The sequence below is a fragment of the Aricia agestis genome, chromosome 3 (genome assembly GCF_905147365.1).
Source record: "Aricia agestis chromosome 3, ilAriAges1.1, whole genome shotgun sequence".
NCBI lineage: Eukaryota > Metazoa > Arthropoda > Insecta > Lepidoptera > Lycaenidae > Aricia > Aricia agestis.
The window spans coordinates 12,550,201-13,693,800 of NC_056408.1; the positions used below are offsets into that span (position 1 = coordinate 12,550,201).

The 1,143,600-nt window shown below is 35.8% G+C and overlaps 18 protein-coding genes, 6 long non-coding RNA genes, 5 other non-coding genes and 1 pseudogene across 80 annotated transcripts; 10 read left to right on the top strand and 20 right to left on the bottom strand.

Moving 5' to 3' along the window:
• Positions 1-1,848: 1,848 nt before the first annotated feature.
• LOC121725406 (liver carboxylesterase 1F) lies at positions 1,849-33,046 on the bottom strand. The gene is made up of 11 exons (XM_042112371.1): positions 32,816-33,046; positions 10,991-11,184; positions 10,787-10,851; positions 10,553-10,690; positions 10,175-10,456; positions 8,396-8,468; positions 7,764-7,913; positions 7,414-7,638; positions 6,331-6,468; positions 5,859-6,168; positions 1,849-2,273 (listed from the first exon to the last, which is right to left on the bottom strand). Exons 1-11 carry the CDS (start codon positions 33,007-33,009, stop codon positions 1,916-1,918), a joined length of 2,127 nt encoding a protein of 708 aa, XP_041968305.1. The 5' UTR covers positions 33,010-33,046; the 3' UTR covers positions 1,849-1,915.
• A 5,017-nt stretch (positions 33,047-38,063) lies between these two features.
• LOC121725431 lies at positions 38,064-53,539 on the bottom strand. The gene is made up of 3 exons (XR_006035387.1): positions 53,529-53,539; positions 49,826-49,828; positions 38,064-38,400 (listed from the first exon to the last, which is right to left on the bottom strand). It is a non-coding gene; the product is annotated as an uncharacterized LOC121725431 (long non-coding RNA).
• On the top strand, positions 51,533-606,518 carry LOC121725403 (protein tramtrack, beta isoform-like). Of its 50 annotated transcripts, none has more exons than XM_042112322.1 (7): positions 51,533-51,682; positions 51,775-52,006; positions 52,085-52,642; positions 52,718-52,792; positions 403,188-403,759; positions 410,842-410,844; positions 411,918-412,007. In XM_042112322.1, exons 2-7 carry the CDS (start codon positions 51,796-51,798, stop codon positions 411,990-411,992), a joined length of 1,494 nt encoding a protein of 497 aa, XP_041968256.1. In that variant the 5' UTR covers positions 51,533-51,682; positions 51,775-51,795; the 3' UTR covers positions 411,993-412,007. The 50 variants fall into 50 exon arrangements, 47 of the variants coding, with proteins under 47 accessions (XP_041968256.1, XP_041968255.1, XP_041968254.1 ...); XR_006035379.1 differs by lacking the exons at positions 403,188-403,759; positions 410,842-410,844; positions 411,918-412,007 and adding exons at positions 123,768-124,021; positions 124,589-126,315; positions 126,352-126,444 and having other exon boundaries at positions 51,534-51,682; XM_042112351.1 differs by lacking the exons at positions 403,188-403,759; positions 410,842-410,844; positions 411,918-412,007 and adding exons at positions 461,903-462,191; positions 464,276-464,277; positions 477,940-477,950 and having other exon boundaries at positions 51,535-51,682.
• LOC121725428 lies at positions 95,223-96,221 on the bottom strand. The gene is made up of 2 exons (XR_006035384.1): positions 95,696-96,221; positions 95,223-95,619 (listed from the first exon to the last, which is right to left on the bottom strand). It is a non-coding gene; the product is annotated as an uncharacterized LOC121725428 (long non-coding RNA).
• Positions 157,727-158,579, top strand: LOC121725426. Its single transcript, XM_042112410.1, has 2 exons — positions 157,727-157,816; positions 158,264-158,579. Exons 1-2 carry the CDS (start codon positions 157,771-157,773, stop codon positions 158,497-158,499), a joined length of 282 nt encoding a protein of 93 aa, XP_041968344.1. The 5' UTR covers positions 157,727-157,770; the 3' UTR covers positions 158,500-158,579.
• LOC121725430 lies at positions 569,893-571,335 on the top strand. Its single transcript, XR_006035386.1, has 2 exons — positions 569,893-569,938; positions 571,064-571,335. It is a non-coding gene; the product is annotated as an uncharacterized LOC121725430 (long non-coding RNA).
• A 103,436-nt stretch (positions 606,519-709,954) lies between the features above and the next one.
• On the top strand, positions 709,955-745,909 carry LOC121740498. Its single transcript, XM_042133211.1, has 4 exons — positions 709,955-709,973; positions 710,057-710,083; positions 736,055-736,288; positions 745,500-745,909. Exons 1-4 carry the CDS (start codon positions 709,955-709,957, stop codon positions 745,718-745,720), a joined length of 501 nt encoding a protein of 166 aa, XP_041989145.1. The 3' UTR covers positions 745,721-745,909.
• Positions 745,910-745,963: 54 nt separating this feature from the next.
• LOC121740257 (PR domain zinc finger protein 10-like) lies at positions 745,964-762,191 on the top strand. 2 transcript variants are annotated; one of them, XM_042132907.1, is made up of 7 exons: positions 745,964-746,076; positions 746,940-747,140; positions 757,532-757,735; positions 757,832-757,996; positions 760,526-760,729; positions 761,180-761,338; positions 761,748-762,191. In XM_042132907.1, exons 1-7 carry the CDS (start codon positions 745,974-745,976, stop codon positions 761,981-761,983), a joined length of 1,272 nt encoding a protein of 423 aa, XP_041988841.1. In that variant the 5' UTR covers positions 745,964-745,973; the 3' UTR covers positions 761,984-762,191. The 2 variants fall into 2 exon arrangements, with proteins under 2 accessions (XP_041988841.1, XP_041988842.1); XM_042132908.1 differs by lacking the exon at positions 757,832-757,996.
• Positions 762,192-762,280: 89 nt separating this feature from the next.
• LOC121740258 lies at positions 762,281-765,405 on the top strand. 2 transcript variants are annotated; one of them, XM_042132909.1, is made up of 4 exons: positions 762,281-762,783; positions 763,432-763,641; positions 764,057-764,215; positions 765,033-765,405. In XM_042132909.1, the coding sequence occupies exons 1-4, from the start codon at positions 762,465-762,467 to the stop codon at positions 765,233-765,235; spliced, it is 891 nt and encodes a 296-aa protein (XP_041988843.1). In that variant the 5' UTR covers positions 762,281-762,464; the 3' UTR covers positions 765,236-765,405. The 2 variants fall into 2 exon arrangements, with proteins under 2 accessions (XP_041988843.1, XP_041988844.1); XM_042132910.1 differs by having other exon boundaries at positions 763,432-763,632.
• An 11,521-nt stretch (positions 765,406-776,926) lies between these two features.
• LOC121725458 lies at positions 776,927-778,200 on the bottom strand (annotated as a pseudogene).
• Positions 778,201-782,423: 4,223 nt separating this feature from the next.
• LOC121725641 (piggyBac transposable element-derived protein 4-like) lies at positions 782,424-785,200 on the bottom strand. Its single transcript, XM_042112669.1, has 2 exons — positions 783,632-785,200; positions 782,424-783,115 (listed from the first exon to the last, which is right to left on the bottom strand). Exons 1-2 carry the CDS (start codon positions 785,176-785,178, stop codon positions 783,106-783,108), a joined length of 1,557 nt encoding a protein of 518 aa, XP_041968603.1. The 5' UTR covers positions 785,179-785,200; the 3' UTR covers positions 782,424-783,105.
• Positions 785,201-785,572: 372 nt separating this feature from the next.
• On the bottom strand, positions 785,573-791,554 carry LOC121725541. The gene is made up of 2 exons (XM_042112548.1): positions 789,940-791,554; positions 785,573-785,625 (listed from the first exon to the last, which is right to left on the bottom strand). Exon 1 carries the CDS (start codon positions 791,503-791,505, stop codon positions 789,946-789,948), a length of 1,560 nt encoding a protein of 519 aa, XP_041968482.1. The 5' UTR covers positions 791,506-791,554; the 3' UTR covers positions 785,573-785,625; positions 789,940-789,945.
• Positions 791,555-794,357: 2,803 nt separating this feature from the next.
• On the bottom strand, positions 794,358-803,084 carry LOC121740500 (rhoGEF domain-containing protein gxcJ-like). The gene is made up of 3 exons (XM_042133213.1): positions 802,934-803,084; positions 795,032-795,809; positions 794,358-794,549 (listed from the first exon to the last, which is right to left on the bottom strand). The coding sequence occupies exons 1-3, from the start codon at positions 803,082-803,084 to the stop codon at positions 794,543-794,545; spliced, it is 936 nt and encodes a 311-aa protein (XP_041989147.1). The 3' UTR covers positions 794,358-794,542.
• Positions 803,085-807,955: 4,871 nt separating this feature from the next.
• LOC121740501 lies at positions 807,956-810,298 on the bottom strand. Its single transcript, XM_042133214.1, has 4 exons — positions 810,056-810,298; positions 809,447-809,543; positions 808,754-808,972; positions 807,956-808,487 (listed from the first exon to the last, which is right to left on the bottom strand). Exons 1-4 carry the CDS (start codon positions 810,296-810,298, stop codon positions 807,970-807,972), a joined length of 1,077 nt encoding a protein of 358 aa, XP_041989148.1. The 3' UTR covers positions 807,956-807,969.
• A 43,201-nt stretch (positions 810,299-853,499) lies between these two features.
• On the bottom strand, positions 853,500-864,762 carry LOC121740507. Its single transcript, XM_042133223.1, has 6 exons — positions 864,759-864,762; positions 863,802-863,969; positions 862,374-862,614; positions 862,076-862,089; positions 860,183-860,440; positions 853,500-853,837 (listed from the first exon to the last, which is right to left on the bottom strand). Exons 1-6 carry the CDS (start codon positions 864,760-864,762, stop codon positions 853,581-853,583), a joined length of 942 nt encoding a protein of 313 aa, XP_041989157.1. The 3' UTR covers positions 853,500-853,580.
• A 3,444-nt stretch (positions 864,763-868,206) lies between these two features.
• On the bottom strand, positions 868,207-870,769 carry LOC121740617 (piggyBac transposable element-derived protein 3-like). The gene is made up of 2 exons (XM_042133351.1): positions 870,482-870,769; positions 868,207-870,190 (listed from the first exon to the last, which is right to left on the bottom strand). The coding sequence occupies exons 1-2, from the start codon at positions 870,501-870,503 to the stop codon at positions 868,356-868,358; spliced, it is 1,857 nt and encodes a 618-aa protein (XP_041989285.1). The 5' UTR covers positions 870,504-870,769; the 3' UTR covers positions 868,207-868,355.
• A 429-nt stretch (positions 870,770-871,198) lies between these two features.
• Positions 871,199-876,396, bottom strand: LOC121740509. Its single transcript, XM_042133226.1, has 4 exons — positions 876,210-876,396; positions 873,163-873,411; positions 872,595-872,604; positions 871,199-872,252 (listed from the first exon to the last, which is right to left on the bottom strand). The coding sequence occupies exons 1-4, from the start codon at positions 876,394-876,396 to the stop codon at positions 871,907-871,909; spliced, it is 792 nt and encodes a 263-aa protein (XP_041989160.1). The 3' UTR covers positions 871,199-871,906.
• Positions 876,397-878,576: 2,180 nt separating this feature from the next.
• Positions 878,577-884,275, bottom strand: LOC121725566. The gene is made up of 4 exons (XR_006035402.1): positions 884,187-884,275; positions 883,118-883,318; positions 880,110-880,211; positions 878,577-879,727 (listed from the first exon to the last, which is right to left on the bottom strand). It is a non-coding gene; the product is annotated as an uncharacterized LOC121725566 (long non-coding RNA).
• Positions 884,276-889,613: 5,338 nt separating this feature from the next.
• LOC121725352 lies at positions 889,614-890,593 on the bottom strand. Its single transcript, XR_006035368.1, has 3 exons — positions 890,387-890,593; positions 890,110-890,111; positions 889,614-889,625 (listed from the first exon to the last, which is right to left on the bottom strand). It is a non-coding gene; the product is annotated as an uncharacterized LOC121725352 (long non-coding RNA).
• Positions 890,594-895,015: 4,422 nt separating this feature from the next.
• Positions 895,016-895,928, top strand: LOC121725385. Its single transcript, XR_006035377.1, has 3 exons — positions 895,016-895,074; positions 895,286-895,287; positions 895,915-895,928. It is a non-coding gene; the product is annotated as an uncharacterized LOC121725385 (long non-coding RNA).
• Positions 895,929-909,899: 13,971 nt separating this feature from the next.
• LOC121740510 lies at positions 909,900-912,324 on the bottom strand. Its single transcript, XM_042133227.1, has 3 exons — positions 912,316-912,324; positions 911,241-911,256; positions 909,900-910,767 (listed from the first exon to the last, which is right to left on the bottom strand). The coding sequence occupies exons 1-3, from the start codon at positions 912,322-912,324 to the stop codon at positions 910,391-910,393; spliced, it is 402 nt and encodes a 133-aa protein (XP_041989161.1). The 3' UTR covers positions 909,900-910,390.
• Positions 912,325-917,354: 5,030 nt separating this feature from the next.
• On the bottom strand, positions 917,355-918,592 carry LOC121740511. Its single transcript, XM_042133228.1, has 3 exons — positions 918,585-918,592; positions 918,337-918,523; positions 917,355-917,936 (listed from the first exon to the last, which is right to left on the bottom strand). Exons 1-3 carry the CDS (start codon positions 918,590-918,592, stop codon positions 917,709-917,711), a joined length of 423 nt encoding a protein of 140 aa, XP_041989162.1. The 3' UTR covers positions 917,355-917,708.
• A 6,623-nt stretch (positions 918,593-925,215) lies between these two features.
• On the bottom strand, positions 925,216-930,847 carry LOC121740612. Its single transcript, XM_042133344.1, has 4 exons — positions 930,744-930,847; positions 928,617-928,751; positions 926,220-926,433; positions 925,216-925,393 (listed from the first exon to the last, which is right to left on the bottom strand). The coding sequence occupies exons 1-4, from the start codon at positions 930,831-930,833 to the stop codon at positions 925,239-925,241; spliced, it is 594 nt and encodes a 197-aa protein (XP_041989278.1). The 5' UTR covers positions 930,834-930,847; the 3' UTR covers positions 925,216-925,238.
• A 14,526-nt stretch (positions 930,848-945,373) lies between these two features.
• LOC121740611 lies at positions 945,374-989,274 on the bottom strand. Its single transcript, XM_042133343.1, has 8 exons — positions 989,254-989,274; positions 985,094-985,229; positions 956,157-956,406; positions 954,401-954,551; positions 952,977-953,088; positions 948,571-948,705; positions 946,248-946,461; positions 945,374-945,577 (listed from the first exon to the last, which is right to left on the bottom strand). Exons 3-8 carry the CDS (start codon positions 956,311-956,313, stop codon positions 945,423-945,425), a joined length of 924 nt encoding a protein of 307 aa, XP_041989277.1. The 5' UTR covers positions 956,314-956,406; positions 985,094-985,229; positions 989,254-989,274; the 3' UTR covers positions 945,374-945,422.
• Trnag-gcc lies at positions 965,600-965,670 on the top strand. The gene has a single exon. It is a non-coding gene; the product is annotated as a tRNA-Gly (tRNA).
• Trnag-gcc lies at positions 987,665-987,735 on the bottom strand. The gene has a single exon. It is a non-coding gene; the product is annotated as a tRNA-Gly (tRNA).
• A 9,185-nt stretch (positions 989,275-998,459) lies between the features above and the next one.
• Positions 998,460-998,530, bottom strand: Trnag-gcc. Its single transcript has one exon. It is a non-coding gene; the product is annotated as a tRNA-Gly (tRNA).
• A 3,423-nt stretch (positions 998,531-1,001,953) lies between these two features.
• Positions 1,001,954-1,002,024, top strand: Trnag-gcc. Its single transcript has one exon. It is a non-coding gene; the product is annotated as a tRNA-Gly (tRNA).
• Positions 1,002,025-1,028,749: 26,725 nt separating this feature from the next.
• Positions 1,028,750-1,028,820, top strand: Trnag-gcc. The gene has a single exon. It is a non-coding gene; the product is annotated as a tRNA-Gly (tRNA).
• A 21,667-nt stretch (positions 1,028,821-1,050,487) lies between these two features.
• On the bottom strand, positions 1,050,488-1,102,317 carry LOC121725342 (calexcitin-2). Its single transcript, XM_042112235.1, has 7 exons — positions 1,102,300-1,102,317; positions 1,090,183-1,090,211; positions 1,055,790-1,055,853; positions 1,055,210-1,055,262; positions 1,054,567-1,054,686; positions 1,051,109-1,051,321; positions 1,050,488-1,050,691 (listed from the first exon to the last, which is right to left on the bottom strand). Exons 3-7 carry the CDS (start codon positions 1,055,845-1,055,847, stop codon positions 1,050,581-1,050,583), a joined length of 555 nt encoding a protein of 184 aa, XP_041968169.1. The 5' UTR covers positions 1,055,848-1,055,853; positions 1,090,183-1,090,211; positions 1,102,300-1,102,317; the 3' UTR covers positions 1,050,488-1,050,580.
• Positions 1,102,318-1,143,600: the final 41,283 nt, after the last annotated feature.

Here is a 1,143,600-nt window from a genome sequence, read left to right on the forward strand (position 1 = left end):
CTCTGCATCGTTGTATTTTTCAAATGCATTGAGCATTTTATTATTTCGGCGGCGACTCACGGTCGGCCCTTCATGATCGGCCCTTCATGGTCGGAAAGACTAGATAGCGACGATAAAGACATTATTTTAAGTTTATACACACACTTTTCACCGTAATTATAGATTTAGGAGACCTCTTGACCACTCTTAAACGTAAGCGACGCTTAAATCAGTTTGACAGATCATTTGACAGCTAAAAAAAGTTGAGTAACCATCGAGTATACGAATTTTTTGGTTAAGTGGTGCTCATGTGCAAACCGAGTACAACTTATTTGGAGGTCCACTTAAAACTAACTGCTACTTAAAATTTGCGTTGGAGAATATGAATTTTTCGTATAAGTGGTACTCAAAAATTTAAGCAGCATTTAAATATTTGAAAGACGTTCCAGTATTCGGGCATAAGAGAGTCAGCAGGTCTTTCTCTCCAAATCCTCGAACCCTAGCACCAAGCACAATTTCCCATACGCATATTTTACGCGGCCGGAGTGAAAATGGCAATGTAAAAATGCTTAATAGGATGAAATAAATTTTATCGCTTATTTTGTGTTGTTATTTATACAAGGCAATAGTCTATTGGGTGACGAAATTAGAACTAAAAATAGTCCGCGCTCAAAGCCCGCGATAAAAGCTATGCGCGATAATAGTTTAATAAAAACATCTCTACAGATTTAGATCATGGTCATTTCTTTTAAGGATTCCTCCTATCCATCCATCCCTGGCCATCAGTGAGGCCATCACTAACGGAAGAGGAAAGAAAGTAGAGAGTTCGCAAAAGTACGAAGATTGAGTACAGAAATAGTTGAGGTTTAGGCGAAGTCTGAAGACGGCACTAATAATAAGGAATAAGAATTATTTGATTCTTTTTAGATTATTTTTAAGAATATTACTTTTGTTTTTACCTTGGAAGTCGGTTTTAATTTTTGTTAAAAAATAATAATCTTAATTCTTATCTAATAGTGCCTTTTTCCGAATTTGGCTAAACCTCAACTATTTCTGTACTCAATCTTCATCATTTTGAAGTCGGTACCAGATAGCTGAATCTTCAGTTCTCTGACAAAATATTTGAAACTTTTGGAACTGGCACCGACTTCAAAATTATGAAGATTGAGTACAGAAATACTTAGTTGAGGTTTAGCCGAATTCGGAAAAAGGCACTATTAGATAAGAAAAAATATTTAATACTTTTTAGTTCATATTATAAGGATGTTATTATTGTTTAACTCTAACTCAACTCTCTTTTTAAGAATATTACTTTTGTTTTTACCTTGGAAGTCGGTTTTAATTTTTTGTTAAAAAATAATTACGTGATAAGATAGCCGGTTTTGCGACAAGAGTTTGCTAATTAATTATTATTATTTTTTAACAAAAAATTGAACCCTTCTTCTTCTTCTTCGACTTCCAAGGCCGCACTAGCTACTATTACTAGCACTAGCTATTTGACCGGGCTTTGCTCGGTATTCGATAAAATACGAATAAAATGACATTTTCTAAAAATGATTCCTAGCTAGATCGATTTATCGCCCCCGAAACTTCATGAATGACATGATGAATGAAATGACAACAGCAGACATCGAAGTCTTACGGCCGTTAGACATTAGAGACATATATTTTATGTCAATTGTGAGCTATTCCTATCTCTAGTAGGGCAAAACCAGAGATAGATCAAATATTGGGAACGGCCGTAAGACTTCGATGTCTGCTGTTGTCATTTCATTCATCATGTCATTAACCGCCGTTAGTAATAGGGTCCTGTTTTTTTTTTAAAAAATGGACATGTTGATTATTCACCTAGAAATGCGAAAAAAATAATAAAATTGCTAAATTAACTATTATAAGTTTATTTTGCGTTTGTAAAAACTATGTATCTGAAAAACAATTATTTTAATCCAAACGGATTACTAAAAGGCCTATTCCACATATTATTTGGAGATGGTTTTGTGGGCTTAGGTGACAGAACTTGAGTGAGACCAGCTCCTGGATTTAGTGCTTGGCCTAAGCCTTGTCCGAGCTGCTGCGCATTTCCTTGTCCAGTCACTTGGCCCAGCTGACCCAGCTGACCTAACTTTTGCAAGTCAGTGCTTTCGCCTAGATTAGGCAGTCCAGGTACAGATGGAACGGCATTGGGAAGGTTTGGAATAAGTTTTGGCAAGTTAATAAGCTCTCCAAGGAAGTTTTTGCAGAAAGCTCCTGTTACTCTATCAGCCATATCTCCCCATAATCCCATTTGACAAAACCTGAAAAAAAACTGAAATGGTTATGATTTTTTATTTATAAACGGTTATTTAATAACAAGGCATCAAACTGGGGTGTGCAAAAAACCCATTTAATTTTATTACTGATTTGTTGCGTCAGAAACATTACGTGGGGTCCGACCCGAGAGCCTTGCTTGTAGGCCTTGACCAGAATGCGCAAATTTACTCAGAAGTCACACGGAAAACTTATGAGTTATGCGGTCAGCGGTGTGACGCGAGCTCTGCGACAACAAACGGTAATTTCGGGCAAAATCTACGCGCAAAGTCGTGTATATGGCAAACCCGTTACTTATGGGGCAACTGGACCACACGTATACAGTGTTAGTATAAACACCGTTATCCTTGAAAGTTGAAATCATCAAATGAGCCCGTCAAAATGAACAACTTACTTGACGCCACTGAGGAACAGTTAACTAGACTCGAGCGTTTACAGAATCTTTGTATACGTTTTATGTTTGTTTTGAGAAAGTTTGATCATGACGCGGCCTACCGTTCTAAACTCGAGTGGCTACCAATCCGTCTCGTCTCCGCCGTAACTCCCACATCCTTTGCTTACTTTACAACACTTTACTGTACAATCCTCTCGCTCCTCTATATCTCCTTTACAGATTCAATTCTTCCCGTTCTCCTGATCTTCCATGTAGGTCCAACGTCCGGTCAAATCTTTCCCTCCCCTCACATTGTTCCAACTTTTACTCCTACTCATTTTCTGTTCATGCTGTCAGATTGTGGAACTCGCACTTTGTACGTGGGAGAGCCATGCTTCGGCACAAATGGGCCGGCTCGACCGGAGAAATACCACGTCCTCACCGAAAACCGGCGTGAAACAGCGCTTGCGCTGTGTTTCGCCGAGTGAGTGAGTTTATCGGAGGCCCAATCCCCAACCCTATTCCCTTCCATATCCTCCCCTATTCCCTTCCCTTCCCTTCCCTACTCTCCCCTATTACCCTATTCCCTATTAAAAGGCCGGCAACGCACCTGCAGCTCTTCTAATGCTGCGAGTGTCCATGGGCGACGGAAGTTGCTTTCCATCATGTGACCCGTTTGCTTGTTTGCCCCCTTATATCATAAAAAAAACTCGCTCGGCGCTCCCTCACAGTCACAGTTCACACCATTCGCGACAGTCCCACTATCGCTGTTTTTAAAAGACGCTTGAAAGAGCATTACTTACCTCGAATCTCAATTATATTTATTCATACTTATTTTATATATTTTTAGTAAGTATATAATAATTATAATATAAGGTCAGGTGGGGTAAGAGAAACATACTTTACTGGTTTTTGAACATTTTGGCCATCAGCTATCAAAATTATACATTTATTTCGATATTAATAGAAACAAATCTTAGCTTTTGAAATATACTTACATTTTTTTGACACAGAACTAGATTGTACGTATAATTACGGCACAATTTAGCAACAAAGCTAGGTCATAAAAAAGTTCCTCTTTCCCGAAATTTGGGGTAAGAGAAACACTCGATATTTTTAAGTAATAACTCATGTTTTTAAGTATTTATAAAACATGTATTAATTAATTTTGTTTGAGTTAAGGGAATGAAACCTTCCCTAGTTTAAAATAAAGCCTTATTTAGGCTGACAGCATACAAAAACGAAATTTGGGGTAACAGGAACATATAGGTAAGGTCAGAGGTGCTAAGCTTTTTCTGGTATTAAATGAATGTTTTAAAAACCAACTTTTCGCCCGCGACTTCGTCCGCGTTTTGGTTATATCGCGCTTGGCACAATTTTTCTAAACATGAAGTGTCCCGGTTAGATCGGTTAAAATGGAGCCTATGTCCCTAGCCCCGGGTATCAAGCTATCTTCCAAATTTATTAACATTGGTTCAGTGGTTTAGGCGTGAAAACGCAACAGACAAACAGACTAAAAGACAGACTTTCGCATTTCTACTTAATATTAGTTTGTATAAACCTGTTGGATAAACCTTAACCTTTTGTATGGGACCAACTTTCGTACTCGAAAGAAAAAATCTACTATTTCATACATTTTGGTCACAGCTGATCGATACTTCTGCATGGAAAGTTGGTCCCATAGAAAAGGTTGTTCATACACATAGGTAGGTTCATCTTACAAATCTTGGCCAGTACTTAAAAGTCAGCCGGTACTTTAGCGGATTTAAAAAATGTTTGTTACCCCTTGAAACGAGGAAAGAGGAATATAATAATAATGTTTCTCTTAACCTGGTATAACCGTTCCTCTTTCCCAGCTTGCCATTTTGAAGTTAGTGTTTTTATTGACATCGATAAAGCACTAAAAACGCACACTACAAACAATGCAATACGTAGAAAATAAAGATTAAACGTAATAATTACACTTTCCTTAGCTATCAACCGCAAAACTGATGTTTTTAATATTTTAATAACACAAACAAGGAACACTAGTAAGACTTGGCTTTTTTAGCTTGAGAACAGTTTTTTTTCTCTCTCTCTTTTACTCGCTTAGTTGCCGTGTTGTAGCTTCATCTATCCAAGAATATATGAACTACGCCTAATACTGTTTTGTTGACGTAGTCACCATGGAGCTCGGCGTTATAGTTTTCTTGTTATTCGTTACAGTCTCTCTTCCCGCCGCGTCCCTCTTACCCCACCTGACCTTAATATCATAATTTGAAAAATTTTTTTGATTTATTTACTTCATACAACAATATTATATTTTATTAAGTACGCTCATTTTGGGTAACTTTGAATTGCGATTTAACTTTGAACAATACAAAACAATGCATTATTGTATTGTTCACAGTTAAATCGCAATTCAAAGTTACCCAAAACGACTGTAAGTATATAAATATAACTACATAATATATTTAAAATAATTATATTATGTAGTTATATTTTAGTGTTTAATTAGCATAATATCAAAATCTGCTCGTATGCTCGAGAAACTCTAAAAATTTTAAGCAACCCAAAACTATAACCATGTTATATAACGCTCTCGTCCGTAGCCACCTTGAGTATGGTAGCATAGTCTGGAGTCCATATCACGTACCTACTATCACAATTCACAGAATAGATAATAGTACAAGTAATAGTATGCATTCTCAAAGGATCGAAAACATACAGCAGGCTTTTACTAGATACCTAGCTTACGGCAGTAGCGGATTTTCACATAAGCAACCATACGAGCAACGTTTGAATAAATTCGATATGGTCACCTTACGTAATAGAAGAATATTATTTGACTTGTGCTTTCTGTATAAAATTATCCACAGTAAGGTCATAATATGTAACAGTCTGCATGATCGTATAACCTTAAACGTACCATACAAATATCCTAGAAATAAAATAACTAAGACATTTTATATTCCTCCCTGCAAAACTAATCTTGGGTTACAAAATTTCTATGAGTTTTTTTTTGAGCTCTCAGCATTGTTCTTATAAGAAAAGTTGTTCATTTCGACGGGCTCATTTGATGGTTTCAACTTTCAAGGATAACGGTGTTTACACTAATACACTGTATGTGTAAAGTAATAGTGATTAATATGTGCCTTTTAGATTTTGTAAAGAAAAGAACATAATAATACAAAGGCCAAAGGGCATAACAAAAACCTACCGGAAGTCCTTATCTACTGTGATTTTTTCACCAATCTTTAAATATTGTTCGGTTTCAGACGAGAACGATGGAAATCCAAATATATTTTTTGACGCAGTTGAGTTCATGTTCTGTCGTATGTTATGGGCGAACTTAGCAAAAAGTCCAACAAAAGTTTCTCGAGTCTGCGCATCACTCGGAGACACGGCACCGCCAACGGGCTTGCCCTCATCATCCAAAGGCTCGAAAAGATATGCCAGTTCATCCCCATGGGCTGGTCCCTTTTTCTTTGGCTGCTCTTCTACGCCATTTGTTGGATCGTCTTGGCCCTCTAAAATGCAATTGTAAAGTTTTCAGTAGGACATGTTCAGGATATTATACGAGACGTAATCTGTACATAAATAATAAATAAATAATTATGACAGTTTATGGCTAAATTCAAAATAACTCTTTAGATGTCTTGTTGAAGCAGAAAATGCAAAAAAAAACTAACGTGTAAGGGCGAGGCCAGGTAGGAAATGTGACCCCTTGCTGAGGTTCCCCAGGTGCTCAAAGCTATACATAAGAGCAGGGGCTTTGTTACTCCACGCTCTAACGCTCTGGTAGGCTGGGAAGTTGAACAGCGCATCACCTGCAAATTGAAGCAATATTAGGTCCTTACATATGAAATTGGCGTTTTGTTGACTGCTGCGATACATTGCTCAACCGATACAATAATGAAGAGATTTTAAATCGGATCATTACTTGTGATGAAAAATTGATCTTTTACGATAATCGGAAGCGTTCGTCGCAATCGCTGTACCCTGGAGAATCAGCAAAATCCTGCCCTAAGCGAAAATTGATTCAGAAAAAGTTACTCGTGAGTGCTTGGTGGACTAGTGCCGGTGTCGTTCACTACAGCTTTCTTAAATCTGCCCAAACGGTTATGGCAGATATCTATTGTCAGCAACTGCAAGCCATGATGGAAGACCTAGCTGCTAAACAACCAAGGCTGGCCAATCGCTCTAGGCCACTGCTGCTTCAGGACAAGATAGACCGCTAGACCACACACTGCACTACAGACGGCCGCAAAACTGGAGGAGCTGCAATTGTAATGTCTGCGACATCCACCATACTCCCCGGACCTTGCTCCAACAGATTACCATTTTTTCGGAATTTGGATAACTTCCTACAAGGAAAAAAATTCAACTTTGATGTGGCAGTCCCAAACGCATTTAAAAATTTATTGACTCTCGTCCCTCCGTTTTTTAGTAAAGGGATCAACGAACCACCCCTAAACATGTCAAAAATGCATCGATAACAATGGTACATACTTTGATTAAATATAATATTATACAAGTTACAAAAAAAATCGACTTTATATTACTCCCATACAAAACGTCAATTTCATATGTAAGTAAGTACCTAATATTTATTAAATAAATGGGGAAAATAAAATATAAAAAAATAATTTATTTCCCCATTTCTAAAAAAGGTTTACACTGTATGGAATAGCAAGTTTATAAAGTGCTTAGTGAAAAATGATAAGCCCTTTTGAAAATAATATGTAGATAGCATAATGTTCAAAAATGTTTACCTGTGGCATCAACAATTTGCGAGAGGCCGTCAATGGCATTGAAAGTACTATCAAACAAAGCTTGATAATAATCTGGTAGAGGAATCACTTGTTGAATGCCGGCTATCTTGAGGGGATTGAGACCCTCCACACCTTTAACGACCCCCTTCAAGCCGCCGATCAAATCTTTCTTTATAAAATCTTTTACGGCCGTCAATTGCTCTGTCAGGAACTTGGCGTATTTACCTGCAAGCAATGTGTATTTTATAATATTATTATATTATGATATTCGTAAGTAGTGCTTAGTAAGTAGAACCATAGTTTGAATAAAAATTTAAGTACTTAGTAGAAAGATAACGTGATGCAATTACCAAACACAGCATTAGAAGTCTCTGCCGAGGTGACACCTGTGAGCATCGGGCTTCGTTGTTGCTTCAGCTGAAGAGATTCCGAAGGTGCTTCTGCCACCATAGGAGGAAGGCCGCGATTGTCGTATGCTCCTTCAATTCTAGCCCCAGTACCTGGAATTGTACAAATTTGGGTATTAAAATTTGCTCTTCTTCGAGTGCGTTCAAGTTTGAGGTAAATTAAGAGCCAACGTAGGCTTGAGTTGAGAAACTGTAATATCACATAAGTATTTAATTGCAAATTACAAATAATTGTATTTCATTAAGTAAATGTTTTAACTTTTTGATTAAGCACTACATTTCCATTATTATCGATTCTGCAACCTAGCGTAGAAGTAGATTTTTGAACTTTAAAATCACACTTAAGCTGATTCCCTTACTCTTCTTCTTGAAATAACCGACTTCAAAAAAGGATGAAGATAGTTGGCGGATAACTTCGCCTTTTTTATTCAATTTTGATGATTCTTTTTTTGTTAGAAAGAGGACACTTCACATGTGGCCCTATTATGAGGAAATACTGTTTGAAGTCGGATTTTGTTTTTGTTAAAATTATTCCTTTAGGAGAGAACCTTTATATATCTCCTGCTGTATCTTACCTGATCGTCCTGATATTTCGTTAAGGAAGGCTTGCGTTTCAATCATAGAATCAGAACTGATTTCCTTGTCTACCTGTTAAATAAGTTAAAATATATAAATTTCAAGGTTATTTATGTACTCAACTATTTTAATTCACTTACAATAAAGCCACTACTCCTAATAGAAATAAAAGACGTCTAACAGTATTGTTGTGAAAATACAAAAATAGTTACAAAAACTGGCCAAGTGCGAGTTGGACTCGCCCATGAAGGGTTCCGCAGCAGCAATAAGGTTTATTTTTATGAAATTAAAAGGTTGTTGATTTATTTTTATATCTCATTTGAATGTTGATATAATGAAAGTTAATTTAAGGTTTTCCATTTAAGACGTAGGTATAAAAAAACTACTTGTTAAATCTCGTTCAAACCAATTTCCGTTGGTATTTTTTAAAGTAATATACATCAAATTATATTTTTTTTAGACTTATCATGCCCCTATAGTCTAGGCGATAAGTTGAGAATGGCGAAATATAGAGATAAGGGTCATAAAAATACGTGCGATAGCTCATTAGATTCGGGATGACGTCTAGAAAAATGTATCGGAAGCGTGTATTAGCACACAAAAAATTGCAAAAGTTATAAGCAAATTAGGTTGCCAAAAAAAAAGGTATTACGTTTTTTGTTAAAAACTCCGAAACTATTAACGTTTAAGAAGAAAAAGATTCTTAAAGAGGAGGAAATTTCCATAACAAAACTCCCAACTCCCGGAATTCTATCTCTATTATTTACGAAAATTATTTAAGATTTTATTAAAAGTACAATGAGGACGGAAGTTCGAAAAAATTTCGTTAGTTAACATTTGTCTAATTTGTTGAAAAATTAACTTGAAGTTAAATTTCCAACGGGAGCAAATTCTTTGAAGTGTTCGGAATACACCATAAGTTTTTGAAATTTTAAAATTAATATTTAATACCTTTAAAAAAATAATCAGTGTGACGTGCTCGGTTTAAAAATGCCGCGCGGAGGCTTACTTTTAGCGTTAAATTAGAATTATAAATAATAGAGATAGAATTCCGGCAGTTGGGAGTTTTCTTATGGAAATTTCCTCCTCTTTAAGAATCTTTTTTTTTAACTTCTTAAATGTTAATAGTTTCTGAGTTTTTAACAAAAAACGTAATACCTTTTTTTTTGGCAACCTAATTTGCTGATAACTTTTGCAATTTTTTGTGTGCTAATACACGCTTCCGATACATTTTTCTAGACGTCTTCCCGAATCTAATGAGCTATCGCACGTATTTTTATGACCCTTATCTCTATATTTCGCCATTCTCAACTTATCGCTTAGACTACTGCTTTAGAAGTTAGAGGGGGGGCACACATTTTACCACTTTAGAAGAGTTTCTCTCGCAAACTATTCAGGTTAGAAAAAAATGATATAAGAAACCTCAATATGATTTTTGAAGACCTATCCATAGATACCCCACACGCATAGGTTAGATTAAAAAAAATGTTTCAGTTGTACCTATGGGGACCCCTAAAATTTTTAATAATTTTTCCATTTTTGTATCAAAATCTTAATGCGGTTTATAGACTACATCTACTTACTAAGTTTCAATAGTATAGCTCTTATAGTTTCGGAGAAAATTGGCTGTGACATACGGACGGACACTCAGACAGACAGATATGATGAATCTATAAGGGTTCCGTTTTTTGCCATTTGGCTAAGGAACCCTAAAAAGCAAGGCCTTTATATAAAATTTTAAAATTATTACAATATTAAAAAAATATTTTAAGATTTACCATTATTATTTTCTCTGCTGGTAATTTTCTCAGACACAAAAGCATTCTTTCTGATGGTTCTGTAGGACAGCCTGTGCCTTCAGCTACAGCTTTTGCATGTTGTTTGGGATCTGATCGTATTGCTCCCGGAGATAACGGAGTCCCTGATAGAGCTGCGACTCCTGTTGCTGCACGGCCTTCGTTTGACAACGCCATCAGGGACGCCGCACTACCACCAGACCCTTGACCCATCACAAGTATACGAGAGCTGTCGCCACCGAAAAATTCTATGTAATCCTTGATCTGCAACATTTTGACAATTAACTTTTAGATTTCACGATACACCAAAAATACTTACCAATACAATAATAATTGTTATGTTGGCTGTTCTGAATATACCCATGTCATTGCTGAATGTAGATCGAATAGTCCTGTGTTACCCGATGCGTCCTTAGTTCCCGTGCTTAGAAATCCCAGCGATCCAAGTCGATACTGTGCTGTTACTAGTATTGTATCTTTTTGTGTAAAATGCTGACCCTGTGGATTAACCGCAACCAACATTATTGACGAATGAGATGCGTAAGTATATAATAAGTTAAATGTACTGCGAAACAAAAGTCTGATAAAACATACCCCGTATGGCTGGGCAGAGCCCGTTTTGTAGTTGCCTCCATGAATGAAGAACACGACCGGACATCCTGCGAATGCACAGTGCACATATAGCAGCAATTTAACAAAATTTTACTTTTCACATGTGTATTACAATACTTACAAGAATTAAGTAGTAAGTAAGTATTATAGTCTCTACTGGTTATTTAGGATCAAAGTTATTCATACCTTCCTCGGTGCCTGGCATTTTTGGGGCAAATATATTCAGGCACAAACAGTCTTCGCTTCCAATGACTCGATTCGATCCTCTTGGGTCCACTTGTGGACATGGTGGACAATATCGTGTAGCGTTTATCTCACCGGCCAAGTATCGCCGCAGAGGCCTTTGGAACCTCCTTGGCCCGATGGGTGGTTCAGCATAACTGGAAGAATATTATTATTTCATAACAAGTAACTATTAATGACCTTAAAAATACTACGGTCACGGTGTTATAAAGTGTAGGGTTACTGAGGATTCCTCTTCCGCTTCCTCATAATGAGGAAGTTCCGCAATATTTTGGGTTCCTCAACCGCTACCGCATCCTCATAAATAAAAATTAAAAAATCCTCTTCCGCTATCGCTTCCTCAAAATTTAAGAGGAATTTATGAGGAATTTCACTGCGCATGCGCGTCGCGAATCCAATCACGGCAACGCACACGCCAGAGCCAGAGAATTGTATCATTCACTCATCTTTTTTTTTGTGTGCGTTGTTGTGTATGTTTAGCTTGGGAAAATTAAGGAATTCAGACCGAATAATTCGTGTAGTTTTGAAAGTTGGTACAGTTGTTCCTAAAGGTGTCTGAACCACAACCAAAGCAAATGTGAACCTGAATTGAAACGTTTAAAAATAACGCGATTGCCCTGCAGATGAATATACTAAAAGTCTCCGAGGGTGGGACAAGAGCAGCGGTGGAATTAGGGGACTACGTTACGCCGATTTGCTGTATCTGTCTCTAGGTACAGTTAATCGAGGTAACGTATTCCCGTGATTCCTCCTTCAAAGTTGATCCTATCTAAATTTATGCTTTTTAAATATCTTCAGGAAGAATGAGTCTATACCACTACGTTTTTATTTTATCGTAAACATCTTTCAAATTTATTTTATGGTCGATCGATTGGCGGGGTACGGGGCATTATTTTTTATTTATTAGTAAATTTAGAAAAAATCTACTGTAGCTTTAACAGATCATAGTACTTATTGTATAAAAATCATTTGTCTAAACGCATTGTCCAGGGAGTAAATTGGGGAATACGTTTGTATGGAAAAACAGTGCGAGCGTACCCTTTTAATACTCTGTATTTCCTAAAGTAATGATCGGTAATTTATAGTAATGTAGATAATTAAGGTAGAAGTCACTAAAGAGATATTTTAAATAATTTTCGAGTCACAAGCTAAAACCTTGAAAAAGAGACCTTTCCCCCCCTTCCCCACCGCCGGCTCTTGTCCCACCCTCGGGGACTTTTAGTATATTCATCTGGACACCTTTAGGAACAACTGTACCAACTTTCAAAACTAGACGAATTATTCGGGCTGATCGTCGATTTTGAAACTAATTTTCTTAGACTAGTTACTGAACTCCTCCTTAATTGTGGGACGGATTTTGATGATTCTTTAGTGTGTATGTTTTGAGAATGGTTTAGATTCATAGTTTGGTCCACTGGAAAATGCCCTTTTAATTAATTTTTGTGTAATGTACCTATGTACCTAGTTATGTACAGACAGGACAAAGACTTTTGGGTTGGGTCCGCTGGTATTTATAATTTCCTATCATCCTCTTCCTCATCCGCTTCCTCTTCCGCTTCCTCATCCGCATCCTCTTCCTCAAAAAATATCCTCTTCCTCATCCGCATCCTCTAAATTTGCGCGTGAAAATTCCTCTTCCTCCTCCTCTTCCTCATAATCACTTCCTCAACAACCCTAATAAAGTGTTTCGGCAGCACAGAACAATAAACTTTTGGAACTGGCACCGACTTCAAAATAATGAAGATTGGAGTAAGTAGAAATAGTTGAGGTTTAGCCGAATTCGGAAAAAGGCACTATTAGATAAGAACAATTATTTAATCCTTGTCTGTCTGTCTGTCTGTCTGTCTGTCTGTCTGTCTGTCTGTCTGTCTGTCTGTCTGTCTGTCTGTCTGTCTGTCTGTCTGTCTGTCTGTCTGTCTGTCTGTCTGTCTGTCTGTCTGTCTGTCTGTCTGTCTGTCTGTCTGTCTGTCTGTCTGTCTGTCTGTCTGTCTGTCTGTCTGTCTGTCTGTCTGTCTGTCTGTCTGTCTGTCTGTCTGTCTGTCTGTCTGTCTGTCTGTCTGTCTGTCTGTCTGTCTGTCTGTCTGTCTGTCTGTCTGTCTGTCTGTCTGTCTGTCTGTCTGTCTGTCTGTCTGTCTGTCTGTCTGTCTGTCTGTCTGTCTGTCTGTCTGTCTGTCTGTCTGTCTGTCTGTCTGTCTGTCTGTCTGTCTGTCTGTCTGTCTGTCTGTCTGTCTGTCTGTCTGTCTGTCTGTCTGTCTGTCTGTCTGTCTGTCTGTCTGTCTGTCTGTCTGTCTGTCTGTCTGTCTGTCTGTCTGTCTGTCTGTCTGTCTGTCTGTCTGTCTGTCTGTCTGTCTGTCTGTCTGTCTGTCTGTCTGTCTGTCTGTCTGTCTGTCTGTCTGTCTGTCTGTCTGTCTGTCTGTCTGTCTGTCTGTCTGTCTGTCTGTCTGTCTGTCTGTCTGTCTGTCTGTCTGTCTGTCTGTCTGTCTGTCTGTCTGTCTGTCTGTCTGTCTGTCTGTCTGTCTGTCTGTCTGTCTGTCTGTCTGTCTGTCTGTCTGTCTGTCTGTCTGTCTGTCTGTCTGTCTGTCTGTCTGTCTGTCTGTCTGTCTGTCTGTCTGTCTGTCTGTCTGTCTGTCTGTCTGTCTGTCTGTCTGTCTGTCTGTCTGTCTGTCTGTCTGTCTGTCTGTCTGTCTGTCTGTCTGTCTGTCTGTCTGTCTGTCTGTCTGTCTGTCTGTCTGTCTGTCTGTCTGTCTGTCTGTCTGTCTGTCTGTCTGTCTGTCTGTCTGTCTGTCTGTCTGTCTGTCTGTCTGTCTGTCTGTCTGTCTGTCTGTCTGTCTGTCTGTCTGTCTGTCTGTCTGTCTGTCTGTCTGTCTGTCTGTCTGTCTGTCTGTCTGTCTGTCTGTCTGTCTGTCTGTCTGTCTGTCTGTCTGTCTGTCTGTCTGTCTGTCTGTCTGTCTGTCTGTCTGTCTGTCTGTCTGTCTGTCTGTCTGTCTGTCTGTCTGTCTGTCTGTCTGTCTGTCTGTCTGTCTGTCTGTCTGTCTGTCTGTCTGTCTGTCTGTCTGTCTGTCTGTCTGTCTGTCTGTCTGTCTGTCTGTCTGTCTGTCTGTCTGTCTGTCTGTCTGTCTGTCTGTCTGTCTGTCTGTCTGTCTGTCTGTCTGTCTGTCTGTCTGTCTGTCTGTCTGTCTGTCTGTCTGTCTGTCTGTCTGTCTGTCTGTCTGTCTGTCTGTCTGTCTGTCTGTCTGTCTGTCTGTCTGTCTGTCTGTCTGTCTGTCTGTCTGTCTGTCTGTCTGTCTGTCTGTCTGTCTGTCTGTCTGTCTGTCTGTCTGTCTGTCTGTCTGTCTGTCTGTCTGTCTGTCTGTCTGTCTGTCTGTCTGTCTGTCTGTCTGTCTGTCTGTCTGTCTGTCTGTCTGTCTGTCTGTCTGTCTGTCTGTCTGTCTGTCTGTCTGTCTGTCTGTCTGTCTGTCTGTCTGTCTGTCTGTCTGTCTGTCTGTCTGTCTGTCTGTCTGTCTGTCTGTCTGTCTGTCTGTCTGTCTGTCTGTCTGTCTGTCTGTCTGTCTGTCTGTCTGTCTGTCTGTCTGTCTGTCTGTCTGTCTGTCTGTCTGTCTGTCTGTCTGTCTGTCTGTCTGTCTGTCTGTCTGTCTGTCTGTCTGTCTGTCTGTCTGTCTGTCTGTCTGTCTGTCTGTCTGTCTGTCTGTCTGTCTGTCTGTCTGTCTGTCTGTCTGTCTGTCTGTCTGTCTGTCTGTCTGTCTGTCTGTCTGTCTGTCTGTCTGTCTCAGCATCCAACGGGTGGACCGATTTTGATCTAGTTTTTTTTGTTTTAAAGCTGACTTAACTGAGAGTGTTCTTAGCTATAGTTCATCATCATCAGCCTGCTCCTCACTGAAAAATCGCGGTTCATCTGGTTCGTGAGGGATCGATTAGCAACTTGCAGTCGTTTGGTGGGCTTTATTGCATTCTAGTTCGTGACATCTTCTACACTACTATTATAAAGAGGAAAGATTTGATTTTTTGTTTGTTTGTTTGTTTGAGTCGAATAGGCTCCGAAACTACTGGACCGATTTGAAAAATTCTTTTACCATTGGAATCCTGCATTATTTCTGCTGAACATAGGCTAATTTTTATTTTGGAAAAATATAAGGTTCCGTAAGATATTTGGGATTTTCGGACGCAAGGTTTAAAAAATCAACCAGAAAAGTTACTTATTTTGCGTACGCTGCCTAAACTATAAAAGATAGAGGCATAAAATGTTCTAAGTAATTATAGATCTTTTAAATATCTACAAAAAAGTCCGCGACACACTATACCTATCTATGTTGAGTGAGGCACAATAACCATTTTTTTATTAAAAAATCTAGAATTTTTTTGGACTATATTTAAATGCGTTTATTTAAATCATGCTATTGACCCTTATCAAAATAAATTATTTCATCACTAAGTACAGTTAATGTAGATAATATTCGGTCTTTGAATGATTAAAATTGGACGTTTGGTTTTAATGTTATGGCGAAATTAAAATATTACGATTTCTGCTGCACGTTGCGAATTGGGCGTCAAGGCGCGATGCGCGGGTGTGCGTGCGGTAGGGGAGAGATTTAATTATCAGTGCCACAGACTCGCCCGGAGAGTCCAAGTAAATATTACCTCGATCGTGGGAATCGCAGACACAATAGATTTTCAATAGTTATGCGACAGCCGGGTGCTGCTTTATTGATTTGATATAGACTATCGTGCTTCATTATTATAATCCTAATTTCAAAAAAGCTTTAAAAGTTATGACTACGAAAGTAATATTTTTAGAACTTTTTAAAATAAGTTTTGAATGACTATTATTTTTGATTGCTATTATAATTAACTAGCTGTTGCCCGCGACTTCGTCCGCGTGGACTTCAGTTTATAGCGCGCGATGTCAACAAAATTGGTGTCAAAAGCTTTTATAAAAAAACCCTGGTACCCCTTAAATCAATACAGCTGTGCAGTGTGCACACAATAAGTATTTCATTTTTTTATATTAAACTTTATACTTTATGCCAAATTTTAAAGCTTATTTAGCCCTCCAATTACACAACTTTACCCATAAACTATTTATCATTGATAGATTTAAGGTTACGTCACTGCAGATAAAGTACTGAGTTATTTAATACCGTAGAATAGATATAACAATCGAAAAAAATCGAAACTTAAAAAGATGATACCACGTCTTATAGAAAGACTTTTGAGCAAGCGTCAGCGCGATGTAGAAGACGCACGGCGCCATGTTAACTATGGTCTGAGTAGTTATGGGAGATCGTTTGAAAGTCACTTACTTAATATACATTCATTAACGTTACGCATATTAAAAGTGATTGTACCTAAAACGGTTAAAAATAAATTTAAAACAAATGAGGAAGGCTTATATGAGTATTGTAATGTCATGCACATTTTTGATCTTGTTAAATTTGCAGTTTTAAATGAAGTTAATGACCCTACACTTTTAATAGAAAAAATAAGACCCAGCATTTTAAGACAAACCTGTAAAACAAAATTTGTTAAGCCAAACTGTAATAATTATTATGGAAGCAGAATGCTTAAGACATTAATACCTTCATTTGTAGAAGAGCTGCCAGAAGACCTACAAAAGTTGTATCGGGACAAGTGTAAATATAGACGGCAACTTAAAAAACATCTATTGAGTAAACTCAACTAATGCGACCACATCTTGTCCAGATAAACTCTTTGTAGTTTTTGAGGCAAGATTTCTTGTATTCTGTAGTATCATTGTATACAATATTGAACAAAATAAATAAATAAATAAATCTATTATGAATTGTTGGAACTAACTTAATTTGAACAAATTTACGCATTTTCACCCCCTTACAACCCTTTTTTCCAGTAAAAAAGTAGCCTATGTCCTTTCTCAGGCTTTAGACTATCTGTATACAAAATTTCATTACAATCGGTTCGGAAGTTTTGGCGTTTGGCGTGAAAGCGAGACTGACAGACAGACAGACAGACAGAGATACTTTTGGCGTTTGGCGTGAAAGCGAGACTGACAGACAGACAGACAGACAGAGATACTTTCGCATTTATAATATTAGTATAAATTATGTGCACACTGCATAGCTGTTTTTGGGTATTTTGATTAATTAAGGGCCGCGCTACACCGGAAGCACTTACCAGGGTATTAAAAAGTTTTTAAATTTGACACAAATTTTGTTGACACCGCGCGCTATAAACTAAAGTCCACGCGGACGAAGTCGCGGGCAACAGCTAGTTATATATAAAAATGGATTTTCAAATGTGTTAGTCGCGCTAAAACTCGCAAACACCTGAATGGTTTGGGCTGATTTTAGTCTTAAAATATTCGTAGAAGACGAGAACATTTTACATTTTTAATGTCAAAATTATAACAAATTCAACCTTTACTCTAGAGAGTAAAGGTTGAATTTGTTACTTATGTTCAATTTTGTGGTACTTGAAATATGTATTTTGAAACAACATTAAGTATATATTTTTTATTAAAATCGCTATGAAATGTATCAAATAAATAAGGACATAACGTGATGACTGATGATATAATTATGGTGTTGTGTGTATATTGTATCCATATACAACCATGTGAGTTCTGACATTGGTGACCCTGACGTGGTAGTGATGATGATGATGATGATGATGATGAATGTACTCGAGCAAAAAATACACTGTTTACGTCCTTGGCGATCAGCAAATGTCAAACCTATCTGTAGGCATTCATAATAAATTTTGTAACTCTAGGGACTTTAATGTAGAAATACAGGGATATATTAAGCCTCATGCTACAAGTGACCATGTATTAAATTACTGTGATTACTTATGTGACTCTAAAAAATTGACAAAAAATACCATTTTGATTATTGGCGTTGGCTGTAATGATAAAAATCCATATAAATTATTTACTTACACATATTTTTAATACACTCAACAAATTGAAATCAGCACAAGTGTTTTTAGTAGGTACAAAATATAATCCTTATTTAAATACAAATTTTTTAAATACAATTATTCATTCAATACATAAGAACTACAGTAACTGTCATTATATCCATCCCAACAAAAGCACTTTTAAAGCGAATAACACACTTTTTAATAGGATATGTTTTAACATTCAACATTTAATAAGTATGTAAAACTAAATCTATATATATAAAAATGGATTTTCAAATGTGTTAGTCGCGCTAAAACTCGAAAACGGCTGGACGGATTGGGCTGATTTTAGTATTAAAATATTTGTAGAAGTTCAGGGAAGGTTTTAAAGTGACATGAAGTTCACCGGGACAGCTAGTACTTAGATAATTGTGATGAGAAAACAAAACAAATACAATCAAATATAACAAAACCACAGATATATATTATTGGAGATCAATATGCACAAGGTCTTTGCAACATTATACAGAGATATAGGAATGATAAATGGAATAATAAATATACAATATTTGGGTTGATAAAACAAAATGCAACATATTCACAGTTATTGAATAATACGAATGAATCCTTGAGTAAACTTACTAAATCCGATTAAGTCGTTTTTGCAACAAAGGTAAATGAGAAAAGTTTTACATCCCTTATTTCTTCTCTTACTCTATTACTCCCAAAACTAGCAAAGACAAACGTAATAATTGTCCCTTATCTATACTTAATATTATAATTCTGCAGAGTTTGTTTGTTTGTTTGTTTGTTTGAACGCGCTAATCTAAGGAACTACTGGTCCGATTTGAAAAATTCTTTTACTGTTGGATAGCCTATTGATCGAGGAAGGCTATAGGCTATATTTTATCGCGCTAAGACTAATAGTAGCGAAGAAATAGAGGAAAATGTGGAAAAAACGGGGGAAATTATATGAAAGGGCTTATTTGAACGCGCTAATCTCGGGAACTACTGGTCCGATTTGAAAAATTCTTTCAGTGTTAGATAGCTCATTTATCGAGAAAGGCTATAGGCTATATTTTATTACGCTGAGACTAATAAAAGCAAAGAAATAGGGGAAAATAAATAAATTGCCAAGCCACTACAATAATTATAAAATAAAGAAAACTATTGATAAATTCACTTAATTTTGATTTAAATTACAAAATAAGTCGAAGGCTTGGCTTGAATGTGATCTGAAAACTTTTTACGATAGATATATTGCATGGCTATGCAATATTTTGCTTGGCTCCTTTTTACATTTAATGTTTTGGTGGGATTTAATTTCTTTTTTTAAGGTTTCTTTTCTTTTCAGGTCACGTTAAAACATTTCTGTACTTAGCTTAGCACCCATTCACTATCTCTAGGTATATATTTTAGGTCGTAAAATTGATAATAACAGGTAGGTACTTCTACAAAGTACAAATTCTATGACGATAGCCCAAAAACTTTTGAACTTTCAGGAGGTTATTCGTGCATCGATGTTACTTTCGATTAAGCATTACGACCTATTCCCGAATTTTTTAAACCATAATAATTATACTCCGCAAACAAGCGATACCGCGATATAAAGGGAGTGCTACACCATCTATCGAGCGAGTACGGAGTATTTTAATCGAATTTAATTATCATAGTTTCATTGTTAACTTTGTTAACACTATTTTTTCCTTTTATTCGTAAAATTATTATTATGAAGTCGAAACTCATTTTTAATGTTCTTGCAAAGCCACAAACATAAAAATATTTTCTTTTATTTAATAAAGTTATATTATACTTTTCAGTTTTTAGGTTTCCTTGCCTAAAGGATGAAAACGGTAGCCTATTCCTAATGAGTCTAGACTTCGCTGTCTGTCTGTCGTCCGTCCGTGTGTCACGAGGCTAGATCTCGAGAACGGCAAATAGCTTATTTATATATTTTAATATTTTACAAATGATGTACTTTTGTTTTCGCTATAAAATCTAATAGTCCAACTAAAATAAAAATAAATTATTAATGGGGGGTCTCATACAACAAACACGGGTTTTTGCCCTTTTTTGCTCTATATCCATAACGGTAAAAGTAAAGTTTTTGAAAATTTCAGAAAATACTTAATTGTACTTCAACTTTAATAATAAGTAATAAAAAGTACATAAACTGTTGTTGTGATTTAAGGGGGCTCCCATACAAATTTACGGTACGGAACCCTATGTACGCCAGTCCGACTCGCGCTTGGCCAGTTTCATAATTTTTCCTTTCATTGTGGACAACGACCTACCTTGTTGCCAAATTTCAAGGTTCTAAGTCTACTAGAAGTACCTTAGAATTTTGATGATCTGTCAGTCAGTGAGTGACAAAATGTAGTAACTTTGATCATCCGTAACTATTAAACTATTAATCAAAATGTTATGTAATTTGGAGGTTAAGCTAGTTTTAATACTTGCTCCTAGTCACCGAAATTCTAAATCTCTAGCTTTGTTAATATCAAAGATAAAGGGGGTATGAAAAAGCCGCGAACCGCTTCGAGAAAAGTATAGTACGGCCGTGCCTTTGCTAAAAAGCTTGGCTGGAGCACTGCCGTGCTCCCAGATATTTAAAGAAGTTTTTGATATTTATGGACCCACGTCCAAACGGGCAAGTACGGATACAAGTGTTATAGTTTGTAGGAATCGTCTCAAGTAGGACAACAATTCCTGTGAATCTCAAGGTGTCAGTTGTTATCAGTTACGAACAAAATAGATTTGATATTCTTTCATAAAAAATAAATATATATTTATTATGTACTCACCTCCAAACGGGCAAGTATGGGTAAAATTGTTATAACTTGTAGGGATAGTCTCAAATAGTACAACAATCCCTGAGAATACCAAGGTGTCATTTGTAATCAGTTTCAAACAAAATGGACGTGACTGCGCTCGATGCAGACTAAACAACAGACGGCCCAATTGGGCCGTATTTAAATCTTCACAACGCGCGCGGTAGTTACATATCAGCTTTGAGTTTTCTCCCATACAAAAAAAAAATCGCTTATATTACGCAAACAAATTGACTGAGGAGTTTTATATCATAATATTTATAACAATATATGCATACCCCACAATGTTCCTGGCCAAAAAAAAAAAAACAACGATTTTTAACAATCGAGTTCTATGAGTATGGAGCGATGAACTATAAAAATAAAAATTGTTTTATTTCTGAATAAAATTGAATCAAATATTTTCAGAATGTTGAACTACATGTTGCCTACCACCGGTTCGGGAACTAACCCGGCGAGAAGAACCGGCGTAAGAAACTCGCACGGGGCCACTTTTTAGTAAAAAAGTGGAAAATTTGTCTTTTAAAAAAATAAAATTTACAATGTAAATAACTTAATCTATACAATATGAATACACAATTGTAAGTCACATATAATAAATGTAGAAGCAGCCTTGCAAGCAGCCATCCTACTCCCAAGATGTGCTATCGTTTAGGAAATCTTTGACCGTATAGTAGGCTTTGGCATACAAACGTTCTTTAATTACTTTTTTAAATTTATTAATTGGTAGATTTTGAACGTTTTCCGGGATTTTATTGTAAAGGCGTATACATTGACCTTTAAAAGATTTACTTATTTTGCTAAGTCTGATCACTGGTATTTCCAGCTTGTGCCTATTTCTAGTGTTTCTGCCGTGACTATCACTTTTAGTTTTAAATTTAGTTAAATTCTTTCTAACATACAATACATTATCCAAAATGTATTGAGAAGCAACAGTTAGAAAGCCAATTTCTTTAAACTTTTCTCTCAGAGATTCAAAAGCTGACATTTTATAAATTGAGCGTATAGCTCGCTTCTGCAGCACAAAAATTGTATTGATGTCGGCAGCGTTTCCCCATAAAAGGATACCATAAGACATTCTACTGTGAAAATAACTAAAATAAACTAGTCTTGCCGTGTCTTCATCAGAAATTTCCCTAATTTTTCTGCCTGCATATGCTGCAGAACTGAGCTTACCTGCAAGATTAGCAATATGAGGACCCCACTGTAATTTACTATCTAATGTAATGCCTAAGAATATAGTGGAGTCCACCAAATTCATTTTCTCATCATTTAATAGTAAATTGGTTTGAACTTGCCTAACATTGGGCAAAGTAAATTTTAAACATTTGGTTTTCTTAGAGTTTAAAAGTAAGTTATTAACATTAAACCAATGTACTATTTTTGAGAGAGCACTATTTACCTCGTCGTAATTTGACTGCCGTCGCTTCACTTTAAAAATAAGTGAAGTGTCATCAGCAAAAAGTACTATCTCATTATCCTTAACTAGATAAGGTAAGTCATTAATCTAGATGAGAAAAAGAAATGGTCCTAAAATGGATCCCTGTGGTACACCTAATTCTATTTTGGTCCCATTGGATCTTTTACTATTAACTTCAACCCTTTGAGTCCTATTTTTGAGGTAAGAAGTCAAAAGGCTGAGTGCTGAGTCCCTTATGCAAGAGTGGTGTAATTTTTTGACTAAAGTAGCATGCTCGACACAGTCAAATGCCTTAGAGAGGTCACAAAATATACCTAAGGCATCCTGTGACTCCTCCCAGGCTTCAAATATGCTACAAACAAGACCTATACCAGCATCCGTTGTGGAACGACCCTTAGTAAAACCGTATTGGTTACCTATTGTGTAATAAATTATTTAAATTAAAATGTAACAGTAATTGCTGTAAAATTATTTTTTCAAATATTTTACTAAGAGTCGGTAAAATCGAAATAGGCCGGTAATTAGTCGGATCTGATTTAATTCCCGCTTTAAATAAAGGTACGACTAAAGGACGGTAAAAGCTATACTATTGAAACTCGGTAAGTAGATGTAGTTTGTGAACCGCTTTAGGATTTTTAATACAAAAATGGAAAAATTATTAAAAATTTTAGGCGTCTCCATTGATACAACTGAAACAAAAAAAAATTTTTTTCATCTAACCTATGCGTGTGGGGTATCTATAGATAGTTCTTCAAAAATCATATTGAGGTTTCTAATATAATTTTTTTCTAACCTGAATACTTTGCGAGAGAGACTCTTCCAAAGTGGTAAAATGTGTGTCCTCTCCCTTCTAACTGCTATAGTAGCATGATAAGTCTAAAAAATATATGATGTACTTACATTACTACAAAAACTACCAACGAAAATTGGTTCGAACGAGATCTAGCCAGTAGTTTCTTTTAAACATCATAAATGGTAAATCTTAATTTAACTTTCATTAAATCCTTATACAGCATACTTATTGCTGCTGCGCTTGGTCGGTTTTTTTTCTATTTTTGTGTAAAAATCTTAATGCGGTTTACCAAATACATCTCCTACAAAATTTCAACAGTATAGGTCTTATAGTTTCGGAGAAAAGTGTCTGCACGACATACGACAGATAAGACGAATCTATATAAGGGGTTCCGTTTTTTGCCACTTGGCTACCCTATAAATAATATTAAGTAAGTATAATATATTTTTATTCCATTTTGATAAGCTTAATAGGTGTTAGGACTTAGGATGTTAGATAACGCTACGCTCATTTTGCGGGGGTTGGCGCTTATCTATATCCGTTAAAATATTATAATTTTTTAGTGTCATGTATAGTGTTATTATCAAAGTCAGACGAACTTTTTATGTTCAAAGTCTTTTGAAATATCTAAAATTAATCAAAAACAAATGCTAAAGATTGATTTTTTTCTAATGAGAATCTAGTTTATGATCTCAGCGGAAGCCTGCTGACGTGAAAAGATGCTTTGGATAGTGTTATAAATTATAATAAGCTCGTAATATGAGCTAAAGGCGTTCTTAATTAAATGTAAGGCTTCCAGCTGTAGGGCTCTACAAAAGAGGTTCTGGAAGTTAGCACCTTCCAGTCCCTTCTAGAGCAAGGTTGGCCAACACGCGGCCCGCGGAGCCGAGCACATTTTTTAAAGTAAAAAAAGTTAATACTAAAATTACCTTATCATACCTACTTTTAAAAAGCAAACAAACACTTATTTTCTTTTACTTTTAAAATCAACACATGCTTTATCTACACACTAAAATGGGGCTGACTTTAAAATAGGGTGAAGCCAAACGAGTGTAATTTGTGAGTTGTGACTTGTGAGTCGCAGAATTTCGGCTGGCAGAAATTCTGCTGCATTCAGTTTCATACAAAAGTCCTGTTTGATTCACACGAGCGTAATTTTGTGAGTCATGATTTGCATGGAAAGATATTATTTATGCGACCGAAATTCTGCGACTCACGACTCACAAAATTACGCTTGTTTGGCTTTACCCATAACGTTCTGACATAGAGTAATAAGTCTAATAACCATGAAGCTAATACAAAGTTTGTTTTAGCTTCGTGGTAATAATATTACTTGTACTATTATCTATTCTGTGGTAATAACTACTAAGCGCCCGCTAGCCGCGCAAACTTTAGAAACGGGAACAAATATAATACAAAAATGCTCTGATACCCTAAACTTGTTTACCAAAAAAAGATACTTACCATTAAAAAAAGAAAGTCTAAAATTGCAATACTACCAGCTATTTTAGTCACGGCTAGGTACACTTTAAATTGTAATCGAACGCCAAATATAATAAATGATCACCAAATATAGTAAACTAGATGTCCCGCGTGGCTTCGCCCGCGTAAATTAGGAATTTCACAGAAACTGTACATTTTCGAATTAAAATAGCTATAAATATTCCTTTCGCGTGGTCTACTCTATATAAGTAACAAACAACTCTTTATTTCGCTTAAAGAAACTTACACGCTAATCTTACACAAATTCTGATCTCCACACTAGGATTCCCTGTGTCGTGGAGACCAGTCTCTTCCATCATGCACATAAATACTAGGAAACAATATTCAATTAAGTACTTATTTTAACCAGCTAATGACATACCTATTTGATATTACTACAGACAGACTACTACAAATATGTTCCAAGTCTTTTTAACAAAACAATGTAAGTATTTATAAGTAAAAAAAGAAAAAAAAACATTTTTTTTAAAAGTAGACGACTATATACTGTATACAATATAGGTACATATTATAATAGCATCACCAGAGCCACTAAAACCAGCTACAGTATGTGTAAGTTAGTGATGAGGTGAGTTACTTACACATGAGACCTGACTTTTATTGCAATATTATTAATTATATTATTGCGTGTGTGTATGATGGTAGTGAGTAGTGATCTTGCAGTGTTGTGGTATGTCGGAGCATCCTAGCCCTACGACGACGATAGCGTCTTGGATTCAGTGGTAGTGACTGCTAGGATGCTTGTGTGTGTGTGCGTGCGTGTGCGTGTGTGTGTGTGTGTGTGTGTGTGTGTGTGTGTGTGTGTGTGTGTGTGTGTGTGTGTGTGTGTGTTTCGCACTTTTGCACCTTAGCCCTACGACGTAGGTGTCTTGGGTTCAGTAGCAAGGTACTGCTAAGGTGCAATTGGTGTACGAGTTAATAATGTTTTCAGTGTCATAATAGTCTTTACTCAATAACCAGTCGTGAACAGCTTTTTTACAAGAGTACTTTGTCTTATAGACTATATTTAAGGATTTGTTTATTTTACAGTATAATGATGGTCCCATATATGCAAAGGATACCAAACTTTAGTTTACAGCTCTTTATGTTCCATTTGAGTGTCCTTCGAACTCGGTCATGAACTACTATCTGATCAATTGCCGTTTTGTGGAACTTTAAGATAACCCACAGAATATAAAGTTGGCGTACAGATAACATTTTTGTATCACAATATAGTTGAACAGTAGAAAAACGAATTCCTACTTCATATGCAACTTTTAACACGGCTCTCTGAGCACATTCTAGAGCTAAAATATATGTTTTACCAGCGTTACCCCATGATACTATACAATAGTTCAAAACAGACTGACATAGCGCATAGTATACCATCCGAATAGTATTGTTGTCAGCGACAGATCTTAGTGTTTTGAAAATGTATAAAAATTTCCTGATTCTACCACACACAGAATTTATTTGTGATTGCCACGTTATGTGTTTGTCAATATAGACACCTAAGTATTTAATGCAATCGACTTGTTCAAAAGTGGGACAACTACACACTGTAAGTTTACGGTCACATTGATGGAATTGTAAGGTACACTGCACCGGGGCTGTTGATTTAGAGTTTATGGAGAAGTTAATTATTTTAGTTTTATCAACATTTAGGGTAAGGAGATTGTGCTGAAGCCAATTGGATACAGTTGACATCCCCGCTTCTGCTGCTTTGTATGCTTTGTGCCATGTGTCGCCACTAAAAATTATAGCTGTATCGTCAGCATAGGCAAACATTCTAGCATTATCTAAGTTAAGGGAGCATAGTCCATTAACGTACAGAAGAAACAGAGTGGGTCCTAGGACACTGCCTTGTGGGACCCCATATGTCACTGCAGCAAAATTGCTTTGATAATAGGCGAGACATATTCGTTGTTCGCGATCCGTGAGATATGAGGTAAACCAGTGTAAGGCCGTTCCCCGAATACCAGCCAGCTCCAATTTTCTTAGAAGAGTTGGCCTTGAGACAGTGTCAAATGCTTTGGCAAGATCAAGGAAGATGCCTACACATTTTCGACCCTCGTCTAATTTATCAACAACATACGTGACTAAGTTAGTGACTGCATCCTCAGTTGACTTTCCATTACGAAAACCATACTGGTTAGAAGATAGCAGTTGCCTCTTTTCCAGGTATTTTAGGAGCCTTTTGTTTACTAGCTTTTCTAAAATCTTTGACAAAGATGTAAGAAGTGAAATGGGCCTGACTTATAAATGGGACAGATATTTGCTATTTTAAGTTGCTTAGGAACGGTTCCTGTTGACATACTTAAGTGCCAAATATTGCTATAAAAATTGCTCCAGTAGTTCGTGAGATAAACCCTTTCTAATATTTTCCCTGTTTTTACCACATTTTCCTGAGTTTCTTCGGTCGTATTAGTCTTAGCGTGATAATATAATATAATATATAATATAGCCTATAGCCTTACTCGATAAATGAGATATCTAACACTGAAATAAGTTTTTAAATCGGACCTGTAGTTCCTGAGATTAGCGCATTCAAGCAAACATACTCTTCAGGTTTATAATATTAAGTATAGACTTTTTTTAAATTATCGCTTGACAAACTCGAGCCTCGATCTAAAAGACTATGAAAAGGCTCATAATCATGGGACGATGCATGGTATAATATTATGTGGTAGTAGGTAGGTAGTGATGATGATGAATGTAATTTGCATAGTAGCATATGCTTTCCGTTCTTAAAACAACGCCGAAATTTCCAAACTTGTATCTATAAAGAATCAGGAGTTCTCTCAGCACCTTCCGAACCACGGTATACCAGGTATACCTCGGTGCAAAATCTTACTTGTTGGTAGCATATGCTTAGAATACTTCTCACGAAACCGAAGTCACCACATGTTTCCCCATACATTTTGAGGAGTTCCCTCAAAATTTTTGTAATAAACGGCGGAGTAATCGTTGAACATAAGAAAACGAACATAAAACCTCCCCCATTTTGAAAGTCGGTTAAAATTGTAGCCTATGTGTTATTCTGATGTATAAGCTATATTATTGTAAAGTTTCATAAAAATCCGTTCAGTAGTTTTTGCGTGAAAGAGTAACAAACATCCACACATCCACACATCCATACATCCAAACAAACTTTCGCCTTTATAATATTAGTAGGAAGTAGGATGATCACCAAGTATAGTATATGATCACCAAATTTAGTAAATGATCACCAAATATAGTAAATGTTCACCAAATATAGTATATGATCACCAAATATAGTAAATGATCACCAAAACGAGCAAATTAATGCGATATTTCTGTCCAAATAAATCACTACGATTGAAAAAATACGTAAGCATATTAATAAAAAAAGTATAATACATAAGTCATAACTAAATAATATTATGTTATATTCAGCAGTTTGGACCTGAAGAGATAACAGACGGACACCTACGTATGGATGATGAGAGTTTTACATACTTACTACATATTACATAATAATATTATAAATGCTAAAGTCTGTCTGTCTGTCTGTAACCTCTTCACGCCCAAACCACTGAACCGAATACGCTGAAATTTGGTATGGAGATACTTATACTTATATAAAATTAGGTCTACTAAACCCGGGATCACTCTGTAACAAACATGACGAGTTCATCGCTCTGCATTAGATCGCCACCATGTTGACATCCTCGCCATCAACGAGACCTGGCTTCGGGCGGGTGAGGAGCTCCGGGCGCCGGCTCCTGCGGGCTACACGCTCCGCCACAGGCCGAAGCCGGCCGGCACGGGACGCGCGCGGGGAGGCGGGGTGGGCTTTTACATTCGCCGCGGAATTACTATTAAAGTGCTCGATCACCCGCAAGATCAAATAGTAGAGCAAATGTGGCTTTCCACAAAACTAAATAATATTAAATTTATTATAGGTACCGCCTATCGTCCCCCGTGGCTTAACGTTGACAGTTTTCTACATGCTATTACCGATTCAGTAAGCTCATTTTCCGGATACGATCACTTGGTACTCCTTGGTGATCTGAATATCAACTTATTAGCGGTGCAAGATCTGAACACCAAAAAATTCACTGATTTCCTAAACTGCCTATCTCTTCATCAATTTGTTAACGTCCCGACCCATTTTACAGACCATTCAGAATCACTAATTGACACCATCTCCTCGGACTACAATTTGAACAACATACTCGTGAATCATATCCCTGCTTTAAGTAATCATGCACTAATTACTTGTGAACTAAATTGCAAAAGGAGTAAAATAGACAAGAAATGGATCTGTTACCGACCAATGAAAGATATTAATGAACAAAACTTTGATAAAGATGTGAAAGATATCAACTGGGAAGGATTAATAGAATTTAACACGGACATTGACAGTCTTGTCACTAGCTTTAACGCATATCTTACCATCCTATTCGACCGTCACGCGCCATATAAATATACTTACATTCATCAACGGAATTACCCGTGGATAACAAATACTATCAAAGAAATGATGAGGATTCGTGACAAAGCCAGGTCCACATATCAGAGAACTAAAAAGGAAGCCCACTTATCATTCTATAAAGAAATGAAATCCTTGGTATCCTCAGCACTATATAACGAAAAGGTAGCATACTTCGATAAATATATTAACAACAATTCTAACAAACCGCGTACACTGTGGAAACATATCAAAGAAAATATTGTAGACTTTAAAAATAAAAATCACACTCTACCAACCTGCTTAAATGACCCCATATCAATCAACAACCATTTCACAAACATACCACAGTTACAAAACAAAAACCTATCAACTCTCACATATTACGAGTTTCACAGGTTTAATGACAAGACATTTTCCTTACAGACAGTTAGTGAAAATGCCGTCCTTAATGCTATCCGCTCAATAAACAACAACGCAAAGGGTATAGATGATATTAGTTCAGAAATGATACTATTAACACTTCCACATACTCTGAAAACTATAACACATATGATCAATAAATCCATAGAATCCTCTACTTTCCCCGAATTATGGAAGACAGCAATCGTTAGACCTTTACCAAAAAAACCAGATCCAACTTCACTTTCCGACCTTAGACCGATTAGCATTCTCCCTTTTTTATCTAAGGTACTCGAGAGAATAGTCAGCAAGCAATTGGTAGAGTTCCTTGAATCCAATGACATACTTCCTAAAAAACAATCGGGGTTCCGCAGGCAACATAGCACTACCACTGCACTTTTTGATGTAATCGATGATATTCTGAAAGCATCGGATGAAGGAAAAGGAACTCTTTTAGTCCTGTTGGATTTCTCTCGTGCTTTCGACACCATAAACATCAATTTACTCCTCTCTAAATTAGCTTATTACGGTTTTGACCCTGATACAATTAAATGGTTTGAGAGTTATCTGGTCGGTAGGTTGCAGAAAGTACTCACTCAAAATTCCAACGGTTCCACTAACTTTTCAGATCCTATTGCGCTAGAATGTGGAGTTCCACAAGGCTCCATACTGGCCCCAATCCTCTTTATCCTATATGTTGCAGATATGACTGATAGTATTAAAAACTCAAAATTTCACATGTACGCTGATGATCTACAAGTATATATTAATTTTAAACCACAGAATACGCAAGAAGCTGTCCAATTGCTAAATGACGATCTTAAAAACCTGGTAAAAAAATCAAGAAACCACGGCCTCATCCTAAACCCTCTCAAATCCAAACTTCAAATTCTAGGTACAAAACAACAAATAAAGCTTACACAACAACACCAACCAGTAATAAAAATACAAAACAATATCCTGGAACATGTCACTATTACTCGAAACCTAGGACTCCTAGTAGATAGTGAATTAAATTTTGAAGAACATGCATTGCATATAGCCCGAAATTGTTTTTACAGACTAAAGGTGATTTACGAAATACGTCAATTCATTTCCACAGAAGTCAGGGTAAAGCTCTGTGAAGCATTGATTCTATCAAAATTAAATTATGCCGATACAGTCTCTGCAGGCTGCCTCTTGAACCGTAGCAAAAGAATACTACAACGAGTACAAAACGCTTGCATCCGCTTCTGCTTCCCTGTCCCACCTAGAGGTCACGTAACTCCCTTCATAAATAACGCCAATCTGTTAAAAATGGAAATACGTCGGCACTTTCATCTCGCTACACTAATGTTTGGCATCATTAAATCTCGCCATCCCTCATACCTATACGAAAAACTCGTATTCTCCAAGCGAGATGCTAGAAACCCCGACTTACTCATATTCCCTACTTACACGAAGTCAGCTTTTCGTGGCAGTTTCAGATACTCTGCTACAAAATGCTGGAATAATATCCCACCACCCCTTAAAACTTGCATCACCATTGGAGTTTTCAAACGTAAATTAAAGGAATATCTTTTAAATGAACAAAAAAATTCTGCGTAATTTGAAATAACCTCCCACAGCTTCCTGCCACTAACTTATATTTTTACTTACCAAAATAAGAAAAAAAATTATCACGATGTAGAAAACTTAAATAACCTAGCATTTAGTGTGTCGCACCTATTCTATATTATAATATTTTATCTATGTTGTTAGTTTGCTAATTATTAATAAATAACCAAAATATTATACCTAAGATGCTGTATACTGTACTTAGATAACTTTTATAATTATGTTAATGTCACCAATGCCTTCAAGAGTTGTTTTATTATAAACTTATATACATACTTATTTTTTAAAGTAGCTTTAAATACAATAATATTTTGTTACATTATGATTAGTAAGGATTTTTATAATTTTTATGTTTTTAAGTAAAAGTAAGGTGTCCATTGAAAATCAGCGTTGCGGATCCGTTCGCAACATTGCTGAATGGGAACCAATTTGGTATTATATAGGATAGTATTAGTAGTTAAGAATTATTTTTGTAAGATGCTAAATACCAAATAAATTTATTTTTCTTTCTTTCTTCTTTCTATACTGAGTCCCGTTATAATTTTTTTTAGGAGCCTATGCTGTCCCGCCGTTATAAGTAGTATTATTATTATTTATTTACGATAGTCAAGTCATATTGTAATTCTTTTGTTTCTCATTTTAAAATTAAAATGTAGTTCAAATTTGGTTGTCATTATTTATTACTAGCTGTTGCCCACGACTTCGTCCGCGTGGACTTCAGTTTATAGCGCGCGATGTCAACAAAATTAGTGTCAAAAGCTTTTTAAATAAAAAAACCCTGGTACGCCTTAAATCAAAACAGCTGTGCAGTAGGCACATAATATATATTTTTTTAAATTAAACTTTATATTTTATGCCAAATTTTAAAGCTTATTTAGCCCCCCAAGTACATAACTTTACCCATACCCATAAACTATTTATCATTGATAGGTTTAAGGCTACGTCACTGCATAGATAAAGTACTGAGTTATTTAATAACGTAAAGTAGAAATAACAATCGAAAAAAATCGAAACTCCAATGTATTATGATACCACCTCTTATAGAAAGACTTTTGAGCAAGCGTCAGCGCGATATAGGAGACGCACAGCGCCATCTATTATGAATTTTTGGAACCAATTTAATTTGAAGAAATTTACGCATTTTCACCCCCTCACAACCCTTTTTTTCAGTAAAAAAGTAGCCTATGTCCTTTTTCAGGCTTTAGACTATCTGTATACAAAATTTCATTACAATCGGTTCGGTGGTTTTGGCGTGAAAGCGAGACAGACAGACAGACAAACAGAGATACTTTCGCATTTATAATATAATATAGATTTTCCGGTTAGCAATATTTTTTTTGGTTCATTTTTCTTTATAGCAAAATGAACATACTTTGGTTATAATTTTACATTAAAATGGTGGTCTGTATTTTGGTGATTGTTTACTATTTTTGTCTGTCAAATGTTACTATTTCTGGTGATCAGTTAATTATAACTTATAGGCCTTTAAAAACACAAAAAATAGTATCCGATTTTGATTGTGCACAGACTTATCTGGCGCACACTACGAGTAATGCAGACTTCTCAATATCTCATGACTTTCGAAAATTGTTACCTACTTTCCTTAATGTTTGCTTAAGTCAGGCTCTTATTTAGAAATACCTAGGAGAAAGAGCTTTGCTCAAAGTTATGGAAGAAATACAAATAGAAATTAAAAAGGTTTTCCAGAGATAAGATTTAAGTACAGATAGAAGAATCAAGAAAAATCTCCCCAGAAATCTCCAACAACTGAATTACGGCAACAATTACGGTACATAAAAATTATTTGCATATGTTCCCAAGAAACAGATTTAGTATATTATGTACATACAGGATTATCGCGTTTAGGGTCTGAAACCCTTTGCTAGCCCTTTGCACAAACTACTTTAAGATATTGCAATTACAGGTACTTACATACCGTATGCCAGCAAATGTATAGTAGCCACGACGGTCATCCTTGAGACCTTCCAGACGGGCGCTGAATCCGTGTCTCTGCGTGAAGACCACGGCGGCGTCGGGCTCCGGTGGCGCCGCCGGGTTGCCGCCGACCACGGCCTGCGTGGGCTTAGCCCCCAGGGACAAGATCACCATACACAACCAAAGCCAGCACATGACTAAACCGCATCCTCGATTGGCTCACTGACATCCTCTCTGTATTCTGTAATCACTTAGGTGACCGCATATTTTTGCTGTAAAATATGTGTTATCTGGTCCGATTCGGCATTTTTAACCGACTTCCAAAAAGGAGGAGGTTATATGTTCGGCTGTGGAGTTTTTTTTTTGTATGTTCAACGATTACTCCGCCGTTTGTGAACCGATTTTCAAAATTTTTGTTTTGTTGTATTAGGTTTTACTCCAATTTGGTACCATGTTCACAAAAATGGTGACTTGATGATGGGATCCAGGAGTAATTGAGGGAACTCCTCAAAATTTATAAGGAAACATATGGTGATTTTGGTTTTTTGAGAAGTATCCTAAGCATATGCTACCAAAACGTAAGATTTGGCACCAAGGTATACTATGGTTCCGAAGATACTAAGATAACTCCAGATTCCTAATAGATACAAGTTTGGTGGTTTCGGCGTTGTTTTAAGAACTGAAAGCATATGCTACTATGCAAATTACGTTCATCATCATCATTACCACGTCAGGGTCACCATCACAAATGTCACCAAAATTGAACATAACAAATTCAACCTTAACTCCAGAGCGTAAGGCACACATTTGACATTTCTTCTGAGAAGTAAGTTGCTTCGATAAATACACTAATTGCACTAGTATAAATTGAAAGGAAACTGAAAAAACAATCTACATCGTAATAGGGATAAGAAACACAATCGCATTTATGAGTACTTTAAAAAATACTTCGTAATTGTATTTTTATTTATATTTACACGATTTTGCACCTTATTGCCATACATATACAAATCTAATTCCTATGTAAGTTTAATGTTTATGCAATTTTAATTTGTTAGTGTCTAAACACACAATAAGGACTAACCGGAATGGACGACACACTATACTTACCGAAATTCCGTCGCGAGCCGAACTTCCGTCGAGCCGAGTCGACGTAAAATTCGGCAGCGATTTGGCAGTAAGTAATGTTTTGTTAAAGTTTGATGTTTGGATGTATGTATGAATGTATGTAAGTATGTATGGATGTTTGTTACTCTTTCACGCAAAAACTACTGAACGGATTTTAATAAAACAATACAATAATATAGATTATAGATTAAACATCAGAATAACACATAGGCTACAATAATTTTAACCGACTTTCGAAATGGAGGAGGTGTTATGTTCGTTTTTTTTTGTTCTACGATTACGGGTCAATTTATATTAGCGCTGAAGCGAAGTATCCAAACCGAACATAGCAAATCCAACCTTAACTCTAAAGCGTTAACGCACACATTACATCTGAGAATGTCTCAGACGCCCCGATTCGGTCGGCCCAATTTGGTCGCCCCCGATAAATTGGAGCGTCTGTAGAGCGGTCGGCCCGACATAACTATTATTTGAATGTGTAATTGCGGCTCTTCACGATGGGCCAGCGCAGTGGGACATCACGATGGCCCGCGTGGGGAGGACGTAGTGGCGTAGGATGGTCGATGGCGCCAGCGCTGGCCGTGGAATGGCGGCGGTGTCGGTTTTTCGGCCGCACATCAAAGGATGATGGCCCAGCGATGGCGGTACGCCTCTACACGTTGGCGATGCGACAGTCGATGCCCGGCCGCGGCCGAGCGAGGACGTCGTATGCTTTCCGTTCTTAAAACAACGCCGAAACTCCCAAAATTATATCTTTAAGGCCGTATGTATACAACGAGGATTAGTGTTTCATGTTTTTATTTTCACTACAACTTTGACCAGAAGTAATTATAGGCATTTAAACATTTTTTGTAGCTTTGTTACGTTCCTTACCAAGGTTCCTGGCAGCTTAGAATTTTGATTTAAATCCATTTACTACTAAAAAAAAGAGTAATAAAGAATGATACTTTCAAAATTTTATTTCGACTAGAATTCAGTGAAAATAAATGTAGGAAAAAATATTTTTACACAAAAATGTTTAAATTATGATTTCGAAAGTCCTGGTCAGCTTCGTTTTTGATAAATAATAATAATAATAAAAATAAGTAGTTTAGATCACAAATTCGAACGATTTGTTATTTTACAAAAGCAACGATTTGATTTTGAATTTGCCACTTTAATTCCACAGGCGCTTTGATGGATAAAAATTGAATGACATAAGTCAAATCTGCGTGTCAGAGGCTGATTGTCTATCATAGAGTATGTTCACAAATATATCCCAGTATTCTGGCCGTACAATAGTATAGTATAGCCGTAATTTGACGTCTTGAGAAAAGGTCAGTAGACTGAGTTTTATTTCGGAACCTAGTCAACATTTTTGGTTTACAAATAGGGGAGAGGGGGGCACCTTTGAACACTTTTTAGTTATTAAATTATATTTCTCATATGGTGTTATAAATCAAGATGTATTATATTTTATAAATAATTATGGGGTTTATACTAAATAATAAAAATGATATTTATTTATTTTGATCCATCAAACTAACGTAATTTCCATTTTTTAAAAACCATATTTTGTTCAAATCCGCCCCATCTGCGGGGCACATTTGAAACCCCTAGGGGCAGTATTGAAAAACCAGGATAAAATAAAAACCACGTCACTTAGAATTTAATCAACACTATATTTATGTTATTTGCATCTTATATTATCATTGAACATAGCCATATATACCTACACTAGTTATTACTTAAATAAATTGTATAAAACTCTATACAGTCTGGGGCAGTCTTGATCAAGATTTAACTAACTTACAAGTTATAAAAGAGATCAAAATGAATATTGCAAAATATTCATTTTGATCTCTTTTATAACTTTGTGATTAAATACCTTTGTGATACCTATCTTAAAAATATGACTTATGAGTCTTAGGAACGTACTTTAAAAGCTTTAAATTATAAAATACACAATCAAAATAGCCTTAAAGGCCAGTAAGAAAATAAATACTGGGGGAATGGTATTCCCCACAGCATTAACAATGGCACACATAGTGATAAGTTGGCCTCGTTCGGCTGAAACTCCTTGTCCTACTTGTTTTTGTCCTGTTTTAGCTATTACATTAGGCGCTTGTACAACCGTCATTATGTTAGTTTCATCCAAGTTATAAATGCGAGCTGGAGTAAAATTTCCTCGTTGTAATACTTTTTCATAGTTATTATAAAACATCATAACGTTATGTCTGTTAAAACTAGTAGATCTAGAAAGGCTTGTATTTTCGGGTTTTCGTAATGATAAAATAGGATGCCTCTTCATGAACCCTTTCATCCATTCAATACCATCCACCATCCGCCATCTTATTGCATATCCACTTCTCAGGACACTTGTGTAATGCATTAGCATATTGGTATGCCAATTCTCTCCCTTGCACGTAGGTCAGGCCGTAGTTCATTTTAGACATTCTTAAGAAATACTTTTCGAGCATATATTCCTCATCGTTTGTAAAAACTTGACAAACTGTGTGTTTGCTACTATATTCTTTAGATTTGGGAGTAATATTCTCTTTAAAAATTTTAACTCTATAGTATAAGGTAGTTGGTTTTATGTTATATATAGCAGCAGCAGTTCTCAGCTTCATACCATTGTTGACAACACACAATACAGCTCTTTCCGCATCGTCTTCATTTACTTACAGAATTTTCTTTTTTCTTTTTGTAATTTCTTACCACGATGACTGAAACAAGAAACCAATAAAAAATTAAAAATCTTATGATGGATTCGTATTAACTTGGTTAGGTACCAATAGGGGCACTTTTGAACATTTTATTCAAAAGTGCCCCAACAATTTTGTTCAAATCTGCCCCAACACCATCTTGCTTAAATAAACATCTCGGGACGAAAAACTTACTTAAGTTCAAATTAATTTTCATTTGTAATACTCGGCATATACTTTAAACAACACAATAAAATAATAATAACTTGAAAATAATACTTACCTTGTAATTAATTTGATTACAAATAAAAAAATATTTATTTACTATGGCCTTCGTAAACAAACCGGCGAATGATTTTCAAAATGACATTGACATTGACGTTAGTTGGGAACTGACAGACGTTTAGGACGGTGTTACCAGTATTAAAATGGTTTCAGAGCTTAGGAATGGTAAAGGATTCGTTCATAAAACAAAGAATTCAAAACTGCCTCTGTTCTAAACTGCCCCCCTCTCCCCTACTACAATATTGCTTTGTAACCTAAATTATATGGCGAGAGACTATCTAATAAGATGCTATTTGATAATTTACATTCGCCAAACGATCATTTTTACGTTTTTGGTAGGTTTTAAAGTCATAAAATGTAAACATTACAGCTTAGTCAGAAAACAATGTACAGAGTACTGCAACAGAGAGTTATCTATGTGTCAAAACTTTGTAAAATGATATTATGTTATTTTATCGCACATGTCCAATCCATAGCAATAGAAATAATTATCACATCTTAGCACTGGAGTACTGAAATCTGCACAAGAAATCGCAAAAACATAGTGCTATTATCATGCGGATAGATCTAGATCTATAGATACCTACACCATGATTTTGGTGCACCTCGGGAGGAAATAACTAAGGATTCTTTACAGAAAATATATTGTGATCGAAATGAAATGCCCTAAAACCTTATTTGACTTTATCAAAAAATCGCGACGACATTTAAAAGTAAATAGTAAAAAGCATTTATACAATTATTAATTCTTTACTCGCAACAATTTGATGCAATATACAGGAACCGTAAATTTTTTCGGGACAAAAAGTATCCTTTCTAGTTTCTTCACCAAATTTCATAAAAAATGGTTCAGCATGAATCAAAATCAAAGATGACAGACAGACTATTCTAATATTAGTATAGATTATTATTAAAGTTGAAATATAATAAGGTACATATTTCCTAAATATTTCAAACACTTGCCATTATTGAATTATTGATGTCAAACAAAAAAGGTCTAAAATTTTGCTTTGAATATTCCAGCCCTCTTAAATATTCATTTTAGCTTGTTCCTATTTGTTGTAATGGTAACAACAAGAATACATATTCTTTAAAATTTCAGTTCTCTAGCTACCGCGTTACTTGATATTGTTACGTGCTATCGACTGACTCATCTACCAGTGGCTATTTATATGGGCCGAGACGAGTTCCAGAACGTACGAGAATTTCCTTCCATTCCTTTCTAGAATGTACCCGATTCCCGTAATATTTCTGAAAGCCTAACGCCATCTAGTATCGAGTAGGGGTTTTATGTTGTTTGAGAGTATAATATCCCCCGATAAGTTCCATTCGGTTTGACGCTAGATGGCATTATATGTCGTAAGTTCGTAACAATATACACCCTGGAGACAGACAGACGGATAGATAGCAAAGCGAAGACTTCCCGGGCCAAGGGTCTCTTTTGGGAACAGATTCCTGAAAATGACAAAGAAAATATGAATATGATCTGCATAACTATAATGAAAATTATAATCTAATTAAAAACTTGTCAAGCGGGTCAAAAACGTTACCTTGCTGCAAGTAGAGTTTTAGTTTTTGTACTTTTGGAGGGTGTTATATAGATTCCAGGTGATGCTGCAGCGTCAGATACAAGTGATTGTCATGGGGTAGACCTAGGGTTAAGGGCTATTTATTAAAGCTATTGCAATAAACCCAAACACAAAAAAATACTTGAACCCTTCTCATTGAGGTCATAAAATAAGCTCCATATTTTCCAGCAGAGAGGGAGCTGACGATGATGAAATTATTGTAGCTAAGAACTTTTAAATCTACTTTACCGAATTTTAAATCGACTTCAGTATTAATACTTTGGGGTACGTATATTATATTATAATTTTCACTGTGAAAGTAGCAGTGCTAAAAGAGTTACTTTTGAGTTCCATGTTTCTATGGAAAATACGCCAATATGATAAATAATATAGTATTTCTTTATAACTATTTTATGGCATATTCGTAATGTTGGCGTATTTTCCATGCACAAGTTTATATTTATGCAATGAACTATACAGGGTGTAACAAAACTAAGTGATAATAATTTAGGGTGTGTATATGTTCCTTGTAGAGAGTTCACTGTGAAAGTAGCAGCGCTGTAAGACCATTTTTTTTTTATTTTTGCATGGGCGAGCGCCCCAGCGTCACGAGTTTCTCCATACAAAAGTGAAAAAAATTGGTCTTTCAGCGCTGCTACTTTCACAGTGAACTCTCTACAAGGAATACAAACACACCCTAAAGTATTATTACTTAGTTTTGTTACACTTTGTATAGGTATGGGTAATACTTTAATTTGTTATAAGTACATTGTATATGTATTATTTAGAGGAAATACATTTTTTATGTTCGTGAGTACTGAGTACAGAACAAACATCATATTTAAATACCTAATACATCATTTGATTATAATACAAAATTCATTAAATATTTCGTTTATATCAAGTGGTGAACATGGCCTCTCTGCTAATCCTTACTCTGTATGTCGAGTTTACCTCGTGATCACACTATTTCTGAAAATATTAAAATCGACGATGGCTTGCTATGTAAATATTTACCTTTCGAGCGCCATCTATTGAGCTAGTTTGCCTCAAATTCTAAAACGTCAGTGGCCTATAATCCCGCCTTAAAGAGCCAGGAGTTATGTACATATATAATGTAAAAGCTATAATAATTATTGTAAAGTTTCATTAAAATTTGTTCAGTAGTTTTGAGTAAAAGAGTAACAAACATCCATATAAATTTTCGGCTTTATCATATTAATATAGTTTCATTCATTATGAGACCAAGTACTCGTCATTTTGAATGAAATTCGTAAATTGTAATACGAATTACGACGTCCTCACTCGACCGCGGTCAGGCACCGACTGTCGTATATAGATTATAGAACTATATATAGAACTACTGTACCTGAAAATGGACATATTAGACCTTGTACTGATCTAAAAATCGATTGCTTTAGTTTTTAGCAGTAAAAGGAGAGCTAAGAAAAGAAAGAAGAAAAAAGAAGAGGCAAGAGAAGCATGAAGACTAAAGACTGAAAATAAATTTACTAGAAAAAAAATATGAAAAATAAAAATAAGAGGAAAGATAGTTTCAGCATGGAAGAAGAATGGATAGAATCTGGAGACAACGTGGATAATATTTCATATGCATGTAGTTACTATGATGAAGTAAATGAAATCTTTAAAAAAACGGCAAATAAAGACCTAATAATAGGAAAAATGTAAAATGTAATGTAATGTTCTATGTCAACTATTAGTTCATATTGGTGTCTACTATTAGTGATGTTCGTTTATTGTGATGTCATATATTAGTACTTATGACAAAATTTACAAAAAGACCAATAATATATATTTTTGATTGATTTGTCAGACAATAATTATAATAGTTTTATTTTGTGAGTTACTGAGGACATGGAAGAAGTTATCAATCCTCTATTTTCATAAATATATATTTTATAACATTCAAATGTTTTATGTTTCCTTAAAGCGTCTGCCATTAGTGCTTTTACCTTACTTGGACATTCTCGAGCGCGTCAGATATTCATACTACGTATGCCCCAAGTGCCTCTGATAACATCGGTATACTAATCTGCCGGTTTGCGTAGTGGGGGTAGGCATAGAAAGTAGTCAAAAATGCAAAAAAAAAATTACTCGAGCGCGTCAGATTTTCGGAAGGAGTGTTAAGTAGGCCCCAAGGAAACTCCCTTTAAAAAAACTGACGATTTCGGCGTGACGATAAGTTACGATGAATTTTTGAAAATGCAAAAAAAAAATTTTTTTTGAAATACTCGAGCGCGTCAGATTTTCATAGGGAAGGTTCGGTCTTGGTATCCTGAAAGCATATTTTCTTAATCTGACAAAAATGTTGGTGGGTTCTCTTAATCTGACCGGAAGGTTTTTTGGTTTCTTTTTTTTCCTTCCTTTCTCCTTGATAAAACGGGAAATTTAAGAATGATAATAAAGCGACAGATACTTACAACCAACGTAAATGTAGATGAAATGTAGTATGAATTGTATTATTTATTGTATAAAAAAATGAAATGATATAAAAATTGTATTATAATTGTATTTTTATGTATGATCTTTACATTTTTGCTCAATACAATTCATCTTCTTCTTCTTCACTGGAACTTTCATATTGTGGCTCCTCATCCACAATTCTTTCCTGCTGAGTGCCTGCAACATCCGTAACAATTATTTCTATTCAGTAATTTTGTTGAGAGAATATTATAGAAGTACAAAAATTTACCTACATCAAGCGTCTCGTGACCGGGAGTTTGAGTTTTTATGATGCTTCAAGTCAAAAAGTTTTAACTTTGGACAAAAATGTAGGTACAGAGACCTTTTTTGTGTAAAATAAAATTACCTTTTTTGTTTATTTAAACTTTTTTTTGTAAAATGTATCGTTCGCGACTTATATGCCGCAACGCGTTTTTCGGAAGACGAAATGGCTCCTCCACACTTCCGGTCATGAGGAAACCAGATTTTGTATTTTTAGTAAGTTTTAGATTATATTCTTCAAAATAAAAAAATATAAGATCGCGCTCGAGAATGCCGGATTAACGTTTTTTTTTTACAAGTTTGCGACCCTATAACTCGGCGGCGTCAAAGACTTATCGTCAGATTAGTTAAATTTAGTCTTAAAACACTAAAATCAACCCCCAATATCTTAATCTGACGCGCTCGAGTATTTTAGACTATCGATTTTTTTTTACTAATCTGATCGTCTATCCCAGGTGCCCGTCACTAGTCACTACATATAGAGCTAAATACTTTACAAGGTTGTTCTATTAGGTCCAAGGTATCTCTCATATCTTAAACTGCCACGCTCGAGTATTACCGAAAATTCCCCTATTCGCCTCCCTAACTACAATATTGTTACGGTACATGGTATACGGACACGTGGTGCGCAAGTACATACTCGAACCTTCTAAAAAGGTCCAATGTTTGTTTACGTGCTTACCCTTTATTTGTTAGCGTGTTTGAATTTAGACCTTATGACTGAGTCCATAAGGTCTAAATTAAATTCAACTTACTGCACTTATCGCAAGGACGGCAGTTTTATTGTGGCACATGCCCGAGCCTACTAGAAATTTCCCACGGTTGTTTACTTGTTTACGTGAAATCGGGAAATTTCTGGAATTCGTCTCGCCATATAAAAAGAGCCGCAGGCAGGCCCGGCAATTCAGTTCAATCTGAGCGATCTTCGAGGCGACAACAAGTGATCAATAGTGAGTGCACCAGTGAAACCTGCGACTTGGATATGACCTAGGACAGTGATAGTGCTTAGTCATTGGACCTAGTGATTAGTGTTTGGACTTAGTGCTAAGTGTTGTGACCTAGTGTTTAGTGCAGTGTTAATAAAGTCTTCAAGAGAGTCACCAGGTCTTTCTCTCCGAATCCTCGAACCCTAGCACGTAACAACTGGTGTCAGAAGTGGGATGACGTAAAGCCAATCTGGAGTGAGGTTGCACCCACTGGCGCTGTCACTAAGGCGTACTGGGCGCAATGGGACAGTCTGATTCTTCAAAACGGAATACTTTACCGGAAATGGGAGAAGACCAACGGCAGAGAGTTCCATCTTCAGATAGTTGTCCCAAGAACGAGAGTACCGGATGTTCTCCGTGAAATGCATGATGGCGTATCAGGAGGTCATCTAGGAGTAAAGAGGACGTTAACGAAAGTGCGAGAACGATTCTACTGGTTGCATTGTCGAGATGATGTACAGGATTGGTGCCGCAAATGCACTACTTGCGCAGCAGTGAAGGGACCACAGACAAGGAGCCGTGGGAGCCTGCGCTTGTATAACGTTGGCGCACCGTGGGAACGAATCGCAGTTGACGTAGCTGGGCCATTTCCTGTAACGGAATCAGGAAACAAGTATTTCATGGTTGTCATGGATTACTTCACCAAATGGCCCGAAGTGTTCGCCATACCAAACCAGGAAGCTACAACAGTTGCTTCTAAGCTAGTCGAAGAAGTAATATCTCGCTTTGGTGTGCCTCTAGAAATCCATTCCGATCAGGGCAGGAATTTCGAATCGCAGGTCTTCCAGGAAGTGTGCAGAATTTTGGGAATGCATAAAACGAGGACCATCGCGTACCATCCACAGTCTGATGGAATGGTTGAGAGATTTAACCAGACCCTTGAGAGGCATTTGGCGAAATTGGTAGATGACAAACAAAAGGACTGGGACAAGTATATACCGCTCTTCCTTCTGTCGTACCGTACCGCCGAGCATGAGAGCATAAAAGCTACCCCGGCGTATGTCAATTACGGTAGAGAACTACGAGTACCAGTAGACCTTTTGACAGGAGGATCACCGGAAGAACCAAAGACCGTACCAGATTATGTCTGCGATTTAAGGGAAAAGATGCGTTATATACATGCCATGGTTCGGGAAAATGGGTTACAGTCAAGTGAGAACATGAAGACCAGATACGACCGGAAATCGAATACAAGCGGCTTCGAAGAAGGGTCACTGGTGTGGCTGCATAACCCAACTCGCCGAAAAGGCAAATCTCCAAAGTTGCAGACCAAGTGGGACGGCCCATACAAAGTGGTTACCCGATTGAATAACGTGACTTACAGGATTCAAAAGCAACCAAGAGGGACATTCAGAGTGGTACACATAGACCGTCTGGCGCGTTACCATGGCAGTAACAATGATGCTCGGGACGAGCATCTCTAAGAGGGGAGTAGTGTTACGGTACATGGTATACGGACACGTGGTGCGCAAGTACATACTCGAACCTTCTAAAAAGGTCCAATGTTTGTTTACGTGCTTACCCTTTATTTGTTAGCGTGTTTGAATTTAGACCTTATGACTGAGTCCATAAGGTCTAAATTAAATTCAACTTACTGCACTTATCGCAAGGACGGCAGTTTTATTGTGGCACATGCCCGAGCCTACTAGAAATTTCCCACGGTTGTTTACTTGTTTACGTGAAATCGGGAAATTTCTGGAATTCGTCTCGCCATATAAAAAGAGCCGCAGGCAGGCCCGGCAATTCAGTTCAATCTGAGCGATCTTCGAGGCGACAACAAGTGATCAATAGTGAGTGCACCAGTGAAACCTGCGACTTGGATACGACCTAGGACAGTGATAGTGCTTAGTCATTGGACCTAGTGATTAGTGTTTGGACTTAGTGCTAAGTGTTGTGACCTAGTGTTTAGTGCAGTGTTAATAAAGTCTTCAAGAGAGTCACCAGGTCTTTCTCTCCGAATCCTCGAACCCTAGCACGTAACAATATGACTTATAAATGATATAATGCCGCCTCCCCATATAGACGAACGCGTTGGCCGACGCGTTGGCAGACGCGTTGGCAGTGCGCTTGCAACGGCGTTTGTGAGTAATCCACACATAGGAAGATCGTTCAGTATGCTTTGGATCGCGCCAATGTGCGGACGGATTCAAAATTGATGTTGAGTCGCTAACAGCTGCAGCTGTATATTTATCACGGAGCTCATACCGAAAACTACCGAATGAGTACCGAAAACTAATCCACCTCAATTTTTTATGCGATCCTCTTCAAATTGCCCTCCTGATGATATAAATGCATGTTGCCAGGGCGCAACCCGGTGCCATATTGCACACAAACATTGTTTAAACAATTGCAAGGAATTGTTATTTTTCAACCGAACAATTTTTTTATATTCTTTATTGAAATACCAATAAAAAAGGTCCTATGACTTTCCACGATAAAGTAAATATTTTTAAAGATATGAATTTTTAAAGGTTCGAAAAATCTCAAATTTGGGTGCTTTCGACCCATGAAAAATATATTTAAAAAAATGTGTAAGTAATTCTCTTTACAAAAGTTAATAATATTGTTTAAAGAGATTTAAAAATTTTTCATTGTTTGTATCTTTTTTTATCTTAGCAAAAGTAGACAAAAAATATTTACTTTATTTTAATTTCATTATTAATTTTTAAAGTACAAAATAAAAGCTATACTAAAAAAAGAGATTGAATTATTTGCGTCTTTCTTTCTGGTATAGCACCGTCCCCTTCTGTTCGGCAAACACGGCCAACGTGTAGAGCGGCCTTAAAGGTCGGTCGTCCGTTGTCGAACAAAAGCCCCATCCACATGCTTGGCAAACAATGGCAAACAGCCAACAGCAAACACGGACGTGCGGATGAGTGTTTGTCGGTGTTTGCCTGATTGTGTCGGTGTCGGTTTTTCTTGCCAGATCAAAGGATGTTTGGCAAACAGTTTGCGACGTATCCATACGTTTGAGCAGCGATCAGTAATCTATACTAATATTATAAATGCGAAAGTATCTCTGTCTGTCTGTCTCGCTTTCACGCCAAAACTACCGAACCGATGGTAATGAAATTTTGTATACAGATAGTCTAAAGCCTGAGAAAGGACATAGGCTACTTTTTTACTGGAAAAAAGGGTTGTAAGGGGGTGAAAATACGAAAATTTGTTCAAATTGAGTTAGTTCCAAAAATTCATACTAGATGGCGCCGTGCGTCTCTTACATCGCGCTAACGCTTGCCCAACATCTTTCTATAAGATATGGTATCATCAAATATCTAAGTTTCGATTTTTTTCGATTGTTATTTATTATACGTTATTTAATAAGTCAGTACATTATATTATTTAAAGTGACGTAACCTTAAACCTATCAATGATAAATAGTTTATGGGTAAAGTTGTGTAATTGGGGGGCTAAATAAGCTTTAAAATTTGGCATATTATATAAAGTTTAATTATAAAAACTGAAATATTATGTGCACACTGCACAGCTGTTTTGATTTAAGGGGTACTAGTGTTTTTTTTTTTGAAGCTTTTGACACCAATTTTGTTGACATCGCGCGCTATAAACTGAAGTCCACACGGACGAAGAAGCGGGCAACAGCTAGTCTACAAATATATACTAGTAATCTGTGATCAGTAATGCTATACTTTTACGTTGGCGCGCAAAGCGTAAAAATTGAGTGATTGGTTAGCACCTACGATTCTGACATTTTTGGAGGCTTATCAAAATGAGCCTGTAAATTATGTCTCTGGAATTCCAAAGATGCCGATCACAAAAATCGGCAAAAGGTTAATAGTAAGTAAAGTAAAGTTTTTACTTTACTTTACTTTATAATAAAAATATTATGTCAACCCGAAAGTAATAGCTGCCACAAGCTCGTCGTCCGCCATGTTTGCCGATTCGGAATGTAATGAACGTTCGCCAAGCATGTGGTTGGCTGTTTGTGTTGGGTGATTGTGGTTGCTGTTTGGGACTTTGTTTGCTGTTTGCGGTGTTTGTGACAAACAGTCAGCGTGTGGAGGCCGCTTAAAAAAATGTTGTTTTGGTTTACTTTTTTCATATTTGTTAGCGGACTATCCATCTTTGTTATTATACTATGTTGACGCGGACGAAGTCGCGAGCAACAGCTAGTTTATACTAAGTATTTATTAGTGCTTTTACCTTCTTCGAAAGTTCGAAAGTCGAAACAGACAGCAGACTTAGAATTTCTTTTATATTTCAAATTTCAACATTATTTGGCACAACTTTTACCATAATAAATTACTTGGCAACACTATCGTGCAAATAAATACGATTAATTTTGTACCTTAACTCTGTGCAATAGAGTATATTATATTATAACTAATGATCAACTACAACACGACATCTTCCATCCCTTTTTTTGATGGAGTAATGATTTAGTTATGTATATTTATTTAGAATATTTTTAATCAAATGCTGATTTTTCGTAATATTTAATATTTTAATGTAAAACTAATATAAGTATGTTTATTATACCGTCTATTCTAGTATCGTTTTTAAAACTACATAATTTATTAACATTCTAAAGACGACACATAGTTCTTATCCTTTTTTCATCATATTAAAAAGATTTGATATTATTTCACGTCCACGTAAGACTTCAAGAGACAAATCTAACTACTTACCACCTAAAAAAGATAATAAATGTTGTTACTTATATTTGTAAGACCGCCAATTTTTGCTGATATGGCGCTGAAATATTACGTTGGAAGCGTATACACTTCTACGCGTATACACTACTCTTAGTACTGAGGTAATAGCACCAATGCTAGACTTGGAACTCATAGATGACACTTACGAAAAAATACCATAACATAAGAATTACTCTCAACACTTTAAATTTTATAAGCTTCTCAAGCTATCTGTTGATGTGAAAAAATATATTAGGGCCGAATTCGGGAACAAAATTTTAAAATGGGATCAGTTTTCACTTTTCGTAAACAATGTGACCGCGTCAACACGCGCTCGGCAATTTTTTTTTTGTTTTTTTTTAATATGAAATAAGGGGGCAAACGAGCAAACGGGTCACCTGATGGAAAGCAACTTCCGTCGCCCATGGATACTCGCAGCATCAGAAGAGCTGCGGGTGCGTTGCCGGCCTTTTAAGAGGGAATAGGGTAATTATAGATAATCCCCTATTCCCTCCCCTTCCCATCCCTACCCTCCGGTAGGGATGGGAAGGGGAGGGAATAGGGGAGGGTAGGGAAGGAAATAGGGTAGGGGATTGGGCCTCCGGTAAACTCACTCACTCGGCGAAACACAGCGCAAGCGCTGTTTCACGCCGGTTTTCTGTGAGAACGTGGTATTTCTCCGGTCGAGCCGGCCTATTCGTGCCGAAGCATGGCTCTCCCACTTGGAAAATAGGTTAAGGAAGGTGAAACGTATGTTTTGAATACGTTTATTTGTTTTTTTGTCATTTCTATTGATTTCATTAGTTTAATCTATGATATTCTATTATTAAAAAAGGTAGATATCGCACTAGTCTGATACGGCCAAATGAAGGTAAGTCCCTTCTTTTGAATTAGTTGCATGCTGGCAGCGAGTGAGCGACGAGGTGCCACGTTAGAATATCATTGTGTCACGTTTTTGACTTAAAATGAAAAGCTGCGTTTTTAGGAAATGCAAAAATTATAGTTAACTAGCTGTTGCCCGCGACTTCGTCCGCGCGGATGTCAACAAAATTGGTATCAAAAGCTTTTATAAAAAAACCCTGGTACCCCATAAATCAATACAGCTGTGCAGTGTGCACACAATAAGTACTTCATTTTTGTATATTAAACTTTATATTTTATGCCAAATTTTAAAGCTTATTTAGCCCCCCAATTACACAACTTTACCCATAAACTATTTATCATTGATAGGTTTAGCCCCAATTTCACCAACGTCTGTTAGTGTTAACAGCTTGTTAAAATGTCCTGTCTTCTCTTTCATTCATATGAAAAACGAAACAGCTAACGTGATACTAATTCGAGCATTAACTTTAACAGTCGTTGGTGAAATTTGGTCTTAAGGTTACTTCACTTCCTGCACAGATACAGTACTGAGTTATTTAATACCGTAGAATAGATATAACAACAAAAAAAAATCGAGATTTAAATGTAAGATGATACCACCTCTTATAGGAAGACTTTAGAGCAAGCGTCAGCGCGATGTAGAAGACGCACGGCGCCATCTATTATGAATTTTTTGAACAAATTTACGACCCTTACAACCCTTTTTTCCAGTAAAAAAGTAGCCTATGTCCTTTCTCAGGCTTTAGACTATCTGTGTACAAAATTTCATTACAATCGGTTCGGTAGTTTTGGCGTTTGGCGTGAAAGCGAGACTGACAGACAGACAGACAGACAGAGATACTTTCGCATTTATAATATTAGTATAGATTATGTGCACACTGCACAGCTGTTTTTGGGTATTTTGATTAATTAAGGGCCGCGCTACACCGGAACGGCAGCGGCGAGGCGAGTACTTTCAGTGCTGCCATTCCGGTGTAGCGCGGCCCTAAGAGGGGTACCACTTACCAGGGTTTTAAAAAGTTTCTAAATTTGACACAAATTTTGTTGACACCGCGCGCTATAAACTAAAGTCCACGCGGACGAAGTCGCGGGCAACAGCTAGTTATGAATAAAAACAATAATATATAATAAAGTAGGTATGATTAGTTCTGTTACAATAATGAAGTAAAAAATAAAACGCCATCTGTTTTCATATATTAGAATTAAAATGTTGTTTGCATTGATATATTTTCTGGATGGAATATAGGCCAACACGGTACACTCGAACTCCTTAGAAATGCTGTAGGAGTTCTATAAGATAAGATAGATTGATTATTATTATACCAAGTGATAATATTATTAAACATAATATTCTAACGTATTAAAAACTATAAACAAAAACATAATAACTAATAAGTATGATTAGTTCTATGTAACAATGAAGTAACAATGAATAAAACGCCATCTGTTGAGTCGTATTAGAACTAAAATGTTCATTGCATCAATATATTTCTGGATTTTTTATAATATTATTGATAAAATAAATTTAAGATTTTTTAAATATTATTTTAATACACATCCAAGACCCAGGAACATTGAAAACTTTTTGTTCCGCCTGCGGGACTCAAACCCAGGACCCCCGGGATGAGCGCTGGCCACGCGCAATGCGAATTAATTTTCATCGATATTTTCATGGAAATAAGATATTTTCCCACATCAAAATGTAGCCTATGTCCTTTCTCAGACTCTAGAATAACCGTGTACAAAATTTCATTGCAATCGGTTCAGTAGTTTTGGCGTGAAAGCGAGACAGACAGACAGACAGACAGAGATACTTTCGCATTTATAATATTAGTATAGATAAGGTAAAAAAGGATGAAGAAATTACGTACCACAAGTAAGTACATGAAAACATCTAGTAATTAATTTTTATTTGGATATTTTCCAACATTATCGACAAATTATTTAATGAAAAAACATTTTTATACAGATATAATAGGCTTGTAAGATCACAGTGTCGATTTGTAGTGTCGGTCACATAAAAGTCATTACTTTTGTCTATAACTACAGTAAAATTACTTTTACATCAACAAAATTACAAACTTTCCTACGTGACGGCGTTACTCAAAATATGTTACCGGCATTAAACATTTGTCACCTTTTTTATAACACCTAAACTCTAAAAAATATTTTTGTAGTGTCAGTCACGTTATAGAGTCGATCACGCCCAAAAGTTGCGTTTTGTTTGTTATTTTTGCTGATAGATGGCGAAAACAGCTATAGAAAGCAGAGAGAGAAGCAGAAAGCTAAATTATTATTTTAAGAACCTGCCAGACCACCTCAAAGTCAAATAAAATCCAAAATTTTGCGATGCCTGGAAATAGGAAGCAACTGTCACAAAAAACTGGCAGTAAGATATGAGATTATTACAGATATCGCAAGAAAATAAGATAAAATTATTGATTTTTAAACTTTATTGAACGTTAGATAGACCTGCAGAAGTGGAAACCTTCTAAAGTAATAGCGACCGAAACTCCATAGTGTCTGGTCGTTCTTACCTCTATAGGGCTCATATAAATGGAAAATTTTTAGCTTAAAAATGACGAAAGTCTGCCTATCGGTGCCTCTTGGGTTATTATGTTAATAGTTTTTGAGAAGATTTCGTGTTGAGTTATTTTTTGACTAATTATTAGTGATTTCATTTTTGTGACGTTTAAGTTCAAAAACAGCATTTTAATCAATTAACTCATTATTGATTAGCTTTTATATACTTTTAGAGTTCGTACTGTTCGTGCTGAGATACATAAATTTTGAAGTTTAATGTAAAACTACCGACTTTTACCTGCACAAAGTGAGTGTAGTGTCGGTCACGTTTTGGGCTGTAGTGTCGGTCACAATTTCTTTTGCTAATAAATATTTTTTTAAATAACTTACAGGTTATAGGTAACCATTTTATAATAGTTTGTTTATTGCACTTTAGATAAAAATACAAAGTAGAGTTATTAAGCACACAGAGACAAAGATTATTGGTGTTTACAAACACTCTCGGAAACGACTTCCATTTGTCGGTCACGTTTATGTTTGACTAAATAAATGCTATTTGAAAACAACAGTGTATACCATTTTTTCTACATAAGTTAACTTGTTTTATCTGCTACAAAGCCATCTTAAAATTGATACTAACAACATGATAGTAACCATAATACATGACAAAATAAAACGCAAGTCGTATCAAATGTAGAGTCAGTCACATATGGATTTGCCCTGCATGTACTTACTTGTGGTAAGTACCTACGTAACTTTTTCATCCTTTTTTACCTTATATTTAACTATAATTTTTGCATTTCCTAAAAACGCAGCTTGGCACTTTAAGTCAAAAACGTGTCACAATGATATTCTAACGTGACACCTCGTCGCTCACTCGCTGCCAACATGCAACTAATTCAAAAGAAGGCACTTAACTTTATTTGGCCGTATCAGACTGTATGCGCTAGTGCGATATCTACCTTTTTTATAATAGAATATCATAGGTTCAAACAATGAAGCTATGTCTGGCGCCGGCATGAGAAAAATTACATCGCTGTGTAGACTACGTCGCGTATTTAGAGCTGGTATGGATCAATAATTCCTTTTTGGAATATGAGTAGTATTTTTCAAAAAAATATATTTAATAAAGTGTGCAATTACAAAGTTAATAATTTGCAAATATTAGTTTCTTTTAAATAATCAAATATTAGTAGAAAATATTTTTTAAAATTTTCGTGCAGATTTCGTATAACCTTACCACACTGTGACGACACGCACTACGTCGCATTTGCGTCATCAGAACTCCAACAACGCTCAAACGGGGAGGACGTGGGATGAAAGAGTGAAGTGCTTTGTTAGAAACATTATAATTTATTTATTTTTCAAATGTTTCTAATATCGGAATCGTAAAGTACAAAGTATTAGGATAGGTAAATATTATTTGAATATTATTTTCTTCAACTATTCTATGGTTGATCATCATTTCAATTTGCATTCAACTTACATTTTTTTTTTGTTGCAGGATTAATATCCGAACGCCATCATGGCGTCGGACGAACAATTTTCGCTATGTTGGAACAATTTCCATGCGAATATGTCAGCAGGCTTTCATGGCCTGCTGTCACGTGGAGATCTAGTAGACGTAACATTGGCTGCCGAAGGCAGATTATTACAAGCACACAAATTAGTTTTATCAGTATGTTCTCCCTATTTTCAAGAAATGTTCAAAATGAACCCAACTCAACATCCCATAGGTACGTGGATTTTGATCTGACTTGTTATCGCATTACTGAAATGGCGTTCGTGTTTCTAATATTGTTTTATTGTTGCAGTATTTTTAAAAGATGTTAGTCATTCGGCGCTAAGAGACTTATTACAATTTATGTATCAAGGTGAAGTTAATGTTAAGCAAGAAGAATTAGCGTCATTTATTAGTACAGCGGAACAACTTCAAGTGAAAGGTTTAACCGGTAATTCAAATGAAGAAAGTTCCACGCCATCCAAACCAAAGCCGACCTCAAGGCCAGGCCCGAGGTCGTCACAACAAAGGCAATCTGTTATGACTAAGTTAGAGACTGATTTAGATTCTAAGCCCTCCTCAACTCCAGTAGCAATTAAGAGACCAAATAGGCCGTCAATAGCATCAAATAATTCATCGTCATCTCAAAGTGGACCTGCGAAACGGAAATGTGTGGACCCTTTAGAAGCTGGGCCGTCAGGGTCAGCTAAAGACGAATTTGTAACGATACCAGATGAAGATGAAAATAATGCCGTGGCACCGAAAATGGAACCCGAATTTGTTAATGAAAGTATGTGGGATGAAGATGACGATGGCACGAATAATGATGAAACAAATTTCGGCGAAGATGACTCTAATATGGAAATGACTGGTAAATATTGTCATTCTTTTCGTATAATTACCTACTTTTTTTTTGTCGTTTTTAACTTCTCTTTTTTTTCTACAGGCTTTGATAGTTCGGCAACGGGAGATGGTAATCTTACTGGGACTGGGGAAGGTGGAGCTGTAGGTGATGCACAAGGTAGGTTTATTCTTCAATTGCTGGGTTAGCTTCTATTATGATAATATAATAGAAGGTAGCTCTACTAAACTTCGCAAATTTTCGTGATCTAAATTTTTATTTCAATTTTCGGTATAAATTTAATAAATAGATCACGAGAGTTCTAGAATATAAGTGAGATTTGTAAGTTTAGTATTAGTCAAGGTAACTAGTACCTTGTTTTCTTGTAATTTATTGAAATGTTACAGGGTGTCGCGTAAGACATTGCTCTTATCGAGGCATAAGGTATTGTTTCAATGGTAATGGTAATGTAAAAATATAGAAGGTAATGTTGGTTCATACGTACATATCGGTAGGAAGGTACTCGTTATAAAGGTATTGTTTGGTATTCTGGTCAAAGGTAATTTGCCCAATTTAGTGAAAACAAATATACTCAAACAGGTCTTTGTTTTCATTCAATGGGCATAGGTAGCATTCGGTCGGTCAGGTCTGGTAATATGGCAGCGTATCGTATGAGTGATTGGAAACCGGTAAGTAAAGGTAAGTGAAATAGGTACGGTATTGTGGTGAAGCCACACGAAACATGCCGCCGGGTTTGTCACCGGCTTTCACAGTCCTTTGCCGCCGAAGCCGGGTATCACGTTTAGCCGGTGGCTAGACTGCTGGCCGTGCCATAGGTGCCGGCGGCATGTGGATACTCGGGGGGGGGGGGGGCCTATTATGAGCTCTTAAATCCATTCACTTTACGTCCTTATACTGACTAAGGACGTTAAGTGAATGGATTTAAGAGCTCATGATAGCCCCCAGGCTGCCTTTATGGTGTGTCCACATGCCGCCGGCCTAGCCCGGGTACGCGCTAGCGGTCAAGGGCGCGTCTGGCGGTTTCATACTGAAGTACCGTTTATGCCCGGGCTCGCACTATCGGCCATCCAGATCGATGGCTTAGTATGAAACGGCCATACACCACGCGCACCTGGCCGCACGCTGCCAAGCGGCCATAGGTACTTTCTATGGCCCCTAGTGCGCGCCCGGGCTAACGCGGTATCAGGCGGGTCCACATCGGGCGAGGCGCGACTCGCGCGCTGTACGCTCGCTTGGTGTGGACGTTGCTCGTCCGAGGTGGGCGTATGCTCACGCTTGGTCGAGCGCGCGCGCGGCCGAGCGTGGCGGGTTTTTGAAATGCTCAAACATTGTGGACGTCATATGTTTTGGTTTGTGCCGCGGTCAAAAATGAACAATCAGAGTCTACAACTAATGAGTTTACACCCCGCAAATGTATGGCTTTGGGAATTGGGATGCCAGAGATCCCAATTACACTAAGTGTCTACACAGACGGACCGCATTTCAACTGCAATCCAACCGCAAATTGCAGTTCATGTGCAGTTTCAATGCAGTTGACACGACTGCAATAGAACTGCAAACCAAACAGTTCACATGACTGCAACTGAACTGCAATCCGACTGCGAGTTTAGGTTTGCAGTTCTATTGCAGTCGTGTCAACTGTATTCAAACTGCACTTGAACTGCAATTTGCAGTTGGATTGCAGTTGAAATGCAGTTGAAATGCAGTTCGTCTGTGTAGACCCTAACAGAGGGATGAGGGAAGATTCTTAAAGAAAAATCAGCCGCAAAATGAAAAATCCTGTTAAGGATCTAATAAAATGGAGTCTGTTAGGATCATACAGACGAGATTCTCCTATTTTTTATAGTTGTGTATAGCAAAATAAAAGCATAAGCTGCCACAGCTGTGCGTACGTGCGGTGCCATCGTGTCTTTGTGAGCTCGGCTCGGGCTGTTCGAGCGAGGCAACCTTGCTGTGTACACTGTACGCCCATCAGCCTCGCCCACGGCGAGCATGCCTCGCCCGCGGCTGCTCGCTTGCCGCGCGCGGCGGGCCTCGCCCGAGGCGGCTCGCTTGGTGTGGACCCGTCTATCTGCATGCAATAGAAATTTAAACGCGCGTATGGACTTCGCGCGTAAAACGCCTCCTGGACAGGCACTCAGCCCGGGCGCGCACTAGCGGCCATCGAGATAGATACCTTAGTATGAAACCGCCATAGCCCGGGCGCGCACTAGCGGCCAGGACATCCGTTCACTGCGGATGACGTCATCGGCATAAATTCCGGTCTCAGGCGCAGAAATGCCGATCCAGTGCACGCTGTACCATACAAATCAATACAAAGCAACAAATCCGTACGCTTCGATTCCGATCCAGTGCATGCGCAGCTTTAGGTATGTATCTTGATGGCCGCTGCGGCCTGGCCGCTAGTGCGCGCCCGGGCATAGACCACGCGCACCTGGCCAGGTGCGCCAGCCAGTGCAGTGTCAGTGTCATGTGCAGTCCAGTGCTGCCAGGTGGCCCACACCATACTTTCAATGGCCGCCGCGACCTGGCCGCTAGTGCGCGCCCAAGCTCAGACTGCCTTGCCGCCGAAGCAGGCAGCATGTGGTTAGCCGGCGGCCGGACCGCCGGTCGTGCCGCCGGTATAAGGTTAGGCGCGCGCTTTTCTAACGCGCGTTTTGAGAACCCCGGATTCTATTGAAGCGTACACATGCAAGCGCGCGTTTAAGCCCGGGCACGCACTTGCGGCCAAGCCGCGGCGGCCATCGAGATAGATACCTTTGTATGAAACCGCCATAGACCACGCGCACCTGGCCGCAACGCGACCAGCGGCCACACCATACTTTCTATGGCCGCCGCGATACGTAGTGATTATATTCTCTTTGGCCGCGATCTGGCCACTGCGGCCTGGCCGCTAGTGCGCGCCCGGGCTTACAAGGCTGGGACATAACTAGGGTTGCCAGGCGTCCGGATAAAGCCGGACACAGTCAGGCTTTTTGTTTGCGTGTCCGGCCAAAATCTAAGGGAGTCCGGTCTTTGTAGAGCCTTAAAACACAAATTTTAGACGGTTTTACACCCAATGAGATGTCAAATTGTATAGCTATTAGATGTTAAAGTGTTTTAATAAAACAGAAAATTTGTACGGTGTACGCGAGTTGCCGAACGCATTTCTATTAAGTATATTAAAATTTTAGATTCTAAGTACTCGATAGCAACTTTTTTTTGTACTAATGTCCGGCCAAGCTGACTGCTTTGTCCGGCTTTTTGGTTTAGCGACCTGGCAACCCTAGACATAACACTATCTCGTACCACCATGTGGCGTCATTTCACGATGCGACGTCGCGTCAAGGGAATCACTAGCATCGTAAAATACGTCGCGACATCTAACGTGCCACGAAACACGGCACGACGTCGCGTCGTAGAAACTCGATGCGATATAACTTTCTTTTCTGTAAGTATTAATAATCAAATAATGTGCTTCGAAATTATCGACAAATAGAAATATTCAACTGAAGAGTTTGGACTTGTAGAGTTATTAAATAAAAACGACTTGTCTCCTCCGATGCATCTTTATTAATAATTAATCTCACTTAAAATTATTACTAAGCTTATTCTACTTGGGTGGTACAATAATTATTAAGAAGTTACGCCACAATATTCGGAACAACGTTGGACACATTGGGAAATAAGCATAAAGTTAATATCATACATTAAGCTATACCAATACTATACTATAATATATTATAGCATAGTATTAGAATATACTAAGATATAATTATCACACTTCACAAGAAAATAAACGCACACTACTTGTATGAAAATAGGCACAAAATGCAAACGCAATGACGGGCTAAGTGACACGGTGCCGCGGCGGCAGTGTTTTTCGCCGCCGCGGTAAAGAATAAAAGCGCCCGGGCGCGCACTACCGGCCAAGCCGTGGCGGCCTGACTAGCATACGCCAACGAGATATCTCACTCTCGAGATAATTAAAAACTACTCGTCTCATAATGTCAAAATCTCGACATTATCTCGACAAAACTCTATAAAAATGTGTGTTTCGATGATAGATCTACGCGAGAAAAAATGTTTATCATGCTAGGGTCAATAGAGATGAAGAGACAAACCATCAAACATCGAGAAAACATGTAGAGTGAGATATCTCGTTGGCGTATGCTAGACAGGGCGCCACGGCTTGGCCGCTAGTGCGCGCCCGGGCGCTTTTATTCTTTACCGCGGCGGCGTAAAACGCTGCCGCGGCCATCGAGATAGATAGCTTAGTATGAAACCGCCATAGACGACGCGCACCTGGCCGCAACGCGACCAGCGGCCACACCATACATTCGATGGCCGCCGCGGCCAGGCCCCAGAAATTTCTCCAATAGATAACAAACTCTATTGTTTGTAGATTAAATTTGAAGATTTTTTCGGGTTTGAATACCTACCATGATGTGCTCTGGCCCTAACATCCTAAACCCCAAAACCATTATTATCAAAACCATCATTATTAACCATTATATAATACTCATGTTAACATACTCGTATATATACAAATTTAATTAAATAACTATTTCCTTGCGAGCGGCGCTCGGCGCCCCTAGGGCTGCGGCGCCCGTGTGCAACCACACACTGTACCTAAGGGAAAGACGCCCCTGCCTACGACTATGTGTTGTTATGGGTATCCTATAGCATAATTAATTATTTAAAGACATACAATCGTATCTATTATGCAGGGGGGGTCTTTCCCTTAGGTGCAATGTGTGCGGTGCACACGGGCGCCGCGGTCCTAGGGGCGCCGAGTGCCGCTCGCACTCGGCGCGTGTCCGCGTTGGCCGGTCGCCACGGCCCACGCTTTATTGACCAACGTAAAAAGAACTCCAGTTTGCAAACATTTTTGTGTAACATCCGCAGCTCTTCTTATATTTGTAGAATTAGAGCAAGCAAGGAGCGCCATGAGCGGCTCGGCTTTTGCAATATAAATATTATAATCTTTATTTTTCAGGGTGATAAACCTTAACACACATAAAAGTGTCACTTGCAAGGGACTGTAGGTACCATATTCGCAAATGTGCCAGGGAACATGATCATGATCAGCTGCAAAATGGTCATGTCAGACATGCAAGGCACCCAACACGAGCACACCCGAAACGAATAATTCATCTGTTTATTCGGACACAGACGCGAACCTAGCTAATTCACCACCTAACCTGCTAGCTGATTGAATAAAACTCCTCAGGGAAGTCATCACATCAGTCCGTGTCGAGATGGAGTCCCTTCGGAAGGAGTTTACAAGATTAAACACCAGCGTATGCGAGTCAAATAAGCGTTTGGACGCTGTCGAGCTGCGCGTGGCCGCGGTTGAGGAGCGGCTAGATGCGCGCGCGTCTGATCCCGCGCCCGACCGAGCGGTCACTGAACTCGTCGATCACCTGAAATCACAACTCAATGAACGCGAGCAGGAGTGCCTGATAAATGATATTCAGATAACAGGCCTACCAGAAATTTCAGGGGAGAATACTGAGCATATTGTCGGTCTGGTCTTTAAGAAAGTAGGCATAGATGTGGATCACCGTGATATTGTAACTGTCGCGCGTAAAGGAGCTAAAAATCCTAACATTGTAGGCGAGCAACCGAGACCCAGACCTATCGTTGTTCGTCTGGCCCGCACGACGGTAAAAGACAGCATACTCAAGGCAGCGCGCGTGCGGCGTGGCCTAGACACTACAGGCATCCTAGAAGGTCCTTCGCAGCGCATATATCTGAATGAATACCTTACAAAGTTTAATCGCGTATTATTCTATAAGGCGCGGGAGGAGAGCCGCCGCCTTAACTGGCGGTACTTATGGACGCGAGGGGGGCGCATCTTTGCACGCCGTGACTCTGGTTCTACAGTATACCGCATCAAGTCAGACATGGACTTAAGCCGAATTTTTGGAGTTGGCACTGTTGGACAATAGTTTGCGTTTATACGTCTAATCTAGTCGTATATTTTATATGTGTAAGTTTAGGTTTTCCTGTAATATGTCTTAATACTCTTAATAATAAACTTGCGTGCAAAAAAATCGACCCACCTCTCTCCTTATGATTCAAACGGTAATAACTCAAGAAATATAATTAGTATTAAATAAATGTTGGAATCGTTTTAAAGGTAGTACAATAAGGATTTAATTACTGCTATAGTTATTGTAATTGTAAATTGTTTACTAATTCTACAGCCTTAAAACAAAAACCGGTCAGTTTGGCATACCATTTCAGTAGGCGATTAATGACATCTTTCTTGTAAAAAACACTAACAAATTGATTTCAATAGCTCATAGTGCCACCCATTACCCTAATTTAGGTTTCCATCCGGGATTTCCTTGACCTTATCAAAGTTATAATGAACTCCTGAGCGATACCATGCCGATCTTCTTGTACAGCCACCTGGAGGTCCTGAAGGGTATCTGCGGCAAGAGTCCGGGCCCTGACCCTCCTTTTGAGTTCTCCCCATAGGTGCTCAATAGGATTAAGGTTAGGACTCCTTGCTGGCCAGTCCAAACCCGAAATTTCGACGTCGGAGAGATATTGACGAACTTTCACAGCAACGTGCGGTCGAGCATTGTTCTACATCAATATGAAACCTTCATCAACAAAACCAGCACATGGCACCGCATGTTGTCCTAGTACGCCCTGAATGTATCGATAGGTACTCAAAGTGCCAAGGCGTGGCCCGGTTACGAACTCAAGATTGGTTTATGCATCAAAAGAAATCTCGCCCCATACATTCCCCGAACACCTACCAAATGGAAGCCTTTCGTCAATGCACGCCTGCGCAAATCATTCTCCTTATCAACGGTATGCTTTTCTGCGATCATCGTTACCATAAAGACTGATTTAGCTTTCATCAGAAAAGAGCACGACCCGCCATTGCTCCAATGAAAAATCAACATGAGAACGTGCGAAACTAAGCAGCGCTTGACTGTGTGCTGGGGCTAATTTTGGACCGTTAGCGAGTTTTTGTGAAGTCAAACAGCTGTCTGCAAGTATTCGTCGTACAGTCTACTCAATTACTGTAACTCATCCGACTTCTCTTGGCCGTCGTTGCACTTGAACTGAAATGAGATGTCGATTCCGCAAGGACGTTGACACCTTAAAACGGTCATCACGTTCAAATGTAGCCCAATATCTTCCTGAACACGGTCGCATGGTAAAGTTTAGAGTCTCTAGAATACTTCGGTATACTCTTGTAACCGAAGTTCGACTTAAATTAAGACTTCTAGCCACAACTCGTTGTCTAAATTCAGCTCTTAGCAAAGCCCTTGCTTGAGAGGCTTTATTTGGAGTAATATCCATTTCGAAACAAAGAAATTACGTTTCAAATGAAGTTAAATGAACAATAAATCAATAAAAATCGAGACAAAACAAAAACAATAAGATTTGGCCGATTTTTCATACAGAACAAAACCGTTCAATTAACGATTAAAAAACTGAGTGATGGGGGTGCTTAGTGATTTGTGCCGTTTGTAGTCAAGCATGTTGGAAATGAAAATGTAGAGTAAACGCACACATTCCCTATCATATTAACTCGCATTATTAATAAAAAGAAATAATAAATAACTATAACTTTTTAAGATATAGCGACTTGAATAGAAATGCGCGGGGTGAGTCGATTTTTTTGCTCGCAAGTGTAGTTTAATTGTAATTTATAACACTATATTGTGGTCTTACGTAAGTAAAAACATATGTCTGCTATGGACGATACTCTGTGTAATATATTTAAACTGTGCTAAAGACACTGGAATTCTATGTTACAAGATTATATTATTTTTCGTTATAGTTTACTTGTTTTTAGTAGGGCGGGGTAGTAGTGCATTGTTAAACACATACATTTTTTTTTGTTTTTTTCTGTTATATTGTTATCTTCAATGTACTAGGTATATGTATCGACAGTTACAACTTAGCACAATTAGTAACATAGAATATCACTGACTTAGCATCAGTGACAGAATTACGCACTTATTATTTCAACATTAACAAATTATACTGTATAATATTTTTAATTTTTCTTTTAAATCTATATTATATTATTATCAAATGTACAGTTAATTATCTTATGACATTATTTAAATTTTCACAAAATACTACAACATATTATATTTACATGTTTTAGTTTATAATATATTTTATACAGTTTTATGTTTTATAATTTACAAGATAAGTGTACAATTATTACAGTCTTCACCAAATAAAAATGAATAAAAATAAAAATTGGTCTAATAAATTCATGCTCTCTGGGTACCAAGCATGAGGAGTTAATAGTAGCTTTAGATAGACACAATTGTGACATCATTGCAATTAACGAAACCTGGCTGCGACCGGGAGAGGAAGGTCGGGCGCCCAGGGCCCCAGGTTATCGTTTTGTACATGTGCCCAGGCCGGATTGTGTGCGCTCACGCGGAGGTGGAGTAGGGTTTTATATAAAAAAAGGTTTAAGCGCACATATAGTCAAGCACGTCACTTCATCACCGAATGTGGAGCAGATGTGGCTACCCATTAAAGCCAACGGCAAGTTAATTTTAATCGGTACGGCCTATCGTCCCCCTTGGCTATCGCCTAAAATATTTATAGAAACTCTAACAGATACGATTAGTGCATTACCGAGCCATGACTACTTGTATCTCATTGGTGATTTTAATATTAATTATCTTAAAACGAACACAACAAACTATAAACTACTGGAGGAATTCTTGACTATACACCGGTTATGCCAAATCACCAAGGAAGCCACTCATTTCACAGCTGAAACAGAAACCCTACTCGACTTGGTCTGCACAAATGCTGACGTTGATCGAGTTTGGGTAGATCACATACCAGACCTTAGTAGCCATGCGTTCTTGACATTCGAAATTAACTTACCTAAAGTTAAAATACCGCCAAAGAAAACTACATACCGTCCTCTTAAAGATATTGCACCTGATGATTTTGAGTTTATCATGAACTTGGTCGACTGGCAATATATCAAAGAGCAGCCTAATATTGACGCGATGGTTCAAATGTTTAATAACAGCATTCTGTGGGTATTTGACGTATTATCTCCGGTTAAAATTATTCATATTAAAGAGTGTCAATATCCATGGATAACATACAATATTAGGCAGCTGATGAGACGTCGGGATGAAGCACAGAAACGTGCGCGTATTACAAAGCTTGAATCAAATATTCAGTTTTTTAAGATCTAAGGCAGGAGGTATTGAGTGCTATTACTAGGAAAAAGGTGGCTTACTTTGATAACTATATAAACTGTAACATTCAGTCTCCTCAAAGAATGTGGAAACACCTCAAAAATACAATTAATGTATCTAAAAAAAAATTAGATTTTACCCTTCCCGACAATCTCCTAGACCCAAATGTAATTAATCGCCACTTTTTGGATGTTCCTGGTTCAAATGTAATATCAGAGTCAATGATAAACTTTTATAAATCAAACACTCTTACTTCTTCGAAATTTAAATTTTCTGTGGTTAGTGATACTGAAGTGCATAAATTATTTTATAAAACTCTTAAATCAAACGCGATGGGTTCAGATCACATAAACTTAGATATGTTACTAATGGCTATTCGCATACCCCAGTGTCTAAGTGTTATAACGACAATTATAAATTTGTCCTTAACAACCCATAAATACACTAAGTTATGGCGTTCAGCGATAGTAAGACCATTACCAAAAAAAGACAAGGTGTCGGAGCTTGGGGATCTCAGACCCATTAGTGTACTGCCATGTGTATCTAAAATTATTGAAAAAGTGATATGTGGTCAAATGAATGTGTACATTGAGGAGAATAATGTGTTGCCCAGGACACAATCAGGCTTTCGTAAGAAACACAGTACAGTTACTACTTTGACTAATGTAGTGGATAATATACTCGCTGCACAAGATGTCGGTCAAGCCACTATTTTAGTTTTACTTGACTTATCTCGGGCTTTTGAAAATATAAATACAAAAAACCTGCTTTTGGCAAAGTTACACTATTACGGTTTCGATGAAGATGTTATATCCTGGTTCTCTGATTTTCTTAATGACAGATTACAAACAGTAGAAATTAATAATAATAACGGCGAAACTGTACGTTCAGATCCCCAAGAAGTTACAAGAGGCATACCTCAGGGTACGGTGGCTGGCCCAAAGCTGTTCTCAATCTACAGTGCTGATGTAACAAAATGTATAAAGTTCTGCAATTTTGATATCTTTGCGGACGACATCCAAATTTATATCACGTTTAAACTGTGTGATGTTAACGTAGCCGTAAAAAAACTAAATGAGGATCTGGCGCGTATACACGAATGGTCGAAAAGCAACGCATTGATTCTCAATCCTGCTAAGACTAAGTTTATGATATTAGGTACCAGACATCAAGTGCAAAATCTCACGACTATTTCACCTATTGTACGAATACATGATCAAGTAATTGAGCGAGTTACTGAAGTGAGAAATTTAGGGGTGTTGATGGATGAGGGTCTTAAATTTGAAAAACACGTGGCAAAGTCGGTTAGTAGATGTTTTTACCGATTAAAAATGTTATATAAAATAAGGAAATTTATCCCGGAACGTCTAAGCGTTATCCTGTGTGAATCTTTAGTACTTTCCAACCTTAACTATGCAGATGCTACCATAGGTCCCTGTTGTCAGAGAGTACAGAACGCATGTGCTAGATATTGTTGTAATATCCCACCACGAGAACATGTGACGCCATTTATAAATGACTTGCGTTGGCTTAAAATGGATGGCCGTAGGAAGTTGCACTTTGCTACACTATTATTCGGAGTAATAAAATCAAAAACACACCACACAAACTGCGCGTGCTCCCCGTACAACTTCGTTTCAGGCACTGAAGCGCGGGAAATAGGCACTTAAATCTTAATATCTCCTGAAGCTGGAATGTCGTTGCGTCACAGGTGCGGGTGTTATGCCGAGCCGTATCGTAAATAGCAGCTACCGTACTCTAAATGATGTTTTATTATTTTATTGTATTATTATATGTATATTATTATTATTTATGTTGAATCTGTCCTGCGTCAGGCGTAATATTATATAGGAACCACGGAAGATCAGGTACCGCGGTGCAGTGTTCTGCACCATGGTAATACACCTGAGTGGGTATCGTTTTCGGCATTATGCAATGCACTGCCTAATGATGCCATTTTTTTTGTTGTTTGTTTTATTTTAGTTAAGCAGTTTATTATATAATGGAGGTCAGTGAGTTTTTTTCTTTTGGTTCATTGTTTGTTTTTTTTGCTTAGTGTGTGCAGTGCATTGTGTTTATGTATGAATAAAACATTTTATTATTATTATTATTATTATTATTATTAAAAGAAGATTATATTATTTGGTGTAATAGTGAGTGGCCTATCGCTTTTTTTTTCAAAATAGGTAGTGGGAGGATTTGGATTTAGATACAAAAAAGCACAGTGTTCTAATTTAGAAAACAAACTGTGCCATGCTGCCTCTTCGGATGCAGAGAAGTTAGAGTTCTCCAATGAAATCGAATAATAAAATCGAATTAATACCGATATTGTGATGATGTGATGTTTAATAAGTATAGAATATTAAATTTAAAGTAAAATTAGGTACGTAAGTGATATAAAATTTACGTTTTGGGGTTAGGCTTGTTAGGGTCAGTCAAGACTCAAGAGCACATCATGGTCAAAACCGAAAAAAACTTCAATTTACAAACAAATAACAATAGAGTTTGTTATCTATTTTATATTGGAGAAATTTGACAGTACCTATATGGTAACTTGATGTGCTGTTATAGTTCGTCTGGTGGAACGAAAGAAGCCACCGCTTAGAGTCCTCACCCTTAAGCGGCTAGACAAACTGTACTTTTACTGTGTACCCATTTCATTTTGACCGCGCGCGCGCTTGTTAGGGGGCGCTAGGGTAATGTTTGCACACGGGCGCCACATGGGCTAGAGACGGCCCTGCTATTATGGCATAGGTCATAAAGTAGCATAATTTCTAGATGAGTACGTCTAGATTAAAGTGGAAGGAGATTATATACTTCAAGAAGTGTGCTATAAGTTTCTCGGGAATGACTACAATACGAGTATCTGTAATGAAAGAAAGAACTGCGAACGTATGAGGGATTTGTATTTTGTATACGTGCAGATATGTTGAAAATTGCACAAAGCTCTTACAGGACTTCATAACGAATCCGTACATTCTGTAAGCCTTACTTTGCATATTATCTATGTGTATATCCAAATGTAGTTTTTTATCTACAGTTACCCCAAGATCTCTAATAGAATCAACTTTTATTTTATTTTTATTTTGTTTTTATTTTATGATACATGGAAAACTTATAAACAGCTACAATGAAATTAAAAAACGGAATACATAATAAGGAGCCAATTAGAAGTTTTCACTAATAGTTTAATAGTTTACAAAATATTGACTGAAATATGTTATAACTTATGAATAATAATACCTAGTTCTTCTGCAACACAATTTACATTTAAACAAGAATATCAGTTATTTTTTAGTGTTATCTTATTTCAGTACTTATTTCATACAGAAGAGATAAATATCAACAATAAATTATTTTTGATCGACAAAATGCTTGTATAATGACCTTTTTAGAGCTCTGAAACATTACAATTGAAAATATCTAGATCCATATTAGAATTTAGAACAAACTGAGTTAAGTAGCTAGCTTGCTTGCACGATACATGAAGGAGTTCTGTCTGTAGTAGGTGTGGGTAGTGACTAGTGGGTAAGAAGATAGGGACATGACGACGGTAGGACTTAGTAGGAATTTTAACAGACAACTTGGATAATTAAATAGTTTGGGGCAGTCTAGATTATTCGAAGGAATTTTTACAAGAAAAGACACATCAGTAATAACACGATGGTCCTCTAGAGTAAGGAGGTGGTGTTTGGTACAGACAGACTTATAATTGGAACTACTAAACCGTTGGTTAGTCTTAAAATACAGGTAACATATAAATTTTCTTTGGATGTTCTCAATTCTATTAATGTGAATTTTTTACCTAGGGTTCCAAATTTGGGAGGCATACTCGAGGTGACTTCTAACTAGAGAGCAATATAGAACCTTGATGGTTTTAGCGCGAACAAATTATTTGACATGACCTGATCAATATGAGAGTTAAACGATAGCTTCGAGTCATGGATAACTCCAAGGTCTCTTATGGTGGTAGTTCTGGGCAACGGATGATTTTTGAGATTATATGTATATATATAATAGTAAGTAATATTATTTTTTTCCGCGTAAAGGTAACAAAGGAACATTTTAACGGGTTAAGGTCTAAACGGTTTGTGCTACAATAAACTTCCACTGCACGAAGATCTGCTGAAGACGATGAGCGTCATTGAGACTCGTTATGCGCTTGTAGATTTTCATGTCGTCGGCAAAGCACAATAATTGGGACGAGCTAAAAAATTAGTCAATATCATCTATACTAATATTATTAAGCGGAAGAATTTGTTAGTTAGTTAGTTTGTTTGTTTGTTTGTTTGAACGCGCTAATCTCAGAAAGAACTGGTCCGATTTGCAAAATTCTTTCAGTCTTAGATAGCCCATTTATCGAGGAAGGCTATAGGCTATATTTTTTCACGCTAATACTAATAGGAGCGAAGAAATAGAGGAAAGTGTGGAAAAAACGGGGGAAAATTATTTGAAAGGGCTTATTTAAACGCTCTAATCTCAGGAACTACTGGTCCGATTTGAAAAATTCTTTCAGTGTTAGATAGCCTATTTATCGAGGAAGGCTATAGGCTACATTTTATTGCGCTAAGGCTAATAGGAGAGAAGAAATAGAGGAAGGTGTGGAAAAAACGGGAGAAATTATTTAAAACTAGCTGTTGCCCGCGACTTCGTCCGCGTGGACTTCAGTTTATAGCGCGCGGTGTCAATAAAATTGGTGTCAAAAGCTTTTTAAAACCCTGGTACCCCTTAAATTGAAATACCCAAAACAGCCGTGTAGTGTGCACATAATATGATTTCTTTTTAATTAAACTTTTTTATACCTTTTAAAGCTTATTTAGCGGTACACAAGTTAGCTGCATAATGCATTACACAACTTTAGCTTTGCGCAATAGCCAATACCCATAGGCCATAAACTATTTAGTATTTATTATTGGTAGACTGTTGTTTCTGATTTCTATGTTGGTACATGAGTTATTTAATAACAATCGAAAGAATCCAAATATTAACTCAACATGGTACCACCTCTTATAGAAATACATATTATGAGCAAGTGATAGCGCGATCTAGGCGACTCTTGGCGCCATCTGTTCCAGTTTTTGGAACTAACTTAATTTGAACAAATTTACGCATAAACACCCCCTTACAACCCCTTTTTCCAGTAAGAAGTACCCTATGTCCTTTCTCAGGCTTTAGACTATCTGTGTACAAAATTTCATTACAATCGGTTCAGTAGTTTTGGCGCTGTTGTTTTTGAATTTGATATCTAATCTTAGTTGGTAGGTGAGTTCTTAGTGTACTTATAACAATCGAAATAATCGAAAAACGTAGCTAAACATGGTACCACCTCTTATAGAAATACGCATGAGCAAGCAATAGCGCGATCTAGGGGACTCTTGGTGCCATCTATTTTGGGTTTTTGGAACTAACTTAATTTGACCAAATTTACGCATTTTCACCCCCTTACCCTTTTCCAGTTAAAAAGTAGCCTATGTCCTTTCTCAGGCTTTAGACTATCTGTGTACAAAATTTCATTACAATCGGTTCAGTAGTTTTGGTGTGAAAGCGAGACAGACAGACAGACAGAGATACTTTCGCATTTATAATATATTAGTATTAGTATAGAACGTGTATGGGAGAGAGCCATGCTTCGGCACGAATGGGCCGGCTCGACCGGAGAAATACCACGTTCTCACAGAAAACCGGCGTGAAACAGCGCTTGCGCTGTGTTTCGCCGAGTGAGTGAGTTTACCGGAGGCCCAATCCCCTACCCTATTTCCTTCCCTACCCTCCCATATTCCCTTCCCTTCCCATCCCTACCCTCCCCTATTACCTTATTCCCTCTTAAAAGGCCGGCAACGCACCTGCGGCTCTTCTGGTGCTGCGAGTGTCCATGGGCGACGGAAGTTGCTTTCCATCAGGTGACCCGTTTGCTCGTTTGCCCCCTTATTTCGTTCGTTAAAAAAAAAAAAACAATCGAAAGAATCGAAAAAAATAACTTAACATGGTACCACCTGTTATAGAAATACGCATGAGCAAGCAATAGCGCGATCTAGGGGACTCTTGGCGCCATCTATTTTGAGTTTTTGGAACTAACTTAATTTGACCAAATTTACGCATTTTCACCCCCTTACAACCCCCTTTTCCCGTTAAAAAGTAGCCTATGTCCTTTCTCAGGCTTTAGACTATCTGTGTACAAAATTTCATTACAATCGGTTCAGTAGTTCGGCGTGAAAGCGAGACAGACAGACAGAGATACTTTCGCATTTATAATATTAGTATAGATTAGTATAGATGACTTATTTGAACGCGCTAATCTCAGGAACTACTGGTCTGATTTAAAAAATTCTTTCAGTGTTAGATATAGCCCGTTTATCGAGAAAGGCTATAGGCTATATTTTATCACGCTAAAGCTAATAAGAGCGAAAAGTACACCACTAGGGATCCGACTCCACCTAGAGGTACAGTTATTAATTGCTACTGCCTGACTGCGATTGGTAATATGTGACGCAAACCATCTGAGTAAATTACCATGAACACCGATCTCCTCTAATTTTTGTAAGAGTTTTTTATGGTCAATTCTGTCGAAACATTTACTGTAGTCGGAGTAGACGACGTCGACCTGGGCCCCTTGATCCATAGCGTCGGTCAAAAAGTTATTCAATTGGACCATATTATATTTAGATGTCGTGGATCTGCCAGGCAGAAATCCGTGTTGGTAATTCCCAAGTGAGTTTTTAACTGTTAAAAATAGTTGACTATAAATTAATTTTTCGAATAGCTTCGCAGCAATACATAGTTTAGATATGGGGCGGTAATTACACGCATCAGTTTAGACCCATCCATAAAAAGTTATGGACCGGAGTGATGTAAGCTCTTTTCCAAATTTCCGTACGATACATTCATTTAATGATTTTTGATAAATAAGTGTAAGTGGCACTATGACGGATTTGGCACATTTTATTAGAAATATAGCAGATACACCATCTGGTCCTGCTGATTTATGTGGATCGAGAATTGAGATCCTTTAAAAGTTTAACAACTGTTCATATTCGATAGTAATAGTAGATTATGTCGCTTACAGTCATGCCATAAACATCGCCAGGGTTAGGGATATCACTTGCGTTGGGTGCCAGAAAATTAGATTGAAAAAAGTCAGAAAGAACCTCACATATAGATACGGTTGAGGTAGCCTTTACATTGTCGTAATTAATTACATTTAAGGTAGTGAACTCGTACTTGATTTGCTTTTTATGTAACTCCAAAATTGTTTGGGATTACGCTCAGTTGAGTTTTTACAGTACCGAGATATTATATTTTATAGCAAGTAGATTCTAAACGTTTAGCGCGATCACTTAATAGTTTAAATATACTTATCATTAAAAAAAAACTGATAAGTTGTGGTACTTTTTATACCTTCTCAAATGTTTGTGTTTTTCTTTAAGGAGCTTTATTAATGCCGATGTAAACCAGATAGGGTAGGTATTATTGTACTTACATACTTTTAAAGGTATTCGGTCATTTATAATAGCATAAATAGAGACATAAAAGTAGTCAAGTGCATTCTCACACTATCGCCGCAGTATAGCAATATGACATATCCCTACAGTAGTGAAACGAATGTACTTGCGCAGAGCAACGGAGGGGTACCCGCGGGGAAGCGGGCGGCGCGGGCCCGCGTACACAAACTCGCGGCGTTTGTATACCTGCGCCCACAATTTCGTATAGTGTTAATAGAGGGCAGTAATCATCGAACGCACAGAAGAAATAATATCATTTTGAACTGCATTATCTTTTAGATACACTGCATAATTCGGGTATAAAATGTTAAATATATTGAAAAAAATAGATAAATTATTCATAACAAAGATTTTTATAAGAAACGAGGGTTCGTTTGCTTAACCAAACAATGGAAAAGAAGTCCGAAGTAAACAAATTGAGATTTCGAAAAAAACATTTTTACACACAACATAACCGTTTATCGAGACTGCTTGCTATAAAAAAGTTTTATATTATAAAGGAAATCTGATCGGAATGTTTTTTTACATGCATCTTTGAAATTTGCCGGTTATTCTATATGGTCAGTGTATTTTGGTCGGTCAAGGGTCAATCTTGGTATTTTTGCGTACAAGAACCTAGTAGTCTTGGTACATGGTACGTGGAACCAAAACCTGGTATGTGTACCAAGAAATTGGTATTTGGTACGTCTGACGTCCCTGGTTTTGAAGTGCTTCTCTTACACCTGACGTGTGATTAATTATTGGATATTTTATATATTCGAAATTTCGAATGCGTCTTCATTGTTAATCCTTCGATCGTGATTCGTGGATCCTTGGAAATCTATTGTTATTCTATTGTGTCTCCCTCACCGGTGAGCTTATGGGGCCTGATGGGTTAATTAAATTTTTAAATAGAGAACTAAAAATCATTTATAAATAAAGCTTCACGTAAATATCTGGCAGTACGACATGATATGTAAATAATAAATGTAACACGCTGATTAAACAGATTAAATGATAACATTTGCATTACAATTTACAAGCACAATATTTTATTTTTATTTCATTTCCCGTTCCGTGGCAACCCTGGCATCGGTGGCGGCATCGTGCGACATCGAAGGCGTTTCGTTACTGTAGGGACTAATATTGCTATACTGTGCTATCGCTTAGATACTTAGTTCAGTTTACCGACGAATAGAATTAATATTGACGTCGTCGTAGTTACAATTATGAAACATGCGCCTTTGAAACTGAGACGATTTTAAAGAGTAGCTATCAGAAAAAATCATGTCAATCCAGTGTGCGTTGTGGTCGAGCGGCACAAGAGGATCGTGACACTCCGACACGGTGACGTCATTCTCGTTGCACAATACTAGGTCTAATATTCGTCCGAAGCTATTCCTAATAATAAAGTTGAATTGCCTAAGCCAATGTACATTTATTTCATCAATATAAGAAATTTCGTCATGTGATAACGAGTCACTCGTAATAGGAGCATCGACGTCGACTGGCCAGGATATCGAGCTCATATTGAAATGCCCGGTGACAAGATACTTGTCCTCTCATGGGTTCAATAAAACTATTTCGTTGAGTTTATCTAGGTACCTAGTTGTTTAATTGCTGCGAGAACGTAAGGCCGCGATTTTGATTACACAAGTACAACACACACAAATGTATATTGGGTATTACTCCACGACGTCTGCTGGGAACTTAGGTGTTGTACTTGTACTATTATCTATTCTGTGGTTGTACCTAGTGGTGTTCCTAACGGCTATATTTTCATAACACGCTATATGGAATATGCTACATTTTTCAAGCGCGCTAGTTTTGACGCTACGTTATAACGAATGAAATCCCGATTCTTACAAGCGCGCTTGTTCATTCGTTATAACGTAGCGTCAAAACTCGCGCGCTCGAAATCTCGATTCTTCCAAGCGCGCTAGTTTTGACGCTACGTTATAACGATCATTCGTTTTAACGTAGCGTCAAAACTCGCGCGTTCAAAATCTAGTTTCTTTCAAGCCAAGTATATTTATTTATATTTATTTTTTTCAAACATGAGCGCTAGCTCTCTGGCGCTCTGTGTCGCTGTTTTTACTATGGCTGTAGCGTTTTAAAGACTTGGCTCTAGTGGCGTTGCAATCCATCACAATCGATTTCTTTGCTTTTCCAATACTTGGGAGAGTAATGTTTCTAAGCAGTCTGCGCTCTCGACTCACTAACAAATGAAAATAATATTTCTCATGTATTTATTTTTGTATTTTTCTTTCATTCATCATTTAGCAGTGAACTAATGCAGACGCTTTTCACTCTCTTCTCAATTTAATTCTTTTCATTAAAGTGAATTTTCCAATATCAAAATGTGTGTATTTATCAATCAAAATTTATCATGTTTAGGGGGGAGGCTATGATATTCTATTATAAAAAAAGGTAGATATCGCTCTAGCGCGTACATACTTAAATATGCACAGACTATAATTACAACAAAATTATTGTAATTATAGTCTGTGCATATTTAAGTATGTGTTTTCTATGAAATAAATTTATTATCTGTGGAACGACTCACTGCGTTTTACTATAAGTAATACGTTCGGCTGTATGTATCTTTTTTTTGTATGTTCAACGATTCCTCAGCCGTTTCTGGTCCGATTTTCAAAATTCTTGTGTTGTTGTTGTATATGTATATCTAAATTTGTATAACAATTACGAAAGTGGTGATCTGTTGATGGGATCCATGAGCAGTCGATATGAATCCTTGAAATTTATTAAAACACTGGATAAGAAGTTGTTTCTAGTAACACATAAGTTTAAAGTTACTAATAAGTGAAATTTCATACGAAGGTGTCCCTGGACTCCCTGGACCCAGAGACACCGAACAGAACTCCTGAACCTTTAATTATTATAGCATTAACAGACGCTCCGATTTGGTCGGTGCCGAGTGCCGACCATCCGACCAAATCGGAAAGTGAAGAGAGCGGTCGGCCCGCCATATATTTTTTGTTAATAATATCTATGGACGCTTCACACCACGTCAGTATGGCCCCGTGCTAAGTACCTGAGGGACTTGTGTTACAGGTACCAGACAACGGAAATATACTTAATACTTTTATACTATACATATATTTAAGATTTTTATTATATCATACACATATTAATACACATCCATACCAGGGAACATTGAAAACTTTTTGTTCCGTCAGCGGGATTCGAACCCGCGACCCCCGGCTTGAGCTGCCACACACTAACATTTCAAAATTTTTAAGCCTTAAAATAAAAAAATACCGTTTCTTTAGTTTCTTCTCCTGATATAAAAAAAATCATTTTTTTATATTGCTTATTTACTGAGAAAATAAAGAAAAACTGAAAAATACGCTGTGGAGAAATGATATTATTATATTTGACATTAGTTATTATTTATGATGTGCATTTTGACTTGAGAAATTTTATATAATTAGTCATTACCTATAAATTATTATTATGATGTGTTAAAATATATTACTTAAAATTATACAGTGTGTAACAAAAATAAGTGATAATACTTTAGGGTGTGTACGTGTTCCTTGTAGAGAGTTCACTGTGAAAGTAGCAGCTCTGAAAAACGAAAAAAAATTTTCACTTTTGTATGGGCAAGGGCCCGAGCGTCATGAGTTTCCCCATACAAAAGTGAAAAAAAATTTTGGTCTTTCAGCGCTGCTACTTTCACAGTGAACTCTCTACAAGGAACACGTACACACCCTAAAGTATTATCACTTATTTTTGTTACACCCTGTATATACCATTATCGTCTCGCTATTTAAATAATGTATTGGTTGTTAATTTCATATTGATAGATATTATTAATTAGAGGACTTAATTTTGCATTGCACACCATTTTAATATGGTAGAATGAAAGATTCAATTATATAATATATAGAATTGAGACCAACCTGTACTTCGTTCTGGCAATAAATGAATTATGAATTATGATATTCTACTTATACAAATCTGTTACGACTTACGCCCATACATATATTTTCCGGCTAAAATCTCTTCCGAACAATTTTCAAATTCAAAATTGCAAACATTGACCAGATAAGTGAAACAAAAGATACGAAAAACTATTTACATAAAAGAGACAATTCTATTTTTAAACGTTGAATCGTATCGCTGTCTCTTTCTTCGCCTGAGCTATGACGAAAATTCGATTTTTTCCAGATTGTTCGAAAAAATCATTGAAAATAAAAATAATCGAGGTATTTCTTGCAATCAAGACATGTGGTAAGAGATTCCATGTGTTTTGTTTTCTTTTGAGTCATAATTGGTACATTTTCGAAACACGCACGACGTCATTTTCAATTTATTTAGGTAAGACAAGACGCGGCACGTTCGTGACTGCGCTCGATGCAGACTAAACAACAGACGGCCCAATTGGGCCGTATTTGAAGCTTCACAACGCGCGCGGTAGTGACATATGATCTGCTTTGAGTTTTTCATCATTGCTGTGGAGTCATACGTACGGCATAATATCATACATTTTATTTGCCTGGTGTAAAATAGTTTAAAAAAAAACAACATGAAGCATTAAAAAAAACCGTCACTGTCAATCATCTGTCAACAATGACATTTCTAAAAAATAACGTTACCTCATGGCTCATTGGTTACCTATCCTTCAGGTTGACGATGACATTGACAGATGTCCTAATAAACGTAACAAACTTACATTGACAGATTTTTTCTTTTGTAAAGTGCAATGGAATTATCCGTTCAAACGTAAGTATGACGTCACTTGGCGCTTACGTCTCTTTAGAATACGAAGAATTAAAATCTATTTTTTAGGTATCATAAAAACATAATTTTGAAAAAGCAAGAAACACGTGTCGCCTTATTTTTTTTTTATTAAATAAGGGGGCAAACGAGCAAACGGATCACCTGATGGTAAGCAACTACCGTGGCCCATGGACACTCGCAACATCAGAAGAGCTGCAGGTGCGTTGCCAGCCTTTTAAGAGGGTATACGCTCTTTTCTTGAAGGTTTGCAGGTCGTATCGGTCCGGAAATACTGCTGGTGACAGTTCATTCCAGAGTTTTACAGTACGCGGCAGAAAGTTACGCGAAAAACGCACTGTGGAAGACTGCCACTCATCAAGGTGATGAGGATGGTATGTTTTTCGCGTGGGACGATAGCGAAAAGTTGCAGGTGGTATGATTCCGAACAATTCCTCAGAGCACTCCCCGTGATACAACCGATAGAGGATGCAGAGTGAAGCAACATCTCGGCGTAATTCCAGGGGGTTTCAAGTGCAAGTTCCATTCCAAGCTGTTTGAAACACTATGGCAGTCAACAATTCGAGCAGCCCTTCGTTGGATACGATCCAGAAGGAGCAGTTGGTATTTTGGCGCCCCTGCCCAGAGATGAGAACAATATTCCATATGAGGCCGAACCTGCGCCTTGTAGAGTTGTAGGCGTTGGTACGGACTGAAGTATCGTCTCGCTCTGTTAAGAACGCCAAGCTTCTTCGAGGTTAATTTGGCCTTACCCTCAAGATGATATCGGAACTGGACTTCGCTCGATATGTTGACGCCAAGTATCTCAATGCTAGAGGAGATGGTTAAAGATGTGCCCTCGAAACGAGGATAAACGACCATTGGTGACTTTTTAGTGGTGAACGCGCAGACTTGTGTCTTGGCGGGGTTGAATTGGACTAAGTTACGTCTACCCCATTCCTTCTTACCTTCTCCAATGAATTCTCCACCTTAGACACAAGTTCGTTTCGACTCTCAGTGACATTTTGCCGAGAAATATTAGGGGAGCCGGTATACACAGCATCACCTGTACTATCATCCGCATAGCAATGAATGCCTTTTGTTTGTAACATGTCATTGATATGCAGTATGAATAGAGTAGGCGATAGCACACAGCCCTGAGGGACACCAGCATTAACAGACTGAGTTTCCGAGCATTCGCCGTCAACTACGACCTTTATGCTTCTGTCTGCTAAGAAACTAGTGACCCACTTACATAATTTCTCGGGCAGCCCGTATGATGGAAGCTTTGATAGCAGCGCTTTATGCCAAACCCGATCGAAGGCCTTCGCAATGTCCAAACTAACAGCCAATGCCTCTCCCTTCGACTCAATTGCCTGAGCCCAACGATGAGTCAGGTATGCCAAGAGATCACCAGCCGAGCGACCCTTATGGAACCCGTATTGTTTGTCGCTTAGCAATCCCTGGCCGTCCAAGTATCGAAGAAGCTGGCTATTGATAATGGATTCCATTATCTTCGAGAAGAGAGAGGTTATAGCGATTGGTCTGTAGTTGGAAGGATTTGAGCGATCACCTTTTTTGGGGATCGGGTGCACCAAGGCTGTCTTCCAGGAAGCCGGGACGATGCCAGTGGAATAGGAGAGCCGAAAAAGACGCGTCAAGACTGGAGCCAACTCTGGAGAACTCTTTTTCAACACAATAGGCGGGATTCCGTCAGGCCCACTCGACTTTTGGATATCAAGGGAACAGAGGGCTTTTCGCACTGAGCGCTGATGAAACCGTATATCCGACATGATGCTCGTGCATCGCGGTATGGTCGGCGGTTTCTGCCCCCCGTCATCCAGGGTCGAGTTTGACGCAAAGAGCTTGCCCAGAAGATCGGCTTTGTCTTTTGCGTCCTGGGCCAACGATCCATTTCCTACGTGTAGGGATGGTAGGGTTGGCTTGCAGAAATTTCCTTCAATAGCTTTGGCCAGAGACCAGATTGCACGGGTTCCCGAGGGGAGGCGCTCAAGTCTCTTGCCAATTCTATTGACGTGCTGTTGCTTTGCCCGAGTAATCTCTTTCTTGAGGGACCTAGAGGCAAGGTTGTACTCCTTTTTATATGTGCTGGTATTTAAATCCCGAGCAGACACTGCGTTGGCCCAGGATTGGTAAGCCTCCTGCTTCCGGCGAGAAGCTTTTTTGGGGGATGAACCAAACCAGGGACGAAATCTGCCGCCAGTTGGCACTACAGAGGTCGGAATGAAAAGTTCCATCCCCTGCATCACCACATCGGCAACAGAGTTGGCAGTGTTGTCGAGATCATCCGGCGAGAAGCACACGTGCCCCCAAGGATAGGATGCAAAAAACGACCGCATCCCATCCCAGTCTGCTGACTTGTAGTGCCACACACGACGGTATTTAACAGCGCGCTGTCTTAACACCGTCGTAAGTGGCACAGAACTCCTAACAAGGCAATGATCCGATGAACCAAGTGGTGCGGTTACGGATATTTGGTAGCCGTCAGGATTTGAAGTCAGTAGGAGGTCCAACAAGGAAGGATTCTGACCATCCACATCTGGGATTCGCGTAGGCGTAGTAACCAGTTGTGTCAAGTCGTTCGCAAGGGCAAATTTGCAGACAGATCTCCCCGCGTGATCAGTTTTACTGGAATTGAGCCAGTCGGCGTGGTGGGCATTAAAGTCGCCAAGTATTATGATCTCTGCGGATGGGATCTGCTGCTGCACAAAATCTGAAGCAGCTTGTAGGTGCTCCAAGAGTCGGTCCGTCTCGGGGTCACCACTATGGGACCTATATAGGCACGCATAGACGCGAGGGTGTTCGTCGCAATCTATGCGGAGCTATAAGTTTGATAGGTCCATGACCTCAAGATTGCTGAGGCGGCGAGAGCTGATATCATCTCTGATATACACACACACTCCAGCTTTGGGTAGAAAGGAGTGCTCGAGGTAATACCCTGGGTGGAAAAGGTATGATGTGTCACTCGGAGATGATATCTGCGTCTCGGTTAAAAAGAGCAAAGCCGGCTTTGCCATCTCAAGGTGGTAATGGACGGCATTAAGGTTAGAGTGTAATCCCCTGATATTACAAAAGTCCATGTTTAATATCGAGGGGGGTGCCTTTGTGTGTTTGCTCTTGCCCCGAGCAGATTGGAGCGCAGTTTTGCCCTCCCCAGAATACGAGGGGCAGCCTGGACGTCCACGTTCAGTTCCAGGGATTCTCCAACGCAGTTGGTACCCTCCTGGGGTAAAAAATTGTTTTTCAACTGCGGCATTTCTAGGGGGGTAGGGGATTGGGCCTCCGGTAAACTCACTCACTCGGCGAAACACAGCGCAAGCGCTGTTTCACGCCGGTTTTCTGTGAGGCCGTGGTATTTCTCCGGTCGAGCCGGCCCATTCGTGCCGAAGCATGGCTCTCCCACGGACAAAGTATTTTATTTTAAGTCTACTTTCATATAAGACAATAAAAAAGCCATGTTAAAATTTTGAAATGTTGTGTCTGAGTCACAGAGGTCGTCAATTGAGCCACAGACAGAGGTCTTCATTATTATTAATATTAGTCGGACGTGGTTGGATCGCCGGCGCATCCCACAAGGCGACCGTACGACCAAATTGGAACGTCTGGAAGCTTTGTTCCGACCAAATCGGCTCAGTCGCATTCGTAACGCCGCCGTTGTTATACGTCATTATGAACGCCAAGGGAGTGACGGTCACAGAACGTGAAATAATAATAAAGATATTAGAACTTTATACTTAAAGACTTTCCCTGATTGTAGAACTTAGCTCACAGAGATTACGCAAATAGGGATGCCAGGCATCAAGCTTATCTAATTATGCTGGAGTAAAGGACTGTGAGACGGAGGACGGGACGAACGGGCGGCACATCTATACTTATATTATAAAGATGAAGAGTTTGTTTGTTTGAACGCGCTAATCTCATTAACTGCTGATCCAATAAAAAAAAATCTTAACCCATTTACCCAGGAAGGCTATATTCTAGTGTATTAGGAGTTTCCAATCTTTTTGAGGCAGAAGACGGGGCGAAAGCCTATTAATTAATCAAATGAGACTCGAAATCCGTATGTTTAGTTCAGGTTAGAATAAATTCACTTTTATAATTAATTACTTGGTTTGTTTCTAAAGAGGATAATTAAAACTCAGCAGTAACGACGCGATATCATTTCGTTAAAAGCAACAGTTCCAGGAGTTCAGGAGACAGGGCGAAAGCCTATTAATCAATTTAAAAAATGAACATAACACCTCCTCCGTTCCGGAAGTCGGTTAAAAATGTAGACCATGTGTTAATCCAGGAAATCAGCTAACTGCTTGTAAATTTTTGTCGAAATCGGCTGACAAACTGTGGAGTAAACGTCGAAGAAAAAAATCAAATAAAAACGAACATAACATCTCCTCCATTTCGAAAGTCGGTTCAAAATGTAGCCCATGTGTTAATCCAGGATGTCAGCTACCTCCTTGTAAAATTTTGTCAAAATCGGTCCAGCTGTTTAAGCGTGAAGAAGTAACAAACATACAAACTCACACACGCACATACTTTCGGCTTTATAATATTAGACTTAGGATTAGTAGGATACCGGCGGCATGATGTTTATGCACTGACGGTAGGAAGGCCGACAGTCGGAAAATCTGTAGCAATGTCGGAATGGTTGGTATGTCAGCTCCGATTTGATCGGCACCGACCAAATTGGAGCGTCTGTTCCTACTATTAGACGTCATTATGAACGTGAAATAATAATAAAGATATTAGAACTTTAAAAAGACTTTCCCTGTTTGTGAGACTTAGCTCACAGAGATTACGCAAATAGGGATACCACTTGCCAGGCATCAAGCTTATCTAATTAGGCTGGATGTTTTAAAAAAATGGACAGTACGGCAACTTTGAAAACTTTGAAAAATAATTTGGACAACATGCGTACATAATACCGGCGGCATGATGTTTATGCATCGACGGCAATTATAGGTGGCAAGACGTTCGTTCACTAGTCACTACTCACCAGTGATGCCAGATTGGGGGGAATCCCCCCAAATTTGGGGTTTTTTTTTGTGATGGGGGGAAAATTGGGGGGAACAATTTTTTGGGGGGATTGTTGGAGGAAAAAATCTGGGAACAGACGGCGAAATCTAAGTACTATGGGCCCGTTTTTACCCTTTGGTTACGACTTACGGAACCATAAAAATTATCAAGGAGCTCGCGAAGATGCTGATTCTATAAAGATTGGACGCTATTGCAGAAATAGTGTACATTCATCGTATCCATTTGTGAAATTCCCATTCATAATTAACAAAATTTTTCTTTTATAATTTGTGGGGGGATTTTTCTTGAAATCCCGAATTTTGGGGGGATTTCGGGGAACACTTGGGGAGAAACCGAGTTGGCCGTCTGGCAACACTGCTACTCACTACTTCATAACAAAGTCAACTGATGACTAGAAGGCCGACCGTCGGACAATCTGTAGCAATGTCGGAATGTTTGCTACGTCGGCTCCGATTTGGTTGCCGCCAGCCAAATCGGAGCGTCTGTTAGTACTATCACAGTGTAAATAAATAGATACAGTAGTCCTACGCCTTTGAAGTCGCGCGAAATGCCGCTTTTGTGTAGGTATTCCGCACGCCCCACACGATTGCTCTGTCTAGACGTGTTCTTTGGACCACTGTATCTATTTATCTATACTGTGGTACTATTATGAAATATTAAATTACCTATTTTATGATTTGAAAAAATATATTCTACATAAGTCTGTCAAAAAAGTGAAGAAATTAAAAAGTGGCAACATCGTAGTTTCAAGGAATGACACTACGATGTTGCCACTTTTTAATTTCTACACTTTCTTGACAGACTCTATGTAGCTAGCAATCAACAGGTATAACGGCCAATTAATAAAAACTGTTATTGCAGGGGACGATAAAAGTGCAATTACCAAACAGCAAAGTGTTTAAAATTTCACTTGGTAATTAATAATAATCCTAATTATTTTTACTTACGAGTTACGAATACTAACAATAACAACGTGGTCTGTGACAGTGTGATGTGCGTGAAACGGGACGGTTTCCGTTATTTGTGGTATCCCTAAAAACGCCGTAAGATCTATGGTCTTAATATTGTGTCATTATTAGATTGTTTACTATTTTGAGATTCTAAATAAAATATGATTTAATTGTAAATTAATAATTAAACTTTAACTTGTGTTATATAAAGTGACATAAATATTTAAAAATATAAAGTTTTGTATATTCAGTGAAACAAATAAATGTGTAAAAAGCGCTGAACGTGTTCATGTCAAAAGTTTTGATTTGATAATAATTTGTGTATCACTATCAGGTGTTTGAGTGATTGTTATAATTTGTGCTTCAAATTTTATGTGGATTATTGGTATGTACTCTCTCTGTTTTATTTTTAGTTAACGGGTTTTAAAAGTCGGTCAAATTACGATACTTGTTGACGACGATAAACGTCATTTTAGTAGAGGATTATTTTTAAACCTTTAATAATTTATATTCGTCAAATAGGAATATAAGTAGATCAAATTATATCATCAAGAAATCACATTTTTTTTATAAATATTTGAACAGTCTCACGTCGATTTCAATAAAATGAATGTATCAAAATATAGGCAGTATAGGCTTGTAAACATAACCTCCAATAACTTTTACATCTTTAATATTATTTGTATCTATCGTTCTTTACCATTTTACATTGTTTGAACATTGATTTTATAAATTACAGTTACAAAAATACATTATTATTCATTTATTTTATATGTAAGTAATTTATTAATGATTGTTTTCTGTAAATATATAACACTAACATTGACAATGCATTATGCATACAGTTTCGTATCAAAATATTTACATTTCTGTCCTTATAATTTGATTGAACTTGTCATTGATGAGATATTTAGTAAGTTACAAGAAAGGCCACCAAAGAGTCCATCTCGTTCGATGCCCTAGGATTTATACCCACGATGGAGGTATTAACCTAGGGCCTAGGTTAACACCTCCATTGTGGGTATCGCAGACACAATAGATTTTCAATTCTTATGCAGCCAGCTGCCGCTTGGGGATTGATGGGTTCAGTAGCAATGTTGACTGTGATTGCAAAATTATTATATTACTTAGTAAATCTTATTTTATTATCAAGTTTGGATATAATATTGTTTTGGTTCATGATAGCAGTCACCAATTTCTTAAAAATGATGGTTTTGATGATAAATTTTGGACAATGAAAAAGGTTTTGCATCCAATTTAATGTTTTACTATTTAAATGTTAAAAAAAATCTTTGTTTGTTCGGACTATAGTTAAATGCCACCATAGGCAACATGCAAATATAATATTTATGAAAATTTTGCTATTAAAACGTTAAAAAAATATAGAAGAAGGGCCACTGCAAGGTTAATACTTTATAAAATATTGTTTTTTTTTTTACGAGAAATACGAATTAAAAGTAACTTGAAACGGAACGGATTTCAAAATACCAATCAGCGTTCAGTGACGTCACACATGCTATACCCGCATTCCACTTAGTGTTATAAACTATCAAAATGTCCATCTTGTGTGTTTTCATTGTTTTGAGCACTAAATGGAACGCGGGGCATGACAACTTTTTGAGAGGTACGATCAGGTGGGGCCATTGATAATAATTGTCAAACGGTAGTGACATCATACAGACTACAGATCCTTTTGGCGCCAAAATTTAAATTTTAAACCACATTTTTTGCAGAAAATTCCTGTGTTTTAATTATTTTAACATACTTGTGTGTCTATAAATAAAAATATTGCATCTTCCCTATTGAATTTCTGTAGACATAAGCATTTGTGTATGATTTATAACCACTCCCTACTTATAAATTTAAAATTATACACCAGTGCCAATAAAAGGTTCAAAAAAATCATTCAGTTTGCTTTAGGAACTTACCATAAGTTTGTGAGTAAACTGTGACCTGTCATAATCCAGCTATCTGTATGTTTTTAAATCTGAATCAAATTAAAATTGAAAATGTGGATTACTCAACTTGTAATCCGCATTATCTTCAGCCAGATGCTTGATAAAAAAAAATGTTTGTGGCACTGGGGCCTGCTACGGTAAAGCTATAAATGCACCACATATTATGGAGTTTGTGGTTTCAGTGTTCATAAGGAACACTAGCAAAGTACTGAAATAAAATCGGCCAAGTGCGAGTTGGACTCGCGCACAAAGGGTTCCATACCATTATAGAGCAAAAATAGGTAAAAATGTGTCTTATGTATGGGAGCCCCCCTTAATTACTTATTTTATTAATAATTAAGATAAGAATTTGTTCACAACAAACATTTTACATTTACAAATCAAACTAAATTTTACTTCAATGTTGGTTGTCTTAATACATAGGCCTCCTCCAGATTATGCCACATCGTCTTGTCTCTGCAATCTCTTCTCCAATTCTTGGGTAGGTCATCTTCCCACCATTTACATCGCCTTCCTTGTTTTCTTTTTCCATTACTTGGGTACCATTCGGTTAGGTCTTTCCCTTGTTTGACTTCATCATATGTCCAGTCCAGTGCCATTTAAGGGTTTTGACTTTTTCCATTACATCTGTTACTTTTGTTGCCTTGCGTAGATTGGTTAGTTCCCATCTTTTAGTTTTACGCCTAACTAATTCTTTCCATACTTTATTGACGTACTTATAATTTATGGATGTTTCAATCTGTCATACTCCAAGTTTGGCATCCGTAAGTCAGCACTGGAAGGATACATTTATATAATATATTTTATTACCTTTTTATATAATATTATAATGTATGTATATATGTATGTATTTGTGTATGTACTGTACACTGTAGTTGTAAGTTGATAATTATTGATGTGTTTTTTCACTTCTTAGTGTGTGCACAATAAAGAATATTTATTATATTTATTACATATTGTGTCAAATATTTTTGCTTTTTGTCGTATTGGTATTTTATCGTTTTTCATTACCTCTTTTAGAGACCAATATCTTGACCACCTGTTTGTTACCCTCCTATCGATCTCTTTGTCATTAAATTAGTGGGTGATATAATGTGGCCGAGATACACATACTCATCAACATACTCAATTGATTGGTTTGCTACAGCTACTATTGCATCTTTATTTCTGTTGGTCATGACTTTTGTTTTACTTGCATTCATAGACAGCCCAGCTTTTAGGCTTTTAGTAGATAATTCACTGAGCATTTTTTGTAGGTATGCAGGTGTTTTTGCAAATAGTACTAAATCATCAGCAAACCTAAGGTGTGTTATGTTTTGTCCATTTTAAATGCTGATGCCATTGTTTTCCCAGTCTAATCGTCTAAAAATGTCTTCTAGAACAGCCGTGAACAGTTTTGGGGTCAAAGGGTCTCCTTGCCTAACTCCATTATGGATTTTAAACTCTTCGCCTGTTCATTCTAGTTGTATTCTTGCTGTGTTGTCGTTGTAATTTTTTTTAATTATGCTTATGAATTTTTGTTGTATTCCTTGCTTGTGTAGGGCTTTATAGATAGAAGTGTGAATTAGTCAAAGGCTTTATTATAGTCCATATTCTATATAGTTGTCCATGTTCATTTTGTTTTTCTATTAGTTGCTTTAAAGAATGAATATGATCAACCGTCGAGAAATCGTTACGGAATCCTGCCTGTTCTTTTGGTTGTTGTTCATCTAGGCCAGGGGTCACCAATTAGATTCGCTCGGGGTCCGTTTTAGGACATGAAATGACTTTCGCGGTCCACACATTTTATATAAAAGGTAATTACGGAAATTACAAAGGTATTTTTTAGATATATATCAATGAGAAAAGTAACCATTTTTTGTAGTAATTATCTCTCTGAAGTTTGGAGTGAAATATTGGTGCAAGCTATAGATATTGACATTAAATCCTGGAATAAGTGTTTGCCATTAGACTGGCCCTGTTTTTTTTTTCGAAAGGGTCTAAGCTACTGGTCTGGTTAAGACCATGGTAGTTTAATCGTGGCGAACTGGCCCTGTAGTTATCGATTATTTTTGTCCCCCTTTTTGTGAATGAGTATTATAGTTTATTTTGTCCATTGTTGATGTATTGTTTCTGTTGTAATAATCATGTTAAAGAGCTCTGTTAGTAGCTGCACTAAAACATCTTTAGAAGTTCATTTGTTACAATTATCATGTTCTCGCCGGGTGCTTTATTGTTTTTTTTGGGACATAATGGCTTTTTTAGTTTCTGCCGGGAGTATGTCTGGGACTTTTTCCTCGTTTATAGTGCAGTGGATTAAATCCTCGTTGTCTGTTCCTGCTTCAGGTAAGTTATATATGTCGCAGGGAAAAAGAAGATATCAGGGATATCCCGAAATCCCTAGGGTTATCACGAAATCGCGGTAGATACCGAATATTCTTGTTTCTTACGTCTTCTTACTAAACAAATCTAGTGATATGTCATTTCACTAAACTAAATCTAGTGAAATGTCAGAAAAGCGGATACCGCCGAATAAAAATCGAGCTACGCATTTCTCTCGCTCGCTCTAATACCCACACGAGCATTAGTGAGAGTGAAACAAATGCGTCGCTCGAGCTGGCGCGGCTCGTGTGATTTGAGTAGTTAAATTATTACGTGTACGTTAAGTTTGAATGCGATTTTCTAAATATCACCTTTTACGACTCTCGAGTTTCAACATTTTTTAATATTTTCCAGACTTACGCGCATGGGGATATTAATAACTCAATACCGATAATAAGATCCCTTCACGCTGATAATGCCCCATTCGCGTTAAGAGGGCGACTAACGCAAAAAATCGTCCTTCTCTCTTCACACTCACGCCCGTCTTTCATATGCCAGGTGAAAAAGGACGACGCGGATTCATTTAAATAAAAAGAAAATTATTTTTTTCCTAATAACTCGATAAATATGTAACATTTAAAAAATCCGCTAGGTCAGTTCCTCAATGATAGAATTTTATACAATGTGGTAAAATATTAACTTAGTTTAATGCACGGTTATGGCAATATATGAAAAATTCGTGAAAATTAGATGCATCTTTGTGATCGAGAACATTTTAAGATATCGTGTTTTTGCTAGGTCTGATTTTCGGAAATAAATATAATGTAGTATCTATGTCTACAAAATGAAACAATTCGGGACTTATTTTCAAGTAAAAAAATGAATTATAAAATCGTCAATTTAGGGTTAGTCGCCCCCATAAGATAGTGATAGGGTATTAGAGCGAGCGAGAGAAATGCGTAGCTCGATTTTTATTCGGCGGTATCCGCTTTTCTGACATTTCACTAGATTTAGTTCAGTGAAATGACATATCACTAGATTTGTTTAGTAAGAAGACGTAAGAAACAAGAATATTCGGTATCTACCGCGATTTCGTGATATCCCTAGGGATTTCGGGATATCCCTGATATCTTCTTTTCCCTGCGACATATATATATATATATATATATATATATATATATATATTTATATATATATATATATATATATATATATATATATATATATATATATATATATATATATATATATATATATATATATATATATATATATATATATATATATATATATATATATATATATATATATATAAGTTTCGATAAAAATCTGTAGTCCTTTTTTATTTATTGTTTCTATCTTTGTTTAGTTAAAATTTCAGCACCTTTTCTGTTTTTGTTTTGATTTCAGGAATCCATTCTTTGTATTCTTTTAGCGTTTTAAGTGCTTTCTTCATTCCTCCCGTTTTTTCTATTTCTTGTCTAATGAGTGTCAATCTTAATTATTTTTTTATCTCATATCTTTAACTGAGAAATTCTTGTATATCCATACTAATATTATAAATGCGAAAGTATCTCTGTCTGTCTGTCTGTCTGTCTGTCTGTCTGTCTCGCTTTCACGCCAAAACTACTGAACCGATTGCAATGAAATTTTGTACACAGTTATTCTAGAGTCTGAGAAAGGACATAGGCTACATTTTGATGTGGGAAAATACCTATCTTATTTCCATGAAAATATCGATGAAAATGAATTGCCAGCGCTCATCCCGGGAGTCCTGGGTTCGAGTCCCGCAGGCGGAACAAAAAGTTTTCAATGTTCCTGGGTCTTGGATGTGTATTAAAATAAAATTTCAAAAATCTTAAATATATTTTTATGTATAATATTATAAAAAATCCAGAAATATATCGATGCAATGAACATTTTAGTTCTAATACGATTCAACAGATGGCGTTTTATTTTTTACTTCATTGTAATATAGAACTAATCATACTTATTAGTTATTATGTTTTTGTTTATAGTTTTTAATACGGTAGAATATTATGTTTAATAATATTATCACTTGGTATAATAATAATCAATCTATCTTATCTTATAGAACTCCTACTGCATTTCTAATCCATATCCATACTAATATTATAAATGCGAAAGTATCTCTGTCTGTCTGTCTGTCTCGCTTTCACGCCAAAACTACTGAACCGATTGCTATGAAATTTTGTACACAGTTATTCTAGAGTCTGAGAAAGGACATAGGCTACATTTTGATGTGGGAAAATATCTTATTTCCGTGAAAATATCGATGAAAATTAATTCGCATTGCGCGTGGGCAGAGCTCATCCCGGGGGTCCTGGGTTCGAGTCCCGCAGGCGGAACAAAAAGTTTTCAATGTTCCTGGGTCTTGGATGTGTATTAAAATAATATTTCAAAAATCTTAAATGTATTAATTTATGTATAATATTATAAAAAATCCAGAAATATATCGATGCAATGAACATTTTAGTTCTAATACGATTCAACAGATGGCGTTTTATTTTTTACTTTATTGTAACATAGAACTAATCATACTTATTAGTTAGTATGTTTTTGTTTATAGTTTTTAATACGTTAGAATATTATGTTTAATAATATAATCACTTGGTATAATAATAATCAATCTATATTATCTTATAGAACTCCTACTGCATTTCTAATATATGTGACAAGTTGACAACAGAAGGCGTTCTAAAATAAAGGAGTTCGAGTGTACCGTGCTGGCCTATATTCCATCCAGAAAATATATCTATGCAATCAACATTTTAATTCTAATATATGAAAACAGATGGCGTTTTATTTTTTACTTTATTATTGTAACAGAACTAATCATACCTACTTTACTATATAATATTGTTTTTATACATAACTAGCTGTTGCCCGCGACTTCGTCCGCGTGGACTTTAGTTTATAGCGCGCGGTGTCAACACAATTTGTGTCAAATTTAAAAACTTTTTAAAACCCTGGTAAGTGGTACCCCTCTTAGGGCCGCGCTACACCGCAATGGCAGCGCTGAAAGTGCTCGCCTCGCCGCTGCCATTCCGGTGTAGCGCGGCCCTTAATTAATCAAAATACCCAAAAACAGCTGTGCAGTGTGCACATAATCTATACTAATATTATAAATGCGAAAGTATCTCTGTCTGTCTGTCTGTCTGTCAGTCTCGCTTTCACGCCAAACGCCAAAACTACCGAACCGATTGTAATGAAATTTTGTATACAGATAGTCTAAAGCCTGAGAAAGGACAAAGGCTACTTTTTTACTGGAAAAAAGGATTGTAAGGGGGTGGAAATGCGTAAATTTGTTCAAATTAAGTTAGTTCCAACAATTCATAATAGATGGCGCCGTGCGTCTTCTACATCGCGCTGACGCTTGCTCAAAAGTCTTTCTATAAGACGTGGTATCATCTTACATTTAAGTTTCGATTTTTTTCGATTGTTATATCTATTCTACGGTATTAAATAACTCAGTACTTTATCTGTGCAGTGACGTAACCTTAAATCTATCAATGATAAATAGTTTATGGGTAAAGTTGTGTAATTGGAGGGCTAAATAAGCTTTAAAATTTGGCATAAAATATAAAGTTTAATATAAAAAAATGAAATACTTATAGTATGCATACTGCACAGCTGTATTGATTTAAGGGGTACCAGGGTTTTTTTATAAAAGCTTTTGACACCAATTTTGTTGACATCGCGCGCTATAAACTGAAGTCCACACGGACGAAGTCGCGGGCAACAGCTAGTAATATATATAATTGGAATCTCGGAATCGGCTCCAACGACTTTCATGAAATTTAATACTAAATTACAAAATACCCCCCCTATACATGGGGGGTATTTAAATCGATCTAGCTAGGAATAATTTTTAGAAAATGTCTTTTTATTCGTGTTTTATCGATAATCGATAAACTTAAAAATATGACTGTTCCTGACTTCTATTGGCGAATAATAAAACTATTTCGTGAGCAACTAATTGCTTTAACGACACAACAATAGCTAAAGCTATTCCAGCAGATGGCGTTGTTAAGAAACACGAAGTCAATGAGTGTTTGCTATACCGAGCGAAGCTCGGTCATCCAGGTACTATTATTCTAAACTAAATCACTACACAGGAACATAAATTTACATAATATTACATAAAATATAATTACCGAGTCACAAAATATCCCACAGCGAACATTATCTTTCCTCTGTTTCATGTCAGTTTCGAAAATCGATTAATTAGAAACGAGAATATGTATTTGCTTCATTTGACAGAAAAATTAGAATATTGACTGTACCTCGAAACTAAGCGATGAGTGAAAGTATCGATTGTTTTATTTCCATTGCGCGCTCAATAGCGGACAAACAGAACGGGCTCTATAATTTTCTAACTAAAGGGGCAATGTATTATGAATCATGCGGTACACACGCAGTTACGTAGATTTCATGGTAAAAACTACAACCACCCACGATTAACATTTAATAATAATAATAATATCTATGGACGCTTCACACCACGTCAGTCTGGCCCCGTGCTAAGTACCTAAAGGACAGGAACATTAAATTTTTGGTTTTGTTACCATATTGAGGACGATCAATCATGATTTTTAAGAGGAATTTTTTTTCTAAACTAATAATTTAAACAATTGAAATATTAAAAAAACGATTATAAACAATAAAATATTGTTATTAAGAAAAAAATTGATTCTAAAAATCATAATATTTTCAAATGAATAAAGGAAAGAATTTTTTTTAAAAGCATCGAAATAGTCCATTGGTTTATAACTTTTTTATTAGCAAATGGCGGTTTTTTTTTTTAAATAATACATGTCCTTCATTGATATGAAAACAATTACGTGATAATAAATGAAACAATTTTTTTTGACAATATTACATGGATTTCTAGTTTTTTGTTCAAGAAAATTATTAAAAACAAAGTATTAAATTTTAGTTAGCTAACATTTGTCTAATTTGTTTAAAAATTAACTTGAAGTTAAATTTCCAACGGGAGCAAATTCTTTGAAGTGTTCGGAATACACCATGAGTTTTTTAAATTTTTCAATTAATATTTAATACCTTTAAAAAATAATCAGTGTGACGTGCTCGGTTTTGAAGCCGCGCGCGCTACCTAAAAATGCCGCGCGGAGGCTTACTTTCAGCGTTAAATTAGAATTATAAATAATAGAGATAGCATTTCGGGAGTTGGGAGTTTTCGTATGGAAATTTACTCCTCTTAAAGAATTTTTTTTTTAAAGCTTCTTAAATGTTAATAGTTTCGGAGTTTTTAACAAAAAACGTAATACCTTTTTTTTGGCAACCTAATTTGCTTATAACTTTTGCAATTTTTGTGTGCTAATACACGCTTCCGATACATTTTTCTAGACGTCTTCCCGAATCTAATGAGCTATCGCACGTATTTTTATGACCCTTATCTCTATATTTCGCCATTCTCAACTTATCGCTTAGACTTTTTTGTGGTATAGTTGGACAAAAGTTCATTTAATATTTTTTTTGAGAAATATTTTTTTTCTAAGTCAGCCTTTGGGGTAAGACGGGGTATTGGGTTTTCTGAAATCATCCGAAGGTTTGGTAGGCTGTCAGCTTTGTGGACGTTGGGCTCATGGTTGTGCTGGTGCGGATGATGAAAATACCCAAGGTATTCATATTTGTATTTATTGTGATTAGATTAGCTTACCTCATCTTGCCCCATTTTCATTACCCCATGGGAAGGGGCAACATGGTTTTTCGAATTTTTCTATTAAATCATTTATTTTAAAAAAAAGCTATAAGTTCATCTCCCAAAGACTATGCCAAATTCTTAGATAAATGATTGGTCTCGCGCGTGCGCTCGACTAGATACCGCGCTACCTATATAGAAAAAACAGATTTCTGAATGCGGCAAGTGCCGGCAACTCAATATTGTAGTGTGTGTAAAACAATGCGCAAATATTGTTGTGTGCGTAGATAATCGGGTTGCCAGATACGTGACTGGTGCCCAATCAATGAGGAAAAATTAGTTGCTGTGGTCTTGTAATTTATTATTATTGTATAGTAAGTGCTGATTTTTACAATACAAAACAATGGTCGGAAGTTTAACGAAAGTTAAGAATGAGTCATAAAAAAGCAAATGATAAAGGAGAACACCCAAACTTCATAGAAAATTACCCAAGGCCCGGGGCAGAATAGATGTATCTCAGTTATTTGGGTATTTTAAGTGTAGCATTTTTTGATAGGCGAGTTTTCCGCAGGATGTGGCTAAGATAAAAAAAAATGCTTTTAGATTTTTTCAGGCGCTAATTATTGAAAATTACATTTCGTTAAACATATCGACTCCAAAATGTTATAAAATGGTAATGAATTTTGTTTCTATAATACATAATTATAATTAAAATCACATACAATATGAGGCATCCCCATTAAGCAAAGGATTACTTGTGTTTTATTATTATATTATTATACCGATCTTTTTTATATAAGTACATAGGGAAAATAAACAGAATGACAAGATTTTGTGAATATAAATATATAAGAGTGTATCGTAACTTTCTGTTTAGACGCACATGTGACATGATTAAAAAAAAAACAATCGATATCCATCAATACTTCGTCTAAAAAGGCCGCAGGATGCTCTATTTCATTGTTATGAGTTATGACGGGCCCGGCCGGACGGTTACAAATAGGTACTATTTTTAATTTAATTGTAAATTACTTTCAGCCTACATGTTTTGTGACAGTTTAAAACATTTCATAAAAGTAATTTAAACTAAAATTGTTAGGTACGCCTGAAAATAATAAAATAGCATTTTTTTTACGTAAGCCACTTTTTGCGGCAATGACACATATAATATATTTATTTTACTAATAAAATATACAAAAAACTGAGATACCTTACTTTTGTGCCGGAGCTTGGGCTTTTTTGGGTGTTCGTCTTTGTTTTCTCATTTGTTACTGTATTGTGTACTTAAATAAAATATAAACTGTATTTAAGATTTTTATTATAATATGATACTCATAATTCATATTTATTAATACACATTCATGATCTTTTTGTTCCGTTGGCGGGATTCGAACCAGCTACCCTAGCTAGAGATTTTAATGCGCTCATTCACTCAGCCACTATGTATATATAAAAAAATAAGATATAATAAATAAATAAATAAAAATCACATCTCAGAAAAATTTGGGAATTTTTAGTTTATGGTAATTGGCAACACTGAACATCAAGCAGTACTCCGATCCGAATTTTCAGGTTTATATTATTTTTCTGTGTTTATGACGATTTATATAATATTTACTGATGGTATGTGATGCCAGTGCCTTTCTTGTTTCTAGTAGTGTTATTATTGCATAGTCTCACTACGCAAACTGGCATTTTGCTACGGACGTAACTTAAAATTTCGAAAATTATCGACACATCTACCTCACCCGAAGCTTCCGGCGCGACTGGCGCGGTTACGCCTTACCAGGCGTATGATTTGTTGCCGCATTTTTCAAGTACTCCGACGGTATCTAGTCGTGGCGCGAGCGCGAGACCAATCATTCATCTAAGGCCAAATTGTAGTTAGATTAATAAGATATTGTGCCATAAATAAGCATAATAAACATAACTAGAGATCGCCCAATGCTCGAAATTCGACCTTAGTTTCAACGAAATTAGGACTACTACCTATATTTTGTTTAAAATATTGACTTTATAATTTTTTTTTCAACTCTTATCTCTGGGAATTAGCTGATCTCAGACTGGCCGTGTAAGCATTGTCTAATAGTATCTTAGATTCAATAAAAAAAAAACTATTATCCATTTTTATTTTGTCAACTTGTTGTCAACAGACTTCAACCATAAATAAAAGAGTATAATTCGTATATATAGGCTTGTCACTCAAAAATCTGTAATTTCTCATGTGGGTGTGTTGTAGTGCGTGTAATGTTTTATTTGTTAAAAAATGTATGATAAAAGCATATTTTCAAAATAATATTAGTTCCATGCACTCCTTCACCATATAAACTATAACTGTGCAAAATTTCATGCACCTACGTTTCCCCATTTTTCGTAAAAAGGGTTACAAAGTTTTTCGTTCGCGTATTAATATTATGATGATTATACTGTATTTTTAGTTTGAGCCTTAGATACCCCATCATGCTCCCCCTTCCTCTAGTTAAATGCTTTATTATGAGTTAATTAAATACATAATTATATTTATATTATAATGATTAATGACAATATCACATTTCTTCAATATCTACTGTGGTTCGCCTATAATGAAGTTTTCTCATTTATGTGATGAGTATACTAAGCGGACGATATTTAATATTGTTAAATAAAAACATTTTTAACTATATCATTATCAGGGCGAGCGAAGCGAGCCTCCCAACGCACTTTTGTGGTACACTTTACGGAAAAACTATCACGTCTGTTGATTTGTGTTTTAACATTATTAAGTAGTAATTTTTATTCATATACCTATAGATGTGTTATCATCGGTCAGTCAAGGTTTGGTATTTCACACCCCCTTTATTTACGATGTTAACAGAGCTAGGGATTTAGAATTTCGGTCCCTAGGAGCAAGTATTAAAACTAGCTTAACCTCCAAATTACATGAAATTTCGGTAAATAGTTTAATAGTTACAGATGGTCAAAGTTACTACATTTTGCCACTTACTGACTGACAGATCATCAAAATTCTAAGGTACTTCTAGCAGACTTAGTACCTTGAAATTTGGTACCCGGATAGATCTTTATTCACAATGAAAGGAAAAATTATGAAAACGGCCAAGTGCGAGTCGGACTGGCGTACATAGGGTTCCGTACCGTAAATTTGTATGCCCCTTTTAAATAAAAAGTTTATTTAATTTTTATTATTAATTATTAAAGTTAAAAAACAGTTGAGTATTTTCAAAAACCTTACTGTTACCATTATGGATATAGAGCAAAAAACGGGAAAATGTATGTGTATGAGGCTATTAATAATTTTTATAATTTTTATAAAATAATTTATTTTATTTAAATTGGACTATGAGCTTTTATAATGACACCAGAAATACATATTGACAATTGACGATTGTCCAGATCTACTTGCTCAAATTATGTTTAATACCCCGGCTTACCGCACGAGAAACGCTAGCTGTACCGTCACATCGCACATCTTATGGACAAAATGCTGTACTAACAAAATTAACAAAAGACTATAATAAAAAATTTTCTGATGTTGACATTTTTATCGGTGACAAAAAGTCTTTTATAAATAAAATAAAAAGTGTGCTATTTGGAAAGTGCTGAACTGAAAATGTTATTTTAATGTTGCATTGTACCAATTTCATACCACAACGCAACATTCCAAGAAATTGTAATAAAGTTTCAGATATTTGTTTCTACCGTCCTTTAAATATAATAAATTAGATTGTTTTGTTAGTAATGAACTTAAAAATACAAATATTGTATATTCTTTTTTAATGTAATCATAAAAGTTATATAAAAATAGCTTGTATGACGTTTATGGTCTATTTGATGGTATTCGGTATTTTGTACGTTGGTAAGGTTAAGCGTTATCAATCATGTGGATAACTTTTATTGACCTATTAGTTATGTATACGTTGTTATTTATATATTTTAAACTATAAGGTTGTTGTTATCTCAATAAAAAAAAAATAAAAATAAAAAATGTGAAAATTGCAACTATCTAGCTATTGCGGTTCTCGAGATCCAGCCTGGTGACATACAAATACGGATGGCCGACGGACAGACAGCGAAGACTTATTAATAATAGGGTCCCGGTCCCGAAAAGAAAAAGAACCTTCAAAAAATAAATGAAATCCCACCAAAACATAAAATGTAAAAGAAGCCAAGCAAAATATTGCATAGCTTTAATACTTCTGTCGTAAAAAGTTTCCAGATCAAGCCAAGCCTTCAACTCATTTTGTAATTTAAATCAACATTCAGTAAATGTATCAATAGATTTCTTTATTTTATAATTATTATAGTGGCTTGGCAATGAGCACAAGAGAAATAAATATAAAACTGCATATTTAGAGGATTTCATACTTACAAGTTACACAGACGGCAAGCATAAATTGTTTTAGTATGTAACGACGCATGTGGCCGATGGTACCCAATAAATGCAATTAGTCGCTGATTATTATTTCTATTGCCAAGCCACTATGATAATTATAAAACAAAGAAATCTATTGATACATTTACTGAATGTTGATTTAAATTACAAAATAAGTTGAAGGCTTGGCTTGAATGTGATCTGAAAACTTTTTACGACAGAAGTATTAAAGCTATGCAATATTTTGCTTGGCACCTTTTATACATTTTATGTTTTGGTGGGATATAATAATAATCATTATTATACCTTTATTCTAGGTGACACTAGTCACTATTACACCCTTTGAAATTAAACTCACTTCTTGACTATTTTTGAAGTGAAAACTTCTTTAGCGGCGTTGAGCACTTTTGTGGGATGGGTAAAAACTGTGAAACTCGCGTCAGATGCTCGTGCTGATCGAAAAACCGTAAGACGGTTGGAGAGTAGTGTTGTAACATCGTAATCGAACAATCGATTGTTTTTTTCGATTGTCGATATTTTTTAATCGATTTCGATTTTAATCGTTTTTCGATTAATTAAAAAAATCGATTTTCATAAAAATGGGTTAAAAATTTAATCGATTGTAAGGATTAATTAAAAAAAATCGTTTTTTTAAAAATCGATTTTCATAAAAAATGGGTTAAAAATTTAATCGATTGTAAGGGTTGCGATTAAATAAAAAAATCGATTTTTTAAAAATCGATTTTCATAAAAAATGGGTTAAAAAAATGCACGTTTTTTTTTTGCGGGTAGGCGTAGCATAAACATACTAAAACCACTCGGGAGTTAAATATTAAAATTTAAATACATACAGTTCTTAGAAAAATATATGTACTCTATTAAATAATTTCTAAACCCCTCCTTTGCTCGCCACAATATTAACATCGCACAACTTCTGCACTTTTTTACCACTTTCTTCACTAAACATCGACGCTAAGAATGGACATTTCATCGCAACTTGCCAGCAACATGGAAGACCTGGCTAAGTTGTTCCAGTCACGAATGGATTCCTATGAGCAGCGCCTTCAGGACACAACATCTTTGTCTTCAGTTCCTGACCTTACTACGCTGAGCAGTGAGTTTCTCAACTTCAAAAATTTTATATGGCAAACTCTTTCTAAGCTGAAGGCACAGCTAGATCTTTTAACCATTGGCCTTGATAGACACGAAACTTACTTTCGCAACAAGATTTTGCTTTTTCATGGTATTCCTGAAAGTAATGATGAAAAGTTATTTGATATAATTACCAACACAATTAATGTTAAGATGGGGATTACCGAACTTACTAGCAATGAATTTGTATAATGCCACCGCCTAGGTTCTCCTAAAGGAAAAGCCCGTGCTGTCTTAGTCAGATTTAAAGACTTGGAGCAGCGACGCTTGGTCTGGGAAGCTAAGACTGCACTAAAGAGCACCGGCATAGTTGTCTCTGAGTTCCTGACCAAGTCAAGACATCGAGTCTTTATGACTGCACGGCAACATTTTGGCGTAACTGCTGGTCTGCGGAGGGTAAGATAGCCATTGTTTTGCCAGACAAGTCCCGGCAGAAGATAGAATGTATGCAGGAGCTCAAAACGCTGATGGCTAAATTCCCCGCCGCGAAAGATGCCAAGTCTACGCTTTCCGTGCCAGCTAAGCCCGCTGAAAATAAGCCGACCAGTAGAACAGCTTCTCCTACTCGTCGTACTAAAAAACCTTAGGCCAGGGCCATTTTATTCATTATATTGTGTCCTGTAATACCCTATTTATATGTATAGGTAGCACCTTTTGTAACTGTAAGGTAGTAACACTTTTTTTTGTTTTGGTAGTTAAATTAAGATAAATTGTTTACAGTCTGTCAAAAAAGTCATGAAATTAAAAAGTGGCAACATCGTAGTGTCATCCCTTTTTTCTTAGATTGATTTGAAAGGGATGACACTACGATGTTGCCACTTTTTAATTTCATGACTTTTTTGACAGACTGTACATTCAAATTTTAATTTTGTAAGACTGTGACTTTGACAGCGGATAAAGTTCTTCTTCTTTCAAAATCAAAGAGTGTCAAAAGGTCAAGCTGTCAGATGTCATATTTTTTTTTTCTCTGGTTATGCCTAACGGGTAAGGCAGGACGTTATTGTGACTTTGCTAATTAATAATTGTGTTTTTTTTTCTCTCTCTGTGTTTCGACTTTGTGTCGATTTCGGAAACGACCCACTGAAGAAAACTTAGCTCAGTACAAATATCTCCGGAATCTTTGCAGTCGTATGTGTAGAGATGCCAAAAGGCGCCACATACATTCTTCCATTGACCAATGTAACCCATCTCAACTTTGGAAATTTCTCTCATCACTTGGCATTGGTAAGTCCTCATCATGTACTGACAGCACCCTTGATTTAAATTCGCTTAATGCTCACTTCTCTAAGCCTCCCGTAATTGTTAACCAGGCTACAAAAGCGCGCACATTGTCCCATCTCTCTTCCTCTCCTCTTCCTTCCTGAACTCCTTTCTCGTTTGTACCAATTACGGAGGATGATGTCATTAAGCATATAGCGGCTATCAAATCTACTGCTCAAGGCAATGACAATCTCCCTTCCCGAACTCTTGCCAGTTCTCACACATATCTTTAATTATTCCTTGGCAACGAGTTCCTTCCCTTCAGCATGGAAACGTGCTGATGTCATTCCTCTACCTAAAACAACCAATCCCTCTTCCTTATCCCATTACAGGCCTATCTCCATTTTACCTTTCCTATCCAAAGTTCTCGAACATATAGTCCACAAGCAGCTGTCCCACTTTTTATCATCTAACCATTTACTCTCTCCTTTCCAATCCGGTTTCCGTTCTGGTCACAGTACTGTAACTGCATTGCTAAAGGTCACTGAGATCTACGCCTTGCATTAGAAAATAAATGTGTCTCCATACTGGTATTGCTCGACTTTAGCAGTGCGTTCAATTCTGTTGACTGACATCCTCCTCTCTATCCTGCGCTCCCTTAACTTATCACCTTCAGTGATTAATTGGATTGAGTCATATCTTCGGGGACGCTCACAGCGAGTCCGCGCCAGCGTGGGTACCTCGGACTGGTGCGATCTTGATGTGGGTGTACCTAGGGTGGCGTGCTTTCTCCCCTCCTCTTTTCTATTTTTATAAATAATATCACTTCAATAATCACATCCCACTTCCATCTCTACGCAGACGACTTGCAAATCTACCGTCATTCACACATTCTCGATATCATCTCTGCAGTCGAAGACCTAAACTCTGATCTCGAACGAATAGCTAACTGGGCTAAGTCTTTCGGTTTGTTGGTTAACCCCAGCAAATCGCAAGCTATGATTATAGGTAGCAGATACATGACTCAAAGGTTATGTAATGTGCCTAGTGTAATTTTCGATGGTACTGTAATCAATTACACAGATTCGGCCAAAAATCTGGGCATAATTCTAGACAGCAATCTGACATGGAATCCGCAAGTGACCGAAGTGAGCAGGAAAGTACATTTTTCGCCACACACGTTGAGGCGCCTCCAAAACTTCCTTCCTATACAAACCAAAATTTTCCTTGTCCAGTCTCTTATCCTTCCCATCCTTGACTACGCCGACACCTGTTACCTGGACGCCACTGAGGAACAGTTAACTAGACTCGAGCGTTTACAGAATCTTTGTAAACGTTTCGTGTTTGGTTTGAGAAAGTTTGATCATGTCTCGGCCTACCGTTCCAAACTCAAGTGGCTACCAATCCGTCTCCGCCGCAACTCCCACATCCTTTGCTTACTTTACAACATCCTGTACAATCCTCTCGCTCCTCCATATCTCCTTGACAGATTCAACTTTTCCCGTTCTCCCGATCTTCCATGTAGGTCCAACCTCCGGTCAAATCTTTCCTTCCCCTCACATCGTTCCAACTTTTACTCCTACTCATTTTCTGTTCATGCTGTCAGATTGTGGAACTCGCTCCCTCACACCATTTGTTTTTAAAAGTTTTTAAAAGACGCTTGAAAGAGCATTACCTCGTATCTCAATCCATTTAAATACTAGTATTATATTTATTTATATTTTAAGCATATATTTTTTTTTGTATATTATATAATACCGTAATTTAAAAATTTATTAGATTTATTTACTTCATACAACAATATTATATTTTATTATATAGATATAATATGTAATATTTATTTTAGGTAAGTATATAATTATATTATGTAGTTTTATTTTAGTGTTTAATTAGTATAATATCAAAATATCTATTTTTATCTGTTTAACTAGTACGAGTATTGTGTTGATATAATATATATTATAATAGTGCACGTTCTATCTGCCGTCTTAATCCTATCTCTCTCCGTAGGGCTGCTGGAAGAGATTTCTATTAGAAATAAGCAGATCCTTTGTGTCGTTTTACTGTGTATATTGTCTTATTGTAATTGTTTCTTGTGCACAATAAATTGTTAAATAAAATAAAAATAAAACGTTAATAATCAAGTTTTCACTTCTGCCGGCACTCCCGGAGTGCAGCCCGCCTTTTTATTACTGAGCGATGTAATATGTCTTATGTTTTCAAAATTTGTAAGCAAAAAATTTAACGCAATGTTGTAATTAATTAATAAAGTGTCATTTTCGGATGAAAAAAGTGTTTCGTTTAGACATTTTAAGTACAAAATATATAAATAATACTAGCTGTCCCGGCAAACGTTGTTTTGCCATATATATATTTTTTTGGTATGAAAAATAGATGTTGGCCGATTCTCAGACCTACTCAATATGCTCAAAAAATTTCATGAGAATCGGTCAAGCGGTTTCGGAGGAGTATGGCAACGAAAACTGTGACACGAGAATTTTATATATTAGATTCTCTAATACTGTGTAAGTTATTTTTTTCTAAAACAGACATTATGTCACGCAAACATAAATTATTAAGTGCAAGATTAACACTAAATTATATAAATAAATAAAAAGGATGGTTTACAACATGATTACAGACAGTTAGACAATGCCTCTACTAGAAATTAATTTATTGTTGAAAATCATCACACAGGTTCTGAAACTCGATCGCCTTCATCACCGGGTGCAGATTCACTAACAGGAGACTTTCCATCAGACAATGACGATACTAATTATTATGGACCTAAAACACCTATAAGTGTTGAGAAATCCTCTGACATTGATGATAAATCTGTTAACCGACAATCTCATCTAATATATTCATCTATAAATAAAAGGCGGAAGGGCGTCGTAAATTCTAAAAACATACTAGTGAAAAGGCTTCGAAATACAGGTGCAGAATACGTCTCACGTACAAATAGACTAGTACCTGCCAGGCAGATAAAACCTCCCTGTGGCATGAAGTGTCGCTTGCAATGTTCAATGAAAATAAAGGAAGAAGAGCGCCTAAAGATTTTTAATGATTATTGGGGTTTGGCATCACTGACGAGGCAACGTATTTTTATTGCCAGCAGTATGAACGTAATCTGCCCTAGATATCAATATAAAAAAATAGGTAGCAATCGCCAGTCGAAGCGTGCATTTTATTTTATCGTAAACGAAAATAAAATACGAGTATGTAAGATGTTTTTTAAAAATACTTTATCTATAAACGACAGGCCAATAAGAACGGTTATCGCGAAAATGTCTACGGGAATTGTTGAAGTAGAAAAACGTGGTAAGCATGGACGACAGAAAAAGGTTCCGGAGCATGTAGTACAAGGTATTAAAAATCATATTATAGGTTCCATACCCCGCCATATTCAGACAACTAGAGAACATGTAAAGGGTCGAAAAAATGTTGCTGAGTTGTACAGGGACTATAAAAAGCAATGCGATGAAAATGGAATGGAAGCAGGTGAAGAACATACATATAGAAAGGTTTTTAAAGAACATTATGATATAAGTTTCCGACCAGTAAATGATAGATATATGAGCTACGCTCTGTAATAAACTCAGAACAGGAAAATAAGGTAATAACCTAATTCCGTCAAAAGAAAAATACAGTATAAATACGAACTAGCTATTTGACCGAGCTTTGCTCGGTATTCGATAAAACATGAATAAAATGACATTTTCTAAAAATGATTCCTAGCTAGATCGATTTATCGCCTCCGAAACTCCCTATATAATACTAAATTTCATGAAAAATTTTTTCACTTTTGTATGGGGAAACTCGTGACGCTCGGGCCCTTGCCCATACAAAAGTGGAAAAAAATTTTCGTCTTTCAGCGCTGCTACTTTCACAGTAAACTCTCTACAAGGAACACGTACACACCATAAAGTATTATCACTTATTTTTGTTACACCCTGTTATATATATATATATATATATATATATATATATATATATATATATATATATATATATATATATATATATATATATATATATATATATATATATATATATATATATATATATATATATATATATATGTCGAAATGCCTGTCGAAAATAGTGTCTTTTGAATTTTGTATCGCCATGTCCCCCGACACACCTTGACAACAATATCACTTTACACTTAGGAATTATTTAAACTTAAAGTCAGTAAAATATATTATTTCATTACTTTTTAAAATTGTTTGGCAGGGGTTTTTTTAAATTTCTTTCATGCTTTAATTAATGCATTAATTTTATTTCATGCTTTTTAAACTTGTGTTGGTTATAGTGCAGAATAATTACTATCAACAGGATTATAATATTATATCCCAATAAATACCATCTAGGAGTGTCCTTTTGGATGAGGCCGTCCAATATATTGAGTCCAAAGTCCAAACATGAAACCTCCACTTTGGGTTCATAATATGGAGATCGGCTCCTATAGATCCAGGTGAAGCGCAGCAGCAACAAGCAAAAAATTGGTTATCTACGTCTTACTAGTTGTCGCAATTAAAATGAGCCCAAACACGAAACTATTGCTCTAGGTTGGTAAGGAGTTGGGTATCCTATTGATTACCAGGCATTGCTGCAGCACCAGGTCAATTTTCCATTAATGTGTAAATATTCATAAATGTCACGAACTAGAATGCAATAAAGCCCACCAAACGACTGCAAGTTGCTAATCGGCCCTTCACGAACGGAGCAGGCTGATGATGATGAACTATAGCTAAGAACACTCTCAGTTAAGTCAGCTTTAAAACAAAAAAAACTAGATCAAGATCGGTCCACCCGTTTGGATGGACAGACAGACAGACAGACAGACACGTCAAACTTATAACACCCCTCTTTTTTGTCGGGGGTTAAAAAAGTTGTTCATTTTGACGGGCTCGTTTGATGGTTTCAAGGTTAACGGTGGTTACACTAATTATCTTGTATAAAGTTAAAATTCCACTAATAGCGGGTTTACATTATTCCAATTGAGTAATCCAATTGAATCAATGGACTGGAAAGTCGTAAACCGGCTTTTATTGATTTATCGCAAAATCGCAGAAATTACAACATCTAAAAATTAAAATTGGGCAAGTATGTTCCTTGTATAAGGAGAAAAATGTAAACACCCGCTTAGGGGATGAAACGTGGGTTGAAATTTTGTACGAAAGCCCTACGTTTTTGAAGGGGCTTTAAATTTCAAAAGAGTTTGAACCTTTTTGTATGGAGCGTGGCATACCTAATTACCTAATAAGTTTCAAGTACTTGATATGTCGTATTTTGGTGTACACCTATGAAACATACGCCAATCGACAGATAAAATAATTACAAACAACAAATACTCTGACAAAAAAAATAAAATCTCCACAGCCGAACATATAACCTCCTCCTTTTTGGAAGTCGGTTAAAAATGTCGTAAATGTTATACTTTTTGAAATATTTCAGGTTGTATCTGTATCTAAAATGTTATTTACTTTACGTTTTCAAACTGAAATAACTCAGAAAGTATAATATTTACGATATTTTGTTAAAGAGTATTTGTTGTTTGTAAACATCTTCTCTTTCGATTGGCGTATGTTTCATAGGTGTACACTGTACACCAAAATACGAAGGTATGCCAATAAGGTTGGTGGTTCTTTGTACTCTATAGAGTAGGTGTTATATTGTGTCTTTAGATGGTGTAGAGTTGTAGATGGATTTCTAAAAACATAACAATAATAAATGTATTTTTTAGAAATCAATGTACTTTTGTTGTTATGAATGTTTCCGCCGCTGATCTTTGAGTTTTTGTATTTATTTTACAAATTTTAGTTGTTGCAGTTATTTTACAAATTTTAGCACCCAAAAGATTCAATTTACAATATTGTATGATTAAGTCCTGGTTTCTGAAGTTTTTGACTGTAGTTTATCTATTCAATAAAATTAAGTATATAAAATGTTTAATATTTCAGCACTTAGAAATCAAATCATTCAATTCAATTAATCACACAAAAGCACAGTCAAAAAACAAAAACTTGGCATATACAGGTTGTTTCAAAAGTAGTATAGTAAGCCGAAAGGGGATGACTTAGGGGTAGAGGATTCGATTCCGCCCGATTTTTCTAATCCTCCCGAATCTCGGGATCCTGGGATAGTCCAGGGATTATATTGGTGATAAAAAATGGCAACAAAAAGACAGTAAAACATATCAAAATCGATTTTTTATTTTATATATTTAGACAAAACAAAATTATACCTCCTTCTGATAAAATGAACAAATTAGGCAGTTCTGTAAATAATAATTTAAAAAATAGTTTCATAAGATATTTACAGATGTGCTTAGTTTTTTTTTTACAATAAACTTTCAACTTCTTAAGGCCCTGTATTCCCAAAAACGGACGATTTTCAAGATTTAAAAGTGACAGGAGTCACAAAAATATAGTTATTTAAATTCTGAAAAAAATATATGTGTTAGTTAAGGATCTATCACAGTGGAATTTATATTCCATTACACAATATCATGAACTTCACTCGATAGAAAAAAAAAAAAAAAAAAATAAAAAAAAAAAAAAAAAAAAAAAAAAAAAAATCCCAAACTTTGGAATTTTCAGATAATTTTTGCACTGAATTAAAGACAAAGAATATATCTAGGGCGATTCGTTTTTTTGACTCGATTTAATTTATGTATAAAAAAACGACGATCAAAAAACTATAAAATAGCAGGCGCATAGTGTGTGACTGAAAGCGTACCAGCCGAACCAAAAGAAGAGGTAAGTTTGGGATTTTTTTCTATCGAGTGAAGTTCATGATATTGTGTAATGGAATATAAATTCCACTGTGTTAGATCCTTAACTAACACATATATTTTTTCAGAATTTTAATTACTATATTTTTGTGTCTACTGTCACTTTTAAATCTTGAAAATCGTCCGTTTTTGGGAATACAGGGCCTTAAGACTTGTTTACATAAACTATAAAAATACAATAAAAAAAGTAAAAACTAAGTAGATCAATGTTTATATGAAACTAATGTTTTAAATTTAATAGACCAGGAACTTTATTAAATCTAAGGAATAACAACGCATCCAACAGAAACTAACACTCGTTGTTTGGATCTATATTTATTCCGACACATTAATTAGATTGTTGTTTTTCAATAAATTCATTGATTATTATCATTAATTAATACAAATATTAATACTTAGGTACACGACGTAAACGGGGTTCTTACACAAATTTTCACATAATAACACGATACCGGTCGTTAGCAAAAACAAATGAAATTGTTTAAACAATGTGGCCGTCATAACGTCAAATGAAAGTAAGTGCGTTTCGTTTCACGCACATTTTTATTGACTTAATTAAAAATATTTATCAGTCTCGAAAATCCCGGGATTTATTTAAATCCCGAGATTTTCGGGACTAAAATATGACCGGGATCCTGGGAGCTGGGATCCCGGGCGTCGGGATCACGGGATCGTATCCTCTACTCAGGGTGTCATTCTGAACAACTTTACTTCGACGTTTTTCGGAAATTCGCCAAAAAATATTCATTCTCCATAGAAACTTTGTTAATCACGTATCTACCTACTACGGAAAAGCAACATTTTTTTTGCGAATCTCCAAAAGTCGTAGAACGAAAGTTAACTTTTGTTCTACGAGCCACCCCCTATGAGTCACCCCCTTTCGGTTTACTATAGATACCACTTTTGAAATGACCTGTATTTAATATTATTGTAAGTGATCACTTTAATGACATAGTAATTATAATATAAATAATATTATAATGTAAAATGTTAAATTAGAAAAAGGTTTATTTTGTAAATTTTAAGGTACTTGTTTTTTTGTTGATATTTTATAATATATTTTAATAGTGATCTTTGGTTTAAATCTGCTGTAAATAACTTACTTATTTCCATTTATGTAATAATTTTTAGTTATGACTATTTTTATTTCTTTGACAATTAAAAAATAAAATATAAATTACTGTGTTTTTTTAACCTCATAATGTTATATTATCCACGAGACTTACACTATGTTCTATATATTTTTTTTCAAATAAAAATATTTTCGTTAATTGATCGTCACTCAACGTACCAATTCCGTGCGGATATCTTTTTTTATGGCGTGTCGGCTGGTAAAACTATGATAAAATTAAATTTTTCAGAGGTTTCCCCTCAATGAAAGTGGCTTTATTTGTCACGTATTTTAAGTACAGTTTAGTTTTAGGATATTGCATCAAAACTTACAATTTAGGAGTCTTAAACATTTTCAATTGGTCATGCATTATGATAAATATGGCCACCAAATTATTTTATAAATATATAACGCCAACACCAGCAAAATCTCACATCAACATAATTTAGAAGATTACGGTTAAGATTATGATTTATTTTTAAACTTATTTTAGAAGATTTACTGCCGCTACCAAATGTCACCGCACTGGCTAGGCCTTTATCTGAGGGGAAAATACATTTGCCAACGATTTTCCCAAAACGTAGCGGAAGGGTTATGCGAAAACACTGTAGAGTATGCTATAGTAGAACAAAAAAAAGAGTTCTGGTTCTATATGGCTGTCCTGATTGCCCACAATGCCCAGGTTTATGCATAACCCCTTGTTTCCGAGAATATCACAAATATTCAATTTTATAGTTTATTTGTAATGTCTATTGTATCATTTGTATCGCACCTCCCCCGCAAAATAAATAAAAGCGAAATTACCTAATTGATTTGCCTATGAATAAAACATTTGTCTTGTGACGTGATTTTTATTAATTAGTAATCATAATTCTTTATTTTGCCAGTATGGTTTTGCTGCAGCAGTGTCAATACAAGCCTCAAGCTATCAATAAATACAAAAATACCAAATTGATACAAATGTTTATTTTACTTACTTACCTTAGCAAGTAAATCACAAAATCAGTCTGTTTGATAATTTAAGAAATTTGTCTTACACATTGGTACTTTGGTACAATATTGTAATAAACGTTTTAATAAATATTTATAAAAAGCAGGTTTATTTATTATTTAGCAGTCCTATAATTTTTTGCATTATCACGTAGCAATTCGTTAGATACAAACTGCCCAAAATATTTACACCCGTGAATATCTAGGACTTGCGGTTCTTGCTCTTCGTATTTCATCACCTATAACCCTTATAGTCCGTGCAATCCACGAAGACGCGCCCCACTCCTCCTAATCGTTTATAGTATATGACGTGTGCAAGCTTTCGCCAATGTTTGAGTGTTATCGGTAAACACTAATTACCTATGAGTGCACGCGCACACTACAATAAATAGACCAATTAAGAAAAAGCGTCACGGTAAAAGGGAAAGATGCTCACCCAAAAAGTGGTGGGCGCGTCTTCGTGGATTGCACGGACTATAGTGTCTACAGTTTCTCGCAATGCATCATTAGCCTTATCATCTTGATTAAATTCCCAGACATCATAAGTCTGACTAACTGATCGTTTCGTCGTCGCACTGCGTTTCAATCTCAGACTCAGGTTTGCATTTTCTTCTTCGATCATAAAACTAACAGATTAATATTATTGAGGTATTAACATACATACAGTACAACCTCTATGAGTGATGAGTGTCCGTATTATTTACTTGAGATCATAAAATGCGTTTTCTAATGTGAGTCGTGACTCGTGACAGTCAACTTGACGAGTTGTCCTTTAGTAATTCATATAAATGATTTCATTCAATGAACGCGCTGGTTTAATCTGCTATTTATTTACTGACTACATTAAATCAAATAGCAGATTAAACCAGATGACTGCGAACTATTCATAAGTTCAAAATATCCGCTATTGATTTTGAATATTATAAATGCTTGGTATAACACATAAACTGTGACATTAATAGAAACACTGTCTGTGTTTCTATTATAAATGTTAAATCAAGGAACAAACTGACAGATTACCTTTGTAAATTTGTGATTTTGCCTTTTCTAAAAGGACCCTTTCTATGGCGGTCATGCTGAGTGTGCTGGCTTAACTCAACATCTTAAGAATACTGCGCGCAAGCCGAAAGTGGAAACTCAGCAACTGATAAAGTGATAACACAGACAGCGCCATAGGAAGTTTTAAGGCTCTATTCTATTGAGAAAGCCGACCAACCCCCTAATAAATCCTTCAGTTCTATTGTCCTCCTTTGTCTTTGTTTGCTTATAACACTAATTTAATTTTGTTAATTTATCAATTTTAGTTATGATCAACGTATCTCTTGTCAGTTACAGGCTTTTAACATAGTTTTTTGTACAGTTCTAGGTCATAACAATATCAAAGGCGATCTGCATTTCATTCAAACGAAAAGTGGGCACCTGCAGCTGATATACGAGCCGTACATCTTCGTGACAGACAGCGTGCGCAGCGGCCGGACGTTCTGGCGGTGCATGGAGTACGGCAAGCGGTGCCGCGCGCGCATCACCTCCAAGAACAACGTGCTGCGTATCACCAACCCCGTGCACAACCACGCCGACAATCACATGGACAAAATCAATCGGAAATATGATTTAGGCGAGGTCGTCACCTGTCCCTCCGTGTGAGACTTCTGTGTGTTTTTGCGTGTGTGATCATATCAAACCTGAGAGTATTCGACCCGACTAGAGCGCAGCCGACGTTGTGGACGCTCCCGGTGCTGGTTGTAATTGAACTTGTATATAATAAATAAATTATTATTGGGTAAGGCCGAGAATTTTCCCATTTAGTAACATAGAGTAACATAGATACTTAATACTTATATGTTACGGTAACGTAAAAGTAACGCGAAAGTGACGAGTAAAGTATGTAAGGCCGATTTCATAGTGCACAGCCCTTTTGATGTAAAACTTTATACCTCCTTAGGTATATTTTATATACCTAAGGAGGTATAAAGTATATAAGTTTGCAAGCCGCAAACTTATAGGGGTTGTCAGTCAATGAAACTGAACAACTAGCACGAAGAATTTTTTTCAGGAAATGAATAAAAATGATTTTTCATACAAAATGACCACCTCGATCAGACAATTTGTATGGAAAAACAATTTTTTATTTCATTTCCTGAAAAAAAAAACCTGGTGATAGTTGTTTAGTATCGTTGACTGAGCAACCCGTACCAGTTTGCGGGACGCTGTCCCCCCTTACACCCAGTAGGTATATGATGTACATGGATTATAAGAAAATAATATAAAACCAATTCTTTTATCAAATCATGTCTTTTATTTTGAGTGAGTACAAATTATACCAAATAATGAAATAAAATTGTTATTTAAAATCTTTAGTATTAAAATACTACAAAATTAGTATTTTATCAAAATTAAGTAAATAAAAACATAACATTGTTATTGTTCGACTAAATCTTCCAGTACACAGAAAATAATCAAATTTGTTTTTCATAAAAAACTAAGCAAACAAAAATCAATAGTGATTGCAATAGTAATAATGATAATTACAACACTTCAACGTTACGTAACATACAATAAACGTTACCGGTAACATAGAAGTAACGTAGAAGCGAGATTTTTTAGGTTTTAATTTACCATTAATCGATAATTTGATCTCAATTTGGACCAAAAACACAAGTCAAGCATTGCTTCTCCGCTTATTCATATTTCTATTCGAAACAGGTGTAATAAAAACTGTTATTTACGTTTGAAATCGTTTAAATTCACTTAAAAAAAAACTCCGACCAAACATGTGTTTGGTCGGAGTTTTTTTTTAAGTGAAGCGTGCACTTTTGCTCGACTCTACAGACAACAAACAAGCGTCTTTTAAAACGACGAATTAAACTCACTGTAGTTATTAAACCATAAAGAGTATTTTAACTTTGATATAAAATTGTATGATTAATGCCTGTTTTCACCAACCGCCTCCTAACGCTAAGTGGCCCCCTAGCGGCCATTAAGGGTACATAATATTATCCTTCAAGTTCGTCCTTAGGGCGTAAGAACATTACTTTTTTTTAAATGTGTTTGTTTTAAGAGATATTTGACCCGCAAAGATCGCTAGGGAGCACTTAGCGTCAGGAGACCGTTGGTGAAAACAGGCATTAGAGTCCTAAATAATAAAAATACAATAAGAGTTCTTTAATAAAAAAATACTGGTTAGTTTTTTTAATATGCAGTCAAAAAATGGGACAAATTTTACTTTCGAAAAGTGGGTAAATTCTCGGCCTTAGCTTACCCTATTATTGTGATAAGTTAATAATATGAAATGTAAATTCGTCTCTATAGGCTTATGTCGCATAAATAAACTCTTACCGTGTCATATTTTTGTATTATTAAGGTGAAATTAGCGTGAATAAATCGTGAGACAGAATATAGTCTTTTATTTTAACGCGTAATTTTAACCGAACAGGAGCCGCCCGAGGACGCTTAAAAGCGAAGTTGGCGTACACGATGACCCAGAGGGGCGCCCCGTGTCTCGTGATGGACGGTTTCGGGTTCGTGGCGCGCAAACGCCGCGGCGCGCGCATCTACTGGAGCTGCCGGTCGCGCACGCAGCGCCGCTGCCACGCGCGCGCTCTCACCGTGGACGGCCGCCTGGTCACGCACTGGCCCGCTCATACGCATCCGCCGCACAATCTCGCCTTAGAAAACGACCGGATCGAAAGTCTCATAGAAATCATAACGTCCGAAAAACTTGACCACGATTCTCTTGATCTCCAAAGTGTGGAGATGTAGCTCCCATCGTTTATCTGAAGTATTTACGTGAAGTACTCGTAACTGTTTGTGATAAATTTCTGTTTCGATCCCGAAATGGGATCTTATCACAGGTAGTTGCCTACGGGAATTTAGATTTCGGGTTCTAAAACTGAGCGAGGACCAGCAGAAAGAAATAAATCGATAATTACTATTGCATGGTCTTTTATTTCTCAGCCTCGTACCGTAAACTAACTTTTCCTTCGAGTAGTTCACGGAAGTACCCGTCGAAATCGATAGTCACATGGCAGTGTTTTGCAGTGGAGTTCGTGATATCCAACCGGGGCCGGCGGCACATGCGTCTCGGCGGGTTCTCGTTCTACGCCGAGAAGGTGTTCCCGGAGAAGAGCAAGGTGCGGTGGCGGTGCACGCGGCGCACGTGTCGCGCGTACGCCCACACCATACACGACCGCATCTTCGCGCTCAGCAATGTGCACTCGCACGAGCCGCCCGCGCCGCCGCCCGCCGCACCGCGCTCCTTCAGCCACGCGGCCATCGCCACGCAGGCGAAGGCTCTGCTGGAGGACTAACGATGCCGACGATACCCCTCTCGGTCGTTCGTTATCCCGCGTGTTTCGCGTGAGCATACTCGAGTACGTGTAGATACCCGGTATACTAAATAGGATTACTTTTTGCGTATATCATTCCTTGAATTGAAAGTCATTTTGATTTTGTATCGCTTTATATTTTTTAATTTTTACCTTCATTTTAGATTTTAAGAATTGGCACAAAGTCTAGTCTACGAAGTTAATTTGTAAATCAATTCTAGTCAATGAATTAGCAGTATTATATTATTATTATGACGAGGATCTCAATATATGTATTTAAATTATGTATTTGTTCGATTGTACAATTTATACTTTGATGTAAGTGAACAGCAATAAATAGAAATTATGCAGCGTATTGCATTTTAGCGAAACTAAGGAAGAGCTTTATTGATGAACATTAATGTACCTACTTGCAAAGATTTTAGATAATTGTAAAATAGCAACGCACCTAAACCGTTGAATAGAGATTTTGATCGTTCTCGTCCTCGACGTAGAGCTTCTTTTTCTATCCTAGTAAATAGTCGATTTTATTATGACCCTTCTACTATATTTTAAAAATAATTATGCATTTATTAAAACAGGAATCTAAAAAGCCAATTTGATGCTAATCAAAATCTCCGTTCCAACGTCGCGCGTCGACGCTCTTTACAGCCTGGAACTTTCGAGTTTCGAATACCACTTCCTGTTAATTTCCTACTTTAAGTAATATCACAGAATAGCTGATAATAGTCGGTAATATGGTAATAATGGCAAAGATGTACAGTCGCGGATTACAAACTAATAATAATTTATTTGAAATTATCAATTATTGTACGACAAATAAACGAGTTTTTGTAACCGGTGTTTTGGTACCCACGTGAACAGACGTGAGACGTCCCGATCGACGTGGTCTAAAGCGGGCGGGTGTTTCAGAGGAGAGCGTGCGGCTGTGCGTGGGGCCTGGCGGGCGGCCGCGGCTGTGGGTGCGCGGGCGCAGCTTCTACGCGGCGCACACGATGCGATCGGGCGTGGTGCGGTGGCGCTGCACGATGGGCGGCTGCGGCTGCAAGGCGTACACGCAGAAGGGCCGCCTGCACAAGCTGGTGGGCGAGCACAACCACCAGGGTCGCTGCGGCCGCCGCGCCAACCGCTCGCTCGCCGCGCTCGATCCGCCCGCGCCGCTGCTCGTGCCGAGGATCCCGCAGCTCGACTTCGACAACTTCGACCCCGGCGCCTGGGTCGCGAGGTTCTAATACAATGCCAAAGCTCATTCCGAATGTAAAGTGATCTCTATTAGATACTACATCGATATCTTTATAGCGAGTGTTAATGTTTTAATTGTAAATTAATAATTATGTAGAATGTAGAGTGTAGACGATCAATCGATTAAAGCCCGACTGTAGGTCTCTAGTATCTGCGGTGTGATCCGAAACGATTGTGTTTACGAATGTTTTAGGTCTTTTGACCATTTAAAATTGGATAATATTTTTTTTATTTTGCTGCAAGTGAAGTAGGACTTTCACAACTAGTCGTTTGTTTTAATGTTATTTCTATTAGTCTAATTACATGGTAGTTAGTTTGAACTTACATTCCAGGTTATTACTAAAATATGGGTAGAGCTAAAGCTCTGCTGTACCAAATTATTCGTCATATTATGGAATATGGTATCGAAGCCTAAGTCGTAGTAATATCTTAATAAAGAAACAAAATCCCAGTGCAATGTAAGTTAAGTATTTGAGTACTACATACTCTACATAATATGACTGGGCTTTGATTATTTTGTATTCCAACAGGCTATCACTAAATAATAATGTGATCTCAGATTGTTAAGTATTTATTAATTTTATTTATATCTACTTTATTAAATTGATGCCAAATTTTGTTACATGTGTGTGATAGAGATTAGTTTGTAATGTTTAATTTAAATATATATTATACACAATACCTCATAAGATATTATATAACATAGGTACGGTACATTCTGATGCTCATTTTAATAATTTAAGTATATAAGTTGTAGGTTAACAGTTCCAGCTGTGCTTCCTTGTCTCTGGTCGTTTGTATATCATTCGAGAGGTATCATGATGATGTAAATTTTTGTAAGATGCCAACTTTATCAACCTGTATGTTGTAAAATGTGATTTTATATTTTATTTTTTTGGTTAAAAAAACTACATGTTATAAAACTAGTGCCAAAATACTTGCTCACGAATACTGAATCTTAAAGATTATAACATGGTTTCTATTTCTACTAAACTTAAAGTAAAAATTGTTTTACGTACTTAATAGTAAAATTATTCTGTACATCCGTCATTAAAAGTACAAAACGAAAAGCCTTTTCTTTCACTCAAAAATAAAAATTACCCGATTTTTGTTTCATTTCGTGCGTGACAACTCGAGCTTTTAGTTGTAAGCCAGTATATTAGACTCGTCGGGATGACTCTCCGCCTGCGATCGTCAGCTAACCGATATTGTTTGTCGACAGCGCGCTTCATCCGCGCCGGCAAGGGGCGTCTTCTCCTTCACCGAGGTTACACGTTCCGCCTGAAGAACAATCTGGCGCACGGTCGCAAGCAGTGGTACTGCTCGTCGCGGCTGACGTCGCGCTGCCTGGCCGACGTGAACACGGAGGGGCCGGAGGGCTTCGAGCGCATCGTGCGCTCCCGCTACGCGCACAATCACGCGCCGCCCAACGTGCGGCGCTTCGCGGACGGGCGCTACGTGGTGCGCACGCCGCACCAGAGCGGCCACCGCGCGCCCGCGCCCATCGACCCGCACCACCAGCTGCTGCAGCTGCAACACGCGCTGGCGCTGTACGCCGCCACCGCGCACGCCACCGCCAACGCCAACGCCTCGGCCGCCGCCGCCGCCGCCACCGGCACCGGCTCCCAGCAGTCGCCCAACTCGCTGCCGCCGCCGACCACCAACTCGTACGACACCGCCAAGCCGCTGCTGGTGGACGGCGCTCCTCTCAAGGAGGAGGACATGATGTAGAGCGGCGGCCGAGGTGCTGCGGATGTTATGATCGTTTGACACGTTGCGTTGACGATTCGTTTAGATGTTGCATCACGTTGTAAGAAATCGATGAACGAATTGTTTAATATTGAACGGTTCGATGTTTTTAAGCCTTTTGCACACGCGTAGTAGTATAAATTATACTCTTAATTATATTATTATTATTAGATTAATTGGGAAGGTTGGCGTTTTCAATGGGACGGTATCGATGGATGTATAATGTCGGATATGTGAACGTATTTAAAACATTTGAATCGATATATTAGATGTTGTGATGTTTTGGATTTTGCGACCAAGGAAACGATATTTGCGTCACCTGTTAGCATCTATCTGTAGGTTAAGCGGTCTTTCGAGGTCTTTAATGTTATCCGTATAGGTGTGGGATATTATTGGATTGGGTAAGGAAATAAAAGTGTATGTACATATGCGATGAAACCTTCTATTTTCGCGGCCTTTACGCGTTGCTTACGTTGCTACTTTACTTACAATGTTACAAGTAACAGTTGATATTTATTTATCAAACCGAATTTTATTTACAAATATTATTGACATGAAAGAATCATTCTTTCATTATAATATACACCGAGTACGATCAATCATCAAAATAAATTCTCCTAAACCGTATTATATTTTTCATAATTATTACCATGGTATGTACTACTTTTTAGTTATTATCTATTAATTTGTAAAGTTAATCTTTCAAAAAATCGTAAACGTAAAGGTCGCGAATAAGCAACGCGCGTAACTTTGTCGAATTTAGATAGATGGTTATTATCAGGATATAGGCTCGAAAAGCGGACGACTAGTAGAATCAGCTGGATTCCTATGGGCAACATCATGGAGACGGGTAGCGCTAAATTGTATGTCAGCAGTGAGCGACGACACGCAGGTAGGATCTGATACATATTCGGAATATCGGGAAGGACCTTCGGAACACTGCGATCGAACGGGGTGCGTAGGACGGACTGCGGCCTGAGTGGCCGCCAGTAACGAGTCGGTGACTGATTGCGCGAACTCGCTTCGTAACGGCAGAGAATGGTTCCCTCGACTGCATTTATAATAACATATTTATTTTGAGATTTATATAACTTTACATGTTGCACGTTTGATATTTAGGCATTTAGGTGTCCGCCTCTTTACGATAAGAATTTACATAATTTATATTGCGATTTGCGACGACGTCGCTATCGACGTACCTACCTTCGAGTGTGAGGCTCGCGCCGCGCGCGGCCCTCGTCGGCCGCCGAGCGCGCGACCGCACTCAATGTTGTGCTCCTTAGGAATTACTAAGTACTTAAGATCAATGAAACTACCTCTTCACTTTTATACGGGTTTTTACATATTAGTTTAATTATACAATATTATACATATACATGAATGAATACTCAGAAGCTTTACTCGAGTAAGGAGTTGTAGTATAAGTTAGCGTGTAAACTAGGCTAGGCGCGCGCCGGGGCGGCGGGGCGGCTCGCCGCGCAGGGTCCGGCGCGCCACTTCACACTACCTCTATGCCGCGTGTCGCGTGCGCCGTGCCGCATCACGCATGTGGCTCTCGGCAGTCGGCTCGCAGTCAGATACACTGTACAAGTGTACAGTGTAACAGTGTACACACAACACATGTTACTCACTCGAGGTTTAGCTGTTGATGACTGTACTATACGTAGGCTATTTTGAGACTGTTGTCTGAATATATTTTATTGATTGTTTTTATAATTATTATAATAGTGATTTGTTGCCGATCGAATTATTATTTTCACGAGATGTTAACGACTTATCTCTTAGACTCCAACTTGAGTACAAATTTGACTAATTTTAATCGTTACTTAGATAACCTAGTTTTAAGGAGTCCGGCGGTTAGCGCAGTTCAGAGCGAAAGCGTCTCGTACCCCGGCCCCCGGGTACGGCGAGACGGTGCTGCCGGATGTCGTCGACCGGAGCGCTTCTATTAACACACACTATCGAACACGCTACATTTTATACTAAAAGTTTTTTGTTTTCTACGAACGGTTTCGAGTCAGGAATGAATAATATCTCTTATACTATACTACGAATAATAAACAGTTTTTATTATTCGTAGTATGGATACTACAGCGAAAACTTTTAGCATAAATTGTATCGGTGAATCGAGGAGAGGCCGGCGGCGGGGGAGTCGGCGGGATGGCCGGCCCCCGCGCCCGGCGCCGACTCCGCGCCGGTCGGCGTGTCCTCAGCATCCATGTCCACGGTAACCAAATAACAGGACTGCGCTCGCCGCGGCGACGCGTGGGCAGTGGGCACCCTTCGTATATTATATACTAATTATGTATCGTATTTATTAGGTAGGTTAAATATATTATGTAAGAATGTGACAATACGTGTCAATTATGAGAATACGAAACGAAATCGCAAAATAATATCGAGTACGGTATGGACTATGGTCTATCGGTGTGAGTGAATGTAGTCACTTTAACAATAATTTACTCGTATCCGTTGTGTATTTGTAATGTTGTTATATTGTGAATCTCATAGTGCATAATGATGCGTGTAAGCCGGTGGCCGGTGCCCCGCGGCGGTCGTCGCGGCCCAATCGCGGACTCCACTCTATTTTAACGAATTTTGAAACTATCTACCTCATTTACTCTCGTCTTTGAGTCTAGTGTAATTTTTGTATTTACCATTATATTATAAGATAAGTTGGGTTTATGTATGGGAACGTTTTGTGGTATATTAAATTGTACTTATAAACGACCGCTGGTTTTATTCGATCCCCGTCCCGTAGGTCGATATGAGGTGGTGGTCTGGTGGCGATCTCCCTCGCTTTCTAATGTTCTAACCGTCGTTTCTGTCACAGGAATCAAGTATTTAAAGTCGCGCCGCGGTAAAGTAATAATGGTTGTGAATACGTTTCCGTTTTGCGAGGAGTCGAAGCTGCGGGACAAGGTGATCTGGCGCTGCACGTCCAAGAAGACCAACTGCAAGGCGCGCATCCACATGATGGGCAGCAGCGTGGTGGCGGTGAAGGGCATGCACAACCACCCGCCGCGCGTGCAGCCCTCCTGAGCCGCGATTCTCATGATTATTTTCGATCTTGATCTCGACTGGCCCGCTTTCACGCTCGAGAGCGAGATAACATGTCGATCCAAAGTTTGGATTCCAAACGAGATTCACCGGAAATGATTACGCGAATCGCTCGTGCCGTAGTATTACCACGTTCGCGCGGTTACCGTGGGCGGCCGCGGATGCAGTAGTCTGGAGCTCTCTCACCGAAACCCGCCCTGTAGCCGCCTCGGCCGCGTTCGCTCACGGCGCCCGCCTTCATTGTTCTACATCATTCCATTTACTCGTTAATATTGGTACATTTTGTGAATGTGTTATACAGAAAATAGTACGAGAGTGTAAATCGAAAATCTTTTTACAAATTTGACTAGGATGTAAGTTGTTAGGTATTATTGGTAATTCCTGGATATTATCGATATTTTTGTACTTTTTTTGTCCAGGTGATGATCTATTTTTATGATAGAATTTACACAAGTTGCGTCCGCGTTTTACGGGCCAAGCGTGTTGAATGCGTATAACATGTTAAATTGATAACAGTAAGCTCAATCGGTAGACACTTCTTAGAGATCTTTGGGCTCATTTGCACCAGTCCTCATTATTTTTAATCCTTTGTTAAAATACACTGCCTACTCTTTTATAAACTTCCAGAGAGAACACGGTATATATATTTACTGGTTAGGAAACCATAAAATCTATTGATTTTATGGTTTCCTACCTACCTAGCGGACTAGAGCAACAATCTCGAGCTGTCATACGAAACCAAAATTGGTTTACATCTGTGTTTAAATATATGTTTACGTATACACTTACACAAGCATGATTGAACATGAATTCTATGAGATTAAATTGTCAACGTGCCGACAAGTGTCGACTGGATGTCAAAAAAAGAGTTAGTTAATTAACTTTATGGTCCTAACTCCCGATTAAATCCCAGACTGGTGTAAGTTGACTCGAGGGTAACCTCAGTTAGTTGTCGATATCAGATAGAGAATAAAGACAATAAAATAATGTTATTTTAAGTAGTGATTTAAAATGTAAGTATGTGTAATAAAATGTATTTAATGCTTTTATTATATCATTCCAGATTCGTAGGTAGAGCTAATAATTTGCTTATTCGACGTGTACATACTTAAATACTGAAAGTTTTGTATTTTCTATCATTTTTTTCTATTATATTATTATTATTAGATGACGTTTAGGATTGAACTAAAAAATTCAGTAGGTAGTTTATTTAACTTTACCTTATCGATATAAAAATATATATAAAACTGTATTTTAGAATATATTTGATCTAAACGTAAACACAACGACATTCGACCAAAATAATGTGTGTTGTACTTCTTCATGTTTTTGGGTAATCAACTAAACATTTAAATCGGTAGCATTGTGCTCTTTAATAACGGTTTGTTTACGTTTAGGCGTAGTCCGACCAATATCGATACATATTTTATAATGTTAAAATTATTGTGATAATCTAATAATTAATTGATATTCCAAGTATTAATCGTATTATATTATTACTATGATAATACCTATGTCTTTATGAATACGATAGGTATTGTCTTATCTAACGTTGAAATATTTATACCTAGGTAGAAACTTGATAAGTGAAGTGCCTTACTCACATTTGGGTCCATATTAATCGTTAAATCATAAAATTGGGTACTCGTATCGGTGAATTTTTAACGAAACATTCCGTAATTATATTTTTTCATTAACTTTGATAAAATTTTAAATTTTTTAATATAGATTTATGTTGAACTTGTTAAGAGTATTACTCACTAAGATAAAACAATTAAGAATGTTTATTTAAAATGGTTATTTTATTTCCCCTTAAGTACCGATTTTGTGCAGGTAAGTATTACAAAGTGAAAAAACTTGGTACATACATGTGGATTTTGTTCTACTAGTCTTTTCAAGGGAAATGACACATGGAGCTCCACGAAAATTTTTTTTATTAGTATTTGCTTAGATTTTCATCTAACACCTTTTGTTTCAAAGCTGGTTTATTGTAAGATCCGGTTTAGTGATGTGGTGTTAACAGTGTAGTTGTTAGCCGCAGCCCGGGGCACGCAGTTCAAGTTCGGCACGAGCGAGCTGAAGGCGCCCATCATCCACGCCGGGAAGTTCTCCTACGTCAAGGATATGGTGTTCCCTAACGGCAAGGTGCGCTGGTCGTGCGCGCACGCGGGCAACTGCGCCTCCCGCATATACACCATAGACAACAACGTCGTGCTCTTCTCCGACAAACATAGTCATTGACGTCATCCGGTGACCTTGACAATGTCAGAGAAATTGATTCATGGGCAGAAAGTGTACTTATGTAATTTGGTCGCGTTACGTCAAGCCCAGCCGAAAGCTTGTGACATATTGGCTTGACATATCCAGATACCAGACCAAATAACATAGGGCCGCCGTCGGCCTATGAACCGATTTCTCTGATGGTACATTGGTTTGGGCTTCGCAAATTTGTTTGAGCTCTCCTAAATTGTTTGCATTACCGTATTGTTTTACGAGGTAGAGACTAGAAAATTAGTCAGCCATGTAAAACCTGTGACAAATTACGTCGGTTGACTCATCAAAGTACTGTGTTATGTAAGTACCTGGTAGGTACTGGTACAATATTAGTAAGTACTGAAGTGAAATGGATTTATTTAGCACTTACGCGAATAAAAATTATTTTTATTATTTAAAAATATTTCAGCATTTACCACTATTAATCAATAATATTATATCAGCTTTCTCTAAATATTTTACGTTTGTTTACCTATTATTCTACATTCTTCTACATGTTGACAATCGAACCAGTCATTTTCTGGTATCTGTTGCGCACTTAAAATGCTGTTATACGTTGCAGACGCGTTCTTTTTACCTTCGAGGGCTGGCAAATCTGTGCTAATATTTCAAGGGAACAAGTTTTGGGTGAACAACCGGTACGGGCACAAGCTGAACTGGGCATGCCGGGACAAGGACTCTTACAAGTGTCTGTGCAGAGTCCAGACGACCATGGACGGGAAGTTCGTGCGTGTGAAAGGTACCCACAACCACGAACCCAACTTCACTCCGCACGACTTTGACGAGGACAACAAAATTGCTGATAACTTAAATTACGGATTTAAAGTTGTGATGTAATGGGCGTGGATAACGAAGTAGTCGACGCCTGATGCGGTTAATTTAGGGTTCGACCTAGAAATAACGGCCTGAGTCGGGTTAGGTTAGGTTATATCTTTATTTTACCATGCCATGCCAAGAAGGCTTACCTATAGGATAACCTACAATAAAAGTTTGTACAAAACTTCTGCTTCTAGCGCTAGGTGAATTAATGTTGACCAGCTTATAACTTATACTAATATTTTGGCTGTGACGTCTGCCTACATAATGCTAGTGGTTGCTAAGTAAGAAAATGATAAGTAATAAAATCCACATTCCACTTCACAGTATACTCTGCACGCGAGCTCCAAGGAATTTTCTAAAAAGTTGCGTTAGTGTACCCGTCCCCTTAGCCTCTGGATCCTTGAAGCTCACGCGCGGAGTCCATACTATGTGTTAGTGTAAACACCGTTATCCTTGAAACCATCAAATGAGCCCGTCAAAATGAACAACTTTTTCTATGAGAACAATGCTGGGAACTCGAAAAAAATGACGTCTTCATACCCATACAAATTGCCGATCCGGGCATCGAAAAAGTTGTTCATTTTGACGGGCTCATTTGATGGTTTCAAGGATAACGGTGTTTACACTAACATCTTGAGGATAATTTTTTCACCAGTACAATAAATTTTACCACATCATTGGTATCGATAATAATCTATACATATTATAAAACAAAGTCGCTTTTTAGAGTTCCGTAGTTTTTCCCTCATGCCCCTTTGTTCCTTTTAATCTTTAAAACTACGTAACGGATTTTGATGATTTTTTCAGTGTTAGATAACCCATTCATCGAGGAAGGCTATAGGCTATATTTTATCACGCTAAGACTAATAGGAGCGAAGAAATAGAGGAAAATGTGAAAATACGGGGAAAATTATTTGAAAGGGCTAACTTGAACGCGCTAATATCAGGAACTACTGGTCCAATTTGAAAAATTCTTTCAGTGTTAGATGGTCCATTTATTGAGGAAGGCTATAGTATAGGCTATATTTTATCACGCTAAGACAAATAGGAAAATGTGGAAGAAACGGGGGAAATTATTTGAAAGGGCTTATCTCGCGAACTACAGGAGCAATTTTTATGTTATTTGGCACAGATAAGAAGTAGACCACGTGAAGGATCATAGGCTATCGATTTTAATCATTTTTCAGTGGCTATATATTTTATACCCGTGCGACGCCGATGCGGGTCGATAGTAGAGTATGTTTTACAAATATTTTTTTTCATTTCAAATAATTTATCCTTTATCCAATCTAATACCGCTTGGGCGCACTAATTACAAGGCGACAACGGGTGCGGTATGAGGTGGGGGGCGGCGGGGTGAGGTAAGCGATCGGCGGGCGGCGCACGAGATTCCTCAAATGCGTAATGCATCCACATTTTTAGTAGTTTAGCGGATAAGTCCGGGGCTTGATATTTTTGTTTTTTGTTCCAAACAAAAATTGCTAGTATTTTTTATTTTTGACAACTATTACGTATGTTGATTGATTTATTGTACTGGTGAAAAATAATCCTGTATATTTGGTAGAATTTAAGTCAATTTTATTTTTTTGTGTCATATTAACTATTAATATTATTGCAATCTTCGACATACTTCTGTCTAATTCTGCATTTTAATTTAATATATTTTGAGCAGTGGCCTTAGTAAATTTAAAAATAAAATCCGATAAAATATATTTTACGAGAATTTAATAAATTTAATATTAGTAGGTACCTGATGTATACATATACTTTACTCTGTAGTGGTGTAGCGATGTTTACTCGGAAAATGAACTAGGGCCAGGGTTTGAGGATACATTTTATATTTAAAATTATGATAAATGTGAAATTTAACATGATTTTATGAACCGTTAATAAACACTATCGGTCTTACCACAAAATATTAAACATCCATTGAACGGTTGTTTTGAGACCATTATGTACTGATTTTTTCTCTAATCAACTGTTCAACAGGTGTTTAATCTTTTGTAGTAAGACCGTATATTTTTAACTATTTCTTGTTTTAACTCCTCAATCACCGTACAAATACTAGCAATAAACACTTGTTTATTGCTAGTTCACTAAACACTAGTTCACTGTGAAAACACATAGTAGCGCTGAAACAGTTACCTTGTAATTTGTATACAAGTTGCAACAAAACTAAGTGATAATATTTTAGAGTTCAGGGTGTGTATGTGTTCCTTGTAGAGAGTTCACTGTGAAGTGAAAGTAGCAGCGCTGAAAGACCTATTTTTTGACTTTTGTATGGTTTTGTATATATATATATATATATATATATATATCAACTTAACTGTCCCCATACAAAGAAATATATACCTACCTCACGTCCATCATGTTTTTTATTTTGTTAGGTTTAATTAATGTATATGTATTGTAAAACAAAGTATTTTAATAAAAATATATATGTTTTGTATTAATTACCTTCATTTTATTTTATGACTCACATATGATTCATGAGCGTGGAGGAAAAAAATTCTTTCCTACGTTCAATGAGTCATATATGCACATACGGACTATAGACAATAAATTGATTGATAGCAGTTTCATTTAGTCTGTCACGATTATTTTGATCAAAATTATCTGTTTTACAAGTTCAAGAAAATTTGGTTCGTCATTTTCTTGGGCCAGCAGCGACAACTATGGAATCTAACGTGCCTTCAAGACCTTCCTTCTCTCTGACTCCAAGATCTTCTATTACCTCCACTTATAGTCACAGTCTTCAAGAAATTCCGCGTAACATCAGAAACAATAAATTAATTAGAAAAAGATGCAGCGGCTGCTATGCCAATCTAAAAGCTCTAGGGCAGTTGGCTCATAAAGCTAAACAAGTGCACACAGAGTGCAAAGCTTGTAAAAAAGCATTTTGTTTGGCATGCTACAATGAAAAGCACAACGTATAATTTTTTTTAATACTTAAGTAATAATATTTTTCAAAATATAACCGTTTAATTTTTCTAATGTTTGTCTTATTTTATACAAATACTAAGCCTAATCCTAGAAATCCATGGCTTTACTTTTCTTATCTTTAGAATATGTACTCTGATATGTACATGTACAAACTTTTGCGATTTTTTTTTTCATTTTATTAGAGGTTAGGGTTTTTGCTACACGTTCACATAATTTTTGTTACTTCTTTATGCCACGTTCATTAAAAAAATATATCCCGAATTCTCATATAAATGTGAGTCACCTGTGACTCATGAACTTATTCTAAAAGTCCACCATGAGTCATATGTGACTCATTGGACAGTTAAGTTGATATATATATATATATATATATATATATATATATATATATATATATATATATATATATATATATATATATATATATATATATATATATATATATATATAATAGAAAGCCAATGTGAGGAACACTTCCGTTTATCGTAAAGGATCCATTTTTCATCACAAGTAATGATCCGATTTAAAATCCCTTCATTATTGTGTCGGTTGAGCAATGTAACGCAGCAGTCGACGCGTGTTTTCTGGTTTGCTTCACTCAATTCATGAGGTACCCTTTAAAGTTTTTTTATCTTCCCGATTTGCTTCAAGTGGATTAAAGCAGTTTATCACTTACACCGAAGCCTGCTGCTAACTCTGAAGTGGTTTGCGATGGATCTGCTTCCACAATAGCCTTTAATTCTTCATTATTCATTTTGGTCTCGGGTTGCTTTGAAGGTCGATATTTCCCGAACGAAAACGTTGGAACCAAAACCGTACCTTTTGCGTTCTTACGTTACGTTCTTTTGCGACACCAGTGTTATTCACATTGTTAATTCTTCGAGCTTTCTCTGCAGCACTCGTACCACGGTAGAACTCATATTATTCGTAAATAAAGCGATAAGTATTTCAATTTTTCCATTGTGCCATATAAACGACTCCAAAGAAAAGATAATCAAGAAAAAAACAAATGAATGACGGTTTTGGAAACTCAAATGTACCAAATAAATGAATTTGAATTTGGAATTCTTAACCAAATGAAAAAAATAATATTTGAGATCAAAGTGGCCTGTACAACAAAACGCCAATTTCATATGTAAGGACCTAATATTATGACTTAGTTTTATTACACCCTGTATATAAATAACGGTATACGGTATGCCTACTCTTTACCAAATAACACTTACGACTAAAATGAAAGGACTACATACTTATGGTTTTGCTTCCCATAAAAACTTAATTTCATGGAAATACTTGCAATCGTTGCCGAGTGCCGACTCACCGATTTTATATAAATTTTGTCGCTCAGAGTAAAAGAGTAAAAAGTACAATACAATAATTAGTATTATCATAATGATTAATAATATTTTCTATAAATTAGTTTTTGGTTATTTCGATTTCAAGAAGGTTACTACGGCGTAGCGCAGTGCTACGAACTACGGCGTAGAGCCGAGATGCTACAAACGCGCGTTGATGTTGGTAGTTAGGATGCTGATTTTCCTATCAGGCTGCTACTGGGTAGTGGCCAGTGGGTAACTACACTAAAGCGTTGAGCTGCTTCGAAATTAAATTGGTTCAAATGTTTTACACCACATACATAGGAATTTCGCAGCTATGCTGTTTATACTTTAACTGAGGTCTGGCTTTAAAGTTTGCGAGTCCGAATAGAAGGTATCGTCACAGTTTGATTGCAGTATACTGGTCGGTGTCGCGTTACGGCAACCCTGTGCTGGTGGTGGGCGGGGAGCGGTTCCGGCGAGTGGGGCCCGTCGGCCGCGGCCGGGCCACCTGGCGCTGCATCAAGTCCGACCACGGCTGCCGGGCCTACGTCATCACACACCACGGCCTCGTCGTCGCCCTCGGCTACGACCACCAGTTCCACACCAGAAAGATAAGACGACAGAGACGAAGGAAGGAGTTGGTGAACGGATTCTGTGAACAGATTTCGGTTGAAGCGAATTGATATTTTTGTTTTAATTAGTGTATTTTTTATTGGAAGAAAGAGAATGATGTATTGTGACGTAAGAAGAGGATAGAGAAATTTTACGTAGCCTTACATGGAAGTAGAAGAGAGATCGAAGATAAATTAAATAGTTTAGAAGTCATTTTTCGTTTGTCAGAATTTTTTTCTTAGTGCAATAGTGAAAATCAATAATAATATCATGGAAGACCTACTAAGTAGTCAAAGCTATCTAAATATTTTGTAATTGGTTTGTGATATTAGTGTAAGATAATATTATATAAAGATATATTATGTCAGAAAAAAGAAGTGTGTGACAAGAAAAATTACTTGTGAAAAATTTCCTTTCTTTAATCTTTGTCGTCGAAAATAAGAACTGCTTATCATAGAAATTCTATTTTTATGAAATGTTTACATTTTAATTTTTAAGGATAAATTGATATAAATCAATAAAAGTTTACCTAGTCTTATGTATTATTTTTATGAGTAAATTTATAAAACCAAGCGTAGAGTGTAGGCAGTACAGCGCGGTGACTAACAGTACAGCAGTTGCAGGTGGCAACCCGCCGGCGGAGGCGCCGCCCACGCTGGGGCTGCCGTTTCCCTTCCCGTGCTTCCCGGGCCAGTTCCGCTACTGCCTCAGTAAGCGCGGCAAGCCCGCCATCGAGGTGGGCGCGCACCGGTTCTGCTTCAACGGGCGCGCGGCCAGCGGCAAGGTGTGGTGGCGCTGCTCGAGGAACCCCCGCTGCCGCGCCGCAGTGCACACCTTCGGCCTGCGCGTCGTGCAGATGAACAGCGCGCACACGTGCGGGGTGCGCGCCACACCACTCAAACCAATGTTCTAAACGGCAGGCTGAGATTATTCGCTCGTTCTGGTGTCGGTTCGTCGGTCTGCGTATAATGACGAAAGATCCAGTAACCTGTTAATCCATACTAGTGGACCAGAGATATAATTTGTTCCGTGATTTGAGCCCATAATTCTGGTGATACTATTTGATGGATCTCATGTCAGAATGAGCGTGTAACTACTTACGACTTACGAGCCGCATTCGATGTAACTTAATCACCACAATTTCAATACATTGACCACCGGCAAAAATTAAGCGATGGCACAAAGAGCGTCCCAAACTAAATTGAACACGTATGAAATTTGAAATGCGCCTACGCGGGCTCGATGTTTTCGAAACGAACGACTAAAATTACTGTGATCGTGCCTTCTCGCCGGTGGTCAGCGGTACGCTTCCGACAGTTTTATATCGGTGACGTGATGTCGTCGAAGTACACGAATATACAGTTTTATAGTGTCTTAATATATAAAAAATGACAAATATTTTAGGACACAGATCTGGTTTAATATACTCGAAGAGATATCCTTATATTATTTAATAGACGGTAGCTCCTGTATTCTATTTGAAGTATACGACTAGTATTATGACTCGGGACCGTTCGCGCACCGTGGACCGATCCTCGGCGATTTATTTTGTTAGGGAAGCCTCTATAGAGGCGTTGTAAATATGTTGTTGCATAATAATCGACGACGGAAGAGTGACTGTGGCCAGTATTTTTTTACAGTATTTACAATGTTTACGCGACTAAAGCACTATTTACTCGGTTTAGGGCAGGCGCGAGTCTCCCGCCGGTCGGTCCCGATCTTCCCGCGGCGGTCCCGCTGTAGACTCTCGTACAAGGTGATAGTTCTCTTATGATATTTTTATATATTACTTTAATAAATATTTTTACAACATTATTCGCATTGTATATAGAACGGTTGTTGGGCGGGCTTCCACCCCCGCGCGGTCGGTTTCGGTTGTGTTTTCGGACGGAATGTTTTGTTGTCGAATCGTTGATGGATTTCAGAGTCGCGACTCGTATACGATAAGAGATTGTTCCAACAGATTTACACTGCGATGCATTTATTTAAATAATTTTAATCGATAAATACTCAATGTATACGTTTAGATGTAAGAATCGTTTTAGTGAGATCTTTATTTTATTATCGAGAGATTAATTTTTTGCATTTAGTACTTAAGGATACGTTAATTTAAAGATTTATATAGCCGAGGCTGTACTTACACAAAGACTTATTTTTCGATAACAATAGTTAACCGCTAAGTTAACCACGAGGAGTACCAGTATTTACCATTGGAGATGTATACGATAGTATTAAGGCAACCCGCAAAGTATTATATCGAAGTATTACTTTTTATTGTGATAAGTTTTTGTTATTTTAGAGGAAAGTATAATAGTACGGATAAAGGTAGGCGCTCCGACCTAGCTGGTAGGTGCGGTAGGTGCGGTAGGTGCGGTAGGTGCGGTAGGTGCGGATCACGCTCTAGCGCGTGCGATAGTGAGATCTGTTCTCTCTGTATAGTGTATAGGTACAAAGAAACGAATATATTATTGCGCTGATACCATTTGTGTTTTAATTATTATATTCCGAGTAACAGTTTCTCGCTAACATTACATTTTATATCGTTTAATGGCCTACTAATTTGAATAACCTTTGTATTAAACAAAATTATATTCAGTAATTTTTTTTAATAATTAGGCTACGTACATAGATGTTATAATTTAACGTAGACGTGATAGAATTTTTTTTGTAACTGTATTGTTTAGTATTTTACACCGATATTTTTGAGTTTTATATCACCGATATTTTCTAGCAACAGCCAACTCTATGCTAAAACGCACAAAGTACAGTTAAGCATTAAAAAGTAAAAAAAAACTATTGTGATAACTGATAAAGTGATAACATTATCCAATATCTTTTATACTAATTACTAACACATAGCTTACTTATTTAGTAACCTTACAAACCTAAACTAATAATTCTATGCAACCATTTAGAATTTAGATACGTTCCAAATGTAAAGCCACCTAGATTTTAGAAATCTAGGTGGTCTATGAACCATATATATATATAGTAGCATCAAGCGAGATTGTTAAAAGGTACGTTGATGTTTCTTTTTATTATATTAATTTTCTTAATTCAACAGATAGTTTAAATAGAGTTTCAAAGTTGTCCAAACTCGAGCGTCGAGCGAGTCGTACCTGAGACCATTTCATAACAAAGGTGTTGGGTTGTTTCAGGGTGGTTCTACATCCGGTCCGCGCGGGGCGGGCTGCACCTGGTGGCGGACGGGCACATCTTCTACGAGGACGGCGGGTCGCACCCGCGCCGCGTCACGTGGCGGTGTGCGCGCTCCTACCAGAAGGCCGAGCGCTGCCAGGTGGCGCTGTGCCTGCGCGACGGCCGCCTCGTCTACTTCCGCGGCTCGCACAACCACCCCGCCACCTACAACCCCGCCAAGCACGAGTCCCGCCGCTTCGAGGTCGACCCCATGGGGAAGTACAAGATCGTCAAGAGCTGCGCGCCCCGCACCGCGCTGGCGGCGCCCGCGCCCGTGCCCCCCGCGCCCCACGCCGCGCTCTTCCTCTAGGCCTGGCGCGACCTCCTAGTTCGCGGGATCATGGATGGAAGACATTGACCGCGTGCTAGGAGCGTCGCTATCGTGCCCGGGTCGCCCGAGGCCGTTAACTGTACACCCCCGACTCGATGGTAGGAAGTCAAAACTAGCGTTGAAATTTGAAATATAATTTGTGAGTACGTTTTTCTATTATACGTAGTCAAACGATTTGCCAAAGATTAAAAAAACATTGATTATTATTTATATTTTATACTTCGTTACTCGTAATTCGTGCAATTTGTTTGTTGTTTTCCTCGTCGAACGGTACGCTTACTTAGAATTCCTTATTGGACGGCTTCCTGGGGGTTTTATAAATCGATAAAATTGAACGTGTGGAGGCTCCCCGCGACCGCCTCGTACCACGATGCCTTAGGGGCTTTCGCTGGAGCCACCTGTGGCGCCGCCGGCCGACAGGGGCGGCGCGCCGGTGGCCGCGATCGTAGATGCGGCGACTTCCATGTCATACGATGTGCAATATTCTCTTACCGAATGTTTAGACGTTGCGTATACAAATATAGCTTTAACGGTAACGATAGTGTAGCCGTCTTGTTGAAGCTTTTTTATAAAATTCTATTTATTAACCGCGGCGTAGAGCGGACGACTGATAGATACGTTGAATACTCCAATATTTATTATTTGTACTCGTAGGTAGATCTAGTATAGCCTAGGAACGTATACCCGCTTATACCGAGGCATAGTTTTTTATATTAGAGAGTTATACGAGCGGAGGTAGTGTAACAGGTGTGTAGTGACGTCACAGTAGAGCCGCGGCTGTTGTACCGACTCTCGTGCTCGCCCGGCGCCCGGCGCCCGGCGCCCAGCGTCTGTTGAGAGTTTTATAACGGTTCTAGAATTGCCGACCAACGTTTTATATCCGTATAATTTCCTAAACGTATAATTTAGATGTGATACTATTTAAAATGTGCTATTGTATATCGTTTTCAGCTATTTATTTCATCCGATGTATTTAATACCAATAAACTATTTTGTTGTTGTTTATAAAGGATAAAAGTTTTTTTTTTACTGCATCCCGAATCTCTAAATAGAACAATTTTAGTGATGTTCACAATCCCAGTAGTAACAAGTAAAGAACTAATTATTAAAATCATAGCAAAGGTTTACATTATACAATTTACAATGTGAGTCACAATTTGGGAAACAATTTTCATTTTGTACTGTTTTTCTCATCCAAGAAATCAAAACGCAATAGCACCATCAATTTGATTGGTTAAGCAGAACATTTGGTGCAGGTTATCAGGATCAGCTGCTGAAGATGGGCGGGTTCTGGTACAAGCTAGACTCACGTTACCAGGACAAGCGGCGGTGGGTGTGCGCGCGGAGCTGCGGCGCGCGCCTCCACACTATCGGCAAGAGGGTCGTGTTCTCCGACCTCAGACATCGATGCCGTAACTATAACAACACCGTTTAGTGCTAAGCGTCTCGAGATATTGACTATCTCAGCTGAGGATATCCTTTCCAGAATTTTGCTTTCGTTATTTTCTTGGATATCAAGAATATTTAGTGCGTATCTGAAAATTTTTGATCGCAAAATTATTTTACAAGGGTGTGGTTGGTTCTTGTTACTCTACAATGTTTGCAACGGTCCATGATGGTTTCGTTAATTCAGTGTTCATCCCTTACATTTTAATGTCTTGTTTGTTGACGATGGTAGAAGGGATGAAATCTAACATGTCTGAAATCAAACCATGACTATAACACTGTGTTCATTGCTCATTGATTAAATCTACTCTTCTACATACTTACAAAATGAACAATCAAAATATTGTTCTGTTATTGACAATAATGTATTTTTATATAATGATATTGCACTATTAACACCAAGGAATGTCGAAGATATACGAGTATATAATTAATAATTATAATCTTGGATAGTCCTTAGTCTTGAGTCTCATGATAAATAAACATATACTTTACCCTAGAGTATTTTGTTATCAAGAAAAAGTTCAAGGCTTCAAGATAGGATGCCTAGTAATGGTATCGTATTGGTACGGTGTAAAAAAGGCTGTGACAATAGTTCTTATGTTTATAATAAGTACCCATTGAAATCGTAATTTACGTACATAGTTTGGCATGAAAAATTAAATATAATGCCTGCCTGCCTATAGTTTTAAGATATTTTTATAGTGTAACACGCAGAAACTATCTAGCATCTCGTTCTAAAAGAACTCTACGGAATTATTTACCAAGTATGAGTATGTTTCTTCGTGTTGTGATAAAGTATGTAGAGTAAGCCTGTTGCCTTATTAGTATTTATCGTCGTTATACTCGTAGTATTTTAGGAGCTTTTTGTTAAATATTTAAATTTATGTTAAGTTCAAGTTACTTTTAAAAGTTTTAACTATTATTTATGTAGTTTATACGTGGGAGAGCCATGCTTCGGCACGAATGGGCCGGCTCGACCGGATAAATACCACGTTCTCACAGAAAACCGGCGTGAAACAGCGCTTGCGCTGTGTTTCGCCGAGTGAGTGAGTTTACCGGAGGCCCAATCCCCTACCCTATTCCCTTTCCTACCCTCCCCTATTCCCTTCCCTTCCCTACCATCCCCTATTACCCTATTCCCTCTTAAAAGGCCGGCAACGCACATGCAGCTCTTCTGATGCTGCGAGTGTCCATGGGCGACGGAAGTTCCTTTCCATCAGGTGACCCGTTTGCTCGTTTGCCCCCTTATTTCATAAAAAAAAGTTCTTTTTGGTAGGTAACTGTGTAATGACAAGTGGCCCACCGGTGTTTAAATTTTTAATTTTATTGCGGAAAAGTTAAAAAATGCGTGAACATTTGGTTTTTATGACCATTACCAACAACCAAATTCCTATTTGAAATTTATGTTAAGGTAGCTACTTTTAGTAACTATCATTTTACCAACGAGCCATGTAACTTTTGTTAGATATAAATACTCTTAGGTAGTACAAAATAGAGTAGGTAGTTGTAGTATTTTTTTTAGTAAATGTTTTAATATTTTTTCTATTCTGTTCTTGAATCTTTTTATCTTTGTAAGTTGTATTATTTTTAATTAGCTTTAGCGATGACAAACATTATTTGTAGAAATAAAACTGGTTTTATAAGGTAGTAATTAATCTTTGTTTTATGCGTAATTTGTGGTTTTTGTTCCCTAAGTAAGCCCAAATATATGCGACTTGCGTTGATCTTTTTGTTCTTGCAGATGGAGTAAAATAACCTAGTAGTTCATAAAATAATTAGATTTTCAGTGAAAATAGGTGCATTTATTTAGTCTGATAGTATAATAATATTGTTAATTGTACTGAAAGTAGAGGAATTCGTATAGAGCAAGTTTTTTCAACAATTACATCCATTGGTGGTTGAACTTATAAAATATGTTCATTTCGAACATTTATAGTAATGATCTAGAAGTTATAAATCAGATTGTAGACTGGTGGTTTTGTAATATAGTTTAGTTCTGTAGGGTATCAGACATACATAGAGCTGATGATACTATAATTTCCAGTGCAAATCGTGTACAACGCGAAAGGTTATCCCAAGCTGGTGATGGACGGATACTACTATAGACCGCACAACGCGTACCGCAACCAGCCGCGCGTGCTGTGGTACTGCGCCAGCCGCACCAAGTTCCAGTGCCCGGCCACGCTGCGCACCTTCCGCCAGGCGGTGGTGGCGGCCAGCGGTGCGCACAACCACACCCGCGTCTCCCTCCGCAACGTCTGCAGCCTCCCCACGTAGGACAGACGCCGGGAGGACTTTATCGCTCGATTAAAGGGAATGGACGGTTGACAGGTTTGATTTTGTGTTTTTGTTAGAGCGTGTCAATTTTTGCCATTCTAGTCCTCCTGGTTTCTAGTATTTTTAAGATTAAATTATGGCAAATTCGATTTTCATTCGGATGATATTATGTTAGTTTTTGATCAAAAATCATATTATGATGTATGAAATTAAGTACGATATCTGGAGTGGAGCTACAATAAAATATTGTCTTATTTTGATAATACAATGTAAAGTTTATTAATATAATTATATGCATCTATGAAAGTTCAATAAACTAATGTATTGTTTTTTAAACTAGTGTTAGTGAGCATTACTTGTTACTTTATAAAATGGCCAAGCGAAATATTAGTCACGTTGTTAAATAATTTTTATAGCTATATTATGTAGATAAGTCGAAGTCCTCAATCATATTGTATTAATAAATCGCATATTACAGAGCTTCGTTTTAATCGCTCGTTTCGGTAGGTCCGGACTCCGGAGGCAGGAGTCGAGTGTGGCGGGGGAGCGCTGCGGGGAGTTCATGCTCGTCTGCAGCGCTCGCCTGTGCCTGGCTCCTTCAGCTGACTAGTCGTAGTAGTAGTGTTGTGTGGTAGCATGCTGACGCTAAGTGTGGGTTCAGAGCGGGCGCCGGCGGTGTACGTGCCGTCGCGGACGGGCAAGTCGCTGCTGCTGCACGCCGGCTACACCTTCTACCTGAAGAACCTGCAGGCGCACGGCCGCAAGCAGTGGTACTGCTCGTCCCGCGACATGGCAGGCTGCCGGGCCGACGTGATCACGGCGCCGGCGCGCCGCGGCCCCGGCGACGAGCTGTTCCTGGTGCGCGGGAGACACATCCACGCCCCGCCCAACTACTACTTCACCCCCGACGGCAAGTACGTCCGCTGCAAGGACGCCTACCACCGGTATAGGTAGCCGAATTCCAAATTCGCACTTTGATGAATTTTTAATTTGATTCATTTTTATCACCAACTGCCAACTCTACAGGAGAGTGTAGGGGGTAATAGAGGCGTATTGGACATGATATATTTCAATATTTTTATGAATGAAGAACTTTCATGATTTCTTTTAAAGATTTATCGAATTTATTAAGACTTATTTTATAGTAAGTAGTTAGTACCTGTTACGCCTCTGGCTATCTTTTCATGATAATTATGTTGATTTAAACATGCTGGCGAGAAGACAATATCTCTCATACTACTCGTACTCGTAGAAGCAAGCCGATAAGAAATTCAGCACTTAACAGTAAAGATAGAGACCATAGTAGAAATCTTTAATGAAAATCTATTTTGATACTTTTTCATTTCATGATATTGATTTTCATTTCTTATCTGTCTCGTATTCAGATAGGAGTGCCAATGTTGTAGAACGTACTGAACGTTTTCTTCCCGTTAACGTGATTTTATTTTCATTAAAATATTTTTGTATGATTTTTTTTTCGGGACTTATTTATTGACAAAAATGTTAAGACTTACAGAATTAAGTACCGTAATTTTTTTTTACACCTTTATTTTATATTTTATTAGTTTTATTTTTTTATGTGTAAGTACTTTACTTTTTTTATAAAAAAATCTGACAAAAACATTTTTTTATGTGTTGTGTTGTTTTTGTTTAAGTTTTTACTTGCGAGTACAGTGTTCTAACAACTTAGAATACTGAAGTTAATGTTTTGCTTTTACTCTACTTATATAAAGAATACAGTACTTAATACAATACTTAATTTTAAAGATGTGGTAATAATTATTAAGTTTGTACTTTCTACGTTGGGAAACTGTTAAAAATACATGTTAAAAATGAGATTAATACGACAGAATAAAATGAGTTTTTGAACATATCTTTGTATCCTTTGCTTTTATTATTTATAACTCAGTATTAGTTGTAGTAAATGTTATTCATGATTATTTATAATTAAACAATGTAAATAATTATTACACCCAAATTCGGTACATCTTCTCTGTTAAAAATGAAAAAAAATCAAATAAGTATGTACTTATATAAAATTCTAGTGTCACAGTTTTTGTGTGTGAAATTTTGTATATACATTCGTCAGGCCTGAGAATAGGTTTTATCTACTTTTTATATTGATACTACAAATAATTAATACGGCAAAACAGCTTTGCCGGTTCAGCTAGCTAAAATATTAACATAATATTGGAGACAAACTTGCGTCTTCGGTAATCGTGCTCGACGGGGTAGAAAACTCAAACAAGGTAAGCCGGTAAACAGGTGAAAACAAGATTCGATGGTTTTGATTTTATTGCAGAACTACCAAAACATGCTCAATTACAAATAGATTATGGATTCGGAACCACCCGATAGTGATTATTCTTTAGATCATTCAGAATACGATCCAACGCCTGCAAGAATTGAACAAAATAATCCCACAGCGACTCCTGCATATCGTTGCTGCGGTATTTAAAATAAGCAAGACAATGTAGACTGTAGAGTGTAGAGTCCTCCACTTTTAAAGATTTAAGATCACTGAGCAGAGAAGAAAATCGAGGTGAAAATTAAGTGCTCAAAGATTCAGAAAAAGAATAGATATGCATTACATGCACGTATTTTACAAAATAAGAATCGTACCGTTCTTGAGCGAAAAAATTGTGTATTTTGTATGGGAGCCCCCCTGAATTATTATTATAATATAGACAGACAGATACAGAGAATAAATATAGACATACAGACATCGAAGTCTCAGTAATAGGGTCCCGTTTTTACCCTTTGGGTACGGAACCCTAGTCACACACCCAGGTCACATGTTCACATGATATCAAAACATGTTGTAATTGGCAATATTAAGAAACGCAAGAAAGATATGCGACTGACATTAATTATATAAAAAATGTTTTCATGAATAAAAAAATAAACATACGCCGTAAAGGCAAAATTTGGGGTTTTAAATAACTTTACAAGAACATCACTAACCCATATAGTTAGGTCCTGTATTTTATAAACAAGTAGCCAAAAGTCAAAACTTTAAAATGCACACGCCCTTAATAAACCTCAATAATATAAAAATTTTAATTAATTTTGTTTTTATTATACTTTTAGTTCCTACTTCTCATCATTATTATACAAAATATAAACAACGTTCTACAAAAATATGTATTCAATGAATTGGAATATATACCACCGTCTTGTGGTTTTCCTGTAAAATATAAATTTTGCTTGTACTGAATTATTGCGGGAGTTCGTATAGGTGCAGTATTTATGCTTATTTTTTAAAACATATTCTACCAATAATGACAAAAACATTTTTAACTGAACGACGTCGAAATTGTATTCGCATTTCGCAAGGTAAACCTAACTGCCACAATATACGGCAGCGCGAACTCCGAATTAGTTTTTCCCGTGCAACATTAGTTGTATACGGGATATGAATTGCGCAGTTGAGATGGATCAATACGAGCTACAAAGTTATGAAAAAGAAAGTTCGGCAGGGCATGGGGATCGCACGGGCGTAGCTGTCTCCCGCGACTGCCTAGCTACGCCCTGTATGCCCTAATTTTGACGAGCGCGTCTCTGTGTGCGTGCGCTCGAGGAACGTTCGCGGATGCATGTACTCCGTCCTTATAATTTTTTAACGCCGTGACCTCGTTTCATGCATGAGATATTTATTATTTACTGCGACGTCCTATTTTAGATGCTCAACTATTTTTTATGAATACGTTGATTGGACTATTATAAATGTTTTTGTGTCGTTTTACTAAGGTTAGCAGGGTTTTCTATCTATCTGGGTCTACTTTTCCTGTTAAATTGAAAAGGCACCTTTAGGTACGAAAGTTCTTAAAACGTATATATAATTATTATTTTCGGTAATTGGTCAAATACTGATTTATTTCCTTTTGGAATTGTTTGAAGTCTGCTTTAACGTCATTTATTATTTTCAGATAAAGTACTTACTTCAAAAATTTAATTATATATATTGATCATAGAAAACTTAGAAAATTACCTAAAAAGATCAACTGATTTTGAACAGAATTTTGATACATAAAGAAATATTTTGGTTTTATTTTAAAATCTACTACTATTTTGCCAATCCTATTGAGTTCTTAAGACTTGTAAAACTTCAAAGCCTTAAAAACAATTACATTATTACAGAAGAGTATCCGGATGAAAAAAAAAACTCGCATCTGGAAATGCGTCTTACTAGGGCGAGGTATTGTTGTACAAGGGACTACTGGAGATGAGTCACTATACTCCTCTAAGTACTTAAATGCTACAAAAAATACAACATTATGATTTTTTTGTAGTTACTGGTTACTCACTAAAAAGGGTAGGTATGCTTATATTATAATCTGCGCTCTGCGCCTGAGTCGACCTTTTTTTGTTGTCATTAACAAAGACTGATTTAGGAGAGTTTAGACTCTATTTTTAAACACATATCATATTATAACATACCACACTACACGTAGTTCATAATAATTATTTTGGTTCAGCAATCAAATTCGTTTCTACAATTTAATACTTACTTCAATACTAGAGTGTCATACAATCATCTACCAGTTACCTGCAAGCTCTCTACACGTGGCACATATTTATTTCGGTTCTATCAAATTTGTTTCTACAATTTAATACTTGAATACAATAGCGGGAGGCTAATTGTTGTTGGGCCTCGCTGGGGATCCGGGCTGGTGACGGCAGTGGTGGTGGGGCGGGGGGCACTTCAGGCCCAGGCATGCGCCCCACCGCCTGCTGATGGGGCCCCTTAATCGATAACACCCAGCATCCCACGGGCCCGCGCTACAAAATACGCACTTACTGATATAATAACTGCGTCATTCCAAAATTATAAGCACGAGACTATCTACGAAGGAAGACGATTATACGCAGAAGTTAAGTAGGCACCTCGTTGGAATCTTACTCTACGGAAGCAGGTGCCATGTTAATTTGTGCGTCGTAGATCGTCTCGTGCGGTGTAGTGGCTCGGCTAGTTTGCTTTCAGTTGCACCGCGCTATTTAGCACGAGGATAACGAGGTGTTAATTGTAGAGGGACCGGAGGGCTGGCGGCGGCAGGTGGTGTGGGAGCGCCGCAGCGGCTGGCGCGTCCACTCCCCGACCTGCAGCATAAGTATCACCACCAAGCAGCGCTGTGACTGCCTGCTGAGGAGGCATTTCACGCTCTAAACGTTAATGGCGTAGCCATCTAGAAGGTCGAATTGGACGGATTTGCGCAATGTCCTTAAATAAGCGAATACTTAGATAAACAACTAATATCATTTAATTACTGTATCATATTATATCGTTATTGTGCTGTGATTTCAATTAATATTCAATATAAAACGTTATTTCCCTAATTAATAAATTTAAGTAAGTACATAGTAAAACTATATAGTACTGGTGCTCAGCAATAATCCTACAAAACATTACCATTTCCAAACAAAAACGAAGATTGTCGAGCACCATTAGATACACGTGTAAATGAACGCTTCGGATACTCGTCGGCAGTTTGCGGAAGTACAAACGTGACATATTTTGCTGTCGTAAATCGTAACGTCGGAACTCGAAGCGCAGCCGATAGTAGCCGAAGTTTCGTGAATGAATTGCGTTCCGTTTCACGCGAACGCCTTCAGTCGGCTCGCGTTGAGTCGACGCGGCGCGGGGACTTACGCAGGTTATTCGACTAGGCTGTGTTCACATCAATCGTATTGTCGGCCGAATGTATGCAAGCCCACTATGAAAATAATGTATTGTCGGTTAAGTCGATATGTATGGAAATTCTATAAACTGCGTAACCCTCGCTTAGTTTTGGCAGCTGACAGTCAGTTTGGTGAAAAGGCAGCCTTTAAATAATTTGTTACAGATATTTAGACCAACTAGAGATCGCCCAATGGTCGATATTCGACCTCAAATAAAAATTAAAGTTTCAAATTTTAACGCTTTTCTATTGATATTCTATTGTCAAAGATTGACTTTATTATTTTTTAGACATAATTCCTGCGACAGTCTCAGATTAATAAAGTCAAATGATGACAGACCTGCCGTATAATAATTGTCTCAGTATATTTTATGATTCAATAAAAAAAAACTAAATCTATTTTCAATTTGACAACAGACTTCAACCATAAATAAGTACAATTCGTGTGTATAGGCTTGTCAATCAAAATCTCCTAGTGTGTGTGTTGAAGTGTGTGTAATGTTGTATTTGTTAAAAAAATGTATAATAAAAGCATAATTTCAAAACAATATTAGCTCGATGCACTCCTTCACCATATAAACTATACTGTGCAAAATTTCAATCGCCTACGTTTCCGCATTTTTCGTCAAAAGGGATCCAAAGTTTTTCGCTCGCGTATTAATATAAAGATACATTTTATTCCGGTCGATATTATTGCTATAAATCTAGCTAAAAAATATATTGTATTATTTGCCACGGCTCATAGTAAGTACCTCCTCAATAACGAATATGTACCTATATCAAGAGGGGAATAGATCAATATATAATTTATATTACGTTCTACTTTTATGTCGTGAATGTCAGATGAAAACTTCATTTTAATTTGCATCATCAGTTAAAGAATTTACGCGTTTACTGTGTTTTATTTGCGTCATTTTAAGTTTGAATCCATAGGTTGAGCTCTACATTTTAAGACAATATTGTATTAAATAATAATTATGTATGTACAGATTAATTTCATCATGTCCATTTTTAACTTAACTTTACTGATTTACCTACAAGTTGCTTCACATGTTACTGCCTTATATTTTGCACTGCCCTTTAGAATATTATAATATTAGTAAGTATAATAATATAATATTATGTACTAAGTAGTATAATTTTTGTTGAGTATTATCACACTACCTACTGGTTCCTACGTAGCAACTGGTTACACCAGGTTTTAAAAGTTTCAATTATTCGTCCACGTGATAGTATATCTAAGTGTTACAGATAATGCCATTTATTATGTTTAATAAAATATCATAGTTATAGAATTTATTAGAATAAAATGTAATATAGGTAATTATAAATAATATTATTATAAATAATAATAATAATGCCACCGAGTGTTAACCAAAACAGTATTATACTTTAAAGTTATATGTCTCGATTGTATTGTTGTTGAGCCAATAAATTCGATGTTTATTATAGAAGGGGCCTCGTTTTTTATATTATTTTTCTTTTTAGACCTTTTCCTTAACTCTGTTGTTATATTTTGGTACCTACGGGCGTAGCTTGACCTAATTCTAAATATAGAAACGCCGAAGTAGGACTTGTTTACGGCAGTAGGAAGTTCAAACAGTACAAGTATCGGCTAAGTACTTTTCTAATGTTTTTATAAGTCAAGAATTTTCACATTTATTTTGATCTTGTTATGACTTCGCTGTGCTCATCATCCGCACTTTTTAATTGGAATGAAATTTTAGGAGCTAACATGATTTTTAATGAGAAAGTTGTCAAAAATTAATTTGTTTTAAAATGCTCCTGCACTTTATTGCCGGCCTGAAATCAAGATGCAAGAAGACCGCATTTAGTAGGTATAGCTGTCCTTTCCTTAACAGTTCAAATAAAGGGTTTTCTATAATAATATAATATTCTATCTCGTTATAATCTGTCTGTGCTCAGTGCCAGTGCAATGAGTGTCTAAGGCCCTTCACACTCGACAACTACTTTTAGGTGCAGCATTGTCCACTTTCTTTTAGTTCATTTACCGTAGTGTATCATGTATTAGGCCGGCCATATACGGACCGCATCTTGTAGTCTTACACCGACTGCAAAATGCGGTTGCCGCAAGGCGATCTGCAGTTTTCATACTAAATTCATATCCGCCATACACGGACCGCTCGAGCAGTTCTTGAGCGGTCGGTATAAATTCCAACGCGACCTACTTGAGCACTAGAGCAGTCGGTCCTGACTGCGACTTGCGGCCTGTCTATGGCTTTGAGTGCATATCTCGCAGCAGGTAGCTCGTAGGGCGGTGCTCGACTCCTCTAACGTCGCCCCTGCTTGTAGGTGAAGCGTGCTACCTGTACACGGCGCGCGGCGGCCGCCTGCTCTACTTCCAGGGCAACACGTACTTCGTCAACTCGCGCAAGAACAACGACCGCGCGCGCGTGCTGTGGTACTGCTCGTCGCGCAAGTCGCGCAGCTGCCCCGCCTCCGTGCTCACCATGTACGATCGCGTGCTGGGCCAGGCGCCCGTGCACACGCACCCGCCCAAGGTCTCCAGCACCTTCCCCGTGCAGCCCAAGGAGGCCAAGTTCGAAAGTATCTAGGGCAGCAGCGTCTATCGAGACAAGTTAGGGCGTGAAGTCTGAAGACTCAATTAGTGCATAGACCGATGACGTTTTCTTCGCTCGCGCACGAAAATATTGCGATGCTTGGTACCGATGAAGAAGGAATTGCGCGAGTGAAAAAGACAAGCAGCAATAGGTCCATGACCCATGGGCCATGTACAAGTTTCCACGTGATTTGCGACCGGGTTGTAGTTGTAGTACGGAGTACCTATCTCACTGGAAATGTCGTTATTACCCAGTAGAACAATGCGCCTAATTCATATGTTTTTACTCTAGGAAGCTGCAGTTTATAGACAACTCGAAACATTTGTCGGCAGAGTCGTGTGCGGTAAAGTTAGTGCCAAAAAACTGGAGTTTTGCCAGTAATAAATTGGTTAGCATAATATTTTGATAATTGTGTGTTATTTAGTCATTTTGTGATTCAGTCATTGTTGAGTATCTAGTATAATAACGTAATTCTTGTTATTTTACTAAAGTTAATAGCGTGCCACATTATAATAATTCTCCAGATTTGATTGTTAGTTTTTATAATACCAATAAATCTATGTAGATATAAATATTTTACTTATGTACATTTTATATCAATTGTTAATAAGTGTTTATAGGTTACGTATATTTACCTACTGTATAATTTTATTTACTTCTAGTCATAAGCTTGCTTTCATAGCTTAGTTCCAAAAAGATATATATCTCATTTATATTAGCATTTTCGTATAATTTTACATTATTGCTTTGAGGACTGTTATTTTGAACTTACGTGAATTTTTGAATACAAATTTAACGATAAAATCTGAATTAACAATTAAAATGTTGCTAGTCGACTCTAGGTGGAACTCTACCTTGATGTAATTATGCCAAATCTTAGTAGAATTTATTTATGTCATTAAGTATAGGGCTAGTTTTACAGGTATATAGAATATTTAAGAGCGGAAAAGAGAATGTCGTTTAACATGTTAATAATAATATTATTAATCGTGCGAGTAAAGTTACGATTGTGAAATATTTTAAGTACAAAATTATTGTAATAGTTGCGATTTAGAACTTAAGGTTTCGTCTTAGTTGTAAGGATAAGAAGCGGCCGTAACGTTACCTAAGTATTGTGCCAAATGTACCTACTCCCAATTAAATAACTTTTAAAAGTCTTTGTGTTCTCATTTTGCTATCTTTTGAAACGCCCTATCGTGTTTTTTCCACAGATTATCTACCTGCTATTCTGGGAATCGGAAAGGATGTCTAGACGTCCTGCCCTTTGACGTTATTATGCTTAGTTTTTTTGGGCCGCTCTCAATGCGCTAGGGGCAGCTGCAGGTAGACAATTCGAGGGTACTACATTCGAATACTATTTAAGGGCCAGGGTATCTCCTTTCTTCGTATTTCTTATACAGTTTTTTGTTAGCGCGCCTGGGCGAGACTCCAGAGCACGTTTGTATCACAGTAATTTTATATTATGTTAATGTATGCGGTAGGCAGTAGGCAGTAGGCTGTAGGTAAACGGAATGTGGCTTTACAAGGTGAAGTTTACTTCGCTAGCGAAGAAAGCTAACAACCTATGTAAGAATTTCATTTAAATATTTAACAACCAAGCAGCTACTATTTAAAGAGCAATTAACTCTAATATTAAAAGTGATCTTAACGACTTAAGCTCAATAAAGTTTAAAGTTGTATGTAGCAACGAGCTAGATAATACTATTGTATTTCAAAGACTACATAATTAGTTAGGTAGTTTATAATAATTTGGGAATATTATAATGACAACTATCTAGTACAATCTTTTATTACAGAACATTACTTTTACCGTTAACAAGTTTCTTATAGACTCTACCAGCTTTACAATATTATAATATTTTTTTTATTTCGTTCGCAGGCATTTCGTTAGGAGCTCAGATCGAGAATACTAATATAGGGAGAGCGGAGATACCTTTGTATCGCCACTAAATCGTTCATCAACCTTTTAGAATATTCTAACGGTCAGTGGGAACACGCGGTGCCTCAACCATAAATGTTTTTTACCTTATATGAATCACTTTTCTAGGCATTGAAGTATCATTGTTGCTAGCGCAATCGATACTTTCTAATTTAATGTTTCCTCTATAGGCAAAGTTTTTATGCCTACCGTGAGAGACTTGTTCACATTGATATTTTATGCTAATGAAATTCCTGTACTCGATTATCTTTTTGATTACTAAGGTTCAAAGTCAACGTTTTAAATTCAAATTACGGAGTTAGTTACATTTTTTGACTTTTAATATGAAATTTAGTGACTCGCTTTGTGGTTAGGAGTTTCGGACTATAGTTTGGTACTACATACCTACTAATATTCTTTGCTAAGTCAGTTCAATGGGAAGACGACTTTTAATATATGAAATTTGGTGACCGGCTTTGTGGTTTCGAGTTTCGGACGACATCGACAGTCAGTTCAATGGGAAGAAAGACATCATAAATCATCTTTATGATCTACACGAAGATGTACAACTAGAGCTAGGTATTGGTGTTATTAGAATATGTAACAGGTGTGTATCGTTCCGTGAGAGTGGCGACGAGTTATTAGCGCTGCTCTCGGCCGTTACCCGCTAGTCGCTACCCGTTCTCGGCGCCCCACATCACTATTAGGCCTAAACTACTGACAACTAATTACATCTTAACATTATACATTTATAATTATAATGATTGTTAACTTAACAAAGATAGATCTAGAACCGGAATAGTATGTAAGTACTGGTCGTTAAATGTTATGAGCTCGAAAACATAAATACTGACGCATAATTAAGTAGCCCAGTGACTTAGAGAGTTAGATCATCAATTCCAAAACTTGGAATCTCATTAGAGCAAAGTGCGTCATAATACGCGTAGGTAAGTTTCTAGCTCTTAGAAGGTGTTAACCCTAGTGGCGATTCTACGGGTTATTATTTGCATAATCTGCTAAATAGATAGAATTATATTGTTATTTGTTAAGTATTTAGCAGCTTATAAATATAAATTAACAACCGCTTTTAATAATTAATTTCTAACTGAGCAATTAATCTGTCAGCATTTTAAGATAACATCGTTTAAGAAATACGATATTAAATTATGATTTATTAAAATTATCTGGATACTGTATCAGGAGATTCATAGAACAGAAGATTGCTGCTACCCCATGCTAAAACAGCACCTTAGTGTCCTCTATATTGTGTGCTCGAGGATAGACCTGGAGCTAGTCTGCAGAAGTGGGTACTAGCGCCCTCTGAGGGCCCTCAGTGAGAACTCGTTGACTGTAACACCTCACCTGCCGGTACCGTTGTTCTACCAACAGATGGCGCTACGATGCACAATGTTGTGTTTCGTTCTATTAATAATTTCTAACATATACGGTTCTTACGTTTTACCCTACGTAGCTACGCTGCCATCCCTGCTCTTGATAGTCTTTTTTGTACAATAACATTATAATTAACTTACAACAAGCTGAAAAATACTAATTTAAAGATAATAAACGCTATGAGTAGGTTTTTGGATTGTTACCGGACTATTGCAAAGCTAAAACTGCTGACTCAATTTATAAATGAGGTGTCAGTGGATTGGTTATAGATCTGGATTCTGGAACAGTCTTTTTGTGGATGCGCTACGAGTATAGTATAGTTTTTAAATAGCTTTCCTATCTTTAGAGCGTTATCGCTTATCAGTTATCAGGTAAAATGTTAAAGAGAAAATGACACTGCCGATAAGCTATTGCTCCGCAATGAATGCTATATTATTCGAATTAAATAGCCTTCTGGGCGTAATTCACTCTCAGTATAAGAACGAATGAAACGTATAGTGTGAATATTCCAGGTGCTCGCTTTGCTCGGTCTCGACGGGGGAACCTCATGATCGTGTGTGACGGTATGAACTTCATCCGGGAGCGCTCCGGCCGGTTCAAGACGAGGTGGGTCTGCGGAAAGAAGAGGAGGCAGCATTGCACCGCCACCATCACCACCGTCAACAACCGGGTCGTCTCCAGCTATGGCCAACATAATCATAGCTAGCGTTTACTTTACATTTACAAGTGCCTTAAACGTGTACGATATGAGATTGTCTTTCCTGTGACTAGTCTGAAGATTAACGCAATTTGTTAACTCAGTAATGTTGCTTGAAGCTCATTGGCAACATATTATACAGATTCAAGTAACTATTACAATGGAATGGACAATCCACTCTTAAAGGTTGTGTGGTAACTTTATGTCCTATGCTAATCCAATTACTACCTATCTTTTTAGGGTTCCGTACCCAAAGCGTAAAAACGGGACCCTATTACTAATTTTTATTATGAAGTGGGAAGGTGCAATGCTTGTATTTAGAAATCAATAGTTATTCGTTGTTAATTTGTAGGGGCATAACTCTATAATATATTAAAGGTTTCCGTTTTCAAAAAAAGTATGATTGTAGTCTGCGTAAGTCGTACTTATAAGTAACTCTGATTGAAACGTGCAGGCTAAGCTGTATTGAAAAAATTAAGCCTTTTATAGATACTAGATAGATATTTTCCCAGACAACATTCCAAGAGTAAAATTACCTTTAAAGGTTGAAATTTATACTCATAATAACATTGTCATTTTTTTATGTTTGTATTATTATGTTTTATTGAATAGGAAGATTAATTATATTTGCTTACTATTAAGTGTACACATTGTATATTCCAGAAGTGCCTTTAATAAGTAATAATATTTGTTATTAAATATTGATAGTGTGTATACTTTGTTTACATGTTTTGTTTCGATTATTACTAATTGTTAAGTTACTGACTACTGTATATATAATTTTTTTACTAAACAAACATCTTTTAACAAAATATTGTTTAATTTTTTTAACTTCAAAACTATTTTTAATTCTGTTTCTTTTTTTAAATCTTATTACGACAGTTTTGGTTTAAACATGTTGCAATAATTCTTTCTTATTAATTTCTGACTAAATAGTCAAATATTTGTGATATTAAAGTGCTAATAATATGACATATATGACACGTTGTAGGTTAAGGCAGTTAATTAATTACTGTATTTAAACTTAATTATTTCTGATGTTAATGTCTTCGTAAATAAATACTATACATTTATGTTTAAAATTTTATTGAACTTCTTTTCACGCTGAAATTACTTTCAAATAATTTCATTATAATAATATTGATAATAATTAATAATAATAATCAATCCATACTAATATTATAAATGCGAAGGTGTGTCTGTCTGTCTGTTACCTCTTCACGCTCAAACCGCTAAACCGATTTTGCTGAAATTTGGCATGGAGATACTTTGAGTCCCGAGAAAGGATAGTTTTTATCCCGAAAAAATGTACGGTTCCCGCGCGATAAACGAATTTAGGCGCAACGGAATAGCGGGCACCATCTAGTTATCAATAATTTAATGTTAATTAATCAATAGTATCGTCATGAAAGGTATACAGTATAATAATTTCAATTTTCACTTTAACAACATAGGAACATTAAATGAAATACGAAGCATTTCCTCGCACCGTAGCATCAACTCGCACACTAGGAAGTAAAAGAGAATAAACTGAATAATTCCAGATGAACTCAAACACGATCAACACAAACTGACGAAGATCGACAAAGTGACAGCCAGGACGATAAAGGGGAGGAAAATTAACGCGACGGCGAGGAAAGACTGTCGGAATTGTTACAAGAACAAAGTCCGTACGAACGTCACTACAGAGTGTAGGGGCTGTGCGGGCTGCCCGCCCATGTGCGTTGACTGTTTCTTCGACTTACATACATACAGTTTAGATAGTTGATCAATTCATGTCAATTCAAGTGTTGAAGCAAAAATGCACATGTGAGGATTTTAATACAGATTGCACTTTGCCTACGATGAGAATGATAATATTATGTTGCTTTTTTTTTAATTGATGAATCTAGATGGTAGAATGGCAAGGAAATGGTCGTTCCATTTCCTTGCCATCCTACCATCTAGAATGCAGTGAATTGCATTAGTTAAGTACATACATACTAATATTATAAAGAAAGCCAAAAGACAAGCAGATTTCTTCTAATTTAGCATTTTCTACAGAAAATTTCTGGGCGTCTCATCAAAATCAGAACTTTTCTTTCAGCCATCAAAATTTTTTTGTAGCATGCAATAATAATAATTATTGCATGACTTACCGTATGTCGAATATAGCTTATAATAAAGTAATACATACTACACTTATAAGTCAAATTTGTACTATGGCAATTATTATACATGTATATTGTGTTTCGTATTGACAAATATAGATGGCGCTAGATGCTACGCTTTCACTTACGAATTACGATTGACGACAAAAGTGGACACTGTACTGGCTTTGTGTGGAAATTATTACTATTATTAAAACATTTCAATACCTTTTTTGAGTATTATCTCTTTTTAATTTCTAATCTAAGTCTAATTCTCTTCATAATCTACATCGACATCAACAACTTTATAAGTCAATTTTCTACAGTATTGTCAAGGTACTACTTTTGGTTTGGTAATGCGGTTATACAATAATAATAATATTATCATAAAAAGCTAACATGCTTAAATAAAAACAAAAAAAAATACAGCATACGAGAATCGTAAACATTTTAATGTAAGTTGTAACGATTCCTGCACTGTCTACATAATTTTTAAATTTTACTAAAATTTATATTATTACTTATATAAATATTCAATATTACATAAATATTCAATATTATGTTATTTTCAGTCAGCAAACAAGATGAACTCAAAGTCATACAGAATGGTCATTTCTCTTTCTTTGACATCGAGCTGGCCTTGCACCAGTGTTCGAACGACTGACCCAGGCCGACCGAACCAGGACTCTTCTAGAAGAAACTGGTGCTCCTTGCCATAAACTCTGTGCCATGCCATGCCATACAGACTGACATTAATTCAGAAGCTGTCCATCTGTCGTCGATTAAAGTCAATAAATTTACAAGTTTCAAGGATGAAAGGATACGCTACAATTCGGAATGGAGTCGCTACAATAATAATTCGCAAGTACAAAAAAGTTCATGGCTAAGACTACCTGTCCTTATAGTAACATTTTATTAGAATGTGCTATGGTCCCAAGGGCCATATGTATATTCTGAGTGTAAGAAAAAAAGTGATAATATTTTATTAGAATTATTCATAGAATTCACTGTAAAGGTAGCAGCGCTAAAAGAGTAACTTTTTTAAACTGTTATATTGCATAGCTAAATTCAAGACTCTGGGGCGCTTTTTCAGTGCTACTTCTCTTACACTGACCTCTATACATTATTCAAGGGTGACGGGACACATACTTACCCTAAAGTATTATTACCATGTATAATATTTTGGATGCCTCTTAAGTGCAATTTGAATAAGTTCAAATTACAATACTTATCTTCATAAATAATATAAAAAGGGAATATTTCCTGTTCTGTTTGCACACGAAGCCGCGAATTAAATTAGTTGAAAAATGTGCATCAGTGGATATTATAATATTTTGTAAGGCTTTTGCTAATTGCCGCCTTTTGCCATACCTCTAGCCTAGCCTGCATTTAGATTTTATATATTATGCTTGCTTTGTAGATTTAATTGTATTTTTATTACGATTATTATAAAATAATGTTTATTAGAATTTTAGGCATAATGTTGTTACAATGTAACCAAAAATTTTGGTTGTGTGTAGGTTGTGGAGAGTGCTATATAAGATGACAATAAATTTTGGCCATATAAGTAATTAATTATGTATAATAATAATTACATAAAATCATTTGAAATGTACTTAATTATAATACCTATATTATGTAGTAAAGTGTTCCTAATTTTGTTTGTTATAACTTCTTGCTTATAATATTGTAAGTATGATCAGTGCAATACTTAGTTTAAACATAGGTTGTCTTGCTTAAGAAATTATTTTGTTCAAAATATAAAAATCTACCTCAATTGAGTTTAAACACTTTATATTATTTATTTTTTATAATACAATTTAGACGTATGTTTATTAATGCCTTATTATGCTTTTATAATAGATGAATTTTGTTACTTAATAAACGATGTTTTATTTTACGAGAGTCCACGTATTTTACGTTCGGAGTCCACTAGAAACCACTTTTCGGACGTAAGATATTGCCATGCACTGTGGTGGATCTAGATTGTATACCAAGTGTTACTTTCAGAGAACGGAGTTTTGATACCGGGAAGGAAAAAACATCTGCTGTTGCTAGACCACTACACGTACAACCAGATCAACTACAGCAGGCACTGGGTCTGCTCCTCCAAGCACCAGGGCTGCCCCGCCAGGGTCCGCCGGGACGAGTACGGCCTCGTCAAGAGAATAAGCACCCAGCATACCCACCCACCACCTAGAGTCATATTCAGGAACGGCACCTATTTAAAAGTTAGCAATTAGTAAAAAACAGGCCCAATCCCCTACCCTATTCCCTTCTCTTCCCATCCCTACCCTCCCCTATTACCATGTTCCCTCTTAAAAAGCCGGCAACGCACCTGCACCTCTTCTTATGCTGCGAGTGTCCATGGGCGACGGAAGTTGCTTTCCATCAGGTGACCTGTTTGCTCGTTTGCCCCCTTATTTCACAAAAATAAAAAATAAACTTATACAGACGGACAGACAGCGAAGTCTTAGTAGTAGGGTCATTTTTGCCCTTTGGGTACGGAACCCCAAAAACTATGACCCGATTACGTAAAAATTTAACATTTGGAAAAATTTGCCTGTCATCCACCATTCGGAACATATTCTAGACTCTAGCCACATGGGCACATACAAAGAGTGCTAAATTCATTACCCTTCCTTTTCGACTTTCCCGTAGTCGGGTAAAAAATTAGTTCGCGACAACATCGAAGCTACCGTTCAACTAAAGAAATTAATAATTATGTAAGTGACTTAATAATAAGGAAACAAGAATAATAATATTATGAAATTATTATGAAATAATTTAATAAATCTTCGTACTTATTTTGTGTCATAAGAGTAATTGAATAAATGTTATATAAACCATATCAAATGTTACGATGGTCCCTAAGTTAAGTATCGAATCTACAAAATTGTATTTTTTAAAACTGTTTTGAGCTCTTTTTGAAGGATGTTTTAATGCAACTTAAAAATTAAGAAAAATCCTCAGTTTTCCAGGATTTAGAGACGTATATTATCGAAACGTTATGAAACGAAAGTTAATATTCGCGAGCTTATAGTATGAAAGTTGGTACGATTCTTTGTATAGAGAAAACATCCTTTTCGTATAAATTAAATTATTATCTAAGTACAACTAATACTTCTTCTTCTTCTCTTCATCTTACGTGTGTATACTTACCTACCCATGTACTATTTTTAGAGTCACCGCTAGCTGCGAGCTATGCCCTTAATAAATCCGATTGGAATAAATTAAATGAGCTGTCGGATGACGAACTTTCCTCGGATAGAAATTTAGCGCCAGGTGAACTCAAAAACATCGAAGAAAGTCCAGAGCAATCGGAATGTGATTCTCCATGTGGCAGTGTAGGAAACAAAAGGAAGCACACTACTAAAACTAATCCCGAAAAAAAAAGATCAAGTTGCCCCGAAAAGTGGATTGATATCAAAAGAAAGTACTTATTAAACTCTGGCCAACAATACAAAAGTCGAAATGGAATGATTCAAATTAAAAAAGAACTGCGCCCTGTTTGTTCATCATCATGCAAAATGAAATGTTCTGAAAAATTAGATACAGACACTCGACAAAACATTTTGAAGAAGTTTTGGGAAATTGCGGATCATTCCAGGCAATGGGAATTCATCAATAACTTTACAGAAAAAAATAATAAAAAACGAATAACGACAGAAGGACCATCTAGAAGACAATTCACGACCAAGTATTTTTTACCAGTACCTGCAGATAATAATACATTAATTTCTCGACAACAGGTTTGTCTGAAAACATTTTTAAATACCTTATGTATTACTGATCAATTTGTTCGCACTGCTTATAGTAAATTGAGCCCAGAAGGGATTACGTTAATGGATTAAAGGGGTAAACAGTCCAATCATCAAAAATACTGCAATGGTTAAGAGTGTTTGTGATCATATAGCTTGTTTCCAACCTGTAGAATCACATTACACACGAGAAGATACCACTAAGATCTAAGTTGTACTTAGATAATAATTTTAATAGGAATAATATGTTTTTTCTATACAAAGAATGGGATCAACTTTCAAACTATGGCAATCGATTGCAAACCCTTCGTCAGTACAGAGACATCATTATTGTTAACATGATTGTTGGGTTTTTATTCCTAAGGCCCACTTGCGCCAGACTGGGTTAACACGCTTAACTCTGAGTTAAAGTATACTTCGAATGGGCATTGTCCAAAAAAAATCACATGTACTTTTTATATTTTTTTTCGTTAAAATAGGGTATTTTAAGAATATAAATTAAATAATTTTGAAATTCATTGGCTAGTTTTTTCTCAATAAATTTTTAAAGTTTCGCTCTGACGTCATCATCGGCGGCTAATTGACCTCTGTAATGTTTTAAATTTCCTTTCAATCTTATTTATAATGGCTGGTTTGTCAAATGCAAGTTCTCATTATGTGAAAGCTAATACGAGAAGCTTACCAAAAGTTCGAAACATAATGTTGGTCGAATTTATTGCTAATTTAACGCCATTGAAGGTCAAACTAAGGTTAAACATATTTGTTGAAAAATATAAGTAACTAATGGGTATTTTTTTCTTTTATATACAGAAAAACGATCACTGACCTTATTCCTCGAAATGTTTTTGTAATGAGCAAAATTTAAAAAAAATGGACAATCCCCATTTAAATTGACATCATATCTTGCACCACCAAGAGTTAGGAGTTAACCTCGAGTTATTTTTTTAAATTTTTAACCCACCGATGTCGGAGGGTTGAATCAACTAACTCTGGGTTAGTAATATCAAAACTGAGATTTTTCGGTTATGACTTAATATGTACTTTGTTGTGTTCAGTAATAGGTACCGGTTTTATTTTGTGTTTAACCATGATATATGATCAGTGGTTGTTATCTGATGATGATGAAGAAATTATCGAACACATTAGTTCGGACTCGTATTACAGAAGGATTGTAGAACGGAACGATCTGTTAAGGGTCCCGTATGTACTCACGAAGAGACAAAGATTTCCATCGAAGATTTCGCCTAAAAAAAGAAACTGTTCTCTTTTTATTACTTAAATAAAATTGAAAATAATTGCAATATACAAATGAGCATAAAAAGTAAATCCCTACCAAAGTTTAATAATTAGTGCGTCTTTAGTGAACTCCTTTATAAATAGGCAGACTAGATAAACATTGGACACAAGTGTTTATTTCCAATTTTTATCATTTTCCGCTTAATTTATTTGCACAAAATATCACAATTCACAACATAATGCGCACGGACGTAAAAAAAATGCGACATAGAACCACGTGTCATTTCAAATCTGACATAAGGATATTTAAAGTACTGCGGAGCGAGAGAGAGCAGTACACTTAAATTATTCAGCATTCGCTCTATCATATTTGGCGGGATGTAAAAAGAATGAATGAACATGACATAAGCCCGGGTTAGTTGACTCTGGGATAAATTCTTCTGGTGCAATATGTAGTATGAGTTAAAAATTAAAAACGTTAACACTGAGTTATTAAGCCCTGAGTTATTTATTTAACTCAAAGTTTTGGGGCAAGTGGGCCTAAGATATATTATAAGCACTTACCACATAAAGTGTCATAGTTATTCTCACAATACGTCTCCGACAGCAGAGCAATAGTCACCAAGACTCAGAATAATACAATAGCTATAGAGATAAAAGATAATGACAAAGAGCAATCAATAAAATCACCTGACATTGTTATGTATTTGCTACATTTTACTTTAAAAAAAATTGTTTACATTGAGTCGTTGGTTTTATAAACGTAAACTGTCCGTGTTTAACTTCACCGTTTTAAAAGCTTTAAAAGAAGGTACACGCTACATTTGGACGGAATACACCGGTAAAAGGAGAGCTATTAAGTTGCTGTTTGACTCATTTTGTGACTGCAAAGATGCTAAGAAATTATTTTTTTGGTCCGATAATTGTGCGGGCCAAAATAGAAGTAGAGTCGTATATTCGTTTACCATTTGTAATCATATTTTTGTTAAAAAGGTAGTGATTTTGATTTATTATTTTTTTATTAAATAACAATATATAGATTTTAATTTCTTTTTATTGGATTGTAAATAGTATGTTTTATTTGTTATTTAAGCCATTTTCAAAAAAAAACTGTACAAACAAAAGGAGTACATGTCCGAATATCATCAATATTTTTACGGACTCAGTGTTACGTATTTTTCACTTTGTGCAATTTTTTCTATTTAAATATGAACTTTCACTTATGACTTAATTATGAAATTATAGTATTTTGCATACATTTTTTTGTTTTAACAATGTTACTAATTAAATAAATTTATTTTTTATTATTTATTCAGAACAGTAAGTATTATTCTACCCGGTCCTTTAGCAATAAAATAATATATTTTAAATTTGTCCGAGATTATTAACATGTAAGTCACTCAGAGTATATTATCACGGTCGATTTCGTAGCTATTTGTACCATTCCTACCACTCGAAGATAGTCTTTCATATCTGGCAACACTTTGCTCCATGCTGTTCCCATCAAATCTCCGCCATTTAATTTTAGTGTCAGTTTATTTGTTGTCACGAAACGTCGCTGCAATTTGTACGAAAACAAATACATTGAATCAAAACAGTGCATTTCCGGACAAAGTAAAATGAGTATTATTTTTAATTATTTTCATAGCGTTAGCCTTTTTATACAAGTTATTATATAAATATTATATATCTTATAATATAGATATTTAGATATGCATCATATCTATATTATAAGTTATTCTGATATTGTTGCTTATTGAAGTTATTTTTTAAATATAAAAAAATGCTAATAAACATGTGAGTTACATTTCGTGATGCATAATATGACGACGTGACATCCACCTGTAAAGTTAAGATAATTATGTTTACATGCCTGAAAATTTTAACAGCAGTTTTGATTTATAATCATTATTACTACCCGTGGCCCGCATTGGACGGTACCGCCGCAAAAGCTGTCTCGCAATTTTTAAATAATATGTAATACATATTTCTTTTTTTATTATTAATTTATATCATATGCTGTAAAGGGTCATATACTTAGATCTATATTAAATTAACAATGTATTTAAAGTGTTTAATTGAATAAGGATTAATGCCGTATTGGTTATCGCTTCGAAAATTAGCCATTATTTGTCGTTAAATGTAAATGACAAAAATCTGTTATTGTGGGATATCCATACGAGACAGACATATACCATCCCGGAGTTTCCTGTAGACCTTTTCATTGTGTACAATACTTAGTACATTATATTGATAAATCTCGTAGGGTTCAGCCTGCGTTTGCAATGTAAGCGAAAAAAGATGTAATTATTTACGACATCACATTAGAAACCCCAACAATAACATAACAGTATTTCTCTAATGTTATTATACTTAAAAACTCTATCTACTAAAGAAAACCGCTTCAAAATCCGTTGCGTAGTTTTAAGATTAAAGGGCACAAAGGGACATGAGGGAAAAAAGGGACTTTGTTTTATAATATTATGTATAGAATATAGATATAGATAGAAGCCGGCGGCGTCTGGTGTTATCTTCATACAAGACGTTTCACTAGTAAATAAATCCAACATTTACGGAAAAATATAATTTTGATATTTATTTAAAAAACAGTTTGATACCTTATTTCCTTTACGGTATAAACGTGTATTAGTCGAAAGTTTCGTATAAAAATGACACTGGACTGGACTGACCCCTTTATTATATTGGTAAGGATTGCTAAATAGCGCATTTAGCTACGTAATACTATGTCGATTATTGTAATATTTCTTTTTATTTCTTATAGCTGTCGATTTGGTTTACTTATCATTATAACTACATACATCCGACTATACTTTATGAGCACTAATTATTATTGTTAGTCAGGGAGCCCTAGAACACATTTTTTTATTACTAACAAGCAAATTTTTTGTGAGTAGCTTCATTTTGATAAGACAAACAACTTTTTTATTCGCGAAAAATCTTGAAAGTGGTAGGTAATAGAGATAGAAAGGATTTCATACTTTGATTTGATTGTCCTAAAATATGAATTGTTCTATTTGTAGGACAATATTACTCTTAAATTAAATAACTATTAACCTTTGTAGGTTAATAGTTATTTAATATACAAATATCAGCTGATTAGGGTTCCGTTTTAGGGTGCAGTAGTCAACCAAGTTTTGTTGATTACAGAACCCCAAAACGGAACCCTAAACAGCTGATTTTTGCTATGTGTTAATTTCAGGAAAAAAGGCGATGAGCGCAGCTGAACGTCAACGTAAGCACAGAGAAAAACTTAAAAGCCAAGAACCTGAAAAATACGAAGAGAAAAAAAGAAAAAATGCAGAATATATGAGAAATAAAAGAAAACTTATCGGTCAGTTATCGGCAACGGAAACAAATAAAAGAAGAAAGCAATGGCGGGAAGCAAAAGCAAAAAGAAAGAATAAAAATGTGAGAAGATAGAAAAAGAAACACGTAAAGCGCCACCGAAAACCGGTTTTGAAAGGAGATAATATAGGACAATGCAAAGTTAACAAAGATGAATGAAGTATTTAATAAATCGAATCGCGAAAATAGCACATTAAAAAAGAGTGTATCGACAAAAAATGAGATAGCCAGACTAAATCTAATTCAAGTTCCTCCAGTCCAATCTAAAGTTTCATCAGAGATGACTGGTATATCAATGTCAAACTTCTACTTCGCTCTGAATACTACAATTAACAACCCTAGAAAGGTGTAGGAGTTTGGACCAATAACTGACATTTTTTTTTATTTTGAATATACTTGGTTGCCATATTATTCACCTAATGCTACTGCTCCACCTGCGTTAGCGTTAACGTTAACTTGATGCCAAACTGCGTGTCGCATTGCGCGTTGTCTACATTAATTAGGCATTAACGTTCCAAAGGTATGGTTCCACAGAAATAAATTTTCTGTGTATGGTTCTAACTGAAGCAATTCTAAAAATTCCAACAAATGCAAATGAGCCATTTTTTTTAATGGCTCATTTGCATTTGTTTTTTATCGTAGTAGGTAAGATATATTAAATACTTTCTGAGTAATATTTTTTTCCACTTTAATTTAACTAACAAATTGTATTTGTTTACAATATATAGATAAAAAAACACGTGATTTCAGATTTTTGCAATAATTACAGTAGGTGACAGAGCCTGATTAAGTTATAGTTATATTTAGACATTTTTAAATTTTATATACTTTAATAAAGATGTTTTATATAATTTGTGTTGTAGTTATTGTTATTTTTACAAAATAATGGTGAGTACAAGCAATCTACGCGGTAATTAATCGCAACTGTCATTTTCAATAAAATATACCTAACGTAATCCAAAGTTCAATATCGAAATATGCCGATCCGATAATTTATTGTAATATGTGGTTCACTGTAAATAATCGAAAGTGCCAGTTTCGTCTATCAATTTCCTCGTAAAATAGTCATAATTTTATTTTTTTGCTTTCTCGTAATAATTTGTAAGGCCAACTGTTTATGCTAATTTTTATTTTAAATATTTAATCACCCGTGACAAAATTATGCAAACAATAAACTTTAAATCGCTCCTCTGTAAAGTGGCGCTTTTCACTTTCGATTCTTTAGAGCCCTTACAGAGTTACAGATGAACGGCACGTGTCGGCGGCACGCGGCGGCGACAGTCGACGGCAGACGACGGCACTTGTTGGCGGCAGTCGACGGCAGTTCGAATCAGCTGGTTAGGGTTCCGTTTTAGGGTGCAGTAGTCAACCAAGTTTTGTTTATTACAGAACCCTAAAACGGAACCCTAACCAGCTGATTTTTCGTATATTTGTAGGTTAACAGTTATTTAATTTAAGAGTAATATTGTCCTACAAATAGATATACAAATACAATCCATATTTTAGGACCATCAAATCAAAGTATGAAATCCTTTCTATCTCTGTTAGCTACCACTTTCAAGATTTTTCACAAATAAAAAAGTTGTTTGTCTTATCAAAATGAAACTCACAAAAAATTTGCTTGTAATAAAAAAAATGTTCTAGGGCTCCCTCACTATGTGTTAGTTATAGAAAAAAAGGCGATGAGCGCAGCTGAACGTCAACGTAAGCACAGAGAAAAACTTAAAAGCCAAGAACCCGAAAAATACGAAGAGAAAAAAAGAAAACATGCTGAATATATGAAAAATAAAAGAAAAGTTATCGGTCAGTTATCGGCAACGGAACAAAATAAAAGAAGAAAGCAATGGCGAGAATCAAAAGCAAAAGCAAGAAGAAAGAATAAAAAATGTGAGAAGATAGAAAATTAAGCACGTAAAGCGCCGCCAAAATTAACAAAGATGAATGAAGTTATTAATAAACTAGCTTTTGCCCGCGGCTTCGCTCGCGTGGAATTCGAAAATCGCGTAAAATACGAATATTCTTGCAAATCTTCTTTGGAAACATGATGTTTTTCCAAGACCAAAAGTAGCCTATGTTACTCTCCATCCTTTCAACTAAGTCTAAACCAAAAATCAAGTTGATTGGTTGCTTCGTTAGGTTGCAAAGAAAGGACAAACAAACACTTTCGCATCTATACATAATATAACAAAACTGTAGAAATGACAATTCTGTACAAAGAAGAAGAATTAAAACTCAATACTAACGACGCAACACGTTTTTGCTTGGCAACATTACCAGGAGGGTAGAGGGGGGGGGGGGGGGGTTTGGGGGCTCAAGTAGTAATCCAATGACACTCGAATAGAGAGGTGGGGGGAAAAAAATTTATACACCAGATGTTAAGTTGGAAGAAGACAAATATATCTGCGGAAACCGCATTCAAATCGGATCAGTAGTTTTCGTGTGATGCTGGAACAAACATACAGACAGACAGACAGACAAAAAACTAACCACAGTTTTGGCTTCTATAGCGATGTAGTGACAGTCCCTGCTTATTATTTTTTGAATCTTTATGCCAGTTTCGATACATAAACAAAGTTTAGTTACGAAGTATACTATCGTCTATCAATTTCCTCGTAAAATTGTCATAATTTTAATTTTTTGCTTCCTCGTAATAATTTGTAAGGCCAACTGTTTATGCTAATTTTTATAAATATTTAATCACCCGTGACAAAATTATGCAAACAATAAACTTTAAATCGCTCCCTTGTAAAGTAGCGCTTTTCACTTTCGATTCTAAACCTAGGCACCATCGATTTGTCATTTACGATTAATAATTATTGGAGTTTTTGATTATACATAATATATTATTTAAATTGTTACTACGTAAGTTACACATTTCAGATGACGGTATGTTGATACCGGGGAGGAAGAAGTATCTTCTGTTGCTAGACCAGTACACGTTCTATCAGATCAACTACAGCAACCACTGGGTCTGCTCCTCCAAGTCCCAGGGCTGCCCGGCTAGGGTGCGGCGTGATGGTTGTGGCCGCGTAAAGAGAATAAGCAACCAGCATACACATCCGCCTCCTAGACTGATGTTCGCTAACGGGACATACCTCAAATATCAAATAAAGAGATTGAATATATTACCATAGAAATATAGTCATAGGCGGACCTATTTGGTCGGATTATGATCTCAAGCTCAGCCGACGGATCACTAATAAATTTAACTTGATATAACTCGACCAAATAACGTAAGTCTCTTAATTGCCTATAAATCAATCTCTCTGATTGTATATCTTTTTTGGTTCATATAGTGTATGAAGATATAGGTTTTAACAAGTTTAAGGTCAAATTACATTGGAGTACATTTTGTTTGTGATATTATATGTTGCACTGTTTTAACTTAAAATATTAGATACGCTATTGTTTTTTAGTTTTAAATTTTATTATTATCATACTAAGCAATAAGCATTTGTCTTAAAGACAGCATTACCTCGCTAGTAATAAGATTAGATTATAGTGTTAGTAGATATAATTTATAGGCTTCGATAGATAGTTCTTTGCCATTTCGTGGTTTGAAGCCTTATTGTAAGTGTCATGTATTAGTAATAGGTACTTCAATTAGTGTAGCTAGTGAAAATTTTCTTAAAATAAGTATGTTAAGGTTTTTAATTTTTCTTTTGTTTTTAAATTTTAAGGTTGTGATGTGATGATAGTCGAACCAGTTTTAAGTAAAGTGATTTTGTTATTATAGCTGTGTTGTTTAATTTTGTTGGTTTATTTTTAGCACCTTTACGAATGTACCAAACATGTCTCGGGCGTCTCAACCGGTGAAAGAAAATAAGGTCTTAAAAGGTATTGCCATGAATTAATGTACTATACACTGTGTGACTATACAGAATTAAGTATGTATTTCAATTAAAGGTTATGTATAGTGTAATTGGCAAATAGATGAAAATGGCTTTTTGATAAAATATATCTTAACACAACTATTTTTCTACGTATCCAAGGTTTTCATAATGAATTCATTTAACTGTTAGCCCGGGTGCGCACTAGCAGCCAGGCCGCGGCGGCCATCAAAAGTATGGTGTGGCCGCTTGTCAGCGTGCGGCCAGGTGCGCGTGGTCTATGGCGGTTTCATACTAAGGTATCTATCTCGATGGCCGCCGCGACCTGGCCGCTGCGGCTTGGCCGCTAGTGCGCGCCCGGGCTTATTAGTAGTGCATTCGTTTTTCACCCATCGCCTTATAATATTGAGGGTCTTGTTGTTAACTGACTGCGACTAACTCGTTCGTCCTGTAGGTTCGGAGGCCATAATGATACCGACGAAGAGCGGAAAGAAGTTCCTGCTGATGCTGGACGGGTACACGTACTCCCAGATCAACTATAGCCCCCACTGGTTCTGCTCATCCAAGATGGCGGGGTGCGGCGCGCGCGTCCGCCGCGTCAGCGACGGTCAGGTCATGCGCGTCAACACCAACCACACCCATCCGCCACCCAAGTACGTGGTGAAGAATGGGATGTACATCAAGATATAAGCATCTTTAGGTATAAGTGCTTTCTGCAGTGGATGGTATAAACTGTGAGCGAGTGTTCGGCAGACTAACTTCCGCACTCAGAGTGGAACATTAATTACTTAAATGTAATTAATTCAAAATTTTGACATAAGCCCCATACATTATCTGTGAAACTCTTCATTAAATTGAAGGATGTCGAAATTAAATGTCTCTGAGTACGGCGCTTAGACTAGGGTATCAGTCTGGCATCATCAGTTTAGTCCATCAGTCTCAGACTGACGCCAAAATGATGGCCGGAAAGTACTATAATAAAAAAAGATCAGTCCGTCAATCTCACGGTTACACAATCATTCTTTCGTCAGTCTGGGTCAGACTGACGAAAGAATGTTAGACTCAACTGATGCCAGACTGAACGTGTAACCCTTGTCTTACGTTATCATATTTTGTTTCCACTGCCATTAATATGCAAAGGACATTCACTATTCCCAAGGTTTTATTGAATTTAACGAAGTCTGCCGAACATTTGCTCTACGACTATAATCAATCATATTTATTATTATATCAACTTCTCTGTTAATATTGATTTTATATCATGGATTTTAAGCCATAAGGAATCTACTAGAGACGTACTTTAAGCATTAAGATGTACAACATTAATTGTTTTGGAATGCTTTAGATATAAATACAATGGAATTGTATGGAATTTGAAGCTGTAAAGGATCTTACTTAGCGCGCACTGTAAATGATTATTAAATGTGTGTCTACTTTTTTATTGTGTTTTATGATACAATTAAATTGATATTGTGTTTTGATGTTAAACTGAGTTATGACCTAATAATAATATTTTATTATTAGGTCATAACTCAGTTATGAGAGCTTATGAGCATGTCAAATAAAAAATATGAAATAAGTTTTGTTTTATTTTAAAGCACCTGTAATTCAAATTCGCACTCATAGCAATGCCGTAGCGATTTCGTAGCATGAACGTAGCACTCTGAGTGTGTCATAGTTTACTCATAATAATTCTTGATTATCATTTATTACAATTATTGTGTTTACAAAATGATTTTATTCTCATCATCAGATACAGTACCTAAGCGATTATTTTTTTAATTAACAATTGTTAGCGTGTAGCACCACTGTAGTGGTGGCTACGGCGTTGCTACGTAGCATGAACTATGCACTAGACTCTAGAGCAGGGGTCACCAATGATTAGTTTCCCTCGGGGTCCATATTAAGAAATAAAGTGACCTTCGCGGTCCACACATTTAAAAAATAATTTTTAATACAAAGGTAATTACGGAATTTACAAAGGTTATTTACATATCAATGAGAAAAGTGTCAATTTCCGTAGCTAATTATCTCTCTGATGCTTGGAGTGAAATTGGTGCAAGCTATGGAAATGAAATCCTGGAGACATTTAAATCTCTTAGAAAGATGCTTGTGTAAGTGTATACGTAAACAAATTTTTACACACAGGCGTAAAACAATTTCGGTTCCGTTTGACAGCTCGAGATTGTTGCTCTATTCCGCTAGGTATATTAACTTTATGGTCCGAACACAATGGATCGGTGGTCCGGATGCGGACCGCGGTCCGCCATTACATTCCCCTTACTCTTGAATCTGGACTAGTTAATATTAAATCTAGATAAATGTTTTGAGTAAGGTATTATTTTTAGAATAATATTATGTTAAAGTAATTTATGCATGAACACGTAGCTAACAGAGCGTTATCTTCCAGACGTGCAGTTCATACCGACGGAGAAGGGGAAGTACATCCTGGTGCTGAAGGGGTTCACGTACTCGCAGGTGGGGGGGCGGTTTTTTTACTGCTCGTCGAAGCACACGGGGTGTAGGGCGCGGGTGCGGCTGATAGGGGGGAAGCTGGTCGCGTCGGAGGACGGACACAACCACGCGCCGCCGTCGCACGCGCGCTGCGGGAACGGCGCCTTCGTGCAGCTCCGGCCTCCGCACCCCCCGCTCCCCGCCCAGCTGCTGCCCATGCTGCCCTCCCCCCTCGCCTCCCCCCGCGCCGCCTCGCTCGCCCTCCACGCCCTCAACTTCGCCCGTGTCCTGCCCAAAACGGATCTGTGGCTGAGGCCGCCACTCGATGAGAAGAAGGAGTAGAGCCACAGTTTAGCGCTTCACACTCAGTTAGCTATAATGTGCTGAAAAAAAGTGGATAGCACATACATCTTACATCTTTTCATAGAAATCGTGATCCACACGCGGTAGCTCTAATGTATATTGTAATGTTTTCACGGAATGTAATGTATCAACGAAGAAATTGATTCATAGGCAGCTGACGGACCTACGTGATTCGGTCGAGTTATGTCAATTTAATGGTAGTTTTTATCTGTCGGCTGTGCTTGAGATAACGCGATCAAATCACGTAGGTACACTATCTGCAGAGTAGATAGAACTGAGGAGTACCTGGACTTCAAACAAGCGGGCGAATCTACGGGAGTTGGGCGCGAGTACCACTTTCGACATGTTTCATAATGCTGAGAACTCACGGCGCACGTACGGCGCGCACCGGCTGATATTATGACCTACTACGTCAAACGTATAAATTTCGAGATCTCTTCTGAGATGGCCTACTCGTTAGTTCTGTTTACTCTGCTATCTGTCTATGAATCAACTTCTCTGATAGTACATTTAAATTGTACATTAAAGCTGTTGTGCGTGATAATGAATTTAAATAATCGTGAAGTCTACGATTTCGAATGTGTCTTTGTCCGGAATACAGATGTGAATTTGATCCAATGAGTTGGCTGGTACCCATCAAAATTATAGCAGGCTTATATAGAACTGATTTATGTTTTTCCTACATTTTGTTAAGATATTTCGTTTTTAGTGTTATTTTGAATATATTATTTTATTTATTGCTTATCGTTGTCGGTGTAAGTTTTATGCTTCGAGGTGTGACGAGGAAACCTAAAAAGTGGACGTGCTAGTTTAAGTTCATAATTCATTCTTAACGTCTTTTAGAGGCGGTAATCGGTATTACTATAATCCCCGTTGGCTGCAAAATATAAGAGTGGATATTGGCACTTGTTTCACAACAAAATGGCATATCTATATCATACATATTATATTCAATTTCAGTTAATCAATTGAGAGTTCCTTACAATTATCTTGCATCTGAATAATTAAGTCTACCATCTTATTTTGTATTCTGCATCTAAAGATCAGGTCCTTTAGCCAAGACGTTTTCTTTATCGCTCTTTATAGAATCGCCTATCAAAATGTATGAAATTGACATAAGCGTTCGATACAATAAACTCGACTTTCGATTCATGTTATTTCAATTCTGTACATATTGATCAGCGATTCCATAATGATGCGATAAAGAAAACGTCTTGGATAGTGGCTCTGGTGTATTTTATTTCTGCAGATCAGACAAAAGTCTTATTCCTAGGAGATTATAGTTTTATGGAATAGTCCTATAATCAATTTTATCATAGAATTAAATAATTGTTTTATACTCACGAATATCGTAGTTTTAGATCTGAATTTTATTGTAGTGTGAAGCATGACTGTGAACTGCACTCTGCTCTGGTTGTAGTGGAGCTTTTGCTAACCATTAATTGTAAACGAATCAACGAACGCTGGTATATTTAAACCCCTTACTAATAATAATATGCACACTGTATACACAAACGTCATATAAGTAAAATGGTTTGTCCTTGCCTGTTAAGCAATTTTTCTAACTTCACAGACAAGGACAATAAAGTGCATATGGGTCTGTGTACATAGTAAATCTTTATATTAGTAAGGGAAACTAGTATAATGATCTCTAAAGTTTATGTAAATATACGAGAGTATATAGGTGTAGGCTAGACGTTGGTGATATCTAAATACGTAATACGGTGATATTTTTATTATGAGCCTTGTTAATGTTCGATACGGTGATCTATGTAAAGTGACTATATTATTTTTGACGATCGTTTTGTACATAATTATTTTATTGATTTATTATAGACTGCTACTTATATTAAATTTTGCTTAAAGTAAATCGCTGTTTTATTTATTACCCGACGAACCAACGTTTACCGCTGAAAGTATCTCAGGTAAACAATTTTTGTTTTATTCATAAACTTAGGAGGCAAATGAGCTAACGGGTTACCAGATAGAAATAAAAAAAAATCGTGCAGGTTCATTCACCTGACCCTGGTTCTTACTCAATACTCATCCTCATCCTTAGTCAAATTAATTCACTAAAAGACATACAATAATACAATATATTTCAAATATATAATATAACGAAAGATCCTCTAATCCAAATATCTCAAAACTTAGATACGTCAATGCTGCAATCTTTATGAACCTCTTAGTTCATACTGATCGCATTGTACTTAAATTTTAATGAAAATATTAACGCAATTTACATTCATACACGTATATTTGACTGACTATTTATTTGATTATACAAGAAAATTACGACATTACCTTCAATGTCATGTACATCAAATATCTAAATCATTATAATTTGAACATTGAGTAACATCCATCGTGTCTTACTTCCAGAACCGAGGTTCGTCCGCACCACGCAAGGGACCACGATGCTCATCTTCCAGGGTCAGCGCTTCTCCAAGAACTACCAGAACGGCCCCAAGATTTCGTGGAAGTGCAACAAGATGGGCTGCATCGCGCGCATCAGCACCATCGAAAACGAGATCATCTCCCTCAAGAACGCTCACAATCATGATTCACGTCCCAGCTTTTTAGCCGGTCAATAAAATTTCGGCCAAACCAGGGCGTCAGTAACGCGGGTTGCGAGCGGGACAGGAGCGCCTGCAACGCGAAACTGGCGTGCACACCAGCTGCGCGACTACGATGCCAACCCTAGATACATTCCCGCTCTGCCGACGCGAACGACCCGCATTGCGGTCGCGCATTGTACAGCGCCATAAGATTACATGGGCAGCGTTCGTAGACGCTCCCGCTTCGCAGTCGCTTTGGTCAAAGCTTAAGGCCGGCCATAGACGGACCGCATCTCGCAGTCGAGACCGACTGCATTATGCGGTTGCCGCACGGCGATCTGCAGTTTCTATACTAAATTCATATCCGCAATACACTGACCGCTCGAAAAGTTCTTGATCGGTCGGGGCAGTCGCTCTGCGGTCAAGTTTCGCCGTACGGTCGAACAACAAAGGTATATGTATGGTCGACTGCATGATGCGGTCGTATTGCAGTTGTGTGCAACTTTAAGAGGATACACCAGGGGAGAGAGAAATTGAAAATAGGTATTTGAAAATGTATTGCTGTCTCACCAATCTCAAGTCTCCCACCGCAGAGCGCGATAGAGACAACACGACAAAAGTTCTAATAAAAGAACAGAAAATCTTCGATTCGTTGTCCGCTGATTCCTTCTCCAAAACTTAACCGATTTAAGTAATTTTTTCATTAAGAATTAAAGCAAGGCTTGAGCTGTGTTCCTATGTTTTATTTTTTTTGTATATTTTAGTCAGCTTTGTTTTCTGGGTGTTTGAACACAGAGGAAAATCAGGCCATTTTTTTGGGTTTTTGGACGTTCTTATATTTTTTAATAATTAAATTATGAAAAAAAGAAAACATAGGGACATGCTAATAGTGGCCATAGATACTCAGGAAAAAAATCATAACTTTACCGGCATTATCCAGGGAGGAAACAGGGGACAGCGTTTGTATGGAAAAACGGCGCTGTGGAATCCTCTTAACGCGACCGCTCTAGAGCAGTCGCTTCGAACTGGAACATGCGTCTATGGTCTGAAACTGATATAGATGTTATTGGTAGTCTAAATTGTGGAAAGTAGTGTCTGTGCCATATAAAAAACTTAGTAGGTATAATAGGGAATATGACCCAAAGATAGTAAAGGTTGCTACTAGCACAGACAGTAGGTACTACGACCAAAATCCGTCATGTTGCACACGTAAGATAAGTATTTATTGTCCGTGCTGGTGCTGCCGTCTAGCGTGAAAACATTGCAGCAATTACTTTTAATAATTTATATTATGTTTACATTATATAAATTATTAAAAGTAATTTCTTAATAGTAAATCTTGAGCACTGCTTTCTTTGTGTAAATTTAATTTTGATTTCTAGTCAATGAGGGTTGTTGAAATTCTATTTGCCACCAGGTGCCGCGATGTAGCCGTCAGGTCTATTGTGTCAAATAGACATATTATCGTGACACATGACAGCTATATTGTGACACATGACAACTAGGTATATCGTGACATAATATTAAGTGATATGGCAGCAGTTTGACACGATAGACCTGACGCCTACATCGCGGCACCGGTGGCATATAATAGAATATTTTAACAACCCTCATTATAATTTTTGTATTAGTTATATTATTATAATTGTACTGCATTTAACTAAAAATCTCATTTTTAACCCCCGACGAAAAAGAGGGGTGTTATAATACAGTATTCATTTATTACTTCGTATTATCTAGATTCTTCACTAACTTTTTTTTCTTACAAAAAATATTCTTGCATATTTTTAGGGTTCCGTACCTCAAAAGGAAAAAACGGAACCCTTATAGGATCACTTTGTTGTCCGTCTGTCCGTCTGTCAAGACCCTTTTTCTCAGGAACGCGTGGAGGTATGAAGCTGAAATTTATATCAATTGCTCAGGTCTACTGTCCCTTGAAGCTGTGAAAAAATCAAACTTCTAAGCCAACGCAATCAAAAGATACAGCCGTTTATGCCGCAAATTTTCGACACTTGCAAGGGAATCAAAACCTACAGGGTGCTTCCCGTGAACTCAGAATCTTGAAATTTGGTACGAAGCAACGTCTTATAGCATAGATAAAGGAAAAATTACGAAAACCATAAATTTTTAGTTACATCACATAATATATTTTTTTTAAATAATTTTAAACTTACTACCCATTTCCTCATAAACGCGTAGAGGTAATTGAAATTCATACCAAATACTCAGGTCTATAATACCTTTAAGCTGTCGGAACCCTCGGTGCGCGAGTCCGACTCGCACTTGGCCGGTTTTTTTAATTCAAGTTACAGCCAGATCGAATTATTATATCCAGTAAAACATATAACAACGTAATATTATTGAACGTACATAGAAGTTTTGTATTATGGTAACTTAAATATTTTTATACACTTTACAACAAAATATTATTTTATTGAAGAGAATAAGCTGTAAGTACTTATATTTAGTGAACGAAGGAAATAGAACTGCTTAACTTAACTAAAGAGCCAAACTGCTAATATTTGCAATAGGTACACTGAAATTCACCTTACAAACAACTATTTTTTTCTCCGATAAAAAGTAGCCAATATGATACATTGAGACCTACTTCCTTGACTTTGTTGTCGTTAATTTTAAATACACCGATTATATATACATATAAAACGCTATTATACAGTAATTAATTTTAAGTTACACTTAGTGAGACGTCAGTATTATGGTTGTTGTAAGTTAGAAAAAAAAATGTAATTGTGTGGTCTAGTCTGAAAAGTAAAATATAAAGGTCTGCTAAATGTTGTTTTTTTATGAAATAAGGGGGCAAACGAGCAAACGGGTCACCTGATGGCGGCTGATGGACTTCCGTCGCCCATGGACACTCGCAGCATCAGAAGAGCTGCAGGTGCGTTGCCAGCCTTTTAAGAGGGAATAGGGTAATAGAGGAGCATAGGGATAGGAATGGAAGGGAAAAGGGGAGGGTAGGGAAGGGAATAGGGTAGGGGATTGGGCCTCCGGTAAACTCACTCACTCGGCGAAACACAGCGCAAGCGCTGTTTCACGCTGGTTTTCTGTGAGAACTTGGTATTTCTCTGGTCGAGCCGGCCCATTAGTGCCGAAGCATGGCTCTCCCACGTCTAAATTTTTCGTTGTTTTTTATATTTGAAAGAATTATAAATATAAAAGTTTGTTTGTTTGGATGTTTGTACGTCAATCGCGCTTAAACTACTGAATGGATTTTGACGGGTATACTTTTAAGCTGACTTGGGTGATAGGACACTTTTTATCGGAGTGCGGGAAATAGTTATTTCTAAATGCGGGTGCAACTGTGGGAAATAGCTGGTATATTACAACGAATAAATATTAATGGATAAAACATATAATGCTTGCGACCTATTAATTTATTTGGTTTCTGCTACGAAAAATAATCTTTCTCGCCTAGTATAGATTCGTTTTTCTAATAACGAGCTATTGCCCGCAATTGATAGCATATCTTCGTAGCTAATGTAGGAACTTTTGTTTTAGGATCAATGACAGAAGAATGTCTTTTCTTGGAAAAGCCCGAAGGTTCGTTTTCAAGGCCACCCCAAGACACTGACGTGGTTCCGGCTCCAACCGAAGTTATATATACCGTCAGTGATGCTACTGTCTATGACACAAGACCGTCAACATCTGCTTTGCTCACTGACTTTTCAAATAATCTCGTGCCATCAAATAGCTTTCATCGCATGGGAACTGAAGATGTGAGCTCTGAGGAAGATTTTTTACCATCAGATGAAGAGTATGTTCCAAAAAGTAATGAAGACTCTATTGATTGTGAATATGGAAAACGAAGACAGATATATATACCAGATTCAGATAGGTCGTCTATCGATGATCTGAAAAATGTTAGAAATAACGGAACGACACAATCACTGAACAATACTCCCTCAGATATTCGAACAGAGCTATCACATATTCAGCCACAGCTATCACCTCAAATTTCTGTAAAGAAGAGTCGTAAAAGAACTTTAAATAAATTAAAATGGAAATGCAATTTAAGAAAACAAGGCGCAATTACAGGCATATCTTATACTTCTAAGAAAGGAAAAGTTGTTCCAGAAAAGAAGATGAAACCAGCATGTGATTGCAGATTGAAATGTAATGAACGTATAAACGACTCTATTAGACAATTCATTTATCAGAAGTATTACGCGGAAGAGATGACATGGGAATTAAAAAGACAATTTATAATATCTAGAGTATCAGAAGTTAAAACTGCTAGATCCAGACGCTGTGACCCTGACCAACCACCTAAAAGAGAACACACATTAAATTACACATTTTTTATTGATGAAAAAGTTGAGAAGGTTTGCAAAAAATTTTTTTTGAATACCTTGGCTATTTCTGGAACTGTGGTGAGGAACGCAGTAAAAAAATCTACACAAGGATTTGTTCAAGCAGATAGACGAGGAAGACATCCACCGCCTAATAAAACAGCAGATATAGTTAAAGAAACAGTACGTAAACATATTGGCAAGGTACCCAAATATGAGAGCCATTATAGTCGAAACAGAACAGAAATACATTATCTTGGAGGCCACCTAAATATTGATAAATTATATTCTTTGTATTTAGAGTTCTGTGCTGAAGAGAGTATACCGAAAGAGAATATGGCAAAGGCGTGGCTATACAGACATATTTTTAATACAGAGTTTAATCTTGGTTTTAATCCTCCTGCTAATGATACTTATGATGATTGCGATACGTATGTTATCAAATACAAAAATGCCACAGATGAAACTGGAAAAAATAATATTAAAGCTCTACATAATGAACATCTTGAGGAAAGCAGTAGTATACACGTTGAAAGGATTTGATTTGATAGAAAGCCACGGTGCCAAAAAAATGTTGACAGTGGACCTCCAAAAATGTTTAACTACACCTTATTTAACTAATGGACAGTTTCTATTACATAAAGTTGGGGACTTTTAACTTCGCAATAATTATGGATTCAGTACCCAAAGAAAGTTGTTTTTTTATGTGGAATGAGACCATGGCAGGACGAGGCGGAAACGAAATGGCATCAGGAATAGTTATGTTTTTTGAGCAGCTAAACGATAGAGCGCATTACAAGTATGGAGCGACAACTGTGCGGGGAAAATTAAAAATATTTATTCAATGATGGCTTATTTGTGGATATTGTCTTACCACTATATTTTCTTTTTCAAGTTCTTTTTCTGCATTTTGCAAGAGTTTTCAATCGTGACTCTCTGGGACTGGCAACAGTTTGTAAAGAGCTATTCAAGGAACTGCAAAATTAAAGTGGTGAACATGGAAACTACGAATTTCATTGATTTTTCTGCCTTCTGCAATGGGTCATCAGTTCCTTTCGTGCATAGAAAAAATCTATTGTGGGAGAGTCTGTACCATATTCTGCTATTGTATGGATGCAATTCAGAAAAAATGAGATTGGCTCGATGTTCTTCAAGACTTTTCTTGACCAGGAAACATTCGAGGAAGCTAGTTTCATACAAAACATCCGAAGAAATTTTCCGCCAAAAATGCCGCGGCGGCAAATTTCTCCGCATATTAATCCAATGACACATGAAACTGTATGTTTAGTTTAGATTTCAATAAATTCACTCTTAATTAATAACGTAGTTTGTTCCTAAAAAAGAGAATTAAAACTCAATACTAACGACGCGAAACCATTTTGTTATAAGCAACAGAAGGGGGGGGGGGTTTGGGGGGGCCAGGGGCAAAGCCCCCCGCATATTAATCATTCAATTAACAATTCAATCAATTTGATAATAAACAAAATTATCAAATTGATTGAATTGTTCTACAAGATCTGAAAGTTACTTTGTCCACTGAACAAAATTGCTAACTTTCTTAAGATTTCTAAAAATTAAGAAGATACCATACCTTCATTATGGTTATTTAAAAAAACTAAAATTTCCCATGTCAAAAACCAGTAAACCGACTTTGATGAAACTTGCAGTATCCTAAGTTGAACAATACTTTTTTTTAGTAAAAAAACACCTAAATCGGACTTGTAGTTACGGAGATATTATGCGAACACAAATTTAAAACCATACATACACTTTACTACATACTGTGCCAAATTTCAAAAGTGTATACATACTGTATACACTTTTGAAATTTGGCACATTTGTTCAGACTTCAGACGCTGATATAGACTAACATATGAAAACTGGGAATTTCTGGAAAATATATTACACACATACGGGTCGAATTGATAACCTCCTTTTTTAAAATCGGATAAAAAATAAAATGGAACGAATGTTTATTTAAAATGGTTGCACCCGCGAATCGCGATATTTAATTTAAAAACAGGTGAAACTATTTCACTACAACCCGTTCCTTGTAAATAACTTTATTTTTTCGTGAAGCTTAAAAATAACTTATATTTTATAGGATTTATTATAGAACAAGCAATAAAAATAGAAAATATGCAACATGAAGAGACTCCCACGCAGAAGTATAGACGTAAGATTAAAGAAAATTCTCAGCTTTATGAAGAACATCTCCGACGGGAAAGAGCTCGAGATTTCAAACGAAGACAGGAATTAAAAAAGAAAATGGACGCTGATGAAGATTTTAAAATGCTCAATAGATTAAGATCCAAAGAAAGAGTGAGAGCAACTAGGCAGCGGCGTAAAGAAAAAAATCTTAAACAAACATTTAATAAATTAGACTCCTTACACAGTGAGGAAGACTAAGGCAGAAGTAAAACGTAATCTACCAGCTGACTGCTTAATACTTGCTGCTGTATTCTTTTTCATGCTTTGATATTTTACTAATTTGGGGTAACTACATCCGAAAACATGAACATAATTATAAATTTCACTTTTATTTTAAAAATATGTTAAGTATAGTGGGTTCGTAAGATAATATAACGGACAAATTTTATTTTTCCTTACTTTGTATAATCTTTTTCATAATCTTAGTTAAAAATTAAAATAACTGGATTTGTTGCATTGTTTTTAAAACATCAAAAAAACTTTAAGCATATAATATTTTGATGTTTTATTAATGTAAAATTCAATTCAGGTGAAGGTGAAGTTTGGTATTCAATTTCGCGGCACGGCAAGAAAATGCTGTGCTGCGGGGAATACCGGTTTTGTCAGCACATGCTTCGGGACAACGGCAGGCAGTATTGGAGGTGCATCAAGCAGACGAAGGGCTGTCGTGCCAGAGCCATCACGCTAGAGAACACTGTGCTTAAAATAGACAGTGATCACAATCATGAATGATGAAGTTGGCGTTTCAGAATAAAAGATGACATTAAAGCGGACCCTAGACGGCAATGCAGCATGACATTTATTTACGTGACAGCGCTCGTTGTTGCATGACATGTCGATCGCAAAACAATCATGCATGCATGTCTCCGGAAGCATTCACGTGTAATGTAACATTATAGATTCGTCTTTGAGCATTACATTACAATAATATCTCCCTGACATCGTAAGTCAGGGAGGTATTATTGTAACTAGAGATCGCCCAATGGTCGATTTTCGACCTTAGTTTCAACGATATTAGGACTACTACATTATATTTTGTAAAAAATATTGACTTTATCATATGTTTTTTTCGACTTTTGTCTCTGGGACTCAGCTGATCTCAGACTGGCCGTGTAGGCATCGTCTAATAGTATCAGATTCAATAAAAAAAAACTATAAATCCATTTTCAATTTGTCAACTTGCTGTCAACAGACTTCAACCATAAATAAAAGAGTATAATTCGTATGTATAGCCTTGTCACTCAAAAATCTGTCATTTTCTTGAGTGTGCGTATTGTAGTGTGTAATGTTTTATTTGTTAAAAAAATGTATGATTAAAGCATAATTTTAAAATAATATTTAAAGCTCGATGCACTCCTTCACCATATCATAATATTAATACGCGAGGGAAAAACTTTGTAACCCGTTTTACGAAAAATGGGGAAACGCACGTGCATGAAATTTCGCACAGTTATAGTTTATATGGTGAAGGAGTGCATCGAGCTAATATTATTTCGACATTATGCTTTTATCATTTTTTTTACAAATAAAACATTACACACACCACAACCCACACTACGGACAAGCTTATACATACGAATTGTCTCTTGGTTGAAGTCTGTTGTCAAATTGAAAATAGATTTAGTTTTTTTATTGAATCTTATAATATACTGAGACAATTATTACACGGCCAGTCTGTCATCATTTGACTTTATTAATCTGAGACTGTGGCAGGAATTATTTCTAAAAAATAATAAAGTCAATTTTTTGACAATAGAATATCAATAAGAAAGCGTTGGAAACTTATATTTTATTTCTTATCTGAGGTCGAATTTCGACCATTGGGCGATCTCTAGTAAACTATAACTGTGCAAAATGTCATTCACCTACGTTTCCGCATTTATCGTCAAAAGGGGTACAAAGTTTTTCGTTCGCGTACAGTACTACAGTAGTCAACCAAGTTTTGTTGATTACAGAACCCTAAAACGGAACCCTAACCAACAGATTTTTTGTATATTGGTAGTTTAATAGATATTTAATTGTCTTGTTTCCTTGTATTACAAATAAAACAATCCATATTTTAGGACCATCAAGTCAAAGTATGAAATCCTTTCTTTTTCGAAAATAAAAATTTTCTTCGTCTTATTAAAATGTAGCTACTCACAAAAATTTAGCTTGTTAGTCATCACAAAAAAAAATTGTTCTTGGGCTCCCTGACCATATAGATGTAACATTATAGATTCGACTTTGAGCAATCCATAGCAAGTTGACATCACTGTCACGTATTCATTTATGTTACAAGTTGTATCAAGATTTACATTGTATCATTACAAGGTGGTGCGCATTTTAATGATCGGTTCTCCTCCCACAATGTTGTAATGCTCGACTCTGTAACGTTACATTAGAAGCGAATGCTCCCGGTGACCTAAACCTAAACGAAGTGTTGATACTGATTAATCACTGATGAATATAATACTCCTGTTAGTCAAAATAAAAAATGTACATGCTTGCGGGGCAGGACACCCCTGAAAATTAGTAACTCTAACTTGAACTACAAAAATAGGTAATTTTATGGGATGCTCGAAAAGTGTGTACAAATATTATGTGTACTTTATATTGATGTAAATAAAATTGATTTAGTGAATAAACAGAAAATGACATTAAGTAACTTAAAAGTTGAAATTAATAGCTTTAATTACATTTTAATACATTTTTTAAAATTTATTTATACCAGAAAAAAAATATCAAATAAAAATGGTAACTGAATTAAACTTCTCCTTTAATGAACGGTGTAAAGTGCTTTTAGACATAAAGATGTTAAAAATTTACGTAATCAAGCTGATCGCACATTTGTCACAAAATTTGGCGCACGTACGAGGTTTCGTGCATTATTTCATACAGCGAATTCTAAAATGCGGCGCGCTCGGTGTGCCCGTGCTGCCAAATGTGTCATCACCTTTAAACTACATACTTCTCATCATCATCATCCTCATAGTCAAAGTATTCACTAGAAATTTATCGATTGGCTACTTATAATATCATCATTACCATTTTCATTGATCATTAGATTGTTTTCGTTTATTTTAGTGCAGAACAACCTTGTTGGGTCATTTTTGTGGTTATAATAATTATTGTTGTTTACATTATACATCTTTTGTGTACCATTGATGGTGGTAATAAACATGGCTTCGTTAATTGACGGTGAATACCAAATTAGTTTCGGTATCGGCCCAAAAATATATTATAAGATTTTATGTTTTAGATATATTGGTATATATGACTACTCTATTCAGATCGAGTTTGGATGGAAACATCTCGGCATGGCTGCTGCGCTGCGGGAAATACCGGTTCTACTTCCACATGAAGGGTCAGAGCAACGAGTACTGGAGGTGCATCAAGCTGAAGAAGGGCTGTCGCGCCAGAGCCATCACCCGTAACGATACAATCGTCAAAGTTGACGCTGAACATAATCATTAGTGATCAGACTTTTCGGCTCGTTGTCTCGTCGATGGTGTCAGAACAGTGCAAATACAGCTTCTATTATGGTTCGATCCAAATGCGTTACCTACATTTAATAATTATTAAAGTATACGTTTGTTAAAGTAATATAATTGAGGTATGAGATAACATAAATATAAACGCTACTCTACACAATCATGGGAGAGCCATGCTTCGGCACGAATGGGCCGGCTCGACCGGAGAAATACCACGTTCTCACAGAAAACCGGCGTGAAACAGCGCTAGCGCTGTGTTTCGCCGAGTGAGTGAGTTTACCGGAGGCCCGATCCCCTACTTTATTCCCTTCCCTACCCTCCCCTAATTCCTTCCCATCCCTACCCTCCCCTATTACCCTATTCCCTCTTAAAAGGCCGGCAACGCACCTGCAGCTCTTCTGATGCTGCGAGTGTCCATGGGCGACGGAAGTTGCTTACCATCAGGTGACCCGTTTGCTCGTTTGCCCCCTTATTTCATAAAAAAAATCACAAGCTTATAATGTGTAAATATTATACATTGCTCATTATTCCCTCCCTCCCTCCCATTGCGTGTGTCATTGAGTGGTAGAGAAGATTTTACGTTTAGTGGCCAGTTTCTGAACTTTTTTACGGGGTTTCTGACGCTAAAACATCAACTAATCGACAACGCTGTTTAATAGGTGGACTGCTGTTCAAAACTTTATTAACCGGATTTTAATATGCTGTTTTAAAATATATTGTAGGTAAGAGACTTTAACAGAGACAAAAATATTGATAGGTCCGTTTAGGACCTTATTTATTACAGTGATTTAGAACATGATAATAATATGTAAACAATGCCTTTATTGACATTGGGCCTAGGCCCTAGACAGTTTTTCGACGAACGGCAGCAAGTGAGCGAATAGTGAAAAAAGCCGTAAAAGGGTTAAAACCCAAAAGGGTGATCCTCGTAAAAGTAGGAAACTTTTACTTTAATTTTTGAGTTTTCAAACCTGTTTTCGAGTTTATGCCGTATTTATTATGAGTATATAAAGTCCTTCCAGAATAACCCTAGAATCCATGAGCATATAAATAAATTATACCAGCCCTTTTTATGGTAAGTAGTGCGTAACCACTAACCTGGGTGTGCAAGAAGGGAGAATATTTAAATAGTCTTATAACACTCTATTGTATTAGGTTTTTAACCTGTAGTGATAGTTATTGTATGTTGTTATAAATAAACTAGCTGTCCCGGCAAACGTTATTTTGCCGCATATATTATTAGATTTTCGCCCATATTATTTTATGAAAGTGACTAAATAAGTAACTAAGAGTAACAAAAATCCATCATTACATCCAAACTTTTATGCGTATAAAAATATGATGTGCATTTAGTGTGCATTGCTGATATTTTTTTATTCAACAGGCAGCGATGAATCTGGCGATTCCGACGGTGACGACGAGGAGCTGCAGCCATTAATACTGCCGAGGGTGTTGCGGCCTTATTACGAACCGGATGAGGACAGTGACAATGAGTATGCGGCGTCACTCGTGGTCGAATCCTCGTGGCCACCCACTCGCCGAATCACTGTCCCCACATCTATGGAGCCGCCTTCTGCAGTTCTGCCACCGGGCGCGTGTTTTTCACAGAAGTTCGATTTTCAGTGGAGACTATTCCCACAACCTCAAGTTCATCCTGAATTGAGGAGGGAAACGTTCTCCCAGAGGAATGGCCCTACTGGTTCATACGCCGATCCGTATGATGCATTTGTTGCCATATGGGATCGGCCAATTATGGAGTACATTGCCAGGGAGACCAATAAGTATGCTCAAAAGGTAGCAGAGGGGATGCTGATGCAGGGCATCACTCCCAACAGCAGAATTACCGAATGGAAGGACACGTCAGCGGACGAACTCTATGCGTATTTTGCCATAATCCAGGCCACCGGGATTGTGGTAAAATCACGTTTAGAGGAGTACTGGAATTCGTCGAAAGACATTTTTAGTACTCCTGAGTTCTCTGCTAACATGTCCTACGACCGCTTCAGCCTCTTGAGCAGGTGTTTGCATTTCAATAGCAATGCTTTATGTAGCCCAGAATCGATGGCAATTAATGAAGCGAAATTGTTTAAGGTGCTGCCTATTGTGCAGCATCTTAATAACAAATTCGCTTCATTGTATGTGTTAGGGCGCAATATTGCGTTGGATGAAAGCTTGACACAGTGGACCGGTCGTTTAAACATTAAGCAACACATCCCAAACAAGACAGCTGCTGTAGGCATCAAGACTTACGAAATATGTGAGTCCGAGACAGGCTATCTGTGGCGTTTCGAAGTGGAAGCACGGCGATCCTCTGCGGACACACAGAATATGAAACCCATATTAGGAAAAATTCCGTCCATAGTGCTCAAACTTCTCCGTGGACTTGAGCACAAAGGACACACTATCTGGATGGACAATAATTATAATTCTCCCGCCATTGCGCGAGAGTTGAAACTTCTGGGGTTAGACTGCGTAGGAACTCTCAGAACAAAATTGGTTCCCGCTGAGCTGACAAATATTTTGAAAGCCAATGACATGGCCGTTGGTGACGTATGTGGCTGCACGTCGGGTGATGTTGACATCATCGTATGGCATAATAAGAAGCGCATTGCCCTTATCACGACATACCATGGGTTAACAACAACCACGTGCAATAAAGTCACAAAGCCTGCTCTCATACACGATTACAACATCTGTATGGGCGGAGTCGACAAAAAGGACCAAATGTTAGCCATGGGTACATGATGGGTACAATCGAAAGAAAGCGGACAACATTTTGGTATAATAAATTTTTCCGACGACTCTTGAATGTTAGCGTATTAAACGCGTATATACTGCTCAAGACAAACCAACAAATTAACCATCGAAGCTTCCGCCGAACTTTGGTGGTTCAGTTGTTGGAGCGTCACAATACGTATAATCGCCGCATCGAACCAGTCAGACAGCAGTCACAAGATCATTTACCTAAATATTTCGACCATGAGCGTTCCGCCGCAGGATCGGCCCCTCGCCGTCTTCGCCGCAAGTGCGCGATTTGTTCAAAGAGAACAACTTCTTACTGTGCGGGGTGTGACGGCAAGCCTTTGTGCCTGCCGGAATGCTTCGCACACCAACATAGATAATAATTATTGTATTTAAGTATTTATGTTACACACAATAATAATATTTATGTATTTATTGATACATGTACACAAAATAAATACGGCTTAATATTAATTTAACATTCAATTGAAGTAGTCTCTTCTCGAAGATAATGGAATCCATTATCAATAGCCAGCTTGTTCGATACTTGGACGGCCAGTGCTTACTAAGTGACTCTTCCACTTTTTAAAAAAATGTTGTGTTTTTTGTTTGCTTTTCTGCAAGTTTTGCTCACATTTTTCTATTTAGTTTTCTTTTAATTCATGTTATTTGGAGGTTTTATTTTGTAGTTTGTTAATTATAATTATAAGAAAATCAAACTTCTGTTGACAAAAGTACTACTTATTTTGTAAATTACATTAGTACCAAGGTAGGGTTTTTCATGAACAAAACAGACATCTCTTTGTGTAACTCCTACTAAGATTTACTGAACCTGCAATATTGATACTCTTGTACCACCCAGATTAAGCCTTAATTAATTGTTTATGTAGTATTGTAATGCCTACAGTATGAAATGACTTTAAGATATCATGTAATACACAGCCTGCTTGAAGCTATTTGAAAGGCAGCCTCCATTTTTGTTCTGTATTTAAAACTTTGTGTAAAATAATTGTATGGGAGTCATAACTTATGTGATATTATTTTGTGAATCTGAATGTATATAACTCAAAGGTGACTGACTAGGACTGACTGACTGACTAGTGATCTATCAACGCACAGCCCAAACCACTGGACCGATCGGGCTGTTTGGCATGCAAGTAGATGTTATGAACTTATGACGTATGCATCCGCTTTTGATTAATTTCACCCCCAAGGGGATAAAATAGGGGACTGTAGTGTTTTGATGAATAAAGATATGCCCCGCCTACTTGGTTAGGTAGTGGGAGAGTGGGGAGTGGTCGCTCGACTTCGGTCTGACGATCACTTCTTCTATCAGCTACGAGCTCAAGTGGTGGTGTTGAGTTATATGACAGTATTCTGTGTTTTACTCTCCCTACAAGAATGTACAAATTGTACAGGGACGAAAGTTTGTATGAAACTTTATCCATTTTAAAGAGATCGGGCTGAAACTTTGATATATAAATATTAAGAATACTTCTTAACACGAGCGAAGCCGCGACCAAAAGCTAGTACATCGTCTTATAAGGTTATAAATAAATACTCTTAGCTCGCTAAATAGTGGTTTATTATTTTTTTGTATATTAAAATATGACACCAAATTCTACTGAACATTTAGGTACCCCTGTAATTATACCAACTGTATAACATTACTACCGACAAATATATCACAAAAGTACTATTTTCTAGGTAGAAAATTTAATTCAGATCCTTATATGAGCTTCCGCAAGACTAAGGAACAAGAAATGCTGGGCGTGCAGAAACCTCTGTCTGTGGCGAAACCCGCTCAGGGCGCCACAGACACGACAGATTGGCTATTTTGAATACCACAGCTGAGGGGTCAATATTATATAGTAGATGTTGTCCGATTCTCAACCCTAGCCGCTCGCTAAGATTCACGAAATTCGGTCGAGCCGTTTCAGAGGAGTTCAACTTGCGTGGTTGAACTCCTCTGTTTTTGAATTTTATATTCTTCTATCTATATATATAAAAGAAAGTCGTGTTTGTTACAACACTTATAACTCGAAAACGGCTTAACCGATTGCAGTGGTTTTTGATTTGTTGGATTTGTTTCCGTCCCGAATAGCAGAATACATCTTAAAAACAATGAAAACTCGATATGTGTAATGATTAATGAATACTTTATCATTTCAATAGATGCTGATTTGTTTATTACATGTCAAACATTTGTTGTCCAATCCTGTCAAATAGTGTAACAACTATTTTTTTTTGGAACTTATGGCCTGGTTGCTGAGACCTTTAGCCCGGCCGCACATTGTCCGAAATTTCTGATACGAAACATTTGAACGTCGGCCGGACCGCCACACCCCACACTACGTCGGAAGCTGGCTGAACCGGCAAGACTAGACGATAAAGTACGAGACGTCATCTTGCAGGAGTCAAAGGGCGAAGAAGGTCATGACAAATTTACCGGCGAAAATTACCAGCAGAGTCACCGGGAATTTTTATAATTTTGTAATTTAGAAGACAAGACTTATTTTATTACTTATTGATTATGTTTATTTATATGAAGCATTTTTAAAATAGGTTTTGATGATTATTGCGCACATGTTGCCTCCCCCGGGAGTGTATTTATTTTTTGTAAAATGTCTACAAAGTTCAGGTACTGTTATATTTGTTTGTTTTAGACATTAATTTTCGAATTTTTTTTATGAACCGAAAATAATACCTAAGATTGCCATTATTGGTTCCGCCACCAGAGCCATTGTGCTTCCTGCTTTATGGCGAAACACTAGAATCACGACATTTTCCTTCGGTTTTCCTTCCTGGCGCTATAACTCCAGAACGCACGAACCGATTTCCACGGTTTTGCATTCGTTGGAAAGGTCTCGGGCTCCATGAGGTAAATAAAATTTAGAAAAACCTTCAAGAGAAAAGCAGAAAAATTGCGAAAATAATTTTATGGCAAAACAACGTTTGCCGGGACAGCTAGTATTAGATAAACTAGACCTGTGAACTTCGTATCACTCATAAATTTTCTCACCGGATGAACCTTTCCTGGAGTTCCACAAATATTCCATGACTACAACTTGGCAAATCGGTTCTGCCGTTCTCGAGTTTTAGTGAGAGTGATGGTGAAATTCATGAGTTCGTACGTTAAAGAAACTTATATTACAGGTCTCTGGTTTACCCACACGAGGCTCGGTTACCCGGTTCTCTGTTTCGGAGAACATAAACTCTACAGGGAGAGGGGCAACGCTGATAAGAAGCAGTACTGGAGATGTCATCTGTACAAAAAGGGTTGCCGAGTAAGGGCCATCACGTTAGATGACAAGCTGTTGAAATTCAAAGGGGAGCACAATCATTAAATATATCCCGAGGAAGCATATATTTTATTAAATATAATATTATGCAAGGAGTAGGTATGGTGCCAATTTTTTTCTGTTTATTCAGTGTTAGCACCACTTGATGATAATCAGTTAAACTGCAATCATTAAAAATAATAACTTAGTTTAGGTATAACATTCCTGTGACAACGATATGAACTTACGAGTCGTTTTGATTCTGCAGGTATCTGGTTCACTCAAACGAGGCTCGGCAAACCGGTGCTTTGTCTCGGGGAGCAGAGGCTCTACAGGGAGAAAGAGAGAGATGACATGAGGCAGTACTGGAGGTGCACGCAGTACGCCAAAGGGTGCAGAGTAAGAGCCATCACACTCGAAAACCAGCTTCTGAGAATTACAGGCGACCACTACCACTAATGTTCGGAGGTAGCATACTTTTAAAAGCATGCTAAGGAGGAACATACTACGATGAATTACCATAATTTTTAATTTGAATGTATAAAGTTGATACCTTTGCGTAGATCATGAGTCATGAGTCATGACTCTCGGTTAAGTAGTTATAATGTAATATATCTACTGTCAGGACACATGCGTTATAATATACTTATTTTTTATATCAGCTACAAATTTAAATATAAATTTAGTAATGGCATTAGCGTTAGAGTATCATGGTTATAGCTGCTGCTTTCTTTTAGCTTTCGGTGACCCTGACGCTATCAAGTTCGAGACCACGAAGTTTGGGAACCCCACCATCACGTGGGGCCAGTACCGCTTCATCAAGAAGCTGTCGCGGCAGCTGAAGACCTGGTGGGAGTGCACCGCGAGGAAGACGCGCGGTTGCCGATGCGTCGCCGTAACGATTGAAAACCGACTCGTGAAACTCAACGGTTGGCATAACCACTAGGGCCCATAACCAATACAATTCATTGTTACCATTATGATGATATTAAAGTTTTTTATCGTTTTTGTCATAGTCAGTCATGGACTGGTAAAACTATTTATTTATATATTTTTTTGTTCTGAGCAATACTTTTTTCTGTTTCAACATAAAAAAAATGTCTTATAGGTTTTGAAATATCACAAAAACTATTCATTATTCTTACACAACATGTGGGTGAATGCGAAATTCCGTAGAGATAAAAGTTAATGGCCAGTAGCCTTAGCACGGCCACCAGTAGAAATGCGAAAGTATGGACGAACTGTGGAGATAAACCTAATGTAGCGTTCCGATCGTTTTTTGTTCTCAAAAATGCAATTAAAATTCCACTTTATGACAGACTATAGTCCTAAAAATTCAAATAATATCCTACTCTATGACATATACTATAGTCTGTCGTAAAGTGGCATTTTGATTGAATTTTTGTCGGTCGCGATTGGCCGCGGTAAAGATCGGAACGGCACCTTTAGTTTATGTCCACAGTTTGTCCATACTTTCGCATTTCTACTGGTGGCCGTGTTAAGGCTACAGGAGGACTAAACAAGCTGATAATAATATTACTGAGCATAATTCCACAGTATTGCAATATTGCCTATTATTTCTCACTTTGTCAGAATACGTACCAAAACGAAAGAGTAATAATTATAACGTTTATAGTAAAGAAATAATTTAAATTAATGGGCAATTTCTAACTGTAGATCTTTAGTATCTTATTGGATCGTGGTATTTACACAATCTAAGGATACTGGCAAGCTTAGAGCTTATTGACAAATCATTTATATAATAATAGGTACACCAATGTTTTTGTACAGATTATAGAGGTTATTTACATTGTTGTAAATATTAAATGAAATAGGGCTCGAATCGTAGTCGATATTGAAATCAACATCTTGTTTAAAATAATGTTTAGTAAGATCATAAGTATTTTTTTTCTAATTAGCATAATCGGCTAAAATTGAATTTTAATGTTCCGTTTACTCATTACCATTAGTATTTTCGCAAAACTTAAATCTGATTAAATACTTTGTTACATTATAAACATTTCTAAGAAAAAAAAGATCCCCAGTTTCTACTACAGTTTATCTATTTACTAATGTTTTGATTGGTTGACTCTGGCAGTGGATCAATCAACAAATATAAAGTTGTGTCAAAAAACCTAGGCAATGACTCAACAAAAGCGACATGATGTTACGTTTTCTGTTTTTGTTCAACACAAATCTACAAATTTTTCTATTCATGTACCTACGCATTATAGCTAAGCTACACAGATGTGTAGCTAATTATAATTTATCTTATATCTTTAAACGAGCAATTCTTGTTTAATTATATATAATTGGAATCTCGGAATCGGCTCCAATGATTTTTATGAAATTCAGTATATAGGGGGTTTCGGGGCGATGAATCGATCTAACTAGGAATTTTTAGAAAATGTAATTTTATTCGTGTTTTATCGAATACCGAGCAAAGCTCGGTTAAATAGGTAGTAATTTATTTTGAGAAGAGACTATTTGAATTTTTAATTCAAAATTCTTAATGAATCTTTACCGCTTAGGGTATAATGTGCAACTTCCCTAATGTGTGCATGTTCCTTTATAATGAATATCATATTCTGTTCAATAAGCTAAATTGTCATTTCACCCATATGTTACATTTTTTACTTGTTTCATTCTGTATTCAACATCAATAAAGTATGGTCACATAAGTATATATTTGGTTCTCTTCGACACAATAAATGACTGCAACGGGCACAGCACAATCACAAAGCGAATCTATCTCTGCCAACGAGCAACCAACGACCTGCCTGCTTCGAGTTGCTATTCTAGGTGGGTGAGCCGTTTGATAAGTTTCTTTTAAAAGAGAAAATTTGGGTAACCCAAAGTAAAGAGGAGGTCATCATTGCCCTGACCGCCTCGGATGGAAGCACTTTAATTCTTAGCCTCTGAGGTCCAATAACGTGGTGATGAGCGTCGTACTAGGCATCATTATATTCCGTTTTTTATTGCTCGGGTATATTTGTACCAAACTTCAAAAATGCCATCGTAACTGATTGCCGGAGAGGTTTTAGGAAGCAGACGTTCCGCCGGCCAGTACAAGGATCCTATCACCCTGTCTGCACAGCAGATTCATCGGTGCAGTCTACAGCTTCGAAAGTCAAGAGAGCGTTTAGTGTAGTGATGATGATGAATAATTATTAAAACTCTATAGTTAAAAGTGTTCATCATTTATGCGCATGACCTTGTCCGGAGCGTTATATGCGCATCAGTGAAATATGACTTTTCTATTCTAAGGAAACGCTGCAGGCATTAGGGTTCCGCAATGATATTATTTTATTTATTTAGATCATTTTTAGGGTTCCGTACCCAAAGGGTAAAAACGGGACCCTATTACTGAAACTTCGATGTCTGTCCGTCTGTCTTTCTGTCTGTCTGTCTGTCTGTCTCCAGGCTCTCTTCCTCAAGAACCGCTATAGGTATTTTTCACAGATTGTGTATTTCTGGTGCCACTATAATAAGTTAATATTTTATAGGGGCTCCCATACAAGAAATGTGACTTTTTTGGCCTGTTTGGCTCGTAATCCACATGTAGAGTGTAGACACTTGAAATTTTCACAAATTTTTTAATTGTGTAAGTACTTTAATATTTAATAAAAAAATAAAATACATAATCAAGAGGCTCCCACACAAGAAACACAATTTTCTCCTAACTTTGGCTCTACGGTACCCAACCCTTCGTGCGCGAGTCCGACTTGCACTTGGCCGATTTTTTTTGTAGTCAGGGAAATTATGATAAGAAGTAAGGATAAATGAATGTGTATTTCAATTCCAGCTCGCCACAAAGGTCCTCACTACTGAATCTTGATTTGTAGGCGAGATCATTACATCTCGCCTACATTGATGCAAGTCAAGTTGATAGACTACTACCTAATCCAGATTTCTAGACTATTAAGTCTACTTAGAAATCTGGATTAGGTAGTCGTCTATAGGTAAGAGTTTTTAAGTTTGTTTTGTTTTAGAATTTTAGAGAGGTGTCCTACTACATATCCCTATTTGAAGGACAGGTCAAACAACGTAATATATATTTCAGAGCCGAAGTATGGTCTGTCTCAACGCGGTAACCTGGTGGTACAGATCGGCGAATGGCGGTTCAATAAGCACGCCTGCTGGGGCTCCAAGGTCCGCTGGACTTGCATCAAGAAGAAGTCAGGCTGTTCCGCCTCCATCACCACCGTGGACAACGTGATCGTCAAGACTCTAGGGAAACATAACCATTGACCAGACCTTGGAGCCCTTGACCATGGAAAATGACAATGAAATTTTAGGCTGTAAAGATTTCTGCTAAGCATGAAAAAGTTATTCTCGTTGTAGGCGTTAAGAAATATTTTGACAGTTATGAATTCTTTATATCCATTATGTAGGTTTGTATTAAAATCTTGAAGTGTCCTGTTCTTTTATATTATTGTTACGTACTTGTGCTTAGATATATAGTGGGTTTGTCTGGCTTTAGTTTTGCTGGCTACGTTTAATAGTGTTAGGTTTTATATGGTAAGGTACAAATCTCGTAAGCATGTTTTTTTCCATTAAACGAATTCAAACATTTTGTATCGTTGTATCTTTTATGGTATTCCATTAACCCATTTTTCTTTTTAAAACATTTCTATATTAGATAAAACTAAAATAAAGTAGCTACTTTCTTTCAGTTTCCGATATCCGTGTTGTCCGCTTTATTGCGAATGCAGTGAATCGTGTTAGAATGACTACCTTAAACTAGCTACTTTAAAAGGTGCTCATTCGCTTGAGGCACTAACAATGATATTATTTTCAGATTTGAATCCGGTGTTTGCGCGGTCTCAGCGAGGAAATCCCGTGATCATGATCGGCCAATACCGTTTCAACCGAGTGAACAAGTACGGCAGCAGGACCAGATGGGTTTGCGTGAAGGCCAAGGCCGGCTGCAGGGCCTCGCTCCACACCATGGACAACGCCATCGTCAGGGTGTGGGGTTTCCACGACCCCTGGGCCCACACCAGCGCCAACCGCTTCTGAGCACTTCCGAAATCTGTCAATTTTCATTCGTATCATCCGAAAATTCTAAATTTTCTCGATCTTCATTGCTCGATACAAAAGGTGCTTCTTCGATTGCAATGCTATTGTTATAGTTAAGTCAAAATGAGTTGGGAACGTAACTTACGAAAGTTTAATTACTACGATTAGATTAGAATAAATTTTTATTGTATAGGTCGGGTAGAAGTTGGTAGTTGTAAGGATGCTGCGGTAACCGGTCCACCCATTGCGACGTCATATCATGCCGGTCTGTCCCGCTTTGCTGCACCGAAAAAGGAGGTTTATATAAATACTTGGACAGATATCCACCTCAGTGAGTTTCGAGCTAGAAATGACTTATAAAATATCTAGTACTATAATTTTAGGGCAACAGGATGGATGGACGGATAGGATCGAAAATTGTCAATTGTAAATGAATTAGATTTTTTTTATTTTTTTTGCACTAGAAAACATTTTTTCTTTACAAATTTTATGGTTTATCTAATTTTAAATATTTTTATATTATGTACGGTGAAAAACAATTAATGCACTCGTTAAACTAAACTTTATGTTAGATTATAATTATTGTTTATGTTATTTTAAAATCACTATTATGATTATGTAGTTACTAAACAATAATTTTTAGATTTTTATAATTTTTATAAAAATTTTAAATGTAAGGGTATATATGGTAGAGGTAATGGGTGAGCCTGTTATTGCATACTAGAATTATTTAAGCACTAAGTTAAGATGTAAACATCAGTAATATTAAGTGACACGGCGTTTCACACTATGTAGTTAAGGCTACTATACACGGGTACAGTTAAAAGTACGATTCAGTAGAGTTCAGAGTTTCTCTCTACTCTACTTCAGACTTCAGACTGAGGTTTACTCTATAAAGTAACCTTAAAGAAACCCAGGTAACATGAAGAAAATAAGTGGAAAATACTCTACCCATGTATATCAAGCCTTATAATAATAATATATCACGTTAGCGCGAAGTTTTTCAACTTAAATAGTTATTACATAAGTAACGGTGGTGGATAACGGTTAACGTGCTTTTATTTAATATTTAATCGATGATCATGACTATGAATAACTTTCATTATATATTTTTGCCAGTATGGGTTACATATAAACATGTATCTATGGTTTCATAATCAGTGTTTTAATTGACTCTATATTTTCAATGTTTTTTTTTAATGTTGGAGTGTATAAACACATTATTATTTAAGACTAATAATACTCGTCGATCGTGATAAGGATAGCTGTAATATTTTTATCTGGAATGATTCCTTTTCAGTGAAAAGAGTACCAACTAGCAGGGGAAATTTTACGCTAAGTGCGGGTGGTTTTACGTTCTACAAGGAGACTGAGAACAAAGCGAAGGTAAGCTGGCATTGCGAGTTCAAGCAGCGCACCAAGTGTAAAGCGGCCATCGTTACTGTACTGGGGAGAGTAGTACGGAAAATCTTGCCACACAACCATGGAATTTTTTTAAAAGATTAGAAATTTCGAAGAATGTTTTATGTAGAGAAGTGAAAGCTGAAGGAATACAGTGGTCATTGACAGTAAAGAGAAAAAATCACTTTCCTACAGCTACATAATATAAAGCTTTGTCTGATTGATGTACACTTCTACTAGAATTCAATGTGTACAAATACTGTACGGAGCGTATTTCACACTCTTTGGGTTCTACCGAGTACTGATTTTGTTTGTTGTTATTTAAATATTATATGGTAAACATTTCTTTCGTAATTAACATAGATAGTTGTGTATAAAGTACCAAATAATAAAATTTAATATTATAGTTGTTATTTTTCTTTTACATTAGACCTAAATTATTATACTAACTATATTCGAATAGACTTTGTCGAATATGAAAGACTATAATCTGTTAATCTGTGTCTTCTTCTAGAACTTACTTTTTCCTGTAGTTTTTGCGAAAGCCAATGCATTTTATGCGCCTTGTTCCAGAATATTTTGGAAAAATTATAACTTCAGGTCATATTTTTGAAAGGGGACCCAAAAGGCGAAATTGCGTTCGGTGTTACAAGAAATTAAGAAAGATGTTTGATCGTAAAACCGCTCAATCAAAAGTTAAGAAGGTCAAAACCGTGTGTTTTAAGTGCAACGAATCAGTGTGTCTAGTCTGCTACAAGGAGAGGCATATCAGTATATTTTAAATTTATATTTTCAAACGAAATTAAAACTTCAAAATATTGTTTAATATATTTTTGATAAATAAAAAAACAATCAATAAAATATTATATCATTTAAAATCAATTTCCAAAATCCGATATCTCGTCGACCCTTCTTCGATAAATTATGTTACAAATTATTTTGTTTGTAACTCAGTTGAGTATCGTGAAGATTTCGATGATGAACTTGTTACAAGTTGTCATCTAAACGACACTTTCACTATAGCAGCAACATAAGAGTACGTTAAAATTTCATCAGAAGAGCATGAACTTGATATAACTACAGACGAAATCAAAGTTAAAAGGGAACTTAAGCCTATGTCTTAGTGAAATGCTGTGTTTATTACTATAAATATTTCTCACCGTATTGGAACCATGACAGGAACTACATTCATCAACTTCGTTTATAAACAATGTTATTAGTTAGAAGCAACTTTGCACATATTATTATCATTAAGATACAAGACAGCCATGTTAACAGTTGAGAAAGTTTAGATTTTTATTTAAGAATTCTAATATTTTAGGCTTTGAACCAATATTTGGTCGGACTCATTACGGGAATCCGGTGATCATCGTGGGGCCGTACCGTTACAACCGTGTCCTAACGTGCAAGGGGCCCAGGGTGCGATGGACCTGCGTCAAGTACTCGAGCGGCTGTCGCGCCTCCATCCTCACCATGAATAACATTGTCATCAAGACCTTCAACGAGCATAGACATCGTCAGCTGAAAGATCATCCCGTGTGGAATGTGTCGGCACAACCGCGACAGCACCTGCAGGGGCCCTAAGGTCCATTTTATTAATACCTTCCAAGAAATTAGGGCAACAGCTGTTCTCACTAAAAAGTCCTCGATTTGAATTTGTGATATATTTGAAATAACAATTATTTACTAGGATGTAAAGTTAAAAACTCTTAGGATAAAAATAATTATCTATCTATATATTAATACGTGAGAGAAAAACTTTGTAACCCTTTTTACGAAAAATGGGGAAACGTAGGTGCATGAAATTTCGCACAGTTATAGTTTATATGGTAAAGGAGTGCATCGAGCTAATATTATTTTAAAATTATGCTTTAATCATATATATTTTTAACAAATAAAACGTTGCACACACTACGACACTACTACTAGGAAAAATGACAGATTTTTGAGTGACAAGCCTATACATACAAATTATACTCTTTTATTTATGGTTGAAGCTGTTGACAACAAGTTGACAAATTGAAAATGGATTATTGTTTTTTTTTATTTAATTTTAGATACTATTAGACAATGATTAAACGGCCAGTCTGAGATCAGCTGAGTCCCAGAGACAAGAATTGAAAAAAACTATGATGAAGTCAATATTTTTTAGAAAATATAGGTAGTAGTCCTAATGTCGTTGCAAGTAAGGTTGTATTTCGACCGTTGGGCGATCTCTAGTTTAAATAATAATAGCAAATAAATTGTATACAAGCTTTCCTTGCACATTCTGGTCCTGAGCATCCCGACTCAAACCTGCCGCGTTAAAATTAGTTCTGTCAAACAATTCAACGACAGAACACACTGCTACTATTTTTCTTTGGCTTAGTCGGTTTCAAACATTTGTAACAGGTATGTATTTGTTAGTAAAAATCTGTATTAACCTAATTTATTATTTCCAGTAAAATACGAGCAGACGTCCGGAAGCCCTGTCATAGTGTGTGGAAAACACCGGTTCAATCGCTTCAATGTCTGCAAGGGGCGCAAGGTGCGGTGGACGTGCGTCAAGTACCCCGGCTGTCGCGCTACCATTTACACTCGAGACAATGTCATCGTTGCCGCTTACAATGAGCACACACATTAATGTGTGTCTAGCGGGTCCCTAGACGATCAATTTTATTCTGCAATATCATTGGATAATAATGTTATTGAACAATTTATTTGACAAAGAGATTGAAAAATATCAACCCTAGACGGAAATATTGCACAATACGTGATATTGCACAATAAAATTGATCATCTAGGTGCGTGTTAATATGAGTGGACACTGATGTCGAAGTTAACATTTTCGCATAAAAGTTATTCATAAATTATTACAATACAAGATACTTTTAACAAGATAATTTACAATATAAATATAAAACTCGCACTTTGTTAGGTCGAGTTGGGTCGGTTCTTCTTGTCGCTGTTGTTATTCGCATATCTGTAGTAGTATTTTAACCAATTATAAAAATTTAATCCTTTTTCATTTTGTTTCATTGTATTTCATATTTATTTAGTAAGCATCACATGCGCAGCAGCCATGCCATGGTTCAATGCAGTCATTGCGCTCGTTTTGCAAATAAAAGGCTAAGCGTTACATCGCTGCACTGTGGACACAAATCCGGCAAACATAAGGCACACGTTATTCTTCAACAATGGAGAATTTATAATAGGTACTTATGGCCTGTTTCACCACTTCCTGATAAGTGAGGAATAAGCTATCCACCAATTAACTTGATAGATGAAGTATGGAGAATATATCAAAAACAAGCCTTTATTGTTTTTCAAAAAATTATTACATAATGTCTATGTAAGCATAGTCCATAAGTTTAGCTATCAACGTGATTTTTTATTTCAAGTGCGTTACGAGCAGACGCGGCTTGGAAACCCTGTGATGGTGTTTGGGAAGCACCGGTTCAACCGCGTCAACGCCTGCAAGGGGCGCAAGGTGCGATGGACCTGCGTCAAGTACCCCAAGGGCTGTCGCGCTACCATTTTCACTCTTGACAATGTCATCATTGCAACTAACAATAAGCATGTACATTAAATTGTGTGTCTTATTAGAATGGACACTAATGTCGAATTTAATATGTTCACATAAAAGTCATTCAAACTTTACAATATAACATACATCACAGTAAGAAACACGCACTAGTAATAACTAGTGTGAATTTATTAGGCCGGTTATTCTCGTCGTGTTAATTCGCAAACCAGTAGATACTTTGAGTAAGACATTCCGAAAGTGTCAGTAACTAACCAATTGTGGAATATAAAACAATTCTCATTTTGTTTCATTGCATTTCATTAGTAAACATCACACGTGCAGCAGCCATGCCATGGTGCAATGCATTCATTGCACTAGATTAGCGAAAGCTGCTACGTTACTCCCCTGCACACAAATCCGGGAAACATAAGACACGCATTATTCTTCAAGGAGAATTAATTATACTTATTGTTTTTTAATAATTTAGTAAAGCCGGTTTACGAATTGATTATAACTCTATAATTATGATTTCCAGTGCGTTTTGAGAAAACTCGTTTTGGAAACCAAGTCATGATCCTCGGAAAGCACCGGTTCAACTGCGTCAACTTTATCGCCAAGACTTCCCAGAAGAGGTGGACCTGCGTCAAGTACCCGAACGGCTGTCGCGCTACCATCTATACTCTTGATGACGTCATTGTGAAGACGTGTAACGACCATAAACATTAACGGTCTTACCACAAAAGATTTTTACCACAAAAGATCTGTTGAACAGTTGTTTAGTGACCATTTTGTACTGAATTTTTCTCTAATTTAAATCTTTTGTAGAAAGATCGTAAAATCTTAGAATTTAGATGTTTGGCTAAATGATTTAGAAATCTTGAGTTAAGTACATAATATTATAGGTAAAAATGTATGTATCCAAAAAGATTTGAATACATAACGCAGTAAGAATCGGTTTTTCTCTTGTTTTTGTTGACCTCATTTTGAAACCATTTTTAACACGCTATTTTATTTTATCTATCATATATTAAATCTTAAATGTATAATAGTACAGTATAAGAAGTATTAAATATATATCCGTTGTCTGGTACCCGTAACACAAGTCCTTCAGGTACTTAGCACGAGGCCAGACTGACGTGGTGTGAAGCGTCCATATAATTATATTATTATTATTAGCTTAGGCTCTACATAATAATTATGTAATCTTTGAGCACGATTTTTACCTATCTCCAGTAGTCTTATTAAAATTTTTTTCAGTTCGATTTGAGCAGACGTGCTATGGCAACCCGTTTTTTTTTTACGAAATAAGGGGGCAAATGAGCAAACGGGTCACCTGATGGAAAGCAACTTCCGTCGCCCATGGACACTCGCAGCATCAGAAGAGCTGCAGGTGCGTTGCCGGCCTTTTAAGAGGGAATAAGGTAATAGGGGAAGGTAGGGATGGGAAGGGAAGGGAATAGGGGAGGGTAGGGAAGGGAATAGGGGAGGGTAGGGGATTGGGCCTCCGGGAAACTCACTCACTCGGCGAAACACAGCGCAAGCGCTGTTTCACGCCGGTTTTCTGTGAGAACGTGGTATTTCTCTGGTCGAGCCGGCCCATTCGTACCGAAGCATGGCTCTCCCACGTATAAATGTAAATTAGCATAAAGTATAAATAAATAAATTATAAAAGCACTATATTGCGACGATGCCGTAATAAGATACAGATTCTAACGGCATGGATCCAGTATTTCTCCAAGTGGATGACTTCGAAATTTCTCGGCTGTCAATGCTTGTGTTCATTAAGAGTCTTGATGATGACGTCGTCGATGGTTATGATGGTGGCGCGATAACCGCTGGGACTCTTGACGCAGGTCCACCGCGCCTAAGGTCCCTGAACGTATTTGCGGTTGAACCGGTACTTCCGCACTACTAGAACCGGGTTGCCATAGCACAACTGCTCAAAATGAACTGAAAAATAATTTGCCTGATTTTAAAATAAAGTTTTGGATTTTAGAGGAACAATCTGGAGAAAACATTCGAATGTTGTCATTAGTAAGCATGACACGCGCAGCAGCCATGCCATGGTGCAATGCATTCATTGCACTAGATTAGCGAAAGCTGCTACGTTACTCCCCTGCACACAAATCCGGAAAACATAAGACACGCATTATTCTTTAACTATGGAGAATTTATTATACTTATTGATTTTCAATAATTTAGTAATACCGTTTACGAATTGATTGTAACGCTAAAATTATGATTTCCAGTGCGTTTTGAGAAAACGCGTTTTGGCAACCAAGTCATGATCCACGGAAAGCACCGGTTCAACTGCATCAAGTTTATCACCAAGACTTCCCAGACGAGGTGGAGGTGCGTCAAGTACCCGAACGGCTGTCGCGCTAACATCTATACTCTTGATGACACCATCGTCAAGACGTTTAACGACCATAAACATTAAAAATCTTAGATGATTGGTTAAATGATTTAAAAAAATTAAATTATACGTTATAGAAAAATTGATCTATCCAAAAAGATGTAAATACATATACTTAATACGATTAGATAAAGATTTTCTCTTATTTGTTATCCTCATTTCGAGAAGATATGGACCTGTGTCAAGTACCTGTATGGCTGTCGCTCCAACTTGTATACTCTTAATGACGTCATAGTCAATTTGTTAAAGACACACCTTGAAGTCCTGGCATGTGGTATACCAAGCAGCACTTAATAGTAATGAGTAAACGATACTGATTCAGAAACTATTCGCTATGGTGTTTTCTCTAGTTTGTTCCTCTAAAACTATAATTTTTAAATTAGGCACATTATTATTTTTTAGTTCGTTTTGAACAGACGTGCTATGGTAATCCAGTTCTAGTAGTAGGGAAGTACCGGTTCAACCGCATAAGAAGTCAGGGGTCCAATGCACGGTGGTGCTGCGTCAAATACCCTAGAGGCTGTCGCGCCACCATCGTCACCCTCTACGACGTCACTATCAAGACTCTTAATGAGCACACACATGATATCCGCGAGATTGTGAGGGCGTCGTCTTATAATTAATATTATTCTTACAATTCGCTTCAGTATTTTCTCTAATTTGTTCCTCCAAAACTGACATTTTTTATATTTACTACTACTTACATAAGACATGTATATTTTCAGTTCGTTTTGAGCAGACATGCTTTGGTAATCCGGTTTTAGTAGTGGGGAAATACCGGTTCAACCGCATAAGAAGTCAGGGGCCCAAAGCGCGGTGGACTTGCGTCAAGTACCCCAGCGGCTGTCGCGCCACCATCGTCACCTTCGACGACGTTATCATCAAGACTCTTAATGAACACAAACATTGACAGCCGAGATATTCTGAAGTCATCTGTGCAAAAGAGTTCATGGATATTATCCTTACATGTACTCCACGAACTTCTTTGTACTCTAGGATGCAATTCACTAGAGGTCAGGAGAGGACAGAGATGTGGACCTCTTTCTAATAATTTTAAAAAGTTTTCGTGGAATTATAGACTATCCACTGTCCAGGACTTCACACGCTCGTTTGCGGCCGTTTGTTCGTGCTCGACAATTACTGCAGGTACCGCTCTTATCTTCGCTCTAAGCTATTTGCGTTACCTGTTTGTAATTTTGTCGCGAAAGCCGAGTCCCCACTGTGTCGTGGGTTAGACGTGCTCAACGCTCTCCTGTCTACCAACCCCGAGTATGATATATTTGCTGACAAGTATATAATATAAGGAAAGTATGTGTGAAATTCTGCGAGGGAAATATGAAAGAGCTTCTACTGTTGTCTATTAGTTAAGTTGGTATTTTAATTACTATTGTATAATAAATATGTTAAGTTGTTACTTTAATTGTGTATTAATAATGTGGTTCTAGGTAAATTTATGTAATTGGGGTTACCCGTTTTAATTAGCTGTAAATAAATAAATAAATCCACTTGGAGAAATATTAAATCTATCGCATTAGAATTCGTTTCTTATTCCGGCATTGTCGCAACATAGTGCTGTAATTTTAGATTTCATCTGTGGAAAAATTCCTAGTGAGCTGAATTTTTGCATACGCCTTTATAATTATTTATTTACACTTTAAGCAAATTTACAAAGGCGGTCTTAATGCCTTGTGGCATTATTTTTCAGTTCGTTTTGAGCTGACGTGCTATGGCAACCCGGTTCTAGTAATGGGGAAGTACCGGTTCAACCGCAAATACGTTCAGGGGTCCAAGGTGCGGTGGAGCTGCGTCAAGTGCAACAACGGTTGTCGCGCCACCATCGTCACCCTCGATAACGTCATCATCAAGACTCTCAATGAGCACAAGCATTGACCGAGACATTCTGAAGTCATTCACTTGGAGAAATACTAAATCTATTGCGTTAGAATCTGTATCATATTCCGGCATTATCGCAATATAGTGCAGTAATTTTAGGTTTCATCAGTGGAAAAAAAATTGTGTACACCTTGTTAATGATGATGTAAAAAATTGACATTGATATCATGCTGGATAGAAATGTTACAGAGGTCAAAAGGTATTTCAAGCAAATATCTCTCGATCTATTCGTCAGAGGCCAATAAAATATGTGATTACAAAAATTCTATTATATAGGTATAGTTTGTGTTAATTTTTTTAAATAACACAAACTACGTTTAAACAATACTTATTCAGACAGCCATGGGCGTACCGAGGGGGGGGGGGGGGGAGCTGCCCCCCCTGGATCATGTTGATATCCCTACTAAGTATATTATCTAGTACTTTTATCTATAAAAATTTAAAATTAAGAATACGAATTTTTGCCATTTGTTTGCAATACAATATTTTTACAACTAAAAATTATTAATTTTTATTCTTTGTAACACCTAGCTTATGAAAAATCTGATTTGCCCCCCCCCTGGCCCAGAACCTGGGTACGCCCGTACAGACAGCCATTACAATAAATACTATAGGTACCAACAATTATTGGCCCCAGTACTTTGTCTAATTTGTTCCTCTAAAACTGTCATTTTTATTTTTATTATTACTATTACTTACATAACACATATTTTGAAGGTACTACTTAAGGCATTTTATTTTTTAGTTCGTTTTGAGCAAACATGGTTTGGCAACCCTGTTCTAGTAGTAGGGAAGCACCGTTTCAACGGCATAAGAAACCAGGGACTCGAGGCGCATTGGACCTGCGTCAAGAGTCCTAGCGGTTGTCGCGCCACCATCGTCACACTCGATGACGTCATCATCAAGACACTTAATGAGCACACACATTGACCGCCGAGAGAGTGTGAGGTCATCCACATACGGAAGTACTGGATACATCGCGATTCGCGCTAGAATCTGTATCTTATTACGGCATTGTCGCAATATAGTGCTGAAATTTTAGATTTCATCTGTGGAAAAAATCTTAGTGAGCTGAATTTTTTATACATCTTTATAACGAAGATGTAAAAAATCAAAATAAATATCGTGCTGACTAGAAATATTACGTCTAAACTCTAAAGGTTGAAAATCAGTATTCCGCAAATATCTCGTGATCTTTTGCTCAGCTGCCAATAAATGTTATTGCAAAAATTCTGTGCGAAGCGGTTATTTTAACTTGTATTGTACGCCTAATGGTTGTGGTTTCGGGACTCGGGTTACAATTCTTTTTTATTTAAATTAATGTATTAACAATACTCATATTCAGAGAGCCTGTTAGAATAAATACTATACTAATAATTCACTTCGGTATTTTTGTACTTTGTTCGTCTAAAACTGTCATTTTTATATTTACTACTTCTTATATAAGACATTTGTATGAACTACTTATTAGGTACATTATTTTCTAGTTCATTTTGAGCAGACATGGCATGGCAACCCGGTTCTAGTAGTGGGGAAGTACCGGTTCAACCGCAAATACGTTCAGGGGCCTAAAGCGCGGTGGAGCTGCATCAAGGGCTCCAGCGGTTGTCGCGCCACCATCATCACCTTCGATGACGTCATCATCAAGACACTCAATGAGCACACACATTGACAATAGATATTATATTATTATTATCTGGCCGTCCTCTTGGGGAAATACTGAATCAATCGCTTCAGAATTCGTATCTCATTTTATTTTGTCGTTTTATCTCACCATAAGTTATGTAACATTGAATAAATTGATTCATAAGCAGTGGACGAACCTACGACGTAGGTCGGTCTGTGATCTGTTGGCTGGGTTTGACTCAACGCGACCAAATTACCTTGGTCCGTCACCTGCCTATATACAACTTCTCTGATAGTACCATAAAGTTAATATATACCTAGCGGAATAGAGAAACAAAGGCCTGAGCAAGAGAGATGTCACTATCAGTAACACTGCATGGTAAAAAGAGACGTGTGATACATGACAGCAGCACTCTTTTTTGACGTCCAGTCGGCACGTGCCGCACGTTAACAATTTAATCTCATAGAATTCATGTTCAATCATGCTTGTGTAAGTGTATACGTACACATATTTTTCACACAGATGAAAACCAATTTTGGTTTCGTTTGACAGCTCGAGATTTTTGCTCTATTCCGCTAGGTATAATAACTTTATGGATAGTACATATGAATGCAACTTCGTATGTAACTCTGTATGATATTTTTAATAATTTTAATATAATTTTAAGTAAAATCTACGTGATGTTAATCTCCATATTCTATATTCGTTGCCTTAACAACTTAGCTCTCCCCTATGAGAGTGAAGCTTTTGCTTTTTTTTGTTTTTTTTTTTACTTGTTGCAAATGTTTTAGTTAGTAGCAAACTCCACCAATATTTTTGTGAAGCTATTTTTACTAAATAAAGGAAATTAATTAATTTATTATTTATCATTTTGATGTACTAACATCAACTTTATCATCAAGAGTATATCTTTCTATAATTCATGTGTTTCATATATCTTCAATGACTCAAAATACATAATCTACGCAACATGGCATTCCAGACACTTTTAGTAATTCGATGACTCGAGCGTTTATTATACAACATGACTGCGCAGATATGTACAATACTTAAGGAGAGTACTCTGTACTCGATTCTCATTATAATTATGTAATAAAATTAGGTACTTAATTTTTGTCCGAATTTCACTTTGAGTGAATCATGGAAACTGCGCTAGGCAAGTAGGCATACCTACTATGCGTCTCAGTATATATATGTATTATCTATGACTATGCGGATATGGGCAAGGGCCCGAGCGTCACGAGTTTCCCCATAAGTGAAAAAAAATTTTGATCTTTCAGCGCTGCTACTTTCACAGTGAACTCACTACAAGGAATACGTACACACCCTAAAGTATTATCACTTATTTTTGTTACACCCTGTGTATATATATATATATATATACACAGGGTGTAACAAAAATAATATATATATATATATATATATATATATATATATATATATATATATATATATATATATATATATATATATATATATATATATATATATATATATATATATATATATATATATATATATATTTTTTTTTTTTTTCACCTATGTAATAGCCAGTATAAAATATGATACTTATATAATATGAATTTATTTAATTCAATAAAAAAATGTCTAATAATAATAATTAAATGGTCAAACCAGTTTATAGCACAATTTAAATAAAATTTGCACGCATTAAAAAAGATTAAAATTCGCGCATACTTCCTACCTTCTAGACGTAATATGGCGAAGGTCGGCGACAGGGAGAGATATCCTGTGTATAGGGCAGCACAGGTACGGGATTCACTCCACTCGGGGTCACAAGACGCGCTGGATCTGTACGAAGAAGAACACCTCCAGATGCCGAGCGGTCGTCATCACTGCCGAGGATATCATCATCAAATGCATTAATGATCACACACATTAGATAAAGGCTTCATAACCTTGCTAGAGAAAGCTATTGAATTCGATTTAAAGCCAAAACTGCCTCTCTAGCTCTCAAGGTTTGTGGTGCTATAATAAACTCATCCTATTTCAACTGTTCTTGTTGACTGAATGTTTAAGAAACAAAAATTAATAAAATATGATGAGAAGTAAATTCTCATATAGACAAATGTCTTCTTTCACTTTCAAAAATCTGTTGTGAGAGCACTTCGTTTGTATGACTTAAATCTTAACACCGGGTTTGGAAAAAGGTTACTTGGTATAGTTCGTGCATAACTTTCAGATAGCCTGGCGATACTGGTGGTTGAAATTGGCTCATGTGTACACTATCAGCCAATTAAGTCATAGTAAAAGGAGGGGAAGTAAGTTATCTTCATACAAAGGCACCGCGCGCGGCGCGCACACATTGTATGTGCGCCATAGTATCAATGCGTCGTCGCCACGTACGGCACACAACAAAATGTCGGCGGTACCAGCCTCTAAAACTGGCCGAGATTTTGTTGTGTGCCATGTGGCGAGTGGCGACGCATTGATACTATGGCGCACACATACAAGCCGCGCGCGGTGCCTTTGTATGAAGATAACTTACTTCCCCTCCTTTTACTATGGTTAAGTGTATCCGAAAGATCACAAAATCTACGTGTAGTCTCCCTTGCCTTTGCACCCACCGCGATCGATCGCCAAAGACTAAAAAAAAATGTTTAATTTCAACATAGTTTAAACAATTGTGCGCTAAAGTTATTATTATTTTAACTGTGGTGTTCAATTTCTAGATAACAGGCCGATTTTCCTGCGGTCGAAAAAGGGGAACCTGATATTGAAGCTGGGACGATACCGCTACAACAGGGTTCAGAGTGCCGGGCCGCGGTACAGGTGGCGATGCTCCAGAAACCCGCTGGGATGTCGCGCCAAGCTCTACACCTTCCACAATAACATCATAGAGGTGGATATAGACCATAACCATTGAATGTTACTAGTTGAAATATATTGTTTATAAATTGTTGCTTGTAATTTTATTTATGGTAACTGTGGTGATGGATCAGAACTTTTGAAGGTTACTTTTTAGGGCGTTCATTGTGCAGAGTCTGTAGAAGGGGGAAAATGTATTCACCGGAAGCTAGGTAATCAATTTAAACACCAATTTTATTCGTCAACCAATAAAGAATAACAGTTATATTATTCCGTTCAAGGTCCAACTTATACGACCTCGCGATACGGGAAGCCGGTGCTTCTGATAGGAGGTTATAGGTACAACAAGGTTCCGTACAGCAACGGCCCCAAAGTGCGATGGTGCTGCAGCAAGCACGGCAAGCCCGGCTGCCGCGCCAGGCTCATCACACACACCAGCGGCGAGGTCATAGTCATTGGCAGTCACAACCACTGATTGCTGAAGGGAATGCTGCCTCGCAACATTGGGACTTAGGGCCTGATTACACCTACCGAGTAGAGTGACGAGACAGTGCTATAGGCCTATTTTAGAATTTGGACGAGAGCACTGTCTCGCCAATCTACTCAGTAGGTGTAGTTAGGTCCTGCAACGAACGAGACGTCGCGATGAATTTTTAAATGAGCCATTCTAAGTTGGAATAGGCAGACCAAGACCGCGCTGTCAATTCAATGTGTATCTTGTGTAGTAGTAAATGAAGTTCAATTTTGAATAGCTCATTATCGCCTCGTCGTTAGAATGAAGTGAAGTGACTCTTAGATGCAAGTTGGTAGCGGACGACTATAAAGCTTCAGTAAACGTCGTGTTGCAGAAACAACACTGTTCTCTATGAATATCTTTGTGATTCGTTAGCTTCAATTAGCTAAGAATGAAAAGAAAATCAACACATCAATGACGTGTTGCAATTGTGCAAAGGCTTTATGTCGTACACTGCTAACTTTTAGCTTTAGGCGAGATCTCGCGAGTTTATTAATTAGTAAAAGAAGCGCAAGATCGCTCACGATTGGCAGTTTTTGTATCATATGTATTAAATTATAAATGTATATATGTATTATTATAAATACAGTGTATATTATTATAATAATTTTTATGTATTGTGAAATAAATGTTAATTTTTAAGATTTCTTTTATTACACTTTTTTGTAAGTAAGTATGTAAATAATAATATTTTTTTTATGAAAACATAAGTGAATAATAAACTTTTAACGTGACAGGTAATAAAATAAATAGCATAGGACTAGCTTTCTCAAATAATTTTACACCTAAAAGCAACCTGTTGTAATAGCAAAAAAAGTTTTTAATAATAAATAATTTACTGTTCGAAAAGAGCTATCTTAGCAATAACATTTAATTCGTTTCTTACATGTAGTACGTTTCGAGCAAACGCGTTTCGGCAACCCGGTGATTGTGGTGGGGAAGTATCGCTACAACAGATGGAGCTACAGCAAGGGCCCCCACGTGCGGTGGACCTGCATCAAGAACCAGACGGGCTGCCGCGCAACCATCACCACCATCAACAACATCATAGTCCGCTCCAGGAATTACCATACGCATTTGTGATTTAGTCAACTAATGTATTTTACTGTTTACCACATTGGGTCCTAGGTTACCAATTTGGTGACTGATGTCGCCAATACAGCTTTTATGAGTAATTTTAAAATTGATAACCCTATGTGCTATAAGAGAAGGTAATTCCTAGGCAGATGGAGGACCTAAGTAATTTAGTCGCGTTACGTCAAACCCATCCGACTGAACACAGCTAAGATTGATAGACATATAAGTCGATCAAATGACGTAGGTCCATCAACTGCCTAGGAATCAATTTCCTCAATGGTACCATCAGAGGAATTAATAACTAATGATGACGGTGATCAAGTCTAAGTTAGTCGTGATTGGTTGGGCTTGACATAACTCGACCCAGTTAAGGAAATTTGTCATCTACCTTTGTATAGATTTCTCCAATAGTGCCTTTTGTACGGGCGGTGTTATTACACAGGGTTGTCAAATTTATTAAAGTAATAGTAGTGTGTTTATCGCTTGGTTAGGTGGAGTATTGAGTATTGACTCAATATGTATGCATAATATCGTGTCGTATATTGCTCTTACAGTTGTGCCTATATTGCTGGTCAGTAGGTGCCTACTAGGTAGTAATTAGTATTTTTTTACAAATATTTTATTGTTTACACGTAGTCTTAATTTGGTGTGTTTTTATATACTTTAGAAGCCAATAGTTACACTAGCTAGTCATTAATTTTATCAGAATTTTACATAGTTTTGTACATCAAACATACATTTTATAGTTTGCAATTTATTTTTAATCCAGCTGCTGCCCTTCTAGGTTACACGTGGAAGGAATCATCAGATAATTATATTCAAGACATAAGATGATCGCTTATCTTCGTTCTTATTCGTAATTAGTCGACTTATGCCATGACTCATGTCATTGTTATTCTTGATTTGTTTGGCTGGGCTTGACTCACTCCGATCAAATAACATAAATCCGCCCTCTGCCTATGAATAAAATTCTCTGGTATGGTACATTTTGTTCCGTACCGTACAAGTGAATGAAAATGTTATAAGGCTGTACCATCCCAGTATTTATTAACATGTTTTACGTTTAAGTACCTATGTATAATACTTTAAAGCTGGGGTTCCCAATCTTTGTCAGCCTGCGGCGCAGTTACAAGTACAATATTTTGTCACTGCGCCCTACTCTACCTAACTATTAGAAAAAGATACAGTTTTAATGATTGCAGTTACATTAAGCAGGTAAATATTTATAAACAAGTATTTAACCTGCTTCACCTAATTAATATAAATAATAATAAATAATTTGATTTTTTTAATATTTGTGCTTTTGGATAATGATCGAGTCACGGCGCCCCTCTTGCCTTTCCACGTCGCACAAGGGCACGCGGCGCACAGTTTGGGAACCCCTGCTTAAAGCATATTTTGAAGATTCTTAAGGTCATAGAAACTAATCAAATCAGATCTCAACAAAAGTTGCAAATATAGTCTTAATGAAAAAAGTTAGTGCTCGATAATTAACTTATATTGCATTTAGTATTCGTAGTCGGTAATAAACATTTTTTTAATTGGCATTTAATATACAGATGGACCAACGAAAGATAAAATATGTTGAATTTTTATTAGTTTATGAACCTACCCAAAACAGTAACAATTTTTTTAAAGATGTAGAGTGTATTAGTTCCGCGCGGCCTCGCCCGCGTAAATTAGATTTTTCACAGACAAATTAGTCCAAAAAAATAGCCTATGATCCTTCACTCCAAAAAATTGCTCCAGTAGTTCGTCAGATAAGCCCTTTCAAATAATTTCCCCCGTTTTTTCCACATTTTCCTCTATTTCTTCGCTCTTATAAGTCTTAGCGTGATAAAATATAGCCTAAAAGCCTTCCTTGATAAATGGGCTATCTAACACTGAAATAATTTTTTTAAATCGGTCTAGTAGTTCCTGAGATTGGCGCGTTGAAACAAACAAACAGACTCCCGCTTTATAACATTATAAAGTATAGATGATACATAAATTATGAACATAATATTATGTACTTTTACTAGCCACTTAAATTGTGGAAGAATAGCTATTACATGATTCAAACGTAGTCACTAAAATAACTGTATTGTATTTACTAGTAAAATGTAATACATGGAGATAATCTTGAATAAATAACATTTGACGCTTAAAACTTGTATGAGTTAGTTAAATAATTTTAGTCGCATTTTTAAATTAATATAGTTTATCAAAATTGTTTTCTTCTAATATTATCAGCTGGAGAGGACAGGTTTGGTTCACTGAATGATTAAGTTAATGATAAAAGTCACTACTTGGTTCATATAAAATTAAAAGTATTATAATATCATTATGTCTCTCGACAAAAATTCTAAAATTGATCATCACATTCTCTGTATGTTATGCATCAATCAAGGCCCATGTGTCGTTTCAGACGAGCCGGTGTTCAGTCAGTCCCGGTTCGGTAAGCCGGTGATAATAATCGGGCGGCACCGCTACAACAAGTGGTGCGGCAGTCACGGGCCGCGCGCGCGATGGATGTGCGTCAAGAAGAGCCAGGGCTGTCGCGCAGTTGTCCTCACATACTTCGACACCATCATCGCCGCTCACCACAAACATAATCACCAGTAAGGGCTCCCACACAAAACTGCGAAATCGCATCGCATCGCAAATATCTGCGACAAAACTCATACTAAAAATGACTTTGCGATGCGAATTCGAGTTATATGTGGGAGCCCTAAGGCGAAACTGCACTATGCTGCGGCGATGCTGACGACAAAACGTTAGGGCTATGAAGTTGCTTCTCTTTCCGTAGTGCCGACATTTTGTGTCGCGTAGCTCCTTCGATTTCATACGGAGAATATTCTTATATTAGATTAATATTTATACGTGGGAGAGCCATGCTTCAGCACGAATAGGCCGGCTCGACCGGAGAAATACCACGTTCTCACAGAAAACCGGCGTGAAACAGCGCTTGCGTTGTGTTTCGCCGAGTGAGTGAGTTTACCGGAGGCCAAATCCCCTACCCTATTCCCTTCCCTTCCCATCCCTACCCTCCCCTATTATCCTATTCCCTCTTAAAAGGCCGGCAACGCACCTGCAGCTCTTCTGATGCTGCGAGTGTCCATGGGCGACGGTAGTTGGTTTCCATCAGGTGACCCGTTTGCCCCCTTATTTCATAAAAAAAAAAAAAAAGTCGAGTGTCGCGTCGCTTTACTGCAGCGTAGTGTCGCCTAGTGTGATCTTACCGTAAAGGCTTATAAGCAAACACATTTTCGCATTCAGGTATAATTTTAAATATGAATGTGCAGTAACTTTTGTGTAGAATAAAATATTTAAATTATTGATTCTTATTTAAAACTGATTAATTAAAAGTAATAATAATATATTTAAATGTTATGTTTCTTATTTTCCTACTACTGGTTGCTACTAACAGATGAAAGAACAAACACCCATAGATCCTATTTAGGCCACTTCAATCCTGAACGGGCAATATTTTTGTATTTATTCTATTAGGTCCTAACCTTAGAGTATACATTAGCAAGCTATAGAGCGCGCGCATCGCTTGTTCCCCGTTGTGCCGATCGTAAGCAGAAGTTCTATAGATACTTGTCAAACGTATAACGCAAGTCTAGTGATGTTCCATGCGCCATCGTAAGACGCTTATAGGAAAATATGTTCACACTCGTGCTTACAGTTCATACCTTGTTAGAAGCACTCTATAGCTTGCTATAATGTATACTCTATGGTCCTAACGGTGAAAAAAATAGTAGCAACCCGATCATATGGGACCGCGTCGATACTGGCGGAGGCCGCGGAGCAAGCCGCATGCGCTGGCTGTGCGTCCAGATCGGATGCAAAGCTTCCGTTACCACCTTCGTCGATAAAGCCGTACATAATATCAACGATACTGTACAATATAATCATGCTTACCGACAAATAATTAGTTGGCTTAATTTTATGTACATCATTGTATAAAAAGCTGCATAATATTCACATTGTAACATTATTAAAGCAAAAGTTTTCTTCGCCTACTTTGGTCTTCCCCTGTTTTATTCTGTATATTTTTTATCTTTTCTAATAGGTCCATACTCCCAGAACATTGTTTTCGGTGAGTCCCGATTTGGCAATCCGGTGATAATAATCGGTGAGAACCGCTATGGCCAGGCGTCGGGGTGCCGGCCCCCTCGCGCGCGCTGGATCTGCATCAAGCGGAACCTCGGCTGCCGAGCCTTCATCATCACCTGTGACAACGAAATCGTCCGCATGTGTGAAACACATAACCATTGAGGTTCAGAACTATAGTTTATGAATAATTCTATTAAGGATTATATTTTTTTATTGATTGATATAGCTTTCTACATAAAACCACGCTTTGCTTAACTGTGTCTTCTATTTAAAACATAATTTGCTTAAAAACTTTTTTGTTTGTGAATAAACAGAATAATTGACATGCGACGTACCTAATATTGCTTGTAAAAAAACATTCTGTTATTGTATGTTTCAGGATTTCATACTAAACGTGCTTTGACAAACGCAGACAGGCAACGTCGTTACAGGCACAGATTGAAACTGGACCCCGTAAAACTTTCTGAATATAAAAGGAGAGATCTGGAAAGGTATCACAAGAAGAAACTACTTGTGAAAGATATGACGGTACGAGAACACATATCTAAGAAGAGAGCGTGGAACAAAGCAAATAAAAAACGTCGTGAACGGCAGACACGGGCTAAACAAATTATGGTCACTTCAAGTTCAAGTAGTTGTATAGACGAAAAACAATGTGAGGAGAAAGTTGATACTGTACACTTTCACATCCAGGTCGTGTATGTACTCACATACAAGACCTGGATGTGAAAGAAGAAGTAGAAAAATTACAAGAAATATTACAATAACAGTCAAAAAGCAAAAATACTGAGAAATGACATTCATCATATATTAATTAATATTCGATTTTACAACTGACATGCTTAAAATTGGTAAAAAAATCTTTTAATTATCGGTATAGGGTTGATTTTTCAATATTTAGATAAATGTTGCTTTAATAACGATAACATTGTCATTTGTCAGCCTGTGTAAGGAATAAAGGATTTTGTATAAAAAAGGTCACAAACACTGAGTTATAAGTATTACGGTACTTTAAATAACTCAGTGGTTACAAATTAATTTCTTAGGTAATAGTTATCTTACGATTGAAAAATCTGCCCTTAAAAAACTGTTATCCCACTTAATGTAAAATTATAGTCAGATGTAAATGTATCAGCAGATTAAAGTATATTATTTAAATAAAAAAAAAAAAAATGCTACTACTATGATTTAATTATTTTAAAATTGCATCGAAAAGGACTTCGGCCTGTCTAATAAATAAAACCTAACCCTCTTTAATAAATAAAGAATTAAAAAATAATAATATTGGTTTAAGATGGAAACGAGGGAGTGATATTCACCTACTCGCGGTTCGGCAGACCAGTGATACAGATGGGCAAGTACAGGTACAACAAGCGTAACAGCTTCACGGAGAAGGCGCGGTGGACGTGCGTGAAGGTGGGTGAGGGCTGCCGCGCTACTGTCATCACTGTCAACGATAAAATTGTCAGCCTCTGTAATTATCACAACCACTGAGGTGGTATATTATGTATCTTGTATGATCAACAAGTACGTTTTAAGAAAAATATTTTATTCTTTAGTTCAATTTAATAATTTTTAGATAAATATATAAATATAGATATTAGACATTTATTTCGGAATTCTAATCCAAGTGTTTTATAAGAAAAATATTTTTTTCTTCGGTTTCATTCAATAATTTTTATCTATAAATTATATTTATTTCGGGATTTCGATCCGAAGTTATGTCAGTCACATTGTACCCTTAACATTATTCGTCGGTTTTTCGGTAACGTAAACAAAATATATTTCGAGTGTGTTCTTTACTATGATCTCTACGATGTTTTGAGTGTAATGTGTTTAAATATAGATAAATAAATCTTATCTCTAGACATCTATTAAACTTTAATTTATCTTTATTTTGATATCGATACCTAGTTTAATTAACGTTGCTCTAGTCGCGTACATTATTTTGATTATTATTTTACAATTTGTTAAGAGTGTTTATTATTGTTAAGGTCTGGAAGGATTAGAGCCGATAATGACGACGTCGCGGAGTGGCAATCCAATAATACAGATAGGGAGCTACCGCTACTACAGGTGGAGCGGTTGCATGGGGCCCAGGGCGCGGTGGATCTGTACCAAGGTCAAGGCCGGCTGTCCCGCCGTACTCATCACAGTCGATGGTATCATCACTGTTATTAAAAATCAACACACGCATTAGACCTCTTATGAATATTGATTTTATTCACCTAATATCTTTGTCAGTATTAAAACATTGGTTCTTAATTATTATAAGAAATTATTAGTAAGTATATATTAATAAATACCGTTAAATGAAGAAATATATTAATACAATTGAAGATATTATGCTCATTTACAAGAATTTGCATAAAAAAAGATTAAATTAAATTAATGTTGTGAAGCTTATGACATACTTCATTGCCTGGATGTGATACAGCTGGGTAAGCATTGATACATGAAGACGGTGTTGGCGAAATAATAATGCTATACGTAACGTTAAAACAACGTGAAGTTAGCGAGCATGAAAGCAGTGCCGCTCTCCCCACCGTTCAACGTGCGCCCAACTTCAGTGCATACTGCATCCCCTCCCGTTACGTCGTCTCTCCATTGGAGAGCTCGTGGCAGTCTCTACTGCATCGCCTAAGCGCGCGTTCAGACGTGCGCGTTTTCTGCGCGTTTTTTGCTCGCGCGGATTCAGCACATGTGAAATTGCTATGAATGATGAATCCGCGCGAGTAGAAAACGCGCTCGTCTGAACTCGCGCTAAGTGTTAACTTGTGCTGTGCTCTAGAATTCCACTAGAATTTTAGACTCATAAGTCAATTATTTTAAAATTTAAAGTGACATTTAGTATTTAAAATATAAAAGTGCTGGTTATGCAATATTTAGTCGGTGAAGTTGTTTTGTGAGTGTCAATAATAAAATAAGTGATTGGTGTAAACTTGTTCTTTTATTAACACTATAATATAAGATTAGATAACCCGGTGAATTTGATACTAATATAAACTCTTCCTGAACTTACACGAATTTTATTCTAAGACTAAAATTAGCTCATTTGGCTTAGCCATTTTCAAGTTTTAGCGAGATTAAGAAAATTTAAATAAAAATTCAATTTATTTTTTTTGGATTGTTACTGGTATAATTATTATGTTTCTATTGGGTGTCATCGGTTGCCTGAAAAATAACATAACATGAGTTATCATTCAAAATTACTACGAATTGTGTTAGATAAAGACAATAAGTAATAAATAAATGAGATAATTATGATTTTATGGTAAGTCGCCCGGGAACCGTACATTTTTTCCGGGATAAAAAGTATCCTATGTCCTTTCCCGCGACCCAAAGTATCTCTATACTAAATTTTAGTAAAATCGGTTCAGTGGTTTGGGCTGAAGAGGTAGCAGGCAGACAGACATACAGACACACTTTCGCATTTATAATATTAGTATATTATTTAACAGATATATTAAACAAATTGCCGATCCGGGCATCCGCATGGGTCATACCCATACGGATGCCCGGATCGGCAATTTTTTTTAGTTCCCAGCATTGTTCTCATAGAAAAAGTTGTTCATTTTGACGGGCTCATTTGATGATTTCAAGGATAACGGTGTTTACACTAACACACTGTATATAATATGTAATTGTGTTCTTTAATTTTTAGGGTTCGGCAGCCAAATGGCAAAAATCGAAACTGTTATAGCTTCGTTATGTCCGTCTGTCTGTCTGTCCGTCCGTCCAAATGTCACCGCCACTTTTCTCTGAAACTATAAAAACTATACTTTTTAAACTTGGTAAGTATTCTTGGTGGTCTAAGGTGACTTGCATTAAGATTTTTTTCAGAAATATTTTGTTTTGGGAATTTTAAGTGACATATTAACGATATTTCAGAGGCCGTGTTTATGACGTCACGCCAAGGTAACCCCGTGATACAGCTGGGTAAGCATCGATACAGGAAGTGGGCGGGCAGCAAAGGGGCGAAGGTCCGATGGGTCTGCAACAAGGACAACTACGGATGTTCGGCCAAACTGATTACCTACGACAACGTCATTATATACTCAACTGGTGATCACAACCATTGAAAGAATAATATGATTGTTTGTAAAAACTGCTTGTTGAAAATTAGAACTGTGTTAGATGAAGTCAATAATAAATAAATGGGGTGATTATGGTTTTCCAATAATCGTTTGTGAATTATTTGGCAACGTTAAAATATATTGATTATAAATTATAATGCATAAAAATGGACTAGCTTTCTTACGGATATCACTTTTTAAGTTAGAATGCATAATATAGAATGAGCCTTCTAATGTTAGAGCAAATTTCAGATGTCCTATATGTGCAAAGCCAAATCGGGACGCACCGTGTCCTCACGTTAGGGGGCCATCGGTTCAGACGATGGTACACTCGAGGCCCGAATGTTACCTGGTACTGTAACAAGGACAGATTGGGCTGCCGTATGAGGGTGTACACTGTTGATGACCACGTCGTCAGGATTGCAGGGAAACACAAACATTAGTCATCATTGGGTGGTTCGGCGTACCACCCGGATTAGTTTCCGTAATGGTACGATGGTAGGCGTCGTAGACTTTAAAGAAAGCTCAGCTACTTTGTAAGCTATTCCGAAATAAAACTTTTTTGTTTGTTTGTTACAAATTACAATAATATGTAATTATAAAAGCGTTTGAATAACAATATCCGGAGAAGTATAATTCTACCTGTCTACGCAGTGTGGAAGTATTTTTAAGCTAGATTTTACCCGCAGTTTCATTGCTCCGACATTTGTTTTTCGCGCCTTACATTTTCCAGAGACTGTTTTAAAACTTTTGTATGAACTTTTCCAAAACATTTTTACTGCCTTGACGAGTCGATCAAAGTGTACTTATTATTTTAAGTACGTTTCGTTCGTATTATAGAGCGTTTCGTTGATTTTTTGAGCTATATTATTATGACTTTGTAGATCGTAAGGACCCTGAGCCATGTAAGGCCATGTTCCTTTGAAGGCCAACTGTTAAAAAGTCGTAGTTATCGTCATGGTAAGACATATTCTTTCTACTACATACTTAGATCCATCAAACTTAAGGCCACAAACGCGGCGGCGAGTCGATCGTGCCGCAATTGTGGCAGTGAGATCTCACTGTTTGTAGAGTTTGGTTGTCGAGGCTACAATTGTAATTTCCGCACCCTAAAAAACTATATTTTTTAGTTACATAACCTATATCTATCACAAATTTAATTACAGGGCATTGTCGTATAGGGATATATGTATAGTACTAATAAAAGAAAATCTACTTATGCCTCGATTTAAGTTAAAATATTGGTAATGTTCCTAACATTACCAGGCCGGTGGTTCCTTATAAGGCCCAACCAAAGACTTGATAGTTGGCCTTGCTAGGGAGCATGAACTTTACAAGGAACATCTAAAAATCATTAACATATAAACAATTATTTTTAGTTATAAATGCGTACTATAAGAATTAAAATAATATTGTTTTTTATAACATCTTTACTTATTAAGATTATTAAACTTATACGATGCATATTGAACATTTTGGCCTTATTAAGAACGGGCCCATAAGAAGGCCATTTAAGATAAAATTTTGATTGCATTATAAAACGCATAGGCATTTAGTTAAAAGATGTCAATGTCAAACTCATTACTACTATTTTTAAAGAATTTCCATTAATATACTCTTAGTTAAAAGATGATGTTCAAGCAATGCTCGTTATAGTTTTTTTAAATGATATAAATACAGTCGTGGTCAACTAATTAGGGACAGTTAAGGCACCAAGCAATATTAACTATTCAAGTCCTTTTATTATCACCTATATTCGATATCAGTGTCTGTTACTTTATAAACATATTAACTGATAGTGCTCTAGTTCTTCGTATAAAATAAATAAATACATACTACTCGTATATAACCTCACCAAAACACATCTTTACTACAACAAATATAAATATGATACAAAAGATCTTGCCACCTAATTAGGGACATCTAGTTTTTGCCTTGTAAACTAAAAAAAATAATAAAAAGTCATAGCTTTTCTTTCGCGTTTTCTTAATTCTGGCGCTAATTTAAAAAGCATGATCGTTATTGTGTGTCTTGTAAACTCAATAAAATAAATAAAAATTTGGGCCGAAAAAAGAGTTGTGACGCAACAATGTTCAATTTTACCAACGTGGGTGGCCGTACAAGAAAATAGCAGTAGATCATTTGGAATGTTCCAAAAACATGGTCTACGATGCCGTGGCATATTTCAAAACGCATAACACCACTGAAAGTGTGCATAGAAAGAAGAGACCAAGAAAAACCACCCCACAAGATGATCGCAGAATGATTGTTCTCGCGAAAAGAGACCCCTTTAAGGGTTCCGTTCATATCAAGAGCGAAGTTTTTGGGCCAGAATCGAATGCTGGAGTATCAGCGAGGACTGTCAGAAGGCGGCTAGTGGAGGTAAAACTTGTAAGAAGAGTTACACGGAACGTTACTGAAGAAAGAACACAAACAAGCAAAATTGGCGTTCGCAAGGAAATATGGAGATTGGACTGTTGCTCATTGGAAAAATGTGCTACTTCCGACGAGACCAAGATAAATTTGATTTCATCAGATGCCAGACAATATGTGCAACGGCCAAAAAAGTAGGCCATTAATCCAAAATATACAAAGAAGCAGGTGATAAAACATGGAGGAGGCAATATTAAAATCTGGGGATGTTTTTCAGGACATGGAGTAGGGCCTATAAAACAAATTGAAGGAAGACCAGTTTCAATAAAAACAAATATTAGCATACTGTATGCTGAAGAAGTGTTGCCAGGATTGTGGACGTTCGAACACGATAAAGACCCAAAACATAAGGCGCAGTCCGTCAAATCGTTCCTAGCGTAGCAGTCAGTGACGGTACTAGATTGGCCTGTACACGGACCAGACCTAAGCCCAATTGAACACTTATGGTACGAAGCCACGAAAAAAATTGCAACTCGACGTACTGCTACTAAAAATCAGCTTTACGAGCAATTCCAAGCTGTTTGTAATAATATTCCTTTAGAAACTTGCAATAATTTGATTGCATCGACGCCACGTCAAAATATGGTTTTAACCAACAAAGGAAACCATACCGGTTATTAGAATGTCAGTTTTTTATTTTGTTTTTTGTTAAATTTTATTAATTAACATTTTAATATAATAACCATTTAAATATTTCCCAGCATATTTAATTTTGTAGTCAAAATTTGACATGTCCCTAAACAGTCCACGTATCAGTCAATAATGAAAAATAGCAGTAAAGTATTTACCTAAAAAATAGCGATGGCAAGTATTTCCTTTTCTGACCACAAAATATTAAGAGTGCTAGTCAATTTACTTGCTGTCAATGGTAAAAACTTCAAAGCTAGTTTGAGAAATGGTTTCTCGGCCTTTTGACAAACACATGCGTTTTCGTGATATAGCGTCCCTAATTAGTTGGCCACGACTGTATATTGAGCGTTTAATGTGTTGCTTAATTGAAAGAAATTATAATGTCGTTTTACGGCGGTTTCCAATATTTGATCTATGTCTGGTTTTGCCCTACTAGAGATAGGAATAGCTCACATTAGACATTAGAGACATATATTTCATGTCAATTATGAGCTATTCCTATCTCTAGTAGGGCAAAACCAGAGATAGATCAAATATTGGGAACGGCCGTTAGTAAAAGCAAATAAATAAATACTTGTAACTCTATTTTAAGTTAAACGACTGATGTATAATATTTGCCTTGTTTGGAGCTGTGTTCCTTGCAAGGCCACTTGGAAGAGCTTAACAAAACTTTAGTTTATTAAATGGCTATTGAAGCTAGGTTAAAAAGAGATTTATAATATGATACCTTATAAAAATAGAGCATTACTTGATAATTTGTTTTCTTAATTTATTTAGTTAATAAACGAATAACAAGCATTTTCCCGTTAGAGTGGCCTTACATGGCATACCTTACATACGAGGGTCCTTAGATGACTTATTTCAATTCCTTTCAGGAGAGGTAGTTTTTGATAGATCTCGCAACGGCAATCCAGTGCTTCAGATAGGCGGTTACAGGTTTAGAAGAATAGCGAGCAATCTCGATTCAAGAATTAAGTGGAGGTGCAACGGCAGTAAGAGAGGTTGTACAGCGAGGGTCTGGACCTACGACAATTCCCTGTTGAAGAGTGCAGGAGTGCACAACCACTGACTCACCGGCGCATTGGTTGCGAGTTGTGACTGTCATCCGCGTGCCATTCTGCATACTGCTGCAAAACATTCCACGATAACGTCCAAGTGATAATTTTATGAAATAATGGTTGTTAGATAATAAAGTAGTTGATGTATATTCAAGTTACTCATTTATTTGTTTAGTTTTGGACTATTATTATTAACATCAAAAATAAATTTGTTGTTGTCTGTGGATACCTAGTAGCTAATCATGAAAAAGACCGATTTAAAATCAAATTTTTGTGTATGGTGCAGTTTTTTTCGAGATAGATTAATTATTATAACTGAACTTGATAAAAGAAATCTAACCAACTTATAAACCATTTTTCAGGGCTCGAATTAATTTTCGATACGTCCCGACGTGGGAATCCGGTGCTTCAACTGGGCAGGTACCGGTACCGGACCTCGTGCCGAGGGTTCAAGGGCGACAAAATGAGGTGGACCTGCAACCACAGCAACAACGGGTGTCTGGTCAAGGTGTGGACCATCGGCGCTGAAGTTATCAAGTACATCGGTGTACACAACCATTAGCATGGGGCGTGTTAGCTACACTTCAATTAATGCTAGGCCAGGTAGTAAGGTCCAAAGCAGAAGTTCTAAAAAAGCCTACACATACCCAATTGAACTCTTCCAAAGCCTTCGACTAAACTAGAAAAAAACTAAAGTAAACCTATGATGCTTTAACTATAGATACCTAGTAGACAGCGGCAACTTAGTGTTCCAAAATAGGTAAAGCTTTTACTGAATGAGCTTGATTTAGGCCGGTATAAATAGTCAGTAGGTACTTAAGATGCGACCCGGTCTCAAAACGCGGTTCGGCTCTGTGATTGGTCCAAATTTTGACAGCCAACCTATCACAGAGCCTGAACCGTGTCTTAAGACCGAGATGCATCTTGAGTAGTGACTATTTATACCGGCCTAAAAGTAATTTTTTGTCAGAATACTCAGCTTTATTTCAACAGACTAGACATATAAAGTATTTAACAAATATCATGTTAACTGTTTTGAAACGCCATCATTCCATCGTCAAGTTGCACCTCCTTTGGTCTTGCTTCGCTGTAAAATTGTACCAGTTTGTGTATTGGAAAAATTGGAAATTTGAAATCTGAATATTAGAAAATACAAAAATTACGTTGTATTAGGTATATTGTACGAGTATGTATTATTATATGTGTGGTGCTACATCTTTTACTGGGGTCTTGATTGTTGACGAGAATAATTGTTGTCGAGTTAGCGGAGCTTAAAAATAGTTAAAAAATTATAATATTATCATTTTAAGCTGGCCTATATTATTGTCTCTCATTAACCACTGAAAATTCATTACATTAAATTATTTTATTTTGTAATGTCTTTGTTATTATTGAGGTGTTTAATTTTGTCATAAAAATACTATGATTTTTTTAAATAAGTAGGTACATATTAGTAGGTATCTTGATGAAATTTAAATTAATTGAGTTTGTAACCGACGTATATTTTCGTTATCATTCCAGTATTTTATAAGTACTTTTAATAGTATAATTATGACACTTTATGCGATAAAACTGATTGGTCTGATATTTGCAATATAATAAAATAACTTTAGTATTATAAAATAAGGATCTTAAATATTATGGTTTTAAACTACAAATATTGTTTAAATTATGAATGAAGAATATTTTTATAATATATTAAGTACTAGGCTGTTTCTATAGGTCGTAGGAAATTAATAGTAATATTATAATATTATATTTAGTGTTGATTTACCTTACGTAAGCTACAATGGTGATTATGTAGATAGAAATAAATTTAATTGTATCGTGTCTATTCAATAATGTAACATAAAATATACTAAGTATAAGTATAATTTTATTTTCCATGATATCATACACTCCTGAGTTTAATTTTTTAAACCCAATCTAAAAAACAGTGGTCGTTAACACGAAAATAGAGATAAGTAGGTATACTCATAATATGCCATTATATTTCTGTTTAATAGGTATAAGCTGCATTTCCACCGGAGATGAGTTAAGCTGCGTTGCGAGGAATGCGTTTTACAAGAACCAATAAAATCGTTGCGCTGAACGTGGTCAGGCAAATGAAGCGTTTCTATTGGTTCTTAAAAACACATTCCTCGCAACGCAGCTTAGCTTAGCTCCGGTGAAAACGCAGCCTGGAGGTAAAATTTACGGAGCTATTTGAAATATTTGAAGAAATGTTTATCTATTAAGGAAAAAAAAATGTTGTCTATAATATATTGATATATAATAATATATCAATATCCTGTCGAAAGCTGTTTCAGAAATAAACTATTTTTTATCTTCTTGCTCTTTAATTTTGCCTGATGCAATATTCTTATATTATACAGTCTGTCAAGAAAGAGTAGACGCCGAAATAAATTTTCCATACTTACATAAAATCACGATCAAACGGTAGTTCACGAAAAACGTTTGTACACTATTAATACTAGCTATTTGACCGAGCTTTGCTCGGTATTCGATAAAACACGAATAAAATGACATTTTCTAAAAATGATTCCTAGCTAGATCTAGATAGCCCCTGAAACCCCCTATATACTAAATTTCATGAAAATCGTTGGAGCCGATTCCGAGATTCCAATTATATATATACATTTTATTTAATCATTTATTGTGCACAAGAAACATTTACAAATAATATTTACACACAGTAAGACGACACAAAGGATCTGCTTATTTATTATAGAAATCTCTTCCAGCAGCCCCACGGAGAGAGATTGGATTGCATTATACATATTATATACAAGAATTGCTCGTTTAAAAGATATAAGATTAACGCTCTGACACATTTTTTATTTGCAAGAATAAGGTTTCTGTACTTTTTATGTGATTTTAAAAATAACGTTCGGCGTCTATTCTTTTTTGACGAGCTATAACTCTTTTACTTAATTTGGAGATCACCTATTCTCTTCTACTTTCCAGAACTCATCTTCTCGACGTCGCGGTTCGGCAGGCCGGTGATCCAGATGGGCAAATATCGGTTCAACATGTGGAGCGGCAGCAAAGGCAGGATTCGCGTCAGGTGGATCTGCGTCAAGGTCCGCTCCGGCTGCCCCGCCACCCTGGTGACAGTTGACAACGTCATCATCAAACAGATACCTCATAATCACTGACAATGTATAACTAGATAGGATATTTTAAATTAACATAAGTATTATAATATAAGAATGAAACGTCACATTGCTAATGAGAAGAGGACTTGACCACTTTTAAGCGGGTGCTTTGCCATGCGTCTTTTTTTATTACAATAATATAACTAGAGTCGGCTATGGGCTTTTCGCCCATATCCTTTGTCGCTTTTTATATAATTTGTTCATGTGCCAAGTTTACAAATTCCTCCTAATTTCCTGTAAGTCCATCAACGTCTTAGGACTTTTTGAATACATTTTATAATATATTATACATATAGAATACTGCCTTACTCAACTGTAATAACTATAAATAAAGAAAAATACAATTATATAATATTATACTTTTTTAGGGTTTCGCACTTAAAGGGTATAAAAACGGGACCCTATTACTAAGGCTCTGTCCCCATCAGACACGGCACGACGCCGCCACCGTGATACGGTACGGCGCCGCACCGTGTCACGGACCACGGTGCCGCGTACGGTGCGTCCCTATTCAGTCGATATTTGCGCTCGAACGAGAGTGCTGGTCTGGATAATGTTGTTGTGTTGGTGCGAAAAATGGTGTTTTTGTTGCGATAAATTGAATAAATGATTCTTATTATTATTATAATGGATATGGATCGCGAAAAAATTATTCTCTTGTTGTTACTAAGACGAAGATTGAAAAAGAATCATTAAATATTTTATGAAGTCGGTTAAAAAGAAACCGAGGAAATTTTATCTATTATTTATTATAGATAAAATTTCCTCGGTATACATGACAATATTTGCATTACGCGACTTTGATATGTATTTTCATATTATGCCTCGTTTAAGTTTGGACACAAATTTTGTTCGGAAGTTTCACCAGAATAGGGGCGCGCGGTGCACTGTACACGGCACCGTGTCACGGTGCGGCGCCGTACCGTATCACGGTGGCGGCGTCGTGCCGTAACACGGTGGCGGCGCCGTGCCGTGTCTGATGGGGACGCAGCCTTAGACTTCGATGTCTGTCTGACCGTATGTCTGGTCTCCAAGCTGTATCTCAAGAACGGCTATAGTCAGACATTTGAAATTTTTACAGATTGTGTATATCTATTGCCGCTATAACAACAAATACTAAAAACAAAATAAAATTAATATTCAAGGGGGGCTCCCATACAAAACACACATTTTTTGGGCCAATTTTTGCTCTATAACGGTACGGAACCCTTCGTGCGCGAGTCCAACTCGCACTTGCCCGATTTTTAATGTACACGGTACACAGCAATATCTTTATTGTTATTTTTATATGCCATGCGTCTTTTGAAAAATATAGTTTTTAAATATTTGTTACCAAAATTTTTAATTTACTTATAATTAAAAACGTAATAGGTACGGGTATTATACTCTGATAAATGAAAAATGTTGACGTAAGAAATACCTTAGGGTGCATTTTCATTAGTCGGTAACTCGTACGGTATACACTATACAGCATACGGGCAGTCTATAACAACTTATGGCGCATTTTCATTGGTCATGGCATGCCTTTCAGAAATCTCCCGCACCGCGCATGCGGGCCCTATCGACCAGTGAAAATGCGTCATTATTAAGCTAAAATTCGCGGCCTGCGACACCATTCACAATCCTGCATAAGCCGGCGGACGGCATGGCGGACTGCAATGCAGGATAGTGAATGGGAAGCACGTGAGCAATTACGTGTCTCGGTCGTTAGAGCCTGTCCACACGTTATATACAAAGTACTTTGTGGTCCACACAGCGTTGCGTCGACGCAGCGCTGCCGTTGCAAAAATAGTTTAAAATATTCCACTAAGCTATTATCTTCACTATTTTAAAAGAGTTAATTGATAAATATCTGATTTGAATAAAAAATATATTTTAAAGCATGTAGCTACATTCAGTAGCTACAATCGCCTGATAAGATCAGATGATGTGCCCAGTTACTTCCTAGCAAAGGGGATTGTTTTTAAATATTATAGGGGACTTTAATATTTTTAGCTTTGTCAATTTTTACATTCCATATTGCACATGTTTTATTAACATTATTATATAACATCTCGTTGTAGCTAGTATCTCAAAATACCGCCCAAAAAGACGGCAGCGAAAAACAAGACAAGAAATGTTAGAACGAAAACGTATAACTCAACGTATAAGATATGCTCGCCTTAAAAATTACCCCCACAAAATAGAAGAAATGAGGGAAAAAGAAAGACAGAAATACCAAATGAAAATAGAAGAAGGTACAAGAAAACTAGTTAAGGATATGAGTCGTCGCGAGCATAAGGCAGCAAAAAAGAAATGGAAAGAATATTCTACTAAATATCGCGAAAAGAAAAAAAGCCTCGAAATGGATAATAAATACATTAATGAGAAAGAACATATTATATAATTCATTACGCGGTTGAACGTCTAGCTTTTAACACAAAAATAAAATCACAGGAAAAATATTATGCTAAACATAGATAGATGACGCCCGGTACCGGACGTTGCGGTAAAACTAATTGCGCGGGATTTTCCAGGATAAAAAGCATCTTAAAATGTTATGTTTCGGGACTCAAAATATCTCCATTAAAAAAACAAAATTAATTCAGCGGTTTGTGCATGGAGAGGTATAAGACAGACGGTTTCGCATTTTAATACTACTATAATGGAAGCAGACAAGAAACGAAAAATAAGAAGTCACTCAATATCTTAAAAATACCAATATTCTAATTAGTTGATTTTGTTGTTTAAGGCGAGGTGAAACCCCATTTTGTTATTTCTCGACACCCGATTTACCTAGTTCAAATATAATAGCGAAATTTAAAAAAATATGAGATATAGAGCACAATCCATACTATTCATACTAATATTATAAATGCGAAAGTGTGTCTGTCTGTCTGCCTGTCTGTTACCTCTTCACGCCCAAACCGCTGAACCAATTTTGCTGAAATTTGGCATGGAGATACTTTGAGTCCCGGGAAAGGACATAGGATACTTTTTGTCCCGAAAAAATGTACGGTTCCAGCGCAATAAATTATTTTTGGCGCAACGGAGTTGCGGGCGTCATCTAGTATTAATTAAAAGGATTGAAGCCATAAACATTTTAATAAAAAATAATACTTTTGCTGTAATTATTTTATAAACTCACCTCCGACAAAACTCTTTGTCATCGAAATATAAGTATTATTAACAAGAATAACTTACATTTTATTTTAAAAAATTGTTAATGAATCTATTAAAAAAAGGTTTGAACCGAACAATCCTTTTTCTTAATATTTATTTAGAAAGATATTTAAAAAACACATGAAAAATAGAGAGTATCTAGAAACTACAATTTTATGCTAAGCTAAAATGAATCAATCTTATTGCGTACACGCTTGGTATTTGGTTGTGTGGAAGGTTGTAGTTTTGGATTGAGATAAGACCTCGTCTTAAGGCGGGGATTAATCTCAATCCATAACGATAACCTTGTACACAACCAAAGATCAAGCGTATACGCATCGCAATAAGATTCATTTTAGCTTAGCATAAAACTGTAGTTACTAGGGGCGGATCTTATCTATTTTTTATGTTTTTTTTTTTAATATCTTTGGAAATAAATATTAAGACACAAAATTGTTCGGTTCAGGAGATTTTAATATAGATTTACTAACAATTTATTCAGATAAAATGTATTATTATCCTAGTTAATACTTATATTTCGATGAAATAGATTTTTGTCGGAGGTGAGTTTGTAAATTAATTACAGCCAAAGTATTACGTTTTATTAAAATGTTTATGGTTGAAGGTATTTTAGATATTGTGCTTTATATCTAGGTAAACCGGGAGTCACGGAATAACAAATTGGGGTTTATCCTCGCCTTAACGCGTATTAAGAACAGTATGTGTATTTTGTTTAATGTTATGTATTATAATGTGACTTGAAGTAATAAATAAGTAATGTTTATTAAAAAAAACAATTGTTCAAGAAATAATGTACAAGATGTACAAATATAGTTTTATGACATCAATATTGAGATACTTTTTTTATTTATAAAAAAAATCTTTCAGGCTTTTAGAACAGGCCCAGTCCCCTGTTTTGGGAATATAACATCTATAACTCAAAAAACAGGACGCAAAATAGGTTATTTTATTTATTTTCACAAAAACAAAAATATTTACCCTTCATTAACCACTAAGGTTTGTCCGGAGTGTAATGTTTACAGTTTAACAATACTATAGTTACATAATACATATATTTTAACAATATTAGCACTATTAGTTTGACAAATGTTAGCTTAAAAATGATTTATTTTTAAAACACATTGTGAAAGAAAAGTATAGACTTAATAAACTTAATATTACGAATAATAATAAACAATTGACAAAAACATCAACTTAATTACATTCATTTAGAACAGGCGTTCCCAAACTTATTTTGTCTACTGCCCACTTTGTGAACAAATTATGTTGCAGCGCCCCCCATTGTTTCAATTTAAATGCATTCAGATGAAATGAAATTACAAATCGCCCCCCCCCAAGCCTCTACACAACGCCCCCGTTTAAGCCTTCAGCGCCCACAAGGGGGCTTATCGCCCACTTTGGGAAAGGCTGACTTAGAACATTATTTAGAAAAGAATATGGTTTTAATTTATATTTAATATTTTTTTTACTAATTTCGCCTTTGTTCTTTCCCCATAGAATTTTGCTGCTCGTGATATATTCAAACTGTTTTTTGTTTTCGTATCAAGATTTATTTCGGATTTTATTCTCCAACAAGTGCAAGGTGAGAGTCACTACGCCCCGGAACCAAAAGGAATGCTGACACTTTCAATCACCAGTGACCAATTAAAAATATAAAGATTTTTAACCTTGCAGAGGCCGTGTTCAGTACGTCACGGTGTGGCAAACCCGTGATCATGATCGGCGGGTACAGGTACAACAAGTACTGCCGCAGTAGGGGACCCAAGGCGCTGTGGATCTGCACGAGGACCGGCGTTGGCTGTCGAGCCACCCTCTTGACCATCGACGACGTGATACTCAAGTTCAACAACACACACAATCATTGATACTGTTTGACTGTGATAACTGATATAATAAAAACAGAAATCTGATCATTATAGTACTTATCTAGTGTTTTTATAAGAATATACTCGACTCAGCCCCCCCCCCACCCTTCACTCACTAATTCACATTTAAAAAAGGCTTTGTCTTTTCAGTTAAATCACTCTACTTACTAAAAAACCGCATCAAAATCCGTTGTGTACTTTAAGAGATTAAAGCATACTAGAGATCGCCCAATGGTCGAAATTCGACCTCAAATAATAAATTAAATTAGTTACTAGATGTCACGCGTGGTTTCGCCCGCGTAAATTAGGAATTTTACGGAAACCGTAAATTTTCCCATCAAAAATAGCTCTTATGTCCCTACTCCCTTCACTTGGTCTACTCTATATCTGTGCCAAATATTGCCATAAAAATTGCTCCAGTAGTTCGTAATTTCTAATGTTTCCCCCGTTTTTCCCACATTTTCCTGAGTTTATTCGGTCTTATTAGTATTAGCCTATAGTCTTACTCGATAAATGAGCTATCTAACTCTGAAATAAGTTTTTAAATCAGACCTGTAGTTCCTAAGATTAACGCGTTCAAGCGAACATAAAAAACTATACCTACCTAATATTATAACTATTCAGGTTTATAATATTAGGTAGGTATAGTTTTTTTTAAATTATCGCTTGACAAACTCGAGTCTCGATCTAAAAGACTATGAAAAGTACCAATAACATGGTATAATATGGTAGTGATGATGATGATGATGTTGATGATGAATGTAATTTGCATAGTAGCATATGCTTTCCGTTCTTTAAACAACGCCGAAACTCCCAAACTTGTTTCTATAAAGAATCAGGAGTTCTCTCAGCACCTTCCGAACCACGGCATACCAGGTATACCTAGGTGCAAATTCTTTTGTGAATATAATACCAAATTGGGATGATACCCTATATACCAAAAGCAAAATTTTGAAAATCGGTTAACAAACGGCGGAGTAATCGTTAAACATAAGAAAACGAACATAACACCTCCCCCATTTTGAAAGTCTGTTAAAATTGTAGCCTATGTGTTATTCTGATGTATAAGCTATATTATTGTAAAGTTTCATTAAAATCCGTTCAGTAGTTTTTGCGTGAAAGAGTAACAAACATCCATACATCTATACATCCATACATCCAAACAAACTTTCGCCTTTATAATATTAGTAGGAAGTAGGATTTCAACGCTTTTCTATTGATGTTCTAATGTCAAATTATTGAGTTTATTATTTTTTAGACATAATTCCTGCGACAGGCTCAGATTAATCAAAGTCAAATAATGACAGACTGGCCGTGTAATAATTGTCTAATGGAGTATTTAAGATTCTTCTGTTTTGTTAAAGAGACTTCGACTATAAATAAAAGAGTACAATTCGTGTGTATAGGTTTGTCAATCAAAATCTTGTAGTGTGTGTGTTGTAGTGTGTGTAATGACAAATTAGCTATTTTTTTTCCCCAACGTTTGCTATTTTTATTTTTTCGGGCTCTAATGCTAATCTGACTAATACTTTATATCTGATTTATATAGACTGTATTGTTTAAATCATACTTGTTTTATAGTAATAATTATATCATACGTGTTTTCTTTTAGAGCCCGTGTTTAGTGTGTCGCGGTTCGGCAAACCGGTGATTACGGTGGGCGGGTACAGATACAACAAGTACTATCGGTGTACGGGGCCCAAGGCGACTTGGGCGTGCACCAGGAGCGCCAGCGGCTGTAGAGCTAGCCTCAAGACGATTGACGACGACATAGTCAAGTTCAACAACACACATAATCATTGATACAACTATGTAAGTGTACCTAATATGAAATTTTGATTTATAATATAAAAGTTTAAATCACTCACACAGTATTTTTTGTGCAATTTCACATAAGTTAGGTTTTTTTCTTAAGATCTCTACTTAGCAGCCGAGTTCTCAATTAGATCAGATGTAATAGAAATCTGATTTTATAATAATATATGTGATTTTTAGGAATGTACCGAACTATTTGTAACTTACCCACGCCTTGCACTCCTGATTGTCATCCCTTTTTCAGATAAGAAGCCTATGTCCTTTTAGTTAAATCACCACACCACAATCATCAAAATCCGTCTAAGGACAGACAAAAAGGCGACTTTGTTTTAAACTATGTTTATATATCAGTTTTATACTGATGATTATTATTTATTATACGTTTTTTTAGAGCCTGTGTTCAGTGTATCACGGTTTGGCAAACCTGTGATCACGGTCGGCGGGTACAGGTACAACAAATTCTGGCGGAGCAAGGGGCCTAAAGCGAAGTGGATCTGCACGAGGACCGGCGTTGGCTGTCGAGCCACCCTCTTGACCATCGATGACGTGATACTCAAGTTCAACAACACACACAATCATTGATACTGTTTGAGTGTGATAACTGATATAATAAAAACGGAAATCTGATTCTTATAGTATCTAGTGTTTTTATAAGAATACACTCGACTCAGCCCCCCCTTCACTCACTAATTCACAATTAAAAAGGCTATGTATTTCCGGTTAAATCACTCTACTTACTAAAGAAAATCACATCAAAATCCGTTGTTTACTTTTAGAGATTAAAGCATATACAATGTGTTTCGACACCTTTAACGTCATGATATATAGTATATTTTATCGACAAATTAGCTATCATTGATTTTTCTCCAACTCCACTTTGATATTTTTTATAACTTCTCTGTTAAAAAAGGCGACTGTTTCGTTTGTATACTTGTTTTATGGTAATGATTATATTCGTTATCCGTTTCTTTCCTTAGAGCCCGTGTTCAGCGTGTCGCGGTTCGGCAAACCCGTGATCACGATCGGCGGGTACAGGTACAACAAGTACTGGCGGAGCAAGGGGCCCAAGGCGCAGTGGGTGTGCAACAAGACCAGTTCCGGTTGTAGAGCTAGCCTCACAACGATTGACGACGACATAGTCAAGTTCAACAATACACATAATCATTGATAAAACTATACATGTAAATGTACCTAATAAGAAATTGAGATTTTTGTTATAAAAGTTTAAATCACAGTATTTTTTGTGCTTTATTCCATTTGTCTTTCAAGTAAGTAAGTTAAGTTTTCTGTAGCAGAGTCCCCTATTACATAAACTATGTTTGAATATTAGTTTTATAGTGATAATTATTATCCGTTTTTTGTTTTAGAGCCCGTGTTTAGTGTGTCGCGATACGGTAGACCCGTGATCACGGTCGGCGGGTACAGGTACAACAAGTACTGCCGCAGCAGGGGTCCGAAGGCGCAGTGGGTGTGCACCCACAAGACCTATGCCGGCTGTAAAGCGACTCTCATAACTTTCGAAGATGTCATAGTCAAGTTTAACAACACACATAATCATTGATACAACTATACATATAAGTGTACCTAATAAGAAATTGGGGATTTGTTATAAAAGTTTAAATCACAGTCTTTTTTGTGTTTTTTCCATTAATTTGTCTTTCAAGAAAGTTAAGTTTTTTCCTTGGGGCCCCTTCCCTGAAGCAGAGTCCCTTATTACATCGGGTATAACAGAAATCAGATTTTTATGAAATCTAGTGTTTCAGGAATATACCGAACTAGCTATAATCTGACCCACGCAGCATTGCCCGCGTGATTATCACCACCTTTTCAACCCCTGTTTAACATTAACTAGATGTTCCGCGCGGCTTCGCCCGCGTAAATTAGGAATTTCACAGAAACCGTACATTTTTCCGCAAAATAATTGTCTGTGTCCCTTCACGTGGTCTATCCTTCATGTGTGCCAAAAAACATAAAAATTACTCCAGTAGCTCTTAATATAATAAGCAATTTTATATATTTTTCCCGTTTTTTCCATATTTTTCTCTGTTTCTTCACTCCAATTGAGATAGCTTCCTCGATAAATGGGCTATCAAACATCTAGTAAGTACTTATAGTTAAGTAATTAATTAATGATGCGACCACATCTTGTCCAGATAAACTCATTGTAGTTTTTGCGGCAAGATTCTTGTAATTTTGTAATATATTTTTTATGTTAGGAACAATTAAAAAAAAACACTGAAATAATTTTAAAATTGGACCAGTAGTTCCTGAGATTAGCGCGTTCAAACAAACAAACTGTTCAGCTTTATAATATTATATAGTTTAAAAAAGATAAGAAGCCTATGTCCTTTCAGTTAAATCACTATATTTTTTAAACAAAATTGCATCAAAAACCGTCTAACGACAGACAAAAAGGCGACTTTCTTTTTAAATACTATGCTATATTAGTTTTATAGTGATAATTATTATCCGCTTTTTTGTTTTTGTTTTGTTCAGTGTTTCGCGCTTCGGCAAACCCGTGATCACGGTCGGCGGGTACAGGTACAACAAGCTCTGGCGGAGCAAGGGTCCCAAAGCGAAGTGGGTGTGCAACAAGACCAGTGCCGGCTGTAGAGCTAGCCTCATAACGATTGACGACGACATAGTCAAGTTCAACAACACACATAATCATTGATACAACTATACATATAAATGTACCTAATAAGACATTGGCATTTTTGTTATAAAAGTTTAAATCACAGTATTTTTTGTGCTTTATTCCATTTTTCTTTCAAATATGTTAAGTTTTTTTTCTTGGGACTCTGAAGCAGAGTCCCCTTTTACATAAACTATGTTTAAATATTAGTTTTATAGTGATAATTATTATCCGTTTTTTGTTTTAGAGCCCGTTTTCGGTGTGTCGCGGTACGGTAGACCCGTGATCACGGTTGGCGGGTACAGGTACAATAAGTACTGGCGGTACAAGGGGCCCAAGGCGCAGTGGGTGTGCACCCATAAGACCTGTGCCGGCTGTAAAGCTACTCTCATAACTTTCGAAGACGTCATAATCAAGTTTAACAACACACATAATCATTGATACAACTATGTAAGTACCTAATAAGTAATTTAGATTTTTGATATAAAAGTTTAAATCACACACATAGTATTTTTTGTGCCATTTCATATAAGTTAGTTTTTTGAAGACCCCAACTCAGCAGCAGATTCCTCAATAAGATCGGATGTAACAGAAATCTGATTTTTATAGTAGGTATATCTTGTGTTTTTTAGGAATGTACTGAATTACTTATAAACTGACCCGTGCAGCCTTGCACCAGGAGTGCATTGTCATCCCCTTTTCAATACATGTTTAGAATTAATAAGAAGCCTTTGTCGTTTCAGTTAAATCACAATATTTTAAAGAAAACCGCATCAAAATCCATATAAGGAATGACAAAAAGGGGACTTTGTTTTATACTTTATTAATATACAGTACTTGTTTTAAACGGATAATAATTATTATTTTCCGTTTTTTAGAGCCCGTGTTCAGCGTGTTCTAAAAAACGGAAAAGTGTCAAAAACTAGTGTCGCGGTTCGGCAGGAACAGGTACAACAAGTACTGGCGGAGCAAGGGGCCCAAGGCGCAGTGGGTGTGCACCAAGACCAGTGCCGGCTGTAAAGGTACTCTCATAAGTATCGACGACGTCATAGTCAAGTTCAACAACACACACAATCATTCATACAACCATAATATGTATATATTTCCGCCACACCAGTGTCCGATCCTTTAATGTTGTGAAATATGGCATTTTATCAACGAATTGGGAAAAACTCTTTTTTTTCTCTCTTACTTAGGACCTTTTTATATTAGGACTAGATGTCCCGCGCGGATTCGTAAATTAGGAATTTTACAGAAACCGTACATTTTCCCATGAAAAATAGCTATACTCTCTTCACGTGGTCTACTCTATATATTATATGTACATATTATGTGCCAAATATTGCCATAAAAATTGCTCCAGTAGTTCGTGAGATAAACCCTTTCTAATATTTCCCCCGTTTTCCCACATTTTCCTGAGTTTCTTCGGTCGTATTAGTCGTAGCGTGATTATAATATAGCCTATAGCCTTACTCGATAAATGAGCTATGTAACACTGAAATTAGAAATAAGTTTTTAAATCGGATCTGTAGTTCCTGAGATAAGCGCGTTCAAGCAAACATACTCTTCAGGTTTATAATATTATAAGTATAGATTTTTTTAAATTACGGTATCGCTTGACAAACTCGAGTCTCGATCTAAAAGACTATGAAAAGTACCAATAACAGGCTCATAATCATGGGACGATGCATGGTATAATATGGTAGTGATGATGATGATGATGAATGTAATTTGCATAGTAGCATATGCTTTCCGTTCTTAAAACAACGCCGAAACTCCCAAACTTGTATCTATAAAGAATCAGGAGTTCTCTCAGCACCTTCCGAACCACGGTATACCAGGTATACCTCGGTGCAAAATCTTACTTGTTGGTAGCATATGCTTAGAATACTTTTCACGAAACCGAAGTCACCACATGTTTCCCTATAAATTTTGAGGAGTTCCCTCGATACCTTATGGATCCTTCATCAGATCACCACTTTTGTGAATATAATACCAAATTGGGATGATACCCTATATACCAAAAGAAAAATTTTGAAAATCGGTTAACAAACGGCGGAGTAATCGTTGAACATAAGAGAACGAACATAAAAGTTAAAATTGTAGCCTATGTGTTATTCTGATGTATAAGCTATATTATTGTAAAGTTTCATTAAAATCCGTTCAGTAGTTTTTGCGTGAAAGAGTAACAAACATCCATACATCCACACATCCACACATCCATACATCCATACATCTGTACATCCAAACAAACTTTCGCCTTTATAATATTAGTAGGATATTTACCCGATAAGTATTAGTCAAATTATTATAAGAGCCCGAGAAAAAAAAATGGCTGCCATTTTACAACCGTGACAACGAGAAAAATTTGAGAACGAATTTGTCGATACAAAAATGCCAAAATATTTAGTCAGGGTTCTCTAGAATAATTTTTTTTTATTACTATCAAGCTAGTTTTTTGTGAGTAGCTTCATTTTGATAAGACGAACAACAATTTTATCTGCGAAAAATCTTGAAGGCAAGGAAGAGATAGAAAGGGTTTTATACTTTGATTTGATGGTTCTAAAATATGGATTGTTCTATTATAGGACAATGTTTCGAGACAATGATTATAGGCAAATAAAAATGTTGTTCGTCTTATCAAAATGAAGCTACTCACAAAAATTGCTTAATAGTAAGTAATAAAAGAAAAATGTTCTAGGGATCTCGGACTAATTATTATATCATAAGTCATAACATTAAAGGCTCAGACATTCGGACATTCAACGATAAACCTTGGTTTGGCGAGGTTTGAATGTATTAGTTTTTAAGTTTTTTGAAATTAAATATAAATATTTAATAAAAATTGGTAACGGACAAATAAGTGTTTTATTATAAATTAGTAATTAAAAATGTTTTTTAGTATAAAAGTTTAAGTCATAGTCTTTATTGTGTTTTATTCCATTTGACTTTCACACAAGTTAGGTTCTTTATTGGGACTCCTTCTCAGCAGCCGAATCCCTAATTAAATGGGGTATAATTACTTATAACAGAAGTATGATTTACATAAGATCTAGGTTTTTTAATAAAATAAACCGAACTAGCTGACCCGCGTCCAGCACTATTTCTTACCACTTCTTTTCTTACCACTATTCCGCATTAAAAAGTAAGCTATGTCTTTCCGGTTAAATCACTCTATTTACTAAAGGAAACAGCATAAAAATCAGTAGTTTTAAAACTCAAGCATACATAGACAAAAACGACTTCGAATACTGTGCTGCGATTATTATTATTATTATTTTCTTTTTAGAGCCCGTATTCAGTGTATCGAGATACGGTAGACCTGTGATCATGGTCGGCGGGTACAGGTACAACAAGTACTGCCGCAGCACGGGACCCAGGGCGCAGTGGGTGTGCAGCAAGGCGAGCAATCACAAGTGTAGAGCGTCTCTCATAACGGTTGATGATGTTATCATCAAGTTCACCAACGTACATAATCATTGAAGTATTATTTTTTGTATTGAAGTATGTTTTTGTTGACTGACTTTACTAACGTTATAGAATAGTGTATTCACAACAACATTTTATGATAATAAATCCTTTGAACGATTTTGTTGACATTCCTTGTGTTCAGATGTACTTCGCGTCGGAGCTATTCAATTCCATCGACACCATCAACATATTTATTGGAAATCCATACAAGTAAAATAGGATTAGACGTAACGCTAAGTGACTTGGCGTTTTTTACCTCAGCTATAAATGAAAATCACAATTGGTACCCACCAATTGCACAAGCATAAGGGGCGGTAGACAAATATAAAAAAATAAAGAGATATTTAACCTTGCAGACGCCGTGTTCAGTACGTCACGGTGTGGCAAACCCGTGATCACGATCGGCGGGTATAGGTACAACAAGTACTGCCGCAGCAGGGGACCCAAGGCGCTGTGGGTGTGCAGCAAGGCCAGCAGTAACAAGTGTAGAGCGTCTCTCATGACGGTTGATGATGTTATCATTAAGTTCACCAACGTACATAATCATTGAAGTGTTATTTTTATATTTTTAGTACAGTTTCGGAGGTATACATTTTTTATTATACGCTGACTGACTTTACTAACGTTATCAAATGGTGTATTCATAACAAAATTTAATGACAGTAAATACTTTGAACGATTCTGTTCACATTTATTACGGAGCTATTGAATTCCATCGTCACCATCAACTATGTAGGGAATCTATAAAAGTAAAATTTTAACAATAGGATTTGACGTAAGGCAAGGCTAAGTGACTTGGCATTTTTTACCTCAGCTATAAATGAAAATCACAATTGGTACCCACCAATTGCACAAGCATAAGGGGCGGTAGACAAATATAAAAAAATAAAGAGATATTTAACCTTGCAGACGCCGTGTTCGGTACGTCACGGTGTGGCAAGCCCGTGATCATGATCGGTGGATACAGGTACAATAAATACTGCCGCAGCAGGGGACCCAGGGCGCTGTGGGTGTGCAACAAGGCTCGAAGTTTCAACTGCAAAGCCAAGATGACGACGATAGACGATGTCATAATACATTGCAAGAATACACACAATCATTGAAAGATTATAAAGAGGAATTCTGAATGCAAAATATAATAAACCGATTTATGATTAGGTATTGATTACTTTTTTACCAGCAAAGTGTTTAAGACGCTTATCTAAAGTGAACACGAGGATTAAGACAATTCCGATAAGCAAACATAGAAAGTTGGTTTTCTGAAAATAATCAGCACTACGAGTTTTTATTTTGTTAAAAATTGTGTAGTTAAAGATCGTGACAAGATTTTTAAGGAACTAGACGATCCACGCGGCTTCGCCCGCGTAAATTAGATATTTCACAGACAAAATATGAATCCACAAAAAATAGCAAATATGCTATTTTTTGTGGATTCATATTTTGTCTGTGTTATTCATGTTGTTTGAATGTTTTGTTATTTGATACAGATAGACCACGCGAAGGATAATAATCCTTCGCGTGGTCTATCTGTATCAAATAACAAAACATTGCTCCAATAGTTGGTGAGAAGTCCCCTTTCAAATAATTTTCCCCGTTTTTTCCACATTTTCCTCTATTTCTTCGCTCCTATTAGTATTACGATTAGCGTGATAAAATATAGCCTACAGCCTTCCTCGATAAATTAATGGGCAATCTAACGCTGAAATAGTTTTTCAAATCGGACCAGTAGCACAAAATAGTACAAGCCAGTAGTTCCTGAGATTACCGCGTTCAAACAAACAAACAATCAAAAACAAAATCTTCCGCTTTATATTATTAGTACTTATAGATGAGATTGTTAATTCATGTTAGATAATTCATAAACATTATTTTTCAATTTAAGGATCTTAATAACTTAATTTTTTTTTTCACATTAGTACAAACGCAAAGTGATTTACATATTTTTAATAAAATAAATTATTACTATTTATTTATTTCTTTTAAGTTCGATGCTCGTACGATTTTGACGCTTGGGGATCTCCACGATCTTTGTTGGTGTGATTTGGCGTAACTCATCGCAAAATAACTTGGCGCTTGTTTCCTCAGTTATTTAAATGAAAATACGCGGCTTTCGTTCTATAAAAAATTATTCAGGTATGATAAAAGTATATTTTGTTACAAGCCCAAGTACCGTACGGTATTAGCCTTCTCCGCATATATAATATTATGGTAAATTTAGTATAACTTTTCTTCTAACCTTTCCTGGTCTTCCACAAATATTTCAAGACTAAAATTAGCTAAATTGGTTCAGACGTTCTCGAATTTTAGCGAGCAACACATTTTAAAATTCATGATTATTTATGTAGATTTTTTACTTTTTAGAGCCCGTGTTTAGTGTATCGCAGTGCGGCAAACCTGTGATCATCATCGGCGGGTACAGGTACAACAAGTACTATCGAAGCTGGGGAGCTAAGGCGCTGTGGGTGTGCAACAAGGCTCGACGTTTCAACTGCAAAGCCACGCTGAATACGATCGACGACGTCATAATACGATTCAAGAATACACACAATCATTGAATATACTAAGATTGTAAAGAGGAATTCTTAATGTCTTACTGCATTACGCAAAATGTAATAAACCTATTTTTGTTACTTTTACCAACACTTTTACTTTTTTTGTTAAAGACGCTTATCTAATGAGAACATGAGGATTTTTTTGTTAGACAATTCCGGTGAGCAAACAAAGTCAGATGCTTTTCTGAATTTTTTTATTAAAGATCGTGTACAAGATTCTTGTTTAAGGAATGAGATTGTTTATGTTCGGAAATTCATAAAAATATGTTTAAATTTAAGGATCTTAATAAAAGAAATTATATTTTTTACATTATTACAAACGCAAAGTGATACTCCTTACATATTAATTGTAATAATACCAATTATATTTATTTTTTTCAAGTTCCAAGTTCGTACATTTTTTACGCTTCGGGATCTCCACGATTTGATCTTTTTCTAACAAAATTAATAAATCAGTTTTGCTAGAAAAGCTATTACGAATTTAGCGATAAACATTATAAATAAATAGACACGGTGGCCAAAAAAACTTAAGTCAATTTTTGGTCAAAATCTACAAAAGTCACAGGCATCATGTTTTTGTTCGACACACCGCGACCGGCTGAAATAAGCACGAAAGTCAACGATGCTTAAATCTTATATTCAAATATAAAAAATGCCTGTACCATACTTATATTTGAGTTGTACAGCGAGTGGCAATAAAAAGAACTTAACTTGACTTAAGTGGTTATTATCTCTGCATTATGTTCTTTTTCAGCGGCTAACGTAAATCGGACATAAGTGGTTAGTTGATATTATTTTTGTTGCGAGTGACATTTTGATATATGAAGTACGGTACCCCCTTTTTATATTTTTTTTAAGACGACAAGTAACAATATTTTCGAGTGACATTTAATGAAATTTCTTCATTAGTCGTGATTTGTAATTTTGTGTGACGGTTGTGTTGTATTTAAGTTTGACGAAATGAATACCAGAGGGAGGAAATTAGTGAATCTAGCCCAAAATACTGAAAATGAAGGGATGTTCTCTCGTTCTATGTTATATGCCTGTATAATCAACCATATCATAACATTATGTACCTACTTACTAGCCGTCATAGTGCCATTAGTAAACAATTTTATAACTTTTTTTCCATTTTATTCAGGTGATGAAAATCCACAGAAAAGTACATCTGGCACTCAAAAACCGGCCATTGATAAAACTTTAGGTGACTTATCAAGCGACGATTCTGTTACTGATCCCACCTACTCTCCAGGCAGTCCGAGCTTACTCACACAGCTAGGTGATGCTGTTCTTGAGTCATCAATAGAAAATATTATCGAAGATGCAACAACAAGTTCAATCAGTGCACAGCAGAAAAAGAAAGCAGGAAAATAAACAAAAAAGAAATCTTGGTCAAGCTTACGTCACGGTTTCGGGGAAAAAAATTGAAAAGCGCCAAATTCAAGAATTACCTGCCTGTCGAAATAAGTGTCGAGACAAAATAAGTGACGAACAGCGTGCAATTATTCATAAAGAGGTTTGGGATCTCGGTTCGTATAATTTAAGGGCTGCATTTATTTCATCATTGATGACCATGCAAGAAAAAAAAACTGTGCGACGTCGAACTGAAGATGTAGAAAAGCAAAAATATAGACAATATACATACAAGTATCATTTTAATATAAATAATGAAAAGATATCCGTATGTCAAGGTTGTTTCACAAAAACCCTATCAGTAAGTGATAATTTTATAACATTAATTGGTTTAAAAAAACGTGCAGGGACATTGTGAAAACTGATGAACGTGAAAAAGCTACACCTTCAAACAAACATTCTGAAGAAAAAATTCAGGAGGTTGTTAATCGTATCAACTCTTTTCCATTGTATGAAAGCCATTATACTAGACGCAAAAGCTACTGAAAGTATTTACCTGATCGCACTCGACTATTTCGAAAATGTATTCACTGTATACAGCATCTCATCAAAACCCTGTTAGTGACAAAATATACCGCAAAGAATCTATTGAATTTAAGTTTTAGAAAACAACTACGACGTTTTTAAAATGAAGCTCAACATTGCCACTGACGAAGCAACTAAATTAAAAATTCAAACGGAACGCGACTCACATCTCCTGGCTGCTGATATGGCGTATAAAGAGAAGCAAGTCGATAAACAAAATGCAAACGATAGAGTTAAGTGTCTGTCTTTTGACCTACAACAATGTTAGCCAACCCCGGCATTACAATCGTCTTTTTACCTTTTTACAAAAGACAGCTATGGACATTTAACTTAACTGTACACGACAATGCAACTGGAAACTCAACGCACCACATGTGACATGAGGCCATTTCAGCTCTAGGTGCTAATCAAATAGCATCTTGTTTATTTGCATATTTACGAAATATATTTTGTATATATTTTGTTGATATTTACAAAGTAATATCGGTAATGTGGTCAGGTTAAAATATTTTTTGTAATATCTGTGCACTTCCTAATTATACACAAAATAATAAGAAAAAACAATATCCTTAGTATATTTTTTAACAATAAAAAGGCGCTGACTGACTTTTCTGTGGTGTGGTTATAAAATGGCCTTTTTATAACAAAATTAAATGGTAGAATCAGCTATAAATGAGTCTGTTGTTCATTTCTTGAAGTCAAATAACTTCGGAGCTATAACGAATTTTCATCATCACCGGTGATGTCGATGGAATCTCCCATTCAGTTAATTTTTCAACACATAGTTAATTTTTGCACTATATCCCGATCTATATTCCATTGTCTCCTGTAAGTATAAGGTTTTGAGTTAGAAACATTTGCTTCTCATGGCGAAAGATATTATGACTAAGTTTTAAGCTTTCTCCTAAGTTCAGTTACAGAGTTATATAATAATAACGTTAAAAAGAAATAACAATCGAAAAAATCGAAACTCGAGTATAATGATGATACCACCTCCTTTAGAAAGACGTTAGAGCAAGCGTCAGCGCGAAATAGGAGACGCACGGCGCCATCTATTATGAATTTTGGAACTAACTTAATTTAAACAAATTTACGCATTTTCACCCCCTTACAACCCCTTTGTCCAGTTAAAAAGTAGCCTATGTCCTTTCTCAGGCTTTAGACTGTATACAAAATTTCATTACAATCGGTTCAGTAGTTTTGGCGTGAAAGCGAGACAGACAGACAGAGATATTTTCGCATTTATAATATTAGTATAGATAGTATAGAGTATAGATCACAAGCCAAACTACTGTACGGTATTAAGGCCTCACTCGCGTAATACCTCGATCGTGGGAATCGCAGACACAATATATTTTCAATTGTTTTGCGGCAGCCGGGTGCCGCTTGAGGTTTTATGGGTGGGAGGTATATACCAACTTATTTTAAATTTTTAGCCGTTGTCCAAATAGAAGGATTCTTCAATTCGACTGTAAATAATATTATACTCGTATTCTTTTTTTTCTACCTTTTAGAGCCCGTATTTAGTGTATCGCGGTGCGGCAAAGCTGTGATCATATACGGAGGGTACAGGTACAACAAATACTATCGAAACAAGGGGCCCAAGGTGCTGTGGGTGTGCGACAAGGCTCGACGTTTCACCTGCAAAGCCACGATTACGACGATCAACGACGTCATAATATACTGTAAAAATATACACAATCATTGACTATCTTTTTTATAATATACTTATATTAATTTTGTTACCAATGTTACCGCATCACACGAAATGTAATAAACCAATTTTGATAACTTTTTACCAGCATAGTGGCAAATAATGTTTTATTTATTTATTCAATGAAACTTAAAAACGAATAAAATATTATTCACAGTTTTAATTTTACCAAATTATTTACTTTTTTTTAGAGCCCGTGTTCAGTTTATCGCGGTACGGTAGACCCGTGATCACAGTCGGCGGATACAGGTACAACAAGTACTATCGGTGCACGGGCCCTAGAGCCCTGTGGGTGTGCAGCAATACTCGCGGTTGTGCCTGCAAAGCCACGCTGACGACGATCGACGACGTCATAGTGAGTTTTAAAAATAAACACAATCATTGACTATGTATTAAGGTTTTTTTTTATAAAATAAGGGGACAAACGAGCAAACGGGTCACTTGATGGAAAGCAACTTCCGTCGCCCATGGACACTCGCAACATCCGAAGAGCTGCAGGTGCGTTGCCGGCCTTTTAAGAGGGAACAGAGGGTAGGGAAGGGAATAGGGTAGGGGATTGCGCCTCCGGTGAACTCACTCACTCGGCGAAACACAGCGCAAGCGCTGTTTCACGCCGGTTTTCTGTGAGCCCGTGGTATTTCTCCGGTCGAGCCGGCCCATAAGTGCCGAAGCATGACTCTCCCACGTGTAAAGTCTGAATTTTCGCAACACTGAAACTGTAGTAAACCGATTTTGATAAAATGCTAACCGTCAGAGTGCTAAAATCTCTGATGTAAGTATAGTGAATCATTGAACATGGGGATTAGAGGAAGTATTATTGTTTTTGACTATTCACTTTTCAGGCGAGCAAGCTAAGTACTTAGATGTTCTTCTGAAAATATTCAGCATCCGGAGTTTTTTTTATTCAAAATGTGTTTATGATTATGTAAGAATCGAAATTGTTGATTCAAATATATTAAAAAACTAGCTGTTGCCCGCGACTTCGTCCGTGTCAACAAAATATTGTGATAACAAAGATAATAAGTAAAATATATCCTCCTCCTTTTCGGAAGTCGGTTAAAAAGTAGCCTAAATTATTCCTTACTACATCAGCTATGTGCCTATAATAGTCCCGTCAAAATCGCTCCAGCCATTTCAGAGATTAGCCGGAACAAACAGACAGACAGACAGACAGACATACAGACAAAAATTTTAAAAATTTTTGTTTTGGTGTATATAGCGTACGCATGTAGTAAAAAACGTTTCTTTCAATATTACAAACAGACACTCCAATTTTATTTATATGTATAGATGTATAGATGTATAGATGAATGTTTAAATATATTCATAAAATTATGTTCAAAGTTAGAATTCTAAAAAAAGGAGATGTACTTATACAATATATTTTTAAACATTAGTACAAACGCAATGTGATATTTCTTAGATCTAGAATTATTTTAATAATAAAAATAATTTCCTAATATTTTTGAGACATTCAGTAATATACGTTTCTATTATATTAATAAGGTTTTAATAGGGTTTTAAAGACTTGATGTTTGTGTTCATACAAAAGACATAAACGACGCTCAATATCTAGAGAGTGAAGAAACTCGTACAATAATTTAAGTATATTGTGCCATCTTCAAGATGCATCTTTCAAAGTATTTAATGGATTTTAATGTTATTTCCCTAGTAGAGCTATCATTAAATAACATTAAATATTCTGTCCTACTAGTACGTAGTAATTATGACTAAAGCTTGGCCACTGTATAGTAGATCCTCGTTGCATACATTTAGTATGCTACGAAGGTCGACTATACAGCGGTCAAGCTATAGATAACGTCCGCAACTCCGTTGCGCCAAAATTCGTTTAAGAGGAGTCCACACCGCCCTTTTTTCCATACAAACGTTGCCCCCTGTTTCCTCCCTGGATAATGCTAGTAGAGTTATATTTTTTTTCCTGAATGTCTACGGCCACTAATACAATGTCCCTATGTTTTCTTTTTTTTCATAATTTAATTATTAAATAAGATATGAACGTTCAAAAACCCAAAAAATGGCCAGATTTTCCACTGTGTTCAAACGTCCAGAAAACAGATTTGGCTAGATTATACAAAAAAAGCAAAACATAGGAACACAGCTCAAGCCTTTTTTTAATCTTTAATGAAAAAAGTACTTAAATCGGTTAAGTTTTGGAGATGGAATCAGGGGACAACGAATCGTTGATTTTCTGGATTTTCTGCAGTTGTCTCTATCGCGTTCTGCGGTATAGGCTTGAGGTAAGGGAGACAGCTATAGATATTACACGTACTTTTTTTTCATTTCTCTAGCTGCTGTTGTATCCTCTTAACGCGCGAGAATTGTACATTTTTCAGGGACAAAAAGTATCCTATATCCTCTCCCGGGACTCAAAGTATCTCCATACCAAATTTCAGCAAATGGGTTAAGTGGTTTGGGCGTGAAGAGGTAACAGACAGACAGACATACTTTTGCGTTTATAAAATTAAGTACGGATGTAAAATAGCGCTATACGATAGTGTGTAGTCCAGGGGTGGTGTTCACGACGTCGCGTTTCGGCAAGCCGGTGGTGGTGGTGGGCGGGAAGTGGGTACAGGTACAACAGATGCAGCCACAGCCGCGGGCTGCGGGGGCTGTGGAAGTGCCTCCGCATCAGCAGCGCCCGCTGCTGCGCTACCATCAGCGCCGTCGGCGAAAGGATCATCAGGGTCAATAACTCCCATAACCACTAGGAGGAAAGAAATAGTCTCATTTCCTTACTAGAAGGTGCTCCGCGGTAATCATACATTTTTCCGCATTAAAATGTTTCAGATGTCCTTCATCGTGGTCAAAGTATCCTATGTCCTTGCCCATCTGCTCTGGACGAGCAAGGACATAGGATACGCTCGTCCAGAGCAGACGGGCAACGACATATAAGACAGCGAGTCTGCTGAATTTCATCAAACTTTTACACTGTGATACGCACGACTCTGTTGAGAATGTTGCATACGCAGAAGTAAATTTAGGTATATCTGCGTACACTTAAATTTCAATTTAAGTGTACGCAGATATACCTAAACTTCAAGCCTACCTACGTACTTCAAATGCCTGAGCCTAACTAAACTGTTTTAAGACAGTTATTAGTATATTAAATAGTGTATGTCATTTACATGTTTAGATATAACCCGAAACTTGCATTTACCGTAATAAAACCCTTTCGGTCTTCTTACTACTACTCGATTATTACATTCTTTATTATTATTCTTATCTAGATTTTTTCATTAATATTCTTTATGTAGAGCTAATATTCTGTGAAATTTCAGAAATGTTCCTAACGAAGTCCCGCTTTGGGAACCCAGTTCTGCTAATGGGAAAGTACCGCTTTAACAAGTACTACAAGCAAAGCGGACCGAACACGCTATGGAAGTGTACCCACAAGTCACAGAGGTGCCTGGCGCATATATGGACCCACGGCAAGGAAATCGTCAGACAGAACTTGGAACATAACCATTAATACAATGACATAATAGGAAATGCACAGGCTGTAACAAAACAAAATGATAATATCTAAGAGTGTGTATGGGTCCCCGGTATAGAGTTCATTGTGAAAATTGCAGTTCTTTAAGAGTAACTTTTTTGTAACATTTGTATGGGAAAATTCATAACGCTCGGGCGCTTGCTCAATGCTCATGCAAATAACAGTTTGCTCTTGCAGCGCTATTCACATTCTAAAGTATTATTTACTTTGTTTTGTTACACCATGTATAGACAGTGTAAATATCACACAGGAGACTTACTCGGTCTGTCCTTCAAATCGGACTATCTAGCACTGAGAGTGTAATGTATGCCACGTGATATTGCATTGTTGCTTTGCGCAATTATGGTGGTTGGTAATGAATGAACGTAAAGGGTCTTTAGATAAAAAGTGTATTGTTTCATATTATAAACTTGTTATTAATTTCATTAATGTAATTTTGAATATAATTTATGACATTTATCTTGTGTTTATTGTATACTAGTTTGCAGCTCTCTAGTTTTAGTGAGACTAACAATATTGTAATAACATATATATCGACTTCTTCAAATTCAAATTACTAATTTATACCAAAATTTCCAATACAATATATATACATATATATATATATATATATATATATATATATATATATATATATATATATATATATATATATATATATATATATATATATATATATATATATATATATATGGACTTATCGACTTCTTCAAATTCAAATTACTAATTTATAACTTAACTTGCTAAGCAGTTACGTTGTTTTTTATGCATTTCAGAGCCATACTTCACAATATCTCGCTATGGTAAGCCAGTGATCATATTGGGACAGTATCGCTACAACAAAATGTACTGTTATAAGAAGTCGGGAGCTAAAACCCTGTGGGTGTGCTCTCGGAAGTCCATGGGGTGCCTGGCCAGGCTGTGGACAGTCGACGACGTCGGCAACGCCATCATCAGCATAAATGATGTACATAACCATGAATGCTAAATATTACGTGAGGCCAAAACTGATGCCGGTTTCTGGGGTTCTTCTAAAGAGTTCATCAATTTACCAGCACTTTTGATTGACTAACAACTACCTTATTAACGTTCTCGAAACGGATGCTATAAAATTTCAGAAACTGTTAAGTACTTCGGATCCGATAGTATTACTTACCTAACGTAACTTTAGATCAGCTGTGAAAATTCCAATGATCAAGATGAACTCTAATGAAATGCCTTCTATCATTCAAAATTGGAGCTATAAAATGTGTAGGTACCAAATTTTTCAATTAAGATATTTTAGTGTGTATGGCTATGTGATGAAACAGATTAATTTATACTTACAAATAAAGGTTGCAAACTTTATAATGTTTTCTTAAGTTTTATAATTATTATTTACTCCATTTTTGCATGGTTACCGGTCTTTCTTTTATTCTTAGTGAATTATTCTGCAGTTTATTGCACGATAATTTACTAGCTGAAGCTAAAGAATAGTTTTTTCTTTAGATCATTTCGATTATTTTGAATTACGGATTTCAGATGTATGCTATACAACGTCTCGGTTTGGAAAGCCTGTAATACTGATCGGCAAATATCGCTACAACAAATATTACAGGCAAAGTGGCGCTAAAAGTATGTGGCTGTGTTCACTGAAGTCGAGGAAGTGTCCGGCCACTCTGTGGACCATCGACGACGTCATTGTCAGGATGAATAAACCACATAACCATTGAGGGTCAGGTCATATCGGGACGCAACTAGTCAATTTAAATACCGTGAATTTTCGATGGGGGAATTGAACCTACAAATTGAAAGATATTAGCAGATTAAGGTAACAGCGTCAGAAAAAAAGTATTTGAAGAAAAGGTGGCTCTTATTTTATGATTGGCCCCATAAGTCATAACTCAGAAGTGATAATGTCGCTCCCAGAGCAAAAATTAGTTCATAACAGAATATAAATTATGTATAGAGAATCAATACAATTTTAATATTTTTCTAAAACAAATTATTCACTCAAGTAAAAAAACCAGTCCTTAGTCTAGAATAAAATTGAAACTTATCGGATGCTTTTGAAATAATTGTATAATGTTTCAGACATCTATTTCACGACGTCTCGCTGCGGGAAACCTGTCATTGTAATGGGGGAATTTCGCTACAACAAGTATTACAAGAGCTACGGACCTAAGACTCTGTGGGTATGCTCGAAGAAGGTCAGCCGAAGATGCTTGGCTACTCTGTGGACCCTCGACAATGCAATTATTAAGAACAATTTTGTACATAATCATTAGTCCATCCTGTGGCGACACCCAATTTTTCCTTTTAAATGTTTCCCCTATTGGAATTATTTCTTTCTATTTCAATTGAATGAAGATGGTAGAGATAATTAAGTTTTTTAAGCTTATGTAAAAAACTTTTTTAATCAAGCAGTGTTTAATTTTTTATTGCAAGTTCCTAATATCCGCCTCCACATCAGTAAGTGCCGATTTAGTAGTAAAGATTGCTTTCAGCAACCTTTACCACTTCCCGATATTGTTGTGGGGAGAGCACAGGTACAACAGACACAACAGCTACAACGGTCATCGAGTATTGTGGAGGTGCACCAGGCGCAGCAGCAACTCCTGCAAGTGTCGAGTGGCCACCATTCATAATATATATGGTCATCGCGGTAAAGAATGAGCATAATCATAAATAATCTAAGGTGGCTGAAAAGTACGTACTCCAATTTTCTATGTAGTCTATTACACATAATAAAAGTTTTGATTTATGATCGTTATTTCCTTTATAAATCAAATTCAAGTAGCATTTAGGATACTACACTAATATCTACTTGTTTTAGTGACGTATACATTTTCCCGGCACGGGCAGCCGGTGTTGTTTAGGAACCATCGATTCAACAGACACAGCGGTTACAACGGAATGAGGGTGCAGTGGCTGTGCAGCAAACGTCACCCCCGCTCCTAGAGATGCAAGTGTACAGTAACAACGCTTAACAATCGAATTGTCGCGGTGAAGAATGTCCATAATCATGTGTAAATGTACTTTGGCAATCTGCCAAGCAGAGCGATTTACGATTTTCGTTCGACTGGGATTCGTAAAATTTACCGTACGGTCATTGGTCAAACCTAGGCAAAACAATTTTATTGTCCCATCTCTATAATTATATTTTTGTAGCGCATTACCAGGTTCAAATAACACGGCATACCTTTTTATAGGTGCTTTAACAGGTCTGGTAAACATGGTACCTCTTTTTTCTAAAAAAGCATCAATTTCTGCCCAATTCCTGGGCGAAGTTAGTTTCAAATAGGTCCATCAATGAACTTTATACACGCGAAATTTAATTCATTCAACCATTTAATTAATTCAACTTAAAATTGTGTGATTCCTGATTATTTCACTGTTTACACAAGTTCTTGACCCTGCGCAAAAGAACACTTGTAAAAGCAAAATGTGTGCTTGTCACGCGGAATGTTAATGAGTTTCCTTCTAAATAATTTAATCTATTTCACTTTTTAGGAGGTATGGAGTTTGTGACAAGTCGGTTTGGCAATCCCATATTGATCATGGGGGGATACCGCTACAATTTGTATCACAGGAACAGAGGACTTAAAAAAATGTGGGTGTGTACGAGAGCTAAGACTTGTAAGGCAAGAATCTGGACAATCGAAAAAGAAGTTATTAAGATAATTAGTTTTCATAATCACTGATTCTGCTCCTATGCTTTTCGACCTTAAATAATAATTTTAAATTATAAGTTTGAAAGCTATTAAGATTATATGTATTGTTAAAATATTGACTATACTAAATACTACTAATCATGATGTAGGTAGTCATAATACATTCGTAAGGATGATATATAATATTCATTGAAGTGACATAATTAAAAACAGTAGAGAGAAGTATAAATCGTCGTGGCTTGTCATGACGTCAAAAGTCAAAACATGGTAGTGTGCAGATTGTAGTGTGTGTAATGCTTTATTTATTAAAATAATTTATGATAAACGCGTTATTTTTTAACAATATTGGCTCCATGCACTCCTTCTCCATATAAACTATAACTGTACGAAATTGCATGCGCATGTTTTTTTTTTTACACGGGGAAATGCTTTACGCTTCCCCGGCATCGAGGATACGGCCGGGGTATGTGGGACTCCTGAATCTACCCACTAAAACCCCATGGTGCTCCACTCCTCGCTTAAGGCAGAGTTGCGGGTACAATAGAACCTACCGCAACTAAATTTCATGCACCTACGTTTCCTCATTTTTCCTAAAAAAGCGGTCCGAAGTTTTTTGCTGGCGTATTAATTTAAAGATAATAATATAATAAATTAATATGTTATCGAATAAACGAAAAATCTGATATAATATGTTCAATTAGAATAGAATACGCTATTAGGGAGGGAGGGGGAGGGAGTTTCGTTTTTTTGACTCTACAAATATAAAAGTCTTTATTCACCATGATAATTTTAAACATTTTAACGAATAACGACAGGCCTCGCCTAGTTTGGGGGACCCCAAACTAGGCGAGGCCTGTCCTATGGGGGAGTTTAATTGAGTAATTAATATAAAGTTCTTTAATTTTAGAAAAATATATTCTTTTATGCTCCATTGAAAATGTAAAATGTACGTAACTATTGTATATATTATATACAATAGGGGTAAGACTTCCGATCCTTGCGGTACGCAGCACGTAACTGCAAGCCGAAACCGACCGTAATAAACAAAATTCATTTTCTTGATTTTGTTTTTGTAGAAGATCCCCAATACATTATCAACTCCCGCGGCAATAAGATGATTCAGATCGGTCGCTATAAGTATGGTCTGCACAAAAAGAGTGGAGGGGAAAGAAAGCGGTGGTTTTGCACAAGTTGGAGCGCGCGCGGCTGTCGGAGCTACGTGCTCACCGTAAATGACGAAATTGTACATCACGGCTCTCACCATAACCATTAACTCTTCTTTCAACGTATATTGGTATTTAGGTGATGGAATGTTAATTGATTGTTTTAATGTTTTTTAGTTTTCAAAATATTCTGATTACGATTTAGTTACGATCTGATTACGATTAAATTAACTTCACAAATAATTTAGTGCATTTGTGTGTGTATTGCTTCTGAGATTGCAAACGAATAATAAAGTTAGTTTTGTTAAATTTATCTTTCGTCTTATGTAAAAATGTTATTTTAAGAACATAAAGGGAGTATGATTTTATGAAGCAGTCATTTTATATATTTTCAGAGACAGCGCAGTTCATAACAACATCACGCGGCAACCAGATGCTACAAATCGGTGCATACAAGTACAGTCAGCAGAAGCAGGGTCGGTTGGGACCAAAGAGGAGATGGTTATGTACAAGTTGGTCCCGCGGTTGTCGCAGCTCCGTCGTCACTATTGATGATGTCATTTTTAAGCAACATTTGGAACATAACCATTGACGGATTAAGTATTTATGTAACGCCGCGATACTTAAGGTACCTACCGTTCCGGTCAACGCGGCAAGCGACCGCGATTGACAAAAATTCAAATAAAATGCCACTGTAAAATATGGGCGAAATGCTTTGCAGGACTGCCGTAATAATTTGTAAATTATTAGTAGTGATTGTTTCAGAAGAAGCGCATTTCATTATAAACTCTCGCGGTAACCAGATGATACAGATCGGCGGCTACAACTACAGTCTACACAGAAGGCGTCAGCCGGGACCAAAGAGGCGATGGGTTTGCTCAAAATGTGCGCGCGGTTGTCGCAGCTTCGTGCTCACCGTCGACAACATGATCGTGCAGCATCTTCGTGATCATAACCATTGACTATTCTCATATTTCATGGATTGGAATGACAATTAAGTATTTTTTTATGTTTCTATTAAGATATTATAAGCTCTTAACATAATATATTATGATTATTTAATAGAAAAAAGTGATTGTTTTAATATTTTTAATATGATTAAGATTTAAATACTTTGCCTTAGAATAAGCTTCATAAATAAATTAGTGGAAAATTATTGACATGGTACTGAGTTTCGCTCTATCGTCTGTTCGGTTTATTTACCTTTCTAGGAAGGATTGACCTTTTCTGCCCTACTATAGGTTGGTTAAGATATAGGCCTTGTATAGATATAATTGCATATTATTTTACTGCCGTGGTATTTTGTAAATTTGGATAATTTCAGAGGAACCACATTTCATTATAAACTCTCGCGGCAACCAGATGATACAGATCGGTACCAACAACTACAGCCTGCACAAAAGGGGTAAGGGGGGACCAAAGAGGCGATGGGTTTGTTCGCAATGGGGCGCCCGCGGTTGTCGCAGCTACGTGCTCACCGTCGACGACGTGATTGTGCATCATACTTGTGATCATAACCATTGATGGTCTTACTACAAAAGATTTAAACGCCTGTTGAACAGTTGATTAGAGAAAAATTCAGTACAAAATGGTCTCAAAGCAACTGTTCAATAGAATATGTTTAGTTTTTTGTGGCAAGACCGTTTGTGTTTTAATACTTTGTAGATTGGATTGACAATTATGTATTTTTCCTGTATTTGTATTAAGATATTAAGTATAATGAATTTACCATTGAATTAACTCTTTTCTTAATAATATATTATTATGATTTATGAAAAATAATTGATTGTTTTAGTATTTTTAATTTGATAAAGATCTTATTACTTTGTCTTAAAATTAACTTCATAGATAATAATTTAATGGAGAATTTTATTATAATCCAAACTTACAAAATACTACGCAGTAAATACGTAGTATTTTGTAAATTTGGATTATTTCAGAGGAAGCTCAATTCATTATTAATTCTCGCAGTAACCAGAATATGATACAGATCGGTAGCTACAACTACAGCGTGCACAGAAGGAATAAACCGGGACCAAGAAGGCGATGGGTTTGCTCGCGATGGGGCGCCCGCGGTTGTCGCAGTTTTGTTCTTACCGTCGACAACGTGATTGTTAAACATGGTTGTGATCATAATCATTGACTAGTCACACATTTTTTTTTAGATTTAAATTTTTTGTATTTTAGTACGATATTATAATGTATTATTACGATGATTTTATTTATGTGCACAAATAACATTAACATTTTTGTTAAGCGGATTGGTCTTTCTTGTCAAAAACTTTTTTTCTATTCGTAGATAGAGCGCTATTCTTAATGAGCGATAGTAATGAGATGCTACAAGTCGGTTGCTACAACTACAGTCAGCAGAAGCTGCAGGCTCGGTCGGGACCAAAGAAGCGGTGGTTACGAGTATGTACAAACTGGGTGCGCGGTTGTCGCAGTTCCGCCGTGACTATCGACGATGTTATCGTAAAACATACTAGTAACCATAACCACTGAATTTGTTATAATATTATCTTTGCTTTAATGTAAGTATGTGTGCAATTTAAGTCTGTGCAACTAATTTCTACTTTTCTTTGACACTTTACACACGACACTTAAAGTATATGTTTGAATGTAGGTAATATTTATGTCAATCGTGATTGTGTGTTAGTCAACTACGACAACGGTGGGTCCAATGCCGCAAATGTTATATTTTCAGATGTCAAGTTCTTTACGTCTAGAGGTGGTAATGTCATGTTGGAATATGACAGTTTTAGGGTGAATCAGAAGTGGATTTGGTCCGGCGTGAATCGAGGTGGAGCATACGCCCATACTTCGGGCGGAGGAGTAGTCAGCGAAAATAAAACAACCTTCAAACGTGAACCGTTGTAGATTTACCATTTAAACTAAAGTAAGGTTAGAATTCAATATTAGGGTCATTTGTATTTACACTAATTGCAAAAGTGTGATAGCATGATTTTTTTTATAATTGAATGTCAAAAAATATTATTATATTACAAAATTATTAGTATTCGATGAAAACCCCAGCAAGCATGTTTTAAAGTATTATATGTATTTTAATCAGCACATTTTTAAGGCCTATGTAACCAAATGTCACGCAACGTGGTGTGTGCAAAACCCAGATTTATGCATTTTTGACCATGTATCTTTATAATAGATCTGTATAATATGTATCTTTATAAAGATATTTATTTTGTCTAAGAAAATATCATATTATTATATATTTCAAAAGAAATAAATCTTGCTGTGATTGATTTAGGGGGTTTCGAACGTGGCCATTTTTGTGTGTTTCCCACATAACAAGTAGATTTTAATTTTTTTCCATTAACAACACTTCTTTCTCACCGGGTTAGTTCCCGAACCGGTGATAGTGGGGAAATGTAGGACATTCTGAAAAAAATATTTTAAATTTATTCAGAAATAAAACAGATATAAAATAAAGATTTAAAAGAAACGGAAATAAAAAAGATTCAGATCAAAAACCAAAATTAATATCCAAGGATATTAATTTTAATTTTTCTCGGAATGTCACTTGACAGCTATTTGTAAAATTGGTCTTTTTCGTTGGAGCTAACGTTTTTGCATAAATAAATGATTAATTTATTTCAATTTCTGCTTCAATTTTTAAAGCATAATGCGTCAACGAGGTGTTTCATGAAGTGATGGTGTACGATATCGATTTCGAATTTTAATATAGTTTGGTATAATAAGAATCAATATGCCTTTTTATAGATATCAACATTTATGGATGTATTTTAGGTTATGTTTTGCTAGACATTTTCAAATAATGTCATAGACGTGGTGTTACTTAACGTGACAGGTTGTACACAAATGTGACTTTGTAAATTGCTTATGTTTGTCCTAGATGGTACGCGTAGGCAAGAAATTGACTATAGAAGAAAAGAAAAAAATAAAAGAGATGCAGAACGTAGACGAAGAGAACGAATAAAGGCAGATCCTGAGAAATATGAATTATACAAGTTAAAAGAAAAGGAACGTCGGCGGAAGAGAAAAGAAGATAAGAAGACCCTTAGTATAACTGAATTAACACCTAGACAGCAACTCATACGTAGAAAAGAATGGCGTGAGCGGAAAAATATAAGCAGAGAAAATAAAAAGAAACAAGAAATATTATTGGAACGTCTAAGAGAAGGAGCACCTCCTTCTGTTGATTCTTACTGTGTCAGGATAGTTCCAGAGCCGGAATGCAAATAGCTTCTTGAACAATCAGCTTCAGATCAAGCAGTAGTACAGTCAGTAGACAAAAAATTACAGGACAAAAGATAATAATAATAATAATAATAAATTATTTGCACACTCAAAAGAAAAAAGAACATACAATAGACAAAAAACAAAAGAAATAACAACAACAAAACAAAAAATTACAAAATTACAAAATTGTGCAAAAAGGCGGTCTTACTGCTTTAAGCTATTTCTTCCAGACAACCGGTACTAAAATTAAGAATACTTGACATAAAAAAAATATAAATATTACATACAATATTAATAACTATAATAAACTAAATAAACTATACACATATATAATACAAAAATAAAAAGTATAAATAAAAGAACCTACACACCAACAGTTTTATATAGAGAGGTCTAAGTAATATTGTTTTACACGTTTTTTGAATATATTGATAGATTCAGATTTTTTAATAAAATCGGGTAAGGAGTTCCAGAGTCGAATAGCAGAGATGGTGAAGGAAGAATCATAGAATGAAGTTTTATGAGATGGAAAAGCAAGAGTAAGTTTGTTTGCAGAGCGAAGAATAGGATTGTTATGACCGAGGAAATTGAATTTTTCTTTTAGGTAGTCAGGAGTTGAAGGATTAAAGAGAATATTGTATAGTAAATGCAGGACGTGAGAGTTTCGTCGCATCTTTATCGGAAGCCACTTCAGCTGAGACCGATAATCAGACACATGATCGAATTTGCGAAGGCCAAAAATAAAACGGATGCACAAATTTTGGAGTCGTTGAAGGGAAGAGAGAAGATTTTCATTTATATCACAGTAACAAACATCAGCATAGTCTAGAATAGGGAAGAGTAAGGTCGTGGCTAGATTAATTTTAGTTGCGACTGGCAGGAAATTGCTTAATCGTCTAAGGGAAGCAGTGGCAGCGTTCATCTTTTTGCGAAGCTCCTGGATCTAGATGTCCCATGAGAAAGTGCGGTCGAAGTAAACTCCAAGGTTACGCACGGAGGAGCTGTAGGGAATAACATTCCCGTCAAGGACAATATCAGGTAAGGAGTTCCAGTCCAATTTCGCAATTAGATGTCTGCTGCCAATAATAATAGATTGTGTTTTATTTGGATTAAGAACTAAACCATAGTCATTGCTCCACTTCGATATTTCATCTAAATCAGCATTAGTTTGAGCAATACCGTAGGATAGTAGGGGGAGCAGGACCTGGATATATATTTGTAGGTCATCGGCATACATATGATAGGAAGATTTATGAGAAATGGAGTTTATGAAAAGAGAAAATAAGAGAGGTGATAACACACTGCCTTGAGGCACACCGGCAAAAATATCGCACCAAGATGACGATGTGTTGTCGATTTTGATGCGCTGTCGGCGCCCCTGAAGGAAGCTGCGGAACCATTCTACTACTATAGGAGATAGATTAAGTGAGCTAAGAAGAAGTAAAAGAATATCACGGTCTACTGAATTGAAGGCATTGCTAAAGTCTAAGAGAGTAAGTATAGTTAATAATTGATTATCCATCCCAAGACGAATATCATCGATAATCCATCCCAAGACGAATATCATCGGTAATTTTCACCAAGGCCGTGGAAGTGCTATGCCCAAAATGAAAGCCAGATTGAAGGGGATTTAGTAAATTATGAGAATTGAGAAAAGACTGAAGTTGATGATGTACAGAACGTTCTAAAATTTTTGAGAGGAATGGAAGGATAGAGATTGGACGGTAATCACTGAAAGATTTAGGACTCCGTTTTTTCGGGAGAGGAATTATATTCGCATATTTCCAGGAGGAAGGGAAGACGCCGGTTGAAAGTGAGAAGTTGAGGATGTGTACAAGAATCGGAGCTATAATATCTAATAAAGGTACTATCATATTTCGAACTATGCAGTCACTGCCCACGATAGCTAGGAAAAAGCGAAATACTTATTATAAAGAACTTATAATAAATAAACAGAAACTAGTTATAGAAAAACTAAAAATCAAACATTTGTGTGCTTTTATTTACATTCACTATAACAGTTTCATAGAAAATGTCACAAACATGCAGCATAGTCACACACATGACATCCATAATGTCACAAACTTAGATAAGTGTCCCAGACGTGGGTACCACATTTTTTTAAATTAAGTTTTTTAGTAAAGTATCTACTATAAGCTTACCTTTTTTTCATACCAGCGTTTCCAGATTTTTTTTTGTGTCAAGTCGGGACTTTGGAACTTTTTGAGTGAAAATAACGGGATTCTTTCGTCAAAAGTGGCACATACTAAAAAATAGGGTTGTTGAGGAAGTGATTATGAGGAAGAGGAGGAGGAAGAGGAATTGTCACGCGCAAATTTAGAGGATGCGGATGAGGAAGAGGATATTTTTTTGAGGAAGAGGATGTAGATGAGGAAGCGGAAGAGGAAGTACGTTCATATAGTACAGCGTTTCCCAATGTGGGCGATTACGCCTCCTTGTGGGCGCTGAAGGTCTAAAGGGGGGCAGTGTGGGACTCAGAAAAAATGGCGGCATTATAATTATAGAATTATATCTTGTTTTGTGAACCAAATAAAAAAAAAAATAGCACTACACTTCGGTCTCATTTCGATTTTCGATAAAAGAAATCAAATTATTAGTGCTGCGTGCGTTTCTGCGTAGTGCGTACACGCGTAAACAAAACAACGCTTGCTATATTATGTCAATAAAATTAAAACAAACAAGCAAGGAACATCACGGGTTGGCGAGAGGGTAGGTCTCGCTCGCCCGTTCGGTCCGGCATCGCGCTCTGGCGTGTGCGTTGCCATGATTAGATACGCGACGCGCATGCGCAGTGAAATTCCTCATAAATTCCTCCTAAATTTTAAGGAAGCGATAGCGGAAGAGGATTTTTGTATTTTTATTTATGAGGATGCGGTAACGGTTGAGGAACCCAAATTATTGCGGAACTTCCTCATTATGAGGAAGAGGAAGAGGAATCCTCAGCAACCCTACTAAAAAGCGTAATTAAAATCAAAAGTTTTCGGATTTTATCTTTTTATTTGATTAAAAATTATTTTACGTAACAATAGATAGCAAAAGTAGCCATAGAAAGTACACCCATCTATCTCCCACACTCTTATCACCTTTCTTTCTCAGCACGCTGCACGTACGTTCGAGCAGTCACCGAAAAGGGTGTCTGAGCCTGTCCCGAGCGGGACATTTAATTTTGATAAAAAAATCGGGACGTCTGGCAACGCTGCCTCATACCTAAATACTTCAAATTAACCCTTTAACACATTTTAAACAATAATACAAATAACATTTAAAATCAGTCATTTTAACACTAAAAATCAAAATGACCCATTATAATGATTGCCATTAAAATGATTGTGAATAGCCTCTTGTGTAGAATATTACACTAATTAATTGTACAGTTGGTGTCGTACGAATCGGACACGATTTTTTTGCTTCTAATTTAAGTTTAAAATAAAATGTACGTCTTGATATGATACGAGAAATAAAATATTAATTAAATGAATACTTTACTTAAATATTATACTTCTTGATAAAATAACAATATGTATAGCTGTCTATATAAAAGTTATAGTTTTGATTTGAATTTGAACGAAATTTTTAGATGATCAGCCAAGGTTTTCTTTGTCGGTATATGGCAACCCAGTGATCTGGTTAAAGGGATACGGCTACAACATGTGTAAGAGGTACAAAGGGGAACGGAAGCGGTGGTTCTGCAACCACTGGTCCCGCGGCTGCCGCGCCTCCATACTCACCATCAACCAAGAGGTCGTCACACAGAACAACGAACACACACATTAATAAAGAAATATATTGTGACTGAAGAACTACTAAGAGCGTCGGTGTATACTATAATATGCAGCAGCTAAAAATCAATATAGTGGGCCTCGGCCTTACCGAGCATACCACCTCGCTGGCTGGGTCGGAAGATAATCCTATGTGACCGTCCCTCATATCATCACTACATATTATTATAAAACAAAGTCGCTTTTTTTTTCCTCATGTCCCTTTGTTCCCTTTAATCTTTTCTATTTTTCGTCAAAAGGGATACAAAGTTTATTGCTCACGTATTAATATATAGATAATAACATTCATTAAATAGTGGAGAATGATTGAGTTATTGATGGGGTTTCTAATGTGATGTCGTAAATAATTAAATATTTGCCGCGCATGCTGAACCCTACGAGATTTATCAAAATAATGTATCAAGTATTATACACGTTGAAAAGGTCTATAGAAAACTCGGCGATGGTGTATGTCTATCTCTTATGGATACCCCACAATAACATTTTTTGTCATTTACTTTTTACGACAAATAATGGCTGATTTTTCAAAGCGATCTTAACGAATACTGCATTAATCCTTATTCAATTAAACACTTTAAATACATTGTTGATTTAATATAGATCTATATGGCCATTTACAGCATATGATTTAAATGAATATTTTCGAAGATATTACATATTTAAAAATTGCGAGACGTAGCTTTTGCGGCGGTACCGACCAATGCGGGCCACGGGTAGTAATAATGAATATAAATCAAACCTGCTGAATCAATTTTAATATTTTTTTCAGAGGCTATATAATATATTTTATACCCGTGCGAAGCCGGGGCGGGTCGCTAGTTCCACAATATTTTAAACCAGCTGACCGCCACGGCATCGCCTATGTAAAATTTTACATTATGATCCCTGAAATTAATGTTAAAAACTGTCTTCTTGAGTCTTTCTATTAAAAAAAAACAGCATCAAAATCTGTTACGTAGTTTTTGAGATCTAAGCATAAAATTTACAGATATCGGCAAGCAACTTTGTAATACTATGTGAAATTTTATGTACATTAATATTTGGAATAAATGAACGTAGATAGTTTTCATTTATTTTTTAAAGAGGTCCAGTAAATGAGCAGGTGGGTAAATTATACATCACCCACAGATACTCGCAAGTCCAGAAAAGTTAAAAGGCTAGCGCAAACAGCTGTTTAATAAATAGTATCCAAAAGATAATTTATAATAATAAATATTATCTTATATATAAAAATGGATTTACAAATGTGTTAGTCGCGCTAAAACTCGAAAACGGCTGAACGGATTGGGCTGATTTTAGTCTTAAAATATTCGTAGAAGTCCAGGGAAGGTTTTAAAGTGACACGAAGTTCACCGGGACAGCTAGTAAATAGTATAAAAACAAAATGAATATACCAAGAGAAATACTCTTGATATCTTACTGTCATTATTTTTTCAGAAAAACCAAAGTGGATAATGTCTCCACGCGGCAACCTGATGATCCGACTGCAGGGCTGCAACTACAGCATGCGGAGGGACTACAAGTGCAAGAGGAAGAAATGGGTCTGCGGCATGTGGTCTAAGGGCTGCCGTTCTTTCGTCATCACAATTAATAACGAAGTTATCAAACACCATAAGGAACACAGTCATGAAATCCACGATGATGATGATTCGAACTAAAGATTAAGTAAATAAGATTGAATTATTTAATGTGGTTTTGTACAATATATTTGCATTTGTATGTTGTTAAAAATTAAATAAAATTCACTTTTATGTACATATCGGATTAAATTTGTCCATGCACAAAAACACATTTTAAAGTTATATAAATTTAATAAGTATAATAATTCTCCATCATGTCAGCGCAAATTTATACTTATCCGAAAAAAAAAAAAAACAATCAAATAAAATATTTGACCGCACCAATGATTTCGTTCGTTTCATACGAATTTCAATTTACAGGACCTACGTTCGTAATGTCTCGGCAAGGTAACCAGATGATTCATATAAACGGTTGCAACTACAGCCTCCATTATACCTCTAAGGTGTCTAAGGGCCCCAGAAAGAGATGGGTGTGTGGTCGGTGGAGCTTCGGCTGCAGGTCCATCATCATTACGGTTCACGACGAGATCATTGTACAAACTCCTCACAACCACTGAATAACATATATTGAAGAACAATCTAAACACAAAGGTATATTTTTTACTAACGTTTTTACTATATTGAGTGCCACTCACTGAATGATATTATGGCGACGTTGCTTTGCACAGCTGCAGTGTTTACGCGGTTGATACTAAAATACACCAATAGTGGCTGTGACGACCTTGTATTACGGCCCTAAATATTGTACAGCTTAAGGCGTACACTGGTATGAACTGTGTTTGTAAGAGACCAATATAAGCAATCAGTAAGTGGCTATCCTAAGATGTTTGATATGTTTTCGTTTCAGCTTGTGAATTTAATTCTGTGCAAGACTTAACAAACGCTGTAGTGTATATAACAAAAGAGGACGATGCCAATGATACCAGTACTATGATTCTCAGGACGCGCAAACTTAATAAGAAACGTGTAAACAAAGATGGCACAGTCTACTGGCACTGTATCAAAAGAAAAACGTGCAGGGGAACCGTGACAATGAAATACGCTTCTACAATAATAAATGAAACGCCACATAACTGTAAAGGCAAATACATCGTCTCTTCGCATAATATAAATTACCGAAAATAGATGTGTTTTATGTTAGATGCTTTTTTCAGTTAAAATAAATAACATAATATTTTGACGATTATTTTGAGTAAACTCTAAAATATTAATAAAACTTTAAATTGCTCTACATTCTTATTAATATTATTAACTGATTATAAATAAACTAAGACTTTAATTATACTAACCCATCAATCCCCAAGCGGCACCCGGCTGTCGCATAACAATTGACAATCTATTGTTTCTGCGATCCCCACGACCGAGGTACACAAAATTAGTTTACGTTTATAGTACAATTTTTGCAATTTTAGTTAAAGAAAGTGCTCCGAAAACATTATTGCTGATACAGGTCCGGAGTTCCTGCTGTCTACACGTGGCAGACCGATACTGATGTACAAGGGCCACAAGTATAATCTGTATGCTGGTCCGACCGCGATTAAGGACAAGCGGCGCTGGATCTGCTACAAGTGGTCGAGCCGCTTCCAGTGTCGGGGCTCCATCACCACCTTCGGGAACGATATCGTTAAGGAATTCAATGAGCACACTCATGATTAAAGAAAGTCACGGTGTAATATTATGGCTTGATTAGCTTTATTCATTTCAAGATTTCCAGTAGTTATTAAATAGCTCATCTTTACTAATGTAAATGATCGAGCTCTAATCAGATTTTTTTGTATCAAAAGTATTATTATTACAATCTGTGTGTAAAAAGGTTGTGTTTAATGCGTACCTCGAGTAACGTGTATTTTAATTATGCATTTTAGTTTATAATTTAACACAGTATTATATAGTTATTTTATTGATCACTTACGAGTTCTATTTCATGTTGTTGATTTTAAACGTAAACATCAATTATGTCGAAGAAAAATGGCGCTACCAATAGAAATTCTGAAACAGAAAAAAAAAAACAAAGAGTATGATAGGACGATGCGAGAAAAGATGAAAAATAATGGAGACTCTTTAGAAAAACTGCGGGAAAAGGAAATATTAAAATATTTAATAAAATCAAATCAAATCAAAGACTTTATTAGCATCCAAGTATAGTTACAATATACAAACTCAGCACGTTGTACAGGCGGTTGCTTATAAAATAGTACTTAACAAGATATATTTTGGATTGTAATTTGTTAACTACTTAAAAAGAGAAGGGTTGGGTAAAATCGGTTATTGAAAAGAATACTAAGGAACTCGGACAAAAACGAAAACAATGGAAAGAAAATGCTAAAGTGTACAGGAATAAAAGAGCTATAGTCACAACACCAACTAAGATTGGAATAATGTAAACCCGTATTTAGTTTGTAAAACAAAAGTAATATAAACAATACTTACATGAAACATTGAAATTTTATTAAAAATGACCTAATCATACAACTAATGTTAAATATTTTAGTACTGCTTTGTTTTAAGCACATCTGCAAACATTTGATTTTTGCAGCCGTGCTTACACCTTTTAGTAAATTTGGCAATTGAGCTTAAAATATACATTCACGACCTCTCCTTTCAGCATCTTCAGTTTCCTTCGGTCATTTTCCGTATAAAATCAAGAAACAACTTCGATGCGTTATCTGCCACTTAAAAAGCCGTTGGAGATGTAAAAAATGTGACAAAACTCTCTGCATTCAAAGAAAGTGCTTTGAAACATTTCACAACAAATTGTTTAAAAACATATTATTTGAAATTACCTGATTTTTTAAACTGATATAATATAATTTCCTATTACCATTAAATATCAATTCTTGAATGAAAAACAAATTATAATTTCAGAAAGATCACGAAAACCATAAAAATAATGCATGGTAATAAAAATAATTATATTTATATGTAAAATGAGTTTTAAAAATATATATTAATTTTATCCATTATTCATTTTTGGAACTTTTTAGTTCTCAAGTATGGTGAATCTAAGCATGGGCATACGTTTTTGTTGCACGGCGGTTTTCGGTACAACAAAAAATACATTTCAATGAGAAAAGCTAGGACTTCTTGGATGTGTGTGAAGAAGAACTACGGGTGTAGGGCCACTGTCTTCGTCGATAACAACAGAATAGTGGGCAACGCCAACGAACACTCGTGCGTAAAAGCAAAGGCAAAATTATGAGTTAAATGACTGAAATAAAAATGCATTATGTACCTACATCGTTTTTAAATGAATTAAAATATAATGCATTGATTTGATTAACTGAGAGTAATTGTTAATCGCTTCTACATTATTACATTCATCAGTTTAATACTAATTGCAAATACATTTAAATAATATCCAAAGGTTATGTAACCATAACCTTACTTATGTAAGTTACAACATTTTTGTAATTAGTTATATTTTTTACCTATTTACTGTCATCATAATATTTTGTAAATGAGGATACTGATGAAGAATATCTACGAAACCTAAAAAATAATTGTCCCTTCACCAGCGTTTTATGTTTAGAAAATGATAATGGTGAAAGTGAACATGATCTCTACAAGGATAATAAATTAACCTGTACGGAGAACGAAAAACAAAGTACTACTGCCGTAAGAAGTAAAGTATTTCCTATTAAAGAAGAATTCAGGGAGAAATAATCAATTGAAAGGAATTAGGAACAATTGGATGAAAGCAGGAAAGAAAACGCGAGTTTGCAAAGTTAGCAGATACGATTCAGCAATTTGTTAAAAAAAAAAACGGAAATATTAGATTACGTCATTACTTAAACTAAAGATCGCCCAATGGTCGAAATTCGACCTTAGTTTCAACGACATTAGGACTACTACCTATATTTTGTAAAAAAATATTGAGTTTATCATATTTTTTTCAACTCTTGTCTTTGGGCCTCAGCTGATCACAGACTGGCCGTGTAAGCATTGTCTAATAGTATCTAAGATTCAATAATAATAATAAAAAAACTATAATCCATTTTCAATTTGTTACCTTGATGTCAAGTGTCAACAGAATTCAACCATAAATAAGAGTATAATTCGAATGTATAGGCTTGTCACTCAAAAATCTGTCATTTTTCCAAGTGTGTGTGTTGTAGTGTGTGTAATGTTTCATTTGTTAAAAATATGTATGATAAAAGCATAATTTCAAAATAATATTAGCTCGATGCACTCCTTCACCATATTATAAACTATAACTGTGCAAAATTTCATTCACCTACGTTTCCCCATTTTTCGTCAAAAGGGATACAAAGTTTTTGGCTCACGTATTAATATAGATATTTAAAGGCAACATCACCAAAACCTCGATCCCAAAGCCAGATTGTTGAGGGTAATTCCAAAATCGACCTAATAAAAATTATAAAGACATTATAAATCTTGTCCAGACACATAGGTCTAACAGTTTTTCCAGCAAAGCCTCAAGCTTGATTCTTGAGTGTAATGTCGATGTATAAAATGTGTTTGGAAAATCTGAGGCCAAAATAATTTAAGTATAAAAGGAAAAATATTTATATAACTCAATGATTTAGATGTTTGGAATATTATTCAAAACATCTAAATCATTTGGTTGCCTAATTTAAGAAGCATAAGGTGAGGTAGTTTTGTAAAGGCTACAGTTACTTTACAATAACATTACACTACCTCACCTCAGTCATCTTGTAATCCTATTTAATATTTCTATATTATTATTTTTATTCTTATACGATGCATTTTGTTTTATTTCTGTATGTTTTTACTATATGTTTTATGACGACCGCTGTAGCTCAGTGTTTGAGCGTGTTGTCAGTGTTCAAGCCGGGGGTCGCAGGTTTGAATCCCGCCGACGGAACAAAAAGTTTTCAATATTCCTGGGTTATGGTTGTGTATTAAATATATAATGTGTTGTATGATAAAAATCTTAAATATATGTATAGTATAAAATTAGTATTAAATATACATATTTCCGTCGTCTGGTACCCGTAACACAATTCCAACAGGTACTTAGCACGGGGCCAGACCGACGTGGTGTAATGCGTCCATAGATATTATTGTTATAACAAGAAATAACCCGTCGTCTAAATCAAGAGGCTAGTTAATAAGTTTCTTAAAAATGTTGACATACATATTACATACAATCTTTTGTGACTTTTTTTATAATTTCACAGAATCTTGTTCGCAGTCATCACACTTTGTCAACTGCAGCGAAGCTGGTGATGAAAAAGAAGAAAGTTTTTCACGGACCTTGAAATTTTTCTCTCCGTCGACTATTAATTTACGTCTAGAAAGTTTAACATGCCAGGATACTGACAGGATTAATGAATTAACATGTACAAAGAATAAAAATCAAAGACTAGTAACTGAAAAAAGTGAAACATTTCCAACAGACAACTTAAGGATGAAACGATCAAAAAATGAAAACAATAGGAAGAAGGCTGTAGCGCTTGCTAGACAGAGACGACTAGAATATATAACATCCAGTAATAAGGTCATTCCAAAGAAAGAAGTTGAAAAAGGGATTTTATGTCGTGAAAAGTGTAGATTAGAGTGCTCCACCAACTTCCCTATAGACATAAGGCAGACTCTTTTAGATCATTTCTATTCTTTGGATAAAAACGGTAAAAATGCTTTACTTCTTAATTGCATTGTTACAATGCCTGTATCAAGACGAAGACAACGTGATTGTATCATTAACAGAAAAATGTCATGTCAATATTTTATTGAATTAGCAGGAAAGAAAACGCGAGTTTGCAAATTAGCTTTTAGCAATTTGTTTCAAGTAACCCAAAGAAAGATCGATTACTTTATTAAAATTAATAAACCCATTGTTACGTTTCTAAAGATGGATCGTAGGGGAAAACGACGAATACTAAAATAAATAAATAAATAAAAATAAAATATGTTTATTTCAGGCATTTTTATGGGTTAAACCCATAAAAATATTAGTTAATGTGTTAGTAACAATCAATAACTTAACCTATGTTAGTATTGTTACAATATAATGTTTATTTTAGGCCCAGTGCTACCTCCACCTAATGCCTCTGAATAGGGCAATCTGGTCTACAAGAAATCATTTTTAGGATGCTGTTCCGAGAGTTGCGAACACGTTGCAGCAGAGTAACGGCTTTTTTGCGCATGATAGCGTGAAAGCCATCAGTACGGGCCTCCGCAAACACGCCCGATGCGCTACAGCGCCACGGCAATCGCAACAGCATCCTTAAAGCGTTGTTATACTGTACGCGCAGAACGTTGTAGGCTCGACTGGTGTATGTCACCCACATGCCGCTCGTATAAAAATACTGACTGAACGCCTTACATACTTAGAGTTATTTTGACGTCTGCAGTAGAGCGAGCAAACCTGCGGGCGAGCATATTGTTGCTTCTCACCGCCAATGCTCTGCAGTCCCGCTCTGTCACAGTCATCTCGTAGGTCACTGGTCACAATAAGACCGAGATACTTAAGCTGCGCGTCCACTGCATCGGAATCGGAGCGTACGGAGCGTCGTCATTTACGAAATGCCGGTACTTACTCACGATGAATGACGATATTTTAATTACTTTAGTTGAAAAATATGAAGAACTTTACAATCTATAACATCAGCATTATGATGACCAACTGAGGAGAGACAATATTTGGGATGAAATTAGGCAAATAATGAATTTCGTTTCCTCTTGTTTCTCTTTTCCTCTTCTGATAAAATACAGCTAATTATAACAATATCCTCGTCACTATTCTCCATAATGAAAATGCACGTTAACAGACTATAACGGACTAAAAATAACTAACTTGCCAATGCTGAATACGAATGCAGTGGACGCACCCCATCGGCATTTCGTAAATGACGACGCTCCGTACGCTGCGTACGCTCCTATTCCGATCCAGTGGACGCGCAGCTTAAGCCGCATTTTCATTATGGAGAATAGTGACGAAGGTATTGTTGTAATTAGCTGTATTTTATCAGACCCGAGCTCCTCAACTTGTTCCACAGGATATCATAGGCAACCAGGTCAAAAGCCCTCGACAAGTCGAGGAAGCACGTGTATACCGGCGTCCTCCTCGCGGCGTAATTATTGACAGTGTGTTTAAGGCAAAAAATGGCACTGTCAGTCGATACTCCTGTCCTAAAGCCGAACTGTGCATCGCTGACCTTGATATAATCCGTAAGAAAACCATTCAACACACTGTCAAGCACCTTCGCCGCGGTAGTAGCGAGAGAGATGGGCCGGTAGTTTTTCATATCGGATTTGTCACCCGTTTTGTTCTTCACTACAGGCACTACTAGTGTACGCATAGGTGGTTCGGGCAGGTAGGTGTGGCCTATGCACAGAGTGAAGAACGAAGACAGCACTCGCGGCAGATGAACCCCCGCATACATAAATTGTTCAATACTGCGGCCGGTATAAATAGTCAGTACTCAAGATGCATCACAGTCTCAAGACGCGCTTCGGCTCTATGAGTGGTCCAAATGTTGACAACCAACCAATCACAGAGCCTGAACCGTGTCTTGAGACCGAGATGCATCTTGAGTATTTACTATTTATACCGGCCTGAGACCATCATGACCCCAACGATATCAAAATACTACGTTCTAATTCTATGCATGATCCGGGGATTTTCCCCGTTACATTTTGGAGATGATCCTGGACACTAATTTTGCTGGTATTTTAGTGTTCTGATTATTCATCATGGTCTCAGTATTGCTTATTCTCGGATCGAACGAAGTCAGAGGCGAGCGCACAGAGAAGTGCACCCTGAAAGCGTCCGCTACCTGCTTGTGGTTAGACTAGTCAGTAACACCGCTAACGCACACAGGGAACTAAAGTAGATACGGAGTTTTTAAATTTAGCCCGGTGACATAATATTTGCTTGTCAACGGAGCTAGTGCATTGTTCTTGTGCTGTAAAATATTTTTTTTTATTTAACTAAGAAAAATACATAAAGATACAATTAACACGGAAAGACGATACAAAGGAACTGCTTATTTCTAAAAGAAATCTTTTACAGCAGCCCTACGGAGAGATGCAATGTAAAAGACAGCAGATAGGACGTGCACAATCAATTATATTTTATAAGTTATTAATTATATTTTATAAGTTACTTTTTGCGCCTGATTTGAATTAAACAAAGACACATATAAAATGTTTTTAAATATGTGCTGCCAAAGTAATTTGATATACAATAATAATAAATAAAATAAAATGTCTTTATTTCAGGCATCAAAGACCCATATCATGTGAAAATTTCATTAATAGCATCACATAAAAATTCAAAAATACACAATTAAATTAAAAATAATCTAGTTCATGCATAATAATTATGATACAATAAACTTAAATTAAATTGATTAAAAGTTATAAATAAAATTTAACTTTTTTTTTTATGAAATAAGGGGGCAAACGAGCAAACGGGTCACCTGATGGAAAGCAACTTCCGTCGCCCATGGACACTCGCATCATCAGAAGAGCTGCAAGCGCGTTGCCGGCCTTTTAAGAGGGAATAGGATAATATGGGAGGGTAGGGAAGGGAAGGGAATAGTTGAGGGTAGGGAAGAGAATAGGGTAGGGGTGAGGGGATTGGGCCTCCGGTAAACTCACTCACTCGGCAAAACACAGCGCAAGCGCTGTTTCACGCCGGTTTTCTGTGAGAACGTGGTATTTATCCGGTATTAAACTCAATAAATTAAACCAAATTAATAAATAGATTAAATTAAAATTAATAAATAATAATATCTTTTGTGACTTTCTTTATTATTTTACAGAAACCTGTTCGCACTTTGTTAACTGCAGCGAGGCTGCTGATGAAAAAAGTTTTTCACGAATCTTTAAATTGTTCTCTCCATCGACTAGTGATTTATGTCTAGAAAATTTTACATGCCAGGATTCTGACAGTACTGCTAATCGACATAACCTCGACGTGGTTAATGAATTAACATGTACGAAGAATGAAAATCAAATACCAATAACTGAAAAAAGTGAATCGTTTCCAACAGAAAACTCAAGGATAAAACGATCAAAAAATGGATACAATAGGAGGAAGGCTGTAGCGCTTGCTAGACAGAGAGGACTAGAATATATAACATCCAGTGATAAGGTCATTCCAAAGAAAGAAGTTGAAAAAGGGATTTTATGTCGTGAAAAGTGTAGATTAGAGTGCTCCACCAACTTCCCTATAGACATAAGGCAGACTCTTTTAGATCATTTCTATTCTTTGGATAAAAACGGTAAAAATGCTTTACTTCTTAATTGCATTGTTACAATGCCTGTGTCAAGACGAAGACAACGTGATGGTACCATTAACAGAAAAATATCATGTCAATATTTTATAGAATTAGCAGGAAAGAAAACGCGTGTTTGCAAATTAGCATTCAGTAATTTGTTTCAAATAACCCAAACAAAGATTGATTACGTTATTCAAACTAACAAACTCAGTGCCACGTTTCTAAAGTAGGTGAAAACGCCGAATACTAAAGTAGATAAGGACTAGTTCGGTGACATATATTGAGCTTGTCAAAGGAGTTAGCTAGTGCATTGTTCTTGTGCTGTAAATCTTATATATAAAATTATCGTGTCACAATGTTAGTTACCGTACTCCACCGAAACGGCTTTACTGATTTTTATATGCATATTCAGTAGCTCTGAGAATCGGCTACTGGGTACTTTTTATATTGATAAGTGCATTTGTTGAATAAATAATAGTAAATTATTACAACTCGAGTTTTACGGCGACCATTGGTTGTGCGACGGGATAGCGATGGACGTTGCCATGGTGACATACTTATTTAGTCATTTCAATAAAATAATATGGGCGAAATACTTTATATTATGGCAAAACAGCGTTTGCCGGGACAGCTAGTATATTTTATAAGTTACTTCTTACGCTAAGATATAATATAAAAAGAAAAGATATATAATAATAATATGACTATTTTAGGAGGTCGAAATCGGAATGTTACGAATAATAAAGCTTACGAAAGTATATTTTTTTCTAATTGTATGTACGTAGTTACCATAACGTTGCAATCTAATACAATTCTATCAATAAGAAGTAATTTACCAGTAAGTGATCTTTATCAGTAAGAAATTACCAAAGTGGTCAAAGTTCCACGCAAACCTTGGCATATAAATTATAAAGAGTCGCATCGCCATGTGGTCTGTTACACAATCATGACGGTTTGCATTTCAGAGAAAACGACATTTAGTCTATCTCGGGCCGGCAAGCCCGTGATCCAGCTGGGCGATTTCCGCTTCTACCGGCACAGCAACAGCAAGGGACCTAACGGCTACTACGTGTGCAACAAGTCCAAGCAGGGCTGCCGGGCGTCCGTCAAAACTAACTACAACAGGATCGTTTCAATGAAAAACGAACACAATCACTAGTTTCATATAGATAGTCCAATTTAATAATGTTATTTAGTTTATATTTCTCACGAATCTTAATAACTCAAGTATCATTTTCTTGTTAAGTACTATTAAAACAACCTCTAATGACAAAATATAATAATTACGTAGAATGTTCACTACATTGACAATCACACAGACTAGATTATGTGATTGCATGTAAACTAAAAATTTCGAGACTAAGTACCTACTTATCTAATATTTTTAAAATTATGATCTATTTTATTAAATTTAGAAAGCTATAAATATTATTGTGTTCGTTTTCGACAAACTTAAATTATTAATTGTTATTGTTGATTTATTTTTTGTATAAAATAATAAAAATGATTTTCACCTTATAGAGCTGTGGTTTTTATATCAAAAACATTAATTGATATCAAACAAAAGTTTTATAATGTGTAAAAAAATAATGATGATCACTAATGTTATAATATGTGTTATATTATGTACTATGTACTTGTAATTTTAGTTGAGATAATTTTTTTTGTATTCAATGATAATACATTACTTATATTGTAATGGGCACATCTCGGACCGGCCGGCCTTTAAGAGGATACACCAGGGGCGAGAGAAATTGAAAATAGGTATTTGAAAATGTATTGCTGTCTCACCAATCTCAAGTCTCCGTCCGCAGAGCGCGATAGAGACAATACGACAAAAGTTCTAATAAAAGAACAGAAAATCTTCGATTCGTTGTCCGCTGATTCCTTCTCCAAAATTTAACCGATTTAAGTACTTTTTCATTAAGAATTAAAGCAAGGCTTGAGCTGTGTTCCTGTTTTTTTTTTTTTTGTATATTTTAGCCACTTTTGTTTTCTGGGTGTTTGAACACAGAAGAAAATATGGCCATTTTTTTTTGGGTTTTTGGACGTTCTTATCTTTTTTAATAATAAAATTATGAAAAAAAAGAAAACATAGGGACATGCTAATGGTGGCCATAGATATTCAGGAAAATAATCAAAACTCTACTATCATTATCCAGGGAGGAAACAGGGGACAACGTTTGTATGGAAAAACGGCGGTGTGGACTCCTGTGGGTCCGTTCAGGTACTACCGCCACAGCAGCTGCAGAGAAGGGAACCTCAAGTGCCTTTGGGTCTGTATGAAGCAAAATACGAAATGTCGATCATCCATCACCACTATTGGAAATGAGATAGTTAAAATGAATAAAGATCATAATAATTGAACACAATATTTAAAAATGAAATAAAATTCAGTCGATTTTGAGAATTTATTTTTTATGTTTGTCCAAATTAGGTGCTTTTAGTCAGTATCCAATTTTATTCAAGACCCATAGAGTCATAATATAATTGTGACTCAACTAAGGGTAAGGCACAATTTGCGTGATCATAAGATTTTGATTGTATGATATTACAATGCTCTATGTTTTATTTTTCCAAAAATAGCTAAATACGACTATGCCGATTAAAAGCTTGGATTAAAGGGTAAATCTTACTATAGTACTATTATTTTTAATTTTGATTTCACGATTATCGCTATTATAATAATGGTAATTCTAATTATTTTACAGAGATTATAATGGGTACTTCTCGGACTGGTCGGCCGTTGTTACTCATGGGTCCGTACAGGTACTACCGCCACAGCAACTACAGAGAGGGAAACCTCAAGTGCCTTTGGGTCTGCATAAAGCAAAATATGAAATGTCGATCATCCATCACCACTATTGAAAATGAGATTATCAAAATAAATAAAGATCATAATCATTGAACAGTAAGTAAAAATTGAATCGATTTTGAGAATTTATTTTTCATGTTTGTCCAAATTGGGTGCAGTAATCTGAATTGAGATTTGTCTTGGTTTATTTTTTTTCTTGTGTCAGTATCTATTCAAGACCCATAAGCTATGTCCACACTATGCGCTTTCGTCTTCAATTTTCGTCATCTTCTTTCATTTAACTTTTCTTTTGGCGCATTTTATAATTAAATGCGTCAACGAACGCAACGCCAACATTGTCATTTTTGTTTTTTGGATACGGTCAGAGGGCATGCGTCGCGGGCATGCCTCACGTTCGCTGTTGACTGCGCTATAACGCATGCCCTTGACGAACATAAAAAGGTACAGTGTGGACAAAGCTGAGTCATATTATAATTGTGCCTTAACAAAGGGTAAGGCACAATTTTCGTGATCATAAGATTTTGATTGTATGAGATTACAATGCTCTATGTTTTATTTTTCCAAAATAGCTAAATAGTAAATCCTACTATGCCGATCAAATTAAGCTTGGATGGATTAAGGGTAAATCTTACTATAGTACCATTACTTTTAATGAGTTCTTAAAAATACTTTGATTTCACGATTATCGCTATTATAATAATGGTAATTCTAATTATTTTACAGAGATTATAATGGGTACATCTCGGACTGGTCGGCCGTTGCTACTCATGGGTCCGTACAGGTACTACCGCCACAGCAACTACAGAGAGGGGAAACTCAAGTGCCTTTGGGTCTGCATAAAGCAATATACGAAATGTCGATCGTCCATCACGACTATTGGAAATGAGATTGTCAAAGTATATAAAGATCATAATCATTGAACAGTAAGAAATAAACCTTGATTCGATTTTGAGAATTTATTTGTCTCGGCATTTGATTTTTCTCGTGTCAGTATCAAATTTTATTCAAAACCCTGTGTTAAAGCACAATTTGCATAATCATAGGATTTTGACTATATAAAATTACGGTGCTCTCCAAAAATAGCTAAAAAAATACTAAATGCCGACCGAACGCTTGCATTAAAGGGTAAATCTCACTACAGTACCGTTATTTTTAATGAATAAAAATAATTTCATTTCTCAATAATCGCTATTACAATAGGGATGATGACAAGGTCAAAGATTAGCAAATTTTGTTAATAAAATAAAGAAATCACGGTAAAAAATAAGTGCTCCCAAAATTTCAGTTCGATAGCATTTGTATTTTTTTCTTATACGCCTTCAAAGTTGGATAATCAAGTCGATTTTTTTTTCGATTAAATTTCTTAATATTTGTATACCGTTCGTTAACTTATGCAATTAAAAGCTACTTTTGTTAAGAAACCACTTTCATAAACGCAATATTTAATATACCTATCGAACAAAGTTCTCTCCCGATGCGTACAAACTACGAAAGAGTGACGTCAGTCTTTCGTAGCACTTTGTATGGAGCGTTTCGGACCGGTCTATTTTATGAGATGTTTGAATTGTCATATCTTGGTGAATTTTTAAGCTATCAGAGTAATTCTTTCAGCGATGTTTCTATTTTTTAAGGGTCTTTTAATTACCAATAAGAAAAAAATTTAGTCATCATGCCTATTATAATGGTAATTCTAAAATTTATTTTACAGAGATTATAATGGGTACATCTCGGACTGGTCGGCCTTTATTACAAATTGGTCCGTACAGGTACTACCGCCACAGTAGCTACAAAGAGGGGAACGTCAAGTGCTTTTGGGTCTGCATAAAGAAAAATGCAAAATGTCGCTCATCCATCACCACTATTGAGAATGAGATAGTCAAAATAAATGGAAATCATAATCACTAAGCAGTAAGCATAAAATTTAAATAAATAATTGTAAAAATACTTTTTTATTATGTTTATTCAATTTGAAGCTAGGTATTCAGTCTTTTTAAAATGTTTTTATAAAGTTATGTGGCATGACATAGTGTTATAATTGTTTATATTTGCAATGTACCAAGTTTTTTATATTTGTTTTTTTTTTTGTATTTAGGATTTCCAATGAATTTTTAATTAATTGTATAGTGGCTCTTAAGTCGTCTATAGTAATTTTAATTATTTTGCAGAAATCGTAATTGGTACATCTCGGAGTGGTCGGCCATTACTACTCATAGGCCCGTACAGATATTACCGCCACAGCAACTACAGAGAAGGCCATGCAAGGTGCCTCTGGGTCTGTGCGAAGTGGTGCTCTGGGTGTCGCTCATCCATCACCACTATTGAGGAAGAGATTGTCAAAATGAACGAGAACCATAACCACAAATAAATAGAGTATGAACGAAAAAACTTTAGTTTTTTTAAATTATTGCTTTGACATTTAATGATTACCATAATATTAATTACTTACTGAATGAAATGTTTGGATTGTATGCCAAATCATTCACGGAGTATTTTTTTTAAGTAATTGCTTAATGTCTTTGGTTGTGACTACTAAGCCCTTTATAATATTTATGTATATAAAATCTTCAAGCTAATTTATCTATCTTTAATTCTCTTCGTTTATTTTATACTAGATAACGCCCGCAACTTCGTTGCGCCAAAACGTTAATCGCAGCGGAACCGTACATTTTTTCGAGATAAAAAGTATCCTATGTCCTTTTTCGGGACTCAAAGTATCTCCACGCCAAATTTCAGCAAAATCGGTCCAGCGGTTTGGACGTGAAGAGGTAACAGACAGACAGACACACTTTCTCATTTATAATATTAGTTTGGATTATATTCAGTTCTGTTTTATGTTGTTATTAAAGTTATTATTATATTTAAACATAATTTAACTTGGTTGTATTCGTATTTTTATTTTGTTTTCAATTATTTTCGCAGACATTATAATGGGTAAATCTCGGACCGGCCGACCCCTCATTCACGTGGGTCCGTACAGGTACTACCGCCACAGTAGCTACAGAGAAGGCAATCCAAGGTGCCTCTGGGTTTGTGTGAAGTGGGGCGGTGGATGTCGATCATCCATCTCCACTGTTGGGGAGGAGATCGTCCGAATGAACGAAAACCATAACCACTAACTAATGAAGTATAACCAAAGAAATTGTTTTTTTCTTTTATGATTGCATTCAAGACATTTAATGATTACCGAAGTTATTGACAAAAACAACAATATTTAATGATTAAATATTTCTGAATGTACCTTTAAGTTCTTTATCGTTTAAATAATTATGTTCTTAACATCTATTAGGTAACTGAATGATCTTTTCTTTTTGTTTATAAAATAATATTTCGCTTATATTTAAATCTATTCTATTGTATATGCTAATGTAATTTTAATTTTTATTTGTTGTATTTGTATATTATTATTTTAATAATTTTCGCAGACATTACAATAGGTACTACTTGGACCGGCCGACCCCTCATTCACGTGGGTCCGTACAGGTACTACCGCCACAGTAGCTACAGAGAAGACAATCCAAGGTGCCTCTGGGTTTGTGTGAAGTGGTGCCGTGGATGTCGATCATCCATCTCCACTGTTGGGGGGGAGATCGTCCGAATGAACGAGAACCATAACCACTAACTAAAAAGTATAACCAAAAAACTAAATGATCTTTTCTTTTTGTTCATAAAATAATATTTTTTAAATAATATTCAAATCTATTATTTTTTATGTGATAATGTAATTCAAATTATTATTTGTTGTATTTGTATATTTTATATTGTTGTATTTAATAATTTTCGCAGACATTACAATGGGTACTACTCGGACCGGCCGACCCACTATGCACGTGGGGTCGAATAAGTACTACCGCCACAGTAGCTACAGGAAGGGTAACGCCAAGTGCCTCTGGATCTGTGTGAAGTGGTACGCTGGATGTCGCTCATCCATTACCACTGTCGCTGATGAAATCGTCAAAATGAATGACTACCATAAACACTAATTTAAAAATGTTTTATAATTATTGTGTATTCGTTTCTAATCGCAGTATTTTTAATAAATAATAAGTAAAAAGGATTTTAAAAGTACAAATTCAGGATTTTATTTCTTATTTTTCAATTGCATTTGTTATTAGTTCTTGGTAAGATTTGATTACATACTTTAATAATTACAGTCAGATATTAAGGTATTAATTTTTAAACAGAACAACACCTAAACCTTCATTCAGTCATCAGACAAAATTACGTGAACGTGTAATACCGGTTTTCTGACTGGTGAAGCTGCTAACAAAAATTCAGGAAACGTGTCAGGCTTTTGATTATTATAAATTATAATATTTTTGGTAACTAATGATTTTTGTCCTTAAGCTTACTTTTAATATTATTATTTTTGTGATTCTTTGACCTTGTACAAAATCTAGCATACCTCTATCGTTGCAATACCACCTTTTATTGCATCATTTGTTTCACAACATGCCAATAATGTCTAATACTATTGATAATGAAGACCTGACCTAATTGATAATGAGAGTATATGATGTAATAATATGTAGCATAAACTTCTAAAGTTCCATTACGGAGTGTTTTACCTGATTTTTATCTTCAATGAATTACCAATTTCTACAGCTATATACACCACTTCAAGGAACGGTAGGCCGGTGATAGCGATTGGTGGGTACCGCTACAACCGCCGCAGCGCGTACATGGGGGACAGGGCGCAGTGGGTCTGCAGCAAGTGGTCGACCGGCTGCAGGGCGTCGATCATCACCGTTCACGAGACTATTGTCAAAGTCTCCGACTCCCATTACCATTGACTAAGAAACCTGCTACAATTTGAAAAATTCACAAAATATATTAAGTGGTGTGTAATGTTTGCTTTTATTTTAAATTAAATTTCTTGCAAGTTTAGAACGTCAATGTCTGTAATTAGTTATTGGCTAGTACCTATTAAACCTTCTTGAGTCTTGACAATATAATATTAAGAAGAATTTGAGAAGATTGTGTTAAGATCTTCTCAAAATTTGACAAGAAGGTTCAACGGCTGTAGGGCCTCGATTTAAGAAAAATTATGATAGCTTGAGTATCCAACTTCTATAGGCTTGCAGAAATTCATTGACACTCAAATAAATGATTCTGTTTTAAGATGCTTGATCTTTTAATGATTTTGATCAAGGTTCAATTTAGTAACGGCTATTTGGCAGTGCCATATTTAATACAGATAACTAATTGTAAACAAAATATCTTTGATTATATACTACACTAGATAGAACCTAAGTCGCGCGATTCCGTCCAAAAAAAAATCAACTGTTGGACACAACGCCGCGATTTGCCCGTCAGTGCTACACATAGTCGTACACACGAATCAATCCCGATCGATTTATCCTATTTATCGGGAGGTATGTTAATAGGTGGCAACATTTTGCACACACACATAGACATATTGAATGACATAACGTGAGTGTAAAACAAAGCGGTCACGCACACAAGCACAGAAAAGCTGGCCTGTTTTTGCGACGCTCTATCTAGTGTAGTATATAATCAAAGCAAAATATGTTGAATGACTTTCCCTTTTTAGGGTTCCGTACCGAAGGGGTAAAAACGGGACCCTATTACTAAGACTTCGTTGTCTGTCTGTCCGTCTGTCTGTCAGCAGGCTGTATCTCAAAAACCGCTACAGCTAGACTTCTGAAATTTTCACAGAATGTGTATTTCTGTTGCCGCTATAACAAGAAATACTAAAAAAAATTAATAATGAAGGGGGGCTTCCAAACAAGAAACGTGATTTTTTTGGCCTTCTTTGATCGATTTCAATAATGGTAACAACTAGACACTTGAAATTTTTATAAAATTATTTATTATATGTTTACTTTAATAATTACTAAAAATATTAAACTAAAATACAAAAATGAGGGGGGCTCCCATACATAAAACTCAATTTGTGGCTTACTTTTGCTCTTTAACGGTACGGACCGATTTTTTTATTTCTCATAAAACGTACTATTTTTTTTCATTAGCTCGGATCACGACTTCGAGATTCGGTAAGCCCGTGATAGAGATGGGCAAATACCGTTACAACCGGCGTGGCTGCTACACCGGGGAGAGAGTGCAGTGGACCTGCAGCAAAAGGACCAGCCTCGGCTGCAGAGCATCCATCATCACCCTAAGCGAGACTATAATCAAAGTATCGAACTCTCATAACCATTAAAGTAATTACAGAGAAATATCGTTACTTATTTATAAAACACTAGAATATCGCTCGCAATTCCGTTGTGCCAAAATTCGTTAATCGCGTGGGAACCGTACATTTTTCCGGGATAAAAAATATCCTATGTCCTTTCCCCCAACTCAAGTATCTCCATACCTCAGCAAAGTCGGTTCAGCGATTTGGATGGCTGATAAACAGACAGACAGAAATCGCGTATGGGTTCGCTCACGCATGCTACAACTACTTTATTGAGTGAACTGAAACTACTAACATTGACATTTTGAAATTAAAATATAATTTTTATTATGACACAGCGGGGTTAAAATATTGTCTGTTTGGTAGGTTTGGACTGAATTTTTCTACGGTTAAAGTAAGTTAGCATAAAATATTTAGTTCACCATAAACCATGTCTACGATTCTGTATGCTTTTCAGGTGCATGCTTTAAGGATCTGTTGGAGCCGGTGTTCACGGTGACCAGTCGTGGCTATCCGGCGCTCCTGGTCGGCGGCTACCGGTACAACAGGAACTACTTGAATGACACCAAGGCTCTATGGGTGTGCAGCACGCGCCGGTCCACGGGCTGCAAGGCGACCGTCACGACACTCGATGACGTCATCGTCAGAACCAACAATAGACACTGTCACTGATAAACGACAGTGTCTATTGTTGGGTCTGTAATAAGAAAAATATGATTTTATTTAATGTAAAAACAAGCTGTGGTGATTTTATTGTAAGTTTATACAATAAGGTTAATATACCTAGCGGAATAGAGCAACAATCTCGAGCTGTCAAACGAAACCGAACTTGGTTTTCATCTGTGTGAAAAATATGTGTATGTCTACACTTACACAAGCATGATTGAACATGAAACCTATGAGATTAAATTGTCAACGCACGTGCCGACTGGACGTCAAAAAAAGAGTGCTGCTGTCATGTATCACACGTCTCTTTTTACCACGCATTGTTACTGATAGTGACATCTCTCTTGCTCAGGCCTTTGTTTCTCTATTCCGCTAGGTATATTAACTTTATGGTTTATATTTGGTAAAAAGTACATTGTTTTTGACGCGTAATTTGTGTTAATTCTTCTTCACAAAGCTCCTGCAAGAATTTTGAATTCTCCTTAATTATTGTTTTCATCTGAACATTTAATTCATGTTACTGTTGTATTTCAGTATCGAATGAAGAAGTGAGTATTTCGATTTCGAAACTTGGCAACCAAGTCCTGACGATAGGCCGACATCGATTTAGTCACGTCAAGAGACACACAAATTCTATGAGACAACAGTACCGCTGCAACTATTGGTACAGGGGCTGCAGAGCTTCTGTAATAGCCCTCAGAGAAGAGTGCCGAATTAATATCATTGCCCTAAAAAATCAACATAACCACTTTTAAATATAATTATTTTAATTGAAGTGAAATGGATCATTCATGTCACTTCAATTAAAATAATTATTTTGGCGTTTAAGCGATTCATTGCTGATGACGCGGCAGCCGTGTTTTAATTTAGATAATTATAGCGTATGACATGGGAGGCGTGCCATTTTTAAATCTATCTATATATATAAAACTCAAGGGTGACTGACTGATTGACATAGTGATCTATCAACGCACAGCCCAAACAAAGATGTTATGACGTAGGCATCCGCTAAGAAAGGATTTTGATAAATTCCAACCCCAAGGGGTTCAAATAGGGGATGAAAGTTTGTATATAATAATCCTTCTTAACGCGAGCGAAGCCACGGGCAAAAACTCGTCGTTTATATTTCCTTCAAATTGCATTTTAGAAGGTCTACAAAACCTTCCTAATTTTCCAAGAAAATTAAGCCTGAAGGCTTCATTTCCGAATATTCTGTAAAATAAAAAAAAATGGGCTTGTCAGCCTTTTTTAAGCTGCATCAATGTTATCAAACAAAACAGAAACCAATATTAAAAAAACTAACATCGTCTGTTTATTCATATTAACTCAGATTATTTTTTTATTAAGTAAACATTATGAATTCTAATTTATAAATGAAACGCTTACAAAGCAAAGAATCATCAAATGCTATGTACTGTAGCGAGTGTGGTTTTATTATAATGAAATCACCACCACTTACTTCATAATAATTATTTGAAACTAATAATAATTATTATAACTCCCACACCGGTTTCGGTGACGGTGGCCGGTTTCATTGAAAACCAGGCCAGTTACGCAGGAGTAATTTTATAGTGCAAAAGTATGTGCGCAGTACACAAGAGCACTCTCTTTTTATAGTGCAAAAGTATGTGCGCACTCTCTATACTCTCATAACCCAGTGCGACGGAGACGACACGACTGGCGAGAGGTCAGGCGCAGGACCGACTTTTTTTACATGGCCATCCGAAGCATGGATCATCAGCTTACTTGTCAGACAATCAGGTGATCAGCCTGCATTGTCCTAACCAAACTTGGAAATAACATGTTTCCAACGCGGGATTCGAACCCACGACCTCCGAGTCAAGAGCCACGCTCTTAACCACTGGACCACGGAGGCGTCATTCTAAATTATTTGAAACTATGTAAATAGTAAGCAATTGAATGTGTGTAATAAACTTTTTAGATATTATAATAATAAAGAAGTAATATTCGGAGTTCATCCATATTATTATAAAGGGGTGACAGACGTGCGAGTCAGTACGCGGACTTATGTCTCGACGATCTTAATCGCCTGTGTGTCAGCAAAGAGCGAGCCGCGAGCCTGGGGGCATGGTAATCCAGTGTGAGCGATTCTCGTGTGTCACCGACGCGAGCCGAGTAAGTTCGCAAAATCAAAATCCGCGTGCTTTATGTTCGTACGTCTATCAGGCCTTTAAGGCTTTCAAGTTCATGAGTATTAAGAGGAGTCCACACCGCCCTTTTTTCCATATAAACGTTGTCCCCTGTTTCCTCCCTGGATAATGCTAGTAGAGTTATAATTTTTTTTTTGAATATCTACGGCCACTAATACAATGTCCCTATGTTTTCTTTTTTTCATAATTCAATTATTAAATAAGATATGAACGTTTAAAAACCCTAAAAAATGGCCAGATTTTCCGTTGTGTTCAAACATCCAGAAAACAGATTTGGCTAGATTATACAAAAAAAAAAGATAGGAACACAGCTCAAGTCTTTCTTTCTTTAATAAAAAAGTACTTAAATCGGCTTTTAAATTAAATTAAAGTTTAGGAGAAGGAATCAGGGGACAACGAATCGTCGATTTTCTGCAGTTCTCTCTATCGCGTTCTGCGTTATATGCTTGAGGTAAGGGAGACAGCTATAGATATTACACGTACTTTTTTTCGTTTCTCTAGCCCCTGGTGTATCCTCTTAAAAGACAATGTGGAAAAATTCTTGTTGTGTCATCACTCATCGAAGTATTTCTAATCCGCTAACGATTTTCGTACATTTTTTTTTCCAAATAATGTTTACCTAGCTGATATCATGAACTTCGTTATCCATGGGAATAAACAATTGACCGGAAATATTTCCTTTTACCTTCAAAACATAATATATATGTCGCAGGCGGATTGTATATTTAGCCGTATTACATTACGGCTAGCCGTTTTAAAAAACGGCGCGGTTTTGTAATGCGGCGTGTCGACGTTTAGCCGGATTGAATGCGGCTGAATAAAAAACAGCCGGAATGCATTCGGCTCTATACGTTATTCAATACGACTAGCCGTAATGTAATAAGGCTGTAGTCTTGTTACATTACGGCTGTAGACAATGACATAAGAAGTGTTTCTTATGTCATTGGTTAGAGACTAGTCGCCTTTTTGACAGTTTTAGTTTCGTAATTCGTTTCTTAACACTCGTGGCGCTGCTCGTGTCACAGATTAATATATGAGAAGTAATTAAATTTTGTGTATGCCATTTAAAAATTTGGTTTGCATGCAATAAAAGCTAATAAATCATTTTGTCAGCATACGAAGATTTTGTTAGCAATATTAAAAATTAGGCTGCAATTCGTGTTCTGTTAATAATCATGACAATGGTCAGCAATTTAAACACATAACTGGCAGCAGTTTTATTATGTATCTGCAAAATAAACAGTCACTCGGCAGAATAATTACTTGATCGGCAAGATTATACATTCGGTCAGCAGAGAAAACATTTCAGTATTATTAATTAATAAAGACTTAACAGAAGGCCTACTTACCACGGATACCGAAGCGGGGGGCTCGGGGGCAAAACAAAAACAAACACAATCCAGAAAGTCCAAAAGTAGGTTAGGTTAGGTTAGAACTTAGACCACAACACAGAGGGAGCCGAGCGAGCGAAGCGAGCGTGCTGTGGCAGCAGCCGGCGACCGTCATAAAACAAAAGATAAATCCAGAATTTTTTGCTTATTCTCTGAGTGCTTACCAAAATTTAATAAAGGCCACTCATTGCAGCATTGTTTTATTTTGCAATCATGGTCACCCTATAACTTACATAGGACTACGATGCGGCTAAACGTGGGCCGCCTTTTTGAAGAACGTATCGCAATTACAATCCGGCTAAACGTCGACACGCCGCATTACAAAACGGCGCCGTTTTTTAAAACGGCTAGCCGTAATGTAATACGGCTAATTATACAATGTGCCTGCGACATATACGTATAATTAAAAAATCAATTTAAATAAGAACTTTAACTTCTAAACAAGAATCAAGATATCTGCCTATCAGGTTTCACAGATAATAATAATATTATTATTATGTTTATCTCCTACGAGGTGCAAGATTCCTATAATTATTAATTGTCACATTTTGGGTAACACTTACTTTTAAAAATTATTTAAATTTATTTATCTAGAAACGCTTTATTATATTTATAATATTAACACCCCATAGTTATTTTATTTCATTTTCTAACACGCACAATAGATAACCACGATCAACTGCTTAGCTATTATTGTTGCGAACATAGGACTCTGCGCTGGTACAAAAAGGTTAAGTCATGCTTAAATTGCAAATATTATGTTTATTGAATAGTTGCTTATTCAACATTTCAACAATTCAACATTAAAAATGAAAATAACAAAACTACTTTGTATCAGTGCAGAAAAAGTGTAATTGAGAGTTATACTGCCTTTGCTAACACAACTGAACTTCCAGGATGGATACCGAAAGGAAAATGTCATCTCCCGGCTAATTTACCAAAAAAACTGAATGGACACACATTGAGGAAAAGATGCAGAGTATGCTATAATGAAGGAAAAAAAAGGGTAAATGTGACGTATGGCTGTCCCGATTGTCCAGGATTCCCAGGACTTTGTTTACAAACATGTTTTAGGGTATTTCATAAATACTGAAATTGTGAAATTCTATAAAATTTTACAATCACATTTTAATAATTGTTATAAGTCTTGTACTGAAGATTAAGAAAAAGCTCCACAAATTATAATATTATAATTTAAGGTCTCACTTAACAAAAGTTATAATTTTATTGAAACAATTTTGTAAGTTTGTATTGAAACATATTAATTAAAATCTGCTGATATAATATTCTGTAGACAACTGACACTAAAGCGACGGACTTTTTACTTTTATCTTTCCGCTGATAATGATGAATGAAAATAAAGTGAGCGACCTAAATTTTAAAATTTGTTTTTTTTTATTATGTAATTTGGTTTATGGGCTATTCGCCCATATCCTTTTTTTTGCTATCTTTGTTTGGGGAATTCTAATTCCCTGCACACGTTTTGATTCTAAAAGTCAAGAGATCGTCAAGTCATGGTGGTAGTAATATTATGTTGTACAACTTCTGGTATCAAAATGTTGGTTCCAGATAACTTCTTCATACCATCCAATACAAGAAGTGGTGTACCCGGTGTTGGTCGTGTACTCTATTACGATGGTTATAAGTACTTCAAGAATAACCGTTCTCGCGGTATATAATCAGTATGGTACTGCTGTAGAAGCAGGTGGAGGGAGAGAATTTGTCACGGCTCTGTTGTTGTAATAGAAGACGTCCCTGTCTGCGTCAAGACTCATCATAACCATGATCGTATTTGTAGCTCTTAACTTTGTAGCAGTATATTGAGGTTATACCTTAATAGACATTTCAATGAGAAATTTATTTTCTTCTTTTAAGAGTGTTTAAATAAAAGCTTTTTTTCAAAAAGTTTTTTGAATATAATTTATTATATTACCCATCGATCGTGGAATAACGAGACACAATAGCTTTTCCATTGTTATCGCGGCCGGATGCGGCCGCTTAGGTCTTCATGAATTAATATGTATGTTAGATTCAAGGTATTCTGATTTGATTTAACGCCCCTCTTTTTTGCGCTGGTTTGAACATATTTTTGTTTTAAGTATTTATTCAAATATTTTACATTATTTCCTTATTCTAAAAACCGCCAAACTGCATTTCAGTTTGTTGGCGATATTTATATATCTAAATAACTATAATATTTAATATTAAAATGTACGTTTAACGTGGGAGAGTCATGCTTCGGCACGAATGGGCCGGCTCGACCGGAGAAATATCAAGGGCTCACAGAAAACCGGCGTGAAACAGCGCTTGCGCTGTGTTTCGCCGAGTGAGTGTGTTTACCGGGGGCCCAATCAAATCAAATCATTTAATTCGGGCATCAGAGGCCCATATAACAAATACGTTAAATCTAACATACATATAAAATTATATAATAAATACTTTAAAACTAAGATACATATCTATATATATAAAATTCAAAGGTGACTGACTGATTGACATAGTGATCTATCAACGCACAGCCCAAACCACTGGACGGATCGGGCTGAAATTTGGCATGCAGGTAGATGTTATGACGTAGGCATCCGCTAAGAAGGGATTTTGATAAATTCCACCTCCAAGGGGTTAAAATAGGGGATGAAAGTTTGTATATAATAATACTTCTTAACGCGAGCGAAGCCGCGGGCAAAAGCTCGTTTTATATATACTTAAAAACTAACACTGTCACATTTTGCCTACTATCGCTTAGTCACGTCGCCGGCAAATCCGGAGTCTCCCCCGGAACCTCCGATAGACTACATCCATCGGCCAGAACTCCGGCGCCTCGAAAGTCGACAGAAGATTCGTCGGTACTCTCACTACAAAGGAGCTAAAGTTAACCTTGTGGCGAGACTGCAGACGCTCGACCCTCAGGCGCAGTGTCGTCTTCTTCTGGATGTAGTCCACGACGTCCTGGACCTCCATGGACCAGTGCAGGCGGGATATGTACAGGGGCGTCGCGGGGACTTCGCTCCGCAGACGCAACTCAGGTACATATGGTGCGGTGTTGCGATGGTTGCGGGCGGTGGGCTTCTTCCTCCTCTCCACCAGTATGAAGCCCTCCTCATCGCACCTCCTGCCCTCGTCCTTGCCAAGCCGAGAAGACTCCACCTTGCGGCTCTTCGTAGCCTTGCGGCTCTCAGTCTCGCGACTCTTCGGAGCATTGAGGCTCTCATTCGCCTAGGGCATCTAAACCCGGACCCAATTTTCAAAACCCGGGTTTTCGGTTTTTTTTTAACGAAAACCCGGTTACCCGCTTTTCGGGTTTTTTCGGGTTTTCTTAAAATTCAAAGATTACCGCAGCGAAAATACTTTAAATATGATTTTCAGTGATTGCCAACACCTTTCCAGTAAAATACTATTTAAATACCATAGTGTTCGGTCACATACTTTTAAAAAAGCGACTATTTACCTCTCATTACTACAAGATCTCCAACCCGTAGAGGAGTTTGTCTACCTGGGATCGTTGATTAGCAACAATGGTAACTGCCAGAGGGAGGTTGTCCGACGGGCTCAGATGGCTAAATCTGCGGTTGGGCGCTTAGAAAAGATATGGAAGAATAAGAACATCTATCGTAGCACAAAAATAACACTAATGCGTTCCCTAATCTTTTCAATATTTTTATATGCCTCCGAGACATGGACACTAAAAGCACGTACTCGAGCTAAGATTGACGCTTTTGAAATGTGGTGCTGGCGTAAAATGCTCGGCATCCCTTGGACCGCACACCGGACCAACACGTCTATACTTCAGCAACTCAAAATTACCACCCGCCTGTCCACGCTTTGTCTACAACGATCACTTGCCTTTTTTGGCCACATAGCCCGCCGGGAGCCTAATAATCTTGAGAGTCTCATACTAGCTGGGCAATTAGAGGGGAAAAGAGGCAGAGGCAGAGTGGCTACACGATGGACAGACGCGATTGTCAAGGCTGCTGACTGCACGTTCCAGGAGGCATTTCATCAGGCCAAAAATAGAGACAAGTGGAGAGCCCTATCCCAGAAAGCAAATTTTGGTGGTCACGTCGCTCAGCCATGAGGATACGACTAGGAAGGAAGGAAGGTATAACACTTTAGCAGCTGAAATGTGCGTCAAGCGGGGGCGTTCAGCATTGAAATATAGGGAAAGATACATTACATTACCTGTTGTGAGTGTGATAGATTAATATAATGTAAAGATATTATACATCCCGGGATGTAATGTACATTAATATACATTACCTGCTCTGTCTGTGACGCGCTTGACAATGAAGTGACAGATAGATTTTGTTTCATTTCCTAACACGCACAATAGATAACCACGATCAACTGCTTAGCTATTATTGTTGCGAACATAGGACTCTGCGCTGGTAGTTGGTACAAAAAGGTTAAGTCATACTTCTATTGCAAATATGTTTAGTACTTAAATACATATAATGAAAATAACAAAACTATTTTGTATTAATGCAGAAAAGGTGTAATTGAGAGTTACTGCCATTGCTAACACAACTGAACTTTCAGGATGGATGATGAAGGGGAAATGTCATCTCCCTGCTAATTTACCAAAAAAACCGAATGGACTCACAATGAGGAAAAGATGCAGAGTATGCTATAATAAAAGAAAAAAAAGGGTAGTTGTGACGTTTGGCTGTCCCGATTGTCCAGGATTCCCAGGACTTTGTTTACAAACATGTTTTAGGGAATTTCATAAATATTGAAATTGTGAAATTCTATAAAATTTTACAATCACGTTTTAATAATTGTTATAAGTCTTGAACTGAAGATCAAGAAAAAGCTCCACAAATTATAATATCATAATTCAAGGTCTCAATTAACTAAAGTTATAATAAACAATACCGTGAGTTAAGATATTAATTAAAATCTGCTGAAGTTAATAATATAATCTGTAGAGAACTGACAATAAAGCAACGGTCTTTTTATTTTTACCTTTCCGCTGATAATCATGAATGAAAATAAAGTGAGCGACTTAAAATTTGTAGGAGATTTTAAAATTTGGGCCTTAATCATATTATATTATAGGGGAATTCTAATTCCCTGCATCACATTTTTAATTCTAAAAATTGTCAAGTCATGGTGGTAGTAACATTATGTTGTACTGGACTCAGCAAATTTTAATGTATCAAAATGTTGATTCCAGTAGATTACTTCTTCATTCCATCCAAATCAAGAACTGGTGTACCGGGTGTTGGTCGTGTACTATATTACGATGGTTATAAGTACTTCAAGAATAACCGTTCTCGCGGTATAAAATCAGTATGGTACTGCTGTAGAAGCAGGTGGAGGGAGAGGATTTGTCACGGCTCTGTTGTTGTAATAGAAGACGTTCCTGTCTGCGTCAAGACTCAGCATAACCATGATCGTATTTGTAGCTCTTAACGACCTTCTTTTTGCGCTGGTTGAAAGTATATTTTTAAGTATTTAATCAAATACTGTAAAGAACAGCCTGTATAACACTTTAGCAGCTGAAATGTGCGTCAAGCGGGGGCGTTTAGCATTGAAATATAAGGAAAGATACATTACCTGTGGTGAGTGTGATGGATAAATATAATGTAAAGATATTATACATCCCGGGATGTTAAATATTTAATCAAATACTGTACATTATGTCCTTATCCTAAAAACCGCCAAGCTACATTTCAGTTTGTTGGCGATATTTGTATATCTAAATAACTATGATATTTAATATTAAAATGTACAACTAAATAAAACAGAATTTTATTTCCTTATTTTTTTCTGGTAACTGTCTTTTCTTTTCCTATTAATATAATCTATATTAATGGTAATGAAAATTGTTTTTCAGAGCCAGTATTCCGAGTCACGAGCAAAGGTGCGCAAGCTCTCTATATCGGGCCGTACAAGTATTACAGAAACAACCGAATCAAGGGAGCAAAGGCTACCTGGTTCTGTTCCGTGACCCATCCCCCGCGGTGCCGGGCTTCTGTGGTGGTGGTAGACAACGTCGTCATGGGCAGCAAAGGCTCACACTCTCATTAGTAGTGAAGTTGTGTACAGACTTGTTTGTAGACTAAACTCGGAAATTGCTTAGAAAGGGCACGCTTTATGTATATATGTCTGTATTAGTATTATTCTCAAATGGCTAAATTCTGTCCGTAGCGGTCATTGATCCTCTGTCAAAAAATGTGTCAAATATTTCATATTTTTCTATACAAACCGTGATTGACAATCTAACACGCACAATAGATAACCACGATCAACTGCTTAGCTATTATTGTTGCTAACATAGGACTCTGCGCTGGTACAAAAAGTGTAATTGAGAGTTATTCTGCCTTTGCTAACACAACTGAACTTTCAGGATGGATATCGAAGGGGAAATGTCATCTCCCTGCTAATTTACCAAAAAAACCGAATGGACACACAATGAGAAAAAGATGCAGAGTATGCTATAATGAAAGAAAAAAAAGAGTAGTTGTGACGTATGGCTGTCCCGATTGTCCAGGATTCCCAGGACTTTGTTTACAAACATGTTTTAGGGAATTTCATAAATATTGAAATTGTGAAATTTTATAAAATTTTACAATCACGTTTTAATAATAATTGTTATAAGTCTTGAACTGAAGATCAAGAAAAAGCTCCACAAATTATAATATTATAATTCAAGGTTGAGAAAAAGGTAGAGATTAACAAAAAAAAAACGTGTCATATTTCATATTTTTCTATACAAACCGTGATTGACAATGAAGTGACAGATGTTTCTAGTCTAAAGGCGTATGACGTATCGTATTTTGCATACTCAATGTCAACTGAGTGTGAACTATATCACTTCGAACTACTAAATAGTTGAAGATTATCATTCTGAGAGTTACCAAGAAGATTTCCGATAAATCTATAATAGTCTGTGTCTTTATAAGAGTTTAATTTTTTCATAAGTTATCAGAATACAGTCATTGCGAGCATTTTTAGACTAAAAAATCAATGACCGCTGGTGTCACCTTAAAATATTTTAACTATAGTACTGTACATTAAGTGACAGACCTTTTTGATAAGGATTTAAGAATAATAATCTTTATTGATGTTCTGTGATTGTCTGAGTGTGTGTGTGTGTGTGTGTGCATAATACGTACGACTTCAATGCTGGTTGCTTTGTTCCTAGAGCGCTTGAAAAGTTAAGACTGCAAGGTAATTTCTATTGAAACATTGAATTTTGTTTATTAGTTTAGGGTGTGAATAACATAAAATATTAGGTATTATATGATATTTAACGGCTTTATCTTCTGGACAGTATATTTCAATTATATGATTATATAATTGAACATGTACAAAAATAAAATAAAACAATTTCTGATCACCAAAATATTTTCTTGGACAATACTAACCGCTAAACAAATAACAATATACTGCAAAAAGAACCCTGGAAAACTACGTTATATCACATCGTAGAAAAATGTTCCGTTAATCCAGCCGCACCTTAATACACGACTTAATACAAGAGAACAACTTTTTCAGTACCCATATTCACCACTACGCGGTTCGGTAAGCCGGCGATCCAGATGGGCATATACCGGTTCAACCGCAACAACCGCAGCGTCGGCGCCCGCGCGCTGTGGACGTGCTGCCGCGTGGCGTCGGGCTGCAGAGCCGCTATAACCACTATCGATGACGTCATCGTCAAGGAGAAGACCATTCATAACCACTAAGACTGGCCATAGACGGACCGCAAGTTGCTATCGGGACCGACTGCTCTTGAGCGGTCGTGACTCGTGACTGCTGCGACCGCTCAAGAACTGCTCGAGCGGTCCGTGTATTGCGGATATAAATTTAGTATGGAAACTGCAGATCGCCGTGCGGCAACCGCATCTTGCAGTCGGTCTCGACTGCAAGATGCGCTCTGTCTTTTTCCAGCCTAAGCAGCGACGAGGCTAGTTCTTAATAAAATATATGCTAAGATGTTTTTCCCGCATATCGGCATGACGTGGTGTGAAGCGTCCATACATATTATTATTATTATTATTATATAATAGTAGTGCTTTCTATTTCTAATTATTATTATCAGGAGGTGTAACTTTAGAATGCAACGATGAAACTTTACGTTTACTCACTTTAATTACTAAAAGTTTGTGTTTGTGTAAGTATTGTGCAACAAAACACACGTCATGACGTGGAAAAAATGCCATTGCCATTTCATTAAATTTTATGTTTAGTAGATTAAATAGTGTGTTAGTTGTACAACGTTTTTTAGTTTCTATGCGTATTGAAAGTTACTAAGTTTGCTTTTGGCAAACAGTTAAAAAAATGTAGCGGGTAAGTACTTATTATAAGTATATTGTAGTATGTAAACTAAATATTATAGTACATCTTATACAAAGGAGAAATTATATTCATATAACATGTTATTTTTTTAATAATTTAGATAAGAAAGATAGTTTTTTTTAATAAAGAAAAACAATAGCGAAGTGTTTTTGTTTGTTGAAAAGCCCAGAAAGATTCATAATTTCGAAAAAATATAACTATAGAGTCAAAATAAGTAAATCTGGAGGCACGGGAGTGCCCCCGCCAAGATGAGCAAAGCGAAGCGCGCGTTCTCGAAACGTTTCGTCGTATTTTTGCACCCTCGTAGCTTTGGTTTGTCGTGTTTTCCGTTAGGCAAATATCAGATAAATATATTACAATGATTCACCACCACTTCCTTATAAGGCTATCTACCACTTAACTTGACAGATAGAGAGTGGAGAATCTGTCAAATAAGCCTATCCGGAACCTTAACTGGTGAAACAGGCCCTAAATAAATCATAATTTCATTTAAATCAATCGTCTTCCGGGATCGTAATACTTATTAGAAAACACAGCAAAATTTGGCAGCCCGCTCTTAAGGAAATAAATCACAATGATGACATAGAGGGTAAAATAATTCGTTTTGCATCTTTAGAGTGAGTAGCTTATATATGTATATTTTTAATGCATGAATGCATACGTGGGAGAGCCATGCTGTACGTGGGAGAGCCATGCTATACGTGGGAGAGCCATGCTATACGTGGGAGAGCCATGCTTCGGCACGTATGGGCCGGCTCGACCGGATAAATACCACGTTCTCACAGAAAACCGGCGTGAAACAGCGCTTGCGCTGTGTTTCGCCGAGTGAGTGAGTTTACCGGAGGCCCAATCCCCAACCCTATTCCCTTTCCTACCCTCCCCTATTCCCTTCCCTTCCCTACCCTCCCCTATTACCCTATTCCCTCTTAAAAGGCCGGCAACGCACATACAGCTCTTCTGATGCTGCGAGTGTCCATGGGCGACGGAAGTTGCTTTCCGGTGACCCGTTTGCTCGTTTGCCCACAAAATTAGTATGGTTATTGGTTACTCTTATGGCTTATAATGCTTAGGCAGAGCCTTCAAACTTACAGGAAATTATAAAAATACGTGAGCTGGTGTTTGAACATTATTGAAGCATTACATTTTTGGGCCACCTGGTAATGATAGATATGTTTTTCAGAGCCTGTATTCGGACTCACGAGCAACGGAAAGCCTGTTCTCTACATCGGGCCATACAAGTATTACAAGAACAACCGAAGCAGCGGTGCAAAGGCTACCTGGTTTTGTTCTGTCCATCGTCATCCGCGGTGCCGAGCTTCTGTGGTGGTGATAGACAACGTCGTCTTACTCAGCAAAGGCGTACACTCTCATCTATAAAGAAATTCTTTACCTCTGTTGGGGACAGAGCGTCCGTGGCCTAACGGGTAGACCTTTGGTTCGCACTCCCAGAGGGTGCAATTCAATCCCGGATGGAGGCGTGAACAAAAGAGACATTTTCTGATCTCAAGTAGGTACACAATACGGACGCTCATGCGGTGAAGGAAAACATCATGAGGAAACCCTGCACATGGTTGGTACCAGACGTGACCTGTTCTTTTCTCTGGACTAGGCTGACTATGTTGCGAGAATGCCCTATGCGCTTGGGCAACCATACGGACATTTAAAATCTTGTCCCAGGCACTATAGTATTTGAAGAGTGGTTACTTCGCTCTGAAAATACTGTATAAATTATCCACAATGGACGCAAATGCCTAGTTTTTTTACCTCTGTTGCTAGTAGACCAAATATGAAAATTGAAAAAAAATAAAAAGTTATAAAAATATCTGTATTTTGTATTTTTTTCGCGAAACATCACAATGATGAAAAATAATACAAGTTTCTGTTTATTATATTATATACTTTGAAAAATAAAATGGGTAAAATTTACCTGCTTAAAGAAAAATGTGCTGTTGATGTATTTTAATATGGAAGCTACCTAATATCATAGAAGTGACATAGTCTCTATACTTTACTATAAATATAATAATTAAGGTTTATTACAACAATAGGAATCTCCAATTACAATTAACATAAATCAATCTTCCACAGTAAGATTCGGGGTGTCCCAACGCGGCAACCCGGTGATAATGGTGGGGCCCCACAGGTTCAAACGCACATCCTCGTACGGGGAGAAGACCTGGTGGCACTGCGTCAAGAGATCCCGCTCCGGCTGCTCTGCCAGCATCAGCATGGTCAACCATAGCATCTGCAAGTACAACATCCTTCACAACCATGCTTAGATACGACTGACTGTTGGGTGATAGCCGCAAAGAGCATCCGACCGAGATAGATGGCATGCTCGGTCAGGCCGAAGCTCACTGACGTAATTTCTGACGTTTTATTTGTCTTACTGATCTCAAAAACTTCAATAGCGTGATGCAGGATTGTTCGTTGCATGGTCCGCTACGGGCTCATGAGCAAGGTTAGTAGTGCTCATGGCCTACTGTCTAAGCCCGTCAAAATTGGCAATTACATTTTTGTAATATGGCACTAGAACTATGATTACATGTTATTTTTAAATAGTCATGGACTTCACTACGACTTCGAATATATTGTAATGAATATTTTTTTCTGATAGTGATCTCACAATTTTTGAAATTTTCATGTATTATTTAATTCTATTTAGAGTAATTTGTAGATAAGATTATGATACCTATTTGTAGCTAATATTATGATATTATACCTATCACAATTTATGAGATATGAATAAAAATAATTATGTTATACCCTATGTGATTGTATTAATTGATATTAAATTTATGATAAGTTTTAAACTTATCAGAATCATGTTGTTAATGTTGTGTATAATAAAAAAGTAAAACACTTGATAATTAAAATATTTTTTTATTCCGGTTAGTTAACAATAAATAACTTAATCATTTGTACTTGAAATCTACTTAAAAACAAGACAATCCCCTACCCTATTCCCTTACCTACCCTCCCCTATTCCCTTCCCTTCCCATCCCTACCCTCAGGGGATTACCCTATTCCCTCTTAAAAGGCCGGCAACACACCTGCAGCTCTTCTGATGATGCAAGTGTCCATGGGCGACGGAAGTTGCTTTCCATCAGGTGACCCGTTTGCTCGTTTGCCCCCTTATTTCATAAAAAAAGACAATCTCCTTTTTAACACACACGTTTCTTGGCAACGACTGCAAGTATTATCTTGAGTTTTTGTTTGTCGCTGGTTAAAGGGTAAAAAACTATACCTCTCTTCAGGGTGTAACAAATTCTAAATAATCGGTCAAGTGCGAGTCGGACTCGCGCACGAAGGATTCCGTACTGTCATAGAGCAAAAATAGGCCAAAAATTGTGTTTTTGGTATGGGAGCCCCCCTTAATTTTTATTTTATTTTATTATTATTATTAATTATTGAAGTAGACATAATATATTTAAGACCTTTGTGAAAATATCAAGTGCCTACCTGCTGCCATTATTGATATAGAGCTAAAATTCCAAAAAAAAAAACAAGTTTGTTGTATGGGAGCCCCCCTGAATATTAGATTTATTTTGTTCTTAGTATTTGTTATTATAGCGGCAACAGAAATACGTAATCTGTGAAAATTTCAACTCTCTAGCTATCACCGTTCTTGAGATAAAGCCTGGACAGACAGACGGAGTGACAGACATCGAAGTCTTAGTAGTCGGGCCCCGTTTTTACCCTTTGGGTACGGAACCCTAAAAAGGTTTCTTATATTACCTTTTTTTTTCTAAAACTAGCTAATGCCACAAATTATTTTAAACAACTGTGTAGAGCTTTCGGTAAAATAAGTTGGCCAATTTAATTATTGTATGCTTTTTTTTAAGATGTGGAGCCAATATTTACAACGACTCGGTACGGGAATCCTTGTATGATTATCGACAACTACCGTTTCTACAGAAGGAGTGATAGCAATTCGTATAGGCACAGTTGGGTCTGCATAAAGAAAGATCGCTTCTGTCGGGCCACCGCTATCACTATTGAGGGCAAGCTGATCCGACTCAATAATGTACATAATCACTAAATAGGCCTTTGACGACCCCTCATCTAGATACAAGCAACAAATAAAAATTTTCGTAACTTAATATAGATTTTTAATTGATTGATAACATAATTTAATAATATTATTATCGAAATAATTGGTAGCAAATCAATTAATTTTTAAGATCAATTTTTCACATTTGCATTTTCTAGATTTGAAGAGAGACGTCAAAAGTGAACCTCTTTCGACTGTAGGAAGCATTATTGCGAAAAGACTAAGATGTTTGAGTTCAGAAGAACAAACAGAAATCTTTAATTGCAACACTGACGTTTCTTCTAGTAACACCACAGAACGGAGCAAGAAAAGAAAACAGTGCTACGTAAAAAAGTGCAAGAACAAAACATACAATGTATGTTCCACTTGCAAGCAGCCTTTGTGTGGCTCCTGCAGTAAATATGTCATCAAGGTATTCAGATGTCAACTGTGTACATAAAATTCTAATAACCGCCCTAAGAATATTTTATTACGTATCTTTTCATCTGACAAATATTATATCTACTATTGTTACGACCGTCCTTTAGTTTTATTTGTATTTTCCAACCTCCTCCTTTTTTTAATTCGGTAAAATAGCTAAGAAACTTTTTGTGTTCGATAAAATGAATCCTTTCGTTTGCTCTACTTTAATGAAAAACATCTCAAGTAATATAAAAAATATCAATTTTACAATTACAAAAACTGCATCTTTATTTCATTCCCATAACCAGTTTTTTTAATTCATATAGTTTTTTTAACACAATTAAAAATATTATACTTAATAAAAATAATTGGTAGCAAATCAATTAATTTTTAAGATCAAACAATTTTTCACATTTGCATTTTCTAGATTTGAAGAGAGACGTCAAAAGTGAACCTCTTTCGACTGTAGGAAGCACTATTGCGAATAGACTAAGATGTTCGAGTTCAGAAAAACAAACAGAAAACTTTAATTGTAACGCGGACGTGTCATCTAGTAACACCACAGAGCGGAGTAACAAAAGAAAACAGTGCTACGTAAAAAAGTGCAGGAACAAAACATACAATGTGTGTTGCACTTGCAAGCAGCCTTTGTGTGGCTCCTGTAATGTCATCAAGGTATTCAGATGTCAACTGTGTACATAAAATTCTAATAACCGCCCTAATAATATTTTATTACGTATCTTTTCACCTGACAAATATTATACTCGTATTGTTACGACCGTTCTTTACTTCTATTTGCATTTTTCAACCTCATCCTTTTTAAAGTCATTAAAATAGCTAAGAAAGTTATTACTTTTTGTTTTCGATAAAATGAATCCTTTTGTTTGCTCTGTTTTAATGCATAACATCTCAAGTAATATTAAAAATATCAATTTTACAATTACAAATACTGCATCTTTCTTTCATTCCCTTAACCAGTCAAGACATAAATCAAACTTTCTTTTATTGTGCATGAGGCAGAACCGATTTCTTATATAAACACACCGGCAAAATTAGATGAACATAACACAATTTTCAATTTTTTTTAAATTTTTCACTGATTTTTATATATTTATTTATTTATTTACTAATTGATTATTAAAAAATAAATTTTATATAAATTTTGGGCATAAAAACGTGAAAAATAGAAAAAAATCAGCAAAAATCAAAAAATTAAGAAAATCTTTGAAATTTCAGTAGTAAGTTTTTAAGATAAATTCTCCATTTTTATTAAAGAAATGCCATGATAAAAGCGTGTAATACCTTCTATGGATCTCAAGAGGGCCTGGATACGCCATTCCATGCTTGCATTTTAATTGTCAATCATTTCCTGTGGGATATTCTCCTACTCCTCCAGTAGCGCCAACTCGAGCTCCTGGACACATTTTGGAGCTGGAGTTTTAACTCGTACCGTTCACCCATTGATATGCCACACGTCTTCAATCGGATCCACATCCATAGACCACGCTGGCCTCTCCACCTGGGCTACGCCAGCATCGTTTAGGTAATAATGCCCGATTTTCTTACTCTATGGACGCACATAAAATTGAAATTACTACCTAAAACTGTGTACAAGGCACACCATGCAGTTCCAGGATGTCGGTGCTAAAGCCCTGTACTGTCAAAGTACCACCATCTATAATCATCAGCTCCATGCGGGCTCCAAATCATATGCAACTCCAAACCATTACGAAGCCTGCATCATAGGCCACTGTTTCCGGTAAGTTTGATGGCCTGTAGCTTTCCTTATGATTTATCCACATTCTTTATCGCCTGTCAATACAATGTACACAGAATTTGCTCCCATCACTGTACAGCACAAGATTTCACTCACTTGTCTAATTTTGATGTTCACGCGCAAATCTTTGCCTGGCTCTTCGGTGTCCTGTCTCAAGTTTTGGTGCCCTTGCTGGCACTTTTGAGTTTAATTTAACTTCTTTGAGTCTTCTTCTTACTGTACAATCACTTACACGTTCATCTTGGACCTGTTCCGACAGGTTTCGTGTCTGCATAGCAGTTTGAGGTCGATTTCTTAAGTTTTGTTTCCTTACAAAATGGTCATCCTGAACCATTGTCACCCGATATCTGCCTTGTTCTCGTCTCCGAACGTAAGATCCAGTCTCTCTGAAGCGTTGAAAGTTACGATGAACCACGGAAGCCGACACACCTAAGGCCTGATTGACCGAACGGTAGGTGTGACCTTTCTCTATCGTGGTTACAGCTCTAGCTGTCGCAGATGCTGGGAAATCACTAATTTTGTATCTAAGCAATGTGTTCTTCCAAAAACCAAACAATCAAATGAGCTGAGCATACCTTGCACCCCGCTAAAACGCCATTCTTATCAGGAACACTTACAACGTCAATAATCGAAAAACACTTATTAGGGCATAATTGCTATAAAAACCTGCCAACTTGCCAGTTTTGTTCAATATTTTATTTCTTGAATGAGCTTAGAAGCTATAAAAAAGGCTTTCAGACAGCCCGACCCACTTGAGTTCAAGTTTTGGCCCTTTTTACCTATGTTCCGCTAATTTTGCCAGTGTGTGTAGTTCAAAGTCCCCGAAAAGACCTCACACGCACCGTCTGAAAGTCCAGTGTCCCAAAAATTTACTCTGTAGCATAGTAACGCATTACAGAAAAAAATAATTAAGACCGCATGTCATGATTATCTATGCACTAGATGACAGACATCTACATCTACATCATTTGGTTGAGTTATGCCAATTCAATATTAGTCGTGGTAGTATCCCTAAGTAGTCTGTGGTCGTGGTCTGCCGACTGGGTTTGACTGGGATTACGTTGGTTCGCCATCTGCCTATGAATCAACTCATCTGAAAGTACATATACTTACGTCATACAGTGTCCCGAAATCAGTTCCTGCATTACTGACACATTATTGTTTTTTTAGCATTTTTTGGCTACACTTTATCCGGGAAGAGGTGTTTGGACATCGGGAGCCAAAGGTTCACGGTCCACCAGAACGAGGGTGCGAAGATCAGGTGGAGATGCGTCAAGAAGACTTCCGGCTGTAGCGCCTTCGTCACCACCATAGATAATATTATTATAAGAGTTCGACCGATACATAATCATTGAGATGAATAACTTTTGTTAATTTTTAGTTCTCCTTGTTAAAGAATTACTATATTTTTAGTATTGTCGACGCTATACTCAAGGCAGCACTGAAATCGCAAAGTATTGTCAAAATATTTGATACCTGAAGAGGTTCTACTGCTACTATTTTATTCATAAGAAGACTAAGCGGGTGTTAGGTAGAAAAAATATTTTGTCCATATCACTCTGGTTTATATTATATGGGTCGTGAAAAAATTTAAAAATTTTGATATTATTATGTACCTTTAAATTTTTGTTATAAGTACATAGTTTCATTAATAGTGAGAAGGATTTTGAAGCATAAAATTATAAAATATTTTGTTACATCTATAGAAAAAAATGAACAATTGCTGTATAACGAAGATTTTTCATCTTTATTAAATCTTATACTGTAAAAATTTTAGATATTATTTTTAAGTATTTAAAAATTTTTACGTTTTCGTATTAAGTTTATAAAATATGTTATGAAGAGATTTTATTTGGTTTTCTTATTAAAGTTTACATTTTATGTTACGTTTCTAAACTTATACATTGTTCCATTTGTTTTTTTTTTACATTTTATTTGATTTCTTAAGAATATTAATATTTAGCTTATATTAATAATTCATAAAAGTAGTTCAATTGTGTCAGGCCTAGGTATATACCTATATTCTTTTTTGATGAATATTAAAACGTTTTTATTGTACCGCGGCCGGTGTCGTCATGCGATCATTAGCTCTAAACACTTTTTCTGGAGTTTACAAATTATTATAGATAGTAAAATATTTACGTGTACATTCCTCTACTGTTAATATTCGAAACATTTGTATTTTTAACAATAGATATTTCATAGTATTGAATATTTTATAAAAGTTTACATTTCACTGTAAATAAATCAGAAAACTAAAAGATATTGTTGTTGTAAATAAATGTGTAAAAATTGAAAACTTTGTTCTTTGTCCCAGGATTAGGTACGATGACCGTATGGCTGTTAAAAGTAATTAAAATTTATCTTTCGCTGTAAGTAAATGTTTTAACTTGAAAAAAAAAAAAACTCGTCTGCGTCCGTTCCATATAATATACCACCGAGAAAATAGCCTTTTGGCTAATGGTGGACCTACGTTGTTCGGTTGGGTTATAGTTTTTGTTGGGTGTTGGGTCAAGTTATTGTAAGTTGTAATGACTGAGCTTGTCATTATAATATAAGCAACTTACGTAGGTCTATGAATCAATTTCTTTGATAGCAGAGTCAAAAGTACCATCTGACAGTGCACATGACTTCAATTTGAAAATCTGGTCGCAATAATCAAATCCTAAGTATTATGATTATTCAGATTGCTCTCAGTGTGTAACATGAATTAAAACAAAATTTTCTACGTAGGTGCCTGCATATTGACGTCGAAGCGCGGTAACGGTATTCTAGTGATAAAGGGCTGGAGGTTCCACAAGGACGCGTACAGAACCCAGCGGGGGACGTCCATCTGGCGCTGCTCCCGGAGGATGAGAGGGTGCAAGGCCATCGCCATTACCGACTCCCACCAAAACGTCATACGAGTGAACAATGAACACAACCACGAAATGTTATCGTAGATCACAACTTCTATATAATTTTTACTTTCACTACATTCATGATATCTTTTCGGTGTAAGTTTTGCTAAACGGTAATTGTAAGTATATTCATTAAGTATATAAAAATACATAAATCTATTCTACTTATGGTTACTTTAAGTCTTCATCCTACCAATATGTAGAAATCATAAAACTCTACTGGTAATAGTAAAATGTATAGTAACTGTTGGGTTGATTTTACAGATCTGTGGTGGCGATTGGGGCAGGTAGAATTCTGGCCATCCAGTCACGGCAAGCAAGTGCTCATGGTCATGGGGAACAAGTTCCATAGAGACTCGCATATCAATAAGAATGGGACCATGCTGTGGCGCTGCTTCCGACGAAGATTGGGAGGCTGCAAGGCAAAGATATACACATTAAACAATAGAATAATAAGGCACCAAGATTATCATAATCATTATTGATATCATTAGTATGTTAAGCCAATTTATAGTGATTCTCTAAGGGTAAATTTAGAAATAATGGTATTTGGATTATGAATTATTGGTAAGTAAAGATATTAGATAAATTGTATATTTAACACAAGACCCAACTATAAGTAGGTACTAAATGTTGAACATTTTTAAAATCTTTACATAGTGTAAAGTAAAGTTAGTAAAGCAAAGAAACTAGGATATGAGTGTTATAATATTATAATGTCTACTAATTTTTAATTTTGAACTTGATTTCTGTTGAAATTCCTCAGAAAATTACTTAAAGTAAATCTGGGATCATAATGTGCAAATTTTATTGTATCAAAGTACTTTCATAAGTTAATTGTATTATTGTTCAGACAATGGCAAAAAAAACAGGTATGGCAGATCGAAGATATGTATATTATTAACGCATGAAGATAAAGTTTAAGTTTTAAATACATACGTCAAACAAGCATAATTAGCTCAAATTTTTAATTAAGATGTGTCGCCTAGAATTTAAGTATTATGAATAGAAAACAAGGTACTCTACATTTTTTCTATCAATGTATATTGTGATTATTTCAAAGTGATATTGTTAAGTATTATGAAATTTTTAGACTGGATATTTATTGTTATTTTTAGCTTTATTCCTAAAGGTATTGTGTATTTTTGTTATGTTACATTCTATTTTTAGAGTTTAGTAATTTAGAAATGTTATTCTATGTATTAAATTGTACTGATAGATATATTATATGCCTAATATTGTATATCTCTATAAATTAACATTTTAACTATCTTTTATTTACTGAAAGGAATTAGTTAAATTTTTTTTAAATGTCGTAGTAAGTAAGTAATACGATAATTACATTTCTGTAAAAACTAATCTAAAAGATAACTCCGAATAAAAAATAACTTTGCATCTTCTACGTGAGACAAATATATCTACGTAACAGTGTCATGTGACATTTGAGTTTTGACAATTCATTTTCTGAATTGATTTGATAGACATTGCTCTTTGTAACCTTTTTAGATCTGCTGCGGGGCTAAAATGGTCACATTTATACGTGGGAGAGCCATGCTTCGGCACGAATGGGCCGGCTCGACCGGATAAATACCACGTTCTCACAGAAAACCGGCGTGAAACAGCGCTTGCGCTGTGTTTCGCCGAGTGAGTGAGTTTACCGGAGGCCCTATTCCCTTTCCTACCCTCCCCTATTCCCTTCCCTTCCCTACCCTCCCCTATTCCCTTCCCTTCCCTACCCTCCCCTATTCCCTTCCCTTCCCTACCCTCCCCTATTACCCTATTCCCTCTTAAAAGGCCGGCAACGCACATGCAGCTCTTCTGATGCTGCGAGTGTCCATGGGCGACGGAAGTTGCTTTCCATCAGGTGACCCGTTTGCTCGTTTGCCCCCTTATTTCATAAAAAAATAATACAAAAATACAGAAATGAATTGCAAGCAGAGTTGCATTTTGCGATTTTAGAAAAATGAATCATATTGTGATTCATATCATAATTCTTCAAAGCGATCATTTTAGCCCTGCTGGTCTCTTGGCAGTTGGGCCGTTATGTTTTGTAATATGTACTTACATTTCATTTTGAAAATATTTTCTTTTTCTTTTAGATAATACATCTGATTCGGAGCATATTCAATGTCATGTGCGAAAATATGAAAGCCCACTAGTAAGTATAAGTAAACCCAAAAAAAATCCCAGACAAGAAAAACATTTGAGAAAAAGAGCAAGAAATGAAAATACTTGGAAAAGATATGCTGCAGCGATCGCCAGAGAGAAAGGTCAAGAATACAATATATCGTATGATAATAAGATTATACCAAAGAAAAAAATCAAACAAGGAATATTATGCCGTACGACTTGTAGATTACAATGCTCCACTAACTTTCCCGTTGACACCCGGCAGGCTATTCTAGACAACTATTACTCTTTGAATGTAAATTCTAAATGCTTTACTTTTCAACTGTTTCGTTACAAAGCCAATCTTAAGAGCACGATGTAATGCTGTCAAAATCAGGTCGTTGTCATCTCTCATATTATTGAAAGTAAGAAGGCCGGAGCTTTGTCTCCGAAGCTGAATCGTAGAGGAAAATACAAAACTCGACGCAAAATAGATCAAGACGTATTAAGTCTTGTTCAGTCTTATATATTAAGCTTCCTAGCGGAGCCATCGCATGACTCTCGTGATAAAAATAATGAAGAATATATTTCTCAAACTATATGACACCCGCAACTCCGTTGCGCCAAAATTCCTTTATCGCGCGGGAACCGTACATTTTTCCGGGATAAAAACTATCCTATGTCCTTTCTCGGGACTCAAAGTATCTCCATGCCAAATTTCAGCAACATCGGTTCAGCGGTTCGAGCGTGAAGAGGTAACAGACAGACAGACACACTTTCGCATTTATAATATTAGTATGGATGTTAAATGTAACGCAGATGCATAAAAAGCACTTAGAGATGTGTTGTAATAATAGTCTAAATGAAAAATATAAAAGAAAAATGCGTACTCATAAATACATATTTGACCCGAAAACTCGGTTATTGGAAAAGTGACACATAATAGCGCACTACCTTGATTTACCTGAATCATATTATATTCAGGTAAATCAAATACCAAGCAATAAGCATAGTATAGAAAAATACGATGTCCTGAAAGCCATGAAACTTAACTGATCGAAACCTAAAGTTCAATGTGGTGTTACTGACCATTGTGGAAAGCTTGGGCCTTGGGCCGCCAGTGCGAGCGCTATGGCCTATGACCATCATTTTCCTTTTTGCCTTGACGTAATTAGACCCCTGAAGAACCATACCGGTACAAATGACCAAGAATTTTGTGTCACCATCTCCCGGTCTATATTACTCAAAAGCTTGATTTTACGTCATTTACTCGAAATTTGAAACTACAAGTTTCAAATTTATTCACTTATGTATTTAATTGGTCAATTTTAACTATACATATTATTTAAGATATTGTAAATATAGATTGCTGGAAAAGTTATAATTGTTTTTAAATTACAAAAATATGAGATATAAGTACGTCAATTTTAAATTTGAATTTTATTTACTAACCTGATTTTACTTATACTTTTTACTTGCGTTCTGCAGCTTGACTAAGTAATGATTTCAGGGATGCTGAATATAATTTTCGAAGATCGGGTTGCGATATACGACGGTTACAAGTACCATAAGGACAAGCGCGGGAGGATGGACGGGAGCGCGGTGTGGCGGTGCTCGCGGCGCCGCAGCCTCTTCTGCAGGGGCAAGCTGCTTGCCGACAGCAAGGGTTACGTGCTAACCGTCAACGAACATTACCCGGACTGTCCTTCGAATTGCTAAAGGGATATAAGATAGCGCTGTTAACGGGCTTTTCCACTTCCCCAGTCAAATACAGTCTCTTCTGATCAAACTTTGCTAATTTAATGCTGCTCGGAAAATAATTGTGTTTTCAATGTAAAAATCTAGCTATTCTACAGTAAAAATAATGTTGTATTGTATACATAGAATTAACTATGCATTGTACCTACAATCTATATCTTAATATTTTTACTAATGTGATTTTGCAAAATTATTATTATTAAAGTCAATAATTGAAAATCTGATAATATTTTAAAATTAATTATTTAATATGTTTTGAGTAATTGTAATAATACCAGTAATGATTAAAGTTTTATTAGGGTGGGTTGCACCAGAGGCCTGGTTAAAGTTAAAGTTACTTTTATAGTTAAGGCTAACTTTAACTTTAACCTTAACTTTGATCACAGGATTTGAGAGATGACAGCTAGTCCGACAAGGCTTGAAATGAATGTGGGCGGGGGCGCTGCTGGTAAAGGAGAACTGTCAAAAATGGCGTTTTTGTATGATGACAGCGTTAGTTCCTTTTTTCGCCACGTTCACATAATATGGCGTCCATTTTTGACTTTAACCAAAAATTTGACATTTTGCATTGTAGTTATAGTTAAAGTTACAGTTATAGCTAAAGTAAGTTGGTGCAACCCACCCTTAATGTGGGATACCAATTTAATAATATTATGTAATTTCTATTCTAAATGTATGGTGGTAGAATAAAGGCTATTTTTATTTTATTTTATTTGATTTTGTAATAATGTTAATTGGAAGTCTATCATTTTATCTCCAGAATCTAGTGTAGCTATATATCAACGTATAACAAAAAACAACTACAAGCTGATTTCCGTAATTATTATTATTAATTACTTAACTTATTTGTGTATTAAACCTCTGTCTCTGAAATAAACGCGATTTACTAGGAATGTATTCTCGTGCATCCGCCCCTCAGATTCTCGACTTAACAAAAGGCTCTTGAAAAGCAAACACTGCTCACCTTCGCTAAGCATTCGTTTACACTTTCTTCTTATTTACAGAAGCTCCGGTCAAATGCCGGAGGTCTTTGATCTACGACGGTTGGAAGTACTTCAGGGACCATCACGTCAATAAAGACGGCACGGTGATCTGGCGGTGTTCCCGGCGCCGGTTCAACGGCTGCCGGGGCAGGATGATCATACACGACAGGTCCACTTATATAGTGCAAACGTACGTCCACCAACCGGACTGCATTCCGAAATTCTTAAACAAAGCATACAAATAAAGACTGTCCACCGGATTGACTGTCTAGATGGAGCGGATCTTGAGACACAGCCTGGAAACATCCTGGATACGGATGGACATACAGACGAATAGACATTAAAATTTAAATAAAATGCTACTTTATGACGTAGGCTACCAATGATAAGGTCAGTGGTGGATGGTGGCTCGTTTTAAGATAGTGAGTCATGAAAACACTTCATTAAACCGTAATTTATCTTAGTCCGTAAGTTATTTTAAGCGTGTTATATATACCTACCTAAAATAAAACCTTTGATGTGAAAATGATTTTTAATACAATTTTATTATTATGAATTATTATGGTGTTTATTATTTACTACAATTGATTTGATGTTGTCGATGCTAAGGCATTTTTTTCGAGACACCAGAATCAATCTCTCGAACTCAAGAACAGCAAGCATTTCCTCGAATGTTTTAACCACGGCAATGCTTCGGCACAACCAAACATGACCAAACACCCTCAAACAAGAGTACACTTCAGCATTACGCGCCACTTAGTCGTATTATGAGCTGCATTTGAAAAACACATTGGATGCTACTTGCTAACACGTAAACATATTCGTTTGTCAATTGATCCTCTTACTTACAGATACTTCGCTAGTTATATGCCAGAAGGCTTTGTTCTACGAAGGTCGGAAGTACTTCAGGGACCAGCACATCAGAAAAGACGGCACGGTGATCTGGCGGTGTTCCCGGCGCCAGGTGCTCAGCTGCAAGGGCAAGCTCATCGCACACGGGAGCACGGTTTTACTCCACGTCTTCGAACACCACCCGGACTGCCTTCCGAATTTCTTTGAGTAATCCGAGTGCTTGAGACCGCCTTAAATCCTTTGATTAAAAGCAGTAATGAAAACAAATAAATACCAATAAAAATCTATACACTAAGATGTACTCTAGGAATCGAGATAGCAGCGGTCATTGACTCCCTGTCAAAAAACTTATCATTTTCTTATGAAACAGCGATTGACAATGAAGTGTCAGATGTTCCTAGTAGTAGGGCGATGTCGTATTTTGCATACTCGATGTGAACTGAATATAACCAAAAACTTCTATTTAATAGAAGTCTTTGAATATAACCTGTGTTACCTCTTGGTAACTCAGGTATTTTTAGGGTTCCGTACCCAAAGGGTAAAAACGGGTCCCTATTACTGAGACTTTGATTTCTGTCTGTCTGTCCGTCTGTCTGTCTCCAGGCTGTAACTCAATAACTGCTATAGCTAGACTTCTGAAATTTTCACAGATTGTATATTTCTGTTGCCGCCATAACAACAAATACTAAAAACAAAATAAAATTAATATTTAAGGGGGGCTCTCACACAACAAACGTTTTTTTTTGGCCCTTTTTGCTCGTAATCAATAATGGCAACAGCTAGGCACTTAAAATTTACATAAAGGCCATAGTTATATGTCTACTTTAATAATTAATAATAATATTTTAATAAAACAAAAAATTAAGGGGGGCTCTTATTTTTCATTTAGCGCCTAGACTAAAAAGGTCAATGACCGCTACCGCCTCGTTTCGCCGAGTACAGTATAAATATTAATATCTGTCAATTCTCTTTATAATATTATATTATGACCTTGAAATTTGTTCCTCCTTCTCCTCCTTCCTTGAAAGAATTGTAAGAGGAATAATAAGATTTAATGGAAATTATACTTGATACACCACATAACCTATTCATTTTAAAACAGTGACTCGTGAAAACAGTAATTGTTATTTTAGCCGTAGTTTCTTTCTCGTCGTATAAGTATGTATAATAAGTAATTTTTGGTTTGTGTGATAAATTCAAAGTCAAAAAAAATTATTCAGATTTTTTTTTCAAATGTTTTCTGAATGTCGGTACTACTGGTGTCTACCACTTTTAAATAATTGAATTTGAAAGGAATAATTTAATAAGGAATAATAACCATTTAAAATTAATAATATTTATATTGATAAATATTATTAATTTTATATGGTTTATTATTTACTAGATGTTGCCAATTATGCTACAGTGCGCTGAAATTCTTTTATTTTAAGATTCACACTTTTCCGTGACAAAAACTATAATTTGCCTGTCTTGTCTAATTAAGAGGGCGATTAACCCAAAACATTAAACATCGTCCTTCGCTTCACACTCACGCCCGTCTTTCATATGCCAGGTGAAAAGCGAAGGACGAAGCAGATTCATCGCCAAATTAATTTTTTCTTAATAACTCGATAAATACACAACATTTCAAAAATCCGCCAGGTCGGTTTCTCAATGATAGAATTTTGAATAATGTGTTAAAATATTAACTTAGTTCAATGCACGGTTATGGCAATAAATGAAAAATTCGTGAAAATTATATGCATCTTTGTGATTTTCTTCTGTCGAGAAAATTTTAAGATATCGTGTTTTTGCTCAGATCGGATTTTTGGAAATATAATGTAATATATTTGTTTAGAAAATGAAACAATTTGGGGCTTATTTTATATAAAAATGAATTATAAAATCTAAAATTTTGGGTTAGTCGCCCCCTTAAGTGAGACAAGAAAATTTTGTTTAGAGATCTAAATAAAATTTTATAAGAACCAGTTTAACGATTTAAGCCAGAAGGTGTAATAAAACATACAGACAAACACAATATAAAGACACTTTAATTTTACATATTTTGTGGTATGATGGTCAAGTACTTACGAGTATCTGTAATTTATGAAATTGTATAACGTAAGTTTTTCATTCTCAGCAGCTTCATACACTGTGAGCAAGTTCGGAACCCGAGCCTTAGTAGTGGACGGTCACAGGTTCAACATGCAGAACCGGGTGGGTGAAAAGTCCCTCTGGCGGTGCACCCAGAGGAACCACGGCTGCCGGAGCAGAATCTGGATCTGCCGAGACGTCATCGTCTCTTATCAGAATCAACATAACCATTCCTAGTTCTAACGACCCAATATTCCTACTGAATGCTATATTCAATTATTGTAGGTATTGCGTGAAGATACAATATCCAGTTTGTGAACCAAATTTTATTTTGGTAGTTTGTCACTTCTCAGAAATTAATAATAACAATATAATACTGAACAAGTAATGTTAAATATATTGTATATAAAAATGGTAGACATCTAGCTTGAGTTTCTATTACTATTAGAGTTACCGCTAGTTGTTCACTTGAAAATGTGGTTCAAATTCCTATTAAATAACATTTGTTGATTTTATTGTCAATGACCACTACCGCCTCGTTTCGCCGAGTACAGTATAAATATTATTATCTGTCAAGTCTCTTTAAAATATTATATTATGATCTTGAAATTTGTAATATTATGTGTAAGAGTCAAGTCCTTGAAAGAATTGTAAGAGGAATAATAAGATTGAATGGAAATTATACTTGACTAGATGTCCCGCGCGGCTTCGCCCGCGTAAATTAGGAATTTAGGAAAGTTATAATTTTAAGCAATATAAATATTATTGATTTTATGTGGTTTATTATTTACTAGATGTTGAAAATGCTACAGTGACTGAAATTCTTTTATCTTAAGAATCGCACTTTTCCGTGACAAAAACTGTCATTTGTCTTTCTTGTCTCATTCAGTGAGACAAGAAAGACAAATGATAAAAACCAGTTTAACGATTTAGGCCGAAATATGTATTAAAACATACAGACAAACACATAAAGACACTTTAATTTTATAATAATTGTGGTATGATGGTCAAGTACTTATCTGTAATTTATGAAATTATATAACGTAAGTTTTTCATTTTCACCAGCTTCATTCACTGTGAGCAAGTTCGGAACCCGAGCCTTGGTAGTGGATGGTCACAGGTTTAATATGCAGAACCAGGTGGGCGAAAAATCCCTCTGGCGGTGCACCCAGAAGAACCACGGCTGCCGGAGCAGAATCTGGATCTGCCGAGACGTCATCGTCTCTTATCAGCATCAACATAACCATACCTAGTTCTGACGACCCAATATTCCTACTGAATGCTATATTCAATTATTGTAGGTATTACGTGAAGATACAATATCCAGTTTGTGAACTAAATTTTATTTTGGTAGTTTGTCACTTCTCAGAAATTAATAATAATATAATACTGAACCAGTAATGTTAAATATATTGTATATAAAAATGGTAGACATCTAGCTTGAGTTTCTATTACTATTACAGTTATCGCCAGTTGTTCACTTGAAAATGTGATTGAAATTCCTATTAACCAGCATTTGTTAATTTTATTTTTTCAGAATATTTCTTTGTCACGAACAAAGGGGGCGGCAAAGTGCTAATATTGGGAGGAGAGAGGTTCAACAAGCAGGGAATGAGAGGATCAAAAATAAACTGGCGATGCACAAAGAGGAATGTTGGTTGCAGGTGTAGAGTCATTACGTTCGATAACAAAGTTGTACGGCTCCTGAATTCTCATACGCATTTTTAATTTAACTGGTTAAGTTGGGCTAGGCAACCGTGTTTTGGATCATTTGTACCTCTTTAATAGATTTTTATCTCGTTATTGCAGAATTTACCTAATGTGCACTAACCTGTAAATTTCAAAAGTGCAATTCTATCATAAATATTAAATTGGCTTCTAGCCGATTTGTACTTAGGATATTGTCAATCATATCCCTGAATCACTTGTAAATAATAAAATAATATGGAATATTTTCATTTTTATTCAAAAAAATTGTTTTAGTCATAGCCAGAATTACGTTTAGAGGTTCACAGTATTTGAAAGTACATAAATACTCGTATAAGCAAAGGAGAAGTAAGCCAAAGTTATAAAAATATTTATTATATTCAAATAATTTTATTATAAAATAGATCACCAGCGTGCTAAGCGATCGTCTTTACATTTTATTACTTCCTTATCATATTTGTATAATTCTATTAATTAATACGTTTTTTCCGAAAGATCTAAAAGTTTTGATACACCGGCTCTGGCTTTGTACCTGATTTGTGTACAACACTTTTTCCGATACCATTAACTGTGTTTGATAAATTTAATCTTATTTAGATACTTAATTATTTATAAGTTATCAATTTTGTAATTTTAGAGTTCTTTTGTATTAAATTATTGTCTAAATCATAAAAACGGTCAGTCATTTCATTGTTACATCTTTTCAGTAAATTTCCACGTAGCGACTACAGTACACGGTAACCGAGTTCTAATTATAGGCAACAATCGGTATAATCTGCAGAAATCTTATGGGACCAGGGAGAACTGGAGGTGCACCAGGCGCAACCAGGGGTGCAAGAGTCGGGTGTGGACAATGAGAGGTCGAATAGTCCGCTTCTCCAACTGCCACTATCATGGTGAACCTAAAACATAGAATTGAATCACCACGAGAGGTAAATTATCCGTCCAAAAGAGCATAGGACTGGATTAGGATTAAATTAAGATTTATATTTTTTGCAGACATTAAATGCTAAATCGTTTTCTTTAAATACTTGTGTTGTTAACTGTTTCTCTATTTTTGGTGAATGTGTACGAATTTGATTAACACAATGTTTTATTGCAATAAACTTTATTCGAGTTTCTGATAGGGGTAAGATTTTTTATTTAGTCATATATTATGTTACATTTTCTTTATTTATCCAAACCCATAAAATCTTGTCCAATTCAAACGAGTATGTGGTAAGGATTGTCACTAATTCGTAACTTTATTTCAGGTATAAAATTTATTTCTAGCATGTTTCGGGTCAAGTTGACCGACGAGGAGAAGAAAAAGAGGCGACGAGAACAAAAGAAGTTGAGTATTCGTCGAGCTCGAGCAAAGCTAGATGCAGCAGCTAGAGAAGAGAGGCGTAGACAGGACAGAGAGCGGTATCAGCGGAGAAAACAAGCTTGGCTAATTAAAGCGTTACTGACCAAGACTCAATCACCCGTTACGTCCGAAAAACCCTGATCTTGCAGAGTGCAAACCCATGCGGTGCCATAGAATATCTCAGTCAGTGATAAGCACGTAGGCATCCATTACACGGTAGTTTTTGCTGTTAGTTTTACCACAGTCATGGCTGTAACTGATGGATAACCGCCTAATACCATTCGTCAGTACATCAGTCACCATCAGTCAAACATAATTATTCATGATTGACGGAATCGACTGTCGCTTGCATGAACGTGTAATGGATGCCTTAGAAGCAAGTTTTTAATTTCTGAGTTTTGAATCGTCCAATTGACTAAATAAAAGACGTGGAACAAACATTTCCTAAAATTTTATTTCATTGTTTACTCGAATACCAGATAGGAGTTTCCTAACTTCCATAAACCTCTTCGATGAAATATTTTTTGTCACAGGAATGGATTAAAATTTAAAACACGTTTATATATTGATTTATAGATAGTTTGTAGATATTTTTTACATATTAACATAATATAGATTGCTGATTCAATATAACACCGAAAACATAAATAGCTGGAATAGCTAGAACAAAAAAGGCACAGTGTGGATATCCACACTGTGCCTTTTTTGTTCATCAAGGACATGCGTTATAACGCAGTCAACAGCGCACGTGAGGCATGCCCGTGACGCATGTGCTCTGACCGTATCCAAAACATTCGATTTGTTCTTTTTTTCTGGAATTTCTTATGACCAAATGAGCCGCACATATTCCACCCAGTAAAATGTTCTCGTCACACATGTTACAATAAGCTGACAGACGCTACAACTGAACAAAAATTACAAATGTTGGCGTTGCGTTCGTTGACGCATTCAATTATTGAATGCGCCAAAACATACGTTGAATGAAAGATGATGACGAAAATTGAAGATGAAAGTGCATAGTGTGGATGTCCACAGTTAGAGCCGATTAGCTATGTATATATATATGTGTCAAACATTGATTTCAGTTGAACGTATACCGACCAAATTTAAGAGTATGCTCAAGATTAACGGGTAACCGTTAATCTTGAGCATACTCTTAAATTTGGTCACTCCGAGAACGTGTAAACGTTCTCGGAGTACAAACCAATGTTTTGGTACTGTACGAAGAAGAAAAGTTTTAGGTGCAAGGCCCGTACGAATAAGAAGGGGATGCTCCGATTCCTGGAGGAAAACCACAACCTCGACCCACCTAATTTAAATTATTTCAGAACGAGTAAACAGCATCAAAAAACGCACCAATTGTAAATCGATAACCCATAGGTATATACGTGTACCCTCAAGTATATTTTGTTAATTATTCTCGAAGTGTTTCTTAAGTGATGTTTTTAATCGTAAACAGTGCTATGTATACTGAAGCACAACTGAAAATTTTCATGCCAATACACATATTGTGTCATGTGATACGTTAGTAGTTAGTCCGCATTACGCAGTAATCAGTATCACATCATTAGGTAGTTATGAAACTTATCTTTTTAATTGCTAAAGTTATAAAATTCCAAAATGCTCTAACATTTGATTAAAATATTAAAAAAAAAACAATTTTTATTTATTCCCTTATTAACATAATTATTATGTACTGTATTTTCAAAAAGTTAATAGACTTCAATTCACAGGTGCGGTTGAAAGCATTTTACATGATGGTCTCGTTGGCCCTATTTTACCTACTATTATTAATTTGTTGCAGTTTTACAGTTTTTAATTTCCTTCCAGAACTGGTCCACGCTCTGATGCGTGCTCGCTTCTACAAGGAGTCGACGAATATTTTCATAGGCGGTCACAAGTTCTTCCGGCACTCGCGCTCGCTTGCCGGCAACCGCATCAGGTGGACCTGCGCCAAGAAGCACAAGCTCAAGTGTAAGGCCGCCGCTGTCACCATCGACGGCATGGTCGTGTCCACCAGCGGCATACACTCGCATGCGTAGTGTGACATCACTGGGAAGAGTTGTATTTACAATGTTTTTACTATACTCCGTTTTGTTTTGTTTTGATTCACAAAAGAAAATATGGGCCACTATAATTGTAATTTCAACGCCACACATTCACCTCGTTTTTTGGTAGACTGTTGGATGGACGACTGGGCTTACGTTGTAGATCTAAATTGGTCAAACGAAGTATTGCATATTTCATGAGCAAATATATTCCATTAAGAAACTGTAGTTGTATACAAGTTACTTGTTTATTACCATGTCGTTAGATGAAAATTATTTGATCATTTAGTGCATTTTTTATATAATTGATAATATTATTAAGTTACACAAAATTCTAATTATTATATGTGACACCGGAGTGAATTGTTGGATTATTTATTGGCTCTCTGGTTATTTAGTCGGTCCCGACACAAAAGTCATACCTACTGCAGTAAGTCTCAAGGTGAAGTGAATTCTTAAATCGGTAAGTGAGAACAACAAGAACTATTCAGGTACTGTTTGGAACCCGACCGCACACGACAGCAGCAGACGACGTGTTGCAGCGACACGTCTGGTTTCTATCACTATGAGAACTTCATGTCGCTACCTACGGAGAAAATTTCGTACACACTGATAGAAACTACTTAGTAATGCTACTGCGACACATGGGCTGCTTATGTTTCATGTCGTCTGCTTCCAACCGGTACCCTTACTCATCAAATCATTACTTCTTACCTCGATCGTGGGAATCGCAGACAAAATAGATTTCCAATTGTTATGCGACAGCCGGGTGCCGCTTAGGGATTGATAAGTTAATGTATGCCAAAAAATATTTTGAGGCACTGTTAAACAATGCTTTTAGATATGACTTACAATTTATTTGCTGCAATATTATTTTCTCAACAATCACGACTGTAATTTTTTATTTCGTAGCGTTCTTCGTAATTTACTTTACGTACTTCATAAAACTATATTGTGGCCTTATCGTAAGTGATACTAAGAATTTTTTTATAATAATATTTATAAGTTTAAGAATAATATAATTATGTAGCATTATGTAGCATATTAGAATTGCTTGAAGTAGATTTTTCTTTGTTCTAGACGTTAAGGTTAGTCTTTTCTCTCGCTTGTTATAATAATACGATTCATATTAGTATAATGGTTATGCATAAAAGGATTGGTTGTTGAAATGAAAATAACAGCAAAATGTGACATACTGAAGTTACTATTTCGTTAACGAAATCAGTTATTTTCTAGCTCATGATAACAATATTCCAATAGTTTAACACTACAACTAAGTAATATTAACTAGAATAAGTAATAATATAATAATAATCTGTTTTAGTGTTTGTGAATTGAATTCTTTATAATAACATAATATCTATGTTTGTAGTGGACTAGTAATTACATTCCAGATAGTAAGGGCCTGTTTAAGGTATGATGTCGGAAAAATTTACCAAAAAATTGATCGTTACTTCATCATCATCCTACATCGACATAATGCGAAAGACAAAACTGGCAAAATAGCTACCTAAAGGTAGTCTTTCCAAGCATCTATAGCGTCAGTGACGCCACAGACGGTGCGTAGGTGCATTTCTAAATTTGTATTGAATTGACAGACTTCAATGGCGTGAGACGTCAATTCAATATAGATTTAGAAATACATCGCCTGAATTGACCCTTACGCGGCGTCTGTGACGTCACTGACGCTATAGACTTGGATGACGTTCCCTAGAATTATGTATGTAACATCTACACAGAAGTTAGAACATCTATCAGTTGAGGGCCGGGACATAATATAAACACGATACGACGTCGTGTCGTACCACGATGCGACGTCGCGTCGTGGGAATCTACGACGAGCATTGTAAAAAACTACGTCGCCACATCGTAACGTGCCACGATACACGGCACGACGCCGTCGATACAATGCAGGGTGAATTGTCGCAGTTAATTTCTTTGAATTTTGAATAACACGCATCGTGAGTTTCTACGACGCGACGTCGTGCCGTCTTGAAATGACGCCGTATCGTGGTACGACACAGCGTCGTATCGTGTTTATGTGTCCCGGCCACAGAAATAAGTCAAGATAGAATGGCTAAGCGGGTGGAGTACGCGTGTTTCAATCTTGCTCTGTCGTGCAAGATTCATTGAACGTTGATTCAGTCAGCGCGTACGTCTCGACTTGATTACACCGGAGCGGTTGTGCAAAAATGCCTCATTATGCAGTGTCTAATTGTAAAAATAGAAGTACGAAAGTGAATCGGTCAAAAGGAGGTATTTCTTGACATGGGTAAGTTATTTGTTTTTAACTAAAAGCAAAGCAAAAATTGACACGAGCGATTCCTTAGCAACGGACGCGCGTCGCCGTTCTATCTTGATTTATTTCTGTGGTCCCGACCCTCACTCCGATGCGGCGGCACAGTCGCCGGTCACTGACGCAATGGACGCTCGCTTCGAAAGGCTACCTTTACACTTATCGAGGATTGTGAGACAGGCCCAAAGAGTTATATTTTTGTAATTAATGTGGCTACTAACACTGACACACCTTTTATCTCTCTTTTAGAATTACCTGTTAATGTGTGTTTAATGTTTAGATGTTCTTTTTGAAGCGTTACCAAAAATCACTTTTGAATCAAAGCTTTTTGAAGAAGTTATTATGGTTTACCTTGGATAATTGTAAGAGTGTTATATGACTTAGTAATTTATTCATGTTAAATATTGTATAATCAAATACACGATTACATTATTATTTACAATGAGATACACTTTATTTATTTTTAAGCACAATTAATAAATATTGTTTGACACAATTGGTTTTTCGATAACCTTGTCTGAGTTAAAAATGTTTTAAATTATATGCATAAAGTAGTGACCACAGGTCACCACAAAACGCGTGTGGCCCGTGTGTGCAATCCTCAATATACTATATTGCTTTTCTCCTCGTCTAGTTCCTAGTTTTAACTTATTTTTGTATTTAATTACAAAACGTATGAGCTAGTGCAACCACGATCTGGGCATTCTATGTTTGTTCCATTGTAGCTCCTCAACTGATGGGTAATAATCCGACTTTGGAGAATGATCTGTTTCATATGGTTTCCTTTAGTTAGAGTTACCGCTTTTAAATTTTAAAAATCTTATTTCACAGGAGTCAAATACATAACCGTAGGAAATGGTAGGATTGCAATCGTAAACAAATACGCATTCGCCCAGTTCTACAAGACCAAAGTCGGGGTTTGCTACCGCTGTTCCAGCTACAAAAGGGGCTGCAAGGCCACAGTTTTAATCCAGGACCAACGCGTGCTGCGTATGAGGGGCCAACACAGTCATGAACCGCAAAAGTTTCAACGGGATAGTTTCGGCCGTTATCACAGACTTTAGCAAACAGATATGAGATAACCAATGGAATTCTTTATTATGGTAATTAATTAAATTGGTTTATTCTTTGGTGAACTTCGTGTTACTGTATATTTCTCGTACAAAGCTTCCCTAAAACCTTCGCTAAAGCCGTTGTCGAGCTTTAGTGAAACTAACAAAATATAAAATTTATTTTTATTTACTTTTAATTTTTTTGGTTATTTGATTTCAGATGCTAATATTATTTTCTTGGGAAAGAAGAAGGTGGCCCTGGTGAATAAGTATACGTACAGCTTCCATCATGCCACGTCTGCGGGCAGCATGTGGCACTGCTCCCTCTACTACCGGGGCTGCAAGACCACGGTTCTGCTGGACAAGGACAGAGTGATATACGCGAAAGGGACCCACAATCACGCTCCACCAGAGGTGTACCGGGATGAAAACGGCAAGTATCATAAGTATAGAACTTGTGCGAAGCAATAACCTTGTGGTTTTTCTCACAATGTTTTCCTCCGCCGCGCGCCGTATACAAGCTAAAAGGACGACAGTACACGGACTACACGCTTCTACCTTGGATCGATCCAGCCTGCACCCTTTATATTACAGTGTAACTAAAAGAAAAGATTAAGCTAAACGGTTCAGAAAGAAAAAATCGGTAGGCTATAGGTAATTGCAGAATATGTACTTGTATTGAGTAAAGTTCAAAGTTATTTAATATATACTTAACCTTTTTAAATAAATATAGGTTATATTACGACAGTTTTATGAATGTTTGTTACTGTTAGCAGAAAATCTGTTAGCAATAAAATTAATTTTGGAAATTGAGAATTTATACAATACGTCCAGTAGTAAGTAGATAAAAATTGTATTATGATGTTAATAAAAATTAAATATATTTAAAAGTTTTTTAATTTTCCTGTCATTAAATTGTTGAAGATCCTACCATTCGTTTATAGTTTCTAACGTGTGACAAAAAATGTTTTTAATTACAAAGCATTATTCATTCCCACATATAGGACCGAAACATAGAGCCAGCTTATTGGGCCAACGTTTAGACGTTACAACAGTACGGTATGTCGCTCCCAAATAATAGATTTATAGGCCACTACATGTTGGCCCTATGCACTGGCTCCATACGTTGGCCCAATGCGTATAGGCTTAACGATTGAACAAAACAAATTATTTCAAAATTAGTTATAACACAGATCGCGAAAAGGCAAGTTGCCACAATAAACAACTACACTTACTACTATCACCACCCCTCCTTGCAAGCAGGCTCAGCCGGTATTGCTCAGATGAGAAGAAGGGGAGCAAGGCCAGATCCCTTATCAAGGACGATGACCTCTTGTGTGACACATATCTCACGCCCCTACTCCGTTGTACCGTGACTTTGACGGTGAATATTACGTCAAGGACGCATAATCACCACGTCTAAAAGTTCGTCGATTTTATGAAAATTTTAATGATTTATATAATATAATATTTGAATCGATCTACACGACTAAAATTCTATGTCTACAATAGATGTAATTTATGAAAGAAAAATATTTTTATTATTTTTCTGTTTCATTTTTTATATTGTAACCCAGTCTGTCAGTGGCCTCTTTCTCAAGAAAATTAAGACCTACACACAAGCAATTCGAATTATTTAATTAACAAAATAAAGTGAAAAAAAAAATGTTTGTTAATATACCGAACTGGTACGAAAAGAACATACGGTACTTAGCTGCTTTAATATGAAATCTTGATATTATACTTAATTACATAATATTTTAATTTTAAGGAATATCAAGTATCTTTGTTTTTGATTTCAAATATCAAATTCTATTTCGTAATTATAAAATCAAGCATTACTTATCTGTGTTTTATGATGCTTTAATTCAAATAGAATTTAATCTAAGTTAGCTTTAAGAATTTGTTTTAAATTTTAGTTGCAACGTTTTCAACGTCTCTTCGTGGTCAGCCGGTTATTGAGTTCGGTGGGAACAGGTATTTGAAGGACTACGAGGTAGGATTGAAAACAAGATGGCGGTGCTCCAGGCGGACCTACGGGTGTAAAGTCTCCATTACTACGATGGATGACCTCATTGTAAAGGAAATGGGGTACCACAATCACATGTAAATTATGAAAAAATCTGTTATAAAAAAATGTGATAAAAAAACTGGTTTATTAAAATTTTTGATATGTTTATTAAAAAAACATAACCTTATTTATTTTTAACAAATTCCTTGCTAAAAAACGGAAAATATAATATAACTTTTAATCTATCCATAAAAAAAGTCTGCCAAGTATCAAATTTTCTGTTTCTTTTAGAGAAACATAGGAAGAGTAAAAATTACACAGAAGTTCGGAAGAGCAAATGCTTAAATATTTTTTTATTATTCCAGGAGAATTAATCACTACACGGTGCGGGGGTCAGGCGTTTTTGTTCCAAGGGTACGTGTACAACAGAGCCAAGCCGCTGAAGAGTCTGAGGGACCAGGTGGCTTGGTACTGCTGCAATTACGCCAAGGGCTGCAAGATCAGGATCCGCACAACGGAGGAGACTCGAGTCATCAGCTGCAGTGGGGTGCACGACCATCCTCCACCGACGCTACACAAATCCTCGAAAGGACGGTTTTTCATCACATGTAGAACGGAATATCCAAAAGATGTCGACTTTATAAGTACACTTTAAGATTACATAAGAATCGTCTGAACCGGCTCATTCGCTTAAGTTCATTCTGAATTGTAAATAGTTTGAATAGCTATAATGCTACAGATTAAAATGTTTGTACAGTTTCTACATTATAATAAATATACTCGTACGTATGTTAAGATTAACTGCGATTAAAAGAAATGCAATGGCATGTATTACTTTTGTTGACTGTCGATTGTTTTTCATAAATTAAAATTGTGTTTAGAAAATAGAGTGTTGAAATTATACATTTATAAACTAAATAAAACCCAGATGAACCCTGCAAGGTTTTTCGGACAAAATCATGTACTATTATAATATGTTAATCGTTATTTTAAGTTTTTTTTATATAACTGATATTAGGATCTTTTGCAACATAAAATTACATGCAAATATTTACGAATAAAAATGAATTGATTTATATTTTACGACTTTTTAAATTCATATTAAAATCTAATCGAACCTTTATACCTACATAGAGGTACGTAGGTATGTACACTAACCTATGTAATAACTTATTACTAATAAGTAGTTATTTATTATAACTTATAATAAACGAGTTTCTGAGCAACGTAGTTGTGACTTGTGGGCAACATTTAGTAGAAATATGAAGCTCGTACCTTCACAGACTTTCCATTTTACAGGTGTACTGATCCAGTTCCACAACGGTCAGCGGGCTCTGTTGCTCGACGGTTTCCTGTTCAACCGTCAAAGTTGCACGAAGAAGGGTCACCGTTGGTACTGCTCGCAGTACCACGCCGGCTGCAAGGTCTCCGTACACACCAACCTCGGGCTGATGCTGCTGGAGATGCACGGGGAGCATACGCATCCCAAACCACATATCAAGCGTTTGCCTAACGGACAATATATTAGATCTTCTTTTCGACCTTCTTCATTTGGGCCATGATATTGTAATTGCCAACATAATTGCGAAACTGTCAGCATGGCCGTCTCTTTGGCTCTCATCTCATGGCGTCTATTTATTATTATAGTTATCAAAAAAACGTCAAGCGACTGATTTTGTAGAATCAGATTGCGTGTAATGTTGGCTTTATATTACGTGAGATATCATTAATGCTAAGTACTGACATACGGTTTTGCTCGATAGTTTTACTGCGAATCGAGCAATACCCACCGTGTGGGCCGCCAAAACTGACAGCTCGAAGGCTCGCTTCGAGCCGGCTCGATGGAATTAAATATGTCAAATATGTCATTTCCCTCGATTCGGAGTAAAACTATCGAGCAAAACCGTATGTGAGTACTTAGCATTATATCTAACTACAAAATGATATCTCACGTAATATAAAGCCAACATTAGCAACTTTGCGTTAATTTAGCACCAACTTACTTTAAATACGTCATATAACTGTAACTTTAACTATAACTACAGCGCAAAATATCAAATCTTCCGACGCCATATTTAACCATAACCGCTCATACTTATATCTACATTTTTTCGTAAAAATTTACTAAGTTTCACAGTGTTATATTTTTCCTGTCGATTTTTACGGATCATTCAATTTTTAGGGTCCCGTACCCAAAGGATAAAAACGGGACCCTATTACTAAGACTTCGTTGTCTGTCCGTCTGTCCGTCTGTCTGTCTGTCTCCAGGTTGTAACTCAAGAACAAAGATTATGTATATCTATTGCCGCTTTAACAACAAATACTAAAAACGAAATAAAATTAATATTTAAGGGGGGCTCCCATACAACAAATGTGATTTTTTTGGCTTTTTTGCTCTATTTTAATATTGGCAACAGGTAGGTACTTGATTTTTTCTCAAAGTCCTTAGTTAAGTACCTATATGTGTACTTTAATTTTTAATAATAATATTAAAATAAAATAAATTAAATTAAATTAAGAAATTAAAAAAAAACCCGCCAAACAACTTTAAATACTAATGAAATAATATTTACTGCCTTCAAGTTCAAATAATTCCTAACTTGTGTAAAGTAATATTTTAGTCCATAATTGTTGTCACGGTGTGTCGGGGGACCGCCAAGTAAACTACAACCTACAACCGCCAAGTCCCTGATTATCTCGATTCTTTCGCTCGCTGATTCGGTTCGCTGTGAACTGCGGGGCTAAAATGGTCGCTTTGAAGAATCATGACATGAATCATAATATGATTCATTTTTCTAAAATCGCATAATGCAACTCTGCTTGCAATTCATTTCTGTATTTTTGTACTGATTTGACATTTGTCAGTTTGACAGTTTTGACAATTCATTTGCTGAATTGATTGAGAGGAATTACTAAATATGACCATTTTAGCCCCGCTGATCCTTAAACTATAATGTTATGTATGTGAAATCAAACATCTACATTAGCGGTCTCCCGACACACCTTGACTACAATTATGGACTAAAATATTACTTTACACAAGTTAGGAATTATTTGAACTTAAAGGCAGTAAATATTATTTCATTAGTTTTTAAAGTTGTTTGGCGGGGGGTATTTTTAATTTCTTAATTTAATTTTATTTCATACTTTTTAAACTTGTATTGGTTATACAATAGAATAATGCCTATCAAGAGAATCATATTCTCATGATTACCATCGATTCCTATAGAATCCAAGTGATGCTGCAGCAGCAGCATATAAATATTTACTGCCTATCTACTTCTTACTAGTTGTCGCAATTAAAATGAGCCCAAACACGAAACCTCTGCTCTAAGTTGGCGAGCAGTTGGATATGATTGTCCAGCACTGAGCAGGCTGATGATGATGAATTATAGCTAAGAACACTCTCGATCATATCAGCTGTCAAACAAAAAAAAACTAGATCAAAATCGGTCCACCCGTTTGGATGCTACGAGGCCACGGACAGATACACACACAGACAAACAGACAGACACATCAAACTTATAACACCCCTCTTTTTTTTCGGGGGTTAAAAATTAAGGGGGGGCTCCCATACAAAAACACAATTTTTGGCCTGATTTTGCTCTATAATGGTACGGAACCCTTCGCGCGCGAGTCCGACCCGCACTTGGCCGATTTTTTATACTCTCAATCCCATTACCTGTAGCCTTAAAATAAGCACAACAGACATCTGTCAATTTCTGTGGTCAAAGTTAAGGTTAAAGTTAAAGTTAAAGCTAAGTTAGCCTTAACTATAACCATAACTTTAACTTTAACCACGCCTCTGATGCAACCCACCCTTAAATTTGTAAAATTGGGGTATACAATTATACATTTTACAAAGCATTGATAGTAAGTAGAGCTTAAAGTGAGTAATATGTACCTAATAACTAATAAGTAATAACAGTATGTCTTCTTGGATCTACGTTTTGCATTACCTTTTGCATTAAAAAAATATTTTCAACCTAAACTTATTATTTCTTATACTTATTTAATATTATTTACAATACCTCAAATCTTATTTCGAGTAGAAATAACAGTATTTTCCTAATAGGCCTGGAGATACTGACACAAAATTCTTGGTCATTTGTACCAGTATGGCGGTTCTACAGGGGTATAATTAGGTAAAGGCAAAAAGGAAAATGATGGTCATAGCGCTCGCACCGACAGCCCAAACGCGTGGGCGTTAATCGAACGTATCGGATAAATAACGAGTGTCGAACGATTTGTTCCATAAAAATGCTTGTATTTTCAGATAGTCACAAAAAAATAAGTAGGCAAAAGCGTAATGCAGTATGGCATTATGCTTTTGCTTACTTATTTATTTTTACGTATTTTTAAAACGTGTCAAATAAATAAGTACTTCATGTATGGCAGCACTTTTTCCCCCTACTATGTGTGGGAAAAATAATAACGGTCATATTTTGTCAAATACTTTCCAAAAATTTAAATGCCATACTGTTACAAATCGTTTGGCGAAAAAAAAAATTACACCTTTGCAGTGGTATGACGGCCATTGGGACCTGTCGAAAAAATTAGTTATGCAAAAATGAGCCTGGTACAAATGGTTCAATTTTTTTTATTAAAATTAACGTATTCGCGTCGGTTTGGCGGGCTATAAGCCGCACCCGACAAGTATGGCATTACGCTTTCGCCTATTTTTTTTTCTCGACTATCTGAAAATACAAGCATTTTTATGGAACAAATCGTTCGACACTCGTTATTTATCCGACACGTTCGATTAACGCACACGCGTTTGGGCTGTCGGTGCGAGCGCTATGACCATCATTCTCCTTTTTGCCTTGACGTAATTATACCCCTGTAGAACCGCCATACTGGCACAAAGGACCAAGAATTTTGTGTCAGTATCTCCAGGCCTATGAGCAGTTGATTGAAAATATATTGAGATTATTTTATAGTACAGGCATAGTGACATACATTTCAATTTACAGGGGTGATGATACAGTTCTACCAAGGTCAGCAGGCTCTGATGCTGGACGGGTTCACGTACAACCGCGAGATGCGGTCCCGGCATGGGTGCCGCAGGTGGTACTGCTCGCGGTACCACGCCGGCTGCAAGGTCACGCTGGTCACCAACCCTGACCTGCTGTTGCTGGAGATTAGGGGGGAGCACAATCACACCAGACCCATGCTCTACCAAACTGCTGACGGATCTTACACCAAGACGTGAAGCGTGCTACTGCCGAGAATGACTTTTTCTTAATCGAGGAAACTAGAGCATATTGGGCTTAAAATAGAGGATAGAGTTGTGTAAGATTGGGCCACTTATATGTACATATTATATTAGTACAGTCCCCAATACCAAAAAAGTAAACTTCTGTTCAACTCATCTCCGTCATACGAATTATTAGTGTGTATTTATTTGGCATATTTTCCTGAACACGAAAAGTGCATTAGTCACTTCCTATGTGTGTGGAGGGGGTAGCTATGACGTCACAAAGATGGCCGCCGGGCCGATTCTATTGTGCGGATTATTTAAATATCTACTGAACCGATTTACTTACATAAGGTGTCAAACGAAAGGTTATTAAATAAGCATCATTTTATTTCTCTAAACTATCAATGTGAATCAAGTACCATGGGAAATATTTTTTCACTTTTTTCACTTTTGTATGGGTAAGGGCCCGAGCGTCACGAGTTTCCCCATACAAAAGTGAAAAAAAAATTTGGTCTTTCAGCGCTTTCTCTACTTTCTCAGTGAACTCTCTATAAGGAACACATACCCACCCTAAAGTATTATCACTTATTTTTGTTACACCTTGTATAAATATGCTATGCTAGCCAAGTAGCCAGCATAGCATATTTATATAATGGCATAGCTATGCCAGAAAGCATAATTTGTTTGGGAATATAAGTCTTTATTCTTATAGAAAATAATGGGTCCGCTTAATATTGGCTAAATGATATAATATCTGGACGTCACATGACGTGATGGTTGCATACGACCACCATTTACGACAAACATCTAAAATCGGCACAGAATTTTGTTTTTTTTGTGTAGGTACCCTTTTACAAGTTAAAGACTCAAATCCTTTATTTTATCCGAAGACCGAAACATACTTCAGTTTTTGTTTAGCCATGTCAGCAACAGGACCTTTAGCATCTGAAACTTTATTTTCAATTTTTTTCTATTTCTTCAATAATCTTCTTTGTAAACAAAATACGATGATAAAACGCGAGAGGAACGAAATACGTAGCCCTATGGTGGCGGGAACGTATTTTTTTTGCATTTTTATAAGAATATGGATGATTGTGACATTTTCTTGCTAAATATGGACTTATCTTTGTAAAACCCTAAAATATGGAAAAATATGGAAATTTAACGTAGTTCGTGGCGGCCGAAAAGGAAGATCTTCCGACCGAGAGAGATAGCATGCTCGGTCAGGCCGAAGCCCACTGACGTTATTTCAGACGTGGTATATATCTTGCCGTTCTCCGAAAGTTCGATAGCGCGATGCAGGATTGTTAGGCGAATTGTAGGTACCGCCACAGAAAATAAAACTTGGTTTTTCACAGTCTAAACATAATAAAAAACACATTCTAGGCCGAAAATAGCGTAAAATAAAAATATGTATATACATATAAATAACTAATAAGAAATAATACCTTTTGCATTAAAAATATATTTTCAACCTAAACTTATTATTTCTTATACTTATTTAATATTATTTACAATACCTCAAATCTTATTTCGAGTAGAAATAACAGTATTTTCCTAAGCAGTTGAGTGAAAATATATTGAGATTATTTTATAGTACAGGAATAGTGACATACATTTCAATTCACAGGGGTGATGATACAGTTCTACCAAGGTCAGCAGGCTCTGATGCTGGACGGGTTCACGTACAACCGCGAGAAGCGGTCCCGGCACGGGTGCCGCCGGTGGTACTGCTCGCGGTACCACGCCGGCTGCAAGGTCACGCTGGTCACCGACCCTGACCTGCTGCTGCTGGAGATGAGGGGGGAGCATGACCACACCAGACCCACGCTCTACCAAACTTCTGACGGATCTTACACCAGGTGAAGGTCCCGGCGTGATGCCGCAGGTGGTACTACTCGGGGTACCACGCCGGCTGCAAGGTCACGCACCACGCTGGTCACCGACCCTGACCTTCTGCTGCTGGAGATGAATGGGGAGCACAACTATACCAGACCCACGCTCTAACAAACTGCCGACGGATCTTATACCAAGTGAAGCCTGGTACTGCGAAGAACGACTTTTATTTAATGAGGAATTTAGTAAAATAGAGGATAGAGTTGTGTAAGATTAAGCCACTTATGGATATAGTAAACTGGTATTCTTTTGCAGTATTTTTGTATAATTTATTTTATATTATGTGCCATGTATGTGCTAATTAATGTACATAATAAATTATTTTAATATATAATTAAATAAATAATATAATTTTAAGTTACAGCATTGTAAATTTTATTTTAAAAGATTAATTTTCTGTCTCGCTTTTTTTTCGTAAAAAGTGGGCCCCCTGCGAGTTTCTTACGCCAGTTCTTCTCGCCGGTGGTCCCGAACCCGTGGTAGGCACCGTAGTATCACCATTCTACAAGCATTTTCTTAAAATCTATTCAGAAATAAAAAAAATAACATATTAATATATTATGGTTATTGATTATTTTTCCTTAAAGCATAATTAAACAACGTAAATAGTAATCTGATAATAATATATTATTATATCTGGTGTGGTAAAAGGGAAACCTTTTATAATACCTACTAAGGTTTAATAAAAACTGTGCATGTCCTTTTAGCTGCTTTCGTGAAAACTTGCCGCGGGAACGATGCTATAGCTATTGGAGGTTACAGGTTCATTAAGGCCTACACGAATAACTCGTTAACAAAATGGCGCTGTATCAAAAAAAATTGGAAATGTCTAGCTACACTCACCACTTTAGACAATGAAATTGTTAAAAGTGATAACTGCCATAACCATTAAATAGTACTATAAGTGAAGATAAAACGTAGTCACCGGATAGAGTAAGATTTTTGGAAAATTTTGAAAGGGATTCTAATTCTTATTTGTCTGTACAGTGTACACGGGTAAGACCTGTATTGGATAGTTATATAACAGCCCTAGTAGACAAGTGGCAAGCGCAAACGCTAACAAAATGTATGCGATTTTACATAAGTCATCGCTACGCTAGCTAATACTAATGTCAAATCCCATACATTTTGTGGCGTTGGCCTTGGCGTTTTCGATAATCGCTTGCCGCTTGTCTAGGCCGTCTGTCGTTTTTCCATCTATTTTATTGTTAGTGCCATTTGGGCATAATATTATGTACTTATATGAATTGTTTGTCCATCTCTTACCTTGTCTTTCTCAGGCGTGCACGAAAACACGGCGCCGCAGCGGCAGAGGCATCGCCGCACGCTGCCGCGCGTGTGTCAACACCCTTATGTGGTGTTAAGGGCCCCAAACATTAACAGTTCGCCGGCAGGCCGTCTCCTGGCAGTTAATCGGAAAAGACCACAGACTCACAGTTTCCCTGACGATATAGATTTTGTATCGACTGTCAATGACTGTCAGGCAGCCTGGTGACCAAAGCCTGCAGGCGGACTGTTAATGTCTATTTACGATTGTTGACTTATGAAAACAAAATATCGTTAAAATCGTGCACGAATGAAATATTATCTATTTTAATAATTTCTCCCTATTCGGTGACTTGTGTATTGACTGGCAAGGAGTAAACAAAATAAATAATTATACATGTCTTCTATATTTTCCTACAAAAATATTACTCTATATGTCTATTTTCTACTTAATGAAATTATTGTTTTGACTTTTCTTAATAAGTAAGATACTAAGTTGTTATTTCTTTAGAGACACGAAACAAATTTTGTAAGGTTTTGACTAATTATGTTAATAAAAATATAAAAGTATTGCGATTTTATTATTTTGTGAATCTGTCAGTAATTCAGTATTTTAAAATGAAACGTGAGACAATTCTTTAAAAAATTACCGATGTTCATTATATAAGCTTTTGGGTCTATGTATGTAATTCGAATTGATATCGATTAATTTTGTGATTCATATTACATTTCATGTCGGCATTAATATTGTTTTACAAGAAAACAACATTGAACATTGAACCGTCACTCGTCAGTAAGTTCTGTTATAGACATAATATTATTAATTTTCTTAAGTGCCCTCGTGGCGGCTGAACAGTGTTCGATTGTAACAAAAATGTGGTGTCAATAGATAAGTCATAATGCCGAGGTTAACATCTAAGGCTATATATTTTTTTAATTTGCGTTCACTAAGTGGTAGATATACAGTTTTCCAAACTTGTTTCAGTGCGCTTCGTCCGCAACAGATTCGGCAAGGACCTAGCTTTGCTCGGCGGGTTCACGTACTATTGCGCGTCCCTCAACATAAAGACCTCGATCTGGCGATGCACGCGCTGGGGCTCGTGCAAGGCCAGGTTCATCCTGAACGAGGCCGGGAGCTTCAATACTGCCAACCTGAACCACGGCCACGTGAAGCCATCGTATGTCATCAAAAATGGCATTTACATCAAAATTTAATCAGACAAGTCTCTGACGATATTATACAGAGTGTCTCTTAACGCCGCTGTAAGTACCGAGTACTTAAAAAACAAATAAATAACTAAATTTCGACAAAAATCAAAATTACGAATAATGTACCTGAATTTAAATTAACCCTCTAGTCCCGCTGCCTGATATGTTAGATTTGTGTAAAATTTATTATGTGTGAATTGGTTTATATAAATAGAATATCAAATTACGAATTGAGTTTCGTTATTTTCTTTACAAAATCTGGATTAAATGTAAAAAGCATATAATGTTGTAAAATGACACATCTTGAGGTTTTTTACCGTAAATGGTGTTGATTTTTAGCTACGTTGTGACCGGCAGGCGGGCTGCAGTCATTGACCGTCGATACAAATTGTCAGGCGAACTGTGAGTCTGTGATCTTTTCCGATAACTCATAGGCGGTGGCCTGCCGGCAAACTGTTAGTGTATAATATTATAAATAACCTTTTTGCGTATAACCTAGTGAGCCACCTGACACAGCGGATAGCAATTGCCATCCAACGTGACAATGCCTTCAGTTTACTGGGTGCTCACTGCTCAGCCTGTATTTAAATATCAGAACTGCCATTGAATACCTACTGTTTCATTATGTTTGTAGTGACTTTCACTCATTGTGTGAATGGAAAGAGGATGATTATTCTAAACGGGTTTTCCTACAAGCTAATGAGGGAGCAGAGTACAAACGACTACTACTGGTGCTCAGCCGGGTCCAACAAGTGCCAGGCCAGGATCGGCATCACCAAAAGCAACGAGATCACTAGAGCCAATTTCAACCACAATCATCCACCACCAAGATATATAATAAGAGACGGAGTCTACTATAAAATATAATTACTGTAGCAAAGTTTGGGAATAATCAGCGTAAACTCTGCGCAGGTTGTAGACTGTAGTTTTCGTTATTCGATTTTATGATAACCAGCTATTTGACCGAGCTTTGCTCGGTATTAGATAAAACACGAATAAAATGACATTTTCTAAAAATGATTCCTAGCTAGATCGATTTATCGCCCCCGAAACCCCCTATATACTAAATTTCATGAAAATCATTCCAAGATTCCAATTATATATGTCGCAGGGAAAAGAAGATATCAGGGATATCCCGAAATCCCTAGGGATATCACGAAATCGCGGTAGATACCGAATATTCTTGTTTCTTACGTCTTCTTACTAAACAAATCTAGTGATATGTTATTTCACTAAACTAAATCTAGTGAAATGTCAGAAAAGCGGATATCGCCGAAAAAAAATCGAGCTACGCATTTCTCTCGCTCGCTCTAATACCTACACGGGCACTAGTCGTAGTGAAACAAATGCGTCGCTCGAGCTGGCGCGGCTCGTGTGATTTTAGTCGTTAAATTATTACGTGTACGTTAAGTTTGAATGCGATTTTCTAAATATCACCTTTTACGACTCTCGAGTTTCAACATTTTTTAATATTTTTCAGACTTACGCGCATGTTACTTGCATGGTTCGATAGCCTATTAAATGTATATTATGAGGATATTAATAACTCAATACCGATAATAAGATCCCTTCACGCTGATAATGCCCCATTCGCGTTAAGAGGGCGACTAACGCAAAAAATCGTCCTTCTCTCTTCACACTCACGCCCGTCTTTCATATGCCAGGTGAAAAAGGACGACGCGGATTCATTTAAATAGAAAGAAAATTATTTTTTCCTAATAACTCGATAAATATGTAACATTTAAAAAATCCGCTAGGTCAGTTCTTCAATGATAGAATTTTATACAATGTGTTAAAATATTAACTTAGTTTAATGCACGGTTATGGCAATATATGAAAAATTCGTGAAAATTACATGCATCTTTGTGATCGAGAAAATTTTAAGATATCGTGTTTTTGCTAGGTCTGATTCTCAGAAATATAATGTAGTATCTATGTCTACAAAATGAAACAATTCGGGGCTTACTTTCAAATATAAAAATGAATTATAAAATCGTCAATTTAGGGTTAGTCGCCCCCATAAGATAGTGATAGGGTATTAGAGCGAGCGAGAGAAATGCGTAGCTCGATTTTTATTCGGCGGTGTCCGCTTTTCTGACATTTCACTAGATTTAGTTTAGTGAAATGACATATCACTAGATTTGTTTAGTAAGAAGACGTAAGAAACAAGAATATTCGGTATCTACCGCGATTTCGTGATATCCCTAGGGATTTCGGGATATCCCTGATATCTTCTTTTCCCTGCGACATATATATACAAGAATTGCTCGTTTAAAGATATAAGGTATTAATAATATATGAAGACTTAATATACTTAATATAATATTTAGTCATTCGGTTCGGCCGTTCTCACGTTTTAGAGAAATCTAAAATTCTTTTTATTTATATAAATAGATTTAACATACATTGTATCATATAATATTTCTCGTATGCTGTAATTGTATAGGCCTTTCCTTTAATATAATATTTTACTTATGTCAGAAGAAACTCTGCGGAGGCTTTTATTTCTGAATAGTAAGTACGAGTATCTATATTTTTTATAAACGAACGTTACTAATTTTATGTGACATACAATAGGCATGACGAAATTTTTTTTTCGTGTTGGTAAATGAAGAGCCATTCAAAAATAGGAATATCGCGTAAAAAAAATTACTTTGATAGCTTAAAAACTCTCCAAGATATCCATACAAAATGTTACCTAATTGTGACGGCACGCTTAGGTAGCTATGTTAAATATTGCGTTTATGAAAGTGGTTTCATAAGATTTTTTTTTTATAAATTGCATAACTTATCGAATGGTATACAAAAATTAAGGCGTTTTATTAAAAAAACGAGCTTTTGCCCGCGGCTTCGCTCGCGTTAAGAAGTATTATTATATACAAACTTTCATCCCCTATTTGAACCCCTTGGGGTTGGAATTTATCAAAATCCTTTCTTAGCGGATGCCTACGTCATAATATCTACCTGCATGCCAAATTTCAGCCCGATCCGACCAGTGGTTTGGGCTGTGCGTTGATAGATCACTATATCAATCAGTCAGTCACCTTTGAGTTTTATATGTATATATAGATTCAACTTGACTATCCAACTTTGAAGGCTCATAACAAAAAAAAATACATAAGGAAGCTGAAATTTTGGAAATACTAATATTTTATCGCTATGTCTTTATTTTATTTAAAAAATCAGCTAATCTTTGACCTTGTCGTCATCCCTATTAAGTAACTTTTGGTTTTGAATAAAATCGGTTAAAGCTGATTGTAATTGTGTAATTGCTGTAAATTGATTGTACTTTTTTAAATGCAGAAATTGATTCACCAATCCGCATCCAGAATTTACGAGGAACGAAATAATATTATATTGTTTTAATTTCAGTCGAATGGGTAAAAAATTGTAAAGGAAGGCAGTTAGCACTGATCAACGGATTTACATATTTCAACTACAAGAAAACTTCTCGAAGTTTAATATGGTATTGTACTAAAAGTGGCGCATGTAAGGCGCGATTCGCACAGGATAAAGACTCGATAATCATTCGTCAAAATTTGAACCACAACCACAGTTCGCCTGCCCACGTCGTTCATGACGGAGTTTATTACAAAAAGTGAAACATTAAAAAATAACAAAAATATTATTATTATACTAGCTATGTATTATATTATTATTATACTTACTAGGTTACGGATGAAACAGCAAAATAATATTTATCTGTAACATTTATCTTGAGTGCATTTTTATTTGGGATTCGGGACTTATAGTTGATCAAAAATTGTATGACATAGGTAAATTTTTGTATCCTGACGGTTTTTCGTCTTGTTTCTTGGCGTTATCTTAATAATAACGGTAATAAACTACACTTTTTCTTCATCAGTGGCATCAAACAATAAATAGGTTATTATAAACTCTTGCTTTATAAAAAAGATATTTTATTTATTGGCTATTGACTTATAAAAACTTAAAATAAATTATTTATATTTCAGTGCAGTGGATTAAAAATCGTAAAGGAAAAACGTTGGCGCTATATAAAGGGTTTACATATTATCATAAGCAAGGTGCATATTGGTACTGTACCAAAAGTGGCACATGTAAGGCGCGTTTCGTACTAGATGACAGCACCGAGGCCGTTCGTGGTGTGTGTTTAGAGCATGACCACAAACCGACTGGCGTTATACGCAACGGAATGTACTTTACAAGGGACCAATTTCGTATTCGCCTAACGAAGGGGTCGGATGAGAGCGATTAGGTATTTAGGAATCCGGCGTATATTCTGATTCATAAACACATGAAGAAAGTTAAAAATTTTCGAGAGAAACAACAATTTAATAATTGTTCATTTCCGTTCATTTCCAAAAAAAAAAATGGAAATATAATTTAGTTTATTTATTTTTTCTTAAATTTATTTTCACGTTAGGCATTTAAAAAAATGAAACGAGAAAATATACCAAATAAATATATTTTGCTTAACGCCTGCTATTTTAATTATAATATTGTATATTAGGTATACTAAACTCACACTGACGGATTTTAAGCCGTAATACGAAAGCGAGTGGCTTCTTTGATGAGCCGTGTTTGCACAAGCACCAACACTATTCTTGGGTAATAAACAAAAAAGTAGAGTGTTCAATTATGCGCCGTTGGGCACACATTCATGTTTACGTGCCCAGTGCTGCTGGTAGGCCCCGTAGATATTTTTATTAATCATACTGCATTTCGGAGTACTAACATAGTTTATAAAAAAATGTAAGTACTAATAAGTAATTACTAACATATTATAGACTGAATTCAGCCTGAAATAAACGTTTTAATTTTTTATTTATTCATAAACGTAAAATTTCTGACTGAACGACCGATCCAATTTATTCGGAATTTATTTCAAAAGTAGTACTGGACTTTGAATCGGTTATAATATTATTTTTTAACACATTCATTGTTCACTATGCTGGCTATACTGCACGATTTTGGACATCTATGCTTTACTTTTTTATTTTTTTTTCATTTTTTAATATAATGTTATGTTTTAGTGGTATGGGCTAAAAATAACAAAGGCAAGCTACTGGCCATAATAAATGGATATACATATTAGTGCCACAGTACATGCCTTAATGTTCAGAGCTCAACATGGTTCTGTACCAAAAAGGACATGTAAGGCGCGATTATTTCATTATTTTATGTCACAAAAAATTATTAACTTTTGGTTTTAAATAAAATCGGGTGAAAGCATTGATTGATTGTACTTTTTTGAATGCAGAAATGGATTCACCAATCCGCATCCAGATAGTCCAATCAGTATAGTAAGTTCACCTCGGAATTCGAGATACCCAGCTGTAAGTCTGTAAATATTTGTATATTGGCACCCTAAATGTTGTCCCAAAACCTACATATGGTAGGGTTTGCGCAACTGTTAAATTTCAAGGTCAAAAGGTCACAAAAATCGTTTTTTTTGCACTTTTTTTGTAAATATTTCATTTCCTATGGGTTTTTGCCATATGTATTTATTATAAAATACAAAATTCTCTACAACTTTTGTTAAAAAAAATTTTTCATACGGTGAACCGTTTCCGATAAAGAGGGCGGAGAGCGCGCGGTCACAGTATCACTTCAGGGTAACCGGTGCCTCCGGTCGAAATCGCGCCATATTCAATGTGTCGTAACGCCGGTGTCCGATCCTTTAAGATCGGGATGTATGGCATATTTCATCAATAAATTGGCTCTCAAATTTTTTCTATCTCTCAGTTTTTGGTTGTAAAATGGCAGCCATTTTAGTTTTTCTCGGGTTTTCACACTAATCTGACCAATAGTCCTCATGTAAATATCCTATGAATATAAAAAGGGTCTTATTTAATAGCTTTACTTATGACTCGATAATCATCCGTCAGAATTTGAATCACAATCACAGTCCGCCTGCCTACGTTGTTCATAACAGAGTTTATTACAAGAAGTGAAAAATTAGAAAATAACAAAAATATTATTATTATTTATTACCTTAGATGTATATTGTTATTATACTTACTACAGTTACGAATGACATAGCAAAATAATATTTACCTGTAAAATTTAATTTGAGTGCTTTTTTATTTGGGATTCCGAACTTAAAGTTAATTAAAAAATTGTAAGGTATGTAGGAAAAATATAATGTTTGTATCCTTACGAATTTTCGTCTTATTTTTGTCTCAAAAAAATGTTTTGAAGTGAACGACCGATCCAATTTCTTAAGAATTTATTTCAAAAGTATTACTGGACGTTAAATGGGTTAAAAATATTATTATTAATCGTTAACACATTCATTATTGACTATGCTGGCTATACTGCACGTATTTTGTACAGCTATACTGGTTTACTTTTTTCACAATTTTTAAAATAAAGTCTTGTTTTAGTGTTATGGACTAAAAACAACAAAGGCAAGTCATTGGCCATAATAAATGGGTATACATATTACTGCCACAGTACATGCTTCAATGCTCAGAGCTCAACATGGTACTGTACCAAAAGAAGGACATGTAAGGCGCGTTTCACACTGATGCATGAGAGGAATGAAGTCTGTCGCATGAAATTGGAACACGATCATAAAGCAAATTCTTATGTCATCCATAACGGAGTTTACTGTAGGATCGGACAGAACAGCAGATTAAGCAAATAATGTAGTGAAATAAATAAAAAGTATTTTAGAACAAAATAATAAAAATAATATGTATTTTTTTTAATCAAGACACTTTTTAATGCAATATGTGTTTGGTTAAAGCTTAGCTTAAGAATGAAAAAGATAGCTTCAGGTTTTAAGTGTTTACTATTTCAGAAATGTAATTCCGATTTTAATATTTCAGTAAAATGGACCAAAAATCATAAAGGCACGACGCTGGCATTAATCAATGGATTTACATATCACTGCCGTAATACCGGCCCTAATTCAATATGGCGCTGTACCAGAGGACGATCATGTAAGGCGCGTTTCACACTGACTGAAGATTCGCAGTTAACTCGTATCTATTTGGAGCATGATCACAAACCTACTGCCTTCGTAATAAAAGATGGATTGTACTTTAGAATATAGATTGACAATAATTAATAAACATATTATAACAAACAATTAATTAATTTTTGATGTAATGTATGTAACAAGTTATTTTTTTTTAATAAAAGCAATGTTTCTCAGACTATGACAAATTATTTTTATAATACAAACCTCATTGCTTTGGCTTTTAATTTTATTTTGCTTTTAGATAAAAACCAAAATAAAATTCTCATAAAATACAGTACAATCAAACATAATATCTGTAATAGCTAGAATTATAATTACTGTAGATAATAATTATATCATTACTTTTTTTCAGTTGAATGGATTAAAAGTAGTAGAGGAAAACCATTAGCCCTCATCGGCGAATTTACATTTTATCTCTACAATCAAAATGACATTGCTCAAACTTCTGTATGGCGCTGTACCAAGGGATATCCTTGCAGAGCGCGTTTTACGATGAAAAAAAAGTTGGAGTTCATCCGTTCGAATTTAGAACATTGCCACGAAGCTCCTTCATTCGTGATACATAACGGTGTTTACATAAAACTTGGTGATAAAAACGTAAAATAAGATCATACTTTTAAGTTACTGTGGCGAAGCTAAAGAAAAGAAAACTTTTACTGATCTACTGCGACATTTAAACTCAGCTCTGTTGGACAGGAAAGTGTACTAGTACGGGAGCCCTAGAACATTTTATTTTTGTTATTATCAAGATAATTTTTTGTGAGTAGCTTCATTTTGTTTAGACGAACAACATTTTTATCTGCGAAAACTCTAGAAAGTGGTAGCTAACAAAAATAGAAAGGATTTCATACTTTGAATTGATGGTCCTAAAATATGGTATATATTTTATCGCAGCCGACTGGTTTAAAACAGATCAATCAAACAGACCCCTTTGACTCAACAACGGCATTCAATCACACGTCTAGCTTTTAGATTAAATATTTTAGTCGCTCAAAACGTTCAACACTACAGCTGATTCAAAAGCCGCCGTCTAATTGAAGTAGTTCAGCGCGCACCGCTGCGGTGCTAGGTGCGTTTTATTTACAATATGGCGTCAACTAGCAGGTGTTTGTTGGTGTTTGTGGTTGTTTTTCGGAAAGAAAGTAGTTAATAAAAGTTACAAGTGTTATTAAAGAGACAAAAATTGTGGAGGCACATACCTACGAGTGAATTAAAATTTCAACAAATTACGGATTATGAAATGGATGGACGCAGCCTTCCCCGAAAGGGGGGTTCGGGGGGCACAGCCACCCGTCAAAACAAAAACAAACACAATCCAGAAAGTCTAAAATTTGGTTGGGTTAGGTTAGAACTTAGACCACAACACAGAGGGAGCCGAGCGAGCGCAGCGAGAGTGCTGCGGCAGCAGCCGGCGACCGCCGCCAAATAAAAGGGGCGCAGCCCCCCGCCAAAACAAAAACAAACCTGTTGGCTAAGCGTCGTCTAGCTGTAGTGTTGAACGTTGTAGTCAACAAGTCGGCTAAACGACGTATAGCCGTGTGATTGAATGGCGTTGTTCAGTCAAAGGGCTAGCTGTTTGATTGAACGGCTATTTAAACCAGTCGGCTGCGACATATATACAGTGTGTAACAAAAACTAGTGATAATACTTTAGGGTGTGTACATGTTCCTTGTAGAGAGTTCACTGTGAAAGTAGCAGCTCTGAAAGACGAACATTTTTTTTCACTTTTGTATGGGCAAGGGCCCGAGCATCACGAGTTTCCCCATACAAAAGTGAAAAAAAATTTTGGTCTTTCAGCGCTGCTACTTTCACAGTGAACTCTCTACAATGAACATGTACACACCCTAAAGTATTATGACTTGTTTTTGTTACACCCTGTATAAGGTATGGTCCATAAAGTTAATATACCTAGCGTATATTAACTTTATGGTATGGTCCTAAAATATGGATTGTTCTTTTTGTAGGACAATGTTACCCTTAAATTACATAACTATTAACCTATCAATACAAAAAAATCTGCTCGTTAGGATTCCGTTTTAGGGTTCAGTAGTCAACCAAGTTTTGTTGATTACAGTACCCTATAACGGAACCCTAACGAGCTGATTTTTTGTATATTGATAGATTAATAGTCATATAATTGAAGTATAACATTGTCCTACAAATAAAATAGTCCATATTTAATATTTAGGACCATCAATTATTATTATCCAAAGTATGAAATCCTTTCTATCTCCGTTAGCTACCACTTTCGAGATTTTTCGTAAACAAAAATGTTATTCGTCTTATGAAAATGAAGCTACTCACAAAAATTTGCTTGATAGTAATAAAGAAAATTGTTCTAGGGCTCCCGTATTATACAGACCGTAAGAATGTAAGAAACTAAATCTATAATATTATTGCAGTTAATAATTTTTTATATTGTTACAACAATCTTACAAATAATTTAAAAATTTATAAATAAAAGTAATGATTCTGATATTGTGTTAAGTTTTTTTATAATTTTAGATCGATCTTTTGGCTTGATGTTATTATAAAATAACATTTTAAACTTTCGCGTTGCATTATAATGAAACTTTTTAATCGGGACTTAACGCGACTTATTTAAGTAGTAATGCTACTACGAGTACATATTTTTTCTCGACGTTTCGGCCGTGTTGCAACGGCCGTGGTCACGAGGGAAGGGAGGAGTCCCCTCGTTCTCCCCGATTAAAAAGTTTAATTGATGTTATTATAAAGTTGGCGAAATCATAAAATACATGCAATCAAAATCAAATCAAAATACTTACATATTTGTAGTCTAGTTGATATTTATATATATAATTATTTTGGTTTATTTCAGTTGAATGGATTCAAAGCAGCAAAGGAAAGCAATTGGCCCTCATCGGCGATTTTACATTTTCCCTCTACAGTCAAAATGACATTGCTCAAACTTCTGTATGGCGCTGTACCAAGGGACATCCTTGCAGAGCACGTTTTACGATGAACAAAAAGTTGGAGTTCATCCGTTCGAATTTTGAACATTGTCATGAAGCTGCTTCATTCGTGATACATAACGGTGTTTACATAAAACTTGGTGATAAAATCGTAAAATAATTTCAAATTTTATGTATTCTTAAAGTTATTATTTGCAAGTATTATTTTTGTATTTAGGGCGTATAAAACTTTAAGTTGGCGAAGATAGAGACAGGAAAAATTTTACTGATCTACTGCGTCGTTTAAATTCAGTTCTGTTGGGCAGGGAATAATGAAAAAAAAAGTAAATCTATAATATTATAGCAATTAATATTTTTTATATTGTTACAACAATCTCACAAATAAAATCAATAATTCTAAAATTGTGTTAAGTTTTTTTTATAATTGTAGATCGATACTTTGGCTTGATGTTATTTTAATTATACTGCATGCAGTATAATTAAAATAACAAGTCATGACTTGTGATTTGTGAGACATGTGTAATACTTAAGGAGAGTACTCGGTACTCGATTCATCTACTTAATAAAATTAGGTACTTAATTTTTTACCAAATTTCCCTTTAAATAAATGAATTATGGACCCTAAGTGAATTACGCGGCTAGGCAAGCAGGCATACCTACTATGCCGTTGACGCGGCGCGGCGGCGCGGCGTGCGCCATCTTCCCGCGCGCGGTGTCCATGCGTTGGGTAATTAAATTTAAGCTACATTTACTCGGTAATCAATTGATATTATTTTTATATACATTCTTTCATCTAATATAGTAGCCAAATATCACGTCGTCGAGTATTGGACATGTCTTGGTGAGACATGTTCAATACTCTTGTTGTGTAAAGATGGCGAAATCATAAAATACATGCAATCAAAATCAATTCAAAATACATGCATCTTTGTAGAGCAGTAGATAATTATATATAATTATTTTGGTTTATTTCAGTTGAATGGATTCAAAGTAGCAAAGGAAAGCAATTGGCCCTCATCGGCAAATTTACATTTTCCCTCTACGGTCAAAATGACATTGCTCAAACTTCTGTATGGCGCTGTACCAAGGGATATCCTTGCAGAGCGCGTTTTACGATGAACAAAAAGTTGGAGTTCATCCGTTCGAATTTAGAACATTGCCACGAAGCTCCTTCATTCGTTATACATGATGGTGTTTACATAAAACTTGGTGATAAAAACGTAAAATAACGTAAAACTTTTTTGTATTCTTAAAGTTATTATTTGTAAGTAATAATTTTGTTGGCATTTTACTTTAAGTTGGCGAAAATAGAACTACAGGAAAAATTTTACTAATCTACAGCATCATTCAAACTCAGCTCTGTTGGGCAGGAAAGTGTACAGCCTACAAGAAAGAATGTAAAAGAATAAATCTATTATAGCAATTAACATTTGTTTATCTTACAATAAATAAGTTAAAAATTCATAAACAAAAGCAATGATTCTAAATTTATAGTAAGTTTTTATAATAATTTTTGTTCGATCTTTTAGCTTGATGTTATTTTAATTATATAAAGTTGGCGAAATCGTAAAATACATACAATCAAACACATTTGTAGTCTAGTAGATAATTATATGAATTATGATTAGTTTGGTTTATTTCAGTTGAGTGGATTCAAAGTAGCAAAGGAAAGCAATTGGCCATCATCCGTGGATTTACATTTTACAATCAAAGAACGACTGCTCTGTCTTCTGTTTGGTGCTGTACGAGGGGACGCCCGTGTAAAGCGCGTTTTGCAGTGAACAAAAAGTTGGAGATCCTCCGTGTGAATTTGGAACATTGTCATGAAGCTCCTTCTTACGTGATACATAATGGTGTTTACGTAAAACTTGGTGATAAAAACGTGAAATAAGACTAACTTTTATATGTGCTGTCATGTCAGTGTTATTGTTTGACTGACTGAATTTTTTATTTTAAGATCGCTTGTCAACTAGAGGGAGGGAAACTTTCCCTGAACTACTGAAAACGACCCGAATGACGTCTTATTACTGCTCTATAAAGTTATCGGCAATTTTTTTTTATACAGGGTGTTAAACCTACCGGCCAAAATTTTTTACGGCTTAGGTATCATTAGGAGAGTTAATTTGTGTACAATACTTAGTACATTATTTTGATAAATCTCTGCGTTTGCAATGTAAGCGGAAAAAAATGAAATTATTTACGACATCACAATATTAGAAACCCCAAAATTAACAGTATTTCTCCACTATTTAATGTATGTTATTATAGTTATACATCCTCCTCTTTAATCATTCTATCTATTAAAGAAACCGCATCAAAATCCATTACGTAGTTTTAAAGATTAAAGGGAACAAAGGGACATGAGGGGAAAAAAAAAAGGATTTGTTTTATAATATGTAGTGGGGCATTTTCAAAAAAACGTGTACCCTTGCAAAAATATGTCTATATTTTTTAAGGTCATTTATTTACCTTTTTTTTAATGTCATATACAAGGAAAAATATTGAACTAATGGAATAAGTTAAAAAGAACGCTGAAAACGTTATATTATTCTGATATTATTGAAACAAAATCGAATTTTCGACGAAACAGATTCCGTTGTGCGACTAAATGTAAAATATAATTTAATACAAAAAAATACAGCAATAAATGGATTTCTTCGTTAATTTAATCTAGTGAAATGCATATTTAATTGTTTATTAAAAAAAATTTAGATAATTTCAAGGATCAACAAGAGTAGCAATTATTTTTAATCCATAGTGTGACTATGTGACCCAACCACTAGGTTATTTTTCATTTTTTTACATGAGTAAGTAATATTTAACATATTTAAAGGAGTTTTTATAACACAAAAACCTTTTATTTAAACATTTTTATTGTTGCACTACTTATAAAAGTAAAAAATTCTTTGATTTCATAGATTTAACTTCAATAATTAGAGGGACGAACATCTCATAATCATAAAGATGTGTTCACATATCTACGAATTCCTAAGTTATTAATGACATCGGATTATATGCACGATCAAAGTGCCGAAATATCCATGCAAATATGCACGAAAAATGGTCGAAATATGCACAAAATATGCACAATCAAAAGTCACTTAATATTAAAATTTATTATTTTTTTGAAGACTTTTCCGGTAGTTACATTAATAAAAGCGCCAATTTTTATAATTTCATAAAATCCAGGATTTTTAATTTCTTGAAATAAAGACTTTTTATTTATTTATTATACGCCAATAATAATTTTCTACCAACATTTTCCGATTGCAATCTTAATGCCCATGGAAGTTAAACTACCGAAATATGCACTATCAACGAAAAATTGCCAAAATATGCACTATCGCCTAAAAAGTGACATTATATGCATTTGCATATGCAAGTATGCGAATGCATATAATCTGATGTCTAGTTATTATAAATCTGCAAATATCAACGACACAAAATGATTTTCAACTTTACTGATAGAAAAGTAGTGGAAATAAAATCAAAATTAAAAAAAAAAAACTTTTAGGTACTTAAATTTTAAATATTTGTTATTGTTAAGTAAAGGCGACGCCTTGATAATTTGGCTGTAGCGATATCAATTTTTCAATGACTAAAGCTAAGAAATTAAAGTTCATTGTCAGTATTTATCATGTCTTTGTCTTTGATTTACCCATAGCATAACACGATTGGTCAACTTTTATAACACAGAATAATCAATCAAATAGACCTGTGTAAAAAAAAAGGATTCCTATTTTTCCAACAGAGGAGAGTGATTTAAGCTTCCAAATTTGTACATGGCTTGGTTCAAGCATACACTTTAATTTGCCCATAGCTTATATGAAATGTATTTATGGTTTTTAAATTACGCGACAAAACTATTTTGTCGCTTACGCCCTTTCCATTTTTTGCTGTTTTCTGTGAAAGGCCGGGCCGGGCTTTCATAGAAAACTAGCAATCTAAAACATATCCAAAACGGTTTTTTACTTTAACGCGGCGTCACCTTAACACATAAGTAATAAAAAATATATTTGTACGTTAATCGTACCAGTTTAAAAATCTCCAATTTTCTTAATAAAATCTGTGAATAAAAAAATAATTTATTTAAAATGTGAACTAAGCCTTATGCTTTCCGCCTGTTGTGACTTGTCCGTTCCATTATATGTGACCATACGAAAAGTCACAAGTCGGAAGTCACGTAATATTACTTTCTTTTACTTTTAAAGTGTTTGTATATAACCGATAATAGTTATCACAATTTCATTTTTTATACTAAATACTAAGCTAATTTTGCAACGTGTCAACAGTAGAAACAGTTGGAGAAAGTATAATAATGCTTACAAAATATGGTCACTTATCTGAACAAATAAACCGTTCCTGAAGAACCATCCAACCTGCGTCCGCGTCTTGTAGCAGATTTTTAACTACTAAATTCAAATTGAAGTTTCTCGATGTACAATGAAATATAGTGCTATCATTTAGTGCCGAAAATATTTTTGTAGTATGTTTATAAAACTAAAAAAAACGGTCACTAAACCGAACATTCCGGTCGGGTTGCTTTTTCATGATTATAATTTTAATTAATTTGTAGTTAAATTATGTTAGATTTTTCAATAACAAGACATTCAATTGATACATTAAGTATTTAGGAATCTAACATATGTTTTTTAAGTAACTTACTTTAAGAAAAAAAATAGTTATTAAAGATTTTGTTACAACTTCTGGGAAGGGGACAGGTGAATTTAATAGGTTTCGGTACTTAAAAACCCTTATAAATCTCATACTAAATAAAATTTTATACAAACGTGAATGTATTTTAATAAAAGAAAACTTGTTTATCCTCCTACATTAAAATTACAAAATGTTAGTATGTAATTTTTTACAAATAATCTGTAGCGAAGTCAAGGGACAAGGTAAAAACCAGGGGTACACATTTTTTTGAAAATGCCCAGTGATGATATTATGCACCTTCTCATTTGCTAAAGCACCCTCATAGTCTGTTCTTACAAGACACCTTATTCTTTAGTGTTTTTTTTTTAATTTCTACACTTAATTTTTATTTATTTCATTTGATACATTCTAGTACAATGGATTAAGAAAATTATTTGATCTAGATTCGATGGATGGCATTGACTAGTTAAATACTACTTACTACTACTACGAGTACAAATATTTTTTTTAAATAAATGTGTTGAGTTTTGAACAAATATTTGAGCTTTGTTACGAGTTTGTACTTTTTGAAGTCATGATTAGTGGAGGTATGCAATAAGTAGTACTATTATAATATATTCTGTGGTGGAGGTTTTCAAAAAATACAAAATTTGATTTTTTTTATTATACTTAATTAAAGTGTTTATTTTTATAATAATTTCACTCCCATTAAAGATATCTTGTCATTCATACTGTATATTTACTTACTAGATGTTTTGCGCGGCTTCGCCCGCGTAAATTAGGAATTTCACGGAGACATTTTCCCACAAAAATTAGCCTATGTTCCTTGGTCACGTGGTCTACTCTACATCTGTGCCAAATAACATAAAAATTGTTCCAGTATTTCAAATGAAAGTGGCAAAGGAGAACATAATATTGAGCAGCGAATTGGATCCATTGGCCTATATTGACGGATTTACATTTTACAAGCGAAGTACGAGTACTCGGAGTGCGATATGGCGTTGCACCAGACGAGGATCATGTAAGGCGAGCTTCTCAGTGAACGAACAATTGAGGATCATTCGAAAGAATTTGAAGCATGATCACACACCCGCACACATTTCTCACACACTTCAGAATGGAGTTTTCGCAATCGTTGGCGTCTTAAAATGAAATGAAGAAAAGGGTTGACAAAAAATACTGGCAGAGCAACCCGACCACTGTTTCTGTTCGTCAAGGGCATGCGTTATAGCGCAGTCAACAGCGAACATGAGGCATGCCCGCGACGCATGCCCACTGACCGTATCCAAAACTTCAAAAATGACAATGTTGGCGTTGCGTTCGTTGACGCATTCAATTATTGAATGCGCCAAAACGAAAGTTGAATGAAAGAAGACGACGAAAATTGAAGACGAAAGCGCATAGTGTGGACATAGCTATTTCGCTTTCGATTTAATGCCAAAAATCAACAGTACCTTTATCACAATCTGTAAAGTTATTATGCATTAGTGTCTTTTGTTCTTTGTGTTTTTATTTAGTATTATGTATGTGTTGTGTGTATTAAAAATAATAATAAGTGTCTTTTTATTATTATTGAAGCCAAAAGCTCGATTGTCATATGTATTGTTGATTCAATTGTAAACGGTTTAGTCGCGCGCTCATAATATAGTACGTACTCATTCAAATTAAATTACAACTGACTGATGATTTATCATTATTCATTACAATGATAAAATATCATTTACATCTTATCTTGTTTTAGACTTATAAAGAATTTTGTATTTTAGTAGAATGGATTAAAAATAGCAAAGGAAAACAACTGGCAATAATCAACGGATATACATATTGCTACTACAAAAAACATGGACTCAAGGCGATGACATGGTACTGCACTAAAGGGGGAACGTGTAAGGCGCGTTTCGCGCTGGGCGAAGATTTGAAACTCTATCGTATGAATTTACAACATAATCACAAGGCATCCTCATATGTCATTCATAATGGAGTTTATATTAAAATTAATTAAAATAATAACTAACCCTAAATGTACTGACATCACAAAAAAAACATGATAAATATAATAAATAATTTAATATTTGCTTATTATTTTTAAATTTACATACTTAATTTACATCTGTATTGTGGGCAGCCAAAGAAAGCCTTTATAATTTAAGTGTTAACTTTCTATTAATATAATACCATAAATATTTAAGTGGCCACTGCTTTATACGGAACTCTTCTAAGAGTAGAGAAGAGAACAAACATGTATAGCGATTAGCGCGTTTCAGGAACGAAGAAAAGAAGAATTTGAAACACGGTAACAAAGCACCACAATAATTTATTATGTATACTCAAAGTTAGCAGGAACAATTCAAAAGAAAAGTGTTTGATTTTATTTTATTTTCAGTGCAATGGACTAAAAACAGCAGAGGAAAGCCGTTGGCACTAATTGATGGATTTTCATTTTACTACCACCATACTACCAAAGACTCTCAGCACTCAACGTGGCGCTGTACCAAAAGTGGAACGTGTAAAGCGCGTTTCACACTCAATAAAGATTCGATATTTATTCACAAGGATTTGGAACACGATCACAAAGCACCCCCCTATATTATACGTAACGGGTTTTACATTAAATTTTAGAGTGTGGTTGAGCCTTATACCTGCTATTTTTGAAGTGAAAACTTCTTTAGCGGCGTTGAGCACTTTTGTGGGATGGGTAAAAACTGTGAAATTCGCGTCAGATTCTCGTGCTGATCGAAAAACCGTAAAACGGTTGGAGAGTCGTGTTGTAACATCGAAATCGATTAATCGAACAATCGATTGTTTTTTTTCGATTGTCGATATTTTTTAATCGGTTCTAAGGGTTTCGATTAATTAAAAAAATCGATTTTTTAAAAATCGTTTTTCATAAAAAATGGGTTAAAAATTGAATCGATTGCAATTTGTAAGGGTTTCGATAAATTAAAAAAAAACGTTTTTTTTTTAAAAACGATTTTCATAAAAAATGGGTTAAAAAAATTGTAAGAGTTTCGATTAATTAAAAAAATCGATTGTCATAAAAATGGGTTAAAAATTTAATCGAAAGTAAGGGTTTCGATTAATTTAAAAAATCGATTTTCATAAAAATGGGTTAAAAAAATAATGCACAACGTTAATAATCAAGCTTTCACTTCTGCCGGCACTCCCGGAGTGCTACCTGTCTTTTTTTTTTAATAGTAAGTAATTTAAAATTTCTCATTTTTTTCAAATTAAGTTAATATTTATTTCCATATTACAATCCAATGTGACTATTAAAGTCTTTATGAATAAATATTTTTAATTTACATTAGAATTTGCAATAAGATTTAAGCTTAGGACAAACCTACGCGACCAAAGCGGCTGCGAAGCGGTGGCGTCTACCGCGCGGCGGACGCTGCCCATGTATCTTATGGCGCCGTGCACACCTACGCGACCGCGACGCGAAATGTTCGCGTCGGCAAAGCGAAACATGCGCGTCAAGTTGTCAGACGCGTGTTTTGAAGTGTACATAACTAGACTTCTTTTTTAAAACCTTTTTTATATTATTTTGTACAACTCTTTAGTTTATGATTTTTTGATTTGTTTACGTTTTGATAGATTGTGTCATGATATTAAGGCACCTACCACATGTGCATGCTTGAACACAGTTTTGCTAGCGCTTGCTTCTCGCATGAAAAGATGTAAGACTGACTTATCTACCACATGCATGCGCAAGCCACATTCTTGCCGAGGTCGTCGGCGTATAAACAATGTTTCTCAATGAAGAGCTATTTCTTCTGCTTTAATTTTTCCAGTGTTTGCTAGTGACAAAATTGATAATGCATAAATAAAATATTAGTTTTCATATGCGTATTTTTTTTATTCCTGTTAGAATTATCTTTCGATTTGATCTTCCACAGAGCGAGCAGAGATTTTTATAATTCAATGAATGAATGAACACTGAACTTTCAACCACACGCGCAGACAAGTCTACACGAAGGCATGCCTGAATTTCAAGAAAGTTTAAAAAACAACAAGACAAACTTCGGGGCTTGCGCGTACTACAGTTTTACCAACTACGCGCACAACGTTCAATGTTCAAGCCGGCATGCGCAAGCAAATCTGTAGTCAAGCATGCACGTGTGGTAGGCGCCTAAATTAATTCAACTTGACCATTGTGGACGTGTTTTATTCCTCTGCACCTTCCAAATTAAAAGCAAGCTTAGCATCTCGCAATCCTCATGTCCGTCCGTCCGACGCATCGGACTCTGATATTAAGTATGAGGATGTCATTACCACAACAGTTAGCATACACCAGAGTCCAGATAAAGTCGCGCGTCTTCAGTGACTGTTCATTAACAAATGAAGTTCGCGCCGTAGTCGCGCAGGTGTGCACGGCCAGTTTCGCGTTGCAGACGCTCCCGTCTCGCGTACCGCGTCCCCTGTCACTGACGCGTAGGTTTGTTCTAAGCTTTAGAGTATGTATTATGAGGATACACCAGGGCCTAGAGAAATGAAAAAAAAAGTACGTGTAATATCTATAGCTGTCTCCCTTACCTCAAGCCTATACCGCAGAACGCGATAGAGACAACTGCAGAAAATACAGAAAATCAACGATTCGTTGTCCCCTGATTCCTTCTCCAAAACTTAACCGATTTAAGTACTTTTTTCATTAAAGATTTAAAAAAGGCTTGAGCTGTGTTCCTATGTTATATTTTTTTTGTATAATCTAGCCAAATCTGTTTTCTAGATGTTTGAACACAGCGGAAAATCTGGCCATTTTCATATCTTATTTAATAATTAAATTATGAAAAAAAAAACATAGAGACATTGTATTAGTGGCCGTAAATATTCAGGACAAAAATTATAACTCTACGAGCATTATCCAGGGAGGAAACAGGGGACAACGTTTGTATGGAAAATAGGGCGGTGTGGGAGTCCACACCGCCCTTTTTTCCATACATCTTAAGTAGGGGCTTTCTACAAGGTGTAACAAAACTAAGTGATAATACTTTAGAGTGTGTACGTGTTCCTAGTAGAGAGTTCACTTTGAAAGTAGCAGCGCTGAAATTTTTTCTCACTTTTGTTTGGGGAAACTCGTGACGCCGCGCTGGGGCGCTTGCGCATACAAAAGTGAAAAAACATTTGGTCTTTCAGCGCTGCTACTTTTACAGTGAACTCTCTACAAGGAACACATGCACACCCTAAGGTATTATCACTTAGTTTTGTTACACCCTGTATATTGAAGTAATAAAAACAGGTAATTAATGTAATGTGTAAGTAACTAAAATAAAATTTATCCTTTTGATACTTAAACTTCAGTGATATAATAAAATTATTTTAACTCACCATTTCTTTAAACTTGGTTAAAATTTATAAATAAATGATGATCCAGTGTGTCTATCAAAGTATTTTGAAATTAAAACATCGTTTCATTTATTGCAATTAACAGCAACGTCCCTCAAATTAATGTAACAAAATATAAATTAACAATATTCTCTTATAGCTATAGTTTGTAGGATAGGAAAAATTTTAAAGGGTTCGATTTTTAAATATATATTTTTAACCGACTTCCAAAAAACGAGGAGGTTATATATTCGGCTGTGGATATTTTTATTTTTTTATTTTTAGTGCAATGGACTAAAAATAGCAAGGGAAAACGACTGGCGGTAATAAATGGATTCACATATTATTATAGTCATACTTCAAAACATCAAAGCTCAATGTGGCGCTGTACCAAAAGTGGATCGTGTAAAGCGCGTTTCATACTGAATAAAAATTTGAAGATCATTCATAAGGATTTTGTACACGATCACAAAGCACCCCCCTATATTATACGTAACGGGATTTACATTAAGATTTAGAGTGTGTTTAGGCTTCTGTCCGCTATTTTTTTATACCATTAATTTAATTCGTAAGGATTTTGTACACATTCACAAACCATTCCCATATGCAATAAGAAACGGAACACACATTGAGTTTTAAGATGTGAATGTAAACATCTAATTAAAGTAAATAAATTTGAAGATAAATTTGAAAAGTAATTCTAGCCTTTTGATCTCAATAGCACCGTTACATGTTTTTGCAAAATCCTTACACCAAATTTGTCCAGTGTATTGTATTATAGTCTTACCATTAAAATTTATCGATGAATCATACATTATTTTTTTAACAATCCATTTTTTTATCCCACCGTCGCGTCGCGTACTTGAGTGCGAGAACGCAAGAAGCATATTTTGTTAAAGGTTGGTACTAATAATATATATTCTGTGTTAAAGGTTCGATTACATGCACTCGCGGCAGCTGGCATCGAGTGCCTCAGCCACTCGTGGCGTAGAGACCGGGCCGCTCGGTAGCGCCGGGACACAAAAACAGGATACGACGTCGTGTCGTGGGAATCTACGACGCGCGTTGTAAAAAACTAGGACACGACATCGTACGACGTCGCGTCGTAGAAAATCACGTAGAAATTCAATTATGAGTTTATACGACGCGCGTCGTAGATTCCCACGACACGACGTCGCATCGTGAAACGATGTTGCGTCATAGTACGTTTTTAGTAGTTTTTATGTCCCGGCCCGTAGCGCGGACGCATATAAATTGAGCCTGAGCTCTGACTTAATTAAACGCACTTCTAAGGATACATACCTACATGTGTATTTCCTATTTCAGTGGAGTGGGTTAGAAATAAAAAAGGCAAGCTGTGGGCAATAATAAACGGCTATGCGTTCTATAACCATCGAACAAACGGTAAAGGTTCATCGTGGGTTTGCACCAAGAGTGGAACGTGCAGGGCGCGTCTCATCCTCAACAAGGAGTCCATGATCATTCGTCAGAATTTGGAACACGATCACGCAGCTCCCGCCCATGTCGTAAGAAACGGTGTTTACATTAGGATTTGTTAGGGATAACTTGAGAACCTCTTCCGGTTTTTGTCGCTTAACGTGTTGTATCCACCGAAATAATATTTTATTCAATTTTTCTTTTATTTATTTTAGACAATTAACTAAGTCACAATAAAACGTCTAGTTATAATATGTGTGATACCAATACTATCCGCAGATTAATAAAATCGCAATGCAACTCGGACTTGGCCGTTATTATTTAAAAGTACGGCACGGCTTCTCAGATCCTTATAATTATTACAATTTCCTTCTACTTTTAGTGCAATGGCTGACTAGTGGTAGGGGTAAACCGCTGGCGTTAATCGACGGTTTCACGTTTTACATCAACTGCAAAAGCGCCACGACTACACAGTGGCGATGTTCTAAGGGGGCGGTGTGTAAGGCGCGTTTCATACTCGACACCAACAACACCATCAGCCGCATGTACTTGGTGCACACTCACCCACCTCATCGCTACTTCATTAGAAACGGAACCTATATTAAAATTGACTAAAAGTCTTTGATTTTCATGACTTCATGGCTATATGCAATGACTTTTTTGTGTTATGTCTGTTTTTTAGGGTTCCGGACCCAAAGGGTAAAAACGGGACCCTATTACTGAGACTTCGATGTTTGTCCGTCTGTCTGTATGTCTCTAGGCTGTATCTCAGTAACCGCTATAGCTAGACTTCTGAAATTTTCAAAGATTGTGTATTTCAGTTGGCGCTATAACAACAAATACTAAAAACGAAATAAAATTATTATTTAAGGGGGGCTCCCAACAAACCTTACAACAAACGTGATTTTTTCGGCCTTTTCTGCTCTATGTCAATAATGGAAACAGGTAGGCACTTGAATTTTTTGTTATATGTGTTCTTTAATATTTAGTTATTATATTAAAATAAAATAAAAATTTAAAGGGGGCTCCCATACAAAAAAAACTCAATTTTTGGCCTATTCTTGCTCTATAACGGTACGGAACCCTTCGTGCGCAAGTCCGGCTCGCTCTTAGCTGATTATTGTCGTTTCGCCTCTATATCGGAAGGTTTGTTATTATTTTATCCCTGTTTCATTTAGCAATAATTACAAATATATTGTTACTGCTACTAGTCATTTGAACAGTTTAAATTTTTTAGTGTCGCTTTTGTAGTAGGTTGTAGTTTGACAAAAACCCAACCCCACCTCATAATAAAACGAGTATTTGAAGGGACAATAATTGTGTTTTGTGTTTTTTGAGGGGTAACAGTTTGGGGTCGGCAATCGTCTGGTGTTGTCGGCAGCTGTGTCAGCTTGCGAATAAAATGCTAAGAATAAATGCTACGTAAACTAGTAAGTGTTAATAAATGCTATGTTATCTATTTTATTTTTAAATAGGTATTTTTCTTGCTGTAGTAGTTCGTTTCAGTTTATTATTTGTTCCGCTTAAGAACATCGGTAATTTGATAATAAATTGGTAATAATGAATGTATAAGAACTTCATCAGGTACATGTTATTTTATTATTAAGATTTATATTTTGTGTTTTTGAAATAAAACAGTTTGAGAAACCCAGAGGTACGTATGAGTGTACAAATATATTGTTATTTATTAACTTAATTATTTTATTTTATTTATCGAGTATGTGCAAGAATTTTATGTGTTCCATTTTTATTCCTGGGCTGCGACAAATTTTGCGCGTGCGGCGTGTAACGTGTTACGCAAGTTGCAAGTTGCAACATAGGAATGACGCTCGCCCTAGAGTGCATGCAGCAATTAGGGCATATGAAGTATGTTGTATAAAATGTATGTCATGCCAGTACTTTAAATAAATTGAGTTTTAAGATACAAGTCAGATTTCATGTTTTAAAAACAGATTCTGCTAGGTACCGTTGTAGTCTAGTCACATCAAAAAGATAGGAGATGCGTCGGGACTCGGGGATCGACCTTTATGCGTATCTTGCATATACATTGGGCTATCTACTTCTAATAATAAAATTAATGATTTTACATTGATTGTTTTATTTTAAACCTTTTTGTGTATGACATCATGAGACAATGCTTAGTAAATGATTATTTTCTACTCTGCGCTGCGGCTATCTGCAATTTGGTGCAGCACGATCATTCTGCTAAATATTATAAGACGGTTTTCTTGGAAATAGCGGATGGTCGCTACCAACGTCATGGCCGCGCTATACGTGGACTTTGACAAGTTTTACAAGTCATTAAAGCACGACATCAGCACACTTTCTCTTGCTAGTCTTTGACGAAGATATCTTCATCTATTCTATACTTATTATAAAACAAAGTCGCTTTTTTCCCTCTTGTCCCTTTGTTCTTTTTAATCTTTAAAACTACGCAACCGATTTTGATGATTCTTTCAGTGTTAGATAGCCCATTTATCGAGGAAGGCTATAGGCTATATTTTATCACGCTAACACTAATAGGAGCGAAGAAATAGAGGAAAATGTGGAAAAAAATATTTGAAAGGGCTAACTTGAACGCGCTAATCTCAGGAACTACTGGTCCGATTTGAAAAATTCTTTCAGTGTTAGATAGCCCATTTATTGAGGAAGGCTATAGGCCATATTTTATCACGCTAAGACTAATAGAAGAATGTGAAAAAAACGGGGGAAATTATTGGAAAGGGCTTATCTCGCGAACTACTGGAGTAATTTGGAGCAATTTTTATGTTATTTGGCACAGATAAGAAGTAGGTAGAACACGTGAAGGATCATAGGCTGTCGATTTTAATAATTTTTTCAGTGGCTATATATTTTATACCCGTGCAACGCCGGGGCGGGTCGCTAGTATATTATAATATACTAGCGACCCGCCCCGGACCCTATAATGATCCTTCACGGATCCTATGTTTTTTAGCAAACGGGTAACTGATGGAAAGTAATACACTGTAATTTTGCTGTAAGACGTTGTTTTCTGACACTTCTTGCCTGTTCCATCGAAGAAATTGATTCAGAGTCAGTTGATGAACCTACGACATTTGGTCGGATTAGTCAATTTAAAAAAAAATAGATTATACTGGTCCGCCATCGGCCTACAAATTAACTTCTCTGAAAGTGTCTTTAATTATCTTGGTCGATATTCAATAATAATAACACTCTATGTATTGCTACAGTGCTATTGGCAAGAAATTCTCACGGCAAGGAAACAGCTATCCTGGGCGGCTATAGCTACTACTGCTCCTGCATCAGCAAAAGGACCCGCAGTTGGCGGTGCACGAGGGGCAAGACCTGCAAGGCCAGGTTCATCACGGCCAAGGACAGCATGGATATAGTCAAACAATATCTCTACCACGACCACCAGCCTAAGGTTTTTGCTATAAAGAATGGAATCTACATGACGTATAAACAGTAATGTATAAATTGGCCGGAGTGGCTCGTCGCAGGCTAAATTATAGCCCGGCATACCCCTGAAGCTCTACCCCAGGGATGGGGGGAATAACTAACGTGATTTTTTGTCATTTTGGTCGTAATCAATAATGGCACTTGAAGAATTCAAAGAATCCGCAATTATATTATACAGAAGCCCGCAATTCCGTTGCGCCATAATTCGTTTATCACACGGGAACCGTACATTTTTCCGGGATAAAATTATCCTATGTCCTTTCTCGGGACTCAAAGTATCTCCATGCCAAATTCCAGCAAAATCGGTTCAGCGGTCTGCGATCTGATGTAACAGACAGACAGACAGACACACTTTCGCATTTTTAATATTAGTAAAGTGTATAGATAGTATGGATATGGATTTCGTACTTTAATATAATACCTTCTCCCATACAAAAATCCAAATTTTTGCAAACTTTCGGTCTATAACGGTACGGAACCCTTCGTTAGCGAGTCCGACTCGCACTTGGACTTGCATATTTCATTAAACAACGAGTTTTTTTTTGTATGACGAAAAGGAGAGATAATAAGTTAATAACATACTAGCGGCCCGTCCCGGCTTCGCACGGGTGGATGTACGTCGGATTGCGGATTATGTAAGTTTTAGTCTTTTCTGGCAATAATTATTATTAATATAGCGTATGTTACTCAGGGAGAATGTAGCTTTCCAACTTGGTGAAGGTCAATGTAGCTTAGTGAAAAAACTGTTGAAATCGACAAAGTAGCTTTTAAATTTATTCATTAAAAACATACAAAAATACTTATCTTTTCTCTTTAGTGTAATAACCATATCATAACCATATCCAGACTGGCGCAAATGGGCAGCAGAAAATGTTTTGTTAAATAAAATTATGGGGCAAACGATCAAACGAGTCATCTGATTCAAATTGGAAAGTAATAACCTGTAGCCCTAGCATGACCACAGAAGAATAACGAAAGTATAGATAAACTGTAAAGATAAACTGAAGGTGCCGTTCCGATCTTTACGGCGGCTAACCGCGATCGACAAAAAACAAATATAATGCCACTTTTATGTCGGTCGCGTCTAGCCGTGGTAAATTTCGTATTTCTACTGTGACCATGCTAGGGCTACCAGTACTTAATGTTGCTGGGAAACGTCGTATTCTGACGCTTCTTGCATGTACCATCGAAGTTTTATATCGTGATAACATGGACTTATCGTGATAATAATTACCTCATAATGAATTATTGACATTATCCGACGAATACGTCATTTGGTCTGATTCTTTCAATTCAATGTGAGCTACGGTGAGTCGGCTCTATAATAACGCGAAACGCAATTAATTACACTGGTCCGACTAAAGAATTCTATTTAAAAATAGAAGGCTTTGGGTCCGCCATCTGCTTATGAATAAACTTCTCTGATAGTACCTTTAATTATCTTGGTCAATAATAATCACACTCGTCTCATTATAATTTGTATTATAAACTAGCTGACCCGGTGAACTTCGTGTTACTTTAAAACCTTCCCTGGACTTCTACGAATATTTTAAGACTATAATCAGCACAATCCGTTCAGCAGTTTTCGAGTTTTAGCGCGACTAACACATTTGAAAATCCATTTTTATATATAAGATAAACAAAGCCTTTATTTCCAGAGCAGCTACAAGTTTCGTAATTTTTTATTATTTAAAAACTATTTATAATATATCGCGACGGTCGGTGTGTCTTACGACAAAGGCTTCGTCCAGCCCCCCTAGACAAGTGGCAAAACGCTAACGCTAACGCAACAAAATGTATGGATTTGACATTAGTATTCGCTAGGGAAGCGATGACTTATGTCAAATCGCATACATTTTGTAGCGTTAGCGCTAGCGTTAGCGTTAGCGTTTTGCCACTTGTCTAGGGGGGCTGATCCTTCCACTGCTTTCTACCGGTGCAATTCTGAGCCAAAGCGGGCACAAGGTTAGCTTTAGGTCATCCTCCCATCTAAGTACTTTACGGCCTCGGCTCCTGAAACCGTCTCTCGGGATCCAGGTTGTTACCTGTTTACTCTATTTTTCGTTTTTACATCGAAGCATATTTTTTTTTTTATTTATTTATTTAACTCAGGCATCTTGGCCCATATTATAAATACCTTATACCTAGGTAACACTGAAAATGTTTAGAAAATGAAAAACGGCTTAATGTAGAAAGTTGACAATACTTTTATTGTTTTTAGAAGTAATCTCCGTTCCTCTCTACAAATCGTCACATTCGATGGAACCACCGAAAAAGCAGTGGGTCCAGTCTTCCTTAAGGGTGGCATTTTCGTACTATTTCATCCCATCTTCAGGGCTCGTAAAGCGAGTACCTCGAATTTTATCTTTATTTCTTGGGAATAAATTAAAGCCGCAGGGCGCCAGGCCAGGACTATATGGCGTATGACTCAATATCTCAACACGTGCCATAGTCAAATATTCAACAGTCCATCTCGCGGAGTGCGCTGAAGCATTGTTGTGGTGAAGGAGTGTCCTGCTTCGAGGGCGCTGCTGTCAAAATATTTCCAAGACGACAGGCACACAGCGATTGACATACCATTCTGCAGTAACTGTCCTTTCGTCTTTTAGCACAACTGTCGCAAAATTACATTTCTGACCAAATAATCAGGCAATCATCTTTTTGCCTTGACTTCTTCCTTTCTTTACCTTAGTTTGCCAAACCTCGAAAGGAAACACCCCTTGAGCTGATTGTTTTTTGGTTTCGGGTTCGTAGCAATATACCCAGCTTTCATCACCTGTGAGGTTGTCAAATACAGCATTTGAGTCACCGCCGTTAAACTTATCTAACATTTGACGACACCAGTCCATGCGAAGGCGTTTCTGGTCGTCGATTGAAGTATGGGGAATGCATCTGGTACAAAGCTTCCTGACGCCTAAATGTTCATATAATATTTGTTGAACTTGACTCATAGCAATGCCTAGGCTTGCCCGTATCTGCTGGTAGGTCACTCTTTTATCTCCCTCTATCATGCGTCGCACAACACTAATGTTAACTTCAGTAGTCGCTGTTAAAGGGCGTCCCGCACACGGATCATAAGTGAGATTGCTACGTCCACGTTTAAACTCGTTAAACCAATAATTGTAAATAGTGACACGAGATGGGGCTTCATTATGAAGTGGTAATAGCAGCCTATCAAAGCTTTGTTATTGAGTAAGCCCACAACTAAAGTCATAAAAAATCATTAACTGAAAATTTTCTCGCGTTAAGTTAATTTTCACGTGTAACAAGAGTTTTAGATTTGCTGCCAATTCACCAAAACAAATGACAAATAAATGTAATATACCAGATTATGTTACCAAAGAGTTCTAAAATTGTAATTTAAAAAAAGTTTTCATTAGTAATGTTTCTAACTAGCTAGTTCTAAACACTTTCAGTGTGACCCACGTAGACTAACATACATACAATTATACTAAAAACTAACACTAACACTAAAACACTAAACACGTATTGTCTGCGACGTGGAGCGCGACGTGTTCGGAAGTCGTCCTCGGAACCTCTTGTAGACGACTCCAATCGGCCAGAACTCCTCCTTCTCGAAGGTTGGTAGATGGTGCGTCGAGACTCTCACCACAAAGGAGCTAATATGCTCGGTCCACGGTCTTATGTTAACATTACTAATTTTATCCTTTAATAACTTGTATTGTTACAGTGCAATTAGCGAGGAATTCCCACGGCAAGGAAACAGCTATCCTGGGCGGCTACAGCTACTACTGCTGCTACATCAGCAAAAAGTCAAAAAAGAATTGGCGGTGCACGTTTGGCAAAACCTGCAAGGCCAGGTTCGTCACGGCCAAGGACAGCCTGGATATAGTCAAACAATACCTCCACCACGACCACCCGCCTAAGGTTTTTGTTATAAATAATGGAATCTACATGAAGTGTAACTCGTAAGCAGTAAATGTATAAATTGGCCTGAAACTAGCCTCTCCGGCACAGAAATAAATCAAGATAGAACGGCTAAGCGGGTGGAGTACGCGTGATTCAATATTGCAGTATATTGCAAGATTCGATGAACGTTCATTCAGTCAGCGCGCACGTCTCGAGTTGATTACACCGGAGTGGTTGTGCAAAAATGCCCCATTGTGCAGTGTCTAATTGTAAAAAAATGAGGTATTTCTTTCCACGGGTAAGTTATTTGTTTTAACTATAAGCAAAGCTAAAATTGACACGAGCGATTCCTTAGCAACGCACGCGCGTCGCCGTTCTATCTTCATTTATTTACCCCTGCAGACCTCCCCCGTGGACGTTGGGGAATGCCTAATGCATTTCCTCTCCTGAACAAAAAGGTACTGCTGCAATTCCCATGTCATAAAAATTATATTATTCTTATATAATTTTTATGACATGGGATTTGCAGCAGTACCTTTTTGTTTCTCTTTTTAGGGTTCCGTAGTCAACAAGGAACCCTTATATATTCGGTCTGTGATCTGTCCGTCCGTCTGTCTGTCTGTCCGCGGTTTTGCTCTGAGACGATTAGGCCTACGAAGCGGTAATTCGGCATGAATGCGTACCTTTGCGGGCAAAGGAATCGTGTATACCATTTTGATCGGGATCTACTCCAAAATTTATATGAACATTATTTGATATATTTTATGGCAGATGTAATTCATAGATTGTTGAAATTAATCCTTAAAAGTGGTAAAAAAGAATTAAAAGTTGTTGTGTGACAAATATAGTTTTAATTTGATTAAATACTCTTTACTGCTGAATACAACTTAATGTAACATGTACTGCTGTCTTGAATGGGATACTTAAAAGGGCCCATTCAATGCAATACTGCCGTGCAGTCCTGCCGTGAATGGGCCCTTTTACATTATGTTTTGACAGAGGCGATGTCACCATGTTGAAAAAATAATAGCGTTCGAAATTCAAAAGTCTTATGCCTGCACGATAATTTCTGTCGAAAAACTAATCAACCAAAGATACTTAGGTAAAATTACTTGACAAGAGTCCTGGACATGGAACAAATAAAAGTGAAATAAATGTGTTTTTTATGTACAACCATTTCTCCGGCGTTTTTGAGCCGATTATTATCAAAATTTCAAATCACTAAAAAGGGTATGAAATTTGAAATTTGGTACCTTGTTCACAAAACTGGTGACCTGATGAAGGAATCCATGAGTAATCGAGGGAACTTCTCATATTTCGGTTTCATGAAAAGTATTTGGAATACTACCAAAAAGTAAGATTTTGCACCAAGATAGACCATGGTTCGAAAGGTACTGAGAGAACTTCTGACATATAGAAGTTTGGGAATTTCGGCGTTGTTTTAAAAACGTAAAACAATTATGCTACTATGCAAATTACGTTCATCGTCATTATCATTACCATGAATCAACACAGTATGATCCTATTTTTGGTACTGTTCATAGTCTATTATTACAGTGTGTTAGTGTAAACACCGTTATCCTTGAAACCCTTAAATGAGCCCGTCAAAATGAACAACATTTTCTATGAGAACAATGCTGGGAACTCAAAAAAAATGCCGTCTTCATACCCATACGGATTCCCGGATCGACAATTCGTATGGGTATGAAGACGGATTTTTTTTAGTTCCCAGCATTGTTTTCATAGAAAAAGTTGTTCATTTTGACGGGTTCATTTGATTGAAGTCATAATTTAAAAAAAAAAACCTATTTTTGAAAATTATGACTTCAGTAGGTACTTTTTTATGTTTTTACATTTAAAATTCTCTTGCAGTGCAGTGGGTTCGCAACTCGGCGGGCAAGTTATTGGGTCTGCTTGACGGCTTCACCTTTTACAAGAACGGTGAAACTCAGAAGTCTACGACCTGGCGGTGCACCAAGGGCCGATCCTGTAAGTGCCGGTTCACGATCGACAAGCGAGACGGCACCGTTCGAGTTAACGGGTTCGAACACGATCATCCCGCGCAGAAGTACCTCATACGCGATGGACAAATTATTCGAATATAATAGGCAATTTGACCCATATTTAATTTCATTAAAGAAATGCATATTTCTAGTAGAACTTGGCATAAGAACGAACGATTACCATGAAGAAAAAAATGAGATCAAGAAGCCTATTGTAAAAGATAATTTACGTTAAATATTATTTACCTTTTGACCTTTTAACTCAAAACATAAATGTTTGTCAAAAGTGGCACCAAGTGGTTCGTGTAATGATAGTACACTCAGCGCTGGCTGGCCAGTTCCTTTGCTTGATCTTGGCTTTGACATGCTGCCGTGTGTCTAGATGGTGTTGTTGTTAATTTTTTTGAGAGGTTGTATTGTTATTTATTTTTCTGGTCAAGTCAAAAATGACAAAGACTCGTGTATAATAAAAATAAATAAAAAATATTATTTTTATTATATATATATATATATATATATATATATATATATATATATATATATATATATATATATATATATATATGTATATATATAAGCATTTTTATGATCAATAAAAGACAGAAGTATTCTAAATGTGATCGATTTTATTGTAGGTTAATTATTATAGGAAAAAATGGCATAAGAAAGAAGTAAACTGATAGTTGCAACATTTTAACAACTTATTGTATCATGTTCTAATTTTACAATATAAGATGGAACGGTTGTTCATACTAGTTTTTTAGTTCTACAAAAGAGATCGAATAAATTGCATTAAAAATAATATGAGTTTTCATTTTTAAAATTACAGTCCTCTACATAGTACGGGAGCCCTAGAACATTTTTTATTATTATTATTAAGCAAATTTTTGTGAGTAGCTTCATTTTGATAAGACGAATAACATTTTTATTTGCGAAAAATCTCGAAAGTGGTAGCTAACAGAGATAGAAAGGATTTCATACTTTGAATTGATGGTCCTAATATATGGTCTGTTTTATTTGTAGGCTACTGACTACTGAACCCTAAAATGGAACCCTAATAAGCTGATTTTTGTATATTGATAAGTTGATAGTTATATAATTTAAGAGTAATATTGTCTGACAAATAGAACAATCCATATTTCAGGACCATCAAGTCAAAGTATCAAATCCTTTCTATTTCTGTTAGCTACCACTTTCAAGACTTTTCGCAAATAAAAATGTTGTTCGTCTTATCAAAATGAAGCTTCTCACAAAAAAATTAGCTTGTTAGTAATAGTAATCAAAAAAAAATATTCTAGGGCTCCCGTACTACCTCCATTCCATTTAGAAATTCCTTGTACAATTTCTCCATAGGTGTGTTGTAGAATTCATAACTGTACAGCCTTTTATCAATTTAATGGTTCAAAGCACGAGATGAGCTAGTTCATAAAAAACTTTTATTATTAAGGACGCTATCACTAAAATTATTACAAAAATTAGCAGGTCAGTACGAATATAACATTCAATATCAGCGCACCTTCTACAGTGGCGGTTACGACGCACGCCGCGTTTTTGATCTTGATTCTTGAAAATGTATGAATAAATTTGAGAACGTTTCTTATTTTCTTATAAATGGAAATGTTATTTATTTTTATATAAAATATTTAGCTATACGGACTAAATAAGCAACAATTTTTTTGTATATTTATTTTCCGTAGTTCAGTGTATAGCTATTATGGTACCTAATCAAACCCCATTTTTTTAATCTTTTGCGATTATTGTGATGGTTAAAACGTATTTATGTGAAAATTTTGTATGCGGCTTTAAAAATTTTATGGTGTAGAAGTAAAAATGAATATATTATTTTTCATTTGAAACCAAAATATCCTCGTAGTGTGACTCCTAATTCTTTAAAATTGTACCTGAAAATCGCTGATATTTGTGAAAAAATGTGATAGCGTCCTTAAGTTTTGAAATTCTAGATTTGTACCATAATATCCTTTGGACAACGTTTTTTTATCGTAAGATTCTTCTTTGATTGGATTTTATTTTGAACTTAATTCAACTAGACCTAATTTAAGGCTCTTAAAACTGCGTGCAATATTATATTAAACGTTACATGCTTTCAGTGATTTGGGCGAGGAAAGCCAGCGGGGCGATGATCGCCGTAGTGAACGGGTACACCTTCTCCAAGAGCGGGTCGACGATGTTCACCACTATATTCCGCTGCACCAGAAGGATCTCGTGTCGAAGTCGATTCACCGTCAACAACAACACGAACGCGGTTCACCTGCGAACGCTACTTCATAATCACCCCCCACCAAAGTTTATTATACGCGATGGGGTTATATTTAAAATATAATGTTGTATTATATATTTTAAAATATAACGTTGATCGCGGTGAAATGTTTGAAAGAGATCTCATAAGAGGCATTAATTCTTACGTCAAATAAGAGAAGAAAAGTTAAAAATGTAATAAGTATATTAAAAAAAACAACAATATAATTAAAATTACAAATAAAAATTACCAGAGTTTTATGCGGTATCGGGTTATAAAATATTGTGTTAATATAATTAAGTGTACTACCTAAATATGTATATGTGTGTATGTGTAATAAAATCAATTTGTCTCTATTGTTATTATTATCAATTTGTCTCTATTGTTATTATTATTATGCTTCATTCTTTTGATATTTCGTTGTTGTCTTGAATAAAATAATATTATCACACCTAAATAATATTTTTTCAGTACCTACCATAGAACTACCAAGAACTGAGCCACTTTTATAGATTTTTGTTGTTTGTCCTTAGATCCTCATAAAAATTAAAATATTAAATCATTTGATACTTTTCAGGTCCAGAATTTTTAAGTAATATAATAAATAAAGTTAGTTTTCGGTTTTTTATTTTAATTTTGATATTAAACCCCGAATAACTATTTTTAAAATCGATTTGTAGGAACTTTAAAAGCTATTTTTCTGATTTAATTGAAGATTTGGCTGTGTCTTTTGTTTGGCCACAAAAATAAGTCAATTAAAAATCAGTCATTAACTGATGAATTGTTAAATTTAATCAGATAACTACGTTTTTCTAGTGCAGTGGGTCCACAATCCTACTGGTAGAATGTTCGCAGTTATAAACGGCTACACCTACTTCAAGAAGAGGCAAACGAATCTGACGACAACTTGGCGATGCACCAACGGAAACTCCTGCAACTGTCGCTTTTCGTCGACAAAGAGATGAAAGTGGTCAAAATGAAAATTGAACCCCACACCCATCTGCCGCCAGTTTTTGTCATCCACAATGGAGTGATTGTAAAAATTAAGTAAATTTTTTGTACATTTAAAAGTCAAATTTATAATAAGTATTTAAATAGATACAAATATTGAACATAAACGATGTTGTTTTATTATCATCATTCTAAAATTTAAGATTATAAGATTGAACACGAAGAGATCATTCGAAGATTTTCAACCCTCTTTATATGGATTTTAGTGCGGTGGGTAAAAAACACTCAAGGCAAAGTGGTTGCGGTAGTAGATGGGTATACATACTGCTTAACGAACGTCCGGATGAAGACCAGCGGCTGGCGGTGCACGACGGGTAACTCGTGTAAAAGTCGTTTCGTAACGGACAAGAACCTTAAGATAGTTTCCGCGCGTATTGTTCCACATAATCACCCGCCCCCGAATTTTATCATCGACGATGGAGTGTTGGTGCGGTTCAAAAGCTGTCATTAGATCTTGTTAATGTCAGGGTCCATGTTTTAAGTTATAATTTAGTTTTAAAGTGTTGAGTATGGTTAAGTTTAATATAATATTATGATCTATTATTTTCATTTTCGTATATTATTTGGTGCCTACTTTATTTTTAGTTTGAAATGAAATGGATTTGATGGATGCTTTATTATTAACATAAATAAAAGTAAAACCCTTTGCCACGGTTATCTGTACAAATTACTTTTTAATTTTCAGTACAGTGGTATAGAAACGACAGTGGGAAGCTGGTGCCAGTTATAAACGGATTCACTTATACGGTAGTATTTCAAGGAAAAAACACGACGAACTGGCGCTGCACGTCCGGTAGTAAGTGTAAATGCCGTTTCGTAACGGACAAGAAGCAAAACGTTAGGTCCATACAAATTACTCAACATCATCACCCCCCGCCGCATTTTATAATTCACAATGGAATATTAGTTAAGATTAAAAGAAGGTAAATAATCAATCAAACTTGCTGATGTTAAGTTCAAAATTTGGTTTATGAAGCAAATATAATGTGAGTTAAGTACATAATAATAAATATTTTTTCAATTATGTATTTCAATTATTATTGATAGTGACACACAAGTCAAAGAAATGAACTTGTCTATTCTTCGGTGGTAACCCAAACTGTATGATGGATTTGATTTCGTGTGCCTTGTGTGTGTTATTGTTTTCTATTATTTATTAAGATCAACCCTTTCATCGTCTTTATTTGTTATTCGATAACATTTTTAGAAATATTTTACAAATCATATTTTACAATTTTGAAATTTTAGTTCATTGGGTGAGGAAAAGAAACGGAAAGCTAATTGCAATAGTCGAGGGTTATACATACTTCATGGAGAAGGAATATATAAGTTCTACAGCCTGGCGTTGCACAATGGGTAACGCGTGTAAATGTCGCTTCGTAACGGATAAGACATATAACGTTAAGTCCACGCAGTTCACGCCGCATCATCACGCGCCTCCAAAGTTCGTCATCCATAATGGAGTGTATATGAGGATCTGAAACAGTTAAAATCTAACAAAGTAGTGGTTGGTAGTACTTTATCAATGTTTGACGCTATGTAGCCGTAGGGTCTTTCGTGTCAAATGTCGTATGAATATGTGGTAGCTATTTCGTGACATATGACAGCTGTTTGATACATCAATTGACACGATAGAGCCTACGACTACATAGCGCCAAACATGAGGGATGTTTGGCGCTATGTAGTCGTAGGCTCTTTTAACAATTTTTATAATTATTATGAATTCTCAGAACCTGCTGCCTCATGCCCGCTGTGTTGACTCGGTGAACTTCGTATCATTTTGGAAAATAAAATATTTTCAAGTACCATTATTATTAGTGGTAGTATTATTTTACAGTGTCCGTCATCACACTCTGAGATTGGCGATTCATGAAGGTATTTTTTTATTATTTTACATATATTCTTGAAAATACGTAAGTTTTAATAATCGCTGACCCGTTAGAAAATGTAAGTATTTATTTAATTAAACATACAATTATAATGAATTTTACATGTTTTACATCCAAATACGCGGCTATTATGGATATAATTGTTTATTCAAAACCCACAATTGAGTGGATAAAACGAATTTCATCAGATGGTAATGGAGCAAAGACAATGCTCAAACTTTTACATATTATTATCATCACCCACAACCAAAGTTTGTCGAATGCAATGAAAATAATTAATCTTATATATCAAGATTTAAGTGAGTAATGGTTGCCAGTACATTAAGTTTTAAGTCAGAGTCAGTGTTTTGTGTCATAAATCCACATAACAATTTGATACAATAATAATTTTAAGTTATGTTTGTTACGATATTATTACATTTCTTTAAATCACAAACACCGTGAAATTTCCAGTGCAGTGGATAAAAAAACCTAACGGGAAGCTGATGGCTATAGTTGAGGGCTATACATACTTCATGGAGAAGGAAAATAAAAGTTCTACATCCTGGCGTTGCACAACGGGTAACGCGTGTAAATGTCGCTTCGTAACGGACAAGACACGTAACGTTATTAAGTCCTCGCAGTTCACGCCGCATCATCACGCGCCTCCGAAGTTCGTCATACACGATGGAATATATATGAGGATCTGAAACAGTGATAATAATTATTGCTATAGTTCCTTTTCAACAGAATATAATGTTTCCACATTATCACCCGCATGCAATGAAAATTTTATATTACAAGATCTAACAAAGTAGTGGTTGGTCTGGATCTAGCAAAATAATATTTTAACAATGTTTGGCGCTATGTAGCCTAGGGTATTTCGTGTCAAATGTCTTATGAATATGTGGAAGCTGTAAATTTTATTTTTTTAAAAGACAAATTTTCCACTTTTTTACTAAAAAGTGGCCCCGTGCGAGTTTCTTACGCCGGTTCTTCTCGCCGGGTTAGTTCCCGAACCGGTGGTAAGCAACATGTAGTTCAACGTTCTGAAAATATTTGATTCAAATTTATTCAGAAATAAAACAATTTTTATTTTATTTATTTTATCAACTATTATCAATGATATTGTACTTATACAGATATGTTACGTCCGTACTATTTTCCGGCTTAAATCTCTTCCGAACAATTTTCAAATTCAAAATTGCAGACATTGACAGATTTGACAGATGAGTGAAACAAAATATACGAAAAACCATTTACGTAAAAGAGACAGTTCTATTTTTAAACGTCGAATCGTATCGCTGTCTCTTTCTTCGCCTGAGCTATGACGAAAATTCGATTTTTTCCAGATTGTTCGAAAAAATAATTGAAAATGTAAATAATCGAGATATTTATTGCAATCAAGACATGTGGTAAGAGATTCCATGTGTTTTGTTTACTTTCGAGTCATAATTGGTACATTTTCGATACACGCACGACGTCATTTTCAATTTATTTAGGTAAGACAAGACGCGGCACATTCGTGACTGCGCTCGATGCAGACTAAACAACAGACGGCCCAATTGGGCCGTATTTGAAGCTTCACAACGCGCGCGGTAGTAACATATCTGGTTTAAGTATTTCATCATTGATTATTATTTTAAATATTCTTCGTATTACGCGACTTTCAATAATCGTAAACCCGTTACAAAATGTAAGTATTTTAATAAAAAATATAAAAAAATGAATTTTATATGTTTTATATCGATTCAAAACTCCACAATGGAGGGGACAAAATGAAGTTCATCATCCACAATTGAGTGTACTTGAAGATCTAAAACAGCGATAATTTTTATAGTGCCTTATATTATGTTATTATGATGTTCCATGTGGTATGTGATATTGTGATTTGTGTGGTATGATGGTAATGTAGCAAAGACAATGCCCGAACTTTTACACATCATCACCCACAAGTTATGGGTGATTGTGGGCCACAACCAAAGTTTTTCGAATGCAATGAAAATATTAATTTATCAAGATCTAACTAGGTAATGGTAGGCAGTACATTAAGCTAAAACTTTAGAAAAAAAAATCTATTGTCAGAGCCAGTGTTTTAATGTTGTGTCATAAATACACATAACAATAATTTTATGTTTGTTATGATATTACATTTTATGAAATCACAGAAACTGTAAAATTTCCAGTGCAGTGGGTAAAAAAACACAACGGAAAGCTGATCGCTATAGTTGAGGGCTATACGTACTGTATGGAGAAGGTGTACAAAAGTTCTACGTACTGGCGTTGCACGATCGGCAACGCGTGTAGGTGTCGCTTCATAACGGACAAGACACGTAAAGTTACGTCCATGCCGTTCACGACACATCATCACGCGCCTCCAAAGTTCATCATCCACAATGGAGTGTATTTGAAGATCTGAAACAGCGATAATTTTATAGTGCCTTTTCAACATATTATGTTCCATGTGGTATGATGGTAGTGTAGCAAAGACAGTGTGCAAATTTTTACACATCATCACCCATAACCAAAGTTTGTCAAAATGCACAATGTTATTTAATTTCATATAAATATCTAACAAAATAATGGTTGGCAAATGGCAGTACATTAAGTTAAAATTTTTGAACAATTTTTATATTTAATTTTGAATTGTCACAGCCAGTGTTTTAATTTTGTGTCATAAATTAACATAACTATTTGATGTAATAATAATTTCAAGTTAATATGTTTGTATACTACATTTAATAAAATCACAAAAAATGTAAAATTTCCAGTGCAGTGGATAGAAAAAACTAACGGGAAGCTAATGGCTATAGTTGAGGGCTATACGTACTGTATGGAGAAGGTGTATAAGAGCTCTACGTACTGGCGTTGCACAAACGGCAACGGGTGTGAATGCTGCTTCATAACGGATCACACACGTAACGTTAAATCCGCGCAGTTCACGCCGCATCATCACGCCCCTCCAAAGATCATCATCCACAATGCAGTGTATTTGAAGATCTGAAACAGTGATAATTTTATAGTGCCTTTTCAACATATTATGTTCCATGTGGTATGATGGTAGTGTAGTAAAGACAGTGCGCACAACCAAACGTCATATTATGCAATGAAAATGTTATACCTACCCTCTCCTATTTCCTTCCCTACACTCCCCTATTCCCTTCCATACCCTCCCCTGTTTCCTTCCCTACCCTCCCCTATTACCCTATTCTCATATTAGTCCATGGGCGACGGAAGTTGCTTTCCATCAGGTGACCTGTTTGCTCGTTTGCCCCCTTATTTCGTAAAAAAAAACCTATTTCGCCCATATCATTTTATTGAAGTGACTAAAGAAGTATGTTACCATAGCAACATCCATCGCTATCCCATCGCACAAACAATGGTCGCCGCCAGTTGTAATAATTTACTATTATTTAACATTTATTCAACAAATGCACTTATCAATATAAAAAGTACCCAGTAGCCGATTCTCAGACCTACTGAATATGAATATAAAATTTGGTAAATATCAGTAAAGCCGTTTCGGAGGAGTACAGTGACTAACATTGTGACACGAGAATTTTATATATAAGATTTAACTAAGTATTGGTTGGCACGTTAACAATAAAGAACAATTTATAGAATTCTGAATTGTCAGAGCGTTGTGTTTTAATTTTTCTGTCATAATCAACATTAAAATTTGATATGTCTATACTTTAAGTTATTTTATTATAATATGGTTTATATTACTACACACAACATAACATGAACCGTACAATTTTCAGTGCGGTGGTTAAAAAAGCCTAACGGAAAGCTGGTGGCTATAGTAGATGGGTTCACATATTGCTTGGCGCAGGATCGGAAGAACACGACATGCTGGCGCTGCACCTTCGGCAACGCGTGCAAATGCCGTTTCGTTGTGGACAAAGAACAGAACCTCCAGTCTGCATCCTTTTCCCCCCATACCCACCCACCACCACAGTTCATCATCTACAACGGAATCTACATGAAGATTTGAAGGAGCACCTATTAAACCATTTTTTAATTGCAATTTTTATTTGTTTTTTTTTTAATTACTATTTATGTTTAAATTACCAATAAAGTTATAAATTAATCCCCGTATGCATATTTTTTGGCACGCTGAGGGACCTAAACTTGAGAGATCAATCGCTAATTAAAATCATCACATTTTTCAGAGTTATATTAATATAATATTGTAATAGACGTTATTACTGCAGTAATGACACTATGTCTGCAGTAATTTTTATTAATAATAGCTTACGTCAAATAAGCGAGTGGGCGAAATCATTTGGTATTCTTGTTAATCCCGAGAAATCTAAGGCGCTCATCATAGGTAGTAGACGAATGCGTCCGATTCTTGACATACAATCACTACCACCTATCACACTAAATGGTGTACGTATTCCTTTCTCCGAGTCCGCTAAATACTTGGGTGTTACAGTAGATTCGACACTATCCTGGAATGTCAACATTAATGACATCAGTCGTAAGGTCAACTGTGTTATTCATCCTCTTAAAGCTATGCAAAACTTTTTACCCATCTCCACCAAAATCACACTCATGCAGAGCATTGTAATGCCTATTATTGACTATGCCGACGTCTGTTATCCTGATGCTACTAAGGAAAATTTAAATAAATTAGAACGCTTACATAACCTTTACATTCGGTTTATATTTGGGCTAAAGAAATTTGATCACATCTCGGACTATCGTAATAAATTACAGTGGCTTCCTATTCGCCAGCGTCGAAACTATAGGACTCTTAGTCTGCTGTTCAAAGTACTTTTCTGTCCTTCTTCCCCTTCCTATCTGCACGACCTTTTTTCTTTTCCTCATCTCCAGGACGAGTCTTGTCGAACTTTTAGACGAACTCTTCTCCAAATTCCTTCTCACTATACTGACTTCCTATTCTTTCACAGTTCATTCCGCCAGGCTTTGGAACTCCCTACCACCAGAGATTCCTGAAAGTAAAACTTTGGCACTATTTAAAAAGAGAGTCAGGTTACATTACGAGTATCTGCGACAAAACACGTAAAATATATTATAATACTACTGTTATTCCATGTTAAGTTCATCTATAAGTTATTTTTATTGTAAGTAAGTATATAAATATTTATTATATTCAATATATGTATACATAATACATGTATGTATATAATATATACATCAATATATTTATATAAATATATTATTATATGTTGTATATGTATATACTTTACTATATTACTAAATAGCTGTACTAAGTTTATCTTTACTATTAATAATAATTTACACGTGCACACTAATTTTTGCATATTATATTTTTACAATCACGCATTCCTATTTTCACTCAGGTTTTTGGAATAAGATGTACCTTTGTACAAAGCATATTTTTAGTTTTAAGCTGGTTTGTTAACTTCTATTTGTGTGTATATAAATTGTAAATAAATAAATAAATTATATTATGTGCCCAACATTGCAATTTGCAGTAGAGCATTTTTTTAAAGATTTTTGGCAGGTTATGCTTTTCATTTTATGTTTATTAAACAAATACTGCATTTTCAGTGCAGTGGGTGAGGAACGCTAGTGGAAAGCTGGTAGCGATAATAGACGGGTACACCTACAATGTATCGTTGCAAAATAAAACCACGACGAACTGGCGTTGTTCATTTCGCAGCAAGTGTACATGTCGTTTTGTAACAGACAAGGACCATAATGTGAGGTCTGCTCATATTTCTCAACACAATCATCCGCCTCCTACTTTCGTCATTCGCAACGGCATTTTCTTTAAGATTTAATACTTTTTTTTGCGTTTATACAACTTCTTTTGTTGGACTTTAATCTTAATATTCCGGGTTCCCTAGAACAATTTTTTTTTTATTATTATCAAGCTGATTTTTCGTGAGAAGCTTCATTTTGATAAAACGAACAAACATTTCCTCTGCGAAAATTCTCTATAGTGGTAGCTCTAACAGAAATAGAAAGGATTTAATATTTTGATTGAATGATCCTAAAAATATATGTATATGTAGTATAAATATAGATATAGATTGTAGGACAATGCTAAGTGTTAAATTATATAACTATTACTATACAAAAAATCTGCTGGTTAGGGTTAAGTTTTAGGGTTCTGTTATTAACAAAACTTCGTTGACTACGGAAACCTCACGAAAAATTAGTTTACTCACGAAAAATCAGCTTGAAAGTAATTAAAAAAAATATATATCCACAGCCGAATATATAACCTCCTCGTTTTTTGGAAGTCGGTTAAAAATGTGCTAGGGAACCTGTACTATAAGAAATTAGTGCAAAATATAATTTTGAAGCTTTTTTTTACCATTTGTTTAATTCACTTTTGGTGCCACAATATTATAGCCATGGAAAGTAAACGAAGAAACGGCTTTATTGTCGCCCGACTGTTATGTTTCGTCTTTTTTGCTTTTGTTTTGTTTGGTCTTTTTTTGTACAATAAAAGCAATATACTTACCATTACTAGGATTATTTCTTAGTGATATTCCCTTCAAAAGCGTTTTGCACTTTTTTAGGGTTCCGTACCCAAAGGGTAACAACGGGACCCTATTACTGAGACTTCGATGTCTGTCTGTCTGTCTCCAGGCTGTAACTCAAGAACCGCTATAGCTAGACTTCTGAAATTTTCACAGATTATGTATTTCTGGTGCCGCTATAACAACAAATACTAAAAACAAAATAAATTTATTATTTAAGGGGGGCTCCCATACAACAAACGTTATTTATTTCGTCTTTTTGGCTTTCCATAATCATCATCATATTATCAGCCTATAGTCGTCCACTGCTGCACTGCACACATAGGCCTCTCTCAATGAACGCCAAGATAACCGATCTCCTGCTACTCGCATCCAACATGGGCCTGCAACTAAGCGGAGATCGTCGTCCCACCTAGTTGGAGGTCGACCTACACCCCGATTTCCCAGCCTTGGTCTCCATTCCAGAGTAAGTTTACTCCAGCGATCGTCTGTTCTTCGAGCTACGTGACCAACCCAGTTCCACTTCAGCGTACTGATTCTCTGCACTATGTCGGTGACTTTAGTTCTTTGACGAATTGTTTCATTTCGAAGCTTATCCGCCAAAGAAACTCCGAGCATAGCGCGTTCCATAGTACGCTGAGCGACGGAAAACTTACGAGCTAGCCCTGCTGTACACATAATATATTTCCACATAAAATTTTCACAAAATCTTCAATTATATTATGTGTACTTTAATATTAAATAATAAAATTAAAATAAAATAAATAAATAATGAATATAAATATTTCCCATACAAAAACACATTTTTTATTATTTTCGCTCTATAACGGTACGGAACCCTTCGTGCGCGAGTCCGACTGGCACTTGGCCTTTTTTTATTATAATAATGTGAAGTTTTTAATAAAATCTGTAATATTTGCAGTGCAGTGGGTTAAAAAGAATGACGGAAAGCTGTTGGCTATAGTCGACGGGTTTACATACTGTTCAGCGCAGGGACGAAAGAGCACCGCTTTCTGGCGTTGCTCGGCCGGGAACTCGTGTAAATGTCGGTTCGTAATGGACAAGGACCGGAATGTAAAGTCTGCGCACACTTCCCAACATAATCACCCGCCACCGAAGTTTGTCATCTACAATGGAATTTACGTTAAAATCTAATTAGAAATAATTCGGTGCATTTCATTTTCTATTGTATTTTAAGTTAAATAAATCTTTCATATAGAAAGCATTCAGTTATTTTAATTTTTATATTATTAAGTAACACATAAAGTTTTGTTATTGTTAAGGTTTTTATTTTTGAAAACTATCCGTAATGCTCAATATTAATTTCATAATGCAACAAAGTTTGTGGTTTTTCAGTCAGGTGGTTGAAGAATTCTAACGGTAGGCTGATAGCGATAATAGACGGGTTCACGTTCTGCGTGGGCAAGGAATGGAAGTCTACGATAAACTGGCGTTGTACTGCCGGATATAGCACATGTAATCGTCGCTTTACTACGGACAAAGAGCTGAATATAAAGACAGCTTTGACTTCCCCTCACCGTCACCTGCCCCCGAGGTTCGTCATCCTCAACGGAATATACACGAAGATCTGAATCATGTGTGTTGTAATATTAAATGTCTTTTTTATAATATACGAGTACAATAAAAATAGTTCTTTTATAATTTATTACATCATGTTTGGCAACGCACAATTAGTCATATTTTAACGAACTTGAAAGAGGTAAAATTCAAAATAATAAATGTTATAATATAATGATGCAATGCAAATTTTTTTTACAATAATAATAATTGTGGTTTTCAGTGCGGTATACAAAAAAAGCTTGCGGAAAGACGATCGCAATAGTAAATGGATTTACTTACTCTGTGTCTAGGGTGTGGAAGACAACGATGAATTGGCGTTGTACAATCAGGGCCAAATGTAAATGTCATTTCATAACGGACAAGGAGCTGAATATAAGGTCCGCACAGATTCACCCCCATAATCACCCGCCCCCGAGATTTATCATCCACAACGGAATATACATGAAGATCTAGAATATAAGCATATAAATACCTAATATGCAATATCTATGTTGCAGTCATAATATGGTTGAATCTGCTATTTGATTGCGATAACTATAGCGCGTTCAATATGACGACATTTAATTAATTGAATGACTAAAGGATAACTCGTGAAGTCGTTGAATGTAACGTTGAACGTATTGACTGATCGTCATTTAGTGAAGTCGTTGAATGGGATATACAGCATGGATTATAGCTTAAAATAGTTACACCAGAATAAATTGTTATTGAAAAAAAAGTAAAGACTGGGACATCTATTATTTTTGTATTCCGTAAGAAAATATGACATTATAATTCCGTTTTAGGGTTCAGCAGTCAACCAAGTTTTGTTGATTACAGAATCCTATAACGGAAACCTAACGAGCTAATTTTTAGTATATTGATAGGTTAATAGTTATATAATTTAAGAGTAACATTGTCCTACAAATAGAACAATCCATAATTTAGACCATCAATTCAAAGTATGAAATCCTTTCTATCTCTGTCAGCTACCGCTTTCGAGATTTTTCGCAAACAAAAATGTTGTTCGTCTTATCAAAATGAAGCTACTAACAAAAAATTTGCTTGATAGTAATAAAAAAAACCGGCCAAGTGCGAGTTGGAATCGCACGTAGCAGCAATAAGGTTTATTTTTATGAAATTAAGAGGTTTTTGATTTATTTTCATATTTCAGTTGATTTAATGAAAGTTAAATTAAGGTTTACCATTTATGACGTATAAAAAAAAACTACTGGCTAGATCTCGTTCGGAATAATTTTCGTTGGTAGTTTTTGTAGTAATGTACTTAGTCATATATTAGTTGTCATATATTGTTTTTAGACTTATCATGCCCCTATTTTAGAAGTTAGAGGGGACACACATTTTACCACTTTGCTCTGGAAGAGTGTTTCTCGCAAACTATTCAGGTTAGAAAAAATGATATTAGAAACCTCAATATGATTTTTAAAGACCTATCCAGAAATACCCCACACGCATAAGTTAGATCAAAAAAACATTTTTTTTGTTTCACTTGTATCTATGAGGACCCCTAAAATTTTTAATAATTTTTCGATTTTTGTATCAAAATCTTAAAGCGGACACGAGTCACAGACTACATCTACTTACCAAGTTTCAATAGTAAAGACAGACATACAGACAGACAGACAGACATGACGAATCTATAAGGGAGATCGCAGACGACAGACTTTTTGTGCGATCGAGTCTGCGGCGCCCATACAGTCGGCATGGCGCGGCCATATTATATGGGCGCCGCAGGCTCGATCGCACAAAAAGTCTGTCGTCTGCGATCTCCCTAAGGTAGCCCGCAGACTACCGACTTTTAGTCGGCCGATAGTTTGACCAAATTGGGGTTTCAGTCTTCGATCAAAATATTCAGAAATATTTGATCGAAGGTTTCACAAGTTACATTATTATCGGCCGATACAAATCGTTTAACCTTCATAAATCTTCGTACTCATTAAGCTTTCGATCAATCATCAAACAATCACCCGACTAAAAGTCTGCAGTCTGCGGGGGCTCTAAGAGTTCCGTTTTTTGCCATTTGGCTACGGAACCCTAAAAATGTTCTAGGGCTCCCGTACTAGTCACTTTTGTTAAGTGAAAAACTTTTTAGTCACGCAGAAATAAAGAACGGAATATAACAACTTAATCAAAACAAAAATATCAAGAACGATTTCTTAAAGACTTAAAGTGAAATTAAGATTTAAACAAATTCTTGAAACAAAACAAACAATCAGTCAAACAGACTAGACTAGATCTAGCCAGAGAATAACTAAAAAACAAAAAATAAATTATTATCATCAAAAAACTTTTTGAAAAAAAGCTTATTTAAATACTCTAAAAAGAAAAAATAAATTTCTTCTTAAAAATGTTAACTATTAAGTTTTAACCTCAATATTGGAATTTGTTGTGTTAGACTGTTGCCAATAATAATTGTGACAAAAACGCTTGAAGGCACGGATTAATTTCCTATAGCGCTGTCCAAGATATCACCGTAGTATGTCGCATCAGATTTACTGACTTTAAAATTTCCATGGCCGGTAACGAATTGAGATACACAGTGGTCAATATCCATCCAGGGTTTGGATAATCGTTTACGAATATTAGGAAAAGTTTTAAAGATCGACCTTTGTTAGAATTGGTACTCGTAATCACTTTGGTTGTCGTTGTTTTCGAGGAGTACCTTCAATTCCATTACTTATCAAGTCACCGTTTTTAGGGTTCCGTACCCAAAGGGTAAAAACGGGACCCTATTAAGGAGTGAGCACACTGAGACGGGCCGTGCCGGAAATCCGCTGCGCCCCGACACAGTGTGCGATACGCGCAACAGCTTTCATACAAATTGTATGGAGACGAATTTTTGCGATGAGCCCCGGCACGCTGAGCCTCGGCACGGCCCGTCTCAGTGTGCTCACTCCTTTAATAAGACTTCGTTGTCTGTCCGTCTGTCTTCTCCAGGCTGTATCTCAAGAACCTTTGTAGCTAGAGTTCTGAAATTTTGACAGATTGTGTATATCTGTGGCCGCTAAACAACAAATACTGAAAACAAAATAAAATTAATATTTATGGAGCGTTCCCATACAACAAACATGATTTTTTGGCCTTTTTTGCTCGATATCAATAATGACAACAGGCAGGCAGTTGAAATTTTCACAGAATCCTTAATTATATTTGTACTTTAATCTATACTAATTACTAATTACTAATATTACTAATTACTAATTTACTAATTACTAATTACTATTACTAATTACTAATTACTAATTTACTAATATTTACTAATATACTAATTACTAATTACTAATTACTAATATTACTAATAATATTATAAATGCGAAAGTATCTCTGTCTGTCTGTCTGTCTGTCTGTCTGTCTGTCTCGCTTTCACGCCAAAACTACTGAACCGATTGCAATGAAATTTTGTACACAGTTATTATAGAGTCTGAGAAAGGACATAGGCTACATTTTGATGTGGGAAAATATCTTATTTCCATGAAAATATCGATGAAAATTAATTCGCATTGCGCGTGGCCAGCGCTCATTCCGGGGGGTCCTGGGTTCGAGTCCCGCAGGCGGAACAAAAGTTTTCAATGTTCCTGGGTCTTGGATGTGTATTAAAATAATATTTCAAAAATCTTAAATATACTTTATGTATAATATTATAAAAATCCAGAAATATATCGATGCAATGAACATTTTAGTTCTAATACGATTCAACAGATGGCGTTTTAATTTTTACTTCATTGTAACATAGAACTAATCATACTTATTAGTTATTATGTTTTTGTTTATAGTTTTTAATACGTTAGAATATTATGTTTAATAATATTATCACTTGGTATAATAATAATCAATCTATCTTATCTTATAAAACTCCTACTGCATTTCTAAGGAGTTCGAGTGTACCGTGTTGGCCTATATTCCATCCAGAAATATATCAATGCAATCAACATTTTAATTCTAATATATGAAAACAGATGGCGTTTTATTTTTTACTTCATTATTGTAACAGAACTAATCATACCTACTTTATTATAATATATTATTGTTTTTATTCATTACTAGCTGTTGCCCGCGACTACGTCCGCGTGGGCTTTAGTTTATAGCGCGCGGTGTCAACAAAATTTGTGTCAAATTTAAAAACTTTTTAAAACCCTGGTAAGTGGTACCCCTCTTAGGGCCGCGCTACACCGGAATGGCAGCGCTGAAAGTGCTCGCCTCGCCGCTGCCATTCCGGTGTAGCGCGGCCCTTAATTAATCAAAATACCCAAAAACAGCTGTGCAGTGTGCACATAATCTATACTAATATTATAAATGCGAAAGATCTCTGTCTGTCTGTCAGTCTCGCTTTCACGCCAAACGCCAAAACTACCGAACCGATTGTAATGAAATTTTGTATACAGATAGTCTGAAGCCTGAGAAAGGATACAGGCTACTTTTTACTGGAAAAAAGGGTTGTAAGGCTCGTAAATTTGTTCAAAAAATTCATAATAGATGGCGCCGTGCGTCTTCTACATCGCGCTGATGCTTGCTCAAAAGTATTTCTATAAGAGGTGGTATCATCTTACATTTAAGTCTCGATTTTTTTCGATTGTTATATCTATTCTACGGTATTAAATAACTCAGTACTTTATCTGTGCAGGCAGTGACGTAACCTTAAGACCAAATTTCACCAACGACTGTTAAACTTGATGCTCGAATTAGTATCACGTTAGCTGTTTCGTTTTTCATATGAATGAAAGATAAGACAGGACATTTTAACAAGCTGTTAACACTAACAGACGTTGGTGAAATTGGGGCTAAACCTATCAATGATAAATAGTTTATGGGTAAAGTTGTGTAATTGGGGGGGCTAAATAAGCTTTAAAATTTGGCATAAAATATAAAGTTTAATATACAAAAATGAAGTACTTATTGTGTGCACACTGCACAGCTGTATTGATTGAAGGGGTACCAGGGTTTTTTATAAAAGCTTTTGACACCAATTTTGTTGACATCGCGCGCTATAAACTGAAGTCCACGCGGACGAAGTCGCGGGCAACAGCTAGTAATTAATAATACAATAAGAATATAATTAAAATTTATTTCCCATACAAAAACACAATTTTTGGCCTATTTTTTCTCTATAACGGTACGGAACCCTTCGTGCGCGAGTCCGACTCGTACTTGGCCGATTTTATTGTAAACATGGTATCAAATTCGGTCAATCTATACAACAAAAAATAATTTTGAAAATCTGACCACAAACAGCAAAGTAAACATTAACTCCTCCTTTTTTGAAAGTCGGTTAAATAAGTATCTAAGATGTTGACCAGGGATGTAAGGTATCATCATGCCAAATTTCATTGATATCGGTCCAGCGGATTCAAAGATTAGCCTGTACAAACAGACAAACAGACAGAGAAACAAAAATTTCAAAAACAGTTAAAATGTGTTCTATTACTCTTCTAACATGCCCCTGACTCGTTTTTTCAAGTTTATTTTCAACGTACAAAAATTTTACCTCAACGATTTTATTATTTATTTATATTTAATTCTACGATTTTATTATTGATTAACTTTGTGTTAATCTATATATAGATAGATAGATAGATTAACACAAAGTTTTTTATGGTTATGGTTATTATTTTAGAAAACTTAATTATGGTGACATAATAAAAAATAAAAAAAATGCTCAATATTAATTTCATAATGCGACAAAGTTTGTGGTTTTTCAGTCAGGTGGTTGAAGAATTCTAACGGTAGGCTGATAGCGATAATAGATGGGTTCACGTATTGCGTGTGCATGGAATGGAAGTCCACGATAAACTGGCGTTGTACTTCCGGATATAAGAAGTGTAATCGTCGCTTTACTACGGACAAAGAGCTGAATATAAAGACAGCTTTGACTTCCCCTCACCGTCACCGGCCCCCGAGGTTCGTCATCCACAACGGAATATACAAGAAGATCTGAATCATATTGTGTGTTGTAATAAAATATATTATAATATGCAATGTCTTTTTTATAATAACTATGTACTCAAATACAATAAAAATAATTCTATTACTTATAATTTATTACGTCATATTTGGCAACGCACACTTAGTCATATTTTAACGAACTTGAAAGAGCTAAAATTATTATTTGACTAGCTGCTGCGCGCAACTTCGTCCGCGTGAATGTATGTTATTAAAATCGATATTTAGAAAATTGAACACCCATCTACGACTATTTTATTTGGATCTAATATTACACACGAAATTTTTAATTTACATCAAAGACCCAGGAAACTTGAACCTCAAATACTTATCGTTTTGAAAAATCCTTTCTTCGAAGACCGCTTGGCGTGGACAGGGAATGGGGGCCACAGGACAGGGGAAAGGAACATGTGACGGAGATAGAGGATAGACTACAGAAAACGGGATTCAATGTAGGCATCTATCCCTCTTTAACCTACCTCTTATTCTCAGATTCATAACCTACAATTAAACCAGAACAAAATAACGCTTGAAGTTGTTTACTTACTTACCCACAATGTCATTTCTTTATGGGCGTTGGCCCACTGGCCACCACACATTCCCACCACTGTATCTACTGTGTCACCAGGATCGATAGCGGTATCAACTACGAAAGCCCTTCGATTTGATCTCAGGGCGCCCGAGGGACAGGCAAGAATAAACACGCCGAACAGCGGCGGCAGTGGCGGCGGCGCCTTATTTACCCAAAGGATAATTTCTTTATGGGCGTTGACCCACCGGCCACAACACATTCCCACCACTGTATCTCCTGTGTCACTGGGATCGACAGCGGTATCCAACCACGAAAACCCTTTGATATGATCTCAGGGAGCCCGGGGGACATGCTCAAACTGGCTGCTGCTGCCTCAAGTCACCGTTTTTAGGGTTCCGTACCCAAAGGGTAAAAACGGGACCCTATTACTAAGACTTCGTTGTCTGTTCGTCTGTCTGTTTCCAGGCTGTATCTCAAGAACCGTTATAGCTAGAGTTCTGAATTTTTTACATATTGTGTAAAAAATTCAGAACTCTAGCTGTTGCCGCTATAACAACAAATACTGAAAACAAAATAAAATTAATATTTAAGGGGGGCTCCCATACAACAAACATAATGTTTTTGCCCGTTGTTGAAATTTTCACAGAATCCTTAATTATATGTATACTTTAGTAATTAATAATACAATTAGAATACAATAAAAATGTAAGGGGGGCTCCCATAAAAAAACACAACTTTTGGCCTATTTTTTTCTCTATAACGGAACGGAACCCTTCGTGCGCGAGTCCGACTCGCACTTGACCGATTTTATTGTAAAAATGGTATCGGATTCGGGCAATCTATACAACAAAAAAATAATTTTGAAAATCTGACCACAAACAGCAAAGTAAACATTAATTCCTCCTTTTTTGAAAGTCGGTTAAAAAAGTATCTAAGATGTTGACCAGCGATGTAAGGTATCATCCAGGTCCAGCGGATTCAGAGATTAGCCTGTACAAATAGACAAACAGACAGAGAAACAAAACTCTATTACTCTTCCGAAATCCCCCTGACTCGTTTTTTCAAGTTTATTTTCAATGTACAAATATTTTACCTCTACGATTTTATAATAAGTATAGATGACGTATAGATGAGTCTAATTCTTTCGTATTCAATTGAATACGAAAGAATACAATAATTGAAATAATAGATTTTAAAATCAAATTAAATTCAAAATATGTTATAATATACATACAATAATGATAATTGTGGTTTTAGTGCGGTATACAAAAAAAGCTTGCGGAAAGACGATCGCAATAGTAAATGGATTTACTTACTCTGTGTCAATGGTGCGCAAGACAACGATGAATTGGCGTTGTACGATCAGGGCCAAATGTAAATGTCATTTCATAACGGACAAGGAGCTGAATTTAAGGTCCGCACAGATTCACCCCCATAATCACCCGCCCCCGAGATTTATCATCCACAACGGAATATACATGAAGATCTAGAATATAAGCATATAAATACCTAATATGCAATATCTATGTTGCAGTCATATGGTAGAATCTGCTATTTTATTGCGATAACTATAGCGCGTTCAATATGTCGACATTTAATTGAAGGACTGAAGGACAACTCGTGAAGTCGTTGAATATAACGTTCAACGTATTAACTGATCGTCATTTAGTGAAGTCGTTCAATGGGATATAGCAGGGATTATAGAACAGTTACAACAGAATAAATTGTTATTGTGTCCACAATACTATTAATAATTGTGTCAATATGAATACTATTAGGTTACCAAACCCTTATTCTTGCAAGCAAACTTAATTAAAATAATAAACTTGCCATGATTTTGTTTATTTTTTTATTATTTTTTAATTTTTTCCTTTAAATATGTGGCCGACAGTTAATTAAATGCCGTCATTCAAAAACGGGCTAGTAATTCAATCAAACAGCAGGCTCAACCAGATGACTGCGACATCTATACATTTTTGCATTAAGTATGTTAGAAAATATGACATGAACAGAATATATAATAATATTATGTAACCACATTTAAAACCGTAAAATATAATTTCGATATAATAGTTTATTTTATTTTTACAATATATTATATGAAAATACATACTCTTCGGGTACGACTCCGAAACTATGCGATTACAAGCTACTGAATGTTCGTAAACGTAATATTTTTTACTTTTTTCATATTATAATTTGCAGTTCAATTTGTCAGAAACGTTGGCGGAAAGCCGATTGCTATAATTGACGGATTTTCATACTACGTCTCCAGGGAATGGAAGACAACGACGAACTGGCGTTGTACGTTTCGTCCGTACGGCAACAACTGTCATTGTCGTTTCGTCACAGACAAAGACATGAATGTGAAGTCCGCACTGATCTCCCCACACAATCATCCGCCCCCGAAGTTTATCATCCACAACGGAAAATACATGAAGGTTTAAACATGAAGGCTTATGCGGGGAATTGACTATCGGGCCGCCCGCTACGGCCCGTCACGGGCAGGTCTGTCGCATGTCTGCTCGTCAATTCCTAGGTACGGGCACAGACTCTGTCCGTGACGGGCGGCCCGTAGCGGGCGGCCCGATAGTCAATTACCCGCTTTAGACAGTAAGGCTTAAGCCTGAAGATGTTTTAAAATTATAAGAAGAGATTGTTAGGAATAATTGACGATTTTTATAATACGTGTCCATGCAGTGGAAGACCAGAACGAATTGTCGTTGAGCGTAAAAGAGAATTGTAGATTTTGTTCTGTTACGGACAAAAAACTGAAAGTGATGTCCACACATACCTACCACCAAGTAGTTTCAAGATTTAAGTTTTGTTTTATAATATTGTTATTGACTTTTGATGTAGAGGAGAAAATCGTTCTCTGTATTTAGAGTAATTAAATTATGAAAAACTAGCGTCCCGCCCCGGCGTCGCACGGGTATAAAATATACGGCCACTGGAAAATGATTAGATAAAATCAATAGCCTATGATCCTTCACGTGGTCTACTTCTTATCTGTGCCAAATAACATAAAAATTGCTCCAGTAGTTCGCGAGATAAGCCCTTTCAAATTATTTCCCCCGTTTTTTCCACATTCTCCTATTAGTCTTAGCGTGATAAAATATAGCCTATAGCCTTCCTCAATAAATGGGCTATCTAACACTGAAAGATTTTTTTAAATCGGACCAGCAGTTCCTGAGATTAGCGCGGTCAAGTTAGCCCTTTCAAATAATTTTCCCGTTTTTTCCAATTTTCCTCTATTTCTTCGCTCTTATTTTATGACGCTAAGATTATAGCGTGATAAAATATAGCCTATAGCCTTCCTCGATAAATGGGCTATCTAACACTGAATCAACAAAATCCGTTGCGTAGTTTTAAAGATTAAGAACAAAAAGACATGAGGGAAAAAAGCGACTTTGTTTTATAATATGTATAGATATAAATATGCATTTAATACAGGCTTTCCTAAAGTGGGTAATAACACCTCCTTGTGGGCGCTGAAGGTCTGGTGTGGGACCCAGAAAAAAATGGGGGCGTTGTGTAGAGGCTTGGGGGTGATTTATTTCATCTAGAAATGGCTTTAAATTGAAACAATGGGGGCGCTAAAATATAATATTTTGTTCTCGAAGTGGGCAGTAGACAAAATAAGTTTGGGAACCATAAAGTATTGTTATAGATATTATAAAGTATTGTTAACTGTATTTTGTATAGTTTAACTTACCTTATTTCTACCTTATATTACAATATTTTGTAGAAACTGCTTTTGACGTTATCGGTCATGTTAGGTCAGCAATAGTTTGATGAGTACAAAAAGTGCTTGCTATCCCAAAAAACGATCGAATAATATTGTATCCTAATAATCAATTTTATTGTGCACTTTCAGTACAGTTGACCAAAAATGCTAATGGAAAACAGATAGCCATATTAGATGGATTTACATATTATGCGTCTATGCAATGGAAATATACGACAAACTGGAGATGTACAACTGGGAACTCGTGTAAATGTCGTTTCACCACCGACAAAAATTTGAATGTGAAGTCTGCAAATGTTGCTTCACACACCCATCCGGCCCCGAAATTTATCATCTACAAAGGAACGTTAATGAAGATCTGAACCAACGAACAAAATATATTACTTAAATATCTAATAGGATATAAATGTCACTACAACGTGTTTCACACTAGAGGCACCACCTGCATAGATAGTAAATAAAACTAGTAAATAGTAAACAAAAAAGGTTTTGATCGATTTGATCGTAACATATTTGGATTTTGGTCGGATTATTACTTAAAAAAATACGCTACTAGCACATACATTAACAACGCGTTCAGGGTGTTGTTGGGTCTGCCTTGGCGCTGCAGCGCGTCAGGGATGTTCGCTGAGGCACGTGTAGACTGCTTTTATGCAATCATGCGAAAAAGATGCGCGTCCTTGGTGCGACGGGTGAGGGGCAGTACCAACAGCATACTTTTATACGTGGGAGAGCCATGCTTCGGCACGAATGGGCCGGCTCGACCGGATAAATACCACGTTCTCACAGAACACCGGCGTGAAACAGCGTTTGCGCTGTGTTTCGCCGAGTGAGTGAGTTTACCGGAGGCCCAATCCCCTACCCTATTCCCTTTCCTACCCTCCCTATTCCCTTCCCTTCCCTACCCTCCCCTATTACCCTATTCCCTCTTAAAAGGCCGGCAACGCACATGCAGCTCTTCTGATGCTGCGAGTGTCCATGGGCGACGGAAGTTGCTTTCCATCAGGTGACCCGTTTGCTCGTTTGCCCCCTTATTTCATAAAAAAAATAAATACTGAAGATGTTTTTGCAGAACGGTTGGACTGTCCTTATGTTAATCGATGTGGAGCTGTGTGACATGGATTAGCAAAATAGTTGACAAATTCTTAATATTATACTAGGTTAGCGACTATTTTGTTAAATTACTTAAATTAAATCTTTATTTATGTTTTTTTTAAATACTAACATTAGCTTTTAAGAATAAAGTGTTACTAAAAATTTGGCCAAATGCATCTGAAAAAAAAATTTCATGAAATTTAGTATATAGGGGGTTTCGGGGGCGATAAATCGAACTAGTTAGGAATCATTTTTAGAAAATGTCATTTTATTCGTGTTTTATCCAATACCGAACAAAGCTCGGTGAAATAGTTAGTTATTATTAAAATGTGCTAGAAGCGTATAGTTTCCTATTTCATCATCAAGTTTTGTTCACGATTATGCTCGTAAGATTTAAATGGAATCCCATACGAGATACGACTTTTTAACTGTCAAATAATAAAATTATCAAAATATACATAACATCTTTTAAAATCTACATATTTATAACGCATTATAATTTGCACAAAATACTTTGATATGATGGGTCATGTGATGTTAGCAATACTACAAAATACTGTGTTATAAAATTGTGTCATAATTAATTATTAATCTGCAATTTCAGTACAGTGGGTTAAAAATGTTGGTGGAAAACTGGTAGCCATAGTAAATGGATTTACATACTACATGTCCAAGCGAAGTAACAGTACAAGGAATTGGCGATGTACAATTAGAAGCAAGTGCAAATGTCGTTTCACAACGGATAAAAATATGAAGATGAAGTTGGCGCATATTGCCCCGCACCACCACCCGCCACCGAAGTTTGTCATCCACAATGGGATATACATGAAGGTTTAAATAGAATAAGCTGGATGGTGCTAAGTTTGCAAAATTGTGCATTACAAAAGAAATATGCGATAAATGGACCAATAAGACTCCTGCCCTATTAGACAAGTGGTAAGCGATTATCGTAAACGCTAATAAAATGTATGCGATTTGACATAAGTCATCGCTTCGCTAGCGAATACTAATGTCAAATCCCGTACATTTTGTGGCGTTGGCGTTTACGATAATCGCTTGCCGCTTGTCTAGGCCCTCTGGCAATATTCAGAATCATAATGTAGATACATGCTTTTCTGAGTTCAATCTCATACACAGAAGAAGTCCTCATATTTTGATGATGATCAGAATGCGGTCTTCATTTTTGCATACTTAACCCTACCCCGCTCTAAACTGAAGTATACTTTTTTAGATCTTCAGTCTTGCAACGTATCATCATAGGATGGTAAAATATCTAAATCTTTTTTATGGTAAATTACAAACCTAAATGATGTATATTAGAAAATAGTTTTTAACAAGCTTCTGTTATGCTTGGGTTTGGGCAGTATGTATGTGACGGAATCTTTTGAGTACGATTTTTATCCGTCTCAAGTAAATAGTCTAATTAATTCGAAACTTTGCATGTATGTATTAAGAGCCAATGATAATGCAACAATTTGTTAAAATAAAAAAAAGAATAGAAAAGTAATAAAAAATGTGGTTTCTTAATAATTTCTTTAACTAATATTTATTTACCTAATATACCTATTGTATGTTGTAATAAGTATTTAAAAAAATAAATCACTCAATATCTAACATACATATATTTTGTAACATTCATATCTAATTATCATAAAATTATTTACATAATAAATACTTGACTTGAGTTCAATAAGTTGCTTAACGGACAAAAAATATTATAGTAAAAATCTATGCCACTTTTCGTTGTAATTTTGCTCAAGAACGGGCTCACCCATCCAAACCAAAATATGTTTAGGCTTAGGTCGTACTATAAATTAGTATATTTATTATAGTATATAATATGTCGCAGGCGAATTGTATAATTCGCCGTATTACATTACGGCTAGCTGTTTTAAAAAACAGGGCCGTTTTGTATGCGGCGTTTTAACGATTAGCCAGATTGTCATTGCGATACGTTCTTCAATAAGGCGGCCCACGTTTAGCCGCATTGTACTTTCCTCGTACCAGTACTTTCTTTACTGTTTACATCGAAAATAATATTTTTTTTTTAATTGCACCTGGAAATTGTTTTATTTTCTTTGTTTAATTCACTCAAATCTTCGCAATTTAGCAACACACTTTCGGTATCCAACGCAATTGTTGGTGTTATGTCACAGGCAGCGCCAAGAGTATTAAGAATCGGAACTAAAAACTGTCAAAGAGGCGACATATCTTTCGCTTTATTACATTATGGCTAGCCGTTTTGAATAACGTATGACGCCGAATACATTCCGGCGATTTTTTATTCAGCCGCATTCAATCCGACTAATCGATAAATCGCCGCTTTACACAACGGCCCTGGTTTTTAAAACAGCTAGCCGTAATGTAAAACGGCGGATTATACAATTCGCCTGCGACATATAATTATATTTAGTAGATGGTTTAAGGTAATCGCACATTAATTATTACGTACGTACCGCATTTTGTAATCCGTTGTATTGAAATGATGTGAAACCTCGCACATTCGTTCGCATCGTACTATGACAACTATGCGGTGCATTTGACGTAGATATACATAATGGTATAAGGCAATCGAAGTGTTTTCTCTCTCTACTCGGCGAAACATGGCGGTAGCGGTCATTGAAACCGCTATTGTCAGTGAAGTGTCAGAATATGTTGTCAATCGTGGCTTTGTATAGAAAATGACAAGTTTTTAACAGGGAGTAAATGACCGCTACCGCCATGTTTCGCCGAGTACAATATATAAAATAAAATTGTGTCATAATTAATTAATTTATCTGCAATTTCAGTGCAGTGGGTTCAAAATTCTAGTGGGAAACTAATAGGCATATTAGATGGATTCACATACTACGCGTCCAAGCAAAGGAAAAGTACAACGAATTGGCGATGTACAGTTGGAAACTCGTGCAAATGTCGTTTCACAACATACAAAAGCTTGAAGGTGAAGTTCGCACATATTGTCCCGCACCACCACCCCCCACCGAAGTTTGTCATCCACAACGGAATATTCATGAAGGTTTAATTCTATGACTGTATGAAGGACTGTATTCAGCTTTGAAAGTTGAAATGTCAAGCTTTTGTAAAATATCAGACCTAAATGATGTAATGACAAAAAAGTTTTTTTTTACTTCTATTTTGTATAGATAAAATTAAAATATAACAATTAATGTCTTAAAATCTACATCTTTGTAATATTTATACCGTTTATCATAAAAATATGTACACAATGAATACGCTATAATATAATGTTATGTATTTGTCTGATAATTTAAATAAGTTACTTGACAGACAAAAACAAAACATAATTTATAATGCTGATGTCAATGCATGCGCGCTGACGATTAAGCTTATTAATTATAGACGTCAGAAATTCTAAGGGCAAAAGGTTCTCCTTATAGCTCAAGAAAGTGCTCATCGTCAAGCTGGACAGCCCTCTTCTGGGGCACTGGATCCATACCTTCTGGCGCTCCGGGCACATGCATATGTGATGCATGTGCCCGGAGCGCCAGAAGGTGGCAAATACTTAAACTAAATTATTTTTGTAACTATTAAAAACATAGTTTTTAGATTTATTGTTTACTAACAAAATATGGGTTAGGGAGATCGCAGACGGCACACTTTTAATTGTGTGATCGAGTCTGTGGCGCAAATACAGTTTGCATGGCCGCGCCATACCGACTGTAATAATAATATTATAATATTATATGACACAGGTAAATCAATTTCGCATCCAAAGCACAACAGATTGACTGTTCAGACTTATTTTAACTCGTGTGATACGAAAATAGTCCTTATGACGTTGCCATTAATGTTCTTTTAAACGTAAAATATTTCTGAACAAGCAACACACATAATATGTGCGCCGCAAACTCGATCACACAAAAAGTGTGCCGTCTGCGATCTCCCATAAAAGGCCTGAAATAAACGTGTTTTATTTTTTATAGCTAATGAAATAAAACTGAGTCGTAATTATTTTATTCATTTGTATTTCAGTACAATTTGTTAAAAATAGTAGCGGAAAGGAGATAGCTATATTAGAAGGGTTTACATATTATCAGTCCATGCGATGGAAAGCTACAACGAACTGGCGATGCACAGGTGGAAAAGCATGCAGATGTCGTTTCACGACGGACAACAGTATGAAAATAAAGTCTGGACAGACTTTCCCGCACCCACACCCGCCACCGAAATTTATCATCTACAAAGGAACATTTATGAAGATCTGATTTAACGCGTTTTCTTATAATCGTGAGATTTTAATGGAAATTATACGAGTTTTTAACATTCGTTATAGTTAAATTGTCAAATATGCATAATACCTCAATAAAGTTAGACCAAAATACGTTTGTAAGGTTGTATAAATTCGCACCAAGCTGAACGTCTGTTTAGAATGTGATAACGAAAGTTGCCCATAATAAATTCTCTAGTATGATTTTTTTTTTATTCAAGGTCAACGGTCAAAAAAAATGTTTTTCATGGTTAGTTTCATAAAAATACCTCAGATTAAAAAATGTGGGCCAAAAAATTTTGACGACCTCTGTGGCTCAGTGGTTGGGCGCGTGGTGAGCGCTCAAGCCAGGGGTATCGGATTCGAATCCCGCCGATGGAACAAAACGTGTTCAATGTTCCTGGGTCATGGATATATGTAAAATATGTGTATCATATAATAAAAATCTTAAATATATGTATTAAATTATATTTCCGTTGTCTGGTACCTGAAAGTGTAACACAAGTCCTTCAGGTACTTGGCACGGGGCCAGACTGACGTGGTGTGAATCGTCCATAGATATTATATTATTATAAAATTGTCTAATTAGTATTAATATTATTAATACTATTTTCATACAAGTCACCGTTTTTTGAAATGACTCGTAAAATGTATTTCTCACAATATGCACCTACACCAGTGTCAGATCCTTTAATATTATGAAATATAGTATTATTTATTTGCGAATTGCATCTTTTTTTTCAGTCTCTCATGGTTTTCAGTCTCTCGTCATGGGGAAACTCGTGACGCACGTGCCCTTGCCCATACAAAAGTGAAAAAAATTTTTCGTTTTTCAGCGCTGCTACTTTCACAGTGAACTCTCTACAAGGAACACATACACACAAAGTATTATCACTTATTTTTGTTACACACTATATACAAGAATTGCTCGTTTAAAGATATAAGATACTATAAATAACTTAATTGTCAAAACAACATTTGCCAGGTCAGCTAGTAACTTGTGCTTTGTTTAATTTCAGTGCAATGGATAAAGAATAATAATGGAAACCTGATAGGTATAATAAATGGGTTTACATACTGCGTGTCCATGCGGAATAAGAGCACGATCAACTGGCGCTGCACGTTCGGGAGCTCGTGTAGATGTCGCATCATCACGGACAAGGAGATGAACGTGAAGTCCGCGCTCGTCACCCCGCACCACCACGCCCCGCCGAGATACATCATCCACGAAGGAATATACATGAAGATCTGAATGTATACCCGAGGAGATTGATGCCTATGCAGTTGACGGACCTACGACGTTTGGTCGGCTGTCATTTCAATGTTAGCTGTTGTCGGTCGGATGAGTTTGACTTAACGCGACCAAATTACTTGGGTCCACCATCTGCTTAGGAATCAACTTCTCTAATAGTACGTTTATCAATTGTTTTATATTTTGGGTTTTGCCCCAATTTGTCATAAAATGTACAAATTATGCCTTTTTCTATAAAATGATCTTTAATGTAAGTTACAAAATATATGCCCTTTTATATTTTAATCAAGTGTATTTTTTAAAACTTATCTATATATTAATACGTGAGAGAAAAACTTTGTAACCCTTTTTACGAAAAATGGGGAAACGTAGGTGCATGAAATTTCGCACAGTTATAGTTTATATGGTGAGGGAGTGCATCGAGCTAATATTATTTTAAAATTATGCTTTTATCATATATATTTTTAACAAATAAAACGTTACACACACTACGACACTACTACTAGGAAAAATGACAGATTTTTGAGTGACAAGCCTATACATACGAATTATACTCTTTTATTTATGGTTGAAGTCTGTTGACAACAAGTTAACAAATTGAAAATGGATTATTGTTTTTTTTATTTAATTTTAGTTACTATTAGACAATGCTTAAACGGCCAGTCTGAGATCAGCTGAGTCCCAGAGACAAGAATTGAAAAAAACTATGATGAAGTCAATATTTTTTACAAAATATAGGTAGTAGTCCTAATGTCGTTGCAAGTAAGGCGATCTCTAGTACTAATTAATAATAATGAAAGACTTTGTTGTAAATAATATTTATTTTTAAGAAATGGGAAATGTTTTTATTTTACCCTCTCGTTTAAGAAACAGTTTTTGTTGTATTTTTAAAATAAATAACTCTCCTTTTTGCTTCACCGTAGACGGGTAAAAATAGCAAGGTTAGGAAAACTACCGTGTTGTGCAGTTTGTGAGAAAAAATTTGAATTATACAACGCCAAAACTCGTTTATCGCGCGGGATACGTACTTTCTTGGGATAAAAAGTATCCTATATCCTTTCCCGGGACTTAAAGTATATATATATATATATAAAACTCAAAGATGACCGACTGACATGGTGATCTATCAACGCACAGCCCAAACCACTGGACCGATCGGGCTGAAATTTGGCATGCAGGTAGATATTATGACGTAGGCATCCGCTAAGAAAGGATTTTGATCAATTCCACCTCCAAGGGGTTAAAATAGGGGATGAAAGTTTGTATATAATAATACTTCTTAACACGAGCGAAGCCGCGGGCAAAAGCTCGTCTCTATACCAAATTTCAGCCAAATTAGTTCAGTGGTTTGAGCGTGAAGAGGTGACAGACACACTTGGGGGGGGGGCCATGCTTCGGCACGAATGGGCCGGCTCGACCGGAGAAATACCATGTTCTCACAGAAAGCCGGCGTGAAACAGCGCTTGCGCTGTGTTTCGCCGAGTGAGTGAGTTTACCGGAGGCCCAATCCCCTACCCTATTCCTTTCCCTACCCTCCCCTATTCCCTTCCCTTCCCTTCCCTACCCTCCCCTATTACCCTATTCCATCTTAAAAGGCCGGCAACGCACTTGCAACTCTTCTGATGCTGCGAGTGTCCATGGGCGACGGAAGTTGCTTTCTATCAGGTGACCCGTTTGCTCGTTTGCCCCCTTATTTCATTAAAAAAAAAAAACTTTCGCATTTATAATATTAATATACTATGGAAGTCTGGATTATGTCCTAGTTTATTTCCCATCGGTAACTATCATAATATTTTATGAATATGTAATGTATAATTTAACTCTTCTATATTTGATAACAATGTATAAGAACGTAAGTACACCAATATTTGTTTATTAATGTTATCAGTAATTTTCAGTTCAATTCGTCAAAAATACATCCGGTAAAGTCGTAGCCATCATTAACGGGTTCACATACTGCGTGACGAAACTGGGGAGGAGAACTACGAACTGGCGCTGCACCTTCGGCAGCAGGTGCAAGTGTCGTTTCACAACGGACAAGGCGTTGAACGTGAACTTCGGGAGGATAGCTCCACATGGTCACCCCCCGCCCAGCTTCGTCATTCACGAAGGAGTGTACATGAAAGTCTCGAGGAGCATGGAATGTACCGAACAGTCAGGTGGAAGGGGGATCCTCGGCATTTGATCGGATTATGTAAGTAATTCAATGATAGTTTAATTGTATACTCTAGTTTCTGTTACCTATGTTTGACATGACACGATCAAAATATTGTGTCTTGTCTCTTGTCTTGGTTACTTAATATATTCTAATGTTGATTATTATCAGCTAATAAACAAAACTAAATGCTAAATGAGTTTTTTTACGTAATGACATATGCAATTATTTAGGCCTGCTACAATTTTTTTCAGTAAGTTCATTTTTCATGATTTTAAATATAAAGACAGGCCCGTATCATTATCTTAAACCTGGGTTAATCCACGCAGGTCAGTAAACAGTTGTAAAGTGAATGGTTCTGTTTCGGTATCATTACCACTTTTACTTCTGAATGGTTTTAACCTGTAATATTTGTCTCTGAACTGGATTAAGAAATGTCAAAAACGAACGTCAAATTTGACTAACGGAATTGTTTTTTTTTTTTTTAGGAATTGAAATGGCTTAGCCATAATGAAAAAATGTTTTATTTCTGAGTAGATTTTAGGAAATACTTTCAGAATGTTAATATTAGCTACGGTGCCTACCACCGGTTCGGGAACTATCCCATCGGGAATCGTGCAACTGTCGTTTCACGACGGACGGCAAGCAGAACGTGACGTCCGCATGCGTCACCAAGCATCATCACCCACCACCGAAGTTCGTCATCCAAAAAGGGATATACATGACTCCGGAGTAATGAGGACATGAAGCACACAAAGAAGGTTGTGTTGTCATAGGACATTTGATTTTAGGCTTAGGAGTACTGTGCAGTTACTGCTAATTTTATACCAGAAGGAATAAGGATTTTTTGATGCTTTCGTAGACTTAACGTAACGTAATATTATTCCGAAAAAGTCCGAGATTTGACTCCATATTGTGCCACTGTGGTGGACAATTATTAGTGTGATATATTATAGACATCTCAACAAAGTCTTAATATATTTAAATTGAATGAAGTGGCGTTTTTTAAATAAATAAACAAAATGGCGTCAATTCTACACATCATGAGCACCAGTATGCTAGGTTAAATTTCGAAGCTTACCTTAAGTTATTTTGACATTTTAATGGACACCGATTTCCGATAGGCATCATTATTATAGAATATATTATAAATGGTTAGTGGACTCGAACCTAGGAATAAGAATCTGGTAATATTAGGAACTTACATTCTAATACTTAAGAATTTTTTTGTTGCAGTAAATTTCGTGATGACTAATTTGGGTACTGTGGCATTACAAAAAGACAAACATAAATTCTTTAAACACTACACGGGCGGGGGCAAAGTCAGATGGCGATGCGGAAAAAAACGTTCTGGATGCTTGGCAGCCATCACCACTTTCGAAAATACTGTTTTAAAAATTAAAGGAGAGCATAATCATGACTAATGCATGTTGTAAAGTAGGGCTCGATAAAAACGTAAAATCCTCCAAAAAATAACAAGATTTTTTCATAGTCATTATATTGAATACGAATTAAAATCTCTTTAGGGTCAATTTATCATAGTGCTGAGTCGAAGCGAAGCGAATTCCCAAAAATTGAACACAGAAAATTCAGCCTTACCTCCAGTGGAGCGTAATGCATACATTACCTCTGTGAGGTCCAGCGGTGGTCGGGCGCATTCACGCGAATTCGCGGGGATGCGTGCGCCTTTTTAAATTCTCAGAAGTAATAAAGTGCGTTAACGGTTTGGAGTTTGTAATGTTCAATTTCAATAATTCGCTTCGATGCGCTTCGAATCTGCAGTCTGCACTAGTGTAAATTGACCCAAGACGTAACCCACTCAAACACTAAAATTCAAACATTTTTAATGCGAAATGATGACTGTCTTAAATAAATATTGTGACAAAAACTAAGAAAACGGCGTTTAAGAACTTCGCTTTGTTTGTAAAGAAGCTAATATTAAAATAATTTGATTAATCGATGTATATTTGTTATTGTGTTAAAAAATAAGTAAGGTTTATTTGCATTAAATACTGAAAAATATATCAAGCCCCAGTTTAGGAGGTTATACATATTTTTCAGATTTTACATGCGATAAACGTGATGTATTGTTAGTTTTGAGCCGAAGTCTGATTCCGATTTTTATTTCAAGTGCAATGGATCAAGAATACTTCTGGTAAACTGGTTGCGGTCGCCAATGGCTACACATTCTTCAGACAGCGCGAGAAAAAAAAGACCAATCAAATTGTTTGGGTGTGTACGTTTGGACACAAATGCAAATGTCAATTTGTCGTTGATGAGAGAAACAACGTTATAGATGCAAGACTAGAGCCTCACCCACACGCCGCACCTAAGTTCGTTATTCACAACGGACTGTATCTTAAAATATAGGATAAGAGGGTTTAAATTCTTAATAGGGGTTAGTTCAGTATCACTTATAATTGAAGACGTGAAATGAAGAACACGATAACTAACATTTTGTAACATACGGACTTATTTTTTCCTTTATAATTTGTACAAATCTTGTAACTTATCTACTTCATCACCTGCCTAATTTATCTGGCTCTGCATAAAATGCACAGTTTCTTTTTTACAAATAATTTTTTTCGGCCTTAAAGAATCCATTTAAAATGCAAAAAAACGGCAAATTTTTTACTGTTTTTTATCGTGTTCTTCCACTCACGTCTTCAATTAAGATTCCTAATAACTAAATATAATCTAGCCTAACTACTAACACTACGCAATGTGGTAAATTATATAATGAATCTAGAATAATATTTTCAAGTTAAATGGTTCTTTCTCATCCATTTATTTATTTAAAAAGAAGAAAATACAATAAAAAAATTTAAGGGTTTTATCGACAGTTTATTGTAAAATAGTTTTAGCTACGTAGATGCTCTTCTCAAATCGCGGAATCCTGTCTATAGCGGTCATTGACTTCCTGTCAAAAAACTTGTTATTTTCTATACTTACAAACCGCGATTGACAATGCAGTGACAGATGTTTCTAGTATAAGGGTGATATCGTTTTTTGCATGCACTATGTGAAAACAGTATGAGCTATATCACTTCAAACTCATTAATAGTAGGAGACTTCTGTGACTCAGTTGCTGAGCGAGATGGTAGCTTAAGCGGGGCTCGCGGGTTCATATCCTGCAGACGGAACAAAAAGTATTTAATGTTCCTGAGTCTTGGATGTGTTGTATTAAATATAATATGTATATTGTATACTATAATAATAAAAATCTTAAATATCTATAGTTTAAAATAATTAAATATATTTCCGTTGTGTGGTACCCGTAACACAAGTCATTCAGGTGCTTAGTACGGGGCCGGACTGACGTGGTGTGAACCGTCAATAGATATATGAAGAGGTAGCCAAGACGTTTTCCGATTATACTGTAGTCTGTTTCTTTACAAGAATTCAATTTTATTTTTACGTTAACAGAATGCAGTACGAGTATTTTTCACAAAGCTCCTAGACTAGAAAGGTCAATGACCGCTGGTGTCACTTTAAATTGTCCTGACTATAGGTAGTAGGTTTTATTTAGAGTTACGTCATTAAAAGTAATGTATTTTTTGGATTTGTTTCAATTACACCATTCAAGATATTAAATTTTCTATCACTTAAATCACAATGTATAATTTATATTGTGATGTGAAAGTAAATATAATTTAGTATTTAACTACTAAGGTCAGGTTCACACGGCACAATCCTGCACGTTTCCTGCACGTTTTTTGCAGTACCTATACGTTTTAACGAATAAATAGTGGCAATGTGTATAGAACCATTCAAGCGTCGATTGTACTGCACAATTTGTTGCAGTACAATCGAAGTGTGAATGCAAAAAAAAAAGTGCAGCATTGGTGTGAATCAAGCTTAAAACTACAAAATATGCTAAAGCAATCTAGATTGGCATTTTATGTAATTGTAACTTTCAAGTGCAATGGATCAGGAACACTTCTGGTAAACTAGTTGCTGTCATCAATGGCTACACTTTCTTCAGGAAAAGAGAGAATAAGAAAACAAGTCAAACTGTTTGGGGATGTACGTTTGGAAACAAGTGCCGGTGTCAATTTGTCGTCGATGAGACAAATAACATTATAGACGCAAGACTAGAGCCTCACCCACACGCCGCGCCTAAGTTTGTTATTCACAATGGAATGTATTTAAAGGTTTAAAGCTACGAACAATAAAAACTAAGGAAAAGTAACTCCGTCAAAAACATGCTCCACAATACTTGCCAAAAAAGTGTACCTTAGGTACACATTTCAATAGATTTGCAATATTTAGGTGACCTTGAGCGGTACTAGGCTGACGTTACATGACAGATCAAAAGGAACCAAAACGGTAATAGTATGGGAGTTACCTACGATTGCTGAGTTTTTATTATTCGTAGGCTTAAAGGTTAAAGGTTTAACGACACTTTCTTTTAAAAATAGTAATCATTTTGAGCTACGCATAATTATATTAGTGGGTTATATTAAAGGTTTCCTCGTTAAAAGATAACAATGTTTTTTTTTGCTTTGTTTCAATTACTGCCATTCAAGGGGTTTATTGGCTATCACTTATAATCCAGGATTTTGTATTGTAATTTGTAAATAAATATAATTTAGCCTAACTGCTAAGACTTCAATAGGGTTTAATGTAATTTTAATTTTCTAGTGCAATGGGTCACGAACACTTCTGGTAAACTAGTCGCTGTCATCAATGGCTATACATTTTTCAAGAAAAGAAAGAATAAGAAAACAAGTCGAACTATTTGGGGGTGTACGTTTGGAAACAGTTGCAGGTGTCAATTCGTTGTTAATAAAATAAATAACATTATAGACGCAAGACTGGAGCATGCACACGACGCACCCAAGTTTATTATTCACAACGGATTTTATATTAAACCTGTAGCGTACAAGAGAAGACTTGGAGATTGCTTATTTAAACAACTCAGTACAAAATAATGAATTTATTCTGCACTACTAAGCAACTACGATACAGGAGATCACAAAGGACGATGGAACGATGTTAGCGATTGTAGGACTAATAGAAGTCGGGCAAATCAAGCTTGTTCAATCAATCCCTCCTGCAGTCTTCGATGACGTAGCTGATGACGTAAATATTCAAAATTCAAAGCCTTTTATTCAAACAATTTATTTTCCTCAATTTATAAGATTCTAAACACTTGTAAGATATTTTGCTAAAGAACATTCATGATTCAAAGTCTGATTGTCATTTTTGTTTCAAGTGCATTGGGTTAAGAACACTGCTGGTAAACTTGTCGGTATCTTCAAAGGCTACACATTCTACAGGAAACGAGAGAATAAAAAAACAAGTCATTTTGTTTGGTTATGCACGTATGGGAGCAGATGCAAGTGTAAATTCGTTGTTGATGGGAAAAACAACATAATAGACGGAATACTGGAGCATGCACACGCCGCACCTAATTTTGTTATACACAACGGAGTGTATATTAAAACATAAGTCATAAAGTCTAAAGTTTTATATAATAGTGTAATGATTTCTTAAGTTTACGCGAGTATCACTCATGATATTATAAGGTTGAAACAGCAGCTGATACGTCGGGATTAATAAAAGTGCTCCGCGACAAAATCCTTAAGTGTTTCAACCTTATAAAGGCCCTTAGTATTTATTTATTTATTGATTCACTAACAGAATCATATATAATAAAATGCAAAATAATACAGCTGAGTTTTTTTAATGGATGAATGTGTCCGAATGAAAGGTGAAATACGGTACAATATGAACAGTACTATGATCTTTGTAATTTTTAATGGTCCCATTTGTTTGTAAATATTGATGGATTTATTTAACGACAGACTACATATTATTTTCAAGTATTTTATTCAAACAATTAATTTGCCGCAATTTGTTATTAAGATTCTAGTAACGTCTTGTAAGATATTTTGCTAACGAATGGTGCAATTCAATGTCTGATTGTGTTTTTTATTTTAAGTGCAATGGGTTAAAAAAACTTCTGGTAAACTTATCGGTATCATCAATGGCTACACGTTCTTCCGGAAACGACATCATATAAGAACAGGCCATTCCGTTTGGATATGCACTTATGGGTACAGTTGCAAGTGTCAATTCACTATTGATGAGAGAAACAACGTCATCAACGTAAGGTCGGGTCCTCACCATCATCCCCCGCCGCAGTTTGTTGTTCACAATGGCGTGTACCATAAAGTCAGAGGCTGGGCTGAAGAGCACTAACAGACTAAGTGACAGAAACACGACATAGAAAATGTTTAAATCGATACTACTACTACGACAAGCATGCGTGTGAATAATATACGTCATCTTCTATCAGTTGCATAGCGCTATGAGCAGTAGCCTCGTAAAGTTTGTGTAAATGTGTAAGTAAAATCGAAAGTATTGTATTCATTTATTCTATGATGCAATTCATTTTGTTATTAAACTGATTCAAAATTAAATCTATGGTTTTTAACAATACTGTGTGATGTGTCTATATTGCACGTTGTGCGCTTATAAACTAGAATTATACAATGCTATTTATTAAGAATATAGTAATAAAACATAACATTACTGACTTTTATATTTAGTTTATTAACGTACTCAAAAGCTAAATCACTACTCAGTCATTCATAATCGCAACACACAAGATATAATTTTTACAACCCACGACTCTAGCTAACTTTTTTATAGTCAAGTGGGTGAGGACGAAGTCAGGCAAAACCATGGCTGTGCTGGGTGAGCATACGTTCTACGAGCTGAACCGCCACGGCGCGCAGACGACCTGGTGCTGCTCCACCTTCTCCTGTACCTGCAGCTTCACCGTCAACAGGGACACCATCGTGCGCATGCCCGCTGTCCACCAACACCCGCCACCGAAGTTCCTCATCAAAGATGGTGTCATCCTCAACATATTCAAGAACTTGTGACATTTGCTACGATGAATGTTTCCCGTACAAAATATAATGGAAAACGCACATTTTGCTACAAGAAACCCACGTCTTCTTCGTGGTATATGTTTTTATAAAATTGAATATTCACATCCCCTTTAAAATGTACTAGACGTTCTGCGCGGCTTCGTCCGCGTATATTAGATATTTCACAGACAAATTAGTCCACAAAAATAGCCTATTTACGTGGTCTAATTCTTATCTGTGCCAAATAACAGAAAAATTGCTCCAATAGTTCGTGAGAGAAGACCTTTTAAATAATTTCCCCCGTTTTTCCACATTTTCTTCTATTTCTTCGCTTATATTAGTCTTAGCGTGATAAAATATAGCCAATAGCCTTCCTCGATTAATAACGCTGAAAGTTTTTTTTTTAAATCGGAACAATTATAGTTCCTGAGATTAGCGCGTTCAAATAAGCCCTTCCAAATAATTTCCCCCCGTTTTTTTATATTTTTCTCTATTTTTTCGCTCCTATTAGTCTTTAGCGTGATAAAATATAGCCTATAGCTTTCCTCGATAAATGAGCTATCTAACACTGAAAGAATTTTTCAAATCGGACCAGTAGTTCCTGAGATTAGCACGTTCAAATAAACAAACAAACTCCTCCGCTTTATAATATTATAAAGTATAGATTAATGAATATGATGATTGAAATTTCTCAATCTTACATTATGAGCTATATATACATCGCTTTTGGATAGCCCTTATTCGCATGAATATGATCTAGTCAACGCCAATTAAATCTGAGAAAATTAATGAAGTATTGCTGGATGCATATTATTATTTTAATATTTTTTTAAATGAGGTTTGAGAAGGATTTATTTGGCGTAACATTATTATACTACTGTGAATATTCTCTACGCTCTATGTAAGACTATAGGGGGGACGGATAAGGAGGACATTGGTAAGCTGAAAAAGCTGTCTCTCAAGTAAAAGTGTACAAGCTATTTATAAATAAAAAGGAGAAGAAACTTTCTCCCGTTCTCATTTTAGCCAAGCACCAAGACATCATTGTGAATTAAGTATTACATTAATTACTGTCAAATTATATATATATATATATATATATATATATATATATATATATATATATATATATATATATATATATATATATATATATATATATATATATATATATATATATATTACGTTATCATAAAAACTGAAAAATTGTAAAAAAATGTGGCGTAAAAGGTTTTTAATTAATATTGTGGCTTTAAATTGATTTTGAAGGTAGGTATTCCTTACCGAAATAGCATTTTGGTTACCATTTAATAATTAATACTTATTTTTGTCGTGATTTTATTGATATTTAAGTACATTATTAGATTAGAGTATTTTGTGTTCTTGTAGATGTGCCAAACTATTATATTTCTCGTCATTAATATTATGTAAGTGTGCCGTCATATAAAGAAGTAAAATTTTTAACAAGCCATATATTGAGTAAATATAACTATTACTATAAATTTATGTAGAAATAAATAATACATTACATAAATATTTGTAATTATCTTTTTACCTTATACGTCTCTTTAATGGCATTGTGCAATAGTCGTAAGCATTTCAAATCGAACAGTATCATCAACAAACATTCCATTCCAGTTGAATGGGTGACGAACAAAGTGGGGAAGCTGATGGCTATAGTCGACGGTTTCACGTACTACCAGAATAAGGAAACCCTCAGCACCACTGTGTGGCGGTGCACTAAAGGCAGCTCCTGCAAAAGCCGTTTCACCACAGACAAGAACAGAAAGATCGTGAGAATGAGCAAGTCACCCCACTTCCACCCGGCGCCACATTTCATCATATACAATGGTATGCTTATCAAGGTTTAGAACATCGCAAGTGACGGTGGAGATAATATACTCACAGTTCAGAGTATAATAAGGTCTTAAGGTCTAATAGACAAGAAGAAGCTCTGAACAGAGGGCCTCTAGACAAGCGGCAAGCGATTATCGTAAACCCTAACGCCAACGCCACAAAATGTATGGGATTTGACATTAGTATTCGCTGGCGAAGCGATGACTCATGTCAAATCGCATACATTTTGTTAGCGTTTACGATAATCGCTTGCCACTTGTCTACTAGGACAGTTGCCCCAAATGTTAGCTCACCGTCCCCTGGTATAGATTAGATAGATGGTATAGGAATGCTCTTAAAAGGGGGGAATTAGTATCTTCGAAGAAAGGGAATCTGTCTCCTCTTACGTAGTGTAAAGTTGCGTTATTAAAAGATTTCATGTTATGTCACCAATTAATTGATATAAAAGTTAAATTAGACTATATTACTATCTAAACAGCGCTTGCTTCGTTTTCTATATAAAACATAACGCTTATTTGACATTCCAATTAAAAAAACGCAATGAAAAAAAAGAAATTTATATGTATAAAATATGTTACTGTACTTTTTTTTCACAAAACTTGTTAGATCTTTCGTTGGTGAAAATATTGTCACGCATTTTCTATACAATGAGTACATAAATGAGATATGAGATTTAACTAAGGGGGCGTCCACAAATTACGTGTGGTGTTTAAGGGGGGACGGGGTCGAGTCAAATCTCATTATCAAAAAATTACCACAACATGTTCAGGTTGTTCAATATACTAGGGCTTGCTTCGTTCGCCCTGATAATTAAGGGTTGCTTCTTCGTGCCGTTGGTGCGCTAGTCCTACTCACTTTTGGCTGACTTTTTTTATTCTATGTACAATTCCACCGATATCCTGCTCTGACAAAAAAAAATAGTCACGTTAGTTATACATCTACTGACTGTCAAACAATCCAACGCGTTTACGTAAGAAACCCACATTGTGAAAAATCTCACGTGAGATTGGGGGTGGGTTACCTCCGGGTTGAATAAAATCTCACGAAATCTTACCAGGGGATCAGGGGGTCAGAAAGTCTAAATAAAACACCTCACGTAATTTGTGGACGCAACCTTAGGCTCGATTTATATGCGTATAATTGTATGTAAATGACAGCACCGCGCCTCTTTTTACATAAATCATTACATAAGTACGATAAAACTAGCCTTACATACTATTGCTTGTGATTTCGCGGTGTGCCAAGCCGATCATTTGCGCGGGCGCATATAAATCCAGCCTTAACCGGGTCTTGAAGGTTAAGGTGAAGTTAGCACTAAAGACTCGAGTATGTATTATAATCGACTTGAATACTTTACCAAAGAACATTGTGTGTAAACACACGTCATAGTGGTCATATATTTTTATATTTGCAAAACAAATTTGTTTTACGCGACCATTTTTTTCATGATTATGATATTTATTTGTTTACACAATTTTTGTGAGTTCAAATCATACGAGGAAAAATACTTAAATGAAACTAGTCAAGAAGTTTTAAAGTATTTAAGTTAACATTCAGCTTTGTTTGAAGTACCAAAAAAGTCATTTAAACATAATGTATTAATTAAGTGTTAGTAATAGTGATTAATTAAATAGGAACATTATTGTACATTGTAAAATAAAATTATTTACTGAGTGATATTCACGAATTTTTATTTAAGTTTTTATGAAACTTATTTTGAATTTTTCCTTTCTGCCCTCCCCACTACGAATATTATTATTCGTTGCCTCCCCTATACAAAAAAATAAATATTTAGTTTTTCAATTTAATAATTTTTTGTATGTTTTATCATTGCCAGTATCTTCCATGAAATTGAAGGTGGTGAAGACCTTAAAGGGGAACGCGGCAGCTGTGTGGGACGGTCAAACCTACTACAGGTTTCGAGAGTATTCTTCAACTATGGAATGGCGCTGCTCCTCCGGAAAGCGCTGCAGTGCTCGCTTCATAACCAACAAGAACCTTTCAGTGACCAAAACGAATCTCGTACATAACCACGAACCCCCTAAGTTCGCTGTTTATGACGGAATCCTTATGAAGTTTAGAACTAATTAACTCTAGAAAGATAGGACAAAGAGCAGTCACATACATCGTGCTATGTTGATCTATTTTCCTTTGTTCTAAACCTGGTCAGGATAAATTATTTGAAGTAACCAGTGGACATAATATCCAAATGCGTGATCTGTCGTGCGTGGTCTCTTCGGGTTATTTGAGGAAATTTTGACATTTGAATTAATATGACATTAATGTTGCCCTTATTTTTGTCAACAAATTGTAATGAAAGATGTTTTAACCTGACAGGGCTAATTTGAATGCCTTTAACCACAGACATAGATCATGATGGATACCGCATGTGTATGTACTTAGCGTGGCATATCGCGCTCCCAAACGACGAGCAATGCTCGTCTTTCGAAAGTCTGTTCTTTAGTCTGCTATCAGAATCGGACGTCAATTGGAATTTTAAAAATGCCTAAATGCCTAAAATAGCCGTATTGGGCTGTAGAAATTAAAATTGAAACGTTTTAACTTAGCATATTAAACCATTTCACATTATAATATGTTCTTTAGTTTTATTTACAATAACTAATAAAATATTTCATTTTTCATATTATTGTATCAATCTTTAATAACATATATTTCATTCTACAGTTACCTGGGTGAAAAACACTAAGGGGAAGATAATTGCTTTACTAAATGAATACATCTTCTGTAACAATAAGGAGACGCACGCAAATATTTACTGGCGCTGCTCATCAAAGATGTGTAAAAGTCGCTTTAGAACCAACATGCAGTCTACACTATCTCACCTAGTCATAGAACACAACCATGATCCTCCAAAATACTTCATCCATGATGGAATCCTAATAAGGTTGTAAATAAAACGTTTTAATATTTTCTACTAGCTTTTACCCGCAATTCTGTCCACGTTAACACATAATGACGAAAATGAATAATTTTTCCTGTTTTCATCATTTTCCACTGATTCTTCGCTCCTGTCGCAGCGTGATGTTACAGTCATAACCTTAGGCCTTTCTCATATGGAGTTTACATATTATATGATGCACAAAAACCCGGAATTTGGGTTTTTGTGACCACTGTTCCTGAGAAAAAAGCGCCCAAACAAGCAAACAGATGTTATTTTTCTTACATCGTGCTGTTCTTCAAAACGTTTTAGAACAGCCCCCTTAGACAAAGTATCTTTCTAGTATGCGGTTTGTCATAAGTCATCGCTAAATGACATTTCGCTTTCGAAGACTAATGTCAAATCCCATACATTTTGATAACGAATTTCGTCATCGTTTTTAACAAAAGGTACTTTGGCTACGGCCTCAGGCTTTGTTTCTAGTGTGTGATTTTTTTACAACAACGTACCTTTATCATTTAATATAGGTTATCTTGTTCCACAGTTAAACTAGTCAAGAACACTAAAGGGAATGTGCTGGCTGTGCTAAACGGCCACACTTTTTTTAAATATAGATCGACGCACACAACAACGGAGTGGCGCTGCTCTTCCGGAAGAAATTGCAAAAGTCGTTTCATAGTCGAGGAGGACTCTACGGTGCAACGCGTAACTCATAACCACAACCACAAACATCCAAGGTTTATTATTAATGACGATGACATACTTGTACGACTTAAGTATTAGGGGAAAACTACCCAACCGTTGGCAGTTGTACTATTCTTGGCAGCTAAGATTCATGGAAAACTAGGAATGCTAATAATATTATTTTCTGTAATGTGAACTCTTGAAGTGTAAATAATAAATTTGATGCTTGATATATTTCAATATCAGCTGCGCAGGTTCCTGTAACTTATTCTTATCGGATAATCTAAACTATGACAGTTGTAGAATGCTACTTGCAGTCCAATCAAGTCCCTACTATGAAACTGGCAAGGGGCTACCTATGCAGCAGAATCAGTTACTTAGGGCCTGTTTCACCACTTTCTAATAAAGTGCCTAATAGGCTATTCAAAACTTTTTTGACAGATTATTATTACTTCTATCTATCTGTCTGTCAAGTTAATTGGTGGATAGCCTTATCAGGAAGTGGTGAAATAGGCCCTTAATGTTGTAATATTTCATGACACAATAAAGACACGATTCTGAACATTTTTTTATAACGTAAATTACATTATTTCTAGTTTTATTCCTATTTTAAATTATCAATTTTGCTTCACAGTAACGTGGGTAAAGAACAATAAAGGTGGCGTAACTGCTGTATTAAACGGTAATACATTCTATAGTAATAAAAAAACCCATAAAAATACTTACTGGCGCTGCTCGGCAAGAAACTGTAGAGGACGTATAGTCACGGACAGGAACAATAGAGTAACACGCCTATTTGAGCAACACAACCACATTCCTCCTGAATATGTCATTCGTGAAGGAGCCCTAATAAGGTTTTGAGCGTCCATTGATATCAATACTAGAGCTTATTTAATTATTATATTTTTTGGTATACTTCTAATTTTTTTTAACTAATAAAATGTTAAAAATAAAAAATATCCTTTTTATGTTTTTTTTTCTTTAACCCCCGACTAAAAGAGGGGTTTTATAAGTTTGACGTGTCTCGTTGTCCAAATGTATGTGCGTGTGTGTGGATGATCGAGAGTATTCCTAGCAATAACTAGTTTATCACCATCAGCCTGCTCGGTGCTGGAAATTTTAGGTTTATCTATTTAAAGAAAGGTTGTAAGCATCTTCTAGTGATTTGATCTACTCAATATCACAGTATAGCAATATATTAGTCCCTACAGTAACGAAACGCCTTTGATGTCGCACGATGCCGCCACCGTTATAGGCACCGTTCCGTGGCAACCCTGGCATATCTGCATGCCAGGGTTGCCACGGAACGGGAAATAAAATAAAAGTAAAATATTGTGCTCGTAATGCAAATGTTATCATTTAATCTGTTTAAGCAGCGTGTTATATTTACATATTATATCGTACTGCCAGATATTTACGTGAAACTTTATCTTTAGATGATTTTAGTTCTCTATTTAAAAATTTTACTAACCCATCAAGCCCCATACGCTCACTGGTGAGCGAGACACAATAGAATAACAATAGATTTCCAAGGATCCACGAATCACCACGAATCGAAGGATTAATTTCGGAAATTTCTAATAAGTATATACTCGTAAAATATCCAATAATTAATCACACGTCAGGTGTAACAGAAGCACTTCAAAACTCTTATTACGTGCGCGGTAAGAGCGGTCCAAAGGACAAAATGTTACACTTGGTGTGTGTACCTAGCTAGGTAAGCTACTAATTACTAATTAGTATGTACTTAACAGGGTATTTGACAGATTTTTAAATTATTCTATATTGTTTCTCTCCTTGTTACACTTCTTACAACGTAAACAATAAAACAGAGATGCAAATAAATGCCGCCAAGGCCAACACAATAATATTAGTTTAAACTGTGAGCTAATATTTATGAAAATTTAAATCCTTTTTGTTTTTTAATCAGATTTACATCCGTACACTGAACATTTATTATAATATCCCATTGTTTATAGGATAAATTATCGTTTTACAACATAAAATTCGTAGACAATGCGCCAACGTCACCCCTGTGCGCGCAGGTATACAAACTCCGCGAGTTTGTATACGCGGGCCCGCGCCGCCCGCTTCCCCGCGGGTACCCCTCCGTTGCTCTGCGCAAGTACATTCGTTTCACTACTGTAGGGACATGTCATATTGCTATACTGTGTCAATATTTTGTATTCTGACAGGTCCACTTGCGCAGATCCAGGTTAAAGTTAATACCGGGTTAACTTGGGTGACGAACGTTAAAGGGAAGGTGACGGCTTTATTGAAAGGTCACACCTTCTACAACAACAAGGAGACACGTTCGACTATAGAATGGCGCTGCTCCTATGGCAGAAGCTGTAAAGGCCGGTTCATCACTGACAAGGACTACACAGTGACTCGCATAGTCGACGAACATAACCACAATCCTCCGAAATATATTATACGTGACGGAGTCCTGATAAAAATTTGATTCCATATTCATTTTGCATTTGTTGTATTCTCGTTAATAAAAATAAATAAATAGCTAGTATAATTTACAGAAAACACATAATTAAACCTTTTTTAATGAATATAGTGCTGTTAGTAGAAACAAATTCTTCTATTAATTCGTACGTGCAAAGTTTCTTATTAAAATGTTTGTAAATTGTTTTAATTTTACTCCTATGTTCTGCACTTTAAAATATAATATTAATAATAAGCTGTTTAGATTTTGTGATTTATTCAAATTTTAACAACTTTGTTTTGTTCCGCAGTCACCTGGGTGAGGAATAACAAGGGGTATCTCGTAGCCGTGTTGGACGGTTATATTTTCAACAAGAAAGAAACAACACAGAAGTCAATAATATGGCGATGCTCGCGAAGGGGGGACTGTAGGGGGCGCTTCATCACGAACAGGAACATGGAAGTGACGCGTATCATCAATGAACACAACCACCTGTCCCCTGTGTTCGTTATACACAACGGAATTCTTATACGCAGTAAGAGGAGAGTAGGGAAAACCCGAAGGCTATATTAAGCCTCATTCGTTTTTGACGTGAATGGCAGTGCTAGTTCTAATTTCGTTGACGCACCAAAATATTATAGTTGTTCGATTTTAAGTTGTCTCCTTGCTTTTTAAGGTTTCGTACCCAAAGGGTAAAAACGGGACCATATTATTGAGACTTCGATGTCTGTCCGTCTGTCTGTGTGTCTCCAGGCTGTATCTCAATAACCACTATACGTCACAAAATCTGTGAAAATTTCAGAAGTCTTCTGAAATTTTCACAGATATTGTATTTCTGTTGCCGCTATAACAACAAATACTAAAAATAAAATAAATATTTAGGGGGATACAAGAAACGTGATTTTTTGGCCTTTGTTGCTCGATATCGATAATGGTAAATAAAAATTGTTGGTCTATTTTTGCTCTATAGCGGTACGGAATCCTTTATGCGCGAGTCCGACTCGCACTTGGCGGATTATTTGTCATCGTGTGTGGGGTATTTTTTAAATTAATCATAATGTTTTCAATTGGATTTTTTATCAACTACTATTTTGTGATTCCTTTCCATATCTATTATACTATATTTGGGTTTGGCAAATAATTGCTTAAATATTTTTTTTAAATATTTTCGAAGTGAGACAGCACAAAGCGTTACTTCCATAGTATTGGAGTACCGTGTGGATGGTTCTGCTGCCGCGTAGTATTTGACGTTACTTTTCTCGTGCTGCAGCTTCACCTAGTGCGGTCTTACCTTATTTTTAACTTTGGAATTGTATCATTCAATTAAGTTAGGCATCATAATATTATAATACGTTTCACTTAAATAGAAATAAATGCTAGTTTTTGAGTTCCAAATCCTTTGTTTTCTCCGTCAAACATTCATCTCGCCCAATCAATTTCTGAGTTAGAATCTCCTTTTTAAACAGTGAAGTTACTCTCTTATCATAATATCTCTCTTACTGTTACTGTTGTGCAATTCGTGTTGTTTGCTGGCTAAACTTATTTTAATAAACGTATATACAAAATACATGCACCGATTTAGGCCGTCAAATATGGTAGTAGTTAATTATTTGAACACCTCCTTCGTGGGTATCGCAGACACAATAGATTTTCAATTATTGTTATGCGACAGCCGGCTGCCGCTTGGGGATTGATGGGTTAATACTATTTTTGAAACATTTGTGGACAGTTTATTAAACCAATATTTTTATTTCAGTTAAAATTGTAATGAACAGGGCGGGCAAGGAAATAGCTCTGCTGAACGGTTACACGTACTACTTGGCCAAGATAAGCTCGCACACTCTAGCTTGGAGGTGCACTAGGGGGAAGGTCTGCAAGTCCCGGTTCATATCGACTAAGGATTTGGCTATTGTGAGGTCACAAATAGCACACGAACACTATCCGTCAGCTTATTACTTAGATAATAGCAAAAGATATTATAAATTATAAAAAATATTGTGTTCATAAAATATGTACTAAGTACGTCGTACTTACTTCATATTTGTTCCCGTTTTCGGGACGCATTAAACCCCACCGCTTACTGAGTTCGTACTGTTGGGAAAATAGGGGGAGAATAGTTACATAAAAAGTGCTTAGTTTTTTAAATTATTTATTTCATGCAAATGTTCCAAAACTTACGCGCCCTTTGCACTAAACCGTTCATTTTGATGGCAAAATGAAACTAAATGTTCTATAACCTTTACCCCTATTTTGCCAGATATTATGAAATTGCTCGCAACAAAGTATTTTTATGAGAAGATATTTGTAAAAAATATAGGCTATACTATCGAAACTACTAGTATGTATTAATAATTAATATGTATATAAATATGTATGTATATATGTATATATGTGTTGAAATTACCTCAATTTTTTGGAAACCTGCCCAGTTATTTTTTATTCAACTACAATAATTGTACCTACCTGAGTGAGTCTTATAGAAACGAGATAATAAATTTATAATCTTATTTGTTTGTTTTTCTATCTTCTTTGCATTTTTGAGAAAATAAAATGAATATATTTTTGATAATTTCTTCATAGGGAGGTGATTTTGCAGATACGAGGTAAATATTATAGTACAATGTGTCCCGACACCAGTGAGAGAAAGAAAAAGTTTGAGAGCCAATTTGTCAATAAAATATGCCAAACATTAAAGGTTAAGACACTGGTGTGTCACACATTATATTATATATAATACGCCTTGTCCTATTAATGTAGGGCCTGTACCTTAAACAAAGTGAATGTTTCAGATATTGTCAACGAAGACGAATTCAACACAAAGTTACAAAACTACTACAGTAAGATAAATAAAAAAAGCAAAAAATTGGAGTGGACGAGTGATAGAATACAAAATGTTATTCGATTGTTGGAAGAATACAGTAGCAGAAAAGCTCAAGGCAGACGAGCGTCGAGCAGCCACTACCATCACGCGAGAAAATACGATGTTATGAATATCGGGAGCCAACAAATTTTAATTGTTAAGAAAAAGCATATGTCAGGACCAATACAGATCGTACCCACGGAGGAATATTACAAGACGATATTCGACGCACATGTTGCAACCGGACATGGGGGTCGAGACAAAATTATTCGCAATCTGAAAGATAAATACTTGGTACCGATAGTTGCGGTTAATATATTCCTAAGTTTGTGTAAGACATGTTTGTCAAAGAGGAGTTTACCAAAAACTGGAATAGCCTAACCGTTTTGATCACTTGATGCCTTAAAAGGGCCCAATCGCTAAGATATTTTTAAAGCATTGTAAAATATAAGCAAAGTGACAATGTGTAGTGTTATAGCTCTTATAAAATATCTTTCTGTACGTTACAAGAATAAAAATTCAGAAATTGTTCTTTAAATTAATATGTTTTTATTTTGAACAGTACATTTTATACTTTACTAACAATAAGTGGAGTACACTTGTTTCTGTCGTTTTTTATGTCACCACTAAATTCAGAGTCAGCGAACATCATACAAAGTGCTTTAAAACAGTCGTGTCTTACAGTGGGTTACCTAGGTTCTAATATTCAATGGGTGACCAACCTCGCGGGCAAGAAGCTCGCCGTGCTCGACGGGTTCTCGTTCTACAACGACGGCAACTCGCTGAATAACTCCAAGTGGCGCTGCACCAGGGGCGGCACTTGCCGGGCGAGATTCCACGTAGACCTGCCCACGCAGAAGATCCGCCGGTACCAGCCCGTGCACGACCACCCTGCGCCCTCCTTCTATATACATAACGGTCTCTACATGAAAACGAACAAATAGACTTACCTTCTGATGAGTGATGATAATTTTATTGCTTAATTACCACTACATATAGAAGAGATAACATTGTCAATATGGTGCTCCTTACAAATCGATGCGATCACTTAGCAGTGCGAAATGGGACAGAAATCATGTCTCCCCCGATACTGCTGTTTTATTCCAAGTGTAATGCAAGTTCTTCGTTTGCAATTATAAATACATAGTAGTAAAGGGAGTTTTGCGGGTAATACGAATTGCATGTTTTAAGAGTTAAACAAAATTCTTTGCTGAATCAGAGGGTGTTTTTGAATAGTTTTTGGCAAAGATCTACGTCATTAACAGATAATATCTGTGAGTGATGTAGATCTTTGCTAATATATTATATTGACAGAGAAGAGAGAATTACGACCAATGGGTCATTGGTATAATAATTAATACTAGAGATCGCCTAATGGTCTAAATTCGACCTTACTTGCAACGACATTAGGACTACTACCTATATTTTGTAAAAAAATTTAAGCATTGTCTAAATTATCTAAAATTAAATAAAAAAAAACAATAATCCATTTTCAATTTGTCAACTTGTTGTCAACAGACTTCATAAATAAAATAGTATAATTCGTATGTATAGGCTTGTCACTCAAAAATCTGACATTTTTCGTAGCAGTAGTAGTGTCGTTGTGTGTGTAACGTTTTATTTGTTAAAAATATATATGATAAAAGCATAATTTTAAAATAATATTAGCTCGATGCACTCCTTCACCATATAAACTATAACTGTGCGAAATTTCATGCATCTACGTTTTTTCCCCATTTTTCGTAAAAAGGGTTACAAAATTTTTCTCTCACGTATTAATATATATATAGATTATTACTTAAATCTATTAGTATTTACTCTAAAGTGCCATATCGAGATCTTTAGAGAACACTATAAGATTTATATTTTTAATTTATCAAATCTTACTCTTTGTTCTTTGATAATAAAAAAAAAATGTTTTGTTTGATTGGTTAAGTTATACTTATTGACATATTAGGTAAGATAGACGTAGAGATTAGATTAGACAAGCTAAAAAAATACTCTATATATTATGATCTCGAGAGTTCTATGTCAATGTTGTAAAGAAATACTTCAGAAAATATTAAATCCCACCAAAAACATTTTCATGTAAAAATGTTGCCAAGATGAGAACATAATATTATAGTTCGTCGTGTCAAAAAGTAGTGAGATCTGATGTAGAGCCAAGTTTCTAACCTTACATACTCAACCCTAAATCTAAAAACCTTAATTTTACCCTAAAGCACGGCAAAATATTTGATAATAATATTATAATGTGTCAGCCGCACAAGGAGAATCTATAAACTCTACACATTAGTCAAAATCGGTGGCCTGGCCATTTATCATTACTGTGTATTTTAGTTTAGTTTAGTATTAAGTTCAAAGCCCTGGCGAATAACAAAATGGCCAAGCCACCGATTTTCAACTATCTGGCATTATTCAAACCAAAGTTACGAGGGTTCAAAAATACGACGAAACGTTTCGAGAAAAGGTAGGTAGTGCCCTTGCGCGCTTCGCTTGGCTCATCTTGGCGGCGGCACTCCCGTGCCCCCAGATACCGGTACCAAGGAAAAACGTTTACTTTAATTTTATTTCTAAGTTTCAATTATAATAATATTATCTATAGTAAAATTGATACTAGCATGTTGATTTCATTATTTAATGCAGCACTGTGTAATATCCATAAAGTTAATATACCGAGCAGGTATATTAACTTTATGGTAATATCCCGCTTCTTCCAAATTATCAAAGCGTCGCCTTAATATTCCACTAATATCGATTTTTCAGAATCAGCGATATCGATTTTTCAGAATCCCTTTTTTTACAGATGTATTTTTGATTGATTATTCTGTGTTATAAAAGTTGACCAATCGTGTTATGCTATGGGTAATTTAAAGACAAAGACATGATGAATACTGACAATGAACTTTAATTTCTTAGCTTTAGTGATTGCTGAGAAAAATCGAAATCGCTACAGCCAAATCATCAAGGCGCCGCCTTAAAAGACTTAAGTTTGCATTGCATGCTCAGCAAATTTTTACAAAAAACTACAAACAATAACTGTATTGTTTGTAGTTTTTTGTAAAAATTTGCTGAGCTGCTTTCACTAACATTTGTTATTTTTTCAGGCCAATGTCATTCATTTGAATGGTTAAATTGTGATCGTAGCTCTGTTTTACAAGACAACGAGGAGCCGGTTGCATCACTAGATCTGGACTCTATCGTCGTGGCAACACCTCAAGCAAGTAGCTCACTCTCTACTTCAACAAAATCTTCGTTTTGTAAAAGAAAATATAATGGTAAAAGGAGGAGGCGCGAAAGTGAATGGCTGGATAACAAAAGAAAAATTAATAGAAGTTTAGGAAAAGATTACATAAGTCGAAACGGTACACTTGTAAAAGCTAAAAAAATTGGTGCTAAATGCCCAGAAACTTGTCGATTGAAATGTCACACAAAAGTTTCTGAAGAACAAAGGAAACGTATCTTCGACAGTTTTTGGTTAATAGGCGATAGAGCAAAGCAATGGGAATATTTAGCTCAACTTGCTTTAAGGAAGACTGCACGAAGGATGCAAACGGACAGAAAATGTAATCGCAAATATACCATTAAGTATCATTTACCATCAAACACGGAAGAGCAAGACATTTTGCAGCCAATTGAAGTTTGCAAAACAATGTTTCTTAATACTTTTTCTGTGGGCGTGCAAACGGTCTATACAGCACTAGATAAAAATAGTGAAGCTACAATGAATATTAGAAGCCGAAGGCTGCCGCAGAATGTTTGACTGATGAAGACGTCAAAGAATTCAGCATAAGGCTGCGTTTCCACAGGAGATGAGCTAATCTATAGGTTCTTAAAAACACATTTCTCACAACGTAGCTTAGCTCAGCTCCGGTGGATACGCAGCCTAATAGATAGAATGCGTTAGGGCAATACTAGGCAACTGACACTTAGGTTTTGCGGCAAACTAGCCCGATTGATGGCATTAGATAGGTATACCCGAGGAAATTGATTCCTATGCAGTTGACAGACCTACGTCGTTTGGTCGGCTTCTGTCAATTCAATGTTAGCTGTCGGTCGGATTGGTTTGACTCGCGACCAAATTACGAGTACTTCGTCCGCCATCTGCTTAGGAATCAACTACTCTGATAGTACATAACAAGCCTTTGTCGATTCTATAATTTTCAAAAATAATGTGATTGAAGAATGAAGTGTTAAACTCGATATAAAGAGTAATGATTAACAGAGAGACCATTGGTCACTTCATTAATATAAATCATTATTCAATTTTGTATTATTTTAGTGATAAATTTTGTTCTGTACTCACGAACATAATTAATAATACTATTATTTTCTCATAATAAAAAAAACTATTCTACAAAGTAGAACAAAATATAGTATTATTCCCCGTAAAGAGTTCATTGTGTAATATCATGATGTTAGCGCATCTCTCATAGAAACCTAGTAGTCAAAAGTAACTCTTTCAGCACTTTTACCTTTATAGGGAACTTTGTATTATATGTACATATTATTTAGTATTTCTTATAGTATATTTTAATTATCTCGATACGGCACTTTAACATCATGTTAAAGTGCCGTATCGAGATAATTAAAATATTATGCTATGAGAAATACTAACTAATGCTTATTTTAATTTACTAAATACACCTTGAAAAATAATTAAAAATTAATTATCTCCACTCACTATAATTACTCACCATAATCTCAAGTACTCTATGGTAATACAAATGTTATAAAAAATTACTTTACCAAGAAATAAATATTTTATTTTGTTTTTGAGTCTAAATCATATATATCTACTTAATAAAAATGTCAATAGTAGCATGTTCGTTTCATTATTTAATGCAGTGCCATGTAGTATTCCACTTTTTTCCACTTAATTTAAGAGTTGAGACCACCAACCTTAAATTAGCAATAAGTCTATACTAATTATAGTAGTAATCATTGTACAATGTGTCCCGACACCGGTGTCCGAGTCTTTAATGTCATGATATTGTATAGCATATTTTATCGACAAATTGGCTCTTAAACTTTTCTGTCTCTCACAGTTCTAAAATGGCAGCCATTTTAGTTTTTCTCAGGCTTTCACACTAATCTGACTAATACTTCATAAGAAAATCGTTATAACTTCTAAACTATCTGACGTAGAGACAAACTTGTCGATTGAGGTATAAATGTATTTACTTAAATTCTTTAGATATTTTTGAACATTATATGATTTTGAACTAGACAACATCTTAAAAAATTATAAAAAAAATTATAGGTTAGAACACAAAATATGCTTAACGGCTACCAATTTTAACTTTTTTTGGATTAGCTGATTTTTTATATTATTATATAATAATATATTATTACATCTTTAGAACCACTTACATTTATTTTTTATTTTTAGGCCCAGGTTATTCATTTGAACTTTAGATCTACTTACATTTTTTTTTTCATTTTTAGGCCCAGGTGATTCATTTGAATGGTTAAATTGTGATCGTAGCTCGGTTTTACAAGATAACGAGGAGACGGTTGCATCACCAGATTCTATCGTCGTGGCAACACCTCAAGCAATTAGCTCATTCCCTACTTCAACAAATCAGTCATTTTCTGAAAGAAAATGTAAAGGTAAAAGGAGGAGGCGCGAAAGTGAATGGCTGGATAACAAAAGAAAATTAAATAGAAATTTAGGAAAAGATTACATAAGTCGAAACGGCACACTAGTAAAAGCTAAAAAAATGGGTGCTAAATGCCCATCAACTTGTCGAATGAAATGTCATACAAAACTTTCTGAAGAACAAAGAAAACATATTTTTGACAGTTTTTGGTCACTAGGCGACAGAAAAAAGCAGTGGGAATATTTAGCTCGACTCGCTTTAAGGAAGATTAAACGAAGGATATTTACTGACAGGCAATCGAATCGCAAATATACCATTAAATATCATTTACCATCAAACACGGAAGAGCAAGACATTTTGCAGCCAATTGAAGTTTGCAAAACAATGTTTCTTAATACTTTTTCTGTTAGCGAGCAAACGGTCTATACAGCACTAGATAAAAATAGTGAAGCTACAAGGAACATTAGAAGCCAATGGCCGTCGTAAGCATAAAACTTAGCGCAGAATGTTTCACTGATGAAGACGTCAAAGTTTTCAGCATAGTAGATAGAACGCGTTAAGGCAATAGTAGCCAACTGACATTTTAGGTTTACCGGGAAACTAGCCCGATAAATGGAGCTAGATGGGTATACCTGAGGAAATTGATTCAATTGATTCCTTTGTAGTTGACAGACCTTCGTTGTTTGGTCGGTTTCTGTCAATTCAATGTTAGCTGTTGTCATTCGAATGAGTTTGACTTAACGCGACCAAATTACTTAGGTCCGCCATCTGCCTAGGAATCAAATTCTCTGATAGTACATAACAAGCCATTGTTGATTCTATAATTTTCAGAAATAATGTGATTAAGAATGACGTATTAGCCCAGCCGCAAATTGTCCGAATTCTGATCAGAAACAGTTGAATTTCGCCGGGCCGCCACCCCGCACACTATCCGAAATATCCTGCCGGCGAGTTCAAGCTAACTCGGCTCAGTACAAAATGTAAGAGACAGCGTAGACGTTCAACTGTTTCTGATCAGAAATTTCGGACAATATGCGGCCGGGCTTAAACTCGACATACAGAGTAATGAATTAATCATTAACAGAGAGGCCATGTTCACAACCTTATAAACGAAATGTTTATTTAATTTTGTATTATTTATACGATATTAATTGTTCGGTACTCACAAACATAAAAAATACAATTATTTCCTCGTAATAATACATATGATTCTACAAAGTATAACAATATAAAGTATTACCCAAAAAGAGTTAATTTTGTAAGTAAAGTTTACGGTCAAAATCATGATGTTGGCGCATTTTTCAAAGAACCATAGTAGTCAAAAGTTACTATTTCAGCACTTTTACCTTTATAGGGAACTTTATACAGGGTGCAATGAATTCTATCGGCAAATTTTTTTAGGGCTTAGGTTAGGTAGTACTGAGTGATTATAAAATAAAAAAAAGTACGTGTATTTTTTTTTACAAGGATAAATATTGTATCTAAATTCGGCCAGAATGATTAATTGCACCCTGTAATATAAGTTGCTGTTGTTACCATGTTAAAGTGCCATTATTGGTGTGTGTTTCAAACAAACGTAGTTTGTAACTAGGGAGATACTGAATGTATGCTTAAATTTAAATAAATTGGTATTACTTTGGAAGCTGATATCATGAGTATATTAAACAAAATAGGAAATTTTCATATACTGAATTTTATTGCTGTATTTTTATTATAATTTTGTAGCTTTCAAATTATGAGTTAATAAGGCTCTAAATACGATAAATTGCGGCATCTCCATAGGGGCAGCGCCTTAAATACTTTTTAAATATTTCCATCATTAAAAACCTTAACATCCTCAGAAAGACAATCTGTGCAGTCTGTGGATAATGACTGCGTTGTCGATGTTAGTGTCAGTGTCTGTGAATTGACCTGGAAGTAATTTTGCTGACCGTGTCTTTCCCGGGTAGGCTTTTTGCAGCGGTAATCGACATCCACGCGGGCGGAGCCACGGGCGACCACTAGTTAGGTATATTATATTGTGATATTAATTTATGAACTACTAACATTTTATTTTTATTTTTAGGCCAATGTGATTCATTTGAATGGTTAAATTGTGACCATAGCTCTGTTTTACAAGACAACAAGGAGCCGGTAGCATCACCAGATTTGGACTCTATCGTCGTGGCAACACCTCAAGCTAGTAACTCATTATCTACTTCAACAAATCCTTCGTTTTCTAAAAGAAAATGTAAAGGTAAAAGGAGGAGGCGCGAAAGTGAATGGCTGGATAACAAAAGAAAATTAAATAGAAGTTTAGGAAGAGATTATATAAGTCGAAACGGTAAAGTAGTAAAAGCTAAAAAAATGGGTGCTAATTGCCCATCAACTTGTCGAATGAAATGTCATACAAAAATTTCTGAAGAACAAAGAAAACATATCTTCGACAGTTTTTGGTCACTAGGCGATAGAGCAAAACAGCGGGAATATTTAGCTCAACTCGCTTTAAGGAAAATGAAGCGAAGGATACTTACGGACAGACAATCGAATCGCAAATATACTATTAAGTATCATTTGCCATCAAACACGGAAGAGCAAGATATTTTGCAGCCAATTGAAGTTTGCAAAACAATGTTTCTTAATACTTTTTCAGTAGGAAAGCAAACGGTTTATACAGCAATAGATAAAAATTGTAAAACTACAAGGAATATGAGAAGCCGATGGCCGTCGTAAGCATAAAAATCAGCGCCGAATGTTCCTCTGATGGAGACGTCAAAGTATTCAGCATAGTAGATATAACGCGTTAAGGCAATTTTAGCCAACTGAAATTTATTTTAGGTTTTGCGGCAAATTATCCTGATAGGCGCTAGGTAGGTACATAACAAGCCTTTGTCGAATCTATAATTTTCAGAAATAATGTGATTGAAGAATGACAAGATAAACTCGATATAGCCTCCTGACACCTGGCGTCCTTTATAAAGTGCTAAATAAACCATACTCTAAAGGCCGAGTATTTCTTGACATCTTAGTTCGACAACGGACGACCGACCTTTATGTAGTATCAATTCCCGGGTAGTTGTATTTTCCCGCTAAAAAAGTATTAGACCCGCCAATGCTAGCAACCAATGAAATTTAACCAATGGCAATAGTTTGTCCTTGGATTTCGATAGAGATCGCATGATAAGTGCCCTTCATTTGCGCGAAATTTGCTCAGGAGTTTACAACAGTGGCGGCGCGTGGCCGACGCAGTAAGTAAAATTTACTTTTTTTTTGTTTTATTCACTTGTCATATTGTAGATATTTTATAGAATTCTAAATTATAAAATATTCTTACAAAACTACATCATTTTGTCAAGAAATAAAGCATAATTAAGTAAATAAACTGTCGTAAAGAAATTAGTCCTTTAGAAAGGCACTTCGTACGCAATTTCAAATTAAAGTATGTGCAATTGATCCTTTGTATATCCATGTCGGCCGTAGTACTTAACATAGTATATTTATGTTATATTGTTATATAATTCTATTTATATATAATTATTATTTTCAGCGTTAGAAGACCGCAATATAACTGAATTATTAAATAACTCGAGTTTGAAGACTTAAGTGAGTATGAAGATTTAATTGAGAGACACGCTTCATAAACGAATCCCTATCTTCAGCAGACGACGGCTCGAAGGCAGTTCCAACAGCGCTGATAGCAATTCACCAAGAGGCTGGGGTAGTGCTCGTAGTCCAGGCAGGGATATTGGTCGTCGAGGCCGGGGCAGACGACGTGCTGGGTGTCGGGTTCGTACATGTGGTGGCACTCGCAGTCGAGGGCTGGCTCAGCCACAAGACGCTCCTTTGTGGTAGTCTTGTGACTATTTATTAATATCTTGGTAGAAATAAATAAATATGTGTATGTTTGGTACCCAATTTGTGACACTTAACTTACTACTTATATATATAACGTACTTAAGATTATATTAAAAAATAAAAATATTTGTATTACTTAAACACCTAACCTACTTATGCCATAATGACCTAAAGTCCTTTTCAAAGGACAAAAAATACCTAAACTTCAATATGATCAAATAATACCAAAAAACATTTGTTTTAGTGAAATTCCCGAAAACCCCTGGTTTATGTTTTATTTAACTTGCAAAGCCTCAGCCTTTGCACCATAAACATTTTAATGCTTTATAAAGGACATTCGGCCATATTGGCAAGTGATTTCAGTTATAGCTCGGGTATCAGGAGGATAGGTACAGAGTAATGATGAACAGAGAGACCATTTACATCTTAATAAACGAAATCTTTATTCAATTTTGTATTATTTAAAGGATATTTGTTATGAATTAATGAACTTTAAAAAATTATTTCCTCATAATAACACAATATATGATTCTACAACGTAAAGAGTTCATTGAGTAAGTAAAGAAGCAAGAATATATTTTTTAACTATTTTACGGTCAAACTCATGATGTTGGCGCATTTCTCATAGAAATATAGTAGTCATTATTTTTAACAAAAAATGAAAACCGACTTCCAAGATAAAAACAATAATAACATCCTTATAATATGAACTAAAAAGTATTAAATAATTTTTCTTATCTAATATTGCCTTTTTCCGAATTCGGCTAAACCTGAACTAGGTATTTCTGTACTCAATCTTCGTCATTTTGGAGTCGGTACCAGATATAGCTGAATCTTTAGTTCTCTGACAGAATATTTGAAACTTTTAGAACTGGCAGCCTGGCAGTAGAACATAATGCATATAACCTCCTCCTTTTTGGAAGTCGGTTAAAAAGTAACTCTTTTAGCGTTACCTTTATAGGGAACTCTATATTATAAGGGACACGTACTTATTACTACGTTAAAGTGTCATATCGAGATATTTAAAGTATTCTTTAAGACTTTAAATGTATTTTAATTTATCGAATACACCTTGAAACTAAATTAAAAATAAATTCTCTCAACTCACTATAACTCACCAATGACCTCGAGTGTTCTATGATTTTATATAAATGTTGTAAAAAAATACTGAAAAAATATAATTCAGTTACCAACAAAAAATTAATATTTTATTTTGTTTTTAAGTCTAAGGGCCTGTTTCACCACTTTCTGATAAAGTGCCGAATAGGCTGGTGTATTCAAAACTAAGTGATAATACTTTAGGGTGTGTATGTGTTCCTTGTAGATAGTTCACTGTGAAAGTAGCAGCGCTGAAAAACCAACATTTTACTTCTGTATGACGAAACTCGAGACGCTGAGACGCACGGCCTTACAAAAGTGAAAAAAAGTCTTTCAGTGTTGCTAATGAAACAATGAACTCTCTATAAGGAACATATACATACCCTAAAGTAATATTACTTAGTTTTGTTACACTCTGTATATAAAATTGACAAACTCAGTGAGATGGTCGCTAAAATAATTTATAATTGGATGCTCTTAAGCATTTGTGTACTAAGTACTAACCCACAAAAAATACATACCTATCAACGTTTGAATTGCAGTCATGTTCTTTAGATGATTTTGAACAAGACTGCTTTCAAAATGTACCTACAAAAAATGTGGGTTAGGACACAAATGTTTAACAGCGACCAATTCTTGTTTATAGTTTTTGTACAAATAAGCTAAGTTTTATTATTATTTAATATGATGTAAATATAAGAACCACTAACATTTTTTTTATTTTCAGGGCCAGACCATTCATTTGAATGGTTAAATTGTGATCGTAGGACTGTTTTACAAGATAACGAGGAGCCGGTTGCATCACCAGATTTGGACTCTATCGTCGTGGCGACACCTCAAGCAAGTAGCTCATTCTCTACTTCGACAAATCCGTCATTTTCTGAAAGAAAATGTAAAGGAAAAAGGAGGAAGCGCGAAAGTGAATGGCTGGATAACAAAAGAAAATTAAATAGAAGTTTAGGAAAAGGTTATATAAGCCGAAGCGGTACAAAAGTAGAAGCTAAAAAAATGGGTGCTCGATGCCCAGAAAGTTGTCGATTGAAATGTCACACAAAATTTTCTGAAGAACAAAGAAAACATATCTTTGACAGTTTTTGGTCACTAGGCGACAGAAAAAAGCAGTGGAAATATTTAGCTCAACTCGCTTTGAGGAAGACTGCGCGAAGGATACTTACGGACAGAAAATTTAATCGCAATTATACCATTAAATATCATTTACCATCAAACACGGAAGATCAAGACATTTTGCAGCCAATTGAAGTTTGCAAAAGAATGTTTCTTAATACTTTTTCTGTGGGCGAGCGGTCGGTCTATACAGCAATACATAAAAATAGTGAAACTTCTGATCGTAACTATAGAAACCAGCGCATTATTTAACTGATGAAAACGTCAAAGTGTTCAGCACAATAAACCATAAAGTTAATATACCTAGCGGAATAGAGCAACAATCTCGAGCTGTCAAACGTAACCGAAATTGGTTTTCATCTGTGTGAAAAATAATAATATGTGTACGTATACACTTACACAAGCATGATTGAACATGAATTCTATGAGATTAAATTGTCAACGTGCGGCACGTGCCGACTGGACGTCAAAAAAAGAGTGCTGCTGTCATGTATCACACGTCTTTTTTGCCACGCAATGTTAGGGTGTACACAGACGGACCGCATTTCAATTGCAATCCAATCGCAAATTGCAGTTCAAGTGCAGTTTGAATGCAGTTGACACGACTGCAATAGAACTGCAAACCAAACAGTTCACACGACTGCACGCCGATTGCAACTGAACTGCAATCTGACTGCGCGTTTGGTTTGCAGTTCTATTGCAGTCGTGTCAACTGCATTCAAACTGCACTTGAACTGCAATTTGCAGTTAGATTGCAGTTGAAATGCGGTCCGTCTGTATAGATCCTTAGGGTCTACACAGACGGACCGCATTTCAACTGCAATCTTACTGATAGTGACATCTCGCTTGTTCAGGCCTTTGTTTCTCTATTCCGCTAGGTATATTAACTTTATGCAATAAACAGAACGCGTTTTGTGATATTATATTTTCTTTAAGTACTAGAACTCCTAGATAACGCTCTCAATTATCGAGCGAAAATCGTTCATTTTCCGAGATAAAAAGTATCCTTTGTTTTTTCCCGGGACTCGGAGTATATCCTGCTGTAGCTGGGTATGACCAGCAAAATCGGTTCATCGGTTTGGGCGTGAAATAGTAACTGACATACTTTCGCAGTTATAATATTATTAGTGTGGATGTTCGTTTTTTCTGGCGTTTTTATAATGAATAATCGTTTCGTATTAGTTATTACTAAATTGTTAGTTATTAATATTAATAAAGAAACATAATAACCAAATTATTTTGTTTTATTAACTCCACGCTGAACTAACACTAAAATATGGATGTAGTCGGAAATAAATAATTTGGATTTTCAACACAATGACATCTTTTAGTAAGAAAATGAAAGGTTGCTAAAATTTTGGAACCCTGCATTTTCGAAGGACTTGTAGTTCCGAGGTATGTGTAAATAAATTCAATTTTTTATTACTTGGATATCGATTTATTTAGAATTCACCTTACTAATTCCATGTTAAGTCAGTACCGGCTAACTATATTCAGAAGTTTTCGGGGCCGAGATATCTACCTTGCATCTCTTCAGCTCTGGCCTGTTGATGTTGAACTTTGTTAAGCAGGATGGAACCGTTGCATTCACATTAACTGTAGTCGTTTGATTGAGCAAGTAGATGGTCCTAACAAGCTTCGTTTTCCTCTTCTTTTGCCCCTTCAGGTATCTTAGCTGGTGGAGGTGGGTTTGAGAAGCTGCGCGTTCCTTTCTTCGTTCATGATGTTAACGACGTATTGCATGAAGCGCCATAGTGACGGTTTAGCGAGTTTGAGCTGTACGTCTGAGTAAATATTACTTAATTTCATATTATGTAGGTACTACGTCTGTATCCTTAACGTTACGCAACCATCCGCTGCGTGCAATATGCTATTCCAATAAACCTTCTTCTTCTTCTTCTTTAATGGCAGTTTCATGGATTGCCAATGTCAGAGTGTATCAGATAGACTTGGCTCTATTAACGGCCGTTCCCAATATTTGATCTATCTCTGGTTTTGCCCTACTAGAGATAGGAATAGCTCACATTAGACATTAGAGACATATATTTTATGTCAATTTTGAGCTATTCCTAATTCCTACCTTTAGTAGGGCAAAACCAGAGATAGATCAAATATTGGGAATGGCCGTAAGTCAATAAACCTTTCTGGTCACTGTCAATAAACGTCACCACTCATCATATATTTTGTTTGGCAGTTCAATGGGCGACAGATATTGATGGCCGTCTCGTGGCCATTCTTGGCGGGTTCTCATATTACAACTACGCCAACACGTCGACTTCGAAGTGGCGCTGTACGAAACCGGACTGCGGGGGGAAGTTCACCACCAACCCTCTCTTCCAGGTCATTCAGTATCAACCCACACACGACCATCCAGCTCCATCATTCGTCATACACGAGGGTGTTTACGTTGAAACTGACAAGACTATACCTAATATATGACAGGAGATATAGACGCACAGTTTAGTTTTTTTTTTACCCAACTCTTCTCAGTCTCAGTCTCTTCTCAGTCTCAGTTCTCAGTCCTTCACCTGGCATCCCAGATTTTAATATGCCGCAGTAAAAGTGTTATCAATTTTAAAACTGTTAGGTACCGTTATATGTTATGATACTTTGTACGAATAAAGAGCTTATACGTCAAGCAAGATTGTGATATGCTTTTTGTTGAGGCTTCTTTTTAAAAGGTTCATTCAATTATTGATTTTCAGTACAATGGGTCAAGAACAAAGCAAACAAAACCCTGGGTTTGATTGACGGGTACACCTTCTACTTTGCCAGGAGTACTCTATCGACGACATCTTGGCGATGTACCCGAGGGACGAGCTGCAAGGCGCGGTTCGTCTGCGCCCGCGCACCCGACTTACCCATACTTAAGAAGAACCTATGTCATACGCACAGGGCTCCTAATTATACCATGAAAAATGGTTACTACCATAAAAGTGAGGGAGCTCATAAATATTGACTATCTTCAACAAATAACACAGGTTTTTCATTATGTCTTCCACGATTACTAGAATAATGTATGTTATTTTGTCAATAATTAAGTAATTTAATATTGACGATATTTTTTATTTCACATGCACATTGCACGCCATTCGTTGCCTCGCTAGTAAAATATGCGTTAAAGTTTTGTACCAAGATATTTGTACCAAGACATTCTGGGATAATTTTTTTTAGTTGTTGTGGTGCCGAAATCAAACGGGAGTCAGGTTGCTCTGGTCGACGGATACTCTTTTTCCCGGGACAGTCAGCAGACGAACTTCGTGAACGGCTCAAGGTGGCGGTGCACAATGTACCGCTTTTGCCGATCCTACTTCTCCATGACAGACAACCGTGTCATCATCTCATCCAGAATATCACACAACCACCCACGGCCGCAGTTTACGATCAAACGTGGATTGTATTATAAGTTGTAATATTGTCTAATGTAGTGTTTATCAAATAAATTGATAAGCAAATGGGCCTGCGAGATTTTGTCAGGATATGTCAAGCTGACAGTGACGAACTTGATTTGACCTAACCAGACCAAAAGACGTAGTTCCGCCATCTGTATTTGAATCAATTGCTGTGATGGAAGTAAGTCCTACCAAATATTTCATAAGACTGATTTGCCTTTGAAGGCTTGATTCATTAAATGACAAGAGGTTTTTTGTTTTTTTTTTTCGTTAACGAGATTTTAAACCTCTAAAGAGAACTAAAAAGAGGTTAAGTTAGGTTGAAAGAACGAGGTTTAAATACAGTATTTGACGTTAAATATATTTCAGGAGCAATTCAACTGGTCGAGAAGGTGAATGGTAAGAAGTTGGCCATCTACCACGGGTACACATTCTACTTGGTGTACAGGAGGTCGGACACGAGTATGTGGAGGTGCACCTTCACACACCAATGCAAGTCCCGATTCACCATCGACGATAACCTCCAGATCGTCAGGCAGAAAATCTATCATAACCACAACCCCACCCCTCACACCATATACAATGGGATCTACTTCAAAGTGTAAAGTCGTTGAGTTGTGTTGACTTTAGTTGTTGTGGATGTGTGAATTTGATAGCGAAGGAGGGAAAAGGAATCTTGGCGTGCGGTTGTTGTTTGTAGCTTAATTATGAAAAACGTTAACAAAACGCTAGTGCGTTTCGGAATGTAAGTCATCACTCATCATTGACTCACATTCCGAAACGCACTAGCGTTATAGTTTTTAATTAGCGCCCTGAATATTCAATAAAACAAATTTTTAATAAGGCTAATCTTTCTTAACTTGGAGACATCTCATTTACATTGTAATTTTAAAATAAATTTTAAACTTAGATAAAATATAATGTGAGAAATCAAATAATAATGTAAAATTTAGAATAACATACTGGTTGATTGAATTTATGAATCTAATTTATCTATTTATTACAAAGTCGTGTAAGTACAAAGAACATTCAAATAGCTTAATAGATTTCCGAAAGTAATTATTTTTTTGTTAACTGGCTTGACTTTACATTTCTTTATTGTAGCTTTTATTTTTTAATATATAATACACAATACTAAATGTTTATTTAATTGCGGAACCCCTTCATACAATTCTAAGTGCCTGTTTCACTACTGATAAAGTGCCTAATATTTTTATTCACAACTTTTTTGACAGATTCTCCATACTTGATCTGTCAAGTTAATTGGTGGATAGCCTTATCAGGAAGTGGTGAAATAGGCCCTAAATAAGCTAGCAGTGTCTGCAACATTGTTCCGGGTTTAATTTTTCTGTCTATACAATACTTGAAGTTTTTGTATGTCCTATCAGCAGATCCTCCCCGTAACAGCTCAAATCCACCAATGATTCCCTTGTCGCCCAAAAATAAAGATCAACAGAGAACCATGGGTCCCCCTTGGGCCTTGCGACTGTAAATTAGGATGCAGTGAAAAATTTCCGGAAGAAGCACGGCCGGCTCGACCACTCGACAGAAATACCACGTTCTCACAGAAAACCGGCGTGAAACAGTGCCTGCGCTGTGTTTCGCCGAGTGAGTGAGTTTACCGGAGGCTCAATTCCCTTCCCTATCCTCCCCTATTGCCTTCCCTTCCCAGTTTTATTTTATATACATTGTAAAAAGTTAGTTGGGACTTATATTTAACAATATGGTCCCCTATTTTCTTTTCAATAAAAAAATTTATTTTCAATAATTACTTTATTTTATTTTCAGATAGTAGGTACGTTTATAGTTTAAGCATTTCATTTGACACAGCTTATTCTTTCAGTTGGTATACGCTGGGTGAAGACCAAAAATGGCAAAGACTTGGCTGTTATCGACGACTACTCCTACTACTGTGGGGTGAAGTGCATGAGCTCCAGCATATGGAGGTGCACCAGAGGTACCAACATCTGCAAGGCGAGGTTCATCCTGTCCAACATCAATGGAAAAATAAAGAAAGCTGATCTCCTACACTACCACCCTCCGTCTACTTTTGTTATTAAAAACGGATTGTATATGAAAATTTAAATGTAAATGTGATGTTAGGTATAAAGCTTAATAGCATGTCTATAAATTCTGTTATAGCCTAGTTATAGCACTTATAGCAAATCAAGGCTAGTAATGATTTGTCGGCTGGTAATCCGACAAAATTACGTCGGTCCACAATCTGTTTTTTATTCAAACCTAATTCTATCAAAGGATAGTAATATTTAAGGTAGACGCATATTATATACGTAGTGCAATATAGATATAAAAAAGTATACTATAATATATAGGTCCCTCGAATTTTGCTCGTATCTACCTTGTGTATATCTTATCTTATATCTTTAAACGAGCAATTCTTGTATATATATATATATATATATATATATATATATATATATATATATATATATATATATATATATATATATATATATATATATATATATATATATATATATATATATATAATTGGAATCTCGGAATCGGCTCCAACGATTTTCATGAAACTTAGTATATAAGGGGTTTCGGGGGCGATAAATCGATCTAGCCAGGAATCATTTTTAGAAAATGTCATTTAATTCGTGTTTTATCAAATACCGAGCAAAGCTCGGTCAAACAGCTAGTTATAATTATGTACACTTATTATGAAAAATGTAAATACTAAAATTATTATATCTTATATCTTTAAACGAGCAATTCTTGTATAATATAATAATATACAAGGTGTAACAAAAATAAGTGATCATACTTTAGGGTGTGTACGTGTTCCTTGTAGAGAGTTCACTGTAAAAGTAGCAGCGCTGAAAGACAAAACTTTTTTTCAATTTTGTATGGGGAAACTCGTGACGCTCGGGCCCTTGCCCATACAAAAGTGAAAAAAAATTTCGTCTTTCAGCGCTGCTACTTTCACAGTGAACTCTCTACAAGGAACAAGTACACACCCTAAAGTATTATCACTTATTTTTGTTACACACTGTATAATTGGAATCTCGGAATCGGCTCCAACGATTTTCATGAAATTTAGTAGATTATGTAATATCTTTTAATTTTAAACGAGCAATTCTTGTATATATATATATACAAGAATTGCTCGTTTAAAATTAAAAGATATTACATAATATATATATTATATATATATATATATATATTTCAATTCCAATTATATATATATATATATATATATATATATATATATATATATATATATATATATATATATATATAATTGGAATCGGCTCCAACGATTTTCATGAAATTTAGTATAGGGGGTTTCGGGGGCGATAAATCGATCTAGCTAGGAATCATTTTTAGAAAATGTCATTTAATTCGTGTTTTATCGAATACCGAGCAAAGCTCGGTCAAGTTAGCTAGTTAGTGTTAAATCATAAAATTACATCATTTAACATTTAACCTTACTTATATTATTAGTGTTAGATCTGTGTATCTGATCTCTAATTCGTAGATTACAATATATAGTAGATTATAATACTTAATGTAATATAGTTTTATTTATATTATATTTAGTTTAGTAAAGCTTTTACTGTTTTGTAAATAAATTTCTTATTATTAACTTATATTTCTTCATTCCACTCCTGTCTTCATAATCTTAAATTAATATTGAATGGGTTATAGGATTACAAAAGGTTAATATTTTGTAATTCTTAGTCAAATTTTAAGTCAACACTTTTAGATAGATCCCTTTAATGTAAAATATACTAAACATACTTTTTTATTTCAGTAATTCTGAATTGGGCGACCAAACCATGTGGCAAAATGCTGGCGATCGTCAACGGGTACACGTTTTATCACCACAAACGGCTCAGCAAAACTGACGTTTGGAGTTGTACCTTCGGATCCCAGTGTAAGGGCAGGCTCACACTCACCAACGACAGTCGGAAGGAGGTCACTAGAGCCCATCTCAACCACAATCACGGACCACCGAAATTCTTCATCCAAGATGGCATTTTCTACCGCCTTTGAAATAAGAACGCGTTGCTTATATTTTAAAAAGATTATTCTTTGTATAAATGGTCGCTGTTAAGCATTAGTGTCCTAACCCACAATTTTTTTTGTTGATAAATTTTGAATGCAGTCTTGTTCTAAATCATCTAAAGAACATAACTGCATTTATAACTCAATACGCAATTTTTATGTGGGTTAGTACACGAATGCTTAACAGCGTCCAAATATAATGATTACGTTATAAGTTTGTTAACTGCCGCACTCAGAGACGAATATGAAGATTTTGATATAAGCCCCCCATAAGCATTTTCTGTACAACTTCTATGAAAGTTAAAAATTAAATGTCTCTAAATGCGGCCGTAAATTGCAAACGTTAATTTCGAGAATCGATTGCAATTTGTCTAAGTACTTACCTAATAATTAGAAGAATAGGAAAGACTTCCCTTTTCCGTAATAGAAGTCGTGCATACCAAAATATAATTGAATCTACTTACGCATTTAACAAGCTTTAAGCTATTAACTTTAAGCTTTACAAAGCTTTTTATTAGTAAGTATAATATTTTTAATTTATAACATTATTTAAATTTATACAATGTGTCCCGGCACCCGATTTTAAAAAGATAGAGGAAATCTTCATCTTAAATAAATTCCTTTAAGTACATACTTCTATCATTTTTTTTCCGAAAGGGTCTACGGTCCGGTTAAGACCATGGCAGTTTAATCGTGGCTATAACTAGTCTGTTGCTAGTTGGTTTGGAGATAAACAATGAGGGGGCCTGGCCCCCTCCTCTAAAGTCACACTTGTGACATTCTAATCGGGCAATAACTTCTATGCTATAAGTATAGTTTAGAAGTTATAACGATTTTCTTATGAAGTATTGGTCAGATTAGTATTTGTTTTCAAAAATTGGAGAACAATTTTTTTTGAAAGCCAATTTGTTAATAATTATAATAAAATATGCCATACATTAAAGGATCGGACACCGGTGTCGGGACACATTGTATAATATACTTATCCTATGGATGATAATAATAAATCTTATTCGTAGCACTTATCAGTGATGTACGATGACATATTATTTTGAATGTAGTTTTTTTTTTGATTATTTTTCCGACCCAAATATCGACCAATAGAATTGCACCATTCGACGTCACGTGGTACAACCTACATGGTATTATACTGATAATTTTTTGAAAATTTTCTCTGGTAGTTGCTATATATAAAAGACAAACACGTCAAACTGACAGGTTGAATTCAATTGTGTCTCATGGTGCAATTATATTGGCCGACATTTGGGACGGAAAAATAATCCCCCGAATACCACACGAGCTTCAAAATTATCTGGCATTTCCCTCAAGGTTCCCTGCAAACAAATAAAGTCGTCAAGTTTTTCAGGAAAAATCACTCGCGCTTCTTTTCAAAAATTCAAAACTTGAATCCTTCATTTGTTTGCAACGAACCTATCGGGAAATATCCGATAATTTTGAAGCTCTTGTGGTATTATAAGTGATAATTCATATTATGCTATAGTCATCAACTTCTACTAGTCGAGATTAATTTTATATTACCTTGACCCAAAGGCCTATTATTACAATAATCTGTATTACTGTTTTGATATTGTCTCTACTTGTATTTAGAATAAAATACATAATATGTGTAAAACATATATAAAGCCGATACCTTATAATCTGGCTTTCAAAATGTTTAAAATAAGTAAGTACTTATTTAATCTACTATTAGTTGGGGAGGGGAAGAGGGGATTTCGGGAGTAGCTCCAGCGTGTCAGATTAAGCTTGTATAGGCTTCCGACATGTGTCTAGTTATCATGGTATAGAAATCAGATTTCTCATGTTATAAAAAAGTAAAGCTTCATATTTTCCTAACTAACGGTATGCAATTGCATGCATTTTTGTATAATTATTATTAAGATATAATAATTTTATGAACAGCTATTATTAGCGTCGTCATTTAAATATAAAAAGAAATTAGGCGTTGTAGTGTGTGTATTTGAATGTCGAATAAAAATATAGATTGAATTGTGTTTAAAATTTTCTTAATCTCTCTGTGGCTCAGTTGGTGGGCTGTTGGTAGCTCAAGCCGGGGGTTGAATCCCGCCGACGGAACAAAAAGTTTTCATAGTTCCTGGATCATGGATGTGTAATAAATATGTGTATCATATAATAAAAATCTTAAATATATGTATACTTAGTATAAAAGTATGAAATATATTTCCGTTGTCTGGTACCCGTAACACACGTCCTTCAGGTACTTAGCACGGGGCCAGACTGACGTGGTGTGAAGCGTCCATAGACACGTCCTTCAGGTACTTAGCACGGGGCCAGACTGACGTGGTGTGAAGCGTCCATAGATATTATTATTATTATTTATGATTTGATTCTTCAATAAACTAATTGCTTCAATCTATGCTAATATTATAAAGCGGAAGAGTTTGTTGATTGAACGCGCTAATCTCAGGAACTACTGGTCCGATTTCAAAAATTATTTTAGTGTTTGATAACCCATTTATCGAGGAAGGCTATAGGCTATAATTATATTATCACGCTAAGACCAATAGGAGCGAAGATAAAGAGGAAAAAGTAAAAAAAAGCGGGGAAAAATATTTGTAAGTGCTTATCTCACGAACTGCTGGAGCAATTTTTATGTTATTTGGCTTACAGATATAGAGTAGACCACGTGAGACCATAGGCTATTTATTTGCGGGAAATGTACGGTTTCCGTGAAATTCCTTATTTACGTATTATAATGTATAGTGGGCTCTGGGTGGAGTGGAGTATGCAAAATGTGAGGACCGTATTCTGTGAATGGGGTTGAAATGAGAAGCATGCAGATTATGATTCTGAATGTCGCCTGGAGTCGTAGCGTTAGGTCACAAGTTGTTCAGAGGCTCATCTTTTAACAGGTTTGACCTAAACGTATAGATATAAAATGTTTGGCTCACGCACATAATGTTAAATCCGACCAATTTCACCCTAGTCAAGCATTGTGAATCAGGCCTTCTTTATTATGTTAAACTTATTATGTTTTTAATACACGCGGGTATATTCACAGATGTATCACTAATACCTCTACGCACCGGTCGGTTTCTGCTGGAAATTGGCGACAACACCTTCTCCACGAACTGCAGGCGTCTGGAAGGCTGCACCACGTGGTACTGCTCCAAACGAGTCAGCAAAAAGTGCCCGGTCCGAGTCAAGATGAAGGACAAAGTTGTCATCGCCATGCTTGGAGTGCATACTCATGAGGGTCCAAACCCAATATTATAAGTGTATAATTGCAGCGATAGATTAAAATCCTAATAGTTTGAAAGTCTATCATATCAACCTTACCAAAAAAAAAATTATACTTATTTTCTACAGTGTTTGATTATTCACAGTTTACATACCAGCATAGTAATTGACCTCCGTGGCTCAATGGTTAGAGTGTGTGGCAACTCAAGCCGGGGGTTGAGGGTTCGAATCCCGCCGACGGAACAAAAAGTTTTTCAATGTTCCTGGGTCATGGATGTGTATTAAATATGTGTATGATATAATAAAAATCTTAAATATATGTATAGTATAAAAGAATTAAATATATTTCCGTTGTCTGATACCTGTAACACAAGTCCTTCAGGTACTTACCATTATATATAGATATTATTATTATTATTATAGTAATCAGTTGACTGATTACAATATTACCTTATGCCCGGATTATCGCGTATTTTGATATGGCATGAGTTAGATGTTGATTGCCAATTTTAATTAAAGGCAAAGAAAGGCGCTAGTCAATAGATAGAATTATGTTAAAAACTGAACAATCTAAATCTTATCTAAACAAAACTATCAAGGTCACGGTTACGAGGTAAGGTTATACTGTATAAAAGCCTCTCTTCACGTTATTATGATGAATGACCATGATTACGTGCCTTTGTGGGATGTTAAACACGCGTCATGTCACGAGACCTGTATGTATGCTGCTGTTTCGTTTTCACTTCTGCCGCTACTACCATAATACGTGCAATAGTTTTTTTATTCAACCTTTCTATGCGGAGGTGGTCCTTAATTTGTATTTTTTTTAGATTACGAGCTGATACCGATATCGAACAACAATTTTCTACTGAAGATCGGGAGCTACACGTTTTCGAGCAACTACAAGGGGAGCTGCGGTAGGAGTGTGTGGTACTGCTCCAAGAGGAAACGGAAGAGGTGCAAAGCTTCCGTGAAGATGGTGGACGGAGTCATCGTCTACATGCAGACGTTTCATACACATTGAAGATTGAAACATTTTTGCCAATGGATCTCATACTAGTTAGGAAATCGCAGGCCGATCGTGCCCCTACATGGGAATGCCCAAAACGGTCAGGTCGACCTGCCATCAGTTAGATCGGGATCAGCCTCCCTGTAACATGGTATAACAAAACAAAGTAATAAAAGGTACTTAATACTTTATGGTATGTGTCTATAGAGTTCACTGTGAAAGTAGCTGCAAGAGCAATTTTTTTTGTAATTTAAGTGGGCAAGCGCCCCAGTGTCATGGTTTTACCCATCCCAATGTTAAAAAATTGCTTTATCGGCGCTGCTACTTTGACAGTGAACACATGCTAAAGTATCACCACCTTGTTTTGTTACATTCTGTATATGTATATGTCGCAGGCGGATTGTATAATCCGCCGTATTACATTACAGCTAGCCGTTTTAAAAAACAGGGCCGTTTTGTAATGCGGTGGTTCAATAAGGCGGCCCACATTTAACCGCATCTTACTTTCCTCGTACCAGTACTTTCTTTACTGTTTTACACCGAGAATAATGGAAATTCTTTAATTGCACCTGAACATCGTTCTGTTTTCTATGTTCAATTCACTCAAAACTTCGCAATTTAGCAACGCACTCTCGGTATCCAACGCCATTGTTGTTGTTATGTTACAGGCAGCGCCATGAGTATTAAGAATCGGAACTAAAACTGTCAAAGAGGCGACTCATCTTTCACTCTATTACATTATGGCTAGCCGTTTTGAATAACGTTTGGCGCCGAATACATTTCGGCGATTTCAATTTCATTCAGCCGCATTCAATCCGGCTAATCGATAAATCGCCGCATTACGAAACGGCCCCGTTTTTTAAAACAGCTAGCCGTAATGTAAAACGGTGGATTATACAATGCGCCTGCGACATATATACGGGAAGGCCTATTGAACCCTTTACGCTTTATTATTTTCCACAAACACTGCCTATTGTAAATAAATTGTGAGAAAAATTAGGATACATTTGAATGCACTTGTCACTTAGTTGAAAATATTTTTAGCAGAAATCAAATAGTTTGTAAAAAAATGCGCATCGAATAGCTTTATTTTTACGTGTCTGACGCGCAAACTAAGTTTGCTTAGTTATTGTAAACTTTTAGCTTAATAACCATTGCAAAAGGGAAAAGAAACGTAATAATAGTATTTTAAAAAGATAAAACTGACTGCAAGTTACGGTATACGTAATTAAGAATTAAAATTCCCTATCTCAAAAACTCAGTAGTTCAGTAACCGATTTTGATGAAACTTGCAGTATTCCCTAAGTTAACAATACTTAGTAGTTAGTACAACAAAAAAAAGAATCACTTAAATCGGACTTTTAGTTCCGGAGATGTCCGTGCACAAACATAAAAACAAACATACATACATACAATATATAATATACACTTTTGAAATTTGGCACATTTGTTCAGACGCTCTTATAGATTAACATAATATACAAAAACTGGACAGTTCTGGAAATATTACATACATACGCGTCGAATTTATTACTAACCGACTTAAAAATAAAACTTGGGCTACTTATAATTTAAAATAACTAAAAACTGTGCCAAAAATTAATGTTTAAGTTCTAGATTATAATAGATATAGAGTTTCTAAAGTCCAAACGGCGAATAGAGGCACAAAACTTTAAATGAAATGCCAAAATTTGTATGAAATTTGTGCTTCGTTATTTTGGTTCTAGTAATATATTATAATATAAAGCATTGTCAAAGATCATAGAAATAGTCTGGCTAGTTACATTATTATTTTATCAATCAATCGAAGACATATTATTTAGATGTAAATATCTATAAGCTTAGGTAGGCACCTTGAAGATTTTTAAATCTAAAGGTTGTTTAGGTTGATTTTTAAAGGCTTTTGTTCTGACTTTGACATTAAAATAAGAACTAATTCAAGCATGCGGCCTAAAGGAAAACTAACGAGTTATTGTTATAATAATATTACTTATTGATCATATAACATGCTACATATGGGGCTTACCATTACAATGACATAATATACGAGCCAAACCATCCTTGTTGGTCCGTAAAATGTTATATAAGCGCTTAAGCGCGGTCAATAAACAATCTTCCCCGATGGTAAATGCTATTATATTGTAACAATCTTCCCCAATGGTAAAATATACTAAATGCTAATATATTGTAATAGATAAATAGTATACTGTATACGTTTAGAGTAATTCTAGTCGTACTGACATGTAACAATAAAATGTTTCAAGATCAGTTAATATTAGATAATCATAATAATTTATGGCACTAAATCTAGTCTACATAATTTATGACTAATGCAATAAATTGATCTCAAAAATGATTTTTGATTATATTCCCTCTGCCTCTCTTGGATTGGTATGTACGTCTACTTTAGAATAAAACATTCATTTCTTTGATTCTATTCCAGCGTGAGTAATTTTAGAAAACCAGCCAATGAGTTAGGTAAGGTAAACATAAAAATCTTGTTTAAAAGGCAGGGGATTATTAAGGTATCGTTCCGATCCAAATCCAAACGACCGCGTCCAACAAAAAATTAAATAAAATGCCAAAAATAAGGAAATACTGCTGGTTCCAGTTTTACTGTACGTCGCAGGAAGTGAAATTATATATTTAAATGTTAAATTATATTTTCAGATAATGGTATCTTTGTCGACAACGGCCGACTCTACGTCAACGGTCACTCCTTCTCGAGATACTACAGCAGCGCGTCGGGCAGAAGCATCTGGTACTGCTCGAAACGGAAGACTTTGGCATGCAAAGTGGCTGTCAAGATGCAGGACGACGCCATCATCAAAATCATCGGCCAACACTCACATAAGCTATGCACTTAATATATGACTATGCTCATAAGGGCACGCACAACTTTAATGTCGCTTGGCTAAAATTGAAAAGAAAGTTGCTCAACTTCCTTTCCAATTTCTCCTGGTGATCTTTATGCTAGGTGTGGTTTTTATCTAGAGATGTTGCCCGATACTTTGTACTGCGCAAAATTGTAGGCAACATCTAGTTTGAAATGAGTGGACAGACTTTGATGTGTGAAACCTACTGTGTGCGACAGATATAATTAGAGTCCTTAATAAATAATAAATAGTGTGTAAAGTTTTATATGAGAATAGTAACAGGCTAACGTCGTTGATTTTTATTTATTTATTTAATATTGGAAAACCAACAGCTTACAATTTTAGTTAAATAGTTTTTATTAGGGTCCTTTATTTTTATGTGGTTTATATAATACTATATTTTTTTAAAAGTGTTATCTTTATCCTTCGAAATAAACTACGACTCTTTTTTTGGGTATATTTCTTACTTCCTTATAATAAGTAGATCAAATAATACAGCCTTATGGCATGGAAATAATAACAGTAATTTTATACGTACATTAACACAAATTAATATTCATTTTTATTTCAGATTATGAAATAATAAAAACAAGATGTCAGAGTAGACTCCGCGTAGGCTTCTCTATGTTCACGCTGGTCTCCGTTAACGAGGCCACCGAGGAAAGCACGTGGCATTGTACGGAACGGAAGTCAGAGAACTGTAAAGTTGTTGCCAAAATGACTGGCAACCGACTTACCAGCGTCACTGGCAAGCATACTCATTGATTGAAGATGAAAACAACGGCTTGTAAGAACAGCGGGGCTAAAATGGTCACATTTAGCAATTCCTCTTTTTTTATGAAATAAGGGGGCAAACGAGCAAACGGGTCACCTGATGTAAAGCAACTTCCGTCGCCCATGGACACTCGCAGCATAAGAAGAGCTGCATGTGCGTTGCCGGCCTTTTAAAAGGGGATATAGGGTAATAGGGGAGGATAGGGAAGGGAAAGGAATAGGGGAGGGTAGGAAAGGAAATAGGGTAGGGGATTAGGCCTCCGGTAAACTCACTCACTCGGCGAAACACAGCGCAAGCGCTGTTTCACGCCGGTTTTTTGTGAGAACGTGGTATTTATCCGGTCGAGCCGGCCCATTTATGCCGAAGCATGGCTCTCCCACGTATAAAATCCTCTCAATCAATTCAGCAAATCAATTGTCAAAACTGTCAAACTGACGAATGTCAATTTAATGAATTGCAAGCAGAGTGACCATTTTGCGATCAAAAAAGTGAATCATATTATGATTCATAATATGATTATACAAAGCGACCATTTTAGCCCTGCAGGGCCTGGAGTAGGTTAGCTTAGTTATTTAGGATTCCTATCGAAATACAATTAAATTTAGAACTCTCCTACATTTGACCACTACAATATCAATATGATTCTAGGTATAAGTATGTAGCTAAAACTGTATTCCTATTGGTCGCACCAGGTTCAAAATGACACGACCAATCGCAGTACACGAAGTTTCATTGGCATTTAATAATTTTAAGCACTATCAGTATGACAGTTTTGTATTTTCAATTTAAATAAATAATAAGATTTTATAAATATCTTTTGAGTATAATTTGTGAAACCTAAGCATAATAGGAAGAAAATTAACGTAATTCTGTAAATTTTAAGTTTGTATTGCCGTTACAGATCCAGTGTATATACCCAATAATAACGGCAACTACACCCTCCTGCTGGGCTCGTTCAAGTACTGGAGTAACTGGGCGAGGCACTCATCGTTGAGAAGTTGGTACTGTTCCCAGCGACGGCACAAGAAGTGCAAAGTGGTCGTGAAGACTGCTCATGAAAGAGTGGTGCGCGTCCATGGGTACCATAATCATCTGTAACATGTAACTACAAACAGTAAAGGTCAATCGAAATCAATTATATATTACGTTTTGCTTGAGTTAGGTACTGACTACTGATGTTCGCAAAATGTTCACTAGGACATCTGAATTTCAGAAAAGTAGGTATAGAAAACAAAAGTTGCCTGTAATTCGTCTGCATAGTTCAATTGTGTATGTACATACTACATAGTGTATACCATTCTAATTCACTAAAATATACAATCAATTGGAAACAGAAGGGAATTCTAAGGTTACCAAAGATACTAAAGTACTTTAATATAGGATTAAAATCTGAACAATACCTTTATTTTGTAGAAATCTAACCATTGGTTTCGTTTAAGTTTATAAAGTTTTTTTGTTAATTTGAAAACAGTGAAACTTGGTTTTGTATGTTCATTCATACGTTAGTATTAACGCTAGAGAAACGAAATCAAAATAAAAGTATTATTATTGTTCCATTACAGGTAAGTTAACATGTTTAAGAGGATACCACAGCGGCTAGAGAAATGAAAAAAAAGTACGTGTTATATCTATAGCTGTCTCCCTTACCTCAAGCCTATACCGCAGAACGCGATAGAGACAACTGCAGAAAATCCAGAAAATCATAGATTCGTTGTCCCCTGATTCCTTGTCCAAAACTTAACCGATTTAAGTACTTTTTTCATTAAAGATTAAAAAAAGGCTTGAGCTGTGTTCTTATGTTTTGCTTTTTTTGTATAATCTAGCCAAATCTGTTTTCTGGACGTTTGAACACAGTGGAAAATCTGGCCATTTTTTTGGGTTTTTGAACGTTCATATCTTATTTAATAATTAAATTATGAAAAAAAAGAAAACATAGGGACATTGTATTAGTGGCCGTAGATATTCAGGAAAAAAATTATAACTCTACTAGCATTATCCAGGGAGGAAACAGGGGACAACGTTTGTATGGAAAAAATGGCGGTGTGGAATCCTCTTAACATAATTTAATACAATTATACTTTCAATATACACATATACATATACACATAGACACATGAATTTTTTGCCACAAGCAAAAAATTCATGTGTCGTCCCATTACACTGCGAACTGACCCTATAATTTCCGACTTACAGTTACGGGAGCAGTTTTTCTTCCGAATAGAAACGGCAACTTCATCCTTCAGATCGGCGGTTACACGTACTGGAGCAACTGGCAGAGACAGTCGCGTCTCCGAACCTGGTACTGCTCCAAGCAGAGCGGCACCAGGTGTAAGGCCCTCGTCAAAACTCTCTATGAGAGAGTCATTTCGCTGCGAGGATGTCATAACCATGCTTAAAGTGGCCCATTCACTATACTGCATTGCAGTCCGCCGTGCCGTCCGCCGGCTTATGCAGGATTGTGAATGGTGTCGCAGGCCGGCCGCAATGTAGTCCTGCGACACGATTCACTATCCTGCATAAGCCGGCGGAGGCAAGGCGGCCTGCCGTGAATTGACCCTTTTAGGCACACCTTGCTAATTGACTAAAAAGGTTTTATATTTGGCTGTGGCTTTACTTTTTACCCACTTCTAAAAAGGAGGAAGTTCTGTTAACATAGAATAGCTGTTGATATATTTTTTAATGAAAATAAATACATAAATGGTTAATCTATGTTTGTGGGTTAGTTGATTGACTAATTTTTAGTCGATTAAGTTTTAATATTTTCCAAATAATATTATGTCTCAGACCTTAATTATATTATTTGGTACAGTATTATATTATATTATATTATATTATATTATATTATATTATATTATATTATATTATATTATATTATATTATATTATATTATATTATATTATATTATATTATATTATATTTACTTACGTGTTGAAGAATCGAAAATGTTTTATTTTGATTATAAAACTTATGTAAACCAAAAATGTCATTGATCTCAAATAATGTAGATACGAGTTAAATTTGTCAAATAAAAGTTAAGTCATTAATGTAAAAAAAAATTAAAATTACTACTAATTACTTATCATTATCAATTTAATAATTTATTTTTTTATAAATTTTATTATTATTATGAAAAAATGTGTGACAAAAGTTATGGATTCTTAGTGAGACATAATTAAGGGTAGCCACTCATTTGCAATGGAAAATTTAGATCTTAGTTACTAGTATTAACTGGTTTCTTAGAAATCAATTACTGTATATTAATGATATATAAGAAACCGCCGAATATAAGTTGACAATGGCTGCCCTTAAACTTATTTAGTAGACACTAGAGACATAAAATGTAGCGTGTAAATGGAAATGCCAAATAATATCAAAGTACACTCTTGTGACTTGAATGTAATGTAAATAAATAGTTTAAATATCTGACTTTAGTGTTAATAATTTATTCAATTAGAGTTTTCTTCCGTGACATATGACAGCTGTTTGACGGCTACAAAGTACATCCATTTTTTTAAATTCATCTCTCATGAAAGAAAATGTATCATCAAGGTACAAGTTGGAAGCCGGCTACATGAAGCGGCAGCAGACGACGTGTCGTCGCGACACTACTGATCTCTATGTATTTCCAGAGTACTATTATAATATATTCTGTGGTATTTCTATAAATAAGTGTCGCTAGCTGCGTACAGTTCGACAAGGCTTTATTTGAACGTGGCGAGAAAAGGAACTAAACGCTTCTATCATACAAAAACGTCATTTTTGACATGTGTTTGACAATTCTCCTTTACCAGCAGCGCTGACATTGACTGACGTTAACACATTAAATTAAAGCCTTGTCGAACTGTAGGGTGTTTCATAGAAATACATAGAAACTAGTAGTGTCGCGAAGACACGTGAAGTTATCGCGTGTCGCTCGGTTCCAACTTGTACCTTTACAATACTTTAACCACGTTACTATCATTGCACCTATTACAATTATACATTTTTCCATTTTCGTCTTTCCAGTGATATTCGTGCCGACGGTTCGCGGTAATGCGAAGTTAGTGTACGACGGTTACTCGTTCTGGTGCGGGATGAAGGGCCAACCCTATCAATCCAGGTGGTACTGCTCGCAGAAGAAGAGCAAGAACTGCCGGGCCTCCCTCCTGACCATAAACCAGAAGGTGGTCGCGTTTTACAACGAACACAACCATACGCGAAACGTGCAGTACGATAATAATTGGTACAAAATGAAGTGAGCATAGACTACAACTGTTTTTTTTGTGGGTCCCGACACCCTGGTGGATCGCAAAGCTTCTGTAGGGGGTTTGCAAGAGGTTGAAATTAAAAAAAAACAATCAAGAAGCAAAGGGCGGGGTCGTGATTTTTTTTTCATAATAAGATAATATGCCTTTTTTATCCTGTAATTACTAATTTTAATTGATATCTACGCAGCGTATAATTATTATTAAAGATTCGCTGTTTTGTCCGTCATGTGACTTTTCTACTTTTTAAAGTTTAAGAAATTTAGACAAACGCAAGCTGACTTTGTACAGTTTATTCGCTTAGTAAAGATTTTAATAGTAATATAATAAAGAAATATTAGCGCATGAAAAATGTTTTGAAAATATTATGCGGCTTAGGAAAACGAACATGTTTGGTGGAGAATTATACCTTTTGATTGTTATGTTAATTATCTGCAGATTTTGGTGACAAAAAATGTACATAGTTTACTATTCAATATTATATTATATTATTATTATTATTATAGTAAATTTTTGAGGTGCGTAGTTTTTGTTTCCGTCACATTGAATTTTTTTTCGAATCATTTTATTACTCTTGTAATTACTGTTTTATTTAATTGAATATAAAAATAGTTTTAATAAAATATTATATATTTTACACATTTATTGTTTTTAATAGGAAATATAATGCTGGCATAAAGTAATTTAGAACCCTTTTTAATTGTAAATTTCTTTTTAATTGTAAATTGCTGGCATAAAGTAATTTAGAACCCTTTTTAATTGTAAAATGTTAGATCAAAGATATAAAAAAATAAAATAGCGTCCGTTGATATTACTGCAGACACGAAACTCAACATAAAGCTGTATTCTACGCGTGCACACGCACACACATGCATTCAACTACGCTACCTTAAGTTATCATTCTTACTTGAGTGTTGGCTGTGTAAGGCAAGTTTGGCTCACAAATAAATGAAAAAAACCTACCTCAATTAGTCGCTTGCAGAAGTCAACGCTTTTGTTCGATCTGAAGTATAACTTTGTAAATATTTCAGCATTTTTCTTTACAAAGGCAAACGGGAAAACTCAAATGATATATAAAAACCAAAAGTTTTACCAACAGTACGAAGGGCGCGACAAGGTGAGATGGCGGTGCACGAAGCGCGGATGTAAGGCTTACTACTACTACGTCGGACAGATGATGGTGCGAGCTAAAGAGGAACATAACCATTGCTGAAGAGATAAATATTTATAAATAAGATCAGAGATGAGATGAAATAGCCATAAATGTACTTTCAGAGAAGTTGATTGCGAACCTACATAATTTGTTCGCGACATGTCAAACCCGGCTGATAGATCACGGGTAATATTGAATGGGCATAACATGACCAATTGAAGATTATATTTATACGTGGGAGAGCCATGCTTCGGCACGAATGGGCCGGCCTGACCGGAGAAATACCACGTTCTCACAGAAAACCGGCGTGAAACAGCGCTTGCGCTATGTTTCGCCGAGTGAGTAAGTTTACCGGAGGCCCAATCCCCTATCCTATTTCCTTCCCTACCCTCCCCTATTCCCTTCGCTACCCTCCCCTATTACCCTATTCCCTCTTAAAGGGCCGGCAACGCACCTGCAGCTCTTCTGATGCTGCGAGTGTCCATGGGCAACGGAAGTTGCTTTCCATCAGGTGACCCGTTTGCTCGTTTGCCCCTTAATTTCATTAAAAAAAAGTGGGTCCGTGTTGACTCCTGCCTATGGATCAATTTCTTCGATTGTACATAAGGCATAGCGGACATTCTCTCGTCTTTATGGATGGTTAAATGACTATAAGATCTAGTGGCCGAATAGATTTATTTGCAATTCAACTTGTAATGCATTACGATAAAATTCATTGAGTGGACACATTTTTAGGCTCAAGGCAAGTTTTAGGATGGAGCGAGATCTGATTATAGCGCCCTTTTGCTTGCTTGAGTAGGTCTTTGAACGCCTTACACAGGTACTCACCGGGCACGCATGCTTCGGTGAGTACCTGTGTAAAGTTGGCAGGAGCGAACCAACGCCAGCCTGCCATGAATGTGGCGCTGCGGAGGACACGGCCCAGCATACCCTGGAGGTGTGCGATCGTTGGGCCGTGCAGCGCCACGATCTCGTGGCAGTGCTAGACGGGGACCTCTCGCGATCTCCTGAGCATGTTCCCCTAACATTGGTGGAAGTCCGGTCCCTTCTGAGGTAGACCGGCCGGTCGTCTTAAATCCAGGACATCTCTCCCTATACGGCTGAAGGCGAACAGCAGGTGGTTTTAGTGGGTAAGCCCGGCGCCGGCAGTCCCACGTTCCCTCGGGATGCTTAAGCTTAACTGAGGCACATCTCCGACCCGGGGCACCAATAAAGTGTTTCCCCTGCGGAAAAAAGGTCAAATTTGAACACTGTCGCATGGTCATCCACCGGATCGGAATCGGAGCGTACGGACTACGGACCGGACGGATTTGTTGCTTTGTATTGATTTCTATGGTACTGCGCGCGCTGGTACGTCATATTTTCTGCGCCTGACAAATTATAAATGACGACGCTCTATCCGCACCGTTCGCTGCGATTCCGACCCGGTGGACGCGCAGCTTTAGAGCGGCTGCTCAGTCGGCCCTGCTCTTATTATTTCATCTTCCACTAGTTCTTTGTAGCATAGGTACCTCTTGTAGGCGTCAATTCAATTTTACTAACTAGCATTGAAAGTTGTTTAACAATGTACAAACGCTTAAAAATAAGCAATGAATAACTTATTCATGTCTTAAAGTAATTCATTTTATCCTAAGCTATATTGGGGGCTTCTTTGTTTAGAGAATTTAATTGTTTTCTTTGATCTCATGATAATTAAGAAAAATGTTAAAAAGACGTTATTAAAGAATATCCTATTTGTTAAGTACGTATTTGGATCTTATTTTCTTTTCTTTACATTAGCCTATACTCTATAGTCTATAGTCTATACCTACTCTAAACATTTTGTTTGAAATGTGTGTGTATTTTTGTGGAAATCTTTTATTGGTATTGCATTTTATTTCAGACGATAGTGAGATCGAAGACAATCATGTCAAAGTTAAACCCGACCCAGAGACTAAACAAAATAATGCAGACGAAAAACCTAATATACCAAAAAAAAGAAGAACATGTTCTGTTTGTCCGGCCGCAAAGCGAAGGATGACTAAAAGTACTTGTACCGAGTGCAATAAGGCGTTGTGTGGAGAGCACAAAATTACCGTTTGTCAGAAATGTTATATCTAGATTTTCCTTAGAATTCTAGTTTTTTAAAGTTTACATTTTGAATGTTTTAATTGTATTAAAGTATGATCTCATTATTTATAGCTGTGTGGCTATTTGATTAATAATAATTAATATATAATTTATTCAATAAATAAAAAAAGCTGTATCTATTCTTTTTTAACAACACCTTAAATAATTTATCGAATTTCGCATTCAAAAAGACGAAGGTTTGTGATAACTGATAAAATATGACAGTATAATTTTTAAAAAATAAATTGATCTTCTTCGACTTACCTCTGGGCTCTGCAAAAAGTTCAAAAACAGCCAATATAGTAGCTCTTATAAAATGTTCCTTTTTTTATTAAAAATTAACTGTGGTATTTTCAGACGTATCGTTCGTTACATCTAGGAGAGGAAAAACGATGATTAAAATCGGCGATTACTCCTTCTACCATCAGTCCAAAGTCAATATTAAAAGCCGCTGGTCCTGTTCCACGCATAACGCCAAAGGCTGTAAAGCGTATCTGTACACGATAGAAAATGAAATCGTTAAACTGAACAATGACCACAATCATTAAACACTAATAAAACACAATTTTTCGTGCACTTTTTCCACTATATTAAAAATTCATTCACATCATCAGGTGGTGTAAATTTTAGGATAAAAAAGAGAAAAGGATTAAGTAATCCTATTCTCTTTTTTATCCTAAAATTTATAATATTGTTTTAATAAAGTGGAAAAGTTGAAAAGTGGGAGTTTTATTAATGTTCATGAATTTTCACTAAGAACCGACAGTATAATCACTTACATAATATACAAATTATGAAACAAAATTACTGGCCTTTTTATGTATGAAATGTTAGGAAAAGATTATTGTATCAATAAAGCAGGAACGAGAATGTTTATTTATTGCACAAAATCCTGAATTCTTTATTTTTAGTAATAACTAATAAACATAATAGAAAACAGTGTATTTTATTTGAATATATTTTTTAAAAACATTGGATTTAACAATCATGAATGCTTAAAATCTAATTAGTAGTTTTTGAGGCAAATAAAAAATACCCATTTATTTATCCATTCGTCTTCACAAATTAACATTTTTAAAAGAATAAGTCGAATCTCATTTTTACTTTGGTACCTTCAAATAATAATTGAATTACTATTTTTTTAGGTCATGCCACTTTCATTACGTCTAGAAGAGGAAAAACATTGATCAAAATAGGTACTTACACCTTCTGCTACCAAGCCACAGGTAATTTGAAAACCCGCTGGGTTTGTTCGACGCACGTGAATAAGGGATGTAAAGCCTGCCTCCATACGGTACAGGAAGAGATTGTTAAAATTAACAATGACCACAATCATTAAATCAATACATTACTATAAACCACCCTAAAATCTTGATAATTTAAAAAAATATATTCACAAAGTATAAATACAAAGTGCTATTTTATTTTGAGGTATTTTTGAAAAACATTGGATTTGACATTCATTCATGAATAAGACAAATAAATAGCATCCATTAATTTATTCGTCTTCACTTTAACATTTTTGAAGGAAAGTCTTTAGTAATTTTTACTTTGGTACCATACTATCAAATAATTATTGTAATAGTATTTTTTTAGATCATGCCAGTTTCACTACATCTAGAAGAGGAAAAAAAATGATCAAAATAGGTAGCTACACCTTCTGCTACAAAGCCACAAGTAAAGTGAGAGCCCGCTGGGTTTGTTCGACGCACGTGAATAAGGGATGTAAAGCCCGCCTCCATACGATACAGGAAAAGATTGTTAAAATTAACAATAACCACAATCATTAAATTGATACTTAATGGATTGATTCGTTACAATAAATATCTTAAAATATTGATAAGTGGAAAAATATATTTATAAGTTAGAAAACAGTGTATTTTATTTGAATATATTTCTGAAAAACATTGGATTTAACATTCATGAATATTTAAAATCCAATTAGTAGATTTTTGATATTCATTCATGAATAAGACAAATAAATAGCATTCATTAATTTATTCGTCTTCACTTTAACATTTTTGAAGTCTTTATTCATTTTTACTTTGGTACCTTCAAATAATAATTGAATTAGTATTTTTTTAGATCATGCCACTTTCATTAGGTCTAGAAGAGGAAAAATAATGATTAAATTAGGTGGCTACACTTTCTGCCACCAAGCCACAATGAATGTAAAAACCCGCTGGGCTTGTTCGACACACGTGAACAAGGGCTGTAGGGCCTACCTCTATACGATACAGGAAGAGATTGTTAAAATTAACAATGACCACAATCATCAAATCAATACATTATGGAGATAAACCACCTGAAAATGTTGAAATATGGGAGTATATAATATATAGAGCATGACTGGTGAGACATGTTCAATACTCGAAGACGTGATATTTGGCTATTTTATTAGTTGAAAAAAATAATATCAATTGATCACTGAGTAAATGTAGCTTAAGGCGGGGATTAATCTCAATCCAAAACGATAACCTTGCACACAACCAAAGACCAGGCGTATACGCATCGCAATAAGATTCATTTTAGCTTAGCATAAAACTGTAGTTACTCGGGCGGATCTTCTCTATTTTTCATGTTTTTTTTAAATATCTTTGGAAATAAAGATTAAGGAACAAAATTGTTCGGTTAAGGACATTTTAATATAGATTTATTCATTTATTTAAAGGGCGTCAAAATTAAGTACCTAGTAATAAATTACATAATTATAATGAGAATCGAGTACCAAATACTCTCCGTCAGTATTAATCATGTCTCACCAGTCATGCTGTATATATAAAGAAAATAGAAAATAAAGCGTTTATTTTTATAAGATATTTTTGGAAAACATTGGATTTGACATACAAGGACTGTTTGAGTTCTCGGCTTTACGATTTTTTTCTTTGATACGATTTAAGTTTCTTTTTCAGTTTTAAATTCAGTCTTAAACTAGAGGATATAATGGCTTTCAAAATTCTTATTACATTTATTTTTTATGACTAAAAAGTTGATTATAAAAAGTCTTGCAAAATTATCAAAATGATCAACTATGTCTCATTAAAATGTATATATCTTCGTCCCTGGTAACCTGAAAACTAAGTCAAAATTTTCTGATAGTGACATTTATTTTACACAATTATTTATTTTAATAAATAATTTTAGCTTTGAGACGCGGGCGGTTTTGCCCTTATTAACACCAATCTGATCATTGTGTTCATAGGACTCTACTGCACATTTTTTTATGGCAAAAGGCCTAGAAAAATACTATTTACCTTTATAAATGTTCTATTCTTTTTGAAAAAAAAAATTAGTAGAGTTTAGTCCCCAACTAAAAAATTGTGGCCTTAGTCTGTAACACTTTTTCAAGAAGATATTTTCTCTGTGACCCAATTTTCCACCATCATCGAAAGAGTAGGCAATTATTTAGCTTGATGTTTATAAAATTGTAATAATGAATAACTTATGATAATAAAATAATAAATTTTGAATCTCTTTGATACAAAATATTTTCAAAAAATTAATTTAACTTTGGAGCTGTCCGCGGATACTTAGATTTTTGTCGGCAAACGCGGCACCGGTTTTGCAGAGACATTTTTTTTAAATCTTTATGATATTATAAAATAAATATTAATCTATTTTTAAATGAGTGTTTATCAATCTCTCTTTTATCATTTAATTTATTCGGATATTACAGCATTTTTTTTTTAATTTTGGTCATTTTTCTAGAAAATGGATGATTTTTAGCAATTGGGGTAGATTCGTTTTTAAATACCTATATTATACATTGAAACTGTTGAGTCATTTTTGTTTAATTGTTTCACATATCTGCTAAGAAAACTTATTTAAAATGACAAAGACTGATTTCGTGTTTACAATTTCATTTTATAAGACTTTGCAAAAACTGCGCAACTGTTCGAATACGCCTTCAAGTTTCTGCTGACTTGCCCTAGATGGTTGTTCAAAAATTTTTTTTCTGATGAAGCAATTTACAAACGGCGTGAGTTTTAATCTATTTTAAAATAGTCCTATACGTGGTAGAAGTTATACGCGTGTAAGTCACGCAGAAGTATGTTAGGCCGAGAACTTTTCAAACAGCCCTCGTACATCAATAAGACAAATAAATAGCATTCATCGTCTTCGCAAATTTAACATTTAAAAAAAAAAAAACATATCGAGTCTTATTTTTATTTTGGTAACTTCAAATAAGTGTTGTTGTATTTTTTAGGTTACAAGAGAATTAGACCTCAAAAAATTAAGTTATAAGTTTCAAATTTCAACGCTTTTCAATTGATATTCTATTGTCAAAATATTGACTTTATTATTTTTTATGCGGGCTCTACACTCGCGGCGCGAAAGCCCGCGAAGGCCGCGAACCGCGAGTGTGGAGGTTTCGCAGCTTCGTGTTTGCGATTCGCGACTTCGTATTTGTACGCATCGTGTTCACGGCGCGTAGCATCCGTGAGTCGCGGCCGCAATTTGCGCCGCGAGTGTAGAGCCCGCAATAGACATAATTACTGCGACAGTTATAGTCAAATGATGAAAGACTGGCCGTATAGTAATTGTCTAACACTGTATTTAAGATTCAATAAAAAAACTAAATCTTTTTTCAATTTGACAACAGACTTCAACCATAAATAAAAGAGTACAATTCGTGTGTCAATCAAAATCTCCTAGTGTGTGTGTTGTAGTGTGTATAATGTTTTATTTGTTAAAAAATGTATGACAAAAGCATAATTTCAAAATAATATTAGCTCTCCTTCACAACTACGTATCCGCATTATTCGTCTAAAGGAATCTAAAGTTTTTCACTCGCGTATATAGATGCCACATTTATTACATCTGGAAAAGGAATAAAAAGGATGATCAAAATAGGTAGCCACACTTTTTGCTACCAAGTCACAATTAATGTAAAAACTAAAAACCCGCTGGGCTTGTTCGACGCACGTAAACAAGTGCTGTAGAGCCTACCTGGTGCCTTACTCCCGAAAGTGATATCAACTTGATACGAGTCTGATTTCGATTTCGTTTTTGATGTCATTGTAACGCGTAGGAATTCCGGAACAAAATCGTATAAAAATCTAGATGTTGACATGGCGTCTTGTCAACGTCGTTATGGCAACGTTGTATTGTTATTTAAAATTATTAGAAGGTTACGAAAAATATGAAATAAACACACCGGCAAAATTAGAGGAACATAACAAAATTTTCAATTTTTTTTAAATTGTTCACTGATTTTTATATATTTATTTATTTATTTACTAATTGATTATTAAAAAGAAATTTTATATAAATTTAGGGCATAAAAACGTTAAAAATAGAAAAAAATCAGCAAAAATAAAAAAATTAAGAATATCTTTGAAATTTCAGTAGTAAGTTTTTAAGATAAATTCTCCATTTTTATTAAAGAAATGCCATGTTAAAAGCGTGTAATGCCTTCTATGGATCTCAAGAGGGCCTGGATACGCCATTCCATGCTTGCATTTTAATTGTCAATCATTTCCTGTGGGATATTCTCCTACTCCTCCACTAGCGTTAACTCGAGCTCCTGGACACATTTTGGAGCTGGAGTTTTAACTCGTACCGTTCACCCATTGATGTGCCACACGTTTTCAATCGGATCCATATCCGTAGACCACGCTGGCCTCTCCACCTGGGCTACGCCAGCATCGTTTAGGTAATAATGCCCGATTTTCTTACTCCATGGACGCACATAAAATTGAAATTACTACCTAAAACTGTGTAAAAGGCACACCATGCAGTTCCAGGATGTCGGTGCTATAGCCCTGTACTGTCAAAGTACCATCATCTATTATCATCAGCTCCATGCGGGCTCCAAATCATATGCAACTCCAAACCATTACGAAGCCTGCATCATAGGCCACTGTTTCCGGTAAGTTTGATGGCCTGTAGCTTTCCTTATGATTTATCCACATTCTTTATCGCCTGTCAATACAATGTACACAGAATTTGCTCCCATCACTGTACAGCACAAGATTTCACTCGCTTGTCTAATTTTGATGTTCACGCGCAAATCTTAGCCTGGCTCTTCGGTGTCCTGTCTCAAGTTTTGGTGCCCTTGCTGGCACTTTTGAGTTTAATTTAACTTCTTTGAATCTTCTTCTTACTGTACAATCACTTACACGTTCATCTTGGACCTGTTCCGACAGGTTTCGTGTCTGCATAGCAGTTTGAGGTCGATTTCTTAAGTTTTGTTTCCTTACAAAATGGTCATCCTGAACCATTGTCACCCGATATCTGCCTTATTCTCGTCTCCGAACGTAAGATCTCAGTCTCTCTGAAGCGTTGAAAGTTACGATGAACCACGGAAGCCGACACACGTAAGGCCTGACTGACCGAACGGTAGGTGTGACCTTTCTCTATCGTGGTTACAACTCTAGTTGTCGCAGATGCTGGGAAATCACTAGTTTTGTATCTAAGCAATGTGTTCTTCCAAAAACCAAACAATCAAATGAGCTGAGCACACCTTGCACCCCGCTAAAACGCCATTCTTATCAGGAACACTTACAACGTCAATAATCGAAAAACACTTATTAGGGCATAATTGCTATAAAAACCTGTCAACTTGCCAGTTTTGTTCAATATTTTATTTCTTGAATGAGTTTAGAAGCTATAAAAAAGGCTTTCAGACAGCCCGACCCACTTGAGTTCAAGTTTTGGCCCTTTTTACCTATGTTCCGCTAATTTTGCCAGTGTGTATTATGTAATGTTTGTGTTTTTTCGTCATACCATAAAAATACATTTCTTTAGAAACATTAGATGGATGTGCTCGTTTTCTACTTTAGTGGGTTTAAAATGGTTATTTTCGTTAAGGAACATCTTGACATTAAACAAATATGTAAATTCTCTTTTGTAGTTACACTTAACATTGTCATAAGTACCTATACATATTCTAATATATTTTGTAGACATCAAGAGTTAGTTTTTATTTGGACAATAATGGTCCGTCCGACGCACCTTACTTATTTATACGTGGGAGAGTCATGCTTCGCCACGATTGGGCCGGCTCGACCGGAGAAATACCACGTTCTCACAGAAAACCGGCGTGAAACAGCGCTTGCGCTGTGTTTCGCCGAGTGAGTGAGTTTACCGGAGGCCCAATTCCCTTCCCTATCCTCCCCTTTTCCCTTCCCTTCCCATCCCTACCCTCCCCTATTACCAGATCCGCAGCACGATCGTGCGCTATTTTAGATGTCTAAAGCATGTCTATAGTGTCAAAAACCGTTGAAATCGAAAATCGAAATCGATATCAGTTTCGGGAGTAAGCCCCCTGTATACAGTACAAGAAGAGATTGTTAAACTAAACAACGACCACAATCAATAAATTTTTACATTGTGTGTTTGACTTGAAAATAATAGTGAAAAGTATAAGATACGCGCTAAAAACATAACCCTTCCTGGCATTTGGGTAAAAATATATTAATAGAGTAGAAAACAAAGCATTTTTATCAATAAAATTTTTGAGAAATATCTAATTGTACATCATAAAAATGTTTAATACCTATCCAACTAGTAATTTTCGACGTTTTCGTGACAAATAACAAACATCGATTCTGGATGGATGAATCGATGATTGTTATTTATTCACTCAAAAGTTTTTTCATCTTTGAGAGGAGCAGAATGAATAAAATTTGTACTTTAGAAAGTTTTAAATAAATGGGATAGTATTTTTCAGACGTAGCGTTCATTACATCCAGAAGAGGAAGACCAATGATTAAAATAGGTGCCTACACTTTCTGCCACCAATGCAAAATTAATATAAAAAGTCGCTGGGGTTGTTCGACACATATGAACAAGGGATGCAAAGCCTCCGTGCATACAATAGGTACAAGAATTGTAAGGTTAAATAATAATCACAACCACTTACCATTGATTCGTTAAGTTGTATACTGTATATATATAGTTTAAATGTTTCCATACCGAGGCGGAAAATAAATTACTTTGTGTAGTGTTTTGATAATAAACAAACGCCCTCTGGCTGTAGTGTAGGAGTGGGGTTGTTGATATATAAGGAGATGTCGCTCGACATTCCCTTCTTCTATCAGCTACGAGCCCGAGTGGTAGTGTTGAGTGATAACAGTGTTTGATTTACTCTCCCTACAAGATTGTACAAATTGTACACTTTGGAAAAAATTACTGCTACTACGACTTACCTCGTAGCTGGACCACAACAACATTAGGTAAAAAAATGCATGTCTCGCCAATCCTGAATAGACGTTACAACTCTGTATAATAGTCAGGACCAGCTTAATTTTCATATATAAGTGCATGTATTCCGATATTTTCTATTTTTTCGATAAGGTTCCCAAAAATGTTTATTATAATTTATGACCTTAAAATTTTGCGATAAAAATTCGGTTGTAAGGACTTCATCTTAATTTTTACATTTTAATGGCTCTGCATTGTGGCGGTACCCACAATTCGCCTAACATTCCTGCATCGCACTATCGAAGTTTTCTGAGCGCGTCGATATATATACGACAGCTGAAATGTATCACGTGGGCTCCGGCCTGATCGAGCATAACACCTCGCTCGGTCGGAAGATCTTGCTTTGGCCGCCACGCATATCCCACATTGGTGACCCTCGACAGAACACGCCTCCTTTCATCATCATCACTCCCCGCCCCTCCGCACCGCGCCAGCCAGCATTGCCTCATCGGGTACCTCGTCCACTAGCCGCAATGTACCGCGGCCTGGGCGACTCCGCATCGGCATCATCGGGCTTTCTCACTACACCGACCGGTCAGCAAGCAGAGCACATCAGACCTCTCCTGGTCAGCACGTAGCATCGGCCCCGCACGGCAGCTATCCGACTCACTGGATCCCGTGCAGCAGTTTACAGTTCCGACTCACTGGGACTCACTGCAACAGTTCCGACTCACTGGAACTCTCTGGCACTGGCGACTCAAGCGTCAACAACAAGACTTCAAGATTTGACCTCCGGGGGGGAGTGATGTGGCGGTACCCACAATTCGCCGAACATTCCTGCATCGCATTATCGAAGTTTTCGGAGCGCGTCGGTATAAATACGACAGCTGAAATGTATCACGTGGGCTCCGGCCTGACCGAGCATAACACCTCGCTCGGTCGGAAGATCTTCCTTTGGCCGCCACGTATATGCCACATCTGCTTTCCTTTCATCCCTCAGAGAGTTCTGTGCTGAAACGCATATTAAAAATGTACAGGCTTACTCATAATATAGAGAAATATTTCAGAGAATCGGAAACCTAGGAACGATGATCATATCCTTGAGATGACCGACAAACGGAGAAATTGTGCTGGATGCTATGAGAGACTGCGAAAAACGTTTACTAGCATACAAGCAAAGAAAAAAGTAAAGAAAATTAAAAAATATTGTAGAAAATGCAACCAAAATCTCTGCATTAAATGTTTTAAGGCCAGGCATATTTAGTAAAATAAAATCGGTTTTAATTTTTAATTATTACTCTATTTTATTTTCGATATCTACAGTTGATAAAATTTATCAACTGTAGATATCGAATTATATAAGACCTATTTTTGTTTGTTTCCTTTTCTTGATCAAATCATTTTAAGTGGTAATAGAACTTAATATTATAATTTCATTTTATCAGACTAATAAAATTATTACTACCATTTTTACTACTATTATTACTCTCGCTTGTGAATTTTATGAGGATGTGTATCTAGTATTAAAAACTTCAAACGAATTATAAACTATTTTTCAGAGATATCGTTGATTAAATCTAGAAAAGGAAAAACGATGATCAAAGTCGGTGATTACACTTTCTACTGCCACGCCACTGGTGCTATCAAGAGTCGCTGGTTTTGCTCGACGCACATGAAGAAGGGATGTAAAGCCAGTCTGTACACGATAGAAGGTGAGATTGTCAAGATAAACAATGACCACAATCATTAAGATCTACATACGAATACTCTTAATGATGCACTCTGCGTTGTGCTGCCATGGACCCCTCATAGTTAGTGCCCAAGTCCCAGTATCCGAGAAACCCCTACTTAGCTTTAAGGAGATGGTCCCCTATAAGGCAATACGAGAACGGGCTGAAGTGGACAAAATAAGCAGGTTATTGATAAATTCGCCGGAATAAAAAAAGTGAATTAATATGAAATAAAATATGTTTAAAACAAAAGTATTAACGAAAAACTAAAGGTTTAAGAATTTTAATGTATTTTTAATTTCTAAATATCAAACAGATTTTTTTTTTGTTGTCTAGGACAAATCCCTCAATTACTTTAACACATAAAGGGTGAACAATACATGAAGTCCAATTACGGTTATTATACATATAATATATACTTTTTGTGAGCTAATAATTGGGTGGGTTGTTCTAGAGACAAACTATTTAAATAGTGTTTTTATTTTATACAAATAATACCCCCTTACTAATAAACGTTGTATAAGCTTTGAATAGTTATACAGTAATTTGTTACTGTCACACAAGTGACATTTTTAATTGGATTGAAGAAGACAAAACACTGTATAACTATTCAAAGCTTATACAGCTTTATTAGTAAGGGGGATAGAATATTACTAGGAATATGAATGAATTGGCAGTGTCGTGCTCTCACGACACTGTTGATTCCTTATTATAGTTAATAAAAACGTCGTTCCTCTGGACGAAAACGATTTTTAATAAGGTAAATGAGGATGTCTAGCTATTTAACATTAATTAAATATTTGCAGACAATATGTGGTACATTAAATCTAGAAAAGGAAAAACACTGATCAAGGTCGGTGATTACACTTTCTGCCACCATTCTTCTGGCATTGTCAAGAGTCGCTGGTTATGCTCGACGCATATGAAGAAAGGATGTAAAGCCAGTGTGCACACCATAGATGATGAGATTGTCAAGTTAAACAATGAACACAATCATTAAGATGGTATACATATTACACATTTTGAACGCTCATAATGATATTATACAAAAGCGTTTAGTATCTTATGTACTTTTTACAAAATTTGTAAATAAAGACGAAAGTATCATATCAGCCTATAGTCGTCCACTGCTGGACATAGGCCTCTCTCAATGAACGCCAAGATGACCGATCTCCTGCTACTCGCATCCAACATGGGCCTGCAACTAAGGCCCATGGCCCAGGTATAAAGACGAAAGTATAAGGTTTTAATTTATGAAGGTTCAGAATTATTATCTATTAATTTCTAAATATGGAAGATAATTTTGAATTCAGGCTTGAGGTAAATGATTCTACTATTATATTTTTCGACATCGAGGGCAAACGTCTCAGTAACTGATACTTTTGTGAATACTGAAGTTCAATCTTTCGTAATCCTTTTTTTTTGTTACCAGGTGGCAAAAATCAAAGGAGTATCAAGGATTGGTAGGCTTGTTCTAGAAACTAATAATAATTATTATTATAGTAGAATTTTTAGAACGAAGTTCCTTATCGCGCGTTGCAGAGGGGGCTGGACGGAAAAAGTTGTAACGACACTTTTTTATTCTATACAATTTAAAACTTATTTTATTAATAGTGTTTTATTCATTACACATTATGCACAGGATATATGAGGATGTCCAGCTATTTACCGTGAAGTAAATGTTCGCAGATATTGATATGTGCTTTGTGACGTCTCAAAAAGGAAAAAAGTTGATCAAGGTCGGTGATTACACTTTCTACTACCGCGACTGCTCCACAGGGAATATGAAAAGTCGTTGGGTTTGTTCGACGCATAACAAGAAGGGATGTAGAGCCAGATTGTACACGATAGATGATGAAATTATCAAGCTGAACAATCATCACAACCATTAAGAATATTATATACATTTAAATACTTTTAATGATATACACTGAGTGTTGTACAACCATGGATCCGTCATAGATGGCGCAGCAGTGTTAGCGCAACGGAGTTGTGGGCTTCATCTAGTATGAAAAATAATTGTTTTATACAAAAGTGTTAAGTGTGTTAGCACTTTAATAAAAGTAAATAAAGACTGAAAGTTTATGCATTCCTATGTGTTTTGACACTGTTAATACCTTGTTATAATTAAAAAGTCGTTCCTCTGAACGAAAAGGGTTTTAATAAGGTATCGTGAATGAGAATGTCTAGCTATTTAACGTGAAGTAATTTTTTTTATTTGCAGACAATATGTCGTACATTAAATCTAAAAAAGGGAAAACACTGATCAAGGTCGGTGATTACACTTTCTTCCTCCATTCTACTGGTACTGTCAAGAGTCGCTGGTTTTGCTCGACGCATATGAAGAAGGGATGTAAAGCCAGTCTGCACACCATAGATGATGAGATTGTTAAGTTAAACAATGACCACAACCATTAAGATATTCATTTAAATGGTCATAATGATACACCGTGCGTTGTGCAGCCATGGATCCGTCAACTTGTATGAAATATAATTGTTTTACACAAAAGCGTTAAGTATCTTAGGACTTTTAACAAAATTTGTAAATAAAGACTATAAGTACTTATAAGGTTTTAATTTATGAATGTTAAGAATTATTATTTAGTAATTTCTAAATATTAAGAGTATTTTTTTTCAGGCAGTTATGTAGCTGACTTTATTAATATATTTTTCGACATTAAGGGCAAACGTCTCAATAACTGCTACTTTAAGTGTGAATACTGAAGTTCAATCTTTGGTAATCCTTTTTTATTGTTACTAAGGTCTATACTACTAGGCCTTTACATCCGTTGTGGATGATTTATGCAGTATTTTTCAGAGCGAAGTAACCACTCCTCAAATACTGTAGTGCCTGGGACAAGATTTTTAAATGTCCGTATGGTTGCCCAAGCGCATACGGCATTCTCGCATCATAGTCGGCCTAGTCCAGAGGAAAGAACTAGTCAATACGTCTGGGACCAACTATGTGCGGGTTTCCTCACGATGTTTTCCTTCACCGTACGAGCGTCCGTATTATGTACTTGAGATCTGAAAATGTCTCATAGGTACACGCCTCCACCCGGGTTCGAACCTGCACCCTCTATGAGTGCGAACCGAAGGTCTACCCATTAGGCCACGGACGCTCTACTCTACTAAGGTCTAAGGTGGTAAAAATCAAAGGTTTGTCAAAGATTGGGTGGCTTGTTCTGGATACGAATATAATTATAGTAGATTTTGTGATTCTATACGAGTAATAACTTATTTTATTATCAGTGTTTTTATCTATTATTCATTATGAATAAGGTAAATGAGGATGTCCAGCTATTTAACTTGAAGTGAATGTTTCCAGATAATGATAAATCTCAAAAAGGAAAAAGGTTGATCAAGGTCGGTGATTACACTTTCTACTACCGCGACTGCTCCACAGGGAATATGAAAAGTCGTTGGGTTTGTTCGACGCATAACAAGAAGGGATGTAGAGCCAGATTGTACACGATAGATGATGAGATTATCATGTTAAACAATCATCACAACCACTAAGAATATATTATACACTAGCCGTCCCGGTGAACTTCGTGTCACTTTAAAACCTTCCCTGGACTTCTACGAATATTTTAAGACTAAAATCAGCCCAATCCCTTCAGGCGTTTTATGTATATATATATATATATATATATATATATATATATATATATATATATATATATATATAAAAATCTCTGATGCTCTCTGATGCTCTGGGGAAACTCGTGATGCTCGGGCCCTTGCCCATACAAAAGTGAAAAATAAATTTCGTCTTTCAGCGCTGCTACTTTCACAGTGAACTCTCTACAAGGAACACGTACACACCTTAAAGTATTATCACTTATTTTTGTTACACACTGTATAATATTCTTAATGGTTGTGATGATTGTTCAGCTTGATAATTTCATCATCTATCGTGTACAATCTGGCTCTACATCCCTTCTTGTTATGCGTCGAACAAACCCAACGACTTTTCATATTCCCTGTGGAGCAGTCGCGGTAGTAGAAAGTGTAATCACCGACCTTGATCAACTTTTTTCCTTTTTGAGACGTCACGAAGCACATATCAATATCTGCGAACATTTACTTCACGGTAAATAGCTTGACATCCTCATATATCCTGTGCATAATGTGTAATAGATAAAACACTATTAATAAAATAAGTTTTAAATTGTATAGAATAAAAAAGTGTCGTTACAACTTTATATATATATATATATATATATATATATATATATATATATATATATATATATATATATATATATATATATATATATATATATATATATATATATATATATATATATATATATATATATATATATAGAGATTTAAATACTTTTAATGATACACCGAGTGTCGTACAGCCATGGATCCGTCATTGAGTTGCGGGCTTCATCTAGTATGAAAAATAATTGTTTTATACAAAAGTGTTAAAACACTTTAACGAAAGTAAATAAAGACTGAAAGTTTATGGATTTCTATGTGTTTTGACACAGTTAATTCCTTGTTATAATTTAAACGTCGTTCCTCTAAACGAAAAGAGTTTTCAATAAGGTAAATGGGGATGTCTAGCTATTTAACGTGAAGTAAATGTTTGCAGACAATATGTGGTACATTAAATCTAGAAAAGGAAAAACACTGATCAAGGTCGGTGATTACACTTTCTGCCTCCATTCTACTGGTACTGTCAAGAGTCGCTGGTTTTGCTCGACGCATATGAAGAGGGGATGTAAAGCCAGTCTACACACCATAAATGATGAGATTGTCAAGTTAAACAATGAACACAATCATTAAGATATACATTTAAATGGTCACTAGCTATTTGACCGAGCTTTGCTCGGTAGTCGATAAAACACGAATTAAATGACATTTTCTAAAAATGATTCCTAGCTAGATCGATTTATCGCCCCCGAAACCCCCTAATATACTAAATTTCATGAAAATTGTTGGAGCCGATTCCGAGATTCCAATTATAAATATACAAGAATTGCTCGTTTAAAGCTATAGGATAATAATGATTTACTGTGACTAACTAGCGAAATATAATTATTGTTTGATACAAAAGCGTTAAGTATCTTAGGACTTTCAACAGAAGGTTTTAATTTATGAATGCTAAGTATTATTATATTTCATTAATTTCTAAATATTATTGAAAAAAGAATTAGTTTATTAATATTTTTAGCAATATTCCGCGAAATAATATTTCAAATTAAAAATAAAATATTAAAAGGGGCTCCCATAAAAAATATATTTTTTTTGTCTATTTTTGCTCTTAAATGGTAAGGAACCCTACGTGCACGAGTCCGACTCGCACTTGGCCGATGTTTTTTGTTACTCCTTAGTTACAAAAAAATTGCCAAGTGCGTTCGATTTTTCTGGCAAAAAATCGAAGGAGTGTGAGAGGATTGTGTGGCTTGTTTTAGAGATTTTTCTTCGGTTCGATTTATTAGAATGATAAATAATTAATTAACAGTGATGTAAGATAAAAATTATGTTTTTATTTTAATTTGTTTTATGTAGCTATTTAACTTGAAATAAATCTTTGCAGACAATGGTATGTTCTTCGTTAAATCTCAAAAGGGAAGAATGCTGATACAAGTCGGTGGTTACACTTTCTACAACCACTCTACAGGGAATATGAAAAAACGTTGGATTTGTTCGACGCATAGGAGATGTAAAGCCAGTTTGTACACCATAGATGATGAGATCGTCACGTTAAACAATAAGCACAATCATTAGGCATTTTAATGTATTTAGGTAGTAAAAATTTTAGTAGGGATTTATGGTGCCTTTTTTAGAAATTGTGTAAAAATCAACTATTTCACTACTGGATCTTCATACTTTTGAACCAGTAATAATATTAAGGGCCTGTTTCACCACTTTCTGATAAAGTGCCTAATAGGCTATTCACAACTTTTTTGACAGATTCTCCATTCTTGATCTGTCAATTTAATTGGTGGATAGCCTTATTAGGAAGTGGTGAAACAGGCCCTTATTATGTTAATAGTGTCTATTACGAGTATCGCAGATTTTCAGCAATATCTAAAGTAGGTGCTGACTCTGACGTGACCGATTTTGTAAAACCATTTGGTAAAATAAAATAAACATTTTCTTTGTGTAAGGTTATTTTATTGGGTTTCATTCCATAAGTAATAGTTATTTAGTTAGTTTAAAATTGAAGTTTTTTTTTAAAAACTACATAGTAAGTACTTAAAATACATTTATTATATCGCTATTAGTTAACTTAAAATTAATCGTTTTTCAGGCATAATGTACGTTAAATCCTTAAGAGGAAACAAGCTGATCAAAATAGGCGAGTACACTTTCTACCACAAGGTCACGGTCAATAAGAGGAGCCGCTGGTGTTGTTCGACGCATAAGGCATGTAAAGCCTCCCTGTACACGGTAGGGAAGACCATTGTTAAGATGAAGAATCACCACAATCATTAAGGACAGCTGCATGGAATACAACAGGATATAATTACTCCAATGTTTTCACGCTAGATGGCAGAAGCAGCACAGACAGTAAACAAAAAGTTTTGTTTGTCGTTTGACAACGTTTCTGTCAATATTCTGATATGACGTGTGCAACACGTCGGATTATGGTCGGATCACTGATTGTGCTAGTATCGCCCTCTGCTCCGTCCTTTGTGTTATATTCCCCACTGTATAAGTGTTTAAACACACTATGCCGAAGTTCCGCGGCGGAAATTCCGTATGACTACGTCAGGAATGTCAAACGCATAAAATATAACGCGACGGAATTTCGGCATGGTGTGGCATCCATAATTTAAAATACATTGCAGGCGGAATCAAGCCGAACTTCCGCCGCGGAATTTCGGCATAGTGTGTTTAGACACTAAGTCTCTACTAAAGGGCTCCAAAGGATGCCACAGGAAGTAGAGATTATAAGTAGAGAAGATATCAAATTATAAAAATTGACGATTTTTATGATGTGTGAAATAAATATGTCAGTTTCTTACTGTGAGAGTGGTTATTTTTTTATCTATTACCTGTATTGTCGAAAAAGTTATTTAATTCAATGTTAAAAAATATTTAACGAAAAAAATATTTTATATTACATCTTAGCAATGGGTTTTGTCCAAATCACAGACATAGATAATGATAGATACCGCATGTGTATGTACTTCGCGTGCCATATCGCGCTCCCAACGACGAGCAATGCTCGTCTTTCGAAAGTCTGTTCTTTAGTCTGCTATCGGAATCGGACGTCAATCCGAATTTTAAAAATGCCTAATTGCCTAAAAGTGCCGTATTGAGCTGTAGAAATTCAAACAGAAACGTTGGCATTGACCCGGGGCGGGTCACTAGTTATAAATAATTCAATCCTCTTTTTCCCAGGCGTGCGCGAGGTGTTTTTCGTGACGTTGAAAGACAAGCCGTTCCTGTTCGTTGACGGCAACAAGTTCAGAGTGAACGGGATCACCGGCGCCAAGACCAGATGGCGGTGCGCCCAGCACGAGCGGTTTAAATGCCGGGCCGTCGTCCATACAGTTCACAATCAAATAGTTTATATGGGCGGAGGCCACTCGTACGCATAGTTTTTTACTATACATTTTTTTTCCAACTAATCATGATTTTGTAAGTTTGTTTATCATTATAAATAATTTAAACAATGTTTTTACAATATTTTAATCAATCTTTAGAATTATGGCATGTATTATGTGTTGGCTATAGATTGATTTTGTGTTTATTTTAATGGCTCGATTACTCACACTAGATAATATTATAATTAAGAAATTGCTTTCGTTTCATAAATTTAAATTGTGTGATAGGGGATTTTTAAGACGAGTAACCAAATGCGAACCTATAGGACGTAGGTAAAATATTAGAAGAAATTGAGATTCACTGAATCAAAATAAGAAAATTTTATAAAAAAATGAAGAAACTATGTATGACAATACTTTACATCTACATATTTTTATAGTATATCAAGTTTTATTGTTACAATGTTACAATAAATCTGATGAAAAGTTATCGCAGAATGTTATAAAACATTGTTATAAGAGGCCGGGTACCATCGAAATTCTCATACATACGTAATACCAAAATCATTTTCTCATACGAAAATATCTAACATGTTTGAGTTATTTTTCAGTTTAAAATAGTAACTACCTAGGTTCCTGCGTAAAAAATTACTACAAAATATTTAAACACTTAAAATATTTTCGTATGAGAAAAATATGATATTGGTATTACGTATGTATGAGAATTTCAATGGCACCCGGCCCCTTAAAGCTATATAATTGTTTTCTGCTTTGTGTGCTGACTTCTGTACATTTTAGGCTTAATTATATAATTTTTTAAATAATTTTGTTTGTAATAATATGAAAGTTAATAAAGTTACTATTTTTATAAGGTTAATGTGTCTTTATATTTATCTAAGCGACTGACAAAAACGGAATAAGCAAACTGGAAAGCAAGCATTATATTATCGTTGTCACATTTAGGCACATGCACAGTGCACACGGTATGCACAATGGTACAATCCCAGTTGACTATTAATTTTCTTTTTTTATTATCAGTAAAGTTAGAAGAACTCATATTATGAAGAGGAGGAAAATGTACATACATTTTTTTTCTTGTGCTCAAAGTTTCCATGACTTGTTGAAATGTACACAATATTTGACCTTTTAGGAGAATATTTAGACAGAGCGTTTGTTTCAGGTTGTGTTGAAGTTTTTTGGTCGAAAAAGGGGAACATGATCCTCTGCGTAGACGGGTACAAGTTCTGTAAGAAGAGAGTGAACTGCTCCGGGAAGACCCTGTGGTTCTGTTCCACTCACCATTCCAGAGGTTGTAGAGCGTTACTGCACACAGTTCAGGCCAGTGAGGAGGATTTGCCTATTATAGTCAAAATTTGCCAGAATCATAACCACGGCTTTCCTAGAAAGATTTGGTAATGCCAAATTAGCATTAAAATAATGAATTACAAGCCACGTCACAATCGATAAAATTATTCATGTGTTTTATCATGGTTTTATCATTATTAATCCATAGAATATAATATAATATGTACCTTTCTTGTCAAACTTTTTTTTTAATTCTCTTTTGTATTTAAATTGGCAATAATCTTAGTTCTAGGTAAATATTATGATGTTTGTACACGTCTTGTCTTTATATAATATATAGTACATAATTATACCTATTATAATTAACTAGCGACCCGCCCCGGCTTCGCACGGGTATAAAATATCTATGTCACTCTATGTCTATGTCACTCACTGAAGAAATTATTAAAATCGATTCAGTAGTTTTTAATTATATTCATTTACTACCCGTGGAGCGCATTGGTCGGTACCGCCGCAAAAGCTACGTCCTGCAATTTTTAAATCTGTAATATTTTCGAAAATATTCATTTAAATCATATGCTGTAAAGGGCCATAGCTCTATATTAAATCAATAATGTATTTAAAGTATTTAATTGAATAAGGATTATTGACGTATTGGTTAAAATCGCTTCGAAAATTAGCCATTATTTGAAGTTAAAAGTAAATGACAAAAAAATGTTATTGTGGGATATCCATAAGATATAGACAATTATATAGACATCGCAAAGTTTTCTGTAGACCTTTTCATAGTGTACAATACTTAGTACATTATTTTGGTAAATGTCGTAGGGTTCAGCCTGCATTTGCAATGTAAGCGGAAAAAATGTAATTATTTACGACATCACATTAGGAACCCCAAAATTAACAGTATTTCTCCACTAAGTAATGAAAGTTATTATACTTGTAAACCTTTTTCTTTAATCATTCTATCTATTAAAGAAAACCGCATCAAAATCCGTTGCGTAGTTTTAAAGATTAAAGGGAACAAAGGGACATAAGAGAAAAAAGCGACTTTGTTTTATAATATTTTGTAGTGATATAACATTATGTCCTTTTTATTTTTTATTTTTTTAATTTTCTGTTTTGTGTATGTTGTGTGTTAACAAAATAAACGTATTCTTATTCTTAAATACAGATGAAAACATGCGTGGATGAAGTGGGAAACTAACATTTTGCAACAAAAGAGCAATGCCACATTTTTAACTTATAATTTTAACAAACTTAGTATCTTTAAGATCTAGCTATTTGATCTAGCTATACATTTAAACATATTTGTATTACTCCTTAAGCTTTAATTTATACGACAAAACGTCAGTTTTTCAATTTTTGGTTAGCCACATAAATTTAAAATTAAAAATTTTAGACAAATTATGGCCATCCCCTGAGCAAACGACCTTGACCATACATTTGCCGCGTTGCCGAGATCGCGCCAAAACCCTTTTTTTTACTTTATCTTAGTTCAAAATTAATAATAAAAAACAAAAATAGAAAATTAATAACTATGAAAGGAACGTTGATACACTTACTGAAAATTATTGCTGTATTTTTATTATAATTTTGTAGCTTTCAAATTATGAGCTTATAAGGCTCTAAAAACGGTAAATTACGGCATCTCCGTAGGGGGAGCGTCTTAAGGCCGACTTGAAGGTTGTTTGTGAGGATTTGGTTTTACTTCCCCTCATACAATGATTTGTTTTTTAGTCGTGTCATATCTAGAGTTTTAAAAAAATTGTGCCAAAGAATATTTTTATTTTTATTTGTAATATTTTTTTGATGTTAACAATGTTTAAAAGCTGTAAAGAGTAAATGTCTGAAGATTGTTAAAATTAAAATGCTTGAAGTATTTTTCTACATTTTTATTTTTACCTTCAAGAATTAATAATCAAGATCATTTTTTATTCTAAATAACAAAAAAAAAATGCATTTCCAAAGTTAAATGCGCAATAAGCACATACCATGCATAATTAATAATTGTGGATATATAATTTATATTATTTTCCCCTATCATTAAAAGCGTTTTCTTTGAATAGACAACACGATTAAAATAGTTGACAATTTTTCTTTATTATTTTAGAAGTTGCCTTCATAACATCTAGACGAGGACACAAATTAATTAAAGTGGGTGACTACACTTTTTACCGGAAGGCTGAAGCCCACGGCAAAGTCCGCTGGGTCTGTTCGACGCACCACGCCAGGGGATGCAAAGCTAACCTTCACACGGTGGACGATGAAATTATTATGTTGAACAATCGACACATTCACTGACACATTATTTACTAACATAGGTGTCATGCATTGTTACTAACACATTTACTAATATTTTTATGGGTTGATGAAGCCTGAAATAAACATATTTTATTTTATTTATTTATTATCATATCATTATCATTTCGACGTGGAGAAAGCCTTTTTGCGAGGGGTTAATCCAACGCAAAAAGGCTTATCCCCTTTTTTGCGAAGTTTGAAAATTCGTACCAATTCCTATTTGGGGATAAGATACCGATATGGAGAAACTTTTATAAGACCCCTAGGACGTGGTACACTTCCAAACTTTTGGACAGGTCTAAGACCATGATGTAAGAACCATCTTAAATATATGTAATAAGTAAGTATATAATCCTTTAGTATAAGAGTTTATTTGACTTTTTTTATTTTTATTCAGTTTATAATTTTTGTATACAAAATATTATAATACATAAAAAATGTAATTTTCTTACCACTGTCTTAATCCTTGGATCGTGAATTCTTGGAAATCTATTGTTATTCTATTGTGTCTCGCTCACCAGTGAGCTTATGGGGCTCGATGGGTTAACTATGTTTTAGCAAAATATGGAAGAGGTATTTAATTTTATCGGATTGAGTCCATCCCAATCCACTGATCACGAAAAAATACATTTAAATTATCAGAAACAAAAGCTCATTAACGGCTTTAATTAGTATAAAAAAACACAAACGTTTTTGTTAGTAATCTGTTACTACCTTTTCATTTCCGATGTCCTGGGATCAGAATTCGACTATACTTTTAACTTTTTTCATTTAAATTTCAGATGTAAAATTTATCATATCCAGGAGAGGAAAAACGATGATCAAAGTCGGTGAATACACTTTCTTTTGTAAGGCGGAATTTAACTCGAAAAAACGCTGGAGCTGCTCGACGCATCATGCCAAGGGGTGCAAGGCCCGACTTCACACGATAGGAGAGGATGTCGTCATGATCATGAATCACCACTCGCACTGATCGGCCCATAAAAACAAATTGAGGAATAATTTATTCTTTATTGTATATTATTACTTTTACCAATTTACAACCAAAATCCATACTAATATTATGAATGCGAAAGTGTGTCTGTGTGTCTGTTACCTCTTCCCGCCCAAACCGCTGACCCGATTTTGCTGTTTGATATGGAGGTACTTTGAGTCCCGGGTAAGGGAATAGGATACTTTTTACCAGTATTTTTGTAATTAGCTACTCAATTTAACTTGTAAGTACATAATATAATATTTCAAATTGATATTATAGTTATTTTCATTCACTGGACTCGTTTTGTGCATACTCATGTGTCAGATCAGCCGGACGCGGATTCAAGCGGCCTCCCTTGTCCCTTTACATGGGGACTTTAACTAACGCACTCAGAGACATTTAATGATTATTAAACTTCAATTTAATGAAGAGAGAATGGGCCGGCTCGACCGGAGAAATACCACATTCTCACAGAAAACCGGCGTGAAACAGCGATTGCGCTGTGTTTCGCCGAGTGAGTGAGTTTACCGGAGGCCCAATCCCCTACCCTATTCCCTTCCCTACCCTCCCCTATTCCCTTCCCTTCCCATCCCTACCCTCCCCTATTACCCTACTCCTCTTAAGAGGCCGGCAACGCACCTGCAGCTCTTCTGATGCTGCGAGTGTCATGGGCGACGGAAGTTGCTTTCCATCAGGTGACCCGTTTGCTCGTTTGCCACTTTATTTTATTAAAAAAAAAAGAGTTTGACAGATAATGTATGGGGCTTATGTCAAAATGTTCATTAATACAGTTAGGTAATTTATTTTCGTCTCTGAGTGCGGCAGTGACTTAAAAATAAATAAGTCTGGGTTAGGTCAAGTCCAGCTGACAAATCACGACAAATATCCACTCGACGTTATCTGACCAAAATACGTTCATTTGTAGCAATTTATCTGAAGGTACCTTTTTAACCGATTTTTCTCTCTCTAAATAATAACGATGATTTTTGATGTTTTCAGACGCATCGTTTACAACATCAAGGAGAGGAAAAGCAATGATCAAAGTCGGCGGTTACACTTTCTTTTGCAAGGCCAAGTTTAACATGAAAAGCCACTGGGTTTGCTCGTCACATCACGCCAAAGGGTGCAAGGCCAATCTTCACACCATAGAGGAACAGATCGTCATGTTCAACAATAAACACTCTCACTCACCACGCTATAGATATGAATTTCATTAATAGAAATAAATAACAAGTAGAAAAGTTTTTCATTAAATAAGTTAAACTTATTTTACATACAAAATTTAAAATATTATAAACTACGAATAATAAAACTAAGGAAAAGTAACTCCGTCAAAAAACATGCTCCACAATACTTGTCAAAAAAGTGTACCTTAGGTACACATTTCAATACATTTGCAATATTTAGGTGGCCTTGAGCGGTATAAAGGCTGACGTTACATGACAGTTCGAAAGGAATTAAATTTAAAACGGTATGGGCGTTACATTTCCTTAGTTTTTATTATTCGTAGATTATAAACAATCAATTTGTCATTTTTGACTGAAGAAACAGTTAAACAGAAAGCCTGTTTTGTTTTTTAACTCGTAATTTGCACATTTAATAAATCACTCGTATAATTATAAAGTAGTTAAGCCAGGGTTAGCCCGGTTTTCCTCATTTTATGAAAAATAAAATTTATTACATACACGCATTGATATACAAAAAATACACGTCACGTTAGAGGTAAGAACTAAGAACGACCTCTGACTATATCATGGAGTTTCGGTTGCAGTTACTTTAGGAAGTATCAAGTAGTACTTAAAGGTACTTTCGTTAAAAAACTTCGCCAGTAAAGTACTAATTCTTACAATAATTTTGGGTAATTTCAGACACATCTAGAAGCGGAAAAAGGATGATCAAAGTGGGCGACTACACTTTCAGTCATGAAAATAAATTTGATGTGAAGAGCCGTTGGATTTGCTCGACGCATTATGCCAAGGGGTGCAGGGCTCAACTTTACACAATAGAAGAGCGTGTCGTCATGATCATGAATTACCACTCTCATTAACCACGGAATTAAAGTAATTTAAATATTAATAAAAATATATAATATTTTTATTTTACTTATAAATTTTTTACACTACAATTTTCCAAGCAATAATTTTTAAGCTAGTACTAGAAAACTGTTTTTTTTACGGGCTCTGGCCCACCACACATTTATCACCACTGAATCTCCAGTGTCGATCGATAGTATTTAAAACAATAGTTGTAAATTATTATTAGAAGTCGCATTCGATCAGCCTCTTCTAAAGGTAAAGGTAACGAAAAGGTCTACCCATTAGGACATGGACGCTCCGCGAAATAAATATTGCTCTTTTTATGTACCTGGAATAAACGATTATTCATTGATTTCTTTTAGCAATTACTTTTTTCCACAGTCATCAAGAGTAGAGCTTTCTAACGAGATACCTCTTACAGTTATTGGTGTGTTACACTTCCCATACATTTTTGCTGTCCTCCATTATTTTAAACCAGTTCCTTTAGAAAGTATCAAGTGGTAAAGGTTACCTTCGTTAAAATACTAGTAAAGTGCTAATTCATACATTAGTTTTGGATATTTTCAGAAGTATCATTCATTACATCTAGAAGAGGAAAAACTATGATCAAAGTGGGCGACTACACTTTCTGTCATAAAGCTAAATTTCATTTGAAGAGCCGTTGGGTATGCTCGACACATAACGCTAAGGGCTGTAGGGCCTACCTCAGTACGGTTGGAGAAGAGATTGTCAAGATAGTCAATGAGCATAATCATTAGGAGGGAAGAGAATACACGCTTGAAACTAGCTTCTTGTATTCTTCGATTCTCACACACTCCTGTTGCCCATACCAGCTTGCTTAGCACGTGGATTGAAATTTGTTTCCGATCTTCGTAGACAAAATATAACTATAGTTTTTTTGATAAAAGATCCTATGTTTAAGTAAATAAGGTCGTAGATTCATTGTCAATGTTATTTTATTTTGAAGTGCATTTTGTGAACTGTTTTTATTACCCATTGTTTAGCGTGGGAAAATTGATAATTCCACCCTCAAAGAATCTACATCGCCAAAGTGCTAGACAAATTGTGTAACATTTTATAAAATGTTTATAAATCCGAGCTCGCAAAACAATAGGTCGTAAAAGTTGCTCGAAAAACTTACATAAAAAATGATTATTGTTGCCGATGAATCTACGACCTTATTTACTTTAAATCAGGAACTATTTTCCAAGAAACTATAGTTATTTCTTGTTTTTATCTATTTCTTCTAGATCGACCATCCCCGTGCTAGGACAGCAGGAATCTAAAAAAAAAATTAAGCCGCTGGGACAGTCCTTTACTAATATAAAATATTATATAAATGGATGATTATTTTATACAATGTTTATTATTGAATTAATTGGCCACACTGGGTGTATTATAGAAATAAGCTTTATGTAAATAGATAATTTTTACCGACTTCCATTACGGTGGACATAATAAAATCTATTTTCCTATGGAAAATGACTTATTTTTTTCTGGATCAGACAAGGAAGCTTTTGCAGTATTTTCGCAGAAACATTGCAATTGTAGTAGTATGGTCTTAGTTCCCTAAGCATCAGTTCAAAACCAAAATTATGCAATTCATAACATCAGTATCTACATATTATTTAAAATATTATGATATTTATTTTGGGCTGCAGTAAAATTTATTAAATTAACTAGCTGTGCCCCGCGGTGTTACCCGCGATTTATTAGGTAAACTAAATTATTAGGTAAATAGTTACTGGTGTAAGAGACAGAACGAATTGAGTTTGATAGTCGGAAACATCAATTTGGATGACTGAGAGATGGAAGTTGATTATTCTGTCTTATACTATTGTTTTTAACTGATTTCCAAAACGAACGAGATAAAAATATATATTTTATGTTCAGATGTGATTTTTTATGATAAATGAATACTTTCGCGCTTGTGTCACGAAAAGGAACTGGGGTCGGGGGGCCGCAGCCCCCCAATTAGGCGACGGGACGAAAGACTATTAATCAAATGACACTCGAAATCTGTATGCTTAGTTTAGGTTAGAATAAATTTACATTTATGATAAATAACTTAGTTTCATCCTAAAAATGATAATTTAAACTCAGCACTAACGACGTGACACCATTTCGTAAAAAGCAACAGTACCAGGAGGGGGGGGGGGGGGGGGTTGGGGGGGCGCAGGCCCCCCCAAGCAGATGGGCCGGGGCAAAGTCCCTGTTCACAAACATAACCTCCATTTTTAAAGTCGGTAAAAAATGTAGTCAATGTGTTAATCTAGTATGTCAGCTACCTTCTTGTAAAATTTTGTCGCAATCGGTCCAGCCGCTTAGGCGTCAAGAAGTAACAAACACACAAACTCACATACCTTCGGCTTTATAATATTAGTAGGATAAGTTTTGTATAGGCTCCTTTAGTAGAACTCTTTAATTCATTGTGGTTTTTGTTCTTTATTTCATAATGTCCTTATCTTTCAGACATATCGTTCACTAAATCTCAGAAAGGCAAAACTTTGATTAAAATAGATGATTATACCTTCTGCCACAAAGTCGAGGTGAACGAGAAAAGCCGCTGGGTCTGTTCCACACATAACAACAAGGGGTGCAAAGCGACATTGTACACGGAGGGCAGAGGTATTATTAATATCATCAAGATAAAAAATGATCATAACCACGAGCCGCTAATTAAAAAGAAATTCCATATGATCCTAGGATAACCAATATTAAAATAGGACATGTGGTTTTTAACACTATACTAGGTACTCACAAAATAGCTGGCCTAACCATGCGTGGATTTCTTCATATATCTCTTTTTTCTGCACGAGCGTTCATTATTATATGATGTACCTACGTATCTAAAAAATGTCATTGCATAGGCTGTGTAAAATTTTAAGATCGCAAATTTGCAAAATGGCGCATGTGTGCAATATCTACCAATAACGTTTAAATGCTAAAAGTTTTACCGTCTGATCAATAGGATTTTGTATCTTGCAACAGTAATGCGAAAATTGTATAAAATCTGCTGTCAGTCATTGCAGTCCTGTCACAAGTTCACCCTGCCATCTGAAGATTGTTCCCGTGCACACACACTGCGTATATATTTTACTTTTGCCTAGCGATTTTAAAATATTGCGCGATTTTGTTGAGGCTGACTTTCTCTACTACTATTGATACAGATACTGTAATAATTTATAATAAATTGTCAAACACATAAATTGTGTTTATAATTACGTAACAAAATAATTCCTAGACATTTACAACTATAACAAATTATGAGTAAGTAGCTACATTACAAATAGAGTTTCAGTTCAAAGTATTTCATAATTGATTTATCTTTCAGGCATATCGTTAATAATGTCTAGAAGGGGGAAGACGATGATCAAAGTCGGCTACTACACTTTCTACCAGCAAACCAGCGTCAACATGAAGAGCCGATGGCTGTGTTCGACGCACATGAATAAAGGGTGCAAAGCCACCGTGTGCACGGTTGGGGACAAAATTGTCAAGCTTAACAATTACCACAATCATTACCCGATTACGAATCAGAAAAAAGTGATAAAACGTTACGACATGGCAAACATCTGTCGTAAGACCACAATTTAAATGGCATACAGTAAGACCAACGCATCGTAAATATTGGTAGCAGAAACATTCCAATTTCCAATCTCAAAAAATTCGAAAATATTTAAATTGCAACGAAGTCTCAGTTCGGATTCGTCACTGGTTCGGATCGTGCGTTGGAAAAATGTAGTTTCTAACTTTTGTTAGGCCTATACCTATACTAATCAACTAGAAACTATTAAGTAATATGCTAATAGTATCTGACAGAAAAATAAGACTATAAAGTAATATACTAAACTTATCTGACAGAAAAAATTGATCCATACGTCAGATTCACTAGGTTGAAAAGGAAGAGTGAAGAAAGAAGGTGTATTGCGCGCATACATGGATTTTATGAAAATCTGTGCAGTTAGCTTAGTTTTGGCTTGGCTTGGTAGCTATTACTTATGATATTTTATATTTATATCATAGACATTCTCTTTTTATGGGATCTCTCGAAACAAGTGCATCATAATTCATACATCACGATTTCAATAAAGTTATAGTAGCAAATCTCAAAGTCTTTGTCTCAGTATTGAACTAGTTATACTTATAGCTACTTATAGTTAATAATACGACTGAGTATTCCTACTGTATGCTATAAAATTACGTAGTGTAGTAAGGCATCTAAATATTATGTATATCGTGAAAATAATAAATAATGTTTAAGAGTTTACAATGGGTAATGCATTTCTTAAGTTATGTATATTTTAAAGTGTGTATTTTCAAAATTAATAAGTTAAATAAATTTTACGTACTAATAATAAATTTTAATTTTGAATTTTATGGATAGTGAAAAGAAAATGTTTTCTTAATTGCAAACTCATATTATAACATAAAAAAATTATTTAGTTCTTATTTAATCCATACTTTTTAGTTTCAGAAATATCGTTCATAACATCAATCAAAGGAAGGACAATGATCAAGATCGGTGAGTACAAGTTCTGTCATCAGATCAAAAGGAACATGAAGAGCCGCTGGGTGTGTTCTACGCACAAGAACAAGGGATGCAGGGCCTATCTGCACACTATAGATGAAGCGATTGTGAAGGTGATGAATGACCATAATCATTAAAGGGTTTTTCCCGACTGTGGAGGGGAACATGTTTGATCCTCATACTTTTTAAAACATTTTCACCCTACCTTTATCTTGGATTTTACTTTGTCTTAGTTGGAAAAACAGCTATACATACTAAATAAACAAAAGTGTAAAGTAAATATTTTTAAGGCCTACAGGGCCTTGAAAAACTATTTACTTTAATAATCGCAGACGGTTTACTTTAAAAATCGCAGACGGTTTACTTTAATAATCGCAGACGGTTTACTTTTATAATCGCAGACGGTGCGGTGCTACTTTGTATTCACCTGTATTCCCAGAAACGGACCATTCCAATATATATAAGCATCTAAAATCTAAACCGAAACAACGGTAAAATGGGAGATCACAGACTCTCACATATTTTATGAGTATTTGATATGCAACAATCGCAGACGGTGCGGTGCCACTTTGTATTCACTTGTATTCCCAGATACGGACGATTTTCAAGATTTAAAAGTAACAGGAGACATAAAAATATAGTAATTTAAATTCTGAAAAAAATATATTATGTGTTAGTTAAGGATATATGTTATAGTTAACGATATAGGTGAAGTTCACGATATTGTGTAATGGAATATAAATTTCACTGTGTTAGATCCCTAACTAACACATATATATTTTTTTCAGAATTTAAATTACTATATTTTTATGTCTCTTGTCACTTTCAAATCTTGAAAATCGTCCGTATCTGGGAATACAGGTGAATACAAAGTAGCACCGCACCGTCTGCGATTGTTGCATATCAAATACTCATAAAATATGTGAGAGTCTGTGATCTCCTTTTTTACCGTTGTTTCGGTTTAGATTTTAGATGCTTATATATATTAGGGGTCCCGGGAAATAATGTTATAAAGACCTCCAAACTACCTATTGTGACTTTTATGCCGTTTTAAGCTACGCAACCACTTGTCACTAGCCGCCATGCTTTACCATGTCCCTCGGGCTCCATGAGATCATATCAAAGGGTTTTCGTGGTTGGATACCGCTGTCGATCTTGGCGACACAGGAGATACAGTGGTGGGAATGTGTGGTGGGCCAAAGCCCGTTTAAAAAAAATAGCCGCCATGCCCTGCAAAACCCACGCAATGCTAGAACTAAATAAGTACGATTTACGAACAGCGCATATTATGCTGTGCAGCTAGATCTGCGTTCACCTTTACTGAAACGATAGGTAAAATTCTAGCCGAATTGAGACTTTAATAATGACCAAGTTATATGTTAGTTAAACTTTAAGCCATTTTTTGTATTCCAATGTTTGTATTCCTTTTTTTAATTCTTTATGTGTGTGTATTATTAATTATGTTGTATTAAGTTGTCAAAGGGCCGCAATCATTTAGGACCCGTTTCACCACTTCCTGATACTTAAAGTTGTGGATAGTCTATCCGGCACTTTATCAGGAAGTGTTGAAACTGGCCCTTAATTACATAACTATAATGAAGAGCGCTATACATTGTCTGTCAAAGTGTTCGATTTTGAGTTATGATTATAAATTTTAATTATGTCTGTGAGCTATGGAGTGTAGATGGAGGAGAACTATCTCTGTATGTAAAAAGTGTCCGCTGAAATGCGTTAAATTAGGGTGGCGCTACAGTAGCAACAGTTATCCTGTTGCTACTGTAGCATTTTAAATCATTAAGCAGCTTTTACTTCAGCTATTTTAGGTTATATTTTTCAAAATATATTGGTATTAACCCAGTAATTCTGTGACTCCGCTATTCGGCTAACTTCAATTTATATTTTGTCACCAACGGCTACATTCATTCCATACCCTTTGCTGAAGCTAGCGCTACTCTTGGAGGATTTTTCAACTGTTATTTACTGCGTACAGCTGGACACTTTTTCAAATATCCCCCACATAAGATAGTTCACCTTCATCTACCCTTCATACTCTGAGCGCTACCGAAAAATTACATTGTGTTAATAATTATAAGTCTAATGGGTATTGTGTGATTTCAATAAATGATTTGATAAAAGTATGGGTTCACAATTTTTTACAAAAAACCTCATAAACGTCCGATATACACGATGCCTAGACCACCGAACATTTTTAATTTTTCTTTTTTTGTACTTTATTATTTTCAGTATCCTTTATGATGTCGCAGCGTAAGAAACCCCTTTTATGTCTAGGAGGCTATCGGTTTAACCTCGTCTACCAGAGCGGCTCGATAAAGCGGTGGATTTGCTCCAAAAGGAACTCCAGAAATTGCAGAGCAGCTGTGAAAACTGTCAACGACAATGTTATTGATATCACTAACAGTCATAGTCATTAAGAACGCTGAAAGTGACGAGAGGAGGTATCATATTAGCAGAAGCCACAGGGATATTCTGTGTTATTTTCCTTCCATAACCTAGTGGAACAATCAGGCGAGTTGCCCATTCGTTGTTACCAAACTTGAAAATATTAAATAACATTTTAGTTGTTCCAACGTAGAAATCGAACACATAACTTCTGTTGAGTCGAGAACCTTTAAGCCACTGGATCACCAAATTGTGAATTATTATTTGTCCATTTAGTGGTGTTTTATTCGATTTTGAATGTCTAATTTATTTGTGGTTGTTTAAAAATGTCCTAGCCCCAATTTCACCAACGACTGTTAAAATTAACGCTCGAATTAGATACCGCTCTATCTAATTCGAGCGTTATAACCTTATTCGTTTTTCTTATGAATGAAAGAGAAGACATGACATTACTAAACTGTTAACACTAACTTTCTAACACTAACAAAAATATAATTTTGCCTTAAAGGTTTGGTTTAATTGCATTTGCTATTTTTTTTTTGTTGCTTACCTTCCGTAGTTTTTAATGTAAGTACCTATGTTTTAGCTGTAGAATACGTTAAACAGTTTTTTTTGCTAGTTGATATCAGTTTTGTATACATGTGTAACATATAAAAGTGCCAGAATAAACGTTTATTTCTTTATTTAAAATTGAAAACACACGACCGACACTCGTGTGTCAATGACAATAAAGAAAATAAAATTTATTATTTTTGTCCCCGATGTTTGTAAAAGAAAATAAATATGTCGAGTTTTGTGTATAATACTTATGTTACGCTCAAAGATCAAAAACGATCATAGGAAAAATATCTCACATCGCGTTGTGGTCACAGTAAAACAGTCACAATGTGAAATTCGCGTTGTGGGTCTAATGAAAACGGCCACGACGCGTTATGACAATCACAGAACGACCAAATAGCGAAATTCATGTCGTGACTGACATGCTGTTCGATCTCAACGCGTTGTGGCTTTGATAAAAAGCCATGACGCGAATAGAACATTATAATTTTATAACGACTATTTTATAACGATTCTCAAAATAATAGAAAGGCTGTCATTTTTTGCGGACAATGAACTTCTCTGAAATACATCTTCCACAATTGTAGTCTTGTGACACACAAACTATATTAGTACGAACGTATATTAGTAGCTAACACCAGCGTTGGTTTTCATTTTGGCCTCAAGTAAAATCGTGGTGTAAGCACAGAATATATAGTTGGCGTAAGGTAAAACAGCTACCAAACGACACTTTACAAAATTATGTCAACGTTAGTTCCAATTTTTTACCCTCGCTGTAACAGTGTTGTAAGGCTTTGTCCACAACTGTATCATGATCGCGTATCAGATCTCCGTCGCGTAGCATCGAAGCGTATTATGATCGCTAGTGTGGACGTAAAATGATCGCGATCATGATACACTTCGCATCATGATACACCCCGATCGCTATTAATGGCGTATCTGATACGTGTCGTATTAAATACGCGTATCATGATCGACAGAATGATCTAGTGTGGACGCATTTTGATACAGTGTCTGAATGAATCACTAGATCGATACGAGGATCCGTGATCAAGATACGTGTGTGGATGTGGTTTTTGGCCGATCTGTGGCCTTTGGCTCATCTGGTGGATGATACTCATAATATAATATTATAGTTAAACTTACATAGATATATAATATATCTATGTCAGTTTAACTATAATATTATTATAATATAATAGTTGGTATTACTAATAATTCGTATTTAATAGAACTAGAGACTAAGAATTCTACTTAATAAAAAGTGATAATCATCAATTTCCCTTTTCAGTGTCAATTATAAAGAACAAGAAGGGCAAGACCAATATAAAAGTAGGAGAATATACGTACTATTGTAAGCCTACGAAATATGCTTCACCCAAGCAGAGATGGAGCTGCACCAAGAACAAGTACTGCAAAGCCATGCTGTACACCGTGGAGAATAAAATTGTTGCTATAAACGATGAACATAATCATGAAAAGAAAAAATGAATAAGTATATATTTTTCTTTTTTTTTTTTTCTTTTTCGTACTTAATTATTTTTTTCCAAATATTATGTTTTGATTTGTATGAAATACGCTTATACATCAACAAGGAAATATATTCATAAGTTTAGTTAGGATGGTGGTACATTATTTGGTCGGGTTGTATAATCATGAAAAGAAATGAATACATATTTTTCTTTTTTTTTCCTTTTTTACTTAATTTAATTTTTTTAATCATAAGTCTAGTGGGGATGGTGGTACATTATTTGGTCGCGTGGTGTCAAGTAAACGTTAATCGTGATCCCAGAAAACGTCCAAAATCTTTTAATTAATAAATTTTAAAAAGTTGTTAAAGAACTTTTGTGTGCTATTATAAGATAACTCATTTTCTCAATCATAGCACACCCTGGGAAAAATAAGCTGACTACAAAGTGGCACCAGCGTTAGTCATCATGGTGGTGAGAGGTAATTTAGAAAATATTGCATATAATATAAGATCGCATAATATATTGTATAATATAATATACATGTAATGTTACTTGATCACTACTACTCATTTAAAAAAGGTAATAAACATAATTTTCTTTCTTCAGTGTCAATTGTAAAGACCAAGAAGGGCAATACTAATATATAGTCCGTCAAGAAAGTCATGACATCCCTATTCGCTTTAGAGAGTGCACCCACTTCCAGCTGTTAATGTGTGTATGTTTATAAATTATTTTAAAAATTACCCTACTTTTTTCAAGATTAATTTGATGTGTAACTTTAAAATCGTTATTCGTATATCGTATTATGCCGTATTTGGTAACTTTTTGTTTTATTAATTTTAAGATTTTTTACTTATGTGAATAATTGTAATTCTTATGAGAAATAAAGATAAGTAGTAAATATATCTCAAACTCAAAAATATTTATTTTTCTTTGTACTTATTCCTTTTTTTACTTCATAATTGTAATGTCGGAATAATGCTCACGGACGCATAGACGCATGGTAATGGAAATAGCATTCCATATCCTGTATCCAACTGTAAATATAAGAGGAATCAATTTTTTTTAATACTTTATTTTTATTTCTTACAGGAAAGTTTCTAATCAGCATGCGGGGAAGTATTCTACTGAGTTATGAAGGCTTTTTGTATCGCAACAAAAAACTATACGGTCCTGCAAAAGATTTCAAAAAGAGATGGGTGTGTTCAACTAACTTCGGGAAAGGGTGCAAAGCTGTGATATACACCGTAGGTGATACTATAGTGAATGTCAGGAACTCACACGATCATACTCCGCGACCTGTCCCTTCTATGAAATATAAATTTTACAAAAAAGTAACTCAAATTGAAATAGAATAATAAAATACTTACCATAAATCTTACTATTATATTTTCTATTATATTATTTGGTAGCTCACGATTGAATTTGAAACTTTATAATATTACAAAATATATAAATTACAAAAAAATGTTGTTTATTTATTCATTCATGGTTTAGATTTACTACTTTTTGGCTCGCAATACATTCATAAATCCTTTTGGTCCGCTTCACGTGTTTACATTACAATTTACAAGTAATCTTATTTTGTCATCTAAAAGAAGTTTAGGTACTTATTACTAATTTTAACTATAAATATATATCTTATATCTTTAAACGAGCAATCCTTGTATATATATATATATATATACAAGAATTGCTCGTTTAAAGATATATATATATATATATATATATATATATATATATATATATATATATATATATATATATATATATATATATATATATATATTTGGAATCTCGGAATCGGCTCCAACGATTTTCATGAAATTTAGTATACAGGGGGTTTCGGAGGCGATAAATCGATCTAGCTATAAAGTCTTTTTATTCGTGTTTTATCGATAATCGATAAATTGAAAAATATGACTCTTCCTGACATCTATTGGCAATTAATAATACTATTTTGTCAACAACTAATTTCTTTAATGACACAACAATACCTAAAGCTATTCCAGCAGATGGCGTTGTTAAGTAACACGAAGTCAATGAGTGTTTGCTATACCGAGCAAAGCTCGGTCATCCAGGTACTCTTATATATTTAAACGAGCAATTCTTGTATATAAATATATAATTGGAATCTCGGAATCGGCTCCAACGATTTTCATGAAATTTAGTATATAAGGGGGTTTCGGGGGCGATAAATCGATCTAGCTAGGAATCATTTTTAGAAAATGTCCTTTTCATCGAATACCTAGCAAAGCTCGGTCAAATAGCTAGTCTTATATCTTTAAACGAGCAATTCTTGTATATATAAAATTGGAATCTCGGAATCGGCTCCAACGATTTTCATGAAATTTAGTATATAGGGGGCTTCGGGGGCGATAAATCGATCTAGCTAGGAATCATTTTTATAAAATGTGATTTTATTCGTGTTTTAGCGAATACCGAGCAAAGCTCGGTCAAATAGCTAGTAATTAATTATAACTACTTTTTAGTAAGACGTTTTTCTAATATATCTTGAAAAAAAAACCTTAACTTCCAGCAAAGCTCGGTCTCCTAGAGTCTTACTTGATCTTGATGGAATAAACTCGCTTCAAAAGTGTAAATCAGCCACGATAAAGTATTTTTATGGTGTGAACGTTTCAGATGACAACAACAAAAATGTGCATAGATGTATTCGGCTGGACAAACGAATACGATGTCGGGTATGTGCGATGCACGGGAAGAGACAAGCCACATACCATGGCTGTGACACGTGCAAAACGATGTCCATGAAACCCATCGGACTGTGCAAATATTGTTTCGATGAATATCATTTATACCTTACACTACCAAAATAGTATCTATATATATATAAAATGGATTTTTAATTGTGTTAGTAACGCTAAAACTCGAAAACGGCTGAATGGATTGGGCTAATTTTAGTCTTAAAATATTCGTAGAAGTCCAGGGAAGGTTTTAAAGTAACACGAAGTTCACCGGGACTGTTGCGCTGATTTTGCAAAATATTCGATCCTGATATCCGAAAACTGGTAAATAGGCAGACATCGTGTATCCGACGCCATATTGTAATTTTGATACGAGTGTGACTCTGTGTCATGACAAGTATTTTTGTATCTATGTGAGGTAAGTATATTATAATGATATGCCAACAGTATACGTCAATACACTGTCATATATTTCCGAAAGAATCAACAATACGGCGGTAATTCTAAAGACCATGAGCTCTGGATATTGTACTGGCATTATGGACCATTAGTACTCTTGATGTATCGATTTAAAGTGTCATAGTAATCGTCATATATCATTTCAGATTCGAGGTGCAAATTTGTGATGTCGAAACGTGGAAGGCCTATCATCGCCGTCAACGGGTACAAATTCTACAAGGAGAGCCCTCCGAAGGGCAAAAAGGACGTGAAACGACAAAGATGGCGGTGCTGCTCCCGCAACGCGTTGAACTGCAACGCCCGGTTGTACACCGTCAACAACCGCATTGTCGTCGCCAACAACCGCCATTCACACCTTCCGATAGCGGAAAACTAAGAAAAATTGTACTTTTAGTCTAGTTACGTGACTCTAAGGGTGACGAATGTAGGGAATAACAAGCATGTGTGTCTGTTTATAATTGGTCGTGATTCGTGGCCGGCTTCAATTGAGAATATTGCAGAACGTGGTCTTATGTGGTAGAGCCATGCTTCGGCACGAATTGGCCGGCTCGACCGGAGAAATACCACGGGCTCACAGAAAGCCGGCGTGAAACATCGCTTGCGCTGTGTTTCGCCGAGTGAGTGAGTTTACCGGAGGCCCAATCCCCTACCCTATTCCCTTCCCTACCCTTCCCTATATTCCCTTCCTTACCCTCCCCTATTCCCTCTTAAAAGGCCGGCAACGCACCTGCAGCTCTTCTGATGTTGCGAGTGTCCATGGGCGAGGGAAATTGCTTTCCATCAGGTGACCCGTTTGCTCGTTTGCCCCCTTATTTCATAAAAAAAGAACGTTGTGTAATTACGATAGTAAACATGGAGATACATCATGATTCATGCCCCAACGCAAAGAGGGCCTCATCATCATCATCGAAATCGTTAAAGTTATCATCGCAATCACCAATGATGCTTAGGCCGCGTTTTTCAAATGTTGGAGGCCTATTAATATATTTCGCCGATGTTGGTGTTTTTATTGCACTTTTTATGACATGAAAAGGGTTTGACCACTTCCTGATAAGTGCCGGATAGGGCGGATAGGCTATCCACCACTTAACTTGACAGAAAAGAGTATGGGGAATCTGTCAAATAAGTTGTGGATGGCTTCCTGTACTTTATATATTTAATGGATCTCAGGATATACGGGCTAGGTACAAAATATTATACCAAAATAATCAAGATATTATTAAATTTTGATTGTTCTTATTTATTTTAATTTAGAGTAACTCATTGTGTCTGAAGAAATAATCTACGAGTGGGTTGCACCAGAGACGTGCTTACAGTTATAGTCAAAGTTATGGTTATAGCACAATAGACATAAGGACCAGTAGTTCGACTGCAAAGAGACGGACAGGTTTCAATATCTGTCAAATTCGTCGGGTTTCACTAGGATTATAAGCGGAATGTGCCTCGCGCTGGCTGATATAATTTATTTTTAAATATTTAAAATAAAGATTTCAAAATTGGATTCTGACAATTTTAATCGCATGTGCCAAAACACAAACAACAATACGACCAAAGAGGAACACGTCCAGCGAATATGTCATAGTTTTAAATTCGTAGGCAACAGTTAACAACCCTAGCGACGATTTTAGTCATAATACGTCAAATTTAAAAATTTCAACGTCAGTTCTAAGTCGGCATACTCTATCATTCTGTCTACTCTGGTTATAGTTAAGGCTAACTTTACTTTAACCTTAACTTTGACACAGAATTTGACAGATGTCTGTTGCGTTTATTTTTTTATTAAAGCTATAGTTAATGGGATTAAGAGTATAAAAAATTGAATCATCTGTAAAAATCGACAGGAAAAATATTTGTAATAACATCGAAACTTTGAGCCATAGTAAATTTTCACGAAAAAAAATCGATATAAGTATGAATAGAATATGGTTGAAAGATTTGACATTTTGCACTGTAGTTATAGTAATTATAGTTACAGTTATAGTTAAAGTAAGTTGGTGCAACCCACCCTAAATAGTACTTAAAGTAGGGGAGAGGGGTTAGTTGTAACAGATTTTAAATATTGTCAATTTTATCTTCTTAATTTGAAAACTTTATGTTATTATTTTTATACCTGAGTAACGGAAATTTATATGGTTTGCATATACTTAGCTAAAAATTTATCTAAATTACTTGGATTCGAAGGGAGACGTATTTTTTTTTAAAGTCAGCGGTTAAAACTTGCCCCGTTTCGGGGGCAAATATTAACAGTGACGGGGTAAGTATTAACGCTAGCAAAACTTTTCATTTAACAATAGAAGTAAAAACCAAAACAATATTAAAATGGTAATTTATTTATTTTTTGACATACAAATGTTAAATAACAATAAAAAGTTCTCTCAAATAACATACATTTCCTTTTCGTTCATCCACCCTGAGCTGCTATGGATTCTAGTGGACCGTTTGCAACAAAAATTGAACCTGGTTCTCGGAAATATGAATATTGTTGGTGTGGTGTTGCCGATAGCGTGTACCGCTGCCGCCAGAGTAATCCACGCACCTCTTTCGGCAGATGTGGCAGCCAACTGGCTTGTAATACAAATATTAACCGATTAATACTTACCCCGTTCCTTTTGTTAAAACTAGCCCCCGAGGACATTTTTGGATATAACTAATTATTTAAAAAAAAACTATAGGTATATTTAATCAAATAACACGGAAATGTAATTAACAACTAAATAACCATTAATTATATAAAAATCTGCAATCACAAAACCAATTACATAAAGCATGAATCAAAAAATTCGAGACGTAAAAATGTTCGCTAACCTGTATTTTTGCACCGACGTACAATAACTTCATTACGCGGCGGCCGGTGGGCAACTCAATTGTCGCAAATCGTTCACCGACGTCGCCCGAACTTATAACATTGAACGTCTTACCGAATCGTCATTTAATTTATTAGTTATAGACTTGTTAATACTTACCCCTGTTAAATCTAGCCCCCCTCTCCCCTACTTTTACTATTATCTATTCTGTGCTTAAAGTTATTATTAGAAAGAATAAAACTTTTATTTAATTACATGTGTCCTTATTCTCTCGTCTGTCAAGACGTCTAAATGGACTTTTTTTCTTAAGGCGTGTCTGCAGTCTGTCAAACGCCCAATATGGGCGTCGTAATACGACCATATTGGGCGTTTAACAAGCGTTTAATAATAAATAAACATTATATGCCAGCTTATATTGTTTCTCTCCTTGTTACACTTCTCACAACGTAAACAATAAAACGGAGATGCAAATGAAACATGGTGTTATATTGGTTCATTTCATTAAGGGCCTGTTTCACCACTTTCTTTTTCTGATAAAGTACCGAATAGGCTATTCACAGTTTTTTTGACATATTCTCCATACTTCATCTGTCAAGTTAAGTGGTGGATAGCCTATTCGGCACCTATCAGAAAGTGGTGAAACAGGCCCTAAAAACCATATAAGTATACCGTCAAACATACATCGTAGTCTATCCAGATAAAAAAATAAAAAATAAAATTTACTACCAAATATTTCAAACTTTTGATTTTAATATATTTTTTTTATGATAAACACTTTATAATTATTTTTTCAGATGGTATTCATTACATATATTTTACTTCGGTAAAGGGTAAGCGACTCATAATAGTCAACGGTTACAAGTTCTACAGAGACCTAAGAAAAGATCAGACGCCACCGTTGAAAGTGAGATGGCGCTGCTGCACCAGAAGCGCCTCGGGTTGCAAGGCGAACCTGTATACGACATCCGAGGAAATTGTTGCCATAAACGACAATCACAACCATCCACCCAAAGAATTAATTTTACGAGGAATATTGGAACACCGTATCTTTATGGGAACGACTACGAATAATAAAAATTAAGGAAACGTAACTCCCATACTTCAACCGTTTTGAATTTGGTTCCTTTTCGCACATTAAAATATGACAATAGCTACGAATTACTAATATCGTTTTCGGCATCTGCACTGCCCCGGGGCAGGGTGGGCCGACAGGATACGGCAGTGTTTTTCAAACTTATTTATGACGCGACCCCCCGACATGACAAAATATTTCACACATTGGCTTGTTTTATCATGTATGTATTTTTGAAGATTTCCTTCTGTTAAATTGCATCCTTAACCTTTATTTTTTTAAAATAAAATAGTCCTTTTAACCTTTGGCGACCTACAGAAGCTTCGCGACACAGTTTGAAGAACACTGGGATACGGAAACAGCCGAACACAAACTACGTATTGCACTAGGTAGTTTATGTTCTTTATTTAAACTTCGGTTGTTTCCGTATCCTGTCAGCCCACCCTGCCCCGGGGCAGCGCAGATGCCGAAAACGCTATAACACTCAAATTTACGAAATAAAGCCGTTGACAATAATTGTCACTTCTATGATTACACAAAATTGTGTACCGAATACATGCATAAGGACTAAAGTATGCATGTATTCGGGTCTCATTTTGTAGACACGCGGAACAAATTTTTGACACAATTTTTGCCCGTTTTCTTTTTTTTTACTCTTCCTTACTCTTCCTTAGTTTTTATTATTCGTAGGCGAACGATGAAAAACCTTATTGATAAAGTATTTTAATAATGTGTTTTTTAATCGCGCCGCATTTGCATTTTTTTATGAATGATTTCACTACTTAAACTAATACCTGTCAGATTTTAATGTTAGATGAAAGAAATAAATTACTTACATCCTTCATAGCCGGTTTATATGATTTGATTCCAGTGCTGGTCGCTGGATTACCACTGTTATAAACGAGCACTGGAATGCACGAACTGAATTGAATTACAGATTTGGAACACAATGTAAGCCCGCTATAAAATATGACTGTAGCAATACAAAAATACTATAAAATGTAAAATATGGATGATGACATTCGTGTACTAAGCCACAAAAATATTTTTAGTTATGAATCCAGATATGTTCAGATCGTTTAGAACAAGACTGCATTCAAAAAAAAAAAAAAAGTGGATTAAGACAAACGCTTAAGGAAACTATCACATTTTATCACAAATATCAGCGATTAGGTACCATTTTAAAGAATTAGGAGTCACACTGCGAGGATATTTTGGTTTCAAATGAAAGATTCGTCTCCACGACTACACCAAAAAAATTTATAGCCGCATACAAAATTTTCACATAAATACGTTTAAACCATCACAATAATCGCAAAAGATTAAAAAAAACGGGTTTTGATTAGGTACCATTATAGCTAAATACACTGAACTAAGGAAAATAAATATACAACAAAATTGTTGCTTTTTTAGTCCCCTGTACGAATAGCTAAATATTTTATATCAAAATAAATAACATTTCCATTTATAAGAAAAATAAGAAACGCTCTCAAATTTCTTCATACATTTTCGCCCTATCAAGAACGCGGCGTGCGTCGTACCCGCCACTGTACGAGGCGCGCTGATATTTAATGTTATTTTAATGTCCATAACGTCGATATTCGCACTGACCTGCTAATTTTTGTAATAATATATGCGATAGCGTCCTTAACAGCGACCACTAATTGACTTAAGTAGGTACCTATCGTATAATATTTGCAGCTATTTATCTGCTAGTTTAAAGTTACATAATGATTATATTTCTTCGTTCCAAAAACAAAAAAAAAAGGGGTTGGGGACCACTAGCTTAATATATTATACATCTTGACATGAATAAATTATTAGAATTTAAAACTATATCTTCGTGTACCCTCACCGAAGGTTACCTTATTTCAAAGATTTTCTTTTCCCCAAACAAAGCGGCGGAAAATATTGTATTATATTTTAAATTTACAATTTTTGAATTATTTTAAATTTGAAACCACTTCGTTAGTTTATTTCGAAATAACATGGCAAAGTCCATGATTGCTATCCCGTCGCACAAACAATGGTCGCCGGCAGTTTCGAGTTGTAATAATTTACTATTATTTATTCAACAAATGAATACACTTATAAAGATAAAAGAGTAGATGTTGTCTGATTCTCAACCCTAGCTCGCTAAGATTCACGAAAATCGGTCGAGCCGTTTCAGAGGAGTTCAAACACGCACACCGTGACACGAGAATTTTATATATTAGATATACTAGCTGTTGCCCGCGACTTCGTCCGCGTGGACTTTAGTTTATAGCGCGCGGTGTCAACAAAATTTGTGTCAAATTTCATAACTTTTTAAAACCCTGGTAAGTGGTACCCCTCTTAGGGCCGCGCTACACCGGAATGGCAGCGCTGAAAGTGCTCGCCTCGCAGCTGCCATGCCGGTGTAGCGCGGCCCTTAATTAATCAAAATACCCAAAAACAGCTGTGCAGTGTGCACATAATCTATACTAATATTATAAATGCGAAAGTATATCTGTCTGTCTGTCTGTCTGTCAGTCTCGCTTTCACGCCAAACGCCAAAACTACCGAACCGATTGTAATGAAATTTTGTATAAAGATAGTCTAAAGCCTGAGAAAGGACATAGGCTACTTTTTTACTGAAAAAAAGGGTTGTCAGGGGGTGAAAATGCGTAAATTTGTTCAAAATAAGTTAGTTCCAAAAATTCATAATAGATGGCGCCGTGCGTCTTCTACATCGCGCTGACGCTTGCTCAAAAGTCTTACTATAAGAGGTGGTATCATCTTACATTTAAGAGGATTCCACACCGCCGTTTTTCCATACAAACGCTGTCCCCTGTTTCCTCCCTGGATAATGCCGGTAGAGTTATAATTTTTTTCCTGAATATCTATGGCCACTATTAGCATGTCCCTATGTTTTCTTTTTTTTCATAATATTATTATTCAAAAAGATAAGAACGTCCAAAAACCCAGAAAAATGGCAAGATTTTCCTCTGTGTTTAAATACCCAGAAAATAAAACTGGCTTAAATATACAAAAAAAATAAAACATAGGAACACAGCTCAAGCCTTGCTTTAATTATGAATGAAAAAAGTACTAAAATCGGTTAAGTTTTGGAGAAGGAATCAGCGGACAACGAATCAAAGATTTTCTCTTTTTTATTAGAACTTTTGTCGTATTGTCTCTATCGCGCTCTGCGGTGGGAGACTTGAGATTGGTGAGACAGCAATACATTTTGAAATACCTATTTTCAATTTCTCTCGCCCCTGGTGTATCCTCTTAAGTTTCGATTTTTTTCGATTGTTATATCTATTCTACGGTATTAAATAACTCAGTACTTTATCTGTGCAGTGACGTAACCTTAAACCTATCAATGATAAATAGTTTATGGGTAAAGTTGTGTAATTGGGGGGCTAAATAAGCTTTAAAATTTGGCATAAAATATAAAGTTTAATATAAAAAAATGAAATACTTATTGTGTGCACACTGCACAGCTGTATTGATTTAAGGGGTACCAGGGTTTTTTTATAAAAGCTTTTGACACCAATTTTGTTGACATCGCGCTTTATAAACTGAAGTCCACGCGGACAAAGTCGCGGGCAACAGCTAGTATTATACATAAATTAATACATTTAAGATTTTTGAAATATAATTTTAATACACATCCAAGACCCAGGAACATTGAAAACTTTTTGTTCCGCCTGCGGGACTCGAACCCAGGACCCCCGGGATGAGCGCTGGCCACGCGCAATGCGAATTCATTTTCATCGATATTTTCATGGAAATAAGATATTTTCCCACATCAAAATGTAGCCTATGTCCTTTCTCAGACTCTAGAATCACTGTGTACAAAATTTCATTGCAATCGGTTCAGTAGTTTTGGCATGAAAGCGAGACAGACAGACAGACAGACAGACACAGACAGAGATACTTTCGCATTTATAATATTAGTATAGATTATATAATAGTATACGCCTATTAAAAACGGAATAATATAGAACAGTTAAATCAGTGTACTATTCGTGAGCTAACTCAACTGATAGGTGTTTTGACACCTTCATATCCTGATTCCTGACTCCCGCCGCGGAATGCAACTGGTTTTCAGCGATTAAAATATTTAATACTAAATAAAATATGCAATGATAAATACGATAACAGAATCACACTTATTCTTGAATAATTGTTAAAACATTTAGCCTGGTGGACCGAGAACACAATATTCTCGACTTTCAATCATATTAATATGCATTACATTATATGCATACATTATCGACGACCTCAGAGCCGGACCCAGTTAAAGCAGTAACCTTAAAATTTATTCTAAAATACTTTACTTCGAATAAGATTTTAGATATTTATACTCTGTTCAATCTTATTAGTTAATAGACTTATTACAGAGATCTTCGTCCGCTCCATCGGAACCTTAGCCAAACAATTTGACAATGGCTATAATATATTCTACAGCCTGTGCACTGTCATTGTTTATGAACAATGTTGACATTATTGGTTGGTTACATTGGCTCAGATGAAAGTGTTAAGACTGAAGCGTCTTTCGAAATAAGCTTTCCGGTAAAAATACTTGTATAATAAATACTTGAGGCGTATAGTACCCGCGATCCACTTATAAATTATTGGTTTTTTCTTGCACTCTGTACCTACTGAATACGGGTCATTACTCATTGACTTAAAACTTTCTGACTAATAAAACTCGGCATAATAAAAAATTACGGTTTTAAATATCGGTATCGAAAATTATATTACAAAGACATCAACTCCCGGGCGTGATCGGATCGGTGAGGTTATTAAATTATGTAATTCCTTTTTATTAAAAAAGTTTCAAGTTATATTTAAGTTATTACGCCGTGCGATGGTTATTCAAGATTATATTAAATAGGATAATGCTACAGTACGGGTTATTATTGCTAACGTTTAACGATCCGCATAGAACAGCCAACTCCCAGTCGGTTAGTCGCTGGATAAAGCAGATTCTGTGCGAGAGCGGCGCGGCGTTGACACGAGCATCGACACGAGCATCGACATGAGCGTCGACACGAGCGTCGACACGGGGACTGAAACTGGACACGATTAGTAAGACGACAGTCGACAGGCAGGACTAGCGACTACAATATTTTCGATATTTTCCTTAGCCATCATTTTATCGACGAACAAAGTTTCGCTGAATCAGTTATATTATAATATTATGTATAATCACCATGATCCCAGTGTGTTATCATTTGAATCACAACCATCAACCAACCATCACCTTCGAATGAAGCGACTCATATAATAATGATCGAACTTCACTTGGTAAGTTCGTTTGATCATTTATAATATGTGTTTTGCTTTTCAGTCTCTTATGGCATATCTCGGAAAGGGTTTCCTGTCATATACATGAACGGCTTCAAGTTTATTCAGACTAGTGACACAAAACATAGCTATAAGAAGAGATGGGTTTGCGCCTCCGTCTACGTGACTAAATGCAAAGCAAAATTGTACACATGCAATGATGAAATAGTGAGCTGTTATGATGTACATAACTGTCGTGGTCACAAAGCAACGTAAAGAAAAAAAAACGAGTAAAGGAACAAAATCAATAACACTGTAATTTTATATTATAATGATACTGTTCAAGAGTAGTTTTGTTACCTGAAAATTAAAAGCTGTTTCTGTAAGAAATTTGCGCTCTGATCAATTTATGTTTCTAAGAAATTTTATTTTTATCAGCTCAGGTTTTTAAAATATTTCATTCCAAAGTTTTAAGAATTTCGAAGTTGAGTCTATTTCGGAATCATTTTACAACTGTTGGATTAATAATTTATTTTCATGACTTTTGATCTATTATTTACATCTCAATTTAAATCGCATATTACATATTATTAAGTATATTTTTTATTAAAATATTATGAGAGTTCAAAACTATACTTTCTTTTTTCATACAAAAATTATAACATTATTACTCCATGTAGGATGAGCTAGGTACTTTTAAAAACCGTCATAACAACCGTCACAAAGATTGAGACGGTTGCTGTGACGGTCATGAAGAAGATTTTTCTTCTTGACGAGGCCGACAATGTTGGAAGAGTAACATATTTTGTTCTTGGAAACCATGAGGACATTTCTAATAAGCTGGCCAGCAACTACTGTATTTGAAGAACTTTGCTCGAAGAACATACCACTAATTATCTAAAAAGGAAAAAAAAAAATTCTTAAAGATGTGGGAAATTATATATTGAGAAAGAAGTTGTATATTTTATTAATATAACATTTTGTGTCAAGTAGAACCCAAACCGAAATAGTAAAGGAGAATAAAATATTGTAGAATGTACCTAAGTATAAAGTAAAACTATTTTTTCAGTTACCTGGGGCTTATCCAAGAGGGGCAAACCGGTCATAATCGTGGACGGCTTCAGATTCATTCAACATAGCGACACAAAACATAGCATGAAAAAGAGATGGATTTGTGCAACCAACTACATAAGCAAATGTAAAGCTAAACTTTACACATACAATGATGACCTAGTGAAATGTTTTAATGTTCACAACGGTCATTAGCCGAAGAACAACATTTTCATTATTTCCATTTTTGAAGGACCAGAATTGAATGAGAATAAATCAAATGATACAGACTGAGCTGAAGGCTTTATAATATTATGAACGTGGACGCGGGCGCCGCGCTGCCGGTAAAGGAGAACAGCTGTCAAAAGCATATCAAAAATGTGTTGTTACTTTTATGTATGATGGCGGCGTTAGTTTCTTTTTTCGTCACGTTAATTTAAAGCCTTGTCGGTCCCTATGACTGAAAATAAAATGATTTTAATTTGTCATTTCATAATCAGTCATTTTCATTAACAATAGATAAATCTCTGCTAGAATCTGATGACAAATTTTGACGGCAGATTTTCAAAAAATATCCTTGATCATTGGATAAATTTATATATTTGCATGTTTCACACATTTAATCAGCCGCTATAAAGATAAAAAAGGATCAAAATATTTTATTCCAATTCCGGTATTGCTAGAGTTAATTTACTTTTTCACTTTTTGCCATCAGATTCTGGTAGACCTATACTTAGTATGTAACATTGAAAAAAATATATTTGTAAAAATATGGTGCTTAGTTGTTTTCAAAAAATATAATTATAGTTTTTTAGAATGTGTTTTTTTTCTTATCTGTTTAGTATGGAAATGAAATAGCGTTTTCGGCATCTGAACGGCATAGTACCCACTCTAGTGCAATACGTCTAGTTTATGTTCTTAATTTAAACTTCGGCTGTTTCTGTGTCCTGTCGGCCCACCCTGCCCCGGGGCAGTTCAGATGCTGAAAAGCATAAAAATCTTTTACAGTATTTCATAGACAATGTTTTTTTTTTTAGTTTTCCTCGGCAAATCTCAGAGAGGTCATCCGGTCATCTACTTGGACGGATACAGGTTTATTCAGCACAGTTACACAAAAAACCACATCAAAAAGAGATGGATATGCGCATCCGCCTATGTAGCCAAATGCAAAGCAAAACTCTATACAGTTAATGGTGAAATTGTGAATTGTTACAATGTGCATAGCGGTCATGATGTGCCTACATAGTGAGAAGGTCTGATCTTTGCGGCAAGTGACCGCCACGGAGAGAATTTCAAAAAAAATAACATTGTTTTTGTTTGATTTATTTTAATGTTCACTTTTTTTGTATGTACCTAACGTATGTATTGTATTTTATTGTTATAAGTTGATCATTAGTAGTTAACTACGAGTTTTTACGTAAATCGTTTAACCGAGGTACGGTTGTGACAAATCTTATGGGCACGATTGTGACATACATATTTTATTCCACTTTATTGGCAAGGTCATGTCAATGAAGCGATTCTATTGGTTCTCAAAAACACATTCCTCGCAACACATCTCTGGTGGAAACACATTTGGCCGCTATACCGCAAGATGACAAATTGTATGTAATATCTAATATTATGTAAACTAGCTGTTTGACCGAGCTTTGCTCGGTATCCGATGAAAATGACATATTTTAGAAATGATTCCTAGCTAGATCGATTTATCGCCCCCGAAACCCACTATATACTAAATTTCATGAAAATCGTTGGAGCCGATTCCGAGATTCCAATTATATATACAAGGTGTAACAAAAATAAGTGATAATACTTTAGGGTGTGTATGTGTTCCTTATAGAGAGTACACTGTATAGGAGCAGCGCTGAAAGACCAATTTTTATTTTCACTTTTGTATGGGAAAACTCGTGACGTTCGGGCGCTTGCCCATACAAAAGTGAAAAAAAAAATTCGTCTTTCAGAGCTGCTACTTTCACAGTGAACTCTTTACAAGGAACACGTACACACCCTAAAGTATTATCACTTATTTTTGTTACACCCGGTATATATACAAGAATTGCTCGTTTAAAGATATAAGATAAGATATATAAGATTATCTAAATGACAGCACGACCGCGCGGCCACCTAAATAAATCGATACATACCATTGCTTGTGATTTCTCGATTTAGATCCACTCGTTCGCACGGACGCATAATATTATCCATACTTAATGGCTCAGACAACAAAGTAGTTGTAGAATGAGCAATTTCTGCAGGAACTTATTCAGGGTAGTTAAGGACAAAACATACTAAAAGTCCTGATGTCTAGGAGGTGAGCCGAAGGGAGATAGGGGAGGGGGGCGACAAAGGTCAAAATTTTTTGTTTTTCGTCAATAACTAAAAAAATATGCGTTGTAGCATAAAATATTCTATGACGACATTAAAGCTTATTAAATTCTCTAAAATTTAGACTCTATGCAGTGTTTCCAAATTCTTATCCGTTTTCGAACTACACGCTCAGAAAAAGTAAAAATTAACATAAGTTTTATTTTAAGCTAGACGTACCGCCCAGCTTCGCCCGCGTAAATTAGATATTTCACAGACAAATTAGTCCACAAAAATATAGCCCATAGCCTTCCTTGATAAATGGGCTATCTAAAACTAAAATAATTTTTAAAATCGGACCAGTAGTTCCTGAGATTAACGCGTTCAAAAAAGCTATTTCAAATAATTTCCCCCGTTTTTTCCACATTTTCCTCTATTTCTTCTCTCCTAGCCTACATGGAAACGGGAACTACCGCGCGCTATAAGCTGAAATCCACGCGGACGGAGTCGCAGGCAACAGCTTGTAGTACATATTTTGAGAACTCTACGACCGTAGCACTTGCTACGAATTCGTAGACGTTCGTAGCGGCGCGGCACGTAGCTAGCGTAGCGGCCTCTTCGTAGACCAAGGAGAAATAGTTTGAAGTATTGCTTTTTGGCAGTGACTTTCTTTATTATATAAAGCGAAAGAGTTTGTTTGTTTAAACGCCCTAATCTCAAGAACTACTGGTACGATTTGAAAAATTATTTCAGTGTAAGATAGCCCATTTATCGAGAAAGGATATAGGCTATATTTCATCACACTAAGACTAATAGGAGCGAAGAAATAGAGGAAAATGTGAAAAAAACGGGGGAAATTATTTGAAAGGGCTTATCGCACAAACTACTGGAGTAATTATTCTGGCAAAGATAAGAAGTAGACCACGTGAAAGACCATAGGCTATTTTTGTGGACTAATTTGTCTGTGAAATATCTAATTTACGCGGGCGAAGCCGCGCGGAACGTCTAGTTATGTATAAATCCAGCCTGAATTAGGAAAATGATGGCAGTAAAAACCGGGCACAACAATCAACCACTTTGCTGTTTTCAGTATTCTTTGGGACGACAATGCAAGGAGCCCCAGCAGTATTTGTGAACGGGTACAAGTATACTTGCCACAGCGGATACAAACTGTCCACGGGCAAGAAGAGATGGGTGTGCGCCAAGAGCTATTATAATAAATGCAAATCGATCATATACACTGTCAGCGACAAGCTGATTGCTATCAAAAACGAACACAACCATCTCGATTAAAAGCAACGCTGGATGGTTTCTTAAAATAAGTTTATATTCTATAGTTTGTACGTGCGAGAGCCATGCTTCGGCACGAATGGGTCGGCTCGATCGGAGAAATACCACGTTCTCACAGAAAACCGGCGTGAAACAGCGCTTGCGCTGTGTTTCGCCGAGTGAGTGAGTTTACCGGAGGCCCATGAATCCCCTACCCAATCCCTTCCTTACCCTCCCCCATTCCCTTCCCTTCCCATCCCTCCCCTATTACCCTATTCCCTCTTAAAAGGCCGGAAACGCACCTGCAGCTCAGGTGGTCAGAAAAAGGTTCAATGTATTCATAGGATACCTAATCATAAAACACATTTTTATAAAGTCGTGCATTTCTTTATTTTACTACCTTGCATGATTCAGATGTATTTTTTGTTGTAAAAAATTATTATAAGTAATGTAAATGTAATTAAAAATATGATGCTTTTGTTGTTATGTAAAACGTATTTTATATTATTAATGGCTACGAATAATAATAAAAACTATGGAAACGTAACTCCCATACTTGAAACCGTTTTGAATTTGGTTCTTTTTTGCACACTAAGGGTGGGTTGCACTTACTTTAACTATAACTTTAACCATAACAAAATGTCAAATGAACTGTCAAATCCCTTGTAAAAGTCCATAATGGACGCCATATTTAACGATAACTTTAACCTTAGCTATAACTACGCCTCTAGTGCAACCCACCCTAAAATATGACAATAGCTACGAAACACATTCAAATTTTAGGAAATAAAGCCGTTCACAATAATTGTCACTTGTATAAATACAACGAAATTGTGTACCGAATACATGCATAAAGTATGCATGTATTTGGGTCACACTCGCGGACAAAATTTTTGACACGGTTACTCTTCCTTAGTTCTTATTATTCGGAGATTAATGGCATAATATAATTATTTTCTCATACTATTTACTCTTTTTTAGAACGTGTTTTATTTATTCTACTACATATTATATTTTGAATGAAAACATAGCTCTTTTACAGAATTTCTCTGTGGAAATACTGTAAAAGGTTTTGAGATTGTCTATACAATGTTTTTTTTTAGTTTCCATTGGCACTTCCCGGAGAGGCTACCCTGTTATCTACGTAGATGGTTACAGGTTCCTTCAACACAGTAGCACAAAACACAACATCAAAAAGAGATGGATCTGTGCATCCGCCTACTTGACTAAATGCAAAGCAACACTCTATACATTTAATGATGAAATAGTGAAATGTTACAATGTGCACGACGGCCACGATATGCCTACAGAGTGAGAGTCCGATCTTTGCCGTGACATACATTAAAATAAAATTCCATTTTATGACATTGGTGACGACGAGAGACTGCTTTAACGACATTGGTTTTGACGCTGCTCTTCTGTAGCGTAGAACAAAATGAAACGTATAGCCAAGGACCTAGGTCATAAAAAGGCATTTTTTTTCGGTTGTCGTCGACTCTCGTCGGTACCTACTCAGTATTATATATTTTTGTAGTAAAATTATTCTTTTACAATTAAGTAATCTGTTTTAATAAAAAATAATCTAATGCTATAGAACGTATTTTTGATACCCCATATTTTGAACGAGTAATTTAGGAATGTACTCGCATTGGAGAGGGGCGAAGCGTGGACGGTCACATTTTTCATTGCAGTTTAATGGCCCATTTTGCTATACATCATAAAACTTGTGTGAAAAATGCGACTCGCCTCGCTGCCCACGTCACAATGTGGGCGTACTTTAATTTTAAACTCTCAACGAAGTGATGGGCAGTTGGAGCCTAGTAGCAAAATTTTAATTTAACAACACGCTTTTAAATATTATTATTATTATCTATATATATAAAAATCAATTGCTGTTCGTTAGTCTCGCTAAAACTCGAGAACGGCTGAACGGATTTATCTTATCTTGGTCTTGAATTATTCGTGGAGGTCTAGGGAAGGTTTAAAAGGTGAGAAAAATTCGAATAATTGCCGGGAAAATCCTCAAAACAGCATTTTTCTATTTCCCATACAAACGTTTTCTAAATAAAATGGAGAGTCAATTTGTAATTTATTACCGCTGCATAAAGTTCAAATTCGCGTGCGCGTTGGAGGACCTAATATCGCGTTCTGAAACTCAACAAAAGTGAAAGTGAATCGCGAACGCGACAAAATTGCATAGTCTCAAAATACATAGTACATAAATAAACACAATTTTAGCTAACTTCAGTTGTTACTCTGTCCGATTATTTTTTATTTTAGCTAACTTAAGTTGTTACTCTGTCCGATTATTTTTTTAATAAGACTATATAGAAATCGAAAGATAAATCTATATATATAAAAATCAATTGCTGTTCGTTAGTCTCGCTAAAACTCGAGAACGGCTGAACGGATTTATCTTATCTTGGCCAATTTTGATGAAATTTTTTGTGTGTGTTCGTGGAGATTCGAGAATGGTTTAGATTTACAGTTTGGTCTACTGGAAAATGTTTTTTCAATTAATTTCTTATTTATAAGGAGTTGTTGATTTTGGAATGTTTTACATTAGATCCGGCGGACGGCGTTATCATCGCATTCAATATTATTCTATTTCAATTTTAGTTTGTCCTGACAGATGGTGCTACGATTAATTTGAAAAAAAATTTGTTATTCAATTCATGTGCTGATTAAAATATTAAATAAATAACACATAGGCTACAATTTTAACCGACTTTCAAAATGGGGGAGGTGTTATGTTCGTTTTCTTATATTCAACGATTACTCCGCCGTTGGTTAACCGATTTTCAAAATTTTTCTTTTGGTATATAGGGTATCATCCCAATTTGGTATTATATTCAGAAAAGTGATGATCTGATGAAGGATCCATAAGTAATCGAGGGAACTCCTCAAAACTTATAGGGAAACATATGGTGACTTCGGTTTCGTGAGAAGTATTCTAAGCATATGCTACCAACAAGTAAGATTTTGCACCGAGATATACCTGGTATACTGTGGTTCGGAAGGTGCTGAGAGAATTCCTGATTCTTTATAGATACAAGTTTGGGAGTTTCGGCGTTGTTTTAAGAACAGAAAGCATATGCTACTATGCAAATTACATTCTTCATCATCATCATCATCACTACCATATCATAGTCTTTTAGATCGAGACTCGAGTTTGTCAAGCGATAATTAAAAAAAATCTATATCTACCTAATATTATAAACCTGAAGAGTATGTTTGCTTGAACGCGTCAATCTCAGAAACTACAGGTCCGATTTAAAAACTTATCTCAGTGTTAGATAGATCATTTATCGAGTAAGACTCATCATTTATCGAGAAGGTTATATTATATTATTACTCTAAGACTAATACGACAGAAGAAACTCAGGAAAATGTGGGAAAAACGGGGGAAATATTTTTTATGGGAAAATGTACCTACGGATTCTGTAAAATTTCTAATTTACGCGGGCGAAGCCGCGCGGGACATCTAGTAATTAATAAAAAAAACATTAAAAAACAATTAAAACTCGACAGGAATAATCTTATCGAGTTTCAATCGGTGGTTTCAGGTTTCAATACAATTTTAAGGTATTTCATGCTACATTTATGAATTTTCTCTTCAGTCCCTAAAAATACGAAGCGCTACGTGGTTTTACCCCCCCAGCCGGCTGCAAACATTTGGCCCAATGCGATACTCTTAGGGTGGGTTGCACCAACTTACTATAACTATAACTGTAACTATTAACTATAATGAAAAATGTCAAATCTTCGGTTGAAGTCAATATTGGACGCCATATTTAACGATAACCATAGAGCTCGACAAGGCTCTAAATGAACGTGGCGAAAAAAGGAACTAACGCTGTCATCATACAAAACGCCATTTTTGACAGTTCTCCTTTACCAGCAGCGCCCCCGCCCACGTTCATTTAAAGCCTTGTCAGATCAGAAACAGACATCTGGCAAATTCTGTGGTCAATGTTGAGGTTAAAGTTAAGTTAGCCTTAACTATAACTATAACTTTGACCATAACTATAACTTCTGGTGCAACCCACACTTAGTGTCTGAACTCTAAACACACCGTGCCGAATCGAAGCACACGCGTCCAAAGTTCGGCAATATTACCCCTGCAATGTATTTTAAATTACCGATGACACACCATGCCGAAATTACGTCGCGTTATAGCATACAGCCGAATTTCGGTCGAGCGTAAGTTCGGCAGCGATTCGGCGGTAATGTTTTTTTTCGGTGTTAATTCGGCGGCGTTCGAGACACTGAATACTCGGACAAAGTTACGCATCCGAATTTCCGCCGCGTAATTTCTGCTCTTGTGTACAGCGGGCTTTATGCGTAATGCGACTAATGTGGAATAGTAGAAACCCAGTAAAACAATCACTTTGCCATTTTCAGTCTGCTTCGGGACGACAAACAAGGGAGCCCTAGCAATATTTGTGAACGGACACAAGTATATTTGCCACAGCAAAATGTCCACGGGCAAGAAGAGATGGGTGTGCGCCAAGCGCTATTACAACAAATGCAGATCCGTCATATATACTGTTAACGAAGAGCTGATTGCTATGAAAAACGAACACAATCATCTAGATTAAAAACATCGCTGGCTGGTTTCTTAAAATAGGTCTATAGTCAAAATGAGGAGACAAGACATCAGCGGTCATTGACTTTCGTAGTTTAGGATCGATGTGCAAAATCCTACCAATTGTAATTATAGTAAATAAGGCTGCTTTTTGTGTGTTCAAAACAATTAATTGCATACTAACTTCTTATCTAGTATTATACTAAATATAATCTGCCACTTCAAAACTATGAAATGACCTCCTTACCTGTCAAAAAGCAACAAACAAAAAATTAAGTTTTGTAAACCAATGCATTCAAATTGCGGTGAAAAGTGTAAATGTAAAGATTTTCATAAGCAGTAAACAAATTTTTAAACATAAAATGCACGATTTTCGATATTCTAATATCTTACATAGATGACCCGGTGAACTTCGTGTCACTTCCCTCCTTATTTATGAACTTGTCCTGGACTTACACGAAAAAGATATGGTATAGACTGCATTATTTGATTTAAAAGACCTTGTTATGAACCACTGTAAAGTTAATAAGTGTTCGTAAGAGCTATGGAGGAGGAGTAAGAGGTATTTATTCATTTATAAAGTGAAAATATATTTTAATTTGATTATGTTTTGTGTCTTATTAAAGAAAACATTCGTGGGTATGTCGGTAATAAAGAAAAACAAGCTAAGATTTTTCAGTTTTGCAAAGAATTGCTTTACAATCCGATGCGCCTTTAAAGCGTATGAGTAGTTCGAACGTAGCTCCCAAGAAAAGTAGTTCACTAGGGTTAAAAATACTACGCTAGGTCACAAGACGGGGTAGGGGGCTTAGATAAATTTATTAGATTATTATATAGTCGATTTCGTCGAGAGAAACGTCATGCATTTTGACTATCTTCGAATCTGGTGTGCAATGTTGGGTGCTTCATCACAGTTGGTGGAGCTGACGCACGTATATTAAAACGTTGACAACTTAGTTTTCAGTTTGGTGAAATACCACCTGACAACTTGAAGGGGGGGGGGGGCTTGGCATAATACCATTTGTGGTTGCCTAGGGGGTAGTAAAAAAAAACTTAAAAAATAGGTCACGTAGTCTATACTACGTGACCACACACACAATTAGGGAACATACATAGGTATCTATGTATGTTCCCTATGTTGTGAGTGACATTACGTACTCCTTCGCGTTGGCCCAATTACATTACTCTTAGACTGGCCCTAGATCCACCGCAAGTTGCAGTCGGGACCTGCTCTGGAGAGGTCGCGTTGACACCGTGACCACTCAAGAACTGTTCAAGCGGTCCGTGTATTGCGAATATAGTATGAAAACTGCAGAATGCCGTGCGGCAATCGCATTTTGCAGTCGGTTTCAACTTCAAGATGCGGGCTTAAAGCGACTAATGTGAAATAGTAGAAATCCAGTACAACAATCACTTTGCCATTTTCAGTCTCCTTCGGTACGACGAAGACGGGAGCCCCAGCAGTATTTGTGAACGGGTACAAGTATACTTGCCACAGCGGTTACAAAATGTCCACAGGCAAGAAGAGATGGGTGTGCGCCAAGCGCTATTACAACAAATGCAATTCCGTCATATATACTGTTAACGACGAGCTGATTGCTATCAAAAACGAACACAACCATCTCGATTAAAAACAACGCTGGCCGGTTTCGTAAAACAGGTATATAGGCAAGATGAGGCCAAGGCATCAGCGGTCACGTCTACATCATCATCACGTCGTCACACGACTACGAACAACGTCCGTCAAGACGGGCTTAACGGACGTTGTTCGTAGAGTCCACATCCAGCAGGGCAATCGCGATAATTTTTTTCAACTGAAGCGCAAATGAAATTCGGACGTTGATAGACTTTTGGAACGATTCTACGTTTTTAAGACTTTTGGACGTTAAAATACTTATGTCCCGCAGTAAAAATTTAACAGCGGATTAGTAAATGCAATGTTAAGTGAACAACGAGTGAACAACTATAAATTCGTTCATTCTTGTTATAAGGCGACGAAATTGCAATGTATAAGATTAATACGACATGTTTGCTGCAATGTGTCACTTTCTTCTCACCAAATTAAAATATCACTGATCGCATACATTTGTTACGCTATAATAGTTCTTCTTAATTTACCAGGTTAATAATTATTATCTGTCAAAGCTGAAAACATGAATCATAATACAAACTTTTATTTACATATTTCGGTTTGGAAATTTTGATACAAGTTAGTATATTTGCAATGTCAAGGAAAATCCGAAGGCTGAATTTTTGGCAAAGTGAAAATAAATATTCATAACTATGAAAATAATTAATAATAAGGACGTAGCGGAAACATGGCGGAAAGACTCAAAAGTCAAAACAGATTCTTTTATTGATATTGCATATTATTGTCTTTGAAAGTTGTTATTTTGACTCATATAACAGCCTGTTAAATATTTAACGGACCTCCGTAGCAGGAATTAAATTTAACACCGTGTTAGGTGATTTAACATGACATTAGGGCATGGTGGAACGCTCGATAGCTCTAACAGGCCATTAACTGATTTAACAAGCCATTATTTATTTAACATTGCTTGATGAAACTGGGTCTAAACCTCAGCCCAAGCGCAAACGCTGTCAAAACGAAAAGTTGATACAATGCTACTACTACTCGCACGTTTATGAAACGTTTCTTATTTTGGTGTGTTAAATTGACAAAAATCAATGGAAAAATATAACATAAGCTTTAATCAAAATATTATAATATAGGCTTATATTTTACTTCAAAGCTGTAAAATAACACTACGGACTATTTGAGTTTGTTCAAAAGTGAATTGAATTTTGACATTACTTCTTTACGTAAATGTTTTCCACGCAACAAAAAACTTTAGGCACAAGTCACAACTCACAAGTCACTATTGAACACTTAAGTATGGCGTTTATAAAATATAGTAAAACAATATTATGAATTCACCGACGTAAATTAAAAACTCCAAGTAACATTCATATTTTATAACTAGGTACCAAAACCACTTCACTCGTGTCATGTTCATCCATATGTAATAAACAATTTGTCAATTGACCAATTAAGGCATCGGAAAAAATTTGTTCATATTTAAGCCAGTCAAAATTAAATCAGAAGGGCGCTGATTGGTCGGCTGCAATGTCTGTCTAAAGGTCAAACGTTGTGCTTCGTCCGAGTTCCATCTAAGGTTGAGTTACGGTTGGAACGTTAGCACGTTAAAAAAAGGTCACGGTTGGAACTTTATCACGTTAAAAATAACGCGATTGCCCTCCGGTGTTTGAGCGAAACGCGCGTCGAGGTTCTCAACCTGCATGATGGTGAGGGGCCTTGCACGGATTTGCCAACATTATTGCTTGTGTGGTGGTGTTGTTTGTAGGTTCTTGCATGCGAGTGTACGCATAGGCAGTATGGGAGGAGGGTGGTGCTGTACGCATGCCCATGGTAAAAAGCAACAAACAAATGATATGGGTGACTGGCCCATAGACGACCCTAATTATTATTGTAACAAAAAAACATCCATACATCCACACATCCATTATCCGTACATTACAAACGTACGGCTTTATAATATTAGTAGGATGCACGAAAGTACTTTAGAGGTATTTTTATTTTAAAAAAATGTTTTAGGGAAAATAAAATACGAGTACATCAAGTCCTGCCGTGGCAACTATATTATATCCATTAACGGGTACCGTTTCACCAAGAAGCCCCATCAGAAAACGGAACTGGATGGTACCGTCAGGTGGAGGTGCACCTCAGTGTCGACTTACAAGTGCAAGGCGTCTGCTGTCACCTACCGTGGAGCCGTGGTGTGGTTAAACGAGAGTCACAACCATCAATCACCCCACCAGCCGAAGAACTGTGACTAACCCGAAGATTGAACTCGAACCGCATATGTGCGTTAGAGAAATACCAACGTGCGCCACACTAATGTGCATCCCAAATTCCCAACTAGCAAATTAGTCCTTTAACAAATAGCCTAAATGACATTTAGTCGTATAGAAATCGTATAGTTGTAATTAAAGTTTCCAACATCGTGTAACAATATTATGTCGTATAAGAGTTTAGTCATTTTATTTAGTCCTGTAATCGTTAACACGACCAAATTATATGACTATCCTATAAATATCGCAGCTATGACCTTTGAAATACATATTTGATGTTGTATTAAATTAATTTATATAACAATCATAATCTGGTTGTAATGCCGACCATAACACTACTTTTTATCAGTAATAAGATTTCTACATGGCTATCATGTAAAGTCCATAATATATTTAACCGTTATAAAATACATCTTTAAATACGAGTATGTATATTGTATACGTTTCTTACATGATTTTCGACTCTCTTTATACGACTATTCTAGAATGTTTTTAAGCCTAATATTCATATTTTGAGAACTTAAATAACTAACTTAAGTCATGACTTTAAAATACTTCTGATACTTACTGTTATAAAACTTTTTAGTTATTTAATTATATTTTCATGTTTCTCTTTTACGACTTCGGCCAAGAAATAATCGGCCAAGTGCGATTCGGACTTGCGCACGAATGATTCTATACCGTTGTAGAGCAAAAGTTGGTCAAAAATAGTTTTTCTTATGGGAGCACCCTTTAATATTTATTTAATTTTAATAGAAAATGTTGGGTACATCTTGGGTACATCCTATAATTCCGGAAATATTACTGAAGGGACGGTTCCATATTATTCCGTAATTTAAATTAATAAAAAAAAATCCGTATTTTAATTTTTCTTTAGACGTCAACGATGTCCAAACAGGAGCTGAATATACATTACAGCACACTTCTTTCCACAATTTTCTTTTTAAATGTCTATTATGATATTCTGCCTTAGTATCATAAATTGCTGGTATGTTTTGTATTTCTTGAATTAACATCGTTACATCGATCTCTGGCACCATGGTAAGGGAGATCGCAGACGACAGACTTTTTGTGTGATCGAGTCTGCGGCGCCAATACAGTCGGCATGGCGCGGCGCTCCCTAATACATCACTACAAAATACAAATGCAGATTGCAGACTCAAAGTGTGCGCCGTCTGCGTTAGCGCGTGTTGAAGCAAACGTTCAATTTTTTTCGCACACTAATTTTTGTGCGGCGCGGCGCTATCCGGCGCGGTGCGGTGTGCCCGAATTACACGGATTTTTGTGCGCCGGACTTTTTGCGTGTCGTGTGTCTATTTCCACAGACTAAAAAGTGCGTCACGGATAGTCTGTCGTCTGCGCAGCACCTTACACAGAGTAAATCGCTTCCTACCCACCCTAAGTTTTGGTCACCACATTGCTGATTGCATGCGTCCGCAGAGATGCATGTATAATAAATATACATATTTTATTACAGGTGAAAAAGCCATTGAAATAAACGGCGGTCATCAATTTGTTAAAACAATTTCGAGGAAAAATTGTGTTGGTTGCTATAAAAAATTAAGAAAAACATTAACTAGTAAGCAAGCAGACAAGAAAATTAAGAAAATAAAATCGGGATGCAATATGTGTCAGAAATCGTATTGTTTGCCATGTTTTAATGAAACCCACTTTAAGTATTAATCATTCTTATTATTCTTTTTAATAAATTTGTCGATATTATGTATTTGTTTTATTGTCTCATCCCTATTATTATATTTTTGTAGTGCTGTAACGGGTCTGGTAGACCTGGTATCTCTTTTTTTTAAAAGGCATCAAGTTTCTGTCCAATTCACGGGCGAAGGTAGTTTCAAATAGGTCCACTAATGAACTTTATACACGCGAAATTTCATTCATTTAATCCTAACATTGTTGATCCTGGGTTCATATTTCTATAGACGGCTTTCACCAGGCCATTTAAACATAGTTTTAATAGCCTGGTAATTCTTTCAGCGCTGCTACTTTTAGCAGCGCTGAAAGAGCAATTTTTATTTTCTTTTATAGGGGACCTAACTATACACACTCTAACGTATTATCACTTAGTTTTGTTACACCTTGTATAAAAAAATAGGATAGACCAAGCGAGAAATGGGTCACCTGATAGATAGCAACTAGCGTCACCCATGGACACTTTTAACATTGAAGAGTTGAAGGTGTGTTGCCGGCCTTTAGGACGCTCTTTTTTAGAAGGTTTGCAGGTCGTTTGGTCCGGAAAATTTTCAGAGCCTGTAGCCAAGAACTAATCTTTATAGCTTTTCTATAGAATCGCCGATCAAAATGTATCGAATTAACATTAGACGAGTCAAACGTTAACTTCATATTAAGGAACGGTTATGTTACTTTTATACATTTTGATCGGCGATTCTATTAAGAAGCGATAAAGAAAAGGTATTGGCTAAAAGGCATGTGTACCGAACCGCTATTAAATTAAATAACTGCTAAATATTTTTTTCAACTGATCATAATAACATCTCGAATATTTAAATAACAGCTCATAAAATTTGTTCCCAAAAGGCATTTTGGTTTACCCCTTCTACCCCAAAAATTTTTGGGGAATGGGGGGCATGGAAAGTACTTTAGAGGTATTTTTTAATTTAAAAATATACTTGTTTCAGGGGAAATAAAGTATAAATACATCAAGTCCTGCCGTGGCAACTGTAATATATCCATAAACGGGTACCGTTTCACCAAGAGGACCCATCAGAGAACGGGACGGGATGGTACCATAAGGTGGAGGTGCACCTCGGAGTCGGCTTACAAGTTCAAGGCGTCTGCTGTCACCTACCGTGGAGCCGTGGTGTGGTTGAACGGGAGCCACAACCATCAATCACCCCACCAGCCTCAGAACTGCGATCAACCCGGAGACTGAACTCGAACTATCTAAAATAAGTACTAGATACATCCTAAATCGTAAAAGTCTGGGAGAACGTGGAAATTTGTACAATGGTCCGTGTCTTTTTCACTCTCGCACGAAAGTGTGAGGGTTTTTTTAGTTTTGTGAGCTACGAATAATAAAAACTAATGAAAAGTAACTCCGTCAAAAAATATGCTCCACAATACTTATCAAAAAAGTGTACCTTAGGTACACATTAAACTTTATTAATAATAATAAAATCCAAGTATTTACAAACATAATATTATCTAAACACTAAATCATACAATCTAAAATATACAAATATATACAAACTTAAAGTATAAACTATAAAGCTATAAATAGAAAAACTTACCCAGGTCGTCCCCACCTGGCAGAGTGCCCAGCAAGCTGCCCATTGCCACGTTGGATGGCAATTGCTATCCGCTGTGCCAGGTAGCTCCCGGCTCTGGGGACTCGGGTGGCTTCAATAAGCTTCTTAGATATCTGTCTAAAAAGCTTATGTGCCCCCGGACCCCATGCGCCTAGGGTTTCCACCCCAAACGGTTCAAATATGAGATCTCCGCTGAGGTTCTCATAGCCTTTGGGAAGATGTGTTCTCGGGGACCTTACTGCCGGCACTAGCAATGTCCCAGGCATCCTTGGCCTCGTCAGCAAAGGGAATAACTAAAGGGCAAGACGAGGGTTCTAAAATTCTGGCTATAATTGCGCGATTTGCGTGGACTGAGGACAAGTACACCGGTAATGCTGTGTCTGATGTTTTTCGTATTCCCAGGCCACCGAACCTTACGGGGAGTGTAGCTTGGGTCCAGGAACGTTCATCAAATTTTATGTTTAAAATTGTGGAAAGCGTATGTCTTAGGGTGTCATCTAAACTATGGAGAAGTTGTGGAAACTTCCAGAGCTGACAACACCGCAAGACATACGTAAATTTGGGGACGAATAAACAAAAATGAATCAAAGTAAATGCCATGTGACTGTTAATTTGGAGAAGACGGTCTAAATTTTCACTAAAATTTTGTAATTTTCCATTTATATAATCCGAAAAGGAATCGGCTAGAATGGGTGAGCCAAGAGAAAAAGTGAATCCTTTTCAATCACTGATAATTCTGGGGCGACGGACTTGAAGCTGGATATTATTCCGTCTCTGTCCTCACAATCATCAGGGATGAAAAGCTCACACTTCGCCAGGTTCAGACCGAGACCTATATTTTGGAATTCGCGAATTAGGGTCTGAAAATCGGAAAGAACTGTAGATGCGTCGCTGGCAAGTGTTCCGTCATCTAGATACCACACGTTGAATTTGGAATTTAGGAGCTCGATGACCGGGTGAATAGCTAGACTGAAGATTGCTGGACCTAGAGGGTCGCCCTGTTGACAGCCAACTTCCGATTGGATTAGATGTTCCCTGTAAATAAGTTTTGTGGGCTCTTGGTAGCACTGCAGCATGAAGGGCAAAATGGTGGGGGCTTTAGCCTTTATTTGTTTCAACAGATCAAAAGGAACCTTTAGAACGGTAATAGTATGGGAGTTACGATTCCTTAGTTTTTATTATTCGTAGTTTGTGAGGCATCGTTTCTTGGCATTGCGATAACCTTGCATTTTGTAAATCGAAACCCTTACATTTTGTATTTCAAATTTTAAGAGTGATACCTATGAGAAAAGCCATCTTGGCCCAGTAGACCTACAAAAGTATCGATTAAGCAAAGTATGAATATCTGTGATTCTCTTGACTGGACTTTTGCATTTATTAGGCAAAAACAAGAAACTGTAATAGGCATAAAGATATTTAAGTAAATTTAAGGCTGTGTATACTATTGTAAATTGGAATATTATAATTCCATAATATAAGAATGAAGTAAGCCTAGCAAGTATTAATTTACTTTTGAGCATTGGTAATGGCACCATGAATTTTTTTTGTAGAAATGTTTATTTTTCTAAATTTGTATTCCTTTGAAGGTATACATTTGTATTAATGTTTTTTTTCTTACAGGTATGGCTAGTGACGAATCTAGGAGTTGGTATGTGCTAGGTTAACAAAATATATTATATTAAAAAGTATCTTCCTTATTTCGATACTATAGAACATGAATCATAACACATGTTTTATCGTAAAGGTGTAAAAGTAAACAATTAATTTTAATTTGGTACAAACTTAATAACGACTCAAGTTTTTGTTTTTTAGGACCACTGGCCACACGTCAAAAGATACGCCTATGGAAACTGCATGACTGCATGTAGTTTTGATTTTTTCTTGTCTAACGAGATAATAAACTGTGATACGTTTTGTTATTTAACAACCATACCCCTCATTACTGGTATACGAATATAGATTAACAATGTGCAGTCGCCGGCAAAATCTGTGTACCATTCCCATCTCATTTGCATGGCAATAAATTTTTAAACGGCCACCGCAAAATATCTCCATGACTGTGGGTGTAACCTCTGCGTCTAGGGCAAAATATTATATTATTAGAAAAAAATGAAGACAAAAATCTTATCAACAAAGAGTAATAAAATTTTAATTTTCAGAAGCGCCAATTTATACCAAATCGAGAAACGGAAATCCAATGATCATACTCGCAGGGTACAGATTCTCCATGAAGATATGTAAGCAGATGGGTAGCTCGTACAAGCGTCGCTGGCAATGTTCCACCCACGCCAACAGGTACTGCTCGGCGTTCATCAACACCTTCGATGATGAGATCATCTCTATCAAGAACAAGCACAACCACGAGCCCGTACAGGACAAATTCGCGAAGAAGTTGAAAAGTTTCCAAGATTTCGGCACTCATTACTTGAGCTTGTTTTGAAAGAAGTAAAAAATTACTCACTCGATTCGTTTTGAGTCAGTGATGAGGTTTTTTGACTGAAGTTTATCTCTTCCAGAGCGTTGTTGATTGGTCAGCTGTACAATGCTAGCAAATCAACAGCGATATTGAAAAGTTAAAATTCTGTCACAATTTTAGACATTGCAGCTGTCGTGAAAGGAGTCAATTTATAATAGCGCAGAGTCGAAGCGCAGCGAAGCGCGTCGAAGCGTCAAATTCGCAACAAGTCGAACGAATGCGCGCGGATTCGCCAGAGTGCCTACAGTGATGACGCGTAGATTCGCTTGTGTGCGCTTGGATGCGCAAGAATGCGCGCGCACCAAAAAGCGGTGGTCAAACGCATTCGCGAAAGTGCGCGCGGGCGCGCGCACCTTTTTAAATTCTCAGAAGTAATAATATGTACGTTAACGCTTTGGAGTTTAGGTTGAATTTGTTATGCTCAGTTTTAATAATTCGCTTCGATGCGCTTCGACTCTGCGCTAGTATAAATTGACCCTAAAGCTGGGTACTTAAAGTAGTCGAGATTTTCTAATCATAGATGGTTAGGTTTTAGCGGTTTCTGTAGGTTTTTTCGGTATTTATTTTAAATATTTAGGTAATTCTATAACAGCATTAGATATTAGTTTTAGGTGCAACTGCAAATTTTACATACTTATTATAAATTCTACAATAAAATTAAATTATTAAATTATTGTTCATAATATTAATTCTAAATGTCTTGCCAAATCTTAATTACATGTCTTAAATTTTTATAGGTGCAAATGAAATTTGATCGGTTTATTTATTTTAATTACACATTATAGTATTGTGATATATCATAAAACAACTATTTTAATTGAATATCTATTTCATTAATATGTATTAAAATAATATTTAACTTCTAATTATGTAGTAAAATTAAAAATAAACTGGCCTGTAAAACTGCATACAATTTACCAATATAATATATACATAAAGTTAAAAAAACAAATAAAACGACAAACGGCGGTACGGTATGTACGGTATCGACAAAATTGCCAATCGACTACAATATGACAAAAATAGCTTAGCAGCACCGATAAGGCGACGCCTTGATAAATTGGGCTCTAGCGATATCGATTTTTTTCTGCAATGACTAAAGCTAAGAATTTAAAGTTCATTGTCAGTATTCATTATCTCTTTGTCTTTGAATTAATCATAGCATAACACGATTGGTCAACTTTTATAACACAGAATAATCAATCAAAAAGACCTCTGTAAAAAAGGGATTCTAATTTTGCCAACAGATGAGAGTGATTTAAGCTTCCAAAATTTGTACATAGATTGGTTCAAGCATAAGGTTTAATTTGCCCATAACTTATATGAAATATATTTATGGTTTTTAAATTACCCGACAAAAACTATTTTGTCGCTTACGCCCTTTCCATTTCTTGCTGTTCCATTGCTTGTTTTCTATGAGAGGCCGGGCTGGCATCTCATAGAAAACAAGCAATCTAAAACATATCCAACCCAGTGGCACCTTAAATCGTGTGCACGCACATAATATACTTTCTTGCGCTATAATACGTACGTACATTGAGGTAATTTTTAATTAAATGAATATTTTGAGACATCCTAGTGTATAGGCTGTGCTCTAATTGGTCCAGCTGGACCATTGTGGATATTGTTCTTAGTTTTCAGGCCAGTGTTAGTGTTTGATCTCTTATTATAGATAATTTTCTCTCTTTTTAATATTTCGCATAATTTATTATGTAAGTATCTACTTATAAAATTAGCGTATTAATTATGTGTGTTAATAATTTACTTACTAAATTATACTTTTATAAACAACCAAAACAAACCAAAAGTTTTGTCCGGTTTTGTTAAAACCAGTGGCGATTAGGTTTCGCATAAAATGCGATGGTATTAACTGAAGTCAAAATGATACAAACAGTCGAGAGCGGTCATTGACTTTTTTAGTCTAGGACCTGTATGAAAAATGCTTGCACAGTTAACTTAAAAAAATGAACTGTTGTAAAGATACAGACTATTATAGATACGTTGGGAAACCTCTTGGTGACTTTTTGAATGATAATCTGAAATCTCCAACGTTTGAAGTAAACTTTATAATATACTTACAAAATACGATATCGCCCTTAAACTTGAAACATTTATTCTTCATTTTCAATCGAGGTTTGTACGGAAAACGATGTATATTATGTAATACAAGTTTTTCACGGGGGGTCAATGACCGCTACTGACAGATTACAGCATTACGAGAGTAGGTGTTTTATCATTTTAAAATTATGTAGTATGCACGGTAGAAAATAATATTCAGTATAATAAATGATATTTAAGTACCTACGAATCTAGTGAATCTTATGTGTTAAAGCTTAATATATTATTTTAGTCTGAGAATAGAAAACCTTATAAAATAAGGTACAATTTAATATATTTATCACTTTTCTTACCATTATACAATAAAATCAAATTATCAAATTATGTGTAGTAATCCTTTTTAATTAGTCTTAGGGCCTGTTTCACCACTTCCTGATAAGTCTATCCACCAATTAACTTGACAGATCAAGTATGGAGAATCTGTCAAAAAAGTTGTGAATAGCCTATTAGGCACTTTATCAGAAAGTGGTGAAACAGGCCCTTAATATATTTAATATGTTTAAGAAGATGTGTCAAACTCTTTACTGTTGTCGTCGTATTTAAATATTCGAAAAATACTTTTTCTTTCTTCTAGTTATTACAAGACTTACAGCATAACCCACGACATAAGCGTAGACAACAGTCATGTTTTTTGGTAGGCAGCCCCTGAAATAAGAACTTGGCTAAGCCCGTGGCCACATCTATGTAATTGTATGCGTGCGATGCTAATATTTGCTCGCTCTACACACCTCTAGCAATTGTTATTTTTTTTACGAAAATAGCAGTAATATCTCATAAGTCAGCAGTTCAAATATACACACTAATATAGTATGGCATAATCAAAATAATAAGGCACAAAATTTCATACAAACGACATTTTATATCAAGTTTTGTGCCTTGACTCGCCATTTGAACTTTTAATCTTATTTTGGTTTAGGGTACAATTTTATTGTAAATGTATACTGAGTAATGTTTTCTGTTACAGTGTTATCGAGGAAAGCAGGTATAATATACGTACACTCAAGCAGGGGAATGCATGTTATAGTGGAAGGCTACAAGTACTTTAAGAGGAAAGAATACAAGAACGGTGCATCTGTTTGGCGTTGCTCTATGTACAGAAAGGAGAAGTGTTTTGGATCTGTTACCTTAAAGGTACCTACGTCTTTATAATTTTGTTCATCTGTCTATAAACTTCTTAATAACGTAATGCTTTTGTACATCTTTATCGCGTGTTTATATATTGTGAAATTTGGCAGCATTTTATCCATACATGCAATGTTGTTTACATATAAGTCGAAAGTAATCGAAAAACTTCACTTTTATTTATTTCACTTTTATTTATTTAACTTTGGGCTCTAATAATTTTATATTTTTCAGAATGATGCAGTACGAGCTAGAAAAAATCACTCATGCAACGTGATTTACAAACATACACTTAAAATGTATTAAGATAGAGAAATAAAGGGCCTCTCTTTACCTTGATCAATGGCCTTGGATAGCCAAGAGTCCTACAAGCCAAGCCAAGTATTGTCCTCAATCTTTATATTAATACGTAAGCCTAAAACTTTATAACCCTTTTTACGAAAAATGGGGAAACGCAAGTGCATGAAATTTTGCACAGTTATAGTTTATATGGTGAAGGAGTGCATCGAGCTAATATTGTTTTGAAATTAGGCTTTTATCATAAATTTTATTAACACATAAAACATTACACACACTACAATACGCACACTCAAGAAAATGACAGATTTTTGAGTGACAAACCTATACATACGAATTATACTCTTTTATTTATGGTTGAAGTCTGTTGACAACAAGGTGACAAATTGAAAATGGATTGTAGTTTTTTTTATTGAATCTTAGATACTATTAGACAATGCTTACACGGCCAGTCTGAGATCAGCCGAGTCCCAGAGACAAGAATTGAAAAAAATATGATAAAGTCAATATTATTTTACAAAATATAGGTATTAGTCCTAATGTCGTTGAAACTAAGGTCGAATTTCGACCATTGGGCGATCTCTAGTACTTAGTATTAATTTTTCATAGCACTTTTACATTAAGACTTTATTGTATAAGTTATATAGACGTAAGTTACTTTAATTTTTTCAATTATGTTTTTATCGTCAATAAATCTCGTATATAATCGGTATTTTTAAGATTCCTAGTGTAGTTACCTTCATTAGCCATTTAAACGATTCCAGTAGGTAAATATTCCTTAGTAAATAAATTAATTAATATCAAATTTTGTTTCAATGTGTTTTTTATACTCTCAAAAAAAGTAAATAAATACATATTATTATTTTGTGAGTGTTCCCCTTTTCTTCCTGTTCCCTACTATCATGTTTTCGATTATTATACAGTGGGTCACTTGTAACTAATAAATAATAAAATGTTTATTCAAATTAAATCAGTTTTACATGAGTTTTACATTTTATATGGAAACACAATCAATACATCACTCAGTAAATAGCGTTGGGAGCTGTACTAGTATAAACTGTGACACAGCTCCCAGCGACTTCCACTCTGGAACCAAACAATATTAATATAATTATACAAGTTTGAGTTATTACAATGCAAAATGTAACAAAGTATTAATAGTAATAGACACAATTTTGGTAGAAGAGTTTTACAAGTATTGGTGTGACTAACCATCCAAGTTCTAGGTACATAGATCCTCCCTAACCCTACCTCTTACTTGCTGACTTCTTCTGTAATTTCCCATCTTTAGTTACTTTTTAGAATCTAGATCGCATATTGTCAAAGGTAGTTGAATAAATTGATTCATGGGCAGTTGACGGGCCTACGTCATTTGGTGGGGTTATGTCAATTCAATATTAGTCGTGATCTAACGACTGGGCTTAACGTAACGCGACCAAACTACGTAGCTTAGGTCCGCCACCTGCCTACGAATCAACTTCTCTGATATTACATACTTTGCAATGTAACAATATATACTAGCTTTTAAACTATGCTTTATTATGTCTTGTATGCTTAATAAGGAATTTGAATTTGAAGTAGTGAAATCAAAATAATTACTTGAAATGTACACTGTACATGTAAATAAATTTCATAGAAAAGATCTCAACGGGCTTGAAGCTCGACACAAAAGTTAGCTTAACACAATTCGAAAGCATGCGTTATTTATAAAGTTATTATTTATAAATAACGCATGCTTTCGAATTGTGTGTGTGTTTTAAAGTAAGATGTTTTCTTAAAATGTTCAATAAAACATCCTACTTTAGAAATAATATCGGTTAGTACCGGAAATTTAAATTGTCGTAAATGACATTTTGGCGAAAATGAGTACTTAATGTCAAAATAGGAGTAAATACTTCATAAAATCACAAAATTTTATACAAATTTTATAAAGATTTCTTGCCTATGGGTTATCTAGCGTTAATTGTCAACGTTTATACGTGGGAGAGCCATGCTTCGGCACGAATGGGCCGGCTCGACCGGAGAAATACCACGTTCTCACAGAAAACCGGTGTGAAACAGCGCTTGCGCTGTGTTTCGCCGAGTGAGTGAGTTTACCGGAGGCCCAATCCCCTACCCTATTCCCTTCCCTACTATCCCCTATTCCCTTTCCTACCCTCCCCTATTACCCTATTCCCTCTTAAAAGGCCGGCAACGCACTTGTAGCTCTACTGATGCTGCGAGTGTCCATGGGCGACGGAAGTTGCTTTCCATCAGGTGACCCGTTTGCTCGTTTGCCCCCTTATTTCATAAAAAAAAAATCTGCTATTTTATGTTACAGGCTGGGAATTACGTAGAAAATCTCACCACATTGATATACCCAGTGACCACATCAGATATGACAACGTTGGTCATTGCCAGACCGGCACCACCTACGGCCGCTGCAGATACTGCAGGAAGGGACAAACTGCCGTTTTCTGTATTAAATGCCAAATAAGACTGTGTTTCCTTCCCAATAGACGAAACTGTTTTTATGAGTTCCATAATAAAGAGTAAGAAACGGCATCCCTTTTTATGTTCACCAGTTGTCCCCCCCGATTTTATTATGAACTATCCTAAACAGTCCTAGTTTAGTTCGTGTCCCATCAAACAATAACAAAACTTATTTATACATATTCCTACAAACGTAGAACGACTGACTTTTGACCAATCACAACCCGATTAAAGTTGTTTTACGTTGACCTATATAACAACGTGGTTACATTAAAATTTTATCTAAGCTATATTAACACTGGATTAGGGTATTTTAGACAGACTTGATAATTTCGATAGCCAAGCAATCAAATGGAAAACTGTATGGGGTCTGACTTAAGGCATCTCAAGCGCCATGACACTTAATGCGTTATAGCAAACTGTATATCTAATTATGCTGTTAAAATGATTGACGTTGAACCAGTTGTTACGTGCTAGGTTTCGAAGGATTTGGAGAGAAAGACCTACTGACTCTCTTGAAGACTTTATTCACGAGCACTAGGTCTATACAAAGCACTATGTCCAATACACTAAGCACTATCACTGTCCTAGGTCATAGCCAGTCGTAGGTTCACTGGTTCACTCACTATTGATCACTTGTTTTCACTCCGAAGTCGCCTTGATGAACGATTGCAATTTTATTAAGTGCCGAGAATAGAAAGAAGTACAAGACATCTTTTATTTCAGGTAACAGAATATGCTACATACAATCTCGACGCGGGAACTCGATGATAGTGTGGAAGGGGCACACGTATTCTCTTAAGTATAAGTATAAGTCAACTAAAAAAAACACAGGAAGAAAACACTCAAAAAAGCAAGTGTGGCGATGTTCCAGGCACGCTAGCCGGGAGTGCCGCAGAATCCTGATTTCCATGGAAGGTCAGGTCGTTCATGTGAGAGGAGAGCACAACCATGAATAAAGAATAAGGATTAAGCATTGGGGTTAAGGCTATATTTTAGTTTAAGCGACTGTGTATTAATTTCTTTGGCAAGATCGAGCTTTAAGAGAGGATTGAGCCTTACCAGAGAAATCAAAACTAATATAAACCTCTTTATTAATAATAATAAATATATTTTATAAAAGAGAAAAATATTTTTACCGTTTAAATATTGTTATGTTATGTTTTTAATAAAAAGTAACGTATCAGTGAGCTTTATTACAATAAATCCTGGATCCATTTTAATATAACGTGACACAGATAAAGTGGACCACGGGGAAGTTCAGGGTCTACTTGTTATCCTGTGATAATTGCCAATAGACACCAGAGGAATGGTTCATTTTCCTGTCAAATTCCCCATTCCCCTGGTGTCTATTGGCCTCGCTCAAAAGATTTATTAATTACTTAACTTGAATTTTGATTTAAAACTTCACACAATTGCCGTCAAACTAAAATCAAAGTTAAGTAATACATAATTATAAGGCTCCGAGTGCAACGGTGTTAGCGAAATCAGTTTTACAATTCTGTTACACTCAAACCATATACCTCAATTTTTCATAGTTACACTCAAATCCTCAATTTCTTCTCACCTGTAACTTTATATTCTTACAGTGACTTTCCTGAAGAACGAAAAAGGCCACAGGATATTCTATCTGGACGGCTACAAGTTCTCCAACAGGAAGAACAGAAGGAACCCATCATCAGCGCGTCAGGTGTGGCGCTGCTCGAGACACAACAGCCAGAAGTGTCCATACATCATCGTCACCCTCAACGATGCTATCATCGAAAGAAAAGGATTTCATACCCATATCCCTTAATTTCTAAGCCTCTTGTACAAAATTAAGTTTTATATCAAAATAATTTTTGGGACTTGTTTTTCATTTCATTTTGCTATATTTATCGTTACTAAGCAGCAAACAAACCTGAAGTTATTAAAGTCGACGCAATATAGCAACGCGCTTTGAAAATTTGTTTATTGGTGCAGTAGCGGCGTTAGGGGAGGGGCGACTGCCCAGGGCGCCGGATAAAACGGGTCGCTCAAGAACAACAAAAGGGGCGCCAAATTTTTCAGCACTACCAGCACCCTGGGAGCCGCAAAAGTCTCGTTCAGGGCGCCGGTAGTACTAAAACCGGCACTGATTTGGTGCTTAGCCTTCGATCACTAATATACAAGATACACAGTCCGCGGCAAAAAACGACCTCACTAAAAGAGCACCAAACGCAACATTCTGGTGGACTTTCGATTTAGTAGTGCTCGAACGCTCCGCTGGGAAGCATGTCCCAGTGCTCGTTCAACAATTGTAAAAATCATACGTTTAAAACGCAAAAAAAGGATGGAATTTCATATTTCCGGTAAGTATTAATTTTATAATAAAAATATATTTCATACAATTGTATTATAAATATTGGTATTTCGTTAAGAAATAAACAAAAAACAGTTTTAAAATTAAGTTGTAAATAAATCAACACGAGGTATAAACCACCTCAATTGCGAATACTCATACTAAAGGTACTTATCGTAGTTTATCATGCCCACATGAAATGTTCGGGTTATACACTGCGTTTCTGTTCCATTTGGTGGAGTCGCTATTAATTATTATTTATTTTATTGAGGAATATAATATTTTTTTTAGTTTTCCTCGAGATCCAGTTAGATGTGGAGATTGGATATCAGTTATAGCACGGCAAAGATGCGAACAATTTTTCAAGCCGACTTTAGCGAGCGTTGTATGTTCTAAGCATTTATATTCATGTATACACATATATTTTAGTTAACTATAAGATTAAACATATGAGAACAATATAATATTACAAGTAAAAATAATTACTCCACACTTTATACATTAAACTTTGGAAAAATTAAAAAATGGACTATTAAAATTATTACAATCAACAAAAAAATGTTGAACAGTTCGACTCCGCTCATACTTCACTTCACCTTGTTCTAGCGACGAAGTGCGGCCATAAAATTATTGAAGTGCTTTTTTGGAATTGTAATAATTTAAACTTTAAGACATATACGCGGATGGTTGAATTTAGTTTGAAGCGTGCGTCGTTCGAAAAAATTTATTGCTTTGTAAACACACATTGTACATTGTTTTATAAAAAAGATCTTTAATAACTACTATTAATTTAAGTGTGAAAACTCTATAGGTACCAACCCCAAATTTTTCTGGTCCTTCATTAAAAATAGTAAAAATGTTCATTCATTGCCTTCCTCGCTAACATGTGAAGGCCGCACTTGAAGCTTGTTCCATGTTCGCTTCTTATTTTAATAGTATTTTTCTCTCGCCGACCAGTGACACTAATGATAATAATATATCGGATAGCTTATACAAAACCAACAAATTTCCAGTTAATGGTGTTGAGGTCCTGCCGGAGCGTGTTAATTATCTTTTAAAATCCGTTGATCTCACTAAAGGTGCGGGTCCAGACAATATTTCTCCTATATTTATATCACGATGTTCAAGTTCTCTAACAAAGCCTGTCACTATTCTTTTCCAACGCTCTATTAAGGAAGGCATTGTACCGAAAGTTTGGAAGTCTGCCTACGTATCTCCTATTTATAAAAGTGGAAGTGAAAATGAAATAAAGAATTACAGGCCTATTTCCAAATTGTGTATATTTGATAAACTTCTAGAAAAAATTGTTTATGAACAAGTGTACAGCTCACTTTCAACATATTTCATCACCGAACAGCACGGATTTCTACAAAAACGCTCAACCTCAACTAATATCATAACATTTTTAGCTTATGTCACAGAGAGTATGGAATCTGGTGGTCAAGTAGATGCCATCTTCACTGACTACAGTAAAGCCTTTGACCGTCTAGACCACTCTTTGCTACTTAAGAAGCTTTATAACTCAGGGATACACGGGAACCTATATAGATGGTTCACCTCCTACATTAAAAATAGATCCCAAGCAGTAGTTGTCAATGGCTTTACATCTTCATGGTATGAGGTGCCATCCGGCGTCCCTCAGGGGTCGCTGTTGGGACCGTTGTTGTTCAACATATTTGTTAATGACATTTACACTTGCTTTCGTCATTCGAGGTTCCTCCTGTATGCTGATGACATGAAAGTGTTCAGAAAAAATTGTAACCTGCATGATTGTCACCTGCTGCAGGAGGACCTTCGAAGACTTGAGGCATACTGTAATATCTACTAACTCGACCTAAACGTAGCTAAATGTTATTCAATGACTTTCAGCCGATCTTCGAAAGCCATTGATAATCCATACTTATTAAAAAAACCAATACATAAAAAAGGTTAATGAGGTACGGGATTTGGGCATAATTTATGACTCAATGCTAACATATAACAAACACTTTCACCACATAATCACCAGAGCTAATAGATCCCTTGGCTTTATTATGAGAATGAGCTCCCAATTCCAAAGTATAAAAACAACAAAAATTCTCTACTGTTCGTTCGTTCGCAGTGTTCTAGAGTATGTTTCTGAAATTTGGAATCCCCAATATAGCATCCACATTAATCGGTTGGAATCAATCCAAAGACGGTTCACGAGATTTCTGCAATTTAAATGCCACACATTCGATCTTAATCGAGAGGTTTGTATGGGACTGTGTATCTTGTATATTAGTGATACTTATTACTAGAATTAGTCCTACTATTACTATAGTATTCCCATATTTTAATTTTATGTTGAATTCATTTTTATGTTTTTCCTGATTTTAGGAATTATCGTCCGTGAAAGGAGGCTGAAAGTTGGCAACCACTGGTTCAGATTTCACATTGAGAAAAAAATTACCGAAGAGTTTACAAAAAAACGATGGCGCTGCACATTCTGCCACAGAGGATGTAAAGCGACCGTTTATACTTTGAATGGAGATATTATTTCAGCGAAAAACGACCATAATCATTTATCTTAAAAAAAATTAAAACTATTACTATATTGACAGAAAATTTTTCTACGTGGGGAGCCATGCTTCGGCACGAATGGGCCGGCTCGACCGGAGAAATACCTCGTTCTCAGAGAACCGGCGTGAAACAGCGCTTGCGCTGTGTTTCGCCGAGTGAGTGAGTTTACCGGAGGCCCAATCCCCTACCCTATTCCCTTCCCTACCCTCCCCTATTCCCTTCCCTTCCCATCTCTACCCTCCCCTGTTACCCTATTCCCTTTTAAAAGGCCGGCAACGCACCTACAGCTCTTCTGATGCTGCGAGTGTCCATGGGCGACGGAAGTTGCTTTCCATCAGGTGACCCGTTTGCTCGTTTGCCCCCTTATTTCATAAATATATATATATATAGAAGTTAATTCGTAGGCAGACGGCGAACGTAAGTAATTTGGTCGCGTAGTCAACTGTCAAACTTATCCGACCGATCACAGCTAACATTGAATCGACATAGGCCGAACAAACGACGTTGATCTGTCAAGTGTCAACTGCCTAGGAATCAATTTCCTCGGGTATACTTATTATCTCTTTATACACCCTAGCCTACTACTGTATTTACAAAAACTGTTTTTAGTGTACGAAACATAATATTATTGTAATACCTATACGACCTGCAAACCTTCAAGAAAAGAGCGTATTCCCTCTTAAAAGGCCGGCAACGCACCTGCAGCTCTTCTGATGTTGCGAGTGTCCATGGGCGACGGTAGTTGCTTTCCATCAGGCGACCCGTTTGCTCGTTTGCCCCCTTATGTCATTTAAAAAAAAGCCCTATTGACTTAGAATGTGAGGGCGTGGATAGATTGAATAAAAGAATTTTAGTTTTATATTGCGCTTTATTTTGGTAAAGCGCATTCGGTACGCCTTTGTATAACAATTGTGAACCTGACCATTCACATTGAGAGTACATATGTTTTATGGATTTGGTAACATTGAGTACCCTTGTTGAAACCCTTGTAAAAACTAATATTGTGTTTTAAGAACAACTTACTTACAATACTTAACACAATATAAAAATCTGTTCACTTATAAGTATAACCGATAACAACAGACAGGAAATTTTGTATTTGAATTTAGGTAAATTCGACATTTATAATTTAAGGTTGGGTTGCACCAACTAACTTTAACTATAACTTTAACTACAGTGCAAAATGTCAGATCTTTGGTTAAAGTTAGATATGGCGTCCACGGACGCCATATTTAAACATACCCGCTCATACGTATCTCTACATTTTTCGTGAAAATTTACTATGTTTCAGAGTGTTATATTTTTCCTGACGATTTTTACGGATAATATTTTTTTTATACTTACGGTCAATCCCGTTACCTGTAGCTTGAATAAACGAAACAGACTTCTGTGAATTTCTCCAGTTAAAGTTAAGGTTAAAGTTAAAGGACGCCATATTTAACTATTACCATAACTTTAACCACACCTCTGGTGCAACCCACCCTTAAAATTACTTATCATAGAAAATGTTACATTATAATTTAGTCAATCATAAGTTTTTTATTTTGCACTCATGTAAGAAACCCATGTCTGAATATTAATAATTAATATTTTTTTTTATGTGCTTTAATTTAATTTTTTCATAAACTACTACTACCACTAATAAATACCAATTATGGAAATTACTACTAGAATACCATAATATGGTATTCATGTTCATGTTATTGTTTCAGGAATAGATAACACCGACACAAGAAAAAGAGTAAAAATAGGCAAGATGTGGTTCAGTCTTATGAATTTATATGAAAGCTGACGCCCGCCACTTCGTCCGCGTCAACACGTCATCATGATCACAAAGATTTGTTGTCTGCTCTTAGCTTATCTCATTTTGCTCGATATCAATAATGGCAACAGGTAGGTACTAAAAATGTTCACAAAATACTCATTGGTCATTTGTTTTTATCAATAATTAATAATAAAATTAAAATTAAATAAATAATTTTCAATCCAATTTCATTTTATGAACATTTTTATTTATTCCTCGCTCCAATGGTTTAATGTTATGTCTTAAAAATAATAATAATCCTATTTAAATTTAAAAAAACTCATTTCAAAACATTTATTTCCCCAACTGTGCAATATGCAAAATGTCTATTAGATTAGTTGCCTATTAAATTAGTCGGGGAAATAATGTTAATAAAAATCACGGCCAAACATTCATTTCCCCGATTTTAGAATGTGGTCTGAAGATATTATCATAGAGCTCTTTAGCTTTAATTTATCGTCATTGGCTCGCTGGCTTTTTGTATTTGAATTATTCTCTAATATGACAATTCGGAGGTTTAGCCCGGCCGCACATTGTCTGAATTCGGATCACACTATCCGAAATATCCTTCCGGCGAGTTCGAGCTCACTCGGCTCATACAAAATGTAAGAGACAGCGCGGACATTTAACTGTTTCTAATCAGAAATGTCGTACACTGTGCGGCCGGGCTAAAACAAACTCCTAGATGAAATCTAGGAATATACTAGAAATATACTCGTCAAAATAACATTTTGAGTACCTACTTCAAAGTTTTCACGCTAGTCGTCAGCATTAGCAAGACAGTAAACAAAAAGTCTTGTTCGACGTTTGACAAACTGTCAATATTCTCATAATTATAACGAGTGCAGCATGAGGGATTTTGATTGGACTATATATAATCAATTGATCGGACTATAGAGGTATACTGTATATTATGCTAGTACTTAGTTGCTCAGAGCGTAATATTCCCTACTAGCGACCCGCCCCGGCGCCACATGGGTATAAAATATATGGCCAATGATCCTTCACGTGGTCTACTTCTTATCTGTGCCAAATCACATAAAAATTGCTCCAGTAGTTCGGGAGATAAGCCCTTTCAAATAATTTTCCCGTTCTTTTTCTACATTCTCCGTCAGTCTTAGCGTGATAAAATATAGCCTATAACCTTCCTCAATAAATAGGCTACCTAAAAATGAAATATTTTTTCAAATCGGACCAGTCGTTCCTGAGTTTAGCGCGTTCAAGTTAGCCCTTTCAAATAATTTCCCCCGTTTTTTCCACATTTTCCTCTATTTCTTCGCTCTTATTAGTCTTAGCGTGATTTAATATAGCCTATAGCCTTCCTCGATAAATGAGCTATCTAACACTGAAAGATTCATCAAAATCCGTTGCGTAGTTTTAAAGATTAAAGGGAACAAAGGGACATGAGGGAAAAAAGCGACTTTGTTTTATAATATTACTAGCTGTCTCGGTGAACTTCGTGTCACTTTAAAACTTTCCCTGGACTTCTACGAATATTTTAAGACTTAAATCAGCCCAATCCGTTCAGCCGTTTTCGAGTTTTAGCGCGACTAACACATTTGAAAATCCATTTTTATATATAAGATATGTATAGATTACGCGCCGCATAGTTCACGTAATGCAGCGCGTACGGTGCTGACAAATGTGCGATCACCTTTACCGGAGTTTTATCTGAGGGATGTCGTGAAAGCATTAATTTTGATAATTTTGTAGGTTTCTCGTTCATTCGCAGTAGAGTCGGTACGCGGCTGCTGTCAGTTGGAGGGTATACATTCTCGCACCACTACAAGACAGTCATCGGCGACGACAACGCAACCACAAAAATAAGATGGCGTTGCTCGCACCACAGTACCTACAACTGCAGAGCCGTCATTTACACCATCAACAACAGAATATTCACAGCCAAACTGCAGCATAATCATAGCCACTTGCTTTAGTTGTGTACAGGGGTCCAAAACAGCCACTTTCGGCAAAATAGACTGTTCGATGTTTATAATAGATATTAGATAGGTACGTATTGTATTATGAAAAATCATTTTTTTTTTTAGTTTTTTAAGTAAGAGATTCTTTCCCAAGATGGTTTTTGTTGATATTATTATGAATAGGAAATAATATTTCTGAAATGTCTTAAAGATGGAGGCAGCTCCAGTAAAGACAGTAAACAACAATTCAATATTCATGATGATGCCACATGGGTTTGGTTGGATTATTTACTGTATGTGCTATAGTGCCGTCCCCTTTTCCAACCTTTACCTAATATTCTCCATTTAACGAGTATTGCGAAAGTGGCCATTTTAGACATGACGAGAAAAATTTATGCAGAATGCGAGTTTCTTGTTAACATTTACGTTGAAGTAGATGCAAATCTCGCACGAAGCTCATGACCAATAAATAATTATTGTGTCATGGCTCAAATAAATTATACATTACTAGCGACCCGCCCCGGCGTCGCACGGTTATAAAATATATAGCCACTGAAAAAAATATTAGAATCGATAGCCTATGATCCTTCACGTGGTCTCCTTCTTATCTGTGCCAAATAACATAAAAATTGCTACAGTAGTTCGCGAGATAAGCCCTTTCAAATAATTTCCCCCGTTTTTTCCACATTCTCCTATTAGTCTTAACGTGATTAAATATAGCCTATAGCCTTCGTTAATAAATAGGCTATCTTACACTGAAAGAATTTTTTAAATCGGACCAGTAGTTCCTGAGATTAGCGCGTTCAAGTTAGCCCCTTCAAATAATTTTCCACATTTTCCTCTATTTCTTCGCTTCTATTAGTCTTAGCGTAATAAAATATAGCCTATAACTTTTCTCAATACATGGGCTATCTAACACTGAAAGAATCATCAAAATCCGTTGCGTAGTTTTAAAGATTTAAGGGAACAAAGGGACATAAGGGAAAAAAAGCGACTTTGTTTTATAATAATTAATTAGTAAGTAAGTATAGATATAGATTATGACCTGCTTATGATTGTGATTCTCTGAAAATAAAAAAATCTTAGAAAATTGTTATAAATATAATATTTTCTTTTATGTTAACATTGTATTAGAATGTTATTTAGGAGAGGTATTTAATTGTTGATTTAATTACAATGAGAAGATAATTTTATACTATTTTATTGTAAAGTAACAAAAATTCTGCGTTTTTTTTCCAGATCTCATTAAAATGTACTCTAAAGTGAATTTTAATACTCGCTTACATAAAAATAATTTTCTGTTCTCTTTTTTATTTTCGAAATGTAATTGGATAAGTATAGAATACAACATATATATATATATATATATATATATATATATATATATATATATATATATATATATATATATATATATATATATATATATATATATATATATATATATATATATATATATATATATAGAAAAAGTGAAAGAGGAGTGTTTTTGGATATACAAGTTAAGTGTTGATAAGAGTAATATAAGTTTTAAAGAAAACCAGTGATAGCACTAGTTTTTACAATTCTAGAACCTAGATAATCAAGCTATTTTAAAAATTAGTAATGCTAAAAATTATATGCACTCTTTCCTGGACCGCAGCGTGTTAGGCCACAGCGGATCACACACACAAAATGTAGGTACTCAAAATCTGTCATGCACATTACTTCGCCCCGGCAGGCTGCGGCCCAGCCCGTCACTAAAGCACAAGACATTTTGCGCTGCGCTGTGGCTTGGTGGAATCTTTGCACAAGTACACGAATGTTTTAACACAGTTACTAATAGATATTTATTTTACAGTTGAGATCAAAAGTGAGTACAACATAGGCCGGAATGTTTACACGAGAATTTTGAGGATCAACGATCATTCTTTCACTGTACATTCCTCTAAAGAGATTTCCGGAAATAAGAAGACCAGATGGCACTGCAGGAAGCGGACCAACGGCTGCAAAGCGTCAGTGTACACTATAAATGACGCTGTATTCAGATATAATATGAATCATAATCATTAATGTCCTGTCTCATGTCTCATATAACGTAGAGTCTATGGTAGTATAAGTAATGCTAAGTACTCACATACCATTTTACTCGATAGTTTATACTCCAAATCGAGCAAAAACCCCAGTGTGGACCGCAAAACTCACAGCTCGAAGGCTCGCATCGAGCCGGCTCAATGGAATTAAATATATATCTAATGTCCTTTGATTTGGAGTAAAACTCATCATACGTGGGAGAGCCATGCTTCGGCACTGAATGTGTGGGAAGCCCAAGCCGTGGGATTTACTGTACGTGAGTCGTGACTGCTCGATCGAGCAAAACCGTATGTGAGTACTTCTAGCATAAGATAGTATGGTAGTAGTAGTAAGAGTAGAGAAGTAGGTCTATGCCATTAGACCTACCCATAAAAATAACACACCGAATAACTTTAACAAGGCCTGTTTTCATTGTTTAGCATATGGAAAACGTCACTTGACACACAAATATAGCGAGAGGGAAAGCGATCTTATAGCCCATACTTATCTAATATTGTTAGTGTTAGTTTAAGTATAATTGTATGCATGTTAGTCTATAAGGTATTCCGTATTTATAATATGGGCCAAGATGCCTGACTTAAATTTAAAAAAAATGTAGTAAGTATCTATGTTTAGAAAACAATTCGGGGCTTATTTTCAAGACGTATAAAAATGAATAATTATAAAATCGAAAATTTTGGGGTCCGGTCGCCTCTTTAGGTACCACGCGCGCAATGACAGGCGCAGCGAGCGAGCATAAAAGGTTTATGATCAAGTGCGTGATGGATCATAAAACTAGTATGAAAAATGTGAGCCGCTCCGTGGCGACCCTTACAATGTTTGCGCATCTTTATAGGTTTAAAGATGAAACGTTTTTAACTCTTCTACTCATTCCCTGCCCGTATTTACTTTACACTTGAATAGAGAACGCTATATTAAAAAAAAAACATACAGCCGAACGTATTACCTCCTCCTTTTTGGAAGTCGGTCAGAAGAAGAAAAGAAGGAAAAACATTAAAATGTCTCTAGATGTTTCACATCATGAATTAGTGTGAAGACATTGCAGTCACAAATCATAATGTGTGCTTATTAGTGCAATGTGTTCAGTAAACAAGAAGCCTAACTGGGCACTGCAAGCTCAACAAACACCTAAACAGAATGAGTATTTGTAGCATAACGACTTGCAGATTCTGTGAGGAGGAGTGTGAAACACCTATTCACCTTCTCCTCGACTGCCCTGCTCTACTACAGAGCAGGAACAGGCACCTTGGTCGCCACGAATACTCATCCACAGAGGAAATTCTTGGCACCAACCCCAACCATATTATCGTTCAATTTATGAGCAGTAATGGGGTTGGGGATGATACTCTAGTGCGAAGGAGTCACAATAGATCCTCATGGATCGCAGTGACGTCAGATCTACAGCGACCTGCCTTCTTTAAAAAAAAATCAGTAAACAAAAATTCAATATTCTGATATGACGTATGCCACAAGTCGGGTTGGTTGGGTTATTTACTGTATATGCCATGCTATAGTATTATCTTTTCCGACCTTTGCGTAACCTTTTTAATAATGAGTATAATTGTAAAAGTGGCCATTTTTATTAATACCGAGATTATAGCACAAATTATGACATGATTATTATGACATGCTAGTGAATGAGATTCTCAAAGTCTTAGACAGTTTTTTTTTATAATTAAGTAGATATACTTATTAATATATTTGATGTTAACATTGTGTTGTGATGTTAACATAGGATTGTCATGATATTTTAAGCAAGGTTAATGGTTTCTTTTATTATTATAAATTAGAAGATCATTTTATACTATTTCATTGTAAAATTTGCGTTTTTTTAAGGTCTCATTAAAATATTTATTATGTCTATTCTCTGAGGTGAATCTTAATACTCACGCACATTAAACTAATTTTCTGTTCTCTTTTTTTTATTTACGGCCTCATAGGTTTCGAAATTTAATTAGATAATTATAGACTTCTGAATATAAGCTACTCGAGAAAAGGGAGAGGGTTTTTGGATATGCAAGTTAAGTGTTAAGAAGGCACTAGCTTTAGCAAATCTAGAATCTAGATAATCAAATTATTTTGATAATTAGTAATGATAAAAATTATAAGCACTCTTTCCTGGACCGCAGCGTGTTAGGCCACAGCGGATCACACACACAAAATGTACTCAAAACCTGTCATGCACATTACTTCGCCCCGGCAGGCTGCGGCCCAGCCCGTCACTAAAGCACAAGACATTTTGCGCTGCGCTGTGGCTTGGTGGAATCTTTGCACAAGTACACGAATGTTTTAACACAGTTACTAATAGATATTTATTTTACAGTTGAGATCAAAAGTGAGTACAACATAGGCCGGAATGTTTACACGAGAATTTTGAGGATCAACGATCATTCTTTCACTGTACATTCCTCTAAAGAGATTTCCGGAAATAAGAAGACCAGATGGCACTGCAGGAAGCGGACCAACGGCTGCAAAGCGTCAGTGTACACTATAAATGACGCTGTATTCAGATATAATATGAATCATAATCATTAATGTCCTATCTCATGTCTCATGTAACGTAGAGTCTATGGTAGTATAAGTAATGCTAAGTACTCACATACCATTTTACTCGATAGTTTATACTCCAAATCGAGCAAAAACCACAGTGTGGACCGCAAAACTCACAGCTCGAAGGCTCGCATCGAGCCGGCTCGATGGAATTAAATATATATCTAATGTCCTTCGATTTGAAGTAAACTATCGAACAATGCTGAATGTGTGGAAAGCCCAAGCCGTGGGATTTACTGTACGTGACTGCTCGATCGAGCAAAACCGTATGTGAGTACTTCTAGCATAAGATAGTATGGTAGTAGTAGTAAGAGTAGAGAAGTAGGTCTATGCCATTAGACCTACCCATAAAAATAACACACCGACTAACTTTAACCCGGCGAGAGTGTGGCAGGGTATGTCATACCCACCATGTTACTAATTTGCGTGCATTTTCCTTTTGTGACCTTGAAACATATTGTTGCTTTGAGTAGCTGGAGGTAAAGGAGTGCGGGATGGGATAGACGCATGATCGTAGTGTCGCGGCACCCTGCTCTTGAGTTATACGCCTCTGCAAACTGCGTTCGGGCATGTCATACCCTGCCACATAGTTGGTGTACATATTAAAATGACGCAGATGTTTTATTTCCAATATGTTAAAATATAGTCTTATTATAATATTAAATAATGAATTTAGCGCTCTTTCTTAAAAATCCGGTTTCACAGCAAATATTGTAAGCGGGTATGTCATACCCTGCCACATACTCCTTGTTACATTTTTTTTCACCATACTCTCGCCGGGTAACAAGGCCTGTTTTCATTGTTTAGCATATGGAAAACGTCACTTGACACACAAATATAGCGAGAGGAAAAGCGATCGTATAGCCCATACTTATCTAATATTGTTAGTGTTAGTTTAAGTATAATTGTATGCATGTTAGTCTATAAGGTATTCCGTATTTATAATATGGGCTAAGATGCCTGACTTTAATTTAAAAAAATGTAGTAAGTATCTATGTTTAGAAAACAATTCGGGGCTTATTTTCAAGACGTATAAAAATGAATAATTATAAAATCGAAAATTTTGGGGTCCGGTCGCCTCTTAAGGTACCACGCGCGCAATGACAGGCGCAGCGAGCGAGCATAAAAGGTTTATGATCAAGTGCGTGATGGATCATAAAACTAATATGAAAAATGCGAGCCGCTCAATGTGTGCATATCTTTATAGGTTTAAAGATGAAACGTTTTTAACTCTTCTACTCTTTCCCTGTTCGTATTTACTTTACAGTTGGATAGAGAACGCTAATCTATATCTCTTAATCAATGCTAGGTTACGTGCAAGAAACTTTTATTTATGTAAGTACTAATCATTGTGCTAATATTGTTTTTTTTTAATATATTTATCCTTTTTGATATAAATTTGTGTTTTATTTTTTTGGAAATTACTTTACTTAAAAGTAAATTAGGTGTAAACCTACTGTTTGTGTATAATTTGTGCAAAAGTCACCTGACTTAGGTTACTTACAATACCTGTAATAAACTTATAGAAAGTTTAATAAATGATTGATATATTGAATTCGGACTATTGTAACGTTATTTCGTGACTTTAAAAAAATCCTGTTCCAAAATTGTTATATTTATAATTTTCGAATTCCTTCCAGTTTTGCAAGTGGAGTTCTCAAAGGGACATCGCAACGGGCGGATTTTGTTCATCAACAACTACGGCTACACGATTCAATATCAGCGGAAAGTCGACGGCGGCGTGAAGACTCGCTGGTTCTGCCGCGGTCGCCACAAAGGCTGCACGGCGTACGCCTATACAATCAACGACGTCATTTCCTCTTTAAAAATTGACCATAATCACTGATGCTGCATTGCTATTTCGCTTGTGTAGTTTCATACTAAAATCTGGCTGTAATCAACAGCCTTAAGAGGATACACCAGGGGCTAGACAAATGAAAAAAAGTACGTGTAATATCTATAGCTGTCTCCCTTACCTCAAGCCTATACCGCAGAACGCGATAGACAACTGCAGAAAATCAACGATTCGTTGTCCCCTGATTCCTTCTCCAAAACTTAACCAATTTAAGTACTTTTTTCATTAAAGATTAAAGAAAGGCTTGAGCTGTGTTCCTATGTTTTATTTTATTTTGTATAATCTAGCCAAATCTTTTTTCTGGATGTTTGAACACAGCGGAAAATCTGGCCATTTTTTTTTTGGGTTTTTGAACGTTCATATCTTATTTAATAATTAAATTATGAAAAAAGAAAACATAGGGACATTGTATTAAATATTCAGGAAAAGAATTATAACTCTACTAGCATTATCCAGGGAGGAAACAGGGGACAACGCTTGTAAGGAAAAAGGGCGGTGTGGATGGAAACTCGGTTGAAACTCGGCAAAAGACATAGTACCGGTTGGCAGCGGGCGTCATGAAGCAACCGCAGACGACGTGTCGTCGCGACACTACTAGTTTCTATGTATTTCTATGAAATACCCTGCGCAGCCAGCGACACGAAGCTAGCGACACTTATCCATAGAAATACATAGAAACCAGTAGTGTCATGACGACACGTCGTCTGCTGCAACTTCATGTAGTCAGCTTCCAACTTGTTTTAATTTTGACGTATATACAAGATGTTAGTGTGAACACCGTTAACCTTGAAACCATCAAATGAGCCCGTCAAAATGAACAACTTTTTCTATGAGAACAATGGTGGGAACTCAAAAAAATCCGTCTTCATACCTATACAAATTGCCGATCCGGGCATGCGTATGGGTATGAAAAAGGCATTTTTTTTGAGTTCCCAGCATTTTGTTCTCATAGAGAACGCTACATTATTATCTATATCTCTTAATCAATGCTAGGTTACGTGCAAACTTTTATTTATATAAGTACTAATCATTGTGTTAATATTGTTTTTTGTATATTTATCCTTTTTATATAAATTTGTGTTTTCTTTTTTTGGAAATTACTTTACTTAAAAGTAAATTAGGTGTATACCTACTGTTTGTGTATATTTTGTGCGAAAGTCACCTGACTTAGGTCACTTACAATACCTGTACTTATAGAAAGTTTAATAAATGATTGATTCATTGAATTCGGATTATTGTAACGTTATTTCGTGACTATAAAAAAATCTGTTCGAAAAATGTTATATTTTTAAATTCTCGGATTCCTTCCAGCCTTGAAAGTGGAGTTCTCAAAGGGATATCGCAACGGGCGGATTATGTTCATAAACAACTACGGCTACACGATTCAATTTCAGCGGAAAGTCGACGGCGGCATGAAGACTCGCTGGTTCTGCCGCGGTCGCACCAAAGGCTGCAGGGCGTACGCCTATACAATCAACGACGTCATTTCCACTTTCAGAATTGTCCATAATCACTGATGCTGCATGCTATTTCGCTTGTGCAGTTTCATGCTAAAATCTGGCTGTAATAAACAGCCTTAAATTCGGTTGAAACTTGGCAAAACACATAGAGATTAGAGAGGATATACTCTGAGAAGTATCAAATCCTAGGTGCCGGTTGGCAGCGGGCGTCATGAAGCAACCGCAGACGACGTGTCGTCGCGCCACTACTAGTTTCTATGTATTTCTATGAAATACCCTGTGCAGCCAGCGACACGAAGCTAGCGACACTTATCCATAGAAATACATAAAAACCAGTAGTGTCATGACGACACGTCGTCTGCTGCAACTTCATGTAGTCAGCTTCCGACTTGTTTTAATTTTGACGTATAAACAAGATGTTAGTGTGAACACCGTTAACCTTCAAACCATCAAATGAGCCCGTCAAAATTAACAACTTTTTCTATGAGAACAATGGTGGGAGCTCAAAAAAATCCGTCTTCATACCCATACAAATAGCCGATCCGGGCATGCGTATGGGTATGAAAACGGCATTTTTTTTGAGTTCCCAGCATTTTGTTCTCATAGAGAACGCTACATTATTATCTATATCTCTTAATCAATGCTAGGTTACGTGCTAACTTTTATTTATATAAGTACTAATCATTGTGTTAATATTGTTTTTTGTATATTTATCCTTTTTATATAAATTTGTGTTTTCTTTTTTTGGAAATTACTTTACTTAAAAGTAAATTAGGTGTATACCTACTGTTTGTGTATAATTTGTGCGAAAGTCACCTGACTTAGGTCACTTACAATACCTGTACTTATAGAAAGTTTAATAAATGATTGATTCATTGAATTCGGATTATTGTAACGTTATTTCGTGACTATAAAAAAAATCTGTTCGAAAATTGTTATATTTTTAAATTCTCGAATTCCTTCCAGCCTTGAAAGTGGAGTTCTCAAAGGGATATCGCAACGGGCGGATTATGTTCATAAACAACTACGGCTACACGATTCAATTTCAGCGGAAAGTCGACGGCGGCATGAAGACTCGCTGGTTCTGCCGCGGTCGCACCAAAGGCTGCAGGGCGTACGCCTATACAATCAACGACGTCATTTCCACTTTCAGAATTGTCCATAATCACTGATGCTGCATGCTATTTCGCTTGTGCAGTTTCATGCTAAAATCTGGCTGTAATAAACAGCCTTAAGAGGATTCCACACCGCCGTTTTTCCATACAAACGCTGTCCCCTGTTTCCTCCCTGGATAATGCCGATAGGGTTATGATTTTTTTCCTGAATATCTATGGCCACTATTAGCATGTCCCTATGTTTTCTTTTTTTCATAATTTTATTATTAAAAAAGATAAGAACGTCCAAAAACCCAAACAAATGGCAAGATTTTCCTCTGTGTTCAAACACCCAGAAAACAAAACTGGCTAAAATATACAAAAAAAGTAAAACATAGGAAAACAGCTCAAGCCTTGCTTTAATTCTTAATGAAAAAAGTACTTAAATCGGTTAAGTTTAGAAGGAATCAGCGGACAACGAATCGAAGATTTTCTGTTCTTTTATTAGAACTTTTGTCGTATTATCTCTATCGCGCTCTGCGGTGGGAGACTTGAGATTGGTGAGACAGCAATACATTTTCAAATACCTATTTTCAATTTCTCTCGCCCCTGGTGTATCCTCTTAAATTCGGTTGAAACTTGGCAAAACACATAGAGATTAGAGAGGATATACTCTGAGAAGTATCAAATCCTAGGTGCCGGTTGGCAGCGGGCGTCATGAAGCAACCGCAGACGACGTGTCGTCGCGACACTACTAGTTTCTATGTATTTCTATGAAATACCCTGCGCAGCCAGCGACACGAAGCTAGCGACACTTATCCATAGAACTACATAAAAACCAGTAGTATCGCGACGACACGTCGTCTGCTGCAACTTCATGTAGTCAGCTTCCAACTTGTTTTAATTTTGACGTATATACAAGATGTTAGTGTAAACACCGTTAACCTTGAAACCATCAAATGAGCCCGTCAAAATGAACAACTTTTTCTATGAGAACAATGGTGGGAACTCAAAAAAATCCGTCTTCATACCCATACAAATAGCCGATCCGGGCATGCGTATGGGTATGAAAACGGCATTTTTTTATTTAGTTCCCAGCATTTTGTTCTCATAGAGAACACTATATTATCTATATCTCTTAATCAATGCTAGGTTACGTGCAAACTTTTATTTATATAAGTACTAATCATTGTGTTTATATTGTTTTTTGTATATTTATCCTTTTTTATATAAATTTGTCTTTTCTTTTTTTTTGGAAATTACTTTACTTAAAAGTAAATTCGAATTGTGCGAAAGTCACCTGACTCGGGTCACTTACAATACCTGTACTTATAGAAAGTTTAATAAATGATTGATTCATTGAATTCGGATTATTGTAACGTTATTTCGTGACTATAAAAAAATCTGTTCCAAAATTGTTATATTTTTAAATTTTCGAATTCCTTCCAGCCTTGAAAGTGGAGTTCTCAAAGGGATATCGCAACGGGCGGATTATGTTCATAAACAACTACGGCTACACGATTCAATTTCAGCGGAAAGTCGACGGCGGCATGAAGACTCGCTGGTTCTGCCGCGGTCGCACCAAAGGTTGCAGGGCGTACGCCTATACAATCAACGACGTCATTTCCACTTTCAGAATTGTTCATAATCACTGATGCTACATGCTGTTTCGCTTGTGCAGTTTTATGCTAAAATCTGGCTGTAATAAACAGCCTTAAATTCGGTTGAAACTTGGCAAAAGACATAGAGATTAGAGAGGATATACTCTGAGAAGTATCAAATCCTAGGTGCCGGTTGGCAGCGGGCGTCATGAAGCAACCGCAGACGACGTGTCGTCGCGACACTACTAGTTTCTATGTATTTCTATGAAATACCCTGCGCAGCCAGCGACACGAAGCTAGCGACACTTATCCATAGAAATACATAGAAACCAGTAGTGTCATGACGACACGTCGTCTGCTGCAACTTCATGTAGTCAGCTTCCGACTTGTTTTAATTTTGACGTATATACAAGATGTTAGTGTGAATACCTTTAACCTTGAAACCATCAAATGAGCCCGTCAAAATGAATAACTTTTTCTATGAGAACAATGGTGGGAACTCAAAAAAATCCGTCTTCATACCCATACAAATAGCCGATCCGGGCATGCATACGGGTATGAAAACGGCATTTTTTTCTTTAGTTCCCAGCATTTTGTTCTCATAGAGAACGCTATATTATCTATATATCTTAATCAATGCTAGGTTACGTGCAAACTTTTATTTATATAAGTACTAATCATTGTGTTAATATTGTTTTTTGTATATTTATCCTTTTTTATATAAATTTGTCTTTTCTTTTTTTTGGAAATTATATACAAGATGTTAGTGTGAATACCTTTAACCTTGAAACCATCAAATGAGCCCGTCAAAATGAATAACTTTTTCTATGAGAACAATGGTGGGAACTCAAAAAAATCCGTCTTCATACCTATACAAATTGCCGATCCGGGCATGCGTATGGGTATGAAGACGGCATTTTTTTGAGTTCCCAGCATTGTTCTAATAGAAAAAGTTGTTCATTTTGACGGGCTCATTTGATAGTTTCAAGGATAACGATGTTTACACAAACACACTGTATTATTATTTATTACATACACGTATATTCTTAATACGTCAAAATTAAAAGAATTTATGTCTTTTCTTTGCGAATTATACCAGCCTGCTCAATTAGAAAGTACCTACTAAACTTACATAATATTGTAGCTACTATTATTATGTTCCCCCCAAATGCACCCTGTTCATATTATGTAATGGCCATAAATATTATTTTAGTACAATTCGACTAGATTCTTTGAGAATCCTATGCTTTTTACCTTCGATGGATAAAATAATATGATCACTACGAACTTAATCGCTTCCCGTTGTCTATCCTTATAATAGACTTAGATCTGAGATCTTTTCATGATAAAATGTGGGCATCTTTCATGCGGACGGCGGACCAGATCCAGCCACGGGTGATGACAATCATGACAGGAAAATTGCCCTTATAATATGGGGCACCCAAACAATCTGACTGCGATCGCCGTCAGTCTTGCCGATTTCAAGTATAATATGGCTAAATTTGCGTCATAAAAAATGGCAAGCGATAACTGATTTAATTGCACTAACTGATTTTAATTATGTCGACGATTTACTGAACGCTGATTATAATGACCTGTACTAACGTAATATTATGTCGATACTGAACAAATAAATATTTTTTCAAATGTTTGGAAGTTTAATTAATTTAACTCGTGTTTAAAAACCGTGTTTTTCTAATTACCGTAGCGTGTCATCACAGCATCTTGATCTTGAAAGTTGCTTGTAATTTTTAATACCGTAAACTGTAACGCATGCTGTTCACTAGTGCACGCTCCAAAATAACAAGATTTAGCAAACAACTGGCACACGTGTCGCATCTCCTCCGCGTCAGTGGCGGCCCATCAGCGGTCTCACACCGTCAAAATTAGTGTGCCGACAGTGCATCATTTCGCATCTTAATTTTTAAAGTAGATCGTATGTTGATCATGTCAATCTAGACAGCCATAAGCTAAATTTGCAAACTGTGTCGGTTTACGACATTTTCAAGAAAAACTAACTTACCGTATACTAATCTTACCTACTTCCCGCCGGGCTAGTTCCCGAACCGGTGGTAGGCCTCATGTAGACGTTCTTTGTTAACCTATTTAGAAATAAATATTTTGATTTTTGATTTTTAATTTTTAATTACCCTATGTTTCTAATTACCTTTGTTTGAAAAAAGAATACATCTTTATTATCAATTAAAGTTTTCTCGCGGTTTTCACAGATCCTTAAGTAAGTCCCCATAAATAAGTATATAATATTATATTATTATATGCAAAGCATTCATATAATTATTTTTTCAGGAAAAAAATTTTTGGGAAAGACTAGGGAAGAAATTAGAGAAAGGAGGCGGCTTGCCGCTCGGCAACGTCGAGAAAAAATAAAAAATGATCCAGTTTTATATCAGAAATTCAAGGAAAAAGAGAAAGAAAGGTATGATAGAAGAAAAAAAGATAAAAAAATAGTGCCTATCAACGAAATGTCTACTTTAATTCGTAAGAAAACTCAAAAAAGAAATAGGGAAAACTTTAGAGCTTTTTATGAAAGACAAAAGAAAAAGAAAAAATTGGAAATGATCAAACAAGAACTGTTCATAGATAACGATGTAACTCGAAAAAATAATATAGATTAACAAATTAAATTTTAAGTTGTTAATCTATACAAAATATTTAGAATATTATTGTTTTTACTTTCATAGTACTTGGCTTTTAATGTTTGTTTTAATTAGCTAGTTTTTCCCAATTTCAATTAAAAGTGCTTAATTTTTACAAATGGCAGGTTATAGTTGTATAGGACTTTGTTAATTATTTCCTTTTAGTTATAAATATATAATATGTTCATTGTTCAACTTATAAATAAATGTTTTTAGATGTTATGATATAATACTTTCTAATTACCTTCACATTAATTAATATAACATTTGTCTAATTACCGTACCCATACAATTTTTAAGTCTTATTATCTAAAAATTATAATTCAAATTCAAATTCATTTTTCGAATTTGAATTATTTTAAGATAATATATTACGTAGATAATATAGTTAGTTAATAAATATTAATATATTAACTTTAGTTAATATACTTTAGTTAATATATAACGTTAGATAATATATTAATATAAATTAACTGTTACATGTCTTAATAATTATTGTATTCGTATCTTTCATTAGTTTCATATTTTAGTGTGTTTAAGTTAGATCGGTGAAAAAAAAGTTACGGTAATTGAGCAAAAATTGGAGAATGATCGATATATAATATTAAGGCGATGCCTTGATAAATTTTTCTCAGCAATGACTAAAGCTAAGAAATTAAAGTTCATTGTCAGTATTCATCATGTCTTTATCTTTAAATTACCCATGCCATAACACGAGTACTAAACAAGCAGTCTAAAACTAATCCAACACGGTATTTTACTTTAACGCGACGTCACCTTAATTTACGGTCTACCTTCAGCTATATTTGTACGGTCTAAAAGGGGCAAAGTTCAAATGATTTATGAAGGGTATAAATATTACACGAGATCAGACGACTCAATCGGGAAGACGCGATGGTACTGCTCCTCACACAACTCAAGAGGCTGCTTGGCCGCCCTTTACACTTTTAATACAGATGTTCTCTTTAAGAAAACCGAACATAATCACGACCCCGCATAGTAGATGAGAATGATTATGTTTAGAAGCCTTAGAACCATTGTTTTTACGTATATTATAAATAATAATATTAATTATAGTAAACGTGTGTACAGCCAGGCCCTTCAGCCGAAACTTTTTCTTTATCGCTCCTTTTTAGAATCGCCTATCAAAATGTATGGAATTAACATTAGCGTTCGATAAAATAAAGTCGACATTCGACTCATGTCACGTCAGTTCAATACATTTTTATCGACGATTCTATAAAGAAGCGATAAAGAAAACGTATCGGCTACAGGCCCAGTTTCTTTAGCCAAAATTTTTCTATATTAGGTATAACTTCTACATAGAATCGCCAATCAAAATGTAATAAATGACGACCTCTGTGGCTCAGTGGTGAGCGCGTTGGTAGCTCAAGCCGGGGGTCGCGGGTTCGAATCCCGCCGACGGAACAAAAAAAAGTTTTCAATGTTCCCGGGTCTGGATGTGTATTAAATATGTGTATGATATAATAAAAATCTTAAATATATGTATAGTATAAAAGTATTAAATATATTTCCGTTGTCTGGTACCTGTAACACAAGTCCTTTAGGTACTTAGCACGGGGCCAGACTGACGTGGTGAAAAAAAAAAAAAAAAAAAAAAAAAAAAAAAAAAAAAAATTGACATAAGCGTTATAAAACACGGTGTTTAATATCGTTGTAAGCGTTCGATAAAATAAAGTCGAAATTTGACTCATGTTACGTCAGTTCCATACCTTTTGATCAGCGATACTATAAAGAAGTCTCATAGAAAACGTCGTGGCTAGATATATAGGCATAGATAATATGGCTTATCCATATTGATATGGATTTTATTTAACTTCTTAGCTACTAACATTGTATTGCTAATGTTAATTAGGTATATTTTTATGTGACTTAATAGTCAATAGTCATTATAATACTAAGAAAATTAAAAGGTTTTTATTATTAAGATGAAATATGTATAGTAAGTACACTGTTTTATGAACTTGTATTTTATTACTTTAAAGTATAATTTTTCTCAAACTATAACTTAATAAACATCATTCATCATCATCATCATTTTTAAATCATCTTACATTTTATTAAAATGTAAGATGATTTAAAAATGATGTCTTAAAATGATTTTAAGATCGATTTAAATAAACAGTAACAATTCTCTATTTCTGAGCTGACAGCTTGTTCTGTGAGGACAATGAACTAAATTTACTGTTTTGGATTTATACGTGGGATGTATGGTAATTGGTAATATTATCTGAGTCCCTAGATAACAAATTTTCTTTGTACCATCTTTATTGAATCACCGATCAAAATGTATACAATAGGGAAGACGATATTTTTATTTTTGTGTATGTAGCCGTCTTCAGGCATGGTTATTAACAGTTAAGACGTAAACGTGTTAGCCAAATTTTCTTAACGTGTTAACCACGAATTATAAGTAATGAAGAAACAGAAAATTTGGCTAACACGTTTACTTTATCGCTTCTTCGCAGATCCAAAATGTCTGGAATTGACATAAGCGTTCGATAATTTGAAGTCGAAATTCGAATCATGACATACCAATTTCGATAGAGAAGCGACAAAAGTATACATTTAGTAAATCTATACTGTTCTCGGCGATACAAGGCAGTAGCGGTCATTGACTCCCCGTCAAAACCTTGTCATTTTCTATACAAAGCCACGATTGACAACATCTGACACTCCATTGTCAATCACGGTTTATATATAGAAAATGACAAGTTTTTGACAGGGAGTCAATGACCGCTACCACCATGTTTCGCCGAGTACCTACAGTGTAGCTTGGGTTAGGTTAGGTTCGGATTTATAATTGTCTAAGCGTTCCCTAACTTTGGTGGAAGTCCGTCCACGTCCGTCCACGACCGGCCTGCCTCAAAAGGGACCGGCCCTTTTGAGGCAGGCCGGTCGTGGACGGAGAGAGAGAGAGGGAGTTAGACAGATCCAGGATATCCCTCCGTATACGGCAGAAGGCAAACCGCAGGTGGTTTTAGTGGGTAAGAGTCCCACATACCCCCGGGGTGCTTCAGCTAACTGAGGCACATCCCCAACCCGGACCTTTTTTTTATGCGCAGGGGAAGCCTCCCCTGCGCATAAAAAAAAAGGTTCGGATTTATAATACACACATAATGTATTGTTTCAGCAACTTTTACACTGTCAAGACGAGGTAGAGCTCAACTTACATTCGAGGGATTCAGATATTCGACAAGAGTTAATATGGAATGTATTCGTAATCGGAAAGCGAGATGGTACTGTTCTACCCACCACTCTCGAGGATGCTTGGCCAGTATTCACACAATTGACGGTGAACTTCTCTACAAGAAAAAAGGACACAATCATGAGCCTGTGCCGTTAGATAATAATGTAATTCCGTGTAACATTCTCGGTGAGATAATACAGATTTAGATAATATACTTGTTCATTATCATCAAATACATACTTAATAATCGGTCAAGTGCGAGTCGGACTCGCGCACGAAGGGTTCCGTACCGTTATAAAGCGAAAATCGTCCAAAATTGTGTTTTTGTATGGGATGATTAAATTTTTATTTTATTTAAATATTATTAACAATTATTAAATTAGACATAATTATGGCCTTTGTGAAAATTTCAAGTGCCTACTTGTTGTCATCATTGATATCGAGCAAAAAATGTTTGAAAAATCATGTTTGTTGTATGGGGCCCCCCTTAAATATTTAATTTGTTTTGTTTTTAGTAAGTATTTGTTGTTATAGCGGTAACAGAAATACATAATTTGTTAAAAATTCAACTCTCTAGCTATTACCGTTCTTGAGTTACAGCCTGGAGACAGACGGACAGACGGACATACTATGATAGGACATATTTATGATAATAAAGATGATCCTAATCAAGGAATGAAAAAAATTAGAAAAAAAAATAGATTGTTAGGTACTAAATTGTTTTTTATTTCAAAATTACGCATTTGAACAAAAAAACTATTGTAATGGTTTGTTAATTACTTCTTCCAAACGAATATCATTAACCAAGTTTTGTTGATTACAGAACCCTAAGGCTGCGTTTCCACCAGAGCTGAGCGGAGCTGTGTTGTGAGGAATGTGTTTTTGAGAACCAATAGCATCGCCGCGCTAAGCGGTAAAATCATGTCAATAAAGCGATTCTATTGGTTTTCAAAAACACATTCCTCGCAATACAGCTCCTCTCAGCTCTGGTGGAAAGGCAGCCTAAAACGGAACCCTGACCAGCTGATTTTTTGCATATTGATAGGTTAATAGTAATATAATTGAAGAGTAACATTGTCCTACAAATAGAACAATCCATATTTTAGTACTAGTATTAAATCCTTTCTATTTCTGTTAGCTACCACTTTTAAAAGTTTTCACAGACAGTTGTTAGTCTTATCAAAATGAAGCTACTCACAAAAAATTAGCTTGATAGTAATAAAAAAATGATTTAGGGAACCTGTACTATCTGAAACCTTCTTCAGTCAAACAGGGGGCCTATTATGAGCTCTTAAATCCATTAACTTTACGTCCTTATACAGTCAGTATAAGGACGTAAAGTGAATGGATTTAAGAGCTCATAATAGGCCCCCAGGGCCTCTATCATGAGCTCTTAAAGCCAGCCAGAATACTGACTGGCTCGCATTTTGGTACCAGGGCATTTTCAAAAAAACGTGTACCCTTGCAAAAATATGTCTATATTTTTTAAGGTCATTTATTTACCTTTTTTTGAATGTCATATACAAGGAAAAATATTGAACTAATGGAATAAGTTAAAAAGAACGCTGAAAACGTTATATTATTCTGATATTATTGAAACAAAATCGAATTTTCGACGAAACAGATTCCGTTGTGCGACTAAATGTAAAATATAATTTAATACAAAAAAATACAGCAATAAATGGATTTCTTCGTTAATTTAATCTAGTGAAATGCATATTTAATTGTTTATTAAAAAAAAATTTGATAATTTCAAGGATCAACAAGAGTAGCAATTATTTTTAATCCATAGTGTGACTATGTGACCCAACCACTAGGTTATTTTTAATTTTTTTACATGAGTAAGTAATATTTAACATATTTAAAGGAGTTTTTATAACACAAAAACCTTTTATTTAAACATTTTTATTGTTGCACTACTTATAAAAGTAAAAAATTCTTTGATTTCATAGATTTAACTTCAATAATTAGAGGGACGAACATCTCATAATCATAAAGATGTGTTCACATGTCTACGAATTCCTAAGTTATTAATGACATCGGATTATATGCACGATCAAAGTGCCGAAATATCCATGCAAATATGCACGAAAAATGGTCGAAATATGCACAAAATATGCACAATCAAAAGTCACTTAATATTAAAATTTATTATTTTTTTGAAGACTTTTCCGGTAGTGACATTAATAAAAGCGCCAATTTTTATAATTTCATAAAATACAGGATTTTTAATTTCTTGAAATAAAGACTTTTTATTTATTTATTATACGCCAATAATAATTTTCTACCAACATTTTCCGATTGCAATCTTAATGCCCATGGAAGTTAAACTACCGAAATATGCACTATCAACGAAAAATTGCCAAAATATGCACTATCGCCTAAAAAGTGATTATATGCATTTGCATATGCAAGTATGCATCTGATGTCTAGTTATTATAAATCTGCAAATATCAACGACACAAAATGATTTTCAACTTTACTGATAGAAAAGTAGTGGAAATAAAATCAAAATTTTTAAAAAACATAAAACTTTTAGGTACTTAAATTTTAAATAGTATATTTGTTATTGTTAAGTAAAGTCGACGCCTTTATGATTTGGCTGTAGCGATATCGATTTTTCTCAGCAATAACTAAAGCTAAGAAATTAAAGTTCATTGTCAGTATTTATCATGTCTTTGTCTTTGATTTACCCATAGCATAACACGATTGGTCAACTTTTATAAAACAGAATAATCAATCAAATAGACCTGTGTAAAAAAAAAGGATTCCTATTTTTCCCTACAGAGGAGAGTGATTTAAGCTTCCAAAAATGTACATGGATTGGTTCAAGCATACACTTTAATTTGCCCATAGCTTATATGAAATGTATTTATGGTTTTTAAATTACGCGACAAAACTATTTTGTCGCTTACGCCCTTTCCATTTTTTGCTGTTCCATTGCTTGTTTTCTGTGAGAGGCCGGGCCGGCCTTTCATAGAAAACTAGCAATCTAAAACATATCCAAAACGGTTTTTTACTTTAACGCGGCGTCACCTTAACACATAAGTAATAAAAAATATATTTGTACGTTAATCGTACCAGTTTAAAAATCTCCAATTTTCTTAATAAAATCTGTGAATAAAAAAATAATTTATTTAAAATGTGAACTAAGCCTTATGCTTTCCGCCTGTTGTGACTTGTCCGTTCCATTATATGTGACCATACGAAAAGTCACAAGTCGGAAGTCACGTAATATTACTTTCTTTTACTTTTAAAGTGTTTGTAAATAACCGATAATAGTTATCACAATTTCATTTTTTATACTAAATACTAAACTAATTTTGCAACGTGTCAACAGTAAAAACAGTTGGAGAAAGTATAATAATGCTTACAAAATATGGTCACTTATCTGAACAAATAAACCGTTCCTGAAGAACCATCCAACCTGCGTCCGCGTCTTGTAGCAGATTTTTAACTACTAAATTTAAATTGAAGTTTCTCGATGTACAATGAAATATAGTGCTATCATTTAGTGCCGAAAATATTTTTGTAGTATGTTTATAAAACTAAAAAAAACGGTCACTAAACCGAACATTCCGGCCGGGTTGTTTTTTCATGATTATAATTTTAATTAATTTGTAGTTAAATTATGTTAGATTTTTCAATAACAAGACATTCAATTGATACATTAAGTATTTAAGAATCTAACATATGTTTTTTAAGTAACTTACTTTAAGAAAAAAAATAGTTATTAAAGATTTTGTTACAACTTCTGGGAAGGGGACAGGTGAATTTAATAGGTTTCGGTACTTAAAAACCCTTATAAATCTCATACTAAATAAAATTATATACAAACGTGAATGTATTTTAATAAAAGAAAACTTGTTTATGCTCCTACATTAAAATTACAAAATGTTAGTATGTAATTTTTTACAAATAATCTGTAGCGAAGTCAAGGGACAAGGTAAAAACCAGGGGTACACATTTTTTTGAAAATGCCCACCATGACCTCTATTTTCCAGCCAGTCAGTGGTCACGTGACACAAAACTCACTTCTCCATTGTTAACTGAGTAATAATTTCGTATCATTTGGTATCATGACAACACTTCTGACATAAGCTCGCTTGCTTTTACGTCAAATACAGCAATTCAATAAACACCAACCAACGAGTAGCTTTTACTGAATAGTTTACATTTTAGTAATTTTATTTATTAATATTACATACTTTTTAGTCTTAAATTATATTGCTATTTAGTTGGTTAGTTACTTAATAAGTTATATTTTAGTCTGTAGCATATATTTTAGTGAAAATAATTCGTTATTAAAACCAAAAAACTTAACATTCGAAGTGTCCAAATTTTTGGAAAACGATTAAGTATTCTCAAGTTAATCACGAACTGATACATAAGTAAAGACGTAGAGACCTTAGTAATCCATTTAGTGTTAGTGAGGTTTCAGAATAATAACATAAGTGAGGTGTAGTATACCTATATGTCTAGTCAACAATAAGGTTTGCATTTGTGCGATGAGCTAAGACTGCATTGATTTAGTACACAAGAAACACATACAAGGTATAAGGAACACAAGTGTTGTGTATAATTACTGTAAAACAAGTATGAATTTTCACCAAAAACCTACAGGTACAATCTTATAGTTGCATTGTAGGTTTTTGTGTTATTTCACAAACTATTTCCTTGTAAACCTGAAGTATTTTGGTATATGCATGATAAACACTGCACCAAAGAGGTAAATAATTCAATATTACTTACTTTTAACAAGAATTTTCAGAACACAACCTTTTAACCTTTAGATGTATGTATAACATGCTCCGGATAAACATTGACACACCTAAACTACTAGAAAAGTTAAATAATTGATATGATATTATCAATCCCAATTAGAAACCCAATTAGCTAAATTCTCATATGAGCACTTTTTCATTTATAACTTCTTCTCTTGACGACAATATGGTATTATATGATGGGAATAGTGTAAATCACTAAATTTTACTCAAAAACAAAAACCTACATTATAGTACTTTTCCAAAAAAGACTTAGGAACATATATTATTATGTATTACCAAAAATACTTTTGTACTTACCTCAATAATAATATTAAGTATTAGTTTTATATTAAATTAAAACTTACTATGTACTTCTTAGGAACCTATCTTAGGAGCATTTCGTACAATCTTTTGATTGCAGTAGGTCTTTGTGTTATTTCACAAACTATTTCCTTGTAAACCATGCATGATAAACGCTGCACCAAAGAGGTAAATTCAAAGGTATTACTTTCTCAATAACAAGAATTTTGAGAACACAACCTTTGAAACTTTAGATTCAAGTATATTCACGAATAAATATTGACACACACACATACACCTAAACTACTAGAAAAGTTAAATCATTGATAATATAAAATCCAAATTAGCTAAATTCTCATATGCACTTTTTCATTTATAACTTCTCTTGACTACAATATGATATAATATACAATGGGAATAGTCACTAAAACTCAAAAATATAATCCTACATTACTTATAGTACTTTTTCCAAAAAGACATAACAAAAATTGCATAACAAACATACTTATTGTTCATAAAACATAATATTTTCATTGGAACTTATATTATTATTACCAAAAATTCTTTTGTACCTCAATAATAATAATATTAGTTTTATATTACTTATTACATTAAAATTTAAAATACATGAGGACTTTAGTAAGTCCTCATGTATTATACATTTTAAAAAGATGTGGTCGTTTTAGGGACCTATCAGACAGAGTGGTCACGCGTTGAAGCATTTGCGTTGGAGCAGTCAGTGTGTGACTGAGGAGCAATTCTAACACATTCAGAACTCCTCCTGTGTGAGTATATAGAGATACTCACACGGGAGGCATTCTACAACATAATACAACACAAAGAACACAAAACCCTTGACCGCTCTCTGTCTGAGATATCCCAGGCAATTTCCCATAGTTGCAACTTGCAATGCAGTTTCTAATTGTTATTGGTTTGCCAAATAAAAGTCTGAAATTATAATATTGTTTTTATCTTTCATCAAAAGTTGGTATTTGAACTCCTTTAATAATAATAAATTAATATTTACACAAGGGATATTTGATTCATCTTCTTTGATTTTAAGTGACAAGACCTTGTTTAAGATTTCCGCTGTATAAATATTTTTAGAAGTATAATATAAAAGAGATTTAACACTTGCCTATCTGATACTAGGTTGATAATAAGGTGTAAGACAAATGTAGTACCTATTGATGAAAGCTGTGTATGAATATGTATCTAAGGTAGGTATATTTAAGTGAGAAAATAAATGAAAAAACATTTAAAAACGAGTATTTATTAAATTTCTTTTAATTAAAGCTTTTGAGTGAATATATATTATCTTCCTAGGACTTCGTCATCATTACACTTGCTATTCTTTATTATAAAATGTAGTACTTATAGTATCTCAGTGTTAGCAATCATCCTTTATCCTGAAAAATATTTGGTTCAGCGTACACAGTACTAATAATGTAAAATGCCTTACAAGGCACAAAAAGGGGATTATTAAACTTATAAATTGCCTGTTTATGTTACAATAATACCTATTTGAAAGCTCAAAAAAACGTAGGTGTTCAAGAATGAGTTCAAGTTCAACAAACTATGTTCAACTCATGACATCAACTCTGTTGTAATGCATGTAATTGTAATCCACAAGTTTGATGCATTTCTAAGACTTTTTCATGGTAGATTATTTAGCGTAGGTATCAAGTAGGTATAGGATATAATAAACTTATCAATTTCTTGCTTAAAACATAATCTCTATAAACTTAATAACAATATCCAATTATCTTTTTTTTTTGTCTCCTTCTTCTTCTCTTTTTTAATTGCCGACTCAGTTAGTTGCCAATGTCAGAGAATTCTTTCTCCTCTAGATCGCCATGCTTGTGATAATATAAACATGAAGGAGTGTTATTTTCTCAGTGTTTTCATAAAGGGCTTATAAAATACCAAAAAATATAAATAAAACCATTTACACATTTATAATAATTACCTTTAAATACAATAAATCGGTGCAAAAGTAACTATTCCTACATTGACCACGTTTTATATTAGAAAATAGTATATTTTATAATAAAAAATATTAATCTTTTTTTAAACTATATTTTCATCTTGATTTACAATTTTTCCGTTAGTCGTTATGGCTAAGCCATTTCAATTCCTAAAAAAAAAAACAATTCCGTTAGTCAAATTTGACGTTCGTGTTTGACATTTCTTAATCCAGTTCAGAGACAAATATTACAGGTTATAACCATTGAGAAGTAAAAGTGCACATGATACGGAAACATAACCATTCACTTTACAACTGTTTACATACCTGCACGGATTAGCTCAGGTTTTGACAAAGTTAATGATAGGGGGGCAGAGCCATTTACTTAATTGTTTTATACATTTCAGTGGAATATGTCATTTCAAAGAAGGGTAAAACTTTAATAAAAATAGAAGGATACACGTTTTATCGCAGTAAGGACTGCGGGACTAAGCAACACTGGCGCTGTTCGACACACAACCACTTCGGATGTCGAGCCAGACTGAAGACGGCCGGGGAGCTGGTGTATGATGTCAGCAACCAGCACAACCACTTCCCGTTAGAAGACCCACGTTAAAAATATTATAATAACCCCTTCATAACCTACCGGTTAGCATATTATTCTTAGAATCACTCAAATCAATCAAATAAAGATGATCCAAGGTACTAATCCTTAAGTATCATCTGGTGTTTTCTTCGTTTCATGTTTGGTATTTCCATTGTCATATTCTAAAATTAAAGCAGTAGAATGTAAACAAGAATAGTAATTTTGTAAATACGAATACTTTTTTTTAAATTTAATGAACATAAATTCCTGAAAAGTCGAATCAAAAAAGATGTTTACCTTTACGTGAAGATATTTAAAATGTCCTCATACAAATCGCTTTGTACCTTAAAACCTGGCTCTTGACTCGAAGTTCGTTGGTTCGATTCCCGATTTGAATCGCTATATCGTCTGATAAATAAAATGATCAATGCGTTGGATGGCCATGTAAAATGTCGGTCCTGCGCTTAATCTCTCGCCAGTCGGGTCTGTCATCAGTCCCATCGGGTTATGCTAATAGAGGAAGAGAGAGCGCCCTTATGTGCTGGTCACACGCTTGTGTGCTATAAAACTACTCTTGCGTCTCTGGGAAGGTTTCTATAAAAATGCCACCGTCACCGAAACCGGTGTGGGAGTCATCATTATACAAACTCCTGTATTTTTTAATATTATGAAGTTGACGGTAATGATGGATGAGAGTGTAATAAGCAAAAATACAAACGAAATAATATTTTACAGCGGTTGAATACGTCATATCTAGAAAGGGGAAGAAGCTGATACTAAATGACGGTTACACGTACTACGAGGCAGCAGGGTCAAGTAACGGCTTGAAGACCATTTGGCGCTGTTCTACAGTGACCGGCTGCACCGGCCGAGTACACGTCATCGATGGTACCATCGTCAAAGTTCAGAACACACATGGCCACCCGCCATCTTATCAATTATCATAATATGTGAATAAAATGACTCCACGGGTGATGATGGATTACCATTGTAAAGTTTTAAGCACGGCATTCGGGTCATCTAATAAGTTGATAGTCGCTTATGCTTGTGACCTGTCCATCATTGGCCAACGTGAAGTAATGGTGTAGGTACAATGCTACCTGTAATCATGTACAAAACGTGTTTTCACAAATTAAATACTTAAAAACTTGTTTCCATATAATATTCTTGTAGATAGTGCAGTGCTCTTATGCGAGCTCTACACTCGCGGCGCGGCGCGAATTGCGGCAGCGATTCGCGGATGCTACGCGCCGTAAACACAATGCGTCACAAATACGAAGCCGCGAAGCGCAAACACGAAGCTGCGAAACCCTCCACACTCGCGGTTCGCGGCCTTCGCGGGGTTTCGCGCCGCGAGTGTAGAGCCCATATTACCTTTGTTATAATATGAAAACAGTAACAAAAATGATTGTTAGTGTCCATGGTGCTCACAAGCATTCACTGATGTAAAAACCTAGTAAATTACTTTAACATAATCTTTGTTGTTTGTATCCCCGATTTCCGATGTTTAACCAGTTAAACTCCAGAGTTTTATGTATTCTCTAGAGCTTTTTATCTTTAGGGCCGATTTTCAATCGTCAGATAACTTTTACCTAAAGAATAAATATTCAGACATTTTTTCAAATAAAATCTGTCAAAACGCCAAATTTATGGCTGGTTTACACGTATTAAGTAGATAAGTAGTAACTAAATTTTAACTTAATTTGAAGTGCCTGCCCGAAATGTGTCAAGTGACAAGCCCCGCCTGCCAACATAATAGAAAATAGTCAAATTTCTAATTTCCTTGTACTTAACTAAATTTAAACTTGCTACTAAATTTTGTGTTTACATGCAATAAATAACTTAAAATTAAGTTAAAATTTAGTTAACTACTTATCAACTTAATACGTGTAAGCCAGCCTTTATTCCAGTGATAAAATTTATCTGACGATTGAAAAATCAGCCCTGTCAAATATAAATCAACCAATAACGCTAATTCATATCATCTCCTGTCAAGAAGCCTCTGGAAAATCCAAAGAGTTTATGGAAATTATTCATTACAACTAAAATTTATTTTAATCCATGGTGATAACGCAGATGTTTATCTGTCCGCATGTCTGTCTATTCCCTCCTCAAGCTTTTAGACGCTGCATCAATTTACAAGAGTATGCACACTTAATGATTTTAAGAGTCCGGGTGCCATCGCAATTCTCATACAAACGTAATACCAATATCATTTCCTATAATATATAACCAAAAATTTGAACGATTACAATATATTTACATACTAAATTATATTCATTCATATTTTTTGGCATGTAAATATTTTGCAGTGAATCTTTGTACAGGAACCTATGTAATTACTATCTCAAGCTGAATAATAACTCAAATATGGTAAAATATTCTCGTATGGGAAATGATCTTGGCATTACGTTTGTATGAGAATTGCGATGGCACCCGGACTCTTAAGCGCTCACGAAGTGCAACATCTAGTAAAAACTAATCATTGACTATAAATCTTTTGTTTTTTCAGTTAAATACGTTATATCATACAAGGGGCATAAAATGATACTCAGAGATGGTTACACTTACAGCAAGGTCGCTACAAACACCAGAGACAGTAAAATCCGATGGCGGTGCTCCACTCACATGCGACAGGGATGCAAAGCTGTCATCCACACCCTCCATCACAGCATCACGAAACTAAATGATAACCACAACCATGAACCACCAGAAAGGAAACATTTACACAGAATATATAGAAACAAGATTAAAGAGGCTAACTGCTAAAACCTAGTCTTATGCTAAGTACTCACATGCGGTTTTGCTCGATAGTTTTACTCCAAATCGAGTAATAATTACTGTGTGACCGCAAAACTGACAGCTCGAAGGCTCGCATCGAGCCGCTCGAAGGATCGATGGAACCAGATCGAGCTGGATTGATGGAATGAAATATATCGATTTAGAATAAATATCGAGCAATGCTGAATTTGTGGACGAAAGCCCGAGCCGCGGGTTTTGCTCAACGTTATTGCTCGATTGAGCAAAACCGTATGTGAGTACTTAGCATTTAGCATTTTAGGTTGGCCTGATCAAACAAAGGCGACAAATTAGGTTAGTTACAAATAATATATACCTAATAGTATTTGAGTTTAAAAATATATGGGATTTGACAAAACGCAACCTGAACTAGCACTTGATGCCATATGTAAAATTCCATACTTTTAAAATTTCTAATTATACCACAGGTTACTAAATAGTCATAATGTTACATTGTCTAAATTATCGAATGCAACTCATAAGATCATGGTTGATCCGTCAACGTGGAGAGATTAAAATTTGCAAAATCTCTTTTGTACCTATTTACTGAATATATTATGATAATAAAATGATTATGTGCTTGTTTTTATTAAAATGGATTAAAAATTGATCTAGGTGGAATGAAAGGATTTTAAAAGCTATGTTGTCAACGAATTAATTTTACACTGCATGTGGCAGCTATTGTTCATTATTTTGTTAATTTTTATGACTAATTCACTCGGCGTAGGCAAAGCAGCGATTGACAACATCTGACACGTTAGTGTCAATCGCGGTTTATATAGAGAATGACAAGTTTTTGACAGGGAGTCAATGACCGCTACCGCCCAGTTACGCCGAGTGTACCTTAGTACTCGTAAGCGTAAGATAATTATTTATGTTTTAAGCTGTTTTATTCATGAAGTACTTAGTAGTATGAAGTCCTACTACTACGAAAAACGTTTAAGAGCTCACCTGACTCTAAAAATCAAACATCGTCCTTCTCTCTTCACACTCACGCCCGTCTTTCATATGCCAGGTGAAAAAGGACGGCGCGGAATCATCGCCGAGTTAGTTTTACTTGAATAAAAGACGAACTATAATGATTATGAAAAAAGTGTTTTGAGCAAATTTAGGTTTTATCAATACCTTTTTAGATATTAAAAAATATTAAAGAAAAGACAGCAAACTTCGAAGATCCAAGCAAAAATGCGTCTAAAACAAGGTTTTTTGTAAAAAAGAAACTATCGAGCATTTTTTGAGTAATCGTGTTTTCGTCTTGAGCATTTAATCTTTATGAACTGAAGTTACTTGTGTCAAAAAATCAGTTTTCTAGACCTTACAGATTTTGAGATCTACGTTAAAGTATGTAGTCAAGTTAGGGTCATATGGGCTCTTAATCGTAAAACTTTATATTACTCTAGATGACGCCCGCAACTTGCGCCAAAAGTCGTTTATCGCGCGGGAACCGTACATTTTTACGGGATAAAAAGTATCATATGTCCTTTCCGGGACTCTAAGTATGCCATGCCAAATTTCAGCAAAATCGGTTCAGCGATTTGGGCGTGAAGAGGTAACAGACGGACAGAGAGACAGAATCACTTTCGCATTTATAATATTAGTATGGAAGTATAATATAAGTATAGTATGGATGATATGGAATGTATTTAGAATGGAAGTATATAAGTATGGATATTATACACATTATAATGTCATCAATAGACCTTTTAATCAGCCATAGACTTAAAATCGTTCATGTATTTTCAGCTAGATACATAACATCAAACAAAGGGAAGCAAATGATAATGAAAGATGGATACACTTACGGTAGATTTTTTGCCTGCAAGAATAATAGGAAAATCCGGTGGCGATGCTCCACTCACAAGGGGCGGAGGTGCCGTGCCATGATCCACACCCTCGATGGCATGATTGTGAAACTCAATGACTATCACAATCATGGACCGCTAGGAAAAACACAACGTAAAGGAGCATAATATGGAGTTTGAGAGTTTTTTTTAGTTTAAATTTTCAGTAGCGCTTTTGATTGGCTATTGTCAAAACGTTAACCAGCCAATAACGCTTTCGAATAGATAAACCTTTGGTAAAAAACAGTGCATAGCGAAATAGGTACAGGCGACATTGGACCAAGAGGATAAGAGGATGTCAGTCATCCAACACAATCTTGCATTGAACGAAAAAATAACTGTTATTTAAGTTCGTGGATTTTGAATTAATAGAGTTTTATCCGATATCTATATAAATATGAATTTTAAAAGAGAAACTGTCTTTTCTCAGTAGTTAAAGTCATAAGAGACCTTATTCACAATTCTGGGGTACCACAAAACTGTTTTGAGACTCAAACAATTATTTGAGTCTCAAAACAGTTTCGTGGTACGGCCCCTGTTCGCCTTGGATTCGGACGCTTGGCGCGGGATGTTATTGGTCGACGCTTGACTCGGCAAGCGTTTATTGGCTGTCGCGCAAGGAAGTTATCGAATCCAAGTAAAATCTTACATTGTGAATTAGGTCCCTAAAATAAAAATTCTTTAAATATTTATTTTTTACAAAAAATATTATATTTTTCTTTAAATTATTTTTTATGCAATAAAATAAAAACTACAATATATACTATTACCGATGTGGTTGTTTTTTTTGACCCATTAATTTCCATTTTTAAGATATTCCTAAAATTATAATTTTATACCGTGGCAAAGTGGTTTTTTATTTTCTAATTATTCATACTAATTAAAAAAAATCTCTCCTTATAATAACCATCCTCGTATTTCAAAGAATATTCTTAAACAAGAATTTATAAAAATAAATCGCTTCAGCCGTTCTCTAGATAAGCTTTTACCAATACATTTAGCGATACATTTTTATCTTACTTAAGTATATATTATTATTATTATAGCAGTGGAATTCATCCGGTCGAAGAAAGGTAATATTTTAATGAAGAGGAAAGGATACAAGTACTACTGTATAAGCAAAACGGAATTCAAAAGCAGATGGAGGTGTGCCACGCACTTGCAGTCAAAATGTCGAGGCATGCTCATCACTTTTAATGAATTTGTCGTCAAAGAAACCACACACAATCATCCTCCAGTATGCAATGAAGGCTTATGTCTCCTCTCGCCTTCCGCTCATCAGCCCCAATTTCTAAACTTGTAACGTTTGGCCATCTATTAATATTATTAAATTGGAATTCATCTGGTCGAAGAAAGGCAATGTTTTAATGAAGATTAAAATATGATACAAGTACAAATGTATAAGAAAAATAGAACTCAAATACAGATGGAACAATCGCTTAAAAGGTCGAAGCATGTTCGTCTGTCTCACTGTCTTCAAAATGACCATACGCAATCATCCTGCAGTATACAAAGAAGACTAATGACTCTCCTCGCCTTCCGTTTATCAGGGGGGTGAGCCAAAATCTTTTCGTTTTCGCTTCGTTATAGAATCGCCGACGAAAATGTATGGAATTGACATAAAGGATGGAAGCGTTCGTTAATATGACATTGACGTTCGACTCGTCTAATGTCAATTCCATACATTTTGATCGGCGATTCTATAACGAAGCGAAAACGAAAAGATTTTGGCTCACCCCCTGCTCTAATTTCTTAGCTTGTAATGTTTGGTCATCTAGGTTCATATTATTGCAGTGGAATATATATATTCGAAGAAAGGCAACATTTTGATAAAGAGGAAAGGATACACGTACTACTGCACAAGCAAGACGGAATTCAGGAGCAGATGGAGGTGTTCCACGCACAATCGCTTAAAATGTCGAGGCATGCTCATGACTGTCAACGAATATGTCGTCAAAATGATCACGCACAATCATCCTCCAGTATACGAAGAAGTGTTTATCAGTCCCAATTTCTGAATTTTCTTTTTGTATGAGACACTTTGCAGAAAGAATGACTCTCCTGAATTTATATTCTCTCTCTCTTCTATTACGACAACTTTTCTACTAAAGGTGCTGATTTTTGTATAATAGGTAGGTACTTAGTGGGAAAGTTGCTGCCACAGAATTTTTTTTTTGTAATCTCTAACCCCTATAGCGCTAATACTAAAATACGGTAGTAGTCATAGGTCATGCAAAACAAAAGCTCAGGGCCTCTATCATGAGCTCTTAAATCCATTCTTTTTACGTCCTTATCTGACTGTATAAGGACGTAAAGTGAATGGATTTAAGAGCTCATAATAGGGCCCCTGAAATATCAAGCTTATAAAGATAGGCAACGCGTAAGTACGACGTGTTTTCATTGCTGTAATGAGTTTTACACCTCTGGTCGCTAGTATAACAGAAGCGTAGAATCAGTAAATATTACGATTTTCTAAAATGGCAGATGAGATAAAATTCTGTTACTATCATTACATCTTTTATTTTGTAAATTACTTTCATAACACCAGAACAGTTCGTTCTCGTGTTAAAATGTTTCAAATAAGATTCACGGGTAGAAAATAAGTGTTTCGAATACAAGCTTTCTCAAATTATACGTGGGAGAGCCATGCTTCGGCACGAATGGGCCAGCTCGACCGGAGAAATACCACGTTCTCACAGAAAACCGGCGTGAAACAGCGCTTGCGCTGTGTTTCGCCGAGTGAGTGAGTTTACCGGAGGCCCAATCCCCTACCCTATTCCCTTCCCTACCCTCCCCTATTCCCTTCCCATTCCTACCCTCCCCTATTACCCTATTCCCTCTTAAAAGGTCGGCAACACACCTGCAGCTCTTCTGATGCTGCGAGTGTCCATGGGCAACGGAAGTTGCTTTCCATCAGGTGACCCGTTTGCTCGTTTAATTTCATTAAAAAAAAATTCAAATAATATAATCTACTTTCTTTTGGAGGCTAGAAATTTCAATTTTTTTTTTTTTTATATTGAATTATGAGGTATTTTGTCATTTTTAATTAGATATTATTATTATTTCAGTGGAATTCATCCGGTCGTGTAAAGGCAACGATTTGATAAAGTGGAGAGGGTATACTTACTACTGTATAAGCAAAACGGACTTCAAATCCAGATGGCGGTGTACCACGCACCGACGGTCGAACTGCCGCGGCCTGCTGATGACTATTAACGAGCAAGTCGTCAAAGAGTCCCCACACAACCATCCTCCCCGCGTATACCTGTAATGATTAGGATCCACGATAGACACTAAACACTCGGTGTATATGTCACCGTAAGATTGTATATACCGTTAGATTATAATCTTTCTCGCGAGATTATGAAGCCCCCCCCCCCCCCCCCTGGAAATGTTGCTTATAACGAAATAGTGTCTCGCGTCGTTAGTATCACGGGCAACAGCTAATAATACTAATATTATTATTCAGTGTGTTTGTGTAAACACCGTTATCCTTGAAACCATCAAATGAGCCCGTCAAAATGAACAACTTTTTCTATGAGAACAATGCTGGGAACTCAAAAAAATCCGTCTTCATACCCATACAAATTGCCGATCCGGGCTACCGTATGGGTATGAAGACGGCATTTTTTTTTTGAGTTCCCAGCATTGTCCTCATAGAAAAAGTTGTTCATTTTGACGGTCTCATTTGATGGTTTCAAGGATAACGGTGTTTACACAAACACACTGTATATGCGAAAGTGTGTTTGTTTGTTTGTCCTTTCTTCACGGCCTAACGAAGCAACCAATCGACTTGGCATATATTTAGTTGAAAGGATATTAACATAGGCTACTTTTGGTCTTGGAAAAACATCATGTTTCCAAAGGAGATTTACAAGAATATTCGTATTTCACGCGATTTTCGAATTCCACGCGAGCGAAGCCGCGGGCAAAAGCTAGTATATAATAACAAAATAAAAGTGTAATGCCCAAAATTAATCTTCTAACCAATACAATTTGTAGTAGTTTAATAAGCAATTTAAATGAACGTCAAAACAAGGTTTTAATTGTGTTTTTTGTTTAGTAACCATTTGTGCTTCCTTCGGTGATTCAAATCTACTGAAGTATGTAAAGTTTGAAACTATGTTTAATCCCTAGTTTTTGTAAGGAAAAAATTAAATCATTGCAGTGGAATTTGTAAAATCTCAGCGAGGTGGGGTAATGGTAAAGAGGAAAGGATACACGTACTACCGTGTGGGAAAAACGAAGTTGAAAAGTAGATGGAGGTGTTCTACAGCTAACAACAACTCAGGGTGTCGAGGCGCGCTGACTACTATCAACGACTGCGTCGTCAAAGTGTCCGCACATAATCATCCTCCAGTATATAGCGGAGACTGACAAGTCATCATGTTTTCAAGATGTGAAATACTTGCTTTTTGCACCCTATAAAGACGTAATGACTTGAGTTTAAGAGTAAAGTTTTGTTTATGTATGTGAAGTTACTTGGACTAATTTGTGTACTTATACAATATTATAATTTTTAATATATTTATTTTTGTTTTTATTTCTTCTTTACGTTATAAACAATTTTATTTATAAATGTACTTAATTTATAAATTTAAATGTTTTTTAATTTATTTATTTTTGTAATTCTTCTTTAAGTTATAGCTTAAGGGGGCGAGTAAAGCAAAATAAATAATCTTATAATTCACTGTTGTTCCATTTTTTAAACATAGATACCTACTATAATATTTTATTTACGAGGGTCCATACTAGCGAAAACACGATATTATATCTTTAAATTTTCTCGATAGAAAAAGAATGACAAAGATGCATTAAAATTTTACGAATATTTCATTTCTTTTTAAAACTGAGCTAATATTTTAATAAATAATATAAAATACTATTACAGACGGACTGTACGATTAAGATATACAATATACATACTAACTTGGCGCTGATTCCGCGTCGTTCTTTTTCACCTGGCATATGAGAGACGGGCTTAATGACGGGATGAAAAGAGAAGGACGATGTTTGATTTTATGTTTATTCGCCCTCTTTAGCGTACACGAAGACCATTTGACGGTTTCTAAAATATCTAACCCAATTATTCGCATTCTAGTGGAATATATAGTATCCCGGAGAGGCAAAGTAATGTCTAAAATGGACGGCTACACGTACTATGCCATAACAAAGATGGGTCACAGCACCAGATGGAGGTGCACTACCCACAACAGAGGCTGCCGAGGTCTCATGATCATCGTAGACGGCACTCCTTTTCTAAAGAAAGAACACAATCATCCACCAAAAGCCCGTTAATTTACAATACGAATGAATCAAAATCATTGTTATTTTCCTGATTATATTTTGGTTACTTTTGTCGGAATTCCAAGGAGTTTTTTTTTTACCAGACTAGAAAATTTCACTTTGTTTTCCTGAGTTGATGAGTGGGAACTTGCTTGCTATTTTAATTTTTTTTATCTTCTTTTCATAAAACAATTATAAAAAAATAATGATAATAATTGACTATACACAATCATCATTAAATTTTATTTCTTTGATGAGCATTATTTATTTACTTCCATGATATGCGTAAATCATGCAGTTATTTAATCATAGCATAAAACATTATTTCATCTAATCGCCACGGTTCACCGTAAATTAACTGGTTTTAGTGGAATTCATCATGTCGAAGAGAGGAAGGCAATTGATATTGCTCAATGGCTACACGTACTCTGCCGTTCATTCTAAGACAGCTGTCATCAGATGGAAGTGTTCCACGCATCAGAACCGTGGATGCCCAGCAGCAGTGTACACCATGAGGGACGAGATCATCAAGGTCAAAGAGAATCACACGCACCCACCTACGGAAAGATCGAACAGAGAAGTCCAGAATAATACTAGCCTTTGATACATGCCAAAATTATAGGATGTTTTTCTGTTATTTCTTGTACCTTGAAGCTTGAAGCTTACTATAGAGTACTAGATGACGCCCGCAACTCCGTTGCGCCAAAACTCGTTTATCGCGCGGGAACCGTACATTTTTAGGGACAAAAAGTATTCTATGTCCATTCCCGGGACTTAAAGTATCTCCGTTCCAAATTTCAACAAAATCGGTTCAGCGGTTTGGGCGCGAGGAGGTAACCGACAGACAGACAGACGGACAGAAAGACAGACACACTTTTAATATTAGTATGGATAATGATTACTGATTAGTGTACTATGTAGATTATACAACTGGATAGAAAATATTATAATCCCACCAAAAACATTTTTACTATTTTTGGTGGGATTTCATTTCTTTTTGTAAGCTGGTTTACGTTGTTTTTTCTTTTAGTTTATTCTTTAGGGTTTCGTACCCATAGGGTAAAAACGGAAGCCTATTACTGAGACTTCGATGTCGTCTGTCTGTCTCCAGGCTGTATCTCAAGAACCGCTATAGCTAGACTTCTGAAATTTTCACAGATTGTGTATTTCTGGTGCCGCTATAACAAAAAATACTAAAAACAAAATAAAATATAAAAGGGGGGCTCCCATACAACAAACGTGATTTTTTGGCCTTTTTTCCTCTATATCAATAATGGCAACAGGTAGGTACTTGACTTTTTCTCAAAGTCCTTAGTTATATGTCTTCTTTAATATTTAATAATAATATGAAGCGTCCATAGATATTATTATTATTATTATTATTATATTAAAATAAAATAAAAAATTAAGAGGGGCTCCCATACAAAAAACACAAAAATTTGCCTAATTTTCTTTATAATGGTACGGATATAGGTTGAGTTGGTTTTGATAATTTTTTTGTTGTTTTAGTACTAATATAATGTTACATACCAAATTTCAGCTTTCTAAGACTTCAGAAAGTACCCTAACAGTTTTGATGATCGGTGAGTCATTGACCAAATTGTGGGTTTTTGGACTCCTATAAAATCTAAAGTATAATAGCTACGATATTCAAACTTTGCGCATTTAATAACTATACGCATTTCACTTTATCTTAAAAATTTCAACTATCTGGCATTATTCAAACCAAAGTTACGAGGGTTCAAAAATACGACGAAACGTTTGGAGAAAAGGTAGGTAGTGCCCTTGCGCGCTTCGCTTGGCTCATCTTGGCGGGGGCACTCCCGTGCCTCCAGATGTCGATGTTCGATCCCATTTCAAAAGTGAAAGATTGTACCAAAAAAGCTTATCTGGCATCGCAGGAGATTTGAAAGATAATTATGGATTAAAATATTTAATACACCCACTTTATTAAAGTCTTATAATGGTCCTTTTTATTTCCTTTTGAACGATCCTGATACTAACGTTGGTATGAATACTGAATTGTACGCGTAATTTTTTCCAGTTCAATTCGTCGTGTCCCAAAGAGGGAAAAGGATGATACTGCTCAACGGCTACACGTATTCTTTAATAATAACATCTACCGCCAATCCAAAGAGGAGATGGAAATGTTCCACCCATCAGCACCGAGGCTGCCACGCCATCATACACACGCTGGAGGATCAAGTCGTCAAAATAAAAGACGAACACACGCATCAACCTATGCAAAAGTCTAGGCTATTTAATCTTCAACTGAACCGGCAAATGTACTTACCTGTGAATATCCAGTAGAGAGGAACAAAGATTGTTATATATGTTACGCTCAAAGACCGAAATCGCTCAATGAGCGAAAAAATGGCTCACAACGCGTTGTGGTCACAGTGAAACGCGAAATTCGCGTCGTGGCTCTAATGAAAACGGCCACGATGCGTTCTGGCAATGACAAAAAGACCATAACGCGAAATTCGTGTCGTGACTGATATGCTGTTCATTTTTCTTGATTTGTTCTTGATTGATTAATCGTCCATAGGTATAGAAGATTATATTTCAATGGGATATTATTAAATGCACATCAGAATAATTTTTCAGCACACTACCGCTCCGCTAATTAACTGAATGCATACCAGAAAAACTAATGCTGATCAAAAAAAAATCAATTGACCAACTGAACATGTCCTTCAAAAAAAACTTAAACGTCATACAAAACGAGACGACCTTTATAACCGAATTCACACCAAAAATATGGTTCATACATCAAATATATTTGTAATACTAAAATTTAAATTGTTTATCAAAAATACTAACTTGCACTCTAAATTGGACAATCTTACAACGGAATTTTTAAAAAGTATATCGAAAGCTGCACCACAATAAAATCAATTTCTATTATCAAAACAAGTCTACAAATTGACTAACTTTATTTTCTTTTTGTTTCTCTGTTTTACTGAAAAACATGTTGGAGCATCCTCATCTAACGCCGCACTCACTCCTTTGCGCTCGCTCTTTACTCTTTTGCGACCTCAGATATATCTTGATCTATTTCTGTGTTAGCGACAAAGATTTTCGGTAATTACGATGAGATATGGTGAAAGATTTTATCATTCCAAAACTCTATAATTCAAGGTTTCTTGATAAAAATTAAGAAAAATTATCAAAATTCACTACTGTGTTCTATACGCGTACTACAACATATTTTTTCTTTTACTAAATCACTGCGTATCGTGTTTTTGTTTTCGCGAATTTCGCGTCGTGGCTGTTTCACTGTGACCACAACGCGTTGTGAGCTATTTTTTCGCTCATTGAGCGATTTCGGTCTTTGAGCGTAAAACATATATGCGTGGGTTCTAGGCAATGGTTGCAATGGTATAAAATTATGTAAGCGTGTTTAGGATAAGAAGAAACTGAAAGAATGTAGTTTTGGGCCTTTTATTTTTTATTCATTTATGTTACGTTATTGATAAGGTACAGTGTACAAATGACCGTAATTTTATTGTGCTGCCAATTTAACAATGAACTCTATATATAAAATCGTTTTGTTTTGTTACAACCTGTATATGTACGGTAACTGTTAGTATTTTCAGGCCAGTACACATACGTTCTGTCGAAAAGGAATAAGAAAATGATACTACTCAATGGTTACACTTATTCCTCTCAGAGGGTAAAAAATATGGGGATCAAGTCGAGATGGAAGTGTTCGACCCACAACCACTGCGGGTGCAGGGCGGTGCTCCACACCATAGGAGACCAGATTGTACTCGCAAGAGAAAACCACTCACACCTACCTTCGTATAGATTCAAAGTACGGGATTGTATGTTGTAATAATATAAGCCCGGAACTGTAATCCTCAATAATATAAAACGGAATTGTATCTAATAATATAAGTACAGAATTTTATTATCCCTACTAATATTATAAATGCGAAATTACGTCTATCTGTGTGTCTGTTACCTCTTGACTCTTCACTTCCCAACCGCTAAACCGATTTTGATGAAATTTAATATGGAGATATTTTGTGTCCCGGAAAAGGTCATTGAATACTTTTTATTCCAGAAAAATGTACGGTTCCAGCGCAATGAATGAATTTAGGCGCAACGGAGTTGCGGGCATCATGTAGGATAATAATATAAGTATGGAATTGTAACTTGTAATATTATAAGTACGGGATTGTATCTTGTAATATGAGTACGGGATTGTATCTTGTAATATGATTGCGGAATTGTATATTGTAATATAAGTAGGAAAGTATCTTGTTATATGAGTACGGAATTGTATCTTGTAAAGTGGGGAATTGAAAAGTGTGAATAAATATCTAAAGTCATGAAACTTCTTTTTCAAATAAGGATAAATCTCAAAAGTTAGTTCAATGTTAATAGTACCGGTAACCGTGTAGAGTAATTCGGCCATTTAGTTTGTCTCTTAATTAATTATTTGATTTACATTCCCAATTAATAAGTAATAAGTATTTTCACCTTTTCTGTTTTGTTTTTCTATGTGTCCTATATTTAAATGCTAGCTTTGAGAAGGAAGTCAAATTGTCAATTATTTGCTGAGCTTGCTGGTTGTACGGCTAAAGAGTTAGCTCAAAGGACAGTCTCTATTGATAACCGGTTTTATTCCAGACTAGTACAGATAGTGCAATCTATGAAGACGCGCCCCACTATTACTCCTAATCGTTTATAGTATTATATGTGTGCAAGCTTTCGCCAATGTTTGAGTGTTATCAGAACACACTAATTACCTATGAGTGCACGCGCACACTACAATAAATAGACCAATTAAGAGAAAGAGTCACGGTCAAAGGGAAAGATGGAAAATAAAAATTAGTGGGGCAATTCTTCGTGGATTGCACTATCTCTATGTAGAGCGATTCGTGCCATTGTCATATAAATAACGGTAATTTTATTTATAGCAAAATGCACGTACGTGTTATCGAGACAGAACAAGAAGATGCTACTGTTGAACGGCTACACATATCACGCGCAGAAGAGAATGGGACTGAAGATGAGGTGGAAGTGTTCAACTCACGCGCGAGAAGCGGGCTGCACCGCGGCGGTCCACACCGTGGATGACGTCATCGTTAAGACTAGAGAGAATCATTGCCATCCACCCACCTTTAAGTTCAATCATAATTGGATTTGGAAATGAATAATATCCATACTAATAATATAAATGCTAAAGTTTTTATACGTGGTAGAGCCATGCTTCGGCACGAATGGACCGGCTCGACCGGAGAAATACCACGTTCTCAGTCTCACAGAAAACCGGCGTGAAACAGCGCTTGTGCTGTGTTTCGCCGAGTGAGTGAGTTTACCGGAGGCCCAATCCCCTACTCTATTCCCTTCCCTTCCCTTCCGTACCCTCCCCTATTACCCTATTCCTTCTTAAAAGGCCGGCAACGCACCTGCAGCTCTTCTGATGCTGCGAGTGTCCATGGGCGACGGAAGTTGCTTTCCATCAGGTGACCCGTTTGCTCGTTTGCCCCCTTATTTCATAAAAAAAGTGTGTTTGTCTGTCTGTTATCTCTTCACGCCCAAACCGCTCAATCGATTTTGCTATAATTTGTAATGGAGATACTTTGATTCCCGCGAAAGGATACGTTTTATGTGGGAAAAACGTAAAATTTCCGCTCCATAAACTAATTTTGGCGCAACGGAGTTGTGGGCGTTATCTAGTATATTATACTATAATAGTTTATATTACAAATATAAATGTGTGTCTGTCAGTCTGTTACCTCTTCAAGTCCAAACTGCTGAACTGGTTTGGCTGTAATTTGGTATGGAGAATGGAGATGCTTTAAGTGCCGGCAAAGGAAGGATAAGTACTATTTATCAAAAAATGTACGGTTCCGCGCGATAAACGGAAGTTGCGGGCGGGTAGTAGGATATAAATGAAGAGTTTTACACGAACACTGCGAAGGCAAAAGTATTTTAATACGAGTAAGGGTAATTTAATTTAACGAGCGTAATTTTGTGAGTAGTGACTCGCAGAATTTTGGTCGCGTAAATATCTTTTTATACAAATCATGACTCATAAAATTACGCTCGTGTAATGATAAACAGGACTTTTGTACTCGTATGAAACTGAATGCAGTAGAATTTCTGCCAGCCGAAATTCTGCGACTCACAACTCACAAATTACGTTCGTTTGGCTTCACCCTAAGTGCGCCTAAAGTACTGTGGGGCTAAAATGGTCACATTTAGCAATTCCTCTCAATCAATTCAGCAAATGAATTGTCAAAACTGTCTGTGGGATAATATGCGTGGTGGCCACAAAGGAAGATCTTCCGACCGAGCGAGGTGTTGTGCTCGGTCAGGCCGAAGCCCACTGACGGCATCTCAGACGTTGTATATATCTTGCCGTTCTCCGAAACTTCGATAGCGCGATGCAGGATTGTTAGGCGAATTGTGGGTACCGCCACAGTCAAACTGACAAATGTCAAATCAGTACAAAAATATAGAAATGAATTGCAAGCAGTTGCAAAATGCAACTCTGCTGGCAATTCATGTTTAGTAATTAATACTGATTTGACATTTGTCAGTGTGACAGTTTCACAATACATTTACTGAATTGATTGAGAGGAATTGCTAAATGTTACCATTTTAGCCCCGCTGATCTCATTTTTAATTTATTTTTTACCATGACCTATGACTAAACAATATACATTATACATGTTTTGTCGAGTCTTATTAAATTATAATCAATGTATTAAAATTTAAATTATGATCTCAAAAAATGTATTTTTCAATACCTACCCCTTGTAGTCAATAATGTAGTTTTAGATCTGTTGTAATCTATTTTCTTATTTTTGGTACAAAAAAAATAATATTATTGAGAAATATTAAAGTGAAAAAAATGAAACTGTTTTCGATATGAATACCACTTAATACTATGAAAACGCCTGTGGCCAAAATCCGGTCCCCATTAAAATGTTTATATATCAACATAATGTATTAGTGTTACAAATGCGTTAAAAAGTGATACACAATTAATTTAATTTTCAGCAACGGCAAAGTTTACATTATCGAGAAGAGGGAAAAGGAAGATAATTTTAAAAGGCTACAGCTACTCGAAATCTTGCATTCTGGGCCACAAAGAGGGGACAAGGGTTAGGTGGAAATGTTCCACGCACCAAAACAGAGGATGTCGTGCTGTACTGCACACCTTGGAAGATACCATTTATAAAGCAATAGAAGATCATACACATCCACCGGTTTACGAGACCGGAGCGGATTCAAATTCAAATTAAAATTCTTGAATATGCTCATTGCTCATACAATAACATACAATAGATTATACAGTGTGTAACAAAAATAAGTGATAATACTTTAGGGTGTGTACTTGTTCCTTGTAGAGAGTTCACTGTGAAAGTAGCAGCGCTGAAAGACCAAATTTTTTTTTCACTTTTGTATGGGCAAAGGCCCGAGCATCACGAATTTCCCCATACAAAAGTGAAAAAAATAATTGGTCTTTTAGCGCTGCTACTTTCACAGTGAACTCTCTACAAGGAACACGGAAAGTATTATCACTTATTTTTGTTACACACTGTAAAACAAACTAGACAGTGTACATCCCCGAAACCTCCGGTAAACTGCACCAGCGGGCCAGAACTCCTTCACTTCGAGAGTGGACAAAAGTCACAAGTTAACTTTGAGACGAGAGTACAGACGTTCCACCCTCAAGGTGAAGGTGGTCTTCTCGCGGATGTGGTTTACGACGTCCACGACTTCCATAGAACAGTGCAGGAGCGACACGTAGAACGGCGTCGCGGCGATCTCGGTGCCGCGGTGATTGCGGACTGTGGGCTTCCTCTTCTTTCTTCTCTCTACTAATGTGAAGCCCTCCTCATCACACCTTCTGCTGCCAGATTTGCAGATTGACCGCATGCTGAGCTGTTCGCACTTGTGCACACACACGAGAATGTACAAAACGAATCCGTCAGATCAGATCAGATCAGTCCGATCGATACATGCATGTGAAAGAGTTTCAATAAAAGAAAGTAATAAATAGAGTTTTTTTATTTATAATGTAAATTCTAAAACATAGGTCGCCTTTACATGCGGTTATATAAGTATTGAAATAAATTGTTTCTGAGGTTAATATTCCAAGTTCGATCAATATTTTATAATTATATTAATTAGACACCAATTGGCCCTTGCCAGCCAAAGATTTGGCAACGGCTAAAGTGAAATATAATAAATGACTTGAAAATAAAAAGCTCAGTACTACTTATAGCTTTTCTTAAAAAACAATGAACATTGTGGAACAAGAAAAATTTTCAGCGCTCAGCCGGCGGTTTAAGACTTTTAAGTCGTCCAAAAACACTAAAATTTTATGGAAATACAGCCGTTGCCGGGAAATCTCAATTTGAATCAACCCACCAAGCCCAGGACCAAAAGTGTTTTAATATATTATACAACCTAGTCCAATTAAATAATTATACACTTTCCTTTCACTTATTCCACTTTATTATAATATACACGACCGGTTACGAACAAATTTCGAAATCGATAGTGTATATTATAATTCTGTAATAAATCTTTAAAATAAGGGAAGGGAAAGGGAAGGGAAGGAAAGAAGAAGCGGGAACTCTCTGTCTTTTCCCGAGACATAACGTATATCTGCATAGGTACCAAATATCATCAAAATTAATTGTAGCGGTATAAGCAGAAATCATTTTATTTAACGCCTGGGAACCGTACATTTTTTCGAGATAAAAAGAATCCTATATCCTTTTCAGGGACTCAAAGTATCTCCATACCAAATTTCGGAAAAATTATAGGAGAGGTAATTATATATAATAGGACATTAATGTTATATTATGTATCAAGCCCTATAGCAATATAGTATTAACCATTTTTATACTTTTTCTCTTAAAAACGAATGAAAAATTAATTTCTTTTTTCATAATCATAATCTATGCATTTCAACAAAAATATCATACCCCACAATAACATTTTTTTGCTTAAATTATTTTAAGCAAAAAAATGTTATTTATTTCTTATGCAGAAAATAAAGATTATTCCAAAAAAACTTAAAACGCCGATTACTCAAAACTAGTCCGATGTGGGATGTCACACCAATGCTTAACAGCATCCAATTATTTATTTATTAATTATATATACAACTTAGGTTTGCTTTCATTAATCTTTTTCTAGAAATAAAAAAATATATATTTTCGATCAGTTGCACTAACTGTAAATTGATCTTATTTTGATGCAAACGCTACTATTTCTTTTAATAATATCGTTTTAAAACCAAAACATTTTTCAGTCGAGTACATGATATTGCCAATTTGTCGATAAAATATGCCATAAATTATCACATTATAAAAATAAAGTAAAATATATACAGACGAACATAGAACCTCTCTCTTTTTTGGAAGTCAGATAAAAATAGCTTATAATACCAATTCCTAACAAAATCCCTAATAACGCAGTCATTTTTTTTTTATCTATATACTAATTATATAAATGCTATCTAAGTAAATTTAAACTAAATCATTTAGTTTATTTAGTGCAAAATAAAATATCTGCGAAGCTTAGTTAGGAAAATATGAAGCTTTATTTTTTATATTTTAAAAAGTCCCTACAGGCTTACCTAACCTTTGAATCGTCAGTGCTTTATATGGAAGCTTCTTTGGGGTATACTAAACATCCCCTATCTTAATCTGACAGATCCGATGACATTTCAAAATTTTAAAAAAATTTAACCCACCACATGAGAAATCCGATTTCTATACCATGATAACTAGACACATGTTGGAAGCCTATAAAAGCTTAATCTGACACGCTCGAGCTTATCCCGAAATCCCCTCTTCCTCTCCCCAACTATTGAGAATAATGCCTTGTTCAAACCTACGCGACCACGCGACTACGAAGCGGGAGTGTCAATACAAAACACACATTTGACAAGTTGTCAAATGTGTGTTTTGTATTGATGCCCCCGCTTTGCAGTCGCGTGGTCGCGTAGGTTTGGCCTAAGCCTTAAGCTTATCTTATAATTATGTCAACAATGTGCGAGTGATACACAAAAATTAATGTAATTTTCAGCAGCGGCAACGTTTACAGTATCGCAAAGAGGGAGAAGGAAGATAATTTTAAACGGCTACAGCTACTCCTTCAGTCCGGGCTACAAAGAGGGGCCAAAGATTAGATGGAAATGTTCCACGTACCAGCACAGAGGATGTCGTGCTGTGCTGCACACCTTGAAAGACACCATTTTTAAAGCATTAGAAGATCATACACACCCACCGATCTACGAGGCCGGAGCGGATTCAAATTCAAATTCATAAAACATACAATAGAACAATGTAGACAGTATACATCACGTCGTCTGAACCCATGCTAAGTTGAACTTGTGTTATGGCAATCAGACAACGGATACACACCGAACAGTCTACTGCAGCATATTATTATGCTCACAACACTCTTACATACACACTACATACACTATTAATGTGATTGGACCGCGCTTCATTGGCGAGCCTTCCCCGAAACCTCCGGTAAACTACACCTGTGGGCCAGAACTCCTCCACCTGGAGAGTGGACAAAAATTACAAAGGAACCAAAGTTAACTTTGAGGCGAGAGTACAGACGCTCCACCCTCAAGGTGAAGGTGGTCTTCTCGTGGATGTAGTTTACGACGTCCACGACTTCCATGGAACAGTGCAGGCTCGACACGTAGAGCGGCGTCGCGGCGACCTCGGTGCCGCGGTGATTGCGGACTGTGGGCTTCCCCTTCTTTCTTCTCTCTACTAGTGTGAAGCCCTCCTCATCACACCTTTTGCTGCCAGCATTTGCAGATTGATCGCATGCTGACCTTGTGTTGTACACATACACGAGAATGCACAAAACAAATCCATCAGATCAGCGGGGCTAAAATGGTCGGTTTGGAGAATCTTATTGTGAATCATAATAATATGTATCATTTTTTAGAATCGCAAAATTGACACTCGATTTGCAATTCAGATGTAATAAATTCGTACTAATTTGACATTTGTGAGTTTGACAGTTTTGACAATTCATTTTGTGAATTTATTGAGAGGAATTGCTAAAATATGTGACCATTTTAGCCCCGCAGATCAGTCCGATCGATACATGCATGCTTACGAGTTTCATGCCAGGATGAATAGAAGGCTACATAGAAAAATGTAGAAGAAGAAAGTGGACTACAAAATGCAGTCGGAGGCATATTTTATGATTTATGGATTAATGTTAAACTAACTGGGGTGACATGCCTCGACCTTACGTATGCAAATCATAATTAAGTACAGTAAACTGGAATTATAATAAAATACGTATGGCACTCAGGGACTGCCGCGGTAAAGTTATTGTATAGCAATTGACTGCATTTTGTAGTCCAGTTTCTTCTTGTTTTGTTTTAATACTTTACGAGTATCATTGAATTTTCATCTTGTTTCGGTATTTTCAGCTGATTTTTAATCTAGTTATCCATGCAAGCGGGTTTTTTTATTATTATTTATCGTTTCACTTAATATTAAAACTGCAAGTTATATAGATAATTTAGAATCAGTGTTTAAAATCCTTTATTTTGATACCCCACTCGATATTCTTGGTACACTAATTATTGTAAATTGATCTTATTTTGGTACAAACGCTACTATTCTAGATACTAGTCGAGTACATTATATTGCCAATACGTCGAAAAAATATGCCATACATATTATTAAAATAAAATAAAAATATATACAGATGAACATAGAACCTCTCTTCTTTTATGGAAGCCGGCTAAAAAACAGCTAATAATTCCAATTCCTAACAGAAATTTAATACCTAATAACGGCAGTCATTATTTCAAGCAGAGCCATCGCCGTTGCTGCCTGGGCCCTCTGTACCACCTGCATCGCCAGCCGTTCATAAAAGTCGTGTTCCGTTGAGAGATTTTCATTACTTAGAAAAGCTCCCACCTACTAAGAAGGCTGTTCCAGCGAAGCCTTGTCGGGTCTGCACCAAAAATAAAAAACGAAAGGAGTCATCTTTCGTATGTGCCTCTTGTCCGGAAAAGCCTGCCTTGTGTGTTGTAAACTGTTTCTACACCTACCACACTGATCCTCGTTTTGCATAATTTCATATTAAAATTCTATTGACGTTCTTAGATGTTAATGTTTTTTTATATAATATAGTTATCGATCTCTTTAATTATAAAATAATTTTTTTATCTCATTATGTACTTTGGGCCTTCAAGGTGCCTTATAAATTTTGTGCCTTAAAAGTAGTTTTAAAATAATAAAGTTACTTTTTTTTCATGTCATATCCTATTTGAGATTCCAACGAACCTAAAAACGTCCTTTCCACGAGGCCTAATAATGCAAATACTCATTTAAATTGTAAGAAAGTGCTACGTTGTATTACGTATTTGGCCCCTAGCATTACTATATAGTGCCTACGCAATATTGCGTAGTTCGCATTCAATGTGTTTATCTATCTATACTAATTATATAAAATAAATACCTGTGGCGTGGTGGGGGGGGGGGGGGGGGGGATTATAACGGTGTCTGGCAACATCTGTCACATCAATGTTGTGGATCGCAACAACGCATGTCAGAAGTCAGATTGCGGTCTGCAAACGAAAGTCCAAGAAGAATCCGGTCTATTTGTAGCTCTACATTATTATATATATAATGTAGAGCTACAATTTTTTTGCCATATAAAGTATTTTGCCGGTATTATTTTATTGAAGTGACTAAATAAGTATGTCACCAAGGCAACGTCCATCGCTATCCCGTCGCACAAACAATGGCCAGTCTCGAGTTGTAATAATTTACTACTATTTATTCAACAAATGCACTTATCAATATAAAAAGTAACTAGTAGCCGATTCTCAGAGCCACTGAATTTGCATATAAAATTTGGTTAAAATCAGTAAAGCCGTTTCGGAAGAGTACGCGGCCTAAATTGTGACATGAGCATTTAATATAAAAGAAGATGTCAACAGTGTGTCAAAGGGTGATACACAAAAACTTAATTTAATTTTCAGCAACGGCAACGTTTACAGTATCGCAAAGAGGAAGAAGGAAGATAATTTTAAACGGCTACAGCTACTCGAAATCTTTCTGTCGGACCTACAAAGAGGGGCCAAGGGTTAGGTGGAAATGTTCCACACACCAAAACAGAGGATGTCGTGCTTCACTGCACACCTTGGAAGACACCATTTATAAAGCAATAGAAGATCATACACACCCACCGGTCTACGAGACCGGACCGGATTGATCGCATGCTGACGGCTGACCTGTGCGCACTTGTGTACACACACGGGAATGTACAAAACGAATCCGTCAGATCAGATCAGTCAGATCGATTCATGTATGTGAAAGAGTTCCTATAAAGAAAATAAGAAATAAAGATTTTTATTTATAACTAGCTGTGCCGGCAAACGTTTCTTTGCCATATAAAGTATTTCGCCCATATTATTTTATTGAAGTGACTAAATAAGTATGTCACCATGGCAACGACCATCGCTATCCCGTCGCACAAACAATGGTCGCCGTCAGTCTCGAGTTGTAATAATTTACTATTATTTATTCAACAAATGCACTTATCAATATAAAAAGTACCCAGTAGCCGATTCTCAGACCCACTGAATATGCATATATGTTAAAATCAGTAAAGCCGTTTCGGAGGAGTACGCGGCCTAACATTGTGACACGAGAATTTTATATTATATAAGATGTAAGACAAAGATAGCCTTAACTTACGGCCCGTGAATTTTTGCAACTACTTAAGTTATAAACTGTATTGAAGTAAATTGTTTCTGCGGTTAATATTATAACATGTGGGCCAAGTGTATGTATGTTAAGTGTGACCCACCTTTATTTTATAATTAGACACGTATTGGCCCTTGCCAGCCAAAAGTTTGACGACGGCTCAAGTAAAGTATATAATCGGCCAAGTGTGAGTCGGACTCGCACATGAAGGGTTCCGTAATATCATTATAGAGCAAAATTAGGCCAAAAATTGTGTTGTTTTTTTAATGGGAGCCCTTAATTTTTCATTTTGTTTTAATATTATTATTAAATATTAAGGTACAAAAAATATAACTAAGGACTTTTAAAATTTTAAATTAAAGTATTGCCGTTATTGATATAGAGCAAAAAAGGCCAAAAAAATCACGTTTGTTGTAAGGGAGCACGTTAGATTATTAATTTTGTTTTGTTTTTAGTATTTGTTGTAATAGCGGCAACAGATATACATTATCTGTGAAAATCTATACTATATATATATAGCTATTACCGTTCTTGAGTTACAGCCTGGTCAATGAAGTCTTAGTAATCGGGTCCCGTTTTTACCCTTTGGGTACGGAACCCTAATAAATGACAGGAAAATTAAATTTTGCTCGGTGCTTAATGTAAGAAAAAACATTGTGGAACACAAGAAAAACATGAACAGTGCTACATGATACATCGTTTTTACTCGTCCAAAACACATTTATTCTAAATTTTATGGAAATGCAGCCGTTGCCGGGAAATCTCAATATGAATCAACCCACCAAGGTGGGTCTGATAGACCTCCATCAGACCCAGGACTAAAAGCGTTTTGATATAACATAGGTTTGTTTTCATTACTTTAATATTTTTCTAGAAATTAAAAAATGTGTCTTTGCACTTACTGTAAATTCATGTAATTTCAATATAAACACTACTACGCTAATTTTGGGTAACTTTGACTTGCGGTTTAACTTTGAACAATACATTATTGTATTGTTCAAAGTTAAACCGTGGTTCAAAGATACGCAAAATGACTGTATTTCTTTTAACAATGTCGTTTTAAAACCAATACATTTTTCAGTCGAGTACATGATATCACAACGCGGGAAGAGGTTGCTGAAAGTTAATGGCTATAGATATTACAGCTCATACAACTGTAACGGCAAAGTCCGTTGGCGATGCTGCACCCACGGCCGTCGGGGGTGCACAGCCTATTTATACACGGTAGACGACACCATCGTATTTGCCAAGGACATCCATATTCACCCACCTAACGTACCTACCCTGATATAGAATGAAATATGCAATTAAAGACATTCCTTAACAGAAGTATTTGGAGCTCATACAACTGTAACGGCAAAGTCCGTTGGCGATGCTGCACCCACGGCCGTCGGGGGTGCACAGCCTATTTATACACGGTAGACGACACCATCGTATTTGCCAAGGACATCCATATTCACCCACCTAACGTACCTACCCTGATATAGAATGAAATATGCAATTAAAGACATTCCTTAACAGAAGTTTTTTTTTTTTTTTTTTTTTTTTTTTTTTTTTTTTTTTTTATTATTATTATAAAATTGGGGCCGTCTATAGACTGTTCGTCCATATCCTTTTTTTGTTATTTTATTATTTAGATTTTTCGCACCAAGGATAATTGAAATTGAATTTTAATTAATTGTGGTCCATCACGCCATGGACACTTTTTTTTTTTTTTTTTTTTTTTTTTTTTTTTTTATATATGTGTGTATATGTATATTTAATAGAATAGAGTATAATATGTTATACATATAATAAATAAATATATACATTTATTGTTTTATAAATTGCATAATAATAATATTAATGTTTTGAACGGTGAGGTCCCAGTCGGTGTGGCGGCCAGTAGATCCGACATTTTCCGATTTCCTTAGATTTTATGCTGCTCCACCCTTTGCCTTTAGATGTTGTGACATTGGCTTGGTGGAGAGGGGTCACTCAAGCTGGGTGGAGTTTCTAGGTTGTTAAAAAGACATCGTTCTGTGTCGAATCTACCCGCCAACAGAATAACAGAAGTATTTGGAGCTCATACAACTGTAACGGCAAAGTCCGTTGGCGATGCTGCACCCACGGCCGTCGGGGGTGCACAGCCTATTTATACACGGTAGACGACACCATCGTATTTGCCAAGGACATCCATATTCACCCACCTAACGTACCTACCCTGATATAGAATGAAATATGCAATTAAAGACATTCCTTAACAGAAGTATTTGGAGCTCATACAACTGTAACGGCAAAGTCCGTTGGCGATGCTGCACCCACGGCCGTCGGGGGTGCACAGCCTATTTATACACGGTAGACGACACCATCGTATTTGCCAAGGACATCCATATTCACCCACCTAACGTACCTACCCTGATATAGAATGAAATATGCAATTAAAGACATTCCTTAACAGAAGTATTTGGAACTCAATACTCAATTTATTTAATGTAGTTGTGAATTGTGATATAAATGTAATATATTATTAACATTGTTGTTGTACTCAAGATGTATATTAATATTATTATATGTGAGTATCATTATAATAAAATTTATTACACTACTAAGTAATTTGTTGTACTATAACTTAACTACATCCCTCGATTCTTAGATTGAATTTAGTACATACGGCATACCCCATTAAAACCTTCGCTGCGTTACAACTTATAAGGTTTATACACCCGATGCATGTGCTCGCCCTCCGTGCGGGGTCGCAATATGCTGCACTCACTCTAGTGCGGAGGCTGTAATTTGAGTATTTCTGTTTGTATGACAAAGAAAAATATAGATTTCATTTTACGTCATTATGGGAGACTGATTCAGGCCTGAAAAATTGTATGAGGTCGTTCGGCCCGATATCGCACTGATTGATCATAATTTCGATTCCTTGCGGGTATCAGGTCTATCAGCCTATCATAGGAGATAAGGTCATTCCCTTTTCGCACTGATTTAAATTATTGTTTTATTTACTTCCGATTAGTGATGTGACGTCAATTAGCGGTGACGAAAGTGCGTTACGATAGTGCATTTACGTGTGTTAGTGCTTGTATTTACATGTCATATACATAGATACTACAGTTTACAAACACAGTTTACAGTCATAAAATAATTATTATGCCTAAAACAAATGGGAGATGTCGAAAAATGTTGGAGTTATCAATACTAAAATACGATTCAACTGGAAATTCCAGTGAAAAAATATATTGACTTTTGTAATACTCAACAACCTGAACCAAGTAATGGCGTCAGTCGCTATTTGGAATCCGTTCGAGTACAGGAAAAGTACCAAGTAAGTAGAGGAACAGCAAGTTCGATTATTATTGGTGGTAGAACTAAAATTAATCCTGATTCTCTCCTCGGTAATTTGGAAACCGCTCCTAAGAGATGTAAAGTGCAGAAATCCAATAAAGTAGATGAAAACCCAACATTCATTATTCCACCTACTCCAACACATACAGAAAATCTGCAAAGTGAGTTAGAAACAACCCCTAAAAATAGAAAAGTACAACACTTAAATCAACAGACAGAAGAGTCAACCAAGTTTCGTTGATTACAGAACCCTAAAACGGAACCCAGAGCAAGCATATTTTTGTACATTGGTAGGTTAATAGTTACATAATTTAAGAGAAACATTGTCCTACAAATAGAACAATCCATATTTAAGGACCATCAAATCAATGTTTTTTTTTATTTGATGGTCCTTTCTATCTCTGTTAGCTACCACTTTCAAGGTTTCTTGCAAATAAAATTGTTGTTTGTCTCATCAGAATGACTACTCACAAAAAATTTGCTTGATACTAATTAAAAAAAAAACTTGGTTTACGGAACCCGGACTAATAGGTTTTTTTAATAACAGATGCTCTACGTGTCGTTATCCTGAAGAAGAAACACACTTTCCAAAAAAAAAGCGACAAAAGGAGAATTTGCACGGGATGCTACCAAAAGCTACGTTCTACGCTCATCAGCAAGGAAGCAAATAAAAAAGTAAAAAAAATCATTTCCTACTGCGTAGAATGTAAGAAAGGCTTTTGTCTTAAATGTTTTTATGATGCCCATATGTAATATAAAAAATAAAGGAAAGTATAATATACAGCATATCAATCTTTTGTTTCCCATCACTACAAAGGCTGTGATTTAACCAATCATTCAGTGCGGTACCAGGTCAGACCTCTAATTTATTTTTACATATTATATCTTCTCAGTATAATTAACGGAACCTGAGCGGGGCCAAACTATAATAATAGTTAACTCTTCTACTATGTATAGTTATAGGCAAGTATACAAATTTCGGCGTTTTCACGAAGATAATAGGTTATTATTTCATCAATACCTTACTGGGTTTATGAGCCTTATAGCATAAGTAGAGAGTTTACATATCGGGCATATTGGCCTTCTAACGCACCATATGAAAAAACTACAGTTTTGGTTTCGCAGCGAAGGTGTTAAATTTTTGTTCACAAAAAATGTTGACCTTACTTTAGACGTGGGACAGTGCGTAGATGTTAAATTGCCGCTTTATTTGGTAGCATTAATAGACTGATTTTTCATAAATTAAAATTTATTTCTGCTCTAAAATTTAACATTGGATATAAATAATAAACTAGAAATAGACTAGAAAAGAAGCAGGGACAGGTTTTATTTTTATCAAAAAGATATACGAATTGCACGAATCATCAAACAACTTCTCAACGTAGATGTTAATAATTTATTTTTACATTTTAGTAACTCCTGTCATCAATTTGAAAATCGAGCCTTTGCGACCAAAAGTGGAGAAGACCACTACTCTCAAATTCTTGGGCTTGAGGGTTAAAAATGACATCCAAATCAAATGCGAACCATCGTTGCCGAAGAGCCTTGCTGGAATGTTAAATACAATTGCATCCGATTCTGAAGCAGACAAACCAAGAAAAAAGCGGCGATGCGTAGTGTGTCCCCGTTCTAAAGACAAAAAAGTATTAACCTACTGCAGGTGTTGCGAAAAACCGATGTGCCAGAAACACATGAAAACTATTTGCCTTTCTTGTTTAGAAAAATAAAAATACTGCTTTTATATAAGGTGCATTGGGGCAATATCGTAAAGTTTTTGGAAGAGTGAGTATATTGTGTCATTGTTTCAAGTTTAGAAGACGAATTTGTATATATTGTTACCTATAACTGTAACATTTTAGTTATTATAAACATATTTCCATGTGAATTGTATATTTTTTAGTTCAAAAGTATTTACGGATTCTGATATAACTACCCCTTTAAAATATAACCCTATTTCTACTTTTCATGGGTAATTTCGAATACTCAAGGGGTAATTTCGAATATCAGCCGAAACACGACCTAATGTAATAATACATTTAAGGCACATATTTATTTTTATTCTATTTTACCCCATACAAAAACATTGTGCATACAAGCCATAGAAGACACCAAACTAAGTTTTGTACCGAAAAATTTTCGAAATTACCCCATCGGGGATGCAGATGTCCTCAACATTTGGAGATAAGAAATAAATAGAATAAGAACAATAAAAAAGCCAACGAAAGTGGTAGCTAACAGAGATAGAACTATTAACCTATCAATATACAGAAAATCAGCTGGTTAGGGGTGCGTTTTAGGGTTCCGTAGTCAACTAAGTTTTGTTGATTAGTGAACTAAAACGACTAAAACGGTCCCCAAATAAGCTGTTTTTTTGTATAATGATAGGTTATTATAGTTATATAATTCAAGAGTAACCTTGTCCTACAAATAGAACAATCCATATTTTAGGACCATCAAATCGGAATATTATATTATGTTGCGCACCCCTGCAAAAGACTATGAAAAATTTTTTGGGGAAATTTCGTTAACAAATTTACCCCACTGGGGTTATTTCGAATGTTTATTAAAAATCATAGCTAGAGCAACATAACCTATTCTTAGGAAAGCAAAAAACGTCAAAGCTTCTTTAAAACAAACAAAATATTACGTAACTTACCTAATTTCTGTGTAAAACAATACGGGGTAATTTCGATAATTTCGATAATCCCAAAAAAATCATAAAATTGCACTTGGCGCGAAAAAATGAACTTAGCGCACATACACTGCCGGCTGACAGCTCGAGGGAAAGGAAGTGGGGGAGGTGATTAAATTGGCGTCTCGGTTAATGTAGCCAGAGCTCAAAATTACTTTCTGTTTGGTAATTATTTGCCATTTTCGGAATATCCCCATTTTTTTTTTCTTCCGAAGTTACCCCAATGCACCTTATATAATTTACTCAATAGATTTATTTTTTAACCACTATCAATTATTAGTACAAAATTGTCCGCTGTTTTCATTGGTAACATGAATTGACAGATTTTTTGTGAATCGCAATTTATTTTTATGAGCTATGTAATATTGTTCTAGAAATAGATAGATTAGAAAAGAGGCAGGGACCGGTTATATTTTTATCAACAACATATACTAATTGCACGAATCATCAAACAGCTTCTCGTAGATGTTAAGGGGGCGACCAACCCAAAAAACCTTCTCTCTTCACACTCACGCCCGTCTTTCATATGCCAGGTGAAAAAGGACGACGCGGAATCATCGCCAAGTTAGCGGGCAGTTATAGGTATTCTTTTTTTTTTTAAAGGATATCTATTAAGTTATTAAAAAAATATGTAACATAATCCCTGTCTTATCTATAACTAGATGACGCCCGCAACTCCGTTGCGCTGAAACTCGTTTATCGCGCGGGAACCGGACATTCTTCCGGAACAAAAACTATCCTATGTCCTTTCCCGGTACTCAAAGTATCTCCATGCCAAATTTCAGCAAAATCGGTTCAGCGGTTTGGGCGTGAAGAGGTAACAGACAGACAGACACACTTTCGCATTTATAATATTTGTATGAATAGTATGGACGTAATTATACTAAAAAGTTTCAAGCTTTATTTTAATGTATTACTCGAATACTAGCAGTTTAACGTGTTAATTATAGGTGATTTGGAAGCAACTTCGCAATTTTTTCTATCGAGAAAATTGTAGGTATGCTATCGTATTTTGAGTCCTGAAGTTTGCTGCATCTTGATTTAACTTTCAGTTTTTCATTAATATTGATATAACAGACTATCCTGTAAAGCAATTTGATATAATACGCGTCCTTAATTATTCATTTTAACATTTTAGAAACTTCTGTCATCAATTTGAAGCCTTTGCGACCAAAAGTGGAGAAGACCACTACTCTCAAATTCTTGGGCTTGAGGGTTAAAAATGACATCCAAATCAAATGCGAACCATCGTTGCCGAAGAGCCTTGCTGGAATGTTAAATACAATTGCATCCGATTCTGAAGCAGACAAACCAACAAAACAGCGGCGATGCGTAGTGTGTCCCCGTTCTAAAGACAAAAAAAGTATTAGCCTACTGCAGGTGTTGCAAAAAACCGATGTGCCAGAGACACAATATGAAAACTATTTGCCTTTCTTGTTTAGAAAAATAAAAATACTGCGTTTATATATGTATCTATTTACTCATTAGATTCATTTTTAAACTACTGTCAACTATTAGTCATTTTAATTGCTCAGCTCCAGCTGAAGAAATAAATAGATACCGATAATTGATTAAAAAATTAACCTTATTTACTACAAGATTGTAAAAGTTGAAAACAAGAGGTCGAATTTCGAGCTGTACGGGGGGGCGTCACTTTTGTGAGTCGCAACTCGCATCTACGGTGTACGCTTTGATCAATTTTAAAAGTAGGGGTAGCCCATAAAGTTAATATACCTAGCTAGAGAAACAAAGGCCAGAGCAAGAGAGATGTCACTATCAGTAACACTGCGTGGTAAAAAGAGACGTGTGATACATGACAGCGGCACTCTTTTTTTGACGTCCAGTCGGCACGTGCCGCACGGAGACAATTTAATCTCATAGAAATCATGTTCAATCATGCTTGTGTAAGTGTATACGTACACATATTTTTACACACAGATGAAACCAATTTCGGTTTCGTTTGACAGCTCGAGATTGTTGCTCTATTCCGCTAGGTATATTAACTACATGGGATAGCCAGAGCACCCTACTTGTAAGTAGAAAACATATAAACTTATATTGTGAAATAAATTTGATACAATGTTGACGAGTTCTCTCTCTTTCATTTCAGTTGAATTTGTGGCGTCCAGGCGGGGAAATCGATTATTAAAGCGTAATGAATACACATACTATGCCACGAAACGCACCGGTGGAAAAATCTGTTGGAGGTGTTCTACCAACGCATATATAGGATGCAAAGCTGTTTTATACACAGTAGACGACGAAATAGTTCATGTCAGAGACACCCACAATCATCCTCCCAAGTTAGATGACAAACATTCAAAACGTTGACTATTGAGATATTCGGCTAAGAGTAAATTACTGATGCAGATGGTTGTAAAAACTTTAGGCTACAAGGAACTACTTGTAATTCCTATACGAATCGATTTTTATGAACAAGGGTTGTTTCATTTTAACAATAGCTACTGCTAGAAAAAAACTCTAATTTGTTATACCACAACTACACTTGATCGCAAGAGGTCGAATTTCAAGCTGCACCGAGCCACATGTAATACTGTGACCGAGCGTAACTTTTGAAAGTCCCACGGTATACGCTCTGATAACCCTTAATCGGGCATAGGGAACTATTTTCCCTCCCTCTCAATCTAGTTTTTCCGAATATTTTTGAAATGGCAACCTTTTATGTTTTTTTTTACACAAATAGAATCTAAGATAACAACAACACTTACTAGTAACCCAGCCCTTTCAAGTGTCAAGTGTCAATGTCAGAATCAAGTAAAATATGTCAGTTTAAAAAAAATTGCATATTTCACATGGTAGAGACATAAATCTACAAAGTTTCTTCAAAAAAGATTCTGGTAAGTAGATATTTGATTTGTTATGTACTAAATACTAATCACTATGTAGTGATTAGTATTTAGTACATACATACAGTATAAAACAAAGTTGCTTTTTTCCCCATGTCCCTTTGTTCCCTTTAATCTTTAAAACTACGCAACGGATTATGATGCGGCTTTCTTTAATAGATAGAGTGATTAAAGAGGAAGGTTTATAAGTATAATAACATTAATTAAATAGTGGAGAAATACTGTTATTTTTGGGGTTTCTAATGTGATGTCGTAAATAATTACATTTTTTTCCGCTTACATTGCAAACGCAGGCTGAACCCTACGAGATTTATCGTAATAAATAATAATGTACCAAGTATTGTACACTATGAAAAGGTCTACAGAATACTCCGCGATGGTATATATCTCTTATGGATATCCCACAAAAACATTTTATTGACATTTTCTTTAAATAATGTCTAATTTTCGAATTGCCGTATTGGTCAAAATACCAATACGGCAATAATCCATATTCAATTAAATACTTTAAATACATAATAGATCTTTTTTCGAAGATATTACAGATTCTAAAATTGCGGGACGTAGCTATTGCGGCGGTACCGACCAATGCGGCCCACGGGTATTGATGAATAATAAATATAATTAAAAACCACTGTGAGTAACTTAGGCTATATATTTTATACCCGTGTGAGGCCGGGGCGGGTCGCTAGTTTATTATATTCTGTGCAGCTTTATTATGATTTTCAGTGCAAAAACGTAGTGTTTATGTGGGGTTGATTCATTTGAAATACATATTTGCAAGTGGGAAAATAGATCCCATTGTCCATTAGCAACACCATTTTGCGTCACTTTATACAGGTTGTTCGGGTGAACACCGTTATCCTTAAAACCATCGAATGAGCCCGTCAAAACGAACAACTTTTTCTATGAGAACCATGCTGGGAATTTCAAAAAAATGGTTTTAAGGATAACGGTGTTCACCCGAACAACCTGTAAAAAAATGTTTTTTTTTTGTCAACTTTTTAGATTTGTCAATTATTTAAGTTTATTTTCAATTGTTTTAGATAATTACATAAAACCAATTACAAGAGACTCGGATAAGGAGTTGGTGCGAGGCCTAATCAATAATTACAGAGACACCAAAAGGAGCTCTATAGTATTTAAAAATAAGAAAGGGGGCAATTTTGGTGTTCCACGTGAAATTCGACTCCAAAACGTTGGCGTGCATCTCCCCGAAAAAGGCGCTACCTATAAGAGGTGCCGATTGTGCAGCACAAAAAAAAAAGAAAAACGCACCAATATCTTGTGCTCCACATGCAAAGTGGCATTATGTGCGCAGGGGTGTTTCAAACAGTTTCATTTGTCTGATTAATGTTTTTTTTTAATAAACAACTTTAAAAGATTAATGTTTATTAGATCCTTTATTTATAAATTCAAAAGAAGCAGAGCAACTAACTAGTCTATATATTTATATAGACGTTATCGGGCAAAGGGGAATAATTTCCCACCTTGGTTGGTCATGAACAGGCAAAGGGAAATAATTTCCTACCCGTAAAAACATAATTATTTTCAGTTTCAGTACTTTATCGTATGTACACAGATATGCTAATTGACCTAAGAACATCTTTATGCCATGCAAAACTGTTCTTTTCGTTATGCCCGATTAAGGGATAATTTAAAAGTGGGGCTAGCCAGAGGACGCCACTTGGAAGTAGGAAAACACTAATATTGAGAAGTAAACTGTTTTTTTTTTAAATAAAATAAGGGGGCAAACGAGCAAACGGGTCACCTGATGGAAAGCAACTACCGTCGCCCATGGACACAATCAACATCAGAAGAGCTGCAGGTGCGTTGCCGGAAACTTTACTGTATTAACGTGTTTCCTGTATTAATATGTTCTTTCAATCATTTCAGATGGATTTGTCGTGTCTAATCGGGGAAACCGATTATTAAAACGTAATGAATACACATACTACTCCACGAAGACTAGTGACTCTGGTGGAAAAATCAGATGGAGGTGTTCTACTCACACAAATTATGGATGCAAAGCTGTTGTATATACAGTGGACGACGAAATAGTGTGTGTCAGAAATACCCACAATCATCCGCCCAAGAAACATTTTAAACCGTGGCTAAGCGTAAATTACTGATTGTTGTAAAAACTTAACACCACAAAGAACTACTTGTGTTTCCTTAATGCTGCGGCCGCACATGCGTAGTGCATCGTGCATGAGACGATACCATCTCATAGCACGAAGCTTCGTGACGATAGATGATTAGATTGTTAATAAGGATTGTTTCGTTTTATTAGCAGAGCCTACTACTGAAAAAAAAATCAAATTTACTATACCACAAGATATTCTGATTTACTTTACCACTTGATCGCAAAAGGTCGAATTTCAAGTTATGCCGAACGTTACTTACATAAATTTAAAAGTTGGAGTACGTAAGTAGAAAAACCTAATTTCAATTTATGCCGAACGCTACTTACAAAAATTTAAAAGTTCGAGTATGTAAGTAGAATAAATTATAAGCAAAAAACTTTTTGAAAAAGCTTTTATTTAAATAATCTAAAAACAAGAAAATAAACCCCTTAAAAATTCTAACTATTAAGTTATAACCTCAATATATTATACAATTTGCATGATAATAAAAGCTTGTCGCGTGATTTGTTAATAATAAACTAGTAGGTAAGTGCCAATTTAACTGAGTAAACTGATATTATATATTTTTTTTAAAGTACTTAATTAAATATTGACAGATTGTTATGTCTCGCGACAAGCTTTTATTATAATGCAAATTGTATAATATATTGAGGTTATAACTTAATAGTTAGAATTTTTAAGGGGTTTATTTTCTTGTTTTTAGATTATTTAAATAAAAGCTTTTTTCAAAAAGTTTTTTGCTTATAATTTATTTTTTGTTTTTTAGTTAGAGGTTTAACTAAAAAACAAAAAATAAATTATTTAACAAAACAAACTACAATCAAGCAGACTTAAGAAATCTAGTTAGAACTAGATTTCTTAAGTCTGCTTGATTGTAGTTTGTTTTGTTCTTAACTTAATTTAAATCTTTAAGAAATCGTACTTAATTTTACGACAAAAAAATTAAATAAGTATCACTTTAAAAAAATGACCGGATTCAACCCAGTATTTTCTAATGCCCGGCTGGTTTTGACTTGACATAACAAGACACCACACGACACGTCATGTCACGGCACGTCACGACACGACACAACACGACCCGGCCCGACCCGATCCGACACGACACGACACGACGTGACACGACACAACACGATACGACACAACAGGGCACGACATGACTTTTCAATTCACTCTCAATGAGCCTTTTTGTTTGATACCCATATTGCAGAATATTCCCCTATCTTGGGTGAGCCGCCATATTGGATGTAGAATGACATTACATTCGTTTCCGAGTTACTCTCAATGAGCCCTTTCATTTGATACCCATATTGCAGAAGTGCATTAAAAATAACTATATCCCCCTATCTTGAATGAGACGCCATATTGGATGTAGAATGACATTACATTCGTTTCCGAGTTACTCTCAATGAGCCCTTTCATTTGATACCCATATTGCAGAAGTGCACTAAAAATAACTATATCTTGAATGAGACGCCATATTGGATGTAGAATGACATTACATTCGTTTCCGAGTTACTCTCAATGAGCCCTTTCATTTGATACCCATATTGCAGAAGTGCACTAAAAATAACTATATCCCCCTATCTTGAATGAGACGCCATATTGGATGTAGAATGACATTACATTCGTTTCCGAGTTACTCTCAATGAGCCCTTTCATTTGATACCCATATTGCAGAAGTGCATTAAAAATAACTATATCCCCCTATCTTGAATGAGACGCCATATTGGATGTAGAATGACATTACATTCGTTTCCGAGTTACTCTCAATGAGCCCTTTCATTTGATACCCATATTGCAGAAGTGCTTTAAAAATAACTATACGTGTATCTTGGATGAGCCGCCATATTGGATGTAGTATGACATTACTAGGGTATGTTATTCGAATATTCGAATAGTCGTTTTATTCGAATATTCGACGATTTTATTATTCGAATATTCGCCAAATAATTTTTCGAATAATTCGAATAATAAGAATATTTTTATTTTTCTTTAAAATGCTATTAACACATAAAATTAATATGAACTAAGAACATAATTAAGTTTATTTTAGAAAAATAATATTATTTATGAATATTCTAGATCTTTTATGATATAAAAATCTGTTTTTAGTCTAACAAATTAATATATACGACCATTCATCGTCGCCGTTGACCATGTTTTAGTCGTTAGGATTCAACTTGGACTCAAGGACTTATTGACTACAGAACCCTAATACGGAACCCCGAACCAGCAGATTTTTTGTATGGTGATAGGTTATTTTATTTAATTTAACAGTAGCATTGTCGTTACAGATAGAACAATCCATATTTTAGGACCATCAAATCGAAATATTTAATCCTTTCTATCTCTGTTAGCTACATCTTTCGAGAATTTTCGCGGAGGAAATTGATGTTTTTCTTACACCTATTTTCTAACATACCCATTAAAGAATGTATAAATATTATTGACGAAAATTTTTGCACTTCAAATTTATTTTGAAACCGGTCGTGTAATTTGTTAAAATTTATAATTATTTCTGAATATAGTGGAAAAAGTGCACGAAAAATAGTGTTTTAGTGTTCAACATGAATTTCGGTGCCAGATCTCGGTCTTGGCCGAGAACGGAAACCCCGTCTCGGTCGGTGGCTCCCTAATATCATGTTATTAATGGCATTAGCAAACTTCAAGTTACTAAAGTCACCAGCTCCATGATTATTTCACCCTCCCCAGAGCTTCGTTGCAATTTTTTTCTTTGTTTGGTGTTTGTTTTCTAGCGGGCCTTTTTTATAGTTTCGAGCCACGTTGACACAGGCGAAGCCACCTACGTGAATCAGAATGTGGCTCGAAAATATCAAATAGACGGGTGAGCTGGCTCAGTATTATCCTATCAATTCCTAAGCGGCAGCCGGCTGCCGCATAACAATTGAAAATCTATTGTGTCTGCGATACCCACGATGGAGGTGTTAAGGAACAGATACCATAACGTCGTTAGACTAAGCATAATCACATTAGAAAGTAAAAGGTGTTACGATCGAAAACGGTTTACAATTTACAGCAGTTCCTTTGCCCAGCTGTAACCTTATATTATAAAGTTTTAAAGTGTTTAACAATGAACATTAACTGTTGATAAAAGTAAAAACAAGAATTATTTACTTTATACTATTAACAAAAAGGTTGTACAAAGCTTCGTTTTACTTTTAATCAGAGTTTTCAGCATTTTTCAGAATTTTCCAATTATTCGAATAATATTCGAATTATTCGAAAATTTTTGTAGAATATTCGAATTATTCGAATAGTAAATTTGTCGAATAATAACATTCCCTAGACATTACATTCGTTTTCGAGTTACTTTTAAAAAGCCCGTTCATTTAATATATATATTGTAGAAATGCATAGAAAATAACTGTTTCGCCATCTTGGATGGTCGGCCATATTGCATTTAAAGTGATGTCACATACAATATCATGCATTGTCATCCAAACTAGACGTGCATGCAAAATTTCAGCTCGATCGGTTAAATATATCTACTTCAAAATTGAGTTCCAAAATTTCACCCGAACATACATACTTACATACATACAGAGCAAGTTAAATAAAAGCTTTTAAAAACACTTATAATAATATGGTAAAATAAACAGTATTCTGTATAAAGGAGTTCTCTCTCTCTCTTTTCAGTTGTATTTGTTATGTCGAGGCGGGGAAACCGATTAATAAAGCGTAATGAATACACATACTATGCCACGAAAACTTATAATGCCAGTGGAAAAATTAGATGGAGGTGTTCTACTCATGCATATTTAGGATGCAAAGCCATTTTATATACAATGGACGACGAAATAGTTCATGTCAGAAAAACCCACAATCATCCTCCCAAGTTAGATGACAAGCATTCAAAGCCGTAGTCACGGTTTTGAATGCTTGTCATGATGATGGCGATGAGAGAACTAAAGGCGCTCCCTCACCAGGAGAATTCGCGTGTAATGTAACGTTGCAGAGTCAAGCATTACATCAGTGAGGGAGGAGAACCGAGCGTTACAATGCGCACCTTCTAATGATACATAATAATTTGATATAACTTATGTCACCTATAATAATTTAACATCACACGAGAATGCTCGTCGGTTAGGGAGGTAGTATTGTAATGTAAAGCTCAAAGTTGAATCGATAATGTTATATTACACGCGAATGCTCCTGGTGAGGTAGCACCATAATATAAGTAAATTGTAAAAACTTCATGTCACAAAAAGCTTCTTAATTATATTTCCTGTAGGAATAGATTTTTTTTTTTAATTTTAATAAGAGTTATTTAATTTTAACAATACCTACTACTACAAAAACTTTTGTTTACTACACTAAAACATACACTTGATCGCAAGCTGCACCGAGCGTTACTTTTGTAAGTCCTACGGTAGACGCCCTGATAAAATTGAAAGTTGGGCTTGGGGTAGCCAGGGCACCCCACTTATAATTAAGTAGAATAACAATAATATTGTGAAATAAACTGTATACTGTATTAATAACGAGTTCTCTCTCATTTCAGTTGAATTTGTCGTGTCTAGGCGGGGAAAACGGTTAATAAAACTTAATGAATACAGATACTATGCCGCAAAACATCACTCTGGTGGGAAAGTCAGATGGAGGTGTTCCACTCATGCATATGTAGGATGCAAAGCTATTTTATACACGGTGGATGATGAAATAGTTCATGTCAGAGATACCCACAGTCATCCTCCTAAGTCAGATGCAACCAACTTTTACTAAGTATTAATATTGAATTGTAGTCTGAAGTGTTTGGTTTTAAAACTATCAGCTTGCAAAGAACCACTTATATTTTTTTTACGAATGGATTTTTATGAATTAGTGTTATTTTATTTTAATACATAATAGAATTTAAAGGTAATGTTTTTCTTTAGATGTCACCTGACAGGTTATTTTTAACCGTCTTCCAAAAAGGAAGATGTCATATATTTTTTTTTTGTATTGTATTGTAGTCGTCTGTATATATTTTTTGTATGTTCAACAACAACTTCGCCGTTTGTGGACCGATTTTCATAATTATTTTGTTGTTGTATAGGGTTTAATCCGAATTTGGTACCATGATTACAAAAGTGGTGATCTGATAATGGGATCCATGAGGAATCGAGGGGACTCCTTGAAATTTGTATGTAAACATATAGTGATTTTAATTTTTTCTGAAGTATTCGAGGCAAATGCTACCAAAAAGTAAGATTTTGCACCAGTTTATACCCTGGTTCCGAAAGTACCGAACAGAACTTTTGAATCCTTATAGAATATTATACAGGTTCGGGGATTTTGGCGTTGTTTAAACAACTGAAAGCATAAGCCAAATATATTATATTTATATTACTTATAAATTATTTGCCTGGCATTCTCTATCAGCCAACCTAAGAGGGATAATAAGAAGGTAGAATAGGTGCATTCTAAAATATAATTGTTTTAATCATTAATTGTTAAATGAGCATCAGCGCAAGTTATCAAGATTTCAGACAATGGAAGCAGGAAAACAATGCAGTCTCAGCTATATTCGGCAAATTTAATTTCAAGGTCACAGCTGAGTTATACTGTACATAATAATATGTGGCATTTGAGTTCACGCATGATTAGGTGATGTTTGTTCGTATGTTAAATTATCAGATGTTCCAGATTTCTTCAGTTCCACGGTGAAGTACATCAGGAACCGAACCGGCAAACCTCTGCTACTGCACCAAGGGTACACTTACCATTTGAAGATGGGCTCCACTGCCGGGGTGAAGCGACTGTGGCGATGCTCCCAACACTGTTCAGCCCAATGCCGCGCCACCTTGACCACGCTTTACGACGAGATCATCAAAAGACGCAATACACATAATCATCTACCTAAACTACACTTTTAAATCTTTTTTTTTTGTGTTGTTCATCATCGAAATGTTTTGTTAATCGTAAATGGTTTTCAATAATATTTTAAATGTGAGTTTGGAAGCTCAACAAAGTGGAAATTCCCTGCACGTACTTAACATAATTAACTAGCCTCTTATCTATCATCTGAGGTTTTGGTTTTATTGTCATATTCATGGGACCAATAGATAATAATATTATATTCTGCTTTCTAAAATCCTTAAATTAATATATAATCATTACGGTAATTCTATTAAATTTTATTACCGTATAAAATTTTAGAGTTTTCATACATTTTTATACATTTTTTCTATGAAAATAGTTTTTGTACGGAGAGTGGTAATAAGTGTAACTTACACTTAAAACTTGTGCTTTATATTGCTGCATGTACCCTTTTAAACTAAACGTGGTTTTAATTTTTTTTTTTTTAATATTATAAATGTATCTGAAATTCTCTTGCGTGTTTACTGTTTACACCAAAACAATATCGTTACGATATTAATTTTATTACTTCCTTACTTATTAAAAACTATGTACTTAACATAATTAATATATTAGTACTTAAATTATTATTATTATAAGAAACATGTTATATCCAGTATTTTGTTAAAAATATTCGTCCAAATGAGTCTAGGTGTTTGTAACAATATAACTTTTTAATAATCTTATTGTAAGGAAGATTAATATATTGTTGCTTTAATAAACATATTTTTCAAATACTTGCACAACTTTATTTCTTGTCTCCTAATATGTGTCCTATATCTAGATATTATGCGTTAGTCAACGCTTTTAGTCTGCAGTGGGGTTCTCATATCTTGGGGTTAAAAGACTATTAAAGAATTATATTTATCTTTGATGGTGTTTGAACATTAAAAACAGCAGCTCGGTTGAATTATGCTACGAATGTTCTAGTTAAAGCTCCAACAGATAATCCTCGTTATAAAATTAGACTTATTGGTGTTCGCCAGTAGGGAGCTAATTCTTCGTTAAAGTTCATGATATCTCTCTCGTTATTATAAACTAGTTATTTGACCGAGATTTTCTCGGTATTCGATAAAACACGAATAAAATGACATTTTCCTTTTCACTTTTGTATGGGCAAGAGCCTGAGCGTCACGATTTTCTCCATACAAAAGTGAAAAAAAATTTTGGTCTTTCAGCGCTGCTACTTTCACAGTGAACTCTCTACAAGGAACACGTACACACCCTAAAGTATTATCACTTGTTTTTGTTACACCCTGTATATATATCACGTAACCTAGATTAGCGCACCATCTTTGACTCTTTTCTGATAAGTTAGTAATAATATATATTTTGGTCCGGTTTTAACTGGTATACCTTTAGTTCCAGTATTCACGACGTCATCTCGGGGTGCTCGCATGATCTGTATCGGCGGCTACAAGTTTCTGCGGCAGTGCGAGCTGGGCTGCAAGACGAGGTGGTGGTGCGGCACCCACTACAACCGCGGCTGCAGCGCCGTCATATACACCATCGGAGCTGACATCGTCAAATGCAAGAACGTCCACACGCACCCGCCGAAGCCGATGTTATGAAGAGGATCGAAAAAATGGGCAGACAAAGGAGAGAATGATCGCAATGGTCAATGAATTTCATTATTCTATTTTGCATTTGCCATAAGGCTGCACGAACGCGAGGTTTGGCGGCTACACCGCAAGATGACGAGCAAATGTATGTAAATGACAGTGTAGTGACACTAGTCACTCACTATCATTTACATACATTTGCTCGTCATCTAGGCCTCTAGGCCAAACCACGCGTTCGCGCCGCCCTATGTAAAACCAGCCTGATCATTATTTATTTTTGTCATTTCGTTGGTGACATCTCCTCTAACTCAAAAGTGTTATTTTTACGCTTAAACAGCTTCTTATATTTTCTATCTAAAAGCAATAAAGTTTGATTTGGGCATTGATAATAATATATTATGACAAAGTTGAACTTGACAGCTATAGCAATCAAATCACCGTTGTTTTGCGCCAATTCGAACAATTCGTATCATTCCATTTCCACCGAACAGTCCATTTGGTGCGACATTATTCCTCCACAAATTTTGACATGACCTGGGATGACCAAGAACCATAAGAAAGCCTTTATAGTATTTTTTATCATAATATATTAATGCGAAAATCGAGGAAGAAAATACTCAACCAAAAAAATAACTTCAGCTGGCGCAAATGAGTCTAAATTACAGATTTCCACAAAGTTATTTTGATTAACTTTATAACTGTATTTGTAACGTTCTAATTTTTATATACCTTAGAGGTAGACTGCCTTACGTAACTTTTTAGGTAAACGCCATAACAAATAACCTTTACAATTATTGTAATTTTAGTTTTATTTTTATTTACGTAATTTGTTTTAAATTATTTTAATTAATTTAGCTACTATTAAGTTTACCAAAGACGAATCTATCACACATCAATGCAAAAGTATGGCGAGTCGCCAATCGCCATGTCATGCAGTATTAAAGGTTTTTTTTTATTTATACCACAGCAATATTATTGAAACTGGTATACCACTTTCCGATCACATTATAGATGTATTTGATCTGACGTATATACAGGGTGTAACAAAAATAAGTGATAATACTTTAGGGTGGGTACGTGTTCCTTGTAGAGAGTTCATTGTGAAAGTAGCAGCGCTGAAAGACGAAAAATATTTTTCACTTTTGTATGGGCAAGGGCCCGAGCGTCACGAGTTTCCCCATACAAAAGTGAAAAAAAATTTAGGTCTTTCAGCGCTGCTACTTTCACAGTGAGCTCTCTACAAGGAACACGTACCCACCCTAAAGTATTATCACTTATTTTTGTTACACCCTGTATAAGGGGCCTTAACAGCCCAATAATAATGGGATGTTTAAAGGGCCTTGAACGCGGCGACTTTTGTAGAGTAGTAAATCGCGTTTCTATTGCGATTTGTGACAGAATGGGCACACAACTAGCGATCGCTTCGCTACTTAACTGTTTCGATGCAAGGGTTGATTCAGACCGCAAAGCAACGTATCCAGGATTTGACAGATTCCCAAGACGTCTCACGCAATTGAAATCTGTTTACAATTGGGAGAGTCATGCTTCGGCATAAATGGGCCGGCTCGACCGGAGAAATACCACGTTCTCACAGAAAACCGGCGTGAAAGAGCGCTTGCACTGTGTTTCGTCGAGTAAGTGAGTTTACCGGAGGCCCAATCCCCTACTATATTCCCTTCCCGGTTCGATTTCACCGGTTTTTGACACTTTAAACATGCTTTAGACATCTGAAATGGCGCTATTTTAGATGTCTAAAGTGTCAAAAACCGTTGAAATCTAAAATTGAAATCGATATCAGTTTCGGGAGTAAGGCCCCTGAATTGACCCTACGGGCTAGTCACAAAAGATCTACCCTTACTAATCAAAATATTTGCAATAACTGTTCAAGGTTTGCTTGCCTTTGTCTGATAATATTGGAAACTTGAGCAGATCTTAGCTATATTACGTAATACGTACTATTACTGTAGACCTAAGCTCTAGATTGATCCAACTAGTATTTTAGTTATAAGTTTACTTTATTATACAACAATTATTTGTTAGAATTAGGTTGGGTTGCACCAGATGTGTGGTTAAAGTTAAAGTTAAGGTTAAAGTTATGGTTATAGTTAAGGTTAAATTTAACTTTAACCTTAACTTTGACCGGAGAAATTGACAGATGACAGCTGGTCCAACAAGGTTATAAATGAACGTGGGCGGGGGCGCTGCTGGATAAGGAGAACTGTCAAAAATCACGTTTTTGTATGATGACAGCGTTAGTTCCTTTTTTCGCCACGTGCATTTAAAATCTTGTCGAGTTCTATGGTTGTGGTTAAATATGGCGTCTTGATGGCGTCCATTTTTAACTTTAACCAAACATTTGACATTTTGCATTGTAGTTAAAGTTAAAATTATAGTTCAAGTTAGTTGGTGCAACCCAACCTTAGAAGTTCACACATCCTCGTACAATGCAGACTATGTTTTTTTTTTGTTTTAGAACGCTATTAATGTATTGTAAGTTGTAACATTTGACATGTTAATAACTTACACTAAGATAAAAAATGTGTGTAGAACATAGGTGTAGAGTATATTTTAAGTTCATTAATAAACGTTTACAACATAGATATTATAGTAAAAATTATAATTTTTATAGCTTAAACATTTTTTTTTTTTATTTTCAAAATTATTTAAACATTTTCACCCTTACTAAGAAGTTCAGGGGGGCCTATTATGAGCTCTTAAATCTATTCACTTAACGTCCTTATACTGACTGTACAAGGACGTAAAGTGAATGGATTTAAGAGCTCATAATAGGCCCCCAGGTGGTATTAGATTACTTATGGTATTGTACCTGTTTGATATGTTACATTGGAAAAGTTTTAGAAATCTTGTGTAGGTTGTAAATTGAAGTCTATCCAGTCTTTTTAAAAAGAGCATAGGTTTTTTTTTATTATAAAATTGTGGCCGTCTATGGACTGCTCGTCCATATCCTTTTTTGTTATTTTATTATTTAGATTTTTCGCACCAAGGATAATTGAAATAAAATATATATATATATATATATAAATAATTATTATATATGTATTTATTTGCTGATAAATACCATCAACGGTTCTCTGGTGGCTTTTTCCTCCATGATGGTAGGGAGGGTTGCCTGACTTAGCTCCATTTCCAGTTGTCTTTTCATTGACGTATTTCTAAGTCAGACCTGTTACTACCAAACCTTGGGCATTCAATGAGCAGGTGGAATATTGTCTCGTCCTTTGCGGGGTCACAAATGCAGGAGGAGGTCTTTAAGGTGGAAACGATACAAGTATGCTGCGAATCCTCCATGACCGGTCATGGCTTGCACGTGTGTAGGCGTTATTGTAACGTGCCTTAGTATTTCCCACGCCTTTTTAACAGTGGGGAAAAAAACTTTTGTGACCGATCCGGTTGAGGAGGATTGGTATCTTTCCTGCCACTTAACTGTTGTCCCCTCCCTTATTTTCCTCCGTATATAGGACATTGTCACTCTGTTGTAATCTGAGGCCGTGTTTATGGTAAGTGCAGCCTTTTTTGCCAGTTCATCCGCTCTTTCGTTTCCTGGAGTACCCACGTGCGCTTTTAGCCAGAATAGCCGCACTTTTCAGCCTTCCTCTGTTATAGCTCTTAGGTCTTTCTTCATTTCGATCGCAAGTGGGTGAGTCACCAAAGGATTTCTCAGCATGTTTAGTAACGATCTGGAGTCACTCATGATGTTAATTAAGCTTTCCTTTGATGTTCTTGCCAATTGGATCGCTTTATAGAGTGCATAGATCTCAGATTGGAAGACTGTATTGTGCGGTTCTAGGTGGAAAGTGGAGCGTCTGGTTTCCCGGCCGTTATTCCACCACGTTAGAGCAGCTCCAGTTTTCCCCTCTATTTTACTTCCATCCGTGTATATTTGGGGGCCGGTTATTTGGTGTTCCTCGGTGGGGCTTTGGCTTACGTCTTCCAGGCATTCGTACTCAGTTATGATGAGTTGCGATGGATGTGGGTTTTGAAGTGGTCCCACTTTAGCTTTCACTTCCCTGTTTGGTGGTAGGTATTCTTGTGAGTACCCTTTTTTTATTTTAAATAAAGAGCGTAGGTTAGACAAGCACTTGTGAGTCTGGTGACTTATCAGTTATCAGCAATTAACTTTATCTACTTTTTTACTATTATAATATTTTACTCTTACTATTTTGACATTTTTAATGTCTCGCTCTATTTTCATGAAAAACATCGACATCTCTTTCACTCCTATAAAACCCGTGAAACCACGGCCTACGCGATTTTGTGACATCATCTGCACCAACTTGATTTGCGGAATGATAAAGAACAAAACAAAGGAATGCGAGGAACATTTGATCAAGACTCGTCATAATATGAAAACTCGATTAAACGGAATTTACTTATTATTGTAAATAAAAGGGCTAAGTCAATAGCTTTCCATCCCATTGCTATTCTGTCTCGCATTAAATAATATAATATATACTTAGCCTGATTTGGATGCGATTTACAATAAAAATAATAATAATTTCTAAAAACGGTTGTCCAATACCAGGTGTGGTGTACGCGACGTCTCGTCGTGGGGCGCGCGTCATCTACGCTTATGGCTACAAGTTCTTCCACCATTACAAAAGAGGCATCAAGAGCAGATGGTTCTGCGCCACCCACCAGCCCACCGGCTGCAGGGCCAGTCTGTTCACCGTCGATGACAGAATCATCAGAATCAATAACAACCATACTCATGATCCCACGGATGGTGATGGTTACGAATAGACCTATTTCTGTAATTTCTAGGTTCTGTAATGAACAAAACTTGGTTGAAGACGGTACGGATTTTTTGTATATTGGAAGATTAATAGTTATATAATTTCCCGAAAAATGTACGATTTCGGCGCGATAAACAAATTTTGGCGCAACGGAGTTGCGGGCGTCCTCTAGTAGATTGTACCTTAGATTTTGAACCGACTTCAAAAAAGGAAGCGGTTCTATTCGGTTTTATATACATTTTTTGACATACAAAATGAAATTATTTTTGGAGTACAAGTCTGATAAATCGATTCTTCCATATACCCAAAATTTTAACCAGAATACTTGTCATAAGATATATTTGTAGTTTTCTAGTAAAAATATAGTAATATTTAGATAAATTACGATATATTTTTTAAATATACATAATATTGTATTTTTATTTTATTTACATGGTAGACTGAGTGGCATTGCAATAAATAATTTTATTAAAACAGAAAACTTTATTTTAATGAAAAAAAAAATGTTTTAAAAAGATTAATTGCAAATTTTCAAAACCTTCTTTTTAAAATGTTTTTTTAAAGATCGGCTACGTACCTAACTTTTTGCAGCCTTACCTGTCAAACGCTGACCACTGGTCTCTAGAGGCTAAACGGTACGCTGACCCTCAAAATTCAGTAGTGACAGACATTTTCCTTGTAGGTGCGATGTTTCGGACGACGTCACGTGGGGCGAGAGTGATAACGATCGGCGGGTTCGTGTTCAGGAAGCATCGGACCACGGCGCTGAAGACGCGGTGGTACTGCGCCACGCATTACAACAAGTGCTGCCGAGCCAGCATATTCACGTTACAAAACGAAATCATCAGATGCAACAACATCCATACGCACGAACCTATGTTGACTTTGGACTGAGTTTAATGGCTCCCTAAGATTTCAAAACAGCCAGGGAAAGACTACAACGTCTTGGCGCAAGGAAAAGTCACATTATGTGACTTTCAAATCTGAAAGTTACAATTAGCTTATATCAACCCCGAATTTTGATCCACAGCATTGAGTAGATATTTTATATAATTGAATATAAACTCGTGAAAACAATATGAGCCATAATGATGGACATAATTTTGTTACTTTTAGAAAAATAAACTAAAATGTATATTTCGAACGTTTTATTTTAAGTATGAGGTTACCACAGTTATAGACATGACACGACACGACACGTCACGTCACGACACGACACGATACGTCACGTCACGTCATGTTACGATACGACACGACACGGCACGACAGGACACGACATGACTTTTCAATTTACTCTCAATGAGCCTTTTTGTTTGATACCCATAATTATTGCAGAAGTGCATTAAAAATATTCCCCTATCTTGGATGAGACGCCATATTGGATGTAGAATGACACTACATTCGTTTCCGAGTTACTCTCAATGAGCCCTTTCATTTGATACCCATATTGCAGAAGTGCATTAAAAATAACTATATCTCTATCTTGGATGAGCCGCCATATTGGATGTAGTATGACATTACATTCGTTTTCGAGTTACTCTCAAAAAGCCCTTTCATTAAATATCCATATTGTAGACCTGCATAGAAAATAACTATTTCGCCATGTTGGATGGTCGGCCATATTGGATTTAGAGTGATGTCACATACAATATCACGCATTGTCATCCAAACTAAACGTGCATGCAATTTCAGCTCGATCGGTTAAATATATCTACTTCAAAATTGAGTTTTAAAATTTCACCCGAACATACATAATATACTTACATACATACAGAGCAAGTTAAAAAAAAGCTTTTAAAAATATATGTATGATGTGAAAAACTGAGAATAAAGTACACTCACGACGAAAATAAAGTTTTTATTTTGTCTAATCTCTGGAATGATTTGGTACCTCATACAATTATAATCTTGTTCCAGGGACTGGGTACATAACGTCAATTCGCGGGGCGCGAATTTTGATCTATCAGGGGTTCAAGTTTCGTCGCCACCTGTCCTGGGGTGGCAAAACCCGATGGTACTGCGCCACCCATATGAAAAGGCGCTGCCGAGCCTCCATATTTACGTTCGATGATGTCATTGTTAAGACCAAAAACGAGCACACCCACCCACCGACTTGGGACTGGACATGACACTATGCCAGACTGTCGTGACACAGCCTGGATATGATTTTGCCAGACTGTCATGATATGGGCTGACTCATTTCACAGCATTATCTACAACATATCATATCAGATGATCAGAGGGCCTAGACAAGCGGTTATCATAAACGCTAACGCCAATGCCACAAAATGTATGGGATTTGACATTAGTATTCGCTAGCGAAGCGATGACTTATGTCACATCGCATACATAATATTTTTGTTAGCGTTTACGATAATCGCTTGCCACTTGTCTACTAGGGCTGGACAGTAAACTCCTTTTTCTAGTGGTTTTGATGGTAATACCATTGCGGTATATACCAATACCAACGGCCTAGTAATAGATTTAGCAAGCATTAGTAGGAACATGACAACACGTTTATACGTGGGAGAGCCATGCTTCGGCACGAATGGGCCGGCTCGACCGGATAAATACCACGTTCTCACAGCAAACCGGCGTGAAACAGCGCTTGCGCTGTGTTTCGCCGAGTGAGTGAGTTTACCGGAGGCCCAATCCCCTAACCCCTACCCTATTCCCTTCCCTACCCTCAACTATTCCCTTCCCTTCCCTTCCCTTCCCTTCCCTTCCCTACCCTCCCCTTTTACCCTATTCCCTCTTAAAAGGCCGGCAACGCACTTGCAGCTCTTCTGATGCTGCGAGTGTCCATGGGCGACGGAAGTTGCTTTCCATCAGGTGACCCGTTTGCTCGTTTGCCCCCTTATTTCATTAAAAAAAAAAAAAACACATCTGTACAATAGGCAATTAAGTATAGTAATCCATTTACACAATAGATTACTATAATCTATTCACTATTGTAGATATTATGTTTCTGGTCCGTATGAGTATCACACGTGCCTGGTAAGCCCGGAATCTCATCGGGATCTCATCAGGAGCCTATTTGAAATGCTTTGTATTGTCATGAAGCACAAAAATATACTAACAATAAAACAATTAAAATGTGCTCATGGTAAATTTACTTTTTTTTATCTCTACATGGCGAGTGAGTCGAAGAAATAGTTTTTGTCATTCTCTTCAACATAGTCGTGTATTTCAGGTCCGAGGTTCTATATCGGGGAGCGTGGTGCGCGTATCCTGGTGATGGGAGGCTACAAGTTCCACCGGCACTTCGGCGTGGCGCAGAAGACGCGCTGGTACTGCGCCACGGACAAGCACCGGGGCTGCCGAGCCGCGATATTCACCTGTAACGACTACACCATACTGAAATACCATAACAACCACAACCACTCGCCCAATTGGTCCTACTATTAATGCTTATAAGCTATCTCTAGACTCCTTTATCGAAACCATACGTCTAGAAGGGAATGTCAATATTAAGGTTTTTTTGTGACACGTTTTGTGGTTTGGATCATAGTTAAGATAACTTAGGGCCGCTTGCGCTTTAGATATACAGGTAAAGAAATAAAAATCAGGGCTTGGCTTCGGCCATAATCGTGTACCTATTATAGAGACGATGAGCTGATTTGCAGCAGCTTTGTTGCGTGAATTATATTCAGGATAAAGGATACTTTTTTACCGGTAGTATTTTCAGTCTACAGAGTTTTTTATGTAGATACGTCTAGGTAGAAATATTTCGTTTCTTTTGGTTGTGTCATAAGTACTGTCTTGATTTGTGTGTCGCTGTGGTATCAGAATATTATTAGTTCCTTTAAAGACTTTTTTACATACTGTAGACTCTACACTATGTAAATCATTGTACATACTTTACAGTGTAGCGTATGTACAATGATTTGTCATTACATATTACCGATCTAATATAACATAATTATATGCTTTTGTCGACTGAAATAAATATTAATTATTTGGTAAGTGATTTAGAGCGTGAATTAAAACATAATCTTGAGTTTTATTAAGCATCATTCAAAAGGCTAATAAAATGTATTCACCTACGAGTAGGTGTACAATATACAGTATTTATATATTTTATCTTTTAGGTGTTATATTTCTGAAAACTTCACGAGGTGCCAGGGTGATGATAATCGGAGGATACAAGTTCCATCGCCACAGATTTGACGTAAGAACCCATAAAACCAGCTGGTTGTGCGGGACCCACAACACCAAGGGTTGCCACGCCAGAGTCCAAACCATCAACGACAAGGTCATCTCGTGGCGAAATCACCATATACATGGTCCGATATTCGCACATGATTCAGGTAGAAAGCATAAAGTACAATATTTTTTGTGAGTATAAATATTCTAGATGGAACATTGTTGAACTAATTAAAATAAATTTTCAAAAGTATATATGTATGTTAAGTAATTTTTTCACCTACATTATTTGTAAGAAATTGTAAGTATTTAAGAGCTCTCCTGACTCTAAAAATCAAACATCGTCCTTCTCTCTTCACACTCACGCCCGTCTTTCATATGCCAGGTGAAAAAGGACGGCGCGGAATCATCGCCGAGTGAGTTTTACTTGAATAAAAGACGAACTATAATGATTATGAAAAAAGTGTTTTGAGCAAATTTAGGTTTTATCAATACCTTTTTAGATATTAAAGAATGTTAAAGAAAAGACAGCAAACTTCGAAGATCCAAGCAAAAATGTGTCTAAAACAAGGTTTTTTGTAAAAAAGAAACTATCGAGCATTTTTTGAGTAAACGTCTTTTCGTCTAGAGCATTTAATATTTATGAACTGAAGTTACTTGTATCAAAAAATCAGTTTTCTAGACCTTACAGATTTTGAGATCTAGGTTAAAGTATGTAGTCAAGTTAGGGTTATATGCGCTCTTAAGGGTTTTTTGCGCGTCGTCAATAAGACTCAAGAAGTAAGCCAGTCTCTCAAGTAATATTTTACAATATGGGGCGTCAAACCTAAATTTTACCACACCAAAAGTGATTATGCTTAGCTGATGAGAGATCGTAATAAAATAACCCAATAGCATGGATGTTCACAGTACCTTATGCCGAAAAAGAAAGCACATGCTATAAGAAAGATTGTTAACTTGTGTTATAATATTATGCTTTCTTAAAGCACTGCTAGTGTACTTTGCAACAATCTGGCGCTCTTTTTTCAATCGAATAAGTCAATAAAAGATAAAAGGCAAAGCTGATTTACTTATACCTACACATTCCATATCTATAATATCAATTCAAATCAAATTCTTTATTAAGCATACAATAATATAAAATAGTATAAAAGTTAGGTAGCGTACATCACGTCATCTATTATGGCAATCAGACAACAGATGCACGCCGAACAATTTTATCCTAATTGTATATTATTTACACATTCACACACACAATCACACTACACTTTATCACGTAAAGTCTCTTTCGGCGACGTGATGCGCGCTTCGTTCGGGAGCCTCCCCCGGAACCTCCGGTAAACTACACCGGCGGGCCAGAACTCCTTCACCTCGAAGATGGATAAAACTTGAGTCGGCACTCTCACCACAAAGGAATTGAAATTCACTTTGTGACGAGAGTGCAGACGCTCCACCCTCAAGGTGTAGGTGGTCTTCTCGCGGATGTAGTTTACGACGTCTTCGATCGTCATGGACCAGTGCAGCTAGAAACTTCAAATTCTGCACACGCATTCTGTTTTGATTTAGGAATCCACTAAAAAGGTATAAATTGGGGGATCAATCAGCAATTGATAATTCAAGCGGGCGAAAATGTGCTAGTATGTTAATGAAATTTAAAAGCAATACCACAGAATATATATTAGTAGTACCAAGCAATACTAATGAAACTTTATTTCCAGAAGCACAATTTATGATGGGGCCCCGCGGTTCTCGTCACCTGGAGGTGGGAGGTTACAGATTCCGGCGCCATCTTGACTCCGGAATCAAGACAAGGTGGTGGTGCATCAGACACAAGTCTGGCTGCAAAGCTTGTGCCTTCACGTGCGATAACCAAGTTATCAAAGTGAACAATGTTCATAATCATGAATTTTACTAATTAATTGTGTAAAATCAGAACCCGTTGTAAGGACTGATGTTAAATATTATGAAACATCACATTTTATTGTTTCTTATTTAATTTTAGAACATGTGTTTAATCGCAGTGTTATAAATATAAGATTAAATAGTATTTATTGTTACAGATACTATTTAATCTTATGCTTATAACACTTAAGGACAAATTCTGAGATGTTTCTCAGAATTTATCCTTAAGACGATTGTGGACCCTCGCTTTTTTTAAATGACTTATGACAAGTACCTACTCGTGATCTGTCGGTCGGGTTTGTCCAAATTACCACCACAAAATTATGTCTGTCTGCCTAATACTTTCTCCGATGTACCCACCTGTACGAAAAACGTAGTTATTGAATTTTCTTATACTTATCAGTTTCTTTTCTAATTGTCTTCTCATAGTAATGGAAGTATTCGTTTTCAGTTTAAACAATCTGTATAATAATGTTAATGTTTCTAGAGATATTTTAATGTGCATTTTAAATACCTTTAAGAACTTAGCGGTAAAAGTTTCCTAGTAGGTTAGGTTAATTTTTGATGTTAATATATATAAACAAACACTAGCTGTTTGACCGAGCTTTGCTCGGTATCGGATGAAAATGACATTTTCTATAAATAATTCCTAGCTAGATCGATTTATCGCCCCCGAAACCCCCTATATACTAAATTTCATGAAAATCGTTGGAGCCGATTCCGAGATTCCAATTATATATATATACAAGAATTGCTCGTTTAAAGATATAAGATAAACATTGTTTTGATCTTTTATTACCTACTATGTTTTTAAAAAAACCTAAACCAGAAGTCAAATTGTAACCCTAGAGGAGTTACACGTTAACTCTTCTGATGTTGCAAGGGTCAGAGGTTCGAGTTTTTAACCACTCGACAATGGAGGTGTTAACCAACTTCGCACAATTTGCCAGAGCCTAAGAGATATCCTTCATTAGATACCTATATAACAGATAAGATAAAACAAGAAATTAACTGATTTTTTGCTTTTTTAAGGAGTGTTATTAAATGCTCATTATGTACTTTCAGCATTCTTCATGACAACAGATAGAGGTGCTCGCTGCCTTTACGTCGACAACTACAAATTCTTTCGTCACCGCACCGCTGGTCCCAGGACCCGATGGTTTTGCAGCTCTCATCACCACAGAGGCTGCAAGGCCAAGGTCTTCACAGTTGACGACACGATCGTCGAATGTTATAATACTCATACGCATGAGCCAAAGATTTTTCGACCTGTAACTTCTTAGTTGAGAAGATGGACAAAATAAATTTGCTAAGAGTCCTATCAGAATTATTATGTTCCTGTAAATTTATGCCTATGCGAGGTTACTGGCTGGTATTGTCAAATATATCTTATGAAAGTCGTGGCTCTGACACTACATATTCTAACATATATATAGTAACTACATAAACTCTGCACTCAACACTCTATACCGTTGTTTACATAATAGTGATATGTGTGCAACAACCTTTTCAGTTGAGAGCAGAGAAAAAGTAAATCGGCTAAAAAGAGTATGGATTTATCTAATAATTGAACATTGAAATTAAAATTTAAAAAGAGAGTTTGGGTAATGTGTTTTTACTGGTTTTTATCGGCAATCGTGCAGTAATATCCAACCTACACTAAAGTAAGTTACGGCTTGTCCCAGAGTCCAAAGCATTCACTTGATCCTTCAACTTACAACTAAGTACTCTAGTCGGCTATACATAACGATATAACGAATATTAACACACTACATATTTCAGGGTACAAGTTCCTGATGACGACCCGGGGGGCGTGTATCCTGGTGGTGGGGGGTTACAAGTTCCACCGGCACCGAGCCTCGGGGGTGAAGACTAGGTGGTACTGCGGCCGCAGCGTGCAGGGCTGCAGAGCATCCGCCTTTACCGTCGGCGCCTCCGTCGTCAAGTGCAACAACACACACAACCATCATTACACATATATAGATGAAGCTATGGCCACAATGTTCTAGAATCTAGATAGTAGATTGAGTATTGTCGTATGCGTAAGATTTTGTTTAGATCGACCTAAACAAAATCTTACGCATACGACCGGATTCGATCGGACTTCTCGTATATAAGAGCCCTAAAACTTAAGGGTGTCACAGACAGTATATGTGTATGATAGACAGATATGATAGAGATAGAACACACAGGGTTGCCACTTGCCACCTTAGCACAGCACTTCACAGCAGATACTGCAGGCAGTCTGTTCCCCAGAGCCTATATTTTCAATCAAATATCTTCAATCCACATCGTTCTGTTTTTGGCACAATATGTAACAATGCGCGCATCAAAATTACAATCCGAATCATCTTCTGATAAACTATATAAGTAGTGAATCTAATAGCAAGTAACTCGAAAGGCCATAGTATTACAACATTAAAAATAAGAACAGCCTGTATAACACTTTAGCAGCTGAAATGTGCGTCAAGCGGGGCATTTAGCATTGAAATGTAGGGAAAGATACATTACATTACCTGTTGTGTGTGTGATACATTAATCTATATATATCAGCTACTATAATGTAAAGATATACATCCCGGGATGTAATGTACATTAATATACATTACCTGCTCTGTCTGTGACAGCCTTTAAGCAAATGTCACAAAGATCCATGAAAAAGGATATTTTCAAATGCATTTATTAGATAAGTTTGAAAAAAAAATACTTCAATTTAAGTATTGTCGACGGATCTCTTAGGAACGATGTATTTTTAATATGGCGAGTAGATATAATGATGATGATCTATTATTTAATTTAAGTAGAACTTTATTTTTAAGTGGTATGTAAATATTGTAATAACTTATTTTTGGTTAAAAATACTTTAAGTTTCAATAACTAAGTACCAACGGAAATATCAATAAATCAAAATAATAAAAACCTTTAAATTCTGTTAATAATCAGTATTTAAACTACATTACTTAAACGTTAAGGTTGCTTTCCGATCCACGCGGCACGCGACTGCGACGGACAAAAATTCAAACAAAATGCCACTTTATGGCTATAATATGTACATTATTTTAACAATGTTTAAATTGTTAAAATAATGTACATATTATATTTCAGCAGGGATGTAGCAAAGGTTTTTATTATTTTTTGCAAACTATTATAAGTTTGTGTTGCAATATTGGTAAAATGTTACACAATTATTGTAAAATGGCACCATGGTTGTTATAATTTGCATGTGTTTCTGACTATCATTTTATGTAGCCTCCACTGTTGTTTTTTCAGGTAACTTCGATGCTGGAACCGCAACAAGAAGATAATATCTACAATGCAGAAATTGACCAGGATGTAGTAGAGCTTTCCCAACATAAATTGACGCTCCTCTCTGTCGTATCTACAGTATAAAATTTCCCATTTACATTTACGACATTAACGCGTAGTCATAGGGCGCGTCATTTCGAATTGAACAAGCTCTAACTGCCTAAATAAGCATACTATGTAGAGTTTTAATAATAATTGTTAATGTAATAAACATAATATTCCCTACCCCGAAAGCGTAAACCGATAAAATTTTAATTTCCCCCTACCTAAAATCCCACCCACGGGGTGGGAAATTAAAATTTTACCGCGTCGGTACAGGTACATTTACATAAATAGACAAAAATGTTTGTCTGAATCATTCGTCAACATAATCAAGATACAATTTTTAAAGTACTGGTAAACTAAGCTAATTAATTTCTGTAGAGAGCATAAGCATAATTGTCAAAAAGAGACATCTAACATGCCGTCTCTTTCAGATCGACCCCTGTTCTTTACGTCCAAAATCGGGGCCAGGATCATGAAGCTGCGGGGCTACTGGTACACCAGGCACTCCGTCTGCTCCTCCAGGGTGAAGTGGTTGTGCACGGAAAGCCGCCACAACCAGTGCCACGCCATCGTCGTCACCATCGGTTGCATGATGGTCGACAAGCAGAACAAACATACCCACCCTCCTTTAAACGCGAGACAAACCGACTTCGACTTCCTCCAACTGTTAGACAGCAAAGATCGCTTACAATAGTGTAAATATGTAATAAATGTTGAAATTGTTAGTAATTTTGTTACTGCTGACCTGCACGGTCCGCAAATGACGTTTTTACGTCCGCGTAAAAACGTCATTTTTTAAGCCCCGCAAAGACAAGATAGACGATTTGGCCCCAAAATTATTGCAAAATTTTTACTTTTTTTGAAAATAAAAAGTAGCCTTTCCATATTCCCCAAGTAGCCACAATCATGGTACCTAGCAATAATGGCTATCCGCTATGGTATTAAATATGAAAATATGCTTTTCAAATTTCGAAAATTGTAAATAAAATGGTTCAAGTAGTGGTTATATTTTCAGATATTTTACTTATTCATCGGCAAGACTACTACATTCAGGATACACTGCGAGGGCGGATGCTGGTCCTGGATGGCAGAAGGTACGGTTTTCGAAGACGAAGTGGGACCAAATCCTGGTGGCGATGTGTTAAACACTCTAGAGGCTGCAAATCCATGACACTGATGATCCATAACTCCGTTGTATATGTTAAACCACATAATCATTGAATAATAATATAATACCCCCCACACCGGTTTCGGTGACGGTGGCCGGTTTCATTGAAACTAGGCCAGGTACGCAGGAGTAATTTTATAGTGCCCAAGTGTGTGCGCAGTACACAAGAGAACTCTCTATTCCTTTACTCTCATAACCCAGTGAGACGGAACACCGACACGACTGGTGAGAGATCAAGCGCAGGACCGACTTTTTACATGCCCATCTGACGCATGGATCATCTTACTTGTCAGACAATCAGGTGATCAGCCTGCATTCTCCTAACCAAACTTGGCAGTAACATAATTTAAAACGCGGGAATCGAACCCACGACCTCCGAGTCAAGAGCCACGCTCTTAACCACTGGACCACGGAGGCGTTCCAGTGGTTAAGAGCGTGGCTCTTAATATATCATTGAATACATTGGCGGATTACCCTAAAATCCTCCTCACCTTTATCACCGGCTGAAATCAAAACGTATGCTGTGATTGCTATTCAACCGACCGGCGTTTGACGACAGAATATATTGCACAGTATCTGCTCTCTTTCGTATACAACATTTTTAAAGATAGCAGATATACAATATCTGCTGTCAAATACCTGTTTTCTGGAATTCTTCCTACTCCTACTATTTTCTTCTGATTAATTTCGTTGCAGGTCCCAAGACCGCTTTAGCATATCCCTCGGGCTCCCTGAGATCATATCAAAGGGTTTTCGTTGTTGGATACCGCTGTCGATCCTGGCGACACAGGAGATACAGTGGTGGAAATGTAAGGTGGGCCAAAGCCCGTTAAAAAGATGTACAAATACCTGTTGCTTATCTGTTGAAATATACGTAATCAACTCATCACCCTGCTAGTTAGACCAACCGCAGGCTTGGGGCACACGGGGATGCACAAAACGGGTGCGGTATATTATAATAATATGTAATAGTGTATGTCTGTCTGCTATCTCTACATGTCAGCAGCTGAATCAATTTTGAGAATTTTTTGTATGAAATGATTAAAGTATCAGTTATTGAGTATTTTTTATCATGAAATTTTCCGTAGAATAAACGAACTGCATCTGCTGCTGGGCAACATCACATATTCAAAAATACAGGTTTTTTAACTCTTTACGTATCTGCAATTACTGAGTATTGACATTTTACTGTTTAATACGTAGGTCACACAGAAAGTTTTGCGTAACTTAAAAAAACGACTTGTTTTAATCAAAATATTTTGTTTATTGCTTTTCAAAATACTCTGTTTTACATTCTAAACATTTCTTTATGCGATCCAACCCTTTTTTTAAAACAGGAGGACCACAGATCTGAAGGCATGTTTTCTACGTGCTGATTGAACGCTATCACTGACTCTTCGAAGTTGGTTAAAGTGAAACCTCTCATTAAATCTTTAATTTTGGGAAAAAATACAGAAATCACAGGTTACTAGGTCGGAGCTATGTGCAGGATGGGTGACGAGTTGTGATTTTTCGGAACCTAAAAATGACTTTTTTTTGTTGGCCGTGTGTGAAGAGGCGTTGTCGTGATGTAGGAGAATGCGGCTTTTTGGTCGTCTTTCGCTAACCTTTTCTAATATCCTGGGTAAACAAATGGTAGAATACCACTCAGCATTAACACTCTTTTGATCTCCAAGTGGAATTGTACAGATGGGATCCGTAGGTCAGAAAAAAAACGCGATCATTTTCTTACCAACGTTTCTCGCCTGCCTCACTTTTGTTGGCTTGTTCTCATTTTCAAACACCTACTCACAAGATTTCTGTTCTTTTTCGGGTTCAAGACAACAAATCCACGTTTCGTCTCCTGTGAATTGTCACAGGAGACGAAACGTGGAATGTCATAAACAGCATTAGAATGTCCGTGGGCGTGCTTCAGTAGCATCAGTGAACACCATTCCACGCGAGCCCGCTTCTGCTCCGCTGTCAGTTCATGAGGGGTCCAACGACAACAAAGTCTCCGAAGTCACAATTCTTCGTGTAATTTTTTTTTATTTGGCTCATACCAATCCCCAATAGTCCTCAAATTGTATCATAGGTAATCTACGGGTTTTCTTCAATTAGCCGCTTAACAGTAGCCACATTAATTTCGTTGACGGCAGTTGAAGGCCGCCCTTCACGAAATTCGTCATGTAAAGAAACTGGACCTCTCTCAAATTCAGTATACCATCTCCTCACGGTGCTCAAACAAGGTACTTACTTCCCAAAAGCATTTTGAAGACAAGCAGCATAGTCTTGCGGAGAGAGAGAACTTTTAAAATCATAAAAAAATCATCGCTCTTAAATCTTTTCGACCTTAATCCAATTTCGTTGCGTACGTAGAACTTTGATGCGTGATAATAAATAATTGACAAATGATTTCCCGCCAATTTTTTTTATGTTGCTAGGAAGGTTGCAAGATTTAAAAAAATATAACATTCAAAACTCAAATAGTTCCGATTAGCTATAAGTGCAAAACTTTTAGTGTGCCCCATGTATAATGAGGAAAATGAGCAGCACAAAAACCTGATGGTAGACTAATATTATCTGTTTGGGCGCTGCAGCTGGGCCAACTCACTTTTTACTGTTATCGTAGATAGATAGATAGATAGATTCTTTATTGCTCACATTAACTAAATAATACAATAATGTTTCTAAAACTAAACATAACAAAAAACATAAATGTGTGCAAGGGCGGCCTTATCGCTATGAGCGATCTCTTCCAGGCAACCCTACGAGAGAGGAAAATTTAAACTAAAAGTAGTAGGTATGCGGGGTAAAGAATACGTCAGCTAAATTAATAAAAAATAAATAATAATAAAATAAAAATGACAAGAATATTAAATAAATATAGTTTACAATTGGATATCAAACTGAGCAAAAACGCTATAAGTAATGTAATGATTGTTAAAATAAATATATTTCATAGACTTACATTCTACTTGTAATACATACTTACTTATTATATAATATTCTAAATAAATAAAGACATTTATACCCATTATAAAATTAAACAAACAGTTAATATCAGCAATTACCGGCAAGAGACCTTACTCCTCAGATGGATATGTAGCTTTGATTTAAAAGAAGCTAGTGACTGCGACTCGCGAATCTCTAGTGGCAGATCATTCCACAAGTAAGTGGCCTTCACGGCGAAAGAATCCGCAAAATACCTATTATCGTATTATCGTACCTAGTTGACTAACAAATAAAATTATTTAATTTAGTTTTATTATGAATTGTTGGGTTATTGTTTCTTTAATTTTTATACAATGTTAAAATTGACCAAAATATAGTTTAATAAACATTTTCTACATTTTTAAAATTTTATTTTTTATTTTTGGAGGGTGACCCAAAATTATAATTATAAATGTGCTTAAAATTGTCATAAACAAATAACGTATATTATTATGATTCAAGATTGTTGCGTATGCTATAAAAACCAGCCAGTCAACAATCCTTTTGAATATTATGCGTTTTCCGGTATACGATTGAATTAAAAATAAGCTCGTAGACCCGATGAATATAACCCTTTAACTGTTGACCGCGCTCTCCAAAATATATTGAGGGTCGCAACATCTACCCGTTAATATTTTTTCTGATTTCATGTAATATTATATTATTAAATTGAAAAAACTCATTGTTAATCCTGTCTTTACATCAATTGGGAAGTGATTGCTGATTAGATACGTTTTACGTTTCAGTAATCATAATTTGTTGATAAAACATAGAAATTCACATAATAATTAAATTTTCAGTTTTATTCCATTGAGTATGTTGTTGATTTATCAAGGAGAGCTTTTCTTAGTCCCATAGCCCATAACTCACCAGGACGCCATCGCGACGTAGCCAGTGACGTTACCATGTCACCTCTACGTCGCCGCAAAGCGCTGTTTTTAAACTTAACTTTAAGAAAAACAGCGCTTTGCGGCGACGTAGAGACGCTAGACGTTGCTTGGACGTTGACATGATAACGTCACTGGCGTCGGCACGGCGACGTCGCGATGGCGTCCCGGTGAGTTGTAGCTTTAAATTTAAAATGACTCGCTCCTCCCTCGTATTCACAGTACAAAATTTTTCATCATATTTTATCAACTAGTGACGTGGTGGCCCACCACTTCACTAGTTGATAAATGATGAAAAATTGTGATGAACCGGGCACGTCATTTCAAATTAGACAAGCAACAGTGTGTCATTAGGATAACAGTTGACCTTTTGACAACTGTTATCCTAATGACACACTAGGGATTTTGCTGTGATGGGAATGTGTGGTGTGCCAGTTGCCCGTATTAAAAAATCTAATCAGTCAAATGATTAACAAATATTTGATTATTTTGTGCAACTCCCTTAAATATGTTAATTTGATGTTTTAGGTCCAGTATATATAACCACGCAGCGCGGTAGAAGAGCAATAGAATATAAACACAACAGATTTTACCTCACAAACAATTGCAAAAACAAGAGCATATGGCGATGCATGAGAAATTCTTATGAAAAAAAATGCCCAGCGAAGATAGTCACACTTGATGGGAACATAATCTTTGAGTTCACAGACCACAACCATGCAGACATAATAGTGAAAAATGGAGATAATTGTCGGACCCCATTGAGAATTCCCGCTAAAACACTGAAAATTAGACAAATTGATTAATAGGCATATAATGCAGTTACCATCTATATATGGATCAATTTTTTGACGGTTCAATAACTTTGGTCATATTATCTTATGTACCATCGAGGATGTTGATTCCTATGCAATTGACAGACCGACGTTATTTGGTCGAATATATCAATTCAATGTTAATTGTGATCTGTCAGCTGGGTTTGACGTAACGCAACCAAACTACTTAGGTCCCCGATTTGCATAGGAATCAACTTCTCTGATAGTACATAATATATTATCTCTGTACCTAATTAATACATACTTATGACAAAACATTAGATTGACGGTACTTTTTCATTAGATATACTTGAAATAAATACCGAAATTTAAATGCAAATCTCCTCTCCTCCATGATTGTGGGCGTACATTAGGTGCTGAAATATAGCTGTGATTAACCAGATATCGTCAGATTTGGAGCCGATGGGTTTGGGAGCATCCACCGTACTTCCCGACATTCTTAAACCTGGGCATTTGTCAGATGACAGTTGTCACCTATCAAAATGTCCATCGTCAGATAGACAGCGTCACTCAAAACCCCATCCGGTACTGGCCGCTCCAACAGATAACATACATTATGAAACTTATCTCAAAATAAGTTGCCAATAGACAAATTAATCGCGCACGCCGTTATATATATTACTGGCAAGGCGCTATATTATAGGCTAAAGTAGATCTTCAAAACAAAATGTTTGTAGCACCAATAAAATATTGCATTGAAAAAATACTGTTTTCATATTTTTTATTGATTTTTTTTAGTTTTTTTATCCCATACTTCTTGAATTACATATTGAAAGTCCAGTGTATATCCAATTGAATGTTGTCTGTGAAATTCCATTGAATTCAATCAAATCATAATGAATGATTTTATTGAACTCTACATTTCGTAGACAACATTTTAATATTAGTTTTATACCTTTTCGCCGCCGATTGCAAGATAGCAGTATCTAGTTTTAAATAATATGCATTTTATTTCGCATGTCTTACAGAAATATTAACACAAAAAATTTTATATTACAGGTCTAGTATACATAACGACTCAGAGCGGTAAGAGGGCAATTGTTTTTAAGAACAACAAATTTAGTCTGGCGCATGACGGCATTGAGAGGAAAACTTGGCGGTGCATCAAACGGTGCCGCCGAAAATGCCCAGCGAAAATCGTCACAATTGACGACGAGATAGAGTCCATGTACATCGAACACAACCATGCAGATATAATGTGCGCAATAAAGAACGCATGTAAATTAAAATCGCAAAATATCGTATTTGTAAAAATTTAAATGCAAATCTCAGACAAATTCATTATTTAAATGTAACATCTATTCGTACTAGCTGTTGCCTGCGTTCCCATACAAAAGAGCAAAATTTTTTTTCACTTTTGTATGGGAAAACTCGTGACGCTCGGGCCCTTGCTAAAAAAATGTTTCGTCTTTCAGCGCTGCTACTTTTACAGTAAACTCTCTACAAGGAACACATACACACCCTAAAATATTATCACTTATTTTTGTTACACACTGTATACGCTAAAGGTAGATCTTCAAAACAAAATATTTGTAGCACCAATAAAATATTGCATTGTAAAAAATACTGTTTTCATATGTTTATTTAATTTTTTGTTTTGTTTTTATCCCATACTAATTAAATAACACATTGCAGGTCCAGCGTATATTCAATTGAATGTTGTCTACGATATTCCATAGAATTCAATATTATCATAATGAATTATTTTATTGAACTCTATTGAATTTCGTAGACAACATTTTAAGTGTTTCTTTTATACCTTTATTCGCCGATTGTAAGATAGCAGTATCTAGTAATTAAATATTTTATTTTGCAAGTCCAACAGATATATTAACACAAAAAAAATAATATTACAGGTCTAGTATACATAACGACTCAGCGCGGTAAGAGGGCAATTGTTTTTAAGAACAACAGATTTAGTATGGCGCACGACGGTATTCAGAAGAAAATTTGGCGGTGCATCAAACGGTCCTCTCGAAAATGCCCAGCGAAAATCGTCACAATTGACGACAAGATAGAGTCCATGTACATCGAACACAACCATGCGGACACAATGTGGGCGAGCAAAATGACAAACGCTTGTAAATTAAAATCAGAAAATATCGTATTTGTTAAAATTTAAAATATGCAAATCAACCTGTATCCCAAATCCCATAAAATCATTCATTATTTACACTCGCTTGTGTCATATTTCATATTATGTCTAATAAGCTGTTATAACTTATAAGTTATAACCTACATAAGGCTAAAGTAGAATGTTTTGTAGTACGTACCTTATGATATTATATTTCATTGTACGTACCAATAAAATATTGCATTAGAAAAAATACTGTTTTCATATTTTTAATTCAGGTAACGCCGCGTTAATGTAAAAAACCGTGTTGGATATGTTTTAGATTGCTTGTTTTGTATGAGAGGCCGGCCCGGCTTCTCATAGAAAATAAGCAATGGAACAGCAAAAATTGGAAAGGGCGTAAGCGACAAAATGGTTTTTGTCGCGTAATTTAAAAACCATAAATACATTTCAGCTATGGGCAAATTAAAGTGTATGCTTAAACCAATTTATGTACAAATTTTGGAAGCTTACATCACTCTCCTCTGTTGGCAAAATATGAATCCCTTTTTTTACAGAGGTCTTTTTGATTGAATATTCTGTGTTATAAAAGTTGACCAATCGTGTTATGCTATGGGTAATTCAAAGACAAAGACATGATGAATACTGACAATGAACTTTAATTTCCTAGCTTTAGTCATTGCTGAGAAAAATCGATATCGCTACAGCAAAATCATCAAGACGTCGCCTTAACTTTTTGGTTTTGTTCTAACCCCATACTAATTAAATTACACATTTAAGGGCCAGTGTTTATCCACATGCAACGCGGTAAGAAAGGAATGTTGTATGGGAACAACAGATTTTACTTGACACACGATGGCGTGGATAAAAAATTATGGCGATGCACCAGACAGCCCTCCCAAAAATGTCCAGCGAAGATCGTAACTACAAAATGTGACAAGATAATATTATACAAGATGTGCGACCATAACCACGAAGACATTATGTCGAGGTGCAAAGTTAAACAAATATTGGGAAGCTAGGAGTAAGCCAGTTATGACTACTAACTAAATAAAATAAAATATGTTTAATTCAGATAACTCAGAACCATAAAATAGTATATAAACTTATTGCTATGCTAGTATTCTATTAATATCAATAAATATCAAGTAGTATTTGCGGGGAAGCGTAACAAACATCCACGTTTTCATATTAATTATAACTAGCTATTTGACCGAGCTTTGCTCGGTATTCGATGAAACACGAATAAAATTACATTTTCTAAAAATGATTCCTAGCTAGATCGATTTATCGCCCCTGAAACCCCCTATATACTAAATTTCATGAAAATCGTTGGAGCCGATTCCGAGATTCCAATTATATATGTAGATAGATGCGAGTCCTACAGAAATATTTACACAAAAAATTAAATATTACAGGTCTAGTATACATAACGACTCAGCGCGGTAAGAGGGCAATTGTTTTTAAGAACAACAAATTTAGTCTGGCGCATGACGGCATTGAGAGGAAAACTTGGCGGTGCATCAAACGGTGCCGCCGAAAATGCCCAGCGAAAATCGTCACAATTGACGACAAGATAGAGTCCATGTACATCGAACACAACCATGCAGATATAATGTGCGCAATAAAGAACGCATGTAAATTAAAATCGCAAAATATCGTATTTGTAAAAATTTAAATGCAAATCTCAGACAAAATAAATCATTTTATTATTTAAATGTTACATCTCTAGGTTGGGTAATATATTTTTTTATATTATATCTTATAAGTTATAAGTTATAACTTATAACCCGTGAGTCGTGACAAGGCACTATAAAGGCTAAAGTAGATCTTCAAAAGAAAATGTTTGTAATACTTACCAATAAATTATTGCATTGAAAAAAATATTGTTTTCATATATTTAATTTACTTTTTGGTTTTGTTCTAACCCCGTACTAATTAAATTACACATTTAAGGTCCAGTGTACATCCACATGCATCGCGGTAAGAAAGGAATGTTGTATGGGAACAACAGATTTTACTTGACACACGATGGCGTGGATAAAAAACTATGGCGGTGCACCAGACAGTCCTCCCGAGGATGTCCAGCGAAGATCGTCACTACAAAATGTGACAAGATAATATTATACAAGATGTGCGACCATAACCACGAAGATCGAGCGTCGAGGGGCAAAGTTAAACAAAGACTGGGAAACTACGAGTAAGCCAGTTATGGCTACTAACTAAATAAAATAAAATATGTTTCATTCTGATAACTCACATCCATAAAATTGTTAGTATAGAAACTTATCGCTATGCTAGGTATTCTATTAATATGAATTAATATCAAGTATTATTTACGTGAAAGCGTGACAAATATCTACGCTTTCATATTAATTATTATTTAAATATTAACAAGGATGGGTAATATTTCATGACTTATAATACGTGGCAAGCCTCTATATAGGCTGAAGTAGATTTTCAAAACAAAATGTTTGTAGTAATACCAATAAAATATTGCATTATAAAAAATATTGTTTTCATATTTTTATTTACTTTTTGGTTTTGTTTTTATATCCAATTGAATGTTTTCCATAGAATTCCATCAAATCATAATGAGTGATTTTATTGAACTCTGTTGAATTTCGTAGACAACATTTTAAATGGTTAGTTAGTTAGTTTTATACCTTTTTTCGCCAATTGCAAGATAGCAGTATCTAATCCTACAGAAATATTTACACAAAAAAATAAATATTACAGGTCCAGTATACATAACGAGCGCGACTCAGCGCGGTAAGAGGGCAATCTTTTTTAAGAACAACAGATTTAGTCTGGCGCATGACGGCATTCAGAGGAAAATTTGGCGGTGCATCAAACGGTGCTCTCGAAAATGCCCAGCGAAAATCGTCACAATTGACGACAAGATAGAGTCCATGTTCATCGAACACAACCATGCAGACACAATGTGGGCGAGTAAAATAACAAACGCATATGTAAATTAAATTCTACTTTTATAATATTATAAAGCGTAAGAGTTTGTTTGTTTGTTTGTTTGTATTCAGCACGCGCTAATCTCTGCAACTACTGGTCAGATTTAAACAATTATTTCAGTGTTAGATAACCCATTTATCGAGAAAGGCTATTAACACGCTAAGATCTGTCTGTCTGTAGGCAATATAAAGGTTTAAAAAGATCTTCAAAACAAATCTTTGTGATAACTTATTATTAATAAAGATTATTATTATATTGTTGAATTTTATTTCTAAGCGACAAACGCAAGTTTATTTAATCTTAGATACATATACTTAATATAATAAAATCGTAGAAAAGTCAATTCTATACATTGAATATTTTTGAAAAATAATACTTGCGACGTGATCTACAATCGATATGGAAGCCAAAAATATAGTTTTTATATTTTTTTCTGTTTGTCTGTATGTATGTCCGAGATAATCTCAGAAAGTACTGGATGGATTTACTTCAAATTTTGCACGGATATTACTTAGAGGTCGGGTCAACACATAGGCTATATATTATAACGATATCGCTAAAACGGTGCGTTGTAGAGAAAAAAAGTGCCGTACACAATGAAAGCTCATAAAATTTCCCACAAATTTATCATTTACACTTTGTATCTATCACCACTCCTTGCCTTGCTATGAGCTTTTATCTCTCTTTTATCCTTAAAATTTTCCTCTAAACAAAACGATGTCACGTAACTACGTGACATCGTTTTGTTATTTCTATAACAAAGTTGAAAACTACACTAAACATGCGGTTTTCGAGTGTAATTTGATTTGGGGGGGCTGCGCCCCCCAAAACCCCTCCCCCCACCAAGGATCTGTTACTTACAACTAATTGGTGTCGTGGCCGTTTGTATTGCGTCTTATTTCTCCTTTTTAGGAACAAACTAAGTCATCTATACATATAATAAAATCGTAGGAAAGTCAATCCTGTACATTGAATATTTTTGAAAAATAATACTTGCGACGTGATCTACTATGCTGACGCGGACGAAGTCGCGGGCACCAGCTAGTATACTTAATAATATGATGTAACTGTTGGTGAATCACGTGCTATGAATTATGACTTATGACATATTCTTAAAGTGCGATAATGCTTTAAATGAAAGTGGGCGGGGGCGCTGCTGGTATAGGAGAACTGTCAAAAATAGCGTTTTTGTATGATGATGGCAGCGTTAGTTCCTTTTTTCGCCACATTCATTTAAAGCCTTGTCGAGCTCTATTTTAATATTAATGTTTCCCAAACAAACGGTTAAGACTTAAGTAAATGCTATGATAAATTGATTATACTCTGTGTGAACTTTATTTACTTAATAATTTTGTTTCACTATCAGATATATATAATAGGAGGATATATAGCTTGCGTGACGGCTGCCGTCGACTGCCGTCGACTGCCGCCGACGCGTGCCGCCGACACGTGCCGTTCGTCTGTAAGAGCGCTTAGTAAACGCAGCAATAAAATCATAATGAATGATTTTATTAAATTCTATGGAATTTCATAGACAACATTTTAAATGATAGTTGTATACCTTAATTCGCCGATAATAAGATAGCAGTATCTAGTATTAAATATTTTAATTTGCAAGTCCTATAGAAATATTATTTACACAATAAATTTATATATTCAAGGTCCAGTATACATAACGACTCAGCGCGGTAAGAGGGCAATTTTTTTTAAGAACAATAGATTTAGTATGGCGCACGACGGCCTTCAGAGGAAAATTTGGCGGTGCATCAAACAGTCCTCTCGAAAATGTCCAGCGAAAATCGTCACAATTGACGACAAGATAGAGTCCATGTTCATCGAACACAACCATGCGGACGCAATGTGGGGGAGCGAAATAAAAAAGGCATGTAAATTAAAATCACAAAAAATCGTATTTATTAAAATTTAAATGCAAATCCCCCTGTATCCCAAATCCCATAAAAATCATTTATTATTTAAATGTTACATCTCTAGCTTGGATAATATTTCATATTATGTCTTATAAAGTTATAATAACTTACAACCCGTGACAAGGCACTATAAAGGCTAAAGTAGATCTTCAAAACAAAATGTTTGTAGTACTTACCTACCAATAAAATAATTGCATTGAATAAAATACTGTTTTCATATTTTTAATTTACTTTTTGGTTTTGTTCTTACCCTATACTAATTAAATTACACATTGAAGGTCCAGTGTATATCCACATGCAACGCGGTAAGATAGGAATGTTGTATGGGAACAACAGATTTTACTTGACACACGATGGCGTGGATAAAAAACTATGGCGGTGCACCAGACAGTCCTCCCGAGGATGTCCAGCGAGGATCGTCACTACAAAATGTGACAAGATAATATTATACATGATGTGCGACCATAACCACGAAGACATAATGCCGAGGAGCCAAGTTGAACATATATTGGGAAACTACCAGTAAGCCAGTTATGGCTAATAACTAAGAACGCTAAAGATCTCAACAGTTTCCAAACACAAAATAATGCCAAAAATTAAGCCTTTATTGAGACATCCTTAAAATATACAATTCAGTTTACATCCATAAGAATCATTAAGGGTGGATGGACGGTGGGACAAAATTAAATACGTGGGAGAGCCATGCTTCGGCACGAATGGGCCGGCTCGACCGGAGAAATACCACGTTCTCACAGAAAACCGGAGTGAAACAGCGCTTGCGCTGTGTTTCGCCGAGTGAGTGAGTTTACCGGAGGCCCAATCCCCTACCCTAATCCCTTTCCTACCCTCCCCTATTCCCTTCCCTTCCCATCCCTAACCTCCCCTATTACCCTATTCCCTCTTAAAAGGCCGGCAACGCACCTGCAGCTCTTCTGATGCTGCGCGTGTCCATGGGCGACGGAAGTTGCTTTCCATCAGGTGACCCGTTTGCTCGTTTGCCCCCTTATTTTATAAAAAAAAAATTATAAGGCCTTATGGTTGTGTATTAAAAACTATCAACTCCGGATTTTCCTTTTGAGGACAAGAATACCACGGATTGAAAACAAGACGAAGGCTTGTCGAATTCAGAAAACCCTCTAAGCTTTTAAAGAATAATGCAAGGATTCATTGAAATCTCTTCTTATCTTCACGCTGCACGGGCTATAACTAATGACACCGTATCATTTAAAGAAAATATTATAGTTTAGAAAGCTTATTACTACTACTCTTAAGCTTATCTACGTCCAAGAATTAATGTCCCCTAAAAGGCTCAAATTTTAACTCTGCAGAATATGAATTATTTCATCCAATCTCTAAGATTTTCATAGTACATAATATTGTATGTACATATTTACTGGTTTAACAAAACTGTCTAAACCAAAATATTATTTTTTAAATTTAAATAAAATGTTATTTTTTTAATGTTGAGGTTTCAATACTGTGCAATGAGCATTGCAGTAATTAATCTGAAGAAGACCAAATTTAAAAACTAGGCATTAATGGACGACCAACTTTACAGATACACCCCCTTACACGATCACGAAGCGAGGGAACGTCAGACATTTGGACATGGAGGGCCACCGGTATACCCTACAAATGGTGTGTGGCGGGAAGGGGCGTTGGCGGTGCACGAAGCAGAGGCACGGCTGCAGGTCGGTGGTCTTCACGGTGAAGGGCCGTTTGATCTGCATCAAGAACGAACACAACCACGAACCGAGGTGGCAGTGAATTTTACCAATTTACCCAGGCGTTTATCAAAATCATATTATCATCTCTTTTATGCATGAAGAAAAGGAGCGACAAGTAAACAAAGTGATATGTGAGTCAGTATTACGGACTAGCCCAAGGTTGTCTGTTTGCTTGATACGTTGGAAAGTCAGGGACGAGGATTATACTGACGAATCGTGACAACATTTTGACGTGCAGTATATTAATAAGACCTATTAATTTTACTGCTGTTACAGAATTATAATTTTAATGTGAAAAATACTTTTTTTTATTAAAATTATAATCCTAAAACAAGATTAATATTAATTTTAAATGAATGGTTATCTCCTTCCCGCCACGTAATTAGTTATTGAGGGTGTTTTTTATTCCATTTAAATTACGTACTGCTTTTAAATCTTATAATAATAAAAAATATATCTTGGAATCTTTAGTTTACTTTTTTCTTCTTTTAAGTTGAGTAAATAGTTAAAATCTACTTATTGATGAACGGGCAATAGCGATAAGCCAATAGGCGAATTTCCAGTGACTGGTCTGGTAAGTCTGATTATGTAGCGCAGCCAATCTCAGAGTGTTCTCTGCGGAAGTGCGGAACCCTGGGGCTGAGCGAGTGATACTCGTAAAAATTTTTTTTTAAACTTCATCAAACACCAGCATGGGCTTCTTGCCGCAGTGGCTCAATTTTTTTTTATAAGGATTAATCTTATTTGACTAATGACATGTCATAGGTTTTAAATTTTTATTTCGTAATATCCTCACAACGGCGGAATCCTTTTGAAGAGCAAAATTTTGACAGAGCCTGTGGGGCATCATAAGATTATACCTTTATAATCTTATAAAGCCTCACAATTTTTTCAGTTTACATCCATAAGAACCCTTTTTCCCACAATTTTTTTTCATTCACACAAATTTTGACAGATTTGACAGAGCCTGTGGGGCTTTATAAGATTATAAAGGTATAATCTTAAAATCAATGACGTATAGTCCATCAAGAAAGTGAAGAAATTAAAAAGTGGTAACATCGTTGTGTCATCCCTTTTCTTCTTAAATTGATTTGAAAGGGATGACACTACGATGTTGGCACTTTTTAATTTCTTCACTTTCTGACAGACTGTAGCTATCATTTAAGGGTGGGCCGCACGTAGAGGTTAAGGTTATCGTCAAATATGGCATCCATTATTGACTTTTACTTGAGATTTGACATTTCATTTGACATTTTAGTTAAAGTTATAGTTAAAATAAGTTGGTGCAACACACCCTATGAGAAAATTTGTATTGCCGTTGTTTTTAATGTCAAGAATTTGTAATCTTTACGATCCAAGTAACATGGACGGTATTTTCTAGACATGCCGTTTTACTCGATCAGGGAGCGCGGCACTCATAGACATCTAGATATGGAGGGCTACCGGTATAGCCTGCAGAAGACGTCTGGCAAAAAGGAGCGCTGGCGATGCACGAAGCAGCGGCATCGCTGTAGGGCGGTGGTTTACACTGTCAATGACCGCTTGATCTACCTGAAGAACGAACACAATCACGAACGGATGTGGCTGTGAATTTTACCAAATCCAAGTTTTACTAATCTCCTTGATCGTTTGTCAAAATGGCATGCCATTGCGCATGCATAACAAAAAAAACAATAATCTAAGAGACCGTAAACATCACAGTTTACTTTAATAAAATAATTATTTGAAAATATTTTATTTTTATTTTCTTTAAGTATTATTTTTTATTTTATTTTTATTATAATAGAATAAAATAATAAAATATATATAAAAAAATAATAAACAAATAATTATTTGAAAATATAGTGTTTTAATATTTTAAATTATTTAGTGTTATGTGCATATTATCGCCGGTCGTTGGTTTGAACCTGAGGAAGACCCAATCCTTGAATGTCAGGTGTTCATGGACATTTCTTTCCAGATGTGCCCGCTTACTCGATCACGGAGCGGGGGACCGGGAGACATTTAGACATGGAGGGCCACCGGTACGGTCTGCAGACGGTAACTGGTGGGAAGGGACGCTGGCGGTGCACGAGGCAGCGGCACGGATGCAGGGCGGTGGTCCACACCTTGCTGGACCACGTGATCTGTGTCAAGAATGATCACAATCACGAACCGAGGTGGCAGTGAATTTTACCAACCCCTTTCACTAATACCTATTAGTGTTAATACAGAATATCGTGCCAATTTGTACATTGATATGAGGCGCGAAGGTGATAACGTGATATTATGTGATAACATTAATTTTGTTGAAATTAGCAGCACTACCCCCTTATGCCCGATCTCCGAGATTATTTAATCACTAGCCCTTAAAATTATCTAACACTAGCTGTCCCGGCAAACGTTTCTTTGCCATATAAAGTATTTCGCCCGTATTATTTTATTGAAGTGACTAAATAAGTATATCACCATGGCAAAGTCCATCGCTATCCCGTCGCACAAACAAGGTGGCCGTCAGTCTCGAGTTGTAATAATTTACTATTATTTATTCAATAAATGCACTTATCAATATAAAAAGTACCCAGTAGCCGATTCTCAGACCCACTGACCATGCATATAAAATTTGGTTAAAATCAGTAAAGGCGTTTCGGAGGAGTACGCGGCTCAACATTGTGACACGAGAATTTTATATATAAGATAAATCAGTTAACCAATAAACAACGCTAAATAGATTAATTCCTGTCAAATAAACTTAGAAACTTAAAAACTTAAGGGCATTAAACTTAGAAACTTAAGGGCATTAGCTCTGGTGCTCATCAAGGACATGTTAATGAGTTAATGTGAGTAAAAGAGATCTGTAGTGTAGTGTACCTTACAAGTATTTGCATGTTCGGTAATATGTATATCAGAATACATATTTTGGAGTTAAAAGCTTAATAAATAATATTCTAAAATTACTTAATTCATTGTTTTATTTCAAAGTTACGAAATTTTACGTGAATTGCGTTTTAAGATATTTAGAAAATGCATGTAACTGCAGTTAATATATTCAGACTTTTGTCTAAAACTATTATTTAAATAAATGGGAAAAATTTTGCAGTAGTACGGGCTATACTTACTTTATACTTCTAAAGGTTTTAGATTAATTCGCACTATACTATGCAGCTGGCCTCGTCGACTCCGCATCGGTATCTCAGCAAGCAGAGCAAATCTCTCCTGGTCACAGCACTACAAGTACACCTACCACAAGCAGAACAGGTACACCTACCTATGGATCTCTTACCACAAGCAGACCAGGTTCACCTACCTATGGATCTCCGGTTCCACCCCCAAAGAGAGCACGTAAAACTCCAGCAAGATTTCAAGATGTTCCTTTGAATTCGGTGCAATCTGACAGATTCGACCACTTTCCCATACGCGAAGACCGTCGACAATTATGTCAAAATAATTGTGTGTATAGATCGTATATAAAATGTGAAAAATGTAAAGTTTTCTTATGCCTTAACGAGAAAAGAAACTGCTTTAGAGACTTTCACAGTGACTAAAGTCTATATTTTTAATACGTAAGAAGCCCCAAAGAGCAGTATCATACAAAGCGCTAAATGCATACGAAGACAGACATCTAAAATATTATTCTTAATAAAGCAATGTTAACAAGTAAAACAATGTTTCTTTATCCTATATCAGAGTAGACAGAATTATAGAGTATGCCGACTTAGAACTGATGTTGAGATTTTTAAATTTGACGTATTATGACGAAAATCGTCGCTAGAGTTAACACTTGTTACCTACGAATTTAAAACTATGACATATTCGCTGGACGTGTTCCTCTTTGGTCGTATTGTTGTTTGTGTTTTGGCACATGCGAATAAAATTGTCAGAATCCAATTTTGAAATCTTTAATTTAAATATTTAAAAATAAATTAAGTATATCAGCCAGCGCGAGGCACATTCCGTTCATAACCTTAGTGAAACCCGACGAATTTGACAGATATTGAAACCTGTCCGTTTCTTTGCAGTCGAACTACTGGTCGTTATGTCTTTTGTGCCTATATGAAATAATGAAATATAGCGTTAAATGACTCTATTATTTAATTAAGTGGGTTTTGAAGTTAGTGCATCTACAATACAATTATGAAGGTTTTTCTATTAGATTTTCTTAAACATCCTACTGGGCATAGTAGCAGAGCGAAAAAGGTAAGGCTGTAAATGAAACAAGTAAATTTTATATTGCTTTTATTGTTTTTTAAATAAGTAATATTAATTCAACTTTGGAATGTACTGGTTGCATAGTTAAATATACAATTAAATATTATATTAAGCTATACACAATTCATGTTAACAATATTTAAATCATACCATGTCGATTTAAAAATTCACCGTGTTAAAACTAGCTTTTCAATATAATAATTAGTATTAAATCTCACATTTTAACAATTGAAATCACCTAGTACTTGTATTTATTTTCTTTCTATAAAAATAACTAATATCTTGTGATAATTAGGATAAAGTTAAAAATAAACTAGTGACAATTATTCTGAGTCTATAACCAGTTTATACATGTTCAAAAATAGAGTTACTTACTAAAAGCAAAAAAATATTTAACTTTTAACATACATATTAACCTTTGTAATGTATATTCTTCAGTCGTAGTGAAGGCACACGTTGAAATATTAGATGACAACTTTCTTAGATATTACTTATTTATTAAAATTATAAAATATCAGAATAAATACATATTTTGATCTTTTTTCTAGCCAAGCAAATAGCAACTTCTAAGTAAAATATTATCATTTACTTAACAACAATGTTCGAAGATCCACAATGTGATAACTGATAAGTTATAACTAATAAGAATGTTCTTTCAGAATTTAATTTATCACTAAGCAGCAGAATAAGACTTACAATACTTTAATAATTAAAAATGATAACGTAGCTACTAAAATAAAATAGTCTCTTGTGCTCAGGATCAAGGTAATGAATATATTATTTATAGCACATACCTAATTACAGAAAAAAAGTTGAAAACAGATAATTCCTAAACTAATAAATATGTGAAACAACGTGAAAATCTCATGTCATCAATAAAATTGCTATTGTCGTATAGAAAGTAAAAACCTTAATATATAATATTATAATTTGTGATATTATATATAAAGGTTTTTATACTTATTGTGACAATAGCAATATCATAAGGTTACCTCTAATACAATATTATTATAATCCTTACAGTAAAATCAATAAAATAGTGTATTTAAATTGATAAGACATACAAGGTAGCTTAAGGTAAGCTCCAGGGCAAATCACAAATGGCAGAGACTTGATTGCCAAGATTCCCAATCGTGAATCTGCATCAGAATCCAAGACAAAACATAAGATGTAAGATACAAACATTTAGAGGTTCCCAAATTTTGGATTATATTAGAATAACTTAACAGTTTATACAAGACAAAAATACTTATTCAAATATTAAGAATATGCATTAAATATTTTCTGTTCATCTAGATAAGCTTCATTAGAAGTATTAAATATGGTACAGTCCCTAGAACTTTATTTTTATCACCATCAAGCAAATTTTTTGCGAGTAGCTTCATTTTGATAAGACGAACAACAATTTCGTCTGCGAAAATTCTCTAGCTAACAGAGATAGAAAGGATTCATTAAATTGATTTGAAGGTCCTAAAATCTGGATTGTTCTAATTGTAGGGCAATGTTACTTTTAAATTATATAACAGTACTATTAACCTATAGTAATAAAAAGTTCTAGGGAACCCGGTCTAATAATATATCTATTACAAATAAAAACATAGAATTCGCGTCAAGGCAAAAACTACTTCAACTAAAGGCGTTTCAATATATTATTATTATATATTATAATAATTTAAGGATAGGAATTATCTAAAACATTGCTGAATGAACAGGAAAACAATGGGGAAAAAATAAAAAAAACATAGTCAACCAGTAACATTTATTACAAAATATTTATTTTTAAGCGTACCAGTATTTTGGAATTCTTTAAAAGCTTATAAAACTAAATATTTTATTTCGTTATTGTTCTAATTTAAATTAATCATTATCTAGTATAAAATAAGCGGCGCTTAAAATAAGTCACGAAAGATTCGAAAAATCAACGCCGCACTATCTATGGTCTACTAAAAATAAAATAAAAACACGAACAAAATTTTATTAACAAATAAAATTTAAAAAAAACTTATCATAATTGTCAAAACCTACAAAATTAAAATAATCGGGTTATTTTTTCAATGATAAAAATAATATTTTAGCAGGCAACTACTGTACGTCGCACACAACGTATATTAAGCATTTCCTACATTTATTTCTGGCGTAAGCCTCATACCCATAGGTCTGCTCTGGCAGGTGATCGACTATGGAATTTAGTTAAAAGTTGTCGTAAAATAAAAAAAATCGCCTTTTTTATAGTGTCGTCAATAGAAGCTTGTGGGACAGCAGACGATTTTCATACTGTTTTTTCATCTGGTATTTGGGCCTTAGTCGATCACTGCTTGACTTTTAATCTTCATTTTTGTTACAATCTTCTTTACCAGACTCATTTCTTTTTCTCGTGCCATCGTGTTTGTGCACGTTGTTTATCTTTATGATAGCGTCGTTAATGGTGGTCAATTTTGCCTTGCAGCCAATGTCACATTTGTTGCAAACCCAGTGCATCTCCTGCTTTTGGTTGACATGTTTGGAACGTTTCTTAAACCTGTACTCCCCTAAGATGATGATAGCGTTGCCGTGACGCGACCAACTGTATCTCGGTATCAGGCCATCTGAAAAGAAACAAAGTTTGATTAGCAAAAAATCAAAATATATACCTATTTATTATTATAATAAGTACCGGCCACAGGATTTTTTTTTGCGTATTTAAAATCCTGTGGTTTATTTTCCATTTTTCTGGGAAAGAAGATCACTTATTTCATATCATCTTGATGTTAAAAACCAATAACTTAGCTCCAACCATAACTAAGCAACCTTAAAAGTATTAGGATTATGCCAGTGTAAAATAAAATCAAATAGGCTACAATTGCAGAAATTTTATTTTTTAACAAATAACCTAATTCAAATAAAATCAAAATTCCCTATGTATAAATTTAACAAAAACATATTATATGGTTATGACTCCGACGCAATTACGAATAAACTCACATATTATTAATTAAATACCTAACTGAAAATGCACAGTTTATTATGTCAGATAGTACACGACATAAGAGCTCATTTCTTTTCTTCTGAAAAAAATTCTTAACCTATTTCAATCGTCAATGTTTTCTGTCTGGTTTAAAACTCTAAGAATTCGTCCAGGCCTTAAGGGCCCCGAAGACGATCAAACAGTTTGACTCAAACACGTAAATTTTGGTTTGACTCAAACCGATTTGATCGTTTACAAAGCTAGTTTGAACGGTTTGTCAAACATTTACGTGTTTGAAGCTTGTTTGATGAAATTTCATATTTTCGTTGTGTTTGACGCGCCGTTTGATCGTGTTCCGACACGTTTAATCAAACCCGCTTAGTTTAGTGCTGGATTATGAAGAAGAAAAAAAAAGAAGCTGTAGTTTCTAGCACTTTCTGTAGATGTTCGTGGGTAAAACGATATTATCTTAGTCGATAGGCCATACCATTAATTTGGACCAAAGTCGTTTACTTTTTTTTTTTTCTCTTCTGACGCAGGACATTAACGTTATAAACATAAGATAAGAAAATCGCGATCCCCGTTCTAGAATCTAGACTCTAGAGTCTAGACTCTAGAGCATCTTGAACTGCATCACAAGACGTGTACTCGACAGCGCGTATTGAATGAAACTGCGCAGTGTCGTTTGACAAACCATTCAAACCGACATCAAACGGTTGCATCATACACGTAAGGTTTGAAATTTGAAAGAAACCGTTTGATCGTCTCGGGGGCCCTTTAGATAATGTTTTAACTTAGAAATATATGCATCACAAGTATCACACGATGCGCTGTTACGAGGTAAAAAGTGCAAACTAAATTTTTTTTTGAAAATTGTCCGATATAAGTACTTTTTCGCTATATTTTTTTCAGCCAAACCAGCTTTTCTACATTTTTTTACGTATAGGTTATACATATTCGTTACAGTGTTTACATCGGGCCCGAGATACTCCCGAGTAATATTTTCTACTGAGCAATGAAACGAATGAGTCGGAAATGTACGTATATGGTTTTTAATTTCTGTAATTACAGTATCGGGTGTTTTATTTGCTGGCCTTTTTCTCCGGTCGGGCTGCACGGACCTCTTATCTTTAGAAGCCGTCGCTAATGCTGATCTTACAAATGAATATGTAATGCCAAATGTATTTAGAAACATTGTTGTACAAACCCGGGTGCGTATATCATTAATCGTCAAGTTGTATTTTCTCGTTAACTTTCGGCGGCTATCATAGCTCACACGATGTCGGCCTACGGATGTTGAGTCGATAGACGAAGCTATTAATATTTTTCTTTGCTCCCAGTTTTCCAAATGCCAAAATGATTCAAAAAGTTTTTTCCTCGTTTCATCTGTAATTTTTTCAAAGCATTTCAGGGGACAAGTACGCGGACAAGCTTTCTTCATTGTCTTCTTCTCGATAAATTTGTTAGACTTCGGGCATACGTAACTTTCTCCCCGCAGTTTTTTGATTCTGGCTTCTTCGCGTTTTGACCGTTTTTTATTTCTAGATTTTGTTAATGTAGCTGTTTTGGAGCCTTGAGAAGAGTAAGAAATATTTGTTTCTGAACCTTCGACCTCTTCAAAAGGGTCATATTTTTCTTGTGTATTGGATTGTATTGGAGGCGTAGAGGAATTTTCTGGTGATTCGGGTGAAAAAATGTCTCTCATATAACTTAAACATACCAAATCTTCTCCTATTACATTATTTTCGTAAAACGAGGAGCTGTGTTTTTCTGTTACTGTAAAATCTGTAAAAAAAATAGGTTTAAACTTTCATTTCGGCACCAAAGCTTTAGTGCGGAAAATGTAAGAACGGAATAATAATGCTATACGTATAAAATGTTATAAGATATTTTATGGCAATTATTATTATTGATATAAATAGTGCTCATAGATTAGAGACAGGTAGTCAATCGCTCTCGATTGTTAAATCGATTATTTATTACTGTTATGGCCATTATTATATTGGCAGAAAAGAGCCCGCGACCTCCCAGGAAAAGTGTGTAGGGTGTTATAAAATTTTAATGTACGTTATGAAATAAAAAACCAAGTAGCATATGTTTCATACATTTATCAACAGTAAAATTTTAAAGCTTTAGACAAAAAAATACCTTTCGTGCCACGTTACAATATTTACAGTATGTAATGGTCCGCTCCTTGCTGACGGCGCTTTTGCGCTTGAGTCGGTGGACCTTCCCGGGCTATAGTAGAGCGTACTGCGCAGGAACGTGCACTGCTGCTGAGTTGAAAGCAAAAATATACCTCTCCTAAAACCCCTTGAGTCAGTACGAAGTTTAGTATGAAACAAATCAAAACACATAGCGCCACGTTACAAGATTTACAGCACGGAATTGTCCGCTTCTTGCAGACGGCGCATTTGCGCTTGAGTCGGTCGGGCTTCCCGGGCTTTATTAGAGCATACTACGCACGAGCTGTATGCAAAAATACCTCTCCTAAAACCACTTCAGTCATTATGAAGTGTGGTATGGCTCGAAACAAGTGAAAACACGTAGTGCCACGTTACAAGATTTACAGCACGTAATGGTCCGCTTCCTGCAGACGGCGCATTTGCGCTTGAGTCGGTCAGGCTTCCCGGGCTTTATTAGAGCGTACTGCGCACGAATGTGCACTGCTGCTAAGTTAAATGCAAAAAAAACACATCTCCTAAAACAGCTTGAGTCAATATTATGAATTATTGTGGTATGGCTCGAAACAAGTGAAAACACATAGCGCCACGTTACAAGATTTACAGCACGTAATGGTCCGCTTCTTGCAGACGGCGCATTTGCGCTTGAGTCGGTCGGGCTTCCCGGGCTTTATTAGAGCGTACTGCGCGGGAGCGTGTACTGCTGCTTTGATGTCCAAAAAATGCCTTCCGAATGCTGCAAACAAATCAACAATTCAAGACTTTTTAAAATTTGTCCAAAACTACCGTCATAACTTTTTTTGCGTTAGGTACAGAATCCGATCGTTGTTAAAAATACCAACTGAAAAACAATTATTTAACCAAAGCAACCAAAAATAAATTGTTAAAAATACGATATGAATTACTCTATCTTATATTACCGTGTCCTCATATGAGGCGCGTCAATTTAATGCAAAATAATCGGCCAAGTGCGAGTCGGACTCGCGCATGAAAGGTTCCGTACTAATATAGAGCAAAGTTAGACCAAAAATTGTGTTTATATTTTTTATTTTATTAATATAATATAAATATTATTAAATATTAAAGAACACATATATATAACTAAGGACTTTGTGAAAAATTCAAGAGCGGTAGGTGTTGCCATTATTGATATTATAGACCAAAAAATGCCCCAAAAAGTCACGTTCGTTGTATGGGATATTATTTTTATTTTGTTTTTAATATTTGTTCTTATAGCCGCAACAGATACACACAATCTGTGACAACTCTCTAGCTATTACCGTTCTTGAGTTACAGCCTGGAGACAGACAGACGGACAGACAACGAAGTCTTAGTAATAGCGTCCCGTTTTTACTTACGGAACCCATTGGGTACGGAACTACATTGTTATCCTTTTTTTAGGGTAAAGGATAACAATGTAAAGTATACACTTACAGAATATAAATTCCTCGTCTGTGATTTTAGAACATATTTATTACAAAGTATTCAATGTATAATATGTATATAATAGATGTAAAGTGTATTATTTACAGTATTTTAAGGAGAATAATAAAATTTGAAATTTTAAAAAAGTATTCCTTATTGCACTTTTTACTTAAATCTGTAAATACAAACATAATAAATATTAAATACTGTTCCGCGGGTCTAAATTGGCCACTTTTTAATCGTAAAGTCAAAAATCAAAAAGGTCACTTTGCGTGCAATTCATATGTCATGTAATTTTTGACATAATATTGTTTTGACATTTTAAATTGAACTCAATTATCTGAATGACTTTGCGTTATAATATAAGTGAGCTAAGCAAAATTATTGTGATTGTAAATTATTTATATAACATGTAGGTTGTACAGAATATTCTATTTACAAAATTGATTTTTGTAGATGTGATTTTTACATAAGTATATTATAATATTATTTAGAAATAAATGGTAAAATTTAATAATTTTCTAAAACAGTCTCGTACACAAGTAAGTTATTTAAACCCGAAGAAAACCAAACTTTAGGAACCTAAAGTTGAACTCTCGTCTTCGACTTTAAACGGTCAAATAGCCCAGACAAATTAGATACCAACAAGTTGTAAACTAGGGAAAATTCGCATAGAACTGAAAATTGGTAGATACGATAAATGCACCATTATAAAAAGAACCTCCAAAGGCCCCGTCGAACCCCGTTGTGAAATTTCACGTGAATGGTAAATGGCAACGGTTTAAATGATTTTTGTAGAAAATTTTATGATCTACAAACTCCAACTTTTATTATGAAATTGACCGTTTGGTTATCGAGGAAAACGGGAAAAAACCTCAATTTCTTGCATAAAGGGGATGGACGGGGATTTTTGAGGTGTTCTTTATGATGGTGTATTTATCGTCCCTACCAATTCTCAGCTGTATGCCAATTTTCCCTAGATCGATTGTTTATTTCTCCTCGAGCAATTGCGGTTTTCTGACCATTCTGGTCTGCATGCCGGCGTGCAAGCACTTTTGAAATCTACAGTATCGGCAGTAGGACCTTGTGTATACGTTGATTTTGCACGTTCGCCTCTGACATTTGTTGGCACAGATATATATGTGCTCCTTGTTCTGCTGGATGGTCCTCTTGAAGAACAGCTTGCAGGACTCGCAGGTTTGCACGCCGTAGTGCATCCCCGAGACAAAATCGCCACACACCGGACAGGGCGTGAAGTCTGAAATAATTCATACTTAAAGATTTCTTCAAAACCTACCATTGCGGTGCAAGGTGTGATATGTATCGTCGCAAATCCAAATCGGACAACGTACAGTGGTTAGGCCAATTTCTTTTTGTAATAAAAAAAAGCACACACTTTAAGACCAAAAACGACATAAATATGACAAATTATTATAAATATGGTAACCGATATAATTTATTCAAAATCAACCAAAATCGCAATTTTAAGTTAAATTATCCTCTAGCTAAGCTAAGCTAAGCTAAGCTAAGCTAAGCTAAGGTCCGTGATTGTGTAATAATCTTAGAGGCGTAATTAATCGTCCGTTCCGCATGTGCATCACAGCTTTGCATCCAAAGTGACTTCTCCTACTGCATTGCCATCTCTCTTTACCATTCCGCTCATAGTGGAGAGAGAACTTGTACCCGCCCACCAGCAACATCTGTCTACCGTTTTTAGACATCACATAGACTACTGAAAAAAAATGAAACAAATCTGTAGCCGAAGACACAAGTCCTCCTTTTTGGAAGTAAATTAAAAAAGAATTGGTGAGAAATTCAGATCCAAGTAATTTTAAATGTCACCTTAGTCCATACAGTTAACTACCGGCACCTATGTGTCAAAGGATACACAAATAAATAAAATATTCCAATTGATAATTTTATTAAAATCATCAAATGCAATTTTAAACGAATAACTTAATATTAAAATAAGTCTTGTTGTGGTTTACAAAATCAAAAGAATTTGAAATTAATTCGCAACACAACAATGGTACTAAGCTACTAAGATTATTAAAGTTACAAGTTACTTATAAGTTACTTATAAAAATAAATTAAACATGTTAATTTTATGTCACAGCTCACAGCACTTCAAGACTAGAATACCAACTTGACTTATATAAACTGTAATATGATCTAGAAGCAAAAACCAAACAAGAAAGAAAATTAATCTAATATTCTTTGTCTCTTTAATGAAAAAGACAAAAAAAACTCCGCTTAAAAAGTAAGCATGTAAGCTAACAAATGCGATTTTTTATTACAAACTAAATTACTCATTACTTTTAGAGTGCACTACATTCTAGAACATACTAATATGTTTGTTATGAAAAAGATACTTGAAATGTTTCGGAATTGGAACAGGCTGTGGCGTATACACCGTTTTACCTCTATTAATTGATAATTCTGATGAGTCATGATTATGAAATCCCTTGATTTCAACTATTCTCTCTCCTATCGTCTTCACCACCGCCTTACAGCATTTGTACGCGTGGGTCGAACACGTCCATCTAGTCATGCCATTTCTGACGGAATGCTTGCAGTATGTGTAGTCGTTGTACAGTATGAGGGGTTTCCCACGCAGAGATTGAGTAAAACATGCTGAAATACGAACGCAGTTTAATTTTTCAGTTAACGTTCTTACCATATTTTTTTCAACTTAATTACGGTGAAATATTTAAAGTATTTTTATTTTTGTGGGCTAAATAGAATAACAAGATGACTGTATACATATTTAAACGCTTTATTAAACACATACTATCGAACAGAAGAAGAAAAGTGGCAAAAAAATTAGCCAATCATTAAACAAAAACAATTATTTTGAAAAATATTTAAGTTACTTTAATACCTTATTGTGTTAAAAGGAAGAAGATGTAATTTGCGAAATTACTATATATGATATCCGACGACTACACGATATAATTTATTGTACCTAAATCTAACGTCCAAAAACATAATATTTAGGAAGCTCTTTTTTTTATGAAATAAGGGGGCAAACGACAAACGGGTCACCTGAAAGGGAAAGCAACTTCCGTCGCCCATGGACACTCGCATCATCAGAAGAGCTGCAAGTGCGTTGCCGGCCTTTTAAGAGGGAATAGGTTAATAGAGGAGGGTAGGGAAGGGAAGGGAAGGGAAGGAAATAGTTGAGGGTAGGGAAGGGAATAGGGTAGGGGTTAGGGGATTGGGCCTCCGGTAAACTCACTCACTCGGCGAAACACAGCGCAAGCGCTGTTTCACGCCGGTTTTCTGTGAGAACGTGGTATTTCTCCAGTCGAGCCGGCCTATTTGTGCCGAAGCATGGCTCTCCCACGTATAAATTTCTCTATCTACCAATGGTATGTACTTGGTTTGGGAACGCTATATGAAAATGAACGTCTTATTTGTAGTTAATAATAATAATTTAAATGCGCACCGCTTACGGGACTTAGAACACCTAAATGCGAGATTTCGAAGAGGAATGTCTGTATGATAGACTGCTGTACTTGTATTGAGAATGAAATATGTATAATATTATTCAGAATATATGCTAGTTCCAATAATATTTGCAAAACACGATGCAACTTTTTTTTCTCGATAGAAAAAAATCGCAAACATACCTCTAATAAAATCTTTAAATGATCGGTATGTGTAGTAAATTGTACTCAATAATTATTTCATTTATGGACAATATTTGGCTACCAGTGTACAACAGCTATATTGTTTTTTTTTTTTTAAATCCTTAATTAGCCGTAATCAAGTATTTTCCACAATCAGAGTAGACTTAGCGTAGGTGCTATTAGCTCTTCTAAGCCCCTTAACTTTGTTAAAATACATTGCTTTTACGTGTGTTATCAGATTCTGAAAGTATCTACGAAATTACTTTTGATCATCATGTGATCAATTTCCTACGATTGCACAATTCGAATAGTTTTCCATAAAACCCTATAGAGTTATGGTTTCATCATTCTCTTTTTATGAGCACCATTAACGAAACGGTGTGAAATACATAAGGTGTTAAGAAATGTTTTAGAACAAACCCATTGCCGTGAATCACCTTCGGGTGTTGGTAAAAAATATTTGTACGTAAATTGTCTCCTAGACGGTCCTGCTGTCGTCATACTTTTCTTATTAGTTTTTTCGGTGTACTTATTTATAAACTCCCAGTATTTGGTATAGTGACCGAGTTCCCAAAAATAGTTGAGAATATTTTGGCGAGTGTCTGTATCATATTTTTTGTAACATTTCAATTTACACGTATTCGAGCAAATAGGGCGCAGTTCTTTTTTTATTTTAACCTTCCCCGCTCTAATGAAGTACCGCCTGTCAGTGTTTACTAAGTTTTTTTTACTAACCCCCCGCCTTTCGGGGCACAGAGAACTTTTTTTTCCAACTTTTGTTCTTCGAGTGCATCTTCTATTAGATGGTACCCTCTTCGAGGCGGGTTCGACTTGCGCCAACTCTGTCAATTTTTCCGCATAGACTTCTTCCTCGAATTGACCGACTTGTGATGACACTTAAAAATAGAATAAGGTAGCATTTATTTACAAAAAAGCGTAAAAAAGTACAAAATAGCGAGTGATATTAAATATACTTTATTCTAATTCTAAATGATTACAAGTAGTGAAAAACGTAATATATAAAAATAAACAGTATATTTTAGAGGTACATTATATTATATACATTTTCGAGAGCGGTTGAATGTTATAGAACTTATAGTGTAATATGTACATGAATACTGAAAAAGATTTAATATTTGTACCTAAATAGGGCAAGGTTTTTAAAAGTAGAGATCACATAATATTATCACATACAGATTACAAAGCACCTTTTAAGTTAAAACTATCTACTAAGTTTAGCCTACATACGGCATAAGACGGCTCATTTTAGATATGATATCTAAGTATCAAGATCGTAAATTGATACTGATTACTGGGCCATCAACCTCAATATATAGGGTGCAATTAAACCTACCGGCCATTTTTTAGGGCTTAGCTATCATTATGAAAGTCCATTTAACCCAAAAAATTGTGTTAATTTTTTAACCATAAAATATTTTATCCCAATATTTCTCAACATTTTAGTACTGACTGCTAAGTGATTATAAAAGAAAAAATACGTGTAGGTATTTTTATTTTTAACAAGTTCAATACATCGAAATTTGGCCGGAAGGTTTAATGTACCCTGTATAATCTAGTACTTTTTTCTACCCAATAACATCCCTCTCTAAACTCAGTTCTACATATTGATCTTACGAATGTATAGCTAAACCTACACAAACAGATAATAGAACATTTTACGTATAAATATAGCTTACCACTAAAATACTGAAGATGATAGGATTTCTTAATGTTTGAGTTCGATATCAAAGATGTATCTTGAGATTGCTTGCTATAAACGGCCGCACTCACTAGCTATGTCCACACTGTGCACTTTCATCTTCAATTTTCGTCATCAACTTTCATATTGGCGCATTCAACAATTGAATGCGTCAAGGAACGCAACGCCAATATTGTCATTTTTGAAGTTTTGGATACGGTCAAAGGGCATGCGTCGCGGGCATGCCTCACGTTCGCTGTTGACTGCGCTATAATGCATGCCCTTGACGAACAGAAAAAGTCACTGTGTGGACAAAGCTATCGTCAAATACTTTTACTCTGAAGATAAGTATTAAGTATATATAAGTATTAAGAATTAATAGAGACTTCAAAGTAAAGTTCCTTAAACTTTTTCTTTGATTAATCTCTACAATTTACTCTTTAGAATAGGAAGGCATTATATTTCTGAGCGCAGCCTGAAATATTGTATTTAAGACAACACAAGACTTCTCGTACTCCAAAAGCCAAGAACACTACATCTTAAGCCCAACTATGAAATAGGAAAAACCTAGCCAATGTCAAACAAAGAACTCAGTAGGTGGATGGTTGTGGTGGTTCTTAGCGTAGACCAGGCGAGTGCCGTCGGTGAACACCCTAGCCTGGCAGCCGTGGCTGTGGTGGGTGTAGCAAGTCCAGTCCCACTTGTCACCAGCGCACAGCTCTCTCGTGAACGTAAAGTCGCCCAGCTTCATCAGACTCTCGCCGTCTCGCGAGATCATGAAACGCACTGAAAGATGAGCAAAAAGAGTAAATGATAAAGAATCATAAGTAAGACAGCAACAATTTTGTTAACATCAGCATTCTAATAAAAATTCGAACTAAACTCAAACAATTTTGAAAATACCAGACGGATTTATAGATATGTACTTTACTAGATATATCATTGACGGACATACCTAAGAGTACCTAATATCTAAAAGTTTTAAAATAAGATACTTTTATACCGAAATTTTATCATGCTAGCAGTTACTCTTTGAAGAAGGAACACAATCAATTGCATTATGTAGATAACATTGACCTTGCCTTTTTCTTTAGAAAAGTCACTCAACAGAAAAAGCAACGCATTGTATATTTTATAACTTTCGTAATATAATAATTATTATTTAAATATAGAAGAAAAACTTAAGGAACAATAATTATTGTTTCTTAAGTTTTTCTTCTTTAATAATGGGATAGTCCTTACTAATATGGCTATCATATATTGGATACCGTTGTAATTGTTGGATAGCCTAAATTGTATGGTAAACAGAATATACATTCACATTAGCAAAAACAATATTCTAATTTTTACAATAAGAAGATCAAGAAGACAAGGCTCGAGCAATATAACGTACTGTTAACACAAAAATATCATTTGTATTAATTTATGTATGGATAATGGTAAATAAAAAACTTGAAACGAATTAAAAATGTATATTTTACATACTATATTTAACAACGATTAATTTATTTCTGTGAAGACTCGAGGACTATTTTTTTCGACAAACGCAGCAACCCAAATACATTTTTATAACTTCATTTGATATATTACAATATTTAGTTTTTAGCTCTTTATCTAACGTTTCTCTATCTGCATGTGAAAATAAAATATGCATAGTGTGAAGTACACCGAAAAGTTCATTGGTATGGACATAAAACTTTATACTTTCCCCCTCCACTTTTGGCTTAATAAGCCTGTCTTTGCCGCTTACTGATAAAACGTCATAATTCAATAACAGTGAAAAATCCTCAAATGACTTCTTTTGTTTAATTTTAATTTCTTTTATGTCATTGATGAGTTCTTTGTACCTATTTTCATCAATGAGGTATATACTATTTTTCTTTTTCCTTTGTAAGATTTCTAACCTCGAGTTGAATTTTTTTTTCATCGGCTGGATGTAGCTATGTGAAAAAGTCTTAACACCTGCAAATAATAGTTGCGTAATTTAACGTTATTTATTATACACCTTTACAAGTAATTCATTATAGTTTAAGAACATTAAAAAAACTGGATATTGTATTGTATCTTTATTTATAAATCTAATGAAAACATGATTATGTAAACGTGGGACAAAAAGTTAAAAGATCATGTGTTGGTCATAATAATTTTGACACACATTTTCAGAGGAATACAAAACTACCTACGAAAAAAATTAGAGACATTTTAATTTTTATCAAAACTAGACACTAATATAATACTCAATATTCAAATAAAACTACAAATCACACTGATAAATAATTGATTGAAGATTTAATATGATAAACCTATAGTATATCACTAATTTATTCTACCGAAATGAGAACGACGTGACGTCGAACTTGCATAATACATTTTTTAAATACTATGCCAATTTAGTCATAAAAATAATAATACTGAGCAATGTAAATATTGGAACATTTTAAAGTAAGTAAAGACATCAACATAATAATATCAATTCATGATCGGTAGAGGATTTTTTTAATTTACGACTACGACGACGATAAGCGTATTTTTAAATGCCATAGATTATTGCAGAACGAAAATAATATACTAGGGTCTAGGATAGACATTTTCAGATCAACATTGGCTTTGCCTTTTTGGGTAATCGCATGTTTGATATACAAGCAAACAAACTAAGGTATCCCCCTACGACGTATACGACTAATTTTATATAAATAATTTAGTTTAACACTAGTGAGTACAATTACTAATTACCTAATCTCATCTTAAATTGTAGCTTACGATAAAATCAAGCATTCAATTTATTGCAAACGCGACAACACCAAACGATAAACTGTATACACGGCGCGATTCTTTTAAACAACGCCATCTATTAGCAGTTATACGCACTACTTGATTTTGACGTAGTGGCCGTCCTTTTGTTTAAAGTACTGCGGAGGTTCGTGGTTGTGGTTTAAATTGTAGAATATGAGGCAGCCGGTCGTGTCGAAACGCAGCCGGGCCGGACACTTCTCGTGACCGAACTTCTTGCTGCAGTTCCAGTAGCGGGAGTCGTTGGTGGTCTGCGCGAAGGTATACTTTTGAAGCAGTAACAGTGGCTTCTTACCCTTAGGCGTTTTGATAAACTCGAAGACTAGACCTAGAAAAAATTGCATAATGTAGAATTGTACAATTTCTGAAACTTTTTTTTAAAGCCTATGCTCTCCTACTGCTGGGCACAGGCCTCCCCCAAGTTTTGCCACTTCTCTCGATCTACCGCCGCCGCCGCCGTAGACCGCTCGTATACATGAAACTCATCGCGCCATCTTTTTCGAGGCCGGCCACGGCAGCGTTGTCCATCGTCTGGTACCCAGTCTGTCGTGATCTTTGCCCGGCGGTCAGGATACATGCAATTATAAACCTACTATCTATACACCTATACATCTATACATATAAATAAAATTGGAGTGTCTGTTTGTAATATTAAAAGAACCGTTTTTTACTAGATGCATATGAATGTATATAGGGTACATACACCAAAACAACATTTTTTACAATTTTTATCTGTATGTCTGTCTGTCTGTCTGTCTGTTTGTTCCGGCTAATCTCTGAAATGGCTGGAGCGATTTTGACGGGACTTTTTTTGGCACATAGCTGATGTAGTAAGGCATAACTTAGGCTACTTTTTAACCGACTTCCGAAGAGGAGGAGGATATATTTCACTTTTATTTATATTGGTTCGCGGACAACTCCGTCGTTTGTAGACCGATTTCCAAAATTATTTTGTTGTTGTATGAGATGTAGCCCGAATTTGGTAACATGATCACAAAAGTGGTGATGTGATGATGCAATCCATGAGGAATCAACAGGACTCCTTAAAATTTATATGGAAACATGATTTAACGTTTTTCTGAAGGATTTTAAGCTTAAACTACCAAAAAATAAGAATTTGCACCGAAGTACACCCTGGTTCCGAAGGTGCTGTAAAGAACTCTTGAATCCTTATAGATAAATGTTTGGCAATTTTGGCGTTGATTCAACTACTAAAAGCATATTATTATGTCAATGTGTCAATAATACTAATCATCATCATCACTATAATTATGCCATGAATCATCACATTGTTATCAAAAATCTTGCCTTTGATTATATTATTGTTCCACCGTTTGTTGACTGATTTTCAAAACTCTTTTGTTACTATTTAGTGTTTACTGTTTATAGAGGTACAATAACCCGAATTTGGTACAATGCTTACGAAAGTGGTGATCTGATACTGAAATTCGTGGGATATAGAGGGAACTCCTGGATATTTTTTGGGACACACATAGACGCGTCAACTATTTCTTTATACAATCTTCATAATGTTTTACTCCGTAGCAGCTAACTTTAGCGCAATTTCTATGTGCAATTTACCGTTTTTTTGTAGATCTAGATTAAATCAACTAAAAAGTATTAAATAATTCATATTTCGTACTCAGTTCTGTTCTCAGTCTTCATTATTTTGAAGTCGGTACCAACTACCAGGCACCAGCTAACCTAATCGCCAGTTCTATGACAAAATATAAGTGCACTGGTACCGACTTCAAATTATGAAGATTGAGAACAGAAATACTGAGTACAGAATATGAATTATTAAATAATACTTTTTAGTTCATTTAAGAAAATTACTATTGTCTTTACCTTGAAGTCGGTTTCAAATTTTTGTTTAAAAATAATAATGTTTCTCTTATTCGTTATCCTTAAGATTTTCTATACAGTATTGGCGTTTTTATCTACAATTTTAGGTTCATGAAAAGTGATCAGATCAACTACTTAACAAGATCCCATTTTTAATATTTGGGTAAGGAAGGGGAAATTTTTTTTCTTTTTCATCACATTTTTTAACACATTTTTTTAACACATTTTGCTGACGCGGACGAAGTCGCGGGCAACAGCTTGTTACTAAATAAAAATGTTCATTGTGTAGGTAGGTGAGAATAAATCATTAAGGGCCTGTTTCACCACTTCCTGATAAGTGCCGGATAGTCTTTCCACAACTTAACTTGACAGTTAAAGTATGAACAATCTGTCAAATAAGCTGTGGATAGCCTATGCCTGCCTGCCTGTTTCACAGGCCCTTAATGTTTTATTCTTTTTTTGTAATCTTACGGTCCTAAGTAAATAATTGACTATGAATATTCAGAATGCTAGGAATCCATAATGGTGAAATTAAATAAAACACAATTTTGCATCACATTACGAATTATTTAATAAAATATGACTTTATATTATGTACCTACTGATAACATTTATACTAAAATAGTTAAAACACATTTTTATTATTCAATAAAATCACAAATTCACGGTTTCTGAGTATTTTAACAGGATTATATTATACTAGACGTTCCGCGCGACTTCACCCGCGTAAATTAGACTTTCACAGATAAATTAGTCTACAAATATATATAATAGCCTATGATCTTTCACGTGGTCTACTTCTTATCTGTACCAAATAACAGAAAAATTGCTCCAGAAGTTCGTGAGATAAACCCTTTCAAATAATTTCAGCTGTTTTTTCCACATTTTCCTCTATTTCTTCGCTTTTATTAGTCTTAGCGTAATAAAATATAGTCTATATCCTTCCTCGATAAATGGGCTAGATAACACTGAAATAATTTTTCAAATCAGACTAGTAGTTCCTGAGATTAGCGCCTTCAAATAAGCCCTTTCAAATAATTTCCCCCCGTATTTTCCACATTTTCCTCTATTTCTTCGCTCCTATTAATCTTAGCGTCATAAAATATAGCCTATAGCCTTCCCCAATAAATGGGCTATCTAACATTAAAATATTTTTTCAAATTGGACCAGCGTAGCTAGCACGGGGTTTCCCAGTCGATTCTTCGGAAGAAAGTAATGGCAGTTTCTTTCCCATGTCTACATATCTTATTCCCGAGCATGGCACCACCCATCGACTTGAGTTTCAATGGACAAAGACAAGAAACTTTTTCCATAGCAACCATTAAAGCAACGGCAATTTTTTTTTTTTGACATTTAGTTTCTTGGTTCTTTTTTTTTAATTATGGCACCTCGGCTGTAAAACCATGGCCAGTGTCGAGTAAATGGCGGCAAATTCAAAAAATCGACGTGTAGCAACCTTGTCTATAGCCAGAATTATAGTTTTGATCTACGAAATACGAATAATAAAAACTAAGGAACTTTATTATTCGTAGTTTGTAGATCAAAACTATAATTCCGGCTATAGACAGGGTTGCTATACATCGATTTTTTGAATTTGCCGCCATTTACTCGACACTGGCCATGGTTTTATAGCCAAGTGCCATAATAAAAATAAAAACAGAATCAAGAAACTAAATGTCAAAAGCGGATCGTCATGCTTGACTTATAGATTTTCAAAAGCGAAAGATATCGAGATAGGAAAGAAACTTTTACTCCAATGTTTTTCCGGTAAAACTGTCAAAATTTAGTTTCTTTCGTTTGTCTACGTGCTTGTGCTAGCTATGCTGTAGTTAACAAACAAACTCTTCCACTTTATAATATTAAGTATATAGATATACATATATAGCATCGTTATTCTGTGGTTAATATTTTGACGTCAGCCAATCAAAAACGTGAATAGATACACTCCTCTCGAATAAAAACCTCAGAAACCGTGCATAATTTACAAAAAAATATTAAAAGTTAGTATAATGTAGTCATTATTATAAGTTAAAAGAAAATCGTTCATGTCATTATATCAGGGATGATTTTTTTTTCATGATGGTCTAAAATTATAAAACTTAAAATAATCCAAAAAATTATAAATCTAGATTCTTAAAAAGTATTATGATATTAAACCTATTATAACCTTAAAACCTATAGTTTTCAGCATTTATAGGCGCTTTGGCCGCTTTATTAAGAGGGCATGAATTTAATCCAAAAAGCATTTTATTGCGAAAAAGTTTTTTGTTCGCCGTTCGCCCACACGTTTGACAGCTTCAAACGCGCGCGCTCCAACGGCGCTGTGAAACGCTTAACGATAAAACCAGCCTAAATCATAACCTACTAACATCGTCACTTATTTGGGGTCGTCAGCCTGGGGCCTAATTAAAAAATAAAAAATACCTACGACATGGCCAAACGTATATATAAAGATTTGTAATAGGTCGGCACTACAATATACTATAGGCGAACGCGTAGGCCGGCACGCTGACACAATGTGTAGAACGGGCGTTCGCGCGTTGGCGGTAGGTATTTCGCCCGTTCTACACATTGGGCCAGCGCGCCGGCCAACGCGTCGGCCAACGCATTCGCCAATATGGAGTGCCGACATTACGCCAGTTAATCTTAAGCAGTATCATAGTGATTATGTTCCAGATTGCTAAATATAATTTTTAAATTTCTTTTATCTAATCTTACCCTCGCCTTGCAGCCTTGCTTTTTTTTACCGCAGTACCAATTGTTTCCGTTCTTTGTTTTTTGATAGAATTTATTTGATCCGATATATATAATCTGGCCGCCCCGGTTCGACATACCGATGCGGAAGGGGATAACCTCACCGGCAGTCTTGGGCACCGAGTATACCGCCTTGCACAGCGGGTAGTGCTCACCTGCTTTGCGTTTTCTAGGTTTACTGAAGTCCGGGAGTGGGGGGGCATGGTTGTGCACGAGGTCGTAGAAGACCAGCTCCTGCTGCTTGTTAAAGCGCAGGCGACTGCAGCAAGCGTGTGTGTTCTTGTAACTGCAATGCCAGTACCGCTGATCGCTCGTCGTCCGTACGAAAGTATATTCTTGTAGCAATATCAACGGTTTCTTGCTGTCCTTAACGAATTCGTATGATAAATCTGAAAACATTTAACATTTAGATACCGACGAAAGAACAGGTAGTGATCAAAAGGATATTAAAATTATTTGATACATTGAAATGTCCTTAGGGATGCGACCTATTAGTACAAAGTTACATATAATTAGGTCATATTAATCTTAAGTGACGAATAAACCACACACTTTAAAGAACTTCTCTAAGTGTGTGGAATAAAATCACTATCGAGAATTACTCTACTGCTAGAATGAATAAAATCCATCACATTCCGGTTCATTAGACTTTACTGAAAATAGTTAATAGAATCAGGCGTTACTTTGCGGAAATCCATAGCTTAAAATTGCGGAATATTGCTAAAAATAAAAAACAAACTAAATTTTTATTTTACTGAATATAATTAGAATTTGGTAAATGATTGTGCTCAAGAAAGCTTAATATAATGTAAGTGTTTGAAGGGTCTAGTCGGACTTTTGCTCGACATCCAGTACCGGATTTCTTAGAACAATACCAGTAGTAGGAGCTTCGGTTCATCTTATGGTAGGTGAAACCTCCCATAACTATTAATTTGCCACCACGTGAAGTTGGTTGAAATTGGAAATCTGAAAGTAAAATGTAATCTTTTAAAACATTTTCATTGTCTCGTTGTTTGTTTTTTGTAATAATTTTACATTTATTTGCAAAAATATGGTCACAAAACAATGGTATTTTTTATATTTGGTACAATACTATAAAATAAAACTCATAATATTTTGTCGGACATAATATTATCTCGACAACAACTCTACTCCCTCCACAAGTACCTCCACACGTTCCTTGTGACACTGATATATTATTATTATCTGAAATTCTAATATTTTCGTTGCTGTGATTCGGGGCCTTTCAAACTACATTGTTATTTTGCTAAAATATTATAATGAAAGAATCATCACAAATTGACTTAAAGAAAGGTCCAGGGTCTCGTTTTTGCGGGTACTATTTGACTGCTTCTCTGCAACGAATCTTATGTATTACAAAAAATTGCAGAAACGTACGTGACACAAACATGTCAAAATTTTTTGCCTGTACTATTTTTTTTTATTTAACTAGATGTTCCGCGTGGCTTCGCCCGCGTAATTTAGGAATGTCAAGGAAACCGTACATTTTTCCGCATAAAAATAAACCTATGTCCTTTCACGTGGTATATTCTTCATGTGTGCCAAATAACATATTATATATAATATAAAATTGCTCCAGTAGTTTCTTAAGATAATAAGCAATTTTAAATAATTTCCTCCGTTTTTCCACATTTTCCTCTATCTCTTCACTCCTATTAGTCTTAGCGTGATAAAATATAGCTTATAGCCTTCCTCGATAAATGGGCTATCTAACACTGAAATAATTTTTCAAATCGGACCAGTAGTTCCTAAGATTTGCGCGTTCAAATAAGCCCTTTCAAATAATTTTCACCGTTTATTAGCGTGATAAAATATAGCCTATAGCCTTCCTCGATAAATGGGCTATCTAACACTGAAATATTTTTTTAAAATCGGATCAGTTGTCCCTGAGATTAGCGCGTTCAGACAAACAAACAAACTAACAAACTCTTCCGCTTTATAATATTATATTATAATATTATATAAGTATAGATTTACTCAAACTCAGTTCGCTAGACGCTACCTTTCAAGTCAATTCTAATAACTATTTGGATCGTTGTGTTCTAAACGACATGCTAATATTTCTGTTAAATATTTGTTGGTGCGAACTTTAGCTGGACATTTGATGGTGGTGTTTTTGGAGCAGTACCAAAAGTGACCTCTTGTTCCTTCTGCTGAAGGTGTCCAAACTTTTGTAATTAACATTTGAAGGAGACAAATGTTGATTACAAATTTTTAAAACTACACCTAAACCGACAACGTTAAAATATATTATAAATAAATATAAAATAGCCAAAAAAATACATTATAGTCACAATTTTTTTTTTGCATTTTCTTTTAAATTAATAATACTTAATTTATTTTACATAATAATTAATTAATATTTAACTATATTAAATATTATGTATTTTGGGAATATTTCTAGTACTTTGTTACTGTCGTCATTATTGAATGAACAAAAAACGAAAAAAAAAACAAGTTTGCTTGTTACTTATTCATTGCTAATATTGACACCAAATTTGTCGGACCGGAATCGGACCTTCTTAAAATCTCTCCTACTCCTAACTTTCTTCTGATTAATTTCGTTGGGGGTCCCAAGACAGATTTAGCTCGTCCCTCGGGCATCCCTGAGATCATGTCAAAGGGTTTTCAAGGTTGGTTACCACCTTTTGCCCGTTTAAAAAAAGGACGTGTAGTTTAGCGGCTACTATAGACACTTAAATAGACTGCTAAGATCATTACAACTCCTCTTGGCCTAGCCGCAAAAAATACGTGTGGTCCCAGTAAGTCGGTCGTTTTTTGACGAACGCCGAAGGTTTATAGTTTAGAGTTTAGTCTTAAACTATTGTTGCTTGGAATTTTTAATTTAGTAAATTACAAAATTTTAACGTCTTTTTTAAGGGACTTCGTAGTAACTATAGGGAAATCATGCATTGGTACTGTCGGTCCGCATGTCGTTACTTCTTATGACACGATACCTCTGACGCTACCGCGTATCTAGATTGAAAATAGTGGGTTATGACACGCATGATATAGTTACCATAATCAAGGCTCATTGTTGTGATGCGAGTAGCAGACTAAGAGTCTGGTGAAATGTTTGTCGGTGCGAACCTTAGCTGGACATTTGGTGGTGCATTTCTTGGAGCAATACCAGAAATACGAGTTTCTACTCTTCCTGTTGAAACTGTCTCCGTTTATAAGCAGTAGCCTTCCACCACGATGCGTTTTCATATAAGAAAATTCCATGTCTAGAACCAGATATAGGTAGTATAAAAACATAGTACGAAGTAGAAATCTCAAATGGGCCATATAAATGGTCGGAAAACAAGACGATATTCGTAGTTCTGTTTTCTTATATAAACATACTTTTAATCTATATGTAGGTATTATTAAATTATACTTACTTAATTGGTAAACCTTCCTATATTTAATTAGTCTTCTTTAAAAAAAAGTACATCTTGTAAGGATGCCAAAAAAATGTAGTAAGTAAATAAATATATTTTATTTTTAAACGTTAAAAAGTTCATTTCATGACTTTGGGGCTGAAATAGGAATTATATATTTTATTACAATCTGTCGCCAGTAGATTTTAAAACTTAGTAGTTCAGATACATCTTAAGTATCTACAGAGCTACAATTAACAGTATTTTCAAGTATGAATTGTCTTCACAATTCTACCCCAATTGTCCCTATACACTTCGGGTGGGGGGTGGTTATGGTGTACTGAATAACACAAGACCTGTCCATTCTTGAACATAGCTTTCCCTTTACATCCAGTCTTGTGTTTCCTGGAGCAGTAGTATCGTCCCAAACTGCCACCTTGCACCGAGTACAAGTAACCATTAACCAGTAGAATATTCCCGCCACTTCTAGTTTCAATCGTTTCAAATGCTATCCCTAAAATATTGGAATTTGTTTCAATTTATTAATTTAGGAGTTACAATTTTCACGTGCGATAGCATGGAGCTCTTGTGAGTTTTTTTAATATAAGATTGACCGGAAACATTTATATTATGTTGTACATCGTGACATTAAAGGATCTGACACCGCGGCACCGGTGTCTGGACTCTGGACACATTGTATATTTGTACCTTTTACAATACTTATATAATTGGACGCTGTTAAGCATTCGTGTACTAACCCACACAAAAATTACGTATTGAGTTATGAATGCAGTTATGTTCTGTAGATGATTTAGAACAAGACTGTATTCAAAATTTAACAACAAAAAAAATGTGGGCTAGGACACTAATGCTTAACAGCGACCAATTATATTTATTGAATTTTAATCTTTATGTGGGTTTTTTTAAATTACTTATCAGCATAAGTAATTTAATAATACCTACATAAAGATTGTATTTAATTTTTTTTTTATTAAATAGATAAATATTTCATTGGTATTTTATCGAAAAGGTACATCTTGTAAGGAAACGAAAAAAAAAGTTAACATAAATATATTTCATTTTAAACGTTAAAAAGTTAATTTTTAGACTTTGGGTACTTGACACTTGTACTATTATCTATTCTGTGCTTTGGGGCTAAAATAGAAATTATGTATATACAGGGTGCAATTAAACCTTCCTGCCAAATTTTACCCGGGCTTAGTTATCATTAGGAGAGTCCATCTATATATTAATACGTGAGCCAAAAACTTTGTACCCCTATTGACGAAAAATGGAAAAACGTAGATGAATGGAATTTTGCACAGTTATGGTTTATATGGTGAAGGAGTGCATCGAGCTAATATTATTTTGAAATTATGCTTTTATCATACATTTTTTTTTAACAAATAAAACATTACACACACTAAGAAAAATGACAGATTCTTGAGTGACAAGCCTGTACATACGAATTTTACTCTTTTATTTATGGTTGAAGTCTGTTGACAACAAGGTGACAAATTGAAAATGGATTATAGTTTTTTTTTTATTGAATCTTAGGTACTAAGACAATGCTTACACGGCCAGTCTGAGATCAGCTGAGTCCCAAAAACAAGAGTTGAAAAAAATATGATAAAGTTAATATTTTTTTTTTACAAAATATAGGTAGTAGTCCTAATGTCGTTAAAACTAAGGTCGAATTTCGACCATTGGGCGATCTCTAGTTTAACCAAAAAATGGGGTGTTATTTTTTTTTTATTACATATTTTATCCCATGTAAAATCGTTGCAGAATGGTCACTCGCGGCGCGGGGGAATGAGCGGGGGTGACGCAGGAGGAGGCGCGCGCGCGGGGGCACGTCACGCGTCAATTGTAGTGTTTTTAGGATAACTTTCGGAAGCTATTTCTCAACATTTTAGTACTGAGTGACTATAAAAGAAAAAATACGTGTATTTTTATTTTTAACAAGGATTAATATATCAAAATTTGGCACGAAGGTTTAATTGCACCCTGTATTTTATTTCAATCTGTCGCCAGTACATTTTAAAACTTAATAGTTCAGACACATCTTGTCCAAATTCCAGTCAGTACAGACTCCAGCTACAATTAACGGTATTTTCAAGTATGAACTGTCTTCACAATTCTACCCCAATTGTCCCTATACACTTCGGGTGGGGGGTGGTTATGGTGTACTGAATAACACAAGACCTGTCCATTCTTGAACATAGCTTTCCCTTTACATCCAGTCTTGTGTTTCCTGGAGCAGTAGTATCGTCCCAAACTGCCACCTTGCACCGAGTACAAGTAACCATTAACCAATAGAATATTCCTGCCACTTCTAGTTTCAATCGTTTCAAATGCTATCCCTAAAATATTGGAAATTGTTTTAATTTATTAATTTAGGAGTTACAATTTTCAAGTGCGATAGCATCGGAGCTCTTGTGAGTTTTTTTAATATAAGATTGACCGGAAACATTTATATTATGTTGTACATCATGACATTAAAGGATCTGACACCGGTGTCTGGACATATTGTATATTTGTACCTTTTACAATACTTATATATATTTATTGAATTTTAATATAAATTTAATCTTTATGTGGGTATTATTAAATTACTTATCAGTATAAGTAACTTAATAATACCCACATAAAGATTATATTTAATTTTTTTTTTTTATTAAATAGATAAATATTTAATTGGTATTTTATCGAAAAGGTACATCTTGTAAGAAAACGTAAAAAACAGTTACCACAAAAATATATTTCATTTTAAACGTTAAAAAGTTAATTTTAAGACTTTGGGTACTTGACACTTGTACTATTATCTATTCTGTGCTTTGGGGCTAAAATAGAAATTATGTATATACAGGGTGCAATTAAACCTCCCTGCCTAATTTTTTCCCGGGCTTAGTTATCATTAGGAGAGTCCATCTATGTATTAATACGTGAGCCAAAAACTTTGTACATCTATTGATGAAAAATGGAAAAACGTAGATGAATGAAATTTTGCACAGTTATAGTTTATATGGTGAAGGAGTGCATCGAGCTAATATTATTTTGAAATTATGCTTTTATCATACATTTTTTTAACAAATAAAACATTACAGACACTAAGAAAAATGACAGATTCTTGAGTGACAAGCCTGTACATACGAATTATACTCTTTTATTTATGGTTGAAGTCTGTTGACAACAAGTTGACAAATTGAAAATGGATTATAGTTTTTTTTATTGAATCTTAGGTACTAAGACAATGTTTACACGGCCAGTCTGAGATCAGCTGAGTCCCAAAAACAAGAGTTGAAAAAAATATGATAAAGTCAATATATTTTTTTACAAAATATAGGTAGTAGTCCTAATGTCGTTAAAACTAAGGTCGAATTTCGACCATTGGGCGATCTCTAGTTTAACCAAAAAAATGGGGTGATATATTTTTTTAATTACATATTTTATCCCATCTAAAATCGTTGCAGAATGGTCACTCGCGGCGCGGGGGAATGAGCGGGGGTGACGCAGGGCGAGGCGCGCGCGCGGGGGCACGTCACGCGTCAATTGTAGTGTTTTTAGGATAACTTTCGGAAGCTATTTCTCAACATTTTAGTACTGAGTGACTATAAAAGAAAAAATACGTGTATTTTTATTTTAAACAAGGATTAATATATCAAAATTTGGCAGGAAGGTTTAATTGCACCCTGTATTTTTATTCAATCTGTCGCCAGTACATTTTAAAACTTAATAGTTCAGACACATTTTGTCCAAATTCCAGTCAGTACAGACTCCAGCTACAATTAACGGTATTTTCAAGTATGAACTGTCTTTACAATTCTACCCCAATTGTCCCTATACACTTCGGGTGGGGGGTGGTTATGGTCTACTGAATAAAACACGACCTGTCCATTCTTAAAAATAGCTTTCCCTTTACATCCAGTCTTGTGTTTTCTGGAGCAGTAGTATCGTCCCAAGCCCCTACCTTGCACCGAGTACAAGTAACCATTAACCAGTAGAATATTCCTGCCACTTCTAGTTTGAATCTCTTCGAATGCTATCCCTAAAATATTGGAATTTGTTTTAATTTAGACACTAAATGTAGGAGTTACAATTTTCACGTACGATGGCACGAAGCTTTTGTGTTTTTTTTTTTAATTTACGATTGACCGCAGACCGCGTTAAGACGCGGAAGCATTTAAATAACAGATATTATAATATCAACAGTTAGAGAATCTTATTTATGAATTCGTGTACCTAAACAGAGATACAGACATAAGACAGCATTGATAATAACGTAAGTCTCCTTATTAAGCTAAGATACTAGATAGTTTTATACCTACGAGTTCCATACTTAGTATTAAACAATTTTGTTTAATTTTAATAAATACTTACATGAAAATTGAAAAAAAAAACATCAAAGATGGGAGGATGAGACAAAAAGGCATCCCCTACACGGTAGGTTTTGCTGTCAGTTTTACCACAGTCATGGCTGTAACTGATGGATAACCTACCTTGTAATAGCGTGACAGGCGGTTGCATGAAGTTGATTGACGAAAATCTGGACATTTTAATTTTTGTTTCACTTCACGCAACCATCTGTCACTATTTTTTTTCCTATTTTGTCACATCTGACAAAATAGGAAAAAAATTAGAAACGTTTACCTTTGAAAATTTTGGCTATGACTGAAATAAATCTAAAGAGAATTAAGTGACTATCTAATACCATTCGTCAGTCGATCAGTCAAACATAATTTATGATTGACGGAATTGACTGTCGCTTGCATGAGCGTGTAATGGATGCCTTACTGCGGGACCGAACTGGACACGTGTTGCAACTTGCAAGACAGAAAACAGTGGAAGTAGTTAGAGGTATATGCCGAGAGACACACTTAGTTATACGCAGAATACAGGACTATTTTATTTATTTATGTATTTCCGACAAGAGATTTACTGATAAATCCCTTTTCGTGGATCAAATAACATCCTGATATGAAAGGCGTAACTATAAAAACAAAAATTAGGTAACATGTTTTATTGAATACAAATGCTAAGTAAAAATAAGTTCTAGAACACAATAATATGTTTTCAAAAAAGTAGGTTATAAAATAGCAGTGGCCTAAAAGCTATAGTCGATGTCGTTTGGATTATAACATAAGGTTAGGTTATCCACAGCAGAAAATGTTAGTTACTGTATTTCAAAATATTTAAGTCATTTAAATAAGGTAATTGGCTACAGTGGACTATGGATCCATACTTAATTATAAATTTTATAAAAAAGTAATTTTAAATTTTTATTTTATCCACTAATACTTAAATAGATTCTGCAATCATTCGAGTGTAGGCACAAAACTGTGTCACTTCTGCGGTACTGATCATAAGCAATCACAGTTTTTTGTTTGCAATAGCGGCTCTAGTACATAGTATTTATATCTCAGTGATTATACAATTTTTTTGTAAGGAATAATTGTAAGCAGTAATTGCATTTAAAGAGCTCTTAACTTTACTACACACACATTATAGATCATGTCAAGTGAAAGCTGTTCCGCGTCGTACATTACAAAACTATAATATATTTTAAAAGTAATAATAATTAGAAAACACAAAACAATAAATTATCAAGCATCAAATTTAAATAAGAGTAACTTGACAGGGGTCCAAAGGCACAGGGTAACCTAGTTTGGGCTTCTGTCTCCCACGCTGCAAGTCTAAAATGTGTCATATTTTTTATATTGTTTCACTTATTCTGTAAACTTTTTGTGGGAGAAATAAACTAATTTTATAATTTTTATTATTATCCACCCGCACCGAAACATTATTTTAGATCATCTGCTCAAATTATCAGATTAAGCTCGGATATACGATCCATTGGCACATTTTATGATATTCGGAGGTGGGTGGTTGTGGTTTTCTTTGGCGTACAAGAGTGTCCCATCTTTCAGAATCTTCAGTCGAGCTTTACATCCCGTACTATTCTTCCTCGAACAGTACGGTACGCCTCCTGAATATGAAAACGTGTATTTGTTGTACATTAAAACATTCCCACGGTTAAGCTTAATCACTTTATATGGAAATTTACCTGGAAATCAAAATTTAAATATGAACACCATTATATAACATATTTAACATAATAAAATGACAATTAAGTGAAGTGGTTACAATACTAGTATATTAAGTAGATGTGATCTAAATGATGTGATGTCACAGAATACATATTAGTACCTACAACTATTGATGTGATAAAGCATTTCACTAAAACATTTAAATTATAATGCCTCCTTAAACGCTGGTCCTATAATAATAACTAGCGTTTCCGTGGGTGGACATATAAGAGTTATAATCTGTATATATAAAACTCAAAGGTGACTGACTGATTGAAATAGTGGACGGATCGGGCTGAAATTTGGCATGCAGGTAGATGTTATAACGTAGGCATCCGCTAAGAAAGGATTTTGTTAAATTCCAACCCCAAGGGGTTCAAATAGGGGATGAAAGTTTGTATATAATAATACTTCTTAACGCGAGCGAAGCCGCGGGCAAAAGCTCGTTAATAAATAAAATAAAACTCAATTTTTGTGATAAAAAATATTTATAATGCGACGGAGAACACGCAATTTTCAAAGGAGATATTTTTAACACACCAAATACACTAAAACCAAGGCTTTTAAATTTGAATATATAAACAATAAAATCACAATAGGAAGCAAAAACCTTATAACAAATAAGAACAAAACTACAACAAAAAAATCTAACAAAATTATGAAGAATCAGAAAAAGGTAGCGTAGCACCGAAAACATGATAATTGTGCACTTCACCTACATAATATTATTATAAATTATAATATTGAAAGTGACAGAACCTACACGAAAACAAAAAAAATGATAAAAAGTATCTTTACTTTTTATCTTTTTTTTTTGTTTTATTAAAACAATTACGACAAAAGGATTAAATTAAGTACAATAATATATAACATACTAAGATTGGAACTCGACAAAATGTTATTGTTATTTCTCAATTGATACGTAACATTCAAATTGGCATTATAGCAATACAGAGTTTTGTTAACATTTATATCAAAATGATTGGAATGAACTATGAAGTATATTAAATAATATAATTATGCTGCGAATGGGTTTATTTTTTTAAGGACGGTATTAGGGAACTTAGAATACCAGAGACGCGTTCTACAGGATCAGTCTCCTCATCATCTTCATCCTTCACTTCGAATCTATCTGGGTTGGACCGCCTGTACATTCTGTAGTAACGTATAAAATCAGGTTCTTCTGAATCTGTAAGATACTTCACATTTTTATTTCATTAAAAGTATGAAATGACATCAGGCATTCTGGTCTAAAAATAAATGCGCGGCCAGAACTAAGAATATTTCCGATAGCCAGGTTATTTAAACCCTTAACTAATTCTATGAATTTAACACTGTTACTATGTTTTTTAGTAGTTATTTAAGTTTTCGTACGTAGGTAACTCATAATAATAATAAATAATACTTAATATTAAAAAATGCAGTTACAGAGTTACGTCCTTAAGTTCTTAATATGGTTTAGCTATTTTAAATAATCGTAGATCTGGCCGCGCAGCTAATTTTTTTAGACCAACATTGTATGGAAATTGCCTGATGTCCTTTATAAAATAACGCTCTTAGCGCTTCTTGAAATTTCATTATTGTCAGATTTGAATAATTATGTGGATAAGGCCGGCTAATATACATAATATTATGTATATTATTAGCCGGCTTCTAGACGTGCCTCAGACGGTCAATTGTATTGACAATATCACGCTTCAATTTTATTGAACAGTTTGTTTGACAATTAGATTGAAGGCGCGCGATGTTCAATCAATCCTTGACGGGCAATAATATTAAGATTTACGCAATACATGATATTGCGCCATAAAATTGCTCGTCTAGGGGCACGCTATTGTTATTTGAAATAATGACAAATGAATTATTATTATAGAGGAAATTATTTAATAACACAATATTATACGTTTAAACAATTTATTGAAATAAGTAATAATAGTACGGGAGCCCTAGAACATTTTTTTTATTACTATCAAGCTAAGCTACTTTTTGTAAGTAGCTTCATTTTGATAAGACGAACAACATTTTTATCTGCGAAAAATCTTGAAAGTGGTAGTCGGTAGCTAACAGAAACAGAAAGGATTTCTGTTTCTGTTAGCTACCTTTGACTTGATGGTCCTAAAACAACTATTAACCTATCAATACTTATATAAAAAATCACCTTGTTAGGGCAGCCATGACTGTGGTAAAACTGACAGCAAAACCTACCGTGTAGGCTGTCTATTAGAGTAACAAGTGACTCATTGTACACTACAGCCTTTTCAGTACAATGTTCAAGATGGCGCGTGCATCGTTCCTGCGTGTGTCATTACGAAAACTATTTTAATCTCTGGCGGACATATTACTTTGGATTTCATTGTAATAAAACATGTTATGTGCCTGTTTTACTTTATAAATAGTGTTAGTGAATGGGGAATGCAAGTTTACTGTAAAATATAATATCCATATTTACTGCTAAAATATTCACGAACCTTGTTAAACATTCAATTCATTTTAAAATATTTGTGATAAATATGAGGTGAAATAAACAATTTAAAATTTTTGATATAATTTGGCATGAAAAAAGTTCTAAAGTAGCTTAATTAATTGTAACATGTAACAAAAACTGAAAACTAAGTGTTTTTTTTATGTAGCAATTATTAAATAAATAATTTGATATTTTAGGTTAGCAAATAAATATGGTGGAAATGGAATACGGCTATGTCAACCATTGCAACTTTAATTTAACGCAGTGATTTGTATAACAAGTAAACATGCCAGCTTTTTTATTTATAAATGTTCACCATGACCATTTAAATTGCTAGTTCTATATTATAAAACAAATGGAATGCTAAACATCTATTATGTCACATCTACCCCTCTATTATTACTGAGTAATGGAGTATTTATAGTGTATTATATTTCCAATAGTAGTTTGTATACAGTATCAAATTTACACTTATGTAAGGCCTTTAGACAGGTTTAGGTGAATTTATCACAATAATACAGCATAAACATCACGGATGATCTACAATAACACTACATGAATGCTAAAAGTACACGTGTAAACTAAATGTGAACTCTTAAATGGAGTATAATGTTACTTGGCTAATAATCGCAAGATTATTTAGGGCCACTCCAGCCCACGTGCCATAGGTTCCGGGATCCACAATGATAGCAAAGCTGCCTAAAAGCATAAATTTTTGGCAACGAACTTGCATTAGGGCCATATTCTTCCTATCGGATATGCCCATCATGCAAGTTTATGATCGTCTAGACAGGCGATGGATATACATGTACATTATACATCCATCGTGGGCTAACGTGGAAATTACACAATCCTCACCGGCTTGTTAGCCGGATAACGTTGGTTATTGTACAATTTGTACATTCTTGTAGGGAGAGTAAAACACAGAATATTGTTAAATCACTCAACACCACCACTCGGGCTCGTAGCTGATAGCAGAAGTGATCGTCAGACTGAAGTTGAGCGACCACTATAACTCCTCTCCCCACTGCCCAAGTAGGCGGGGCATATCTTTATTCATCAATACACTACAGTTCTTAACTTGTTTCTAACCTATTAACACATCAATCCCCAAGAGGCAACCGGTTGTCGCATAATAATTGAAAATATGTTATGTCTGCGATTCTCACGGTCGAGGTATTACGAACTAATGTAAGATTTACGGCCTGTTTCACCACTTCCTGATAAAGTGCCGGATAGGCTATCCACAACTTATTTGACAGATTCTCCATACTCTTTTTGTCAAGTTGTGGAACTTATTAGGAAGTTATGAAACAGGCCCTTATTACTACTTATTAGATAAAGTTATCGAGGCAGTTAACATTCTAGAAACGCACAATCCCACTTGATGTTCTTATAAGTGTAGGTGGAGCGTGATTATGTTCTCCTAAGCATTGAAGAAGTGTACCGTCGCTCGTGGTCACAATTTTCATTCTGCATCCCGCTAATTTTTTGGAACAATACCATCTGGTACCATTATTCATCGTCGCAAAAGTGAACCCCTTGTATAAAAGCAACTTATTGCCTCTATTACTGGGAAAGAATTCGAGAACATCTAAAATAAAAATAAAATAATAAATGTACTGACTATCGAGACTCGTATAACATACGAGTAAATAAGTCAAAAACACCTTTAGTATTTTTATTAAAAGCTTTTATTTAACTTGCTCTATATGTATGACGTATGTACTATGTAAGTATGTATGTTCGGGAGTCGGGACTTGGGTGACATTTTGGAACTCAATTTTCTCTCTCTGATCTGATTTTTTAAGGACTTAAGTTAATCAGATTTTACCAAATTCTTCGAACAAAACAAACTATAATCAAACATATTAAGAAATCTAGCCAGAGATAACTAAAAAACAACAAATAAATATACACAAAAACCTTTTTGAAAAAAAGCTTTTATTTAAATACTCTAAAAAGAAGAATATAAATGTCTCCCTAAAAATTGTAACTATTAAGTTATAACCTCAATAGCATTCTACAATTTGCATGATATAAAAGATTCTCGCAATACCTAAGTACTCGACAATCTGTCAGTATTTTTTTTACGTCCGTGTCTGTCAGTATTTAATAATGTTAGCACCTGGATGACCGAGCTTTGCTCGGTGTAGCAAACACTCATTGACTTCGTGTTACTTAATAACGCCATCTGCTGGTCGTTAAAACAATTAGTTGCTAACAAAATAGTATTATTATTCGCCAATAGATGTCAGGAAGAGTCATATTTTTCAGTTTATCGATTATCGATAAATCACAAATAAAAAGACATTTTCTGAAAATTATTCCTATCTAGATCGATTTATCGCCCCCGAAACCCCCTATATACTAAATTTCATGAAAATCGTTGGAGCCGATTCCGAGATTCCAATGATATATACAAGAATTGCCCGTTTAAAGATATAAGATTAAAATAAAAGTATAAAATCAATTTACTCAGTTAAATTAGTATTAACTAGTTTAGACATAGTAAAAGGAGGGGAAGTAGGATAACTCCGGCCCAATCCGCGATATAATTACTTACTGTCTTACGGCCGTTCCCAATATATGATCTATCTCTGATTTTGCCCTACTAGAGATAGGAATAGCTCACATTAGACATTAGAGACATATTTTTTCGTTGATCAAAAGATTCTTGACAACCCACATTATTTCAAAGTACCTACATTAGTGTTTTTTATATTATGTATACAAGTATTACAACTGAAAAAACTTTTTGTATTTAGTGTTAATCTGATTTATATACATTTTTAGAATACTTTACAGTTACACTATTAATAGTTATAATCAGGCGTTACTTTAAGGAAATCCATAGTTTAAATTTTAGTTTGTTATTATTTTTAGCAAACTAAATTTTAAGTTACACTATTGAAAAACTGGCTCGAAAAGGATATAATATAATTTTCTAAAAAGCAATATTTTAACAACGATCCTAATGGGATTTGCTAATCCTACGATTACGCTAGCATCGTATAACTCGGCCATCCTTTGTCCTGAAAAGTGTTGGTGGGTCATGACTGTGTTCTCCGGAACAGGCAACAAGATGTCCGTCGCGTGTGGTAACAATTTTCACTGCGCAACCTGCCGTAACTTTGGAACAATACCATCTTGTCCCATTATTTTTTGTCGCAAATGTGTGACCTTGGTATACAAGCAATTTTCCGCTGCCTCTGTTACTTGGAATATATTCAAGAACATCTAAAATATAATCAGAATACCGAGTTAAGAACATATTAAAGAGATACATAATAAGAGATAAAAATAAAAAACTTTTTTTAAATAATTCAAAACGTGTTTATTATGAATGAGCAATATAAAAACATTCAAGGCACATACTTCTTTTGCATTCCTTGCAGTATGATATGATTTTTTTTATTTTTTTTCCTGCTTCGCGGCTTCCCAAAGTTTTCCGCTTTTTTGCGTAACAGCCCACACATCTTCTTTTTTTGACGCCTTTTTTCATAAAGCAGTGTTTCTTTTTCAAAAAGACAGAAAGCGGATTGGCTAAAACAATAAAAAATACTTATTACATACTTGATTTAAATAAATTCCTTCGTATACAAATTCCTGCTAAATTATCAAAAATATCATTTGAGTCGAGAATGGAGTCTAATTATTATACGGGCATAGTAATGGGCAATAGTTAGTACTCAATAATTAAGGGAATGAAAAAAAGTTAGATTTTATCTTTATCCTGGAATAATTACATGAAAGAAAATATAGTCGTGATTAATAAATTATAATATTAAGTATATTTAATAAAAAACAAACTTCATTACCTGAATCAGTTCCTTCAATCTTAGTTAGCACTTTTATAACTGCTTCATCAAACTCTTTCTTTGGCATACGGTTTTCTTGTTCTACTTTTTATAAGTAATATAATATAAACGCAAGTCGCAACAAAACGCGAGCGTAGCGCAACACACGTAAAGCTATGTCCCCACTTTGCCCTTTCGTCTTCAATTTTCGTCATCTTCTTTCATTCAACTTGCGTTGCGTTGAATGCGTCAACGAACGCAACGCCAGCATAGTCATTTTTGTCCTTTGGATACGGTCAGAAGGCATGCGTCGCGGGCATGCCTCACGTTCGCTGTTGACTGCGCTATAACGCATGCCCTTGACGAACAGAAAAAGGCACAGTGTGGACAAAGCTTAAGCACAACTCGCAACACGCAAAATAAGGCACTGTTGGAACAATATCATCTGGTAAGATCTGGTACTACTATTCATCGACGCAAAAGTAAGCTCTTTTTATAATAGCCAATTACATATTGTTATTTGTACCTTAGATGTATCTAACAAAATGCATGTATATTGTATACTAGTGCCAGGTCAACTATTTGATGCTATTATATGTGACCAAGTTAAGTTACTATTATCTGTGGACAGATAATAGTAACTTGTCAGTAAACAGTTAGTCGATCAACCAAAGTTTAACACTGCGTTATAATAATTATTGCCTCTCTATATTACTAGGAAATAATTCTGAAACCTCTAAAATAAAATAATAAATGTGTTACCCAAAAAGTAAAAATTCAATATTTTTGGTTGAATAATTTATAAAAGATTATTTTTATACGAGTATTTGAACTGAAAATCTTTCTCTATATTGGGTGACTTAATCTGATCTTTATACAAAATACATTTTTCAAATACTGTACATTTAGGCGATCTTAAAAGAGTTTAAAAGGAATATTTTAACAACGATCCTAATGGGATTTGCTAACCGTAGGATAACGCTTGCATCGTATAACTTGACCATCCTTTGTCCTGATAAGTGTTGGTGGGTCATGATTGTGTACTCCGGAACAAGCAACGAGTTGTCCGTCGCGTGTGGTAACAATTTTTACTCCGCAACCTGCCGTTGATACTTTGGAACAATACCATCTTGTCCCATCATTTCTTGTCGCATATGTGTGACCTTGGTATAAAAGTAATTTACCGCTGCCTCTGTTACTTGGAATATATTCAAGAATATCTAAAATATAATCAAAACACCAAGGTGAGAACATTGCCTTGTAAAACTTAAAAATAAAATATAATAATACAATAATTATAAAAATAAAATAAAAATAAAACTATTTTTGTATAGACTTGTAAATTTAGAATAACACTTACTAGCTTTAAGAAAACTAAAATGCCTAGCAATAGAATCACATTTATTGTATAACAACAAACTAATATAATTCTTATGATCATGATTGAACAACGATATAAACAAACAACGTCATGATACTAAAGTAGAGCCGACGAGATGAGATAAATAATATAAATAAAGCATATTAAGAGCGGACTGTCAAATTTTGCTGTGTTTTCTAATGAGTATTACGATCCGGTCCCTTTGATTTGACTCAAATAAAATTGAGATTTATTTAATCATTGTATATTTATCTGATATTTGGCTAACGGAAAACACAGATCACTTATTTTGACTCGATAGTTATATTTTTCGAAATTATGAATCTTTCTGGGCTTTTCATTAAATATCTGTTACACCTATTTAGTTATAACTTGCACTACTACAATCGCATACTTTATAAAATAATAGCTAAAGGAAATTTTTTTATTGTATTTAATTTTTAAGTAATCATCACAAACATTTTTAGGACTTACGACCTTTATTTTCGTACTATAATGCGGGAACCGTTGTTACGCGATATTGTTCACTATTAGCTGCAGTGTAAAGTACATTTCCCAGGAGCACGAGTCATGGAATCATTGTATATCACGATTGGAGGACAGCGTTGTGTGTAGGCGGCGCTAGCATTTTGTCAGTAGGCTCTTAACAGGTTAAATACATTTTTATTCCAATATAAAAAAATAAATTTAAATGACAAAAAGTTAAATTTAGTATAACATCTTTTTTTTTACATAATGGGACACCAAACGGTACTCAATTACTCACATTCCCGCAACTTGAAACTCACATGACAAACTTGAAAACTGACAACATTACCACAGTATAGCAATATTAGTCCCTACAGTAACGAAACGCCTTTGATGTCGCACGATGCCGTCAGAGTAGACAGAATGATAGAGTATGCCGACTTAGAAAGATGTTGAAATTTTTAAATTTGACGTATTAAGACGAAAATCGTCGCCAGGGTTGTTAAATTGTTACCTACGAATTTAAAACTATGACATATTCGCTGGACGTGTTCCTCTTTGGTCGTATTGTTGTTTGTGTTTTGGCACATGCGATTAAAATTGACAGAATCCAATTTTAAAATCTTTATTGTAAATATTTAAAAATAAATTATATCAGCCAGCGCGAGGCACATTCCGTTCATAATCCTAGTGAAACCCGACGAATTTGACAGATATTGAAACCTGTTCGTTTCTTTGCAGTCGAACTACTGGTAGTTATGTCTATTGTGATGCCGTCACCGATGACAGGTACCGAGCAGATAATTATGCCAGGGTTGCCACGGAACGGGAAATAAAATATTGTGCTTGTAATGCAAATGTTATCATTTAATCTGTTTAATCAGCGTATTATATTTACATATTTACTTATTTTAAAAACTTTATGCACATATAGGTACAAAGGTGGACTTAATGCCGTATGGCATTATCTACCAGTCAACCTTTGGGCGATACAAGGACAAAGTTGTATAGGTGCCAGTCGAGTTGAAAAAGGAAAAGACAGGAAAAAATAATATATATGTATTATATAATTTTATACTATACTTATAATTTACATATTATCACACATAAAATTATATATAAATAAAACCGATAACCATACGTACCGTAATATACCGTAATATAACTATATTATAATAATATATAGTTGATCAATGATGGTGCTAAAAATATTATAAATATTAATTTATGCCATAAATTATGAAAACTAAGAGTCTGCCAACTGTTTCAAGTAAAACTCACGTACCCTGCGCTTAAAAGTATCTCTGGTTTTTGACATCCTGATTTCCGGAGGAAGAGCGTTCCAGAGGAGAATAGCCTGGATATTAAAAGAAGAGTGGACGGAACTTGACTTGTAAGAAGGGCAACTTAAGAGCTGATTTGAATTGGATCGTAGGTTTTTATCGTGCCTGCTGCAACGGTATTGAAAGTGAGGGGCGAGATATTCGGGAGTATGGGGATGATGCAGCAATTTATTCTATATTGTTTCTCTCCTTGTTACACTACTTACAACGTAAACAATAAAACAGAGATGCAAATACATGCCGCCAAGGCCAACACAATATTAGTGTAAACTGTGAGCCGATATTTATGAAAATTTAAATCCTTTTTGTTTTTTGAATCAGATTTACATCCGTACACTGAACATTTATTATAATATCCCATTGTTTATAGGATAAGTTATCGTTTTACAACACAAAATTCGTAGACAACGCGCCAACGTCACCCCTGTGGGAGCAGGTACACAAACTCCGCGAGTTTGTGTACGCGGGCCCGCGCCGCCCGCTTCCCCGCGGGTACCCCTCCGTTGCTCTGCGTAAGTACATTCGTTTCACTACTGTAGGGATATGTCATATTGCTATACTGTGACATTACTCAGTAACAGTCAGCTGTTTATCACCGTCTCATATCTCATCTCGTTAGCTTTAGTTTAGGAGGATTGTGGTTGTGGTCAAAAAAACCAAATTCCATATGACCATTCCTTCCTAGCTTCACTCTCGCCTTGCATCCACGAGAGCGTCTAGAACTACAATACCAGTAAGGCGAGTCGCTCGTTTGGTTGTATGTATAATCTGCAAGCAAAAGGATTTTCTTCCGTTGGCGTCCCTGGATAAGTTCGTAATATCCTGTAAAATAATAAATTATTCATTTCCCAAAAAACTTTTTGAGTGTTTCTATCCAGGACTTCCGATTTCACACTATTATTTAGTAAATTAAGTTTTAATATTGTAAAAAACAGGCTAAATGAAAACTCCCGACAAAAATGTTTTTAGACACAATTTAGCATCATCACTGCTGGTTTTTTTTTCAATATTTTCTTAATTTATTTTCAAGAGGCAGAGATAAAAACTTGATAATCTAATATATAAAAATAAGTCGGGTTTTCCTTCCTGACGCTCTAACTCCAGAACGCACAAACCGATTCTCGAACCGATCGAAAAGGTCTCGGGCTCCGTGAGGTCTATAGAAAAAAAATCAGAAAAACTTCAAGAGGAAAGCAGGAAAACAGTGAAAACAGGCAAAACAATTGGCGGGACAGCTAGTTCTTGTTAAAAGTGTATCTGACGTTCAACAAACGTCAGTTCTATGGAACTGAAGTGTCGTGCTGTGTCGCTGTGTAGTCTCGCCTTAAGGGTTGATTCAGACGTAGGTTGCGTAGATATGCATTTCTAAATTTATATGGATTACACAGATTCGCAATACGTCTTACGCAATTGAAATCTGTCAAATCCATACGAATTTATGCCGCGCCGCACCTCGCCTCGCCTCATCGCGTTGCGGTCTGAAATGACCCTTAGGGTTGATTCCCCGCCGCAACGCGACGCGTAGATGCATTTTTAAATGTGTACTGAATTAACAGATTGGCATGTCGCCTCGCGCAATTGAAATCTGCCAAATCCATACCTACTTAATGACGCGCCGCGCCTCGCCTCGCCTTGTAACGGCCATTCCCAATATTTGATCTATCTCTGATTTTGCCCTACTAGAGATAGGAATAACTCACATTAGACTTTTATGTCAATTGTGAGCTATTCCTATCTCTAGTAGGGCAAAACCAGAGATAGATCAAATATTGGGAACGGCCGTAAGTCGTATGTTAATTTATCTATTTCATAAAAGGTTCTAAAAAATTCCAGTGATTTGATCGATTCAATATTTTGTCCTCTGAATCACGACGCCTATTAGAGTTTTTAATCAGAGGTCTTTTTTAATTTTTGAAAAACATTATTACAGGACTAATAACGACATAAACTTTTTTTGTCGTAAAAACTTCTATGACTCCGTAGTTGGAATGCGTGGGATGATAAAAGAAGACGAGAATATTTTAAAAATGTTTATTTACTTTAACCAGTCCACCATGTCGAACGTCTGGGTAAGCTTTAATAGTACCTACCTAATCTAATGCTATATCTGGATTGAACGGCATTAAGCCACACGCTTTAAATCCATTTATCAATGTTTGAGGTACTATGGAATTTCGTAGAACGTTATCTAGTACTTCAGCAAAATTAACTCTTGTAATTTTTTTATTCGGGTTTGCCATAAGCCATATTTGACATGCTTTCTTCCAAGCTGCCGTAATTGGATGTATCACTGCCTCATCAGATGTCTGCACAAATGTACTTGCATGAGGATGTAGCCCAATCAATTCTATATTCAACTCCACACATTTTTTAGTAACTTCATACGTTAGATTCGTTTTGTGACCGTCAAGAAAAAATATAACTGGAAAAGTGACCTCTTTTTCTATTAAGTACGGATGAAAAACGTTCAAAATATATTCCCAAAATAATTCACTGGTCATGCGACCAGTTTTGCTTTGTCCAATAGCCCAACCTTCCAGTTTTTTATGAGCCACCTTTTGTGGAACCCTGTTATTTTTATAAACAACCATAGGAGGACAGCCTTGACCATCAGCAGCAAACGCTAACATCACAGTCACTGATTCCATAGAGTCTTTGACTTTAGAGCTTTTTATAACATCGACAGACTTGTTAGGACTGATAATAAAATGGCTTTCCTCCCCAATAAAAACTCTGTTGGGCTCATCTAAAACTTTCAACAATTCATTTTCTTCTAAGTAACCCTGAATTGTCGAAAGCCATTGGCGTGATATCATGTTTTAAGTCGTAATTTTTGTTGACAACCTCTTTTTTAGTTTGGTAATTAATCGCTGGATGCCTTTTCAAAAATGTTTTGATCCATTAAATAACCAGGGCAGTTATTTCGCAAGCAATTAGGCCTTGGGCTCTCGGTCAAAATTTTTTGTGCACTGCCAATCAAATTTTCTCTTTTTAAAGAAAATCCCTTATTCCATAATTCTAAAACCCATTCTTCTAAAATATCTTCTTCAGCATTTGTTAAAATAGGTGGTGGTCCAAAATTTGTTCTGCGACCAGGATTTTGAACCTTGTAGTACAATGTTGATTTAGCGATTCCATATTTGCGAGCTGTTCGTCTTATTTTACGAGTTTTTATTGCTTCAGCAATTGCCAAATCTATTAAAGTTGGATTGTAATTTGTTTTTCGTTTTTGGAGTGCAAGATCTGTAACAAAAGCAAATCTCCATAATAGATGATTACCAGCATAATATACAAGACGAGCTTTTGCTCGCGGCTTCGCTCGCGTTAAGAGGAATTATTATATACAAACTTTCATCCCCTATTTGAACCCCTTGGGGTTGGAATTTATCAAAATCCTTTCTTAGCGGATGCCTACGTCATAACATCTACCTGCATGCCAAACTTCTGCCCGATCCGTCTAGTGGTTTGGGCTGTGCGTTGATAGATCACTATGTCAATCAGTCAGTCACCTTTGAGTTTTATATATTTATTTTATTTATTTTATTTTACTTTATTTTACTATATGACACGGCTCCCGTGTCATCCGCACTGAATCGGTTAACGAGAATATTTCAATGCTAAAGGAGATGGTTAAAGATGTGCCCTCAAAATATTTAAACAAAGCCTAATAAATAATAAGTGTTTTAAAAATAAAAAACACACTTTGTATTATGTACAGTATATATTTAATGTGTATATATTTAATAGTGCTACAGTATATATTTAAAAGTGCTCTTATATTAATAATGTTAATACCATACAATTATAAATTATTTTGCACTTCACTTATTAGGCAGAATGTTCGATCCATTTAAGTAATATTATAAGATCTTTTTATGCCACATTTTAATGCAATAAATCATTCATTTATTCATTCATTTATTAATTCATTCATTATAATACATTAAATAAACCTTACGCAAAAATATGTTACATTACGTGATTACCAAATACAAACAGAATTGATAAACATTATGAAGGTATATTATCCTGGATTACTATTTACTACATTCGCTCTGAATAGCTTAAAATAATAACTAAAATAATAAAAAATAATAACTAGCTCTACCATGAGTTTAAATCTATAGTATTTTTCGATACCGACTACCATAAATTATTAGTAAATTTACAGCGCCTCTAACGGTTACTTGCGGAACTAAAATCGCCATACTAAATATTTACGTAGTCGGTATCGAGTATCTATAAATACTGTAGCTTTAAACTCATGGTACAGCTACAAATCGGTACGTTCTTTGATTAATTTAAAGTAAGTACTTTTATTCATTTAAATTTAATGTATTCATCCGTTGGTTTATAATGAAAATATCGTGGCAAGTGTTCATGGATATTATGGGCGCGATCTATTTTACCCTCTTCATTTAGTTTGATCCTTGCTTTACAGCCAGCCTTACGTTTCGAGCAGTACCAATACCGCACACCCGTCTTGTTAAATGTATAACCATCGAGCACGAGTTGCTGATGTTTTCTATTGCCTCCAATTAAAGTGTATTCTACAATACCAATTACATTGTTTATTAGGATAAATTAAACATACGTCGTCGCCAACTAACTTTCAAAGAACTACGTTAAAAATGATTAATGTCTTTTAACTTTAAAAGTAATCTTACCATATAGAAATGTTAATAACTTTTACCCGATGATACCATCTAGAATTTTTTAGGGTCAATTCAGACCACAAATTTGTATGGATTTGACAGATTTGCAAGACGTCTCACGCAATCGAAATCTGTCAATTTAACACAAATGTAGTAATGCATCTACGCGTCGCCATGCAGTCTGAATTAACCTCGAATTAACCCTTCTTCTTCTACGTAAATGAATTTCAATTTCGTAGTCGTGCTGAAACACTTGAACGGAATAACCGATTCGCCAAATTTTTGTCTTGAAATATTCGTGCTAAGTTAGGGAATGACCTTTCCTAAGCTATATATACGGTGAGAAAATTTAGAAGTAAAATGAAACGAAGTTCGTCAATTAAGTAGTTTTATATAAAAATATATAACCTTAGATTTTATTGTCTATATCGCCATTTGAAACTGTGGTATTTTATAAGTACCTGTACCTAAGCACTACAACCAGAATTTGACGATTCGCTGTCTGTCATACATTGGTCTTTACTTTTTTTCTTCTCGATATCAAACTGATTTATTTTTTTGTCCATTTTATTTTCGTCATTTTCTCTTTCCGTAAGAAAGATGGTTTTCTTGTCTTCAAACCTTGTCAATTCTCTTCTCTGTTCTTGATCCTTCACTCTAAGGATCTTAGACGTCAAACTCGAAGACAAAAATTGTTGATGACGTTTTAGAAACCTTCTTAGCCAACTTTTACCAGCAATGCCTTTTTTGAATGAATTTTTTATACTGTGTTCTACAGCTAGTTGATAGGCTAACCGTCGTAAATTCATTTTCGTCAGTTTATGCTCCTCTTGCAAATTTATATGCTCAATAAGAAGGTTCTCTAGTTTTGAACTTAGAATAGGTTTCCGACCTAGAACTTTGCTTACAGATTCTTCTGGTGACTTTCCATCGTTGACCAAACGATAAAGAGTGGACCTGGGAACGTTGAAGTGCTTAGCCGCCTTCAAGTATCCCATCCTCTTCTCCCTAACGGCTATAACAGCAGCGGACATGATATCTCTGTCCCACGTTTGTCTCTTATTGCATGTCATCATTTCTAAAAAAAGGTCACAAAAAGAGTGTAACACAATGCATGCAAAAGTAGGTACTCTACCATTGTCGTATAAAATGAATATTCTATTCAACCATAGCATGGTTGTGAAAATGGTAAGATATAATTATTATGTATACCTAATACCTATTAGGAGAAAAAAAGTTATTCATGATAATAGAGTCAGGTTTGTATTACATAATATAATATAGGAAATAAATAACTTTGCGATTGTTTATCTATTATATTTATTTCATACAATTGGTAAAACATAATCACATTTATCTTCTTATATATAAAAATGGATTTTCAAATGTGTTAGTCGCGCTAAAACTCGAAAACGGCTGAATGGATTGGGCTGATTTTAGTCTTAAAATATTCGTAGAAGTCCAGGGAAGGTTTTAAAGTGACACGAAGTTCACCGGGACGACTAGTATCATTATAATAATAAGATATAAGAAAAACTCTGTGCTTTTTTCTTTATAGTTCTTTGGCCTCTACAGTCTACAACATCAATTAATATTTACACACAATAATATTATCTGATATTATGTTCAATGTTCATCAATAACGGAAATGAAGTAGCAAAAATGACTTCTTTAATATTCGTATTGACACGGTAATATTATTATCTACCCTACACTGTCGATTTTACAGTATTACGTCAATACAAACGTACCTACAAAACGCACGCTATAGACAAATGTAAGTATGTAATCCAAATATAGACTGACAAGCCACAGGACAAGCTACCCGACAAGGCTTTGAATTAACGTGGCGAAAAAAGGAACTAACGCCGCCATCATACAAAAACCCTAATTTTGACATGTTTTTGACAGTTCTCTCTCAGTTTACCGACAGCGCCTCTGCCTACGTTACTTTAAAGCCTTGTCGGTCTTTAAATACTGGAGATGGGAAGCCCAATCGCATCTTTACGTACCGCGCGGCTGTAGGTACTTATGTCTAAGCTTGGGTTGCACCAGAGGCGTGGTTATAGTTAAAGCTTATTTAACTTTGACCACAGAATTTGACAGAAGACGTTGCTGATCCGACAAGGCTTTATAAGAACGTGGGCGGGGCGCTGCTGGTAAACGAGAACTGTCAAAAATGACAGCGTTAGTTCCTTTTTTCGCCACGTACATTTATAGCCTTGTCGAGCTCTATGGTTATTGTTAAATATGGCGTCTTGATGGCGTCCATTTTTAACTTTAACCAAAGATTTGACATTTTGCATTGTAGTTAAAGTCGTAGTTAAAGTTACAATTATAGTTAAAGTAAGTTGGTGCAACTCACTCTAAGAATCGGGCTAAACAAAATACTGAGTAGCTAATATGACCGTGTTTATAGACTTTTACATCTTTTACATTTTAAATTATTTTTTATATCTACATATTGCATATTATACACACTATTATAATAATTTATAACTATAAAATGATCAACACAGTAACGCCCTAAGTTCAGGTAGAAATTATCAAAGGATAGTAATTATCTAGCAATTTGTACGAGTCCAAAATATAGGTTCATGATTGTGATGAAGTTTGGCTTTTTTTATGTTTCCAAAGTCGTCTATCACGACCTTGGCCTGGCACTTCTTCCTTCTGTATTTGGAGCAGACGAGATGCCTCTTGTGTACCCCTGTAAAAGAGAAAGTGTGGCCTCCGAGCAACATCAGAGTCCCTCGGCGCGTGGGCAGCCAAACTACCTCTGCAAGTTGCAGGCAATTGTTAGTAAATATCATAACTCACATACTTGCAACTATGTAGTAGCTACTTTCTGTTCGTGTAAACAGGTTCAACGTATGGTTTATTCAATGACAATTTCAACAAAGATTGCAGTTAATTAAAAGGAAGATTTTATTGCAGTTAATTAAAAGGCATTGTAAAATACACCAGTGCAACTAAAATCAATCGCGAGTAACATAGTATTTAGTCAAAAACAATATATTAGGAAATAATTAAAAAAAAAAATTTTTTTTTCAACAATATCAGAACTAAACATTATAATAATTAATAACTACCTACTTATATTATAAACAAAATAATCAACTTGAAAACTTACTACAAATAGCGAAGTAAAAAAAACAGTTGCGGAACTATCTTTTCAATAAAAAACATTTAGTATTACAACAATATTTTCAAAAAGTATATAATATTAAATAACAACAATACAATAAATTACAATGTACAGTAAAAAATAACATTATGTCACGGAGACGACTCTGTTATCGAGTCGTCAGTGAAATCGGGGTTAAAGTAAATAGAGCCTTTAATCTCGTGAGGGGGATGACAATGAATGTTCAGTAGCTTCTCCACTTTTCCGTCGGAAGAGAGTTTCACGAAGGCCTTGCAGTACGCCCTCTTCTTAGAACACCTCCACCGTCTGCGCTGATTCAAGCAGTACGTGTACCCATCAATCAATAGCATCCTTTTTCCTTTCTTTGATATCACAACAGTATATTCGATATCTGAAAAATAATACAGTATCATGACAAGGAGTTACAATTACAATAATCGTATTTAGCTATGTACTATGTAGTATAAGGGTGGGCTGCACCAACTTACCTTAACATGTACTTAACTTTAACTATAACTACAGTGCAAAATGTCAAGTCTTTGGTTAAGGACGCCATATTAAACGATAACCATATTATAACCGTTCATATTTATATCGATTTTTTTCGTGAAAATTTACTATGGCTCACAGTGTTGTTAATAAGAAATATTTTTCCTGTTGATTTTTACAGATAATTCAATTTTTATACTCTCAATCCCATTAACTGTAGCTTTAATAAAAAAATAAACGCAACAAACATCTGTAAATTCCGTGGTCAAAGTTAAGGTTAAACTTAAGTTAGCCTTAACTATAACCATAACTTTGACCATAACTGTTACCACGGTCCACGCCTATATGGTGCAACCCACTCTAAGTGATGTAAATATGTTTGTTGTTTTTGTTAAGATTGAACTCAAAATTGTATATTTGTGAAAGGTAAAAGAAATATTAGTCTGTAGGCAGACAACATACTAATCTCATAGCTTTTAGGGCCAACGCTAATACACGGGCGGATGCGGGCGCGGGCGCACGCGTCGGAAGACCGACGCGGGCTAGCGGGCACCCGTAGCGTGCGCCATCTCTAAAGACGGATTAAAGTTTTTGCTTGTTAAGTTATTTATGTACTAAATAAATAAATAAATAAATAAACGTTTATTCCCCTTTTTGACCAATACACCACAAGAATAATTCAATTAAAAGGCAAAAAAATAGAACGTACAGTACAAGTTAAAAGTAATTACAAATAATTTTGACAAAATATATACTAGTTGCTCGAATATAAAAATAACTGTATTAAAAACACAAGTTAAATAATTTTAATATAACATAATAGTTTTGGTATGTAGATACAAATACAGATTATTAAGTCTAAAACAAAAATAACATTCACCTGCCCCTATGATTCAAAATTCTTTTCGGACTTGAAATAAGCCTAACATAGGAGCCTAACACCAAAGACTTCTATTTAATTAAATAGCAGTCTTTGCTTTCACTTGTACACTTAATACATAAAAACTAGAAAGTTTATTAAGTCAGAAGTCAGAACAAACAAACAGATTGCCAAACAAAAAGTGTTACATATTTGTCCGTGGAAACCATTATTTATATACTTTAGCATTTCTACTACGCTCACGCTAAGCCTGCAGTGTAGTCAATTTAGGCATGATGACTATTTTTTTTCTTGATGGTAAATAGAAACCTTTCCGAAATAGAAACATCGAAAGAAACATCGTGAAAGAATTACTGTGTTAGCTAAAAAAATTTCCAAGATATAACAATTCAAAAATCTCATAAAATAGACCTGCCCAAAATGCTTCATACAAACTGCTACTCGATTATGACGTCAACGTAGAATAGCTTGTATGCTTCGGGGGAGAACTTTGTTCGATAGCTATAATAATTATAGCGTTTATGAAAGATGGTTTCATAACAAAAGTTGCTTCTATTCTAAATATTACACAACTTATCGACTGGTACTTATACAAAAATTAAGAATTAAAAAAAATACTCTATAACTGTCCAACTTTGAAGGCGAATAACAAAAAATACATAAGATATAAAGCTGTACAAATACTTATTTTTTACCGTTATATTTTTATTTTATTTAAAAATTTGTAAATCTTTGTGTTTGTCAACATCCCTATTAAAGACGTACTAATGTTCCCGCTTTAGTCACCGCAAACTTCTGAGGGTCGTGACTGTGGATATTATGGATGTATGTAATTTTGCCGTCCACCAATTTCAGTTTAGCCTTACAGTCCTGGATTTTCTTGGAGCACGTCCACCACGCTGAATGTCCCACTTTACAGAAAGTGTACCCTCCTACCAAGATGAGGTTCCTCCCTCTTTGCGAAGGTATTAAGTCATAAGGTACTACTGTAAAATACAACAATTTCTTAACACCTATGACCGTTATAAAATTTAAATTGTAAGTGTGATGTCTAGGTAATAATTGATTTATTCGCAGGGTGTCATTAAAAGGGGATTTACAAGAACCTCTTTATTTAAAAACGGAAAATTCTTAAAATGATGACAGTCTTCTAGTGAATTTGACAACTTTTACCGTAATCAACTCTCGGCGTCCTCTACATTAAACTAATTAACAATTTTTTTTCCCATTCCATCTTTCTTATATACTTTCCATTCTTATCCGTATCAAAAATAGGAATTGAATGACGATGGTCGAAGTTTGCTTGAGTTATTTCCGTACATTGTTTATTGAAAAACACTCTTGCCTTACATCCTGCCCCTTTTTTCGAACAGTACCAATGCCTTCTAGAAGACGACGAATAAGTATAACCGTCTATCATAATCAATTTTCTTTTGGAGCCAATATCAATAAATTGTATGCCTACAGCTAAACCTAAAACAAATTATTATTTAAGTTTTATTGATAACAATATTTCTTCTACTCCATTCTTTTTGCAATACATATATTCAATCGATTCAGAAATTCGTAATAAAACTTTTGATCAAATAAATAAATGCTTTATTAAAAGCCACTATGGCCAAAATTCGTTACTTACGAGTAAAATTAAGTTACTGATAATTTAGGTATTAAAGTTTTATATCTTACATTTTATCACCAAGAAGAATCCTTAAAAGGGTTCGCATATCGGCGAATCAAGTATGTCAGCCAGTATCTTTAGGATACCATTGGTAGATACTTGATTGCAGTCTGCTCAGTAAGGACCATCTCTTTTTATGATTGCATAAACGTCATCAGGATACTCATTCGCAAACGTCGGTACCCAACACTTTGCAGAACCGCGGGAGACCCAAGTTAACCCAACAGAATTCTAATGCCTCGTTTTTTTTTTTGTATAGTTGGTCCACAGCTTCGCAGTATAAACAGTTTGGCAGTACGCCGATGTTTTTGCTTAATTACTACATTGTAATAGGGGTCGCAAACCGGGATCCCGAATTTCGAAAATACCGGGATACCGGGCCAAATTTAGGTCTTCTTAATACCGGTATTCATTTTACGAAAACCAGGATATTCGGTATTTTTGGTTTTAGTAAAATAAATGAAAAACAAGTGATTTAGTGATAGGTAACCATAATTATTAAATAAGTACCCACTTAATACTTTTCAAAAATTTTCATATTAAGTGGATCTTTTATCAGCCACAGCTTTATACTACTTCAAACACCATATTTTACGTCCCCAAATGCCGAAATTGTCTCGTGTCTATCTCGAAAGCCTCAAGAGTTATGTTCATAACTTCGGATTCATTAACAACTCTTGAACTCATAAAATTCAAATGCTTGCAATTATTATACATATGAGGAGCGCCATAATTTTTATAACGCTTATCTTAAAATATTAAATTTTTTAAAACGCCTATCGAAAAAGCAATGATATTCGACCAAAAACATAAATGATCCAGTTCCTGAAAACTGTTCATGCTGGGAGATCTGTCTGTGACTTTGCCCTTGCGAACGACTCAACACAACTAGTTGCTACGCCTACGCGAATCCCAGATGTAGACGGTCAGAATCTTTCCCTGTTGGACCTTCTGCTGACTTCAAATCCTGATGGCTAGTATCCATGACCGCACCACTTGGTTCATCGGATCATTGCCTTATTAGGAGTTCTGTGCCACTTACGGTTGTATTGCGACAGCGTACTATTAATTACCGTCGTGTGTGCAAGTTAGCAGACTGGGATGGGATGCGGTCATTTTTTGCATCCCAATGATCCCGACAACACTGCCAACTCTGTTGCCCATGATGATGGAGCTTTTCATTCCGTCCTCTGTAGTGCCAACCGGTGGCAGATTTCGTCCCTGGTTTGGTTCATCCTCCTAAAAAAGCTCTCCGAGCAAGAGGCTTACCAATCCTGGGCCAATGCAATCTGCTCGGGATTTAAATACCAGCACATATAAACTGGATTACAACCTTGCCTCTAGATCTCTCAAGACAGAGATCACTCGGGCAAAGAAACAGCACGTCATAGAATTAGTAAGAGACTCGAGTGCCTCCCCTCGGGAACCCGTGCATTCTGGTCGTTGGCCAAAGTTATTGAAGGGAAAGGTCACTAGCAGTATTTCCGGGCCAAGACGATTTGAAAACCTTCAAGCAGAGAGCGTATTCCCGCTTAAAAGTGCCTACGCACTTGCAGCTCTTTTGATGTTGCAAGTGTCCATGGGCGACGGTAGTTGCTTTACCAGTTAACCCGTTTGTTCGTTTGCCCCCTTAATTTACATAAAAAAAATTAAAAAGGAGAGTCAAGTTCAATACAAAAATTAAGCCTGGCTGTGGGCTCCGCTGCAAAAAGAATTGAGATCTAAATGAGTGCCAAGTTCTATGAAAAATCGAAATATTATGTATTTGTAGAAATAAAATAACATTATAAACAAGTATTAAACTCTAGTTCTTAGCTTTACCTATTGTATACCTATAATAACAGTTCATGTTATTTAAAATATGTGAGATCTTAACAATTTTAGCTTAAATCCCGGAAATATCGAAAATACCGGTATACCGGTATTGGTCTGGAGCCAATACCAGAAATACCGGTTTTGCTTAAATGACCCGGTATTGCGACCCCTACATTGTAACCTGTGGCTTAACATGTTACACCTTACAAATAAGCTCTACCTTCCTTTTCTATATCGAATTTAAAGGTCCCTTCGTATGGTATTTGAATCTAGAGTTAATATTTTATATTGGATATCATATATCTTGTACAAATTATAATATTGAACATAATTGTTACATCTAAGGCTAATTAGACATTGTATTTATAGACAAATAGAAAATAAATAGCCCTGATAGTGTTAGGGGGACGAAATAAAAAAAGGTCCTCCGTAACATAGTATCCAAGGTATTTGAACTAAGATACTCGTTTTAAGTTTTTAACATTGAGAGAGATCCTCGGTTCATATACAATGTACGGGAGGGAGCTTAAATATCAGAATTTCGCTTTTTCTTCCGTTGTGCACAACGAAACACTAGACTGGCACTTAGACGATTTTTGTTATACATTCGGCGCTGATGTTTCACTTGGTGTTTATGCGTCACTTGGTTAGGAAATTTAGCATAAAAATTAACAAAAAAAAATAAAAGTTAAAAATTTCTAACTTCGTAATTGAATGATTTGAAAATTCTACGTGGATGGTTATGGGTTCCCTCTAACAAAACCAGACGACCATCGGGAAATAGTAAAACTTTCTGTTTGCACTTGGGGTAATGGGAGCACACCCATCTTAGTTTACTGCTTCTCGTATAAGTGTGACCATCCACACGAAGCATGTCATTTCCTCTCTGGGACTGGATAATTTCAAAAGAAACACTTTCTGGAACGAAAAACAGTTTTTTAAGTTTTTAATAGTACAAAATTCACACTTGGAAGATGGTGACCTATAGCAATGTGCTAATTAAAAGGGTGACACCGTGTCACTGACACGTGAGTAATAAACAGCTTATATGCAACTGTTGCAAACAGTTGCCAGTGATCACAGCAGGCAAAAACCCCATGTTATTAACAGGGAACAGTAGGAGGACATCAGTCATGAAGACCACCATCCTTTTTACATAAATGTCATTTGTAAAAAAAATATATCCACAGCCGAACATATTATAACCTCCTCGTTTTTTGGAAGTCGGTTAAAAAAACATAGCGACCTCCGTTTTCTACTAACGTTACCTCTATAATTTGCAATAAAATAAGCAGCTTTCCAATCTTTCAAGTTAAAAAAAGTACACTAAAATCGGTTTAGTAATTGGGAGTTCAGCGGACAAACAACGTAACACGTAATTTTTTTTACAATATAAAGATATATTTTAATTTTATTATAAAATGTTTACAGCCACCGTTATTTATTCTGAGATGGAATCGTTGAATGTTTGTGTAACTCTTCCGACTATACAAATATCCACTGATCTGCCAGCCGGACCATTTTGGGCGGTTGGTGGACGTGGAGCTCAGATATTTTAGTGAGGGTACCGTCTGGGTATAGAGAAACCTTGGTTTTACACTTCGGGTAGTGAGTACAAATCCACCGCGATTTGGAGCCTTGGGAGAACGTGTAACCGTCCACGAGAAGTAAATCTTTTCCTCTTCTCGACTTGATTACTTCGAAAACTGGAACAAAACATTCATGGCATCATCAGCAATATAAAATTTTATTGCATTCTGGATATGGCCCGCGACATTGTTGCCACAGATATTCGTTTATATGATATTGAATGTACTGTAACTTTTTGGTGGAAGTTCATGTTTCATTGTAATAAATATATTATATATGTTACGCTCAAAGACCGAAATCGCTCAATGAGCGAAAAAACGGCCACGACGCGTTCTGGCAATCACAAAAAGACCATAACGCGAATTTCGTGTCGTGGCTGATATGCTATTCGTTTTTCTTGATTTGTTTTTTCGGATTTTTCGGGTTTTTTCAGATTTTTCTTAAATTCAAAAATAAACAATGCGAAAATACTTAACATATGATTTTCTGCGATCGCCAGCAACTATACAGTAAAATACTATTTAAGTCTGTAGTCTGAGGTCACGACAGTGCCCAACCAAGTCTCGAGTAAGCGGGCACGGCCGTATCTTACTTTTATCGCAGCGATTTTTTACCTCTCATATATTTTGGATCTTATCAAAGCTTAAGTATTAGATCAAGCTTCACCTCCAAGTTACATGTAAGTATTATTAAAATGTATTTGTATTTCATGAATTAGAATAATTCAGAAATTAGAAATTTTTAAGATTGAAGAATGGAAGAATGACCTTTAATTTAAATAAAATGTATGCCAACAAATCTTTGTTTAATCTTTTACATGTTTATTGCCGATTCTCAAATTAATAATTATTATTTAGTCCTCATTGATGTTTGGTATACTTTGTACCTCACTCGACACCTAACAAAAAGTCGGTAACCTTGGGGGGCACCCAAGCAAAAAGTCGGTAACCGAAAAATCCAAATTTTACAGGAACAATGATTTACTGTTTTTTGTGTATATTTTGGCAACGCGGGGAAATAAAACCTATTTTTTGGTGCATATAATTGTTTAATCAGTATGCAATTATGTTTAATCATAAGCTAGTAATCTGTGAAAATAAATAATACAGGAAAATCATGAGTAAAAAATTACGCTATTAACACTTTCAGGGTCTTTGCAGTATCTTTAAAAACTACCATTCGTAACATTATATTATGGACTTTTATAACGTAATTTATAATGTTAAACAGGGCGCGTATGTTAATATTACGATGTTATTGGCGTTATATATTATATTTATGCAGAAACTGTATTGCTAAATAACATTAGTTTTAATAAGAAATTTAATACAGTGTTAGCACTAATACCGATATTTATTAATTGCAATATTACAAGGTTTGAAAGAAACACACAGAATATTGTGTATTAATAAGGTTTATGCATATCAAAACAAATTATTGAACTCTCAAATCAGTTTCATAAAAAACACAAAGTAATTAATATATCAAACAAACACAAAAATAATGAAATTACAAAAACTAAATGGGTGCTTTGTATGTATTAATACTTAAACTTATTTTTCACCTTCATCACCTCTAAGTAAGTACCTATTTAACAAGATATAAGAAATACTATGACAAGACGTTAATTTATTCTTTTTCTGATGTGCTTTCAGTTGCAGCTTCAGCACAAGATAATGATTCATAAAATTGATGGTGAAATCGTGGAATGGCTCCACTTTTACATAAACTTAAAAGGTCTGCGTGCAACGCTTTACTTATTGGAATAGGTTGGTGGTATGCACGTTTCAATTCAATATTATCTATATTTACGGACGTTACTCTTCGCCTACCCAAGGCAGAACGAGGATTGATAATATCAAGCTCTGAATAATTATCGTCAAAATTATATTTAAAAAACAATTTGTTTGGTTTTGAATTTGTCACACTAACTTCCCTAACGTCAGCCCAGTGTATCACATTATGTTCTTTATCACACCGCCAAAGCTTATCGTCTACAAGTGGTTTTAAATCAACAATTTCCGACTGGTCTAATTCTTTTACACGATACTTTTCGCCAGTTACCTTCGAATTTAATATTGTGCGATAGATTTGATCAGGAGTGTACAATACTTTATTCTTTAGATTTTTTTCTATACAAGCATGCATAGAATCCCCCTCGTTTTGACTATGGCCTGTTTCAAAAAATCTATGAGTTATAGAAATCTCGAGAAGCTTAGCAGCATAAATATATAGCGCAAAAATATAACGATTTTTGTTTTGTCCATAGCATCCATCTGAATATAGTGAAAATGTATTAATACCTCTCTCTTTTTCACTTTTGAAAAATAATAATAAGGCACTTCCTATTTCTGTGCTACCTCTTTTGGCTATTTGATGATGCCACACATAACAATATCCTATTTTCTGAATAGCATCGTAAACAGTAAAATTGTAGCAAGGATATTTCCGTTTATAATGAAACGCTGACACTTCACATTGAGGTATACTTAATACCTTTTGCAAGTCAAATATTGCGACTGTGGTAGTATTTTTGTCAGCTGTATCTATTTCTTCTTTTTTAATTAATCCTATCTTTTCTTTTTTCTGTATATGTAGTGTGTGTTTTTCTTCTAGAGTAGCTTTCTCGTTTACATCGGACTGTTTATAAATAGAGCAAAAAGTGCACTGGTCCTTTTTTGGTTTGAAAAACGAATAGTTGTATTGGCAGTTAAACACTGATTCATATTGTCGCTTTGTCCCTATCACAACATCTGTGTAACCTTGCTGTTTAAACCATTCAGTGTAAAAGCGGTACATTTTCGTAATATTCAAATTTTCTGACAGATATTCTTTTTTTGAATTATTTCTAGTATAGTGGGATTCTACTTTAGGAAATAAATCAATATGTGCTTTAATAGTAGCCTCTGTTGCAGTGTTCATTTTATTAGGTCTATTACTATGCATCCCCCTGTTGTCTTTTAATCCTACATCAGCTCTAGCAACTTTTTCTATTGCTGTGTAGACTATCTTTTCTCCTATTGCCAAAGTTTTCAAAAAGAAAGTCTTACATACAGGGATACGCTCATTATTTAAAGTAAAAAAATAGTTAAGTGTTTGATTGCGATTGTTTTTACGGTCGGAGGTCATTCGTTTAATGGATTTGGTTTCGACTTGTCTACTGATATACAACCATTGGTGTTCACGATTAGCAAGACTATAAAATTTATCAAAAATGCCTTTTCTTTTGGAGTCACTAAATTTTTCACCGCAGCCTTTTTTGCACATACATACAGAACCTATTTGTTTGCCGCAGCCGTTGGGAATTTCTTTTTCGTATCCTTTCTTTTTCATAACCTTCATAGGCTTGGCCAGAATTTTTTAATACTTTATTTTTCTTACGCCGCCATTCACTCATATTCTGTTTTCGTTTTCTTGTCAATTTCTTTTCTTCATGCAATGTAATTACTTCTTCCTGATTTTGTTGATAATATTCATTAGTATTATGACCTACCTCTTTAGTATTATTTGTTAAATTCTCTTGAACTTCAATATTATCTTCCTCAGTGCTTTTTGTTTCCGTATCTTGTAAATAATTTATATTTTCTGTCAATGTTATATCATCATCATTAGAGGTCGTTGATGGAGTACTAGTTAAATTTGAATTAGTTATCATTCTATTAATACATTGAGAGTCAGCACTAAGACACGAAATATTACTAAATGGGCTTTTCTGTGCCAGTCTCTCTGGACTGGGAATATATTCAGAGCAGTCCGGTGAAAAATCTTCATGTAATGAGTCCTGATCAGTAGTAATGTATGTTTTTTTCGGCAAATCTGTAATAAAATGTATTATCTATTAGCCCATAATTAAGAATTTTATAGTTTAAGATTGATACGTTTACAATAATCAAAATAAGTACTTAAACAAATATCTACTTATTTAATAATTTATATAGTGCAATTTTAAGTAGGTATTTTGATTGCTTCTTCGATTTCTACATCTACGTCTACGAGGTCGTAACCCATAATATCTAGCCAAAGCTTGTCTGGAAAAAAAATCGTCTCAGTAGATTCTTGACCTTCAGAAGGAATACAAATAACGCCTGAAATGAAATTAAAATCTGGAGGCACGGCAGTGCCCCAGCCAAGCTTTTTAGCAAGGGCACGGCCGGTATCATACTTTTCTCGAAGCGGTTCGCGGCTTTTTCACACCCCCTTTATCTTCGATGTTAACAAAGCTAGGGAAACTAAGAGCAAGTATTGAAACTAGCTTAACCTCCAAATTATATGAAATTTCGATAAATAGTTTTATAGTTATTGTTGGTCAAAGTTGCTACATTTTGTCACTCTCTGACTGACAGATAATCAAAATTCTAAGGTACTTCTAGCAGACTTAGGACCTTGAAATTTGGTACCCGGATAGATCTTTATTCAGAATGAAAGGAAAAATTATGAAACCGGCCGAGTGCGAGTCGGACTGGCGTACATAGGGTTTCGTACCGTAAATTTGTATGGGGGGGCTCCCTTCAATAATAAGTTGCCAGCCAGCAAGACATACGGATGAACGACGGACAAACAGCGAAGACTTATTAATAATAGGGTCCCGTTTTCATCTTTTGGGCAGGGAAACCTAAAAATAATTGAAAAATAGAATACTTTATCAAATACAAGAAAAAATGTTATGTTTGTAACTTTCCTAGAACAGTATGAGTTTCGACTGCATATTTGTTTTATGTACAAAAAGCTTTAAGTTAGTTATGTACTTAATGAAATAGTATTAATTAAATAAAAAATAGTATTAACAACGTTAACAATGAAACAATAATTAAATTCGATTAAAATATAAATGTAATCAGTACTGCGATACACACTCCTTACTCGCTTATATGGGAGTTTTAAATTATCACATGAAATAAGGTGTGCTCCTTTGCTGCGAGGAACGTCCAGACGCTTACATCAGTGCTGCTATGTGTTCAACGGTAATGCTAAAAATAACCACCTTCCAGTATTAAAGCTTAAGAGTCAGTCAGCCACGTATTGTGTATTACCGTAAGATAATTAATCAAAAAGATATTAAACATCAAATAGCCAAAATTTCATTTCCAACGCTCATACGTTCCCAGATTGCTAAGCTTAGACACAATTTCTTAGAGCTTACGTAATTAATCTTATCATGTTTTGTACTGGAACATTAGCTTAAATACTCGTATTAACCATTTTAAATATAAGAATGAACTCGTGCATGTGCAACATTGAGAAAACGTAAGTTTTAATTTTGTCATGTGAAATTTTTCATATCGTTCCGAGCAAATGGTTTTTATGTTTTTGACCAAATCTGTTTTGGGACATGTTTCGGGACCCCCACACCCATGTCTGCCATACATTATAGGCAAAATAAGATGTGCGCATTGTTTCTCGGAGAAAATTTTTTTTTTTAGTTGCAAATTCTCGTTCTGTCACGGGTAAGCCTTCATTACCATCCATTGCCTATTTAAATGACTTTTGTTGCTAGTGATTTTTATAATACATTATGATAAAGGCCATTGAAATACCTTCTAAAGATATGTTGCAAGGCTTTTGAAAAATATAAGAATGCAACAAAAAATTAAATTAAATGCCAAAACTTCATTTCCCTCCACTTCATTCCCATCCATTACTTCCGATTTTTAAACCAATTTTCCGATTTTTTGGTATTATTTAGTATTTTATAACAGATTTTGTCCAAATCTTATCTATATATTACATTCCATTTTAATATTTCTTGCTGCGAGTCATTATGTATCAAATTACCGCTAATCTCAAAAACAGAGAATGGATTGCTTCATCATCAGTTGGTTTACTTGAATGGTTCTATTTTGGGGGTTCGTTGTCTGTCTCATCACTGTTATCTGCCATTAGAAAGAAAAGAGGGGCTTAATTACGTCTGAGACAATATTTACTTAGGTTCAAAACAAAGACTTTTACCTAGCTTGTGGATTGTGGAACTCTATATAGATATTATAGATTTACGCCCTGTCAAAGATATGCTTCTGGAGCCTTCAATGAACCGACGAGCACACATTTTCATGGAAAATATATCTTCGAATAGTATTATTCATGTTAATCTCATAATGAAACTAAATATGTGATTATTTTGAAATAACTAGTATTTTTAGTAACATACGGATAACCCTGTATATTTTCCTCTTAATAAGTACATATACATGTAGTACTAATCTAGCTAGTACTTCATAATTAAGTGATTAATCATTTTTCAAGAATTTATGTTTTTATTAGTTACAGGAACATAATACATATTATTGTTGCTAAGCATCACTATATATAATGCTTGTTAATGTATTTAAAGTAGTATGTAACAATGTGAGATATTATTTTCAAGAGTTTACTAAAGTTTATGAAACTAGTGGGCGCAAAATTGCATAGAACTGCGATTTGTGAAACTATTTCTTAAAATATTGTTTTCTTAAAAAATCTAGTAAGTTAATAGTTAGGTAATGATTGTATACGATTATATTATAGTAGAACTAAAGATTGATTGCATTTTTTAAATAAAATAGTAATGTATGACTTGTTTCTTACTTTTTAACAAAATTCTTATATTTTAGTTAATTTTTTAGTAGAGGAGACTTAAATAAAAACACTGATCTTATTACTCATAAAAATAAAACAATAATAAGTATTCTGTTTATAACTAACACGAAATTCCTTAATTTTTTTTCGCTTCCATATAACTATTTTTCATTTCCATCCAATCCTTTAAATTTACATCTTATCGATTTTCATTTCCGTCTGTTGCATCATTACCATCAATCTATTTATATCGTAAATATAAATAGCAGACTAAGGCAATTCAGGGATCAGAGTAAGTATACGTATACAAGCCTAAATACAAAATTTTGTCGTAATATCTTTAAAAAAAATGATTCTGCAAAAATTGCCAAATGGGACCGAAAAAATAGAACGACCCATTTACGTTACGTTATTCACCTTTAGAACTAACGAAGCCTCAAAGAAAAAATATAAAGGAGATAGAGAATGACTGCTAAGCTAAGTACAGAAAAGTTATAACGTGACCTGAAAAGCTTTTCATAAGTTTGGAAGATTAACCATAGTGTCATGGTGTAATACACAAGAAATTGTCTCTGGCGCCGGTGTTGATAAGAACTCCGGCTTGTATTTCATCTGGGTACACTAAAATCACGTGTTTTAATAATTCCGCAGTGAGTATGCCATCCACGGCCGGCTAAGGAAAGCCATCATTCGTCCTATTATGTGTTACCAACACCAGTCTCCCAAGCTTATGAAAAGCAATCTGCCGCATTTACCAAATAGCATAGACTGCAATACAACATGATTCTACATCATAGGGACCAACTTGATGGAAACGCCTCTGTATGGTTTTGTCGGTTTCTAGGGGCTGGTTGCTTTCCTGGAGCCTTTTACTGGTTGCATTGTCTTAATATTAGTTTAATTTAACAAGAATATCCATACGTAGGGCTGAATGAATATGACTATTGTGAATATAACAAAAAACGACAAGAAGCTTTAAAAGGTTTTTAGTAAGATAAACGACCGAAAAAATTACTTTAATCCTTCGATCGTACATTCTTGGAAATCTATTGTTATTCTATTACTGTCGCTATCGCCGGTGATTTTATGGGGCTTGATAGGTTAAATCACACGTGTATAATGATTAGTTTATTGTTTTATTAGTTTCAATTTATATTAAAACATTATAATATTATGGACCAAGTACATGACGACCGTATGTTTTTAATTTTTATCTTTAACAATTATATTTAAACATTTTAAAAAATATGAAATATAATAAAACATGATTATCTTTAAATATAATATTTATAACAAATATATTTTACATTTATACTAAACAAGGAGCACTTGCAGCCTGCACAGTAACGTAAAATAAAATGTCTAACGATCGTATTCAGAGATTTTTTTAAATTTCTGTGAATACGAAGGAGAAATTTATTTTTATAAGTCTTTATCAAATTAAAATTATGTCATAATTTCATATCTCCGGTTGCGGCCGCAAGCCGTTAGTGAACCCCAAGACAATTTTATTGTGCAATATCATTGAACAATATTATTCCACAATTTATTTGAAACAAGATAGAAAGACTGGCACGTTCATTAGCTTTGTCCACACGTGACGCGCGTCATAATCCACCCGCGTTGAAAGAAAAGTGTCATAGCGCGCGCTACAACTTCAACGCGCGTTACGGGCATGCCTCACGTTCGCTGTTGACAAAGCTATAAGGCATGCCCTTGATGAACAGAAAAAGGCACAATGTGGACAAAGCTATATACCAATCCTAGACAGTCAATAATATTGCACAAGTCTAGGAGTCCGCTTAAACATAAACTACGAAGGTCAAACCATGGTCGTAATCATTTGAAGCGAATTCCAACTGAGCACATCGCCTGAGTCCAACTGAGCATATCCTCGGTAGCCTGGGCCAGTGCTTTAGGCAGATGTGTGTGGGGCAGCGACAGGCAGCTGAGGCTGCCGTCGGGGTACATGCTGACTTTACTCTTACACCGGGGGTAGAGGGAACACACCCATCTCGTCTTGCTCGTCTGGGAGAAAGTGTGGCCGTCGATGAGAAGCATATCTTTGCCTCTACGCGACTTGATAATTTCGTAGCCTGAAATGTATTTTTTTCCAATAAATAACAAATTTAATAAGTGTACATAACTTTTTAAACAACATTATTCGTTATATTTTTAAATAAACGATATAAAGTCTGGTCACATTTAAATCATAATAATATACACGCTATTGTCCGCGACTTTGGCCGCGTCCACGTCAACTTTTTTTTCGTAAAATTTTTTTTTTTTTAAGTAAAAAGTATCCTAGTGTTACTTCTGATACCTCCAAGAATAGTAGTAGGGGAACCCTAGAACATTTTTTTTATTACTATCAAGCAAAATTTTTGTGAGTAGCTTCATTTTGATAAAACAAACAACATTTTTATCTGCGAAAATCTTGAAAGTAGTAGCTAACAGAAATGAAAGGATTTCAAACTTTGATTTGATGGTCCTAAAATATGGATTGTTCTATTTGTTACTGTTCAATTATAATAACTATTAACCTATCAATATACAAAAAATCAGCTTGTTAGGGTTCCATTTTAAGGTTCAGTAGTCAACCAAGTTTTGTTGATTACAGAACCCTATAACGAATTATTACTTTAGTAACAAAATTTAGAAATAATTACTAATTTTGTTACAATAGCATATTAATCTAAACTCTCAAAAACGTAGGTTTTCTCAAATACAAGAAAAAAAGAATTTAATAAGTTTGTGGATTATGCTCGAATACAAACTATATAGTAATCATGTAGAATATAATAATTCCGTAGTGAGTATGCCATCCACCGCCGGCTAAGGAAAGCCATCATTCGTCCTATTATGTGTTACCAACACCAGTCTCCTAAGCTTATGAAAAGCAATCTGCCGCATTTACCAAACAGCATAGACTGCAATACAAAATTATTCTACATCATAGAAACCAACTTGATGGAAACGACTCTGTATGGTTTTGTCGGTTTCTAGGGTTGCATTGTCTTAATATTAGTTTAATTTAACAAGAATATCCATACGTAGGGCTGAATGAATATGACTATTGTGAATATAACAAAAAACGACAAGAAGCTTTAAAAGGTATTTAGTAAGATAAACGAACGAAAAAATAACTTTAATCCTTCGATCGTACATTCTTGGAAATCTATTGTTATTCTATTATTGTCGCTATCACCGATGATTTTATGGGGCTTGATAGGTTAAATCGGAAAGAAGACTGGGATTCATAACACATCAGGGCAGAAAAATGTGTTTTTAGGTAAAAATTATGTATGCCAAACATCGATTAGTATTAATCATTATTATTAATTTGACAATCAGCAATAAAAATATTCGAATGAAATTTTCAGTTTATAAAACGAAATCAATGATATTATGTCAATAATTATTAATTTTATGGCCGTAGATGGCCAATCTGTGATTATTTTAGAAACAATAAAATTCGGAAAAGCATTCTAATATTATGTTTTATTAAAAACCAAAAAATAAGCTATCATTGTTCTATTTAACCTGTATTCAAAAATTCCTGACAGGTTTTTGGATATTCCAAAAATACAAATAGACTTTGTTGATGGGTGTATTTCATCAGCGACGGTCGATCCAAGTTACAAGGTTTTGTCACTAACTAGTGGTTGACATGCCCATCATCAATGGTACTTTCAGCAGACTTAGAACCCTTTAAACTTGTTCACACTTTTCTTTATTGAATTAGCCCTTGATCACAAAATAAAGAAAATTGTGGCCAATCACTGAATTGAAAACTATAAAATAAGTTTAACAAGTCTTAGGTTCTATGAGATTTGAAAACTTTTTTCGATGGATAGATTGCTTGAAGAGACTTGGCTATTTTACATTGAATATTTTTGATAGGATTTAAATTTTCTAAATATTAACAAACTAGATTACGCCCGCAACTCCGTTGAACAAAACTCATATATCGCGCGGGAACCGTACATTTTTCTGGAACAAAAAGTATCCAATGTCCTTTTCCGGGAATCAAAATATCTTCATGCCCAGCGAAATCGGTTTAGTGGTTTGGGCCTGGAGAGGTAACAGACAGACAGAGACACTTTCGCGTATGGATATTTTTGTGACAATTAATCTTACTAGCTCTAAAAACGAAACTTGTACTTTAAAATATTACATTTTGTTTAATTATGAATAATAGAAATAATTTAATCTATACTCATGTTATAAAGATAAAGAATTTGTATGTTACTTTGTGTTAATACCTTAAATCTGGTCTTGCTTTGAATAATAATAAAAAAAAAACAAAAAAATCCGAAAAGATCGAAAAACCCGGGTATCCATTTTTGAACCATTTGGTTTTGTCTTGACCCCAAAAACCCGGGTTTTCCCGGGTTTTCGAGTTTCGGGAAAATCCGGTCTCGATGCCCTAGGTATGGAATATGGATGTAACAACAACTTTCGAAAAGACACGTGTATAATAATTAGTTTATTGTTTTATTAGTTTCAATTTATATTTAAACATTATAATAATATGGACCAAGTACATGACGAATATTTTTAATTTTTATCTTTAACAATTATATTTAAACATTTAAAAAAATGAAATATAATAAAAGATGACAATCTTATAATATTTATAACAAATATATTTAACATTTATACTAAACAAGGAGCACTTGCAGCCTGCACAGTACTTAACGTAAATTAAAATGTCTAACGATCGTATTCAGAGATTTTATTTAATTTCCGTGAATACGAAGGAAAAATTAAATTTTGTCATATGTCTTTATCAAATTAAAATTATGTCATAATTTAGGCCGCAAGCCGTTAGTACCTAGACCCCAAGACAATCAATTTTATTGTGCAATATCATTGAACATTATTATTCCACAATTTATTTGACAACAAGATTGAAAGACTGGCACGTTCATATATCAATCCTAGACAGTCAATAATATTGCACAAGTCTAGGAGTCAGCTTAAACATAAACTACGAAGGTCAAACCATGGTCGAAATCATTTGAAGCAGATTCCAACTGAGCACATCGCCTGGGCCAGTGCTTTAGGCAGATGTTTGTGGGGCAGCGACAGGCAGCTGAGGCTACCGTCGGGGTACATGCTGACTTTACTCTTACACCGGGGGTAGAGGGAACACACCCATCTCGTCTTGCTCGTCTGGGAGTAAGTGTAGCCCTTGATGAGAAGCATATCATTGCCTCTACGCGACTTGATAATTTCGTAGCCTGAAATGTATTTTTTTCCAATAAATAACAAATTTAATACGTGTACATAACTTTTTGAACAACATTATTCGTTATATTTTTAAATAAACGATATAAAGTCTGGTCACATTTAAATCATAATAATATACACGCTATTGTCCGCGACTTTGGCCGCGTCCACGTCAACTTTTTTTTCGTAAAAAATATTTTTTTTTAAATAAAAAGTATCCTAATGTTACTTCTGATACCTCCAAGAGTAGTAGTAGGGGAACTCTAGAACATTTTTTTTATTACTATCAAGCAAATTTTTTGTGAGTAGCTTCATTTTGATAAAACAAACAACATTTTTATCTGCGAAAATCTTGAAAGTAGTAGCTAACAGACATAGAAAGAATTTCAAACTTTGATTTGATGGTCCTAAAATATGGATTGTTCTATTTGTAGGACTATATAACTATTTACCTATCAATATACAAAAAATCAGCTTGTTAGGGTTCCATTTTAGGGGTCAGTAGTCAACCAAGTTTTGTTGATTACAGAACCCTATAACGAATCATTTCTTAAGTAACAAAATTTACAAATAATTATTGATTTTGTTACAATAGCATATTATTTATCTAAACTCTCAAAAACGTAGGTTTTCTCAAATACAATAAAAAAAAAGAATTTAATAAGTTTATGGATTATAATAAATAAATAAATATAAATAAATCATTTATTTCAGACTAAAGTCCATACGGTAATTAGTTGGTTATTATGCTCGTGTTGGTTTATTATGCTCGAATACAAACTATGTAATAATCTGGAAAAATGTGGAATTTAATGCAATAAAGTATTTATTTATTTAGGTGCCTTTTTTGAAGCAGAAGGAAAAAAACGGGACGATACATTTTTTTATTAAATAAGGGGGCAAACGAGCAAACGGGTCACCTGATGGAAAGTAACATCCGTCGCCCATGGACACTCGCAGCATCAGAAGAGCTACAAGTGCGTTGCCGGCCTTTTAAGAGGGAATAGGGTAATAGGGGAGGGAAGGGAAGGGAATAGGGGAGGACAGGGAAGGGAATAGGGTAGGGGATTGGGCCTCCGGTACATGGTTCTATAATGGTTTATGGTAGTGATGATGATGAATATTGTAATTTGCATACTAGCATAATATATATAATGCTTTTCGTTCTTAAAACAACATCGAAACTCCCAAACTTGTATCTATAAAACACCTTCTCCATTTTGAAATTCGGTTAAAATTGTAGCCTATGTGTTGTTCTGATGTATAATTGTATATGTCGTAGCCGACTGGTTTAAATAGCCGTTCAATCAAACAGCTAGCCCTTTGACTTAACAACGCCATTCAATCAAACGTCTAGCTTTTATATTGAATATTTTAGTCGCTCAAAACGTTCAAAACTACAGCTGATTCAAAAGCCGCCGTCTCATTGAAGTAGTTCAGCGCGCACCGCTGCGGCGCTAGGTGCGTTTTATTTACAATATGGCGTCAACTAGCAGGTGTTTGTTGGTGTTTATGGTTGTTTTTCGGAAAGAAAGTCGGCTAAACGACGTATAGACGTGTGATTGAATGGCGTTGTTCAGTCAAAGGGCTAGCTGTTTGATTGAACGGCTATTTAAACCAGTCGGCTGCGACATATATAAAGCTATATTGTTGAAAAATTTCATTAAAATCCGTTCTGGTTTTTGCGTGAAAGAGTAACAAACATCCATACATACATCCAAACTTTTGCCTTTATAATTGTAAAACCGTCAATTGGTAGATATTCAATCTTGAAGCCGATTTCTTAAAAAAATACAGTTGTAGGTATTGGCACTTCAATGAAGATAACAAAAAAGGGATATGAACTTGCGATCAATTTCAATAAAAATAAGCGTTGCAACAGGAAAATAATTTCATGTTAAACTCATATACAGTTGCAAAATGATAGCTTATTTATATTGTTTTAGACATTTTAGCCTAATTATACCCTTGCGTGCAAAAAAATCGACCCACCTCTCCTTATGATTCAAACGGTAATAAGTAATAACTCAAGAAATATAATTAGTATTAAATAAATGTTGGTATCGTTTTAAAGGTAGTACAATAAGGATTTAATTACTGCTATAGTTATTGTAACTGTAAATCGTTTACTAATTCTACAGCCTTAAAACAAAAACCGGTCAGTTTGGCATAACATTTCAGTAGGCGATTAATGACATCTTTCTTGTAAAAAACACTAACAAATTGATTTCAATAGCTCGTAGTGCCACCCCTTACCCTAATTTAGGTTTCTATCCGGGTTTTCCTTGACCTTATCAAAGTTATGATGAACTCCTGAGCGATACTATGCCGATCTTCTTGTACAGCCACCCGGAGGTCCTAAAGGGTATCTGCGGCAAGAGTACGGGTCCTGACCCTCCTTATGAGTTCTCCCCATGGGTGCTCAATAGGATTAAGGTTAGGACTCTTTGCTGGCCAGTCCAAACCCGAAATTTCGACGTCGGAGAGAATATATTTACGAACTTTCGCAGGAACGTGCGGTCGAGCATTGTTCTACATCAATATGAAACCTTCATCAACAAAACCAGCACATGGCACCGCATGTTGTCCCAGTACGCCCTGAATGTAGCGATAGGTACTCAAAGTGCCAAGGCGCGGCCCGGTTACGAACTCAAGATTGGTTTATGCATCAAAATAAATCTCGCCCCATACAGTCCCCGAACACCTACCAAATGGAAGCCTTTCGTCAATGCACGCCTGCGCAAATCATTCTCCTTATCTACGGTATGATTTTCGGCGACCATCGTTACCATAAAGACTGATTTAGTTTTCATCAGAAAAGAGCACGACCCGCCGTTGCTCCAATGAAAAATCAACATGAGAACGTGCGAAACTAAGCTGCGCTTGACTGTGTGCTGGGACTAATTTTGGACCGTTAGCGAGTTTGTGTGAAGTCAAACAGCTGCCTGCAAGTGTTCGTCGTACAGTCTACTCAATTACTATAACTCATCAGACTTCTCTTGGCCGTCGTTGCACTTGAACTGAAATGAGATGTCGATTCCGCAAGGACGTTGACACCTTAAAACGGTCATCACGTTCAAATGTAGCCCAATGTCTTCCTGAACATGGTCGCATGGTAAAGTTTAGAGTCTCTAGAATACTTCGGTATACTCTTGTAAACGAAGTTCGACTTAAATTAAGACTTCTAGCTACAACTCGTTGTCTAAATTCAGCTCTTAGCAAAGCCCTTGCTTGATAGGCTTTATTCGGAGTAATATCCATTTTGCCACAAAGAAATTACGTTTAAAATGAAGTTAAATGAACAATAAATCAATAAAAATCGAAACAAAACAAAAACAATAAGATTTGACCGATTTTTTATACAGAATAAAACCGTTCAATTAATGATAAAAAAACTGAGTGATGGGGGTGCTTAGTGCTTTGTGTCGTTTGTAGTCAAGCATGTTGGTTTTAGAAAATGTAGAGTAAACGTACACATTCCCTATCATATTAACTCGCATTATTAATAAAAAGAAATAATAAATAACTATAACTTTTTAAGATATTGCGACTTGAACAGAAATGCGCGGGGTGGGTCGATTTTTTTGCACGCAAGTGTATAATATGTTGATTTAACTTTAGTCGAATGATACACCAATTTATTAAATAAAACAAACGTTTTACAAAATTAAAGAAGTCTTTATAATTAAGTATTATTTATAAAGATGATTCGACTAATGCTGGCTTCTCACAGCGCGTAATATCACGAGCCGCGCCGAGCCGATTTACATAGTGAGCGAGCACGAGCCAACAGGCGAGTCCGTGCTACCCCTTTTCACGGCGCGTCATATCACGAGCCGCTCGAGCCGCGATAACCATGGATCATGAAGAGCATGATACTAAAAGGTCGCATAACGCAAAAAGGCAATGCGATATTTAAATGAGCCGTTCAACATGGGAATAGTCAGCCGACTTCAATCGGATCGGACGCGCCTGCTCGAGCCAGCCCGCGCCTGCTCGAGGCAGCCCGCGCCTGCTCGAGCCTGCCCGCACCACCTCGAGCCACCCCCTTCAAACGGAGCGGCTCATGATATTACGCGCCGTGAGAAGCCAGCATTATACTGCTAAGGCACATGACATCAACTATTATTGACAATTCAGTCAATACTTAATAATAATTGAATTTTATAAACGCCAACAGTGCACGTTTTTAACTGTAATAAAAAGGAACTATACTGTACTCGGCGAAACATGGCAGTAGCGGTTATCGTCTTCCTGTCAAAAAACTTGTCATTTTCTATATAAACCGCGATTGACGCGATTGACAGGGAGTCAATGACCGCTACCGCCATGTTTCGCCGAGTACAATATAGCTAGTTTAAACAGGAAATAGGTAAGTAAACTGATAACAAAATTTCAGTTTAACTGTGAAAATAATAACAAAGAAATCGCAAAGGTTTAAAAATAGGCTGCGTCCCCACGGACATCCTCCCCCAGCGTGACACGGTGCGGCGCCGTACCGTATCACGGTGGCGCGGGCGGCGTCGTGCCGTAAGGGCCAATTCACACCGGATCGGCAGCGGCCGGCAGCGGCGCGAAGAGGCGCGGCGAGGCCGGCAGAGGCGGCTCGCGTCGCCGCGGGCGGCCGCTTGTGGACGCTTGTGGCCGCTTGGGGACGCTCGCGGCCGCTGGCGGTCGCGCGCTACCTTCAGAGCGCCGCACAGTGGATCGAAAATCAAATTTCATAGACATAGGAACTTGAATTTCCAGATGTCATTTTTTTGGGCTGAAATATGTTTTCCTAGTTGTTATTACACAATAAAAAGTAAAAAGACTCATCTACGTGTAATAATAAGGGAGTAATATTTTTTTAAGAAATTTTAGTATGGAGCCGACATGAAAAATGAGCATAATATCTCTGGAATCGCATGGTTGGCCGTTATATCCTCACACACTATTATAGTACTAATAATTACTCACATTTTGGCATATTTTGTATTACGGCTCCATTCGTACTTTATTTTGGGTAATTAAAAACTGTCCATTGGTACTTTATTTTGGTTAATTAAAAACTTAATTCAAATAGAAAGAAGAAAGAAATTATTATGGTGATATAATGTATCAACCCTCTCTTTTTCCAGTGTCCCCAGTAACAATTTAAAACTTCCAACTGAATTGAATTAAATTAAATTGTCTGGAACTACTTGACATATTCTATTGTTTTTTTATTAAATGATCCGTGTTCTTTACTTTCATAAAAAAAATATAACTCCCTTATTATTACACGTAGCTGCGTCTTTTTACATTTTATTATGTAATAACAATTACTAGGAGACCATATTTCAACCCAAAAAAAAAATCTGGAAATTCAAGTTCTTATGTCTATGATACTCGATTTTCGATCCACTGAGCACCGCGGCCGTCGGCGGAAAGTGCTCGCGGCACCTCGCGACGCCTCGAGGCGCCTCGCGAAGGCGCGCGCGGTCGCGGGAAGCCGCGAGCACTTCCCGCCGACGGTCGCGCGGCGCCTCGAGGCGCCTGGAGGCCTTTTTGAAGTTTTCAAGCGATACTAGTACTTAAAAGTATGTAAATAAAGTTTAAAATTATTTCACACTAAAAGTGCTCTTCGCGCCGCTGCCGGCCGCTGCCGATCCGGTGTGAATTGGGCCTAACACGGTGCCGGCGCCGCGCCGTGTCTGATGGGGACGCAGCCATAATCTCTCTCCAACTTAAGATTAGATTAGACTTGACTCGACCCTTCCCTCCCCCCTTAAACACCTCACGTAATTTGTGGACGCCCCCTTATGCTCTCCATGATCCATGGTTATTAATTCAACAATTTCAACTTGGTTTAAGTTTACAAACAAGAAGACCGCCATCTTTGGTTCTGTATTGAGTCGCCTTTCTCTGGTGTATGTGGTTGTTGGTGTATATGACTATGTCGCCGTTATTGTTGAATTTGACTTTGGCCTTGCAGTTGGGATGGTGAGTGGAGCAGATCCATCGCAGCGTACTAGCCCTGGCATACGTGTACCCGTCTATCAGCAGGAGATCCTTACCTCGCTGTGACGTTACCACATCGTATGTTATCACTAAAATACAAATCATTTTTATTGCAAAGTATATATTAGTTTTTTTTTTTTCAAACTTATGAAATGTCGATACCAGAATGGGACAAATCATAAACCAAATGATAGCCAAAAAAGTACGAACAGTCCTTATATTTTAATTGTTACCTTAGGCTGGCCTCACACAGCCGGAATTTCATAATCGTAAATTCATATTCTTACAGATCGATCTATGAAATTCATAATCTGAAAAAATCTGAATGTGTGTGGAGCGTACTGATATTGTATGGTATTCCGGTCTTTCTGAATATATGAATTTTCGATTATGAAATTCCGGCTGTGTGAGGTCAGCCTTATAGTCAACTGTCAAAATGAGAAATCGAGACATACCTACCCTGAGGCTGGCCTCGCACAGCCGGAATGTCTCTCTGAATTCATAATCTGAATTCATATTATCAATTCAGAAAGACCGGAATACCATACAATATCAGTACGCTCCACACAAATTCTGATTTTTTCAAATTAAGAATTTCATAGATCGATCTGTAAGAATATGAATTTCCGATTATGAAATTCCGGCTGTGTGAGGCCAGCCTGAAGGTATTGGGTATGCATTATATTTGAATGCGATTCTATTTAAATATGTAATTCCATTTTGTATTATGATGTCCGCCTTACAAGTGCCATGCTTTGAACAGTTTTGTTCTAGTTTTTCGTTAAAAGCATAACTGTTTTTCTAAATCTTTATTTATTTAGAGGTTTTTATACATACAACACTAAGCATAACTGTTATAACTTAGTATTTTTCCACCCTTTGTGACGGTACGAAACTACATTCTTAAAATAATTATATTATCTTTAACGAATAACTTAAAATGTTATAAAATGTATTATTATTAAACAGATCAAGAAATATAAATAAATATAATATAAAAAATATTAATAACATAAATAAATACAAAAAACCCTCTTCAAACGTTGTTATATTATTTTCTATTGCGTTTTAGACGTATTCTTCTACTTAGGACATCATTAGCCAGTAAAAAAGTGAAGTACGGTATATTTACTTTACTATTTGTAGGTTATATATGTACCTGTATATATATGTACCTATTGCTCAATGCTTAGAAATCACTCTTAACATTATTTGTATATAGGTAAATCTGCTTCTTCACAATTTTATATATTCTCCTCTTTGAGTAATAACATACCGAGGGGGGGGATGATCATGTATCAAAGGTCCTTGAACAAGACGTGCTTTATCCTTCTCTAATACGACCCGGGCCCTACAACCTGTATCACTTTTTTTGGAGCAGTAATAGTATGTTTTCTTCCCGGAGGCGGTACCCATCTGGGAAAAAGTGTAGCCATCAATCATCAGAAGATATTTCCCGGAACGCGTTGGTATTCGCCGAAATTCGATATCTGAAAATATAATGTGCTTACCGAATTATTATGTAAAATAATTTTAGAATATTGAAAATTAGTTTCAGTTCTAAAATTAGATCATAGACATCAATATTATGATAAAGTAATGCTGAGTACTCACATACGGTTTTGCTCGATCGAGCAATAACGTCGAGCGAACCCGCGGCTCGGGCTTTCGTCTACACATTCAGCATAGCTCGATAGTTTTATTGTAAATCAATATATTCATTCCATCAATTCGGCTCGATCCGGTTCCATCAATCTTTCGAGCGGCTCGATGCGAGCCTTCGAGCTGTCTGTTTTGCGGTCCGACAGTAATTATTACTTGATTTGGAGTAAAACTATCGAGCAAAACCGTATGTTAGTACTTAGCATAACGAGAGGTTTATTGAAATGCAATCAAAACAAGAAAATTACATAATATATTATTATTTTATATTATATTTGTTTAATATTCCTCAATGACTTTACGCAACTCCTTTGAGTCATTACCTTTTTTGGACTGTGGGGGATTATAAATTAGTTATATTAATATATATATATATATATATATATATATATATATATATATATATATATATATATATATATATATATATATATATATATATATATATATATATATATATATATATATATATATATATATATATATATATATATATATATATATATTTATAGTTAAATGTAACATCATTTTGCGTCAATCAATTTTCTTAAATTTTAACATATTCTCCCCATTGAGTAATGACATACTTAGGGGGAGGATGATCATGTACTAAAGGATATTGAAGAGGGCATATTTTCTCATTCTCTAGCACAACCCGGGCCCCGCAGCCAGTATCTCTTTTTGAACACTTGTAGTGTATTCTTTTTTTAGCGAAACCCATCTGTGAAAAAGTGTAGCCATCTATCATCAGAAGATGCTTCCCTGAACGCGTTGGTATTCGCTTAAAATGAATATCTGCAATCATGTAACGAAATGTAGTAAACGATAATTTTTTTAAAACCTTTCATTTACCAACGACCTTGGCCATACATTTGCCGCGTTACCGAGATCGCACCAAAACCCTATTTTTTTTACTTAACTTAGTTCAAAATTGTCCTAAAAAAAATTAAAACGGGGAATATGTAGTATATGATATTGTCGATCTATTGGCGTGTGTTTCAAATAAAAGTAATTTGTAAATCCTAAGGAGATGCTGAATGGATGCTTGAATTTTGATGAATTGGTTTTACTATACTAATAAACAAAATTAGAAAATTTAAAACGGGGAAAGGAATGTTGATATACTGAAGATTATTGCTGTATTTTTATTATAACTTTGTAGCTTTCAAATTCTGGGTTTATAAGGCTTTAAATACGGTAAATTACAGAATCTCCGTAGGGAAGGCCCTTAACTTGCTCTGTATGTGTGTAAGTAGTATGTTAGTTTGGATGGAATTTTGGAACTCATTTTTGAATTAATTGAAGTAGATATATTAAACCGATTGAGCTGAAATTTTGTATACACCTTTGGTTTGGATGAAAATGCACGATATTGTGCGACATCACTGTAAATCCAATATGACCGACCCAAGATGACGAAATAGTTATTTTCTATACAGTCCTACAATATGGATAATAAATGAAAGGGCTTTTTAGAGTAACTCGAAAACGTATTAGTAGGGGAGGTCGCGCTCGTTTTGAAAAGTCATTTCATACCGAGCGAAAATCGTTACAATAATAGTATTCCACTAATAGATAACAGCTTTGATCGTCAGCTGCTTCAGAAGTGGTGGGTTAAAATTTGAGAGTATCTCAAAGTTGTAAAAAAAAAATATTGCGAAAAGTATTTTTATACCGAATGAAAATTTTATGGATGATTATTGAGGTCATGCTTAACCAAAAAAGCACCGTCAGCCATTTCGCAAACGGGGGATTCAACGTCAGTCGCGTTACTGAACTATGTTAAAAATCTTAAAATATAAAGTCATTTCATACCGTACAAAATTTATACAGGTGAATGCTGATACCTTTTAAATAATAAAGACCACCGTCAGTCGTTAATATGATGGTGGAAAACCCGTCAGCTAGCGACACAACTAATAACTATGCTGCGCTTTCAATGTAATATCTGAGCGCGTCGCGTAGTCACTTTGGCAGATGAACTGACGACCTTTTCACCCACATACATTCAGCTGACGCTGATTTTCGTGTGAATTAACAATTAAACTGTCCTATATAGCAATTTTATTTTGGTATAATATTGATTTAATACTCGCCTCCATCTTTAATTACGCCTCCGAACTTACTTAACGAATGCCTATGTCATAACATCTACCTGCATGCCAAATTTCAGCCCGATCAGTCCAGTGGTTTAGGCTGTGCGTTGATAGGTCACCATGTCAGTCATGACTGACTGACATGGTGACCTACCAATGCACCTTTGAGTTTTATAATATAAGTATAGATATATTTAAGATTTTTATTATATGAATAATGAATATATTTATTTAATTTAATACACATCCATGACCCAGGAACATTGAATTTTTTTTGTTCCGTCGGTTCCGTCGTCCGATTTGAACCTGCGACCCCCGGGTTAAGCGCCGTCAAACATAATAATTAACTATTTATATTTAATTACAATAAAAATACAACCATAAATAAATGTTAATAATTAAACTGATTGAAAACAATCTACAAAATATTTAAGGTCTGATAACCACCAAAACCAAAAAGGCACTAAAAATTATAGAATGACTGAAGTTCAGCCCATTCATGAAAGATTGTTAGTAAATTGTTTGTTAATTAAATTAATATGTTGATAGTAAGGTACCTAAATTATTTGATCTACAAGAGTTTACAAGACTAAGTCCTTCGATCGGGAATTCATGGAAATGCTATTGTATTCTATTGTTGTCGCGATCACCGGTGCTTGATCATTGATGGGTTAAGTCTAAGCGCGCGTTCCTTCAGACGTACGCGTTGTCTGCGCGTTTTCTTGGCGCGCGGAATCAACGCGCGTCGCGTGTTGTCCCAAAGGCTATAGCAGTTTGCGGTTCTATGCTAATTACATAAAGCTTATTTTCATACATTTTCACAAATACCGCGTACGCGCAGAAAACGCGCACGTCTGAACGCGCCCTAAGGGCTGCGTTAATGTAAAATTAATATATAACATTAAGGGCCTGTTTCACCACTTCCTGATAAGGCTATCCACCAATTAACTTGAGAGATATGGAGAATCTGTCAAAAAAGTTGTGAAAAGCCTATATTTTTAGGCACTTTATCAGAAAGTGGTGAAACAAGCCCTAAGTTTGTTAAATGGAAATTCGTTAGGTAAATAAATCATTAAATTATTTTAAACTAGTTTTTTATTACACAACTTATATAGTAAACAATTAAACAATTTTAAATCAACTCAAGATCAACAAATGTTAAGGCCACACTCTTGTAATTATTCTAAACTAAATGACGCCGGCAACTCCGTAGCGCCAAAATTCATTTATCACGCGGGAACCGTACATTTTTCCGGGATAAAAAGTATCCTATGTTCTTTATAACCATACCAAATTTCAGCAGTCAAGCGGTCGTCGTCAAATCGGTTCAGCGGTTGCCGGTTAGGGTATGAAGAGGTAACAGACAGACAGACAGACAAACAAACACACTTTCGCATTTATTAATTATGGACTATGGATATTTATGATGCGGTCTAAAACACTCAATACACAATCCAGGCTGACCAGGGCAATCTTCGCATGCAAACATGGTTAGCACCCTTTTTCTTAATGTGTGCCAACATTGTTTGCAGCGCTTTCGCTTTGTTTTGCCGTGGGTATCTTTTGGTAGTTTCATGATACAATGAATTTTATTTTCTAAAGGTATTTGTAATATAGGTTTATTTTTCCTCTTCTGTAGAAGCGTACCTGTGCAAAAGGTTTTATTAGCATACAATTTTTCGACTAAACTGACGCTTGTATAAAAGTTATCTATAAAATAAAATAGCTTTTAATTCAAAATAGGTATAGTAAAATATACTCTTTTTGAACTTCGTAGAAAGAACGAAGAAACTAAGATGCCTACACCGGTTCGGGAACTAACCCGGCGAGAAGAACCGGCGTAAGAAACTCGTATGGGGCCATCTTTTACTAAAAAGATGGAAAATTTCAATTTTTAAATAAAATAATATAACAATGGCTTACAGCTATGTAACAAAAATAAAATCAGCCAAGTGCGAGTTGGACTCGCGCACGAAGGATTCCGTACCACAATAGCGCAAAAATACGCTGAAAATTGTGTTTTTTGTATGGGAGCCCCGATTGATTATTTTATTTATTTAAATCTTAATATATATATTTCTTGTGTGCGTGTGTATGTGACTGAACTCCTCCTAAACGACTGGACCAATTTTGATGAAATTTTTTGTGTGTGTTCGTGGAGATTCGAGAATGGTTTAGATTTACAGTTTGGTCTACTGGAAAATGTTTTTTCAATTAATTTCTTATTTATAAGGAGTTGTTGATTTTGGAATGTTTTACATTATTCTATTTCAATTTTAGTTTGTCCTGACAGATGGTGCTACGATTAATTTGAAAAAAAAATTGTTATTCAATTCATGTGCTGATTAAAATAATAAATAAATAACACATAGGCTACAATTTTAACCGACTTTCAAAATGGGGGAGGTGTTATGTTCGTTTTCTTATATTCAACGATTACTCCGCCGTTTGTTAACCGATTTTCAAAATTTTTCTTTTGGTATATAGGGTATCATCCCAATTTGGTATTATATTCAGAAAAGTGGTGATCTGATGAAGGATCCATAAGTAATCGAGGGAACTCCTCAAAATTTATAGGGAAACATATGGTGACTTCGGTTTCGTGAGAAGTATTCTAAGCATATGCTACCAACAAGTAATATTTTGCACCGAGATATACCTGGTATACCGTGGTTCGGAAGGTGCTGAGAGAATTCCTGATTCTTTATAGATACAAGTTTGGGAGTTTCGGCGTTGTTTTAAGAACAGAAAGCATATGCTACTATGCAAATTACATTCTTCATCATCATCATCATCATCATCACTACCATATTATACCATTTCATAGTCTTTTAGATCGAGACTCGAGTTTGTCAAGCGATAATTTAAAAAAATCTATATCTACCTAATATTATAAACCTGAAGAGTATGTTTGCTTGAACGCGTCAATCTCAGAAACTACAGGTCCGATTTAAAAACTTATCTCAGTGTTAGATAGATCATTTATCGAGTAAGACTCATCATTTATCGAGAAGGTTATATTATATTATTATTCTAAGACTAATACGACAGAAGAAACTCAGGAAAATGTGGGAAAAACGGGGGAAATATTTTTTATGGGAAAATGTACCTACGGATTCTGTAAAATTTCTAATTTACGCGGGCGAAGCCGCGCGGGACATTTAGTATTAATATAAATTATTAAAGTACAAATAAAACTGAGTATTTTGTGAAAATTTTTCCCAAGGAGCACACCTTGCTTGCTGTCTTCAATTAAATCATTGACTTTATAATACGCTTTAGCACACAAACGTTCTTTCACTGCTTTTTTAAATTTATTTATTTAATTATAGATTTTAAACATTTTATGGAATCCTATTGTATAGGCGTATATTTGGCTAGTCTGAAAATCGGTATCTTAAAGCTAATTTGTTCTTATTTCTAGTATTTACACTATGGTTATCGCCTTTCTTTTTGAAATTATCTATGTTCTTTTAAACATATAAGAAATTTTCCAAAATTTATTAATCCTTACAATCCAGATCATAATCATCAATGTGTTATGTGATACATTAACGAGGGTGGATTCTATTCCAATTCAAACGAGAAAGTTTATTTTGTTGTTTAATATTACAATTTAATATTTAACAGGTTAAAATAAAAGTTACTTAATGCTTTTAGTAAAAAATATTTAAAAGTATTTTAACCGTTAATTTAGCAATTTGTCACAAAGTTATAAGAGTGGATTCATTTATCCGGAATGAAACTAGATTACTAGCTTATAAATCAATTATTATATATTTTATTTACCTTTCTCTTATATTATTTTATTTATCTTTTATAAATTATTTTTCTTAAACCTTAATATATTCCCCCTTTTGAGTAATGATATACTTAGGGGGAGGATGATCATGTATTAGAGGATATTGAAGAGGACGTATTTTCTCGTTCTCTAACATGACCCGAGCTTTACAACCAGTGTCTTTTTTTGAACAGTAGTAGCGAGTTTTTTTTCTGGCGAGGCCCATCTGTGAAAAAGTGTAGCCATCTATCATCAGAAGATGTTTCCCTGAACGCAGTGGTATTCGCATAAATTCGATATCTGCAATAAAATATAATTAATTATGTAAATAAAATATAATGAACAATTTAATTTCAAAATACTGCAAATCACAATCCATATTATAGTCATCAATGTGATAAATAAATGGGTTCATTAATCATTACATTTCATTCTAAACCAGAAAGTATTTTTTGTTTTGATTAAAATTTATGATCTATATTAATATTAGTTGATACTTTTATGTTAAAGTATTATTTTTAAACCAAAGTAATCATCTATGATAATTTTATAAGAGTAGATACGTTAATCCTGAATAAAACAAGATTATTATTCATTTAGCTTATTTTCAATTTATTTAAAATAAATTCTAATATTATCTTTTACAAATTAGTTTCCTCAAGTATAACTTACTGCTTTTATTCAAATACTAGACGATCCGGGCGGCTTCCCCCGCGTATATTAGATATTTCACAGAAAAATTAGTCCACAAAAAAATACTATGATCCTTCACGTGGTCTACTTCTTATCTGATCCAAATAACAGAAAAAATACTCTAGAGTCTAGTAATTCATGAGATAAGCCCTTTCAAATAATTTGCACCGTTTCTTCCACATTTTCCTCTATTTCTTCGCTTCTACTAGTCTTAGGGCCAACCCACACGTACCACAACCATACGACAACCGCAACCACACGAGAACCACACGACGTGGTCGGGCGTATATTTCGTATTGTAAATGAACTGGACCATTCACACGTACTACATTTTGCAGTTGTTGTCGACCACTTGTAAAATACCGACCACATCGCAACCACGTCGCAACCACATCGCAACCACAAAATGCTGTAGCGACACCATTCACACGTAACCACAGCTCGACGACATTTTGTCGTTGCGATGTCGTGTGGTTGTGGTACGTGTGGGTTGGCCCTTAGCGTAATAAAATATAGCTTATAGCCTTTCTCGATAACTGGGCTATCTAACACTGAAAGAATTTTTCATACCGGACCTGTAGTTCCTGAGATTAGCGTGTTCAAATAAGCCCTTTCAAATAATTTCCCCCCCGTTTTTTCCACATTTTCCTCTATTTCTTCGCTCCTATTAGTCTTAGCGTGATAAAATATAGCCTTTCTCGATAAATGGACTATCTAGCACTGAAATAATTTTTCAAATCGGACCAGTAGTTCCTGAGATTAGCGCGTTCAAACAAACAAACAAACTGACAAACTCTTCCGGTTTATAATATTATACATAGTATAGATGTTGTGTGTGTGTTTGTGTACTTTAATTGAATTATGTAGTATTATTTTCAACTGTAAACCAAAGTAACCATTTATCTTATATCTTTAAACGAGCAATTCTTGTATATACAGGTGTAACAAAAACAGTGAACTCTCTACAAGGAACACGTACAACCTGTATATACGTTAATCCTGAATAAAACTAGATTATTATTTATTTAGCTTATTTTTTATTTATTTTTATAAAGTAAAATCTAATATTTTCTTTTACAAATTAGTTTTCTAAAGCCTTAACATACCCGTTTGAGTAATGACATATTCGGGGGGACGATGATCATGTATTAATGAACGTTGAACAAGGCGTACTTTTTCGTTATCGAACACGACCCTGGCCTTACAGCCTCTTTTTTTGTATTTTGAGCAGTAATAGTGTGTTTTATTTCTGGCGGGGCCTACTTGAGAAAAAGTGTATCCATCTATCAGCAGAAGATGTTTCCCTGCACGCGTTGGTAATCGCTTATATTCGATATCTGAAACAATGTACCGAATTATGATTTTTAAATATTGAAAATTAGCCTAATGCCAAGTACTCACATGCGGTTTTGCCCGATAGTTTTACTCCAAATCGAGTAATAATTACTGTGCGGACAGCTCGAAGGCTCGCATCGAGCCGCTCGAAGGCTCGCATCGAGCCGGCTTGATGGAATTAAATATATCGATTTAGAATAAAACTATCGAGCAATGCTGAAATCTGAATGTGTGGACGAAAGCCCAAGCCGCGGGTTTTGCTCGACGCGCTTTGATAGACTGTGGGAAAGTGTCGCCATTTCACATCATCAAAATAAGAGTAAAATATAATTAAAATAAGATATAATTATAATTCTAAATTAAATTGTATTTTTTAAACCTTTTACGTTATTATATTTAAAAATATATGTAATAGCACCTGGTATTAATTAATTTTATAAAATTTTAATATACTTACCCCCTTACTAATAAACGCTGTATAAGCTTTGAACAGTTAAACAGTGTTTTGTCTTCTTCAATCCAATTAAAAATGTCACTTGTATGACAGGAACAAAACACTGTATAACTATTCAAAGCTTATACAGCGTTCATTAGTAAGGGGGTATATATGTATTGAGTAATGATAATACTTAGGAGGAGCATTCCCCCCTTTGACTAATGACTAATGAGTTAATGACATACGAGGGGGATGAACGTGTACTAAAGGAATTGATAAGACGTATTTTCTCGTGCTCTAACACAACCCAGCCCGGGTTCTACAACCTGCTTGTCTTTTTGAACAATAGTAGTATTCTTTACCTCTGGAGACTACAATATGTGAAAAAGTATAGCCATCTTATGATTCAGAAGATGTTTTCCTGAACGCAGTAGTATTTTTACAAATTTGATAACTGCAATAGTGTACCAAATTATAATACGACTAATAATTATAACAATTGGTAAATATTGAAAATTAGTTTTGCGAATTTGATTCTAGCCATAAGTTTAAAAAATAAATAATGTTCTGTTTGTTAACCGATTAGGATTATAAAGTTAATTACAATCAATTCCTAAGCAACATCTAATATTAATTAATTTAAACTTTAATATTTCTTCTTATACTTGGGGAAAGAAATATCATCTCTATTGTTTGTTCTAATTTTGTTACACCTATCAAAGGATATTTTTTATTATTTAGGCGTATATTCCTATCTATTATTTTAAACTAATCTAAAAATGTTTTAGAGCACTTCACTTGGGCTCTGCAGTCTGTTTTTTTTAAACTGATTCTTTGTTTTCGGAGGCCGCTATTCCACCATTGATAAATAAGTATTTAAAAGATATAACATGAGAGGTTCATTCATTTTAATTACACATTAATACATAATTTTACAGTCACTAATATTATTTTGTATTTAATTTTCTCAAACCTTAATATACTCCCCTGTTTCAGAAACTATATACCGAGGGGGAGGATGAATATGCATCAAGGGATATTGAATAAGGCGTATTCTCCTGTTTTCCAACACAACCCGGGCTTTACAGCCCGAATCTTTTTTTGAACAGTAGTAGTACTGTTTGTCTCCGGAGACTGCAAGTGATGAATAAGTGTAGCCGTCTATCATCAGAAGGTGTTTTCCTGACCGCGTAGGTATTCTTATATATCTGATATCTGCAATGATTCACCAAATTAAAGTATGATGGAAATTTTGGTCACTTTAATAAATTGAACACTGAAAGATATTCACGTTGGGCCGTGATTTTCAGTGATTGCGCAGAAGTAATGGTAAAGCAGTGGTAGTGACAATATACCATATGTATACCACACAGAGTCGACGTTAAACATGGGCAAATGAAGACAAACATGCTCATGATCGCTTATTAAGGGTACAAATAAAAGCAAGAAAATCTAAAATTTATAAGATATATTTAATGTAGTAGGTTTATACAATACTACGGAAATTTAATAATACTTTTAACATTCGTTACTTAGGGTGGGTTGCACCAACTTACTTTGACTATAACTGTAACTTAACTTTAACTATGATGCAAAATGTCAAATCTTTTTGGTTAAAGTAAAAAATGGACGCCATATTTAACCATAACCGTAGAGCTCGACAAAGCTTTAAATGCAAGTGGCGAAAAAAGCAATTAACGCTGTCATTATATGATGACAGCGTTAATTCCTTTTTGACAGTTCTCCTTTACCAGCAGCGCCCCCACGGTCCCACCCACGTTCATTTAAAGCCTTGTCGGACCAGCTGTTATCTGTCTAATTATGTGGTGAAAGTTAAGGTTAAAGTTAAAGTTAGCTTTAACTTTAGCCGTAACTTTGACCCCGCCTGTGGTGCAACCCACCCTTATTTTATTATAGATACAAGTAAACTCCATTTCAATTCACTGTAATCTATATATCAAATCGATCATATGAACGTGCCACTGTATAATAATTGTAATATTATGTATTTAAAAAAAATCAGCTGGTTCGGTTAGTTGTAGAGTGGTACCGTGGTCAAGCATGTTTTGTTGATTACAGAACCCTAAAACGGAACCCTAACCAGCTGATTTTTTGTATATTGGTAGGTTAATAGTTATATAATTTATTGCGCAGAACATGTGTTTGCGCCTAGCGGGCCCCTAGACGATCAATTTTATCGCGCAATATCACACACAATATTTATTGACCAACCTTTTTGACAACAAGATTGAAAGGCGGGTGCGTACAATATTAACCCATATCAATCAATAATATTGGACAATACGTGATATTGCACAATAAAATTAATCGTCGTTGGCACTCGTTGGTTGCATTATGGCTACCTAAATAAAGATTAATAAAATGATTGATTAAATAAATCGAAACAATGTTTCGTTTCGCTTATTTTTAAAGTTTTAACCAACTTTATATTTTAACATAGCGTCCGGTCGATGAGACGACATATTTTGGCGGTTCGTGGGTATGATGCAGGATTGACCACTCATCTATTTTGCCATTTACCAATTTAACGCGGGCTTTACATCCGGAGTACTGTTTCGAGCAGTAATAATTATTGGTTTTTGCATTTTGGGCAAAGGTGTAATCATTTACCATTATGAGGTATTTTCCTCGTAGCGTTGGAATGAATTTGTATTCTGAAAATTATCGATATTTAACTTATAAAATATATTACGGAGAGTATAAATGTTGCTATAGCGGGATCACTGAAAATGTAGAAATTCGCTAATGCATTACCAGTTACCACACAGCGACTAGTTTTATTGTAGGATTTGTACTGTACGTAAAAAAAATTTTGTTAAATAATATTATTTATTTTCTGAAAATATTTTATGTTCTAAAATTTTCACTCTCTGGTGGGGTGTTTTCGACAAGAACGCGTTGAATGTTTTTTGGCTCTTTTTTTCTCTTCAAGTAATTTTGTGAATTTCTTCCCCAGCTGCGTCACTGTTCTCTTTGTTTTCTTGCGGACATGTCTTTTATACTCAATACTGTCTTTTTTTCTTTCTTTTTAAGGTATCTTTCTCTTTCCTTTTCCTGGTAAATTCTATATAGCTCGGGGTCGTTTTTTATTTCTTGATATTTATTTCTCTTACGTGCCCGATCTTTGGCTAACTTTTGCTCTTTCGTAATTTTTTTATTGGTTTTAGCCATATTTATTTGGATAAGACCTGTAATAAAAAATACCTATTAACACCATCATGCGAAATCCACTCGTAACAAGCACACCGATATACTTATACCTATTAAAATAATACGTTCATTTCCGTCCGTTTAAAATCAGATGAAGAGACAGATGAAAATACAGATTTGGCAGTAAATTTTAATTTTCGTCGCATTCTTATATTTTTAAGGCCATACTTTTAGAAGGTCTTTCAAAAGCCTTTTCCGCGATGTATATTATTAAAAACCCTAGCAACAATAAATAAATAAATAAAATAAAAAACAAAATCTATATATTAATACGCAAGCGAATAACTATGTATCCCTTTTGACGAAAAATGCAGAAACGTAGGTGAATGAAATTTTGCACAGTTATAGTTTACATGGTGAAGGAGTGCATCGAGCACCATATTATTTTGAAATTATGCTTCTATCCTACATTTTTTAAAGAACTAAAACGTTACACACACTACAATCTATCAAAGGATATTGAATTAGGCGTATATTCCTATCTATTATTTTTAATGTTTTAGAGTACATAAAACATAACGAAAATTTAACTTGGGCTCTGCAGTCTGTTTTTTTTTTCAAACTGGTTCTGTTTTCGGAGGCCGCTAATGATGAAAAAGTTAGTATTTAAAAGATACTAGAGATCGCCCAATGGTCGAAATTCGACCTTAGTTTCAACGACATTATGACTACTACCTATATTTTGTAAAAAAATATTGACTTTATCATATTTTTTTCAACTCTTGTCTCTGGGACTCAGCTGATCTCAGACTGGCCTTGTAAGCATTGTCTAATAGTATCTAAGATTAAAAAAAAACTATATTTTCAATTTGTCACATTGTTGTCAACAGACTTCAACCATAAACAAAAGAGTATAATTCGTATGTATAGGCTTGTCACTCAAAAATCTGTCAGTTTTCCTAGTGTGTGTGTTGTAGTGTGTGTAATGTTTTATTTGTTAAAAAAATGTATGATAAAAGCATAATTTCAAAATAATATTAGTTCGATGCACTCCTTCACCATATAAACTATAACTGTGCAAAATTTCATACAAAGTTTTTCGTTCGCGTATTAATATTATGATAACATGAGAGGTTCATTCTATTAAATTAATATTATTATTAATACATAATTTTACAGACACTATTAATATTATTTTGGATTTAATTTTCTCAAACCTTAATATGCTCCCATGTTTCAGAAACGATATACCGAGGGGGAGGATGAATATGCATCAAGGGATATTGAATAAGACGTATTCTCCCGCTTTCCAACACAACCCGGGCTTTACAGCCCGAATCTTTTTTTGTACAGTAGTAGTACTGTTTGTCTCCGGAGACTGCCAGTGATGAATAAACCGTCCGTGTAGCCGTCTATCATCAGAAGGTGTTTTCCTGACCGCGTAGGTATTCTTATATATTCTGATATCCGCAGTGATTCACCAAATTGAAGTATGGTGGAAATTTTGACCACTTTAATAAATTGAACCCTGAAAGATTCACGTTGGGCCGTGATTTTCAGTGATTGCGCAGAAGTAATGTTCCGGGAGCTGTCAATCTCAAGAGTGCCCTCATAGTGTGCATGGATTTTTTGTTGAAAATAGAGATTGACAGCTCCCGGACCAATAGTAGTGGTAGTGATAATATACCATCTGTATACTTACCATACAGAATCGACGTTAAACTTGGGCAAATAAAGACAAACATACTCATGATCGTCGCCAACACGAAGCGTTTTCAGTGTAGCCATATTCATCATCAGAGGATATTTTTTCATTACTTTTTTTAAATAATATAAGGGTAGTGTACTAATAAAAGTCAAAAAATCTAAAATCTATAAGATATTTTTAATGTCGTAGGTTTACACAAAATTACGGATTATGATAATTAATACTTTTAACATTAGTTAGGTACTTACTTTCTTAAAGATACTTAAACTTTATTAAAGATACTTACAAGTAAACTCTGTTTCAATTCAATTTTAATCAATTCAATATTAACCCTAGACGGTCGTGATATTGCACAATAAAATTGATCGTCGTTGGTAGCATTATGGCTACCTAAATAAAGATTAATAAAATTATTGATCAAATAAATCGAAACAATGTTTCTTTTCGCTTACTTTTAACCTTATATTTTAACATAGTGTCCGGTCGATGAGACGACATATTTTGGCGGTTCGTGGATATGATGCCGGATTGACCACTCTATTTTGCCATTTACCAATTTAACACGTGCTCTACATCCGGCGTACTGTTTCGAACAGTAATAATTATTGGTTTTTGAATATTGGGTAAAGGTGTAGTCATTTACCATTAATAGGTATTTTCCTCGTAGCGTTTGAATGAATTTGTATTCTGAAAATTATCGAATTTTAATGAATAAAATATATTACAGAGAGTATAAATGTTGCTATAGCGGGATCACTGAAAACGTAGAAATTCGCTAATGCATTACCAGTTACCACACAGCGACTAGTTTTATTGTAGGATTTGTACTGTACGTAAAAAAAACTTTGTTAAATAATATTATTTATTTTATGAAAATATTTTATGTTATAAAATTTTCACTCTCTGGTGGGGAGTTTTCTACAAGAACGCGTTCAATGTTTTTTGGCTCCTTTTTTCTCTTTAAGTAATTTAATGAATTTCTTTTCCAGCGGCGTCGCTGTTCTCTTTGTTTTCTTGCGGACATGTCTTTTATACTCAATACTGTCTTATTTTCTTTCTTTTTAAGGTATCTTTCTCTTTCCTTTTCCTGGTAAATTCTATATAGCTCGGGGTCGTTTTTTATTTCTTGATATTTATTCCTCTGACGTACCCGATCTTTGGCTAACTTTTGCTCTTTCGTAATTTTTCTATTAGTTTTAGCCATATTTATTTGGAGAAGACCTGTAATAAAAAAATACCTATTAACACCATCATGCAAGATCCAGTCGAAACACACATTCCATATAATAACTATTAACTATTGAAATAAAGAAAGAAGATTTTTTCATGTGTAACAGAGGGTCAGATGGAAAAGAAGTGTATCAAAATACAGATTTGGCAGTTAATTTTCGTCGCTTTCTTATATTTTGAAGGCCATACTTTTAGAAGGTCTGTCAATAGCATTTTCACCATGTATTATTAAAAACACTAGCAGCAAAAGACGTTAAACTAGGCAATCGATAATAATGAAGGCTTACCCATGAGTTGTGATAAAACCAGAATTCGGAACTAAAAATTAACGTTTCTCTGAGAAACAATGCTCTCGTTTCGCGTGATAAAATTAAAACGTGCGTTTCCTTAATTGTTGCAGATGCACATGTTTAAAATGGTAAATTATAAGTATTTTAGTCAATATAAAGGGTGGGTTGCACCAACTTACCTTAACTATAACTGTAACTTTAACGACAATTCAATATGTCAAATCGTAGGTAAAGTCAAAAATTGACGCCAGATTTAACCATAACCTTGAGCTCGACAAGGCTCGACAAAATGAACGTGGCGCAAAAAGGAACTAACGCTGTCGTCATACAAAAACGCCATTTTGACAGTTCTCCTTTACCAGCAGCGCAGCAGTGGGCGGGGGCCCACGTTAATTTCAAGCCTTGTCGGACCAGCTGTCATCTGTCAAATTCTGTGGTCAAAGTTAAAGTTAAAGTTAGCCTTAACTATACTTAACCATAATGCTTTGTTCAAACCTACGCGACAACTTGTCAAATTTGTGTTTTGATTCAAAACACACATTTGACAGCTTGACGCAACTTGACGCTCCCGCTTCGCAGTCGCCTGGTTGCGTAGGTTTGAAAAAAGCATAACTTTAACTTTAACCACGCCTCTGGTGCAACCCACTCTGAGAATACTTGCGAAAAGTTATAGAAAATGGTGTCTCTAAAATATAGTGTAAGTACGGTGGATGGAAATGAAAATTTGGCAATTTTATTTTTAATGTAATTTTAATCATGGCTAATAATTATCTAATGTCAACAAGCAATGAGAGGCATAGACTGCAAGTTTCTGATATGGCAATGAATATGAACCCAGTATACAATATATTAAATATTATATACACTTTAAAGTATACACTTATAATTGAAATCATTTTCAGGATGAAAGTTTAAAATACTGTCCATTCTGGCCTAAAAAATATTTTGGAGGTTGATGATTATGGTTATCCCGGACCAAAAATATGTTTTGTTTGACATCGTACCTAATACTGCATTTGCAGCCGCTAACCTTTTTAGAACAATAGTAAATATTCTTAGCATGATTATTCTTTGAAAAGGTGTATCCTTCATGCATCAATAATGATCTTCCACTTTGTGTTGTTATAAATCGAGGTCCTGAAAATTTAAAAAAAACAATTAAGTATACTAGTGTTACGTTGTGAACCAGACTTATAACAGTTAAAAGGAATAAAAGATTTAAATACACCAGTAGCCCTAGCATGACCACTAGTAAAAATGTAAAAAAATGAATGAACTGTGGACATAAACTTACGGTGCCGTTCCGATCTTTACCGCGGCTAATTGCGACCGAAAAAAATTCAATAAAAGTCACTTTATGACAGACTATAGTGTATGTCATAGAGTAGGATATTATTTTCATTTTTATCACTACAGTACAACTACAGAGTAGTAAGCTACAGTAGTTGTATTGAAGCTTCTATTCCTTAGGTAGTAAGTTAGTGTAAGTTTTGCTTATCGATAAAAGATGAACCAATTTATTTATTTAACAGTTTATGAATATAATATTATGATGGTCGCTGTTTAAAGCATTTGTGTTCTAACTTCTAACCCACAAACAGGCGCAGTCGCTGCCTGAAATTTTGGGGGGGGTTACTCGGTAGTCACTACACTAAATTTTTTTTATCTGCGCCCTCGGACGGTTATAGGTTCACAGCAGCTGTCTAAGGTCGGGCGAAGTGGTGGTTAGGGGGATATCTAGAAATTTTCTTTTATTCTTTGGCAAAATTTTGAAATTTTTCAATTTTACCTTAGATTTTGATCATGTCCCCTGTGACCCCCCCTTTTGGACCGCGCCTGGAATGCAGCCTAGTTATAAATTATCAAATGTACATTTAAACGGCATTCATAACTCAATACGTATTTTTTGGGCCATAGTACACGAATGCTTTACAGCATCCATATAATAAATTAATACTATTATAATACTGTACACTACTGTACAGGTCCAATGCATCAGAAAACGCACAACTCCTATAATAAGTTACATCCAATCTTTTCATCTTGAATTACCGGTTCAACACTTTAATAAAAAAAACGATTTGTCATAGAAAGTTTGTACAAAATATATTTTGGGCAAACAAGTTGTTTTAAATTCAATGACTTAGTCAGAAAGGCATCTAGCCTGAAGTGGAGCTGGGCAAGGCACGTCTCTCATATTGTGCACCCGGCCAGTTGGGCGCATCGAGTTTCGGAGTGGCTGCTGGTCGGTATAATAGAGGCTGACCCAAGAAAAGGTGGCGCGATGAACTGGATGCATTCGACGAAGAGTGGCCAGTAGCATCACGGGATCGTGAATTAAGTATTAAAAAAAAGGAGGCCTTTGCCCAGCTCTGGGACACAATAGGCTAACGTCACGCTTAGACGGCTGAGCGATTTTGTTCATGAAGTTAGCGGAATAGATTAAATGCCTGCTGTCAAAAATATCAAAGCACGCCAGCCCCGCCTACACACCCTGCTATCCTCCAATCGTGATATAATGATTCCATGAATCGTGCCCGCGAGGTTTGTACTTTGCACTGCAGCTAATAGTGAACAATATCGTGTAACAACGCTTCCCGCATTATAGCACGAAAGTAAAGGTCGTAAGTCCCAAAACTGTTTTTGGTGATTACTTAAAAATTAAATACAATACTAACATTTCCTTAAGCCATTATTTTATAAAGTGTGTGATTGTAGTAGTTCAAGTTATTTAATGATAGTAACTCAATAAGTGTAACAGATATTTTTTGTTGAAAAGCCCAAAAAGATTCATAATTTCGAAAAATATAACTATCGAGTCAAAATAAGTGAATCGTGTTTTCCATTAGGCAAATATCAGATAAATATTAAATATACGATGATTATTTATATTTACTTATATAAATAATCATTGATATTTATAAATATCAATTTCATTTGAGTCAATCGTCTTCCGAGATCGTAATACTTATTAGAAAAATACACAGTAATTTTGGCAGCCCGCTCTTAACATCTAAGCATAGTCCATAGACTACATTTTACTCAGAAAAAAAAAATTTAATTCAAAAATGAAAAGTGTCGGGACAATAAAAATCGTCTACATATTATGAAATTAATTTTCTTATAAATGATTATTTTATTGTTAGAAAATGTCATTTTATTCGTGCTTTATCGAATACCGAGCAAAGCTCGGTCAAATAGTCATATCATAACAATATGTTGAATTAAAATCATTTTCAGGATTTCAATTACTCTAAATCACCTCTAAATATGATGAATGTTTCCAAATTTTCCAATACTGTCCATTCTCGCCTAAACAATATTTTGGAGGTTGATGATTATTATGGCTATTCCGGAACAAAAATATGTTTTGTCTCACTTGCTTGATACTGCATTTGCAGCCACTTGACTGTTTAGCACAATAGTAAATATTACTAGTACATTTTTTCTTTGAAAATGTGTACCCTTCATACATCAACAAAGATCCTCCTCGTTGTGTTGTTATAAATTGGGGGCCTGAAAAATTTAACAATTTAAAAAAAACATCCTACTTCCTACTATCCTAGTCCTAGTAATATTATAAAGGCAAAAGTTTGTTTGGATGTATAGATGTATGAATGTATGGATGTTTGTTACTCTTTCACTCAAAAACTACTGAACGGATTTAAATGAAACTTTACAATAATATAGCTTATACATCAGAATAACACATAGGCTACAATTTTAACCGACTTTCGAAATGGGGGAGATGTTATGTTCGTTTTCTTATGTTCAACGATTACTCCGCCGTTTGTTTTAACCGATTTTCAAAATTTTTCTTTTGGTATATAGGGTATCATCCCAATTTGGTATTATATTCACAAAAGTGGTGATCTGATGAAGGATCCATAAGTAATCGAGGGAACTCTTCAAAATTGATAGGGAAACAATATGTGGTGACTTCGGTTTCGTGAGAAGTATTCTAAGTTTATGCTACCAACAAGTAAGATTTTGCACCGAGGTATACCTGGTATACCGTGGTTCGGAAGGTGCTAAGAGAACTCCTGATTCTTTATTGATACAAGTTTGGGAATTTCGGCTTTGTTTTAAGAACGGAAAGCATATGCTACTATGCAAATTACATTCATCATCATCACTACCATATTATACCATACATCGTCCCATGGTTATGACTTATGAGCCTATAATGACCCTGTTATTGGTACTTTTCATAGTTTTTTAGATCGAGACTCGAGTTTGTCAAGCGATAATTTAAAAAAAATCTTTACCTACCTAATATTATAAACCTGAAGAGTATGTTTGCTTGAACGCGTTAATCTCAGTAACTACAGGTCCGATTTAAAAACTTATTTCAGTGTTAGATAGCTCACTTATCGAGTAAGACTAAGACTGTGAAGGGAGTAGGGACATAAGAGCTATTTTTATGGGAAAATGTACGGTTTCCGTAAAATTCCTAATTTACGCGGGCGAAGCCGCGCGGGACATCTAGTACTTAATATAGATGTATCATGTAGGTAACTGCCATAATATTATTAGTGTTAAGTTGTAAACCAGGCTCATAACACTAACAAAGGGGGACATTAAATTATTACGTTAATAGTTTTTTTTTCTCCTTTTTTAGGGTTCCGTAACCTGTGTCTTCTGTCTGTCTGTGTGTCTCCAGGCTGTAACTCAAGAACCGCTATAGCTAGATTTCTGAAATTTTCACAGATTGTGTGTAATATATTCTGTTGCCGCTATAACAACAAATACTAAAAACAAAATAAAATTAATATTTAAGGGGGCTCCCATACAAAAAACATGATTTTTTTGCTATTTTTGGCTCAATATCAATAACTGCAACACATAGGCACTTGAAATATTCACGATATATTTGTACTTTAATAATCAATAATAAAATTTGAAAAAATCAAATAACTAAGGGGGGGAGCCCCCCTTAGTTATTTGATTTTTTTTCCTTTTCCCCTTTCCCTTCCCGTCCCATCCCTACCCTCCTCTATTACCCTATTCCCTCTTAAAAGGCCGGCAACGCACCTGCAGCTCTTCTGATGCTGCGAGTGTCCATGGGCGACGGAAGTTGCTTTACATCAAGTGACCCGTTTTCTCGTTTGCCCCCTTATTTCATAAAAAAAAAGAATAGATAATAGTACAAGTACCTATACTTACGCAAATTATCAAGATCACGTTTAGGCAGGTCTAATAAAAAAAAAATTAGAAACTGAAAAAATACATAAATTTATACGCTCAAACAGTATCTAATCAGTAATCACCTTCTGATGTAGTCGGGGAAATAAAATATCAACCGGATAAATCAAACAAGAGACCTTTAGTGACAACCCTAGGTACAAAAAATCTGGATATAAAAATAATAAATGGTTAGTGTGGGTTAGATTTTACAATTAAGTGCAGTCAATCAACTGAGGTTAATTCATCTATAGGATCAGCGAAGAATGCCTTGGCCATCAACTGGCTGCAACATTGATGGTTTGATTCACCATTCCACCAGATCACATAGAGTCCACACCCAATCTGGTACAAATTATGAGTAACTGCTTAAGTTACTCATAATTTGTAAATCATAATAACTATCAAGACTGAAAATAAATGTTACTGAAACTGTTACCCGCACAATGCTTCAGCACACATCCTAATATATTTTTATGATTATTCATGGCTTTTATTGTGTGCATAGTTAATGACACCTAACACGTTAACAGGAAAATCAAAATAAAACAATTGAACTTGAGTCCACAGATTTTATTATTTAAAATATTGTTTTCTTATTACGACCCGTTCATGCTAAGTTTGCTGGTCTGTAGAATGTGCATCCCATCGCGTCGGCGGCAAACTTAGCATGGATGGGTAGTATGTTACATGTAAAATATACATAAGAGACACTGTTTATCAATATTTACCAACCACACTAAGAGACATGTTTAAATGTTTCCAAAACTTTTGTTATTAAAATATATTAAAAAGTTTGGCAGAGAACTTATGGAGCTTATGTAAAAATCTTTAATAAATAAAAGTAAATATTATCTCTACAAGTGACTATTATTGCTTACTATACTATTAACATTCATCATAACAGCAGTTTAAATTTACATTTTACTGTTTGCATCTTTTTTATTTGTTTCATAAAACTAAGGGATCTTAGCAACAGGCTAAAGAAATTTATAAAATATAGTTATACTAAAAGATAATTTATAATATTTAATACACAATTTTCAGGAATCATTATTTATTTTTTTGTAAAATAGAAGAGTTACATGCAATTGTTTGTCAAACTTAACTCTATCACTTACCTTTATCTGCTCCTCGGTGATGATGTAAAGATCATGTATAGGTGAACACGCTGGTCTATAGAGTTGTTTTATAAACTTCACTATAACACATATTTTCACACATTTTATCACAACTGAATATTAGAAAACACAAATTTGCATTTTAGGTTATAAAATATAGATCACTATTTTAAATCCTATTAGAATTGTACTAATTTAATACAAAATGTATACAAAACACGGCACTATTAACAAGCACAATATCAGGAGATAAGTCCAAATTATTTTAATAAATTGTAAATTAAAACAACAATAATACGAATTTTGACAGCTCCCAAAACAACTAGTGAGGTACCGTTTCGTAATTCAGTTTTACATGTCATGTCAATTGTCATGTACAACTAGGGTTGCCATCACCAGTGAGTGACAAAATGTAGTAACTTTGATCATCCGAAACTATTAAACTATTTATCGAAATGTTATGTAATTTGAAGGTTAAGCTAGTTTTAATACTTGCTCCTAGTCACCGAAATTCTAAATCCCTAGCTTTGTTAACATCGAAGATAAAAGAGGTGTGAAAAAGCCGCCAACCGCTTCGAGAAAAGTATGCTACGGCCGTGCCTTTGCTAAAAAGCTTGGCTGGAGCACTGCCGTGCTCCCAGATCTGTTACGTTCATACTATTTTCCGGCTTAAATCTCTTCCGTACAATAGGCATGATGACTATTTTTTTTCTTATTGGTAATTGAACGACCCTTAAAAATAGAAACATCGCTGAAAGAATGACTCTGATAGCTTAAAAATTCACCAAGATACGACAATTCAAACATCTCATAAAATAGACCTGCCGAAACGCTCCATACAAAGTGCTACGAAAGACTGACGTCACGCTTTCGTAGTTTGTATGCATCGGGAGAGAACTTTGTTCGATAGGTATATTAAACATTGCGTTTATGAAAGTGGTTTAGAACAAAAGTTGCTTTTAATTGCATAAATTATCGAATGGTATACAAATATTAAGAAATATAATTGAAAAAAAAATCGACTTGATTTTCCAACTTTGAAGGCGCATAACAAAAAAAATACAAATGCTATCGAGCTGAAATTTTGGGAACACTTATTTTTTACCGTTATTTCTTTATTTTATTAACAAAATTCGCTAATCTTTGACCTTGTCATCATCCCTATTTTCAAATTCAAAATTGCAAACATTGACAAATTTGACAAATATATGAAACCAAAGATACGAAATGCCATTTACATAAAAGAGACAGTTCTATTTTTAAACGTCGAACTGCATAGTTTCTTTTGCGTAGAGAGTAACATAAACAGCCGTAGAGTGGACACTTGATACAAAAGTATTAGTAGGTAAGAAATGAAATAACTTATGTAAGAGATAATTTTATTTATTGAAAATGTTAACATCGAAATAATTAATAATGGAATATACTCTACGAATAATAAAAACTAAGGAAACGTTACTACCATACTTCAACCGTTTTAAATTTGGCTCCTTTTCGAACACTAAAATATGACAATTCAGATTTTCGCCAAGGTCGTATCCCAGGTAACGTATCATAATATTGCGCGCCGGACGACAGCCTGCGCGGTTATTGTCATTGTCACAGTTATGAAACAAATGATTGTCAAAAGTGGATAGTATTATGCTATCCACTTTTGACAATAGTGGATAGCATTTTGTTTTTTGTTCGATTTTTTGTTGTGTGCCGTGTGGCAACGCATTGATACTATGGCGCACACATACAAGCCACGCGCGGTGCCTTTGTATGAAGATAACTTACTTCCCCTCCTTTTACTATGTTAGCGGTCCCCCGACACACCGTGACAACAATTATGGACTCAAATATCACTTTACATCTAGGAATTATTTAAACTTAAAGTCAGTAAAATATATTATTTTTAAAGTTGTTTGGCGGGGGTTTATTTAAATTTCTTAATTTAATTTTAGTTCATGCTTTTTAAACTTGCGTTCGTTATAGTGCAGAATGATTCCTATCAACGGGATCATAATATTATATCCCAATGAATACCATCTAGGAATGTCCTTTTGGATGAGGCCGTCAATATGAGTCCAAACATGAAACCTCCACTATGGTTTCATATGGAGCTCGGCTGCTATAGAATCCAGGTGATGCTGCAGCAGCAGCATGCAAAAATTTACTGTTTATTACGACGCAACGTACTAGTTGTCGCAATTAAAATGAGCCTAAACTATAATAAATCGGGTATCCTATTGATTACCAGGTGATGCTGCAGCACCAGGTCAACTTTCCATTAATGTGTAATTTATATTCATAAATGTCACGAACTATAGAATGCAAAATATGAAGCCCACCAAACGACTACAAGATGCTAATCGGCCCTTCACGTACCAGATGAACCGCGATTTTTCAGCACGGAGCGGGCTGATGATGACGAACTATAGCTAAGAACACTCTCGATTAAGTCAGCTTCAGCAAACAAAAAAACTAGATCAAAATCGGTCCACCCGTTTGGATGCTACGATGCCACAGACAGACAGACAGACAGACAGACAGACAGACAGACAGACAGACTGACAGACAGACACGTCAAACTTATAACACCCCTCTTTTTTATCGGGGGTTAAAAATACATATTTAATGTATACCTTCAAAAATATTTTTTTCTTTTCTTTCTCTTTGAAATTTTTTGTATATTTTCTTGCCTGACCTAAAAACAGTATTTCTAACCCTAAAAAACAGTGCAGTACAGTTGCATATAGCCTGTCAAGAAAGTCATGACAGGCGGGAAATTTTTCTAAACGTAATCACGCATAGGTAGGTATATAAGGTGTATTTTTTTCTTTGTATTTTCACAGATAACGCTTATTACATTTTAAATATTGTCACCTTGCACATTTTTATCTCGAATCTGTGATGATGATAATAGAATAATGAAGTTCTCATATTTTTTATTTCATTTAAAAAAATTCCCGCCTGTCATGACATTCTTGACGGACTATATTATGATATCGCATAGCGTATAAAATAGAATACAAATAAACTGCAATAATTGTAGACATTTAAGTCCCGATCTAACAGTGTGGCGAGTCTGCACTGAGTACTCTTAGCCGGCGCCAGACCCAGGCCTCAAAGTTTGAGCAAACTTTGCACAAATAGGAAAATGCCAGCAATTAACTTTGCACAAATAGGCAAATGTCAGCGCCACACTTGGCGAATTTGCGTATTTGACGCAACCATCCTTATCGTTCTTGCGTCTAAACTGTATCGCTGTCTCTTTCTTCGCCTGAGCTATGACGAAAATTAAATTTTTCCAGATTGTTCGAAAAAATAATTGAAAATGTAAATAATCGAGGTATTTATTGCAATCAAAACATGTGGTAAGAGATTCTATGCGTTTTGTTTACTTTCAAGTCATAATTGGTACATTTTCGAAACACGCACGACGTCATTTTCAATTTATTTAGGTAAGACCAGACGCGGCACGTTCGTGACTGCGCTCGTTGCAGACTAAATAACAGACAACCCAATTGGGCCGTATTTGAATCTTCACAACGCGCGCGGTAGTAACATATCTGCTTTGAGTTTTTCATATAATATCATTGATTATTTTCCTAAAATTGTGTTAATGGAGTTTTTAATGTGTAATATTGGTAGGATATTTTAATTTAACCATTAGATATTCGTTATTATGCACAAGACGTGTAGGAAAGTGATACAATATCCAGAAACGAGCTATTTTGTGTTCCCTCCAAAACTCCATCGAAAATTTCAGTAAAGCGTCTTCCACTTTACTGAATCGAACGACTTGACTCCTTGACTGTATTGACTTTTTACTTCGACTTTGGCTAGACTTTTGACCTGACGATATAAAGAAAAGTTGCTGAAAATATAAAATATATAATAATAATTAAATACTGTTTACCCGTCATTTATTATACTTGACACTGGCCATGGATATATAGCCGAAGTGCCATAATAAGAAAAAAAAAGCGATGACGTTTATCGTCTGTCAACAGTCGACGCTAGTCAAAATTTATTAGATAAATCTTAACCTCAAAACAATTGTCTGTTGTCGCAATTTCAACTATAAAAGTTTCAGTTTGTTAATTAAATGTTGTTACAGTTTTTTTTAATATTTTAATGAATATCTTATATCGCTTTGGTGTCTTAAAGTTAATTGTTGACCAAACTGTCAGTTTTGTTGTGGTTTTAACTTCGTATGATTTTGTCGAATATGAAGATTTCAAAAGTGAAAAAGTGTTATTTAATGCGGAAAAATGGCTATAATTTTTAATTTTTAATATTATCAAAAGTATACCAAAGTTTCAGTGCTAAGTGTTTAAAGTGAAAACATAAGTTCTTGGCGGGAAGTACTTGTTGTCAAGGTACGAGTAATTTTTATTTTTACGTTGTATCTCTATTATTTATCAAAGGCAGAAAAAATCTGATTGCCTTAATAACGTTTAGATGTTAACAAACACTTTGAAGAGACTGATAAAGGTCAAAGTGTTACTCTATCTTGAAGAAATGTTTAATACATAGTAACAAAAAAGTTGTGTTATTCCATTCTAAGGACTGTTCAGAGTCTCCATCACCCTTGAGAGGGATCCTTTATCATTGAAATAATGTTTCTGTCAGACATAAGTACCTAATTATATTGTTATCAAACTAAATTAAACTAGTTAAAAGAGTAAAAATTTCTAGTTAACAAGTAATTTTGTTTGCAGATTTGAGGTTTTGTTTGAGCAGAATTGGTAAGTTTTTGATTTTATTTTGAAAACAACCACAAAGTCCTGTTTGAATTATGTATGCTACCAACAATAGAATATGCAAAGGCTAGAGCAGCTATACTCAACCTGCAGCCCGCCAAGACTTTATCAGTAGCTGGTGTAAAAGTAAGGATAATGTCAAATTGTTTTGATTTTGTTTGCGGCCTGTTATACCAAGACTAACATATATGTTTGTGGCCAGCATAAAAAAAAGGTTGAGTCATATATATAGTATTGGTTCTATTTTATTATAAACATAAGCTGTTGGTTTTCCAAAACAAATAAATAAATATCACTGGACTAGAGGATAGGGCTCTAGGTCAAAACCCGTCTGCCTTACATGGTCACATTGATTGTTGTTGTTCACACCCTATATTTTTTATGTCTGTGTGCAGATAAAATAAGTAAAATTTTCTTGAAGCTTCAATGGTAATTTTATACTGTGAAAACAATAATCAGTTTTGTCTTTTTAATAAACTACAATTGACAGCATAAATAAGGAATCCAATAAATTTTTGGTATTTTTTACATATTATAAAATAATAATTTATTTTTTTAATGCCAATAATACAAAATACAAAGTTATTATTATAGAATTGATTGATTATTAATATAATACATAGTTAATTTATAAATATTTGACACACCATGATTAGACTTGCATTTAAAGCATGCAATAGATTTTTACTTGTTGTTATTGAATAATAGTAAATAAAATTGTTTACTCAAAGAATGTTCAATAAATATTTTGTGTCTTATTATTATTGGTGATTTTATTTTGCTTTTTATCACTATCCTCTTTAAAAACAATGTAAATAATTTATTCAAAACATCCTTTAAAAATAGTAATTTCATCCTGAAGTGAAGTGGTATGAGCTGGTTAAAATATACCTATCTCAACGATAAATGTGTGATAGGATATTGACTACATGTAAATGTTTCATCCACACTATCTTGTCTCTTATGATTGGTCAATTATTGTCATGTTTGTTTCAATGGCAGGTATTACACGCATCAATATTATCATGATTCTAGTATCATGCGATTCACAAGTGTACTGTGACACTGCGATTCGGCCTATTACACCATGAATATTATCACGGAATCATGATAATATTGATCTTTCAATGAGTGCCTTTTAGCGCTTGGCGAGTTCCAAAGTGCACCATGTTTTCACAGTTTTCGCCATATTGTTTGTGAAGATATTTATTATATTTATGAAACTGTTTCTTTTTTGTGAATTTTATTGGTAAGGATAATTCTTCATTAAGTGGTCATCCGAGGCATGACTATGTCTTGTTCTGAAAATGTTGTATAATCTATAAGGTAAAAGAGGTATAAAGTATTTTCAAGATAAGCGCCTAGCTATACACTATACAGCTAGGTGCTAGCATAGGGCTAGCACCTAGCTAAAAATAAAGATTTGTATGTTTATATAAATTTTTGCTTTCTAAATAGGTATCTTAATAACTGTAAGTGGCAGAATGATATGATGTTGCAGAAAAAAGATAATTCCATATTAAACTATGTTACAGAAGCCTATCTATTAGCGTCAACTAGCAACCAAGGTATGCTCTACTATTTGGGCTATACATACTCTGCAAGAAACAAGAAAAAAGTAGGTACTTATTGGACTTGTTCCAGTCACCAAAAGAAAGGTTGTAAAGCCAATATAACAACAGATGAAAGTCGAAAGAGAATAAAAATCATTAATGCAAAAGCAGAACATAATCATCCACCAAAAGAAAAGAAAAAAAAATTCAGGCTGGGATTTTGAATAACTTGTATAACAAAATATTGAATTAAATAATTAAATTATTCATACAAAAAAAATACACACTGTGTACTTGCAGACTTCACTTGGACTATAATATTTTATTTTTAACTGACATACTCAATCAAATCAAATCAAATCAAAATTGTTTTATCTATTTTTCCAACCTATAGGACAGGGACAAAATCTGTATATAAAGTATTATAGTGTCAATGTTTTTGTCAATGTGTTATAAGTAGGAAGCTTTGGTTACGTTATTTTACACAAGTACATTAATTTTATTAAATTTTAGACACATAAATTCTTTAATTTTGCCCTTGGAAGTAAGTATACTAAATTATAAATAAAATAAATTGTTTTGAAAATGATAAATGAGTGATTCAAACTAGTTACTTATTATGACTATGTTAGCAAGAGTTGTGATAATATTAGCAACTGAGGTATTATTTTATTATTTAATTAGACATGTTATTAGAAAATTAAATGTTTCTGATGAGTAGAATTATTATACATAATTACCTTGCTTTCAGCGATACATTTTATTACTTCAAGAAGAGGTAAAAAGCTTTTAGTGTACAATCAATATCCCTTTGCTAAGAACAATGATAGTAAGCAGGCGACGCTCTGGTCTTGCTCTTCGCGGTGTTCTAGACAGTGTAAAGCCCAGGTGTCCCTCAGTAAAGCAGGTGTGCTTTCTGTTATAAACTCTGAGCACACCCATGCACCTCCTTTGTATTATGTAGATAAATCAGGCAACTATGTAAGAATTTATCAATAATTTTTTGCTGCAGTAAATATAAGTTACCAATGATTTTGTTTATTTAAAATTTATATTGTATGATAAGTAACTTTGCATTTAGATTTTTTTAACTAAGTATATTTTTTTTACAATCCATTTCAGGGCCAGTCTTAATACGGAGTCAGAAGAAAGGAAAATATTTGCTTTTGTACAACAATTACACATACTCAAAATGCACTAAATCAAAGAAGGGAATCGTATGGAAATGCACATCAAGTAAAACAGACACTTGCTCCGCAACTGTAACTACGGATGCCAATTTGAATGTTGTTGTCAAAAAAGGAAAACATTCACATGCTAAGCCTGACAGAAAGGAAAAAGTTAATCATGTTTACTTTACCACAGAATAGTCACCTTCAGAAGGCATTAGTACCTATGCTCTTCACTGAAGAACCATGGTGCAAGTGCAAGGACAATAATGTTCTTATTGGTAAAAATACCATCCAATGCAAATAAATGTAAATATGTAGTACATATTGTGTAATATAATTTGAAATAAAAATTTAAATCGTACTAATAAATTAGGTCTCAATTATGTTGAGACCTATTTATTAGTAATGATTAGTAATGATTGTCCTTGTCTGAACTGTTAACGAAAGCATTGTATAGCAATATCTTCTATAGGTATAGACTGGGTTGCACCAGAGGCGTGGTTAAAGTTAAATTTATGGTTATAGTTAAGGTAAATTTAACAAAACATTATGGTTAAGTATAGTTAAGGCTAACTTTAACTTTATCATTCTTCTTCTTCCTTTAAAAATGGCCGACTCGGTGAATTGCCAATGTCAGAGTGGCTCGAAAGACTTTGCTCTAATGTAGTGAAGGTCTGGTGAAGTACCTAACAAGTGTACGGTTACAAAACATAATTGCATAATTACAGGAGTTGATGGACCTAAAACAAACACAAACACTAATGTTAGTAGAGACATCACAATCTAATATTGTTATCACGAATATATGTACACAAAATTTCAATAAAAGGAGTTTTTACATAAGATAAAACCGATTTAAAATTTATAGGGCGAGGAATGGAATTGGGAAGACAGTCATATAAGGACGATTGGTTTCTAGGGCAAGAAAAGAAGATGTGATCTAAGGTACCCTCATCTAGACCACACTCACAGAGAGAATGATCCTTGACCGTAATTTTAGCAAGGAACACTGGTGAGCAGTAATGACCAAGTCTAACACGGCAGATTGTCGAGCATATTGGTTTGCTACACTGTGAATATCTAAAGAACCAAGGTCTTACTGGTACACTACTTTGAATATCATGGTAGTGCTTGCCTTTGATGGTACTTGAGCCGTCCCATAGTGTATTCCATTTGCTAGAAAGTTGAGATTTTGCAAGTGGAATTAAGTCCTGACAATAGAGTTGGTATTGACTGAGTCCACCTGATGTTATGGCGGCTTTAGCATATGCATCCACACTCTCATTACCAGTAATTCCACTGTGGCCAGGTATCCATGCTAACACAACATGTATACTGCGGACACGGCACCTAAGGAGTAGCCGTCTTATTTTAAATATTAAAGGAAATCTAGACTTACAGCGGAACAGGTTAGCAGATATACCCTGCAAAACGCTCCTGGAGTCCGAGAGTATAAGCGATTTATTTAGATCATGAGACTCAATAAATGAGATGGCCTCATATATAGCTAGGGCCTCCCCTGTAAATACAGAGGAGTTCGGAGGCAATTTAAAATCACATTCACTCTCGGAATCCAGACAGCTGCACCCACACAACCATCCACCGAAAGTCTAGATGCATCTGTAAAGATAAGCTTCCAATCCCTATAGTGCTCATGTATAATCTGATTAAATTGAGTATTTGCTAGAAGGGAACCTTTATCAATAGGGAAATTAAGGATGATGTTGGGAGTGAATGTCAGTGCTTCGTAAGGGGTGGAAAATAGAGGGTTGAGTCTGCACTGGACAATAGGACAAGGAAGTTGGGTTAACTTATGGTAACTGATCAGGAGACAAGGGAGATCTTTATGCCGCCAATAAGCAGATGTTGACGTCAATTGGGATAATTTATAAAGTTTGCCTAATAGTGGATGAGAGGAGTTCTGAAATGCCTTAAATAAAAACCTATCTGAAAGATACTGCCTCCGGAAGTTGAGAGGTGGATCGACACATTCAACCTGTAGGGCATTGATTGGGGAAGATTTCATTGCCCCAAGTATGATCCTCAGAGATTTTGCCTGAATTTTGTCCAGATTTTTTCAAGGAACCTTGTGACAGGGTTCCAATAAAAATGATCCATAATCTATATGGCTGCGGATAAGAGCATTGTAAAGTAATTTTTGGGTATATGGGTGAAAACCCCACCATACACCGCTGACAGATCGTAAAACATTGATATTTTTCTCGCATTTTTTGATAATATGGTTAAATTGGTAAGCTCCAGTCAACCTAGAATCGAGGTATACTCCCAAAAATTTAACGCTTTCCCTAACTGGGAAAACTTGTTCGTTAACTTGAATATTGACTGAAGGCGTTATTTTGGACCGAGAAAAAACTACAACGGAACTTTTCTGAATCGAGATACTCGGACCATGTCTGTCCATCCACTCCATAAGCTAAATAATCTAATTGCAGTGTTGAGGCGTTCAGAGCATTCTAAAATATCCTTAGAGGCAATGTACACTGTCAGATCATCGGCATACTGAGAGACCTCACAAAAACTAATAACGGAAACTTTATCCTTAACTTTGCCCGGAGAAATTGACAGATGACAGCTGATCCAACAAGGTTATAAATGCGCGTGGGCGGGGGCGCTGCTGGTAAGGGAGAACTGTCAAAAATGGCGGTTTTTGTATGATGACAGCGTTAGTTCCTTTTTTCGCCACATGCATTTAAAACCTTGTCGAGCTCTATGGTTATGGTTAAATATGGCGACTTGATGGCGTCCATTTTTAGCTTTAACCAAAGATTTGACATTTTGCATTGTAGTTAAAGTTAAAAATAAAGTTAAATTTACAGTTAAAGTTAAAGTAAGCTGGTGCAACCCAGTCAGTTAGGTATAATATAATATTGTAAGGATCATTTTATTAGTATAACATTTGGATTATAAACTTATAGAAATGGACTTAGTTTATACTTTTTGAATTTAATTTCTCGCCAGAAAGAGAGAAAGCCATCGTGCGGCCTGCCGTCTCCGATTAAAAACCATTGGCCCTGGTATTTAGTATAGGGAAAGCTTTCACTATTTTTTTAAGTCTATTATAATAATAGATACGATAATATTATGTTCATGTTATAACATAACTTAATTTTGTACTTTTTTCATATCATGAAAGTATTAGTGACATATAATTATAAGTATTTACTTACTTATCTTTGAAAAATGGATCGCATAAAAATATCATCTATCTATTCCATCGGGCTTTAAAATCTTCGGACCCAGTTATTTCCAGTGTGTGGTCGAAATAACGACAAGGTAAATATAAAAAAAATCGGCCAAGTGCGAGTCGGACTCGCGCACGAAGTGCTCCGTACTGTTATAGAGCAAACATAGACCAAAAATTGTGTTTTTGTATGGGAGCCCCCCTTATTTTTTTTTATTTGATTTTAATTATATTATTCTTAAACATTCAAAAATATTATTCTTAAACATTGAAGTAGACATATTATAATTAAGGCCTTTGTGAAAATATCAAGTGCCTACCTTTTGCCATTATTAATATCGAGCAAAAATGCCAAAAAAATCACATTTATTGTATGGGAGCCCCCTTTAAATATTAATTTTATTTTATTTTTAGTATTTGTTGTTATAGCGGCAACAGATATACACAATCTGTGAAAATTTCAGAACTCTAGCTATAGCTGTTCTTGAGATACAGCCTGGAGACAGACAGACCGATGTCTGTGTGTCTGAGACAGACAGACATCGAAGTCTCATGAATAGTGTCCCGTTTTCACCCTTTGGGTACGGAACCCTAAAAATACCTTTATCTCAGGCAGTACTATCTTTGCTTCAACCTTGGGCATTTTCAAAAAAATGTGTACCCCTGGTTTTTACCTTGTCCCTTGACTTCGCTACAGATTATTTGTAAAAAATTACATAACTAACATTTTGTAATTTTAATGTAGGAGCATAAACAAGTTTTCTTTTATTAAAATACATTCACGTTTGTATAAAATTTTATTTAGTATGAGATTTATAAGGGTTTTAAGTACCGAAACCTATTAAATTCACCTGTCCCCTTCCCAGAAGTTGTAACAAAATCTTTAATAACTATTTTTTTTCTTAAAGTAAGTTGCTTAAAAAACATATTTTAGATTCCTAAATATTTAATGTATCAATTAAATGTCTTGTTATTGAAAAATCTAACATAATTTATCTACAAATTAATTAAAATTATAATCATGAAAAAACAACCCGACCGGAATGTTCTGTTTAGTGACCGTTTTTTTTTTAGTTTTATAAATATACTACAAAAATATTTTCGGCACTAAATGATAGCACTATATTTCATTGTACATCGAGAAACTCCAATTTGAATTTAGTAGTTAAAAATCTGCTACAAGACGCGGACGCAGGTTGGACGGTTCTTCAGGAACGGTTTATTTGTTCAGATAAGTGACCATATTTTGTAAGCATTATTATACTTTCTCCAACTGTTTTTACTGTTGACACGTTGCAAAATTAGCTTAGTATTTAGTATAAAAAATGAAACTGTGATAACCATTATCGGTTATTTACAAAAAAGTTTAATTAAGTAAAAAAAAATCATATTAAGTGCACACTACACGGCTGTTTTGGGTATTTTGATTTAAGGGGTACCAGGGTTTTAAAAAGCTTTTGACACCAATTTTGTTGACACCGCGCGCTATAAACTGAAGTCCACGCGGACGAAGTCGCGGGCAACAGCTAGTAAATAATAAAAACCAAATTTGAACTACATTTTAATTTTAAAATGAGAAAAAAAGGAAAATTACATCTCGCTATTTGACTATCGTAAATAAATAAATAATATAATAATGATAACGGGACTCAGTATAAGTATCTCCATACCAAATTTCATCAAAATCGTTTCAGTGGTTTGGGCGTGAAGAGGTTACAGACAGACAGACTTTCGTATTTATAATATTATTATGTAGTGTAAAACTCTCATCATCCATGCTAATATTGTTAATTGGAGGATACAGGGGTCCGTCTGTTATCTCCTCAGGTCCAAACTGCTGAATATAACATAATTTGGAGTTATTATACTTTTTTGTTCATATGCTTACATTTTTTGTCAATCGTAGTGATTTATTTGGACAGAAATATCGCATTGATTTGCTCGCTTTGGTGATCATTTACTGTATTTGGTGAGCATTTACTATATTTGGTGATCATATACTATACTTGGTGATCATTTACTATATTTATTATTTAGTGATCATTTACTATATTTGGCGTTCGATTACAATTTGGAGTGTAGCCGTGACTAAAATAGCTGGTAGTATTGCAATTTTAGACTTTCTTTTTTTGGTGGTAAGTATCTTTTTTTGGTAAACAAGTTTAGGGTATCAGAGCATTTTTTGGTGGTCATTATATTTGTTCCCGTCACTAATTCAAAAACCCTCATCCGCCCATGTAGGTCACAAAAACTTGGAGCTCAGACGCGGATTGTATCTTATAATAAATTTGTATATTAAAATCTCAATAACTACTGAACCGATTTTGGAAACTTGCAGTATTCCCTGAGTTGAACAATACCTAGTACAACAAAAAAAGAATCACTTAAATCAGACTTGTAGTTCCGGAGATATGCACAAACATAAAAACATACATACACTTTTGAAATTTGGCACATTTGCTCAATAGCTGATATAGATTAACATAATATACAATTATTTTTTAACAAACAATTTAAACCGTACAAAAAATATCAGCAGAATTGGCGGTCTCACCCACATTATATTAGGTATTACGAAATTTATATTTTATAATTTTGCTTGTAGCAGTTAAATATTTTAATGTAGTTTTTTTTTGCCTTTTATTATGTAATAAAAAGTAGTTAGAAATTTATATATTCTTTTATTTTATTAAATTACAAATTCGCATTACAGATTATGTATTTATTGAAGGACGAAATAAGCATATGCAACTAATTCTTGGTGGTTATCCCTTTAACCAGACGGCCATGCGATACTGGTACTGCTCGAAACGCCTAAAGGGCTGCAAAGCAAAACTCAAACTCTCCGAAGACTTTAAAATAGGTTTTGCCTATACTAATCACAACCATCTACCCACATACAGATTTGACAAGGTAACGGGGGAATATGTCAAAATAAAAGACAATAGCTTTGTCCACACTGTGCCTTTTTCTGTTCGTCAAGGGCATGCGTTATAGCGCAGTCAACAGCGAACGTGAGGCATGCCCGCGACGCATGCCCTCTGACCGTATCCAAAAAACAAAAATAACAATGTTGGCTTGCGTTCGTTGACGGATTCAATTATTGAATGCGTCAAAACGAAAGTTGAATGAAAGAAGACGACGAAAATTGAAGACGAAAGCGCATAGTGTAGACATAGCTATTAAACCGCATGTTATCGTATCCAGTCTTAACATTAAGTCGCCAGTAGTGCAGCAGGCGCGCGACTGGCGACTTAATGTGAAGGCGTCCTTAAACTATTCATGGCACCGAATGTCACCATCCAATAGCTTTGTCCACATTGTGCCTCACGTTCGCTGTTGACAGCGCATGGCATGCACAATGTGGACAAAGCTATTAGGTAGCACCAATATTGCGTACCAGTTACCACGTTGTGAGTCGCCAAAATCAGTGCCAAAACTACATTAAATGTCAAAATTCGTGGTAAGCTATGGTAAGGACCTCTGCATTAGTTTGTTATTGCTCATGCGAAGTTACATTAATTCTGTCATAGCTCATAAGTTATAACCCATATTTTCTAAGTAAGTAAATATTAATATTTATAATAACTCGGTACATTTTAATCGAATAAGTAGGACATATTTAAATATTATATGCTTTACTAAAAAAGGTGTATTGTGTAGTGTGTACTCATATATTATTATAGTTTAATTAAAACGGGCGACTTTCGTTTAAATAATCCTTTTCATTAAGGCAATGCAAATATTGGATAAGTACAAAGAAAGGTGCTGCCTTTGCCCTTGTACTTGTAGTAAATACTAAAAGTAATTTGTCAGCATGCTTAAAACAAAAGCCACATAGTCCGAACTCCGAGCTATTAATTATATTTTATTGGTTTACTACACACCTTGGTGACCTTGGTCACATAATTAAGGACTTTAAGCTAAGTATTTTTCAAGGTATATTATGATACCACTATGTCAAGATAAAAATATGTCTTCAGTGCCCTAATTAGTTCAACGTTTGATATTGCAGTGAAGGTAGTTACAGCGGTCGATGGTGCGACACTATTGATGTTAAATGGTTTCGCGTTTTCAAATCCTTCGCCGATGTCAAACGGTGAGAGATGGTACTGCATGGGGAGGATCAGGTGGCATTGCACTGTTTGCCTGCACGTCAACGACGATTACGAGCTCGTGTGCATCTCCCACGAGCACAACCATCACCCGCCTACCCTCAAAATTAACGATAACGGTCTTTATTCAATAGCGTCTTTGTAAAATCACTTGGAAAATAAAACGTGTATCACTCATGCCGAGTATCTGGTGTATTTTGACAGGAAAATTTTCAATAGCATTGTTGTTTGGACGTATTAGCCAACAACAAGCAACAGGCGCTAGTAATAGATAAACCCAAGAGTTTAACAAGTCATAAAACGCCAGGAATCTGGTAAAAATCAGATGCTGCATGGCATATTATCTATACTATTTGAGATTTTTATCACAGCACTTAAAGACTACCTATGAAAGGTCGCTGATGATGCTAATGATTCCTAATAAAAAGGAGTTTGTACAATATGTACAGTGTACTTTTATTTATAAGATATTTACATTTAAGAGACTACAATGATTGCATTATATTGTCTTAATTATTTAAGTAAATTTGATATTTTATTGATCTCTTTATTGTACAATGATATAAACTAAGCTTTAATCAGATAAATGTTAGAGATTTATGCTCCTAACGACGAAACTTACAAAATTCTACTTAAGCATAGAACTTTTGATATTATACTTATTTAAATAATATTACTAGAGATCGCCCAATGGTCGAAAACTCGAAACCTCAAATAAAACAATAAATTAAATAAGCTTCAAATTTCAACGCTTTTCTATTGAAATTCTATTGTCAAAATATTGACTGTATTATTTTTGTAAGTACTCACATACGGTTTTGCTAGATCGAGCAATCATGTACTTAGAGTAAAAACCAGGGCTCGGGCTTTCGTACACACATTCAGCATTGTTCGATAGTTTTACTCCAGCCTACCTAGCATACGCCAACGAGATATCTTACTCTCGAGATAATTAAATTTTGACATTATGAGACGAGTAGTTACTCGTCTCATAATGTCAAAATCTCAACATTATCTCGACCAAACTCTATAAAAATGTGTTATTTCGATGACAGATCTACGCGAGAAAAAATGTTTGTCATGTTAAGGTCAATGGAGATGAAGAGACAAACCATCAAACATCGAGAAAACATGTAGAGTGAGATATCTCGTTGGCGTATGCTAGGTAGGCTGTTCGAAGGAAATTAGCTACGAATAATAAAAACTAGTGTCGAAAAAAATCTCAAGCCGGCTCGATTCGAGCCTTCAAACTGACTCGATGCGAGCCTTCGAGCTGTGAGTTTTGCGTTCCACACAGTGGTTTTTGCTCGATTTCGAGTAAAACTATCGAGCAAAACCGTATGTGATTACTTAGCATTAGACATAATTCCTACGACAGTCTCAGATTAATAAAGTCAAATGATGACATACTGGCCGTGTAATAATTGTCTAACAGTTTTTAAGATTCAATAAAAAAAAACTAAATCTATTTTCAATTTGACAACTGTCTTCACAACCAGAAATAAAAGAGTACAATTCGTGTGTATAGGCTAGTCAATCAAAATATCCTAGTGTGTGTGTTGTGGTGTGTGTAATGTTTTATTTGTTAAAAAAATGTATGATAAAAGCATAATTTCAAAACATTATTAGCTCGATGCACTCGTTCACCATCATCATCAGAGCGAAAAACTTTGGAACAATTTTTACGAAAAATGCTGAAACGTAGGAGCATGAAATTTCGCACAGTTGTAGTTTATGTGGAGGAGTGCATCGAGCTAATATTGTTTTAAAATTATGCTTTTTAAATCATACATTATTTTAATAAATAAAACATTACACACACTACAACAACGCGCACACTGCCATATTTTGACAGACAAGCCTACAAAATTGTACTCCACACACGAATTATACTCCTTTGTTTATGGTTGAAGTCTGTAATCACATTGACAATGAATTGTAGTTTTTTAAAATCTTATTAAATACTATTACGCCGCGGCCGCACATTCGTCTATGGTCACGTTTACTATGACGAAGCTCTGTGCTATGAGCGATAACACGCAGATCGTCCAATGGTATTGTCTCAAGTACGAAGCACTACGCATGTGCGGCCGCAACATTAGACAATGCTTACATGGCCAGTCTGAAAATAGCTGAGTCCCAGTGACAAGAATTGAAAAAAAAGTATGATAAAGGCAATATTTTGACAATAGTCTTTGTAAATACACTCGCTAGGCAAACAGCGCGCAATTTGTGTGGTCATTAGACGCACACTTTTATACCATAGTGTTTTCTTTCCCTTGATTGCCAAGCTGATTGCTTAGTGTTTGGTAGTTTGATATTATGACAAAGTGACAATGAATGAAGTTACTTATTTTATCTTTACACACTGTGGTTACATACGATTTTTAAAATAGTTTTTAACTCAATTTTATTTTATATCTAATGAAGTAAAATATCTTATATTTTAATTACGAGATTTATGTGACGAGAAATAGTTTATAAGATAATAATTGTAAATTTTACACAAAAACAATATTTTTATTTATGAAATCTTTAACTTATATTATTATTACCAATAAATATATTTAAAATATGACGAAGGGACTTTTAATTGAATTTTTAATAATAATATAATTACCATTTTAAGAAGATAAAAAAAAAACAGAAATTATAAAAATAAATAGGTAAAGATTTTTTCATTTTTAAAATTTATAATAATATTTCGGCTGTCTGGAAGAAACTGCTTAAATAATAATAATAATAATGTCTTTATTTCAGGCCAAATAGCCCATAATGTAGCCTAACAGTTACACTTACAAAATAAAAAATAACAACAAATCTGTTAGTAGCTTGGTTAGTATACGATAATAATAATTAAGAGTTAGTATGTGTTAGTAAATTACTTCAACCTATTTCTTATTACTACTGAGGTGTACACTTGTCCAGTATTTTTGAAACGGGCTGTCAATTTTTCCAGCCAACGTTCTGAGGATACTGTTGGTACTATTTCTAAGTCTTACCATTGTAGATGCCGTTCTTTTACGAATTATGGCAAAGAAATCATCAATTCTAGCCTGTGCAAACATCGTGGATGCGCTACAATAATTAAAGCAGTAAGACCGCCTTTTTGCACAATTTTGTATTTTTTTATACCTTTTTTTGTTGTTGTTATTTCTTTTGTTTTCTTTTTCTCTTTGATGTGCTTTTGTCTTTTTTTTTGTGTGTGCAAATAAATAATTTATTATTATTATTATTATATCATAGCGCACGGCCTTTACATTTATTGAAAAACCAAAAATTTTACAAAAGCTGAAATGTTTATGTATGACATCATACTAAACTCGCACATGATATAATCACATAACACGCGATAATGACGGTTGTATCGCGCAAGTCTTTAAAATATAGGTGGCACATAAATGAAAAACTGTCTTTACACTGTTGTTGTACATAATTCTATCATCTATATTCTATGTAATACTTATGATATATTTATATGAGTACTATTAAATATTATATCATCTATTTAATATTACTTTTCAATTATGAATGTTACCAATATACATATATTTTTTTTCCAGTGACGGTAGTTTCACTTTCGAATGGGAGCACGTTTCTTATAATCAACGGGCACACGTTCCGGCGGGAGGACTATGTTAACGGGGCGACCAGTAGATGGTGTTGCAACGAGCCGAGCCGTGCTAAGTGCGACGTGTACGCGCACGTCAACGATAAATTCGAAGTAGTTTTAGTCGTCAACAAGCATAATCATAAGCCGATACTTTGCCGCATGATCGAAGGCAGCATAATATAATTTTTATTACTGAGTACATTGTAGTTTCGCATAACTTGAAAATTTTTATCGATAGATTATAAATAAGGTTCTACATGTTTTTTTTTATATCTTTTAAAAGTTGTAATTTATTCCATGGCAATGATTTTTTAGATAAAACTATTAACTGGAGCAACAGCGCGGCAGCGTGTCGTTACATCGTGAATTTTAAATTATTATCGTGTATGATATGTTTTCAATTATAAAATTATTGTCATTATCGAGCAAATTAGTTAAATATGCACTCGGCAAATATCGCCCGATATAATATATAGCGGTAATGTTATATAAATATATTTTATACAAACAGAAATTCGCCATCATTAGATTAGTTAAAACTGTTGCAGACTTGCATAATATTGTGATACTTTTTTGCCACGAGGTAGAGTAACATGTCAGGTTTATGCGTATTTCATATTATGTTTCGGACAAAATATTGTTTCGCCACTTATCTCAAGTTGAGATATGTGGAGAAACAATAAATGTTGAGATTCTCAACAGAGTAAATAATCACCAAATAAGTTCTGTCACATCTTTCAGTGGCGTTTAGAAGCACTTATATTCTTTTGTACTAATCGTATAAAAGTTCTTATAAAAATCTGTTTAGGTACTAGGGATGTTGAATGTTTTTTGGATACAGTATAATATAATTTAAAATAGACGAACTGTCTATTGCAAATTTCTAAAGATTTTGTTTGTGATAAGTGATAATAACCTATATTGTATCGCGATTTTCGATTGTAGCGACTTTGGGTTACATTAATTACCTACGACACATTGTAATTAGAAAATCTTACGTTTTTATAGAATTAGATTTGTTAACTTTAGTTTTAATCATTGTTATAGTTATTGTACGATTAATTAGGCGTTAAAACTTAAAATTAAATAACGCATTAAATTATGCCATGGAATAAAACGTTATCACTTCAATTCATTGGTGCATTTTTAGAATAAAATATTGTTTTACTTTTATAACATTGTTTTACTTAATACCGTCAATTTCAGCGTTAAAATTAAATATTATACTAAGTGACCGGTACAGTTCATTCTACAGAACAAACCAAAATAATATATTAATAACGGCTTCTGTCATTTTAACCATATCATTTTGCCTTTTTCTATTAGCTGGTCCGACATCGACACCGGCACAACAGTGCACAGGGTTTCGTTTTTCCATTATACGTGGTATCCACAGAAATAAATCAAGTGGTAAATCGGTGCCGGTGCGAGTGCCTTTCTCTCCCCGCTCCGCATCCCCCTCCCCGCACACACACGCACTCGGATACAATTCAATATTCATACACAACACAATATGCAGTTCTGCTGGTCGGGCACCAAGTGGGAAGCTCGCTACCCCGGCGAAAGTGCTGACACCGGCCCGGCAATAAGTCCCTCATTGCCGGGCCGGTATTTGAAAAAGCGAGCCATACATTTTCATAAATTTTCGATTTCCCGGCACCGACGCTGTGTCAGTGGTGCCGGTGCCGGGCCGGCTAATCGAAAAACGCCCATAAAAAGCAGCATATTTTTTGCTGATCCCGTGGGGTGCTACATAATCTTAGTCAAGTCGAATTTGGTAGTTTCGAAAGCGTAGACAAGTAAAAATGCATGGAATTTCCTCCCACTCCTCCATTCTCATGTCGAATTCAACGTTTTTTTAATCAATAAATTGAATTGCTAAAGAATACTTGACATTTTCGTTGGTAAGTGGTAACAGAAATAATTACATAAAAAAGACCTTTTATAGGTAATAGTATTCTTATACTGGTTGTTAGGGTGAACACCGTTATTCTTAAAACCATCAAATGAGCCCGTCAAAAAGAACAACTTTTTCTATGAGAACAATGCTGGGAACTCAAAAAAAAAAAATTCCGTCATACAAATTGCCCGGGTCGGCAATAGGCTACTAGAACTATATTCAATTTCATTGGACAAATGTATATTTCTAGTAGAACTTGGCCTAGGAAACCGTATTTCACCCTTATCATCAAACTAGCGTCATATTTTTGGAACATAACATCAAATTTTTGGAACTAACTTAATTTGAACAAATTTACGCATTTTCACCCCCTGACAACCCTTTTTTCCAGTAAAAAGTAGCCTATGTCCTTTTTCAGGCTTTACACTATCTGTATACAAAATTTCATTACAATCGGTTCGGTAGTTTTGGCGTTTGGCCTGAAAGCGAGACTGACAGACAGACTGACAGACAGAGATACTTTCGCATTTATAATATTAGTATAGATTATGTGCACACTGCACAGCTGTTTTTGGGTATTTTGATTAATTAAGGGCCGCGCTACACCGGAATGGCAGCGGCGAGGCGAGCACTTTCAGCGCTGCCATTCCGGTGTAGCGCGGCCCTAAGAGGGGTACCACTTACCAGGGTTTTAAAAGGTTTTTAAATTTGAAACAAATTTTGTTGACACCGCGCGCTATAAACTAAAGCGGACGAAGTCGCGGGCAACAGCTAGTACTTTATATGGCAAAGAAACGTTTGCCGGGACAGCTAGTTTTATATAAAAACTAGCTGACCCGGCAAACGTAGCATTGCCATTTACGAGTAAATTATTTGTAGTTGTAATGTAGTTCTTTATTATTTTGAAGTTACTAAATAACTATGGTACCATGGCAACGTCCATCGCTCTCCCCTTGCATAAACAATGCAGGTCGCCGTCAGTCTCGAGTTGCAATACTTGTAATAATTTACTATTATTTATTCAACAAATACACTTATCAATATAAAAGTACCCAGTAGCCGATTCTCAGACCTACTGAATATGCATATAAAATTTGGTAAAAATCAGAGCCGTTTCGGAGGAGTACGGAAACTAACATTGTGGCACGAGAATTTTATATAATATAAATAAGATTTTATTGATGTTCTTAGATGTTCCTGTTTTTTTTAAATATAATATATAGTTATCCATCTCTTAGTTCTTGTTGATGCTGGTAACCCTATTTCACTAAGCTGAATGGAATTATTGGGGCCTACGTACGTTTTTCACGTTCACAAAACTCTTTCACTCTTAGCACCATCATTCTTTGACCATTATTTAATGTTTGGCATAATTTTCTCACGAAATCACAGTAAAACTTATGAATACTCGCAGAGTCTGTCTACCGTGTTTACGTTAGACAGGAATGCTAACATGACGGCAAAGGAACTATTCGATGAAACGCACTCTAGCTAAAACACAGAGAGAGGTTACGAAAAGAACGCCCGGAAGATTATGCTGCTCAATGCAAAAGCAACTGAAAGAATGAAATCAATTAGAAAGAGAGTCACGGATATGTCACCGGAAGAAGCCGAAAATCAAAGAAAGAAATGGCAAGAAGATAAAAAAAACGAACTGTAACATATTAAAAAGAACTTACATACTTTTGGTTGTATTTCTTATTTAGGTACGTATCCTAATTTAGGTAACAAATAATTACAGCTTACATAGTATGACAGAGGGTATAAATTAAGAGGTAAGGGGAGGGAGACCTAACAAAAGATAGAAGATGGATGGAAAATATCATCGAGGATCCGTTTTCACAGACAGAGTTGTTAATGTTATCTCTTATGTCTTAGAACATGATCCTCCAAATTTTAATTAAAACCCATAAGCTATGTACTGCACTTTCATCTTCAATTTTCGTCATCAACTTTCATATTGGCGCATTCAATAATTGAAGTCAAGGAACGCAACGCCAATATTGTCATTTTTGAAGTTTTGGATACGGTCTGAGGGCATGCGTCGCGGGCATGCCTCACGTTCGCTGTTGACTGCGCTATAACGCATGCCCTTGACGAACAGAAAAAGGCACAGTGTGGACAAAGCTATAAACTAAGTTTCTGCTCATATTGTATAAAATTATTATCTGAATATATGTTCCATTTATTTTTTCGACAGTCCTCGAACTGACGTCGAAAAGAGGCCGACCACTGCTGATGTATAAAAATTATACATATTCTAAATATCCACAACCGACGAAATTTGGGTGGCGATGGTATTGCTCTAAAGTTAAAAACTGCAAGGCGTACCTCATGACAACTGATGACAACAAGGTCGTAGCTGTTACCGGATACCATGGCCACCTACCATCACCGGCAGAATATTTAAGATATCAAATTAACCAGAATCAGTTCGCCTAGTTCTTTAGTTATGAGTTATGGACTAAACGAAATTATTTAATAACGAGACGAAGGATGACTTATGATTATTATTATAAAGTTACTGGAAGATATTATTGTAAGAGTTAGGGCCTGTTTCATCACTTTCTGATAAAGTGCCTAATAGGCTATTCACAACTTTTTTGACAGATTCTCCATACTTGATCTGTCAAGTTAATTGGTGGATAGCCATTATAAGGAAGTGGTGAAACAGGCCCTTAGAATAAAAAATATATTATGTAAGTACAAATATTTTAGTTGACACTTTTCGTGTTTCATATGGATACCTACTGGATAAATATTTTGTATTAAGTAATTACTGATGTTGTCCCGCTATATTACTATTGCTTATTGTTTTAAAATTACTGTATAGTGGATGATAACTTAGCTTATTATTTATTCGTACGTTTACTGGATTGTAGATTCTTATAACATAATAGGAAATATTTCGTAAATATCGGAGCAGAATTCTAATAGCACATACAGTAGGTAAATAATCCGACCAAAATCGGACATGTTGCACCCGTCATATCAGAATATTGTCAGAAATGTTGTCAATCGTCGAACTCGACAAAACTTTTTCATGGTGTCTGTGCTGCTTCTAGCATAAAACATTGCAGTAATATCCATGTAGTATCCCTAGCTATCACTATAGTGAGCAGTGTTCGCGTTGACAACTCGTTTGTTTCGTCGTGACGTGTCGGCTGCGAGCTGTCGCGCTCACTGTAATCTCTGAATAGTAGTTAGTAATAGTATTGTTAGGTTGGGTTGCACCAGAGGGGTGGTTAAAGTTAAAGTTATTTTTATAGTTAAATATGGCGTCCTTTAGCTTTAACTTTAACCGGAGAACTTCCCGTATGAGCGGAGGTAAGGACGCCATATTTAACTTTAACCAAAGATTTGACATTTTGCACTGTAGTCTGTAGTTATAGTTAAAGTTAGTTGGTGCAACCCAGTCTTAATAAGACGTCCCTTCTGTGCTGTGTAAATGTTTAAAATGTGTACTTGGGTGCTACTTTTTGACAGAAATTAAATTGTTACAAAACATTACTCTTTATTTAAATTGGACCATGTATTTAATAATAATTATCATACTTGACTTACATGACAATCTCATGATACATAAATGAAAAACATAACATCATGATTATCAAGAAAATAAAAACAAAAACGTATGTGACTATAATATAATACTATCCTATTGCAAAGTTGCACATTAAAGAATATTTAAATCAGTCTTCCTACAATCATAAAATTGAACTAACACTAATTCAATTTATTTAAAATTATTGACAATAAAACTGCAGACTTGAGAATTTCTAATTTGGTAAAATATCAAGTATAGTAATTATTTGTTTAAAAATATTTTAAACAAAACATGTAAGTAGCATTGTTTTGTTTAAAATTTACTAAACTAGTCTTAATATAATTATAAACACTTAAAAATATCAGTCAGGTTATAATTATATGTTAATAAATCAGTCGGCTAATCAGTTAAAAATGCAAAATTACAGCGTAAATCAGTCTTAAAAAAATTAATCAATATAACTTGCCCAGTTAAAAAATATGCTCCATATTAAAACAAATAATAATTAATGATCAGTAATTTTTTATACTTTTCAATTAAAAATATAAAAAAATCAGGGATGGGCCAAATAAATCCAGCTAAACAAACACAAAAGGAACAAAAAAATATTTAACTCATTAATTAATATTGAATGAATATAATATTTTGTGGCCTTAATTAGTGGCCCGTGGTATTTAATATAAATGATATGGTATCTGAAACTGCCCCTAGATAGGTTGGCAGATTGGCTGTGGAAACACTGATAGAAACTAATAAGGGTGGGTTGCACCAGAGGCGTAGTTATGGTTAAGGTTATCGTCATAATATATGGCCTCCATTATGGACTTTTACTAGGGATTTGACAGTTCACAGACAGACATTTTCTTATGGTTAAAGTTATAGTTAAAGTAAGTTTATGCAACCCACCCTAAATCTTTATCTAATTGACTAATGATTAGACACTGACAATATATTCTGCTTTAGCCCGGCCGCACATTGTCAGAATTCTGATCAGAAACAGTTGAATTTCGCCGGAACGCCACCCCACACTATCCGAAATATCCTTCCGGTGAGTTCGAGCTCACTCGGCTCAGTACAAAATGTAAGAGACAGCGCGGACGTTAAACTGTTTCTGATCAGAAATTTCGGACAATGTGCGGCCGGGCTTAATAATACAATTGACTAAGGTAGAAGCTAGCCCAGGAGCCCAGAAGTAGTTTAAGATACCGTACCAAATAATGTAGTTTATTTTATATGAAAGTGAAAAGTCTTAACAATACTTAATACAATATTATCCTCATCTAAACTATTATTATTATAATATGTTAATAAATATAAAAGTATAAAAATATGATTCTTGAGGTAAATTGAGGTAGAAAAGTAAAATCAGTCTTAAATGTACCTATCTCAAAAAAAAGGATTAAACAACTTTAAAAGATCCATCACTACGGCGGTAGAAGCCAGGTGTGGGATGGTTGTGAGTGTTACGTACCCTGTTAACAATATTTTTCATTTTCTGTGATAGAACCGTGGTGACGTCTACTTGGCATCCAGTCTTGGTGCGTGACGTGCAGTACCATTGCTTCTTTCCATATGCCAACTTGTTTTTAAGCCGGAAAGCAAATCCATCATGAACTAACAGCATACTCCCTTTCCTTGTTGGTATAAAATGTGCTTCTGGAACAAAATAAATATTTCTATAATATCTGTACTTAATGTTTAATAGCCTAATTATCAAAAAGCTAAAGACTTAAGAGGATATTAAAAATTTAAACAAACTTCATAGGGTAAAAAATTTATTTGCACATAATTATTTGCTGGAGTAAGTATATTATGTAAGATTCTAAATAACTAAATTAAAAACAAACATTTGAGCACGTATTTATTGAAAGAGAGTAATGTTTAACATATCACATTTGATTTGTTTAAATCACTAAACTTCTGATAACTTTCTATTGGATACTTGAAGCGCGTACAATAACCTAAAACGGAGATAACGCGGTAAATATTCACTGAAAATACAATGTATAGAATATTGTTATTAAGTAGGCACACGTAAACGGTATATTGATTAAATATTATTAAGTTGTTTCATTAAATTATCTGTAATCAAAACAAAACACAAACACGCACGCGAAATTATCTGACTGTTGGAAGTGACGCTGTCGGCTGTCAACCAAGTTTCGACGATCCCACCGCTAGGGGTCGGCGTGTGGTTGACATTACTAATTTAATTTTGACAACTTAATAAGGCTGTTTCCAGAAGACAAAACTGTCGCTGCGACATTTTGTTGTCCAATAAAATACAATAATAAAAAAACAGTTATGGTAACAAATTATGGTAACAAAATATAGGTATAAGCCTGTCAAAGTCATGACAGGCGCGAAAATTTTCTAAACGTAATCACGCTTATAAGGTGTACCTATTTTTTTTTTGTATTTTCACAGAGAACGCTTATTACATTTTAAATATTGTCACCTTGCACATTTTTATCTCGAATTAATAAAGTTCTCATATTTTTTATTTCATTTAAAAATTTTCTCACCTGTCATGACTTTCTTGACAGACTATAAGTACTTACTTGTTTTACCCTATACTTAGTACTGCGCACGATTAAAAAATGTGACGTTTGTAGCCTCTGAACTGTAGCATAGCCACACTGTGGCTATTGTTTATGTAGCCGCATATGTGGAGGAGCTACATTGTGGTTACTACCCAGATGTTTACAAAAATGTTCTCAAATCTTAAACAAAGCGTGCTATCGCGTTATAACGCATGTAAAATTGTATCGATGAAAGGAGCTAGCTATATTGTGTCAAGATTTTCGTATTTAGTCGGATTTTAAGTTGGTTTACGAACTCGAAAACGTGACATTTTTGCTGATAATAATAATAATAACAATCATCATTTATTGCAGGCAATAAACCCATATAAAATATTTAAAGTTAAATTAAAAGTTAAAATTAAATAGTACATATACAGTGAGCATTCTGTCGGTGTGAGGTGTGAGGAGCTGGTGTAAATAAGTAACACGACCGTCTTGGTTGAACTTATGATTTATTCTGTCTAACTTACAACTTACAAGTATGAATGTACCTATATTGTACAATACGAATACTACTAATATAACATAGAATACAATATACCACTACAGGTGTATGTTCTCGCGAGTGTTGTTTAAAAGTAAAATAGCTATAAGTGAACGAATAAAATGGATAATGGAAGGTAAATTCTTTATAATTTTACACTATTCAGATGTATTAACCACGATTTTAGTTAATTACATGCATAGGAATATTAATCGTGCACCAAACAAATGGCACCCATGTTTTTTCATTCAACAAATTCTAACCTAAAATGTTAGTGAATGTTGCACTTAATGTTGTTATGGTATCACCTGTTTCATGCTTTATTATAAAAAAATGACGTAAAGTAACCAGAAACGTGAATAATGTGTGAAATTCAGGTCGAAACGACTAGTGGGCATACAATAACCACAATGTGGCGCTCCCACAGACGCGAACTCCATGTGACCTTGATGTAAAATGGTCGCGTTCGAATATTATGGAGGACTTTTTTGGTCACTTGACTTTTTTATGGCTGCCTTTGGAGTGTATTCTTAGCGGCGTACCTATAGGGAAAAAAGAGAAAAATTTTGGTGTTTTTTTAGGGTTCCGAGAAATTCTTTCGCGCCACTCACCGCCACCACCAACAAGTCCACCATTCCTTACGGCACACTTCCCGGGAGAGTACCCTCTCTCCAAATCTGAGAAGCGACCGCAGCCACTGCGGCGGAAATGCGCCGTGTGTGCAAAGCGCACATCCACCTTCTGTGAAGGCTGCGACGTTGCTTTGTGCCTGTTCGCTTGCTTCAAGAAACACCACACTCAATAGTTGCTCTTTTATTTATATACACACTCAAACACTCACACATACACACATTCCGCACCCTGGTATAATCAACAACCACAAAGGTAATCTGTAAGTTACAATGGTAAAGTGGTAAAGGTGCCGCAGTTTCAATGAAAACTAAGTAAGTAAGTAAGTACGTTCATTCTAATAGGAGCGGGTAGGACTGAGGACACAGCTGCATTGTATTTATTTCATTACAAACTGACTGACAGACAAATAAACTCAGATAGATGAGTAGACAGGCCGACAGACCAACCGAGTTTCTTCCTGTACATATGTACCTACTTGTACAATTTAAATGTCCCATACTGTATAGAAGACTAATACTTACCTACTTCGATTAAAATGACAAAAAATTCATTGATAATATTTTTGGCTAAAAAGGTTGGCAATTTGATTTTTATTATACTGTGCTAAAAAGAAATTATTGTTGATTCAATTCATTCTTAGTTTGGTGTAATAAAATGGGTGGATATAATTTCTGACTTTCGAAGTGTTTTAGATATACCTACTTCAAATAAAATTAATAGTTTTTGCTAAAAGGTTGGCAATTTGATTTTATTAAATTGATACAAATGCTAGGCTTGATGAATTAAAACATATTATGCTGTTTTAATTCATTAAGCCCCATACGGTCACCGGTGACTGACTACTAACCATACCGAAATGGTGCAATTTATTGCATAAGATACCCTTTTTGCTGGATTTCTGTGTGTTCCTTGGCTACCAGGTAGTCTTGTTTGATTTGTGTTATGTTCTAAACATAATGTAGTTATTAAAATTACGCTTTGGTCGACCCCAGACTACTATTTCTAAGAAATTGGGTTGTTTGAAACATGGTAATTTTTAACTACACATTTAGTGTGTTATTTTGTGTACGTGATAAAATCTACACGGCAACTTGTTGCTATGTTTTGTTTTTCATTAGAATGTTATTTTTACTTATTGTAAATGTAAATATCCTAGGCCTAGAATTTCAGAATATGAACCATGGAACATGAGCCCACTTTAGTCAAATGTCAAGTGGTTAGTGGGGTCATTTTACTGAATACCTACTTAAAACATGGATTTTGTAAAAAAAATAATATAGAAACCTAGTGTGTTTTATTGTAAAAAATTATTTTATCCTTAGACCTAATATTAAACTTCTATTAATTTGAAAATGGTATTTTATTCATAAATTAAAAAAAAAATAAGGAATTGCTAAAGTTATCCCAATATTGATTACTAATGAAACTTCCAATTGTCATAGATTGTTCTCAGGTAGGCATGCAAAAGAAAGTCAATTTAATTTAGTTTTGTCCTACTAAATTATTTTAATGCTTCACATATAAAAATTAAGAGAAAACATGATAAATAAACCAAGTGGGGCCTCGCTGGACCCTGTCTGTGGCTTAGCCACAATGTGGTTCCACAGAAGTGTCAAATCCAAGATGGCCGCCGCCACCACATTTTAGAGGGTAAGAGAGATAAAAACAATCGAATCACTCATACTACATTTCGACAAGGCTATAAATGAACGTGGCGAGAAAAGGAACTAACGCTTCTATCATACAAAAAACGTTATTTTTGACATGTGTTTGACAGTTCTCCTTTACCAGCAGCGCCCCGTCCACTCTCATTTAAAGTCGGTCTTGTGGATATAGCCTTAGCAACTACAGTTCGACAAGGCTTTATTTGAACGTGGTGAGAAAATGAACTAAACGCTTCTATCATAGAAAAACGTAATTTTTGACAGTTCTCCTTTTACCAGCAGCGCAGAGCGCTCCCGTCAATGTCATCCACTCATTCAGGTTGTCAAAAGCAAAAGTAAACAGTGTTTTACAAATTACAGTTGTATTTTACATAAAAAATAAACTCTAATCATGCTCTAAAATCTAAATCGTTTTATTTATACACATACTTACTCATCTTTTCTAACAAATTAGTTTTGTTATTTGTTAGTTCAAAAAACTTTTCTTACTGTTATAAAAGAGTTTTACAACTTTGTTAACTTTTAATTTTCTAGTTCTCCTGTGGTATGTGGTTTAATTTGTGTGTTTTAACAATAAGTTATTCATTTGTAAGAAGTGCTATACGACAGTGTACGTAGTTTTTTTTTTCGTTATGATAATATTATTCAGAGGGAAATAAGATAACAAGAAGTATAGTTAAAACTTAGCATTGTAATGCAATATTATTGTTACAAAGCCAGAACTAATGTCGTTTTATGTTACAAAAGTTAAACCATTGATACCTAACTGTAATTCGGTACTTACATATTAATTTGAGTATTGTAACATTAATTTGCACATGGAAATAATAGCAATGTTATTTAATAAATGAGCTGTTGTACTTATGTTGGAGACATATTCTTAACTAGAAAAATCTTTATTTAATTTACAAAACATAAGCAATCAAGGTATTTAGGATTTTTTAGATTATTTTTTAAAATACTTGTTAGTACCTTGATTGTAGAAATTGCAGACACAATAGAAAACAATTATTATCATGCGACAGCCGGATGCCTTAGGAATTGGTATATTAAAGGTTAATATTTAAGTTAAATAAATGTGAAACTATTGTTATTTTATACTCACTGACTTGTATTTTGCTTATTGTAGGTACAACAGACAGTCAAAGGCAATCTTTAGAGTATTATGTTTCTTTTTCGTAAACTTGAAAATTCCATATGACTATTAATTATTCCTTTTAATCATACTACTGCAAGTCCATGATTTCAATGTGCTTCTTTAAAAAATAGGAACTGATTTCCTTCATACATATAATATGTTCATGTTTTAAATTATATAGTTTATATAAGTTAAATAAACTATTGTTATTTTATACATTTTTAATAAAACACTTTGTATCAAGGGTGTGTTTGAATTATACATTTTATGAACCTTTGAAATATTTTATTAACTTAAAAAAATACAGATTCATATCTATATTGTACTATAACTATTTTTTTTCTTTACAGGGATTTTCATAAACACTAGAGGGAATTCAAAGCTGTTTATCTACCAAAATCATACATTCAGGTTTATGTACAAGAAGGCATATGGGAGTCAGCTCTGGTACTGTTGGTTCTTCTTTAGCCGATGCTGTCCAGCTAAACTGAGGATCGATAATTCTGGCAAAGTGACAGAGTGCATTGGATGTCATAATCATGACCCACCCACATGTTGGATGACACCAGATGGAAAGAGCTACAGCCTACCGCCACTTCCAGATGCAAGTTCCCAGAAAGAATAAAATATGGGTATATTTAGTTTCTTAGGTGAATTTGTCAGAAACTGATTTCACTTTTTATTTGGCGTTACTGTATCCAAAATAATAATAAGAAAGAGTACTCTAAAACCAGGAATTGATCATGATTGGTCAAATAAAATAAACTGTGAGGCTATATTATAGTAAAATTAATTAATTATATGAGATTTATATTCCTAATCTTGCCTCAAAATGTTCTAAGTGTAATATTTTGGTGTTAAGATATTTATGAACTAAATCTAAAAGCATTTTTAGAATGTAAGTAGCAAATATTTTTTTTAATAATTACATATTTGATATTATAATTATACTTGTTTAAGCTTTTACTAATTTTTAAAAAATGCCATAATATAAAATATAGATTTTGTGTAAATATAAAAAATGTTATTAAGTATATCGTCATATTATGTAATATGAATCTTTTGTGTAGCCCAGCTGAGTCTTAATTTTTGATGCAAGAATAATAATTGCAGATTATAATTATTATTATTATTACCTAAGTTGCAAACCAAATATTAATTCAAACTGCTTTTCTTAGCAGTAGGTAATGTTGTAACTGTGGCTTCTCAATTTTTTATATTTAATTTAAGATAAAATTTTGTTGTAAGTACTATTGTTTGGAATCTCCTGCCGCCTGCTAATAAAGATTTATCGAAAATAGAATTTCAGGGCCAACGTTGATGATTTTAAAATGGAGTTGAAAGATAAAGTTTAACTCTTTCGGTCTTAACACAAAAGATTTAATCATATCTATTGAATGGTCGTTTTGAGACTATTATGTACTGAATTTTTTCTAATCAACTGTTCAACAGGTGTTTAAATCTTTTGTAGTAGACCGTTTGAATTTTGCTTCGGATAAGGAGATTTCAAACAATAATAATCAGGCTGAGGTATTTAGGTACTACTTTCACGTATAATGTACTGTCTGCAACTTCTCTACCTCCTTACTCTTAAACATAAAGTTAGAAAGCCTTTATTGTGTAGTACCTTCCTACTGACTAGTGACTCTATTTACATAATAATATGGGGAATATGCATAATTTTTTTATTGCCCATACATAATAGTACTTAAAATTTTAAATGTTAGAGAGACGTGGTTCGGCTCGAATTGGTCGCCTCAAATGGATCTCTACCAAGGTCCACGGCGTTACGCGTTACAGAAACCTTCGTGAAAATGCTCTTCTTGTGTAAAGTGTTTCGTCAAGTGATTGAGATAATCGTAATTCGTAAGATTGGGTTATTCAGTCTATTAAAATATATTACTTACTACCTATTAATACACTCAATAGGTATTAATTAGTTACTGCTTACTGTACTTATATGCGTGAAAAAAGTACTGTAACTATTACTTACATGCGCACGAAATTTATTATTGAATTTCGGATTTACGGTTTTTGATGATTTAAAAATTATGTATGTTCTCTAATTTACTTGCGTGCAATGAAATAAAACTGCATTTTGAGGGTTCCGTACCCAAAGGGTAAAAACGGGACCCTATTACTAAGACTTCGATGTCTGTCCGTCTGTATGTCACCAGGCTATCTCAAGAACCGCTATAGCTAGGCTTCTGAAATTTTCACAGATTGTGTATATCTGTTGCCGCTCACGCTATAACAACATACTAAAAATAAAAAAAAGTTAATATTTAAAAGCTCCCATAAAAGAAACGTGATTTTTTTGGCCTTTTTTGCTCGTAATCAATAATGGTAACAGTTAGGCACTTGAAATTTTCACAAAATCCTTAAATAGTACTATAATAAATTAATTACATAGTAATAAAATAAAGTGAATATTTTAGGGGGCTCCCATACAAAAAACACAATTTTTTGTCTACTTTCACTCTATACCGGTTCGGAACCCTTCGTGCGCGAGTCCGACTCGCACTTGGCCTGTTATTCTTTAACACGTATGTTTGGGTTGTCGAAAGATCCGGATAAAAAGATATAATATTATGTAGTACTTACACCTAACCTATCAGCAAACGTGCGTCATAGTAAACACCTCTATTATGATATTATCCGTACCTACCTATATTTTAATCATCAATTTAGTAACTTAGAAGGAATAATCGGCCAAGTGCGAGTCGGACTCGCGCACGAAGGGTTCCGTATCGTTATAGAGCAAAAATAGGCCAAAAATTGTGTTTTTCGTATGAGAGCCCCTTCAATTTTTTATTTCATTTTAATATTATTATTAATTATTATTAAAGTACAATACAATTAAAGATTTTGTGAAAATTTCAAATGTCTACTTGTTACCATTATTGAAATCGAGCAAAAAAGGCCAAAAAAATCACGTTTGTGGTATGGGAGCCCTCCATATTTATTATATTTTGTTTTTAGTATATGTTGTTATAGCGGCAACAGAAATACACAATCTATAAAAAATTCAGAAGTCTAGCTATATCGGTTCTTGAGATACAGCCTGGTGACATACAGACGGACAGACAGACAACGAAGTCTAAGGTTGGTTGTACCAGAGGCGTGGTTAAGTTATAGTTATAGTTAAGGCTAAATTTAACTTTAACCTTAACTTTGACCGGAGAAATTGACAGATGACAGCTGGTCCAACAAGGTTATAAATGAACGTGGGTGGGGGCGCTGCTGGTAAAGGAGAACTGTCAAAAATGGCGTTTTTGTATGATGACAGCGTTAGTTCCTTTTTTTCGCCACGTGCATTTAAAACCTTGTCGAGCTCTATGATCTATATCTTGATGGCGTCCATTTTTAACTATAACCAAAGATTTGACATTTTGCATTGTAGTTAGAGTTACAGTTATATTTAAAGTCAGTTGGTGCAACCCAACCTTAGCAATAGGGTCCCGTTTTTACCCTTTGGGTATGGAACCCTAAAAATGAAGTAGTTAAGTATATAATTCTAATTTTAATTTTTTACGTTACTACTATTTAAAAGTGATTTGTTAATGTATTGTTATAAAAGTATTGTAGTTTATACTGTGAAAATATTAATGCTGACATCAGTGACAATTTCTTAAATAACTCCGCATAGGATTATTATAAAACGTTTGCTTTATATTCATCCAAAGATTTATTTTAAGTAATATACAATGCTATTCTCTTAATTATCTTTTTATATTTCACTCCCGGACGTAAACAACGTGGCATCTTAAATTGATTTCAAAATGAAGCATTTACTTGAGGCAAAAGGCAAAATAACACAAACTAGATTTTTATGGGCTCTGGCCTACCACACATTCCCACCGCTAGATCTCCTGTGTCGCCAAGAGCGACTTGACGGTATCCAAATATTAAGATCTAAGAATAGACAAAGTGACAGACAAAGGTAATCCGCCATTTTGTCACTAAAATCTGTCAGTATGTCTATTATTTCCTGTTTCTTCTGTTGTTATGCTAATCCTGCTGCAGGCTTAGCATACAGAAGAAACAGGAAAGAATGGACATACTGTGACAAAATAGCGGATTTCCTTTGTCTGTCACTTTGTCTATTCTTCCGTAGAAAGAAACCTCTTCTATGGTGACCATGCTAAGCCTGAATTATTTCTTTGCGGGACCCATAATAGCTTTGGCATGTCCCTCAGGGTCCCTGAGATCATTATATTTGGATACCTACTATATAATATGAGGAGTAGGAAGTCTCTAGAGTCTAGACTCTTACATGAACTAGATGTCGCCCGGAACTCCGTTGCGTCAAAATTCGTTCATCGCGTAGGAAGCAAAGTATGAACTATTAAATAGAAGTCTTTGGTGGGAAGTAAGAACCGTATAATATTTTTTCCAGACAAAGTTTACTATGTACCAAGACTCAAAGTTTATCCATACAAAATGAAAAGATAGCAGACATACACATTTTCGCATTTATAATATAGTATGGATTGATGGTTTAAACAGTTTTGACGACTTCTGTGGCTCAGTCGATGTTTTAGTAGCTCAAGTCGGTGTCGCGGGTTCGAAGTTCTTGGGACATGGTCCATGGAATCATGGATGTGTGTTAAGAGTCCGTATACGAAATTTTGCCGATTTCGCTGATTAACAGACGTGATTTAACAGTTAAAATACAGTATTTCTATAAGTTTTAATGCACAACATGTAAGATCATTTCAATTATAATCTAATGTTGGAGCTAGATTTTTGTTTTTTTTTAAGTATTTTTAAATAATTCAACTCAAACCCGCGATAGTTTTGTGATTTTTGCTGTAAAAGGTTTAGAATATCACCTGTTTATGGATTGTATTATTAACGGTATCAAAAAATACAATGTAGGTACTGTTGAGAAAGTCGTCTATACAATGTTGGAATTATTTTTTACCACTTTAATATAAAAGAGTTGAGTAAAAAAATATGTTAATCGGAAAAATTTTAGAGAACATTTTCTCTAAAATTTTTCCGATTAACAAAGGCAAAGAATTGCTGTTAATTTCGGCAACTTGGAGCTGTAATTCATAAAAAGAAAACGACAGAAATAATCTGTAGATAAAATTCTATCCAATTCGAGAAAAAAGAAAAGCAAATTGTGCCAAAAAACACGATTCAATTAGAATTTTATCTATATAGATTATTTCTGTCATTTTCTACAAAATTTCGGCAAAATTTCGTATACGGACTCTTAAATAATAATATCTATGGACGCTATTCACACCACGTCAGTCTGGCCCCGTGGCCTACTATATCCCACAACCTTGAACCTGAGCACTTTTGTTGTACACTTTACGGACAAACTATCACTCCCATAATAATTGATTAATGATTAACGTCATAGTAATTCTTATTTATATGTTGATGTGTTACCATCAGCCAGTCAAGGTTTGTTTACTATTAATTAAATCAAATATTAAAAAAAAACTGCCTTAAAGATTATTACCACGCAGAAAAACGACACGAGCCCTCACAAATCTCGGCTTTTAGCTATAGTCCGTCAAGAAAGTGAAGAAATTAAAAAGTGGCAACATCGTAATGTCATCCCTTTTTTTTAGATTGATTTGAAAGGGATGACACTACAATGTTGCCACTTTTTAATTAAGTACTTCACTTTCTTGACAGACTATAGTTTAATTAAAAATATAGTGTCAAATGTATTAAAAAGTGGTGAGAAGCCTAATATAATACTTAGCACATATTATACTGTCTAATATATTGTAATATGTAGTCCAAATTTTATCAACAGTATGACTTAAGTACCTAATTTTTTACTTTTCGTTATTACATTTACCATTTTAGATAATAGAAAGCCTCTAACTGGCGCGGAAAAGATGAGGAGGTACAGAGAAAGACTAAAAATTGAACGTCCTGAAGAATATGCGGCTCAATGCAAACGCGCCCTAAATAGATTAAAATCTAAAAAAATTAAGAAAATTTCGGAAATGACACCTGAGGAAGCAGAAGAGCAACGCAAAAAGTGGAGGAATGACAAAAAAAGAAGTAATTCTAAGAAAAAAAAGAAACAAAATGATATCAAAACATCAATTATTAACAATGACAAATATATTATTAGTAGTATTTGAATGCTAATCCTGCAGCAGACTTAGCATAACAACAGAAGAAACAGGAAAGAATGGACATACTGTGACAAAATGGCGGATTTCCTTTGTCTAACTGTCACTTTGTCTATTCTTCCGTAGAAAGAAACCGCTTCTATGGTGATCATGCTAAGCCTAATTAATTTATTTGCGGGACCCAAAATAGCTTTGGCATGTCCCTCAGGGTCCCTCAGATCATTATATTTGGATACTATATAATATGAGGAGTAGGAAGTCTCTAGAGTCTAGACTCTTAAGGTGGCTTTCGGATCTTTGCCGCGAGCGACGGAAATGCCACTTTATGACATAGGCGATAGGTTTCATTTTACTCTACCTACTAGCTTTTACGCCGCCGCCGGCGGCAGCGTGGGTCGCCACCAAAATGTCAGTAGAAAATGACACTTATATTCTATGTCATATAGGTAATTTTGTAACTGACTAACCGTACACTTGTTACTTCACCAGACCTTCATTTCATAGAGCAAAGTCTTTCAAACCACTCTGACATTGGCAACTCACTGAGTCGGCCATTTGTAAAGAAGAAGAAGAAGTAGCATTTTATTTGAATTTTCACCGGTCGCGGTCGCTCGCGGCAAAGATCCGAAAGCCACCTTTACATGAACTAGATGCCGCCCGGAAGGAACTCCGTTGCGTCAAAATTCGTTCATCGCGTGGGAAGCAAAGAATGAACTATTAAATAGAAGTCTTTGGTGGGAAGTAAGAACCGCATAATATTTTTTCCAGACAAAGTTTACTATGTACCGAGACTCAAAGTTTCTCCATACAAAATGAAAAGATAACAGACATACATATTTTCGCATTTATAATATAGTATGGATTGATGGTTTAAACAGTTTTGACGGCTTCTGTGGCTCAGTCTATGTTTCAGTAGCTCAAGTCGGGGTCGCGGGTTCGAAGTTCTTGGGACATGGTCCATGGAATCATGGATGTGTGTTAAATAATAATATCTATGGACGCTATTCACACCACGTCAGTCTGGCCCCGTGGCCTACTATATCCCACAACCTTGAACCTGAGCACTTTTGTTGTACACTTTACGGACAAACTATCACTCCTAATTGATTAATGCTTTAATGTCATAGTAATTCTTATTTATATGTTGATGTGTTATCAGCCAGTCAAGGTTTGGTTACTATTAAATAAAATATAAAAAAAAAACTGCCTTAAAGATTATTACCACGCAGAAAAACGACACGAGCCCTCGCAAATCATGGCTTTTATCAAATCAAATCATTCAATCAGGGCATCAGAGGCCCATATAACAAATACCATAAATCTAACATACATATAATTATGTAATAAATACCTTAAAACTAACATACATATTTTATATATACTTAAAAACTAATACTGTCACATTTTGCCGGCGACGTGACTCGCTTCGTTCCGGAGTCTCCCCCGGAACCTCCGATAGACTACATCCATCGGCCAGAACTCCGGCGCCTCGAAAGTCGACAGAAGATTCGTCGGTACTCTCACCACAAAGGAGCTAAAGTTAACCTTGTGGCGAGACTGCAGACACTCGACCCTCAGGCGCAGTGTCGTCTTCTTCTGGATGTAGTCCACGACGTCCTGGACCTCCATGGACCAGTGCAGGCGGGATATGTTTTAGCTATAGTCCGTCAAGAAAGTGAAGAAATTAAAAAGTGGCAACATCGTAGTGTCATCCCTTTTTTCTTAGATGGAAGGGATGACACTACGATGTTGCCACTTTGTAATTTCTCCACTTTCTTGACAGACTATAGTTTAATTAAAAATATAGTGTCAAATGTATTAAAAAGTGGTGAGAAGCCTAATATATACTTAGCACTTATTATAATATATAAATATAAATTGTCTAATAAGTATTGTAATATGTAGTCCAAATTTTATCAACAGTATGACTTACCTAATTTTTTACTTTTCGTTATTACATTTACCATTCTAGATAATAGAAAGCCTCTAACTGGCGCTGAAAAGACGAGGAGGTACAGAGAAAGACTAAAAATTGAACGTCCTGAAGAATATGCGGCTCAATGCAAACGCAACCTAAATAGATTAAAATCTACAAAAAAGAAAATTTCGGAAATGACACCGGAGGAAGCAGAAAAGCAACGCAAAAAGTGGAGGAATGACAAAAAAAGAAGTAATTCTAAGAAAAAGCAGAGACAAAATGATATCAAAACATCAATTATTAACAATGACAAATATATTATTAGTAGTATTTGAACATTTGAAATTTACCTGTTTTATTTAAAATAAATTTGATTTCATTTCAATAATTTTGATTACATCACAGTACTATAATTACTTATACTTACTTAAAACGCCATAACTAATCCTTGACCATACAGTGTTTAACTACATTTGTTACTATGTTTAGGTACAAGACATTAATAATTGTCTGCGATTGTTAAATTAGTAAGTAGGTAGCAGCGTTGCCAGACGTCCCGATTTTGGCGGGACGTCCCGATTTTTTCATCAAAATTAAATGTCCCGCGCGGGACAGGCTCAGTCCCGCTTTTCGGAGAAAGCCCGAACGTACGTGCAGCGTGCTGAGAAAGAAAGGTGCGTAATGAAGATAAGAGTGTGGGAGGTAGAGGAGTGGATTTTCTTTGGCTACTTTAGCTATCTATTGTCACGTAAACGTTATTTTAACGCAAATAATAAGATGAAACTTCAAAAAACTTTCATATTTTTATTTGCGTTAAGAAAGGTAAGTATAACTTTTTACTTTGTCCCGCTTTTCACTGAAGAATCCCGCTTTTTCACCGCTTTTTCGAAAAGTTCCGAAGTCCCGACTTGGCACAAAAAAAATCTGGCAACGCTGGTAGGTAGGTACTTAAGCCTAATTTAATCACTGAAATTCAAGGCATTTGTAGATTTTTATGAATTAAAAATTGACTATTGCTCATAATTAACGATAATATTAATCTTATCATCTTATAGTGGATACCTGATTTCTTGATTTTTAATTAAAAATGTTAATTATTACGATAAGATAATAATTTGATTGGAATAATTTTAACATGATTCATAAGCACAATGCAGAGATGAAAGTATCAGGCTATCTAATAATAATATAATATATTATTATCTTGTGGTATCGTATTTTAATACGTAACGATTCCATATTATTGATACCACTAGCGCCATCTAGTATTCTGAAATTTATATGATAAGAAGTTTATGTCATATTCTGAAATCTGAGGTTGATCTTCCTAAATCAGCTATTTTTACATCCAGTATTTCTAAACTTATCATAACAGCTGATGTAATTATGGGTTTTGTATAAAATTATATACTTAATGAAATTAGTACCATTGACATTAAGGTATGTTTTATATCACTTACTAGTCACAAAAAAGAAGAAGTGCTCTGTGTTTGTGTCACAGCTGACAGCTGGCAAGTGTCATTGTCAACTAGCATTTGTGAAAACTGTCACATCTTATCATTGTTTTTGTTAGGTTTTAATTTGTTTTTATTTTGTTATTTCTATATTTTATGACTATTAATTTCATTTAATCAATAAATATTAAAATAGTGACCAAATTCGGCGATCCAAATATTATTTCATACTACATTAATAGTAGTTTTCCTGCTAAATTTACTTCAACTTGTATTGTTTTAAACTTTACAAAAACAGGCAAATTCCTTTCAGGAGAAGATTTAGTGCAGTGTGTGCCTACGAAAAAGGGTCATCAAATCCTTTACAAGGGCTACACATATACTTTCAAAAGCCGCTTGCAGTGTGGAGCCGAACAGTGGTGCTGTTCATACAGACAGAAAACAGGATGTATATCGTTGATAAACATGCAGACTTATGGTGTAGAAGTGCTCAGAGATTTCCATAACCACAAAAAGCCTTTGTTCTCAGATTAGCGCTATGAAAAGTTTAAATTTTGTGCAATTAAGGTCTATTTCAATCTTTGGGAGATTGTGACTTAGTGTCTTTCATAATAAAGACTTAGTGATGTTATAATATTGTATTAGTAATGCTTGCATTGTCATTCGAACGGAATCAATTAGTTATTAGCATGGGCGTACCCAGGTAGGGGCAGGGGGGGGCAGCAGCTATAAACATCAATTTTCCTGGCAAGTGGGAATTGAAAATGTGTTACCTACTCTGCACAAAATGAAGTGTTGGAACAAAATATCTTTTCAGTCAGATTATTATAAACATCCATTTTCATGGTTTTTTGTTTCGATATACCAGACCGGCCATCTTCTCGAATCAGGTATGTTGCCCCTCCCTTGCTAAAATCCTGGGTACACCCATGTTATCATGAATGATTTGTAAATAAGCACCCTATAACCTTTCTCAGATGTCAATGTATCTCTACTCTTTATTTATTTTACTTGGATTAGGTAAGTTTATGGTAAGAAACTGTTGTATGTACAAGTTGTGTAATGTCAATAAAGATGATAGCTGAAGAAGTGAATTTAGTTTCTTAACCCATCAATCCCCAAGTGGCACCCGGCTGCCGCATAACAATTGAAAATCTATTGAGTCTGCGATTCCCACGATCAAGGTATTAATGTTTTGAGACCCTTTATTTTATTTTACTTTTTTAAATCAATTTGTAAAAGAAATTACATAAATAAAACACTCCCAGGTTGTGACATGTAAATTATAAATAGGTAAAATTGGTTTTTGAAAATAAAAGTCATAATAACAGCACAAATCTAGTGAACATAAATCTTTAATCCTCTGTAAGTAAACTTTTAATTTATAATATTATGATTAACTTTTTAATATTGGCTAGAAATTAATTAAAAAATCTGAATTATTTATAAATTATAGATACTTAGCAGATGGTATGCTAAACTTACTTTGTTAAACATATTTCCTTAACTTTATTTCCTAATTTACACCTTTTACACCAATATTGCTTAAACATTAGAATTAGGAGGCCAGTCAAATAACCAAAAGTATTATATTATATTTAATAGAGAAAAAGGTAAATAGTTTTAAGAATAGATAAATAAAAAAATTAGTAACATGGAATATTTATAGTAAGTATTATGTAACTTACATAGTATTTGATTTTTTATTCTTATGAATTATTAAAATTAATTCAAAGTTCAAACTGCTTTCCAGGTACACATGAGACTCAAGCCTGGATTTGGGAAAACTATGATAAAAAAATACAAATTGATAAACCACTTTTCCGATGTAAGAAGTGCAAAAAGTTTATTGAGAAAAACAACATGATGAATCATATTACGAGTACTCATCCCAATCTATTGAATAGTAAGCTGGACAATAAAGTTGTAATAGAAGACTTAAAAAATAAGAGAGGTACAACATTTTTATTTGCTATTGAAATTTAACTTACAAATATATTATAGACTATCATCCAGTCCAGTAGTCTTCGAGATCTGACAAATCGCCAAACATTACCCCAGCAGGATTTTGAATATCTGCACAATGGATCAAGCTACAAACAAAATTTTCGTGTAGATTACAGCTCAGTCAACAAAGTAGTTGTAGAATGAGCAATTTCTGCAGGACTTTTCCTGACGTCTAGGAGGTGAGCGGGGCGACAAAGGTCTCAATTTTTGTTTTTTCGCCAATAACTAAAAAACGATGCGTTGTAGCAAAAAGTATTCTATGATGAAATTAAAGCTTATTCCTCCCTCAGGCTCACCTCCTAGACGTAGGAGCAGGACTTTTAGTATGTTTTGTCCCTAATCACCCTGAATAAGTTCCAGTAGGAATCGCTTAGGTTCGCTCACGCACTCTATAACCTCTTTTGAGTCATTCGTTAACCGGACTATTAAGGTTCTGCAACACTTAAATTATTTGCATACTTTTTATCTTAAAAAATGCCTTAGGAAAAAAAAACTTCTGGCTGGGATAACGCACGCCATGTACGCCATTATATAGCTATAATTTCATACTGTAATCATACAATATACCTAAATAAAACAAGTAAAATCTATACTTTAATATTATAAAGCGGAAAAGTTTGTTAGTTTATTTGTTTGTTTGTTTGTTTGAACGCGCTAATCTCAGGAACTACTGGTCCGATTTGAAAAATTCTTTCAGTGTTAGATAGTCCATTTATCGAGAAAGGCTATAGGCTATTTTATCACGCTAAGACTAATAGGAGCGAAGAAATAGAGGAAAATGTGGAAAAAACGGGGGGAAATTATTTGAAAGGGCTTATTTGAACGCGCTAATCTCAGGAAAACTACTGGTCCGATTTGAAAAATTCTTTTTTTTTTTTGCTTGTTTTACTCAAAGGAAACCCATGTGCGGCGAGTGCGATACACTATTAATTTTTTAAAATTTTTGGTCAGGTCCCAAAAAATACAGCTGGGTGTGGACGTACTTAGTAAGCATGTCGAGCGGTCGCGCGTTTTGCAGACTCTGTGACAAACCCATATCCCACTCTGGCGGGAACCTCGCCAGACATCTCAGGAAAGTTCATGACATGTATGTGAATTGGCTTTTATTAAAAACTGAACAAAATATATCTATGACGCATCCAACTGGTTTTAATAGCCGTTCAATCAAACAGCCAGCCCTTTGACGGAACAACGCCCTTCAATCAAATGTCTCTAGCTTTTTCATTGAATATTTAAGTCTATTTGTTTTTAACTTAGTCTTACTTAAATGGCTATTTGTTTTTAACTTAGTCGTTACTGAGATTTGTTTAGCTGTAAGTTTTTCTGTACAAATAAAATAAAAAATATTTTTTTGATTCACCCGTATGTGTCCCATAATTTCTGTCTCTTTTCTAGCTGTTTGACTGGATGTTTTTTTTAACCAGCCGACTGCGACATCTATGTAATGTGTGCCGAGTCCGAGCCTATGTTATGATGTATGGCTATGACATATTTTATCGACAAATTGGATGACGATTTTCTTTTCTGTAACTTTATAATCTTTTTCGGTCTCTCATACTGGAGTAGGTCTTATAACATTTAGAAATGCAGGTTTTTAAATATTTTTATTTTTTTCTACGAAATTAATTATAACACAATGTCTGTGTTAGTGTAGTCTACAAGTTTAGCTATCAATTTTTTAAATGTTTATAAGGTATGTACATGAGAAGTATTGATCCATTTGTTTGAGAGCCCGAAAAAACTAAAATGCAGGGCCGGTTTTAGCACTACCAGCTCCCTGGGAGAGGTTTTTCGGCGCCCCTTTTGGTTGCCTTCAGCGCACCCCCCCCCCCGTCCGGAGCGGCGATGAAGAGTGCACGTTTCCTTCATCTAACTTGACGAAATGGCGAGTATCGAGAAAACATTTAAATTTATTGAGCTCTATCAGACTAAAAACTGCCTGTGGAACCAAAAAGTCTCCAGGCTCTATCTCAAAAACCGCTATAGCTAGATTTCTGAAATTTTCACAGATTGTGTATATCTGTTGTCGCTATAACAACAAATACTAAAATTAAATAAATGAAATATTTAATAAATAATAAATATGTATATATTAATCATGATAATTATAATAATAAGCAATAATTTTTATAAATAATAAGTACTTAATAAAATAATTATATTATGTTAATATTATAAAATATGTAAAAGTGAGTTTATTTATTTGTTTGTCTCGTTTGCTTTTTACTTATTAATTTCGAGAATAGCCTTTAAAAACTTTTCCTTGTCCACATTTACAAAGTAATTATAAGCTGTGAATAAATATACAGCTGCAGTTGTTAGCGACTCGACATCCATTTTGAATCCGTCTGCACATTGGCGCGATCCAAAGCATACTGAACGACCTTCCTATGTATGGATTACTCACAAGCGCCGTTGCAAGCGCATCGCCAACGCGTGTGCCAACGCGTTGGCAGTGCGCTTGTCTATATAGGCGGCTTTAGTTCGTTCGGTTCGTCATGCTTGAATGTACGTTCAAGCATGACGAAATGCGACGTGACGAACGCGTCGCAAGCGCTCTTTGATCTGTGTCAAAAAACCGACACTACTTCAGAATCCATATCGGATACAACCATGAGCGTACCCAGGTAGAGGCAGGGGGAAAGGGAGGTCCCCCCCCCCTAGAAGATAAAATAAATGTAAATTTTCCTGGCAAGTGGGCATTAAAAGCGTGCTACTTACTCTGCGCGCATAATGAAATGTTGGAAACAAAACTTATTTTCAGTCAGATTAATAAAAGTAAATTTTCATGATTTTTTGTTTCAATATACCAGACCGACCCATCTTCTCGAGACAGGTAGGCTGCCCCCTCCCCCTAACTAAAATCCTGGGTACGCCCATGGATACAAGCGTCCGCAAGCTCACGCAAGCCAAGCCAGATACTTGTGGACGCTGGTCAAGCCTTGGCAAGCATAGAAACGCAGCATTATAATTACCGTGGGAGAAAGAAAACTTTGAGAGTCAGGTCGTCGACAAAATATGTCATACATGAAAGGATCGGGAACTGGTGTCGGGATACATCGTATAATAAGGGTATCTGTTAGCTGGTTCGCCTTGGCTGCCTCAGCCATCCAATCCAGCCAAGCGGATCCAGCTTTTATATCAAGGAAATAATAATAATTATACTTAATATTATAAAGTAAGGTTATATTAAGTGTGTTTGACAATTTTACAATTTTTCACGTTGAAACCGTTAAACGGCTAAGATTTTATGGGCTGCAAATTGTACCTCTTCTGAAGTACGCAGTTATAATCCACACACACACACACCATATACACACAAACACATACACACACATACACACGCTATTCACTAAGATTTTTGATATTAGTTTTACTATGAATCTAATTTTCCCAACAGCGATGAAGATGATGCTGACATGGTAAAGAAGGATGTGCCACCTGAAGATGGGTTAAAATGTGACTATTTGAATACCGAAAACGGCGTGAAAGCGAGTGAAAAAATAATAACAAGTGTAGAAAATAAAAAGGAACATACTGACGCAGAGGAAAGCGATTGATGTCATCAAATTTTTGTTGCGTTTAGTTTTAAGATAAACTAGCTATTTGACCGAGCTTTGCTCGGTATTCGATAAAACACGAATAAAATGACATTTTCTAAAAATGATTCCTAGCTAGATCGATTTATCGCCCCCGAAACATCCTATATACTAAATTTCATGAAAATCGTTGGAGCCGATTCCGAGATTCCAATTATATATTTGTATACAAGAATTGCTCATTTAAAGATATAAGATAAATATTTTTTTCATTATATCGTTTAGATAATAAGCACAATAGTTTAAATAGGTGCAATAGTGTAATTTTTTTTTCAAAATTACACATGTGCTTCAAATAAGTACCTACTTATAACGTTTGATTCCACCGGCATTGCTAGTGAAGGAATTCATAGCAGAAGTACACCTGTATACTGGACAGTTGGTAAATACTGTGATATAGGGCTTGATTACACTTAACGAAAAATGTGCTGAGAAACGGACAATTCGATTGGCCGAGACCATACTAAACATACCGAGTGCTCGACCGAGGGCGCTTAACTCGGTAGGTATAATCAGACCCATCATAGCACTGGCTTTGGTTCATTTTCATTCGGATCGGTTTACTTTCATACTTAATTTAACCGTTAATCGGTCTGAACTTTGAGGTAGAACTAAATTACTTAGAAATAATGCCAAGTTATCTAATCAACGCCTCTGCTATAGTCTGAGCGATAAGTTGAGAATGGCGAAATATAGAGATAAGGATCTTAAAAATACGTGCGATAGCTCAATAGATTCGGGAAGACGTCTAGGAAAATGTATCGGAATCGTGCACACAAAAAATTGCAAAAGTCATAAGCAGGGATGTTGCGAATATCTGCATCCGCATCCGTAAATGCGGAGCATCCGCATAGATTTGGACTTTTTTGGAATGCGGATTTTTATGCGGATGCGAATGTCATACGAGTTGCGACAAGAAAAAAAAGCGGCGGGGTCTGTGATAGGCGCGTGCCGTTTGCGCGTGACAAATGACCAATGGGTTATGGGAGCGAAAAAGCCGGCCAATTAATCGGCCACGCACAATAGAGGGTTCCATTATAGTACCGCCAGTTTTTGATAAGTTTTGTATCGTCAATGAATTGAGAATTATTATAACATGTTTTACACTACTAACAACATGATCTCAGTTACATTCAAAGGAATTTGAACGAAAATTTCCTTTGTACTTCTCAATTACTTATGAAGTCTTCTTAGCCGTGATAATTTCCTTTTTAAATTTAGCATATTTCCTACTCCCGTGAATTTTTCCACATATTTTTCAGAATAAACCGTTTAGCTAATGGCTGTTAGAAGGGGGAGACACTGGACACTAACGATTTCTTCCACTTTAAAACTTTGCATATTTCACAAATGGATCCCTATATCGGAAAATGATCTTGGAATAATCGTAATATTTTTAAAAACCCTATCCCACGACACCACACACGGTGGAGTGTACGCGAAATAAAAAGAATTATCCCCGCTTGATGTGTAAGGGAGGCCCCATAATTTTTTTTAAATCCTACTAATATTATAAAGGCGAAAGTTTGTTTGGATGTATGGATGTGTGGATGTATGAATGTTTGTTACCCTTTCACGCAAAAACTACTGAACGGATTTTAATGAAACTTTACAATAATATAGCTTATACATCAGAATAACACATAGGCTACAATTTTAACCGACTTTCAAAATGGGGGAGGTGCTATGTTCGTTTTCTTATATTCAACGATTACTCCGCCGTTTGTTAACCGATTTTCAAAATTTTTCTTTTGGTATATAGGGTATCATCCCAATTTGGTATTATATTCACAAAAGTGGTGATTTGATGAAGGATCCATAAGTAATCGAGGGAACTCCTCAAAACTTATAGGGAAACATGTGGTGATTCGGTTTCGTGAGAAGTATTCTAAGCATATGCTACCAACAAGTAAGATTTTGCACCGAGGTATACCTGGTATACAGTGGTTCGGAAGGTGCTGAGAGAACTCCTGATTCTTTATAGATGTTATAGGCAAACTCCGAAGCTCCGGCGCTCCTAGGTTGGACTGGTCAATCCTCAGGTCAGACTGAATGACTTAGTCAAAGCCCAAACAAATGTAAATTTTCGGCCTTTGACTAAACAATTTTCGTCAAACCTGGGAGGGACTAACTTGGTCAGGCAAACGTCAAAACACAATTTTATTAAATCGGGGTTTGACGAGTCAAACTCCGATATAGGTATGTAGTGTCTTATCTTCGTATATTTGGAAGCATTTTATCATTTAAGCAGCTTTCAAGTCTTAACCGCTTAACTCTGCCAGTTCTGACACCTGATTGGTCAGCTTACGTGATTTTCACTTTTATATTTTAGATGCTTTGAGAGAATGCCGTGTGGCATTAGGCCCGCCTTTTGTACGATGTGCAATAAAGTATAAAATAAATAAATAAATGCTTTGGAATATACGGAGGTTAGTTTGTAAGATTAGGTATAAAAAATAACATTTTTAAAATTTTGATGTTTATTGTTTTAATAATTTCTTAAGTAATTAAAATGGAAAATTAATCATTTTTCTGGCATGGTGAGGCATTAACTTTAATGTTAATTGTTTTAATAATTTCTTAGGTAGTTAAAGTGGCAAATTAATCATTTTTCTGACATGGTGAGGCATTAATGTTAATGTTAATTGTTTTAATAAACTTCTTTATCCACGTTTTTAGTAACAACAACACCGTTTGATTCACTCATCTTCAATTTTACACAATTACACGCCCGCACGCTCAATGAACGAACATGAAATGACAAAACAATCGGTCCGAACACCGCGAGAGACATTATGAACCTGTTTAAACATGTTCAGATCAACGTTTGACCGAGTTTTGCAGTCGCTTCTAGGATTGACTAGGCCAAAACCGAAACAGAATAATTTACTTTCGACGTTTGACTGAAAAGTTAGGAGCTCCTGGGTTTGACTAAAAATACTTCAGGCAAAGAACGAAATTGAAATGTATTTCGGGGATCGCCTGACGGCTTTGGCCAAACCTAGGATAAACCAGTCCTTCCGCGAAGAGACTGTGTATCGGACTTTGACTATAACATAGATACAAGATTGGGAGTTTCGGCGTTGTTTTAAGAACAGAAAGCATATGCTACTATGCAAATTACATTCATCATCATCATCATCACTACCATATTATAGCATTTCATAGTCTTTTAGATCGAGACTCGAGTTTGTCAAGCGATAATTAAAAAAAATCTATACCTACCTAAGGAAATTTTCTCCTCTTTAAGAATGTTTTTTTTTTAATTTCTTAAATGTTAATAATTTCGAAGTTTTTAACAAAAAATACTTTTTTTTGCAACCTAATTTGCTTATAACTTTTGCAATTTTTTGTGTGCTAATACACGCTTCCGATACATTTTTCTAGACGTCTTCCCGAATCTAATGATCTATCGCACGTATTTTTAAGACCCTTATCTCTATATTTCGCTATTCTCAGCTTATCGCTCAGACTACTATTTGTTTGTTCGCATGCCTGTTAGTTGTAACTTGTATGCCTTGACTAACTTGGCGTAGAGGATTAACCAGTCTAAGGACTAGTGGTCTAATGTCGAGAATTTAGTCTTTAAACTACTGATTTTAAAATAATGCGATTGCTTACAGTTTGAATAGCCACGTGACTCTGCATCTACAAGATTCGGCAATTCTTTTCAGGTAAACGCAGAAGTCTGCGTTGGCTTTGGGAGTACTTTGATAAGTTAACAGATACAACATTTCGGTGTAAATCGTGCAAAGCCTCGGTAAAGTATGCTACTAATAGGCTACGTCATATGCAAAGGAAACATTCGGACATTTACACCAGTAAAACGGGCGAAAAAGTTGTAAAAAAAGAAAAGAAGACGAGAAGTTGTTTGAGTAGTAAGTAGTCCAGTCAAATTACGAAATAAATAAAAATGAACGAACACAGTTTGAGGATTTTAAGGATCGATAGTATTTTGACTTTTGAGCATAAATTCCAATTTGAGGGGTTCTACTGAGGTCAGCTCAAGGTCATTTCGATGGAAACGCGTTTAATTCGATATCTCGAGAATGATCAGTGTTAGGCAAAAAATTGTAGAGACCTTTTCTCTTCCAAATTAAATTTACTAACTTTTTTATCTGAAACTTTTTTTTAGCATTAATATTTTTCAACTTATTACTCCCGCAAGGCAAAAATTTTACTTTTTTTTCTATTTTTCGTCGTTTTCTCCCCAACCATTCAATTTTATTAAATGTTACCAATCATCAAAGTGTAGATATTTTAATTATGAACAATTTTTTTCTTAAACTTTTTTCTGTAATGCCAATTTGACCTTCGGAGTTATACATTACTTTAGCGAGCGAAATCCGCGCCATTGTCGCTATATAAAAAGGTCAATCGATTAAACTATTTAAAAATTGTACTTCATTCAAATATTAAATATTGCAATCATTCAAATATCATTCAAATATTGTACTTCTTTAATTTGGGTATTTTGTCTATTCAATGGGATAATAATGTGAATGAGAATTACAAAAAGAAATAAACAATTACAAAATGAAGTATCAGTGTTTTTTGATAAAAAAAGTTTTTTTATCAAAAAACGTTTATGTTAAAAAAATAGGTTATAAAATTCTTCAAGCTAAGCACCCGAGGTCGATGGAAGTGCAGTTCCTGCTGCTTCTTTGACAACACCTGACCTCTCTTCGGCTGGGTTTCCTTTTTTTGCCTTTTATAACGAATCGCTCAAATTTTTCGCTCCTGCATTCGTTAAACAAATAAATGTGCCAAGACGTTGTCGTTCGAATATTACGATATTATCACGGTACTTGTTGATTAAGTACTTTTTTATGGTACGGAAGTCTAGTTCTTCAGCACCCTCGATTTGGTGGGTTATGTCGGAAAGTTTGAATTGACAATCATCATCATTCGATAGCATGTAATTGTATATTGCGTCGACAACTTCATCGATATTTTCACAACTGCGTCTTCTTTTTACTCCCCTTTTCGGTTCAACCTTTAAATCGAGCCAGCATTTGTGATGGTATCTTGCGCCAGCACCAACATCTTCAGAAACTTCTCGTATACGCGCAATAACCGACTGAGATAGTTAATCATTTCGACCCTTTAATATCGAAAACATAGATTTTTTCACCGCTGAAAATGACTTCACCGTACTTATTCGTATTCGTTGCTTGAAGCGTACGCGTTGGTTCATTTTTAGGACGTTTTCTGGGATCTTTTCGGTGCAAATGAAGCACGTATTTTTAAAATCGAATTCCTCTTCTTCTGGTACGGGTAAAGGTGTCGATGATTGCGATGACGACGAAGAGTCTGACAACAGACTTCGCCGTACAACAGCTGCAGCAGCTCTCTCATCTCCATAGTGTCTTTGACACGAAGAATGCACCCTAATAAAAAATTAATACCAGGAGTAAACACTGGAAAATTTTGTCATTATGAAAAAAAAAATTTTATAACCGTAAAAAAATAATTAATATTACCTTATACTTGATAGAGATGTTAACATGCGCTCATGTTCCTTATTTCCCCTTATTACATTTTTTTTTGCCTTGCGGGAGTAATAAGTTGGAAAATATTAATGTTGAAAAAAGTTTAAGATAAAAAAGTTAGTAAATTTAATTTGGAAGAGAAAAGGTCTCTACAATTTTTTGCCTAACACTGACCATTCTCGAGATATCGAATTAAACGCGTTTCCATCGAAATGACCTTGAGCTGACCTCAGTAGAACCCCCCAAATTGGAATTTATGCTCAGAATACACCCCCCTATCAATCCTTAAAATCCCCAAACTGTGTTCGTTCATGTTTTTAAGCCGCCGTAATTTTACTGGACTAAAAATGTTTATTTTGATACTTATCATACGTGGGAGAGCCATGCTTCGGCACGAATGGGCCGGCTCGACCGGAGAAATACCACGTTCTCACAGAAAACCGGCTTGAAACAGCGCTTGCGCTGTGTTTCGCCGAGTGAGTGAGTTTACCGGAGGCCCAATCCCCTACTCTATTCCCTTCTCTTCCCTTCCCTACCTTCCCCTATTCCCTTCCCTTCCCTACCCTCCCCTATTACCTCTTAAAAGGCCGGCAACGCACTTGCAGCTCTTCTAATGCTGCGAGTGTCCATGGGCGACGGATGTTGCTTTCCATCAGGTGACCCGTTTGCTCGTTTGCCCCCTAATTTCATAATAAAAAAAAAAAAAAAAAGATCGTCTCTTTCTGCGACCAAACTTTTGGGACCAGACTCATTTTTAGTATTTTACTATTATTGGTGGTAGAAAAAAAAATAACTATATGACAGATACTGCACTCTGCGGGGCTAAAATGGTCGCCTTGGAGAATCATATAATTAATCATAATATGATTAATTTTTAAACTCCACTTTGCGTGCAATTCATATAGTGATTCACTTATTATTGGTCCCGCGAGCGGCGCTCACGCGCTGACACCAATCATTAATCGAAGCGAATCACTTTTAAACTCCACTTTGCGTGCAATTCATATAGTGATTCGCTTACATCAATGATTGGTATCTCGCGCGCCGCTCGCGCAGGGCGACCAATCATTAATCGAAGCGGATCACTATATGAATTGCACGCAAAGTGAAGTTTAAAAATGTATCATATTATGATTCAATATAATATGATTCTCCATAGCGGCCATTTTAGCCCCGCTGTACTCTTAAGTATCTTCGAGATTTGAATTATTCATAACATTACATTTTTTAATTTCTATTTGTTTCAGGAAAACGTAAAAGTCGGCGCTGGGTTTGGGAACACTTCGATAAACTATCAGATACAACACTCCGGTGTAAACTGTGCAAGGAGTCAATTAAGTACGCTTCTAATATGTTTCGACACATGCAAAGGATTCATGCCGATATTTACAGCACTAAAGTTGATAAAAAAATTGCGAAGAAAAAAGACAAGAAGACACCAACTTCACGAAGTAAGTTTAAAAGCTATTTTGTACTTTATGAATGTATTTCATGTTTGGTTGTTTTTATAACACCTCAGTATGTTTTCGAATTCAATTTATAATTAGAACGGGGAAGGCCTCGCCAGAGTTGGGTGTGGAGATACTATGCGTGCAACGGAAGCCACGCTGCTTGCAAGCTCTGCAAGAAGGTGGTTCAGCTCCCAAAAGACTCCAGTACCAGCAACCTCATTAAACATCTCATGAGGTTACATAACGAGGTCGTTAATAAAGGTAATATCTTTTTTTTAATTATTTGAAAGGCGAGACCGCACTAGGCAACACTTTTGGTTTAGCGTAGTGTCGCTTAGACTGGGTTGCACCAACTAACTTTAACTTTAACTGTAAATTTAACTTTGGCTTTAACTTTAACTACAATGCAAAATGTCAAATCTTTGGTTAAAGTTAAAAATGGACGCCATCAAGACGCCATATTTAACCATAACCATAGAGCTCGACAAGGTTTTAAATGCATGTGGCGAAAAAAGGAACTAACGCTGTCATCATACAAAAACGCCATTTTTGACAGTTCTCCTTTACCAGCAGCGCCCCCGCCCACGTGCATTTATAACCTTGTTGGATCAGCTGTCATCTGTCAATTTCTCTGATCAAAGTTAAGGATAAAGTTAAAGTTAAAGTTAAATTTGCCTTACCTATAACCATAACTTTATCTTCAACTTTAACCACGCCTCTCGTGCAACCCAACCTTAGTGCTCTCCAATTTTTTATTTAACGATAAAGATTAACTTTTCGGTACTTTGCCTGTTTAAAGATTAACAAATTTTCAATTTTGCAGAGTGGATTTGGTTAGTCTTTGAAAAGGACGACGACGATGACAAATATTCTTGCAGAATATGTAGCTTTAAATGTGCTAAGACGGACGACTTGTATAAAGATATAGTTGTGACAATATACAACCATTTGAAAACGGAACACGGTCTGAAGTCGGGTGATCAAGTGCGTAGTGTGTCCGACGATGTAAATGTAAAAAATGAAGAAGAAAAAGTAGAGGAAAGTGATAAAGAAACTAAAGAAGAAAGTGAAGACGACAGTGAATGCTAAAATCAGACAGTAAATGTTGAAATCAAATTGTTTATTTTTAAAAATTAAATTTCTAATAATATTACATAAATTTGTGTTGTGCTTTTTGTAAACCGGCACAATTCCGCAACCTTTGGACCTGCTGAATTGCGTCGCAAGAGCAGTTCTGCTGTATGGCGACGAAGAAGGCATTTTAAATGACCAGCATAGGTACTATAAAAAATTGATTCATAGGCATCTGGCGGACCATTTGGTTGGTTTATGCCATGTCAATGTCGGTCGTGATCAGCGGGGCTAAAATGGTCGCTTTGAAGAATCATGATATGAATCCAATATGAATCATAACATGATTCATTTTTCTAAAATCGCAAAATGCAACTCTGCTTGCAATTCATTTCTGTATTTTTGTACTGATTTGACATTTGTCAGTTTGACAGTTTTGACAATTCATTTGCTGAATTGATTGAGAGGAATTGCTAAATGTGACCATTTTACAGAGACAGTTGGCTAGTCCCATAATCTGCACGTGAATTGATTTTTCTGATATAGATTGATTTTTAAAATCAATTTCTATTAGATATACAGGGTGTAACAAAAATAAGTGATAATACTTTAGGGGGGGTATGTGTTCCTTGTAGAGAGTTCACTGTGAAAGTAGCAGCGCTGAAAGACCAATTTTTTTTTTTCACTTTTGTATGGGGAAACTCGTGACGCTCTGGCCCTTGCCCATACAAAAGTGAAAAATATTTTTCATCTTTTAGAGCTGCTACTTTCACAGTGAACTCTCTACAAGGCACACGTGCATACCCTAAAGTATTATCACTTATTTTTGTTACACACTGTATAGGTATACTTACTCGTTTCAGGTTCATAATTTCGCTGAATTTCTGCTTTTGCCCAATTTTGTTGGTTTTAATAACGACAACGTTTTAATAAATTGACTTTTTTAACCTAATGTTCAGGAGGTTTTATAAAAGGAATATTTGGAGAAGCGTGCCATGAGGAAATCATAATAATTATATAAGGCTATTTTTACGTTTCGACCATAAAGTTAATATACCCAGCAGAATAGAGAAACAAAGGCCTGAGCAAGCGAGATGTCACTATCAGTAGCACTGCGTGGTAAAAAGAGACGTGTGATACATGACAGCAGCACTCTTTTTGACGTCCAGTCGGCACTTATCGGCACGTTGACAATTTTATCTCTAAGAAAGATGCTTGTGTATACGTACACATATTTTTACACACAGACGTAAATCAATTTCGGTTTCGTTTGACAGCTTGAGATTGTTGCTCTATTCTGCTAGGTATATTAATTACTTTATGGTTTCGACCTAAGTGTAACAAGGCGGTATCGACGGAGGCAGTGGGGCAAAGAAATTATTTATATAATAGCAGTGACAACTCTCTTTTTGTTCTGTGACAACTGACTTCATACTTATTCCTCCTCCTGGGAAATACTGCGATTTGAGTAAGTTGCTTGTAGCTTCCATAGATAATTTTGCGTGTTATTGCTATAAATTGCAGCTATGCCTTTCGGGCCAGGCTGTTGCAAGCAGTTTAGTTATCACAGTTTTTTCACAGTCTGCTGTAAATATGATTGTGTACCGATTGCTTACTTTTATCAGATACTTGAAAAGTAAAGGCAGACTTATTAAATAAACAACATTAAATTGAGTAATTTTTTAAACAAGAAAAAGTGAATTCTAGTATTTGTTTCAGGTAAACGTAGAAGTCGGCGTTGGCTATGGGAGCACTTTGATAAGATAAATGATACAACACTTCAGTGCAAGCTGTGCAAGCTGCCGGTGAAGCATTCCACTAATATGTTGCAGCATATTAGGCGGAAACATTCCGATCTTTACAAAACTAAAGTGGAGGAAAATGTTGTAATCGAAAAAATTAAGAACAAACCTCTGCCACGGAGTAAGTTTGATTTTTTTTGTATTTTAGTTCTTACGTTGTAGTTCAAACGGAATGTGAGTAGATTGTCTGGGTAAAAAACCGTATTTGCTACGCACAGTGACTCAAAGTTGAGTCCGCCGGTACGTATAGTAAGGACGGTATAAATAGTTAGTACTCAAGATGCATCTCGGTCCCAAGATGCGGTTCGGCTCTATGATTGGTCCAAATTTTGACAGCCAACCAATCACAGAGCCTAAACCGTGTCTTGAGACCTGAGTAAGAGAGAGTGAAGTTGGTGAAATTTAAATTTTGGTAAAAATCCGCAGGAATTTTTAATACCCTGGTACAGAATTTAAAGTTCTTAAACAAGTTTTTTGGCAAAATAATGGCATTGACAAAAATGTGAAGTGCTGTATTTGGTACTGAAGTTTCCCAGGCAATGATTTTAAAATTATTAATTTCTATTGTTAGAACGTGGTAGACCACACCGGAGTTGGGTGTGGGCATATTTTGTCCGCACTTCAAAAAATCGCGCCACTTGCAAGATCTGCGACAAGGCTATATGCTCCAGCTTCAGCACAACTGGTAACCTTATTATCCATCTGAAGAAAGTTCATAAGAAGGACGCAGGTAACTTCTCATATAAACTCTTTTAAATTACGCCTTACCACTGCGCAGGTGCTGGTTTTAACAGTGTTTTTTTTATTATTAGCACTATAATTATTTTTATGTCTTAACGTCTAGACACAAGCAAACATTCACGTACTTTCTTTGTATGATTTTATTATTATTACTACGAGTTCCCCACCCATCCATAATACTTAATATTATAAATGCGAAAGTGTGTCTGTCTATTACCTCTTCACGCCCAAGCCGCTAAACCGATATTGCTAAAATTTGGTACGAGGCCCGGGAAAGGACATAGGATACTTTTTATACCGGAAAAATGTACGGTTTCCGCGCGATATTTTAATTTGGCGCAACGGAGTTGCGGGCGTCATCTAGTATGAATTAAATGCTTTCAATAACGACTTTGCAGGTTGGATCTGGTTAGTCTTTGAAGAAGAAGATGACAGTGACAAATATTCGTGCAGAATATGCAGCTTCAAATGTACTAAGACTGAAGATATGAAGAACGATATTAAGACAATATGTGACCACTTGAAAACAGAACACGGCCTGGAGTCGGGTGACCAAGTATCTACGGTTCCTGATGATAAAAATAAAGTAGTTATAAAGCATATTAAAGATGGAAGCGATCAAGATAGTGAATAATGGAAAAAAGCCTCGGGCTTTCGAGAGATTTGTTGACACATTCAATTAAATACGTTTAAATTGATGCTATTTTTCATATATTATATTTTATTACGAAAATGTTTTAACGATTATGAATAACATCACTGATGTCAAGCGGAGGTTCCGTATCTCTATTTTACCAACCTAATTAATTGTAACGGAACTCCGCTTATGAAATAATACTACATAATTAAAATTTAATTAAAATATGTACTTAATTTTATACTCTGACTTTTCCAGCTTACTTCGCAACAAAAACTAGCGGCGACTGTTATTGAAAACCTTGTTTACTATAAAAATAAAATTGTACTTTTTGACATATTAATTTAAATATAATGTATATCGATAAGTAATTTAAACATGATATAAGTTTTTATGAATAATTATAACTTGTCGAATTTCGTTGTTCTAGTCTAATCATATAACATTAGTTACAGATGCTGTCCAAGATGTTATATCCATGTACTTTACTAAGGAATCGGCCGATCAACTGAAATGCAATATTTGCTCCACGGTATTAACGACAGATGACAATAATACAGCACCTAAAGAGCACATCAGGGACTCTCACAGAGGCGTTTACGAGTTGCACAAGGATATCCTGGAATGTTCCATGGGATACCAGATAGAGTTCCTACAATTCAGTGTGTCGGATAGTCGGACTCAACCTGTGATAATAGAAGAGATATGCGAGACTCAACCTGAAGTTATCCAGGATCAGTTGCCCAAAAATGTCGAGAACCGGCAGTATATATTTCTATCAAGCGTAAAAAGTGATGGTGAGTATCTCAATAGTTCTTTGTCTGCATTAGTTGATCATCCTACTAAAGTCTGTATCTCGAACAAAGGTAGGTTTACCAGAGAATTTGTATAATTCATAATAATGATAATAGCTCCCACACCGGTTTCGGTGACGGTGGCCGTAGTAATTTTATAGTGCCCAAGTGTGTGCGCAGTACACAAGAGCACTCTCTATTCCTTTACTTTCATAACCCAGTGGAACGGAAGACCGACACGACCGGCGAGAGATCAGGCGCAGGACCGACTTTTTACATGCCCATCCGACGCATGGATCATCTTACTTGTCAGACAATCAGGTGATCAGCATGCACTGTCCTAACCAAACTTGGAAATAACATGTTTCCAACGCGGGAATCGAACCCACGACCTCTGAGTCAAGAGCCACGCTCTATACTACTAGACCACGGAGGCATTATTCATACTAATATTATAAATGCGAAAGTGTGCCTGTTTCAATTTGTCTGTTACCTCTTCACGCCAAAACCGCTCAACGGATTTTGCTGAAATTTGGTATGAAATTTCCCGGGAAAGGACATAGAATACTTTACTGGAAAAATGTACAGTTCCAGATCTGGTACAAATGATGATCATCTGGTACAAACTATATTGGCCCCTTCACTTTGCAGATACATGCAGAAAACGGAGCTGGGTATGGAAGTATTTCGATAAGTTGTCGCAGACCATATTTCGGTGCAACCTTTGCAACGTCGTTCTATCGATAAAGGGGTGCAATAGTAACAACATGAATCGCCACATCCGCTCGAGACATCCGGTCATCTACGGCAGTGAACTAGAGATGAAGATCAAAAGTGACGAGAAGCGGACAGATATATTAAGTGAGTTTACATTATGTGGCTTATTTTATTGACCATTCGGGGCCTTCATTTTATAGAGAGCTTTGACTGAGTCTTTTAGTGAGTCTATGATTGTACCATCGAGGAAATTGATTCCTAAGCACTGACACACCAACGTCATTAGGTCAGATCATAATATTGTCAATTGAATGTTAATTATTGTGATATGCCGGCTGGGTTCGACATAACGCGACCAAACTACGCGTACGTACTCGTAGGCCCCCCATCTGCCTAGGAATAAACTTCTCTAATAGTACTATTATTTGTGTGGCAAAAAGTACAATAGTGTAAATTTAAGTACAAGTACAATGCTGGTTTATTGTTCATCATTTCTTTGTCATATTAAGGCCTCGTAAGGGTTTCGATGGCGATGTAATGAAATAAAAACCTTTCTTAGGCAAGGGCAAGCCGCTACGGAGTTGGGTGTGGACGTATTTCAACCGCGATTCGAGGACTCGAGCTACTTGCAAGCTGTGCGACAAGACCATCAACCACGGGGGCAACGCCACCGGCAACCTCAACAGACATCTGAAAATCATCCACGAGAAGAATGATGGTATGAACCTTGTTAATTTCGTTGCCTATCGTTTCTAGAAGCTTGAAGATAGATCACGCTCGTTATTTTCAATCTCTTGTTGTGGTATTAGCAGAATTTTATTATTTATACGACCGATTTAATCATTCATAACCGGCGGTGTTTTAAAGACCAAAAACGTATGGTCCGCCGTCCGAGATCCCTAGAACAATTTTTTTTATTACTATCAAGCTAATTTTTTGTGGCTTTTAAAAATATATGTATTTTTCTTTTATAATAACTCAGTATTAAAATGTTGAGTAATAACTTCCGAAAGTTTTCCAAAAAAACACCACAATTGATGGACACTACGCGTCGCCGGCGCATGCCTACGCACGCCGCCCTGGCGCAATCCCCCGCGTCACCCCCGCTCTACCTACCGCCGCGAAGTGACCGTTTTGCAACGATTTTAAGTAGGATAAAATATGTTATTGTAAAAAATTAACACCCTATTTTTTGGTTAAATATACTCTCCTAATGATATCTAAGCCCTAAAAAATTTGGTCGGTAGGTTTAATTGCACCCTGTATATTTGCATAGTCCGTTATAGGATAGGCCCTAGGATGTTATTTAAGTATAATCAGCCATTGTGTGCTAGCTTAGTGAGTTGGAATCCGGGCCCGTACCACGACACGGTTTTGAGACTCAAACAATCGTACGAGAATGTTGCGTCCTACTCTGACAAACGTGAAATGACGTTGTTAGAGCAGGACGCGGCATTCTCGTCCGATTGTTTGAGTCTCAAAACGGTTTCGTAGTAGGCCTACTGGACCGTTTAAACATACAACAATCTTTACAGATCCCCACTACTGGATTTGGAAAGTTTTTGATAATGACTCTGAAGACTATTATTCGTGCAAATTGTGCACTTTTAAACTAGCGAAGACCGACAATTTTGATATCTGCGTGCAGATAATACTTGACCATTTGAAAGACCAGCACGCTTTGGTGTCGGCGGAGCAAATTTTCACTGTTAAAGACTACGAAGGGGATGAAGGATAAAGTTAAACCGTCTTACACCTGCTACTGTAAATTATGTATAATTGTAAAATAACTTGATATATTTATATTAAGTTATTTTTAGGCCACGGAAGTTGTCATGATGTAAGTCATTATTTGGAGTGACTGATTAAGACTACTTGATGCCCTAAGCAATCCATGCCATTGGGCCCCCCTATCCTTATCTCAACTAGAATCAGTCTTTGAACCTTTACTCTTCTGGTGCTCCCTCAGACGTGATGCCCTAGGCAATTGGTTAATTTGATTAAGGGCTAATCCGTCACTGATTATTTGTATGTAATGCCTCACTGGCTGCTTGGAAAATGAAAAATGTAATTTTTAAGGTTGGTATGGGTGTTCTTATCTACTCGTATAATATGTGGGTAATGCTTACTGAGTAATACCCATGAAATATAATGCTTACCCTAAATCCTATTAACATTTGTTAGATGGGTATCATTGAATAAATTGTTTATTTTTTAAATTGTTTTATTTCAGAACTCACACACTGTTACTTACCACAACTTTTGTACGTTACTGGAGCGTGCCAAAGGAATAAACATCCATATTCTAGAAATACATTAATATTTATTGTTTTCTAACTAAAGTCGTTAATAAATTAGTAATAAACCTTCATAACAAATATACATACAATGTTTATGTTTTGCTCCAATTGATTTTATTTCATTATTTCTATCTCCTCATGAAAAGTAAAGGCCCAGGGCGTAAACCGTTAATGTCTTACGAAAAACAATTAAAATTATTTCAAAAATATAAGGATTAGTTGCAAAAGTTAGATATTAAAACTAGAGATCCCGTTTTCAAACTAATATCTGAAGAAACTTACCCGCAAATGTCACCGGACGGGTTTACATGCGGCATTTAAAAAGCATTTTCAGCAGCTTCTTTAAAAGTTTCGACTCAAAAACAGCTGTGGCCCAAAAATGATATTAAAGTTTTGAAGTAAAATATATTGATATTATATTCATAAAGATAAGTAGCCCCGAACATCTACAAACACCCACGAACACTCACTAACTGCCACGAACACACACAAACACACTCACGCATGCACGCACACACAAACACATCACACTGGCACGGCTCTGGCACTGGCACGGTGGCTGGTATTGGTATCATAGATTAGATTTTTTTATCAGAGAGAATCTATTTACTGCCTTAAACCTTCAAAAACTACTAAAAACAAAATATCTCTGCAGTAACAACTCAAGAACAACTAATTTCTAACTATTTTTAACTTAATAGAAAAAAGGCTTTTTATGATTTTACATCTATACAGTACCAGTGAACACGCCTAGCGTGCTACGTAATTTCATCCTGCAGTGCCGAGAGCACATCTAGCATAGTTTGCGTTTTTTATAGGGCGGCATCGCTGGGAACTACTAAAAAATTGTGGGCGGCACTGAATGTGTTAATAACAATAATATGTTTATTCAATATTTCAGAAGACAAACATAAGAGAAAGGCTGGGCGCCGATCGCGAATCAATATAAAAGATCTAATTGAAATGTTTGATAAGTATCATGAATATCTGCAAAAAGTACAAAACGTTAAAAGCAATGATCCCATTTTCCGGAAAATTTCTGAAGAATTTAAAGTAAAAATGTCACCGAAGGCATTATACGTATCATTTAAAAGGCATTATGAGCCACGACTTCGGTATATCGAGACTTCGAATAACGAGCCAGAAACAGTTGTGACGTATAAAATGTTATTTGATTCGCAGGATGTGTCACTTTGGGCAACTACAGGTGTTGATAGTTAAAAATATGATATCTAAGTTAATGGCCTAGAGGCCTATTTATCTCAAACTTGTGCTTTGGCTTATGACACATTTTTAATTTATGTACTATCAGAGAAGTTGATTCCTATGCAAATCGGGGACCTAAGTAGTTTGGTTGCGTTACGTCAAACCCAGCTGACAGATCACAATTAATATTGAATTGACATATTCGACCAAATAACGTTGGTCTGTCAATTGCATAGGAATCAACTTCCTCGATGGTACATACTTATGACACCTAAACCCAAATTTGTATGGTGCGAAGAGTGAGTTATGTATCTTTTATAGCGAGATAAGAGTCGCAAGTATGGAATGTGTAGCATTAAAGTGAAACACTAACATTAATAACCGTTAAATTTTATTAATAAAATGTTTAAGAACCGCAGTAGCAAAATATGTAGAACATTTAAAACATACAACCGATACTGATATATCAGTCATCATATAGTGATATAACGCTGAAATTAACAATTCATACTGTATCCCGTAATTCTTCGGCAATAACTAATTCAAACATAATATCGCTCATTGCTAAAGTAAATCAAAATTTTGCGAAAATATTAGCAACATAATATAATTTTGTATTTCAATTATTTTAATTTATTAAAAAATTGTTTATTATTTTTTATCTTGTTCACATTGATCTATACCATACCCCATCTGAGGGGCTAAAATGGTAATATTTAGCAATTCCTCTCAATCAATTCAGCAAATGAATTGTCAAAACTGTCAAACTGACAAATGTCAAATCAGTGCAAAAATACAAAAATGAATTGCAAGCAGAGTTGCATTTTGCGATATTAGAGAAATGGATCGTATTATGATTCATCTCATGATTCAACAAAGCGACCATTTTAGTCCCGCTGCACTCTTTGAAAATAAAATTACCTGCATGTTTTTGTTTCACAACCTATTTCGTCTAAGTTCACATTGTGTTTATTGCTTTATTTATTATGTATAATTATTGCATACAATAATAATCGTATGCCAATTTCCTTGTAACGTTCTTTACATATCTATTGTTTCTCGTTTTTGTTTGTTCATTTTGTTTCTCTTAAAATTAACTCTTCGTCTAATTTTATCGAATCTAGACGGAGGCTTGGTTAAGTGAAATCCGGAGTCTTCGAGCTTTTTCATAGTTTCCTGGAATATTGTCGTTAAAGGTGTCGTAACATCCGACAGCGCTCTTTTTTCACATTTGTCTAATTGAATTTCTATTTCTCTTAATGCAATATTGGGGACACATATATGTTTATCTTCTCTCTCTATGCGACCATCGCCACCTATTACAAATATTGCACCACAATCGCTTCTTTTCACACACCGCCAAATTACACTACCGTCTTTATTTTTTCTTTTCTTATTGTATTTGTATCCGCCTCGTATTAGTTGTAAGTTTCCTCTTTGCGAAGTAATGAAATGGAACTCATCTGTGCTTGAAGTGGATGCAGCTTCCGGCAGGAGTTTAATATCTAAAAAATAATTATCACAATATATTGATGTGGGTCAACTATGGTACTGTTAGGGGCCCCCTAGACGAGCAATTTTATTGCGCTATAGATGTAACGGACCATGGGTGAAAAGCTGAGTTTGTTAAGTCAATATATTTCTTATGCTATTATAGTTTAGTTCCAAAATATTCTTGCCGTTACATAAAATTAATTGTAATAAGTATTCTAAAAAAATAAAAATGTTTTAATTTTTTTCCAGTTTTAATTAAATTATCAATCACATCTATCACTATCTTATGATTAGTTTAGTAAAGCCACTAATTAATATACTTATCTAATATTCACATACCCTTAACTTTCTTAATAAGTCATTTATACATATAACTCATAACTCATAAGTATGTATTTTACTTTATATTTTACACTTTTCTCACAAAAACTATAAAAATTAAATATTAAAAATACAAAAAATAATTTGAGCGAACCATATTGTTTTTAAATACACTTACTGTTACTAACTGAAACAATTTAATATTATATTATAATAATGACTATAATGAGATGCAACATTAAAAAACTAAGCAAATACCTGCATGTATAAAATAGAATTCCATCCTGCTTATAAAACAAATATTTGTTTGAAAATCGACGAATTCTATTACATGATACAAAGCGTTGGGTAAATTTACTAAAGAAATTTTTAATAGGAACAAAATTTAGTGCTATAAGTAGCTATAGCTGAGATTTGCTAAAAATACCTGTATGAAACATTTCAGTTTTATTTAAACTAATTATACATTTTTTGTATTTTTATATTACTTACATGTTACAAACTTACATAAAAAAAACATATTTGGTTCGACATTATTGACATTAATTCTAAAATATTTTTTATTCTTTTAATTTTAATATAATTTTATTAATTAAATACCAATAATTGTTAAATACAACAAAATACCTCAATACTTCACCCATTTAATAAACAGCATGTTATAATACGAATTTGTTGTACTTAATTAAACCTATTTTATTGTTGATATTCCTACACTTATTAAACTTGCTAATAGGCGGGTCCACACCAAGCGAGCCGCCTCGGCCGCGGCCCGCCTCGCGCGGCATGCGCCATACGCTCGCTTGGTGTGGACGTTGTTCGCCCGAGGCGGGCGCATGCTCACGCTCGGGCGAGCGCGCGCGCATCCGAGCCGAGCGGTGTCGGTTTTTTGAAATGCTCAAAGGCGCCTCAGTCGTTAGCCGCGCGCAGTGTGGACGTCACATGTTTTGGTACCATCGTGTCTTTGTGCTCAACTGAGCGGCTCGGGCTGTTCGAGCGAGGCAACCTTGCTGTGTAAGCCCGTCCGCCTCGCCCTCGGCGAGCATGCCTCGGCCGCGGCCTATTGACGGTTGAATAGTAAATACATACATTTTTTACTTTTTTAATTTTAATTCTAAAGGAATAAAAATACACACCTACTAAAACAGGGCAAAATCAAAACATGACATCTAATATATAAAATTCTCGTGTCACAGTTTTCGTTGCCATACTCCTCCGAAACGGTTTGACCGATTCTCATGAAATTTTGTGAGCATATTGAGTAGGTCTGAGAATCGGCCAACATCTATTTTTCATACCAAAAAAATATATATGGCAAAACAACGTTTGCCGGGACAGCTAGTTAAAATAAAAACATCGAAAAACAATAGGCAATATTTCACGCTAAACTTAAAGTTTAAACTATAGGTAGGTATATTTGAAAATTAAGATAGTCTATCTATTCACTAGCGCTTTCGTTTGCCTTGCTGCGTCGAAACATGCTACGAAAATTATTAAATTCTCCGTTAAATACTCTATTAAACATGATATAATTAGCACTTTTCTCTCCTTTTTCTTCACACTGTTTCACATAATCTCTATATATTTCTGCAATAGTCTTACTTTCATTAATATAATATTCTCTCCGCGAATCTGCTTGACAGTAATGGTTTTCTATATTTGGTATCGCCTTAATGAAATTTCTCAAACTATCTTTAATATTATTATCTACGCGACTGTGATTGCTATGTTTCCCTCGCAGATCCTCCATTATAATGCCTGAAACGTCACTTGATTTTTCGGTAACTGTTCGAATAAATCTACCAGATATATCCAGCGTAGACATAAAAAAACTCTTACAAACTCGAATTTTGTCGCCATCTTTGTCTTTCATATAAAATGCGTTATTATTTCGACGTGTTCCTCTTTTATATTGATACGTCGGAACAATAGGGGACATACTAAATGCTACAAAAGTTCTTTTACTTTGCAAATCAGGTAATTTATAATATGCGTCAAAAATATGGCGTCGAGTCTCATCATCAAACTTGGTGTTACACTTTAGCTTGCATTTTTCTGTACATCCTGGTCCTAATCGTCTCTCTCGTATAACTTTATTATTTTTGCCTACATATTCTTTCCCTGCATTTCGTAGACGTTTTGCTACATTTTTTTTCCAAAGTTCTGGCTGCCTTTTCCTTCTACGTGTAATATTTTTGTCTGATTCACGTGAAATATTTTCTTCTTTATTCTGTTTTACTGTTTCATCCAAATCTGAGGATAGATCATCATTTTCAGTGTAATAATTAGGATCTGTGATACTATCATCCGATGAAAAATCTCTTTCTTCTTTTCCTTCACTTTCAGCGTTCATATTGATAAATTCAATAACTTCATTTTCTGTTTCTAAATTACTTTCTACTGCAGTCTCATCTTTCATATTATCATTTACTGACTCGATACTTACATTATTTTCTTTTGTTTTATTTTCTAGGCTATGGCCGTAAAGTTCTTTTTCATTTAAACTTATCATAATATTATTGGGTTCTTTATTACATTCTTCTGTTTCTAAGAAAGATGAGCTAGAGGATGACGATACAGATGATATGGATGGTGATCTTTGTCGCAAAATCAATTTATTTTCTTGTGAATTGATACCTGAAATTTAATAAACATTTATTTTGTACAGAATAAATAATAAAATCAACAGTTAATCGCATGCATTTCACTGGTTCCTTTCAAGAGGAACAACCCATAATGTAATAGAACCACTTACATTTTTGTAATTCCCAGGAATCGAACCCAGGAAGTTACGATCAGCCACTAGCGTGAGTGTAGGCTGTTTGCAACAGGACGAACACATCGGAATGAAAATAATTCCACTGTTTGAATTCAAATATTTTATTTTGCTTACCTGGTGTGTTATTATAATTTACATCAATTTCGATAACTTCATCGCAGGGTTCTGTAATCAACAAGTCCTTGTTGACTATGGAACTCTAAAACGGTATCCTAACCAGCTGATTTTTAGGGTTCCGTACCCAAATGACAAAAAACGGAACCCTTATAGATGCGTCATCTCTGTCTGTCTGTTCGTCCGTATGTCACAGCCACTATTCTCCGAAACTATAAGAGCTATACTATTGAAACTTGGTAAGTAGATTTATATTTCAGTTGATTTAATGAAATTAAATGAGATTTAATAAAGTTTAATTAAGGTTTACCATTTATGACGTATAAAAAAATCGGCCAAGTGCGAGTCAGACTCGCGTACGAAGGGTTCGGTACCGTTATAGAGCAAAAATAGACCAAAATTGTGTTTTTTGTATGGGACCCGCCTCAAATTTTATTTTATTTAAATATTATTATTAATTATTAAAGTATACATATCATAATTAAGGCTTTGTGAAAATTTGAAGTGCCTATCTGTTGTCATTATTGATATAGAGCAAAAAAGGCCAAAAAAATCACGTTTGTTGTACGAGGGCTGCTATTTATGTATCCGGAACTGGCCACTTACAAGAACAATATTTAAAAAGTAATTACAACATTTGAAAATAGAACTCTTTGGTTGAAGAATACATTTTGTTTCATGTGACTGTCAATTATTTTTCCATTGTGGCGTCATTTTGAAAATTGCGTGTCTTCATTTGCCATGGATTTAACGCGTGAACATTTTCGTGCAATGATTTACTACGATTTTCGGCGTGGGCTAAATCAACAACAGTGATTTATTCAACTCACCGCAACTTTTGGAGATGAAGCACCATCAAAAACCACTGTTTATCACTGGTACAGTGAGTTTAATCGTGGGCGGTCTATGCTCACGGATGAAAATAAAGAAGGTCGCCCAAAAACAGCTGTTGTCCCACAAAATATAGATGCTGTGCGGGAACTAATAATGCGTGATCGTCATGTTACATATCGCGAGATAGAGGCGTCCTTAGGCATAACTATGACGAGCATACATAAGATATTACACGAACATTTGGCTGTAAAAAAAATATGTTCGCGTTAGATTCCGCACAACTTGACAATCGATCAAAAACGGGCTCGTGTCGATTGGTGCAAAAAAATGATAAAAAAATAGAACCGTGGTACGTCAAAAGCCGTTTATAATATCTACACAGGTGATGAATCTTGGATCTATGCATATGACCCCGAAACTAAACAACAGTCAACGGTGTGGGTGTTCCAAGATGAGCCGAAACTAACAAAAGTTACTCGTGCAAAAAGTACTTTGAAGCAAATGGTCGCCTGTTTTTTTGGAATTAATGGACATGTGGCTACAGTGCCATTAGAGAATCGTAAAACGGTTAATTCTGAATGGTATACGACCATTTGTTTACCAGAAGTCTCTGAAGAAATAAGAAAGGACAACCGACAACGCAGAATCATATTACATCACGACAATGCTAGCTGTCACACCTCAGCTGAAACAACTCAGTTTTTGGAGGGTCAAAAGATCGAATTGACTGGTCATCCGCCGTACAGCCCTGGTTTGGCACCTAACGATTTCTTTTTATTTCCATACGCGAAGAACAAATTACGTGGTCAACGTTTTTCGAGCCGCGAAGAGGCTGTTGATGCGTTCAAAATGCACGTTTTGGAGATACCTCAATCAGAATGGAAAAAGTGCTATGAAAATTGGTTCCAGCGTATGCAAAAGTGTGTCGTCGATCATCGCGGCGAATATTTTGAAAAGCAATAAAACCATATTAAATGATATATGTTTGTTTCTTTTTTTAATTCCGGATACATAAATAGCAGCCCTCGTATGAGAGCCTTAAAATTTACTTTTTAGTATTTGTTGTTATAGCGGCAACAGATATTATACATAATCTGTGAAAATTTCAACTCTCTAGCTATTACTGTTCTTGAGTTACAGCCTGGAGACATACAGATATGCAGACGGACAGACGGACAGACATCGAAGTCTTAGTAATAGGGTCCCGTTTTTACCCTTTGGGTACGGAACCTTAAAAACTACTTGCTAGATCTCGTTCAAACCCATTTTCGTTGGTAGTTTTTATAGAACAACATTATGGTAGTATATCATAATACATTTTTTTAGAATTATCATGCCCCTGAGAAAAGTGGCTGTGACATACGGACGGACACACAGACAGACATGACGAATCTATAAAGGTTCCGTTTTTTTTCCATTTGGCTACGGAACCCTAAAAATTAAGGGGGGCTCCCATACAAAAACACAAATTTTGGTCTAATTTTTCTCTATGATGGTACGAAACCCTTCGTGCGTGAATCAGACTCGCACTTGGCCGATTATTTAATTTATTTTGTGCATTTGAATACGCAAACTTCACGTTTATTGCTTATATAATATGTAAGTAATAACTTTTGCATACAACGATCGTGCTTATTTTACTTGTAATGTTGTTACATATTATCTATTGTTTCTTTTTTAGTTTGTTTCTTTCTTTGGAAACTTTTCGTTTTATTTTATAGAATTTAGTCGGAAGCTTGGTTAAGTGAAATCCGTGGTCTTCGAGCTCTTTCCTAGTTTCTTGAAATATTGTCTCTAAAGGCGTATTTATATCCGACAGCGCTCTTTTCTCACATCTGTCCAACAGAATATCTATTTCCCTCGATGCAATATCGGATACACACATATGTTTACCTTCTTTACCTATGCGACCATTTTTATCAATTACAAAAGGTGCAAGACAGTTTCTTTGCACACACCGCCACATTACGCTTCCATCTTTGTTTTTTCTTTTCTTGTCGTATTTGTATCCGCCTCGTATTAGTTGTAAGTTTCCTCTTTTAGAAGAAACGAAATGGAACACGTCTTCTATGCTTGAAGTTGATACAGCTGCCGGCAGGGGTTTAATATCTAAAATTAGAATAATAGTATATTAAAGTAAGTCAACTATGGTAATGTTTCACTAATTTGATAATATTTAACAAGCTTCTTCTAAGAGAAGTAAAAGACCATGCAGGAAAAATTATTGGTCAGATTTATTACAGTAGGTACGTATAATTACGTACGTAAAAAGCCAATAAATATTGTTCTTATGTGTTAAAGCTAACCTAAATTCGCAATAAATAAATGATTATGATTATTATGATGACTTTGAGTTTTGAGTTAATGATTATGCTATGGTTTAATTCCAAAGCTTTTTTGCCGTTATATAAAATTGTTGATGTGTAATATTTTAGGGAAATAAAAATGTTTAATTTTTTGACTAGTTTTATTTAAAACATCAATCACATCGAAATATCTTACGAGTAGTTTGGCAAAGTCACTAAATATATTATTCACACAACCACAAAGTTTAACCAGAGGTAGACAGGTTGCTTTAAAACAACATTAAGTCCATTCCAACCGTTTTTATAAATAGTCCTAAGCTTTTCTAAATACATACATTTATTTTAATTTTTCTGCACTTTGCTCACTAAAGACTGTAAGATAAAAAAAAACAATAAAAAAACGGTACGAAAGCTATGTTGGATACTCTTAAAATTATATTAAAATCATCGCTCATTACATTGAAAATCAAGCATGCACATTGCACATACCTGCTGCATCTTTAAATTGAAATTCCATGCAGCTTATAAAAACATTTTTTTGAAAATTTTCAAATTTTATTTTATGATAAAAAGCGTTTGGTAAATTTAATTAATAACATTGTAATGGCTTCAAAGTTAAGAGCTTCTAATGTAATATGCTTAAAATACCAGTAAAATGTGCTAATCAACAAGTCTCTTTTTCTTAAAACCTTTCAATTTTATTAAGTATAGATTTTTTGCCTCATTTTTTGGACAAGACAAGCAGTAAATTGTTATATTAATAATAGATTTTACCAATTACCGAGATGTTATAAAATAATACTCATAATATGTTATAAAATAATAACAGCCTTATTTCTATGATTTCGACGAGCAAGTGTTGTAAAAACAATAGTTATGGGCCAGTCATGGTGTATAAGGTATTTATAATAATAATTATCATAAAACTAAGTCTAACACAATAGCTTATATTAGTTATACAATTTGATTCGTGCTTTCTTGAAATTCTTTGCAAAACTAATAGACACCCTGTATATGATCCTAGGTTTTTTCATATTTTACTATAAAATAGTTTGGTACATAGGCAGTTGTATGACTAACAGATGATCAGTATATTTTTTGTTAATAATTTAAATTTTAAGGAAGTCGCAGTTCGTAAAGTTCTCTTATTTACATAATATTATTTTTAATAATAATATTAAGATTATGATATTGGCTGCCAATATCAGATTTGTAATATTTTACTTAATACAAGAATATAATATAAATAAATATTATAATAAACATTGTATGGCTAATATTCGTTATACTGTACAAGTTAGTAAGAAAATACTCGGCTTATGTCATAAAATTGTAGAAAAATTCAAAATATTGGCTTTATAAAAATATCTATTTCTTGAGGTATTTTTGTTTCTGAAAAAATGATCTACAAACTTACAAAATCTGATCTACAAACTTACATCAAAACAAATTTGGTTCGACATTGTTGGCATGCATTCTAAAATATATTTTATTCGCTTAATTCTAGTATAATAATATAGGTACGTCTAATACCAATTGTTAAATATAACACCAAATACTTCATCCTTAGATAATAAACAGTACCTATTTGAAAACACGAACTTATGTACACTAGGTACATCTAATTTTTTTTTTTTATTTCTACATGTTTTACTCTTGCTATTGACCATTACATAAATTTTGTACTTTTGAAATTTCAATACTAATGAAATATTTTTTTTTTAAAAACACCAAAACAGGACAAAAATCATAAGACATAAGTACTATTAAAATATAACAATATTTTTATCTAATAAATAAGCACTATTGCACGCCAAACTTAAAACTAAGTATATGAAAGGTATTATAAATAAAAATGGGATATTTTTTTGCGGCAAACACTAGTAGTATAAGCAGAGTAAACAAAATTATTGTTTAAAACTTGAGGGCATAGAAGGGCATTTTATTATTAAGATTATCTCTTACGAGTAATATAATATTATAATTATTATTCCAGATACATTAATAAACAAATGTTTGGGAAAATGAAAAAAAAAAAACAAATATTCATTAATAGTAACAATGATCGCTTTATGTAGGTGTCGGATCTTTCTCTTAAAAATGCTCAAGCGGTCATCTTTATTTTAATTATTCAATGACCATCATTACGGTGATTCCAAAAAATAAACGACAAGGGGTATTGGTTTATCTTATTTTCCTGTTAAAATAACTGACCTAAACAGTTGTACCAGGCCAGGGTTTAAGGATTAGTACATCTTTTGATCTGCGCCATTCTTGCGAAGTTTCGAAGACGTCTACATCCAATTACACTGGAGGAGGTTTAGGCCCACAGTTATGGGTGCTCTGGATGTAGACGATCCTGCCTCTGTACGTATGGAGGGCGGCCTTGCACCAGGGGCCGCGGGAGCACCGCCATCTTATTTTGCCGTTGCGCGCGCATCCGTTGAATCTGAACCTGTAACCGCCTAGGTTGATACCCATCTTCCCCTGCTTGCTGAGGCAGTAGGACGCCAGGCAGTCGAGATTTGAACCTAAACCGCCAACTGCAAGAAAATAACCAGGTTAGAAAGTGGGAAAGACAAACGTTTCTACAACTATAAGCCGCATGTTCAGTAAGGTTATGTCAAGAGGAATAAATTTTTAATAAAAGATTTGATAGAATTGTTTTTTTAATTTTTTCTTTTCCTTCTTTGGCTTCATTTCACATACCTGAAATATTGCTTGATTACAATCAAGTGATTTTTCTGGTAGAATTTGTACATACTTAATGTGTTAAATTAATTAAGCTAATTTAAGATTAAGTCCGCTTAAGGTTATTTCACCTGCATTTTTATGATACCTGATATCACGGACCACATAAACACACCAAGTGAGATAACGGTAAACGGACGATAGTTTTAAGGATTGTACAGTTTTATAGGATCTTACATGTGATTATTTTGCAGTGCGCTTCGGTCTGTCGAGTCGCGGCAAGGTGGTCGTCCACGTCGGCGAACACAAGTTCATCAAGCACGAGACCTACAGACAGAAGGTGAGGTGGACTTGCAACAAGCGGATCAAGTTCGGCTGCAAGGCCAACCTCACCACCGATAAGAGCGTCATCGTCCGAAGCTTCCTTGATCACAACCATGCATAGCATTGGCTCATTCTAAAGACCTTCATTCCGCGTTGGACCATGATGGACCTTTACTGCCTCAACAGCCGACCTTGGTCAATCATCAATGAAAATAAGTTTGTAATCCATCATGGGCCAACCTAGAGTTCGCATTATTTTATAGTTTTTCATATGAACGCGCAATCCTCAGAACGTTTGTAGAAATTATTTAAAAAAGATAGCAAATGTAAGAACTTACGGATCAAATCTTTTTTACATAAAAAAGGGACTAAATACTTTATCCGCGTCGATTTAGTTAGAAATGATGATAATGGTGAAGTAAAAATTATTTATGGTGTCGCCGTTCTGTTGTTATTAATGCCTTACATTTCATATGTCATAGTTTTGTATTTATCAATTATTATTTTTTATACACTAGTTGCTAACGGTTGATACAGTTATGTTTTATAATATGTCTAGTTGTAGGATTGTAAAATCATTAAATATAATTTGTACACGCCTTTATAATAAGTGCCTACACTTAAACATTGTTAGATTGTAAATCGTAGTTTAATTAAGAATAATAATTAAAGTCCGTTCTTTGTGGCCTTATATTAAGAATTAAGAGTTAATATAATTGATACTTATGCATTTCAAATTAAAATGTCTGTACACCGTATATTCCAAAATAATAGTTTAATTAAGAATAGGTAATTATTATTGATAGAGTCCGTTCTTTGTGGCCTTATATTTAAGAATTAAGAATAACTATATATATGTATAATTGTTCAAATTAAAATGTCTGTACACCGTATGTTTATGCCCAATAGCTCTAAGGGAATCCAAAATATAAATATGTATTGTTTTAGACGTATTTGTTTTTAATAAAGTTATAAAAATTATGATTGGTTTCATTATAACTACAATACACAGAAAATATCACTTTCACTACGTATAGTTTGTATATGGCAAAAATAATTATCTACAACTACTTGACAAACATAAAAATAAGGATTAACAAAAACAATGACAATCGCAGAAAAAATTGCTCTTACTTTGGTTGAAGCTGGTATATAACAAAAAAAAACTTAATATAATACAAAATATACTCAGTAGTACTTATATTAAAAAGTAACTTCTTATAAATACGTATTCGAACATAATAATTATATACTTTACTTGACTAGATCAAATTATAAACCTACTCTTTGTATACAATGACTTAGATATTTGTGACAAGACGCTGGACGTAGAAACGAATAAATTAATATTATGTTTTATGACAAACAAAGAACAAACAAGATGTCTCCCAGTTCATGCACACAGTATCTGCCAGTCTCTAGACAATATTGGTTTTTGGGTAGGTATATTATCTGTTAAGAAAATTCAAATCAACGTCCGTCTCACTTGCAAAGTTTAGAGATTTACAAATTCGAAAATATAAATTGTTTAAACTGCTGATATGCATTTAGGCTGGGTATAAGGTTTGCTATTCAACAACAGAAATTTTCCAGCCCGTAAATTTTCTTTGAAAAAAGTTGCTGCGCCTCAAGTAACTGATTTTACCAAAGCATTACTAGCTTTGTCCTCATGCAGCAGAACGTCTGTATCCCAGCAAAATCCTTTATCGAATATTATGGTTTCGCCTAAAGTATATACACGAATGAAACAGAGACTCATCGTCTCTCACGATCCTCCCATCCATGGTCCTGATGATGGCCTTGCACTGTCTGGTGTTGCGATACTTGCAGTACCAGAGCTGCATTCTCCGCTGCCTGTAGGCGTTGTGGGGTCTAAAGAGGAAACCGCCGTACATCAGCTTCGGATAGCCGCACCCTGTAATAATCTTGGCTGAAAATAAAACAGACGGTCACTTGTGTCTTATTTAACCATTTTTAAACCGAAATGAGCTATGTTCAGTCAAATGACATTAAACAGCTTTAGGGTGGGTTGCACCAACTTACTTTAACTATAACTTTAACCATAACAAAATGTCAAATGAAGTGTCAAATCCCTAGTAAAAGTCCGTAATGGACGCCATATTTGACGATAACCTTAACCACGCCTTTGGTGCAATCCACCCTTAGAGATGTTGACAACCCGTTGGGTCAGCCTTGAAATGCTTATTGCTCATCGTGTCTGTTAACTTGGCGCGTCAAAACGCTGATTAAATTTAAGGTGTGACCGCACTACACTGCAGCGGCCAGGCTAAGGGCGTGGAGTGTCAACTCCACGCCCTTAGCCTGGGAAAATTATGGAATTCAGACCAAATAATTCATGTAGGTTTGAAAGTTGGTACAGAATATTCCGTGTCCAGATGAATATACTAAAAGTCCCCGAGGGCGGGACATGAGCCGACGGTGGGGGAGAGGGGAAAGGTCTCTTTTTCAAGGTTTTCGCTTGTGACTCGAAAATTATTAATACATACGTTTTGTGTCGCGTAGAGTCGCTGCCAGATAGTGCGGCTTGCGTAATACGATTTCATGAAAAGAATATTGAAGCTTACCTGAATAAAGGACACAGCTACTGAACGATAGTCATGTTACATAAATCCAACGCTGATCTAGCGCTAGATTCAAATATACAATAATATCTCGTTTTAAAGTAAGAGAGACACTATAATCTTGATACTTTATTTGCAAAACCTACATTCAGGAAAAGGGCTGTTTTATTCCTTTAAGAACACGAAACGTAAAAAATAATACAATACAATTACAAGAATAATTATATTATAATATAGTGAGTTGGGTACCGACATCTATTGAAAGTAAATAATCATATTTTGTCTAATAAATTAATAAGTACTAAAGTAGCCAATAAATGTAAAAAAAGTCCTGAATTAAAATAGGAAGATGATTATATCATTTGAATTAATCATTATAATTTAGTATTCACATATTGTAATAAGGCTACGGTACATTTCGGTTTTCTTAGCTTAGTGACTTAGTATTACCACAATAATTTATTCTAATCTAGACTGTGTCACTGTAATGAGCGAAAATCATTCCAAGAATACAGCCAAAGTACAATACTGTATCATACTAGTATTACAAGAGTCCTGAAAAGGTCAATTCTGTAAGGTAAGCGTCTACAGGCCCGCTCATCATGCATCGCACGCATTGGATGCAACGGATTTCAGGGATTTCTCAGACAGAGAGAGGTCACGCGGTTAAGCGTTCAAGCGTCAATTTTGCGTGATTTGTGTTGTATTACGTTATATAGAGTAACTCACAGAGGGAGCCTTCTGAACGTGTCAGAATTGCTCCGCGAACACTTGAACGCGTGACCGCTCTCTGTCTGAGAGATCCCTTAGTATGCCTTCTATAGTATAGAAACTTATACAACAGCTACCACAAATCTGCACCGCACGTAACGGTTTTTATGGGGCGTACTAAAATTCGTCGTTTGCGAGGCGTCGGTGCGTACGACAGCGACATGTGGACGCTTATCCTTACACATGGTTATGTATATTTTTTAACTTGACGATTTCGGAGCCATGTGTGATAGCTATGGCATTGCATTTTCCATACAGCTTCGTACACCTCCATCTTATCCTCATGCCATCCAAGCTATGGTAGTGCTTGAGAAATCTATGCTCGCCGATCTTCAGCACGAGACGACCCTTATCCTCGACGATAAAGTTTGCTATGTCACCAACTAAAACGTAAGTTACTGTGAATAAGACAATACCGGATACACCTCAAATGGTACTCAAGATATAACTAAGGATGATTAAAATGTTGTTTTTCACAACGATAATGTAAAAAAGTCTAACTTCGATCGAAAGTTCGTTGAGAGTCAACTCAAGCTCACCACAAACTTGGCTGTGCCGATTTGTAGTTAAAAGTACTCAATGCATATTCAAGTAATGACTTGCCCACCAACTACAGACCTAGAAGTATTGTGCATAAATATTCATTTATTATTATTTAAAAACTTGAAACCAATAGCAGAAATAGGTATGGAAATGTTTTGTTAATCTTAGAAAACAAATTCAATCATTTCGAAGTAACTACATACTTTTAAAAAGAAAAAATAGTGAAAAGGAAAGCAACAAACAACCAGCAAATGACACCATTTTGAATCATTTTAATATTAATATATTCATCTAAAATCTAAATAGAAATTGCTTGTTTCCTTCCCATGAACAGATTTAAGGCGACGCCTTGATAATTTGGCTGTAGCGATATCGATTTTTCTCAGCAATGACTAAAGCTAAGAAATTAAAATTCATTGTCAGTATTCATCATGCCAAGGTCTTTGAATTACCCATAGCATAACACGTAACACAGAATAATCTATCAAAAAGACCTCTGTAAAAAAAGGGATTCCTATTTTGCCAACAGAGGAGATGATTTAAGCTTCCAAAATTGTACATAAATTGGTTCAAGCATACACTTTAATTTGCCCATATTAAATATATTTATGGTTTTTAAATTACGCGACAAAAACCATTTTGTCGCTTACGCCCTTTCCATTTCTTGCTATTCCATTGCTTGTACTCCGGCCGGCCCGGCCTCTCATAGAAAACAAGCAATCTAAAACATATCCAACACGGTTTTTTACTTTAACGCGGCGTCACCTTAATCAACAGCTGTCCTGGGTGTAACTGGATGATGTAAATGCTTTCCCTTACAATCTTGTTCTATCACCCCGAAACCTTTTTCAAACTTTTCCAACGCCGTTCTCACGAAATTAAAACTTATAGATAAAGTGTTTAGGAACATGATTTTACAAACATACGTCGTTTTAACGCCCCCACAATCATCCGTTACCGGTAATGAATATCGCAGAGTGCAGTTTCTTAGAGAGTTTTCAACAACAACTCTTTTCTTGTCTAGTTTTGCAACATGCTTTGCAATGAAATCCCATTGCCGAGAGTGATCCCCTATTTCCCAGAAGTTTCTAAATATTGTGCGTCTTACAGGTTCTGGAATTTTTTCCGAACATTTTTTGGGACATTTGCAAGGGGCTTTTATTTTTTTCTTTTCATGTACCCGTCCTGTTCGGCTCACGTATTCTAATCCTCTGTTTAAATTGAACTTGCGTTTTTTATTTGACATACTACGGTTTGTGCTTTGATTTCTTCTTCGCAATCTTCCCTTATCTTTCTTTTTTCGGTCTATTCTTTTTACACTTGCGAGACTACTCGAACTTGTATCAGTGTCGTCTAAAAAGTCAGTAACTAATTTAAAAAAGCTAAAAAGAAAGTTAATAAACCCACGAATATAACAAAGTGTATAAGTTTAGATCATTTTTTTCTGCGAATAATCAGAAATATTCAAGGCTCAGTATGGGCGATTTTAATTATTATACTCAGGATATAAAGGCTATAACTATTTTTTATTAAAAATTAGTTAATGTAACTGGATATGACATAATGATTTATACTATAATAATGATAACATCATCCAGACTTCACTTTCTCATAAACATAACATTTCGATTGGATGTTGATTCAATCAAGGTATAACGTAATTTTGGTAAGTAAAATTGTCTTTCTACAATTATTTAAGTATTTCTTATTGTAACACCGAGCACACATAATTTATTAACAAATGGTATGAGTAAGTTGTATATTAAAGTGTAAATAATTTTATATTATTCTAATCCAGATGCAAACTACCTTGCGTGCTGAATTTTATTACTGGATTGGAATAATGTAATACTCGCTATATATTCTTACATTGCAACAAGATCCTCGGCGCAAATGACGCAAACGCTTGCAGTGTGCTGGCCACAGATAAATTGCTTACATTTTTTGCAAACATTTCTAGTTTTTCTATTTAACTTATAATGACACATCGAACACGCTCGCCTCTTTCCTTCGGGAACTTCTTTTTTTTCTTTTGCGATTCCTGGACATTCTTTTTTTTGCTTATTTAAAACAGCCAGTATATCGTTTTTAACCGTTCTAGGCATGTTGCTTAACCCAAAACGTATTTTTCTCCAGGGATTGGCGAGATCCGCGTGCAATTTATTCATAAAAACCCTCCGCTGTATGGGTTTGCGATTATCGTTTTTACTGTTTTGACAATACAGAATGTAGCTATTTACACTTACAATGTTAATTAAATGATAAAATAAGATTGTCGTCCAGTTATTACCCTTTCTCTTGCAGGACATATCCGAACACATTTGGTCGAACGCCACCACTGAATTTTTAGTGGCGTCATAGTTTTCTAAGATGGCATTTTTGTCGTCGTTAGTTGCTAAAAGATATCTTATCGCATTTGAATCTAAATTATATGACATGAATGTTACTGAGCCGACAGTAGAAAACGAAGGAGTCTCAATGCTACGATTCGTGTTGCGTTTCAAAACTTTAGGAATTTCTTTATTACTAGCTTTAACCGAACTTATCATTGTTAGGTTATATGGTTTCTCTAACATCTGTTCTGCGAGATAAATTGACGGTTTTAGTCCTTTCACTGTTACATTTGTTTTAGTACCGTGAATAGATTTAGTGAGCTCTTTTATGTAAAATTCAGACGCCGAGCAACCGTCAGTTTTAGTGTATTTCCCAAGATGAGGCATTGCGTCTATCATATAGTAACTACTACTATCGCACATCGTCATAATTTTGATGCCGTATTTTTTCTCATTGTCGGGAAGAAACATTTTGAAACTACAACTTCCTCTAAATGGTACCAAAATCTCGTCAATGGTGACATTACTTCCAAGTATACTGTTGTTTCGACATTGTGTCATAAGTAAATCCCATATGTTTCTCATTGGAGAAAAAGGGTCTGATTCATTTTCTTCGGTCTCTTTGTCGTTAAAACATATATTTTGGACTAAAAACGAAAATCTTTGTAAACTCATACATGACACGTACTGTGATCCATGAATTTCGGAGTTAAAAATGTCTTCGGTTCTAAAATGATTTTCATTCATTGCTGCCGTTAAAATTAGGACACCTAAGAGCGCTTTTATTTCATCTACATTTGTGAAACCCGATGAATTTTTATATTTCCTGCTCAATTTTTCAATAAAAATATTCGTGCATCTTACAATTTCTTGTACTATTTCATTTGTGAAAAATTTTTCAAAAATTGGAAGGGGATTATTATTAGGGCTATCTGGGTCATCATTTTGTTTTTGATTTAGGAAGGCATCTTTTTCATCATCATCATCTTCAAACCTTTGTAATTTTTTTCTAGTCTTTATATGCCTTGTCAATGGTTTTTCGTCATCACTTTCCGAAAACTCGCACAAATCTTTTTTAATCATTATACTAAATGGAAATTGGTCGGATCCTGAAAAATAAATTAGAGTCAATAAAGGTTACCTAAGATAGCTTTGCGTGTTTGAATTTTAACATACAACATGCCTATCGCAACCGAGTATAAAAATGTCTATTTCTATCATTGTATAATATTCTATACTACAATATACTATAATATTTCGGAACACATTATTACTTATTTCGTGGTTTATTTTATTAAGGCAAAATAAAAATAAAAAAAAATAAAAAATTGATTCGATTAAGGTTGTATATCACCAGTGAGCAAATAAAACAATCATCGTTATAGATACAACATTTTTATTTTTAATTTGAAGACAATCAACTAATTTAATGTTTAAATTAAAAAATAAATCATTTAAATACCACATTTATTCCATTTGAATTATTATGTGAAAGAATCTACGAAAGCGTGCAAAGTTAATTGTAATTGTCAGTTCACGTCAAACCGTCACAGAGTAAAGTAGTGCGCTTACAAATAACGTTTTTTACAAGTACCCACTATGGTTGGAAAAAAATGTTTTAAATGTAAAAAGAATATCACCAAAAAAACACCAGGTCTAGAATGCAGCCGATGTGGAAACTGTGTGCATGCTGACCCGACTTGCTCTAAACTTTCGAACAAACAAATTAATACGTTAAAAAGTTCCGCGGGAATCGAATGGAGTTGTGAAGAATGTCTGAAAAACATATCACGCAGATCTTCTTTTCTGACCCATGACGATGAAGATGATGACGAGGAAATTGATCCCAGCTCAGCGCAGATTCAACAATTTGATGCAGATAAGTTGGTACAAGAGATCAGTAGAGAAATCAAGAAAACTTTTCGATCTGAACTGTCAAGTCTGGAATCCTCCTTGGAATTCCTCAGCGAGCAAATAAGAACAGTTGAACAATCTATAAAAAAACAAGATACTGTAATAAAAAATCTTGAGCACAAAAATCAGGATCTGCACAACAGAAACAAAAATTTGGAATTACGAGTCGCTGTACTAGAGCAAAATATACTTAGCTTTGAACAAAACTCCTTGTTAACGTCTATTGAAGTAGCGGGTATACCTGATATACATCCCAATAATATAAACAAAACTGCTAAGACCTTGGCGGAAAAAATTAGCATGGATCAAAGTGACATCATCTCCTGTCAGCGGCTACCTGGAAGCAAGGAGAAACCGGGAGGTATCCTAGTAGAACTGAAGTCCAAAGCTGTGCGCCGGGAATGGCTAAACGCGGGGAAGCAAAAACCTCTTACTGCTGGACATCTGAACCCGGATCTACCAAAAGAAAAGGCAGAAAATAAAGTATTTGTGCGAGAAGCCCTAACTAAACATGTAAAAACTATTCTTTACCATGCTAAGACCCAATTAGGTAATTCATATAAATTTGTTTGGTGTAAGGATGGCAAGGTATGTGTGAGGAAAACGACCGACTCCAAAATACATTATATCCGCAGCCTTCAAGATATTAATACTTTGACTAAACAGGTACCTAAAGAGTCGATTCATTTTTCTACACCTTCCTAAATAACCCAGAAGTTTATTAACTTATTTACAAATTACCTATTATTCAGTAAAAACTTAAAAACTTGTAATGGCTGCTCAAATTGTAGAATTAACTAATTGTACTACTATTAACAGATTTTACAGTAACCTACCTAATAAGTGTCAAATATCTCATTCTTGTCTTCATATTAATATAAGATCCATCATTAAAAACTTCAATTCACTTTTGCAACTAATTAATGATTCTAAAATTCCCTTGGATATTATTGTTCTAACTGAAGTTGGGATATCAGAAAATATTGTTAACTTGTATAATATACCTGGTTATCTTATGTACTCACAACTACGTAAAGTAAAGAAAGGAGGTGGCATTATTGTCTACATTAAAAGCCATATTAAATTCACTATGCATAATCACAACACTATTTCATTTGAAAACATAACTGGCACTTTAAAGACTAAAAGTAATGATCAAAATCTAATCTTATGCGCTGTATATAGGCCACCATTATCTAATAAATCTCAGTTTGTAAAGGAGCTGGATGAATGCATTTCCAAGTATAATTTAAATGAAAATCTCCTGCTGATCGGTGATACCAACCTTGACCTAAAATCCAAATCATCCCATAATGACATCTACTTAGAAATACTGGCCGGGCATGGATTGTCATGTGGAATTTCAAATTACACCAGAATCGAACCCAGAATAAATCACCTTACAAAACAAACAATAGTAACTAACACTTGTATAGACCATATTTTTGCTCGAATCCCTACTTCGCATCCATACTCGGCGGTACTCGATATTGCACTGGCCGACCACCGTGCGATTATGTTCGCTTGCATCGATAACACAGCCCTAAGGCGTACTCACACTGACACTTCAACTAAAATTAAAATTAATTACAATAACTATTATGAAATACTTAAAAATACTGACTGGTCGCTTGTACAAAAAATAAAAGATCCGATTGATAACTATAATTTTATTAAAAACTCATTTAATTATGCCACTCAGCATGCTTCCTTAATCTATAAAGTAACGAAACACGATTCACGTAATAAAAAGAAACCACCTTGGATTGACGATAACATTATTAAGCTGTGCAAAAAAAAGAAATAAAATTTATAAAAGTTGGATTAATAGCTCTTACGATCCCAAACTTCGGCTAGATTATAATAAAATTCGAAATAAAATTCATAAAGTTTTAGAAAAGAAAAGGAATGATTACTATAACAAAGAAATTAAAAGAAACTTTAATGACACAAAGAAGGTATACCAAATAATTAATCAAATGCTTGGCCGAACAAGTTTATCCATCGATGAAATAATCATGAAATCCTTTGGGTCACAGGGCATATCAGTTAAAAATATTGCAGATAATTTTGCACATAAGTTTGATCAATCAGTAAAATCTATTATTCCTAACTGTAAAAATAAAATACATAATACTAAGACTGAAATTACAGATTCGTCAGTATTTTTTAAAAAAGCAACCACGCATAAAGTATTTAATATTATAAAAAAATTAAACTCAAGAAAAGCACCGGGGCCGGATAAAATATCGACCTTTGATATTAAAGTTTTGGGGAAAGACATAGCCTCAGCTATTGCCAACCTGATTAACAACAGTCTTAAAACTGGAATATACCCAGATGAGTTAAAAGAAAGTTTTATTAGACCAATTTATAAAAAAGGTAAACATAATGACTATAGCAATTATCGTCCTATTTCATTGTTGTGTTCTATTAATAAAATAGTTGAAAAATATATTTCGGAACTAATTCATAATTTTTACAAAACCAAAAAAGTACTCTATTCAAAACAATATGGATTCCAGTCCGGTAAAGGAGCCACTGACCTTCTGAGACACTTTACAGACACAGTCAATGAAGAACTAAATGACAAAAAATATGTTTTAGCCTTATTTATTGATTTTTCCCGGGCATTCGATACTCTCGATCATAGTACGCTCATTGAACAACTTGATTGTTGTGGAATTAGAGGTAATTTACTTGAATGGTGCAAAAATTATTTAAGGAATAGGAAATTTAAGGTTAAGGTTGAAAAAACCACTAGTTCCTTTGTAAACGTCACAAATGGCACAGCTCAGGGATCGGTGTTGGGACCCCTATTCTTTCTGACCTATGTTAACTCAATGCACCGGTGCATTAAACATTGCATGTGTTACCAATTTGCAGATGACACATGTCTATTGGCAGCAGCTAAAGACCTTAAAACAGCAATAGCTAAGCTTCAATCGGACTTTAATGAACTGTTAAAATGGTGTCATGACGCAGGGCTGGTAATCAATACGGACAAAACTAAATTGTTAATTATAAAATCTCCTTACCTTAAAAAAGACCCCACCCCCGTCAATCTCATAGCCCATAATCACTCTTGTATCCATATCTCAAACACCTTACGAACTTGTGCTTGCCCAAAAATTGATATCGTCAGTAGTCAAAAATACCTTGGACTCATTATTGATACCAAATTCTGTTGGTCATCCCATATCGAACACGTATTAAAAAAATTAAGACAATTTTTGGCTAACATTACTATTTTGAAAAACCGTATCCCGCTTAAAACTAAGATACTCCTATATCACTCGCTGGCTGAATCGTATGTGCAATATGGTCTTAGTAGCTACGGGAGAACTTATACAACTTATCTTAACCAAATCTATAAATTGCAAGTCAAAATCCTCAAAACAATATTACCTCTAAAATCTAAATCAAACGACGGCTGCTTGGAATTATTGTTCAAACAGTGTAAAGTTTTACCTGTACACGATATGATAAAATATAATTTACTAAAGGAATACTTTTTTGACGATGACTTAAAACATCCTATTGAACATCCAGTGTGCACGCGGGCCGTCACTCATAACCGGCTCCGTACACTGCGCGCGAGCAATGTGTACGGTGAGAGGACGGCGAGATACCTAATACCGCGCTTATTAAATCAATTACCTCCTGAATTAATAACTACCATAACTCATTCTAACATAAAAAATAAATTAAAATCTTACTTTCTTTCGGAACATTGATATTAATCTTCAAAATATGTAATACCATTGGAATGCACTCATCTTACTTCTAAAAATTTCGTACAGAGACGTAAACTGATAACTTGTACTACGTCATTAAACCTACGTGGTTTTTCTGTTAGTACTAAATTATAATTTTTTTCATCTTGTATTAATAAATAAATAAATAAAATAAATAAAATAAATAAATTGTAAAACATTACATAGGAAAAATTTGATGGGCACACGTAATACAAAAATGTATGGTGTGTTCGCCACAGATATGCGCATTACATTTTTTGCAAACTTTTTTAGTATTCCTTCTTTTTTTGTAATGACACATGGAACATATTCTTCTGGTTGATTTAGCGCTCCCTTCGGGTATAACACTTTTTGCTTTGGCAACTGACTGGATGGAAGGACACGATATGTTTTGTTTATTCAAAACAGCTTCAATATCATCTCTAACTGAACGAGGCATATTACTGAAACCAAAACGTACTTTTCTCCAGGGGTTGGCAAGGTCTGAGTGCAATTTATTCATGAAAACCCTCCGCTGCATGGGCTTGCGGTTCATATTTCTACTGTTCTGACAGTACAAAATGTAACAATTCACAGTTACCATATTAATCAAATTATAAAATAGGCTAATAGTCCAATTATTAGTCTTTCTCTTGCATGTCATATCCGAACACATTTGGTCAAATGCCATTACTGAATTTTTTGTAGAATTGTATTTTTCCAACATGCAAGGTACATCTGTTGAAGTATCAATGGAATCCTTTTCGTCCCCGGACGATAAAAGAAATAGCTTTTTTGTGGAACTTATATTATACGACATTAATGTAACTGCACCGACGGAAGAAAATATAGGTGTCCCGATTTCGTGATTCGTGTTGCGTGTCAATACCCTAGGCAAATCTTTACTGCTTGCTTTAAGTGGTCCTATCATTGTTAGCTTGTATGGATCCTTCAACATTTGTTCTGCGAGATAAATTGAGGGTTTCAAAGTCTTGATCGTAACATTCGCATTAGTACCATGAATGGTTTTTGTGAGCTGTCTCACGTAAAACTCAGACAGGGAGCAACCGTCAGTTTTAGTGTATTTTCCGAGATAAGGCATTGCATCTATCATATAATAACTAGAACTGTCGCACATGGTCATAATTTTGATGCCGTATTTTTTTTCATTGTCGGGAAGAAACATTTTAAAACTACAGTTTCCTCTAAATGGTACGAAAATCTCGTCAATGGTGACATTCCTTCCACATACATAGTTGCTGCGACATTGCGTTATAAGTGAAATCCATATATTACTCATCGGCGTAAAAGGATCTGATTCAGTTTCTTCTGCGTCGGCGTCACTGTCGTCGAATCGTAAATTTTGCAGTAGAAACGAAAATCTTTGATGACTCATGCACGACATATACTGTGGTCCACGAATCTCGGAAGTAAAAATATCTTCAGGAGTAAAATGATTTTCATTCATCGCTGCAGTGAGAATTAGCACACCTAAAAGTGCCCTTATTTCATTTATATTTGTTAATCCCGATGAATTTTTATATTTTTTATTCGATTTTTCAATATAATAATTCGTGCATTTCACTATTTGTTGTAATACTTGATCTGTGAAAAACATTTCAAATATAGCTAGAAGATCTTCATGGCTCTCTGATTTTTTTTCAGGTTCATGGAATGATGTCGTTTCACTGTCACCCTCAAAAGTGGCTAAACTGCTTGTTGCAAATTTTTTTAACGGTTTTTCGTCGTCACTATCCATACATTCGCCGAAATCGTCTTTAATCGTTACATTAAACAGTAATTTTTCGGATTCTGTAAAACAAATCACAAGTTTAATGCGTAAAGAAATTAAATACCAGACTTTGAAAAGTGATTATTATTAGTAGTGAAATGTAAATTTGTTAGTTGTGAAAATTTAAATTTACTGAATTAAACAACCCGATAACTGCATGCTCATGTAAGTAAGAAATGTGTGGACATGGGCGTACCCAGGATTTCAGGAGTGGGTAACACGTTTTTAATTCCCATATGCCAGGAAAATTGACGTTTATTTTATCTTCCCTACCTGGGTACGCCCATGTGTATTCATACATGTTTAAATACTTAATACATAAACAATTAAAATGCTTATAAATATTATTATAATTAATAATAATAATTAATAATAATGCCACATTTTGTAAAATTAGATTTAAATAATCTAATTTTACAAAATGTGGCAACAATGACAGAAATACCAGTGACTAAACTTAGTAAAGGTACAAATTCATCTATTACATAATTGAAGACGTGAGTGGATGAACATGATAACTAATATTTTGTAACATACGGACATGAACTGATTTTTAACCGACTTCAAAAAAAGGAGGTTATCAATTCAACGCGTATGTAGGTATGTAATATTTCTAGAATTGCCCAGTATTTGTATGTTTTTTTGTCTAGATCAGTGTCTGACACACTTGAAATTTGGCACATTTGTTCAGACGCTCATGTAGACAAACATAATGTTATACGAAAACTGGGCTGTTCTGCAACTATTACACACATACGCGTCGAATTGATAGCCTTCTTTTTTTTAAGTAGGTTAAAAAGAGTTGATAAATTTTTTTGTGTATAAGCATACTCTAAAGTTACTGTTTTCATGAAAATATTATATACACTGTAGGAATAAGTTCGCCTCCTGCAGAGCTGGTTCGGTGTACACTTGTTGTATTAATAATAATGATTTATTGCATAAATGTGGTACAAAAAGGTCTTACAATATTATTATTAATTTAATTATATTATTATTAAAAAATTAAATATTATTATTAATTTAAAAGAAATAAAAGACTTATATTAATTATTAAACAATTTATTTTAATAAATTGGAATCCTTTTTATAGTTTTTAATTAAACCTGTCACGTACTTTATTTATAAAAACCCAGTTTTTTCTAGCTTTTTGGCTAGCTGAATGAACTGCAGTTGAAAATACATTCGTCTCAAAAAAAGAAAAGGTAATTTTTATGGCAGTTATTTACACATTACTTTTTTCTACAATATCATTAGCTTTGTTTAGTTCTTTTTTATTATATTTTTTTTCGTTACTAACTACGATGGCTCAGCGACCCAAAGTGGATCTTGGCCTCCGACACGAGTTTGCGCCACTTGTCTTGCATATTTTTCGTAGTCGTCTCAAATTTTTAAAAACTTATTACTAGTTAATATCTCAGCCGGTTATATCGTAATAATTGCTTGCGCACAAACGACACAAATACTCGATGTGTGTTCACCACAAATATATCTACTACATTTTAGGCAGACCTTTCTAGTATTTCTTCGTTTCTTATAATTGCACATAGAACATGTTTTTCTTTTTCCTTCAGGTAGTGCTTTTTTCTCTGTGTTGACAGCGGGACATGCAATATTTTGCTTAATTAAAACGGCTCTTATATTATCTTTAACCGATTGAGGCATTTGAATAGTATTCAGACGTATTTTTCTCCAGGGATTGGCAAGGTCCGCGTGCAATCTATTCATAAAAATCCTCCGCTGCATAGGCTTGCGATTCATGTTTTTACTGTTTTGACAATACAAAATGTAAGAATTGACGGTAATCATATTAATCAAACTATAAAATAAGCTTATTGTCCAGCTACGGGTCTTTCTCTTGCATGTCATATCCGAGCACATTTGATCGAATGCGAGAACTGAATTTCTTGTAGAATTATAGTTTTCTAATATACAAGGAAGTTGAGATGAAGAGTCAATGGAATCCTTCTCATCGCCAGAAGATAAAAGATAAAGAATTTGAGATGAACTTAAATTATACGATAGGAATGTCACTGCACCGACGGAAGAAAATATAGGTGTTCCAATCTTGCGATTAGTGTTACGTTTTAATTCTTTAGGAATTTCTTGGCTGCTTGGTCTAAGATGTCCTAGCATAGTTAGCTTGTATGGTTCTTCTAACAACTGTTCTGCGAGATACATAGACGGTTTTAAACATTCTATGGTAACATTTGTTTTAGTACCATGAATAGTTTTTGTGAGCTCTCTTACGTAAAACTCGGATAGCGAGCAACCGCCGGTCTTAGTGTATTTTCTAAGATAAGGTAATGCATCTATCATATAGTAACTAGTACTGTCACACATCGTCATGATTTTGATGCCGTATTTTTTTTCATTATCAGGAAGAAACGTTTTGAAACAACAATTTCCCCTAAATGGTACAAATATCTCGTCAATAGTTACATTACTTCCACGAATACAATAATTCTTACGACATTGCGTGAGAAGTAGATCCCATATGTTTCTCATAGGATAAAATGGGTCTGATTCATTTTCTTCTGTTTCGATGGCACTATCATTAAATCGTAAATTTTGAAGTAGAAACGAAAACCTCAAATGGCTCATACACGACACGTATTGCGTTCCACGAATCTCAGAATTGAAAATTTCTTCAGGGGTAAAATGATTATCACTCATTGCTGCAGTAAGAATCAGGACACCTATAAGTGCTTTAATTTCATCTGCATTCGTATTACTTATTAAGTTTTTGTATTTCATATTTGATTTTTCAATTGAAATATTTGTATATTTCACGATAATTTTAATTATTTGATCAGTAAAAAACTTTTTAAATATTGAGAGAGGGTCATCGCAGCTGTCTACAATATTCTGAGATTCACAAGAAGACTTTATTCCACTTTCATGCTCAAAATTATCTGCTTTACGTTTTGACACATGTTTTATTAGCGGTTTCTCATCATCACTACTCAAATCTTCCATACTCATCATATTAAGTAGAAATTCTTCAGATTCTGAAAAACATTTTGAAATCTTAGATATAGTTCCAAATTAATTTATTGGCCAAACAATTAACACAAAGTAGAAAACAATGTCGCGGTTCAATTCACAATCGTCTGTTTATTTATGGTGTGTTATTATACGCCTCACCACCACACAAGATTTGTCGCTCAGGAACTGCTCGACTCTAGGTATATGGTCAAAAGATTTGATGAAAATACTCAGTAGTCAATAAAATAATATGTATGTACAATAACTGTAGAAAAAAAAATTGGGATCAGGACATCACGAGTAATAAATTAACTTTTATTTAAAACTAATTTATTAAGCGAATAACAGTTTACACATTTTAAAAAATATCGCCGATTATTATATTCATGTTGCTAATATTTATTTAGGTTTTAAATTTAGTTTTCCTTGATTCATTGATGATTTACTAAATTTCCATCAATATTATTGATTCTAGTACCATTCTAAAAATAATTATTTCACTTACTTATTTTTCTCTTCTTCGTCTTTCGCAGCATCCATGTCGGTTTCTGGGGTGTGGTCAGTAACATTAATACTTTCTGAGCTTTCATTTAAATTAGAACCAGTATTATCCGGTTTTATGTCATCAGCGACATCTTGTGGGCCATCGTCATTTAGATTAAGTTCATTAATGTTTACATTTAATGTCTTTTCATTTGTATTGAGGTCAGTAACGTCAATATTTTCCGTGGTCTCATTAGTCTTTGTATCTGTGATATTAACATTTTCCGCTGTTTCATTGACATTAATATCAGTTACATTAATGCTTTCTGTATTATCATTAAAATTGTTTTGACTGTTTTTCTCACTATTATCATTGACATTTGAATTTGCAGGGTCAACGTGCTCTATTAATTGATTTGGATTTAAGTTTACATTCTGTGTATTGGTATCGCAAACATTAAAATTCTCTATTGTATTACTTAGAGAGTCAACGACGTTATCAACACTGTTTAACAATGAAGTGGAGGCAACTAATGAAGGCACAACTGATTCGTCTATTGTAGACATTGCAAGCGGATCATTAAAAAGTGAAGGAACTTTATCCATTTCAAATGGGCTCATAGAGTCAAAAGATTGAGTGTTGAGATTCATTCTTTGCGATAGTTCACGCTCTAATTCTTCACCATCAGACAATATTTCGATAGGAGCTTCATCTCGAATCACTTCAATAACATCATCGTCAGATTCAACAGTTTCAGTTTTTTCTGAATTAGTCAAGTCGACGTTCTTATTGGCTGAACCTGAAAAAAAAAGAAAAAGCTGTAGTTAAGTAAAATAAGGGTGCAAAACTATTGATATTCATAATTAAGATCTGGAACAGTTTTGGTAAATAATAACAATAATAACTGATACGAAAATCTAATTCATCAAAGAATAAAAAACTTTGTTGCATAGGTACATTTTTATTATAAAAAAGTAAAGTAAGAGCTCTTAAACAACTTTTTATAATAAATAAAGTTTATAAAACGGAGGCGTCTTAAATTTAAAAAAAAATATAATTATATACAGCTCCGACTGACCTCCATTATTCAAGTACGCTGGACTTATGATACCCACCTGCTTTTTGTGCTTATTTGAAGCGGAATAAACGCCCCCAATGCGGGGAAAGAGAACTAAATGTGAAATTGCAAATGGCCGCTTAATCGTTATTGGTTGTCATCACTACTATTAGTTCCAAGTACTCTCATTACTGCTATCAGCACCAATATGGCGACGTTCAAACGTCATTTTTACGTCAGATTTAATTCTCTTTCCCCGCATTGGAGGCGCTGATTCCACTTCAAATAGGCACGAAAAATAGCTGTCATTTCAAAGTATATATAAGTCCAGTGTACTTGTATAATGGAGTTCAGTGTATACAGCAAAAGACCGATAGACAAAGTTTTGAAAATATATTATTTCAACAATTATTGGAAATTTCATATGCTATATTGTTCCTAATTTGTATATATTTAATTTTTACACCCTTCACAAATGTTAAATAAGAAAAAAATACTAATTTATAATATATTATTAAGTTTATTTTAATGATTATGCAAACCGTTAACGTAGACCTTCCCTCCAATAAGCTTGGCGCTACAGCGACACGACAGCTTACATCGCATAGCACAGCGCCAATAGCTTTTTATATCGTTGCCATATTCCCTATGGAATCTGTGTCCATCTACTATCATCACTAGTCCACCCTTCGAAGTAGCAAAGAAGCGAACTGAAAAAGACTTTACATGGTTAGGTATATTTTGTAGTTGAGGTACGAACCTTCATGACACATCTCCAGCAATATTAATAATAATATATACATATTATTATATGACACACACTAATAGTTTTGTCAACCTTTACCTAACAATTGAAAAAAATGACACTTTAAGAACTTGGCTATATGTTTGTTCTAAAAATATTGGTCTAGAATCTAGCGCATAAAGTTAATGTACCTAGCGGAATAGATCTCGAGAATCTCGAGCTGTCAAACGGAACCGAAATTGATTTACGTCTGTGTGTAAAATTTGTTTACGTATACACTCACACAAGCATCTTTCTAAGAGATTAAATTATCAACGTGCCGATAAGTGCCGACTGGACGTCAAACGGATCAAAAAAATTGGTCTGCTGTCATGTATCACACGTCTCTTTTTACCACGCCGTGTTACTGATAGTGACATCTCGCTTGCTCAGGCCTTTGTTTCTCTATTAGCTAGGTATATTAACTTTATCGTCTAGCGACCAAAAACGGTACAGATTGTAGTGGCGTTAAACAACATTAAACCTATAGCCTAGTTCGTAAAGTAAAATATGCTTATTAGGGTCATGGAGTTTATTTACATTAATAATTTTTAATGACAGAGTCACTAAAGATTGGAAACAAACATAATTTTAGTGAAAATAATTTATTGTAAAACATTCATCAAAACATAATCTCGGTAACATTATAAAAAAATTCTTTAAAACTGGCGTCTGCAACAACATTGACTATGGATATGAAGCGTATTCATATAAGTGGATGGCAGAATTTGGATAAATGGTTGTGTTCATTGTTCAGATTGACGATTTGGTTGTCTATGGTGTGCACCTTCGCCGTGCAACCGGCATGTGTGGCACACTTCCAGATCTTCTTTATGTGATTGAGGCAGTAACTGCGGCAAACGAAAGCGTATCCACCCACTACTAAATGCGTGGTACCTCTAGCCGTGGTTTTATAATAAACTGGAAAATATACATTGACTTTATTTGCAAAACTAAGTCCGAGCGACATCATTCAAGAAAGTTGAAAAAAGCTCAAACACTAACAGGTGGATGTGAAAAAGCTCTATCTCATTTCATAACAGACACTTGGCAAGATGATGGCTTTAAGGCGAAACCGCACTACTAAGGCGAAACAGCGACAGCATACGCTGCAGCAGACGACGCGACACTTCACGTTCTTTATGACTGACTCAACGTTTCACGCGGCTTCGCTAATACAATTTTATATTATTACTAGCTGTCCCGGCAAACTTTGTTTTGCCATATAAAGTATTTCGCCCATATTATTTTATTTTATTGAAGTGACTAAATATAAGTATGGCACCATTGCAACGTCCACCGCGATCGCGATCCCGTCGCACAAACAACGGTCGCCGTGAGTCTCGAGTTGTAATAATTTACTACTATTGATTAAACAAATGCACTTATCAATATATAAAAAGTAGCCAATAGCAGATTCTCAGACCTACTGAATATACAGCGTGTCCAGTAAATAGTGCGACATACTGCAGGGGGTGATAGCTGGGATCATTACCTACCAAAAAAACACAATTTATGTTCAGCAAAATGTTAAGGATTTAAAGTTATACAACATTTGAAAAAAATCGATAAATCTCTACCTTCAGACAGATTTATTAGTATATCGCCAAGAAAAAAATCCTTTTCTAGTATTTTTTTTTACGTAAAATTATTCCTGAATAGTTAGTCTACTTATTGATAAGTCGTTTTTTAATGAAAAACATTTATTTTTTAAGATATACTATTTTATTGTTTTAATTTTCGCAGAATGATTTTTTATCACTTAACTTTAACCTCCAATAGTGAAAAAAAATTGTATGTGAGCGTTTTGTACAATAAGCTTAAAAAGTTGCCTGTTTAATGGTGATTTCTAAAAGGTACAATACTAGTGGATATTCATTTTTAAATTATCGAAAATATTTATTTTAATCCATCAACTCCCAAGCGGCCACATGCGGACGCGATAACAATAGATAAGCTTTGTGTCTGGTTTTTTCACGATCTAGGTAAATAACACAATAATTAATCCACGGCCAACCATACTGTTAATTTAGTCTCGAGGGATAATGTAATAATAATGAAAAACAGTTTTTTTTTATTTAAACAATAAATCACAATAAGTGCTCAAATTACCTCCCTTGTGCCGTGATACATGCACGACATCTTTTAAGAAATGAGCTTTTGAGTCTTCTAAGGCTCATTTGGGCTATTTCTCTTGCTGCTGTGCTAACCCTTGCTGTCAGTTCCCGGCCATTTTTTAACGGCCAGATTGTGGGTCCCGTTGAGCTCCCACCTACATTAAATAACACTAATTACTTGGAGTTCTCACGAGACACTCTACCCACGCTCCTTGAAAATGTTCCGAGTGAGTTGAGAGACGTTATGTGGCACGTGAGAGCCTATTTGGACAAAACTTACCCAGGCAGATGGATTGGGCGACTGGGACCGATATTGTGAAAAACCGATCCAAAATGACCAGGAACTGAGAGCAAGGGTTAACACAGCAGCAAGAGAAATAGCCCAAATGAGCCTGAGAAGACTCAAAAGCTCATTTCTCAAAAGATGTCGTGCATGTATCACGGCACAAGGGAGGTAATTTGAGCACTTATTGTGATTTATTGTTTAAATAAAAAAAAATTAAAATTCCTGTTTTTTATTATTATCACATTATCCCTCGAGACTAAATTAACAGTCTGGTTGGCCGTGGATTAATTATTGTGTAATTTACCTCGATCGTGGAAAAACCAGACACAAAGCTTATCTATTGTTATCGCGGCCGCATGTGGCCGCTTGGGAGTTGATGGGTTAAAATAAATATTTTTGATAATTTAACAATGAATATCCACTAGTATTGTACCTTTTCGAAATCACCATTAAACAGGCAACTTTTTAAGCTTATTGTACAAAACGCTCACATACAATTTTTTTTCACTATTGGAGGTTAAAGTTAAGTGATAAAAAATCATTCTGCGAAAATTAAAACAATAAAATAGTATATCTTAAAAAGTAAATGTTTTTCATTAAAAAACGACCTGTGAATAAGTAGACTAACTATTCAGGAATAATTTGACGTAAAAAAAATACTAGAAAAGGATTTTTTCTTGGCGATATGCTAATAAATCTGTGTTAAGGTAGATATTTATCGATTTTTTTTAAATGTTGTATAACTTTAAATCCGTAACATTTTACTAAACATAAATTGTGTTTTTTGGTAGGTAATGATCCCAGCTATCACCCCCTACAGTATGTCGCACTATTTACTGGACACGCTGTATAAAAGGTATAGATCAGTAAAGCCGTTTCGGAGGAGTACGGTAACTAACATTGTGACACGAGAATTTTATATTTAAGAAGATAAAGAACATTCGAAAATGCCGTGCCGCGTCCGTCGCTGCTGCGTAGTACTTTATGACATAGGTTATCTTTTCATTTTGCTTTACTTTTGTAGATCGCAGTCGCTTGCAGCGTTGATCGGAATTCGAAACGGTACCTTTAGAGCGGTCTCACCTTAAGGGTCAATCTGACCGTAACGCGACACGTAGATGCATTTCTAAGTTTATATTGAATTGCCAGACTTGCATGACGTCTTATGCAATCATGTAGTCTGTCAATTCAATACAAATTTATAGACCTGGGCCTCTATCATGAGCTCTTAAATCCATTCACTTTACGTCCTTATACTTACTAAGTATAAGGACGTAAAGTGAATGGATTTAAGAGCTCATGATAGAGGCCCTGGATCCCAAAAGGATAAGACATAACTTACTTCAAATGGATGAAACCATAGGTTCTTGGTAGTGCCTCGTGTACTTAGAATACCTGCGAATTTGTGTACCTCTAGGTGTGACACCTGGTCAGGTACCAGGTAACAAAGTTGACTAAAAATGAGTCTTACTTTACTTATTTTCAAATGGCTAATATTTACATATAATTTGTAGATTATTGTTCTGAACTAGTATCATGTAGTGTAAGACACTTTTCAATGACCAAAACTATTATCACACGTTTTCAAAATAACTTTGTTTTTCAAAGGTGTTATTTTTATTTTATAAATTAATATAACACCTTAGAAAACAATACGATATTGCAAGAATTTATTTTCTACCAGCTGTTTCCCGCGACTTTGTCCGTGTCAGCATACTAATTCAGAACAATAATCTACAAATTATATATAAATATTAGCCATTTGAAAATAAGTAAGGTAAGACTCATTTTTAGTCAACTTTGTTACCTGGTACCTGACCAGGTGTCACATCTAGAGGTACACACATTCGCAGGTATTCTAAGTACACGAGGCACTATAAAGTACCTATGGTTTTGTCCATTTGAAAGTACGTTATGTCTTATGCTCTTGGGATCCAGGTCTATTAGAAATGCATCAACGCGTCGCGTTGCGATCTGATTGACCCTTCTGTTTTCGGCAATACGTCAAAACAAAATGATTGATAGAATAGTGACGATATGAAAAGTATCAATATATTAAGTCAAAAGGAAAGATAGGAAGTAGAATAATATAATCGTATTAAAATTACCTACCTATTTTATTACCTAAAGAATAGTAAAAGAAAAACGGATGTCGTATATTTTATAATTCTCCTTTGGTTAGAAGAACAAAACATTTCTCGTTGCTCTACACACTTACAATACACCTATTAATATTAATTGTATTTATAAAAATCCAAACGAACTGAAAATTTATTCACAAATTTTATTTTTATTTAAATATTCCAAAAGACACCGTAAAATCTACCTTTTCGGAGATCTTAAATTTTATTTAAGTAATAAAATATTTAAAAATAAATTCAACATTATTGATTAAATTCAATTTATATACGACTTTCATTTTATTCATATAATCATTTCCGTGCATTCTTGGTGGTTCACAAGTCCTCCAGCCTCCAGGTACCTAGCACGGGGCTGATGTGGTGTAAATCGTCCATAGAAGTGCTCCTTTTTTATTTTGTAATAATTGTTTTAGGCTTTATAACGAAAAAAGCTACACTACTTTTTTCTACATGTTTTACCACGTCGAAGCCAACGGCGCGGCGTGGTCATTTGGCCACTTGAACTTGGGTTTACTTTTAAAATAAAAAAAATATTTTAAAGGAGCATAGGTACTCGTATCCAGGTAGTAGACATGTCCTCATTCCTAAATAAAACATTTGATAAGTACAGTAAATATTATATTCATAAACATTTTGTCGTAGCTACACTAGGCCTATCAAAAAAAATATCGTTTTTGGAAATGATTAAAGTAAACTGAAATGCATTAAAATCACACGTTATCAAACAAAAATAATATGACGTAATTTAATTTTCTACAAATTATGAAATTAAACTTTCGATCAAGAAATCGTTGCAACTGTGGTCTGTGTCACTAGAGATTATGAAGAGGCCGACATAAACATAATATAGCTTAAAAGTTTTTGTGTAGACTCCAACTACCGCACTCAGAGACAAATTTATTACTTAAGAGGGAACGCGGGTGCAGTAGAATTTAAACGAAAAACTATTGCCATCACGCTTCACCCTGCGCCGGCACGTGTATTGTGATAGAGACAGATACAGTAAATCGAGGTAACGTTATAGTCCTCTGATTCCTCCTTCAAAACAGAGCCTATCTAATTGAGTATTATTTTTATAAATTACAGGAAGAGTGAGTCTGTGCCTCTACGTTTTTATTTTATCTTAAAGATTTTTCAAATTTGTTTTATGGTCGGTGGATTGGCGGGGTACGGGGCATACATTTTTTGCAATTTTTGAAGGCTCATATTTTTTAATTTATTAGTAAATTTAGAAAAAATCGAACGTAGAGGCGTAGCTTTAACAGATCCCGATATTTTATAAAAAAATCATTGTCTAGACGGATTGTCCAGGGAATACATTTACATGGAAAATCAGTGTTAGCATTTCCCATATTAACTGTAATTAAATAAAGTTTATATTGACATAAGTCCCATACATTATCTGTCAAACTCTTCATTAAATTGAAGTTTAATCATCATTAAATGTCTTTAAGTGCGGTAGTTAATTGTTCTTTAAATTTATTAGCAAGGGTTTTAACTGTATTAAACGACTGGGGGATGATTATGTTGGTCGTTACCAGGGATTAATTTATCGTCGATAGTTTGTATGAACGCTTTGCAATCGTCCACCCACTGCGAACAACACCATATCTCATCTTCGGAGTCCAATATTTGTTTCACATACGTGTACTTGTCGTATAACAGCATGGAGTCGTAGCTTACAGGCATTAATAATGCTGAAAAAATGTCAAGCTTTAGACGGAAATGAAGAACGAAGAAGCAGAAAGAATAAATATTATACTGATGCCTGTTTGCACCAACCGTCTCTTAACGCTAAGTGATCCCTAGTGGTATTTTAGTTTTAAAACAAATAGGTTTTTGAAAACGTTTATGTTTTTCCAAAGTTTATAGGACGTAGATATCACACAAAAATAAGTAAAATCTTGAAGGATATGTATACTTAATGCCAGTTAACACTTAACTTTAGGAGGCTGTTGACAAAGCGTTATGCCTACTCTTACATACGACTAAATTATGAAGATATTATAAAACACTGGAGATTGCATGCGATGCGCTAGACGTAGCCTATTTCCGTCAGCGTATTCTTTTTCATCCGGAAGTCACAAAAGTTCTGTAGGTTTGGGGCTTGTTTATTGCAAAACGCAGTGAAAATATTTCTTACAAGAAAATATCTATTTTAATCAATAATTTTAGTTGAACATTTCATGATTGATACACCGGTGTACGGACAAACCCCACAGGTTTTTATGGCACCGAGTTTTGTAATCTGTACCTTTATAATTTTCCTAGTTTCTAAAAATGATGGCTTGTGAGATGTGACTAGTGAGGCGTGTGTGGTCTGTTATGGACATGAATGTCATTGATCTAAGCCTATATTACGTCAGACTAGTACGGTTAACGGTAGGGTTCGATGCTATCAACCCAACCTACCATATTGGGTACAAACTTGTATGAAAATATTTAGTTTTTATATAAAACATTTATAGTCCTGATTCTATATGGCTGCTGTTAAGCATTAGTGTTTTATTCCACATAAAATCGGATTTTGAGTTAATAATGAAGTTTTGTTCTTTATAACATAAGGTTTACGACAGTGAAATCCATTTTTTTGAAAACCAACTGTAGCGTATTCTAGAGTACAAAAATGGTTAATGCTTATTCCTGTAAGTGAGGTTTTGTATATAGCATTTATGTACTATGTTCCTAAAATGATTTGCGCTTAAACCGCTGAACCGATTTTGATAAAATATTGTATGCAGATACTTTTAATCAATTAAAATGACATTAGATACTTTTTCCCGGAAAATGTACGGTTCCCGCGCAGTCAACAAAAATGAATTAGGCTTATGTAGTAGTAGAGTACATGTAGATATTACGTAAGGTTTTGGAGAAGGACATAGGATAATATTTTTTATCATGCAAAATGTTCGGTTTTCACGCAATAAACTTTATTAATTTGCGTTTAAACTGCTGAACCGATTTTGATTAAATTTAGTTAATGTAGAAATAATTAGTTTATCACGTGCAGAGTTGGGCAAAAAGTAATTAGTAATTTTAATCAGATTACAAATTAATCAGATTGATGAAGTAATTGTTGTGCATCTGAAATTACCCGTAAGTTAATTAATTAATAATATGTATAAAATGTATTCTAATTTTAGTTTGCAATTAGATTAATAATTTAATTTGACTAACAAGTATTTCAATAATTATGCCCAATGTCCAATGCTGGTAATTATAATAAATAAAAACTGGCTAAGTGCGAGTTGGACTCGCCCATGAAGGGTTCCGCAGCAGCAATAAGGTTAATTTAACTATGAAATAAAAAGGTTTTTGATTTATTTTTATATTTCAGTTGATTTAATGAAAGGTAAATTAATGTTTACCATTTATAACGTATAAAAAACCTACTTGCTAGATCCATGTTCAAACCAATTTCCGTTGGTAGTTTTTATAGTAATATACATATATATTTTTTTAAATTATCATTTAGAAGAAGTTAGAGGACACACATATTTTACCACTATGGAAGAGTCTCTCTGGCAAACTATTCAGGTTACAAAGAAATAATATTAGAAACCTCAATATGATTTTTGAAGACCTATGCATAGAAACACGAATAGGTTAGACTAAAAAAAATGTTTCAGTTGTACCTAGGGGAATCCCTAAAATTTTTGATAATTTTTCAATTTTTGTATCAAAATCTTAATGCGATTCACAGACTACATCTACTTACCAAGTTTTAATAGTATAGCTCTTATGCTTTCGGAGAAAAGTGGCTGTGACATACGGACGGACAGACAGACAGACAGATAGACAGACAGACATGATAAAATCTATAAGCGTTCCGTTTTTTGCCATTTGGCTACGGAACCCTAAAAACTCCCACACCGGTTTGTGCCCATGTGTGTGCGCAATACATAAGAGCTCTCTGCGGGAAGTGCGGGAAGGGAAGAAGAAGCGGGAACTCTCTGTCTTTTCCCGAGACATAACGTATATCTGCATACCAAATATCATCAAAATCAGTAGCGGTATAAGCAGAAATAATTTTAGTTAACGCCTGGGAACCGTACATTTTTCCGAGATAAAAAGGATCCTATGGCCTTTTCCGGGACTCAAAGTATCTCCATACCAAGTTTCATCAAAATTTGTTCAGCGGCTTAGGCGCAAAATAGGAAACTTTATAACGCTTACCGCGTTATAAAGTTTCCTATTTTCCGTACATTTTTTAAGACAAGAATTATCTTATGTCCTCTCACGAGAGTCAAAGTATGTGCACACCAATTTTCATCAAAATCGGTTCAGCGGTTTAGGCGCTACCGTACCTTTTTCCCGGATGTAAAGTATCCTATGTCCTTTCCCGACACATAACGTACTTACATACCAACTATCATTGAAATCCATGTAGCGGTATAAGCAGAAATATTTTTTATTGAATGCCTGGGAACCGTAGATTTTTTCGGAATAAAAAGGATCCAATGTCCTTTTCAGGGACTCAAAGTATCTCCATACCAAATTTCGGAAAAATCGGTTCAGCGGTGTGGGCGTGACGAGGTAATTTTATATAATAGGACATTAATGTTATATGTAATAAGCTCTATTATAGCAATATAGCATTAACCATTTTTATACTTTTTCTCTTAAAAACGAATGTAAAATTAATTTCTTTTTTCATAATCATAATCTACGCATTTCAACAAAAAAAATGATACCGCACAATAACATTTTTTTGCTTAAAATAAGCAGAAAATAAAGATTATTCCAAAAAAACTTTAAACGCCGATTACTCAAAACTAGTCCGATGTGGGATGACACACCAATGCTTAACAGCATCCATATTATGATCAACATGTGGTCAATTCAGAGTGCAACGCGACGCGCAGATGCATTTCTAAATTCAGATTTCAATTGCGTGAGACGTCTTGCAAATCTGTCAAATCCATACAAATTTAGAAATCTGCATCATGCTGTCTGAATTGACCCCAAGCTAAGTATGAGTGGTTATAATGGCAACAATTTGAATGTGACTAGAATTTAATAGGGAATATAAAATTCTAGCGCAAAGGTCAGTGCAGAGGGCGCTATTAGTACGTCATTCTGTAAATAATAGTCAGAGCAAAATCTGACATGTTGCATATGTCATTTCAGAGTTTTGACAGACACGTTGTCTAACGTCGTAAATATTTTACTGTCTATGCTCGTGCTGCCTCGAAAAATGAAAAAAATTTAGTAATATATCCTATGATTCTTTTTGTTTGCGAGTTTTATAGCATTCGTTTCAGTTTTTTCAGCTTTTTTAGGTTTTTAGCTCGTAAATACATTATTAATTACAAGATGTCCCGCGCGGCTTCGCCCGCGTAATTTAGGAATTTTACGGAAACCGTACATTTTCCCATAAAAATATCTCTTATGTTTCTACTCCCTTCACTTGGTGTACTCTATATCTGTGTCAAATATTGGCATAAAATTGCTCCAGTAGTTCGTAATTTCTAATATTTCCCCCGTTTTTCCCACATTTTCCTGAGTTTCTTCAGTCGTATTAGTCTTAGCGTGATAATAATATATAGTCTATAGTCTTACTCGATAAATTAGCTATCTAACACTGAAATAAGTTTTTAAATCGGACCAGTAGTTCCTGAGATTAGCGCGTTCAAGCAAACATACTCTTCAGGTTTTATAATATTAAGTATAGATTTTTTCAATTATCGCTTGACAAACTCGAGTCTCGATCTAAAAGACTATGAAAAGTACAAATAACAGGGTCATTATAGGCTCGTTAGTCATAACCATGGGACAATGTATGGTATAATATGGTAGTGATGATGATGATGATGAATTTAATTTGCATAGTAGCATATGCTTTCTGTTCTTAAAACAACGCCGAAACTCCCAAACTTGTATCTATAAAGAATCAGGAGTTCTCTCAGCACCTTCCGAACCACGGTATACCAGGTATACCTCAGAGCAAAATCTTACTTGTTGGTAGCAAATGCTTAGAATACTTCTCACGAAACCGAAGTCACCACATGTTTCCATATAAATTTTGAGGAGTTCCCTCGATTACTTATGGATCCTTCATCAGATCACCACTTTTGTGAATATAATACCAAATTGGGATGAAACCCTATATACCAAAAGAAAAATTTTGAAAATTGGTTAACAAACGGCGGAGTAATCGTTGAACATAAGAAAACGAACATAACACCTCCCCCATTTTGAAAGTCGGTTAAAATTGTAGCCTATGTGTTATTCTGATGTATAAGCTATATTATTGTAAAGTTTCATTAAAATCCGTTCAATGGTTTTTGCGTGAAAGGGTAACAAACATCCGTACATCCACACATCCATACATCCATACATCCAAACTTTCGCCTTTATAATATTAGTAGAAAAAGTAGGAAGTAGGATTATAATTGAATCCCACTATATCCGTATGCTATTATAGGTAAATAAACATAAAACCTTTAATGTATATTCACAATTTAATGAATACTTTAGTAACAAATACGATGTCAGGGTAATATAAAAAAATATTTTTTAATAATTTCAATGGACATAATGCCATGAAATTATTTTTAATTTACCTAATTAATTATTCGGTATCAGACGTTTCATCTTTACATTTTGATTTTTTATCTATATTATGTTCCAAGCTTTTAATAAAATGTCGAGCCTTGAATCGTTGAAGCCACTTTTCGTTTGCTAAAAAATTATCATTGCCACCGAGTGTAGCGTAGAGTTCCATTGCTTTGTCACACACGGCACTAGCGGTTGTACTCTCTCCAGATGATTGTCTTTCTAGGAGCCAAGAGTATAATATTTCATCTAGGACGGAAAGCTGTGATGTCTTTTTTAACTCTTTAAAATTACTCCATTCCTCACTATATAATATTTCTTTTTGTTCCATTATCGTTTCCGCATTTTTCTTAATGTCTGTTATCGTGGAGTTGCCTACTCCATATTTAACGGCTAAATTCTTTCCCACTTCTCCTTCCTTCAAAGCTTCGAGGATGTCAATTTTTTCTCTTAAATTCAAATTTTTCTTTTTTCGTAACGAAACGATACTCTTTGGTGAACAAAGTGGAGGACTTTCACGTGACGGTGACTTTTCTGAAAAGGACAAGTGTGATGCATAATTTATTATACCTTTCTCCCTCAGTCCAAAAATTATATGTATATTCGTGTAACAGTCATAAAATGTTAGACTTTGTATTTTGATTTCAAACTACATTTCAAAATAATATTTTCAACTAGTAGAAGAGTTAAACTTGTTTAAACGTATAAGAATCTCCAAATGACTGTTTTTCAACGAGCCAAGCGTTTTCATAATAAATTATTTTAATATTAAGAAGATATAATAATACTAAAGCCCTCACTTTCTAATTTTTCTATTTTGTGCATTATAGTGTCCGCCTTCTTCTTTATGTCTGATATCGTAGAGCTACCTACGCCATATTTTTTGGCTAATCTTATTCCTAGTTCCCCTTTTCTTAAAGCCTTTAAGATATCATTTTTATCTTGTAGTGTTAATACTTTCTTTCTTCGTTTCGGTAAACATGGACTCCATTCCAAACTCTCTAAGGACGACGAACTTTCTGAAAAAAAAAAACATGTTTTTGTAAAACAGACTGCTATTTCTTTCTTATGCATTAATGAAACAAAACTATTTTTATACCATTAATTATAAAGAAGAAACAGAGCAAGGTTTTTATGATAAGTAAAAATGGGTTCTCGGGAGATTTTAATTTTTCGCACGTAGTCGTGGTAAATACCTACAGCTTATATGAATTATAATTACTACAAGGTTGCATAAAAGAAAAATAAAACATAGTAATAAAAGAATATAAATATTTTTATTATTTTATTAATTATTGTATATATTCTACAATGAAGAAGTCTTAGTTCATACATAATAACGTTTGCCACCATACTACATTTTTAAGTTTTTGATAAGTCCAACCATCATAAAATAAAATAGTTTATTGTCTACCCCTGAAACTTTGACTTAAAACACATAGAGGATTTGGCAAGCGCAACGACGATATTAGTGATGTTTGAAACCAACATACTAGTGGTGAAGGGCGATTCTTCACAGAGACTAACCCCTACCGTTACTTTCTCGCCAAGGAACGGCATGTTCCGCCCGGGCCGTATTCTGGGCGGGATCTGCACCCGAATTAATGGTAATTAGTGATCGCAGCCCACCGACACCCACAAAAACTCAGAGGTGCTGCAACCGCACCTCGCCGTAACCACAGGAACATCTTTCCTTCCACGAAAGTAAGCCCTATCCTGAATCCCCTTCTCAGGTTCACAAATATACTATGTGTTAGTGTAAACACCGTTATCTTTGAAACCATCAAAAGAGCCCATCAAAATGAACAACGTTTTCTATGGGAACAATGCTGGGAACTCAAAAAAATGCCGTCTTTATACCCATACGGATGCTCGGATCGGCAATTTGTATGGGTATGAAGACGGTTTTTTTTGAGTTCCCAGCATTATTCTCATAGAAAATGTTTTTCATTTTGACGGGCTCATTTGATGATTTCAAGGATAACGGTGTTTACACTAACATCTTGTATATTTTTTATTAAAAAATTGGCTTTAATTGTTTTATTATAATTCAAAGCAAATTTGCTCTATCCCGTCGGTACCGAGGAAACGTCAAATATTACTTTAAATCCATCGTCGGACAAGTTCACATTGGGTGGTGGGTGATTGTGAGATTTCGATGCTACTGCACTTCTGCCCAGACTGACGGCAGCCGCTCTACAGCCCTTGAGTCTACGTGAACAGTACCACGAGACTCGACCGTAAGCGTTGCTCTTTTGATAACTATACGTGTATCCGTCAAGAAGTAGCAGCGGATGCTTCCCCGCTCTTTTAGTCCATACGAAGGTTCCTGAAATGTATCTCATATAGTTAATTTTTTATTAGATTTATAGATAATATGTAATGCATTTTAGGGAAGCATCACGTTTTCTGACCTACATGCAACAAGTAAACCAGAATAAGAATAAGAGTAATGTAGCCTCTATCCCCTGTCCACGCCAAGCGTTCTTCGAAGCAAGGATTTTTCAAAACTCTATCTGTGGTTCTAGCCCCGCCGAAGAAAGTTACAGTATGTAAATTAAAAAATTCGTGTGTAATATAATGTTAATCCTTATCCAAATATGATAGTTGTAGATGGGCATTCAATTTTATAAATCTCGATTACAACGTACACTAATTAAATAATTTCTCTATGATTATAATAACATACACACGCGGACGAAGTTGCGGGCAACAGCTAATCATGAATATGTTAAGAACTCAGAACAGGACTTCTTTAATCTGTGGTTAAGAATGACAAAATGACAGTGACTGTAGAATTGATATTAAAATTGTAAATGAAATACCTTGGTATCTTGCAAGATTTATTACCGGCAACACTATATCACAGTATAGCAATATTCCTAGTAGGCATATGTCATATTGCTATACTGTGCCTATATAATAATTTTGACAATCATAGTGAAATTACAAGTGATTACGTAATGAGAAGTTACAAAAAATATACTTAAGGCTTTTTTTTTTATGAAATAACCAGCAAACTATATACAGCAACTTCCGTCGGCCATGGACACTCGCAGCATCAGAAGAGCTGCAGGTGCGTTGCCGGCCTTTTAAGAGGGAAGGTAATAGGGGAGGGTAGGGATGGGAAGGGAAAGGAATAGGGGAAGGTAGGGAAAGGAATAGGGGAGGGTATGGAAGGAAATAGGGTAGGGGATTGGGCCTCCGGTAAACTCACTTACTCAGCGAAACACAGCGCAAGCGCTATTTCACGCTGGTTTTCTGTGTTAAATCTGACCTCTCAAGATCAATCCAACAAGCTTTTAGGATCCTAAATCTAAAACGTGCTAGAGAAATACACAAACATAATTTCTACAAACTCTCTCGCGCAGTTGGCACAAATTAACATACAATTATACTTTCATGTAGAGACCATTCCTCAGTTTATGGATTCGTTGCTGCCGGTGGCCGTGGGAGCCACACTCTTTGATCAGCTCACCAGCATTCGAGATCATTATGTAGGCCTTACAATCGGCAGTGTTGGTGCATCGCCAACGGTGTCCAATTTTCGATGAGAATCCGAAGCAGTAGGTGTAGCCCTTGTAGAAATAGTACCTTTTGCCATTGTTAAATGTTACGAGTTTCGCTTCATCTGAAATAGGGATGATGACAAGGTCAAAGATTAGCGAATTTTATTAATAAAATAAAGAAATAACGATAAAAAATAAGTGTTTCCAAAATTTCAGCTTGATAGCTTTTGTATTTTTTTTTTGTTTTGCGTCTTCAACGTTGATATTCAAGTCGAATTTTGTTTTAATTAAATTTCTTTATATTTGTATACCATTCGACAACTTATATAATTTAAAGTAACTTCTGTTATGAAACCTCTTTCATAAATGCAATACATAAAATAGCTATTGAACAAAGTTCTCCCGCGAGCAACTCTATGGTGACGTCATAATCGAGTAGCATTTTGTATGGAGCGTTTCGGGCAGGTCTATTTTATGAGATGTTTGAATAATTGTCATATCTTGATGAATTTTTAAGCTATCAGTGTCATTCTTTTACCGATGTTTCTATTTTTTAAAGGTCTTTGAATTTTCAATAAGAAAAAAAAGTCATCATGCCTATTACCGACCAAGAAAACATGAGACTAATGCTCACTTGCACGGATCTGGATTAAAATAAAACATTTATATTTAACTATAATTATATTATATATAAGTATATTAGCGCAAAGTCAAGACAACGCGGTCGAGATCTGATAAAAGGAAAAAGTATAATACGTAGTTACCCATACTCGCACGAGTTGGCGTTCATTTTAATTTTGCCTTCTAGATTTTAGTATACCGCCCGCTGCTGATTTTCACAAGTTTTCGTATCTTGTGTGTGTGTTTGCCCGATTTTCTCAGAATAATTAGATCGTCTCTGGAGTGCACGGCCACACTGCACGCGGTGCAGCGCCATCGGATGATGCCGTTTAAGACGCGCTGCTTGTAGAACGTCGCACCCTCGTACAGCAACTGCTCTTTACCGTTGTGCAGAGTTATCATTTGCCCTGTTCGTAAAGACATTTAAAAATTACTATACTAATTCATAAGCTACCATAACACAGATGACTCAAACTCATTTTTTTTAATTCAGAATAAATTTTTGCAAAATATTCTCTGAAAGTCTTCATGATGCCTACCACCGGTTCGGGAACTGACCCCACGAGAAGAACCGGCGTAAGAAACATGACGCCACCGTGGCCGGCCTCTAAAAAGATGGCCAGAAGCCTGGATTTTAAACATCCAGCTGGATGTTTATTAAAAGCCAGGCTTGCCTACGGTGGCGTTAGAATGCAGGAAATGACACACTTTAGGAAGTCTTCGCCTATAAGAGGGACAGTACAGGCTCATAAGAAAAGCTAAATCCTGTTTCGCAATGCCTTACTGACAAATTACTTATGAAATGTACACGGTTAGCATGGTTACCTTGAAAGTTCCTTTCCACGGAAGAATGGACAAAGTGACAGGTGACAAAATAATTATTATCTATTATTTTGTCGCAGTGTTTTTTTTACATTTATACTAATTACTAAGTATGCTTAAAATATCCTCTCAAGAAATAATAAAACAGAAAAAACTGTTTACAAATAAGTAATAACAAAAACACTTCTGATTAATTAATTTCTTAGACAACCTAGATCGCATCAAATATTTGGGAGTTGGGAACTGACATTGATTCAGGCGACACCGTGATGGAAATGTCTGATGGGCCAATAACGTGTAAGGAAGATACACTAAAAGATTCTTTAATTAAAATATTTTTGTTTTTTAGGCAATTATAATAATTTAATATATTGGCCTATTTTATTTGTAAAATAGGGCCGAGGTTTGTGGTAGTGTTTGCCCGCTACTTGTATAATAATCAGATCTTTCGTAGATTTCAGTCGAGCCCTGCATTTGGGGCTGCTGGTACAATACCAATTACATATTATATGATTCTTTGTGACTCGTTTCTTGTAGAAGCAGTATTCTTTGTACATCAACTGGGTTTTTCCACCAACCAATGTTATTAACTTTCCTATAAAATAAAATACAAACTTAGAAATTCACAACTAAGTTTTTGCGATTTTCTGTTTTCTCAGTTCAAATCTATGTAATCCGGTCTACAGACATTATAAATTTTAAATATATATATATAGTAGTGACGTCCTAAAATCCACTTAAAATACTTTTTATACAGTCTAAGAAATAAACTAGATAGTACTGTATAATTATATGCATTTATTAACAATTTCTTACAGTTTAATCACCTTAATTTGTGTTTTTATCTTACTTTATTTCTTTCAATCCTAATTTTTTTGTTGTTCTCTAAACATCTTAATATGCAATATAATATTACGTAAGCTCTAGATGTTATCATTCTGCAAGTCCTAGACTAATCTAGTACTTGAAGAATGATCATAATTCATAATATTATAATCAGCGCTAAGACGCCATTCGGAGAACATTTGGGGCACGCGAATCCTAGCGAAATTAGAATACATATACATTTTAGGGTTCCGTACCCAAAGGTACGGGACCCTATTACTAAGACTTCGATGTCTGTCTGTCTCCAGTCTGTAACTCAAGAACCGCTATAGCTAGACTTTTGAAATTTTCACAGACTGTGTATAGATATACAATTTGCCGCTATAACAACAAATACTAAAAACAAAATAAATTTAATAATTAAGGAGGCTCCCATACAAAAAACACAATTTTTAGCCTATTTTTGCTCTATTACATAGTGGTACTGGATACGGAACCCTTCGTGCGCGAGTCGAACTCGGCCAAGTGCGAGTTTAAAAAAAACAGTCATATATGCTTAGTTCTTTTGCATTTTCAATACATAATATTATGTATCCCTCCATATTTGTCTACAATATCCCTTCGGACGGGGTGGTTGTGTTCGTCCATTACTAGTCGAACGGTCAAATCTTCGCTGGCGTTGAGACGAACGGTACACTTGGGGTAGCTGGTGCAACGCCATCGTATGTGATGCCTTGAGACTCCGTGCTTAAAGAAGTAGTAGCCGTTGTACATCAACCGCACTCTTCCATCGAAAAATGTAATAAGCGTTCCTTAAAAATCATTTAACATATTCATTAACTATAATATTAAATCTTATATCTTTAAACGAGCAATCCTTGTTATATATACAGGGTGACCGGTAATAGGTCTGTTTCCTTTTAACATGTAAAAATACATCACTTTTGCAGCCTACAAAGCTATATCATACCCTGTCCAAAAGCTAACGGTTACCGAGATATTCAAGATTTTGTATTTTTTTCAAAAACACCCGATTTCAAAGGAAAACTTTAAATAAAAAAAAATCTACCTATTAATTTCTTAATCTTTAACATAATTTTAGTTCTTAAGTAGATAAACTACAAATACAAAAGTTATTTATCCCTCTAAACAGGAAACAAAAATTAGCAGAGTGTTTCAAAAGTCTTAACAAAAAAAAAATTAAAATGATTTTCCCTCATTTCACCCCTTATTGTTTAAAAAATCAATAAGACATTAGTCGTACAAATTACTTAATTAAATTCCTTATTTATTAAGCTATCCAGAAAGGTATAATTTGTAATGCAAAAATCTAAATAACATCTTACTAAGGGAATATTAAGGACCCTACGCCGATTTGTCCAAATGAAGAACCTGCTAACTACCTGAACTAGCAGGTAGTAAAATTCTAATTAGCAAATTGGAAAAGTCTAAATAAACATTTGCTACGTCAGGTTAAGTTAAATAAAAGTCTTTGAATAAAAATTAATATTTTATTTACATAATAAGTTGATAATTATTACGGTAAATCCTGTTCGAATTGTCGTCCTCGATTTCTGATGCACTTGCGTAATCTTAAGCGAAAATTAGATCGCGTTACTCTACTTGTTAAAGTTTCTCGGATTTCGTTTGCTGCATCAATTATTCTTCTCCTCAGTTCATGTACATCGCTAATAGGTGTTGCGTATACTAAAGACTTCATGTGGCCCCATAAATAATAATCGCAAGGAGTCAAATCTGGAGACCTTGCGGGCCAAGGTATTGGACCGCCGCGGCCAATCCAACGCTGCGGGAAATTTTGCTCCAGCCATTGCTTAGCTGTCACTCTGTAGTGTGCCGGGCATCCATCATGTTGGTATATCATACCTCTTCGGGTTTCAACTGGTATATCTTGCATGAGCTCGTGAAGATTATTTCTCAGGAAATTTTCATACGACTCCTCGTTTAAATTGTCCGGTAGAAAAAACAGCCCAATGCAATGATTATGCAAAATTCCCATCCAAACATTCAGGGAAAACCTCCTTTGAAGAGCACCTTCTTTTGCCAAGTGGGGGTTCCACCCTGGGGAGCCCAAAAGTGTATGTTGTGGTAGTTTGTTATGGTAGTTTGTTATGCCGTCACGCTCAAACTTCGACTCGTCGGTCCATAAAATCTTTCTTAAGAAGTTATAATCGTTTTCATCGGAGTGCAGCATAAAGCGGCAGAAATCGAGCCTCCTTGCAGGGTCTCCTTCTTCTAATGCTTGTACTGGTGTGTATTGAAAAGGGTATAACCGAGCGCTATGTACGGTGAACCACACTTTCCACTGCGTTAAACCCAGTTGCTTCGCTACAATTCTTGTAGAGGTGGTCGGATCTCTTGCAAAACGTTCCAATATTCTCTCTTTGTCTTCTGCAACATAACGAGGAGGTCTTCCTGCATCACGTCGCCTTTGATGAACAGAGCCACTTTCCCGCACGCGTTGGTACGCCGCGGAAAAAACTCCAGCACTTGGTACATTAATTCGACGGGGAAAACGACGCCGGTACTCTTCCCGTGCAGCGGCTGCGTTGCCATCACAAAAACCGTAGCAGTACAGTATGTCAGCGTACTCTTCGTTGCTAAAAGATGTCATTTTTGATAAACAAACTTGATCAGAAGGAATCGCAAATAACACGTCAGCGCGCTCAGGACGAGAAGCGTTAACTAAACAAAAACTCTACATATTGCTCTTTAGACAGACCCGAACTGTTACGAACCGACGCGAACAGTTACGAAGAGATATATATATATATATATATATATATATATATATATAGATATATATATATATATATATATATATATATATATATATATATATATATATATATATATATATATATATATATATATATATATATATATATATATATATATATATATATATATACCTATATATATATATATATATATATATATATATATATATATATATATATATATATATATATATATATATATATATATATATATATATACCTATATATATATATATATATTAACGCTTCTCGTCCTGAGCGCGCTGACGTGTTATTTGCGATTCCTTCTGATCAAGTTTGTTTATCAAAAATGACATCTGAATCATGAAAATTAGTTTATCATTTTTCCGGGATAAAAAGTATCCTATGTCCTTTCCCGGGACTCAAAGTATCTCCATGCCAAATTTCAGCAAAATCGGTTCAGCGATTTGAGCGTGAAGAGGTAACAGACATACAGACAGACAGACAGACACACATTCGCATTTATAATATTAGTAAGGATAGGTGGTTTCGGGGGCGATAAATCGATCTAGCTAGGAATCATTTTCAGAAAATGTCTTTTTATTCGTGTTTTATCGATAATCGATAAACTGAAAAATATGACTCTCCCTGACATCTATAGGCGAATAATAATACTATTTTGTTAGCAACTAATTGTTTTAACGACCAGCAGATGGCGTTATTAAGTAACACGAAGTCAATGAGTGTTTGCTGTACCGAGCAAAGCTCGGTCATCCAGGTACTTAGCAATGATGATTAAAAAAAAACAAGATGACGCCCGCAACTCCATTGCGCCAAAATTCGTTTATCGCGCGGGAACCGTACATTTTTCCGGGTACTCAAAGTATCTCCATGCCAAATTTCGGCAAAATCGGTTCAGCGGTTTGAGCGTGAAGAGGTAGCAGACAGACAGTCAGACACACTTTCGCATTTATAATATTAGTATGGCTAGATAATGGTTTTTCTTATCTGAGAACTAAAAGCGATTGAAAAACAAACGAATTTGAAACAGTAATTTTATCGATACCGAACATTTCGTAAGTCTTTTTGTATAGAATTTTTAAAATTAATTCAATTTTTTTTAATTTTGCAGAAGTGAATATTTCAGAATTGAAAGTAAAGTGATGTTTACTGTAATATAATTTAATAGATTGCAACCAGAAATAACTCAAAAACGTTAAAGTAAAATTAAATAATAAAATACGAGTATGTAAAATATGAGACAACTATCTAAATTGAGTCACACAAATACAAAAACATGGAAGTAATACAAAAAATAAATAAAGATAAGCTTTTTCTTTCACAAAACATCTAATACAATCTAATGGTGAAAGAAAAAGATAATTGATAACAATTATATCTTAGACTCTATTGGTTTTTTATATTCTATATATTTTGTTTTTTCAATGGTAGTCCTAGTTTTAGAGTCTAAAATTACAAATAACTATTGCTAGTTGCTACTAATACAAAACATATATCCAAGATATCAAATCTATGTCGAGCGTAACAGTATTTTAGTATGGTTTCTATTCTAGTATCCTTACTCTGCTTATTATTATTGAATGATAATACATTTTTAAACGATACAAAACTATTCTTGTTAAAATGTTAAAATTCATTACAGAATTAAGAGACATGTTGATTAATAGCCACATTATGCGTTTTTGCGCCAACGAACGCAACGCCAACTTGCGTTGAATATGTTCGGGCCACACTAACGTCAAACGCCGTTAATTATCGCGTTGTTGGACGTTAGCCGTAGGTGTAGCCACAATTTAACGGCGTTTACAATGCCGTTTGCCATTTGACGATAGCTATAGTGGCTAAGAGATTAACGCGAGAATTAATGCGATGAAGCGGCCACACTACGTATCGTCACTTTGCGTTGAGAGCCCGACGGGATCACACGTGTTGGCTTAGACTTGTTTGCGTTTAAATCGCACGTTTTTTAATTTAAATACGTACTTTGGTTATGGAGTCTTCACTCCACTCTAGTTAAAAATGTTTGTGCGATCTGAAACTCAAAAGTAACAAGAATCGTGGAATGCAAATGATGCTTGACGACGAATAATAGAATTATTACCTTTTGAAGAAATGAATTAACATTATAAAAAGATAAAAGCGACTTCAAAATTGTACGTAATTTAGAATTAAATCGCCCTACCTCCAAAACTACTGAACCAATTTTGATGCAACTTGCACTATTCCCTAAGTTGAACAATATCTAGTACAACAAAAAAAGATTTACTAAAATCGCAATGGTAGTTCCAGAGATATGCGAACACAAACATAAAAACATACATACATACTTACATACATAAATACCTACACTTTTGAAATATTTTGGCACATTTGTTCAGACGCTGATATACGAAAATTAGGCAGTTCTGGAATATTACATACATACGCGTCGAATTGATAACCTCCTTTTTTGAAGTCAGTTAAGTAAAATCAACGCCGTTTTCAACGCCGTTGGGCATTAAACGTTGACCGTTCAAGTGTAGCCACCCACTTTAACGCGTTAAAATTATCGCGATAATTGTCGCGTTGTTGGGCATTGACGTTAAACGTTAGTGTGGCCCGAACATTAGAGTAGGATGCGGCATTCTCGTCCGATTGTTTGAGTCTCAAAACAGTTTCATGGTACAAGGCCAGTTTCGGAAGTAAATGCCTGCATCTGTAGACTGAGACTCACCTATTTATGGTGCTTGTCACAACTTACACCTACCGAGTATTCTCTTTGCCACTCAAATTGTCTATTAGTACAGTCTCGTCACTCTACACGGTAGCTTAGGTGTAATCAGGGCCTAAGTTACCTAGCGTGTTTGAAGATTATATAATTTTTATTAGTCCCTGATAGCCAGTTTCATCTAAGTAAAGAATTTTCGAACGAGGTGGTTGTGTTCGCCCAGCACTTGCTGAATGGTTGAATCTTCGTTGGCGTTAATACGGGCTGTGCATCTGGGGTAGCTAGTGCAGAGCCATCGCACATGCTTCTTGGTGGTTCTGTGCTTGTAAAATCGGTAGCCTTTGTAATACAGGTGCGTTTTTCCATTGGACAACGTGATTAGCTTCGCTAGAACAAAATATTTACTAGTATAAGTACCGGTTTTAAGATAAAAAAGCGAGTTGTATTAACTGTGTAAAGAATATCAGTCAATGTACAATTCATATTAATTTTATTGAAAATTCAGAAACGCAGATTACAAAAACCTATGTAGTGTTTGCTCGTTTTGACCTACAATTTGAAGTATTGGCTTTTAGCAAGGCTCCATTTCTATAATGAGACTCACCTAGAAAGTCGTTGACAATAATAACTAATTTCATCACTTCTATAAATACATAAAATTGTGTACCGAACACATGCATAAAGTATGCATGTATTCGGGTCTCATTTTGTAAACTCGCGGAACAAATTTTTGACACTCTTCATTAGTTTTTTAGGGTTCCGTACCCAAAGGGTGAAAACGGGACCCTATTATTAAGACTTCGATGAAGTTCGAAATCTGTCTGTCAGTCCGTCCGTACGTCTGTCCGTCTGTCCGTCCGTCCGTCCGTCCGTCCGTCCGTCCGTCCGTCCGTCCGTCCGTCCGTCCGTCCGTCCGTGCGTCCGTCTGTCTGTCTGTCTCGAGGCTGTAACAACAAGTACTAAAAATAAAATAAATATTAAAGGGGGGCTCATATATATATATATATATATATATATATATATATATATATATATATATATATATATATATATATATATATATATATATATATATATATATATATATATATATATATAAACGTACACATGACTGACATTGTGATCACATGGCTGAAATTTGTCATGCAGGTAAATATTATGACGTATGCATCCGCTAAGAAAGGATTTTGATCAATTCCACCTCCAAGGGGTTAAAATAGGGGATAAATGTTTGTATATAATAATATTCTTAACGCGAGCAAAGCCGCGGGCAAAAGCTTGTTTAATTATAATATTAAAATAAAATAAAAATTTGTGTTTTTGTATGGGGGGCTCCCATACAAAAACACAATTTTTGGCTTATTTTTTCTCTATAGGTAGGGTACGGAACCCTTCGTGCGCGATTCCGACTCGCACTTGGCCGCTTATATTACTTCTAGGTCTTATCTCAATAAAAATTCTGCGAACGGGGTGGTTGTGTTCGTCCATTACTTGCTGAATGGTTAAATCTTCGTTTGCGTTAAGACGAGCTGAACATTTGGGGTAGCTGGTGCAGAGCCATCGTACATGCTTCTTGGTGGTTCGGTGCTTGTAAAACCGATAGCCTTTGTAATACAGGTTCGTTTTTCCATTGGACAACGTGATTAGTTTCGCTAGAACAAAATATTCGTAAGTACCGGTCTTTAAGATGACAAAGCGGACGATTTTGTATTAACGGGTAAATATGATAAGTACCTATATGTGTAAAGAATATCAGTCAATTTACAATTCACATTGATTTTATTGAAAATCTAGAAACATTTACTAAAACCTATCTAGTGTTGTGTTCGTTTTGATCTTCAATTTGAAGTATTGGCCTTTAGTAAGGCAGCATCTCTAAATAAGGCTCGCCTAGTTAAGTGTGAAGATTATATTTACACGGTCTCATACTGTATGTCCCTGATCGTGAGTCTTATCTAAATAAAAATTCTTCGGACGGGGTGGTTGTGTTCGTCCATTACTTGCTGAATGGTTGAATCTTCGTTGGCGTTAAGACGAGCTGAACATTTGGGGTAACTAGTGCAGAGCCATCGTACATGCTTCTTGGTGGTTCTGTGCTTGTAAAATCGATAGCCTTTGTAATACAGGTTAGTTTTTCCATTGGACAACGTGATTAGTTTCGCTAGAACAATATGCTCATAAGTAATAAGTATATTGAATAAAAAACACATTTTTGTTTTTGTACAATATAACGGGTATTTAAATCTATGCTGTGTAAAAACTTAAAAGTATCAGCCACTTTACATTCACACTTAGTTTATTTAAAATCTAAAAACGTAGATTACTAAAACGTATGTAGAGTGTTTTGCTCTATTTGACCTATAATTTGAAGTATTGTCCATTGTGGTCCATAACATATTTTCGGGCGGGGTGGTTGTGTTCGTCTATCAATTGCCGAATGGTCAAATCTTCGTTGGCGTTAAGACGAGCCTTGCATTTGGGGTAGCTGGTGCAGAGCCACCGTATGTGTTTCTTTGTGACGCTATGCTTGTAATAGCAGTACCTTTTGAACATTAGGTTTGTTTTTCCATTGAACAATGTGATTAGCGTTCCTTAAAATATTGAAATGGAATTAGATTTTATAAGATCCAACAATACATACATATGTGACTAACATGCTCAAAATTGTGTCTCAATTGTTTTGTGACATACTTACCTGTATTTTTATACTCATCAGTCATATTTATTGTAAAGCAGAGTTTACACGAAACTATGTTCTACTACTCTAGCCTAGAATAAGAGATCAATGTCTTAATGTCCTTAGCATTTTATACCTTAGGAAAATCATATGGCAACCAAATATATTCATAATTAAAAAAATAGTCAGTTATTGGTCCAAACCTATGGTATGGTATGCTACCATACAAGGTTGTTAATAGGGATTGCAATCCGGAAAACCGGGTCCGGTAAATCGCCGGATCCGGCATCATTTTAAGGGTACCGGATCCGGTCCCAATATACCGGATCCGGCGACCGGATCCGGTGTTAGCAATTGGTGGCAAACTGATATGGTTGTTGCATTAATAACTTACATTAAATGCGTTACCCCTAGTGAAAAAGCTTTTTCATGATTCTATTTTGCTGACAAATGACAATGAGGCCGATTATTACTTCATTCATTAGAAGCTGAAAAGGCCTTTCGGCCATAAGCAACTCTATATTTTTTATAATTTAATCCATCCCCCTTACAGGCTTGTTTTTTACAATTAGTTTAATTTGTAGGTCTTTTCTTTCGTTCTTTACATTATTCTTATAATAACTATTACATTTCAATTTCGGTGAGTGATTCAATAATGCTTACAATAAAATTAATAAAATCCATTAATGTCAATCAACAAATGTCAAGAGTGGTAAAACAACGGCACAAGTATAAAAGAACTAAACTAATATCACAGCAAATCAAAGAACCTAACTAATAACACATAAAGTACTACAGTTTCGCTTATTACCCCCACGATTGTCTTGCAAAAAGCCAGAAAAATTTCCCTTTTTTTCCCCCCCCAGGATGAATAGCAGATTTTCTTCCGTTATCAATATGTCCAATTTCTGTTCAATATGATATCGATTGCTAGCAAAAATTGAGCACTCGAGTAACAGGTGAGGAACCGTCTCCTCGACTCCCAGCTGACACAGACACGATGGATCAACAATCGTCGACAAACTGTTCAAGTAGAAGGCGAATCCACCGTGGCCGGTCAGAATCTGTGTGGTGTAGTGTGTGATGTCTGTTTTCTTTACTATTTTGTATGCAGCAGCAGCACTTGGGAAAAAGAGCTTCGTGCTGCAGCCGTCCCGCCCACTTCATATTTTCTGTCCCATTACTCAATCATATCCACTCTTAAGACACGTTTGACGAATGAAACAGGACCCTCTCAACCCTGGGTGCGCCTTAGTCTAAAACAGGGTAGCCTCCCGCCTCTGCGATGCAGCTTTTCGGAGGGCCGCCCTTGTTTGCACTGCCAGGGGAAGGGCTACTAAGGGTGACAGCCTGGAGAGCCGATTTGGAATCGCTAAGGATACCGACCTTCGCCATTCCACTCTTGCAGGCTATACTTACTGCTCTTTGGAGCGCTAGAAGTTTGGCAAAGCAAAAATATAATGGTTTACGCTTCTTAGTTCAGTTTCATCAATCCGGCCGGATCCGACCGGATCCGGCCAGATTGGTGGGAATCCAGTCAAATCCGGTCCGGATTGAAAATGACACCGGATTGCAATCCCTAGTTGTTAATTGTAGTGTTTAGAGCGAACTAGAAGTTTGACATTGATATTTTTTTTATTAATAATCTCAGACAAATTTAAAATATATTATTTTATTGCTAAAGCACCCGGTAGAATAATAATGTTCTTGTTTCATTATCATTGTTAAAAAATGAACAAAAAAAAATTAGAGCCTTCCATATGACGATTCGAAACTGAAGTGTATAAAAGACATTTCTGTTGTAATGGAATGTGAAAGGTAGCAAAACAAAAAAATGTATGCAAAATACTACAATTTTATAATCCAAATAATATAATTAATGCAGAACGGCGGAAATAAAGAAATTTTATACGTGGGAGAGCCATGCTTCGGCTGCGAGTGTCCATGGGCGATGGAAGTTGCTTTCCATCAGGTGACCCGTTTGCTCGTTTGCCCCCTTATTTCATAAAAAAAAACTACGTGCAAAAACTTCTTTATAAACACAACGTGTTTTATTTCTGTAATCTTACAAACAAATAATTTGTTAGTCTATCTATTAGCGCACTCAAAGAGTATAGTCGAAAAAATATTTTAACATCAACCTATAAGTATTCTCCGTAAAATTATTTTATTAAAGTTAAGTTATCATTGAAAGTCCCATAACGGCTCGCACTAAATTCTAACATATTCCCCAGTTGGGCTGACATAGTACCGTTGAGATGGGTGATTGTGTTCGCCCAGTGTTTGTTGGACAGTCAAGTCCTCGTTGAGGTTCAGCCGGGCGGTGCACCTGGGGTGGCTGGTGCAACTCCAACGGACGTAGCCACGGGTGACGTAGTACTTGAAGTAGGTGTAACCTTTGTAGAGGAGCCGTGTTTTCCCACTCGAAAATGTGACCATTTGACCTATTACATACATTTTAAAAATCAATCGAAAATATTATATTTCATACCCTACGGCTAAAGTTAAATAAAGAACGGTGGGGCGGGTTTTTCACACCCTTGGTTCTACGGTGGTGCGAAAACTTACGTGCTGCGGCCGTTCTGTATCAATAGAATAAATGTTTGATTTTTCAAATATTTTTTTTTTAGATTAACTATTATGTAGTCTGAAAAATCACCTAAAATGTAAAAATAAAGAATTAAAAAATCTGAAATAGATTATTAAGCTTTAATATAAGTTTTTATCACAAAACAAGATGATCCGGTGAACTTCGTATCCCAAATATTAAGCCCTACATAAACCTTTACTTCTTTCCACGAATATGTCAAGACTAGGCAAATCTGTTCAGCCGTTCTTAAATATTAGAGACTGACAGAATTAAAAATTCATTTTTATTCATAAAGATGATAATATTATGTAATCATAATTTTCACCTGAAGAAATTTATACCTTTACCTCATTAAGACCCTTTCTAATCCTCTCTCCCTAGTCATTAATAATAATAATAATATAATAATATCTATGGACGCTTCACACCACGTCAGTCTGGCCCCGTGCTAAGTACCTAAAGGACTTGTGTTACACGTACCTGACAACGGAAATTTATTTAATACTTTTATATTTTATTTAAGATTTTTATTATATCATACACATATTTAATACACATCCAGAACATTGAAAACTTTTTGAAAACCCCCCCCGGCTTGAGCTACCAACGCGCTCACCACTGAGCCACAGAGGTCGTCTTTTTTTTAAAATAATAATAAAATGGTGGACAAATTTTATTGCTTTTATTTAGGAATGAGGTGGGTTATTCAGTATCTACCGACGTGGCAGTGGTCGTTGTTGTGATACAGAACGTCACCCTCGACCACGACCATGTAGGCTCTACACTTCGGATAAGACACGCAGTCCCAGCGCTTGCTTCGGTTTTTGTTGTAGTACAAATATCCGCCGTACTTCAACCGCTCCTTGCAGTTCCTTTGCGTTGTTACGTAATATGCTAAAAAATAATCCTCGTTTTAAATTGTTTATGGATATTGGGAAGTTATCTATGTATTTCAGGTTTTGTCACAGAATACATATTAGTACAGTTTTGTGTAGAAGTGGTACCTGGAAAACTGACCGATTTTAAATTATGGTTTCTCTTCTGACCTTTCAGAAAAACACAGAATGTTTGTACCAATTTATTTCAAAAATTTAAGCTAGTCCATACACCAGGTTTGATTTCAAGTAGCCTCCTGGACGAGTGGAGATGTAACGTTCTACCACCACGTAGGACAAAGTTCGGTGTGAGCTCTATATACGCCGTGCACTTCGGGTAGAGCGTACAACACCACCTACTGTAGTTCTTGCCCTGGTACCGCTTGAAGAACGTATAATCTTTGAACACTGCCTGAGTCCGTCCGTGAGTTGTCGTTATCATCCTCACTGTAAGGAGTAGCGTTGTTTAAGATTTTCTTAGGACGGCAGCCCCGCAACGCAGTCTTGTAATATACTTTAAGATTTTTCATCTATCATATTTTTTAATAAAAATAAGAAAAAAATAAGTCACAAAATAATTTATTAGCACTCACCAATTTATTTACATGATTATTAACCATTTATTCTATGGCATGTAAACAAAATAGTAACTACTAGTTACAATAACAAAATCATCAAAGCCGGAAGGCCTAGCCTAGGTACGGGAGCCCTAGAACATTTTTTTTTATTACTATCAAGCTAATTTTTTGAGAGTAGCTTTATTTTGATAAGACGAACAACAGTTTTATCGGCGAAAAATCTTGAAACCGTTTTAGGGTTCGGTAGTCAACTAAGTTTTGTTGATTACAGAACCCTATAACGGAACTCTAACGAGCTGATTTTTTGTATATTGATAGATATAGTCATATAATTTAAGAGTAACATTATCTTACAAATAAAACAGTCCATATATCAGGACCATCAATTCAAAGGATGAAACCCTTTCTACCTCTGTTTGCTACCACTTTGGAGATTTTTCGCAAATAAAAATGTTGTTCGTCTTATCGAAATGAAGCTACTTACAAAAAATTTGCTTGATAGTAATAAAAAAATATTCTAGGGCTCCCGTATGAAATAAAACAGCCAAACTCACTGCACACTATTCATTTATTCATTGATTAACGCTTTATAATTCACGTTGTCACAATTCACTGATCTCACTTGAATACACTATTTTACACTGTTAAAATTATATGATGTAATTATGAAAATATTGATTAAAATTAAAACTCATGTAACTTGAAGCTTTAAAAATGTTCTAAAATGTCAGTCAATAAATTAAATAAATTCCATAAATCTAACACGTACTACTACTTTGATGTGATAGCTAAAAACAACATAACTTCAGCCGTCGCCGGATGTCGTCTTCTGTGTGTTACCAGTAATAATTAATGTTAGTTTTTCGCGGCGAAGTAAGCAAGCACAATCGTAGAAGCCCATTGGTTAGTTTAAGCTTTGATGAGAAATCCCAAAAATTACATTGCTGACCCTTTACATTCGTAAACTTAGTTATTATTTCTTCATCATTGGTAGCTAACACTACTACAAAAGAATCGAAAATATATTCGTTATAAGTATTTCGCATCGCAGCTACACTCAATTGACGAATTTCATCAAAAGAATAATCGGCATTGCGATCGAGTTCTATTTTTTTTATGCCTCCAACAGGATCTCGCATTTGCTTATAATCTCGTTCATCAAGATTGGTTTTGTGTTTCCACGCTATGTACAATAGTTTTCGTTGAAATTTTTTTGTTGCCTTCTGTAAATAAAATGAATATTGCACGTATAGTATTTCAAAAAACTTATTGAACTTTATTAATCAGATATTTTATAACATTATATATTCTCGAATAATTATATTAGTGTAATTCGTATTACTATTTAAATTAGTAAAATCTTTACTTAAATTGTTTGATAAAATTGGTTTATTTCATAGTTTATTTTATGGTTTTTGTTTATCACATACCTGACTTCTTGGTTCAACTTCAACTTTTGTATGTTGATCTGATTTACTTTCAAGCACATCCATAATTTCTTGAATTCGACGTATTTTGGAATTACTTTGAATATTTTCTGTAATTTATAATAAAAACTAATTAACTATGTCCCGGTAATTAACCGGTTTCGAAATTATTATCTTCAGGTGTAAACACCTGAAGATGATTAATTTCGAAACCGGTCGTGTAATTTGTTAATAATTTCTTAATATAGTGGAAAAAGTGCACGCAAATATTGTTTTATTATTGTAAAAAGTCTTTAACTAATAAAAGATCCTCGTTTTCAATTTCAACTCCGAATTTTTCACCATTTTTAGGGTTCCGTACCCAAAGGATAAAAACGGGACCCTATTACTAAGACTTCGTTGTCTGTCCGTCATTTCTTCTTTTCTTAAAAACCTTTTATTGCGTATGCCCCAAAATATGTCATGTCATGGCAACGCCACGAACAAAGTTGTTTATATACTTAGTTACCTGTCAACTGTCATTTTGTCCTTATCTCCAGTTCGCAAGTGCACAAGTTAAAAATTAACTTGTGATTACCAGTTATCGGTACACGAGTATTTTTAAGTTTGTAGCACACATGTTAAAAATGGGTCTGTGTAGCGCCACTTTCTCATATGTTAACCGTGAGCCAACCGGCCTTCCGTAAATAACCTTTACTCTATGGCATCTATGTTATATATTTATTATACGCGAGCGAAAAACTTTGAACCCTGTTTTACGAAAAATGCTGAAACGTAGGAGCATGAAATTTCGCACAGTTATAGTTTATATGGAGGAGAGCATCGAGCCAATATTGTTTTAAAATAAAGTTTCTTTCATAGATTTTTTCAATAAAATATAAAACATTACACACACTACGATGTGCACCCTACGATATTTTGAAAGTCAAGCTATACAAACGAATATACACGACTATACACACGAATTGAACTCTTTTATTTATGGTTGAAGTCTGTTGTCAAATTGAAAACAGAATTTTGTTTTTTTTTTAATATTGAATCTTAAATACTGTTATGCTGCGGCCAGACATGCGTCTATCGTCACGAAGCTTCGTGCTATGAGACGATATCATTGGACGATACACGCAGACGGCAGATCGTCCAATAGAATATCAATATTTTGACAATAGAATATTAATAGAAAAGCGTTGAAATTTGAAACTTATAATTTATTTTTTTAATTTGAGGTCGAATTTCGACCACTGGGCGATCTCCAGTATACAAACAAAATACTTAATAACTACTAGTTACAATAACAATAAAATCATCAAAGTTGCCGGACGGCTACTTTGATGTGATAGCTAAAAACAACAAACTTCTGGAAAGAAGTTATGTTGTTTTTTCAGAAATGCGTAACCAGTTTTTTGTTCAAAAGACAATGTCAAGTCATATATTCGTTATGTCATTATGTATGTGAGATATGCCTGCAGGCATCTTCGAAGTGGCAACGCGTTGCTACCGTAAACTTCCAATCTAGTTACGTTAGTAACATAGAATATCATTGTTTTTAGCTATCACAAAATAAAAATGTATATATTTAGAATGTGTATTTTACGAATTTTCCGCTAGCACATTGATAAAGGTTTTTTCTCGGGTGGATGTGATCAGTTCGACACTTTAAAATCATATTGTCTTCTGTAACGTTCAGGTAAGCTATGCATCTGGGGTAGTTTGTACACACCCACTTCTGACCCCCTCGCTTTAACTTGTGGCGAAAGAAGTAAGTGTAGCCGCTGTGTTCCAACCAAGTCCTCCCGTTTTCCATCTCTATCACATTTGCTGAAACAATAGCGTACCATAAACAACAATTAAACGAGTTCAAATTTGTACTGATTTCTCATTAATCATGAGTAAAAAGTACTATTACCACAAATACTTCTTGTCTCTTGATCATGACTCGATATTAATTCTTACGGAACTAGCTTGCTCTTACTTTATTTCATACTTGCCAAATGAATCCCTCACTAACAACCTGTTATAATAAATTGAGTTACTATCAAAGAAATTGATTTTAGGCCCGATTCGACCAAACTTGAAGTTACACGAGTATTACTATCATGAGAATAATTTTACTCCTTTAATTTACTCTAGGGTATTATCTTTTGCATTTTACCAAGTTACTCAAAGAGTATGAAATAAAATGTCAATTATAGTTAACAATGACACCGACCGTGACAGTTGAACCCTGTTGAGAAACTATTCTCAGTTCAATATTTACTCCACCAAAATAGCCCGTGTAAATATTTAGTCCCGTGTAATTACCTCATTCTTGGATTAGAAGTTGGAAAAACGCAAAACCAGCTTACTCTTAGATTAGGAGACAGTTATACTCGAGTAAAATTTTACTCCAGTTTGGTCGAATCCGCCCTAATAGGGCGCCTACCTAATTTGGTTAGGCTATGTCAATCCCAGCTGACAGACGACCAATTAGTTAGTTATTAACATAAGCCAACTAAATAACGTAGGTCCGGTAACTAGCTATTAATAATTTTCTCTAATAGCTCATTGTCACATTAGAACATGTGAATATTATTTATAGGAATTAATCTTTATAGTCAAATAATTGAAAAGTATGTGACTTTTGACCAAAAATTGACTCAATATGTTTTCTTGATAGCAGAGTCTTAATTAAACGACGGTAAAATAAACCTGTCTAATAAGTAATAGGTAACTACTTTGTCATTTGATTTGGGGCCCCCCCAAACCCCCCCCCCCCCCCACCAAGGATCTGTTTAATAAATAAATAAATACAAAAATCCCGCAGGGTGGACTTAAACCTTTAAAATAAATCGTTATAAAGACTATACTAATCAGACGTCCCGATTTTGGCGGGACGTCCTCATTTTTTCATCAAAATTAAATGTCCCGTGCGGGACAGGCACAGTCCCGCTTTTCGGGAAAAGCCCGAACGTAGGTACGTGCAGCGTGCTGAGAAAGAATGGTGCGTAATGAAGATAAAAGTACGGGAGGTAGAGTTGAGGATTTTCTTTGGCTACTTTAGCTATCTTTTGTCACGTAAACGTTATTCTAACGCAAATAAAAAGATAAAATAAAAAAAAAAAACGTTTGATTTTATACTTTTTCTTACATTGTCCCGCTTTAGACTAAAGAATCCCGCTTTTTTTCTCAAAAAGTTTCAAAGTCCCGACTTGGCACAAAAAAAAATCTGGCAACGCTGATACTAATTGATAGAAACCGTTTTAGAAACTCAAATAAACTCGGTCACTTTTTTTTACAAGGGCTTATTAATACCTACTTCATACCTTAGATATAAAAAAAACTAAACATTTTATGTTATAATAATAGTTAAAAAACTAAAAAACACGCCTATTTATTTTCATCTATTATTAAAATTATTTATTTTTTCGAAATATATAGAAAGTTGTGCTAAAAGATTACGTTACATTTATAGGTACAGCCCAAGCTTATAAAATTATGTTAAAAAAGTTAAGCTATTAGTTGTGTCTGCCAAACGGCACAACGACACAAGACGACATTCGACACAAGGTAGCCACTAGCCAGCAGCTGAAAAAGTTGGCTCAGCCTCCACGCTGGTTGATACAATTATTGTCATTTAAAGTGAATTATTATAGGTGAACTGAATGTAAATTGGGCCGTGTTCGTCGGCGTATTTTTGGACAAACCTTTTATTGCGCATGTCCAAAAGATGTCATGGCAACGCCATAACAAGTTGCTGGTCAAGTCGTAAACAACGTCTTAATTGTTTATACATGATTAAAATAATAAAAGCTAAACATAAATACATAAGCCTAAATTGTCTAACAGCCGCACAAATAATTTATTTAACACTATGATAGTGTTTGATTATTATTAAAAGATAATTGCAATTGGGTTAAATGTCAAGTCGTAAACAGTTGTCGTTGCCATGGCATGACATGATTTGGACAGATTTGGACATGCACAATAACTAGGTTTTGCAGCGAATGCGCTAAAAATTACGCCGACGAACACGGCCTTGTTTAGTGGGCTGCCTGCCCCCCTATCATTAACTTTGTCAAAACCTGAGCTAATCCGTGCAGGTATGTAAACAGTTGTAAAGTGAATGGTTCTTTTTCCGTATCATGTGCACTTTTAGTTCTGAATGGTTTTAACCTGTAATATTTGTCTCTGAACTGGATTAAGAAATGTCAAACACGAACGTCAAATTTGACTAACGGAATTGTTTTTTTTTTAGGAAATTGAAATGGCTTAGCCATAACGACTAACGGAAAAATTGTAAATCAAGATGAAAATATAGTTTAAAAAAAGATTAATATTTTTTATTATAAAATATACTATTTTCTAATATAAAACGTGGTCAATGTAGGAATAGTTACTTTTGCACCGATTTATTGTATTTAAAGGTAATTATTATAAATGTGTAAATGGTTTTATTTATATTTTTTGGTATTTTATAAGCCCTTTATGAAAACACTGAGAAAATAACACTCCTTCATGTTTATATTATCACAAGCATGGCGATCTAGAGGAGAAAGAATTCTCTGACATTGGCAACTAACTGAGTCGGCAATTAAAAAAGAGAAGAAGAAGGAGACAAAAAAAAAAGATAATTGGATATTGTTATTAAGTTTATAGAGATTATGTTTTAAGCAAGAAATTGATAAGTTTATTATATCCTATACCTACTTGATACCTACGCTAAATAATCTACCATGAAAAAGTCTTAGAAATGCATCAAACTTGTGGATTACAATTACATGCATTACAACAGAGTTGATGTCATGAGTTGAACATAGTTTGTTGAACTTGAACTCATTCTTGAACACCTACGTTTTTTTGAGCTTTCAAATAGGTATTATTGTAACATAAACAGGCAATTTATAAGTTTAATAATCCCCTTTTTGTGCCTTGTAAGGCATTTTACATTATTAGTACTGTGTACGCTGAACCAAATATTTTTCAGGATAAAGGATGATTGCTAACACTGAGATACTATAAGTACTACATTTTATAATAAAGAATTGCAAGTGTAATGATGACGAAGTCCTAGGAAGATAATATATATTCACTCAAAAGCTTTAATTAAAAGAAATTTAATAAATACTCGTTTTTAAATGTTTTTTCATTTATTTTCTCACTTAAATATACCTACCTTAGATACATATTCATACACAGCTTTCATCAATAGGTACTACATTTGTCTTACACCTTATTATCAACCTAGTATCAGATAGGCAAGTGTTAAATCTCTTTTATATTATACTTATAAAAATATTTATACAGCGGAAATCTTAAACAAGGTCTTGTCACTTAAAATCAAAGAAGATGAATCAAATATCCCTTGTGTAAATATTAATTTATTATTATTAAAGGAGTTCAAATACCAACTTTTGATGAAAGATAAAAACAATATTATAATTTCAGACTTTTATTTGGCAAACCAATAACAATAAGAAACTGCATTGCAAGTTGCAACTATGGGAAATTGCCTGGGATATCTCAGACAGAGAGCGGTCAAGGGTTTTGTGTTCTGTGTGTTGTATTATGTTGTAGAATGCCTCCCGTGTGAGTATCTCTATATACTCACACAGGAGGAGTTCTGAATGTGTCAGAATTGCTCCTCAGTCACACACTGACTGCTCCAACGCAAGTGCTTCAACGCGTGACCACTCTGTCTGATAGGTCCCTAAAACGACCACATCTTTTTAAAATGTATAATACATGAGGACTTACTAAAGTCCTTATTACATTAAAATTTAAAATGTATTTTAAATTTTAATGTAATAATATAAAACTAATATTATTATTATTGAGGTACAAAAGAATTTTTGGTAATAATAATATAAGTTCCAATGAAAATATTATGTTTTATGAACAATAAGTAATGTAGGATTATATTTTTGAGTTTTAGTGACTATTCCCATTATATATTATATCATATTGTAGTCAAGAGAAGTTATAAATGAAAAAGTGCATATGAGAATTTAGCTAATTTGGATTTTATATTATCAATGATTTAACTTTTCTAGTAGTTTAGGTGTATGTGTGTGTGTCAATATTTATTCGTGAATATACATGAATCTAAAGTTTCAAAGGTTGTGTTCTCAAAATTCTTGTTATTGAGAAAGTAATACCTTTGAATTTACCTCTTTGGTGCAGCGTTTATCATGCATGGTTTACAAGGAAATAGTTTGTGAAATAACACAAAGACCTACTGCAATCAAAAGATTGTACGAAATGCTCCTAAGATAGGTTCCTAAGAAGTACATAGTAAGTCCTCATGTATTTTAAGTTTTAATTTAATATAAAACTAATACTTATTATTATTATTGAGGTAAGTACAAAAGTATTTTTGGTAATACATAATAATATATGTTCCTATGATAATATTATGTTTTATGAACAATAAGTTCCATATGTTTGTTATGCAATTCTTATTAAGTAAGTCTTTTTTGGAAAAGTACTATAATGTAGGTTTTTGTTTTTGAGTAAAATTTAGTGATTTACACTATTCCCATCATATAATACCATATTGTAGTCAAGAGAAGAAGTTATACTTAAATGAAAAAGTGCTCATATGAGAATTTAGCTAATTGGGATTCTATGATATTATCAATTATTTAACTTTTCTAGAAGTTTAGGTGTGTCAATGTTTATCCGGAGCATGTTATACATACATCTAAAGTTTAAAAGGTTGTGTTCTGAAAATTCTTGTTAAAAGTAAGTAATATTGAATTTACCTCTTTGGTGCAGTGTTTATCATGCATATACCAATAATACTTCAGATTTACAAGGAAATAGTTTGTGAAATAACACAAAAACCTACAATGCAAAGCTATAAGATTGTACCTGTAGGTTTTTGGTGAAAATTCATACTTGTTTTACAGTAAGTAATTATACACAACACTTGTGTTCCTTATACCTTGTATGTGTTTCTTGTGTACTAAATCAATGCAGTCTTAGCTCATCGCACAAATGCAAACCTTATTGTTGACTAGACATATAGGTATACTACACCTCACTTATGTTATTATTCTGAAACCTCACTAACACTAAATGGATTACTAAGGTCTCTACGTTTCTTATGTATCACTTCGTGATTAACTTGAGAATACCTACTTAATCGTTTTCCAAAAATTTGGACACTTCGAATGTTTAGTTTTTTGGTTTTAATAACGAATTATTTTCACTAAAATATATGCTATAGACTAAAATATAACTTATTAAGTAACTAACCAACTAAATAGCAATATAATTTAAGACTAAAAAGTATGTAATATTAATAAATAAAATTACTAAAATGTAAACTATTCAGTAAAAGCTACTCGTTGGTTGGTGTTTATTGAATTGCTGTATTTGACGTAAAAGCAAGCGAGCTTATGTCAGAAGTGTTGTCATGATTCGAAATTATTACTCAGTTAACAATGGAGAAGTGAGTTTTGTGTCACGTGACCACTGACTGGCTGGAAAATAGAGGTCATGGTACCAAAATGCGAGCCAGTCAGTATTCTGGCTGGCTTTAAGAGCTCATGATAGAGGGGCTGTAGCGAGTTCACGCACCCCCGCGCGCAGAGCACGTATGAATCACGCTTCTTTGTAATCCCGCCAGTCCCGCGGGATCCCGCTAAATTTTCGACCGGGATTAGTCCCGCAAAATACATGCGGGATCCCGGTATGTCGGGATCCCGGTATCCCGGTATTGCATTCCCTAGCTATAGCTATACAATGGTCGCAACGTATCTACATGATGGCCGTGTTCAGTTGTGACTTGTGATCTAAACGTCGTTCAAGATGGACGTGGAAGCATTAGCCGCTGCGGCAATATCTGTACAGCACATACCATCATTTCATTAATGTGCACACTGCACAATGTGTGTGTGTATCTATGTTTGTTATTATACATACTATACTGTCGCAGACGGAGTCGCGGGCAACAGCTAGTATAATAATATCTATGGACAATGTATGGTCAATATATTTATACAGCACGTACAATTTTCAATTTTGTAACTTCACTAGCTGACCCGGCAAACGTTGGTTTACCACATAAATTATTTCTAATAGGCAATAGAAATCTTATATCTTTAAACGAGCAATTCTTGTACATAAATATATAATTGATACACAAACCCAAGATACACAGTTGCGAACAAAAGTAAGACTCAAATCTGTCGCCAAATACTCGTCTTTACTATAATAGGTACTTGTAATCAAACTATAAACAATTTTTTTACAAAGGAGTCCACAAAAAGCAATAAAATTTTATGACCGAACTTCGCCGGTAGGACAAGGCATGGTGGTGAGACGTATTTTTCATATATATATTTTTTAATTCAATGAAATAATTAGGTTGTAAGAGTTAATTAAATTGTGTTCTAAACACAAATCACAATTCACAATACAAAGATGCTTAGGTTTCACAACTTTCATCTAAGAGTTTATGTTAAATAAATAAATATGTATATGTTTTGCGTATGATATAAATATGTATAAATGAACGAAACAAATATTTATTAGATAAACTGTTATTTTTTTTTCAAATATTACAATTAAACATAAAACTTAAATCTATAATTATTTTTTAACAGTCATGGTCATAATTATATTATGTAACACTTATATGTAATGTGTATCTTGGGTTTTTTGTATATCAATGTCGCTGGGTCTCTTTGATGTGCGGCCGAAAAACCGACACCGCCGCCATCCCGCAACCATCGCTGGCGCCATAAGCCATCCTACGCCACTACGTCCTCCCCACGCTGCGCCATCGTGATGGCCAACTACGCTGGCCCATCTTGTAGAGGCGATACACTGCCGCCACCCCACAACCATCGCTGGCGCCATAAGCCATCCTGCGCCACTATGTCCTCCCTACGCTGGGCCATCGCGATGGCCAACTACGATGGCCCATCTTGAAGAGGAGCCATTAGCCACATCAGAATAATACTCAGTATTTAAATGAGGACGAAGACAATGTTTCTGTGTTTTAAGCCCAAGGGCATAGGATATTATAATTTCTGTCTTTCATTTATGTTTATTTACTATTTTATTTGTAGTTTTTTTTACGCTGGTTCTTCTCGCCGGGTTAGTTCCCGAACCGGTGGTAGGCACCTTAGTATCGACGTTCGGAAATGTTTTTGTAAAAAAATTACTCTGAATAAAAATATTTTGATTAGATTTGATTTGATTTAAATACTTTTTCTTTTCAGGATTAGCGCCACAAAGTACCCACAATTTGCCAAACATTCCTGCATCGTGCTATCGAAGTTTCGGAGAACGGCAAGATATATAAAAAGTCTGAAATGACGTCAGTGGGCTTCGGCCTGACCGAGTATGCTATCTCGCTCGGTCGGAAGATCTTCCTTTTCGGCCGCCACTAACAACGCCCATATGACCCTAACTTGACTACATACTTTAACCTAGATCTCAAAATCTGTAAGGTCTAGAAAACTGATTTTTTGACACAAGTAACTTCAGTTCATAAAGATTAAATGCTCAAGACGAAAACACGATTACTCAAAAATTGCTCGATAGTTTATTTTTTACAAAAAACCTTGTTTTAGACACATTTTTGCTTGGATCTTCGAAGTTTGCTGTCTTTTCTTTAATATTTTTTAATATCTAAAAAGGTATTGATAAAACCTAAATTTGCTCAAAACACTTTTTTCATAATCATTATAGTTCGTCTTTTATTCAAGTAAAACTAACTCGGCGATGATTCCGCGCCGTCCTTTTTCACCTGGCATATGAAAGACGGGCGTGAGTGTGAAGAGAGAAGGACGATGTTTGATTTTTAGAGTCAGGAGAGCTCTTAAAGCTTTATGAAACTCTTTTTCTAAACAATGGTGTTCAGTAACAGTATTTTTTAACCTTTTATTTTTCTTATATACATAATTTTGGTATATTTCTTCTATAAAAATATTTGTTTTTGTAAGCGGGGTATTAATTTGATGTTCATTTTCAGTCTTTTCTTTTGGTCTATTTTCTTGGTTTAGCTTTTTTAAAACATCAAGTCGCTTTCTATTACAAGTCTGCCTTAAATTTTTGTTACGTCTTTTTAATTGAGTATTTGCTTCAATCAGCCTTTTTAGGGTTCCGTAGCCAAATGGCAAAAAACGGAACCCTTATAGATTCGTCATGTCTGTCTGTCTGTCTGTCCGTCCGTATGTCACAGCCACTTTTCTCCGGAACTATAAAAGCTATACTATTGAAACTTGGTAAGTAGATGTAGTCTGTGAACCGCTTTAAAATTTTGATACAAAAATAGAAAAAATATTAAAATTTTAGGGGTCCCCATAGATACACATGAAATAAAAAAAAAATCATCTAACCTATGCGTGTGGGGTATCTATGAATAGGTCTTCAAAAATCATATTGAGGTTTCTGATATCATTTTTTTCTTACCTGAATAGTTTGCGAGAGAGACTCTTCCAAAGTGGTAAAATGTGTGTCCTATTCTTTATCCCCCTCTAATTTCTAAAGTAAGGGTGGGGTCTAATTTCTAACATGATAAGTGTAAAAAAATTATGATGTATATTACCATAAAAACTACCAACGAAAGTTGGTTTGAACGAGATCTAGCAAGTAGTTTTTTTTATACGTCAAAAATGGTAAACCTTAAACCAACAAAAAAAAATTTGTCATCTAAATTCTAACCTACGCGTTGGGGCATCTATGGATAGGTCTTCAAAAATTATATTGAAGTTTTCAATATATATTTTTTCTAACCTTATTAGTTCGCGAGAGAGACTCTTCCAAAGTGGTAAAATGTGTCCCCCCCTCTAATTTCTAAAGTAGGGGCAGGATAAGTCTAAAAAAAATATATGATGTACATTACTATAAAAACTACCAACGAAAATTGGTTTGAACTAGATCTAGCTAGTAGTTTTTTTATACGTCATAAATGGTAAACCTTAAATTAACTTTCATTAAATCAACTGAAACATAAAAATAAATCAAGAACCTTTTAATTTCACAAAAATATTGTTGCCGCGGAACCCTTCATGGGCGAGTCCAACTCGCACTTGGCCGGTTTTTATTTTATTAGCACGCTTTGCATTTGCTTTTCGCCATTTTTCTCTAAGCTTTTCTTTTTGTTCATTTGTCAGAGATTCTTTTTTCTTTTTTATATTTTCTTTAACTTTATTTAAATGCCTAATTCGCATCTCTTCATATTTATTTGGGTTTTCCCGTTTCAGTTTTTCTATATATCTTTTTTGCCTTTCGGTATTACTTTTTGGACGCATTCCTAGAAAAAAATCAATATTATAGAAGAATACAACGTTATTGAATAAAAAAAAATTAAAAAATTATATGGATTTGCTTTGAAAATAAACAATTTTAATGGGACATATAAAATTTTATGAAGTCTTAAAACATGAGACGTGTTGGGTGGCAAATATTTTTTTAAATGGAGGAGTTAAAATATAGTTGTACAAAAAAATTTTAATACATAACTTATAAAATAATACGATTTTATTTATTTGAAAATTCGAAGAGAAATAGTTTTCCTTTACATTTATATATTTTTTCTTCGTATTACATTACAGGATAAAAAATTAAAAACATACAAAACTAGTTGATTATTTCGAGGCACTCTTCTTTTTACTCAGATGTACAATTATTTTTATAAGTAATCATATAATATACAGGGTGTAACAAAACTAAGTGATAATACTTTAGGGTTTGTACGTGTTTCTTGTAGGGAGTTCTCTGTGAAAGTAGCAGCGCTGAAAGACCAAATTTTTTTATCATATTTGTATGGGAAAACTTGTTACGCTGGGGCGCTTGCCCATACAAAAGTGAAAAAAAAATTGCTCTTCCAGCGCTGCTACTTCTACAGTGAACTTTTGTTACATCTTGTATAATAAACTACTGATCGTTTCAGAGTTTATTTGAAGCAAACTTAAAAAAAACTTTCCCTCGTCATAATAAGTAACATCACAAAAGTTTTATATTTTTTAGTAAAAAAAAAAACAAAAGTAAAATTTAAATAAAACCTAAAATAAATCGTATTAAACTGTAAATCATAATATTTTATAAACTAATCCTAATAAGTAAATCATTTTTTACAATTTTTTGTAAAATATGATTTACTAACATCCCGCCCTGGCTTCGCACGGGTTCCTTACTAATAACAGTATAATAAAGCATGGTACTTTAACAAGTAACATAATATATATGGGCTATAAAGATAATATATAAAATAAAAAAAGTAAAATAATCTGAATGCTAAAGGCAAAAATGCAATAAATGAAAAAAATATATCGATTGGTGAAAACGGCATAAAAATCCGTGCACTAAACTTTTGATAATACCGCGAACAAACAGACGCGACCGCGAACAGTATTATGTAGTGATATAAAAATATAACTTTATTTCCGGATGTCTTATTATATTTATTATACAGTGTGTAACAAAAATAAGTGATAATACTTAAGGGTGTGTACGTGTTCCTTGTAGAGAATTCACTGTGAAAGTGGCAGCGCTGAAACACGAATTTTTTTTTCACTTTTGTATGGGGAAACTTGTGACGCTCGGCCCATGTTGGTCTTTCATGGACCAACGTGGGCCATGGTTTGGAAGTTAAAAACCTATCTTTAATTTTGTTACACGCTGTATATGGTCGCTGTTAAGCATTTGTGTACTATCCCAAGAAAAAAATTATTAAGTTATGAAAGCAGTATTGTTCTAAAATCTAAATGATCTAAAGAACAACACTGCATTTATAACTCAATAAGTACTTAATGTTGTTGTGGGATGATACACCAAATGCTTAACTGCGTCCTTATACAGGATGCAACAAAACTAAGTGCTGTGTATAGAGTTCACTGTGAAAGTGGCAGCGCTAAAAGACTATTTTTTCTTTTGTATGGGGAAACTCGAGACGCCGCGCTGGGGCGCTTGCCCATACAAATCCCAAAAAAAGGTCTTTCAGCGCTGCTACTTTCACAGTTAACTCTTTACAAGGAACACGTACACACCCTAAAGTATTATCACTTAGTTTTGTTACACCTGTATATGGTCGCTGTTAAGCATTTTTGTAGGTAGGTACTTACTATCCCACAAAAAAAAAATGTTAAATTATGAATGCAGTACACAAATGCTTAACAGCATCCTTTTATTTCCGTACTTTTATTTTCGCATACCGTCCATCAGCGCATCGGTGGAGGTAGTAATCTCTGTGGTTGTGAGCGCCTACGCGTTCACTCACAAGGTTACCGTTTACCAGCAGATACGCTTTGCACTTGGGGAACCTGGTGCAACACCACTTCTCCGGTAGCGGTAGAAGAACGTGTAGCCGTCGAACATGAGACATCTTTTACCCGTAACCATTGTTATTAATTCAACTGCAACATAATTAAGTGCATTACTTTATGTGTCTAGAGTTGTGAGTGAGGCGAGTGCACTCGGCCAATCTAATTGCCGAGAGCACTGGTTTCTCCACAAATTACGTGAGGTGTTTTTTTTAAATTTTCAGACCCTCCCCTCCCTGGTGAGATTTCGTGAGTTTTTATTTAACCCCCTACCCCACCCCCTAATGTCACGTGAGATTTTTAAAATGTGGGTTTCTTACGTAAAGCGTTGGATTGTTTGACAGTCAGTAGATGTATAACGTCAAAGTATTAATGAAATTATTTTCTTTCGAACGAATTAGTGAATGATCTTAATCTTATTACGATTATGCAATTTTAAGTATACGTACAATGTGGATGAAATGGACCTAAACAGTATATTTTTTTATAAAAATGAGAAAAAAAATTACGTGAGATTTGCCGAGGCCCTTTCTATCCAACCTAAGATTAGATGAGATTTGACTCGACTCCCTCCCCTTAAACACCTCACGTAATTTGTGGACGCCCCTTAAAAAATAGACTGATGACGCATATACAGGGTGCAATTTAACCTTCCTGCCAAATTTGGATATATTGATCCTTGTTAAAAATAAAAATACACGTATTTCTTCTTTAATAATCACTCAGTACTAAAATTTTGAGAAATAGCCTCTGAAAGTTATCCTACCAAACACCACAAAATATGGACACATGCGCGGCCGGGCCCCACCCCGCCCTTCCATTAACATTCTAGCAGTGACGGATTAAGACTGCTTGATGCCCTAAGCAATCCATGTCTGTGGGCCACCTATCCGTATCTAAAATCAAAATCAAAATAGAGAGTATCAGTATCAGAGTATTTTTTTTACAAAAATCTTTCCGAACGTCGTAACTAAGGTGCCTACCACCGGTTCGGGAACTAACCCGGCGAGAAGAACCGGCGTAAGAAACTTGCACGGGGCCATCTTTTACTAAACGGGGCCATCTTTCTCAACTAGAATCGGTCTTTGAACCTTTACTCTTCTGGTGCCCCCTCAGACGTGATGCCCTAGGCAATTGCTTAATTTGATTAAGGGCTAATCCGTCACTGCATTCTTGTTATTATCATAAGTTGCGAATTTTCCCTTCATACTTTGACGGGCTTACACGGACGGGTAGACAGGTATGTTTAGAATAAAATTAATTGATACACATGAATAAAATTAATTGATACAAAAGAATGGAAAATTACAACTTTTTAATTAAGAAAAATAAGCACTTTAGAAATTTAAAATAAATCTAAACCACATTCTTTGCATTTAGCCGTATTTAAAAAATTCAATCAACTTATGTACACAGTACAGAAATCAAAACAACCCACCTCTAAATCTTATTTACTTCCATCTTGTCTACACTTAACATAGTTCAAACTGCAATCCGTTTTGCTCTAAGCAGAGTCTAGCGCGTTTTGCACATTGTCTTTAAGACTTTAAAAGTTTGTTAACACAAAATACAAATTTTTGCTAAGCACAACTTTGTCACTTTTAACCTCGTCAGAGGCATGTCTTCGAGGCTGGCTAGGCGTGTGCAAGTGTTGCGAAGTGCGAACTGTCCATAATCCGAGTCTTTGATTGTTTCGCGATTTAGATTCAGGATACAGCTGCTGCGTTCGAGAATCATCAGACAGCTGTTACGAAGACGAGGAAAACTTTCTTGCTCGTACAGTCTCTGGGTTCCGCGTAAACTTTCGCCACTCAAAATGTAGCACCTCCACCTATGCCTCCACATTTCATAACACTCGATCGTGGTTAGGGTACATTGTAACAGACACTAATTAAAGCGCGGGGGCCGGGGGGGCCGTGACAAACAAAATAATTACGTGTTAGCTATACAACTACGCGCGTGGTACTAAACGGTCGCCGGCGTCCGGCGACCGGCGGGCCTCCCGCCTCCCACCCCGCGCGTCACCCCCGCTTTACCCCTACGCATAACCGGTCTTTCGACTGGATGTGTTCGGCGCGCCGCGCGACGCACTAGGGCAATTTCAGAAAAACGTGTACAGGGTATAAAATTTCATTTTAATTTTTATGTCAATTTTTTCTTTTTTTCTATAATTTTTTTCTTTAATGTAATAGGAAATATAGTTTATTATACAAAAAAACAAAAAAGAACGCGGAATTTAAGGCATTTTCCTGATAATATCAAAAATGACCGTAGAAAAAGTCACCCAACGGAGGTCACATAATGCTACCTGCTTGTTGTTTTAAATTGTTTAAAAATTAACCATCTTATTTAGCACAAATACATTTTTGGTATCAAATACTATACAAGTTTTGCAATGTGTAAACAATAACAATAATCAAAGAAAAGTGATTAATAACAGTAAAACTTGGTCACATACCTGAACAAAGAAATTGAAACACCTGCACTTCAACAACATTTCCGCGCTTTTCACTAGTTAGTTTGCCAGTAAAAACAAAAAGACGTGCCTATCGATGAAGAACATACGTTGTTTTGCCAGATCGTGCCGAATAATTTCTAGTATTAGAAGAATTTTTGCAAAAACGAGCGGTCACAAAGCGGAATCTTCCGGAAGACTAAAATTTTCGTTTTAAATTCAAATTAATTTTTTAAAGAAATTACATATAAAAATATATAATTGATACTTTCAGCTGATACATTTGACTTTTGAGATTTAAAATTATGTATAGAAATCACTTCAAATACTGGATATTTTTTAAAATCAATCATTATCTCATCTTAGTTGGGAAGGGGACAGGTATATTTGATGGTTTTCAATACTTTAAAACCTTCGTAAGTTTTTTATTTAGTAAAGTAACAACAAGACGACAATTTATATATGTATTTAAACATATACTTTTTTCACTTAAATTAATATATTCTGTTAAAAGTTATTTATCTCAACAAAATAAATTAACAAAGTCGAGGGACAAGGCAAAATCAGGGGGTACACATTTTTTTGAAAATGCCCACTAGCGGTAATCGTAATTATGTATTATGAACTTATGAAGTGACCATTGAGCATCGATTTTTTTTGGGATAAAATGTTTTTGTAAAAAATTAACACCCTATTTTTATTGGTTTAATGGACGCATCTAACGATACCTAAGCCCCAAAAAAAATTTGGCAGGTAGGTTTAATTGCACCCTGTATAGCTGTAACAAAACCAAGTGGTAATACTTTAGTGTGTGTATATTGTGTCCCCTGTAGGTATAGAGTTCACCGTGATAGTAGCAGTGAAAGAGTTATTTTTTAGATATCCAAAAATTACCTACGCGCCAATACAACGACAAATATTGATAAAACTACCTTCAGCGATCTATCGAGATAGGATCTATTTCAGTTTAAATTCGTAGAATTCCTTTTCGACGCAGTTTCATATGCCCAGATATCGAGCATATAAAACTGCGTCGCAGTCGTCACAGTCGTCGCAGTCGTCGTCTGCAGAATAGAGAAAACTCTATTTCTCGTTTTTTCCTTAAAATTTCGTTGTTCTCTATTCGCTTTTTTTTATGAAATAAGGGGGCAAACGAGCAAACGGGTCACCTGATGGAAAGCAACTTCCGTCGCCCATGGACACTCGCAGCATCAGAAGAGCTGCAGGTGCGTTGCCGGCCTTTGAAGAGGGAATAGGGTAATAGGGGAGGGTAGGGATGGGAAGGGAAGGGAATAGGGGAGGGTAGGAAAGGGAATAGGTAGGTAGGTAATAATGAGTTTACCGGAGGCCCAATCCCCTACGGATTGGGCCTCCGGTAAACTCACTCACTCGGCGAAACACAGCGCAAGCGCTGTTTAACGCCGGTTTTCTGTGAGAACGTGGTATTTCTCCGGTCGAGCCGGCCCATTCGTGCCGAAGCATGGCTCTCCCACGTATAAAATATTTTTAGATCTTTTTAGATCTTTATTTTAATCTGCGTGCTAAAGTATTTTGATGGTATTTTTATTGAGTATATATTTTTTAATTAATTTCGTCGATAGAAAAATATGATAAACTATTTAGATGACACCCGCAACCCCGTTGCGCCAAAATTCGTTTATCACACGGGAACCGTACATTTTTCCGGGATGAAAAGTATCCTATGTCCTTTCCCGGGTCTCAAAGTATCTCCATGCCAAATTTCAGCAAAATCGGTTCAGCGGTTTGAGCGTGAAGAGGTAACAGACAGACAGACAGACAGACGGACAGACAGACACACTTTCGCATTTATAATATTAGTATGGATACGTTTCTCTTGTTTTATTAAGCGAAGAGTGAAGACGTATAATGTGTATCCTTGGTTCAAAAAGTAGGTACATAAGCAGAATGATTAACTTATCAATATCTTTATTTAAATATATGTAACATTGTAAAATATAAAACTAATACCTAAAATTTTATTCCACATTTTTCAAATAGTATTCCAAAAATATTCGACATTATAAATATACAAATGTAATATGAACCTTATAGGTAAAACACTTAACCGTTTCGTAGCGCAACGCTTCAGTCACACTGCCACTAAACTTCATCTTCTTTCCATCGTTCCGTCCAAACATGATAGTAGAATAATGGCCAACACTGCATTATTAAGGTTCGCGCTCACTATGTCGGCGCGTGCCGGGGCGGGGCGCAGCGCAGCGCATAATGCGCTATAGCACACTATTGCCGGATCGGGTCGCAACTCGCATCGCATTGACGGATTTTAACGCTCACTGTGCCGGGGCGGGTCGGCGCGCAATGCATTGACGGATTTTGAGCCGAGGCTTGCTGGGCCGCATCACAACACATCCGCGCGCCGCTTGCTATAGCACACTGTTGCCGGGGCGCAGCGGGTCTTGTCGAGCCGTGTCGCACTGACGGAAATCCGCCGAGCAAAAATCCACGCCGATGCGCCCCGGCACAGTGTGCGATACGCGTATCCGCTTCCATACAAATTGTATGGAGGCGGATGCGCCCCGGCACGACCCGTCTCAGTGTGCTCACTCCTTTACGAAGCATCATAGCATGCTTACATTGCTCCAATCCAGTGATCCAATTGCATTGCTACTGGAATAATGTAAACGGGTACTGGAATGCGCCAGAATGAATTGTATTCCCGTAAACCGGCTATTATGGCTCTGTATCTTCTTCTTCTTTAAAAATGGCTTCCCATAAGGAACCTTGCTCTGTACCTGTCTACTGTCAAGACTACCTATAAGAAGCTGGAATTTTCGCTTTTGTATATCGACCATCAGAGCAACGAATGAGATAATCATCATTATGGTTGTGAACGGCACTCTGCTGGTGTACCAGAACGTTGTCCTTGACCAGAATGTAGGCTTTGCACTTGGGGAACCGGGTGCAGCACCACTTCTCTCCTTTCACCGCCATGGTGTAGCGATAGAAGAATGTTTTTCCCTTGAACATGAGGCAGCTTTTACCGGTCGTCATAGTGACCATTCTTGCTGCAAAGAATATTATCACTAATGGTAAATGACTGGTGCGAAAAATCTAAATAATAAAATAACAAAAAAAGGATATGGACGAACAGTCCATAGACGGCCACAATTTTATAAAAAAAAAAAAAAAAAAAGGTAAATGACTGCATAATTCCCATTGCAATAAAATATATTATAGAAGCAGCAGGGGATTCAAAAAGTGTGCTCAAAAATAGAGTTACTGACGAAAACAAAAGAGCAAGTTTGAAATCTTTAATTACAACAATCACTATTTGAACATACTCCGAGTACATCGAATAAATAAATAAAAATCGGCCAAGTGATAGTCGGACTCGCGCACGAAAGGTTCCGTACCGTCATAGAGCAAAAATAGCCCAAAAATTGGGATTTTTGCATGGGAGCCTTAAATATTTATTTTATTTTAATTTTATTATCAATTATTAAAGTACAAATATAATTAAGGATTTTGTAAAAATTTCAAGTGCTATAGCCATTATTGATATCGAGCAAAAAATAGCAAAAAAAGGCACGTTTGTTGTATGGGAGCCCCCTTAAATATTAATTTTATTTTGTTTTTAGTATTTGTTGTTATAGCGTCGACAAATATCAAATTCTGTGAAAATTTCAGAAGTCTAGCTGTAGCCAGACAGGCAGCCTGGAGACAGATAGACAGACAGACCGACGGACAGTCAGACATCGAAGTCTTAGTAATAGGGTCCCGTTTTTACCCTTTGGGTACGGAACCCTAAAAAATAAGTAGTTCTATAATATATATTTTGGTCGTTGTAACTAAAATTATTCTCACCAGGGAAAATATATCACAATGAACTAAACAAACTAAAATTCAGTCTTTCAGGAGATAGAGTATTGAGCTACGAATAATAAAAAGGAAAAGTAACTCCGTCAAAAAACATGCTCCACAATAGTTGTCAAAAAAGTGTACCTGGTACACATTTCAATAGATTTGCAATATTTAGGTGACCTTGAGCGGTACTAGGCTGACGTTACATGACAGATCAAAAGGAACCAAAACGGTAATAGTATGGGAGTTACGATTCATTAGTTTTTATTATTCGTAGGTATTGAGTTAAAATCTACGAATAATAAAAATATTAATATCAACAAATCAGATCATACTTTATGAATTAAAACAAATAATAAAATTAATAACATCTTATATCTATTCAACCTTCTTAAAAACTGCGATCTTTTGGCACTTTAATCTACCCTTAACTGATTAAGTAGGTACTTCTATTAAACTACTGACCAGTGGTAAGTGATAAAATATTATACTCCTGTATATTAATATTCGATGAACATAATTATTATTGGTTTTGTGGAAAAACGGAGTAAGACTAACACCTTTTTAAATATACTCAATTCATGTTATTCTAATTACAGTCTACTTACTTAATATTATATTAAGAGGGTACAATAACAGTAAAATCAATTAATTTTGCGTGATTTTCACAACCATTGTAACATTTTGGCAAATAAAAGTGGATACTTATGTTATAAATTTAGAAAAAGGTATAATGAGCCTATATTAAGCATAATATTTAATAACTATAAAGGACTACAGATCGACTAGAAAAATTTAAGTATTGCTTTCTATGTGTCTATGACTAGAAACAATAATGAATGACATTACCGTTGGTTTGGTTCCTAAGTAGTTAGGGCCTGTATTCACTTTGATTAGTGCGAGTGCAGGCGATTAGTGATTAGGAGAAAATGAAGAACTAGCAGTCGCTGTCCACACTTACTTTCTCCTGATTACTAATCACCTGCACTTGCATTAATCAAAGTGAATACAGGCCCTTATATTAACTAACTATAGCCTATCTTTCTTTACTTACTGTTACTAGTTAATACTGACATTGTTATATTAATTATTGAAATCTTATTTAATATTTTTCACAGCAAGGGTATATTTTTATCTGTTACATAGAGCTAAATAATTGATTAAAGCAATATTTGTACTAGTTCTTATTCTATGTTTATACCTTAGACTTTAGAGGTCTTCAGCTGATTATATTATTTTATGCTTGCAGCATTCTGCAAGCATAAAAAAATTAAAGATGTGATTATGCAATTACCTTTAAAGGTCCCCCTACATGTACCTACAGGGAGGCCAATCAATCCGATCGGACTGATCGCAGGGCACGTTTTTTGCATTCTTGTGTATGCTCGAGTCCAGCGAGGTTGGCATGCGAACAGCCTCCCAGACCGGCTTTCCCGTATAAGGCTGTCTCCACATCAAGTCGCGAGTCTATATAAAAGGCAGTCTATATAATTAATTCGTCAGCTAATTGCTTGACTATGACTGAGGGTAGTATCAAATATCAGGTTTTTACCAATACAACCGTTTTGGTAAAAACCTGATAGTTTAGAAACCGAAGAGAAACAGAAAACATTCTGGTGTAGAGTCCTGATTGGTGCTGCTTGTACTCTGGCGGGGGATGAGTGTGGGAGCCATTGTTCCTGGAGACGCAGGCCTCAAGGAAAAAGGAGACTTAGACCGTATAATACATCATCTCACTGCTTGACTATGACTAAGTATCAGGTATTTTTACCAATACAACCGTTTGCGACCGAACATTCTGGTGTAGAGTCCTGATTGGTGCTGCTTGTACTCTGGTGGGGGATGAGTGTGGGAGCCATTCTTCCTGGAGACGTAAGCCTGGTTAGTCACGATGACGAAGGCGTTGCAGCGCTTGCTCTTCTGAGAGGAGCAGGTCCACCTCACGATGTTCTGCTGGTACATACAGTGGGATTTGTGGTAGGTGTAGCCGTTTACCATCAGGAGAGTTCGTCCAGACATCAGTGTGATCATTTTGACTGAAACGAAAGGTGTTTAGGGTTTATTAGAATTGCTATTAAGTCTCTGGAGTATTGGTATAAAATTCTTTAATAATATATTGGGGTAATCAATAATAATACGTTTAAGTCAGTTTGTGTTTTCAATCTTTAATTGTATTTACAAGTACAGAACACTTATTTTCACACACAAATTATTTAATAATTAGGTAAACATTTACGGTCTTACCCATAAAGTTAATATACCTAGCGGAATAGAGCAACAATCTCGAGCTGTCAATCAATACCGAAATTGATTTTCATCTGTGTGAAAAATATGTGTACGTATACACTTGGACAAGCATGATTGAACATGAATTCTATAAGATTAAATTGACAACGTGCGGCACGTGCCGACTGGACGTCAAAAAAAGAGTGCTGCTGTCATGTATAACACGTCTCTTTTTAACACGCAGTGTTACTGATGACATGACATCTCTCTTTCTCAGGCCTTTGTTTCTCTATTCCGCTAGGTATATTAACTTTATTGTCTTACCACAAGAGATTAAACATCTGTTGAGCAGTTGTTTTGAGACCATTTTGTACTGAATTTTTCTCTAATCAACTGTTCAACGGGTTCATCTTTTGTAGTAAGACCGTTAGACTCTTTATCACCATTTCAATAATTTTCATAATTTACACTTTAATGTATTTACCGTCGAGTGCCCTCATAAAAGAAGGCGGTTCGTGCGTATGTGCACCTTTACTCTCGATAACCCTTGTCTGGTCTTCGGACACGACGACGAAAGAATTACACCTTTGGCTTTTCTGCGATGAGCAAGTCCATCTGAATGATCGAGATTTGGTGTAGAATTGTTTAGTTTTGTGATAGGAGTAGCCGTAATACATGAGCACGGTTCTTCCAGAGATCAGTTGTATTATTTGAACTAAAAAAATACTATTTATTAGCAGCCTTACATTTAAGAGTACATCCATAGTCACACGTTTTAGTGTTAGTCTAACTAATGTCATGTTAGACATAAAATAAACTAACTCACATTAAAAACAAACTATGAGTAGTTTTTACGGTTTACGGTTTTTTACCCAAAGGGTAAAAACGGGAGAATATTACTGAGACTTCAATGTCTGTCCGTCGGTCTCCAGGCTGTAACTCAAGAACCACTATAGCTAGATTTTTTTACAGATTGTGTATTTCTGTTGCCGCTATAACAACAAACTTAAAACGCAATAAAATTAATATTTAAGGGGGGCTCCCATAATATAACAAACGTGATTTTTTTAGGTTTTTTTCGCTCGTAATCAATAATGGTTGTTGGTACCATTATTGATTTCAAGTGCCTAGCTGTTGCTAGGCACTTGAAATTTTCACAAACCCTTAATTATATTTGTACTTTCATAAATAATGATAAAATTTTAATTAAATTAATATTTAAGGGGGTTCCCATACAAGAAACACAATTTTTTGTCTACTTTCGCTCTATACCGGTATGGAACCCTTCGTACGCGAGTGCGACTCGCACTTGGCCGATTTTATTTCTTACTATGAAAGCTCTGAGTGAAATGATAGTATATATTACGATTGAAAATAAAAATATCTATTTACATCAAAAGCAGAATTACTGTTTACGAAGAAAATAATAATATTCAACTATAAAACAATAAATGTTGTAGGTAACTTATCAAATCGAATATTATGCACATTAGGCAAGATTAACATGAAAATATTTCATCTCATCATTGGTCTAGTTCTAGCTGTTTGGATTTCAGCCTCCAGGCCCCTTAGACAAAGTATCTTTCGTTAAAAACGATGACGAAATTCGTTATCAAAATGCAAAATGTATGAGGTTTGACATAAGTCATCGCTAATTGACATTTCGCTTGCGAAGACTAATGTCAAATCCCATACATTTTGATAACGAATTTCGTAATCGTTTTTAATGAAAGGGACTTCGGCTATGGTCTCTGTAAATTATTCGTATTTATTGAAACACGATTGAAAGTCATGTGGCTTTTTTCTTCGAACGAGGTCTGCTTCAAAAGTTTTCAATTTATATATGAAAGTACTCAAGAATTTGGAATGAGATAATATCTAATAACCTATCCAAGAGCGTACCAAGACCAAGTTAATAAAGGTAAACAATATCTTACTTGAAAATTAAAAGTGTTAATAATAAGCCTCAAGGTCTTCGCACACACCGACTATGCTGCTTTTATAAAGTTTTATTTAATGAACAAAAAGTAAAGAAAAAGCTACGGCACATATTAAATATCTAGCCGTAGATCTAAAAATTTACCCGTACATATCTGCCACAAGACAACATTTGCAGTCTGGGTGGAGGATGTGTATGGTAGCCGACGCTTTTGAGTAAAAATTTTAAGTCTTTGGACACTAACACATAAGCTTTACATTGTTTGCTCCTTTGGGACGAACACTTCCAACAAGACGCTGTCTTTCCATCAAACTTCTTGTTGAAAGAATAATTTTCGACTAACACCAGAGTTTTTCCATTGACCATTGTCACCACTTCGAAGTCTGCAAGAATTAATTATTATTTGCTTCATATCAACAATCATTAATTTAACCTTTTCTTCAACATACTATCCAATACTTTTATTTAAAATCAGTCTGAAATTTTCTGATGATTTTTTTTGTAATTTTAATAAAAAGTGGATTTCTTTAGGATTTCTCCTTTTCGAATAAAAGGTATTCAGGAGCAACCCGGTTTCGATCGGTTTTTGCATTCGAGCGGAGCCGGAGTTGTATCACGAGAATGTATTCTATACAGAATCTGAGACTTTCTATAATTTTTTTTGCCTTTCATATTCTTTGCATGTTTTTGAGCATAAGGAGTTTTTCTTTCATCCCTGTTGGCTTTCAGCGCCAGTATTTGCCCTCATTTTCCTTCAGTCGCTCCGTCTTTAATAAATTATAGAATGATTCCTTTATAACCTGGTAACTTTTCGTATGAGCCTTGACTTGATTATTACCGTGTTTATAATATGGAATATTTTTTATACTATAGAGTTAAAAAAATACTCAATCACTAAAACGTGAAAAGTTTATTTTAGGAAAAACACACTCTTAATTAAACTTAAATAATATTCCTTAAAAGCCTAATTAAATAATATTTTGTTAAACGAGATCAAAAAGGTAACATATAGTGGAAGGTCACGAAATTCCTTAAAAGTATGAAACATAATTATCTATTAAGACTAGGTTTTAATTTGGTATGAGTAGGTCACAGATGACAGAACTAAAACTAATAATGATGGGTTAGTGTGATTGTACCGGCCCAGCCACGTCTATACGAATCTATGGAAATAATTCATAGGTATATGATGAACTTCTGATATTTTGACAAACCCAGCCAACAAATCACCACAAGGTCTCACAATCCGACTAAAACACGTAGGTCAGCAATCTACCTATTTTTCTGATGGTAGATCTGCCTATTTTTCTGATAGCATATCTTTAATCTTTATAGCAATAAAATATTTAACCAATATCATAATCATCGAATATCAGATTTTCTCGACGATACGTGTTCCAGGGTCACGTTGCATTTAATAATTTCGACAGTGAAGTCTAAAAACTAAATTATGGAATTTGGTAAAACGCATCGCTAAATGATGTGTCTCATGCAAGGTCTTATGTTAAATCCATTAATTTTTTATGTTAACATTGATGTCGAAATTACTGTATGCTAAACCATGGGCCGGTCCGCTAATATATATTTCAGTAAAAGTAGATATTGTATCTTTAGTATTTAACATAGTATCCGTTCATATATCTATAGTACGGCGGATCGTGGTTATGGTTAAGGTTACATTTTGACCAGACCCACTTGTCTTCAGAGCAGTAGGCGTAGGCCCTGCAATTGTCCTTGGACTTGTTCGAGCACTGGAATCTTTGGTACTTCCCGCGGAAGTTGGACTTATGGAACGTGTACTTCCTTATCATCACTAATCTCTTTCCTGAATATAATTGAATCCATTTTACTGAAACATTTCATTTACATTACTCAGAAGCTCAACCTAATTATCAAATGCAGGCGTTGTGTTAGTTTCTAATGGATGTGGAAATATATATTTTATTGCAATAAAAGCATGTAAAAGATGGTTCAAGCATATTAACTTGTCCTGGTTTCTGAATAATTTAATACTTCGAAGTATTAACTTACTTAGAGTGGGTTGCACTAACTTACTTTAACTTTAACTGTAACTTTCACTATGACTTTAACTACAATGCAAAATGTCTAATCTTTGGTTAAAGTAAAAAATGGACGCCATATTTAACTATAACGGTAGAGCTCGACAAGGCTTTAAATGCACGTGGCGAAAAAAGGAACTAACGCTGTCATCATACAAAAACGCCATTTTTGACAATTCTCCTTTACCAGCAGCGCCCCCGCCCCCGTTTATTTAAAGCCTTGTCGGACCAGCAACGTCTTCTGTCAAATTCTGTGGTCAAAGTTAAGGTTAAATTTAAATTAGCCTTAACTATAACCATAACTTTAACCACGCCTCTGGTGCAACCCCTTAACGTTTTAATAATAATAGGCAGTGATCTCTTGACATGTTTATTTTATCTAATTAATATAGATAAGAGCAAGAAAGCCTTCTAAATGGGCGTTGCATCAATGCACATCATCGTAGTTTCACATAATATCCATTTTCAAAGGTTAAACGCGGGGGTCTGTGTTTATGCATCAATTTGCTTTTAAGAAAATCCACGTGACTTCCTACAACAGTAACACTTGCTTTACACCTCCTCAACTTGTAGGAACAATACCATCTTGAGTGCCACGACGTTTGATAAGCTTTATGGAAGGTATAATCCCCAACCATGAGCAGCGTCGTTCCAGAGCGCAGCTGTATAAATTTGGCTGTTGAAAGATTGAAATAGTATTAGGTACTACTACTTACTAATCCAATTCGTAGGTACCGGTCACACCTTTAAGCGGTTATTTTCAATCAACTATAATTCGTAATAATTGCACTCGTTGTAGAACATTTGAAAAGAGATAGTAATAGTACCTATTATCACCAATTTGCTAAAAAAAGGTCATAATATTATGATCGTGGTGGCAGAAACCGTCTATACTACCACACAAGAAAAAATTTGAGGAAAAAATTATTCATTTATTTGCCTTAACTATTTGACAAATTATAAGGTGTACCTTTCATTATTACTTGACCAAGTAATAGACCTGGATCCCAAAATATAACTTTCTTTCAAATCGATGAAACCATAGGATCTTGGTAGTGTCTCGTGTACTTAGAATACCTGCGAATTTGTGTAGCTCTAGGTGTGACACCTGGTCAGGTACCAGGTAACAAAGTTGACTAAAAATGAGTCTTACTTTACTTATTTTCAAATGGCTAATATTTATATATAATTTGTAGATTATTGTTCTGAACTAGTATCATGTAGTGTAAGACACTTTTCAATGACCAAAACTATTGCCAGACGTTTTAAAAATAACTTTGTTGCAATTTTTATTTTATAAATTAATATAACACCTTAGAAAACAATACGATATTGCAAGAATTTATTTTCTACCAGCTGTTGCCCGCGACTTTGTCCGTGTCAGCATACTGCATAGTATAATAACAAGGATGGATAATTTTCCCCTGTTTCCTTACCCAAAGGGTAAAAACGGGACCCGATAACAAAGATATTTCAGCCTGTCCGTCTGTCTGTCTGTCCATATCCAGACTGTACCTCCCCTTTCTAACATGTAGTGAATATTAATTAAAGTATGGATACAATTGAGTATTTTTTGGTCATATACCTGGTCAAGTGCCTACCTGTTAGACCCAGATCCCAGAGCGATAAGACAACTTACTATCACAATATGGATGAAACCTTAGGTTCTCAGTAGTTCCTTATGTACTTAGAATACCTTCGAATTTGTGAAGCTCTACATGGAGCTATACACACTCTCACTCACTCACTCATAATGTGTAAAAATGTCTGTCTGTCTGTCTGTAACTTCTCCACGCCGGAACCGCTTAACCGATTTTGCTGAAATTTGGTAAGGAGTACTAGTCAGTCTAGTCACGTATAGTTTGTAATTACTTATCATCTATCTATAATATAAAAATGAGTCGCTGAATGTGTTGCTAAGCGCCAAACTCGAGAACGGCTAAACGGATTGGGCTAATTTTTGTCTTAAGAGCCCATATGACCCTAACTTGACTACATACATTAACCTAGATCTCAAAATCTGTAAGGTCTAGAAAACTGATTTTTTGACACAAGTAACTTCAGTTCATAAAGATTAAATGCTCAAGACGAAAACACGATTACTCAAAAAATGCTCGATAGTTTCTTTTTTACAAAAACCTTGTTTTAGACACATTTTTGCTTGGATCTTCGAAGTTTGCTGTCTTTTCTTTAATATTTTTTAATATCTAAAAAGGTATTGATAAAACCTAAATTTGCTCTCAAAACACTTTTTTCATAATCATTATAGTTCGTCTTTTATTCAAGTAAAACTAAATCGGCGATGATTCCGCGCCGTCCTTTTTCACCTGGCATATGAAAGACGAGCGTGAGTGTGAAGAGAGAAGGACGATGTTTGATTTTTAGAGTCAGGTGAGCTCTTAAAATATTCGTAGAAGTCCAGGGAAGGTTTTTAAGTGACACGAAGTTCTCCGGGACAGCCAGTTTATTAATAATTTAGCGGTCTTTTCGTATGTGTTTTGCCGGTCGGTGTTGATTGCGGAGACGCGTGACGACCCGCGTTTTTGGTGTCGTATCTATATTTGTGCAGTGATAATATATTAAAAATTACGTGCAAGAAAATCAAAATAGAAAATATCTTAGTTTAACTGCTTTATAGTAATTACAGATATATGTACTTACTTATTATTTTCTAGTTGGCGTCTTGCATTAGGTACGAAATCCATACTAATATTATAAATGTAAAAGCGTGTCTATCTGTCTGTCTGTTACCACTTTACGCTTAAACTGCTGGAAAGGACATAGGATACTTTGATCCCGAAAAATGGTACGGTTCCCTTTTGCGGTAAACCTATTTTGGTGCAACGCGGTTGCTAATCCACTAGGTAGGTATAAAAGTTATCATATATATTCAAATTAACGAATTTGGGCGGTTCGTGATTGTGCTCGACCATGGCCATCACTATCTTATCGAGTCATTAGAATAAACGCAGCGCAATTTCTCGTGGCGCGACTCCTGCAGATGTACTTCGGGCTTAACATTTCGTAGCGTTTGTGGTTGGTTGACGCCCAAAACGTGAATCCGTTGTGAATCAATACGTTCTCTCCATTCGCAAATTTTAGTAAAACAACCATTTTTTATTTTAACCCTCCACGCTTATATGCACATCCAGTGTTGAACGTATATATGACATATGAAAGGTTGTGTCACTTGTAAGAATGTGATGTAGAGCTTTGTATTACAATGTTGTGAATAAATGCTTAGAACTCTTATTGGTGTTTTCTTCATGGTCCATCGAGTAGCCGGATATTATAGAAGAGCCAGCAGCAATATGGAGAAATGGTAATAGGCAACTTTTGGTGAGAATAAAATCGGAATAAAATTATTGAGAATTTGTGAGCAGTTGCCTTGACAACCGATAAGCAAATTTGGTACGAACAATTTTGCGACTATGGAAGGGTCTATAAGAGTACAAAAGCATCTTCAGACACAAATTACGACAGATTACGCTAAGTTTCAAATATCATCTAAGAATAGATCGCGAGCCTATATAAATGCTCGGCTCGAGGGCTTAGAACAAACATGGGTTCAGTTCAAAAAGAATCACTACGAGCTGCTGAGAAGTCAAGAGTTTTCAGATGATTGCGAGTATTTTAGAGACGTAGTATTTGAGGAAGTAGAGGAGGAGTATTTGCAATATAAGGCCGCATTAAAGGAGAGTCTTTTATGTGCTACAGAGGTTGTCCCTACCGCTGTGAACTTGCCCCAAATTCAGATTCCTAATTTCTCGGGAAAATATACAGAATGGTACACTTTTCACAATTTATTTGACTTGCTTATACATCGAAAATCCAATTTATCAAATATCGAGAAATTATATTATCTTAAGAGTTACCTAACGGGCGAAGCAGAAAACTTAGTTCGTCATGTACCAATCACTGAAGGAAATTATGAAATATGTTGGAATATAGTTAAGAAGAGGTACAATAACAAAAGATACTTGGCAAATAATATATTGAATCGTTTGTTTAATCAAAATAGTCTGGCTTCTGAGGATAGCAAAGGGATAAAAAGGTTGTTAGATACAACGAATGAATGCTTGAGTGCCTTATGTAATTTGGATTTGGATACTTCCACGTGGGATATACTAATAATTTACATGATGTCACAGAAATTAGACCGAGAATCAAAGAGGATATGGGAACAAAGAATCAGTAGTAACTTGGAGAATTTACCTTCATTAATGGAATTTTATGAATTTTTGGAAAGTAGATTTAGAGCATTAGAATTCTTAGAGTTAAGAGAGGAAAAGACACGCGTAGACGAAAGGAAAAGGACTCATGTTTTTGCCATCACGACAGTTGTATGCCCGTACTGCCAAAAAAGTCATAAGCTAGATCAGTGTCGATTGTTTCAAAAGCAAGATTTTGATACTAGACTCTACTTTATTAAAAATAAAAAATTATGCTACAATTGTTTTAGCGCCTTTCACAGGCTCTCTAGATGTAGACATTCTAATACATGCCATCAATGTTATCGTCGACATCACTCACTTTGCATAGAGAGAAGGAAGTCACTAAGTCCTACTATTTTTCAAATAAGGAGATGGCTCTGTCAGGTGATGAGGACGAGGACAGCCTAATAGGACAAAAGCCTGTCGCCCAGGTACTGCTACCCACTGCTATAGTAGAAGTTAATACAAATAAGGCGAGCATGACTTTAAGAGCAACACTCGATCAAGGTTCCCAAGCGTCGTTTGTAACAGATAAAACGGTGCAGTTATTAGGTCTTCAGAAGTTCCCGGTAGACGAAGTTGTGACAAGTGTGGGGGGTGAGAGTCAGAACATACAAATTAACCACAAGGTAGAATTCCAGATACAGTCCACTACAAGTAAATACACGTGTAATATCGAAGCCTATGTTCTGAACGATTTATCCCCAACCCCCGGAACCGATGGTGTCGACATTATTAACTGGCCTGAATTGACATCCTTGAAACTTGCTGACCCGCGCTGCTTAAAAGCTGGTGAGGTAAACATATTGCTAGGCGCAGACGTTTATGGGCTTATTTTGGCTAATGGTATAATCCGAGATCCATCACATAGGTTGACTGCCCAGAATACGCATTTCGGTTGGATCTTGTCGGGTTGTGTTCCAGAGAGTACTCGTTACGCACGAGACAAATGGAGAGATGGAATTATTACTTGATATTGAGATTGGAAGTTTGCTCTTTGCCTAGGAAGTACCTATTCGTATTTTTTGTATTGTTTCTTATTATGGTTAAAGATTAATGTTGTTAATTTTTAGTTACTGTTTTGTACAGGGTCATATATTATTACATTTAGACGATAGAGTATGGTATCATATTATTTTTATATTATTTTTCTTAAAGATTTTAAGTTGCATTCTGTGTTAAAGCTAATTTAATAGTCAGTTTGAGACTATATTGTTAGAGGAACAGCGCTTAGTAATGATAGAAGTGATAATATGAGCTATCGGCATACCATAGGTATGGTTCAGAATGGTCGATGTAAAGTATTGTGTATATTATAAGGATTTAAAGTATTGTTAAGAATATATTCAAGAAATATATTCATGGGGGGCGGTATGTTGAACGTATATATGACATATGAAAGGTTGTGTCACTTGTAAGAATGTGATGTAGAGCTTTGTATTACAATGTTGTGAATAAATGCTTAGAACTCTTATTGGTGTTTTCTTCATCCAGGAAAATGTTAACTATTCTAACACTAACCAAAAACCAAGAAAAAATTCAACAAAAATATTTATTTATACAATTATTTATTTACAAATAGCTATTTACAATACTAATAAGTTACAATTTGTTGCTAAACGTTTACCCGTATCTCGATTCTACTATTTTAATGCAGCATTAACTTTGTTAGACCCAGTGTTTGCTGGGTCGAACAAAATATCCGCAGTTTGCTTTCAATTTACTAAACTCATGTCAAACGCGTTATGATCCCGAATTTACAAAATACCAAAGTAAGTAAATAGGCATGATGACTATTTTTTTTTCTTATCGGTAATTGAAAGACACTTAAAAAATAGAAACATCGTTGAAAGAATGACTCTGATAGCTTAAAAATTCACCAAGATATGACAATTCAAATATCTCATTAAAAAAGACCTGCCCGAAACGCTCCATAAAAAAGGGCTACGAAAGTATGACGTCAGTCTTTCGTAGTTTGTACGCATCGGGAGACAATTTTGTTCGACAGGTATATTAAATATTGCGTTTATCAAAGTGGTTTCATAACAAAAGTTGCTTTTAATTGCATAAGTTATAGATTGGTACACAAATATTAAGAAATTTAATTGAAAAAAAATTCGACTTGAATATGCAACTTTGAAGGCGCATAACAAAAAAAATACAAATGCTATCAAGCTGAAAATTTGGGAACACTTATTTTTTACCGTGATTTCTTTATTTTATGAACAAAATTCGCTAATCTTTGACCTTGTCATCATCCATATTATGGACTGGAGCAAGGAACAGAGTAACAGATAAGAGAGCAACACTGGAGCAGAGTCGAAGCGACGCGACATGTTTTTCGCAAAAGCATCTCTAATCGCTATTGTTCTACAGGGTTCTACAAAAGTAAGTGATAATACTTTAGAAATTTAGGCCTTAGGACGTGTACACTACGTGTCCCTCGTTCACTTTGTAGTGTTCAAGTAGCAGCGCTAAAAGGCCAAATTTTGGAACGGAGTTCCTTATCGCGCGTTGCGAAAGGCAGCTCGATAGAAAAAAATTAAGACAAAAAGTTGTAACGACACAAAAGTGTCGTTACAACCGCACGGCTTACAACTATAGCAAAAATGCTATAGTTGTCTTTGACACCTCTCAAGTTTTTTTTTAACTTTTTGAAACACGTCGACACGCGCTTCCATATTTTTATAGCAGGTACTATTACAACAGAGATGAATATTACTAAAGTAAGCAAAAAACATGACGCGTCTAAAATCCTAACTGAAAACGCCATCTCCTACATGAGATTGATGAAGATATTTAAACTAAAACCAGACTGGCACTCTAATTCAGATAATGTTGCTTCTTAAGTCTTACGTAAACCCCGGTGGAGGAGATTGCGTACGGAGCCGGGGGATGGTTGTGTTCTCCGCATCTCTTCGATATCTGGTTATCATCTGTAACGTGGACGTACGCTAGACAACCCGTGGTGGTCCGGCTGCAGCAGCCATACCTGTGCCCATCCTTTAGAAGCCCATTCTTACTGTACGCGTAGTCATTCATCAGCAGAATCACATTCCCTTTTATGGAATTTAAGTACGTCGCTAGAAGAAAAAGACGTTTGGTATTAAAGTCTATGCACATACAGTCTGTCAAAAAAGACTAAGCTGAACAATCTATCTGTATATTAATACGTGAGAGAAAAACTTTGTAACCCTTTTTACGAAAAATGGGGAAACGTAGGTGCATGAAATTTCGCACAGTTATAGTTTATATGGTGAAGGAGTGCATCGAGCGAATATTATTTTAAAATTATGCTTTTATCATATATATTTTTAACAAATAAAACGTTACACACACTACGACACTACTACTAGGAAAAATGACAGATTATTGAGTGACAAGCCTGTACAAACGAATTATACTCTTTTATTTATGGTTGAAGTCTGTTGACAACAAGTTGACAAATTGAAAATGGATTATTGTTTTTTTTTATTTAATTTTAGATACTATTAGACAACGCTTAAACGGCCAGTCTGAGATCAGCTGAGTCCCAGAGACAAGAATTGAAAAAAACTAATGTCGTCGTCCTAATGTCGTTGAAAGTAAGGTCGAATTTCGACCATTGGGCGATCTCTAGTATTTTGAAATAATCACGATCTAATGTTTTTTTGCCTTGTATTTTGACAGACAACTCTTGTGCTCTTTAGATATTATCACTTATATACAATTTTTAAATTGATTTTGGTATTAGTTATTTAATAGTTATGTTCACGTCTACTCTCTTTGACGAGCTGTTTCGATCCTTAAAACTGAGCTCTTTCTCCATATAAACTGTAACTGTGAGAAATTTCATACACCTACGTTTCCGCATTTTTTGTCAAAAGTGTTTCGCTCGCATATTAATATATTATTATAATATGATGATAACACAGCCATAAGAGGGGAAGCAATTCGGATTGCGTTGTGACGTTAAGAGGCCGGGTACCATCGAAATTCTCATACATACGTAATACTAAAATCATTTTCTCATACGAAAATATTTAACATGTTTAAGTTATTTTTCAGCTTAAAATAGTAACTACCTAGGTTCCTGCGTAAAAATTTACTACAAAATATTTAAGCACTAAAAAATATATAAATAAATAGCAAATTTACTACAAAATATTTAAACTTTAAAAATATTTTTTAGTATTTAAATATTCTGTAATAAATTTACTATTTATTTGTATATTTTTTATTGTTTTACTATATTTTTTAATGTTTAAATATTTAGTAGCAAATTTACAACAAAATATTTAAACACTAAAAAATATTTTTTAGTGTTTAAATATTTTGTAGTAAATTTTTACGCAGGAACCTAGGTAATTACTATTTTAAGCTGAAAAATAACTCAAACATGTTAAATATTTTCGTATGAGAAAATGATTTTGGTATTACGTATGTATGAGAATTTCGATGGCACCCGGCCCCTTAAATATACAGGGTGTAACAAAAACAAGTGATAATACTTTAGGGTGTGTACGTGTTCCTTGTAGAGAGTTCACTGTGAAAGTAGCAACGCTGAAAGACCTAAATTTTTTTTCACTTTAGTATGGGGAAACTCGTGACGCTCGGGCCCTTGCCCATACAAAAGTGAAAAAAAATGTTCGTCTTTCAGAGCTGCTACTTTCACAGTGAACTCTCTACAAGGAACATGTACACACCCTAAAGTATTATCACTAGTTTTTGTTACACACTGTAGAATATACACCTGCATTATCAATATTTTGGATGTATTTTACGGATGGCTTCACGACGACATAAAATTTTAGATATGTATAAATTATGCTCCCTAAAATTCTGCTACAACACAGAAGAGTAAACGATTTGTACTGTTTGCAAGAAAAACGACGGAATAAATAAGAATATTTTATTTTTACTGTCTCCTAATTATAGATCATTATTATACGTATGAGTGTAAATTGTACATTTGGCGTCATAATTATAAAACAGCGTTCATCAATTCTTAAATCATCAATTATAAAACAGTTTTACCTGTTTAGGTAGACTAAAGTCCCAGAGTTCGTAATAACGAATTTAGGCGGTTCATGGTTGTGCTCGACGTTGGCTCTCATGATCTCATTTTCTGTAGACATTCGAATGAAAGCCTGGCATTTGTTGGTCTGGCGGCACCTGCAGCCGTACCTCAGCCCGTCGTGGTGTTTGTTGGACACCGAAAACGTGTATCCGTTGAAGATTAACACATTCTGCCCTTTCGCGTTTTTCGCGAAATGTGCTAGAATTTAGAACATATATACATCTCAAGTAGGACTAAAGTGAACAGGTAAATAGCTAAATTATTACAGAACGAATTTGTACCACAATACAGCAAGAACTTTATACGTGGGCGAACCATGCTTCGGCACGAATGGGCCGGCTCAACCGGAGAAATACAACGTTTTCACCGAAAACGCTTGCGCTGTGTTTCGCCTAGTGAGTGAGTTTACCGGAGGCCCAATCCCCTACCCTATTCCCTTCCCTACCCTCCCCTATTCCCTTCACTTCCCTTCCTTACCCTCCCCTATTACCCTGTTCCCTCTTAAAAGGCCGGCAACGCACTTGCAGTTTCTTTCTGATGCTGCGAGTGTCCATGGGCGACGGAAGTTGCTTTCCATCAGGTGACCCGTTTGCTTGTTTGCCCCCTTGTTTCATAAAAAAAAACTATGCCTGTTTTTACAACTTAAGTGCGGAACCCAGACAGGTCGGTGGAGTTGACAGACCTTGTCCCCTCCAATAACATCTCCTGGCACTTTACACGTGGCAACTCAATGCGACCGCACTACCTCGCAGCTGGTAGAATCGTCACAGAACTATGTCTTCTTAACATCCTTGAAACACCACCCAACTAGAGTGACTCCGCTCCACCAAGCCAAGGCCACAAGATCTTAAGGCAAAGAGTGGAGCATTATACCAGAAGAAATCGGAAAATGTCGGATCTGCTGGCGTAATACTGGGCATCAAACATTGTAAAATAGTGATAAATATATACAATTATAGTTAAGTAAGTTACTTTTCTATACGACCCTTATTATTGTCATAAAAAAACTAGGCCACTTCAGTATCCACAAATAGCCACTACAAGTGATAAAATCCATTATTTTTGTGAGTGTAGTGTCATTTTTTTAAATCTTATAAATAACAAAGCTAAAATAATGTTTATCAAAGGACCAGCCAGGCTGGCTATCGGTGGCGCAGGAGCGAGAACAGTGGAAGATCCTGGGGGAGGCCTTTGCCCAGCAGTGGGACACTACAGGCTGATATAAATAAAAATAAATAAAAATACCTAAGGTTATATTACAAGAACAAATATGAACCAAAACAGCATTCACGGCTAGTTACTACGCCCGCGGCCCGCTAAAGTGACTAATATTCCTGATTTAGTAATCGTGAATCTCGGCGGCTCGTGGCTGTGCTCGACATTGCCTCTCAAGATCTCATTCTCTGTAGACATTCGGATGAAGGCGGGGCATTTCTTGGCGAGGCGACTCCTGCAGGCGTACCTCAGCCCGTCGTGGTGTCTGTTGGACACAGTGAACGTGTATCCGTTGAAGATCAACACATCCTGCCCATTCGTATGTTTCGCGAAACGGACTAAAACAACACAGCTTAATTTTACTACGAAAACTTCAAGCAAACGAATATGTACTTCAATCAAAACATTGTCTTATGCCTGCCATACATGCTACGGTTTACCGGTCTACCTGCACAGGTGGACCTCTCCGGTAGACCGTAGCGTGTATGGCTTACATTAGCAACTTTATCGGCAAAATTATGATTATGACATGTCTGTCTCTGGCTGTCGAACGGATGAAGCAATTTCATCCGCTCAAAAGAGATAATACAATAGACAGACAGACAACACACAGATACGTCAAACATATTCCCTCCCTTTTTGGGTTTAGGGTAAAAACAGCGACCGTGAATCGTATGCAAGAAATAAAAACATTATAATTTCAGCATTTTATTTCATTTTCACTTTGAAACCCCTGTAGCAATGATATCCTTGTTTCGTTTTAAAAACCTTTTCAACCACGCGCTGCCCGCCATATTTTTGCCAGTGTTAGATTCAAAAGTGTGTTTTATCCCGCGTTCTTCGCAGTAAAGATAGGCATGTTTTCGTATGAATATGGCATCCATGATTGGATTATTTTGATTGAGTTTTAACAGTAATTCTTTAAATTCATTTTCCTGGTCTTCTGTTAAAACATAGTTTCGTCCGAGCTTTCTTCTCTCTTGGTCTCCTAGCTGTACATACCTATGTAAGGTTCGAATCGGGACGTTGTAACGAAGTTGTGCGTCGCGGTAAGTCATCTTTTTGTTCTTTATATCATCGATCGCGTTTTTCAAATCCTCGTTGCTCCACCTCGCATAACTTCTTACACATTTTATCACCCCCAATACGTCTGAAATCAACATTAGTACATATTTTAGGTTTAAATTCACAATTTGAACCCTATATTTTATAGTTCGCTTACTATGATATGGTTTGGAAATAATAATATTTTAAAAAGATAAAAACGACTTCAAAATTGTACGTAATTAAGAATTAAAATTCCCTATCTCAAAAACTACTGAACTTTTGATAATACTGGCATAATAGGCATAATGACAATTTTTTTTTCTTATCGGTAATTGAAAGACACTTAAAAAATAGAAACATCGTAAAAATAATGACTCTGATAGCTTAAAAATTCACCAAGATATGACAATTCAAATATCTCATAAAAAAGACCTGCCCGAAACGCTCCCTACAAAGTGCTACGAAAGTATGACGTCAGTCTTTCGTAGTTTGTACGCATCGGGAGACAACTTTGTTTGACAGGTATATTGAATATTGCGTTTATGAAAGTGGTTTCATAACAAAAGTTGCTTTTAATTGCATAAGCTATCGAATTGTATACAAATATTAAGATATTTAATTGAAAAAAAATTCGACTTGAATATCCAACTTTGAAGGCGCATAACAAAAAAAATACAAATGGTATAAGCTGAAATTTTGGGAATACTTATTTTTTACCGTGATTTCTTTATTTTATTAACAAAATTCGCTAATCTTTGACCTTGTCATCATCCCTATTCCCTAAGTTCAAAAATACTTACATAAATATATAAAATACTAGCGGCCCGGCCCGGCTTCGCACGGGTGGACATTGGTTTTTAAATTATTTTTTTTAAATAAAGGTAGTCAATCTTTAAGTTAAGCAGAACATAAAAATAGTTTACATTATTTGGCCTGCAACTACTATATTATAATTATTATGTACATATAACACATTTTTATTGTATTTTTTTTTTTATATTTTTATATTTTAAGTGTTATGTTTGATTATTTTATCCTTACCTGCAGAACTATAAGACTATAGTACATCACTTTGCGATAAGTAAGTATAGTCTATAATTTATAAAGCATAAGCAAGAAGGAATATTTTGGTAGATTTTTCACACAATTATTAACACTTAATACGGTTCCCTTTTTTCTCTCATTAAATATAGCCTATATTCAGCAGAAATAGTGTGGATTAAAAAATATGCATTAATACTTCCATCGTGCATCGGTATCGTGGGTATCGCAGACACAATAGATCTTCAATTGTTATGCTGGCAGCCGGCTGCCGCTACGAGTATTGGAGATTTATAGTTAAAGAAATTAATTAATTATAATAGCAATCAAAAATAATAGTCATTCAAAACTTATTTTAAAAAGTTCTAAAAATATTACTTTCGTAGTCATAACTTTTAAAGCTTTTTTGAAATTAGGATTATAATAATGAAGCACGATAGTCTATATCAAATCAATAAAGCAGCACCCGGCTGTCGCATAACTATTGAAAATCTATTGCGTCTGTGTCTGCGTCTGCGATTCCCACGATCGAGGTAATATTTACGTGGACTCTCCGGGCGAGTCTGTGGCACTGATAATTAAATCTCTCCCCTACCGCACGCACACCCGCGCATCGCGCCTTGACGCCCAATTCGCAACGTGCAGCAGAAATCGTAATATTTTAATTTCGCCATAACATTAAAACCAAACGTCCAATTTTAATCATTCAAAGACCAAATATTATCTACATTAACTGTACTTAGTGATGAAATAATTTATTTTGATAAGGGTCAATAGCATGATTTAAATAAACGCATTTAAATATAGTCAAAAAAAAATTCTAGATTTTTTAATAAAAAAATGGTTATTGTGCCTCACTCAACATAGATAGGTATAGTGTGTCGCGGACTTTTTTGTAGATATTTAAAAGATCTATAATTACTTAGAACATTTTATGCCTCTATCTTTTATAGTTTAGGCAGCGTACGCAAAATAAGTAACTTTTCTGGTTGATTTTTTAAACCTTGCGTCCGAAAATCCCAAATATCTTACGGAACCTTATATTTTTCCAAAATAAAAATTAGCCTATGTTCAGCAGAAATAATGCAGGATTCCAATGGTAAAAGAATTTTTCAAATCGGTCCAGTAGTTTCGGAGCCTATTCGACTCAAACAAACAAACAAACAAAAAATCAAATCTTTCCTCTTTATAATAGTAGTGTAGATATATAAAAAAATACCTAGCCACTACCAAAGAAATTTGGTACATATTTTGTGCAGACGCCAGACGCTAATATCTAACATATTATATACGAAAACTGTGCACTTTTGGATATATTACATACAAACGGGTCGAATTGATAACCTTCTTTTTTTGAAGTCGGTTAAAAACAGAAGGGGGGTGCAATGTTCGATCTCTTCGGTGAGGCGTGTTGTGATGGTTGTCAGCTTCAGGCACAGAGTATAGGTTGATAACGCGCCAAGAAGTGGCTGTCCACCATAAAGTTAATATACCTAGCAAGCGAGATGTCACTATCAGTAACACTGCGTGGTAAAAATAGACGTATGATACAAGACGGTAGAACTCTTTTTTCATCTGTTTGATAGTCCAGTCGGCACTTATCGGTATGTTGATAATTTAAGCTCGAAAGATGTTTCTAAATACATTACTAACACGCACATGTAAAAATATTTGTACACACAGATATAAATCAATTTCGGTTTCGTTTGACAGCTCGGGATTGTTCCTCTATTCCGCTAGGTGTATTAACTTTATGCTGCCCACCAGACGTTATGCCTGGCAATGGGGATTGTCCATTTTTTTTTAATTTTGTTCATTACAAAAACATTTCGAGGAATAAGGTCAGTGATCGTTTTTCTGTATATAAACGAAAAAAATACCCATTAGTTACTTATATTTTTGAACAAATATGTTTAACCTTTGTTTGACCTTCAATGGCGTAAAATTAGCAATAAATTCGACCAACATTACATTTCGAACTTTTGGTAAGCTTCTCGTATCAGCTTTCACATAATGAGAACTTGCATTTGACGAACCAGCCATTATAAATAAGATTGAAAGGAAAAAACATACTGCAGAGGTCAATTATTGGCCGCCGATGATGATGTCAGAGCGAAACTTTAAAAATTTATTGAGAAAAAACTAGCCAATGAATTTCAAAATTATTTAATTTATATTCTTAAAATACCCTATTTTAACGAAAAAAAATATAAAAAGTACATGTGATTTTTTTTTTGGACAATGCCCATTTCTATCCTCCTGAGCCCCGAGCTATGAGCTCGGTCATTATGGCATAAGTAGGTTAGGTGTTTAAATAAAAGAAATAATATTATTTTTTAATAGTAATCTTACGTAATCTCACAAATTAGGTACCAAACATTAACATAATTATATATTTCTACTCAGATATTAAGTCTGAATAATAAATTTTAACAAAACTCAAAACAACTTAACATCGCTATCTAAGTTTTAACATCTAATTAAAACTTATTTATCATTAAAAACAACTTTGGTAAAATCGAGATCATTCTTTGCAAATAGGAACAAAATATAGAAACCACTCTATCCTTTAAATAATAATTAAACCCACATAAAAATCTAATGTTGTGTAATCCAATTTTTGGGAAAACCAAACCTTAATGAGACCTGTGAAATTCTATAAAACAATTACGATTTGGTGTCAGACATAAATGCATATTACAAGTGATACACAAGACAGTTGTTTTTTTGGTGCACGAGGTATATCTGCAACGTTGTTGTTTTGATTGCATGTCAGGCAAATGATTAGCAGCATGAAGTCGTTTAACCATGGGAGGCAAAGGCTTCACAAATTGTCTGCCACGTTTTCGAGACTCTTGTTCTTCTTCAGTATCAGAAACATCTGTCAAATCTGTGTATGTATTCTTAAATATCAAGAGTTCAGAAAACTCCATTTTAAATTCTCGTAACTGCAATATTTTATGGGCAGGTTTTCCACATGCTCGATTATCCTGTTTGTATTTTATCCACGAGTTGACAATTGCGAGATCTAACATGTGGGAAATAAACCTCACCGTCCATTTGTTGGTACGAATTCGTGCCGGACAAACAGACAACAACCTATCTGCTAGGTCCACTCCTCCCATGTTAGTATTATATTCTTTGACGATTTGTGGTCGTCGAACCGAAATGTACTGTTTTAGCTTTTTGTCGTATCTCTGAACCTCATCTACAGTGTCTGCAGCATGGATACTTGAAGCAAACAAAACAGGCTTGTTGTCATACCATTTTGTAATGGCAATGGCTTTATCTTCTCGCACTAGAACGTCAAAACTTCCACGACCTTTGCGTGAAAGACATTTGTCGTTCTCTATATCATTTCTCATGTATCCTGGAATTCTATTTTTCATAATAGTTCCAGTACACTTAAACCCCCTTGTATTTAGTTCTTCAATGAGTTTAAAAGTTGTAAAGTAGCGGTCACAGTAGATGAGATGACCGGGCACCAAGGTCTCAATTAACTTTAAAACTACATTTTCGCACAAAGAACCTTTAATTTCAGACTCTTCAAATGTCGTGCTCCCTTGATACACTAAAATATCACATACCATTCCATTGGGGTTCGCGAGAACAAAAGCTTTTAAGCCAGTTGGATGTGGTTTTCCTGGGCAATATTGTCTAATGGCACAAGCACCCGTAAAAGGAATTATCATTTCATCTATCGATATTTTTTGTTCTCGGATTTGTGCACGACAGCCTTGGAGCACACGATCCAAAATAGGCCGAACTTTCCACAGTTTATCCTCCTTTTTTTTTTCAGTAGTGACATCGAGATCAAATACTAGCTTCATAGAGTTCCGTAGCTGAGTATATCTGTCACGAGACATGGAGTCAACTATGATGGGAATAGCGTATTTGCGGTTCCAATACATTTTCAATTGTGGATAGTTGATGCATGACATAAGTAAAGTAATACCCACATATGTTTTGCATTCCTCAATAGTTAATTTAAGAGGCTTACCAGATATGTGAATAGCTGTCTGGTTAGACTTTACTACAATTAATTTGTACAATTCATCATCTAAGTATTCTTCCACGTAGTCGTTGATATTTGATGGATCCTGTGTGGATGGTAAGTAAGATGGTGAGGACAAACCTGGCAAATCAACGTCGAACTTATCCCGTTTCCACAAAGGAGCGTCTTGTGGCCGAGCCGGCCCTCGACTGCGAGTGCCACCACGTGTTCGAATCCGACACCCAGCACGTCGTCTGCCCCGACCACGACGACCAATATCTCTGCCAAGACTACGAGGACTACCCTGACTTATTAGTGAATAGCTATCAGCGCTGTTGGAACTGTCGCTCGAGCCCTCGTATGCTGAAGATAGGGATTCATATATGATAGCGTGTCTCTGAATGAATTCTTCATCCTCACTTGAGTCTTCAAACTCGGAGTTATTTAATATTTCCGCAATATCGCGGTCTCGTAACGCTGAAAATAATAATTATAATATAATAATTAGTATGTACATACACTACGGTAAGTAGGTACTACGGCCGACAGTGATATACAAAGGATCAATTCCACATACTTTAATTTGAAATTGCGTACGAAGTGCCTTTCTAAAGGATTAATTTATTTACGACAATTTATTTTCTTAATTATGCTTTATTTCTTGACAAAAGTATGTATTTTTGTAGGAATATCTATTAATTTACAATTGTATAAAACATCTACAGTATAAATAGTGAATAAAACAAAAAAATAATAAAAAATACTTACTGCGTCGGCCAGGCGCCGCCATTGTTGTAAACTCCTGAGCCCACGTCGCGCGAATGAAGGGCACTAGTCATGCGATCTCTATCGAAATCCAAGGACAAACTATTGCTATTGGTTAAATTTCATTGGTTGAAAGCATTCGTGTGTCAAATACTTTTTTAGCGGGAAAAAACAAACCCTCGAGAATTGATGCTACATAAAGGTCGGTCGCCCGTTGTCGTACTAAGATGTCAAGAAGTACTCGGACTTTAGAGTAAGGTTTATTTAGCACTTTATAAAGGACGCCAGGTGTCAGGAGGCTATGGTATGCTCGGCCTTAAATATAGTAATACCATTTGTTTTACAAGTTGCGATCCCCTTTCTGATATTTTTAAACGATTTTTCTTGGTTACATATTAAACGGAAAACTCATGTTTAGTAACATGAACTATAGCAATGTATGTATATTTTCAAAATTGAAACGGACATTATATTTGATTTTTTATTAGACTCACAATCACACACAAAAAGCAATGGGACCTACAATAACAATATTGAATTACTACAACATCGACATAAATATAGCTTAGCGTACATTTACTGCGTGGCTGAAGCAGATGCAAAGATCAAAAATCTATAATAATAACACTAGGACGAGATACACAACATAAATAATATTATTATTATACCTATGAATAATATATAATATAAATTAATTTCTAAGACAATACCTATTACATTTAGATACCTACAGTACCAAAGTTTACGCATATTTAGCCAATTAGGAACTTTAAAAGTTAATGCATAATAATAATATACGAACATAGAATTAATTGGGCACAATAGTGCACTAGACCCTAGAATCCAAATATGAACCTATACTAATGGGTCAGTTAAAAAATTGACAGAAATGCACAATCCCTTGATATAAGTAAATACATATTTGATATTTTTATAAATATGGAGACTAGATTTATAAGGATGACAATATTGTTATACCAGTAAATACCGAATCGCAGGTTCCCATAACAATAGGAAGCCGGGCTTTACTTGTTAATAAGTTAATACCGTGGCAAAGGAACAACGGAACGCCGCCTTTTGTAAGATAAAAAGTTACATGAGAAAAGGAAATTCTACAATAGTTTTATGCACTTTATGCTGCCAAAGTTTGTCTACCCGGACCCGTGACAGCGGCTGCTGGGAAGTAGCCGACACATCAGAGAATAAGAGCAGGTACACATTGGGGTTCTCAAAACGCGCGTTAGCAAAGCGCGCGCCTGCGCGCGCTTCAAAACGCCCAATGTGTACCTGCTTTAAGAGTGCGAAATAATCCTTAAGTGCGTTTAACTATAAACTATATTCACTCGCATAAGTAATCGTTATAGGAAATTCCTATTTTTCACTTCACTAGTCCTACGGGCTACGATTAATGTCATCAAACGCTTAAGACTAATCAAACGTGCAATATTGTATGTTATAATACGGCGGGTGCTTGTTATTGACCCGGACGTAGCCATCCGGCGTCTTGATGAAGTGTAAAGGTTCGTGGTTGTGTTCGGTAACGGCCAGGAGGATTTTGTCGTCCTTGCTCACGTGGACGTGGGCCTTGCACGACTTGCTGTGGTAGCAGGAGCACGTGTACCTCGCTCCACCGCCGCGGATCTTGCCGCTCTTCGAGAAGGTGAAGTTCTCGTACACCAGCAGCTTGCTCCCGGTGGCGAGGTTGATGAACTTGGCTGAAACTTTGGTAGAAAAAACGTTATGTGTGTTCAAAGCGGTTTTGAGAATAACCACACTAATAAACGAACGGTCACGAATCAAGAATGTATAATGTCTTAACGCTCATGTCTTGTTCTTCGTGCGGGAAAAAGACACTGTTTGTCAGTGTTTTTTCCCGCACGAAATTATTTTCATGTGCATTTGCACATGAAAATAATTTCGTTTCGTTTCGCTAAAATTTTCGGTGATTCGTGACCTGATAATAGAACTTATTTAAGCACAAATAAATTATTATCATTATATGACGAACAAAGAATTAAGGATTTAGGAAGTGAGTGTCATTTTAAGACTACTATTGATTTGACATACATGTAGGTACAGTAATTCCAGGTAACTAAAATTTACATTAAAGAAATACCGATTGACTCCTGGTAAAAAATATTATATTAATAATATTTTTTCTGTAGCGTCTAATGCCATAGCATATCCAGTAATGCTTAGTTTTCACTTTTCTGAGGTCAATTGGATTGGTTTAACTTAAACGTGATAAGAAATCTCTAAGCGCTTTCAAAGAGATAAGCGACAAATTCACCTCAAACTGGTTTCTCAGTATTCTATTCAGAGTGGATTAATTACCAGCTTTGACGAAGATTGAATAAATAAAACAAATAAATAATTGTGTTAATGTTTTTTATTTTTCCACCTTATAGCTATTTTCACACTGTGCACTTTCATCTTCAATTTTCGTCACCAACTTTCATATTGGCGCATTCAATAATTAAATGCGTCAAGGAACGCAACGCCGATATTGTCATTTATGAAGTTTTGGATACGATCAGAGGGCATGCGTCGCGGGCATGTCTCACGTTCGCTGTTGACTGCGCTATAATGCATGCCCTTGACGAACAGAAAAAGGTCCAGTGTGGACAAAGCTAATGACATCGAAACGGATATAGAAGATCTTTTTGTGCTTACTGCACTTTAACTCCTGATCCGTATCTTCCTATAAGTTCCATTGTCAGACCTGACAAAGAACACCGGAGCGTGGTTGTGGTTAGTGTTCCTTCTACCTATGACGTTATCGAAGTCGACGTGGAGGAACGCCTTGCACTTCTTTTTACCAGTGCGACTTGAACAGCTGTACCTATACCCGTTGCTGAGGACCCCACTTTTACAATACGAGTAATTTTCGTAGCTAAGCAAGCGTGAACCATTAGAAAGAACGATGAACTGTGCTGAAACAAACCGACGTCTTATTTGTTAGATTGCACCCCGATGGAATTTAATTTAGTACAATTTAATATAGTTGGACGATTTTGGGACAAAAATCACAAATAAACTTAATGCTAAGTATTCACATGCGGTTTTGCTTGATAAGTTTTATTCCAAATCGAGTAACAATTACGGTGTGGACCGCAAAACTCACAGCTCGAAGGCTCGCATCGAGCCGGCACGATGGAATTAAATATATCGATTTAGAATAAAACTATCGAGCAATGCTGAATGTGTGGACGAAATCTCGAGCCGCAGGTTTTACTCGACGTTATTGCTCGATCAAGCAAAACCGTATGTGAGTACTTAGCATAAGAAGCTATTTCTATAGAAATTTGTTGGTAAACATAAACCAACCAATTTCTAGGCTATACGGTTATAATGTTCATTCAAGAACATATAATTACGAATAAAACTATACATTTAATATAATTATTAAAGTGAATATATTTTGAAACAAATCAAACAAAGTTATACATTGATATGCAAATTCAAAAATATTTTATATGAACATAATAAGATTTGGGTACAATATACTACGATCTTTGATAGAGATAGACTTTTGCAGTGCACTTTGTGCTTAGTTGATTAAATTATGACCACCATAATAATAACACTCATATTATGACAGTTTCTACAAAAAGACAAAATGAGAGATAAAGAATGAAACCGATATTTTGTCTTTACAATCCTGCCAGTATTCTTATGTAGCAGGATACATTTACTGGTAGTTATGCAAATGAGCAAAAGTAAAAAAAATAACAAAACATAAATTGACTCTGTTAGCAGCTTGACACTAGGACGGTATTGAATTTTCCGTGCATAGACTAGACTCTAGACAATCACACCCTTTCAGACCAACATTTTTATTCTAAGGAGTTTTTAACTGCGAACTGTTTTTTTCAGACCAAAGAAGTCATGATTAACCATAGAAACAATATTTTTTTTAGATTTCTGAGTAAATTCATATTATTTTCTTTACGTACCCTAAAGCGGACATTCGACTATAAAATATGGTAATCACCGATGTATGATCCATTTGAGAATATTATGAAAAACTGTCACTATCATAACATTTTTGATTTTTATTATAAAAGTATGAAATATAAACAAAATTACATAAATGCAACAAAAAATCTACAAACAAAACAAATATTTGTAATCTTTTCACAAAACTATTATAATGGAGGAATTTAGGTGTGAAAACTTCGAAAGCAATTCCTGTCTTTGGTTAAACACAAATGCACTTTGCACTTTATGCACCTAATATAAGATCTTCCTTTGCATCCCACTAGTTTGCAGCGTGTTCTGGACCAGTCGTCATGAGCAGGAAAATGACCTACACCATCCCGAGCTATTTTTCTTGAAGGACGCACTTCTTCCCTTCTTCTACTTTTTACCGGTATAGGACTGCTGCTATTACTACTACGACTTCCCTTATCGGCTGAAATGTAATTTCGAAAAACTAAGCTATCAGCTAGTTGTCGCCGAAAATGCAAAAGAGAGAGCCGTCTTATTGTTGGTATCCCGAACAAGTCATCATCAATACTAATAAACTTGTACAGCTACTTGATCCGAAGCGTGGAATATCATCCACAAACACCAATTATTTAATTTCACCATGAATCTTATTATAAGTTAAGTAGATCAAGCAGATCAACTTCTACCAAACCTATTACGTGGTTATACTTTTTAAAGATTTCAGGCTCCTCAACTTCTATAAAGATTCGATTACAGTAATACTCAATTATTACATGAAATATAATTTTATAAGGAAAATTCCCAATAACCTTAATGTCCTCTATTGTCTACGGTAGGTCTTAAAGGGTTCAATTGTAAATTTACTAAAAGATGTTTTGGAGATTGAATGCATTGGATTAAAAAATCATCAAAATACAAAATAACTAACCGTAGTGTTAAAAATATCACAATTAAAAAAACACCAAAATCAAACATTGTGCTAATTCTACAAGGTACAGTTTATATTACCTACAGAAAAAAATATACACCAATAAATGTGTGATATTCTTTAAATAAATAGGTATAAATAATAAATTAATAATCAAGAAACTAACATAAAATTTAAAATATAAATTATTACAATGACAAAAGTACATATTAACATAATATGACTACTCTGCGCGTTAACTGACTAGTTTCAACTTAGGAACGCGTTATTGCTTTAAAAATATCACAATCAAATTTTAAATTAAACTATCTAAGTTTTTAAGTAAGTACCCAAAACAAAATATAATATCATGTAGATAAGTCAGCTTTTCTTTTTTATCATCCTATTTCTAATTCTAATACATTCAACTAACCATCAATTGGTAGTAATTATTATTGGAATGAATTTATGAACATTGTTTGCTTTACAGAAATCTAAAATTCTTTCCCGTGATATCGTAGAGGCGTGTCATGTCATGTCAAATTATCTACAAGGACTAAAGTGGCCACCTTTATGTACAAAATAAAGGCAGGTCCAGAAACAGCACTACCACTAAAATACTTAAATATTATTGTGGAAAATTTTATGGATGTACGCTATGCACAAAATTTTCTACCACAGTCAATATTTGAGTACTCGATAAGAGTTAAATGGGTTAAACACCGATATGTCTTCTCCCGCTAAACAATCGTCTGAAAATCGTGAGCCTCTTGTGCTGAATCTGGAACCTAAGTGACATCACGGACAAGTAAGCGCTATGACTAGACTAACATTGACTAGACCGGCGGCGTCACTCCTTCCTAGTGGGTATACTGAATGCCGGGTGGGTGTGCTCCATGTTCCCGCGCACGATGGTGAGGTCATCAGCCAGGTGCAGGTACGCCTTGCACTTGTGCCACCTGTTCTTAGTACACCCCCACCTGAACCCGCTTCGGGTCCTGCTCTGCTTGTAGTAGGTGAAGTTGTGGAAAATTAGCCGCTCCTTCCCCCGTGACGTCATGAATATGTTTACTGAAATAATAAAAAATTTATTCACGGCCCCAGTTGGTAGAAAAGGATACCAAGCTTATATACCAGTGCACGAGGGAAAATAATTTTTAAAATGGATACATAGTTATGTAGCTCTGCTTCTTAAGATTAATTCCCCTGGTTCAGTAAGCGGAGCTATTCAATAGCACCTTTACTTTTTTCGACCATTATTTTATAATTTATTGCAACTATTATTATCAAAATATCATATTATATTATGAGACGTATTTTTTTTAGTTCTTCAAAATTCATTAAGACCTTTTAAAAAGTTGATACTCAATGAATAACTTGATTTTTATAATGAACACTATGAATTTCTACTATCAATATTCTACTAATTTTATTAATTTTTGCTCTCGCCTATTTCTCTTTATTTCATAATGTCTCATAATAGCTACACTCGTTTTCTACTATTTTAGATTTAATGACATATTTTTTCGGATTTTCAGTTGTTTGACCTAGACTCTCGATATCTTTACATTCAACCACACAAGCTCAGCCACCTGATTATTGTGTCATTTATATTTAACTATTTAATATCTGATTATGGCGACTACAGTTAGACAAGGGTTTATTTGAACGTGGCGAGAAAAGGAACTAAACGCTTCTATCATAGAAAAACGTCATTTTTGTCATGTGTTTGACAGTTCTACTTTACCAGCAGCGCTCCCGTCAATGTCACCCACGTTCAAATAAAGCCTTGTCGAACTGTATGAGGTAAATGAGTACCACTAAAGATGACAGTAAACATTTTATTTAAAAAAAGTGTAGTTTATTTATCACAAAATCAATTTTAAGGAATCATAAAAAATATCAGTTTAATTATATTTAATCTGCTACATTTAATTATAACGGGCTTGTTAGACCTAATATGACCTTTGAGTATAATACTATTAAATATTAATTAGTAACATAACAGTAGGAAAAACTAATAATAATAAATACACATGGTAACTAAATAAAACGGGCACAAAATTACCAATTAGTAAAAAACCAGTAGTGACAAGTAAAGTAAGAGCCTGCGATGGCCAGACTTTCCTTTAGTCTAGACTTAAACTTTCGATGATGTCTGGTTGTGGAAAGCAACTTTCAAAATGAGATCCCCTCCACTTACCGCGAAGAAGATAAGCTATTTACTCTTTCTCGATGGTCAGGTAGCCCTTCAGAACTGGATACTTCCTAAAGTAACTGCGACCACGAAACTTCATAGTTGCTGGTCGTCGTCGTTCTTACCTCTGTAAGGGTGAAGCCAAACAAGCGTAATTTGTGAGTTGTGGGTCGCAGAATTTCGGCTGCATTCAGTTTCATACAAAAGTCCTGTTTAATTCACACGAGCGTAATTTTATGAGTCATTTGTATGACACGATCCTAGTTTTCCAATTAGAAAGCATAATGCGACTCAGCGGCGCTTAATGTCGAATTATGCTGAAACCAATGATGAAAAACTCAAAGCAGATGTTACTACCGCGCGCGTTGTGAAGATTCAAATACGGCCCAATTGGGTTGGTTGTTTAGTCTGTATCGAGCGCAGTCACGAGCGTGCTGCGTCTTGTCTTACCTAAATAAATTGAAAATGACGTCGTGCGTGTATCGAAAATGTACCAATTATGACTCGAAAGTAAACAAAACACATGGAATCTCTTACCACATGTCTTGATTGCAATAAATACCTCGATTATTTACATTTTCAATTCTTTTTTCGAACAATCTAGAAAAAATCAAATTTTCATTATAGCTCAGGCGAAGAAAGGGACAGCGATACGATTCGACGTTTAAAAATAGAACTGTCTCTTTTATGTAAATGGTTTTTCGTATCTTTTGTTTCACTTATCTGTCAAAGTCAATGTTTGCAATTTTGAATTTGAAAATTGTTCGGAAAAGATTTAAGCCGGAAAATAGTATGGACGTAAAATATCTGTGTAAGTAGAATATCATTGGCTGAAACTACTTTTCTGTCAGAGTTAGTATCCATTGCACGCATCAAGCGAAAGCACTACTTTTGATAGTGCTCGATTGTTGTGCGAAGCGGTGTTGTTGTTGAAACATTCAACTTTAGGCATTATGCCGCATAATGCGCTACGAGTATAATGCTCTTATTGGAAAACACCTGATATTTACGCGACCGAAATTCTGCGACTCACAACTCACAAATTACGCTCGTTTGGCTTCACCCTAAAGGTCATAGGTAAACTTTCAGCTTTTCTAAAATGGAAAAATCTGGCCCTCGCAGGAAGTCTCTTGGTCATAAAGTTCTTTTACTCTTAAATAATATTGTCTATATAATACTCTAAACGAGACATTTTGCCTCGCATATCACCCAGTCACCCATATCTGCTGCATAATATGACATGTGTTTTTTTTCATGAAAGGCATTAATATTTCTGCCTGAAAGTAAATTTGTTATATGTGCCCAAAAGGTAATTTATTGATTTTACTAAACCTTATATAAAAGACGGAAGAGCAAGTAAAAGTATCAGAAAGGTTAGAAAAAAGGCTTTTTAACTAATTAATATAACTATTATTTAATTGGAATCCAGCCCGAATATTTACCATAGAATGTATTACAATTAGCAATTAAGCAACTTAAAATGCTATAGCTTTTATATAACACCCGAAATAATTACTTATACATAATTTGTTTTTTGAAGGCAGGCACATCGGCTCGTTTTCTTCTCTTATTATTACCACTGATATATCAGTTAAATCTTCGGACGAAACCAAATTACTCATTTAGTGCGTGCCTCTTTAGGATTCTCTTTGACAGCGAAATTGTGATTACATTATTGGCGTCTTATCACTTATAGGTTCGTAATCAACGTTTGTTGCGATCTTCACTTTCGTTGTGAGTCTAAGTTATGAATATTTTTATTCACTGCATGCATTATTATTATATATTCGAGATAAAAATACTCAATCGGGTTTGGTACTATTCTTATTTTTGCTGTTCCTTTTAACTTCACACGTAGGACAGTTACTTAGAAATATTTCTATAGCCTTTTTTGGTATATAAAATTTAGGTTTTATAAGGAATGACATTTTGTCCCGCCCACCATGCTTGCAGGATCTATGGACTTTGTCTAGGACGTCAAAGTATTCGTTTTTAGGTAAAATTCGCACCGTTGGGTCTTGTGAAGATTTTCTTTTGAATATTAAAACTTCTTCATCTGCTACTACCATAATATCATACTTTGATAACCAGTAATAATCCATATTCGTCTTGCCTCTGGTCATCGCTCTAGCTTGGCGGATATTATTCATAACCATCAAAATCCTTTCTTTTGTCCACGGTTTCCTTTGAGACCCTAAAAGGAAGTAATACTACATTAAAATTTTATAACACACCTACGACACAGCTAAGAGATCCTGGGGCATTTTGACGAACATGGACCACACATGATAAACACAATGAGAACCCGTAACTATAATATTAAGGGCCTGTTTCACCACTTCCTGATAAGGCTATCCACCACTTAACTTTGTCAAGTTAAGTGGTGGATAGCCTTATCAGGAAGTGGTGAAACAGACCCTAAGTATATATTTTGTATATGATTGCGAATTGCGAGTGATCGGTGTCAATTGAAGTTTGAACATGCTTAGCCACCTTCACTATTATTTATCCGTCGTGGTCTAACATCTTAGATAGGGGTTCTAATACGAATATTACGCAATAATAAGCAAACCAACCTCTATGTTGTTGTTCATACTGAGTCAAAAGAGACTCGAATGTTTCGCGAAAACTTGCAGATGACATGGTATAATTTGGGTCTTCCGTAGTCACCCACCATTCTGAAAATACCACATTCAATTAAACAATGCTCACTTGAACGAAAAACAAAAATCACTTTTCGGTGGCTACGGTTCAAACCACGAAGATAGCCGTAATATAAGTTGTCGATGTAATTGATTCTTAGGCAGACGACGGGCCTAAGTCAGTTGATCAAGTTATGCCAACTCAATCTTTCGACTGGATTTGACATAACGCCACCAAATATATTAAGTACGACCTAGGTCTATCATTGGCCATGGGCAATGCCACTTTAAAACACAGGCAATAGTTTTCATTTTCTATCGACATTGGTCTGCGACCCATGCCGCCGGTGCTTCGCAGTAAACGCCTAATAATAATTGTCATAAAATGGCATTTTATATTTGAATTTTTGGAGGTCGTGGTAGCTTGCCGCTTTGATCAGAATAGTACCTTAAGGTCTAATAACAACGTCGCATATTATTGTCAAGCCGTGCATGTCAAAACATCGTTTGGATCGTTACTTAATATTATAATATTTAAAAAGTGAAAAAGATATTTTTAAGATACAATGTTCAGATCAAATGGAATCGAATGGAATAAATAAAAGTAAAAATATATCACAATAAGCAAAATATAATATAATTTGTATTCCAATAATATAATTATTGAGTAAATCAACTTTTCTTTGTATGCAAACAACAAATTGTATATTTTTATTATTATTTTCTTTCTAGAATTATGTTAGGAATACGAACAATATTGAAATAATATTTAATTAGATTTTAAGGTGTGCACTGTGCAGCGAACAATTTACATTTTAAATATTTACGATTACTCAAATCATGTAATTTTGGATAAACTATGTTTCAACGTAATTTTCAGAAATAAAACACATTATAATATTATATTTAACAACAGAAATGTTTTATTTTGTTATTAAAACAAGCTTTTTAACATAATATGTTGGTAACAAAAATACGCTTTTCTTCATAAATGAAACCACCATCAGAAAAAAACCCTATATAACGGGTGTTGTTTTTCGTTTGCTGACCACCACTTGTAAGGATTAGCTCTTCGATCTAGGCAAATTATTTTCTTTACGTCCTCATCTACATATTTCGCATATTATCTGTAGCAACTAGCAACTTGCTCATAGCAGTTTCATTTCATTCAAGTTTGTTTTCTTTCGAAATGGAAAAGAATCGTCATCGGTACTACTAATTTCATTAAAACTTTTTTTTTCTTGAACCAATCCTAGGAAACTTGTTTTGAAGTGTGCTATATGCGGATAAAAAAAAAGTAACTAGATCAAGGATGTGTTTTGTGCCGAATAAATCAAATTGCTATTCTTGGCAACTCGTCTTTCAGAGCTGCTACTTTCACAGTGAACTCTCTACAAGGAACACGTACACACCTTAAAGTATTATCACTTATTTTTGTTACACACTGTATATATATACCGCCTCTCTAAAATTTTGAAACAGTAACTATTTCATTGCTATATACTAGCTGTCCTGGCAAACATTGTTTTGCCATAAAATGATTGTCCCTGTTTTCCTGCTTTTCTCTTGAAGTTTTTTTCAGAATTTTTTTTCTATAGACCTCACGGAGCCCGAGACCTTTCCAACGAATGCAAAACGGTGGAAATCGTTTCGTGCGTTCTGGAGTTATAGCGTCAGGAGGGAAAACCCGACTTACTTTTATATATTAGATATGTCGTTTTAACACTTTTAATTCTTCCTTAATTTGTTTCATAAATTCTTGAACCGGCCCTTCCTTATCTTGCTGGACGTTTATTTTTAGTTTAATTATATTATTTAATGTATTTTCCACACTGCTCTTCCAGTCTTTGGCATTCTTTCCGTTGTACAATTTCCTTAGATTAGATTCATGCCTCATATTAGAGGCTTCGACATTGAAGGCAAGTGCCACACATATCTACATGTTTGATTTTTCAGATTTTCCCTAAAATCTATGTATTCAGGTCTTCTGTGTTTATATTTATTGACCTTCGTCTCAATGCGCTAGCTGGTATCAGCGGGATAAGTATAAGTTCTACATAAACACATCTCACATCCATTTACTGAAGGCACATTCACAATATAAAATAAATAAGTCGATTTTTTGTTGTAAAAGTAAGAGCACTTTGTGTTTAGAGCATTTTCTAGTTTAAAGGTTTGTAGACTTTACATAATATTATTCAGGTAAAAGTCGTTTTGGACTTTGGTGTTAATTTTTAGTTTTGATTTCTTTTTTATCTGTTATAGCTCTTAATGTATCGTCTCGCAAGAAAAGTCATTAATTTTGTGTTAATATTTTATGAGAAAAAATTGTCAGCAACAGTCCTTAGTTTTCCTTTTAAGGAGGAGGTTATATGTTCGTCTGTGGATATATATATATATATATATATATATATATATATATATATATATATATATATATATATATATATATATATATATATATATATATATATATATATATATTTCTTTTTTTTTTTGTATGTTCAACGATTATAGTTCTAATGTTTCTTCTATTAAACTTATCTCTTTAAGCTGTTAACATTTTCGACGGTGTCTTTCATAACGTTTGACTTTTTAATACTCTTGTATTTTTCTTTTATGGCATTTTGCTGACTGTTTTTTTTTTTAAGATTCTGATTATTCTTTACATATATTTTCGAACTTCTTCTTTATTTTGTATTACCTTCCTAGTCAAGACTGTGTAGTGGAAAAAATATGAAAAGATAGATCATTTTGATCTTTCTTTTCGTATTTTTTCAGGTATTCTTTCTTTTTATATACAATATGATAGGCGAGCTTTAAATATTAAGCAAGTTACGAATAATAGAAATATTCGTGTCGGTATCGTGGTTTATAATTGGAAGTGGGTACTCAGATAACAAAGACAAAGAACTAGGCGGGCTAACTAGGGTTGGTCTTACATTTTCTAGAATTTTGTTTTCTAAGTCTCCAGATAATCCTAGCATTGGACCTTTCTCTCGGTGTCAGGTCTTTCACTAATCGTTTATTCTTATGATAATTATCTCTTTTCCTTTTTTTGAACTCTTCATATTTCTTAGGATCTCTTTTCAATTTTTCTTTATATCTTCTTTGCTTTTCAGCCATAGTAAGCGGCTTTTGATCTAAAACAAAAAAAAAAATAGAAAATAAAAAAAGTATAAATCTCCATACTAAACCTATATATATATAAAACTCAAAGGTGACTGACTGATTGACATAGTGATCTATCAACGCACAGCCCAAACCACTGGACGGATCGGGCTGAAATTTGGCATGCAGGTAGATGTTATGACGTAGGCATCCGCTAAGAAAGGATTTTGATAAATTCCAACCCCAAGGGGTTCAAATAGGGGATGAAAGTTTGTATATAATAATACTTCTTAACGCGAGCGAAGCCGCGGGCAAAAGCTCGTATTATTATAAATGCTAAAGTGTCTCTCTGTCACCTCTTCACGCCCAAACCGTTAAACCGATTTTGCTGAAATTTGGTATAAAGATGAGTCCCAGAAAAGGACATAGGATACTTTTTATCCCGCGCGATAACCGAATTTTGGTGCAAGGGCGTTACGGGCGCCATCTAGTAAAGCATAATATAATATAGGTAACCATAGAATCGGCAACAAGCATAAGTTCCGAAAACGAAAAATATTTTAAAACTTTAAGCATATTTAATAAAATGTTCAGTAAAATGATTCAAAGTAAAAAAAAATATTAAACAAAAACAATCCCCAAATCAAAACTCTGAAGGGGCCTATATAAATAAGGGCTTTGTTTATATTAGGCTAGGCCTAACTAGGCCTATTTACAAAAGCGGCTCACTAGCCGCTTTTGTAAATTGTAACGCGCTACTTGTGACGACTGTGGGCAGAAAACGGATGAAGGTGGTTCTCAGGTATTTTGAGCCGTCACTGAATTGCATTTATGAAGCGTTTTCATCGCGGCTGAATGTCCAGGATAGCAATAATTTACTTAATTACTTACAAAACTTACCGTGATTTCGTAGTGAATCAGAGGAACCACAATCTATACTGCATTGGGTATGAGCGCCACCGAAAGAAATTTTTGAAATAACAGGAAAAAAACCTGTAAATAATAATAATAATATATTATATAATGATTTACAGCTTTAATGACCTACGTCATAATTATTATATTATACTACCTGTCCCGGCAAACGTTTCTTTGCCATAATATTAAGTATTTCGCCCGTATTATATTATTGAAGTGACTAAACAAGTATGTCACCATGGCAACGTCTATCTCTATCCCGTCGCACAAACAATGGTCACCGTCAGTCTCGAGTTGTAATAATTTACTATTATTTATTTAACAAATGCACTTATCAATATAAGGAGTACCCAGTAGCCGATTCTCAGACCCACTGACAATGCATATAAAATTTGGTTAAAATCAGTAAAGCCGTTATGGAGGAGTACGCGGCCTAACATTGTGACACGAGAATTTTATATATAAGATGTGGGACACTTACACCGTATGATTCACAGAGTTATTTCCTATTGGCTGCACACAATAGCGCTGTGTCTCTTTCATATTATAACGATCAAGTTATCTTTAGTCTCTATTAGTCTTTGCCTTTACTCTTATTTTGAAAAGTATCGATATCGATATTTTTTTATTATTCAGTGACATCTCTAGTAAAATCCGCTATTTTTACTTTACAAATTTTGAAGGCAGGCGTCTTTCGTGGTCATTTCGTGTCCATATAACTTCTTATGTCGATGGTATTTACATATAAATCAGGGGCCCTACTTAATAATAATCAAAACATAAAATATTGAATATAAAAGTAATTGCTATTTTTTTTATTTAACTTTCGAAAGTAAGTAACTTTATTTACATTTTTTTGCTATTTATCTGAATAATTGATACTTAGAAAAAATTTCATTAATGTGAATTATATATCAATTTATGTTTCGTTCATAAAATAAGTACATTATGCTTCATCATCGCTACTTGAAGTAATCTGGCTTAAATTATTGTTTTTATTAGAAGCATCTTTAGATCGTTTTCTCTGTCTGTAGTTCAATGAATGCTCTTTCCATTTTTTTCTGATTGATCGTTTCTCTTGGGATGTCATATCTCTGACACTTTTTACTTGCCCTTTCTCCTTTTTCTTCAAGTAACCCAGCCTTTTTTTCTCCCTGTACTCCGCTAATCTAATAGGATCACTTTTGATTCTAGCATAGTACGCCTTGCTTAATTGTCTTTTTATTTTCTTCATATCTTCTTTACACTGAATTCGTTTCCGGGTTTTCGTTGGCAACGTAATCAAATATTCTGAAATAAGCAGGAAAATATAAGTAATATTTTTCTCCTAGAATTCCCTAACGTGAGTACAAAACAGTGCCATGGTAGTATGTATGTTAATAATTGTAGATACCTACTACGTTATGCTTCTGTCATTAATGAAAAATCAGGTTCTCTTCGGTATTGGTTTATCATAACCAAGGAACATAGATATAATATTTATGACTTCATGACATCGAACGAGAAATCAAATTACTTTTTCATTTTTGCATGTGATTGGTCTGCATAAATGTGCAGTTTCTTTTAAAAATCGATTTTTAAGCATAGTGATACTTCCCGCGCAGGTATCTATCTCCCGTTGACAAAATTTCCAATAAACTGAGTCATTCTTGTATTCCTTCTTTTTATTATAATATTTATATCCTCCTCGTAATAATATCAATCCGCCTCTTCTAGAGTATATAAATTTAATAACTCTCTTGCCCTTACTATAACACGATCTAAATTCTTCAGAAAATATTCCTGTTTAAAAGAAAATATCGTTAACAATTACCGTGACCTACACCAAAATGTCGTCTGGACTAAAGGAATTGTACGACAAAAAATATCTATACCTATCTATACCATGGGAGAAAAAAGATTAGATATTCAGTATTTGTTGTTTTCTCGCACATTTCTTTAAAATTGTATATTTTTTTATTCAACACTTTCCTTAAGTGTGCCATAAATAATTCCAAGAAATTATTTCCTTCTAGGATTTCTATCCAATGATCTAATAATAGATAATATATTATAATAGCGCCTGATCTCTTGCCAGTCGTGACTCGTGTCGGTCTTCCGTCCCACTGGGTTATGAGAGAAAAAGGAATAGAGAGTGCTCTTGTGTACTACGCACACACTTGGGCACTATAAAAAAATTACTCCTCCGTAACTGGCCTGGTTTCAATGAAACTCACATTCACCGAAACCGGTGTGGGAGTTATTATTATTTAATAGATAATGTTTTTTCAGTCTTTTTGCACCATTCGCTAGCGTTGTTAATGATAATTTTTCAAAAGGTAGTACAACGGACATTCTTCATTGGAATAAAAATATATCGAGAAATGTAGGTACTTAATTAGATAAATGTGTTAAATATTAGGAAAATAATTTTGCTCTACAATAACAAAAAAAAAAGACTATAGAAAGAAAACTTTTCATTTGTCTTTGTTTAATGTCTTTAAAGACGAAGAAGATCACAAAGTTAAAATCACAAATTTAAGGTCATACATTTATAAGTTATCTACCAGCCAATACTAAGTAGTCACAGAGCGTGTTGTCAGCTAATTCGATGCGTTATTTTATGGATATTACAGGCGGTTGCGTACAACCGATCTAGGGCAATTTTTGGATCACTTGATTCTGCCTTTTAGATTAATCTCGTCCTTCTGTACCCTTTTCTTCGTGTGTTGGGTGATGGTAAAATAATCGTGTTCTTATTTAGTTCTCTCTATTGTTACAGTTTGACGTATGTTCCATCGGAATTCTGGTAGTATCTGGTCGGTGGATGGTAGTGGATAGCGCTCGAGACGGTGATTTTCATCAAGTTGTCGACGTGGACGTAGGCGTTGCAGTTCGCCCTGGTACAACGCCAATGTGCGTCACCGCTTTTCAGGAAGTGCTTAAAGTAAAGAGGATAGTCGTTGACCATTAGCAATGTTTTTCCGCTTTGCAACTTCATAGGTATTCCGTATTCTGAAACGTGTCGTTTGGTAAATTTCGGCATATTCAACTTACCTACTATATTAGAATTATGATCATTGATGACCAAACAATGTTATTCTTTCCAAAGTGGTTATTCTTCTCTTAGTTGGTTGGTTGCTGGCTGACTAACCCTGAATTTTTCGCGATCTCATACATTTTCTTAATAACCTACCTACCTAATAATAAAGGCACACCAAAGTATATTTAAACAATTAGGTACTCATTCATGTACTCATACATCCTACTTAAAGTGGGGGTTTGTAATGTTGTCTTATTTGACATCAAACAAATTATAAAGCCTAGTACAATTGAAATGATAAATGATAATTAAATTTAATTTAATTTGATTATAAAAATAACCAATAAGTGAGTTCTTATCCAATAATAAATAAAAGGTACCTGATTCTTACATTAGTGTTTTATTTTTAAAGTAATGGGGATTAATGAACTTTTTTAGTTCACAAATCCCCATTACATTCAAAAATTGTCGACAACGGGGATTAGTGAACAAAAAGTTCACTAATCCCCGTTGACAGGGATTCTCAACGGGGAAAAGGGGAATAAGCCAGAATATTTCTGTTTTTAGGGTTCCGTACCCAAAGTTTAAAAACGGGACCCTATTACTAAGACTTCGTTGTCTGTCCGTCTGTCTGTCTGTCTCCAGGCTGTATCTCAAGAACCGCTATATCCAGACTTCTGAAATTTTTACAGAATAATAATAATAATAATATCTATGGACGCTACACACCACGTCAATCATCTGGCCGCGTGCTAAGTTCCTGAAGGACTTGTGTTACGGGTACCAGACAACGGAAATATATTTAATACTTTTATACTATAAATACATATATATTTAAGATTTTTATAATAATATGATACACATAATTATTTAATACACACCCATGACCCAGGAACTTTGAAAACTTTGCTTACTTGGCCGATTATTTTATGATAATTGTGTCCAAAAGCGGACATTCGGCCAAAGAATGTAATCACTGATGTATGGTCTATTTGAAATATATATTTTTAATGAAAAACAGCTATTGCCATTAGGCCATAACATTTATATTTTCAAAATATGAAAACAAAATATAAGCAAACTTTAACACTGATAATAAAATTTGTAATATTTTTACAAAGCTTACATTTTGAATATTAAAATGTAGAAATTTCAGCTTTGGGTGTGAAAACTTAGAAAGCAATTTTTGTCTTTAGTTAGACACAAGTGCACCTAGCACTTTATGCACTTAATGCGGGATCTTCCTTTACATCCCACTAGCTTACAGCGAGTTCCAGACCAATATTTATGAGCAGGAAAATGACCTACACCGTCCCGAGCTATTATACTCGACGGACGCACTTCGTCCGCTCGTCTAGTTCTTACCGGTATAGGACTGCTGCTAGTGCTCAGACGGCTCTTAACGGCTGAAATTTAAATCTAAGCTATCAGCCAGCTGTTAGCGAAAAGTCATGTTGCTTTCGGTATACCGAGTACATCGTTGTCAATGGTGTCCATGGCTTTATTCTTGTCCAACTGCTTAATCCGATGTGTGGTATATGATCCGTAAAGGCCACTTCTTTAATTTTTATAAGTCTTAAGTTCAACAAGCATATTTACCCCTCCCATTGCGTGGCTGTTCTACTTCTTTATGATTTCAGGCAGCCTGAAGTACCTACAACCACGCAATGCAGGCCTCTCAGCTTCTAAATGTTCGCAAGCTATCACAATAGTAATCACAGTTTATCAGTTACGTAAAAGGGGTACGAACCTTTGTGGCATAGGCCATCTTGATTTTTTTCAAAATTTCCGAGCACGATACAAGTGTTATATTTGGATAGAGCACACTTATACAAACAAAAAATGTTACATAACATGGTGTGCGGTGTGTGGTGTCGGAAATTTTGAAAAAAAAAAACAAAATGGCCGGCGGCTAGATATGCCAGGCTCCATACAAAAATGTTCCAACCCTTTTAAGTCCTCAATTGTGAACGGTGAGTTAAGGTGGGCGGGGGAGTGAAAACCTCAAATGACAATATTAACGTTGTATTTCTGATTTTAGCCACGTGGCAATATAGCCTCGTAATAATAATATACAGGGTGTAACAAAAATAAGTGATAATACTTTAGGGTGTGTACGTGTTCCTTGTGGTGAGTTCACTGTGACAGTAGCAAAGCTGAAAGACCAAATTTTTTTTTCATTTTTGTATGGGAAAACTCGTGATGCTCGGGTCCTTGCCCATACAAAAGTGAAAAAAAAATTTGGTCTTTCAGCGCTGCTACTTTCACAGTGAACTCTCTCCAAGGAACATGTACACACCCTTAAGTATTATCACTTATTTTTGTTACACACTGTATATTTTAACACTTTATTACAATGCAATGAGAATATTAGAGTTTGACATATCTTCCACTTTTTGCTTGTACAGTATATTTCGGTTGTAACGACGCCGAAGGGACCATGTAAATGTCGTCGCTATATCCGGAGGTCTCAATATACGAAATAATAAAAAAAAAAACAGATGCATATTATGTGTTTACTTATTAATTATTCAAGTATAATATTATACATGGGTCTTATTGAAAAACGTGTTATAGTGCACTGTTTAAGTTTAGTTTTCAGTGCACGCTGTAAGGTGTATTCCATTGTCATAATTCCTTCTAAATCTAAATTATTTTAGCGTTCACCAAATAAACAGAACTGTTTGAGAGTCTTTATTTATTTTTATCGCTTCCGCTGATAATAATTGTAATTGGTTGTAAATTTACGTCTAGGAGCCATATTTACAAGTTTAAGAAACACTAAACTACTCATTGGAATTTGTTGTCTTACTGATTAATTTTTTTCACAAAATGCACATGCTTAGCATTCTTACATGTAACAAGCAAAGCATTTGTTTGAACATCTGTGAACGTAAACAAAGAATAAGAAAGCTTAATAGTTTTATTAACGAGTCTTTGCCTTTGTCAACTGAGTCACAATATCCGCATGGGATTTCTAGGAACCGGTCACAAAGGGGTCATAAAAAAAGTCGCTACACCCGAAATCGTCGCTACATCCGAAGTCGCTATTACCGAAAGAATTTCTTACGAAAGTATGCTTTAAACTCAAGGGGCGTAAGTTTGGCGTCGCTATAACCAAAATGTCGTTACAACCGAGGTCGTTACTAACGAAATCCACTGTATATATTTTTCTGGGGCGTGGTTATGACCTTGGCTGGACTCCATTACAACCCGGTGCCGACTGTCAACGTGAACGTAAGCATTACATTTATATTTTTTACAACCATATCGCATCAGCCCATTTCTCAGATTACTACGATAGTAAAACCCATAACCCTTGAATAGTAGAGCCTGACCACCAGAATCCAGCACAACAATTTTTCCCTGGTCTGAAAAATGAAAGAACACAAGTTTTAACATTTTGTTGCTGACCTATGTAGCGACAGTTATATACAGCGTGTCCCCTATGATTAGCCAGGTGAACTCCCGAAATCTGGGTTAGGTTTAGAACTACTAACACTCTTTTCCTGCTATCACGAGTCACGACCACTACAGGACATTTAAAAACTAGGGTAAGTTTTGCATCAAAACAAAGGATAGAAGTTTTCAAGTTTTTATTGGATATGATTAGGTACAATCTAACAGTGGCGAAGAGTCCATATAACCCGATTCCCGTCGGGTTTATATACGCAATGCAACGTGCAGGCCATCTCCGATAGAAGCCGATAAATTAGCGGGTTATTTCTTCATACAACGATATTTCATAGTAAGCATCTGTCCTTTTCATTCCTGTGAACTGATCGTCATGTTCTGTCTCGTTCTACCACGCGCTAATATACTCGGAAATAAGCCGCTACTCGGCGAGTTATTACGGAGAAAGGTTAATTAGCGAGAAAGATAAACTTCATGAAGTAAAATTATTATGAGTCAAATGGCGGATGAGTATTTATTTGTTACAACTTATTTGTTTTGTGTTTAAATGTCGAATGTATATAATATATTTGTTTTAGCGTTAAAAAGAGTGCAGTGTCGCGAATTTAAATTAATTTGTATTGTGATTTGTTAATTGTGACTCGTACAGCTGAGACTGTTGTCTGACAGATTATTTGCTGTCGAAGGAAACTTCGTTTTCCAAACTTAGTTTTGAATGACGGTATGTGCCATCACGCATACAACTTAACTCAGAAGGCATATTTTCTCAAAGGCATAATTATCAAACTTTAAACTCGAACATTGTTGAATGTAGATGTGATATGTGTAAATAACTCACTTAGACGTCGATAACAATCCGTTTATTGTCCACACACATACACTATTGTCTAAAAATTATGGTCAGCGTGACATTTTGTAGCCGTTTTAAGCTACCGGTGGAATCGTTCCACAAGATCGTTGGAGGCTAGGTGGTAAGCAGTGGTTCGACGATGTTTGAAACCAGCCACCTTGCCTATAATTGGAACAGTGACGATTCAAATTGGGGTCCTCGATCAGATACTATATCGAGAGGGCAACCAAATCTAGCGATCCACATTGACAATAGTGCCTTACCAACTGTCTCCGCTGTGATGTCCGCTATAGGTACGGCCTCAGGCCACCTGGTGAAGCGGTCTACGGCTGTTAGACAGTAGCGGAAGCCATTAGATAGTGGAAGGGGTCCTACAATGTCAATGTGGACGTGTTTGAACCGTTCACGAGGCAACGTAAAAGTTCCGGTTGGCGCTGAAACATGTCGCGTGATTTTTGTGCGTTGGCATGGTAAACAAGTTTTGACCCAATTTCGGCAGTCCTTTCTTACACCGGGCCAAACGTAACGTTGAGCCACTAATTTAGCTGAGGCATTGGCGCCGGGGTGAGACATGCTATGCAGGCTGTGAAAAACTTGTTTCCGCAAGACTTTGGGAACATAAGGTCTTACTGAGCTAGTGCTGACGTCGCAGTATACCTCAGTGTTGTAGCCGGGTTGTTGCATCTTTTGGTCAACATCTTGGGCTTTTGCGAGCTCTTTGAGATCGACTGGACTTTGTAACTCGTTAATTCGCGACAATGTGTCAGCAACAACATTATCCTTGCCGGAAATGTGCTTGATGTTGGTTGTGAATTGCGAGATAAAATCCAGATGCCTGTACTGACGCGGGGAACAATTATGTTTCCTCTCGTGGAAAGCGTAGCACAGGGGTTTGTGGTCTGTATAGACGGTGAAATGTCGGGCTTCCAGCATGTGGCGGAAGTGCTTTATCGCCTCATAAATGGCCAGCAGCTCGCGATCGTAAGGCGAGTATTTCTGCTGGGCCGGGCTGAGCTTTCTTGACCAAAATGCTAGGGGTTGCCATACTTGGTCTTTATGTTGCTGTAACACGGCACCCATTGCTGAGTCAGATGCATCTGTGGTGAGAGCAAGTTTGGCTTCGCAATCTGGGTGTGCTAACAACGTCGCGTTACAGAGACTCTCTTTGGCGGTTTCAAAGGCTTCCAGCGATTCACCTACGAGGTAAACTGGTTGGGTGCCTTTGACTGAGCCAGTCAACAAAGCATTTAGTGGTCCCTGAATTTGTGCAGCATTGGGCAAAAATCGCCTATAAAAGTTCAGCATGCCTAAAAATCGCCTAAGTTGCCTGACTGTTTTGGGCTGAGGGAAATCCTTTATAGCCTGAACCTTAGAAGCAAGCGGCTTAGTGCCTGAGGCTGAGATAAGGTAACCCAGAAATTGCACTTCGGGTGCACCAAAAATGCACTTCGAAGTGTTGATAACTATGCCGTACTTCTGCATACGCTCGAAGAGAAGATGGAGATGCTGTTCATGCTCTTCCTCTGACCTAGAGAACAACAGGAAGTCATCAAGATAGCAATAACAAAAGTCAAAGCCCTCGAGTCATCTCATCCACGAATCTTTGGAACGTTTGACCTGCGTTTCGAAGTCCAAAGTTCATGAATGGGAATTCGAATAGGCCAAAAGGTGTTGTTATTGCTGTCTTCTGGATATCCTCGGTACTTACTGGGATTTGATTGTAGGCCTTGACGAGATCAATTGTAGAGAAGACTGTACAACCTGAGATGCTATGAGCAAAGTCCTGGATATGTTTGATGAGGTACCTGTCCGGGATAGTTCGAGAGTTGAGAAGTCGATAGTCTCCACAGGGGCGCCAACCATTATCTTTTTTGGGCGCTAGGTGGAGTGGAGACGACCAGGGACTCTCGGATGGACGTGCAGTACCGCTGCTCAGCATCAGCTCGAACTCTTGCTTAGCAATTCTAAGCTTGTCCGGGGCTAACCTTCTAGGGGAACAAGAAATAGGTGGTCCGGGCGTTGTTCTTATGTGGTGAACTGTGCTGTGTGTTACGGAGCGTGTCGTGCCTGCCGGTTTTAAAATATCAGGAAATTTTGAAAGTAACGCGTGATATCTAGTGTTGCCAGACGGAATTTTGACGGAACATACGTCGCTAAGCATATTGGCAATATAAGCTACAGATGAAAGCGATGTCGTATTATCTATTAAGCGTTTGTTATGTACGTCTACAATCAATTTGCTTTTACCTTTTATTTATTTATAATAGCTTTCACAACATCAGCAACAATAAATTTCCATGGGAAACTGCGCCTTAAGCTAAGATCTAACTTAAGCTAGAGCTTAAGTTAGATCTTAGCTTAAGCTTAGCTTAACACCATAGGTCTCGATGATACTTCCGTTGGCTGCAGAAAGTTGGAAGGTGGTCTTGGCTCGTCGTTCACGCAGCGCAGATTGGGGGAAAACGCAAACGTCGCTTCCGGTGTCCACCAAGAATTGGACTTTCTGCTGCGGTCTGTGACGAAGAGGCGACCAGTGGATGGTAGGCAGTCGTCAGTCGCCATTATCGACCGCCCTGCGCGTTTCCCGAAGTCTTAAAGCCACACGGTTTGATACATTTGTGCGCCTTCGCACCATACTTGCTGTGGTACCAGCACAGGGGGTACTTGCGGTAATTTGAGTTTGACCTGCTTGAGGACCTGTGCCGGCTACGGTATCTTGGATGATGTTGGTTGCGAGGACGACGCTCCAGCTGCATGGTCAAGTTCCTGACGGGCCTCCTTCAGCTCAGCTATCTCTAAGGCCATGGCCTGGGTACTTGGGCCTGGAACGCTTGCTGCTGCGGTTTGGAGGGTAGGCGACACGATGTCCTGGACTCTGTCTGCTAGGTCTGCGAGGACTTCCAGTGAGCTCGCTGGTTGTGAACAACGTTTGAATGTTGCTCGGCAGACGGCTGCTCCAGATGGTTTGCAGGAAATCGTTTTGCACCGACGGTCCAGCCAAACTTTGTAGATGGCGCAAAAATTGGGATGGTTTTCTATTCCCAAGTTCTTCGTGCATAAGAAGTTGGTGGAGCTTCTTCTCACGGGACGCAGAAAGACGCTTAATCAGCTCTTGCTTCAGCTTCTCGTATTTATTCGAAGTCGGTGGGTTCGTTATAACGTCCTTAACTTCCTTCGAATATTGCGTTTCTAAATTACTTATGACGTAATAAAATTGCGTCGTGTCCGAAGTAATATTAGATATAGCAAATTGTCCCTCAATCTGAGCGAACCATATTTCGGGCTCTTCGGGCCAAAACGGTAGCACACGGCAAATGTCGGACGGTGCAGTGGAAACGGGATCTCGTCCGTGTTGTGTACTCGGACCTCGCCGTGCGCCGCCATTACCTGACACGTTCGATTTTGCAGTATCACTGTAACTCATGATCATAGTCTAGTACTTGCGTTTATCCTGAGCGTCTTCAGAAGGGGTCACCAGTTGTAGATGTGATGTGTAAATAACTCACTTAGACGTCACCGCGGTCGCTTGTCGTGCGCGGTTCCACACTACGTTTTTCGACAACGGCACGGCACGGCACGTAATAGTTTAATTGACGTTGTGCATAATGTTATTAATAGTGTAAGTTTTATATTATTTTATTTAATTAAAATAGGTTTTTATATTACTTTTATTTATTTTTATTTTAGCATTATAAATATATTTTTATACATAATGTAAATATATAAATGTAAGTTTTGTAAAATATTCACCCTTCACCACTGCAATCTACAAAGCTGTCGAATTCCCTACGGCAGCGGTTCCCAAACTTTCTTGGTGTCTGAACCCTTGTAAGGGTAATTTCTTACGGACCCCCAAAAAATAATGTTTTGTCTTTGAGTGAATCGTCTCCATGCGGGTGTCTGATGACATTTTAAAAACTTTAAAAGAGATTAAACTTTCACATATGTTCCATCTTTTATTCGCGTATATCTGTCAGGACCATGGACATGTCCCTGTTTGGACTTCATTACGATCCGGTATTCACCGTCAACATGAACGTACGCGTTACATTTGGATTTTTTACAAGAATATCGCATCAAACCATTTTTTACAGCGTAATGATAATAAAATCCGTAATCCTTGACCAGTAGAGCGTGTCCTCCAGTAGCCAGCTCAACAAGTGTTCCATATTCTGAAAAAGGGTAACAACATAAATAACCTTCGTTGCTTACCTAGACGTGCATTCTTATTACTAGGTTGCATGCCTGCCTGCCAACGAGATATCTCACTCTACATGTTTACTCGATGTTTGATGGTTTGTCTCTTCATCTCTATTGACCCTAGCATGACAAACATTTTTTCTCGCGTAGATCTATTATCGAAATAACACATTTTTATAGAGTTTTGTAGAGATAATGTCGAGATTTTGACAGTATGAGACGAGTAGTTTTTAATTATCTCGAGAGTGAGATATCTCGTTGGCGTATGCTAGGCAGGCTGGTTTCACTGTTTGCCATAGATAGGTTTTGGTGTAAAAACAAAAACAATCACCGCTTAAAATCTTAGCTGACTCAAGCAAAGTATTGCTATACTGCACGATGATCATTGAGAATACGATGGTTGGCGTTGATAATTTGTGAATATAATAAGATTAACCCATTACATTAGTTGTATTTAAGTTTGCCAAAAGCAAGTCAGTTTCATGATTTGCACTGTTAAAACTAAACTGCATAAAATAAATATTTGAGTCTAGGATTAAATACTCAAATGCTTATTTATTATGGGTAACAACACACCGATATAAAACGTAGGGAGGTTTTAAAGTTCTTGATTTTAAAAACGAGCTATGTTTTAGCTAATTTTGCTGAATATTATGTCGAATAAGATCACGCTTATGCGAGATCTTTTGCCACGCTAGCGAGCAACGCGCGACGATACGAGCCACGTAACGTACGTACCAACTGAGATCCTTGACATAATATAGTACCTTACTTGACTTAGCCGGTTCCGACTTCAAAAGAATTAAAATTGGATGCAGAAGAAGTTGAGGTTTAGTCGAATTTTGAAAACTACACTAATGAAGAATAAGATATAATGATCTAAAGATGATGAAAATATAATTTCATACTTTATAGATCATTTTAAGAATATCGTTTTTACCTTGGATGTCGGGTTCAATTTTTTGTTACAAAATTGTAATTTTACTCTTTTTAGTTATCTACACGACCACAAGGCTTTATGCGTAGATACCACTACGAAAGTTAACTCTTCACATTATATTGCTAAAAGCGAAGTTGTGGTAAATGCTTGCAGTTATCTAAGCGATGCTGAAAGAACGATGGCCAAATCGTACCAGGTGGGCGGTGGCGTCCCGATATGCCATTAGTAGCAAAAATTCCCTAATATTTTAAGGCATCGAAAATCATTAGAAATGTGTCTATAAATAGCCACAAAAAAAGATCAATATATTTTGATTTCGTTATGTTCTGACAGCCGGCGATCATTAGCATTCGTTCTATTATTTGGGTAATACTCTAGGAAAAATTAAAATAATTAGAAACGAGATCGCCGAATATACACTTGTAGGCCACACCGCAGTCGGGAAAAAGGTAGTTCTTAAGTCTAACCTCAAAATAATTGTAAACGTTATTAATTATTATAAAAAATCGTGGCTATTTAGACATAATTCTCAAACGGAATTATGTTTAGAGCATAAGAACAACCAAATCTAACTATAGTTTATTTTGGGACATCAAAAAATAAATTCGAGTCCAGCTCCTATACAAGTTTGGCCATGATTCTTTCCAAACTTTTACGTTTAATTCAGGTGTTCTGTTCAGTGCCTTTGGATACAGAGACACCTTCGTATGAAATTTCACTTATTTGTATCATATGCTTGAGTTACTACTAGAAACAACATTTTAACCACAATGTGTTTTTATAAATTTCAAGAATTTCCCTCGATTGCTTACAGATCCCATCATCAAGTCATCACCTTCGTAATGATTGTACCAAATTCGGATTATTCGGATTTATCTATAAGGAGGCCGGAGATCTGATCACCACCTTCGAACCATGGTATATCTTGGTGCAAAATCTAACATTTTGCTAAGATTTACTTGGATTACTTCATTGTATATCCAAAATCACTATGATAATATTATGTTTCCATTTAAATTGAAATACTTCAGATGAATCGAAATCACAATATCATCCAGACAAATGGGTTTTTCAGTATTTTCGAGGAATTCCCTCGATTACTTTTGGATCCCATCATTCATTAAGTCGCCTCTTTTATGAACATGGTACCAAATTCGGATTATATGGCGAAATCGGTCAGTGCTTCTTTGTTCAGGCTACCACTTCAAGGTACAGCTGTTTAAAAATAATTATGTCATCGCAAACTTTATAAATTTATTAAAAAGTATTCATATTCTTCTTTTAGCCACAAAATCGAACTTAATATAATTATAAATCGAAAGGCGAAAGGTAATCCTATCTAAAAATAGTATTAGCAGTAATAAGAAAATGCATCTGCATGAAATGTGTAAGAAAGAGTGAGTTTATAATGAACGGGGTGTGCAGTGTAAGATGTGTGTCTGAGTGCAGTAAAAGAAAATACGTATGGTAAATGATTGCATTTTGAACGACTAAGTATGGTGTGTTTCGAGTGGGTGTTTGTGGATGCGAGTACGAGTGTAAGGGGCATATAAGATCATCATTTATAATTTATATTGGATCATTTATATGGTCACTAGCTGTCCCGGCAAACGTTGTTTTGCCATATAAAGTATTTCGCCCATATCATTTTATTGAAGTGACTAAATAAGTATGTCAGCATGACAACGTCCATCGCTATCACGTCGCACGAACAATGGTCGCCGTCAGTTTCGAGTTGTAATTATTTACTATTATTTATTCAACAAATGCACTTATCAATATAAAAAGTACCCAGTAGCCGATTCTCAGATCCACTGAATATGCACATAAAATTTGGTTAAAATCAGTAAAGCCGTTTCGACACGAGAATTTTATATACTTATAAGATATATCTGATCCAATATAAATGATCATTTGATCATATCTGTGTATTACACGATCATATTTCATTGATCCTATTTTACGTCATATTATGTGGTTGCAATGGCCAATGGAGAACGCTGGCGCTGACAGGTATTCACGGTTACTAGATGTCAGAGAATTCGATTTGTCAAAAGACATCGTCATTTGTAATATTAGTTCTTAAATATTTACTTGTATCGAGAGAAAAATTGTGTATGAAAAATGGTGTATTGAGAAAGAGTTTACAGTAAATTATAATATGTATATGTGTTAGAGTTTATTGTGTCATAATAAGAGTTTAAGAGTCGAGAGAAAAATTGTGTATGAAAAATGGTGTATTGAGAAAGAGTTTAGAGTAAAATAATATGTAATATTCGTTGAGTAGCGTTAAACACGTTATAAATGTCCTGTCATTGACGAATCAAAAATTAGCGGTACATATATATTCTGTGGCGGTACTACGGAACCCTATACATATTGCGCGTGGTCCGACACGCATTTGGCCGGTTTTTTACCTGCCTTTACACGGTGTCACAGCTAGATGACTTTTTTCCTTTTTTCATATGGAAATAGTACACGCGGCGAACTGAAATATCCAATGTATTACAAAAAAAAGTTCTGCAGACCCGTGGTTTTTGTTTATCTTTTAGAAAGTAATATTGAAATGTAAATATTCTTCGACTCTCTTCTTTTTTCTTTGTCCTTGTTCGATATTTATTTATCCTTAAAGTATATTCATCGTAAAATTTTGATTTTTGATTATCAGACAACCGATAAAAGTTTTGTTTTATCTCTTCTCTTTGAATGCTAGTGAAATTAGATGAACATTTATATGGGCACGATGTTTCGCAAGCGATTTTTATTGTTTTAGCAGGTTTTGTTTTTCCTGTGCTGCTTTTATATTCTTCACCTGCTTGTCTTTTTCTTTTTCTTATGTTTCGCTGCCATTGGTCAGGTTTTCTGGTCCTTTTATGCGATTTCGCAGTTTCTTTTTCTAAAAACAGACAAAAATAATTTACTTAATACGTTACTTATCAACGTTATACCCCAAAATGATACCACATTTGCCTTAGTACCTTATAGTTACAATAGACAGACTTTGCCAAATTACTTTGAGATATTTTGGCTTTTTTTTTATATGGGAAGTAATATATCATAGTCAGGGTTCCTTTGGCTCTTCCCTTCGGGGAAGGGAGAACAAGAGGTCCCGTATAAGGGGCTGAAAAAAAAGAAAAAAAAGTCAGGGTTCCCTAGAACATTTGTTTTTATTACTATCAAGCAAATTCGTAAATAGCTTCATTTTGATAAATTTCTTGTCTTCTAAAAAAATCTCGAAAGTGGTAGCTAACAGAGGAAGGATTTAATATTTTGATTTGATGGTCCTAAAATATGGATTGTTCTATTTGTAGGACATTGTTACTCTTAAATTACTATATAACTATTAACCTATCGATGTACAAAAAATCAACTGGTTAGGGTTCCGTAGTCTACCAAGATTTGTTGTTTACAGAACCCTAAAACGGAACCCTAAAATCAGTAGTGAAAAAATTATTAAAAAACCGTGACTAGGTACCGTTGAAAAAACACTTCTGGTATCGGAGGTAATTTTTGACCCCAGCACTGTATGTAACTCCGCTTTCAGCAACAGTAGAGCCACGTACGTTCGTCATTAATATTTATTACTAGATGTCCCGCGCGGCTTCGCCCGCGCAAATTAGGAAATTTACGGAAACCGTACATTTTCCCATAAAAAATAGCTTATTTTCCCCGTTTTTCCCATATTTTCCTGAGTTTCTTAGGTCGTATTAGTTTTAGCGTGATAATATATAGCCCGTAGTCTTACTCGATAAATGAGCTATATAACACTGAAGTAAGTTTTTAAATCGGACATTCCTGAGATTAACGCATTCAAGCAAACATACTCTTCAGGTTTATAATATTAGGTAGGTATAGATTTTTTTAATTATCGCTTCACAAACTCGAGTCTCGATCTAAGACTATGAAAAGTACCAATAACAGAGTCATTATATTGGCTCGTAAGTCATAACCATTGGACGATGCATGGTATTATATGGTAGTGACGATGATGATGATGATGAATGTAATTTGCATAGTAGCATATGCTTTCCGTTCTTAAGGCGGGGATTAATCTCAATCCAAAACTATAACTTTGCACACAACCAAAGACCAAGCGTATACGCATCGCAATAAGATTCATTTTAGCTTAGCATAAAACTGATGTCACACGAGTGGATTTTCTCTATTTTTTCATGTTTTTTTTAAATATCTTTGGAAATAAACATTATGAAACAAAATTGTTCGGTTAAAGAATTTTTGATATAGATTTACTAACAATTTATTCAAACAAAATGTATAATTATCCTAGTTAATACTTATATTTCGATGAAATAGATTTTTATCGGAGGTGAGTTTGTAAATTAATTACAGCCAAAGTATTACGTTTTATTAAAATGTTTATGGTTTAAGGTATTTTAAATATTGTGTGTGTGTATACCTCATATTTTTTAAAACTTCGTTATTATATTGGAACTAGGTAAACCGGAAGTCGCGGAATAACAAATTGGGGTTTATCCTCGCCTTAAAACAACGCGGAAACTCCCAAACTTGTATCTATAAAGAATCAGGAGTTCTCTCAGCACCTTTCGAACCACGGTATACCAGGTATACCTCGGTGCAAAATCTTACTTGTTGGTAGCATATGCTTAGAATACTTCTCACGAAACCGAAGTCACCACATGTTTCCCTATAAATTTTGAGGAGTTTCCTCGATTACTTATGGATCCTTCATCAGATCACCACTTTTGTGAATATAAGAACAAATTGGGATGATACCCTATAAACCAAAAGAAAAATTTTGAAAATCGGTTAACAAACTGCGGAGTAGGACTCAGCTAATCTCAGACTGGCCATGTAAGCATTGTCTATTAGTATCTAAGATTTAAAAAAAACTATTATAAAAGGGTTAAAAATGAATCTTATATCTTTAAACGAGCAATTCTTGTATATATAAATATATGGAATCTCGGAATCGGCTCCGACGATTTTCATGAAATTTAGTATATAGGGGGTTTTGGGGGCGATAAATCGATCTAGCTAGGAATCATTTTTAGAAAATTTCATTTTCATAGAATACCGAGCAAAGCTCGGTCAAATAGCTAGTGAATACTTAAATTAATACTACTTAAAATAATAATTAAGCGTTTCTGGAAATTCTACCCCCAAGGAGGTGAAAAAGGGGTTGAAAGTTTAAATGAAAGTCCGTCATTTCTTAAGTTAAAAAGGGATGGATGAAATTGGGGTTGAAAGTATGTATGAAACTTTTTCAATTTTAAACCGATCGGTTTGAGGCTTTGCATACATAAAGCTACTATGCCGTAGGCATCCCCTAAGAAAGGATTTTAAATAATTCTACCCCTAAGGGGGTAGAAAGAGGATGAAAGTTTGTATGAAACTTTGTCAATTTCAAACCGATCGGGCTGAGACTGTGTATGCATAAAGCTACTATGACGTAGGAATCCCCTAAGAAAGGATTTTAATAAATTCCAACCCTAAGGGGATGCAATAGGGGATGAAAGTGTTTATAAATTTTCTTAGACTTTCGACTGATTGAATTGAAATTATTAAAGATTTGAGTGTCCATGATAAAGACGTTCGTTTAAATAGGATTTTGATAAATTCAACCCCCATGGGGATAAAATAGGGATGATGGAGGATGTTATTTTGAACCTATCAGTACCTAATGGAACGAATTAATTAAGAAATGAATAAGAATAGATTTATTTTTAGCATCACACAATACATCATAATTATAAATCAGTGGTACAGTTCGACTATAATATTAATACAACTTAATTACTATAATGCTGTGACGCCAAAAATTGGCCCCAGCTCAGCAAACGCAGCAAGCAAGCCCGCTGCACTGATATTCTGCAGAGGCCAATGAGTGGTTTCACAACGCAAATAAACTTAACACAAAATATACAGAAAAAAAAAACTAATAATAATAGTAACAAAGAACTAAATACAAAAATTTACATAAACAACGAAATGACATAGGTGTTCTTGTCTTTAACTTTGAAAATAGAAGAAAAAAAAATACAAATTTTACAGAAGGTAAAAAAAGTAATATATAATCTTAAAATGGTGGTTTAAGGTCTGTGTTACTAAAACGTGGTTTTTGACGTTAGAAAATGTAAATAAAAATACATGAAAGGTCTTGAGCAGTTCCAAGTGAAAGGAAATGATAATAAGACGAACAAATAATTGAGTATTTATTACCTGTTGCCAATATTTATGTGAATTTTCAACTATTTAGGGTAAATGACTAGTAGATTGGACAGTACTAGTCATTGGAAAAAGCACAAAAACACCATATTTACTAATGTTGCTTTAAAAACTGACTGTTTTTCTTTAAAAACAGGCGTTCTTTTACTTTAAAAACAGGAAATTTTTAAAGCAACATTAATAAATATGGTGTTTTTGTGCTTTTTCCAATGACTGGTACTGTCCAATCTACTAGTCATTTACCTTAGCTAGCGAAGTTTTTGAGATACAGCCTGGAGACAGACAAACAGCGAAGTCATAGCAATAGGGTCCTGTTTTTACCCTTTGTATAAGGAACCACAAAAAGGGGAAAACAATCCATCTTTGTAATTATACTAGATATTTTAACGCGGACGTCGCGGGCAACAGCTAGTGTTTATATATTTTCCGTCCACAGTTTGTATATATTTGGGAGGAAGATGCCGATGGTCTGCCTTAGGTAGTTTCACGATCCGGTACTGATCGTCAGCATGGACGTACACCTTGCAGTCATTCCTTTTACAAGACCAACGAGACAATCCGTTTTTTACTGAGCATTTGCGATAAAATGCAAAGTCATTCACAAAAAGGGTATGCGAACCATTAACCATTTCAACGAGTTTCCCAAAAACTGAAAAATGTAGAAATGATCGTCAATTTCCTGCTAACAGGATGCTAATACAATTCAATGATACGCCTGATTAAACGTACCTAATCATCCGAGAGAAGAAGGCTTAGAAGATAGTTATTATTTATAATATGTACAAAAAAAACTTCAATAAGCTTAACTTTCCTTGCATCTGAAGCACTCGCTGAACGTGTCGGCATGTTCCGTACTGACTACTGAAAGCTTCCAGCTGGCCGATTCTGTATCGTACATTTGTGAGTTAATCACTGAGTTAGTAACGAAACGGAGGAGTGAGTAACGGAGTCTCACTTTTGTATTCACTTGCATACAAAAGTGAGACTTTCCGTTACTCCTCCGTTTCGTTACTAACTCAGTGATTGACTCACAAATGTACGATACAGAATCGGCCAGCAGATAAGAAATAATACAGTATATAAAGGTCTCAAGTTAGTCTTCTTAGCTCTAGAGAAAATAAGTTCATGCTCGTGTGAGTTTTATTATGTGGAACTTATGGTTACCCTGTTACGACAAAACGATGCAACCCGGGTTACATCGTTTTGTCGTAACAGGGTCTAGGGTAATTTATCTACTCGATGTAAGCTTTGTGTTGATTGAACCCAAAAAAATTGAGGACAAGTTTTTAACCGAAATATTCCATGTATAATTTTCTGTCACCCAAAATGTGGATAAATATTTCTGCAAAACGCTGTAAGCCTGGCTTACAGCGTTTTGCAAAAATATTAAATACTGCATCGTTTTGTACCCGTAGTAGGATAACAATTGCCCAAGTTTGAGCTTATTTTTATTTTTGCAAAACGCTGCAAACTGAGTTTGCGCCTTAATGTTTTATACTGGCAAATGTTTATATATTTTAAGATAATTAAAAAAAACGATAAAATAATGTTCTAATGCAAATTTGGAAATATTATAAGTAATCAGCTCATATAGAAACCATGTACTTATCTACACTGGATAAAATTTGGTAACGAGCTGAAGTTAAAAAAAAATTAACTCATTTTTTGAAAGTTGACGTGTTATACGAGTATACGGCGTTTTGTAGTAACAGTGTATTGGGGGCCACAAAGAGTAATATCATGTAATATGATCAAGCGAAGCGGTATGTTAAGTTGTCAAGACGATAATTATCAACTAACCAATAAATTGTAAAATTTCATCTAAGTTTTATGCGATCCAAATACATTTATCATAAAAGGAAACACCTAGTCTCATTATATTTAAATAAGTTTTTGAACGATGAAGTGTTGTGAAGTGTAGCGGATATAATATTTTTACTGTTATTTTAGGAAATGCAGTAAGTAACAGAAAAAGAAGCAAGAAAAGGAGAATGGAAGTAAAACAAAAACCATCCGTGATTAAAGTTTTTATCACTATTTTTAACAATCATGTTATTTGCTCAAACAGTCCAAATATTTTAATGTAAATTGGAAATCTAAATTAAAATAATAAGGAGGTAATATTTGTTTGTATCAAATAAGAAAACTAAACAGTGCAGCAAAGTATCAAATAGTCTAGCCCCAGGGGTTCCCAAAGTTATTTTGTCCACTGCCCACTTTCAGAACAAATTATATTTTAGTGCCCCCCATAAAATGCATCCAGGTTGAATAAAATTACAAATCACGCACGGGTCCCAGAAAAAAACGCCCCCATTTAACGCCAGGGGGCGTTATCGCAAACTTTGGAAGACTGGTCTAGCCTAAAATAATAATAAAAATAATGTCTACTTCTGAAAGTCCATTCGCACGCTTCCTTTTGTAAAATCTTTCTGAATTTCGCCTCCAAGTTTTACGAGCTTGCTTTAATTCTTGAATCGTTATTTCAGATACTGGTTTTATCTTGCCAATTTGTTTCATTCTTCTATACTTTTGCCTGCATCTCTCTTGTTCAGCAGCCCACCACTGAGGATCACTCCTCACTCTTCTGTATCTTAACCTTTGTGCTATCCTCTTCTTTTCTAACATTTCCTCTCTACTGTTTTTTCTTACGTTTTGGTATTCGTTCTGTACGTGACAAAACAACCGACTTTACCGCGTTTTAATCTTTACAATTTTTATTATATAGAGGCTGAATTTAAAACAATTTAAAAAAAAAAAGAAATGTGTTCATACTTTATGATGAGATATTTTAAGATTAATGCACCTTTTTCCATAGAAAAAGTATCGGATTTTTTTTTTAATTCATTACAATTCCATAGAAAAAGTTTTATAAAATGAAGGGTCTATTTTATTTTTTAAGAAATAAAGAAGGAAAGCACAGTTGAAGTACTTAAATTTAAAAAATAAAATTTCGTAAATTTGCAAAATACTTTATTACTTGCCATAACCGAAAATCGTACAATACCAAGCAATGAGGTGTTTTTAACACATGCAAATAATACGTATTAAAATATTATGTATACGACATATAAAAATAGACATTGTTACAATCTAGTACAGACACACAATCATTATTTGTCGTTGATTAGCAAAATTATGTAAGCGGACATATGCTGCAAGTATAGGTAAAGGTGGCTTTTCCCCGCGGCAAGCGACCCCAACCGACAAAAATTTTAATAAGTAAAATGCCACTTTATAAACTAGGCTATAGGTTTCATTTTCTATCGACATTAGTCTAGCGACCGATGCCGCTGCTGCTTTGTAGTGGCGTAGAGCAAAACCTAAGGGTCAATTTATATTAGCGCAGAGTCGAAGCGCATCGAAGTGAAGTATCAAACTGAACATAGCAAATCCAACCTCAACTCCAAAGCGTTAACGCACACATTACATCTGAGAATTTTAAAAGGCGCGCGCGCGTCGGGCGCATCTGCGCGAATTCGCGCGCATGCGCCCGACCAACGCTGGTACATCTCGCAGAAGTGATATGTCCGTTACGTTCTGGAGTTAAGGTTGAATTTTCTGTGTACAGTTTTTTGGAATTCGCTTCGACTCTGCTCTATTATAAATTGACCCTAATAGCCTAGTTAATCGAGTAACATTTTATTTGAATTTTTATCGGTCACGTTCGCTTGCTGCGAGGATCGGAAAGTCACTATAATAGATCAATAAATTTCGCTACACTGCTGACGCACCGTTTTTCAGTCGTTTCACTCACTTGAGTAGATCTGGGTATTAGACTTAAAATCTCATCTTTTTCGTAAAATACGAAGAACGCATATCGTTATCGAACATCTTGTATTTAAATTTTAACCCAGAGTGAACCTTACTCCAGATCTACAGAAGTTGATTCTAAGCTAACTCGGCCAAAAGTAAAGACATGTAACAAAAAAAAAAGAAATTCGACTGTCTTACGGACTCAATCACGGCTAGCATTGTTCCTACTTCCTATTATCTGCCGTCTCATAGATTGAGTACCATTATCTAAAAAAGGGTCTCTTAAGACCCTAATCAATCATGATTTCTAGAAGCAATAAATGCGACAATCTTATTAAGTGGTAGACAACTTGTGCTCTTTGGCCGAGTATTTGTAGTAAAAGCGGCAAATGGTTAGTCAGCAATGGACAAAACTTGTATGGCCTTAATAGGAAACGAAGAATGAAACAGGACAAACTAAGATCTGCTGCTATTTGTCACAAATGTTGGCATAGTCAATTGACTGTTGTAAATGAGTGAAAGAGAGGGTAGCATTCTGTCGCACTGACCTGTATAATACACTGGACAGGCTATGCCGTACAAATTGACAGCTATTTTTTGTGTCGATTTGAAGCGCCGCGGTGAGCGTACTGTGAACTAATTAAATAGAAAATTGCAACCGCCATTTGCAAAATATTAGTTCCAAGTACACTCGCTACTGCTTTCACATAGCAATCAGCGCCAATATGGTGACTTTCAAATAGGAACATTTTGTTGATAGTAATCGCCTGTCCAGTGCATTATAGAGGTCAGAGATTCTGTCGTCTCCTGTCGTACTTGTTGTCTCTGTCTGCTACTATCAGGCTGTCGGTCGGCGTTGCAGTCGGCTTGCGGCCACCATATGAGAATGGACATCGTGAAACAAATATGAAGTATGGGCTTTATTACACCTATCATGGTGTGGCAAAGGCCCTTCAAAAGGTTCCTCAAAATACTACACATACAATGACAACCATAGGTTAGAAAGTTTTGTATCATTCTTCGTTCATCATAAGGCCGTATTTTTCTCAGCATTAAGTCACAATATAATATAGTAAAACGAGATCGAGTACATGAGATACAAGTCACCTTATGGGCAGTCTTATCATTCTAAATTGTATCACAAACCTAATACTGGACACGTCACAGTTATTAATTATTATTATATCACACCAACACGTATATTATGCACTTATTTATTACATACCAATTATATAGGAATCAATTTTCGATTAGATATCGTGATATGAATTTAATAGAAGGCGTATATGCTTAGAAAATATCATTCATAATAATAAATTTAATAACCTAATGATTAAAAAAAGAAAATCCGGCAGCAATTAACCCAGTGTCATACGACGGAAAAATAATCACATACCCGCTGTACATATTGGGCCAACGCAATGAGCCAGAGCAATGGGCCAACGTGTAGAGTACGGAATGTCGCTAGGAACATAAAACTTGTCAAAAAAGAGTAGACGCCGAACATAATTTTTAAATCACATAAAAAGTACAAAAACCGTATTATTGGAAGTAAAAAATGTGTCGAGCATCTATTTATTAATACGTGAGCCAAAAACTTTGTATCCCTTTTGACGAAAAATGGGGAAACGTAGGTGAATGAATTTTTGCACAGTTATAGTTTATATGGTGAAGGAGTGCATCGAGCTAATATTATTTTGAAATTATGCGTTTATCATAAAATTATTTAACAAATAAAACATTACACACACTACACTACAACACACTACAACACACACACTAGGATGTTGAAATTGACAGATTTTTGAGTGACAAGCCTATACATACGAATTATACTTTTTTATTTATGGCTGAAGTCTGTTGACAACAAGGTGACAAATTGAAAATGGATTATAGTTTTTTTTTTAATGAATCTTAGATTAAATATTAGACAATTCTTACACGGCCAGGCTGAGATCAGTCCCAGAGACAAGAGTTGAAAAAATATGATAAAGTCAATATTTTTTTACAAAATATGGGTAGTGGTCCTAATGCCGTTGAAACTAAGGTCGAATTTCGACCATTGGGCGATCTCTAGTTAATATTTAAAGTGTACAAACTACAAACGTTATATCTATGCGCAAACTGCCATTTGATCGTGAATATATTTTTTATTTCAGCGTCTACTCTTTCTTGACAGACTGTAGGGCCAAGGTGTCTACGCGGTGACCTAATGCGCTGGTGCCTGGTTTATTGCCTTGGCCCAATGTGCACACTTGCACAGCCGGCTTGACGGCTTCACTTGTCTAACAAAACTTCCTGACAAAACACTATTTTATTTTCGTATACAAAAATAAACCGCACACGTCTTAATGAAATCGCTGCCAAATGTGTCTACTATAAGACATTTTTTTAATTAGATTATACGTCACTATCAGTCTCTTCTCACGAGTCGCTAAACAGTTCAATCAAATTACGACTTATCATTTAATTATTAATTGCAGTCTTGTCGTTGTTTGGGCAAGAGAACTAGAACGAAGTGGTTTTTAAGAAAGAAAAAGAAACCCCAATAGAAAGTTTTATCTCAAAAGTGTAAAACCTTAAGTTTTAAAGGTCGCCCACTTTATGTCCAGTATGAGGGGCGACCCACATTAGATTTTTTAAAATCTTATTTCTACAAAATACCGTACAGATTTCTAAGTATCACAATAATCTTACATTTTAGCTGGTTCATCATAAACAAGTTGAGATCATTATATTATTTGTAATACAATATTAATTTCCAACCTTGGGTTTGTTAGTAACGCCTATTAAATTCATATAACACGCATCAAACTAAATAAAAAAAACACAGACATTATCCTAAAAGGCACTTATGACATTACGATATGCAATACGAAATATATGGTATAAAAAAGCAGTCTTTTCACATTCGGAATAACGTTTCGGTATATAGCACAGCCTAAAATGTTCACCATATTTAAAAGCTAGTTGTTAACCAAAAGTCACAATCTCAGTTTTATGGATTTTAAGTATTAAAATGATTATCCGAAACGAAATTCCGTGTCACCTCGCTCATCTACAGTGCAATTACGCCTAGTGCTGGTTCACCTTAAGAAATAGGTTACTCGCACGTAATCAGGCATCGGTTCAATCCATCTGATTGGCAGGCGTAGACTGAAGCCAGAATGATGAATGAATCAGTTTGCTGTCAGTCTTGGACTGAGCGTGTAGCAGGATTTTCCATCCAACATTCTGGCGTCAGTCTAATTATGACCAAACTGATAGACTGAACTAATAGAGCTTGTAACCTATCCCTTAAACGATAGAGCTTGTAACCTATCCCTTTAGAGACATTTTCATAGCTTTACTTTAGTGAGAAAAGTCATCCTCACACAGAAATAGGCTATATCTGCCTTCACTGCCCGTACCCAAGCTACGCAAATTCAGTCAATAATTAATAAACTATCTTAGTCTACAAATATAAATGCAGTCAAGCTCAAATATAAGCTTTAAGTGAAACCATTTTAAAGTAAAATATGTTAAATTATTATTAGAACTAAAACATGGCGCTTTTGTTTTCAAAAGTAAAGGTAACTCATTTTTCGACGCAAAAGTCCGGTTAACTCAAAACCATATGCATTATAACAAAAACCTTCAAATTGTGATAAGAACTTATGAAACCAATACCTTAAACCTAATTTAGTCAAAACTGTGATGTTGGTCACAAAAAAAAAATAGGAACATACATAATTTTAAGTTGCGCATTAAAAACTATTTTATCATATTGGGTATACGTGGTAAATGCGGTGCAAGTGAATCTAGTGATCAACAAACAGACTGTGCGCTATCAGGTAATCCTGGAGAGGAGTGAGCGGGGGAGGCTGGTGATTGACCATGCTCGGAGGTGGGCGGGGAGGGAACCCATTCTCTTTATTATGACGGTAGACTCCATTGTAGATAGGTGGATTCATGAGCCGCGACTCCTTCTTGACGCTCGGCGGATGGCTGTGAGCCACGTTAGCCTTGAGAACCTCCAGTTTGTCGGTGATGATGAGGTGGGCCTTGCACTTCCACTTGGATCCATACGCTGTGCAGCTCCAACGGTGGGCGTTGCTGCGAGCCTTCAGATGCTTGTAGAAAGTGAAGTTGTTTAAGCGCAGGTTGACACGCCCATTCGGACGAAGGTAGAATTCGACTGCAAGAAGAAAACCCTTTTAGAACAGTTCTTAGCTCCTATTGTAATGTTAGGACTATGGCGCTTTGCACACGACGGGGCGGGGCGGGCCGGTCAATTTCGCCGCGAACGATAGCAGAAAGGGAATCCTATATTACCAACGCACACGGCGGGCAAAAAGACCGCGCCTCATGTGCCCGGAATGCACTGGCAGCGCGGCATATCCGCGGCTGCTTCGCGGACAAAAAGCCCGCCCCGCCCCGTCGTCAAAGCGCCTATAGCGGTCAAATGAACACAAGCATAACAAGAACATACTTGGATAGGTAATAATCTACCACCGCACACGTAGGTATAAACTATAAAGTCGGGCTACTAGACTCTTGCACTCGAGATACACGAAAAAATATTACGAAATATTCTTGCGTGAGTGAAAAAGACTGGTAGCGACTAGCGACAATCTAATAGTAAGTATTCGGTAGCCCGGATATACCCACCTAATATGAAGACTGTCTATGAAACACATGAGAATGGGATTACAATAATGATAAAAACAAATTCAGGTTAGTGTACTATTTATACGTAAAGAAGTTTTAAAGCAATAACATAACTTATTATAATAAAATAAAAAATAGTGTATAACGTATAATTAACTAAACCATAAAAAAATGTATAGACTATTTGCTATGATTTATATTATCTAAATTGCCTAAGTATTCATATCTATCTTATATCTTTAAACGAGCAATTCTTGTATATTAGTATAATTGGAATCTCCGAATCGGCTCCAACGATTTTCATGAAATTTAGTATATAGGGGGTTTCGGGGGCGATAATTCGATCTAGCTAGGAATCATTTTTAGAAAATGTCATTTTATTCGTGTTTTATCGAATACCGAGCAAAGCTCGGTCAAATAGCTAGTATTTTTTATCTACAACTAAATGTATTGTATGTCTTATTAGTATAGGTATTTCCTTCTTGGCCTTTTGGCTAAGATCAAAGTGTAGGTAGGTATCAGACCTATGACATCAACTGTCTTTTAACAACTTTCCCACCTTCGCTTGGACGAAACAAATCTTAACAACCTGGAACAAAAGTATGGAATTTATATATATAACATATTAAAAAACATTGCTAGTTTTGTTTGTTTGTACTGCGAAAACACAATATGATGTTGTCGATGTCATGTCTCAAAAATACGTATTTTAGTTGGATGTGTGCTTTTAAAAAATATACAGACGAACATATAACCTCCTCCTTTTTGGAATTCGGTTAAAAACTCGAACGCTCTACTGAATAAAATGTACTATATATTTACGCAAATATTTTAGGTTTGCTGTCGCGGTGTTTGTCTGTCATATTCATTATGACTTTTCCAATGTGCCAGACAATTGAATAGTTTTTGGCTGTGTAAATATTTTTATAAGTTCTTACTTAGCTAAGGCCCAAGGTCACCAACGTCTGTTAGAGTTAACAGCTTGTTAAAATGTCATGGCTTCTCTTTTATTATATGAAAAACGAAAAAGATAACGTGATACTAATTCGAGCATGAATTATAACAGTTTACTCACCTTAGACATTCATCGATAATACTTCTTTATGTTCTCAAAGGAATAAAAAGAGGGCGGATGCGTGTGCTCAGTCTGTGCTCTGATGACCAGCATATCCTTGGTCACGTGGAGGAAACCCCGGCAAGACCTGGAACCCATCTGGGTGCAGCTCCAACGGAACCCATCTCGGAGGATCTTGTGCTGATAGAAGGTGTAACCGTTAAGCATCAGCAAGTTTTTTCCGTTACGCCCTTTAACCATCAGCACTGAAAATAAACTTTAGTTACCCATCAATCAAATAGTTTGCTGACCCGTTCGCTGCTACTTGGACTATTCTCATTTTGAGAAAATTAATGGAAAATATACTTGGCAAATAGCAATGCACCATACAACTATTTTTTTAATGTACTTACTACTATTTTTACAAAGATGTCTATTTAAGCTGTATAATATTATTGTACTGTATACAAAATAAAAAATAACAACATTAGAAAATATATTATGGGACACTAAAAGTGTTGAGGCAAAATGGTTATATATTTTTTTTATTATTCACAATAATCAATATTACGAAATATTAAAGTTCGTACAGCATTAATCTTATTATGGTATTGGCATTGAGCTAAAATTTTGAATAATTTAGTTAAAATAAAATATGGCGTTACCTACCTCTGGACGACGGATCAATATTCTTGAAAACGGAAAATTACATAATGTAAGGAATTAATTCGTTTTTGTTCGAGTAAAAATTAATATTTACTTTAACGTGCAGTAACTTAGATACCCACTATAAAAATTAATATTTACTTTAACGTGCAGTAACTTAGATACCCACTAAATATCTATTACGCCTGTCCCCAGAGATTTAGATGTATCTATGGACATCATGTATACATGGACAGCGGGGCTAAAATGGTCGCTTTGAAGAATCATGACATGAATCATAATATGATTCATTTTTCTGAAATCGCAAAATGCAACTCTGCTTGCAATTCATTTCTGTATTTCTGTACTGATTTGACATTTTGTCAGTTTGACAGTTTTGACAATTCATTTGCTGAATTGATTGAGAGGAATTGCTAAATGTGACCGCAGAGCGTTCCCTAACCACTTGATAAGCAAATACCTGGCAGGGAAGTCTAATATATATTTTTTATGAAATAAGGGGGCAAACGAGCAAACGGGTCACCTGATGGAAAGCAACTTCCGTCGCCCATGGACACTCGCAGCATCAGAAGAGCTGCATGTGCGTTGCCGGCCTTTTAAGAGGGAATAGGGTAATAGGGGAGGGTAGGGAAGGGAAGGGAATAGGGGAGGGTAGGAAAGGGAATAGGGGATTGGGCCTCCGGTAAACTCACTCACTCGGCGAAACACAGCGCAAGCCCTGTTTCACGCCGGTTTTATGTGAGAACGTGGTATTTATCCGGTCGAGCCGGCCCATTCGTGCCGAAGCATGGCTCTCCCACGTATAAAATAAATAAATAAATAAAATAAAATATTTAAAACTAATATTACAATTAACAGCATTATATTTTTGCCTTTTTTTTTTTTGAAGTTTCTATGAAAATGGACACTAAGGGCCTGTTTCACCACTACCTGATAAAGTGCCGGATAGGCTATCCACAACTATTTTGACAGATTCGCCATAATCTATCTGTCAAGTTAAGTGGTGAATAGCCTATCCGGCACTTATCCGGAAGTGGTGAAACAAGCCCTTAGTATAAGCGTATAAAAACTCCTTGTCTGTTCTGAATGTACTGTGTAGCTTGATGGGTGTGGTTTTCGTTGGCTCTCAGCACAGTAAAGTTTTCAGACAGAATGACGTATGCGCCGCATTTCCTTGAGAAGTGGCGAGTGCACTGCCATCTTGTGCCGCCCTTAAGGGTGTAGTGCTTGTAGTAGGTGTACTGGTTGTACATCGCCAACATTTTACCTTTTTCCGTCCTGATCATTTGGGCTAGAATAGTGGAACACGTTAGGGACCTGTTGTGTAACATAAGATAGTTTTATTTTTAGGAAGTACAAATTAATATGCTTCAAGAGTTGAATAATATAAAAGCGGCTCTCAAACTTTTTTGGTGGCGGAACCCACCAAGTGACATTTTTGACGGACCCCCAAAAAAGTATGTTTTGTCTTTGAATATGTTATAATTGTCTTCATGATGTCTGGTAACATTTAAAAAAATGTATCGCTCAAGAAGCCTCTACATTCTACAAGTACAAGGCTTATGGCCCAGGGATCCGCGAGGCACACTTTGAGAATGGCTGGCATATCATATCTTGTATCTTTAAACGAGCAATTCTTGTATATATCTATCTATATATATAATTGGAATCTCGGAATCGGCTCCAACGATTTTCATGAAATTTTGTATATAGGGGGTTTCGGGGGCGATAAATCGATCTAGCTAGGAATCATTTTTAGAAAATGTAATTTAATTCGTGTTTTATCGAATACCGAGCAAATAGCTAGTATATTATAATAACCAGGACCCATTTTTGTTCCGCCGTCAGCAGACTTTCAGATTTTTAAGACCAGAGCCCTTAAATCAGAGGTAATCGAGGACCGAATCAACTTAATCTCAAGATAGATTTTAGCAATTTCAATTTCACATCTACACTAGCGCGCGACTGCACGGTGGCTCAATTTGTAGCTAATTCGTTAGGGCAACCATTTAATCATTTGGATCAACCGCAAATGATTTTTTTTCAAGCTGACAGAAAATTTTAACAATACAATATTTCTTTTACACAATTTCGAGTAAAATAAAACACTACAAAATATATTCATGTTTAATTTATTTCAGTGTAGGCAATAAGTATTTTGGCACCAAGTATCTAGTAGATATTATCAATTTGACTAGGTTTATGTTAGTACATGTATATTTTTTTATAATTAGATAGGTATTAAGTACAAAAAGTTTATAAGGAATGTATGTACCGAGTCATCAGCACCTAAAAAGATCCTAATAATTTTGGAATGTTAAACATATCCTCGATATAAGTACTTATAAGTTACGTAAATGCAATTCATACTTGTCAGTTTTTCGATTAAAACTATACTTACTTAAAATGTAAATATTTTTCAAAAGCGACCTAAATTATAAATATCCAGCTATTGGCAAAATACTGCGGCGAAACTACTGTCTATGTCACCACAAACACAATTATTAAAAAGGAAAAAACTTTTGAAAGAAGTAAAATCGTATATAATACGGAACCCTAATGAATGAATTTGAGGCAAATAAATTCGTATATTTGTCTAATGGGCCAAATATACGGAGAGGCCGACCGTTCCGGTCGACCTGACCGACTCACACACACAGGGGAATGGACTAAACGAGCCCAGCGGGGCTAAAATGGTCGCTTTGGAGAATCATATTATGTATCATAATATTATGATTCATTTTTTTTATCGCAAAATGCAAATCTGCTTGCAATTCATGTCTAGTAATTCGTACTAATTTGACATTTGTCAGTTTGACAGTTTTGACAATTCATTTGCTGAATTGATTGAGAGGAATTGCTAAATGTGACCATTTTAGCCCCGCTGTTCATCTTACATAATTCATTAATAGAGATTCTATGATTACAATATGATACAACAAGTTTATAACATTTTCAACATGGCACAAGAATGAGATGATGGAGATCATACATCAAAACCTTGAAAACTACAATTAGCGATATAAAATACATAATTCGTTTTGAGGTTATGACTTTTTGAACAGCTGATATTGGATTAAGTTACATTTCATTGTAAAAACACCCCTTTTGGGTTAAAGGGTGAAGTCGTGACCGGCAAAAAGGGGTGCAGTTACAAGGTCAGAAGCACGAAACCTCACGCATTAAAATTACAACTCTATACACTTATTTCCTATAGTTACAACACAGCTTAAATTATCCAATATAGTAGAGCTTAAGGTAAACGTAGAACGTAGGTACTGACGCGTTTCAGCTGTCGCAAATCGTAAAATTACCTACATGTCCTGCAGGCGCAGCGTTTCTAGAGACTAAACGCCATATACGGAGAAGCAGATCGACTCGTCAGCGCGGGCGTTCGGACTGATCACAGGTCGACCTATCGGCCTCCCCGTATATGAGCGGTGAAGGGGTCTTTACATACATTTGGAGCAGCCTGCAAATACCGCTGTGACTACGTCTGAGTGTTGCTAGGTGAAAAAAAAAACACAAAAACGAGAGTACAAGTTGCGCGTGCGACGTGCAGAATCGGCGTTTACCTTTACTGTAATTTTGCTCATTCATCGACATCTATCGGCGACATTCGGAACAAAAGAAAAACGCAAACCTAGAGCTGTACAAGATTACAATATGTAGCTGTAAACTCTGGCAACAGCACACATATTTTCATACGGGTTGAGATTCAAGTTTTTAATAGTTCGGTGAGGCCTTGATCATTTTCATCTAAACGGCCATCTTTCGGCAGTAGAAGTTATGTAGCTAACCTACCGAGGGAGTGGGAGGTACGTAGCGAGTGGGCGCACCTACCGAGTCTCCCATAAGGTAAACTAGGTTTACCTACGTAGGTACCACCACAGAAATTGATTCAGCTAAGCAGTTAGTGGACCTATATAATAGGTCGATTTATGTCAAGCTCAGCCAACAGATCACATTTAACACTGAATTGACAAAATCCGACCATATGATGTAGGGTAGCCATCTGCCTAGGAATCAGATTCTTCGATGGTACAGCGTAGCATGTGGAATAAATTTTTGACGTTACATGAACAAAGATGATTTGAGCGCTGTGTCCGGTTTCTGAGATTTTTGACGGAGCTATTCATTAGTACTTGATTTATATTATAATGTAAATAAAAAAGAAACTCAGCGTCTAGTACAGCTATCCCCACCCCGCGGCCCGCCGGGACTTTATTTGTGGCCCGCGTGATGTTAAACCATTTTGAAATTTACTACCACCGCGCCGGCAAAATAATATAAAATAGTCGTGAAAGTCGTGAATTTTTTTTCACTATTAGAACGTTAATTTTGAAGAACGTTATTTTTTAATCCTAAAAATTTTTGTTGCCACCCACGACACCAAGACCAAACCACGTTTGTGGCCCGTATGAAAAAAAGGTTGGGGGCCACTGGTCTAGTTAGTACATAGGCACAATCGCGTACTTTCTTATGTTCCAGTCAAACATGCATTTATCCTAGTTCCCATCATGTTTATTTTAAGTTTAATCAAATCCGAAATTAATTTAGCACGTTGCATTGGATGTTGATTTGAAATTCTTTAAGCACTTTTTATCAACAACCTTTTTATCAACTAAAGGGAAGAGTGAAAACTGATGCAACCGTCCGTCTAGAATCAGCAACAACAATCAAATATTTTGTTTATCAGCGCAGCTTTTTACAGACGTGATGACTGGCAACGTGCTAAAATCTGTACATCAGTCGTTGAAGTTATACTTGGTGTAGTTGTCCTCGTGATTGTGAATACCCTTGTGCTTGATGTATCTGCCCTCCAGGTCAGTTTGGATGCAGCTGTTGCAGCCCAGCCTCTTCCGATCCCGGCAAGTCCAGTTTATAGTATTCTGGTACCTGTTGTTGATCCAGTACTTGTTGTCTTTGTATATCAACACCATGCTGCCCGTCCTGTGCGACGGCAAATAGTATATCTCTGAAACACAACCTTCACGCTTACAATTTGAACGTAAAAATAAAACAAAACCTCCAAGAAAATGACTAGAATTTATTAATATTTGACAAAAAAAAAATACAAAAATATAGAGAATACTGTATTCTAAAATATTCACAACTTTCCAACTATAAACTAGCAGGTCCCTACAACAGAAACATGCGTCCGCAAAAACATTCATTATATTCACTAGTAAGTACTGTATAATTTAATCACATGATTGTAACAAAATTTCATAAAGAAATATATAAAAATTAACATCATTTCATCTTAACATAGTCCTTTTCTCTAATAAATCTGCCATCGTGGCACATTCTTAAGCGGGGAGGGCTGTGTATATGCCTTCCCCGGAATATTGAGATGTAGTCTCGTCCGTCCACTCCTCTGTAGGTGATGACGTCTGCCCGGCAGCCGTGGACGTCTCTCGAAGAGCAGTACCACTGCTTCTTGCCGTGGGCCTGGTGATTCTTCATATAAAATGTGAAACCGTTTAAAATGAGTAGACCAGCTCCTGTCCTTCCCGGAATAAACTGTGCAGGAACTGTAGAGTAAAACCAAAAAATTAACCTTTGTGTGTAAGGGAATAAAACACAGTCTTACTTATAATATTTTATTTACTAAGTAATACCCAACCATTATGCGCAAACCATTATTTGCTTTCATTATTTGTTTAAAGCAAATATGGTTTTTACATAACATTATATACCAAAATAACATGCAATTTCTATACTTCAATTCCTCTAAAATCGGATATAGAAGTGGCATGTTGCAGTATTAAAAAAGAAAGGGGAGTGGCATAAAAATGAAAACACAAACCGTTTAGGATTATTTATTTCTTTATGGGAGTCAGGGGAAAATTAAAAGACACAGCAGTTTTTTTATTTCAAATAAATAGATTACAATAGTTTTTTTTTTTATATTATAATAAAATTTAAACAAATCTCATATTTTTAAATTAAAAATAACAATTTTTTAGAATCATTAAAATTCAAAATTTAAATTTGGTAATGGCACCATAGTTGTTTAGAAAATATTTAAGGGTATCCAAGAGAGTAGAGGGTAATCTCCAAATTATCTGAAACCTGGTATGGGTTTAAGATACTTTTAAGCCATGCTATCTTTTATATCTAAAATACTCAAATAAGTTTTGGATTTAAGAAAGAAAAGTATTTGAAACAAAATAAAAATGTAATTATAACAAACTTAGGCAAGCCCTTAGTGATAGACTTGAAACATGTACATGCACATTGATGTCTTCATTTTCACCAAGTACATGATATAATGGGATTCGAACCCATTCGAGATCAAGAATCGCATTTCTCTCCAAAAGAAGTTTATGTTTAGTCCATGCTTATTTTATCACTTTTCTTCATTTTAATGACACATTAGCTACAAACATCCATCAACTTAATACACATTGGCCATGAAAATTAGTAACATAACACTAGGAATTGAACCTAGTGATTTATTAGAAAATTTTTCCACAGAAACTAACCTAGAGCCTGTATTTTGTGATGACCACTAATCCCATCCATCCCTGACACCAAAATTTACCACAAAATTACTAAACATCTAGGACTTGAACCCAGAAATTACAAATTTAGTGTTGTAGTGAGCATTCATTCTGTCCACACATTAAAAGGAGTCAAACCCATTTAAAATAGTACATTAATCCTTTGATTGCAGATTCTTGGAAAACTTTTGTTCTGGCGGCCACATGTGGCGGCTTGGCAGCTTGGGAGTTGAAGCGTTAACTTATGTAATACATGTACAATGCCATCAGATAATCCATAATAAAATAAACTGGGAATCGAACCCATTCAATTGAATTTTATATGCATATCTTTAATAAAAAATTGTAACAACTGGGAATTGAACCCAGCAAAACTTAAAACAGTGATCTTACGGGATCCAAGAGAAGTAACCACAAAGTTGCACCACTCAATATTACTGGGAGTCGAACCCAGAAACAATAATATTTTAGAGCTTCTTGCAAAGAGAAATAACCATAAAGTTAAACCATACAAAATTACCGGGAGTCGAACCCAGAAACAATAATGTTTTAGAGCTTCTTGCAAAAAGAAGTAACCACAAAGTTCCACCAAACAATATTAGCGGGAGTCGAACCCAGAAACAATAATATTATAGAGCTTCTTGCAAAAAGAAGTGACCACAAAGTTCCACCAAATAATATTACCGGGAGTTGAACCCAGAAGCAATAATATTATAGAGCTTCTTGCAAAAAGAAGTACCTAACCACAAAGTTCCATCAAATAATATTACCGGGAGTCGAACCCAGAAGCAATAATATTATAGAGCTTCTTGCAAAAAGAAGTACCTAACCACAAAGTTCCATCAAATAATATTACCGGGAGTCGAACCCAGAAGCAATAATATTATAGAGCTTCTTGCAAAAAGAAGTAACCACAAAGTTCCACCAACAATATTACCGGGAGTCGAACCCAGCCAAAACTATTTCAGACTAACCAACAAAATCGTAATACATACTTAACCTCAATTTAAACATTGTCACTGGGAGTCGAACCAAGGAAAAAAGTAACTGCACTATTTACTCCACACAAAATGAGTTAACTGAACTGTGTTTAAAACACAGCAAGAACTGTAGTAACTTATATCCTTCAAAATTCTTAAAGCCTACAAAAATATTACTGGGAGTCGAACCCAGGATTCATTTCCTTATTTTTACCTGTTTGCCAATATGGGAGTCGAACCCAAGTATTTCAATAGTAAAATAAAGTTTCAAGCTAACATTTGTGATGACTTTATATAAATCATCATCATCACTATATAGTATACCAGCTTTGAAACGTGAACTCTAAAAAATCTAAATGAACATGCCTCAATCTTCTTGAGAGCTACGCTGCCACATACATAGACATGTTAAACCTTTTACACAATGCTCTGTAGACTGAAATCTCATGTGAGACATCACAAAGGGCTTAAAATAAATTGATTTATCCGAGTAGTTCAAAAAATTACTCAATTTAAATCCAAAACTTAACATTTGAGTCAAAAGAGTTGGTACATTGAAAGCCATGAATGTTTTGTATTATTACAACCTTTTTAAAGTTTAGTTTACTTTGCTTATTAATCTTTTTAATAAAATACGCCAAAAAATAGCATAACTGGATGCTAAAAGCAACAATTTTGGATGTGCACCCTCTACATTGACAATCAAAACAAAACTTTGTAACTGCTTTTGTAACTATTGTATGAGAGAAAATCGTGATATATCTCTTGGAACACCTTCGTAATAGAACTTACTTTCTATTACTCACCGAACCGCCGTCTGCAAACGAAGAAATAGCTCCATAACGAAGTAAAAGCGGGAACAAAAACTAACCTTAACACAATTTCTCACTTTGATTTAAAAAACTTGAAAGGCACTTGAATAGCACTTTAATGCACAGAAACATTTTACACTTTAATTAACACAGGCTAATACACTAAAACACTTATTTATCACAATAATATAGAGGCAAAACAACTTTGAAAACAGTTTGACATTTGGACACTTATGAATAACCCGACGGATATGCGATTTTTTACCGTTTATCGCATCTTTTTACGGAACGTGTGCTAAAAAGTGAGCACGTAATTAGCGATTTTATTATTTTTAGAGAAATTCATAAATATATTTTGATGTAAACACCGTAAAACAACAGTTATTTGGCATCGAGCGTACTATTTTGACATATTACTAGGGATGTTCTAGTGATGGTCGACTCGAGTTGGGCATAACTCGAACCCACTCTGACTCGAGTTCGTAAACCGCCAAAAATACATTAATAAATGATTCTATTTCAAACAATAATTTTATTTTTTACTAACATTATTATAAATAAATAACATAAAAAAATGAAAGAATTGAAACATAAAAATATCATTTGTCGGTTCCAGTTTTTTAACTATTTATGCGAAGCTGAGGGAATAAACTGGTAAAATTCACAAAAGTATCCACTAATTATTGTCCATCTAGTTAACTCGAGTTACGTAACTCAAGTTCAACCAGAGTTACGTGCATTTTTACTCGGGTTTAATCGAGTTTTGATTTCCCAAGTTGGGACATCACTAGGATGTTCCGATAATAATATGTAAACTCGATACTTTTGACTCGACATCGAACTCAGTATTTTAACAGTATTATGACTCATTTGCGGTACTTATCTACTTCTTTTAGGCCAGAATTACTATCCAATACTATTTGTCGCCTTGGACTGCTCGGTAGCAGTAAGCAGGTGCTATAGTGTTTGTAGTGCTCCAAAACATAGTGTACGGAGCTTTTTACCAAAACATATTAATATTATTATAATTTATAAGAAATGCTGCTGTATTTGTATGCGGCTTTAGCCCCAATTTCACCAACGTCTGTTAGTGCTAACAGCTTGTTAAAATTTTAATGTCAAGTCTTCTCTTTTATTCATAAGAAAAACGAAAGAGGTAACGTGATACTATTACTAATTCGAGCGTTAGCTTTAACAGTCGTTGGTGAAATTGGGGCTTAAGCTAGTATTCGTTACGTTACGTTAGTTTCTTTCCAAAGACGTGTCGATATTTTTACAGTGTAAGTATAATTATAAACGAATAGTATCGAAAGTGAGTACTTGAGTAGTAATCGATTGGAACATCCCTACAGACCAAGTCAAAGACAAAAAAAATATTTTGTTGTTTCTTCTTCTTCAACTTACTTGGCAGCCATACTTGCCGAAAGCCGAAACATGAAATACCTACGTAAAAGAAAGAAAATACGTGTAAAGGAACGTCGCGCTTCGAGCAGAGTTATGGCGGTTTCGAACAACTACTCCGCTAAACATTAATCAATAATATAATATGAGTACGAAAATAGCTAGTACTTACTATTTAATTAAATTAGTTTCTAAGTTTTGTACAAATAAAGCATTTTCTATCTTTCTATCTATGTATAATTATTATAAATGAAATAAGTAAAAAATATGAGAACTTTATTAATTCGAAATAAAAATGGGCAAGGCGACAATATTTAAAATGTAAGAGTTCTCCCTCTGACACTGACCCTGGGGGAGGCCTTTGCCCAGCAGTGGGATAGCATAGGCTAACAAAAAAAAATACACCTAATAAGGCGTTATTCATGGAGGTATTATACTATCCATGGCGTTATTACTACACATAATAATATTATACGTAAAAGAAAGGCAGGTTGCAAAAGAAAACAAACAATTTCATATTAAGTTTATAATTCATAAAATCCTAATCCCCTACCCCCTAGAAAGAAAAGCAGTTGAGGAATGAGGATACCAATTCTGGACATCCATGCTCAGAAATTAGTTGTATCACGAGAAGTGATTTTTTTTAGTTTTTTATTTAATTTTCCTATCTTACGGTATCCACTTGAAAATTTTTGACTTTTATTTTTAAATTGTGAGTTTTGGCAATAAATATTCAAATATTTAATTATTTGATTAAATCTGGTAAATATTGAATTAAATAACAATAACACAATGTAGAAAAAAGTTAAGAAATAATATGTAAATGTATGCCATTTAATTTTCGGGCTTTCAAAGACCCCAGGTGACCAACGGCGTTATTTTAAAAGCGCGACCAACCGAGGGTTAAGCATCAAGACGTCTTGGGACACGGGCTACTGTAAAAAATAAAAAAATAAAGGCATGAGTCATGACTCATGACTTTATGATAACACTACTCAACACTAAAAAAGAATCTGATTTTGTACATATGATTTCATATCGAGGTTGACTACTAATAAATAAATGTAGGCATTTTATTTTGATATCACATCTGGAAACTGAGAAATATAAATTCAAACTTTCTGTAACGTAGACGTAAGTTTGATGTTTATGTAGCTGGTATTTCGAAAATAAGATTATTTTACAAACAAAACTTACTTTATACGTTAGTTAAATTAATGAACTTTTATTTGACTTGCGTGAATGTTAGCAGTCCTAACTTATTTTGTTACATTTTTGGCGAATTTATACCAAGATCTGGCCATCACGAGAGTCACTCGTACTAGGACACAAAATTGTTAAATTTGGTTCACTGGTTGAGCCCGATTAGGTAAATTATTTTGCTGCCGTAACACATAAAATTAGGCTTTTTAAATATTTTCGTAAAAAACTTGAACAAAGATAGTCCTGCATTACAATTTCCCTAGCAAGTTTCCAAATCTTAGTTAGGCAAAAATCAAAGTCAAAATCAAATCTTATTCGTAGGTAGGGCATAAGAAAGCTGATCGAAGATTCATCTTTTACATCAACTTACTCTTAATCATTCTGAAAAACAAGCAGGGGAAGCTTTTATTGATGTGACAATGAATTTTCTCGTTCACAAGAAATCCGCTGACTTTCGGCAAAAATAAAATTGATGTTGGACTAAAAAAAAAGGAATGTTATATGTAATTAACATAGTCCGCACTTGGACTTTTTGCCCGAAAATATGGGATCAGTTAGCCATAAACATGGGAACCGCTTTCATGAAGATACGGCCGAATTTTTTCCAAGATGGGGGCCTGTTATGCTAGCAGATTACTGTTGGAGCCTTATTAGTAAATCTCCAGGATCTTAATACAAGCGTAAAGCCAGCTGCACCAAGAAATCTTCCCCTTTTTATATAAAAAAATAAAAAAAACCTAATGGATGAGCTTGATTTTGCTTGAAAATTATATGTTTGAATAATTTCATTTATCTCGTAAGTGAGATGTGATCCAAAAATTTTATTTACACATTTATATTAGGGCAATAACAAGGAATTATAATTACATAGTAGGAACTCAGATAAAAAAAAGTTGAAAATTTGTTGAGTAGTGTAATCTTATAAAGAAGAACTGAGGGTAGATTATACCAATTTTGTAAGAACTATAATTATACGAAAATGTCCGTATTAGGGCAAAGTCGTTTTATAGAAATAAGGTCCGTATAATTATAATTCTTAGGGCAAAGTCGTTTAGTTTTGTGTAAAAAAAAATAAGGGCATGAGTCATGACTCATGACTTATTTTTTTTACACAGCGATTAAATTATACCGGTCTGCTTGTCTTTGTCTGGCACATTGAAAAAGTCGCGTAACTGATAACGACAGCCTTGAACAGTAGGTACTAGGTAATATGTATACGCTGACACGTAGGTACCTATATTTTATTTTTATTATTATCAGTTAGAACTAAGATGCTAAACAATTATTACCTACACAATATAATATACTTAATCGCGAATCAACAATAATTGCGTTATTTTTAAGACAAATTTTGTTAAAAAAATAAGTTTATTTTAGTCCACGGTCAAAGTTCTGAATGTACCAGCCATGCCCAAATATTCCTCGTTAAAATCCGCTATCAAGCGGTAATTTTCATTGGTACGCGCTTTGTTCATCTCCTTGCAGTGCGATGTGAATTTTTCTGAGCGTAATTCGTTCAATAGGTCGTCTGAAAAAAACATATAAATAAATGTAGCGTTATTAAAATATTATACAATATTAATAATATCATTAAACTATTAAAATTCATAAAATTTAAATAAGCATGCAAACTTGTTGTCAACTTGCTTATTGCATACATTTTTCAATTAGTAGCGCCATCTAGCGACATACTTTTGAAATACTATATTCTGAAGTCTGAACCATAGTAAAATTTACTATGTCTGAACCTTAGAGTATACATTAGCAAGCTATAGAGCGCGCGCATCGCTCGTTCCCCGTTGTGCCGATCGTAAGCAGAAGTTCTATAGATACTTGTCAAACGTATAACGCAAGTCTAGTGATGTTCCATGCGCCATCGTTTGACGCTTATAGGAAAATATGTTCACACTCGTGCTTACAGTTCATACCTTGTTAGAAGCACTCTATAGCTTGCTATAATGTATACTCTATGGTCTGAACCATTGACACAGAATATAATATATTAGCTGTAGTACCAACCATTCAGCTCAATTATTGAGGTTGGGTTCCACCAGAGGCGTTTAACCAAAGATTTGACATTTTGCACTGTAGTTAGGTATCGCTGTTAAAGTTAAAGTTACACTTATAGTTAAAGTAAGTTGGTGCAACCCAACCTAAGTTTCATGTTCTGGATAGTTATAGAACCAATGATATTCTATAGAACACTGCTTAGTGCTTTTGTTCCATTTAATATATTTAAATATTTTTAATCATTAAAATAATAGTAAAGTAAAAAAAAAGATTTAAGATATTACCACAGAATACATAAGTAAACTTATATTATAAGTACAAGCATTACTTATAGAAAGTCTTACCGCGAAGTTCAACTACAGTTTTATCATCACCACCATATTCCTTCGGTAGAATATCTCTGGGTACAATCTCGTACAACGACTCCAAGTCTTTGTGACAAGTAATGCGTTGACCAATTTTGGCTTTCAAAACTTGCCTCAGTATTGAAGCGAATAATTCTACCGCTTTGGATTCTGATATAAGGTGTACTCCTTTTATTCGTATGCTGTATCCATCCTGGAATCTATATCTATACTAATATTATAAATGCGAAAGTATCTCTGTCTGTCTGTCTGTCTGTCTGTCTGTCTGTCTCGCTTTCACGCCAAAACTACTGAACCGATTGCAATGAAATTTTGTACACAGTTATTCTAGAGTCTGAGAAAGGACATAGGCTACATTTTGATGTGGGAAAATATCTTATTTCCATGAAAATATCGATGAAAATTACTTCGCATTGCGCGTGGCCAGCGCTCATCCCGGGGGTCCTGGGTTCGAGTCCCGCAGGCGGAACAAAAAGTTTTCAATGTTCCTGGGTCTTGGATGTGTATTAAAATAATATTTCAAAAATCTTAAATATATTTTATGTATAATATTATAAAAAATCCAGAAATATATCGACGCGATGCAATGAACATTTTAGTTCTAATACGATTCAACAGATGGCGCTTTTTTTTTTACTTCGTTGTAACATAGAACTAATCATACTTATTAGTTATTATGTTTTTGTTTATAGTTTTTAATACGTTAGAATATTATGTTTAATAATATTATCACTTGCTATAATAATAATCAATCTATCTGATCTTATAGAACTCCTACTGCATTTCTAAGGAGTTCGAGTGTGTTGTGTTGGCCTATATTCCATCCAGAAAATATTTTTACATTTTAATTCTAATATATGAAAACAGATGGCGCTTTATTTTTTACTTCATTATTATAACAGAACTAATCATACCTACTTTATTATATATTATTATTGTTTTTATTCATAACTAGCTGTTGCCCGCGACTTCGTCCGCGTGGACTTTAGTTTATAGTGCGCGGTGTCAACAAAATTTGTGTCAAATTTAAAAACTTTTTAAAACCCTGGTAAGTGGTACCCCTCTTAGGGCCGCGCAGCGCGCTACACCGGAATGGCAGCGCTGAAAGTGCTCGCCTCGCCGCTGCCATTCCGGTGTAGCGCGGCCCTTAATTAATCAAAATACCCAAAAACAGCTGTGCAGTGTGCACATAATCTGTACTAATATTATGAATGCGAAAGTATCTCTGTCTGTCTGTCTGTCTGTCAGTCTCGCTTTCACGCCAAACGCCAAAACTACCGAACCGATTGTAATGAAATTTTGTATACTGATAGTCTAAAGCCTGAGAAAGGACACAGGCTACTTTTTTACTGGAAAAAAGGGTTGTAAGGGTCGTAAATTTGTTCAAAAAATTCATAATGGCGTTCATATGGCGCCGTGCGTCTTCTACATGGCGCTGACGCTTGCTCAAAAGTCTTTCTATAAGAGGTGGTATCATCTTACATTTAAGTCTCGATTTTTTTCGATTGTTATATCTATTCTACGGTATTAAATAACTCAGTACTTTATCTGTGCAGGCAGTGACGTAACCTTAAGACCAAATTTCACCAACGACTGTTAAAGTTAATGCTCGAATTAGTATCACGTTAGCTGTTTCGTTTTTCATATGAATGAAAGAGAAGACAGGATATTTTAACAAGCTGTTAACACTAACAGACGTTGGTGAAATTGGGGCTAAACCTATCAATGATAAATAGTTTATGGGTAAAGTTGTGTAATTGGGGGGCTAAATAAGCTTTAAAATTTGGCATAATATATAAAGTTTAACATACAAAAATGAAGTACTTATTGTTTGCACACTGCACAGCTGTATTGATTTAAGGGGTACCAGGGTTTTTTTATAAAAGCTTTTGACACCAATTTTGTTGACATCGCGCGCTATAAACTGAAGTCCACGCGGACGAAGTCGCGGGCAACAGCTAGTATAAAATAAATACTTTAAAGATTGTATAACGGCCGTACTTGGAGAATTGACAATGTTTAAGAAGTTTCTTATCATTGGATATGGATATAAAGTCCGTAAGTAGTATACGTACTTAATATTATTTTCTGTTAAAGTCTTCATTAAAATACTACTTTTTAAAGTATTAGAAATCTGAGATGTAATATTTTAATGAATGCATTGGCAATTTGGCATTCATTAAAATATTATTACTACTCAGATTGGCGATTGCTGATTGCTGTAAGACAACTGAAAGTACAGTATACGACGTCTAATTCGTTACTTCTAGCGCCATCTGTGATATAATATTGAAGTCTGAATCATAGGGTGTTCAAGAACTCAAAATCTCATGAAAGTTAAAACCCTGTCAAGTGATGGTGAAGGGCTATACTAACCGTAGCTATATCCATTACTTTTTTGAAGTCCATTACATTTAATGCTCTCACAAATTCAACGATATTCATTTCTCTAAAGTCCACCACGAAACCAAGGCCGGTACTGTAGTCATAGGCTTGTATGTACTCACATGCCTGGAATTAAAAATAATAGAACAGCTATGGAATCGTAATTAAACTAGTACTTAGTTATTAATTTAGTTTCTGACGTCACAGCTAAAAATAAACGTAATTTTTGGTACTTAAACATCTATCTGGAATGTTGAATTTTAATTTTATGAACATTCTCAGAACAAATTACATAATAGGTATTTTGTCTATGTGGATAGGTACCTATTATGAAATACCTATCCACATAGACAAAATATTTTTTTTTGACGCCTCCGTGGTCTAGTGGTATAGAGCGCGGCTCTTGACTCGGGGGTCGTGGGTTAGATTCCCGCGTTGGAAACATATTATTGTTATTTCCAAGTTTGGTTAGGACAATGCAGGCTGATCACCTGATTGTCTGACAAGTAAGATGATCCATGCGTCGGATGGGCATGTAAAAAGTCGGTCCTGCGCGATCTTTCGCCGGTCGTGTCGGTCTTCCGTCCCACTGGGTTATGAGAGTAAAGGAATAGAGAGTGCTCTTGTGTGCTGCGCACACACTTGGGCACTATAAAATTACTCCTGCGTAGCTGGCCTGTATTCAATCAAACCGGCCACCGTCACCGAAACCGGTGTGGGAGCTATTAATATTATTAAGAAAGACAGATGTGATGTACTTATCTTAAAAAATAAAATAAAAAATAACTTTAATTTTATGAGCGAATAATATTTAAGGGCCGGTCGACCTTAAAAAAAAACAGAAATTACTTATACAAGAGAAATTAGTAAAAGACAATAGAATAGCTGTAATTATTATATTCAAAGTTTTGCCGCCTGCCATAATGAGGCGCGCTATAAAATCGGTATAATAAGTCAAAAATATTAAAAATATATACAAATATAGGTGTATCATAAATCATAGGCCATGCAAACCAAAAATACGAAAAAAAAATTTGGGTAAGAGCTCTTGCACGTTTATTCGTTGGGGCCATCAAAATGTTGCTTAGCTGTGACTATGGAGGGTAGATGGTAGTAGGGAGGACACCTATCTTATATGGGGGATATTTGAAAAAGTGTCCAGCTATACGCAGTAAATAACAGTTGAAAAATCCTCCAAGAGTGGCGCTAGCTGCAGCAAAGGGTATGGAATGAATGTAGCCGTTGGTGACAAAATATAAATTGAAGTTAGCCGAATAGCCGAGTCACAGAATAACTGGGTTAATACCAATATATTTTGAAAAAAATATAACCTAAAATAGTTGAAATAAAAGCTGCTAAATGATTTAAATCCCTGTTGCTACTGTAGCGCCACCCTAATTTAACGCACTTCAGCAGACACTTTTTACATACAGAAATAGTTCTCCTCCATAGCTGTGACATACGAAAGCGCGGAATTCGGAAGCAGCTGCCATCCTGCTGACAGGAATCACTAACTAAATCAAAATCTTAATACTTATTTTCTGTCTCAACTCTCAAGTATTTAGAACCATACTAAACAGTATCACCCTCATTTACAAGGTGTAACAAAACATACTGATAATACTTTAGGGTGTGTATGATTCGCGTGTATAGTTCACTGTGAAAGTAGCAGCGCTGAAAGTGAAACTTTTTAAGCTTTTGTATGGACAAACTCATGACGCTCTCGCGCGCAGGGAACTCTATACAAGGGATACATTTATGCTCTAAAGTCTAAACCTAAAGTATTATCACTCAGTTTTGTTACAACGTCCTGTATAAATTTAATGGTAGGTAGGAATAGCTCTCAGCTTTGAATACCAGGGATCAGTGACGGTGCAAGACCTAAATTTTATGTGGGCAAAATATATTCTGCGAGGCTCCCTGATGGATGATACAAGAAGACGGATTTTGTTGAAAGATTTTTTTAATAATCGTAAATCCAAAAAAAAAACGCACTGTCCAAGGGGCGCCCCTTGGACCGCGAGGCCGTGGGCGGTGTGGCGACCGCCCACGCCTTACGCCGCCTCTGCCAGGTGCACTGCGAAGTAGGAAGCTAAATACATTTAAAAAATTACTCACCAGTAGAAAGTATTTTAAATGATTTTGTATTTGATCAAATCTGTCCCCATGACACTTCATAAAAATGATTCTACCGTGGTCTGGTGTCATTTTGGGCAGGAGTGTGCTTGTGCTGAAACAAAATCATTAATATAATAATAATTAGACAATATATATGCTAAAATGTAGTGGACCATAGAATATCATAGGTATAGGCGTCCTGATGACGTCTTGATAAACCATCACAACCTGATGGAAATCAACTACCGTCGCCCATGAACACTCGCAACATTAGAAGAGCTGCAGGTGCATTGCCTATTACTCTATATAACTTCCAGAGCCTTTGGTAACACTTAATATTACTTAGGTATACTCGGAAAAACAAAATTGTGTTATCATTTTTTTCGGGGTATAATGGATATTCCTGGTCTCATGGCTTTTCTAATTACACGTTACATAAAAATAATAATTATTAATTTGCTTAGGTACTATAGGTACTCTACCTACCTTAAAATCTATACTTACTAATATTGTAATTAAGAAGAGTTTGTTTGTTTGTTTGAACGCGCTAATCTCAGGAACTACTGGTCCGATTTGAAAAATTCTTTCAGTGTTAGATAGCCCATTTATCGAGGAAGGCTATATTTTATCACGCTAATACTAATAGAATCGAAGAAATAGAGGAAAATGTGGAAAAAATGGGAGAAATTATTTGAAATGGCTTATTTGAACGCGCTAATCTCAGGAACTACTGATCCGATTTAAAAAAGTTTTCCATGTTAGATAGCCCATTTATCGAAAAAACCTATAGGCTATATTTTATCACGCTAAGACTAATGGGAGCGAAGAAATAGAGGAAAATGTGGAAAAAATGGGGGAAATTATTTGAAAGAGCTTATTTGAACGCGCTAATCTCAGGAACTACTGATCCGATTTGCAATTTTTTTTCAGTGTTAGATATCCCATCAATTGAGGAAGGCTATAGACTATATTTTATTACGCTAAGACTAATAGGAGCGAAGAAATAGAGGAAAATGTGAAAAAAAACGGGGGAAATTATTTGAAAGGGCTTATCTCACGAACTACTGGAGCAATTTTTCTGTTACTTGGCACAGATAAGTAGTAGACCACGTGAAGGATCATAGGCTATTCTTTGTGGACTAATTTGTCTGTGAAATATCTAATTTACGCGGGCGAAGCTGCGCGGAACGTTATATTTCGCGTGGTCACGATATCACGCGTAAACGGCTGGACCCATTTTGCTGTTTGGTATAAAACTATAAAGATACTTTGAGTTCCGAAAAAGAACATACGATATATTTTGTCCCGGAAAAATGTACGGTTACTGCACAATATACTTTTATGATTTGCGCGTAAACTATTCAATCTATTTTGATGGAATTTGGTATGGAAATACTTTGAGTCTCGGGAAAGGACAAGGAATACTAATTTTGTCCAGGAAAATGCACGGTTCCCGCACAATAAACTTTTATGATTATCGCCTAAACTATTCAATATATTTTGATGAAATTTGGTATGGCAATACTTTCAGTCTCGGGAACGGACAAGGGATACTTTTTATCCCGGAAAATATACGATTCCCGCATAATAAACTTTTATGATTATCGCCTAAACTATTCAATCTATTTTGATGAAATTTAGTATGGCAATACTTTCAGTCTCGGGAACGGACAAGGGATACTTTTTATCCCGGAAAATATACGATTCCCGCACAATAAACCTTTGTTATTTATAATGATTCTTTCCAAAATGCCTCTCGCTGAAATTCAGTAAGGTTATGTTCATACTGACATTATAAATGAGAAATTGTGTCAGTCTGTCTGCGGGTCTGCTACCTCTTCACCCCCAAATCGCTAAACCGATTTTGCTTAAAGGTATGGGAGACATTTTGATCCCCGGGAAAGGACACAGGATACTTTTCATTAGGGTCATTTTTCCCTACGGTTCCCGCGAACGAAGTTTGACGTAAGTATAATAATATAATATAAAACATTGTTTCTTTTCGACGATCTCTGTGGCTCAGTTGGTGAGCACGTTGGAAGCTCAAGCCGGGGGTCGCGGGTTCGAATCCCGCCGACGGAACAAAAAGTTTTCAAAAGTTCCTGGGTCATGGTTATCTATTAAAAATGTGTATCAACTATCATATTATAGTAAAAATCTTAAATATATGTATAGTATGAGACCCACCCTGTATATAATTGGAATCTCGGAATCGGCTCCAACGATTTTCATGAAATTTGGTATATAGGGGCCTAATCATGCCATTTTTTTTGTTTGTTTTATTTTAGTTAAGCAGTTTTTTCACTGACCTCTATTATATAATGGAGGTCAGTGAGTTTTTTCTTTTGGTTTATTGTTTGTTTTTTTGCTTAGTGTGTGCAGTGCATTGTATTTATGTTTGAATAAATTTTATTACTATTATTATTATGAAAGTTATGGCTGAATGAAAAGTCATGTTTTTTACCATTTTGTATGAAAAATATTGTAGATGATATAAAAATATATTAAGTTTGGTGCAAATGTCCACAACCAACAACATTTACGTAATGGTCTGCTGAATACGGAATCATTATAACTGGACCGCAACCAAAAATATCCTGTAAGTAAAAAGTCATGACGGAATTAAAAAGTTTCCTACCATTTTATTCCATAAAATAGTGTTAATGTGATCCATTGCACTTTTTAACTACTCAATCTATGTTATGTCATGCCGCTTGGCATTTCCTATTAGGTTTTCACAGAAATAGATGAAAATCAATATTAATATTTTCACTCACAAAAATAATCTATACTTACATATAAAACTCAAAGGTGACTGACTGACTGATTGACTGATCACTATGATCTATCAACGCACAGCCTAAACCACGGTTCGGATCGGGCTGAAAGGCATGCAGGTAGATGTTATGACGTAAGCATTCGCTAAGAAAGGATTTTGATAAATTCCTGTAAGCTGCTGCAAAATGTACGAATAACTAAAAATAAAAATAAATGATGAAATGAATTGTACTTGTATCTAAGGCATATCTACAGGTTGTAACAAAACTAAGTGATAATACTTTAGTTAGAGTATAATATTATATTATTATGTGTCCCTTGTATAGAGTGCACTGTGAAAGAAGCAGCGCTGAAAGACATTTTTTTGTGATTTGCATGGGCAAGCGCCATGGCGTAAAGAGTTTCCCCATACAAAAGTGAAAAAAAAAAATGTTCTCTTTCAGCGCTGCTACTTTTACACTAAACTCTATACGCTGGACTCAGACACAGTACACACCCTAAAGTATTATCACATAGTTTTGTTATACCCTGTGTACTAATATTATGAAGCTGAAGTGTTTGTGTGTTTGAAAGTGCTAATCTCAGGAACTGCTTGTTCGATTTGAAAAAAATATTTTTGTGTTGGATAGCCCATATACCGAGGAAGGCTTTAAGCTAATAAATAATGTTGGTTTTTTTTATTTTCCTGAGTATTCAATATTCATGTTATGATTGATTTACTTATAGTTGAAAATACGAACTTAAAATGCCTAATATCTCGGCTCCGATATAGTTTAGCTATATGTCCACCGTAATAAAGTTTGCTCTCCTTGATATGTTCTTTCATAATATTGTTACGGTACATGGTATACGGACACGTGGTGCGCAAGTACATACTCGAACCTTCTAAAAAGGTCCAATGTTTGTTTACGTGTTTACCCTTTATTTGTTAGCGTGTTTGAATTTAGACCTTATGACTGAGTCCATAAGGTCTAAATTAAATTCAACTTACTGCACTTATCGCAAGGACGGCAGTTTTATTGTGGTACATGCCCGAGCTTCCTAGAAATTTCCCACGGTTGTTTACTTGTTTACGTGAATCGGGAAATTTCTGGAATTCGTCTCGCCATATAAAAAGAGCCGCAGGCAGGTCCGGCAAGTCAGTTCGGTTCGAGCGATCATCAAGGCGATTTCGGAGTGAACACGAGTGATCAATAGTGAGTGAACCAGTGAAACCTGCGACTTGGCTACGACCTAGGACAGTGATAGTGCTTAGTGATTGGACCTAGTGATTAGTGTTTGGACTTAGTGCTAAGTGTTGTGACCTAGTGTTTAGTGCAGTGTTAATAAAGTCTTCAAGAGAGTCACCAGGTCTTTCTCTCCAAATCCTCGAACCCTAGCACGTAACAACTGGTGTCAGAAGTGGGATTTGGAGATGCCATTGACTCCGAGAGAGGACTTCAAGGGGAGTGTCAGGACAAGGGCGCAGCGAGCTGCTGCCATTGACTCCGAGAGAGGAGTTGCGGAGGCCACACCCACTGGGGACCAAGCTCCGCCCACTGAGGGACAGGCCCCACCCACTGGCCCCGCCCACATGGCTCCGCCCACTGGCCACGCCCACCAGGATCCGCCCACTTTGGATGAAGCCACGCCCACCGGCTCCGCCCACCGGGACACGCCCACTGGCCACGCCCCTCTGGCTCCGCCCACTTTGGGCATGGCCACGCCCATTCAAGCCACGCCCATTGGCCCCGCCCACCAGGCCCCACCCGTAGCTCCTACAGCCCCCCAAGTGGCCCTTCATTTAGAAAGTTTAATTGAATTAATGGAGCTGCAAAGGGCTGAAATCAGAGCGATTCGAGAGGCACAAGACCGCAAGCTCGGCGCTTTACAAGAGTCACAAGACCGCAAGCTCGGCGCTTTACAAGAGTCACAAGAACGCAAGCTCGGTGCTGAAATCAGAGCGATTCGAGAATCACAAGAGCAACAAAAAGACCTCCAAGAAAAAGCGCTTGGAGCTATAAAGGATGTCAGTGACACGGTGGTTAAGCTTCGAAAAGATGTCGACGTAATGAAAGAACGAGTTACTGGGTTAGAGACGGTTGTGGAAAATTTGAAAACCGGATTCACAGAACTACAGAAGAGAGTAGTGCGCCTAGAAACTACGGGAGTTGCGGTGTCTAGTGGAGTCACTGGTGTGGCGCAAGGACCAAGAGTAAAGGTGCCACCGTACGACGGCACTACTTCTTGGAACGCTTATCGTCGGCAATTTCAGACTGTTGCTACCGCAAACGGATGGACGGAGGAGCAATGCTTGACCGCTCTCACTGTTGCACTCAGAGGGCAAGCTGTGTCGGTTCTGGAGGCACTGCCACATACGGGAAATGGTTTCCAAGACCTGATGGAGGCACTGGAATCCAGATACGGGGAGCGACACCTGGAGCACGTGTTCCGTGCCCAACTGCGTGACAGAGTCCAACGTTCAGGAGAAGGACTTCAACAATGGGCGTTGGAAATTGAAAAACTCGTCAGGAAGGCATATCCAGGAGCCGACACCAAGATGGTCGACACAAATATTGTTCAAGGATTTGTCGACGGAATCAAAGACTTGGAGGTCAGGGCTGCAGTAAGACTTGGTCACCATACCTCGCTAAAGGAAGCATTAGCGCATGCTTTGGAAGTCGAGGCTGTGCGCCATGACATACGGCAGACCCATAAGATCCACAAGGTCTCTGAAGAAGTCAAGGAAGTTAAGGCTTCTACGAGGAAAAGACTCGAAGCCATGTGCTATAAGTGTGGTGAGAGGGGCCATCTTCAGCTAAACTGTCCGCAGAAGAAGACCCAGATGGCAAGGATAAAAAGGATCGAGGAACAAATGGAGGAGTTGAAGAAGCAAGCGGTTTCGTCCCCTACCCGGAGTCATGGGGAACGAATAGAATCCAGAACTAAGGGGCGAGTACTGGATGACGCGGAGAAAGCCCCGGTAACTGTTACCTCCCAGGCACGGAGCGGAACAAAGAGAACAAGTAATTTGGGGCACATGGAGAATGAAGCTATGAGAAAGGCTCAAGAAAAAGATGACGACCTTCGGCACATCATCACATGGAAGAAATGGGGTGACATAAAACCAATCTGGAGTGAAGTTGCACCCACTGGCGCTGTCACTAAGGCGTACTGGGAGCAATGGGACAGTCTGATACTTCAGGACGGACTACTCTACCGGAAATGGCAGAAGGCTAACGGCAGAGAGTTCTATTTTCAGATAATTGTCCCAAGGGCAAGAGTACCAGATGTTCTCCGCGAGATACATGAGGGCGTATCAGGGAGTCATCTAGGCGTCAAGAGGATGCTAAGGAAAGTGCGAGAACGATTCTTCTGGTTGCATTGGAGAGATGATGTGCAGGATTGGTGCCACAGATGTATTACTTGCGCTGCTGTAAAGGGACCACAGACCAGGAGTAGTCGTAGGAACCGTCTGGCGCGTTACCATGGCAGTAACAATGATGCTCGGGACGAGCATCTCTAAGAGGGGAGTAGTGTTACGGTACATGGTATACGGACACGTGGTGCGCAAGTACATACTCGAACCTTCTAAAAAGGTCCAATGTTTGTTTACGTGTTTACCCTTTATTTGTTAGCGTGTTTGAATTTAGACCTTATGACTGAGTCCATAAGGTCTAAATTAAATTCAACTTACTGCACTTATCGCAAGGACGGCAGTTTTATTGTGGTACATGCCCGAGCTTCCTAGAAATTTCCCACGGTTGTTTACTTGTTTACGTGAATCGGGAAATTTCTGGAATTCGTCTCGCCATATAAAAAGAGCCGCAGGCAGGTCCGGCAAGTCAGTTCGGTTCGAGCGATCATCAAGGCGATTTCGGAGTGAACACGAGTGATCAATAGTGAGTGAACCAGTGAAACCTGCGACTTGGCTACGACCTAGGACAGTGATAGTGCTTAGTGATTGGACCTAGTGATTAGTGTTTGGACTTAGTGCTAAGTGTTGTGACCTAGTGTTTAGTGCAGTGTTAATAAAGTCTTCAAGAGAGTCACCAGGTCTTTCTCTCCAAATCCTCGAACCCTAGCACGTAACAATATGCCGGTTTGGTGAGCGGCCGCGAAATTTGAAAATGACGCCAATATTACCCAAACCCCTTTATCAAGTAAGCTGATAGATTGTTAAGTCTCGTGAGTCGCGACCATCGCGACAAGCTTTTATTATCATGCAAATTGTACAAAATATTGAGAATTAAGCTTAATAGTTAAAATTTTTAAGGAGAAATTTATTTTCTTATTTTTAGACTATTTAAATAAAAGTTTTTTTTCAAAAAGTTTTTTGTTTTAATTTATTCATATGGTCATAACTTTTTACTGACAGCTTATTTTAATTTGTCTCGTAATGACAGTTCCTCTATATTTAATGGATAATAAGTCAATATGGGTCTCGTTAGTGATGGAAATTTGAATTTTTACCTCATTCTCCTTTATAATACTTTTTCAAATAAAACATTCAGGTTACCAATTACCAAGGGTATAATATGGTAAATAGCTGTATGGGCAACGCTCCCTTTGCCTGTCCCGACCGGGACGAATTAAAAAAAAAAAGGTCTATGGTAATTGGTAACTTGACTAGGGTGGGTATATATTAATAATTGGTTATTGGTCTACTTATATAGCAGGGATTCCCAATATTTTTCAGCCTGCGGCGCAGTTACGCGTAAAATGTTTTGTCACGGCGCCCTACTCTACCTAGCTATTAGAAAAGATACATAAAAAAATACCTTTAATGATTATAGTTAAGAGTCCGTATACGAAATTTTGCCGAAATTTTGAAAAAAAACGACAGAAATCTATACTAATATTATAAACGCGAAAGTATCTCTGTCTGTCTGTCTGTCTGTCTGACTGTCTGTCTGTCTGTCTGTCTGTCTGTCTCGCTTTCACGCCAAAACTGCCGAACCGACTGTAATGAAATTTTGTATACAGATAGTCTAAAGCCTGAGAAAGGACATAGGCTACTTTTTTACTGGAAAAAAGCGTTGTAAGGGGGTGAAAATGCGTAAATTTGTTCAAATTAAGTTAGTTCCAAAAATTCAAAATAGATGGCGCCGTGCGTCTCTTACATCGCGCTAACGCTTGCCCAGAAGTCGTTCTATAAGAGGTGGTATTATCATGTAGCATATAAACTAATATTGTGCATTAAAACTTATAGTAATACTGTATTTTAATTGTTAAATCACGTCTGTTAATCAGCGAAATCGGCAAAATTACGTATACAGACGCTTAAGTTGAGCAGGTAAATAGTAATGAAATAATATTTAACCCTTAACTCGACGTAATTTTTTTTCGCGATTTTTTTTTTGTTCATATACCTATCCTTTAGACACTAAAGATGTTCAGAAAAATATAAAAAAAATCCCTGTTTGACAATTTTCGAGAAAATGATAGTATAGTATGGGCAGTTCCATGTAAAAGTCTACCATAAACTAAGAAAATAAATACCTGATTTTGGTATTAATTATACTTAATTATAGTCACAACATTGTGGTACTATTAAGATTTTATAGAAGCAACGATTTCTAAGCATTACTTTTCTAGCAAAGCTGCCATTTATGAGATGATGTCGTGAGCTCGGCTGAGTGTGGTTTTGTGTGATGAAGTTCTGACTTAGTTTTCACGTTATCTATTTTAAATTCTTGTCATATTTTGTTACACACTGATTGTTCACACAGTTAAATACCGATATAGCTTTTGAGATTCGGAAAAATTCTTTTTAAAAAGATATAATAGGCTTGTACTCGTAAGATTACAGTGTCGAGTTGTAGTGTCGGTCACATAAAAAACATTACATTTGTCTTTAACTACAGTAAAATTACTTCTACATCAATAAAATTAGAAACTTTCCTACGTGACGGCGTTACTCAAATGATACTGGCATTAAAAATTTGTCATCTTGTTTTATAACACCTAAACTCTAAAAAATATTTTTGTAGTGTCGGTCACATTATAGAGTTGATCACGCCCAAAAGTAGCGTTTTGGTTGTTCGTTTTGGTGATAGATGCCGAAAATAGCTATAGAAAGCAGAGAGAGAGAAGCAGAAAGCTGACTTTGAGGTGGTCTAGCAGGTTTTTAAAATTATTATTTTAAAAACCTGCTAGACCACCTCAAAGTCAAATATAATTCACAATTTAGCGATGTCTGGAAATGGGAAGCAATTGTCACAAAAATTTGGCAGTAAAACATGAGATTCTTACAGATATCGCAAGAAAATAAGATAAAATTATTGATCTTTAAACTTTATTGAACGTAAGGTAGACCTGCAGAACTGGAAACCTTCTAAAGTAATAGCGACCGAAACTCCATAGTGTCTGGTTGTTCTTGCCTCTATAGGGTTCATATAAAGGAAAATTTTTAGCTTAAAAAAATTACGAAAGTCTGCCTATCGCTGGCGCTTGGGTTATTAAGTTAATAGTTTTTTAGAAGATTTCGTGTTGAGTTATTTTTTGACAAATTATTAGTGATTTCGTTTTTGTGATGTTTAAGTTCTAAAAAGCATTTTAATGAATTAACTAATTACTGATTTGCTTTTATATAATTTTAGAGTTCATATTGTACGTGCTGAGATACATACATTTTAAGGTGTCATGTAAAACTACCGACTTTTACCTGCACAAAGTGAGTGTAGTGTCGGTCACGTTTTGGGCTGTAGTGTCGGTCACAATTTCTTTTGCTAATAAATATTTTTTTAAATAACTTACAGGTTATAGGTAACCATTTTATAATAGTTTGTTTCATGCACTTTCCATAAAAATACAAAGTAAACTTATTTAGCACACAGAGAGGAAGATTATTGGTGTTTACAAACACTCTCGGAAACGACTTCCTTTTGCATGTAGGTCACGTTTATGTTTGACTAAATAAATGCTATTTGAAAACAACAGTGTACACCATTTTTTCTGCATAAGTTAACTTGTTTAATCTGCTACAAAGCCATCTTAAAATTGATATTAACAACATGATAGTAACCATAATATATGACAAAATAAAACGCAAGTCGTATCAAATGTAGAGTCAGTCACATATGGAATTGCCCGTATATTATACATTGCCGGGTTCCTACAAAACACCCTTCCAATATATACGTATACGAGGGCTGCCTTTTAAGTTTTGTCGTTTGGAATAAATACAGGCAATCTAATAAATTATCACCATTTATTGTTTTTTTAAGAATTCTACGCGATATTTAAAATGCTTTTGCATGCGTTCAAACCAGTTTTTAAAACATTTATTCGAGTCCGAAGTTGGGTAGTCAAAATGGCCGAGTTTTACGCGTAAACAGCTTCTTCAGGTGAGCTTAAACGTTGGCCACAATCACTTTGCTTAATTTTGTGGAACTTATTAAAATCCTTAGGGCTCAAGCCAGGGATGTCAGGTGGATGATCTAAAATTTTAACGTTTTGGGTTCACAAATACATCTTTGTTTGACCGGCGATGTGCGAACATGCATTGTCATGGCCAGGAACATACGACGTCTTGAATCGTTTTTTTTTTTTCGAAATTCGGTGATGACTTGTGCCAAACAAGCTGTGGTATACTATACTCCACTCGGCCTAACTTGTCGCTAGCGGTCATTGACTCCCTGTCAAAAACTTGTCATTTTCCATATAAAACCACGATTGACAATATCTGACATTTCATTGTCAATCGCGGTTTATATGGAAAGTGGCAGGTTTTTGACAGGGGGTCAATGACCGCTGGCGACATGTTAGCCCGAGTGGAGTTTAGTCAGCGGTAACCGTTTTGCAATCTTCGGATACAATAGTGGCGATGTGACCACCCTTTGTCACAATGAAGGCAAACATTTTTTTTAAAGTGCTCTGTGAGTCCATGACTTTGGTCGATTTTTTCTCATTCTAGAAGACCCAGACAGTAGACCGCTGCTTAGAATTTGAATCATAATCATAATATATCCAAGACTCGTCAAGTCGTCACCATTGAACAAATTATAAACGTGCTTTGACTCTCCTCGGTTGAATCGCTGCAGAGTTTTGCGACAAAAACTAACACGGGCAGTTTTTGGTCGTCGCTAAGCAAACAAGGTATCTAACGAGAAATCACAATTTTTACTCCAAGTTTTTCGTGCAAGATTTTTTGGAGAGTGGTCCCTGAAATGCCCATGGATGCCTCTATTTCGCGATATATCACATGACGGTCTTCGAGGATTAGCTGCTGCACGGCTTCAATATTCTCCTGCGTTATGACGGTTTTTGGACGACCATCACGTGGCTGGTCACTGAGGCTAGGTTCTCTTTAAACTTCTAAATACCATCGTTCTATAATCCTAATGGCGGCTCCCGACATAGGCGAACGCGTTGGCCAACGCGTCTGCAGACGCGTTGGCCCAATGTGTAGAACGGGCGTTCGCGCGTTGGCCGTAGGTATTTAGACGTTGGCCGACGCGTCTGCGAGCTTGCCGCGCGGGTCGGAAATGTCGGCAAAAGATCAAAGGACATTTGTCGCAAGCTTCGCGCTCCATCCACACATAGGCCGCGCGATCAGTTTGCCCGGAGTTATAATTATGATAATTATTATAATATGTAATAATTTTTGTATGTAATAATTTAATAAATAATAAGTAGGTAATAAAATAATTACTTATATTATTTTAATATTATAAAATATTATGTAAAAGTGAGTTTATTTCTTTGTTTGTTACGTTTTCTCGCCTTTTATTTATTTATTTCGAGAATACTCTTTAAAAACTTTTTCTTGTCCACATTTACAAAGTAATTATAAGCTGTGAATAAATAAACAGCTGCAGCTGTTAGCGACTAAACATCCATTTTGAATCCGTCCGCACATTGGCGCGATCCAAAGCATACTGAACGACCTTCCTATGTGTGGATTACTCACAAACGCCGTTGCAAGCGCACTGCCAACGCGTCTGCAGACGCGTTGGCCAACGCGTTCGCCTATGTCGAGAGCCGCCATAAGATATGGTCCTGCATCACTAAGTACAGAAGTGATCTCCTCAAAACGCCGAAGTTGCGATAATCAACTTCGTTAGTTGTAAAAAATTATCGCACGGAAAATTTCCTTAACATTTCCATTTTCACAACCGACTTTTCACCTTTGAATAGACGATACAATAAGACTATTCGACCAATCTGAAAAAAATATTTTGTTTTTGAAATCCAAATACAAGGAGATTAAAATCCCATATGGATTTTTTTCGATGATCGCGGGAAGTTTACAAACGACAGAACTTAAAAGGCAGCCCTCGCATTTAAATACAATGGAAATGTTTGATTTAAAGAAACATTTTATAATAAGCTTAAGGCCTTAAGCAGAACAATAAGTGCCTACAAAGTAATTATAATAAGCTCGACTTTCAATTTCTTATAGACCGTACATTTCAAAATTCCTGTTAGTAAGTACCAATATGAAAGCTAAAAAGAAAAGATTTCTTACGAGCACTGAAAAAATTAAAAATAAATGGACGCAACGCTCTTTCCTCCCATAACATAATGAATCAGTACCTGGATGACCGAGCTTTGCTCGGTATAGCAAACACTCATTGACTTCGTGTTACTTAATAACGCCATCTGCTGGTCGTTAAAATAATTAGTTGCTAACAATATAGTATTATTAGTCGTCAATAGATGTCAGGAAGAGTCATATTTTTCAGTTTATCGATTATCGATAAAACACGAATAAAAAGACATTTTCTGAAAATAATTCCTAGCTAGATCGATTCATCGCCGTGCATTGCATAATGCCGAAAAGGTATTTTTTCACTGACAGTGTATTTTTGATTGCGGTCTGGTTATAATGATTCAGTATTTAGTAGACAATTTTACTATATAGGTCTCGTTAGTGGTGGAAATTTGGACCAGACTCCATACATTTAAAAACATACTCCTTTGCTATGTGCGGTTGTTGGTGTTGGTCGGTGGTGTCAGGACTCAGGGGTCTACGTTTTATAAACACTAGATAACGCCCGCAACTCTGTTGGGCCAAAATTCGTTTATCGCGCGGGAACCGTACATTTTTCCTATGTCCTTTCCCGGGACTCAAAGTATCTTCATACCAAATTTCATCAGAATTGGTTCAGCGTGAAGAGGTAACGGACAGACAGACAAACAGACACACTTTCGTATTTTTAATATTATTATCCAGGATAGTGTATCCGGATCCGATTGGGGAAAAAAATTCTAGCAAGGTCTTCGGCCTGTGATTTTTGTGAAACGGTTCTAGTTTCTACCATAGCGAATTTTTAACTAGGTAAGTATGTTTATTATTTAATATTTCTGCATATACGCTTTAAATATAATAAAGATATAAAAATTTATTAAACATTAATATTTATTATCCTGCAATTAAATTATAATTTTATTAGCACTAACTCCAAGATAATAGTTTATCGCAATTTTAATTGAGCGCTCTGCGCTATTTAAACATGTTGTAATAGGCGCCATCTATGAATGAACATGAACACTATTTTAATTATAACATGAGTGTTCTTTGCACCTTTAAATTATAATGAAACCTATTCATTTGAATAGATGGCGTTGTACAAAATACCGCAATTTATACAATGTGTCCTAACTCCCAAAACCAGTGTCCGAGCCTATAGGGAGATCGCAGACGGCACACTTTTTGTGTGATCGAGTCTGCAATCTCTCTTAATGTCATGATTTATGGCATATAATTTAATATCTACAAATTGGCTCTTAAATGTTTTCTCTCTCTGGTGGTTGTAAAATGACAGCCTGTACAAATACAATTGAGGTTGGGTGCACCAGAGGCGTGGTTAAAGTTAAAGTTATGGTTATAGTTAAAGATAGCGTCCTTTAGCTTTAAGTTTAACCTTAACCGGAGAAATTCACAGATGTCTGTTGCGTTTATTTTTTTTATTGAAGCTACAGGTAACGGGATTGAGGGTATAAAAAATTTAATTATCCGTAAAAATCGACAGGAAAAATATAACACTGTAAATCATAGTAAATACAAATACAAATATTTATTGATCAAAAATTTTTACATACTTAATTTAATGCGATAACGGTTCCCCACACTAGGCGATGCCTGTCCTGTGGGGACGAAACAAAGTTAGAATAATTACATAATTTTATTTTTAATTTTTTTTATAATAATTCGTAGTATAATTACACTAAATTAAAAGTTATTTTATTGAGGTTATTAGTGTGAGTGTGTGTATGTGCGAGTGCATGTGCGGGTATGTTGCGTGGGCGTGTGTGTGTGTGTGTGTGTGTGTGTTTTAAAAAAAATACGTATTGAATTGAGTACCTCATCTGTTTTCGTCGGTAAAAAAGACTATTTTATAGAAGAAAAACCATTTTTTAAAAATTCGCAAATGTTTCTGATAGTTTCCAAAATTTCGGAAAGTTTGGAAGTTTTCACGGAAATTTTCCGGTAAACCTCCTGAAACATTCCAAAGTTTCGGAAACTTCCCGAAATTTTCAACACTAGTTGGGACATAAGAGCTATTTTTATGGGAAAATGTACGGTTTCCGTAAAATTCCTAATTTACGCGGGCGAAACCGCGCGGGACATCTAGTTGTCCATATTATTACTCACAAAAAATATTAAGTATTATTGCAATTCTGCTGTTTAATCTACATTCAGTTCTTTTTTATAAGTTTATACGATAATTGATATAGGCATGACTCCTGCCCCTTTACTTTTTTTTTACTCACAAGGCCGTTTTTACCCTTTGGGTACGGAACCCTAAAACAAATGGCAAAAATTCGTTTTCTTAATTTTTAATTTTTATGGATTAAAGTAAAGATACTAGAAGAGCAGCTGCCCCCTCCCCCCTGCCCCTCCCTGGGTACGCCCATGCCTACAGCTACACGTAATCGCAAATCGGCAATTTTACTATATTTTTTCTGTTTACATTAGTCCACGGTCAAAGTTCTGAATGTACCAGCCATGCCCAAATATTCTTCGTTGAAATCCGCTATCAACCGATAATTTTCATTCGTACGGGCTTCGTTCATCGCCTTGCAGTGCGATATGATTTTTTCTGAGCATAATTCGTTCAATAGGTCATCTGAAAAAATCATAATAATATGTATTTTATTAATTCATACAGTAGTAGCTTAATTAGCTGAAGCTAATATAAGATATTAAGTAAACATAAATTAATTTATTATTGAAACATGTTTTTTCAACAAGCAATGCCATCTAGCGGCGTACTTTGGAAACACTATCTTCTGAATTAGTAGTACCACAGTATCGACAGTATTACATTATACTTTTTATGTAATAAATTGAATATTGTAATACCGTGGTAGTAAACTACTTAGAGTGGGTTGCACCAGAGGCGTGGTTAAAGTTAAGGTTAAAGTTATGGTTATAGTTAAGGCTGAATTTAACTTTAACCTTAACTTTGACCGGAGAAATTGACAGATGACAGCTGGTCCAACAAGGTTATAAATGAACGTGGGCGGGGGCGCTGCTGGTAAAGGAGAACTGTTAAAAATGGCGTTTTTGTATTACGAGAGCGTTAGTCCCTTTTTCGCCACTTGCATTTAAAACGTGCAGAAAAAAGATTTGACAATTTGCATTGTAGTTAAAGTTATAGTTAAAGCTAGTTGGTGCAATCCAACCTTAGTGCTTTTGTTCCATTTGATATTTTAAAAATAAAATAATAGTAAAGTAAAAAAAAGAAAATACAACCACGATTTAAGAGTTAAATAAAATAATTTAAAAAGTCTTACCGCGAAGTTCAACTACAGTTTTATCATCACCACCATAATCCTTCGGTAGAATATCTCTGGGTACAATCTCGTACAACGACTCCAAGTATTTGTGGCAAGAAATGCGCTGACCAATTTTGGCTTTCAAGACTTGCCTCAGTAATGTAGCGAACAAGTCTACCGCTTTGGAATCTGATATAATATGTATTCCTTTTAGTCGCATGCTGTATCCTTCCTGGAATACCAAATAAATAAAGTTTAACACTCGGCTCAGTACAAAATGTAAGAGACAGCGCGGACGTTTAACTGTTTCTGATCAGAAATGTCGTACAATGTGCGGCCGGGTTTAAAGATTGTACTTATAACGGCCGCACTTAGGTTGGGTTGCACCAACTTACTTTAACTATGACTGTAACTTTAACTACAAAACAAAATGTCCAATCTTTGGTAAAAGTTAAAAATATACGCCATCAAGACGTCATATTTAACCATAACCATAGAGCTCGACAAGGTTTTAAATGCACGTGGCGAAAAAAGGAACTAACGCTGCTGTCATCATATAAAAACGCCATTTTTGACAGTTCTCCTTTACCAGCAGCGCCTCCACCCGCGTTCATTTATAACCTTGTTGGACCAGCTGTCATCTGTCAATTTCTCCGGTCAAAGTTAAGGTTAAAATTAAAGTTAAATTTAGCCTTAACTATAACCATAACTTTAACTTTAACCACGCCTCTGGTGCAACCTAACCTAGAGAAATAATAATAATATAATCTTTAACTATGGACGCTTCACACCACGTCAGTCTGGCCCCGTGCTAAGTACCTGAATGACTTGTGTTACGGGTACCAGACAACGGAAATATATTTTGCAACGTCATTTCAGTACAGTTAGAGCCTGTTTCACCACTTCCTGATAAGGCTATCCACCAATTAACTTGACAGATCAAGTATGGACAATCTGTCAAAAAGTTGTAAATAGCCTATTAGGCACTTTATCAGAAAGTGGTGAAACAGGCCCTTAGAGTACAGTTATCTATGATTACAATTCCTTTATAAAATCAAATGTACTCTGTGGCGACGGCTAATTCGGTACTCCTAGCGCCATCAATGATACAATATTGAAGTCTGAATCATACTAGGGTTTTCGATGTTCATGGATTGTGAACTACGAATAATAAAAACTAAGGAAAAGTAACTCCGTCAAAAAACATGCTCCACAATACTTGTCAAAAAAGTGTACCTTAGGTACTAGTAGGGGAGGTAGTGCTATCGTTTGCTAAGTCATTTCATACCGACCAAATTTTTGTCCAGCGGTAGCTTAATATTTATCAATCAATATAATCAGCGTCAGACGCCGCACCCGTGGTTGGATGTTAACTGAGAGTATTTCAAAGTTGTAAAAAAATAATTGCGAAAAGTGATTTTATACCGAATGAAATTTTTATGGATGATTATTGAGGTCATGCTTAACCAAAAATGCACCGTCAGCCGTATCGCAGACGGGGGATCTAACGCGTTACTGAACTATGTTAAAAAAATTAAAATATAAAGTCATTTCATACCGTACAAAATTTATACAGGTGAATGTTGATACCTTTTTAATAATAAAGACCACCGTCAGTCGTTAACATGCGGGTGGAAAGCCCGTCAGCCAGCGATATAAGCTATAACCAATATAGCCCTACTTCGCGCTCAATGTATCCTAGGGCGTCGCGTAGACGACATTTCCACCTGCAAATATTCAGCTGACGGCGATTTTCGTTTGAATTAACCATAAAATTGTCTCACATAGCAATTTTAAGTAATTAATTCGATAGTCAATATTTGTGAAGAAGAATTATATACATTTTACTTTAAAAGCGCCATCTGTTGTTATATACTAAAACTAAAATAGCACCTACCAAACCTAAACGTATATAATCTAGATATGACCTTTATTGGGTGCGAATTGGGATCTTTTTAATGTCAATTCAATACGATTTCCAACAACAACTTTGAGATACTTTCAATTTTTATTCCACCCATACTGCAGTAGCTGACGATCAAAACTCTTATGTATTAATAGAATAGTATTATTGTTACGATTTTCGCTCGGTATGAAATGACTTTTTAAAATGAGCGCGACCTCCCCTACTATACACATTTCAATACATTTGCAATATTTAGGTGACCTTGAGCGGTACTAGGCTGACGTTACATGACAGATCAAACGGAACCAGATTTAAAACGGTAATAGTATGGGAGTTACGGTTCCTGAGTTTTTATTATTCGTAGATTGTGAAATACTCATGAAAGTATTTTCAAAAAATACTGTCAACTGATGGTCAAGTGCTATAGGTACTAACCGTAGCTATATCCATTACTTTTTTTACGTCCATTACATTTATTGCTCTGACAAATTCAACGATATTTATTTCTTTCAAGTCCACCACGAAACTAAGGCCGGTACTGTAGTCAAAGGCTTGTAAGTACTCGCATGCCTGGAATTAAAAATTATGTAAAACAGCTATGCACTCGTAATTTTTAAACTAATTATTAATTGAGTTTCTGACGTCACAGCTCAAAATAAACCTGATACTTATTATAATATTTTGTGTAATTATTCTAAGTAAGTATTTCTGGAATGTTGAATTTTATTAACATTTTCATAACAAATTACACTTGTTTATGTAGAATGTAGATATAATATAAGTATTAATAAATAATAAAAGAATTAAGTTAGGAGGTAAAAATGTGACCCGAATACATACATGCATACTTACTTTATGCATGCATGTATGTATTCGTTACACATTTTTTTTTATTAAATAAGGGGGCAAACGAGCAAACGGGTCACCTGATGGTAAGCAACTTCCGTCACCCATGGACACTCGCAGCATCAGAAGAGCTGCAGGTGCGTAGCCGGCCTTTTAAGAGGGGAGGGTATGGGAATGGGAAGGGAAGGGAATAAGGGAGGGTAGGGAAGGGAATAGTGTAGGGGATTGGGCCTCCGGTAAACTCACTCACTCGGCGAAACACAGCGCAAGCGCTGTTTCACGCCGGTTTTCTGTGAGAACGTGGTATTTCTTCGGTCGAGCCGACCCATTCGTGCCGAAGCATAGCTCTCCCACGTATAAATTACAATTATTTTGTGTACTTAAGTAAATATAGAAGTGAATAGCAATGTCAACGGCTTTATTTCGGCTTTATTTTAGTGTGCGAAGAGGAACCAAATTCAAAACGGTTTAAGTATATGGGACCCAAGCAGCAAAACAGTCGAATAAGGATTTTTTTACTCAGCCTTTAATCGTATAAGAGCCGGGTAACCGTTCATAAAACACCTATTTATCGTATAATAGCGGTTATCTCGACTATTTGGCAATATTTGCTAATTTGTGCTTTAAGGACGTCGAATAAACGTTTACAGCACTATGTTTTAGCCCTTTTACTCCACCTTTTAGCAGATGCTGAATTAATATGGCTAAAATACTCATTATTCGATCGTTTGATCTCTAACAGTCGTATAATAGCTGTAGAATAGATTATTCGCTGAATTGGGTGCTTTTATACAGCCGTTACTCAGCTATCTTTTATGTTTCTATAAAAGCTCTATAAACGCAATCGAATTGCTTATGGCAACATTGCTGCTGTTACTGCACGCTTACAGACTAACTCTTATAGTAGAATTAAAAACGTTCGTATAGGAGCTGTAGTGTAATTAAGAGCTGTTATACGATATTTACGAAGCGAACCCTAAATCCTGTTATCATGGCGACACCTTGTGCTATAAATGTGGTGACCAGCACTCTTACTCGACTTTTAATGGAATAAGTTAGCTGTAACTGCAACTAGATTATCAATGTGGACAATGGCAGTAAAAAAATATATTTTAAGTAAATTTAATTATATTAATTAGTCTTCAAATTTAAGAAAATAGGCAGCGCATGAATGTTTATGTAAAAATGCCTTTGGGTTTATCAATAAAGCTTGTTGCGCATGATGTTTTGGAGTAGCTACACGAACAGTAAAAATAATCACATATTGATTTCTCAAAAACTTGATAATATAAATAAGGATTGAGATGTAGTTTAATAACTATAATTTTTTTACATTAAATTTATGTAGCACACAAGCTCGCACTCTTTACAGCACTAATTTGTCGAGTAAAAGCATTCTATTCGCTGTTATAGAACTAAAAAGGAGAATAAAAGCAATTCGTCTGCTATTATAGCACACTTTATCTGTATAATAGCAAATCAATTGCGTTTATTGAACTAAATATCCTATATACGCATTTTGGTTACTCTTAAAACTCTTTTAGTGTTTTCTACCACTTTTACTCAAATCTTACAGCATCTTTTTGTTGCTTACTCAGCGCTTATTCCACTTTAATAGGACTTTAGTCTGAATAATTTGCGCCTTTTTCGCGTCGAGTAAACGTTTACAGCACTTTTACTCGACTGTTTTAAGAACTTTTATAGAACTTAAAGCGAAAACAAGAACGTGCTCTCGACCATTATAGCACGTCCATTTGCTGCTTGGGGAGTTACGTTTCCTCGGATTTTATTATTCGTAGCTTAAAACCGTGTTTCAAAATTATTTTTATATTTTTGCTCTCAAATTTACTATATAAAATATACCTATACTATTTACCTATTGATAGGCACGTCGTTGCGTTGCTTAGAGGGTAATAGCATTGTATTAAAATATGTTATGACTTATGCCGCGGCTGCACATGCGTCTATCGTCACGAAGCTTCGTGCTATGAGACGATACCATTGAACGATACACACAGATCGTCCAATGGTATCGTTTTAAGCACGAAGAACTACGCTGGCCCGGGCATGACACAAAAACACTATTTCGGGATAAAATATAGCCTGTTAATTATTAGGAGCATAAATCTGTACTATTTAACCCCCTCTCAGAATATAATAAAATGTATATATTTATTTATATGTATAACATATTATACTCTATTCTATTAAATATACATATACACATATAAAAAAAAAAAAAAAAAAAAAAAGTGTCCATGGCGTGATGGACCACAATTAATTAAAATTCATAATATTATTTCAATTATCCTTGGTGCGAAAAATCTAAATAATAAAATAACAAAAAAAGGATATGGACGAACAGTCTATAGACGGCCCCAATTTTATAATAAAAAAAAAAAAAAAAACCCCTCTCAGAATTTCTTCCTTTTGAGACCGTCAAATCGTATGCCTCGATCACAGATTTTGTTTCGTCTTAGGTTGGGTTGCACCAACAACTATAACTGTAACTTTAACTACCATGCAAAATGTCAAATCTTTGGTGAAAGTTAAAAATGGACCGCTAGGCTAAATTTAATGTAGCCTTAACTATAACCATAATTTTAACCTTAATTTTAACCACGCCTCTGGTGCAACCCACCCTTAGCAGTTACCAGTTATCAAAACTAGCAGTTAGCAGTTTTCTAAAGCGAAGCGCAGAATTCCAAAGCAGCTGCCGTACTGCTAACAGGAATCACTAAAGTAAATCAAAATCTTAGATAATATTTTCTGTTTCAAGTTTCAACTAGGACAATTTATATTTTTTATGATAGTAGCTACGAATAATAAAAACTAGATAGTAGGCACTTTGTTTTCACTTTTTACCGCCCCATGTATGTAATCTATCTGATATACCTATGGTCTCTGTGAACGCTGCCGCCCCTAGGTCGTGGGCTCGTGGCTCGTGACCTATAACGGCCTATGCATAAATCCGGTGCTGATTTAGGACCATACTAAACAGTAAACAGTATAACGCCAATATACAGAATGTAACAAAATAAAGTGATAAATGATAATACTTAAGGGTGTGTGCGTGTTCCTTGTAGAGAGTTCACTGTGAAGGTAGCAGCGATGAAAGATGTTTTTTTTTTATTAAATAAGGGGGAAACGAGCAAACGGGTCACCTGATGGTAAGCAACTACTGTCGCCCATGGACACTCGCAACATCAGAAGAGCTGCAGGTGCGTTGCCGACCTTTTAAGGGGGAATACGCTCTTTTTTTTGAAGGTTTGCAGGTCGTATAGGTCCGGAAATACTGCTGTGACAGTTCGTTCCAGAGTTTTACAGTGCGCGGCAGAAAGTTAAGCGAAAAACGCACTGTGGAAGACTGCCACTCATCAAGGTGATGAGGATGGTATGTTCGTTGGATACGATCCAGAGGGAGCAGTTGGTATTTTTTTCACTTTTGTATGGGGAAACTCGTAACGCCGGGGTGATTAGTTTTGTAGTAGAATAGCTCTCAACTTTAAGAGCCCATATGACCCTAACTTGACTACATACTTTAACCTAGATCTCAAAATCTGTAAGGTCTAGAAAACTAATTTTTTGACACAAGTAACTTCAGTTCATAAAGATTAAATGCTCAAGACGAAAACACGATTACTCAAAAAATGCTCGATATTTTCTTTTTTAAAAAAACCTTGTTTTAGACACATTTTTGCTTGGATCTTCGAAGTTTGCTGTCTTTTCTTTAATATTTTTTAGTATCTAAAAAGGTATTGATAAAACCTAAATTTGCTCAAAGCACTTTTTTCATAATCATTATAGTTCGTCTTTTATTCAAGTAAAACTAACTCGGCGATGATTCCGCGCCGTCCTTTTTCACCTGGCATGTGAAAGACGGGCGTGAGTGTGAAGAGAGAAGGACGATGTTTGATTTTTAGAGTCACGTGAGCTCTTAAATACCGGGGTGCACAGTTTAGTAGGGACCTAAATAAATTAAAAAAATAACTCACGAGTAGAAAGTATTTGTAGTGATATTGTATTTGATCAAATCTGTTCCCATGACATTTAAAAATAATGATTCTGCCGTGGTCTGGTGTCATTTTGGGCAGGAGTGTGCATGTGCTGAAACAAAATCATTAATCAATTCTAAAATGTAGTGGATTTTTCTGGGCCATAGAATAAGTAATAACCCATAGGCGTCCTGATGACGTCATGATGAATCATCACAATGGTGATGAACATCCGCAGCAATTGGAGAGGTACAAGTTTTTTTTTCATATATAAAATAAGGGGGCAAACGAGCAAACGGGTCACCTGATGGAAAGCAACTACCATCGCCCATGTACACTCGCAACATTAGAAGAGCTGCAGGTGCATTGCTGTCACTCTCTGTAACTTCCAGAGCCTTTGGTAACATTTAATATTAGGCATACTTCCCTACTCGGAAAAACAAAATCTAATATAAAATGCTCGTGTCACATTGTGCGTGAACTCCTCCAAAATGGTTCAGCTCAACCGATTTTAATGTGTATACTGTATACAGTAATGGTACCTACCACCGAGGGCAGTGACGGATTAAGACTACTTGATGCCCTAAGCAATCCATGCCTGTGTACCCCGCCCCCCCTCTAATCCGTATGTTAACTAGAATGGGTTTTTAAACTTTTACCACCTAAAAACATTAGTTTTTACTTTTTTGCTAATTTTTTCCTAGAATATTTTTTGGTGTGGTTTTTGGTGACGTGAGAGTGAGACGTGATGCCTAACGACGGATGATTTCTGTCCTTCTGGTGATGGTCTGGTCATCAGACGTGATGCCCTAGGCAATCGCTTAATTTGATTAAGGGTTAATCCGTCACTGCACCGAGGAAATTGATTGCTAGGCAGTTGACGGACCTACGTCATGTGGTCGGCTTATGTCAATTCAATCTTAGCTGTGATCAGTCGGATGGGTTTGATAAATTACTTAGGTCCGCCATTTGCCTAGAAATAACTTCTTTGATAGAACAATTTACAGATTAATTATATTATGTACATTTGTAGGTTAGAATAGGTTTTTAATTTAATAGAAATAATTTATAATATGGCAAAACAACGTTTCCGGGTCAGCTAGTTGTGTTATAATTTTTATTTTGGGGTCATGGTATTCCCGTGAGCGACCTGTAGTTCTACAATGTGATGGGTTTAAAGCTATAGTATTTATCGATACTCGATACCGACTAACGTAAATATTTACTATGGTGATTTTTTTTGCCATATTAAAAATTTACGGTAGTCGGTATCGAGTATCGAAAAATACTATAGCTTTAAACTCATGGTAGAGCTACTGCCTACTGGACTATTCGTGCCATCTCATGGCTTTTCTAATTCCACGTTACATAAAACATTATAACTTAGGTAGGTACTCTTGGTAAAATAGTTCAATTCTACTTACACAAGTTTGTAGCCAATATAGTTGTGTAAATCCATACTTTCGTAGAAATTGGGAAAAATTGTCCGGAATGTGCAGGCCTTGTCCAGTTTTTTCTTCGATGTCTCCAAAGATCCCTTGTTATTTATGATGATTCTTTCCAAAATGCCTCTCGCTGAAATTCAGTAAGGTTATGTCCACACTAACAATATTATTATAAATGCGAAAGTGTATCTGTCTGCCTGCAGCTCTGTTACCTCTTCACGCCCAAACCCCTGAACCTGTGAGCCCCGGGCTTACTTTAAGGCTTTAAGAGGATACACCAGGGGCGAGAGAAATTGAAAATAAGTATTTGAAAATGTATTGCTGTCTCACCAATCTCAAGTCTCCCACCGCAGAGCGCGATAGAGACAACACGACAAAAGTTCTAATAAAAGAACAGAAAATCTTCGATTCGTTGTCCGCTGATTCCTTCTCCAAAATTTAACCGATTTAAGTAATTTTTTCATTAAGAATTAAAGCAAGGCTTGAGCTGTGTTCCTATGTTTTATTTTTTTTGTATATTTTAGCCAGTTTTGTTTTCTGGGTGTTTGAACACAAAGGAAAATCTAGCCATTTTTTTGGGTTTTTGGACGTTCTTATCTTTTTAGGGTTCCGTACCTCAAAAGGAAAAAACGGAACCCTTATAGGATCACTTTGTTGTCCGTCTGTCCGTCCGTCCGTCTGTCAAGACCCTTTTTCTCAGGAACGCGTGGAGGTATGAAGCTGAAATTTATATCAATTACTCAGGTCTACTGTCCCTTGAAGCTGTGAAAAAATCAAACTTCTAAGCCAACGCAATCAAAAGATACAGCCGTTTATGCCGCAAATTTTCGACACTTGCAAGGGAATCAAAACCTACAGGGTGCTTCCCGTGAACTCAGAATCTTGAAATTTGGTACGAAGCAACGTCTTATAGCATAGATAAAGGAAAAATTACGAAAACCATAATTTTTTAGTTACATCACATAATATATTTTTTTTTAATAATTTTAAACTTACTACCCATTTCCTCATAAACGCGTAGAGGTATTAAATTGAAATTCATACCAAATACTCAGGTCTATAATACCTTTAAGCTGTCGGAACCCTCGGTGCGCGAGTCCGACTCGCACTTGGCCGGTTTTTTAATAATTAAATTATGAAAAAAAAAAAGAAAACATAGGGACATGCTAATAGTGGCCATAGATATTCAGGAAAAAAATCATAACTCTACCGGCATTATCCAGGAAGGAAACAGGGGACAGCGTTTGTATGGAAAAACGGCGGTGTGGAATCCTCTTAAAGCCTTACTTTTAGGCTTTGAGCCTCAAAGCCTTAAAGTATCATACCATACCTTTCAGCAAAATCGATTCAGTGGTTTGGGCGTGAAGAGGTAACAGAGCTGCAGACAGACATACATACTTTCGCATTTATAATTATTATACATATACTTCTCATCCTGGAAAAACGTAACTACCTACCTACGGTTCCCGCGAGAAAATTTTGGTGCTGCCCACAGATTACATAATTACAAATTACAATATTTATGGAATACTTATTGTAATACTGTGGTGCTGCCGGTGTCATTTCGTTTATTATAATTTATAGCAAAAAATATACTCATTTAAAAAATAATAATAATTTAATTTTTTTAGGGGCATTGTAGTGCTCCGCCAAGACGACACTTGCGATTATGAATGCAACATAATATTGTTTCCTTCTGATATCACAATCAAATAAAAAAAACAAATGAACATACGAAACGTTTTAACTGTAAAATGTTCCTGTTTCTTCACCCATTCTTCCAGAATATCGATCGCTTCGTCCATCCTTCCGGGGGCATCCAGGCCGTACTGTTTCCTGATTTCTATCACTGTGTTCGGATGGAACTTTAAAATTGGATTATTTAATTCCATGTTGAACAGACTGACTCGACGGTGGAGTTGATAGAATAGTGTTGAGTAATAATAATATTGTCCTTTATGCCTGCCAAGTGCAACTGGTTTTGCCTGCAACGAGGTCGGTTATTTAACCTCAAATAAGACATACTTAAGGAAAATATTAAAATGATTAATTAATTATGTTATAAGGAAAGAGCTCTGCGATTTTCTTTCTTTATTTTTTTTTATTTTCTGAGCCCGTAATCCTTTCTTCTAGCTTTCAAATTGGTACTAACAGGAATTTTGAAATGTACGGTCTGTAAGAAATTGCAAGTCGAGTTTATAATATTACCATTACTTCGTAGGCACTTATAATTGTTCTGATTTAAGTTTTGAGCCTATATAAATATTATATTTAAATCAAACATTTCCAGTTTCCACTGTACTTATTTAAAATAATTTCTCGGTTTAATATTGATTGATTAATATTGATGAGAGTAATATTGTTGAGAAAAAACCTGACAAGGTCTTCGGCCTGGGAAACCGCACATGTTCGTTCGATCTAGGTTTTTCAGAGTAGGTAGGTACAATACATTTTTGGTTCATTCAACTATGTTTATTAAGTATTTCTTTGAATTTCGAGCAAAGCTTGATTTACCAGGTATTACAATTACATGAATAGTTTACTATTTCTGCATAATATTCGCTTATATTATAATATAATAAAGTTATGAATATTACATTAAAATTATAATCCTGCAATAAAATTATAATTTTATGAACTCTTACTCAAAAAATAATACTTTATCACAATTATTATTGAGCGCTATTTAAAACCATAAAGTTAGGCCCAATTCACACCGGATCGGCAGCGGCCGGCAGCGGCGCGAAGAGCACTTTTAGTGTGAAATAATTTTAAACTTTGTTTACGTTCAAAAGTGCTCGAGGCGCCGCGCGACCTTCCGCGAAAAGTGCTCGCGGCTTCCCGCGACCGCGCGCGTCGTCGCGAGGCGCCTCGAGGCGTCGCGAGGTGCCGCGAGCATTTTCCGCCGACGGACGCGCGGTGCACAGTGGATCGAAAATCGAGTATCATAGACATAAGAACTTGAATTTCCAGATGCCATTTTTTTGGGCTGAAATATGGTCTCCTAGTTGTTATTACATAATAAAATGTAAAAAGACGCAGCTACGTGTAATAATATGGGAGTTACAATTTTTTTATGAAAGTAAAGAACACGAATCATTTAACAAAAAATCAATAGAATATGTCAAGTAGTTCCAGACAATTTAATTTAATTCAGTTGGAAGTTTTAAATTGTTACTGGGGACACTGGAAAAAGAGAGGGTTGATACATTATATCGCCATAATAATTTCTTTCTTCTTTCTATTTGAATTAAGTTTTTAACTAACCAAAATAAAGTACCAATGGACAGTTTTTAATTAACCAAAATTAAGTACAAATGGTGCCGTTATACAAAATATGCTAAAATGTACGTGGGAGAGCCATGCTTCGGCACAAATGGGCCGGCTCGACCGGAGAAATACCACGTCCTCACAGAAAACCGGCGTGAAACAGCGCTTGCGCTGTGTTTCGCCGAGTGAGTGAGTTTACCGGAGGCCCAATCCCCTACCCTATTCCCTTCCATACCCTCCCCTATTCCCTTTCCTTCCCTACCCTCTCATATTACCTTATTCCCTATTAAAAGGCCGGCAACGCACCTGCAGCTCTTCTGATGCTGCGAGTGTCCATGGGCGACGGAAGTTGCTTTCCATCAAGTGACCCGTTTGCTCGTTTGCCCCCTTATATCATAAAAAAAGTGAGTAATAATTAGTACTATAATAGTGTGTGAGGATATAACGGCCAACAATGCGATTCCAGAGATATTGTTTCTTATATTATTTTACATTTTATTATTTTTACAATATTTTATTATGTAATAACAACTAGGAAAACATATTTCAGCCCAAAAAAATGACATCTGGAAATTCAAGTTCCTATGTCTATGAAACTCGATTTTCGATCCACTGTGCGGCGCTCTGAAGGTAGCGCGCGACCGCCAGCGGCCGCGAGCGTGCAAAAGCGACCGCCTCTGCCGACCTCACCGCGCCTCGCCGCGCCTCTTCGCGCCGCTGCCGGCCTCGCCGCGCCTCTCCGCGCCGCTGCCGATCCGGTGTGAATTGGCCCTTAATATGTAACCCATAATATGTTTAAAACATGGCCTGATTATAAAAAGCGCCATCTATGAATGAAAATAAACACAATTTTAATCATATATCACGTACCGTATTCTATGCACCTTTAAATTATAATGAAACCTATTCATTCGAATAGATGGCGCTGTACCAAATGTCGCAGTTTATAATAATAATTATTTAGGTTCTATTTGATTAATTTTGATTATTTTAAAACTAGCTGTTGCCGGCGACTTCGCCCGCGTGGATTTTAGTTTATAGTTGTTCCCGTACATCGATTGAGTCGTTTACGCGCAAATCAGAAAAGTATATTGTGTGGGAACCGCACTTTTTCCGGGACAAAGTTAGTATTCCTTGTCCTTTCCCGAGACTCAAAGTATCTCCATACCAAATTCCATCAAAATAGCCGTTTGTACGCGTGATGTTGTGACTTGTGACCACGCGAAATATAACGTTCCGCGCAGCTTCGCCCGCGTAAATTAGATAGGTATTTCACAGACAAATAGGGATGACGACAAGGTCAAAGATTAGCTGATTTTTTTAAATAAAATAAAGATATAGCGATAAAATATTAGTATAGGTCCGGAAATACTGCTGGTGACAGTTCGTTCCAGAGTTTTACAGTGTGCGGCAGAAAGTTACGCGAAAAATGCACGGTGAAAGACTGCCACTCATCAAGGTGATGAGGATGGTAAGTATATTTTTCGCGTGGGGCGATGGCGAAAAGTTGCAGGTGGTATGATTCCGAACAATTCCTCAGAGCACTCCCCGTGATACAACCGATAGAGGATGCAGAGTGAAGCTACATATAGCCCGCCTTAAATATTTAATTTATTTTGTTTTTAGTATTTAGTATTATAGCGGCAATAGAAATACATAATGTCAGAAAAACAGATGGATGAGCGCATTGGTAGCCGGTCAAGCCGGGAGTCGCGGGTTCGAATCCCGCCGACGGAATAAAAAAAAATTTTTTTTAGTATCTATATTTATAAAAAAATATAGATACATATTTTAAAAGAGCCAAATACTAAAAGAGTTAAGAAAGCTTTAATAAATGTCCTTTTCGATTAAAATTAATCAGCGACATCTTTGGGAGAATTTTGCAGTTTGTGAACGTGTTTTAAAAATAGTCTACTAGATGGTGCATTTATTTATTGTATTTTTTATTTGTTAGCCTAATTTGATACACTCAACGCCATCTATCGTTCAGATGAAAACTAAAAACTGCAGACACGCTGTTTTTTATGGGATTCAAGAGTGTGATGGTTGTGATGATGATGATGATGAATGTAATTTACATAGAAGCATAATAGTATGCTTTTTTGCATTTGGTAGCTTAAGTTTAGGATACTTCTCTTTAAATCTAAATCACCATTCAAGTATCGGTTAAATTTTCATATTGTTATATGGGCATAGATGCCCTTGCGGCAGTAACGTTACGAAAATATAACGAATTAAATATTTGAAGATTATGGTGAAATTATTAAACAATTTTGTTTTTAGTCATAAAATTATTTTAATGAACAAATATACAATAAATGTACAGTTTAATACATAAAATATAACAATTATATCAAATATTTCGTGGATCATTCATAAAATCATAAATAAATGTAGAAAAAAACCGGTCATGTTCGTTTTTATGTTTTTCAGAATGGCAATACAGTTTCAATTATGAATCTGCTAATAAATTGAATTGCCGTTGACGTAGGACGTAATTTTACAAAATTAGATGAATCACCGACGATATTGCTCGTAATATCGTCGCTGAATTGATTGAGAGGAATTGCTAAAAGTTACCATTTTAGCCCCGCTGTAATGTGCAGGCTTGGGAGACTAATTATTATCTAGATGACGCCGCGCCCGTTACGTCGTCACACCAAAATTCGTTTGTCGGGCAGGAACCGTACATTTTTCCGGGATAAAAAGTATTCCATGCCCTTTCCGGGATTCAAAGTGTCTCCATACAAAATTTCACCAAAATCGGTTTAGCGGTTTGGGCGTGAAGAGGAAACAGACAGTCTGACAGACACTTTCGCGTTTATAATATTAGAATGAATATAATATAAAACCAATAGACAATAGTCCTAATAATTGATTTATCGAATGTCCAGCGGGGCTAAAATGGTCGCTTCGAAGAATCATGATATGATTCATTTTTCTAAAATCGCAAAATGCAACTCTGCTTGCAATTCATTTATGTATTTTTGTACTGATTAGACATTTGTCAGTTTGACAGTTTTGACAATTCATTTGCTGAATGGATTGAGCCCCGCTGAAGTTTTCTTGGACGGCAGCCATCTCGTCAGAAGCTGGTTCGCTGAATACCTTGCAAGCGGAATGTCTCAAGCACCGTCCGATCTTGAATTAGTTCCCCAGATAGTTTGAACTTTGAATTCAAGGAATATTGACCGATTTCTGGGATAATTGAGAGATGTTTATTCTCTAGCGTTTTTCATTGGTCATTGTTTGAACCAATCAAAGACGTTGTTGAATGGATGAAATTCCGTCAAAAAACTGCCGAAACCAGCCCTTGAAACTATTTGTTGGCTCAGGGTTTTTGTGAAAGTGTGTGATTTAAAATTGCATTGTCATGTTTGTATATTTTGCAATAAATACCTACTACACAAAATAATTGAAATTATTCCTCAAAACATGGACAAGCGTAAGTGAAGAGTTAAACAGGTAACTTATACGTGGGAGAGCCATGCTTCGGCACGAATGGGCCGGCTCGACCGGAGAAATACCACGTTCTCACAGAAAACCGGCGTGAAACAGCGCTTGCGCTGTGTTTCGCCGAGTGAGTGAGTTTACCGGAGGCCCAATCCCCTACCCCTTCCCTTTCCTACCCTCCCCTATTACCCTATTCCCTCTTCAAAGGCCGGCAACGCACATGCAGCTCTTCTGATGCTGCGAGTGTCCATGGGCGACGGAAGTTGCTTTCCATCAGGTGACCCGTTTGCTCGTTTGCCCCCTTATTTCATAAAAAAAACTGTTATAATTGAGAAGCTGTTTGTGTCAAATAAAATAATTATTACTTAATTTAATATCTTTCTGAGTGCTACCGTTAGGTCTAGGAATTATGTCACTTCTAAAGGTGAAAACTTTCATTTAAGTATAAACTTCTACAGGACAAAAATTCAAATAAAATTAAGCTACTTTATAACCTAGGCCAGTGGTGCCCAACTGGTATTGCTCCAAGCGCTATTTTTACCGACTTCCAAAAAGGAGGAGGTTATACGTTCGGCTGTATGTATCTTTTTTTTTTTTTTTTTTTAATTTTTTTTTGTATGTTCAACGATAACTCAGCCGTTTGTGATCCGATTTTCAAAATTCTTTTTGTGTTGTATAGGGTTTAACTCAAATTTGGTACCATGTTCACAAAAGTAGTGATCTGATGATGGGATCCTGGAGGAATCGAGGGGACTCCTTGAAATTTGTATCGAAACATATAGTGATTTCAATTTTTTCTGAAACATTCAAGGTATATGCTACCAAAAAAAAAGATTTCGCATCAGGTTATACCCTGGATCCGAAGGTACCCAACATAACTTTTGAATCCTTATAGATACGGGTTCGGGGATTTCGGCGTTGTTTAAAGAACTGAAAGCATAAGCCAACACATCAATTTATTTGATCATCATCATCAAAATTACATTATGACCCAATTATTGATGCTTTTCGTGATATTTTGCATCGAAGCAGATGTTTTTGGTGATTATTTCGCTGTTTGTGGACCGATTTTCGAAATTCTTGTGTTGTTGTATAGAATTTAATCTTGATTTTGTGTAATAATTACGAAAGTGGTGAGCTGATGATGGGATCTATGAGCAATCGAGGGAAATGCTTGAAATTTATCAAAAGACTCATATTGGTTAAAATATTGTTTCTAGTAACTTAAACATATGTTACGAATAAGAGAAAGTTCATACGAATGTGTCTCTTGGTCCAAAGGCACTGAACAGAACTCCTGAACCTTTAAAGATAAAAGTTTTTGAATTGCAGCATCGCTTAGATAACTGCAAGCATTTACCACAATTTCGCTTACAGTAACATAATGTGAATAGTGAACATTCGTAGTGGTAATTTACGCATAAAGCCTTATCTTGTAGTTAACTAAAAAGAGTGAAATTATTATTTTTAACAAAAAATTAAAACCGACTTCCAAGGTAAAAACAATAATAATATTAACTAAGAAGTAGTAAATAACTCTTACTCTATAATAGTGCCTTTTTCAGAATTCGTCTAAATCTCAACTATTTCTGTACATACTACAGTCTTCATTACTTTGAAGTCGGTACCAGTCCCAAAAGCTTCAGATATTCTGACATTGACTGAGCTCACGATAAAATTAGCTGGTACCGACTTCAAAGTAATGAAGACTGTAGTATGTACAGAAATAGTTGAGATTTAGACGAATTCTGAAAAAGGCACTATTATAGAGTAAGAGTTATTTACTACTTTTTAGTTAATATTATTATTGTTTTTACCTTGGAAGTCGGTTTTAATTTTTTGTTGAAAATAATAATAAAAATCCAGATAAGCCATGCTGAAACCCGATACGCAAGGAATTCGACGTCAAAAAGGACAGTAAAGGAAGGTAAATGTTGAAAATTTTTCTCCTCTAACTGTCTCTTCCATAGATAGATTTTTTTACGAAAGCTGAAATTGCGTTCATCAAGTCAGATATTATATTATGTGTGTTCGAGCGCCTACGATTACTAAATAGCAACAGCAGTAGATTAACGATGACCGGCGCATTAACATTTCTATCTACTGACAAACTAATATTTGAACTACCTTTCGAATAATTAATATTTTACGTATTTGCTTCGTCATTTTCTCATTCTCTTTTCTATTCTCTTTTTTCGCACAAGCAAGTTACAATAAACTAATTTTGTCAAAGTCTATCTTTAATTATCAACCAACCAAACTAAGTTCCTGGGTCATGGATGTGTATTAAATATGTGTATCATATAATAAAAATCTTAAATGTATGTATAGTATAAAAGTATTAAATATATTTCCGTTGTCTGGTACCCGTAACACAAGTCCAACAGGTACTTACCACGGGGCCAGACTGACGTGGTGTGAAGCGTCCATAGATATTTAAAAAAAAAACATACAACTTAGAACAATGTGTTTTAAGTTTTTCTTTGCATTGTAGTGTTTCGTTAAGTATAATATTTAGTTTCCTAGTTACATCAGTTTAGATGAAGAGAATAGAGAATTCAGTTAATGTTTATTTATTTAGTTGACCCATATTGTTCGCGGGCGCCTAGATATCAGATGCCCGCGTGCTACTGGTTGGGCATCACTGACCTAAGCCATAGCTATAATTTTGTTCTACGTTACAAAAAGGCGGCGGCTTGGATTGCTAGATCAATGTAGGTAGAAAATGAAGCCTATGCATAGCGTAGTTCATAAAGTCGCTTTTTATTTGAAATTATGTCGGTCGTGGTCGCTTGCCGCGGCCCGCGAGGATCGGAAAGTCACCATTAGACTATACCTAGATATATTTTAATGATTTATGCTGCAAACGCTAGCAGAGGCATTGCATAAGATTATATATAAGATTCGTTGGGAGCGTTGACCTGAACTGAGCAATCTTTATCCGTAAGTTTACCTTTCTAAATGTAGAGCTGGTCTTGGCCTTTTTAATTTTTATACATATTCATCTTTCATTTAAGTTATCAGTGCATACTGCATACGCCTGATATCACCTCATATGGTTCAATCCAGGATAAGTGTTATTTAGCCATACAAGTTAATTTGGGACTCGGGTATAAAAACTGGATGTTGGTCGATTCTCAGACCTACAGTACAGATAATCACACGTAACTATAAAATCGGTTCAGAGTCCAGACTCTAGCCGTTACGGAGGAGTTTCACAACGAAATCCGCGACACGAGTATTTTTATACTAGCTGTTGCCCGCGACTTCGTCCGCGTGGACTTCAGTTTATAGCGCGCGATGTCAACAAAATTGGTGTCAAAAGCTTTTATAAAAAAAACCTGGTACCCCTTAAATCAAAACAGCTGTGCAGTGTGCACATAATATTTCATTTTTTAAAATTAAACTTTATATTTTATGCCAAATTTTAAAACTTATTTAGCCCCCCAATTACACAACTTTACCCATAAACTATTTATCATTGATAGGTTTAAGGTTACGTCACTGTATTTAATATAAAGTACTGACTTATTAAATAACGTAAATAAGAAATAACAATCGAAAAAATCGAAACTTGAATATATGATGATACCACCTCTTATAGAAAGATGTTGGTCAAGCGTTAGCGCGATGTAAGAGACGCACGGCGCCATCTAATATGAATTTTTGGAACTAACTTAATTTGAACAAATTTTCGTATTTTCACCCCCTTACAACCCTTTTTTCCAGTAAAAAAGTAGCCTATGTCCTTTCTCAGGCCTTAGACTATCTGTATACAAAATTTCATTACAATCGGTTCGGTAGTTTTGGCGTGAAAGCGAGACAGACAGACAGACAGAGATACTTTCGCATTTATAATATTAGTATAGAATTCTACTAGATCCCGCCTGTCTAATAGACGCCGTTCAACGGCGCCAAAATTCATAAAATCGGGAGCCGTACATTTTTCCGGGATGAAAAGTATGCTATGTCCTTTTCCTTTGCAAGTATCTGCAGACTTTCTTCAAAATCGATTTAACGGTTTAGTCGTGAAGCGTTAACAAACGGACAGGTAGACAAACTTTCGCATAATATTATTAGTATAGACTCTTAAGAGTCCGGGTGCCTTCGAAATTCTCATACAAACAATACCAAGATCATTTCCCATGCGAGAATATTTACCATATTTGAGTTATTATTCAGAGATAGTAATTACATAAAAAAAAAAAAAAAAACAAAAAAAAGGTTCCTGTACAAAGACTCACTGCAAAATATTTACATACCAAAAAATATGACGATTACAATTTAGTACTTATGTTAATATTGTATGAGAATTTCGATCTATCGAAATCGAAATATCAGAACATCAGTAAATTCTATGAAGGTGTGTTGTGAAAGGCGCAAAGTGTCCGAAAGTCACGTCTCTCGCAGTTTAGAGGTCGGTACTTCTCAAACTTTATAACTACTAAGTATGAAGCATCGGTGGTTCAGTGGTAGAATGCTCGCCTGCCACGCGGGCGGCCCGGGTTCGATTCCCGGCCGATGCAATTCTTTTTAACGTGTAATTTTCCAGCTAGGCGGCATTAGTAGCAAACGAGCAAACGGGTTAATTAATAGAAAGCAACACTTGTAACATCATAAGAGCCGCACGAGCGTTACCAGCCTTTCAAGAGGGAATACGCTCTCTCCTTGAAGGTTTGCAGGTTTTAGTTGAATGTTAATTACATAATATTTTATATTCGAAAACATGAATAATTATGCAAGTATTTCTCTGCATCTGAAAGAATAACAAAACGCTGTAATAAAATATTACGAAGGAGTTACGGAATATAATTTTATGCAATGTTGCTCACCGGAAACGAACATTGAAAATTTATTTCAAGAATACCTTGTTGCTATTCAAAGTTTTCTAGTTGCATTTGTAGGAAAAAATTAAGGTGTAAAATAATATTTTATTCTGTGAATTTCCTATCTATATATATTATTTTTTAATTTTATTATCACTCTTCATTATATCTTTTCTCATCTCATTTTTCTTCGTCTTTTTCGCAATCTTACAAAAAAGCAGAACTTTGCTATATAAATTTACAGTTCAAGAATAATATATTCGGATATAAAAGATATAGTCCGTCCATGTCCCTTTCCCCGATCCTTCCGTCTGTTTTAATCTAAATTACCCTTTACTATGTATGACAAGATAGTCATAGAGCAAGGCAAGAAATAGGCTTGGCATCGCCCAAAATATAGTTGGTGCCAAATTTTTACGTCATAACCTCACCTGACCGAGGTTCTGTCTTGACCAAGCAATTTGGGTCTCTGCCAGCGCAGGGTTGCTTGGCTTGTCTTGGTGTAAGCGCTGTAATACACTTTATATACTTAGTCGTTTAAATTTAGAACTCTATACAAGATGTTAGTTTTTTTGATTAAAAAAAAAACCGTCTTCATACCCATACAAATTGCCGATCCGGGCATCCGTATGGGTATGGAGACGGCATTTTTTTTGGAGTTCCCAGCATTGTTCTTATATAAAAAGCTGTTCATTTTGACGGGCTCATTTGATGGTTTCAAGAATAACGGTGCTTACACAAACACACTGTATACACGCTAGCGGTATTGTTGGGTAAGGTTTGCGGTTCCTAATAATGAACTGCAAACCTTTGAGAACGATATTATTCCATTTTCAAAGGCTGACAACGCTCTTGCGTAACAACTCTGGTGTAGCTGGTCTATGGCTGCCTCAATGAGGTACCTGTTGGCCGGCTCTAAAAGATATTATATGGCTATAATTGGAAAAATGTACTATCAGAGCTAAGTCGATTCCTAGGCAGATGGGACGGGGGGCGGGGACCTAGACCTACGTAGTTTGGTCACGTTACGTCAAACCCAGCCGACAGATCACAACATTGAATTGACATGATCCGACCAAATGACGTTGGTTTGTCAACTGCCTAGGAATCAATTTCCTCGATGGTAAATTAACAGCTACACTCAGAGAGATTTAATGACTTAGTTAGTGAATATTTTGATAAAATCTCCATGAAGTTTCAGCCATTAAATTATAGTTAAGATATCAATTAATATTTCTGGGTCCGGTCGTAAAAAAATTGAAAACATTTTGCATTCAGGTTGTTGTAAGCGTAGAATAAACGACTCGTTGACCCAAAGGGGGTTTAAACATAAAATATGTATGTATACTGCAGGTTGTAACAAATCCAAGTGATAATACTTTAAGGTGGGTATGTTAGTGTAACAAAACTAAGTGGTAATACTTCAGGGTGTGTAATAAATGAATTATGAATTATGAAGAATGAATTACCTTCTAAGTATACGCAAAGTCCGGTCTTTCTAGTGTTTATGGCGCTCACTTACATACCTTTTTAAAAAAAAAATCGTTTGTTTGTTGTTTGTTGTGTATGTGTTCCTCGTAGAGAGTTCACTGTGAAAGTAGCAGCGCTGAAAGACCATTTTTTTCACTTTTGTATGGGGAAACTCGTGACGCCGGGCTTCTTGCCCTAAGGACTTCTATTTAAACTGAAGTCTTTGGCTTGCCCATAAAAAAGTGAAAAAAAAAATTGTGCTGATACTTTCACAGTGAACTCTCTAAAAGGAACACATGTATGTGTTCCTTTTAGAGGGTGTGTACACCCTGAAGTATTATCACTTAGTTTTGTTACACCCTGTAGAGTTTACTGTAAAAGAAGCAGAGCTGAAGAGATTTTTGTGATTTGTATGGGCAAGCCTCTAGCGTCATGAGTTTGCCCATACAAAAGTTCCCATAAAATAATTCCTCTTTCAATGTTGCTACTTTCACAGTGAACTCTATATTAGAAACACATGTACACCCTATTAGTGTTATCATTTTGTTTCGTTACACCCAGTACAATGTACCATCAAGGAAATTGATTCCTAGGCAGTTAGCAGACCAACGTCATTTGGTCGAATCATGTCAATTCAATGTTCTATTAGTATTTGACATATAATATATTAGTAGCTGACAGATCATAATTGTGTAATTGTGATCTGTCAGCTGGGTTTGACGTAACGCGACCAAACTACGTAGGTCCCCCATCCGCCTAGGTATCAACTTCTCTGATAGTACATGTTACTGTATGTCCTATAAACACAATTTGGGATTATTATTTAAAAAAAATAAATTAAAACCGACTTCCAAGGTAAAAACAATAATAATATGAACAAAAAGTATTAAATAACTCTTACTCTATAATAGTGCCTTTTTCAGAATTCGTCTAAATCTCAACTATTTCTGTACATACTACAGTCTTCATTACTTTGAAGTCGGTACCAGTCCCAAAAGCTTCAGATATTCTGACATTGACTGAGCTCACGATAAAATTAGCTGGTACCGACTTCAAAGTAATGAAGACTGTAGTATGTACAGAAATAGTTGAGATTTAGACGAATTCTGAAAAAGGCACTATTATAGAGTAAGAGTTATTTACTACTTTTTAGTTTATATTATTATTGTTTTTACCTTGGAAGTCGGTTTTAATTTTTTGTTAAAAATAATAATTTCACTCTTTTTAGTTATCTACAAGATAAGGCTTTATGCGTAAATTACCACTACGAATGTTAACTATTCACATTATGTTTAACTGTAACTGTAAGCGAAATTGTGGTAAATGCTTGCAGTTATGTAAGCGATGCTGCAATTTAAAAACTTTTATCTTTAAAGGTTCAGGAGTTCTGTTCAGTGCCTTTGGACCAAGAGACACCTTCGTATGAACTTTCTCTTATTCGTAACATATGTTTAAGTTACTAGAAACAACATTTTAACCACTATAAGTCTTTTGATAAATTTCAAGGATTTCCCTCGATTGCTCATAGATCCCATCATCAACGAACCACTTTCGTAATTATTATATAAAATCAGATAATATCCTATACAACAACACAAGAATTTTGAAAATCGGTCCACAAACAACGAAACAATCATCAAAAACATCTGCAAAATATCACGAAAAGCATCAATAATTGGGTCATAATGTAATGACCCATGGCATAACTATGATTGTGATGATGATGATCAATTAAATTGATGTATTGGCTTATGCTTTCAGTTGTTTAAACAACGCTGAAATCCCTGATTCGGTATCTATAAGGATTCAAAAGTTCTGTTGGGTACCTTCGGATCCAGGGTATAACCTGGTGCGAAATCTTACTTTTTGGTAGCATTTACCTCGAATGCTTCATAAAAAATTGAAATCACTATATGTTTCCATACAAATTTTAAGAAGTCCTCTCGATCCAGGATCCCATCATCAGATCACCACTTTTGGGAACATGGTACCAAATTCGAGTTAAACCCTTTACAACACAAAAAAAAATTTGAAAATCGGATCACAAACGGCTGAGTAATCGTTGAACATACAAAAAAAAAAAAAACATACAGCCGAACGTATTACCTCCTCCTTTTTGGAAGTCGGTAAAAAATCGAAGCAGAACTTGTACTATTATCTATTCTGTGGCAGAACCATGGATGTGAATATGTGGAGCATTTCTATCTTACGATCGTCGGAGTAAAAACGCGGTTGGGTAAATAAGTATCGGGAATTGCAGACTGTTTGCTCTGTTCCGTAGCAAACCGCTAGGTTTTCTGAATTTGCCACGATATATTTCAGAGGTGTACCAGTACCTCGATTCTGCTATCAAAAGTCAAAACTGTGTGTTTTCATGCAGTCTCGATATTATTATAAACCGATATTTTCATAAAATGTCTCTTACAAAATATACATTCTAATAGGGATGATGACAAGGTCAAAGATTAGCGAATTTTGTTATAGTATTGGATCCGACCCTAAAATCCTGCAGGAATCGTTTTTTTCGATCAAATTTATTTTAAAATAATCTTTAGAACGTATAGAATGGATTAATGTTGGGTTGCCTTGTCAAAAGTAGCCGCAAGTACCTCTAATTAAGTTTAATGTTCATGAGATAAATGCATAATTTGTTTGAATATTTTTTTCAGTAAATTTTACATCATTTGAAAGAAAATGACGAGACAAAATAAGGTATAAATGGTTGCCAGCTCTAAATCGGCCGCAACCTAGGGTTGCCAGCCCGTAAACAGACATAGTTCATCATCAAAATAGAAGCATCGATTTTTTTAATAATTTTGATACAAAATTAAAGTTTTATGCATTTTGTGCATGAATATCCATGGTTGCCAGTTGCACGATAGCCGCAAATTGGGGTTGCCATCACTTTTGTTTAAGACAGATGTTCAGGCCTACAATTATTATGCCTGGGAGAATTTGAGGACGTCGAGAACCCGCAAGATTGCAATTTTTGTTTAACAGGCGTTTTTATTTTTATGCGTAGTATCCTGTCATTCCTCAATGTCATTCCTTCTTAGTTCTTATTTTTCCATTGAATACACGCAAATTTGTATTACGGGCTTTCATTTTACACAATGGTACAAGAGGTACTTGCGGCTACTTTTAACAAGGCAACCCAACATGAATCCATTCTATGCGTTCTAAAGATTATTTTAAAATATATTTGATCGATAAAAAACGATTCATGCAGGATTTTACGGTCGGATCTTAGGATATTAATAAAATAAAGAAATCACGGTACAAAATAAGTGTTCCCAAAATTTCAGCTCGATAGCATTTGTATTTTTTTTGTTGTGCGCCTTCAAAGTTGGATAATCGAGTCGATTTTTTTTCAAGTAAGGTAAAAACACTAATGGCAGACGCTTTAAGGAAACATGGAACATTTGAATGTTGTAAAATATATATTTATTAAAATAAAGGATTGATAACTTCTTCCATGTCTTCAGTAACTCTTACAAAATAAAACTATTATGATTATTCACTGACAAATCAATTAAAAAATAAATTATTGGTCTTTTTGTAAACTTAGTCATAACAACTAAAAGATGACATCACAGTAAACGAACATCACTAATAGTAGACACCAATATGAACTAATAGTTGACATAGAACATTACATTACATTAAACATTTTTCCTATTATTAGGTCTTTATTTGGCGTTTTTCAAAATTCATTTACTTCATCATAGTAACTACATGTATATAAAATATTATACACGTTGTCTTCAGATTCCATGCTAAAACTATCTTTCTTTTTATTTTTCATAAATTTTTTTTCTAGCTAATTTATTTTCAGTCTTTAGTCTCCATGCTTCTCTTGCCTTTTGTTTTTTCTTCTTTCTTTTCTCGGCTCTCCTTTTTATTCTTTTTACTGCTAAAAAATTAAAGCAATCGATTTTTAGATCAGTACAAGGTCTAATATGTCCATTTTTAGGTACAGTAGTTCTAATTTGTTAGTTTGTTAATAGAATTATATTTTCAGAAAATAGTGATGATATTTGCAGTAGAATAAACTACAAAATAACTTTAGTATGTATTGCAAAATGATGATATGAGTTCCATGTCATCTATTAGGTTTTTTACATTTTCAAGATCTAACAGTCCCTACCCTTTATATTGTTAGGGAAAATGGATAAAAAATCATAAATAAACATTAATTAGTGTATACAACATGACCATTAATCCAATGAAATCAATTTAAATTACAAAAAATCAAATAAAAGTATTCAAAACTTACGTGCAAAATTTCGCCAGTGACACGACTTATGTTGACAACAAGTTGACAAATTGAAAATGGATTATAGTTTTTTTATTGAATTTAAGATACTGTTACGGCCGTTCCCAATATTTGATCTATCTCTGGTTTTGCCCTACTAGAGATAGGAATAGCTCACAATTGACATAAAATATATGTCTCTAATGTCTAATGTGAGCTATTCCTATCTCTAGTAGGGCAAAACCAGAGATAGATCAAATATTGGGAACGGCCGTTAGACAATGCTTAAACGGCCAGTATGAGATCAGATGAGTCCCAGAGACAAGAGTTGAAAAAATATATTATGATAAAGTTAATATTTTTTTTACAAAATATAGGTAGTTAAATCCTAATGTCGTTGCAAGTAAGGTCGAATTTCGACCATTGGGCGATCTCTAGTATTTCTTAATATTTGTATACCATTCGATAACTTATGCAATTAAAATTTAAAAGCAACTTTTTTTAAATAGTTAATGGAATCAGGCGTTACTTTGCGGAAATCCATAGTTTAAATTTAGTTTGTTATTATTTTTAGCAATATTCCGCGAAAACAACTTCCACCTTTGAGTAAATGAGTGAGTGTACGCATAGGCATGCGTACAGCACCTCCCTCCTCCCACACTGCCTATGCGTACACTCGCATGCAAGAACTTGCAAACACCACCACCACACAAGCAATAATGTTGGCAAATCCGTGCAAGGCCCCTCACCACCATGCAGGTTGAAAACCTCGACGCGCGTTTCGCCCCAACACCGGAGCATCCTCAGGATGTGGACTCTACGAACAACGTCCGTTAAGTGCCGCCAACGGCCAAAACACCGCCTTTTATACACTATCGAGCCCCGCTACTATCCCCACTACCCCCACTACTCTCACTAGTACCCCCGAACATATTAATAAGCGGTGACGTAGTCAAGCAAGTTTGGTCATTCAACAATGCAAATCTGTTATTTTTCTTTTCTTTTATGATCTCTAATTGTTCCAACACGCTCAGCCGAAAGCCTTTATCGCATTTATGTAAAACTTTATAGGAATGGCCATCGGGCACAGTATGATTACTATCTAAAAGATGTTTAGCAAAATGTGACTTATCAGGATGACCATTTCTATAAGCCGCGATATGTTCTTTATACCGAGTCTCGAAGCTGCGTCCAGTTTGACCCACGTATACACTATCGCATTCAGGACAATCGATCTTATAGACACCGGATTGATATTTTTTATCAATCTGGTCTTTATTATGACACAAATGATGTTTTAAAGTATTATTTGTCCTGAATGCGACATGCATATCGTTGCTTTTCATTATTTTGGATAAGCGTGCAGATACCTCTCCCATGTAGGTCAAACTGGACTTATATCTAACTATCTCTTTATCAATAGGACCTGCGTACAAAAACTTAACCAGTTCTTTCTTGTTTTTATTTTTCAAAATATTATTAATGATTTTTGGACTATATCCGTTGGATATCGCAATTTGGAAAATAATATTAAGCTCATTTTGATAATTATCTTTACTAAGAGGGATTGATAATAATCTATGAACGTAACTATGAAAGGCCGCGAGTTTGTGTTGCCAAGGATGACATGACGATGCATGAATAGTAGTATTAGTATATGTCGGCTTGCGAAAGATTCCAAAACTGTGTTTATTATTAACTCTAGTAATAGATAAATCGAGAAAATGTAGAGTGTTATTATCTTCACATTCTAATTTGAATTTAATTTTAATATGTTTTTTATTTAGTTCTTTTACAAATACGTCCAGTTGTCTCTGTGTACCCGTCCAACAAAGAAAACAATCATCTACATATCTAAAGTAATATAAAATACTTTTATTAACGACGATATTTCTTTGTTCAAAATCGTCCATAAATATTTCGGCCATCAAAGGACTTAAAGGTGAACCCATAGCTAGACCGTCTTCTTGAACAAAGAATTCGCCGTTAAATCGAAAGTAATTTTGTTCCATGCATGTTTTAGTAAGAGTAAGCAATTCATTACTTTCACCAGGAGGTAAACGTTTTTCTAGTGCATTCCTTAAAATACCCAATGTTTCCTTACATGGAACATTAGTGAATAAACTATCGACATCAAGTGAAACTAATTTGCAACGAGGTGGCAAAGTCACATCTTTAATTTTGTTGACTAATTGTAGACTATTTTTCATGGCATAAGGTGGCCGAAATGAGAGCTTTTCTTTTATTATGAAATTTAGTGACTTTGCCAGCTCGTATGCTGGTGCACCTATATATGAGACAACTGGACGCATGGGAATATCAGTTTTGTGAATCTTTGGCAAGCCGTACAGTGATGGTGCGCGAGGATTCATTGGGATGAGTTTTTTCTTTGATGATTCAGTTTGAAAGAAATATTGATTGTTATTAATGGCTAATTTAAGCTTAGCTAAAAACTTGTTTGTTGGGTCAGAAGGAACCCTTAGAAATTGTTCACCCTGAATCACGTCATTTACTCTGTCTAAATTCTGATCTACTGTTCGATATAAATTTTTCAACATGTTTTGATCAATATCCACCTGTTTTAACCAGATTACAAATATAAATAAATGATGATGTTCAGGTAACAGCATGTACCGAATTTGCAGGGGGTGCGAACGAGTAGCAGGTGCGGCCAATCGATAGGAAGCCTATGTCGATGATGTTATATTACTGGATAAGCATGTAATGAGTCCTTACAAACTGGCAACTTCTATAACAAGCAGACTGAACAGGATTTCTTAGGTAACTATTTAAAATAAAAGCCGGTGCAAAAAAATTATGAGAAGTACTTTTGGTAGTGGCCTTTTTGAGGAGTTCCCAAGATTCCTCATGATGGTCAAGATCTACAAAAACATATCAAAGGGACTAATTCTGAAATAAGACTTAAATAATAAAGAAGAAAGTTTTAAAATCGCTCCACGGTGTGAACTTCCTGCTTTTTGTGAAAGTCGGTTTAAAATAGAGAGCCACCTTGTACTATCTATTCTGTGGAGCCACGTCGAATAAACTCTAAAGATTTAATAAATAATTCGGCTCTAGACAATGCAGTTTGCAAGTTGTTTTCTTCCTATTCTTTACCATTTGCTTAGTTTTTCTGAACCATTGGAAGTGACAATATTTTTATAAAGGCCCTTCTAGAGCATGCTACTAAATCCAGAATGTGTAGGCCAACATCTCGGGCCTTTGCGATTAGTTTCTTGACAAAGCGATTTCATAAGAATCCCTTTTCCCTCGGGAAATAAGGGAGGCTGACGTTAAAGTTGAAATCACTTTGACGTTGTTACCAAATTTTGTAAAATAGCTCAAGGTTACTTTGTCGAAATTGAAAAACTGGCATCAGCATTTTTTAGACAAATTCATTATTATACAATAGGTAGATATCCTATTGGTACCTTTGATTAAGTTCATAGACCGATATGTTCGCCTATTTTCGAGAAAGTTATCTAATCAAAAAAATTTTCTTACATAGTTTTATATATATTTACATTTATATATTGTTTCATAATGGTGGTGGTACCGAGCTTAAACTTATTGATTAAATCACATCAGTTCTCACGACACAGGTTATCCTAGTGTGAGAACTACAGTTAATCTTTTGGTAATGTAAACAGCAAAAAATGACACTGTAATGTTTTTAGGAATTTTGTGTTTTTGCTGAAATAAAGTTTTTTTTTTTAATCATGCCTAGTAGTGAAGCAATAGAAAATTGCTGATCTATTGAATCGTCCGCGTTCATTGCATTTATTTTTAAATTACAGTTTACAGCATTTACTACAGTAAGACAATTGCGAATATTTTGCGTATAGTTTGCAATCGCTGCGTTTTTTTAACATAACATTTACTTTTGAGACAGGTCTACGATGCTACTAGTAAACGCTTCCAAAATACCCTTCCTTTAGCTTTACCATGTTGCAAAGAAGACGCCACAAGTTCGCAATCGGTAAATTTTATGGGCCGTACGTAATTTCCAACACAAATATGAAGGCGTGTAAGAGCCCCTTAAATCCCCGTGTACAAAGAGCGTGTGGTGTGGTGCTATTGTACTGTGAAATTCCTTTGTGGAAACTCCACCAGCGCTGTTATTTTTTAATATCCCTTAATATCAGGTGCCTAACTGGGTAGCCACTATCGCATTTTCTGGACGGAATATTGCATATAAATTGGAATATGCATGAGCATATTTGCATATACACATAACATCATTGCATTTTTCGGCCATACAAAATATACATATGCGGGTACATCATACTACATCGGTGTGGCACATTGCAATGTTATCATTTTTCGGCCATACAAAATATACATATGCGGGTACATCATACTACATCGGTGTGGCACATTGCAATGTTATCTGACCCTTAAATGATTCCATGAAGTTGTAACTATATCGCTGTCTGTGTAAATTGTTGTGGAAGTGGTCTTCCTAACCAGCTCAAACCACAGCATTAATAAAAAATTTAATTCCTGTATTGTTCTTTAAATATTTTGTGGGGGGGGGGGGGGTGTGTAAACACACTTAGGGTTGATTCAGACCGCAACGCGACAGTTTGACAGATTCGCAAGACGTCTCACGGAATTGAAATCTGTCAAATCCATACTTTATGCCGCGCCGCGCCTCGCCTCGCCTCGTCGCGGTTTGAATTGACCCTTACTGTCAAGCTCTTCGTGTACAAGTTTGGTCGTTTCCTTTAATTAAGTCAAGATAATGTAAGGCTTCAAGTTGGATAGTTGCGGCACAAGACTAACTTACTTTAAATTTCCTCCTACCCACATCATAACTTAATTCGTCTTCTAACTGATGTTACTTGTTGGGGCTTAACAACTATAATGTTGGGTAATAGTTTATAAGAACTTACTCTACTCGTAAAGCAGTCATTCTCAAAGTGCGTCCCGCGGAGCCCTGGGTCTCCGCAAAGCCCCGTAGGAGCTCATCAGACCTTTATAGTTTTGTGCCTTCATGACACGCAGTACCATCTAGCGTCAACTAGTGAAACCACCCGGAGAATTAAAACAGCAGAAAACCCCTACTCGATACTAGATGGCGTTAGGCTTCCAGAGATATTCCGCACTTGTTTACGCGAATAGGGTACATTCTAGAAAGGAATGTTCTGGTACAGTCTAGGACTTGCCTCGGCCCACATAAATAGCTGCAAAAAGGCGGGCCAGTGATTCAGTTCACTTTGAGTGATCTTTAAGGCTACTTCGGAGTGAAAAGAAGTGATCAAGTGTGCTACCTACGACTTGGCTACGACCTAAGACAATGATAGTTCTTAGTGTTTAGACGTAGTGCTTTGTGTTAGACCTAGTGTTAGTGATTTAAGTCTTCAAGAGAGTCAGCAGGTCTTTCTCTCCAGATTCTTCGAACCCTAGCACGTAACTTCGTTTTCTAAAAGCTGAAATTTTTCCTGTATATGGTACATGTTCTCTAAAACATTTCTTTTATTACTATCAAGCCAATTTTTAGTAGCTTCATTTTGATAAGACTAACAACAATTTCCTCAGCAAAAATTCTCGAAAGTGGTAGCTAACAGAGATAAAAAGAATTTAATACTTCGATTTCATCGTCTATTCTTAAATTATTAACTATTTACCTATGAATATACAAAAATTCAGCTGGTTAGGGTTCCGTTTTAAGGTTCTGTAATCAACAAATCCTCGTTGACTACCATTATAGAGGTAAGAACAACCAGCAAATTCCGGTCGCGGTTAGTATTCGCTTAAACTTAGACTCTAGATTTAAAAACCCGTTTTCCTTTGTTTCTACTTAAAACTCCGTATAATAGGCGGAGCTGGCTACCGTAAATTCTAGAAGCTTTCGAAATAGTACATGAAACGAATAAACGTTATAAAAGAACATACAACCCCGATCCTCGTAATTTACTTATACTTTCAAATTCCTTTAAATTTTAAATATGAATCTTTTTCAGAATCGGTTTCAGTTAGTTGTTTCAATTATAATAATTATTTTGATTTACTTTATAAATCATAATATTAAAAGAGTGTTCATGACATCATAAAGTGGATTTTTTTTTATTATTTTTTTAGTTTTGTCCATAAAAACGCGTTTGATGTTACTAACATAGAATAAGCTTGATGATTATTTTTTTTCCTATTGGTAATTGAACGACCCTTAAAAAATAGAAACATCGCTGAAAGAATGACTCTGATAGCTTAAAAATTCACCAAGATATGACAATTCAAACACCTCATAAAATAGACCTGCCCGAAACGCTCCATACAAAGTGCTACGAAAGACTGACGTCACTCTTTCGTAGTTTGTACGCATCGGGAGAGAACTTGGTTCGATAGGTATATGAAATATTGCGTTTATGAAAGTGGTTTTATAACAAAAGTTGCTTTAAATTTAGTTTGTTATTATTTTTAGCAATATTCCGCGAAAACAACTTCCACCTTTGAGTAAATGAGTGAGTGTACGCATAGGCATGCGTACAGCACCTCCCTCCTCCCACACTGCCTATGCGTACACTCGCATGCAAGAACTTGCAAACACCACCACCACACAAGCAATAATGTTGGCAAATCCGTGCAAGGCCCCTCACCACCATGCAGGTTGAAAACCTCGACGCGCGTTTCGCCCCAACACCGGAGCATCCTCAGGATGTGGACTCTACGAACAACGTAAGTTAAGTGCCGCCAACGGCCAAAACACCGCCTTTTATACACTATCGAGCCCCGCTACTATCCCCACTACCCCCACTACTCTCACTAGTACCCCCGAACATATTAATAAGCGGTGACGTAGTCAAGCAAGTTTGGTCATTCAACAATGCAAATCTGTTATTTTTCTTTTCTTTTATGATCTCTAATTGTTCCAACACGCTCAGCCGAAAGCCTTTATCGCATTTATGTAAAACTTTATAGGAATGGCCATCGGGCACAGTATGATTACTATCTAAAAGATGTTTAGCAAAATGTGACTTATCAGGATGACCATTTCTATAAGCCGCGATATGTTCTTTATACCGAGTCTCGAAGCTGCGTCCAGTTTGACCCACGTATACACTATCGCATTCAGGACAATCGATCTTATAGACACCGGATTGATATTTTTTATCAATCTGGTCTTTATTATGACACAAATGATGTTTTAAAGTATTATTTGTCCTGAATGCGACATGCATATCGTTGCTTTTCATTATTTTGGATAAGCGTGCAGATACCTCTCCCATGTAGGTCAAACTGGACTTATATCTAACTATCTCTTTATCAATAGGACCTGCGTACAAAAACTTAACCAGTTCTTTCTTGTTTTTATTTTTCAAAATATTATTAATGATTTTTGGACTATATCCGTTGGATATCGCAATTTGGAAAATAATATTAAGCTCATTTTGATAATTATCTTTACTAAGAGGGATTGATAATAATCTATGAACGTAACTATGAAAGGCCGCGAGTTTGTGTTGCCAAGGATGACATGACGATGCATGAATAGTAGTATTAGTATATGTCGGCTTGCGAAAGATTCCAAAACTGTGTTTATTATTAACTCTAGTAATAGATAAATCGAGAAAATGTAGAGTGTTATTATCTTCACATTCTAATTTGAATTTAATTTTAATATGTTTTTTATTTAGTTCTTTTACAAATACGTCCAGTTGTCTCTGTGTACCCGTCCAACAAAGAAAACAATCATCTACATATCTAAAGTAATATAAAATACTTTTATTAACGACGATATTTCTTTGTTCAAAATCGTCCATAAATATTTCGGCCATCAAAGGACTTAAAGGTGAACCCATAGCTAGACCGTCTTCTTGAACAAAGAATTCGCCGTTAAATCGAAAGTAATTTTGTTCCATGCATGTTTTAGTAAGAGTAAGCAATTCATTACTTTCACCAGGAGGTAAACGTTTTTCTAGTGCATTCCTTAAAATACCCAATGTTTCCTTACATGGAACATTAGTGAATAAACTATCGACATCAAGTGAAACTAATTTGCAACGAGGTGGCAAAGTCACATCTTTTATTTTGTTGACTAATTGTAGACTATTTTTTATAGCATAAGGTGGCCGAAATGAGAGCTTTTCTTTTATTATGAAATTTAGTGACTTTGCCAGCTCGTATGCTGGTGCACCTATATATGAGACAACTGGACGCATGGGAATATCAGTTTTGTGAATCTTTGGCAAGCCGTACAGTGATGGTGCGCGAGGATTCATTGGGATGAGTTTTTTCTTTGATGATTCAGTTTGAAAGAAATATTGATTGTTATTAATGGCTAATTTAAGCTTAGCTAAAAACTTGTTTGTTGGGTCAGAAGGAACCCTTAGAAATTGTTCACCCTGAATCACGTCATTTACTCTGTCCAAATAATCGTCGCGCTCCATCACTACTACTGTGTTACCCTTATCCGCTTTCGATATTACTAAGTTATTATTATCTATTGTAAGTTAACTTAGTAATATCGATGTGATATGTAGATGATTGTTTTCTTTGTTGGACGGGTACACAGAGACAACTGGACGTATTTGTAAAAGAACTAAATAAAAAACATATTAAAATTAAATTCAAATTAGAATGTGAAGATAATAACACTCTACATTTTCTCGATTTATCTATTACTAGAGTTAATAATAAACACAGTTTTGGAATCTTTCGCAAGCCGACATATACTAATACTACTATTCATGCATCGTCATGTCATCCTTGGCAACACAAACTCGCGGCCTTTCATAGTTACGTTCATAGATTATTATCAATCCCTCTTAGTAAAGATAATTATCAAAATGAGCTTAATATTATTTTCCAAATTGCGATATCCAACGGATATAGTCCAAAAATCATTAATAATATTTTGAAAAATAAAAACAAGAAAGAACTGGTTAAGTTTTTGTACGCAGGTCCTATTGATAAAGAGATAGTTAGATATAAGTCCAGTTTGACCTACATGGGAGAGGTATCTGCACGCTTATCCAAAATAATGAAAAGCAACGATATGCATGTCGCATTCAGGACAAATAATACTTTAAAACATCATTTGTGTCATAATAAAGACCAGATTGATAAAAAATATCAATCCGGTGTCTATAAGATCGATTGTCCTGAATGCGATAGTGTATACGTGGGTCAAACTGGACGCAGCTTCGAGACTCGGTATAAAGAACATATCGCGGCTTATAGAAATGGTCATCCTGATAAGTCACATTTTGCTAAACATCTTTTAGATAGTAATCATACTGTGCCCGATGGCCATTCCTATAAAGTTTTACATAAATGCGATAAAGGCTTTCGGCTGAGCGTGTTGGAACAATTAGAGATCATAAAAGAAAAGAAAAATAACAGATTTGCATTGTTGAATGACCAAACTTGCTTGACTACGTCACCGCTTATTAATATGTTCGGGGGTACTAGTGAGAGTAGTGGGGGTAGTGGGGATAGTAGCGGGGCTCGATAGTGTATAAAAGGCGGTGTTTTGGCCGTTGGCGGCACTTAACTTACGTTGTTCGTAGAGTCCACATCCTGAGGATGCTCCGGTGTTGGGGCGAAACGCGCGTCGAGGTTTTCAACCTGCATGGTGGTGAGGGGCCTTGCACGGATTTGCCAACATTATTGCTTGTGTGGTGGTGGTGTTTGCAAGTTCTTGCATGCGAGTGTACGCATAGGCAGTGTGGGAGGAGGGAGGTGCTGTACGCATGCCTATGCGTACACTCACTCATTTACTCAAAGGTGGAAGTTGTTTTCGCGGAATATTGCTAAAAATAATAACAAACTAAATTTAAAGCAACTTTTGTTATAAAACCACTTTCATAAACGCAATATTTCATATACCTATCGAACCAAGTTCTCTCCCGATGCGTACAAACTACGAAAGAGTGACGTCAGTCTTTCGTAGCACTTTGTATGGAGCGTTTCGGGCAGGTCTATTTTATGAGGTGTTTGAATTGTCATATCTTGGTGAATTTTTAAGCTATCAGAGTCATTCTTTCAGCGATGTTTCTATTTTTTAAGGGTCGTTCAATTACCAATAGGAAAAAAAATAATCATCAAGCTTATTCTATGTTAGTAACATCAAACGCGTTTTTATGGACAAAACTAAAAAAATAATAAAAAAAAATCCACTTTATGATGTCATGAACACTCTTTTAATATTATGATTTATAAAGTAAATCAAAATAATTATTATAATTGAAACAACTAACTGAAACCGATTCTGAAAAAGATTCATATTTAAAATTTAAAGGAATTTGAAAGTATAAGTAAATTACGAGGATCGGGGTTGTATGTTCTTTTATAACGTTTATTCGTTTCATGTACTATTTCGAAAGCTTCTAGAATTTACGGTAGCCAGCTCCGCCTATTATACGGAGTTTTAAGTAGAAACAAAGGAAAACGGGTTTTTAAATCTAGAGTCTAAGTTTAAGCGAATACTAACCGCGACCGGAATTTGCTGGTTGTTCTTACCTCTATAATGGTAGTCAACGAGGATTTGTTGATTACAGAACCTTAAAACGGAACCCTAACCAGCTGAATTTTTGTATATTCATAGGTAAATAGTTAATAATTTAAGAATAGACGATGAAATCGAAGTATTAAATTCTTTTTATCTCTGTTAGCTACCACTTTCGAGAATTTTTGCTGAGGAAATTGTTGTTAGTCTTATCAAAATGAAGCTACTAAAAATTGGCTTGATAGTAATAAAAGAAATGTTTTAGAGAACATGTACCATATACAGGAAAAATTTCAGCTTTTAGAAAACGAAGTTACGTGCTAGGGTTCGAAGAATCTGGAGAGAAAGACCTGCTGACTCTCTTGAAGACTTAAATCACTAACACTAGGTCTAACACAAAGCACTACGTCTAAACACTAAGAACTATCATTGTCTTAGGTCGTAGCCAAGTCGTAGGTAGCACACTTGATCACTTCTTTTCACTCCGAAGTAGCCTTAAAGATCACTCAAAGTGAACTGAATCACTGGCCCGCCTTTTTGCAGCTATTTATGTGGGCCGAGGCAAGTCCTAGACTGTACCAGAACATTCCTTTCTAGAATGTACCCTATTCGCGTAAACAAGTGCGGAATATCTCTGGAAGCCTAACGCCATCTAGTATCGAGTAGGGGTTTTCTGCTGTTTTAATTCTCCGGGTGGTTTCACTAGTTGACGCTAGATGGTACTGCGTGTCATGAAGGCACAAAACTATAAAGGTCTGATGAGCTCCTACGGGGCTTTGCGGAGACCCAGGGCTCCGCGGGACGCACTTTGAGAATGACTGCTTTACGAGTAGAGTAAGTTCTTATAAACTATTACCCAACATTATAGTTGTTAAGCCCCAACAAGTAACATCAGTTAGAAGACGAATTAAGTTATGATGTGGGTAGGAGGAAATTTAAAGTAAGTTAGTCTTGTGCCGCAACTATCCAACTTGAAGCCTTACATTATCTTGACTTAATTAAAGGAAACGACCAAACTTGTACACGAAGAGCTTGACAGTAAGGGTCAATTCAAACCGCGACGAGGCGAGGCGAGGCGCGGCGCGGCATAAAGTATGGATTTGACAGATTTCAATTCCGTGAGACGTCTTGCGAATCTGTCAAACTGTCGCGTTGCGGTCTGAATCAACCCTAAGTGTGTTTACACACGCCCCCCCCCCCCCCCAAAATATTTAAAGAACAATACAGGAATTAAATTTTTTATTAATGCTGTGGTTTGAGCTGGTTAGGAAGACCACTTCCACAACAATTTACACAGACAGCGATATAGTTACAACTTCATGGAATCATTTAAGGGTCAGATAACATTGCAATGTGCCACACCGATGTAGTATGATGTACCCGCATATGTATATTTTGTATGGCCGAAAAATGATAACATTGCAATGTGCCACACCGATGTAGTATGATGTACCCGCATATGTATATTTTGTATGGCCGAAAAATGCAATGATGTTATGTGTATATGCAAATATGCTCATGCATATTCCAATTTATATGCAATATTCCGTCCAGAAAATGCGATAGTGGCTACCCAGTTAGGCACCTGATATTAAGGGATATTAAAAAATAACAGCGCTGGTGGAGTTTCCACAAAGGAATTTCACAGTACAATAGCACCACACCACACGCTCTTTGTACACGGGGATTTAAGGGGCTCTTACACGCCTTCATATTTGTGTTGGAAATTACGTACGGCCCATAAAATTTACCGATTGCGAACTTGTGGCGTCTTCTTTGCAACATGGTAAAGCTAAAGGAAGGGTATTTTGGAAGCGTTTACTAGTAGCATCGTAGACCTGTCTCAAAAGTAAATGTTATGTTAAAAAAACGCAGCGATTGCAAACTATACGCAAAATATTCGCAATTGTCTTACTGTAGTAAATGCTGTAAACTGTAATTTAAAAATAAATGCAATGAACGCGGACGATTCAATAGATCAGCAATTTTCTATTGCTTCACTACTAGGCATGATTAAAAAAAAAACTTTATTTCAGCAAAAACACAAAATTCCTAAAAACATTACAGTGTCATTTTTTGCTGTTTACATTACCAAAAGATTAACTGTAGTTCTCACACTAGGATAACCTGTGTCGTGAGAACTGATGTGATTTAATCAATAAGTTTAAGCTCGGTACCACCACCATTATGAAACAATATATAAATGTAAATATATATAAAACTATGTAAGAAAATTTTTTTGATTAGATAACTTTCTCGAAAATAGGCGAACATATCGGTCTATGAACTTAATCAAAGGTACCAATAGGATATCTACCTATTGTATAATAATGAATTTGTCTAAAAAATGCTGATGCCAGTTTTTCAATTTCGACAAAGTAACCTTGAGCTATTTTACAAAATTTGGTAACAACGTCAAAGTGATTTCAACTTTAACGTCAGCCTCCCTTATTTCCCGAGGGAAAAGGGATTCTTATGAAATCGCTTTGTCAAGAAACTAATCGCAAAGGCCCGAGATGTTGGCCTACACATTCCGGATTTAGTAGCATGCTCTAGAAGGGCCTTTATAAAAATATTGTCACTTCCAATGGTTCAGAAAAACTAAGCAAATGGTAAAGAATAGGAAGAAAACAACTTGCAAACTGCATTGTCTAGAGCCGAATTATTTATTAAATCTTTAGAGTTTATTCGACGTGGCTCCACAGAATAGATAGTACAAGGTGGCTCTCTATTTTAAACCGACTTTCACAAAAAGCAGGAAGTTCACACCGTGGAGCGATTTTAAAACTTTCTTCTTTATTATTTAAGTCTTATTTCAGAATTAGTCCCTTTGATATGTTTTTGTAGATCTTGACCATCATGAGGAATCTTGGGAACTCCTCAAAAAGGCCACTACCAAAAGTACTTCTCATAATTTTTTTGCACCGGCTTTTATTTTAAATAGTTACCTAAGAAATCCTGTTCAGTCTGCTTGTTATAGAAGTTGCCAGTTTGTAAGGACTCATTACATGCTTATCCAGTAATATAACATCATCGACATAGGCTTCCTATCGATTGGCCGCACCTGCTACTCGTTCGCACCCCCTGCAAATTCGGTACATGCTGTTACCTGAACATCATCATTTATTTATATTTGTAATCTGGTTAAAACAGGTGGATATTGATCAAAACATGTTGAAAAATTTATATCGAACAGTAGATCAGAATTTAGAACAGAATCTAGACAGTTAAGTACATATAACGCAGATAGTGTAAACTTAAAATAAAGTTTTTGAGTTTACAATAGTTCATAGCTCATATTTAAAAAATAATAGTCTTATTCCTCGATCGCGGATGATTGGAAATCTATTGTTATTCTATTGTTATCGAGGTCGAATTCGACCGCTTGGGAGTTGATAGGTTAAATGACATTAGAATTAAGAATTCTATTGCAAATGTTGGGTTTGGTTAGTCCAAACTCCTACGTTATCGATAATATGCATGTGGCAGGGAAAGTACTACAACATTCGACCAAAAGACCGATTGACATTTCAAATATTTTTGTTAAAATCAGTTAAAATGTATAATATAACATCTTCCAAACATATATGTATGTCCGGTATGCGTTATTATTATTATTATTTTTATTATATAATGCTCTTGTCCCATTTTTATATTCGAGGGATTCATGTTTTTAACACAATTTATACTGTCCTGTATCTACACACTTATCTTCTATTTATATTTTCTGTTCAGTTGATACCATTTATTATTTTAACACAATATAGTAAAAATTCTTCCCTATTTTTCTTAAATTTACAATTTTCTTTAAGCTATTAACATTTATTTCTAATCCTATTTTCATCTCCAGATCATATTTTGTCCTCGAGTACATTGGGCATTCTGTTAAAAGATGGGGTACATCTCCTATTTTACTAGGATCACACCTGTACGATGGGCTCTATTTGAACTTGAAGCGGTACAGATACACGATATGCGATATTCCGATATGTGTTTGGAAGATGCCTATGTTTCCATTACGTTGGGACTTGGGAGGTCTTCAAAACCGCCGTTCCTTTCATGCGCACCCTTGGCCTGATTACACCTATCGAATAGATTGGCGAGACAGTGCTCTCGGCTAAGTTTATTATGGATGTGCTCGGCCGAGGGCACTCTCTCGCCAGTCACCTCGCCTCGTCAGTCACCACTCAACTTGGAAGTCGAAAGCCCGTGTAATCAAAAAATCCTTAAAGCTATACAATAATCCTAAAGTTTCAGAAATGGTCGTCAATTCCAACACGTGATCCATTCTGAGATACATCCGACGAGATGCATGTACGGACATGTGATTTAATAGAGTGCACCGAGACTGGGCTTACGAGATCTGGCATTAGGCGTATGCTTTGTACGTCTATTCCATAATAGCTGACCCATATAGCGAAATCTGTTAGTTTCTTACTTTGTGGTCCTTTTTTGAGTTCGGAAGTAACCATTATAATTTATCTTTTCCATTAATTGATACCTTTATCTTAGTTACTAATATAATCTTCTTATTTGAATAAAATGAATATTTTTTTTTTAGTTACGCTAAACGATTGTCTAGTCATCACTAGACAATATTATACACTATACAATTATTACAATAGCTGTGTATTATAAATTATAATATAGGAAAACCCTTTGCACCTACGATCAACACCGATTCGTCACTAACCGTACATTTTTACGTGAAAAAAAATATCATAAATCCTTTCTCGGGACTAAAATCCTTTCGCAGCGTCTTTATGTAATTTTTATGTATTAAAGTTTAAATCTTTTTTATCTGTAAGATCTCGGAAGTATTTAGAATTTTTATTCGTAAAAAATATAAAATCCTTGCGAATAAAATTTTTAAGCACTCTTAGTTTGGATCTCTGTATCTAAGATGTTTCTCGTGACTATAATATTAAATATTCCTTCCTCATATTCTTCTTTATGTCGGTGCCAATTTTCATCAAATATTTAATTGTTATTATTGATTCAGTTATACAAGGTGTAACAAAACGAAGTAATAATACTTAAGGGTATGTACGTATCCCTTGTAGAGAGTTTAGTAAGTATGAAAGTAGCAGCACTGAAAGACCAAAACTTTTTTCACTTTTCTATAACTCGCGACACTGGGGCGCTTGCCCACACAAATCTGAAAAACTATTATCACTTAGTTTTGTTACACCCTGTAGAGTCGAGTATAAATTATATTATTTTTGCCACGTCATTTTAAATCTGTAATAATTATATTATATTATGTACTTTCTTACATTTCATAGGTAAGGTAAGGTTTGCAACCCATCAATTCTCAAGTGGCAGCCGGCTGCCGCATAACAATTGAAAATCTATTGTGTCTGCGGTACCCACGAATACTGACTATTACATCTTCAGCCTGAAACGATGACCTTTATAATCAGTAATCACATTAATTGGTATAGGAATACTTTGTGCTCTGGGAAAGGCTATGAGAATAATACACGTTATGGTTCTCAAAAAGCTACAAATAAAATAATTGCATCGGCCGGGAATCGAACCCGGGCCGCCCGCGTGGCAGGCGAGCATTCTACCACTGAACCACCGATGCTTGTTACGAGGTTGCTATAAAGTTTCAAACGGTGCTCAAGAGAGCGAGCAAAGATATTATGCAACCTGAGATCATATTATTTTGTTACTTAATAGAAGAGGACTGTGTTCTCAAGAACTGTGTTTCTCAAAGAGAAGCGCAAAGGACTACCAGTACGGTACGGGTATGTAGGTATGTTATATTTCCAGAACTATCCAGTTTTTGTTATTATAAAACTATTGGGATATTGGCACTGTCCTTTTTTTTTGACGATGCAGGGGAAACCCAAACCCTTTATGGATGCTCCGAGTTTAGGATATATTTTTTTATGAAATAAGGGGGCAAACGAGCAAACAGGTTACCTGATGGAAAGCACCTTCAGTCGCCCATGGACACTCGCAACAAAATATAATCTTTAAAATGCTAAACTAATTTTTACCGAATTAGCGAAGACAAGATAATATTGATAACGCAAAATATTATAAGTAGGTTACTATATTTGCACAATAATTGCGTCAGCAAATTTATCAATTTACTTAGCTAAATTTAGTTTGCCTTTTTGATCAATAAATATAAAACGGTCGATTTTAATTCAGTTGTGTTAAATCTCTCAGTTTCTGCTTACATACAACATACATCACATACGGCACAGAATATACAAGTACCAACATACGGTCGAAAGTCACGTTCTTTCTATCATTATCCATATCCATATTTATATTACATATGCAATAGTGTGTCTGTCTGTTTTGTCTTCATGTCTAAAAACTCTGTAAGTATCAATTTTGCCGAAATTAAATATGGAGATACTTTGAGTCCAGACTCCTGTGTATGGACATAGGATACTTTTTATCCCGGAAAAATGTACGGTTCCCGCGCGATAAACGAAATTAGGCGGAGTTGAGGACGTCATCTATAGATACTCATGGGTAGCTTTAATCCAATATGTATTATACAACATGACTGGTGAGACATGTTCAATACTTAAGAGAAGTCCACACCGCCGTTTTTCCATACAAACGTTGTCCCCTGTTTCCTCCCTGGATAATGCCGGTAGTTATGATTTTATCCTGAATATCTATGGCCACTATTAGCATGTCCCTATGTTTTCCTTTTTCATAATTTTATTATTAAAAAAGATAAGAACGTCCAAAAACCCAAAAAAATGGCCAGATTTTCCTCTGTGTTCAAACACCCAGAAAACAAAACTGGCTAGAGTATACAAAAAAATAAATAAAACATAGGAACACAGTTCAAGCCTTGCTTTAATTCTTAATGAAAAAAATACTTAAATCGGTCATGTTTTGGAGAAGGAATCAGCGGACAACGAATCGAAGATTTTCTGTTCTTCTATTAGAACTTTTGTCGTATTGTCTCTATTGCGCTCTGCGGTGGGAGACTTGAGATTGGTGAGACAGCAATACATTTTCAAATACCTATTTTCAATTTCTCTCGCCCCTGGTGTATCCTCTTAAGGAGAGTACTCTGTACTCAAATCTCATTATAATAATTATGTTATAAAATTAGGTACTTACTTACTTTTTTTCGGAATTTCGTTTTAAATAAATGAATCATGTACACTAAGTAAATTACGCGGCTAGGCAAGTAGGCGTACTATGCAGCCGGCGCGGCGGCGTGCGCCACCAAAGAAACACCACGCCGCTACACTTCCCGCGCGCGGTGTCCATGCGTTGGGTAAATAATTATTTAAATTTAAGCTACATTTACTCAGTAATCAATTGATATTTTTTTTTATTTTATTTTTTTCATCTAATATAATACCCAAATATCACGTCCTCGAGTATTGAACATGTCTCACTCACGCAGTATTATACCTACCTGCGTAGCTAGCACGGGGTTTCCCAGTCGATTCTTCGGAAGAAAGTAATGGCAGTTTCTTTCCCATGTCTACATATCTTATTCCCGAGCATGGCACCACCCATCGACTTGAGTTTCAGTGGACAAAGACAAGAAACTCTTTCCATAGCAACCATTAAAGCAACGGCAATTATTTTTTTGACATTTAGTTTCTTGGTTCTTTTTTTTTTAATTATGGCACCTCGGCTATAAAACCATGGTTAGTGTCGAGTAAATGGCGGAATATTAAAAAAATTGACGTGTAGCAACCTTGTCTATAGCCAGAATTATAGTTTTGATCTACGAAATACGAATAATAAAAACTAAGGAACTTTATTATTCGTAGTTTGTAGATCAAAACTATAATTCCGGCTATAGACAGGGTTTCTATACATCGATTTTTTGAATTTGCCGCCATTTACTCGACACTGGCCATGGTTTTATAGCCAAGTGCCATAATAAAAATAAAAACAGAATCAAGAAACTAAATGTCAAAAGCGGATCGTCATGCTTGACATATAGATTTTCAAAAGCGAAAGATATCGAGATACGAAAGAAACTTTTACTCCAATGTTTTTCCGGTAAAACTGTCAAAATTTAGTTTCTTTCGTTTGTCTACGTGCTTGTGCTAGCTATACTGGTGGACCTACGTTGTAATATAGCTCATGTTCTGTTGGCTGGCTTAAACCATATGTTTCAACATAATTATGATCCCTGAACCCTGGCCAATTTAACCAGAACTCACCAATTGCATCTTCATTCGGCTCACGTAAGAGCCGGGGGACGCGCACTGAAAGTAGGAGATATTTTCTTCAACAACATACCCAAGTCACGTTATTAACTTCAAAACTATGACTTCCAAACTGTATCCTACCAATAACTACGACACAATAGGCATACTTAACTACCAGTAGTTCGACTGCAAAGAAACGGACAGGTTTCAATATCTGTCAATTTCGTCGGGTTTCACTAGGATTATGAACGGAATGTACCTCGCGCTGGCTGATATAATTTATTTTTAAATATTTAAAATAAAGATTTCAAAATTGGATTCTGACAATTTTAATCACATGTTCCAAAACACAAACAACAATACGACCAAAGAGGAACACGTCCATCGAATATGTCATAGTTTTAAATTCGTAGGTAACAAGTTAACAACCCTAGCGACGATTTTCGTCATAATACGTCAAATTTAAAAATTTCAACATCAGTTCTAAGTCGGCATACTCTATCATTCTGTCTACTCTGACTACGATCTTAGCCCTTAGGATCAGTTTAAATGAGCCGTTCATAATTGGAATAAGCATCCCGAAACAGTAGGCAAATCCACAGATCTAGCATGGTTCGCGCGTGTACATTCTATATTTATGAGCAAATCAGTCAATTAATAAAACAATAAAGATTAAAGAAATATAATATATTGTTTTGCTTTATGCCTTAGCGCATTCGTTAGCTTATTCGTCGAATTTTTTATGTTTAATTTGAGTCCCAGGAAAGGATATAGGATACTTTTAATTCCTAAAAAAGTACGGCTTTGGCTCAATCGAGTTGCGGGCGTAATCCAGTAAATGTTTAAAAGGTTGAAATACTTGCATCGTCGCATATAAATACATATATACAATACAATACCGGCGTCGCACGCGTATAAAATATATAGCCACGGAAAAATGATTAAAATCGATAGCCTATGATCCTTCACGTGGTCTACTTCTTATCTGTGCCAAATAACATAAAAAATCCTCCAGTAGTTCGCCAGATAAGCCCTTTCAAATAATTTCCCCCGTTTTACCACATTCTCATATTAGTCTCAGCTCCTCAATAAATGGGCTAACACTGAAATAATTTTTCAAATCGGACCAGTAGTTCCTGAGATTAGCGCGTTCAAGTTAGCCCTTTCAAATAATTTTCCCCGTTTTTTCCACATTTATCTCTATTTCTTCGCTCCTATTAGTCTTAGCGTGATAAAATATTCGATAAATGGGCTATCTAACACTGAAAGAATCATCAAAATCCCTTGCGTAGTTTTAAAGATTAAAGGGAACAAAGGGACATGAGGGAAAAAAAGCGACTCTGTTTTATAATACGTATATGTATAGATGTCCGCGCTGGCCTTTTCACTAGAGACGAGACATTTTATCCGACGGACTGGACAGTAATCTTTTGTTCTATATCAATTTCTCGAGATATGAACAGATAATTGCCCGGGGATTTGAACGGGGCTTAAAGGTTCGCGCACACTTTGTCGGCGCGTGCCGGGGCATGCCGGGGTCGGGTCGGGGCGCAGCGCAGCGCAAAATGCGCTATAGCACACTATTGCCGGGTCGGGTCGCATTGCATTGACGGATTTTAACGCTCACTGTGCCGGGGCGTGCCGGGGTGAGCGGCGCGCAATTCATTGACGGATTTTGAGCCGAGGCTTGTCGGGCCGCATCGCATCACATCCGCGCGCCACTTGCTATAGCACACTGCTGCCGGGGCGCAGCGGGTCTTGTCGGGCCGTGTCGCATTGACGTAAATCTGGCGAGAAAAATCCGCGCCGATGCGCCCCGGCACAGTGTGCGATACGCGCATCCGCTTCCATACAAATTGTATGGAGGCGGATTTTTGCGATGCGTCCCGGCACGCTGAGCCCCGGCAAGGCCCGTCTCAGTGTGCTCACGCCTCACTCCTAAACGCTGCAACGTAATTAAACTGTTATTTACAGTCAGTAAACCCGTAGCAGAATCCCCTATTCTACTGTGTGTTCTATTCTCATTACAACTTCGCGAGGCATTACTATTTATGATTGATTTTTTCTTACATTTTTCGCAAACTTCCCTTTTGTTTTATAAAATTAGGGGATAAATTAGCAAACGATATAAAGCAAGCAATATCAGAAGAGTTGCAGATCTATTGCCGGCCTTTGTAGCACAGTGGCAAAAATAGGTAGATTAAAATGTTTGTTTTACTCAAAACTTTAATATTAATTATTATAGACTTCTGTTGGATGATAGGCTCATTTAAAAATATCGGCATCAAGATTTGAACCATCAAGACCATACCATTTAGTAGTTTTACACTAAGACTGCATCAAAGCTGTTGGAATATTATACTGTAATATAAGGGAATCTGGGCTTCCTTTTGTCTTTGGCCGAGGGATTGCACAAAGAGAATATTATAAATAAGCATTTACCTGCCGCTTTGTGCTCTAAACATCGACTCCTATCTTTCAATCGACTGACTTCATAGTAAAATCACGGAAATTGATTTTCAGTTACCACAGCTGCTGACATCAAACTTTTTTATTCATAATTTATATTACTTATCTAGATTCTTGCTAAATGACTAGTTAGTATCAGAGTATATTAGTTATTAATTAATGGCCGCAGCATCGCAGTTGCGCACAAAGTCGTTTATCGCGTCGAACTGGCAACGCATCTGCAGCTCTTCTGATGTTGCGAGTGTCCATGGGCGACGGTAGTTGATTACCATCAGGTGACCCGTTTGCTCGTTTGGCTCCTTATTTTATAAAAAAAGGAACCGTACATTTTTGCGGGGTTAAGGTGCGTCCACATTTGTATCATTCGATCCGATCTCCGTCGCGATCATTGCGCCGTATCAAGTATGCGTATCATAGTGTGGACGCCTATTAGATCATCACTGCCGATCATGCGCGTATTTGATACGACACGTATCAGATACGCGGTTAATAGCGATCGGGGCGGATCATGATACGCGTATCATTTTGATACGCTTCGATGATATATCATCGAAGCGTATACGCGACGGAGATCTGATCGCGCAAATGATACAAATGTGGACGAAGCCTAAGAGGTATTCTAGTATGTCCTTTCCCGGAGCTCAAAGTATTTCCATACCCGTTTCCAAAAAAATCGGTTTAGCGGTTTAAGCTTGAAGTGGTAACAGACAAACAGACACACTTTCGCAATTATAATATTAGTATGGAATATGCATTCTAGGTATAACCAGTTTAGTATTAGTAGTATTAGGCTTTAGAATTTTACGTGGGAGAGCCATGCTTCGGCACGAATGGGCCGGCTCGACCGGAGAAATACCACGTTCTCACAGAAAACCGGCGTGAAACAGCGCTTACGATGTGTTTCGCCAAGTGAGTGAGTTTACCGGAGGCCCAATCCCCTACCCTATTCCCTTCCCTACCCTCCCCTATTCCCTTTCCTTCCCATCCCTACCCATCCCTACCCTCCCCTATTACCCTATTCCCTCTTAAAAGGCCGGCAACGCACCTGCAGCTCTTCTGATGCTGCGAGTGTCCATGGGCGACGGAAGTTGCTTTCCATCAGGTGACGCGTTTTTTCGTTTGCCCCCTTATTTCATAAAAATAAAAAAAAAAGTGATAGTACTTAGGGTGTGTATGTGTTCATTGGGGAAACTCATGACTCTAGCGCGCTTGCTCATACAAAAGTGAAAAAATTGGTCTTTCAGCGCTGCTACTTTCACAGTGAACTCTCTACAAAAACACATGTAACACACTCTAAAGTATTATCGCTTAGTTTTGTTACACCCTGTATGCCAGTTTTTAGGTAAAAGTAAAACCCATAGGATATCATTATTTCCATCTACGCAACAAAAATATAAAAATATCACACGGAAGGTTGGGTAAAAATATATTCTTATTATCAATATGAGGAAGCCGATTCGCTAAGGCTTATTAACTTGAAATCCCAAAAATAAGGAGTTCTCTTACGTAAAAAATATGAAGGGTTCCAAATACTTGTTTCTTTAGTAAGTACCCACCTACTAGCTTTCTGCCTCTATTTCCGCTTGTGATCTCGCGGTAATAAATGGACCCTAAAAATCTAACATTAATAATAATTATTGTGCCTCCATTATGAAGACAATAGTATATGATATATCCCACAACCTGTACATTCTATGGTACACTTTACTGAAAAACTGTCACTCCTATTAATATGTGCTTTAACATAGTAATTTTTATTTACATGTAGAATTTATTTATATTATCAGTCAGTCAAGGTTTTTTATAGTTTATATTATGTAGATGTGTCATCACTCATCATTAGTCAGTCAAGGTGTGACGACGTGAGCCCTCACAAAGCTCGGCTTTTAGCTAGTATTAAATATTGGCTTATTATCGCAAAATGGGTGCTCTCGGAAAGGTATTTTTGAGGCCATTGATATTTTGAGATTTTCTTGAACATCCTGAGCTTAGTAATAATTCTTTACTGTAATTTCTAGACATTTAAACTCAAGTCCCAACTTCCAGCTTACGAGTGAGTAATTGTTGTTTCACGAGGCTCTCATAGTGAACTAAGTGGTAGCTTACCTAATACGGTACTTTGGCACACTGCCTCACTGCTCGCCCTAATGAATGTCCAGTGAACACCATTTATCCCAAATTCATGTCTCAGCCACCCGGTTAGCTCATGAACAATAGGGATGAAGCATGCACCTTTAACTTGTTATCACAGTATTATAGGTACTTACTCAGCTTCAACGTTTATAAGCTTACTGCTTACCGTCATAAAAACCATCCTAATTTAATATTATGACGTTCTATTCTAGGCCTTAAGGCCCTGGAAAGAACACAAGAAAAAGAGAAAAGAGATAAGAAGAAAGAGTCTATCAGCGGTGTAGACGTAAAGGTGAAGACAGACAGACACACAGGACTAGTATAATATGATAGTAATGAATTTAGGTTAGGATAGTATGCTGCACGGATAAGAAATCTATAACATTGATAAAAATATTATTTTATACGTAAAAAATATTACTTTATACGTGGGAGAGCCATGCTTCGGCACGAATGGGCCGGCTCGACCGGATAAATACCACGTTCTCACAGAAAACCGGCGTGAAACAGCGCTTGCGTTGTGTTTCGCCGAGTGAGTGAGTTTACCGGAGGCCCAATCCCCTACCCTATTCCCTTTCCTACCCTCCCCTATTCCCTTCCCTTCCCTACCCTCCCCTATTACCCTATTCCCTCTTAAAAGGCCGGCAACGCACATGCAGCTCTTCTGATGCTGCGAGTGTCCATGGGCGACGGAAGTTGCTTTCCATCAGGTAACCCGTTTGCTCGTTTGCCCCCTTATTTCATATAAAAAAAATATATAAAAAAAGTAAGGTACAAGCAACTCTATATTGCAAAAACAAAATACTTGGTTTATGCACATATAGGTACCTACTTAATTGTTTCTGCTTAATTTTTATGTGTGTTTTAATGATCTATTTTATCAATATTGTATTACATTTACAACATCCGACATCATAGGATATCCATTACCCATAATATCTATATTATGTCCGTTCGTCTTAAAATGATTATAAGTTTATTCAAACTCGTTACTTTTAAAAACCTTAATATTGAAGCAATAAGGTCGGTAATAAACCATGTGGACTGTGCAATGTGCATACAGTCCCGTCGGGCTGCCTCCTGCATTATTGATAAGGATGTCCTTAGGTCGGACGAGGTATTTCATAATATAGATGTAACTTGTTCGTCTAATACAGATGTTCCCAAACTTATTTTGTCCACTGCCCACTTTGAGATGCCCAATTTTTCACCTATGTACTTCCTTTTCTTATTTAAATGAGAGGGCTTTTGCCACAAATTTGTAGGTAATATTAGCCCCCTCACCCAGCTTCTACAAAACACCGCCATTTTTTTCTGTGTCCCACACCGCCCCCTTTAGATCAGCGCCCACAAGGGGGCGTTATCGCTCACTTTGGGAAACGCTGGTCTAATAAAACGTCTATTTTATTTTCCTGTCAGTTTAACGGTTCACGTTCTATGAGTTATCTGTAATACATAAAAATATTAAAGTTGTATTGTTACCTCCGTAGCGAATGATTTGACATTTATCGTAACATATTTTAGTACGAGACGCCATCCACCCGTCATTTATCGGGAACCGTCATTTTTCCGGGATAAAAAGTATCCAATCTCCTTTCTCGGCACTCAAGGTGTCTCTATACCTTTCAGCAAAATCTGTTCAGCGGTTTTAGCGTGAAGAGACCGACAGGGGACAAAATTTCACATTTAAAATGTTAGTATAGATGTGAACGTAGTCTGCAAAAAATAACCTTCCTATAAAACTTGCCAAGTGAGAGTCGGACTCATGCACAAAGAATAAAATATGGCTCCGGACCATTTATTGATATCGAGCGTTAATTGACAAAATAGGCGTTTTTTGTATGGAAGACGTAGGTTAGGGAACATACCCATACTACGTGACCTATTTAGAGGGGGGGCCGAGGGGGTTTACAAATACTACAATCTGTCACAAAAGGGGGAATAGGCTTAGATTTTTGTCATGTAGTCGATTTTACCGAGAGAGACGTCACACTTGTTGACTATCTTCGAATCTAACCGATCTCATCTCATACGCTGGAAAAATGAAAGTTCCCAAAACATAGGGTGCACTTTCTATTCCATCACTCTCTCCCATCAGGTGTGACGGCTGACCGACACGACCGGTGAGAGAATAGCGAAGGATTGACTGCTTTGCCCGGTTTACACATATTGGATCGACTTGCTTAGAACAGCGAAACGAAGTTCGCGCGGTCAGCTAGTATAATTATACAAAAAGCTTTGTCCTGAATGACATGATTTGCTATCTCATTAAAGAAAAATAAACAAAAAAAAAATCATTGCTAACGGAAATGGATGCCGCCGCCGTGAACACTCGCAATATGCTTAAAATGAAGTCTAGGCGTAAATATAATTCAGCGTGTCTTATGTTTGGTATCATTAAATATAAAGAACCATCCTATTTATACGACAAGTTAAGCTGGCTCAACTCCCGTAGACATTGTTCGCAGAGACTGTCAACACAGTCACATCGTACTAAGGCCATCCGCGGCAGCTTTCGCTATGCAGCTGCATAAATTTGGAAAAACATCCCTCCCCCATACGGACTCTCAAAACACTAGGCACCTTCAAACGTCATCTTAAAGACTTCCTTATTAAGGAACAGCAAAAGTACAACAATATTGTTGGGAGGTCATCTTTCATAATATGATCTTTTACATGTATAAGTGTTTTCCGTTTTTGATACTTTCGTAAAACCTGTCCGCTTCTTCCATATTATTCTGAATAGTTTTATTTCATAGTCCCTTTATTTGTGTAATTGTTGATATCTATTTATCTCAAAATTGCCTGATTTCAATTTATTGTCTGTACTAATCATATTATTACATCGTCTTTTATATATTTTTCAAAACAAGTTTGTGAATTAATGTAAATGACATCCGTATTTCACTTAGCGGTTCAGTTGAAAACTGGTGTCATGTGTCCAACATGGCCTTTTTCGATTCGGCTATATGCTTTTCGTACCTAAGGTCTGACTGTCCATGAGAAGTCCTAGATTTCGGGCTTCCTGTACTCTATCGATTTGCTGCCCAAGGCCTCTATCATGAGCTCTTAAATCCATTCACTTTACGTCCTTATACAGTAAGTATAAGCACGTAAAGTGAATGGATTTAAGAGCTCATGATACAGGCCCAAGAACCGTTATACCTAGCGAAGTTTTACGATTTTTAACAGTATAGCTTATGTTTTATTACTGTTATGTATTAGAAAAATTACTGTTATGTACTAGAAAATCAGCTATTAGACACCAGATCGCCAAAACACGATTATTGAATTAAAAAATTATATTCATTCATTGTGTATGTGTGCCTTGTTGCCTACAAAAACTTAATTTTCGTACAAAAATGACCTATTCTTAAGCCTTATGAAAATTGTTTAAAGCCGTGCTGATCTTCTAAAAAAATCTTTAAAAATTGGTCACGTAGTATGAGTATGTTCCCTTATGACTTATGGCCAAGTACTTTTAAGATTTTCTACGATGTACCTACGAAATATGAATGCGCTAATTCCGTTCAACAGCAAAAGGTATGCAATATGCATCGGCCGGGAATCGAACCCGGGCCGCCCGCGTGGCAGGCGAGCATTCTACCACTGAACCACCGATGCTTGTTACGAAGATGCTATAAAGCTTAGAACGGAGGAACATCACACATCATAGCTGCACTATCGTGAATCGTGACCTTTGTGATACTTTCTAATCGTGTTGTTTTACCTCTCACACGATCATATTCAAACGACATAAGCGTCACTATTATTCATAAAATAAGGTAAATATATTTATTATTTACTTATCATCACTAAAATAAGTATACGGTAGTTCAGGGGCCACCAAATAGCGGACCTAGGTCCGCATCCGGACTGCCGACCCATTGTGTGCGGATCAAGCATTTTCGAAGATGAACTTCGTTAGGAATAAATTTCGGTCACGACTTACTTATAAACATATGCAGGATTTAATATCAATAGCTTGCACCAATTTCACTCCAAACATTATCTACGTGGGAGAGCCATGCTTCGGCAGGAATGGGCCGGCTCGACCGGAGAGATACCACGTCCTCACAGAAAACCGGCGTGAAACAGCGCTTCCGCTGTGTTTCGCCGAGTAAGTGAGTTTACCGGAGGCCCAGTCCCCTACCCTTTTCCTTTCCCTACCCTCCCCTATTTCCTCCCGTACCCTCCCCTATTCCCTTCCCTACCGTCCCCTATTACTCCTTAGAAGGCCGGCAACGCACCTGCAGCTCTTCTGATGCTGCGAGTGTCCATGGGCGACGGAAGTTGCTTTCCATCAGGTGACCCGTTTGCTCGTTTGCCCCCTTATTTCATTAAAAAAAAAAAGGTTTTGCTTTCACTGATATGTAAATAAATAAATGCCTTTGTAATTTCCATAATTACATTTGTTTATAATAAATGTGTGAAGAGAAGGTCATTTCATTTCTTAAAATGGACCCCGACCGAAACTAATTGGGGACCCTTGCCCTAGATCATAATTGTTGCAATAAAATATGTTGTCCGATTTGTTGCGCGACAGCCAAACATTCGTTTATTGCGCGAAATCCATACATTTCTATGGGATAAATACTGCCCTTAAGTTATCATACCACATTTCATATCGGCTCAGCGGCTCAAGAGGGAGGTGGTAACAGCCAGACCGACAAAAAGACAGACAGGTACACACTTTTGAATTTATGCTATCAGTATAAATTCCAATTTCCAAGTCAGATGATAAAATTATAATTAAATTACTAATAAAAAAAAGATATACAGTGTGTAACAAAAATAAGTGATAATACTTTAGGGTATGTACGTGTTCCTTGTAGAGAGTTCACTGTGAAAGTAGTAGCGCTGAAAGACGAAAAATTTTTTTCACTTTTGTATGGGCAAGGACCCGAGCGTCACGAGTTTCCCCATACAAAAGTGAAAAAAAATTTGGTCTTTCAGCGCTGCTACTTTCACAGTGAACTCTCTACAAGGAACACGTACACACCCTAAAGTATTATCACTTATTTTTGTTACACCCTGTATAAAACTAGATGACGCCCGCAACTCCGTTGCGCCAAAACTCGTTTATCGCGTGGGAACCGTACATTTTTTCGGAACAAAAAGTATCCTATGTCTCTTCCGGGGACTCAAAGTATCTCCATGTTAAACAGCAAAATCGGTTCAGCGGTTTGGGCGTGAAGAGGTAACAGACAGACAGACACACTTTCGCATTTATAATATTAGTATGGAAGTTTAGATTAGGCTTTAGGTTGTAGACTAAAAACTAAGACCTTAGTACTAGCTCAAGAGATTTATATTCAACCGTTTTCTCACAAAATGTCTCATATTACGAATTACGATGTTCATTAACTGAGTTTTATGTTTTCTTTTCTTTTAAAACCATTGAAGAACTTTTTTCTTCATTAAAAGATAATTAGAGAACGACTTTTAGGGCTCCGTACCCAAAGGGTAAAAACGGGACCGTATTACTGAGACTTCGATGTCTGTCCGTCTGTCTGTCTGTCTGTCTCCAGGCTGTATCTCAAGAACCGCTATAGCTAGACTTCTGAAATTTTCACAGATTATGTATTTCTGTTGCCGCTATAACAACAAATACTAAAAACAAAATAAAATTAATATTTAAGGCAGACTCCCATACAACAAACGTGACTTTTTTGGCCTTTTCGGCTCGTAATCCGTAATGGAACCATGTAGACACTTGAAATTTTCACAAAGTCCTCAATTATACGTGCACTTTGATATTTAATAACAAAATTAAAAGAAACTCAATAATTAAGGGGGGCTCCCATACAAAAAACATTTTTTCCCTACTTTCGCTCTTTATTGGTACAGAACCCTTCGTGCGCGAGTTCGACTCGCACTTGGGCGATTTTTTTACACACATCTTCATTATCATATTTAAGTAAATCTATTAAAATACAATTTACGCAGCGTATAACCAGAGATAACGGAATAGTTACATATAAAATTACTAGATGTCCCGCGCGGCTTCGCTCGCGTGAATTAGGAATTTTACAGAAACCGTACATTTTCCCATAAAAAATATTTCCCCCGTTTTTCCCACATTTTCCTGAGTTTCTTCGGTCGTTTTAGCGTGATAATATAATATAACCTATAATCTTACTCGATAAATGATCTATCTAACACTGAGATAAGTTTTTAAATCGGACTTGTAGTTCCTGAGATTGACGCGTTCAAGCAAACATACTGTTCAGGTTTATAATATCAGGTAGGTATAGATTTTTTTTAATTATCGCTTGACAAAATCGAGTCTCGATCTAAAAGACTATGAAATGGTATAATATGGTAGTGATGATGATGATGATGAATGTAATTTGCATAGTAGCATATGCTTTCTGTTCTTAAAACAACGCCGAAACTCCCAAACTTGTATATATAAGGGATCAGGAGTTCTCTCAGCACCTTCCGAACCACGGTATACCAGGTATATCTCGGTGCAAAATCTAACTTGTTGGTAGCATATGCTTAGAATACTTCTCACGAAACCGAAGTCACCACATGTTTCCCTATAAGTTTTGAGGGGTTCCCTCGATTACTTATGGATCCTTCATCAGATCACCACTTTTGTGAATATAATACCAAATTGGGATGATACCCTATAAACCAAAAGAAAAATTTTGAAAATCGGTTAACAAACGGCGGAGTAATCGTTGAATATATGATGTATAAGCTATATTATTGAAAAGTTTCATTAAAATCCGTTCAGTGGTTTTTGCGTGAAAGAGTAACAAACATCCATACATCCACACATCCATGTATCCATACATCCAAACAAACTTCTCAGGGCATGTGTCTTTTCCAATGTTCCAGACAGAGACAAGACATTCAACGCTTGATAGTGTATTTTACTAGCTATGGGACAATAATAATATTATCTACGAGGTCACTTCTCTATTAACAGAGTAGACAGAATTATTATACTATTAATTTAATTCTCAATAGAAAGTCACGTTTCGACTGATAATAATGTTAGCAACACGTTAGCAATATTTTAATCTCTAGTAACAAGCATCGGTGGTTCAGTGGTAGAATGCTCGCCTGCCACGCGGGCGGCCCGGGTTCGATTCCCGGCCGATGCAGTCTTTTTATTGCAGTTTAGACTTTAGTAATTATAGTGGAGAAGTCGCTTATAATGTGTTGAGCTTAAGCGAGCCAGTAGCAAAATTTTGAGCAAGTAAAATTTTTAATTCATTTAATTTTTGTGTAGTATTATGATAAAATAAGTTTTCGGTCGAGATCTTTACTTAGCAAAACAAGCATCATCGCACTTAATTTAAAGCCAGCATTAAGTGAAATGCTTTTACTCGGTTTGCTAATAGTACAGCATTAAGTTTAATGCAACGCGAGAATCAGCATGCGCTTGGCATTTCCGATGAAGCCACCAAACAGGATCAAAAGCAAACATTTGGGTTACCGCATCAGGCTTACGGGAATGTTGCAGGTTATTACACTGCGCCCGAAATACACGCGTAATCCGGTAATACTCTTTGCAGAATATTCACCATAAAATTATTAAGTTTGCTCATAAATAAACACTACTTTAATCAAAATATAACTGTACATACTTTTATCAAAATAATGAGGCATAAAATTTATTTATTTATTTTTATAATTTATTTAATCAACTTACATTAAATCACTACCAATTTTTATATGAAATTTCGTGTCTCGATTCGGGATGGCATATACTTAGTCCATTCAATACGAATAATTGTTTTATTGGATGACTTATTACAGATTTATTAGGTATATTAGTTACTAAACTTAACATCTTACTTAATAGAGTTTGATTAAGAGGAATAGTTTCATAATTTGAGACATAATTTACTCACAAAGCAATTAATTCATATTATACAATTCCTACTTTCTGGTAAACTCTCTCTAAAGAAATGTCACGATGGGTACTATTACCCTCTTAAGAAAGTAACAACGTATTTAACGATTTTATACAGGGTGCAATTAAACCTTCCTGCCAATTTTTTTTAAGGGCTTAAGTATCATTAGGAGAGTACATCTAACCAAAATAAAAAATTGGATGTTATTTTTTTATGACATATTTTATCCCATTTTAAATCATTGCAGAACGGTCACTCGCGGCGGTGGGTATGAGCGGGGGTGACACGGGGAAGCCGCGCGCGGGGGCACTTCACGCGCAGGCGACGCGTAGTGTCCATTAATTATAGTGTTTTTAGTATAGCTTTCGGAAGCTATTTCTCAACATTTTTATACTGAGTGATTATAAAAGAAAAATTCGTGCATTTTTATTTTTAACAAGGATGAATATAAGTATCAAATTTTGGCAGGAATGTTTAATTGCACCCTGTATAAGTTTTTCAATTTTATTAATTCACTAGATGACGCCCGCAACTCCGTTTAAGGCGGCAAGCGATACAAAATTCAATTCTCAAACTACGTCATCTTGTACCTGACTACGACCAAGCCAAAAGAAAGTTTTATTGTATTAGTGCATCGTCATCATCGTTAGAATTTAAAAAAAACTGGTTATCAGTGAAATAAAGTCGATAATAATTAGAAGACAAACAGACGGATAAAACAATCAGAAAAGTATTATTAAAATAGTGTTCTGAGTACGGAATTAATGAGATAGCCTCATCCTAAACATGTTTTCGTTTCTCTTGTGTACTACTTGTTTTTCTTGAACTAGCAATCTCTAATTCTAACTAATTTCAGGCACTGGCAAAAAGCTATTGTGCTGTTGTTGGCTCGAGAATTTCCATCTCGAAATCAATAAATCAAGTGTAAGACCTGAGAAATGGACTTATATTAACAAGTTATTTACGACTTTTAAAGCAAGTGAATGTTGATTGATTGATTGATTGAAATCAGCCGAGCGACTCCTGCCAAGCTTCAAAGAAGAAGCGACCTAATATCAGCATCTGTTGTGGATCCACCCCTCAGAAAGAGCATAGTTTTAAATTTTTATTTATGTATTGTATCTTATGAAATGACAAGTGACATCAAAATATCGTAATTTCTAAATTTATAAAATTAAAAAAAAGAACCAGATAATTTAAGTTTTCTGTGTGTTCTTGTCCGCAAGCATCCGTCACGACAGCTGTCCCAAATTTTCAGGCTGAGCCCTTCCGCTCTTTATTCTAGCCATAATAATTAATTTTAATATTACATTCACTTCTGTAAATATTTAATTTAGTTGGGTCAGTCTGTACACTTTGAAGTAGGGTATCATTGCTTTCTTATTAATATGCATTGAATTTCCTAGCCACAAATCATTTGAATATTTCTGCAGATTAAATTATATTCTGCTCAAACATATTGAGATTAAGATTTGTTTAGGATACAATTTAGCAGATTGTAAAACAAACTTGCCTTTTCCCAACAAACCCCGCCATAAATGTTCAAAGTGTAGGCATGCATAGCCCGCATTCTTAGCATGCATACTTCGAACACCTGCACAAGCCACTGAGTATTTGAGTACTGAGTACTGAGTATTTGGGTTATGCATACTACTTGAATGGAAATAAGGTTTTTGAGTCTTAGAATCTAAGGGCCTTACCTTTAACCTTTAAGTAAGTACTAAGTCATTTAGCTGTAGTTAAAATTTTAATTGAAAAATATTTAAATGTCAAGCAGAGTCACGTTCTTTATTTACTTTTCAACATACAAACCGCACCTAGTTAAACTTTCGATATAAACTGAAATACACAAATTTTAAAAGTCCAGTAGATAATTTATTGGAATGATCACAGAACGGCTCGCGAACCGCATTAAATGGGGTGGTTTAAGTAAAACCTGACTTATTTCCGCGGGAAATTCTTGAGAGTTTTCGAATACACCTAATGGTATTCATCGCAGTCGCGGCGGATTTAAAGACGAGTTTTTCGCGAATGAAAAATTGTTTTCTTTGAAACCCCGAGAGTTGAAAACCGTCATTACTGTCTGTGAGCTTTTTTGAGTAAAACTCTGTAATTTATACAGCTGCTATATAAAAAGTGACAGTGGTCCAGTGTATCGACTGTCTAATTTTTGTTTCTAGATTTAGCGTTTCGGAGTCAAATCAAATTATTATAGTTACGTTAGCAGACAGAAGACATAGATAGAGACAGTTAGACACATGAAGGAATCTATGTAAACAAAAAAACTTTGCTCTAAACAATACAACGAGAATCATCTCTGCCTTTAAAAAAATTGACATCTAATATGAACTTTTGTTAGTCTTCCAGTTTTTCGGACCATTTATTCTCGCATATTTAACATGGTTTTTAACAATACATTAACACATTATTAGATTTTAGATGTAGAAAAATACTTACTTGACAAAAATTATGCAACTATCATGAAACTGTAACAATGCTTAGTTTACCTACTAAAACTATAGAAACAGGGCATATATATATATATATATATATATATATATATATATATATATATATATATATATATATATATATATATATATATATATATATATATATATATATATATATATATATATATATATATATATATATATATATAAGTTTCATGATAGTTGCATAATTTTTGTCTCAAACATATTGAGATTAAGAGTTGTGTGTGTGAAGATTGTAATTTGGTGATCAAAATATCCATTTTGGAGATCGTTTCGAATTTTATTGGTAGTAAATAGGTACATTTTTGGGCATCGTTTAAACATAAGCCGTTTATTATCAGTAAACCTATAAAAGATTTAATAAAAATATATTTTTAATTAAGGCACAAAGTAGCGCGGTTTGAAGGTTTCGGGGGTTATTAAGTGAGGCGAAGGGTTAAGGGCCGTCTTAACTGTTGGACCACGAGTATTTGCATCGTTATTACGAAGAAGCCCTGAACAGCCCTCGACAACTTAATATCCTAAGTCTGGGACTCTAGTCTAAATTCACTTAGTATTATTGTTTCATAATAATATTAATGCGTTTGTGACGTACGCTTTTCAATATGAATTAACTCCAAGAATAGCCTTCATCTTTTGTTCATTATGCTTCTTTTGAATTCAATATTCGATTTAAACCTCGCAAGGAATAGCAGAGAAATCGTTTTTAAACGAAAAACACAATCGTTGTTGCGATTTGAAATTCAAAAACAATAATAATATAGTATCGTTCTCCATTCCACACAGCGTCATTTCACGTTTCTTAGAGTAGGACGTGACATTCTGATTCGTTCGTTTGAGTCTCAAAACGGTTCCGTTGAACGGCCCCGATTCGTTTTTTCCCAGATTCAATTCGACACACGGAAATGCGCATAAATAGTTCGGCCTGTAGTCAGTCCGACCACTCATTAGGCCTTCCCGTATGTAGCGGCCTTAAACGGTGTAAACTGTTGGCGGAGTTATGCCAAAACTTAAGGCCTCAGTTGCATACAAAAAATATTCAACATGAACACACCAAAAACCTCGCACCCTGAAAAAAACTGTTACAATACTACAGAAATTCAATTAACTATTGTACCAAAAATGCTCGGCGGTTCCCAAAGAAAACACATTTGATTCGATTGGTTTCTTAATTTGTGGGTAAGCTTTCAATAAGCCGCCCCACAACGTGTTGAAGAAAATTGGATAACCCGGTAAATTGGTGGGGTGTAATTGAATCCCGGGTTACCCCACTGTTAGTTTGTTACAAACAATTAATTGGGACCAGATATTTGGTGTAACGTGTTACACACACAACGTGATTTGGACGCATTTTATCGTTACCAAAACAAACAAAACAAAGTGATAATACTTTAGGATGTGTATAAGAGCCCCTATATAGAGTTTACTGTGAAAGTAGCAGCACTGAAAGTGTAACTTTTAAAATTTTGTATATGGAAGCCTGAATAAATAAATATAAAAAAGAAAATAGGATCGGACTGAAATTTGGCATGCAGGTAGATGTTATGACGTAGGCATCCGCTAAGAAAGGATTTTGATCAATTCTACCCCCAAGGGGATATAATAGGGGATGAAAGTTTGAATAAAACTTTGTCATTTTTAAACCAATCGGGCTGAGACTTTGATATCTAATTAGTGCTACATATTATAAAACACAGTCGCTTTTTTTTCCTCGTGTCCCTTTGTTCTCTTTAATCTTTAAAACTGTGTGTGTTCAAAAGATTTTGATGCGGTTTTCTTTAATAGATAGAGTGATTAAAGGGTAAGGTTTGTAAGTATGATAACATTAATTAAATAGTGGAGAAATACTGTTATTCTTGGGGATTCTAATGTGACGTCGTAAATATTTACATTTTTTTCCGCTTACATTGCAAACGCAAGCTGAACCCTACGAGATATTTTATCAAAATAATGTACTTAATATTGTACACTATGAAAAAGTCTATAGAAAACTCTATATGGTCTATGTCTATCTCTTATGCATATCCCACAATAACAATTTTTTGTCATTTATTAAAAAAAAATGGCAAATTTTCGAAGCGATACTCGTATTAACCAATACGACTATAATCCTTATCATAATATTAATACGCGAACGAAAAACTTTGTAACTCTTTTTACGAAAAATGGGGAAACGTAGGTGAATGAAATTTTGCACAGTTATAGTTTATATGGTGAACGAGTGCATCGAGCTAATATTATTTTGAAATTATGCTTTTATCATACATTTTTTTAACAAATAAAACAATACACACACAACAACACACACACATGAGAAATGACAGATTTTTGAGTGACAAGCCTATACATACGAATTATACTCTTTTATTTATGGTTGAAGTCTGTTGACAACAAATTGACAAATTGAAAATGGATTATAGTTTTTTTTTATTGAATCTAAGATACTATTAGATAATGCTTACACGGCCAGTCTGAGATCAGCTAAGTCCCAGAGACAAGAGTAGAAAAATAAAGATAAAGTCAATATTTTTTACAAAATATAGGTAGTAGTCCTAATATCGTTGAAATTAAGGTCGAATTTCGACTATTACGCGATCTCTAATTCAATTAAATACTTTAAATACATTATTGATTTACTTAATATATATCTAAATGGCCCTTTACAGGATAATATGATTTAAATGAATATTTTCGAAGATATTACAGATTTAAAAATTGCGGGACGTAGCTTTATACATGTGCGAAGCCGGGGCGAGTCGCTAGTTAACAATAAATGCTTCTTAACACGAGCAAAGCCGCGGGTGAAAGCTATAGTTACGAAATAATTGTAAATAACGACATAATGTGATTCCCAAAACCCCCCAGCAACGTGGTAGGTATAATTTTAATTTAAAATCAAATGTTACAACAGAAACTCTAAGACAGCAATATTAAAATAGTGTTGTATTTATTGACATAATTATATTTCGGTCAAAAGGCATCAGATCAGGTCATGATATAGGCATTTTCATTAGTCAAGTCAAAGCCTAGAATCTAGATCGAATTAAAATGACCTTAAAACAAGATTATATCTTTTGTTTCATATCAAAAGATCAACGCTGACAAAGCTTAATTAATTTAAGATTTTTAGGCCATCGAAAACACGAAGTTGTTCTCTTAGTTAGGGAAGAGGGGATTTGGCGACAAGCTCGAGCGTGGCAGATTAAGAGGATTCCACACCGCCATTTTTTCCATACAAACGTTGTCCCCTGTTTCCTCCCTGGATAATGCTAGTAGAGTTATAATTTTTTTCCTGAATATCTACGGCCACTAATACAATGTCCCTATGTTTTCTTTTTTTTCATAATTTAATTATTAAATAAGATATGAACGTTCAAAAACCCAAAAAAATGGCCAGATTTTCCACTGTGTTCAAACGTTCAGAAAACAGATTTGGATAGATTATACAAAAAAAGCAAAACATAGGAACACAGCTCAAGCCTTTTTTAAATCTTTAATGAAAAAAGTACTTAAATCGGTTAAGTTTTGGAGAAGGAATCAGGGGACAACGAATCGTTGATTTTCTGGATTTTCTGCAGTTGTCTCTATCGCGTTCTGCGGTATAGGCTTGAGGTAAGGGAGACAGCTATAGATATTACACGTACTTATTTTTCATTTCTCTAGCCGCTGTGGTATCCTCTTAAGTTGTATGGGCTTCCGACATATTGTGTCTAGTTATCATGGTGTAGAAATCAGATTTCTCAGGTGGTGGGTTGAAAAAAAGTTATTTTCGAATATTTAAATGTCATCGGATCGGTCAGATTAAGATAGGGGATGTTTAGTAGACAATATGTCGGTCTGGCGAAGGCGCAGGCCGATTATAATCGGGAAAAAGAGGAGGCCATTCGGCTGCAGGCTGAGGCCGAAATCGTTGAGGCGACGCGGGAGTTGGGGAAGGTGCGAGCGACCATCAGCTCCGCCCACTCCCAATCCGGATTCCCCGTTTCTTCTCCTGCGCGAGAAGAGACTTTGGAGCGGACAAGCGCTGACTTAGTGAAGACGGTGGAGACTTCGCTGAAGACCATTGAAATGGTCGCCACGAAGTCCTCTAATCTTAAGGGTACCTACGTAAGGTACCTTAAAGATTCGGTGGCGACCATTAAAATGGTCTTCGATGAAGTGAAAGATCGCTCCTCAACGGAAGAGATCAGAAGGCTGGAGGCCCAGAACGCGCGGCTCGAAGGGCAAGTGGCGATTTTACGTCAAGAGCTCAACGAGTTGCGCATACAGACTTCACAGCCCACGGGAAATGACGTGCGTGAGCTATTGGCCGAAGTGTCTCGTGCAAACGTGGAGACATTTGGCAATATGCTCAACGCCAGGCTCGCCGGGTTGGAGGATCGTCTCCTACCAGAGCCGAGGCGAAGGCCACCGCTAGTAGCTGATAACGCAGCGGCTGTGAGCGTTGAGGCCCCCCTAGTCGAAGGAGGATTGTCGAAGGCTAAGAACAAGCCTTTGACTAGGAATAGGAAAAAGGCGACCATGGAAGCGGCAGGGCCGTCACAGGCTTCCACCGCCAGCGTGCCGCTGAAAGAAGGAGGAAAGGAAAGGAAGAAGAGAGGGAAAAAGTCGTTGGCCGCACGAGAGGCGGAACAGGCGAGGGTACGTACACCCGCCCCGTCTGCGACTGACCCCTCGTCCACACGGTCCACAGTGGAACCGCGGGGGCGAAAACAGAAGAAGGAAAAGGAAGCTACCAAAAAGGCAGCCCCCAAGAAGAAAAAGAAAAGGAAGCTGCGTCCATCCAAGACCGCTGCCATCACTCTAACGATGGAGAAGGGGGTAGACCAGAGTCGTGTGTCGTACGCCTCCATTTTGGAAGAGGCGAAGAGCCGGATCGACCTTGAAGAGGTAGGAATCTGCCAGAAAAACAAGGTTCGATTCCGGCTAGCGAGGACGGGTGCCCGGATACTCGAAGTGACCGGGGAGGACGCCCAGCAGAAGGCGGACGCCCTCGCCAACAGAATGAGGGATATCCTTGACAGGGACGTCGTTAGAATCGGCCGCCCTGTCAAAAGAGCCGAATTGCTCGTCTCCGGCATGGATGACGCAGCGACCGCCGCCGATGTCATTAAGGCGGCGGCAAAAGAAGGCAGTTGCCCGGCCACCGACATCCGGTCGGGCAGAATTACGGTGGGTCCTAGGGGCGCGCGGAGTTTGTGGCTCCATGTCCCCACAGTTGCTGCCAAGAAGCTGATGGCTTCTGGGCGGCTGCAGGTAGGCTGGGTCATGACGAAGGTGGTGCTGCTGGCCGCGAGGCCAACGCGGTGCTACCGATGTCTTGACACCGGCCACTTGGCGCCGAACTGCCAGTCCCCGGTGGACCGTAGCGGGAATTGCTTCCGCTGCGGTAAGCCGGGGCACAAGGCCGCCGACTGCGCGGAGGAGCCCAGATGCTTTTTCTGCGCCGAGCTCGGCAAAGAAAGCAACCACGTGCTGGGGACTAATGGTTGTAGCACAACAGCCAGCAAGTCGCCCGGCACGAGGAAGAAGCGCAAGGCTCCCTCCAAGACTCGGCTGCGTAAGCGGCCTGGAGCTGATGAGGCAGGGGCGAGTCAAAACGCCCCCGCCATGGAGGTGGAAGCCTAGGCCTGTGGGCAGTTGATCGGGGGATCACTGCCCACAGCATAGGCCCCGAGGAGAAAGGCTCCCTTTGATGCCCGGGGAGCCTCTCAGTGAAGGCAGGCGGCGGCGCAGGCTGCTGCAATGATGTGGTGCCAGAAGCGGCAATCGCTGCGGAGGACGCGGTGCGATAACGATCCCGCTCCTTCGCGTGTAGCGTTGACGAGGGCATGGGGGGGTTTTAGTCGGTAAACCTCCGGTGACCCGGAGGGAGTCCGACATACCCCTGCCCCTTCCCCCGAGGGGCGGGGGATGCGTAATGCATTTCCCCTCAAAAAAAAAAAAAAAAAAAAAAGGGGATGTTTAGTAAACCTCAAAGAATCTTTCATATAAAGCATTGATGATTCAAAGGTTAGGATAAATTAGGTAGCCTGTGGGGACATTTTAAAATATGAAAAAATAAAGCTTCATATTTTCCTAACTAAGCTTCGCAGATATTTTATGTTGCACTGAACTAAATGATTTAGTTCTTGTCTAAAATCTTGTTATAATTTAACTAATAAAGCAATTTTCTGATTATATTTTCTTTTTCATAACTTCAAAATGGCTGCAGTTTCTGAACCGACCGCTAAAATAAAAAACGCTATTATTTTTTTATCAGTTTTACCTAATGTAAAAAAACCTACTAGGTCTCCATGATGCTCGAGTGACTACACGATTAGCACCCTGGGCTCCCCTACTATTTTAAGAACGCAGCCGCGGCACAAAATTAATGAGTCATTTGAATCTGTTTAAAAATAACTTTTATCATTTTTATATTACAGAGATAATAAACGGAAGACGTGTAGTTTTGATAAAATAATAACAAAATTATATTTTACCAACGGTTAATTATTATTATTGTGAAAAAGGTTTACCTACTTTACATTATTTATTAAGCATATGAATGTTTATAATCTTATGAAAATGCAACCGCAGCTATTAAATATGATGAATTGATGAATATTACACGAAATATTGTTATTCTTGATGAATTCCGAAAATACATACTACAGCATATTCTGGCATAATTGACGCAGGTCACATCATATTATTAATTAACACACCTAACTACGATAATAATATAAGTTATACACTAATGGCCGATTTCATTGAAACCAGGCCAGGCCAGCTACAGTAATTTTACAGTGCCCAAGTGTGTGCGCAGTACAAAAGAGTACTCTATATTACTTTACTCTCATAACCCAGTGGGACGGAAGACCGACACGACTGGCGAGAGATCAGGCGCAGGACCGACATTTTACATGCCCATCCGCCGTATGGATCATCTTACTTGTCAGTCAATCAGGTGACCAGCCTGCATTGTCCTAACCAAACTTGGAAATAACATGTTTCCAACGCGGGAATCGAACCCACGAGCTCCGATCAAGAGCCGCGCTCTATACCACTAGACCACGGAGGCGTTCAAGTTATGTAGTAGTGTAGTAAGTTATACACTATTGTAAATATTGCCACACACTCTTACACACTCCCTATATTTTTCACTCTACTCTTCCACGGTTATAAGTTATAACCTTGTCAGTACTTCCAGTTGGGCTGAAATAATGATTTACAGCGATTTACATCAGTCATCCGATAAAACCGGATGTGGAAGGTGAGATTAATGAGTCTTCCCGTATGGGATGGGAAAGTCGCGGGATGAATGGACCTGCAATCATCCTAATTTATTGCAGCCATGTTTTGTATCAGGCCCTATAGAGCAAGAGCCAGTGACAGCCATGCTTTCGTCGTTTTATAAAAGCTGAAAGATTTTCTGTAGATAAATAGATATATTATGACTGCTACAGAAGTAAGAACGATCAACTATAGAGTTTCGGTCCGGTTACTTTAGGAGAGACAAAAAATTAAGCATTAAACTTTATAGCCCTGGATGTCTGCCTCTACGAATTTTTGTGTTTACAGGATGACTATGATCATAAGCCTCAGATGCAGACATTTGCATAATATAATATCACCCACCTTTCTTTTAACATTTTTGAAACGCTGTAAATTGACAACGCAGCGCCACCCTGGTGGCAGACGAGGTTCTTGATGTGTCTTAGGGTATAATTATCACTATTAATAACGTCTGCCATGTGTGCTGATCATATAGAAATTTTGCTCGCCAGCTCCCTAACTATAGACCTTATAAATAATACCTTGATATAAATGATACCTCCTAAAGTAACCGCGACCGAAACTCTAGTATCAGGTCGTTCTTACCTCTATAGGGTCATATTATACAGGCAAACTTTCAGCTTTTATAAAACGACGAAAGTCTGTTGTCGCTAGCTCTTGGACCACTAGCACAACAGATTTATTTTACGCTACATATTAATTCGCGTCGCGTCGATGGATGGTTTTTTATAAGCTAGCTGATTCGGAAAACGTTGTTCAACATACGTAAAGAGTATAAAGTAACTCCAGAGAAAGGTTTATATGTAAATTACGTAAGTATTTTACATATTATAAACCTTTCTCTGGAATTACTTTATTTATTTAACCGAATCAAAATTTGCTGCGTAGTCTAAAGACCGCTTGCAACTTTCTTGCGTAGATATTTGATTTCCGGCTACTTTTACGCAATAAAAACTACCCTCCCTTACCTAAATTAATTATAAGCAATTTTTTTTCAAGAGGTAACAGACAAACAATTATTATACTCTTGCGCATTTATAATAATTTATAACTATATGGTAATTATACCCTACTAGCGACCCGCCCCGGCGTCGCTAGTAGGGTAAAAATCGATAGCCTATGATCCTTCACGTGGTACTTCTTAACTGTGCCAAGTAACATAAAAATTGCTCCAGTAGTTCGCGAGATAAGCCCTTTCAAATAATTTCCCCCGTTTTTTCCACATTCTCCTATTAGTCTTAGCGTGATAAAATATAGCCTTCCTCAATAAATGGGCTATCTAAAACTGAAAGAATCATCAAAATCCGTTGCGTAGTTTTAAAGATTAAAGGGAACAAAGGGACATCAGGGAAAAAATGCGATTTTGTTTTATAATATGTATAGATTATGTATTTAATGTACTGCAGAGTACAGATACAATATTATGTCATAGTGTCGCAAGCTAGTCGGCGCTACTCTCATGTGAATTTTCAGAAAAATTAATAGTACACACTTGGCTCTACCAAAACCGCCAGTCGTAAGGCCCATATTAAACTGTCTGCCAGAACTGAACTTTCCCGCTTATCCGAGTATGAAGTTGGTAATTTTGAAGTAACTCGGTATATTAATCCCACTAATAATTTGAATAGGTATTAGGATGTGCTGGGGTGCATCGAAGTTTTGATACTAATTGATAAACTAAACTTAGAACTTTACTGATTTAATTATATTATGTGGACTCCATGTCAAGTAAGTGCAAATAATATAATTTTTACAGGTGCATTATATTTTACTAGATGATGCCCGCAACTCTGTTGCGCCGAAATGCGTTTATAGCGCGGGAACCGTACATTTTTCCGGGATAAAAAGTATCCTATGTCCTTTCCCGGGACTCAAAGTATCTCCATGCCAAATTTCAGCAAAATCGGTTGAGCGGTTTGAGCGTGAAGAGGTAACAGACAGACAGACACACTTTCGCATTTATAATATTAGATGGATGGAGTGATCTCACGTAGGCTCTCACACAGTTCTTCTTCAGCTACATACATACAGGGAAAAAATTGCCCAAAGTTTCAGGAGCGAACAGTTTAAAATTGACGATAATTTTGTCCAGTATTGTAATTTAATTTCTTTTAATACAAAAACAATTTTACATTGTTTGTTTACAATCACCTTCTGAATAATACAGCCCAACGGCAATACGATTTGGCGGTGACAGACTTATATCCGAAATACATATTCAGGATTCAGCATATTATCATGAAATTGATTCAGGCGTCAAGTGAATATTGAGACGAATAATATGGTACACTGTAGAGCCTAAGGGTCAGATCACACTGAAGCGATGAAACGTACAAGTGATGCGTTACGTTTCATGCAACTGTGATCTAGGTACCTAAAATATATTTTTAGTTATTGGCGTACTCAGAGATAAATATTAACTACTAATAATTAAAACTGTTATTAAATCATAGAGTTAATATACCTACGGAATAGAGCAACAATCTCGAGCTGTCAAACGAAACCGGTATTGGTTTCATCTGTGTGTAAAAATATGTATACGTATACACTTACACAAGCATGATTGAACATGATTTCTATGAGATTAAATTGTCAGCGTGCGGCACGTGCCGACTGGACGTCAAAAAAAGAGTGCTGCTATCATGTATCACACGTCTCTTTTTACCACGCAGTGTTACTGATAGTGACATCTCGCTTGCTCAGGCCTTTGTTTCTCTATTCCGCTAGGTATATTAACTTTATGAATTAATTAATTAATTCTGCGGCTGCAATTCAAAATTTAATCATCATAAAAAATATTTAAAACGTCGTTTTAACCCTTTTTGGTGAAAACGGTGGTTGATGATTTATAGTTATATTTTAATTGAATTGGGTTTTCGGATTGTGGAAAAATTCATATTAATTTTATAAATGCGAAGAGTAACCGTCTATCTGTCTATATTTGTTACCTCTTCATGCCGAAACCGGAGAACCGATTTTTTTGAAAATTGGTATGGACATACTTTGAGTCCCGAGAAAGGTCATTGCATTCTTTTTATTCCGGAAAAATGTATATTTCCCGGGCGATAAATGAATTTTGGCGCAATGGAGCTGTGGGCGTCATCTATTTAGGGTGGTTTGCACCAGAGGCGTTGTTATAGTTCAGGTTAAGGCTATCGTCAAAATATATGGCGTCCATTATTGACTTTTACTAGAGATTTCACAGTTCATTTGACATTTTATTATAATTAAAGTTATAGTCAAAGTAAGTTGGTGCAACCCACCCGAGATTCGAGGTTTTACTCCGTATTTTTGAAGTATTTTCGTCAAAAGACAAAAAGCTCTATAAACTGCTGAGATCTCTCGTCTAAGTGTGTCGCCTTTTAGAGTTTTAGTGTGATGAAATTTTTATTTCGATGACATACCCTGGTGTCGTCAACATTTCCCGAAACAAAAAACAACGGGTTGCACTCTGGGAGTGCTGCGGAAGGAAAATAAAACAGCGTCAAACTTAGTCTAAAGTAAGATGACGAAAAGGACTGTAAAGATATAATAGGTTTCAGCGGGAGCTGTCCGTTTGTTGGCAACTTAATTAATATTACGAAGTCTTTAGTTAAATATGAGTACTAACACAACATAAAATAAACATTTTTATTTATTTTATAGGTTTCACTTTCTACCGACATTGGTCTAGCGACCCATGCAATGCCACCGCTGCTTTTTAGTGGTGTAAAGCAAAATGAAACCTATGGCCTATGTCATAAAGGGCCTTTAATTCATGAAGCCCTAAGCGGCCGCATCCGGCCGCGATAACAATAGATAAGCTATTGTGTCTCGTTATTCCACGATCGATGGGTTAATTTGAATTTTTGTTGGTCGCGGTCGCTTGCCGTGTTGATCGAAACGGTACCTCAAAATTTTTTGGACTAAGACTTGACCAATCTCAAGTTTTATTGGTAAATCTTTATATAGTAGTTTATGATTTTATTACAAAACCAGCTGACCCGGAAATGTTGTTTTGCCTTAAACGTCACTTCGGATATGAAAAATAGCTGATATTGGCCGATTGTCTATTACATGATAAGCGCAAAAAATTTCAACCTAATTCAGGCGCTTCGGAGGAATTTGGTAACTAGCGTCATGACACCAGACATTTATATAATACTAGCTGTCCCGGTGAACTTCGTGTCACTTTAAAACCTTCCCTGGACTTCTACAAATATTTTAAGACTAAAATCAGCCCAATCTGTTCAGCCGTTTTCGAGTTTTAGCGCGACTAACACATTCGGAAATCCATTTTTATATATAAGATTAGGATTTAGCAGTTTGAAGCAATCGATAGGTGTCTAGCGAGCGTCTCTATAGCGTCGAGCTGATTCAGTGGGATTGTGGCGTCTACTGGAGTCTGGAGCTCCTGGGACTTCGCGATTCCATTCCAAACAGATCCCACGGCGTACCGGGTTTAAATTTAAATTGTAGTGATTATATGTAAGATATATTGTGTAAAGTCCCTATAATGGAGAATGCACAAAACGAGTTCGGTTAAATCGACCTGCGTTCATTCCGACCGGAACGATCGACCTTACTATAGGGGCGTTAAAGATGTAGCGGACGAGGTCAACTTTCTATTAATTTCTATGTAATATTCCGACGCTATTGGCTATCGCTAAAATTCTTTCACTTGCATGTCTGTTAGCGAAAGATTCAATACTTATACTATAATATTATAAATGCGAAAGGGTGTCTGTCTGTCTGTCCGTCTGTCTGTCTTCACGCTCAAACCGCTGAACTGATTTTGCTGAAATTTGGCATGAAGATACTTGAAGTCCCGGAAAAGGACAAAGGATACTTTTTATCCCGGAAAAATGTACGATAAACGAATTTTGGCTCAACGGAGTTGCCGGCGTCATCTAGTTTTATATAAATTTATAGAAACTAGTTGTTGCTGCGACACGTCTACCTGCCACTATCATCCTGTGCCTGTGACACAAGACACAAGTACACGATTTGTGGTCTGTGGTTGCACGATGGTGTGAGAATATGCGTGGAGGCTGCAAAGGAAGATCTTTCGACCGAGCGTGGTTGGATTCTCGGTCAGTTTGAAGCCTACTGTCGTCTTTTCAGACGTTTCATATTACATACTTAATGCCGATCTCAGAAAAGATTCAGGATTCTTTAAGGATTGCCTTGAGCCTTGGCTAAGAGTAATTTTCTTTGGGCTCCTCTCTCACACTACTAAAAAAAGCCGAAAAAAATATTATGTATTTTATTAGTAGAGCACCATAATATGAAAATGACGATGAGTGATGAAAAAAGCAATTAAGCAATTTAAAAATGTAACGCCACGCTGCTGCCTGCTGCCTGCTACTAACGACTAAATAATTATTAATGTAATTTTACGTCTAATATTTTGATTTATTATACGTTGTATATATTTAAACTAGCGATCCGCCCCGGCGTCGCACGGATATAAAATATATAGCCACTGAAAAAATTATTAAAATCGATAGCCTATGATCCTTCACGTGGTCTACTTCTTATCTGTGCCAAATAACATAAAAATTGCTCCAGTAGTTCGCGAGATAAGCCCTTTCAAATAATTTCCCCCGTTTTTTTCACATTTTCCTCTATTTCTTCGCTCCTATTAGTCTTGACGTGATAAAATATAGCCTATAGCCTTCCTCGATGAATGGGCTATCTAACACTGAAATAATCATCAAAATCCGTTGCGTAGTTTGAAAGATTAAAGGGAACAAAAGGGCATGAGGAAAAAAAAGCCACTTTGTATTATAATATGTATAGATATAGATGTAGTAATTTTGCCCGCATGCAATAAATATAAATTGATCCTCTATGAACCAACCAATAATAATTATTGGTGAAGTTTTGACTTCAAGATTAAATCGTGTACGAAATTTCAAGTTTCCCTCCATATAGTTTCATTCTGTTTTATATCGCTGGAACCTAAATCGATTTATGCCTAATTTTATTAAAATCCCCACAGATGCGTAGCCAAACAAACAAACCTACAAAAAAAATTGAAAATAAAACTTTATAATAAGAGTAGACTTTGGGTGAAAGTTATGAATCTCAATTTTGATTACTATTTTTCCCACCCTATTAGGTTATCCTATTCTAGATACAAACAAAGTCTACCGATGTTTTGCTACTAACCGTAGTTTCTACTTTAGAGTAAGACAAAGGAATCTAAAATTACAAAGATAACTTCTACGAAAAGCCAATGAGTATTGGCTTTTCGAACTTAATACGTTGTTGAGAACCACTGCACTAATCAGACGTGCAATGTAATCAGTGTTTTACCAGCAAATGTAGTTTAACGTAGTAACTTTGTACTGCACTCTTGCAGACTTCTATTTAGATATTATGTAGTACGTAGATACTATAATATAATATCTCATTTTAAATTGCACAGTGCTGGTTTATTGTAAACCTACTACATCATAGTGCTTTTTGTTTATCGCGCAGGAAACGTAACAATTTCCGAGACAATAACATTTCGATATCTTTTCCGGAACTCAAACAGTCATCATAATCAGCTCAGCGGTTTCATCGTGAACAGGAGAAACAGGCACATATCCGCTTAAGCCTCCGGTCACCTCACTCACTCAGAGAAACGTAACAAAAGCGTTTTTCGCAGGTTTTTTGTGAGGCATGCCGGTCGAGGCGCTCCATTCGTGCTAAGGCCTACCTCTCATAAATTATAATATACGCTACGTATACTCAACTGTAAATTACACACTAAAGTCATTTAACACCTTTACCATGAGTGGAAATTGCATAAATAAATCTTCTTTTGTGTGACACGGAAATAATGTGGGGTCTTTACGACCACGCTGCAGATGGTTAAAGGCAGATTAAGTCCCAGTAGTCAAGTGTTTTAAACTCTGCCTCTGCGGCCCCAAAGTACTTACCTCTGGCAGCCGTTCAACGGTTAGCATTTAAAATTTTATGTCGTTTCGGTAATTTTATGGGCGCGTTAACAGTACGTGACATTGCCAGTAATGTACCACGTGTACGTTTTTATTTTACAGGCAGTTTTAAGAGCAACGAAAATGCATACCTAATATTATATTGTATTAACTACTAAATGCTTAACGACAGCCTTCCATACATCTGTATTTCTTTTTCTTTTTCACTTTATTGTAGAATTGTATACTTACAGACTATGTTAAGATTAAGTTCTTACATACTTTTTAAGTTTCATATTGTAGTTTAATTATTGAATATGTATACGATCATCCACTTATATAACTTAATGTTTAAATAATGTTTCTGTTTAAAAATAGTATTAACTACTAAATGCTTAACGACAGCCTTCCATTCTTTGTGTATTTCTTTTTCTCTTTATTGTTGAATTGTATACTTACAGTCTATGTTAAGATTAGGTAATTACCTACTTTTTAAGTTTCTTTTGTAGTTTAATTATTGAATATTATATGTATACGAGTACTAATAAGATAGTACTACATGGGTGAGGACGCTGGCCTCTGCAATACAGTTAACACTAGTGCAGGGGTCAGAGGCTTCTTATGTAACTTCTATTTTTGGGTCTAAATAAAGATATTATTATTATTATTATATTATTGTAAACTAGCTGTTGCCCGCGACTACGTCCGCGTCAGCAAAATGTGATAACAAAGATAGTAAAAGGGAGAAAAAAATCCCCTGTTCAAGGTTCCTTTATAAAAAAAGTAAAATATTATATCCTACTCCTTTTCAGAAGTCGGTTAAAAAGTAGCCTAAGTTATTCCTTACTACATCAGTTATGTGCCTAAAAAAGTCCCGTCAAAATCGCTCCAGCCATTTTAGAGTTTAGCCGGAACAAACAGACAGACAGACAGACATACAGACAAAAATTGTAAAAAATGTTGTTTTGGTGTCTGTACCCTATAAACATTTATATGCATTTAGTAAAAACGGTTCTTTCAATATTACAAACAGACACTCCAATTTTATTTATATGTATAGATGCGACATATTGTGTCTGTCTGTTTGTCTTTCTGTTGACTCTTGAAGCTTAAACTACTTTGGAGGATACTTTTTTAGTCCCGGGAAAGGACAAAGGATCATTCATCTCGGAAACATGTAAGGTTCCCCTGCGATAAAGGAACTTTGGCGCAACGGAGTTGCGGGCCGACTAATATTCGTACAGTATATATTTACTATTTAGTTTCTCGGCAACAGAGCCTGTAAATATTTTCATAAAGGGTTTTTGGGAAGAAGCGATCTAGGTTGGTTAGGTTAGGTTTCTTTGAGCATTTTCTATGTTTTTTTCTCTTAGAAATCCGAGCAATGTTCGGTCTCTCAGTAACTGAGAAAGGTACGAATTAAGTGAGGATACCTAGATAAGTTATGTCTGGAGTTTTTATCAGAAATGCGTAAAAACAGAAGAGGCATTTTCAGCGAAAGTTTTTGTGAACGTCGTTTGTATATCGTTAGTAAGTATTTTGCGAAAATCGCAGAGATGAAGGCACCTAATTGAACAGATGGCCCACAATACAAAGGATTGAGTCTGGTGCACTCTGGTCAGCCATTTTTCCTGCCTCGTTTCATTTCTAGATCCCTCGTCATTTAATATTTTCTAGATTCCATTAAGCTATTGTGAGATTTGAAAAGTAATTTCAAGCACGAAAGAAGTTTTAAATTTATCATTGTGTAGAGTTGTATATAACGGTATATAAACTTAGGTTCCGTAGATCCGATATAACTGGATACAACAGCCAAAAGGCAACGTCGCAAAGTCATAAACTTTATTATATATAATACTAGCTGTCCCAGCAAACGTTTATTTGCCACATAAAGTATTTCACCCCTATTATTTTATTGAAGTGACTAAATAAGTATGTCACTATGGCAACGTCCATCGCTATCCCGTCGCACAAACAATGGTCGCGGTCAGTCTCGAGTTGTAATTTACTATTATTTATTCAACAAATGCACTTATCAATATAAAAAGTACCCAGTAGCCGATTCTCAGACCCACTGAATATGCATATAAAATTTGGTAAAAATCAGTAAAGCCTTTTCGAAGGAGTACGCGGCCTAACATTGTGACACGAGAATTTTATATATAAGAAGATATATACTATGGTGGCGACCAGCCCCGGCGTCGCACGGCAAAACAAAATATATAGTAAAAATGATTAAAATCGATATCACCTATGATCATTCACGTGGTCTACTTCTTAACTGTGCCAAATAACATAAAAAATGCTCCAGTAGTTCGCGAGATAAGCCCTTTCAAATAATTTCCCCCGTTTTTTCCACATTTTCCTAGAAATAGTTCTTCGCTCCTATTAGTCTTAGCGTGATAAAATACTGCATATAGCCTTCCTCGATAAATGGGCTATCTAACACTGAAAGAATCATCAAAATCCGTTGCCTAGTTTTAAAGATTAAAAGGAACAAAGGGAAATGAGGGGAAAAAAGCGACTTTGTTTTATAATATGTATAGATAAAGATATATGGATGGAATATGAGATTTCAGATAAGGCTTCTTACAAACGAACGGCATATTTTGTCAGGTGCCGTTTGTCTGTAAGAGCGCAGACAATAATATAGGTCCACTGGTTGTTTGAATTATAAGCATAGATTGTACGTAACAACTTTTTACAACTATGAACCAGTCTTACGATATCACCGTTTTTCTTCAATTCCATTGAAAATCGAAATGAACCTGGACTGAAAAATACTAATTGAACAAAGGCAAAGAAACTTTTCCAACTGATCGTCGGGAATTGTAATAAGGCAAACCTCATTACTTTTTCACGGTCAAAGTAGGTGATATCTGTTAATCTTTGAATAAAGATTAACAGATACTAAGCCCCCAAAAATGAGCAGAAATATTACCTGACCGGTATTATAAATAACATGTTTTTATCTTGCCAGTTGCCACAGAAAATATGCGGTGAATAATTGGACGGCACTGCCAGAAGCGATGTTGGAACCGAAATGCGCAAATGTTTTTATATTTTTCACTTAATTTTCGGCCTCGATAGAAAAATATATCTAATATTCGTCGTAAATGCCTCATGGCTATACTTTTGTACTTTTTCTTTCCTGTTATACGATTTTTTATACGTTAGGTTGGGACCCGGAAGTTGGGAAACTGTGTAAAATTTTATTTATTGGTTCTTGCTCTATCTGGCCGGAAGAGCTAATTAATTCCATGGTTCTGAATCAGTGACGGATTAAGTCTACTTGATGCCATAAGCAATCCATGCCTGTGGCCCCCCCTATCCGTATCTCAACTAGAATCGGTATTTGAACCTTTACTCGTCTGGTGCCCCCTCAGACGTGATGTCCTAGGCAATTGCTTAATTTGATTAAGGGCTAATCCGTCACTGTTCTGAATCAGTTTTCGTCAGAACTTCTGACGAAAATTTAGAATGCTTAAAGTATAACTTCATCCCATACAATTGAAGTAATAAACATAGTTATAATATGTACTTATATCTTATGTTAAATATGGCATTATATTTTTCACTTAATTATGACATTTTTTTAAAGTTTTCTTGACCTTTCTGATAATATAGTAGGTACTCAGCCTCATAGCTCATTGTGGTGACTTCGCGATGTTGCAATGAGCCTAATAAGCGATTTAAAATGACCACGTGATCCGACTTCTGTACACATTAAAACCGCTTTCGAATACATTTAATGTAGCGTAAACACTTGTAATACGACCATTGGAATTACAACAATACCAAGCCATTTCATTCGATAAAATGTATTTCAGTGCGGTGCTTTCATTCGGTTTGAGTTTATAGCTTTTATATTGATAGTAACTCTTAAAAGCTACTTCGCGTTGCTGAGCGTGTACGATAGCTTTCACATTATATTTTAAATTCTCTACATTTAGTTTGAAATGTATTAAATACTATAGTAGACGTTCCGCGCAGCTTCGCCCGCGTAAATTAGATATTTCACAGACAAATTAGTCCACAAAAATTGCTTATAATCCTTCAAGTGGTCTACTTCTTATCTGTGCCAAATAACAGAAAAATTGCACCAGTAGTTCGTGAGATAAGCCCTTTCAAATAATTTTACCCGTTTTGTCCACATTTTCCTCTATTTCTTCGCTCTTATTAGTCATAGCATGATAAAATATACAGCCATAGTCATAGCAACGGATTTGTTATTAGACTTATTAGTTATTGCCATACAAGTTTTTAGTTCACATACCGCCACGTTTAGGTGTGGAATTGCTGAAATTTTCCACCAGCCTAATATAAACCTTACGACACCGATTCAAGGCTCACAATTAAATAATTGTATCGGATAAAAACAGTGATGCGCTTGTTACTAGTTACTCATAGTTAGCAAAACCTCGTTGAAACTTCGGTCGGTACGGATAGCAAATAAAAATAAATTAATTTCTGTATCCGCTAAACATTTCTACGTCGATGACTGGATAAACAAAACTCGGTTACAATTGTTTCTGTTATTTACAAAGCCATTAAAAAGTTTTGTAGCCTAAAATACCAACATGTTGGCAATAGGAACGCCGACAATGTTCGCCGCGGTGGTTCCAACTATTTCCGGCCCCCGTATCACGTATCTTGCGAGAGCAATGCGATAGCAATTATTGCGCGATGATTGCTCCAAAATCGCAATTTCGTATTACGTATCAGCCAAAACAATACGATTGCAATCAATCGCTATACATGACACCATAATAATTGTTTGTGACATTCATGACACCCAGCAATCGCTCGCGCGATTATTGCTAGCGGATTGTTGATCGCTATTTTTAACCGACTTCCAAAAAACGAGGAGGTTATATGTTCGGCTGTGGATATTTTTTTTTTACGTGATAAGGTAGCCGAGTTGCTTGATAAAGTTGGTAATGATTTCAGAATAGCAATAATTGTATATTATTTTGCGTATAGTTATTTATTTTAAATTATTGATGTGTTTTAGAAAGTAAACGTTAGTAACATAGACTCGTGGCTTAACAAAAAAGCATTGTATCCCGTAAACTCTACTTTTTTAATAGAAAATGTAATCTAATTTTAAATCACTTCCATTTTAAATTTTTAATTAAAATCCTTTCATAAGTTTTAACTTAAAAGAGTTAACCTACAGGCACTCTTTCATGTTACTGAATACTAATACAAAGAAACGCTTGTTTATAATAATAATAATAATATCTATGGACGCTTCACACCACGCCAGTCTGGTCCTGTGGTAAGTACCTGAAGGACTTGTGTTACAGGTACCAGACAACGGATATATATTTAATACTTTTATACTATACATATATTTAAGATTTTTATTATAATATGATACACATATTTAATACACATCCATGACCCAGGAACTTTGAAAACTTTTTGTTCCGTCGGCGGGACTCGAACCCGCGACCCCCGGCTTGAGCTACCAACGCGCTCACCACTGAGCCACAGAGGTCGTCATGTTTATGGAAGCAGCAATTTTTTTATGAAAGGAAGTGGATGCCTTCATTTAAACCGTCAATCCCCAATCGACAGCCGGCTGCCGCATTACAATTGTGTCTGCGATACCCACGACGGAGGTGTTAAAAATATAAAAGTTTGCCATTCGATATATCGAAACGGAATAAAATTTCATCTTGTATTTATAAATAAGTAGATGAGTAAAGTTAAAGAGCGACAAAATATACCCAAAACTTTGGAAAAGTTGCTGCCATTTAAATTATATGGCAGAAACTTTTCCGAAGCTAAGAAAAGCTAATATTATTTAGAAGCGTATATTTTATTGTGCTAAATCTCGAAACAGAATAAATATTTAGCCAGTATTTAATAAAGTAATTAGTAAAAAGGAGATACCTAAAACAAGGTTTATACAGTATACACCTACAGGTTGTAACAAAACAAGGATGTCTGTAAAAGTCGTTTACTGTGCTACTTAGCAGCGTCGAAAGCGTAATTTTTTTTGTCATTTGTATGGGCAAGCGCCCCAAGGTGCTATTTTTACACTGGACTCTATAAGCAACACACACATACCCTTAAATATTATCACTAAGTTTTGTTTATAAATCTAGCCTAAGGCGCGTTATAGGTAATGCCTCGCGTTTCGTGCGTTTGTGCGAAGTTAGAATACTGTTAGATAGACTTAGCGTGGCTTGACTTTTCTCCAGTCAGTCCTTGTGCGTAAAGTACAACGCAATTACAGTTAATCACCGGTTTTGCGGCCGTCAGCTGGCGCTAAGCACACCTGAGTGACTCCCACTGTTGTACCGTCTTCCGTTTTCATTATAACTTTAATGTACTTCTTACCAGTTACCCAAAAAACACAATTATAAGCCCAAAGTCCGAGAGATAAGGCACAAAATTGAATGTAGTGCCTGAGTCGAATCTGGGGATCGGGTAAAAAATTCATGGGGATTTTTTATCCTCAATTTGCAATTACGGTCACGTTTAATATTCGCACCGAAATATACGGAATGGGTCCTCGTATTATCCTTCGGCGTTATCTGCTTTTACTGACGCTTTTTCATAACATGTTGCTATAATATTTCTAAAGGGAGTTATAGGACTTAGGAGTATGTAGCGGATTTTGGTGTATTGCTCTTTGTGTGCTGACTTTAGTAATGTTTATCTCGCTCTAAATTATGTATTAAACTTTTTTGTCATGATTTAGAGCAGGAGTCACCGGTCCATTTTAAGAAATGAAATGACCTTCGCGGTCCGCACATTACGGAAATTAACAAAGGTTTTTCTTTTCATCATCATTTACAATTATATCTATGACAAAAGTGTCAATTTTTGTAGCTAATAGCTCTCTCTGATTTTTGGAGTGAAATTGGTGCAAGCTATTAAATCCTGGAGATGTTGATCAGTAAGTCGAGTCTGAAATTTATTTCAACAAAGTTCATCTTCGAAAATGCTTGGTCCGCACACCATGGGTCGGCGGTCCGGATGCGTACCGCGGTCCGCCATTTGGTGACACCTGATTTAGAGCATAGTTTAGGTATCAATAACAGCTAATTTTTGCTCATTGTAATGCCCAGGATTTTTCTATCAATATTTAATGACGTTTCGGGTTTTTCTGGAATTAAAACGCTAGTGAAAAGGTACCTACACGAACACGTATTGCTATGCCTTTCGCTATTAAAATTAATATTCGGTCTTAAAAGACTCAGACTTTTCCAGAAAAATATTTTCTTTACCATTGTCCCGTAACACCTTTACCTACGGGTCAGATGCTGCATCGGCTCTTCTGGAACAAGTTCGGAATGCCCGAGCACCACATATGATTTATGCAACGCAATTTCAGATTAGTTTGTTATAAATTGTTTTACGAACGTGCTTGCATACGATCGAACGATCACGTATCACCGTATCTATGGTCTAAACCACGAGAGGACCCACTTTGATAGAATATATTGAATAATATGAAGTTTTGTTGTTGTCTCGTGATAGAAACCATACATATGTAACAAAAAATAACTAAAATTATTTACCCGCGCGGAAACTGTACATTTTTCTGAAATTTAAACTATCCTATGTCCTTTCACGGGACTTAAGGCGACACCTTGATAATTTTTAAAATTAATGACTAAAGCTAAGAAATTTTTGACATGTTTTTGACAGTTCTCCTTTACCAGCACTCAGCAGCACCCCATCCACGTTCATTTAAAGCCTTGTATCACTTTAGTGGACTTTAGGTTACTCTGTTACAGAACTCTCGGTTGCCACAGAACGAATAATCACACAGATACGAGCCATGCTTCGGCACGAATGGGCCGGCTCGACCGGAGAAATACCACGGGCTCACAGAAAACCGGCGTGAAACAGCGCTTGCGCTGTGTTTCGCCGAGTGAGTGAGTTTACCGGAGGCCCAATCCCCTACCCTCCTCTATTTCCTTCCCTACCCTCCCCTATTCCCTTCCCTACCCTCCCCTATTCCCTTCCCTACCCTCCCCTATTTCCTCTTAAAAGGCCAGCAAAGCACCTGCAGCTCTTCTGATGCTGCGAGTGTCCATGGGCGACGGAAGTTGCTTTCCATCAGGTGACCCGTTTGCTCGTTTGCCCCCTTATTTCATAAAAGGAAAAAGAAGAAGAAAGATACTTCGAATATTTTACCCCCGCGGTTATCATCTAATAGGCATTGTGATATGTGACTTAAGAGACTGTCCGCATTGCAAATTTTAACCGCGTGGCGTTTTTACTCGCACTTCTGTAACAAATTAAATCTTTTAAGACTATCCGCACTGCCGATGAAAAAAATATATGAATCGCGTGGACAATTCGCAGTGCGGACAGGCCCTTATGAGCTGTTGTGACAGAGCGTTTTATTTACAGCAGTAATTCCAAGGAATATCTTTATTGCCAACTTAAGTATGGTGTCACGCTTAAAATTTTCATCACCAGAATCCCAGCTATTCTTCTCCTCATCAGAACTCCATTTATGGCGTTTTGATGGCTACTGTCACCATTAATGGCTCAGGTCGCTGGGTGTGCCATAAAATGTTTATGCTAGCGTAATACTTATAACCGCGATAATTTATTGCTCTCTTTAAGGAGTGAGCAAGACGGGCCGTGGCGGGGCTCAGCGTACCGGGGCTCATCGCAAAAATCCGCCTCCATACAATTTGTATGGAAGCGGAAATCCACTGCGCCCCGACACAGTGTGTGATACGCGCATCCGCTTTCATACAAATTGTGTGGAGGCGGATTTTTGCGATGAGCCCCGGCACGGTGAGCCCCGGCACGGCCCGTCTCAGTGTGCTCACTCCTTTAGTCGTAACAGTCGAGTCGTTACGCAATGTGTATTGCAAAGGGGTTCTAAAAACCGCTGAGCCTTGAATTATAGTCGAGCCTCATATAAAATATAGCATTTTAGATTTTATTATGTTTCGTGAGTCGTGAATAGGAGCAGGAACAGGCACCTTGGTCGCCACGAATACTCGTCCACAGAGGAAATTCGTGGTACCAACCCCAACCAATAACCATATCGTTCAATTTATGAGCAGTATTGGGTTGGGGATGATACTCTAGTGCGAAGGAGTCACAATAGATCCTCATGGGTCGAAGTGACGTCAGAACTACAGCGACCTGCCTTCTTAAAAAAAAAAAAAAAAGTGTCGTGAGTCGTGACTCGTAAGTCGTGAGTCGTGACTCGTGAGTTCGTGACCCTTTGACTGCCTTTGATTTTTATCGTAACGACTTAACAAACGAAATTAATAGATAATTTGGCAAAATCTTTCAGTAGCATCGGTGGTTCAGTGGTAGAATGCTCGCCTGCCACGCGGGCGGCCCGGGTTCGATTCCCGGCCGATGCAATCTTTTTGTAGTTTGTTTTTAAAATTAATACATTTATGAAATTTTTCAAATCGTCTCATCTATTTTCTTGAGTTTTTTTTTGTTAATTGGTGTCTGTATTTTTTGTATTTTGTACTTCACCTTGTATTGGTAGTGTAATGTCCCAACTCCCATGTGCCAAATAAAAATTTATTTATTTAAAGTTATTTATTGAATACTGTACAACCATTGCTCTTTACAAATTACTAATTAGCTTTTAACGAAAAATCACAAAACATCAAATTATTATTATTGTATCAAATTAACATAAAATTCATTATACCAGCATAATAATATTATGATAATTATTACACAGTTTATATTATGCTCTGATAAGTTTGTGATACGTATCAATGGACACAGAATATAATTATAATAATTTATTCTGTGTCCATTGTAAATAGTATTTTTTTAACTCAATTATACATAAGTTATACCTACAACAATTTTTACATTACAATATTATTATTTACTTATAACTTATTACATTTTAAGCTACGAAGAATAAAATTTTCAAATTTCGATGACAAGATGATAGTATAATATTATAATCTAACTAGTCTAATAGTATATTAATTGTTTTAATTCCGTTGCGCATACATTCTTTTATCGCGTGGGAACCGTACATTTTTCAGAGACAAGAAACTATCCCGTGGAAAAGAAATATCCTTTCTCAGGAGCCAGGTCTCAAAATATCTCCATACCTTTAGTACCTATACCGTCGTCGTTTCATTATCAAGAGGTAACATACAGACACACATTCGCCTTTATAATAATACTTAGTATGGGTGAGTAGTGACTTTGCATTCGACGATTTCTTCAATTGGCTATCAGCCAGGACTAAGATCTATAAGTACTTATAATATTATAAAGCTGAAGAATTTGTTTGAACGTGCTAATCTCAGAACCTATGGTCCGATTTGAAAAAGTCTTTCAGTATTAGATAACCCATTTATCAAGGAAGGCTTGTAGGCCAATAATGAAATACTCAAAGCTAATAGGAGTGAAGAAACAGAGGAAAATGTGAAAAAACCGGGGAAAATATTTGAAAGCGCTTATCTTACGAACTACTAGACTCTAGAGCAATTTTTATGTTATTTGGCACAGATAAAAAGTAGACCATGTGAAGGATCAAAGGCTATTTTATGTGGGCTAATTTGTATGTGAAATTATGCGGGCGGAGCCGCGCGGAACCTCTAGTTTGATCATAATTGCCTAGTATGGACTTAACAAGTATTGGACGTATAATTGGTCTGACTACGCTCACGTCTAATTCCAATTTCGAATGGTTGGTCATCATCGCCAGGTGATTGCGACGAAATCCATGAAAATTAGATAAGTTTAGTCTTTTTTTTTATGAAATAAGGGGGCAAACGAGCAAACGGGTCACCTGATGGAAAGCAACTTCCGTCGCCCATGGACACTCGCAGCATCAGAAGAGCTGCAGGTGCGTTGCCGGCCTTTTAAGAGGGAATAGGGTAATAGGGGAAGGTAGGGATGGAAAGGAAACGGAGTAAGAGAGGGTAGGGAAGGGAATAGGGTAGGGGATTGGGCCTCCGGGAAACTCACTCACTCGGCGAAACACAGCGCAAGCGCTGTTTCACGCTGGTTTTCTGTGAGGACGTGGTATTTCTCCGGTCGAGCCGGCCCATTCGTGCCGAAGCATGGCTCTCCCACGTCAATCTTCACGCAGAAACATAATAATATAATATAATTATTTACTTTGACCAAGATCTTAAAACAGCGATTTGGTTCTTTGGCATGCTAGTAATTTTTAAGCCTTTAGAGCAGCCGGGTCACCAATTATTTTCCCTCGGGGTCCATTTTAAGAAATCAAATGACCTTCGCGGTCCACATTTTTTTATAAAGAAAATATTTATTGAACAAAGTTAATTACAGAAATTACTAAGGTATTTATTTACAGTATATCAATGAGAAAATTGTCTATTTTTGTATCTAATAATTTTTCTGAGGTTTGGAGTGAAATTGGTGCAAACTATTGTTAAATTCTGGAGATGTAGGTACATCGCAGTAAGTCAAATCAAAATTTATGATGAATAATTGATAATAAACTTCTTTAAAAATAAATTTCGGTCTCGACTTACTCATGGACAATGAACATTAATATCTATCAATAGCTTGCTCCAATTTCACTCGGACTAAACAAAAATTGTCACTTTTTTAATTGATATGTAAATAAAATATACTAATATACTTACTACTTTGTCATTTCCGTAATAGGCATTGTCCAAAAAATATCACATGTACTTTTTATATTTTTTTCCGTTAAAATAGGGTATTTTAAGATTTTTTTTTAATGAAATAAGGGGGCAAACGAGCAAACGGGTCACCTGATGGAAAGCAACTTCCATCGCCCATGGACACTCGCAGCATCAGAAGAGCTGCAGGTGCGTTGCCGGCCTTTTAAGGGGTAACAGGGTAGGGAAGGAAATTACAGGGGAGGGTGAGGAAGGAAATAGGGGAGGGTAGGGAAGGGAAAAGGGTAGGGGATTGGGCCTCCGGTAAACTCACTCACTCGGCGAAACACAGCGCAAGCGCTGTTTCACGCCGGTTTTCTGTGAGGACGTGGTATTTCTCCGGTCGAGCCGGCCCATTCGTGCCGAAGCATGGCTCTCCCACGTCAATATAAATTTAATAATTTTGAAATTCATTAGCTAGTTTTTTCTCAATAATTTTTTAAAGTTTCGCTCTGGCGTCATCATCGGCGGCCAATTGACCTCTTCAGTGTTTTAAATTTCCTTTCAATCTTATTTATAATGGCTGGTTCGTCGAATGCAAGTTCTCATTACGTAATGTTGGTCGAATTTATTGCTAATTTAACGCCATTGAAGGTCAAACTAAGGTTAAACATATTTGTTCAAAAATATAAGTAACTAATGGCTTTATATTATACAGAAAAACGATCACTGACCTTATTCCTCGAAATGTTTTTGTAATGAGCAAAATTAAAAAAAAATGGACAATCCCCATTAAGTACCTTTGTTTAGTATTTTTTTTATGAAATGTGTGGACCGCGAAGATAATTTATGAGGTTTCCGTACCCAAAGGGTAAAAAAGGGACCCTTACTGAGACTTCGATGTCTGTCCGTCTGTCTGTCCGTCTCCAGGCTGTAACTCAAGAACCGCTATAGCTACACTTCTGAAATTTTCACAGATTATGTATTTCTGGTGCCGCTATAACAAAAAATACTAAAAACAAAATAAAGTTAATATTTAAGGGGGGCTCCCATACAACAAACGTTATTTTTTTTGGTCTTTTTGGCTCGTAATCCATAATGGCAACAAATACTAGACACTTGAAATTTTAACAAAATCCTCAATTTTATAAGGGGGGCTCCCATACAAAAAACACAATTTTTTCCTTATTTTCGCTCTATAACGGTACGGAACCCTTCGTGCGTGAGCCCGACTCGCACTTGGCCGATTATTTAAATAGACCCCGAGCGAAACTAATTGGTGACCCCTGGTCTAGACTCCAGAATCTAGATAAATACAATCAATACTCTTATAGGGTAATGCAATAAACTATCTTTTGAGTCAAAGCTATTTTTTTGAATATTATGTTCCTTTTTACATCCGCGTTAGCAAAGCCATTATATGGATAATTTTATTATTTTGTAGGTATGAAACTCCAACAATTTCAAACTAAATCGATTCAAAATTGCGTACCGTATAGTTCTGAGAACAGGCAAATATTTCTCCTTTCAAGTAGTTGGAATATTGGGATTTGGGTACATTTAAAGTTGTGTCACGTTGTTACCGGTTCAATCTCAATAAAATATTGCGTTGCTCCAGGATGTTGCCAAGGAGGATACTTTGCTTAACACGTGACCAAGGTTTTGAATAAGGAGGCAGATTTGGCCTATTACATCTAAAATGCGCCAATTTTTGAAATCTCTTACTCCCGCACTTAGGCTGGTATAAATAGTCAGTACTCAAGATGCATCTCGGTCTCAAGACACGGTTCAGGCTCTGTGATTGGTTGGCTGTCAAAATTTGGACCAATCACAGAACCGAACTTAAGTCTAAGTTCGGCTCTGTGGTTGGATAAGCAGGAAATTGCCATTGTAGGCATTTGGTACGATTACTTTATTTCGTGATAGAACGAGTTTTTTTTTTGGGGTCAATTACGATGTAAATAATTACGCCGAATACGGCCCTAAGTGAAGTGAAGTCGTAATTTGATGAAGTGGGTAACTAATAATTAGAAACTGGTACATTTTTCTGTGACAAAATTAACCCATGTCCTTTCCCGGGACAAAGTAGGAGATACTTTAAGTACAAGTCCAAAGTACCAAATCTTACCAAAATAGTTTCCGTTGATTGGGCGTGAAGAGGTAACAGACAGACAGGCACACTTTCGCAGTGTAATATTAGTATGGATAGTCTACGGTAGCGTGTTCTCTTGATGCGAACGCTATTTTATTTACAAACAAAAGCAATATTTCTGTTCAGTTGTCGTTGCACCTTATTGCGTCGCAAGACATTTATTTGTATTGCGGAATATAAGACTGTGATTTTCTGCGTTGTAACTTGTAATGAAGAACGAACATAAGAGTGTTATACAATTATTATTTCTGAAAAGTACTGAAAGTGAATAAATAATCTCAAAGAAAACCGGCGTGAAACAGCGCTTGCGCTGTGTTTCGTCGAGTGAGTGAGTTTACCGGAGGCCCAATCCCCTACCCTATTCCCTTCTCTACCCTCCCCTATTCCCTTCCCTTCCCTTCCCATCCCTACCCTAACCTATTCCCTTCCCTTCCCATCCCTACCTACTTCTGATGCTGCGAGTGTCCATGGGCGACGGAAGTTGCTTTCCATCAGGTGACCCGTTTGCTCGTTTGCCCCCTTATTTCATAAAAAAAATGGGAACAAATATAATGACCACCAAAAAATGCACTGATACCCTAAACTTGTTTACCAAAAAAAGATAATTAGCACCAAAAAAATATTTTAGCTATTTTAGTCACGACAACACTTCAAATTGTAATCGAACACCAAATATAGTAAATGATCACCAAATAAAGTCAATGATCACCAAATACAGTAAATGACCACCAAATATAGTAAATGATCACCAAATATAGTAAATGATCACCAAATCCTTGTGAGCAAATCAATGCGATATATTTTCTGTCCAAATAAATCACTACGATTGACAAAACATGTAAGCATATTATTAACAAAATAGTCGGCCAAGTGTGAGTCGGACATGGAGGGTTCCGTACCGTTATAGAACAAAATTAGACCTAAAATTGTGTTTTTGTATGGGAGCCCCTTTTAAATTATTTTTTTATTGTTATTATTACCTAATTATTGAAGTTAACATAATATAATCAAGGCCTTTGCGAAAATATCAACGTGCCTACCGGTTGCCATTATTGATATAGAGCAAAAAAGGCCAAAAATAACGTTTATTGTATGGGAGCCCCCCTTAAATAATTACTTTATTTTGTTTTAGTACTGGTTGTTACAGCGGCAACAAATAATATACACAATCTGTGAAATTTTTAGAAGTCTAGCTGGAGTGGTTCTTGAGATACAGCCTAGGCCCTAGACACAGTATAGCAATATTAGTCCTAGAGAAAGACAGACGGACGGACAGACGGACAGACATCGAAGTCTCAGTAATAGAGTCCCGTTTTTAGGGTTCCGTACCCAAAGGGTACAAACGGGACTCTTTTACTAAGAATTCGATGTTATATGTCTGTCCGTCTATCTGTCTTCTTCTCTTTAATAGGATATTTGATAAATAAAAATATATTTGGTTAACATTTTACATTAAAATGCTAACGTATAATGTTGGTGATCGTTTACTACTTTTGGTTGTAACAATGATTTATTTGGAGTCATTTTGCATAAATAGGATGGCGAGATAATAAATCTTTGGTGATCATTTTACATTAAAATGCTAGTATAATGTTGGTGATCATTTTACTTTAAAATGCTAGTATAATGTTGGTGATCGTTTACTAATTTTGGTGATCATTTACTTATTTTGGTGATCATTTACTATTTTTGGCTTTAGTCCCAATTTCACCAACGACTGTTAAAGTTAACGCCGGAATTAGTATGACGTTACCTCTTTCGATTTTCATATGAATGAAAGAGAAGACATTACATTTTAACAAGCTGTTAACACTAACAGACGTTGGTGAAATTGGGGCTTAAGATGTTAAATCTTTGGTTATCATTTTACATTAAAATGGTGGTCTGTATTTTGGTGATCGTTTACTATTTTTGTCTGTGAAATGTTACTATTTCTGGTGATCAGTTAATTATAAGCCAAAAAAAATTAAATTATAACTTAGAATAAAGTAAGAATTTTTTTATGTATAATCAAAATCAAAATAACATAAAACGATTAGGAATTTTTTCATTGCAATATTTTTTCTTGCATCCCAATTTTTTTACATGGAGATAGTGTTCTTGAATTCGTTTGTTTAAGGATCGTTCCGGTTCGTGACCGGAATCGATTTTAAGGGATGAGCGGAGGCTTTTAAGAAAAATGTCTTCGCTGAAACAATGTGTTTTAGCAAATACTCCTAGCACAGTGGGACGGAATAAAAAGAAATAGGAGGCACTTACGAATACGTTTTAGGATAAGAAGTTAAGTTTAACTATTCTAATTTTATGTAGTAGAGATGTTTGTATAACAGGCAGGCTGGTTCTTCTGCGCAAGGACGGGCGGCCAGATATCAGCCATCGGCGTATCGACCCATCGTGCTCTTGGACAAAGCGGGCAAGATGTTGGAGAGGGTAATTGTGGCGCGCATTAATCGCCATTTGGAGTGCACTGGGCCGAACCTTAGTCCTTCCCAATACGGGTTCAGGAGCGGCCGGTCCACAATTGATGCAGTGGCTCGTCTGCGTGTCTTGGTTGAGGAGGAGACGTCCCGGGGTGGAGTTGTGTTGGCAGTGTCCTTAGACATCTCCAACGCATTTAACTCCATGCCTTGGAGCGTCATCGAAGCCGGATTAGAGTACCACGGCGTACCGCGTCATTTACGCCGGACCATCAAAAATTACCTCTCTGAAAGGTCGGTTCAATACCCGACGCAGGGCGGATAGGAGGAGCTGGAAGTCGCTTGCGGTGTCCCACAGGGATCGGCCCTGGGACCGACCCTGTCGGTCATTGGATACGATTGGGTACTCCGTGTTGTACTCATACTTGGAGCCGAGTTGGTCTGTTACGCAGACGACACATGTGTGGTGGTTCGCGCACGAACGCATAGAGAGGCGGTGATTCGGGCGACGGCTGCTGTCGCACAGACAGTGCACCGAATTAGAGCGTTGGGCCTCACAGTTGCATTGAACAAAACCGAGGCCGTTATGTTCTATGGGCCCAGGAATGCGCCATCAGTGGGTTTGGAGATTGTGGTGGGCGGAACGAGGATTGCCATATCGCCGTCAATGACGTACCTGGGCCTTGTATTAGGCGGGCGTTGGACTTTCGGGGAGCATTTCCGACGGCTATCCGAAAAGCGAGCCTAGGCTGTCGGCGCTTGTACATGGGTGTTATCCGCTCAATGTCCATGTACGGAGCGCCGATATGGGCTGGAAACTTGTCCCCTAAAAATGCGCTAAGTCTTGGCAGGCTTCAGCGCGTAATGGCCACAAGAGCAGTTCGCGGATACCGGACGATCTCAGGGAATGCGGCCTGCCTACTTGCTGGAAGCGTTCCTTGGGACTTACAAGCGAGAGCCCTCTCCGACGTTAACCGAGCGACCAAGAAAAAGTATCGTGCTTCAGCGGGGTGTTGTATCATGTATGTACCCGGATTGTCGGACAATCACATGCTTCTTTTGGTTACGTATAAAATGTGTATCTGTGTTTTTAGTTTATAATGCACTAGCTGTCCCGGCAAACGTTGTTTTGCCATAAAATGATTTTCCCTGTTTTCCTGCTTTTCTCTTGAAGTTTTATCTGATTTTTTAACCGACTTCCAAAAAACGAGGAGGTTATATACTCGGCTGTGGATATTTTTTTTATTTTTTTTTATTTTTGTATGTTCGTCCACTACTTTCAGTTCCGCCGTTTGTGAACCGATTTTCAAAATTTTTGTTTTGTTATTAATATACTTTTTACTCCAATTTTTTCTATAGACCTCACGGAGTCCGAGACCTTTCCAACGAATGCAAAACCGTAGAAATCGGTTCGTGCGTTCTAGAGTTATAGCGTCAGGAAGGAAAATCCGACTTATATTGGATTAATAATGTCACCATATTATGTCATCTTAATATATTATATAAATAAAATATTGTAAGCTACTCAAGATTGGCTGAACCGATTTGACAAATTTTGGTCTTGAAGTATTACGGCCGTTCCCAATATTTGATCTATCTCTGGTTTTGCCCTACTAGAGATAGGAATAGCTCACAATTGACATAAAATATATGTCTCTTATGTCTAATGTGAGTTATTCCTATCTCTAGTAGGGCCAAACCAGAGATAGATCAAATATTGGGAACCGCCGTTAGTGAAAGCCCAGAGTAGGTATATGTATACGGTGAGAAAATTTAGGAGTTAGGTGTTTAAGTGATACGAAGTTCACATACGATTATCTAGTAAAATAATAATAATTTACAAAATACAATATATACACTAAAATTAGTCTCCAGTGTACATGTTATCTAGCCCATTTTGAATTCAGCTCGTAACTATAACGATTTCGTAAGTTTCCCTCAGGGATAGCTTATCTAGGATTTAGTGTACAACTTATAAATCTTCATTTCATTCGTTCGATTCAATACTTACAAAAAAAATTCTATAAAAAGGGGAAATCAAAATGGAATTCAAATTAAAATAAAAAACCTTAATTTAATAACTGGTCATAAAAACTTTCTTTTATCATTTAAATTCAAATTCAAATTCAAATTCAAATTTTTATTTGCAACCAAGTACATATATAAATCAACATACATTGACGAAATATACAACTTATGCCTTGTTCGGGCGTTTGCAAAACAATTACAAAATTATAATTTTAGTGCTTATTATTCAAGTAAATATATAATCTTATTTTTATGGTATTCTTTTAAATTATCTTGTTCATTAGTATTATCACAGCGGTATTATATTATCATAAAGTATTATTAATACCTACTTAATATATTTTATGAACTTAACTTAGATACTCAAATCAATACTAAAATATTCTTCTAATGAGTAGAAGCAGTGTTTTATTAGATATGTGTTTAGTTTTCTTTTAAACGAGGGTAATTTATTTTCTTTTTTTAGGAAATCTGGTAATTTATTGTAAATTTTGACGGACATATAATAGGGACTTTCGTTAAGCATTTTTATTCTAGAGTAGGGTAGGTGTAATTTGTTTTTGTGTCTAGTATTGATGTTGTGAGTCTCTTCTATTTTTGTGAAATGATCTTTATTTTTAAAAACAAATAAACAAATATCCTGGATGTATATTGAAGGGAGTGTTAAAAGGTTATATTTTATAAAATATGGTTTATAAAATATGGTTTATCTCGTGTGAAAATATTCTTTGGGCGATTCTAAGACCTACCGGATAAGCACATAAAATTTAAACAAAATCGGTTCAGCCCTTTTGGAGTTTAGCTGACGATTTTATGTTTTATGACGAGGCAAAATGTCACAAAATAAAATAAATGCAGAAGGAATTATAGTTATGTACACATCGCTCCATCATAGCACGGTCCGCTGGGTGCAACTTCATTATGGCACATTTATAAAATTGAATAACTACGCGAAATTAGATGGGCGGTTTGCTTGCAGCAGCTCATGAAAATATTAAATCGCATTAGTTTTTTGTTGGAGGAATCAAAATGTATTTTTAGAGCAGTTCCTTTAAAGAAGAATATTATTATGGAAAACATAGGTATAATTAAAATATACTTACATCTTGGGGCACGGTATGTTCGGCTCGGCTGTTTCGTCACTAACTTCAGATCAGAAACTAAATACAATAAACTTCAGTAGCAAAACGGCGAAGCCTAATATGTATTATTATATTTACTGATATTATTGTAGAATTTGTTGAAGTTAGGGTCAGTAGAGTTAGGCCGTGTAGACAGGGTCCCCGTAAGGGCTACTGGCGCCTGTGATCCGGTTGATCACAGCGACGCAGGAGCTACAGTGGTGGCTGGGCCAATTGCCTCTGAAATAAAATGCAATCACCATTTGCAATGAAAAGAAAACTTAAAAACTTCTAAAGCAATTTATGGACACCCTCTACGTTCACAGTAATGACGTCCCCTCACTGTCGAAAGTCGAAACACACGCCTCTGTCCCGTTCATGTCTTCGGTATGATGACGTGTCTACGTGACGTCACATTCACTTCGTAACTCGAACGTCCTGAACTCTAAAGACGTTTCTTTAGCGTGACATGACAGGCTACAGAAACGGCATGCCGTGACGTGCTGCGTAACGTCATTATGCCGTCTCGTGTCATGGAACGTCATCTCGCTGAGACACAGCTCCACTCCCAGCTTTAATATCCGGTAAAATTAAATAAAAATTCCGGTTGTTAATAAAGTAAATCTACTGACATGAAATAAATAATTTACGACTTATAATTATATTATAATATACTGCGTAACTGGTGAGACATGTTAATCAGTACTTGAGGACGTGATATTTGGCTATTATACTAGATGAAAAAAAATAATAATAAAAAAATATCAATTGATCACTGAATAGCTCAAAGTTAAATAATTATGTACTCAACGCATGGACACCGCGCGAAGGAAGGGTAGCGGCGTGGTGTTTCTTTGGTAGTGCTTTGGGTGGCGCACGCCGCCGCGCCGGCCGCATAGTATGCCTACTTACCTTACCGCGTAATTTACTTAGTGTCCATGATTCATTTATTTAAAGGGAAATTCGAAAAAAAATAAGTAAGTATAGGTACTTACTTATTTTTTTTTCGAATTTCCCTTATAATTTTATTACATAATTATAATGAGAATCGAGTTCAAAGTACTCTCTTTAAGTATTGAACATGTCTCAGCAGTCATGTTGTCGCATAGCGACATGGATATGTCACATAGCGACATCTATTAGGCGTCTTTGTTACCTTTACGTCTAATCGATTGCGATCGTTTGAATAAAAAGTGAGGATTATCAGATATTTTCCTTTTTATTAGACTGTTTATTAATTAAATAAAGGGTATTGTTTTTTTTTAATATCTTAAGATATATTTTTTATAACTTTAATAAAAAAAAATGTCCTTCCACCTTTGCTCTTTGACAGTTGCCTTTGTCAACCTTTAAAAAGTATACCGGCTCGAGGGTATAAAAACCCTCCAGGTCGGTACATAATCCTTTTTATTCCCTTTTAAAAGGTCCCCGTTATCGGTGAGTGAGTGTTATGTGTGTTTGTGGAACTGTCCAAGGTATTTGTCTTTTAATTTCTTTATTTTTTTGTAATCCTGCTTTTTCCTGTATTTCGATTCATTTGTGTGGCAAAAAGGCATATTGTATTTTGTCTAAATTGTAAAATCTCTTTTGGTGACAGACCACGTGTTCGTCAACTTTCTTTGTTTCAACTTTTTTTGCAATGAGTTTCTAAAATACTAGAGTAGCAATGTCTTACAAAAGATTCTCAGAAATGCGTAACCACTTTTTTGTTCAAAAGACAATGTCAAGTCATATATTCGTTATGTCATTATGTATGTGAGATATGCCTGCAGGCATCTTCGAAGTGGCAACGCGTTGCTACCGTAAACTTCCAATCTAGTTACGTTAGTAACATAGAATATCATTGTTTTTTTGTAATCAGTTCAACTCTTAAACCTTGTAAAAGTACATTTTATTTGAAATATTAACAAATTAAGCTCTTTTACCGTGGTCATAATATTTTTATCTTTTATTGGTCATAACAAAATTGACCATGACCTAGTTATGGCTGTCATTGTCAAAAGTTCTTTAACCTTTTGTTGTCGTACGTATTTTAAAGTTTTTTCTAAAATTTGATAGTATTTTGTGAAATTAATGTTTGTGATGGACTCCGCAACCACGTGCTCGAAGTCTTCGGGTGGAGAACTCGTGCTTGCGGGGGTCATCAACAGCGTGAACACTCCTCTTAGACTCTTGTTCGGAACATTCTAGGGGTGCTCTGTCCCGGACAACTCTACTCTGCTCTGCTCTATTCCGGCTGCTCTGTCCCGGACTACTTTGCCCTGCTCCATCCGGACCACTTGCTCTGTCCCGGACCACTGTGCTACTTTACGGCTGGACATCTGCTCTATCCTGGCTGCTCAATTCCGGCTGCTACTTCTCTGTCCGGACCACTGCTATCTTGCAGCAGAGTTTGCTTCGCCTGGAGCCGACCACGTGCTGCTCATGCCGTCTGATTGACGCACCTGCCACACACTGAACTAGCTGCCACCGACGGGGTCCCAAACATCTCGGCACCAACAGCTGGCCGTCGACCCTACGCCTGTCTGAAGGCTCACGGAGACCTGAGGAGCTGGAGTCCCCCAAGTCGCTGTCTGATCCCAAGATAAGTGTAGTGTCCCTACCCGTGAATTAAAAGAACCGCGAAATAGACTGAGGCTAGGCTTCGTACCCGGTGTTACCCGCTCTCCGACTAACTAGGTTTCTCTTCTCTCTTTTCTCTTCTTTTTCTTTTAAATAAACTTGTTAAATTGTTTAATTCTCTTTTTTATTTATCTCTATCTCTTCTTTTTTTTTGTCCCCGCCCTGGGACAATGTTGTATGCTAGTCTTGGGAAAGAATATAGCATATAACTGCATAGTTATTATATCACCTAAAATATTGGACGTGATAAAATAATATCTTTGCGAACGAAATTGCGCAAAACATCTACTCATACTAAGTATAATATTACAAAGCATTTCTTAGCACGTTTCCGTGGCAAACATTTTTCATTAAAATATTTTCTCAGCAACATATTTTCATCAGAACGTTAAAAGATACTGCCTCTACAATTAAGGAAACAAATAAAAATGCCTGAAAATATATTGCCTTCATTTTTACCCCGACACATGTCAGTACTTTCCTCTTTATAGGCCGAAGGCGACGAAAATAAATACGAGCTCAATCAGGTTTGATGTCTTTATATTTCAAAATGGCCGCGCCGGTATCTTTGTACTACGGTGACAATATTTGCTGATTTTTATGTACCTAAGTACAAATGTTTAAGAACACTTACCACACTTTTCGTATTTTGTGGGGTTGGTACTCCGGTAATTATAGTCGATATTGTTAGCTGTTCCAGTAACATCAAAGTATATTTTTAAATAAGTGAAGTTGAAACAATTGCACTAAGTACTAACTATCAAAAGTATTTAAATAATCCGATTTGGATGCACATAGAGGCATTTTTAATCCCTGTAAAACTGTTTTACCGGTTTCTAATTATTTTTCAGACGATAATGTCTGTACATTATATGGATGCATATAAATCGAGCCTTTTTTCTATTGGGAAAATGGAGAAAAATTGTAAAAAAGCCACCGGTGTATGTGGGACTAATTATACAGGGTGCAATTAAACCTTCCTGCCAAATTTTGATATATTGATTCTTGTTAAAAATAAAAATACATGTATTTTTTCTTTTATAATCACTCAGTACTAAAATGTTGAGAAATAGCTTCCGAAAGTTATCCTAAAAAACACTAAAATTAATGGACACGAAGCGTCGCCCGCGCGTGAAATGCCCGTGCGCGCGCGCCTCCAGTCGCGTCACCCCCGCTTATTCCCCCGCGCCGCGAGTGACCCTTTTGCAACGATTTTAATGTAAATGGTGTCGCTGCAACTTTTTGTAGTTGCGTTGTGGTACCGACAAAATGTCGACGTGGTTGCGTTGTCGCCAGTAGTTGCGATGTGGTTACGTACGAAAGTAAATGAAACGGAGGGCAGGAAAGGCGCGGGCGGTGTGCGCGCACTGTCATTGCATCGACGCAACGTTGCGATGTGGTCGGTATCACATAAGTGGTCGGCAACGACTGCAAAATGTGGTACCTGTGAATAGTCCAGTTCATTTACAATACGAAATATACGCCCCACCACGTGGTGTGGTTGTGGTTGTCGTGTGGTTGTGGTACGTGTGGCCTGTGGGTTGGCCCTAAAACGTATAAATTGAGCCTAACATAACTTTGACAGAAGTGTCAAATACAATTTAATACACCAAGGAGTTACAGTATTTACTTCCGGGATTATTTATAAATTTATTTGACGAAATTGTAGAGAGCGTCTCATAAATCCTTAACGTTTGGCGACCCTATATATCACGGAGGAGCGCGCGTAAATTATTTTACTGTATTATGTTATGGCGTACATTGTACTTGAACATAACCGCTATCGTACTCTCAAGCTATATTGAAGAAGATAACTTTGTTGCCTATTCAATTATTCTTGTGCGATGTATGGAAATACTTATTTTTCAGTGAATGGTTATGACTTATGATACAAAAACTTTCAAAATACTAATTTTACACTTTTTGGCAAAAAGTGACCCCGTGCGAGTTTCTTACGCCGGTTCTTCTCGCCGGGTTAGTTCCCGAACCAGTGGTAGGTAACAGGGCCCCCGTAAGGGATACTGGCGCCTGTGTGCAAAAAAAGGATTTTGACGCCCCTTTAGGCAAATATTTTGGGTCCTTGGTTTTGCCGCCGCTAAAGATGGCGATTTGGCGCCCCTAGAGGATGGCGCCCGTGTGCATTGCACACATTGCACATATGGTAGCACTACATGTCCCTGGTAGGCAACATGTAGTGCAACTTCAACTTCAAAATTCAGAAATAAAACATTTTATTTCATAACAGTCATAGGATGATTTGACTGATATTATATAAATGACATCCGCAACTCCGTTTTAGTATCTTGGTACCAATGATATTCTATGTTACTAACGTAACTAGATTGGAAGTTTACGGTAGCAACGCGTTGCCACTTCGAAGATGCCTGCAGGCATATCTCACATACATAATGACATAACGAATATATAACTTGACATTGTCTTTTGAACAAAAAAGTGGTTACGCATTTCTGAGAATCTTTTGTAAGACATTGCTACTCTAGTATTTTAGAAACTCATTGCTTGGTACTAAGATGTAAATTATGAGAAATGAAAACACAAACTAGAACAATGTGAGCTGTCATTCGCTCAAGTCTATTGACTGACGGCTCTTTAGGTTATTAATAAAATATAACATAATATAGAGCTGTAGGGATATTTTGGCACGTATAACATGAAGAACGAGAGAGAACTTACTTATGTAAGCCGAATCATGGCTCTCCCACGTCTAAATAATGCCTGCCATACATGCTACGGTCTACCGGAGAGGTCACCTGTGCAGGTGTCACCCGAAATAATTGATTTTTGATTTTGCGCCTCTCCGATAGACCGTTGCATGTATGGCAGGCATTATTTAGACGTGGGAGAGCCATGATTCGGCACGAATGGTCCGGCTCGACCTGAGAAATACCACGTTCTCACAGAAAACCGGCGTGAAACAGCGCTTGCGCTGTGTTTCGCCGAGTGAGTGAGTTTACCGGAGGCTCGATCTCTTACCCTATTTCCTTCCCTACCCTTCACTATTCCCTTCCCTTCTCTACCCTCCCCTATTACCCTATTCCCTCTTAAAAGGCCGGCAACGCACCTGCAGCTCTTCTGATGCTGCGAGTGTCCATGGGCGACGGAAGTTGCTTTCCATCAGGTGACCCGTTTGCTCGTTTGACCGAACAATAGCCCGCAACCCCGTCAAGTCAATATTCGTTTATCGCGCTGGAACCGTACATTTTTCGGCATAAAAAGGATCCTATGCCCTTTTCCAGGCTCAAATACCAAATTTCAGCAAAATAGGTTCAGCGGTCGTGAAGATGTAACAGACAGACTTCAAAATATTAGTATGGATGTTTTTGTAGCATGGATTCGGATCCATGCTACAAAAACATCCATCCAACAGCTTTCAGTAAATATGAATTCAACAATATTTCATACTGATAGGAATGCGTGTGTTTAAAAAATTAACAATAAGTGATAATCGAGTGATACTTTACAAGATGGCAGCTTTTCCTAATTTTCGCTAGTGGGTGTAAAGAATAAAATTTTCATTTATTTTATTTAAACCTGTTTCTCAAGTGTCACTTTACAGAATGGCGTTGTAATTTCAGTTACGCACCAAAACATCTATGTAGAATTTTACATAAATTCTTTGACAGAGGGAACTTGGATGTCTCGAAATGGATAGACGGTTTGATACAGGTACCCAAATATTACACCCTACCCATAATAAAACGTCTTGTTATGGTATGATGAATTACCTGGCGACCCATTTTTGTGGGCACCGTACCGTGAGAGCCTTCGTATCTGAATGTTTCAATTTTCAACATAAGTTACTTTGTGATAAGGTTGAAGAAAACACTATTTATATTCCTAACACTTGTATGGCAAAACAAAGATTGCCTGTTACTGTTAATATTATTAAAAAAATCGGCCATGTGCAATTCGGACTCGCGCACGCAGGGTTCCGTACCATTTAAGAGCAAAAATAGACAAAATTTGTATTTTGTATGAGATCCCCTCTTAAATATTTATTTTATTTTAATTTTATTATTAATTATTAAAGCTCTCATTACTCATACTATTAGGTATTTTGTGAATATTTCATTTGCCTACGTATAGCTATTTTGATATAAAACAAAAAATGCCCAAAAAATCAAGTTTTTTGTATGGGGTCGGCCTAGGGATGTATTTAAGGGGTAAATATTAATTTTATTTTGTTTCCAGTATTGTTATAGCGGTAACAGATAATATATACACAATCTGTGAAAAATTCAGAAGTCTAGCTATTATAGGGGTTCTTAAGTTACAGCCTGGAGACACACATACAGACAGACTAACGGACGTACGGATGGACGGACAGGCGGACAGACATCGAAGTCTTAGTAATAGGGTCCTATTTTTACCCTTTGGGCACGGAACCCTAAAAAATACGTGTGGCACTCGGGGACTGCGGCGGTAAAGCTATAGCATAAACATTATTTTTATCAACTAAACTCTAAACAAGTTGGAAGCCAGCTACATGAAAAGTGTCGCTAGCTTCGTGTCGCTAGCTGCGATGGGTATTTCATATACAGTGTGTTACAAAAATTAAGTGATAATACTTTAGGTTGTGTACGTGTTCCTTGTAGAGAGTTCACTGTGCAAGTAGCAGCTTTGAAAGACGAATTTTTTTTTCGCTTTTGTATGGGCCCGAGCGTCACGTGTTTCCCCATAAAAAAGTGAAAAAAAAATTGGTCTTTCAGCGCTGCTAATTTCACAGTGAACTCTCTACAAGGAACACGTACACACCCTAAAGTATTATCACTTATTTTTGTTACACTCTGTCTAAACATAGAAACTAGTAGTGTCGCGACGACACGTCGTCTGCGGTTGCTTCATATCGCCCGTGCAAACCGGCACCTTTATGAAATTATAATTCGCATACGTCTAGTTGCACGCAAACAAACACCGCGCCGAAGTCTACCGAACTGAAATGACGTTAGACGGCTTTCAACGCCGCACCGCAGCTGGGCCGGTCGGAGTGGGGGAGTGTTAGGTTTATTTTCGTTAATTTATTGATTCAGTCGCCGCGCTCAAAGCAACAGATTAAAAATTTAAATTATGTACAGAATAATACTCTTTTTGAATTTTAAAAACCTGTTAAACTCTTGCATGAGAGTGCAGTCGTTGTAAAAATATTGAGTGAAGCACTGGAGCTCTACCAAGCGCAAAGGAGCGACCCTATTCTCTGGCAAGTGGATGTTTTGGCAGCATTTCAAAGCTCATCAGTAAAACTTTGATCGAAAATGGACCTCGGAAAAAGTTTTCCATTTATAACCATATTAACCGTATCGTACCACGATGCAGCGTCGTTTTACGACGCGACGTCGCGTCGTGGGAATCTACGACGAGCGAGTTACGATGTCAAGACGTAGTTTTTTACGATGCTTGTCGTAGATTCCCACGACGCAACGTCGAATCGTGAAAAGACGCCGCATCGTGGTACGACACGACGTCGTATCGTGTTTATGTGTCCCGGCCCTAACATAAGGGACACATACTCACCCTAAAGTATTATCACGTATTTCTATTGTAACACCGTTTTCAGGGTTCCGTAGCCAAATGGCAAAAAACGGAACCCTTATAGATTCGTCATGACTCATGTCTGTCTGTTTGTCTGTCCGTCCGTATGTCACAGCCACTTTTCTCCGAAACTATAAGAGCTATACTATTTAAAATTGGCAAGTAGCTGATGTAGTCTGTAAACCGCATTAAGATTTTGATACAAAAATGGAAAAATTATTAAAAATTTTAGGGGTCCCCATAGTTACAACTGAAACAAAAAAAAAATTTCATCTGACCTATGCGTGTGCGGTATCTTTAAAAATCATATTGAGGTTTCTAATATCATTTTTTTCTAACCTGAACAGTTTGCGAAAGAGACTCTTCCAAAGTGGTAAAATGTGCCCCCCCTCCCCTCTAACTTCTAAAGTAGGGGCATGATAAGTCTAAAAATAATATATGATGTACATTACTATAAAAACTACCAATGAAATTTGGTTTGAACGATATCTAGTAAGTGTTTTTTTTAAACGTCATAAATGGCAAACCTTAAACCAACAAAAAAAAATTCATCTAACCTATGCGTGTGGGGTATCTATGGATAGGTCTTTAAAAATCATATTGAGGTTTCTAATATTATTTTTTTTCTAACCTGAACAGTTTGCGAGAGAGACTCTTCCAAAGTGGTAAAATGTGTGTCCCTCCCCCCCCCCCCCCTCTAACTTCTAAAGTAGGGGCATGATAAGTCTAAAAATAATAATATATGATGTACATTACTATAAAAACTACCAACGAAATTTGGTTTGAACGATATCTAGTAAGCGTTTTTTTTTATACGTCATAAATGGCAAACCTTAAACCAACAAAAAAAATATTCATCTAAACTATGCGTGTGGGGTATCTATGGATAGGTGTTTAAAAATCATATTGAGGTTTCTAATATCATTTTTTTCTAACCTGGATAGTTTGCGAGAGAGACTCTTCCAAAGTGCTAAAATTTGTGTCCCTCCCCTTTAACTTCTAAAGTAAGTATCTTCATGATAAGTCTAAAAATAATATATGATGTACATTACTATCAGAAAAAAATGATATTAGAAACCTCAATATGATTTTTAAAGACCTAGGTCTTGAATTTACAACATTAGAATAAATGATCTATCAAAGTCTTACAAGATCGTTATGTAAGGGCTGACGGAAGGTAAACATCGGGGTACAAGGGTACGCCCTTATGGAAGACAGATTAGGGCAATTCGTACTTGTACAGAGAGGGACTTCCGCTTATTATAAACTAGATGTTTGCGAATGCTTCCTGAGATAGAAATGAAAACGTTTCTGCCGTTATCGGAGAATTTCTTCAAAGGGTATCATCTATAATAATAGATGATACCCTTTGAAGAAATTGTACCCTTAGTGACCGCTAGGGAACATCTAAGCGTTAGGATAAAGGTACTGTTCCGATCTAAGCGGTAAGCGACCACGAGCAACAAAAATTTAAATAAAAATCAAACATCATCCTTCTCTCTTCACACTCACGCCCGTCTTTCATATGTCAGGTGAAAAAGAACGACGCGGATTCATCGCGAAATTCGTTTTTCAATAACTCGATAAATATACAACATTTTAAAAATCCGCTAGGTCGATCTCTCAACGATAGAATTTTATACAATGTGTTAAAATATTAACTTAGTTCAATTCACGGTTATGGCAATAAATGAAAAATTCGTGAAAATTAGATGCATCTTTGTGATTTTTTTCTATCGAGAAAATTTTAAGATATCGTGTTTTTGCTCAGATCGAATTCTCGGAAATATAATGTAATATCTAATTTTAGAAAATGAAACAATTCGGAGCTTATTTTCAAGTATAAAAATGAATTATAAAATCGATACTTTAGGGTTAGTCGCCCCCTTAATGAACTAGGCTATAGGTTTCATTTTCTACAGACATTGGTTTAGCGACCTTCGTGCAGCTACTAGATTTGTATGAGTATAATATCACTAGATGATGCCTGCAACTCCGTTGTGCCAAAATTCGTTTATCGCGTGGGATACGCACATTTTTGTGGGATAAAAATTATCCTTTGTCCTTTCCCGGGAATCAAAGAATCTCCATACCAAATTTCAGCAAAATCGGTTCATTGGTTTAAGCGTGAAGAGGTAACAGACAGACAAACACATTTTCACATTTATAATCGGGAATGGACAAAATGTTACAGATCCAGCAGCGATCCAGGTAATATAATTATGTCGTCCATTGTTAGTTTCATCGTAAAAAGTAGCGGTCCAGTACAATTAGTGTTTATATTTTCATTTTAATATCATTTTAATATGTACCAAGCTATGTACTTTTTAATTTTTAAATATTGATGAAAATAGCGATCCTCTTCTATTACCATAACTTAATTTATATTCAGATGAAAATAATATGAATTATGGGCATAAATAAAAAACCTGCTATAGAACATACTTTAACCTTTATTGAGTGATCCCGCGAGGCCGCCAGCCGCTTTTCTTGAGAATAAACGCGCTAACTTTACATTATTTTTGGCATCTACCTACGTAGAGTACCGTCATGTTTCCTTTCTTGCAAGAATCCTGTCAATTTGATTTAGTTGTTTAAGTTACGTTGTTTATGATTATAATATAAAAGGAAGTTAAATTTTTTAACATAATTTCAGGCTAAATTGCTCAAAATCAGGAATTTGTGGACTCTTTTTGATGAAATAACAATTCTACTGAAGTTAGTGTAATAATGTTACTGAAGTGGTGTGGAACATAAGAGTAAGCCTTGCTTTTTAACCGACTTCCAAAAAATAGGAAGTTATATTATATTTGTCTGTTTTTGTTATAACTTAATTTTACCCTAAGTATCTTTAAAAATTGTGAGAATTAGGAAATTTTGTGAAAGACAATACAAACATAATGTGACATAAAATTTTATTAATTAAAAACATACAATAAATTTTCTATAAGTATATCTATGTGGCATTGTAACATCAATAAACACTTATAAATAAAACAATCATACTATGAATAGAGATGCTGTAGGATGATAATAATAATATACATTTGATATTTAGAAATAATGAGACCCTGAAGCGATGGCAGTGCTCTGGCGGTCTCGAAATCACAATATTAATATTACAAATATTATTCATATTATATTATATTATTTAATATTGGAAGGAAGGGTCATGAAACAATAATATTTTCATCGCATATGTGTTAAAAATGTAACTACGTCTAAGTATGGCTAGGAGATATTACGCTAATAAAATAGAAGATAGAATTAATGCTGACTTTGGAATTATTGTAGATTCTACAGCAGCTGTAAAAGGAGCATCCGGAATGAAATTCGCATCACAATCGAGTTACGGCACTCCCGGATGCTACATGTAGAGCCGCTCGTAAAGAGGACATTATTTTAATATTAGTTGAAAGACGAGAAGAAGATGTCACATTTTCTACATCAGATAAATTTTACTCTAACATTTATGAACACACGTAAAATTATGAGACCAATAACACCTTTTATACGGCTGATATTACAATTTCCCAACCATTCGCGCGTTGCAATACGCAGCAACGCACCGTGTAAAAGGTCAAAGATATGCCAGGAATTTGCATTAATCCCCTCGCTCGTTGAGATCAAAAGAAATCGAACATCGAATTTATTTAGAAGCTGGTCCTTCCGAATATAAAATTGCCTGGAGCGCTCGGGTCTTCGGTGGAAAAGTATTCCTTCCACAAATCCTGGAATTCTTCCCAGGAGACGCTCGCCTTGCCCTAAAAAATAAATCGAATGGATACAGACTAAATTTTATAACAATGGTTTAGTATTTGCCTACAAATGTACGATTTAGAAAAATGTTGGCTCACTTTAGCGTGATCTGGTTACATAAATTTTGCTGGAATATTAAGTAATATCACCAGAGCTTTTCTTTATTTTTCTCAAATCAGAAGTTCCCCCAAGGGATTTGTTTAACTTAAAGATTAATAGTCTCATGTCTGAGCAGTTTATAGAGACAATATGTTCGAATCTGGGAAATCCGTCCGAACTTTCGGGAAAAGAATTTATTACCGTATCAATTTAAAGGGAGGTTTTAAAGAAGAGCATGTTCAGAGTCACACAAGGAGAGATTTCTCAATTTGAAGCGCTAACTTGGTCTAAAAATATTCGCTCTTATTTATAATGATAATTACCTTAGCCATCTTGGCGAAGGCGACCTTGCATTCCTGAGGGTCGATGCCGTAGGAGGAGCAGACGGTGGTGAACTCATCCGAGTCGATGGCACCGTCGGCGCTGGCGTCCTCCAGTTGGAACATGAATTGGCAGTACTGCTGCTGCCAGTTCAGAGCAGCGGAGGGGTTCTGGGCGTACTCATTCCACATGGACACCCATTCCTCTACGGATACCTGGTAACAAAGTAAAGGACATATGAATCAAACTCATTATTTTGAGCGCCCCTATTCATAAAATATGCTGTCAAAATTCCCATGATAGGAATTTATTATATTTACAGTCCGTGGAGAGTAGGCATTCCCAATGGATGGATCTTATTAGGTCACGTTTACTAATAAAAGATATTTATAATGCTCTGTATATTTGTTTATGGCATCTTAGCGACATTATTTGCATGGATAAAACGGAAAAAGGAAGTCTACCGACATCCATTAAGGAATTACAAATGAAAAGGTACACAATCCATAAATTTCGATCGGAGAACGCCATGGGCTGTGTGTAATAAAATATAATTTGTGACGAAGGTGTGCAAATAATGGCAGGCGGATCTCCCCCTCGTGTATCGCTTCAGGATCGTAATGGAACGGAATTAAAATTAAAGATTCTGAATATTTTACCGCCTCCTCAATTTTACCTTAAATGTAAAACGAGTTAAGCAATTTTGGCGAACAAAAGTTTTGAATATATTATTTGGGACATTTGTTTCCCTTTCTTTATGGATTATACGGTATATATTTAATCCAAAAATAATCATGTTTCTGATATTTTACGGGATTAAGGTCCAAAAGTTGGCAAACACTTACGTTCCCTTGAGGGAGTTTGTTCACAACGAATTGAAATTTTGTTGTATTAACAAAATGTAAAAATTGTAACATTAGGCTGGCCGAAAACGCACGTTTTCCGTAATCGATTTCCCAATTCGTTTTCCGTATTCGGAATTCCGTGAAACTAGCGCAAACATTCGTATTTTTCACGCGCGAACGCGCCGGCTGATTCCATGCATTTGGATTTCAGGAAAACGAATTAGGAAATCGCATACGGAAAACGTTTGTATGTGGCCGGCCTTATAGGCAGCTCTCTATGTTAAATATTATTTACTCTTTTTTCTAAGTACAAGCATGTTTTAATGACGAACCTCGTTATGCACAAATTAAAGTAATAGGGTCAAGGAAATAAACTTTAGATTCCAGAGTGTATAGCTGCGCATGTGATGTAAAAGTATATCCTTACTAACATTATAAATACGAAATTTTGTCTGTCTGTCGGCTGAACCGATTGGATCAAATTGGGTATGGAGACACTTTAAAAGACGGAAAAGTATTTTTTTTGTAGAAGATGTACGGTTCGCGCGCCATAAATAAAATTTCAGCGTAACGGAGTTGAGAGAACGTCACATAGTTCTTAATAAATCAGGATTATGATATCAGTAAATAGAGCCTTCTTGAATTCATGAGCCATAAGTCACATAAAGTTATTTGTAGTTTAACATAATCCAGCGAAGTATAGAAAATTTTGAGCGAAATTTTCGTCATGAATAATTCAGTATGTAATTCAATAGCGAGTAACTCGGCTCGGGGACCAAACACTTTATCCTCTGAAGTTTTAAGGTGACATTTGGGTTCTGAAACCTGATATAAAATTCTTGAAAAGAAATTAACAGCCAAGCAAATGAAACTTTTACTTTCGACGACCTCTGTGGCTCAGTGGGTGGGCTGTCGGTAGCTCAAGCCGGGGGTCGCGGGTTCGAATCCCGCCGACGGAACAAAAAGTTTTCAAAGTTCCTGGGTCATGGATGTGTATTAAATATGTGCATCGTATAATAAAAATCTTAAATATATGCATAGTATAAAAAGTATTAAATATATTTCCGTTGTCTGGTGCCCGTAACACAAATCCTTCAGGTACTTACCACGGGGCCAGACTGACGTGGTGTGAAGCGTCCATAGATATTATTATTATTTTAGTTGGCTTCACGTTGGCTCCTTGTATTGTTTAAGTGCTGTGCTAAATTTTAAGGTATAAATATCATGTTATGAATACTCAAATAACATAATATCTGGTTGGAATCAAGAAAGGATTGAAGGTTAATTAAGTTCAGTAAATGATATCGATTTTACGTCCTGAGGAAACGTGAGAACCGCCTCACATGCCTTTTCAATTACCGCAGTGAATCAGCACGCGTGCTTTTTGTTCGGAATATCTAACACTGCGTACACAGTTATATACGCTGTAATCAGCTTCGTAGACATAAAATATACTTAGAAGTTAAAACGGTTTGATTTTAGATCACTATAACGCGGTTAAGTGAAGTTAATTTATAACACTACCGATTTTCATTGGCTAACGTCAAAATATTAACCAAACTCTGAAAAAGTAGGAAAAGGCTCTCATGAAACTTACATTTTTGGTTTCAACAAAAATAACATTGGTAATAGATCTGTAATCTGTCTGTATGTGTGTATATAAGTAAAAAAAATTATTAACTATCAGATATGATTCATTTCACAGACTGTGTACATAATATTTCTTATAATTGTTATTATTTCCAGCAAAGTTCCGCAAAATTAACCACAACCTGTAAGTACTAAGTACCATCAAACAAACTGATTCTTATACAGATAGTGGACCCACATTATTTGTTAGAGTTATGTCAAGTCAAAGTTAATAGTGATCTGTCTGATATTTTTTTTTTATGACAGAAGGGGGCAAACGAGCAAACGGGTCACCTGATGGAAAGCAACTTCCGTCGCCCATGGACACTCGCAGCATCAGGAGAGCTGCAGGTGCGTTGCCGGCCTTTTAAGAGGGAATAGGGTAATAGAGCAGGGTAGGGATGGGAAGGGAAGGGAATAGGGGAGGATAGGGAAGGGAATTTGGCCTCCGGTAAACTCACTCACTCGGCGAAACACAGCGCAAGCGCTGTTTCACGCCGGTTTTCTGTGAGAACGTGGTATTTCTCCGGTCGAACCGGCCCATTCGTGCCGAAGCATGGCTCTCCCACGTATGATAGGTTTGAACTTTGTCGTAACGCGACCAAATTACGAAGTATCGTGGTCCGCCACCTGCTTTTGAATCAAATTGAATGAATTGAAAAAAATGACGACCTCTGTGGCTCAGTGGTGAGCGCGTTGGTAGCTCAAGCCGGGGGTCGCGGGTTCGAATCCCGCCGACGGAACAAAAAGTTTTCAAAGTTCCTGGGTCATGGATGTGTATTAAATATGTGTATGATATAATAATAATCTTAAATATATGTATAGTATAAAAGTATTAAATATATTTCCGTTGTCTGGTACCTGTAACACAAGTCCTCTAGGTACTTAGCACGGGGCCAGACTGATGTGGTGTGAAGCGTCCATAGATATTATTATTATTATTATAAATTCTCTGATAGCACCTAGTATGTTTCTCATGAATTCACCTGGCCATCTTTGTTGGAATCTGCCCTTTTCCTCAGGCCCTCCCAGACTTTGATCATGACCTCGTGTGTCTCGGTGTGCTTGGGGTCACCAGGCTTCCATCCTCGAAGGCTGCAGATTTTCTACAAGGAGATATTATATATTTTATTTATCTTATGAAATAAGAAAATACGTGAGGCACCCGGAGACTGCTGCTTTAAAACTTTTGCATAGCATTTTTTAAGCAATTATAATTCTTATACGTCTAGTCGCACGCATAATAGTAAATTATTACAACTCGAGACTGACGGCGACCATTGCTTGTGCGACGGGATAGCGATGGACGTTGCCATGGTGCCATACTTTATATGGCTAAACAAAGTTTGCCGGGTCAGCTAGTATTTTTATAAAAGTGTAGCTGTCTGTCTGTCACCTTATCACGCCGATACTGCTGAACCGATTTTGCTGAAGAAGTTCCGGGATAGTATATTATCTTTTATCCCGGAAAATTTACGATTCCTGCGAAATAAATTAATTTTGTCGCAACGGAGTTGAGGGCGTCTTCTAGTACAATATAAAAGATGAAATGATATTTTAACAAACGATAACAAACATACGTCAGGCATGTGGGCCTTTAAAATGGAACTAAAACTATAAAGTACGAACCTCTATCGCCAACTCGAAATCTTTTCTTTCAATTGTTCCACTTTGATTGACATCTACAAAAGAAAATCAATAGTTAAAAGCACGTAACTGTAAAGAAAACTTTATAAAAAGGATTGTATTCACTTTACTCTCTTAATTTTACATATTTTAGTCACCCCGTAAACGGTCACTTTTTGACTTTGCTTGTGTGAAGAAAAAATATGAGGGGTTTAGACCGTTGTTTCTTTTTAGTGCGCAAATAATTTTGAAATAAATAGGTAATATTTGCAATAATAAGGGTGGTTTACCAGCAAGCCTAGTAGTAGCCATAAGCCAGATGATTTGTCAGTGATTACTGATTGTATGTACTTTTTTTTTAACCCAGCGGCATACTAAGCGGGCCCCTAGACGATCAATGTTATTGTGTAATATCACGTATTGTGCAATATTATTGACCGTCTAGGGTTAATATTGAATGCACCCGTCTTTCAATCTTATTTTCAAATAAGTTGTTCAATAAAATATTGTTCAATATTACATATTGCAGGTTTAGGGGCTGCCCTAGTTAATTTAAATGAGTAGTTACTAAGAAGTATCTTACCAAAGAAAACGTTGAAGACATATAGGAGCTTCTTACGTCTGAATTCAGAGATGGACATTTTGATCTGAAACAAAACAAAAGGGAATTAATGGCGGAACTTTTAAGGGCTATTAGAGCTCAAAATGTGTGTAATCGGACTAACAACCCTAAACTGGGTGTTCGGTTAAAGCCAGAGGCGAACGAGCGCTAGTCGAATTAGACGGTTTCCAGTAAGCTTTGAAGTCTGGGCACAAAACACATATTAGTACGTCTGGGCTAACTAAGGCAATAATTTCGCTTCGGTTCCTCTAAGCTCGCTAATTAGTCTGGTTGTATTCGATAATATTGATGCTTCAGCTCAATATCTGACATAAACCTAATAGGCGATACTGATGCGTTACCTTAACACCACATTTCTCAAACGGCTGTGTTATTAAGGACTTGCTTAAATGCCATGTCGTCTCATTTTTTTTAAACCAAAAAGTGAGCGAGGCAAAAATCCACTAAATCAAAAATCAACTTTAACAGAAGTTATCGAATTTCGGATTCGGAATTTTCGTTTTGTTCGGATTCATCGAACTTGAAGCGTAATGCCTTTGCTGTGGCTAAACGCTTATCACAATTACGCTATGCGTCGAAACAACATCGAAATGTGATAGTGTTGTTTGTGAAAACAATTATTAACAAAACAATTAAATGTGATAATGAAGCGGTCGTGTTGCGATAGATGCCACGTTGACATAACATGCCGCAATTAGAGCAAAATGCAATTTAAATTCAATATTAGAAATTTTGATGCGGTTTCAGGACAGTTGTTTGTTTTACGGTATTCCCAAATTAATTGCAATACTAATTGGTTCGTTTTATTTAGTTGATTTGAACTATTTTAATTGCTGGTTTGTTATATTTAATACCGTTCCAATGTAAGAATTTGTGTGAATGCGTAGTCAATTAAATTATTAAATGCTAGTCTAGAAATAACCGCACGATGCGGGAAGGTCGGTGAGATAAAAATATTTTAATTCAATTCATTTTTAAATGCCACCCCCTATCACGTTTTAAAAAATACCTCTTAAGTTTTATTATTATATTGTCTTGTCTTATTCGGTATGGACCTCCTTATCCCCCTTAAGCTGTTACATAAAGTATGGATGGACCCGCCATCCATACTTTACGTAACAACACGTTACGTTATAGCTCTAACAACAGTAACCATCTGAAGCATGATGGTTGTTGTTATTAGAACTACGGGCAGTCTCATATTACTTCGTAATTTATGTAAAGTGGCATTTAACATAAATCTAATCATCCAATTTATTGTTATTTAGAAGCCAAGGAAACGTAGAATTGGGCCGTTAACGGGGCAGAAAAGTAAGAAATATTCACGTAATTACGTAAAGCTCCAGTCATTTAAGCTTAAGCCCGGAATCAATTTGCGAGCTTTCGGTGATTGCGCGCACCTGACGGAGCTTAAAGCACCTTAAAGCTTGAGTCACCCGGACACCCCAATCAACCTTGTTTACGTTTCCAAAACTTGCAACTTGCGACATGGATTTATGTACGGTGATCATTTTAGAATTGTTTCAGATATAGGACAAAAGACGTAAAATATAATTAAACTAGAAGCCGTGTCATTTTCCGGGATTAAAAGCATCCTATGTTCTTTCCCAAGCTTAAAAATGTCGGTCAGTGGGTGAACCTTCTAAAACTAGAAGTGGTTAGCGAATTCGTATACCTTGGGTCCACTATCACGAACAACGGCTCCTGTGAACCAGACATACGTAGGAGAATTGGGATGGCTAAGAGTGCCATGTCTCAAATGCATAAAACCTGGCGTGACAGGAAGATTTCGCTAAGAACCAAGACGAAACTTGTGCACACGCTCATATTCTCCATCTTTCTTTATGGATCCGAGACATGGACTCTGAAGTCTGCAGACCGCAGACGTATCGACGCCTTCGAGATGTGGTGCTGGAGAAAAATGCTCCGAATTCCATGGACTGCATTCAGAACCAACGCATCCATTCTTGCTCAACTAAATATAAAAACAAGGCTCTCTACCATCTGCCTCAAACGCATTTTAGAATATTTCGGACACATAGCCAGAAAAAAAGGAGACAATCTTGAAAAACTGATGGTAACTGGCAAGATTGAGGGAAAAAGACCACGAGGTCGCAGTCCCATGCGTTGGTCCGATCAAATCCGCACCACACTTGAGTCCACCGTCTACGACGCTCTTCGAGTGGCCGAGGATAGGAACAGCTGGCGTAAGACCATTAGAAGGAAGGTCATGGAAGGGGGAGGTCACGACCCTCAGACATGAGGAACACGACTGGAGGAGGAGGAGGGTGAACCTATTTATGTTAGCCTAGGTGGGCGGGGAAAGGTACCCCGTACCTAACTGACAGACAGACTCACAGATACGCTTTCGTATTTAAAATATGATGTGTTTAGTTTAGCCGTGATGATCTACACAATCTTTAGTAAACAGCTGCCGGCTGGGTAAGCTGGGTTAGACACTGACCATTTAGACGAAACTTTTTCGTTTAGTTTTCGAAGCGACGTTATAGAATCGCCGATCAAAATGTATCGAATTTGACATAAGACGAGTCGAACGTCAACGTCATATCCCACCAAAAACATGAAATGTAAAAGAAGCTAAGCAAAATATTGCATAGCCATTCAATACTTCTGTCGTAAAAAGTTTTCAGATCACATTCAAGCCAAGCCTTCAACTTATTTTGTAATTTAAATCAACATTCAGTGAACGCATCAATAGATTTATTTATTTTATAATTATTATAGTGGCCTGGCAATGAGCACAAGAGAAACAAATATAAAACTGCATATTTGGAGGAGTTCATACTTACACAGATAGCAAACGTAAAGTGTTTTAGTATATTGTAACGAGTTAACGACGAATGTGGCCGATGGTACCCAATAAATCCAATTAGTCTCTGATTGTTTCTCTAGTGCTCATTGCCAAGCCACGGGACGGGAGTCTTCGCTGTCTGTCCGTCGTCCATCCGTATGTCACCAGGCTGGATCTCGAGAACCACAATAGCTAGATAGTTGCAATTTTCACAAATTATGTATTTCTGGTGTAATTATAAAATGTAATAGTCCAATTAAAATAAAATAAATTATTAATAGGGGGCCTAATACACCAAACACGATTTTTTCCCCCTTTTTTGCTCTATATCCATAATGGTAACAGTGATGTTTTTGAAAATTTCAGAAAATACTCATCTGTTTTTTAACTTTAATAATTAGTAATAAAAATATAATGAAGGGGGAGCTTCCATACAAATTTACGGTACGGAACCCTATGTACGCCAGTCCGACTCGCACTTGGCCGGTTTCATAATTTTTCCTTTCATTGTGAATAAATACCTATTCGGATACCAAATTTCAAGGTTCTAAGTGTGCTAGAAGTACCTTAGAATTTTGATGATCTGTCAGTCAGTGAGTGACAAAATGCAGTAACTTTAACCATCCGTAACTATTAAACTATTTATCGAAATTTCATGCAATTTGGAGGTTAAGCTAGTTTCAATACTTGCAACTAGTGACCGAAATTTTGAATCCCTAGCTTTGTTAACATCGAAGATAAAGGGGGTGTGAAATAGCCGTGAACCGCTTCGAGAAAAGTATGGTGCGGCCGTGCCTTTGCTAAAAAGCTTGGCTGGGGCACGGCCGTGCCCCCAGATTAACGAACGCTTATGTCAATTCCATACATTATCATCGGCGATTCTATAACGAAGCGAAAACGAAAAGATTTTGGCTCACCCCCAGGACTAAATTATGTTGGAGCGCTAACTGCCTGTGTATAGATTTCACTAAATGTACTGTATGCACTTTTACTAAGCTTACAATTACAAAATACTTACAAAATAATATAGGTATTTTTATTTTATTTTTAAGATCTTAAGGGTCTGTTTCACCACTTTCTGGTAAGTGCTAGATAGGCTATCCACCACTTAACTTAACAGATAAAGTATGGAGAATATGTCAAAAAAGTTGTGGATAGCCTATCCGGCACTTTATCAGGAAGGGTTAAACAGGCCCTAAACTTTTTAAAATAGGATTGACAGCTTTCTGTTTGTTTAAGACCGCACATAGATCGTATGCATCTTTTCTGAGCCCTAAAAACACGTTCATGTTCAGTAGCATTACCCCAAAAAATAATACCATACCTTAAAATTGGTTAACTCGCCTTATTTTCTAGTCTCGTATAAGCGTTTACAGCTCTTAGCTAAAATATATTGTGTTTTAGTTTATTTTACTTGCATATTACTATCTCTTGAATAAAATTATTATGTACACTTTGAAGTCGAGCTTTGTGACTATGGCATTTGATAATAACAATATTACTTTAACGTTTTGTCTTTGCGATAGTTCAATTAACCCTATTTAGTTATAAATAAATATTAAAATATATAATATTAAATTTCAAATTATAATGAAACACAGAAATTCATGGTCAATATTGTTTTAAGGCCCTTGTTTTAATTAATAAGATTTAGTTTTATTTCATTATCTCTATCACTATCTTATAAAAACCGTATTATAAATTATAATATAAATCACATTTTATAACAATATCTTGTTTTAATTTCATTTTATCCGAGCAATATTTGTATAAAGACAATAAAATCTGATCGAACTTTACGGTTAGAACTTGTTGAGCCTTCTTGTTTATGGAAATATCAAAATCTGATCAGCAAATGTATAAGTTCAGACTTTTTTATATGTTTTATTCATAACGAAACTTGAAAGTCATAAGTTTTAAAGATACAATTATTTTAGTCACGTAAAGATGATTTATAAAAACAAAAAAACAAATTTTTGATAACAATTTTTAACACATATATACTATAGCAAATTAGAACTTAGAAGTGAGTCTCTAATGCGTGGATCATCAGAATATAATATACTTATTAATATTATAAAAACGAAAGTGTATCGGTCTGTCTGTTACCTCTTCAAGCATAAACTGCTATACCGATTTTGATGAAATTTTGTATGGATATACTTTGACAACCGGGAGAGGACATAGTAATGTACGGTTCTCACACGATAAACGAATTTCTGCACAACGGAGTTGAAGGCGTCAACTGGTTTAGGTGATAATTCTAAAATTCTTAGGCATTTTTTTGCATATTTTCGACTGTACAAGAGATGTAGAGGTTACCTACTGCCTACAACACATCTTTTCGTAAACCGTTTACCGGCAATATTCAAAATCTTAAGCTTTATTTGAAACAATCGGTGAGTAAAATATTTTAGTTTCTGAATTTTGTTTAAAAATATTTCTTTTAAAAAGTTATAATTCAAACTTTTTTGCTTATATACAATTATTATTTTTATTTTTAATCTCCACACCTCCGTTAATTAGGAAAATATATTTTGTATAACGGATTCCGATTTCCGGAAATACCAAAATATTTTTCTACGTAAAACCCCAAATAAATAGGTAAAATAAAAATACATGGTAAACATTCCTAATGTTCAAGCGTAAGGCTCCGAAGCCTTCATAAGGTAACGATACTAATACCGTTATTTTACACTCACTGTACAGTTACAGTAGACTTTTACCATACGGATTTATGGAACTAAAGTACTATCTTCATTTTACATACACACTAAAGCGACCAATCAGCGCACGTCTTTTAGATTAATACTAAGGCATCACACGTATTATCACTTCATTTAAACCGATTTCCTAAAACGGAGTTTGTATTTCGATTTTAATAGTGAAAACAACCAAAGCATCCTCCTTGGCTCTTACGCATTGGGCCGTCACACCGTTCTACGACAAAACTGTGCGGTTCTATCGTAACGTGTGTAAGGCAAGGAATGTCTTCGTAAGTATATAAAATATTTAGATTGGCTTACGCACACGAAACTGTGTTTGAACTTTGAGCCCGCGTATGAGCTTAAAGTTTTGTAAGTATAGTCTGCATCAAAAAAAGCATGTGTGAATCTCTTCAGACTTTTTGACATTTTTTGCCAGCTCTGTAAGAGCTGGCAAAAAGCTGGCTTTTAGATGCTTCAACTCTATAAGGTTGTTCCTTTATAATTTGCCTGTATGGTCAGATGAAATATAATTAATTTAGTGTATAATAATGTAATGTTGATAATATTTTTCTTATCTGTACACCAAATGAAACGTGTCAAGGGAAAATTAAGATATTTTGAATTTTCCCTTGAAATAATTCGGACCTTTTCATTTGTGTTATCATATTGTATTTATTTGAATGACCACTCACTCTGACCATTTGATAACAATTTATGATTTATGTCAGAATAAAAGGTGTAATCAATACAAATCTGTGTACTTATCAGAGAATGTGAAGCAATATGACACAATATTATCGGCAGATCAAGTCGGCCTACTCGTTCGTTAAGCAACGAGTAGGCCGACTTTGAAGTCGAGGTACTCCTTAGTTCTGTCTACTCTGTTATCGCTGAGATATTATGACGTAGAGAGGATGAAAATGAAAATTGCCTATAAGTACGACGTGGACTGTACCTACACGTGCGTGTCGCCCCAACTTTTCCGACTCGCATGTCACATGCGAGCTGAGAAAATCATATTTTCAGGTAATTTTACTGTTATCTGTTATCTTGGATCGCTTTTCATGATTTTGTTAAATTCAAATACATTTGCTACGGCAATTTATATCGATTTTACGTGAGTCGCTGGCTAGACGAGCTTACGTAACGTTGGGGTTTTTACAAAAGTTTTTTTACAGCAGCCATTCTCAAAGTGTGCGCCGCGGAGCCCTGAGGCTCCGTAAATACTTTGTGGGGGCTCCGCGAGCCATACATAAATTGTTTTTAAAAATGTTACCAGACACTAGCAATGACCAGCATTGAGACAAAAACAAAACATTATTTTTGGGGGTCCGTCAAAAAAGTAAGAGTTTGAGAACCGCTTTTCTACAGGAATCTGATAGATAATTTTGGCTCTAGTAATATGCCAAGTAAGAACGTATATAATAATAATAAAATACCTCGAAACCAAGCGACTAGCGAGTCACGTCGCCGGCAACACATGACAGTTCACAGTGTTAGTTTTTAAGTATGTATTATATAAAATATAGTATATTATATTTAAGTATATACTCAATATATTTATAGTCTTATTATTTATATATATTATCTTATATAATATCAGTGTATCTATGATATTAGTATAGTTTAATATATTATATTCTATTAGTATAATTAATATAATATAATGTTTTATTTTTAGTAAGTTAGTTCTTTTTTCTTATTTTTGTAACTTGACTGGCACCTATACAATTTTGTTTCTGTATCGCCCAAAGGTTGACTGGCAGATAATGCCTTAAGGCATTAAGTCCACCTTTGTACGTCTTGTATGTGCATAAAGTTTTTAATAAAATAAAATAAAAATATGTAGGTATGTTAGTTTTAATATATTGATTATATAATTAATTAAAGGTATTTGTTATATGGGCCTCTGATATCCGAAATAAATGATTTGAATTGAATAAAACTCTAAAACTGATATTAAACAGTACGCAGTACTTTTATATTGACTATTCTATCGACTAAACTCGAAAAATTCATATATAAGTATATAAAGTTTAAATATTTTATTTGGGTATCAACTTTGGAGAATATTCCATACGCTTTCAAAAGAAAGATAAACATAAAGCGATCGTTCGTTTTTCGTCAAAGCGATGCAAATATCAATAGAACTCAATATCAGTATTACATCTCCACACATTGACATTCGTTTTAACTTTCAAAAGCTTATATATGTCGCAGACGACTGGTTTAAATAGCCGTTCAATCAAACAGCTAGCCCTTTGACTGAACAACGCCATTCAACCACATGTCTAGCTTTTAGATTGAATATTTTAGTCGCAGAAAACGTTCAACACTACAGCTGATTCAAAAGCCGCCGTCTAATTGAAGTAGTTCAGCACGCACCGCTGCGGCGCTAGGTGCGTTTTATTTACAATATGGCGTCAACTAGCAGATGTTTGTTGGTGTTTGTGGTTGTTTTCCGGAAAGAAAGTAGTTAATAAAAGTTACAAGTATTATTAAAGAGACAAAAATTGTGGAGGCACATACGAGTGAATCAAAATTTATAAAGAAGGAGAAATTACGGGATAATGAAATGGATGGACGCAGCGACCCCGAAAGGGGGGTTCGGGGGGCGCAGCCCCCCGTCAAAACAAAAACAAACACAATCCAGAAAGTCCAAAAGTTGGTTAGGTTAGGTTAGAACTTAGACCACAACACAGAGGGAGCCGAGCGAGCGCAGCGAGCGTGTTGCGGCAGCAGCCGGCGACCGCCGTCAAATAAAAGGGGGGCTCGGGGGGCGCAGCCCCCCGCCAAAATAAAAACAAACACAATCCATAAAGTCCAAAAGTAGGTTAGGTTAGAACTGTGACTGTGCTGCGGCAGCAGCCGGCGACCGTCACAAAACACGCCTCAGAATTTTTATTTTTACTTATTGGATTAAACTTTTGGTCACCCCTTATACTTAATCCGAGAATAATCTTTCAATAAAAAACAAAAAGTTTTCCTATTCTCCCAAATTACATATTAAGCTAATGGTCGCCCTAGTTAATTTGCCATTAAATCAGTTGGCTAAGCGTCGTCTAGCTGTAACACTACAGCTAGACGACGCTTAGCCAACTGATGAACGTTGTAGTCAACAAGTCGGCTAAACGACTTATAGCCGTGTGATTGAATGGCGTTGTTCAGTCAAAGGGCTAGCTGTTTGATTGAACGGCTATTTAAACCAGTCGGCTGCGACATAATATATATTATATAACGTTTTTTAATCTAAGAACCTCTAAATCATGACTTATACTGCCAAAATATAGAGCTACTGACTGCGATTTAAAGAACGAGACTAAGGGCCTGTTTCACTACTTCCTGATAAGTGACGAATAGTTTATACACCAATTAACTTGACAGATCAAGTATGGAGAATCCGTCAAAAAAGTTGTGAATAGCATATTCGGAACTTTATCAGAAAATGGTGAAATTGAAACAGGCCCTATGGAAACATTATAGGCCTATAAACTATGGTGCTATATGTAATTAGGCCTTCGCCCCGCAGTGGGACAGCATATTAGGGTATTTATATTCAGTCAATGGCCTAATCCCGTGTTCTCACCACTGCAGCTGGTGTACAGCACAGGGTCCTTTTTTTTTTTTTTTTGAATTTTTTTTATGTACTTATTGTAAATGGACTCCAATTTTATCACTAACCTTAGGCTTGATTCACACGTCGATTGTACTGTAAAAGTGTTGCAGTATAATCGACGTGTGAACGGTTCTATAATAATCTATATACATTGTATCCACTATTTATTCGTTAAGATGTATTGTAATGTATACTGCAAAAAAATGTGCAGGATTGTACCGTGTGAACCAAGCCTTATTTTTTCCTTCTTCGTAGTCGAGTAAAAATAATACGAAAACTAAAGGTATTAAGGGATTACGTCTGCGGAAGTTCCGCTATAATTCGCGCGGTCTTTTTGACCCGAGGTCGGCAAACGTAAGGCTTAACCCCTCATAACCTAATAACCCCATGACGAGGCTTAACCCGAGGCCCGGGTAAGATTTACCCCACAGTTTCAATGTGAAAATCACTTGATTTATTCACAAAAAACATACAATGAAATATTAATATGAATGACTTTCAGATTCTGATACAAAAAGTTTCTCTTTTATGCTATTTTATCTAAAGGTGTGCATTGAGGAAACGTTACTTTAATACAACCAAATGGTCGGTCAACCTTCTTACAAACGTTAGTTAATTTTTTTTTATTAATTTAAAATATTAATAAAAAATTACGCCCGTAACTCTGTTGCACCAAATAGTTATAGCGTGGGAACCGTCCATTTTTCCCTCAAAGTATCTTTATTCTCTATAGTCCAGGGGTCGCCAAATGGCGGACCGCCGACCCATAGTGTGCAGACCAAGCATTTTCGAAGGTGACCTTCGTTCATCTGAGGACTTCAACATCTCCAGGATTTAATGTTTGATTGAAGGATTTGTCTTTAGCTTGCACCAATATTTCATTCCAAACTGCAGAGAGATATTTAGCTACAAAAAATGATTACTTTTCTCATTGATATCTAAAAATACCTTTGTAATTACCGTTTTTTTTTTTTTAATATAATGTGTGGACCGCGAAGGTCATTTCATGTTTTAAAACAGACCATGAGCGAAACTCATTGGTGACCCCTGCTATAGTCCATACTATATTCATAGAAATCGGTTCAGCCGTTTAATCGAAAAGAGGAAACAGACAAACACTTGCGCATTTATAATATTAGTAGAAAAGACTTGACTAATATGAAGGTAATTTAATTACTAAGCCACTAAAACATACGCACAAGGTAGGTTGGATATCCCGGTAATCCTGTTACCTGCCAAAGGGTTGGTGCGTGTCATGTTTTACCTTTTCTAAGGTCCCAACTCCCAAGAGCTTCAGTAACTTACTCGGTACTTCGGAACAAAGTTATGAATTATAAATTTAATTTAATAAGGTATGACGACGTATACTGTAGGGTTTTAGCAGGCTTTAGCCCTTTTGTCCACCGCCAACGTCACCGGAACGTCAATGACAAAAATTCAAATAAAATGTTACTTTGACGACCTCTGTGGCTCAGTGGTGAGCGCGTTGGTAGTTCAAGCCGGGGGTCGCGGGTTCGAATCCCGCCGACGGAACAAAAAGTTTTCAAAGTTCTTGGGTCATGGATGTGTATTAAATATGTGTATCATATAATAAAAATCTTAAATATATGTATAGTATAAAAGTATTAAATATATTTCCGTTGTCTGGTACCCCTAACACAAGTCCTTCAGGTACTTAGCACGGGGCCAGACTGACGTGGTGTGAAGCGTCCATAGATTCTTTTTTTTAATTCGTCTCGGTCGGGACAGGCAAAGGGAGCGTTGCCCATACAGCCATCGTCCATAGATATTATTATTATTAATACTTTATGACTTAGGTCCTAGGCTAGGTTTCATTTTCTACTGATATTGATCTAGCGACCCATGCCGGCGCTACTTTGTAGTGGCGTAAGTTTTACAAGCTTTAGTAGCGACAGTGGATATTACTCTCAAGATGAATGAAGAAGAATGTTACATTTAATATTAGATTTTATAAAAATTGTGAGGCGTTTGTCAGCTTGCTCTGACTGAATTCCGATTCCCGCCCTAAAACTTACAAGAACTGATCGGTAAAGTTAGGTTAGGTTAGTTAGAGTAAAAGTACCTCGAGGTACTTACTTTTTTTTATGCGCAGGGGAAATCCATCATGGGTGCCCCGGGTTGGGGATGTGCTCAGTTACTGAAGCACCCCGGGGGTATGTGGGACTCTTATCCACTAAAACTACCTGCGGTTTGGCCTTCAGCCATATACGGAAGGATGTCCTGGATCTGTCTAACACAGGTCTCCGTCCACGACCGGCCGGTCCACCTCACGAGGGACCGGACTTCCACCAAGTTAGGGAACGCTTAGGCATAACTTACCTAACCTAACTTTACCTTTTTATATTTTAATAATTTATATATTATAATAAATAATTATTATATACTATATTCGATAACGTCCGCAACCCCGTTGCGCTAAAATTAGCTTACGATTATCGCAAGAGAACAAAAATTATCCTAATATGTTGTTTCACGGGATTCAAAGTATCATACCTTTTAGACGTGGGAGAGCCATGCTTCGGCACGAATGGGCCGGCTCGACCGGAGAAATACCACGTTCTCACAGAAAACCGGCGTGAAACAGCGCTTGCGCTGTGTTTCGCCGAGTGAGTGAGTTTACCGGAGGCCCAATCCCCTACCCTATTCCCTTTCCTACCCTCCCCTATTCCCTTCTCTTCCCATCCCTACCCTCCCCTATTACCCTATTCCCTCTTCAAAGGCCAGCAACGCACCTGCAGCTCTTCTGATGCTGCGAGTGTCCATAGGCGACGGAAGTTGCTTTCCATCAGGTGACCCGTTTGCTCGTTTGCCCCCTTATTTCATAAAAAAAAACCAGATTCCAGCAAAATCGGTTCAGCGATATTATGGGCGTTAAGTGGTAAAGACAAACACATTTTCGCATTAATAATATTACTACGGATTAAACTGGCTATTTTGATCCGATATTAAAATATCGGATAAAGTGTATTATCAGTTACATATCATAACATATCTTCATTACGGTCATGTTCGATGAGCCGGTTACAGTTTATCGCGTTCGTGGCCAATTTGAGCGGGAATTTACTGCGATTATGAGTATATCCCCGCATTTCCGCTGTATTCATCACCTGAAAGGTGTGCAATTTCGCCGTGTCCTTCCGAAAGTTTAATGTAACGGGCGAAACACATTAACCTGCCTCTCCGATGTTACACGAAACGGAATTATCAAAACTCTTAGGAAAAATAAATAATAATGAAGAACCAAACTTATCACCCTAAAAAGTTTTGTAAAAAATTGTAAGGAGCTCCTGATAAAATACTTCGTTATTTGTTAACGACGGTAAGGATTCCTAACAACTTTATTATGGCATATTAAAACATAAATATTTAATGTAAAATTGGTAAAATCATTTTTCAATTATAAATAAGTGAAGTTTCCTTCGCAATTTAAATACACTTGAATTAAATCAGATTGCCGTACAAACTCATTCGCTATTCATACAAACAAACGGCTGACAACGTGCGACTTGCCCGTAATTGGAATCCATTTGTGTTGCAATTGACAATGTAACTGAAACCGAATCCGATTTGAATCATGCGACCACGAGGTTTGCATATTCAGGAATCAGAACAGATCGAAGAATGGGAAAACTGAAAACTTTAACCTCTTGGGTGTAGAATTGATGAAAATCCTTTCTTAGCGGATGCCTAAGTTATAATATCTACCTGCATTTCAAAGGATGATGGGCATTTTGGTATATAGTCTCACAGAAGATAAATTATACACCATTAGATAGCTTTTAGTGAGTAGGTAAAAAAGTTATGTGGCGCCCAGCCCCTAACATTTGTACATTTTGAAATAATGTACAGTCAACGTACAAGGCCGGCGTTACCGACATACGTTTTATCGTCTATGTGGTAAGATATATTTTTGCTTAGAAAGGTAACTAATGTCTTGTCTTAGACTGTCCACCTTAGATTTACGCTCACAGTAGTAATTTAACCCCTCCTTCATACCGATCACCCTTGGACGGCGGAGCAGGTAACAATGCGCGGGCGATTCACGCTTTCGCACTTTCAATCAGTCAGTCGTTCGCTGACATAATTGTCTGTGTAATATGTCAATCCATCAACATACCTAGGTTTAAAACCGGCCAAGTGCGTGCCACACGCAATATAGGGTTCCGTACTCCGTAGTACCGCTAGTAATAATAGCTCCCACACCGGTTTCGGTGACGGTGGCCGATTTCATTGAAACCAGGCCAGCTACGCGGAGGAGTAATATTATATGGGTGCTATTTAAACGGTTAGCAAAGTATTGGAATACATCCATATTCATTCATTCATATATTGCTCACAAAGAGCAGAAATATGTAATTGGTAAGCTAAAATTGATAGTTGGACAGCAACTTGTGTTCAGCAAATATTTATAAATCAGTCTGCAATATATGGCATTCTGAACAGCAGTATTTTTTTTTTTGACAGCTGAGTAATCGCCTCGCCTCTCTCTGTGTTGTGGTCTAAGTTCTAACCTAACCTAACCTACTTTTGGACTTTCTGGATTGTGTTTGTTTTTTTTTTGGCGGGGGGCTGCGCCCCCCGAGCCCCCCTTTCGGGGAGGCTCCACCCCCCCGTCCCCCGCTTCGGTATCCGTGTGAAGTAGGCCTTCTGTTAAGTCTTTATTAATTATAAAATAAATAAATTAATAATGAAACGTTTTCTCTGCTGACCGAATGTATAATCTTGCCGACCAAGTAATTATTCTGCCGAGTGGCTGTTTATTTTGCAGATATTTATAATTGCTGACCATTGTCATGATTATTTACAGAACACGAATTGCAGCCTGATTTTAATTATTGCTAACAAAATCTTTGTATGCTGATAAAATGATTTATTAGCTGTTATTTCTTGCCAACCAATTTTTTAAATAGCATGCGCAATTAATTATTTCTCATATTATATTGCCCAAGTGTGTTTGCAGTACACAAGGGCACTCTATTCCTTTACTCTCATAACCCAGTGGGACGGAAGACCGACACGACTGGCGAGAGATCAGGCGCAGGACCGACTTTTTTACATGCCCATCCGTCCGACGCATGGATCATCTTACTTGTCAGACAATCAGGTGATCAGCCTGCATTGTCCTAGCCAAACTTGAAAATAACCTGTTTCCAACGAGGGAATCGAACCCACGACCTCCGAGTCAAGATCCGCGCCTTATACCCCTAGACCACGGAGACGTTTAGTACCGCTAGTTTTACACTACTAAAATCATTATCTCAGTTACGTTCAAATTAATTTGGACCCTACAAATAATCATGCTATAAACGTTATGTTATCAGCATGAAATTTACTGATGACATGACATTAAATTAATTTTGTTGTAATATCATTACCGTAATTACTTACTGCCTATCTTCACAAAAAGACATTCTGCGTAATGTAAGCGGTAACATAAAAAGTTTATCAAATAATTATGTAACAAAATTATCCTAATGTTATGTAATATACAAGATGGTTTCATTTTAAGTAGATCTTATACATTAAATTTTCGAGTCATAATGTTAGTCACCGTACTCCTCCGAAACGGCTTTACTGATTTTTACCAAATTTTATATGCACATTCAGTGGGTCTGAGAATCAGCTACTGGGTACTTTTTATATTGATAAGTGCATTTGTTGAATAAATAATAGTAAATTATTACAACTCGAGACTGACGGCGACCATTGTTTGTGCGACGGGATACCGATGGACGTTGCCATGGTGACATACTTATTTAGTCAGTTCAATAAAATAATACGGGCGAAATACTTTATATGGCAAAGAAACGTTTGCCGGGACAGCTAGTATAATATAATAATTATAATTAAAAAATTGGATGTAGCTCGCAACTCCGTTGCGCGAATATTTGATTATCACGCGGGAACCGCACATTTTTTCATCAAAAACTGTCATCCCGGTACTCAAAGTATCTGCAATGTGCATACTAAATTTCATCAAATTCGGTTCACTGGTTTAAGCGTTAGCATATAACAGACGGACAGACGACATAAATTATTATTATTGATGTCGAACTTTAAATAACTTCTACTTTTAGATTTGACATGTCTAAAACTGTCGTTGATAACTTTAAAACTTAAACTTAGAATAATCAATCGAATAAATTCCTGAGGGAGGAAAATAACCTTGAAATGCGTTTTTCTACGAAAATTTGAAAATTGATAATTAACTCGATCCCTTTGTAAGGGAAATAATTTCGGAATTAATTGTCGATTTAAAGGCCAGATAATTTCCGCTGTCCCCTTTAAACTGTTCACGTTTTAACGTGATGTTTTCAGTTTTCTAAACAAACTAGCCCCTGGATAGGTTCTACAGCCATTCAAAGGCTCACTTAGTTTAAAGTACTTGTACTATTATCTATTCTGTGGTTAAGGTATGTAATAAAAATAACCCTCTACACCGGTTTCAGTGTCCCGCCATAATAACCGGCGGTAATTTAATAGTGTCCAAGTGTGTGCGTAGTTCAAAGAACACACTCTATCCCTTTACTTTTATAACTCAGTGGAACGGATGAACGCCATGACTGGCGAAAGAACAGGCGTAGGACCGACTTTTACATGCCCATCCGACGCATGGATCATCTTTAACTTGTCAGACAATCAAGTGATCAGCCTGCGTACTCTATATTTCCAACGCAGGTATCGAATCCACGACCTCCGAGTCAAGAGCCACACCTAAACCAAGGTACGGAAATTCCAACAAATTGGGACATTTCCTGATATGTTTTGTCTTGATTCGCCGTTTTAACTTTATGCAATCGTAATTAAACCATTCGTAAGTTAAAACAAAGATGATCGATAGTCGTTACTCTGCAAGCCTATAAGTACCTATATAACTATTATAAATAAATAGATATTCCAAAAAACCTTCTTAGTACGGGTTCCATAGAACAATTTTTTTTTATTACAATCAAGCAAATTTTTCGTGAGTAATACTGTCCTACAAATGGCTAGAACAATCCATATTTTAGGACTATCAAATCGAAATATTAATCCTTTCTGTCTCTGTTTTCGCAAAGGAAATTGTCATTCGTCTTATCAAAATGAACTCACGAAAAATGAACTTGATAGTAATAAAAAAATGTGTTGTATCCCTATAACACATTTTTTTACTATCCTAACAATCTATCCAGCATAAAAAATATGAAACAGACAAAAATAATACTTTTATCGACGGGCTGCAATTGAATAAGCCAGAAGAAGGGTCCAAAAAATTATACAGCAAAAGTTTTAAGTGTCACCCGCAAAGTAGAAAAGTTTTCACTTTTTTTACAAAGTCAATGACAAAACCATTAACAATGCCCGAACCCGCTTATCTTTATACTCTATTCATACCCCTTACTTATTATTTTTTGTAAGACTTACTCAGGACATTATACAAAGGTTTTGTTCAATCTAATCTCATACAAAAATTATACGCACTCGGTGCCATACTAATAAAAATTGTTTTAGCACAATTATCTAAAAAGTTGCAACTACAATTAACATATTTGAAAGGTTGATTTCGTATTAGGTATGTCTCTTTGTCACTCTCTACTAACTAGGCTCGCCCATTATTCATTGTTTTAAGGATTTTCCATAACAAAATTGTCTTTATAAAGTAAATTCATTTCAATCTAATACTTTTGTTTTATTTTGTACAGAAATAATAGGTATTAGAATTGGGAGGGTAATGGTGCTCCCACACTGCCGTTAGAAAATGTTTAGTAACGTTAGTAAACATTTAATCACAAATGTTAAAAATGTTTTCATGTTAGAAAATGTTTAGTAAACGTAAGTTAACAAATTATAACAAAACCAATTATATATAACAAAAAAAACATGCGTTACCTTTTGTTTGTAAACCTTTTATAGTTGACGGCGGGGTATGCGGTGAGCCAATACCAGATTTAAATGTTATAAAATGTTAGTAAACGTTAGTAAAAATGTTCTATGTGTAGGAGCACTTATAACATGTAACAGTTCCTAACAAAATGGAACAATTGACAAAGTTTGTTAGTAAATGTTTTTATGTTAGAAAATATTTACAAACATTTTCTAACGGCGGTGTGGGAGCACCATACAAATTAAATCGTTTTGTATGTAACGACGCAATAGCCACATTTGGACTTTATTGCTCTGGGAATAAGATCGAAAATGATCGACCGTACGATCGGACCTTGCCAGCAATTTCAGAGGTCAGATGTTTATGGGCGTCTCCCAAGGGCTAGACGGTGTTTTATTATCTTAGATTTATCGCATCTTTGTGTGAACGGCTGGTGCGAAATATTTTATAAAGCTACTGCTATTGCCTTCAGATAAATTTTAGGTACAGAAAAGCAAAATATAATAAGTATAATACACTTAAATATTTAGTATTTTTAAAATACTATTTTAAAAAGGTAAAACCGACTTCAAAATTGTATAGTAAGTAATTGAGAATTAAAATTCCCTATCTCAAAAACTACTGAACCGATTTTGCTGAAACTTTCAGTGGTACCTAAGTTAAACAATACCTAGTACAATGAAAAGAATTACTCAAATTGGGCTTGTAGTTCCGGAGATATGCGAACAAAAACATAAAAACATTCATATACATACCTTTGGGTACATTTGTTCAGACGCTGATAATATAGGTATAGACTAACTCATACAAAAACTGAGCAATTCTTGAAATATAACATACGGTACGAATTAATAACCTCTAGTCTGAAGTCGGTTAAAAAAAGATATCTACTCACTCTCTGCCTTTGAACTTTTATTACATGTGAAATTGCTTTACGCATCCCCGGTGGATTGGGGATATCGGCTGTGGTATGTGGAACTCCCTTGGCTAGGGTCTACCGAGAGTACCGACTAAAACCTCATGGTGCTCCACTCCCCGATTAGAATAGGTTCTAAGCGGGGAGTGGAGCACCATGGGGATTTAGTGGGTAGGCCCCAATGTCTGTTTTTGATCTAGTTAATTTCTTAAGTCCTTTATGAAAATCAAGATACTTTGGGTCACGTGGCACTTTGGCTCAAAACAAACGGCTATAACGAAGCTTAGTTCCTTTTTATATATTTATTTTATTTAAATATAATAAGGATCTTAACTAACTCAAAGATTCCCATCTAACCAGCATGCTCCAGCATCCAAGTACCTACTAAATAACATTGGAGTGAGAACAGCAATTCGATATGCAAATTGTCACGTCCACAGAGGCGCGTTAGACGTAAGTTGATATTCAAATCACAATGATTTGATATTGGTTAGAGAAAATAATACTAGGTATTATCAAGAGGCAAGAAGGCTATTTAATATAAATAATATGGGGGAGACGGTAGGTATACGTCCATTCAACGTAATAAGCAAAATATAGAGTTATGTATCAATGATCCAAAGCGTACGTACAAACATTTTAACATAGGTTTTTGGGGTGTTGATAGTCCATAATGCGGTGCATTTGGATTGATAATAATAAATTCTTAATTTACGGATTAAATAATATTAAAAATAGTACAAAAAACGGCCAAGTGCGAGTTGGACTCGCCCATGAAGGGTTCCGCAGCAGCAATAAGGTTTATTTTTATGAAATTAAGAGGTTGTTGATTTATTTTCATATTTCAGTTGATTTAATGAAAGTACAATCAAGGTTTACCATTTTAGACGTGTAAAAAAAACTACTTGTTAGATATCGTTCAAACCAATTTTCGTTGGTAGTTTTTATAGTGATGTACATCATATATTTTTTTAGACTTATCATACTTTAGAAGTTAGAGGGGGGGGGGGGGGGGGGGGGTGACACACATTTTACCACTTTGAAAGAGTGTCTCTCGCAAACTATTCAGGTTAGAAAAAAATGATATTAGAAACCTCAATATGATTTTTGAAGACCTATTCATAGATAATCCACATGCATAGGTTACATGAAAAATATAAATTTTTAATAATTTTTCCATTTTTGTATCAAAATCTTAAAGCGGTTTACAGACTACATCTACTTAACAAGTTTCAATAGTATACCTCTTATAGTTTCGGAGAAAAGTGGCTGTGACATACGGACTGACAGAGAGACAGACAGACAGACATGACGAATCTATAAGGGTTCCGTTTTTGCCATTTGGCTACGGAACCCTAAAAATAGGATCTGCACAAATTGCACTTACCGCCGAAAATAAAACATAAGATTAGAACAGAAGCACCCGAAAAAACCCTTTAAAATTTGGATTGAAGGTCGGCTTTAGTCCAAACGCACCGAATTACGTTGGGGAGTCTAAAATTGAAAGAAAGAAAGAAAGAAAGAAACTTTCAAAAATTAACATTTTATTAAAGGCCGTACCGTAAGGTATTACAAAAATATCGATTGCTAGCATATTTCAAACAGATCTATTTCTGGAAGATTAGTTGCACGTCTTCAAACGCTACTGCCGGATTTTGTTCAAATAGGTATCAGCAGAGAAAATTGCAATTCGAGATGGTAACTTGTAAACCGGCTCGGAGCATCTTGCAATGAATTTTGGCGCAACGGAGTTGCGGGCGACACGTAGTTACACATTTTTTTATTTGACAGCAGACTTTTTGCCTGTTTCATTACAGTCGCAAAATCCATAACCACCATGTAGAGCAAACATTTTTCTGGGGTTTCTTGTAGTCACAATTCATATCGGTATAAAAATATGTTCTTACAGAAAAGCAAAACTCTTTCTGGCTCGGTCAGTAAAAAAACATACTTAATAAGCACCTACAAGCTACAATACCGAAATACCAAATAAAAAACCAATACGCTACACGCCTTCGAAAGTAGTAAAACATGTCATCGTCCATATCAATCAGTGTTTAAATGGGCGTTCCAATATATTGAATCAGACATTTCCATTTAGTTCAATGCAACACAGTGACGAAACAAAGCAAACGTAAAAATAACATTCCCTAAAACAATTTGATATTCGAAAAACAGTAGGTACCTAACTATTTTTTGGTTATTCTGGATGTTGTGACTTGTGAATCAACGTATCATCGAATTGGTATAAGAATACCGTTCTATTTTATGTTATTAGGTATCTATAGTAGCCTTTATCCATGGCTCCGCTCGCATGAAATTGTGTTCATGTTCAATTTCAGAATCCTTCCTGCATGCTTTTAGCAATTATATAAAAAGTATAAGGTATATTAGCGATATTTATAAAAAATATCATAAATAGAATTTAAAAGATACACTTTTAAATTCTCAACCTGCGGACATTTTTTCTTGGAAGCAATCATGATTATGCTACATAGCTCAACGCGAAGAGTCTCACGTCAACTGTTATAATCAACAAATCAGAAGTCTGACGAGCACAAGTTATTAAAGTTTGAGTTGTTTTAGCAAAGTTGAGCCTGCACACTGCAACTACAAGCCAAGAGCCGAGTTCCGCCATGTTTTACGAAGTATTTAATCAGCTAACTAGCTGTTATTAATTTAATGGTCTAATTTAATTTTAAATTATATAAAAAAACTTTTAGTTAGTAATTTTAATCCTATAACACACAACACTATTATACGCAAGTAAAGGAGCTTATTTAAATACTATACTAATGACTAGCTACCAAAGTACCAAGATCAATAGTAGCAACCAACTACAAGAGCCTTTTGGTATCATCTGGGGTATGCAATGTTTGTTTTGGGGCCCACAACGAAATAAATCAAAGAAAGGTAAGAAGATCTACCAACATCCCTTTTCCAAGTAAAGGAGGCAGCGTTAAGATTAGCTTAAAATGTCTTCTCTAAGAAATATTATTTATTATTACAAAAACATCTATACATATTAATATAAAACGAAGTCGCTTTTTTTCCCTCATGTCCCTTTGTTCGCGTTGAGCGTCAAGTTGCGTCAAGTTGTCAAATGTGTTTTTTGTATACAAAACATGTACAAAACACACATTTGACAACTTGACGCTCCGCTTCGCAGTCGCCTAATCGCGTAGGTTTGGCCTTATAATCTTTAAAACTACGAAACGGATTTTGATGATTCTTTAAATGTTCGATAGCCCATTTATCGAGGAAGGCTATAGGCTATATTTTATCACGCTAAGACTAAAAGGAGCGAAGAAATAGAGGAAAATGTGGAAGTAACGTGGAAAATTATTTGAAAGGGCTAACTTGAACGCGCTAATCTCAGGAACTACTGGTCCGATTTGAAAAATTCTTTCAGTGTTAGATAGCCCATTTATTGAGGAAGGCTATAGGCTTTATTTTATCACGCTAAGACTAATAGGAGAATGTGGAAAAAATGGGGGAAATTATTTGAAAGGGCTTATCTCGCGAACTACTCGAGCAATTTTTATGTTATTTGGCACAGATAAGAACTAGACCATATGAAGGAACATAGGCTATCGATTTTAATCATTTTTTCAGTGGCTATATATTTTACACCCGTGCGACGCTGGGGCGGGTCGCTAGTAGATAATATTTTATAGGCGCCATTTTATTCTAATCTTAGCTTAGCTTAATAGAATTTTAAAAATTTTAATTAAAGTAAACATTATATTATTGAATAAATACTTAAATTATTGTTCCAATCATTTCTTTTAAATTTAATTCGAATTTCAAGTTAAACAAAACGTGGTGAAATATAAATTGGTTTTTGAACAAATAAAACTCAAATAAATGACTGTAAATAATGGCGGTAAATACAATTGAAGTTGATGAATATTCATAGAGTTCGAGAGGTCCGGTAAACAGTTGAAACGATGGTCGAATAGCGGTTGAAACGGTTGAAACTTGAAACAGTATCAATTGTAAAACGATTGGGTTTATCCCGCAGAGCAAATATTTTTATTTGCAAACCGTCGAACTTGCAAAGGCCGTATTATATTCTCTATTTACAAAATTTTAGCTGGTAGATGCTTTTTGAGGAGTAATCACATTATTTTATTTTATTTTCGTTTATTGGGGTCTCCAATTATGCAGAATTTAACACAATTTTAATTTTTGATACGTTTTAATCCATAGGCACGATAGCAAACCCGAATTATAAAGACAGCAAAGTTTATCATTCACGATAATAATATTATTATACTTGTGATTACAAAATTGTAAACACCGTTCACTGTTATAAACAAAAGTTATCCTTGAAATTGTAAACTTATCCGAATTCGAACATTTCACCATCTGCGGATATTTGTGACTTTGCTTGTTATACAATCTAAAGATATTTATTTAAGTACCATCGAGGTAATAATTGTTTCATAGGCAGTTGAGTGTTATCGACCAAATGACCAACGTCATATTTTGGTCGGATCATGTCGATGCAATGTTCAGTACAAATTTAGAAATGCATCTATATCGCGTCGCGTTCCGGACTTGCGGTCTGAATCAACCCTTTGACGTAACGCGACCAAACTACGTAGGTCCCCCATCTGCCTAGGAATCAACTTCTCTGATAGTACAACTGGATGACCCGTGGGCCGTGAACTTCGTATCACATAACAGTGAACTCATAAATTTTCTACCGTATAAAAGGTTTATATATGAACTTCCATGAATATTTCGAGATTAGTTTAAAAATATAATTAAATGGGTTTAACTATTCTCGAGTTAGCAAAATATATAATTCATTTTTATTTATATAGATATTGCGGTAGTAATAATATATAGCATTATCAGCTCAGCATTGTCATGATGATATTTAAAACTATCTTTACAATAGTGTAATCCACCTGGGGTACTTAAAGGCACCTTTAATATGTGCTGAAAACAAAAATAACATACAAAAAATATGAGAAAAATGTTTTAGCTTTTTGTATAGTGAAAACATCGCTCTCTGTATACAGAAACATTTAAGTATCGGACCGTTGTTTACACTAAAGTAACAAAGGCTGTTGACATGTTTCAGCTGAATCATGGCCAAGTAGTTTTCTTTGTAAGCCATAGCGTCGTTATAAACGGTTTTTGTTTGTTTGTTAATTAAACTACGTATAACGTCGGTGAAAAAACTGTAATAAAAGAAATGGTTTTTATGGTTTTAGAATACGCTTCTGAGGTTTTTGTTTTAAGTTTATCTATTTGGTATTTCTTTTGTTATTATTTTCTGTATGAAGATTAACAAACAAAACAACAGAAACTGGCCAATAGAGGCTTACAATAATAAATGCCAGTTTAAATACACGTATCTATATTAAATTAAGAAATTTAAAAAAACCCCCGCCAAACAACTTTAAAAAGTAATGAAATTATATATATTACTGACTTTAAGTTTAAATAATTCCTAAGTGTAAAGTGATATTTTAGTCCATAATTGTTGTCACGGTGTGTCGGGGGACCGCCAACAGTGTCTTTTGCATTTTGTATCGCCATGTCAATGATTGTCTCGATTCGGTTCGCTGTGAACTGACCCTTAAACTATAATGTTATATGAAATCAAACATCTACATATTTAGCGGTCCCCCGACACACCTTGACAACAATTATGGACTAAAATATCACTTTACACTTAGGAATTATTTAAACTTAAAGTCAGTAAAATATATTATTTCATTACTTTTTAAAGTTGTTTGGCGGGGTTTTTTTAAATTTCTTAATTTAATTTTATTTCATGCTTTTTAAACTTCTGCTGGTTATAGTGCAGACTGCAGAATAATTCCTATCAACAGGATCATATTATATCCTAATAAATATATAATAATCCTAATAAATAAAGGAGTGTCCTTTTGGATGAGGCCGTCAATATGAGCTAACACGTCAATATTGTCAAACACAAACACGTCAAACGTCAATATTGTACCATATTCCTAAGCAAATAAAATGATTTTGATTTGATTTGAGTCCAAACATGAAACCTCCACTTTGGGTTCATAATATGGAGCTCAGCTCCTATAAAATCCAGGTGATGCTGCAGCAGCAGCATGCAAAAATTTATTGGTTATCTACGTCTTACTAGTTGTCGCAATTAAAATGAACCCAAACACGAAATCATTGCTCTAAGTTGGTGAGGAGTTGGGTATCCTATTGATTACCAGGTGATGCTGCAGCACCAGGTCAACTTTCCATTAATGTGTAAACATTCATAAATGTCACGAACTAGAATGCAACAAAGCCCACCAAACGACTGCAAGTTGCTAATCGGCCCTTCACGAACCAGATGAACCGCGATTTTTCAGCACGGAGCAGGCTGATGATGATCAACTATGGCTAAGAACACTCTCAGTTAAGTCAGCTTTCATACAAAAAAACTAGATCGAAATCGGTCTACCCGTTTGGATGCTACGATGCCACAGACAGACAGACAGACCGACAGACAGACACGTCAAACTTATAACACCCCTCTTTTTTGTCGGGGGTTAAAAAGGTAAAAAAATAATTAAATCTTGTATTACTTAATCCTAACTAGACGTGGGAGAGCCATGCTTCGGCAAGAATGGGCCGGCTCGACCGGAGAAATACCACGTTCTCACAGAAAACCAGCGTGAAACAGCGCTTGCGCTGTGTTTCGCCGAGTGAGTGAGTTTACCGGAGGCCCAATCCCCTACCCTATTCTCTTTCTTACCCTCCCCTATTCCCTTCCCTTCCCATCCCTACCCTCCCCTATTACCCTATTCCCTCTTAAAAGGCCGGCAACGCACCTGCAGCTCTTCTGATACTGCGAGTGTCCATGGGCGACTGAAGTTTCTTTCCATCAGGTGACCCGTTTGCTCGTTTGCCCCCTTATTTCATAAAAAAAAAACTAAAATCAGAATGAATTATTAAGGTAGCACCTTAATAGTCTAGAAGTTATTTGAAAAATGCTCGCGCTGTATTCTGTAAAATTGAGGAAAAATTTGAATTCTTATAAAGACATAGACTATTAAAGATTCAACAGAAAACCTTTTGGTACATCTTAGAATCATAATCTCCCTTATAACGGTTACTAGAGGTACGATCAAAACCGGGCTTAAGTTGCCTGCGTAACGAAGGTGAATAGTTTTACACGCTACAGGTACCTAATAACAATACTGAAGTTAAATTCGTTACAAAACTTCCTAACTCGTTACGGGTAAAGTTTTAACGGCTTTAAAACTATTCTATCGATTTTAAAATCAGGAGCGAGTCGCGGAAATTTCATGAATCGTCTTCGATACAGCACTTTCCGCGAAGTTTTACCTATTAGATAAACATGTGAGTATACGCTATAGTAGTTAAATGCGAAATAACAAAATGTTCTACAGCTGAACATACAATAATCTCTTTTTAGGGTTCTGTAGTCAACAAGGAACCCTTATAGTTTCGGTCTGTCCGTCTGTCTGTCTGTCTGTCCGCGGTTTTGTTGAGAGACTATAGGACCTACAAAGCTGTAATTTGGCATGAATGCACATATTAATGATGCCAACAAAATGGTACATGAAATCTTTAAAAAAATATATGGTACCTTCCCTAGGTACACATCAAGCGGGTATGAATTTTTTTCGCGTCCACCCCATCGTGTGGGGTGTCGTTGGATAGGTTTTTTAAAAATATTATGAGTATTCAAAGATCATTTTCCAATTTAGGGATCCGTTTGTGAAATATTTAGTTTTAAAGTGGAAAAACAGTCGTCACAGTCCAGTGTCCTCTTCTACCAGCTAAACGGATACACTTTTGCATTAATAATATTATTAGTATGGATAGAGTGCCCTATATTATGTATTTAAATATTATGTCTATTGTCTTATGTGTGGGGATCCGATTCTTATGACTTGAAAAATCGAAAACGCTAATTACGTAGCTTGAGAATTTAATTTGAAGCACAAGAATCCCGGGTCAAAAGACGCTCAAAGTTTTAGCCTTCGGAAACACATTTAACTTGAAAGATCGCCAATTTCGGGACAGAGGATTTCTCGTTATTTATGATGTTTTTAAGCCGAAAATTGGATTTTAAAAGTGACTCAAGTAAAATCGCTTTTAAATTGCTTTGAGAAGATTCGTAACTTAACTAGAAAGCTAGTCAGCAGAGGTAGTGTAAATAACTGCCGCAGTAAGAGAAGAATATTTACTTATAGCTATATTTATATATATAAAACTTAAGGGTGACTGACTGACTGATTGATATAGTGATCTATCAACGCACAGCCCTGGAAACCATTGGACGGATCGGGCTGAAATTTGACATGCAGGTAGATGTTATGACGTAGGCATCCGCTAAGAAAGGATTTTGATAAATTCCAACCCCAAGGGATTAAAATAGGAGATGAAAGTTTGTATATAATAATACTTCTAAACGCGAGCGAAGCCTCGGGCAAAAGCTCGTCTTAACATAAGCGCCAGGGGCTATGGCCCATACATTATTCGTCAAATTCTTTATTAAACTTATGTTTAACCATTTATGATTTTCTGAGTGCGGCAGTAACATAGAACATGTACATGTAGAACTTTTCGTACTACAAAGTTGGTTTCAGTGTTCACTTCAGTGTAAGTGACTTTAAGCCAACTAGTGTGGACTGCATGGTACGAAATACACTTGCCAGCTACCGAAACCAATATAGGCATACGTCGGATTATTGGATTGGGCCAATCCTAGACCTTTGCAAAGTTAACACTACAGGTTACTTAAAATATCCTTAATTTTTTTTAATGAAAGAAGGGGCCAAACGAGCAAACGGGTGATGGAAAGCAACTTCCGTCGCCCATGGACACTCGCAGCATCAGAAGAGCTGCAGGTGCGTTATCGGCCTTTTAAGAGGGAATAGGGTAATAGGGGAGGGTAGGGATGGGAAGGGAAGGGAATAGGCTCTCCCAAATGGTTCTAATTCTCGTTTAAAATGGAATGGGCATCGCATCTGCTCTTGATTTGATAGAAAAAAACATTACCCAAACAATTTACTCTAAAAGCATCAGTAACGTCAAATAAATGTGTAGCCATAAAACTTTTTTAGAACTACCAGTAAAACGACATTGCATTTATTTAACGCAGTAGTCATTATTTAACACAGTAGTGGTCATTTTTTAACACGGTAGTCTTATACGTGGGAGAGCCATGCTTCGGCACGAATGGGCCGGCTCGACCGGAGAAATACCACGTTCTCACAGAAAACCGGCTTGAAACAGCGCTTGCGCTGTGTTTCGCCGAGTGAGTGAGTTTACCGGAGGCCCAATCCCCTACCCTATTCCCTTCTCTTCCCTTCCCTACCTTCCCCTATTCCCTTCCTTTCCCTACCCTCCCCTATTACCCTATTCCCTCTTAAAAGGCCGGCAACGCACTTGCAGCTCTTCTAATGCTGCGAGTGTCCATGGGCGACGGATGTTGCTTTCCATCAGGTGACCCGTTTGCTCATTCGCCCCCTAATTTCATAAAAAAAAAAGTCAGTACATATACAACAGAAACTGTTATTTGTTATAGGATCATGTAGTTTTATGCTTTTTAAAATCAGACCAGGTTTCAACGGTTTGTTAAGTTTATAATTTATAGCTTTTGCCCGCGGCTTCGCTCGCGTGGAATTCTAAAATCGCGTAAAATACGAATATTCTTGCAAATCTCGTTTGGAAACATGATGTTTTTCCAAGACCAAAAGTAGCCTATGTTACTCTCCATCCTTTCAACTAAGTCGATGCCAAAAATCAAGTCGATTGGTAGCTTCGTTAGGCTGCGAAGAAAACACAAACAAACAAACACACTTTCGCATTTATAATATTAGTATGGATAGCTGCTGTTGCCCGCGACTTCGACCGCGTTAGCATAGTATAATAACGGAAATAGATAATTTTCTCCTTTTTAGGTCCCTTACTCAAAGGGTAAAAACGGGACCCGATCACAAAGATAAACTATCAGCCTGTCCGTCTGTCCATATCCAGGCAAAGCTTATCCAAATACACTCTAAACTGTATGTTTAGTTTAGGTTACAATAATTTCACTTTTACTAAGTAACTTACTGTGATCCAGGAGAATTAAAACTCAACACTAACGACGCAATACGAAAAATCTGCGAAACAGGAAAAGAGCGAGATGCAACATAATCCATTATTATTATTTTTTTTTAATTTCTCATCCCCCCTAACGGTGTCAGGGCTTGTTGTTAACATTTAGGTTGTGTATGCAACACTATACATTCAAATATTAAACTTATAAAATTATTCCAATTAAACTAACTAACGATTAATGATTAACTAGTCAAATAAATAGCATTCCGATTAAAATAATTATAAATGTCAAAATTAAAAACAATAAAAATACAGCACAACATTTAACTACCCTAGTATCACAGCTTAAGAATCACAATAACATACTCGAATTTCTCTTATTAGTATCACACACTATTCTCATGCAAAAAGTGAGAAACAAATCCCTCTTTTTCCCCCCCAGGATGGCAGGCAGATTCTCACCCGTCACCGATGTGCCCAATCTTTGCTCAATATCATATGCCCAAACCTTAGAACACATTGTACACAATTATTGGTTTCTGTATTAGATGTTGCCCCAATTTCGTTGTGATTACAATCGTACACTTTTCGGTGATAAAAGCTATCCTATGTCCTTTTTGGGACTCAAAGTATCTCCAATCTCCATATTATTATCTAATTTTATGAAAACCTGATTACAGCGCGCGTGAAGACATAAAAGACAAAGAGACAGACTGTTAGACAGACAGATACGCGGTAATAAATGTAACTTTCAATCTTTACATCCGTACTAACCACAGTACAAACATTGTAAATGCGAAAGTGTGCATGTCTGCCTGTTACCTCTTCACGCCCAAACCGCTGAACTGGTTTTGCTTAAATTTCGCACGGAGATACTTTAAGTCCAAGGAAAGGACATACAATACATTTTATCCCAGAAAAATGTACGGCACCCGCTCTATAAATTAGTTTACCACAACTAAGTTGCGAGAGTCATTTGGTTATACAATATTTGCGATCTTAATTCGAGCTTCAAAATAGTTTTATTACAAAAGCTACTTAAAGAAGTCAAGCGAAAGTCGCGGCTTGGTTAATGGCCCATTACTTCGGAACGTGCCTGGATTCAAAAAACTCTACCGATCGTAACAAATGCCTGGACCCGACTACAGATAAAATATTAAATTCATTGATCGAAATTGATAATTTCGTAAAAATGAATTTAAGTAGGTACATAGTCTTTGAATAAATACTATTACACATATTATGTGCTAATAATATTATTAACTTGATTTTTTTTTAAATCGTCAATAATAATTACTGTAGGTATCCTATGATATCTTGCTGTCAAAACGCTTAGCACAAACACTTTAAACCACAGCATAGCAATATAAATATGTCATATTGCTATACTGTGCTTTAAAAGTCTTCGTTTTAAGTTTCCTCTATGAAGGATTAAGGTGCTGGTTGGCAGCGGGCGACATGAAGCAACCGCAGACGACATGTCGTAGCGACCCTACCTGGTTTGTTTGTATTTCTAATGGCGTGGCCGCACAATATTCGTCTATCATACGAAGCTGCGTGCAGTGAGACGATACCATAGGATAAGTCCAATAGTATCATTTTAAGCACGAAGCACTACGCAGGTGCGGCCCGGGCATCCGCAGTGACACGAAGCTGGCGACACTTATTCATAGAAATACATAGAAACCAGTACCCAGTGTCGCGACGACACGTCGTCTGCTGCCGCTTCATGTAGCCGGCTTCCAAATTGTACCTTTATGCAAAACGAGCTTTTGCCCGTGGCATCGCTCGCGTTAAGTATCATACAAACTTTCATCCCCTATTTTAACCCCTTGGAGGTGGAATTGATCAAAATCCTTTCTTAGCGGATGCCTACGTCATAATATCTACCTGCATGCCAAATTTCAGCCCGATCGGTCCAGTGGTTTGGGCTGTGCGTTGATAGATCACCGTCAGTCACTCACCTTTGAGTTTTATATATACAGTGTGTAACAAAAACTAGTGATAATACTTTAGGGTGTGTACATGTTCCTTGTAGAGAGTTCACTGTGAAAGTAGCAGCTCTGAAAGACGAACATTTTTTTTCACTTTTGTATGGGCAAGGGCCCGAGCGTCACGAGTTTCTCCATACAAAAGTAAAAAAAAATTTTGGTCTTTCAGCGCTGCTACTTTCACAGCGAACTCTCTACAAGGAACACGTACACACCCTAAAGTATTATCACTTGTTTTTGTTACACCCTGTATAGATACTCATGTGACCTCATCTGTCCTTTCACAAGCGTTTTTTTTATAAATGTAAGGGGCAAACGAGCAAACGGGTCACCTAATGGAAACACTCGCGACACTCACGACATCAGAAGAGTTGGTGGTGCGTTGCTGCCTGCTGGCCTTTTAAACACGTTGTTTTAAATTGTAAAACTTAGCCATTTGCAGCTACTTAACAGTTGCTTAGCGCCATCAATCGTAAATGTAGGTCGCGCCATTACAAAAGACTTCCAGTGCCCCGACTACGACAAATGACTGTTTCAATAATGATCGAATCGTATAGTGTTGCTTGCGTCTTTTGCAGAAAATCACACTGCAACGTCACGATGCGTTATGATGCATTTTTAAATACGATTAATCCGACAAAAGTTTTGCATGGCCGTGTCGGATTAGAGAGTACTGCTCCCCTACCATGAGCTCTTATTACTTTAATATTACTTTTGCTAAGTACTTGGCACAAACAAAAACCATACTTATGTTTATAAAAAATAGAGATCATGTTTGCTAATACGAAATCCAAAAGTAATATTAAAATAATACTGCTTTAAGAGCTCATGGTAGGGAGGCAGCCCAGATTTTTACACAATACTACAATACATTACAGATCAAAACGAATAAGGTTTTATCTGAACTACAAATCATTTTCTTAAAGCTAGGTACTAGTATACTCTGAATAGTAAGTTTACCTCAATAAGGATTATGAGCAGGAGCCGGTCTACTGTAAGTTGTTCAAATTTGGAATGAGCAGCATTACACCGCGAGCAGCAAGTCGAAATTTATGTTTAGTTTATGTGTAGTAAATAAAGTTCAGTTTTCAATAGGTCATTAATTTTATAAAACGCTTTGCAGTTCCTTCACTACCTCTTTATATTGCAAAATGTGGACCGACCTTAAAATATGATTCAGGAATTTGTAATCATAGTAAATACAGAAATACTATTAAGTATATAACATAACAATATCAAAGTAATGGAATAATCTTTGGGTTGGAGATACTTTAGGCCCCGGAGATAGGATAAGGCTGTTATTGTCATGGAAAAATGTACAGTTCCCCGCGATAAATCATTTTTATGAAACGAAGTTGCGGACGTATTGTATTGACTTTCCTAATAAGCAGACACGGCAAATCGATTTAACCCTTTAATAAAATTCTAAAATTATTTCACTGAATAATTCAAAGCGTTCGCTTGAAATTCGCCATGTCGAGGTTGCTGGCAAATCGACTATATTCTATTATGTCCACACTTGGGCGAGGATGTTGTGAATGTATATTCGATTCAATTGGACTTGATAAGACCAAGTTAGCTGGCTATGCTCCAGAATATAGTTTAAATAGATAATAAAATATAAATTGTTTTCAGTTTAAAACTAGAGAGAGCAAGGTTTTGTATTTTCACTTGCTTATTCGTTCGGTTGTTCTTTGTTTGCATTAAATTGGTTTTTAATCTATGGCACGGTGGACGGATTTTAAATAAAAAAACCTTAAACCCTTATTATTTTCATTAATGAATAAATTCTTTAATTTACCCGAACATGGTAAACTAATAATAATAATAATAATAGCTCCCACACCGGTTTCGGTGACGGTGGCCGGTTTCATTGAAACCAGGCCAGCTACGCAGGAGTAATTTTATAGTGCCCAAGTATGTGCGCAGTAAACAAGAGCACTATCTATTCCTTTACTCTCATAACCCGGGACGGACGACCGACACGACTGGCGAGAGATCAGGCGCAGGACCAACTTTTTACATGTCCATCCGACGCATGGATCATCTTACTTGTCAGACAATCAGGTGATCAGCCTGCATTGTCCTAACCAAACTTGGAAATAACATGTTTCCAACGCGGGAATCGAACCCACGACCTCCGAGTCAAGAGCCGCGCTCTATACCACTATAAAATTACTCCTGCGTGGGGAGTATTATTATTACTCAACGACTACTATTTACCAATTTTTTTACCTTTATTTCTATCAAGTAGCATAAGGTAACGACTCTATAATGTACAACAAATTGTTGAGGGTGAAAATTCTATTTCCTATATCTAGTTGTAAGTTTGTTCGTGTAATATGTTTGGTAGGCGCTTACTTAATAGTTCAAAATTAGTTTACTTCCGCTTCAACACATTGGAAGTTCAGGTATCAATATTAAGCATCAGCTAATAGGCTATAATTTACTCGACAAATTGTGTTATGTAACACAAATATACATACTATCTTACACTAAGGTGGCTTAAGAGTCCGGGTGCCATCGCAGTTCTCATACAAACGTAATACCAAAATAATTTCCCATACAAGAATATTTACCATATATGAGTTATTATTTAGCTTAAGATAGTAATTACCTAGGTTCCTGTACAAAGATTCACTGCAAAATATTTACATACCAAATATATTTACATACTAAACTGTAATCGTTCATATTTTTTGGTAAGTATGTAAATATTTTGCAGTGAATCTTTGTATAGGAACCTAGGTAATTACTATCTTAAGCTAAATAATAACTCAAATATGGTAAATATTCTCGTATGGGAAATGATCTTGGCATTACGTTTGTATGAGAATTACGATGGCACCCGGACTCTTAAGTATACACGCAATGTAGATTAGTCAAAATTGATGAAACAAAAGATAACAATTATTATAACAATATATCGCTCGCTATAAATTTTGTGTGAACCAACTCAGATGGTGGACCTGATAACAAATATTTAAGGCCGTGTTCAAACCAAACTGACTGTAAGCCGCCGAATGTGAGCAGCTCACTGTGAACCCCAGTGTAAACGTGAAAATAAACAGTATTTTTCGTTCACAGTATGCTGACTATACGCTATAGCTGACGTAGCTACGTAGCCAATCAGCGTCCGCGGAGCGTAGTGACGTGCTATATTAATCGGCCGCCGAATGTCAGCGCCTACGCATAGCATAATAACGTATTATCCGTTACATGTGAACGAAAAAGTGAATATTATGTATGGAAATACAATAAACTGCGTAACGTTCGCTCACATTCGACGGTTGACAGTCGGCAGTTTGGTTTGAGCACGGCCTAAGCCCGGACGCGCACTAGCGTTCAGGCCGCGGCGGCCATCGACAGTACGGTGTGGCCACTGGTCGCGTTGCGGCCAGGTGCGCGTTGTCTATGGCGGTTTCATACTAAAGTATATGAGTCTACTAGAATCAAAAACCGCAATGTCCAATTATGATTTTATTCTCGATGACCGCCTACTTGGCTGCTAGTGCGCGCCAGGGCTAAATGTTATCTACGTACTATAGCGGCCATTCGTGTGCTCTGTGGAGCCCCGAGGCTTTGCCATTGCAAAGCCTCGGGGCTTCGGGGATTCGCGGAGCCCCTGCAAGACCATTGGTCTTGCAGGGGCTCCGCGAAAGATACTATATGATTTGATTTTAGAAATCTCAGACACGAGTATGGAGACAATTCATTCAAAGACAAAAAAATATTTTTGGGGTCCGTCAAAAATGTCACTTCTTAAAAGGGCCACGTTTGAGGACCGCTGTGTAATAAATTAATCATTAGCGTAGTCTCTTCGCCAAAATACGTGACGAGGTGTAGCTTTTACTCGACGGTGATAGTTTCATTATTCCTACTGCAGTTACCCCCGTTGACTTGACATAACCCGACCGAATAACGTAGAGCGTGGTATAGCTAGAAGCTACGCCATCTGAATATTCATTAATTTCTCTGATGGTAACATACAATGACAAACTTGTAAATTGTATAAATATTTATTAGTAAGGAGAATAATCAATAGCTCCCCTAAAACACAATATTACGTAAGCCAGGGATGGCGAATTTTCGTATCAACGTGCCTTCCGAAGAAATCTTTCTGAGGAAGGCATAAACGTGCCATTCAATTATTTTTTGTGATTCCGTGCGTATTTCAAAATTTGCCTAATTCGGTGCTCACTATACAGAGGTGGATAACCTTGATTGTTGGTAAAATAATTACGATACTAGTTTTGTGACCAGTAGCGTGCTCCAAATTTTATGTCACGTGCCGCTGGCGGAACGTGTGCCATTGGTTCGCCATGCCTGACGTAAGCCATATAACATGTTAAACTTACTTGACAGTTGCGCGAGTTCGAGCGAGTACCTGAAACAGAAACAAGTTGAACTACATTTGTCGTAATTGGTCACGTCCGAACTTTGCTTAGCAGTCATTGGCTGAACATGCACTGAGAGTGTAAGGGTCAGTTCGCATTAAAACTGATTATTGTAGATACATTGTTCAAAACTCGCATTTCCTATTTGATTTCCTATCTGTACTTAATCATGATAAAATGTTGTCTATGTGTTAATTCAGAGCCTAGAACTCTACAGAAGAATCCGTTCAGTGTTTTTGCACGAAGAAGTAACAAATATACCTACCTATTTACAAACCAGCCTGTTCACTAACAATATCCAATATACTTCAAGTATCTGCATACCAAATTCCATCAAAATCGGTTCAGCTGTTTAAGCGTGCACAGGTGAGAGACAGACCCACTTTCACACTTTCGCATATTTTATAATATTAGTATAGTTATTAGACTTGGAAGAGCCATGCTTCGGCACGAATGGGCCGGCTCGACCGGAGAGATACCGCGTCCTCACAGAAAACCGGCGTGAAACAGCGCTTCCGCTGTGTTTCGCCGAGTAAGTGAGTTTACCGGAGGCCCAATCCCCTACCCTTTTCCTTTCCCTACCCTCCCCTATTTCCTTCCGTACCCTCCCCTATTCCCTTCCGTACCCACCCCTATTCCCTTCCGTACCCACCCCTATTCCCTTCCCTACCCTCCCCTGTTACCCCTTAGAAGGCCGGCAACGCACCTGCAGCTCTTCTGATGCTGCGAGTGTCCATGGGCGACGGAAGTTGCTTTCCATCAGGTGACCCGTTTGCTCGTTTGCCCCCTTATTTCATAAAAAAAAAATAGTTTATCGTAAAATAAAGGAATCAGCCTTTATTCCATTCCTTTGGAATTATTCATAAGAAACATACTTATACGAAAAGTTTCCATAATTTTGGAACTACACACCTCCGTAATAGAGTATAAAGTTTTCAAATAAATTCGGTGGAAGACAATTATCATGTGACCGTTTCCATCTGGGACGAGTTTGAAAGTTTCCCAAGTTGTTGGAAATGTGGAAATACACTTATGGAGAACAATTTGCGCTTGTAAACGTAAAACTCGTATCTGTGATAACTACACAGAAACTTATACCTAGGTCCTAGATTATCATCCAGATTAATAAATTTACATGATAGGTTTTAACTATATTTGTAGTTTTGACAGTTTTCTTGTATAAAATATTAAGCAACTAGATGAGGCCCGAAATTCCATTGCACCAAAACTCGTTCATTGCGGGAACCATACATTTTATACATTTTACACGGGATACAAAATAGCCTAGAATATAGGATACATAAAGGACATAATATTATGTCCTTTCCCGAAACTCCAACTATCTCCATGCCCAGCAGAATCGGTTCTGACGATTGGGGCCTGAAGAGGTAACATACAGACAGACACACTATCGCATTTATAATATTAGTATGGATATGCAATTTGCATTGAATAGACTTTGGAACTGCGTGATAAATACTAGTAGAACACCAAGGGAATATACGTAGTCTACTCCTACATCTTATATATAAAATTCTCGTGTCACAATGTCAGGCCGCGTACTCCTCCGAAACAGCTTTACTGATTTTAACCAAATTTTATATGCATATTCAGTGGGTCTGAGAATCGGCTACTGGGTACTTTTTATATTGATAAGTGCATTTGTTGAATAAATAACAGTAAATTATTACAACTCGAGACTGACGGCAACCATTGTTTGTGCGACGGGATAGCGATGGACGTTGCCATGGTGACATACTTATTTAGTCACTTCAATAAAATAATATGGATGAAATAATTACTTGATATATATTATGGCAAAGCAACGTTTGCCGGGACAGCTAGTAATATTATATAATATGCTGTCAAGGACAAAGACTACGATAAAGGAAATCTCGTGAAAAAAGCCCATTTTACCATTTCTGCGTCATAACTTCATAAGTCACATCAAGTCAAGAATAACACTAAATTTAGCATGTTCGGGTTTATTCCTCGCTCGAAATTCATGGGATTCGTAAATCTTACCCCTGCTACGTTATGCGTCGTTGGAAACGGCGCGAGATGCGACGTTGACTTAATGCGCTAATTTACTAAGGCGTAGGCTGAGACAGCTGCAATCATTTTACGGTTCAAGATAAAGATTCATAGATCTATATTATCCATACTAATAATATAGTAAATGCGTAGCTTTCAGTCATCACGCTTAAAAAGCTGAAGTATGTATAAACTAGCTGATGAAAATCGGAGTGGATATTAAAATTCAGCTTAGTTTCAGTGACAGTAGAAATTTCAGAATCTTGATGATTAGGAGGAATAAACTAATCTTTTATACAGCTATTCTCAAAAACTTGCTTGGTTAGTGCCTATGTTTGCTATGTAAACAAGCATTGCTTACCTAAAAGAACTGAAAAGCCTTTCAAACAACCCGCTCGATATTAATTTGATGAGAAAAATGTGTTCAAAACAAAATAAAAGAAATCCTTCGTCAGACCTCTATCGGTGAATCGCACGGAATGGGTCTGTTTACCTTTTTTATCTTTGTTCCTCAGATAAACAAAATCGTACGAAAGAAATTCTGAAAAACCTCTGTTTTTTGTTTTCGGAAGTTTGGTCAATGAAATAAAAAAGTATTGCCTCGAATCTCTCGAATTGTTTAAAATTCTTTTGCTAATGATCTTACTTAGTTTGGTGGTGTTACAGATAGATAGAACGTAGATAGAAAATAAATATTATTTGATAAGGTATTAAAGGGAATCGGCTTCAACGATTTTCATGAAATTAAGTATATAGGGGGTTTCGGGGGCGATAAATCGATCTAGCTAGGAATCATTTTTAGAAAATGTCATTTTATTCGTGTTTTATCGAATACCGAGCAAAGCTCGGTCGAATAGCTAGTGATAATTTATGTAACAAAACATAACATTATCATCGAATATTACGCCTAATTAGCCATATTATCACACATAATGTTGCTAGTGTCGGTCGAGTTGGGGTGAAACCAATGTGTGTTATCGATTCAAACAATAGGGGTGTTTTCGAATTGCCCGTCTGATAATATTGGAACGCTTATCTCCAACTATTGGCGACATCCTACTAATATTATAAAGGCGAAAGTTTGTTTGGATGTATGGATGTATGGATGTTTGTTACTCTTTCAACCAAAAACTACTGAACGGATTTTAATGAAACTTTACAATTATATTATATATACCATAGGGTATTATTATATTCACAAAAGTGGTAATCTGATGAAGGATCCATAAGTAATCGATGGAACTCCTCAAAATTTATAGGGAAACATATTGTGGTGACTTCGGTTTCGTGAGAAGTATTCTGAGCATATACTACCAATAAGTAAGATTTTGCACCAAGGTACCTACCTGGTATACCGTGGTTCGGAAGGTGCTGAGAGAACTCCTGATTCTTTATAGAAACAAATTTGGGAGTTTCGGCGTTGTTTTAAGAATGGAAAGCATATGCTACTATGCAATTTACATTCATCATCACTACCATATTATACCATGCATCGTCCAATGGTTATGAGCCTATCATGACCCTGTTATTGGTACTCTTCATAGTCTTTTAGATCGAGACTCAAGTTTGTCGAGCGATAATTAAAAAAAATCTATACTTAATATTATAAACCTCAAGAGTATGTTTGCTTGAACGCGCTAATCTCAGGAACTACAGGTCCGATTTAAAAACTTATTTCAGTGTTAGATAGCTCATTTATCGAGGCGATTCGCGAGCGGCGAAGGCTATAGGCTATATATTATCACGCTAAGACTAATACGACTGAAGAAACTCAGGAAAATGTGGGAAAATCGGGGGAAATATTAGAAAGGGTTTATGTCACGAACTACTGGAGCAATTTTTATAGCAATATTTGGCACAGATATAGAGTAGACCACGTGAAGAGAGTATACATAGCTATTTGTATGGGTAATAGTACGGTTTCTGTAAAATTACTAATTTACGCGGGCGAAGCCGCGCGGGACATCTAGTATTAAATAAAACAATCATGACCGAACCCAAAGTCTGTATGAACCCCTCTACACGTTGGGATACAAATTATAATGGACAACCATTATAATTGTTAAGCTGTTTATGGCATGTGCATGTCGATCATGGAATTTTCTCTTTTCTCAATGGCATTAAGTTTACCGTGTTAAAATTATAGAGTTTATGAGTTTAGAGAAAAGATGTAAATGTAAGGTTCAAGAACTATAAATGCATTTGCAATAGATATTATTTAAATTATCATACAGTAAAGCACGGAACTCTTAATATTTAAGCTTCGAACAAACTGTGCACCGATTAAAAAATTCAAATATCCATTTTAGAATGTTTAAAAATAGTATTTTATTTGGAATTTAATAAGAGTTAATTAAATCGCCCATCAGGATTGAAAACTGGAAGAGTTCTAATTAAATTGTTTAGTGACTTCATTAACTGGCTGGCCGGTAATGAAAAAGATTAATGACGTCGAGGAAAAAATGTTACGAGACTTTTATAGACCTTTATTTAGTTCCTAGACTTTGTATTAGTCTTATGACTCGAACCGACCTAGAATCCGCCATAGAATGTAAGAATATGGAAAAAATAAGACATAAAATATCCACTACGGATATTATTTTTTTATGAAATAAGGGGGCAAATGAGTCACCTAATGGAAAGCAACTTCCGTCGCCCATGGACACTTGCAGCATCAAAAAAGCTGCAGGTGCGTTGCCGGCCTTTTAAGAGGGAATAGGGTAATAGGGAGGGTAGGGGAGGAAATATGGGAGGGTAGGGAAGGGAAAAGGGTAGGGGATTGGGCCTCCGGTAAACTCACTCACTCGGCGAAGCACAGCGCAAGCGCTGTTTCACGTCGGTTTTCTGTGAGCTCGTGGTATTTCTCCGGTCGAGCCGGCCCATTCGTGCCGAAGCATCGTCAATGATCACGCTTATGATGATCTACTGCTTATTTAATAGCGGGTATATAATATTCATCATTCCAATCTGGATTGCTGAATCGCTAGATTGTTATCGGCAGGGCTTATATATTTTATGAGTATAGGCCAGTTTAATTTTGCCGCCCCTATGACGAACTATATCCTCTAACATTTGCCTCTAACCCTAAGACGCCATGATAGGACGCTGCCGCCTATAGGCCATGGCCTACACTGCTTATACATAAATCCAGAGCTGGCTATTGGATTACGAAAATTGGAAAAAAAATCCAGCGCTATATTAGATCACTGGAATGGAATAATGTAAACCGAACATAAAGATAAGCTTAGGCAGAAAAAAATTAATGGTTTTTTGTGCTCGTACTTCCAAAATATCTATAATACTGCATCTCTATCTATATACTGCACATTAACAATCTTAACTTTCGCAGTATGTTTTTACTTTTTTATTTTACAGCTCTTTTCTTATCCATAAAAAGGAATGCTATCTCATAATATGATGGATCACATAAAAACTAGTCATAAAAATTCCTTTCAAAGCCTTTGAATACAAAAATTACTAGGTGAAGAATTTATTGCTCATCCCAAGAACGTAATATTTTTTCATAAAAAACTATAATATATCCATGACAGGATCTGCGTCTTTTCTTCTTTACTTTTTTAATAATGTGAACTGACCCTTGACTGACCCTATAAGATAAAGTGTGAGTAAGTATAGGCCTGTAGGTCTACCAGAATCTGATGACAAAAAGTGAGAAAATAAATTGACTCTAGCAATACCGGTGAATTGGAATAAAATGTTTTGATCCTTTTTAGGGTTCCGTAGCCAAATGGCAAAATACAGCACCCTTATAGATTCGTCATGTCTGTCTGTCTGTCTGTCTGTCTGTCCGTCCGTATGTCACAGCCACTTTTCTCCGAAACTATAAGAGCTATAATGTTGAAACTTGGTAAGTAGATGTAATCTGTGAACCGCATTAAGATTTTGATACAAAAATGAAAAAAATATTAAAAACTTTAGGGGTCCCCATAGGTACAACTGAAACAAAAAAAAATTTTTTTTTCGTCTAACCTATGCGTGTGAGGTATCTTTGAATAGGTCTTCAAAATTCATATTGAGGTTTTTAATATCACTTTTTTCTAACCTCGATAATTTGCGAGAGAGACTCTTCCAAAGTGGTAAAATGTGTGTCCCCCCCCTCTAACAATTAAAGTACTTACATGATAAATCTAAAAAAAATATATGATGTACATTACTATAAAAACTACCAACGAAAATTGGTTTGAACGAGATCTAGCAAGATTTTTTTTTATACGTCATAAATAGTAAACCTTAATTTAACTATAATTAAATCAACTGAAATATAAAAATAAATCAAAAACATTTTAATTTCAAAAAGATAAACCTTTTTGCTGCTGCGGAACCCTCCATGGGCGAGTCCAACTCGCATTTGGCCGGTTTTTTATTTTTATAGCGGCTGATTATGTGTGTTAAACATGCAAATATAAAAATGTATCCAATAATAAAGGATATTTTTTGAAAAAATACTAGACCGTACAGATAAATAAAAATTGAGCCATGAAAAAAAATTACAACGCCATTATGACCAGACTGCGACACTTACTATGAGGTTGGTCGTTACGCTTATTTATGTACAATAAATGAAAATAAAACTCGCGCTGAGACTCTGTTGGACTATTATTGTCCATTTTATAGTTCAACGAACATAAAATAACATTGTCCGCACTCCACCATATGTGTAATATCGCCTCGACCAGCTGGTTTTCATGTGCGTTTCGCTGCTTTTCGTATATTAAGATAATATTTCCCAATATGACGCTTTGTTCGAGAGAATTTTAACCAAATTACTAAAGTCCACGAAAAAAAATAGGCTACCTAATATAGGACCTATGTCTTATTTATTGCATTGCAATTTGCAACATATTGTATCTTTCTGTGCAGTCTTGAATGCATCTCATTGCATCGACGCGACATGTTGCAATCAACGATGTCAATACAATGTAAACTAATTCTGAGTCTCTTTTTTAAAAATAATCCAAGAAGAAAAACCACAGCGAATGCATATTTCATTTGGCATGTGGAAATATCAGCGAAGACAGCTCGCATGCCGTCAGGGATTTCGTTTTCAGGGAAATGAAAAAGTTTTCAACATTCTAAGCTGGAGGCACAGCGCCTGTCAAAACAATGAAAGCCGGTGGCACAGTATAACAATAATATTGCTGTACTGTGGCCGGTGGTCATTCTGTATTTGAAAAACGAATTAGAAATATTTTGTTTTCTTTTTGTTTTTGAAAATTGAATATCTTATTCAAATACGTGTTTTATTTTTATTTAGGAAAATATTATTATAAATTCGAATTACATAGTTCGAAAATTTAAAAATTTTGCTGTTTTCTTTCTCAAGTGTAGGTATATTAAGTACGGTACATTATTTGGCACGGCTTCGGGTTGATTCAGACGGCAACGCGACGCGTAGATGCATTTCTAAATTTGTATGGATTTGACAGATTTCAATTGCGTCAGACGTCTTGCGAATCTGTCAAATCCATACTAATTTAGAAATGCATCTACGCGTCACGTTGTGGTCTGAATTGACCCTTAGAGCCAGTCCACACGGCGCGTTGCGTCAGCGTTGCGTCGACGCAGTGCTGCCGTTTGACGCATAGCCGGCCACACGGGCGCTACGTCATCGCAGCGTTATTACGAAGCATTCTAAGGGTTGATTCAGACCGCAACGCGACGCGTAGATGCATTTCTAAATTTGTATGGATTTGACAGATTTCAATTGCGTCAGACGTCTTGCGAATCTGTCAAATCCATACTAATTTATAAATGCATCTACGCGTCGCGTTGCGGTCTGAATCAACCCTTAACGTCAACACCCCCTCCCGCTTCGTCTCGGTGGCTGCTGTCTGTCATGTGTAGGTTGCGACGACGCAGCGCACCGTGTAAACGCATTGGTTATTTGTATGTAAAACAACGCAACGACGGCACTGCGTCGACGCAACGCTGACGCAACGCGCCGTGTGGACTGGCTCTTAGGGCCTAAATGGCTTTAGGGAGTTGAGCTGTATATCCACGTACCGCTTCACGTTGCAAGGTGCGCTGACGTTACCTTAATTTAGAATGTTAAGCCTCTAGTACATTATCCAATTTGCAGGCACTTTGTGATACAACTGGTACAATTGAATGTAATCGCCTTTATATTTTCATTGAGTACTAGGACTCACAATCGCCGGTAAAGACTGCAATTATTACTATGCTACGTAACTATTTGTAGTAAATAACATGTAGATTGTAGACAACTGTTAAAATCTTACCTCGTCTTCAAATGGATTTTGACCTCGACATTTTTTATTAGTACCTGCGTGGTGGGGCAGAGGGCCTTGATAGTATTCCTGTGCGTCAACAAGATAGCGGTTTTTTGAGAATAAACAGCAACGCGTTGTTACTATTCCTGGGCAATAAATGGCATTTTTTTTAATACTTTTTTGAGTGTGTTTACAGATTTTTTCGTTCCATTCGGGTATCCCTTGACACCTCTCAGGTTTTATTTATTTTTAGATGTAGTAGATTCTATCCGTTTATCGCGAAGACACTGATATTTTTCGGGATGTTATTCCCTCGAAATACTGCGAAATCATCAAAATGGTTGCACTGTTTTAACATGAAGAGCTTTAAATGCTATAATACATACATACAGAAAGATAGAAGTTCTTTCGCATTGATCTTTTACGAGCTTTTGCCCGCGGCTTCATTCGCGTTAAGAAGTATTATTATATACAAACTTTCATCCCCTATTTTAACCAATTGGGGTTGGAATTTATCAAAATCCTTTCTTAGCGGATGGCTTCGTAATAATATCTACCTGCATGTAAAATTTTAGCCCGATCCGTCCAGTGGTTTGAGCTGTGCGTTGGTAGATCACCATGTCAGTCAGCACCTTTGAGTTTTATATAATATATAGATAGATAGATTATGAATTTAATCGTACCACTCTTATATCATAATACTCTAAACTAAACCATCCAACAATAAAGTCCTTAAAGCTTTTGAAATTGGATCTTAAATCCTAAACTTCTAAAGACGGCTATCAGGCTCAGACTGAAATCTTGAAACCTATATTATACTTTAAACTTCTCTTTTATTCATAATTTTGTACTCAATTCTGCGAATTTAATCATGATATTTTCGTTAACTTTACTGTCAAAGCTAGATTCAACATAGGGGATAAGTTCCGAAATATCAACCATAGTGTACTGATCGACGTTTAGGAGTGTAGTTTCAATGGCCGCTAAAATTCTTGAGGAAGCTCAGGTAAGTAACAATTTGAAAAATGACGTTTTTTGCCGAGGTTTTAGGACCGGGAAAACGATTTGAAATAAAAAATGTGGATCCTATGTAAAGCTAGATATATTAGCCTGATAATAAAGTATTAGTAATTACAAGGTTACTTCAAATTATGAGGGCAAAAATGAGTAATTGCTTTTAAGTATATTAAATGTTAGTTACCCGGTTCATCCACTCATGTCTATAATTATGATGATGAAAATGATACATTACAAGGATGACATTGACAATTAACATCACTAAATGGCGGCGTGATTGTAGCCACGCACCAAAACAACCTTATACGACTGACCAGCTTACATTACACTCCAAGTAATTTATTAGAAGCAGCTCTTTTAGAACGGGACCAAAAGAGATTGCATCTTAGTATCTCAAAGGGGTATCTTCACTTTGATAGTGAAATAGTCCCTAATGAGCTTAGTATATGCCTCGAGGGTGTTCAAGAAAACATTGTAATTAAACTAACAACAGCTTTATATTATAGTTATATACTGTGTAGGTTTTCTGGGTCTCTGGGAACGTAACGCGTAGATAATAAAAACTAAGGAAGAGTAAATGTGTCAAAAAAATTGTCCACGATCCACAAAATGTGACCCGAATACATGCATACTTTATGCATACTGCAGTTATAGTCGGTACACAATTTTTAAACTTTCGCGTTGCATTATAATTAAACTTTTTAATCGGAACTTAACGAGTAAAAGTAAAAGAAAAAGTAAAAGAGTCCCCTCCTGACCACGGCCGTTGCAACACGGCCGAAACGTCGAGAAAAAGTATGTACTCGTAGTAGCATTACTACTTAAGTAAGTTGCGTTAAGTCCCGATTAAAAAGTTTAAAGGTACACAATTTTGTCTAAATGTAGATGTGACAATTAAGGACGCTATCACAAAAATTATGTCAAAAATTAGCAGGTCAGTACGAATATCGACGTTAAAGACATTAAAATAACATTCAATATCAGCGCGCCTTGTACAGTGGCGGTTACGACGCTCGCCGCTTTCTTGATAGGGCGAAAATGTATGAAGAAATTTGAGAGCGTTTATTATTTTTCTTATGAATGGAAATGTTACTAATTTATATATAAAATATTTAGCTATTCGTATAGGGGACTAAATAAGCAACAATTTTTTTGTATATTCATTTTCCTTAGTTCAGTGTATTTAGCTATAATGGTACCTAATCAAACCCCATTTTTTAAATATTGTATGCGGCTATGAAATTTTTATAGTATAGACGTGGAGATGAATATATTATCTTTCATTTGAAACCAAAATATCTTTGCAGTGTGACTCCTAATTCTTTAAAATGGTACCTGAAAATCGCTGATATTTGTGAAAAATGTGCTAGCGTCCTTAATGGCAACAGCTTTATTTCGTTGATTTGAGTGTATGACGTATGAGTTTCGTTGCTATTGCCGTGTGTGCGAAAAGGAACCAAATCAAAACGGTTGAAGCATTTACGGGAGTTAAGTTTCCTTAGTTTTTATTATTCGTAGTTTGTAATGCATTTCTAAATTATATAATACTAGATGACACCCGCTCCGTTGCACCAAAATTACGTATCGCGTGAGAACCGTACATTTTTCGGAATCAAAAGTATCCTATGACCTATCCCGGGACTCAAAGTATCACCATACCAAATTTCAGCAAAATCGGTTTAACGATTTGCGCGTGAAGATGTAATAGACAGACAAACACACTTTCACATTTATTATATTTGTATGGATATCCATTTCTGAACAATGTTGCGTGCAACACTGTTGTTTATAAAAACCTGCGCGAAGGTACCATATCGGTTCCATGCGCATCTGTATTGTATAAGAAGGGCTTGTAATATTACATAATAAAAAACTTTCGTCAATATTATTCAGTGCTGTAATTACTTTACTCATTTAAAACCTAGAAAAACAAGAATTTAAGATTTAACGATAAAGAAAATGAGTTTTGAGTTACAAAAATTTGACACTGCAAGTTTTGTCTTTACATAATTTAATCTCTAGTACAAACCACGATTCACATAGTATGTATATAGTATTGAATATCAAAATTCAAATTCAAATTTTTAAAAAATTGTATGATATGTACCTTGTTAATAGTAACAAGGTACAATTTATGAGGCTATAACAAGGTATAAATCATATTTTTATACAAGTACCTATAATGTAGTTATAGAACTACATTATACTTGTAAAAATATGATTTCACTAAAAACGAAATAGTCGATATATTTATTGTTATAAAAAGGTTTTTTAAGCTTTTAAAACTTATTGTATGTACTTATTGTGTCCTTTCCTTGAACATTTATAAAGCCAAGTAACAAGAAAGCTTAACAGGCCCTTAAAAAGTCCCTAACCAGATACACCATAACTTTTTTAATTTACAAGTATATTGTAAGCAATCTCAACGCGGATGAAACTTCGAAATTGTGCACGAACTTTGTAATGCGCGAAGAAATAAGTTTCCGAGTTCATCACTTTTAAAACGGATGCTCTTTGTGGATTTAAAAACTTTAAATATTTTAAAGTATTTAAACTTCGAGTTTCAACATCAAGTTTATAATATCTACCTCTACTTAGAGTGTTTTTGAATAATTTCGAATTTAAAAAGTATTTAAAATTCACTTTAAAAATGGTACGTTCCTTTTTTAAATAAAATTACGTCTTGTAAAATACTGGCAGGTATGATTTTTAAGGTGCAAACGTTTGTCACGTATTTAAAAATTAAAAAAAAAGCGTGAGCCAAGTTTTGACTTACCTCGGAGGCGGTCTACGTTGCCGGGAGCACTGAGTAGAATGCCGCGCGGACCAGCCTTACTGCGGGACCTCCAACCCAATCAGAGCTGTTTCACCCTGGATTCTATACAAAAGTGACCCTTATGACTTCCAAATAAAGATTTTATTAGAGGTAAAATAAGTGTGTACGAGTGAACTTGAATCGTTTAAATTGATCGTCGGTTTCTGACTATATTTTTATCATTTACATAGACAAAAGTTATATAACCTTTCATCTCGGAAGGAATGAGTAAATTTAGAAGGCAAACTTTAGTCATATATCACCTAGAATTATCTTATTACGTTTTTATGTGAAGTTTTGTTTGCTCTTACAGGGTTATTGTTTTTTGCTATTTTTGTAGTAATATATATTCTGTGGTATGGAATGGATTTTTTTCTCATGAGGAATATATTTGACCGTTGCAGTCAATATAAGGCTTATAGTTCTATACTGATGCTCGCAAATACGTTGTGCCAAAATTCGTTTATTGCGTGGGAACCTTACATTTTACATTAGCTTTACTCTGCATCCTCTATCGGTTGTGTCATGGAGAGTGCTCTGAGGAATTGCTCGGACTTCGGAATCATACCTCCTGCAACTTTTCGCCATCGCCCCACGCGAAAAATATACCATCCTGATGAGGATGGATGAAGGTGATGACCTTCATGAGTGGCAGTCTTCCATCGTTCGTTTTTCGCGTAACTTTCTACCGCGCACTGTAAAGCTCTAGAACGAACTGTCACCAGCAGTATTTCCGGACCTATACGACCTGCAAACCTTCAAGAAGAGAGCGTATTCCCTCTTATAAGCCCGGTAATGCACCTGCAGCTCTTCGGATGTTGCGAGTGTCCATGGGCGACGGTAGTTGCTTTCCATCAGGTGACCCGTTCGCTCGTTTGCCCCCCTTATTTCATAAAAAATACCGGGATGACAAGTATTAATAATCTATGTCCTTTCGTGAAAGGACATAGATTATTAATACTTGTCATGTGTCTCTATTTCAAATGGCAGAAAAATCGGTTCAGTGGTTTGAGCATGAAGAGACAACAGACAGACACATCATCGCATTATTGTAATGGGTTTTTCTTGGTTCAGTACCAATACTAAAATGTATGTGTGTTACTATTTACTGTAACTTTACAGTATGTACTAACATATTTTAGCCTCACACTTTTAAAAAAAATCATTGTAGAAATCATCAATCCTTATCTCTTCGTCGAGTGTCAAATTGCAATAAAAATGTATTAGACAAGTTTAAAGAAATATAGAGATTTTCAGCATACAGTCCTCCGTGTGGTATTCCACACTGGACTAACTTACTTGAGCCCTTTTTTACACTCCGAAGAAGAGAATTTTGAAAAAGTCTCTTATAAGAGTTACATAATGAGAGAAACGAAAATTAAATTTTCTAATTTTAAGGTTTTGGTCTGTGCCAATAAGGTATTGATGCGTTGATCAGCTTTGAGCTAATATATACATTGGATATTTACAAAATAAGATATTTACAAAACAAAACGAGCCTTCAGCTATTTCGCTGTGATTGAGTAACAGAGATTCATCCATCCAAACTTCTGCAGCCTCTCGACAGCCAATCGAATAAAAAACTTACAAATTGTACCCCATCCGGCCAGTCACATTCATCTTTCATATACTTTATTGCATTTCCGAAATAAATGTGCCAATATGGAATGGCAAAAAGATTGCTTTATTATATTGTCAGTTATAGGAAAGCTTGCGTTAAGATGACCAAGATAATTTCCAAATTCACAATATTCTAATGTGTACAACTATTGTAATATGTAGTTTGGTATAATATAAAGGAGATTTTAGTAAATGCTACAAATATTAAAGGTATTTGTTATCTATATACTTAAGTAAAAATGAATTTTAAATTTTATTATTCTCTCCATAACACGCCTAAACCGATTTGGCTAATTTTAGGTTTATATTAGGTGAAAAGTCATACGAATTTCGTCGGGTCAGCTAGTTGTAGATATAATAATAATTTAAATAGTATGGAATATAAAAAAAACTGCCAAAATTTCTTTCGTCGTGATCGAGTAAAAAGTACATTTTGACCTATTTCGAAATCGTCTTTTTCCCCAACTAACTAAAGCATAATTATCTGAAGTACCCCATTACCCAAGATTATTGTGAACAAAGTAAAATGGAATATTAATGATCACTATTAAATACCATAATTACATTTCCCATGGAATATAGGTCAGGTCGTTGCGTACCAGAATGTTCAAGAGACAATTATTAAGGGATTTTATATGAAACTAGATATTGCGCGCGAATTTTTGCACGTGAAAGAAAAATAAGGAAAACACTAATTTTTTGGAGTGAAAAGTTGTGTGATACGATGTCGTCGACCCTATTTCTATAACAAATATTATCGAAAGGAGAAGGGGCATTTTTGTATGGAACCCGTACCCAAGCTGAACCCCCACATCCACACATATCAATTGAAAGGGCTTCAAAAGGTGAAACCTTTATTGTGTACATACAATAAAATTTTCAAATTTTTAAGCCCTTTCATGTCTCAGAGCTCTACACTGGTGGGTACGATAATATTATATCCCTCCATCTTTGTCTAGTTATTACAGAGCTTATTCAAAGCAGACATATTAATATTGCAGTTTAGTCCAGTAGGGTCAAAAGAAATTAATAATTCATAGGCAGAAGGTGGACCAGCGTAATTTGGTAGCGTTATATCAAACTCAGCTGAGAACTCAACATTTACACAGGCCGACTCAATGACGTAGCTCGGTATTATTTTCAAGTAAGATTCGACTAGCTCCTGTGAAAATAACACAAAATAATTGTAACTATAAAATGTGGTTCATTATTCATAGAAGTCTATATGACTATAGTCATTCAATAGAATACATAATAATATATTAATTATGCACTAATCAGTAATTAAAAATATATATTTTTCCCCCGATTTAAATTCCAATGGCATCGGTCAAAGTTTCCTTTCAAAGAGAATATTACTTTGATTGAATTAATTGGAACCAATTAGTTTTTTTATTCATAGGAACCAATAGAGCAAATAATTTTTTCTGCATTTTTTTCGAACAACTTAATAAAGTAAATTGACTCATTGTGACGGAAAGTTTTCAGATACGAGCAATTGCAATATTTAATGTTACAAGCAAGTTATTGATGTAACGATTGCAAATTTAACTGTCGTATTCAGGTAATGAATTTAATATAGGTTTTAACTTGTCTATTTCCAGCGTCTTTTTTATATAATTAGGGGCAAAGGAGCAAACGGATCACCTGATAGAAAGCAACTACCGTAGCGCATGGACACTCGTAACATCAAAAGAATTGCAAGTGCTTTGCCGGCTCTAACAGGGAATACGCACTCTCCTTGACGGCTTGCAGGTCGTCATGGTCCGAAAATACAGCTCGCTACAGTTCATTCTTATAGGGATGGAAGTATAGCAGATATATTATATTCATTAGCCCAAACTGCATTTTTACTAAACAAAATGATAATATCTTAATGGTTAATGAGGTTAGTTTTGTACTAGTATCAAATCCTACCTAGAAATTTCGTTGGAAAGACGCATTGTGGTTAGAGTTTTACATTTTATTAGGCATATTACGTATGCGGTCGAGACCTCACATGACGGTCGCTATTCAATTCTCTCAGCGTCACGACGAGGGGACCTTCTAATAGCCATCTTTATTGCCAACCGGCATCAAACGGTTTATAAGATCCTACCCTTAAGTTATTCTCACTCTTATAAAATGAATTATAAGAGGTTAAAGATTAATGGTACTGGTAATTGTAATAAAAATACAATCGTATTCCCTCCCTCCTCGTCAGAGCCAGTCAACACGGCGCGTTGCTTCAGCGTTGCGTCGACGCAGTGCTGCCGTTTGCTGGCCACACGGGCGCTGCGTCATCGCAGCGTTATTACGAAGCAGTCTTAGCGCCAACACTCCCTCCCGTTTCCTCTCAGGGGCTGCTGTCCGTCACGTGTTCGTTGCGACGACGCAGCGTGCCGTGTGAACGCCTTGGTTATTTGCATGTAAAACGCAACGGCAGCGCTGCGTTGACGCAACTCTGACGCAACACGCCGTGTTGATTGGCTCTGACGAGGCAATACGATTGCATTTTTATATTAACCATTCAAAATTGGAACAGGAAGCCCATCACCGCGGGGTGTCCGGGTGGTTAGGTTAGGTTAGATTAGGTTAATGTCAAAATCCGTGCAGCGCCACGATCTCGTGGCAGTGCTAGGCGGGGATCCTCGCTCCCGGGCACGGTGCGCTGCTCGAGAGCGATGAGGCCTGGCAGGCGGCAGTCTCTTTCTGCGAAATTGTTATGTCGCAGAAAGAGGCCACGGAGCGGGACAGAGAGGACGATCCCACCTGTCTGCCGCTCCGCCGGCGTAAGACGGGAGTGCGGAGGCGACGCTATGCGAATCTCCTAAGTCTCGTCTATTTACTATTTATTAACAATATTATTGACTATTGTATAGAAAATTTAATAAAATATATTACTTAGACATTTTTTTTAATATATTTTTCATGGGTCGAAAGTACCCAAATTTGAGATTTTTCGAATCTTTAAAAATATTAACTTTATCGTGAAAAGTCATAGGACCTTTTTATTGGTATTTCAATAAAGAAAAAAAAATTGTCCGGTTGGAAAACAACAATTCCTTGCAATTGCTTAAACAATGTTTGTTTAAACAATATTATGATACCGGGTTGCGCCATGGCAACATGCATTTATATCATCGGGAGCGCAATCATCAATCATCAATCGGAGGATCGCATAAAAAAATTGAGGTGGAATAGTTTCCGGTACTCATGCGCCGACTCGTGCTGCACTAATTGATCAAATGGCGTAGGTCTGTTAGGTCTGTCGTAGGCCTATAAATAAATTTCTTCGATGGTCCTTTGTTTACGACTTACTTAGTATAAAATTGTACGCAAAATCGAAAATGGTAAAAAAATAATGAGAATTAAAAACTTATTCAGCCTGAAACATTTTTGGCTCAATTTAAATATATTTTGTCACCCAAGCTGTATTTAAGTGTGCCCTATTAAAATCTACCCAAGGTCTGCCTATTCATACTAAAACATTTTTCCCTATTATGGGACTATGTTAAATAGTGCATCTTAATTAAAATTCACGGTTCAGTTTTCACGTCTTTTACTGTGAACGAATAATCATAATAACTGCTTAAATAAAGATAAGGACTACATATAGAACACAATGTTACAAACACAAAAATCACATTTTCAATGCATTTATTTTACAGGAAGTGGAAATTTTATCCATACTAATATTATAAATATGAAAATATGTCTGCCTGTCTGTCTGTTTGTTATCCCTTCACGCCAAAACCACTAAACCGGTTTTATTTAAATTTGATATGGAAAAACTTTGTGTCCTGGGAAAAGACATAGAATACGTTTTATCCCGGAAAAAGTACGGTTTTCTACTAGTAGTAGGTACATCAAATAAGTAGATGGTTGCGGATTTAAGTAGTTAACAGTTATTGTTTTAGAACCGGCAATCTTTTTACCTAAAACTGATTTTGTAGACATAAATATTCTCATTTCAATAGCTAATACGATTTTAGCAAAAATATTATATTTATGAAAATTATTATTTAATTATGAATAATTCAGAAAAACATAATTAGTTCTGAAAATTTTCTTCTTGTTACTGTCTCAGCGCTATATAAGACGTCTAAATAACTATTCCGCCTCGGTGGCTAAATAAGCTGACAGCGAATTTGAATTGCAGAAATAATATGAAACTGAAATTTCGAAGTTTCCATTTTCGTAAGAAAATGTAGTTCTTTAGTAATGGCATTAAAATGATTGTGATAAAACGTGTTTGTGGTAGTAATGTCTTAAATTCTATACTAATATTACAAATGTGAAAGACTGTCAGTCTGTCACCTCTTCATGCCCAAGCTGCTGAACCGATTTTGCTGAAATTTGGAATGGAAATACTTTAAGTCCCGAGAAAGGATATAGGATAATTTTTATCCCTGTAAAAAAAGAAGGTTCCTGCATGAAAGAATTTTGGCGCAACGGAGTTACACACGTCATCTAGTGCAATATAAAATTAAAACAAATTAGAGTTTTCTAATTGGAGTAAACGTAACGTAACTTTCTAATTAAAAAATCAGTACTTTCTGAAGTTGTGTATATCACACTGAATCAATCGTCGATCTCAGAAACTTCGATAGATTCAGGATTGATATTTCAAGTCTAAACAATAGAAGTTGGCCGATTCCTTGACATACACGATAAGCACACAAAACTTTAACAAAATCGGTCCCATCTACGAAGTCTAGCTACGCTTGAGTGCGCGACGTAGCTTAAAGCTACGAATTCGTAGACCTTCGTAGGCTTGCTACGCCAGCGTTCTGTATGCCAAGCGCTTTGGGTTAGCTTTTTATTCATTACTAGAGGCCCGCCCCCGCTTTGCACGGGTATAAAATATATTATATGGGCTATAATATATTTTATACCCGTGCAAAGTGGGGGCGGGTCCCTCTAGTAATGAATAAAAAGCTGTCACTCACTGAAGAAATGATTAAAATTGATTCAGTAGTTTTTAATTATATTCATTACTACCCGTGGCCCGCATTGGTCGGTACCGCCGCAAAAGCTACGTCCCACAATTTTTAAATCTGTAATATCTTCGAAAATATTCATTTAAATCTTATTCTGTAAAGGGCCATATAGATCTATATTAAATCAATAATATATTTAAAGTATTTAATTGAATAAGGATTATAGCCATATTGGTAAAAATCGCTTCGAAAATTAGCCATTATTTGAAGTTAAAAGTAAATGACAAAAAACGTTATAGTGGGATATCCATAAGAGATAGACATATACCATCGCAGAGTTTTCTGTAGACCTTTTCATAGTTTACAATACTTAGTACATTATTTTGATAAATCTCTTAGGGTTCAGCCTGCGTTTGCAATGTAAGCGGAAAAGAATGTAAAATTATTTACGACATCACATTAGAAACCCCAAAATTAACGGTATTTCTCCACTATTTAATGAATGTTATTATACTTCTTCTTCTTTAATCATTCTATCTATGAAAGAAAACCGCATCAAAATTCGTTGCGTAGTTTTAAAGATAAAAGGGACTTTGTTTTATACATGTAGTGATTATAATAGTTCTGATAATGTTCAATTTAACCATATTTACGTACGATACATTACGTATAAATGCGAAAGTGTGTCTGTCTGTTACTCTCAAAACCGCTGAGCCGATTCAGCTGGGTATGTAGATTCTTTGAGTCCCGTGAAAGGACATAGGATACTTTTTATCCCTAAAAAAATATACGGTTCCCGCACGATAAATGAATTTTGGCGCAACCGTAGTCATCTATTAATTTATAATTTACTTGAATTGTCTCAAATGTTTATAATAGGGTAAGAACTTATTTAAATCAATAACTAGCACCTGCTAGTTCTGATTCTATTTCCAGTCTGCATCCATATTCAAGAGTCAGCTAGCCACTAGGTCAAACTAAAGCCCTCGACAGCGAGTAGCATTTAATTAGTAGCTAATGAAATTGCTACTCAGCATGGGAAGAATTGTGTTTCCAGCGAAAAGGTGAACCACTTACACCCCGCTTCACCCTCCTGTTCCACCCTCAGTCATTTCATTCTCAATTATTCGAATAATATGGCCGCCAATTAATATGCGTTTAAATCTTTCGTTTTTGCATTCGTTATTAAAATGAATGACGTCGATGGGGTGGCCGCAATTTCGTAAATTGCTTCGGCACGCGTATACAGAGTGTCCTAGAGTCATATAGCGTATACGCTATTTTTGCATCTGGCGGGAAAATGTGGACCCTAGTGGTGGTAAACATTATCACCACTATTAAGGCCCCACTGGTGAAAAGTTTTGGCATTGTACCATTGGTGGTAATGCCTATACAGAAGTAGCAGTGGCAACAATGTATTGTGGGCTAATGCCAGTTAAAAATGGATTTCGCCTATGGTATGATGGTAACCTTATTCTTCCACAAATTTGGAAAAGACCGACAGCATATTTTCTGTTATTTTGTTGCACCTACAACATTTTTCATGATTCATTATATCTTCATCGAGATATTTCAAGTGATTTAATAATAAGTAGCTGCCTTTGGTAGGCATAGCCTTATCCTTAATATCGACAGCTTTATGGGCCTAGAGGGACATTTATATGCGAGTGCGTGTTCGAATCCCGGAGACAGTGAGCCAGTTGTAGATTATGAGTAGTCGTACGTAATGTGACGTAACGAAGAATCAAATAAGGCTTAGGCTTGCTACACAGTGCACAGTTAATCCATATTTTATATTACAAATGCGAAAGTAATAATACTATCTATCTGTTACTTTATGACGCTTAAACCACGAAAGGGTTGTTTTCTTTTTACATTTGTTAGTTTCTATCCCGAATAAATGCAAATATTCCGCGTAACAAAGTTACAAGCAACATCCTGGAATATAGTAACGTATTTTGTAAACACATATTACAATGTGAAGTTCCACTTTTAATTCAACTCTATAATAATTTTAATATGGTTCTTTTTGTGTAATCAGCCTAAGGCCTGAGTTACTCTAACATGACGTAATTGTTAAGTTCTCTTTATGACATGTCAGACTAGAGCAAAAAGCGTGTCACCCGAAAGGGATTGGAGTTATTTTGTGGCCATTCTGATATTTGAGGTTTGAAATTGTGGCAGATAACGTAACTTTTACTTAAATCTAAGGATTTTTCAACTTAATACTAGCTGTCCCGGCAAACGTTGTTTTGCCATTATAAAGTTTATGTATATTTCACCCATATTATTTATTGAAGTGACTAAATAAGTATGGCACCATGGCAACTTCCATCGCTATCCCTTCGCACAAACAATGGTCGCTGTTAGAATCGAGTTGTAATAATTTACTATTATTTATTTAATAAATGCACTTATCAATATAAAAAGTACCCAGTAGGCGATTCTAAGACCTACTGAATATGCATATAAAATTTGGTAAAAATCAGTAAAGCCGTTTCGGAGGAGTACGGTTACTAACATTGTGACACGAGAATTTTATATATTTTATTTATTTATTTATTAAACAAACTTATCTACTATTACAGGATAACCCAATACAGAAGATATTTATAGGAACTTAAACATTACAACACAAATATGGAAGATAAGACGTAGCCTACCCTTAAATTTGAAATCTTTGCTTTAGGCTGCTGGTCTACTGCATCGGAATCAGTGCATAAGTTCCGTAAGTGCTATCAATAGGGAATATAATTGGGAATATTACAAAGGTCGGAGCATCACTCGGAGCAGAGGGCGCTACTACCACAAACAGAAAATAATAATCTGACCAAATTCCGACATGTTACACACGTCATATCAGATTATTGACAGAAACGTTGTCAAAGGTCGATCAAAACCACTGACCTCCATTATACAAGTACGCTGGACTTACGATACCCTTTGAAATGTCTGCTGGTTATTGTGCCTATGTGAAATGACGTTTGAAAGTCTCTATATTGGCGCTGATAGCAGGAGTGGGAGTGCTTGGAACTAATACTAGTTTCTACAACTAATAGCGATTAAGCGGCCATTTGCAAGTTACGTCAGATTAAGTTCTCTTCCTCCGCATTGGGGGCGCTGATTCCGTTTCAAATAGGCACAAAAAGGTGGGTATCATATTATGTCCAGCGTACTTGTATAATGGAGGTCAGTGATCAAAACATTTCGTTTACTGTCTATACTCTATGCTAATGCCGCCTCTAGCATAAAAACATTGCAGTAATAAATCCTATCCTACATTATTTTTGACAATGTAATGCACGGTGTACTATACGATGCAGTGAACATGAAGTTTCGAAGTCAACTTAATAATGCTCGTAAGTGGTAACATAGCGCCTACATTTATTACACAGGAACTCTTCATTTTTATGACAACAAAATAAGCGCATGTCTTTTTTCTTTAGTAAAATATCTACCTCACACACACACACACACACACACACACACGCGCGCGCGCGCCGTTTCGCATTTAAGTATAAAGTGCCTGATAGACGTGCGAACTTAAAGTACGTGGGTTTTAAGTTCGCGAACATGCTCGGCTCGCGTCGGTGACACACGAGAGTCGCTCTCACCGGATTACCATGCCCCCAGGCTCGCGGCTCGCGGCTCGCGGCTCTTTGCTGACACACAGGCGATTAAGATCGTCGAGCCATAAGTCCGCGTACTTACTCGCACGTCTGTCCCCCTTTAACATTAGTATGATACTATGGACTCGCAGCAATATTTTATTTCTGCGGGAATTTATTCTAACTTCGCACACAACCCACTTCAAGTCGGTTTGCATTTGTAAAATATACAGCAAATGTTTAATGCACTTCAAGCAGCATGTGACCAACGGATTTCACGCCATTGGAACCGCAAAATATGGAGCACAATGATGAGCACGTCCCAAAATATAAAAATACATACAATTTTCTAAGTGCTATTGCGTGATTCGTGTTTGCTGTGAGAGAGACACTGGGTATATTTACAAACACAAAAAAGCATATTTACATTTCATTATGTAAATATTATGCTTAACCCAGTGACACTGGGTATATTTACAAACACAAAAAAGCATATTTACATTTCATTATGCATATTAAGCAATAGTTTAAATAACTATCAAGTTTTGTGACTAACTGTTACATACTTACTACCTTATAGATAACTGTCCTTTGCCGGGTATCAAAGTATCTCCATACCAAAGATTTTAACAGACAGACAGACACACTTTCGCATTTATAATATTAGTATGGATAGTTTATACTATTCAGTATTAATTCGTTCATTCGGTTCATTCTGTATCGCCAAAGTTTTGGCACATCAATATTGCGACTTTCGTAACGAGCCGCGCGTAGTATTTCAAACACGTATAACGTATTGGCGAAAATACATTATACGTATAGCCTTCATCTTCTGAAAGATAACTACAAAAATTACTAGCGAACCAGCAAGACCGACTATTACGTTTGGACTGGAACAGATTTTTGGAAGTCGGTCAAAAATGCATCTTATTGTGTCTCCACATTGCACTATCAACAATAAAGTATTGTAATGAAATCCCCTCAACAACACGTTTTTTTATCGCTTTAAAGAATCACCGATCAAAATGTATTAAATTGACGTAATAAACAAAAGTCAAATTTCGGCCATGAAAAAGTTTATTCGTATGTTTAAAATTAAATATCCACCAAACTGACGATATCCAAAATATTGCTAGTATATAAAATTTCAATTGCATTATAGAGTATATTAAAATTTTAAATACAGTGAATGTATTTCAGTATCATCCTCACTATAATGCGCAAACTGATAGTCATTTCTTAAGCTCATTCGAGAGTTTATAGCTTGAGTCACTAATAAAAAGAGATCAGGCGCATTTCGAGCGAAAATACTGTTACGTGCTAGGGTTCGAAGGATTTGGAGAGAAAGACCTGGTAGACCTCGCTGGTTTGTCGCTAGATGGCACCACGTGTCCGTATACCATGTACCGTAACAATACATTCATTTTGTGTAAAATAACTGACTATACTTTTTACTTAATAAAACGTCATAATTTCTATTCCAAACTTATAGTAGTTGGGGAGGGGAAGAGGGGATTTCGGGATAAGCTCGAGCGTGTCAGATTAAGCTTGTATAGGCTTTCGATGTGTCTAGTTCTGAATACATATATTTTTTTTGATAACTTTAAAGTGGCTGCAGTTTCTGAACTCACTGCTAAAAAAAAAAAAAACGCTCTTATTATTTATTTATTTATCAGTATTACCTAAATATGTAAAAAACCTATTAGGTCTCTATGACGCTCAAGTAACTACACGAATAGCACTCTGGGCTCCCCTGTGTAGTAGGTAGTAGAAAAAAAGGCAAAATATGCCTATGCCTTTTTTATTTTTGTTTGTTCTGACATTCTTATACTATTACCACATTATTATTCGGACTGTGTAATAAATATGTAACACTGAGTGTATTTTAAACAGTATTCAAACTTGGGAAAATAAGTTACTTTTATTATGCGGTTAACTATGTTTTGCATTGCTTTGAAAGGCTAAGACGTTTTGTATGGAATAACTAGTAATTTTTCGAGCTAGAAAGTTTATTTTATAAGATTTGACCTTAATGGGAAATGGTGTAGCAGAGAAGACGTAATGAAGACTACTTGGAGCTTATAATATTAGCAAGAATATTTAACAACAAACCTTAAAGTATACGCCGAACTTTTTTAACGTGACGCAAAAAACGCGAAGAATATTTTCATCACTAGACACCGCCCGCAACACCGTTGCGCCAAAATTCTTTTGTGTTGCGGTAATCGTACAAAAAAACATTTCTGTCTTTTCCCGTCTTTCTAAGTAGCTCCATACCATATAAATTGGTTCAATCAATAAAGCTTGAAGAGGTTATACACATACATTTTCGCAAAATCTTTTTTTTTTATGAAACGATTTTTTTGCTTCCGAGCAAACGGGTCACCTGATGAAAAGCAACTTCCGTCGCCCATGGACACTCGCAGCATCAGAAGAGCTGCAGGTGCGTTGCCGGCCTTTTAAGAGGGAATAGGGTAATAGGGGAGGGTAGGGATGGGAATAGGGTAGGGCATTGGGCCTCCGGTAAACTCACTCACTCGGCGAAACACAGCGCAAGCGCTGTTTCACGCCGGTTTTCTGTGAGAACGTGGTATTTCTCCGGTCGAGCCGGCCCATTCGTGCCGAAGCATGACTCTCCCACGTATATTATAATAATAGAAATATTTAAAGAATCTGTGGTAAAAAAATCCGTGCTATAGTTTCGCAACCTACTTAATTCCAAATCTTTCTTTATGGCTTCAGAACAGAGTGTTATTGGATGTTATTGGATTTTTATGCGAAAGGATATTTAAAGTCTTCCAATCTTCCTTCGGAATTCATGCCAGAGCGGGACCGTGACCGTATCTTCCAATTTCATCACTGCGTTTCTGTCTTATCACAGTTTGAATGGTTGTCTCCTGCATAATACCTTTCACAGACACAGACGGGGTCTTGAGCATCATTTCCGCATTTCATTACGATATTAATAGGTTTTATATCCTTAGTAACAAAGAAATTTAATAACTTTAGGTTATAACCACTCGGCAGTTGAAGTAGAGAATAATAATCCACATAACTTTTACTTAAAATAATATATATTTTTTTTTTATGAAATAAGGAGGCAAACGAGCAAACGGGTCACCTGATGGAAAGCAACTTCCGTCGCCCATGGACACTCGCAGCATCAGAAGAGCTGCAGGTGCGTTGCCGGCCTTTTAAAAGGGAATAGGGTAATAGGGGAGGGTAGGGATGGGAAGGGAAGGGAATAGGGGAGGGTAGGGAAGGGAATAGGGTAGGGGATTGGGCCTCCGGTAAACTCACTCACTCGGCGAAACACAGCGCAAGCGCTGTTTCACGCCGGTTTTCTGTGAGAACGTGGTATTTCTCCGGTCGAGCCGGCCCATTTGTGCCGAAGCATGGCTCTCCCACGTATAATAATCTAAATGAGGATGTGTGTTTGTACGTGCATCTGGTACCTCTTGATGATCAATTAAACAGCTAACCTGATTTTGATAGTTACGTCCAGGGAAACACAATGGCAAAATTAGTTTTTACCCCAGTAAAACAAAAAAGCTAATGTGCGCTTTTATAATTTTGGACGTGGCGGTAATATCGTGGACGTCCGCGGTTAAACGATAACATAGGGAAGTAAAATATATGGAAATACTATATGAAGACGCTTTTAAATTTCCGTCGACGATAACTTTTTAACGTACACGTTAGACGACATCACGACGCGCGACGTCTACACTCTTCTGAACCGCTCAAAACGTCTGCGGTGCTTAAAATTAAAAGGACGTTTAACGTACCCAACGTTTTATCGTGGAAGTCGGCTTCCACGATAACGTGACGCCCAGAATTATAAAGCGTACAATTTCTTTGTCGATGTTCCTCTATATAGTCTCTCTATTATGTTCTATTATATTATGTTTTTGATACTAAAACATATAACAATATCTATAATATGCCAGCTGGTGTAGCATTATAAAGCCCAAAAGTGACTTAGTTTCTACTGCAACAGTGCATTGAATTTTCTACAATATAATTATTATTATTCTTATTCAAGTTCCAGAATCCACTTTTTGGGATAACTCTTTAAAATACACGAGTGACTTTTTGTTATAAGTTATAACATTTTGGCAACATTTTGAATTAAGTAAGTTTTATGGATGAGGCGTTTTTTTATTTTGAATCTGAATGAAAACAAAAGAATAAACTTTGTAACTTGTAACTAAAATCGAAACGGTGAAACGAGGCACAAAAATTCATAAAATATATCACAATTTGTAAAAAAAATTGTGATTCCTTATTTTGATTATATAGTTTAAGAAACATTATTTTTTACATAGGTACTCACGAGAACAACGTTTTATAAATATTTCTTTCGTGATTTTACGAAACCGGCGCCGAAAAAACACCGGCTTTTTGAAAATGAATTTTAAACTTTGTTAGTCGTGCTAAAACTGTTCTCGAATTTCGAGCTGAGCCGTTTTGGCTAATTTTAGTCTTGAAATATTCGTAAAAGTCTGGGTAAGACAGTCACAGTCAGTGGTTTAGTCACAAGAAATTCACTAAATCATCTAGTTTAAATAAAATTTTTCGTCATTTTATGTTCATGTCATTTCGCAAATCATAATATTTAATTTAACCTACGTAGTGAAGAGAACAATATTTCAGGCCATGACATGCACTGGAAGAGCACTTGCCGCGGGGCACACACTTGATTGCCTGTTGTATTGTCACTGTAAATAAGAACAATATTCACTGCACACAGTCTCACAAGATATCTCTTGTATACGAGTGTGTGATGGTAATTAAATATTTTTTGTTAGTTATAGGTGCTCGATTAAATGACGAATATATACAGAAGTTTTCTCGTCATTCCGACAGTAGGTGACGGTAAAACTACCAAACTATTTCATATATTCGGTAAGTTGATTGGGACTAAAAAGCAAGGCTAAATGTTAATGTCTATCTATATATAGGTATATACGTAAGCGAAAAACTTTGTATCCCTTTTGACGAAAAATGCGGAAACGTAGGTGAATGAAATTTGCACAGTTTTATAGTTTATATGGTGAAGGAGTGCATCGAGCTAATATTATTTTGAAATTATGCTTTTATCACACATTTTTTTAACAAATAAAACATTACATACACTACAACACGCACACTCAAGAAGATGACAGATTTTTGAGTGACAAGCCTATACATACGAATTATACTCTTTTATTTATGGTTGAAGTCTGTTGACAACAAGGTGACAAATTGAAAATGGATTATAATTAATTTCTTTATTGAATCTTAGACACTATTAGACAATGCTTACACGGCCAGTCTGATATCTGAGTCCCAGAGACGAGAGTTGAAAAAAGTATGATATTGAATTTTTTTTTTTTTAAATTAAACGTTGTACTTAGTCCTAATGTCGTTGAAACTAAGGTCGAATTTCGACCATTGGGCGATCTCTAGTAATCATAAAAGAAACGTGCATTTTTCCGTGGTAGGTACTCAAAGTATCTCATTGCCGCACTTCCTCAAAATCTGTTTAGTCGTAGATAATAATATAGAGAGACGAACGAATATACTTCCGCCTTTATTAGCATGAATCCTTACTTATTCTAGTAAAACGATATGAGCCAGTTTTTTAAACGAAAACAAGTTACGTAAGCTTCATAAATAATAGAATTTCTTTGCATAAAAACCACCACAAATCCACCACCGTCAAAGAAATGCACCAGGGAACGTCCAGGTATAAAGTGTTTCTGACGTGATAAAGATTACACCATACTTATTTTTTTACTTGAAACTTTATTACCTAGTGGTACGGTCCACTTTTAAAGTTCCACGAGAAATTTTGTAGATCGTAAATTTTCGTCACACGTACACGTCCCTTTGTGCGGAATCCACATGCACTGACTTCAAAGAGAGAAGAAAGAAATTGTGTCTTATTAGATTTTTGAGATTTATTTGTTACCGTATTTTCATGTTTATTTTGCACTGAATAATCATTGATAGCTTTAACACCTTAAGGTGACGCCGCGTTAAAGTAAAAAATCGTTTTGGATATGTTTTAGATCGCTTGTTTTCTATGAGAGGCCGGGAAGAAATGGAACAGCAAGAAGTGGAAAGGGCGTAAGCGACAAAATGGTTTTTGTCGCGTAATTTAAAAACCATAAATATATTTCATATAAGTTATGGGTAAAATATAGTGCATGCTTCAACTAATCTATGTATAAATTTTGGAAGCTTAAATCACTCTCCTCTGTTGGCAAAATTAGAATCCCTGTTTTTTTAGAGGTCTTTTTGATTAAATATTCCGTGATATAAAAGTTGTCCAATCGTGAAAATATTTATAGGAAATGTCTGAAGCATTATTTTATTTATAAATAGTTAAAATAAAAGATAAATAATCATAAAATCTCACTGAGTGCGTACGTTATTGACACAAACTTTACAATCAAAAGTTTGTATACCAAAACCTGCCGAAATCGTTGAATGTATTATGGCCTATTATATTTAATCATTCGGCAACAACAAAGGTAATATATTCGCATTACAAGCCTTTCGCATAAACACGGAAGTGAGGACGATTTGCATACACCAAACATTGTATTTACATAACACGTTTCAAATATAACGTTTACTTACTTAGTTTTTCGTTAGGTTAATTATAAACAATAATATTGGTGCAGAATGCCGAGTTCTGAATCAATATCGTACCAAAGAGGCGAGGCCACACATTGCGATGCATGAAAGCAAAGTTTTAGAGTTATAAATATGAATTTATCATCTTTCTAACTCTATAACTCGCATTCGTTTGGGTGGGTTTGTTTGTAACTAAATAATACATTATTGTTACGTGCTAGGGTTCGAGGATTTGGAGAGAAAGACCTGGTGACTCTCTTGAAGACTTTATTAACACTGCACTAAACACTAGGTCACAACACTTAGCACTAAGTCCAAACACTAATCACTAGGTCCAATCACTAAGCACTATCACTGTCCTAGGTCGTAGCCAAGTCGCCGGTTTCACTGGTTCACTCACTATTGATCACTTGATGTCGCCTTGAAGATCGCTCGGATTGAACTGACTGCGGGGCTGCCTGCGGCTCTTTTTATATGGCGAGACGAATTCCAGAAATTTCCCGATTCACGTAAACAAGTAAACAACCGTGGGAAACTTCTAGGCGGCTCGGGCATGTACCACAATAAAACTGCCGTCCTTGCGATAAGTGCAGTAAGTTGAATTTAATTTAGACCTTATGGACTCAGTCATAAGGTCTAAATTCAATCACGCTAACAAATAAAGGGTAAACACGTAAACAAACATTGGACCTTTTTAGAAGGTTCGAGTATGTACTTGCGCACCACGTGTCCGTTTACCATGTACCGTAACACTACTCCCCTCTTAGAGATGCTCGTCCCGAGCATCATTGTTACTGCCATGGTAACGCGCCAGACGGTCTATGTGTACCACTTTGAATGTCCCTCTTGGTTGCTTTTGAATCCTGTAAGTCACGTCATTCAGTCGGGTAACCACTTTGTATGGGCCGTCCCACTTGGTCTGCAACTTTGGAGATTTGCCTTTTCGGCGAGTTGGGTTATGCAGCCACACCAGTGACCCTTCTTCGAAACCGCTTGTATTCGATTTCCGGTCGTATCTGGTCTTCATGTTCTCACTTGACTGTAACCCATTTTCCCGAACCATGGCGTGTATATAACGCATCTTTTCCCTTAAATCGCAGACATAATCTGGTACGGTCTTTGGTTCTTCCGGTGATCCTCCTGTCAAAAGGTCTACTGGTACTCGTAGTTCTCTACCGTAATTGACATACGCCGGGGTAGCTTTTATGCTCTCATGCTCGGCGGTACGGTACGACAGAAGGAAGAGCGGTATATACTTGTCCCAGTCCTTTTGTTTGTCATCTACCAATTTCGCCAAATGCCTCTCAAGGGTCTGGTTAAATCTCTCAACCATCCCATCAGACTGTGGATGGTACGCGGTGGTCCTCGTTTTATGCATTCCCAAAATTCTGCACACTTCCTGGAAGACCTGCGATTCGAAATTCCTGCCCTGATCGGAATGGATTTCTAGAGGCACACCAAAGCGAGATATTACTTCTTCGACTAGCTTAGAAGCAACTGTTGTAGCTTCCTGGTTTGGTATGGCGAACACTTCGGGCCATTTGGTGAAGTAATCCATGACAACCATGAAATACTTGTTTCCTGATTCCGTTACAGGAAATGGCCCAGCTACGTCAACTGCGATTCGTTCCCACGGTGCGCCAACGTTATACAAGCGCAGGCTCCCACGGCTCCTTGTCTGTGGTCCCTTCACTGCAGCGCAAGTAGTGCATTTGCGGCACCAATCCTGTACATCATCTCGACAATGCAACCAGTAGAATCGTTCTCGCACTTTCGTTAACGTCCTCTTTACTCCTAGATGACCTCCTGATACGCCATCATGCATTTCACGGAGAACATCCGGTACTCTCGTTCTTGGGACCACTATCTGAAGATGGAACTCTCTACCGTTAGTCTTCTCCCATTTCCGGTAAAGTATTCCGTTTTGAAGAATCAGACTGTCCCATTGCGCCCAGTACGCCTTAGTGACAGCGCCAGTGGGTGCAACCTCTCTCCAGATTGGCTTTACGTCATCCCGTTTCTTCCATGTGATGATGTGTCGAAGGTCGTCATCTCTTTCTTGAGCCTCTCTCATACCATCATTCTCCCATGGACCCAAAGGACTTGTTTTCGTTAACTTTAATGTTACTTCATTAGATTCTTGCTTAACACAATGTTTGCAGTCTTCTGAACACGGCCTTCGTGAGAGTGCGTCGGCATTCCCATGCGACTTTCCGCTGCGGTGTTCCGTCTTGAAGTCATACTCCTGGAGTTGTTCTATCCATCGAGCTACTTGGCCTTCTGGGTTCTTGAATTGTAGTAGCCACTTCAAGGCTGCGTGATCAGTTCGCAGTAGAAACTGTCTGCCGATGAGATACTTGCTGAAATGTTGTAGCGTCTTTACGACAGCCAAGAGTTCTCTTCTTGTCACACAGTAGTTTCTCTCTGGCTTAGATAAAGATTTGCTGAAATATGCAATTACAACTTCTTTTTCACACTGTTTTTGAGATAACACCCCTCCAATGGCCGTGTTGCTTGCGTCCGTGTCGACTATAAACTGACCTTCAGGTTGTGGATACCCCAGGATTGGTGTTTCACACAGATGTTTCTTTAGTTTCTCAAAAGAATCTTCGGAAGTCTCGTCCCAAATAAACTGTCGTTTATCTTCTGTCAGCCGATGTAATGGCTTGGCTATCTCTGAGAATCCCTTAACAAAACGCCTGTAGTAGGAGCATAGGCCGAGAAATGCCCGCACTTCGGTTTTGTTCTTAGGGGTTGGCCAATTTTGGACTGCTTCTAGTTTCTCCGGGTCCGTCTGAATTCCATCACTGGAGATAACATGGCCGAGATAGTTCACCTTACTCCTGAATAAACGACACTTTTTCGGATTCAACTTTAACTTGGCCCCCTCTATTTTGGCGAAAACTCGTTCTAAGTTTCGCAAATGGTCCTCGAAGTCGCGGCCAACAATGATGACGTCGTCCAAGTAGACTAAGCAAGCCTCTCCAACTAAGCCTGCCAGTACACACTCCATGAGTCGCTCAAATGTGGCAGGTGCGTTGCACAATCCAAAGGGCATGACGTTAAACTGCCATAAACCTTTACCGGTGGAGAAAGCTGTCTTCTCTTTGTCTTTTGGATGAATTTCCACCTGCCAGTATCCAGATTTCAGGTCCAGGGTCGAGAACCATTTCATGCCACTCATGTTATCCAGAGTGTCGTCAATTCGAGGTAATGGATAGCTGTCCTTCTTAGTGACATCATTGAGACGTCTGTAGTCCACACAAAATCTTGTGCTGCCATCTTTCTTCTTCACTAACACAACCGGTGAGCACCACGGACTTGCAGACGGTTCAATTATCTTATTCCTTCTCATGTCCTCCAAAAGGCCTTCAACTTCTTTTTCCTTTGCAATGGGTATTCGTCTTGCTCGTTGACGAATTGGGTTCTCGCTTCCGGTATCTATCCTGTGCTGAACCATCGACGTTCTTCCAAGGTCGCCTTCCTGACTGGAGAAGATATTCGCGTGGCGTTGTAAAAACTTCTTAGCTTTCATGCTCTGCGAATAAGTCAGATTACTCTTGCAGTCATCCAGTAGCTCAGTCACTATTCCATAGTTGCTGGTGTTTGCTGAGTCTGAGCCTGTGATCGAATTACACTTTCTCATCCAGACAACTTCCTCGCACTTTCCAATGACGTCACCTTTGTTCAAGCAGATCTCGCGATCAGCAAGATTCAAAACCCTGACCACAGCGTTACTGCTTCCACTAACAAGGGTTCTCGCCGTCATCAGTTTTTGCGCTGATGTCTTGGTAGGTGTGTCTTCGATCAACACGCATCTATTCAACTTCTTCTTTCCAGCTGGCGGTAGTTTCACCAGCACCCGAGCTTCCGCACGTCCAGGTATTATGACTTTCTTTACACATTCAACTTTCCCGCAGGCGCCTCCAAGGATGAAAATTTCTTCTTCACCACACTTGAAAACTCCGTCAGCGACATTAATTCTGCAGTTGTGCTTCTTCATGAAATCCAAACCCAAGATGCAATCATCCATAATCTCAGCCACGATAACGTCATGAGGGTATGAGGACTCCCCCACATTCATCGTAACTGACATTTCTCCCAGGACGGGTATTGGCTGACCGGAGGCGGTAAGAAGCCGACAGTTAATTCTCCTCTTGTGCCTCCTTGCGGCTTTTATCAAATTTGGGTTCACTATTGTTCTAGAGGCTCCTGTGTCTAGAGTCATTTTGCAGTCCATCCCGTTAATAGTCCCCTGAATCACCAGACTATTCCCGCTACTTGCTTGGGAGACAACCGTTATTGGGGCTTCCTCCGTGTCAGCCAGCACTCGCCCCTTAGTCCTGGCTTTTATTCGTTTCCCTGCTCCCGGACAGGGGACGAAGCCCCTTGCTTCTTCAGCTCCTCCATTTATTCCTCGAGCCTTTTCATTCTTGCCATCTGGGTCTCCTTCTGCGGGCAGTTGAGCTGAAGATGGCCCCTCTCGCCGCACTTGTAGCACATGGCTCCAAAACTTTTCCTCGTGGGAGCCTTGACCTCCTTCTGTAGGCAGTTGAGCTGAAGATGGCCCCTCTCGCCGCACTTGTAGCACATGGCTCCAAAACTTTTCTTTATAGGAGCCTTAACCTCCTTGACTTCTTTAGAGACATCGCGGATCTTATAGGTCTGCCGTATGTCACGCCGGACAGCCTCGACCTCCAAAGCATGTGCCAATGCTTCCTTAAGCGAGGTGTGGTGACGTAGCCTCACTTCAGCTCTGACCTCCGGATCCTTGATTCCGTCGACAAATGCTTGCACAATATTCGTGTCGACCATCTTGGAATCGGCTCCTGGGTTTGCCTTCTTGACCAGTTTTCCAATTTCCAACGCCCATTGTTGTAGTCCCTCTCCTGAGCGTTGGACTCTGTCACGCAGTTGGGCACGGAACACGTGCTCCAGGTGTCGCTCCCCGTATCTGGATTCAAGGGCCTCCATCAGGTCTTTGAACCCATTTCCTGTATGCGCTTCTAGGACCGACAAAGCTTGCCCTCTGAGCGCAACTGTGAGAGCGGTCAGGCATTGTTCATCATTCCATCCGTTGGCAGAAGCAACCGTCTGGAATTGCTGACGATAAGCGTTCCAAGAAGTAGTACCGTCGTATGGTGGCACTTTAACTCTTGGTCCTTGTACCACTACGGAAGTTCCACTAGACGTCGCGATTCCTGTGGTTTCTAAACGCACTTTCCACTTCTGTAGTTCTGTGAGGCCAGTTTTCACATTTTCCACATCCACTCCTAGCCCGGTAACGCGTTCGTCCATTACGTCGACATCTTTACGAAGCTTAGTCACCGTGTCACTAACATCCTTTATAGCTCCAAGCGCTTTTTCTTGGAGGTCTTTTTGCTGCTCTTGTGATTCTCGAATCGCTCTGATTTCAGCCTTCTGAAATTCTTGCAAAGCGCCGAGCTTGCGGTCTTGTGACTCTTGTAAAGCGCCGAGCTTGCGGTCTTGTGACTCTTGTAAAGCGCCGAACTTGCGGTCTTGTGATTCTTGCAGAGCCTGAATTAACTCAATTAGGCTTTGTAATTGGGGAGCCACTTGAGGGGCCGCAGAAGCTACGGGCGATGCATGGTGGCTGGAGCCAGTAGGCAGAGGTTGAGTAGACGGAGCTCGGTGGGCGGAGCTAGTGGGCGTGGCCTGAGTGGGCGTGGCCTGGTGGGCGGAGCCAGTGGGCGTGGCCATGCCCAAAGTGGGCGGAGCCTGAGGGGCGTGGCCAGTGGGCGTGTCCCGGTGGGCGGAGCCAGTGGGCGTGGCTTCCACCAAAGTGGGCGGAGCCTGGTGGGCGTGGCCAGTGGGCGGAGCCATGTGGGCGGGGCCAGTGGGTGGGGCCTGTCCCTCAGTGGGCGGAGCTTGGTCCCCAGTGGGTGTGGCCTCCGCAACTCCTCTCTCGGAGTCAATGGCAGCAGCTCGCTGCGCCCTTGTCCTGACACTCCCCTTGAAGTCCTCTCTCGGAGTCAATGGCATCTCCAAATCGCACTTCTGACACCAGTTGTTACGTGCTAGGGTTCGAGGATTTGGAGAGAAAGACCTGGTGACTCTCTTGAAGACTTTATTAACACTGCACTAAACACTAGGTCACAACACTTAGCACTAAGTCCAAACACTAATCACTAGGTCCAATCACTAAGCACTATCACTGTCCTAGGTCGTAGCCATGTCGCCGGTTTCACTGGTTCACTCACTATTGATCACTTGATGTCGCCTTGAAGATCGCTCGGATTGAACTGACTGCGGGGCTGCCTGCGGCTCTTTTTATATGGCGAGACGAATTCCAGAAATTTCCCGATTCACGTAAACAAGTAAACAACCGTGGGAAACTTCTAGGCGGCTCGGGCATGTACCACAATAAAACTGCCGTCCTTGCGATAAGTGCAGTAAGTTGAATTTAATTTAGACCTTATGGACTCAGTCATAAGGTCTAAATTCAATCACGCTAACAAATAAAGGGTAAACACGTAAACAAACATTGGACCTTTTTAGAAGGTTCGAGTATGTACTTGCGCACCACGTGTCCGTTTACCATGTACCGTAACATTATTATAGCTAAATTTTCGATGGTGTAAACTGACTTTTGAAACAGACTTTTTGTTATTTGTCTTATGGTGAAAGAGACACTGAATATTATGCTAGACAATTTAATATTGTGTACCAAAAAAAAACAGACCACAAAGACTGCTTAAAATTATACTTCTAGGTGGCTTATAAGATAATGAGAAAATTGTAGTTTCGGTTAAAAAAGCTGTCTCATTTAGCGCTGCAGAGTTGGCGCGGCGCCAGCATCCTTCAGAGTTGTGTCCACTGGATCCACTAAATTCCCTGGATCCACTAATTCATAAACAATTTTAAAGTAAGCACCAAAAAGTGGAAGGTCCTTCGGGGAACCAAAAGTTTTTATTTTTGTTGCTGCTTACAGTCAGTAAATAGATAATAATTTGTTGTATAGTGTATACAAATCAGGAGTTTAGTTATACGAAAGTACCCCAAACCACTGAACCGATTATGCTGAAATTTTGGTGTGGAAATACTATGAGTACTGAGTGCCGGGAAAGAAATACTATCTAAACGAGTTTTGACTCAACGGAGTTGCAGACGTCATATTCTAGTTAATCATAGTTCTTACCTGGACTCTGTACGCGTCTAAAATTTTTGAATTAAGTAAAAATAGGAAAATTTTCAAACATATGACTCTTAAACACGTTACTGATTTATTTTTCATTTTTTTAGTGCTCTGAGTTTATTACCGGGGAAGGAAACTGATGAGTTCACCTGAACGTGAAAAATTAAGCAAAATCGTGACCCCCATAAATTCACGCTGGCCGTTGGCAGTAATTCAGTAACTTTTTACGATGTTCAAGAAAAAAATATTATCCTCAACAGTCCTCAACCAAATTGTAAGTACGTTTAACGTTTAAAAAAAGGTATAATAGTACATAAATATTGTGTAATATTGTGTATCACTTAAGTGGCACAAGTGACACTTAGGCTGGTATAAATAATCAGTACATAAAATGCGGGTCGCAGTCTCAAGACGCGGTTCGGCTCTGTGATTGGTTCAAATTTTGACAGCCAACCAATCACAGAGCCTGAACCGTGTCTTGAGACCGAGATGCATCTTGAGTACTGACTATTTATACCGGCCCTAGTACTTACCTACTTATTCACTCACAAGTTAGCGTGTGAGTGAAAACGAGTTACGTCATTATTTTATGCATGTGAAAGATGCAAGCAGTGATAGAGCAATGGCCAAACTTGCCTGCGACTGGTCTGTAATATAATTATTCTTACCTTATCTAAATATTTTGATATTCTAAAACAGCAAGGCAAGTGCAAATTAGTATGGAAGGACAGCTGCGATTTCGTAAATTTGTAGACAGAGCAGTTGGCCCCGAGCCAGGCTATCGGACGTGTCGAAGATACGACAGAACCCTTCATTATTACTAATGAACCTCGATAGGTTGTATAAATAACTTTTCATTGTGCTTGCTTGATAATTCGTGTGATACCCGAAAAGTTTAGGTAGTAATGATTTAATACACAAAGGCATATACTTAATACATTTGTGAATAGAAGTAAATAAGGACACAATACATCATCATCAAGAATACAGAATTACTTTTAGGAAATAGGTTGTATACAAAAAATGGTTGAAAATTTAAAACATTAGTCTACTATTCATGTTTAAAATTGATTACTTAAGAACCTCAAATTGCAAATACTAATTATAGACAATGGATCAGTAAGTGTCTTTGTGATATTATGTCATTATGACATCTGCAAAAAGAGACAATGATTTTATATTCTCTCTTTCAGAGCATCTGCCTTTAAAATGTAAGCAACATTTTAGACACACGGAAAATTGGTAATCTATTCAATACATTGTTAACCGGGCCAATGTTTACCGCACATATATCAGTATTAACTAAATCATTACTCGTATAACGACGATAAATTGCGTATAGACCGGTCGTTATAGCCGGATTGTAATTACTGCCTCGCCCTCGTGCGGTTGAAACTTTCAATCAATCAACATCCGACACCCTGTAGATTAACTTATTGACATACACAGTTATTTATATTACGTATTATAATAACGCAGAACATTTAGTTTTTAGAGGAAAAAAAATATAATATGCGATAACGACATTTCGTTACATTACAAAATGTTACTACAATCTTTATATCCATACTAATATTATGAATGCGAAAATGTTTCTGTCTGTCTGTTATGAATGTCTGTCTATTACCTTCTCATGCCTGAATTTTGCTAGGTATGGAGATTGGAGGTACTTTGAGTCCCGGCAAAGTACATAGGATACTTTTTAACCCGAAAAAATGTACGGTTCATGAGCGATAAATTTTGGCGCAACGGAATTGTGGGTGTCATAAATGACTAAATATACACAATATTTCAAGGTTGTCTTCACCAAATATCCAGTATCCAAACTCAGCCAGGTGCCATCTTTATTATCTTATATCTTAAATCGAGCAATTCTTGTACATATATACATATATAATATATAATTGGAATCTCGGAATCGGCTCCAACGATTTTCATGAATTTTAGTATATAGGGGGTTTCGCGGGCGATAAATCGATCTAAATAGGAATCATTTTTAGAAAATGTCAAATTATATTCGTGTTTATCGAATACCAAGCAAAGCTCGGTCAAATAGCTAGTTTACTTTTAATCATAAAATATTGTAAAGGTATTGTTCTTTAACATTCCCTAAGTACTACATTTTACTCTATTGAATAAAAAACTAAAGCAAAGCATGACTTAGCAAACTCAAGTTAAATTGGTTTTAAACTATTTAATGATACAACCTTTAATCAAGATTACCAAATTGTCGGTCCACAACGTTTGTTGTTACTACTTTTATTACCTGCGCCTTTAACCCGGCGTCATGGGGGCAGAAAAGTGTTACACGGACGTTGGAGTGGGTCTCACATACCCGTGTGTTAGATATCAAAATTAGTCCAACCTTTTATAATAATCAATTTATTTTATATGTTTATATTAAATTCAATGTGTATTTATATGACTTAATGAAACATAAATATAATATATAATTTTTAACCATATTTAATAGAGCTTTAAAAAAAGAACGACAAAAGTCAACAAAATATTTCTCCTCTACTTAAATGTTAGTCTATTACTAATTAACAATCAGTTTTAATTTTTAAATGGCACTTATTTAAAGAATACTAAAATATTTTTATAAAAAATTAACAAATAATCACATCTAATCATTATCTTTGGTGCAATCAGCACAGAAAGGTACAACATGTTCTAAGCAAATGTGTTTGGTGCAAGTTGCAACTTTCGCAAATGAAATAATTCGTTTTACAGTCTTTTTTGGCTGAACAGTCTTGGCATCTTTTGCGAATATTCGGCTTCTTTGCCGGAGGTTCCCCTGAAGATTCACCAAGAAATTTTTCAATAGGCGTCTTGTACCAAATTGTGCCGTCTTTGCCACGAACTAGCAGATTCAGATACAGTACAATGCTCTTCCGACAATCGATTTCTATCTGCACGCGAAGACAGTGGAATGTCATCATCGCCAGAGATATCTTGCTCTGCGTCAATAGGATTACTACGTTTATTCAAGAGATCTTCTTCTTTGCATATTTCCTGGTCTGACGAGGTAGAATCAGAGTCGAGTTTCGACTCTTGTAAAATTTAAAGAATGGGTTGTCGTTCTTCCTCTTCTCAATCTATTTTGAGATCCATAAGATCACCGGTGATCGCGACAACAATAGAATAACAATAGATTTCCAAGAATCCACGATCGAAAGACTAAAGTACTTCAAGTACTTACCTACAAAAAACGCAAAGTAATTAAGTAAGTACCTACAAAAAATAAAATACATTTTACTATAAATCATTTAATTTTATTGTAAAACACAACAAAATTACAAAAAAAAAATGTTACAAACACTGATAATCATTAAAATAATGTCTGTGTAAGATGTCCCGAAATTGTAACACTGACTGCGGGGATGGGTCTCACATACCTTATGCAACTTTGGGCCCCTGTTACTACCGCTGCGGCCGTCGCAGGACTAACGCGTTACCTGTGACTCATAGACTAACTCAACAGCTCCAGCTATTAAGAAATTTGACAACGCTGAACGCATGGTAACTGAATTACAAGTGAAATAAAAAGTGATGGGTCTCACAGACCCAACCCTATGACGCCGGGTTAAACGCAAAACTCATGTTACAATCTTAACATCCACTTTTAATTCAACTCTACAATAATTTTAATATGGTTATTTTTGTGTAACCAGCCTAAGGCTTGAGTTACTCTAACATGACGTAATTGTTAAGTTGTCCTTATGGCATGTCGGAGCAAAAGCGTGTCACCCGAAAGGGGTTGGAGTTCTTTTGGGGTCATTCTGATATTTGAGGTTAGAAATTGTGGCAGATAACGTAACTTTTGCTTAAATATAAGGATTTTTCTATCTAATACTAGCTATCCCGGCAAACGTTTTTTTGCCATATAAAGTATTTCGCCCGTATTATTTTATTGAAGTGAGTAAATATGTATGTCACCATAGCAACGTCCATCGCTATCCCGTCGCACAAACAATAGCCGCAGTCAGTCTCGAGTTGTAATAATTTACTATTATTTATTCAACAAATGCACTTATCAATATAATAAGTACCCAGTAGCCGATTCTCAGACCCACTGAATATGCATATAAAATTTGGTTAAAATCAGTAAAGCTGTTTCGGAGGAGTACGCGGCCTAACATTGTGACACGAGAATTTTATATTTATAAGTTAAGATAACTTAAGAAATTCAAATTATCACTTTTTATAAACCAAGTCAAAAACAAATATTTTCACAAAGCTTAAGATGCCTCGAATAAATTTTAAAATAGACGTATCTCTGTAAAAGCCTGTATCTGATTGGAAAATTTTCAGCAAAAATTTACGATCTGCTTTAAAAAATAGTGTGTTTGACATCGCCTATCTCAGAAACAAATCGTGCCCGACCCGGGCGCCATATCTTTTGGACATACTCCAAACTTTGAATTAAGAAAACTTTATGCTGATGACATCTACATAATATTATTGTGAACGTTCCGTTTTACGAACGGGGAACTGTATCATGAATAATATCAAAATGGAATGTGTCCATAGTTTTATCTCCCGACCAAAGAGCGGGGTGTTATAAGTATGACGTGTATGTCTGTCTGCCTGTGTGGGAATATGTCTGTCCGTGACGTCCGTCAATGGTGATCAAGATATGTCGACGAAAAATCGTACAACTAATTTGGTTGAGATTTTAACCCAATTTTACCTTAGTCCGCCATATATTATAATGCTTATGAATAAACCCATACCTCCAAACTAATCCATACTACTTGTACTATTATCTATTCTGTGTGTGTGTGTGTGTGTGTGTGTGTGTGTGTGTGTGTGTGTGTGTGTGTGTGTGTGTGTGTGTAATATTACAAATGCGAAAGTGTGTCTGTCTGTCTGTCCGTCTGTCTGTCTGCCTGTTACCTCTTCACGCTCAAACCGCTGAACCGATTCGATTCTGCTGAAATTTTAGCATGGAGATACTTTGAGACCCGGGAAAGGACATACTATACTTTTTATCCTGGAAAAATGTACGGTTCCCGCGCGATAAACTTATTTTGGCGCAACAGAGTTGCGGGCGTCATCTAGTACTATATAAAGCTCGTAGTAAATTTTCACTTAAAAGCGTGTAAAAGTTATTACACAACAAGCACTTGGCAGCCAGCGCGGGCAGATCGTTAAAGCGCTCTCATATTTTACGTGTATTTAATAATCCAATTAAATCCTTATTGCTTGATTTTTTTTTTATGAAATAAGGGGGCAAACGAGCAAACGCGTGTCCTGATGGAAAGCATCTTCCGTCGCCCATGGACACTCGCAGCATCAGAAGAGCTGCAGGTGCGTTGCCGGCCTTTTAAGAGGGAATAGGGTAATTGGGGAGGGTAGGGATGGGTAGGGATGGGAAGGAAAGGGAATAGGGGAGGGTAGGGAAGGGAATAAGGAAGGGGATTGGGCCTCCGGTAAACTCACTCACTCGGCAAAACACATCGTAAGCGCTGTTTCACGCCGGTTTTCTGTGAGAACGTGGTATTTCTCCGGTCGAGCCGGCCCATTCGTGCCGAAGCATGGCTCTCCCACGTATAAAACGTTTTGACTTTTTGTTTTATTTCATTTCTTGTTTGAGCATAAATTGAGTTAATAATGATAAGCTATGTCGCTATATGATTACATAATTTGTTGTATTTCGAAGTATGAAATGAGAGTAACACTAATGATAAGTACGAATACAGTACAAGTTTTTTCGAATGGAAAAGAAAATCCCGATAGAACCCATCCCAGTTTGTCGCAGTAAACACTAAAAACTAAAAAGTGACTAATATTTTTCCCTATGAGTTATGACTAACTCTTTTTAATGTCAAGTTGTATCAATATCGATAAAGTAATTTTGGAGCTTATTCATTGCAAACGCATTTTATCTAACTTATTTTAAGTACACTGCATTGCACACTGCTTGCTTACTTCCGTCTTCAGAGTCAAATATTAATCTACACTAATATTGTAAATGCGAAAGTATCTCTGTCTGTCTGTCTGTCTCGCTTTCACGCCAAAACTACTGAACCGATTGTAATGAAATTTTGTACACAGATAGTCTAAAGCAGGGATGTTGCGGATCCCGATTTTTTCACATCCGCGGATGTGAATGCGGATGCGGATTTTAAGTGGCTCACATCCGCGGATGCGGATGCGGATGTTTCGGATCCTATATAAATATACTTTACTAGCGGGCCCGACGGATGTCGTCCTGTCACAATCATAACTCATAATAAATCTATGAAATTTAAATTGTCAATAGCGTAATTACATAATTCTATACGGTGGTAAGGAATTCTTAATTGTCCTAATTATCCACGGGTTTTTAAAACCGTATTGTGAATCTAAAATATTCTCGAACCTATTAAATAAAATACAAAAAAAAATCATCAGAAGCGGTCCACCCGTTAGAGTTTAATTACAAACACACGTACAGAAGATTTTTATATATATGAATGCTTTATGTCATATTTTATTACGTTAAGACTAACAAGAGCGAAGAAATAGAGGAAAGTATGGAAAAAACAGGGGAAATTATTTAAAAGGGCTTAGTTGAACGCGCTAATCTCAGGAACAGCTACTGGTCCAATTTGAAAAATTCTTTCAGTGTGATAGCCTATTAATTAAGGAAGGCTATATTTTATCATGCTAAGACTTATAGGAGTGAAGAAATAGAGGAAAATTTAGAAAAAATGGAAGAAATTATTTAAAATTGCTTATTATCTTAAGAAACTACTGGAGCAATTTTTATGTTATTTGGCACACATGAAGAATAGGCCACGTGAAAGGACATAGGTTTCTTTTTTTGTGGAAAAATCTACGAATAATAAAAAGTAGGAAAAGTAACTCCGTCAAAAAACATGCTCCACAATACTTGTCAAAAAAGTGTACCCTAGGTACACATTTCAATACATTTGCAATATTTAGGTGATCTTGAGCGGTACTAGGCTGACGTTACATGACAGATCAAAAGGAACCAAATTTAAAACGGTAATAGTATGGGAGTTACGATTCCTTAGTTTTTATTATTCGTAGGGAAAAATGTACGATTTCTACGACATTCCTAAATTACGTGGGCGAAGCCGCGCGGAACATCTAGTTTCTAAATGAAAATTAAATTAAATTAATTCCCCTATTTTTAACTTTTATTATTTATTTATTTAGAGCATTATTTCATATTTAGAGCATTATATTTAATAAATAGTAATTTACGCTTTTTCCGAGTCAAGGCGGTTACGCAGAGGTTCGTAAATCAAACCCGCCCCTTTTCTTTCTTGTTGCAAGTCGTATGACATCCGCATCCGCATGAAAATTCGCATTGATTTAATGCGGATGCGGATGCAGATGCAGATGTCCAAATTTGCGCGGATACTCCGCATTTGCGGATGCGGATGCGAATATTCGCAACATCCCTGGTCTGAAGCCTGAGAAAGGATATAGGCTACTTTTTAATTGGAAAAGGGGGTTGTAAGAGGGTGAAAATGCGTAAATTTGTTCAAATTAAGTTAGTTCTAAAAACTCATAACAGATGGCGCCAAGAGTCACCTAGATCGCGCTATCGCTTGCTCATATGTATTTCTATAAGATGTGGTACCATGATGAGTTAGGGTTTTCGATTCCTTCGATTGTTACACACGTTATTATTAATTAATATTTCACCTACCAACATAGATATCAGAAACAACAGCGCCAAAACTACTCAACCGATTGTAATGAAATTTTGTATACAGATAGTCTAAAGCCTGAGAAAGGACATAGGCTACTCTTTTACTGGAAAAAGGGGTTGTAAGTGGGTAAAAATGCGTAAATTTAGATGGCGCCAAGAGTCGCCTAGATCGCGCTATCGCTTGCTCATACGTATTTCTATAAGAGGTGGTACCATGCTGAGTTAAATTTTTCGATTCTTTCGATTGTTGTACACGAACTCACCTACCAACATAGATATCAGAAACAATGACAGCCTACCAATAATAAATACTAAATAGTTTATGGGTAAAGCTAAAGTTGTGTAATGCAGCTAAGTTGTGTAAAGCTAAATAAGCTTTAAAATTTGGTATAAAAAATTCGATTTAAAAAAAAAATTATGTACACACTGCACAGCTGTTTTGGGTATTTTGATTTAAGGGGTACCAGGCTTTTAAAAAGCATTTGACAGCAAGTTTGTTAACACCGCGAGCTCTAAACTGAAGACCACACGTACGAAGTCGCGGGCAACAGCTAGTTACTTATAAATGTAATAAAATGAGATGTATTTAGATTGATGAATAATGATCATTAAATGTCTGTGAAGAGGCCGTTACAATATTTAACACGTAAATATCAACGTTACAAAACTGTTTACATACAACCTCCACTAGATAACGTCTGTAGAGGTCGAAAAAGCCAAAATGTACGGAAATGAAAGTCAAGAACTTAATAAAAAAGGGACAACATAACGATAAAATAAAACGACACCATCCTGGCGAAGTTACTGCTAATACGAAGCCATAATTACATCGAGCCCTCGAGTATTATTGTCAATATAATAACGATGTGCATGGGTAGGTTTCACATACCCTTGTAAGCCTCAAATGTATTACGTCAATATCATAAAGTTAATATACCTAGCGGAATAGAGAAACAAAGGCCTGATCAAGAGAGATGTCACTATTAGTAACACTGCGTGGTAAAAAGAGACGCGTGATACATGACAGCAGTAATCTTTTTTTGGCGTCCAGTCGGCACGTGCCGCACGTTGACAATTGAATCTCATAGAAATCATGCTCAATCATGCTTGTGTAAGTGTATACGTACACATATTTTTCACACAGATGAAACCAATTTCGGTTACCTTTGACAGCTCGAGATTGTTGCTCTATTCCGCTAGGTGCATTAACTTTATGGTCAATATACAAAAGTTGTCTGCTTTGTCGCGCAGAAATTCGATTGTCAATATATCAATTATATCATATCTTTTCTCTTCCTTCTTATAGTAACTCAGAGTATCTCCAACAGTCATAGTAGTCTAGTATCTTAGAATAGGAGTGTGGTTTTAGCTTTCATGTAATTTCTTCAGCTGTTAAATTTGTAGGGGAAAAACAAAATAGTACTCACAATATATTTCAAAATAGTTTTTACTACAGAAAAATCTACGGTTTCCAAGTTATGTACCAATTCCAGTACTATGTTGCAGATAACCCCTTGATTCTTCGAAGCACGAATACCTACCCGCTATATCGGCTATAATAGGGGTGAAGCCAAACGAGCGTAATCTTGTGAGTCGTGAGTCGCAGAATTTCGTTCGCGTAAATATCTTTTCATACAAATCATGACTCACAAAATTACACTCGTGTGAATCAAATAGGACTTTTGTATGAAACTGAATGCAGCAGGATTTCTGCTGCATTCAGTTTCATACAAAAGCTGCTCTCGTTTGGCTTCACCCCAAAAGATAGCAGTGATATTCTATGTTACTAACGTAACTAGATTGGAAGTTTACGGTAGCAACGCGTTGCCAGTTCGAAGATGCCTGCAGGCATATCTCACATACATAATGACATAACGAATATATGACTTGACATTGTCTTTTGAACAAAAAAGTGGTTACGCATTTCTGAGAATCTTTTGTAAGACATTGCTACTCTAGTATTTTAGAAACTCATTGCTCGTAGCACAGCGCTACGCAGGTGCTACGGCGCTCGTAGCACATACAGATGAAACTCGATTGAGTAAATAGTTTCTTGAAACACACACAGATGGCGCCGCACTCGAGAGCTGAAATGAACCTTTCGAATGTTAGGTTGCCTACTCAGAACTTGGACTTTGTTGCATACTAACAGATGGAGTTTTGCAGTGGTAAATAATCTTTAAAGGAGAACCAATTTCCTGAAACTGTATTTAAATAATATTTTATGATTGATCAGACATTTTGTAATTGAAAATATTTGAGATTTACATTAACCCTAATAAATAAAAGTGATACGCCAGTTGTCTGTGAGGCCATGATACGTACCATCCGGTTAATCGTGTCGAAGCATAAAGCCTGTCCTATATTTTTGCCATTTTCCCATTGAGAAATATTAGCACATAGGCAATAAACGAGGTATAGCTACTACGACGGATCTGCCATCGACCATACATACATTCAGCAATATACATAATTATACTTAAATTAAATGTATATAGCCGCACGTTTGCCGCAATTAAAACTATAAAATATGTCATTTCCCCTGTCTACTCTGCCGTTACCTTAAGTTGCTTCACCGGGAGCATTCGCGTGTAACATAACATTATAGATTCGACTTCGAGCATTCCATAGCAAGTTGACTTCACTGACACGTAGCATTGATGTTACAAGTTGTAACACAAGGTGCGCATTGCTCGGTTTTCCTTCCTCCCTGGTGTAATGCTCGACTCTGTAACGTTACATTACAAGCGAATGCTCCCGGTGAGGGAGCAGCCTCAAGTCATAGACGTAATAAAAATCATTATATTATATAGCATGAAGGCACAGACGCATTCACTTGTAACATTATTATAGAGGTCCCTAACATGGGTGTCATACACTCATGTACAATGTACTCTCGCAGAAATTGATTCCTAGGCAGTTGACTGACCAACGTCATTTGGTCGGATCATATCAATTCAATGTTAATTGTGATCTGTCGGCTGAGTTTGCCGTAATGCGACCAAACTACGTAGGTCCCCGACTGCCTAGGAATCAATTTCCTTGATGGTACATTCGCAGATCTGTTTTCTATTTGACGTCAGCCAAAGTTAATGAAGAATACGAGCTCCATTAAGTAATGAGATAAGTAAAAACCAGCCTTGTTTCATCTCATACGAGTATGTGACACATCACAAAAGATTTGTATATGAAATGGATTTACAAAAGACTTGTATTGCACGTCCGTCCGTACGTCACTTATACAACTGATAGGTACTCTTAACTCAACTTTATGAGAATTCTCTATGCTGTATTTTAAGTATAGTACGGGAGCCCTAGAACATTTTTTTTATTACTATCAAGCTTTATGAGTAGCTTCATTTCAAATCACAACATCACAAAAAATTAGCTTGATAGTAATAAAAAAAATGTTCTAGGGCTCCCGTACTAGCACCTATTGATATTACAAAAAATATACAACATGACTGGTGCGACATGTTCAATACTTAAGGATAGTACGCTGTACTCGATTCTGCTTATAATTATGTAAAAAAAATTAGGTACTTATTTTTTGTCCGAATTTCCATTTAAACAAATGAATCATGGACACTAAGTAAATTATGCAGCTAGGCAAATATGCATACTGGCTGCGGTCGGCGGCGCGGCGCGGCGGCGTGCGCCACCAAAGGAACACCGCGCTGCTACCCTTCCTGCGGACAGACGGACAGACCGAAACTATAAGGGGTACCTTTTTAGGGTTCCGTAGTCAACAAGGATGTTGACTACGCTACGGCACCCTAAAAAGGAACATATTATTATGTAAATTCGTTAAACCTCCTCCTTTTTGGAAGTCAGTTAAAAACAATGGTTTGTTTATTTGTGTGGTTGAGTATAATTTTCTCGGAAACTACTGAACCGATTTTTAACCAACTTCCAAAAAGGAGTAGGTAAAGACCAAGAGCCTGAGCGTCACGAGTTTCTCCATACAAAAGTGAAAAAAAATGTTGGTCTTTCAGCGCTGCTACTTTCACAGTGAACTCTCTACAAGGAACAGTTCACACCCTAAAGTATTATCACTTATTTTTGTTACACCCTGTATTATGTTCGTCTGTTTAAACAATGTGTTCCGACACCGGTGTACGATACTATAAGGTCATGATGCATGGCACATGTATTATTATTATTGACAAATTGGCTCTCAATTTTTTTTCCCCAACTTTAAATTTTTTTTTTCTCTGGCTCTCAAACTAATTTGAGCAATACTTCTTCACACCACGTCAGTCTGGTCCCGTGCTAAGTACCTGAAGGGATTGTGTTACAGGTACCAGACAACGGAAATATATTTAATACTTTTATACTATACATATAATATATTTAAGATTTTAAACCAACCTCCAAAAAGGAGGAGGTTCTATGTTCGGCTGTGGATTTTTTATTATTATATGATACACATATTTAATACACATGACCATGACCCAAGAACTTTGAAAGCTTTTTGTTCCGTCGGCGGGATTCGAACCCGCGAACCCCGGCTTGAGCTACCAACTGCCCACCAACTGAGCCACAGAGGTCGTCATCGTTTTAAGTTATGAAACCGCTATTGAATACTTACAAAGCTTTTTAGCGTTATTGAACGTTAATGATAATGCTTTTCAGGATTCTCATTTTAACAAGATAATAAACCTATTTTAACTTTTTATGAATAAAGCTGTTAGTGTTTCTCACAGTTTTGTAGGCTACCAGGTTTTAAATAAAAAAAAATTCAAACATTTTTTGTTCGGTATCAAGTAGGGTATCAATGATGACAACAGGTAGGCACTTGAAATGTACACAAAATACTCAGCTGTATTTATATTTTAATAATTAATAATTAAATTTCCCATACAAAAAACACAATTTTAACTATTTTTGCTCTGTAATGGTACGGAACCCTTCGTGCGCGAGTCCAACTCACACTTGGCCGATTATTTCAAATTATCTGTTTCGGTTATGGTTTTGAATAAAATTAATTGCATATTTACAATCTACTATATTTTATGATCTGCTTTGCTGTACATAAATTATTTTAATCGACCGTGGGTTTTTTTGGGCATAGTCCTTTAACGGTTTTAAAACGGTAATAGTATGGGAGTTACGTTTCCTTAGTATTTATTATACGAAGATGTGTCTGGATCCAAAGGCATTGAACAGAACTCCTGAACCCTTAAACACAAAAGTTTGTAAATTTCAGCATCGCTTAGATAACTGCAAGTATTTACCACAATTTCGCTTACAGTAGTATAATATGAATAGTTAACGTTCGTAGTGGTTATCTACGCATAAAGCCTTGTGGTCTTGTAGATAACTAAAAAGAGTAAAATTATTATTTCTAACAAAAATTGAACCCGACTTCTAAGATAAAAACAATATTCTTAAAAAGATCTAAAACGTATGAAATAATTGTTATTCTCCATTTAAGTGCTTTTTTCAAAATTCAACTAATCCTCAATTACTTCTGCACCCAATTTTCATTCTTTTAAAGTCGGTACCGGCTAAGTTATATGTCAAGCGTCTAAGTTCTGACCGGGTACCGACTACAAAAGAATTCATTAAAAACTAGGTGCAGAAGTAGTTGAGGTTTAGTCACATTTTGAAAAAGGCAGTAATGAAGAATAACAATTAAATTATGATTAATACCTACACAACTATATGAAATACTTACATATTAATAATATACATGCGAAAGATTGTATGTCTGTTTGTCTGTTAACTCTTCACGCTTAAACTCTGAACCGATTTTGATTAAATTTGGTATGGAGATAGTCTGAGTCCCGGGAAAGGAAATATTATTATGATACTTTTTATGCGCGAAATATGCACGGTTCAACAATTAAATATCTAGATTTCTGACTAGAAGACGTGTGCAAACAGGGACCGCGCATGCGTATGAATTTTTTTTTATCAATTCTTGCTTATTTGCTTAAGTACTTTAGATTTCAAAACAGGAAAACAGTTCGAAGTCCGAAAAAGATAAAATTGACTAATGGGCAGAAATTAACTCAGGATTTCAATAATAATTAATATTACCATTGGTGAAGTAAAACTGTCGATAGTAAAAATAAAGGAAATAGTTCAAGGATCATAGACTATAGAAAAGGGTAGAATTGTCTCGTGTCTTAATGGGATTTCAAAAGATATCGATGATACATAATGTTACTCGTACTTAGCAAAGCGTTGTCAAATTACATATTCTTTATCTCTTAGCTTCATTGTCGAAATTATTGAATGCCACTTGACAAAGTACCCAGTCCATTACAGGACTAAATAATAGTTATATTATCATTATCGTTTTATTTATTGCAATTTAACTTAAAATAAATAAAATTGCGTTCAAAGTAGAACATTACATGAATTAGAATTTTGACAAAAAATTAGGTGGAATACTAGTAATAATTATTTACGTATCATTACAGCTATTTTATAAATATTAAAAGAAAAAAATATATATGAGTAAAACTTTCTAAATTTGCTTTAAATATAGCAACTTAAAAAACAATTGAATTGTTACATGTTAGTGTTTTATTCTATTAAAATTCTAATTGGTTGTGACGTGTCTATATTTATTTCAGTATCTTTGGCGCTAGATAACTTAACAAAGTTAGAGACGCAATAAAAGAAAAAGTGTTTACCTCTTTCAATAGTTGTACCCCAAATTAAATTCTGAACTGAGAAAAACATTCCTTTTGTAAAAACAACTTTATCTTCTTAGCTTACAACTACTTACCGCGTCTTAAGAGGTTTTTTTTATTATTATTAGTTGTTTTTGAAAATAAATATATTTTTTAAATACTTGTTACTTTATAGTTTAACCCATCAAGCCCTATAAGCTCACCCCAGTGAGCGAGACACAATAGAATAACAATAGATTTCCAAGAATCCATGATCGAAGGATTAAAGTTGTAAATAAAAATACATAGTTCTAATGTATTGTTAAAGTCAAAATTATTATTTTACTGACTAGCTGTTGCCCGCGACTTCGTCCGCGTTAGTATAGTAAATCACGTCCCAAGTATTATTTATTGTACAAAAATATTCAATGTACAGCATTGACTTTCCTACGAAATTATTATATATAGATGTTCCGCGCGGCTTCGTTTGCGTAATTTAGGAATTTCACGTGACCGTACATTTTTCCGCAAAAAAATATCTTATGTCCCTTAACGTGGTCTATTCTTCATGTTTGCCAAATAACATAAAAATTGCTCCAGTAGTTCTTAAGAATCTTAAGATAATATGCAATTTCATATAATTTTCCCCGTTTTTCCACATTTTCCTCTATTTCTTCACTCCTATTAGGTGTAGAATAATAAAATATAGCCTATAGCCTTTCTCGATAAATAAGCTATCTAAAACTGAAAGAATTTTTCAAATCAGACCAGCAGTTCCTGAGATTAGCGCGTTCAAATAAGCCCTTTCAAATAATTTCCCCCCGTTTTTTCCACACTTTCCTTTATTATTTCGCTCTTATTCATTTTAGCGTGATAAAATATAACGTATAACCTTTCTCAACAAATGAGCTATCTAACACTGTAAGATTTTTTTAAATCGGACCAGTAGTTCCTGAGATTAGCGCGTTCAAATGAGCCCTTTCATATAATTTTCCCCGTTTTTTACACATTTTCCACTATTTCTTCGCTCCTATTAGTCTTAGCGTGATAAAATATAGTCTTTAACCTTTCTCAATCAATGGGCTATCTAACACTGAAAGAATTTTTCAAATCGGACCAGTAGTTCCTGAGATTAGCGCGTTCAAATGAGCCCTTTCAAATAATTTCCCCCCGTTTTTTCCACATTTTCCTCTATTTCTTCGTTTTTATTAGTCTTAGCGTGATAAAATATAGCCTATAGCTTTCCTCGATGAATGGGCTATCTAACACTGAAAGAATTTTTCAAATCGGACCAGTAGTTCCTGAGATTAGCGCGTTCAAACAAAAAAGCATACAAACTAACAAACTCTGCAGAATTATAATATTAATATAGTATAGATTGTATTTTTTATGGACATTGGACACCCAAAATGTAGTGACTACTACCGCGATCATACCGCGATAAATGGATTTTTGTTATTATTAAATTGAAATTAGAATAATACTCCTGTATTTAGCGAATAAATTATTATTCTTAAGCGAAGTTCGGTCACTGGGATTTAATAATATTCCTGCTAAATGTCGCTAGCTGGCCTACTCATAAGAGAAACTTAATTTAAGAACATCCTAGCTAACTCCGAGTATCCTACATATTTAGATCATAAGTATCTGTTAAAGTTTAGATTAAATTTCTTAGTATAAAAATTCTACTTTTTTTTTACTAAGTAACATTTTCTACTAGCATTTTCCTTCTATGCTATAATTTCTACATAATGTTGAATCATTATTTCCTACTATGCATATAGTATAACTTTTACATGTAAAATTCCCAGTTGAATCACATTTTATGTTTAGAAAAAGTAAAAAAAGTTTCATACGTGGGAGAGCCATGCTTCGGCACGAATGGGCCGGCTCGACCGGAGAAATACCACGTTCTCACAGAAAACCGGCGTGAAACAGCGCTTGCGCTGTGTTTCGCTGAGTGAGTGAGTTTACTCCGGTAAGGAAAGGGAATTGGGCCCGGAGGCCCAATTCCCTTTCCTATCCTCCCCTATTCCTTTCCCTTCCCATCCCTACCCTCCCCTATTACCCTATTCCCTCTTAAAAGGCCGGCAACGCACCTGCAGCTCTTCTGATGCTGCGAGTGTCCATGGGCGACGGAAGTTGCTTTCCATCAGGTGACCCGTTTGCTCGTTTGATCACACAAAGAAAATATAGACATCGGAAAGCAACTTTGTTTTAGACTAAGTTATAAAAGAGATTGAAAAAATATGAAAGTACGAATATATTTTTGAAGCCTAATAAAGGTCTCTCACCTTTACACGTTTCAGAATATAATATACCATTAGCCAATACAATATTTCTTACAAAATAAACAGAGAATAATAACAACCGAGAAACATCTGAACTTAAATCAACAAATAATAATTTATAATAATACGTAGGTATTTATAAACGCCGTTTATATTAAGATTTTAAAAGAAATAGATAGCGTTAAGGTTATTTTATAGCCAATTGTAAAAATAATTCTTGCAAATATAGGAAAGGGCAAAATTTTAGTCACCTCACCTTAATATACAAATTATAATTTTCAACGGCTTAGATCCTAAAGAGTTTTTAGAGCATAAGATATTATCCATACTTCCATACTAATATTATAAATGCGAAAGTGTGTGTTTACTTGTGTAAAGAAGAAAACAACAGAATATAAGACACTTGTGTGAAGATGCGATATTTTTATTTTTGTGTTTATTTTAAAGAACTCCGTGTAGAATAGACCACAAGTATATTAAAAAAAAATAATATATGATATTGAATGTACCGTAACTTCTTGGTGGAAATTCATGTTTCACAGTAATAATATACACTTTTCATGCACTTTTTCCACTTTTATTAATAACAATTATGTTTTACACGACCGGTTTCGATAAAATCATCATCAGGTGTAGTGCAGGTAATTTTAAATTTTTAAATAATTGGTAAACAAAAATAGGGTTGTCAGCGTCATGAAAAATTTTTACCATTTAGTACAATTTTCTACCAAAAACAATAC

Coding starts and splice junctions, on each gene's coding strand:
- LOC121725541 (XM_042112548.1), bottom strand. CDS start 791,505: ATGGATAGTGACGACGAAAAACCGTTAAAAAAATTTGCAACAAGCAGT.
- LOC121740617 (XM_042133351.1), bottom strand. CDS start 870,503: ATGGCGGCGCCTGGCCGACGCA. Junction 870,191..870,481: donor GGCGGCGCCTGGCCGACGCA/GTAAGTATTTTT, acceptor TATTATTTTCAG/CGTTACGAGACCGCGATATT.
- LOC121740258 (XM_042132909.1), top strand. CDS start 762,465: ATGTACTTTACTAAGGAATCGGCCGATCAACTGAAATGCAATATTTGC. Junction 763,642..764,056: donor GAAGCGGACAGATATATTAA/GTGAGTTTACAT, acceptor AACCTTTCTTAG/GCAAGGGCAAGCCGCTACGG. Junction 764,216..765,032: donor CATCCACGAGAAGAATGATG/GTATGAACCTTG, acceptor CAATCTTTACAG/ATCCCCACTACTGGATTTGG.
- LOC121725403 (XM_042112320.1), top strand. CDS start 51,796: ATGGCGTCGGACGAACAATTTTCGCTATGTTGGAACAATTTCCATGCG. Junction 52,007..52,084: donor CCCAACTCAACATCCCATAG/GTACGTGGATTT, acceptor TTATTGTTGCAG/TATTTTTAAAAGATGTTAGT. Junction 52,643..52,717: donor CTCTAATATGGAAATGACTG/GTAAATATTGTC, acceptor TTTTTTCTACAG/GCTTTGATAGTTCGGCAACG.
- LOC121740611 (XM_042133343.1), bottom strand. CDS start 956,313: ATGGAATTAAATAATCCAATTTTAAAGTTCCATCCGAACACAGTGATA. Junction 953,089..954,400: donor TATATTGGCTACAAACTTGT/GTAAGTAGAATT, acceptor ATTTTGTTTCAG/CACATGCACACTCCTGCCCA. Junction 948,706..952,976: donor ACTACAAATACTTTCTACTC/GTGAGTTATTTT, acceptor TTTTAATTCCAG/GCATGCGAGTACTTACAAGC.
- LOC121725342 (XM_042112235.1), bottom strand. CDS start 1,055,847: ATGTCCATCTCTGAATTCAGACGTAAGAAGCTCCTATATGTCTTCAAC. Junction 1,054,687..1,055,209: donor ATTTCGAGTTGGCGATAGAG/GTTCGTACTTTA, acceptor ATCTCCTTGTAG/AAAATCTGCAGCCTTCGAGG. Junction 1,050,692..1,051,108: donor CCTTCGCCAAGATGGCTAAG/GTAATTATCATT, acceptor TTTATTTTTTAG/GGCAAGGCGAGCGTCTCCTG.
- LOC121740257 (XM_042132907.1), top strand. CDS start 745,974: ATGAAGTGTTGGAACAAAATATCTTTTCAGTCAGATTATTATAAACAT. Junction 757,736..757,831: donor GAAGACACCAACTTCACGAA/GTAAGTTTAAAA, acceptor ATTTATAATTAG/AACGGGGAAGGCCTCGCCAG. Junction 760,730..761,179: donor GAACAAACCTCTGCCACGGA/GTAAGTTTGATT, acceptor TTCTATTGTTAG/AACGTGGTAGACCACACCGG.
- LOC121740507 (XM_042133223.1), bottom strand. Junction 862,615..863,801: donor AGAGAATGAGATCTTGAGAG/GCAATGTCGAGC, acceptor TCTAAATTCTAG/CACATTTCGCGAAAAACGCG. Junction 853,838..860,182: donor GAAGCAACATTATCTGAATT/AGAGTGCCAGTC, acceptor GTACCTAATACT/ATTTCAATCTTTCAACAGCC.
- LOC121740612 (XM_042133344.1), bottom strand. CDS start 930,833: ATGACACCAGACCACGGTAGAATCATTTTTATGAAGTGTCATGGGGAC. Junction 926,434..928,616: donor AAGTAATGGATATAGCTACG/GTTAGTATAGCC, acceptor TATAGATTCCAG/GATGGATACAGCATACGAAT. Junction 925,394..926,219: donor AACTGTAGTTGAACTTCGCG/GTAAGACTTTCT, acceptor TGTTTTTTTCAG/ACGACCTATTGAACGAATTA.
- LOC121725406 (XM_042112371.1), bottom strand. CDS start 33,009: ATGTGCTGGCTTTGGTTGTGTATGGTGATCTTGTCCCTGGGGGCTAAG. Junction 10,691..10,786: donor GCTCTGCCCAGCCATACGGG/GTATGTTTTATC, acceptor GTTAATCCACAG/GGTCAGCATTTTACACAAAA. Junction 7,639..7,763: donor GACTTCTAATGCTGTGTTTG/GTAATTGCATCA, acceptor CATTGCTTGCAG/GTAAATACGCCAAGTTCCTG.
- LOC121740511 (XM_042133228.1), bottom strand. Junction 917,937..918,336: donor ACGTCATCACCTACAGAGGA/GTGGACGGACGA, acceptor TGTGTTTCAGAG/ATATACTATTTGCCGTCGCA.
- LOC121725426 (XM_042112410.1), top strand. CDS start 157,771: ATGTCTCGGGCGTCTCAACCGGTGAAAGAAAATAAGGTCTTAAAAG. Junction 157,817..158,263: donor AGAAAATAAGGTCTTAAAAG/GTATTGCCATGA, acceptor TTCGTCCTGTAG/GTTCGGAGGCCATAATGATA.
- LOC121740501 (XM_042133214.1), bottom strand. CDS start 810,298: ATGAGATACATTTCAGGAACCTTCGTATGGACTAAAAGAGCGGGGAAG. Junction 809,544..810,055: donor TGTCCGACGATGGATTTAAA/GTAATATTTGAC, acceptor ATTCGGGTGCAG/ATCCCGCCCAGAATACGGCC. Junction 808,973..809,446: donor AGAATCGCCCTTCACCACTA/GTATGTTGGTTT, acceptor TTTTTTTTTCAG/AAAGTTCGTCGTCCTTAGAG.
- LOC121740500 (XM_042133213.1), bottom strand. CDS start 803,084: ATGCCTGTAAGCTACGACTCCATGCTGTTATACGACAAGTACACGTAT. Junction 795,810..802,933: donor CGACGATAAATTAATCCCTG/GTAACGACCAAC, acceptor TTTTTTTTTCAG/GTTCAGCCAATAAGAACGTC.
- LOC121740498 (XM_042133211.1), top strand. Junction 710,084..736,054: donor GTTTTGTTTGAGCAGAATTG/GTAAGTTTTTGA, acceptor TTTTCTTTACAG/GGATTTTCATAAACACTAGA. Junction 736,289..745,499: donor ACCAGATGGAAAGAGCTACA/GCCTACCGCCAC, acceptor AATTCCTTTCAG/GAGAAGATTTAGTGCAGTGT.
- LOC121725641 (XM_042112669.1), bottom strand. CDS start 785,178: ATGATTAAAAAAGATTTGTGCGAGTTTTCGGAAAGTGATGACGAAAAA.
- LOC121740509 (XM_042133226.1), bottom strand. CDS start 876,396: ATGACGTCACGGGGGAAGGAGCGGCTAATTTTCCACAACTTCACCTAC. Junction 873,412..876,209: donor GCACACCCACCCGGCATTCA/GTATACCCACTA, acceptor GGTTTGTTTCAG/CACAGTTCATCGTTCTTTCT.